This window comes from Panthera pardus, unplaced genomic scaffold (assembly GCF_024362965.1).
Source record: "Panthera pardus isolate Hobbes unplaced genomic scaffold, ASM2436296v1 HiC_scaffold_25, whole genome shotgun sequence".
NCBI classification, from domain to species: domain Eukaryota; kingdom Metazoa; phylum Chordata; class Mammalia; order Carnivora; family Felidae; genus Panthera; species Panthera pardus.
The window spans coordinates 43,822,484-44,663,128 of NW_026526821.1; the positions used below are offsets into that span (position 1 = coordinate 43,822,484).

Here is an 840,645-nt window from a genome sequence, read left to right on the forward strand (position 1 = left end):
AATGATGGAGACTAAGTGTGGCTGCAATCTCTCATTTATCCAGCATTGGGAGGTGGAGAAAGGCCACAGCATGTTGGACCACACAGATGCCCCTTTTCCAGGAGCTGAATGGTTGTCCATATATCCAACCAGTATTCTCACAGTTCTGTGAAGAAGGAACTGTATTCTGCCAAAGAGTTTCTTAGCTAATTTTACTGTTATTAGTGGCACAGCTGTACTGGTCGTTTTTAGACATTATATGATGTTAGCAGTTACATATATATTATTATATGGAATATATATTTATATGACATCTATAGTATTTTAGTGCTTATACAGAGTTATCCTCTTTTGAAATACTTCTTGCCCAACTGTAAAGGAGACATTTTTATTTGGCATTTTTGTAATGCTGAAATTCTATCTGTGACCTTTATAACTGAGCCTATCTAATCTGACCCAGTTGTCTACTTCAAAGAAAAACATAGTTAGAAAATGTGAGGAAAAGAAAGCTCAAATTACACCTCTGATATGCATTCAAGTACAAGGATATGGAATTGGAAAGGGGTTTGCCAGACTGCCTTTCTCTGAACCAATACAGGTGGTCTGGGATAATCCATGATAGCAATAAACTCTGGATTTGAAATCATTACATTCCAGATGCAAATCCCTGGTCAGGGATGGGATGCCCAGTTGGATGGGCAGTGAGGTCCAAGAAGCTCTCCTGTTTGAATTATCTACATAGGCTTTTACAGAATGAATTAAAATTCACTTTAAAGTTACTCCAAACTACAGTTTTGTAAACTTGGCTTAGGGTCATGGACTTGCTGAACACATTTGTCAGACATTTCTCTGCCACAACATTTTATCACCACCAATTAATGCTTGCTGAACAGGTGCAACCTGTCCTTGTGCTAATGGGGAATGAGGATGACATAGAATAGCTAATGTACTTGACGTCTGGACGGTGGGAAAATGATAAAGACCCTTGGAGCCCACAGTTCAGTTCCTGGATCTCATTTTAAAGGGACATAGACAAATTGGGGCATAAGCAGAGTCATGTGGGTCGTTTGCTGAAAACCATAAAGGAAGAAGGACCGAAGGGGAGAAACAAAACTCTGAATATTTGAAAGATATGAACAAGATACTTGGGTCGGGAGCAAAATAGGAGTAATAAGTATAAGTTGCATTAACATAGATGCTGGCTTGATATAAGGTAACGCTTTCCAACATGATTCAAAAGTAGATGTCGATGTCAGGACGGTTCAGCATTTGGGCAGAAGTTCTGAGCCTACTTACATGTGGCGAGAATTTTAATTAAAAAATCTTTCCTCCCTGATAGTATGTAGTGATTGTCAGAACCTGTAGGTAGCACTGGATTGGAGGAAGGTTTTCCCTCATCCTGAAGTCCACTTTAAGCTCCTAGAAACAGAAGCAGCAGCATGTACACTAAAGACTGGCTCCATAGGGTCTAACCACAGGCCAAGGTTGTGCAAAACAACAACAACAAAAACACCCGAAAGCTCAGGATGAATCCCCATGAAACCCACAGCTGCATCCAAAAAGAAGTTAATTCTGCCTTTCCCCTCCCCTTTGCTCTGTTTCTGAAGGTCATTTCTAACCCTTACTGTGGAACTCATGGCTAAAATTAGATTTGGGGTCCAGTTCCTCTTGTGGAGTATAAAACTCGGTCTTTACACCCTCCTAACATCTCCTCCTGTTTTCTGCTTATTTTTAAGCTTGCTTTTTATGGTCCATTAACACATCATTTGAATGGGGATGGGAGAGGAGAATCGTCTCTTGTATGGCTTCTCTGAGAAGGCTTGGCAGACTGCAGGCCTGTACTTTAAACAGAACACTGTCTGATAACACTGGGTAGCAGGGTCCGTTTCATCTTGCCTTTCATGGCTTACTTTATAGGAGACCAAGCTCTTGGGAGACACACAGCATAGACCAAAGAAAGGCATGTCCTGGGGCTGGACATAGCGTCCCCTCATGGTTGGTGGTCCTTAGGAAGGCATTTTCTCTACCAAGTTGCATCCTGCAGAGATGGGTGCACACTGGCAGATGGAGAAAGCGCTATTACATTGAGTTGATCATAGGGAACAAACATTCCACAAACACACTGTTTCCTCTGACATGCTGCCGTTTTAGTCACTCCCAAACCAGGGAGGTGACCTTTTCTGTCCAACTGGTTTATCAGAGTTCTTGCCCTTTTTCAGCCAGGCACTGACAGAATTCTTGATTTGCAATTCATTACTGATTTGGCTCTTTTAGGAGTAGAGTTAACCTCATTTTGGAAGTTCTGGAATAATATCAGAGGTAGAGCCTCCCATTGATCATATGCAGGAAGAAGATGGAAAATCACGATTTTGAGGCAGGTCTGCCTCTCACTGCTGCTCCTGCTAATGTCTTTGTCCTCTTCTGGGGTGCCGACACGTGCATTAAATTTGTAGAGGTCTGGAAAACAAAACCTTAAATTCCCATCACCAAAGTATCTATTAGTGATGGTATTTTAGATTTATTAAACAATTTTTGATAACATAGTTCATATATGTAGCGGCCCTTGAAATAACTTTTCTTGTTTTTGAATCTTCCCCAAGGTTTGGTGCATGAGAGGCTCTGTCATCAAGCAGGAAACGTGCTGAGGTGTCTGTTGAAAGAGATTCCGCCGTCATCCTATAGCAGGGGGTGGGCTCAGACCAGGCCTGGGTCTAAGGTGGCCATCTCCCAAAGGGAGCTGAGGTCTGGGGGATGGGGTGGAGTTGGCCAACTGAAAGGGGCACGCCATGGAGGAGGGCAAACCATCAGGTGCAGCAGAGGGGGGCTCAAGCAGGCCGGTGGCGCTGGATTCAGGGAGACAGGAGGCATGTGGAGGGACATGGACAGACACAGGTGGGGAGCAGGGACAGGACCCGCAGAGGTCTGGTAAGTTGTGATTATGTACTTAGGCTTCATCCGTCTCCCTCTTTCTCCAGGCTGACTTGTTCTAGTTCCTCTGCAGTTTCTCACGTGGCACAGCTTTGACAGTGACCTGCCTGGAGGACTGGGTGCAGCTCTGCTGGTGTGGGGTGACCAAGGCCACTGGACAGTAGTGTGGAGGTCTCAACAGGCCAAGGGGTGGCCCAGACTTGGAGTTGCATCCTGGCTGTGCAGTGGACGTGCCCCATGATCTCGGCACAGCGTACATGTTCTTTCAGCTCTCTGAACTTCATCCTCTTCCCGTGTGTCTGGGGCATGGTTAGGGTTAAATAAGATGTACACAAGGCATTGGGCATGGTGCCTTATGGCGGCACACACTTGGGATGCTGGCACACACTTGGGATGCCAGGCCACATCCCTGTGATAATGCATCTCATTGTGACTGAAGCTGCTTTCTTTCAGTGGCTTGCATCATGTCTCTGGCTCTCACCAAGCCTTCAAATAACTAAAATCTTGCTGTTGTTGTTGTTGTTGTTTTTAAATTTTTTTAAGTTTATTTATTTTGAGAGAGAGAGAGAGAGAGAGAGCACATGCAAGTGAGGGAGGGGCAGAGAGAAGGAGAGACAGAATCCCAAGCAGGCTCTGCACCATCAGCACAGAGCCCAGTGAGGGGCTTGAACTCACAAGCTGTGAGATCATGACCTAAGCCAAGATCAAGAGTTGGATGCTTAATCAACTGCACCATCCAGGTGCCCCAATCCCATTTTTTTTTTTTAATTTTTGTTTTTGCTTTTGTTTTTTTAACTAAATTCCCGTAGCCACTGTCTGGCCTGTGAGGAACCCACATGAAGAACTGAATTCTGTTCCTATTGGGCTAGGCTGTGGAAATATTTCAAATGGTATGCTGGCTATTTCTCCCAGCTTTGTGTCATCTTCAGACCTATTTTCTGTGTTTTTGTCCAAGTCTAGGCTAACCCCAATGCACGGGATAGAGTTGGCCCTTCATTAGAAACCTTCTTTCAGGTCAGTAGCTGCATTATTTATATTCAACCCCCGTTCCTCCATCCCATGTCACCCTTTTCTGCGGAAATCATGCTACACTGTTTTAACAGTATTTTGGTGGTTAACCCAGTAATCCTGTCAGAAAAAATATTAGTACCATACAGCACGTTACTTGTGAACTCGTGCTGGCTTCTAGCGTTCCCTGTGTTCTTTACCACAGGCTCACAGACCATCTGCTTCATCATTCATTCTAGAATGTTTTCAGGAATCTGCATCTCACTGGCCTGTGTGCTGTGCCTGGAATCTGTCTTTTGAAACTGGGATTTTTGACATTTTTGGTCTTCTCTCCCCTCTTTTCTTTTCAGAAGACTATTTTTCAGAGTTACAAGTAGTACGTCTGTTCCATGATCAATTCTGTAGGTAATTTCAGGACTTCTGAAACTTCAGTTCACTCAGAGACCCTAGTAAGTCTGTCTCTTCCCCCACCATGGGCTTCAAGTCCCCTTTTATGATATTTCTTTTCCTTTTTGAAGTTTGAAACATTTGCCATACAGTACTAGATAAAATCACTACCTTAACTTGAGCGTGTGTTTGAGACTGAAAGCTATTCTAAGTCCTTTATGTATATCAACACTTGAAATCTCCACAGCCCTTTTGTTGTTCCCATTTTGCAGCTGAGGCAACTGAGACTTAGAGAAGTGAGCTGTCAAGAGCTGCGAAGGGCTTGAGATCTTGCCCTGTTGACACAGTAGCCAGCTGGCCTGCCACACAAAGTCTCCTGGGTGCCGGCAGCACACAGGAGGCCCCAGTCCAAGACAGGGCTGAGCTTTGTTGCTCACAGCACTAGTGGGAGCTCGTGTCAGCATTTGTGCCAACTCCCTGCACCCCAGCTTCCATAGATGACACCGAGGAGGGCCAGGTGACGCCTCACACACAGTGGGTTATGCTACAGAAGAACCCAGAAAACCCAAATCTTTTATGATGCCTGACCTTTGCTCTGGAGAGAGATACACTCTCTCTCTTCCAAGGCTGTTTGCTACTTAAATATCCTCAGAAATATAGTCAAGCAAAGATAGTCAACACCTGTGCTCACAAGATGTATAGAGACACCAGAGACCATGAGTGTCGTCACCCCATAGGAACCTAACCCAGATCAGTCCGTGAGCAGGTAGTGGAGTCAGGGTTCAGAGCCAGGCTGGCAGACCCCAATGGACGGCCACTGCCATGACAACATGAAGGTGCCCTCCTGACACGCCGTTCTCATCACCTGACATCGTTCTCATCCCTCCTTTCCTTACCACTCATTTCATCCATGCCGCGTCACTTCGCGATGTCTGTGTCCAGAACCCCTCTCTGCTCTTCCCTGAGGCTGACCATGTGTGCTTACTTCCAGCTTCCTGTCAAGTTCGGACCAGGGGAGGCATCAGCAGATGCTCTGAGGACTGAGAGAATGAAGGCTTGGTGTGGGTTTCCTGGCTCCTTCCCACCATGAAGGCCAAGGCCGCAACCCTTCCAGGCAGCCATCTCCCACAGCTCCCCCTGCCTTCCCCATGCCACAGCCTGCTGCCGTGGCCCAGCCGCCCTGTCTCAGGGTTTCCTTCTCTGTGAAATGTGCAGCCCCCTCAACTGTGCCTGCGTGCTGAGATTGAAGCCACAGGGCTGTTGCCAGCTCAGGGTTAATTTCTTTGAAAAATTGTGGGGATTTTTCTTTCCTAGTCCTTCCTATGTCACGTACATTGTGTAATGGTTTTACCTGAGCCCCCTTTCCCCTTTTGCTTTGAAGTCCCCAGTCAAGGTCCTGCATTTCAAGTGTTCGCTGCCCTGGTGTTGCAGACCAGAGAAGGCCTGGACCTTCTTCCTCTTCTAAAACTCACCTTATTTTTATTTATTTTTTTAATGTTTATTTTTAAGAGAGAGAGAGTGTGAGTGGGTGAGGGGCAGAGAGAGAGGGAGACACAGAATCCGAAACAGGCTCCAGGCTCCAAGCTGTCAACACAGAGCTCAACATGGGGCTAAAACTCATGAACTGTGAAATCATGACCTGAGCAAAGTCAGATGCTTAACCAACTGAGCCACCCAGGTGCCCCTAAAACTCACTTAAAGGAAGAGATGGTAACACCCCATGTGTCCCTAGGTATCTTGGTTTCTACCCAAATATCAGAACTTTTAGACTTGCACTGTCCAATTTAGTAGCCCCCTAGTTACATGTCACTAAATTAATTAAAATTAAATAAATTTAGGGGTGTCTGGGTGGCTCAGTCTGAGCATCTGACTCTTGATTTCGGCTCAGTCCCACGTGGGGCTCTCTGCTGAGCGTGGAGCCTGCTTAAGATTCTGTCTCTCCCTCTGCCCCACTCATGTGCTCTCTCTCTTTCTAAAATTAAAAATATAATAAAATAAAAATGCCACATTTTATTTATCCATGTATTCATCAACAGACACGTAGCTTGTTTTCATATCTTAACTTTTGTGAATTATGCTGCAATGAATATGGGAATGTTGGTGTCTCTTTAAGATACTGATTTTGTTTCCATCGCTTATATACCCAGAAGTATGATTGATGGATCATGTGGTAGTTTTATTTTTAATGTTTTGAGGAGCCTCCATACTGTTTTCTGTATAATGGCTGCACCAATTTACATCCCCATGGACAGTGAACAAGGGTTCCCTTTTCTCCACATCCTCACCAGCACTTGCTATCTCTTGTCTTTTTGATATTAGCTACCCTCACAGTGATATCTCATTGTAGTTTTGATTTGCATTTCTCTGATGACTAGTGATGTTGAGCCTCTTTTCATGTGCCTGTTGGCCATTTGTATATTTTCTTTAGAGAAATGTCCATTCAGCTCCCCTGCCCATAAATCAGGTTGTTAGTATTGTTATCATCATCATCATTATCCTCATCATCATTTTTGCTATTTTTTTTTTGACATGTATAAAGTTCTTTATGTTTTGGATTTAACTGCTTATCACATATATAGTTTACAAACATTTTCTTCTATAAGTTTGCCGTTTCATTTTGGTAACTGTTTCTTTTGCTGTGCAGAATCTTTATAGTCACTGATTTAGTCCCACTTGTTTTTGTTTTTGTTGTTTGTGATTTTGGAGAAATCATTGCCAAGGTCAAGAAAGTTTTTTTCCTATGTTTTATGCTAGGAGTTGTTTTTCTTTTTAATTTTTTTTGATGTTTATTTATTTTTGAGAGAGAGAAAGAGAGACAGAGCATGAATGGGGGAGGGGCAGAGAGAAAGAGGGAGACACACAGTCCAAAGCAGGCTCCAGGCTCTGTGCTGACAGCTTAGAGCCCAAAGTAGGGCTCAAACTCATGAACTGTGAGATCATGACCTGAGCCAAAGTCAGATGCTCAACCGACTGATCTACCCAGGTGCCCCTTATGCTAGGAGTTGTATGACTCAGATCTTAGACTCAGATCTTCATTCCACTTTGAGTTACTTCTGCGAGTAGTGTAAGATAGGGGTTCACTTTCATTCTTTGGCTTGTGGCTGTCCAGTTTTCCTAGCACCATTTATTGAAGAGACTATCATTTTCCCTTTGTGTGTTCTTGGCACACTTGTCAAATATTAGTTGACTTATGTAGGTTTGTATCTGGGCTTTCTGTTCTTTTGATCTCCATGTCTGTTTTCATGCCAGTACCATACTGTTTTGATTACCATAGCTTTGTAATACAGTTTGAAATCAGGATGTGTGATGCTTCAGCTGTTTTCTTTCTTCAGATTAGTTTGGCTGTTTGGGGTTTTTGGTGGTTCCATATGAATTTTAGGATTGTTTTTTCTATTTCTGTGAAAAATGCCAATTAAATTTTGATAGAGATTGCATTAAATCTGTAGATCAATTTGAATAATATGGATATTTTAATAATATTAATTTCTCCAATCCATGAGCATGGAATATCTATTAATTTATTTGTGTCTTCCTCAATTTCTTTTATCAGTGTCTTATATTTTTCCATGTATAGGTTAAATTTATTCCTAAGTATTTTCTATTTTTGATGCTGTTGTAAATGGGGTTATTTTCTTAATTTCTCTTTCAAATAATTTGTTGTTAGTGTACTGAAGTACAAATGGGGGTGCCAGGGTAGCTCAGTCGGTAGAGTGTCCAACTCTTAATTTTGGCCCAGGCCATGATCCCAGGGTTGTGGGATTGAGCCCTGCATTCTACATGCTGACTGTGAAGACTGCTTAAGAGTCAGTCAATATCTCTTTCTCTCTACCCACCCCCCTTCTGCCATTTTCCCCTTCTCACACACTCTCTCAAAATAAAAAAAGAAATGCAAATTATTTTTATATACTGATTTTGCATGCTGCAACTTAACTGAATTTGTTTATTCTAACAGTTTCTTGGTAGAGTTTTCATAGAGATATATATATATATATATATATATATATATATATATATATATATATATATATGATCATGTCATCTGCAAACAGATAATTTTACCTCTTCCTTTCCAGTTTGGATATCTTTTATTTCTTTTTCTTGCCTATTTTTTTCTGGCTAGGACTTCAAGGACTGTGTTGAATAGAAATGGGAATAGTGGGCATGTTTGTCTTGTTCCTGATTGGTTTTGACCATTGGTCTAATTTTAGCTATGAGCTTGTATATTTGGGCTTTATTATGTTGAAGTACATTTCTTATTTACGTGATTTATTGAGTTTTTATCATGAAAGGATGTTAAGTTTTGTCAAATTCTTTTCTACACCTATTGAGGTGATTATATGACTTTATCCCTCATTCTGTTAATGTATCACTGATTTGCATATGTTGTAACTATCCTTGAATCCCAGGGATAAATCCAACTCGATCATGGGTATTATCCTTGTAATGTGTTGATGAATTCCATTTGCTAGTATATCGTTGAGTATTTTTGTGTCTATATTCATCAGGGATATTGGCTTATAATTTTCTTGTAGTGTCCTTGTCTGGCTCTGGTATCAGGGTAATGCTAGCCTCATAGTATGAGTTTGGAAGTGTTCCCTCCTCTTCAGTTTTTGGAAGAGTACAAGAAGGATTGTTAAATCTTCTTTAAATGTTTGGTAGAGTACAGGGGCACCTGGGTGGCTCAGTTGATTAAGCGTTTGACTTTGGCTCAGGTCATGATCTCGCGGTTAGTGAGTTCAAGCCCCACATTGGGCTCGCTAATGCTGTCAGCACAGAGCCTGCTTCAGATCCTCTGTTCCTCTCTCTCTGCTCCTCCCTACTTTCACTCTCTCAAAAATAAATAAAACATTTTAAAAATGTTTGGTAGAGTTCACCCATAAAGCCATCAGGTCCTTGGCCTTTTATTTTTGTGGAGGTTTTTAACTACTGATTCAGTCTCCTTACTAGTAATTGGTTTATTCAAATTTTATATTTCTTCATGATTCAGTCTGGGTAGAAAAAGAACAAACTAAGTTCAAAGCAGAAAAAAAAGGAAATAACAAAGATCAGAGCAGAAATAAATGAAATAGAGACTGGAAAAACAATAGAAAAGATCAATGAAACTAAAAGCTATTTTTTTGAAAAGATAAACAATATTGACAAATCATTAAACAAAACAAAAAACAAAAAAAGAGGACTCAAATAAGTAAAATCAGAAGTGAGAGACCTTGCAGTTGATACCACAGAAATACAAAGGATTGTAAGAGATAACTATGAACAATTGCATCCCAACAAACTGCATAACCAGGCCAGGTGCTGACAGCCTCCCATATGCCTTCCGAGGGCAGAGCTGAACACCAGGTTTGTGTGATATCTCCTGATCCTGCAGAGTTGGCCAACTTTCTGTGCATGATCCCTGGCTGTCTACAGAGGCTTGTACTTGTTGCTGCCCTTGGTAACTACACAGGGAGCTGTCCGTGGAGGAGGGGTTATGTGAGTGAGGTGTGCAGAACATTGGGGTGCCAGTGGGCCAGTTGGGGGGATCTACAGGTGAAGCATCTCTATTGGCCTATGGGTGAGGTAGTTAGTAGGATCCACATCTCTTTGATGCTTTTGCAGACATGACCCCTGTGCTGAACAGTTCTGTGCTAGAACCAGAGAAGAATTATCACCATTATGTAAATGAGGTCACCAAGAGGAAACTGACTTGCTTGAGAGCAAAGAAATAGTGATGCAGCCATGGCTTGAACCTAGGGATCCTGTTGGGACTCACTACTTTTTCATTTGTTCATTCACTCAGCAGTCTGTCAACTACTGTACTAGCTGCTGGGCACATGCAGACAAATGTAACTGAGCCCTGACCCCAGGATACACAATCTGCTGAGAAGACAGACAGGCAGATGGAGACCAGAGCACGGTGATGAGTGCTTCAGTACATTGAGCAACAAAGTCCTCTGAGGATGGCTGAGCAAGCATTCCAGAACATCTGGGGAAGTGACATTTGAGGGGGATTTCCAGGGAAGGTTGGTTGGTGGTCTGGGTGGTATCCTGAGGGCAGCACCAGCACTCTAAGCTCTGAACCATTTGGTGTGGTATTGAGAAGAAATGGGCTTTGGTCTCAGGGTCTTGTCTCTTCTTGGGCCAGGCACAGAGGCAGGCTTTGCCTTATTTGTGGTATAATGAATGGGTGCTCCTCACCCCCAGAGGCTCTGTATGGGATATGGGAAAAGCCCCTGGTGGCCTAGGGGGTGGCATTTGAAGCAGATTGAGCAGAAAGAACAATATGCATTGGTCAGAAGCCCCAAGTCTGGCTTCTCATCCTATGCAGTTTCTCAGCCTTTTTACCTCTGAGTCTCTTTCTTGTCTGTAAGGTGGCTGTGCCTCTTGCATGTGAGACTCAAGGCTGTTATGTCAGGGGACAGGTACAGCAAGATGGCAGCTGCTCCACTGATGGTTGGCAGCAGAAGAGAGGACAGGGTTGGGAGTAGGGGGCTTTTGCTTGCTTTCCCTGCAAACTCTGGGCCCTAGACTTGGGTTCTGAAAGTTATGGGCTGGGATCAGATCAGGGAGCAAGAGGGCATAAGAGAAGCCTGCTGGGTCTCTGCGGGCATCCTGCTGACTTCAATTTTTGGGTTACTCTTTGGCATACATCGATGCAAGTATTGCTGCTCAAAAGGAAAACAGAAATTCCACACTGATAACTGACAGCAAAGCAATGTTCTTTCCACGTCTCTCCCTACTTCCTCAAGATGGGATGTATCCAAATAAGGACAGGGAAAGAAGAGGCCCTCCCTGCCCAGGGGGTAGTCCCAGAGAGAACCAAACTAAGCTGTGCTTTGATTGAGAACAAGGCCTCAGGCATAATTGTGTTCAACCCCGGCAACCATTCACCTTTGAATAGAGTGGGGTTGGTTCCCCCCGACATACCTTATTCCAGATGCCCTTCCTTCCCAAGATGGCAGTTACGCATTTTAGTAAGATCACCTCTCTGAAAAGCAGTGTATATTAACAAAAAGTAAATACACTATATTTTGGCATTTTGGGGCCAGTGATACGGAGAGACTAAAAATATGAAGGAAAAAAAAATCCCTGGATTTCCAGGAATGTAGAATTGCAACCTATTATTTTATTATGTGGTTTAAAGGATTACTTTTTAAGCCTTTTATTTGGAAATAATTTAAACTTATGGAAAAGTTGCAAGAATAGTGCAAAGAATAGTGCAAAGAACCCATATATCCTTTATCCAAATTTGCTTACTGCTAACATTTTGCCCCATTTGCTTTATCATTTCTCCCTGCCCAAATACATAAACATACACATTACCTAAATATATACATATAGATATACACAACCTCAGTTTAATGTTCTTTAATGTACTTATTCTAATTTTGTTGAATGACCCATTAATGTCCTCTGTTGCTACATTTTACCTTTCAGTACTGGATTCAGTCTAGGATCAGGCTGCCTTTCTGTAGCTTCTTTTTCTTCCAGACTAGAAGAGCACTACCCCACTGTGGCATAGTTTCCTCATCTGTAAGATATGGGAGCCAGAGTGGCTGACATCTGAGTTCTGTGATTATCTGATGGCCTGGGGTGCCCAGCACAGTGTTCTACGTAATAAGGTGTTCTTTAGATGTTTAATGGAAGTCCGCTTTCCAGAAGGATTAGGACTAGTTTTCTATTTGAGGGAGCATTTGTGTCTCCTCCCTCTTTAAAACAGGACTGCTGGCATTGGAAACAAATCTAAAGGTTCTAGTCTGGTCTCTAAGAGATCACAAAGGTAACTGTCTAAAGTAACAATGGTAAAAATGTATTTGGTCATCACAGCATATGGATAAGTGAAAGGAACAATAGCAATGTCACCAAACATGTTGGGGGCAGGCAGGGGGGGGGAGGGGGGGGGAGAAAAATCTGTTACAGCGTACCTGAACTACAAGAGGAACAGAATAGTGTTTTTTGATGGTGAACTTAGATTGGTAAAAATGTACATTTTATTACTTGCTTTCTTACTTAACTAGATTGCTGGTTTGTTATAAAAGGATATAACTCAGAAACAACATAGGGGCAGGCATGGAGAGGTGCATAGGGCAGGCAGGCATGGAGAAAGGACACAGAGCTCTCATGTCCCCCTGGCCCCCACACTGCCACAAGTTCACCAGTCAGAAAACTCTCTGAAATGTGTATTTTAACCTATAGGGCAACTACTATATGTTTTCTATAAGAAAACTATTTTCAAAATAAAGACTGATAGGTTAGAAATAAAGGGATAGAGAGGGATGGACCATGCTAATAGTAATCAAGAGAAAGCTAGAGCAGCTATATTAATTTCAGACAGAGAACGCATCAGAACAAGGAAAATGATTAACAAGGATAAAGAGGGGTACTACATCATGATAAATGGGTCAGTTCTCCAGAAAGACGTAACAATGTATGTACCTAACAACAGATCATCAAAATATGTCAGGCAAAAATTGATAGAGCTAAAAAGAGAAATAGACAAATCCACTATTGTAGTTGGAGACTTCAATATCCCCCTGTCAGTAATTGATAGATCAAGCAGGCAGAAAATCAATAAGGATAGAGTTGACTTGAACAGCACTATCAATCAACTTGATCTAATTGACATTTATAGAACACTCCATCTACCAACAGCAGAGTACACATTTTTCTTAAGCTCACCAAGATAGACCACATTCTGGGTCATGAAACACTAACAACTTTAAAAGATTAGCAACCATACACAATCATTTGCCAGACCACAATGGCATTAGACTAGAAACCAGTAACAAAAATATTTAGGAAATCCCCAAATATTTGGATATTAAACTACATACTTCTTTAAAATTTTTTTAAATGTTTATTCAATTTTTGAGAGAGAGAGACAGAGACAGAGACAGAGCGTGAGTGGGGGAGGGGGTAGCAGAGAGAAAGAGGGAGACACAGAATCTGAAGCAGGCTCCAGGCTCTGAACCTATGCAGTGCTCTAACTCACTGACTGCGAGATTATGACCTGGGCTGAAGTCAGACACCCAGCTGACTGAGCCACCCAGGTGCCCCTAAACTACATACTTCTAAAGAATTCATTGGTCAAAGAAGAGTCTTAACAGAAGTTTAAAAATGTTTTTAATTAAATGAAAATGAACATACAGCTTCTTAAAATTTGTGGGATGAAGCAAAAGCAGTGCTTAGAGGGAAATTTATAGCATTAAAATTCATATAATAGAATAGAAGAAAGAGCTGAAATTAATGGCCTAAGCTTCCATCCTAAGAAAGTAAAGAAGGAAGAGTAATTAAAAACTAAGGCAAATGGAAGGAAAGAAATTAAATATCTATTCAGCCCCTCGCCCCCAAAGTTACTAGACTGGAGGAATAAGTGTGATAATAATAGTAACAGTGGCATCAACAGTGATGATTTACCAGCTGCTCTTCAAAGCAGTTCTCATATACTCACACATTTAATACTTACAATAACCCTAGGAGGTGGGTAAGTCCTATGAGGAATCCCCATTTCACAGATGAGACAACTGAGGCATAGGAGCCAGTTAGTAACTTGCCCAAGGACACATGGCTACTAAGAGGAAGAGAGAGGATTTGAATGAGGCAGCCTGGTTCCAGAAGAGGCAGAACCACTCAGTTCCTGTTCTGTGTCTGTCTTCTCCAGAAGAACAATGACCGGTCTTCTAGAACAATTTATGTAGGTAGACCAGGAATATGTCAAGTATATAAGAGTATATAAGGGCAGACCAAAGATGCCATCATGGGGTGTACAGATGAGTTATGACCCTAGGGAAGCTGTTATTAATGTTTGAGAACTCATGGAGGGTAGGAATGCTCCGGGAGGTTTGTGGCAGATAAATTCTCCATAAGAATTTGCTGAATGCCATAAGGCTGGGCTCCAGACAGTACACTTATCAATGTCTTGGATGAAGTCAAGCTCATCAAATGGCAGATTCCACAGAGTTGAAAGGAGAGCCTCAAGTGATGCCAACATGTAGAGCTCACTTTGAGTTAAATACAATTACATGATATTTGGGTAACAGAAAACTTGCAAAATATAGAGTAGGCAGGACCTGAGTGAAGAACAGTTTTTGTGAAAATGAATTTGGGGCTTAGCAAACCACAAGCTACCAATGGGTTGGAAGTGCGATGTAGCTGCCAAAACATCTGGTTCTGTCTCTAGCTGCACTGAAAGGGATGTGGTGTTTGTGCTGGAGGCTCTTAAGTTGGACAGCACATCAGAATCATTTAAAAATTGTGGATGCCTGGGCCCTACTTCCACAGATGCTGACTCAATAGGTCTGGACTGAGAATGTTTAAAAGCTCTCAAGGTGTTTGGAATGGCAGGTGGGATTGAGAACTACTGGTCTCATGGGTCTAATAGTTGTTTGTTGCCTAACGATGGTTCCGGAAATGGAGTCAAGGTTGTTCTGAGCATCAAAGTGGGGAAAGTCTGAGGAGCCAGGCCTTCCAGGATCAGTCTGGTTCATGGCAGAGGCCAGAGGCCACACAGGCATTAGCAGTCTGTGGCCAAAGATGCCTCTCAAAGCTGTTACTTCACTTAGTCTTGGGCCGTCAGAGCATCTTAATCTTGGTCAACTCCACAAGGTAGAGGGACCTTCCTTCTGGGTTTTTCCAGCTTTCATCAGAGATGTCAAGAGACTGCAGGCTTGGGCTTAATTGTGGTTAGAAAGTATCTCAAGGGGAGTCTGGCACACAGAAAGTCCTCCCCTCCAGAGATGTTGGAGCCCTGTCTGCCTTTCCTTTTGTTTGCTGTCCAGGTGTGAGGCATGCACTGTAGCAATGCAGCCTTTCAAGTGGTGTGGTAGTGAGCTTCAGTGATGGCCCTCCAGTTTCATCACCTCCTGGCTTCCAGGCTCTTGTGTAGTCCCCTCTTTCATTGAATCAGAATTGGCCCCTGTGAGCAGTAGAACACAGCAAAATTAACGATAGGGGCTACAGGGGTAGATCAGAAAAGACCTGGCAGCTCCAACCTTGTTTTCTTAGATTGCTTGCTTTGGAGGAATCCAGGCACCATGTTACAAGGACACTCAAGCAGCCCATGGAGATCTCCACAAGGAGAGGAATTGACTCTGACACTAACTTGCCAGTCATGTGAAGGAACCACTTTGGAAGTAGATCCTTCTACCCCCAGTTGAGCCTTCAGATGACTGCAGCATCAGCTAGCAACTTGCTGAAGTGTCACCAGAACCACACACCTCATACCTTCTTATTACATGAAACAAACAAACAAACAAACAAACAAACAAACTACTAATTTGTCTAAGCCAAGTGTTGGAAAACTACAGCCCATGGGCTGGCTGCCTGTTTTTGTAAGTAGTCTTATGGGAACACAGCCACATGCATTTTTAAAAATGTATTGTCCATGACTGCTTTTACATCGCAATGGCAGAGATGAGTACTTGTGACAGAGACTCTGTCCCATAGACTGAAAGATTTACTATTTTTCTGGCCCTTTGAGACAAAGTTTGCCAATCCTTTGAGCCGTTGCTTCTTTTTCTTTCTTCTCTCCAGCAGCTGAAGATAATACCTAAGTGATAAATTGTCCAATCTGCAGGACATTTCTTTTTAAAGAACCAGGAGGCTCAATGATATGGAAGCTCATGGAGAATCTTGTCAGAAAGACTATCTGGCTTTCTAAACTCTACATCGACCAAAGGTTTAGCATCAGTCAGGAATTAGAATCCATCTTAACTGATGTAAGAGACTTTAATGAAAGGACTTACTACAGAGGTGAGAGAGGGTCAAGAGAGAAACACAGGATATTGGGGCACCCAGAAACCTGTGACAGTGGGATTACTTCCTGCAGATCTCTAGGAGAAGACGAAGGAAGTGGTTTTACCAGATGCTATTTGGTACCCTTGTATCCTACTGATACATTAGGATCAAGCAATTATGGTTCAAACTACTCCCAAGAATTCAGACCCAATTTGAACTGGCTGGAACAGTTACCCAGAGGAGGCAGCCTCTGGGATCCCTCTTTGCTGTAAGTCTACTGGGTAATTGAGCAGAGTAGTTTGTGGCCTCATTGGTCTGTACAGTTATTGCCTCTTTACTTGATTTTTCACTGATAAACTGATTTTTCTATCTTACCACATATGCCCAAACCATGTTTTAGTTTTCTTGTTTTACCAGATTTTTTTAAGCCATGAGTATTATCTGTAATTAAAAGGGAAACCTGTGAGTTCTTGTGGCATTTTTCACCCTAAGAGAGGCTCACAATGTTCAAACTCTTTCCCAAGTACAAAGTAGTCTCTTCTGTAGAGATTTTTGAATTTTATGTTTGCTGGGTCAAACTAAAAGAGGCCTTGAAAAACAGAAGCATACAGGGTCTCCTCTCATTGCCCTCCCAAGTGGGTCAAAGCCAAACCCTCAAAGTGATCTCACCTCGTAATTTGAAAACATTGCCAAGCTGAATCTTATTTTGGGGGTATCAGTGGTCTTACCAGGGAGTGCATGCTAGAGCGAGATAGCCATCTTCCTTTTTTAGGCGCTGACACTCAAGTTCAACCCCCCACCACAGTTCAGATGTTTAGCTGAGAGGCTAGATTCCTTCCCCTAAGATGCCCCCAGAGACTCTGCCTGTATCACAAGAGGAATTTCAGAATACCACTCTGTTATATACATGCTTTTTTGTACTATAACTTGCCACACCAGTTACAATTGCTGTTTAACAAATTACCCACAAAATTAGCCGCTGAAACAACCATTTTATTATACTTAATGAATTCAGGCAGAGCCTGCCAGGGATAACTCGGCTCTGCTTCACAATGTCTAAGGTCTTACCTGGGAAGATTTCAGTGCTGGTGGTGGGGGTTGGAATCATCCAAAGGCTCCTTTGCTCTCATGTCTGGTGCCTGAGATGGAAAGACTTAAAGTTTAGGACTGGAGCATTCACCGCAGCTTCTCCATGTGGCTGGGCTTCCTCACAAAATGGTGGCTTGACATGGTTGAGCTTCTTCAGGGCAGGGCAGACTCCCAGTGCTGGTGTTCCAGTGCACAAGGCAGAAGCTGCATGGCCTTTTTTGGGATCCAGTCTTGGAAGTCACACAGCATCATTTCTGCTTTTCTTTATTGCTCCAAGCAGTCACAAGCCCATCTAGACTCAAAGGAAGGAGAAATACTCTCCTACTCTCTCTCCATGAAGGGAGAATCATAAATTTTAGAGCCATGTTTTAAAACTGCTGTGTTTGCAAATGAGGGAGCAGTTTCAGTGGAAAGAGACATAAAGTTAAATGTAGCATTTTCTCATCGGGAGATTGGAGAAACCCCATGTAGATACCTGTACAGGCCAGGTTGAGTGAATTTTTTAACTGGACTGCAGAGGCCAGAACTTTAAACTCCAAATAATGGATGTGTGGCAGTGAGGGTGGTGATGCAGTGGAGTGTTATTAAAGAACTGTGGGTTGGCCATTTCTGTGCCTTCTTTCTCTCCTAACATTTGAGATCCATTGCAACCCTGACAGGAGAAACTTAGGAAATCATATAACTGCCCTGTTGGGGTAGAGTAGAAGGATGAGCTAAGGAAGGACAAGGTTCTGAATAAGGTGTGGCCATTTTCTGGTTTCTAAAAGAGATGGGGCTGCTATCAGGCTGAGCAGACCATGGAGCCAGGAGCAGGAAAAGACAGTGGTCAAAGGAGGCTAAAGAGAACTTAGAATGGATTGGAAGAGAAATCCAGATCTATCAATAGCTAGTAAGTAGTTATAAAGGGAAACTTTGGCTTTGGGGGCAGGAAGGAAGAGGAATGAATTTAATGGAGGGCATGGCTAACAGTCATGTGAGGAAGAGATTTAGAGACCCTCAGTACAGTCTCATGAACAGTGGGGCTAAGGTGTTGCTCTTGGTTTGGAGGAAGCAAGATAGAAATTTCAAGGCTGACCATGTGACCAGCATGGACATTAGACATTTTCCAGGTACTCTAATGGTGGAAGCTCATTATAAATATATACCAATAAGGTCATGCTTTTGCCATGGAACATCCCCAGGAGAATTGGCCTCCCATACACTGGCAGAAGCCCTTATAATGGTGTGATTGGCAATTGTTTGCACATATGCTAATATTCTGAGAATATTAGGACCCAGTGGCTTCTTGATGTTGCATGATTAGCTGGCCCTTAAGTTTGTTTAGGGCTTTTGCATTCATTATCTCATCTACTCTTTAAAGTTTGTGAAGTAGGCAAGGAAGGTATTATTAGGCCCATTTGGGGGATGAAGAAACTGGAGTTGGCTTCTCCAAGCCAGGCGGCAGCAGGGCCAGGACTAAAATCCAAGTCTCATGCCTCCTGGTATTGCCAGGGCCTCTGACCTCTGCCCCATCACCTCCCATGCTGAGCCAGGAGCTCAGTTGTTTTGTCAGCTGGCCGGCCCCCTCTTCCAGGAGCACATGCGAGCAGTAAAGTCTGACTGCTTCTTATATAGTTAGAGTCCATTTCAACTTCAGTCTTCCTTCCCTACACATACATACACCCACTTTTAGCCTGGTACATGATGTTTCTGTTATAGTTACTAGAGTGTTTCAAAAGCTGCAGGGCCCTGTGCTCCTTTTCTTTCCGCATTGATCAGTTGTCTACTGCTGTGTAATAAACCACTTGAAACCCTGGTGACTTAATACCATTTATTATTTCTCACCTTTCTGTGGGTCATCAGTCTGGGCAGTTCTTCTGCTGATCTCACTTGGGCTCATGTATGTGGCAGAGATCATCTGATGACAAGGCCAGGCCTCAAGAGCCTGAGATACCCTCACTCTCTGGAGGTTAGCAGGACACTTTGGTTCTCCTCCAAGTGGCCTGTAATCCTTCAGTAGGCTGGTCTGGGCTTCCTCACAACATGGTGGTCTCAGGGTTCCAAGAAGGTGAAAGTGGAAGCTGTGAGGCCCTGTAAGGCCCAGCCTCATGAATCTACGCAACTTCACATCCACCAAGTGCTATTGATCAAAACAAGTCATAAAAACAGCCCCAATTCCAGAGGGATAGAGAAATAGACCCCAAGGATGGAGTCTTGATGGGAGGGGCAGCAGTGTCCCATTGCAAAGGGGCACAGACTCACTGGCCACCATTATCATAATGATCAACTACACTCCATGATCTGCTAAATAAGGATTAACCAAAACATGCCCATAACAGGAAAAAAGCAAGCCTCTCTCTGCTACTGCACTTGCCTATCAGCAGCTAGGGTTCTTTGGTGGCAAACAAGAGAAACAGACTCTAGTTAACTTAAGCAGAACAGTCATGTAGTAAGAAGCCATCAGGAGTCTCCCAGACTCAACTGAAGAGTTTTACAATGAGACCTCAAAAGTGAGAGGAAGAGAGCAGCTCTGAGGAGGTGGAGGGGCAGTCTCTGAAGCAGGGATTGATGGACAGCCTTTGTAGGGAACCACCACTGGAATAACTTAGTTCCAGCTGATTTTTTTTTTCTGGTCTTTGTGTCGTTTGGCTCAAGATTCAGATTCCTTGGGGAGCTGACTCGGGACATGTTCACACTGCTTGGGTGGGTAGTTGTAGCTGGGCAAGTTGATGGATTGGATCACCTGGAATGGGGGAGGTGGGTGTCCCAGCAGAACAGCCAGGAACTGTGAAAAGTGGGAGAGGGCCTAGGCAGGCAGAAGTGTCAGCTGCCTATTGATTCCTGACCAGTTCCTGTGGGTGCTTATTTGGATCTATTGGGCCTGACAGTCACTTCTCTATGAGCAATATCATTCTGTCTCAATGCCTCTTCTTCCCCCTCCCCATCCTTCCCCCAAGAATGAAAAGTTAAGCTTTTTTTCCTTCTCCATGCAAAATGTAATCTTAGATTAACTTTTGTCCCACTGGACCTAACTTCTTAAAGGCAAGTGTTCCCCAATGTTCTATCGTGCACTCTCCTTTGTTCTCAGTGTCCTTTCTGAACTGTTTTACTCCCCATCTCCCTGCAGGCGACTCCTTGATCTCCCATTAAGTCGTCGCTACTTCCCATGTTCAATTTCCTGTGGGAATCCTCCACCCAAATCCATTGGCCTCAGCCTGCTCTCCCTCCAGAATATGTTATGACAGATACCACACGGTGGCTTGCTCAGCACCCACTTCAATCCCTTTATGCATGCCTCTCTGTACTGGAGAGTCTGGAAAGATAAAAATGACGTTTCTCAAACTCCCGTGCAGCTAGGGAGCCATGTTTGATTGGCTTCCACCAACAGGCCCTTCCGCGTGAGGCATGGGAGGCATAAGTGGGTGATGTGAGTGATGGGGCTCTATGGAAGCTGAATGCATGGCCATGCGGGTGCCACATCTTGTGTCCGAGGCATTTGGTTCTTCTAGGGCAGCACCGGAGCTTCTTCTGTGGGTGGTGGTAGCATCAGGGTTTCTGCTAGGGAAGTTTGTATGCATCTCCTGGCTATATGTCACTTGGTGCTTGGCATTGGAAATGTGTGATACCTAATGGACTAAGCCTTTTCTGCTTGTTAGAGTGGATTCTGTTGTCTGCAACTAAGACCCCTGCCTGATACAAACACTCCCTGTCTCCCTCAGTGCTGTTCTATGTTAATAGACATTGAACAACAGTCTCTTTGGGGGAAAATTTGCACTTCCACCAGCAGTGTGTGAGTGTCTCAGCTGCTCTTTCTCCTTGCCAGCACCTGCTTTTGTCAGCACTTGATTGATGCTGGTAAAAGAAACTGTGTAATTTTTAAAAATGTTCCAATATCATAATATGACTTTGAATAGGAGGTAAGATCACACACACACACACACACACACACACACACACACACACCTTACATTACAGTAAAAAAAAAAAAAGCATGTCTCTTATTAACACTGACTGGGTCTTGTGAATATAACTTCTTTCTTTTAGCAGCCTATATAGTACAGATCAAGAATTTAGGCAAATCTGCAAGCTATTGTTTGACTTAAACTAGAAATACATGTCTGAATTTGTAAACATAGCTTCCCTAACTGTTCCTGTCTTCTCTCCAGGTGGGTGGATGGCCTGGGGACAGAGCTGCCTCATCATCAGTGCAGGGCACGTTTCTTCACACCCTGAATTGTCCTTTTTTTTTTTTTTAACTTTATTAATTTTGAGAGAGAGAGCACACAGGAGGGGCAGAGAGAGAGAGAGAGAGAATCCTAAGCAGGCTCTGCACTGTAAGTGCTGAGCCTGATGTGGGGCTTGAACCCACAAAGCATAAGATCATGACCTGAGCAGAGATCAAGGGTTGGATGCCCAACCGACTGAACCACCCAGGCACCCCCTGAATTTGTGCTTTGAATGGGGGAGGAAACTATGAATAAAATGGCTCACGTACAGAAGTTGAGTGTCTGGACCAGTCTGTAATTTAGCCATTATTTTCTTTTTTCTTTTTTTCAATATATGAAGTTTATTGTCAAATTGGTTTCCATACAACACCCAGTGCTCATCCCAAAAGGTGCCCTCCTCAATACCCATCACCCACCCTCCCCTCCCTCCCACCCCCCATCAACCCTCAGTTTGTTCTCAGTTTTTAAGAGTCTCTTACGCTTTTAGCCATTATTTTCATGTTGAATTGGGAGGCACATTTAAAGACAAGAGGCATATGGTTAGTGGCTAATCAATGGCCTTGATAGAATTCTTAGCATTTCAGGAGGCTGTGCTCGTTTGAAACTAATGCTGGCTTCCTCTGTTAATTCTGTTCTGTTCCCCCCACCCCTTCCCCAAGCTTCCTCCCTGATTCCTAAAGTCTGTTGCAGAGCTGGGTGAGAGGATTTCCACCTGCATGCCAACCATGACCCAAATCTTGCTGAAGTTGGAATCTGACCACAGGACCCCAACTTTAGTTTTTCGTCTGAGGGGGATTTTCTCATTTCACCTTCCAAGGCAATGTTCAAACACATGATCCTTGACATCCAGAGAAATCCTTGCCTATTAGTGTCAGGCTCTTTTTTATGGAGAGACTAGGGCACCGTGTTGTGTTGTGTTGATGGGTGTGTGTGTTGGGGGGAAGATAGAGAGCAAGGTGGGTGGGGAGGGAGGTGGCAGAGGGGTGGTGAGTTCACCCATTACAGAGAACCAAATAAATTATTTCTGCGTAGTCCATCAGTTCAAATTTTCCTGTTGCCTTTTCTTTCCTCCTTGGTGCTGATGACTGGACTCTTTGGGATCCAGTGACCGAAGAAGGACAGGCATGTGGTGAACTTGCTCACGTTGAAGCATCTCATACCCTTTGCCCCTTTGAAAGTAGATACAGGAATTGCATTCCTTATCTTGTGCTCCACTTTTGAAACTTCCAGAAATAGGAATTTTGCTGTCAGTCCTCAGTGCAGGGAATCCCTTCCCTTCACAATAAGAAAGAAACTAAAACAGCACACAGTGGGGCCTGTAAAGTGTGGTGTTCTTGTAAAATATCAGACCCAACGTTTTGTCTGGTTTTAACTAACAAGCCACACTGTAGGCATGTCTATAACTCATTCCTGAATTCCATGACTGCTGTATTATTGTCTGTTTTTTCATGTATGTAGGTGACTCTGAGGTGACAGATTTGATTTCTCTTTGATTCCCCTCCCCACCCAAGATCTGACCCAGTGTATCAGTTAGCTTTTGCTATGTAACAAGCCACCCCAAAACTTAGTGGCATCGAATAACACATATTTTAATAGACTGTATTTTTTAGAGCAGTTGTAGGTTCACAGAAAAATTACATGGAAGGCACAAAGATTTTTCATGCACTCCTACCCACCCCCTCATGCACAGCCTCCCCCAGTGTCAATATCCCCCACCAAAGTGGTACATTTGTTGCAATTGATAAACCTACACTGAGACGTCATTACCATTTAAGGGCTATAATTTACCTTAGAGTTTACTCTGGGTGTACATTCTGAGAGTTTGGAAAAATGTATATTGACCTGTGTTCACCATTATAATATCATACAGAGTAGTTTCACTGCCTTAAAATTCCACATTCCATCTATTCATCCCTCCCTTGCACCCCCTCACCCCTGTCGACTGCTGGTTTTTTCACTGTGTCCATAGTTTTACCTTTTTCAGAATGTCACATAGTTAGGATCATTCATTTCACCTTTTCAGGTTGGCTTCTTTCACTTAGTAATATGAATTTTAAATTCCCTTGATACCTTTTCATGGCTTGATAGCTCATTTCTTTTTATCCCTGAGTAGTATTTTATTGTCTAATGTACCAGTTTATTTGTCCACTCACCTACTGAAGGACATCTTGGTTGTTTCCAAGTTTTAAAATTATGAATAAAGCTGCTATAAACATCCATGTGTAGGTTTTTGTGTGGACATAATGATGAATGAATACCAGGGAGCATGACTGCTGGATCATATGGTAAGTTTTGAAAGAAACTGCCAAACTTTCATCCAAAGTAGCTATACTATTTTGCATTTCCACCATCAATGATGAGAGTTCCCGTTCCTCCACATCGTTGCCAGCATTTGGTGTTGTCAGTGTTTGGGATTTTGGTCATTTTATTAAGTGTGTAGTGGTGACACATATTTTTAATTTTTTAAAATGTTTATTTACTTTTGAGAGAGGAAGAGAGAGCGTAGTGGAGGAGGGGCAGAGAGAGAGGGAGACACAGAATCTGAGGCAGGCTCCAGGCTCTGAGCAGTCAGCACAGAGCCCGATGCGGGGCTCAAACTTACAAACAACAAGATAATGACCTGAGTCGAAGTTGGATGCTTAACCCAATGAGCCACCCAGGTGCCCCACATAGATTCTGTGGGTTGTCTAGGTGGCTTTTCTCAGATGGCAGCTCAGCTGGGACTGGATAGTCTAGGGTGTTCTCACTTTTACTTCTGGGGCCTTGGCCAGAATGGTGGGGGGACCTTGTTTCATGTGGTTTCTCATCCTCCAGCAGGCTATCCCAGGCTTCTTCACATGGCGGAAAGCATTCTAACAGCAAGAGAGGGCGTGTCCAATTGTGCAACACTTTTGAAGGCTCTACTTATGTTTGGTACATCCCATTGTCTAAAGCAGGTCACATGGCCAGGTCCAGACTGTAGAGATGGAGAAATGAACTCCACTTCTTGCTTAGAGGAGGAAACTATTGTGACCACACTTTCCCATTCACAGCAGTTGGTGAACGTGATGTCTAACTCAGGAAAGGGGTAATCTCTGACGTTCCTTTAAACCACTCTCAATCCCCACCCCAGGGGGGCACCCAGAAAAGCAGTTATGCGGGGAAATATTATAGAAAAGATATTAGGTAATCTCATTCTTCTTTTCTCATTACCCAGTTGGTATTATTCCAAAGGGGCAGTGATCTTTTCCTCAGACCCTAGCATTAAGAACTCACAGCCTCTGGTCCTAATGTCCCGTACAAGAAAAGCAACACATTTATTCTTGTCTTCATTTCTTAACTGCCGAGAAAGAGGTTGCTGAGGTTTAAGGGCTGATAATTAATTATGCCTCTTCCCCTTCCATCTTTGGAATCAGTTGAGAAATAGATGCAAGCATGGGAATTGGAGGTCAGAATGGCACCTCTTTGCTGGCAGCGCTGGACCAGAGAATGTGGTTGGGACTACGGCCAGACAGGCCTTCCTGCTTCTTCCCCTCAGGACAGAACTGGGCTGTCCATGGAGGGGAGCCTGGGTCTGCAGAGCAATCCACCAGCCTGGCCAGACAAAAGGAGAATTGTTGCCTCTCACTTTCAGGTCATGGCAGTCAAGACAGAAGGATCAGAGCAGGACTCAGGAACGGGGAGATAAAGGGCCACCCAAGCTGTGGGTGGCTATGGCTCCTCCTCCCTCCTCACCAGCAGTTGGGAGCAGACAGAAGGTTAGGTGGAAGCTTTCCCCGATACTTTCCATTTTGACTTTTTTGCAATTTTCTCAATGCATATATTTCTTAAACTTCTTTTTGAAGCATAATGTACATATAGAGAAGAGCACACATCATAAGTGTGTGGCTCAATACGTTTTCACAAATTGAAAACACTCATGTAACCAGCACCATATCAAAACTCAGAAAATTATCAGCTCCCTTCTGGCACGTGGGTGGCTCAGTCAGTTGAGTGTCTGACTCTTGATTTTGGCTCAGGTCATGATCCCAGGGTTGTGGGATCGAGCCCCATTCTGGGCTCTGTGTTGGGTATGGAGCCTGCTTAAGATTCTCTCTCTGTCTCTCTCTCTCTTCTCTCTCTCTTCTCTCTCTCTCCCTCCCTCCCCCCTGCCCTTCCCCCTCCTCATGCTCTCTCTCTCTAAAAAAAAAAAAAAAAAAAGGAAAAGAAAAAGAAAAAGAAAATTACCAGCTCCCTAGAAGCTCTATGGAGTCTTTTTTGTTCTGGCTTGTTTTGCTCACAATTATGATTGTGAGCTTCACCATGTTGTGTATAGATTTATATTGTTAATTTTCATTGCTGTGTAGTATCCTACTCTGTGAATACCGTGTAATTTACTTCCCTTCTACTGTTGATGGGCATATGTGTAGTTGCCAGCTTTGGCTTATTTGAAACGTTCTAATATATGCCTTTTGTGAAAATATGCAGTTATTTCAGGTTGATGTATCCCTAGAAATATCCCCTGGGGCCCAGTGATTCTACTTCTAGAATTACAGTCAACAAAAATGCCTAGCAGTTTTAGAAACTGAAACTGTTTTCCAAAGTGGAACTGTTTGGCACCCCCGCTGGCAACATTATGAGAGTTCTGGTTGCCCCCCTCCTTGCCTCCTTATACTGTGGAAAAGACAGAAGTTCCTGTTCTATACATGAAGGTGAAATACCAGGATAGGGAGGAAATGAGTCCACCTATAAAAGAAGAATGAAAGGTGAAGAATTTTACAAAGAATTTTAAAAATGTGTCAATCCATCTTATTTTTTGATGCATTTCAAACTAAGTTGCAGACAATTAACAGATGGGGTCTTTTTAGGTGCCAAACACCCCCCTATAAGCAAGAGAGTGATTTGTGATCTAACTTTAGACACTCAAAATGCTCTCAAAGTCTCACCCAGCTCTGTGGAGGAAGGGTTTGCAGACAAAATGTTCCCTCCACAGAAATTGTGATAAAACACCAATTAGTGACTGCAGCCACGAAGTGGGAGTGTTTAACCTTTCAGGCGTGCCAACAGTGTGCTCCTTAATTCGAAAATAGGGTACAAAGTGTTAGCAAGTGAAGAATAGTAATCATTCATCACTCAACTTGACATATCTCCTTTGCAGCAGAGGCAAAAGAAGGAATCCTCTGCGCTCCACTTATTCTGGCTTTCGTCTAACTTCTCTGAGAAAGGGCCTGATGCTCTAATGAGGGGTAGCAGACACAGAAAATATCCAGAGATCAGGAGAAAACAGGCTGACAGCTTTCCCCTCGAGAAGCCTACCTTCCTTCCAAGCTCCTCAGCGTACTTTATATGCATTACCCAGCGGCAAGTCTTATTATTCCTTTTTGCAAACGTAGAAAAGTGGTGCAGGAAGGCTAAAAAGGCTCACTGGAGGCTACAAGGGAAGCCAAATGTTCAGCTCAAAATAGAAACCGAGAGCTCTGGGAAACTCAGGCAGCCTGAGAGGGTCCTTTAATCTCTGGACCCTTCCGTGTCTTTTTAGACAATAAGCCTTTCCTTGAAAGAGCTTTTATTCCCCCAATGACAGGGCTGCCAAATCTCCCTCCAGGATGTTGTAAAAAGGTGACATTTAACAGTGGAAATTGAAACTGTAATTGACTTCTTTTAAAACAGAAAAACAAGTGCCCTGTATTCCTTCTCGTGGCCAGATGTTTGTAATTGTCCCCTTGGGATTCTACCTTGAGGGAAGCTGAAGAGGCAACATACAACAGTTCACTTGAATTAATAGAGTTACACTCTTAAGGTTTGTTTTTACTGCATGGACGGAAACCCCATCCAAGCAGATGGAGGTTTCAGGAAGAGGGTTCTAGCTCATGTTGCCTAGCCCTTGGGACCAAAGAAGCCCCAGAATCTCTTGCAGTGATAAGTAAAGAGCTGGAAGTGAACCCTTCATTTCCATATGTGGGTGTATGGGGGCCCAGGATTGTTTAGATTAATTGTGTTACTTGCTCTAACCTAGTGAAGTTTTGGCAGAGATCATGTGAGCAAAGTCTTAAAATGTACTTCTACAGGAAGTCTTGCCTTCTTGTATTTCTGTCATCATCATCATGAGAAGAACATGCCTCAGGGAGCTTGCTGGTCAAAGAGGATGAGAGACATATGGAGCCTGGAGCCTAGTCCAACTGAGCCTAGCCTAGACCAGCCAATCTCTAGCTTCTCTGCAAACATGTAAGCAAGAGACAATTGCTTATTGTTGTGAGCCCCTGAATTTTGTGGTGTTTTGTTATGTGGTGCATTATGTTATAGCTGACTGATACAGGCCCATTGAAAGGGGGATAGGGAGAGAGAGATTCTTAGTGGGCTGTAGACACAATTTGCAAAAGCGCTCAGCTTGGGGTAGTCATTACAGCAAGCACCTCATAACTGTGAGAGGAGCTGAATTCAGTGTGGTGACTGTATTTCATATATCTGAGGAAGAATGGAGTGAATCACACTGTGCTCTGAATGGCAGGCCTGCCTGTTGATATTTTCTTCTTAATTGTAACTTTTATAAATCCTTCTCTAATGGCTTCATTCCCATCTCTTCCCCAGTCAGTATGTTGACATCTCCTTATGACTCGATCTTGAGCTGAACCATGAATACCTATGTAAAAACCACTTAGATTCTACAATTGGCATTTTGCAGTATTTGCTTTGTTGCATGTCTGTCTGTCCATCCTTTGTAATGCCCCTGATTTCAAATCCGAGAGACCACCAAGGAGCTGATACTGATGCAAACACATGAGGGTTTATTTGCAAGCTCGAGCTTGGGCCCAAGTATACCCGACACAGCGGAGCAGGGACTTGGACCCGTAGGTTAAGAGGCGTAGCAGTTTTATAGGGGCCAGTGGCCAATGAGATTGTAACACACACAGAAAGTTGCATAGTCATGTCAGTCCACACGCAGGTGGCCAGTTGAATTACAATTTACCCTATAGTAACTGTTTGAACTAGCCTATCACTCTGGTCAGAATTGGCGTGCAAGTTTGGCAGGAAAAAGGTGGGGTTTAAGAATTGGCGCGCAAGTTTGGCGAGCAAAAGGCGGGGTTTACATTCTTTGGCGGTTAGGGGTTCCACATTCCTATATGAGCCGGTTTCCAGTAAGGGTGTGCTCAGCGGCTTGACTAGGGTGGGAGAGTGTCTTAAGCAATAAGTAGGTCATGTGGGGGTTATACATGAGATGGTGGGTGTAGCACAAAATGGAGTTAGTCTTGCTCTGCTTGTCCAGGGGTAGGGGATTTTTGTTAAATTCCTTGGGTCCCACACCTTCTTTCCCTCTGTCAATCCATCTTATTTTTTATGCATTTTGAAATAAGTTGCAGATATCAGTATACATCACCCTGATGGTGAATTTTGACAAAGGCATATATCCATCACCACTGAAAGACTATTCTGATTTTGACTTTTTTCTATTATAGATAAGTGTTACCTTGGTTTAGTGTATAAATGGAATTATACACTATGTAGTCTTTTGTGTCCAGCTTCTATTTGGCGTGTTGTTGTATCAGTAAGGGTCCTCATTTTAAAATGAATAATTAGGGGCACCTGGGTGGCTCAGTCGGTTAAGCGGCTGACTTCGGCTCACGTCATAATCTTTCCGTCCGTGAGTTCGAGCCCTGCGTCGGGCTCTGTGCTGACAGCTCAGAGCCTGGAGCCTGTTTTGGATTCTGTGTCTCCCTTTCTCTGACCCTCCCCTGTTCATGGTCTGTCTCTCCCTGTCTCAAAAATAAATAAAAAACATTAAAAATTTTTTTTTAAATGAATAATTAGACAAGATCTTTGAGGGTTCTCTTTACCTTAAGGTTTTGGGCTTCTGTGATGTCTGTACAATTATAGTAACCACTGTTGAGTGATACACTTGAACCAAACATCCTTCTGAAACAGACATCTCTCCTGCTTGTCTGTTCCAGATCTAGTCCTTTGGTTTCACTCTCTCTCCCCACCCACCTCTCTTTAGGGTTGATAAATCTTTCAAAACTGCTGAGGGAATTTATTGAGATTTGTCCCGCGGGCACAGTGCTTTTGATTTACTGAGTTGAGTAAAATGTAGGGGCTGACTGAGCTCTTTGGATTAATTGCATCTGACTTTTCCCTAAGGGGTCATCAGCAGTTTTTCCTTCGTAGGACTCACAACAATGTGTCCAAACTGTGGGTTAGTGGGAATGATTGAAAGCCTTGGCAAGTTGTCTTTCTTACTTTGCTCGGCTCTGGTTGGGCAACCAGAATCCATGGAAGTGAGTGGTAAAAAAATGAAAGAAAATAAGAATAAAGTGACAATCTTCTTCCACAGTAGCTAAAAGCCAGTGCCTTATCCCTCAGACTTGGCTTGAGGATTTAACTAATTTAACTACAAATTAAAGCCACACTCAGTGCGGCGGGCTCCTGGCTTTGTTCCGGGTCAATTTAGCTAAGCTGGAACTACGTTTCCCAGAATTCCATTCCCTGCAGACTTCCGGGATTAGCGCGGACCGCTTTGCGACTTCGCGAGCTTGGGAAGACGGAAGTGACGCAACGCTGGGGTCTTTAAGTCTTTGAAAGGCTGGTGCTGGTGCGGCTCGGGTGCTGTAGCAGGTCTTGGGATTGGGTTAGATCCCTGGCTCACCGGTGGGCGGGGGACAGCGGGCGGTCGCCGCGTTCCTGCAGCCCTTTCGACAGCTGAGCGGCGGTAGGCCAGCAGCAACTGCCATCAGCTTCCCTGACTTGTGGGCCAGGCTGCCTGTTGCGCGGCTGGCCGGGCGCCACCGAAGCAACAGCTGTGCCTAAGCGGTGCAGCCAGCTCCCTCCCACAAATGTACCACACGGCCCGTATTCTGTGTTACTCTTGACGCTCCTGCCTCTCTGATTGAATCCCGAGTGATTTCCCGCCACAGAGCATGTGCAGCGTTCACTGCTAGTTCTCTCTTTTCCTCCCTAACACCCAGGTTTGGTTCCAGGATTTCACACTCCTCCACGCAGCTAGGAGATTCAGGGAAAGCTGGATGAGCGCAGCTTCAGAGGTGACTTGGTGAACCTAAGCCAGTGTTGCTAAGGGTAATGGACCCAGTCCTAGCCTGCGGGATGGGGGAGAAGTCACTGAAGGACTTCTAGAGAATAAGCCATTTGGATAAAAGAGAGAAATATGGGAGGAAATGGCTTTGTGTTGTTCTACTAGATGTTGCCCCAAAGTGTTGCTTCCACAAGGCACATGCTATGGGAAGATGGAAGGAAGGACGTTGGCCCTTGAAAGCTCATTGAGCTGCTCAAGAAACCAAACCTGAAATAGCCAGCTTATCCCTAGTTGTCTAGGGCTTTCCCAGGTTCAGCGCTGGAGGTCCTGTGTCCCAAGAAGCCCTTCAGTCCTGAGTATGCGCCATGGGGATCACTCTCCCCCTGCCTCAAGACTTCAATGTGAGATAATAATTCCCTTTACTGTTTAAGCCCTGTGAGTTGTGGCTGGTTTTGGTGCGTGTAGCTGAAAGCATTCTGAACGGTTACAGGGCAGTAGAAGAATGTGCCTTTTGTTTCTGAGAGCAGTTATAAAAGAGACACTGTAAACCCTGTTTTGTGTAAAGGCAACATCATTAGAAAAGCGCCACTGATCTTAGACACTACTTGTGTGTCAGTTTCGTTTATTCAAAATCAGTGTTACTAATTTATGGGCAGGCATAACTTAATACATTTTATCTAATTAGAAAAAAATTACCATTTGGACATGCCTATGATATATTACAAGATAAATATAACTTCTATTTTAGGTATTTACATGTCTTTGGTCTTTTATGTAGCTTCCTCTTAAAATAGGAGTGCCCTTAAAGCCAATGAAGTGGTGCCTTTTGGGTAGGGAGGGAGGGGGTGATCTCTGTTCTTTATGATTAAAATTCTTAAATAAGTTATAGCAGCACTTTCAACAATAGCCAAATTATGGAAAGAGCCTAAATGTCCATCAACTGACGAATGGATAAAGAAGATGTGGTTTGTATATACAATGGAATACTACTTGGCAATGAGAAAGAATGAAATCTGGCCATTTGTAGCAACGTGGATGGAACTGGAGAGTGTTATGCTAAGTGAAATAAGTCAGTCAGAGAAAGACAGGTACCATATGTTTTCATTCATATGTGGATCCTGAGAAACTTAACAGAAGACCAGTGGGGAGGGGAAGGGGGGAATAAACGTTACAGAGAGGGAAGGAGGCAAACTATAAGAGACTCTTAAATACTGAGAACAAACTGAGGGTTGATGGGGGGTGGGGGAGAGGGGAAAGTGGGTGATGGGCATTGAGGAGGGACCTGTTGGGAGGAGCACTGGGTGTTGTATGGAAACAAATTTGACAGTAAATTACATATAAAAAAAGGGATAACAAACTTTCAGTTATAAAATAACACCTTGGGATGAAAAAGCACAGGGTACAGAACATACTCAATAATACTATAGTAACTTTGTATGGTGACAGGTGGCAATTACCCTTACCATGGTAAGCACTGCATAACATGCAGAATTGTTGAAGCACTATGTTGTATACCTGAAACTAACATGACCTTGCACATCAACTACACTTAAATAAAAGAGAATTTGAAGTCCTAATACAATGAAATAAAATAAAATAAAATAAAATAAAATAAAATAAAATAAAATTCTTAAATAAGTTACTGGGACTTTAAGAATATATTTGTAGGTGAGTTTGGTGTCGTTTAGTTGATTTTTTCCCTCCAGAAATAAAGGCTTCTAGGGCTTGACACTGTCCTCCTGTGGGTGTGGAAGATTAATTGCATCATTGATCTTTACCCTTTCCTGTGTCTACACCTGTCCTAGCATGGGCTGCTGTAACAAAAATACCATATTGGATGGCTTATACCTAACAGGAATTTATTTTTCACTGTTCTGGAGACTAGAGGTCCCAAGACCAGGATACCAGCATGGAGGGGTTCTGATAAGAGCCCTCTTCTGTGTTGCAGACTGCCAACTTCTCATTGTAGCCTCATATGGTGGAGAGCAGAGAAGGAAGCAAGCTAAGCAAGTTTCATGTGACTGTAATGATAAGGTACACTAATCCCGTTTATGAGGGCCCACCCTCATGCCTCATCTAATCCTCACTGCTTCTTAATACTAACAAATTATGGTGGTAAAATTTGATTTTATGAATTCTTGAGGTACACAAACACTGAGTCCATAATAACACCCTTTGCCATGTAGGCTGTGCCCTCCCACTGTGACTGGGTTTGCCCTGGTGTTGTTCTTTGTCCAATAGGTGCCAGCAGAGGCTGGAAAAGTACTCACATAGTTGGGATTGTTCATGCACTGCCTCCAGTATGACAATGTGCCTAGGTTAGCCTGTTAGGGAACGAGCGTCACATGGCATGACCACACCAACTGAAAGACAAACTGCCAAATGTGAGTGAGCCCAGAGGAGACAGAAGAATCACCTAGCTGAGCCCAGCCTAAATTACTGGCCCATTAACTCATGAGCGAAAGAAATGGTTATTGCTTTAAGCCAGGGAGTTTGGGGGTGTTTTATTACACAGCTTTATTGCAGTAATGGATAACTAAAGCCATCTTTTATCCATCAGGGACAGTTTGGAGGAGCTGAATGTGTTGGCTTTACAGACAGTCATACCTTGTAGAATTTAACTCAGAAGTTGCCCAGTAATTACTCACTTGGGCGTGCTTATGTTCTATTCAAAGATAAATATAACAGTACCATTAAAAAAAAAAAACAGTACCATTTTAAGTATAGATCTATATCTATATCTGGTATCTATATCTATATAGATATAGATCTATCTTTAGGTCTTTAAAGATCTATCTTGAGCTTTGTCCAAAAATGGGATGCCTTCACATGGACCAGATCCCACTAATGGGAGCTGGTCTCTGTTCCACATGTATAATAGTCTCAAGGGAGTTATTGGGGATTTTTATATGAGTCTGGTGTAATTCAGCAATTAAATTCAGGGACAGCATCCACTAATTTCCTTATGGTGGTTAAGACAGTATTGGGTTTGTTTCCTAGAGTGCTGATGCAAAATCATATTTGACTATTTAAATTTGAATTCATTGTAACTAAATAAAATTAATCTGGTTCTTCAGTAATACTGGCCATATATCAAGTGCTCAACACCCACAGATGGATAGTGGCTACCGCTTTGGAGAGCACAGATACAGAACATTTTCATTATCTCAGAAAATTTTATTGGGCAAGTGTGGTCTCAGTGCTTCTGTTCACATTTCTTATTTACAACATCTTTTCTGTCTAAGCTTCTAGTTTCTGCTGACTGCTTGATTCTGACAGCCCCTCAATCTGTACCCTTTGGGAAAAATGAATTATTGTTTTCTAGATATTTGATAAAACTGAAGCTAGCCTGTTTTGACATTTACAACGTTAAATGTTCTCTTAGTTTACAGGTTACAAAACTAACTGACAGAAGGAGTATCCATGCAGTGAGACTTGGCGGGGGTAGTGAGGGCAGCTGAGAGAATCCCTCAGTTTGAGTTGTAAAATCCCCGAAAAAACTTGAAGGGTAAAGAGAAGAAATTGAGTGTGGGGTGCCTGAGTGTTTCAGTGGGTTGAGCATCCGACTTTGGCTCAGGTCTCAAGCTCGTGGTTAGTGAGTTTGAATCCTGTGTCAGACTCCGTGCTGACAGCTTGGAGCCTGGAGCCTGCTTTGGATTCTCTGTGTGTGTGTCTTTCTCTGCCCCTCCCCTGCTTGCTCTCTCTTTCTCTCTCTCTCTCTCTCTCAAAACTAAATATTTAAAATTTTTTTTAAAAGAAGAAAATGAAGCACAAAGAGAGACTATTGGGCAAAATTGTGTTGCATTGGTCAGGTGCCCCTGAACTTGCCCTCCCCACACCCACTGCAGCTGAGCTAGCTTTGCTAGAGGACAGAGCCCACAGCTGGTCTCTACTCTCTGCTTTCCTCAAGAAGGGATTTCCTCCCAAAGCAACTTTTTTTAATGTTTATTTTTTTTTTTGAGAGAGAGAGAGAGAGAGAGAGAGACAGAGACAGAGACAGAGACAGAGAGAGAAAGTGTGTGTATGTGTGTGGGTGTGTGTGCGTGCGCTCACGTGCACATGCCCATGCAAGTGGGGGAAGGGTAGAGAGAGAAGAGAGAGAGAATCCCATGCAGGAAGGCTCCACGCTGGCAGTGGCAGAGCCTGATGCAGGGCTTGATCTCACGGTTCATGAGATCATGACCTGAGTCAGACGCTTAACCAACTGAGCCACCCAGATGCCCCCATCCCCTCCAAAGCAACTTCTCCCTGGATCACTTCTGGCCTCTCTTCACCCTTTTACTCCCTTGAATGAGAGGACTTTTTTTTTTTTACTTGGTTTTATTTTATTTTTATTTTGAAACAATCTCAATTATAGAAAATTTGCAAGTGTTCTAATTTCCTGAATTATTGTTTTAATATTTTTAATTTTAATTCCAGTATAGTTATCATATGGGGTTATATTAGTTTCAGGTGTATAATATAGTGATTCAACAGTTTTATATGTTACTCAGTGCTCATCATGGTAAGTGTACTCTTTATTCCTCATTACCTATTTCCCCCATCCCCTCACCACCTCCCCTCTGCTAACCGTCAGTTTGTTCTCTTTAGTTAAGAGTCTGTTTCTTGGTTTGTCTTTCTTTCTCTCCTTTCTCATCTGTTTTGTTTCTTAAATTGCACATATGGGTGAAATCATATGGTATTTGTCTTTCTCTGATTGACTTATTTCACTTAGCATTCTCCAATTCCAACCATGTTTTGCAAACAGCAAGATTTCATTTTTTTATGGGTGAATAATATACCTTTGTGTATATATATATATATATATATATATATATATATATATATATTCCACAACTCCTTTATCCATTCACCTATTAATGGACACTTGGGTTACTTCCATAATTTGGCTATTATAAATAATGCTGCCTTAAGCATAGGGGTGCGTATGTACCTTTGAATTAATGTTTTTATATTTTGGGGGTAAGTATCCAGTAGAATGCTTACTAGATCATAGAGTAGTTCTATTTTTAACTTTTTGAGGAAAATCCATATTGTTTTCCATAGTGGCTGTACCAGTTAGCATTCCCACCAACAATGCACGAGGATTACTTTTTCTCCACATCCTACCAATACTTGTTGTTTCTAGTGTTTTTTGTTTTTATTTTAGCCCTTCTGACAGGTGTGAGGTGGTATCTCATCATGGTTTGATTTGCATGTCCCTGACGATGAGCGATATTGAGCATCTTTTCATGTATCTGTTGGCCATCTGTATGTGTTCTTTGGAAAATGTCTGTTCATATCTTCTGCCCATTTTTAAATTGGATTATTCATTTTTTGGGTGTTGAGTTGTTTCAGTTCTTTATATATTTTAGACACTAACCCTTTATCAGATATGTCATTTGCAAATACCTTCTTGCCTTTTATAGTTGATGGTTTGTTAATAGTTTCCTTCGCTGTGGTAGAAGCTTTTAATTTTGATGAAGTCCCAATAGTTTATTTATGCTTTTATTTCCCTTGCCTCAAGAACATATCTAGGAAAGTGTTGCTACAGCCAATGTTAGAGAGATTGCTGCTCTATTTTATAGTACTTGTGGTTTCAAGTCTCACATTTAGGTCTTTAATCCATTTTGAGTTTATTTTTGCATTTGATGTAAGAAAGTGGTCCAGTTTCATTATTTTGCATGTATCTCTCCAGTTTTCCAAACACCATTTGTTGAAGAGACTATATTTTGCCATTGGATATTCTTCCTTGCTTTGTTGAAGAGTAATTGACCATATAATTGTGGGTTTGTTTCCAGGTTTTCTATTCTGTTCCATTAATTTATGAGTCTATTTTTGTGACAGTACCATACTGTTTTGATTACTACATCTTTGTAATATAACTTGAAGTCTGGAATTGTGATGCCTCCAGCTTTGCTTTTCTTTTTTAAGTTTGCTTTGGATATTCCATCTTTTGTGGATGCATACAAATTTTAGGATTGTTTGTTCCAGTTCTGTGAAAAATGCTGTTGATATTTTGGTAGTGATTGCATTAAATGTGTAGTTGCTTTAGGTAGTATAGACATTTTAAAAATATTTGTTCTTCCAATCCATGGGCATAGATTGTCTTTCTACTTCTTTTTATCATCTTGGTTTTTTTAAATCAGTGTTTTATAGTTTTCAGAGTACAGGTTTTTCATCTCTTTCATTAATTTTATTCCTAGGTATTCTGTTATTTTGGGTACCAGTGTAAATGTAAAATGTCTTAATTTCTCTTTCTGCTGCTTCAGTATTATTGTATAAAAATTCAACAGATTTCTGTATATTGATTTTGTATCCTGCAACTACCAAATTCACTGATCAGTTTTAGCCATTTTTTTGTGTGTGGAATCTTTCAGGTTTTCTATATATAGTATCATGTCATCTGTAAGTAGTGAAAGTTTTATTCCTTCCTTACCAATGTGGATACCTTTTATTTCTTTTTGTTGTCTGATTGATATGGCTAGGACTTTCAGTGCTATGTTGAATAGAAGTGGTGGTGTGGGAGTGGACATCCTTGTCTTGTTCCTGACCTTAGGGGGAAAGCTCTCAGTTTTTCCCCATTGAGTATAATGTTCACTGTAGGTTTTTCATAAAAGGCCTTTATTATGTTGAGGTATGTTCCCTGTAAAACTGCTTTGTTGAGGGTTGTTCTCATGATGTTTGGGATGATTCTTTTTGGGTGTTAAACCTGGGAAGTATAAACTAAGCTCCTCCACATCCAGAACTTTCCCTTGGTAGGCCCCTCACTATAATCCCCAGGCATTAGCCTCCCAGGAGTGGGGCTGATAGGTAGTTGGATAGCTCTTGGCTGTAGTGAAAAATGCTTCTATGAACATGGATGTACCAATATCTGTACAGGTGCCTGCCCTTACTTATTTTGGGTATGTTCCCAGAAGTATATGATATACTGGATCATATAGTAATTCTATGGTTAATTTTCTGAGGAGCCACCATGCTGTTTTCTATAGTGCTGCGCCATTCTTCATTCCAGCCAGCAGTGTACAAGGGTTCAGATTTCTCCATATCCTAACCAACATTTGTTTTCTATCTGTGTGTATTCTTAACAGTGCCTAGCCCAGTGCTTTCCATAGTAGATGCTCAACAAATATGTTGAGTGGATGGATATGATGGCAAACTTTAGGATCCTTGAATACTCACATTATCCAAATTCTTGTAGGATTTTGATGAAATTTAGTGAAGAAAAGATCTCAGGAATTCTGGGACATTTCCTCAGAACACCTGACCTTTACAAAGAGGTCATCCTGATGATAATGATGACAGTGAGTTGTGGGGAGCCCTTCCTGCCTGAAGTGAGCTGCCTCCCCTTTTTCTTTAAAATTTTTTTTAAATGTTTATTTCTGAGAGAGAGGGAGAGAGACCAAGCACAAGCGGGAGAGGGGCAGAGAGAGAGGGAGACACAGATACTAAAGCAGACTCCAGGCTCTGAGCTGTCAGCACAGAGCCCGATGCGGAGCTTGAACCCCTGAACTGCACGATCATGACCTGAACCAAAGTCGGACGCTTAACCAACTCAGCCACCCAGGCGCCCCAATGCCTCTCCTTTTTCAACGCTGACTAATTTGTTGCCAGATGAAGATGTGGATCCAAGGTTATGAATCTCTCCATGCATATGAAAAAAGTCACAAATCTGCATCTTAAAATGTGGATTCTCTCTTTTTTTATATGTCAGTAGCTGTGGCAGATTGCATTGTTGGTCCTAACTTTTCTCCTCTCCCTGCCTCTTGCCCCATCATGGTGTCTTCATGGGTAGGGTGTGGTCCCCCAACCTTAGACTTTGCTCCTGGCTCTGAGAGTTGCTTTTGCTGCTAGTCTAGGGCAGGAGTGGCATTGAGCCCGGGCCGAGCCTGGGCCTTTCTGCTTGCAGCTCTTGTATTTCTGCCATTACCACAGGAGGGACATGCCTGGCTGGCCCATTGATTGCAGAGAGGTGAGAGACACATGTGTCCTAGAAGAACAACTTCATCCTCAGCCGAGGGCAGCACACCCCAGCCACCCAAAAGACGCGTGAGAAGTAGCTGTTTAATGTTAAAAACTGAGTTTGTTTGTTTGCCACATAATATAGCAAGAGTTAATTGATATAAGACTTAATTAAAAAGTTTAAATTATGCATCGTAGTGCAATAATAGCAACTGATAGATATAGGAACTAATTAAATAAAAAAGGATCCACTGTTCCAGAGGGCTTGTGCCCTCTGCATTAGACAGAGCTCATACCAGTAGCAACATGCCTCTTTTTGTTTTTAAAGCCAGGTTTATTGAAGTATAGTTTACATATTTAAATGTATCCCTTTTAGTGTACAGTTCTGCATTTTTTTTTATTATATTTTATTTTATTTTTAAACGTTTATTTTTGAGACAGAGAGAGACAGAGCATGAACGGGGGAGGGTCAGAGAGAGGGAGACACAGAATCCGAAATAGGCTCCAGGCTCTGAGCTGTCAGCACAGAGCCTGATGCGGGGCTCGAACTCACGGACCGCGAGATCATGACCTGAGCCGAAGTCAGCCGCTTAACTGACTGAGCCACCCAGGCGCCCCTACAGTTCTGCATTTTGACAAATACATACAATTGTGTAACTACCACCACCATCAAGAAAAGTTCCATCACTGCACTCCACGCCCACCAAAAAAAAAAATTCTCTCTGGCCATTTGTAGACAAATTCACTTTTTACCCCTAACCCACCGCTCATTTTTTTGTTTGTTTGTTTTTACAGTTTTGCCATTTTTAGAGAGTCATATGAATAGAATGATATAGTATGTCATCCTTTCAATCTGTCTTCTTTCTCTCAGCATAAGGCCTCTGAGGTTCATGTGTGCTGTAGAGTGAATCAAGAGATCATTCCCTTTTGTTGCTGAATAGTATTCCATTCTATGATTATGCCAATTTTCGTATCCAAGAGGAAGGACATAAGAAAATATTTGGATTATCTCCTCTGTTTTGCTTTTATGGACAGTGCTTTTGGGAACATTTGTTATGTGTCTTTTTGTAGACACGTTTTCATTTTTACTGCATAAATACCCAAGAGGAGAACCTATGGGTTGTGTGATGAGTGTATGTTTGACTTTGACCACCCTACCAAGCAGTCTTCCACAACTGCAGCAACCTTGTGCACTCCCACCCGCCATACACAGGAGCTCCAGTTGCTCCACAGCCTTGCCAACACTTGCCATTGTCAGTCTTTCCAATATTAGCGATTTTAGTAGATGGGAAGAAATCTCTCATTATAGTTTTAATTTGCATGTCCTCGGGGACTCATGATGTTGAGCACTTTTCCATGTGTATATTGGCCATTCATACTGGAATTCCTTTTTTAAGTTTATTTATTTTTTTTATCGAGAGAGAGAGAGAGAGAGAGAGAGAGAGCGTTAGGGAGGGGCAGAGTAAGAGGGAGAGAGAATCCCATGCAGCTCCCCATGAACCATGAGATGAGCCAAAACCAAGAGTCAGACACTTAACTGACTGAGCCACCCAGGTGCCCGCATACTGAAATTTCTTTAATGGTAGAAATACTTAGTTGTAAAAGATAGGAACTCATGAAGGGGACAGATATGGGCTTGGAACTGTGTTCCCCTCTGACATGCTGAGGCAGGAGTGGACCTGTGTGAATAATTCAGAAGGAACAACCCTGTCCTGAGGAAAAGCAGTTATGGATGGGGTGGGTGGCAATGGGGCCAGTTCACTGTTGATGGCTCACAGCAATATTACTGAGGAATTGCTCACCTCTTCATTTGAAATTCTCTATGCAAATGTCCATTCCAGGTGGCTTCAAGGTGAAGTCTTGGTTTTGGAGGCCACTGGGTTTTATTTAACTGCTCCATGTTGATAATACCAGTTCATGCATCATGTACCAACGAAAATATACCAAGCCTTTTTTTTTTATTTTCTGCATTCCTCCCAGAGAGAGCAAAGCTATCAGCAACTCCATTTAATATAGTTTCACTTGCATATAAAAGCAGCATGGCTAGGAAAGGACATAGACACCCACTTGGTGGAGCTCCCAATGGCCAAACATGGGACAGTGTGAGCAAGAAAATAAATAATGATAGTAATAGATTATGACCCACAGAATAAAACAAATATTACAAGTCCATACTGAGATAAAAATATAGTTGAACAAATAAAGAAATGGGGGAGATGGGACAGCAATTCTTACAGCAGAATTTCAATTGTTAAATCCAAGGGGAGTGATGGAGATGGAAAATGGCCATTTGGCACACATCACACTGATGGACCACTGATGGATGCAAAGAGGAGACGGTTGAAGTATGATTTGAAACGGGATATTGGCAAAGTCTTAGTATCTCCTTATAAGTTACTTATTACAAGGGAGAAACAGTAACTGCAGTGGAGAAAACTTGTGGACATCACCTTGACCAAGTGATCAAGGTCAGTGTCACCAGTAATGGGACACAGCAATACCATGTAGCTCCTGATATGATGCACTGAGAAGGACACAAGATCATCTCTGTGGTACTTTGGCCCAAAATGCATAACCTCAACCTGATCATTAAAAAACATTAGACCCCAATGAGGGGCATTTTACAGAATAACTGGCCAGTATTCAAAAGTCTCAAGGTCATTATAGACAAAGACTGAAGAACTCCCAGACTGGAAGGCACTAGGAAGACATAAAAACTAAATTCAGTGCAGGACCCTGGACAAGAAGGTGGATTGTGGACCAGAAAATAGATATTAGGGGGACAATTGGCAAAATTTGAGTATGGTCTGTAGATTAGTTAATAGTATTGTATCTACATTTCTTTCCTGGTTTAGATCATAGTACTGTGCTATGTAAAATATTAACATTTGATTAATATTTGGGGAAATGGGATGCAGGTGATACAGAAAATCTGTACTGTTTTTAGAAACTTTTTCTAAGTCTGACATTATTTACAAATAAACATATACTTGGGTTGTAGAGTCATTCTACCTCTGTTTAAACCTGGCTACCCTACTAACTAGTTGTCTGACTTTGGACAAGTCATTTCATTCCTTGCCTCAGTTTCCCTATCTATAAAATGGGAATAAATATAGTACCTACCTCAGAGGGTTGTAATGAAGATTAAAAATGTTAGTACATGTGCCATGCCTACAACAGTGCCTTCACACAGTAAGGGCTGTATTATTACATGCAATTATCGTGTGAGGTCAGCAGCATCTTCTATTGATCTTAGGGATATTCCTTTCTCCCCCCTCTCTCACTGTGCCTATGAAACTTTCTGATGCAAGTCCTGGTGCTGATTCTTTCTCTGACCAGCCATTTTTCTCTAAAAGCATTTCCCCTTCCGTCAGCAGCCAGGTAATGCCAAATCCAACATCAGGATCTGTGCATTAAGGATTATCCACTTTTGAAGGAATCAAAATAACTGCTCTCTGAGTTAAGATTGCTACCAGAGATGCCTGCATTGGAAAGACAGAGCTCACATCACCGAAGAACCTTCTGGGGTCCCTTTCTCTTATTCCTAACATGGGGTCCAGAATTTTCCAGACTTGTGAGACTAACAGCCCTGATTGGTTTGAGGGAGTGGTGGTGTGGATATGCCTCACAATTACCTATCTGAGACTTCACCCCATGTCACATTTTAGTATCTGTTTGACCAATAAGACTGCAGCACACACACTGGCCTCATTCCTTGCTTGGGCCTTACCTTTGATGTCACAATCTGACTTATAGATATTAATCTGGCCACAGTTGCTCACAAACCAGATGGCAAGGTCAAGAGGAGCAGCACAGTAAGATGTGGAAGAGAATTGACCATCAACCCAAAATCAAAGCAGGGGATGGACCTCAGGCAGCCCAGCTCAAAGAACTGGGTGCAGCTCAGGAACCTGCCATGTCACACGCTCTAGAGCTGTCAGAATTCCAGAGCTTTCCTGTGTTTGAAGACATTAGCCATCACATCAAAGAAGAGGGGGCCCAACTGGTAAAGAAAGTCAATGCCATCTTTCAGCTGGACATCACCAAAGATGGGAAGACCATTCTGCAGTGGACCATCGATCTGAAGAATGGTTCTGGGGACATGTATCCAGGACCTGCCAGGCTCCCAGCAGACACTATCTTCACAATCCCAGAACCCATCTTTATGGAGTTGGTTTTGGGCAAAATGAACCCTCAGAAGGCTTTCCTTGCTGGCAAGTTCAAAGTGAGTGGCAAAGTTCTGCTTGGTCAGAAGCTGGAGAGGGTTTTCAAAGACTGGGCTAAATTTTAAGCATGTAAAATAACAAGGAAATGATCAGAACTTCTCTCCGATTATGTTGAGCAGAAATCATGCTTGAACTGAAGATTAAAGCAAAAGTATCCATTATTTTTACTCAAATGCTTCCTATTCAAGTTTGATTAATTTTCATGCTGATGTGTTCATTTTTAGTGAGGGTTCTAGAGCAGTAAAGAGTGTTGGAGTACATCACCTAAAATCTTTGTCTTTTTCTTTTTTTAGACTCATGTATGCTATAATGTGCTAGGGTGAAAGCCATACAGAAAAATGGGTGGTTTTGACAGTTGGATTTAGATGCTTTCACGATTGAGTTCCTGAGAAGTTTGTTTGTTTTTTTATGCTTTGGGGAAAGAAGTGCCAACTATCACTGTGTAGGTTTGCATGCCAGTTGGTAACTTGGTTCTTGGAGGAAATTTTAAGTTTGCAGAGCTCTGGGAGGGTGGGCTCCATAGCTGTGTGGGTGGAGCAAGGTCTAGAGGTCTTGGTGTATCATGACTTTGGATGCATTTAATTCCAAGAGAATCCAAGGGCTTGGAAGATGTCCTAGGCTGCTGGATCTTAAACTAGAGCCCATATCATACCACTTGCAAGACTGGTGACAGCCTGCTGGGGTCCACCTCAGGGTTTCAATGCCATAGGTCTGGGCTGGGGAGAATGTTCATTTCTAACAGGTTCGCAGGTGATGCTGATGGGATCACCGCTGGAGAACCTTTGCCTTAGTTCATGATGCAGCTTTCAGGACTGACCAAAACCATTCTGTTCTAGACCGTTGAGATGTTGCCATTATTTAAAGGATCTCTTAGAATCTCACCACACCCATGGGCCATTTCTGAAGTGTCAGGAGCTTGTGCACTGAGCATTTTACAAAACCAAAGGTCATCCTGGGAGATTTTCCCTCTGGGAGCCCTGTCCACACATTGGGAGGACTGGAATGAGCCAGCTGCTGCCTGATGTGACCTCTATGGGTGACATTTATTCCCATGTGGTCTGTGTATACCTTTACCATGCATACCTTTATACTGTGAAACCCACACGAAAGGGTCCTTAAAACAGTGTGCTCAAACATATGCCTACCAAATGATCCAGCTATTCTGTTCTTAGGTATTTTCCAAGGAGGAAAGAAAGCATGTGTGCAGGCACAAAAATGTGTACTTGAGTGTTCACAGCAACTGCATTTGCAATAGTCCCAGACCGTAAATAAGCCAAAAGTCCATCAATAGGTGAATGGATGAACAAATTGTGTTATGTTGTACCCTGGAATACTACTTGGATGTACAACAACATGGATGAGTGTCAGAATATGCTGAGTAGAAGAAACCAGAGAAAACCAAGTATGGGCTATGTGGTTCTATTTATGTAACATATTAGAAAATGCAAACTGTGAGGACAGAAGATCAGTGGTTGCCAAGAGACAGGGATGGGGAGCAGGGGGGTTTGGGAGGGGCGATTGTAAATGGCTATGAGGAAACATGGGGATGATGGATAGGTTCATTATCTTGATTGTGATGATGGTTTCAGAGATACATATATAGGTAAAACATCAAATTGTATACTTTGTATACACATAGGCAGTTTATTTTGTGTCAGTATAAACTCAGCAACACTGGACAACCTGCCATCCTTGTCCAAAGTGAAGGCTTTATAAAGAGTATTTAAAGCTCTGCCTTTCTCTCAGCACAAGTCCTCTGACCTCATCATGTGCCTTCCTTTCCAAGCCATTACTGATTTTGGTGGCTCTGTAGAGGCCTTCCTAAGTTCCCCTTGTCAGAAACAGGCAGAGTGAGGGCTTGTTGCTAACAAAATCTCATTCTCTCAGTGGGAAACAAAGAGGCCCTTTGTTTAGTCCGTGTTCAGCTCCGTGGTAAGGGACTGTTCAGGGTTTATGAGTGGGGATGTGGAGCACTCCCTGGTCTCTTTCCTCACCTCGTCATTAGGTAGATGATGTGTGTGGGGATCCTGCCAATGCCCCTGCCTAGGGGAGCAGTGGGCATCTCAGAGGCTTCTGACTGATTTTGAGTGCTGTTGTGACTACTCAGCTTGCCTGGTCCATGCACCTCCATTACAGCCATATTTAGGAGTTGTCAGGCATAGCCAGGCAGGTGTTTGGGATGCTGTGTTCAGATATGGCTTGCTCAAGCTCATTCCCTGAGTTGGTCCTAGCCTCTGGGGGCTGGCCTTGAGATGGGGGTTGCTCAGAGATGAGGTAGGAGGGGGAGAGGGGTGAGAGTCAGGGAAGGGTTGCAGAGGGTCATGACTAGGCTGCCATCTGACCAAAGGGAGGCCCATCACATAGACTGGACAGTGACCTACGACCCATTATGGCTTGGGTCAAAATGTGTCCCAAGCCAATTAGATCCCTTTCTCAGGGATTTGGAAGTGAGAAGCAGAAAGGCTGAGCTACAGGTGAGCAGTGGGAATGGAATCCATCTGAAAGGCTGGGATGTGGGGTATTGGGGGTAGGTGAGGAAGGCGCTGTGGGGGATGGGCAGCCACCATGGTACTAGGTGGAGTTGGAAGAGCCAAAGCCTTGAATAAGAAAAGTGATCTGGTTCACACCTGAGAGAAGAATCCATACCTTGGGAAACACAACAGCAAACCCCTTTTCAAATCGCACAGTGCTGGGATGCCATGTGGAATAGCTGGAGCAACTCAGATTTTAGAATGAGAAACGTGGTTTTGGGCTCTGGGTTACCACTTCACATCCAAGTAATAACAGGGAATTACTGAACCACCCTGTACCTCAGCTGCCTCATCTAGAAATGAGGCCACTAGGTCTTATGACATCAGGTTGTTGGGTAGCTCCTAGTAGGTCATGCTCAGTGTAGTCACTGGCCCAGGTGGGTTTTCCATGCTTATGTAAGTGAGTTCCATTATTTCTGGATGAGAGGGAAGAGGGGACTTTCCCTGGCTTCCTGCTGCCTCCCAAGAAAGTCCATATTGGGAGACTTTCTTTCTGCCTTTTCACCTACACTCAGTTGATGCCCCAGAAGGTCACATCTAGCTCAGAACACACATCTGTATGTTGCTTGGTCTGCACAAGTTTGGTTAGTACAGTGTTTTTAAAGATTGAATGAAGATATTTTATATAAAAATTAGATTTCTGGGTTCTCCTGAAAATTTGGATTATTTGGTCACACTGAGCCTGAACTCCTGCCAGACAACAGCTCAGGAAACAGAGAATGGGGTGGACTCTCCGGACAAGCCTGGGCCCCACGCTCCACACTGTCTTCTTGACTCCCAAGATGAATTTTGGTGGCCTTCTGCCCTTGAGCCTGGGCTGTTGTTTCCTCCAGCTGGGCCTGGTTTGCTGGGGCCCCTGGAGGTGTTTGCCTTCATGACTGCACCTCCCCACAATACATGGTCTTACTCTTCCCCCTAATGGAAATACCTGGCGTTAGTTTTCTATTGCTGTGTGACAGATTACCATAATTTAGCAGCTTAAAACAGTGCCCATCTGTTATCTCACAGTCTCTGTGGGCCAGAAGTGTGGGTGGACTCAGCTGGGTTCTCTGCTCTGGTGTCATCTAACAAGGGCTAAAGTCAAGATGCTGGCCAGGCTGGGCTCTCATCTGGGGTAAAGTCAAGATGCTGGCCAGGCTGGGCTCTCATCTGGGGTTTGAGGGGAGAATCTGCTCCAAGCTCATCTGGGTGTGGCCTTATTCAGTTCCTTGTGGTTGTAGGACTGAGGCCAGTGTTTCCCTGCTGATTGTGAGTCAAGGATGCTCTGTCAGCTCCTGAAGGTCCCCCACATTCCTGGTCACATGGCTCCTCCATCTGCAAAGCCAATGGTGGTGTGGGAGGTCCTTCTTAGGCTTCAGACCTCTCTGACCTCTTCTGCCTTCATCTTCTGCCTCCTTTTAAAGGACTTGAGGGATTGTGTTGGGCCTACCCAGAAATCCAGGATAATCTCCCTATTTTTGTGTCAACTGATGAGTCACCTTAATTACATCTATGGATTCCCTTTTGCCATGTAAGGTGATGCTATGCTCTTTTCTATCATGTGAGGATATAGCAAGAAGATGTCACCTACAAGCCAGGAGGAGAGAGTTCACCTGCCCCTGACCATGCTAACGCCTGATCTCAGACTTCCAGCCCCCAGGACTGGAGGAATAAGTATCTGTTATCTGTTGTTAAAAACACCCAGTCCACAGTACTTTTGTTATGGCAGCTTGAGCTGACAGGCAGTATATTCATGGGCATGACATGCCATCACATCCACAGTCCTGGGGACTAGGGCATAGAATCATCCTGGGGCCATATTCTGCTCACTTCCCCCCACCCCTCCAAATCTACCATCTAAACCCTACCCACCCTTCCTCCAGGAAGCTGCCCCAACTCCACTGTCAGCTTCCTCTCCCGCAGTGCTTCTGACCCTCTTCTTTCCAGCCCACGTACTGTGGGTGCCTGACCTGTCTGGGCCATCCAGGCACCTTGGGTTGCTCAGCACAGTTTCATTTTACATTTCTGGCTTGATGTTCGGTTTGTGGCACTGCCTCCTTCAGAAGGGTCTCAGCGTGGATGATGGGAGATGTGGCTGGCCTGCACACCTCCCTGTGCTGGTACAGTGCTGAGGGTAGGGATCACTCAGGGCCTGGTTTCACTTTGTCTCATCCTTTCAATGCCTGGTACCCACTGTACATTCCCTAAATGTTTGTAGAATGAACAAACAAACTCCTTATTTTTTTTTGAAAACTATGCACATGGAAAAAGAATTCAAATAGTGCAAAAGAATATGTGAAGAAAATTTGCTTCTTCATACTTTTCCTGACTCCTTTCTCCTAATTTTATGCCAAGAGGCACCTAGAGTTACCAGTTTCTTGTGTGCTCTCCCAGATAGGTACAAATCCCCCTAACGTACATGTGCCAATTTCCACTTTTTTGTTTTTACAGGAACAATAGCTGACCACAGAGACTGTTCTCCACCTTGCATTAAAAAAAAAAAAGTTTTATTTATTTTTGAGAGAGTGCAAGTGGAGGAGGGGCAGAGAGAGGGGGACAGAGGATCTGAAGTGGGCTCTGTGCTAACAGCCATGAGCCCTATTTTGGGGCTTGAACTCACGAACCGTGAGATCATGACTGGAGCTGAAGTCAATGCTCAACCAACTGAGCCACCCAGGTGACCCCCTCCATCCTGCATTTTAACTTATTCTAAACGGTTACACATAGATCCCTTCTTCAAAGAGTGCCCTCCTGAAGCATTAAAGGTTCCACTTGACTTACCCAACTGAAACTTGTCTCACATTTCCTTGTGTTCTTTAGGGAAAACCTGACAATAGGCAGCTTTCCTGGCGAAGGTTGCAAAGTGGACCCCTCTTCATTGGGAAACAATCCTCAGGGCAGGAATCTTGGGTTTAGAGAGGCTAAAGTATGCTGAGGTTCGGCTGGAGAAAGGAGTTAGGTCAGGGCTTGGGCTAAAAGAGCTTCCTTGGGGATCCACCTCCTTCAGCTCAGAAAAGACTTAGCCTACTCTGGGCCTGGAAGGGATGAGGCAAAAGACTCATGGCCCCCATGGCCCTCATGGAGGTTTCTCTGATTACCCATGCTGGGGTATAGTCCAGCCTGAGGTTCTGGAACCTGTGGCAACTGTTAGGGCTCCTACTGTTTTGCAGCTGATTTCCTAGCTCCACAGAGGGGAAATGGCAGTCTCAGCTCCCAAAGGTAGGTTTGTTCACATGTCTTTAGGCATGATATCCAGGAAAGCATCAGCAACAAGGGCAAGCTTTCTGTTCTGGAGAGTTTAAGTTAGGGAAGATTTTGGATTTTTAGCAGTGAGCTGCCAGATTTCATTTGTTCATAGGCTGATTAATCCAGTAATCTAATAAATATTTGCTGAGCACTTATCATTTGTTAGACACTAATGATATTATGTTGGTATTACACCAGTGATTTATGAGACCAGGATTCGTTCCCTTTGGTCAGACCCCATTATGATGGGTTTCTTCTTTACCATACTTGTTACTAAATACTCTGGAAATCACTGTTGGTTCTAGGTGCTAGGGGACAAGTGCTGAGCAAGCAGAGGTTCCTCTTCTCCTAGGCTTTCATTGTTGGACGAATTGTTGGATGGGGGCCATATGTGGGTGGTGGGGAAACAAACAGTAAACAAATAACCAAGCAAAATGATTTCAGAAGGTGAGCACAGTTGTCACAGTGGACACGGGTCCACTTACATGTAGATTTTTTTTTTTTTGATAAATGCAGTACTGTACTTTGAATATATTTTCTTTTCCTTATGATTTTCTTAATAACATTTTCTTTTCTCTATTTCATTGTAAGAATACAGGATATAATATATATAACCTACAAAATATGTGTTAATCAACTGTTTATGTTATTGGGAAGGCTTTCAGTCAGCAGTAGGCTATTAGTAGTTAAGTTTTGAGGGGGGTCAGAGATATACATAGATTTTTTTACTACATGGCAGGGGGTCAGTGCACCTAACCTTCACGTTGTTGAAGGGTTGACTGTATAACTGAAAAGGAGAAAAGTGGTAATGTAGCTATGGGGAGCTGGGTGGTCAAGGAAGGTCTCTCTGAGAAGGGGCTGCCTGAATTTGATGCCCTGGAAACAGACCACAGAGCAAAGATTTGACTGACAGCAGCTTACCTGGAAGGCAGTCCTGGGAAACACCTGTCACGGAATGGGGACTATGAGACTGGACAGGAAGGCAGGAGATTCCTGTTTGTAATTGAACCCATGGGGATGTTCAAGGAGATACACTTTAGAGAGAAACATCTCACCAAGGAAAGGCTGTGGAATTTTTAAACCAACTCCCATCAGCCTTTGGTGGATAGCTGCTCCTGGACCAGGGGCTGTTGGCTCCCAGGCAGAGTGAGCTCCAGGCACCTAAGAAAGCTCTCAAGCAGGTGGAAATCAACTGGAGTATACAGTGATAGTGAGACCCAAAAATGGACCGTAGTAGGTGCTGAGTTTGGCCACCCTAGCAGGACTCTAACTTGTTGAGGGAAAGAGCTTGGACTCTAGGATGAGACTGCATGGGGCTGGGTCTTGCCCTTGCCACTTCCTAGCTGTGGCACCTTGGGCACATTGCTTTTATTCATTTACTTTTTTAAATACACTTTTTGTAGAGAAAAGCTTGCAAATCCTAGGTGTGCAGCTGAACAGATGTTCCCAAATGGAATAAACCCCCATAACCAGCACCTGGGTTGGGAAATAAGACAGATCAGTACCCAGGAACCCCCCTCTCATGCTGCCTCCTACTTACTTCCTCCTTGAGGGTACCCACTATTTTGACTTCTAACATTGTAGATTTTAGTATTGCCTCTTTTTGTATATATATAAATGGCTTCTTCCACCCAGCATTCTGTGTCTGAGACTCATGTATACTGTCCAGTGTAGTTACGTTGTTCATTTCACAGTTGAGTGGTGTTTCATTGTATTCAGATTGTTTCCAGTTGATTCCAGGGCTATTTTGAATAGTGCTGCTGTGAGCCTTCTTGTAGGTCCGTGTAACCAGAAGTCCTTCTCTGTCACTTAGTATCTGAGTTTGCAAAGACAGCCGTGGCATAGCATCTTGCATAAGTAGGTACTTCATGAATGTTTGTGGCATGAATTGAGAGGCGGGGCAAGTCCAGAGGTAGAGAAATAGCTCATGTTGGGGTTGGGCATGGGATTTACTTGTTGTCTGACCTGCTCCATGGTCATGGACTTTGGACCCCACTTGCTGGGTTTTGAAGGGAAAGTCTTCTAGCTGGAAAGAACTCTGCCCAGTGCCTGCACTGGCCTACCTCATGGAGTACCCACAAGCTGCTGCTGCTGAAGATCCTTTTTAACTTTGCTTTGTGGAAAAAAAGTTCTTCCAGAATTGTGACTTGGCTAATCACAAGAAACATCTGTGACCTCCTAAAAATATCTGCTTTATACCATTCTGTGGAGCACAATATTTATATAGCCCAGCAGTGTACTTAAGTTCATGTTTAGCCAACTCTGAAAAACAGCTGGGGGCTCCTGAAGTCCAGGACGAGATTTGCAGGTGGCCAGTGAACCCAGATGGGAAGGAGGCCCCTGAGGATGCTCCCACAGCTTGAGGAGGGAGGAGTGTGGAGTGATCTGGAGATGGGGGTGGGGTGAGGAGTTGAGGAAAATACCATGATGGAGGGCTGCTTGGTTCACTGGGGCAGCTGGAGTAGTCACTGGAGTAGTGACTATCTCCATGGTTCTGTCTGGCAGCCTCTGGAACATTTCCAGCTGAGGAAGGCTTTCCCTTAACTGATCAGAAAGTGCCTCATCCCTAAGTACCTTTTTTCATTGTTTTGTAGCTTGAGTGTACTAAGTGGGGGACTGGTAGATTTTTTCTGGAGATGTTCGTGCTTGTTTCCGGGGAATTACATATATTAGTCAGGATTTTAACCAATAAGGGGGTGGAGCTGTGTATGCTTTCTTTCTCCTCGAGGATAAAGAAAAGAGCATGGTTGAAGACATCTTTTTTAGACAAAAGGATCCCCTAGCTTTTCAAGTTTATTTGAGTCCCTGGTGGCCTGCAAAACAGGATTGGAACCTGTTACAGGCAAGTGATCTCAAAACTTCTCTGAAGGCTTGAGGACTCCATTCAAACATGGGTGTCTTCAGGAGTGCTTCCAAAGCACAAATGTTTTGGGGGGTGGGATTCAGAAGGGCCTCTGGGGGAGTTTGATGAGAAGTTGGGAGTTAGGAAGACAGTTCAAGGCTGGCACCTCTCCCTTTGACTATCTCCTTCATTGGGAATCCTGCTCTTTGCATAAGGAAAAGGCACAAACTGTTGATGTTGCCAACCCCTAAGCATATATTCATACATTCAGTGATAATTACTGAGCACCTACTATGTAATGTGTCTGCTCGGCCTTGTACTGAGTGTAAAGAATGCAGTGGTGAGCAGTGCATGGACCCCTCCTCTCCTCAGGGAACTTCCAGTGTGATTCCTGGCTACACATTGTGGTGAGAGCTCATAAGAAAAAGCTGAGGGGGTTCTCGCAGCCTGCATGGGGGTCAGGACAGGCTTCCTGGGGAATGAGATCAGAGGAGTGAGTGGGAGGTAACTTCAGATGGGGCAGAGATGAGACCATTCCAGGCACAGGAAACAGCATGTACAAATGCCCTGTGGCTGGCAGAGAAAGATAAATTCCAGGAACAGAAGACCAGGCCTGTGGGGCTGGAGCATGGTGGTCAGTGATGGATATTGTCAGAAGGCTGGTCAGGCATGGGAGCCAGCCAGAGCATGGCCTTCTAGTCTGGTGATAGGACTTGTCCTCCTCACGGGATCTGAGTCTGAGAAATGCCTGCAAAGATGTGGACACAATGTTGGCTGGCCCTGTATAATGGAAGAGTAGGTTCAGATGGGGGATGTTACTCTCCAAATTGGGTCCAAAGACTCATAAAGCTGGGATTTCCAGAGGATACAGTTTTTGGTACCCCAGATTCCTCCAGGCTCTGTTGGTAAACCTCATGATGAAGGTGGTTCTGTGACATCACTGAAGGGACAGTGACCAAAGACCTAAATATAAGACTCTGCCCCAGGAAACTGAGGGTTTTGTATCAGTGTCTGTCCGGGCTGCAGCCTAATGGGTCAGTAAATAGGCTCGAGAGGAGAAACAGGGGCGCCTGGGTGGCTTAGTTTGTTGAGTGTCTGACTTGTGATTTCAGCTCAGGTCATGATCTCAGGGTTGTGGGATCAGGCCCTTTGTGGAGCCTGCTTGGGATTCTCTCTCTCCCTCTCTCTCTGTCCCTCTCCCACTCTCCAAAAATAAAAATAAAAAATAAGATGTTAAAAAAAGAAGAGAAACAGCCAAGGGGAGAAAGAAAGCCGCCCATTCCCAACGGCACTATCTTTTCTCCTAAGTCTAAAGGAACCTTGAAGCCATGAATTTGTGGCAAGGCCATGGTGTGCAGCAGGCAGGCTGGGGACGTGAGGCAGTGGGAAGCTGTAAGAGGGTCAGAGAATGCCATGGCATCCTGGTTCTATGGCCAACCAGACGTGCGATGCCATCCTTCCATCCCTAGTGGGCCTGTTTCTCTTCAAGCCTGTGACGGGAGACACAACCCCAGCTGATCCCCATTTGCCTTGGACATTTATAATTCTTAAAAAAAAAAGAGAGTCAGTATTTGAAAGTTACCTGGGAAAGGAGATGTCACGTCAGTGAAAAGAGTGAGGTGGCATCTTGGGCACATTTGTCTAGGTGCCAGTCACCTTAGTCCCTTGTCATCTCCACTGGGAGAGGTCCTGAAATTATTTGCATTTCTACTGGGAGGGTGAAGACCTGGCAAGGGCTAGGCCTCAAAAAGATGATGGCGCTTCCTCCCACTTAACACATGTGATTAGAAATAAAAAATGTGCTAAACTATAAATCAAGCACAAAGATAGACCAAGGTCTGGGTTTTTCTCCATGATGACTGGTTTGATGTCTTTTGAAATGTTATTACATATAATTTTAGTTATTTTTAATGTGAATTTGAGAGACGTGATTCTGAAATCATTTAATATAAAGTTATAACAAAGTCTCACTTCATGATACAAACATAGAGTATCATTACATTAAAGTTGGTTGGGAATTGCAAAATTTGAAAGCTGCAAGAAAGAATGGTTTGTAAGGTGCGTTTAAGATACTGCCCATGGCAGCAGGCTGCTTGAGCTGGTAAAGCGAAAACCCACCAACTTTTGTGAGGGTCTTGCCTTATGTGAGCTGGGATTTACACAAGGTCTTCAGGAGAGCATCTTTCCAATAAATACAACTGCCACATAGCAAATTATTTTTTGGGAAACAGAGAAACCCCGAGTGCCTTTGAATTGCATGTGGCCGTGCTAGGGACTCACTCTGCCTGCTGGGTCATCTGGGTCATCTAGGGGAAGATAAATTGAGTGACTTGGACAAGGGCACAAGATAAGGGTGGGGACAGGATTTGAAAATAGGGACGTTTGACTCTAAACACCTTATTGAGAGAGGTTTAGTGTCCTTAACCTCCTCCCATAGAATTGTTTAAAAAACAAAAATCAAAGTGCTAGATAGGACTTTGAAATTCACCTAATCCTGGGTTTACCTTTCAGAGTGGAATAAACTTAAATCCAGAGGACTGAAGAATGCAAGGCTATGGTTGTTGTAATCCCAGGGGTTTACTGGTCTTCCTGGGAATCTTCTAAAGGTGGACCTGAGCTCTATTCCAAGCAGGTTCCCAGCCTCACTTGTGTGACCACCAGGAGGAAACTTGCCCTCCATGAGCTCCAGCCTTGCCTTTCTCAGGGAATCAGATAAGTTGGATTAGGTGGACTCCCACATTCCTGCAAGCGCCAGAGTTCTCTAACTCTGATTCCAGATGCTTCTCGCTGAGCTACTTCCCCTGTCTCTTAGGAAAGACATTGTGGTGGTGGAAAGGGGCCGGTCCCATAAGGGATGGGGTTGTGTAGGTGAATCAGTAATGCATAGGTGATCATTTTTCTGAGAGAAGTTTATTTAATAAAGGTCAAATAAATTTTTCTTTCTTTTTTTCCCTTTTATTTAAAGAAATAGCCAGCGTCAGAGCTCAAGACAATGGACTAGTGACTGTGGAATTTTAATTGTTCGTCATTACAAAGAATCATCCAAAGATGCTGTCCCATTTTCATACTCTGCACACAGCACAAAATCCACTTGCACATACATGTGTATCCCATACCCTCCGGGACTCAAGCATCACGATGAGCAGGTTATCAGTGAGCTGGTTCAAGGCAGCCAGGTATGAGCAGGACTCAGGCAGTGGCTTTGATGGGACTCTCTGGACAAATCCACCCTGTAGTTTCATTCTGGAACGTCATTGACCAGCCTGGCTGACATATTAATTTGTCTCCTATTTACGATGTCTTCATCTTAGCCAGTGCTCTCACACACTATTAGTCATAAGGCTTTCTCACATTTCCTAAATATTCTTTCTGAAATGGGCCCCATGTCATTTTTGTGTGGCGGTGCACCATTTACTTAGAACCACAAAAGCCCTGTGTTACAGGCTATGTCAACATTCTGTGGCTTGACCGATGCTGAGTTATTCTCCTGGGTCTGCAGGCTGGCTGAGGGCCCTCTAATCTTGGCCAGGTGTGGCTGCGGTGACTTGGCTGTGCTGCTTCGGTCCCTACCCCTTTTCCTCCTCCTCCAACCAGCAGCCTGGCCCTACCAGGTGTGTTTCACCCATGGTGATGGCAAGCCTGCTTGCACAAACCTGTTCCAATCTCATGGGCACATCACTGCACTAACATCCCACTGGCCAGAGCAAGTCACATGGCCATACCCAAAATCAGAAGGTAGGGAAGTGCATTCTGCAATCAGAAGTGGTGGTGGTGGGGCACCTGGGTGGCTCAGTCGGTTGAGCATCCGACTTGGGCTCAGGTCATGATCTGGCGGTTTGTGGGTTCGAACCCTGCGTCAGGGTCTGTGCTGACAGCTCAGAGCTTGGAGCCTGCTTCAGATTCTGTATCTCCCTCTGTCTCTGCCTTCCCCTGCTCTCTGTCTCTCTCTCTCTCACATGAACACAAGGGAAAGGAAGCAAAAATAATATAAAAACAGGGAGGGGGACAAAACATAAGAGAATCTTAAATGTGGAGAACAAACAGAGGGTTACTGGAGGGGTTGTGGGAGGGGGGATGGGCTAAATGGGTAAGGGGCATTAAGGAATCTACTCCTGAAATCATTGTTGCACTATATGGTAACTAATTTGGATGTAAATTAAAAAAAATTAAAATAAATAAATAAATAAATGGTAATAAATAAATAAATAAATAAATAAATAAATGAAACAAAAAAGTGTGGGAGGAGAGTGAAATATTGGGGCAATAATTGTTGTCAGTATCCACAGTTATAATGTACGGGTGGTGGTGGTTTTAAAACATGCCTCAAATTCTTACACACTCCTCCCATGAAGAGGTGGAATCTCGGTCCCCTACCTGTGAACCTGGGGGGCCCTTGTGATGGCCCTGTTGGTTATAAAGTGGCAGAAGTGATGCTGCATGGCTTCCTAGGCTTCTGCCAGGGTCTCATGGACACATTCAGCCCATGTGAGAGGTCCTGCCACCCCGAGGTCACTGCATGGAGATGCCACATGGGGATACAGAGAGACCTGCCTGAGGACCCCAGACCCCCAGCAAGGGGTCCTTGGAGATGAACGCAGTCATACCACATCTCTCTGCAAACTCATCAGAGACCCTGAGTGAGGACTGCCCGGCTGAGCCAGTTAGCCCTCATACTCTGAGCAAAGCAAATTCCTGTTTTAGCTGCTGTTTTGTGGTGGCTCATTATGCAGTATTAGATAACTGGAAAATCAAGGTTATAATTTCCAACAAGGAATGGAACTCTGGGTGAATCACAGCTCCCCTTCTTGCTGTGCTTGGATAAGCCCTGTGAGCCCTCTGTGCCTCAGTTTCTCCATCTGTGAAATGGCCATGTTTCCAGCCTCGTATGATTGTTGTCAGATTATATCAAACACCTAGCACAGGACTATGCCATGGCAGGTGTTAGTCAATGTTGGCCGAATAAATAATCGCTCACTGTTAAATTTAACAGTGAGTAATTTAACATTCTTAACGAATGTTGGAGGAAGGGAAAGTAAAAACTTGCTGGAAAGAGATTGGGGGCCACCAAACAGACAAATGGAATGAATGAAACAGAGCTATGATTTAGCCTAAGTTGCAAATTATAGCTATCAGAGGTTTTGAGTGCATCATGTGTGCACGTGCGTGTGCATGCATATGCTGGAAGTCTTCCTTTAAAAAGGAAGCTGATAAAAGAGTAGATCTTAAAAGTTCTCATCACAAGAAAAAACTTTGTAACCAGGTGAGGTTCTGGGTGTCAAGTGAACTTATTGTGGTAATTGTTTTGCAATATATACATACTTCAAATTATCATGTTGTACACCTGAAACTAATACAACGTTATATGTCAATAACAGCTCAATAAAAATGGGGCCCCGGGGAAGGAAGCTGACGCCTTTCAAAGCCTTGATTGACACATGTGTGAAATGCATTTCTGAGGGCTGTCAAGGGAGTTCTTTTTTGTTTGCTGAGCCTTGTTTCATTAAGTTGTAGTGACATACAATATATAATTAGCTTGGAGTGATGCTTTAGTTTCAGGCAGGATGATGGAAGTGGAAACCAATGAGTCAGGGTTGTCTCCTTTCTCTAGATCCTATAGGCAGCCTGTTTGGGTTTCTCTCTAGTCTCAGTGACCAAAGGAATCTTCCCTTTTAAAACACTTTTTATTAAAACTAAGTTTTAAAACTTAAAAGAAACCCTTTAAGCATACATACACGAAGAAGGTCCATACATTGTAAGTGTACAGCCCAATGACTTTTCATAAAGTGAACATATGCAAGTAACCACACCCAGACTATTCCGAGCATCCTTATGCCACCTCCCAGTCCCTTCCTGGTCTCCCCACCAAGGGAAACAGCAATCACAACATAAAATAACATTGTTTAGTTTCTCCAGGTTTTGATTTTTATTTATTTAATTTTATTTTTGCTTCTTATATAAACAGAATCATGCACTCTTTATGATTTATGCTTTTGGATTCTTTGGCTCAATGTGCTATCTGTGCCGTTCATGAGTTTCTTGTACATTCTTTGACTTGCCTGTCCTGTTTGTTGCACAATATTTCCTTTTGTGAATATACTGCAATGTGTTTATCCAATCTACTGTTGGTGGGTAGTTTCCGGATTTGCTTTCTGTCTATCTCCCTGGCATGCAGATTATTTAACATTTTCCGAAACACCTACAACATTTACTTGGAACCTGAAGGTGAGAAGGCACATTCTTTTGTAAATTCAAATCCATTCCCCCCAGGTTGTCCAGGCTGTCCATGTGTCTTCATTGGCTCACTTCACCAGATTTCAAGGAGTGGTGGGTAAGAACTCATTCCTCACTCCCCCAACCTTCCTTTCTGACTGCCAGTGCCTGAATCCCATTCTTAGAGGCTCTTCCCTTTGCCACTGCTAAAATGCAAGTATGCTAGGGAACACATGTTCTCTTGAGCCTTCCATGTCCTCTGTCTCCCAGGGAGAAGAAAGGAACAAAGCTTTTTCTGAGAATTGACTCAGACAAGGGATCCAGTGGTACTTGATATCTGAGGGAAGAGGTTTTTCATTTAAGAAGGAAGGGAGAGGGAAGTGACATAAAGTGAGGGTGGGGATGTGGACTAGGAACTCAATGTGGCTCATGGTTCTGCCTGCGTCTGGCCCCCTTTTGAGCACTGTGATTGGGGTGAGAGATTAGATCTGGGATCTGGTGAAGCCCAGTATAAAATACCGTCTTTAACCCCACCTGGTCTTAAAGTGCATTTTTATTGCTGTCTCACCAATGAAGAAAAAACATTGCCATGAATACTTTGGCATCCTGCTTTCTTATCATTCAGAATTTATCTTTAACTTATTGAAAGCACTCTTTCAGACTCAATTACATGAAGATTTTATCATATATTCCTCTTTGGTGAACATAAAAAAATACAAGCAAAACAAATTGGTGAACGTACTCTAGATTTCTTAACACTTACTTAATTGTTAAGTCCGACTAATCGGACTCACTTTTGACTGGTTCCCTCTCTCTCTCCAGAAGTATTGTCCTCAGTGTCCTCAAGAGATACGTTGGTGTAGCAATTCTAGATGTAATCCATACAAGAACTAAAAGCCCTTGGCTTTGGGCTTATAAGCTGGTTTTGTCATTATGGAAAGCTAGCTTGCTTTCAATTCCTGCTCTATGGGGGGCCGCTGAGCCCATAATTCACCTTCTTCCCACCGCCACCAATCGGGTGCTCTGTTGTTGGCTGCCACCACCCTGCCAGGTTTGATACTGGTGCTCTTGACATTCAAGCACATGTAGGCCACAGTTACTAGACGACTACTTCCTAGAGGGAGTGTTTTTCAGGAACCTTTGATAATAAGATGCATCCCAGCTCAGGGTTGTTCAGATGGGGAACCAAGTCCGTCTTATTTATTTATTTATTTATTTATTTTTTTAATATATGAAATTTACTGTCAAATTGGTTTCCATACAACACCCAGTGCTCATCCCAAAAGGTGCCCTCCTCAATACCCATCACCCACCCTGCCCTCCCTCCCACCCTGCCCTCCCTCCCACCCCCCATCAACCCTCAGTTTGTTCTCAGTTTTTAACAGTCTCTAATGCTTTGGCTCTCTCCCACTCTAACCTCTTTTTTTTTTTTTTTTTTTTTTCCTTCCCCTCCCCATGGGTTTCTGTTATGTTTCTCAGGATCCACATAAGAGTGAAACCATATGGTATCTGTCTTTCTCTGTATGGCTTATTTCACTTAGCATCACACTCTCCAGTTCCATCCATGTTGCTACAAAAGGCCATATTTCATTTTTTCTCATTGCCACGTAGTATTCCATTGTGTACATAAACCACAATTTCTTTATCCATTCATCAGTTGATGGACATTTAGGCTCTTTCCATAATTTGGCTATTGTTGAGAGTGCCGCTATAAACATTGGGGTACAGGTGCCCCTATGCATCAGTACTCCTGTATCCCTTGGATAAATTCCTAGCAGTGCTATTGCTGGGTCATAGGGTAGGTCTATTTTTAATTTTCTGAGGAACCTCCACACTGCTTTCCAGAGCGGCTGCACCAATTTGCATTCCCACCAACAGTGCAAGAGGGTTCCTGTTTCTCCACATCCTCTCCAGCATCTATAGTCTCCTGATTTCTTCATTTTGGCCACTCTGACTGGCGTGAGGTGGTATCTGAGTGTGGTTTTGATTTGTATTTCCCTGATAAGGAGCGACGTTGAACATCTTTTCATGTGCCTGTTGGCCATCCGGATGTCTTCTTTAGAGAAGTGTCGATTCATGTTTTCTGCCCATTTCTTCACTGGGTTATTTGTTTTTTGGGTGTGGAGTTTGATGAGCTCTTTATAGATTTTGGATACTAGCCCTTTGTCCGATGTGTCATTTGCAAATATCTTTTCCCATTCCGTTGGTTGCCTTTTAGTTTTGTTGGTTGTTTCCTTTGCTGTGCAGAAGCTTTTTATCTTCATAATGTCCCAGTAATTCACTTTTGCTTTTAATTCCCTTGCCTTTGGGGATGTGCCGAGTAAAGAGATTGCTACGGCTGAGGTCAGAGAGGTCTTTTCCTGCTTTCTCCTCTAAGGTTTTGATGGTTTCCTGTCTCACATTCAGGTCCTTTATCCATTTTGAGTTTATTTTTGTGAATGGTGTGAGAAAGTGGTCTAGTTTCAACCTTGTGCATGTTGCTGTCCAGTTCTCCCAGCACCATTTGTTAAAGAGACTGTCTTTTTTCCATTGGATGTTCTTTCCTGCTTTGTCAAAGATGAGTTGGCCATACGTTTGTGGGTCTAGTTCTGGGGTTTCTATTCTATTCCATTGGTCTATGTGTCTGTTTTTATGCCAATACCATGCTGTCTTGATGATGACAGCTTTGTAGTAGAGGCTAAAGTCTGGGATTGTGATGCCTCCTGCTTTGGTCTTCTTCTTCAAAATTACTTTGGCTATTCGGGGCCTTTTGTGGTTCCATATGAATTTTAGGATTGCTTGTTCTAGTTTCGAGAAGAATGCTGGTGCAATTTTGATTGGGATTGCACTGAATGTGTAGATAGCTTTGGGTAGTATTGACATTTTGACAATATTTATTCTTCCAATCCATGAGCAGGGAATGTCTTTCCATTTCTTTATATCTTCTTCAATTACCTGCATAAGCTTTCTATAGTTTTCAGCATACAGATCTTTTACATCTTTGGTTAGATTTATTCCTAGGTATTTTATGCTTCTTGGTGCAATTGTGAATGGGATCAGTTTCTTTATTTGTCTTTCTGTTGCTTCATTGTTAGTGTATAAGAATGCAACTGATTTCTGTACATTGATTTTGTATCCTGCAACTTTGCTGAATTCATGTATCAGTTCTAGCAGACTTTTGGTGGAGTCTATCGGATTTTCCATGTATAATATCATGTCATCTGCAAAAAGCGAAAGCTTGACTTCATCTTTGCCAATTTTGACGCCTTTGATTTCCTTTTGTTGTCTGATTCCTGATGCTAGAACTTCCAGCACTATGTTAAACAACAGTGGTGAGAGTGGGCATCCCTGTCGTGTTCCTGATCTCAGGGAAAAAGCTCTCAGTTTTTCCCCGTTGAGGATGATGTTAGCTGTGGGCTTTTCATAAATGGCTTTTATGATCTTTAAGTATGTTCCTTCTATCCCGACTTTCTCAAGGGTTTTTATTAAGAAAGGGTGCTGGATTTTGTCAAAGGCCTTTTCTGCATCGATTGACAGGATCATATGGTTCTTCTCTTTTTTTTTGTTAATGTGATGTATCACGTTGATCGATTTGCGAATGTTGAACCAGCCCTGCATCCCAGGAATGAATCCCACTTGATCATGGTGAATAATTCTTTTTATATGCTGTTGAATTCGATTTGCTAGTATCTTATTGAGAATTTTTGCATCCATATTCATCAGGGATATTGGCCTGTAGTTCTCTTTTTTTACTCTGTCTCTGTCTGGTTTAGGAATCAAAGTAATACTGGCTTCATAGAATGAGTCTGGAAGTTTTCCTTCCCTTTCTATTTCTTGGAATAGCTTGAGAAGGATAGGTATTATCTCTGCTTTAAATGTCTGGTAGAACTCCCCTGGGAAGCCATCTGGTCCTGGACTCTTATTTGTTGGGAGATTTTTGATAACCGATTCAATTTCTTCACTGGTTATGGGTCTGTTCAAGCTTTCTATTTCCTCCTGATTGAGTTTTGGAAGAGTGTGGGTGTTTAGGAATTTGTCCATTTCTTCCAGGTTGTCCAATTTGCTGGCATATAATTTTTCATAGTATTCCCTGATAATTGTTTGTATCTCTGAGGGATTGGTTGTAGTAATTCCATTTTCATTCATGATTTTATCTATTTGGGTCATCTCCCTTTTCTTTTTGAGAAGCCTGGCTAGAGGTTTGTCAATTTTGTTTATTTTTTCAAAAAACCAACTCTTGGTTTCGTTGATCTGCTCTACAGTTTTTTTAGATTCTATATTGTTTATTTCTGCTCTGATCTTTATTATTTCTCTTCTTCTGCTGGGTTTAGGGTGCCTTTGCTGTTCTGCTTCTATTTTCTTTAGGTGTGCTGTTAGGTTTTGTATTTGGGATTTTTCTTGTTTCTTGAGATAGGCCTGGATTGCAATGTATTTTCCTCTCAGGACTGCCTTCGCTGCGTCCCAAAGCATTTGGATTGTTGTATTTTCATTTTCATTTGTTTCCGTATATTTTTTAATTTCTTCTCTAATTGCCTGGTTGACCCACTCATTTGTTAGTAGGGTGTTCTTTAACCTCCATGCTTTTGGAGGTTTTCCAGACTTTTTCCTGTGGTTGATTTCAAGCTTCATAGCATTGTGGTCTGAAAGTATGCATGGTATAATTTCAATTCTTGTAAACTTATGAAGGGCTGTTTTGTGACCCAGTATATGATCTATCTTGGAGAATGTTCCATGTGCACTCGAGAAGAAAGTATATTCTGTTGCTTTGGGATGCAGAGTTCTAAATATATCTGTCAAGTCCATCTGATCCAATGTATCATTCAGGGCCCTTGTTTCTTTATTGACTGTGTGTCTAGATGATCTATCCATTTCTGTAAGTGGGGTGTTAAATTCCCCTGCAATGACCACATTCTTATCAATAAGGTTGCTTATGTTTATGAGTAATTGTTTTATATATCTGGGGGCTCCGGTATTCGGTGCATAGACATTTATAATTGTTAGCTCTTCCTGACGGATAGACCCTGTAATTATTATATAATGCCCTTCTTCATCTCTTGTTACAGCCTTTAATTTAAAGTCTAGTTTGTCTGATATAAGTATGGCTACTCCAGCTTTCTTTTGGCTTCCAGTAGCATGATAAATAGTTCTCCATCCCCTCACTTTCAATCTAAAGGTGTCCTCAGGTCTAAAATGAGTCTCTTGTAGACAGCAAATAGATGGGTCTTGTTTTTTTATCCATTCTGATACCCTATGTCTTTTGGTTGGCGCATTTAATCCATTTACATTCAGTGTTATTATAGAAAGATACGGGTTTAGAGTCATTGTGATGTCTGTATGTTTTATGCTTGTAGTGATGTCTCTGGTACTTTGTCTCACAGGATCCCCCTTAGGATCTCTTGTAGGGCTGGTGTAGTGGTGACAAATTCCTTCAGTTTTTGTTTGTTTGGGAAGACCTTTATCTCTCCTTCTATTCTAAATGACAGACTTGCTGGATAAAGGATTCTCGGCTGCATATTTTTTCTGTTTAGCACACTGAAGATATCGTGCCAATCCTTTCTGGCCTGCCAAGTTTCAAAGGAGAGATCAGTCACGAGTCTTATAGGTCTCCCTTTATATGTGAGGGCACGTTTATCCCTTGCTGCTTTCAGAATTTTCTCTTTATCCTTGTATTTTGCCAGTTTCACTATGATATGTCGTGCAGAAGATCGATTCAAGTTACGTCTGAAGGGAGTTCTCTGTGCCTCTTGGATTTCAATGCCTTTTTCCTTCCCCAGTTCAGGGAAGTTCTCAGCTATAATTTCTTCAAGTACCCCTTCAGCACCTTTCCCTCTCTCTTCCTCCTCTGGGATACCAATTATGCGTATATTATTTCTTTTTAGTGTATCACTTAGTTCTCTAATTTTTCCCTCATACTCCTGGATTTTTTTTATCTCTCTTTCTCTCAGCTTCCTCTTTTTCCATAACTTTATCTTCTAGTTCACCTATTCTCTCCTCTGCCTCTTCAATCCGAGCTGTCGTCGTTTCCATTTTGTTTTGCGTTTCGTTTAAAGCACTTTTCAGCTCCTCGTGACTGTTCCTTAGTCCCTTGATCTCTGTGGCAAGAGATTCTCTGCTGTCCTGTATACTGTTTTCAAGCCCAGCCATTAATTTTATGACTATTATTCTAAATTCGCTTTCTGTTATATTATTTAAATCCTTTTTGATCAGTTCATTGGCTGTTGTTATTTCCTGGAGATTCTTCTGAGGGGAATTCTTCCGTTTGGTCATTTTGGATAGTCCCTGGAGTGGTGAGGACCTGCAGGGCACTTCCCCTGTGCTGTGGTGTATAACTGGAGTTAGTGGGCGGAGTCGCAGTCCGACCTGATGTCTGCCCCCAGCCCACTGCTGGGGCCACAGTCAGACTGGCGTGTGCCTTCTCTTCCCCTCTCCTAGGGGCGGGATTTACTGTGGGGTGGTGTGGCCCGTCTGGGCTACTTGCACACTGCCAGGCTTGTGGTGCTGGGGATCTGGCGTATTAGCTGGGGTGGGTAGGCAAGGTGCACGGGGGCGGGAGGGGCAGGCTTAGCTCGCTTCTCTTTAGGTGATCCACTTCAGGAGGGGCCCTGTGGCAGCTGGAGGGAGTCAGATCCGCTGCCGGAGGTTTGGCTCCGCAGAAGCACAGAGTTGGGTGTTTGCACGGAGGGAGCAAGTTCCCTGGCAGGAACTGGTTCTCTTTGGGATTTTGGCTGGGGGATGGGCGGGGGAGATGGCGCTGGCGAGCGCCTTTGTTCCCCGAGAAGCTGAGCTCTGCCCTCCGGGGCCTAGCAGCTCTCCCTCCCTTTGTCCTCCAGCCTTCCCGCTTTCTGAGCAGAGCTGTTAACTTATGACCTCCCAGACGCTAAGTCGCGCTTGCTGTCGCAACACAATTCGTCTGGCCCCTCCGCTTTTGCCAGCCAGACTCGGGAGCTCTGCTTGGCCGGGGAGCCGCCCCTCCACCCCGGCTCCCTCCCCCCAGTCCGTGGAGCGCGCACCGCCTCGCCGCCCTTCCTACCCTCTTCCGTGGGCCTCTCGTCTGGGCTTGGCTCTGGAGACTCCGTTCTGCTAATCCTCTGGCGGTTTTCTGGGTTCTTTAGGCAGGTGTAGGTGGAATCTAAGTGATCAGCAGGTCGCGCGGTGAGCCCAGCGTCCTCCTACGCCGCCATCTTCCCTCCCCACCAAGTCCGTCTTAGAATCAGTGCCTCACCGTATCCCCATGGCTGCCTGTAGACTGGCTCCCCGACTCCCAGGACCCAGACCTTCCACAAGTCTGCTGCCTTGTCAAGATCACAGCCTGTGTCTGCACACTTGACTTTTCTATGGCTCCTGAAGATATTGTCTGCAATAGATGTCGCTCCATTCCCCACACTCTTCCAAAACAAGCCTAGTAACACAGCTCAGTGATGTTTCTGGAGCAAAATGGAAAGGTAATGTCAGCCCTCAGACCCAGAGGAGCTGTGGGTGTGTTCATTATCTTTTTGTGAAACGAGTCAGCATCAGAGCAGCCCCTAGTGGGTTGGGGCGATGCTGCCTCCCACTCCCACTCCTGGCCTTCAACACACCGGCCCTCCTAGTAGGGTGAGCCACATTCTGCACTGATGAGGACGGAGGGCCAGCCAGGGAGAGGAGCTGGAGCACAGGCTTAATTTTCTGTTTGATTTTCCCAGCTTGCCTGGGGATATGCTTTAGGGCTAGCAGATGGATTTGCTCCATGAAAGAGTTGCCCCTGAGACTCCTATGAAAGAAGTTTGTATTGTTTGTTTTTTGGACAGAGGTTCATTCAGAAAGAGACTCATGCAATTCCCCAGGGGAACCTGACTCTTTATTTTGAATGGCTTGGGAGTCTGGAAATTCCATATTCGTCTCCCTGACTTGAAAGCTCACAAGTGAAAGAGTTTGGAGGGTGGACGGTGATGGCTTATTTTTCTTTGTAGAGTGACATAGTGGATGGCTCAGCAGCATCAATAGCCACAGACTGAGGGGCTCTGCCTAAGCTACATGTACATTTTAGGTAAATTTAATTTTTTAGCAAGTTTCCTGGAGATGGGTGGGAGAGATCTATTTGTACTAAGGAGATGTGCTGAGCTTGGAGAAGGAAACAATGCTTCAGGTCTGAATGAAAGGGAAACCATCTTGCAGAGATGAAGAGGAGGTTTTTTTCTGGAGCCCTGGAGGGAGGTGAAGTGAAAAGAGGAAAGTAGAGGGAGGTGGTGTGGGGCTGAGGGATGGCAGGAGACCCCACAGTGGGAGTTTGAATAGCTAATCTCAGTTCTCCCCTCCCCTCTGGTGTTATATTGCCACACCTTTGCCGTGGCCTCATGGATGGGGGGCTGAGTGTTGGCCCCACCTCTTGACTTCAGGTTTGTCTACTTAACTTGATTTGGTTGATGAGATGTTAACAGATATGACATGAATGGAAGTTTAAAATGCTCTTGGGCAGGGATTTTGCTGTGTTGCATTTCTCATTTTCACCATGGTAAAAACATGCCTTGGATATATGCAAGACCAAGGGCAATGAGGGTCATGTGGAACACACCTGTACCCAATCCACAATATGTGCCATGCCTACTTAAAGTCTACACTAAATCAGCCAAACCCCAGCCATTCCATTGATATGTGATCAGGGAATAAATTCTTATTGTATGCCACTGGGTTTTGGGAATGTTTGTTACACAACACGTTGTGGCAATAGCTGACTAATCCAAGTATCTGTTTTTTACTGTCTCAAAATTTTAGTAAAGTCAATGAACTCATGAAATGCTTGAGATAATTTTTTTTAATGGAAACCAGTGAGGGGTTGGGTTTGTGTATGAATTACAAGACAGTATTAAGAGAGAAAGAAGCATTTAGAAGAAACCTCTAGATGAAGAGAGGCCATAGGGAGAGCTTTGAAACCTCACACAGACATGGAAATTGGGGGTGAGAAAGTTTTATCAGCTTCTTGAGAGGCATAGACCACCCAGCTGACATCTAGTTTACGTCATAGAAGGAACATAAGCCAGGCACCAAAAATATGGATGTATTAGTTAGGGTTCTCCTGAGAAACAAAACCAACAAAATGTGTATGGAGACAGAGAGAGAGACAGAGAGAGAGACAGAGAGAGAGAGAGAGAGAGAGAGAGAGAGAGAGAGAGAATATTAAGGAATTGGCTCATGTGATTATGGAGCCTAGTGAGTCCAAAATCTGCAGTGGGCCAGGAGACTGGAAACTCAGAAAAGAGCTAATGTTGTAGTTCATGTCCAAAGATGACCTGCTGGCAACATCCCCACTTGCTTGCTTGGGGGATGTCAGTCTTTTGTTCTGTTCAGGCCTTCAACTTATTGGATGAGGCCCACCCACATAAAAAACCAATCTGCTTTACTCAAAGTACACCAATTTAAATGTTAATTGGATTAAATGTTAATCTTATCCAAAAACACTCTCACAGAAATGTCCAGAATAATGTTTGACCATATGTCTGGGCACTGTGGCCCAGCCAAGTTGACACATAAAATTAACTATCACTATGGACTTTAACCTTTCTCTGGCCCTGAGAAAAGGAAACCCATTGGTTCCATGCCAACAATTTGTAAGTCAGTAGTAAGAGGGCCAACATCCTACCACAGTGCTTTTATTTACCTTATGATCATATATCCCAGTGAAAGTGACTGGGGCTATTGTTGAGGAAATTTTGGATTGGACCCACTGAATTCACCAAGCTTTGTCAAGATACCATTCCTAACATTCTTAAAAAATATCTCTTACTGAATTATAGTATACATTCACAAAGTGCACAAATCAGTGCAGCTTGATGAATTTTCACAAAGTGAATCAGCCCTGGCTCAGAAAATAGAGCCCCTCTCATGTTCCTTTCTAGTCACTGCCCTCTTCCTAATGGTAATAACTATCTTTCCTTCTAAAACCATAGATTGGTTTTGCCTATTTTGTATATTATGGTAGGTATGTTTTTCAAAGATGAATGTACTAATGTAACCCATCTTACCTCTTCTGAAAATGTGATGCTGACCTTCCTCCTTTGAGGGGTGGAATCTCCATTCTCTCCCTTTGAATATGTGTGGACCTGTTAACTATGGTGGAAATCACACCACGTGGCTTCTGGGGCTAATTTATAAAAGGCAGTATGACTATTTGCTGATTCTTTTGGGATTCTTACCCTTGGAACCTGGCCACTTGCAAGACTACATGTATATGTTCCAACCACAGTCCCAGTTGAGGATCCAGCTGATAGAGGACATCAACCATCACATGTGTGAGCAAGGAGCCTTCAGATGATACAGGTTTCAGCTTCCCAGTGTCCCCTTCTGCCTCAGAGTGAAGCAGAGATGAGCTGCCCTATGGAGCCCAGCCCAAATTCAGATTCATGAGCAAACAAATGTTGTTTAAAGCTACCAACTATGGTATCATTTGTTACACAGCAGGACATAACTACAACATGATTTATGCAGATGGCATCATACAGTATGAATAATTTACTTATATTCAACATCATATCTGTGAGATTCTTCCATTTAGTCGTTATATGTAGATGTAGATTGTTCATTCTTATTGCTTTATAGTATGTGATATTATGCGAATACAAAACAGTTTATGTGTTCATTGTGCTGTTGTGAGACACAAGTTGTTTCTAGTTTGGGGGCTATTAAAAGACAGACATCTTAGTATATATATTTTGGTAAACATAGTATGTATTTCTGTTGGGTGTGTACCTAGAGTTGGAATTATTGTGTCATAGAGTATCTATGTTCTGCTTTAGTGGTTACTGCCAAAAACTCACTAATATTTTTTCTGAACAAAATATTTTTTTTTTTTTAAATTTTTTTTTAACGTTTATTTATTTTTGAGACAGAGAGACAGAGCATGAACGGGGGAGGGGCAGAGAGAGAGGGAGACACAGAATCGAAAGCAGGCTCCAGGCTCCGAGCCATCAGCCCAGAGCCCGACGCGGGGCTCGAACTCACGGACCGTGAGATCGTGACCTGAGCCGAAGTCGGACACCTAACCGACTGAGCCACCCAGGCGCCCCTCTGAACAAAATATTAAAAGCAATTTCCTGAGCTTGTTTATGGACTGAACTGAGTATAGGAAGGGAGGTCCGATTGGAGGTATCCTTGTCATCACTAGAAAAGGCTCTAGATCAAGACTGTTTGATTTATTCACTCTGAAACCCCAGACCCAGTAGGCTAGCAAGGAACATAAATTTTAACAACATTGATTTGCAGAATGGGAGCCTCCTAGTGTCGTGTGACTTTTTAGTAGCTCTGCTTGATATTCCTCCTTTCTCTTCCCTTTAACATATCTGTGAAGACACACAAAAGCAAAATTTGGCCTCATCTTTGGAAACTGTTATTGCCATGCAGTCCAAGGAAGTTACTTGTTGGTGTTCTATGATTAAGCAGATTCCATAGAGGGTCTGGGTGGCTCAGTTGGTTGAGCATCTGACTCTTTATTTTGGCTCAGGTCATGATCTCATGGTTGGTAGAATTGAGCCCTGTGTCAGGCTCTGCACTGATAACGTGGAGCCTGCTTAGGATTCTCTCTCTCTCTCTCTCTCTCTCTCTCTCTCTCTCCCCCTTCCCCTCTTGCTCTTTCTCTCTCTCTCTCTCAAAATAAATAAATAAACTTAAAAAAAGTATTTTCTTCTAGAAAATATTCTGGCTATTTTTTCCATACTACCACATATATATGAAAAATGTTCAAAATAGGCTGTCACTAGGTAAATGTGATTGAAGCAGACACATATAAACTAAATGACATATAAACTTTAGAATCCTGCATATGCCAAGGGAATTGCCGAGACTACCATTCACATGGGCAGTAGAGTCTATTGGTCAGAAGCTTATGTTCTGCTGGGGTTTGAATCCCAGCTCTGCTGCTTACCAGCTGTGACATTGGATAGGTCCCTTAACTCCCTGGAGCCTCCATTTCTTACCTGTAAAAGGGAAATAATAGTAGTGTCTATTACATAGAGTTGGTGTGAAAGCTAAATTAGTTAGGTAGTTAGGTAGGAAGAAACCTAATCACATCTTGGGCACATAGATAACACTCAATACTTACCAGCTATTATATTTGCAATGGAAGGGTAGGTCAGGGCCAGATTCATAGGGCATCCTGGTTAGGTGAGTGCTGAAAACCATTTTTTCCAGGTTAGACTAAATTAGAATTAGGCTAATTCTAAATTAGTCCTCCTTCCCCTCAAAGTCCGCCCTTGCTGCTAATGCCACGTGTCAAAATGAGACAATGAACACATGGCTCATCTTGGGGAGGTTGTAATGAGAACTGAATGCAGTTGACAGGCAGAGGAAGGCAAGTCTTCATGCCAGGATTTGGTTGACAGAAGGCAGCAGATTCCTGAATATCTACATCAGGCAAAAGATGTAGAGGCTGTGTCACTCTAGCAGAGTTGCATAATTGCTTTCATTTCCTTAGGTTTCCTATCAAGACACTATCTGTGTTTCCTTTGAAGGGCAGCTCCCTCCTGGTGTGCCTGCAGCCCCAATACCTCCAGTGCACCTGACTTTTAGGTGGTAAGGAGTTGGGAGAGAAGGACCTGGATGTCTACACATGGGCTTGACCAAGAAGCCACCATCCCAGGCTCCACTGTCCATGTGAGAGTCAAGGTTGAGGTGGGACTGGCCTACTGCACACAGCAGACATGCAGCTGCCCAAGGGACTTCTGTGGAGGTCCTTCTTCTTGGCTGTCCAGCATTAGCACCACTTCTTTGATGGGTTTACAAAATGTCCCACCTTACTTATCTTGACAGAAAACAAGACCTAACCCCCAGATAGAGTGGCTACAAAATGCTGGATGCTTAGTGTTTTTTTCACACTCCTTTGTAGCCGGGGTGCAGGTGTGTGCCTCAGATCCTGCCAGCTCAGACTTGCTGCATCCATTTTCAGACCTGGGCACAGGATCTAGTGCTGGAGAGAAGCCAGAAACAGAGTACAGTCTTCCCTGGAAGGGTGGGGCAGCAGTGATGTGAGCTACCCCATTCTCTGAGGTCACAGTGAGAATGGTTACAGCATCAGTGTCCACTGTGGTTGGTGTCACTGCCCAGTAGTAGTCAGCAGTAGTGGCACTGTGTTGCTTCCTCCCCCCACCCTCCAACCTGTTCTTCACCCTTCTTTGTCCTGATGGGTGTCCTGAGAGGCTGACCTCTGTGGGCTTTATCACTGGACTCTCTTGCCTTCAGGCTTCCAGTTCAGTTTGGTCACTGGGTGGTACCACAAGGAAAGAAGACAGAGGTTAAGGTGTCTCTTCTCTCCTTCCTACCTGCCTGGGCCAAGTTTCTTCAAATGCCCATATCTTTCCATGTCTGTAGCTCCTGTCCAATGGCTCCTCCTCCAAGGTTCTAGTGCTCACTGGACTCCAGTTAAAGCCGGGGGTGGTAATGACTTCCTCCCATGGTTAGTCTCTGCATGCGTTAATCTGCCCTATCTTTATTCCTTAAGCCTTCCCACTTTAATCAGTTTCTTAAACTACTCAGAGTTGGGTTCTGTTCCCTGTTTTTGCTGAACTCTTAGGAAATTTCTCTACCCAGACTTGGGTCTTGGAAAATTGCTACTTTGCCAGTTGATGATGTTGAGATTGAAGAGCTGTCCCATGGGAAGCATGATGAAAAAGTGCCTTGAATTTAAGACCATGTGAAGTGGACAGTCCTGAGGTGTTCTTGGACCAAAGCTGCTCTATGAAGGATATTTTAAGTCTGTTTTCATAGTTTCTGGACTCTATGATAACTGGTCAAAGGATCCTGTGGCAAGCTATGGAAAGTTGCCAAGACTAAAAAGGACCACACTTGTTCATTCTTTGCCATATCTTTCTCTCCTGCACTATGACTTTGCAGCTCCTCCTGTCCAGAGGGGAGTCTGTTTCTATACCCCTTGAATCTAGCCATTTTACTTGCTTTAGCCAATAGAATGGAGTACAGAGGGGTCTGTGCCTCATGGGGCTGTGCAAGCTTTTGCTTGCTTCCTTCAGATCCCTGACTCTACTGTGTTAGTAGGCCAGGGCTGTCGTGCTGGGGGATGAGAGGCCTACAGCACCTGGAGCCACGTTGTCCCTGTTGAGGACCATACATATGAGAGAACCCAGACAAGATCCGCAGAGCCCCTCTACAGCTGGCTGCAGGTGAATGAGGGCATCCAGCAGAGATTAGAAGAACCAACCAGCAGAACCCGGCCTAAATTTCTGACCCACAGAATTGTGAGCTAACTACGTTGTTATCATTTTAGAGAAATGTGTTGCAGAGCCATAGCTAACTGATACAGTGTCCTTTGGGTGGCCCAGCAAAATCTTCCAAGGGCTAGGTGGGTGGGTGGCCACTTTGGCCACGTTAGACTATTGACAAACCAACCCATTGCTGACCTCATTTCTTGTTACAAGGAGGTGAAGAAAATATCTTTGTTATTGAGCTTAATAAGGGAGTGTGAAGTGGCAAACCAGTTGCTTCTGCTCTCGGTGTGTATCTCTGAGAGCCAAAATTAGTAGTTTAGCTGATACCGTCCCTCTCTCAACACTGCTTCCTGTGTCCTGACTCCTCTGTTGCTTTTTCAGTGGAAGCAGCTGCTTGCCTGCTTGTGGTCTGTCTGTATCTCACAGCTAGTGCTGCACTAGTGCACAAAAGGCAGACTCCAGAAGCAAAGAACTCCCGCGTCTTCACTGTTCAGCTGGCTTCTGAGCCATCCAGGAAGTGGTGGGAACCTGCCTCTCTGTAGCTCTAAATGGGAAATTAGCAAACACAATGTGATAAAATTGGCTTAAATTGGGAGGATTAACGCAAAGGATATGAGATGGACGGGAGCAAAAACGGTAATCAGGAACTATGGCAGGCAATGAATAGAGGGAAATGAGAATGCCCCGGGTGGTGCCCAGAGCCTAGTCTTGCTGATCCTTCCCCCACAGATTCCTCTTCTCCAGGCTTCCAAGCTGGTTTTGCTTATCAGATACTTGCTGCTGGCTTCCTTGCACTAGATCCCGGCCATAGGACTGGGTAAGCTTGCAGGGGCATCGTCCCCCTGGGCTCTGGGTTGCCCTGGCCCACGATCTTCAGTGAAATGATGGTGTGAACCCAGACTGACTGCACACTGACCCCCATCTCCTCCCCCAGAGGACTTGACTGCCCTTGAAATCCACAGCCTGTGTCCACAGGTGTCCTTAGTGTGGATGTAAGGTTAGTGTGCCCGTGTTGTCTGTCAGATTGGTGAACTAGCAAACTAGCAAAGTCAGCCCCAAGGGGGAGGGACAGGGGAGTCCGATGTAGTCTGTAGCCATGGTCACCACAGAAAGAAGTGCAATTGGGGCAGGCAGTGAGGAGTTCTCTTTTCGGGAAGTTTCTGTATTTGGGGGAGTCCTGAACTTGATCACCTTGGGTCAGAAAGCTCTCCAAGAAGCCAGGTTTCACTTCAAAACAACTATCAGTTCATGGGAAATAGCCTCGTAAGGAGTCCAGTTACAGCTGAGTTGGGGACTCCTGCTTTGAGAGCCAGTCACTTCATTGTGGGCAGTTAAACACTTTTCTGATTGAATCAAGAGAAGTAGGAACAATAGTTTTTAGTCAGTTGACCAGACCGTGGAAGTAGATATAGATGTTAGCTTTGCTGCCCTATGGTACACTATTCAGGGCTTACCTGTTGCTTCAAGGGGTATAATTGGAAAGTCAGCACCATATAAAGAGGTAATGGCTCCACAAAGAACAAAGAGTCTTATTGATTTCCTGTGGCTGCTGTGACACATCATCATAACCAGAGTGGCTTAAAACAGCACAATGTGATTCTCTTATATTTCTGGAGGTCAGAAGCCTGAAATCACTCTCACTAGGCTAATGGGAAGGTGTGAGCAGCGCTGGTTCCTTCTTGAGGCTCTGAGGGGAGAATCTGTTTCCGTGACTTTTCAGCTTCTTACGTCTGCTTGTCTTCTTTGGTGTACTCCCTCTTCTTTCATCTTCAGAGCAAATCACTCCAGTCTCTGCTTTCATCATCATATCACCTTCTTGGACTCTGACCTTCTTGCCTCCCTCTTATAAGGACCATTGTGATTACACCTGCATCCATGCAGACATTCTAGGATAGTCTTCCCATTTCACACATCTGCTAAATCCCCTTTGTCATGTAAGGTAACATTCACAGGTCCCAGGGATTGGGACAGGGACATGTTAGGAAGTAATTATTCAGCCAACCACAGGGTCATTTGATCAGCCTTTTGAAAAATGAATTCTACATTCATTCAAGGCCAATGGTTCCAAATAGACCATTTCTCTCAGGACAGTGATGTTGTCTTTGAATTTGACAATACATTTCCTATTTTGTGAGGGGGATATTGGAGGCAGCAAGGCCCCCAAACAGTGCCTCTTAGCAGCTCCTAAAGAGCAGAGCATTTTAAAATCCAGTGTAGATATTGGTGGAGGTGGAGGTCATGCACGCGAGCAGATGGCACCATGGGGTGACATGTGCAGAAGAGTGTTTATGGGAAACAAATTCCCAAATGTCAGCTAAGTTACAGGTCATGGAGAGAGCAGTGGAAAACAGGGCACAGTATCATAGTAGGTAGCTGAAGGTAAACAGCCAGATGGAGGCCCTGGGAGCTACCAGCAGAGACTTGCTACTTCTCCCGGAACACAGCTGGTGGGGTTTTCCGAGGTCCTGGCTAATTGGTTTTCTCTCCCAGCTTTAGAGCACCAGCATTTTCTTCTTTCATTCCGCCACTTGCTCCACTGTCTGCAAATATGTAGGAGGTTTTGTATAAGCCATGTCAGAGGGAATTTCACAGCTGTCTTTGCTTAGTCTACAGCCAGCAGACTGGAGGGGGTTGGCACGACTGGGTCCTTCCACCCCACCAATGCTTTAATGTGTGCAGAAACAGGCTTAGTGGATGGCCAAAGAGGGACAATGCAGATCTGCTTCCTTAATGGGGAGACTCTGGAGGATCTGCTGTTGCAGAGTGGGGCAGAGAAAGCCCAGAGCCTTCCCAGATAGATTAAAAATAGAAAGTGCAACCACTATGGAAAACAGTATGGAGGTTCCTCAAAGATTAAAAATAGAGCCATCCCAGAAACAGATCCATAAATATGGAGAACAAACTAAACTGGTGGTTGCCAGAGGGAGCGGGGTGGAGAGGTGGCAAAATGGGGAAAGGGAGTGAGAGGTACAGGCATCCGGGTAAGGAATGAATAAGTCATGGGGGTGCAAGGTTCAGCATAGGGAATGTAGTCAATGGTATTGTCATAGCATTGCATGGTGACAGATGGTAGCCACACTTGGAGTGAGAATAGCATAAACATATAGACTTGTGGAATCACTATGTTGTACACCTGAAACTAATGTAACATTATGTGTCAACTACACTTCAATAAAAAAAAAATAGAACCACCATATGATGGGGCAATTCCACCCATGGATATATCTAAAGGAAATGAAATCACTATATTGAGGACATATCTGCACTCCCATGTTCATTGCAGCATCATTCACAGTAGCCAGCACATGGAAACAACCTAAGTGTCCATAGATGGAGGATGGATAGAGCAAATGTGGTATATAGATACAGTGGAGTATTACTCAGCCATCAAAAAGAAGGAAGTCCTGCTATTTGTGACAACATGGATGGAACTTGAGGGCATCATGCTAAGTGAAATAAGTCAGAGAAAGGCAAATACTGTATGATTTCACTTTTTTGTGGAATCTTAAAAAAAACCCTCATAGATATGGAGAACAGATTAGTGGTTGCCAGAGGTGGGAGGTGGAGGGTGGGCAAAATGGGTGGAGGTGATCAAAGGCACCAACTTCCATTTATAAAATAAGCAAGTCCTGGCGATGTCATGTGCAGCATGGTGACTCTAGTTAACAGTACTGTACTGTGTATTTGAAAGTTGCTAACAGAGCAGATCTTAAAAGTTCTCATTACCATGAAAAAAAAAGTGTGTGTGGTGATGGATGCTAACTAGATTTGTTGTGATCATTTTGCAGCATATACATGTATCAAATAATTACGTTGTGACTTGAAACTGATATAATGTTGAATATCCATTATATCTCAATTAAAAAGTATATACTTTGGGTGGGAAGCAAAGCTTCCAAGACTGCAATTTGGGGCATAAAGAAAATCCTGGGAGAACTGACAAAGGATGACCTAGTGGGTGTTCTCCCTCTCTCTTGTTCCGTGCCCCCACCAAAATCACACCTATGTGTGCACACACATGACCCTTTTGATCATGCAGGTAGACTCATGGCCATGATTCAACATGTAGCCTCAGGAAAATAGTACTTTCTAAGTAAGCAGTGTGAGAGAATCAAAGTCCAGGAGATACTGTTTCTGTTCTGAATCTTCCTTATTAAGACCCAAAACCTTTATGGACCATCTGTGAAGTGAAAGCTTTATCTAAATCGATGGGTTTTGATATTTTGGGTGTCAGGACCTCCTCAGGAATCCCACACTCATACTACGCTTTTTTGTGCAAAGATTATATAAAACCACGGCATCCTGCTTCTGTCCCACAAAAAGCAGACACTCCCAGACAAGGACTTGAGTGTTGGGGTTTTATTTGAGAGGTGAGTCCGAAGTCCAAATAAGGGAATGGGGAAAATGAGACTGAAAAGAGAGAGAAGCTAAAAAAGCATGTGCTAACCAGGAGGGTTACCTCTGTGGGCAATAGGGACTCCATGCCACTGGAGACCCCAGGAATAACCACTTCTCACAGTGTGATCCCTGGACCAGCAGCATGGGCATCACCTGGGAGCTTGTTAGAAATGCAGATTCCCACGTACCCACCCCACACCTACTGATCGGTCCCAGTGGTGGTCCTCAGCAATCCATGTTATTTAAGCCTTCCAGTGATCCTGATATATGCTAAAGTTTGAGAATCACTGGCACAGAATTGCCCCATGGAGAGGTTGAAGGGTGGGGAAACTGGAGTGATCATCCACCACCTGTCTTCTCTTACTGGTTGAGGTTGCTTGGTGGCCAACCTGGACCCCTTAGCACTCTGGGTTGCCCTGTGCATGGTCTGAGCAAGGACCCCTGGTGCTTTCTCTGGTTATCAGGGACAGAAGCTGCAAGATACAGGTGCCTCCTCAGGTGGATGCCACCAGTGCACACAGGAACCGTCCACCATAGCTGCAGGTGAACTCAAGAGGTTAACCGAGAGGCTCTGGGGTGGGACAGCAACAGAATCTGCCCCACATACTAAGAATTCAGTGGCATTGTACATATTTGCAAATGGAGGTGCATATAGTGTGTGTATACATATATTCATTAGATTTATGGTAAGGGCCTAGTTAGATGTGGAGAGAATACTTATGTTGCTTGCTTATTGACATCATTATAAAGTGTACACATTGATGGACTGACCAGTCACATGCTGTGTAATAACACCATTTTGCCTCATCACCCATGCTAGAATTTGTGTGGAGAGACATAAATTTTATTTTTCTGTGAAAAGTGGCTCAAGAAGAAGTCATCAGCTAATGTTGGACATGTAGGCAGTGAGAAGGTGAAAGTTCCTAGTTACACAAGAGAGCTGCTATAAAGAAATGATAGGTACTGGTGTCATCTGTGTGTTATTTGGAGAGGTGGGTGCAGAAAGGTGTTGGACTGTAGCTTTTCCAAGCATCAAAGTCCTCTGCCCAGTGTGCTTAATGGTTTTCACTGATTCTCCCTCTCTAACATAGGGAGGGAGATTGGCAAGAATTAGGCAGGGTGGTGGGTCAGAGAACTGGCATACAAGGCACAGTAATTTTGTCAAAGGAATTGAGTCACTAAAAGAGAAACTGAGGCAAAACCCAGTTGTCTGGTCTGAGCCATGTGTAAACATGAAGGTTGGTGGACATTGAGATGTGGACAGCTTCCCCAGTAGGACACATTCCAGGCTTACAGTTCCACAACAAATCGCCAACCCCTTGCTGGGTGGTGGGGCAAGAGTTTCATAGGGGCTGGATGGTAGCAGAAGTGACCTATGCAGCGTTCTTGTTGTCTCACATCACACCCCCATGCCAACCTTTGTCTTCCATTGTGGCGGCAGTTTGTCTTCTCTGGGAAGCAGATCCTGGGTCTAAGTGGGGAGTGCAGAAGGTTTACTGGGGAGTAACAGCTGAGAAAAGAAAAGAAAGGAAGAAAAGAAAAAATAGGGGAGCTGTTAGACCCTAGTGCAGACCTGGCAAAGTCTGTAGCAGCCAAGACTACCCATCAGAGGAGTCCCGTGTTGGATGGAAATGTCTAGGCCCTTTTTTGTATCACAGCCTTGCTCAGTCATTGGCTGGGCACTGCTCCAAGAAGAATGAATTTGGCTTCATAGTCAATGTGGACCCTGAGGAGTTAAAGCTGCAGGCTGTTAGCAGGACCAGGGACATATTTTGCGGCCCCTAGTACAAAATGAAAATGGAGGCCCCTGCCCAAAAACGACTAAGAATGTCAAGATGATGGAAGCATGGCAGTAAGCCAGGTGTGGGGCCTGTAGGGGCCTTCTAACTATGGCATCCTGTGTAACTACAGGGGCCACATATCCATGAAGCCCTCTCTGGCTGTATCCTACCATGCTGCTTGCACCTGCATGGCATGTCCTACCTTAATGGGGATCTGAGCGATGCACCCCCACTTTGCTGCAGATCAAGACCTTCTGTGAAGTCACTGGAAGTAATGCAGGCTGCCCCTGGCTGTCACCCACAGGCATGGGTCAGTTAACACTATGAGGGCAGCCCTCAATCCATGAAGGGACAATTCTGTGGTGTGTTCTAGGTGGTTCCTCAGAGGGATACCAACAAGATTGGGCTGTGGTTTCCCACAGCAATAATCAGCTCAATAAAATGCATTTTATGTGCTTCCCCTTCTTCCATGCCCCACTGTGTCCACTCCTTCACTTTGGTGTCCTAAGATCACGTCCCATATAAACTTGCTTGCACCCAAGTCCTTGTCTCCAGCTCAAAAACACACACCCTTGTTCAGGATTAATTTAGGAACTGGTGCTTCTGACTGAACACAGAGAAGGAAGAAGCTGATGCTATTCACAAAATAAGTGATGTTTTGTTTCAGTTTTTAATGTTTATTCATTTTTGAGAGACAGAGAGACAGAGTGCAAGTGGGGAAGGGGCAGAGAGAGAGGGAGACACAGAATCTGAAACAGGCTCTGGGCTCTGAGCTGTCAGCACAGAGCCCGACGTGGGGCTCGAATCCACGGACCGCAAGATCATGACCTGAGCTGAAGTTGGACGCTTAACAACTGAGCCACCCAGGCCCCCTAAGTGATGTTTTCTTACATCACAAAGTGATTTGAGTGGACGAAGAAACTAAGAAAAGTAACATTTTATTAGTAAACAGGCAGCACCCATTGCTGGGAGCAACGAGGCCATCATTTGCTTTGGCTGCAGTGAGGATCTCACCCACCCCTCTCACAGACCCTCATTCGCATGGCCAGTCATCCTTGAGACCATGGGACGGCCTTGGATTGAGGCCAAGTATTGGCTATCCTCTCTATGTAATGGGGGGGGCGGGGGTGGCAAATAACATTTTCTCTAGAGAATGGAAATTGAAATGAGTCCTTTCCAGTAAAGACCTTGAGTAATTTACAGAATGAAGGAGGGTATTTACAAAGTGCTGTTAAAGTTAGGGCTGCCCTGGATTAATTTTTCCCCTAATCTTATTAAAATGTAATTGACATATAACATTATATTAGTTTTAGGCATACCTCATAATGAATTGATATATGTGTATATTGCAGAAGGACACAGTATATCTAGTTAACATCTATCATCTCACATGGCTACAAATTTGTTTCTTGTGATGACAACTTTTAAGATCTACTTTTTAGCAACTTTACCATATACAATACATATTGTTACCTATAGTCACATGTTATATGTATATAGCTATATGTATATGTATATAGCTATATGTATATATGCTATATAGTATATGACATCCCCAGAATTTATTTACCTCATAACTGAAAGTTGGTACTTTTTTTTTTAAAAGTTTTATTTATTTGAGTAATCTCTCACCCAATGTGGGGCTTGAACTCATGACCCCAAGATCAAGAGTTGCATGCTCCCCTGACTGAGCCAGCCAGGTGCCCCAGAAATTGGTACCACCTGCACCTATTTTGCCCACCCCCCACCTCTAGCGATCACTAATCTGTTGTCTGTTTCTATTAATTCATTCTTTTAAAGATTCCACATAAAATGAAATCATACAGTATTTGTCTTTTTCTGTCTGATTTCAGTGTTTTTTAAAGTTTATTTATTTATTTTTGAGAGAGAGAACATGGGGGAAGGGCAGAGAGAAAGAGGGAGAGAGAGAATCCTAAGCAGGCTCCACACCTCAGCATGGAGCCTGATGCAGGACTTGAACTCATGAACTATGAGATCATGACCTGAGCCAAAATCAAGCATCAGTCAGATGCTTAACTGACTGAGCCACTCAGGTGCCCCTGGTAGTTCTATCTTTAATTTTTTGAGGGACCTACATACTGTTTTCCCTAGTGGCTGCACCAATTTACATTCCTACCAATGGTACAGGATGGTTCTCTTTTGTTTATATCCTCACTGACATTTGTTGCTTCTTGTCTTTTTGATGGCAGCCATTCCAACAAGTATGAGGTAATATCTCACTATGTTTTGTGTTTTTTGTGTGGTTTTTTTTTTGTTTTTTTGTTTTTTGTTTATTGTTTTTTTTTTTTTTTTTCATTTCCCTGGGGTGCCTGGGTGGCTTAGTTAAGCGTCTGACTTCAGCTCAGGTCATGATCTCATGGTTCATGAGTTCCAGCCCCACATCAGGCTCTGTGATGACAGCTCAGAGCCTGGAGCCTACTTAAGATTCTGTGTCTCCCTCTCTCTCTGCCCTGCCCCACTCGTGTTCTCTTTCTCTCTCAAAAATAAATAAATTTTAAAAAATAATTTAAAAATTTTTCATTTCCCTGATGATTGCCCTGTTTTTTGTTTATTTTCAATGTGTGTGTATACATTGGTCATTCATGTCAGGGTGAATACTGCTATTCATAATAGGAATATAGGCCAAGGAGCGTAGTGCTGGGTTCATGCTCAAGAAATAAGGGAATTCTGGTTATAAATGAATTTTGGAGACTGTGGTGGGTTCTATGATGGGCTGTCCACATCCTCCTTGTGAAAGCCCAATTCTCCCAGCCTCTGGCAGTACTGCTGGAAGACAGCCCTCAACTGTCAGCCCCTTTGGGGATTGGCTGGTTCAAAGTCAGTCCTCCTTCCAGGTCCAGCCTGTATCCAGTGATTGGTCGATGTGGGGTATGAAGGCCTGGCCCACTGGCCCCCGAGGAGTCTGCACTGGGACCACTTGAACACCACACTCCCCATGGATCAGCTGAGGCCTTTGTTGAGACTATATCACAGCTCAGCTCTTCCTTCTGCCCCATCCTGCTTCCATCTTTTCCTTTCTACAAACAAGAGCCCTCCTTAGAAACCCTCCTGCAAGCTGATCTTCATTCCAGAGTCTGCCTTCCAGAAAACCCAATCCTTAACAGCGGCATTGTCCATGACATCATATATTAACAGCAACTCTCAGCTAAGGAGGCATTCTGTCGCATTTTGCAAATTGGGTTTGTCCTAGGCTCAAAGTTTTCTGTTCACTGGCCTTCCTCCAGGGAAAATTCCAAGAAGGCTCTGATGTTTAGAACACTGCTCTTCTTAAATTTTCAGGGAAAGGGCTGGCGCACATTTCCCAGTGACATGTCTGCAGTTAGGGAGTTTGTTTCTTTTTAAATTGAGGTATAACTCATATACAGTAAAATGCAGATTTTAAATACAAAGTTTATTTTCTTTTATTTTTTTTTTATTCCAAAACTTGCATTGTTTTATTATTTAAGGAAAAGATGAGTTTGGGGTGTTATTTCAACACTAAAAAGGGTGTTTATTGTTTATTGTCTTAATGTTGTTAAAGTCGATTTGTAAACATCACTTATTATTCTAGAATTTTGTTATATATGAAATATATGTAAAGAAACAACTCCAATTATAACTCTTTTTTAATTTAAATTCTAGTTAATATACAGTATAGTCTTAGCTTCAGAAGTAGATGCAAAACTAAAAGGTAACTGACAGAATGGGAGAAGATATTTGCAAATGACATATCAGATAAAGGGCTACCAAAATCTATAAACACCTTATCAAACTCAACACCCAAAAAACAAATAATCCAGTGAAGAAATGGGCAAAAGACATGAATAGACACTTCTCCAAAGAAGACATCCAGATGGCCAATCGACACATGAATAAATGCTCAACATCACTCATCATCAAGGAAATACAAATCAAAACCACAATGAGATACCACCTTACACCTGTCAGAATGGCTAACATTAACAACTCAGGCAGCAACAGATGTTGCCAAGGATGCGGAGAAAGAGGATCTCTTTTGCAGTGTTGTTGGGAATGCAAGCTAGTGTAGCCACTCTGGAAAACAGTATGGAGGTTCCTCAAAAAACTAAAAATAGAACCATCCTATGACCCAGCAATTGCACTACTAGGTATTTATCCACGGGATACAGGTGTGCTGTTTCGAAGGGACACACACACCCCAATGTATAACAGCACTATCAACAATAGCCAAAGTATGGAAAGAGCCCAAATGTCCATCGATGGATGAATGGATAAAGAAAGTGTGGTATATATATACAATGGAGTATTATTCGGCAATCAAAAAGAATGAAATCTTGCCATTTGCAACTATGTGGATGGAACTGGAGGGTATTATTCTAAGTGAAATTAGTCAGAGAAACACAAAAATCATATGACTTCACTCATATGAGGACTTTAAGACACAGAACAGATGAACATAAGGGAAGGGAAACAAAAATAATATAAAAACAGGGAGGGGGACAAAACAGAAGAGACTCATAAATATGGAGAACAAACTCAGGGTTACTGGAGGGGTTGTGGGAGTGGGGAATGGGCTAAATGGGTAAGGGGCACTAAGGAATCTACTCCCGAAATCATTGTTGCACTATATGCTGACTAATTTGGATGTAAGTTTAAAAAAATAAGAAATAAAATTAAAAAAAAGAAGATGTTTATACATGTAATGGAATACTACTTGGTGATGAAAAAGAATGAAATCTTGCCATTTGAAACAAAGTGGATTGAACTAGAGGGTATTATGCTAAGCGAAATAAGTTAGCCAGAGAAAGAAAAATATATGATTTCACTCATATGTGGAATTTGAGAAACACAAAGATGAACATAGGGGAAGGAAGGCAAAATAAGATAAAAACAGATATGGAGGCAAACCATGAGAGAATAAACAGGGTTGCTGTAAGGGAGGTGAGTGAGGGGATGAGTTAGATGGGTGATAGGCATTAAGGAGGGCACTTTTTGGGATGAGCGCTGTGTGTTATAGTTAAATGCAGTTTAATGGGTTTTCACAAATGTTTATGCCGGGGTAACCAACATCCCCATCATGATACAAAACATCTCCCTTACTCAACAAAATTTTCTTGTGACCTTTCTTGTGCCTCTGGTCAATAACTTCACCACCCCTTTTCCAAAGGCCACTCACACAATTTCACATGAATGGAATCATACAGCGTGTACTCTTTTGTATCTGGTTTCTTTCACTCAAAATATGATTTTGAGATTCATCCCTTGTCTCACTCAGTTTAGGCTGCTATGCAAAAATACCATAGACAGCGTGCTTAAACAACAGAGATTTATTTTGCATGTTTCTGGAGACAGGAAGCCTGAGATCAAAGTACCAGCCTGGTGAGTTCCAGTGAGAATCATCTTCTTGGCTTGTAGCTGGCCATCTTCTTGCTGTGTCCTTCTATGGCAGAGACCGAGGAAGCAGTGCTGTCTCTCATGTCTCTTCCAGCAAGGGCACTAATCCCATTATGAGGGCTTCACTCTCAGGACCTAATTACCTCTCACATGTCCCATTTCCAAATATCATCACATTGGGCATTAGGATTTCAACATAGGATTTTTTAGGGGACACTAGCATTCAGTTCATAGCATTTGAGTTATTGCACATATTATGACTCACATATTTTTATTGCTGAGGAGTATTCCATTATTGGGATGGAATGTAGCTTGCCCATTTTCCTGCTGATGAACATTTGCGTTGTTTCTAGCCTTTGGCTATTTAAACATTCATGTATAAGTGTTTGTGTCGGCATATGTTTTCATTTCCTTTGGCTAACAAGGAGAGGAATTGGTGGGTTATGGGCAGTTAAAAGAAACTGCTGAACAGTGTTTGGTATTTGAAAGTGGTTGTGTTTATTTACCCTTCCCAGAGTGAGAGTTTGGCTATTTGATTTTCTCTTGATTCATAGGCTTATTCAACGTTGGAACAAATGGTGATCTTGTTGTTTCTTGCACTTTTCTGTCAAGCACCCTCTAACGTTAGGAGAGGAGAAAGTCATATTTGGGAATGGGAGAGTGTCCTGAAACAGCTCACCGAGCACCAGTGAGTCTTGTGGTTTATCCTAAAGATTCATGGAAACTTGAGTTCTACTTATGGTGTATCTGTATTTTTTTAAAAAAATATTTATTAACATTTTTTTAATGTTTATTCATTTTTTGAGAGAGAGAGATAGAGAGCAAGTGGGGGAGGGGCAGAGAGAGAGGGAGACAGAATCTGATGCAGGCTCCAGGTTCCAAGCTGTGAACACAGAGCCCAACACAGGGTTCAAATCTGCGAACTGCAAGATCATGACCTGAGCTGAAGTTGGACGTTCAACTGACTGAGCCACCCAGATGCCCATATATGTGTGTGTGTGTGTGTGTGTGTGTGTGTGTGTGTGTATTTGAAAGCACAAGTATTGGAGCTCGATTCCCAGGCCCCAGCCAGGTGATCTGAGGTGTACCTCTGGGGATTTAAGCGTGGTTTTGACAAGCACACATTTAGCCACCTCCTTTGTTCTACAGATTGGAACTCGCCTGCAGGGAGGTCAGGTAGCTTCTCTCAGGTCACACAGTCATCTCTTGAAACAGCCAATTACTAGAACTTGATTTTCTTAACCAGCAGCCAAGAAAAAACTTCTGCAGAGCTGGGTCACTCCTTATACCCTGGTCACTCTTCCTTACTCCTCAAGTATAGGCAGTGAGAGATTTGGCTGAAAGCTTTCTTCTTTGCCAAGGGGAGTTTTTTTTTAATGTTTTAGATCCACTTCCTCAACTGATGAAGCTATTCCTTCCAGTTCCTCTGAAGGGAGAAAAGGGCTCTAGTTTTCCAGGGGAATAAAACCCCACCTTTCCCTTTAAGCAGCTTCAGGATGCAACTATGCATGAAATTCCCATGAAATAAACTGTTAATATACCAAAGGGGATGCCAGCAAGTGGCAGTAGCGATTAGAAACACAAGCATCAAACTGCAGGAAACTTCCCAGAAATAGCAGCCTCCTCCAACCCCCCGATGGGGAGATTAGCGTGTAAGGCAGAGAGATGACAGTGATACGGGAGACATCTGGCTCTGTGTTCTATCTATTGTTGGAGCAAGTGTCTCTTCTTCCCATTGTATGCAAGAGGTTACCAGGAACTAGGCAGACGCACACCTTGGATGGATTCACATTACGGCAATTGTACCGACAGGACCCTGCTATGTAAGGGCTCTGAGCTGGCCTCTATGTGTCCACCTCAGGCACCAGCCTTCGGCAGACCCAGTGTACAGAGGGGTGAGTGCCATGTCATGATGGTTTCATCACCAAGCATCTTGTGATGGTGGAAAGAGATGATGTGGATTCTTTTCTTTTAAAAAAAATTTTTAATGTTCATTTATTTTGAGAGAGAGTGAGCAGTGGAGGTGCAGAGAGGGAGAGAGAGAGAATCCCAAGCAGGCTCTGTGCTGAGAGTGCAGAGCCTGATGTGGGGTTCCAACTCACAAGCCGCCAGATCATGACCTGACCCAAAATCAAGAGTCAGTCGCTTAACCTACTGAGACACCCAGGTGCCCCAAAAAGATGTGGATTCTGAGACACCCAGGTGCCCCAAAAAGATTCATGGATCTGCCATGAACTGTGTGACTTTGGGCAAGTCGTTCCACCTCACTGGAAGCGTTTCCTCATCCATAAAAGAAAGCATTATTTGTGTACTCATTCATTCTTCCTCTCTTGAACTCAAAAACAACTATTAAGTACATGCTGTGTACCTGGCACAATGATAAGCTCTGAGGATACAAAACGAGGAAGACAGGGCTCCTAACCACAGGCACTTGGGTAGATTGCATTAATGCCCTAATTCTTCATCCCACCCTGTATCTAATCTATCCCCTTCACATTTGATTTTTAGCCCCTCCCACTGAAGAGGTGGAGTCTATTTATTCAACCACTGACTTTGGCTAGATTATGGGACTTGCTTGGGATGATAGAATGTGGTAGAAATAACAATATGCCAATTCTAAGCATAGGCCTTAAGAGGCCTATGTTTCCTTCTTGCCTCTGCTGTTGCCATAAGTACATGCCTAGGCTAGCCCTCTGGTTTCAGGAGGAGGATAAGAGACATATAGAGTAGAGCCATGCCAGCTGAGGCCAACCTGATCAGCTGACCCTCAGTTAACTCATGGACACAAGCAAGACAAGCCAGGATCATCAAAGCCCCTTAGCCCAGATTAGCACATTCCTAGCTGACCTATTGGCTACCTATTGGTGGCCATGGTTAGCTGTACAGAGCTCTTGGGTCATCAGACATGTCCATATAGTGGATAGTTCTGATAGAGGGAAACAGAATGATGAGGAGGTGGAGGTGGGCTATATAGGTACAGAGGAGCACTTAGCCCTGAGTGGGACTCAGAGAAGGGCCAAGGAGGAGATAGAGCCTTTACTCTGTCCTGGGTAATGAGTAGAACTTAGATGAAGTGGAGGGAAGCGGCGGATTGGCTAAAGATCAAAAACTGGTTGCTTGAAGTGTGACTACAATTCAGTTATATTTTATTTGACCTGAACAGCATTTTTAATTAGTTCCCAACATTTAAACATGGGAAGATTTCTTATTAAAATTCACATTTTACCTTTTCTAGAAAAATGGAAAAATCTGGTGGCCCTGGGCCTGCCCCCTTGCTTGGCAAAAACATCTTGGAGGAACATAGTGAATGCCTCTTTAGAAAGGACGTGTCCACTCTTGCTCATTATAGTCCCTGGTCATCTCACTTCACTCATTTATGAGTCTGCGCAAGGTTATAACCAGTTGAGGTTATCCCACCGGTGTGCTTTCCCCCATGACTGTTTCTTTTTTATTTACAAGATTTCAATCAGTCTTTCTATATGCATCTTTTCTTTTTTCATATCTTTTTTAAAATTAAAATTAAAATTTTGAGGTAATTGTAGATTCACATGCCATTGTAAGAAACAATGCAGAAAAATTTTGTGTAACCCTTTATCCAGTTTTCTGCAGTGATAATGCCTTGTGAAATTATGGTACACTATTGCAATCAGGATTTTAATATCAATACAACCTACCCACTCACCCATCTTGCTTAGGTTTTTCTAGTTTTACTTGTGCTCATTTGTGTATGTGTAATTAGTTCTAAGTAATTTGATCACGGGTAGTTTTGTGTATTCACCACTACTGTTATGATACAGAGCATTTCCATCCCCACAAAGATCTCTCATGTTGCTCTTTTACAGCAATACCCATTTTCCTTCCATTCCCTGGCCCCAAACCTGTGTCCTTACTTCCTGGCAAACACTAGTCTATTCTCCATTGCCATAAAGGAATTGTACAGTATGTAACTGTTAGGTCAGACTTTTTTACTCAGTATGATTTCCTGGAGACGTATCTCCAACTTAACCAAGTTGGTGTGTGTATCAGTAGTTCATCCTTCTTTATTGTGAATACATTCCATGAACAGTTTAAGTATTCATGTCGAAGGACATCTGGGCCATTTCCAGCTCTTGGCTATTATGAATAAAGCTGCTGTGAACATTCATGTACAAATTTTTGTATGAACATACATTTTCATTTCTCTGGGATAAATGCCCAAGGGTACACTTTCTGGATTATATGGTAATTTCATATTTAGTTTTATAAGAGGCTTTCAAATTGTTTTCCAGAATGGATGTGCCATTTCACATTCTTACCAGCTATGTGATCCAGTTTCTCCACATCATTGCCAACATTTAATGTTGTCACTCTTCTTTCTTTCTTTTTTTTTTTTTTTGACATTTTGTTAGGTTTGCAGTGATATCTCATGGCAGTTTCGATTTTCATTTCTCTTATGGCTAATGGTGTTGAACATCTTTTCATCACATGCTTTTCAATATGTGCTTTCATCTATGTATGCTCTTTGGTGAACTGTCTGCTTTTAAGGAAGCAGGTGGTTTGATTCGGTTCCTGGAATCAAGGTGGATTCAAATTTTTCTACCTCCTTCAGCCCTAAAAGCCATAATCCCAGGCAGCAGTGGGCTACTTTCTTTTGGGCAGTCTCCTCAGAAGCCCCACCCCAGCTTCAAGCAGTGAACCTGGTATCTTGTATTGGAACAGCTTTGTTCCAATTACCCTAGCTGGAAAGTCCCAAACTTTGCTTGGGGAAACCCACACTGAAAACACTTCCTCTGTGTCCATCCAGGCCCCCCCCCCCCCATTTCTTTGTTCTGTAGCACCTGCATCTTTGTTTTCCAGAAGAACATGGATATCAACTCAAACTCATGCTTACGTGTGTTTTTGGGTTCTGTGCCTGATGCAAAGTCAGTGACAGGTGACAAAAGGCTGGGTGGGGGATCTTCTGCATGAAGGGCAAGAGTTAGGTTGGGTTACTCTAATGGACACTGTAGGTACCCTGTCCATATCTTCTCAGCCCACCCAGAGGTCACTTGTGGGCAGTTCTTGTACATATCATGGCTTCTTGTGTCTGCCTCAGGGCTTCTGGTTACAGGTGTGTGGTCTGTCCACAAACAGGGAAGACTGAAAGTGTTGGGAAGTCAATGCCCAGAAACAATTCTAACAAAAGAGCACATATTGGTGGGTAATACTCCTGTTTCCTTTCCTGCCAATTATACAAGTTTCACGCATGTTCACAGAGTCTCAGAGGTTCCCCAGAAGGACTGAGGATTCTGCCATATTTACTCATAAAGGCCCAATGCTCCCAAGAATAGTACAAAAAACTCCTTTTACCCCAAATGTTAACATTTGTCTCATACATTTGCTTTGTCTTTCTCTCTTTCTGACTTCCTCTCTCTCTTTCTCTCTGCCCTGTCAGTATACATTTCCTAAAAAGCAAGAAAATTCTCTTCCATAACCACGATACATTTCTCCAAATAAGGAAGTTAACATGGATACAATACTGTTGGCTAATATGCAGATCTTATTCAAATTTCTCAAATTTCAATAGTATTCTTTACATCAAAAGAAACATTTTCTGATTCAGATTCCATCCAGGATAATGTATGGTATATAACTGCCATGCATCTTTAGACTCCTTTAATCTGGAACAGTTCTTCAATCTTTCTTTGGCTTTCACAGATGACCTTGGTATTTTTTTGACCTTGACATTAAAACATTTTTTTAAACGTTTATTTATTTTTGAGAGACAGAGAGAGATAGAGCATGAGCCAGGGAGGGGCAGAGACAGAAGGAGACAGAATCTGAAGCAGGCTCCAGGCTCTGAGCTGTCAGCACAGAGCCTGATGCGAGGCTCAAACTCACAGACACGAGATCATGACCTGAGCCGAAGTTGCATGCTTAACCGACTGAGCCACCCAGATGCCCCACTGACCTTGACATTTTTAAAAGTAGAAGCCAGTTATTTTGTAGAATGTCCCTCAATTTGGGTTTGTCTGATGATTCTCATGATTAGATTTAGTTGAATGTGCTTTTGGGAGGAACACCCCAGAATTGATGTATGTCATTCTCAGTGCTCCCTATCGAGAGGGAGATGTTGTCTGTTAGTTCCACATTGGTGATGTTAGGACTGATTATTTTGTAGAGTAGGAATTTAAAAGGAAGTCATCAAGTAGGATCTCTGTGTTTTATATTGAGTGAGGATTCATGTGCCATGGCCTGGTGGAATCAGATCTCCTTTGTACATTCTCTCACATAGATTATTCATTTGTGCCTTGAGGACAGGTCTATGCACATGGAAGGTGATAGATATGCCCACATATCGAGTCTAAGTTCTGGCCTCAGGGCCTGTGTAGGATAAGAATTCTGCTCTCATCCCTAGCCTCTTAGATTCAGAGGCAGCTGGGGAATGAAGAGATGGGGTAGAGACAGTAATGTTATGTCCCTTAGGCACTTTCTGTTCCACCCAGCTCTGGTCCTGACTTGAGTTTGAACAAGTTACTTAAACCCTTAAATCTCAGTTTATTCGTTCATAAGATGATAATTCTAATACATACTTTTTAGAGTAATCAGAGGATAAGATGATATAATTGATATAAAATGTAACATGCACCTGGAACACATAAATGCCCAATAAATACTATATGTTATTGTTAATGATAATTTAAAAAGCCCACACTGGGAGTCAGGGAATCTGGGTTTGAATCCCAACTCAACCCCTTCCTGACTTTGTGACCTTGGACATCTCATAGCCTCTGAGCCTTGATTTCCTTGTCTGTAAACTAAGGATAATCATGTCTTTCCCAGCTGCCTCAATGGGCCATTGGAAGGATGGGCCTCTGTGTGTGAAAGCCATTTATCCAGTGAAGAATTCTGTTCTTCATGTGAGGATATCTTGGCATTCCCTCTTTGACATCAGCCTGGGCTATACACCCATGAAGAGGGACTGGGCTGTGTTATAGTGCTGGGGCTGTGCTATAGCGCTGGGGCTGGAAATGATGGTTGATGCTAAGGCCTATCAGGGAAACCACTGAAAATCTTACCTTGATCCTTCCCTGAGTCCTGACTCTCCCTAAGTTTGGCCCCAAAATGGCCCTCAGGATGCCTTGTGCCTCTCCAGGCTCATTCGCCATGTTGGTGTCTACTAGACCATGAGGGCACCTTTGGCCCTGCAGATCTCCACCTCTGAAACTTCCCTGACCATTCTATTGCCCCTGGCATGGAGCATACCCCTTCCTTCATTGGTGTAATTGATACTGTTAGGCTTCTTCACAATTTCTTAAAGATCACTGTATCTGTTGTTCTCAGCTTTGACTGCACAGTTGCTATCCCCTGGGAAACTAAAAAACGCTGGCTAGAACCCAGACATGAATCCTTTTAAAGCTGTCCCAGTGTTTAAAGATGGAGAACTACTGCTCTAGACTATATTTTTCTCCAAGCCGGAATTTTAAGGCTATGCGGGCTCAGAGGCAATCTGCCCCACATGGACTGGGACCCCTCTCTAGTCCAGCTACAGTTGGACTATCTGGTTAGCCAGGGGACCAGCATAGCATGGTAGAGGAGCAAGACAACTCCTTAAGGCATTGCTAAACAGTAACTAACATTTATCAGCCTTTAGCCAGTTGAACATTTTTTAAACATTTATTTATTTATTTATTTATTTATTTATTTATTTATTTGAGAGACAGAGAGAGCCAGGGAGGAGCAGAGAGAGAGGCAGACACAGAATCTGAAGCAGGCTCCAGGCTCCAAGCTGTCAGCACAGAGTCCAATGTGGGGCCTGAACCCACAAACCAGGAGATCATGACCTGAGCCATCCAGGTGCCCTAGCCTTTAGCTAGTTTTGACCCTACATCATTTTGGCCTGATGGCTTGACTTGGGAATCTTCTGTCTATGGAAGTATGACTCTGATGTACAAAGTGATTTCACAATTCATTCAATCCCTCCTGCAATCCTGTGAAGTGGGGGACTCATGTAAAACCCACTTAGCAGCTAGAAAAACAGACTTCGGTGATGGTGTATGGTTCAACAGCATTAATTGCTAAGTGGTGTCACTAATCTAGGTCCTGCTACTACAATTTGTTACTCAACTACTTGTGTCTCCAGCAGTTGTCATATTTCCCACAACTTCTAGCACAAGAATGGGTATGTGGTGGGTATTTATTAGGACTGTTAAAAAGCATTTTTATATAAAAAAGCCAACATTTGTAAAGCATATTATGGATTGCAAAGAACATTCATACCAATCCCCTTTCTATTAAAATGCTTACTGAAGAGTTATGAATAAGCGAATGGGCACGAGGTTTGAAACAGAAGTTAGATGTTTGTACTAGTATCTTTTCAAACTCCTTGAATATTCAGGAGGCAATTTCATGGTCTTTGCCCATGGATGGCTTGCATCTTTAGTGCAGTTAATATCATACTTTGGTTCTTCATTCCTTTTTTTTTTTTTTTTTTGGTCTTCTTTTTTTTTCTTCAGAAAGGGGGAGAGAGAAAGCATGAGTTGGGGGAGAGGGGGAGAGGGGGAGAGGAGAGGAGAGAGAATCCTAAGCAGGCTCCACACTGAGCATGGAGCCCGATGTGGGGCTCCCCACGACTCTGGGATCATGACCTCAGCCAAAATCAAGAGGTGGACTCTCAAATGACTGAGCCACCCAGGTGCCCCGCTGGTTCTTCATTCTTCATGCTCATCCTTCCCAGCATCTCCCCTGGCATCTCTTAGAGTGATAAACCTATATCTTAATTGGCTGCTCAGAGAACACTTAGGTTTAATCATGTCTCTGCCTCTGACTACCAGCATGAGCCTGGACAAATCATTTCTATGGATCTTCATGTGACAAAGGGGAGAACTGGACTAGATTGGTGGCAAATACATGGTAAGTGTATGCATCTCTCCTCACCCGGGCACAAGCCAGACACTGCTAATTGATTGTACAACTTCTCGCCCACTGTGTTTGGATGCAGGCTCAGAATCTTCTGAATCCAGAATGCCAGGCAGCCATTAACAAATGAACTAAGTTAGTTAGCATTGAAGATGAAACGAATTAGCCATTCTGACAGTAGATGGATTCTGAGTTCCCTTCCAGCTATCCTTTGTCCTCTGGTTTTAAAAGGTTGGGACTGTGTGGAGAGCATCCTGCAAGCTGTTATGATACTAAGGGTGGAACTGGCAGTGTAACTGGGGATGGCCAGGGCACTGATGGGGCTCAGCAGTGATTCCCTGGTTTGGCTGCACATTGGAGTCATCTTGGCAGCTTTTTAGTTTTTTAATTGAGGTAGAGGTCTATCATACATACAGTGAAGTGCATACATCTTAGGTGTGCAGCTTGATGGATTTTTCCATACATATATATCTGTGTAACCACTATCCTAGTCAACACCAGAAGAGATCTTATATCCCTTTGCATTAATATTCCAACGGTAGCCACTATTCCATTTTCTATACCACAGATTAATTTCTCCCGATCTTGTATTTTATATAAAGTATGTAGTCTTTTGCTCATCTAAATGATTTTAAGATTAATCCATGTTGCTGAGTGCATTGGTGACTAGCTTGGTTATATCGCCAATTAGTATTCTGTTGCATGATTATATCATGCATTATCCATTTTCCAGTTGATGGGTGTTTGAGTTATTTCCAGGTTTGCACTGTTGTAAGGAGGGCTGCTCTGAGCATTCTGTACTTACCTTCTGGTGGAGATACACTCTCATTTCTCCAGGAGTAGAGTGGTTTGCTGGGTCTGAGGGCAGAGGTGTAGCCAATCCTCAATATTCATAGATTCTGTATTATGAATTTGCCTATTTGCTAGAATATATTTGTAGCCCTAAAGTCAGTACCCATGCACTTTGGCAGTCATTTGTGGGTATGTGCAGAGTGGCAGAAAATTTGAGTTGCTTTTCCCAGCTGAGATCAAACAAGGAAACTCTCTGCCTTCTTGTTTCATATCTCATTCTGAAAACCACTGTCCTTTTCACTAGATATTTAGTGTCACGTTGTTTTTTGGTTGGGGTTTGTTTTTGTGGGTTTTTTTTTTTTGCATTTTTGTGCTTTTGTTGGTAATTTCAATATTTAAAATGGCCCCAAGCCAAATGCTGAAGAGCTGTCTGTGTTTCTAAGATCTAGAGGCTGTGATGTGCCTTATGAAAAAAATATGTGTTAGATAAGTTTCATTCAGGCATGAGTGATAGTGCCATTGGCCATGAGTTCAATGCTAATGAATCAACAATATATATAAGATTTCTTTAAACAGAAACACACATAAAAAAAGGTTATGTATTGGTTGACAAAAATGTTATGACCAGAGGCTCATTCCCCCAACAGTGGTTCAGTATTTACGAATTCAGCGTTCATCATGACTTTATAGAACATAACTACCCCAAACAAGAACTGACTGTATGTCAAACTTTAACATTTAAAAACATTTTTTAATGTTTATTTTTGAGAGAGAGAGAGCAAGAGAGACCATGTGTGAGGCGGGGGAGGGGCAGAGAGAGAGGGAGACAGAGGATGCGAAGCAGGCTCTGCACTGACAGCAGAGAGCCCAATGCGGGGCTTGACTCATGAACTGCAAGATCATGACCTGAAGTGAAGTTACCGCTTAACCAACTGAGCCACTCAGGTGACCCTGTTCAACTTTAATAAACACTGTTCAATAGTTTCCTAAAGTGATTATATCATCTGAGGAGCTTTTTTAAATTAACTTGTTTTATTTTTTATTTTTTAAAATTTACATCCAAATTAGTCAGCATATAGTGCAACAGTGATTTCAGGAGTAGATTCCTTAGTGCCCCTTACCCATTTAGCCCATCCCCCCTCCCACAACCCCTCCAGCAATGCTCAGTTCCCCATATTTACGAGTCTCTTCTGTTTTGTCCCCCTCCCTGTTTTTATATTCTTTTTGTTTCCCTTCTCTTATGTTCATCTGTTTTGTCTTCAAGTCCTCATATGAGTGAAGTCATATAATTTTTGTCTTTCTCTAATTTCACTTAGAATAATACCCTCCAGTTTCACTCACGTAGTTGCAAATGGCAAGATTTCATTCTTTTTAATTGCTGAGTAATACCCCATTGTATATATATACCACATTTTCTTTACCCATTCATCCATTGATGGACATTTGGGCTCTTTCCATACTTTGGCTATTGTTGATAGTGCTGCTATAAACATGGGGGTGCATGTGTCCCTTTGAAACAGCACACCTGTATCCCGTGGATAAATGCCTAGCAGTGCAATTGCTGGGTCATAGGGTGGTTCTATTTTTAGTTTTTTGAGGAACCTCCATACTGTTTTCCAGAGTGGCTGCACCAGCTTGCATTCCCACCAACACTGCAAAAGAGATCTTCTTTCTCCGTATCCTCGCCAACATCTGTTGTTGCCTGAGTTGTTAATGTTAGCCATTCTGACAGGTGTAAGGTGGTATCTCACTGTGGTTTTGATGTGTATTTCCCTGATGATGAGTGATGTTGAGCATTTATTCATGTGTCGATTGGCCATCTGGATGTCTTCTTTGGAGAAGTGTCTATTCATGTCTTTTGCCCATTTCTTCACTGGATTATTTGTTTTTTGGGTGTTGAGTTTGATAAGTTGTTTATAGATTTTGTCATTTGCAAATATCTTCTCCCATTCTGTCAGTTGCCTTTCAGTTTTGCTGATTGTTTCCTTCGCTGTGCAGAAGCTTTTTATTTTGATGAGGTCCCAGTAGTTCATTTTTGCTTTGGTTTCCCTTGCCTCCAGAGACACGTTGAGTAAGAAGTTGCTGCAGCCAAGATCAAAGAGGTTTTTGCCTGCTTTCTCCTCAAGGATTTTGATGGCTTCCTGTCTTACATTGAGGTCTTTCATCCATTTTGAGTTTATTTTTGTGTATAGTGTAAGAAAGTGGTCCAGGTTCATTCTTCTGCATGTTGCTGTCCAGTTTTCACAGCACCAATTGCTGAAAAGACTGTCTTTATTCCATTGGATATTCTTTCCTGCTTTGTCAAAGATTAGTTGGCCATATGTTTGTGGTCCATTTCTGGGTTCTCTATTCTGTTCCATTGATCTGAGTGTTCTTGTGCCAGTACCATACTGTCTTGACGATTACAGCTTTGTAGTATAGCTTGAAGTCTGGGATTGTGATGCCTCCTGCTTTGGTTTTCTTTTTCAAGATTGTTTTGGCTATTCAGGGTCTTTTCTGGTTCCATACAAATTTTAGGATTATTTGCTCTAGCTCTGTGAAGAATGCTGGTGTTACTTTGATAGGGATTGCATTGAATATGTAGATTACTTTGGGTAGTATCAACATTTTAACAATATTTGTTCTTCCAATCCATGAGCATGGAATCTTTTTCCATTATTTGTATCTTCTTCAATTTCTTTCATAAGCTTTCTATCGTTTTCAGTATATAGATTTTTCACCTCTTTGGTTAGATTTATTCCTAGGTATTTATGTTTTTTTGTGCAACTGTAAATGGGATTATTCCTTGATTTCTCTTTCTGTCACTTCATTGTTGGTGTATAGGAATGCAACTGATTTCTGTGCAATGGTTTTATATCCTGTAACTTTGCTGAATTCATGAATCAATTCTAGAAGTTTTTTGGTGGAATCTTTTGGGTTTTCCATATAGAGTATCATGTCATCTGCAAAGAGTGAAAGTTTGACCTCCTCCTGGCCAATTTGGATGCCTTTTATTTCTTTGTGTTGTCTGATTGCAGAGGCTAATACTGACAATACTATGTTGAATAACAGTGGCAAGAGTGGACACCCCTATCTTGTTCCTGACCTTAGGGGGAAAGCTCTCAGTTTTTCCCCATTGAGGATGATATTAACGTTGGGTTGTTCATATATGGCTTTTATGATTTTGAGGTATGCTCCTTCTATCCATACTTTCTTGAAGGTTTTTATCAAGAAAGGATGCTGTATTTTGTGAAATGCTTTCTCTGCATCTATTGAGAGGATCATATGGTTCTTGTCCTTTCTTTTATTGATGTGATGAATCACGATAATTGTTTTGTGGATATTGAACCAGGCCTGCATTCCAGGTATAAATCCCGCTTGATTGTGGTGAATAATTTTTTTAAATATATTGTTGGATCCGGTTGGCTAATACCTTGTTGAGGATTTTTGCATCCATGTTCATCAGGGAAATTGGTCTATAGTTCTCCTTTTTAGTGTGGTCTCTGTCTCGTTTTGGAATCAAGGTAATGCTGGCTTCATAGGAAGAAGTTTGGAAGTTTTCCTTTCCTTTCTATTTTTTGGAACAGCTTCAAGAGAATAGGTGTTAATCCTTCCTTAAATGTTTGGTAGAATTCCCCTGGAAAGCCATCTGTCCCTGGACTCTTGTTTTTTGGCAGATTTTTGATTACTAATTCGATTTCCTTACTGGTTATGGGTCTGTTTAAATTTTCTATTTCTTGCTGTTTCAGTTTTGGTAGTGTATATGTTTCTAGGAATTTGTCCATTTCTTCCAGATTGCCCATTTTATTAGCATATAATTGCTCATAATATTCTCTTATTATTGTTTTTATTTCTGTTGTGTTGGTTGTGATCTCTCTTCTTTCATTCTTGATTTTATTTATTTGGTCCTTTCCTTTTTCTTTTTGATCAAACTGGCTATTGGTTTATCAATTTTGTTAATTCTTTCAAAGAACAAGCTTCTGATTTCATTGATCTGTTCTACTGTTTTTTGGTTTCGATAGCATTAATTTCTGCTCTAATCTTTATTGTCTTCTGCTGGTTTGGGGTTTTATTTGCTGTTCTTTTTCTAGCTCCTTAAGGCATAAGGTTAGGTTGTGTATCTGAGTTCTTTCTTCCTTCTTTTAGGAAGGCCTGGATTGCTATATACTTTCCTCTTATGACCGCATTTGCTGTGTCCCAGAGGTTTTGGGTTGTGGTGTTATCATTTTCATTGACTTCCATATACTTTTAAATTTCCTCTTTAACTTCTTGGTTAGCTCATTCATTCTTTAGTAGGATGTTCTTCAGTCTCCAAGTATTTGTTACCTTTCCAAGTTTTTTCTTGTGGTTGATTTTGAGTTTCATAGTGTTGTGGTCTGAAAATATGCATGGTATGATCTCAATCTTTTTGTACTTACTTAGGGATGATTTGTGTCCAGTATGTGGTCTATTCTGGAGGATGTTCCATGTGCACTGAAGAAGAATGTACATTCTTCTGCTTTAGGACGTAATGTTCTGAATATATCTATTAAGTCCATCTGGTCCAGTGTGTCATTCAAAGCCATTGTTTCCTTGTTGATTTTTTGATTAGACGATCTGTCCATTGCTGTGAGTGAGGTGTTGAAGTCTCCTACTATTATGGTGTTACTATCGATGAGTTTCTTTATGTTTGTTATTATTTGATTTATATATTTGGGTGTTTCCACATTTGGCACATAAATGTTTACAATTGTTAGGTCTTCTTGGTGGATATACCCCTTGATTATGATATAATGTCCTTCTGCAGCTGTTGATACAGTCTTTATTTTAAAGTCTAGATTATCTGATATAAGTATGGCTACTCCAGCTTTCTTTTGTTGACCATAAGCATGATAGATGGTTCTCCATCCCCTTATTTTCAATCTGAAGGTGTCTTTAGGTCTAAAGTGGGTCTCTTGTAAACAGCATGTAGATGGATCTTGATTTCTTATCCATTCTGTTACCCTATGTCTTTTGATTGGAGCATTGAGTCCATTGACATTTAGAGTGGGTACTGAAAGATATGGATTTATTGCCATTATGATGCTTGTAGAGCTGGAGTTTCTGGTGGTGTTCTCTGGTCCTTTCTAGTCTTTGTTGCTTTTGAGATATCTATCTATCTATCTATCTATATATATATATATATTTTTTTCCTTCATCTTTTCTCCCCTCAGAGAGTCCCCCTTAAAATTTCTTGCAGGGCTGGTTTAGTGGTTACAAACTCCTTTAATTTTTGTTTGTCTGGGAAACTTTTATCTCTCCTTCTATTTTGAATGACAGCCTTGCTGGATAAAGAATTCTTGGCTACATATTTTTCTGATTCAGCACATTGAATTATCCTGCCATTCCTTTCTGGCCTGCCAAGTTTCTGTGGCTAGGTCTGCTGCAAACCTGATCTGTCTTCACTTGTAGGTTAGGGACTTTTTTTCCCTTGCTGCTTTCATGATTCTCTCCGTGCCTATTTTGTGAATTTGACTATCATATGCCTTGTTGATGGTCGGTTTTTGTTGAATCTAATGGGGGTCCTCTGTGCTTCCTGGATTTTGATGTCTGTGTCTTTCCCCAGGTTAGGAAAGTTTTCTGCTATTATTTGCTCACATAACCCTTCTACCCCTAATTCTCTCTCTTCCTCTCCTGGGACCCCTATGATTCTGATGTTGTTCCTTTTTAATGAGTCACTGATTTCTCTAATTCTTAAATCATGCTCTTTTGCCTTAATCCTCCTCTTTTTTTCTACTTCATTATTCTCTATAAGTTTGTCCTCTATATCACTGATTCTCTGTTCTGCCTCATCCATCCTTGCTGCTGCTGCATCCATCCATGATGCAGCTCAGTTATAGCATTTTTAATTTCATTCTATTTTTTACTTCTTTTATCTCTGCAGAAAGGGATTTTAACCTATTTTCAACTCCAACTAGTATTCTCATTATCGTGATTCTAAATTCTGGTTCAGACATCTTGCTTGTATCTGTGTTGGTTAAACCCCTGGCTGTCGTTTCTTCATGCTCTTTCTTTTGGGGTGAATTCCTTCACTTTGTCATTTTGAAGGGAGAAACGGAATTAATGAGGTAGAAAAATTAAAATTAAAAAAATTAAAATTAAAAAATATTAAAATTAAAAAATTAAACACACACACAAACACAAACAAAATCTAATAAATGATGCTAGATCCTAGGTGTGTTTTGGTCTGGGTATTGAAAGTGGTTTGACAGATTAGAGGGAAAAAAAGGGAGGGGGGAGGAAATTGTTTGGGAATTTGAAAAACTGAATACACTGAAGTAGACTAAAATAAAATGATGTAAGTAAAATAGAATTTGAAAGAATTTACATAAAAGCAAAAAATATAGTAAAAAAATTAAAGAAAAATATTTTAATAGAAATTGAAAGTAATAATGATGTTTTTCACTTTCTGCATTAAAGAAAAAGAAAAGAAATGAAGAATAGAAAAAAAAAGAAAAAAGAAAACAAGGAAATCGTTTGAAATTTTGAAAAGGTGAATACACCAAAGTAGACTAAAATAGAATGATGGAAGTAAGATAGAATTCGAAAAAGTTTACACAAAAGTAAAAAAAGTTAAAGAAAAATATTTTTAATAAGAATTGAAAATAAAAATGAATTTTTCTCTCTCTGTATTCAAGAAAAAGAATACTGTAAAAGAGGGAAAAAAAGGAAAAGAAAAGAAAGAAAATTGAATAGATGGACCTGCTAACAGATTGAGATAGGAGTGAAATTACTTCACTTTCCCCTAGAAGTCAGTCTATGTAGCACTTTATAGTCTATAATCTAAGCAGACGGTGAGACTTGTGTTCTTGAAGAGGGAAGTTGGCCCAGTTGGGCGGGGCTCATAACAGCTCCGTTCTCCATTAGATGGTGCTGCTAGCCTACTGGGGTGGATTGTTGCAGCACTCATAGGTGCATATGTGCATGGGTGGGAGTGGTGAAAATGGTGTCACCCAGGTACCCAGTCTCTAGTATAGGAACTCTGTTCTCTCTGATCATCAATCATGCACCCGTCCTCTGTCTTCAGCTTTCATCCACTGCCCACTTCTTCACTGTCTGTGACCAAGCCCTAGGCAGTACCTCTCTCCTGAGTTTTGTCTCAGATGAGACTGTTTTCCCCAGCCCCTTACTTCTGAAGGACTGCGGCTTTGACCCGTTCCACCGCTCTGCAGGAGGGTCTCACCAAGCAACGGCTGAATGCTGGCTGCACCCAGGAATGCCTGCTGAACCCTGCTGCTGCCGGTGCCCTGAGACTGCGGCCAGGTACCAGCCTGCCCCAGAAAAAGTTTGCGAGATAGTGTAGCAGCAGCTTTTCAGGGATTATGGAAAATCACAACACACATCTGGTACCAGGCTTCACCTTTAATGACCTTGTTCCAGTACCAGTGAATGTGGCCATTTTCTAGGGTCTGCTGGGACCAGGTAGCTTCAATAGTCTCTACCAAATGTCCTTCCAGCAGTGGAACCACTTTTCCCTCTGTGGCCTGAGAACCTCCCGGAACCCACTCTGTTCCTGGGGATTCGCCCTTCCCACCAGAGCACCACCAGGTATTGAGCTGTGGAGTTGCAGCCTTTGCTCCACTTGTTTACAGCCTTAATGGAATTTAAACCCTCCCCTTTCTCCTTTCTCCTTTCTCCCTTTTTGTTTAGTCCCTACAGCTGTTTTCAATTTTCCACTTTTTCTCCAGCTGCTTTTGGGGAGGGGTTCCTTTCCTGTATTCTCCCCTGCTCCAGTCTCTGTCCTCTTTCCACCTGCAAAGGCAGCTCTCTGCCCACCGCCGGCTTCTCTCCCCAAGTCCACCTCTCCATGCCATGTACCTGCTGAATTCTGTGGTTCAGGTTGTGCATATTGTTGTGTTAATCCTCCAATGAGTTTTCTAGGTGTGTAGGGTAGTTTAGTGTTGGTCTGGCTGTATTTCATGGACGCAAGACACACAAAAAGTTTCCATGCTGTTCTGTCATCTTGGCTCCTCCCTCATCTGAGGAGCTTTTAAAGCTCCCCTTGGTCAGGCCACATGTAGGCCAATTACATTGGCATCTCTGGCTGGATAACCCAGAGCTGGTGGTCTTAAAGCCAGTGACCATCACTGATAGAAATACAAGGAGAGAAGACAGGATTGTCACAACATGGAACACAACCTGTATATATAACTGTTACTAGATGAATACTTGTTGTTTTCACTTGAATGTATTCTTTTCGGTTCTTTCCATTAAGTGTTTCACTCTCTACATATGGTTTGTACATTTAAAAACACAATTAATGAGAAAAAACCAATCACTTGCCTGGAAGATAAATGATAAGAATTATCCCCATAGCAAGCTGCAAGTCTAACTCATGGGCTTGGACCTGATTATAAAGAGCAAACAACTGCTTGACCATCAGAAATAAAGAATTACTTACCAGGCACATGTACCTCTCTCAGCACCTGTAATCTTGAGCAAAGGGAGAACGAAGAGGCCATGTAGCAATCAGAAAGTTGCTGCAACAGGAAGCTAAGGTAAGGATTGATTTCCAAGTGCAAAGGAACAGCTCTGTGTTATTAGGAATTCAGTATTTCCTGTCAAAGCCAGCAGTGCCAATTTCCATGGCAGTCTGCACAAACTTACCTGAGAAATATCAAACTTCCACTATCTCAAGAGGATTAGCTTTGTCGTTGAAATTGTTATAACCACTCGGGTTAAATGGTTAGTAAGATCCACTTCTCATTCACCAAGACAACCAGAGCTGATGAAGGTACTTTCTTTACCTAGGCTTTTGGTACCACCTGAAGGTATCTATGTACCTCCAGAGTGGGAAGCCCTAACCATTAGTATTCAGGGTTGAATTGGAAAGTTCTGAAGGCACGTCTGAGTTGTCCAGCAGTTCTCAAAGTATGGTTCCCAGACTGCAACAACAGTATCACCTGGGAACTTGTTAGATATGCACAGGTTCAGGCCACCCCAGTACGGTTGCTAGATAACATACAGGTTGCCCAGTTAAGTGAGAACTTCAGATAAACAATGATTTGTTCAGATAAAAAGCAATGATTTTTTTTTGTATAAGCATGTTCCATGCAGTATTTAGGATTGAATATTTATAATATTTGGGACTGTTTAACTGGAATTCAAGTCTAACTGGGAGTCATATATTTTTACTAGCAAATTTAGTGGCTCTATGTCACAGACCTATGGAATCCAAAACTCTAGGGGTGGGGCCCCACAAAATGTATTTTGAAGAGTCTTTCCAGTGATTTGTATGCATGTTGAAGCTTAAGGACCATTGCTCTGGTTTCAGATTTCTATCTTACCTAGTTGACCTAAGAAAGGGTTAATTTTACCGTAGTCATATCTCAGTGGTTGGATTTTGCTAGCTAGAAATATCTGAGAGGGGTGCCTGGGTGGCTCAGTCGGTCAAGGAGCTGGCTCTTGGTTTTGGCTCAGGTCATGATCTCGTGGTTCTTGGGTTTGAGCCCTGCATCAGGCTCTGTGCCAGTGGCACAGAGCATGCTTGGGATTCTCTCTCTCTGCCCCTTCCTCGCTAATGCTCTTTCTATCTCAAAATAAATAACTAAACTAAAAAAAATATATGAGAGCTAAGCCTAATTTTTTCCCCTCAAATTGGAACTAAATAATTCATTATTTAGGTCCCTTTGTAACTCATGTTGGCTAGGGCCCCAATTTTAATCTCAAGAATTGGCCATTTCTCGGGGTGCCTGGGTGGCTCATTCAATTGAGTGTCTGATTTCAGCTCAGGTCATGATCTTGTGGTTCATGAGTTTGAGCCCTGTGTCGAGCTCTGTGCTGACAGCTCAGAGCCTGGATCCTGCTTCAGATTCTGTGTCTCCCTCTCTCTCTGCCCCTCCCCTCCTTGCTCTCTCTCTCTTAAGAATAAATAAACATTAAAAAAAGAAAGAACTGGCCATTTTTCTAGAAACAGGTGGATGCTTCAAGAACATTTCATGGGTTTTGGTGGCTGCACCCACTGCAGTTTGCTACTGCGTGGGACCTCTGACCAGTCAGGTGGCAAGATTGTCTGTGTCTGTGACCCATGGTGAGATTGATGTACAGACTTCCTTGTCTCCAATGCTGCCACACCACAGCAGCTGTTGCACTTTTTCACCTGTGGGAGCCCACCAAAAGCTTGTCTCATCTGGATAAGGTGACAGTGAATATAATGATGCCATCCCTGTTTTCCACAGCAGTAGCCACCACTTTGCTATAGGAACCCACTATTACAGACTATCTGAGCAGGGCAGAGCCTGGGTAAAATAACTAGAGTCTGAGTAATGGTGATAACTAAAAATAACCAGCATTTATTGAACACCTACTATATGCCAGGAATTGTGCTAAGTGTGTATAACATTTAACATCTCATTTAGTCTTCATAATATCCCTGTGAATTATGGCCTGTTTTCCTCATTTTAAAGTAAGGGGGTTGAGATTTAGCAAAGGTATATAACTTGTTTACATTCTCACAACTAGGAAATAAAATTTTTGAACCCCCATCTGTCCAACTTCACAGCTAGTTCTCTAAACCATAATGTCCATTGATTTCCTTTTGGAAAATGGACATTAGTTAAAAGCCTCTGTGCTAAACACCACATTCATTGACTCATATCAAGTGGCTACTCTGGCTAGACACTGTGTTAGGTGCTATGGGAATCAGAAGTACCTCAGATATAGTTTCTGTACTCTGAAAGTCATACATGGATGATGGGGTAATATGTTTGAAATAATAACCAATATCTCTCCTCCTGTGTATTTATCTTCCCTTCTGGAGCTAGCTCTATGCACTCATGCAAGAACTGGGGCAGCAAAAAATAAAAAAATTAAGAAATCTCTCTTTTTGTCTCTTGAATTTTGAAGATTTAATATTTTAGAGAATGGGAAGGACTCCCCCAATGGGTAAAATATTTGGGAGAATACTTCATGAGAGGAACAAGTTGTTCCCACTCTTAGACTAGAAAGGGATTTCCAGGATAGGAGAGGAGAGAAGGCTCACAGAGAGTGAGGATTCTTGGTCCTGTTTTCTAAGCCATGTCCTAGGAAGGCGATAGACACCCCCACCCTCTGATGGTTGCGTAGACTACATAAACAGGGTGGCCTTGGACTCTAACGCCAGAGTGGGGCTCAGAAGGATGGCAAGTCCCAGGGTAAAAATGGCAATGCTAGTGTCTGGGCAGGCAAAGCTTTAAATGCCCTTTATAGAGTTTCGTACACTTCAACATGGCACAGTTCCAGAGGATGAGTTTTTCTGTACTCCTAATGGGCACTGAAATAGCATCAAGAATTTCTAGACATGAAGGAGCCACTGGTGGGAACAAGGGATATCTCCATGGCAATGTATATGGACTGATGTCTACCTTAGGACTCTTCAGTGTGGAGGAATGACACTGAAGACCAGATGGACCTTTCCCAGTAAAGTCACCAACCTTGGTTCCCCCAGAACTTAATTGCCATCCCTGGAAAGTAACCACAAGTTGACTGAGATAAAGTTTCTGCTATCTAGGCTGACTGGGTACTTGAAATAGAAATTAAGACTAGTGATAGGAAAATAGCAACAGTTGGTCTGGCTCACTTGTGCCAGGAAAATTTGTGGAAGATTTTGGAATTGGTGAAAAAGATCATTGGATATGCTAGTGTCTAGGGCACTCTTCCAGGCTATTTTAGCCTTTCATTGCTTTCAAACTATCTTACAGCTCTATACATTATAGCAAAACTATAGTAATTCAAATTATTTTTGTCCATAGAAATATAAATAGTGTCAATTAATTTCAGTTCATGCAGCTGTCCATGCAATTAATTATTGCTCAGTGGGTATTGGCCAGTTTTGCATCTGCTTATAGATTCATTTCAGCATTTTTGATTGTTTATATATGTGGGTGTTTTTTAAATTCTCTTTTGAGTTGATTATAGCATCTCACTAGTTCCCTCATTAATTGATGAGTTAAGTAAATTTTTGATGTGTAGTCATTTTATAACTGTATAAGAGTAATAATTTTACCTTTCAAAAAAATTATCTTTCTGGTTTCTGGTTTGTACATAGGAGTTTAGAAGTCTTTACTCCATCTAAACAACCAGCAAAAATCTAAGCAAGATGAAAAATAAAAAACTCTTCTTATATTCATCAGAGAATTGAGGTCACAGGGCAAACTAGTACCCCCAAAACTGGAGAGATAGGTGGATACAGAGAATCACAACTTACTGGTATAGAAACCCCCAAGCAAAATCCTCCATGGAAACCAGTTCTCTGGTAGGAAAACCTGAACTATTATTGATGATTTTCTGGAGGCTTAACGTAGACAAGTCTGAGACATAAAACTTCAGGAAGACCTGCTCATTTGAGAGCCCCCCCAAGTTTTTGCACGTTTTACATCTAGGAGCTCTACAAGTTCTCATGGTGAAGAAGGAAAAAAATCCTCTCAAGCTTCCCACCGGAGGAGTCATTTTGAAAACCCAAGAGCATTCTGTTCTTCTCAACACCGCTTGCACTCAACAGAAGATATTTTACCAGAGCCTATTGAGGTTTTATTAGAACCTAACCAACCTGGAAAAAGGGAAATCTCCACCTTCAGGCCCTTTTAACCATCCTATACCATGTAAAGGGGTGGAGAAAAATTGAGAAGCACTTACAAAGTTCATAGACAATGATTATACAAATGAAATGAATGACAGCAATGATATGAGGGATTGGAAGAAGGAAATGAGAATGTTTTGTTATTATAAGGTACTTGCACTACCTGTGAAACAGCATACCATAGTGTCATTTGGAAGTAGACTTGGATTAGTTATACACGTATAGTGCAAACTCCAGGGCAACCAATAAAAAGAAAAAAAAATTAAAAGGGAAGTGTAATGAATATGTTATGAAAGGTGAGAAAATGGAATCATATAAAATACTCAATTAAACCCACAAAGGCAGAAAATGTGGAAGACAAAAAAAGGAACAAAGAACAAAGTCAATGAATTGAAAACAGTAACAAACATGGTTAGGTATTAATCCATATAGCAATATTTATATCAATGTCAATAATTACTTTAAATGTCAATGATCAAAATACACCTCTTTCAGTTGGTGATTGTCAGAATGGATCAAAAAACAAGACCCAAATGTATGTTGTGTATAGGAAACACACCCTATCTGGCATGACGTGTCCCACACTGCGTTGGGACCAGTCCAGTGAGGAAAGCTCCCAGTCCTTGGAAACTGGGCGGGAACAGAAAGGGGGCCACTGCCTTGCCCCTCACACAATGCAGGTTCCTGGGGAACCTGGTGGTAAACCATTCATAGATGACCTGCTTCTAGGTCCGGGTTTCATAGATAAGCAGAGTAGCTCTTTCATTGAGATCTATTGAAGGTCAGCTTGGATACAAGGTTTTTATTTTGTTTTAATTAAAAAAAAAAATAAAGCCAGAAAAAGAGAGAAAGAAACACACTTTAAATATAAACACACATAGATCAAAAGCAAAGGGATGGAGAAAGATATACCATGCTAACACTAATCAAAAGAAACTTGGAGTTGCTATATTAATTTCAGACAGAGTAAATTTCAAAGCAAGCAAATTTCAGAGACAAAGAGGTGTATTACATAGCGATAAATGAGACATGAGGATCCCTAGTGCATATATATATGCATGTAACAAAAGAATGTTAAACTACATGAGGCAAAAACTGACAATTGCAAAGAGAACTATTTGAATCCATTATTATAGTTGGGGACTTCAAACCACTCTTTGAGAAATGGACAGATCTATCAGGCAGAAAAGCAGTAAGGGTATCATTGACCTAAACAACACCATCAATTAACTAGATATAATTGACACTTATACATCATTTCATCCAACACCAGCAGAATATACATTCTTCCAAGTTCACATGGAAATTTCACCAATATATAGACCACATTCTGGGCCATAAAGCACACCTTAAGAAATTTAAAAGATTAGGGCCGCCTAGTGGCTCAGTTGGTTAAGAGTCTGACTTTGGTTCAGGTCATGATCTCACAGTTTGTGAGTTTGAGCCCCGTGTTGGGCTCTGTGCTGATAGCTCAGAGCCTGGAGTATGCTTCGTTCAGATTCTGTGTCTCCCTCTGTCTCTGACCCTCCCCTGCTCATGCTGTGTCTCTCTCTCTTCTTCAAAAATAAACATGAAAAAATTTAAAAAAGTCAACACACTTCTAAACAGCGCATGAATGAAAGAAAAAAAATCTCAAGAGAAATTAAAAAAATACTTTGAACTAAATGAAAATGAAAACACAACTTTGAAGATTTGTGGGATTCAGTGAAAGTAGTACTTAGAGGGAAATTTATAGCATTAAATGTACATATTAGGACAGAAGAAAGATCTAAAATGAGTAATCTAAGCCTCCTCCTTAGGACACTAGAAAGAGGAAAACAAGTTAAATCCAAGGTAAGCAGAAGAAAAGAAATAATAAAAATAAGAGCAAAAATTAATGAAATTGAAAACAGAAATTCAATGGAGAAAATGAAGGAAATCAAATGCTGATTCTTTGAAAAGATCAATAAAATCAATAAGCCTAACTAGGAAAAAATAAGACACAATTTACTAGTATCAGAAATAAAAGAGAGGACATCACTACAGATGGCATGGACATTAAAAGGATAATAAAAGAATATAATGAACAACTCTGCCAACAAATTCAATAGCCCAAATGAAATGGACCAGTTCCTTGAAAGACATAATCTGCCCAAACTCACACAAAAAGAAATAGACAATCTGAATAGGTCTATATCTATTGAATCAATCAATTTATCAAATTGAATCAATAATTAATAACCTTCCAAAATAGAAAGTACCAGGCTCAGATGGATTAACTGGTGGATTCTATCAAACATTTAAGAAATTATACCAGTTCTCTATAATCCCTTCCAGAAGATAGAAGCAGAGGGAATATTTCCTAACTTATTCTCTGAGGCTGGCATTATGCTATACCAAGACCAAAGACATTACAAGAAAACTACAGATCAAAATGAACATACATGCAAAAATTCTCAAAAATATTGGCAAATCAGGGGCACCTGGGTGGCTTAGTCAGTTGAGCATTCAACTTTTGATTTCAGCTTAGGTCATGATCCCAGTGTTGTGGGATTGAGCCCTGTGCTCAGCACAGAGCCTGTTTAAGATTCTCTCTCCCTCCTTTTGCCCACCCCCATCTCTCTCTCTCTCAAATTAAAAAAAAATGGCAAATCAAGTCCAACAATGTATAAAAATAATTATTCACAATGACCAAGTGGGATATATCACAAATATACAAAGTTGATTCAACATTTGAAAATCAGTTATTCTAATCCATCACATCAACAGGCTAAAAAAATCACATGATCATAGCAATAGGTGCAGAAGAAGCATTTGACAAAACCCAACACCTGTTCATGATTTAAACAATCTCAGCAAACTAAGAATAGAGGGGAGCTTCCTTAACTTGAGAAAGAACACCTACAACCCCCCTACAGCTAAGATAATATTTAATGGTCAGAAACCAGAAGCTTTCCCATTCAAATTAGGACAAGGCAGTAATGTCCCCTCTCACTACTTCTTTTCATCAGCATACCAGAGGGCCTGACTAGTACAGTAAGAGAAGAAAATGAAACAAAAAGTACACAGATTGGGAAGGAAGAAATAAAATTGTTTTTGTTCACAGATGACATAATTATCTATGCAGAAAATTCAAGACTTGACAAAAAAAAAATAACAAAAACCAAAAAATATCCTGAACAAATAAGCAGTTATATCAAGGTTTACAGGATATAAGGTTAATATATAAACTCAACTGCTTTCCTCTATACCAGCTATGAACAAGTGGAATTTGAAACTAAAAACATGTTACCATTTACATTAGCATCCCAAAGTATTAAATTTATATAAATCTAACAAAATATATACAGGATCTATATGAAGAAAACTATAAAGCCCTGATGAAAGAAATCAAAGAGGAATTAAGAAAATGGGGAAATATTACATATTCATGGATAGGAAGACTCAATATTGTCAGATGTCATTTCTTTCCAACTTGATCTTTAGATTCAAGACAATCTCAATCCTAGTTCCAGCAAGTTATTTTGTGGATATCAACAAACTGATTCTTCAGTTTATATGGAGTAATAGAAGACCCAGAATAGGCAACACAATATTAAAAGAAAAGAACAAAGTTGGAGGTCTGACACTACTGGACTTCAAGACTTACTGTAAAGCAAATTACCAAGACAGTGTGGTATTGGTGAAATAACAGATGAATAGATCAGTAGAACAGACTAGAGGGTCCAGAAATAGACCCACATAAATACAGTCGACTTATCTTTGACAAAAGAGCAGAGGCAATACAGTGGAGCAAAGGTAGTCTCTTTAACCAATGGTGCTGGAACAAACTGAACATCCACATGCAAAAAGTGTATCTAGACGCAGACTTAACATCCTTCACAAAAAATTAACTCAAATGAATCATAGCCCTAGGTATAAAATGCAAAACTGTAAAGACAACATATGAGAAAACCTATATGACCTTGGGTATAAGTGATGGCTTTTTAAATACAACAAAGACATGAAACATGAAAGGAATCATTGATAAGCAGGAATTCATTAAAACTGAAAACTTCTGCTCTGTGAAAGACACTGTCAAGAGAATGAGAAGATAGGCAAAGACCAGGAGAAAATATTTGCAAAAGACCTGTCTGATAAAAGACTATTGTCCAAAATATACAAAGAGATCTTAAAACTCAATGAGAAAATGAAAAATCCAATTAAAAAATGAGCCAAATTCCTTAGCAGACACCTCACCAAAGAAGACATACAGGTGGAAAAATAAGCATGTGGAAAGATGCATCACATCATATGTCAGCAGGGGAATGCAAATTGAAGCAAAAATGAGATATCACTATACACCTGTTAGACTAGCCAAAATCCAGAATATTGACAAGACCAAGAGCTGGTGAGGATGTGGAACAAGAGTAACTCTAATTCATTGTTGGTGAGAATGCAAAATGTACAACCACCTAGGAACATAGTTTGGTGGTTTCTTAAAAAACAATATGTACTCTTACCATAGGATCCAGCAATCACACTCCTCGGTATTTGCCTAAAGAAGTTGAAAACTTGGGTCCATACAAAAGCCTGCACACGGATTTTGTAGTAGCTTTGCTCACAATTGCCAAAACTTGGAAACAACCAAGGCATCCTTTGGTAGGTGAATGAATAAACTGTGGTATGTCCAGTCAATGGAAAATTATTCAGTAATACAAAGAATTGTGCTATCAAGCCATGAAAAGACATGGAGGAACTCTAAATGCATATTTCTAAATGAAAGATGCCAATATGAAAAGGCTGCATACTGTATGATTTCAAGTATATGACATTCTAGAAAAGGCAAAACTCTAGACACAGTAAAATGGTCAGTGGTTGTCAAGGGGGTGGGGGAAGCGAGGGACAAAGAATTAAAGCACAGAGGATTTTTTCGGGCAGTGAAACTATTCTGTGTGATACTGCAATGATGGATACATGTCACACTACACATTTGTGCAAACCCACAGAATGTACAACACCAAGAGTGAATCGTAATGTAAACTGTGGGCTTTGGGAATTGTGATGTGTCAATGTAGGTTGATCAATGGAAACAAATGTACTACTCTGGTGGGAGATGATTGTAGTAAGGGAGACTGTGGGGGATAGTGGGGAGGGAATACGTGGGGAATCTCTGTACCTTCTACTCAATTTTGCTGTGAATCTAAAACTTCTCTGGAAACAAAGCCTGTTATTTTATTTTATTTATTTATTTATTTATTTATTTTTTATTTTTTTTTTTTAACGTTTATTTATTTTTGAGACAGAGAGAGACAGAGCATGAACAGGGGAGGGTCACAGAGAGAGGGAGACACAGAATCTGAAACAGGCTCCAGGCTCTGAGCTGTCAGCACAGAGCCCCACGCGGGGCTCGAACCCACGGATCGTGAGATCATGACCTGAGCCGAAGTCGGACGCTTAACCGACCGAGCCACCCAGGCGCCCCACAAAGCCTGTTATTTTAAAAAGTCACCCCAAATGAACTCATACACTGTGTTAAAAGTGTTTTATCTCAGCCCTTGGGAATATAAAAGGCTGGTTGGAACCTTGTTGATATTTTCGAGTTTGAAACACAAAATCTAAAAGATTTTACACCCATCAACATGAGGACAGTAGCATTTACTTTCTTTTACTCTTCATTTGTTCCAAAGGAAGCTGGAATAGAAAACTGAAATGAGGAATTGCCTGGTATGGATGCTTTAGATTAAGGAAGGCATCAGAAGGAGACTTGCCAGATTGTATAGTTTATCAGTTTGTGTGGACAGAGGAGATGAGGCTGGGAAGTAACATTGCTAAGACATAGCATCTGCCTTAGTTTTGTTTTCCCTAGTGGCTGAGTCTGAAACAAGGGGTCAAGTCCAAGTCCTTTATTTGGGCAATGAAGGGAACCCCAAAAGGGGAGTCGAGAGGTAATGCAAGGAAGGGAAAGCAATCAATACACAGTGTCTCATCAACTCAGCCACCCCTGTGGGCAACTGGGGCTTGAGTCTGCTGGGAAAACTATAGGCCAGTATAGAAAAGGCTACAATGGGGGCACCTGCGGCTCATTCGGCTTAGTGTCTGACTCTTGATCTCAGCTCAGGTCATGATTTCACAGTTTGTGAGTTCAAGCCTCATGTCAGGCTTTGTGTTGACAGCAAGGAGCTGTAGTCCACACTTTACAGATGTTCAAAGTGATGTTTGGAGAAACAGGCAACTCGTCTGGCTGGTGAAATTAGCAAGTAAAACTCAAGTTTGAATTTGCTGACTCTAGATCATGCTTCTTCCTCTTCTCTTTTACCAGCTTAACTGTCAGTTTCTTTTTAAAAAAATGTTTATTTATTTGAAAGAGAGATAGAGATGAAGTGGGGGAGGGGCAGAGAGAGAGGAGAGAGAAGATCCCAAATAGGCTTCATGCTGTCAGCACAGAGCCCAATGTGGGGCTCGAACCCACAAACCATGATATCATGACCTGAGCCGAAATCAAGAGTCGTATGCTTAACCGACTGAGCCACCCAGGCGCCCGTCAGTTTCTCAAACCATGCAGCAGATGCTGCCACTACCTCAGGCCATGACCCCTCAACCCTTACACATCAGCACTCGGGGCTCTGTGTGGCTGCCAGCACCTGCTCTGCCTCCCTGTGCCCACTGGAAGTACCTCCCTGTGCCCACTGGAAGTACGCATCCCTGGGAGCCACCCTCAACTGGTCACTGACCACTTTAGTGTACAGGGGTTGCTGCAGAAATTTCTCAGTGACCCTGCCCATCAGGGGGAGAGCTCTGGGTTGTGAGTTCTGCCCTGTTTCTCAGACGTCCCCAGCAGGATGAAGCTGCAGGTGCCGGAGCAGTGACCTGCTCAGTAACTTCCTAAGTTACTCAGTAACTTCCTTCACCTCCTTGTATCACCACCCCCATTGTTTCCAGGGATCATCTCCTAAAGAAAGTACTTACACTTGAATTCGTGTCTTAGGGTCTGCATCGGGGGGATCCAAATAAATAAGACTCCTTGTGAAGTGTTATGTTCCCTTACCATTCCAGCCTTCCTCACCAACCCCCTTTCAGTGTTCCTTAAAAACACCGGGGTCCCCCCAAAAAAAAAACACAACTCCTGGAATGGGATTTAAGCAGACTATTGTGGGCCTGCTGAGGTCTCAGGAGAGCACTGGGAGGGTAACCAGGGCAGTTTATACACTTGCTAAGTTCCGTGGGGCTGATGTGAGTCTAGGTATGATTGTATAGTCAAATTGAGACACATTTGAGAACATGAGCAGCTTCCTTTGGAACAAATGAAGAGTAAAAGAAAGTAAATGCTACTGTCCTCATGTTGATGGGTGTAAAATCTTTTATATTTTGTGTTTCAAACTCGAAAATATCAACAAGGTTCCAACCAGCCTTTTATATTCCTCCCGGTGGAGGAAACTGGAGGAAACTGAGGCCCTGGGCATGCCAAAAGCCTCCCTGGAAGTCTACCATCTTTGTGGGAGAGTGGGCTCATCTTCCAGACCTCCAGACTCAGCAGGGTATGAAGTCATAGTTTTCATTGGATGCTGCTTCTCTTTATGTGTAGAAGAATGTATGGCTTTCCCTCCCTGCCCTCCATCAGATTTAGGAATTTGCTTCTGGCTCTCAGGGATGCAACGTTTTTCCTGGGGTTAATGGTATTTACACCAGTCTGCGACACCAACTGGCACTCCAGACAGTCGCTGCAATTAAGCTGTTCCATAAGCAAACAGGAGCTTATGAAGCTTTTCTGACAGGTTGAATATTTATAAACAGGTTTATCTTAATTCAGATTGCTGAGTCGTCAAGCTGGAAATGTGTTTTTTTGTTTTTTTTTTCTCTTACACAATGTCTTTGAGCTGGGACGTAACTGGAGGTCAGATTTCCGGGGCTGCAGATGGGAGGAGACTTGGTGATTGGGTGAGCTGGTTGCACAGTGTGGGAGAGGGATAGCAGTTCATTCATAGGCAACCCGAAGGACACCTCTCGAGAAATCCCTTTCCCTTAAACCAGAATGGTTCACACTCAGCCTGGGCTTGGCACTAGCCCTCCTCTTTAAAATTTTTTTTTAACGTTTATTTATTTTTGAGACAGAGAGAGACAGAGCATGAACAGGGGAGGGGCAGAGAGAGAGGGAGACACAGAATCTGAAACAGGCTCCAGGCTCTGAGCTGTCAGCACAGAACCTGACGCGGGGCTTGAACTCACGGATCGTGAGATCATGACCTGAGCTGAAGTCGGACGCTAAACCGACCAAGCCACCCAGGCATCCCTAGCCCTCCTCTTTAAAGAAGCAACTTGTGTGATAAGCAACATGCTCATTCTTGCACATGCTTTATGGGGACTTCTGTCTGGTGTAGGTAGAGATATGTCATTTCAGCAGAGACATCTTCTCTCCCTCAATCCTGTTTGCCATAGCAAATATCAAATGGGAATAATTTACAGGATGAATTGGTCAATCTACCTAAAGAATTGGAACTTTCTTGTTCTTAAACTGTAAATAAAGTCCCACATCCCAGAAAATCCCTCAGCCCTGATTGGTCACTCTCTTTAGACCAAGAGGAGGAAGACCTTCTCATTGGAATTGCATTACATCCCACAGTAGCCCATTACATCTCCAGTGGTCTCTAGTTTACAGTTCAGCTGGAGATCAATGCATTTGGCTTCTAGAGTGTGACCACCACCTGTACCTCTCCATAGCCATTTTCTTCATAGACTTGCTTGTATCCTCCTGAGAGAAACTCTTCCTCTTCCACTTCACTCCCCTCTCCCTCCCCAGATATTGGCTGGGGCTTCTCTGGGCAGACAGAATCCAAGATGGCTTCTCACATGGCTGCCAGCTGGGAACAGATCTGGGTTGTTGGTCGGGGTACCCACAGATGGCTTCTTTGGAGTGGTGGTCTCAGGGTAATTGACTCAGATGGTAGCTGTCCCCCATCCCATGAAGAGGACCTGTGGAGTTGCAGGACTTTTCCCACCCTGCCTGGAATTGACTCAGCACCTCTTCTGCATTCTGTTAACAAATGTGTCCCTGAAGTGGGCCAGGTTCAAGGACAGGAGATGCAGACCCCACCTCTGTGGGAGGAGCGCTGAACAGTTTGCGGACACGTTCTCAAACCATAGCAGAAGTGTCACATGAATTTTTCACATTTTCTGTGCCTTCATGGATATTTTGGTGGAAACTTGGGAGAAGCCAACTAGATGTTGTTTTGACCCAGTGGAGAATCCATTTTTATCATAATGTTTAGAGGAAGACTCTTCTCTCTGTTGGTTGTTGGTTGGATCCTGGTGTGTGCCCTTGATAGCAGAAGGGAATCAGGGAGCAGCCACACAAGAGGGCTTCCCAGTAACCAGTTAGACACACTCCCAGCACACAGAAGGCAGTTGGGGACATAGTCTACACAAAGACTTATTGAAGTCTGGAGTGGACCTGAGATTCTGCATTTTTTTAATTTTTAATTTTTTTTTATTAAAAATTTTTTTTAAAAATATATGAAATTTATTGTCAAATTGGTTTCCATACAATACCTAGTGCTCATCCCAAAAGATGCCTTCTTCAATACCCATCACCCACCTCCCCTCCCTCCTACCCTCCATCAGCCCTCAGTTTGTTCTCAGTTTTTAAGAGTCTCTTATGCTTTGGCTCTCTCCCACTCTAACCTCTCTCTCTCTTTTTTTTTCCTTCCCCTCTCCCATGGGTTCCTGTTAAGTTTCTCAGGATCCACATAAGAGTGAAAACATATGGTATCTGTCTTTCTCTGTATGGCTTATTTCACTTAGCGTAACACTCTCCAGTTCCATCCACGTTGCTACAAAGGGCCATATTTCATTCTTCTGCATTTTTTTAAAAGTAGACTCCACAGGGCTTGAACTCACTACCCTGAGATCAAGACAGGAACTGAGATCAAGACTTGGATGCTTAACTGACTGAGCCACCCAGGCACCTCAAGATTCTGTATTTTAACAAACTGCAAGGTGATACTGATTCTGCTTGTCAATTGACCACACTTTGAATAGGAGGGGCTAAACCAAGGGTCAGAAACCTTATGGCTTTGTGAGCCAAATCCTGCCAGCAGTATGGCCATAGGTTAAGAATGTTTTTTTATGTTTTTCAAGGGTTTTGAAAGAACAAAGAAGAACATGTGACAGAAGCATAAGTAGTCTGCAAAGCTCAAAACATTTACTCTTTGGCCCTTTGCAGAAAATGTTTGCTGACCCCTAATCTAAGCTATACAGAATTCACTGTGTGCTGGAGGTGTGGCTTTTCTGCTCTTCAATTTGTCCCAGCTCCTACGACAAGTGTGGTGCTTTAGTTTTGGATCCTTGGAACACTCTGCATTAAGCTACTAACTCAAGGATGGCTGAGAACACTCCTCCCCATTTCTCCCTTCATGATTCTTGAACTTACACCTTGTGATCCCTCTCCCTATAGTCCTTTCCCTAGTATTAGGTCAGACTTCAGTGGGAATGTCCAGCCACTAAGCTCCCTGTGTTGCTGGTAAGGCCTGGGCTGGGCTAGGCTGGGGGTGGGACCTATGAGACCCCCAGGGCAGTGGAGGCAGAAAGAAGAGGGTTTTCTGACCTTGAGGTGTATTTTCTAAATAACAAAGCCAAGCTTTCACCCTGCCAGGATTAATTTCCAACATTTGTTGGGGCGCCTGGGTGGCTCAGTCGGTTAAGCGTCCGACTTCAGCTCGGGTCACGATCTCGCGGTCCGTGAGTTCGAGCCCCGCATCGGGCTCTGGGCTGATGGCTCAGAGCCTGGAGCCTGCTTCCGATTCTGTGTCTCCCTCTCTCTCTGCCCTCCCCCATTCATGCTCTGTCTCTCTCTGTCTCAAAAAATAAATAAACGTTAAAAAAAATAATTTCCAACATTTGTATCTGCTATATGTAGTTGTGGTCATTTTCAAACAAGGTCCCCAAATTTTTGATATTCCTCACATGGAGAGATTGGTCTGTGTTCCCTTCACTTGAATATAGATTCTGTGACTGCTTGATCAGAACATGGCTGATGTGATTCTCTCACTTCAGTTTTAAAACCCAGGTAGTTTCTTCTCCCTGTCTCTTGGGATGGTCCCTGTTGGAATCCACATGCTGGAAGGAAGCCCACCTGGCCTGGGAGAGGCCACGTGGAGGGACCAAGGCTCCTGGCCACATGTGGCTGAGCTCCCAGATGACAGGCAATCCCACCTGGGAAAAAGGGGAATCATTACAGTGGACCCTCCACCCCCGACATGCAGCAAATATGAGCTGTCCCTCCACACCCTGCCCAAATTACAGATTTGTGAACAAAAAATGGACTCTGGTTGTTTAAATCACCAAGTTCTGGGATGTTTTTCTAAGCAGCAGTTCATAACTGGTAGATTTCAACTGAAAGGTAATCTTTTTCTGGGCCTGGACTCATGTGACAAGGCTCATGTAATTGTGCTTCTAAGCCTTAGGATATGTCAGGGCCCAGGAAACTTAGGGTAAGAGAGAGAAAACACAGACCTGTCCTATAACAGCTGGATGGGTAGGGATCACCTTGATTACCATACACATTTTGTAATTTCCCACTTGCTTTTGGGCTGTCTTACTCAAAGACAAGTGGAAAATGCATTTATCACAAAAACAAGGCAAAATAACCACCCTACAATGTGCAACACTACATAGAAACCGTTAAAGGAGATCCCATCTGCCAGTGTCCCCACTAGGAGCAAATAATTTAGCATAGACTGTTTTTTCTCTTATAAATGGACTTGTGTAATGGGTTTTTCCCCTCCTAGTATTCAGAGACCTGGGGCATACTTTTTCATATCCTAGTGTCCCTTGCTCAAAAACTGACCCTTGGACATCCAGATGGCCAACAGGCACATGAAAAGATGCTCAACATCACTCCTCATCAGGGAAATACAAATCAAAACCACACTCAGATATCACCTCACACCAGTCAGAATGGCTAAAATGAACAAATCAGGAGACTATAGATGCTGGAGAGGATGTGGAGAAATGGGAACCCTCTTGCACTGTTGGTGGGAATGCAAATTGGTGCAGCCGCTCTGGAAGACAGTGTGGAGGTGCCTCAAAAAATTAAAAATAGATCTACCCTATGACCCAGCAATAGCACTGCTAGGAATTTACCCAAGGGATACAGGAGTGCTGATGCATAGGGGCACTTGTACCCCTATGTTTATAGCAGCACTTTCAACAATAGCCAAATTATGGAAAGAGCCTAAATGTCCATCAACCAATGAATGGATAAAGCAATTGTGATTTATATACATGATGGAATACTACGTGGCAATGAGAAAGAATGAAATATGGCCTTTTGTAGCAACATGGATGGAACTGGAGAGTGTGATGCTAAGTGAAGTAAGTCATACAGAGAAAGACAGATACGATATGTTTTCACTCTTATGTGGATCCTGAGAAACTTAACAGAAGACTATGGGGGAGGGGAAAGAAAAAAAAAAGTTAGAGAGGGAGGGAGCCAAACCATAAGAGACTCTTAAAAACTGAGAATAAACTGAGGGTTGATGGGGGGTGGAAGGAAGGGGAAAGTGGGTGATGGGCATTGAGGAGGGCACCTGTTGGGATGAGCACTGGGTGTTGTATGGAAACCAATTTGGCAATAAATTTCATATTAAAAATAAATAAATAAATAATAAATAAATAAAACTGATCCTTGGGCATTCATTTGTAGGAGGTCTGTTGTAGATGCATTTTGGGGGTGTTTATAGTTCACAGTGAATTCTTTATGCTCCCTCACCCACAGGGGTGGACTGCATTCACCAAGTATGATCCCATCTCTCAGGGCACAGTTGATTGGATTGGGGTGGGGAGGATAGGGAGGTGTTGAGCTCAAACTGTGATTGTGTCTTTGCTGGTAGCAGGGAAGGGGGATTCAAAGAGAAAAATGTAGTCACGTGCAGAGACAAGCTGGGACTGTGGACAAAGAGAGAATCCTGCCAGCATTCTCCAGGGCTCTGTTTCAGCCCTTCCTGGCCTGACTGCCATTCTTGCTCAGGATTCCCTGGTTCCTGATGCTGAGCATCCTGTGTTACTTATATCCATTTCTGTTATTTTTCACCACATTGTTGTGTACAGAACTGCTTCCCTAGGGTCATTCTCCTTTATTTATAGATACAAAATGGGTTGTAAGACATGATCTGGGACCACACTTGCCTATATTTGCAGAGCCCTCAGCTAGGTTCAGGGGAGACAGAGATGAGCCCAGCGTCTGCTGTGTGCTCTATCTGCCCAGTCCCTGTGAGTCTGCAGAGAACTGCATTGTGGGAAGATCCTCTATCCCTCACACGACAAGGTACCATAGCAACCAAGGGTGCCTGGTCCCAAGTGTACCAAACTTTGATGTTTTTGGTTCCAAAGAAGAAAATGAAAAGGGCCCTCAAATTTGTTGTCTCCCTTCAAAGTTTATTTATTTTTCATATTGAGGGAAAAATAACACAGTCACTGAGTTCTGTTTTGTAAAGTAGATTTGGGGACATAGAGACCTTTTGAGTAGACCAAGAGGCCCAAATAAAAACACAAATATGTAACTAAAACTCTGAGACTGGTGCATGAAGCCCAAGTAACACTTTACCAGAGAGGAGGAAGGAGGGGGGAGGGGTTAAATAGATGATGGGGATTAAGGAGTACACTTGTTGTGATGAGCACAGGGTGTTGTATGGAATTGTTGAATATCTGTGCTGTACACCTAAAACTAATATAACACTGTATGTTAACCGGAATTAAAATTAAAACTTAAAAAAAAAGAAAATAATGGTACTATCAATGCTAAGGGCAAAGGTTGATTAATAAATTAATTAAGTCACCAAACAAGTGCTTACTATATCCCAACACTAGGCCAAGGGAGTCGAATTTTTTTTTAATGTTTATTTATTTTTGAGACAGAGAGAGACAGAGCATGAATGGGGGAGGGCAGAGAGAGAGGGAGACACAGAATCGGAAGCAGGCTCCAGGTTCTGAGCCATCAGCCCAGAGCCTGACACAGGGCTCGAACTCACGGACCGTGACCTGAGCTGAAGTCGGGCGCTTAACCGACAGAGCCACCCAGGCCCCCCCTTTTTTCAAAAAATTTTTTTAATGTTTATTTATTTTTGAGACAGAGAGAGACAGAACATGAACGGGGGAGGGGCAGAAAGAGAGGGAGACACAGAATCGGAAGTAGGCTCCAGGCTCTGAGCCATAGGCCAAGGGAGTCTAGGTGTGTGTAAGACACATGTCTCTGCTCTGTGCATCTGTGTGGTCTTATCTTCCATTTGCAGTGTCAACAAAAATGCATGTACCTGCCTTCCCTTTGCTAGGAGCTTGCAGAAACAGAAGGAAGTATGAGACATTGCTCATTCCTTCCAAGGCCTCATCATCCCAATGGGCATATATAAAATAATGAGATTCAGCATAAAATGGTGTGTTCAAAATCTGCATGGGTGATGTGGGTGAGACCTGTCTGTGGGACTCAAGAGGGAGGGCCCAGTGGACTGGAGTGATCTGGGAAGCCTTCACGGAGGAGGCAAGTCTTGTCTTATTCCTCAAATAAGAGATTTTTTTTTTTTTTTTTTGCTGTGCAGAGAGATGGAGGGAGGGTGTTCCAAAGGGGAGGTTGTTGGAAGTGACACAGTCTCTCCCTATCTCAGCAGATAGATTGGCTGGATGCTGCCCTGGGAAGCCAGGCTAAGTGTGGATTGTGGAGACCCTTTGTAGGGAATGGGAAACCATGACAAGTTTCAGAATAAGGAGTGTCACATACAAAGTTTGGCTCCATAGAGCTTATTCCTCTTGGAGTTAACAAATGTGCGGAGTGCTAGAAGTCAGAGCCCTGTTTGGAGGTAATAGGCATAGCTAGGGTGAGAAGTGCTAGATACTTCCAAGAGTGTTAGGACATTTAAATGGCCTAACCAAAAAATCTGTAGTTGAAAATCTGGAATCACCTTGCCTCCTGAGTCTGCAGGGTTTTCTTCTAGGGAACTGATTTTATTATTTGATATGAGGAAGTTCAGTGCATGCTACTCCAAGATATGACACCTTGGCATATTTGGAATATCTCAAGCTGAAGAGTTTGAGAAAACAATAGAAAGGTCACTGTGATCCTTGACCCTGCCCACCCCTTGTCCTTCTTCCCTGAAATAGATCATGAAACTTTCATGTGAAAGATACCCTCCCTGTATCAGGAGGAAGAAAGACGCTCTTATTACTGGAGACTGGCATTTGGGGAGCCAAGAAATTTTACAAACAAACCTTGTTAAACTTCTCCTTATCTTTCTAGTTACTTCTTCACCATTTACTCCCTAGCCCAAACTCCTTTGTCATGTCGATTCTTCATAGATTTATCATCTCTTTGTCTAGGAGGTATAAAAGCATCTTGTTCCAGGCACTTCTTGGGGTCTTCATTTTCTTATGAAGGTTCCCATGTATATTTAAAAATTCAACAAAATTTGTATGCTTTTCTCCTGTTAATCTGTCTTTGTCAATTTAAATTTTTGGACCCATTCAGGGAGCTAATAGGGTTGAGGAAAATGTTTTCCTCCCCTACAGATGCCAGTAGACATCAGTAGACATTTATAGACATCCCAGTGACTGAGGGTATGAATAAGGAGGCTGTGGAATAGTGATTGAACCTGACCTGAGCAAAGCTACAACAATGTCCAATGATGTTGAGCTGTATTCACCCAAGAGAGGAGACAAGGGTAGTTATATTGTACACAGGGCTCAGAAAACCCAACTGTCAAAGTTGGCTGATCTCACAGTATCAGTACCCCATCTGTGTCTGTGTTCACTGTTCAGTGCATACTGAGGGTTTTTTACTGCAAGTACCTCCAGCTCTCCGCCTGAGGGCATTCTCTGGTATGCTTAGCCAAAGATGGATAGGCTGAAGTTAATACCCCTGGAAATAGCCCTCAGCAAACCATGGTGGTATTTGATAGGTTCATACCCCAACTTCGACACCACTGTCCCAAGGGTGTGCCATGTTCTACAACATTTTGATTGATCCTCAGTTGACCACAGTGATGTCCTGATGTATCTCATATCCTTTGTTGGCTGGCTTCTCTTTCCTGCCTCAAGTCCCTATTCCTGTAGTGGTACTTCCTGGGACCACCTCCCAAATAAACTACTTGCTCTCAAATTCTCATTTCAAGGTCTTTTTTTAGGGATTCCAACCTAAGACAAATCAATCAAAACTAGATAATTGGTATTCTGCGTCTAGACATTCTCCTTTAGCAGAAAGGAAATTGGAATCACTGATTATAAGACCATGAGCTTTAATTCTTAGCACTTCTGGGGTAGGGGCTCTCTGGGTCACCTTCTCCAATACAGAGAAGTTACTGGTGGCTTGCTGTGGGATGTCCCCCAAGTACCATGCTTGCTCTAGGCCACACCTTCACTTTGAGTGTTGTAGTATCTTCAGATTTCTTTCAATCAAGAGGACATATAGGGACAGTCTGTGAGAATCAGCTTTACACCATTTGTTAACTCTGCAGATGGAAGAGAGTGCATGGGCTGTGTGGCATTTGGAAGGAAGACCAGATCTAGGGATGGAGGGTAGGTGGCAGCAAAGTCTTGGTCATATTCATTGGAACTTAACAACCTCTTTTCCTTGTGTTGGAGATGAATTTCAGACTCACCACTCCAGGGGGTTGACATTTTTTTCTAGTCATGACTCTGTTTTCAAACAAGCTGACATATCCATCCTTGAACTCAGCACCCTCTGTGGTCATATTGTTTCTGAAACCGTTTATGTGGTCAAGTTTGAAAATTTAAAGCCAAGAAAGACATGGTTCCAATAAAAGTGAATTAGGGAGGACCCTTAAATATCACAAATCCACCTGTCTGTGCATCTGAGGCTGATACTTTTTATTGTATGTGAATAAGAGTAATTGCTTAACTCCCACTGACTTTTCTTAGTTCCTCTTTCTGAGCCTGACTTTTCTGTGGCTCCTTAGAGAGGAAAGTCAATGGGACTGATAACTGAACTGATCTGGTGACTGATCCCCAAGTAGGCAAATTAGACCAAACCAGAGAGCCTATATAACACCAAATGTGCATTAAAAATTAGGAGAGATATAATTATTAATTTTGAAGATCAAAAAGTGATTCTAAATAACTGAGAGTATTATATTAGTAGTATTGTCCTTTAGGTAACAAAGTCCATTGCTAAAAAGCACATGAGAGCATTTTTCTTGGGCAATTTTCATTCCCAGTAATATTTTGAAATTTTTCTCTGAAGTCTCAGGTGGGTTCCAGTCTCAGCCTGTCTGAACGTCTGAAATGGGCCTTTGTGACCACAGCCATCATCATGAAATCTTACTTCTTTTTACATTCTCTCTGGACCTATGCTTATTGAGAGGGTGATTTTGAGGACAAAGTTAGCAGTGACATAAGTAACCCATCCATCCATATATAATTAGCTTTCATGATGGGTCAAGGGGGTTTGGGCAGCCTTTTTCATCCCAGAGACCCCTCTAGAGTCACATAATGTGTCCAGCACCAGAAGTTATTGATAATATGCTAAGAAGATAAAGGAGTTTCCCCTTGAAGTGGTGGGAACCTTTGCTAAAAGATTGCAATGACTTATCTGGGAGAGGAGGGCAATTGGATCAAGGCACCAGAATGAGTACAACTGAAAACCATGCCCTCTTCGGTGATAGATCTCTAGCAGTTACATAAAACGCATCCATTATGCCCCTGTAAAATGTCACATATTGCCTTTGATGGACCTGAAATTATGAGGAATGCATAAAAGCCAGTAAGGAGATGAGATCAGACTGAAAGTGAAGTTCACCAATAAAATACATGCAGGATGAGGATTCTGTAAGAGGTGAGAGCAGTCCAGGGATGTTTCATGAGGGCTCCAGAGAGCTCTGAGCTTGAGGATATTAGGCAAAGAGAGAGGAGCCCTTGGGGTCTCCTGTCCAGGTGATGAGGCATTGCTAGAGCAGCCAGATGGGTTGCCACATACCTTTGTCGAGCAGCAGCAGGCAAGTGGGAGCAGTAAGCACAGGTAATTGGGAAAGAGGACAGTGTAGTAGGTAGTTGCTGCTATCAGGAATTGACAAGCTACTGACACATAACATCTTGATATAAAGTATCTCCCAAACAACTGTAGCATATCCATCAAATTTGTGAACAAGACAAAGACAGCACAATCATCACTATTATTAAACATTATGCTAGAGGCCAATGCAATAAGGGGTAATAGTGAGATACTTGGAGATGATATAATTACTTAGAAAATCAAAGAAAATTGAATGACAGGTTATTAGAACTAGTTAGATTTCTATAAAGTGGTCTGATTTAAGATTTGCATAAAAATCAAAGATTTCTTAAACATTAGCAATAATAAATTAGAACATGTAATACAAACTAAGATTCTATAACCACAAAATTAGAAAATATCTAGTAATAAATGTAACAACAAATGTGTAAGATCTACCTGGAAAAAAATTCAAATTCTTATGAAATATCACCAGTAGGAATCTGAGTAAGTGAAGAGTCATGCCGTATTTCTACACTATTTGTCAATTCTCACTAAATTAATTCATAAAACACAAAAAGGATTTTTAAAAAACACAATATGGAGTACACTATAGATTCTTGCCTTATCCACTCTAAAAATATATCATGGTATTTATTACATATATACAATACATTAAAAGCCAAATGTACAAGTTATAACTATGAAAGCATTAAAAGAAAATACAGGAACATTTGTTAATAATCTTAGGATAGATAAATTTTCTTTAGAAAGACACAAAATGCAGGGAGCATAACTGATAGATTTTAATAGATTACATCAAAATTAAAGTTCCTATGTAACAAGTGGTAGCATAAAACTATTTAATTATAATAATATAATAACAAGAAAATATTTGTAACATATGGCAGTTAAATGATTAATATCCAGACTACATAAAGCACTCCAAAAAGCAATCAGAAAAAAGATAAAACAATGGTATATAAAAATGAGTGTGTCTGAATCACAAAATTACCATACACTTAGAAGTGCAGACAATGGGGCACCTGGATGGCACAATCAGTTAAATGTCCAACTCTTGATTTTGGCTCAGGTCATGTTCTCACTGTTCATGAGTTCCAGCCCTACATTGGGCTCTGCGGACAATACAGAGCCTGCTTGGGATTCTCTCTCTGTCACTCTCTCTGCCCAGCCTCCTCAAGAATAAATAAATAAATTAAAAAAAAGAAGTGCAGACAAAATGTATTCTACTTTATTTCTCTATGCTTGATCTTGTCTCTTCTATTAGGATACCATAATTTTGTGCACTCTAGTAAGCTTACTGTGAACTAATACATTAAGCATTTTCTTTAGGTAGATGTCAGTCTCATTTGAAATTTTTTAAATGTTTATTTATTTTTGAGAGAGGCAGAGTGCAAGCAGGGGAGGGGCAGAGGGAGAGGGAGACACAGAATCTGAAGCAGGCTCCAGGCTCTGAGCTGTCAGCACAGAGCCTGACATGGGGTTCAAACTCACAAATCATGAGGTCATGACCTGAGCTGAAGTTGGACACTTAACTGCTTAACTGACTGAGCCACCTAGGGACCCAATGTCAGTCTCATTTGGATGAGATACCTAGGTTTTCTGACTTCCAGGTTTTCTGACCTTGTGATGGTAAGATCAAGTGGAGAATTCATATGTTGACTTCTGGATCCTCCCTCATGTCACTTTGGTCCATGGATTGTGACCATCCAGGTGCCACCTGTCCTATGCCCAAGTCTTCCATTTCCATTGGAATCTGTGGCTGAAGTCTGCATCCATGTCTTGGATTCTGGCTCTCTCCCAGCTGGGTCTACACCAGTGGCCTGTTCTGGCTGACCAGTTTCCACTGCTGCCTTCACTGTGGTCTCCCTGAGGTCTACCTATGTCCCCAAGACATGCGGCCCATCCTGTAGCTCTTACCTATGAATGAACCACTTTCCTCATCCGTCCTCCTCCCACTTTGGCATGCTCTGCAGCTAGCCACCCAGCTTCCTTGGCACCCGGAGAGGCTGCAAGAAGTTCTGCATTCCATCAGTGCCACAGAGAGGATTGCCAGATAAAATATAGGCCGTCCAGTTAAATTTGAATTTCACATGAACAGTATAAGTTTAATGTTTTAGTATAAGTATGTCCCAAGTATTGCATTTCTCAAATATTATATGGTGCATAGTTACACTAAGAAATTATTCATTGTTTATCTTATATTTAAATTTGACTGGGCAGACTTTATTTTTATTTGTTAGATCTGTCAACACTAGCCATGTGGAAACCAAGGGCTGCTTGAAAAGGTTTAGCTCAAGCCCTCCCTTCTGTCTGGCACATCTTCCACCACATTGCACTTCTTCTGTCACCTTGCACACTGCATTGAGTTGCTTGTACCTATCCCTGCTGGGGCTGGGGTTGAGCGTGAAACCATCTCGTTCCACAGCTTGGAAGAGAAGGGAGGTTGAGGTTCTGTTGCTTTTGCTTTCCCCGCAATTTATACACATGTCTCCACTCCTTCACCCAGAGCAGCTGAACTAGACACAAGCCTCTCTTGGCAGGGTACTGGCCTCTCTTTTTCTCCTCTCTCCCAGGTCTGTACTCTCTTCCCTTAGGTCCTCCAAGCTCTTGATAAGTTAAAGGAGGGAGGTAAAGGAATTAAGAAAATCTCTCTCTCCCCAAAGCCTAGGTTTAGAACCCATCATCTTGCTGTGAACTCCAACCTGACGTTCAATATTGGAATCTGAATACTAAATCTTGGTATCACTGTTGTAGATAATTCTAAAATCCCTCCCTGGAGTCCCTAGCCCCAAGTGCAGCTGAATTCCTCATGCTCACTAGGGAAATTCTGTTAAGGTGCAATTTTCAAGAAGTGTGAAACAAGACCCTTATACAAATATAAAGTGAACATGTGCCAAAGGTTTTATTTAGCTCATTAATTATCAAAGGAGTCAGTCAGTTGTTAAAACAGGTTCAAATCAGAATTTGAGTTGCAGAAATTTATATCCTCTCTGGGACAAAATCCATTTACATTTTTATGGACGGGAACGATTTACATTGCTACTACTTGTCTTCAGTTTCATTGCTATCCTTACAGGCATGTAAAACAGCCTAACCAATGGAAAGTTAAGCAGAGGACCACTCCTTTATGGAATTAGATAATCCCTGGAAGGCCTCCTAACCATGCCCCAGTAGCCACTGAGATGATTCCCAGGGATCTCTTGCTCATTCCCAAATCTTGGTCAATTTTTCCTATAAAAGTATAATATTCTCAAAAAAAAATTTTAACCTGTTAAAAATACTAGAGAATAAGCTCAAAGAAGAGGAAATGCAAATGGCCAATTAGTACAAGAATTTCATATGATGTTCAAGTCACCAGCATATGCACAGGAAATCCTAAATAAATAAATAAATAAATAAGAATTTTCATCATTCAATATCCAGGATGGAGCAGCAAAAACTTCCATTTATTGATGTTGGAAGTATAAATTGATTACATTTTTTTGAGTGTAGTTTGGAAATGTCTACTGAAAATTTAAATGTGTGCATGTTTACCAGCAATTTTGTGTGTAGATATATTTCCTAGAGAAACATTCACAGTAGGACCATTCATTCACGTACCAAATGTTCATAAAGTACTTATTGTATGCCAAGCTCAGAGATGCTTGAGATAAATCAGTGAGCAAACCAAGCAAAGATCCCTGCCCTCAATGAATTTGTATCCTTATGGGGGTAGATGGACAGTAAGCAATTAATGTAAGGAATATGTAAATTCTCTAGTATTTCAGAAGATAATATAAGGGAGGAAAAGGGAGGAAAAAGTTTTCCTTGACCCTCTTAGGGTCCCGGGCTGGGTCTGAACATTAAACTGACAAAGATTAACAGGAGAAAAGCGTACACATTCACTAAAAATAAGTTTTATGTGACATGGGAAACTTCATGAGGAAATGAAAACCCAAACAAACAGACCTATGTATTTTTATGCTTGGTTTGATGAAGAGTGGATGGTCATGGAGGAATATGGGAGGTTAAAGAGTATGAGCTAAGCATAGTAAACTGGGGGAAACATTGCTAAATTCAAATGCTTCTTGCCAACCCTTTGTCTTTGGAGATAAGATTGCTCTTTGCACTGGGTGTTGTATGGAAGCCAATTTGACAATAAAGTATATTAAAAAAAAGAATGCTATTCCTCTGGGTTGTAGGGAGGGCACCTCTCAAGTGAGAGTTTATTATCGTTTCAGTGGAGAAGGGTGGGGAGAAATTCAGGGTGACCTTCCTGCTTCTATGTTTCCTTAAACTACGTTAGCTTAAAATATTCAAGATGTGAAGGTGCCATATTATGGCGTAGGGTGCCCTGAATCTCATTAGGAGAATCAGAAGTATTTACAGCAGGGGTGAAAGTGAGGAACAGGCTTCAAAATTAAATAAGGTCACTGTGGTGAGCCTCACTGAGAAGGTGAGATCTGAGAAGGCCTTGGAGGTGAGGGAAGGAGTTGCACAGGTATCTGGGGGAACAAAGGGCAAAGACCCAGAGCTAGGAGTGGGCTTGACATGTCTGAGAAATAGCAAGGAAGCCCATATACTTAGAGCAAGGTTTATGCAGGCAGGGCATTACTTGCTCTATTAAAAAAAATAGCGTTTATTTTAAGAAGCTAAAAATAATCTTTTTTAAAAAATTTAAATTCAAGTTAGTTAACATATAGTGTAGTATTGGTTTCAGGAATAGAATTTAGTGACTTATCACTTACATGTAATACCCAGTTCTCAACCCAGCAAGTGCCCTCCTTAATGCCTATCACCCATTTAGCCCCTCCCCCACCCACCTCCCCTCCAGCAACCCTCAGTTTTTTTCTCTGTATTTAAGAATCTCTTATGGTTTGCCTCCCTCTGTTTTTATCTTATTTTATTTTCCCTCCCCCCCACTCTGTTTAAGAATTTTATTTCTTAAATTCCATATATGAGTGAAATCATATGATATTTGTCTTTCTCTGACTTCTTTTGCTTAGCATAATACACTCTAGTTCCATCCACACTGTTGCAAATGGCAAGATTTCATTCTTTTGATCACCTTATAATATTCCACTCTATATAGATACCACATCTTCTTTATCCATTCATCAGTTTATGGACATGTGGGCTCTCTCCATAACTTGGCTATTGTTGATAGCACTGCTATAAACACTGGGGGTCCATGTGCCCCTTCGAATCAGCAGTTTTGTATCCTTTGAATAAATACCTAGTAGTGCAATTGCTGAATCATAGGTAGTTCTACTTTTGACTTTTTGAGGAACTTCCTTACTGTATTCAAGTGGCTGCACCAGTTTGCATTCCCACCAGCAGTGCAAAAGGCTTCCCCTTTCTCTGCATCCTCACTAATGTCTGTTGTTTCCTGAGTTGTTAATTTTAGCCATTCTGACAGGTGTAGGTGGTATCTCATTGTGGTTTTGATTTGTATTTCCCAGATGATGAACAACATAGAACATCTTTTCATTTATCTGTTAGCCATCTGGATGCATTCTTTGTAAAAGTGTCTGTTTATGTCTTATACACATTTTTTGCTGGATTATTTGATTTTATGGGTGTTGAGTTTGACAAATTCTTTAGAGCTTTTGCATACTAATCCTGTATCTGATATGTCATTTGCAAATATCTTCTCCCATTCCATTAGTTGCCTTTTAGTTTTGTTGATTGTTCCCTTCACTGTGTAGAAGTCTTTTCTCTTGATGAGGTCCCAATAGTTCATTTTTGTTTCTGTTTCCCTTGCCTCTGGAGGCATGTCTAGTAAGAAGTTGGTGTGGCCGAGATCAAAGAAGTTGTTGCCTGTTTTCTCCTCTGGGATTTGATGGTTTCCTGTCTTATGTTTAGGTCTTTCATCCATTTAAATTTATTTCTGTGTATGGTGTAAGAAAGTGGTCCAGATTCATTCTTCTGCATGTTGGCGTCCAGTTTTCCCAATACCATTTGGTAAAGAGACTGCCTTTTTTCCATTGGATATTCTTTCCTGCTTTGCCAAAGATTAGTTGCCCATACATTTGTGGGGCCATCTCTGGGTTCCCTATTCTGTTGTATTCATCTATATGTCTGTTTTTGTTCCAGTACCATACTATCTTGATTACAGCTTTATAATACAGCTTAAAGTCCATAATTGTGATGCCTCCTGCTTTCGTTTTCTTTTTCAACATTATTTTGGCTATTTGAGGTCTTTTCTGGTTCCATACACATTTTAGGATTGTTTGTTCTAGCTCTGTGAAAAATGCTGGTGGTATTTTGATAGGGAGTGCACTGAATGTGTAGAGTGCTTTGGGTAGTACAGACATTTTAACAATGTTTGTTCTTCCAATTTATGGGCATGGAGTGTTTTTCCATTTCTTTGTGTCTTCTTCAATTTCTTTCATAAACATTCTATAGTTTTCAGTGTACAGATATTTTACCTCTTTGGTTAGTTTACTCCTGAGTATCTTATTTTTTTTGGTGCAGTTGTAAATGGGATTGATTCCTTGATTTCTCTTTCTGCTGAAGCTAAATATAATCTTAAAAATATTTGACAGCTATGGCCATTGGCTTTCTCAAACTGTACATGATAATGCTCCCATCTCATTTTTTTTATTGCAAGAAACAATTTGTTGTACTCATGTACAATAAATTTTGAAGGTTCCAAAAAGCATAAAGTCAGATATCACTCAGAGATAATCATTATTCAAAATTTGTTGTATTTACTTTCAACCTCCCCCTCATGCATATGCTGTTAAAGAAAAAAGTTAGGGGTGCCTGGGTGGCTCAGTCGGTTGAGCGTCTGACTTCAGCTCAGGTTATGATCTCGTGGTCTGTGAGTTCGAACCCCATGTCGGGCTCTGTGCTGACAGCTCAGAGCCTGGAGCCTGCTTCAGATTCTGTTTCCCTCTCTCTCTGACCCTCCCCTGCTCACGCTCTGTCTCCATCTGTCTCAAAAATAAATAAAACATTAAAATAAAAAGTTATTCTGACACTTGTTTTTAAATGGTAAAGAAGACTTTACTCGGATTTTGTAGTAGGTGACAAGGCTGCTGCCAAGGAGGCAATAGTGGACAGAGATTGGACTTAACTCTGAATACAGCAAAGACAGGTGGCAGTTTATCACCAATGAGTAGAATGAGAGGGGTCAATAGGTGGAGAATTACTAAAAGGAAAAGTCAAGGGCAGGGCAATTCTCACTGAAGACAGGCCAGGGTGATCTGATATCAAGATTCTTGCTAAGACTAGGCTATGAAGGCCCAGGTAAGGACAGGGGCCAATGTTGAGACCTAATTCAGAAGAGGGCTCAGAGGAGCCTGACTGAAGTTTTGTCAAGGAGAGACTTTGTCAGTGCAGTGGGGACAAATGGAATATTTATTTAGGAGAGACCCTAGCCCCTCCTTTCATCTCTTGTCACATGAGCCCTCACCAGCAGAGTTGGAAAGCAGAGAAATGGAAGAACAAGGATAATAAAATCAGAGTAAGCCAGTGCTCTTGAGGAAGGTAAAGCAAGCTGAACAGAAGACAAACTCTGCTTGCCCTAAGGGAAGAAGGGAAGACTGTGTCAGAGAAAAAGGATGGGAACCTGGATATCATAAACAATTTTCTCATAATACCTCTTGATAGAAACTAAAGCTGTAACATTAGGTATTGGGATTAGTATTTATGATTCCCCAGGGAAGCACTGATTTTGACAGATAATAGAGTAGGGAGCTCCTAATTAGCACCTAATGAAGCTAGCTCTGACTGTTAAGACACAAGATCAACTTCGTGCTGTGAGGCAGGTGGCTCTGTGTTTAATTTGCTATTCAGATACCACTCTGTTGTGTAACCTTGAATAAGTCACTCAACGTGCCCAGGGCTTTACTTTCTTTATCAGTGGGTAAAGTGAATGAGTAGAATCGGTCCATTTGTAAGCATCTATGAATCTATGAAATTAAGGTTGTTGTGAAATGAGGTCTGTGCTTTCCCCTTGTCGTGGGCAGCCTCGCTCCATGTCACTTTGGCAAACGGACATGCCTTCCCATTCCTTCAAAATGGTGGCTGGCTCTTTGGTATCTGTTTATTCCCGTGGTCTTTCTGGAAGAGCTCTTCCTGTTGACTCATTGCACCAACTTCAGAGTGCTCAGAAAGAGCAGACTAGTGATTACCAGGATGTACTGTGGTGATTGGAATATTTAGAGTCTGGACTAAGGTGAACCTGACAGGAATGGTTTTTTAATGACTTTGTGTGGGCAGCGAGATGCTCTATGTAATGGTAGGTAGAACTTAATGGAGATGCTTCCTCCATTCTCTTCTTCCTTCTACTTTCTCCTCCAGGCCTGCTCCCCACTGGAATTATACTACTTAATTATCCTTGCTGATAAAGATGAATAGTAATCATTCAGTTTGTGAATGAGTGAAAAGAGAAATTGCATGTGAGTCACCCAGTGTCTTCTTCCAAACCTTGCTGGAAACTAAGCTGTGTTTTTAATGACTTCCATGCTTTGCAGGGACTCTAATTTCCCCCCATTGGTGACCATTACAGTGCTTTTTATAGAACAATGAAACAACATGGCACATTAATCTTTTTGAATGACACAGTCGGACAGTACCTTCATAAGCAGCAGGCTCTGTTGCAAACATGGGCAAATGAGACACTTTAGCTTACCTGCAAGACTACTACTTTGTATAGCTTTTCCCCTATGACATAGATAACATCAGCTTTGTTCTGAACTCCTAGAGGTAGGAAAGGGGGCTGTCACAAATGGCCAGTTTAGAGCAGGATGTGGGCATTTGACCTATACTCACAAACCCCTCTGCTGCCCCCTGCTCTGGGCCATCTTCTCTCCCCTGGATTATTGCAATAGCTTTGTGACTGGGCTACCTCTTTCTATGGCTGCCCCCACAGTGTATTTTCAAATCAGCAGCCAGAGGGATCCTTTCACAATGTAGGTTAGATCATGTCACTGCTCCTCAAAGCTTCCCCAGGCTCCCCATCCTAGTCTGGATAAAAGACAGTCTTTACAATTCCTCAGTTACTTCTCTGCCCCCTTTCCTGGCTCACTCTCCCTGGAAGAGGCTTTGCACTGGCTGTTCCCTCTGCTGGGAGTTCTCTTTCCTTCCTTCAGGATTTTATTTCAGTGAGGTCTTTTCTGCTCTGAAGGTTCAAATTTGTCCCCCACACCCCCCCTTCCTCTTCCCTGGCACTGATCAACATTTAACATGCTGTTTTTAAATTTAAGGCAAACAATCTACTGGTCACTTGCTTTGAAAATTATCCATTTTTCATATATATAATCACAATTTACTGTTGAACAACACAGGGGTGAACAACCTGCTATGCAGTTGAAAATCTTTGTATAACTTTAGACTCCCGAGAAACCTAAGTAATAACTTACTATTGACCCAAAGCCTTACTGGTAACATCAGTAATCAATTAACACATACTTTGTATGTTATATGTATTATATGGTATTCTTAGAATAAAGGCAGCTGGAAAAAAGAAGAAAATATTATTAAGAAAATCATAAGGACATATATAAAGTCATTATATTTTATATTTAAAACTAATACACTGTTATATGTCAATTATATTTCAAGAAGAACTGGATATCTTTAAAAAGCATAAGGAAGAGAAAATGCATTTACAATACTGTGTTGTATTTGTTGAAAAAAAAATCCACAAGTGAAATAAACTTCATGAAGTTGGGGCTTTTTGTCTGTTTTGTTCCCTGTTCTTGGGATTATATCCTTTTGAACAGTACTGCACAAACTTTCACATGCCCAGGAATCACCTAGGGATGTTTCTAAAATGTAGATTCTAATTTGGTAGCTTTGGGATAGGACCTGAGAATCTGTATCCCTAACAAGCTCAGGTGGTCCACATCTGGAATAGCCAGGCTGGCATCCCTGTGGATCTCCACCTACAAGCAGAGCCACCAATTGTATTCTTTCCAAAGCCAAGTTCAAACTCCCAGGGCTGGATTGATGATATCAGAATCATGTGGGAGATCTTTCCGCTAAATTCCTGGGTGCCTACCTCAGAGGCTGTGAGTTAGTAGGTCAGAAGTAGGGTCTTGGAATCTTGTTGTTGTTTTGTGGGTTTGTTTTTGGTTTTGTTTTTGTTTTGAGAGAGAGTGTGCACATGTGTGGGGGAGGGGCAGAGGAGAGAGAGTATCTTAAACAGCCTCCAAGCCCAGCACGAAGCCCAACAGGATGTTCAGTCTTACCACTGTGAGATCATGACCTGAGCTGAAATCAAGGGTCAGATGCTTAACCCACTGAGCCACCCAGGTGCCTCAGAATCTTGTTTTATAAAGCTCACCAGGTGACTGGAATGTGCAGCAGCCAGAATGGGTAACCACTGATGTAGAGAAATGAAGAATTCCTTGCATGTACAGATGTGATTCTGATTTTGCCAAATTGTCATCTAGTGAGTACAAAATGAAAATTGACGTCTTGATTGAATATAAAAAAATTCTCTTTTCCTCATTTGCATCATTTGGTTGGCGTCCAAAAGAATCTAATGATTTCAACAGAGAAAAAAGCAAACTGTGTATAATCAACTCCGAATATACCCATTCATCCCTTTAAAATTCTGTTTAGTATTATGAAAATAACACAAGCACATGGTAAATAATTCAAACAGTAAAAAGGTATGCAAAGAAAATCAGGCTCTTCCATCCCGGATTTCCAGTCTCATTCCTTTGAGGAAATTATTGTCAACTGTTTCTTGTGAATATTTACAGAAACTTTTTAAACACACACACACATACACACACACACACACGGAGAAATGTGCGGCACCTGGGTGGCTCTTGTTTAAGCATCTGACTCTTGATTTTGGCTCAGATCATGATCTTGTGGTTTGTGATATTAAGCCCTGAATCGCGCTCTGTGCTGACAGCACGGAGCCTGCTTGGGATTCTCTCTCTCTCTCTCTCTCTCTCTCTGCCCATCCTCAGCGTTCTCTCTCTCCGTCAAAATAAATAAACATTAAAAATGGTTGGGGGGGGTATGACCAAACACTCTGTGCCAGGCCTTTCCTTATCAGTGTGTATCTTGGTTAGCTACATAATGCCTGTTGTATTTTCTAAGATGACTGCAACCCTTAGACGCCCCTGATATACCTCCCACTGAGAGGTGGGATTTATGATATGTTACTTTGAATCTGGGTGGGTTTGTGACTATGTTGGGAGTGACACTAAGTCACAATCAAGGTTAGATCATTAAAAGTGATACAACTTCAGGGCACCTGGGTGGCTCAGTTGGTTAAGCATTCGACTCTTGATTTTGGCTCAGGTTGTGATCTCACAATTTGTGAGTTCAAGCCCTTCATCAGGATCTGTGCTGACTGTGCAGAGTCTTCTTGGGATTCTATCACTCCCTCTCTCTCTGCAACCCCCTCTCTCTTTAAAAAGAAAAAGTGATACAACTCCCATCTTGTCCTTTGGGATGCTCACTCATGGAGCAGTCACCAAGAGAGACCACATGGAGAAGCCATGTTTAGGTTTTCTGGCCTATAGGCCTAGTCTGGGCCAACATCTAGCATCAACTTCCAGACATGTGTGAGACTGAAAGAGTATTCCAGCCTCCAGCTTTAGGCCACTCCAGCACAAAGCAGAGATGAGTTGCAAAAAAATTGGAGACAAACTTTCCTGATTCTATTTAAGGGCAACACAACAGAAGTTACAGGAGAATGCTATAGCCTGAGTGTCATTTGTAGATATTCTTGAGTCAGTCATTTTGTATGAGTATGCTAGGTTAGGCAAAGCAGCAAAAGCAAACAAATTTCACATCTTACAACTTTACATCATCAGTGTTTGTTTCTCACTTGTATTACAGTTCAAGGAGGAGCTGGTGGCTTTCCTCCACATCATGATTCAGGGATCCAGTTTCCTTTCCTATGATGGCTCTTCTGCCTTCAATAGCCTTCTTGGAATCCTTTACTGTATCCTCTTCATTTAACTGGCCTATGAAGAAAGAGAGTGTAGAGGATCACAAAGGAAATTGCATAGTTTGGCCTTCAGTAAGTTCTATTACTTCTGCCCACAATCCCCTGGCCAAGACCCAAACATATGGCCCCATCCTAACTGCAAAGGAGTCTGGGAAAGATAGTCTTCTTGAGCACTCAGGGAGAGCATCTAGCTAGTTTCTGATACATAATGCCTCAATTTGCTCTCTGTGGATGAAGATAATAACAACAACCTTAGGTAGCTGTGAGGACCAAAATGTAACAAGTTATCTCTGAAGTAGTTGAGAGGGCTGTACACGTTTTAAGTATCATGATGTTTAAAGTACCTGAGATGATAGACACTTTACACCATAATTCTGGGATCCCCGTGGATAATGGACAACAATAAACCATTGCCCCTGCCCCAGGCCGTCTTATATCTAAGTACTGGCAACCATTGCCCTAATACCAACAACTGCTTCTCCCTGAACAAACAATATATTATACAAAGCAGCTCACTCACATGTTATTCAGACTCAAAGAAAGAAATATCAGGAATGTAGCTGGTTCCTCACCAGGCAACACTCAAGTGGGACATTAAGCAGATATGCACTTGTTCTTTCTGTCTTCAGTTTTGTACTATGCTCATGGCTACCCAGACTCTGTTTCCATAGCAGCATATAAACTTCATATAAACAAGAGCAAGAGAAAGGTTAAGTAAAAGGAGTTGAAAACAAATAACGTCAACTCTTTTAGCTTTGATTGTCCACAAGGCTTTCTTGTCCACTTCTTCAGTAAGGTACTTAAATTTGGGGAAGCCCAGTTTTTTCATCTGTACAATGGGGATGATAACACCTGAGCTGCCTAGCTTAAGCACTTTGGAGAGGATCGCTTAAAGAAATGCTCTGGAGAGGGCTTTATAAACTGCACAAACTGTATACTATAAAGAGATGAGCAATGATGCTTCTCCTACTATTGCCTGAGAAGCAGTGGGCAACAGCCTTACTGTGCAACTCTAAAAATTCACAACCATTTTATGGTTTATAAATTTTCTGTATAAAACTTGGAAAATACAGGAAGGTATAATTATAGCTTCTGTTATTGAGTAATTTCTGTGTCTCACTGATTCACCTCATGGGATGGGCAGTAGGATCCTGTCTTCCTGCTTGTATAACAGACAGCTGAATGAACCTATTACATTTGAGGTACTTAGGCTGCTTGCTTTAACTGTTTATTTCCAAAGCAAACAGCTCAGCAGTTTCACAACATGTGTCAGGGCCTGGAAAAAAGTCCATTTCCTTTGACCATATATGTTTCTTCCTAAGAATCTTTCCTGAAGGGATAATCCTAAGCACAGCCCGGATTTATGGCCAAAGATCCAAAAATGGCAGCTGCAGGGTTATTTACAAAAGTGAGAAGTTGAAAATGTAAACATGTGTCATTAAAGTAATGATTAAGTAGATCATGGAACATTCCTGCAGTAGAATATTATGGGATTCCTTAAGAATAATGTTTAAGTTTTACTTTTAATTATGTAGGGAATTGCTTATTACATAAATATTCCAAGATGGTGAATGCTATATAGAATTTCATCTCCACTGGGTTCAAAATGCATGAAAACATGATGGAGGAAGACATAGGTCAAAAGGAACTGTATTGATTCTGGATGGTAGAATTATGAGAAACTTCTTTTTTTGGTGCATTCTCTTCCCCCACCACACACTTTTCTGTAGTACTTTTAAAAGTTTCTACATGGAGCAAGATTAGAAAAAATAAAGTAAAACCCTGAGTTAAGTTTAAAATTCTGCAAATTCCTCTCGAATGGACGTTCCCTATTTTGAATCCATTTGTCTCATTTGTTTACAGTTTCATTTGCTTTTTCTTATAAATGCTTATATAGCCATTGGTGCCATTAGCACTAGGTGAAATTCAATGCCAAATATGTAAAAGCTGGAGCCAGCCACTCACAAAGCCTTCATCTGCTGAGCAGATCTTCAAAGGAACTGAGAAGTAAGGGGTTCTCATATTGAATTTCCACCTTCAGGCATGGGTCAGAAAGCACAATCAAATGTTTTCCATAATGGCAAGTGTATCTTTCACAAAGAAGATTAAGAGGAAAAGGAAGTATTAACGTGGATCCAATTATAGCTGTAGCCTGTTGGAGATTAACCTCCATGAAAAATCAGGTCAATTTAGAGAGGACAGGTTTGCTGAGGATGCAAACAGATTCGATTTCCTTTAAAACTTGATAATCCCTGTGAGAAAGGCTCAGGGGAGTTTCATGTGAGTGGAGACTGAATGTCCTTTTGAGGAGTTTGCATGGAGGATAGCCAATGAAACAACCTATAGGTGTGATTTCCATCATCAGAAGTAGAGTGTCCATATTCGACATTTCCAGGATCCATTTGTCTACCTCATAGACAAATGAGTTCCCCCATTTGGGGAACTCTGGGTTCCCCCAAAGGTCTCTAGAAGATTAAGTCACATGTGGAGTGACTTCTAAGCAGAGGCCAATAGAGTCTGAGGTGTAATATCAGATACAAAGGCAAGGATATTATTTATTCTGAGTGTCAGTATTTCATAAGGCCTTGCAGAGTTCTTGACACCTGGGACCCTACAGATGTTCACTCTATTTTTTTTGGTGGGAAGGTGAGTCAAATATAGATTTCTTTTATTAGAAATTGCTTCAAAACTCAAAATTTGGGTTTTGATTGGAGGGTAGACTTAGTAAATGCAATGATGTTTATTGATCCCAGGAATCTCAGAGACATCCACACTTGAATGGGATCTTGAAGTTGAACACACTTTATTGCCCTCTGATTTTTGTGACTAATGTCTGATGTTGGTTCATATATCAGGTAAGGCTTGTGTTAAGACTATCATGTGGTCTTGAACTTTTCTGGAACCAGGAGTATTTGTTAAGGATGATGTTATACATGGGATAGTCTAGTTTTGGGACTCAGCCACCCACAGTTTACTTGCACTGATAAGAGTTTCATTTCCTTGTCTCTCTCATGATGTGGTTCCTGCCTCTTTGCTTTGTCTCTCTCTTCCTTTGTCCCCATGAGGGATTCACCAACTCCTTTTACATTTCTGGGCTTGTTCTCAAATTTACCTTGTGTCTGCCCTTCTTGTTTGTAACCCAGAGCCTCTGTGCACATAAGTTCTTATGATAGGTCCTGCCATGTCTCCTGTCCTGGAGTCCTTGCATGGTGACCTAACTTGTACCCTCGCACCCTCTAAGTCCTAGAAACCAGCTCTGCTTTTACAGGATCCCTGCCAGATATTATAGCCTTCCTTTGAACCCAAGTCTAGGCCCTTCTGGTGCCAACCGCTTCTAAATCTCACCACCTCCCATCCATCCTGGTGGGGGTGCCCATGGACCGGTTGTCACCTCTGCTAGATCACTCTGGGTCCCCAGCTTTCATATACTTTTCTGATATTCAGCATACTGTACCTACCCTGAGAACAAACTGCAGGAAGATACTTCCTGCTTGAGTAGAAGCTTTTCAGGTGACTCAGTTCCACCCCTCAGATCCAAGAGATGAGAGTAACTAATTCAGGATGCTGCTACTCAGAAGCTAGATCAAGATGAAGAGTGGACTTTCTGAGGTGGGGAGGCTTTCTCAATGACATCAGCTTCTTACCCCCAGCTTTACTGAAGTATAATTGCAAAATTGTATATATTGAAAGTATATAATGTGCTGGTTTGATACATGTAAACATTGTGAAATGATTACCACAATCAAGTTAATTGACACACCCATCACTTCACATAATTATCTTTTTTTGTTGTGAGAATATTTAAAACCTACCATCTTAACCAATTTTCAGTACACAGTACATTATTATTACTGTAGTCACTCTGCTGTATGTTAGATCCCCAGAACATATGCATCTCATAATTGAAATATTATACTCTTTGGCCAACATCTCCCCATTTCCTCCACTCCCAATGTTCTGATAACCACCTTTCTACTCTCTGTTTCAATGAGTTCAACTTTTTTTTTCTTTTTATATTCCACATATAAGTGATACTGTTCAGTATTTGTCTTTTTCTAGCTTAACATTAGCTTCTTTTTACTCTGTTTGATCAAGACTGAAACCAGATCCTGAAGCAAAGGTAGATCTCCCTGCATGACAAGCAGATCATTCAGGAAGGCAAGAACAAACTACAAGGATGACCTTGCAGCTGCTGATGATTGGGTTGTACTGTCAAAATATCTTCACCAGCATCGTGGGGTTTCATAGTCAACTGTAAAACATGTGCCCGTTCCTATATAGAAAATTGAAACCCACATTATACAGGGAGAATATCCTTCATGTGTGGGGTAACTGGATCACATAGTCCAGATCTTGTCCTTTCAAATGTCACCTTCTTGAAGATTTCTTACTCATGTTCTGGCCTGAGTAGGGACACAGCTCTTCTCCTTAGTCATATAATTGAAAAAGTCTGACACTCAGCAGAACTTCCCTAAAGTTTTGTGGATTACAGAATGGAACTATACACTGAAAGGAACCACAGGTTAAATAATATGGCTATAAAGTACAGCGTTTTCTTGTTTTGTTTTGTTTGATTTTTGCAATGCAGGGGATACATTCCTCTTAGGCCCCAGCTTTCTGCTACCTCAGATCCTGAGTGGACGTTGAGAAGTCCATGGATGAATTTCAGCAAGGGCTATCAGTGCTTTGAAATTGCAATTGAATATTTGTTTGTGCGCCTAAGAATTTTTTTCTGGGAATAGAGTCCACAACTTTCATGAGATTCCCAAAGATGCCTTTGTATCCCTAAATGGTAGGTACCATCTTAGCTCCCATAACTGAGTCCCACACACCTGGATGTATCCTCAAAGCCAAGAGGTTAAAAGCAGGAGACAGTGGGTAGATCCTCTCTCTAGTTTCCTTCTTTGAGTGATTGGCCCATAAAACGATCATGTCTTTCAAGGGGGACCAAACCACACTAATAATCAGTGCAAAACACAACTCCAATAGAAATGGTACCTTAGCATTTGGGATCATGTATATTATACAGCCAGCCTCTTCCTGGCTCTCAACAAGGTCCATACAACCCAGATTTCTTGTTTTATGCTGTGAAAACAGAAAAAAAATTGTTTAAATCCCTCACATCTTTTTCTTCCTGGACTTCAATTGAATTGGTTTTTAGAATGTTTAGCAAATTTTGTTTTTATAGATGTTTTAAAACTTTAATCTGTTTTATGTTCTCTGAAGGTTAGAGCAATTAATATTGTGGACAAAATACCACATATAGTCCCGGGGATAGCTATGAATATAAAATGATACATTAGTTTAATTCCCCCAATGAATGGCTTATTGTCTCTGTCAGAAAATGTGGCTTCATGCATAATTGGCAAAATTACACAGATACTTTTCCAAAGAACCCACATTGGGCTAGTAGGAGATCAGTGGCAAAACCACTGGTTCTGAACTTGACTGATCAAATGTTGATAGTAACCAATAGGGTCCTTGCAAAGTAAAATAATAGCTTTGAGTTCCCATGGAAAGAATGCCACTCTTTGGCTGGAGAGGTCAGAGTTATGGTGCTGCACTGTGTACCAACAAGGGGTGTAAACTTAGGTGAGTTACTAAGGCTGTCTGGATGCTCACCTGGGTTCTCATCTGTAGAAATAGGCTCTCTGAAATCCAGTGCAGCTCTGACCTCCATAAGTCTATTGACTGTATAAGTCTGAGTGGTTCTGAAAAGCCTTGGAGGCAATACATGGCATTAAGTATGGGTGAAAGGAGCCAGGGACAGGGCACCAGTACTGTGGGTTTGGGTTGTGCTAAAACAAGTTTCAGACAGTGGTTGAATTGAAATATATTGGGACACTGATGATCTTATTTCACTATCTGGGATGATCAAGTGGACAGTCCAAAATTTATCTAATAATTATATAATTTCCCACCTATCTTTGGCATGAAGGCAAGCAGACTTGAGCTGATTTACAGAAATAAGAAAGAGGCTTAAGCACAGTTGTTTATTAGGGCAAGATTTTCACTTCCACCATCATCTATTTGCCCCAGTGCATTCTCTCCTTTACTCCTGACAGTGGTCAGAAATAACAAACACTGGATAACTATGAAATAAACATAGGCTTATATTTCCCAGGAGGACTCAGATTTACTCAGTGTCTGCCCTCAGAGACAAGGCAAAAGGTATGAAGCAAGGGAAATATTGTCTCTCTAATAATAGCTCTATATCAGGGCCTAAGTAATGAATGGACCAGGAGAGTGATCTTCACTTGAAGACATCAGTCAGCTTCCACACAGTCTTGCCAGTGATACACATGCTTCTCTCAGTTCTTTCTTGATAACTTCTTGTTTGCAAAACCTGTGGTGATTTGGCAAAAGCTGAGTGTCCCCCACCTGCTCAGGTTTGAGTGTCCCCACTCAAACTCAGGTTTGAGTTTCAGAAATGTTTGTTTGATAGGTGAAATTTACAGTGACCCCATTAAGACTGTGATCCAACAGAAGGCACCATTTAAGACTATTTCCCAATGGGGCCAAGGAGAGCTGAGTATAGAGCAATAAGGAGACATCCAGATGAAAGTAAAGCTCAGTCACTTTATCCCTCATGTATTGAATGTTTTGCTTAGGCCCAGCCAGTGACCTAGAAATTCATGGCCAGAAAGGTGATATTTAAAAATATTTCTGAGTAAAATAATTTGTGATACATACTATTGTCAAATACAAGTATTATGCTAAGCTTGACATAAATGCAAATCAGATACGGAAAGCCTATCCTAAATGAATTTAAAGGGAAGATGAGTTCATAAATAATCAGGATATGTAGTGATATGGGTAGGGGTATTTGAGGAGGAGGGAAGAGCAAGAGTCATGATACAGTGGTAGAAATTACCAGAATTTCCACAGGATATTGCACAGGAAACTCTAAGCTCAGCTTGGTTGGAAACCAAGTTGAAAGGGTAGATTGGACTCAGGGCCTATTCATGATGTTTTTGTCATCACAAGCTGGGACAACATGGACTTTTTAAAAGCCAACATGGTGGCCTATTGACTCATGGAGAGCTTTTGGGCTGTTGGAGACCCCAGTGGTCAGGAGGCTCCCAAAAGGCCATATCCAAGCTGGACTGTCTTTTGAAACTTTTGCATTATTTACTGATATTTATGTAAAAAAATCATTCTAAGAATCTTGAAGTGTAGAAACAATTATAAGTATCTTAAGAAAGATGTAAGGAAAAGGAAAATAAATGTTGAACAGGCATTTGATGAATGTCACTATCTGTTTCTGATAAAAGTCTTTGAACTAGGACAAGAAAGATATATCCTTAATTTAATAAAGATGATTACAGGGGACACTTATACTGTTTTGGGTCACTTCATGTCTATTTTCTAATTGACGCAAGCCAACTAGCATAACCTACCTGTCCTCTTGGCCATAGTGACTTGTTTTTATGAATTAGTAAGGGACTGTCCATTGGACTGATGTGATGTAAAGATATTTCTTCTGGCTCCTGGGAAAGTAGCTATGTGGAGGGATGTTCTCTTTCTGTTATGTGTGAACAAGAAAACATGTAGTCCTCAGAGGCCTCTGGCAGACATCTTGGGACCAAAACACGAAGCAGTCTTCCTTCACTGAGAAGAGGGACAATTGGCTAGAACAAGACTGGCCTGAACTTGCTGTGCGACTTCTCATTTATTTCATAGGCCAATTTGAATTTACTCTTCTGTTACTGAAAACAGCTGAAATTGCTAATTGATTAAACATCGATCTTAAATTAAGAAGAAACATCACATTTCATGGAGAAACTTTAGAGACAGTCTCATTAAAGTTAGAAATAAGAAAAGATTGCCACTGCCCTTTCTATAACTCAATGCTGTTTTACACTGAATTAGCCAATGAAGTACAACAGATTATGGAGAGTGAATTTTGGAAAGGGAGACTTACAGATGATATCATTATCATTTACAGATCAGACTATTTTCCATTTGAAAAACTTAAAATAAGCAACCAGAAAACGATTGTAAGAGAGTTGACAAGTATGGCTGGAAATCAAATAGAAGGGGAAAATCTGTAATTCTCCTCTATACCAGTAATCATCAGTTATAAAACATATGAAAGTGAGTTCACTCACAATGGCAGCAAATAATATGTAGAACCCATACTTAAAAATTAACAGCATCTAACAGAGGCAGACATTTCAGAAATATATTTGAACAATACATAATGTTAGTCGGAATGCAGGCCCACCAGACATTTCTATCAATTGTAACAAAAATGGTATATTCATTTTTGGAACTCAGTGAAGCAATGAATACTAAAAGCTTTAACAGCTTTAAAAAAACTCTTTGTTTCCTAGTCTTTATTTGTCCAGAACCTTATCCTAAGAAAATTATAATGATCTGTTTAAAGATTTAGTTCCAAGGAAATGTTTTATAAATACAGGAAATAATTAAAATGTAGCACAAAATGGAATAGGCAAATTAATTCTGGCATATTCATACACAATGGGGTAGTCTGCAATTATTGAAAACATGTTATAAAGTGTGTTTGTTGGTTTGGAAAGATATATATGATATAGTAATGAAAAAGCAGTTTACTGAGCAGTATGTACAGTGTAACCTTATTTTATTACTATTTTTTTTGTAGTTTCAAGTTTTTACTTAAATTCCAGTTAGTTAATATATAGTGTAAATTATTTTCAGGGATAGAATTCAGTGATTCATCACTTATATACAGCACCCTGTGCTCATCACAAATGCCCTATTAATACTCATCTACCATGTAACTCATCCCCTTTCACCCCTCCACCAACCCTTAGTTTGTTCTCTTATAGTTAAGAGTCTCTTATGGTTTGCTTCCTTCTCTTTCCCCCTCCCTATGCTCATCTGTTTCATTTTTTAAATTCCACATATGAGTGAAATCATATGGTATTTGTTTTTCTCTGACTTACTTATTTTGCTTAGTGTAATATACTCTAGCTCCACACACATCATTGTAAATGGCAAGATTTCATTCTTTTTTGTGGCTGAGTAATATTCCACTGTATGTATATACCACATATTCATTATCCATTCATCAGTTGATGGACTTTTGGGCTCTTTCCATAATTTGGCTCTTATTGATAATGCTGCTATAAAATCAGGTTGCATGTTTCCCTTCAAATTAGTATTTTTGTGTCATTTGGGTAAATATCCAATAGTAGTGCAATTGCTGGATCATAGGGTAGTTCTATTTTTAACTTTTTGAGGAACCTCCATATGTTTTCCATAATGGCTGCACCAGTTTGCATTCCCACCAACAGTGCTAAAGGGTTCCCCTTTTTCCACATCCTTGCCAACATCTGTTGGCAACATCTTGTTTCCTGTGTTGTTAATTTTAGTTATTCTGACAGGTGTGAAGTGGTATCTCATTGTGGTTTTGATTTGTATTTTCCTGATGATGCGTAATGTTGAGCATCATTTTTCATGTGTCTGTTGGCCATCTGGCTGTCTTTGGAAAAATGTCTACTCATGTCTTCTGCCTATATCTTCACTGGATTATTTGTTTTTTGGGTGTTGAGTTTGATAAGTTCTTTATAGATTTTGCAAAGTAACCCTCTATCTGTAATTTGCAAATATCTTCTCCCATTCTGTTGGTTGTCTTTTAGTTTTATTGATTGTTTCCTTACTGTGCAGAAGGCTTTTATCTTGATGAGGTCCCAATAGTTCATATTTGCTTTTGTTTCCCATGTCTCCAGAGGTATGTCTAGTAAGAAGTTGCTATGGCCGATGTGAAAGAGGTTCCTGCCTGTGTTCTCCTCTAGGATTTTGATGGTTTCCTATCTCTTTCATCCATTTTGAATTTATTTTTATGTATGGTGTAAGAAAGTGGTCCAGTTTCATTTTTCTGTATGTTGCTGTCCTGTTTCCCAACACCATTTGTTGAAGAGATGGTCCTTTTTTTCCATTGGATAGTCTTTCCTGCTTTGTTGAAGATTGGTTGACTGTATTGTTGTGGGTCCATTTCTGGATTTTCTGTTCAGTTGCATCAATCTATGTGTACTTTCTTGTGCCAGTACCATACTGTCTTGGTCACTACAGCTTTGTTGTATAACTCAAAGTCTGGAATTGTGATGCCTCCAGCTTTGCTTTTCTTTTTCCAGACTGGTTTGGCTATTCAGAGTCTTTTGTAGTTCCATACAAATTTTAGGATTATTTGTTCTAGCTCTGTGAAATATACTGGTGGTATTTTGATAGGCATTGCATTAAATATGTAGGTGGTTTTGGGTAGTAGACATTTGAATAATATATGTACTTCTATCCATGAGTGTGGAATGTTTTTCCATTTCTTTGTGTTCTCTTCAATTTCTTTCATAAGTGTTCTATAATTTTCAGAGTACAGATGTTTTACCTGTTTGGTTAGGTTTATTCCTAGGTATCTTAAGGTTTTTGGTGCAATTGTAAATGGGATAGATTCCTTGATTTCTCTTTCTGCTACTTTATTATTTGTGCATAGAACGTGAAACAGATTTCTGTACATTGATTTTATAACCTGTGACTTTACTGAATTCATGTATTGGTTCTAGCAATTTTTTGGTGGGGTCTTTTGGGTATTCTACATACAGTATCATGTCATCTGCTAAGAGTGAATATTTGACTTCTAACTTGCCAATTTGGATGCCTTTTATTTCTTTTTGTTGTCTGATTGCTGAGGCTAGGACTTTCAGTACTGCGTTAAATAATGTTAGTAAGTGGACATCCTGTCTTATTCCTGATCATAGAGGAAAACCTTTCAGTTTTTTTCCATTGAGGATGATGTTAGCTGTGGGTCTTTTGTATATGGCCTTTATGATATTGAGGTGTGTTCCATCTGTCCCTACTTTGTTGAGGGTTTTTATCAAGAATGGATGTTACACTTTGTCAAATGCTTTTTCTGCATATTTTGAGAGGATTATGTGGTTCTTATCCTTTCTTTTCCTAATGTGGTGTATCATGTTGATTAATTTGTGAATGTTGAACCACCCTTGCAACCCAGGAATTAATCCCACTTGATCGTGGTGAATAATTCTTTTTATGTACTGTTGAATTTGATTTGCTAGTATCTTGTTGAGAGTTTTTGCATCCATGTTCATCAGAGATATTGGCCTGTAATTCTCTTTTTTAGTGGGTTCTTTGGTTTTAGAATCAAGGGAATGCTGGCCTTGTAGAAGGAGTTTGAAAATTTTCCTTCCATTTCTATTTTTTGGAATAGTTTGAGAAAACTAGGTATTAATTCTTTAAATGTTTGAGAATCCCCTGAGAATCCATCTGGCCCTGGACTTTTGTTTGTTGGGAGATTTTTGGTTACTGATTCCATTTCTTTGCTTGTTATTGGCCTCTTCAAGTTTTCTATTTCTTCCTGTTTTCAGTTTTGGTAGTTTGTATGTTTCTAGAAATTTATCCATTTCTTCCAGATTGCCCAATTTGTTGGTATATAATTTTTCACAATATTCTCTTATAATTTTTGTATTTCTGTGATGTTGGTTGTGATCTCTCCTCTGTTGTTTGTGATTTTTTTTATTTGTGTCTGTTCTTTTTTCTTTTTGATAAGTCTGGCTCGGGGGTTATCAATTTTATTAATTTTTTCAAAGGACCAGCTCCTGGTTTCATTGATCTGTTCTATTCAGGTTTTTTGTTTGTTTGTTTCCATATTATTTATTTCTGCTCTAATCTTTATTTTTTCCTTCTTCTGCTGTATTTAGGCTTCATTTTTTTTTTTTAGCCCCTTTAGGTGTAAGTTTAGGTTGTTTATTTGAGAGTTTTCTTGCTTCTTGAGGTAGACCTGTATTACTGTATACTTCCCTCTTAGGATCACTTTTGCTGCATCTCAAATATTTTGGACCATTGTATTTTCTTTTTCATTTGTTTCCATGTATTTTTAACTTCCTCCTCTTTTTTCATTTTTAAATTTTAAAAAATTGTTTTAAAGTCCAGGTTAGGTAGCATATAATGTAATAATGGCTTCAGCAGTAGAATTTAGTGATTCATCACTTATGTGTAACACCCAGTGCTCATCCCAACAAGTGCCCTCCTTAATGCCCATCACTAATTTAGCCCATCCCCCCCCACCCAACACCTCTCCAGCACCCCTTTAATTTCCTGGCTAACCCATTCATTCATTAGTAGGATGTTCTTTAACCTCCATGTATTTGTGGTCTTTCCAATTTTTTTCTTGTGATTGACTTCAAGTTTTGTAACGTTGTGGTCAGAAAATATGCATGTCATGATCTTAACCTTTTATATTTGTTGAGGCCTGATTTGTGACCCAGTATGTGATCTATTCTGGAGAATGTCCATGTGCACTCAAAAAGAATGTGCATTCTGCTGCTGTAGGATGAAATGTTCTGAATATATCTGTTACATCGATTGGTCCAGTGTGTTATTCAAAGCCATTGTTTCCTTGTTGATTTCTTGCTTTGATGATCTATCCATTGCTTAAAGTGGGGTGTTAAAGTCCCCTCTTATTACTGTATTATGAATGAGTTTCTTTTTTTTTAATTTTTTAATTTTTATTTATTCTTAGAAAGAGAGAACACGAGCAGAGGAGGGGCAGAGAGAGAAGGAGACACAGAATCTGAAGCAGGATCCAGGCTCTGAGCTGTCAGCACAGAGCCCAATGTGGGGTTTGAACTCATGAACTGTGAGATTGTGACCTGAGCTGAGGTCAGACACTCAACCAACTGAGCCACCCAGGTGCCCCTGAATGAGTTTCTTTATGTTTGTTATTAACTGATTGATATATTTGGGTTATTCCAAATTGGGGACATAAATATTTATAATTATTGGATCTTCTTGTTGGATAGACCTCTTTATTATGATATAGTGCCCTTCTTCAGCTCTTGTTACAGTCTTCGGTTTAAAATCTAGTTTGTCTGATAGAGATATTGCTAGTCTGGCTTTCTTTTGATGTCCATCTGAATGATAAATTGTTCTCCATCCACTCACTTTGGTGTCTGCGGTGTCTTTAGGTCTAAAATGAGTCTCTTGTAGGCAGCATATAGATGTGTCTTGTGTTTTTTTTTTTTTATCCATTGACACCCTTCATCTTTTGATTGGAGCATTTAGTCTATTTATATTCAAAGTAATTATTGATAGACATGAATTTAGTGCCATTTTATTACTTGTTTTGTCATTATTTCTGGAGATTTTCTCTCTTCCTTTCTAGTCTTTGTCATTTTTGTTCTTTCTTTCCCACTCAAAGAGAGTCCCTTAATATTTTTTGCAGGGCTGTGTATAGTATAATCTCATTTTAAAGCAGAGGCAGCATGACAGTTGTAAGGATGGGGATAAAAAGACTGGACTAGATGTCCTAGGGGATGTCATATGGCATGGAGGCCACACATGGGTCTCTAGAAGGTAGAAATTCTGAGAGGAAGGATATGGAGAGAGAGCCAACGAAAAGAAAGCTCCTTCTATTTGTCATTCTCCTCCCTTGTGGCTCCACATATGTTCATTAAAACACATTTGGTGTTATTGGATTACCTGTGGAAGATAGGTAAGAAGAGTTTTGTGGAAGACACATGGGACCGAGTTTTGCACTATTTCCTTATTTTCCTACCAGTGCTGCGTTGGGACACTTGCCTTAATTCTGAAAAAAACAAATGTAGATTTCTATTAAAATTCAGTGTTTGTTTGGTTTGTGGCAGAGTAGGTTGTTCAAGGAAGAGTAGCAGCCTGATGCTTGGGAATCTGACAAGCGGTAGTCATTCTTTATGGAGCCTAGGTGCAGATTAACCAACAGCGGTCAACCCATAGTCCAGATGCAGAGCTGATTACCTGACTTTCATATCATCCCTCCACACTCCCCACCAAAAGCACTGAGGGGTAGAATGGAGTCCCCAAAGCTCAGTGCATGCATACACATACACACAACAGTTGCACACACACATGCTCACATGCACACATATATATACAGACAGAGAGACAGGTGGTATACGTGACAACATGCAGGTAATTTTTATTTTATTATGTAGCCCATATAAGATTTCAGACCTTTGATGGCCCAGTCTCAGTACTTTGTCACATTCACAGAAACACAGTCTAACAAACAAAAGTAATAAAAAATATATAATCCCAATCTTTGCAAGTATCTGTCAAAGAATGTTAAAGGAGATCTAATTCTTAACCTACATCACTTTTTAGAAATTCCATCCTTGTTCCTCTGTCATTGTCTCTTACCCTGTGATTATTCTCCTGGCCCCCTTTCATGCAAGCTCTCTTGTCCTTCCTTCCTCTGTTTCCTCCCCTGTCCCTCCAGTGCTGTGACTCTATGTCCTTCCTTCTTATTAAAAGAAGTGAGGGGCACCTGGGTGGCTTAGTCAGTTAAGTGCCGACTTCAGCTCAGGTCATGATCGCGTGGTTCGTGGGTTCGAGCCCTGCGTTGGGCTCTGTGCTGACAGCTCAGAGCCTGGAGCCTGCTTCAGATTCTTTGTCTCCCTCTCTGTCTGCCCCTCCCCCACTCCAGCTCTGTTTCTCTCTCTCAAAAATAAATAAACATTAAAAAATTAAAAATAAATAAAATAAGAGAAGTGAGAGGTTTGCACCTGATTGTGAACAACCAAGATACTCTCTGAAAGGGTGGCATTGGGGATGTTCCTTGAAGAATACTGTGATAGAGAAAGGGAGAGAGGGTATGAGTGAGGAGAAGAGATGGGGGAACTCTCAAGTTGCCTTAGAATCCCAGAACCATGGTCTTTGGAGCAGGGAGGACTGTCAGGAAGGTATGGGGCCACAGTGTGCTTGAATAAAGTTCACCAAGGTGCATGTCACAGGAGATGCCCTCTAACACCTCATGTGAACTAGACATTAACTGCAGCATGGCAAGGACACTCTTGAGGCATAGACAGGGTAATTTAGGAAGTATGCATGGGGTGATTTAAGAAGGCAGAAGAAGGTCTAGTGGAGGTCAAGGAGGAGGGTAACATGGAGGCAAGATGGATGTATGACATTAACTGGGGAACTGGGGGCTTTTCCAGGTAAAGGGAATGGTCTGAGTTAAAGTAGGAAGGTGGAGATGTTCAGGGGAAAGTATTATTTGAGCATAAAGTATAAACAAGGGAGTGGTGGGAGAGGCCCAGAGAACCAAGCTTACAGAGAAAGTCTTGTCAGTCTGCTAAGCAGTTCAGACTGTGGCCTGCGGGGGACTTTTGGAGGGTTTCCAAGAAATGGGCATAGCTAGACTTGCACTGTATGCACACCCATCCAGGGACATGTGGGTATGGGAGAGGGGGGAGCGGAGGAGCATAGAACATCACAAAGAGGTAATTTGGGGGACAGACTCTCAGGGCTTGGAAAGTGGGAGAGTGGGAAGTGTCAGGGTTGATTCTCAGGTTTCTAGTCGGGAGCACAGGTGGACAGTGGGATTTCCAGGGAGAGACAGGGAAAACAGAGCAAGTCCAGCTGTGCAGGGAAATGTGGGTTTGCTTTTGGCCATGTTGGCAAAGGTGAGGAAATATCAGGTACAGAGTCTAGCAGGGGACAGAGTACAAGCATAGGGAAAAAGGAGAGAGGTGGGGCACCTGGGTGGATCAGACTGTTGAGTGACTCACTCTTGATTTTGACTCACATTATGATCCCAAGGTCATGATCTCTCTCCCTCTGCCCCTACCCCCCAACTCCCACAGTCTTTCTGTCTCTCTAATATAAAAAGAAAGAAAGAAAGAAAGAAAGAAAGAAAGAAAGAAAGAAAGAAGAAAGAAAGAAAGAAAGAAAGAAAGAAAGAAAGAAAGAAAGAAAGAAAGAAAAAGAAAGAAAGAAAGAGAGGCAAACCAAGAAACAGACTCTTAACTATAGAGAACAAGCTCGTAGTTACCAGAGGGGAGGTGGGTGGGTGGATGGGTGAAATAGATGATGCGGATTAAGGAGGGTACTTGTGATGAGCACCAGGTGTCATATGTAAGTGTTGAATCACTAAATTGTGCACCTGAAACTAATATTACACTGTATGCCAACCAACTGGAATTTAAGTAAAAACTTAAAAGAAAGAAAGCCCAGCTGGGGTCAGGCTGGACACGGGACAAAGGAGCTGCTGCTGTTGCTGAGCCCGACAAGGAGTCTGGAGGAGCCATGGGGAGTGTTGGGTGCAGGAGAGGACCCTGGGGACACCAGCAGTCCAGGAATGTGTGGAAGAAGAGCCGCCCACTGCAGGGCAAGTGAGAAGGGTGGCAGCTGGGTGGGGGACAGTGAGGAGGAGTGGAGAGGGGGCACCATAATGCTGGAGGGGCTGTTGGTTCAGCATGCAGAGAAACTTCAATGCCCAGAGGAAGGACAGGGTCAGAGCCAGGACTCAGTCTGGCCATGGTAAGAGTTGTCTGGGGGGAAGATGGAGCAGGGGCGGCTTCAATGTCTGAACATGGACTAGAGAAGAGGCGCCCTAGTGGGCCAACCCCTGAGGTAGGGGTCCAGGATGCTAAAATCTCACTGAGTTCAGGTCCCAGCTCTGCCACTTGCTGGCTATGTGACTTTGAGCAAATCCTAGTTGTGCCTCAGCTTCTTCATCTGTAAAATTGCAGTAGAAGTAGGGTTGTAGTGAGGGTAAAATGTGTCAATAAGTGTATGTTATGACATAATACATAGCAAGTGCTATGTCAAAACTGCTCTTATTATATCATGCATGGGATGTATAGAGTATATATATAGTATATAGAATATAAGGTGAATATTAAGCAGTACATATAGTGTGTATACATAATATATATAAATAATAATTATACATGCAATGTATGTAACTATTTTAATAAAAACTACCATCATAAAATACATCATTTAAAATAAAATGTTATCATTATAGTATATATTGTGTATGATATATATAATAATAAATATTATACATAAAATACTATATAATTGCATATATTGCTATTAGAGACACACTGCATGTACTGTTACTATAAAAGCAATAATTATTATCATTACCATCATCGTTATTACTGGAATTTAGTCAGTGCTATAGATGCTGAAGTTAGTAGAGAAATAGAACAACAGAACTTGAGAGTCCAGAAGTTCAGTGAGTGTTTGCTGTGACTAGCAGTAGAGAATCTGATGTGTGTGTGTGCGCACACAGGTAAGCAATGAATTTGGCTTTATTATTTTTTAAGATTATTTATTTATTTTGAGAGAGAGTGCACAAGCAGGGAGAGGCACAGAGAGAATCCCAAGCAGGCTCTGCACTGTGCAGCTCGAACTCACAAACCGCCAGACGCTTCCACCTGAGTGGAAATCAAGAGTCAGACGCTTAAACAGCTGAGCCACCCAGGCACACTATGAATTTGACTTTAAACACAAAATCATGAAGAGAGTTGATACAGACACTGTAAGCCAGCAAGTTCAACTTGCTCATTTTACCAATGACAGCAGAGACTCCAGTGCTTCACTGAGCCGCTTGAGGTCTCAGAGTCATTGGTGGAGCTCTCCTGCCTCCTCTCTTCTTGCAGGCACTGAATTTGGGTAGAATTCAGCAGACATGGTAAGCTTGAAGGTGAAGGTACAGTCCTGGAGGAGGCCTTTCCTCTGGAAGCTCTGTTGTCCTTCCTTTACTTAGGGTCCAGCTCGACCTTCTCTCCTGCCCCCCTACCCCTCTCCACTTTCACCTACCATTTTGGCATTTAGAGATCCTGTCCTTTGCTGTCCAGGGATGCTAATATTTGTCTCTGGAGGGACTCCTGATGGAGGCTCAAAGAACATTTAAAAATATTAACAGATCAATGCTTCGAAAGCCCAATGTAATGCAGGAAGGAGCCAGTGCTTGTCTTGTTCCCTAGCCTGACAGTGATCACTGTGTCCTCAGGACTGGTCAATTTCCTTGGTGAAATCACCTTGCGGGCATGGGCAGATGATGAGCTTCCAAGGAGGCATCTAGGATTCAGAGCTGTTTTCCTGGCCCCAAGGAGTCCCAGAGATTATTTGGTATCTGCACCAAAGACCCTATAGAGGACCAAAATGTATTCTCTGTGAATTTCTCACATCGGCTTGGCTTGAAAGAAGAGAGTAATTTTAGGTAGTTTTTGATTCTAAAGGGGTTATGAAAGATGTTCCAAATACATTTTAGGATGCTGTCAGAATAGATCTAATCACTGCCTTTTCTTCCCTGGTTTGTTTTGAGGCAATGTGTGATGGATGCTGAGTTTGTCCTTACACCATCCCAACATTCCTCCCCATGCCTCATTCTTCTCAGGGACCAGGAGCCTTTTGGATGCTGTTCAGAGACTCCCCTGTGTACTGGCAAGCTGTCTCCTGACCTCCCTGAGCATGCTTCCACCCTCCCTGCCCCCACCCCAGCCCTCACTGGCCTCAGTCCCTCCCTGGGACAGCCTCAGTGCAACCATGTCTGTGCCAGGAGCAGAGCTGAGCAGAGGACCTGATGTGAGGATGAGGAGCCCGAAGTCTGCCAGGGTCAGGGCTGAGGATCGTTTTGACCTGGAGCCATTCCATGGGTGACAGCCCCTGGCGCGGACTTCCTTTGCAGATCCAAGTGGAAAAGTAAGATGTAGAAGACAACTGAACTGAGGGCCTCATGGGTCTGTCCCATCTGTTCTATTCTGTAGGTGCACAAACACCAGAATCTTGACTGATTACTAGTTGAGTCTACCCAGTTTGGACGCCTTTTCAAACTTAGGAATTTGTAGAGCATTGATTTAGAATGGTAGAACCCACTCCAAACTGTACAAAATGGTTAATTAAAAATATAGGTATACACAACAATGCAATATTGAGTTTCAAAAAGTCTCAGAAATTGTGTACACCACGACACGCTTTTAATCAAATTGAAAACAACTGAAATGAAACAACATACTTTTAGAAATATATATGTGTTAAAACCATAACCAAAATGAAGTAGATGTGAAATCTGTGGTTACAACGATTGTGGAGAAGTAGGGAATAAGATGGGGGAGAAGCACGTGAGTAGATGTAAATTATTGTCAATATTTTGGGTCCTGTGTTCATGGTGTATTCACACCTTTGAATTATATTCTTTTATGAAAATAATGTAAATTATAATGGTATAAATTAAAATGCACCAGACCAATTACAAAAATGTTCATTGACCTTGTTAACACTTATTCATACACTGGATATTGTCCTAAGCACTTTATAAGTAGTTGATAATACTTAACTCACTGAATTCTCAAAACAACCCTGTACAGTAGATAGTATTATTATTTCCATTTCCATGAAGAAACTGAGGTATAGAGAAGTCAAGTAACTAGCCCAACATCACAAGGCTGAGCTGGAATTCTAAGCCAGGCTATGCATCCCCAGAGTTGTGTGATTAATGTACTTGTGTGAACCCAAGGTCTGTAAAGAAAGGTGAACAAGTTAACTGAAGGAACCAGTTTCTACATGATGCCAGTGCAAATGTACAGGGAAGGAGGGATGCCTGGCTTTAGTGTGTGTACGAAGCAAATGGTTTTGTATAGTACAGTTTTTCAGTTTGTTACTATATCCACCTTTCCAGGCAATGTGTTTGCATGCTACAGGGCCTTTCTGGGTTGATTCTAATAGTCTGAATTTTGGTGACATGGCAAGCTAATGGGGCAATCTATTGATTGACTCTTGGAGCTCCCTTCATGTCCCAGTGCTGAGCTGACCAATAGCTAGATGGAGTTAGGGCTTCTCTTTGTTTTGCCTCAAGATTTATCATCTACTGAGCAAATACTGACTTCTTGAATTAACTTGTAATGTCTCTGGCAACAGAATTCCATATTTGTTTGATAACATATCTGGAAGACCCATGGTGGAAACCTCCTTTTCTTCCTTTTCTTTTCTTTTCTTTTCTTTTCTTTTCTTTTCTTTTCTTTTCTTTTCTTTTCTTTTCTCTGCTTTGCTTTGCTTTGCTTTATTAATAATACATTTTAATTCATTATATACAAAATACCATTGCAACATGAAACCAGTATAAAAATTATTGAGATATTTTATATTTTTGAACTAAATCTTTCAAATTCAATGTGTATCATATACTTTTATATCACAACGCATCACAATTTCTTTTCACTTTATTGAGGAATAATTGACAAATATAATTGTATATATTTAATGTACATAATGTGATGATTTGCTATACCACATACGTTGTGGAATGATTACTAAGATCAAGATGATTAACACACCCATCAATACACACAGTTAACTGTTTGCATGTATGTGGTCAGAATACTTAAGATCTACACTCAGCAACTTTCAAGTACCCAGCACTGTATGATTAACTATAGTCTCCATGCTGTGCATTAAGTACTCAGAATTCATTCTTGTTATAACCAAAAGTTTGTACCCTTTGACCTACATCACCCATTTCCTCCTTCACGTAGCCCCTGGCAACCACCATTCTATTTTCTGTTTCTAAGAAATCAGCTTTATTTCTCTCTCTCTCCCTGTCTCTCTCTCCTCTCAATTCTACATGTGAGATCATGTAGTATTTATCTTTCTCTGACTTATTTCACTTAGCATAATGCCTTTGAGGTTCATCCATGTTGTTCCAAATGGCAGGATTTCCTTCTTTTATATGGCTGAGTAATACTAAATCACACACACGCACTAAATACATACACACACACTTTTTAATCACATTTTTAATCCATTCATCTGTTGATAGACACTTCGGTTGTTTTCATGTCTTGGCTATTGTGAATAATGCTGCAATGAACATGGGAGTGAAGATATGTCTTTGAGATACTCCTTCAGATATATACCCAGAAGTGGAATTTCTGGATCATATGATAGTTCTATTTTTAATTTGCAGTGGGGTGGGGGTGGGGGGACATCTCCATACTGTTGTCCACAATGGCTGTACCAATTTACATTACCAACAGTGCACAAATGTTCCCTTCTCTCCACATCCTCACCAACACTTGTTATCTTTTGTCTTTTTGAAGTGAATCATTCTGAAAGGTGTGAGGTGATACCTCATTGTGGTTTTAAGCTTCCTTTTAAGTTAGAAGTTCTCTGTTCTTTGAGAGTGGTCTCTGAAACAACAGGACTAGCCTAACATTCCTGGAGAATTTTTTAGAAATGCAAATTCTTGGGCTTGTCCTTAGTCCTGCTGAATCTGGAGCCCCAGGGGTGAGGTCCAGCTGGTGGTGTGCTGGCAAATAAACAACAACTGGGTCTCTGGGGAAAAAATGCATATAGTTATGTACACAAGTTTAATATAAATTTTATTGGTATATATACTATGTAGCACAAAATTTACAAATAATAATAATAAAATATTCAATATTCCTTATTATAACTTTCATATAGGAAATTGATTTGCACAGAATACTTTCATTGGCCTTTGACAAACTTTTGTAACAGAGACAACTTATGGTTGCAATTGATGAGTGAGTGTAGCTCCAACATGAGTGTTGGCTGATAGTTTTGTTTACAATAAGGGATGTGTTCAAAGAGAAGCAAAGGAAGATGGATGTTATGTCAAAAATTTTTAACAATTTTATGTCATTTTTGGGGGCAAGGACATGAGCAACTTCCTTGCTGAATCAGGTTATAGTTTTCAAATACTGGAAAAAATATGTATATTTTGCTGTTCACAATGTAATAGCTATAGGCTGACATACATCTAAGTTTAATCTGTTTAACTCTGTATTATTAAGCTTTTCTCCATGACTTTCTGAAGTTGAGACAATCAGTGAAATAATAACCCAAGTCCAGATGCAGCATTTGCCCATTGCTGTGGTGTAAATATTTCTACCATGGCCAGTTTCAAGCCATATGACACCACTAACCAGGAGCTAGGAAGAGAGGTGCACAGCAGCACTCCATGTTCCCCATTTCCTTCCTACAGAGACAGTAGTCATAGATGTCCTCCAGGGCAGACATAATAGAAACTTGTAGTAAAATACTTAGGAAATGCTTTTCATGTAGTATTTTAATACATTTATTTTTTGAAAGAGAGAGAGAGAGAGAGAGAGAGAGAGAGAGAGAGTCCCAAGCAGGCTTTGTGCTGCCAGCACAGATCCTGACATGGGGCACAATCTCAAAAACCATGAGATCATGACCTGAGCCAAAACCAAGAGTCAGACACTCAATCAGCTGAGCCACCTATACTCCCCCTAAGACATAAATTTTAGTTATACATTTTTATGATTTATTTTTAATGACAGCTGTGTTTCATGACTGGCTTGCAATATTCTTGAAAATGTAACAATCGGCTGTCATGAGCTGTTATGAATCAATCCAGTAAACCATTGGGCCCAATTTTGTGTGTTTCAGCAAGCCCTCCAGGTAATTCTGATGATGCCAAAGTCTTTTATTTTTCTCTTTTTAAAAATTCAAGTATAGTTAACTTACAGTGTTTCAGATGTACAGTGTAGTGATTCAACAATTCTATACATTACTTAGTGTTCATCACAATAAGTATACTCTTAACTCCCTTCACCTATTTCACCTATCCATACACCCCTCCCCTCTGGCAACCACCGGTTTGTTCTCTGTAGTTAAGAGTCTGTTTTTTTTTCTTTTTTTCTCTTTGTTCATTTGTTTTGTTTCTTAAATTCCACATAATGAGTGAAATCATATGGTATTTGTCTTTCTCTGACTGATTTTTTTTTTTTTACTTAGTGATGATGCTAAATTTTGAGAACCACTGGGTAAGCAGATGCTGAGGACAAGAAATGCATTTAGCTACAATTAACCTAGTGACACCTGTTTGGGTCTGGCCAACCAAATGTTTCCCTTAAATGTTTAAACAAGTTCACATTTTGGGAGGAAGTATGTCTACAGGAGAAGAGGGGAATGAGAAAAGGCTTTGAGTTTGAATCTTTGATTTCTTTTTCCCAGATTTGGCCCAGTTTGGTAAACTATTAATAGATAGCCAAGTAAACCTTAGATCAAATTATGGCTCAGTTTATCCTCTTGAAACAAAATGGCAGCCAATGCAACTGCTCAAATGATCTGTCTTCTGGAGTCTTAAAGAAATGGTTGATTTATTCAATAAATATTTATTAAGTATCTATGATATGCCAAGCACTTTTCTGGATGTTAGTGATGCAGAGCACTAAACAAGATAGACAAGGACCCTGATATCAAGGAGTTTATATTCTAGGAGGAAGAGAGTAAACAAACAAACAAACAAACAAAACAAGTAAAAACCAGATAAGCAAGATAATTACTGGAACTATCTCATGCTACAGAGTAAACAGAAGAAGATTATGTTGTAGAGGGTGATATGTGAGAAGGTACTATTTTTTGCCTAGAGTGGTTATGGAAGGTTTCTTTGAGGAGGTGACAATTCAGTGAAGAACTGAATGATGGAAAGAATCCAACTATGGAACTAGCTGGATGAAGAACATCCAGGCAGAGGGGATGACAGTTGTAAAGGTCTTGAGGTGAGAACAGGTTTGATGTATCCAAGGCCGGCCTGGCAAGGAGGATGACTGGCTGGAACAGTGTGAATGAGTAGAGAATTGTAGGAGATGTGTCAAAAGGCAGCCAGGCAGGGTCATATCAGGTAGGGTCTTTTAGGCCACAGCAAAAGTTTTGGATTTCATTCTTTTCTTTAACGTTTATTTTTTACATTTTTAAAAACATTTATTCATTTTTGAGAGATGGAGCACAAGCAGGGAGGCACAGAAAGAGAGGCAGACACAGAATCCAAAGCAGGCTCCAGACTCTGAGCTGTCAGCACAGAGCCTGATGGAGGGCTTGAACCCATGAACCATGAGATCATGGCCTGAGCTGAAGTCATATACTTAACCAACTGGACCACCCAGGTGACCCTGGATTTCGTTCTAAGTGATGGGAAGCCCCTGCTTAAAGCAGGGGAATGATTGGCCTAATTTCTGCTTTAAAAAGAGTCCTGAATTCTGAGTGGAGAATGGGCTGTGAGAAGCAAAAGTAGAAGGAGGGAACTGCATCGGGAGACTATTGAAAGAATCTAGGGAGCAGATAACATGGCTTGGAATGGAAGTGGTCAGGTTTGGGATTACAGGGTATTACAGGGGAGCAGCAGATTGGACTGGCCAAGAGGTTGTGACAAATTCTTTATAAGAATAAAATGGACTATTAACCTTACCATGTTTAAGCAAAGTGGACTAGAATTCTTTGTGTTGATGCCTGCTAATCTCTTACCCATTTTGGTCCATCTATCAGTTTCTACCTTCTTTACAGAATCATGGCACAGTGTCTTAAGATGGTGATGGCCTCTGAACTGGGTGGGCAACTGAAGAGGCATGAATCAGAAGACACTACGTGGAGACTAAGTACAATCCTGAGTCAATTCTAATGAGCTTAGGTCTATAAGGGCCAAGCAGAAGTTAAGAATGGAGATCACCCCAACAACTCCTTGTGTCTGTGTACAGGTGGGAGCAGCTGTTAACCACTGTGCATTTGTAAAATCGCTACCCTGCTTGAATTGGGTGGGCAAAAACCCTGCATCGGTCTGGGAAACTTCACCTTCCCCATGCAACCTGGCCAGGTTCATGTGTGCATTTTGCCAGCGGTGAGCTTGGAGGCTAACTCCCCAAAGGATTCTGTCCTGCAGGTTGCTTGTCCTGTGGTTGATGGATAAATGTCCTTTGATATATACGGAACAGGAGCTGTCACTGGGAGAGTCACAGGGATTCTCAATCTAATGGTCAGGTCATTACTATGGTGCACATTCTGTAAATTTTTCAACGTATGATTTATATTCACTGATTTAAGAAAACCACAACTACCTTATTTTTTTAAGTGTTTATTATTTTTGAGAGAGAGAGAGAGAGAGAGAGAGAGAGAGAGAGAGAGCATGAGGGGAGAGGGACAGAGAAAGAGGGAGATACAAAATCTGAAACAGGCTCCAGGCTCCAGGCTGTCAGCACAGAGCCCGACATGGGGCTTGAACTCACCAACTGCAAGATCATGACCTGAGCCAAAGTCAGATGCTTAACCACATGAGCCACCCAGGTACCCCATGACTACTGTAACACTTCATTTACCTAGAATTCTCTGAGAATATGGCATTTCATGTAAATGCATTTTTCATATATATGCCTTTATATGTCAAGGCAACTTTTATGTCATGAACATTTCGAGTATTTTAAAGAGAGGGCTTGCTAAAGCAAGTGAGCCTCATAAGCAGAGTGCCTACATGATTTAACTTCCCTTGATAACTCACATTCACCCATTATGACCACCAGTCACTCCTTCATACTATACTGCAGTAACGCAGTGACTCCACACCCCATGAAGCTGACTGTTGTGTAAACTCTCTTACTCTCTGGAGAACTGGGCCCTCTGTTGAGGGCTTTATGTCGTTAACACCTACCAATGGCACCCAGAGCAAGAGTCCAAGCAAACAAGTTTGCTTGAACACCTTTCACTGTTTCTTGTTAGCAGATTGGTGTTTTTAAGAAGATAGTTTTTATTTGGGAGGTTTTATCTAAATTAGCTAGTCTGCTGTTGCTGAAAACAGAAGTTTCCAGAAGCTAAGCTTATGTTTTTCCTATTGGTGTGCACTATATGTGACCCACCCACATTTGTGTATTATTAATCCATACCAAAAAAAAAAAAACAAAAACAAACCTTTTATCATTGTTCCTGGTTCATGTAAACTGAAGAATAAAGAGGAGTCCTCAGGATGACAAAGAAAGATGCCTCCTGGGTCATTCAAGCAGAAGCCAAAGGAAAAAATTTGACTGGAGGAGACCAGGAACTCCCAGTATGTAAAATAATACCAGTGAGACCTCTGTTCTGATGCTGGGCCCATGCTCTCCTCTCCCAGCCTTGAGTTGGACAACCATGACCTGGAGTCGGGCAGTCATGAATGGTTGTTAATGGGGAGCTTTGGGTCAAACAATCACAGCTGCAATGCACACAGGTTTTTTTAGAACTGGTTTGTGCACTAAAGAGAACCTGACTCCTAGGGGAGGTTACATCATGGAATCTTCTAGAGGTCCCATTACCCTGCTATGATGTGTAAGAACTGCCTCACTCCAGAATTTCTGGCAGAAAGCATTTGATACAGTCATTTACATGGAAACATAAGTGGTGTCTTTCTTCCAGTCCCTAGACTTTGGCAAACAGAAGGCTCTTTCCAGTACACTGATGGATATCCTTAACTTCAGCAACAGTTAAGCCTCTATCAGTAAAAAACTCAGGCAGCTCAGAGAAAAATTTCTTCTGACAGACCAGATACTGGAAGTGTAGCTGGGAAGGTTCAGCGCCATTTTTTGAACCAAAATGGAAGAGAGATAAACCAGGAAATTGTCTACATTTTACCTTCTGTATTCTTCCCTTCCTTTGGGGAAATATATGATTATTTTGTAATTGTTTATACACAGATGCAGGTAATCTTTTTTTTCTCTGTTTTTAAAGAGAAAGGTCAAAGTTTGTCACAGTCTGTGTCACATCAAACTGAAATAGCTTCGTCCCCTTCCTCTGTATTTCTGTGGTAATTGGCTCCATGAACTACAAACAGAGCACACGTGGGTTGAACATGATGAGGCCATCTGGGCTTGGGCTAAGTGTGCTTTCCTGGATGGGGGAAGGAACAAGGCTGCCTGGGGCTGTTGGCTGTTACTTGAAGAGAAATCCATGGTTTAAAGACTTTCCTTTGTTCCTTGTTTCTTCACCAAGGGACAGGCACTTCACTTGTCCTGCAGGGGAGGCTGTTGACAAAGTCTTTGTGTCCTGTAAATGGGCAAATTGAGCCTTTTCTGTCATTACTGACAAGTTTGTGGAGTGCGTCTCCGGTAAGATCCAGTGCTTTGTCTGGGGTGATGATGCATAAGATCTATTGGGCTATCCCTCAAGGGGATTACAGTTTGGTTAGACAAACAGGAGGAATTAAACAAGACAAAACCAAAATAGAACAATAAAACAACCAACCAAACAAAAAACCACAAAACAGCCACCAGCCCACCAGCCCTTCTCCTCTCACCCCTACTATGTATGTACATTCATTTCATTACTGATCTCTTTTCTCTTACATGAATATTTGTTTGTTTGTTTGTTTGTTGGGGGAGGGGCTTGTGGATTTCTTGAGCTGGAGATTATTAGCACTTTTTGCCCAATGACAGATCTGTTTTCTAGGTGTAGTGAATGCTGTCCATAAATCACAACCATCCAGCAAATGCTTTACAAAGAGCTTTCGGGACACCGCATTTCATTTGTGGAGGGAAAAAAAATGTCTGCATTTAACTTCTGGCTCCTAATCTTCAGTTGACAGAAACCAGGAAACTGCTCAATTTCATGTGTTTACTTCAAAATACCCTATCTCAGCCAAGTGTCTGGCTGCTCCATTCTATAAATGCAAGGCGCCACCATCATGCCTTGTATGTCTTTCCTTTCTCTCTCCGTGTTGGCTGACACTTGTGTCCAAAAGGCAGGCTTTCAACAAATTGCATTCTGATTGACTGACCTGGATTTCTGCTGGGGAGCTGAACACTAAAGCCAAATGGATTTGACCAAAACTTGCTTTGCTGGTTTTTTTAAGTCTCTTTCAGAAACAGCCTCGGACACGTTTTATGAGAGAAATGAAGAATATTATTTAAGAACAATGGTACAAGCCAGAGTCACAGCAAGATGGTTTTCAAGGTGGGTGAAATCTCAGGTTATCTATCTGAAGCTTTTAGCTATTCAAGAAGACTCATGGTCTTCTTTTGCAGTATCTGTTGAGACCAAGTTTCTAAGTTCATAAAACAGACCTCTGAGTGATTGGAGCTTGTCTTTTGACTGCTTACCGTGATATTTGTTTTGAGCTTGAATCTCAGAGCCATTTTAATCCATCTAAGCAAGGAGCCTGGTATCCAAAGTGAAGTGCAGTCCCATGGACTTCATAATGATACTTGTTGGTGCTGGGGTAAAATTCAGGGATTCATAATCTCTTGACTGTTCTGAAGGACACCGGTCAAGGCCATCACCATTTTAGCTGACCTAGCTGACCGCAATGGCTTTCAGATGATTTCTTGGACTCTAGCCATTTTTTATTCCAATCCAACCATACTATTTCCCCAAAGATTCAGGATTATCATGGTACTTTCCCCAATCTAAATGCTTTAATGGCTCCCTTTTATGTTTCTTTTTTTTTTTTTTAATTTTTTTTTTATTTTTTAATATATGAAATTTACTGTCAAATTGGTTTCCATACAACACCCAGTGCTCATCCCAAAAGGTGCCCTCCTCAATACCCATCACCCACCCTGCCCTCCCTCCCACTCTGCCCTCCCTCCCACCCCCCATCACCCCTCAGTTTGTTCTCAGTTTTTAACAGTCTCTTATGCTTTGGCTCTCTCCCACTCTAACCTCTTTTTTTTTTTTTTTTCCTTCCCCTCCCCCATGGGTTTCTGTTATGTTTCTCAGGATCCACATAAGAGTGAAACCATATGGTATCTGTCTTTCTCTGTATGGCTTATTTCACTTAGCATCACACTCTCCAGTTCCATCCATGTTGCTACAAAAGGCCATATTTCATTTTTTCTCATTGCCACGTAGTATTCCATTGTGTATATAAACCACAATTTCTTTATCCATTCATCAGTTGATGGACATTTAGGCTCTTTCCATAATTTGGCTATTGTTGAGAGTGCCGCTATAAACATTGGGGTACAGGTGCCCCTATGCATCAGTACTCCTGTATCCCTTGGATAAATTCCTAGCAGTGCTATTGCTGGGTCATAGGGTAGGTCTATTTTTAATTTTCTGAGGAACCTCCACACTGCTTTCCAGAGCGGCTGCACCAATTTGCATTCCCACCAACAGTGCAAGAGGGTTCCTGTTTCTCCACATCCTCTCCAGCATCTATAGTCCCCTGATTTCTTCATTTTGGCCACTCTGACTGGCGTGAGGTGGTATCTGAGTGTGGTTTTGATTTGTATTTCCCTGATAAGGAGCGACGTTGAACATCTTTTCATGTGCCTGTTGGCCATCCGGATGTCTTCTTTAGAGAAGTGTCTATTCATGTTTTCTGCCCATTTCTTCACTGGGTTATTTGTTTTTCGGGTGTGGAGTTTGATGAGCTCTTTATAGATTTTGGATACTAGCCCTTTGTCCGATGTGTCATTTGCAAATATCTTTTCCCATTCCGTTGGTTGCCTTTTAGTTTTGTTGGTTGTTTCCTTTGCTGTGCAGAAGCTTTTTATCTTCATAAGGTCCCAGGAATTCACTTTTGCTTTTAATTCCCTTGCCTTTGGGGATGTGCCGAGTAAGAGATTGCTACGGCTGAGGTCAGAGAGGTCTTTTCCTGCTTTCTCCTCTAAGGTTTTGATGGTTTCCTGTCTCACATTCAGGTCCTTTATCCATTTTGAGTTTATTTTTGTGAATGGTGTGAGAAAGTGGTCTAGTTTCAACCTTCTGCATGTTGCTGTCCAGTTCTCCCAGCACCATTTGTTAAAGAGACTGTCTTTTTTCCATTGGATGTTCTTTCCTGCTTTGTCAAAGATGAGTTGGCCATACGTTTGTGGGTCTAGTTCTGGGGTTTCTATTCTATTCCATTGGTCTATGTGTCTGTTTTTATGCCAATACCATGCTGTCTTGATGATGACAGCTTTGTAGTAGAGGCTAAAGTCTGGGATTGTGATGCCTCCTGCTTTGGTCTTCTTCTTCAAAATTACTTTGGCTATTCGGGGCCTTTTGTGGTTCCATATGAATTTTAGGATTGCTTGTTCTAGTTTCGAGAAGAATGCTGGTGCAATTTTGATTGGGATTGCATTGAATGTGTAGATAGCTTTGGGTAGTATTGACATTTTGACAATATTTATTCTTCCAATCCATGAGCAGGGAATGTCTTTCCATTTCTTTATATCTTCTTCAATTACCTGCATAAGCTTTCTATAGTTTTCAGCATACAGATCTTTTACATCTTTGGTTAGATTTATTCCTAGATATTTTATGCTTCTTGGTGCAATTGTGAATGGGATCAGTTTCTTCATTTGTCTTTCTGTTGCTTCATTGTTAGTGTATAAGAATGCAACTGATTTCTGCACATTGATTTTGTATCCTGCAACTTTGCTGAATTCATGTATCAGTTCTAGCAGACTTTTGGTGGAGTCTATCGGATTTTCCATGTATAATATCATGTCATCTGCAAAAAGCGAAAGCTTGACTTCATCTTTGCCAATTTTGATGCCTTTGATTTCCTTTCCTTTTATGTTTCTAAATAAATGGTTTTAAATTTACAGGGAAATCACAACGGTACAAACTTCCCATATACTCCAAACCCTATTATTTCCTATAGTTTCCTATAATGTTAATATTTACTGGGAATGTAGTACATTTGTTACAATAATGAACCAATGTATATACATTATTTTTTAAATTTTTTAAAAGTGTTTATTTTTGAGAGGGAAAGAGTGTGAGAGAGGGAGGAGCAGAGAGAGAAGGATACACAATCTGAAGCAGACTCCAGGCTCTGAGCTGTCAGCACAGAACCTAACACGGTTCTGTGTTTCATGAGCCATGAAATCATGACCTGACCCAAAGTTGGATGCTTAACTGACTGAGCCACCCAGGAGTCCCTGTATATACATTATTTTTAACCAAAGTCCATACTTTACTCAGATTTCCTTACTTTTAACCTAGTGTCCTTTTTCTATTCTAGGATCCGATGCCATATTACATTTAGTCCTCATGTCTCCTTAGGCTTCTCTTGACTGTGGTAGCTTGTCAGATTTTCCTTGTTTTTGATATGACAGTTTTGAGAGGTGCTGATAAGGTATTTTGTAGGATGCCCCTCTATTGGGATATGTCTGATTGTTCCCCCTCAGAATTAGCCTGGGGTGATATGTCTTGGGAGGAAGACCACAGAGGTGAAGTGCCATTTTTCTCACGTCAAGGCTACATACTATCAAAATTGCCTGTCACTGTTGATTTGAACGTTGATCACCTGGCTGAGGGGGTGTTTGTCAGGTTTCTCCACTGTGAAGTTCCCCTTTCCCCATTTCCCTCTTTGGAAAGAAGTCACTGTGTGTGACCCTCACTCAAGGAGCGGGCAGTTAGGCTCCATTTCCTTGAGGGCAGACTGTCTACAAAAATTATTCAGAATTCTTCTGCACAGTGATTTGTCTATTCTCCTTTTATTTTAATTTGTGCAATCATTTATTTGTATCAGTATGGACTCATGAATATTTTATTTCATATTTTTGGTTATCCAATGCTAATTTATTTTGTTCTTCAAATTGTTTCAGTTTTGACCATTAGAAGCTCTTTCAGGGAACTCCTGTGTCCCTTTCACATACCCTTATCATTGTGGGAATTTTTTAAAGCATTTCATTACTTTTTTATGGTACAAAGATGCTCCAGGTTCTCTTGTATTTTTTTCTAACCCAGTCCTAGAATCAGCCATTTTTTTCCCAAGGACCCCGGGTTCCCTTTTTAATTCCAAATCTACTTAGATAAACACCTTTGTCCTCTACCCCCTTTAGTGAGGTTGCTTCATACATTTGTAACACAGATTGTTTTATCCCATTCTGCACTCTGTTCTGGGATGTCTTGACAGTCTAAGTAATTTTTAAAAATTTGCATACATTTAAGTTTATCTCTGTGCTGTAAAGTTTAATGGGTTTTGGCAAATACATAGTGTCACATATTCACCATGAAGGCATTGTGATCATCTGAATAAAGACCCATCAAGGATGTCCACATCCTAATGCCTGGAACCTATGAGCATACTATTTTATGTGGTAAAAGAAATTTTACATATGTGATTAAGAATCTTGAGATTGGGAGATTACTCTGGGTTATCTGGATGAGCCCAATATAGTCACAAAGGTTCTTATAAGAGAGAGGCAGAGTTGGTAGTTGGAAATATGATAGATGCAAGAAGTTAGAATGATGTGAGGAAGGAAGTCATGGTCCAAGGAATGTAGGCAGACCTAAGAAGCTGAAAAAGGCTAGGAATGGACTCTACCCTGAAGCCCCCAGAAGGAATGCAGCTATTTTGACTTGTCGATTTTAGATTTTTCACTCCCAGAACTTAGTAAGAGAGTAAATCTGTGCTTTAAGCTACTAAAATTTTAGTAATTAATTGCAGTAACAATGGGAAATTAATATTGATTTTGATATCTGGAATGGGGTGCTGCTGTAACGAATTCCTAAAAATGTGGAAGTGGCTTTGGAATTGGGTAATGGATAAAAGCTGGAAATTTTGTGAGGACCATGATAGAAGAGGTCAAGGCTGCCTTGAACAGACAAATATGGATATTAAAGACTTTGCTTGTGAAGGCTCAGAAGGAAGCAAGGAACATGATAGAGAAAGCCTGTATTGTCTTAGAGAATACCTATATTGTCATAAACAGGACATAAAAATATGAACATTAAAGGTGCTTCTGATGGGTTGCTTAGTGGGTTAAGCGTCCAGCTCTTGGTTTCAGTTCAGGTCATGATCTCCCAGTTTGTGAGTTGAAGCCCCATGCCAGGCTCCTCGCTAACAGTGCAGAGCCTGCTTGGGATTCTCTCTCCCTCTTTCTCTGGCCCTTCCTCCTCTCTAAAAATAAATAAATAAACTTACAAAAAGATATTTCTGATGAAGGATCAGAAGGAAATGAGGAACATGGTATGGGAAACTGGAGAAAAGGAGATCCTTGTTATATAGTGACAGAAAACTTAGCTAAATTTTGTTCTACAGTTGTGTGGGAAGCAGAACTTATAAATGAACTTAGTATCTAGCTAAAGAGATTTCCAAGCAAAGTATTGAAAGTGCAGCCTAATTCCTTCTTGCTGAGAAGAAGGAGATAAATTGAAGAAAGAATTTTTAAACAAAAGGGACAAAGGACTTGAAATTTGGGGAATTCTTAGCCTATCCAGATTGTAAAGACACCAAAATTAGAAGACCCACTGTTGGGAATGTATACTATGGAAAGAAGTCAAGGTGTAGCTAGAAAAACCTTAGCTAGTGTTTCAGAGGAAGAAAAGAGTACAGTATTTAGTCACATATAGGGATCTCTGAGAAGGTTAGTTTTGTGAATCATGGATCCCCTCAGTCATCTCAACAGAAGCCAAAAATAGAGATGGAATTATCCAGGGAAGATCTATAGAAGAATCTCTTGTCTAATGGAGTCAACCCTCATGGTATACGTGGGAAACCCACTGTTTTTTTTTGTTTTTTGTTTTTTTTTTTTAATGTTATTCCAGCAGAAACCCCACCCAGTGATTATGTTTGTGGTAATTTGTTTTATAACAGTAGAAAACTTATACACCTACCCAATATCCATGTTTCCTGTCTTTGTCAAAATTACCTTGTTTTTATTTTTAAAATAATCTTTTGTTTAGAGTAGTTAAATGTTCGCAGCAAAATTGAGGGGAAGATACAGAAATTTCCTATATACTCCCTGCCTCCCTGCCGTGTATGCATAGCCTCCTCCGTTATGCCCCACCAGAGTGGTACATTTGTTACAACTGGTGAACCTACACTGACATCATAATTACCCAAAGCCCATAGTTTACATCATAGTTGACTCTAATGTCATATATTCTATGGGTTTGGACAAACATATAATGACACATATCCATCATTATGGTATCATATGGAGTATTTTCACTCCCTAAAAATCCTATGTGTTCTGCCTATTCGTCCTTCTCCCCACCTTCCAACCCCTGGCGACCACTGGTTTTTTACGGTGTTCATAATTTTGCCTTTTCCATAATATCATATAGTTGAAATTATATAGTATGTAGCCTTTTCAGATGGGCTTCTTTCACTTAGTAATATGTATTTAAATTTCCTCCATGCCTTTTAATAGTTTGATAGCTCATTTCTTTTCAGTGATGAATAATATTCTATCACCTGGAAGTACCCCAGTTTATCCATTCACCTACTGTAGGGCATCTTGGTTGCTTCCAGTTTTGACAATTATGAATACATCTGCTATGAACATCCGTGTGCAGGTTTTTGTGTGGACATAACTCCTTTGGGTAAATACCAGGACGTGTGATTAATGGGTTGTATGGTAAGAATATATTTAATTTAGTAAGAAACCACTGCCAAAATGTCTTCCTAGGTGGCTGTACATTTTACATTTCCACCAGCAATGAATGAATAAGAGTTTCTGTGTCCCATATACTCATCAGAATTTAGTGTTGTCAGTGTTCTTGGTTTTGGCCATTGTAAAAGGTGTATCTTGTTGTTTTAATTTGCATTTATCTGATGACATATGATGTTGAAAGTCGTTCCATATATTTATTTTTTATCTGTATATCTTCTTTGGTGAGGTGTCTGTTCAAGTCTTTAGTTCATTTTTTAATCAGGTTTTTCTTTTTCTTATTGTTGAGTTTTAAGAATTCTTTGTATATTTTGGATAACAGTCCTTTACTAGATATGTCTTTTGCAAATATTTTTTCCCAGTCCTTGTCTTGTTTCCTCATTCTCTTGACAGTGTCTTTCACAAAGCAGAAATTTTATGTTTAATTAATTCCAGCTTATCAGTGATTTCTTTCATGGATGGTGCCTTTGGAGTTGTATCTAAAATGTCATTACCGAGGAGAGAAGATGGTGGCATAGGAGGACACTGGGCTCACCGTGTCCTGCTGACCACTTCGATTCCACCCACATCTGCCTAAATAACCCAGAAAACCGCCAGAAGCCTAACAGAATGGACTCTCCGGAGCCAAGCGTAGATGAGAGGCCCACAGAAGAGGGTAGGAAGGGCAGAGAGGCGGTGTGTGCTACATGGACTGGTGGGAGGGAGCCGGGGCAGTGGAAGGGCAGCCCATCCAGCAAGGCAGAGCCCCCGAATCTGGCTTGCAAAAGCAGAGGGGCTGGACAGAGTGTGTTCTGACAGCCAGTGGGACTTAACATCTGGAATGTTATAAGTCACCAGCTCTGCTCCGAGAGTGGGAGGGCTAGAGGACAATGGGAGAGAGAGTTGTTGAGCCCTGGAGGACAGAGCTCAGCTTGGCAGGGAACAAAGGCACTCACCAGCACCATCTCCCTCACCTATCATCCAGCCAAAATCCCAAACGGAACCAGTTTCCCTCATATAACTTGCTTGCACGCGCAAACACCCAATGCTGTGCTTTTGCGTATCCATCCCTCCAATGGGTCTGGCTCCCTCCCGGTGCCACAGGGCCCCTCCCGCAGCGGATCACTGAAGGCAAAGCGAGCTGAGTCTGCCCCTCCTGCCTCTGTGCACCTTGCAGATCCACCCCGGCAAATACATCAGATCCTATCTAAGCAGCACCACAAACCTGGCAGTGTGCAAGTAGCCCAGACAGGGGCCACACCACTCCACAGTGAGTCCTGCCCCTGGGAGAGGGGAAGATAAGGTACACACCAGTCTGACTATGGCCCCAGCGGTGGGCTGGGGGCAGACATCAGATCTGACTGCGGCCCGCCCACCAACACAAGTTACTCCAGACAACACAGAGGAAGAGCCCTGCAGTTCTGCACCACTCCAGGGACTACCCAAAATGACAAAATGGAAGAATTCTCCTCAAAAGAAACTCCAGGAAGTAGTGACAGCTAACGAACTGATCAAAATGATTTAAGCAGGTTGGCAACCAAACTCCCAGTGAGACTAACGACAAATAGGAGGAACAACACAAGCACAGAGAAGGGAGAGGAGCAGACCACACAAGGCACCCCAGACAGGGGATAAGTCCCATGATATTTGACTTTGAAAGCCATCAGGGCTTAATTCTGAGTACTTTAAAAATCAGTGGGGACCTGGGGAAGATGGCGGCATAGGAGGACGCTGGGCTCACCATGTCCTGCTGATCACTTAGATTCCACCTACACCTGCCTAAATAACCCAGAAAACCACCAGAAGACTAGCAGAACAGAGTCTCCAGAGTCAAGCGCAGACAAGAGACCCACGGAAGAGGGTAGGAAGGGCGGCGAGGTGGTGCACACTACACGGACTGGCTGGAGGGAGCCGGGGAGGAGGGGCGTCCCACCTGCAAAGCAGAGCCCCCCGAGTCTGGCTTGCAAAAGCAGAGGGGCCAGACAGAGTGTGTTCTGGCAGCAAGTGGGACTTAACATCTGGAAGGTTATAAGCTAACAGCTCTGCTTGGAGAACGGGAGGGCTGGAAGACAAGGGGAGGGAGAGTTGTTGAGCCCTGGATGACAGAGCTCAGCTTGGCGGGGAACAAAGGTGCTCGCCAGCACCATCTCCCTCGCCCATCCCCCAGCCAAAATACCAAAGGGAACCAGTTCCTGCCAAGGAACTTGCTTGCACCGCTCAAACACCCAATGCTGTGCTTCTGCAGATCCATCCCTCCAGCGGGTCTGACTCCCTCCCAGTGCTGCAGGGCCCCTCCCAAAATGGATCTCAAAGGAAAAGTGAGCTGAGCCTGCCCCTCCCGCCCCCGTGCACCTTGCCAATCCATCCCAGCTAATACACCAGAACCCCAGCACCACAAGCCTGGCAGTGTGCAAGTAGCCCAGACGGGCTACACCACCCCACAGTGAATCCCGCCCCTAGGAGAGAGAAAGAGAAGGCACACACCAGTCTGACTGTGGCCCCAGCAGTGGGCTGGGGGCAGACATCCAGTCTGACTGCTGCCCCGCCCACCAATGCAAGTTATTCAAGACAGCACAGGGGAAGTGCCCTGCAGTCCTGCACCACTCCAGGGACTATCCAAAATGACAAAACGGAAGAATTCCCTTCAAAAAAACGTCCAGGAAATAACGACAGCTAACGAACTGATCAAAAACAATTTAAACAATATAACAGAAAGTGAAATTAGAATAATAGTCATAAAATTAATCGCTGGGCTTGAAAACAGTATAAAACAGCAGAGAATCTATTGCTACAGAGATCAAGGGACTAAGGAACAGCCAGGAGGAGCTAAAAAATGCTATTAATGAGCTGCAAAATAAAATGGAGACAACCACGGCTTGGATTGAAGAGGCAGAGGAGAGAATAAGTGAACTAGAAGATAAAATTATGGAAAAAGAAGAAGCTGAGAAAAAGAGAGATAAAAAAATCCAGAAGTATGAGGGGAAAATTAGAGAACTAAGTGATGCACTAAAGAGAAATAATATACGCATAATTGGTATTCCAGAGGAGGAAGAGAGAGGGAAAGGTGCTGAAGGTGTACTTGAAGAAATCATAGCTGAGAACTTCCCTGATCTGGGGAAGGAAAAAGGCATTGAAATCCAAGAGGCACAGAGAATTCCCTTCAGATGTAACTTGAATCGATCTTCTGCACGACATATCATAGTGAAACTGGCAAAATACAAGGATAAAGAGAAAATTCTGAAAGCAGCTAGGGATAAACATGCTCTAACATATAAAGGGAGACTGATAAGACTCATGACGGATTTATCTACTGAAACTTCGCAGGCCAGAAAGGAATGGCAGGAAATCTTCAATGTGATGAAGAGAAAAAAATATGCAGCCGAGAATCCTTTATCCAGCAAGTCTGTCATTTAGAATAGGAGAGATAAAGGTCTTCCCAAGCAAACAAAAACTGAAGGAATTCGTCACCACTAAACCAGCCCTACAAGAGATCCTAAGGGGGATCCTGTGAGACAAGGTACCAGAGACATCGCTACAAGCATGAAACCTATAGACATCACAATGACTCTAAACCCATATCTTTCTATAATAACACTGAATGTAAATGGACTAAATACTCCAACCAAAAGACATAGGGTATCAGAATGGATAAAAAAACAAGACCCATCTATTTGTTGTCTACAGGAGACTCATTTTAGACCTGAGGACACCTTCAGATTGGAAGTGAGGGGATGGAGAACTATCTATCATGCTACTGGAAGTCAAAAGAAAGCTGGAGTAGCCATACTTATATCAGACAGACTAGACTTTAAATTAAAGGCTGTAACAAGAGATGAAGAAGGGCATTATATAATAATCACAGGGTCAATCCATCAGGAAGAGCTAACAATTATAAATATCCATGTGCCGAATACGGGAGCCCCCAAATATATAAAACAATTACTTACAAACATAAGCAACCTTATTGATAAGAATGTGGTAATTGCAGGGGACTTTAATACTCCACTTACAACAATGGATACATCATCTAGACACAGGACCAATAAAGAAACAAGGGCCCTGAATGATACATTGGATCAGACGGACTTGACAGATATATTTAGAACTCTGCATCCCAAAGCCGCAGAATATACTTTCTTCTCGAGTGCACATGGAACATTCTCCAAGATAGATTACATACTGGGTCACAAAACAGCCCTTCATAAGTATATAAGAATTGAGATTATACCATGCATATTTTCGGACCACAATGCTATGAAGCTTGAAATCAACCACAGGAAAAAGTCTGGAAAACCTCCAAAAGCATGGAGGTTAAAAAACACCCTACTAAAGAATAAATGGGTCAACCAGGCAAATAGAGAATAAATTAAGAAATATATGGAAACAAAGGAAAATGAAAATACAACAATCTAAATGCTTTGGGATGCAGCAAAGGCAGTCCTGACAGGAAAATACATTGCAATCCAGGCCTATCTCAAGAAATAAGAAAAATCCCAAATACAAAATCTAACAGCACACCTAAAGGAAATAGAAGCAGAACAGCAAAGACACCCCAAACCTGGCAGAAGAAGAGAAATACTAAAATCAGAGAAGAAATAAACAATATAGAATCTAAAAAACTGTAGAGCAGATCAATGAATCCAAGAGTTGGTGTTTTGAAAAAGTAAACAAAATTGATAAACCTCTAGCCAGGCTTCTCAAAAAGAAAAGGGAGATGACCACATAGATAAAATCATGAATGAAAATGGAATTATTACAACCAATCCCTCAGAAATATAAGCAATTATGAAAAATTATATAATACTATGAAAAATTATATGCCCACAAACTGGACAACCTGGAAGAAATGGACAAATTCCTACACCCACACCCTTCCAAAACTCAATCAGGAGGAAATAGAAAGGTTGAACAGACCCAAAACCAGCAAAGAAATTGAATCAGTTATCAAAAATCTCCCAACAAATAAGAGTCCAGGACCAGATGGCTTCCCAGGGGAATTCTACCAGACATTTAAAGCATAAATAATACCTATCCTTCTCAAGCTATTCTAAAATATAGAAAGGGAAGGAAAACTTCCAGACTCATTCTATGAAGCCAGCATTACTTTGATTCTTAAACCAGACAGAGACCCAGTAAAAAAAGAGAACTACAGGCCAATATCCCTGATGAATATGGATGCAAAATTCTCAATAAGATACTAGCAAATCGAATTCAACAGCATATAAAAAGAATTATTCACTATGATCAAGTGGGATTCATTCTTGGGATGCAGGGCTGGTTCAACATTTGCAAATCAATGTGATACATCACATTAATAAAAGAAAAGATAAGAACCATATGATCCTGTCAATCGATGCAGAAAAAGCATTTGACAAAATTCAGCATCCTTTCTTAATAAAAACTGTCGAGAAAGTCGGGATAGAAGGAACATACTTAAACATCATAAAAGCCATTTATGAAAAGCCCACAGCTAATATCATCCTCAATGGGGAAAAACTGAGAGCTTTTTCCCTGAGATCAGGAACACGACAGGGATGTCCACTCTCACCGCTGTTGTTTAACATAGTGTTGGAAGTTCTAGCATCAGCAATCAGACAACAAAAGGAAATCAAAGGCATCAAAATTGGCAAAGATGAAGTTAAGCTTTCACTTTTTGCAGATGACATGATACTATATATGGAAAATCTGATAGACTCCACCAAAAGTCTGCTAGAACTGATACATGAATTTAGCAAAATCGCAGGATACAAAATCAATGTACAAAACTCAGTTGCATTCTTATACACTAATAACGAAGCAACAGAAAGACAAATAAAGAAGCTGATCCCATTCACAATTGCACCAAGAAGCATAAAATACCTAGGGATAAATCTGACCAAAGACGTAAAAGATCTGTGTGCTGAAAACTATAGAAAGCTTATGAAGGAAATTGAAGAAGATATAAAGAAATGGAAAAGCATTCCATGGTCATGGATTGGAAGAATAAATATTGTCAAAATGTCAATACTACCCAAAGCTATCTACACATTCAGTGCAATCCCAATCAAAATTGCACCAGCATTCTTCTCGAAACTAGAACAAGTAATCCTAAAATTTGTATGGAACCACAAAAGGCCCCGAATAGCCAAAGTAATTTTGAAGAAGAAGACCAAAGCAGGAGGCATCACAATCCCAGACTTTAGCCTCTACTACAAAGTTATAATCATCAAGACAGCATGGTATTGGCACAAAAACAGACACATAGACCAATGGAATAGAATAGAAACTCCAGAACTAGACCCACAAAAGTATGGCCAACTAATCTTTGACAAAGAAGAAAAGAATATCCAATGGAAAAAAGACAGTCTCTTTAACACATGGTGCTGGGAGAACTGGACAGCAACATGTAGAAGGATGAAACTAGATCACTTTCTTACACCATTCACAAAAACAAACTCAAAATGGAAAAAGGGCCTGAATGTGAGACAGGAAACCATCAAAACCCTAGAGGAGAAAGCAGGAAAAAACCTCCCTGACCTCAGCCGCAGCAAGTAAGCAAACTTCTTACTTGACACATCCCCAAGGGCAAGGGAATTAAAAGCAAAAATGAACTATTGGGACCTCATGAAGATAAAAAGCTTCTTCACAGCAAAGGAAACAATCAACAAAACTAAAAGGCAACCAACGGGATGGGAAAAGATATTTGCAAGTGACATATTGGACAAAGGGCTAGTATCCAAAATCTATAAAGAGCTCACCAAACTCCACACCCGAAAAACAAATAACCCAGTGAAGAAATGGGCAGAAAACATGAATAGACACTTCTCTAAAGAAGATATCCAGATGGCCAACAGGCACATGAAAAGATGCTCAACGTCGCTCCTCACCAGGGAAATACAAATCAAAACCACACTCAGATATCACCTCATGCCAGTGAGAGTGGCTAAAATGAACAAATCAGGAGACTATAGATGCTGGAGAGGATGTGGAGAAATGGGAACCCTCTTGCACTGTTGGTGGGAATGCAAACTGGTGCAGCCGCTCTGGAAGACAGTGTGGAGGTTCCTCAAAAAATTAAAAATGGACCACCCCATGACCCAGCAATAGCACTGCTAGGAATTTACCCAAGGGATACAGGAGTGCTGATGCATAGGGGCACTTGTACCCCAATGTTTATAGCAGCATTCTCAACAATAGCCAAATTATGGAAAGAGCCTAAATGTCCATCAACTGATGAATGGATAAAGAAATTTTGGTTTATATACACAATGGAATACTATGTGGCAATGAGAAAGAATGAAATATGGCCCTTTGTAGCAATATGGATGGAACCGGAGAGTGTTATGCTAAGTTAAATAAGTCATACAGAGAAAGACAGATACCATATGGTTTCACTCTTACGTGGATCCCGAGAAACTTAACAGAAGTCTATGGGGGAAGGGAAGAAAAAAAAAAAGAGGTTAGAGAGGGAGAGAGCCAAAGCATAAGAGACTGTTAAAAACTGAGAACAAACTGAGGGTTGATGGGGGGTGGGAGGGAGGGGAGGGTGGGTGATGGGTATTGAGGAGGGCACCTTTTGGGATGAGCACTGGATGTTGTATGGAAACCAACTTGACAAATAAATTTCATGTTAAAAAAAAAAGTCATTACCATACCCTAGGTCATCTAGGTTTTCTCCGTTATCTTTAAGGAGTTTTATAGTTTTGTATTTTACCTTTAGGTCTGTGATCCATTTTGAGTCAGTTCTTGTGACAGGTACATGGTTTGTATCTAAAAGCATTTTAATTTTTTGCATGTTGATGTCCAGTTTTTCCAGCACCATTTGTTGAAGAGACTATCTTTGCTCCATTGTACTGCTTTCACAGGAGCAGTTGATTTTATTTATGTGGATCTATTTCTGGGCTTTATATTCTGTTCCATTGATCTATTTGTATATTATTTCACAAATCTCACACTGTCTTGATTACCTTTGCTTTATACTAAGTCTTAAAGTTTGGTAGTGTCAGTTTTCCAACTTTGTTCTTTTCCTTCAATGTTGTGTTGGCTGCTCTGAATTTTTTGCTTCTCCATATAAGCTTTAGAATCAGTTTCTAACTTGCAAGGATTTTTATTGGGATTGCATTGAATTTATAGCTCAAACTGGGAAGAATTGACATTTTGACAGTTTTGAGTCTTCCTATCTATGGACATGGAATATTTATCCATTGCTTTCATTCTTCTTTGATTTATTTCATCAGAGATTTGTAGTTAGTTTTTCATATAGATCTTGTACATATTTCCTTAGACTTATGCCTATTTAATTGGGGAGGGTTCTAATATAAATAGTATTGTGTTTTTAATTTCAAATTCCACTTATTCGTTGTTGAAATATAGGAAAGAAATGGACTCTTACATATTAACCTTGTATCATTGTATCCTCTGATCTTGCTATAATTGCTTATTAGTTCCAGGAGGGTTTTTGTTGTTGTTGTTGTTGTTGATTCTTTAAGATTTTTTACATAAATAATCATGTCATCTGTGAACAAAAAGAGTACCTTTTCTTCCTTCCCAATATGCATACCTGTTATTTCATTTTCTTGCCCTATTGCATTAGATAGAACTTTCAGTATGATACTGAAAAGAAGTGGTGAGAGGGGCTATCTTTGCCTTATCCCTATCTTAGTGGAAACTTTTGAGTTTCTCAACCATTAAGTATGATGTTGGCTGTGGGTGTTTTGCAGATATTCTTTATCAAGTTGAAGAACATCCCCTGTATTACTAGTTTGATGAGAAGGTTATTTTTCAGCATGAATGATTCTAAGAGCAGCAGTTGTGTCCAGCTACATTTCCCAACCTCATTCCAGCTAGGTGTGACCATATGAGTAAGTTCTGGCTGTTGAGAAAGAGGCAGAAGCTGTAAGGTAAGACTTCTAGAATTGAGGAAAGATGGCTAGTAAATGCATTTTTGGCCTTTTTCTCATTCCTTTTTCCTATGTCTGGAATATAGATAACACGGCTGGAGATTAAGCCATCATCTTGGACCATGAGGATAAGCCATGTGTGAAGATGGAAGTTATGTGATAAGGAAGGTGGAACAGAAAGAGCCAAGGAAATTTTGTCCTCAATAATTTTATACCACATCTGTTATACCCACTGTAGACTACCAATCTCTGGGATTGGGGTCTGTAATAGTTTTTCCTTGCTATATAGCATATTACCAAAAATGTAGAAGCTTAGAACAATACAAGTTTATTATATTACAGTTTCTGTGGGTCAAGAGTCCAGGTATAGTTTAGCTTTGCTTAGCATCTTGCCAGACTGAAATCAGGGTGTTGGCTGGGGCTACAGTCTCATCTAAGGCTTGGTTGGAGTCCTCTTCCAGGCTCGTTGGTTGTTGGCAGAATTAATTTCCTTATGTTGTAAGGCTGAAGTCCCTATCAGTCAAAGACCACTCTTATCAACTAGAAGCCACTTTCAACTCTTTGCCATGTAGCTGCCATAGGTAGTTTGCAATATAGATGCTTGCTTTCTTCCAGGGCAGCTGGAGCAAGTCTATGACTTCTAATCTCTCTTCAGTCTACTATTATGGAATCTTATATAATCTAACCTAATAAAGAGAGTGGTTGCCCCATCATATTCATACTGAAGGAGGGGAGATCATACAAGCTGTGTATACCATGCGTGGGAAACTTGCAGTCCATCTTAGAATTATGCCTATCACAGTTGACAACCATCAGTGTCTAAAAGAGTGCTTAATAATACTTGTTGGTCGGTTGGAAAGTAGACTTTTCCATGCCAGACCTGGCTTTCTGGACAGTTGTATTGTTCCCTTGCTGCCAAAATTATTACAGTTAAGCTCCTTAGCTATCCAGCTCAGAGAAAGGGTGCCACAGGAAGAGTAAGAGTTAGGGTCTTCTCATATTTCTGCAGAGTCTAGACATGTCAATAAACATAACAGCAGCCATTAAAATATACCAAAAACTAACGTGGTTTGCTGAATACTTTGCATGCATGAACTAATTGAATCCTCATAATAAATCTAAGCAGTAGGTACTATCACTATCCCAATTTTGCAGATGAAAAAACAGAAATGTAATAATTTTCTCAGGTTCACACAACTAGCAAGTAGCAGAGTCAGGGTTTGAACTTAGACAGACTGAAGTCAATGCCTATACTCAAATCAATGCTAATGTGCACACAAATCACCTGGGAACTAAAATGCAAATTCTAATTCAGAAGTGAGGCTTGAGATGATGCATTTCTACATAGCTCTAAACAATGCAGCTCCAGGGACCACACTTTGAGTAGCAAGGGTATAAATTATTATGCTGTGTTGTCTCACAACATTTGTTGGGCATGTCAAACCCTGACGTTGAGTGTGGAAGTAGAAGGTGTAAATGTAGAAATCAATACAGACAATTTCAAATTCTGCCGAGGGGAAAATATAGGAGTGAAGTTTGGGGGGCTAAGTATGAAAGAAGTCATGAGAGGAATTTTTAGGATCTTAGATTTTCAGGAAGTGCCAATTCTGGATTTGCCTGTCTTCCACTTTCCCTGGTGTTTCAACTTTAGTAGATACAGACTTTTTCCAGGCCTAGCCCATTCCCTTGAATATCCCCAGAAATTGGCTAGGTCCACAATATTTGCCTGTGGCCTGGATAACACATCAGAAAGGTAGAGATGTGTACCCTCAAATGGTGGGTTTGGTAGTAGTTATTATGGTCTTGCTCATAGCTTCATAAGTGGGAGATTATAAACTTCCTCAGGTGAGGTGGACTGAGTTATGGGTGGCTCTTCAGGGATCAGAGCCTAGGAAGCTGGGCTGCTCCCAACCACTAGTCAAGTGTGAGTTGTGAACTTGGCAGAAGCTCCAGGATGGATGAAGGGCTGTGACAGAGAGAAAGGAGAGAGACTTCACTCAGTGTGAATGGGATGCATCTGAAAGGGGCAGGCTTTGTAGGGAGAATCAAAGGGGAAGTGGTTCCCAAGGAGAGTGCAATCCTCAGTTGATTTCCTTTGGGTTGTTTAAGGGACAGATGGGAAGTGGATTTTAAAAAGCTGTACTTGGCCAATGCAGATAGGCACCTGCATACTTTTTTTTTAATCTAAATTTAAATTTTTAAAATTTTACACCCTAATTAGTTAGCATGTAGTGCAACAATGATTTCAAGAGTAGATTCCTTAGTGCCCTTTACCCATTTAGCCCATCCCCCCTCCCACAACCCCTCCAGTAACCCTCAGTTTGTTCTCCATATTTATGAGGCTCTTCTGTTTTGTCCCCCTGCTTGTTTTTATATTATTTTTGTTTCCCTTCCCTTATGTTCATCTGTTTTGTCTCTTAAAGTCCTCAAATGAGTGAAGTCCTATGATTTTTGTCTTTCTCTGACTCACTAATTTCACTTAGCATAATACCTTCTAGTTGCACCCACATAGTTGCAAATGGCAAGATTTCATTCTTTTTGATTGCCAAGTAATACTCCATTGTGTGTGTGTGTGTGTGTGTGTGTGTGTGTGTGTGTATCACATTTTCTTTATCCATTCATCCATTGATGGACATTTGGGCTCTTTACATAATTTGGCTATTGTTGATAGTGCTGCTATAAACATGGGGGTGCATGTGTCCCTTCGAAACAGCACACATCAAAAAACTAAAAATAGAACTGCCCTACAACCCAGAAATTGCACTACTAGGCATTTGTCCATGGGATACAGGTGTGCTGTTTCGAAGGGACACATGCATACTTTTGATTCCAAGAAGGTCTTTCCCCAGTTAACCAACAGCATTCCCCAATATGGAAAAGCAAGCAAAAAGGGCTGAGCTTCACAATGATGGTAATATGTATTGAGTATTTACCATGGACCCAGAGGTTTTTAGGTGCATCATTTCATCTATGCCCTGTACAACCCTTATTTTACACGTGGATAAATTGGGTACGGGAAACTTAAGAAAGTTGCTGAAGAACATAAAGCTAGTAAATGGTGAGATCAGGGTTTGAATATCAAACATATATCTCTGAAGTCTGTTTGCTGAACCACAATGGTGTACTTTTCCCATAGATGGGGACCAACATTCTTGATTTACCCAGGTGAGAAAACACTGGCATAGTGAATTTTGGGAATTTATCCAAGAGGCTAGGGCAGCCAGAGTTTGGACCCCAGCCAAGATCTCATAGTTTGCTAACTCTGGTAGCAATCATATTTTCTTGTTTATCTCATATTTTTACTCAAATTGTAAGCTTTCTGAGAGCAGAGTTCCTGCTTTATTTTTCTGTGTAGTAAGGGCTTCCAGTACAAACAAGGTGGTCATCTAATGTTAAGTGAATGAGAGTGCAGTGTCAGACTTAGTGTAGCTAAATGTAGTATTGGATGTGAATTTAACATGGGTTTTAATGGCTAGAATTCTATTTTTATGGTTGCTTGAAGGAGGAACCTCCTGGCAAGGGACAGTCACCTGGTTATCCAGAGTTCTGATAACCTTCTGTAGACATTCTCATTACCCAAACCGACTTGTCTTCTGACTCAGATCTTATCACTCCTCGTATAAGCCACCCAATCTCTTACTCCTCTGTGTTAAGTACTTGTGGCTTCAGTCACTATGCAGCAGTGTCCAATAGAACTTTCTCTGATGATATAAATGTTCTATATCCATGCTGTCCAGCATGACAACCAGTAGCCACATGTGGCTACTGAGACCTGGAAATGTAGTTAATGCAACTAGGGAGCTGAATTTTGAATTTTATTGAATTTTAATTAATGTAAATAGTCACATGTGGCTAGTGATTACCATATTGTAAAGGGCACATCTAGATTTAACTCCCACATTGCTGCCTCCAACCCAAGTCTCTTCCTTGAGCCTCCGGATTAATTTTCATCTGGCTACTGAACATTGCCTGACTTCAATGATCAAACAAGTTCCATCTAGAATTCCTTACTAACTCCATCCCAAGTCTGAGCTTTGCTTGGATTCTTGACCTCACCCACTAGATCACCTATTATCTGGTTGCTTAGCTGGAAGTTAACTTGGGGTTTCCGCCTACTCTTTCTTCTACATCTGGAGATTCTTCTTCCTGTTATCCTTCCTCCTGCCACTGGCTCTGTTCTGATACTAATCACCTCCTGCCTTGACCTTTGCAATATTCTTCCCATTGGGTCTCTTTTCTTGCTGCTTCTCCTGGCTTGTGATTGATTGAATCATTGGTCCCAATTCTTTACTTCTCTGTAATGGAATCATTCACCAATCCTTTTGCCATGACTCTCTACCATGGTAGGTACATGACTACTGTCTTCATGGTAGATGGCCTTTGAATTGTGGCTTGGTCATGGACTTGTTTGACCACTGGGATGTTCACAAGGGTGATGTGAGCAGAAGTTTGAAATGTGCTTGTGCATTTGGACTTGCCTTTTTGCACTTCCGCTATCACCATGAGAAGAAAATGCTCTGGGTAGCTTTTGGTCCAAGGAGGATGAGAAAGAGATACATGAAGCAGACCTGGACCCCACTCATAGTCTGGAGCTAAGCCCAGCCAGTCCCAGTTAAGGTCAGCCATACTTAGCCAAAAAACAGAAGCAAGAATGAGAAGTAAATGCGTATTAAGGTATGGCACTGTGAGTTTGGAGTGTTTATTATTTAGCAAAGGCTGTCTAATACACAGTTTTTATCTATTCTCCCTAATGCCAAGTCTCCATTGTGAAACATAGGTCTATCTTGTTATTTGTATACAGTGTCTGATTTTTTCCTACAGGATAAAATTCCAAATGTTTATTCTACCATGTAATCCCTGCATTGCCCAACCTCAGCTTCTAATTTCCATCTCACTCTACCATGACCCTGCTCATTTCCCATCCAAAAACACTTGAAGGTTTAAAGCATCCTTTTAACTTTGACTCCTTTATACCTTTGTTTTGTCTTTCCTTCTGCTTGGACTTTTATCACATACCTGATTTGTCAATTCCTACTTATTCTTCAAAGCCAGCTCAAATGCCACCACTCAGAAGTGTCCCATTTATGACTTCATGGTACTTAATAGGTATTACTATTAGAATACTCATTTCATGGCCCTATGGCAGATTGTGTCTATGACCTGACCTATGCTGATAGCTTTAGGGAAGTGACTTTATTTTATCCATACTTCTGTCCCTTATATCTATGCCTAACTCATTTTCTGCCATAAAATAGATACTTAAAAAAGGTGTAATGAGTAAATTTTAAGGGGCATCATTTGGCAGTCTGCCCTCCTAGGCAATGTGAGGAGCTGTGGAGAGCAGATTAATTCAGAGGTCTCATGCGAGCAGCATTCCTGCGGTTCCCAGAGTAACTCTGCCAGGAAAGGAGTTATGCTTGGCAGAATCTGTTAAAGATTCTGCCTGCTCTGTTTCAGAACAGATGGGGAGGCAGCATGATGCTATAGTTGGATCATGGGATAAAAGAGCCAGTTTGCAGCCCTGGCTCTGTCACCAACTTCTCCCCATTTCTCACTGAGCTTCAGGTTCTTTATACAATGAGGCTCTTGGATATGAGAGTCTCCCTAGGAACCCCTGATTCTGATATATGGTTTGGGTCCCTACAGAAGCCCCCAGGTCCCAAGGAGATATAAAAAGCCATTAAGGATGGGGCAGCCGGGTTAGGGGAACCATGCCTCATTGTGGGCAGGGAACTAGATTCTCACCAATTTTCCTTGTGTATATATTCTTGTTACCCATATTCCAGATAAAACTGACATGAAAACAGAGTAGCTTAAAGAATAATTTATTATTATTTCTCATGTTTTTGTGGGTTGGCTAGGTTTGTCTGGGAAGATTTTGCTTGAGATCCCTTCTGCAGTTGTAGTCAGATGGTGGCTGGGGCTGCAGTTATCTGGGGGTTTAACTGGGCTGGACAGCCAAGATGCCTCATCCACATGGATGAGTTGTGAGTTGGGCTGTCACTGGAGCATTGTGTACCCTGTTCATGTGTCATGGGCTTCTCACAGTATGGTGGCTGGATTCTTAGTAGGAGCATCCCAAGAGTGAAATTTCCTAGTGCCACAGGCATAAGCTACAACACTTCTTATGACTAAGACTCAGATTCTCAGAACATCATTTTTGCCACATTCTTTTGGATAAGCAAGTCACTAAGGCCAGCCTAGATTTAAGGGGCAGGGCACAGACACCTTTCTCCATGGGAGGACTGATGAAGAATGTATAGCCCTATTCAGTTCATCTCAGCATGAGAATATGATGAAGTGAAGGATCTTGGAATTGGAAAATCTTTTAAGACCTGATAATGAATATGGTGAATGTGGCTAGACATTTTGGAATGACTTCGGGGCTATCCTCAGGCTGAGAAGGGAGAGACTCTAGATTTCATCCCAACTTTTAAAAAAAATATTTTATTTTTAAATTTTTATTTATTTTTATTTTTTATTTAAATCCAAGTTAGTTAACATATAGTGTAATAATGATTTCAGGAATAGAATTTAGTGATCCATCACTTACATATAACACCCAGTGTTCATCCCAACAAGTGCCCTTCTTAATGGCTCTTGTCATTTAGCCCATCCCCTCAACCACCACCCCACCAGCAGACCCTCAGTTTTTTCTCTGTATTTAATAGTCTCTAGGGGTGCCTAGGTCGCTCAGTCTGTTAAGCATCCAACTTCAGCTCAGGTCATGATCTCACGGCTTGTGAGTTTGAGCCCCGCATTGAGCTTTGTGCTGACAGCTCGGGGCCTGGAGCCTGCTTTGGATTCTGTGTCTCCTTCTCCCTCCACCTCTCCCCACTCACACTCTGTCTCTCTCTGTCTCTCTCTCAAAAATAAATAAACATTAAAAAAATTGTTTTAAAGAGTCTCTTAATGGTTTGTCTTCCTCTCTGTTTTTATCTTATTTTTGCTTCCCTTCATCTTTGTTCATCTGTTTTGTTTCTTAAATTCCACATATGAGTGAAAATCATGTGATATTTGTCTTTATCTGATGACTTATTTTGCTTAGCATAGTACACTCTAGTTCCATCCACATTGTTGCAAATGGCAAGATTTCATTCTTTTTGATTACCAAGTAATATGCCATTGTATATAGATGCCATATCTTTTTTATCCATTCATCAGTCAATGGACGTTTGGGCTCTTTCCATACTTTGGCTATTGTCGATGGTGCTGCCGTAAACATTGGGCCACACATTGTAAACATGTGCCCCTTCGAATCAGCATTTTTTTATCTTTTGGTTAAATACCTAGTAGTGCAATTGCTGGGTCAAAGGGTAGTTATATTTTTAACTTTTTGAGGCACCCCCATACTTTTTTCCAGAGTAGCTGCCCCAGTTTGCATTCCCACCAGCAGTGCAAAAGGGTTCCCCTTTCTCCACATCCTCGCCAACATCTGTTGTTTCCTGAGTTGTTAATTTTAACCATTCTGACAGGTATGAGGTGATACCTCATTGTGATTTTGATTTGCATTTCCCTGATGAAGAGTGATGTTGAGCATCTTTTCATGTGTTTTTTAGCCATCTGGATGTATTCTTTGGAAAAGTGTCTGTTCATGTCTTCTGCCCATTTTTTCACTGGATTATTTGTTTTTTGGGTGTTGAGTTTGGTAGATTCTTTTTAGATTTTGGATACTAACCCTTTATCCAACACGTCATTTGCAAATATATTTTTCCCATCCTGTTGGTTGCCTTTTAGTTTTGCTGATTATTTCCTTCACTGTGTAGAAGCTTTTTATCTTTATGAGGTCCCAATAGTTCATTTTTGCTTTTGTTTCCCTTGCCTCTGTAAACATATCAAGTAAGAAGTCGCTGTGGTCAAGGTCAAAGAGATTTTTACCTGTTTTCTCCTCTACAATTTTGATGGTTTCATGTCTTATGTTTAGGTGTTTCATCCATTTTGAGTTTATTTTTGTGTATGGTTTAATAAAGTGGTCTAGTTTCATTCTTCTGCATGTTGCTGTCCAGTTTTTCCAGCACCATTTGCTGAAGAGACTGTCTTTTTCCGTTGGATATTCTTTCCTGCTTTGTCAAAGATTAGTTGGCCATACATTTGTGGGTCCATTTCTGGGTTCCCTATTCCATTCCATTTATCTGTGTGTCTGTTTTTGTGCCAGTACCATACTGTCTTGATGATTACAACTTTGTAATATAATATAGCTTAAAGTCCAGGATTGTGATGCCTCCAGCTTTGGTTTTCCTTTTCAACATTACTTGGGCTATTTGGGGTCTTTTCTGGTTCCATACAAATCTTAAGATTGTTTGTTTTAGCTCTGTGAAGAATTCTGGTGTTATTTTGATAGGGATTTCATTGGATGTGTAGATTGCTTTGGGTAGTGTGGCCATTTTAACAATATTTGTTCTTACAATCCATGAGAATGGAATGTTTTTCCATTTCTTTGTGTCTTCTTCAATTTCTTTCATAAGCATTCTACAGTTTTCAGTGTAAAGATATTTCACCTCTTTGGTTAGGTTTATTTCTAGGTATTTTATGGTTTTTGGTGCAATTATAAATGGGATAGATTCCTTGATTTCTCTTTCCGCTGCTTCATTATTGTATAGAAATGCAACTGATTTCTTTACATTGATTATATATTCTGTGATTTTGCTGAATTTATGTATCAGTTCTAGTAGTTTTTTGGTGGAGCCTTTGGGTTTTCCACATAGACTATCATGTTATGTGAGCAGGGTGAAAGTTTGACTTCTTCCTTGCTGATTTGGATGCCTTTTATTTGATTTCATCCCATCTTTAATCAGAAAATCTCTCTGAGGTTCAGATTCAGCTATTTGTTTGTTTGTTTGTTTGAAGAGTTCCATGGCATTTAAAAGTAATGTCATGATCATAGTTTGGTGTGGGTCCCACAGCCTTAGCAAACAAATATACATTGAATGAATTGTTCCCTGGGTGTTCACAGGCCAGTCTGGGTGTCTATAGCAGAAGACAGAGATCCAGGTTTGGCCTGACCTGATAGATGTAGGTGCTTTCTTAGATTGAGGCTACCCAGGAGCTTGGGCAGAACTTGGTGAGAGTCTTTTTCCACAGAAAAACAAACTTTGGATCTTTGTTAAACTTCTAGCTGGTCTAGATATCTCTTAATATCTTGTTAAAATTAAGTACAAAATGGAGACCAGGCTTAACAATTCCTTGAGTACACCCATAGGCAAAAACTAAATCTAGCTTATTTTATCAACTTAAGTGAAACTTAGGTTATTTTTTGTAAATGCCTCTGATAATCATAAAAGAAAGAAACTTAAGTCATCTTCCTGAAACTAGTATAATCACGTTTAACCAATCCTCCAGTATCTGGAAACACCATTATCATAACCAATTATTTTAAAGATTAACAACTTCCTCATTTTCACTTTATAAACCATCTTGTAATGTCATGCCCCTGAACGTCATATCAGTTTTAAATTTGAAAGCTCCCGGTTCATGAACTTTCTTATATGCCCTAATTAAAACTCTTACTAAATAGTATTTATTGATATGGTGGGTTTAATTTTACTGTTTCTGGACTTTTGACATTTGTTAACTCAGTTTTCCACTTGAAAACTGAATCCACAGGTACAGCCTGTAGCACTTTTCACATTCCATCGTCTGGTGTATCATGAACTTTAAAAGAAGATACTTACTAACTGACACCCTTTTTGAAAAAGCCCAAGAGCATCATCTTCTTATGCTGTTGTCATTTGCCCCATTAGACTGAAATCTCACTGAAGGTAGGAAATGAGTTTTTTTCATCTTTGTGTACCCTTGGTGCCCTATTTTCTCACAGGAGGCACTCAATGACATTTATACCTGGGTTGGATGAACTCAAAAGCTCCAAGCTGTCTTAATGACTGTTTCCTTAGGAATCCCTTCATAAGCCTCTGAATGGCCTTGAAATCAGTGCTTTGAAGAAAATGTCTTGCACTTAAAAGGAAGAGGGCTGTATTTCCTTTTTTGGTGGATTAGTGACTGGGCTAGGCTGAAGAGAGGTGACTCACCACAGGGATCAGGGTGGACAGGGAGGGGAGGAGGTCTTGGCTGGCATGCTGCTTGAGGGACCACTCCAAGCCTGGGCTTGTCATGCTTCTTTTCTGCTTTTAGTCACTGGGGTCATTAGGTTCCATTGCACATGGCCCTCTCAACTCTTAGAAGCATAGAAAGATGGGTTGAGAATAATCCAGATCCAAAACCTGCCATAAATTTGTCATGATTCGATTTCCTTTTTCAGGCACCACACTGAGTATGTATATTTGTATGTGTCTGATGGAGGCCTGGAAATTAGATAACTCAAGGACAGTTGGCTGTTTAACCACATTTCTTTGGCCCCTCTGGGTGTTAATGTTAGTGGAAAAAATGAAAAAAACAATAATTGGTCCCTGTAAGGGCATCATTCACCCTGCCATTTCCCTCTCCCTCAAATTAGTGGTTGGTTTATCTCTTAAGAATGACCAGGTTAAAGAGTTCTTCCTCGTATGTGTGGCTGTTCCCTAGTGAGGACTTGGGGCAGCAAGAGTGAATCTCTCTGAACTGATGAAGCCAGATATTACTGAGGTCCTGAGCCTTCAGTAATGGAATCTGTCTTGGTTTGAGTTTCCTGCCAAGAGTGGAGTCTGAAACGAGGGCTTGGGTGCAGGTAGTTTTCTAGGAGGTGATCTCAGGAGGCAGGAGGGAGGAAACAAGGAAGATGAGACAGGGAAAAGAAAACATCAAAATGAGTGTGTATTACTGTGAGAATCAGGGCTCTATTTTGCTGACACCTCTGAGAAGCATAGAGAATATCCCCCTGAAGGATGAGAGGCTGGGCACCTGTCCACTGGCCCCTCATTCCCCCGTTTATTATGAGTAGCCCTTGGGGTGTTGATGTCCCTGCCATTTTGGCTGCTCTTGCACTGGACCTAGAAAGATCCTGCAGTGTTTTAGAAGGCTCTTGGGAAAGAAAGTGGAAACACAGGTGGGATGTGCTTGTAAGAAGTGAGTCTGTGATCTCAAGGAAATGCCCACTAAGAAGGCTAGAATCAAAGGTGAGTTGAAGCAGACATGGTGTAGGACATTTTCTACTTTTAGTAGGGACAACCTCTGATGATGTCTTGAACCATAAGGAGTAATGGGCCTGTAGGACTTACTCATTGAGAAAGAATAGGAGAAATAGGCTAGGTGGTAGGCTTGACTAATTTTGCAATCTTTAAAATAGAATTGTTGCTAGTTAGAAGATCCACCACTATTAGGGTGCCTGGGAACCTCAGTCAGTTAAGTGTCTGACTCTTGATTTCGGCTCAGGTCATGATCTCATGGTTTGTGAGATTGAGCTTTGCATCAGGCTCTATGCTGACAGCACAGATTCTCTCTCTCACTCTATCTCTGCTTGGGATTCTCTCTCTCCCTCTATCTCTGCCCCTCCTTCATTCTCTCTCTCTCTCTCTCTCTCTCTCAAAAATAAATAAGTAAACTTAAAAAAAAAGAAGACCCACCACTATTGTCTATTCCTGGCTCTACTTTTACCAACTTGAGGTATTTTCTCATCTGAGACCAAAAATATTCTATTAGAAACATGTGCTTCATATTTACCTTCAATTTTACCATTTTCCACTTCATTCCTTTAAGCCAATCCAAATATTTGAAATATTTGAAGAGATAATGGCCAAAACTTGTCTTAAATTAATGAAAGACCATAAGCAAGAGGCTCTGTGTACCCAGATTGGGATAAGTGTAAAACATACACATGTGTGCGTGTGGGAACACATGTGCACACCATAGTCAAACTGCAGAAATCCAAAGATAAAAACTTGAAGGCAGCCAGAGAAAAAAGAAATATCATATTAAAAAGAATAAAAATAAAGGCATTTCTTCTGTTCCATTCTCTGTCTTCTTTTCTCCTCTTGGGACTTCAATTATATGTATGTTAGACTGCTTGATATTGTCCCACAGCTTTTTCTATTTTTCACTCTTTTTTCTTCTGGGGCTTGAGTATTGACCTATCTTTAAATTCATTGACTTCTTGCTCAGCTGTGTGCAGCCTGTTGATAAAGCCAGAGGAAGAATTAATCTCTGAAATTGCATTTTATATATTTCCAGCATTTCTGCTTGACTCACTGCTGAAATTCCCTATTAGTTCACATTCCTGTTAAGTTCGTCAGATTCATGTTCAATGTTTCTATTAGATTTCTTAACATAGTAATCAGTTATTTTAAAGTCTATGTCTGACAGTGCTAATATCTGAGTCATGTGAGTCTGGTTCTGTTGGTTATTTTATCTCTCTACATTTGTTTGTTCTTCCTTGCCTTTTTTTGTGTATCTCACAATTTTTTTTATTGAATGTTAGATATTGGTTGTAGAAACACAGAGACTGAACTAAATAGTATTTGTACCCAGAAAAGGATGTTTCTCTTCTTTTAGGCCATTAGTATGAGTGGTTGTGTCAGTCTACTTAGGAATTGTGCTGGGTTTTTATTTTGTTTCTGCTATCACTTTCTTCAGTACACCACAGACTTCAGATTTCTTTACTGGTGGGCTGCTGTTATCTTGTACTTAATGTGGGGATTGGAGTGCTTGGGGGCGGGGATTGTCTCAGTACTCCTCATACTCAGCTTTCAGCAGTAACTGTGTGGTCAGTTTCCCCAAGATCTTGACACTCCCAGATAATAGACTTTTTTGCTTGTTACTTGGTGCTCATGATAGAGGTTAGGGATGGGAAGTGTCTCACATTTCCTGGTTTAGCCTCAGGCTTAGGCAGGGACTATGAATCTGAATCTCAGTGAAATGTATTTATAAGCATACCTTCCACCCCCATGGAAACCAAACTCTTCAGAGTTTATCCGTATTGGATCTTGGTTAAGAGAGACTTTTCTGCCCCTTCCCAGTGGTAGCAAACCTCTATTTTGTATTGGTGAAGAATTTGGGGCTCAAAAGCATTTTTTCTCCAATACGCCCGCAGCTTAAGGCCACTGCTTCATCTGAAGGAAGGTCTGGGAAGTCTGTAAGGTGTTGTGCCTACACCACAGTGGCAGAAGATCACCACCTGCACACCTGCACGACCTTGGGGCATGCATTCCAGTATCCTCTCTTGCACCAGTCTTTCTATGTGCTCCTGGTGAAGTCCCCATCACAAAGAATCTCTGTGAGGAACTTGAAATTCTCTTTGTGGGGGCGCCTGGGTGGCTCAGTTGGTTGGGCGTCAGACTTCGGCTCAGGTCACGATCTCGCGGTCCGTGAGTTCCAGCCCCGCATTGGGCTCTGGGCTGATGGCTCAGAGCCTGGAGCCTGCTTCCGATTCTGTGTCTCCCTCTCTCTCTGCCCCTCCCCCGTTCATGCTCTGTCTCTCTCTGTCTCAAAAATAAATAAAACGTTAAAAAAAAATTAAAAAAAAAATTCTCTTTGTGTCTGGGACTTCCGGTAATTCTAAACTGATATGTTGGCCCACACTTGACTTTTCAGAATTCACTAAAATTTTAGCTGATTTCTTCTTACTTACTTTTGTGATGGCCTCCTTTGTCAGGCTGTTGTGAGCTGACAAAGGTGAAACAGTTTGTGTGATCCCTCTCTCCTCGGAGAGGCTTTTCATCCTTTGGAATTTAGTTTACTTGCTTGCCTTGTGACCTTAACTCTGATGGACTCAAAAGAGTTATGTTTTTGTAGATTTTCTAGCTTTTCCTCATTGTTAGAGTAGGAAGAAGTGTTCTCTTGTGACTTGCTATATCCTTTGTGGAAGTGGGGCAGCTATTATTTGAATGTCTATTATATGCAGGAAAATGGGCCACGCTCTGTTTGTTGACTTTGTGCCATGACTTGTCCCTTTTGACATATTCCCCTTGATGGACAACTTTTTGATATGTGGAAAAGCCACTTTCCAAGTTTCTCCCTCAGCTTTAAACATCACAGTCTTTGAGATAGCAAGGCCCCACCCCAGTTCTGTATCCAACATTCTGGGATACCACCCTGGCCCTGGCCCAGCACCACTTGCCTGGGAGGGGACAGAGGACACATCTATTTTGTTATCTAAGCATAGCGTGGCAGAGTAGAAGGAGGGAGACCAGGTATGTTGTCAGAACTTCTAACTCCATGAAAGTGTTGACCAGATGTCCCTTCACTTGGGTGCTGATTCATACTCTCCAGTTGTGTGAGTTCAAGTATATCTCCTCAAGTCCTCTTGTTTGTAACATTAGAGGTTGGACCAAATTCCCTTAGAATGGATGCTCTCCAGACCTTGGTGGACCAGTGATTCCTGGAGTTTTGGGATCTGTATGCACATATGCATTTTCCCAGTCAAGAGGTAATAAAAGGGCAACAGCTATCATGTAAGGTTATAAGAAACCCTCCGTGTTAAAAGTAGTGTTCAGATTTGGGAAGGAGGAAACCACTGCTGAGCTTCTGTGGTTTTCAAGCAGGGTTTGCACTCCTGTCCCCCACCATTTCATCCAGGTCATCTCAGACTTCATGTAGCTTATTTCTTGGGTAAGTCAGTGGTTTCTTAGGGGCCAGGGTTCAAGGGAAGGAGATAAGAACTTTTTGAGAGATGGAAATGTCCTGTGTCTCACTTGTGGTGATTGTTACCTAGGCCCGTTGTGTGTATTTAGCAAGCCTCATTTGGCTGTTTATTAAAATGGGTGAAAAATGTAGGGAGCCTGTCTGGTTCAGTCAGTAGAGCACATGACTCTTGATCTCAGGGTCGTGAGTTCAAGCCCCATGTTGGGTGTAGAGCTTACGTAATAATAATTTTAAAAACACAGTTAAAAAAAGAAAATGAGTGAAATGTGTTATATGTAAGTTGTATTTCAATACAGTTGATTTAATATTTGAAAGCTACTGCTTCAGATTAGTGATTTTCAGATTTTAAAATGTCCATACTCCTTTTGATTAGACTAAAACACTTACACTCTTCTTTAGTTACTTAGAATTTCAAAATAAGTTAATTGTAAGGGAAAAGAGCATATAAAAACAATGGTAATTTTAGAACATGCTCTGTTAATTTGGAGGTAAGACTAATAAGATAGGTAACCTGGCTTCTAACTACTCAGAATTTGTATTTGCATTTTATTCTTTTTACTTCATTTTATGTGTACAAGTGTCTGTGTGTGTACATGTGTGTATGTAAGAAATACATATTATTGATACAGCCAAGTTTCCTTGGCTATAGCCATTTCATCCCTATCTCACTTCTGACCTCTGTTCTTGTCTTTGCTCCCTTTCTTCCTGGAGACAGTAGTACAAAAGTTTGGTGGACATGCTTCCAGTCTGCTTCTTGACATTTTTTTCACATGCATATATATTCCTAATAGCCGCACATAGTATTGTTTGAGCCTTTATTTGTAAATTTATGCATTTAGTTTCAGTATGTATAGATCATTCTGCAATTTGCTTCTTTCAGTCAACATTTTAAAAAATATTTATTTTTGAGAGAGAGAGAGAGAGTGTGCATGTGTGAGTAGGGGAGGGGCAGAGAGAGAGGGAGAGAGATGATCCAAAGCAGTCTCTATGCTGTCAGCCGAGAGCCCCACTGTGGGACTCAAACCCACGATCAGTGAGATCATGACCTGAACCAAAGACAGATACTTAACCAGGTGACCCACACAGGAGGCCCAACATTATGGGTTTTTTAAATGATTGTTTGTTTGTTTGTTTTATTTAAATTCAAGTTAGTTAACATACAGTGTAGAATTGGTTTCAGGAATGGGACCCCATGATTCATCACTTACACAGAACACCCAGTGCTCCTCCCAACAAGTGCCCTTCTTAATGCCCTCCACCCATTTAGCCCACCACACCACTCACCTCCTCTGTAGCAACCCCCAGTTTGTTCTCTGTATTTAAGAGTCTCTTATGGTTATTTAAAAAAAATTATTTATGCATTTTGAGAGGGAGAGGAAGGGGCAGAGAGAGAGGGAGAGAGAGAATCCCAAGCAGTCTCTGTTCCAGCCCCAACATGGGGCTCGATCTCATGAACTGTGAGATCATGACCTGAGCTGAAATTAAGAGTCGGTGCTTGACCGACTGAGCCACGCTGGCACACCCAACATTATATTTTTCAGACCTACTCATAATGACATGTATCTAGGTCTAGGTAATTTCTCTTACAGTTGTGAAGATTTCCATTATAATAATATACCACAACTTAGGTTATAATTTTCCTTTTTTTTTGTTATTGTTAGGAACGGTGCAGCCATGGTCTTCCTTTTACATGCAGAAAGTTTCTCAAGGTTACACCTATAACTGGACTTCCTTGGTTATGGGACTAGTTGCTTTTCCAGCTACATAGTGCATCACAAATCCCACCCAAAATTCCTGATGTTCACATTTTTCCCTTCCATTACCTTGACTATTGAGAGTCACTGTTCTAGAACAGATGTTGGCAAATGTTTTGTTAAAGGGCCAGAGAGTAAATATTTCAGGAGTTGCTGGCTAGTAGGTAAAATTGAGAATATGTTGTGGGTATTTATATAACCATTTAAAATGTAGCCAATAGAAAAAAAATAAAATGTAGCCAGTAGAAAAAGTAAAAACGACTCTTAGCTCATAAACTGTGAAAAAGCAGTGACTGGTAAGAGTTGGTTCATGCACTGTAGTTTGCTGATCTCTGTAGACTCTTTCAGTTCTAGACAATTTTCTCATTCTAGTATGAATTTAATAATTAATAGATAAATTAATACACATGTTGATCACACACACACACACACACACACACACACAGTAAGAAGCTAGGTTGTTGGACACATGCACACTTTTGATTTAGGAAAGCCCTGGGGGAAATGGTATCCCATTTCCTACAAATGCCCTTGTTGCCCTTGGTTTTTAGAAGCAAAAGAGAGTGCCTCCATTTTCCACCTCCAAGGTGTCTCCTGCTTCTGTGCCCCCTCACTGGTGGTGTGCCCCTTTCTCTGGTGAGTGGACACATGGAAGTGATGCTTCTGTTTTCACGGCTGTTTGTAGTTGCAGGAACACAAGGGTATAATCTTCCACACATCCTATGACTCTCTTACAGTGAATGTGATATGTGCATTGGGCAGGGTCTCTCCAGTTATCTCAAGGACAAATTATATGAGGTGTTTAGAGGAGCAGTAGAAGGCAGAATCACAGAAATGGGCAGAAATATGGAAAAAAACAGACATTAGAGAAGATCAAAGGGTTTGACTTCATCTTCCTAAAGATGGGGTGAAAATGAGATATAGGCAAGGCTGATTTGGGGGAAATACCTACCCTGTGTTGTTCCCTGAGACAACGAAAGAATGCAGAATTAATGGAATAGGTGACAATAAAAAGAGACTCAGATTAAATCAGTTTTTCATAAAACCCAAATCCTAGATAGAATTTGGCATGGCTATTTCCTGTCCTTCCAGTAAGACTGCATTCAGATTCACTGTGACAATTGACATCCAATCTACTCTTTACCATTTTTGGGTAAGGCATCCTTACAGTCTCTTTTTCCCGTGACCCTGGAGGCACTGTCTAGGAGGTGGCTGCCTTAGGGGACTATGTAATGTTCCTTACTGGTACAAGGACAACCATTTTGTGTGTTGGATGAGGAGATAACAGGGAGGGGCAAAGAGGGAATATGTGTGTGTGTGTGTGTGTGTGTGTGTGTGTTAATAGTGGGAGGGGGCAGAGAAACTGTCCCTTTTCAAAATGCCAAGCTCACATAGAAAACACTCTCCCAGATCCCAGTGCCCTCTCAAATTCTGTCAACCCACTAAATGTGGACTGGCCCAGTGCTACAATCTTCCTCTCCCTCCATCCCCTGCTTCTTATTGTCCACCTCTCCAGACGACCCCAGCCCACCTTCCATTTCCCTCCAGGAGGCACACTCCCCACTTCTTTCTCAGCCACACTGGTCTGACAGAACCCAGGACAATAAAGAGGAAGAATTCACTGAAGTTCAAGACCCAGTTTCCCAAAGGGGTGCCCTGACTCCCCCGACCGAGTGTCTTCCAGGTTCCAGGCCTGAGTGATGGAGCTTATGTCATGGCTTGGGCAGGCAACCCCATGAAGAGATGTGTGGAATCAGTAGAGCAGGTAGATGAGGCAAGGCGCCATGCCTTCCTTTCCAGAACTTTCTACGTGTGCCTGAGGCTGGTAGCTGTCAGAGCTGGTAGTCAGTGCAGGTTTTTGCCACTGGTTTTATGATCTATTAACAGAAATGTGCAGCCTTTTATCGGAAGCAAACAGCTCAGCAGTAAAGCCCCACAACCTCCTGGAGCTCAGGTTTGCTGCAGCCCACATGGAGGGCTGTGTCAGACTGTTTGCATCTCGGGCTATCTTCTAAGTGATTCTGTGGATAAAGGTGTCCACCCCCTGCAGAGATGGAATGATGCAGAGGGAGGTTCTCAGAGGTAGGATTCTATAAGAAAACAAAGCTCACTAGTGAACCAACCACCACAAGTTGAAAATATTTAAATCCACGTTTCAGCTGAGAGGAGAATGTGCCAGGACATATTGTCAGGCTCTGGTGTTAATTCCCTACTCTATAACATGGGGTCCATAGGAGAGCCTTTTGTCCCCTCTGCTCTGTACATGTTGCTCCCTGAGCCAGATACATGCACCTCCCTCCTACCCTTCCCCTGATGAATTCTCAATTGTGGTTTGGACATCACTCTTTGTGCCTTCTCATGCTGTCACAGCACTGGACTCTCCCATCATAGAACTTGTCACATGGGTTGTAATTGCTCATGCATTCACCTGAGTCATCCACTAGATCAGAAATAACATCTTTATTACTGTCTTCACAGCCCAGCACTGTGCTTGGGATGAAGCTGAATGGAGGTGAAGTGACCTCTGGAATAGCTGAAGGCACACACACTCAAAGAGAAGAACCCCAGAGCATTGGGGTCAGAAAAACTAGAGTAATCATCAAACCAGGTGGCTCAGCATGGCATAGTCAGGAGAGGCAGGAGGTCAGGAGCTGAGGATGTGAGGACCAGCCTTGGGATGAGTTCCCAGTGGCTGGAGTTCTGGATGCTGACTGTGAACCATTGCAGGGTGTCTTCGCTCATTCCCTGCCTTCTGGCTGAGAATGAGGGAGTCAGGCAGGGGTTTTGAGGTGATGAAATGGGCCAAGGGCCAAGTACTAGGCATTTAGGACCCTAAGCTGGTTCTAGAAACTCATGTTAAGGGGTGCTGGGTCTCCAGAACAGGCTCTAACATGGAAGCTCCAAAAACTCAATCATGTGAGGAAGAGTAAGAAATGCTGGACACCAGGCATGTCCAACTCCTGGCAGGGCTTATCCAGGGCTGAGGGTGTGTGGTGCAGGAGCCAGAGCTTACAGTGGGAGAAAATATGGTTCAGTGGGCTTCAGGGTCCAGGTGGAGCTGGAGAGAAAAAATGGCAAGGCATTTATTAGGCTAGGTCCCACCAGAAGCAGACCTGGAGACAAGGATCTAGGGCAAGCGCTTTATTTGGGAAGTAGAAGCAAACAGTGATGAGAGAGTAGGGGGTGAGGCAGGGTAGGGGAATAAGTCAATCAGGTGTGTTGTGAAATGAATGGGCACCTGAAGCTCCACCTTGCTGGGCACTCTGGGAGCCAGTGTGGACCATGCCCCAGAACCATCCTGCCTCCAGAGTGTGGCATTCTTATCTCACTGGTTAATGACTGCTCTTCTAGGACTTTGATTTCTTCTCCTTCATGGGTAGGGTGAAGTGACAATAGCACCAGAGAAAGCCTCCAAAAAAAGAGGTGCAGTACTGGCAGTGAGTTTTGGGCCCGTGGGCACTGAATTGATAAGGCCTGAGCACTGGGATGCGCCATTACACCTGCTACAAGGCTTCAGTGTGAAGACTTGTCCCTTGGCCAGTTTTGAGCAGCTGTGAGTAGTGTGCCTACAAGTATACTTGAGCTGGCTGCTGACACTCCCCTGGGCCCTGTTGAATTGGGTGTGGTGGAATCTGCCGGCATTCCCACTGGACTGAATCGCTGGAGCAGAGACATTCTATCTTGATTCTTCTGCTCTCCTTTGTCTACCAGGCCTGCTGTATAGAAGACCCTGAAGAGCTTTTGGTTGAACAGAACTAAAATCCATCTTGAGAGTGTCAGAGAGGACAGAAGACTGAGTGATTGCCCAAGGATCCTGAGGGCACTATCAGTGACAGGTATTCCCAGGTGGAGGCCTACGTCACTTGAGCCCCCATAGTCAGCAGCAGCTGACATTCACAGAGGGCTTTCTATCTGCCAGGAACTGTGCTCCAGCAGTTACAAAATTTCTCTCATTTAGTCACCAGTGCCTTTGGAGGTAGGTACTAGTATCATCTGCATTGAACAGAGGAGGAAAACTTGAAAGCCTATGGATGCAGTTTGTCTCAAACCTCTCTTCTTTGACATGAGGTCTATATGGGACACTGACCTCATCTTATCTCTTCCTGTGAATTGGCAGCTTACCCAAAACTCAGGACTGGTCATGCTGGATGAGCTAATAGAAGGATCCATGTACTTTGGAGAGCAAAGTTTCCCAGACTCAAGAGCTCATGGAGCCCAGCCTTCATTTTTACAGAAAGGGGAAATACTTGCTCCAAGGTTCCCCCAGCTAAATGTAGAGTCCCCCTGCCTCTGCCCCACGATTCTAAGACCAAAGCTGATCCATTCCCCCACACTGCCTCTTCTGCTGACAGAAAGGCATTTTCTAAAACAATTTTGCTTATGTGACCCATTTTCTAGGTTGCATTTTCCCAGATGAATATTTTGTATGTGTGAGTAAGTGGATGCCTTATAGAATTGTCATGAAATGTTTATTTTAGGAGAAAAGGCTAATTTTTGGCAAGAATCCTGTGGCTGTTAGAAAGAGCTTCCTGGTTGGACCAAGGGCTGGGCCTTCGGAAAGAAGGTGGAGGGTGACTGAGGCAGCCCTGCCCTTCAGTGTCTGTAGCTATCAAACACCCTGAGGTGGGATCAGCTTGACAGTGTTCTCAGGAGGCCTGCTCTGCCTGATTCCCTGGGTTCTCAAGTCCTGTGTTTAAGGCATTGTCCAAGAAAATGTTTAAGGCATTGTCCAGGAAAATGCTTTTGACTGCTGTTGGAAAGACGTTTTTCTTCCCCAGAGTTTTGGATGCATGTCATTTTCCAATTTTAAAAAATGAGAGTGATATATTTCCCAGCTGGGTCACTGGAGGGAAGGAACAGGGTCACAGTCACTCTCTGGTTTCCTGTCCTTCCCTCTTCCACATCTCTGCTGTTGGCCTGGGAGAGCCCAGGTCCTCATTTGACTCCCAGCCCTCTCCTCCATGACCCTGGGATGTTGTATCTTGTTCTGTCAGATTCGTCCTCCCTCAGTCTCCAGTTTCCAAGAAACAGAAAACCTGAGTGTCCCATTTCTGTACCTTCTAGTTGTCCACATCTGACATGGTACTATTCTGAGGTTATTCATCCTGACTGTTCCCCAGTGTTGTCTGGCTCTGATATTAACCTGAAAAATGCCAAATATTTCTGTCATTCACTGGGCCAGATCAAGGTTTCCAGACCAGGCCTCTTTCTCTCTGGGAACTAAGAGCAAGTGGGTGTCGGTGCAGGGACCTCACTGGAGACCTCCTGCACCATGCCCAACTCCCTCACCAAGGCCACAGGGGTGCCCACAATGACATCTGCAACAAAACGCAGCAGGGGGCAGTGGTGATGAAGGTAAGTACATCATAGGTTTCCAGACCTGATCCTACCACCAGATACACCTGCAGGATTTACAAAAATACGGAATCTTGGGTCTTACATCAGTTAGCTTTTGCTATGTAAAAACTGCTTCAAAACTTAATGACTTTTTAAAGCATCAGCCACTTATTTAGTTCATGGTTCTGTGGGGTGGGGTGTTCTTCTGGTCTCTGCTTGCTCGTCTGATCTTGGTGGGATTCCCTTAGGCACCATGGTCCACTGACAGGTTGGCTGAGGCCTGGCTTATCTAGTAAGGCCTCCCTTACATCTGCTGGGTCGTCCAAGGCAGCTGGACCACAAATCTCTCAGCTTCTAGCAGTCCAGCTCAGGCTCATTCACATGAAGCCACAGAATCCAGGAGTGGCCATATGGTGAGCCTTGAAGCACAGGCTCCTTTTTTTTTTTTAACGTTTATTTATTTTTGAGAGACAGAGTACAAGTCGGGGAGGGGCAGAGAGAGAAGGAGACACAGAATCTGAAGCAGGCTCCAGGCTCTGAGCTGTCAGCACAGAGCCCGATGCAGGACTCAAACCTACAAACTATGAGACCATGACAGGAGCTAAAGTCGAACACTTAACCAACTGAGCCACCCAGGCGCCCTAGCCCAGGCTCCATTTAAGTCTCTGCTTGTGTAACATTTGCTCATGTCCTGTTGCTAAAACTAGTCACATGACAAATCCAGAGTCTTTGTGGGACGGGATGCTCCAGGGCGTGGATATGAGAGGTGTGAACAAATTGGGGGCATTACTACAAACATCTACCACAGCCTTACTGATTTTGGAGGATGGCCCCAGGAATCCCTTAGTTTTAACTGGTGCCCTGAGTAATTCTCACACAGGTCCCCCACAGAAGTCATTTGGAGGCCACTGAACACAATGATGGGTTGTTAATTCAGAAGCCTGCAGAGGCCAGGTGAGTGAAATAAATGTTTGATGTCACAGGTGTAGAGCAACAGGAGACGCTCAGTCTGGGCAAACTGGATAGTCCCCAAATGGAAGGAATTCAAATGTAGCTTTCTTAACAAAGTGACCAGGCCAAGCCACTTAGGTCAAGGTGGCATATGGCTGTTAAGCCGGTGGCCCTGTTTTATTATGATGACTTCCCAAACTGTTTAGAAAGACAGGTGGCCCCGGAAGGAGGGGTCCTGCATCACTCCACAAAGCCCACTGCTTGCATCATACCATGGGTACTGACACAGGACAGCTGGCACTCAGGAGGCCTCCCTCCCTCCCGTCCTGGACTCAAGCTCACCCTCCCAATGAAATCTTCCCTGACCGTCTTCCACTTTATTTCCCCTTCCAGCACTTCTCACCAGCTGATATGTTTCCTCTGTTTATGGGTTTCTGGCCCTCTCTCTCCCACGGGAACATAAGCTCCAGGGATTCCTGCCTGTTTTGTCCACTTCCGGACCCTCAGGGCCTGCCACTGGGCAGGCACTTAATGAATATGTCTTCAATGAATGGAACTCCTACACTGTCATTTTTATTTTATTATTATTTTTTAAACTTTTTAAAAATTCTTCATTTATTTTTGAGAGAGAGACATCGAGACAGAGTATGAGCGGGGGAGGAACAGAGAGAGAGGAAGACACAAAATCTGAAGCAGGCTCCAGGCTCTAAGCTGTCAGCACAGAGTTCAATGTGGGGCTTGAACTCACAAACCGAGAGATCATGACCTGAGCCGAAGTCAGATGCTTAACTGAGGGAGCCACCCAGGTGCCATTTTATTATTTTTGTAAATGTGTATTTATTTTTTTGAGAGACAGAGAGAGAGAGACACACACAGAGCGCAGCAGGAGAGGGGTAGAGAGAGAAGGAGACACAGAATCTGAAACAGGCTCCAGGCTCCAAGCTGTCGGCACAGAGCCTGATGTGGGGTTCGAACCCATGAACCGTGAGATCATGTCCTGAGCCGAAGTCAGACGCGTAACTGACTGAGCCACCCAGGCGCGCCCTCGCCTTCGTTTTAAATTTTGATTCTCCCTCTTTGCTGCTCCAGGTCCGTCCTCAGGGACGGTGCCAGCCTGGCCTCAAGCATCTCTCCCTGTTCTGTGTGCTTGCTCTGTGGACTGCAGCATGTTGAAGGTATAGATTCCTCCCACATATGCCCTTCTTCCCCCCCAAAGCATTAACACTGTATGAATTTTCTTTTGAGGGTTCTTGGAGATGGATGAAATCTCCTCATTCTGTTTGAGCTAGATCTCATCTGGAGGGGGAGCCAGGAGGGCAGGAGGGCCCGCAAGACCTGGCAGTGAGCAGGTGCTTGGAGGCCTTTGCTTTAGTTGCCCAGCATGTACTATTGTTGTTGTTATTATGGTGAGAATATTCAAGTTCAACTCTCAACAAATGACAACTGTAGTCACCATATTATACAGCAAAGCCCCATCTTGTAGCTGAGTTTGTACTACCCTCTTCCTACTTACCCTTTCATCTCTCTAGCAGAGGCAACCACTTTTCTACTCTCTGTTTTATGAGTTTGATTTTTTGAGTTAGGTTCCACATATAAGTAATGTCATGCAGTATTTGTGTTTTTCTGTCTGGCTGATTTAACTTAGCATAATTCCCTCAAAGTCTGTCCCTGTTGTTGCAAAGGCAGGAGTTCTTTCTTGGGTTGAATAGTATTTTCCTGTGTATATGTACCTTGTCTTTATTGATTCATCCCCCAACAGACACTTAGGTGGTTTTCATGTCTTGGCTACAGCATAATGCTGTACCACCTAGTCTTTAGAATGCAGACCATAGGACTATAAGGACGTATATATGAGAGAATTGGGGTGGGGAGGTGTGTGTGTGTGTGTGTGTGTGTGTGTGTGTGTGTGTGGCCAGCATGGGGTATGCTTCTCAGGGCATCATGGGGCCCCTTACTTACCTGGGAGGCGTTTGGATTTGCTTCTCCAGATCTTACAGATGAGGAAATAGAGCTTTAGGGGTGTTACAAATCTGCCCAGGGTCCCAGAGCTGATTTGAGACCCCACCTTCCCATTTCCCACCCCGTTGAATGCCCACCACACCACCCCACCCCCTCTTATCTTAAAGGGGTGAACAAACCAGATTTTTCCTTACCAAACCAAATTCCAGCTTGACTTCCCCTGAAGTAAACAATGTACATGGGCCCAAAAATGCTTTTAGAAAAGGAGGCAAGGATGTAAGCATTTTATAAACAGAAACTCCCAGGAGGCTGAGGTTCACATTGTTCAAGAGGGAAACAGAACCTCACCGCACCCTCCCCCCCCACCACAAATGGGCTTTTGATGAGTCTGTTTAAAATACAGAGGAGGGGCGCCTGGGTGGCTCAGTCAGTTGAGTTCGGCTCAGGTCATGATCTCATGGTTCACGGGTTCGAGCCCTGCATCCGGCTCTGTGCTCACAGCTCAGAGCCTAGAGCCTGCTTCGGATTCTGTATCTCCCTCTCTCTGCCTCTCCCCAGCTTACTCTCTTTCTCTCTTAAAAATAAATAAAAGTTAAAAAAAATAAAATAAAATACAGGAGATCAGGAGAACATGGTAAGACCCAGTCTTCTCAGAAGGGGAATGAAATGTGGTGTCAGAGCTCCTGTGGGGTGTTTGAGGTGAATCCCCTGTAGCACACATCTGGCTCTCTGTTATTGCTTACACAACTGCCTGGGTTTGCATCTCTCTGGAAGCAGGAGGGAGCAGTCCAGGCTGTTTTGGATCATGGTTTATAGGCTGGAGATACGGCACTTTCTCAGGGGCCAAATGTTCAAGGCAGATGCACCGTGTTCCCATTCGGAAATGCTGGACTTCTTGGATGAGAATATCTCACATAAAACATGAAAACCTGGCAGTTCCAAGTATCAGAGGAATTGAAGATACAGGTCCTTTTCTGATATGCCTCAAAGTGTGTCCGTATGGCCCCCTGAGAAAAGCACATTGCTTTATGATGCCAGGAGATGGGCCTGTGGGGGCCTTCCCTAGTCCACCCAGGTGTAGGGAGTGGTGTCACTAACTGGAGCTGGACCCAAATGACGCCTGTTCAGAGGAGATGCTCTGTGCTTCATCTGTGGGATAATGGGTGTCCCTTCCTGCTCCTGTCTTTTTCCTGGGGATCTGGCAGGAAGGGAGGAGGCGGGGCCATCCCTGCCAGAGCATTCCACAATGTAACCCAATCAGCCCATATTGCACAAGGAGAACGTTTGCTCAACTCACCTTCCCAAGTGTCCCTGGCTTTTAAGACCGGTGCCCGAGGCCAGCAAGATGCTGATTCTGCTAGTTGACAGGTGACAAAGTGGCCATTTATAGGTGCTTGTCAGAGGTGTCAGCCATCTGGGGGCAGCTTTTAAGAGGTGAGGCTGGGGACAAGAGACTCACAGGGGTGAGCCATGGAGAAACAGTGGTATGAGTGAAAGCTCAGCCCTATAGTCAAGAATTTGGGAACTAAGCAGCAGTTGGAAATGCTTCCCTACTAAAGGAAGTCTACTTCATTGTCCTAACAGCAAGAAAATACTACCGGGTTGCCAGTAGGATTCACTGTCAACTTCAGAAACAACTGTTTGAGCCCAGTGATGATTATCAAAGGAGGTAGAAGTACCTGCCAGCTTCATGGGGTTATTTCCCATTTTTACCCTCAAATTTGTATGTGCAGCCAGACCATGGCCCTGAATTCCAGGTATGTCTGTCCAACTGCCTGCTTGGCATCTCACATTTGACACATCCAAGACAAGTTCCTAACCCTTACCGTCCACACCGGACCCTCCCTGTCTTTCCTGTCTCAATCAGGGGTAAGGAATCTGGGTAGAACATCTTTCAGTCATTCTTGACTCTTTGTTCACAGTGTACACACAGCACATCGGCAAATGTGGTGGCTGGACCTTAAAAATATAACAGAGTCTGCCCATGTTTATGGCCCCTACCACCACCACCCTGGTCTGAGCCATTGTTGCCTCTGTCTGTAGTATTGTGGCAGTCTCCTAACTGCTCAGCCATGTATTACCACCTTTCCTCAGCAAGCAGAGTGATTATCTTAAAAACATAGGTCAGACTGGGCCATTCTGCTCTAAACCATTCATGGCTTTCCCTTTTTATTCTTCTTTCTTTTTTAAAGTTTATTTATTTATCTAGAGAGAGAGAAAGGGAGAGACAGACAAAGATTGCATTCATGAGTGAGAGAAGGACACAGAGAGAATTCTAAGCAGGCTCCATGCTGTCAGTGTGTGGGGCTGATGTGGGGCTTGATCCCATGAACCGTGAGATCATGACCTGAACCGAAACCAAGAGTCGGACACTTAACTGACTGAGCCATTCAGGTGCCTCCCATGGTTTTTCCTTCTAATCAGAGGAAAATCCAAACTCCTGACTCTGGTCCTGCATACTCTCGCCCACCACCCCCTGTCTGATCTCCTCTCCAACCTGTTTCCCAAGTCCCTGCCTCAGGACCTTTGTGCTTGCTACATACTTCCCATTGAGCCAACTGACTCAGAGCAGTTGGATGGTGGCTCCTACCAGGTCTGCTATGGTTGATGCCCTGGGGCCTTGTCCAATCTCAGTGGCTGAGGCAGACATTGTAGTTAGTGCCTGTCCATATCCCACCCCCTGTACTCACTTTCTAATGTAGGTTGATGGCTTCCTAATGGGGGTACCTCCCATTCCAGGTGCTATGCTCAAGGCTTCTGTGGGACAGGCCAGTTGGGATATGGAAAGTACTCCAGGTTCCTCATTCCTGGATGGGACAACACTGAGGCATGTTAGACATGGTCTTCCAGAGGGCCCCAGTGAGAGAGCCCTGGTTGCCCACAGTAGTATCTGACTTGATAACACAGTGTGGGGCACCTGAGAGGCTCAGTTGGTTAAGTGTCTGACTTAGGCTCAGGTCATGACCTCGCAGTTTGTGAGTTTGAGCCCCGTGTCAGGCTCTGTGCTGACAGCTCAGAGCCTGGAGCCTGCTTCAGATTCTGTATCTCCCTCTCTCTCTGCCCCCTGCACTGCTCCAACTCTCTCTCTCACCCCCCCAAAGATAAATAAACATTAGAAAAAGAAAACACAAGTGTTATTTGCTGCCTTCCCTTCCCTGCCTCACTTGCCTACTGTCCTCCATGTTTTCTGGGATAATCTTCCAAATAAATCACCGGCTTTCAAGCCCTCATATCAGGGCCAACTTCTGGGATTCCACATTAAGGAAATGACTTCAAGCCTCTGCGGGTATGAGAATCACCCAGGACGACAGTCCAGATGGAAGACCCTGTCCACACATCGTTACTCAAATCTCAGTGTGCAAGGTCCCACTTTCCAGAGACTGCTACTCATGGCTTCCACGTGGGCAAATGGCTGTGGGTCTTCAAAGTGTCAAAACAGACACTTCATGGAGCTCCTGGGTAGATCAGTCAGTTAAGTGTCTGACTTGGGCTCAGGTCATGATCTCACGGTTCGTGGGTTTGAGCCCCACATCAGGCTCTGTGCTGACAACTCAGAACCTGGAGCCTGCTTCGGATTCTGAGTCTCCTTCTCTCTCTGCTACTCCCCTGTTCGCACTTTATCTCTCTCTGTCTCTCAGAAATAAACAAACATTAAAAAAGTTTTAAGAAAAAAATCCAGACACATCATGGAGGCCAGGAAAGAAGTCCTATTGTCATGCCACGTGTGCTTTCTCTCTACTCTCCCCTCACATGCCAGTGGACCATCTTCACTGGAGTTAAGGATTTACCTTTTATCATCCAACAAGAAGAAAAAGGTAACCTTGGTTCCCAGGGTCCTTGGAATTTCAGAACCCAGGTTTTTCAGACTGTGTTATCTGTGAAACAAACCACCTTCATCCTGGTGGCTTAAAACAATGACAATATTTCTTTTGCTCCCAAATCTGCAGTTTGGGGAGGGTTTGATAGGGCCAGCACATCTCTGCTCCCATGACATTAGCCAGAGCGCTTCAAAGGCCAGGGACTGGGATCTCCAACACGTCCTGTGTTGACTGTGTTGAAGTTGACTGTGAAGAGCGTGACAAGGGGTGGGGCAGAAGAATGGGGAAATTTGTTCCTTTACATCTGTAAAACACCATTCTTGGTACATTCTTGGAATGGGAGGAGATGGGGGAGGACCTGTGTCCTGTATCACTAGGTATAGGCTTGGAACTGGGAAGAGACGGGTACTGATGTGAGTGTGCCCTCCTCGTGTTCACAGTCAGGTTGTTTGGGGAGGAGAATAGCATGGTAAAGAGGCAGTCATATCATAGCCACGCACAGTGAATTGTGGTGGCAGTCCTGTGTGTGCACGTGCAAGTGTGTGCATGTGCACATGCGCGTGCATGTGTATGCGTGCATATGTACGGCTAAAAAGTGAAAGTCAAAAATTGAGTGGGTAAGGTCAACATGTTTACTGTACTTTGGCCATTCAGCCATACGCTTTGATGCAGAAGACCTTTCTTCCATGCTACTTCCATGCTTCTTCACTAAGAAGCCTGTCATTTCTGGGACTGGTGGGCAAATCTCAGTAAAAGAAAGCAAGATGCAAATTTTTAGCTGAAAAGAGACAATAGAGCTTCAGTGTTTCACAAAGGAAGGTGTGACACTGTGGGAGACATCCTGGGGATGTAGGTCCTGGACCTACCGGGAAGGCGCTCACTATTTCAGGGCATGAAGTGTTAACAACATTCACAGGGAAATTTGTAATTTCTTCAAGGACAGTTATCAGACTTCTAAATGCTACGGTGTCCAATGTATTTTATCATTTAAGAAAAGCCTTCCCTCCCCCTTATTTGGAAAAATACATGTTTACTTTTGAAACTCTGAGGAAAATTTGTCTTAGGAATACCCTAAGGAAGTTTGTCTCAGTCCAACCAAACTGCCATCCAGGAGTCAGTAATTCCTTTCAATCTAAGACAAAATAAAATCATCCCAAATCTTAACACTCAGATATGTTCAATATTAACATAGTTTTATACTATAGTATAATAAACAATATAATAGTGTATAATAAATAATATATAATAAAAGACATTAAAATAGTAAATTACAAGTGCATTTCTCCCCTCCTTTTCTGAGAAGGGAAGCCTCGTATTATGCTGAGTAGGGAGGCTGGGGAGAAAGAAATTTGGACAAGCTTCAGCTTGTCAGAGGTCAAGCTGATCTAGATATGAAAGGGCATGGAGATACCCTAAGGGGGAAAAGATGAGAGATGCGGAGGAATTTGGAAGGAGAGACAGAGAGAAAGTGAGAGGAGAAGGAGGAGAAAGTAGTAGAGGAGGAGGAGGAGGAGGGGACAGGGGGAGAGAGAGACAGAGATGGAGAAGGGCAGGGGAGAGAAGGGGAGACGGGAGAAGGAAAAGGTTAGTGAGGAGAAGACAGAGCGGTGAATGACGAAGAAAGGCTCAGACTGGGAGTTTGGGGCTTGGGGTGCTGAATATGATCAAAAAACGAAGGAGGGATGTGCAAATAGCTGTAGTGTTGAATAAAATTTTGAGGAAAGGATGGTAAAAGTAATTTTTTAAAGACATATTTGTCACCATACACCACTGGAAAACTTTAGTAAAGAAACACACTCCCCTCCAATTTTGGCTTCATAATGAGAGTAATTTTAAGATCTGAAGTTGAGCCAGTTTTATTTGGGATATTTATATCCATCTATATAATCCCATATTATTAAAAAAAATCAAAGTAAGGTCTTATTCTACATATTATTTTATAACTTGCTCTTTTCACTTAACAGTGTGTATAGAAAACATAATCCTTAATGACCACATAATACTCCATTGTGGGAATGCACCATAATTTATTCAGCTCATTGCTCGTTGGCCATTTGGATTATTTCCAATTCTTCTTTTACTATTCTAAGCAATATAGTAATGAATAACTTTATAAGTTAATCTTCATGCACTTATATGGTGATTTACAGATATGATAATTTCTATAGGATACATTTCTTAGAGAAGCTTTGCTGAGCCAATGGGAATATAAAATATTATAGCTTTTAATACCCATTACTGGACTGTCTTATAGAAAGGTTAGCTATTCTCTTATTGGGAGGATAACTCCCGATCTACTGATCCTAAACTATCTTCCCTTTGTTCTATAACTATATCCTGAGGCTAATTCAGCTAGAATGTAAGCTCCAAGAAGGCAACAGTGCTTTGTGATTCTATGTAGTATGGATCTTAACACATAATAAGAACTCAATAAAAATGTTCAAATAAATAAATAATTGGTTGGATGGATGGATGAATTCAGACTCCTCAAGGTCAGAGTTTCTACTTGTCTAAAGTCTTCTAATGTCTGATATGCTGCCAAGCACAGGGTAGGTGCCTAGTGCTAAATACCCTAAGGAAGTTTGTCTCAGTCCAACTAAACTGCCATCCAGGAGTCAGTAATTCCTTCCAATCTAAGAAATCAGATTGTTCATTTAAATGTTCCTGGTTCCAGAAATCTATGGCCCCTAAAATAGATTGTAATCCATGGAGGGTTGGGTCCCAATCTTCATACGTAGTCCATCCTAAAGACCTCTGTTGGTAAGTTTCTCTTGGAGTAGACCCAACCTGAATAAATCCTTATCTTCTTCCAGTAACAGATCAAGCTGCCTTTTGGATATTCCTTTAAAATGCTGTGTTATGGGGGTGCCTGGGTGGCTCCATCAGTTAAGCATCTGACTTCAGCTCAGGTCATGATCTCACAGCTTGTGAGTTCGAGCCCCATGTTGGGCTCTGTGCCGACAGCTCAGAGCCCGGCAACTGCTTTGCGTTCTGTCTCTGTCTCTGTCTCTGTCTCTGTCTCTCTCTCTCCCCCTCCCCAACTTGTGCTCTCTCTTTCAAAAATAAATAAATATTTAAAAAAATCTTAAAATGTGTGTTATGAACACTGAGGGAGAAGATGGATGGGAGGCATCTGGCACAGTGCCAGACACAGAGTTGGCTCTCAAAAATGGTGGCCGTTACTATGATTAAATCACCACCATCACTCTTCAGTGTCACCCCTGGTCTCATCTACTCAAGGAAAAAAAAAGTAAATAACATTTTGTTAGTTTTTGAGTTTAATCCACTTTGTGCTGCTTTGAGTTTATGTATTTTTTCCATTCTACGGTTCCAGAAAGTGGAGTTTGGGGAGGTGAAGTGACATTCCTGCTATTTCACAGTTATTAGTGGTCCATCTGACTCTAGGAGAGAACGTGTGCCGTGTCACTTTTAGTCATTGGGCAAACTCAGCCCTTTGACCAATCAGCAGAGATAAAGTGCCAGAGCTGCCTATATCTCAGGAACTCTGTTGGTTGCCTGGGTGTTTGTAACATTCCTGAGGAAGGTGGGAGCCATTCTCATCACTACTAAGCCAGCAGAGGCTAACTATGTTTAAGAAACTCCACTGAGGTCAGCCAGACAAGTTGTGGTGGCTCAGTCCAGACACTGTGTATGAAAAGGAAGCCAATACCTAAAAATGCTCTTATCAACATTGATAGAGGTTCCTGTGAGGAAAGACAGTAGTCAAGATTTGCTGCATCAGGTTGAAAATAAAATGAACAAATGCTCGTGTTGAAAGTGAAACCAAACTGAAGAAGCTGGGGTGGTTTTGTTTTGTTTTTGTTTTTTTACATCCTTTGATTCAAGGTGTGGATCTGGTTCTTCATTTGGTCTAGATTCTTGTGCTTCTTAGTCAACCCGTGGGCTGAAGGAATGCAGGGAGCTTAGTCTGGCTGAGCACAAACATGAATTCCATCCTCCCAAACCCCACCACTTTGATCCCCTTTCCATTTTCCCCAGCGATGCCAGTGGCAATGGAAAAGGGAATTAGTTCAAGTTGATGGGTTTTTCCTTTGTTCAAGATTTTGCTCTTGGGGTCTTTGTTGTAAACCAGATCTCAAAGTCTAAATAGCAGCTGTGCCTACCCTGGTGTGAAACATAAGGCTTGGTGTTTGGGGGAAAGAGGGCTTTGGTTTTCTTCTGTTAGCACTCAGATCTTGGTTGCTGTGGGGGGGGGGGGGAGATTGCATCTGGCATCACTGACTTGCCTAGAGGGCTGTTACATGAGCAGAGCAAAGCTGGGGTGTAAGAGGGGCATGCACACACACCGTCTCCCCAGACACACCAGGGTGGTTTCTTTTAAAAAAAATCTTCAAACCTGATCTTTGTGTGTGTCTAGATACTTGAAAGATGGCATCTGTGTGCAGACACCACGTTTCCAGTCTTCCCAAGACTGCAAGTGTGACTGAGTGACTTATTTGACCACAAGGAACTTCATTTTCTTTAAGTATAAAGGAAGGACCAGTGGTATCCTAGGTAATATATGTAAAACCACCCAGCATTTAATGGGCACATGATAAATTCTCAATTCCACCTTTACTTCTTCAGTTTCCTTCCCAGTGCCCTGGACCATCTAACATGGACACCTTCCAGGTAGGTGGTTGTAAGGACAATCATTGAGATCTGTGTTGGTTTGACTTGCTGCCTTTCCTAAGGCATCCAAGGTCATCATCTTCTTAGGAAGTCTGAGAGACAGACCTCAGACTGTGTTCATTCTTTTCCAAATGGAAAATGGAAAAATGTGGTCAAGCATCCAAATGTTTGGTCTATAAAACTCTCAAAGCATTCAGATGTTTGGTGTTGGGAGGGCAGAGTGCCATCAAAGCATGTGAGTGTCATAAGTCATGACTGGTCCAGCCATTGGGATCTTTGGTTTTAATCAGGTAATCCAGGGAAAATAACCCAGGCTTTGTGGTTTAACTCATTTCTTCTCTTCCTTAGACAAATTTGTATTTTTATCCTCACTCCAGAAGGTTAAAAACAAGGTTGCTTTGAAATGCATTGATTTGCAGTGGCTGGATGGGATTCTTAGAAATTACAAATACCTGACTTTATGAGCATTCAAATTTAGATACTGGCTGCTTTTTTAGACAAAACTTGGTCCAAAGGAAATTCTGAATTTACCCTAGAGCAAAAATAAAATAAATTATTTTTTTCAAGATTATATAGATTTTTTTAAAAAAAGCTAGATTCTATTTAGCTCTTTATGTACATATTAAGTGAGAGATTTTCATTTTTCATCTTCCTTAGAATATAGTTATTTTCAGTGCTATTCACAAATGAAAATAATGATGTTCAATATTTCTCTGAAAAAAAGAAACAGGATAAAAGTCCCACCATCAATGTTGCCTTCATCCATGGACTGGAAAGGGTGCTAAGAATGAGAGATTTACCTGTGGTAGGTTGCTTGCATTGATGTTCTCAATTTTTCACTCCTGTCATTGTGGACAGGACATTTACCCCACTCCTTAACCCCTGGCTCAGCCATGTGAACTGATTTGGCCAGTGGGATGTTAGCATGTGTGATGTATGACATAGCAGAAGCTTGAAAAATGCTTATACATGGGGGCTTGCTCTCTTGCAATTAACCATGAACACACACCTGAGCTAGCTTACTGGAGTATTACACATGAAATATAGTTGCATCTTCCCTCATCCCAGCTAATGCCATCATGACACATATGGGAGCCCAGCTGAGCATAGCCAGAGCTGACCAGATGCATGAGCAGGTCAAGATTATCAGAAAGACCCAGATGACCCACAGAATCAGGAGTAAGAATCATGATATACATAAATATTAAAATAATTTTAATATTTAATATTATTTTAAGCTACTGAATTTTGGGGTGTTTTGTTACAGAGCATTATCATGGCAATTGAAAACTCATATACTGCTATACACACAGCCCTGCGCCCTGAAAACAAATGGACCTGCTTTGGACTAGCTGTGTGACAAGACACACGGTACTTCATCTCTACGAGCATTATTTTCTTCATCTGAAATATGGAGAAAATAATTCCTGTCTTGCCAGATGGTTGATCTGGTTGCTATGAACTATTACTGAACAATTAATAAATAGTCCTCTTAATAAATGGCGACTACTTTTGCTTTGCCTTTATCTTTATCAAGAGCAAAAGGAGTGAGCAAGGCAGTTAATGTCTGGTTGGGCCAGTGTTAAGTTTTTTGCAGAGACTCTTTTTAAATCCTTGGGATAAACCCACCAAGAGAGAAAGTCCTGGGAAATCCTGACTTGAAAACAAAAGGAAATTTTCAGCCAGGAAATAGCCTTTGAATCTGGAGTATCGTTTTGACTTCATTTTTAACTCTGAGAGAGGATAGGGTAAGGGCCAAAGAAACCATGAATGACCATGCAGGACCTGCTGACTATCTCTTAAGCAAGGATAATTGAGTTGCAGAGGCAACTTACATAGTTTTGGGAGATAACTTCCACCACCTCAATGGATTTGTTGAAGGGGCTACAAAGAATGGAGTATTTGGGGCTCAATTCCTGGTTGATGGAGTTGTGGAGCTTTCCTTTGGACCCATTCTAGTTTGTGTTTCTGGCTAAGAGATAAGACAGCTGACCAGTGAGAAATAAGGCCATGTTTCCCCTATGTCCTGTAATGTTTCCGTGCTGTGAGACCTCTTTTTTCCATAACTACTGTTCAAGAGAAGTCTCCACTCCTCCACTTTCTGCAGAATTCACCCAGCATTAGAGCCTGGCTGACTCTGCTTCAATTAAATGACTGTTGGATGGATAAATAATGGATCAATGAATGAATGAATTCTTCCTTGCTACAAGATGGTATACTCTTCCATAGGAATAGATGAGACCATTGATTAGCACAGTTAGAATCTTAGGATATGCACACAGGAAGGAGCTCTAGCAACGACTTTGCTCAGTTCTCTCAAGTGATGAGGACATGGTCGTGGAGAGTTGACATCACTTGCCCTGGGTAACCAGAAAGATATGTGCAGACTTTGGGATAATACCCTGGGAAGGGAGTCCAGGGCTCTTGCCTTTCTGGCCTGCTGGTCCCTCCTCCAATATTCCCTTTTTATATATCTAAGTTATAATGTGTGGCCTAGGTAAGTGTGTGGGCTGGTGATCACATTCTTAGCATTTTTTAAAGTTTATTTATTTATTGTAAGGGGGGGCAGAGAGAGAGAGATAGAGAGAGAGAGAGAACCCCAAGCAGGCTCTGTGCTGTCATCACAGAGCCCCATGAAGGGCTTGATCTCATGAACTGTGAGATCATGACCTAAGTCAAAACCAAGAGTTGGCCACTTAACTGACTGAGCTACCCAGGCACCCCTGCTAGATTTTTAAAAAAGTTTTATTTATTTATTTTGAAAGAGAGAGAATGAGTGGAGGAGGGGCAGAGAGAGAGGGGGAGAGATAATTGCAAACAGGCTCCACCCTGTTAACGCAGAGCCCAGCTTGGGGCTGGACCTCATGAACTGGTGAGATCATGACCTGAGCCAAAACCAAGAGTCGGATGCTTAACTGACAGAGCCACCCAGGCACCTCCCCCCTTGCATTTTTAACTTCAGCATGTGTGCTGTTTCCTTTGTAAAGTTCCTTAAGTTATCAGAGTTTCCCTAAAGACCTGGATTTCATAATAATATATATTTATATCTTTATAATTATTGTAATATAATATATGGATGTGTATATAATTATTATTATATAAATATTACCAAAAATATATGTACATAATATCCAACCATTGCACAAAATGACTTTCTGTGCCAGTCAAGCTACACCCCTTGCACTGGGGCCTCACCATTTCCATGGCAACTAATGCATGGCAACTAATGCAACTAAAGTGGGAACACAGAGAGGAACTTGGTGTAAAGGATTAAAAAACAACACCATATATGAACACAGATAAAATGTGCTGTTGGACAGGGAGCAGAAGAGGTCCATAATGTTTTTAATTAATGTCTTCTTAGGAAAACCCCTGTATCTGACTCACAGCTTTGCCATTCATAGCAATTAAAACCTCTGTAGCATCCAGGTCATCGAACCCTTTCTACTAATGGTGAAGGAGAACAGAGAAGCTGTTTGCTACCTGGTACTGGCAGAGGACTTGCACTGAAATGTTTGGATTTTAAACTTTCCATTTGTCTGGAAACTTCCAAGAATGCAAAGGGGTTCCAACTTCCCACCCCAAGCAGGCGCTTGCCTGCTAACTCAGCCTTGCAAATTACCACCTGCCCACGATCTTAGGCCTTGGAGAACAGGCCAGACTCAAGGAATGAGCTGGTGAACCACCACGAACTTTAAGGAGCTGACCTCCTGGCCGGACCCACCAGGACCTCTTTTCTTCCTTTTCCTTCTTTTTTTCTGTACTGTTTTGATTTTCCTCTCTGCCAGCCTGCCTTTTTCTCTTTAATTTCTACTTTCATTTGATTTTTCTTTTCTATGAATGCTTCTATAACATACCTTTCTGTGACCGCTTACTTTTGTGTGGGGTTCTTCCTAGTATTTTGCTGCCGCAAGCACTTGCCTCCCCCTCCTTGCCACACTATGGCTTCTGGAGGACAGCAGCTCTGCCTCCTCCCAGCTCCCAGCTCGGTGAGCGATGGCTGCCTCATTCTTTAGCCTGAGAGTGGTCCTCAAATTTTAGCAAGTATAAGAATCTCCTAAATTGCTGGGCTCCCGTGCCATAACTTCTGATTCAGTAAGTCCAGGGTGGGATGAGAATTTGCACTTCTAACAAGTCTCTAGGTGATGCTGCTGCTGCTGTTCCAGGGAACACATTTGGAGACCTGTTGGTCTGAGTCAAGCATAGACTCTTGATCAAATGACATCTTGTGATTCTTTTTCTCTGTCTCCTTTTTAAAGAAGAGTTGGTATAGTGCTGCACACACAGAGTTTTGTATTCTGTTGGCTTACCCTACCATTATCCTATGGTGGTGTTCCCAAACCCTTGTTCAGACCAGTTTTGAAAAGTTAAATCTCACATGAGGGCAGTGGTAGTAGGGAAAAAAGGTTTTGCTTTCTCTAAACCAATAGGAGAATTGATGGGAAGTGAGTCTGAGAGTTCCTTCTGGAAAAGCCACGCTTGCCTTAGTCTGGTTACGCTTACCTGAGCTCAGAAATCTTCAAGATGAAGCACAACATTGCTGGCTGGGAGTGCTCAAGCTGGAAATCTCACTGCCAATGAGTGGTGCTACATCCCAGAGGACAGCCAGGGCCTGTGATTCATCTTGCTGACAGCCCATCAACGGTCAGCCTCGACAGTTCAGCCCTCGATCTTGGAGCCTGGAGGAGCTGGAAGAGGGAAGTTATTGGTGCCGATGTGTGAGTCAGGGCTTAGAGAGGCTGGTGTGAGTATGGGGACTACCTTCTCTGATTTTAAAAGTGCATCCACGGGATGAGTGTTTTTGCATGAAGAAAGTGCTGGAAGAGTCACATCTCCACTTCCCACGGAGTTTTCAATAACCAAATATGTGATTTTAAGAGGGACATCTTACCTCGAAAGAGAGCCCATGGCATCCCTAAGAACATGAAGGAGTTCATAAAGGCTCATGTCTGATTTCAGCTGCTGCTGTGGAGGACAGCCCTTCCAAGCTTCAGGGGTATATGTGCATCCCAGATGCATGTGTGTGCGTATGAACATGTGTGAGTATAGTGTGCACACATTTGTGTGGGAGTAGTTAATGCCCCTAGGACAACTCTCACTCCAGAGAGTCTAAAGCAAGTGGATAACACCCAGCTGCTTTCTTTGAGGCAGATGATTCTGGGGGGCACTGTGCATGATTCCTAGTGGAATCGAACCCCCTTGCCCAGCAGCAACCTCAGTATATGCCCTCTCATTGACCTTTCATCTTCTCCTGTCTTACTCCAGCTTTACTGTCCTAAAGAAGTAATCTATACCTAAGTCCTTGTCTCAAAGATCCGTAGGGCTAGAGAATCCCAAACTTAGGGGACATGGGTTTTGTTTGTTTGTTTGTTTGTTTAATCTTTTCTGGCAAATGGCTGTGATCCTCCATTCTGGTGGAGGGTCTAAAGCCAGTGGATAATGCCCAGCTGCCTTCTTTCAGGCAGATGATTCTTGGGGGGCACTGTGCATGATTCCCAGTGGGATCAAACCCCTGATGCCCAGCAGCAACTTCAGTATATGCCCACTTATTGACCTTTCATCTTCTCCTGTCTTACTCCTAGCTTTACTGTCCTGAAGAAGTGATCTGCACCTAAGTCCTTGTCTCAAAAGTCCTTACTGCTGGGGAACCCCAAACTTAGGGGACATGGTTTGTTTGATCTCTTCTGGAAAAGGGCCATAATCCTCCATTCTGCTGCCTCCAACATATCCCCAAAACCCACAAAAGCCACTGAATGAGAGAGGAGGGCAGCAAAATTCAGGATGGTGGTTTGAATTTGGTGTCATGGAAGCCGAGAGCTCCATGCAAAGCACAGGGACTGCTGTGAGCATGGAAGGTGTAGAGGCCACAGGAAGGCCTCTGGCATCAACCAGGAAAGTTCTTCATTACCTGTTTAGGGTGTGGGATCCCAAATAAGAAACTTAAAGTCATGATTCAGTTGCTTAAAAATGCTCCAAAGCCAGTGGGTTATGGTCTAGCCCTCTTTAATGAGGGTGAAAGCTTTTCCCCAAAGCAAGCGTGAACAGCACTCTCCTCTTCATGTATCTGATCTGTATTTGTTTGCCTTCGACCATAGGAGATGGATTGCATGTCTTTGGGGGAGGAGTTGGGAAGTTGAGCCCTTAGCTTCAGGACATCATACCATTCTTTCTGAGGGAGCAGGCGAGAAGGCTCAGGTCCCGATGATGGCCGTACACCAAGCCAGTTATGCCTGTTGGGTGAAGCCGGGGGAAAAACCTCATGATGCTCTCTCCACAGCATTCTTGTTCACCTAAAACCAGGTCAGAGCAATCATCAGGGACAACAAGGAAGGGGGAGACAAGTCACAAAAATATACCACACTGCTTGAATCGGGCTTGGCGAAAAGTCCAGGTTCATAAAGCATAGAAGGAATGGTACTTTGTCATGGTAGGTTTGCTTTGCTTACTTAAAATGGGCACACTGAGCCAAAAAATATACATCTCACCTGTTATGTAGAGGCTGTGAATGGAGTTGGAAAGCATTGGCCAGAGACCTCTCTGGGAGTTAGGTATCAACACCCTGCCATTTCTAGATGCAAAATTCCTTCATGGCGGTGGTTCTCAGAGATTAGTGGGAGGGTATTGGCCTGGCTGCCTGGACTCCACTCCTGGATAGTCTAATTCAGTATGCCTGGGGTGGTTCCTGGCATCTGAATGTTTTTTACATGCTTCCTAGTTTTTTTTTGAGATGTAATCAGGTTTGGGAATTTGTGCCACATTAGGGCATGTTGGTCTCATTTGTAGGTCAGGCACATCAGGAGACACTATGGACAATTCTGGCATCTTGAAGGCTGTGGGGCAATCAGCTGGCACCTGGGAGATACAGCATCCTTCATGCTTGCAATTCAGGGAAGGGGGCAGAGTTCTCTGATGGGAGCTTCCTGCAATGGGGACAGAAGAGCTTGTTAAAGGGCTGGTTATTGGACTTAAATACCTGCAAGTGACCTTGCTTGCAGTTCTTTAATGCCATTTGAAACATCCCAAGTTCTAAAGTTTCTCAGAGGAGTAATCAAGGTAATCTGCTTTCCTTTCTTCTATAAAACTGTGTCCCTCCTCCCTGATGAGATGTTCAAGGACATGTCTGCATTTAGTCCCATTTCATCCTGGAGAAAATAGAAGTGTGGACTGAGGAAGGCTTTGCTCAAAGTGGAGGTGAGGTCCCAGGGCACGAAGAACCAGGAAGGAGGGAAGAGGAAGGACTATGATGAGAGGAAAGAGAGGTGTAGAAAGAATGAAATGGAGAGAGAGATGGAAAAAGACATGAAGGAAAGGGAGCATGAGGAATGGAAAAATGAGAGGCAAATGGCACTGGTAGCTTATTCCAGATTCCACAGGCAGTGATTAGCAGGGCAGGTGCTGTTCTTCTGCATCCAGGTAGGATATGGGTATCTGCCATTTCCTCCAACTCATGGGGTTGGCAGAGCTCCTACAGTACCACTGATTAGCTTGACCACAGTGGAAAGTACTTTGATTCTTGCCTGCTGCATACAATACCTAGATGCTGGGGCACAAAATGGAAGGAGAGATGTGGGCACTCTTCTTTTTAGGGAAAGGGCTGAAATAGAACCAGAGTATGGTCATTCAGTCATTGCTGGTGCCATTATGAACCCAGAGGAGGGCAGTTCTACATGGACTGTGGTTGGATAGCTCACCTCTGTCAGCTATTTCCTTTTGGGAATCTGCTCCTTTCTTGGCATTTGATTCATTTTAGGCTAAAAGATAGTTTACTTGTGATTAGCCTTGGTAGCCATGTTAATCTCTTTAGCAATGACTTATTCCTGACTACTGGCTCTCTACATGTTCCTCTGCTCTGAGATGGTATCCATCTGGTCTATCTGGTTCACCAAGGGCTCTGGGTTATTGCTGTTCATTCAACACATATGTTGTAAGCATCTCTGTTGGGGCAGACACTGTGGTGTTACTGACTATATAATGGTAAACACATCCTTGCTATTTTGGAACTTATGGTCTAGAACATCAGTTCTCAACCCTGTATGCACATTACAGTCACCTCAAGTTACCCCTGTGCAGGCCCTATCTCTGACTCATTGCATCAGAATCTCCAGTGGGGATCCAACTAATTCTGAGGCTCACCCAGCTTTGAGACCCCCTGGGAAACGATGCTTTCTAAATATTAATATTAATTGGGTCCTAGAATCCCACCTTGGTTCCTCAGTGGGGACACGAAAAGCATCTGATTTCCCATCTGTTCTCTGAGTAGCATTTCATACATGGCTGTTATGGTTGCTGGATGCCTCGGATGCCTCCTCCTTCCACTGACCCGGACTCAGTGCTAAGGCCAGCCATGGGTCGAACTTCTGCAGTTTCCATAACACCATTTCCTGTATTTGTCGTCCTAGCCCTGAGGGTGGAGTGGCCTCTACCTGTCATAAATCTTTATGTGGCTTCTCAGCTGTTCCATCAGCCATGTAACCAATTCCCTGTAATAAATTCCCTCTTTTTGGAGTGTCTGGGTTGGTTTCTGTTTCCTGAAGGGACCCTGACCTATACAAAGTAAAATGTAATGGCAAGCATCTATAAAGTGGCAGATTCCCTCATCCCTTGTGAGTGGTGCATATGGTGTGAAAGGAAGCAGAGACCAAGTTTGTTGAGAAAAGGATGTTCAGAGACCAACGTTGTTGAGAAGAGGAAGTTCACATACTGTATCTGAAGCATCCACAGCAGAACTTCTAACAGGTGGTCCATGGCCTACCTGCATGCAAACCCTCAAGTGCTTCCTGGCTGCCACTTCCAACTGCTGGATCAAATTATCTGGCTGGGTTCAGAATTTGTCAACTTAAGGGGGTTCCTCCAGAGGTTGAGATGTATCCTGATACATTTAGCCATGCTGCAATAGAAAGCTGCTAATGATCTGACCCTCTCAGAGAAGCATCTGTACTTCCTCAGGGTCAACTTCAGTTCCACCTCTAACTCATTTTCTCTTTGAGCAGAATGTCTTCTTACCATATGGGATAGCTCCATGAGTAACAACTGACCTGTCTTGACATAGCACCAACTCACATGCATCTCTCTCAAAAATCACACTGTTCTGGGGCCACCGGCACGGCTCAGTCAGTTGAGCGTCTGACTTTGGCTCAGGTCATGATCTCATGGTTCATGAGTTCAAGCCCCACATTGGGCTCACTGCTGTCAGCAAAGAGCATGCTTCAGATCCTCTGTCCTACTCTCTCCGCCTCTCCCCTTCTTGCACTCTCTCAAAAATAAATTAAAAAAAATTTTTTTTTAATCACAGTGTTTTCGGAACTGAAGGAGAGGTTCAGTGTATGAAAGCAGTGTGACTTTTCAGAGAGCAAAGGGCATGGAAACTTCAACTCTTTCAGATCTACACCACAATCCATGGTCAGGAATCTTGGCTGCATATTTACCCTCTAATGATCTCCAATATTTGACAGTAACCTTTCCTTGTAGGGTAACTGTGAAGAGTAAATGAAATAATAGCTGTCAAATTCCCAACACGTACTGGGCATCAACACCAATAGGTTCCTTTCCCCGCTTTTCCCTTCCTCCCCCAACTTGATGTAAAAGTCCAGCAGAAGAAACTGGGATCAAGAACTACTTGGGCTTCTATTTGGCTTACTCATTCCTACTTCTCTTTCTCATCATGGTAAACTGGGAATTCTGCTGTGTGCTATGGATGATTTTCCTTCCTGTAAATGACAATGACACATAATATTTGTAATTATTGTTTACTAGGTATTTATTGCTTTTTTTTCTAAGTTTCTTTGAGATACGAACCTCACCCCCCCATTGTTTAAAAGTATCTTGCTGGGAACATCGTATATATTTGATAAATATAGAACCCTCTCATATATATATATATGTGTATATATATATATGTGTGTGTGTGTGTGTATATATATATATGTGTATATATATATATGTATATGTATATATTTGTTGTTATCTTTGTTTTTTTAAATAAAATTTATTGTCAAATTGGTTTCCATACAACACCCAGTGCTCATCCCAACAAATGCCCTCCTCCATGCCCATCACCCACTTTCCCCTCTCCCCTAACCCCCATCAACCCTCAGTTTGTTCTCAGTATTTAAGAGTCTTTTATGGTTTGCCTCCTTCCCTCTCTGTAACTTTTTTCCCCCTTCACCTCCCCCATGGTCTGTTACATTTCTCAAGATCCACATATGAGTGAAAACATATCGTATCTGTCTTTCTCTGCCTGACTTATTTCACTTAGCATAATACCCTCCAGTTCCATCCACGTTGCTGCAAATGGCCAAATTTCATTCTTTCTCATTGCCAAATAGTATTTCATTGTATATATAAACCACATCTTCTTTATCCATTCATCAGTTGACGGACATTTAGGCTCTTTCCATAATTTGGCTATTGTTGAGAGTGCTGCTATAAACATTGGGGTACAAGTGCCCCTATGCATCAGCACTCCTGTATCCCTTGGGTAAATTCCTAGCAGTGCTATTGCTGGGTCATAGGGTAGTCCTATTTTTAATTTTTTGAGGAACCTTCACACTGTTTTCCAGAGTGGCTGCCCCAGTTTGCATTCCCACCAACAGTGCAAGAGGGTTCCCATTTCTCCATATCCTCGTCAGCATCTATAGTCTCCTGATTTGTTCATTTTAGCCACTCTGACTGGCGTGAGGTGGCATCTCAGTGTGGTTTTGATTTGTATTTCCCTGATGATGAGTGACATTGAGCATCTTTTCATGTCTGTTGGCCATCTGGATGTCTTCTTTGGAAAAGCGTCTATTTATGTCTTCTGCCCACTTCCTCACTGGATTATTTGTTTTTCAGGTGTGGAGTTTGGTGAGTTCTTTATAGATTTTTAGATACTAGCCCTTTATCCGATATGTCACTTGCAAATATCTTTCCCCATTCCATCAGTTGCCTTTTAGTTTTGTTGATTGTTTCCTTTACAGTGCAGAAGCTCTTTATCTTGATGAGGTCCCAATAGTTCATTTTTGCTTTTAATTCCCTTGCCTTTGGAGATGTGTCGAGTAAGAAATTGCTGGAGCTGAGGTCAGAGAGGTTTTTTCTGCTTTCTCCTCTGGGGTTTTGATGGTTTCCTGTCTCACATTCAGGTCCTTCATCCATTTTGAGTTTATTTTCATGTATTGTGTAGTGGTGGTCTAGTTTCATTGGTGGTGTAGAAAGCGGTCTAGTTTCATTCTTCTGCACATTGCTGTCCAGTTCTCCCAGCACCATTCGTTAAAGAGACTGTCTTTATTCCATTGGATACTCTTTCCTGCATTGTCAAAGATTAGTTGGCCATACATTTGTGGGTCCAGTTCTGGGGTCTCTATTCTATTCCATTGGTCTATGTGTCTGTTTTTGTGCTAATACTATACTATCTTGATGATTACAGCTTTGTAGAGGCTAAAGTCTGGGATTGTGGTGCCTCTGGTTTTCGTTTTGTTCTTCAAAATTACTTTGGCTATTCAGGGCCTTTTGTGGTTCCATACAAACTTTAGGATTGTTTGTTCTAGCTTTGAGAAGAATTCTGGTGCAATTTTTATTGGGATTGCATTGAATGTGTTGACTGTTTTGTGTAGTATTGGCATTTTAACAATGTTTATTCTTCCAATCCATGAGCATGGAATGTTTCTCCATTTCTTTGTGTCTTCCTCAATTTCCTTCATAAGATTTCTATAGTTTTCAGCATACAGATCTTTTACATCTTTGGTTAGGTTTACTCTTAGCTATTTTATGGTTCTTGGTGCAATTGTGAATGGGATCAGTTTCTTTATTTCTCTTTTTGTTGCTTCATTATTGGTGTATAAAAATACAACCTATTTCTGTACATTAATTTTGTACCCTGAGACTTTGATGAATTCATGTAACAGTTCTATCAGACTTTTGGTGGAGTCTGTCAGGTTTTCCATGTAGAGTAGCGTATAGGGTTTAATTTGCAAGATGTGTACTCCCACAAGTGGAATAAATTCTCTCAAGTACTATGCCTGCAATTGGAATAGCTGCCATTAGGTGGAAGTATAGTGCTGTGGGATGCCTTTGATGTTATTCAGCCTCTCAGGAGGCACTGATTATGGCTATGCACTTGATCTGGTACAGGGGGGAAAAAAAAACCTTTATCAAAACATTGTAAAACATTTAGCTAATCATCAGCTGCATATCCTGTGATTTCTGTTTACTTTTTTCCCCCTGCCTAGCACTTGGTATTTTATTATTTTATTTTATTTATTTATTTTTAAATTTTTAATGTTTTATTTATTTTTGAGAGAGAGAGACAGTGCAAGCAGGGGAAAGGCAGAGAGAGAGAGAGAGAGAGAGAGATGGAATCTGAATCAGGCTCCAGGCTCTGAGCTGTCAGCACAGAGCCTGATGCAGGGCTTGAACTCACAGACCGCCAGCCAAAGTCAGACACTTAACCAACTCAACCAACCAGGCACCTCTATTTTTATTTTTTAAATATAATTTATTGTCAAGTTAGTTAACATACAATGTATACAATGTGCTCTTAGTTTCGGGGGTAATTCCCACAATTCGTCACTTACATATAACACCCAGTAGCATTTGGTATTTTAAATTACATCTTTTCACACTTTTCTTCATTTATAGTCCATCCACACCTCTAAATAATTCTTGTCATCTTATGGTCCTTTATTTATTTATTTTTATTAGAATGCCTGAGTTTATTTACCTTTTATTTACCTTTCCTCTCTCTTTTTTTTTTAACTGCACGAATTACTTACTAAGATTCTGCTTCCTTTGGAATAAATGCTTAATCAATCCAGTAATATCCTTTCGTTTCTCTCCAAGAAAATTCCAGACTTTATATAAGTGGAAAAGCTGTAGCCATTCTGTACTGGAAAGCTATTTTCCTTCTTTAATATTTGGAACTGAGAAAAACAGAGCATACAGAGAAAGCACGGGTGGAGGGGTGGGGAAAGAGAGAAAGAGAGAGCTTTATTTTATTTATTTTTTTAAAAATTTTTTTTTTAACGTTTTTATTTTTGAGACAGAGAGAGACAGAGCATGAACGGGGGAGGGTCAGAGAGAGGGAGACACAGAATCCGAAACAGGCTCCAGGCTCTGAGCTGTCAGCACAGAGCCCGACGCGGGGCTCGAACTCACGGACTGTGAGATCATGACCTGAGCCGAAGTTGGCCGCCCAACCGACTGAGCCACCCAGGCGCCCAAAGAGAGAGCTTTAGATATGTGTAACCAAGGGTTTTTTCATAGTGGTCTCATGAGAACTTGTGTGGATTAATGAGACACACAATTGTAATGGTTTTCCTAAGCATTGTATAATAATGTTATTATTATTTTTTTTTATATTAATAGTAAGTTCTTTTTTTTTAACATTTATTTATTTATTTATTTATTTATTTATTTATTTATTTTTTAATTTTTTAATATATGAAATTTACTGTCAAATTGGTTTCCATACAACACCCAGTGCTCATCCCAAAAGGTGCCCTCCTCAATACCCATCACCCACCCTGCCCTCCCTCCCACCCCCCATCAACCCTCAGTTTGTTCTCAGCTTTTAACAGTCTCTAATGCTTTGGCTCTCTCCCACTCTAACCTCTTTTTTTTTTTTTTTTTTTTTTTTCCTTCCCCTCCCCCATGGGTTTCTGTTATGTTTCTCAGGATCCACATAAGAGTGAAACCATATGGTATCTGTCTTTCTCTGTATGGCTTATTTCACTTAGCATCACACTCTCCAGTTCCATCCATGTTGCTACAAAAGGCCATATTTCATTTTTTCATATTGCCACGTAGTATTCCATTGTGTATATAAACCACAATTTCTTTATCCATTCATCAGTTGATGGACATTTAGGCTCTTTCCATAATTTGGCTATTGTTGAGAGTGCCGCTATAAACATTGGGGTACAGGTGCCCCTATGCATCAGTACTCCTGTATCCCTTGGATAAATTCCTAGCAGTGCTATTGCTGGGTCATAGGGTAGGTCTATTTTTAATTTTCTGAGGAACCTCCACACTGCTTTCCAGAGCGGCTGCACCAATTTGCATTCCCACCAACAGTGCAAGAGGGTTCCTGTTTCTCCACATCCTCTCCAGCATCTATAGTCTCCTGATTTCTTCATTTTGGCCACTCTGACTGGCGTGAGGTGGTATCTGAGTGTGGTTTTGATTTGTATTTCCCTGATAAGGAGCGACGTTGAACATCTTTTCATGTGCCTGTTGGCCATCCGGATGTCTTCTTTAGAGAAGTGTCGATTCATGTTTTCTGCCCATTTCTTCACTGGGTTATTTGTTTTTCGGGTGTGGAGTTTGATGAGCTCTTTATAGATTTTGGATACTAGCCCTTTGTCCGATGTGTCATTTGCAAATATCTTTTCCCATTCCGTTGGTTGCCTTTTAGTTTTGTTGGTTGTTTCCTTTGCTGTGCAGAAGCTTTTTATCTTCATAAGGTCCCAGTAATTCACTTTTGCTTTTAATTCCCTTGCCTTTGGGGATGTGCCGAGTAAGAGATTGCTACGGCTGAGGTCAGAGAGGTCTTTTCCTGCTTTCTCCTCTAAGGTTTTGATGGTTTCCTGTCTCACATTCAGGTCCTTTATCCATTTTGAGTTTATTTTTGTGAATGGTGTGAGAAAGTGGTCTAGTTTCAACCTTCTGCATGTTGCTGTCCAGTTCTCCCAGCACCATTTGTTAAAGAGACTGTCTTTTTTCCATTGGATGTTCTTTCCTGCTTTGTCAAAGATGAGTTGGCCATACGTTTGTGGGTCTAGTTCTGGGGTTTCTATTCTATTCCATTGGTCTATGTGTCTGTTTTTATGCCAATACCATGCTGTCTTGATGATGACAGCTTTGTAGTAGAGGCTAAAGTCTGGGATTGTGATGCCTCCTGCTTTGGTCTTCTTCTTCAAAATTACTTTGGCTATTCGGGGCCTTTTGTGGTTCCATATGAATTTTAGGATTGCTTGTTCTAGTTTCGAGAAGAATGCTGGTGCAATTTTGATTGGGATTGCATTGAATGTGTAGATAGCTTTGGGTAGTATTGACATTTTGACAATATTTATTCTTCCAATCCATGAGCAGGGAATGTCTTTCCATTTCTTTATATCTTCTTCAATTACCTGCATAAGCTTTCTATAGTTTTCAGCATACAGATCTTTTACATCTTTGGTTAGATTTATTCCTAGGTATTTTATGCTTCTTGGTGCAATTGTGAATGGGATCAGTTTCTTCATTTGTCTTTCTGTTGCTTCATTGTTAGTGTATAAGAATGCAACTGATTTCTGCACATTGATTTTGTATCCTGCAACTTTGCTGAATTCATGTATCAGTTCTAGCAGACTTTTGGTGGAGTCTATCGGATTTTCCATGTATAATATCATGTCATCTGCAAAAAGCGAAAGCTTGACTTCATCTTTGCCAATTTTGATGCCTTTGATTTCCTTTTGTTGTCTGATTGCTGATGCTAGAACTTCCAGCACTATATTAAACAGCAGCGGTGAGAGTGGGCATCCCTGTCGTGTTCCTGATCTCAGGGAAAAAGCTCTCAGTTTTTCCCCGTTGAGGATGATGTTAGCTGTGGGCTTTTCATAAATGGCCTTTATGATCTTTAAGTATGTTCCTTCTATCCCGACTTTCTCAAGCGTTTTTATTAAGAAAGGGTGCTGGATTTTGTCAAAGGCCTTTTCTGCATCGATTGACAGGATCATATGGTTCTTCTCTTTTTTTTTGTTAATGTGATGTATCACGTTGATCGATTTGCGAATGTTGAACCAGCCCTGCATCCCAGGAATGAATCCCACTTGATCATGGTGAATAATTCTTTTTATATGCTGTTGAATTCGATTTGCTAGTATCTTATTAAGAATTTTTGCATCCATATTCATCAGGGATATTGGCCTGTAGTTCTCTTTTTTTACTGGGTCTCTGTCTGGTTTAGGAATCAAAGTAATACTGGCTTCATAGAATGAGTCTGGAAGTTTTCCTTCCCTTTCTATTTCTTGGAATAGCTTGAGAAGGATAGGTATTATCTCTGCTTTAAATGTCTGGTAGAACTCCCCTGGGAAGCCATCTGGTCCTGGACTCTTATTTGTTGGGAGATTTTTGATAACCGATTCAATTTCTTCGCTGGTTATGGGTCTGTTCAAGCTTTCTATTTCCTCCTGATTGAGTTTTGGAAGAGTGTGGGTGTTTAGAAATTTGTCCATTTCTTCCAGGTTGTCCAATTTGCTGGCATATAATTTTTCATAGTATTCCCTGATAATTGTTTGTATCTCTGAGGGATTGGTTGTAATCATTCCATTTTCATTCATGATTTTATCTATTTGGGTCATCTCCCTTTTCTTTTTGAGAAGCCTGGCTAGAGGTTTGTCAATTTTGTTTATTTTTTCAAAAAACCAACTCTTGGTTTCGTTGATCTGCTCTACAGTTTTTTTAGATTCTATATTGTTTATTTCTGCTCTGATCTTTATGATTTCTCTTCTTCTGCTGGGTTTAGGCTGCCTTTGCTGTTCTGCTTCTATTTCCTTTAGGTGTGCTGTTAGATTTTGTATTTGGGATTTTTCTTGTTTCTTGAGATAGGCCTGGATTGCAATGTATTTTCCTCTCAGGACTGCCTTCGCTGCATCCCAAAGCGTTTGGATTGTTGTATTTTCATTTTCGTTTGTTTCCATATATGTTTTAATTTCTTCTCTAATTGCCTGGTTGACCCACTCATTCGTTAGTAGGGTGTTCTTTAACCTCCATGCTTTTGGAGGTTTTCCAGACTTTTTCCTGTGGTTGATTTCAAGCTTCATAGCATTGTGGTCTGAAAGTATGCATGGTATAATTTCAATTCTTGTAAACTTATGAAGGGCTGTTTTGTGACCCAGTATATGATCTATCTTGGAGAATGTTCCATGTGCACTCGAGAAGAAAGTATATTCTGTTGCTTTGGGATGCAGAGTTCTAAATATATCTGTCAAGTCCATCTGATCCAATGTATCATTCAGGGCCCTTGTTTCTTTGTTGACTGTGTGTCTAGATGATCTATCCATTTCTGTAAGTGGGGTGTCTGATTGCTTTCCGAGCAGAGCTGTTAACTTATGACCTCCCAGATGCTAAGTCGCGCTTGCTGTGGAACACAGTCCGTCCGGCCCCTCCGCTTTTGCCAGCCAGACTCGGGGGCTCTGCTTGGCCGGCGAGCCGCCCCTCCGCCCCGGCTCCCTCCCGCCAGTCCGTGGAGCGCACACCGCCTCGCCGCCCTTCCTACCCTCTTCCGTGGGCCTCTAGTCTGCGCTTGACTCCGGAGACTCCCTTCTGCTAATCCTCTGGCGGTTTTCTGGGTTCTTTAGGCAGGTGTAGGTGGAATCTAAGTGATCGGCAGGACGCGCTGTGAGCCCCGCGTCCTCCTACGCCGCCATCTTCCGGCACTCCTCTATAATAATCTTATTACCAGGAAAACCTCCCTGCCCGTCAAAATTCAGTCTGAAAAATTTTGAGTGTGAGAAAGTGTGTATGGGAGGGGGATGAAGTTCAAGTACAGAAATTAGTGTCTGCCCATAAATGCCTTTATGCTTTATGGAGCTCCTTCCTTATCCTACCATGCTTGAGCTCTGAAGCCTGAGCCTCTAACTGCCCATTTATTCCTTGGGACATCATCTCCAAGAGGAGAAACAGAATCAGTTTCCCATGCATGAAAACACAAACATCATTTGAATGGTGCCTAACAGAAACCTCCAGCTTTGAAATAGTTCCTGTTGAAAGGAGAGAAGACTAGAGAAAAATACGAGTGGGGATACTAATATCCAATGCCCTTTTGTGGCAGCTGCCTACGGGTTTTATATGCATGAACCCCAACCCCGCTTACCATCCTGTTCTCTTGTTATGTAACAGAGCATCCCAAAACTTAGTGGCTTAAAACCACTAAAATACGTTTTACAAAGTTTAAAGGTAAGTTTTATTATATCTCATGATTTTTTGGGTCAGAAACTCAGGCCAGGCTCAGCTGACCAATTCTTCTGCACCACACCCATCAATTCGGGTCATTTGGTTGTTGTAAGGGGGTGGATGGGCTGGTCTGGGTGGTCCAGATCGTTTCATCCCTTATCTAGGGGCTTGGTGGGATGGCTGGAAAGTTGGATGGTTGGCCAGAGCATGTACACACCACCAGTGTGTAGATCAGGTCTCCCGGAGAGAATGTTCTGAAAGATCCAGAAGGAAGCTGCAATGTTTCTTCTGATCCTGCCTTTCCATGGAATCCCAGAACATCATTCTTTGCCATGTTCTCTTGATCAACAAGCCACTAAGGGAAGCTCTGATACAGGAGGTGAGAATTAGATTGCTCTTCTCACTGGGAAGACTAGCAATGGGTATATGGCCATTTTTCCTTTACCTCACCTTCTTTAGATTCTCTGCGTGTTGTTAATCTATCCACACTTGAATATGAGCTCCACGAAGACCAGGGTCTTTGTTCCCCCCAGCTCCCCACTGATGCATCCGAAGCACCTAAAATAGTGTCTGGAACATAGTAGGTGCTCAGTTAATAATTGTTGAATGCTGAATGATTTCATTTAATCTTCTTATTGCCATTTGAGACAGCTATTTTTGTTATCACTATTTTACAGATAAGAAATGGAGGCACATAGAGGTGAAGTCATTTGTTCAAAGTCACACAGCTATCGTGTGGCAAAGCCAGGGCTTGAACCTAGGTCTCTCTGATGTACTTTTGTAGATGGGGAACTAATTCAAGAAAGAAACCCAGCACACAAGAGAGCAGGCAAAGACCTGTAATTATGGACTTTCCTTACTTCTCAAGCCAAATCAGTGACTGGCTTAGAGTCGGTGGTTTTCCCTTGAAATGGTTTATCTCATTTGCTGGCTTTGCCTTCTTTTTACCAGGAAGCCCTAGGGGAAGACTGCTGTGCCAAGTTGAGTGTGGGGCGAGCTCAGTGCCTCTCTCAGCGCTGCTGGCACTGATAGTGCGGGCCTCTTGGATGTGGAAAAGTCTCTTCATTTGATTGTGAAATCAAGCTAGGCCCAACTGTGATGAGCAGCAGTTTTTTTGCATTCCTGTTGAATAATTCTGTGTAATATCCTCTTGGCTATATTTAGACGTGACACATGGTCTCTGTTTGTTAAGACGATGAGACAACCTAGGGGACAGTGTCGCCGGAGCCACCCCATGCAGGCAGAGCTTGGTGACTGCAGTCGCACCTCCTCTCCTGTCCCATCCCCCTCTCCTCCCATTGCAAATGTTAAGTTCCCCAAGGTCTCCAGGGCAAAGCCAGCCTCCCTGGACACTTTTGTTTTGTCATCTCTGGAACAGCTTCAGTGAAATGACATCATATGACCTTGTCAACCTGTGAAATCTTTTCCCATCTACTTAGAAGTATTTTGGTGCATGCGATTTCTTTTGGGGTGGAGGGCTCAGATTCTGGCAGTTGGAAAAGTTCTCTATGGCTTGTCGTATGATCCTCCTTCGTCTCAGCTCTGGCCACCCCTGCCACATACACACTGTCCTCTTTGCTAGATGCAGCCCCATGTAGGGGGCCAGCCTAAAGGGGCCTTGCTGATTGGTGATGCTGGACCCCTGGGGGCAGAGCAGAGATACTCCATACCAGGTGGAAGATGGAAAGCATGGCCCAACGGGGTTTTGCTGTAGCTGGGGTAGCAACTAGGGCCTGCCCCGGGGTGGGGCCCTCAGTCGAGGGCAGAGCCTGGAGGATGGGTCACACTTTTTTTCTGTCACTATATTCCTCTCAGCCCACTTTTTAAAAAATTGAGGTAAAATTCACATAGCATGAAATTCACAACCAGCCATCACCACTGTCTAGTTCCAGAACATTTCCCTCAGCCCATGGAGGATCCTGTACCCATTAGCGCTCACTCCCCTCCCCCAGTCCCTGTCAAACACTACTTTCTGACTCTTTTTTTCTTTTTTGTTAGTTCTGGACATTTCATGTAAGCGGGATCATACAATATGTGTCAGCCACTTTCTTGTTCCTGCTGTTGGGGTGACAGTGAGCTCATATCAAGGGTGATCTGATGGAATCTTCCCTCAGCTGCAGGAGGGTCCCCACAAGGGATGCTGGGAGCCACTCAGCTCTCCTGGTGTTGAGGAACAGGGCCTGGGGGAGGATGCTCCCCTCCTTCACGTCTCAGGTGGACAATTCAGAGGTACCTGGTTGCCCACAGCAGCGACCAGCTCAATAAGGCAATAAAGCATCGTTGGGTTGACATTCTTACCCTCAGCACTGCCAATCCTGTTCCACGAGCTAACTGCCCGGCTTCTGCAAACAACAAACAAACCGAACAACAAAAACAACTTCTTGCATGTGAGCCCTTAACTCAGGTGTTACTTTTTGAGGGTGGTGGGGAGATAGGCCCCAAAGAGGAAAACTCCCAGAAGGGGACTCTGTAGCCTTTGGACACAGCTGTGTCGGCTGATGTGGATATGGGGAGGCAGTGAATGCAGAGGCACTGGGGTCTTTCTCGCTTCCAGCCCAGCTCTGCTCCTCAAGGGGCTCCACACAGCACTTCCCATCCCTGTGCTTCAGTCTCCTCATCTAACATGTACTACATACAAGGATGCCAGGAAGTTTCAGTGCTTATCAGCACTTACCAGACCCCTTGAGCTCAGGTACTCTACTGAGAGAAACGGATCTCCAGCCTCGCTCTACTTGAGCCCTCCCTGGACCCAACTGTCCAGATCTGTACTGTCTACGCAGTAGACACCTGTGTCTTTTTAAAAAGCAGTTATTTAAAATTAAATAAAAGATTCAATTCCTCTGCAGACTAGCCTCCTTTCAAGAGCCCCACATAGCTAGGGGCTCCTACATTGCTTGGCATGGATACTGGGCATTTCTGTTCTCGAAGAATTTTAGACAGCACTGCTCCCAACACTCTGAGTTATTCATTCATTAAATGTTTACTGTCCTTTCCACCCCCATGCCTTTGATCATGGCCTTCCTCCTGCCTGGGCTGCCCCTTCATTTGTCTGCTTCCTTTCCCTGGAATGTCACCATCCCTCCGGAAGGTGAGGCTCTTCTGGGCTCTGACCAGCACCAGCCCTGTGTGTCATCAGCTGGCAGCTGGCTCTGCTCCATGTTGCCTGACCAGCTGCACCGGGCTCCTGGCTGCCAGTGCGGCTCAGGTGCTGCTCCCTCTGGCTTTGTTCTACATTCCAGGTTGGGGGACAGCAGCCATCGTTGGAGGGGTGCTGTTCTCACGGTGATCCCAGAAGTACAGGAGGCTGTGGACAGACACACTGTCACTTTGGCCCACATCCCACTGACCAAAGCAAGGCTGTGACTGAACAAATCAGAGGCAGAAAGTCCCCTCTGCCTTAGTGGGAAGCACTGCAAGTCATAAGGCCAGGGCCAGGGATACAGAGAGGAACACAGAATTGGAGGCAATTGCTTCATCCATGGCTTAGGAACCCACTCTCCCTCTTCCAACTTAGTGCCTTGGCTTTCGGGCCTCTGGCTGCCAAGACGCTCCCCTAACACTTCTCCTCAGACTCAGATGGAGACCCGCGCCCATGATGACTCTTCCTCTGTCTCCCTCCACACCATGCTCCCTGTGAACACTGCCATCCCTTTGGTTCAGGCTCTCAGCTTCCTGGAAGGCACTGCCTTAAAAATATGAATCTCTGAGAATTAGTACTTCCGTTGAGATATTTGCAGGCTGACCCGGGACTATGTTTACTCAAATCAGTGAGTGTTTAATGATGTAGGCAGTGTGAACGGTATTTGGGGGCTCTGTTTATTGTCATCTGTATGTTCATAAACAGGAGCTGGGGCCAAAGATGTTTCTCCTGCAAGGAGCCCGTTAGGGCACTGGTCTGGGAGTCAGGACACCTGGAGTGGGCTTGAGCACTGTCAGGTTGCCTTTGGAAAAGTTTCTCCCCATCTCTGGGCTGTAGTTCTTCATGGGTAGAGTAGGTAATCAAGCTAATGGTCGCTATGGCCCCCGATGGCCTGAGATGTTGTGGTCCTGAATCCTCACTGTGTCCCTGGTTGGGCAACAATTGGCCCTGCTTTCTGATTGCTGTGTCTACCCACTTTTCCGGCCTCTGACTCTTGTTCTCTGCCAAGGAGCTGACTTCCATAAAAAGAGTTTCAGGGTCTCTTTTTCCCAGAAGGTGTGGCGTGTAGAGATCTCAGAGTGGACTAAGCCATGCACGGGCACTCCCCAACCAAGAATCCCTTTGACCTTCCTCAGGGTGGGAGAAGGCCTCGCTGGGCATCAGTGCCATGTTGCAAACTCAAGTTAAACTCAGTCATATCCCGATCATGTTCCAGGGCAAGTTCAGGATTCCCCCTGAGGCGCTGGGTTTTGGCAATACCAGAGGCCAGGACCCTGGCTTTTGGGCCTTGTGGCCATCCCTGCTATACACACTCAAGTTTCACAACAGTGATGTTTAATTTTCTGCAGAAAACCCTGGGCTTTTCTTTCCCAGGAATCAAATAAACTAACATTTATCCAGAATGATTTGTTGCTCGTTTAGAAGTTCATATTTGGAGACAAGGATGTTTCTGAAAAGGGCCCAGAAATAGCTGGAGAAAATCATCTGTTGGGTTGCTCACCTTTGGACAATGATGGAAGCAGGCAGAATGATTCATGGCTCCTGGGGAAGATGGCTCCCTGCAGGGCCACACCTGGGCAGCACTTCTCCAGGAGCATTTGCCAGGGCCAGGGTATCTGTGACAGGCTGCGAACTAGATGGAAGGAGATTTAGATAGGGATGTTAGTAGAAAAGGTTTTGAGGGTACTGAAGGTTGCAGGTGCTGGTCAGACAGGTGGATGCCGGAAGTGGCATAGTGCCAGACATAGTCTGCTAGGCAGGAGGGAGGGAGGAAAGCCTGCCCTGATAGTGCATCTCCCAGAACGGGGCTCTTGCAAATGAATCAGCCTCTAGTCTGTGACTCATGTCCTCCATGGAGCACCTACCATGTGTCAAGCACTGTGTGAGACTCTAGGTGTCCTAAGTGAATATGATCCTTGAGACCACCAAGGTTACTGTAACTGTTAATTCTATTTAATACAACTGACATGATACTGATAGAGGTCGGATAATATGCTGGGTGAATGAATGATCTTCTTTTCTCACCCTTAAAGAGAGGAATCATACTGTCTACATTTATACAGAAGGAAGTTGAGTTTCTGAGAAGTTGAATAATTTGCCTTAGCTTACAACTAGTACAGAGGGGTTCTGGGAGAATTACCCATGACACTGGTGAAGGCCATTGGAATAAAGTGAACTACGTAAGCAATTTTAAGTATTCTACTAGCCACATTAAAAACAGTATAGATGGGTTGCCTGGGTGGCTCAGTCGGTTGAGCGTCTGACTTTGGCTCAGGTCATGATCTCATGGTTCGTGGGTTCAAGCCCTGCGTCGGGCTCTGTGCTGACAGCTTGCAGCCTGTAGCTGCTTCCGATTCTGTATCTCTTTCTCTCTCTTTCTTTGCCCCTCCCCCACTCATGCTCTGTCTCTCTTGCTCTCAAAAAATAATAAAACATTTTAAAAAGTAAAAAAAACAGTAGAGAGAACAGGTGAAATCAATTTCACTTTTTATTTAACCCAATATGTCAAAAATATTATCATCTCAACATGTAATCTGTAATCTATATATTTTTAATGAGCTAATTATTCTTTCTTTTTTTCCACAAAATCATTGAAATTTGGTGTGCATTTCACCCTTAACAGCGCATCCCAAGTGGGACTTGCTGCCTTGCAGATGCTCGGCAGTCACTTGTGTCCACGGCATTCATACTGAACAGTGTAGTTCTAGAGGCACCATAGGGTTTTGCGGAGGTGGGGCCGGGCACTCCTGAGAAGTTCCCTGGTCATTCGGCTTCAAGGGCAAAGTGCCTCTGGAGCTGGACTTCAAGAACACAAATGCCACACCACCAAGTTTAAACTCCAGGGTGTACCCTTTTCCACACAGTGTTCCTGGGAGTCTCAGTGACCCTGGGGGTTAGCCAGGCAGAGAAAGGGGGGGAAGGGTGTGCCTGCAGAGGGAATGATCATAGATGAGGGCACAGATCCCCCAGCGCGGCCACCTGTTGAGGGAACTGCAAGTACCTGCCATGGGGAGGAGGGGGATGGCATGGGTTAGTTTGGGGAGGAGGCAGAGAGGTTATGGCAGGTCTCACGTGCCACCCCAAGGAGGCCGAGCTTCATTGTGATTGTCCAGGACTTACTTTTCAGTGGACAACTCAGGCAGCTACAAGCAAGCTGGGTTGGAGGGGCCAAGACTGAGAGCGGGGAGGGAACTCCCTCACGAGCAGGAAAGAAATGTTGAGGGGTGAGGCTGGGGTACAGGGTGGGTGGGAGCATGGGTGTGCAGCAGTGAGACCGAAGACTGAACTCGGATGGATCGGATTGGAGTGAAGGTGAAGGAAGAATCCAGGAGGCTGTCATTTGCAAGGTTATATGACTTTTCTGCAGAAATCCCCAGTCGCCTGGGACAGAAGTAAAGGGCCAGGACTTTGGAGGACATCATGTCTACTTCACAGAAATAAAGGCGCTGATTTGACACCAAGAGGCAGCCAGAAGTACCTCGAATCTCCTTGCCACCTGTGCTATCCCCACCCCCAGCACAAATGATTCACCTTCCTCTGCCCTCTTATCTCCCTCAACTTCCAGTGAATGTGCCTGTTTCTTCCCATTTTTATTTCTCCCAATGGCCCACTGTTATATTGGGAACACATTTTTGTGGGGTCGCCTGGAGGCACCTCTTCCAGAACACCTGTGGTAAATAGAAGCACACAAGCCATGGCTCCAGCATTGCTCTTTCTGGCTGTATTTGTCACACTTAGCCACAAGTCCTGGTTCCAGTCACATCAAAGCACTACCTCTGCTGTGAGGGGCTTGAGATTCCACATTTCCAACAAACTTCCAGCAACCTTTGCTGCTGGTGCGTGAACCACACTTGAAGCACGAGGGGCCAGAGCTGGGGTCCTCATCCTTGGCCGGTCAGCACAGAAGAAGCTGGAGAGACTGAAATGCCCAGTGCCTAGGCTACACTCCACACTAATTAAAGCAGACATCTGGAAATGGAACCTAGCCTCAGTCATTTTTTAACATTTCTGCTTCTGGGGCTCCTGGGTGGCTTAGTCAGTTAAGCATCTGATTTTAGCTCAGGTCATGATCTAATGGTTTGTGTGTTTGAGTCCAGCATCAGATTCTCTGCTGTCAGCATAGAGACTGCTTTGGATCTTCTATCTCCCTCTCTCTCTGTTCCTCCTCTGCTTACATGTGCTCTCTCTCTCTCTCAAAAATAAATAAACATTTTGGGGCACCTGGGTGGCTTAGTCAGTTAAGCACCCAACTTCAGTTCAGGTCATAATCTTGTGGTTCACAAGTTCGAGCCCTCCATCAGGCTCTGTGCTGACAGCTCAGACCTGGAGCTTGCCTCAGATTCTGTGTCTCCCTTTCTCTCTGCCCCTCCCCTGCTCGTACTTTTTCTCTCTGTCTCAAAAATAAATAAAACATTTTTTTAAATTAAAAAAAAAGGTAAATAAGCATTTAAAAAGATTTCTGCTTCTGCTCACTTGGAATACAGCCACATGGGAAGAAGTCCACGCTATCTGGCTGGAGAAAAGGCCCCAGAAGGATGAGACAACAATGTCAAAAGAGAGGCCACAGGGAAGAGAACATGATCCATTCCAGCTGAGGGTTCAGACACGTGAGTGAGCCTGACCAGCCCCAGGCCAGCTGCTCCAACAACACCACACAGAGCAGGGATGAGCTGTCCCCACAGAGCCCTGCCTGATTTCCTTACCCACAACATCATGAGTTTTTGGTGGTTTTTTTTTTAAGCCAAATGGTTGCGGTTTGTAAGCCAGTAAGCTTGGAGTGATTTGTTATGCAGTTGTAGCTAACTGATACAACCCACAGGACCTAAGTGCCTTGAGAGTAGGACCTATGTTGGTTTATAACCCCTACATGCTTAGCATTTAAGTTGGGATTCAGAGAATATTGGAGAAATGCTGAATGTCAGGGAAAGGCCCAAGTGAAAAATCACAGTGTTTTCCAGGCCAATTAAAGTCAGGAAGTGGAGATTTATTGTTTGGACATATATTCAGTAAAAATCAAAGCAAAACAGACAAGGCTCCCTCCTTCCCTGGAGGAGCAGTCATTCTCCTGCTGGCCTCCGCTGACTCTGCCTTCCGTTTCTCCCTGCTCAGTGCTTTCTTCGTGGTCCCAGCCTCCAGACACAGCTTTGTCACTCTGAGCAGTGATCAGTGAGGGGTAAATGGCTTCAGGGGTCTCTCTGCAAGGTGCTCAGCTTGGCTTCCTGTGACTCTCCACAGCATCTCTGTGCTTCTTCGGGGGCCTATGGCTCACCTCTCATTTCCAACAATGCCAGGACATGAGCCTCAGAACTCCCTGAAGTGCCCCAAGGTGGCCTTGAGAAGGAACAGGTGGGAGAAGTCCAGAAGAGGAGCATTCTCAGGTCCTAGGTTGATTGGGGAGAGGGGGAGGGCAGTGCGGGCAGCAGCTCCTGGCCAGGAGGCCTGACCCTGCTCTGGGACATAGGCATAACTTGAGGATGCAGCATTAGAGATGTGGCTTTAGTTCCTCTCAGGGGTTCCTGTCTCAACCCTGGTGCCTGCTGCTGCCTCCAGAAGCATCTGTCCTCACCATGAAGAACAATGCCCCAAGGTCTGGGCTTAGGGATCTGCCCTGCCCTCCACCCCCTGCTTTTATGTGAGTGGACACGGAGGGCATCCCTGGAGAAAATGTCTCCCGGCCCCTCCCTGGTGCCCGGCTAGTGCCAGATGCCGGGCTGTATTCAGGGTGGACATGTGAAGACCTCTTGGGGACACAGAGGCTATTAGTGGGACTGCTCAAAGTGGCCCATGAGCTGGTGCCAGGCCATCAGCTCTTTGGTACCAGTGGGTGACAAGATAAGCATTTAAGAACTTTCATGGCACTTCAACACTGCTGCAGCATCCATTCCTGTGACTTTGTACTTGACAAAAGTATTAGTTCACAATGGGCTGGAAATGAAATAAAGCAAAACCATTGCAGAGAAGCAGCAGTGCGCTAGGAACTATGGGCTGTGCACGGACAGCAAGAGAGCTGCTCCTGGGAACCTCCCGGCCACCACACACCCCTGGTTTCATACTTAGGAAGCGGTGAGACATTCAGTCCCCCAGCATTCCAGCTGGTTCCCACGCCAGCCCTTCCTTCTCTGAGATCCTGTTGTCCCAAAGGCTCTCATAGTATGGCCTGCCCACCAGCGGAGTCAGCAAGACGTGGGAGCGCATTAGAAAAACACACATTCTCAGGTCCCTCCCAAGACCCACTGCATCAGGAACCCTGGGCGCAGCAGTCTGCTTCCACAAGCCCTCCAGAGCATTCTGGTGCTTTCTTTAAAATGGCCCGACAGACAATTTTTACGCTTTGCTTCCTTTGAATGGATCACTCTTCTCCACAACCATAGTCTAAGCTCCTTGAGGGCAGAAGTCCAGAATTCCCCATCTGCTGTGTCTCAGCATTGAGATAGGAGCTGAAAAAGCCAACCATCAATACGTTTTGTCTCCTCAGATTTATTGCAATTGCTGTGCCCATTATATAGCCAGGCAAACCAAGCACTAAAAGGAACATGGCAAGACTGATTTTAGGACCAGATTGTGGAAGAATTGGGATGAAAATTCTCTTCTCTTCTCCCTGGCATCACTTGCTCCAGGAGCCTAGAATTAATTCCCTTCAGAGGCCCCTCTTCACTATTTCACATTCCCCTACCCCTCCCGAAGTCTGTGCTCACCGGTTTTGGCCTTTTGTAGGGCCTGCTGGGTCTTTTAAACTTAAAAAACAAAAAGTTGAGAGACTACCAGAAAGAAGTGACCAACTCTGTGGGCAGTTTGGGCACTCAGAGAAACCTGACCTCTGTGGACCCATTGCTTGCTGTAGGCAAAACAGAGGCAACTTGGGATATTTCTCACAAACTGTCTTTTCTACAACCGCCCACCGGCCCTGAGGCCATGGTATTGTGGCACTTCTCTTCAGAGGTCTCAAGGAGTGGGACTACCCCTCATCCCGGTGGTGGCAGGGACTCTGATGGCGGGGCCGGGGGTGGGCCCCTGTGGCCTTGGTGCTCTGTGGGGCAAGATCTGGGGAAATGAGTGTACTGTCTTGCTCCAGGTCTTGGAGCTCTGGCCTGCTGATGGCCTGCTGAAAGGAGGGAGGGAGGGAAGGGTTTGGAGAGAGTATAGGTGAGCCGGCACGTTTCCCATACTTGCCAGATGACAAGCTGCAGTAACGCAAGTCAGGAGATGGGCAGGGACAGACGTATGGAAACAGCTGGCTTCTGTGCTGAGGACCCTGGCACTGCCCTGGGGTCTGACCCCACGTTCTCACTTCTTCTTTCTCTCTGGGAAGAGCAGGTCTTGGACCTTGGCTTGTCGTGGCTGCTCCCCAGACCCCTGTGGTCAGTACTGGAGAGCTGGCTGTCTCTGAGCCAGCAGAGCTTGGGAGAGGCTCCGCTCAAACCAGCCCTCCTGGCCGGACAGCGATCATATTCTATTCCCCCAGCTCCCACACCTCTGCACACCTCCCTGCTATTAAGATATGATGCTCTGTGGCTCCAAACATTTTGGAGGTAGCGCCTAAGAGCAAGTGTCCCTCAGACTCCTTTTTGTGTCCCCACTGCTCTGTTTATTGTGGGGAACAAATTCAGGACATTAAGTATTGCAGGGCACCTGGGGCTCACCAATTGCTTGACATGGCACCGTTAGAATAAAAGGCGGCTCCTACTCAGTGTCCAGCTCACCTCCCGCCCTCACCTTCCCACTAGGTCATAGCTGATGTGCCTGCTGCCATTTCTCCTCCATGCCAGGCTCCTGCCCACCTTGGGGCTCCACGGTGCTGTTACATCTGCCCGGGTCATTCTGTGCTCATCCCTCCACGCCTGGATTCTTCGTCCTATTTGGGTCTGAGCTCACACATCATCTCCGCAGAGATAATCACATCTCATGACCACATACAGGGTCACCTCCCTTCCTTCTTCTGCCCCTTGCACTGCCCTGGCCTCGGGCACCCTCTCTTCAGTCCTTTCATTTATTTCCTTCCTGGCACGTGCCACCCTCTGCCTTTACTTCCACCTTTGTGAGAATGCTTACTGCTGTCTGCCTCCCTGGGATGAGCACTCCACAGAAGGGGGACCGTGTCTGGCTATTCCCTCCTGGATCCCAGTGACTTTATCCATGCCTGGCATCCTGTGAGTGTCGGTGGAGTACATCATGAATTTGGAGACAAGAGGCTATATTAGCTTTCTGTAGCTTGTATTTTTTTCTGCTGTAACAAATTACCACAAACTAGATGGTTTTAAACAAAATAAATTTATTGTCTCACATTTTGGGGGTCCAGAAGTCTGCAGTTTCACAGGGCTAAGGTACTGGTAAGGCCACACTCTCTCTGAGGACCTCCAACATGCTCTTTGCCTCTTCCAGCTTCCGATGGCTGCTGGTGTCGGGGCCTTATCTCTACAATATCTACCCCCATCTCCACACTGCCTTTTTCTCTCTTATAAAGATACATATGATTGCATTTTAAGACCCACCAGGATAATCCAGATTAGGCAATTCCTCTCAATATCCCTAATTTAATCACACCATTGGACACATAAGGTCATAACTTCAGGTTGCAGGGATTAGGAGTTGGAAGTAAGAGCTGAGGTCACCATTCAGCTCACAACAGATGGAAATCATAATATGGCCTAGCTCATTGCACAAAATTGTTGGCAAGATCCAAGAACATTTGCAAAAGGATATGCATTGAAACTGAACAATTCCCTTCAAATCTTTGTTCTTAGTGACTTCTAGAAGAATGCAAGATGCAACATAAAAGTGAGTTCTTTCACTGACTACCAGGATGCTTTCTTCCATGCCTGTCACCACTGAAATATGGGATGGTGCAAGGGGAATTTGTTCTGACCTTGGTCTCCTGGGTGTCGCTGGCCCGGCAGCCTCTGTTGGTGTCACAGCCATGCTTTGATAGCAGCAGCTGCCTGAACTATGGGTATTTTGCTGAAAAATTAGACAAGACTGAAACAATCTGAGGGTTGTAGCCTGTTCACAATATTGCAAGCTCAGCAAAGATAACCAAATTTGCTTTGTGTGCAGAATGCCATTCCCTCTCTGGCAGGAAGCTCACAGTATCTTTCCACTAGGAGAATCCGGTGTTCAACTTAGTGGCAGAGGTGAAGGATGGACAGGCAAGGAGCTGAAGCCTGTGGGAGGGAGGTCAGGGGAGAGAAAACAGAAGATTACTGTAGGGATCTTCCTGGTTCCAACTAGAATTGCTGGGGAGTTTTAAAGCCCTGACACCTGGACCCTACCCCAGAGCTTTCTGATGTAATTGGTCTGGGTGTGTGTGCCCTGGGCAGCAAAGAGATTTTAAAGCTACCTGGATCATGTGTGGGCCATGCTCAAGATCTCTGTGCTAAACTCTGACTAGGACCAGGCTATAACTCCGCATAAGCACGGTGAAAATGATGGTCTTAGGTTTGAGGGTTCAGCCAGGTCATTGGATGGGAAGAGGGAAAGTTGGGGGTTTTCTTGGGTGATTTATGTATAAAGTACACAGCTACTGAGGCACCTGGGTGGCTCAGTGGTTACATGTCTGACTTTTGATTTTGGCTCAGGTCTAGGTCTCACAGTTTGTGAGTTCAAGCCAGACTCCGTGCAGACAGTGCAGTCTGCTTGAGATTCTCTCTCCCTCTCTCTCTGCCCCTCCCCCCTAATAAACAAATAAGCTTTAAAAACCCCACATAGCTTCCCAGTTGATTTATGTATAAAACAGGAGCACCCCAGCTTTCCAGGTCCCTCTGGTATTTGGGGAGCTGATGTTATGGTCCCTGGAAACAACCTTAGGTTTGAGCTGGTTTAGCCTCCCAGCCCCTACTGAGGTCCCAACACAGGTCAGTGGTTCTCAAACTTTAATGTGCACATGAATCACCTGGGGATGTTGTTCAAGCACAGATTTGGATTTGATAGCTCTGGGGTGGGGTCTGAGATCCTGCATTTCTCAAAACCCCCAGTGCTGCTGCTGGCCACATTTGTAAGGAGCACAAATGTGGTCTGCTTTAGCAGCCCACTGCCATCAGGCTTTGCCAAGGAACCTTCTGGAACTCAGCAGGGCTACTTCTAGTTGGGATTTCAGTGGCTTCAGGAGATGTAAGTGTGGCCAATGTGTAACAATGTTACACTGCTTGGTGCTGTGCCCTGGTTTTCTCCAAGGTGCTCTCTTGGCTCTCAGTGGGAGCAGTGGTTCTCAACTTTGGCTGCACACTAGAATCATCTTTCGAGATTTAAAAAATGTGGATGCCTGGGTCCCACCCCCATAAAATCTGGTTTGCTTCATCTAGGGTTTTGCCTGCCCACTGGGATTGTTAAATCTCCCCTGCGGGTCTGACTTGACACTGAGGCTAAGAACCACTGGCCTTGGCAGAGATTCTCCAGTGTAGAACCAGTGCAGAAGGAGTGGGGTCTCCTAGGAGCTTGGGAGAAAGGGGAATTCTCAGACCCCACCCAGACTCACTGAGTCAGGGAGTCGGGTGAAACCTGGCAATCTGTGGTCTGACTGCGATCTGTGCTACTCTGATACACCCTGACTTGCAGGATATGGAGGCAGCACAAATCTTGTTTGTAACCCAACCACTGCCCTGAGGACGTATATGGGGTAGGGGGCCCCCGCTGTGTCTTCTTGGGAAGGCTTGTGCAAAACCAGTTGTTCCTGAAGGGGGGTCCTAGGACCCTGTGATGCCGGGAGACTGTGGGGTGATTCAGCAACCTTATTAGGCCCCAACGTTTGGGGGCTGGCTGCTCTGGCTGCCTCCGCAGGCCACCTTCCAGCCCCAGATGCACCAGCTATTTAAAGTCTCAGCTGAATAATATTTTCCGTCATGTGGAGCAGACTTTACTTAGAAGTCCTTCGGGGCTCCTGGAGGTCATGTTTCTCAGCTTATCTATGACTGTCTGGACCCGAGTCCCTGGGACAGATCACTTGTTTCTGGTTTTTCCCTCCTAACTGAGGCCTAATTGAGGGGGAGGGGGAGGAGAATGACCTGGAATGTCCCCTTCCCTTGTAGGAAGCCTCCCAGAGCACATGTAACCTTCACAGCCCCTCATCCTGTGAGAAAGGGTGGCTGTGAGGGAGGGTGAACCATTGCCCAAGTTCACACCGTTCATCCGTGACAGCCCCAGGTCTCAAATATAAATCTCTGGCTGAGCGGGCTCATTGTCCCGCCCCACACTGTGTTTTAGGGGCTGTGTTCCCCCCTCACAGGCTGTGAGCCTGCCACCCTTGGGGACTGATTCCAGATTGAAGGTTGGGTGATTAACTGCTGAATGACAGGAAGTCCCTGCCTGCTATCTAAGGTATGAGTAGAGTCCCATCCCAACAGGCATGGCACCCATCAGCCATCAGCCATCTCTCCCTCCTGAGCGGGAGGGGGAGAAGCCTAGACTGCCCCTTAGGCTCCTGGCAGAGCTAGCTGATGGGTACTCTCCCCACATCCAGGACCAGTCTGTTCAGGCACCAGAGGCAGATGGCCTGCTTTCCAACACCCTCAACGAGACATCATCTGCTCGCAGGATCACTGTCTTTGGGTGACATCTGGGACTCTGGCCCTGAGCTGGAGGCGTCCTCTTAGGTACAGGCCCTGGGGGTAGTAGTGTGGGCATGGGGACAATTGGCCTTCCATGTCATCAACAAAGTCCTCAGCCAGTCCCATGGGGGCTTTGGGCCAGCCTGGATAAAAGCATGGGGGCTTTTTATATATGTGTACTCCCACCATTGCCAAATTTGGGAAGCATGTGAACCTGGGTGAGGAGAGGTGCACGGAGGGGGAGGGGATCTGCCAGCCAGCTCTCTGGAGGCTAAGTGAGCTCGTGCCCTGACCTGATGGAGGGATCCGAGTGAACACAGAGCACCCACTGCAGTCACATGCCAGTGAGCCAACCCCATGCCAGGCCAGCCTGAGGGGCTGTGTCTCATGAGGGAGCAGAGCCGGTGTGGCCATGAATGAGGCCTAAGAGTACTTGGGCTTCAATCAGTCTTACTACTCATTAGCTGTAGGGCCTGAGGAAGGCTACACAGTCTCTCTGTGACTCAGTTTTCTTGACTGTAAAATGGAGATACTATTGGCATTTATTTTCATTGTGAGGATGAACGGAACTATCATGTGGAAAGAATTTAACTCAGTGGTTGGCAAAGTGCTTAATAAACAGCATTTTGTTCCTGGAAAGGGTTTCGTGTGCTGAGGAAACTCCCTGAGCATAGAGAATGCCAAGTCTGAGGACAAGTATGACTTTGGGGTAGGAGAAGACCAAGAGGGTGTACCCCTTCCTGGCACACACATGCATGCATGTGCACACACACACACACACGCGTGCGCGCATACACACACACACACACACACACACACACACCCCAGGGAAAGGCTACCATGGCAAGAATGTGGAGAATAATAGCAGTCAATGTTCAGACTTAGAGTTTCTACATGAACTTGTAAAGCCCCACCAGGAAGTTGGGAATCCCAGGGAAGGCTACCCACAGGTAGGGTACTAGCGAGTCTCGTCGGCAGTCAGGTAGACATATGGAACGGTTCTGAGGTGTCCCTCCAAGTCTCCTGGAACTCTTCTGGGCTCCTGAGATACATACAGATTTGATGGTGTCCCCAGTGGGGAGAACAAGGAGCATTTGGACTGTCAACCCAAGCCTGCTGGGAACATGGCAATGGCTGAGAACCAGGCGGGGGGATGTGTAGCTCCAAAGACACCGGAATGGGCACATGCTGACCATAACCTCGAGGCTCCTGCTGATACCTCGGTGCCAGGAGTGCCTACCTCCTCACCTCCTCAGTCACTGGTTTTATAAGCCCCCCAGAGAAAAGGAAGGAGAGGGAAAAATTCAGCTTCAGTCTGAGATGACCAAGTCTACTGTCATAGAGATAAATTAAGTTCCTCACCCCCAGCAGGAGGAATGGGGGTAAAAAGTAGTGACTAAGTTACATGGTTGTGGAAAAAGTGTCGCACTGGTGTCTGAATTCTGGACCTGAATGTTCCCACCTCTTTAGGTCTCTTGAAACCCATCCATCACTCACTTAGCATTCCCACTTCTGACGGTTTCTACAGACTCCATCCAAGGGGTAGAGAGCAATGCGTTTCAAAGATGAGAAGGCATACACGGAAGAGTATTATATGAATGTTAACACACTGTACAAATATAAGAGATGGGGATAATGATAATATGCAGAATTCATCTAGAGAGAGAAAAGCATTAAATGCAAAAGGCACTAAGAGGGGATTATCCTGAGAGGAAGTTCCTAATGTTACTTCAAATTGTCTCAGTTACTATGCCACGTAAAGTCCTAAAAATCGCTTCCTGTCGCTGTTATATATGGCATAATGCAGGTGATTAAATAGCTCTTGAGTGAGTCATATTGGCTAATTCCTGTAATTGTAGGGCTTTTTTTTTTTAAAGCCCATAGTCACTGCCTTGGGAAGCTTCCAGCAGGTGATAGGCTCCATATCCAACATAAGCCTGTCAAAATCCTGTGTTTACAATGTTAGACTATCATTTTTCCAAATGCACCTTTCCTTTCCTTGGTTGATTGGGATTTGGGTTGTATCCAGATTTTTGCAGTTGTGAATAATGCTGCTGTGAACATTCAAGTGTTTGTGTGGCTATAATGTTTTCATTTCTCTTGGGTATATACCTAAGAGTGAGATTGTCAGATCATATGGTAATTCTGTGTTTAATCCTTTGAGGAACTGCCAGACTGGTTTTCAAAGTGGCTGCGCTATCTTATATTCCCTTCGTCAATAAATGAGAGTTCTGATTCTTCACATCCTTGTCAATACTTATTGTCTGACTTTTTTTTTTTTTTTTTTTATTATAGCCATCCTAAGCAAGTGAGTGTGAAATGGTATCTCATTGCAGTTTGGGTTTGCATTTCTTTAATGACTAATGATGTTGAGTATATTTTCACGTGCTTGATAACCATGTGCACATCCTCTTTTTTTAAAATATAATTTATTGTCAGATTGGTTTCCATACAACACCCAGTGCTCATCCCAACGGTGCCCTCCTCAATGCCCATCACCCACTTAGAGAGATGCCTGCTCAAAGTTCTTGCTTATTTTTATTTACTTTTATTTTATATTTAAGATTTTATTTTTAAGTAATCTCTACACCCAATGTGGGGCTTGAACCTACAACCCCAAGATTAAGAGTTGCAGGCCCCACTAACTGATCCAGACAGGCACCCTTTTTGCTTATTTTTAAAGTTAGGTTGTTTTCTCTTTTGGTTGTTGGGTTGTAAACATTCTTATATATTCTGGATACAAGTGCCTCATCAGATATATGATTTGGAAATATTTTCTCCCATCCTGTGAGTTATTTTTTCATTCTCTTGAAAATGACCTTTGCTGCACAAGAGTTTTTTTATTTTGATGTGGTCTGATTTATCTATTTTTCTTTGGTTGCCTGTGCTTTTGGCATCATATTTAAGAAACTACTGCCAGGTCATGCAGATTTGCCCCTATGTTTTCTACTAGACTTCTTAAATTTAGGTCTTTGATCCATTTCATATATGGTGTGAAGGATCTAACTTCATTCTTTTGCATGTGGATATCCAGTTGTCCCAGAAACATTTTGAAGACTCTGTTTTTTCCTTATTAAATGGTATTTGGCCCCCCTGTTGGAAATCAGTTGACGATAGATGTATGGGTTTATTTCTAGACTCATTTTTTTCTGTTGATCAATATGTCTCTATGCCAGTACCACACAGTGTTTTCATTACTGTTGATTTGTAGTAAGTTTTTAAATCAGAAAATGAGAGTTCTCAAAATTCTTTCTTTCCACCCAAGATCATTTTGGCTATTCTGGGTGCCTTGAAATTCCATATGAATTTTAGAATCAGATTTTCCATATCTGCAAAAACACTCCTTGGAATTTTGTTGGGGATGGCATTGAATCTGTAGATCACTTTAGGAATTATTGCCATTACATCTTCCAATCCATGAACATAGGATTTCTTTCCACTTATTTAGGCCTCCTTTAATTTGTTCAGTTATGCTATCTTTTACAATTATATACTATCCTTAACTAGTGTTTTTTGTTTGTTTGGATAAAAATTACTGTGTCTGTGGTCACTTGCATTTGGCATGAAGATCTATCATAAGTATTTTTTGTAAGGTGATCTACTAACAACAAATTTACTCAGTTTTTAACCTGACAATGCCTTCATTTTGCCTTGTTCTTCCCTTATTTTGGAAAGAAAGGTTTGCTGTCTTAGGATTCTTGGTTGACTGCTTTTAGTTTGTTTTGTTTTGTTTTGTTTTTAGCACTTTGAGTGTGTTATCTTACTGCCTTCTGACTTCCACGTTTCTAATGTGAAGTCAACTATTAATCTTATTGGTTCCCTTGTAAGTAATGAATTCTTTTTTTCTTGCTGCTTTTACAGTTTCCTCCTTGTCTTTAGCTTTCAGCATTTTTACTCTGATTTGTCTGTTTGTGGATCTCTTTATATTTATCCTACTTGGAGTTTGTGAAGATCCTTGGTGTGTAGATCAATTTTTTTTCAATAAATTTGGGATGTTTTTCAAAATTATTTCTTTGAATGTTTTTCTACCCCTTTTCCTGTCTCTTTTACTTCTGGTCCTTCCATTACATGTATGTTGGTATCCCACCTTTCTCTGAGACATTTATTTTTCTTCATTTTTCTTTTCTTGTTCTTCTTTAGATTGCACAATCTCTATCAATCTATCTTCCAGTTTGCTAATTCTTTCTTCTGCCAGTTCAAAGGTACTGTCAAGTCCCTCTGGTGAGGTTTTCATTTCAATTATTATACTCTTCAGTTATGGAATTGCCATTTGGTTTTTATTATAATTTCTATGTCTCAATTGGCATTTTTTATTGGATACAACATTGTCATCATACATTCCTTTACTTCTTTAATCATAGCCTCCTTTATTTCTTGAACATAATGGCTAATGTGAAGTCTTATTCTCTTAAATCTGACTTCTGGTTTCTCTGAGGCAGTTTCTAATGACTGTTGTTTTTTTTTTCTTTCTGGTGTGTGGGATGTATGTTCTCATTTCTTTGAATGTTTTATATTTTTTGTTGGAAAATGGACATTTTAGATAATACATTGTTGCAATTCTGGATATTGGTCTCCCTTCTCTGGGGCTTGCTATCATCATAAGCTTGCTTACCTATTTAATGACTGGCTGGATTATTTTAGTGAAGTCTATTTCCCTCTCTTTCTCTGCCACCTTGCTACAGTGTGAGACCTCAGATGGTGCTTCTTGGGAACACATCCTTGGGGAATCCCACAGTCACCCTAGAGTGACACCAGTTTTGTATGATTTCAATTCGTTCTTAACATTTGTTAGGTTTATTGAATAACTCAGCATTTGGTGGATCTTGATGAATGTTCTTTGTGCACTAGAAAAGAATGTTGTATGGGCATGTTCTATAAATATTTATTAGACCCAGTTGTTGGTTTTTTCCTTTTTTTTATGTTTATTTTTGAAAGAGAGAGACAGAGCACGAGTGGGGGAGGGGTAGACAGAGAGGGAGACACAGAATCTGATGCAGGCTCCACGCTCTGAGCTGTTAGCACAGAGCCAGATACGGGGCTTGAACCCACAAACTATGAGATCATGACCTGAACTGAAGTTGGACGCTTAACCAACTAAGCCACTCAGGTGCCCCAATGATGTTTTTCAATTCTTCTCCAACCTTGGTGATTTTTGTTCTACTAGTTTTATCAGTGACAGAGAGAAGTAGTGGGGTCTACAACTACACTTGCGTCTATTGGTCCTTTTTGTTCTGTTTTCGATGACTGGTATTTTGATGCTGTTACTTGCTGTGGAATTATTTGGAATTATTACATCTTCCTGATGAATCTACATTTGATCATTATATAATGTCCTTCTTTGTCCTTAATAAGTTCTTTTTTCTAAAGTCTACTTTGATATTAATAGCGACACTCTTTCTTTCTTTTAATGTTTACGTGAAATATCTTATTCCATCCTTTTATTTATAACCTACCTATATCATTATATTTGAAGGGAGTTTCAAGAAGATAACATATAGCTATGTACATGTTTGTTTGCTTTTCCTATCTATTCTGACAATATCTCTCACTTTTAATTGGTGTGTTTAGACCATTTACATTCTATATCATTATTGGAATGTTGGATTTAGGTCTCTCAATTTATTATTATTTTTTGCTCATTCTTTCTGTCTTATCATTCCTCTTTTACTAATCTATTACCTTCTTTTGGGTTATTTGAACAGTATTTAATACACCATTTTAATTTATCTATTTTTTGACTCACTATCTTTGCTTAGATATTCTAGAGGCTACTCTAGGATTGCAGTATACATACTTAATTCTTCACAGTTGACTTAGAATCAATATTATACCACTTCTGGTGAAATACAGAACTCCTTGCTACTATATAGATCCTCCTCTTTATGTGGTAGTTATCTTATGTATTACATCTACATACATTGAAAACGCTTGAGAAAAATGTCATAGTTAGTTCAATTCTCAAAGTCTATGATATATTTTTACAGTCAGATTCATGCATGTACAGCTTGTGGCTGAGCTCAAGAATCATAACCAAGCTATGTGGTCACTTTCCTGAGCTCTACCTTGTCTTTGACCTCCTGAATACTTTCTGTTCTCCTAGGGGCTCCCCCATTTCAGTCTTCAAGACAGAAACCTGGCACTTTATCCCACTTGACCACATCCTTCCCCCAAGTACACCCTTGTCTGGGGTCAAGTGGCAGGAGCACAGAGAGCAAAGAAAGAAATGGGGGTTCACCCCTCCTACTTGGGATCACAGTTCCTCCGATAGGTGTGAAGAAGTTCTCTCCTTCACAGTTGGGGGCCTCATTGATGTTTCTGCTGGTACCACCACTGGCACCAGATCATTTGAAGTTGGAGTGCGAGAGAATGGAAAAAAGATCAAAAAGGGAGAGTTTCCATGCTCTCTCTGACAGTTAGGATAGCCCTTTTCTACTTTATAAGTCAAAACTAGAGGCTTCTTCTAGAGCTGTTTTGTCCATACCCATACCCACATCCAGGTTTTAGGCTGTAACTTAAGTCTACGCCAGAGAGTACTGAAGGGAAATAAAATGAAACATCACTGCTAGTTCAATGACACTTGAATTCTGGTCTTCTTTCCCAATATTCTTGCTAGTGTTTATTTTTCAGGGTCCTCAAATAGCTGCTCCATGCATCTGTACAGATTATAGCTGCATTCAGTGAGAGCAACATGCTGGAATAGACTTCCCCCATCTTACACCAAACTGGAACTCCTCTGGGTCTTTTTTTTTTGGCTTTTGGGGGTCACTCCCAAACCTCCCTAATCACTGAGAAGTACTCTTGTGACCCTCTTCCTCTTTTATTGCTACTTTACTCCTAAGGCATCCTCCAACAACTGTTGGATTCCAGGACAAAAATCTGTGGGTAAGCTCAACTGAAAGTATCATCAGCAGTAGAAACTCTGCTGCTCACAATGGAACAGAAGATCCAGACCCTTCCCCTGTGATTGTTGGTTAGCCCGGTCCTAACTCAAACATTTGTGAGCAAGAATTACATCATTGGCATAATACTAAAAGTGGAGGCCTTGGGGTGCATGGCTCAGTTGGTTGAGCATCTGACTCTTGATTTCAGTTCAGGTCATGATCCTGGGGTCATGGAATCGAGCCCCCGCATAAGAGAAGTTTCTGTTTCTCTCTCCCTCTGTTCCTCTCCCCTGCTCACGCTTGCTCTCTCTAAAAAAATTGTTTTTAAATAGTAAAAAAAATAATAATAAAGGTGGAAGCCTTGTTGACCAGATTTATCATTTTTTTAAAAAAATGTTTATTTATTTTCGAGAGAGGGAGAGACAGGGCACAAGTGTGGGAGGGGCAAGGAGAGAGGGAGACACAGAATCCGAATCAGGCTCCAGGCTCTGAGCTGTCAGCACAGAGCCCGATGTGGGGCTTGAGCTCATGGATGGCAAGATCATGACTTAGGCTGAAGTCAGACGCTTAACTGACTGAGGTGCCCCTATCATTTCTTTTTTTTTTTTTTTTTTTTTCAACGTTTTTTATTTATTTTTGGGACAGAGAGAGACATAGCATGAACGGGGAAGGGGCAGAGAGAGAGGGAGACACAGAATCAGAAACAGGCTCCAGGCTCTGAGCCATCAGCCCAGAGCCTGACGCGGGGCTCGAACTCACGGACCGCGAGATCGTGACCTGGCTGAAGTCGGACGCTTAACCGACTGCGCCACCCAGGCGCCCCATCATTTCTTTATATAGATAATACGAACAAGATAAAGATTATGACAGGATAGAGTTGAAATAACCTGCATGATCAGAATGATAGAAGAGAAATACTCAACCAATACTTTTAAAATTAATAACAGTGTAATTGGTACAGCCTTCTTAAAAAGGAATTTGGAATAAAACCAAAAAATGTTAAAGCATTTATACATACTTGGGAATTTATCCCAAGGAAATAACTCTAGAAATGAAGCTATATACTAAGAAGGTACAATTAAAAATTATCTCTAATAGCCAGGCATTAGAAATAACCCCCCCCAAAAAAGAAATAACCCCAATATACCCAAACTAGGGAATATTTCATTAAATTATGGTACATAAATAGTAGGTTATGGAATGTAGTCATTTAAAATGAATATTTTGAATATTACGTAGAAGGATACAAAAATGAATCAGTTATCTATTGCTGTGTAATTTTAACACTTAACTAGACCAGATTAAGCTTTTTTTGAAAGAGACCTAAAACTATGGATGCTACCCAAATGAAAGGGATAGGAAAGGAAGTTTCAACAGAATACTGTTGAAGCCTGTAATTAAATAAAAATAATAACACTCTTCATATTTGTACTTCACCCAGCATGTTAAAAAGAAAACCAACACCTCCACCAGTAACATGTACTTTTATATTACCACTTTATTAAATCCTTATTAATTTTAGTAGAGATTTTTGGGGAGGTGGTGTTTCTAAGTATGTAAGCATACAATCGTCAAGTGAAATTAATTTTGCCCAATTAATATTAGTCCTGAGTATTTTGTCTTATAGCATTAGGAAAAAACCTCTAAAATAATGTTGAATAACAATAGTCATATAAGACAAGAATTTTCTATTCCGGAATCCTTAACATAATTTATTATATTGATAATTAAAGGAGAAAAAATATGATTATAGCAAATCACATTTAGCAAATGCTAAAAAGGTATCACATAAAATTTCACATTCAATCCTTATAAAAGCACAATTAGAATAGGAGGGTACAAAAAATTATATTTTCACCAAACTAACAAACATCCTATTGTGTACCCCACTACAAAAGTATGTTCAAAATGGTCATTTAAAATGTCTCTATACCAGGGTGTCTGGCTGGCTCGTCAGTAGAGCATGTGACTCTTGATCTCAGGGTCATAACTTCGAGCCCCATGTTAGGTGTAGAGCTTACTTGAAAAGAAGAAAAGAGAAAAGAAATGAAAAGAAAAGGAATGGATTTTCAGGGGGCCTGGCTGGCTCCGTCAGAAGAGCATGTGACTCTAGATCTTGGAGTTGTGAGACTTCATTCATATGAGGACTTTAAGAGACAAAACAGATGAACATAAAGGAAGGGAAATAAAAATAATATAAAACAGGGAGGGAGACAAAACAGAAGAGACTGATAAATATGGAGAACAAACTGAGGCTTGCTGGAGGGGTTGTGGGAGGGGAGATGGGCTAAATGGGTAAGGGGCATTAAGGAATCTACTCCTGAAATCATTGCTTCACTATAGGCTAACTAATTTGGATGTAAATTTTAAAAAATAAAAAATAAAATTAAAAAAAACAAAAACAAAAAATTAAAATGTCTCTGTACCATAACAATATTAATGTATTAAATTTAATGAATTTAGTTCAAGGATTATTATGTTAATTTGAATATCCTTGAGAGTCCTCCTTACCTCCTTCCCTCCCTCTCCCATTTTCATCTTTTGTGCCTTGTCTGTGAACTCTATGCTTAATCCCAGGTCATAAAGATTTTCTTCTATAGGTTCTTCTCAAAGTTTTATAGTTCCATATTTTACACTTAGAATTATGATCCATTTTGAGTTAATTTTTGTGTAAGGTGTGTGGCTTAGGTTGGTATTCAATTCTTTGCATGTAGATGTTGCATCGCCATTTTTTGAAGACTGTCCTTCCTCCATTGGATTGCTTTTGCAGTTCAGTTTCGCTCCTCCAGTTTCTCAAAATTCACTGGCCATTTTGGTGAGTCTCGTTTTGGACTCCCCTTTTGTTCTACTGCCTTAATTACCACAGCTTTATTAAATGTAAGTCTTAAAGTCAAGTAGTGTGATTCCTCTAACTTATTCTTTTAAAAAATAGCTTGGCCATTCTAGTTCCTTTGCCTTTCCATATATATTTTGGAATCAGCTTGTCTATATCTATCAGACATTCCATTGTGATTGTGATTTATATTGCCTAAATTCCATATAACTTCAATTTATCCACCAAAAAAAATTATTCTGGAAGCTGAATCATAATTCCTGGAATAAGTCTTCTGTTATCATGGCTTATCATCCTTTTAATCTACTGATGGATTTGGGGTACCTGGGTGGCTCTGTCAGTTAGGCATCTGACTTTGACTCAGGTCATGATCTCATAGTTTGTGAGTTCAAGCCCCATGTTAGGCTCTGTGCTGACAGCTCAGAACCTGGAGGCGGCTTCAGATTCTGTCTCCCTCTCTCTATCTGCCCCTCCACTCCTCTCTCTCTCTCAAAAATAAACATTACAAATTTTTTAATATACCGATGAATTCAATTTGTCAATATTTCATTTATAATTTTTTTGCCTTTACATTCATAAATAAAGTTGACTTAGCATAGAGTTTCTTTGTTTTGTACATCCCATATAAGGTTTTGTCAATATGGCTGAGGTAGCTTCATTGAATGGATTTGGAAATTTTTCATCTTTTTTTATAACTTGGAATAGTTTAACATAGGAATTATCTATATTTTTTAAAGACTTTCTGAGTCTCTGCATATCTACAAATATCTTCCCTTGACAGGTGATTCATTTTGTGGCTGGGTATAGGATTTTTGGAATACTGTCCTTATTTGGTCATCTTGAAACATTTTCCCACAGTCTTACCTCCAGTATTGCAGATAGGAAGCCTGAAGCCAGCTTTTCCTTTGAAAGTAATCTGTCATTTCTTTCTATAAGCATGTAATATTTTCTTTTCTATAATTGGAATTCAAGAATTTAATCAGGAAATGTCATTGGAGGTCTGGATTTCTTTTTTTTTTTTTTAAATTATAATCAATTCTACTTGGGACTCTATCACTCCTATAACCTGAGGACTCAAGCTTTTTCCTACTCAGATTTTCTTTTATGATTTCTTTATGTATTAATTCCTCATATGTTCCCTTTTTCCCTTCTAGTAAACTTTTATTATTCACATTCACATATCCTGGTCTGTCTTCCAAGTCTCTTTTCTTAATTCCTTAGAATTCCACATCATTTATAAAACACTTCTAACATTTGACTTTCCAAAATAGCACTTTGGTTCCAACAAAGAATATTCTCTTCTCCATTAGTCTATTGAATTTGATGTAAGTATTTTAGTTCTAGACAGTTTTTTTGTTCTGTGTTAAATTGAATGCTCTTGGGAGTTCTCATTTGCCTTTTGTTTAAGTTCATCTGTTTTTTCCATTAGCTCTATTTTAATAGTAGTTCTGTGTTCTCCTTGTTAAACTTAGTCTTTTCCCTCAGGTTGCTGAATTTCCTTAATTCAGTGGTTCTTGACCTTGGCCAACATGAGAATCACTCTAGGAAGGTTTTCAAAATCCCAGTGCCCAGAATGCAGAGAAACCAATTAATGAAGGATCTCTGGGAATGGGATTCAGGCATCAGTAGGTAGCTTTTTAAAGATCCTCAGGTGATTTAATGTAGCAGCCAGGAGTAAGCACTACAGTCTTAAATAATTCTCATTTTATTTACCTATTTATGAGTGGATATTCCCTTAGAATTTGTAGAGGTTATAGCATTGGTGTCTCAGTGGGCACTTTTTTCTCTTGTGAGGTAATGGTGAAGAACCTGGAAACATGTTCACTCTGCCGAAAAATGGGAGGAGAGCCTGCAGCCTGTTTCAGATTCTGTGTTTCCCTCTTTCTCAGCCCCTCCCCCACTTGCACTCTGTCTCTCTCTCTCTCAAAAATAAATAAACATTAAAAATATTAAAACAAAATAAAGGTAATTTTTGATTGCACCTTGCTAGTTGTGTCATTCTAGATGGAGAGATGGAAGGGAGGTGAATAGCCATGCAGGTAAGCAGCCATTTTGCCAAAATCCCCTCTGAGATTCTTGGTGATTAAAACTTTATCACAATTTATATTTTTAAGATCAGATGATTAGTGTAAATGTCAAATGTCCATATCATTAAATTGGGTTCATAAAAAAATCTCATGTATATATACACAACAACGTGGATGAATCTCAAATGCATTATGCTAAGTGAAAGAAGACAGACGCACAGGTATACACACTGTATAATTTCATTCCTATGATTCTGGAAAAGACAAAGGCAAACCATGAGGACAGAAAACAGATCACTGGTTGCCAGGGGCTAAGAGTCATAGGAGGTGATTGTCTACAAAGGCACTGGAGGGAAATTAGGGGTGATGGAACTCTTCTATATCTTAATTGTGGTGGCAGTTACATCATTATATGTATCTGTCAAAACTCCTAGTACTGTGCCCTAAAAATAAATATTTTATTGCATAAGCATTGTACCTCAGTAAGCCCTCTTAGAAAAAAATTTCATGTACCTCTTCCATAGTACTAGTCATTTTTCAGATCCCCAAAATGCTCAAAGCCTCTCAGCCTTTGTCCATTCTATTTGCTCTGCCAAGAAATTCCCATTTAACCTTTATGATTTGGATTAGATGCTGCATCCTCTGGGAAGTCTTTCACATCCCTGCAAGACTCCTTGTGCTTTTCTAACACGCAATGATTCCTGCTACCCCAGCCCTCCTTCTGTGCTGTTGCAGAAGCTTGCCTATGCATTTGTATTCCCTGGTAGACTGTAAGTCAACAAAAGCAAGGATTTCATCTTAGTTATCATTGTTTCCCCATCATGTGACTCAGTTCTAATTATTGAGTCACCTACAACGTGGCCAAGCAAGGTAGCTGCCAGCTAGCACATGTACCTATTCACTAGGAACTTGTGTTTTCAGGAACCTTCCAGGAAGCCCCTAAAAAAATCAGGAACTGTCCCAGAATTTACTTGAAAAATCTTTGCACTAGGGCATGTGTGTTCAGCTGTGGAGCTCACAAAGCAGATGAGCCATGCCACTGAGTTTTTGAACATGAAAAGTGGGTATCTAGAGGAAGATATTTTGAGAAGACGGAAGTGAGTTCCCTGAAAATCCATGGTCCATAACACCTCATTCATTTTTATAGCTGCAATCAACAAGAAAGCTTGTTCATTTGCCTTCCTTGCTTGACAATATAATTTCAGAGACCGATGAACAATGTTTTCAGCACTAGAATCAATACTTCTGATTACGGCTGCTTTTGTGCTGGTCTCTCCCCAATGGAAATATTGCCAGGAAAGAGGGGACGATCTATGGTTGCCCCATGATCCTGATGTTTTAGCTCTAGAAAGCTCTCTGTTCTAATAAAAAGCTGCATTCATTTTGAAAAATTTGAAGGCTCAGATAGGGGTAAGAGAAGACAATTGATAGCTTTGAGGCACTTATGATAAAGCTGTTGTACCTGAAAAAATAAGGACCCATCCACCCACCTCTGCTTCAGAATCACATTTCTTTTCCTTGATTCCAAGCCAAAGGTGTCTTGTAAAAGCTCTTCGTGTAGTTGTCCTCTCAATCTGTGCTCCCAAGGGATTCTTGTTCAAATGGTGGATGTAACACCTCCATTAGGAGGAGGGGCCTTCGCAGTCTCAAGCCACACCATCAAATGAGCAAGAAATGCAACTTTGCCTACTTGTATTTAACTGAATTAATATCTCTTTCACATTTAGCTCAGTGGTAGAACCTTTATATTGGTCATTTCAGGATTCTCCTCATTTTTACTTTAGGATTGCATCTAAGTTCTGGGAAGCTGCAGAGAGCCCGATGTCCAGATGTGAGGGGGGAAGGGAGGCTGTGATCTTGTGATTTATAATAAGGAATACACATATTGGTTTTTGCTCCTTGTTCTTGACACAGGAACCCTTGTAACTTCCTAAATGATAAGGGCACTAGAAACATCTCTTTTTCTAATATTTGGTATTTGACCTTGGTTTCTGTTCCTGATACATTTGTAATTTCCTGGGTGACAGGACTGTCTTTTGTCCTATTGAGGAGACTCTGGGTATGCTCCCAGATGGCTCCTGAATAGGGGCCAGTCACTAGAAAGACCAAGCCACAATTAGAAGCTTGGAATTTTCAGCCTCACCCGCCATTCTCTTGAGAAGGGAGAAGGGCTGGAAATGGAATTAATGATCAATCACAACTATGTGAGGAAGCTTCCCTGACATACCAATAGTATAGGTTTGGAGAGCTTCTAGGTTGGCAAACGCAGGTATGGATCTGGAGGGCGACATACCCGATTTCCAGGGGGACAGAAACTCCTACACTCAGGACCCTCCCACACCATGCCTTTTTTTTTTAATCACTTCATCTGGTTGTTTATCTGTACCCTTTATCATATCCTTTACTAAACTAGTAAATGTAAGTGTTTCTCTGACTTCTGTAAGCTACTGTAGCAAATTAACTGAACTTGAGGAACGGGTTATGGGAACCTCTGATTTGTAGCCAGATTATAAAGAAGCTGACGATAATGTGGGGATGTACTCCTTGAAATTGGCATCTGAAGTAGGGTGGGACAGCCTTTTCAGACTGAACCCTTAACCTGTGGGATATGACATTTTCTCCAGGTAGATGGTATTAGAACTGAGTTAAATTGTAGGACACCCAGCTGGTGTTGCAGAGAATTGCCTGGTGTGAGGAGAAACCACACATTTGGTGACCAGAAGTGAAGTGTTTTGTGTGACTAGTGAAAGAGAGACCCAGGAAAGAAACACCCAGTAGGGAAGAACTGGGTTTTTTGCCTGCCTTGGAGGAACGCTGAGTTTTCCCGTTTTTAGAGGCACATCTCATTCTCTTTTGTTCTCGTTTCTCTGCCATTTACTTCATCCCATCTGATCACTGATTGATGCAGGTCATTGCCTTCTCATTCCCTTTTTTCCCTCCTCCCATTCCATCTCTGCATCCTCATTCAACACAACTGCTGGATCTCTGTCTGTCTCTCTCTGTCATACAGAAACATTTAATCTTCCTATCATTGTGCAAGGGGTCTTTGAGGTTGTCTTGGCCCACCTACTTAGATACTCAAGAGCTCTGTGTCTCAAAAGCATCAATCCTGTTAGTGTCCCAATGTCATTACCTTATCTAAACCTGTTAAGCTTCCAAAGGCTCCCCTTCAAAATGCTATCACAACTGTCTCCTCTGTCTTAAGCCCTGGAAGCATGGAATAAGTCTGTGCAGTTCCTGGGTCCATTAGGAAGTGGGGCACGAGGTTCTCGGCTCCCTGGAGTTCTATTTACTACACGTAGCTCCTAATTTACCTGAGTGTAGGTGGATGATGGATGGGTTGTGGGGCCCAAGTCTCTGTCTCAGGGCAGCCATGAGGCTCTAGACCACTAGATGCCACACAAATATATATATGGTCAAACCATACATATAAAGTCAAAAGCAAGTTTAATGGTGGCAATTTCATGCAAAATTAAATTAAATTGAGTAAATACCTACCAAATCACAATCTACAACTTTCAACCTGCCCACCAGCTTTACAAAGATTTTTAAATGCAAAGATTTGTAAATGTTTCTAGCAAATTGCATTTGTCCTTGATGACCTTCAGTTGTTCTTGCAAACTAATCAGGTGTTGTGCTTGTATATTTTGAACAAATTGTTTCTAAGGTGCTGACATGCTTCATTTGGAAGACCATTTAATGGATTATAAAATGTTTCCAGGTTTTTACAGTGTGGACAGAGTAGACTTTTTATAGGTAATACACATGATTTTAAAAAGATCACATAATGTTGAGAAGGTATCCAAAAATCTTTTATGAAATGACACATTTCTTTAAAACAGCAGTTTCTTTACACTCTTTGTTTAAATATCATCTTTACCTGAATGGACAGATATGGCACTTCTTTTAAAAAGAAATACTTGTTAGATAGCAGGACAGTGACAGTCACTTGTCATCTCAGGAAAGGGCAGCAAATTTGAAACACCTGTCTTTTTGTAAAAGAAAAGTATATAACTCATTTTTAAGTCTGTCACATCTTTTAAGTACTTTGCTGTGACATAATATACAATCTGTATGTGGCACAAAAAAGTTTCAAAGTCAGTCCCTTAGTCTGCTCAGACTGCTATAACAAGATAACATGTGGACAGGGTGGCTTAAACAACAGAAATTTGTTTCTTAAAGTTATAGGAGATTGAGAAATCCAAGATCAAGATGCTGGCAGACTGAGTGTCTGGTGAGAGTCTACTTGCTGCCTGGTAGATGGCCGCCATCTTGCTGTGTACTTTCCTGGCCTTTCCTCAATGTGTGCTCATGCAGAGAGAAAGAAAGAGAGACAGAGAAAGAGAGAGAAAGAAAGAGAGAGAGACGTCTTCTGTCTCTTGCTTTCCTTACAAGGGCACTAATCCCATCATAGGGGCCCCACCCTCATGACCTCATCTAAACCTAATAATCTCCCCAAGAAGGCCATACCTCCAAACATCACACTGAAGGTTAGCACTTCAACATATGAATTTGGAGGGAGTACTTTCAGTCTTTCACAGCCCCCTTCTATTATAAAGTATTGTAAAAATTCTACTTGATATTAAAGGTCTTAATTTTATAAATTCACCAACATCCTTGATATTCTATAGTACTTGGCATACTTCTGGCTGTGGCATATTTGCTACAAGAGTTTGCTTATGAATGAGGCAATGAGTGAATGTGTCTCACATGTAGTATTATCTTGGCAGCCTTACACCACAATTCTTTTTTAATCTCATAAGCCCTTACATTTAATAAAGAATTCAATTGTTGAGATTATATCTTTCCTTGCTCATCTTTACTATAGTGACTCACCAACAGTACTTTTTGTGGATTTCATTATTGAAGCCAATCTGTCAAATCCCATAAGGCAAAACTTGTTAGAAACATCTGTACTTGATCTGTTGTCAACCTCCTGCTCTGCATGCTTGTTTAAATGCTTGTTTCTTCCATGGCATTTTCTGTGAGGATTCCAATGGTGTTTTCTGATGGAAGGATGCATTGTAGTTTGTTACCATATTGTTTTCTGTAGTCATTTTTTATTGTTGTAGGAAGACAAATGTTCTCCCAAAGCTAAGTGACTTTTTATCCATCACTAATAAATAAAAAGAGTTTTGAAATTTTGTATAGTATTGGACAGGGACTTTAAACATCAATGAAAAAATATTAATATTTGTCCTCTCAGTTTTGATGCTGTTAAAAAAGTCTTGCTAAATGTGATGGCTTCATTCAGCCATTCTCCACTTAATTAAGCCCCACAGACGATGATTTGAGTGATTTTTCTGAACTCCTCCAAGGAAGGCACAGAGCTAGTTAGTACCACTCTAGATGCATAGGGATGTGTTAGGGCTGTAAGACTTATTTCCTCGGAACTCCAACTGAGAAGTATTGCAAAAATCTCAAGACAAAATAGAATTTAGGGTTATATCCATCATCCATAATAGTAGCTATAAATGTTTATTTTAAAAAGGCTTATTTAAGCTAAATAAGAATCACTGCTAACCTTTCTGCATTATAGAATTCCCATCCTTCTTTTTGGATTCGTAGGGACATGACTGTCATATGGATCTACTGAAGACCCCATGTCATTCCATACATTGATGAGTAGAAGGCTAAGATCTTTTCTGTGTTTTTGATCAAAAAGTAAATATAGGTTTAAGTATTAAATTAGATATTTTATTCTCATACCCCCCAAAGAAGTGTTTCATTTTGGAGATAAATGGTTTAGGAACACAAATATCACTGTTTTGTTTTGTTTAATTTTTTTTGAGTCACCATGCCAGTTTTCATTGAGAATTGGAAATTGTGAAGGTGAGGGGGGTGATTATGCAGTATAATTTACATAATAGCAATAGCAAAAGCTACGTAGACACAGAATCCCAGGAATCTGTGTTCTATTTGTTGTACAGCACTAATTCAGGAGAGGATGCCCCTGTAAATTAGCTGTAGCTCCTTTATTCAGGTAACAGAATGAAAAGCACACGGGGGATCAAACTCAACCTGCCACCTGGAGCTGAGCCCTGCTGGCCTGCAGATCCACAAGTAGTATCACAGCAAAACAATGGCAAGTAAACACCTGAATGTGAGTGTGTGAGTGTGCTCAGCATTGATTTCAACCTCCAGGATTCTTGCACTCTTCTACCCTAAGTTCCAGGAAGACTTATTAACATACAACACTCAGATGCATATATACATCCTCTGAGCAATTTTCAGAATTGGCTGGTTATGACTTGAGTTCAAAATATATTTCTGGCAACCATGTCAGACTATGAGCCAGTCCCCAAAAACATCTTATCATTTCTCATTATTCATTCCTTTGGGATGAAAAATGTGTCATGGTGCATTTGGTCAGTAAACAGACTCACTGACTATGTTATAAGAAATAGGAATTGGGATCTACATGAATGTGGGAGTAGCTGAGGCAACAACAGCTGCAGGGGAAGGATGAGAGAGACAGTCACTTGTAACTCACAGCTGGAAGCACTGGAATTCTCAGAGATGTCTGAGAAGCCACCATGTCTGGCTGCAAAAGTATAGACTTGAGATGAGGAGTAGCCATGTTCAACAAAACTGAGTTTGACAACATGACTTCCTAAGAAATATTACCACTGCATTTACTTCTGCATTCTCATGCAGCTCTTCTCACTGGTAACGAGATTTTCTCATTCAAACCGGGAGCCTCTCAGGGAACAGAGTGCTAAGAAATGTGGCTGCCAATCTTAGGTGGGACTCCTGGTGGTGCCAGTTGACCACAGAGAGTTCAGCAGAAAGACTGATGTTTGTTATGTTTTCTCTATGCCAACTACCAACTCGGGGCTGTATGTACCTGAGTCTGTTTAGTTCTTGTAATAGCATGGAGGAGTGGCAGTTCTTCCAGGTACTCAGATGCTAAGACCAAGACAGGATGGAAGCTCCACAGCCCGTGGGACTTCCTCCTTGCTACATGGCATTGTCTTAGGTCATATGTGTCTCCTTTGCTGGACTCCAGGTTCATTGGAGAGGGGGATCTCTCTTATCTTTGGTTCTTCAATTAATTGGCATTTTTGTATATTTCAGTATTGCATCTTTACATATTAGGAATTCAGTAAGTATTTTTCTTTTTTTTTAAACATTTTTTTTGAATGTTTATTTATTTATTTTGAGAGAGACACACACACAGAGAGAGAGCAGGGGAGGGGCAGAGAGAGAGGAGACACAGGATCTGAAGCAGGCTCCAGGCTCTGAGCTGTCAGCACACAGCCCAACGCAGGGCTCGAACTCACGAACTGTGAGATCATGACCTGAGCCGAAGTCGGATGCTTAACCGACTGAGCCACCCAGGCACCTCCTGAATTCAGTAAGTATGTTTCAGTTAGAGTGTTTAATCTGGAAACAGAAAGCCAAATATGTGGATGAGAAGGTGGATAATCATACTCACCACTGAACACCATGCTTCCTTCCTGCCATTTAGGGTATGTGTATTTTGAAACATGAATTCTTGCCTCACTCCCCAAAGCCATTTTCTTGAGAGGCATGTATCTGGTTTGTCTCCTGGACTCTAGGCAGGGCTCCATTCCAGCTAGATGTAAGACCATCTTTCATTGAATTAATTAATTTGTTTAAAAATTCTCACTGTCTCTCCTGGATTTGCTCAGGAATACAGAGAAAGGAACCAAGATGGGACTGAACATCCTTAGTTGTGGTCCGTTCTCAAACGGCACATGTGATTTGATAGAGTATTTACATTTAAGAGAAGCATCTGTTAGCTTGGTTTCTGGAATTTGCTTTCACTCTGAACCCGTCCAGTCTGTCTCTCCCAGCTTCTAAAAATATGATCTTATTTTTACTCTCCTTTCAACTTGAAACGGACATTGAATACAGACATCTCATACCATTTACACCCAGAAGGCTGTCAGCAGAGGCGCTTGGGGAGAGAGCGTGTTTAATTCTGAGAAGGAAACAGAATGTATACACACCCAGCAAACTGAAATGTTTTACCTTGGCTCTGGCTTCCACCGCCTCCACGTATGGTAGCAGCTACCAAGGCTTAGCTATGAATCTCCATCATCATCAGAGCGCTGTTGACGGGAATAATTGCTAAGGTTTTCCTGCTTTGTAGACTCTGGGCCCAGCCAAGTTACCAAGTCATCGTTAGCCTGGGCTGCTGATTCAGTTCCATTTGCTGACTCCACTTGGGGTAACTATTTCATGACCAGTTTACAGGGGGTAGAAATCAAAAGTACAACCTTATTTTCTGTTGGTCTCTTGTCTTCTGCTGGTCCCTTCCATCTTCCTTCTTTGGTCTTTGGAGCATGCATGACACAGTCACCCCAGCTCCTATTGGTGCTTGGAGTGGCTTGGAGGTTGATCAAAGTCAACCCTTCTTAGGCTGTGAACCACACCATTGGTGCATTTGTGCTTCTGCCTAAACCATGCCTCAGGAGGAATCATTGGCATCCCTCAGGGCAGAAGTGCATGCTGCCTTGGGCTCCAGGGGCATTGTCACTTGCTGGAGTGGCATGTTCCTAGGAGAGTCAGATAATTCAATAACTATCAATATCCCCCCAATCCCAGAAGCCAGGCCCCTATAGCAAGAAACTGCATGTGCTTTTCCCTTATAGCCTTTGAGAAAGACCAAAGCACTCACATCCTCCAGTGACCTGAAGAAGGAAGAGAAGTGTTTTTACATTTTTATAGTCTCTGCTATTAGTTATTCCTCTGCCTCCTCCTCCTTCTCCTGATCCTTCTGTTCCTCTTCCTCCTCTTCCTCCCTCCCTTTTCTTCCTCCTCCCCCTCTTTTTTCTTCTTTCTCTCTTTCACCTCCTTTTCCTTTTTCAGTGACTCCTAGGTTAAAAACTAAAAAGCCCACTGGCTCTCATGCACTGCTGGTGTAGGTGCATTTTGTATGACCACTTGGGTACACTGTTTAATTACATCTAATAATGTAGCACCAGCAATGTGTGAGAGTCTATGGTCTTTTTAGTTTTTATATATAATGTGGTCCAGAAATTCTACTCCTCGGAACAAACCCAATAGGAATGCATACATTTGTGCATCATGAGACATGTACTAGAATGTTCCTAGCAGTGTTATTCATAAGAGCCCCAAACTGGAAATAACACAACTGCTCACCATCAGTAGAAATCAATGACTGGTTTGTGCGATAGGTACACAGTGTCCTACAACAGCAATGAGAATAAACAAAATACAACTATTTGCAATAATGTGAATGAATCACACCAATGTATTGTTCAGGATAAGAATCCAGACACAAAAGGGTGCGTATTTTTGTGTTGAGTCCAGTTATGTAAAATTTGGAAACAAGAAACATTAATGTATGGTGTTAGCAGGCAGGATACGGAGTGGTCTGAGTCTGGAAGGGGTGGAAGGAGGCTTGGGGGCAGAACTGGCAACGCTCTATTTCTTGATCTGGGAGCTGGTTCCATTTGTGTGTTCAGTCCATGTGGGTTCATTTAGCCACACACTGGTCATTTGTGAACTTTCCTGTGTATATATGTCTTACTTCCATGATTTTAAAAGATATGAAAAACCAAAATATAAAGTCCATGAAGATAGAGTTTATGTATGTGTTGTTTCTCCCCCCACCATGACATCTACCTCCAAATTAGCTGTCTACAGAGAGAGTAGTGGCTGGCAAGTACCTCACTTGCTCTCTGTACTCGGCAAGATCCTCTAGCCAGTGGTCCCGGCTCATTACCCAGCCCTCCACCCCAAACTCACGTTTCCTCCTTCCGTGTAATCTACATTACAGATGTCCATCAGCCTCTCCCCCAAATTTCCCTCTCTACCAGGATCCCCAAGGCTCTGGATCCATTGCCCTAACCGCTGCCCCCTGCAGTTTGGGGCCTTAACAGGGCAGGCCTGACGCAGCAGTAACTATTGGTGCATGTTGAGGGCCTGGAAGCAGAAACATAGCTCTCTCTATCTCTCCATAATCCTGTGCTATCTCAAACCCCCATGTCACTTAACTCTTTTGGATGATGGCATTGAACATTCCGATTTAAATGTGAAAACGGAAGTGGCATACCTCTACTACATGATAATGCACCCATTAATCAGACTTTCCTTAAAGTGCCCTGTGAGCTAGAGGATCTTCAGCCAACACTTCTTTGGGTGTGGTCATCAGATGTTGGACTTTAAAGTTTTGAAGAGTGGGCTGAACATTTTCTTTCCCTCTTGTGTTTAATAATCGTATTCTGTCCTTTTTTGACATAAATTGTGGGTACCAAAGATTTACCTAGATTTTCAAACTGCTTTTTTATCTGCTACAGTATTTATTCAAATGATGTCTGAAGTAGAAGCATGAACACTTAAAACAGATTAAGGTGGAGTTATTGACCCCTCTCAGGTGTTCAGGTCAGTATGGGGGCTCTGAGGAGCTCAGATTAGAACATCAGGTATCTTGTCCAATCTTTTCATTTTACAACCTCATGAGTGAAGTGGCCAAGGTCTCTCTGGCCAAAATGACTGAGCTGGGTCAAGAATCCCCCTCCCAAACCAGGACTCTGACACCTCTCTGGCATGGGAGGGGTTCTGGTTTCCTGTCTTGCCTCAACATCTGCAATTGGCATCTCCTTCTGTGTTTCAGGTTTGACTTCTTAAAGCTTGGATCCTCCTTAGATGTTTGTAACCTCTGTTTTAGGAGTATGAGTTTCCTGCTAGAGCCAGACGCTGGGAAATTAGGGCTTTCCTCAAGGAAACCTGAGCATTGGCTTCATAGTTCAGGGATTCTGGAGTAGGTTCTGCATAGATAGGGGAAAGATCAAGGAAACTTGGAATCTGGGAGAGTAATCCAGCCCTCCATCTTCTGAATTACTTGCATGGGGTGGGTGAAATTGATGTACAATGAGTTTCATCTTTGAATACACTTTTTAACCCTTTAAAGTGGGGGGGGGGCGGCCGAGTGGCTCAGTTGGTTAAGCAACTGACTTCAATCATTGACTGAGGTCATGATCTCACGGTTCATGAGTTTGAGCCCTGCATCATCTCTGTGCTGACAGCTTAGAGCCTGGAGCCTGCTTCAGATTCTGTGTCTCCCTCTGTCTCTGCCCCTCCCCTGCTTGCACTCTGTCTCTCTCTCTCTCTCAAAAATAAACATTAAAAAAAAAAGTGTGTGTGTGTGTGTGTTGTCAAAGCCCCACCAGCCAAAGACTCCAGGAACACTCCTGGAAGAACAAAGTCAGGTTCATTTAACTTTCTACATCAGGGGAAGGGGAAAGCCCACCTTGGGGGAATTGGGGGTATGGCCTTAAGAGGACATTGAGAGGGGCTGTTCATGAGACCAGGGGCTTGTTGGGTGATTCTAAAGATGGTTTACATAAGTGGAGGCTGGTTCTAAGCAGGGTGTTTTTAGGATGTAGGAACAACCGCATTGATGAGTGTCTTGGTAATTTTTATGTAGGAGGCAAAAGGATTAAAATGGGGCTGAAGTTGTCACTGGTAAAGGAACATGAGTTAATTATTAGTTATTTTTGTGGTTGCAGCATGTCCTTATCTCTAATGAGGTTTAGATAAGACTACAGAGAGGTCTTGTTTCTGTCTTGTTTCACTCAGTGTCTTTGTCTGAATATTATTTACATTCTGCAAAAGTTGTTTGCACTCACTTGGTAGCACTAGGCCCTGTTTGTTGCCTGATGTCACCTGGAATGGCTGTTCTTTAAACACACACAACATACTCACACATATAGTTATGTCCAGACCCATGTTCATATTTATATACTGTGGGCATGTCATTAAATGATGCAATATATTTCCGAGTACCTGGCATGGTGTGTATGAGGTATGCAGTCTGGAGAGACTGTCTTGCATGGAGGCTAATCACAGACAGGTTGTGATTAATTCTTAACTCAATTTCTTCACCAAAGTCTCAACTTTCTCATCCATAAAATGGGGATAATAATACCTATGGTGTAGATCTGTGAGAAGTCAACAGGCATGTGCCTGCAAAATGGTAGAAAATGCCTTGGAAATAGTAATGAACACACACATGAGCAACCCCTTTGATCCCTACAGCCATCTCTATGGTCTGGACTGGGATAAATGTGCCAGAATTTTGGCAGAGAAGCCTGACACCAGAGCCTAGATCGTGCAGTTGCATTCTGCTTCCTGGTATTTGGCAGTGAAGGCAAACCCCTGTCTGAGCTATGTGTGTATATCAATGAGGGCAAAACACTGCTCCCACCATGATAGGAAGGTCCAATGCAGTCAACTTGCCACCTGGGTAGCTGACTGTTACCATATTTAGCATTGGCTAAAGCCAAATGGACGCCAGAGAGTTAAGGAGGTCATTGATGCTGTCCACACATGCCACTTTCTAGGGAGAGCCATTTGGTGAGGTTGGAGAGTCATACATGGGTTCATGAGGCCCCCATCTAGGGCCCCTACTCTGAGACTTCCTAATTAGTCTGTGATGTTTTTACACTCCCCCACTCCTCTCCTTCTGTCACAGTGGAGTCCTCCTTATGGTCTTTCCATCTTGGTAGGAAAGCAAGGTGTCCCATGCCCTTCCCAGGAGTGTTTGCATTTTAACATTACTGTTTAAAGTGCTATTGTGTCAAGCATGGCTCATTCCTCTATGACCACAAAGTTGGACCTGTGGGAGCAGAGATCATTATTTGATTTGACTTCTTGACTCTTGGAAAGGACACCTAGGGTAGCTGGCTTGCCTCCTGGGTGGATGTGGAAACCCCACGGGGATTCACAGAGAAATTTGAGGAAAACCTGATTTGCAACAATTCTCAGAAAACTTCCATAAGGTGAGCTGAGGAAGAAGAGCATGGTGCTAAAGTCTGGAAATCCTGGATTCAAAGCCAGGCTCTACCAAGTCCTAGAAGGTATGACTTTGGGCAAGTTACAAACCCTTGGGAAGAGTCATTTCTTCCTCTGTAAATTAGGAACAATTTAGACTGACTCCCCCCAGGATTGTTAAGAAGTTAAATACAATCATGCAGGTCTATCACACTAAGTTTCCAGTGGATGTCAACGTGTTCCTTCAGTCCCACTCACTGCCCTGTGATGCAGCAGACCCCTCCAGTCACCTCTATATCATTGCTGGCCCTCGTCAAGCTGCAGAGTTGATAGTTGTATGTCTCATTAAGGGGTCTCAGAGTCTGAGCCTCCCAAGAGGAAACCAAACATAAAAAACAGAGGTGTTAGGTAAAGTTGTGGCTTTTTGCCAGTGAAGCCCACCATATCAATCTGCAAAGATGTGATTCCTTATTGTCAGGATGATACGACTAGTCTTAATGTCATGGCAGGGACTCTGAGCAATGGTTCTCTCTTTTTTTTAATGTTTATTTATTTTTGTGAAAAAGAGAGACAGAGTGTGAGCAGGGGATGGGTAGAGAGGGAGAGAGATACAGAATCTGAAGCAGGCTCCAGGCTCCAAGCTGTCAACACAGAGCCCAATGCGGGGCTCGAACTCACGGATCGCGAAATGATGACCTGAGCCGAAGTCAGATACTTAACTGACTGAGCCCCCCAGGTGCCTCTGAGCAATGAGTCAATAAAATCATTAAATTAAATTAAAATTAATCATCAAATTAAAATTATTAAATAAATTTAATAAAGCTTTCAGGGCTGAGGTCAAAACCACCCACTGCTTGGGTTTACTCATCTGCTTTCCAAGCTCAGCCATGCATATCCACTGTACTTGTGGTTCTTAATCCATCTGAAGGGGGGGATTGTTTCATGATTTGCTATCATAGGCATCCAGCTAGGACATGGGCCTGACTCCTCCAGCAAGAAAACAGGCCAAGGTGGAGCGCAAAGGCAAAAAGCTGGTGTTCTCAAGGAATATGAGCCAATGGCTTGCAATGGTTGGAATTGAACAATTTCTTTGTGCATCACCCACAGAGTTTAATAATATACCAAGAGGATTGGTTTGTGTCCTTTCTAAGGGGTTGAATAACCACAGACTTGCTCTTCTATGAACCTGTCTGTGACTAGCACAGCCTTCATGGAAAACTCTTTGCTCTAAATATTTATAATTCTCATAGTAGGTTAATAACTGCTATATGCCTAGCCAACAGCCATCTCCTGCCTTTTTTCCTTGCCAGCAGAGGCATACCATCTACTCTGAAAAAGGTCAGATACTCACTTTCCTAGACACCTTTTCACTAAGACATGGACATTGACCCAATCTTGGCCAATGGAACCGGAAGAGCAGTCAGCTAAGGGCTTGAGAGAAGTATTTTCCTCTGTATTCAAAGAGTAGCACAGAGGAGAAAACACCCCTCTGCCCACACTGGACTATATATGTGAGGATGCAAAGTCAGCTCTCTGGTATCCACGAAGGTAAAGCTGAGAGAATCAGAAAAACCACACGGGAGCCTTGATGTGAATGGACCAGCTGTGGAGCTGCCCACTCATGAATTTCCTGTTATATGAGATAATCTACATACCTCAGTTGATTGTGGCAGACACTACTATTTATGTGGAAGTATTCACCCACATTCCTTGCGAAAAGAATCACAATTTTATTTATTTGGGAGGAGATTCTCTTAGCCTCTTTGCTGGTGGGGACAGTGGGGCGGTGGTGGGAGGCATACAAATTATCCTGAACAGCAGGCTGTTAAGAAAAGTCTTCTGGAGGGCCCTGCGAAATATTCTTCTTTTCTAATAAGAGAGAAATATGTGAGTATAAAGGTCTGCCAGCCTCTTCTCTTTTGAAAAAAGCTGTATGAGGTCACATTCTCTAAGACTGTGTCCATTCTCTTAGGACCAGAAGAAGGTCAGAGACGCCATAGAGGAGGCACCAATGAGCTGTTGAGCTGACCTCCAGTCATGTGAATTCAGGGTTTTCAATAAAAACCATTTAGTACTATTTGATTTGTAGCCATGGGTTGGGCATTCCCCTGTTAAAGAGGTGTTGAAATGTTCAAGCTTAGCCCAGAGCCCTAGAAGGGCTGGCGAGGAGGGAAGGGTAGATTTTAAGAGTGATGCAGATTAGTTTTCCAGTCTAGACAAATGGGATGCAAACCATGTTCTTAGGAAGGGGGAACCGGAATGAGCCAAAATACCTGGTCAAGTAACAGACCGGTTCCCTCAGTTAGGGGCTCTGAAACAGGCTAGGGGACATACGGGATGACCACTGGAATGGCTGAGGACAGGAAGACAGGTTTCAGCACAGCCAGGGGTGGGGCTGGGCACCTAGTGGCCTGAGGGCTGCATCACAAATGATGGGAGAGTGGAGGCAGCTGTTGTCTCCAGGACGCTGGACACAGCCCTCTTGGCATAGTAGGGGGAAGTAGAAATTAGTTTCAGTGATTTGTTATGAAGGCTAAGTCAGTGACCGTTTTATCACCCAAATCCACAGCCCTGGACTGTGCTACCAGATTGCTGTGGTTTGGTGAAACGATGGATGTCCTGTGTTTATCTTCATCTCCCCAGCTAGTTTGTAAACACCTTGGAGACCCAAACTTCAGTTATCTTTCTCTGATTACCCTGTGTGTGGGTATCAAATACTTGATTTTTAAATTTGATTCAACAAATATTTATTGAGATCATACTCTGCTCCAGGCACCATGCCACACGCTGGGGATTCAGCAATGAACATTTGCTGCGAGGAGCCTTTCCATCAATGCAGTCTAACAGATAACCCTTGGGAGTATACCCAGTGGGGTTTCTGCACTAATCTGTCTCGACCACTAGAGGCCAGAAGAGGAGGTCCTTTTGCAGGACACTATGCCCTCCCTGGTGGCACTGCCAGGAATCTGAGGGGCCAGGCTCAGGACACCACCTAAGATCTAAGACGGAGGCAGAGATGGGGACAGTCTACTTTGTGATTATTTCTGAGTGGTGTGCTTGGGGTTGGGTTTTGTTTTTTCTTTCTTCCCAAGGCACTCTGTAAATTGGAAAATCACTCAGTCATGCTAATGGTGACAGCGTGAGACCTCTGTCAAATTACTGCAGTGCCTGTGCTCTGGGGAACACTGCCTTTTAAGTTGCAAAATGCCTTCTTTTACAATAATGAACATCTTTTGCTAGCATAAGAATGCACCAGAGGGTTCCCAAGAAAATTGAATAGGCTCTTTCCCACGGGTAGTTTTCTGCCTCCCTCATGCTCCTCACCCACCTTGGTCTAGAGTAATTATGAAATGATCAGATTTTCCCCAGCTGATGGCGATGGGGGAAATCTACTCAATATATGAGCCAGAGCCTCAGATTGTATCAGTTCCTCAGTCCTTCGGCAATTGTGGCTCAATAGAGGATTAAAGAGCTCTGGGTGTCAAGAAATAGCCACATTCCTTTATCTCCTTGTCAATTTTCTCAACCTTTTAGTTATTAACTTCTGAACTTGGTTGCTTTACAATGAATGGGAAAATCGTGAGTCTTTCTTTACCCTGTTTTGTTGCTTGCAGTTTTTCACACCTGTGGTGAGATGACCCCAACTTTGCCACCAGGGACTAACTGGCAGAGATGCTGGAGTATCTGCACGATGTAGGGCGCTTGTTAGCGTTTGGACCAGGAGCAAGTGGAGCTCTGAAGCTTGTGGGTATGGGCTCCAAAAGAGTCAGAGACAGAGTTAACAATCCTATAGTCTTATTTATGTGAGGCCACACAGTTGTTAAGTTTCCCATGGAGGGGCGCCTGAGTGGCTCAGTCAGTAAAGCATCCGACTTCAGCTTGGGTCATGATTTCACGGCTTGTGAGTTCAAGCCCCGCGTTGGGCTCTGTGCTGACAGCTTAGAGCCTGGAACCTGCTTCTGATTCTGTGTCCCTCTCTCACTCTGCCCCTCCCCTGCTCATGCTCTGTCTCTCTCTCTCTCTCTCTCTCTCTCAAGAATAAATAAAACATTAAATTTTTTTTTTAAGTTTATCATGGAATTGCCTGCTATGAGTGACTGGCTACATTATTTTGGATTTATACCCTAAACGTTTGAGGAAAACATCAAAATCAATACATTTAATGGAAAACCACTTATCTCCAATCATTGACATTTCAGTCAACAAGACTTTATTGAGCATCTATTAAGTGCTGGTCAATATCTGGATACTGGGAAAAGTAGAAGGCAGATTGGCTAAGATTATGGCCCATGCTAAAATCAAAAACACAGGAAACAATACATGTTGGTGAAGATGTGGAGGAAAAGGAACCCTCAGCCACTGTTGGTGGGAACGCAGACTTGTGCAGCCACTGTGGAAAACAGTGTAAAGAATCCTCAAAAAATTAAGAATAGAATTACCATGTGATCCCAGTAGTTCCACTATGGGTATTTACCCTAAGAATACAAAAACACTAACTCAAAAGATATAAGTACCCTTAGGTTTGTTTATTGCAGCATTATTTACAATAGCCAAAATATGGAAGTAGCTCAAGTGTCCATTGATAGATGAATGGATAGAGAAGATGATGTATATATATATACCTCCAATAGAGTATTTCTCACCCATAAAAAAGAATGGAATCTTGCCATTTGCAAAAACATGGATGGATCTAGAAGGTATAATGCTAAGTGAAATAAATCAGTCAGAGAAAGACAAATATCATCTGATTTCACTCATATGTGGAATTTAAGTAACAGAATAAGCAAACAAAGAAAAAGGTCCAAACCAAAAAACAGACTCTTAACCATTGAGAACAAACTGATGGTAACCAGAGGGGATGTGGGTGGGGTATGGGTGAAATAGGTGAAGGGGATTAAGAGTACACTTATCATGATGAGCACTGAATATAGAATTGCTGAATCACTATATTGTACACCTGAAACTAATATAACACTGTATGTTAACTGTACTGGAATTATCTATGCATAATATACAGATAACATATAATTGATTTTTATTTTAGTTTTTTTATGTTTCCAGAATTTGCCATTTGTTTTGTTTTTTAAAATATGAAATTTATTGTCAACACCCAGCGCTCATTCCAACAGATGCCCTCCTCAATGCCCATCACCCGCTTTCCTCTCCCTCCCACCGCCCATCAACCCTCACTTTATTCTCAGTTTTGAAGAGTCTCTTATGGTTTGCCTCCTTCCCTCTCTGTAACTTTTCCCCCCTCTTTCTGCTCCCCCATGGTCTTCTGTTAAGTTTCTCAGGATCCACATAAGAGTGAAAACATATGGTATCTCTCTTTCTCTGTATGACTTATTTCACTTAGCATAACACTCTCCAGTTCCATCCACGTTGCTACAAAAGGCCGTATTTCATTCTTTCTCATTGCCAAGTAGTATTCCATTGTGTATATAAACCACAACTTCTTTATCCATTCATCAGTTGACAGACATTTAGATATAATGTATTTTTAAAGAAAACAAAAGGAATACAGGGCCATGGAGTTAGATCACATGATTATGAATCTTCCCCACACTACTTCCAGTTTGAAGCTGACCTTGCACAATTTATTTCATCTCTGTCCCCTCTCCTTAGTGACCCTCAAGGTCACCACAGGGTGAAGGATTCTGTATCCTGAGTCACCCCATGGAGAGGAACTGCTCAAGAGAGCTGTTGACTTTTATCACACTATGGTGTGAGTGAGAAATAAAATGTTGTTATGCTAAACCATTGAGATTTTAAGCTTTGTTGTCACAGCAGAACCCTAGCTGACACTAGCTATAATGGCCATTCTTATTCTCCTGACCTCTGCCTATCTGCTGAGCACTCTTCCTTCAGGGATCCCTGTGGCCCCCATCCCTGTCCAACTACTACCCTCAGTCCACTTCCTCTGCTGCTTCTCCCTCTCTCTACACTTGCCTCCATTTCTCACTGCTATGAGCATCCTGGGTCTCTTGTCCTACCCCATCTCTGTAAGCCAGGCAGACATCTAGGTCACAGATGTGATACCCAAAGGACAGAGGTCAGAGCTGGGTAGTGTCATGGAAACACCAATGGACATACCCCACCTTATGCCTTACAGCCTCTGAATTGGAAACCAGTCTGTCCCAGAAGAGGCAGCCTTCTATACTCTATCTTACAATTCACAAAACATGGTGGCCTTGCATGGCAGAGCTAGCCCAAGGTAGAAGGGCATTCATTTTACACCAACTTGTCTCCCCAGACCTCTTGAGATCAAAAAGTGTTCCTCAAAGTGTGTTCTAATAGACCGCTAGCCCCCAAGGTGCTCTGTGAAGAATGTGGGGGAGAGTCAGCCTAGATGGTATCACACAAAACACTCCCATCTTGAAATTTCCCACACACATCAGCACATTAGGGTTTTGACAAGTCCCGTGATAAAACGACCACTTTAACGTGGTTTAACCAAACTTGTTCCACCCTAGACACATCTTCTCCTTTCTCTCACTAGCATCATTAAGAACAAATTTATAGAAATGATGATTTTGAGTATTAATACTTAGTCTCACAGCCTCTGACCTTCACAGCATCGATTGGAGCTATATTACAGGAATTTGATATTGATTGTTGGGATAGTAAAGAAAGTAGAATTCTTTAAGTTTCCTATTTTAACTTATGTGATTTTTATAGTTTTATACTATTGCCTCCCAATGATGATTAATATGAAGTCATGTAACTAAATTCAGTGATTGCTAAGATAATAAAATGGAGCTGTTTTTCCCTTTAATGTAAGAGTATCAAAGACTTTTCATTTGATGGATGGGGATGGCTTACTTTTATGTACCTAGTTGTGCCTTACTTTTCACAAAAATGAGTTCTGAGGATTCGTATAAATCAAACTTTTGAAAAGAGCATCTCACTTTCTCATTGGTTTACATTATCAGTATTTCTTTCATCTTACTTGATACCAATCCGTATGAATTCATTGTTTTCTATCTTTTGTCAGCCTAATGTTTTAATCCATTAGCTAAATAATCAGTAAACTGCTAACTACACAAAGAAACCTAGCAGGGAATCATTAAATAAATGATCATTCACTACAGATAACTTTTGTAGCTTTGGAACCTTCTGTATTACAAACACTTAATAAAGATGATCTAAACAAACAAGTAAATTTGTTCTTTAAATTTAGTGCAGAGCACACCCAAATACAGGGATATTTGAGCAAAGCCTAAATTTATGTCTGCAGTCAGAAATGTATATCCCGGTTGGGAATCATTTCATATTTTTAGAATAAGTGAGAATGTATGCAGAAAGAGTAGACATAACATTTTAATATAATCGCTAAAGAAGTTCTGGGAAGCAATTTTAAGTAGAAATGGTGTTATGTGGTCAGGTTGGGGCAAGAAAAAGGAATTATACCAAGATTCTGCAGAGAGGAGAACAGGAAAGATGGGGTGTTGTAAATGTCCTGTTTTAATCATTTTGTTCTTTGTGTTAACTCTGCGTCGCATGACGCATTCTGTTCCCTCTTGTATTTGCCCAGCTCCGAAGCATTTGGTCAGGCCTTGGTGTCTGCTGTCAGCTCTGCCGTCAGGGTTTTGCGGTGACTGACAGCCCTGGCCTGCCCCAAAATGGCCCTTCTTATCAGCTGCTGGCACATACTTCCTCTCCAGGCAATGCCCATCTTCATTCAGGCTGGGGACCAGGGGAGGTGTCATTGGCTGCTCAGCCATGACTGGCAAGGGCAGGTGTGCAGAGGCTATCTCTTGCCCTGCCCATCAAACCTGGCCACTTTCTCCATCCTCCATCACCTGAGGGAAACGGAAGGGAGGGCTGGCCCTTAGCAATGGGATTCCATCCCTGTGCAGGCACCAGCAACCTTCTGGGTGGTTGGAGAGAGGTCCATGCTGGCGGGTGCCATGTTACATGGGAGTTTGCTTATCTGGCACACAGTCTAGATAGAGGAGAGGCATTAGAAACTAGAGGCACTAAAGGCTGTTTACTTGGTTCAGGCAATTCACCCTGATGATGCCTGGAGGGATTCTTTTGTATTATTCTTTATATTTTCCATTAAGATATAACATACATGATATACCTAAAGTGCATTTAAGAGTGTATAGCCCTAGGGGTGCCTGGGGGGCTCATTCGGTTGAATATCTGACTTCTACTCATGTCATGATCTCACGGTTTGTGAGTTCAAGCCCCATTTCATGCTCTGTGCTGACAGCTCAGAGCCCAGAGTCTCCTTCGGATTCTGTGTCTCCCCCTCTCTCTCTGCCCCTCCTCCACTCATGCTCTGTCTCTCTCTCAAAAATAAATAAACATTAAAATTTTTTTTAAAAGAGTGTATAGCTCTATAAAACTTTATCTGTTGTATTCTCTATGATCACCTTGGGCTGCCATAACAGAGTACCACAGACTTGGTGGCTTAAACAGCAAGAATTTATTTTCCCATAGTTCTGAAGTCTAGAAGTCCAAAATCAAGATGCCAAGCAAGGTCAGTGTCTAGTGTGGCTCTCTCCTTGGGTTGCAGATGGCCACCTTCTCACTGTGTCCTCACATGGACACAGAGAGAGAGAGTGAGGCATTTGGCATCTCATAGGAAAGTTAATCTTATTGGATCAGTGCCCCATTCGCCTGACCCCATTTAATCCTAATTGCTTCAAAAAGGCCCTATTTCCAACACATTCACATTACGGGTAGGGCTTCAAGGTATGGATTTTGGGGGGAACTCAATTCAGTTCAAGCACATGTGTATATGCCTGTGTAACCAGAACTCAAATCAAGATTCAGAACCCTCCTAGCTACACGGAAGTTTCCCTAGTTCCCCTCCTGGTCAGTCACCCCTACTAGTAACTACTGCACCTCTGTCTCCATCAAAATGACATCACACCATATATGATTTTTTGTGCCTGGCTCCTTTCCCTCAACATTATATCTATAAGATGCATCTATGTCATTGTGTGTGTTCATAGTTGATTCATTTTTATTGCTGTGTAGTATTTTGTTATATGAACACACCCCAAAGTATCCGTTCTCCTATTGATAAAGCTGATTTGAACGCTCTTATGTATGTCTTTTGCTGGGCACAGACACACTTTCTTTTGGGGACATACTAGGAGTGGAATCGCTTGGCCATAGATTTAAGAATTGATTTTAGTTCAGTTAACTTAAGCATATGTGAGTTGGCACGAGTAACTTTTAGCTATAAATAAAACACGAGTGTCCCAGTTTCAATCAACTGCAAGTATAAATGGAAGTTCATTACCATTGAGGAAAAGTGATCACAGACTGCCTGGCCTTGAACCTTTGCTCCTCCACTTAAGCCCACTTAAGTTTACTTCAGTTCTCTGTGCCTCAGTTTCCTCATCTGTAAAAGGCTGATAATGATAATACTAGCTACTTACCAACAGCAGTGTGTCTATTTGACCCAGGGAAGATTGTTTTAACACTCCCTCCTCTAGATGACAAAATAGTTCCCAGTATCAGCCATGTTGTAATCAACAATAATCATTCATTCCTTAATTTGTTCTTCAGGTTTTAAAATTGAGTTTTAAAGTTATTGTTCAAATTTGATGAACTAATTCATGGACGAACTAACATTGTCGCTTATCAAACGGAACTAGCATGTCTGAAATGCTGCACTCAGTTTCGCTGTTGTAAGCTTTAGTCACAAATAAAAGCCCCATCTAGTCACACAGAATTGAAGTGACTCACGTTCTGTATCTTCACAGTCACTGTGCTATCCTTGTTTCACTAGAGTCTTCTGGCTACATGCAGACACTTGCAGGACCTCAGGAGTCAAAGACACAAACTGAGCCCCAAGCACCAAGAATTCCCAGTGGTTATGAATTTACTCTCAAAGCGAATGCACACGGCTGAGGCTGCACGTGTCAGAGGCCAGCTCTGACACTGGGAATTCTCCAAATTACTTCCATATAGAAAACAATGTTTATTAAAGGAGAAGTAATGAAAATATGCTAATTTGAAGCTTACATGTGTAATATTAAAACTCAGTGGCAATTATTTCAGACCTAGACCAATGGCTGGTTCATGGTAATGATTAAAAAGGAGGTGAACCTCTGGTTGGTGTTATTTCCGCTCTAACATTCTCTCCTGACGATGCAGCTTCTTAATTTTGTAAACCTGGGGCAGAGTGCTCCGCTGCCCCGTTCCTGACACTTTACTTTCTCCCTCAGCCACTGTGAGTCATTCAACAAACATTTACTGAGCACAAGGATGTATAAGGCACCACTCCTGACACTGAGGCCAGAGAAATGAACAAATAAGGGTCCCTGAGCTCAAGGAACCTATGTTCTGGGGAGTAGAGAGAAGATAGACTGTAAAAAGTAAATGAATAGTGCTATCATATATCAAGAGTGATAATGCACTAATAAAAAAGGGTTAAGGAGGACAGAGAGGGATGGGTGGTTGTCCACTTTCTGATGGATGATCAGAAAAGAGAAGGCCTGTCTGAAGAAGTGACCTGTGGGCCACACAGACATCCAGGTGGACAGAGGTCCAGGCCGAGGCTGCAGGAAGCCAAGCCCTAGAGGGAAGCATCCTGCAGATCGCAAAGAGGCCCATGTGGCTAGACCTGGGTCAGGGGAAAGAGAGGTGGGAGATACAGTTGTGCAAGCAGGGCTGGGCCAGGGGGCAGGTCCTTGCCAGCACAGGGGGGACTTTGAATCCTACTCTGAGGGAGGTGGGAACTCGTTGGGGGCTGAGATTGGAGCAGAGGAAGGACATGCTCTGAAATGTTTTAGCAGGATCACTCTGGCTGCTGTGTTGAAGACAGACACATGTCTACGTGAGGGGAGAGGTCAAGGGCAGAAACAGATGTCCCTTGCAACAGCCCAAGAGTGACCAGAGTGGTGAAGGTGGCTTAGACCAGATACTAAGGGTGGAGGTGGTAGAAACGGTAAAATTAAGGTGCATCCAGCTGGATTTGCTGCTGGAGTGTGTGTGGGGGTGGGGGGGACAGAGACAGGTGACTGGTCAAGGATGACCACCTATCAGACCTCTAGCCTTGCTTCTGGAAGGATGAAGGTGCCATTGACATATCAGGGGAATACTAGAATAATGGGGAGGAGCAGGTGTAGGAAAACAAATCACAAGGTCTGCTGAATATGCTTGGTGTGAAGTGCCTAATAGCCACCCCAGCAGGGCGAGCTCTGGAATGGAGGTAAGATCTTAGTTGGCAGTTATACGCTGTGTGTAAAGCCCTGGGACTACCATAGGTCATCTCAGAAGTGATGAGAGGGCGGGACCCCAATGTTCAGTGAGTTACAAAGGGAAGGAGGAGCCAATTAAAACAACTTAGAAAAAGCAGCCAAGAGAGGGTGCCATCCTAAAAGCTTTGTGGAGGAGAAAGGAGTGATCCTGTGTCGGGTACTGATGTGGCAGGAGGGAAGGAGGTGAGAAGTGGCCACAGGGTACCTGAGGACTGAACCAGGTGGTTCACCTGGGACAGGGCCTGGCCCATGCAAGCACTCAGTGATCATCACCATTCCCAGTATGAACTAATCATTTTATGGGTTTTAATATTTTAATAACTGTTAGTATTAAAACATTACTCTTATCATTTACAAGCCTTGGGACATCAGAGGACGCTGGATGTTAGGGGACCGATTAAAGCCTTTTCCCATTTGAACAGGAGAGAAGAATTTGGATACATTCTTCACCTTATTTCTAGTGGCTTGCCATGCACTTTCATAGGCCCACTCCTTGCAAGGACAGCAGCTGGGGTTCTGTGTTGCTGCTGGGGTGTCCAGCTCTCCTATGTCTTCTACGTAATCATGTCACATGAGCACATCTCTGTGCTGTTTAAGGTTTTGTACTGAATGTGGTGATGATGCATCTTACCTTCATAAACTGCAAAGTGCACCTGTCTTTCCTTGGCTGCCTCTTCACAGCACTGATTTTTCCCGCCAGAGGAGTATGTTTGTTTATTTGAAGACATGTATGTGGCCCTGACAAAAAAAAAAATTACCCAGGTGTCAATGACAAATATCACACAACTACTCTGGGGGAAATTTTCTTGGAGGGTCTAGGTCCTTGTTTGGGGTGGTGAAGAGTTGCTTCTGAGGCCTCACGCCTAGACCTTACATCCCACAGGTACAGAGAACAGACAGCAGGATGGTCATTTATGTCCATCAGGCAGGGGCAGCAGGTGGCATCTTGGTGTGAGGGTGTGGTCAGACTTTGGTGCTCTCCCCTCTCTTGTGAACACTACATGTGACCCTGCGTGGCTCCCAACTAGCCTTCTGGCCACTGTCATGCTTGACAGTGTCTCCACTGTGCATCTGTAGGACAAAGAAGGCAGATGAACCCATATCCACTCGGGCCCTAGGGATAACCTGGAGGAAGGAGTGATGGCCCGGACTCTTGAATACAGCCTTCAGAAATGAACTGTAGGCTTCATAGCTAATTGTAAGCTGGCTGCAGTAACACTTTGTTACTTGAGATCCAGGGACAGAAACCCTGACTAGCTGAAGCCCATGAGGTAACAGAGAGAAGCTTTAGGTTATCTGCTCACATGCACTCCTATACCTGAAATGGACCCCTGAGACCCCTGGACTGCTCGCTGAAAGTGACTCTACATCCAAATGTCTGCTTCATATCTCCACTTGAGGGCTGAATAGGCATCTCAAAGGGAACATATCCAACATCAACCTCCTGGTCTCCCCTACTCCCAAAGTTCTCCTCCTGTGGCCTTCCCTAACTCAGTAAATAGCAACCGCATTCCTCCATTGGCTCATGCCCAAACCTTGGAGTCAGTACTGAGTTCCTTGGTCACTTTTCTCATAGACAACAGAATAAATTGGGAATCCAGTCATGTCTCAAAACGTCCACTTACCAACGGGGTCTGAGCTGCCTTTCTCGCTCACCTGGAAGTTTCAGTAGCTTCATAACTAATCTCGTTGCTTCTACCCTTGCTCTTGTCCCCACCCCCTCCTCCCATCTCTGCCCAGTAGCCAGAATGATCCGCTTTAAATATGATAGATCATGCCCATTTCCTGCATAAAACCCTCTGATTGCTCTCATCTCACTCACACAACCTCCAAAATCCTTAACTATGGCCTCAAGGCCCTGCATGATCTGGCCCCATTACCCCCTGACTTCATCTTCTGGTCTCCTTTCCCTGGCCAACTCCACCCTGACCACCCTAAACTCTTTGCTGTTCCTGGAGCATGTCAGGCATGGCTGGCCTCAGGACATTTGCTCCTACTGTTCCTTGTTTCTGGAGCGTGCTTCCCCAGTATTCACATGGCTCACTCCCTCTCTTTCACTGGCACCTTCTCAGTAGGGACTTGCCTTTCATCCAATGTCCAGTTCAGCCCCTGACCCCATCCTCCTCATTACCTACACTTCTTCCCCCTTCCCTGTTTTATTTTTGTCTATGAGACATATTTATCTGACATACTGTAGCCCAGAGCAAAATGGTTAACAGCATGAACGCTGGAGACAGACCAGGGGTCCGCACAGCTTGATTTCATTATATAGTAGCTGGGTAACCTTGGGAAAATTGGTTAATCTGTGCCTGTATTTCCTCATCTGTAAAATGGAGATTCTAGTAATGTTGACCTCACAGTGGAGTTAGTATACATATAGTGATATATAAGTGTTGGCTATTGTTATTATTATAATTATCAATTATTTGTATTGTCTATCTACTCATGAGAGTGTAAAATACCACGAGGGCAGGAAGTTTTGCCTGTTTTGTTCATGGCTGTATTCTTAGTGCCCAAAATAATGCCTGGCATATAGGAGGTGCCCAATTAATATGTATGGAATAAGTGAATGAATGATAAAATATATAAAGTAGGCAGTTCATTATCTGTTACTTTGCAAATAAAAGTCTATTTTTATGATATGTTTTTCTATGATGTGTTTTTCATATTAATAAAACCTCCAAGTATAATAGAGTAGGGCATCCTAATTGAAATTCAAAACAATTCAGCAGAATAAATAATAAAAATAGTGAAGATCCTTTTCATATCATCCTCCCCCTTTCCCAGAGGTACATCCAGTTAAGTTTGCTTTGCATTATTTTTGAGATTTTAATCTAATTACACACATATATATATATATATATATATATATATATATATATATATATCAGTCATTTCCTTCATGGCATGTATCCTGTAAGGATCCCAACATTTGTCTTGTATTTTCCATCTGGTTGTGTCTTTCAGCTCACTGTTTTGGCTACAGAGAATCTGATAAAGAAAAGAAGACAGTAAATAGAAACATTTTGTAGTCTGCAACATGGCTTATCTGCTCACCTATAATATCTTCTGTGGGATGAATGTTATTCAAGAAAATGGTCCTCTGTCTATCCCAGGAAGACTTTATGTCAGCTGGACCCACCTAGCCCTTGAAACTTATGTAAAATAGCCTTGAACCCCCAATCCATGGCCTATTGCATCCCAAGACACCCACCCCCCTCAAAGTGTCTGAGTTCTAGCCTGTGCTCACACTCTGATGGCCTCCTTGGTCTGGGGTAATTGTTGTGTTGCATGAAATATTGTTCCTCCTTGTGAGTGTCCAGCCGAGAAACTCAGTCCCTGCTTCAGTTTAAAAGTTATCTTCACACGGAATTGTAAGATGTTACTAAAGAGCCAGGGGAGATGGCCTAATGGATGACACAACAAACACTGCACTCCTTCACCCCCTAATGTCTTTTCTCCAGAGCCCCTTCCAGACACTCAGCCACCTAGGGCTCCTCAGTGACCCACCTTTCCTGCAGCTTCACTGACCCCTCACCCCCTTTTCTTTCCAAATCCTCCCCAGCTATTAGGTGGGGTCACCCAGCCACCTTCAGCTCCTGCTCCTAAACAAGCATAACCAACTGCTTCCACGTCCAGGGCAGACAAAGAGCTTCCGCTAATGGGATCTCTTCTCTTTATAAGGCAGTTTGGGTTTTAAGTAACAGTATTTTCCTCTGTTTTACGTGACCAGGAGTGCTGTCTGGTGATTCTAATGGAATGATGGAATGATTTTAGCATTTCAGAGATGGAAGAGACCTCAAGATTTTCTCGCAACTGTAATGTAATTAATTACCCCTCTGAGTTCTATATTTGTTGCCTTATAACTTCCCACCAAGGACATTTTTCACCTATCAGAGAACTCCTCCATGCATAGCTGATATGCCTAGACAGTTTCACTGTGCACATTCCACTGGAAATCTGGCCTCCTATGGCTTCTAGTTTTTTCCCCAGATGAGTAAAATCAATAGTGCATGGCGATCAATCAGCGATGGAGAGTAAGACTGTGGCAAATGATGAAGAAATTCTGAGGCTCTTTAGCTGACCGGAAAGCTGGTACATCTGTTAGGAATTTGGCTATGAGTAATGGTGGATTTGAAAAGTAGAGGCATGTCTGTCTCATGTAACAGGAAGTCTAGAGGAGGGCAGCCCAGACCAGTTCAGCAAAGTGAGATATCATCATTGACCAAGGGTCCTTTATATGCTATTCCCTCTTTATTAGGTGGCAGACTAGAGTCACAATTGCAAAATGGCTGCATTGGCTCCAGCTATCACCTACTTATCTGTCATTGGCCAGAAATGTTTGCATGAGCCTCCTGGCAGTGAGAAAGCCTAGGAGATTAAGTTTTTAGCTTTAATAGGTTCCATTGTACAGGCAAGAAAAGGAGAGGAGGTTGTGAGAAGAATCTGGATGAGCTAAGCTATGGGGTCTGCCACATATTGTAATGGCTTCTAGGGACATGGGAGGAATCATGTGCTTTGGTGAGGAAGGTAGATTTGATTTGGGGCATATTGAATTTCAGCTGCTGGCAAGGTTATCCCAAAAGACTGGTGGTTGGATCTGCTCCAGCTTGACCCTTTTTACCATTACTTAATATTTAAAAAGTGGTATAGCTGGGACATCTGGGTAGCTCAGTTTATTAAGGGGAAGACTCTTGATTTTTGGCTCAGGTCATGATCTCATGGTCTGTGAGTTTGAGTCTAGCATCAGGCTAGTGCTGACAGTGTGGAGCCTGCTTGGGATTCTCTCTTTCCCTCTCTCTGCTCCTCCTCAGCTCTCTCTCTCTCTCTGTGTCTCTAAAAATAAATAAATAAACATGTATTTCTCTTTCTAAATAAACATTAAAAAAAGTGGTGTAGCTAGAAGCCCTTGATTTAGGTCTGCCTATTTGTAAATAGTACAAAGGACACAACCATGAAGTAAAGAAAGAATTTAACATACAGTTCAGGCTGACTAGCTCCTTGGTCTTCATAATTGGTCAAGGTCCCACACATGATACATGAACCGAAGTGGATCAATGAGACTTATTTCTAGGACTTTGGTGGGGACTGATAGGAAAGGAAAACTTATTTTTCAATTGGATTGCTGATTGTGGGAGCTACAGATGGCCACTTGACTAATCTATGGCAAGATGGTGCTAGGGTGGAACTGTAGAGATGGCCCTGCATCTGCCCCGTGGCTAATGGACGAAACAAGATGGTGCATGGGACAAGAAGGCTGCTTCTCCCAGGCACAAGTAGTAGCTGCGAGACTGGGGTGTGAGTTTCCATGGTCTAGAAGCTTTCTTAGAGCAGCAATGTCAAAATCACAAGAATGAATATGATATAATTAGAAACTTTATACTCTGTTACAACTGGTTGGATGTTTTTACAAAAGGCAGACTCCATGCAAGATTTGAGAAAAAGAATACACAGCAGTAGATATCACAGCATTGTTTTTAGTAGTAAAACTTTGCAAAATGTAAATATCGAGCAGCAGTAAAATGGATGGATGAATTATGGTATGTCCATGCATAAGCATGTTAGGTAGCCTTTAAAAATTATGTTTTTTTCAAACAATTTTTAGTGATAATGGAAAATGCCCATGATATAATGACACAAAATTATATAAACGATATAATTCTCATGTTTTTCTTTTCCTAAAAAGCTTTAATGTGCAGATAAAAGAGATTGGAATGAAATATATCAACATATAATAATGTTTTTCTCTGGATGATGGGACTGAATAATTTTAATTTTCTTCTTTATCCTCCCTGTACCTTCCAATAAGCTCCTACTTTCAAAGTCATTATTATTTGTTTAAAGATAGGAAAAAAGGGGGTGCCTGTGTGGCTCAGTTTGCTGAGCATCCGACTCTTTATTTCAGGTCATGATCCCAGAGTCTTGGAATCAAGCCCTGTGTTGGTCTTTGCCCTGAGCGTGGAACCTGCTTAAGATTCTCTCTCTCTCTCTCTCTCTCTCTCTCTCTCTCTTTCCCTCCCTCCCTCCCTCCCTCCTCCTCCCTCTGCCACTCTCCCCACTCAGTCTCTCTCTCTCTCTCTCTCTTAAAAAAATGATAGGGAAAATGAAGCACAGCCTCTGTTCATTATTTTGAATTTATCCTGGTAATTCAGCTGTCCTTCCCTAGTCACAGCACATGGGGCTTTCCACCTGACTCAGAGCTAAGCCTATACCCAGATTCATCTCCATTGCTGGACTGTAGACTCCTTGACAGTGGGTGCCCAGCCTTTATCCTTCCCGACCCCATGCTGGACCTGTCTGGTACACACTTGAAATCTGAGGAGTACTTGCTGAGTTGAATTGCAGTGTGCAGCCCAAGTCTGAGGTTGAGTCCGTAACAGGAAGAGAAATGAAGAGACTAAAAAGAGCTGAGAAGTCACCTCCAGGCAGGATGTGAGGGTATTTTGCCTCACTTTAATCCTCTGTGAAGTGAGATTAACAGCAGCGCCCTCTTTATGGTGTTGATGTGAAGATTTCATGGGTGAGCAGAGGTGAGGTCCTTATAAGGGCGCTGGGCACATGGGAAAGGCTGTACAAGCATCTGTTCTTCCTGTTAGATGGTCTTGCTCAAATGTGGGTTCCATTCCACAGTGGGGACTGCCTTCTCCAGGCTCTGTACCAGGAGGCTGTGTCTAAGTCCCCCTCTCCTGTGCAGCCTTCTATCAACTCACTTGCAAACTTCTTTACCCTCTGGGATCACAAACCCCCTGAAAGTGGGGATTTCTTAAACTTTATATTCCCTTCCCTCATTGCACCTGGCAGGTACTAAATAAAACATATTTAATTAACTTGAAAATAATGTGTTCCTTTCTCCTCCCAGGTGCCCCGACTAATTTTTCTTTTCAAATCAGAGCGTCCCTTAAACTCCAGTGTAAACATTCCCTTCTCTTTATAGAGTCAGTTCCCAGAGAAAGGCACACTCAGCTTCCTGACTAAGGGCAGGACTTTGGAAATTGAATGAGAGGTCATTTGTCCAAGGAACACAGCCTGGCCATGCTAAGGACACACTGGAACCCACACCCCCACCTGGGATCCTCTCACTGCTAATCTTCAATGTAGAGAGGAAGGGGTCCACTCCTGGTTTCCTATTTCCAGCCACCCAAGGGTGGATTAGCCATGTGCGCACACAGCTCCTGGCCAGTCAGCACATGTTCTCGTGAATGAATATTTATTAATCATAAAATTCATTCATGGCCCCAGGCTGCTCAGTTACCCTTGCCCCAGTTCCCTGGCTGGTTTGTAGGGAATGGAAGCCAATTTTTTAAATTATTCATAGTTTTAGGGTTCTATTTGAGGTTACTTTAGGAGTAATAGTAGGGGACACTTCCATGTTGCATTCTAGAGGCTGTACAGGAGCTCTATCTGTGCTCAACCGTACTTCATATAGATCATCATTCAGGAGGTGTTCGTGAAGCACAGCCCCCAGTTCAAATTCTATCTGTCCAAGTCAGTTGCCAGGTTATATTAGGCAACCACATTCATTTTCTCAGTCTGAATGTTGTCCTCCAGCCTAGGGAAAAGTCAGCCTGTTGTGACCCCCTTTCTCACCTCCTGGAGCCAGGTGAGAATTCACACGTAAATGATTCCTAGCATTTTTCGAGCATAAATGTGAATTGGCAATGACCATTGGCCATGTTGATTGAGGAGCCTCTGGAAAAAGCTTCCCGTTTAATCTGCAAGTAAAGGTTCCGTGTTTGTGGGGTTGCTTGTCATTTCCTAATGCCATTGGAGCATACATCTTGCTGGTGCATGATTCACAGGCTGAGTTGCCCACCGCCGGATGCCACAAATAATGCTGCTATTCAAAAAAGGAGGGATGCTATAGACAGGGTTCAGAAGTGATTTTTAAAATTAAAAACCTTATTTATGTGTCCTCCAGAATATTCCAAGCCCCTCCAGGAGGAGACACAATGCTCTTTGTGTCACTGCTGAGGCAGAGGAAACAAAAACCACATTATGTGTAATATCCCTGAAGCTAAATTACAATATTTACCTCCGCATGTTAACTTGACGTGCATAATTATCTGTGCTTGGAACAGAAAATGGAAGAAAAGGTTCAGTGAACACCCACCTGGGTGTTGGTGAATGATGTTGTTCCAACAGAAACAAAAGTTGAGGAGGAGGATTTAAGGAGGAGGCATGAAGTGTGGTACTTGAACATCTTTAGGTGAAGAATGAGTGAGACTTCAGGAGAATTGCTTGAAGCATAACGATCTCCCTTGTCCACCTCATCAGAGATGACTTATGTCATTATTTCCCCCTCCAAACTACCACTGGTGTTCTGAATACCCCTCCATCAACCATCAGGAGAAAACAGCCCTGACATAATGAGACAAACTCCGAGAGCATCTAGAGTCTTTTAGCAAAGGATTGAGGCCAATTCTGTGGAAGGCTCCACTGTGGCCTTTGTGACCACCTCAAGTTCAGTTGGGCAGGCTGGGCCCATGGGAGCATATGATGTAGTGCTGCCCTCACACCCCCTCTCATCCTGGTGCGCTTCACTCCCAGCAGCCAGTACCTGTGTCTCTTCCCTGGTAGACCCTTCTACCCCAAGTCAAGGGCAAATGGGAACTCACAAGTGCCTGGGAATTTAACTCCTGCAGTGGCTGTTCTTGACCAATGAATGAGTGTGAAGGTATAAGATTCTCTAGCGCTCTTATCTTGCTCTCCCCACACCCACAATTCCAACCACCCTGACGCATCTCCTAAGCTCCCCTGTGGGAATGAGGCAAAATCCCCCCATGGAACTTTGCTGAATGCTGCACACTGATCCCACTTTTCCATTCCTTTATTAGGTTTTCCAGGAAGTCTCCTTAGCAAATAACTTTCACATGAATCCATGGATCGTTGCCATGAGAAGCTTTCCAATGCAAGAATAAGAATATAAGACTTAACTGTTCTAGCCACATGCAGTTGGAGCAAGGATGAGAGTCTGATCCAAAGTGGCCAGTCAATAGAATGACCGAAGAGGTCTGTCTAATGGTACTGGTCCTTGATGTCAACTCATTACCCTAATCATATCCACTTTTGTTTAATTCAAATAGGAGACGCAGAGTTAGTTGGCAACCCTAGGAAAAGCAGAAGCAGCGATGGTGAGCAGTTGCCTTACCAAAATGGTGAAGCATTAGACTAGTGACTCAGGGAGTCATGGGACCAGCATTACATTGCTTGAACTTGTTTTACCCTGAATGGCCTCAATCCTGCATGTCCCACCAGTCGCTGAGGCCTGGCTATGGGGAGGCTGACACCCTTTTCTATCTTCTTTACTTGCTTGTACATCTCTTAATACCCTTTCTCCCCCACCCCACCTCCTACTGACCAACATGACCATGTTCCTGAAAAAGCTCAACAAGTACAAAGAAGGGTACGAAGGAAATCCCACAAAATTCTAAGACCCAGAAATAGTACTGTAGTCCCTATTAACATGCTTAAACTTATATAATTGTGTGTATATAGTTTACAAAGTTAAGGTTATCCATTATATCTCCAGAGAATTGTCTCATGCCCTAAAATATTCTTTAAGTACATGTCTGACATACTGCATAATATTTTGAATTAGGATAAACCATAATTTACTAAACCAACCTTCCATTGGTCACTTATGTTGCTTCTAGATATTTACTAGTATAAATATTGCTGCGATGATCATCCTTACACATAAACCTTAATGTTCATCTCTGAATGGTAGACTTACAGGCTCAGAAAGTATGAATTTCCTACAAGTCTTCTCATGGCCCAGTCCATGGTTCCTACATCAGGCTGCACACTGGGGTCCCCTGGACCCCACCCTCAGAGTTTATGATTTGAGTGGTCTGGGGGGTGGTCATTGCTAGGAATTTTAAGATTTTTGGGCATTTATTTATTTTGAGAAAGAGAGACAGAGAAAGCAAGGTAGGGGCAGGGAGAGATGGAGAGAAAGAATTCCAAGCAGCTCTGCACTGTCAACAGAGCCCAACAGAGCCCATCAGCCCAACTGTTGCTGATACTCAGTACCCCTAGCTTCCCAGAAGGTAGGGGGATGACTTATTATGGGCTGGACATCCCTCTTACACTCTCCCCAGGTCCCAGGCTTTCCCGGGGATTTAAACCTTGCAGCCAGCTCTGATGCTGACGTAATTTTGGAGGCATGCCTTAACAGCCCATGGTGAGATCTGCTTCCTCACTGTCATGCCTGGTGCTCAGGTAGATGCCTGGAGGAGCTGGTGACTGGCTGGATCTCTGTCTCTCTCCACACGGCTGGCTTGGGCTTCCTCAAGCACCGTGGTGTCAGGGTAGTCAGAATTTTACCATCTTGGCTGGCTTTCTCCACAGTGTGTGTCCTAAGAAACCCAGTTGGAAGCTGTGAGGTTCTTTGTAACTTAGTCATAGAATTTGCATAGTGTCACTTACACCACAGTCTACTAGTCAAAAAGTGAGTTATGGGGCCAACCCAGATTTAAGGGATGGGGACTGCACAAGGGTATGAATACCACGTATGGTGTTCATTGGGGAGCCATCTTTGGAGATGACTTACCACCACAACCTCACAGGACTGAGTGGGTTTGTTAGAGGTCTCAGGAGAATGCAGCACCCTAGGGGTGATATTCACATCATTCTCCTTTCCTTTTCCTGTTCACCTGGGAGACTGTCGTTTTTCCAGAAATTTCTCTTACATGCACATTTGCCAAGAGAGTGGTGGTAGGAGTGGGATTTAGGCAGAAAGCAAGAGTGATTTTGCCCAAAAGTCAAGGGAAGGACTTTTGGCCCTGAAATCCAGTGCTTCTTTTTTAGTACTGTGTCCTCCCCATTAACCCACTGGTTCCCTGATGCATTGAGTGAAGGCTGAAGTTTCTGAGACCTGAGATAATCAACAGCACAGAAATGCCAGGGTCCTTCTACCAGAATCCTCTATATGCCTACAAGCCTTTTGAAAAAACAGTATCCAAGGGAAGTTGCTGTGATGGAATCCAATGACCATTTTATTAATGGTGGGTTGACACAAAACTGATTTCTGAATTATCCCATGGGGCACATGGGAGATGTGTTCTTCAGGAGGAGCACAGCACTCTTTTTCAGGAGCACAAAAATGATTTATAGCTTAATCACCAGTCCCCACTCTCTCTATCTATTCCCAATAAGAGGCATTTAAGTCTTTTGTGTATATCCAGTATCTTCAGTGGAACCAGAGACCAGATCTGGGTATATTTCAAACTTCTCAGAGTAGGAATCCAATTGATTGTGGTGCTTCCTGTCAGAGAGGTCATTGTTGACCTTGAGTGGGCATCTAGTTGAGACCACTCCACTGGACAGTTCCAAGGGGCCATCTTGAGCCCTGAAGAGCTCAGACCTCAGGTCCCCATCTGCAAACTTGGCTCCTAGACTTGAGCCTTGGAGATTTTGCCATGCAATTCTAATTCAAATTTTAATCATGAATCCAGATTTTTAAATCACAGTGCCAAGCACATGGACTGGGTGACACACAGCGGGTACTCAAAATGGAATAGAATAGAGACCCCAGAATTGGACCCACAAATGTATGGCCAACTAATCTTTGACAAAGCAGGAAAGACTATCCAATGGAGAAAAGACAGTCTCTCTAACAAATGGTGTTGGGAGAACTGGACAGCAACATGCATAAGAATGAAATCAGACCACTTTCTTACACCATTCACAAAAATAAACTCAAAATGGATAAATGACCTGAATGTGAGATGGGAAACCATCAAAACCCTAGAGGAGAAAGCAGGAAAAAACCTCTCTGACCTCAGCTGCAGCAGTTTCTTACTCAACACATCTCCAAAGGCAAGGGAATTAAAAGCAAAAATGAACTATTGGGGCCTCATCAAGATAAAACACTTCTGCACTGCAAAGGAAACAATCAACAAAACTAAAAGGCAACTGATAGAATGGGAGAAGATATTTGCAAATAACATATTGGATGAAGGATAAGTACCTAAAATCTATAAAGAACTCACCAAACTCCACATCCAAAAAACAAATAATCCAGTGAAGAAATGGGCAGAAGACATGAATAGACACTTTTCCAAAGCAGACATCCACATGGCCAACAGACACATGAAAGATGCTCAATGTCACTCATCATCAGAGAAATACAAATCAAACCACACTGAGATACCACAGAGTGGCTAAAATGAACAAATCAGGAGACTATAGATGCTGGCGAGGATGTGGAGAAATGGGAACCCTCTTGCACTGTTGGTGGGAATGCAAACTGGTGCAGCCGCTCTGGAAGACAGTGTGGAGGTTCCTCAAAAAATTAAAAATAAAACTACCCTATGACCCAGCAATAGCACTGCTAGGAATTTACCCAAGGGATACAGGAGTGCTGATGCATGGGGGCACTTGTACCCCAATGTTTATAGCAGCACTTTCAACAACAGCCAAATTATGGAAAGAGCCTAAATTTTTATCAACTGATGAATTCATAAAGAAGCTGTCATTTATATATACAATGGAATACTATTTGGCAATGAGAAATAATGAAATCTGGCCATTTGTAGCAATGTGGATGGAACTGGAGGGTATTATGCTAAGTGAAATAAGTCAGGCAGAGAAAGACAGATACTCTATGTTTTCACTCATATGTGGATCTTGAGAAATGTAACAAAAGAGCATGGGGGAGGGGAAGGGGAAAAAAGTTAGAAAGAGGGAGGGAGGCAAACCATAAAAGACTCTTAAATACTGAGAACAACTGAGGGCTGATGGGGGGTGGGGGAGAGGGGAAAGTGGGTGGTGGTCGTGGAGGAGGGTACTTGTTGGGATGAGCACTGGGTGTTGTATGGAAACCAATTTGACAATAAATTATATTTTAAAAAAATAATTAAAAAATTAAAAAAAATAGTTGTTGAATGAATGGATGAATGAAGTCCAGAGATATAACCTGACTTGTCTAGGTTCACACAATGAAATAGCAAAGTGGTTTGCTTTTCCCTCTCTCTGTCCCTTGGAAGTATTTAATTTGAGGTTGATGTAATTCCTGTGGTGCTGATCTCTGTCTTCCTAGCCTTCTCTGTATCTGTGCTGGCTCCTTACCTTTCCTGTTAAACAGTAAGCTCCTCAGGGACAGATGTTTGCATACACTCCTCCACATCTCTTAGGGAGCCAACCTGAGTGTCTTGCACACAAGTAAGAGGTCAACAATGTGTAGGTTCTGATCCTGTTGGTTCTGGGTCTTTGAGTTGGTGTATAGAGCTTTTTGTGGCTTCCCTAATTGTGTTGCTGTAAGTTTTTTGATTACTTTTTGCTCTTGTTGGGCCTTCTAATTTGTGGTTTCCAAACTGCCATAGGCAAGAAATCAAAAACCAAATTGGGTATGCACACACACACCCACCCACAGTCACTTCTTGTTATTTGTGTTGGTGGTTATGTTCTATAAAGTCACCATGAGCACTGAAGCCAATACTAAACCACTGCTTCTGGAGGAAATACAGATTTAGGTGCTTGCCAACCTTTGGTCACAACACAGAACAATCCAGAGCCAGGGGCAGACAGTCTGAGTCTTGACAATGTGGTCCAAACCTGATCTACCCCTTGACATTTTAACTTTGCGAGCCAGAAAATAAGTCAGTATGAGTCACCTTTTTTGTCATTTCCATGTGAACAAGTCCTGACTAATTTGACCACTTAATAAAAAATGCCTCTTACTATATTCTAGAAATGAGACACAACTGATGTAGCTTTATCTTCAATGATAGAAAGCTCTCTACCCAATGAGGCATTTTACAAAGATGGCTCTTATGTAGCCAACCTCCCTAACACACAAGCATATGGAAAAGTTTATTGTTCACCAACTGTGTACCAGGCACTGGAGTATGCTTTGGAGATTACAAAATGAATATGAAAGCTTAAACCTTAAAATATTTCATGGTTTAAGCTCTTTTAAATGTCTAAAAATTTTTTTTCTTGTAATTAATGAGGGAAAGATGATTTTCTTCTTACTGCTTGTTTTGCTTAGCTATTCTTATAATAGTGCCACATAACAAAACAACAACAACCATAGAATCTTGGTGACACACAATAGCAACCTGCACGTGGGCCAGGGTGGCCCTGAGGACCCCGGTTTGGCTCACCCTTATGTCTGAGGTTGACTGGGGGCTGGCTGATCCAGACTGGGCTTCACTGGGAAGCTCTTCTTTTTGAACAATGGGAATGTCTCAGAATCAAGCTACAATGACTGGAGGTGGGGACTATTCTACACATTTCTCATGCTCCTTAAACCAATGGTCTAGTCAGACATGGTCTTCTTATGGTGATAGCTGAGGCTTTCTAAGCCATAGGCTCACTTTCACCTTGTTCTGTTGGCTAAAGCAAGTCACATGGACAAGCCTAAAGTCAAGGTGAGGGGCAGGGAAATAATGTACACTTTTAGTAGGAAAGATTGCAAAGACATATAACAAAAGACATGTATAGAGGGGTAAAGAATTGGGGCCAATAATGCAATCAACCACACTCATTCATTGGCCTTATATCTGCCTCTTAGAAATCCACTCTCACTTAACATAAGGGAGAATTGCATACTTAACGATGGCTTCTACATCTGCTTTGCAGATGCTCCTCAGATGAACTTAGAGATCTTGTAGGACTCTCTCCTTTCTGGGCCTCACTGTCATCGAATGGGGAGCATCTCTCTGTGAAAGGGCCCAGAAAGCTGTCACTGGTGCCTTCATGATGTCCTCTGATCATGAGCTCCCTGGAAGTAGAGCTCTGCATGATTCCAAGTTCCTGTAAATCGCTAAGTTCCAGAGAAGCCAATGTTAATGGCAATGTATTGGGTATGAGGTTATCTTGAATTTGTGTACTTCTTTCCAAAACCACCCTGAGAAACTGTCTGAATCAGGCTAGTTTTGCTCATTCCTTTGGTAGAACTATGATCTGGTAATGGGATTGGACAGGCTACATTATTGTCTTTAATGTCTTTCTGGAGAGAGATTGATTTTCTCAAAGTGAAGTACGAGGCATCCTTTCCATTAGACAAATTAAACTGCTTCGGTCAGAAAGGCTGTAAGAAGGAGCAGTGGTGTGCTCATAAATGCTTAACAACCAGCTCTCTGGATGAAAAAGCCCTGATTTGTAGTATTTGTCAATTTCTATGGTATAAACACTCCCATGATGGCTGATTTCAAGCTGCCCACACAGTGATGTCCCTGAACATGGCCTTGAGAAGTGATGCACCTGAGTGGGTCCACTCTGCCACCCTGCTGCCTGCACAGCTGTGCTGTTGAGATAGAAAAATGGGTTTGTTTTCTGGGTGTTCCTAGAGAGAGAGGAGGTGGCGTTTGTGTCCCAAGTTGTATTCTAAGTTTCTTAGAAGTTAACACCAGCACTGAATTGATCAGGATGAATCCAGAGTGCTGACAAAAGGGCTTTGTCTGGAATAGGGCTATAAAAAATAACAGTAACACTGGCTACTTCTTTTTCTGGTGCCTACAGGCCTGGAACTTTTCTCATTACTTGGCATGCATCAGCACTATTACTTATTGCCACAACTCTATTGGAGAATCTGAGGCACCAATTTTTTTAAATTTTTTAATGTTTATTTATTGTTGAGAGAGAGAGAGATAGAGAGAGAGAGAGAGTGAGCGTGAGTGGGGAGGGGCAGAGAGAGAAAGACACAGAATCTGAAGCAGGTTCCAGGCTCCAAGCTGTCAGCACAGAGCTCGAAGCGGGGCTCAAATCCACGGACTGTGAGATCACGACCTGAGCCTAAGTCAGAGGCTTAACCCACTGAGCAACCCAGCCTCCCCTGAGGCACCAATTGTTAAATGACATGCCCCAGGCCACACTAAGTAAGTAGAGACTGAGATTCCAACTCAGAGCCCTTGTTTGGTCCTGAAGCTCTCCTGACACCGTCTCAGAACCAAGGGAGAGCTTCAGGTTGGGACTGTTAGCTCCTGCTTGCTCCCTTCAACCAGTTGCCTTTGTCCACTTTCTCCATTTAGCAAATGAATACTTCCCTGCAAAACGCAGCAACAAGAATTATCTTCTCCGAGGATGAGTGTGCGTCTGCCTGCCTGTGCTATGACTCATATCTGAAGCCGAATCCCCAGGCTACATTCAGTGCTGGGCAAGCTGGGCTCATCCTAGCTAGCTCACAAGAGCCATTTGGTAAATCGCCAGGAATTCTGCAAGCCATTACTAAAACTCAAATTATATAAACTTATGATGAAATATACTATGTTAAAAGTAAAGGGAACAAATACTCATGACTCATCACTTCTTAATTATTTTACTATAATCTATGCTGTTGGGGCCATTTGTGTCTATTGTATCCACATAGTGGAAAAACCCATCTTGTGGTGGCTACTGAGCATCTCTTCCTGACTCCACATTCAGTGACATCACATTGGTGTCTTGAAATCATTTGTTACAGGTATTTGTATACAATGGAAATGAGAAAATGCTGGAAAACAGGGTTTGGTTTGCTGTTCTGTTGATAGGCTAGGCTTTCAAAAGTGATGAAGGGGTGCCTGGATGGCGACTCTTGATCTCAGCTCAGGTCTTGATCTCAGGGTGGTGAGTTCAAGCCCTTCATTGGGCTATGCGCTGGATATGAAGCCTGTTTTTAAAGATTTAAGGGGTGCCTGGGTGGATGAGTCAGTTAAGCCTCTGACTCTTGGTTTTGGCTCAGGTCACGATTTCACCATTTGTGGGTTTAAGCCCCATGTCCATCTCTGCGCTGACAGCCCAGAGCCTGCTGGGGATTCTCTCTCTCTCCCTCTCTCTCTGTCCCCTGTCACACTCATGCTTGCTTGCTCTTTTTCTCTGTTTCTCTCAAAATAAATAAGTAAACTTTTTAAAAAATTAAAAAAATAAAAAGTGATGGAGAAAATATTAGTAAGGCAGATTAAACTTAAAAGCATGCCACATCTATAATTGCTACATTATAAATAGCACAAAGCTTAAAAAGACATTTTTTTTCCCAATAGTTGAAACCTATTATTCATTTCAGGAAATAAGTTGCTCACATCATTGATAAACAAAGTGGCATTCCAGCATACAGCTTTGTACCACTTTTGTCTTACTCATTACTGTGAACAAAAATATCAACCGGCATTCATAATAGAACTTCACTCATTTGTCAGTTGCCACCATAGGTTGGCTACAGATACAGGAGTTAGACACAAATCAATGAGAGCAGCTTTCATGTTTAGACCAGGGGCCAGATTTATCCTCCCACCTAAAACAACAACAAAAATGGACAGAATATGTGAAAAATGGTTCATTGCATATCAGAAAGGATAGTGAGAAAGAGACAGGAAACACACGATTACCCAGCTTGCTGGGTGAAGGCAGTGAAACAGAGGAGGGGACTGGTCAGTGGGGTTGGAGAGAGACAGAACCTGATGGGCTTCATGAGTTGAAGAGATAGAGGTGAAAGTCTGGAGAGGCCAAGGTGGTGGTCAGAGAGTGTTGCCCCCATATTCAGGTGCCTGTTGATCAGCATGCTAGCTATGCAGTACTGGGTATTAACCTGACTCAGCTGTTAAAGCCTGCAGGGTTGTGCATAAATAATTTTCACATACTCTCTGTACCTTGGTATGATAGACTAAAATTTACATATGAGTAATTTGAGATTGCATGTCTCCTCGCACATTATAAAACATGGTAGATTAGGTGTGTGTTATCAGTAGATGCCCTTTAAAGTAATTCACCTGGACCACGTAAAAAGCCAGATTTATTCACAACACATCTGAGATGCAGCATCATTAAAGGGGAGGGATAGAACAACATGCAATGTCCACAGCTAATGGAAATATATATATGCAAGATGCAGGTGTCTATATACGTTCAGATGTGGAGGTCAGTCTGGGTCAGGTAGCTGGACCCAGGTTGCTATGCCTCTGGATTCAGAGTCATGGACAAGCTGGATGGAATTATTATTTCTCCATGGCACTTATTTAAAAGCATTTACTGAGACTCGTGATGATGATGTTACTGTGCTGACCATCAGGCTGGATGGCAGGATAGACATGGCCACTCAGGTTGGGAGCTCAGGGTCCCAGTACTGCAGCCTCTGAACGTGGGCGGGAGTAAGTTGGCTTTTATCATTTCCCTGGAGTGACACTCTGAGTTTCTGGCTGCCAGAAATTATGTTTATATAATGCCTCTAAATTCCAGTCATCAAATTTGTGTGTAAAGCCACAGAGTCACACCGAGACCATAAATCCTACTGCTACTAAAACTACCTTTTTTCTTCCCAGGCCGCATGTCAACTGTGCCACATGCTTTTCCATACATCATCTCAATAGGGGCAAAAAGTTACTTAAGCTGAAAATGCAGGCTCAGAGGGAAGATTCCTTCCCAAGATCTCACACAATCTCCCTGGGCTGTCTATCTTACTAAAAAGCTTGTAATTTTTTTTAAATTTTGTTTTTAATGTTTATTTATTTTTGAGAGAGGGAGAGAGACAGAGTGCGAACGGGGGAGGGGCAGAGAGAGAGGGAGACACAGAATATGAAACAGGTTCCAGGCTCTGAGCTGTCAGCACAGAGCCTGATGCGGGGCTTGAATTCATGAACCGTGCAATCATGACCTGAGCCAAAGTCGGACGGTCAACCGACTGAGCCACCCAGGCACCCCCTAAAGCTTTTATTTTTAAATTTCACGTTACATATGGTTCTTAAGGAATACTACCATACACCATTATTCATATAGTGCTTTACTGTTAATCATTTACATCACCTGATTTAATTATTTGCACACTCAAAAATAGTCTGTTGCATAGGTACCTCCAACCCCATTGTACAGGTGGGGAAACTAAGCTTTAGGCAGGTTGTATGTCTTGTCCATTTGAGGGTACATGGCATGTGGCAGAGCTGGAATCAAAACATGAGCACAAGGAGGAGACACTGTTCTTATATAAAATACTGGACCAAGTTTCATATGGTTTAGTCAGAAGAATGTTAGTATACAAAATTGTTTTCAGCAGCAGTTGGAGAAAGGGGAGAAGTTATTTCAAACTCTGCAATGTCCACAGTGCTGTTGTCACTTCAGTGAGCCTCTTGAAAAAGGCCCTTATTTTATACCATATACAAAAACCTACTCAAAATTGATGACATATTTAATTGTAAGACCTGACACTATGAAATTCCTAGAAAACATAGTGGGAAAACTTCATGATACTGGTCTTGGCAATGACTTCATGGATATGACGCCAAAGGTACAGGCAACAAGAACAGAAGTAAATATCAAATTAAAAGCTTCTGCACAGCAAAGGAAGTAACCAATGGTGGGGAAAAAACCTATGGAATGGGAGAAAATATTTGCAAACCATCTTTATGATAAAGGGTTAATATACAAAATACATAAAGAACTCATACAACTCAATAACAACAACAAAAAACCCCTAATAGCCCAATTAAAATATGAACAAAAAAGATGAATAGACATTTCTTCATAGGACCTACAAATGGCCAAGTATATGTCAGGTGAGAATTCTACCACTGAACCACCAATGCTCCAGCTGACAAGTGGCTAAGTATATGAAAAGATGCTTAGCATCACTAATCATCAGGGAAATGCAGATTAGAACCATAATGAGATATCATCTCCCACTTGTAATGATGGGTATTATCAAAACAACAAAAGACAACGAATATTGGCGAAGATGTGGAAAACTGGAACCCTTACATACCATTGGTAGAGATGCACAATGGTGCATCGGCTGTGGAAACCAGTATGGAGTCTCCTCAAGAAATTAAAAATAGTACTACCGTATGATTCAGCAATCTCACTTCTGAGTATTTATCCAGAAGAATTGAAATCAGGATCTCAAACAAAATTTCAGCCTCCCATGTTCATTGAAGCACTATTCACAGTAGCTGAGCAATGGGAACAAGGTCCATGTCCATAAACAGATACACAGATAAAGAAAGGGGGGCATAGACACACAGTGAGATACCATTCGGCCTTAAAAAAGGAAGGAAATTCTGCAGTATGTGACAACATGGATGGATCTTGAGAGCATCTTGCTAAATGAAACAAGCCGGTCACAGAAACAAAAATACTGCACGATTCCATTTATAGGAGTTATCTAAAATAGTCAAATTCATAAGGTCAAGGACTGGAATGGTGGTTACCAGGAGCTGGACGAAGAGGGAGATGGGAAGTTGTTAATCGATAGGCATAAAGTTTCAGTTACATAAGATGAGCAGACTCTAGAGATCTCCTGAACAGCATTGTAACTATAGTCAACAGTAATGTATTGCATGCTTAAAATTTAAGAGGATAGATCTCATGTTAAGTGTTCTTACCACAATATATATATTTTTTTGGTGAACAAACAAACAAAATCACTTAGAACATTGCCAGAATTGGGGGGTGGGGAGGAGGAAAGGAAAAAAGGAAACAGAAAAACTCACCTACTCAGATCTGGAATATTTTCTTTGGCCTCCTGAAGAGCTGGGCCTCCAGATTCAGCTGGTCTGGGTTACAGTTCTAGCATTGACCCTTCTGGGCCTGGTGTCTTGAAGCAATGTACTTAACCTTTCTGAGCCTCAGTTTTTCCAAATGGGAAAACCATGAGAATAACCATGCCTCACAGGGTTGTTGGAAGTTTAAATAGATGATCCATGAGATAAAGCATCTAGTGTGGTCACTGTTCTCAGGAGCATTGTTTCTGCAGCATTTTTGGGCTGATCAGTCTCTGGGGGCCAGAGAGAGCAGGGTCACCTGCTATCTCGTGCATGGTGCCCATGGGAATGGGGAGTGAAGAGGGGACGTGGGCGGGTGCTGGCAGCTGACGGTATGTTCTACGGCCTCATTTCTGTACCCCTAGCAGGTGATGGATGATGGGGGTCCATTCTCAGAGGTGTATAATCCTGGGAGAAGATGAGACATCCTGCAAAGCTGGCAAGTGTGGGTGTGGAGGCACTGTCATGTGAGATGTTAGTGCCAACGTGTCCTCACCATCCTCCTGGAAGGCTGACTCTGTGAGGCCCCGACAGCATCTCCATGACAGTGTGTTGTGCTTAGAGCTCTCCTCTCTCTCAGTGTGTAGAACTCAGAGAAGAGTCCCCACCCCATTAAACACCTAGGCTTCCATTCTACCCTCTGCTTTCTCAACACCACACATGGTCCCTCATTAATTTTAAGGAGCGAAATTGTTCAGCTGAAATTTATTTGAAGAATTTTGCCAGTTGAAGGTGTTGGAAGACATGACTAGGGAATCCCAATTATTTTAACTCAAAAGTAATAAAGCTTTAGGTATTAAAAATACTCTCCAGTTGAAACACTTCCATTTTAATTGGCTTCACGATCCTGCACAGACACATCGCAAACAGAACCTGCCAGGGAGTACTGTGGCATCATCACATAATATTCTGGGAATCTGGATACCTGAGTTCTGGTTGTGAGGATGATTCACTCCCTAGTGTCCTTGGGGGAAACACATTAGACCTCCCAACCAAGTTAAGAGGAGGGACTTGGGAGCACCTTTTGTTCAATCTGTCTAAATTTTAAAAAAGTAAATAAATGCAAAATAATTTTTGTAATAATAGGAATGACACAAGCATAAGATCTTATACTTGCTACCCAGCTTAAGAATTGAATATTTAAAAATAAGAGAATTGAGGGGCGCCTGGGTGGCTCAGTCGGTTAAGCGTCCGACTTCTGCTCAGGTCACGATCTCGCGGTCCGTGGGTTTGAGCCCCGCGTCGGGCTCTGGGCTGATGGCTCGGAGCCTGGAGCCTGCTTTGATTCTGTGTCTCCCTCTCTCTCTGCCCCTCCCCCATTCATGCTCTGTCTCTCTATGTCTCAAAAATAAATAAAGGTTAAAAAAATTTTTTTAAAAATAAGAGAATTGAAATATTAATGGGGCACCTGGTGGCTTAGTCAGTTGACTCTTGATTTTGGCTCAGGTTATGATCTCACAGTTTGTGCCTCGAGCCCCATGTTGGGCTCCATGCTGACAGTGCAGTGCCTGCTTGGGATTCTCTCTCTCTCCCTCTTTCTCTGCCCCTCCCCTGTGTGTGTGTGTGTGTGTGTGTGTTCACACATGCATGTGCACATGTACTCTCTCTTTCTCAAAAATAAAGAAATAAACTTTAAGAATTGAAATATTAACGATTTCTTTGATGTTCCTGTGGACCCTCCCTTATCCTACTTACCTCCCACCCCTACCCAGGGGTGATCACTACCTTGAATTTGGTGTTTATGGCTACTTTGTTTTTATTTATAATTTTATTACATATGTAGGTATCATGCTTGCTTACTTTACTATTTGATTTGCACTGTACATATTCTTCTGGGACTTGCTTTGCCCCTCGACATTATGTCTTTGAGATTCTTGCATTTTGTGTTGAGTTGCTGCAGACCAGTTGTTTGCATTACTTTCCACTGGATGGCTATACCATTTATCGTCTCATTTTATGGTTTTTATTTGTCCAGTTTTTCTTTTTTTCTCTATTGTTTTCTGGATTGTTTTCCTTGACCCCACTTCACCCCCTTTTTAAAACTCCTTTACTTGGTTTGGAAGTTCTTCCCTCCACATTTATGCTTTGTGACTTCCTCTTTTTCCATCAGCCAGAGAAGTCTTTCTAGTTTTGAAGGGGCCATGTGATTGGATCAGCTACCCGGATAATCTCCCCATCTTATGATCAGCTGTGCCATATAATATTACAGAGTCACGGGGGGACACCTCATCATTGTCACTGGTTCCGTGGATCAGGGCAGAACATTTTTGGGGTGTCATTTTAGAAGTTGTACCACAGCTTGTGGCAATTTGACTGATAGAGTAGGGCAGAAATGCTCTGTAAACCATCTGAGGCTAGGTCAGGAGAGATGGTCCAGGCGTCCTCCTTGTGCATTAGAATACTACTCCTTGGAGCCCTGGAGCACCATGTAAGACATCGACTACCCCCAGGCCACCATGCTGTGAGGAAACCCAGCCATATGCAGTGTCACAGGTAGGCACTCTGGTTGGCAGTCCTAAATTATGCAGCAGCCCAGGCCAGGCCCCAAACCTGTGAGGGAACTGGCCTCAGGTGACTCTAGTTCCAGCTGGTGAGTCTCTTCCAGCCTTCAAGTCTTCCTGGTGGAGGCCCCAGATATAGAAGAACAGAAGCAAGATACCACCCCTGTACTTTGTTCAAACTCCTGACTCACGAGTTGGAGAACATAATAAAAGGATGGTCTTACTCTCTATGCTGGGGGTAATCTGTTATGCAGTAATAGTAACTGGGGCAAATCTGAAGGTAGAAAAAAACATGCAGAATTTCTTGCTGACCTTTATTGAAAGGCTGGGTGGGCGTGGGGGGCACTGCTGACCAGAATCCCTTCCTCAGGAGTTCTCATATGTGGTGACAAATACAAGGAGCTAAACTCATTTTTAAAATATTTATTTTTTACAGTTACCCTCTGCTGGACACTAGGCAGGGTGCTAGACAGTGGGGGATAACATCATCCTCCCTCATGGGTCTCAGAGGTTAATGAGGAGGAACTGTAAAAATCCAGAACATATCCCATTCGAGATAATTTAATTAATTAATTAATTAATTTATTTATTTATTTATTTAATGTTTATCTTTATTTTTGAGACAGAGAGACAGAGCATGAGCAGGGGAGAAGCAAAGAGAGAGGGAGACACAGAATCTGAAGCAGGCTCCAGCCTCCATGCTTGTCAGCACAGAGTTCGACACAGGGCTCGAATCCACAGACCACAAGATCATGACCTGAGTTGAAGTCTGATGCTTAACTGACTGAGACGCCCAGGGGCCCCTCCATTCAAGATAATTTTAGATAGTGGTAACTTATACAGGACAAGTGAAACTTGTAGGTAATGATAAGTCCCACAGGGTTGGGTGAGCCCCAAGGTGGTAGAGGGGAGGCCACTTCTGACTAGGTCGTGAAAGAAGGCCTGTCTGAAGACGTAGCAACTGAGTGCTGAACGACAAGTCATTCCTGCAATCACACTTGCTTTGAAAATTTGAATTTGTCCCCAATCTGATTGCTGTAGCAGGAAAGGAATTTTGAATTCGCTGATGCACAATGTCGTCTGTAAAGATGCTAGGTGGGTACAGAAAACCGCACCCAGCTGAACTGAGTGGGGTAGGAATACACAACAGGCAACCACATGGGCCCCAAACATCCACCACCTTCCTCAGCTCAACACATGCGCTGGGAGCCATGCTGTCCACATCTAGCTGTACAACTTCTGTCTGGTTTCAGAAAACTTCCTTCATCCCATTCACAATAACCCACAAGCTGCAGGCCCTCTGCTGTCCACTTCCCTAGCAAACTTCAGGCCTTTTTCAAGGTTAAGTGACACATTTATTGTCACATTTACCTATTTCTTAACCATTTTTATTGGGTTCCAATCTCTTAAAATTTTTACTCAGTTCCAGTCCTTTTGAACGCATCACTGACATTTTTGAATGTTGTACTTAGGGGGCTCCTACCCCCACATCCACCATAAGCCTGGTGGTTCTGATGGCATGGTTTTGCACACACGGTGGTTTTAGGATCACACAGATTGTGTTGTAGCAGAGCCGACTGTACAAGAAGGACTATATGAGATCCTGTGAAGACCTTGGGGCATCAAGTGCTAGGTCCCAGAGGCAGAAAGGAGCTTCGTGCATCTAAGGAGCAGGGTGACCGCATGGACATTTATAAATAAGAGGGAGATAGCCGTGTGGGTGGGATCAGGTGGGGGCCTCATACTGCATAGGAAGCAGTTGGGATGGGACACAATGGAAGGATTACATACAGCATCAGCCGCCTGAGGGTTGAGCTGCACTGGAAAGGAGCAGTAGAGGGGAAGGAGAGATGGGCCGGCTATGTGTTCTCGCCAATGCTGCCCCCTGTGGGCGGATGAGTGCATGCCCTCTCAGGGAAGCTGCCGGATAAAAAGTAGGTTTCTTCCAACTTAAATTCCCTCCTTTTGGGATGCCCCTGGCCCTAGACCAGTGCGCAGGGCTGACTAGGCGACACGTGGCGTTAGTCCTGGTTGGCATCTTCACCATTACCTTATCCCACCCCTACTCTGAGAGGGGAATGATTGACCTATGTTCACAGTGGGGAAGCTGGGACTGGAAACCAAGTCTAACTTTTTTTCATGTTTATTTATTTTATTTTTGAGAGAGAGAGAGAGAGAGAGAGAGAGAGAGAGAGAGAGAGAGAGCACAAGCAGGGGAGGGGCAGAGAGAGAGGGAATCCCAAGCAGGGTCCTTGCCACCAGCACAGAGCTGGAGGGGGTGGGGGAGGGGCTCAATCCCCTGAACCAGGAGATCACAACCCAAGGCAAAAGCAAGAGCCAGTTGCTCAACTTATTGAGCCACCCAGGTGCCCCAAGTCTAATTTTTAGTTGATTGGCAAGTGTGAATGGAGGCACATGTTTTCAATTTCCTGGGAGGAGTAATGCCTTATGTTCCTAAATATTTAATGGTACACTGAAGGGATTTGAAGAAATCATGTTTCTTGCTACCAATATCTGTTCAGAAGCATTAGAGACTTCTTTGGCTGCATACTGGAAATTTTCCATTGCAACATTATTTCTACTCATTTATGTTTGAGTCCTTGACTTTCTAATGTTCTGGAGGACAAAGTGGTGCTTTGATCTCACTTTGATTGGCATTCCATAGCAATCCTGAGAAGTCTTTTCTTGGCACCAGGATGAAGTTTTAACTGGGTTGATATGTAATTAGTAGAGGGACTCCAATGGATGTGCAAATGGTTGAAGAGAAATAACAATAACTTTATTCTATAGGTGGGGAAACTGAGGCAATGGAGAAGGGCAAACTATTGCATAATAGAGTTCCTTGTAATGGAATGCTCAGACGTAATGCATTACCTCTTTTCCTTTTTCCCACCAATCACTTTTTTAAGCTACTCCTTACCCACATTGAGAGGGACCAGCATCCTCCAGGGATTAGCTCCCAGTCAAAGCACCCAGTCAGGTGCTGTTGAGCTCTTCCCTGGGCATTTAGTTTCTTCACATTCTATGGCTACTTCACATTCTATGGTTCACGGGTTCCATGATGAAACAGAAGTCTCTCTTGGTCTTCATCGAGGCTCTTCCTCCTCAACTGTCAATACCCCTTCTTCTTCAGAAAGGGACCCAGTGTGGGAACTCACAAGGACCTTTGCTCAGATCTGCCATGCTCTTTCCATCATTACTGCTTATCTTCCTGCTCATTCATCATCCAATATCACACATCTTTTAAGGCCCGAGTATTTCTTGCTTTCTCCATGAATATTTCCCCAACTATTCTAGCACATACTGACTCCCCCATCTATACATTTCTGTGGCCTTAGGTCCAATACTCAATAAATGAGTATTTCATTTATAAAGAACAGACTGACACTCAGATGAGTTTAGTAAAAAAATACAGGTGGTATGTGGGAAATTTACATATGAATACAGAAAAGAATTGGAATGGCTGAATAAGTAGGCTTCAGGATGGGTGTGAACTGGTCAGTTCTGAGAATGGGGCTGGCCTCTACTGCCTCTGCAACTCTTTCTCCCTCCTTCATCCCCTCCTTCTTTGCTTCTCTCTGTCATCTTTATCCAGTCCTTCCTTCCCAATATTCTTCCTCTGAGCTTTACTCTCTCATATCTTTGGTGTGCAAATGGCCCTGGATGGCTCCCCTGTCCTCAACTCTCTATGTCCATTGGCACCTACAACTGATTAGGAACTTACCTCTGAATCTCTTATTCTAATTCTTGGGACAAGAAGACTTTGGTTGATCCAGAACATCCTTTTGAACCAGGGCCCACAGACCATAAGTCTGGGTAGCCAACGGCTCACTCCTCTTGGGTCAGGTGTCCACCCTGGCTCAATCAATTGTGACACCAAAGATTAGAAGACATGGTGTGATGCCCATTGATCTAGGTGGGTGGAAGGAGGCTTCATTAAAGAAATATCTGTGGAGTGGGGGATAAATTGGCATCTTTAATACAACTTATGTTCTATTTCACAGACTGTAATACTTAATGGTCCTTGTAATGCTTCATATGTCTTAATCTTATCTCCTTTATGAGAAGGGTTCCTTTTGGCCCATCTGTCAAATAGTCCCTATTTGACCCACATTATCCACAGTACTGTTGAGAGGACCAACAGAACTGGTGTCTGCTTTAAATATAAAATGTCAGCCTGGGTGTCCAATGAAGAGCAACCAATTAAATAAACCACATCAGGACTGTACAATGGAAAGTTATTCCAACATTAAAACATAGTAGTAGCAGAATTTTTATGTGGCAAGATGTTTAAGACATTGCTAAATGGAAAAAATTAATTCCAGAAGTATACATTCATGATTTTATTTGTGAGCACGTGCACACACACACACACACACACACACACAAACACATTCATCCTCATAATTAGAAAGATACTCACCAAAATATCACCATACAACCTGGGCAGTGAGACTATTGATGATGTAAATTTTATCTTATTTGGTGAGGTATATTTCTAAATTTTCTGCAATAAGCATGTATCACTTTGGGAATAAGAGAAAGAAATAATAGTTATTTAAAAAGAAACTAAAATGTAATGTAAGGCTGCAGTTTCCTTAAGGATAAACTTGTTTTGTTTTGTTTTGTTTGTAGATCCCATCGTAATAAATAAATTTGGGTCCCTTTAAATCCTACATAAAAAGGTTGTATATAAACATGTACACATCTATGTCTGGATGCATGTGCATTAAAAGATGTGACTGCCTGTCGCATTACATTGAATGGCTTTCTTAGGCTGAGCTTCCTGGAAGGCAGTAGTTTATTTGAGAGGCATTCCCAGGAAGCACTGGTAGGAGAGGAGGAAAATAGAGAATGGAAGAAAACCAGCAGCATGTGTGTTAAGTGAGCACCGGGCGTTCCATCCCCTTGGGGACCTCTGAGAGGGACAAAGATACTTCAGAGTCACCCTTCCTGAGGAGCAAGCGAGCTCACATATTTGCCTCCCATTCCATCTGCTATTGGTTTAAGGCTTCTGCCAGAGTGTGCCCTCTGGCACTTCCAGTCTCCACATGCCCGAGCAGGGAAGCCTCCAGGACCAGGGAAGTCCTTTGGTTTGGGGGACGCACAGTGCCAGCAGCTGGAAGGCATTGGGTTGACATATACAAGAATGGTTAAGCGTGGAGGGCGTGTAGACTGGGTCCCGCTAACACCTGCTGCAAAGGCATTCAGCCTTTCTTGATGAGCACCACCCCACCAGGTCTTAGGTCTTACTTGCATTTCTGTCCTCGTAGGCCCCGGGGCTGCAGCAGGAGGCAAACACCAATGGTTGAGAGGTAGAAAGTCTGCAAGGGAAACCCCATGAATGTGCTTGCTGCCCTCCTATCACCCACTAACTGCTTCAGTGTTCATGTGGAAAGCTGACCCCCTCTGGTGATGTTGGGAATATTCAAAACGAAAGTTGTGAAGTCCGGATTTCAACATGAAGCCGCTGTGGCCAGTGAAATTGAAGAATGTACCATGAAAACATGATATCAGAACTTAGACATGTTTACTTATAAGTTTGGCAAGGGCCTTTTTATTTTTCATGATGTGTTTGAACTCTTCTGTGTATAAGGCAGATTCCATCAACCCCAATCTATAAAATCCTTCACAATTCATTTTATGATGTGTTTGGAACAGCACAGACTGAATTATTGGTTGGTGACTTGTCCTTTCTTTTTGACACCTCGGCTAGGGATTGTCCTCCTAAAAGTAGAGTTGCTAACTTCTTGGAGACCTGTGACTACTGTTTGCTAGCAACATCACTGTCCTGGGACAAATATTTATTTATTGGGGCCAAGGGAGTAGCAATAGAGTTCTGACATCAGAAGCTCTAGGAGGAACATAAACTCTTCAAGCTAGAGCCATAAACTTTTCATTTTATGGTTATGGAAACTGAGGCATAAGGGCACCCACCTAGCATGAGGTGGATCTGGACAGAAACTCCACCACCTCGTCCTGTGACGTAGCCCAGGTGCGAGGGGTGGTGGGTGGCACATATTGGCTGGCTGGTAAGTGGTACTGACCATATAATTCCGTAATTCATGTGCACCGCCCCATCAGACCCCAGTGGTGGACTTTGATGGCGTCTTCCTCTCCTTGAACACTGGGCGATTTTGGCTGTGATGTCACTCTCTGTGGCTTTCCCGGGTGTTTTTCAGGTTCTCCTCCTTGGTCTCCTTCAGGAAAAACTGACCCCCCCCCCTTTTTTCATCTTCATTTATTTTTTGAGAGACAGAGAGAGACAGAGCATGAGTGGGGGAGGGGCAGAGAGAGTGGGAGACACGGAATCCCAAGCAGGCTCCAGGCTCTGAGCTGTCAGCACAGAGCCTGACATGGGGCTCAAACTCACGAACCTCGAGATCATGACCTGAACTGAAGTCGGACGCTCAACCAACCGAGCCACCCAGGCGCCCCAAAAATGACCCATTTTTTAAGAATATTTCCAATCAGCCAGAATAAGTTGTTCTGGGGTCCTTGTGTAATATTTTGGAGTGTTGGGGACACACACACACACACACACACACACACACACACACACACACAGAGAAAGGAGAGATGGCTGAAACCCTACACACTTAACATTCAGGCCCAGGCTTCTTTCCATCTCAGTGGGGGCACTTGTGAGGATATACTGAATAATATATGTAAGGAAACCACACTGGACTCAGGTTGAATTCATCAGAGATTAAATGTTCAAAGGGAAAAAGGGGACTTGGTCTCTTTGAGGATTCAAGCATGATGTCAGAAGTCAAGGTACAATGTGTCGGGGCTCACCTGCTGGCTGGTCAACAGACAAAGAGGCCTAACACCGGATAAGGACAAGATGGGTGGACATTCTAGATTGGCCGTGCATGTGCAAACGGGGCTGAGAACTTGTAGGTTATTAATTAAGAAAATAACCTTTTTCAGCCTCTGTGCATTCATTGGCGAAATTGAAATAATTTGCCTTGCCTTTTATTTCTTGGATGGATTAATTAGGACACAATAGAAAAAGCACATACAACAGTATTAAGATTGTAGTATGTGTTCAATAGATGTTTCCTATCTATTATCTATCAATCATCTATCTACCAATCATCTATCTATCTATTGATAAACAACCTATCATCTATATCCAGCTATCATCTAACTACATAATTTGCCATCTATCTGTATAATATATCTATCATCACTTATCACTATCAACAACAATGACAAAGTCATGATCAACAGGCACAGCTTCCTATTAATTTCCTCCCTGAGGCCCTGAGTTTTCCTCTTCACATACTGCTCTGTGCTCTTGCTTCCCAGAGAATTTTGAGCCAAGTTTTAGCTCATGTCTCATGGCTGTTCCTTCATCTGCTCTGCACCCATGTAGCCATGGGGCTCAGTCCCTCAATCTGGTCACCACCATGCCACCACTCATGCAGGGTCTTTCTATGCAGACTTTACTGAGGGCTCAGGGGAGCTTAGGGGGCCCAGGCAGTGACAACCCTGTGGAAGACCTGCTTAGTTCCTAGTAGCCACTCCCTCTTTTTTTGTTAATTACAGAACCACAATTTTATTTATCGTGGTTACATGCTCAACTAAAAGTAGTCACTTCCTCAGATTCCCTTGTAGCTAGGGGTGTGACACAATTCTGTCTAGCAGGGCAAGACTTCCACCATTGCTCTTCCATAATCTTCCTCCCTAGAAGGTGAATGTAATGGCTGGAGGTACAGCAGCCACTTTGTGGCCATTAAAAAATGGAAAGCACATGCTAAGGAAGACAGAAAGATTCTTTGTTCTTGAGGACATTATAGAGCAGCCAGACTCCCCTGAATTGAATTGTCAGGTTTGTACTTACTGGAAAGAGAGAGATAGAGGGAGAGAGAGAGAGAGAGAGAGAGAGAGAGAGAAACATTTCTATCCGTTTAAGCCTGAGTCAAACACTATCCTAACATAAAGACAAATGCCCTCCTAAATGGAAGGCTAATTTTCCTCTTCTGTTACACTGGTCTCTGGCTGTTTCTCTCCATGTGGGGTCCAGTCCAGTTTCCAGATATTTACCTCATCTTCTATTCCTAGCCCCACTCTGGCTAGCAACTTCAAACTTTCTTCTTGCTTTGTTATCCAGAAAGATTCAGTGCTTTTTACACCTTATTTCACAGATTCTAGAAGACTTTTGGGGGAAAAGAGCCATACTGACATGCATTAGGGCACTTACTTTGGAAGAGAGAGTTAATTAAAGCTAGTATTATTCCATATTGTGCACATTATTATATACATTATATAGCGTAGTAAGATAATTTATTATGCTCATATTTTTAATTTTTAAGTGAAATTGCTCTCTGATTGGACAGTTAGTGTGTCTAGGGGCAAAGAGGATTCACATTCAAAGAAAAGGACTAAGGAAGGATATTAATTCTTGACTCTGATAACCCAGAAAATCAAAAAGGTGGTTTTTTTTGTTTTGTTTTTTTTGTGTTTTTTTTTGGTAAGGAAAAGCAAAGCCTCATTTCCTTATGCAAAGCCTGATAATATCTGTTTGAAAACAGAGACATATATGTAGGGATCTATATTACTTAAGACATTGTTTTACTTAGCTTTATTTTGCATGTGATTTGGAATTATAGTTATCAATATACAGGATTCCTTTAAAAAAAAGATTTACAGTTTACTAAATTCATTGTAGATTACATATCTGTTTGTCATGGTTCCGCACTTGACAAAAAAAAAAAATCATCTAATTCCTCGGCACAGGTGAGGGCATTAGATGCCTCTTCTCCCAGGACTGGAGGGAATTTGGGGGCAGAAGGGCTCAGCTGCCTCCACAGGACAGCATCAGAAGTGGGCGCTCTGTGTGACCTCCGGAGGCTCATAGCCTTGTGGCCCCTGTTTATTACTTATTGGTAATGGTACCAGTTGGCTTTTTCTGAGCACTTCCTCTGTGCCAGGCCTTTGACCTTGGTATTTCTGCCCTGTACCCCGATGCAGAGAGTGCCCGGTGCACCCAGATCCCAGAGGGGCAAGTTGACCTGTCCAGGACATTGGTAAAGGGGCTCAAACCCAGGCATGCCAGACTCCAAAACCTTTTAATCGCCATGGTGGGATGACCTGTTGTCTTTTAGTTTTATTTGTTGACAGTCTTCTTATTTTGGAATACCTTTGTGCAGAAGAGAGATCAGAGCTAAGTCCCAGCAGGCTTCTTACCACCTGTCCTCCCTCTCATTGTTAACATCTCACATCGCCATTGTTTCCTTTTTATCATTTCTTTCCTCACTTTGAATTCTATGTTTCACCTTTTGGACTATGAAAAAAATAAAGTCTCCCTTTCCTGGCTTTTTTCTTTCACTGCAGCCTGCCCGGTCTCTTCTTTGGAAGGAGAGGCAGAACTTGCAACGTGGAGAACTGAGTTCTTTCGAGAGGTGCACTGGGCCTGGCCTGGGGACAGAGAAGGATGATGAGGTGCCCAAGTCAGCCAGATGCCCGGCCTCCAATGGCCCCGCTGGCGATCTGCGCGGTGCACAGAAGTGTCTACTGTTAGGAAAACTCGTGTGGAGTTTTCCAGTGAGAACGCCAATGGGAGATGCTTTTCTGGAACAATTCTGTTTGCTTCAGACTGTTTGTACAAGCTTTTCAGCCCAAGACAAAGGCATGTTCAGGAATGCTAAAGTAACACCACTTTGTTCTTGCGTTGTTTATTTAACATGGCAAAGCTCGCTAAGGGCATGGAGACCGTGGTCTCCTGTCGATGTAAGCATGCCAGCATGCCGATGACCTTGTGCAGACTGCCCTGCCCTGTGTTTAACAAACTCTGGAAGAAGGTAGAAGACTAGACCTGCCACATTATCCTGGTTGCTGGTACAGCTCATTCAGCTGGTGGAGAGAGGCCAGCATATTGTTACATTGTCACTTTCTCCCACCCCACTCCATTCTATGTATCAGTTACCACCCCCTCAACCCCCCACTCCCCCGACCAGGACAGCTCTGCTTTTTTTTGCCAGGTTGCCATTTCACATAATCACACAAGGGATGTTGGACCACAGGGGAGGCTGTGGGCTGGTTTGGGGACAAATTAAATCCATCTTTTAGCCAGGAAAGTGATCTGTATACTCATGCCTTAGCCTGGCATTCAGGATTGTCCCATCCTATGGGTCGTGCCCCACCGCCTTGTGTGTATATACTGACTCAGGAGGAGGACTCAGTAAGGAGGAAGGGTCTACTGCCCCGAGACCAGGGCCTTGGGAGCAGGGATCCCGACAGGAGGGGTTGTAGGAAAGGCATGCAAAAATATGAGATTCTTAGGGCACCTGAGTGGCTCAGTCGGTTGAGTCCAACTATTGGTTTTGACTCAGGTCATGATCTCACAGTTTGTGAGTTCAAGCCCAACATTGGGCTCTGCACTGATAATGCAGAACCTGCTTGGCATTCTCTCTCCCTTCCCCCCTCAAAATAAATACATAAACTTAAAAATATATATGGGAGATTCTTATAAATGTGGATGTTTTGAAGCACAAAAACACCCTCAGAAAAAAGCAAACCTTAGGCTCTTTGTGAACTGTACCTTCAAAGGCCATTCACTTAAAAACAGTAAAAAGGGTGCCTGGGGTGGCTCAGTCAGTTAAGCGTCAGACTTCAGCTGAGGTCATGATCTTGTAATTCATGTGTTCGAGCCCTGCACTGGGCTCTGTGCTGATGGCTCAGAGCCTGGAGCCTGTTTCGGATTCTGTGTCACTCTTTCTCTCTGCCCCTCCCCCACTCATGCTCTTTCAAAAAGGAATGTTAAAAAATTTAAAAAAAATTTCAAATAGTAGGAAAAGTTGGGAGATTATCTAATGTACTTTCCCTTCCTGATCACATTGAAACTTTCATCTCTTCCAGAGAGAGTAAAAAGTCCTGTTTTCTTAACAGTTGTGCTAACAAGAGGACTCCACTCTCTGTCCTCATCCTACTTTGCGGTATTAATAGATCACTAACAGTTGGCCAAGCCAAGAATGGCTAAAAGCTTTCATTGGGCAAACACCAAAACTCCCTCTCTGTAGGGTGCACGGGGAAACCCTCATGATTTGAAATACAGAACAGGCTCTTTCCACTTCCTTCTGAAAATAGAGCTTGCCCACTTAAATACTAATGGTAATGTTAACCTTAAAAATAAAACTTCCAGGGGTGCCTGGGTGGCTCAGTCAGTTAAGCGTCTGACTTCAGTTCAGGTCATGATCTCATGGTTCGTGGGTTCAAGCCCTGCGTTGGGCTCTGTGCTGACAGCTCAGAGCCTGGAGCCTGTTTCAGATTCTGTGTCTTTCTCTCTCTCTGCCCCTCCCCACTTGTGCTCTGTGTCTCTCTGTCTCAAAAATAAATAAACATGAAATTGTTTTTAAAAAATAAAACTTCCAGGTATTTTACCAGCAGATGAGTTTATTCAGGAATAGCAAAGGATTGTAATCCAGGACAAGCAAGATAGAGTGAAACCACAGGAACCTCTAGCAAACAAAAAAGAGGAATATTATTTCATGGAGAAGGAGGAGGATATTGGGAGGGGTTGTTTTGAACAAAAGTCCACTGGAAAGGAGCAGGAGTTCAGGGGTGGTTGATTTTTTATAGGAGATACAATGTACATCCTTCCCTGTTTGGACCTGTAATTGATGATTCTTTCCTGTTGAGATTCTCCTTTCAGGGTTCTATAATGGGCAATTCTTCCTGTAATTGACACAGAGTAAAATGCTCCCCCTGCCAATCTCACCCTCTAGCATCTCAGGTCCACTTTAGTGAACTTTCCCCTTATTAATTTTCACAGTAATAACCCCAGAGCGTCCTGCCATCTGGATTCCCTCAGTTGGTGCATGTGCATGGATGCCCCAGCAAGGTCTAAACTGGAGCTTGCAAGAAGGTAACCAGGGGTGGCTTAGCTAGGCTGAGCTAGTTTTAAACCAGGCTTCCAGATAAGTGAAAGATTGTGTGTGTACGTGTGTATGCACATGTGCATGCGTGTGCATATGTAAGTGGCACTTGTCTCCAAATGGTGTTTGTATTTTGGTGGAAGCATGCAAAGAGGCAATGAGACTCTTGAAAGCGATCATCACTTACAGAGTACCTGCCATGTGACAGACACTTCACCAGTGGTTGGAATCCTCACACAGCCTTCAGAGTGGGCATTGGTGGCAGTGATATTTGAGGGACTGACCACGGCAGATGCTCCTGTCAGTGCTCCACCCACCACCCATAGGGTTTGTTCACCACTGTCATGCACACCCAGTGTCCATTCACCTCCTTCAGCCAGCCCCTGTGTCTCTGTTGGAGAACTTCCCACGGGCTGCTGGGATACACTCTGCCTGCACGTGGAGACTTGGAAGTTCTTGGGAAGTGTGTTTTATTGTGCGATCTAACAATAAGTGGGCACATTTGACAAGAAGCCAATGCAGTGAGATGTCAAATTCAGATCAGGTCTCTGCCACCTTCCCCTTTGCCTTTTAAGGCAATGAGGTACAATCTATATTCACCACAGCCTGCAAGTCATGGGTTTTGACAAATACAGACACCTGCAAAGCTCACACCTGTCCCCCCTACTGTCATGATAATGAACATTTTCCTCAACACAAACTTTTCTTTGCACACTTCCCACTTCTCTAAGACCACAGACAACCATTTTCTGATTCATATTAATATCATTTCATTTAGCCTGTTGTATGTTATGTTCTTTCCTGTGTCATTTTTCTTTCTTTCAACATTATGTTTGTAAGATTCATCCATCTCATCGTGTGTAGCAATAATCCTACCGTTTCCATGGCTGCATAGTATTCCATCGTTTGAACCCCCTACAGTTTGTTTATCCATTCTTCTGTTATTGGATGTTTGTGTTGTTTCCATTTTGGACCATCATGAATAAAGTTATTATGAACATTCACATACAAGTTATTCTATAGACCAGCTATTTTCTTCCAGATAGTTTTTCTTCCTTCTTCCTCTACCCTCTTTAAGCATCTACTTCAATGTGTTCTTGGGGGCACTTTTTGACAATTCTAAATGATAGAAGTTTCCTTTACGTGATTTCAAAAGGGCATGCCCTTACAAAGGAGCATCCTGAAACATTTGCAGCCTAGAGGATACTCTACCCAGACTATGGAAGACCCACTTGGGCTAGGAGTGGTGAGGAAAATGGAGGAGACAGAGATGTGCAATGGTCAGCGGACCCCAGAAGAAGCAGACAGGACTCAGTGGGGCCACACGGCCAGGAATGAGTAAAATATGAGATCAAAGGACCATGGGATTGGTCCAGAGTCTTGGTTACAAACAGAAATTGAGCTCGGTTAAATTAAGCAGCAGAAGAATTTTTTTTTATTATTATTTTTATTTATTTATTTTTTAATATATGAAATTTACCGTCAAATTGGTTTCCATACAACACCCAGTGCTCATCCCAAAAGGTGCCCTCCTCAATACCCATCACCCACCCTGCCCTCCCTCCCACCCCCCATCAACCCTCAGTTTGTTCTCAGTTTTTAACAGTCTCTTATGCTTTGGCTCTCTTCCACTCTAACCTCTATTTTTTTTTTTTTTCCTTCCCCTCCCCCATTGGTTTCTGTTACGTTTCTCAGGATCCACATAAGAGTGAAACCATATGGTATCTGTCTTTCTCTGTATGGCTTATTTCACTTAGCATCACACTCTCCAGTTCCATCCACGTTGCTACGAAAGGCCATATTTCATTTTTTCTCATTGCCATGTAGTATTCCATTGTGTATATAAACCACAATTTCTTTATCCATTCATCAGTTGATGGACATTTAGGCTCTTTCCATAATTTGGCTATTGTTGAGAGTAGCAGCAGAAGAATTTTTGAGTGCATATTGAATAGCTGATAAAATTAAGAGAAAAACAATGGAACCATCATCAGAAAATGGAAAGAAGTTAATAGAATTTAGGAGGCTAGACCCTTAGCCATGGTCATATCAAAGGAGCAGCCAGGACAGGATGAGATGTGGGTCCTGAATGCTGGAGCTGACACCACCACTTTTGCCATCTATGTGGACCCATGCAGGAGCTGATGACACTGCCATCTACCCTGGAACTAGGGATGCTGGAGCTTTCTTATCTGGACTTGCCACTGGCACTGGAATAACATGAAACACTACCCCACCCTTGCACCTGCTAGAATGGCCTCTTAAGGAATCCTTGCCTCATTGAGCCCCCATCTCTGGACCTTAGGACTGGCTTTTCTGAGGTTGGGTCCACACATCACTTACCAGAGAGAGTGAGCACCTGGTCTTCTATAATTTACCTGGTAGGAGACAAGTGCTATCATACAGTATGGATGGTTATCCAGAATGTGGGGTGCAGATGCTTGTCAGAGCAAGGCACTCTGGCACCCAGCACAGTTACCCCGCTGGGCTTCGTTCAAGCTCTCAGAGCTGTGAATATGCCACACATGCCTGACTTCACTCAACAGGCACCACCATGACCTGCATCAGGGCTTTTGTTAACTGTCCTTGGATGTCCAGTGAGGACTTTTCCTCAACCACCAGCTGGTCCCCAAGTACCTGCTAATCAGGACTGATGACTGCTTGTGTGCTAGGCTTTGGTTGGTCTCAGGCCAGCTACATGGATCCCTCTCCACCTGTAAATCCAAGATTTGGCAGTGGGGTGGTGATGGGAAGGCAAATATTTATTACCTGAACTGGGGAGATTTTCCTAAACAGACTAGCTAAATTCTTTAAACTTTTAATGCTAGGGGATATTGAACACACAAGGTCCTTTAATCTGTGCATAAGTCTGCTCCTTCTATATCCTTACCCATATACCCCAGGCATCATATCATCTTGTTTATAAATAATACAGTATATATCTGTGACATTTGAAGAGACACGCAGTATACCCAAGACCACCCTCACTTTGGATACCCATTGCACAATTAGAGAGGGTACTGGATTATTACAGGCGAAGAATTAAAATTAGCCAAAGGTAGAACTACATAGATGAGGACACAGGAAAGTTCCAAACATGGAGCTTCCAATTATCTTCCCCATAGAGTCACAGACAGCTTTATTTTCCTGGCATTGATGTGTGACAATATGCACAGAGCACTGGCATCCAGGGAAGTTCATTTGAGCCTTGGAGTCCAGAATCTTTACTGGGGTCCCTGGTCAACTGCTCATGTGGCTGAACTCAGTCTCCAGCCCCTTAGGAGATTGAGTTGATACTGCATGCCTCAAGGCCCCTTTATAATTCATGTTGTTAGCTCTGTTGGTGTGGCCAGCCCCAACCCTAAACAAAGACCCTCCTGTTAGGCAGGACATTCCCAGGGTTGAAAGATTACCTTTCAGAAGGTGAGGACAAAATCCAGATCTCTCTTAGGGCAAGGTTAAATTCCTTACTACACAATATCTCTGAACAAATACCACTTATTAACTTTTTTAAATGTTATTTATTTATTTTGAGAGAGAGTGAGAGAGTAAGGGAGGGGCAGAGAGACAGAATCCCAAGCAGGCTCTGAACTGTCAGCACAGAGCCCAACATGGGGCTTGATCTCACAAATCATGAGATCATGACCTGAGCTGAAATCAAGAGTCAGATGCTTAAACAACTGAGCCAGCCAGGTGCCCCTGAATAAATATAGCGTATTTAAAAAACATAACAACTGTACAATTATCACACCTAAAAAATGTCTAATAATTTCTTAATATCCTCAAATATGTAGTCATTGTTCAAATTTCCCTTTATTTAATGAATCATAATTTTTAACATTTTTTTTTGTTTGAATTAGGATCGAAATAAGGTCTAAATGCTTGTTGACAGGCATTTAAAGCCTCTTATTCTACAAGTTTTCCCTCCATACTTTTTCCTTGCAACTTATTTGTTGAAGAAATTAGTTGTTCACCCTGTAGAATTTGGTATAGTGTGGATTCCACTGACTGCCTCCTCCTGGTATCAGTTGACATGTTACTTTGTCTCCTGTATTCCTTGTAAATTGGCAGTTGAATCTAGAGGCTCAACTAGACTCAAGTTTGATTGTTTTTGGCAAGACTACTTCACACACGGTGATATGCTTGCTATCGGGCACCTCTGTTTTTGTGATACTGGTAGCCACCGGTGGTCACTGTTTAGAGCCATTAGTTCATTATGGGTTGAGAAATGGACCAGCCCCAGTGAACCCTGGGTTGGATCAGTGATCAAATAAATCTTGCCACTCCTTCCTACCCTCATATTTTTCTTCCTATAACTCAGGTGTGGAAGGAGCCCTGTGTTTCTGCCCACTAAGGTGCCACTTACCAATTTTTTGGAGAAAATAATGAATTCAGTTTTATCCATTCACTCCGTGGGAGACACTTTGCTAGTCCACAGGCACCTCAATTTTCCTGAGTTGGTGACTCCATCCAGTTACCCTTAAGGCAGTAGGGCAATGGCCTGCAGACCTCCATCTTTGCTGTTTCTTTCTCTGGTACTTATTCTTTTGTCTGTCTTCCTCAGAGAAATGCACCCTGGGTCAGGCTGTGTGCATGTGTGACCTTCTTATATGGGGGACTATGAAGATGCTCTAACAGGGCAGTACAGGAGACCAGAGTGGGGTCACCCTGCACAAGGGCCATACAGTCTGAGCCTTCAGAGGAGGCTCTCAGACAACTTTCCTCTTGTCCCTGCAGTCACATTGGTCAGGCCTTACAGCCCTGTGTCCCATCTCTTTCCCTTGGGAAATCCCATCTCTATGTAAGCCCTCCTATGACTTGCAAACTCAAGTTCCATCATGTACAGAAGTGGCTTCTCAGTGCCTGAGCACTGGCCACTCTATAAGGGAGAAGGTGGGCAGGGCCAGGCTGGAGGGTGGTACCTTTGTGACCAGTTTTATACTTCCAGCAGATTTCCTCACTGGTTACCTAGGAAGCAAGCTCAGTCACCAAGATGGGCACTCTTTTTCACCCAGACCCAACAAAGTCTAGTCTCTTACAAAGAAAGGAGCTCCATTCTCCCTACCAATATCCCCAGCATCACTGGGCTAAGGATCATTCGACTCTTTTCAGAGCCTGGTTTACATTGTACATGCATCCAAACAGCCACAGTGGTCCCCTCTTATCCACATGGAATCTATAGCTCCAATCTCAGTGAGCTTCTTTCCCCCTGGCAGAAAGAGTGGAAGTCTGCATAGCTCACCATACTGCTGCTGTATATAGCTGAGAAACTTTGGACAGAGAGAGGTTAAGTGACTTGCCCAAAGCAACACAGCTGGTAAATAGCGAAGCCAGAATTTAAACTCAGGTTTGTTTAGGAGCACCTGGGTGGCTCAGTCGGTTACACGTCCAACTTTGACTCAGGTCATGATCTCACAGTTGGTGAGTTCAAGCTCCACATTGGGGTCTGTACTGACAGCTCGGAGCCTAGAGCCTGCTTCAGATTCTGTGTCTCCCTCTCTCTCTGCCCTCCCCCACTCACACTCTGTTTGTCTGTCTGTCTGTCTCTCTCTCTCAAGAAATAAATAAACATTAAAAAAAATTAAACTCAGGTTTGTTTCTTCCCAAAGTCTACACTCTTTTTGCTCCAACCTTTTATGTAATGAGCCTTAGACCTATAATTAAGGAGAAGGGGATTGCAGGTCAGAATCTTTGACATAGTGGGTTTTTTTTTTATGTATAATTAAAAGGCAGGCTCAGGGCACAGGTGGCCGGTGTGAAATGAAACAGATGACTGAACCTGGCACAGCATAAGGGACGCCTCTCAAGGTGAGTGAGCCATGTGAGGAGGCACAGTGGTGCAGGGCAGAGTGACAGCCGTGAAGCTTCCGCAGGCACATGCAGCAGGTAGGACAGAGGGAGGGTGAGCATTGTACTCAGGTTGACTCTGGTGAAAGATACATTTTTTAAATGTGTAGCCAGGGAAAACTGGAAAAAACTGAAAACTGGAAATTCAGGGTTACCGAGGGGTGGCAAATCTTTTTCTGTGCCATCGAGTGACAAAATGAAAAACGGTGCAGGGGAACATCAGGCTGTTTCAGCTGTGTTGACAGCGTGCTGATCTTTCGAACCACCAGAAGCTCTGGGCTTTAGGAACACTTGGAAAATGGACTCACACATCGAAATATACTCTACTGCTATCTCTCCTGGTTACTGGTCCTCCAACATCGGGATTAGCCATCACACTGGGGATGTGACTGGCCTGACTGCCACCGGGCTTTGTGGCCATGTCCTGAGGGGAGGCAAAGCACCTGATGGTAAGCAGAGCCTCTGTCTCTGAGCAGGTGTGAGCAGGTGAAGACAGCCAGCTATTGGTAGCAGACCCCGTGAATTGTCTGCAGACTTACAGCTCTCCTGAAGCACTTTATGGTTGAGGGAGTCAGTCAGTGTGTTTGTGTTTGTTCTGAGAAACGCTATGTTTATCAAAATAAAAATATTGAGGGGAATAAATCATTCTTTCCATGGTAAAATAATCAAGGTCTTCAGTCCAAGCTTCATTGTCAACAGTACGCTTCTGGGAGAATAATGTTTTGAAAGTAAGAAACCAATCTGAGTTTCAGCTCTATCCCTGTCTTTTTTTACCCAACAGCCATTTGGCAAAAATAGTCAGGTGAAAGGGGAGGGGCAGTTGCCCCTCTGGGAGGCAGGCTTTGATGTAAGGATGTCCTAGCTGACAGGAAGTAGAAGTGGAAGCCCCCAGGGAATCATGAGAAGGAGAAGAGGTGGTGACAGGGAAGATAGTGAGACCTACACCCTGACCCTCTTCCTGCCCTAGGTCAAGTGGCTATTTAGAAGCAGAGCCACATTGGCTATGTTTGTCGTTTGGAGTGTTGGGTCCTCTGAGTAAGCAAAGGGGAAGAAAAGAATTTGAGTTTGCACTTCTAGGAATCTTTGGTTCCCCCCTGGCAGGGTAAATATCCAGGCAGACCCCTGGGCTTCCGAGTGTGGAGCATCAGAAATGAATCCTTAGGAGGCTGACAGGGGAGTTGCTGTGTTGGTGGCACCAGTGACTGGTGGACAAGACCTACTGACTGTGAGTTCCAAACAGATTTCCACACCAAAGAGGGCTGAGTTGGCCGAACAATCAATGGGAGAGGACACCAGGCTCTGATGGGGCTCAGAAGCTGGACTGTGAGTTCATGGACTACAATTCCAGCCTCCAGTACAAACAGGGGGCTTAGGAAACAGATAGAGTAGGGGCCTCTCCAAGGAAGGCAGAGGAGCCACAGCTGTGTCAGGACCAGATCCCCCACTCCTCCTTCAGCCCCCACCTCCAACCCCACGTAACACCTCGGAAGAACAGAGAATGAGAGGGCTACCCATTCATCCAAAACACACCGAGTTAACTGGAAGACTTCAGATTTGGTTCAAGCTGAGTGGATCAAGTTAGCCTAAGTTTAACGCAGCGCAGACCTGGTAGGATGGAATGGTGGGGTCATGTGGAAGCTGCCTTTCCTTTGAATGTGAACTTGTAGCCTTGCTGCTTGGGAAAGCAAGTGGTGAGAAGTGAATATTCCTGCTCTCTGGGTTGAATTCTTGGATGGGTTGAGGGCACCACTGAAAACTGAGGGTATTCGCCTTATTGCCCTTTGGAAATATGGAAGGAGGCTGCTTCCCAGGGGGCTCCTGCACCCATATAGCAAAGATCCAAAGGCATGATTAGACAGAAAGAGAGCCAGAATTCAGCTTCTAGACTCTTTGTCTTCCCGGTGGCAAGGACATTATTCACTAGCTCCACACCTGGTGGAAGGATGTGGAAAGAAGTTGCTGGCAATGAGCTTACTGTGGGGGTCACTGTGGTGACAGTAAAATGACCCAGTATCTGAATGCCAATCTCAGAAGCGGCATAGGTCATTCTGTCCACATGCCTTTGGCTAGAACTAGTCACATGGCCAGACTTGGCTGCAATGGAGTCTGGGAAATGCAGTCTTCCTGCATGCCCTGGAGGTAAGTGACATGCTCAGTGAATGCATAGCATTGCCTTGTCTGCACAGGCAAACCTCAGGGGGATGTATAGTGCCAGTGGGATCCCAGACTGGGCATGGTAAGTACAGAAACTCATCAATCCTTGACAGATTCAGAAGGGATATCCCGTGGAGGACACTGTCAACCCCAAGGCAAGGGGACTCCAAAGAGCAACACAAGGACCTCCTACTGCAGCTTTCCCCCATGACAAGATAAGGACGTCCTTGTACCTAGGTGCCATATTAGGGAAGAGAAGGAGGAGGGGCAGAATTTGAAAGACCCAAGCATTCATCTGAAAGAGGCTATTGTAAACTGAAAGAAGTCTGCTTAAGACCAAAGAGAAAATTACTGTTGATTATCCAGATTGGTTCCAGTTTACTCTGAGGGGTAGGGACAAGCATTCCCTGGGGAGATTAAATCTTGCATTGTTAATAAGGGAGCTTAGCCCTGAGTACAGAGTCTGTTAAATTATGGCCTTACATAATGTTTTATTTAGCTGAGTTCAAAACCCACACCAAGAAATGAGCCTCATGTGTCCTCTCGACTGGCCTAAGGAATGCACCCACTGAGATGCTCTTTAAAACTCTGCCTGGGTTTCTGATGTGGACTTCTGGGGACAGGATCCCTTTGCCCTGAGCTTTGCCAATGATCACAGATTAACTCTGCTTGGAGGGAGGAGAGTGGACCAGATGTCTTTGGTTCAGCGAGTCTATGGTGATCATGCATGCTGCCTTGAAAAAGAATTGACCTTCAATATTAGTTTAACTATTGCAAGCTGAAAACTGCATGCAGGTAACTGGCAAGTAGTGTACATTGGCCAGAGTGAGGCATTAGGGACTTTGGGTGACTGTGGCAAACTAAAGGCCACATGTCTTGTCCAACAATATTCAGATTTATTTCTAAAAATAAAGCAAGACATCGTGCTCACAAACAGAAGTGACTATGGCAACATTTAGGTTGCCAGTTTGCAGCCTCACTTTAACAGCCAGTGTTTTAGAATTTTTAAGGCATTAAATGTAGACAGAATTTTAAAAACTATTTGCCATTGGGGAATAACTTCCTTTCATAGTTGTCCTTTTATGAATTGTTTTGAAACTCTTAGAAGTTCTAGGGTCACAAGAGCCCCAGACTACCTTAGGAAAAAAATCAAAGACTGCCAGGGTGCTTACATGGCTCAGTCAGTTGAGCATCTGACTCTTGATTTCAACTCAGGTTATAATTCCAGGATTGTGGGATTGAGCCCCATGTCAGGCTCCAAGACAAGCGTGGAGCCTGCTTGAGATTCTCTCTCTCTCAGTCTCTCTCTGACCCTCCCCAGCTTGTGCACGTTTTCTCTTTCTCACTTCCTCTGTCTGCCTCTCTCTCTCTCTCTCAAAATGAATAAATAAACATTAAAAAAAAAAAAGACCAGTCAAAAGAGAGGTGAATTCATAGCCTTTGAAATTTCAGTCCAGCATTTTCATTCACCAGGAGACATGGGCTGGGGGTCAGTTTTATGGGTATTAAATTAGGGGGCTTCCCTGTTGATCCCTGAATGAAATAAAATGCAGAAAGACAAGTACCAAGAAAAAGTTAGAAATTATATGGAAAGGCTCTCAAGATCAGCGAGGCCACTTGGTGAATGCAGGCATTCTGTTTACCCATTCAAGCCGCTTTGAGCTCTGTGGCTGTCAAAGCCCTGGTTTCAAACTACCTAGAGATGGACCCAGTGACTTGGAGACCCTGGGTCTCCCTTATCTTAGGGAGAGAGGTGGAATAGCTGAGTTGTTCAAAGGGTAGTTTCAACTTTTTAGGTGGACACCTAGAGTGGTCTAGCTGGTGTTTGGGAAATGCACAGAGAGCTGTGTGTGGATGCTGAGTAGCCAAAGGGGTGGACTGTGCCAGCCACAGAGCTATTGTGTCCCAGGTCCCAACTCTCCCCTCTATGCTCTGCTCTGTGGGCTGGACTGAGACCCATCCCTGCTCAGTCAACTGCTAGGCTTCATCACTAGGGGCATGAGTGGAGGGAAAAGGACTTGCTCTTCTCCATGATGCTTCTTGTTCCTGTCAGCATTGTCCCACCCTGCTCCCCACAGTGCCATCAACAGTTTGTTCCTATAGCAGCCAGGTCTAGTTGGCAGTTTTACCAATGCCCACAAAACCAGCTCTCTCATGTGCCCCTCAGAGACAGGGGCACCAGCTGGTCAGTGCCCCCTCCTCAGAGGTCTTCCTTCAGCCCCACAGGGACTCTCTTCCAAGATCAGAGACATGAACACCAGCCAGCTGCTGGCCCCTCAGCAGCATGAGCTTTACCTGCATAGGATCTCTCCTGTCAGCATTTATGTTTTAGTAATCCCAGCCTCTTCCCTGTGTGCCTCCAGTGCTAGGGGTGCTTGCTGCTTCCCGTGAGTGTTCCTCCACGACACCTCCATGACCCCTTTTTGCACTTTCTGTTTTCCAATACCTGGTGAACAATTCTCTATACTAAGTTCTCCTCATGAAGTGAACCAGTTGAGTTTCTGTCTCCTGACTGGACCACAGTTGATAGGATGAGCTTTCAGAGGTAAAGGAACCACAGGGTGCCTAGGTGGCTCAGCCAGTTGAGCATCCGACTTTGGCTCAGGTCATGATCTCATGGTTTGTGAGTTCGAGCCCTGCATGGAGCTCTGTGCTGACAGCTTGGAGCCTGGAGCCTGCTTCAAATTCTGCATCTCCCTCTCTCTCTGCCCCTCTCCTGCTTGCGCTGTCTGTCTGTCTCTCAAAAATAAATAAACATTAAAAAAACAAAAACAAAGTAAGGGAGCCATGAACAATGCAGCATTGCTTATAATTACAATTCTATGAGTGTCTATGCCTAGAGACATCCCACCCCAGTGTGGGTTCACGGTTTAGGGGTGTTAAAGTGAAATACAGAATAGAGATTCGATTTTAGAATCCTTTGAGCAGACAAAGCCATCTAAGCCCCATAAGTGAAATTTAATTAACTTATTTGGCAAAACAAGCGAAACTTAACTTGGCCTTTTCTTTTTTTTTCTTTTCTTTTCTTTTTCTTTTTTTTTTTTTTGGCCTTTTCTTGTAAATGTTTGTAAAAGTAAATAAAACAAACTTTAGTCTACAGACTTGTTAAAACACTATATTGCCCCTGAAACTAATGTAACATGGTGTGTCAACTATATTTCAATTAAAAAAAATTGAGATGTGCTGTAGGCATAAAATACACACTGGATTGTAAAGATCTATTATGAAAAAAATGGAAAAATGTCATTAATAAATGTTGAAATAGTTTTGTCATATTGTTTAAATAAAATGAATTATTATTTTTATTTTTAAAAATCTGTTTATTTTTGAGAGATAGAGATAGAGATAGAGAGAGAGAGAGAGAGAGAGAGAGAGAGAGAGAGAGAGAGAAAGCACAGGGGAGGGGCAGAGAGGGAGGGAGACACAGAATCTGAAGCAGGCTTCAGGCTCTGAGCTGTCAGCACAGAACCCAATGTGGGGCTTGAACTCACAAAGCGTGAGTTCATGACCTGAGCCTAAGTCAGATGCTTAACAAACTGAGCCACCCAGGTGCCCCAAATTATTAATTTTTTTTTAAAAGAAACTTAAGTGGTGCCTGGGTGGCTCAGTCAAGCATCTGGCTCTTGATCTCAGCTCGGGTCATGATCTCAGGGTCATGGGTTCAGGCGCTGCATTGGGTTCCATACTGGGTGTGGTGACTACATAAAAAACAAACAAACAAACAAACAAAACAGAACTTAAGTCATCTTCCTAAAAATGGTATAAGATGACCACTTTTAACCAATTCCCTGCCATCTGGAAACTCCTATTATAATAACCAATCATGCAAACATTAAACAACTTCCTCATTTTCACTTAATAAGCTGTCCTATAAAATCATGCCCTGAGCTTCCTGTCAGTTTTAAATTTGAAAGCTCCTAGTTCACAAACTGTTCTTACATGCATGATTAACTCTTACTAAATACTATTTATTGATTTGGTGGTTTTAATTTTTCTGTCTCTGGAATTTTGACAAGGGGTTACCTGATGGATGTTCCCCACCTTCCTCCTCATCTGCCGCCAACCTTAAGGGGCTGGGTCACGTTTACCGAATGGGATGCCCTCTCCCCCTGCTCAGCCTGGGCACCAACAACCACATGGCCTTAGGGAAGACATTTTTATTTTCATTCCAGACCTATCTTTCCAGGTGATGTATTCCATCCAACACAGACTCCTTCCCAGTTATTTCGAGTATGAAAACTCCTCAGATAAACACTTTACTCGCTAAAGTGTGTTTGCTGCCTGCCTCTCACAAGGCAGTTGTTCTAGTACACAGTAGACCAGCATGCAGATGCACGGTGTTATCCAGGGTTTGGGAAATCAGCTTTGGGACTGAGCACAAACTAAGGGTAGAAGGGGGATGGGGGAGAGGGGAACGTGGGTGATGGGCATTGAGGAGAGCATTTGTTGGGATGAGCACTGGGTGTTGTATGGAAACAAATTTGACAATAAAATATATTTTAAAAAAAGAATAAAGATCATGTTCACGACAAAAAATAAAATAAAATCTGATTATAAAAAAAAGAAAAGAAAAGAAACTGGAAGAGGCAAGAAAGGATTCTTCACTGGATCCTGGAAGGCTCTGCTCACACCTTGATTTTAAGACTTGTAGCCTCCAGAACTGTGAGAGAATACATTTTTATTGTTTTAAGTGACCCAGTTTATGATACTTTGTTACACAGCCCTCGGAAACTAACACAGTGTATTTGATTTTTGAAGATGTCCTTTGGGAAGAGTTTCGCTAGTTTGCTTGTTTAAAGTTTAAGTGGTTTTAAAAGTTTAAAGTTTAAAAAGTAGAGCTCTGAATAGTAAGGTAGAAATTTGGAAGGTATCTTTGGCAGGTGATTCAATGGGGAATGTAGAGGAAAATGTGGAGGGACAGGTGATCACAGGAAAATACCAGGAGAAAATCTTAGGGTTCACTTTCTCCTGGAACATTCCTTGACATTAAGACACAAAACTAATGCTTTTTAGTTAGTGAGCTAAAAGAAGAAGAGGTAGATTTCTGAAAATCATGTTACTATGACCTTTTGCCAATATCAGAATCAAGAGCAGTAAACCTTGGATTGCAAGTAACTTGTTCTGCAAGTGTTCTGCAAGATAAGCAAACATTTATAATGAATTTTAACTTGATAAAACAGCAATGTCTCACAGTATGGGTGGCATGTGATGCTTAACATCACATGGTCACAACTGAGCCAATGGTTCTCTCTCTCTATCTTGCTGTGGGATTATGGGTGATCATCTCCCATGCTCGGATGTTCGGTCTCAGGCCATGATGTTTGGCAGAAATCAGTGATTTTTCAGAACGTCAGAAGGTGCCCATGACTGGCACTAGTGAATTTTTTTGTCACTTCAAAGCACCTATGGACAGTCCTTTGCTTTTCCATACAAGTGTGAGCTTAGGAATGCTTTGCTTCATTCTAGGTCAGGCTGCCTGCTGGTAGAGACCCTTTCCTCTGCTGCCTCATTGCCAGTTACATTAAATACAGTATATGACAATAAAGGGAGACCTATAAGACTCGTGACTGATCTCTCCTTTGAAACTTGGCAGGCCAGAAAGGCTTGGCACGATATCTACAGTGTGCTAAACAGAAAAAATATGCAGCCGAGAATCCTTTATCCAGCAAGTCTGTCATTTAGAATAGAAGGAGAGATAAAGGTCTTCCCAAACAAACAAAAACTGAAGGAATTTGTCACCATGAAACCAGCCCTACAAGAGATCCTAAGGGGGATCCTGTGAGACAAAGTACCAGAGACATCACTACAAGCATAAAACATACAGACATCACAATGACTCTAAACCCATATCTTTCTATAATAACACTGAATGTAAATGGATTAAATGCGCCAACTAAAAGACATAGGGTATCAGAATGGATAAAAAAACAAGACCCATCTATTTGCTGTCTACAAGAGACTCATTTTAGATCTGAGGACACCTTTAGATTGAGAGTGAGGGGATGGAGAACTATCTATCATGCTCCTGGAAGCCAAAAGAAAGCTGGAGTAGCCATACTTATATCAGACAAACTAGACTTTAAATTAAAGGCTGTAACAAGAGATGAAGAAGGGCATTATATAATAATCACAGGGTCTATCCACCAGGAAGAGCTAACTATTATAAATGTCTATGCGCCAAATACCCGAGCCCCCAGATATATAAAACAATTACTCATAAACATAAGCAACCTTATTGATAAGAATGTGGTCATTGCAGGGGACTTTAACACCCCACTTACAGAAATGGATAGATCATCTAGACACACAGTCAATAAAGAAACAAGGGCCCTGAATGATACATTGGATCAGATGGACTTGACAGATATATTTAGAACTCTGCATCCCAAAGCAACAGAATATACTTTCTTCTCGAGTGCACATGGAACATTCTCCAAGATAGATCATATACTGGGTCACAAAACAGCCCTTCATAAGTTTACAAGAATTGAAATTATACCATGCATACTTTCAGACCACAATGCTATGAAGCTTGAAATCAACCACAGGAAAAAGTCTGGAAAACCTCCAAAAGCATGGAGGTTAAAGAACACCCTACTAACGAATGAGTGGGTCAACCAGGCAATTAGAGAAGAAATTAAAATATATATGGAAACAAACGAAAATGAAAATACAACAATCCAAACGCTTTGGGATGCAGCGAAGGCAGTCCTGAGAGGAAAATACATTGCAATCCAGGCCTATCTCAAGAAACAAGAAAAATCCCAAATACAAAACCTAACAGCACACCTAAAGGAAATAGAAGCAGAACAGCAAAGGCAGCCTAAACCCAGCAGAAGAAGAGAAATAATAAAGATCAGAGCAGAAATAAACAATATAGAATCTAAAAAAACTGTAGAGCAGATCAACGAAACCAAGAGTTGGTTTTTTGAAAAAATAAACAAAATTGACAAACCTCTAGCCAGGCTTCTCAAAAAGAAAAGGGAGATGACCCAAATAGATAAAATCATGAATGAAAATGGAATGATTACAACCAATCCCTCAGAGATACAAACAATTATCAGGGAATACTATGAAAAATTATATGCCAGCAAATTGGACAACCTGGAAGGAATGGACAAATTTCTAAACACCCACACTCTTCCAAAACTCAATCAGGAGGAAATAGAAAGCTTGAACAGACCCATAACCAGCGAAGAAATTGAATCGGTTATCAAAAATCTCCCAACAAATAAGAGTCCAGGACCAGATGGCTTCCCAGGGGAGTTCTACCAGACATTTAAAGCAGAGATAATACCTATCCTTCTCAAGCTATTCCAAGAAATAGAAAGGGAAGGAAAACTTCCAGACTCATTCTATGAAGCCAGTATTACTTTGATTCCTAAACCAGACAGAGACCCAGTAAAAAAAGAGAACTACAGGCCAATATCCCTGATGAATATGGATGCAAAAATTCTTAATAAGATACTAGCAAATCGAATTCAACAGCATATAAAAAGAATTATTCACCATGATCAAGTGGGATTCATTCCTGGGATGCAGGGCTGGTTCAACATTCGCAAATCGATCAACGTGATACATCACATTAACAAAAAAAAAGAGAAGAACCATATGATCCTGTCAATCGATGCAGAAAAGGCCTTTGACAAAATCCAGCACCCTTTCTTAATAAAAACCTTGAGAAAGTCGGGATAGAAGGAACATACTTAAAGATCATAAAGGCCATTTATGAAAACCCACAGCTAACATCATCCTCAATGGGGAAAAACTGAGAGCTTTTTCCCTGAGATCAGGAACACGACAGGGATGCCCACTGTCACCGCTGTTGTTTAACATAGTGCTGGAAGTTCTAGCATCAGCAATCAGACAACAAAAGGAAATCAAAGGCATCAAAATTGGCAAAGATGAAGTCAAGCTTTCGCTTTTTGCAGATGACATGATATTATACATGGAAAATCCGATAGACTCCACCAAAAGTCTGCTAGAACTGATACATGAATTCAGCAAAGTTGCAGGATACAAAATCAATGTGCAGAAATCAGTTGCATTCTTATACACTAACAATGAAACAACAGAAAGACAAATGAAGAAACTGATCCCATTCACAATTGCACCAAGAAGCATAAAATACCTAGGAATAAATCTAACCAAAGATGTAAAAGATCTGTATGCTGAAAACTATAGAAAGCTTATGCAGGTAATTGAAGAAGATATAAAGAAATGGAAAGACATTCCCTGCTCATGGATTGGAAGAATAAATATTGTCAAAATATCAATACTACCCAAAGCTATCTACACATTCAATGCAATCCCAATCAAAATTGCACCAGCATTCTTCTCGAAACTAGAACAAGCAATCCTAAAATTCATATGACCCACAAAAGGCCCCGAATAGCCAAAGTAATTTTGAAGAAGAAGACCAAAGCAGGAGGCATCACAATCCCAGACTTTAGCCTCTACTACAAAGCTGTCATCATCAAGACAGCATGGTATTGGCATAAAAACAGACACATAGACCAATGGAATAAAATAGAAACCCCAGAACTAGACCCACAAACGTATGGCCAACTCATCTTTGACAAAGCAGGAAAGAACATCCAATGGAAAAAAAGACAGTCTCTTTAACAAATGGTGCTGGGAGAACTGGACAGCAACATGCAGAAGGTTGAAACTAGACCACTTTCTCACACCATTCACAAAAATAAACTCAAAATGGATAAAGGACCTGAATGTGAGACAGGAAACCATCAAAACCTTAGAGGAGAAAGCAGGAAAAGACCTCTCTGACCTCAGCCGTAGCAATCTCTTACTCGGCACATCCCCAAAGGCAAGGGAATTAAAAGCAAAAGTGAATTACTGGGACCTTATGAAGATAAAAAGCTTCTGCACAGCAAAGGAAACAACCAACAAAACTAAAAGGCAACCAACGGAATGGGAAAAGATATTTGCAAATGACACATCGGACAAAGGGCTAGTATCCAAAATCTATAAAGAGCTCATCAAACTCCACACCCGAAAAACAAATAACCCAGTGAAGAAATGGGCAGAAAACATGAATAGACACTTCTCTAAAGAAGACATCCGGATGGCCAACAGGCACATGAAAAGATGTTCAACGTCGCTCCTTATCAGGGAAATACAAATCAAAACCACACTCAGATACCACCTCACGCCAGTCAGAGTGGCCAAAATGAAGAAATCAGGAGACTATAGATGCTGGAGAGGATGTGGAGAAACAGGAACCCTCTTGCAGTGTTGGTGGGAATGCAAATTGGTGCAGCCGCTCTGGAAAGCAGTGTGGAGGTTCCTCAGAAAATTAAAAATAGACCTACCCTATGACCCAGCAATAGCACTGCTAGGAATTTATCCAAGGGATACAGGAGTACTGATGCATAGGGGCACCTGTACCCCAATGTTTATAGCGGCACTCTCAACAATAGCCAAATTATGGAAAGAGCCTAAATGTCCATCAACTGATGAATGGATAAAGAAATTGTGGTTTATGTACACAATGGAATACTACGTGGCAATGAGAAAAAATGAAATATGGCCTTTTGTAGCAACATGGATGGAACTGGAGAGTGTGATGCTAAGTGAAATAAGCCATACAGAGAAAGACAGATACCATATGGTTTCACTCTTATGTGGATCCTGAGAAACATAACAGAAACCCATGGGGGAGGGGAAGGAAAAAAAAAAAAAAAAAAAAAGAGGTTAGAGTGGGAGAGAGCCAAAGCATAAGAGACTGTTAAAAACTGAGAACAAACTGAGGGTTGATGGGGGGTGGGAGGGAGGGCAGGGTGGGAGGGAGGGCAGGGTGGGTGATGGGTATTGAGGAGGGCACCTTTTGGGATGAGCACTGGGTGTTGAATGGAAACCAATTTGACAGTAAATTTCATATATTAAAAAATAAAAAAAAAAACAAAAAAATACAAAAAAAAATACAGTATATGACAAGAGTTTATTAATACTGTACTGTAGCCAACATCCATGCAAGTATATACAATGTCACCCATGCAGAAAAGATTCCATTGAGCCAATGGAAGCAGTGATTCCGTTAGTGATAGGGCAAGTTGTCCTACACAATAACCCTCCTCTCTTGTCTCCCTCACACCAGCCACGAAGGTTTTCCAAGGTAAGTGCAAGTTAATTTGGTTTATTTTTCTTTATATTTTCTTTATTATTTTATATTATATTACAGCATTGTAATCATTTTTATATGAATATTTTTGGGTTGTGCAACAGACCATCTGAGTTTCCATTATTTCTTAAGGGGAAGTTTGCTTTGATATGCAAGTGCTTTGGATTACAAACATGTTTCTGGAATGAATTATGTTCACAAACCAAGGTTTTACTGTATATGCTATAGAAGAGAAGCTAGCAAACCAGAGTTGCTAACTCAAAGTGTTATGGGACCATGTACTACACAACCATGTCTAGAGGGGAAAACATCTGGCCAGACCACCTCTGTTCCCTCTCTTTGGTTGAGTATATTTGTGGTGGGAGAGAAGCTGTTACACACACAAATTGCAAATACAAGGCATGAATCTCTCTTTCTGTGCACTTCTTGGATGTTCTACCAGAATCCTTACACCAAACTGACCCTCTTGACCCTTGGGTAGAAGGAGTAATGGCCCCACAGATGTCCATGACCTAGTCCCCAGGAACTGAATATTACTTTACTTGGCCAAAGGGGCTTGGCAGATGTGATTAGGGTTGAGGATCTTGGCAAGGGGAGATTATCCTGGATTATCCAGATGGGCTCAATCAAATCATACAAACCCTTAAAAGTACAGCACCTTTTCCAGCTGTGGTTAAAGAGATGCAACATTACTGGCTTTGAAGCTGGAGGAGGAGGAGAGCCATGAGCCAAGGAATGCAAGCAGCCCTTAGAATCTGGAAAAAAGCAAAGCAAAGCAAGACAAAACAAACAAAAAAGAATTCTCCCCATATTAGTCTGCTGAGGCTGCCATAACAAAATACCATAGACCCAGTGGCTTAAACAACAGAAATCTATTTCTCACAATTCTGGAGGCTGGAATTCCAAGATCAAGGTGACTGCCAGGTAGGTTCCTATGAAGGTCCTCTTCCTGGCTTGTGGGTGGTGTCTTCTCATTGTGTCCCCACTTGGCCTTTCCTTGGTACGTGTGCATGAGGTGAGAGATCTCTCCCTTCCCCTTCTTATTAGGCCACCAATCCTATTGGATTAGGACCCCACCCTTATGATCTCATTTAGCTTTAATTACCTCCTTAAAGTCCTATCTCCAAACACAGTCACACTGGAGGTGTTAGGGCTTCAATATACGAATTTGGGGGAACACAGTTCAGTATTTATCACTCCCCCTAGGGCCTCCAGGAAGGAAGGCAGCCCTATTGACATCTTGCTTTTAGCCCAGATCCATGTCAGACCTCTGACCTACACAACTGGAGGATAATAAATTTGTGTCATTTAGCCACTACGTGGTCATTTGTTACAACACCAGTAGCAAAGTAACCCAGACTCCTATACCTCTATTTAGCATCCTTTCATCTTTCATGGACTGGGTTTGCAATGCAGACCAAACTATTATGTGCCAGCCATTGCAGTACACACAATGTTTCTTGTCCTTCATTCAGCACCTACAAGGAGGCTGTGAATTGTGTTGGTCGTGACTCCCCTGGTCTTTTTGAAGGCGGTATCCAGAAGGCTTATTCCCAGTAGCAGCTTCTTCCACGTGGCATATCACATATGCAGGTGCTATTAACGGGCAGCAGACTTCCTGATTCTAGACCTCAGAGGTATGCCTATACTAATTAGAGCTATCTCAAAATTTTACAACAGCTGGAAGTATTTTGTTCTGAAGAGTCACTCAGTCAAGGTATTTTTTGTGTGTGCTTGTTATTCAAGAGACACTGTGTAGGGGCTAGAACAAAATCCACCCATAGGTACCATGTTTGTCCTGGTGATTAAATGCATGGGCTCTGAAGTCAGGCAGATTTGGCTTTGGATTCCTGGACCACCACGCACTAGCTTTGGGGCTTTGGCAAGTTACCATCTGTCTGAACCTCGGTTCCACATCTATAATAGTTTTTACTTCCAAGGTTTGTTTGTTTTGGGTAAAGATTAAGTGAAATAAATCTGGGAGACCCAAAGAGAGATGCATAGTGGATCTAGAAGCCAGGAGACATGGATGCTGCGGCAGGGGGAATGGATGTCTGAGACCAGTGGGTTGAAATAAGCATTTGGTCTAGAGACCTCCTCCAGAATTTGATAATGTCGGATAAGTAACTTTTATTTGAAAAGTAAAAGATGGGAATGTGTTCTGGATGGTGCTGAATGCTCTGTGTGTATGGAAGACACCACTGTTTACTCATGTAGCTAGCAGTCACCCTTCCTTTCTTCTTGTTAAAAAGCATTCATTTTGTTCTGATATTGGCTGGCCAGCCAAGTGTTTTTGTGAGGTGCAGGACTCTCCCATAGACCCTGGGCGGGGGTGGGGTACATTTCTCCACACCCTTGCCAACACTTGTTATTTCCTGTCCTTTTGGCCATGGCCATTCTAACAGGTGTGTATTCAACATAAAACATAGAATAGCTACACTCAAAGGGATATTGTTGTTTTCCAAACTCAGTTTGGTATCTTAAAAGATGTTTCTGTATTTTTCTTAGCATTTTTACATATACCATACCAAGAAGATTGTCTGTCTGCATAGGAATTGGAGAGCCAGAAGAAGGCAGTGTGGGGAGAGCTTGGAGAATAGAGGAGAAAGGGAAAAAGAGAAGGATGACAAGAAGAGGAAAATGAAAAGGAGGAGGAGTAGGGGAGGACAAAGAGAAAAATGTAAAGAGAGAGAAAGTAGAGCAGAGAAGAACATAGACGAATCAGAGAACTGGGAAGTGATAATTTCTTGATTGTCCTGGAGACCCTTGTTCCTGGGACTGCAGTACTCCTGTCTGTAGGATTTGGGAGACATCCTGGGTCTGTATAAACATCCCCATATTTACTTGTTTAGGCATCTCAATGTAGTTCCTATTATTTCTAACCTAAAGGGCTTTCTGGATACTCCATCAACTCACTTCGGAGACTAAATAGGCTGGCTTTCTGTTTGGGTGAGCGGCTTTTCTACTTCACTGTTAAGACACAAGGGACTGTAGTCAACAAAAAATATAAGGGCTTGCCAAGACTTGGTCACAATGTATAATCTCAAAATCATAGTTCAGTTAAGAAAAATGATATTCAGTGAAGATGATTTAAAGGATTCTACTCTTTCAGTTGTTCTAAATACTTACTCCTAGATTAAACCATAACTAAAGAAAGTGAGGTCCCAGATGGCATCATTCTGGTACCTCCTGATAATTATTTTACTTGATTATTATTGATTTGATGCTACCACTATATATATTCACAGGAATATGAGTACCCTGATTGATAAGAACCAGTCAAAACCCACTCCCCGGAGCTGCTGGGGATTCATGTTTGTTATAAGAAATAAGATCCATGTGGTTAGTGGGTACCTTGCTTATTGTTATGGATTCAGTTGTGTTCCCCCTCAACCCATACAAACCCAAATTTATATGTTGAAGTTCTAATTCTCAGTACCTCAGAATGTGACCTAATTTGGAAATAAGGTAGTTGCAGACGTAACTAGTTAAATTAATTTGAAGTCATTTGGGTGAGCCCTAATTCAATATGCTTAGTGTCCCTATAAAAAAGTGAAATTTGGATACAGAGACACATACACAGAGCATGACATATAAAAATGGAGGCAGAAATTGGGGTTATATATCTGCAAGCCAAAGGGCACCAAAGATTTCCTGCAAAGTAGTACAAGACGCTAGGCAAGAGACAAAAGACAGATTCTTCTTCAAAGCCATAAGAAGCAACCCTGCCAATAATTTAATTTAAGACTTCTGACCTCCAGAGCTGTGACACAAGAAATTTCTGTTGTTTAAGCCACCCACTTTGTGGGTACTTTGTTACAGCAGTCCCAGCAAACTAATACTGTGAGTCCACTGACACTGGCTCTTTCCACAGGAATGACTAATGGTGGTTCCTAGTAGAGGCTACACATGCATATCACTCTGTCCAGTCACAAGTGTTCACAACGATGACTTTTCATGACCTGTTCAACTTGAGCTTAAGTACAGTCATGATTGTACTTAATATTGCATTACTGCTGCTCACTCACCAGGAAAGAAAAGCTCAGGTGTGCCAAGAAAAGCATCAATCACTCACCTACAAACTTTTGTTCTTTTAAAAATGCCAACGTGAGGCTGTCATCTAGAAAAAACTCCAGTCATGCTTGAAGTGGGGCCTGTTCAAGAAAATGGTTGAGAGGTCACCAGATTTCTCAGTAGGTTATTTGCCACTCTTTGATTTTGATCCAATAGTCAGAGTAGACTTTTCCTATCTTCTTACATAAATATATGACAAAATAATTCTTTGCACTAGAGAGGGACTTCCAGCAGCCCTCAGAAGGTAAGGAGTTTGGACTTCCTATCACAGCAGAACACAGCATGCCCCTGGTGTAGAAGAAGTGTACTGCTCTCACATCTTGTGATAAGGGCTGACCCAGCCATGTTCCTAGGTGGTATATTCTGTGGTCTGGGCATAGCTAACCACAATACTGCTCCTCCAATGTCTTCCATGCAGTGGACATTTTTGGTAACTTTTCTTAGGGTGGGCTTTAATCCAATAGGACTGGAGTCCTTATAAAAAGAGGAAATTAGGACATAGATACACAGAAGGAAGACCATGTCAAGACATAGGAAGAAGATGGCCATCTACAGGCCAAAGTAAAAAGAAAAAATAAATTTCTGTTGTTTAACTCACCTATCTGAGGTACTTTGTTATGGCAGCCCTAACAAATTAATAGGGTACAAATCAACCAGCAGCTCCAAGGATGGGTTTTAACAGGTTCTTATCAATCAAGGCATTCATATTCCTGTGAAAGCCGTGGTTGCTTTACTTGTGAGAGCAACAGTTTGAGTGTTCGACTTTAATTTCCATCTTTATTTACATGCTTATTATGACTTCATGGTGGGAAGAAAGTACTTTCCTGTCCCCTGATGTTGGCCTTCTTTTGACCAGTAGCATTGTGGGTGGAATTAACACTAGGCCAGTTTCAAGCAGAGGCCTTAAGATGCTTTCTGTTTTCACTTCCTCTCTGGAAGTCCTGTCATTTCTATAACAATAGCAGACGTAGGTAGCCTCAGATCCTAGGAAAATGAAGGACAGTGGAGTAGAACCTCCCTAACTTGAAGTAGAGCCATCCAGTCCACCCCACACTAAATCAGCACACCCCACCCAGCCTGTAAGCATGTCAGAGAGCCCAGATGACATTAAGAGATCTTCTAGACAACTGTCAGACACATGAGTAATACTTCTTGTTAAATGACACCAAGATTCTGTAGTTGTTACACTGCACTTTGTGGCAATAGGTAACTGATACAATAAACATGTGACCTGAAATGTTCAATCAAAATAGAAACCTAAGACCTTTCTCCAGTGTTGGGAAGAGTTATTTTTTCTCTCTGAGAAAGCATGTAGACTTGGAAATTTTTGGCTGATTATAGATGATACTAAGGAGATAGAACAGAGAAATGAAAGGAATCTGTGTTCTTATTGGTGTTGTTGACCCATAAGATCTAACCAAACATAAACCTTGAACTACCTCTGAAATTCCCAGTTATACAAGCGAAGAAATTCCTTCATCATTTAAGCCTATGTGGTTTAGATTTTTCCATTACTCCAAAAATATAGATACAGAACTTCTGATTTCAGCTCCAACATGGAAATGTCTTGGAAGTGGTCCTGTTCTTATAGGAAAGCCCCCTCATGGCTGTGGCAGGAGCAGAGAGAAGTTACCATTGTGAGCTATATCCAGAGAGTCCTCTGTAGCAAATGCTTACTCTCGAAATCCAGCAGGAAGAATTTTGCCAGAATTTAAGGGGAGGAAGAGAAGCTAAGAAACACTTGTGAAGGAGGGGGCCCAGGGACATAGGCCTATTAAAAGCCTGAGATTTAATCAAGCAGTTATGGCATGCTTCCTCTCCCCAACACTTTACCACCACATCAATAGGACTCCAGTATAACAACACTGGATTATAGCTGAAAAAGCTTCAAGGCACAGACTTTATTTAAGGAGCCCAAAGGCAACAAGAGAGACAAAAACAAAGACATTAGACAAATCTGAAGCCCCTGACATCTACAGTTACAACAAACATTAAACAGAACCCAACTCTTAGATTAACATTAAACCTTACACTAAAGGTCTTACTTCAATTCTTATTACTCAATACATCATGCCTCGCTTTTAATAAAATATTACAAGGCACGCTAAAAGACAAGAAAAAACACAGCCTGAAGAGGAAAAGGAAGCATTAGAACCAGACTCAGATATGACACAGATTTTAAAACGGTTAGACAGGGAATTAAAAATAACTGTGATTAATATGTTAAGGGCTGTAATGGAAAAAGTAGACAACACACAAGAACAGGTGGATAATGTAAGCAGAGAGATGGAAACTATAACAAATAATCAAAAGGAAATCCTACAAATCAAAAGCAAAGAAAGCCTTTGATGGACTCATCAGTATACTCACCACAGCCAAGGAAAGAAGCAGAGACATTAAAGATATGCCAATAGAAAGTTCCCAAATTGAAAGTTTAAAAAAAAGAAGGCAGAACAAAATATTCTAGAACTGTGGGGGAAAGTTTCAAAAGGTATGGCATCTACAAAGTTGGAATACCAAAAGAAGAAAGACAAAGAAGGGGAAATATTTGAAGTAATAATGACAGACAAAACCAGAGATGCAGGAAACTCAGAGAACAGTAAGATAAATACCAAAAAAATCTATGCTTATGTATTTCATATTAAAACTACATAAAATCAATGATAAAGTCTGGAAAATAGATGGTGGTATGAGAAGGGTCTTGTGTATAGAAAAACCAGGATAAGAATTACAGAAGACTTCTCATTAGAAGACATGTAAGCAAGCAGAGAGTCGAGTGAAATATTTAAAATGTTGAAAGAAAAAAACTATATAATTCTATATCCAGCAAAATTATCTTTCCAAAGTGAAGGGGAAATAAAGATTTCTCGGTAAAACAAAAACTGAGGGAACTCACTGCCAGCACACCTGTCCAGAAAGAAATGTTTAAAAAGTTCTTCGTGGAGAGGGGCAACTGGCTGGTTCAGTTGGTTGGTTCAACTTTGGCTCAAATCATGATCTCAGAGTTTGAGCCCCACATCAGGCTCGCTGATGTCAGCCTGTCAGCACAGAGCCCACTTAGGATCCTCTTTCTGCCCCTCCCTCACTTGCAGTCTCCCCAAAATAAGTAAATATTTTAAAAAAAATTAAAAGTTCTTCATGGAGAAAGAAAGTTATATAGGTCAGAAAGTTGGATTTTTATAAGGAAAGGAAGACCATCAGAGAAGCAATAAAAGAAGGTAATATTTTTTTTTTTTAATTTTAGGGAGAGAGAGAGAGAGAGAGAGAGAGAGAGAGAGAGCAGGGGAGAGGGAGAATCTTAAGCAGACTCCACGCTCAGTGCAGAGCCCTATGTGGAGTCCATTCCACAACCCTGAGATCATGACCTGAGCTGAAATCAAGAGGCAGACACTCAACCAACTGAGCCACTCAGGTGTCCCAAGAAGGTAAAATTAAAAAAAAAAATCATATTTCTTATTCTTTTTTCTCCATCTCCACCCTTTTCACCCACCCTTACTTCCAACCTCTGGCAACTACCAATTGGTGATCTGTGTCTATAAGTTCAATTATTTTTTATTTTTTAAAGTTTATTTATTTATTTTGAAGGAGGGGGGAAACCAGCAGGTGAGCGGCAGAGAAAGAGGGGACAGAGGATCTGAGGCGGGGTCTGTGCTGAAAGCAGAGAGCACAATGAGGGGTTCGAACTCACGAAACACAAGATCATGACCTGAGTCAAAGTCAGACACTTAACCACCTGAGCCACCCACATGCCCCAGTTCAATTATCTTTTTTAGAGTCCATATATACATGAGATCACATAGTCTTTGTCTTTTTTTGTCTGACTTATTTCAGTTAGCATACTACCCTCTAGGTCCATCCATTTTTCTCAAATGTCATTTTTCTAAAATTTCCTTCCTTTTTTATGACTGAATAATATATACTCATGGCACATCTTCTTTATTCATTCATCTATCAATGGACGGTTAGATTGTTTCCATGTCTTGACTGTTGTAAATGATGCTGCAGTGAACATGGCAGTGTGGATATCTTTTCAAAATAATTTCATTCCCTTCAGATAAATACTGGAAGTGGAATTACTGGGTCATATGGTGGTTTTATATTTAATATTTTGAGTGCCTTCCATACTTTTTCCATAGTGGTGCACCAGTTTATATTCCCACCAACAGTGCACAGGTCCTCCCTTTTCTCCATATCCTCACCAACACTTTTTATTTCTTTTCTTTTCTTTTGGGTAATAGCCATTCTAACAAGGGTGGAGTGATATCTCATTGTTGTTTTGATATGCATTTCTCTGATGACTAGTGATGTTGAGCACATTTTCATGTACCTGTTGGTCATGTGTAGGTCTTCTTTGGAAAAATGTCTATTCAAATCCTCTGCTCATTTTTTTTTTCATGTATCAGTAATCTCACATTTTATTATGGGATTATAGAATGTTAGAATAAAAGAGTGTTTAGAGGTCAGCTTGTCTAGGCCCTCTTTCTTTTTAATTAAAATTTTAGTTAACCTACAGTGCAATATTGGTTTGAGAAGTAGGGTTCAGTGATTCATCGCTTACATACAACACCCAGTGGTCATCACAAGTGTCCTACGTAGAATCTATCATCCATCTAGCCCATCTCCCATTCACCTCCCTTCATTGACCTATAGTTTGTTCTTTATCAGTAAGAGTCTCTTGTGGTTTGTTTCCCTCTCTTCTCTCCCCACCCCTTCCCATATGTTTATCTGTTTTGTTTCTTAAATTCCACATAGGGGTGAAATCATATATTGTCTTTCTCTGATTGACTTATTTTGCTTAGCATAATACACTCTAGCTCTATCTGCATTATTGCAAATGGCAAGAGTTCATTCTATCTGATAGCTGAGTAATATTCTGTTGTATATATACACCACATCTTCTTTATCCATTCATCTGTCAATGGACATTTGGGCTCTCTCCATAGTTGGGCTACTGTTGGTAGTGCTGCTATAAACACTGGGGTGAATACACCCCTTCAAATCTGTATTTTTTTATCCTTTGGGTAAATACCTAATAGTGCAATTGCTGGATTGAAAGGTATTTCTATTTTTAGTTTCTTGTGGAACCTCCATGCTATTCTCCGGAGTGGCTGTACCAGTTTGCATTCCCACCAACAGTGCAAGAGGGTTCCCCTTTCTCCACATCCTTGCCAACACCTGTTGTTTCTTGTGTTGTTAATTTTAGCCATTCTGACAGGTGTGAGGTGGTCCTCTGCCCATTTTTAATCATATTTTTTTCTGTTAAGTTATATGAGTTCTTTATTTATTGTGGGCATTTATTCCTTATCAGATATATGATTTGCAAATATTTTCTCTCATTCTTTGGGTTGCATTTTTATTTTGTTGATGTTTTCCTTTGCTGTAAGAGGCTTTTTAGTTTTATATAGTCCCTATTTTTCTTTCTTTCTTTCTTTCTTTCTTTCTTTCTTTCTTTCTTTCTTTCTTTCTTCCTTCTTTCTTTCTTCTTTCTTTCTTTCTTTCTTTCTTTCTTTCTTTCTTTCTTTCTTCCTTCCTTTTTCCCGAGAAAATGTTTTCTTATTCTTAACTGAGCTAAAAGATATCTGTTTAAAGTAATAATAATAATAGTAACAATAATAATAATGTATTGGGTGATTATAACATATGAATACATGAGAGGAATGACAGCATTCCTGTAAGGGATGAGAGGGAGGATCTGGGAATACTGTTGTTATAAGATAGCTACACTACATGTGAACTTGATACAGCATTATTTGAAGGTTAACTTAGATTAGTTGTAAACTGTAGGGCAACCACTAAAATTTTTTTTCATTTTTTTAAATGTTATTTTTGAGAAAGAGAGACAGCGTGAACGGAGGAGGGGCAGAGAGAGAGGGAGACACAGTATCTGAAGCAGGCTCCAGGCTCTGAGCTGTCAGCACAGAGCCCAACGTGGGGCTCAAACTCACAAACCATGAGATCATGACCTGAGCCTAAGTCAGACAATTAACCGACTGAGCCACCCAGGTGCCCCTAAATTTTTTTTTAACAAAGTGTAATTTGTATGCTAAGAGATAAAACAAAGTGGAATAATAAAATGTTTAATTTAAACCAGAGAAAGCAGGAAAGAGGAAGCAAGAAACAAACACCAGTTATGATGAACAGAAAACTGTTGCAAATATGGTAGATATTAATCTAACTATATTAATCATCAATCAATATGAGTGATCTAAAAACCCAAATGAAAAGGCAATGGTTGTCAGAGTGGATCAAAAAACAAAACTCAGGGTTCCTGGCTGGCTCAGTCAGTTGAGTGTCTAACTCTTGGTTTTGGCTCGGGTCATAATCTCATGGTTTTGGGGGTTTGAGCCCTACGTTGGGCTCTGCACTGACAGTGTGGAGCTTACTTGGGATTCTCTTTCTCTCCCTCTCTCTCTGCCCCTCCCTCACTTGTGCTGTCTCTGTGTCTCTCAAAATAAATAAATAAACTTAAAAAAAAAAAACTCAAATATACCCGTCTACCATAAACCCTCTTTAAGTACAGAAATCAGATTGGTTGAAAGTAAAGGGATAGAGAAAGATATACCATGTTAATGCTAATAAAAAGAAAACTGGTAACTGCATTAATTTCAAAGAAAACTGACTTCAGAGCAAAGAAAATTATCAGTGATAAAGGGGGGCATTACAAAATGATAAAGAGCTGAATTCCCCAAGAAGACGTAACAATTCTAAGTGTGTATCCACCAAAAACACAGCATCAAAATATGTGAGGCAAAAAATAATAGAGCTTCAAGGAACAACAGACACATCCACTATAATAGTTGGTGACTTCAACATCCCTTTTTCAGTAATTGATAAAGCAAGCAGAAACCAGTAAGAATGTAGTTGATCTGAATAGCGCTATCAATCAACTTGACGTTTATAGAATACTCAATCCAACAACAGCAGAATACACATTCTTCTCAAGCTCTCGTGGCTCTTTCCCTAAGACTGACTGCATTCTGTGCCATAAATCACACCTTAACAAATTTAAAGAGTAGAAATCATACAAAGTATGTTCTCAGACCACAATGGAATTAAACTAAAAATTAATAACAAAAAGACGGCTGGAAAATCCTAAAATAGTTGAAAAAATTTTAGAAAGTTCTTAATAACACATGGGTCAAAGAAGAAGTCTCAAGAGAAATTTACAAATATTTTGAACTAAATGAAAAAGAAAATACAATTTGTCAAAAATACATACTTCCCAGAGAGTTGCTTGTGCTCTTCCAGAAAGGGTACTTCTTTATCTCTCTCTCTGTCTCTGTCTCTCTCTCACCTATCTATCTATTAACTACCTGCTGTCTATCTATTAGATATCTATCTATCATCTATCATCTCTATCACCTATTTATTTTTTATTTTTATTTTTTAATATTTTTATTTATTTTTGAGACAGAGAGAGACAGAGCATGAGCAGGGGAAGGGCAGAGAGAGAGGGAGACACAGAATCTGAAGCAGGCTCCAGGTTCCGAGCTGTCAGCACAGAGCCCGATGCGGGGCTCGAACTCACAGACTGTGAGATCATGATCTGAGCCGAAGTTGGATGCTCAACCGACTGAGACACCCAAGCGCCCCTCACTTATTTATTTTTTAGTAATCTCTATGTCCAACGTGGAGCTTGAGCCCACGACAGGGAGATCAAGAGTTGCATGCTCTCCCGACTGATCCAGCCAAGGTATGTCAATGAAACTGTACCTAATCCCAATGTTAGAATCTGACTCAATCACAGATGTGATGAGCCCCCCTCTGAGGTAGCTAAGGGCATTCAGATGGCTTTGATGGGACTTAGGGACAGGCATACTGTGGCTGAAAACTTCGGAGGATAAGCTCTTGGAGAATGAAGGAATTCATCTAGACAGCTTGTTCCATACAGAACGTTCAAATGATCTCCCCCACTCACGTTATGTCTGTGTCTCTCAAAAATAAATAAATATTTAAAATATATATTTTGAAAAAGGGGGTGCCTGGATGGCTCAGTCAGTTAAAAATCTGACTTCTCTCTGGTCATAATCTCACAGTTCGTGGGTTAGAGCTCTGCATCCGGCTCTCTGCTGTCAGCTCAGAGCCCGCTTCAGATCCTCTGCCCCCCCCACACCTCCCCCACTCATGTTCTGTCTCTCAAAAATAAACATTACAAAATATATTTTCAAATGCTGTCTGTTTTTTACTATAAATACCCCAACAAAACTGTAAAACTTTTCACATCATGAATTTAAGATATTCTAAAAATGACATTGCATTCCCCCAAAGATCTGAGCCTCTGGTAGGCTAGTGCTCACTTGGGCATTTTTGTTTTTAACTGGGTTTAGCAGGAAGTGCTGGCATAAAGCATAAGGACGTATCATAGTTTAGCTTTGACCTCACTGTTGGGCTGAAATCTGCTATTTGGCTTTGCCTGATCTCAATCTTTGGAAGTCTAAATATTTCCCACTTTTTTGCAGCCTTATCTTCTGCTTGATCAATAATCATGTGATTGCATAGGGAACTCATATCTAATTGGAAATAATTCCAGTAATAGGAATGACACATGCCTTTTAGATTTATCTTTACTATTTGAATATTTATTTACAAATATAGGCAAGCATTTTAGATGTTACTTAGAGTGAAAAATCTCCAAAATTTGAAATTGTGTTAGTTAGCTAAGGTTTTAAGTGTATGTTTATTATTATAAGAGTATGGTGTTGTACTAATTAATGGTAATTGTGAGTCATTAAATTTATGTATGAAAGTAATTAGTATTTTCAGCTATTTAACAGGGAAAGAGATTGATAATTATTGTAAATTTTTGAAAGGGAGGGTACTAGCTAAATAACTTTAATATGACCAACCATCTCATCCTTTACAAGCAAACAGATGTGTATAAAAATTGGAATAATAATTGTATTAGTCTGTTTGAGATGCCATAACAAGACACTAAAGACAGGGTGGCTTAAACAACAGAAACTGGTTTATTGTCTCACAGTTCTGGAGGCTGGAAGTCCAAGATGAAAATGCTAGAATGGTCGGTTTCTCCTGAGCCCTCTCTTCTCACAGATGGACACGTGCTCACTGTGCCTCACGTGGTCTTTCCTCCGCACACATTCTCCCGGTGACTCTTGCTGTTCTTATAAGGACATCGGTGCTATTGGGTTAGGGTCTCACTCTTGACCTCATTTTAACCATAATTACCTTCTGAAAGATCCTATCTTCAAATACAGTCATCTTGGGGGGTAGAGCTTCAACATATGAATTTGGAGGAACTCAACTCAGTCCATAACAATAATATAATAATAAGGTAAAACAGTAATAATGTGTTTGGTATACTAGCATCCATAGCATTACCTAAAATTAACTTTGTGAACTATGTTAATTTTTATTTATTTCATGCCACATAAACTAAAAGAAAAAGTCTCACGTGGGACTTCTTCAGATCTTATGAGGACAAGTTAAAAGTGGAACTTCAACTTTACCACCTCAGGATTCCACAAGGAAGAAAAAATCCAAACCCTGAGATAAAACATCTTCAATCCAAATGTAATTTAAGAAGAGAGAGAGAATTAAGAAAAGGAATAATTTGAAGAGTAAATAAAAATTCAAAATAATGGAATTCCAAGTGCATTAAGAAGAAAATTTTTTATAGTTTTGAGTTAATAGGAGCTTAGTTTTATTTTTTATTTTTTTTAACGTTTATTTATTTTTGAGACAGAGAGAGACAGAGCATGAACAGGGGAGGGGCAGAGAGAGAGGGAGACACAGAATCTGAAGCAGGCTCCAGGCTCCGAGCTTTCGGCACAGAGCCCGACGTGGGGCTCGAACTCACGGACCGTGAGATCATGACCTGAGCCGAAGTCGGACGCTTAGCCGACTGAGCCACCCAGGCGCCCCAGAGCTTAGGTTTTAAACAAAAATAGTTCAAAGTAATTGTTTTAGATTGCAATCATTCTCAGTAGTAGAGAAAGCTGTGGATCCTCTGTGCAAATTTCCTTTTAAAAGTGGGTTTTAAAAATATTTTCCTGAATTACAAAACGCTGTACTCAAAAAGGGCGATACTATTACTTAATGTGCCATCTCCGTATCTTGCATCAGGCATCTGGACATGTAAGATCACAGGTCCTTCTTACATTTGATAGCAATGGTGAATGGTTTACTAAGAGGTTTTTAGCTTCTACTAGTTAACATATGAATCTGCTAAAGAACTATTTACAGAATGGAAATTTGGTAAAGGAAAGACCCGTGCAACTCGTGATGGATCATACATGGCCTAGGTCAGGAGTGGATGAAGAGCTCACAGGCATGCCAAGTTCTGTGCACATCCTCCAGCTGCATGTTCAAAAGGTAATAAAGCAGTGAGTAAAGTAAGAGAGTTACCAGTCAGAAGTAGACAGATTGTGGCCCAGGTCCACTATCTAATCACAGGCAGACTACAAGACATGCAAGAGATTACAGACCTCTTGTTGAGTTTTAAGAGTTTATGTGTAATTTGCACCACAGTCCTTTATCACGAGTCTTTTGCAAATATTTTCTCGCAGTCTGTGGTTTGTTTTCTCATTCTCTTGACTGTCTTTGGCAGAGCAGAAGTTTTTAATTTTAATGAAGTCCAGCTTATAAAGTATTTTTTTTCATAGCTAATGACTTTGGTATTGTATCTAAAAAGTCATACCCAAGCCCAAGATCACTTAGATTTTCCCTTATTTTATCTTTTAGGAATTTTACAATTTTTCCTTTTATATTTAGGTCAAGGATCAATTTTGAGCTAATTTTTGTGAAGGGTGTGAGGTTGGTGTCTAAGTTCCTTCCTTCATTTTCGTCTTCCTTCCTTCCTCTCCCCTCCTTCTTTCTTTCTTTCTTTCTTTCTTTCTTTCTTTCTTTCTTTCTTTCTTTCTTTCCTTCCCTCTCTGTTTCTCTCTCTTTCTCTCTGTTTCTCTCTTTCTCTCTCTTCTTTCTTTCTTTCTTTCTTTCTTTCTTTCTTTCTTTCTTTCTTCTCTCTTCTTTTTGCATGTGGGTATCCAGTTGTTGCCAGTGCCATTTGCTGAAAAGACTATCTTTAGTTTATTTTATTGTCTTTGCTCTTTTGTCAAAGATAAGCTGACTACTTATGTGGGTCTATTTCTGAGTTTTCTATTTTTTTCCACTGATACATTTGTCTATTCTTTTGCAAGTACTTTACTGTCTGGATTATCATAACTTTATAGTAAGTCTTGACGTCTGGTGGCTTCAGTCCTCCTGGTTTGTTCTCTTCTAAAACTGTGTTGCATATTCTGGTCTTTTACCTCTCCATGTAAACTTCAGAATTAATTTTTCAACATCCACAACATAACTTGCTAAGATTTTTTTATTGGGACTGCATTGACTCTAGAGATCAAATTGGGAGGAGCTGGTATCTTGACAATATTGAATTCCTTAATGATGAATGTGAAATATCTATTTATATAGTTCTTTGATTTCTTTCATCAGAGTTTTAAGTTTTGCTCATATAATTCTTATACCTATTCAGTTAGATTTATGCCTAAGTATATAATTGTTTTGAGTGCTATAAGTGTATCATGTTTTTAATTTCAGGCTCCACTTATTTATTCCTGCTATATAGAAAACTTTTGTGTATTAATTTTGCATTCTGCAACCTTGCTATAATTGCTTATTTGCTCCAGGAGATTTTTTTGGTCTATTCCTTCAGATTTTCTACATAGACCATTGTGTCATCTGCAAAAAAACAAAAACATAAACACAGTTTTATTTCTTCCCAATCTGTTTACTTTTTGTTTTATTTTTTCATTTTATTGCATTAACTAGGATGTCTGTGATGTTGAAAGTGGTGAGGGGTGCCCAGGTGGCTCAGTCGACTGAGCGCCTGACTCTGGTTTCAGCTCAGGTCATGACTCCAGTTTTGTGGGATAGATTCATGCTCACTGTGGGGCCTGCTTAAGATTCTCTCTCTCTCTCTCTCTCTCTCTCTCTCTCTCAAAAAAAAAAAAGGTGGTGACAATGGTGAGAGGGGACACACTTACCTTTTTTTCTGATCACTGTGGGAAAGCTTCTAGTTTCTCACCATTGAGTATAATGTTAGCTATAGGGTTTTTGCTAGATATTCTTTATCAAGTTGAGGCAGTTTCATCTATTCCTCGATGACAGAATTTTTATCAAGATCAGGTGTTGGATTTTGTCTGATGTTTTTTCTGCATCTATTGAGATGATCATGTGATACTTTTTTTTTCTTAGCTTGTTGATGTGAAGGATTACGTTAATTGATTTTTGAATGTTGAACCAGTCTGGTACACTTGAAATAAATCCCACTTGGTCACAGTGTATAATTCTTGTTCCACATTTTTGGGCTTGATTTACTAATACTTTTTGAGGATTTCTGCATCTATGTTCATGAGAGATATTAGTTTGTAGTTTTCTATTCTTGAAATATCTTTGTCTGGTTTTGTTATCATAGCAATGCTGGACTCAGAATGAGGTAGAAAGTTTTCTCTCTCTTTCTATCTTTTGGAAGAGATTTTAGAGAACTGGTATAATTTCTTCTTTAAATGTTTGGTAGAATTCACCAGTGAACCCATCTGGGTCTGGTGATTTCTGTTTTAGAAAGTTATTAATTACTGATTCAATTTATTTTATAGATAGATGTAGGCCTATTCTAGTTGTCTATTTCTTCTTGTGTGAGTTTTGGCACATTTCAAGGATTTGGTCCATTTTACCTAGGTTATTGAATGTGTGGGCAGAGAGTTGTTTATAATATTTCTTTATTCTTCTTTCAATATCAATGGGGTTAGTAGTGATGACCCCTATTTCATTTTTGATGTTTGTAATTTGTCTTCTCCTTTTTAAAAAATCAGTCTTGCTAGAGGCTTATTGATTTTACTATTTTTGAAGGATTAGTGTTTTATTTTGTTGATTTTCTCTATTGCTTTTTTTTCACTCTCATTTCATTCAAAATACTTTAAACATTTTTAAGATTTCTTCTTGACCCATATGTTGGTTGGAAGTGTGCTGTTTTATCTCCAAATATTTGGGGATTTTCTAGCTTTCTGTTATTGATTTCTAGTTTAATTCCAAAAGTATACTTTATATGATTTCTGTTCTTTTAAATTTATTATGGTGTGCATTATGGCCTAGAATGTGGTCTATCTTGGTGAATGTTCCATGCGGACTTGAGAAGAATGTGTTTCCTGCTATTGTTGGATAAAGTAATCAATGGATGTCAATTATATCCAGTTGATTGATGGTGCTGTTGAGTTCAGCTATGTCTTTACTGATTTTCTGCCTGCTGGATCTGTTCATTTCTGAGAGAAAGATGGTAAAGTCTCCAACTATAATAGTGAACTCATCTCTTTCTCCTTGCAATTCTATCAGTTTTTGCCTCATGTATCGTGACACTCTGTTATTAGGCACATACACATTAAGGCTTGTTATGTCTTCCTGGAGCATTGATCCCTTTATCATTATGTAATGTCTACCTTTATTCCTAATACCTTTCCTTGCTCTGAAGTCTGATCTATCTGAAATTAATATAGCTACTCCCATTTTCTTTTTATTAGTGTTGCCATGGTATATCTTTCTCTACCTCTTTATTTATAAACTATATGTATCTTCATATTTTAATTGTGTTTATTATAGGCAACGTATAGTTGAGTCTTGATTTCTCAAGACAATCTTTGTCTTTTAATTGGTGTATTTAGACCACTGATGTTTAAAGCGATTTCTGATACAGCATACCATATTTGTTACTGTATTTGTTATTGTTTTCTACTCATTGCCCTTGTTTTTTTTCTTATTTTTGTTCTCCACTCTGTTTCTGACATTTGTGGTTTTTATTTAGCACTTTAGATGACTCCATTTTCTTTTCTTTCTTAGCATATCACTTATACTTTTTTTCCTGGTTGCTCTAGAGTTGGAATATACATTTATAACTAATTCAAATTCATTTTCAAACAATGCTACATGGTTGGTGAAAATACCTTATAATAACAAAATAATCCTAATTCTTTTCCTCCACCCCTTGATCCCATGTATCATTGTTTATTGCTGTCATTCATTTCATATATACGTGTGTGCGTGTCATAAGTTGGATCTACGTAAAGCAATAGCATCAGAAAAGGAATAAGTTAAGGTAAAATTAAAACTTTCATCTTTCTTATTCTCAATTGATCTAACACATGACAGTGAGCAATTTCTCCTACCAGAAACTTGGAAGTCCCTGATAACTGTTTACCACTATGAGTAACGATGTGATAGCTTTTTATCTTGGAGGGAGGAGAGAACCTGGGGATTTTGTAAATGAGGAAATTAAGGCACTTGAGGGTTGTGACATTCTCCTAATCCTTCATATAAGCGGAAAGCTAGAAATAGCTCCTGGTTCCTTTGAGTCCTGGCTTTGAGCTCAATTCATTTATAGTTCTGGAACCAGAGATTGTTGCTTAGGAAGGAATAAAAGTGACTTGCTGTGTAGAAAAAGGAACCCTTGTTGTAAGTTCAGGGTCTCTGAGGGAAGAATGCATGTTTTAAGAACAAAAAAACAGAACACCTTTGAACCATGACATTTTGAAGTTGGTGGACACAAACAGCGTAATATCCAAAAGGTCTAACCAAAGACTTCTTCATGAAAGCCACTCAAAGTAATCAAAGACAAAATGGTGATTATCAAATACTTTGTTAATACTAATAAAATATTGATGACAAAATAAAAAATACAATCTACTTGATTGTAAATAAATACTCAGCTTGATTTATGTACTTTACTAACACTAGGTCTGGGATCATATAGATAGTTATTAGGTTTCTCCCTTTTTGTGTTTGTTAGTTTGTTTGTTTAAAGCTTATTTATTTTGAGAGAGAGAGAGAGTGTAGGAGAGCACAGGGGAGGGTCAGAGAGAGAAGGAGAATCCTGAGATTCAGGTTGGAACTCACCAACGAGGAGATCATGACCTGAGCCAAGATCAAGAGTTGGATGCTTAACTGACTGAGCCACCCAGGTGCCCTCCCTTCTTGTGTTTTTAAAGCACACTTATTCTTTTAAAATTAAAAAAAATGTTTATTTATTTTTGAGAGGGAGGGAGAAGCAGAGAGAGAGGGAGACACAGAATCTGAAGCAGGCTCCAGGCTCTGAGATGTCAGCACAGACCCCGAAGCAGGGCTGGAACTTGCGGACTGCACCGCAAGATCATGACCTGAGCTGAAGTTGGATGCCCAACCGACTGAGCCACTCACATGCCCCATAAAGCACACTTGTTCTTTTAAAGAACACAACTCTGTATTATAAACCTCAATTCCTTGACTGGTAGATTCATTTCTATAGATAGGTTGTGAAATCTTATATAGGAGGTCTTGAAGTTGGGTGCTGCACTACATAAGTAGCTCCCTGGGATACTGAGATAGGATGGAAACATAACCTATGGAGGGGCCCTTCTGTTCCCCTCTCTCCTCCCCTCCTTGTTTATTGTTTGAACACAGCTCACCTCCCTTCTCAAATTCCCATTTACTCTCACACACTTAAGTCTTCTCTAGTAGTTATTAAAGGCTTTGAAGAAATGGTAAGTAACTTTTAGATAAAATGGTTTAACACTATGTTAATAATTACTGTGGATACGATCCACCAGTGGATGTGAAAATTAGTAAGTGAAAATTTGAAGTGAAACAATTTGCATAGTTTCAAAGTATCTCCGCCTACCCCAGATATTAACTCCAAGTGATCAAGGTTCACATCACCAGTAACAAGACATAAACCCCTTGATAGATTGAGTATCATATCTTGCCAAAAATGTATGACCTCATGCAAATCATGAGAAAACATTAGGCAAACTTAAATTGAGGAATATTCTACAAAATAAACCATCAATACTCTTCACAAGTGTCAAAATCATGAAAGATAAGGAAACACTGACAAATTGTCATAGATAGGATGAAACTAAGAAGTAATTACCAAATATCATGTGGGATCCTGAATGGGATACTGGAACAGAAAAAGAACATTAGAAGAAAAAGTGATAAAATTTGATCAAGGTCTGTAGTTGACTTAATAACATTGTACCAGTGTTAATTTTATAGATCTGATTATCATTGTGTATTAGATATCTAAGATGATAACATTAGGAGAAGTTCATGAGGGGTCTACAGGAACTCTTTTTATGATGTTTGCAACATCCTGTAAGTTTAAAATTAGTTCGAGAGAAATGAACAAAGGGGTAAAAAAGAGAAAGAGACAAACCACAAAACAGATTTAGAGGACAAACTGATGGTTACCACAGGGGAGGTAATGGGGGATGGGTGCAATAGGTGATGGTGACTAAGAAGTGCACTTATCCTGATGAGCATCAAGTAATGTGTAGAATTGTTGAATCACTAGATTGTGTACCTGAAACTATTATAACACTGTATGTTAACCATACTGGAATTAAAATTTAAAAACTTAATTTAAAAACAAACCATAGGAAAAAAATCAGCTCAAAATAAAAAGTTAAAAAATTTGTTGCACTCACTTTTTAACACCTCAAAGGGCTATTTTTTCCCATTCCTTTAATGATCCTACTCAAAACCTTGATATTTTTGGGCATAATGTTCTAACAAGACTATGACTAATGCAAATGACGGATGGAAACGTTTTGAAAGAAAATAAAAAATATTATACCAAACCAGAGTTGTATTCTCAAATTCTCATGCTGCTTTTTGAAAGTTTAATTTATACCCTGTTTTGTGTTTCAAATGAATTCTGGTGGTGTTGTGGACTAACATAGTTTATGATAGGTGTGGGATTTAACTCAGAAATTCTTCTTTTGAATATTTTCTGAAATGGAGGGACTCACTATTCACAGCTAACTGTTTAATGATGTGGCTGAAATTCTTATTCCTTGGGGACTTCCGAATCTATTGCTTGTAGATTACTTTAAATGCTAAACATTCAGAATTTGGTTTTGTTGGTTTTCCATATTTAAGTGGTGTTAAAAAGCAAATGAGACATTGCAAGTGCAAAGAATAAAATGGTATATATAATCTCAAGTGTTATAATTTGTAGTTAGCCATAAATATGGGTAGTTACGAAGTCCGAGAGGAAGTACCAACCAAATCCATGCTATTATCTACATAGGAATCTATTGTGGATTGTGTTAAAAAGCAAATTCTGATTCAGCAGGTGTGCAGTAGGCCCTGATTTCTGCATCTCCAAGCATCTTCCAAGGATGCCATGTTGCTGGTCCACGGATGACATTTTGGGCAGTAAAGACCTAAATGCTTGGAAGGGAAATGGAACAGATGAATCCTGTCTACTTCAGGCATAACATTTCAAGGAAGGGATTTAAAATTAAACAAGTGAAATACTTAAGTACTTAAGTGCCAGAAGGCAGTGTGGCCATAATCAAAATTTGAGGAAATCTCCCCAATGACTCAAACTCTGGGGACAAAGAGAGCAACAGGTGACTCAGCAGTCACCTCAGTGTCAGATGTTGCCTGAGCAGAAAGGATAGAGACCCGATTCGGTTTGAGAATAGGCTGAACCAGTCACGGGCAGGTTGGGTAGGAAGGAGCCCCTTCTTCTAGGAGGTCCGGAATCCCCCCAGGAGGATGTCTACCACTGCCACCAGGGGGCGCGCCCCCACCGCTTTTCAAGGTTGGCAGTAAGGACTGTCACCTCCCCTTGGGGAGGCCCGTGGGCTGGGGGATGAAATGAGATAAGGAAAGGGACACAACGCGGGACCATCCCAGGGTCTTAGAGCCTGACCTCGGGTCTCTCTGTTGACAGAGACTCGGTGAAGAGTCATGTGTTTACAACTCTTAGGATGTTTACACTTGGCAGTCGAGCGAGCCAGGCTTGAAGTGGGTTTTGGTCTGCAGTTAGATTCCAGGTGTTGGAGAAGCAGGGTTTGCCTTGATTACCCTCATTAGAGATAACACGCGGTTATTAAATATGAAGAGTGACAGACTTTGGCATCTTTCTTTTGGCTGTTTTGTATTTTCAAAATGCTGCATTGCTACAAACAACCTTCCGAGGAAGGGCTGGCAGCATCTCTCTAGTAATCAGTGAGGAAACTGAGGAACAGGGAGAGAACGCCTGCACCTTCGATCTTTGGCCAAATCAGAATCAGAAGTCCAGCTTCCTGCTCTAGCCAGCCAAGGCTGAGCACCTGGGTGGGCTGCCCCCCATCCTCCGCCATCTTAGGGCTCCTGAGAAGCCTCAGGGCACAGGGCGGCTGGGAAATGTTGGGCAAAGTGGCTCCCGTAAGGAGGCGGGCCTGGGGCCCCCTGCCCTAGCCTTCTGCTCAGTCCTGCCCAAGTCAAATCATGCCAATTCCTCTCATTTAAGTCAACTGTCTTAACTACTTACACATGAACAGATTCTTTTAATTTTTTCTTTATTTTTTAAACTAAAAAAGTAGGACATGCTGATGCCAGAAAAATAATTCCAAAAATATAAAACAGTATAAAATAAAAAGTGGAAGTCCCTCTTTATTCACTAATTCCCATCCAAAATCCTGTAATTCCACCTCCAGAAGTAACTGTTGCTAGCCATATTTAAAATATATATATTTTATATTATATAAGTGATTTTTTTAATTAAGTAGGCTTCATATCCAGTGCGGAGCCCAATGTGGGGCTTGAACTCACCACCCTCAGATCAAGATCTAAGCTGAGATCAAGAGTTGGACGCTTAACCAACTGAGCTACCCAAGTGCCCCATTAGTGTAATTTTATATAATACAAGTATATCTATGTATGTTTATTATTACATATATTTATATATCTATAAATAAGTATAGAGAGATCTATAAATTTTATATCCATATGTATTTATACCTATATATATTTTGACATCTATTTGCCTGTCCAGAGACATACATGATTTTGCTTAACTTTACAAAAATGATGTTGCACAATTCTTTACACAGTTTTGCTTTTGCTACTTAAGATATATCTATCAGGATGGGGTCCCAAAATTTAAAAATAATAAGACATTTTATAGATGTATTTTCTTTTTTTTTAAGTCTATTTAGTTATTTATTTATTTTGAGAGAGACAGAGAGCGTGAGCAGGGGACAAGCAGAGAGAGAGGGAGAATCCTGAGCAGGCTCCTTGAGGTCAGCACACAGCCCAACTTGGGGCTCAAACTCATGAAATGGGAGATCATAACCCAAGCTGAAATCAAGAGCTGGACGTTTAACTGACTGAGCCACTTAGACGCCCCTTATAGATCTTTTTTTTTCTTTATTAAAACCATGGGATTACTAAGCCTAGTATTTATACCTTTACAGAAATAAGCTCCCAGGGCCCTCCCTGCCATACTCAGCATCCTGTGTTCCAAGTTTACATCCACAGAATGAAATTAGGGGCGCCTAAGTGTTTTCTTTCTGAATGATTATGATAGAATGAGTAATTTGTTCAAATTATGAATTCTCAATTTTTGTCCTCTGAGGATTCAAAATTTTGACCCCTCTATTATCTCCATGGCTCTGGATTATTTTTTATAGGAGTCTCTTTTATCTTATTTTTATAATGTTTATTTTTGAGAGAGAGAGAGACAGAGTGTGAGAAGTAGAGAGAGAGGGAGACACAGAATCCTAAGTAGGCTCCAGGCTCTGAGCTGTCAGCACAGAGCCCAATGTGGGGCTCGAACTCACAAACTGTGAGATCATGACCTGAGCCAAAGTCAGACACTTAACCTACTGAGCCACCCAGGCTCCCAGAGTCTCTTTTATTTTTAATAGCACTTGTGTGAAACAGAAGACAGATACAGCCTTAGGAATAAGGTGTGTTTGTGTGCCCTGTCTTTCTTTCTTCCAAACACTCAAAAAAAATTGCTTAAAAATATTGACAAAAAGGGGCTAGGTAATATATTTTTCATTTTTAGATTTGCCCTCCAGGATCCACCAAAAATACACACCGAACTGTATTCTCTCAAATAGCAGATCTCAAACCTTAACGCAAGAGAATCCCTGGGAGCTTGTGAAGGATGCAGATTTCCAGGCTTCCTGAATCCCATTCCCCTGGGTGGGGCTGGGGATGGACATTTCTCACAAGCTGTCTTGTACTTTTTAAGCCCACGGGCATTTGATTGAAAGGCTGCTCCATGGCTCTGCCACCGAGTGGGTGGGAATCTCTCCTGATGGTACCCATTCTACTTTCTTCTCATTTAGAAGAAAAGAAGGGTGGAAAGAATGCATAAGAAATGGTTTGTGATTTTTCCATTAAAAGCAGAGTCCAAATCTTATGCACATCTGAGGGATTCTTCTGGGTCTGTCTTTAAAAGCTTGACCCCCGAAGTTTACCGGTTGACCTGTCGTCCTGCAGTTACCCTGGGGTAGTGTAACTGGTTTGAGAAGCAGCCGGTAACTGTTTCAATTTCAGCTGAAGTTCCTTATAAAACTAGCCAGTCTGGGAGGTCATTTGTCTCTGATCCAGAGGCAGTGGTTTCGTTATTCTTGGCTTACACTGAACTTGGAAGGGAACTGAAGCATCAGGTAAAAACAATCTACACCTACGCAGCATGAAAAAAAAAATTAGAGTTCTATACACCGGTGCAGATGGATTCCACAGGAACAAGCGTCCGTTTACCTGAAGTTCAAGGACAGGCAATGATGACCTGTGAGGGATTATTTTCAGAGGGTTATTGCCTGCGGGGGAGAATTGGCACAAGGGAGCCTTGGTGGGGGAGCGTGTTCAGGAAATGTTCTAAGTCATGATCTGGAACCCATGTAGGGTATATGCTTAAGCTGTGTGCATTTTATGGTTTGTATATTATGATACCTGAATACTTTTATTTTTTTTACTTTTATTTATTTATTTAAAACAATTTTTAATGTTTATTTATTTGAGAGACAGAGATAGAGCACGAGTAGGGAAAGGGCAGAGAGAGGGAGACACAGAGTCTGAAGCAGGCTCCAGGCTCTGAGCTGTCAGCACAGAGCCCAATGCGGGGCTCGAACCCACGAACCGCAAGATCATGACCTGAGCTTAAGTTGGATGCCTAACCGACTGAGCCACCCAGGGGCCCCTATTTATTTGTTAAGTAGGCTCCATGTCCACCATGGAGACCAACGCAGGGCTTGAAGTCACGACCCTGGGATCAACACCTGAGCTGGGATCTCGAGTTCAATCAACTAAGCCACCCAGGCACCCCACTAAATATTTTTTTGAAAAATAAATAGCTGTGAATATGACAGTGTTCCACTAGGAAAACAAAATCTACAGTTATACCCATGTAGCAAGTCAAAATTACCAAATAGTTGTGCAAAAGGAAAATAAAAAATTGAAACTATAATAAAATAAGCAGTTTCTTTTAACTCTCGTTGTAAACTGAACAATTAACATAGCATAAGCCCCACCTTGCAGACAAGGTGTTCTCAAATGCCTCAGGATGTGAAGTGTGGACTCACACACACACGAGTGATTATTTTGTGTTCTTCAAAATGCTGACAGGAAGAGTCTAAAGGAGTTTTACTGGCTTTTTGAGAAAGACAGCTAATAAGAATGGGGAGGGAAACATGTGGTCAGGCTTTCCTGGATGAAGTTGGGGTTCCATCCAAATCTGGGTGCTGTGTGCGTGCAGGGTGACACGTGTACAGGTGAAGAGCAGCGGGTCAATGCTGCAGTTTACCAAGGTTAGGCAGTGACAGGAAGCCTGGGTGGTTGTCTCCAGACATATGGAGGGGGTGCTATACCTGAGGACTATTCCAGAAACATTCCATGGAAGAGTTTCCTCCTTTCATTCCCTCATCTGCCAACATTTGGCCTTATTGTGTTTAAAGGTTTTCTGTGAGGGGCATCTGCCTGGCTCATTTGGTAGAACGTATGACTCTTGATCTCAGGATCATGAGTTCAAGCCCCTCATTGGGTGTAGAGCTTACTTAAAAAAAAAAAAAAAAGACGTAAAAAGGTTTTCTGTGAACATCCAGTGGTCTTTCCTCTTTCTTGGGCCATATCTCCCTGTGTTATGGTACAATCATGGTGAGCACCTCACACAGCAAGTGGCTTTTCTGGTTTTCTCATTTCTTCCTTTCCTTTCTTCTCAACTGGTGGTTTGTCTGACACACTGGCACTGTTTCGTGTTATGGAGCTACAACCTTGTTCTGTTGTAGAAACTGCTTTATCAGGCTGGGTGCTGTGGGCGAGGGGAGGGCTGGAGAACTAGAAAGAAGGCAGAAGGGTCTAGAAGCTGCTGGCTGTCTGGGCACAGATAAGGCCCTGCTCCCTGGCTGAGTTAAGAGCTCTCCTGGGCTGAGCATCAGTGAATGTGGTCATGGGAGGCTTTTAACTCTTTGTTATAAAGGCAGAGCTGGGAGACAGATGAATCACTTCTGGGCCCCCACATCCAGCCCAAAGTCTTTGCACAGCACTGAAACTGGAATGTTGATAAGGAGGTAAAAACAGGGGCTGTGTGTGGTGATTCCCAGCACCCAGCCCTGGGTGAGGAGGTGCCTGGCTCACTCCTGGAAGAGTGAAGGCCTCAGCACATCCTTGGTCGATGCCTCTCTTTCTAAGCAAGCTAATCCTTAGACTGAATATCAGGGCCTGGAATTTTCTCTCTACGGCTCCCTGCACAAAAATGTGAGATCGAATACAAACGGATTAAGAAATAAAAGGCAAAAGCTACCTGAGGATTGATGATGATCCTGATGGTGAAAGGTAAGTAGCACATTAGCTATTTTAGTTGCTGCTCCTAACAAAATTCAGTTGGAAAGGGGGTGCCTCTGAAGACTAGGAGACAACACATAGGACAAAAATAACTGTTTTCCTTGGAAGAGGAGCCCACTGGGGTCTGTCTTCCTCCCCCAGTGCTGACACAGGACTTAGCAGTCTGCTCTCCCCCCGCAAACTCCAAAGTGTTCCTGTTGAAGAAGAGGGACTTCCTTGACCCAAGAAGGAAGCTTTCCTCTCCTTCTTGCAGAGAAGCCATCGTCTGGGGTGTGGGGGTGAGGGATCCACCAGGGCAAAGGTGCTATCAGACCGGGGAAGAGAATTCCCCATTTTTCATCATGGGTGGTGACTGGCTGCTTGGGGATCTTTGTTTTTACTTCAATACCCTCTTTACTCTGAAATCTGTCAAAATGAGTATTAACTAAAATGTCCTTTCTATGTGCCACTGGAGTGATCTGTCTCTCTCCCCTGCCCTGTTTCTTCCTCTCACTGCAGGTGTTAGGAGAATTTCTAGGGAATTGCCAGTTCCTGGTTTCTCCTCCCTGCTCCCTCCCGGATACCTCTCCCTTTACCGGATTACACAATTCCTTGTGCCTGTGGCAATCTCCCCCTGAGCTGGTGTTGTGTTCATTCCCTAGCCCAATTAGTTCTCTCTTTCACTTTTATTTTTCCTATTTACACTAGAAAAAGCTATTTGAGTATCTTCCCCAGTTAGCTGAATGAAGGCACGTACTCAGCTCCTAACCTTCCATTCCTGTGTCTCTGAATGTTTGAGGGAGGTAACACCACTGGAGAATTCCCCCCACACACTCCAGCCTGGATGAACTTACATAGTTTTAAATTCTTCTCAGTACCTGGGAACCAAAGCATAAGGACAACCACACCGGCATCATAGGGAAGGTGCTCTGTGTCTGGGAATATGTTGAGCTGAGAACACATCTGAGTAAATGACATGACCAAGAAGCAGAAAAGTCTTCCAGTCTCCTTGAGTGAAATGGTCCCTCTGTGGAAAGGAAGCCAGCCACTTTTGAAGGCTTGCTTTGTTGCTTGCTGTGACCCTGCTGTCCCCATGTGATATCTGGGTTCATCTTAGAGACTGTGGGCTAGGTGATCACCCACGGGTCTCCAAGGTTGGTGACACACTTGGACTCTGTGTGTGCTCTCAGACCGAGGAGTGGAGAAACTTCCTTCCTCCTCACCTGCCTAGATGTCTGCATCTACGTTCCTTAACATGACCAGATTCCATGGAGACAGTCACCCAGACAGACCCCTGGTGTCCAGGTGATCCTTTTTTGTTTTCAGCCCCATCGCAAAGGCTGTATCTCAGGTCTATTTATCTGCTATCCTGCCCGCAGACCTAGGGAGGCACCTGGAAACCCTCGCAGGAAGGGTGGGTGGTTCTGAGACCACTAGGTGTTCTCTCTAAATGGGCACCTTTCTGCAGGGCTGTGGGCCGGTCCAGACTCCAGGACAGATACCACCCTAAGTAGGTGAGGGTGGGAGCAGAACTGGGGGCAGGGAAATGGGGGAACTAGGGCTTCCTCCTCATGGGGGGTAGGGGCAGGCTGATGCTCCCTGCGGAAGGCCAGGGTCTTCCTCCCGAGGTTGGCTAGGGATCCTCAGGCTGCCTCACTCAGGGACAGTGCCAGCCGCCCCTCCCCCCTCCCCCCCCTCCCTTCAGCAACAGCATTGGGTTGGATCCAGCGCGATTGGGAGTGAAGTGTGAGCCAGCGCGGGGAGCCGGGACGCCCTCGCGAGCCAAGTGCCTCCAGAGAGTCCGGTTCCAGGTCCAGAGGCTGGCGCGCGGGGGATCCCCACAAGGGGGCGGAGGGAAACCCAGGAGGCCCGCGGGAGGAGGCGCGGCTAGCGGCTGGGCGCGCGCAGCTTGAGCGCACTCGCGGCGTCTCCGCTCCGGGCAGACAGTGGGGAGGGGGGCTGAAGAGACCCCCTCTGTTTCTCCGAAGTTTCGGGCGATTCCTTCTGCCCGGAGACCCGCCTCCCGGCGGCGTGCTCCCCACGAGGGGGCCTTCTGCGCCGCCCCCTCCCTCCCCCTGGCACCGCACGGCCGAAGGATCGCGCACGGGGCTCCCTCCCCAGCTCAGTCTCCTCCCCACGCGCCCCCTCTCCGCCGCGCCGGCCAGCGCGGGCTGCGTCCCCGGCACTGCCCCCCGCCCGCTTCCGAGCCTGAGCCGCCGCGCCGCCGCAGGCTGCGGGAGCTGCGCCGCCCGTGCTCCCGGCGCGCTCCGGCCCCGCTCGGCCCCGGCTCCCCGCTCCCCGCGCGCGGACCATGGAGTGAGGGAGCGGGCGGTCCCGCGACGCGCTCCCGCAGCCGGCGAGGCCGGAGCCAGCCCGGGTGGCCTCGCCAGCCCGCGGAGTTGGCCAGCGGCGGGCCCTCCTCCCGCCGGTCCTTCCCCGCTCCTCCTCCTCGGCCGCCGCCGCCCCCGCCTCCCGGCCGCCCCCGCCGCCCCCGCCGCGCCGCCGCCCGAGGCCGAGCGCGGACGCCGAGCGTGGGAGCCATGGCGCGCGAGGAAGAGAGGGACCCCGAGCGCCGGGAGGCGGCGGCGCGGGCCAGCGGCGAGGAGGAGGAGGAGGAGGGCGAGGAGGGACTGAGCGACAGCGACGACGAGGACGAAGACGACGAGCCCGGCAGCGGCAGGGAAGAGGAAGAGGAGGCGGCGGCGGCGGCCAGGCGGGAGCGCAGCGAGGACGCGCGGCTGCAGCGCGCAGGGGTGCCTCCCGCCGCCGTCCCCGCCGCGGCCGCCCGCGACAGGAGCGGCCGCCGCCAGCCGGGGCCCCCGCCGGGGCCGCTGCCTTGCCGCCCGAGGATGCCGTCGCCCGACGACGAGGACCGCGAGCGTCGCCGGAGCCGCCGGAGGGACCTTCTGCTGAGCCAGCTCTGCTTCCTGGCCTTGGTGGCGCTGCTGCTCTGGTCGCTGTCGAGCATGCAAGAGCATAATGGTGAGTGCTCGCGGCTCGCCCCGAGTGGGCGCTGCGGCTCCGGCAGCTCGGGGCTCCCGGGCCGGGCGCGGGGCGAGCAGGCTGGCCGGCAGGAAGGGGTGCCGGGCACGAGGACTCCCCCTGCCTCTCGGAGGGGCTCGGGAGGATGGGGCCCTGGAGGCCAGGATCGCGCAGTGGAGTCGCGGCCGGCACGCGGGGGCGCCTGGCTGGCCCTGGGGACCCTTGCCTGTGCCTCTTGGCTCTCTGTCCTTCTTACCCACCGGCAGGAGGGACTGGTGGCGGAGGGGGTGGGGGCTGTTCCCCTAAAGAAGTCCCCCAAGGCCAGCAATGAAGTTGTCCCGGTACGATTTGGTACCTGTGCAGGTAACCACCTGTACACCTTCGGCTTGTTGAGGGCACGAAGGGGGCTGGTTGACTGGTGAAACACATAATTTCCCAGTGTTCCCCATACGGAACAGGCGGTCTGGACCAGGCAGAAAGCTCCGTACCCGCTTTTCTAGAACAGGTGCCGGGAACTCCGGGGAGGAAAAGTGTTGGCCGCCTGGCTAGGGTTTAGGAATGGACTTGTTCTCTTTCACTGACCACTCACTGGGAAGACTGATCCCTTCTGGGCACTTGCAGCTCTGGAAGAAATGATTTAGATTGTGCTGCCCCGTCACGCTGCATTCTGCTCTCATGGTGCCCTGCAGTGGGTCTGCCCTTTCCCCACAACTTTTGTCTTATTTGTCCTTGGCCTTTCTTGAGCTGAAATAGACCTTGTGGAGAAATGTGCTCAGAACAGTTGTCCACTGAAAACAGTTTGGACCCTGGGGGGCAGCTGTCTAAATAACGGAGGGAAAGACTTGGAAGAAAAAGAATGTTGTAAAAACGGTTTTATATCCCAGCAGTTCAAGTGGCATGGTTCGTGGGAAAACAGCCGTAAAAATGGTTGTGAGAAAAAGAAAAAGCCGTTACAAGTATGTGCCTTGGTGTTAAGAAAGATGTAGCTCTAATACAAGGCGTTATGAAGTGCAGCACAAAAGCACTTTGATAGTGATGGTGAAGGGTGGCATCGGTTAAAAAGGGGATGTCCCCCAGATTGGCTGGTCTCGTGCTTCGTGGGGAAAGCAGGTGGTCCCTCTTGGTTCAAGTCTTAGCAGACCTCTTGACAGACTTCATCTTATATGGTAATATGAGCGAGTCGGTCCCGGTCTTCAGTGGAGCCGTCGGGACTCCAGAGCTCTCTCCTTTTCTCTCGAATCCCAGATTATCTGGTGAAGGGGAGTGTGCCAGGGAGGGAAGCTGGACTTCTCTTAAAGGGCAGTGTCGGACCTGCCAAAAGCAGTGACTGACTGATTCTCTCGAAGAGGGTTTTCATTAACCCCCTTTTAATCTTGCTGATTTTTTTGAGTGCAAAGCCAGTCTGTACTTGATGCCACCTTTGGTAAGGGCTCTTCTAAGTCAATTACGTGCCGGCCATGTTTCCTGCATGCTGGGGCTCTGGGAGTTCTAGAGTGCCCATCACTTCCAGGATGTAAGGGGCATTTTTCTGGATGGCCAGTGTGGCCCATATAGTTAAGTCCATCGATGGCTGGGGGCCGCCTGGGGCTCTGGGAAAGCCGGGGTGTTCAGGAGGAAGGGGGTGGAAGACACTCTGCAAACTAGAAACCTGGTGACTAGAATGTCATTTTGAAATGGTTTCCCTAGCAGTGACATTTCTTTTCAGGTGCCACCAACTCCGACTTTGTTCCATAGCACAGCCCTTTCCCTGGTCTCTTCCCTTGATCTCTGTCCTCCCATATTCTCTCTCTCTTTCTCTCTCCTTCCATAAATGCAAGCTTTCAGAAGACCCCCACCTCAGCAACTGAAGATCACCGTGAAAGTCCAGCAGTGTGAAGGGGGATGCCATCCAGCCCCCAAATGGCACGCCAGTTGTAATTCTGTCTCGAATCACCTTTTCTTCAAGTAGATACTCATGATTTCATTACGTGATACCTTGCTGATTCACAGCCAGGCCCAGGTGTTTGTGTGTGTGTGTGTGTGTGTGTGTGTGTGTGTGTGTGTGTGTTTTAGATCATATTTAAGATATTAATGTGTGTGAATCTGCAAGTGGTTATTTAGCTTGGGGGGGTTGTCCTTTGGCATACTTAAGCTTTAGAATACTGACTTTTTACCCTGGAAACTTGGGTGCTAACTCTACTTAAGTGTCTTTTCAGTATGGATAAAAAGTATGGAGTTTGGCCTTGTTTCAAAGACCCTGTGTCTGCGAGAGGCTGAGTGATTCACTTAAGGTCACACAGCAATTGAGGAGTAGAGGGAGGACCCAACCCAAGGTGGCCTGACTCTTTGATCCCACCTCTGTTTCCTGGTATTCATGCCACCATCTGGGTGCAGCTTTGTAATATTTATATAATCACATGGGGGGTACCTTCCTAATGATCCAAGGAGAATATAGTTTTTAATTTACCTCGAAAACCACACCGTGATTAAAATGTAACTTCTCAGAAGCCTGTTTTCTTAACACATATCGATTTTTCTTTTTTTATAAAAAAGACTGTTCTTTTACCAAACCAAAATAGGGATGTGTGGCAGTTGTGTTATATAGTGTTGTGTAACACTTCGATGGTGTGGAACCTGAGCTCCCTTTCCTGACATCTAACCAAACTCCAGTATTGACTCCTTTCTGCTGAGATGGGATGCAAGCATTATTAAATACGAGTCGGGGAAGGGTTACTGCTGGAATCAACAAAAATGTGAATCCTCACAATAACCAGAGCAGGAGTAACAACTGGTGGATGGGCTTGTAAGCGCCAAGCACTGAGCTCAGTACGCTTTATGTGCATTGCCTCATTCAGTAGCTGCACACCATCTTCGCAGACGCTTGAGCTTTCAGCGGTAGAGGAAGCAAGGGCTTCCTCTTCAGGAAGGGAAACAAGGGCTCTTCAGTCCTAGCTAGGGCTCTATGGTTGCTGATAAAGATCATGTTTTTTTTTTTTTTAATTAAAAAAATAATTTATTTATTTAATTTACATCCAAGTTAGCTTATAGCGCAACAATGATTTCAGGAGTAGATTCCTTAATGCCCCTTACCTATTTAGCCCATCCCCTCTCCCCCCCACCCTGCTTCCCACCACAACCCCTCTATTTGTTCTCCATATTTAAGAGTCTCTTCTGTTTTGTCTCCCTCCCTGTTTTTCTATTATTTTTGCCTCCATTCCCTTATGTTCATCTGTTTTGTATCTTAAAGATGACATTTTTGATCTGTTTTCAAAGCCAATTGAAGTAAGGTGTCAGATTGGCTAAATGAGGGTTTTCTTTTCTTTTTCTTGTTTCTGCAGTGAGAATGGATTACTTTTGCATGTTTTGAGTGGTCTGAAAATGTTTAGTTTTTCTTTGAAGTGAGGAACCTGGTCATCTTTTTCCAGAAGTGGTACGAATAAAGCCCAGAGGTTCTAGCTTAGGAGTGATGATAAACATCCCCTCTAGAAAGTTCCTAGGTAGGTGAGTAATGAATAAGAAAAAAAATATGTAATATATATAGCTCAAAGTTTACATATATATTCTGGCCCAGTTACTGTTTCTAATAATGGATCTCCTCAAAACGTAGTGGTGTAGAACTACTGTTTTATGTTTTTGCTCATGGATACTTTGGGTCAGGAGTTTGGACAGGGTGTTCTGGGATGGCTTATCTCTGCTCCACGTCTGGGGCTCAGCTGGAAAGATTGAAAGGCTGGGTGACTTGACAGCTGGGTCTGCAGTCATCTGGAGGCAACATCACTCCCGTGTCTGGGGTTGAGGCCAGCTGTTGGCTGGGCTCTCAGCTGGGCATTTACCCAGAACACCTATGTATGGCCTCTCCATATGGCTTCTCCATGTGCCTTAGTTTGAACTCCCTCAGAACACAGCAGCTGGGTTCCAAGAGGATAAAGTGGACGTACACAGCATTTATGTCTTAGCCTCAGAAGTCATGTGGTATGACTTCCACTGTTTTCTTTTGTTCAAGGCATTGGCAGTTGTCATCCTAAGTTCAAAAAGGGGGGACATAGATGTCACCACTTACTCAGTGGAGGAGTGTCAGGTTATATTGTAAGGAGAGCAGGTGGGCATGTATATTGTGGCTATCTTTGGAAAACCAGGGATCCAAGGGATAATAACTTAGAGACACAGACATTTCCCAAGGAGGTAAATGGTGAATGATAAATATACACATATTTGAAATACCTTCCAATCATGAAAACATGGCAGCCCGTCTTAAGTTAGGTGTGGGGTCCACAGGTGGTATCTGAAAAGAGGGCTGTGTGGGTACTTGAACTGCACATTTCAGTTGCCAAGCTGAGAGCCTATCTTTAGTTTTGCGACCTCCCAGTCCTCAGAGGACAATGGCCACGACCTCTCAATCTCTCGTGTGGTTTACAGGGACGCCTTGCTGGATTCTTCTGCCTGGATATCCTCCCTTCCTGCCCTCCCTTCCATGCTTCACTACACTGGTCTTTCTAATGCTCCTCAAAAGGGTGACATTTCTTCTGGCCCCAGACCTGTCACACATGCCAGTTCCACATTTATCAATCACAGCTCGTTCATCTTTCACTTCCGGGCCTAAGATCTACCCAACCAGACTAGGTCCTCCCATTTTGCTCCTTGAGCTATTTTCTCTTCATAGCATTTATCACAGTTGCCAATTATGTATTTGTTTGGTTGTGATTTGAGTAACCTGTCCTCTTCACCACATTCTAATAAGCTCCAGGAGATCAGGGGCCCTCTGACCTTTGCTCACCTTTGTCATCTGCATCAACTGCCCTTAGTAGATGCTCAAAAGACACTTGTTAAGTAAAGAAGCTGTTTTGATTTCTGAACTACAGTACCTGTAATAACTAGCGACTGCATGTCAGGAGCTCAGTTACTGGCATGCGTTTTAATCTCACGATTTAGAATTCTTCCCCCCCTCCCCCATCCATCAAAGTCAGTGTTGTTACCCATTTTTCATGGGCTAACACGGAGCCACACAAGGTGAGTGCCTTGCTTTGTGTCACTTCATTAAGTGGCAGGATTTGATCCCAAGCCCACTTGTATCCAAGCTGCATGCCCCTGCATTGCCTAGCTCCAGCTGAGGAGGACACGAATAGAAAATGGGAATCACACTGCCTTTTTCAGTCGACTGGGGAGAGTAAAGGAGTAACAGAAGGTTGCTTTCATAGAAGCAGTATTTTCGAAACACATCGCTTTTCAACCTTTTCTATTTTCTGCCTAAACATATATAGATGTGTCTCTCCTGGCTTTTCTTAGCTGCTCATCAACCCAGATTTTTCTCAAAGATTTCCTTTACTTGCAAGCCTTGAATCCTTGTGGGAAGATTTTTTTTTAATACCCTGGAGGGTTGGCAAAGCCAAAAGAATTGCAAAACCAGCCATTTGCTGAGAATTCCAGGGCTTGGTGGAAGTTGGCTGATAGGACAGGATTTTGGCAACTCTCTTTTTCCTCAAGGAGATTACTTTTCCTTGAGCTAAATATATGTTTTTGGAGGGAATAATAGTACAGTGACTCTTGTATTGGGGAGACTGAGGTACAGAAAGTTCATAAGATGTCCTTGAAGTCACATAGCAAATGAGTGGTACTTCCAGAAGGTAATTCAAGTTTTTCTGCTCTTTTCCTGCCCTCAGTTTCTGGAGGGCTTGTTTGGCAATGACTTTTGTTTGTCTTTGCAACAGTTTGAAACATGGTTTTATCCTGTAGGGTTTGAGAATTTGACGTATTAAGGGATACAGTGGAAGAAGGTTTTCTCTAGTGAAACGTGGTGCCATCCAGGCAGTTTTAATCACAGAGTTGTGAGTTTTAAGACATGGAAGATATCTTCCAGACTCTCTCCTGTGGCTGCAGGTGCACCAGTCCTGTCCTCATTCTCATCCCTGGGGGCTTCACCTCCCTTACCAGTTTTCACTCCCACCTTTGTAAGTGGTCCCTTGTGAAACAGTCTTCAGTGGCACCTCTTGAATGAGTTTCTGCCTGGACTCCACTGGTGTAAGACCCAAGGACCTCCATTCATTCATCCAGTTAATATTTGGCAGGCTTTTTACTAGTTGTTGGGGTGACAGCAGTGTCTGAGATGGATACTCAGAATATTGTCCTCATGGTGGCTTAGACTTTAGTGGGAAGAGAGGCGTCGAACAGCTAATTTTCAAGAATTATAGGCGAGGCGAATGAGAGACACAGCATGGCGTGAGGAGGTGTTGGTAGTAAGGAGAAGCTGGAACCTGGAAAATCAAAGGAATTAGGTTGGTAATGAATGGGGAACAAAAAACAAATGTATAAAAATTGGGTAAAAGATACTGACAGGCAGTTGACAAAGCAGTTGTAAATGACCAGTAGATACCAGTAAAAATCCTCAACCTCAATAATAATCAGGGAAATCTCATTTTAAAAATGATGAAATACATTTTTAAATATCAGGTTGGCAAAAATGAAAATGCAGGATAATGTCAAGTATTAACACAGGTGCAGGAGAGATAGCTTATCTCATTTACTGCAGGTGAGGGTATAAATTGGGTCCCCAAACATGGTGGGGAACTGCAAGGTGATAAGGTTTTAGGCACAGACCCCAAATGAAACCTTGGCTAATAAAAAATTTTTTTTACTGTTTGTTTATTTTTGAGAGACAGAGAGACAGAGCACAGGCGGGGGAGGAACAGAGAGAGGGAGACACAGAATCTGAAGCAGGCTCCAGGCTCTGAGCTGTCAACACAGAGCCCGACACAGGACTTGAACCCATAAACCGTGAGATCATGACCTGAGCTGAAGTCAGATGCTTAATCGACAGCACCCCTGTTTCCCCAACCTTGCCTAACTTTTAATGAGATGTATATATGGGGAATTGTGAATTTGAATGGCAGTGCATAGACATTTGACACTTGGATAGAAGCTGAGCTTTCCCAAGGGGAACTGGGTGGGCTCAGGTGGTTAAGCACCCACTTCTTGATTTAGGCTCAGGTCATGATCTCAAGGTTTGTGGGTTTGAGTCCCACGTTGGGCTCTGCACAGAGCCTGCTTGGGATTCTCTCTTCTCTCTCTTTCCCTCCCTTGCTCACATGCTCGCTCTCTCTCTCTCTCTCCAAAAATAAACATTAAAAAAAAAAAAAAACAAAAAAACTCAACTTTTCCTGGGCACATCTGTGATCGAGGAGCAGTCATGACCCTTTGAACTCTAGACTTCAAACATTGGAAGGTACGGTGAATAGGCCTTTGATATTTCTGGAGGTATTCAAACCAATACAAATTGCTTATCTAAATCATGAAATCTAGCCATTATTCCTTGTCCATCACTCTTCATTTCTAGGAGAATGAGAACAATTAAAGTCTGCTTCTCTGTTGACCTAGTTCAGAGGAATTTCACATTTGCAACTTTGTGTTTTTCTCTTCATGACTCCCTCTCTGCTTCTGCATTGTTTGACCTCAGCAAAAGTCATTTTCACTTGAGTGACAAACAGTGCGCTCTGAACCCACAGGGAACAGGAAGTAACAAGCACATTTCTTGGGTAGGGTTTTGATGTAAGAACAAAGTGGGTGATGGGAAGCATGGGTGACCAGGAGAAAGGGAGTGCTGAAGGTTAACGTTGCTGAGTCAATAGCACCATCTTTAAGAAGGAACATTCACTTTTGGACATTTTGACTTTGATTACTGGTAGGACATCTGGGTGGAATATAGCTGATTGTCAAAAGTCAAGATCATAAGCAGTTGCTACAGATAAGTACCTGGGAAATAGTATGCATGAGGGTGAAAATTGTATCTTTGCTTGGCTCCTGGGTTTCCGTCTTCTCTGCACCTTGTAATCAGGAGGGAACTTTAAACTTTACTTATGTCTGGGTCTAACCCTCCCCCCCCCCCCCCAACTCCCTGCAGAGATTCTGACATAATGTTCCTGGGTATAGCTTGGGTATTGGTATTTTTTTTTTTTTTAAGGGAAGCAGATGGCTCTAGTGTGCAGCTAAGACTAGGCACCTCTGGATAGAGCAGTGGTCAGTATTTATCACAGCCATGTCAGTGCTCTTTGTACCCGAGCTATGAAGCATGCTGGGCTTAATTTTTCTGTCCTAAATGTGAATGAATATTTGCTTAGTTTTCTAAGCCTTCACCACTAATTGAAGCCCAAACTTTCCTCCGGTTGCCCTCACCTTCTTTGCCTATGTACACTGCCGTTAGATATTCTATCCAGTTCTCTTTTTTCAGAAGTCCTTCTTAGATTGTTCCAGCTTGGTCTAGTCTGGATAGGTTGCTTGTTAAATCTGCTGCCCAGCTGTCATCTTGAGATCTGCCTATAGCTTCATACTGCCCATGACTCCCCCCCCCCCCCCAACCCCCAGCTCTCCCTGTGTTGCAAGGAACCTGTATGCATTTCCTGCCCTGCTTGGTTTATCCCTTCACCTGTGGTACACGTTTCTGGGGATCACACACTCCAGGTGCCTCCTAAGACAGAGTGTGGAAACAAGAAAACAAAGGTTTGAGACATCGTAGATTTGAAAATAGGTTTGAAAATACATTAATTCGAGTCTCACACTTTGAAGATAGTTTGGCTGGAGGGGGAATTTATGTTGGAACTCAGTTTCCCCAGTTTTGAAGGCATTGCTCTTAAGGGTTACCCCTGAGAAGGCTGATGCTGTTCTAGTTCTTTTGTATGTTACCTGTTTCCTCCTGTCTCCCCCAAAAGCATGGGTGCTCTTTGTTCCTAATGTTCAGGCATATCAGTTAAATGGCTGGGGTGGTTCTGTTTTCATGTATTGTACTGGGAACTCACCTGGTTCTTTTCATCTGGAGGCTCATGTCCTTCAGATCTGGGAACTTGTGTGCATTCCTCCAACCCAAGCTCTCTCCCCTCTCTGGATTGTCTGTTACTGGGGTGTTTGACTTCCAAGATTGATATTCTGATTTTCTGATCTCTTCTCTCCCATTTTTCCCTCATCCTCCTGCTCTAATTTCTATAGGTTGCTGAACCACATCTTCTAGTTCTACTGAGGATTTCATTTCTGCTGTTGTATTTTTAGTTCCAAGAGCTCTTTTTCTCCCTCCTCTGAGAGTTATTTTTAGTAACATCCTGTTCTGCTTCATCAATACAGCATCATTGCTTATATCCTAAAGTGTGTGAATAGTAAGTAGTCTTTGGAATTTCCTTTTCTGTATGTGGACTTGGTTTTTTCCAGGTTGCTGTTGTCTTTCCGCTTTGTTTTTCATATTATGTGCTTTCTTTAAAAGTTAAGTGATCCTTTGTGTGTACTCATATTTAAGAGAGGCTACTGAAATGATGATTGGAAACTGCAAAGAGGAGGGTCTGTTGACTGTTTCTCTGTAAGGTGATCCAACTGGGCCATGTCACCGGGCAGTGCTCCATGTCTCCAGTTCTGGATCTTTATCAGGGGGTGGTTGGGTTTCTCAGAAAGGGGTTGCCCCATGTCCTGTCTGGAGGGAGAACCAGTAGGAATCCAGTGGGAGAGGAAGTGGGGGGTAGGGGGTGTTGTTCAGCAGAAACATTCTCCTAGACTCAGTGAGTTGTCCTGAGGCAGTTATAAGTATGATGGAGCTGAACAATTTATTTTGATGCAATGCAGTTTATTTCAGGCTCCCTTCCTCCTGCCCTCCTCCCCTCCCTTCCTGCCTTCCTCCTTTATCTCTTTAGCTCTCATATACATGAAACTGGTAAGAGTTGTTGCCCCCTGATGGGGCTTATGCTCAGGGTAGGGGGAAAGAAGGCATAGTCTTCATCATCTCCTTTCCTTTAACTGAGATTTTTATTGAGATAGCTGTGGATGCAGAGAGATCCCTAGTACATTTCCCCCAGTTTCCTTCAATGGTAACATTTTGCAAAACTCTAGTATAATACCATAACCAGAGAAGTACCATTGATAACAAGCCACCAACCTTATTCAGATTCCCGAGCTTCATTTGTGCTCATGTGCGTGCATGTGTATATGTGTATCTGTTTAAGTGTATGTAGTGTTTGTGTATATGTATGTGTAGAGCATATGTGTGCAGTATGTGTGTGTGTGTGCATTCAGTATGTGTGTGTGTCGTGTGTACACGTATGTATGTGTAGTGTATGTAGTGAATTCAGCATGTGTGTGCCTGTAGTGTGTATGTGCATGCATGTGCGTGTAGTATTTGTTCATGTGTGTATAGTATTGTGTGTGTGTAGTGTGTGTTAGAGGTGTGTGTATGTTTTATACAGCTTTCTCACTTGTGTTGGTTGCTGTAACCACCACAATCAGAATATTGCACAGATCCACCATCATGAGGATAACTTGTGTTGCCCTGTCCTAACCACACACGGCCTGTGTATCTTTTTATTCAGAAACAACAGTCAAAGTAAGTAACTTCTGTCACCTACTCCAAAAATAAAGGTAAAAAAATTGTAGCTTCTAGAATTAAAGGAAATTCCACCACCAGCAGTGTTGCTCTGCACCGAAAGCTGCTTGTGAGGTGGGGGTGGGGAGAGGAGTGTGAAGTCCGTCAACATTCGCGATACTGGGGGCATGGAGACCTTTCTCAGTCGTCAGGTTCACTCCTAATCAGGGATGGCAGCCATATCTAAGTGCTGGGTGAAGGCTGCATGTGGCTGGTGACCAGTTTCTCTGGTGGATGATGTTTCCTGTCATTTGCACAGCATTGCTGGATGAATTCTCTGTGGAAAGTTTTTTCAAGTTGCTTGTTCATTCAGGCAGTTTGGCTAAGCTTTCTGCAATGAGATTTTCACCAGTATCTGTTTCTTAGGGTATTAGAGATAGAGATCTTGGGGGCTATTGTCTCTTAACATCTGAGAATTACTGCTGGGGGTGGAGCCCAGTTTTCTGACTCTTTGCTTAGTAAATACTTAAGGAAAAAGCAGAAAATTAAGGCTAGAAATGGATTTAATGTAGATGGACTCAGTGAAATTATTTCAAAATCTGAAATGTTCCTGAAGTGCTAAAATCTTGTTGGGAATTATTTGGCATTTAGCGTAGTCACTAAATGGGGAAAATTAGGGAGTGTCGGGGGAGGGGGCGGCTACTTCTTGTAGCAAATAAAATATTTTGGGGGGGATTTTTTTTTTTTTTTTGGAAATACGGGCTCTTAGGACAGTCTTAACTTGCTTCAGGAGAGAGTTAACATCGCTGGTTTACTTTCCACCTGGGGAGTCACCTCATATAACCATGGCAATGATTAGTTGTTTCAAAAATGAGTAACCATGAATTTTTTCCTGTTGGGGTTTTTGAGTTTACAAGATTTCAACTTTTTTCATACCTGGTGTTACAATTCTAGTCTGTGATCTGGACACCACTTCCAAACAAAGCAAAGTTTCCTAGGACCTTAACACCCTAGGCTTTGAAAACCCGATGATAATCACCTTCTTAGTAGGATTTCATAATGTGGTTATTTGAAATCACAAATGTTTGCTGGGTTAAGTGCAAAAAGAAAACCTATTGTACCTACTTTCGATAAATCTGGACATGAAGGCAGGTCAATTCCAGTATTTTCCAACATTGTGGTATATTTCCTCCCTCATATATTACAAAATTGATTGAATACTATATATAATATCTTGGATACCGCTTTTGAATTAAAAAATTAATATACATTCAAATCGCCATGATGCAGAACAAAAATATCAGCCCCCCAAAACTTTGTCAAACCAACCCTTTGCAGTTATACCCTTCTTCATCCCTATTGTTTGACCTCTGTTACCATTGGTTTTGTCTTTTTGAGAATGTCAAACAAATGGAATCCTACAGGATGAAATATTTTGACACTGACTTCTTTCACTCAGCAGAATGCCTCTCAGATTCATTACACTGTTGCATGTGTGGGTAGGTCCATTCCCTTTCATGGCTGAGTAGTGTTCCATTAAACCAGATGTACAACAGCTTGTTTATCCATTTACCTGTTGATATTTGGGTTGTTTTAGTTTTGTTGATTATGAATAGAGCTGCTGTAAACGTTCAGATCCCAGGGTGGGGTTTTTTTTTAAAATTTTTTATTTCTTTTTCTCACTTTATCATACTGGCTGAGACTTTCAGTACAATGTTGAGTTTGAGTGGACATCCTTGCCTTGTCCCTGATCTTAAGGGGAAAGCCTTCAGTCCTTTAAGTATGATGTTTACTGTAGGGCTTTCATGTCCTTTGTCAAGTTAAGGAAGTTCCCTTCTAGTTACAATTTGTTGAGAATTCTTATCAGAGATGGGTATTGAAGTTTATCAGGTGCTTTTCTGCATCAGGTGATATGATGCTATGTTTTTTATTCTTTAGACAGTTAATATGGTGAATTACATGGATTGATTTTTTGACTACAGATTCAAAAAATGTATATACCCTGGAGAAGCCCCACTTGATCATGGTGTGTTTTTTCTTTCATATTTCTGGATTTGAATTGGTCCTGTTTTATTGAGGACTTTCACACTTGTGATCACCCAGAGTGTTGGTCATAGGTTTATTGTACTATCTTTGTCTGGTTTTGCTGGCCCCATGAAATGAATTAGGAAACATTATTCCCCTTTCCTACATTTCCTGGAAGAGATTGTGTAGAATTGGTAGATTCTGCTCTTTAACTTATCATAAACATTTCTCTATAGCATCAAACTTAAGATATTATTTTCACTGTCTGCATAAGCATAGTATTAAACATCACAAAAATTTTCTTAGTATTATAGCAAGTGATGTTTATTGAACACTTTGCATGCTTGAGGCACTGTTTAAGTGCTTTTCCCTGTATTGAATCCTTTAATCTGCATGATATCCAATGGAGTGGGTACCATTATGATCTCCACTTTACATGCAAAGAAAAATAAGACAGTGTGTAAATAACTTGCCCAAAATTTCTATGTGGCTAAGTAGTATATGAATTCAGGCTGTCTGATTCCAGACCCCATGGCCTTAACTATTACATTTTATCCTGTGGTTATATTACAGTTTACTTTTTCATACCTCCATTTGGGATATTTAGGTATTTTCTATATCCTCACTGTGATCATTGTTCTTGTACTCAAGTCCTTGATAATTGATGGCAATTCCTTTAAGCTGGTTTCCTAGAAGTAAGTGCCATGTCAGTGTCAAAGTGCATGCCTATTGTAAAGGCTAACATCCTGCTATGTAATTTTCCAGGAATTTGAAGAAATTAAAAATTCCAACAGCAGTGTTTGAGAGTACTCAATTCAGTGTTCTCTGCCAGAATGGAATATTATGATTATTTTACATATTTTAAATTCAGTTTGCAGAGAGATGGTATCTTACTGCTTTATTTTGTGTTTTCTTCATACTGGTGAAACTGAATGTTTAAAATGTTTATTGACTTTTTATTTCTTGTGAGAAAAACTTATTCATGTCTCTTCTCCATTTTTTTCTAATGGGATAACTATTTTTCTTAATGATTTGTAAAACTCTTTATATATTCCATAAATACGTTTTTAATCCTATGTCAGTTTTGTTGTTTTTTTTTTTTTGGCATACAGAAGATTTTCATTTTTATCTAGCTAAAACTATATTTCTTTTTTTCTTGTCTTTTTTCATTGTTTTATTCTTCGATCCAGGATCTCAAGTGTGTACATAAAACCTTGGTTTGTGAGCATAATTTGTTCTGGAAACATGCTTGTAGTTCAAAGCACTTGTAAATCAAAGCAAATTTCAAGAACCATTGGCTCAGTTGTGATCATATGACATTTGTCATCACGTACTACTTGTATTGCAAGACATCGCTCCTTTAGCAAGTTAAAATTTATTAGAAATGTTGGCTCGTCTTTCAGAACACTCGCAGAACAAGTTACTCCCAATCCAAGGTTTTACTGTATTTATTCCACATAATCCTTTATGTCTTTTTCCTCATATTATGGTTTAGTTTAAAAAAAATTAACTCTATTTCATTTGGAAGGTATCAGAACTAAGATGAAGATTTCACTTAAACTGATGAACAGATTTAATAGTTAAATTGTTTATTGAATAATCTTTCCTTTACCCAGACATTTGTGGTCTGACCTTTATTCCATGCTTGTTCTCTTATGTACCAGAAGAGTTTTTGTGATGTGTATTTTGTTCTATTTACTCATTAATTACTTGTTGTAGTTCATTAGCGTATTTATTAACGATAGGGCAAGACTCCTCTCCTCTTGTTTTGGGGAAAAAAATCATTTGCTATTATCACTTGTTTATCCTTCCAGGTGAACTTTAAAATCTCTGTTGAATTTTGCTCAAATGCCTCTGGGTTTTGACAAATCTATAAATAATTTGTGGAAAAATGGCATTTTACAACATTGATTATTTTCATTCAGAATGTGCTTCATTTGATCAAGACTTTAAAACAAATCTGCCCAGATTCATAATTATTTCCCTCTTTCTTACATTTCTTTGTGAAAATTATTCTGTTATTATTTATTGTGGCTGTTTCATTCTTTATATATTCTCTTAAAATATGTACTCTTTGTAATTAATTCTGTTCTTTATTTTTCATTCTTAAGTTTTAAACTACATACGTATTAATAAACACAAATTGGTTTATTAATGACCATTGGCTTATTAATTACAATTAATAACCAAAATAATACCTTATATTTTCCAATATTTTTCTGTTAAAGGGAATTTTAATTTAATTTTGTTTTTTTATGATAAAGCCCTCAACAAAGTAGGTTTATTTATTTTTTCTTTTTTGGTTAAGTTTTTAATTCCAGTTAGTTAACATACAGCGTTATTAGTTTTAGGTGTAAAATATAGTGATTCCACACTTCCATACATCACCTGGTGCTCATCACAACAGGTGCACTTGGAAGGATTTTTTTTTTAAGTTTATTTATTTATAATCTCTATACCCATCATGGGGCTCGAACTCATGACCGTAAGATCAAGAGTTGCATGCTCTACCAACTGAGCCAGCTAGGCACCCCTAGAGGGAATTTTATGTATGTATGTATGTATGTATGTATGTATGTATTTATAAACTAGCAATTGTTTTTATGTTTACTTATTTTGAGAGCAAGTGAGCATATAAGCAGGGGAGGGGCAGAGAGAGAGAGAGGGAGAGAGAGAATCCCAAGCAGGCTCTGTGCTGTCCTGACATAGCAGGGGGGCGGTGTGGCACGGGGGCGGGAGGGGGGGGTGCTGGGTCTCTCTTGGAATGGGAATGTCATGACCGGAGCTGAAATCAAGGGTCAGATGCTTAAACGACTGAGCCACCTCGGCACCCCCTAGAGGGAATTTTTAGGTTCATGCTGTAGTTGGGTAGTTATTTACTGTTGGCTCTTGGTTATGTTAGTTGCTTTTCATTATGTTGTGGATGTTTCCTCATCTCTCTCATTTTCAAATAAGTTTCTTTTTCTTAAATCAGCCATGGATGTTGTATGTGGTTAGATGCCTTATCAACATTTGTTGAAGCGTTTAGTATAATGTGATGTAAATAAATATCCACATGAAGCTGCTCCTGAGGCAAACCCCAGATAGCCACGACAATTTTTCTTTTTTAATAAGATATTGGATCTGATTTTTCTATACTCTTTATAGAATTTTTGTTTTTGTATTCTTTTTTTTTAACATTTATTTATTTTGAGAGAGGGAAAGAGATGTGTTTGTGCATGAATGGGGAAGGGGCAGAGAGAAAGGGAGAGAGAAAATCCCAAGTAGGCTCTGCCCTGTCAGCACAGAGGCCAATGAAGGGCTCCATCTCATAACTGCAAGATCATGACCTGAGCAGAAATCAAATCAAGAGTCAGATGCTTAACTGACTGAGCCACCCCAGCGCCCCTGCTTTTGTATTCTTGACAGACATTGACCTATAACTTCTTTGCCAGGTTTTAGTGCTAGCATTACACTAACTTTACAAAACAAATTGATGATTTCCATGTTCTTCTATGTTCTAGAGAATTTTATGAAGCATGGGGATGGTCTGTTAAGTTTAAAATTTGAAAGGACATTTATATAGTACTGCCTGGCCTTTACCTGGCCTGTAGCAAATCTTAAAAGTAATTTTGGAGACACTTTTCAATTTCTGCCACCGCTACGTTCCATGTAGGTAATTTGTTTTCTTAGAATTTGTTTTCTTTTCTCTATTTCATTATTTTTAAACTGAACCAAATTCTGCATTGCATTTTAAAATTTTAACTTGTTTTGTAATTGTGATTATGTAACATTTTCTGATTACTAACGTATGTGTTTCTCTTTTCCTTGATCAAATCTGACTGTATTTGGTATATTATTTTTGGAAGATCCATATCATGTGTATCTTTATCAATTTTCCTTTCCCCCCTGTTTTCTGAATCAGTTATGGCTTTAATAGTTCCTTGACAGTCTTCTCTTAATTCCTTTGTATTCTAATATCTTGAATTAATTGCTTTATATATTTTTATTCCTTCTTGCTAATGGTGCATTTGCCTTTGAGGGCAGCTTTAGACTCGCCTTGTAAGTTCCAAAGTGTCAAGTAGTCATTATTGTTCTTTTTAAATAGTCTTGTCATTGTAGTTTTTTTTTTTCCTGCAGTTATTTAGGAGAGTGATTTTTAATTTCCAAGTTGTCAGGATGAGTTTTAGGTGTATATTTTTATTATTTTTAAATTTTTATTATTTTTAATTTTTAGTTTTGAGAGAGAGAGAGAGAGAGAGAGAGAGTGCAAGCGCAGGCACACAAGTGAAGGAGGACAGAGAGATGGAGATGGAGACACAGAATCCAAAACAGGCTCCAGGCTCTGAGCTGTCAGCCCAGCGCCCGATGCAGAGCTTAAACCCACAAGCTGTGAGATCACGACCTGAGCCAAAGTCAGATGCTTAACTGACTGAGCCACCCAGGTGCTCCTAGGTGTATATTTTTAAATACCAAATTCTAATTTTGTTTGTCTAGAGAATATGACCTTTGAGTGTGGTTTTTCATTTGTTTTGGTCATTTTTCTTAGAACATGAACTGTTCGTAATTGGATAGCCATTTGTCTGTCTTTCATGTCTGTCATCTTCTCATTTCATCATTTCCCTCTTTTGGTCATTTCCTCTTCATTCCGCAAGAGTCTTTTTTTTCATTCTGCAAGAGTCTTGAATTTTTTTTTCTTTCTCCTGAATGGTTTGATTTTTAGCACTTTGGGTCTGCTTGACTGTCTTTTATTCCACTTAGGTTTTGTTTGTTCATTTCTGACTTTTTAACCATTTCATATTTTGTGCATCTCCATATTAGCTAGCTTCTATTGTAATATTAGCTTTTTTGTTCATTTTTAATTTTCTGTCATATAGCCCATATTTCTTTACATGCCCTTGATATTAAAAAATAGATTATCTCTGAAATTTACTTCTACTTCCTTTGATAAATTATTTTTAGAATGTAGTATTCTTTTTTTTTATGTTGCAGAGAATTTTCAGGGTTTTTTTTTGTTACCCACCTTTGAAGGAGAAGATCCAGGCCCCGTGTGTGCCTTTCAGTGGACTTTCCTGTCTCTCCCAAGCATTCTCCTTGTCACATTGTGTTAGGTTACTGTTAGCATATCTTCAGCTGAAGATCTGGTTGTTGTTTGTTCATGGTCTTGGCCAGATTCTCTTTGTTTATGTTGACTTTTTAAGGGTGACTCAGCTTGCTTGAGAGGAGATCTCCTGGTAGTTTGAATATTTAGATGGAGCTTTATTTATATAATTTCACTCAATTGATAGTTCTTCCATCTAGAGACAGTGCATTAAAATCCAACACCCTCATTTGTATATGTCCATGGTTCTGTCTCTTCTCTTTTTTGTTATTTTGTAGAAGGCAGTATTCCCCCATCTACCCACTCTTTCCCTGGTTGAGTTATACTTCCAGGAACTGGGGTTTCTGTGTGGATGGATATAGAGAGACATTCATAGGGTAGGGAAACCCTTGAAAGCAGCTCCTTTCAGCAGCATGGTTCTGAGATAGGGTTTCACATCTGGGGATCAGTGTGTTCTCCAGCTACCCACCTGTCACACTCCATTATTATGTTTCAGGGGCTCATCCATACTCAGCATCTTTTTTATGTGTTTCTGTATTTCTTTCAGTGGGCATATAGGAAAGAGTAAATCACATACTATTGACTGATTACCCTAGTATCCCAGAATGCCTGTTCAGATTTCAGCTTGAAATTTTTAGTTTGTTACAAAGAAGAAGAAATTTAATTCATGGATAGAGGGATTCAAGAACAGCTACATCTGTCTAATATTAAGCAGCTTATCAGTGTGTTTTCCATGTTCATACCTCTTTCATGTATTTTATCTCAATTATCCCACAGAACGATGGATTAGATGTTATTATTCTCTTTGGGTTAAAGTGACTTGCTCAGTGCCACATAGGTAGACAGTGGTAGTTTCCACTGTGCTAAGCATCTTTGAGGAACATTTCCTGTCAGGGAGTTCAACAGAAGCTATCCCAGTGTGGTAGGCAGAATAACGTCCCCCTCCCTGTCAAAGATGCCCATCTCCTAATCCCAGGATCCTGGGAATCCGTGGTACTATATGATATGGGGGAATTAAGTTTGTTAATCAGATGACTTTGAGAGTATCCTGGATAATCCAGGTGGGCTCTTTGTAATCACAGGAGTCCTAGTAAGTGAAAGAAGGAGGCAGGAGGGACAGAGTCAGGGACAGTGGGGACAGAAGCAGAGATGGGGTTGGTACACTTACTGGCTTTGAAGATGAAAGGGGCCAATGAGCCAAGGAACATGGGCAGTTGCTAGGAGCTGGGAAAGGCCAGGAATGGGATTCTCCTGTGGAGTCTCCAGAAGGAACACAGCCCTGCTGACACTTTGAATTTAGCCCACTGACACCCCTCCCTATTGGAGTTCTCACTTCTAGAACTATAAGATTTTGGTCTGTTTTAAAGCCATTAGGATGGTGGGACTCTATTGCTGCAGCATTAGGAAACTAATACACTTCACGCATCAGACTTTGTGGTCTGACACCAAGAAGCAGAAACTGGAAGTCCTGGAGTGATCCATCACACAGATGTTTACGTGGGCAGTTACTATGTCATCGTTTGATAGACTGTACATTTATTTTCTCACTGTGCTGCCGCTACCCTCCTGAGGAGAATGTCAGCTCTCTGGAGCAGGAGCTTCGTCTGTTGTGTTCTCCACCTTATGCCCAGAGCCTAGTTTGCAGGAAAAATTCAATAAATATTTGTTAAATTATTCCTTTTTGCCCAGATGACACTGTACCAACTGAATGGAGTCTCAGATGTGTCCTTGATGGAATACTGCCAACTCTATAAGTAATAACAAAAATAAAAAGAAGAAACCGAGTTAAAATTATGCCATCCCCAAAGATCAAATATTAATTTTTCATGTTTTTTCGAGTGTTTAGTTATATGCATAATTTTTTTTAGAGTTAGCGAATACTCCTCACACACTCTCATATGATCCTCTCATAAAATAAGATAGATGGTGGTCATAAAGTAAATACAGTATTGTATATTATATTTTTGACTTATTTTTTAACGTTTTATTTATTTTGAGAGCAAGAGAGTGTGCGTGCGAGTGGGGGAGGGGCAGAAAGAGACTGAGAGAGAGAATCCCAAGCAGGCTGTGGCTGTCAGCACAGAGCACCACACGGGACTGGGACCCATGAACTGTGAGATCATGACCTAAGCTGAAATCAAGAGTCAGATGCTTAACCAACTGAGCCACCCAGGCACTCCTACATTTTTGACTTATGATGTTCCGTATTACATTTTTGTTACTTAACATATTTGAAATAATGATAACTCAGTTTTTTCAATAATTACCGTTTCACAGGCTGATTGGCATTCCACCGAGTATATAGGATATTCCATTAAATGTATAGAATATACATTTAACACATACATATGTGTATATATGTATTCTATATATTTAAATGTATAGAATATACATGTATATTTTAGAGATTGAGAGTGCAAGTGGGGGAGAGGGATTGGGGTGGGGGGGAGAGAGAGAGAGATAGAAAGGGAGAATCTTAAGCAGGCTCCATGCTTAGCATGGAGCCCAGTGTGGGGCTCGATCCCACAACCCTGAGATCATGACCTGAGCTGAAATGAAGAGTCGGATATTCAACCGCCTGAGCCACCCAAGCATACCTAATGTGTGTATGTGTATGTATATATAAATATATATGTGTATATGTATATTTGTTTATTGTTGGTTATCTAAAATATTATGGGTTATTTAAAATATTTGGTTACTACTAATTAAACACCCTAATGCGTGAGTCTGTTACTCAGTCTGTCACTGTACTCTCTAGTCATTATTGTGTTTGTAGTAATCCAGTAGGTCCGGTAGAGCTTTTGACAATGTCTGTGGAGTTATGAGGCTTCCACGTGTTTCTGTATAGAGCTCTGTCCACTAGGTTCCCTAACTTAGAGTATACTGAATAGGTTTTAAATTTTTAAAGGCATATCCTGAGGCAGTCTCTGCCTGGTATCAAGTGTCCCCACTTTATCTCATCAACCTCAGATTGCACTTCTATGTGAAATTGTTCCTCAGAAATCCCCAGAACCTCTATAACAACTGGAGGCAAACAGAGTGTTAATGGGACAGTGATGGCAAAGAAATACCAGCTTGGAAAACACATCAAGACAGTTATGAGAATCAGGCAAAGTCACTTCCTTAAAATATATCCTGTGATGACCTTCCCTTTCTTAAGTAGATATTTTTTCTTTCCTCTCTTCTTTTCTTGACAGTTGTTTTGGTTTTCCTACATGCTGCTTGTTCTTCTGGTAACAAAATAAAAAGGAAAAGAGGAAAAAAAAAGTTAACCATTGACTCAGTTTTACAATAGCAGTGGAACACCCAGGAGTGGGGGAGGGGATCTCTCCACACTCCCTTTGGTTATACAAGTCAGCAGTATTAACTGAATTACAAACAACAGCTCCGAGCCTGGGAGGATAAGGATGTCCACTCTGAGGCAGATCTGGACAGTTGTTTTGCCTAAGATGGCAAGAACATCATCTTTCAGTCTCGAGCCAAGACACCATAAATGGGCAGATCTTGTCCTGCCTGGGAAAGGATGCTCCTGGGGGTTTCCGGGTGCCATAGTATCTCTTGAAAGCCCTTTCATCCCAGTGTTTGCTTTATCAGTGTCTTCTGAGTCTGTTGGGAAGTAGGGTAGGGAGGAAAGTAGGAGGAAGGGGAGATAAGAGAAATGCTTGCTTGGGATCACTGTCTTCCGATGAACCTTCTGACTGTCTGCGCAGAATGAGGGTTTATTTTAGGAGACACCAGGAATGAAATATTTTATGTTGATATTTTGCAGGGCTGATCTGTATTGTTCTGCCATGAAGGAGAGTAAAATTTCACGATCCCATCCGGTATCTTTATAGTTTCTGCCATTAAGACATTCATGGATATGAAACTCAGCTCATCTTGTCCCTAACAGGAGTACTGGACAGTGAGTCTGGACCCCAGGGTTCTAAATCCACTTCTGTAACTAACCTGCATGTTCATGTTTGTTCTCAGTTTCCTCGTCTGTAAACTATGAGTATTTGCGCTACATTGTCTTTACATTGGAAAACACTAAAAATCTCACATTTTATCATGAATTTTAAATTGGTAGCCTGGAATATGTGAGAAATACACTTCCTTCTAAGGCTAATTTACAGCCAGAGCAATATCGTTTTGCTTCTGAGCATGCCCTGAATCATTATTCATTTTTATTTCATAGAATTACTCTTATAAATGTGATTTTCTGTTGGTTTCACAGAGCCATTGAAATTGTACCGCTCGATGGATTTCTTCTGCATGTCATAAATTTTTGCTTGTAGTAGAAGCCAGTAGTGATCAAAGCAAGATCCTTGGATTGGTTATCAGTATTGCCTGCCACCTCCTGTGAGCTTGCTAGACATGTACTGTCATGGGCCCCACCCATGCCTCCTGAATCAGAATCTTTGGGGGATGGCAGCCAGGAAACTTTGTTCTCTTATTGCATGTGAGAGAAGGTTGAGAAGCATCTATAAGCCATGGCAGGAGACAGGTGCTTTGGTTTTGCCCTGTGTGTGTGAACATACTCCAAAGTATGCTCCTTGAGTGACTGACTGTCCTTCCAACAGACCTGATGAGCTTTATTTGAAATGCCAAGATAGGGACCCTTCTGTGGGTCCCTTCTAGAAGCTGGGGTTGCTCTGTTGAGAGTCTGAGGATGTTGAGAGGGAAATGCAGAGGCTTTTGGGGTAGGAAGGAGGATGCCCTTTACTTATGGGATGGCATCCATTCCCCTTCCTACCCCAGGCTTACCTTCACATGTGAGATGCCCTAAAAAGAGCTGTGGGAGGAAGGGGACACCAGCTCTGGCTGGCAGGATTGGGATGCAGCACACACCAAACATGGCTCATGTATTCACCTTTTTATATTCATTGTTATTACCCAAGTAATCCATGGGTTACTTCCTTCTTGAGAAAAGTTAAGACATCACAGATAATGCTAATGTCCTCTTTGAGCATCCTGCCTCTATCCCCAATGTTTACAGCTCTGTCCAGGAGCCACTGGTGTGGCTTATCTTGCTTATTCTTATTCAACAATGTATATTGGAGATTGATCCACCTCATTCTTTTCAATGCCACAATGGTATTCCAGGATATCCTGTGTACCCTCAGATGCCCTTCCTTTTTTTTTTTTTCAAAAAAATTTTTTTTAGCTTTTATTTATTTTTGAGAGACAGAGAGGGAGAGCAGGGGAGGGGCAGAGAGAGAGGGAGACAGGTATCTGAAGCAGGCTCCAGGCTCTGAACTGTTAGCACAGAGCCCAACATGGGAGCTCGAACTCAAAAGCTGCGAGATCATGATCTGAGTCAAAGTCAGACGCTTAACTGACTGAGCTACCTAGGTGTCCCCCAGATGCACTTCTTACCCCTTCCCTGCCCTTCTTTTATCACAGGGAGTTACTTTCCCCAGCTTCATTGCCCTCTGACTTCCGGGCAGTTTGGCCAACAGGGAGTACAGGATGGGGAGAGAAAGAAGGCGTCTCCTTCCCCTTCTCTTTCTTCCTCTTCTCTTCCCCTCCCCCCTGCTTCAGGCAGCCTCTCTGTGGCTGCATTTATGCTGGAAGCCCCTCCTTTTCATGGCCTGGCTCCCGAGCTCTAGTAACACCCCCCTTTCCCATTGCCGTTCCCATCCTAGGGATGCTGACAACTGCCTGCCTTTGCTAATTTCTGGGTTGCCTCACCAGCCCTTTGAAGCCGCTGTGTTGTTACCTATACAGCCTGTGTTACCCTGTACTATGTCCTCTCCATTTGAAATACCCGTGTGCTTGTTTTCCTCACTGTGTCATTCGCATGGATATATCAGAGATGATTTTGCTTTTTAGCTCTTCCCACTGTGTTGGACATTTGAGTTGTTTTTATTGTTTTTCACATCACAGAGAGTGCTGGAGTTGAACATTCTTATACACAGCTCCCGTGCCTGGGATCACATCAGTTATTTACTTTTTTACATTGCAATCTGTATGGGTCCGCTCTGGATCTCAGGTGTTCTCCATGTCCCTGCAGTACAGAGTGAATTTGCTGTGCAGAGGGGAGCTTACTAACTAACTGTTGAATGAATGAATGAATGAATGAATATCCGTATGTAGATCTAGGAGAAAGCATTGCTTTCTGAAATACCCTCCAGGCATTTTGCTTCTGTTCATGGCCTGTTCACCTGCTACAGAGCACAGGTTATTTTGGGGCTGATCCAGGCTCCAGACCAGCGTGGGTGTCTAGGAGCAGTGTTGTGGCATGTGTGAAATGAGTGCTACAGAAAAAAGTCCCCAGTTTCCTTATGACAGGGCTTAGGAAACCCAGTGTCTGCTGTGACTTGGGAGAGTGTTGTGACTTTGAGGGTGGGGGTAGGTGCTGATAAGGAGTGATGTGGGTTAGGAGGACAGAATAACTCGAGGGAAGCAAGCAGCTCATGCCCACAGATGCTTGGGGTCTACATCGCTCCCTAGAGAGGCAGAAGGCGGGCCTGTGTTTCATTGTGTGCTTCTTTGCTCCACCCCTACAATGTTTGTAGATGAGAAAAAAACCCTCAAAATGAGCATCAAGGGCCATATTGGAAGGCCAGCAGATGTGACAGAAGACCCATAGACAGACAGGGATGTGTGTGTGGAAAAGGAGGGAGAGAGGGTCCCTTGGGGATGGTGGACATTTGTAGCTCACTGTCTCTGGGTTTATAAACGTTTTTTCTTTTTTAACAGTTGAGCTGGTAGAGTTTCCCCTCTTCTTCCCCAGGCTGCCGTTCCCCAGGGAACTGCCCAGACTTCAGACACTTCTAAATCCTGCAATTAACTTTAAAAAAATAAGATTAGTTCTGTTTTATAGTGCTTGGCCTATAAATGACGGTAATGAGGAGTCAGGGCCATACAATGACCATTTGATGAACTCCATCCTCATAAACACATTTGGCAGGGATCACATTGTGCTCCCCTTTCAGGAGGATCCTTTACATTGTGAGTTTAGAGACCCTCCCGGCTTCAGGAGCTGCGGCTGCTCATTTGTTTTCCTCTCTTCCCAACACAGAGTTCGTTCTGCAGTGGAAGGACACGGTGTGGTGCTGGGACCTGAAGTGCCCTCTGTCGCCAGCCTGGCATCGTGGGTTAGGGTTTGGCGGTGGACGGAGTTTCAGGATTTGGTTACCCAGCAGCACTGTCTGCCCTTCTCCTGCCTTCGCCCACTTTGCTGTCTGCGGGTCATCCTGGAAAGGAGTTTGTGAGAAACTACCTTATGGGGAGTCCTGGCATGGGGTCCCTTTAAAGTCACGGGAACCTGTGCTCTCTGGGATTCAGTATCTGCTCATGTCTGCACAAGCTTAGCTTGGCTCCAGGCTCTGCGAGGCATCTGAAAACCAGTGGGGCCAGGCTGGAATTCAGGGCGCAGATTCGGTCCTGCACACATCCTCCTTGTTTGGTACCCTGACCTCTCTGGTCCCGTGTCGTGTCAGTACACATGCATTGTAGTTTGAATGAGATGTTGACGTCCTGAGCATCCGTGTGTGGCCGGATTCAGTCAGATTGTGATTAGCCCCCGGTGAGAGGAAAATTGGTAGAGTGGAGAGATGGGAGTCACACAGCTCTCCCACGGGTCTCTGATTTTGTCCCCTACTCACTAAATACCACCCCCAACGTTCTCTCACAGCCTCACCTTGCCATCTTTTTTTCTTTTATTAAAAATTTTTTTTCATGACTTTATTTTACTTTATGTTTTTAATATAATTTATTGTCAAATTGGTTTCCTTACAACACCCAGTGCTCATCCGGACAAGTGCCCTCCTCAGCGTCTACCACCTACTTTCCCCTCTCTCCCACCCCCTAAATGTTTATTTTGAGAGAGAGAGACAGAGGGAGGGAGGGAGGATGGGAGGGAGGGAGAGCGAATCCTAAGCAGGTTCTTTGCTATCGGCATAGAGCCTGACATAAGGCTTGAACTCATGAATCGTGAGATCATGACCTGAGCTAAAATCAAGAGTGGGACACTTAACCAACTGAGCCACGCAGACAGTCCTCCCTCCCCACCCCCCCCACCCCCCGCCTTCTGAAGTAAGTGGGAGCCTGCATCTTGCTTGTATTGATTGACTTCCAGAGCCTGAGCCTCTCTGATGTTTAACTGCTGCCTTTTCTATTTTCAACCCAAATAGGAAATGACCGGGATGGTTTCAGTGCAGAGAGATAGGATTCATGTTGTTACTTCTAAAAACTCATTTGGAAGTTTAATGTATATGTGTACATACACACACACACATACAGAGAAAAGTGGATCTGTCACAAGTGTATCACATTTCATAGCTCGATGAATTTTCACAAACAAACAGCACCTGTCAGATCAAGAGCAGAGCAGGGCCTGCACCCCTGAAGCCCCTTCGTGGTCCTTTCTAGTTACCATCTCCAAGATTGACCACTATCCCAACTTCTGACAGCATGGATTAATTTTGCCTGTTGTTGTGTGTTACTTCAGTGTAACCTGTGTACATACTCTTTTGCTGAATATATGCATGTGAGATCCATCTACATAATTTAATTTTTTTTTTAAAATTTTAAATAGAGGGAGAGAATGTGAGCAGGGAAGGGGCAGAGAGAAAGAGAATCTTCAGCAGGCTTCATGCTGACTGTGGAGCCCCACGCGGGGCTTGGTCCCACGACACTGGGATCATGATCTGAACCGAAATCAAGAGTCGGATGTTCAATCCACTCAGCCACCCAGGTGCCCCACCCCCCCATCTATATCATTTTAACTAGTTGTAGATTCCTCACTATTGTTGCCATTTCATATTTATTGTGAAATTATTGGATATTTGAGTAATTCTTAGTGTTTGTCTGTTATGAATCCTGCTGTTCAGAGCATTCTCATACATGCCTTTCCATGATCATGTGTGCACATTTGGGTTAGGTCTGTACCCTAGTGTGGAGTCACTGGGTCTTGGGAATGTGCCTACGTTCGGCTCTTCCAGATCCTAATGAATAGTTTTCCACAGTGGATGTATCTATGTGAAGTATAACTTGGATTTTAAAGCAAAATAGGTAATTGAATTTGAATTTCATGGTTACATTTGGTTGGATTTAAAGGTTTCTTGGGCAAGCCATAGCCAAGAGAGTCCAAACCTTTGGGATAGAGAAGTTGTACCGTGGCAGCCTCACCCCTGCTTGGCATTGGGTCCCTGCAGCAGGCAAGAGGTGGCCAGACAGGCACATGTCTTGCCCTCTCTGAGTTGAAGCAACAGTAATTTTATTACCATTGTTGACGCCTCGCTGCATCTCCTCCTCCTTCCTGCCCCTCTTCTTTGTAGACTTTTCTTCTTCTGTCCTCTCAGAACACCTCCAAAGAGGAGTTGTAGTCTTATCACTGACCCTCCTCCCCCATATTTTCACGCACACACATCCCTTGCCTGTAGGAGGCCCAGCTCCTAAGGTAGTAATGCAGTCAGGGGAAACACAGCGTGGAGAAAAGTGTTAATTATACTGGAGAAAGTGTGATCACTGTAACTGGAGCTCTTCAGAGAAAAGCTTATTTAAGACAAAAAAATAGTAAGAGCAAGTCCTTCCACAGTTGCTGTGCCTGAGGCCAGGCCTGTATTAGACAGCCCTGCTCTTGCTCTCGTGCTTTCCTTGCGAGTTTGTGATATGCCAAGCCCATGGTGAGCAAGCCAACCAGCAGAAACAACCCAGAGACGCACACATAAAAATAACAAGGCGGTATAGTTTCTATACAGTGCATTGTCTTTCTAGCCAGTGCCTCCTGTTCTGGGGATTGTACTGCCAGCTCCTTCCCCAGCTGGGGTCTGGCCCCGGACGCCAAGGCTTGGAGTGAAGGGCCAAGGATCTGGCACCCATCTGGCTCCTGTCCCTTGCCCCCCTCAGGGTACCTGTTTGGGGAAGTAGAGTGGAGACTGTATCTTGGGTGACTGTTTTGACATGTGGGGTCCTGTGCCCACGGACCCCTGCAGAGACCCAGCTCTCGGCCAGACCTGAGACTCCTGCTGCCAGCCTGGGAACCTCCAGAACCTCTGTTGCGGTGGCTGTGCCTCCTGGGAGCTGGTGCGGTGAAGGCATGTGTGCGGAAGGTGACTGGACACAACCCAGGGGGCTTGCAGGCAGCTGTGGCACTAGTCCAGTGGCCCTAGACACAAAGGGCTGTCCTGGGGAGCGGTGCTGGCTTGGCTGGGAGCAAACACACTGAGCAAAGACAAGTGACCAAGTCGGCCTGGTAGGGTTGTATGTTGCCATCACTGGCTCCTCCCTGACCTCTGGCCAGGTGCAGCCCTCTTTCCTTGACCACTGCAAGCCCAGGGCTAGGTAGCTGTCCCTCTCCATTCTGTGGCCTGCTCTTTGGAGAGCATAGGGTACCATGGGCCCTGGTGTGGGAGAAGAATGATCTGGGGCCATCTCATCTCCATCTTCTCTCTGCCCTCTGAGGACAAATAGAGACAGTCCCTTTAGCAAGGTGTGAAAATGGTGGTGTTAGTACTTCCTGTTACTATTTTCTTCCATTCGTTCAATGTCTTAGAAGCTTAGTTGACTCATAAAGCCATATTAATAAAGCATTAATCTGTTCAATTTCCCCTGAAAATCATCGAAGAGCCATATGACTGACTACTTTTGGGGGCTTTCGGTCACCCTGCTGTAACTTGTGCTGCCACCTGAGTTTATATAATTGCAGCTAAAGCAGAGGCTGGTGGCATGTCCATTAGCCATCATAGCCTTAATTGGAGTAGATGTAAGGGTTCTGTTATTCTGAAAAAGCATGCAGATCGTCAGTACCACATCATCCTACTGAGAGACAAGGGCTGGCTCTGAGATGTGAGTTTGCATTGTGAAAGCAGCCTGTTTCCAGTGCTTTCCCCATTCTGAGTTGCTGGGAGCTCTGGGGGCAGTAACACTGTTCAGGATGGGCTGAACTATGTGCCTGCAGGTGCGCAGTCAGGCCCGGTGAGACCAGAGAAGCCAACATTGGTGCTGCCTGGCGTAACTCATCCTTGTTGGGGAAGGAATAAATGAATATGGAGTCCCAGACCTCCTTCTTCAGGGTGTCCACTGTCTCTGGTGGGCAGAGCTAGGTTCCTGGGCAAGTGAGTTACTGAGGGATGGAAGCTGTATAAAGCAGGATAGACTGGGTGTGAAGGCTAAGCTGGGATGTAGTCTCTCCTAGGGTCAGCTGATCCCACAGGGAGCCCCAGAGCACAGCTACATCCCACAGTTGATCCTGTCTGGGGCAGAGTCAGTCATTCACTGGCCACTGGCTGCCCCTGGCACAGGGTTGGAGTGGGGGTGTTGACCTGCCGGGCAAGGCAGCTACCTTGGAGAAGGGGGCAGGTGAAAGCCATTAGCAGCCAGAGCTTATAGCAGCTGGGATGATGCCTGTGAGGTACAGGGGACCTGCATGGGCACCAGCAAGTAAGTACCACACTGCCCGTGCACCTGGATGGTGATGGGCTGTTAGTGGACTCAGGTCCTTGGGCCCAGTGAGAGTAGAAATGAGGCTGGACCCTGAATGGTGATGGGCTGTTAGTGGACTCAGGTCCTTGGGCCCAGTGAGAGTAGAAATGAGGCTGGACCCTGAATGTGAAGGCACAGGCAAGGCTCTGTTTGGGCTACAGCTGCAGCTGAAGGGAGACACAGTCATGACAACAGTGTCAGACTGGCTCTCTGAACAATAGTCTGGGAGTTTCAAAGGCGCTGAAGTGGGAAAGGAGTGATGTCTAAGCATGTAGGGGCAGGGAGTCCCAGGAAGGTGGGCACGCAGGCACAGTTGACATACGTTGTACATTTCATTTGCATGTTAAACCTCCACCTCTGAGTGGTTGGGTTTTGTGTTTTTTTGTTTGTTTGTTCTTTTGGCATTAAAGTGAGGGGAAAAGTTGGTAAAGGGCCATCCTGTCTTGGATCAGTTTGAACCCGTCTAGGCTTGCTCGTTGGTCTGTGCTCTGCTTTGCAAGAAAAGTGATAACAGCAAGCAGGGAGTGCCCCGGGTGCATGGGACTTGTTCCCGAGGTCCCTGACTGTCTCAGGGCCACCACCTCTCCCAGCCCTGTCCCTGGGAACAAGTTCCCTCTACACCTGCCACTGTGGATTATGCCAGTTGGACATCTCTGTGTGGCCCTGCCCAGGACATTGTAGTAGGTTTTAGAAAAGCAAACAGCTGGATTCAAGACCACGTAAGCAGGCATAGCCAGGCTTTAGAGACGTGGCTTTGAGAATCAGAGAGGGTTTGGAGGGCTCCACATGTTTGGGGAGGTACTCCTGTTTGAGATGGGTGAAAGATGTTCTTTTTATTGGTGTTTTTGCCCAGCCATACATTCTTGCCTCATCCATGTACTCTGGGACACCAGGATCTGTGCAGATGCTAAGTGGGGCTTAGAAGCTCTTTCAGGTCTCAGCAGACCCACAGCTCTGTGCTGTGGGTCCCTCCCACCTCTGTGCTGACCCCACTTTCTCAGGATGGTCTGGCTCCTTTCTAGGCTACTCCATTTCTCCATTCTGAAGGTGGGGTTGTTGGTCAGGAAAATCTCTCTTGTTCTCACTGGGGTGGAGGCGAACATGTCAGGTCCAGATTCCAAAAAATGAAAATGTGCTTCTAGGTAGGTTTACTGAGCATACCTAGGGGGTTTCCTGGGGCCCTCATTGATGAGTGAATATTTAAAACTAGCACTTCCATTGGTCTGTGTTGGTGGCATTTGTGGAGACATGGTGGCATGTTGAGCTCTGTCTCTTCTTGGCCAAGATGCTCCTTCCAGACTTGTGGTGGCTCCAAATTCAGAGCTTTTGGCACACTTAGCTCCCATTCAGGGCAATTGTGAAGAACAACATCCCCAGACAATGGGGGTCATTTTACTGCAGAATGGCTGCCCTTTGTCCCTCTGGCAAAAGGGTGCTGAGAAAATGAATGTTCAGGGCTGTAGAAATGCTGAATAATAAGTGAACTTGATCCCATCAGGCAGCCAGGGCTGAAAGGCTCCCTCTGATTGACCCAGTTATACCTTCAGGGTCCCCAGACTGGTGCTTTGGAAAAACTGGTTGGCTTAAGCGTATCTCTCTGTGCCTCGATGTTATCAGATTCCCCAGCGTAGACTTTCATCTCAATAGTGAGTTGTAGGTTTTGAGAATAATAACCCAGAGGATTTCCTGGAAAAGGGGGAGGAGAGGAGTTGGCCGCAGGATTGTGAATGGGTGTATTGGAGACCCAGAGCCAAGACGAAGATTAATTTACACTGGGAGGGAGGAGTGATGGGCCCCTAAGGGAGTAAATAAAAGCCCCAGTTCTTGTAGGTGTTTCACCTTCATTCATTCATCCATTGATTGATAGATTCATTCGTTCCTCATCCATTGAGTCAACAGATGGGTGTGGGATGAGGTCAGTTTGGCTGGTATCATGTTTGAGATGTCCCATATAGATTGGGGTTTGGACAATAGAGGTCTGGGTTGTGGGAAGGAGCAATTCTTCATTCATTTCCCAGAACTGTAATGCAGGTGGCTGGGATCACAGCTGACATTTTCGACACATTTCCATGTTCTGAAAGGACAGGTCAGTTTTTAGTTTTCTCTCTAAATTCACAGGGCAAGTTCCGTCACTCTTTGTTAAATAATTTTCAGCAATGGTAAACCTCAGCTCCCAGACAGATATAAAATGAACATATACTAAAGGTTTTATTTAACTTATGGATGAGGAAACTGGTAAGATGTGATAAACATTTCAAAGGAGAACCAGAGCAGACACATTTATAGATCAGGAATATAGAAATGAATATGCAAATAGAGGCAACATTGGTTTCTTCCCCAGTAGGGGAGAGAAGTCAATTTGCATGTATAGACAATAGTTACTGTGTATCACTGTCAAATTACAGAATTGTAAAATAGCTCAAGGGCCATGAAAAGTAAGAGACAACCTAGAAAGGTGTGTTCTTGGTTTTCTGTTGAAGCACAGGTTTTTCCCTGTACTCTTCTTAGCACCTTTCTTTCTCCAAATTTTTAATGTATAAGTAGCAATGATAAAAGTGTCTTGTTTTTTCATTTTTGATGTGTTATGTTTGTTTTTATGGTACTAAAGCTAAGCTAAGCTCTTACTTTCTAAATAACTTCAAGAGTAATTTTGGAAGAGAATTACTGACCTTACCCTATGTAGTTTCCTCAGACTTATATTAATGAGTAGAAACTATGATTTATAGGAATTATGTATATGATTTATAGGACTTTGGGTATATGAGTAACATGGGAACAGTGAATCTGTGAACCAGAAATGAATTGGCTCAAACAACATAGAATATTCCAAAGCACAGCTGTTGCAGGGTGGGGGATAGGAGGTAGGGGAAGAGGACCCTTGGCAGAAACATCTAGATAATACTAGAACTTAGTTCCTGAAAAAATACTTGGGGATCTCTTCATCCATTAACTTTTAATCTCTGAAAACTTAAAAAAATTTTTTTTAACGTTTATACATTTTTGAGAGATAGAGAGACAGAGCATGAGCGGGGAAGGGGCAGAGAGAGAGGGAGACACAGAACCCGAAACAGCTCCAGGCTCTGAGCTGTCAGCACAGAGCCTGACACGGGGCTTGAACTCACAGACTGCAAGATCATGACCTGAGCTGAAGTCGGTCGCTCAACCGACTGAGCCACCCAGGCGCCCCAATCTCTGAAAACTTTTAATGTAATGTAATTGAATATTTTTCATATCTCTGAAGGCTCTAAAATTCTAGATGTTTCTGTCTTATTTGCCTTTCTGAAGTTTATCATGAAAAGATATGTAGATGTTATGAAAAATGGAAGGACTAGGGAATTTATGGTGGGATTTAACTTAACCTCTTCTGGTTTATTGTGAAAATATTTCTTTTAAAAAATTTTTTTTAATGTTTATTTATTTTTGAGAGAGGGAGAGAGACAGAGTGTGAACAGGGGAGGAGCAGAGAGAGAGGGAGACACAGAATCCAAAGCAGGCTCCAGGTCCTGAGCTGTCAGCACAGAGCCTGATGCGGGGCTCGAAACCGCAAACTGTGAGATCATGACCTGAGCCGAAGTCAGGTGCTTAACCGACTGAGCCTCCCAGGCGCCCCAGTGAAAATATTTCTTCATCACCCTTTGGTAGCTCTGACCCACCTGTCCTGTTGGAAACCTGTTCCTTCCTTGCTTGACCCCCTACAGTCCCTGTTTTCTATCACTGGGGTTATTCACTGTGTCTTTCCCTGGTCCCCCTTCTACCTTCTTTCCCTTTGTTCCTAGGATGCCACTCTAGGTGCTGTACTTCTCTTTTCCAGCCACTACCTCCTGCCCAGCACCCGCCGGACACTGCAGCCTCATCTGGAGAATCCGCTCTCTCCTTGGTTTAGATGGTCATGATCTTCATTCTGCTCCAGAGCACCACACCAGCATTGCCACCTATGCCTGGACATTTCCACCTGAATATTTTTACAAATAACAGTCAGTATGTTTCAAATTGCAAGTAATCAAATTCCTTCCAGTGAAATATAGCTGTTTTTTGAACTTATTCTCCTGTCCATTTACCAAATACTGTCAGTTCTTTCTTCTCCGTATCTCTCTTACTGGACATTTTCTTTCATTTCCATTGTTGCGCCATAACCCGGGCCTCATTCCTTCATCACTGAGCTGTTGCTGCAGCTTCTGTGTTAATCTTAATTCAGTCAGTGTCCCTTTGGAGCCTTGTGAGTAGATACCATGAGCTGGACCCCAGTGCAGCCATTAGGGGTCTAAGGCTTCTCAGTCTGCAGAGAAGACAGATGTCAATTAGATGCTCACACTACTAAGTGTATGATTATAAGCTGCTGGAGGAAAGTGCTGTAAGAGCCTGTAATGGGAAACCCTGAATTAGTCTTCAGGGCAAGACAAGCCTCCTTGGAGGAAGTGATCACCGAGAACCTTGAGGAATGAACAGGCACTAAATACGGGAAGGCAACGTGGAGGGTGTGAGTTTTATCAGGAGAGGAACGTAGTGTTCCCCAGGTCCTGGAGGTGGTTGGAGGCTTGGCACATTAGTGAGACTGGGAAAGACCCACATGCTGCTGTGAAGTGAGTGAGGGCAGAGAGATGTGGGATGGGCTGTGGGTGGGAGGAGGCTGGGGCAGGCTGATGCTAAGTTGCCATATGAATTCAGGTGTCTACATGGATGGACCTTGAATGCTTTATTGCTAAGGGAAATAAGAGGAAGACGAATACTGTATGATCTCACTTGTGTGTGGAATCTAAAAAAAAGCTGTAACTCCTACAAACGGAGAGTAGAATGTTGGTCAGCAGTGGCTTTGGGGGAGGAGGAAATGGAAGATACAGACTTTCAGTTACAAGTAAGCTTTGGGGATCTGATGTACAGCACAGTGACTATAGTTTACAATCCTGTATTATATACTTGGAAGTTGCTGTGAGGGTAGATCTTATATGTTCTTACCACACATGTACATAAAAAGTAATTATGTGAATTGGTGGAGGTATTAACTAATGTTATTGTGGGAAGCATTTTGCCATATATACTAGTCTTAAGTCATTACCTTTAAGCTTCTACAATGTTATAAGTCAGTTATATCTCAATAAAGCGGGGAAAAATTAGGTGTCTATCTTCAGAGCAAAGGGGAGTCTTTGAAGGGCTTTAAGCAGGAAGGGAATGACATGACCAGATAAACCTTTTCAAAAAGGTCATTATGACTGCTGTGTGATATCCAGAGATATCCAGAGACAAGATAACCTGAAAATCCTCTTGATCCAGAGCAAAAGGAAATGGCTGGATAATATCATAGTGGAGCTGCACTTACTAGAAAGTAAGAGATATCACTGGAGCTGTAAATAAACAGAAAGCTGAATACTCAAGAAGCATGCTGGCTCTGATTGCATCATCTTCTCTGGTGGCATTTGTCAGTTTCAGTAAACAAAGAATGTGTCTTCAATCACTACATAGGGCCAATAGACAAAGCAAGGGATGTAAATGGATTGGGGAAGCGATCTGAGACCCTGGCATGAAAGAGGAACCCTTTGATCAGTAAAAGGGGGACCATATAATAAGTCTGTCCCCCCACAAAAGAAAAAGCTAGGAAGTTTGTCTCTTTTGACCTGGGCTCTGGTTGGGGCTGGGACAAGTCTTCTCCAAAGATATCTTACAATGGATGGTGCCCAAGTGTGCTTGGGAGTCTTCTTTATACTATTTTCATGGTCCTGGAACCCAAGCCAAAAAATTAACATAATAATGAGTCCCGCGCTAGTAATCACCCTGGGATTCCTAGAAGAAGCATCACAGTTTCTCTGCTACTATTAAGTAGAATTAAACCCTAAAGATTTTCATGATTGTGTTCCTAAAAAAAGTATATAAATATACATATATAAAAATGTAAATATATGTGGATATGTGTACACATATATGATACACATATATGGATAATGTCTATATGGAGACATATGGGTATATACACCCATGCATATATTCAATATACATTCATATGTGTGTGTATATATATATATATATATATATATATATATATATATATATATGAAGTTTGGATATATTTTAGATTGTATAAAGCAATATTGACTGTGTAAGTATATGACCTGTTTGGGCAGGTCAGTAAAAAAATCAGTAAAGCATTTTAACTTTTTGTATTTTTGCTGAAGAGAGTGGATATATTGATTACAACTTAATTTTATGAAGTTAAATATGTACGTTAAAAGTTATAGATAACTACCAAAATACTAAATAGGATATATGATTTCCAAACCAATAGAAGAGAAAAATGGTGTATAAAACCCAGTCAGTTCGAGGGTTGATGGGGGGTGGGAGGGTGGGGAGGGTGGGTGATGGGTATTGAGGGGGCACCTTCTGGAATGAGCACTGGGTGTTGTATGGAAACCAATTTGACAATAAATTTCATATTAAAAAAAAACAGTCAGTTCAAAGAAGGGGAAAAAAGAACAATAAAAGGAGAGAAGAAGAATAAATACAAGATACAAAATTAGATGGTAGACATAAATGCAAACGTATGAATAATAATAAATGAAGATGGACCAAATTCATGACAGATTGCCAGATTGGGTTAAAAGAATTTCATCTATATGCTGTTTACAGGCAACATATCTACAACATAAAGGCACAGATGGTTGAAATCAAAAGATTGGGAAATTATGAAGGCAAATACCAGAAGATATCATTGGGTTGGATAAGATTGGTACCATTACCCAATAAAGTAGATTTAAAGGCATAGCTTATGATTTGGAATAAAGAGACAGTATTTAATGGTAAATGATACAGTTAACTGTGAAGATAGGACAATTCTAAACTTCTAAGAACTTAATAGCATAGTCTCAAAATTACATAAAGCAAAACTGATGTTTTTTCAGGAAGAAGCTGAACAAAAGGACAAAGATAATCATATTGAGAGATATGAATACAATTTTGTTAGTAACCCACATATCAGATAAAATCATTAAGGATACAGAGGATTTGAACAAAGGTTTGATCTGATGGACATGTGTAGAATATTACTGTCAACAATAAGTAATACACATTATTTTCAATATGTACAAAGTGGAACATATATAAAAATTCACCTTGTACCAGGCCATAACAGAAGTCTCAAAACAGATCACAGAATTGATATCACACAGATTAAATTCTTTGCTCACAGAGAGACATAACCTTGTTAAATATATAGTATGTTATATCATAATACATTGCAGTTTATTATATTGTGTCAGAATAAAGGAATATTAAAATTAAATGAGTGGGGTGCCTGGATGGCTCAGTCGGTTGTATCTGACTCTTGAGTTCAAGACCCATGTTGGCCTCTGCATTGGCTGTGAAGCTTACTTAAAAGAATTAAATGAGTTAACTGTTTAGTTTAAGAGGTAGGAGGAAAGAACAATAAATATACCCAAATAAGTCAGAAGGAAAGAAATAAAAAATAAGAATAATGAATGAAATGGGAAACCGAGTTATAATCAGTAGAATTACCCAAATCAGACTTTGGTTATTTATAAAGAACAATAAAATACAGACTCAATGACAGGTCTGGCCAGCATAAATGGATATTAGTAGGCGTGAAAAGGGGATAGGTACAGCTATGGCAGAAATGGAAAAGAATGATTCTCAGTGTAGTAGGAAACGCAGATGAATTTGATATTCTTCAAGAAAAATATAACGTAACAACATGACTGAAGAAATTGAAAACTTGAAGAGATTTGTAATATTAAAACAAATTTTTAATATTATTTAATCAGTATGTTTATTCATCTATTTAGATGCATTAATGTAATTTTCCTCCTGAACAGATTTAAAAAGATAAAAAGTGATCATCTCAACAGGTGGAGGAAAATATTTAAAAATCCACGCCTACTGTCTACCTCCATCTCTGTTTCTCTCTCAAATTCTTCAAACCTGAAGTAACAGGCAGGTGTAAAGAGTATCAAAACCTGAAAATAAATATATGATCATTAATTAAGAAGCACTAAAAGCCTTTTCTTTAAAGTCAGCAATAAGCAGGAGTTCGCTTTATCTTTTGTGATCAACATTTTATCAGAGTTTGTAGCTCATTGTAATAAGTCAAAAAAACAGATTGAAAGTGGTAGAGGCATTGCAGTGTAGAAAATAAATTCATTTACAAAAGATTGTGACTTTCTGATAAATAAAAGATTATTATAGGTTATTAGGATTAATGAGAAAGTTCTTTCAGATTGCTGGATATAAGATCAATACACAAAAATTAATTCCATATCTTTACATTGGTCACATATAAACAGAGTAACATATACCACTTAGAAAGCAAAACCAGGGATGACCCCACTCAGGTACCATCTCTGTCTGTGGAGCTTTCCCTGATCAGGCAATCTTATAACTCAGATACAGAAACCATTCCTTGTACATTGGCATGCCCAGCCTCCTACCCATTTTTACCAGGGTTCCTTCCTCAGTTGCTTGGCTTAATAGTCTTCTGACTAAAAAAACAAAAGCAAACAAACAAACAAAAACCCCCCAAAACTAAAAAAAAAATTAAATCTAATTATTGAAACGTCTTCATCTCTTTACAGAGATCTACAACCTTCTCAGTACATTCTTCACAGGGAAAGGTGTAATTGCCAAGGTAACGATTTTATGGATGAAAATACGAGGCCCATAGCTAGAAATTTTCATTCCTGGAGGCAGAAGGCAGTTCCTAATCCCATCCAACACTGTAGCCATGGGCCACATGCAACTAGTCAAGCCCTTGAATGTAGACTTGGAATGGACTGTAAATGTGAAGCACCCACCACATTGGGAAGACCTCATTCAGAGGAATGTGGACATCTCATTAATGATTTTATATAGATTATGTGTTGAAATGCTTTTGCTTTATTGAGTTCATTAAAATGAATTATTAAAATTCACTGTTTTTTACATTCTTCATGTGAATACTAGAAAATCTGTCACATATGTGGCTTGTGTTTGGTAGACATTTAATGTCTGCTGTTCAGCACTGTTCTAGGGTTCTAAATCCTAATTGTGTGGTTTGGGATTAGTGCTTCATTTTCTCCGAGGCTCAGTCTTCTCCTCACGTACCTTGAATAGTTGAGAACATTCAGTGGAGAAACCCATTCTCTGAAGAAGTATTTGATAAATGGCAAAGCTCTATAGCTACACTGGATGATTTTGTGTCTTGTTTGTCACTCCATCTTTGTTCCAGAGCACAGCACAGTTCCAGAAATAGAAAAACAAAAGGACTTGGAGAAAACTGACCACATTGCTGGCATCTTGCCTGTTTATTGGAGCCCCAGGGATTAGGACCAACCTCTAGGCAAAGCTTTGCTATGTGTCTTCTTTATGGGCTTCTGCTTTTAGAGAGAATTCTGTGTGCCTGACATCCTTTGAATCTGCTGTGGTTGTGCAGAATGGTAAAAATGACCATGCAAGCAGAAGCTGTGCAAAGCAATCTTAATACTCAATAAAAAAATTATGATGGTTTTGTGAACTTTGAAGTTTTGGGTATGTCATTAAAATGTGTCTTACTATCAGTTATACATGTACAGTGAAGTGAAAAATAATAGAACTAGTATTTAGTATACAATTCATTTTTAGAAATATCAATAATTAATGTGCTTTATTTTCTTGTGTAAAAAAAACCCTTACCAATTGTAGTTTAAATAGTGGTTAGGATGCATCACTGAACATCTTTTCTAGATCTTGGAAAGTTACCCTACTACTTTCTAAGTTTGGATCAGCTTCCAACATTCTATGTTTTTTTTGTTTTTGTTTTTTTTTTTTAGAGAGAGTGAGCGAGAGCAAGCACACTTGCACATGTGCATGTGCACAAGAGTCGGGGAGGGGCAGAGAGAAAGCAGAGAGAATCCCAAACAGGCTCCACACCTAGTGCAGAGCCCAATGTGGGGCTTGATCCCATGATCCCTGGTATCATGGCCTTAGCTGAAATCAAGAGTCAGATGCTTGACTGAATGAGCCACCCAGATGCCCCTCAACATTTTATCTTTTGTTTTTAAACTGAAGTACAGTTGACGCACAATGTTACGTTAGTTTCAGGAGCACAGCATAATGATCGTTGGTGCCTCACTCACTGCTCGCCATGATGAATGTCATCACCATCTGTCCCCATACAGTGTTATTACAGTATTATCGACTCTATTCCCTGTGCTGTACTTTTCATCTCCCTGACACATATTTTATAACTGGACAGTGGACGAAGGGGATTAAGACGGACAACATGGGATCTTTTGAATTTTCACCATTGCAAAGTATCTCTAAGAGCTCCTTCAACGTGAAAGTTTTTGCCAGCATACTTCTTAGAGACCTCTTCGTCTTTTGGTCACAAGCACTTTCTTCATTTGTGCTGATAAGTTTGTTTGCACCGAGTTCCTCTGGCCGCACATCTTTTTTTTTTTTTTTTTCTTCAATTTTGAAATTTATTGTCAAATTGGTTTCCATACAACACCCAGTGCTCATCCCAAAAGGTGCCCTCCTCAATACCCATCACCCACCCTCCCCTCCCTCCCACCCCCCATCAACCCTCAGTTTGTTCTCAGTTTTTAAGACTCTTATGTGGCTCTCTCCCACTCTAACCTCTTTTTTTTTTCCTTCCCCTCCCCCATGGGTTTCTGTTAAGTTTCTCAGGATCCACATATGAGTGAAAACATATGGTATCTGTCCTTCTCTGTATGGCTTATTTCACTTAGCATAACACTCTCCAGTTCCATCCACGTTGCTACAAAGGGCCATATTTCATTCTTTCTCATTGCCATGTAGTACTCCATTGTGTATATAAACCACAATTTCTTTATGCATTCATCAGTTGATGGACATTTAGGCTTTTTCCATAATTTGGCTATTGTTGAGAGTGCTGCTATAAATATTGGGGTACAAGTGTCTGGCCGCACATCTTGAGTCTCTGGGCCACACTAGTGCTGAGGATCCCTGCAGTAGGCTGTTCCTTCTAGAAGGCCATTTATGCTCTGGCCACGTTTCCCTTCCAGCGCTACCACTTCTCATTTCTATGCCTCATTTTCATTTGTTGGCTGGTTCCTTCTTTCAGTCCATCTTACAGAATGTCACACAGGTTTGTCACTGGGAGGCAAGGGGGGCAGTCACAATCACACAATTTGCTGTCTCTTGGTGGACGAATCACCGATGCAGTGCCTGGTCGTGACAGACTCTTGGAAACATTGACGTGTTGGTCAGTGATCGTGGTGTGCGTGATATTTACATAGCGGTCATGGACAGGAGAGCAAACAGGGAAGTTTGCACTTTGAACAGTTCTTCATAGTTTAGCATATCGTGGTTACAGAAGCATGAACCGTTTTGTTGGGGCACTGCTATTTTTCAACTGAGTGGTGGCACCTGAGATAAAATTCTCTTGTAACTGGGCAAAACGAGGGCTCCTGTTCTCGGCATGCTCAGAGGTTATTCCTCGGGGGAGAGCCCTGCCAATCCCTCAATCTTTGTCTTTCGTCCCTTTTCTCATCCGAAAAGCCACCTTTCCTATTCATAGTTCTCAGATGTTACTTTGAGGGCAGGCCGAGTGTGCAGGGGGAAACGTGCAGGGGTCAGCGTTCATTAAGTCATTTGACAGCTATGTGCTCTGCGTCTACCTGTGCTGGGCACCGTGCTAGGCTCTGGCATGTTTGCTGGCAACTGAAAGTGCCTTAAATTGCTCTCATTTTTGGTTTTTGGCAGCTAACTCTCCAGCATACTTTCCAAACCACCACTTATACCATTTTCACAAGGTTTTAAAGTGACTTCCTCCTTGCACAAGTTCCCGCTGTCTTGATCGCCGGGATACATATGCTGTCAGAGCATCAGGTTCCTGAGATTGGGATACGGTCTGCATCTTGGCGTGCCAGATGGGACAGTCCCTTTTCTAAAAACAATTAACTAATGGACACGGTCTAAACTTGCATAGTCACTGGTTAATTATTCAAAGCATGTTTCATCCAGGCCAGTTTCCTTTCTCAGCATCTTCTTTCTTCAGTGTTTTTAATTCACCTGGGAATTATGGCTCCATACTCCAAAGAGTGTGCTATAGTTTATTAGAATCAAATGTTTCTGCCTGGAGCGTTAAATTCCCCTGAAAAACTGCTTCAACCGGAAGAGAGGTGTGACTAGAAGGGGAGGTTCATGATCTTAGAGCGTTAAATTAAAAAAAATCCTTTTGAGATTCTTTGCCATGAAATACATTAAATAATTTTGGCAAATAATGTATTTGCGTAAGAAATCCAAAGCACTTTCTTTTATAAAACAGCTCGCTGGCTCCTAGTGGTGAAGGGAACCAAACCCTTATTGAGCTAGGAGTGTGCCAGGAGTTTTTCCATATCATCATACTTAATCCTTATAATAGCCTTATAGGATAGGAACCATTTATCTGCATTTATATAGTTGAGGAACCAGAGGTCTGAGCAGGAAAATTAAGATGCCCAAGACTTAACATCTGTTAAGTGTTAGGGTTGAATTTTGAGTTTGTCTGATTCCAGAGTCCTTATCATTTTCTGTATAGAAATGATTGTAAATGCCTGGCATACTCACCATCACTCACCTATCCTGGTCCCAGTACAGACATCACTAATTGATAACCCACTTTTTCTCCCTGCCTTATTCTGTGCTACTGCCCATAAAGATGCTAAATGATGCTCAGAATGGAAAATCTTTTTCACCCCTTAAATGAAAGGTCATGCAAGTTAGATTTTAGGGATGTCTGGAGCTTTCAGACCAGTTTGGCCACTCACTACTGAGGGCCAGAGGTGTCCCTCCAACCTTCTAGCATGCTCACTGTTTCTATATTTGGGATTCTAAGAGCTAACGTGTTCCCTGTGGAATAGTCACAGACAGGAAGAAAAATAATTATGAATTTAAATCCTGTCTTGATTTGGATTTCCCAAAAAGCAGACCCTCACACCAGGAGGTGGGCACAAAGAGGTGATCCAGAACTTCTTCCAAGAGAGGGTGTGAGGCAAGTGAGACAGAATGGGAGAAGTGCCAACACAAGAGGCCTTCTTAAGCAGAATACTGCTATGGGCAGCTGGGGTCAACCCTGGATCTCTGGGAGGCTGCGTGGGACATACCTCAGAGACAGGAAACTGGGGTGTTTATTCCCCGTATCCACTCCCTACTGGTGGAGGGCTGCTCACACACCCCCTTCCCTCCGCCAAAATTAAGTCTCCTACACCTCTCAGGAAAACCCTCAGGCGGAAGCTGACAGGTATAGTCCTTCAGTGGGGAAGTTGTGAGTGGACCCTGCACCCGGAAACTCACAGGGGGACCTTTGGGGCCTGGAGCAGGGCTTGTCCAGTGCCTGCTCTAGCTGACATCTGTTGGGTAATGTTCCCACATGCTGGGCTATAAGTGAAGTTAATCCCACTTCTGTCACTCTAGAAAATCCCCCAGATTCTTTATATTCTGTACGCCTAATGTCATGGGATGGATGGGCCCCAAGTTGCCTATCTCTGTGGCCAGGCTGCGTTCTTAGTGGTTGCAGAGCCCAGCAGTGTGGATTTGAAATTTATGGTGGTGGTTGAGTCCATCAAAGACAACACAGAGTGCTGTGTGTAGCTCCTAATAAATTCCTTGTTATCTTTTACAACCATCTCCGGCAAGCATTGTTCCTCTTGACACAGTGGGCTGTGTCAGCCAGAGCGAATGTTATCCCAGACAACCATGAATTGAAGACCACAGAGTGTTGGGGCCAAAATAGCTAGCTTTGAAATGGAGCCAAACAGTCTTTCAGCAGTGGAAGGGCAGATCCAAGGCAGGGTGTACTCAGATGACCTTTGCCCTGACAATACCCTTAGCTCTGGGTGGCCCTCGAAGTAGCAGGTAGCAAAATCTCTGCCACCAGAGCTTGGAGGAAGAAAAGAAGAAGCCGTGGTGGTGACAGGATAACGATGTATTTGCGGTAATAGGCGCTAATTAACCCAGACGGCTGATTTTAATCATTGCTGTCATCTGGTGAAATCAGCTAGCTGACAGAGTGGTTCAGTTTCATCGTTTCCAATAGGCGGATATGCAAAAACTGTTCTTTTCCCCCTTCTAGCTGTCTTATTTTAGCTTAAGAAAAACCAGCTTAAAATGAGAACAGAGTTCATTTTCAAGACCCCCACCCCCACCCCACAGTTTCCCTTGAGTCACTGTGCTACCTTCTTTTGTGTGTGGTTTTGTCTCACTGGATCATGTGTACCAGGCAGAGGACAATTTCACATTCTCTGTTGGACAGTTTTTTTTTTTTTTTTCAATGGAGCATCCATGATAAACTTCTTTGGATCCTCCAGTAGAGCCTCTAATATGGGGGAAGGGTCAGCGTATATTAAGATTATGTTGATAGCTCTGTGTTAAATTCTGAAGAGATACAATGAAGAAGTGGTAATTGATTTTGCAATCTTGTGGTAGGAGCTGTATGTGCATTTAGATTTATAGAATTATGCAATGGGTACTTTGCCTCATGGAGTGAAGCAAGGTCATGTGGAAACATCTGGAGCAATTCCTGGATGCTTGGTCTTCCCACGGGATTAGGCAATAGTGCTGGTCTTAATATGCCCCCAGGCAATGGACAGAATGGTATCATTTACAGAAGGCATCCTTGTATTTTTCTGGCGGTCTATGGACTCGTGCCTTTTCCTATAGGAATGGTGGAAGCAGGGATAGACCTGCAACTTCACATCCTCTGGATGTCCCAGGGCCCTGGTCATGTCCTAGAAATCTCAATCAGTGACCCAACATGTTGAGTGTAAATGACCTGCCACTGTTGGTGTCTAAAGCATTTTCACTACGGGAGAGGTTTGAAATAATTTCATACCTTAGGGTCTGATGACAGCGAATGTGGCACACATACTAATGAATGCTTGCCAAGCCGTCACCCTCACACAGCCTCACTGTTATCCACAGGGCCTGAGCTCTTCTGAGCAGTCAAGTTGGAATCCTCTAGACTTCCCAGACCCTTCAGCCATGGTGTCTGGCATCCACTTCCCTCATTGTTTCACGGTTGTTGATTTGGGGTCATCAGCATCTTTACTTGTAGGAGCCACGTCTATACATCCTTCATGGTCTTCTGAGTAGCTGCATGGAGTCGTGCCTCTCTGTCCTTCATCACCCCAGTGTCTCCTCCTTATGCCACATCACCCTTGTTGTCTACCTACCATGAGCTCAACACAGTTTGGCAGCAAAGAAGCCAAGAGAAAGGTATGGAATGTTCTTTTCCTCAAAAAGCTTCTGGAATGGATGGAGAAATGAGGCATTCATATGTTAGAAAAACACAAGATCTGACGTTCCAGAATTAAATGTGAGCAAGAGTAGCCTCAAAGTGGGAGAGTGAAGAAATGGGGCTTGAGGGCAGAGAGGGAAGGTATCACAGGAAAGGAGGGATGGAGGCTTGACCATAGCTCCAAGTGGGGTGTGAATGTGGATAATGGGTGAGAACATGCTGCTTGGTAAACCAGGGGCCTCACCATCTTCTGTGCATGGCCAGATCTTGTGTGCATGCTCTATGTCTATAGAAGGCCTGGTGAGAGAGTAGGGAGGGTGGGGACTGTGGTGAGGGCCAGGGAGCTTTCCTCGTCCAAAGGGGAGTAGTTGCTCTCGGGGCTATCCACATGGCAGGAACTCAGGCCTATTTTGCCAGGTCTCCCAGTTTTTCAAGAGAAGCTGGAAGTCTTTTTCTGTGACATCAGGGACCTTTTGTAACACTGTCTGAACGAAACGTTATCGGTGCTGCCCTCCAGCTAGGCTGTAACTCTGGCTGTTGCCATCACAGTGTGCTCCTTCTATAGGGTGACAGTGCCTACGAGCCTGGTATTTCCCTGTTCCCAACTGGAACCAGAGCCTGGCTGCCTTTGTGTGGCTACCCCACACCTCCAGGGGTTCCCAAGCAGGTGATAGGATCCCAACTTCATCAGTATATGGTGGGGAGAGTCCCCCAGTGGGGAAGCTGCCTTTCCCATACTCAATGGGCTGCTTGCTGGCTTGTACTGGGATTTCAGCAAGCCGGGGGTGGGGACTGGTTTTGGGGACAAAAACAGTGAATCCATGTGTTGTGGTCTGTCACTCCTTAGCAACAAACTCAGCAGCCTGCCTCCCAGTTTAATAAATCTAGACCTTGGTGGCTCATACAGCAGGCATGATGACAAGTAATAGTAGCTCATAAGAAAAAGGGGAATTTTTTTGTTGTTGTTCCTGACTCATGCGTCTATAGAGCATGGGTAATCCAAGCAAGGGTGGCCACAGATGTCCTCCGGAGCTGGAAGGTGCGAACCCAGAGATGGTGCTGCTGCACGGGCTGGGGGGTCTGAGCGGGTCCATCTAGGAGGAAAAGGCTCCATGGGGACGGTCCTGGGATCCTTGGATGTCCGAGGCCTCTCGAGAGCATGTGGTGGTCAGAGAGCCTAGATTCCAGAGGCAGACTGCCTGGGTTCAGATGCCTGCTGTTCTGGTTCCTACCTCTGTGACCTTGAGTAAGTTACTTAACCTCTGTGTGCCAACCTTTCTTCATCTTTAAATGTGAGTAATAATAGTAATAACAATGCTGCTGCTGCTACCTCCCACACACAGTTGTAAGAATTGAAGCTGCTGTATGTGAACCACTTCGAAGACTCTCTGGTGCAAGAAGCATGTGCTGTTATTGTTTTAATTCCTGCACCTGTGCTACATAGAAACATGCATCTGCCCTCGCTCATAAGTAGTAAATGCCTTCGATTTCCTGGGTGGGGATCTACAGGACAACATTATTTATAAGAGATAGAAGTTCATTGACTCTTGTTAACCCAATAGACCTGTCCTCCTCAGGTGCGTCTCCATCTCCTCTCCCGAGCACCCCATAAAGTCAAGGATGTGTGCACTATCCCTCCATCAAGGGATCTCAGGGAAGTTGAGTGTCTTACAGTGACCTGTGAGTGTAACCTTTGTTGCCTTGTACCTCTCTCATTTTTGGGAGTCAGCTCATCTGCAGGGTGGAGAGGTGCTTTCTTTAGGGAGAAGGTAGGTTCGAGCTCTAGGCATCTCAAACCCAGGTGTTCCCAGGTCCACCAGTGGCACCATGCTTCATCTTCACTGACGCTTTGGGCCCCATAGAGAGGGCAGAGATGGAGACATGGCAGGCCAGCCACTTTCCTCTCTGAACAACACTCCAGACCTGGCTGGCCATCATTCTGTTTTCAACCATGGTGTGGGCCCAGTGGGACAACGTCTGGGCACCCAGCCACAGTACCCCCCCCACCCCAAGCAAAGCAGAGTCTAGATCTGTCCTTGTAGAGGACACTGAGCACTTGAAATGTGGTTCATGTGTTAGAGACACGCCGTGTGTGTAAAATGCACAATGGCCTTTGAAGGCTTTTAGTACAAAACCTGAATGTGAAATAGTTCACTAATAACTTGTATCCACACAATGGAATATTATTCAGGAGTTAAAAGCAAGGAAGGCCTGATGCACAGTGTGCCTCGAACACATTAGGTGATGTCAAAGAAGGCAGTCACCAAAGACCCCCTACTATGTAATTTCATTTAGATGAGATGTCCCAAATAGGCAGGTCTTCAGAGGCATAAAGTATATAATGATTGTCTAGAGTTAAGCATGGGGGTGATGGAGAGTGACTGCTCACGGGTAGAGGATGTCTTTTCAGGGTGCTTAAAATATACTAAATTACATCGTGGTGATGGTCGCACAACTGGAAACTAGAAACCACTTAATTGTACACTTCGAATGGGTGGGTTTTATGGTAGGTTAAGGTATGTCTCAAAAAAGGTGGTAAAATCATTTTTATAGTTATTACATGGTAAAACTGTAATGTTTTTGATATATCAGGTTAAGTAAAATATATGAACATTAATTTCATCTGTTGCATTTTACTTTTTTAACATGTCTGGGAGAAAAGGCACAATTGCCTATGTGGCTCACGGTATATTTCTTTTGGACCGCACTGCGCTGCACATTCTCGAAGGACCTTCCTGGTTCCAAAATTATATTCTGCCATACAATGATCCCCAGGTTTGGACTTCTGATGACTCATCTGGTACCATGGCGAAAACCCAACTTGAAAGAAAGTTCATTTGGGTCTTTTTTAAAAACCATTTGCAAAAATAGGTTTTTGAAGAGAAATCCTGGAAGGAGGCACAGAGTCACATAAGGTGAGCCTGAGAGCTGAGACCGTCAATTTCTCCTGTCCCCATGAGCCACCAGAGCCAGCTCTAAGTGTGGACAGGGCTGTTATAAAAAAATTTCCAGTCTGAGCCTGAACAACGGTTTTCTCAATCAATCCTCCTCTTGAAAACTTGACTCCGGGGCTACCGCTGCCCAGAGGAACAGGCAGTAAATCCCTGGTTGGCAATAGGGCTTAATGGGAGCCAGGGCCTGGATTCCTCACCTCCTTATGGCCCAGCCAGAGACCATGGAAGTTTCTTTATTCCCCTCAAAGCTCAATGTCAGAACACAGACCTTGGCCCAGGCTCATCTACAAGGAGGGCTGAAGATGATCTCAGCAAGTATCTTTTTACTCTAATCTCTTCTGTAGTTGTTATTCACCAAAAGCTGGATGTTCAGTACCTTAACCATCCATCATTTGCTCAGTGATGAGCCTGTACCTCCCACTTTGGGCTTTCTCATTGTGCTCCATGTTTGTTGCCTCTAGAGCTGCTGGATCCTGCTCCACCCAACAGAGGCGACTTGGCTGCCTTTTACTGGGTGCTATAGGGAAATGCAGACTCCCAAGTAGTACAGCTTTGTGGAGATACCTGACTCCTGCAAGAGCAGGGAAGCATCTGAGTGCATTAAAAAAAAAAAAGCCCATGGGAGTGGCTTGTCTTTCCCCTGTGAGGTGGTCTTTCCCCTTTGCTCCTTCATCCAACCCCTGGAAGTCTGTTAGAGGCTCTGAACCCTTGTCATCTTCTGTGTTCTTCAGCACCTGCTCTTGCGAAGGTCCCTGTTTGGAATGCTATCCCTAAACTCCTTTACTTCTCTGTGGACCTGTTTTCACATAAACGGCCAATGCAAGTGTTCACAACCTTGTGGAGGCCCAGTTTCAGGAGGCTGGCACCCCTGTCCCATCTGTTCCCATCCCTGTCATCCCATGTCTCTGGATGGGTGTTGCTGCACCATTTCAGCATTTGGGCAAGGGCATGGGGAAGCAAGGGCTTTCTGTAAAAACCAGTTTTGACATTTCTCCAGGGAACAAGGCAAAAGCAAACTTCTTTCGTTCCTGGGCTTCTTTTGAAATAATTGTGGTCACAGAGAAATAGTGATAGAAACAGTAATGGCAAGGAAGATATAAGAGTGAACACTTTCCTATAGCTTTTCTACTAAGTGTGAGCTTTCCAGAAATCCCCAGAGAAGAATAAGCAGACACAGAGCTTGCCCAGGAGGATAAAGCACAAGAGACAGAAAATTCGACAAAGGCCGGTGTCCACAGAATCAGAGTGGTTTTCCAGGACACTAAAGCAAAGCATGTCAAGGCCCTATCTCTCCCTGGCAGTAATGCACCAGAGAAACGTGCCATGTCACCAGAAGATTTCCATTTTAATATTAGTGCAGGGATAGCGCATCACGATTAAATTAGAGTCAGGTGCGTTTTCTGGTAACCATGATATCCAGAGGAGGGATTGAAAATGGAGCTGCTCAAAGATAACCTGCCTCGAGCTAAGTCATTTCATGGATCTCCCAGGAGAGGACACTTTGCTGATAAGGCTTTGCTACTGAGGGAAGGCCTCTGAAGCCCTCTGATGAGAAGATAAGTCAGACTGTGGTTATAGAAGAGGAAATGAAACGAGCATGCAGCTAGCCAGGCAGTGACGTGCTGGGATGTCCTGCCTCCAATGCCCGGGTGTCTCAGGAGTGAAGGCTCTGGCGCTTAGGAGTGTTGGCTCTAGAATGGACAGCTTCCACCTGCTGGACTGCCACGACACTGTCTTCTCCATGACAGGTGTTTGCAGTGCACTTGGCCATTGTGTTGGTGCCATGCCCATCTGGTGGTGACAGTGTGGGCCCTGAAGCCTTTTGGGTATAGTGGCTATAGTTTGGGGGGCAGAGCAGTGCTGGGTGGCAGCACCCCATTGTGTTTTGGAACCAGCTAAGCTGTTGTGATCACAGTGGTGACTGCCCTGCCCGGTCTGGAGGGTTTCCTTGAACAACACACAGATCTTGGCCACATTGCTATTATCTTCCTTTTCCTCACTCCCAGATATGATAAGAGGGATGGTATTGATACTCATGTACCTCTGAGACCTTCTTCATAATTATTTCCCTTCTGACATTTTCTGTGAAAATATTCAACCACATAGTAACATGGAAAGAACACTCAGATACCCACCATCTAGACTCTGCCATTAACTTTTTGCTATATTTACAACATTTTTATTTTTGCTATGGTAAAATCTCTTCACGATTCTCCCATGATATGTTCCTTTAAAAAAAAAAAAAGGAAGCCCCAGCCGTATTCCTCCCATGTCTCAGATGGAAACATGGAGGGGAATATAATGCAGAAGAGCATCGTAGTGAAACTGAGGCAAGAATCTAGATGTCCTGAGATTAGGGTAGGTCAAGGTAAAGGAAAGATTCCTGGAGTGGGAACTTGAAGGTGAGGGATTCCAAGCCAGGCTCTGCTGCTGAAAATCCTGAATACCTAAACAGATCACCTTCATTCTACCAGGACAGTCCTAATGCTGACCTTGGACTACATGCTGCCTATAGTCTAGTCCAAGGCAGGAACTAGACACGTAGCCTGGGACCTTTGGCAGATTGTTGGCCTAGATTCTGAGCTATTGGTTTCTTGTTTTGGAAGTGGGGATAACAATACCCACTTTACAAAGCTCTTATAAGATTAAGTTGGATCTTGAGATGCTACAAAATGCCCCAGGCAATGCCAGGCTTGAGGTAGGCATGCGCAGGGTTGCACATATTATGAATACAAATGCGCGTATACCTTTGTACGGTGTCCAGCACGTAGTGGCCACAGAGGGTCCATTCTGCTGCTGAAGGGACAGTGGTATTGCATTTAGAAACGTAGCAGTAACAATAACACTAGTTATCGTAGAGTTCAGTAAACCCGAACCAAAGACAAAAAGAGCCAGAGAGAAAAAATTTCTCGGCTCACACCCGGAGCATCCTGTGCATGCATCTGTAGAAAGAGCCCTTATGTTTGCCTCTGCAGATGAGAATTTTCTGGTTTATTGCTTCTCATAAAAGATTGAAGCTGCAAGAGCGCTGTCCCCTGTGGCCCTTTGAAGGCTTAGGGGCAACATCGCTGTATAGGACATGATTATTGGAGCTCTGCCCTCCCGTGGGGTGGCCACCTCTGGCATGGATGGACACATTCCCCTTACTCAGTGACTTCCTGTTTGTCATCTGGCGGTAGCAGCAGCTCACGCCTGTCATCGGAGGGAATGGGATGAGCTCGAGTCACAGATGTGGTGTGTTCCTGATTGAGCACCAAATCAGAGTGGCCCTGCAAGCAGGCAATGGCAGGGAAAGGCTTTCTACAGCACTTCAGAAGCCCCCAACCCCTCATGAGGCTCTCATCACATGCTGCTGGCTCCTCAGAAATTAGATGACACCATTCACAGCACCTTTCATGGCTTCACTGAACTTTTCTGAGGCAAGGAATCCTTCTGGAGCAATGGGAATTTGTTCCAGGGGCTCCTCATCCTTTTATCCAGCCTCCTGTCTACTGCTGTTTCGAGCTGAGAGACCACACTGCTGGCTGTTAGATTCTCATGATGGGCGACAAGGGAATGACAGATGGTACCATTTTCTCTATGGTGGTTTCACCTGATGGATAATGGATCCCCGAGAAGGGAGGAGGGACTTTGTGATGAGCTTTCACTGCTTTTATTAGGAAGCTTTGTGTCTAGGTGGGCTAATGTATGGACATTCACTTATGTGTAGGGCCAGCGGCCAGCAAGAAGTTCATGCAGTGGTAAGGTCATGTAGGTTAGAAAGTTGCACAGCTGAGGTTTGGACCAAAGTTTGATGTTTCTCATGGCAGCACTCATTATCTTCTTAATGAAAGGATTAATCTGATACATCAGTCATGACACTTCATGCTGTCAGATACAAAAAATTCAAAACACCTAACACATTGGGCATTTTTCAGACGGTGTTTCTGTAGGTTTCTGTAGGTGGGCCTGACAGTGGACCAGTGATGTTGTAGGGACTCACTTTTTCCCCCTCTCTTTTCCTCCCTTCCTTATGTGAGCTTCATCCCAAGGCCAGCTTCTCCCATGGTGGCAAAATGGCTGCAGAGGTTCCAGGAATTCTTTACTCAGAAGGAGAGAGAAATACGACATCAGCTTCTCTCTCTGGAGAGGGAGACTCCTTCCTTCCCAGAAGCTGCTGGCAAACCTTCCCTCACATCTCACTGACCTGAATAGGGCCACTTGCTACTCCTGAACCAATCTTTTTTGGCTGTGGGCCCAGCCCTGGAGATGAGGTGGGGTCAAGCTACGCCTTCTCCAAAACTTGATGCTGCTACACAGTGGGGAAGAGTGGAGGGGTCTTGAGAAAAGAACCACAATGTCCATGACATCTACCATAAGAGACATGTACTAACTCCATCCACTGTGTCTGTGACTCTTCTCCATTTCAGTGCCCACTCATCCTTCTGCCAGGGAGTGACTCATATGTGATTCCAGGAGTGATGGGCAGGCTCATCCTGCAGTTCCCAGAGTCCCTCATTCCATCGCTGCTTCTCAGTCTGTGCGTGTATGTGTGTCCTTTTGTTGCCCTCCTGTTGCCCTCCTGCCTCTTGTTTCCTACTTCCTTCACTTTCAGAAGCAATGGAAGAGGCCCTTTCTTTTCTTGATTTCTTTCTGACGCCTTGTCAAAGGGCTTACTGACCTTGACTGCTGCTCGTAGCTGTGATGGACAGGGTCTCTTTCAGCATTTGGGATGGAAGGGCCTAATGTGGCTTTGGGAGAGAGAGCATGGGCTGGAGGGAAGGGCATAGACAGGCATGCATGGAGCAAACTGCACAGAGCACGATGAAGAGTCACATGACCGATCCTAATTACTGAATCTTGGTTGTAGTTTTCAGCGATTCTTCTCAACGGGAAGTTATTGACAGCCTGCTTTTGTCAGGACTCTAGAAAATAAACAAAGCCTCATTTAGGTAAATACCAAATTCATAGAAGTACCCTTGGCAGAGGTTTCACTGGGGCAAGGGACATGTTGCTCTCTGGCTGGAAGGTGAGAAGCAGTCCTGCCCATTGCTCATGTAGCAGGTGGTGGCCTGAAAGGTCCTATATGTGTCAACTTATCCTGGTCTGACCATTCACATACTTTCTTCCCATCTTCCCTTTCCTGGTGCTGGATCTCGGACTTGGGACTGAAACCTGAGAGGGAATGGATCCTATCTTTCTTTCCACTCAACCTTGTTTCTCTCTGATGGCTGGCTTCAGTTTCCAGCTTGGAAAGTGGCAAGTGGTGGGCCAAAGAGTAGGAAAAAGTGAGAAGAACCAAGTGGCTTTGTGCTTAAATGAAAACTGCACTGCCTGTCCTCTCTTTGGCCCTGTCCTTCTCATTGTGAAACATCAAGAGGATATTTTAGTTCTGGCGTCAGGTTCCCTGGTGAGAGAAGAGAGAAGAAAAGGAAAACTTTATCGGAAAATATACACATCTGTGGCTCTATCTTCCTACTTGCTTTAAGAGGCATTCTTTCCAAGATGAGGCCAAGGTTACCTTTGGTAGCTGACATCATTTGATGTCCCCTGAGACACCCCTCAGCTCTTCTGGGGTTCTGGCTGCAGCCGTGGTGGGCAGTTTGGTGTGAGTTCAGACTTTTAAAAGTTGCAGTGGCCCTCAAGCATAGCCCAGGGTCTTTCCCAGTAGGTAGGAGCTGGTTTGGTACACTCAAAAGTGCAGCCCAGAATTTGGGGGGTTCATGCTCCTGGGCAACCCTCAACTAGTGGGCTATAGGAACCATGGCCCTCTTCATTTAGGTAGGCATCCTGGATACATCTCTGAGCTTCCCGGGGGTTTGTGCCCTAGTTGCCAACAGAAGCAACTTCCATAGTGAGTCTTTATGTATCTCGTGTCCTTTTCCTTGTCTTGCGTTCCACTCTCCCTCACTCCTCCTACCTGGGATCACCTTCAGAGTAAACTACTTGCACCCAAGTCTTTGTCTCAGACTCAGCATTTGGAGAACCCAAACCAGGGCACCTCCCAACATGGTAGACACTGCATTACCATCTAAAGCATTGGACATTTGAAGCTTTTGTTTGTTTGATTGGGCCAACGTCTAGCCGTCATCTGGCCCAGGTTGGCAGGGTATTTGGAGGCTGGATACAGACTCTCTCTTACCACTATCAGTGGCCAGCTTTCATCCCTTGCAGCCTATACTTGAACCCTTTATGCCCCGAAGCCATCTTAATTCCCATACAATTGCCTGGTGCTCTCATAGCTTTATTAGTTTGGTTCATAGAAGCCATTGGGAGGCTCTGTGTTTGTGGCAGGATGAAAGACATTTGTGCAGAGAAAAGAAAGAGCCCTCTGTTTGGCAGTGCACCCATAAGCATGGTGAGGATAAAGGCCAGGGAAGTTTGGGGACTGTCATGTGATAAAGATGTGGAGGTTCTAGTATTTTCTTCCCACTCTTCAATAAGTCATGTGGCCCATCTTCCTGAAGTGCTTGACTTTGAAGGATGGAGATAGATGTACCATGAGACCCTGTTGACCTTCAGTCAGATGACTCTACCCTAGATTTAAAAAGATCTAAACTTAGGGTGCCTGGCTGGCTCCATACTCAGTGGAATTGTATGGCTCTTGATCTCGGGGTTGTGAGTTCAAGCCCCACATTGGGTGTAGAGATTGCTTAAAAAATAAAATCTTGAAAAAATATCCAAGCTCAAGGGACTTTAGAGGTCGGATCATTCATGCCTTTCAATTCTCAGATGCAGCAACTCAGATAAAGTGACTCAGCTTCTCCAGCAGCCCGGAGCTAGTTACAGAGCTGGAGCTAGGATCCCAAGTCACCAAATGCCCTAGATAGTGAATTCCTATGACCACAAGCCCTGGGGTCCTTGGAATAAACCCGCTTGCTTTATTTAGTAAGGCAGTGAAAGAAGATGGAGCTGTTTTGAAAAGAGAAAGCTCTGAAACCAGGCGCCCAGGGCCAGGTCTTTCAAGCCTTTCAGAAGAATCGGAAAATGGATCTGGGGAGGCAGACATGGGAGCAAGTGTCTCAGGCTGAATGGACAGCACTGTGGGGGCCAAAGCATCATCTCTGGCTGGGGCTCATGAGGTGTTCTGTGAGAGGCCTTTCTGGTCTTTGAGGATGTTGAGGGGTCCCTGCACCTCAGACTTCAGAGGTGGGAACTGTACTGTTGCACAGGCACACAACAACATTTGCGAACAAAATAGGAGGAGATGGTGCATGTGAGCCACCTGTTTATTTTATTTATTTAATTTTTAAAATGTTTATTTGAGAGAGAGAGCGAGCGGGCAAGAGAGAATGCACAAGCAGGTCGGGGGCAGAGAGAGAGGGAGATACAGAATCCGAAGCAGGCTCCAGGCTCTGAGCTGTCAGCTCAGAGCCTGACGTGGGGCTCAAACCCACAAACCATGAGATCATGACCTGAGCCGAAGTCAGATGCTTAACCGACTGAGCTACCCAGGGGCCCAAGCCACTGTATAAATGCAGCATCTCATGCATTGTGGGTCTGAGGTGGGCCCCGGATCTTGCATTTCTAGCAAGCTCCCAGGTGATGCTGATGTGGCTGGTGCCAGGACCACTTTGAGTGGCAAGGCTGTAACGCGAACAGTTTTGTCCATGAACCTGGAAAACCTGAATTCTGGTTCAGATTTGCCACTAAGATTCCCAGCCTGTCATTTAAACATGACCCCCTAGTCGAGGGGCATGACCCCTGAGGGATGATATAGAATCCCCCGGGGATCTTTCCTGGGGATTTGCTGAGTACTGTAGGCCCACCCATATGGTGGCTTGAGTGAAACACTAGGACACGGTGGCTGTCCAGCATCTTCTGAGTTCCAGGCCAGGCAGACACAGTGAAGACATACAAACAGGCTGGGTATGCCTGGAGCTTGTATACGGGTTGGGGGTGGGAAGGAGCAATAAAGACAGGTTATGATTCTGTCTTTGATACATGCTCTAAAGGAGGAGAAGCTCCTTCTCTGGGAGCTTGTGGTGGAAGAGGTCCTGGAAGATCAGGGAAGGCTGCCTGGAGGAAGGGCTTCCTTCTGGAAGCTGTGAGAGGCTCAGAGTCTCACAACCAGACTTGCCTTCTTTTGCCACGGCAGAGTCTGTATTTGGGGCTAGTTTGGATGCTTGGCTCATGCCTTTGGGTTGAGGGCCTTGGGGCAAGGGACTGCCTGCACTCTTGCAGGGGCTCAGCCAGCTTCTGTGAGCCTGGGGGGAGTGAGTGGGCTGGGGCTGCCTGTGTAGGGGTTGATGTCAGGAAGGCGAGATGCAGCAGTAGCGGAGACTTTGTAGGGGAGTAGAGAGATAGCTAGGCCCTCCTTTTTCCCTCCTGTGGGTGGGCAGTGAGACCAGTCATTCTGATGCAGGACACGATTGACCACCATGGCATGGCCTGAAGCCCCACCAAGCTGTGTGCTCCCTGCCTTCTTTTTGCCACCCAAGGTTCTTGCTTTCCTGCACGCCTCGGTCTAGCAGGGGTGGGTAGGGACCAGTTCTCTGTGCCCTGCAGCCCCCTTGTGTGTGTTGTGCTGGGAGGACTGCCTCCAGGACATGGGAGCAGTGGCTCAGGCTCCAGTGTGCCCCATGAGAGCTTCTAGCTCTCCTCGGCCTGAGATCTGTGTTTCCAGCTAGCTCCCCAGGAGGTGCCCATGCTGCAGCTAAGCAACCACTCTGTGAAGGAGGGGAGACCGTCAGGAGACTGGGCATCAGCAGAAGTGCCTGCCTCAGTGGGGCAGGTGGTTCAGGGTTACCTTTGACCTTGGAGTGGAAGGGAGGCCTTTTGGAGGGACCAAAAGCCTTCAACTTTCAACTTTCCTCTTGAAGAGGTGTCGTGCCTCAGTGCTAGAAGGTTCAAATTCAGTGTGAAAACAGTCTATGAATGCTGTACGTAGATGGAGTGCAGGAGAGGGGAGAACTTGACTCAGCCCACTGGGTTCTAAGAGTCCCCCACCCACCGGACAGCACGTGTGAGCAGCTAGAGAGACATTTAAGCAGAATGTGTGGCCTCCCCGCAGCGGCGAGGTCTCTGGATCTGCCCTTCTCTGTCTTTTCTGGAAGCTTTGAGGCAATGGAGAAGACCCAGTGTACAGCTCATTCAGCCTCTGGCTTCTTCCTCTCCTGGTGGTTTTGGAGAGCTCGCAACCTCTCCACAGTGTGTGTTCCTTTCCAAGGACCAAGAACAGTGCAGAGACACTCTCTTTCAGCTGGAAAATCCATGTGAAAATCCACGTGCAGAAAGCCAGAGCCTCCCTTGCTGCCTCTTTACTCACAGAGGGTGAGAAGCACCAGGCTCACTCTCAAGAGACTCTAGGGGTGGAGGGTGCTGCTGGGGGTGGGCAGATGCACCCCTGTTCACCAAGTCTGCAGAAGGCGGTCTGCTGGCTGCGGGCTTATGCAAACCTGACCTCCGACCCCGAGGTGAAGACCCGGGCGCAGAGAGTGGAGACAGCTGTGTAAACTTCAGGGTGGGGTATTTATAGCCTTGGTGAGGAGCGCTGAGCCAGCCTAGAGAGCCAGAGACAGTCCCTGTGGTCATCGGCTCCGTCTCTTGTTCTCTTAAGTGAGTTTCTGTATATTATTTCTTCATTGTTGCATTAGGCATTCTGAGACTCTGTTTCCCCATCTGCAAATGAGGGGCTATTGCCCTGATCCTCTGGGTGTTTCAGAGTGGTGGCTCCCTCCATCCCAGTTTCAAGAAGAAATGCAGTATTCCAGTTTTGGGGGAGGGGAGACTTAACATGGCCTCTCAAAGTGAATGTGCTGACCCCTGGAGGCCAAGTCCCCTGGGCTCCTGGAGCTCTGGGAAAGGTGGAATGCTCATACCTGGGCTTTGGAGTCAGATCTGGGCTTGATTCTGGCTTGGCCACTTAGCCCCATCAGCAACAGCAGTAAGACAGCGGAAATGCCCTGTGAGAGCATGGAGTGGCTTGGTGCATAGGCAAGGGGCATGCAGGATGGTCATGATGCTGTTGCAGCAGACATGCCCATCTGCTGCTTGTCCCTGTGTCTCAGAGAGCAGACAGCCACACCCCTCTGAGGGGCCTGGGGCCGGTATTTGGGAAGGGTGGAAACCCTGTGGGACAAGGGGACACACAAGAGAAAGTGTGTTAATCTTAGAGTGAAGGCCGGGATCTGGGGCACCCAAAGAAACCCATTCTTGGTGTCAGAAAACCTTGGGTTCTCCCAGCCCCAGTCCCAGGAGGAAGAAGGGGTGGGGGAAGACAGAGAAAGACAGAGGGGGGTTGGTGAGAGCAGGAGAGGGTGAGCACACAGCTCTGTAATGGAAACTTGGCACCCAGCCTCCACTTCTTTCCTTCCTTAGTGCATGTGGCTTGAGCCTCGGATTGAGAACTTCTTCCCCTTTCAGCAGGCACCCCACGCTATCTCCATGGCCCCCTCCTGTCCCCCCTTCTCAGAGCCTGCAGTCATACATGCTGCCTCTGCTGGTGACATATGACATGTGAGCCATCTGCCTCCCTCCTCACACGCCCCCCGCCCTCCACCCCCTGACTAATTAGGCCAACATGCAACTTCCAGGCCCTGGCAGATGAGGAGCCAAGAATGCGGTGGACAGGCGCCAAGTGTTTTTGTTGACATTGCTCAAGTGTAGCTTTGTGGAGCAGCCTCTGCCCTAGCAGCAAAGTCTAAGGAAGCCGGAGATGAGTGAAGGGAGAGCAGTGAGAAACCAACTGTGGGTGCTGCTCCCAATCCCCTGTGCCCTCCCCGTGGCCCACCCTCTGTCCCTCCTCCTAAATCCGAGAATAGAGCCCTCCATGTCATGACCGATGGGACCGGCTTAGTCTGTAAGAAAAACACACTGGGCAGAGCATCATGTGTTCACTAGGGTTTTTGGAACTATTTTCAGTTTGTGATCGTTTCATGCTGTGTGTGCCCCATTGCTGTTCCTAATTGTTTCTGAGGAAACAACCTTCCTGGAAGGCGGTTTAGTGAGACTATTTTCACCCCTAACCTCTTATAAGGTGCAGGCTGCATTGTTGATCTACCTTGCCGTAGCTGAATACCAGATGGATTTCATCCTCTCCAGGGATCTACCAAGAATGTGGCCATTGGGTCACTAGGCCTGGGTTCAGATCCCCATTCGACTCCTCCTTGCTTGTGACCCTGGGAGAGTCTTTCAACCTTTTTGTGCTTTGGCTTCCTTATTTGCAAATGAAGCTAATAGTTAAAAATAAGACTTGTTAAGTAAGATGAAACATGGATGGAATAGAAAGTTCTTCGTGCATAATAGACCCTCAATAAGTGGAAGCCATAATAACTATTAAATGGTAGTTGATGTGGCTGGCTATGGATAGGTTCTGATTTTAGGAAAATCTCTTCTACCCTGACATATTAACTCCCAAGGCAAGTCGACCCCAGCACCAACTGCCCTTTCCTACCTCACCAGGATTTCATGAGGACAAATGGAATGGTGTATAATATTGTCACACTTGGTTCTCCATGGAGAGTGAGTGAATGCAGTGCTTACTTTCGTCTCTCTGATTTTCTCAGACTCTGGTGTCTGCATTGGTCGATCAGTGGTTAGTGGTCAAATATATTTTTGTTGAGATAAAAATTTGTAGGTTTTGGAATCCAGAGGTGCTGCCTTAATAGTCTCTAATGCCTGAAGATATTGAATCATTATGTAAAAAAAAATCCTCTAATTTTCTGCTACAATAGCTGGCTTTATTTTTATATCTCTTAATTGGTATCAGCTTTTCTTTCAGAATTACAGAACCATGGAAACTTGGCCTAAGAAATAACTTTGGAAGTCATTGGAAGGGACACTTGCTTCTTTGCAAATCTTTGGAGTTTTCCTAAACATTAGGATTGTAGTACCACAAAATACTTTTCTTTGACCCAGATTATGAAACAGCAGAATGGCCAATCTGTTTGTCCCTAGCACCACTCTATCTTTGGATCTCATGCAGACTGGAAGATGCCATTGTTGCCCTGCCCATATCTCTTTGTTCTTACCTCTTCAGTGCACACTGGCACTGCTTAACTTTCAGCACCTCCCTCTCATTGTCTAAGGTCTTCTTCTGGACACTAGAGCCCACCTTGGACACCCATGTGGCAGGTTAGAAATGCCAGGGAATTCATGTCCCCTGGAAATAGCCTTCAACCAATGGCAGATCAGGAATGGGTGGATACATACCTAAACTTCCTCACCCCTTGAGTGTCTGAGATACCTGTCTGCCCTGACCCCCAGAGCTTTCCAGGGGAGCCAAGCTTTAGTTTACTCATTTTGGCAATTGGCTTGAAGCATACCCTTTGTTGGCTGGCTCCTCTTACCTGTCCCATGTCCCTGTTCCCCCCAGGTGCTTCCTGGGATCATCTCCATCCCCCAGAGAAAACACGAGCGTTCAAATCCTTGTCTTGGGCTGCTTGTGTGGAAACCCAGCCTGAGACAAATGGGATGTCTTTCTCCACACTTTTAGATCATTTGTGACAATATGGTGCTATATTCACATTTCAGGGTTGATTGTTGGATTTTCAGACCACTGACCTTGTTTCTTTATGAGTTTTTGAAAATATTTTTCTCTGCGTCTCACCATTCTTAATCCTAAGAATTAACTGTTGAGATTAACCAGAGTACACAAATGTCTTGCTTTCACCTTGAATTATCTTTGGTATTGCTCTCTCAGTTTTGACTAAACTAATATCTGTGGCCTCCATGTACGCTTTTGCATTTCAGAATCTAAACTTACTGTTTATTCTAGTTTGGCTCCACATTGTACATTTTTTATGTGAATATGCCTAGTGGCTGTTCTGACTAATATGCATAAGTCATAATGAGATATCTTGATAATTTTAAATTTGAGAGCAGATTCCATTTGAGGAAGATCTCAGTGCATGAGCTGTTGGTATTATATGTGTCCTGTGGCTTAGGTGAGATGCCTACAAGCATTGCGATTTCCAGAAACTTCCATGAGTCTTACTTTATCCATATTCAAAGTGGTAATGGTTATTTCAACACATATACCGAGCATCTCCTCAGAACCAGGAGTGATTGGGTGTTAGAGAGGCAACAATGGACAAAGTGGACAATATCCCTGTTCCCTCTTTCTTTCCTAAGTAGTGTTGTGAGGTTCAAATTCAGTAATGAAGGTGAAATCATTTGGGAAACTAAAATCACCATGGAAATAGAGGAATGGGTATGATGACCTAGCTCTTCATTGATCATTTCAGAACACCATACTGATGTGGCTGGGTGGGATGTACCCTGTGGCCTTTCATGAACACCACATGACCCATGATCCTTATCTTGTACTTAGATCCATTTTCTGACCACAGCAACTCTGGACACTTAAGAGGTGGCCATTGCCTCATGCCACATCTTTCTTTAGTGCTAAGCCACCAGAAAAACCATCTTTGCTTGATGTTTCCACCTTCCAGTGGCTCTCTGATGTCCAGCTCTGTTGTGTCTTTGCCTTTGTCTTACTTGAATTGTCCATAGTGGTCAAGGCATTGGCCACTCTTGAAATTCCCTTTCTGCTGACCTTGCTTTATACCATTCCCCTTCCTCTTTCCTTTCATGATTCATTGCTGAATTCTTTTACTTTCCTTGCACTCTGAAGCAATGTTGAGTTCTCCATAACTTCTTCTCTTCTCTTCTCTCTTCCCTTCCCTTCCCTTCCCTTCCCTTCCCTTCCCTTCCCTTCCCTTCTCTTCTCTTCCCTCCCCCTTCCAGAAGGCCCCAGACATCATGTCTCATACTCTTCCCTGTTTGCTTATGACTCTCTAGATGCTCTCTGTTGCTTAGCTCTTTCCCCTGAGGTATCCCCACCCACATGCATACAGGCAGCTTACCTCCCTTTCCATGTTCCACAGACACTTCAAGCTCAACAAGTCTTTAACAAAACGTGCTCCATTCTCCCCTCTGATGTGCCCTTCATCATCCATCCTTTCTCCTGGCACGTTGGTTCCTATAGTCATGTCGGCTGGAGGCCTCAACACTATTAGCCTGCTCATCCCATCACGCATTCAGTGGTTCACTGTTTTCACATCTGTGCTTTCATCTGTGTATTCACTGGCCTAGACCCTGGGGACATCGACATGGTGCCCTATCTTGGACAACCCTCCAGAAGCAGATCCTGGGGAAGTGTTCAGTTGCAGTAGCTTTATTTGAGAAGTGGCTCAAGGAAATACTGGTAGGGGAGTAGATGCTGGTGGGATAGAGACAGTCATGCTGACTTAAGAACTGAATTGTACCCATCTCTTTTCAAATCTGTGTTCAGTGAGGTCATGTTAGTCGTGTTGAAATTGGCCATGATGAGAATATTTACACTACGGAAATTGGCCAATGGCTATAAAACAGGACCTTTCTTTCCCTGGAGAGTTGGTTGTTAAACATTATCAGCATGTTACTGGGAGTGAGGAATTAAGGCAAGGAAGGACAGCAGTTAATAAATTGTGCTTTATCAGCAGAGTTACACTGTAGACAACTGGAGCATATTCCCAGTTGAGAAAGAATACATACCTAATAGTCATCCCATTGGAGTGGTGAGGTAGTTAGTTATACACTCCCTACTGGTTAGTGGCTGAGGGCTGCCTCTCTTGGGCCCAGCAGGATCCAGCCACTAGAGGAAGCCCACAGGCAGTTAGAGGCAGCATGGATGAAGTACAATAAGGGCCAGGGTGGGGTGTATAGGCTCATCAGTGAGCAAATGATAGCTGATCAAGACACTGGACATGCAGCATTGGTAAAGGCTAAAACCCGACTGTTAATGATGTGTGGTAACCTTTTTCTCTCCAGACCTCGACTTCATGGACCTCCTAGGGGAAGACAGACAATGGACGGTGGGGAGGAAGTTAATGCAGGTGAACGATACTCTGACTTCAGAAGATGCAGGACTCCGGAGCAGCAAGAACTGCACTGAACCAGGTAATAGTAACAGCTTTGCTGTGGGCAGTGGCTGCCATTTTTTCTGGTTGTGTCTGAGGAAGGGCTGGATGCCATGCTTTTTTCCCTTTGAGTTCGAATCCAGACGTTCTTAGGGACATTTAGAGCAGGCATCTAAGAAACTGAAAGGTGAGATCCCGGGACCATTCAGCTGTGATTCTACCTCTGTATTCTTTTTCTAGGGCATGGGCGACAAGGTAAGTCACCATCAGTGATGCTGATATCAAAGGTGGACGCTGGTGCTCTCAAGTGGGAAACTAAGTCTGGAACAGGATGAGTGAGGATGTTCTGTGGTCATCATTGCTTTGATCCCTGGAATTCTCTCTGGCTGGTTTTTAAGCAGGAGCCTTCTTTATGTCACAATAAAGACACTGAGATTGAACCAGATCCTTACCTATGTTGTTGGTCTTTTTGGAAGAAGTGAATATTCATTTATAAGCTATTATATTTGATACCTGTTGTGTTTTTCCTCAGAAAGATATGGAACATTCTATTTCCAGTGTTACTGAACGTAAAAGGAAAACAAACACAACGTGAGTGAGGGGGACTTGGAATTGTCAGAACTCAGCTCACCGAATCTCAGGAAATGGCAAGCACCCTCTAGGTGGTTGAGGTCCTTGCTAGTTCTGACCAGGGGTCAGCAAACTTGTCTGACAAATGGCCAGACAGTAAATATTTCAGTCTTTGTAGGCCATATACCGTGTCTAAAGTTTTTGCTTTTTAAAATACCCTTTTATAACCCTTTACACATTTAAAAACCATTCTTAGCTCACAGACTGTACAAAACAGGCATGGGGATGTATTAGGCCTGCAGCTCTTCTTTGCCTATCCTGACTTGGACTTCTCAACTCTCTGGGACCTCTTTTCTTTGCTTGATGGGGACATGGGCCCCATGTGTGCCCCCTCTGAGGGTTCAGGAGCTCAACCAAATGTTGATCCCACATCCAAAAACCAGTCTTATTTTTAGTGTCATGCTGGAAAGATATAAACAGTCTTCAGTGCAGCCCAAAGAACCTTAGACCTTTGAGAACAGAAGGTGTTCTGTGAAGTTGTGTGCCTGCTCTTTTTTGGGAAGGTGGGTAGGGGTGTCCTTCACCACCATACTGAGAATTTTAACAGTCACTTTCCAAGCAGAGCAGGAAGGAATTAAAAATAGATTACCAGCCACCCCCTCTCCCCCCCAAAAAAACCCACAATAGCCCTCAGCACTACATAATCTATATTCCTCAAGCTGGAAAATTCAAGGGTCACCATGGCTATTATTAAATGCTCTGAAGGAACACTCTTGAAGGTTAGTGAAGCACATAGTTGCTATGTGAGCTAGAAGTGAAAATGGATGTGACGGGTTTGAGTGCCACACACAGCAGACAGAGCCTTTGTAGAGCCGTTTGTAGAGAGATGTGCCAAGTACCCTGGTTACTGATCTGGCATTGTAACCAAGCATTTTTCAACATCTTTCTGGAGCTAAGAGGCTGATGGTGATTGGGATGTCAAGACAGGAAATACAGCATTATGGAGGCCAGTCGTCACCTTTGGTATAGGAAAGAATGGAGTCACATAATACAGTGACTGGCTCCAGGTTGGGTTCAGCCACCATGCTCTGGGCCAGTGGTGATGGAGGGCTTCTGTTCCCTGTTGAGGGATGTGTGTTGAGGGAGGTGGTTTTGTCTCTGTGAGTGGCATAGAGTATGCTCACTGTGTCAAGAAGTGTCTTTCTCAGAGTGGCATGTGTAGAAGAATAAACACATTAAAAGGCATTGCAAGAGAGGAAATGACTCAGTTCCAGGTAGAAAACATGTCCAGGTTTTTAAAAAGAGCACAAGCCCAGCACCTGCTGGTGTTGGCAAGGAGGGCATAGGGGGAGAGAGAAGGAAGGGCTTCTAGAGGGCAGCAGGAGGACTGAACAAGAGCTCATAATGCTGCTTAGAGGCAGTCCAGAAAGAATAAAGACCCAAAAGGAATATTCTCGATTTCTTCATTTGTGTGCTATGGGAACTGGGCTTGATTTTCGGAGCCCTTGACTCCGAGCCAAATTTACAGGGAAAGTGGTCATTCCTGAAACAAGGAGGGATCTTTTTAAGTCCTGATACATCAAGGGCCTGCCTGGAGCCTCCGTTCTTCACCAAGCCTGCGGTGACCATTCTGTTTGCTGAATATTTCCGCTACAAAATGTCTCTAACTGTGCTGTCCAATATGGACACTCAGTGGTGACTTAAATTCAAATTAAATACATTAAAAATTCAGATTCTCAGCTGCACTAGCTACATGTCAAAATACCCAATAGCTGAGTGTGGCTTGTGGCTACCGTATTGGAGAGCACAGATCATAACATATTTCCATCACCACAGAAAGTTCTATTGGACAGGCAGATCTAGAACTTCCATTTGTTTTTGAACATCTCCTCGTCTTCCGGGCTTAATTGGAAGCACCTCAAGGAGATAAAGTGGACATGTAGATTTGAGAGCTCAATCTCTTCCTGGGTTTTGGAGTCCTACTCAACCTGCATTTGAATCCCAGCTTAGAAGCTCTGGGCTTTGGGAGAAATAGGCTTTCTAAGCATCTGTCTGCTTCTCTGAGAAATGGAGATAATCATTCTGACCTTTCATGACTGCTGTGAGAATTGGTAATGAAGTAATAAGAACAGCTTAGTGCCCTGTGTGTGGTGGTAGTTCTGTAGTGGGAGCTCACTCGTGTATTTCTCACTCTCTGCTGGGGGCAACCATCCCTCCATTACAAGTGGGTCATGGAACTACCTTCTCCAGCCACTCCTCACAGGAATGGGCACATACGGTCCATCTGGTTCTGTCAACAGGCTGTTGCCTCAGGTGGCCCAAGTCCGAGCAGTCAGCCAGTGGGGCTGAGATGTCCTAGCACCATCTTCTAATACAGACAAGCTTGAAAGATCTTGCCATGGTAATGAGCACAGCGCCTCTGAGGAATGCTCTGTTTCTACAAGAACGTGGCCAAACCATGACCACGGACACACATGCCCCCTGGTAGCCTTGGTGCTCTTTCCAGAATGCTGTTGGAGGTCTGCTTCTCAGTCTTGATGGAACAGGTATTTCATGCAAAAATGCATGAAAATGCTTTATGAGCTAAAGCACTCATAAGATCCTGGTTTGGAAAATTTAGTAGTTTTCATCTTCTCTGTCTCTAACTCACTATGGGAGGGGAGGACTGAGCTAGAGTGAGCCAAGGCCCAGTTGCCCTGGTTTCCTTAAGAGGTCAGAGTAGCCCTGTATGCAGAGAATATTGCATGCACTGGTTGAATGCTTAGTGTCTGCTCTCAAGAGTCTTAAAAATTTTTTTTTTATGTTTATTTATTTTTTTGAGAGAGAGAACACGAGCAGGGGAGGGACAGAGAAAGAGGGAAACACAGAATCCAAAGCAGGCTCTGAGCTGTCAGCACAGAGCCCGACGTGGGGCTCGGACTCAAAAACCATGAGATCATGACCTGAGTCAAAGTCAGCCGCTTAACCTACTGAGCCACCCAGGCACCCTGCTCTCAAAAGCCTTAAATGTAGGGCTAGGAAGTGAGCCCTGTGTTTCTGGACCAGCTTTCCTTCCTCTTTGTTATGATGTCCACGGAGCGAGAATGTACTTCCAAAGATGATGCATTGGGGTTCCCTCTGTGCTCAGAGGGGCACTTATTTACTCGGGGACCTGAGTGTTTGGGGTGCCAGCATTTGCCATGGCCAAGTGAGTAATGGTGCCAGGGTCACAGGCAGGAGTTAATTTGGCTGTTGTCATAAAGTACATCTAGCAGAATTTGTGATGTCACTGGGCTTCTCAGACTGTGTTCTTGGAACCCTTAGCCTCAGGTGCCATTAGAGTAAGTAGGTTCAGAGTTTGGAGATGGAATGACCTTATAGTCTCTGTTCAGGATATGGGGCTAGTTTGCTTTCTCAGATGTCAGTTTCCTTATCTATGAAATAGATCTGCAACTAGTTTATCCTTTCTATCCCTTCCACTGTACAGATCCAATAGTTGCATGAAGTTTCAAGACGAGAGATTCATGAAAACTTCCACCCCAAGCTGCCCTGCTCCACTGCCCTGAATAACTTCTTTGCATTTGCAGAATTGCTTGTCATACCCCCTCCTTTGACCCTCATTCCCCTTTCCTCTTCTCCTCTACCCCTCTCCTGCCCCCTCTCCCTGTCCCTCTCCTTCTTCCTTCCTCTGGAAACCCTGTACCCAGAACACTGCCCAGGGAAAGACCAGGATGCAGGGTGCCTGTTACAGTGTCAGCGCTCTCTTTGGTTGGTGTGACAACACAGAGATGGCACAGTTTTCATATGACAGCTGCCACTTTAAAGATGCATTTTTTTGCAATATTTTGGAATTTATTTTTAAATGGCATTATCCCCCCCCCCCCACTACTCCAAGACATGATTTTGGTGGAAATTGGTAATTTTGTTTTTACCTTCAGAACTGCATGAAAACGACTAAGCTCTGGCTCCAATTTTTCTGCAATTATTCCAGTCCTCTGTGAATTTTTAAGGTTGTTTTCTTAAACACTGACACTGCCGATTTCATCTAGAGCCTGGAAACATATTGTTTTTTGGCAAATAACACTTGAAACTGTTTACTCAGATGACCTATTAAGTGAAATTTAACTTTGAATAAATTTTATCCATGGAAAATTAAGTTAGCTAAATGTAATATTGAGAGTGGTGGACAACTGTGGCAGAAATGAACTCTTTGTCATCTTTATTTGTGCACTTTGCAGATTTTTATTTATACACTTTGCAGTCTGTCTCCAGAAGAATCTGTCATCTTTTGGTTTTTAGGTCTTTGATGTTTTAAGGAAATAAGCTTTTCCTGAATGCCTCCTTCAAATAAACTTTGGAAGAAAGAAGCTATTTAAAATGATAGCCTTTGGCATGGGCTTCGTTCTGAGATCACCGGATGTTCTTTTGATACAGGGCTCATCTCCCTCTCTCTGCCTGGCTTAATTGGGTCTAAGGTCCCTGAAGATGGGAAAGACACCCCAGGCCTGTGTTGTAGGTACCTATGGGGCATGCCAGGAGGGTTTACTGAATCAGGGGTCTACTGAAATGGCCAGAAACTACATGATCTGAGAGCCAAATGTGAATTGTAATAGAGGAGGGAAGTCAGAGGTCCATAAAAGGGAAGCAATATGGAATAAATACAAGGGGTGAGTATGGCCCCAGATTGACAGGCAACACAGACTAGTTCAGGCTGCAGATCACAGACAAAGTTAAGTGTTGGGGTCCTACTGTTTCCTTTAAAAATTTTTTTTAATGTTTATTTTTGAGAGAGAGACAGTGTGAGCAGGGGAGGGAAACAGGCTTGAAGCTCTGAGCTGTCAGCACAGAGCCTGACATGGGGCTTGAACTCCTGAGTCGTGAGATCATGACCTGAGCCAAAGTTGAATGCTTACCCGACTGAGCCACCCAGGTGCCCCAGGGTCCTACTGTTTTTTGACTTTAAACCATAACATCAAGGCCAGTTGGTCTAAGCAGGTGGGTGGGGGGATGGGTGAAGTAGGTGATGGGGATTAAGGAGGGCACTTGTCATGATGGGCCCCAGGTGTTGTATAGAAGTGTTGAATCACTATATTGTACACCTGAAACTAGTATTACACACTATATGTTCACTAACTGGAATTTAAATAAAAACTTAAAAAAAAAAAGGCCAGTTGGTCTGAAACCACAGGACACAGGGTTGGGCATGACTAATCTACGAAGCGTCAAAAGGCCACATCTCTTATCTCTTACATGAAGAAAAAAATATCCAGAGTGGGTGAGTGGGTGAATGCACTTGTCAGAAGCAGAGGAGAGCCCCTCCCCCAACTGTCATACATAGATACTGCAAACATACTGGTGATCAGGTGGAAAGCCTGACATTTGCATGATTTAGAGTAGCACTGTCCTGTGGAATTAGAATGCAAGCTACAGATGGGGGTTTAAATTTTCTAGTGGCTACATTAAAAAGGTAAACAGAAGCAGGTGAAATTTACTTTAATAATATGTTTTATTTAACCAAATACATCCACAGTACTAAAAATGACAAACTTCAGTTGTCCCAGTGTTTTATCCCTGGGATTGAACCCAGGAAAGAGCTAAGGGTTTGTTTTTTTTTAAGTCTTAAAATCTATACTTTATTATACTCGCTTACTGAACTTTCACCAGCTTCCCTCTGCATTTGTAATTTTCATAATGATTCAAAAAATAGCTGTTGACATTCTTAAGTGCCACAAGTTAGACACTTATTGTGATCTGCTCTTTAATTTGTGTCAGATTCTTTACTGGATTAGTTAGACAGGGTAATAGTAGCTGCTGTAACAAAGAAGTCTAGCTTTGGGAGTTTAACACAAAGGCAGTTTTTTTCTTTCTTGTGGAAGGTTCTGGTCTTTGGGGGCCCTGTTTTAAGAGGTGGTCCATGGACTCTGAAGCCTTCCATTTCGAAGCTTTCTCATCCTCACACTTGGTTTCCAAGGTTTCTCTGCTTTAAGAGGCAAAAAGCATGGAGATTTGTGCATAGCTGAGTGTGAGATCCTCACTCCTGCTCACATTCCATTTGTCAAGGCTCAGTCACAGGACAACTTCTCACTTCAAGGGAGGCTGGGATTTGTATGCTAGCAGAATGCCCTTGAATAAGAGACAGCAGACCTGGTGAACAGCTAGCTAGTCTCTGCTACATTATTCCCCCCCTCCCCCCGAACTTGTTTCTTTTTATCTGTTTACAAGAGCAGTATTCTCCCTCTACATCAAAATCCTAACCCAGACTGACATCTTCTGAGGTGAACTTAGCTCTTGGTTTAACCTTCATGATTCTTACTTGCTCAAGGTGACATAATTCAACTCTCTCTTCACCTTGGGAGGGTCACAAGTCAGGTAGGAATGGTCCCAGTTGTGCCTAATTGCAAATTGCATTTCTTCTTTGTAAATACAAGAACCCTAGGAAAAATGATGAACATTTGATACATGAATCATTGGCAATAATGTAAGAGTTTAAGTTCCAGAGTAAACCCTAAATCTCAAATCCATCACTTTCAGCCTGTGAGATGCCAGGTGAGTTTCTTAAATTCTTTGAACCTCATTTCCACCATTTGCAAAATGCAAATTAAGACACCCACTTTACAGAGTTGTAGTCATGCAGTGAAGTGAGCTATGTGAACAGCTGGAACCTCAGTCTGTACATGTTCATTAAATTGTGGCCACATTGTCTTTGTTACCAGAAATACAATGGAAGGCAGAGTGATGGCAGTCATTTATAAGGATTTTGCCACTCTGAGGCCCATTAGGACATGGTGGGATCATGAAGACTGTTTTAAGGATGGATAGCTTATTGAGTATAGTTTGGCCACAGTGCAACATTCTTAGAGCTGTGCGAAGGAGACATGTCCAGAGATTAACTAGGAGACTTCTGACTAATGCCATGTTCTGGCCTCATAGGCCACTGTATAGACACATAGGATAAGATAAGGAGTATAGGATTTTCTACTTCACACTAATGAAGGGCTTAGAAGTCTCCAGCTCTGGGAGGAAAGGGCCAGATGCTATTCATTTCTTCTAGCTACATGATCCCTTTAGGACTTATGTCTTGAGACATTCTTAACAGCCTTGTTCTTTAAAAGCAGCCTGGGCAGACTAATCCAGTCAGTGGTGCCTAGAATCTTCCCAAAACACAGGTGAAGGATGATAAGCTCTGCTCTTAGATGCTTTTGTGGGCCTGCCTATTTGCGCAGGACTTTAGACCTTCAAAGCAGTTTTACATTCACTAGCTTATTGGAACATGTTTGGATCTTGGAACAAAAAATATTTGAAAGTGAGGAATGACTGTATTGTTTGCAGATAAATTAGACTGAGAGCAAGGCAAGTTGAGTTAAAGAATTGAGAATTCATAGTCATAAATGTGGAAAGAAGCTTAGGGATTCTTGATTCCAAACATTTTTCCTCAAGCCAGGGCTCAGCAAACCATGGCCCTTGGCCAAATCTGGTCTGTTGACTGTTTTTGTAAATAAAGTTTTATTAGAACACAGACATACACATCCATCTATGTGTTGTCTGTGGCTGCCTTTGCTATATGAAGGCAGAGCTGAGTGGTTGCAACACAGACCATAGGTCCTGCAAAGCCTAAAGTATTTACTCTGTGGTCCTTCATAGGAATGTTTGCTGCTACACCCTGCTCTAGGCCCTGGGACTGGCACCTGATGTGGCCTGGAGGGGAGGTTAAGACAAGAAAAAATCCCCCCTCTCCCTGACCCTTCCCCAAGATGGTGCCTGTGCCATATTAAAACTAGTGTCATGTTAAATATTTTTAATATTTAACATGTCACCCCTGGGCTGCAGGGGTCTGTGAGTTTTACTTTACTGCTTTCTCTCCCACACATAGATACACAGTCAAGAACCTTTAATGTTGTCTGTCCATATTGTAGGGATCTGTTTAAAGTAGAAGAGGTAATGTTCACTCCCATAAAAATGCTTGAAAACCACTGGTGTGGACTAATGCAATCTTCCTTACACCTGGAATTGCTTCCCTTTTGGGTCAGAGGATGAAGCATCCATGAGGGGCTGGTTGCTGGGGAGTGTGGTATCCCCAGGGCTTACCTTGCAGGTACCCCCAGAGCAGTGAGAAGTGAGCTCACCTGTGTGTAGAGGCCACGGGCATTGGAATGGGGTGGCCAGGAACACCTACCTGCCTTGGGGTCAGCTCAAGGGTTAGTCACCTCCTGGCCCTGGTGTACCCCTTGGCTGCACCTATGTGGCCTCTTGATAGTGACAGTGGCATCCACTTCTTCCTTGAGGCCAGGGAGCAAATGTGGCCCTGGCCCCATCTCCAGCTCTATGGGAGTTCATTCTTACCTGCTCCCTATTCCTTGGTGGTGCCGCAGCACACCCCAGGTGATCTGTGGACTTTTTTCTTGAATTACACATTCCAAAATGATCTTGTGCCACAGATAGCCTCATTGTACAGTTGAAGCCAGGACTGAGGTCTAGGGGCATGAAAGGGGGTACGAAGGGTGGCATGTCCAGCATCCACCTCTGGTTGGTAGTAGAGTAAGGACTAGTCCTTGCACGTCTCGACTTTTCCTGCCTCTGGCCACAGGGCTGGGCCATGTCCCCTCACCTTGTGTGTGTGTGGAGTCTGCCTGAAATCACACCTGCAAATCGAGGTCAGCAGGAGGACACTACCCTGTTCTCATACAGGTAACTTAATGGTTCTCAAAGCGAAGCAGACCGGCAGCAGCCCTGGGAGCTTGTCAGAAATGCTTGTTTCTGGGCCCTACCTGAGGTCTGCTTCGCCAGAGCCTCTGGGAAGTGGGCCCTGCCATCTGGGTCTTCACAAGTACTCCTGGGGCTTGTTAGGTGCACTTGAGTGCGAGGAGCCCTGGCTTAGTTCCCTGGAGTCCCCTGGGGAGATTTTCAATCAGGCCCCACTCCACACCAACACAACTCAAGTCTCTGGGACTGAAAACCAGGCTTCAATGGCTTGAGAGCTCCTCAGTGATGCCAGGGTGCAGTCAGGGCTGAGACCGTGGCCTGAGGCCACCTGACTCCATGCACCAGCCAGCTCTGGAAAGCTGGTTCAGAGGAAGAGAACTGGCATTCCTTGTGAGCCATACAGACTCCAACATGGGGGGACAGTCCTTGGGTTTTGTTTCTAAGACTTCTTCCCCTGAGAAACACCAGGATGAGACTTCTTCCCCTGAGAAACACCAGGATGGAGTTTCACCTAGCTGTATTTTAAAATGTGTGTCTATCAGGGTCGGGGGGGAGTGTTCCTGCCTTGCTTTTCAGGGGATTTCCTCTTGTGTTTTAGACCTTGGGTGGTTGCTGAGCACTTGTCTCTCCCATCATGATCTCAGTGGGCACTTTGATCCTGACCTCACTGGGACATGCTCAGGTCTGGGGTAGACTCTGGGAGCTTTAGGGTAGGATGAGGCCCAGTCAGGGCGTCTCTCCTCAGAGGCTCATGGCAGCTCCTCTGGGCCTCAGACTTTTAAAAACAGGCTATGTGGAGTAATCAGGCAGTGTGGCTGAGGGCTATGGGGAGGGCATATCTGAGTTAGTGCACTGAGTGTGCCTTCCACAGACTGCATACTTGGGCATCAGGCAGCCAGCCTATTGCTTCCTCCTACGTGGGGGCTCCCCATGGCCTGTGGGCTGATGGCCACCCCCAGTCTGAATTTACTGGGTTAGGCCCTATCTATGCCCATGACAAAGTTCACATTCCACCTTGGAGAGTAAGGTTAAATAAGTACATGTCTGGATTTTCATATTGGCGCTTCTGAGGTTCCTGATATAGTTTAAGCCATTAGTTTGGCTAAAATTTCTATAATAGAACAATAAAATCCCTGAATTAAAGATTAGCAGCTTTTTTTAGAAGCGGACTCAGAACAAAATAGACATGAGCCCAGCCCAGTGGCTTGTCCATCCCTGCCAAGGCCTTTCTGCACAAAGCCCAGCCTGGCTCCCTAGCCCTGAGACTGCACGGAGCCTCAGGGCTCATCCAGTGTCCATGCTGTTGGGATTAGGGGTACTTAGCCAAGAAAGGGAAGAAACAGGATGCAGAGTACTGGGGACAGGCCACTCTAGAAGGAGCATAGGACTGGGGTCTGTGTAGTCAGGCTGGACTCACTTAAGCGTCTATTACCTCAGTCACTAAATAGGCATTCAGAGTTCCCACCCTGCCTTGGACTATTGAGAGAAAAAAGAGATAAGGGGTAGCCATGTTTTATAAAGTACTTCTGGGCAGAGGTAGGGATGTGGACCAGGGTTCCACAGACCTGGAGAGGAGTCCTGTTTTGATACCTATGGGCTGTAGGATCATGGACCAGTCATTTAAACTCTCAAAGCCTTGGTTTCTTCCCCTGAGAAGTGGGATAATTCATGGTACAAATCTAAAGGGTTGCCATGAAGAATCAATGGAATAAAGATTGTAGAGCAGCACACAGCAGATGTTCAATGTGTGAATGGATGCCCATATTTTGAGCACCCACTGTGTGCTAAGGGGTTTCATAAGCAGGGCCTCAATTAGTTATGCACAAGAGATTGTGGTTATTGATTAGGGTGTTGATTAGGGTATGGAGATTTCTATAGGAGGAAAGTAAACAGATGTGACATACTAATATTACACAGGTACACCTCATTTTACTGCACTTTGGTTTATCTTACTTCACAGATACTGCATTTTCTTTTTACAAATTGGAAGTTTATGGCAATCCTAGGATGGGCAAATCTATAGGCACCATTTTCCCAATGACATTCACTCACTTAGTGTCTGTCAGTCACATTTTGGTAATTCTCACACTATTTCAAACTTTTGGAATTCTTATTATATTTATTGTGGTGACGGGTGATTACAGCTCACTGAAAGCTCAGATGATGGTTAGCATTTTAAGTATTTTTAATTAAGTTTCACACATTTTTTTTTGGCATAATGCTATTGCACACTTAATAGACTGCAACAGAGTGTAAACATAGCTTTTGTGTGCACTGGGAAACCAAAACATTCATGTGACTCACTTTACTGAGACATTTGCTTTATCCCAGTGGTCTGGAATTGAACCCACAACATCTCTGAAACATGCCTGTAATATGTAGGTGGAAAGTAAAAATATTCTTTAAAAACATTTTTTTTAACATTTATCCGTGTGTGTGTGTGTGTGTGTGTGTGAGAGAGAGAGAGAGAGAGAGAGAGAGAGAGAGAGAGAGAGAGAGAGAGAACGAACAAGTGGGGGAGGAGCAGAGAGAAATGGAGACACAGAATTCAAAGCAGGCTCCAGGCTCTGAGCTGTCAGCACAGAACTGGATTGCGGGGCTCAAACTTATGAGCTGTGAAATCATGACCTGAGCTGAAGTTGGACGTTCAACCAACTGAGCCACCCAGGTGCCCCAAAAGTAAAAATGTGCTTAATTGTCAAACCTTACATGTTGGCACATGAACAGCCTGTCAGCATCAACCTCAGCCCTCCCAGTGGGTCTTTCTTGGGAAATGGGAATTACACTTACCTGAATTCTTGTTGAAATGTCCTGGGAAAATCCATAGAAAAATCACTGGTAATGGGAATTTTGGTCTTAGTAGATGGAGTGTGCGAAGTTGGCTGTCCAGAATGGATATTGACGGATAAAAGAAGAGGCAGTGAAGGGCAGTGAGAAGGTGGGAAAGAAGCTGGGATTGTTCTGTGCTCGATTTTGCCCATGTTCACCCTGCACGTCTGCTCTTTGGACGTAACTTTGTCAGGTCATTTGAAAAGAGGTGACCTGTGTTCCATGGATAATGATCCTTCCATATTCCAGAAACAGTTCCTCCCCTGCCTGTGCCATTTTAACCACAAGTACTAGACCAATTTATTAAGTTAAATTATAGTTTAATGCTGAATTTAAAGGAAGAAAAATCAACACAGCTGTACCCATCCCTCTGTCCAGTGTTTTTATCCATTGATGCTAGTTTCATGCAGAACATTGGCCCCTTTGCAGGAATCATTTGTGTTTGTGGCTCACAAAAAGGTGTTCCCTTGCCTGGGGCCCAGGATGAATGGCGCTTGGTGGTTGCTGAGGGTACACAGACTCTCAGTAGTAAATCTACTCATTGTAAATCTAGAATTATTGTCTTTTCAATGCCACAATTTCATGTGCTGTTTATTTATGAGTTTGTATCCCCTCTCCCCCATCCAGGCTCAAGAATTCTACTTTCAGGTACTTTTGTTTTCACTCCAGCATTTTATTATAAAAATTTGCAAACATACAGAAAAATTGAAGGGATTTTACAGTGAACTTAGACTCAGGACCTAGGTTCTGTAATTCACATTTGACTCTACTGGCTTTCTCACAGATTTGTTCATCTAGCCAGCCCTGTATCCATCCATCAATCTGCCCTGTTTCAAATGTTTTTTTAATTTATTTTGAGAGAGAGGGAAACCATGTGTGGGTGCGTGCAAGTGAGGGGCAGAGAGAGAGAGAGGGGAAGATAGAATCCCAAGCAGGATCCTCACCTTCGGCACAAAGCCGACATGGGGCTTGAACCCGACAGCCATAAGATTATGACCTGAGCTGAAATTAAGAGTCAGATGCTCAGCTGACTGGGCCACCCAGGCACCCCTCTCCTGTTTAATTTAGTGGATTTCAAAACAATTTGCAGAAATAAATACATTCCCTCTCCCATAGTTTAGCATGCATATCATTAACTAGAGTTTATTGTTTGTTTATCCTTCTTTTTGGGTAATGTTTATACACAATGAAGTGCATGTGTCTTAAGTGTCCCATCAGTGAGTTCTGACATATGCATACAGTAGTGCTTCCAATCTCTATCAACATCTAGGGCATACATCATCCTAGGAAGTTCCTTCATGCCCCTTCTCTAGAAACCCCCAGCCCACCCCTCACATAACCACTCTTTTGATTTCTGTCACCATAGATTAGTTGATGCTTATTCTAGAACTTTATATCCAGGAATCATAAAATATGTACTCTTTGATGTAAGACTTCCTTGTTAAAGCACACTGTTTTTGAGATTCATTCATGTTTTTGTGTATAGATACATCCTTTACTATATGCAAGCACACACACGTTTACACATGTTGGTAAACATGTATATATGTAGATTACACATACACATGACAAACTTTCCATGTAAATCTTAATATGGTGGGTATATTTCTCTCTAGGAAATGCCTTACAGATTTTGGTCACTTCTTTTAGAAACTTATTTAGGGGCACCTGGGTGGCTCAGTCAAGTGAGCATCCTGGACGACTCTTGATTTCAGCTCTGGTCCTGATCCCAGGGTTGTGGGATCAAGCTCTGTGTCGGGCTCCATGCTGAGCATGGAGACTGCTTAAGATTCTCTCTCTCCTGCCTTCTGCCCCTCTCCACTACTCATGCACACACACTCTCTATCAGAGAAAAAATTTAAAAAATAACAATTATGAAAAAAAATAAATTGGATCCACTTTCAAAGAGACCTTTGTGATGTCTGGCAAATTGGTAAGAGCTTTGGTTGACCTGGAGTTAGTTATAGACAAGGGCCAGTCATCCCTAATGCCACCTCTCACTCCCCCCCCGGCCCCCCGCCCCAGAGCAGAACCATGGACTGGAGCCAGAAGTGCTCTGATTGTAGGAAGGGAAGGGGGAGGGGTTGGAAGGGGTGATCTCCCTCATCCTTAAGGCCTTATAAGCTCTCTGGATGCAGTACTGGAATTCAGTTATTCAGTTACAAAAAGAAGTGGGAGAAGCAGAGCTGTGAAGGTGGAGAAAACAGTCTGATTCATTGAGTAAACAGCCATGTGCATTCTGCTGTGGAAGCTGCTTCATGGAGGCCCGTGTGGCATTCTTTCCTGCTGGAGCTGGGCATGCTCCTCATCACAAACAGCATCAGAGAGAAAAGGACATTCTCTCTCCAAGCATCTCACTGGGAACTAGATGCCTAGTTGGGAAAGAGGACTAGCTTTGCATTAAAGTGGGAACTGTGTGTGTGTGTGTGTGTGTGTGTGTGTGTGCGTGTGTGTGCGCGCGCGCGTGCGCGCATGTGTGAGGGAGTCATGTCTTTGGAATGGAGGAGATCCTCATTTTCCCGAACAAGTTCTCTCCAAGCAGAACCTTTTGTTGGCACAGGTCTTCATTTGTTTGTGTTCCATGTCTGCTTGTCTGCAGTTCCTGACACACAAGTTGATTTGGAGTAGGTAGTTGAGGTACACAAACAACTTGTACAATGAAGAATACCCTTGGTGATCATTAATTTCATGTTGTAGCCATCAAGTACCTTGAGTCAGTTCTGGTTCTCTTAGAAGCACACGCTGAGACAAGGGTTTGGGTCCATGGAATTTATCTGGGAGGTAATCCCAGGAAACACCAGTAGGGAGTAAGGAAGAGAGAGAGGGAGGATGTCTGACATGTCAGCCAGTTACCATTGGGGACAACAGGGTATAGAAGATACCTTTGACCCCTCCCCCCCAAGGGTGAGGGAGCCGGGTTATGTATACACCAGTTCCCAGCAGTCATCAGTTGAGGGCCACTCCCAGGGAATGCACTAGCATTCCCAGCCTGCCCCTCATTCAGACAGAGCGGCATCCATGACTAGAGACAGTACCTGGCTGAAGGGGTGCAGGTGCCGGCAGCTGAAAGTTGGGCCTCTGTGCACCCAAGTGCTAAGAAGAGGGAAGGTGAGTGGGGCGCCGGCTATGATTGCCAAACACTGACTGCTTCTTTCCAACTAAGCGGTTTCATGTTGTAAAACAAGTTAGAAAGCTCCTCCTGAACCAGGAAGGGCGCGTGACGGCACTTTGCACTTCCTCTGCGTGCACAGGTTTGTCTTGTTAGGCACTGGCACTCAGACTCACCCCATTGGTTTTCACTGTGTCATAATGTGTTTGTACAAGTGCCGACTGCTCGCCAAGCCCTGGTGCTGCAAGCAGCAGGCTTAGGCTGGATGAACCGAGAATGCTTTCCAGGCCAGGGTCCAAGGGCAGAAGGCTCTCACGAAAACCAGGAAACATGCCTTCCCTTCCTCATTCATCTTCGATTGCCTCCGTGCACGTGTTAGACTTCCGGGGACCCCAGGGAAGCTCAGAACATGTCAAAATCGAAAAAAGAGGAACACCAAGAAAATCCTGCCTGAGCTCCTTCTGCAAGAAAACAGAGCTTTTGCCCACCAGGCAGATCTTTTTATTTTGAAGTCAATTAAAGTAAAAGAGTTATTTCTACCAGTGTTGCTAGGGCCTGGGGCCTGGAACTTCTGTAAATCCACAGAAAAGACTCAGTTTTTTTTTTCTTTCATTTTTTCATTTATTAATTTTTTAAAATTTACAAGTTAGTTAGCATATAGTGCAATGATGATTTCAGGAGTAGAATCCAGTGATTCATCTCCTATATATAACACCCAGTGCTCATCCCAACAAGTGCCCTCCTTCATGCCCCTTGCCCAGTTAGCCCATCCCCCCCCCCCTCAAATCCCTCCAGCAACCCTCAGTTTGTTCTCTATATTTAAGAGTCTTTTATGGTTTGTCCCCCTCCCTGCTTTTATATTATTTTTGGACAAGACTCAGTTGAAACCCTAAATAGAAATTGGGAAACGTGGTGTCACTACAAACATGTGGCCCATACTTTAGTCTCTAGCACGTGTATTGTTTTAGGGGAATACACTGGGTTTTCTGGCTCCAGACTCAAAAGAAAAGGTATCCATATCCTCAGGTAATTTTTTTTTAAATTTTTTTTAACGTTTATTTATTTTTGAGACAGAGAGAGACAGAGCATGAACGGGGGAGGGGCAGAGAGAGAGGGAGACACAGAATCGGAAGGAGGCTCCAGGCTCTGAGCCACCAGCCCAGAGCCCGACGCAGGGCTCGAACTCACGGACTGCAAGATCGTGACCTGAGCTGAAGTCGGACGCTTAACCGACTGCGCCACCCAGGCGCCCCCTCAGGTAATTTTTTAATCCCTCAGGGGCTCTATCTTGTGTTAAATGGAGTTTATATGTCACACCAAATCATCTTTCAAAGTGACTTGACATCTTTAAAGTAGGGAACTATGTAGCCCTGGTATTTAGGTCCTACATGCTTTCATGTTTCTAGAACCTCCCACCCCCAAATGTGGGACTTACAAAGGCTTCCAGAAAAAAACACATCCAACTGAATGATATTCTTCAGCCCAAAGCCTGGCACATTGGGAGGTAATTCCCACCTGTAATTGGACGCTTTCAGATCCCTTGAAGGCTATGGGATGTAGTTTTTAGCCCAGGAGGAAGGATTGTACCTTACAGTGTTTTAAAACATTACCACAAGTGTTTTGGTATTTCTCTGGGTAGGGGATAGGCTCTCATTCTCCTCCTCTAAGTCTGGCTGCCTTCATGACTCACTTTTAACAGATAGACTATGGCAGAAGTTGTGTGGCTTCCAGAACTGGGTCGTAAAAGGCAATACAGCTTCCACTCAGCTCTCTCCCTTGGGATAGTTGCTCTTGGAACCGGGCCACTGTGCTGAGAGGAAGCATGGGCCTCATGGAGACCCTTATAAGTGCTTCTGCTAACAGCCCCAGCCAGGGTCCTGTCTGATTGCTGATAGCCAGCATCAACACCCAGACGTGTGAGTGAAGACACCCTCTGCATGAGTCCAGTCCCGGCCACCATCAGACTGCAACCAAATGGCCTCCTGAGTGAGAACTGCCTAACTGAGCCCAGTCACTCCCAGAACCATATAGACAAAAACAATAAGTGATCGTTGCTGTTTGGGGCTGCCAGTTTGGGCTGGTTTGTTATGCAGCCATGGTGACTGGTACACTCATACACTCATGGCTGCATTGCCAAAGAGGTCCTGGGGGAGTAGAGGATCTCCAGTGTTCACTCACATCTTTCATCCAGTGTGGTGACTCACTTCTTGCTCCCCAGGAAATCGGTATCTGGGGAGAAGAGACAAGAGTGGGCATGCTTCTCGGATTCTCAGGAGTCTCCAGCTTGCTGCCAGCTTGGTGGCCTGGAGGCGGTATGAGGTTTCCAGCCGCTTCAACCTCAGCAGGTTGGGGACTGAGGGCCTGCTTTAGGTCTGGCTACAAGCAACAGGGGCAGCAGCAGTGGGAAGCTCTGGGCTTCTGTGGCTCACTCGGCACACCTTACTTGCTTCATTGTCATGACCTCTTCCTAGGGAGGTAGCAGGTCAGGGGGGTGTGTCAGTGAGCACCCAGGGTTTCCTCCAGTGTTTTGGTCTCATGAGGGCTGGTCCCTGGGTGGCCAGTCAGGGCTCTTTCCTCTCACTTTTCCTCTGCACTTCGCCTCCTTTGGCCTGGGAATGGCTCCACCATTTCTTCTTTGGAGAAATGTGAAAATGCACATGAGAGAGCTTTGAAAAATCTGCAAAGGTGTTACAAAACCAGAAGGTACTACTGCGAGATTTGCAAATGATTACTGGGTCATGCAGGAGCAGCACACCTGTGTGGCTGTCTTATCTTCTCAGAACACCATAAGTGAGAGTCCTAAGCTCTGGACACTCAGAGACTCTAAAAAACCATGTGGCCCAGCACCTGGTATAATGCCCAGGTTCTCTTTATGGCATCTCCTGAAAGTGGTCTTTTTTTGTGTCCTTGGATATCCTCAGTGGTAGGGACCTTCTCCCCCACCTCCTTATAAGAGGCCTTTTATTCCCTGGGGCAACTAGAATTATTAAAATTGTCTTCCTTGGGCTGAACCAGTGATCTTCCTTTTAGTCATTCTGACTTCTTTTATTATTTTTTAAAGAATTTTTAAATGTTTATTTATTTATTTAGAGAGAGAGAGAGAGAGAGAGAGAGCGAGCAGGAGGAAGGGGCAGAGAGAATCCCAAGCAGGCTCCACACTGCCAGTGCAGAGCCTAATGTGGGGCTTGAACTCACAGACCCTGAGATCATGACCCAAGCTGAAATTAAGAGTCAGATGCTTAACTGACTGAGCCACCCAGGCAGCCCTAGTTATTCTGACTTCTATAAAAGAAATCCAATTCCTTTTCCCCATGGCTTCCCTTTAAGGTCAAATATTAAGGTCTTCCTTGTTCAGACTTCCATATCTTCAGTTTTTTTTAGCTTCCTTCTCCCCATCCCCTCTTCATATGACATGGTTTGGAGACCGCCTCACCATCCTGGTTACCTTCTGGACCAACTCTTAAAACTGTCTTGTGTCACTGTGTTTGAACAACATGTGAAGAGTTGGACCTTTTGCCATCCATGCTCAGCTATTAGATAACAGTATAATTATTTCAGAGGCAAACTCACCTAATGCAAACCCATTTTCAGATATAAACCCATTAATTCCTCAGCTAGGATTTAAATCCATAGGTTCTTTCCAGAGACGAGGTCAAGTGTCTACTTGGAGTCAGGGCTGGGCTAAGTGCTCTGCCTGCAAGTTTTCTTAATTTGGACATGCTCGTGAGTCAGGTGTTCCTTGAGCACCCAGGGATGACTGCCGAGTTGGAGTTAAAACCCAACCACACCCAAGTGTTCCTTCCCAGCACCTCGCTCCCCTCTACATCGAATGTCAGGCATGAATGTCAAGTTGACACATGATTTCCACAAGTAATAGTCTTTGCCTGCAGGAGCTAAGCCCTGTGTGGACAGGCACTGGGGCTGTTTTGCTCACTGTTGTATCCCCAGGGTCTACATAATACCCAGAACATGGTAGTTGCATCTCAAATATTTATTGATGTTAAATCTTTGTTGAACGAATGATTGATTGATTGAATGAATGAATGAATGAATGTTTTTTTTCCCAACAATTTACTTCGAAATAACAAAAGATTAATACAGAAAACTGTAAGGGAAAATATAACAGACTTCAGTGTATTTACTGTTTGAATTAATGAGTGTTGATATTTTTATTTGCTTCTACTCTTTTCTTCTTTATCAGAATATAACATTGCAGATCAAGTCAACATTCTTTTTTATATGCTTTCTCAGGTCTTCTACCTTCAGAAGCAATCATCATCCTTATTTTGGGCATGGTTGGCCTGTGGTTAGTGTTTCCACTTCATGTATTTGTGTGTGCAAACAATAACATTGTTTTTTCTTGTGATTTCAAATTCACATGAGTGTTATTTGGCTATAATGATATTCTGCAGTGTTTTTCCCTCTCCTGTATTTTTGAGATCTGTGTGTGCATGTGCTGATCCATTCATTTTAACTACTGTCTTTTTTTCCATTGTTAAGGCTGTGTTGCCATTCCCTAGGAATACATATGTGGCTGGTTTTCAGTTCCTTGCTGTGGTTAATTAACATTCTCATCACCCTGAGTTTTCAGGCAAGGAAACTTAGAGCCAGCAGTTAAATGACCCATCCAGGCTGTCATATTTTAACAGGTAGTAGAACCAGAGAACGAGCCCATATCTTCTGACCTCGGGCAGTGGTCTTTCTCAGTGCACCCACAGCTGTCTCCCTTTGGGAAAGGAGATCATAGGTTGAAGGAAATATGGGAGGGCTCTCTCTCCTATGAGCTCCAGGAAAGGAAATGACCATTTTTAAAGACTAGCATGAGTGTTTGCAACAAAAGGAGGTTACCACCCCCCAGCCCCCGCCATGTTTCAAGGAAGAAAAAAGACCTGTGTGTGATAGGAGGGGCATCCCTGATCTTGGTTCTTGTCTCTATTATCAGTCACCTGGACAAATAGGACAGGCTGTGTGTTAAAACAACCTCAGAGCTGGCCCAAATTTCACAAATGCATCAAGCGGGCCTGGGTGGCTTTATCTCCAGGTCAGAGGGTCCTGGGGTACAGGACCACTTCTGTCCTGGGGGTTGACTTCTTTTTTTTTTTTTTTCCATTTCATGTGAATATAGTGTCACTGTAGAGCAGGTTTTAAAACCAGTTAACCTAAAAAGAGACCAATATTTCTGTCTTCATTTCTCTTTAAAAATTAGGGCTTCGAAAACATGAATCAAGTTTTACAAATTTAGCAAAAGATGGTCAAGTTTCTCAGACAATAAAGACCTTCTTTTCCCTTCTCCAGAAATGGTATAATGGCCTTTAGGCCACCTGGCTCAGTGACTGGCTGTGGAGATCCTCTGAGGCAATTTGTGTAACTTCTCAGTTTCCTCATCTTTCAAAGCAGATCATGCTGATAACTGCCTCACTGCCAGAACAGATTTCCCAGGAAGTGGGAGCCTCAGGGCTCCTCACTTGCAAGAGCCCTTCTAAGACCTTCTATCTTATTTTTATTCATAATTTGGTCTGATTTTCCATGAAGAGGTCCACCAAATTGTGTGAGCTTCAGCCCCACGTGCCCTGGATTCACCTCCTTGCTCATAAGATGGTTGTAAGGATGCCCTATCGTATAATTAGTGCATGGTAATTGTTAGCTGTTGTTAGGGTAATTATTTAATTAATAGCATGTGCCTTGACTGTAACCTCATGCCTGGAACTGAGTCAGGGCTCAATTAGTAGCAGCTTTAGTTATTCTGTTCTCAAATTCTGCAGAGTTCAGGTTTTTTAGTGTCTTCATCTTTAAGGACAGTGTGAGGAGGACTAGAGGTAGCCACTTATGCTGGCCTGTGACAAAGACAATAGACAGAAATCCCTTTAAAGCCATAAGAGCTTTCTGCCTTGTCTTCTCCATCATCTGGCTCCCCTGAATGGTCTGGTTGACCCCCATGTCCCATGGTAAGGTGGGCTGTCAGCCAGGCAGGGACATAGAGGTTGACCATCAGCTTCCACGTTTTCTCCCATATAGTTTTTCTCAAGAGACCATGAATATGAAAATCCCTTAGCTAAAAGCCAGTGGCAAATGATTTTATGGGGTGGATGGTGGAAATGCTTCTTAGAGAATGCTAATCCACCAAACAAAAGCTGAAGGAGAGGCCAGAGTGCTGAAAAGCCTAGTCTTAGGCATCCTCGAAGCCTTGGCATCTTAAACCCTCCACACCCTGAAAACTCAGACCAGGATATTTGCGCCCCATCTGAATTTCACGACCTGTTGAGTTACTTTGCTTTTTCCTTCTTGAATGCAACATGACGGTTGTGTTTCTAAATTTAACTCTTCCTGTTTTGGCTTCTTGGAATATTTGTTCACAGAAGACCTGTGTGGGATGAGAGCAGCTCTCCCTCGGGGGGTGGGGTGTGTATGTGTGGTGGTTTGAGACTGCTGTGGGCTGTCATGTTGCTGGGGAATGAAGCCTGGGAGGGATGGCCTTACCAGCCCATGGGGTTAGTGGCTCGTGGATGTCACCTTTTCCCAGCCATGATCGAAATATGGGTGTGTGTGTGTGTGTGTGTGCGCGCGCGTGTGCGCATCCCTCCCCCCCCCCCCCGCCCGCCCCAAGGTTAGTTTCCTTGGCATTCTGTTACTCAGTCTTGTCATTACACCCCTTTTTTCTTAGGAAGTTCTGAACACTGCCTTTTTCATGAGAAGATATGAAAGGTGGTTGCTTTTCCGGTATAATTCTGAAAGCCATTTATGGAGTCTTCTTCCAGTTTCTAACCTCTTTGAACTCATTTTCAGAATTCTGGGTAGCCAGAGTATCTGATGGAGGCACCTGAACCACAGGGGAGGGTAAGGGATTTGTCAAGAGTTACACAATGTGCTGAGAGTGGGTGCCAAGCCCTTACTTGGTGGCACTGCTGTTCTTGCTTGGACCTCCATCATTGGCCTTGCTTGGCTGTTTGCCCCGGCACGTCTATGTTTGACTGGTGGGGTTAAAAAGGGTCTCATGCAACACATGTAGCATTTGTGCCAGCAGAGGCATTTCTCCTTGACCATTCACTGAGCTTTTTTGGTGTGTGTGTGTGTGTGTGTGTGCGCGCGTGTGTGTGTGTGAGAGAGAGAGAGAAAGAGAGAGAGAGAGAGAGAGAGAGAGAGAGATCGATCTGGGTCTTCCAAGGACTGGAGGCCTCCTGAGCCTTCTTCAAGCTCTGGCTGTTCTCTGTCTTGGTGAGGATTTTGGTTGGGGTGGTTTGGGGAAGGCCACGGGGTTCTGGAACAAAATGTGGAGAAAGATTTACAAGATGGTTTAGTACAGCAACTGGTAACTATAAACTAGAGTTTGGTCCGTTTTTCCATTCATTATAGATGGGAACTTCAGTTCCCTTATCTCAAGATGGGGATATGAATTATATCACTGTGTTGTTACAAAGAGTAAATGAGATAATATTTGTAATTGCACCTACTCTTTGTGGTATATCACGTGGACAATAAATGCTCAGTCACTTGTCACTCTCCTTTGAGCTCCTGATTCTTTGTCTGTGAAACACACGGAGTAGACTGGAAGATCTTTAAAGTTCCTCCTACCGCTAAAATGGAATAATTTTATTGTGAGGAGACATAAAATTTGTCCTCATGTAGATGAAGAGCTTCCAGATATGAGAAAGGATAGTACCTCAGTAAAACAAAACAAAACAAAACAAAACAAAAGTCTTGTTTGTGAGGCACTTTGCACAAGAATATTCACCCAAGACACCTCCTGGGGGCAGGCCTTGATCAAGCAGCTTCTGCTCTGCCCCCTGGGCCTAGAACAGGCCTTGGCATAGTGTAGGCTCTGGTTGGATATTTGATGAATGAGTGAAGGGACAGCATGACTGTCTTTGTAGCACATGAGACCCCAGCATCACGGCGGTCCAGAGCTGGAAGGAGAAATTGCTGGCTGCAGTAGAGGGCAGGGCTGTTGATGAGGAATTGGCTTCAGTTGTCCATTCTCCTGCTCTAGGATCCATTGATCTAACTTAAAGAAAACACAAAGTTAACCCTTGCATGGCACATACTGAAATCGCGTCCCATTTCGCAATAGTCTGGCCTGTTTGGGAAACAAAACTAAGGGCATGAGCTTCCATGATCCCCTAAGTTGAGGAAACATGGCAGCATATTCTTGGAGAGACCGAATACACATTCCCATCAAAGCTTCAGAGAACTGTAGAAAAACTTGTTTGAATTTGTTTAAGCTCATGTTTCCCAAACCAACTGGGTAATGGAATCCCATTCTGGTAATTCTTGTTAACTTGCTTGGAATCTAGGATTGGGGAAAGCCCATTTGGGGAAATGCCCATGCTGGTGAATGTGAATTATGTTGCAAATCATGCTTTTTATTCAAGTTCTACAATTCCAACTATTTTCAAAATCGGGTAATGACCCTCTGAAATGTCTCACGCTGGGCAACCAGTTAAAATTTTAGAGGTGCATCTTTGTGCCCCGGAAACCTCTAAACTAGTCATACATCTGTAGTGACCAAGCAGATGCTGGCTTACTTAACACAGCACGGGAATATTTGCATTTTTCCTGTGCCTGATTCTATTGAAAAGACAAAGAAGTTTTAAAAGTGAAATATCATTAGGGTGTCTGGTGGCTCAGTTGGTTGAGTATCTGACTTCAGCTCAGGTCATGATCTCACAACTCGTGAGTTTGGGCCCCACATAGTGCTCCGACAGCTCGGAGCCTGGAGCCTGCTTCAGATTCTGTGTCTCCCTCTCTCTCTGCCCCTTCCCCACTCATGCTCTGTCTCTCTCCTTCAAAAAATAAATAAACATTAAAAAAATATTTAAAAGTGATATATCATCTCTCTTTGTTTTACTTGATCTAACAGGAGTATAACAAGGGACTTGGGAAACAGAAGGGGTGCAGGTGCATGAGCAGTCGGTCGGTCCTGTTTCCCTTCTAGCTTCGCCATCAATTACATTGAGGATGTATCCTGTTAAGCATATTTTACTCCCATGCTGTGAAATTTTCTACTGGACAAATAACGGAATGCTTTGAAAGGAGAAGGTCTCTTTCGAGGTGTGTTGGCCCAACTTGATGTTACCTAAAGCCCCTTGATATCTAGTTTCTTTGACTCCGTGGCTATTACGTTTTGCTCAGATGGCCCTTGCAAGCAAACAGCTCCTGCTTAGACTGAGAGCGGCTTCATTTTCAAATTGCCAGAGACTAAAGATGCTTTTATTTGCAGTCCCAGACTCTCGCTGGCGGGAGGTGACATCTGTGGTATATTCCAAAAGCAGATGTTGGAGACCCAAGTCACACCCAGTCCTCTGTCCATTTGCCTCATTAGCTGAGGGTTTATCAGGATAGGTTGATAAGTGATGCACTTTGTGAACTTTTATTGAGCTGTTTTTTTTAAGATTCATGTCTGAAATCAGCTGTGTTATTTGGAATGTGGGAAAGAGAGAAACTAAACTGGGTTGCAGTGGGGGCTTTGTTCCTTATTAAGGATCCCGTGTTATGATCTAAGCATCTCATTTATCTGTATCATTGAGAAATCCTTCCACCTGAACGGCTGCTGCTGATAGCACAGCCTTGCACATCTAGAAAGTCAACAAGTGTTCAGTTTGCTTGAATGAACTAAGGGAAACATCCTTTCAAATTCCAGACCATTTGAAAAGGTGGTAAGCATTTGATTGATATCTTTCTAAAGTGAACTCTGTACATTCTTGCCTCTAAGATACAATGCTCCTAGTGGGGATTGGACTTTATTGTGGTAAATTTAGGCCGTCACTTTGTTGAGGAAAGAACGTGAGTTTTGGTGTCATGCTGACCAGACTTAAAATCTGAACCCATATTCTAGCTGCAGAACTTGATGGGATTTTCTAATCTCGATGATGGTTGACTTCTTCCTGTCAGGCGGAGGGATGTGCCTGACCGGATGGCATTGTATATTAATGTAAATGAAGGGCCTAACTGGTGGCTAGCACATTCTCCTGCCTTTGGTTCTCCAAATGTGAGGGACCAGTGCAGCAGCTTCAGCACCTCCAGGGAAGTGGCTGGAAATGCAGAGCCACGTCCCACCCAGATGACTGACTTAGCAGCTACCTGCTAGCAGTCTCCCCAGGTGTTTACCAGCAAATTGAATTGAGAACCACCAGGCCAAAGCTCCCCCTTTATCTCCTATTTGGGAGAAAAAGCAGTGAGCCAGCTTTAGGTAGTCAGAGCCTTCAGCTTTCTGGAAGAGTGCCGGGCCCTGAGTGTCATGACAGTGGCCTACTGAAGGAGTGTGGAACCTTCTTTCTGATTCTTCTCCATGTAGGTGGGTTAGTGTGAGATAGCCCTTTATTGTTCATTTCTCAGCCATACACAAGTAGATGTAGAATCATCCATTGGGGGATATAAAGACAAGGGATGTCTCCTTCTCCCAGGAGAGCTGGGCTCCCACATGTGTCCCATGCACCACATGCTCCTGGGAATAATGCCAGGCCATCATACTAGGCCAGAGCATCACTGTCTCTGCTACAGCATCCAACCTACCCAAGTGCTGATCCTGCACAGTGGGGGAGTCCAGCAGGTCCTGAGCGCCTGAAGTGGAGCCAGGTTCAACGTCAGAGGCAGCCCCTGGAGATGGACCTGGCCTTGCTTCCTCCTGGGGGAGCTGGTTCTACATCCGGCTACCTTACCTGGACACCTGACATCCAATCACTGATAATGAAGTTTTTTGAATGGATGGACCCTTGCTTTCATAGTGCCCCTTCTAACATCTTTCACTGTATTCTAAACTCTTGCTAATCAGTGTGTGGTCCAAGAATGGAGAAGCATGGGCATGTCTGGGAGCTCATTGGTCACCCGGAAGCTCAGGTCCACCTAGACCTACTGAATCTAAATGTGAATTTCAAACATTCCCAGAGGATTCATGTGCATAGTAGAGTTTGACAAGTTCTAGGCCAATGTATGCTTAGTAAATATTAATTCTGTCTTCTTCTGTTAAACATTGTGTATAAAATAAAAATCAGTAAGGCTCCCCATGAGAGCTTCAGAGATGAGGAGTAAGAGGTCAGGGCAGAAATTTCATGAAAACTGGCCCTTCCCTCTCTAGTGCAAGCCAGCTCTGTGGAAGGCTGGGCTGCCCTACGACTGACCTGTGGCTACCTGAGGAGGAGCCTCACTGCTCCCGGCACTGTTCTTCCTTGTCTGGGGCCCGGCCCAGAGACAGCCATTGTCTGTGTTGCAATCCTTTGGGCGGCGAGAGTATAAACAGAGCGTGATGCTGTGTTCAGCTTTGTTACGTAACCTTGCTCGGGAGTCATACTTTCCAGATGTTGTGTATCAACATGCCCCCCGCTTCTTGCACTACCTGTTTCTTTAGCCATGTGCAGCCTTTCTGGGGAAAGGTCAAAGACAAGCTCCTAGGATAGCCCGGTGCTTTTAAATCTGGGAAAATGCTTTTTTTGAGCTCATTCTAGGTTGTGTTTATTTGCTTTCTTGGGGTGTCTCTGACACACTTTTTTTTTCTCTCTGTTACTTTCCTTCCTTCCTGAAGAAGCACAGTTTGGGACCATTTGAGACTTGCTTTCAATTGCTCCCCTGTGCATGTGGACTTGAGTCCATATAGATTTGGGGCATGAACCTAAATATTCAAGGGCCCAGGGCTGGAAGAGAACCCCAGACTTGCAGCCTTGGGACATTGGGGTCCAATGGGAGTTTGTCTCCATGTGGTGAATCACCCTGGGACTGCGCACAGGAAATCAGGATGAAGTGATAACAAGGACCCAGCCTCCCTGAACTTTCCTGCTGGTCCTGGCACTCTCTTGGTGGCAGGGAGACTTGGAGATAGAAAGGACTTGGAGATAGAAAGTGTCAGCCCTTAGGAATACCAATCTGAAGGTAGGGGGAGAGAAATCCAGCTGGAGTGATGAACACCCCACTAAAGGTGTGCACTTTGGACCTGGTTGGGGCCCAGAAGAGGGTCAGATGGACGGGAGGGTGCTGGTAAGGAAGGGCTTCCAGGAGGAGGCAGTGTTTGAGATGACAGATATCTCCAAGGGAAATGACTAGATTATGTCCACCCAGGAGGACAATGGGAATGGGGCCAATGAAACCAGGACAGCCTGTTGTACATTAGCAGTGACACACAACCCCTTCTCTCCACTGTGTTCAGCAGAGAATTCATTTTGCAGCACTTGCTTCCCATGCTCATTAGAATACATCTCTCGAAAGGATCACACAAAAGAAACACGGCTGCAGTTGCCTGATATAATCCTTGGCCCATGTGAGAACATGGCTGCCTGTGCTCTGTTTGTTACGTGGGGACTTTTCCCAGCAAATTCTCTTTATTTCATCTGTTGTGAGCGATGAGTAATTGTGCACCCATTTCCTGCTCTCATTCTAATTCATGTTCCAAATGCTAGAATCACAAATGGAAGGGAGCCTATAATATAAGAACAATAAATTTAGGGGTAGCTGGAAGGAAAATTGGATGTGAAACTGCCATGTGAACCAAAATGGTATTTGGTTAATTTATGTCAGTGATGAGTTTATTTTTAAGTGTCCATGGATGTCGCCCAGGTCAGAGTTATTGGAAGAGTTCTCTAGGAGCGTAAGACACTGTAAGGCACAGGGCTCTGTTTTCCCCATAGTGAAGGACTTCATTCTTGCTTCTAAGAAATGTATCTGTGATGCCAGCAGGCTGTCCAACGTGTGGACATAAATAGGGAAAGACATTCCCTGAATCCACCCAAAGCTCCAGTAATATGGAAGCTTAGGACAGCTTAAGTATATAGTTTTTATATTGATATTTTTGACTTTTTTAAAGTTTATTTACTTTTTCGAGCTCAGGGCGGGTAAGAGAGAGAGAGACAGAATCCCGAGCAGGCTCCATACTGTCAGCACAGAGTACAACAAGGGGCTTGAACCCAGGAACTATGAGATCATGAACCTGAATTGAAATCAAAAGTCCCGCCAGGGCACCCCCCTGATATTTTTGAGTTTTTAAAATTATAAGTCATTTAAGAACACATACTTATTAGCCTAGATAATCCAAATTGTATATGCTGAACTACATAGAGAAAAAGTCCTCCTTTTCCCACACCTGGCCTCTTCCAGTTGTGTTCCAGGAAGATAGCCATTGTGAACAGGGTGGTTGGGAGGGCAGGATTCCTCATGACTTCTGTTCATTTACTCACAGGTGCACATATATAGATTATTAAAACATAAATGGTTAATATCCAAAATATATAAAGAATCTGACACCAAAAAAGAAAACCCACAAATAATCCAATTAAAAAATGGGCAGAGGACCTCAGTAGACATTTTTCCAAAGAACGTATACAGATGGCCAACAGACACATGGAAAGATGCTCAACATCATTAAACATCAGGGAAGTGCAAATCAAAATCACAGTGAGCTATCACTTCACACCTGTCAGAAGAGCTAAAATCAAAAACAAAAGAAATAGGTTCTAGTCCAAGATGGTAATATGGGAGGACCCTGAACTTACTCTCTTTATGGAACACACCAAATTATACCTATCTGTAGAAAAATTCCTTCTGAAGAGCTGAGGGCCAAGTAAACAGAGTCTGCACAACAAATAACAGAGAACAGCAGAAGAGAAGAGCAAGAGAGACAGAGACATGGAGCCTTATTCATGGAAAGACCAAGAACCTCTAGCCCATGCCAGCCAAACACCGGCCAGCAAGCAGAAGTCACCAGGCACACACAGTGTACGTAGGGCTTGACCACACATAAGACCATTCCTTGAAGTTTAGAAGTAGCTGGTCCACCTAATCCATAGAAACAAACACAGAAAGTCAAGCAAAATGGGGAGACAGAGGAATATGCTCCGAAAGAAAGAACAAGAAAAAAACTGAGAAAGAGAACTAAATGAAATGGAGATAAACAATATGCCCAATAAAGAGTTTAATGTAATGTTCATAAAAATCCTCAGTGGGCTGGACATAAGAGTGGAAAAACACAAGAAATAACAAGTGTTGGTGAGGATGTGGGGATAAGGGAACCTCGTGCACTGTTGGTGGGAATGCAAACTGGTGCAGGCACTGTAGGGAAAGTGTGGAGGCTCCTCAAAAAATTTAAAACAGAATTACCATGTGATCCAGTAATTTTACTACTCGGTATTTACCCAAAGAAAATGAAAACACTGATTCAAAAAGATACACGTACCCTTATGTTTATTGCAACATTGTTTACACTTGCCAAAACATGGAAGCAACCCAAGTATCCCTCTAAAGATGAAGAGATGAATGAATAAAAAAGAGATGATATATGGAGGGAGGGAGAGAGGGAGAGAGGGAGAGGGAGAGAGAGAGAGAGATGTACAATGTACATATATAATGAATATAGATAGAATGGAATATTGCTCAGCCATAAAAAAGAATGAAATCTTGTGATTTGCAACAACGTGGCTGGATCTAGAGGGTGTAATGCTAAGTGAAATATGTCAGAGAAAGGCAAATACCATACAATTTCACTCATATGTAGCATTTAAGAAAACAAATGAAGAAGTAAAGAAAAAAGAACCAAACCAAGAAACAGACCATTTTTTTAATGTTTATTTTTTAGTTTTTTTTTTACTTTTACTTTTATTTTTTTTTAATTTACATCCAAATTAGTTAGCATACAGTGCAACGATTTCAGAAGTAGGTTCTTTAATGCCCCTTACCCATTTAGCCCCCCCCCCCACAACCCCTCCAGTAGCCCTCTGTTCTCCATATTTAAGAGTCTCTATGTTTATGTTTGAGAGAGAAAGAGACAGACAGAGAGAGAGAGGGAGACACAGAATCTGAAGCAGGCTCCAGGCTCTGAGTTGTGAGCACAGAGCCCGATGTGGGGCTCAAACTCATGACCTGGGAGATTGTGACCTAAGCTGAAGTCAGATGCTTAACCGATTGAGCCAACCAGGCACCCCCAAGAAAAGACTCCTAAATACAGAGAACAAACTTAGTTTGGGTGGTTGCCAGAGGGGATGTGGGTGAAATCAATAAAGGGGATCAGAAATACAGTTATCTTGATGAGCACTGAGAAATATATGGAATTGTTAAATTATTATATTGTATATCTGAAACTAATATAACATGGTGCTAATTATACTTTAGTTAAAAAAACGGGGTACATTTCATACCCTGTTTTGCTGTTTACCCCTTATTTTGCTACTTGGTAAACTGTTTCCCCCCTGATGCTTTTTATTTTGCTTTGTGCACACCTCTTTGTCTAGATATCACATTGACATGTGTGATGGGGAGGACCCTGGGGTCGTGACAGGTTTTATTTCAGCACTTGAGTGAAGTAGGGACTTGCCACATGCTCACGTGGCGGCTCAGTGTCTTGGGCTCCCGTGGCCAGTGGCATGTATACTACAGCAGGGTGGGTTTTGGTGCTCAGTGGTGACTGCCCAGCGTCCCCACGAGTTGGCACAGCCTGGCCATGCGGGTTTCCTGGCCACCTCCCTTGCACACGGTTAGTCTCCTGCTAGGTATCCCCAGTACTTTATATTTATATGACTGTGGTGTCAGGACCAACACAAGGAGATTTCACCAACTCTGGTGTCTTCACTTATTTCTCCCTTTCTCTTTGCTTCCCAATTCCTGCTCTGTGCTCTGGGAAGAGACAACATGAAACAGGGTGTTCCAGGTGCTGCTTCTCCATTCTATGGTGGAACAAAGTCAGAGCCAACCAAGGAAGAATAGGGGGTATGCCCTGGGCTCTGCACCTGTGTCATACTGCATGGGCTCAGCAACCTGAGCCAGTCTGGAATCCAGTCCTGTTCTGGGCCACATTCAACTCTGGTGCCCAAACTTGCCTCTCTGAGGCCTTTCTTTTCTTAGTTGATCTGGAAAGTCAGATTTTGAGATTTAACTAAGAATCTGAGGCGTTAAATCTATTATGGCTGCTAATTCCAGGTGGACACATAGCAGCTTCTGTTTTCAGAGTAGGTCCTGAGGATTCCTGTGACATCTTGTGCTTGAACTTTGTGCTTGAGTCTTGTGCTTGAACCTCGTATTCCACCCTTTTGAGGCTGGTAGCAGGGAACTGCCTTGATGACTAGTTTAACCCCCCTGGGGCTTGAGAATCTTGTGCAGTCTGCCCCCCACCCCTCACCAGGAGATGATACATTTTAAAAGGTGGGCAGAGGGACGGAGCCATGCTGGGCACGTGGGATGAACTGTAGAATTTCAAATATGGGGGTGCAGGAAGGAGATTCTTCTGTGAGCATTTTCTGGTACGTCTCACAGTCCAGTCAGTCTGGTCATTTATCCAGTTCACGTTTGTAGAGCGGGGCAGTGTTGATGGATGAAAAAAACATTTGACTTGAAAATTCTTTGGCCCCAAGGTTTTCTCTGCTTTGATTGCAGGGTCAAAAGGCTGCAGACAGGGTCCTTTCAGAGGCAGTATTTCCCGAGGAAGGTAGGAGTAAAGGAACAGCTGTCTCCTGGTCCTGTTCTAAACGATCTTTACTGGTGTTCTGGATTCTTGTATGTTGTCACTCAAGAGGGAGGATGTTCCTCCTCTGTAGGTTGCAGGGAGCTGCAGTGGAAGGTTCTTGGCTGTGTGGGCAGCCACGCCGGCATGCTGCCTTTCCTCACCGTCTTCCAGAACAAGAGTCAAGTAAGACTTATAGTAATACACCTTGGCATTTACCAGACCGTGGCCGGCTGGTATGTCTGGATGCAGGCAGGAGGTCTGATTTGTCAGATGTGTGATTTACATGTGGTGTGTGCAGTGCACAGAATTATAGTGTCACCCTATTGTCTAAAAACACAAATGTCATGCTTTGGTGTTTGGTTGAAGGCTGTGCATAAAATGTACTAAAGGAGAAATTTGCTATGATTTTATGGGTCATGGGGATAGTGTGCTGGCAATCAAGTTACTTGCTTCTGGGGCACCCACATTCTGTCTCAGCTCAAGGAGGTCATGTGTTTTGTTTTTGGCTTCCTGGAAAGAAAAGGTCCTCTGTGTCACACCTTCACCCTCAGACCCATATCTGTTTCTAGCACTTTCACTCATGATAGGTCAGTTTCCTGTGTGCCAGGTAGACCTGTTTTTCCCTCTTTTCTACTGGACTAGGAATGTTTTAAATGAGGAATAGAAAGGAGTCTCTGGGAAGTATCCTGGCTGTGTCCCTAGTGCAGGTTTTCCAGAGCATGACACTTTTAGGACCCATCATCAGGGCTGGGCATCAGAGATTCCCACTCAGGCATAAAACAGGAAGCGTTCATTGAGGAATTTTCCATCAGGCACCAAATAGGAATGAAATGGAATGTTCTGGAAAGAGGTGGGGTCATGGTTCCACCCTAAGTAGGTTGAATGGTGGGGGGCAGAACCTTTACCTTGCAAGGCTGAGGCCTCTCTCTCCTCCTTTCATGGCTCGTATGTAGGATGGTGTACCATGCTTGTGTTTTACCAAGAACACACACGCTGGTGATTCTGATGATATGTAGGGATCCAGTGGCTCTGCTAGTAGGAGGGTCACTACTCTGCTAGAACTCTGAGAGTTCTAATGCCGTAATCAGCATTTACAGTTCTTTGGTCACTCATGCACGTAAATACTCGGAAATGCTTGCAGAAAGGGCATTTGCAAAGATGGGGCCAGGTCCAACTTCCACAGACTTTCTGCGTAGCTGGAGAGAGAGAGAGAGAGAGAGAGAGAGAGAGAGAGAGAGAGAGAGAGAGAGAGAGAAAGAGAGGTAGGGAGAGCAAGCGGAAAAGGGATGACATGAAGCCTCGGATACAACCAGAGGAGGTAAGCAGGTCCTCCGGGTTTACAAAAACAGCCAAGGAAGGGAGTTGGCCTGCAGCCACCTTGGGGGCAGTGGGCTATAAAACATCAGTGTTTGTGCCTCACACAAGCAAATATGGTGGTCCATTTGCCAAGACAGGGTTTCCCTGTTCAATCTGAGCTATGGTTCATAAATCAGTCAAATAAAAGAAATCCAATCTTGAAAACGTCTAGTGGTTCAAAAACTCTGGGATTAAGTTATACCAGTGGGAGCCATAAATCATCCGGAAGCTAAGTCACTCTGATTCCTCTGGGCAGGAACAGAGGAGGGTCGAGGCCAGGTTGGCTTGGAGGGTGGGAGAGGGATGTGGTGGGGAGATCACCTGACCTGAGATGGGCCTTGCAGAGGAGACAGTGGGAATAACCTCAAGGTCTTTGCCGAGGAGACTTTAGGTGCTCCCACTGCTCTTAGCAGAATTTTAAAATGTGGAGTCTCCTTGATTTTCTGAGTGAGTGAGCATGGCTGCCCTCCTTCACGGGTATCAGGATCGTATTCTTTCTGTTTCTCCTCCATCACCAAGTGATGCTTTCATTTCTACTCTGCTTCCCATGCTGACTCCCCTGTGACCTGCTGTGTTTATAGGAAAGAGGCTAAAGGGAAAATAGCCCATCAGGGCAGAGCAGCCATGCAAGGCCTATGGGCTGCTGCCCCTCGCTGTTGTGACCCCCAAATGATAAAACAGATTTGCATCCCCAGCCACACCTCAGACTTGCCTTGAGCACCCACCTCTCTGTAGCAAGCAGACAAGAAAGGGCCACCACGGGGACTGCCTTTCTTTGCAGAGTTGCTGTGACAGGGACATGCTCCTTTGGGGGTTCCTTTTGTTCTCCATGAGCTCTCCCCTTCTTGTCAGGGAAATAGAATTGCTTTTCTGGGTGAATGGTCATGCCTTGTGTTATGGGACACCTCTCTTCTGTGGAGCACAAAGCCTTTTACGCGTGGGTGTCCTCAAGCACCCTAGCTGGTGCAGTGGCAGCTGGTTCTGGATCTTTCAGGAAGCATATGTTGCCTGTGCCCTGTTCCTGGCTCTTTTTCTTCCTGTCTTCTGCATTCCTTTGCCGAAAGGCTTTCCCTGGTGTCAGAGTTCATTTTGCCCTGCTGAGTGGAAGGCTGGAAGGTCAAGGAGTAGGTGACCCCTGGGAACAGCTCTCACCCAGTGACAGATGGCAGCTGGTACATCACCCCTAGCTGAGATGCCCACAGTGGGTACCTGGTTGGTGACAACAAGCTTTACTGGCTGCCTTTTTCCTGCATCTTAAGTTCACATTCATCATACTTATACCGATTACCTTTTTTTCCGAGTGCTGTTCTGTGGAATCTTAAACCAAGACATTTACTTGCATCCTTTGTGCAGGTAGGTGATGGTGGACACTGGGAAGAAGGGAGTAAATGGTGAGCACGAGAGTTTCCTGGAGCAAGGCCTGAGCAGGGGAACATACTGGTGCCTCTGCCTGGGGAGAACATGCTGTTTCCTCACCACTGGTATTGATGCTCAAGCCTTTTCCAGAAAAGCCAAGTTAGCTCCCTCGGGCCCATTTCTTGAGTGTAGCTGCTGTTAGTACCAGACGTGAAGTCAAGAGTGGGAGACACGGGGTGTGCTTTTCCAGGTGGTACAGAGTATTTTGATATTTCAGCAACTGGTACATCTGTCCATACTGGTATATGGACAGATACCAGCTGGCCTGTGCCTGATGGTGGGGCCGTGCACCACTCACAGGAGGTGGCGCACAGGGCTTGCCAAAAAAAGACAGCGGTTCCTTCCAAGCTGGGGGATGGGGTAGGGGGGATTCCCAGAGCTCCCTCCTGTAAACTCCCAGGGGGAGTCCTCCTGGGCCTGCCTTGTGCCTGGGCAGCTGGAGGCATGGACTGGAAAAGCCAGGTCCACCCAGCTCGCTCACCTATAATTACATTTGTTTAAATGTGCTGGCTTGTCAAGGCTGCACCTGGAACCAAGTGTGTGTGAATGAAAGCAGGGCCGGAGAAGCACCGATGCCTCTGTTCTCTCCTGCAGCCGTTCCCTGGCTTTGTTTTCTGTGGGGCACAGACTAGTCAGGCTTGTCGTTTGCAGAGGCAGTGCACGTGTGTGTTTTTTTGTTTCAATCAAAATGTGGTGATTTACTAACACTGTAAAGGTCGTGCTATGAAATTAACATTAGGGGATGCCCAAGTGGAACTTAAAAGATTATTTCCACCTCATTTAAGAGATTGTTGCTGAATCGCTGTTCTGGAGCTCTTGGGTTTGGACATCTGCTCATTTCTCTGGGAGGGATGTTGTCCCTTGTTTGGTTCATGCTGTGGCTATTCTGCCTCGAGTGAGCTGATCTTACTGACACTGTGCACTTATGGCTCTGTGTCAATATCCTATGGAGGGGGTATCACATTTGTGTGTTCTTTCTGTCCTTATGTGTACATACTCAGGCATGTGTGTGTTTCCTGTGTGTATTTTCCTACATCACCAACCCATTCTTTTTTTTTAAACCTTTTTTAAAAGTTTATTTATTTTGAGGGAGGAAGGGGAGAGAGAGAGGGAGAGAGGAAAAGAGAATCCTAAGCAAGCACCTCACTGTCAATGTGGAGTCTGATGAGGGGCTTGGACTCAAGAACCGTGAGATCATAACCTGAGCTGAAGTCAAGATACAGCCAGATGGAGAGGTATGTAGGGCAACATCCAGATGTGTCTTGTGTTCAGGATCTTCTGTCCCCATGGAACTGGGGTACAACACCCTCCTGGCACATTACTGCATTCACCAATCTGAGAGTTCATTGACTGTTGTTGTTTAAGACTTTTGATAGAAGGGTGCCTGGGTGGCTCAGTTGGTTAAGTGTCTGACTTTTGATTTTGGCTTAGGGAGCCAAATCAAGCAGGGGAGGGGCAGAGAGAGAGGGAGACAGAAAATCTGAAGCAGGTTCCACACTGTCAGTGCAGAGCCTGATATGGGGCTTGAACCCATGAACCATGAGATTATGACTTGAGCTGAAGTGAGAAGCTCAACCAACTGAGCCCCCCACATGTCCCCAAAAGAGGCTTCTTAAAAGTGACAAAAGGTATTCTTTTCCCTTGGGAAATTCCAAGAGTTTTAGGAGCTTTTTTCTAGGAACCAGGGACAAAGACCAAATATATTACATTGGACATACTGTTATTTATGTACACACACGTGTGTGTGTGTGTGTGTGTGTGTGTGTGTGTGTATAAAACTTATTTGTGTTTTTTGGCAAGATCACTTGAAAGTAAGTTGTAGACAGACATCACAAACCTTTGCCTCTAAATACTTGGGACTGATCTCCTAAGAATACAGGCACTATATTCCCCTCCATAAACACAATACTGCTGAAGAAATGTAACAGTCATGTTGGAAACTTTGGAAACAATATAAATGAAGTTTTGATTGAACTGAGATGTGAGTATCAGAAGAATTCAAAGTTACTTGTAATTTATTGAACATACATTTACCAAGTCACTGGTATGTACTGATCACTGGGCTTGGAACCAAAGAAGCAAAGGGCAAAGGAAAGACTGAATTGGTGAATATACTGGAAATATGTGAAGGGCAGAAAAATTTGAAGAATCTCATGCTAAAGGACTTCAGTCTTGGAAAAATAAAAGCCGCTTCTATTCCCAGGCTTTAGGATATCCAGGAATCAAGACAGATCATCGTAAGGGTTAAGACGGTCTTATTCCTTGGGTCTTTAAGACATGTGCTACATTTAAAAGTGTTTAAAATCCCTAAAGGTGTATGTCAAAGGGCAGTGGTTGCTCTATGGTTCCCTTCTAATGTTAAATAAATACAGTTCCATTTTCTGGCTCCCAAGATAATATCAACAATTGCATATATGTGTCCATATTGATATTTCTCCCAGTTGTCCCCAAAAGTGTTTTATATTTTCATTTTTTTTTTTTTAAATCTGGAATATAGATGAGGTTCACACATGGTGTTTGGTTGAATACCTTTAATCTGCCTTGTTTCAGAACATTTTCTTGTTTTTTTTGTTTTCCTTTCCTGCCGTTGACATTTTGACAAGTCCAGGCCTGTTAACTTGAGTGCCCCACGCTTCTGGTTTTGTCTCGTTGTCCCTCCCTGTGCAGATGCCAGTTGAACACTACTGGCAAGAATTGTGCATAAGGAATGTGGTGTCCTTCTCAGTATGGCATTGGGAGGCACGTGATGCCAATATGGTCCATCATTCAGTTTGACCAGTTGGTCATGGTGTATCCACCAGACTGCTGCTTTGCGTCTGTGTGACTGTTCTGCTTTTGCCCTGTGGCTTCAACCATCCATAGATCATCCTCATCTAGATCAATATGCAAAATGATGATTTTCCTATTCAATCACTTCTTTAAAAAAATTTTTTTTGAATTTATTTTTGGGAGAGGGAGAGAGACATAGTGCGAGCAGGGGAGGAGCGTAGAGAGAGGGAGACAGAGAATCTGAAGCAGGCTCCAGGCTCTGAGATGTCAGCACAGAGCCTGATGTGGGGCTCAAACCCACGAACCGCGAGATCATGACCCCAGCTGAAGTCAGACGCTTAACTGACTAAGCCACCCAGGCGGTCCTCAATCACTTCCACATTATATTAGGTGGCATTCTCTCTAAAAAAAGAGACTTTCTGCCCCATTTAGTATCACTATGGATTCTTTTTTATCCTCCCTCTTTGTTTTACAATTCATCATCATCATTTTTTTTTTTTTATGCTCAAATTGTCCTAATTTTGGCCATGAGAGCCCATTCAAGCTGACATGTTCGCTAATGACTTCCCAGACTCCCCTCGCCTTGTTCTTTCCTGCAGGGTATTTCAGACTTTCAAAGACCTGGGATTTCTTTCTAGCCTGCACTTACCTCTTCTGTGAAATCCAGTTAGACTGTCACAATTTTCTTATGATTTCGGAGCATTGGTCTTAAAAATCCAGCACTCTTTTGTGTCCGCTTGGTACACACAGGAGATGCCATCCCTCTGCCAAACCTGGGCCCAACAGCCATAAGCTGGTGGAAGTCAGCAAGCCCAAGATAAGCTCTTCTCTGAGCTTGTCTGAATTAATTCACATTATCACTTAGAGCTGATGAAATGACAGACACAAAACCTGGGGACGTGGGGACATAAAGGAAGTTATTATGGGTGAACAGCATTTTTCTTTGAGTAGAAATACAATCTTCTTTATTCTTTAAGCTTTTAAAAGTTTGAGAAGAGTATTGTAAACAGAATGACCTGGAGCAGAGTTTGACTGTCAATGGGCTAACTGATGGTTAGAGCGTAAGCAGGTCTATGACATAAGCTTTTGCGTGTCCCCACCTGAAAATGCTCTAGACTTCTGAGACCAGCAGGTGTCATCTAGAGCTGTTGTTTCTGGCAAAGTTGATCACATCTTTTACATTTAGGTCAGTACACCTCAAAAAGCAATGGGATCAGGCCCTGCGGAATCAATAGAACTAGACCTGCACATTGATGTGACCATGGGGCCAGCTGTGGCTGCAGCCTGTCCTTTGGAATGCCCTCTCTGGTCTGCTTCTTCACTGAGAATCCTCCCCATATCCAGTGGGTTCATAGGAGGTTAATATGGAAGTTGAGTCCTAAGAGGCCCTTTTGCTACCATGTACACCTTTTCTGGAACCTTCTGCCAGAGAGATGCTGGAAATCACGCTTGCCTGCATGAGAAACTAACAGTATGTGCTTCATTTGCCAAGATGGCAGAAGATTTGGCTTTAGCTGGAAGATTGCTCCTTTTCCCTGCTCAGTTTGAAGCAATTTTTTTATTGCTCTGCAGACCATTTAATTGATGTTACTGTTATTAACACCATCAATAGCATTTCAGGCAAGTCTACTGAATTCAGAATGTTTGCTTTCTAGTATGTCATAGACAAGAAGAATACCTGCCTCGCAAAGTTGGTGAGAAGTGGGTGAGATCAGGCACAGAAAGTTCCTAGTACAATGCCTGGTGCAGGGTAAGAGCTCAGAAAACATTGATTTTGATATTTGGTAGCTGTGATGATCTGGCCTTGGAACACTTCAGAATGAAAAATGCTTTTCCTCAGTCACTAAGTAATTCCACTTATTTCAGTCATTGGAAATCTCCTGGTTGTCTGCTATAATGGATAAGTTACAAATGGATGTCAGAGGGCAGACAGGACTACCCTTTCTCCTCATTAGAGGAGGGGAAATTAGTCAGAATGCCGCTTTCCTTGGTATTAAAACTGCACTCAGATCAGTTTGAAACCATTTTTAGTTTTGATGTTTTTCTTGTGTACTGATCGTAGCTGCAGCAAGATTGGGCTGGAAACATATTATCAGTTGTAAACCCATTGACATTTACTAGGTGGAGTTTTCACTACTCTCATTGATAGGAAAGTAGGAAGTTCTGCTTTTAAGAAAATGGTTCTCTCTGATTCACACCAAGAAGTGTTACAATCCCACAACCCCCCGAATTTGCCAGTCCTCGGGGTCACGAGGCTCTGTGGTGGTGGCTGCACTGCTCATCACCCTTTCCTGACTCCACACCATGATGGTTTGATGTCTTTACCCATCCATATAATCAGAGAAAATCAAATTGTTGGTTCTTAATGAGATGCCTTTAGGCTGTGTCTATAGAATGCCAATTATGCAGCTGGAAATGGGAAAAAAAGTCAATTATCTTATTTTTCCTGAAGACTTTAACACAATCTGATATTGCATTAATATTGTGACACATGCTGTCCTGGGGAATGTCTCAGACTTTTGTTCAGTGACTTAATCCTCCTGGTGTGTTCACTTTTCAATCTTCATCCAGGCAGCTGACATTCCAAGAAGTACAGCCTTTCTCTGTTGTGACAGCTCATGGAGGTGAATGGAAGGTGGGACTTGTTTTTTTTTGTTTTTTTTTTATGAGATGACATCTTCTCATTCTTACTCCTGCTCATCATTCTCTTGCATTCCTGAAATAACTTAGGTGGCCTTTAGGTCAAAGTGGCATTACCTCAGAAAGACAGAAGGAACCCAGACCTCAGGTCTGAGCACTGACTTGGGTGAACAGTCCCTGCCTGCTTGCAGAATTGGCCGCCAGTCCACAAGCCCTGCACCTTCCTTGCTGCTGCATGGGAGACAAGGCATGGATTCCAGAACTGTAGGGATGTATTTCCCTCAAAAAGTGGTCTTCCCCTTGGAACATGAATCTTCCCTTCAGCCGGGGTCTGGGAGACAGCAGCTGGTATGCTCCAAAGGGGTGATGAGAGGGTAGTTTCAAGAGGAATAGATTTTTACCAACAAGTGGGCAGGATGGGGAAACATGAAGAGATGATAAAGCTTCCAGAGAGTAGACATAATGAAGAGCTGTTAACACCTCTGTGCCTAAGAGAACATGGAGGGCACGGACACCCCAACACTGTGAGCTGTGAGCTATGGAGGGGGGACTTGATAGGCTGTGGGTCAGAAGAGGAGAAGTGGGAAATAAGTGTCCTGGTCTCTAGATCTTTAATCTCCTGCTATTGGCCAAATCTACCAAGAAGCCAAAGGCCCAGAGAGCCAGGTCTGGCCGTTTAGGGCCCAGAGCAAGAATGGGGGGCCTGTGGGTTGTGGGTCAGGAGGGACAGAGAGAGAATTTCCAGCACATTCAGTTTTCCTTTTTTTTTTTTTTTTAATACAAAACAAAGCTTGTTTCCTTTGTTTTACAGAAATGGATACTTTGGAAAGCCAGGAAAAATAAATCCTGCCAATAATTAGGTACTGTTTAGAGATTCATTACAACCAGGCTTTGCACTGGGAGAGGGATGTGGCCTGACCATTTTATGACGGTTTACTGTTCCCTTCATGTATTTTGATTAACGTTTCTCTATTTCTTTACTTTTATTTTTAAAATATCCTGTTAATATTTAACTATACCCAATATTGGAGCATTTTGTTCTGTTATGACTTACACAATGGGAAGAGACTTTCCAAAGGCCTTCCTACTTAGGACTTCTGGATACCTAAAGGCCACCTAAGTTATTAAGGTGATTAAGATTAAGGGAGATATCTTGAGTTTTTCCAGCTTTTGAGGAGGTCGTTGTTGACTCCCTGTGCCTTCCCATTTCATGGCTGGGCTGGAGAGGGATGGGCAGCAGCAGAGAGCTACAGTTGCCTTGTTGCTGAAAGCCAAGGCACACTGGCCACCAAGAGAAAGGCCTTCTTTCATATTTACCATGCAAGAGTCCTCCAGGTAGAGATGCCAGTGGATGGAACCTCTGAGATTAGAACCTCTGAGGTGACCTGGATGTGCAATCACAGGATTTGTTGCCTGCACAGACTTCTGCAGAATGAGTAAGAGAAGCATCAGTGTGTGTGCTATACCCAGATGCTGCTCAGAGTCTCCGTTTACTACTGCCTCACACACCAGTGGAGTCCTCACGCCTTGCCCCCAGGTGGAGCTTGCCTCAGGACTGCTGTTCTGCCTCGATAACTATTTATCCCACTTATATATGGTCTTTTTCATCATCATATCATTGGGATGCTACTGATGAGCATGTGTCTGCTCCCCAGGCTCAGGCTGCATTCTTGGCTCACTGTACTTTAATTGTTTAAACGTGTATTTCTTATTCTGTCCACTTTTCTACAAGATTCTGTAGGGACATGTTCATTCAGTGTGTATTTATTGGGCATCCACTATGTGTCAGCCACTATGTGTTCTGGGACATGAAGACGTGGAACAAGAAAGCCAAAATTCCCATCCTTACGGAGCTCCCATCCAGGCTGGGGGAGGGGATGGTAAAGACAAACAGCAAACAAACACAAATAAATGTCAAGTTTGGTAGAAAGTGATAGGTGGTGTGAAAGAAATGAACAAGGTAATGAGGGACCAGGAGTGGGGAGAGTGTAAGGTGGGTTGTAAATTTAAATCAAGGTAGAAATCTTTGAGAAGATGATATTTCAGTAGTCTCTGAGGAAGGTGCAGGTGGGAGCCTTGGAGCTATCTGAGGATGAGCATTGCAGAGGGACAGCAAACGCGAAGACCCTGAGGTGGAAGCAAGCTAGACGTGTGCACGGGATGATGCAGAGTCAGTGTGGCTGGAGCAGAGTGGGGGAGGAGGAGAGGAGCCGGAGGGAGGTCAGAGGGGTCGTCAGAGTCCTATCACTTAGGGCCTTGGAGGCCAGTGGAGGTCTTTGCCTTCTACTCTGGTTGGGGAGCCATTTCTTGCTCTGAGAAGTGATGGGACCAGGCTTATGTTTTTAAAGGACCAACTGGAATGTTGGGTTGGTAATACAATATAGGGGGCAAGGGTGGAAAGTGAAGCCTTAGGGGACTATTAAAATAGCTGTGGCTCAGAAGAGGGTGGGAACAAGGCGGGTGGTATGAGGTGGCATCAGGTCCTGGCTACAGTTTAAAGACAACAACAGGATTTCCTGAAGCAATAGATGTGGATGAGATGGAAATATAAGAATCCAGGATTCTTGAGCTGAGTAATGGCAAGAGTGGGTGAAGCAGGTGGTGCAGCAGTCTTTGTTGGGGAGATGATAAGGGGTTCTGTTTTGGAGATGTTGATTTGGAGGTGCATGCTAGGCATCCAAGTAGAATTAAAGTTTTTTTTTAATGTTTATTTTTGAGAGAGAGAGAAAGTAAGTAGGTTAAAGGCAGAGACAGAGGGAGACACAGAATCCAAAGCAAGCTCTAGGCTCTGAGTTGTCAGCACAGAGCCTGACACGAGGCTCAAACTCACGAACTGTGAGATCATGACCTGAGCCGAAGTCAGACACTCAACTGAATGAGCCACTCAGGCACCCCTGGCATCCAAGTAGAATTAATGAGTAGGGGTCTGAAGCGTGCACCTGAAGTTCACTTGATAGGTCAAGGCTGGAGATCTGAACTGGGGATTCAGCAGCATGTAGAAGCTTATATTTACAACCATGAGTTTCAAGAGATCCCCCACGGAGTAAGCATGGACAGAGAGGGGCCCCGCTGGGAGCCAGCAAAGGACACTGAGGGGAGCAGCCAGCCATGGGGGTTGGGGTGGGTAGAAGATGTGGTCAGTCTTAGAAGCCCAGCACCCGGAGAGAAGGGAGTGAGTAAGGGAAGTGAATGCTGCCAACACATCTGGTGACTCCAGGGTCATTGGTGACATGCACAAGAGCAGTCTCAGTGCTGGCGGGGATGATGATACTCCGATTGGAATGGGTTCAAAGAAGAAGGGAGGGCAAGAATTGGCAGCAGATCATATAGGCACCTTTTTTGAGAAGTTTTGCTACAAAAGGGTGAAGAGAAATAATACAGTATCTCATAGGAAAAGCGGGAAGGAGAATAATTTTTACTGGTTGGAAAATAAATAAGAATATATTTGTGTGGTAACGGGATGATCTTTGTTCATCTGAATGTACGGACTTCGTACAGACTTTTTTTACTTAATACATTTATGCCACTACGTCATTCCATGGGTGTGCCTTACCCTCTCATCAGTAGATTGAAACAGTCATTATTCTATATGAGACACACAATAAGACATCCTTGAACTCCAGTTTAGTTCATTCATTGGGCACATGTAAACCATATGGCAGTGCTCAACGATAAGCCTGTTATATTACTTTATTCATTACAGTATTTGATTGTTGTATTCCACTGTATAGCTATGAAGGCTGTTTTGAATGTACTGTTATTGAATTTGTTATTTAGTTTACAGAGCACTGGGAGGTGTAGAATCATTGCTTGGGGAACAAATAAGACCTCCTCTAGATTTTCCACTCCAGGAATAATTCTTCCCATTCAGGGCTAAATGGCTGAGGTCAATTAATGTGTTGTTGAAAACATGTTCATGAGCCCTGAGTTTGCTATTTGGCTCAGCCTGTCTGCTTAATACACAGTGAGTGCTGTCCTTTTACCTGTGTTGTTTCAAGGTCATGAATTTAACCTTGGCAGCATGTGTGGACTCACTATGATCTGACATATGTGGGATCTTGCTTATTCCACCTTGGAGCCCAGTCACATTACTGGACACCAGTTGAGCTGGTTGCAATCAGTGTTTTAATAATCTAGAGTCTTTACGCGTGATTTTAATTGAAAAGGACTCCTCAATACACCATAACTATCTTATACATGTTCATTATAGTGTGGTTCTTGGGATAACCAGGTCATACACTTAAATATTTAAATACACTTAGGCCTTAGTGAGGAATTGTTTTTAGCTGTTTGCAGGAACAAAGTGCCAGTATCTCTCATCCAGAGATTCCTTTGGGCAGGACTGGCTGAGGAAAGTGTATCAGGCTCTGGGTCTGAACATCCTCAGACCCTATGGATCTGGTTTCTCTGCTCTTGAGGAGGTAGGCAAGGACTTTACAAAGCTGTGGCCTGGGAAGTTATATATCCCCCAGCTGTCCAGAGCCTCCATGGGGGATGCAACAGACTGCATGTTTATGTTCCCCCAAGTTCATATGTTGAATCCCTAATTAGGTTTAGATGAAGTCATAGGGTTGAAGCCCCCATGATAGATTTAGTGCCCTTATAATGGGAGGAAGAGCTCAGAGCCCTCCCTCACAGTGAGATGGTGGCCAGGAAGAGAGCTCTCCAGACAGACACTGAATTTGATGCACTTTGACCTTTGATCTCCAGCCTCAAGAACTAAATAATATTTAGTTTCTATCAAGAAATAAATATTTGTATTTTTTAATTTTTTTTAATGTTTATTCATTTTTGAGACAGAGAGACACAGAGTGTGAGCAGGGGAGGGGCAGAGAGGGAATAGAGGGAGACACAGAATCCGAAGCAGACTCTGTCTGTGTCAGCACAGAGCCTGATGTGGGGCTTGAATCCACGAGCCGTGAGATCATGACCTGAGCTGAAGTGAGATGCTTAACCGACTGAGCCACCCAAGCACCCCTAAATATTTGTTCTTTAAGCTATCCAGTCTATGGTATTTTGTTACAGCAGCCCAAAATGGCTACAATATGGAGGAATTCTTATGTTTCCCTTAAGTCAAACTTTAGGGAAAAAAGGCACCTTTCAACCAGCCAGAGTCTAATGAATATATTTAAAAATTAGCTCCTTTAACATGGGACCCAGCTTGAAGGAGATCTGCCGGGACCAATCTGGGACAGTTTGAGTACCAAAACAAATAAGGACAGAAATGAAGTATAAAAAAATATGAATCCATGATCCTATACTTACATAGATAAACCAGTAAAGAAACAAATCCGGGAGGAGTGAAGGCATGCGAATATTGAGTACTGATTGGTAAAATTTACAGAAGTTGTTGGGTTGGGAAAATCATAATTTTGCATCATCATCTCAGTAAGGATTGAATCAGGTAAAAGTTATCAGTAGGTGCAAAATCCAGGGATAGTTTTGATGAGGAAGAGGATATTTGTCTGCTCTTAAGCTATCTCCCCATAAATTGCTTATAAGTAGCAAGAGAAACAATAATAACGACCATGGATAAATCCAACAGTGTGCTGACTGAAATCGCCTTGATCAAAGTTAACATCATCAATGAAACCAGGTGGTCATGGTGCCCTGCAGAAATGATGCCCCGGAAGGAAGGGTGACTTATGCCTCCATGGTGTTCTTTCTGGGAGCACACAACCCAAATCTAATTATGAGGAAGCCCCAGAAAACCCCAAACAAGGAACACCCCATTTAAACAAGGAATTGTTCTTCAAAAATGTTGGTGTCATGAATGACAGGAAGGCTGAGGAGCTGTCCCAGAGTAGAGGAGACTGGAAAAATGGGACAGCTAAGCACAGATCTTGACCAGCTCCTGATGGACATTACTGGGTCAACTGATGATGTTTGAATACAGACAGTAGACCAGACAAAAGAATTATATCAATGGTAAACTTACGGAAGTTCATGAGTATGCCATGATCTTGTAAAAGAATGTCCTTTTGTTGAAAAATAAGCACTGAATTGTTTCAGGGTGTAGAGGTATAAAGTTTGCAACTTACTTTGGAATAGTTCAGAAATCAGGATGCATGGATGGATGGATGGATGGATGGATGGATAGGATAGACAGAAATTAGATAAATAGAATGATAAAGCAGGTGGAACAGAGTATGTTGACAATAGGAGAAGGGTTTATGGGAGTTCAGTGTATTGGTGCAATTTTTATGTAAGTTTGAAATTGTTTCTAAAGAAAAGTTAAAGATCCTTTGTTGAAGGATCAGCTGATTCACCCATTCATGGAGGATTTATTGAACATGGGTTTCCCATGCAGTGAGTGTCCCATGGACAAACCCCTGGTTCTGAGGAAGCTTCTGCTCTAGGGGAGATGACAGGATAGAGGAATACACAGAGAGCCACGGGAAAGCGTCAGATGGTAATCAATGTTACGAAGGGAAACAGAGTCTTAAGGTGGTGAGGAAGGTCAGTGGTAGGGTTCCTATTTATATCAAGGGCTGTGGAGGGAATGGAAACCTGTTGAGGGAAGGAGTTGGTCCTGTATCCTCCCATGGGAAAAACTTTCCAGGCCAAGGGACCAGCTACTGCAGAGGCCCTTTGGCAGGACAGAGATGGCATGCTTGAGGAACAGAAAAGGACTTTGTGACTGGGCATTAGGGAACAGGGACAAGGAATTGGAACCTGGGACAGGGCAAGACCATCTGGGGTCTTGTTGGCCACAGTAAGGAGTTCAGATTTTATTCTGAATAGGAGAGGGATTCAGCGAAAGGTTGGAAGAATGGAAGTGACATTAATGAATTCATGTTTCCAAAGATCACTCTGGCTACCTAGGGGAGTATTACTTATAGGGGGATGCTGATGGGGGAGGAAGCCCCCACCAGGCACCAGGAGAGGCCACTGCTCTCTGTGGGCTCCACTGGTGTGAACGTCTGTGGGAGTCCAGGGTGGCGATATGAGCACACTGTCTCTTTTTGTCTTTTATACCAAAACATATCTTTAGTGCAGTCACTCAGCGCTTCTCAGCAACTCTAAAAATTGACCAGATTTCTTTTTCCAACATTACTTTGACACATGCCAAGAATGACAAAAATGTATCCCTCTCCATTTTTTTTTCTCTTGAGCTACTTTCAGGCCTGAGTGTTGGGGAATAATAAATAGAAACCCAGAACATGACTAAAGAGGCCCAGGTCCACAGGGAGAAAACCACCATGAGGTTCCAGAGAGGTATTTGGGGTCTCACCAGAGCACCCACAATGGGAGGAGGTATCGAGGGGGACATTATGGTGCTACATGGAATATTGTAAAAGAAACAAAGACTAGATTTTTTCTTGTTAATGGATTCCCACTGCTGCTTCTGCCATCTGCCGCCAGCCACCCTTTCTGGAATTTGGAATTCTTTAGTCTAGGGAGGACACTAAATAGCCCTTTCTCCACTTCCTGGTGTCAGGTAAAGTGAGGTTTTTCTTTGGGAGGCTGAAGGGGTCCAGTGGCAGGGTTTTTGTAACTCTTAGGTGGATGTTTTGTTGAGGCACCATCGTGCCAGAAAGCAGAAACGTGAGACTTAGAGAAAGGGCCCTTAATTGCGATGATTGATTCTTTAAAGAGTGGACAGACTCTTTCTAAGACCCTTGTAAGACCCTTTAAACTTCAGGCTGTGTGTGTGTGTGTGTGTGTGTGTGTGTGTGTGTGCACGTGTGTGTGCGGGTGTGTGTGCTTGTGTGTCTAGGGGCTGGGTGAGTGCACAGTGGGACAGTGGGTGTCCCTAGAAAGACATTTACCTGTGATGTCAAAAGTTCTAGTTGGATCTTTTGATGGTTATACAGAGTGATACCCTTATATCTTCCCTCTGGATGTGTTTACCTGCCCTAAGGCACTCTTCCCCTGTAACCAGGGGGCTAAAATTAGGGTCTGGGGAGAAGATTCTGGTGGGGGCTTAAATGGTCCCAAACAGATTCAAAGTGTCTAGGGGGAGGTGGGAGACTTGACTTACTGCAAAGAGCAGTGTGGGAAGAGGAGGGAAGTATTTCACCAAAGTGGTTTGTGGCATCAATAAGAATCAGAGAACTAGGGAGGAATGGAATTTTAAAAAAGAATACATTTTTGTGTGTGCATTTACATTTTGTTGAGCAAACAAAATGTTACTGAGTTCAGTCTTGGTAAATTTTTTTTTGCAGTGTAAATAGATAAATCAATAATTGAACATGGTAAATTTTTTTTTTTAAATGGAAAGGAAGAAAGCCACACTAGTATAACTATTGCTTATTCTTTTCTATATGCCCAGTGGTAGTAAATGATCCTTCAGTGAACATGACTTTGATTTTGGATATAGCCATTGAGTCGTCGAACAGGAATAATGTGTGTGAGATTGCTGACTGCCTGTTACCATTTAGGAGAAGGAAGAGCACAGGAGAGATAGTTGTACAACCCTTTGAAATACAAAAACATGTTGAACCACACACTTTAAATGGGTTAACTGTATGATATGTTAATTATATCTGAATAAAGCTGTTAGAAAAAATAGCCAAAGAGAAGTAGACAAGCAGACAGGTCTGACTCTGAAGAAATCAAATTTTAAAAAGTCATACTGGAAACAAAGCATACAAATGGGCACTCATCATCTCCATGGGACTTGGATGATTTATTTTAATGATTTGATATGAGCCCAAAGGTCCTTAAGCAGGACTGTGGGAAAGTTTTCAGAACCAGGGACATACTGCCTTCTCTATCCTCAATGGGGTCAAATGTCTTTGGAGGGCGGTTTGATTTTTGGAAACAGCTAAAATGACTCAAAGGTAAGTTTAGCAATTAAGCAAATGATGAAGCTGAGAAATAACATCACAGTAAAAATAAAAACAATAAAGAACGCTATACAGCTCAGAGCCTGGACTCTGCTTTGGACTCCTTTGGTCTCCCTCTCTCTCTGCCCCTCCCCCACTCATGCTCGGTCTCAAAAATAAATAAATGTTAAAAAATTATTTAAAAAATAAAGAATGATATAAAGTAAGGTGACAGACATTTTCTTTTGAGAGCTCCCATTTATTGATTCCATAAATGACCACCTTTTCACCAGTGAAATCAGCTAGTTTTTGAACATCATCCTTATAAGCCAAGGGAAATGTGACTGTCTTGTGATGTGTGAATGACTGTAGTGAATTGTCTTGGTTGCGTTCTTCTAGAAACCAACCCAGTCAAGCCAGTGAGGGGTGTGTTCACAACAGGTGATCACCGTGGACATCTGGGACTTGCTGTCGCGAGGAGAATGCCTCAGAGTTGCCCAAGCCAGGAAGCGAGGAAGGTGGGGTCTTTGTCCACCAAGTCCCAAGTGTCATTTGTTGAGCTCTGCTTCTAGGAGTGTCTGTTGGCACTGTTAGACTACCCTGCTCTTGGGCTGAGTGTGCTCTTCCAGGCAGAAACACAGCACTCAGGTAGAGTTAGAGTTTTTAGTAGAATCTGCTACTGTAGTCTAAATCGGTGCTGTTCAAAAGAATCTTCTTCAGTGACAGACATGTTCTGTAAGCTGGAGTATATAGTGAGATAGCCACTAGATACTTTGAAGATGACTCATGTGACTTGGGTTTGCTTCATTTCCTCACTTCATTTCCTAGCCTCTTTCTATTAAGGATAAAGACTGTATATTTATTGTCTTCTTTATAAAGCTAGAGAGCAGTAGCTGTACATCTTTGCGAACTTGACTTTAATAATTCATATGGATGAAAGGCACAGTGTCTGCAGTGGCCAGTATGGCCAGTGGCTACCATCCTGGGCAGTCCAAGTCTAAATAGAATATTGTAAAATAAACCTCTCTAAGTCTCATAGTCCCAAATTCTCAAGATGAGGTATCAAGAGGATGAGAATAAAATGAGTGGTATCTAAAGATGTATTTTCATGGACTGTTACTTGGTCTTTTGCACATTAGCTGAACAGATTTTCAGCTGCTCTTAGCTGACAGGTAGGACTCTGTGTGCTCGGCCAAAGATAATTGCCAGTTAATACAGTTCACATGTTTCAGTGCCTACTGTAAGTTCTGTGTCTCTGCATCCTAGCTCTGAACATAGAGAGGGGTGACTAACATGCTAGCACCTTCATTGATAGGAATCCGTGCCTGCAAGGCTGCTTGACTCTGCCCAGGTCAAGACTGCTCAGGTAAATATTATTGCAAGGGGGTTAATGGAATTATTTATTTGATTTGATGGTTATAACTGAAACAGAGTCATTTGGTTTGATACTTGTATTTGAAACAAAATGGTTAGGCAATTTTGATCAGTCTGTTTTAGCTTCATTGTATTGACCAGCTTTTTCCTTTTGGGCTGCTTTGTTTGAAGATATCAGATCATTGGGTTGTAAAGGCATTCAGAGGATTATTCACACCTGTGTCTGAAAAGCAGCCTGAATTATCAACAGTTAATTTTTATTGAAAACAATAAACAGCGTACATGACAAACGTGTGGGACACCTGACTTGATGCATTTTTCCTCCCTTCCTTTGCCCAAGGCAGACATGGCTCATCTATCACAGTGCTCTTTTTTTGTGGACCTGAAATACAGCCTCTGGGTCTTTCGTAACACAGTGCTGCTGGCATATACTGCAGGTCAACCAAGATTAGCATGTTCAATAAGAAACAATAAGTCATTTCTGGCATACCTGACATGATTCAGAGATCATTTATACGTAAGAGACTTTTAATACACTTGCTGTTATTGTTTTTTTCCTGACTCTCAGGATTGAAGGTACTAACGTTATAAGGTACTAACATTATAATCTATTTCCCCTCCCCTGGCCCTATCCCTTAGGCCATGGATCAGCAGACTACCTGTTTTTGTAAAGAAGATTTTATTGACCACCGCCACACCAACTGTTGTCTGTTGTTGCCTTTTTGGTACAGTAGTACATTTGAGACTGTATGGCTTGCAAAGCCTAAAATATGTACTATCTTTATAGAAAAAGTGACACTTTGTTTGACTCTTATTTTGACTTTTGTACAGGGAGAAAACCTCTCCTCCCTGTTGGCATGGGAACAGAGTTAGATTAGCCTGTGCTCATCCGTCCTGGACTTGGTGGTTGCTCATGAAACTTCCAATCTGTAAAATATATATGAACTTGATATGTGGCCACAGTGCAAACTTGTTAATCCCAGCACATCATAATTAATTACAGAGACAGAACTTCTTAAGTATACTCTATAAGGATGCGTACTTGGGATAAGTTGGCCTTGGGGTCACATTTTTGGATCTGCCACTTAGTGTGTGGCCTAAGTCGAGTTGGTCTGAGTATCTGTTCCCTCATCATTAATATGATACTATTAAATCACAGTCCTTGTTGTGGCTGTAGAGATAGCATTGCAGTGAGGATTAAATAAGAAAATCACTAAAACATGTTTATTCTAGTGTCTTATACATGTTAAAAGTCCAGAAATGGTAGCTCTTTGTGAAGCAGCATGTTTTAGTAAATATGGTGATGGACTAGGAGAATGGTCTTGTTCAGAACAAGCTCTTATCTGCCATATGAGATTCTTGGGAAGGAGTCTCCATTCATACTTGGAGAACCCTGTTGTATCAGTCAGCTATAGCTGTGTAACAGGCCACCCTAAAACTCAGTTGTTTAAAACAATAAGCATTTACTATGACTCATGAGTCTGTGGGCCAGCTGCATAGTTATGCTGGATCAGGCTCAAATGATCTCAGCTGAGTTGATTCATGTCTGTGATCATTGGTGGTCAGCTAGGGTGGGGTTGGGGGCTGCTGGACTATAATAGACTCATGTATCTTGACACCTATGCTGAGAAATGGCACAGCTTCTACACATTTCTACCACATTCTCTTGGCTGTCAAGTCAGAAGGACCACCCACATTTAAAGGACAGCTCCATCAAAAGGTGGAATGAGCTGAAAAATATGATTGCAAGAGGCATGGAAAGGGATGAATGAAGAACTGGGAAATCTTTTGCAATTGACCTCTCACTTTGGCTATTTCAAGATGATAAAAAATAAATCAAGAAATTGCAGACGTCGTTACTTTCATTCATACGGATTTTTAAAGTCAAGTCTTGGTATATTTTCAGCTACTACTGTTTAGCCTGATAAAGAAGACAATGAATATACAATTTTTATCTTTGATAGAAGCTAGGAAACAAAGCTTTTGATTAAGAGGTTCCAACATGGCAAACCCAAGATCTTTATTGACACATGGTCTTTGCTACAGACTTTGGCTAGTGGAGCCTTTAAAGTGACAAGATGTTAATTTGGGGCTTTCCTACCTCAGTTTTGTGTGTCATGTAATAGGACAAACCTCAGGCCCTGTTGGCTTGTCAATATCAGATTTCTTTGACATTCTTATAAGCACTGTAGCCCTTGGATTCTTTTATGAAGGAGCCATCAAACCCCCTGCTTCTCAGACTTACGGAATTCCCTGAGGCTGTGTCTGCACATTGGCACACAGGCCACTCGAGAAGTGACAATTGTGGCTGGACAGTGCACTGTCTTGGCCTCTGGGATCAGGCCAATCCTGGCTGCCTTGGCAATTTGATTTCATTGGCTATTCAATTTCTGCTTAGGGTTGGCTAACTGTTGAAAGCATGAGTCATTCAAGAGCTTGGACTTTGGAGCCGAACAGAACGTGGAAACCTGGCTCCGTCATGTACAGATGTGACCTTGGGCAAGATACTGACCTGGAGGGGTTCAGGTTACGTTAATAAGATGGAAGTGTCATGGCACTTAGGATATGGGGCTGTGAAGATGATACAAGCCAAAGCTTGCAAGGCATCTGACTTCAGTTTGTGGAATAAACACTCACTTGGCGACAGCTCTTATTATCAAAATTATTTTTAGGGGCCTGACTGCACTGTGGTGTGAGCCCCTTGGCGATTTTTGAGTCTGAGTTACATGCCCAGTTTTGCCTCGTCAAAGGGGTCTTCACTGCCTTTCTTCAGCCGGCTCTGGAAAGCCTGATTTGAGTGGAAACATCCATGAGTTGCCATGACGATGTCATTTTTGATTTGCACGGGGACTTTCCACATTTTGAAGGGGATAGCTTCTCCTCAGCATGGGGACACTTGCCAAGCTTCGAAAGAGCTATAAACTTGCTGAGTCGTGGAAAGGTATTCTTGGATACAGAGCTTCCAACAAACCAGACCCTGTTTGTAATTAATTTGAATGTTTCCAGAGCTTCATGTTATGCCCTCCCTGTTGTATTTCCATAGGGAGTTCATTGGGCCATAGCTCTGGTTTGGAAAACGGTGCTCACTCCTCACTTCTATTGCGTGGGCTATGTGTTAATGGAGAGCGGTTATTTTTTGTCTCCAGGTATGTGTTTTTGTTTATCTTTCTTTACCTGCACAGCATTAGTGTTGGTGTTTGCCCCACAGAAGGGAGCTTGTTAAATACACTTGATGAAGAGTACCATGAGAATCTTCATTCATAAACTATCTTCTGAGTCCATATAACAATTTGTAGGAGGAAACAGTGTCAGTTCACTTATTTAACTGTTCAAAAATTCTGGTATTTCCTGTTTTGTAAGGAAAAGTGATAGGAGCAGGTTAGGAAGACAACCTAAGGTATGGAAGTGTTGGAAGAAGCAGAAATTGTTAAACAAATATTAGAGTTCACATTTCACTTGGCTGCCATGTAGGGTTTCAGAGAGACCCCACCCTGACCTACCTGCTGTGTTGAACTGTGTTCTTAACTCAGGGCTGTGAAGTTTGCCAAGCACCGAGGGCTTAGGGCCAGGAGCCCAGGGAGGGGGAGAGGGCAGAGCTGAGCTGGGGATGGCCCTCGTCAGGTCCCGACCACGAGCCGGGTCGCTTGGCTTCAACTCTGAGTTAGTGACACTTTAAGTGTTTGATCAATTACCTTTAGCCACCAGTAGATTGGGTAGAGGCAGGCAGAGGAGTTTCAGGTGGAAAAAGAGTGAATTTTGTATAATCTCCACAGGACTTTCTTGTAAAGCAAGGGATTTTGATGGAGTGACATTCTAACCAGGACCTCACACTCATGCATGTGTTTTGCAGCCTATCCCTATCAGTGGGACTTGAGGTGTGTGCATGCATGACCTAGGGGGGATGGTCACAGATCTTTAGGTTTGGGAGGGTTGATTTCTAGCCTCTAGGACTGTGACACAATGAATTTTTATTGGTTAAGCCACCCAACTTATGGTATGTTGTTGAGGCAGCCCTAGCAAACAAATACAGCTAGCATGGTGATACAGGGCATGGATATTCTCACCTGTTCCCCCCACTGTCCTGCTTATACCACTCCCACAGCCTTCGCAGGGAACACGTGTGGTGGGGAAAGGGCTTGGGGGCCAGGTATTTCCAGGTCCTCTCAAATGAGGCTGGGAACCATTTGGCAACTGAGACTTGTGTATTTCTTTTTTATTTAAAAATTTTTTTTGAGTTTATTTATTTGCAAAGAAAGACAACACAAGTGGGGGAAGATAGAGAGGCAGAGAGAGGGGGAGACAGAGAATCCCAAGCAGGCTCTGCACTATCAGCTCAGAGCCTGATGTGGGGCTTGATCCCATGAACCGTGAGATCATGAGCCGAGCCGGAACCAAGAGTTGGATGTTTAACCAACTGAGCTATCCACGCTCCCCAAGACTTGTGTATTTCTAATAAGTACCCAGAAATAACATGATGAGGTCCAGATTTCTTCCTCTTGTCATCTAGATTTTATGTTTGCAATAATAATGATAATATAAAAAATGTAGTAGTACAATGTGATTCATTGAGAGAGATGTCACTGCGAGCCATAATTGGTTTTTACTTCCACTGAATGAACGTCTTATGGGCCTTTTTTTTTTTTTAGGGGAACCTGAGGCTTCAGAGGGTAAGGGGATTTTGCACAAGGTTAATGATAGGACCAGAGTTCTAGTCTAGGACCCCCAACTTACAAGGTTGAGGATCTCTCCACCGTTTTGTAGGATGAGTGCACTATTGGTCACCTGGAGAGCTCTGAAGGTACTAATGCCTGGATCTCCCCAAGGGGCCAGTGTAATTGATCTGGGTGGTTGGTTTTGGCTTGGGGATTTTTCAAATCTCCCAGCTTGAGACACACCAGGATAGCAAACCAACAAATTATTTTATGTTGAAAATTTTAAGTTAGCTTATGGAAAAGTTCTCATAGAGGTTGCTGAGAATCACTTGAGAAATTTTTCCTTGAATACAGATTCTTGAGCCCCTCCCAGGCACACTAGATTCAAATTTCTAGGAGTGGAGTCCCAGAGTCTGTATTTTATGAAAGTTCCAAAGGTCATTCAAGGATCAGACAGGTTTGGGTCCTAGAGTTTGTTCTAGAAAGAATTCTAGGCCATGAAGGGCTCTGGTGTTTTCCCAGAAAGGCTTTGCCCTAACATCTCACATAGTGACCCAGGGAGCATGGCCTTCTGTTCACTTCAAACATTCTAAAGGTAAATGTTATAGTGTCATATGAGAAAGTACCTGGGACTTCACTATGGAGTAAATACTCCTTCACTCAGTAACTGGGTATAACTCCCATTCACCCAGGAACCCTGCTTTGGAATTTTGCAGCTTTGTGGAAGTCTGATAAATGGAAGCAGTTTTCCATTCCATAAGAAAGCCATAGTATGTAGCCTTTTTTACATCATGTGGCAGATGTCTTTGTTCTACAGAGCAGGAAACTGAAGATCATAGAGGGTGTGGCTCCCATGTAATACCTGCGAAGAAAGGTGGGTATAGGATTGGAGGCTTCTAATGTGAGCTGTGACATTCTCCTCGTTGTCCCTGTGTTTCTGACCCTTTACCCATCTAGCTGCCATTCACTGGCCACATCTCCAAGAGATCCCTGTTGTGTATCAGGCCTTCCTTCAGGAGTTACAGGAAAGCTGTTTTTGGCTAGGAGCTATGCTAGAACTTGGGGGAATCTGCCCAACAAGAACACGCTTCACACCTTGTGGCTTAGGGCAGAGGGAGTCAGTGTTTCTATTCAGAATGTTCTGTAGAGTGTATGATACGATCTTCTTTGGAAGGTTGTCCATTCAACCTGATTCTGCATCCTACAGACCTGTGCATGTCATCTTACATGTATCAGGGATCATCTGTCCTGGGGTGCCTCATCGTTCCCTGTGGGAAGGTAACATGATGTGGTGGAAATGAGCACAGCGTTTGGGCTTGGGGTCCTAAGGTGTAAGTCCCAGCTCCACCCCTTCAGCTGCACTGGATAAACTCATTAGGCTCTGTGGGGTTCCATTTTCACTTCTCTAATAGTATCTTGGAGTATAGTGAGCATCAAAAGCACTTTAAAGCTTATACAATATTATTTACTATTATTACTATCATTGGAATGTTCGTCTGCATTAGGGTGATATGGAAACTCAAAGTGGGACCCATCTTTGGTTTGTACCTGCAAGAACAGTTAAGTACCAATTTCTATTTGTGGGTCTAGTTTTCTTTTGCCAAACTTCAAATGATGTAGTACTATACTATACTATACTATAGTATACTATAGTATACTATAATATAATATACAATGAGTTAAGCTGATTAGCTTTCTATCCTCCTGAAGCTTAAAATCCAAGACATAAAATATTGGCAGTGGCAAAAGTGACTGCGCCATTGGCCAAAGCAAATTCATTAATTCTTCGGTCTTTATATCTTGCCTAGGCACTGTGGGAACCTGGGACACAGCCCTGGCATCTGTACTCTGCCCTAGGTACCCATCATGATAAGTTTCTGCTGAGTTGGCCATGTTAACCTTTGGATTGATTAGATGATAAGATTTGTGATCATATCCAATTATAGAACAATATGTTAGAATATTGGGTAATCATTAAAAATCAGATGTTGAATATTGAGTGAGGTAGGGATATATTTATGGTAAATATGGTAAATATATTTATGCAAAAAGCTAATTATAATATGGAAACATATAAAACGTTAAGAATGGGTTTCTTGTGGCAGAAAAAAAGATATTTTTATTTTCATTTTTGTATCTGTTTTGGCATTTTTCAAGGAAATGCTAATTCTGTCTGATGAATGTAGTTTCACAGAAGAGGTAACACTTGATTTGGGTCTTAATGGATGTGTAGGAGTTTGAAAAGGCAGAAAGGCCATCTTAAGAAATGGGACTAGCATTTGTGGAGGTGAAGAAGGGTAAAAGCTTCTGACCTATTCTGGAAATGGTCAGCAGGTCAGGCTGGGCCATGTACAGAGGATCATCAGCCAGTTAGGGTTTGTACCATGGTCTGGCTGGAACAAACAGAAGGCTTTGAGAGCATTGGGAAGCAATGTTGGATAAGTTTACATTATGGAGGACCTTATATGCTTGGTGGTAGATTTCTCACACATAAAAGGAAAGGGGATTATGCTGTGATTTTATAGGTGTTCTGTGCTTGGTAAAAAGTGTTAGAGCATAAGGGGATTTGCCCATGCTATGTTTTACCAAAGCCATTGGTTCCTGGACCTCACCTATCACCAATACTGATGTGGAAGTGTTTTGGATTTGTGTTTTGTCACAGGCATGGAAATAAGCCTTTGTCTCTGAGCCTGGAAAGAATCATGGTGGATTTTACTTCTGAGCATTGGTTTTTGGGTTGGGGAAAGCAGCTGAATATCTGTGGACACCTACTCCTCCAGTGAATAAACAGGACAGCAGTCAAAAGAGAGAGCAGTGAACTTGTCGAGGCCATAGTAAAGTGTATTGCTACATCATTTTAAAACTTTGTTTGCCTTTTAATTTTTTTAATTTAATTTTTTACTACCTTATTATTTTTGAAGCTTAATAATATGGTTAAAAGTTATACCTGGCTAGGTTTCAGGTGGAATCACCACTCCCATATCTGACGGTGTGTACAAGCTTTCTGAATCCTAAATTCTACACCTGTAGATGGAATGAAAACAGTTATGTACATATGTACATGGTTTGGTATTGGGTTGGGTTTTCCAAAAATCAGACTCTGAGAGTAGGATTTTTAACTAGTTTATTTGGGAAATGACCCAAGGAGCACTGGTACAGAAGTGGGAAGTGAGATAGGCAAGGGATGGAAGCCAACAAATGAGGTAATAATAAGTAAGTGACTTTTTGGGGCAATAGGGGTTCCGCCTCCTGGGGACCATTGGGAGCCTGCAGAGAGTACATACAAGATTGACCTCCTCAAGCTGTGAGGACCCACCACAGAGCATTTAAATTAACTCCTATATACCATTGGTTGAAGGAATATTGGATATACCAATATATACCATTGGTTGAAGGACTCACTAGCACTCCTGGCCTTATCCAGATAATGGGCTAAACGTGCTCTGTGGCCAGATAAAGCCCTCAGACAAGGAAGGGTGAATGCCAAGAGAATATGTGTAGTGGACCCATTACTCCATGTCACATAGAAGGTTTAACAGTAAAGTGATGCTGAGAAACTAGATGCCTTTCCCCTAAGATCAGAAATAAGTCAAAGATGCCTCCTATCACCATTTCTATTCAACATCACACTGAAAGTCGTAGCCCATGCAATAAGATAAGAAAAGGAAATAAAAGGCATACATACTGAGAAGGAAGAAATAAAACTGTCTTTGTTCACTGATGTCATGATTGCCTATGTAGAAAATCCTAAATAACTGATTAAAAAAACTCATGGAACTAGTAAATGATTATAGCAGAGTTGCAGGATACAAAAATCAAGTGTTTTTCTGTATATACCAGTAATGAATAATTGGAATTTCACATTAAAAATAGCATTTACATTAACAGCAAAAATGATGAAATACTTAGCTATAAAATCTAACAAAACATGCACAAGATCTATATGAGGAAATCTGGAAAATTCTGTTGAAAGGAAACAAAGAACTAAATACATGCATGTATGTGAAGAGCTATTCCCTGTTTATGGATAGGAAGATGCAATAATGGTAAGATGTCAGTTTTTCCCACCTTGATCCTGACAAACTTCAGTGAAGAATCCCAGCAAGTTATTTTTTGGATATCAGCCAAGTGATTCTGAAATTTACATGGAGAGGCAAAAGGCCCAGGATAGCCTACTCAGCATTGAAAGAGAAGAGCAAGGTTGGAGGGCTGACAGTATGCAACTTCACCCTTATTGTAAAGCTGTAGTATTCAAGAGAGTGTGATATTCTCCAGAAAGTAGCACAATATATGTGGAAAATAAATAAATAATAAATAAGCTTGTGTTTATTGTTTTTTTTTTTAAAGTGTGATAGTGGTAAAAGAATAGGTGAATAGATCAATAGGACAAAATGGAGAATTGCCAAATTGGAGGCAACCAAGATATCTTTCAATATGTCTATGGATAAGCAAACTGTGGCACATCCATGCAATGGAGCATTATTCAGCAGTAATAAGAAATGAGTTGTCAAGCCACAAAAAGACATGGAGGAACCTGAAAGCATATTGCTAAGTGAAAGAAGCTAATTTGAAAGGGTAGCCTACTGTATGATTCCAAGTATATGACATTCTGGAAAAGGCAAACTTAGAAAGTGAAAAGATCAGTGGTTTCCTGGGGGTCCAGGGGATAGAGGCAGGGATGGATAAACAGGTGCAGCATTTAACCATGTATGTAAGATTTTTTTTTAGGGTGGTGAAACTAATTCCGTATGATATGTAATGGTGTATGTAATGGTGTATGCATGACATTATTTGTCAGAACCCACAGAACTGTACAACATGAAGGATGACCCCTTATCTAAACTATGGACTTTAGATAGTTATAATGTATCAGTACTGGTTCATCAGTTGTTACAAAGGTACCACATTAATGTAAGCTGTTAATAATAGAGGAAATTGGGGTGGGGAGGGGATGTATGGGAACTCTGAATTGTACTTTCCACTCAATTTTTTTGAAAACCTAAATTTCTCTAAAAAACAGAATCCATTAGTAAATGAAAAAAAATAAAGCAAGCCAATAAGTAGATTGGAGTTTTAAAAATATTAATATTTGTAACTAACTTATAAATTATAACAGAGTCCAGATCTCTCCCACAAAACAAAGATTCCAATGTGAATATGAAAGGGTGACACTATAGAAATCAGACACTGTGTTGGGCATGTGTACAGTTTAATAGGAGACCATGGACTCAGGAATCACTCCTGCCTGAATCCCGTGCCAGCCTGTTTCTTAGCAGCAGTGAGATGAATTGTAACTCAGCCTTGGATTCATCGTCTGCAAGGTGGGCACAGTAAGACCTACTCCGTGGTGGTGTTGTGGAGGTGAAGGGAGATAATGGCTGTAAAGTGGTTGGACAACTCAGTGCATGGAGCTCGGTTTCCTTCCAGTCTCACCCTGCCTCCAGACCTCTCTCACAGTGCTATACAGACGTTTCACTTTGATTCTATCAAGGGTTGTGCCATCTTTGGCTTATGTTCTGTGACTAGGCTGCCAATTGATGACAGACAACTACTTGGGCAGGTTGCAACAGAGTGGTAATTGACCTTGCTTCCCCACCCCCTAAGACATCTGTTCAGGCTCTGCTAGAAGCCAAGGGCTCCCTGTGTGGGGTTTCAGTTTCAAACTGCAGCACTCCAAACATTCTTTATGGGCTGGCAAAGGTGTTTCACACTTCACATGGGCCTCTTGAGGATGATTTGCTTTCTACAAGGAGAGTTGGGAATTCCCAGCTGATCGTAAGGTTCTGTTCAGTGTCATTTTGGCACCTCAGGTAGATTCTCCTATATGTGCGTATATAGCCAAATCTGGATGAGCGATCAGTAGGTAGTAGGGGGTCAGCTGTCACTGCATGAGAGAGTGCAGATAATGGATTATTTCCATCATCTCAGAGAGTTCTGTTGCATAGCACAGGTACGAAATATTCTGTCTCTCTCACTGGCTTCCCCTCATGCGGTGCATGCATCTGTACTTTGCTGTTCCAATTCTGGCCCTCAATGCCTGTGACCATGTTGACATACCAGTAGAGTTGTCCTTTAGCAAGTCTGGTGTAATGCTGTACCTCTGGCTTCTCAAACGACAGAGCAAGTCCTCTGCTGGGTCCTCAGGCTCTTACTGGGAGACCAGCTAGCCTGTGCTGCTTTAATCTCCTCCTGTTCCCCAGCCTGTGCCCAGGGTGTGCAGTGTGTATGCACCAGGCTCTTGGTGTTTTGGGAGCCTGTCCATGCCTCAGTGCTGGGTGTCATTTCACTCTTTAGTCTTGGAGTGAGCTCCTTCCTCTGCATCTGCCCTCGTCAAAGTCTTCTTTACTGTGTGGCACACTCCTCAGATATCACCGCTCAAAGAAGTCCTGCATGCCCACCTAAGCAGAGACGATTTCTTCCTCAAGGAGATGTTTGAGGTTTCCCTTCCTTGTGACACCCAGCACAGCTTGCTTCATAGGAGATCATCTGTCTGCATTGCCCATTCTCACTTCCTCCTGGAAATATACCCCTTAAAACTTTTAATGTTTATTTATTTTGATAGAGTGAGTGAGCATGAGTGGGGGAGGGGCAGAGAGAGAGGGAGACGCAGAATCTGATGCAGGTTCCAGGCTCCAAGCTGTCTGCACAGAACCCGATGTAGGGCTGGAACTCACGAACTGTGAGATCATGACCTGAGCCAAAGTCGGATGCTCAACCGACTGAGCCACGCAGGCACCCAGAAAATACACCCATTTAAGGACAAGCCGTCTACCCTCTTAATCTGTGTATGCTAGCCTGGTACTTTGCTGAGCAATACATATTTGGTGAATTATAAAACCCTCCTGTCAGGAAACATTCTCCAAAGTCACTCCTCCATGTTATTTTCTAAATTACCGCGGGAGCAAACTAGCACACTTACACTGTCTCCACGTAGAGAGATTTTGCAGAATCTCTGCTTTAGTCCCCGATCTCTCTGCCTCTGGACCAACTTTTAGACACACTGCTCATGTGCCCCCTTTTGCACGCTAAATGGATTGTGTCGTGTACCACTGTTGATGCCCAGCTTGTGTCCCTCAGGCTTTAATACTTGTGTGTACTGCCCAAGCTTCTCATGGCTTGAATCCACATCTCTTTGCCTGCGGGTTTTTGGAGGTTCCCCAAAGCCCAGGAAGACTATTCTGCTCCAGAGAGTCGGCCAGAAGTTTCCAGGGGATGAATATCCTTGGGAATGGTTCTCAGCCAAGAATTGCTGAGAGGTGGTATATAAATGCCCCAGCTACCACTCCATCAGGTGGGAAGGCTCTCAGGTACATTCTTTGGATGGTTTTCCAGAGGTTCTCTAGAGGATGGCCTTCAGTTGCCCACAGAGTCACTGGCTTGATAATTTAACCCTTTGTTCACTGCCTTCCCTTCCTGTTCCACTTTCTCACTATCTGGGTTCCCTTTACCTCCCATTAACTAGCCTTGAATCTTTGTCTCAGATCCTGCTTCTGGAGAACCCAAATTAAGATCGAATGACTGCAGTATAGGCTTGATTGCTGGCACTCTGGCTTCTTTGGTTTTGTCATTCTTCAGTTTGCTCTGGTTCGTGTTTTGTCTGTACAGTTTGTCACCCTGTCAGGCAAACACCCCTAAGATTTGAGCTGGAATGACTGCCTTACTTATGTCACAGGACTAATCCTTATAAGTAATATGTTCATCCAGGGACTCAGCAGGATGAAGAAATTGCCTTGAGAATGTGGGCACAATTGGGGGTCTCCAGGAGTTCTGGAGAAAAGGATGCGGAGATGTTCTTGGCTATAGTAGCTCTATCTGAAGCCAGAGATTACTGAGAGTTACCAACTCTGCTATTTATAAGGAATGAATTCATAGCTAGGGTGTTTACATATGAAAAATGGGAAATTCTTTTGTAAACCTAAATATAATGTTGTTTTGTAGTTGGTAAAAAGAGCATTTGGTTAGAATAAATTGGTGGAATGAGGCACCTGGGTGGCTCAGGGAGTTGAGCATGTGACTCTTGATTTCAGCTCAGGTCATGAGCCCAGGGTTGTGGGATTGAGCCCTGCATTGGGCTCTGTGCTGAACATGGAGCCTGCTTGCGATTCTCCCTCTCTCTTTCTCTTTCTCTGCCTCTCTCTGCCCCTCTCCTGCATTTGCATTCTTGTGCTGTCTCTCTTTCTCTCTCTCTCTCTCTCCCCCTCTTTCCCTCTCCCCCTCTCCCTCACTCCCTCCCCTCCTCTAAAACAAAGAATTTGGTGGAAGATAGGAAGATATCAAAGTTACTTTGGGAAGTTTCTTTTATAGGCTTATTTCGATCTGAATTTCTACTCCCCTGTCCTCTTTTTATTCTTTTCCTCCCTTTCTTCCTGCCTGTTTTTATCATTGTTATTTGTGCTATTGTATTTAGGCAATGTTAAGGTGTTTTTAAAAATTCATATGCAGATAATTTGATTTATATTTTTAGCATTTGAACTCATTATAATTTTCTAAACAAACAAAAAAAAGGACAGATTTGTGGCACGCATGGTGCATCTAGCACTGCTCTTGCCAGACATCAATAATCAATCACAGAGCCCTTCTCAATCCAGAGCTCGTGGAAGCCATTGCCAAGTGATTTGTATTAGCATAGGAAATGACATTTTATAATTTAATATGAATGATTAGATTGAGGAGACCAGTTTAGACAGATAATTGATACACCTGCTCTTTTCATTCATCCTTTGTTAGAAGTCAGAAGAAAGGACTGTTCAAGGACAGCTTCTCCTTGGGTTCTGTGGGTTGTACATCAGTCTTGGGTACAATCCTCTGCTAAGTTTTCATTAGCTTGAGGGAGCCCCAAGAAAGAGAAGTACCACAAGCTGAGTTTTCCATTCACCTCTTTTGGAACCCCAGTGGCAGTTTAATAAAGACCTTTCATGGTATGTACAAATGGGCTTCTTACCCTTTCTTTCCTCCCATTGATTTTGCACATTTCAGTGCCACTGGCATTCCCCATAAACTATCTTCTAGGTCCCTTGGTCATTGACTACACCCCTCCTTGGATGCTTTGATGTTTAGCTGGCTCTGTGATGGTCTTCAGGGACTCAGGTCCAGGGCTGGCCTCCATAGAGTCTGTGGAGGGAGGCAGAGAATTTTCCTCACATTCATGCCTCATCAGTCTTCCCCAGAAACTCAGGATTGGCGATGTGGACATCTCGAATTGCTGCTCTGCCAAGTCCACCCATAGGGGTGAGCTAACTCCTTTAGATGTGTGGGGATCACTTCTTCTCCTGGCTACATTTCTTAAGTCAAAGCCATTCTTTATTTTCCCTCTCTATCTTATCTCTGCATCATGGCCCAACCCATGGGGTTCAGCTGCTGTGTGTTCTCCGAGTCCGGATGTGTGACTAAACAGGATCTCTCTCTCTCTCTCTGTCTCTCTCTCTCTCTCTCTCTCTCTCTCTAACTCTGACTCTCTGGCTACTAGGACCCTTTCTGGCTTCTCCTGCTTACTTGTCCTCATGTCCCAGCTTGACAAACAACTTGGAGAGCTTCTCCAGGGTGTGCAGTGCAACCTCAGTAATTAAGCTTCTCATCACTCGTGTGTGTATCAGCAGGGGTAGTCCTGTTTGTCACTCACAGCCTCCCCAGAATTCCTTTCTCTGGGGTCCTTGTCAGTGTCTTTTATGCCACTGACACTCTGAGTAGAGGTTTGGCTTTGGGAAGCTCTCTTTTGCACCATCCCAAGGCTTCCGAAAGCGCTTCTTGTTCGATTGCTAGGGTGCCTGGTTGCCCCAGGTGATTGGTTTAGGACAGGCTGAATGCCATAACCTCCAGAGACTCTGTGGGTTTGAGACAGCACAGAATTCATGGAAAAATTCTTCTGTGACTGTTTATACTCCATTGACCAGGGTGTTTGGCTTCAAAACAATCTTATGCTTTGTGTCATTAATGGAAGGGAAGAAAACGGTGCCCCATGAGTCCCTCAGTGTGGTTCCTAGGAGTAGAGCCTGACATGGGGATCCATGAGCAGGTATTTTACTGAGGGAGAGCTCTCAGGAGAAATCCATGAAAGAGGGAGAGAAGCAGGACATGGCAGGGGAAGGGGCCAGAAAGGATGTCTTCTAAGGCAGGTTTAGCCTTGACCTGATCCAGTGTAGGAGAGGGTTAGTTCCGTAGCCAAAACCATACCCATAATTGGCCTTAGCTTTTATCCTTGTATCAGTCACTCATTGAACACCCCCAGGGACATTGGGGGTGCCTAGACTTCCAGGGGGCAGTGCTGTGGACAAAGTCACGCCTTTAGCCCCAGCAGTGGGAAGACACAGTACTAGCTACTGTAGAAGATCTTGGCTGGCACCAAGGGCGGCAGTTACCCTGAGTGTTACACAGGAAGAAGGAAGCTCACACTTATTGAAAGGCTCTTGTGAGCGGGTGTGTGGGGGGAGCCTTCACATCCATCTCCTCATGTATTTTTTAAAGTTTATTTATTTGTTTTGAGAGAGAGAGAGAGAGAGAGAGAGAGAGAGAGAGAGAGAGAGAGAATATGAATTAGAATGAGTAGGGGAGGGGCAAACAGTGAGAGAGAATCCCAAGCAGGCCCTGTGCTGTCAGCACAGAGCCTGACACGGGGCTTGAACTCACATGCCATGAGATCATGACCTGAGCCAAACTCAAGGGTCAGATGCTTAACTGACTGAGCTACTCAGGTGCCCCCCTCATTTAATTCCTTTTTTTAAATGTTTTTTTTTTTTAATTAATTTTGGGAGAGAGAGAGCACAAACAGGGGAGGGGCAGAGAGAGAGAGACAGAGAATCCTAAGCAGGCTCCAGACTCTGAGCTGTCAGCACAGAGCCTGACATGGGGTTGAACCCATGATGTGTGAGATCATGGCCTGTGCCCAAGTCGGACATTCAACCAGCTGAGCCACCCAGGTGCCCCTGTTTGCTCATTTTTTAACAGACCTGTATTGAGTACCTACCATGTGTGAGGTACTGTCCTAGAGATAGAAAGACTATTGATACAGGCTCTTTGTCCATATGGGGTTTGCATCATTAAAAACTTAAAACAGAAGCAAGAGACAAGAGCAAGAGCCTTCCTTGAACAGAGTCCTTTATCACCCTAACCAGAATAATAAAAATATATGACTCCATAAGCTCTTGAAAGGATGCTCAGCATCATTAGTCATCAGGGTGATGGAAAGTGTAAAACTACTATGAGATACCAGTGCATGCTCACCAGAATAGCTCAAATTTAAAAGCTGACAATGCCGAGTATTGCCAACGATATGGAGTAACTGGAACTCTAATACATGCTTAATGGAAATATAAAATGGTGCAGCCACTTTGGAAAACAGTGTGGAGTTTCATATAAGTTAAGCATACACTCTGCATATGACCCAGCTATTGCACACTTAGCTATTTACCGAAAAGAAATGAAACACCTGGTTGTAAAAAGATACACGCCTGAATGTTCATAGCGGTTTTACTCCCAATAGCCCCAAACTGGAAAAACTCAGAGAGCCATCAACTGGTAAATGGATAAACAAATAGGGATTCATGCATGTAATGGAATACTACTTAGCATTTAAAGGAATGAACCCTGAAAATACATGAATGGATCTCAAAAACATCACACAAAATGAAAGAATCCAGACGTGAAAGCATATGTACTAGATGACTCCAGTTGCATAAAATTCTAGAAAATACAAACGAATCTGTAGAGTTAGAAAGCAGATCAGTGGTTACATGGGGTCAGGTGTGGAAGAGATGCACCACAGAGGGCACAAGGAAACTTTGGGGGTGATGGAATTGTACACTTTAAGTGGCTGCAATTTATTGCAAGTAGATTACACTTCAATAAAGTTGATTTTTAAAAACATCTGACAGCATGCCTGCCACATCACAAGTGCTTGATGAATGGACTTCATGAAGAGTGTGTGTGTGTGTGTGTGTGTGTGTGTGTGTGTGTGTGTGTGTCACCAGCCTCACTTCCACCACTGGCTCCCCAGGGCCTTCCCTGGAGGGCAGAAACATTGACCCAGCCCCCTCCTCAGACAGGGCTGCTTCCTGCCAAAAGCCATTGCGTTCTCTTTTCCATCTTGGCATCTTTTGCCTCCATTCGGACTTCCCGAGGCCTGGCTACACCTCAGGCCGGGCTGAGTCAGGAAACCAGCTGGCTCCTCACGCCTCTGCTCCCCTGCCGGGCATCCTTCTGGCCCGTAGGCAGGAGGCTGCATGTGGTTCCAGTCACCGAGTACAGACTCAGCCTTGACTTGGGTTTCTGTTCTTTTGGAGGCCTCCTCTGAGCCTTTATCCAGTAGCTCAGTTCTTGTGTCACATTTTGATCTGGGTTTCAGAATGCTTCACAGGTTAGCCCCTGATGAAAATCCAGTAAAACAAGGCAGAGAAGATGGGGTAAGAAGGATGGCACGCTCGAAAATAGCTCAGCTTATCTGCTGGGCTCTGTGTTTTACATCTGCTAAGATAAACAAGTGCAACTTGCCTCTCTTCCTTAAATTGAGATCTGATTCCTCTCTCTGCCGTCTCCAGCCTGGAGCTGTGGGGACCCCCAGGGACCTTCCATAGCCACTGACCCAACTCCACAGGAACCCCTAGTCCCTCTCCTCCTCCAGGGCTGCAGAATCCCCCCAGCAGTCTGGGGAAGGATGTTGTTTTAAATACATTGGATAAAATACAAAAGGGCAACAGAAAGTATTTCAACTACACTGAAATACAGTCATCAGTATAGCGAATAAATAATCTGGCGATGGAGTAAAAATCCATGTGCTTCTTTACTCTCGCATTCAATAGCAAGATCTGGTGGTGGGTCTAATAACCACTGTCATTTTGAATTGCTGATGAGCATAAATGCTATCCTGAGGTATCTGCCACACTGTAATGGGCTGTAAAATACCTGACAGCTATGGGTGATAAAGTCAAAGAAATTGCTATAATACCATGTGGCTTGCTTTCTACCTACATTCATATTAGAAGGAAATGCTGCATTTCAGTTAGAAGTTGGTAAAAAATATATATTTCCTCATTGTGGTTTAGAGGTCCCCCCCCCCCGCCCTCCAATTCTACCCATAGATACCTTGGTTAAGAACCCTTGTGACCAAAGCCACTCTCCCTCCCGCCAGGCCCTCCTGCTGAGATGAATCATCTGTCACCATTCCTGCCTGCAGTATAGATCACCCTTTAAATTGAAAAAAAAGTGACTATTTCAGACATGAAAACATATAGAGAATAATATAATGAAGCTCCATATACCCATTACCCAACTGAGAAAGAAACTATTGTAAATACATTTTGAAATCTCCTTTGGACATCTCATTGATCACATTTGCATTGCATTTCCTTCCTCCCAGGGGCAACCTGTGTCTAGAATTGGGTGTTTGTGGTTCCCGTATATATCTTTAGGCTTCCACCACAAATGTACATATCCATAACCAACATCAAGTATCAGTGGCATGTTTTTTTTAACTCGGTGTGAATCATTTCTCACTGTGTGAGTCCTGCAATGTGCTTTTCGCCCTTGACCTTATATGGATCAGATTTACCCATGTCAATGTATGAGACTCCATTCGCTTCTTTTCAAAGCTGCATAGTATATTGCTTGACTACACCATGGTTTAGTTAGCTATACACCTGTTGATGGACATTTGGATTGTTTCCAGGGTTTCAGCATGACTGTGCCACGTTGAACACTCTTGTGGGTGTCTTCTGCTGAGATGCATTTCTCTAGTTGTGGAATGGAATGTCTGGATCTAGGATACATGCATCCTTAGTTTTTCAAAAGGGGACTCTGCCAAACTGTTCTCCAGCTTGGTCATACTGATAGATTTACACTCTCAATAGCAGGAGATGTGAGTCCCTATTGCTCTACATTGTTATAAACACTTGGTATTGTCAGACTTTTTAATAAATGCCAATCTGATGATACGTCTCAGTGTGGCTTTAATTTGCATTTCCCTGGTTTCTGATTGCAGTAAGATGAATGGTGCCTTCCAAAGATACCAGGTCCTAACCCCCTGGAAACTGTGACTATTCCTTATGCGGTAAAAGTTTTTGCAGATATGATTTAAGTTAAGGATCTTGAGATGGGGAGATTACCTTGGATTATTAGAGCGGGCCCTAAATGCCATCACAGGTATCTGTGTAAGAGAGGCGAAGGGAGGTCAGACGTACACAGAGCAGGAGGTGATGGCAAAGGTAGAGGCAGAGACTAGAGCAGTGAGGCCAGGAGTTGGAGAATGCCAGCAGGTACCAGAAGCTGAGAAAGGCAAGAAACAGATTCTCCCTGAGAGTCTCCAGAGCACTGTGGCCCTGCTCATACCTTGCTCTGGCCTTCTGGTCCCCAGAGCTGTGAAAGGCCCCCAGTGTCTGGTAATTTGTTACAGCAGCCCCAGGACACAAATGCACTGGTCAAGTTCAGCTTCCATTCACAAGTTTATTGGGCACTTGTATGGTTTCTTTTGTGAATTGCTTAGTCATAAACCTTGCCTTTTTTTTTTCCTTAGTGACTATAAGAGAGCTTTACAAGTTCTGGGTATCAATTCTTTGTTAGTGTTAGGTTTTGTTTATGGCTTGTTCTTCTGTTTGACAGTGGTTGTTCATACGCGGAAGTTTTATGCTTAAAGGTGGTCAAATGCATCATCTTTTTTTTTCTTGTTTAGAAAGTCCTTTACCACCCTGGGGCCAGAGATGTATACATATCCTGATGTTATCTTGTAAATGCCTCCTGCTATTTAGAAGCCCTCTTTCTGGTGAGAGACCCCAGCTGGGAAAGTGCACTTCACTCTTCAGACAACCAGCAAAGACTCACAGGCATTCCAGTGAGCCCACCAGGGGCTGCTGGCCTGGACACGGGTGTGGCCTGCCTTGATTTTCCAGATGGCCATGCACATTTTTTATGTTCAGCTTTCATAGCTGTACCCACTCCTGCCCTTTTTGTTTGTTCGTTTGTTTGTTTGTTTTTAAGTGGGCTCCACACCCAAGGTGGGGCTACAACTCAGGACCCTGAGATCAGGAGTCATGTGCTCTACTGACCAAGCCAACCAGGCATCCCCATTCCTGCCCTGTTTAATCATCCCTTGTCATTTGTTGCTTCTCAGTTACCAGCACTGTAGGTCTAAGCAAGGTACATTTTCCCTCCTGCTCAGCAAGGAGTTGCTCTTTCTTTTCTTCCTTGTGCTCCAACCGTATCATCATTTTGCTTATTATCTGCAGTGCCTGGAGTTCCAGTAGTAACAGTTCCATTTCATTTTTTGCTGCCAATAATCCAGACTAGGGGCCATGACCTTGAATGCCTTCAGGATGAGGCAGGTGATGTAAGAAGGAGGAGGTGGGGGTACAACCTCAAGGGGTGGTCACATGGGGGTAGATCTCACCTGAAATCTGGTGTTGGCCACATGCATCCCATTGCCCACCACACCTGGGGCACATCCCACCTATCCCCCTGTCCCCCACCACATCTGGGCACATCCCACTGCCCACCACACCTGGGCACATCCCACCTGCCTCCAACACCTGGGCACATTCCTCCCACCTGCCCCCAACACCTGGGCACATCCCCCTGTCTACCACACTTGGGCTCTGGACCACATTGATGGATTGTTAGAGACCACCACCATGTAAACTTTGTTCTGATTTTGGGAAAAAGAGAAGTAGAACCTCCATCAAATGAAACGACTCCTAATTCCCTTTGCAACCTTAACCAAGTCATCAACTACTCTGCATCTTTCTTGAGTTTTAAAATCGAATTACAGGGCAACTTATCTCTTAAGGTGCATTTGAGCTCATAAAAGTGTCTTGATAGCACTTCAGAAATCCAAAGGTGTCCATGTTCACAAACTTCTGTCTTCCTGTTTAAAAATTGTGGAAAAATACACTTAAAATTTACTATTTTAGCCTTTTTAAATTGTACAGTTTAGTGGCATTTATTTTATTTGCCATGTGGTACAACCGCCACCTCTTTCTAGTTCCAGAATATTTTCGTCACCCTAAAGGATGCCCTGTATCCATTAGCAGCCACTCCCTACTCCCCTCTGCCCCTAGCCCCTGGCAGACCCTAGTCTGTGCTCTGTATCTCTGGATCTGCCTATTCTGGATATTTCATATAAATGGAATTACATAATATGTGGTCTTTTGTGTCCAGCCTATTTCACTTAGCATAATGTTTACAAGGTGTGTATGTACATATATTTATTTCATATATGCATTAAAGAACATGGGTTTGAACTATGTAGGTCCGCTTATATGTGGATATTTTTTACAGTCTAGTACTGTAAATATGTTTTATTTTACTTATGATTTTCTTACTTCTGTGTTTTTCTCTAGATGACTTTATTGTAAGAATATGGTATATAATGCCTATAACATACAAAATGTATGTCAATCAACTGTTTATGTTATTGGTCAACAGGAGGCTATTACTCATTAAGTTTGGGGAAAGTGAAAAGTTATACAAAGGATTTCAACTGCTCAGGGTCAGTACCCCTAACCCCCGCATTGTTCAAGGGTCAACTGTACACATTATCATGTATCAATACTTCACTCCTCCCTGTGGCTGAACTGAATAATATTCCATCATGTGGATGTGTCACGTTGTGTGTATCTGTTCACCTGTTGATGGACGTGACATTTGGGTGTTTTCCCCTTATACCTGTTGTAAATAGTGCTTCTTTGAACATTAGTGTCCAGTTTTTTGTTTGAATGCCTCTATGGTCAACTTACTGAGGAACTGCCAGTTTTTCACAGTGGTTGTACCATTTGTATCTTTCATCATGCATTGTTTTTCCATGGAAAAAAATTCTTATTCTTTCATATGGCCCATGTTCTAAGATTCTTTTGTCTCCACAAGCATCCTTCGTTTATGCCTACCCAGTGATTCAAGGAGAAATTTGTGTTGAACAGCCTATACGGGGCTCCAGAACCTTCTCTACTCATTGAGGGAACCATTCTGGGAGCATTCCCCTCAAAGAGAATAGTCAACCCCTGTGCCACTGACTCACATGGGCATCTGGATTTGGAGGGAGAGGAGGGACCCTTCCAGATTGCCACGTGGTGGGAGACTATGAGGTACTTCCACAGATTTCTCTTATCTGGTGTCCTTTAGTCCTCAAGGAGCAGGTCCTGACCTCCACCTGTTTTAGCAAACTTAGTGAGTAGCCAGTAACGTGGAAACCTATGGAAGAGGATATGTCTTCTGTAGTAGGTATGAATGTACTGACCTTCTGCTTTCTGACTATTTGGAGATAGGACTGGTGCTTTGGAGATCACTTAGTTTGGGTTCCCATCAAAGTCAGGAACACAGATTTGGGTGCAAGTATATTGTTTGGGAGGTGATCTCAAGAAACACCAATAGGAGACATTACCACTAAAACAACTGGACTCAGTTGCAGTCAGGACCCTCTGGGAGATAGTATTAAGCCACTGAAAGGTGAGGAAACTGGAATATTTACCTCCTAAATCTCATCCTGTGATAGTTGAGGGTCACTTCTGGGCTGTAAACTCCCTGGCATTTCTTGTCTGCCCGTATAGAAGTCGAGCACCCCCTTGGGGCCAGAGAATGTCCTCAGGCAGAGAGACGCAGGATGCCATAGACCCATTGGATGCAAATCATCCATGGAGACCTCCAAGTGGTGCCAACACTGTTTGCTATGGGCAAAGGGATGTAGAAGAAGAGTTTATCAGATATCGCTAAGTATCCATATCTTAGGCCCAGCTAAACTCATCTTATGTTTGAAGTCAGACATATGAATGAGAAGGTAACATCTCAACCTGTAAATGTTTCAGCATCTCAACATGTGAATGTCTCTCCTTACCAGTTTGTGAGAAGCTCAGCATCTGAATCCACAAATGTTTTAATATGTCAACTTGTGAATGCCTTAATATTGGAACTTGTAAAGATTTTAACACCTCATTGCGCAGATGTCTCAACATCTCAACGTGGGAATGTCTCCGCATCTCAGTATACAAATGTCACAGCATTTGAACCTGTGAATGTTTTAATGTTTCAACATGTGAATGTCTCAGCATTTCGACATGCAAATGACACAAAACTGAACGTGTGAATGGTACCTCAACGTCTCAACATGCATATCAACATGTGATATTTTGACATATGAACTTGTGAATGTATCCACATCTTAACATATGAATATCTCAACCTGTGAATCTGATTCTCCCATCTCAACATGCAAGTGCCTTGACTTCTCAACATGTGACTGTCTGCATCAGAACATGTGAATATCTCAACATCACAACGCGTGAATATCACACCACAACTCCAAAGAGGTGAATGAGCCAGTATCCTCCTTTAAAAAAAAATTGGTGTTTTTATTTTTAATTTATTTAAAAAATTTTTATTTTAATTCTAGTTAGTTAACATACACTATTAATTTCAGGTGTATAATGTAGCAATTCAACACTTCCATACATCACCCAGTGCTCCTCATGACAGGTTCACTCCTTAATCCCCATCCCCTATTTCACCCACCACCCATCCCCCTCTTCTCTAGTAACCATCAGTTTGTTCTCTAGAGTTAAGAGTCTGTTTCTTGGTTTCTCTCTCTCTCTCTCTCTCTCTCTCTCTCTCTCTCATTTTTCTCCCTTTGCTCATTGATTTGGTTTCTTAAATTCCACATAGCAGTGAAATCATATAGTATTTATCTTTCTCTGACTTATTTCGCTTAGCATTACACTCTCTAGCTCCATCCATGTCTTTGCAGGTAGCAAGATTTCATTCCTTTTTATGGCCGAGTAGTATTCCATTGTGTATAGATATCACATCTTTAACTATTCATCAATAGATGGATACTTGGGCTGCTTCCATATCTTGCCTATTGTAAATAATGCTTCTATAAACATAGGCATGCCTGTATTTTCCTCTTAAAGTCAGTCCCTCAGAATCCTGGTGAAATACTAGCACATAGAAATTTTTACTCCTGTAGTAATTCTGTTCTTTTACAGATCAGCACTGCATCTTACAGATGGAGAGATAGCTGCTGAAGCTTTATAACAGCCCACTAACACTCTATTTATATGGAAATCAGGCTGCTGGCAATGCCAGATACTCCCAAATCCTTGCAGGGCAGGGTGAGGGGAATGCCTCTCAGCCTCAAGGAAAAGACAACCCTAAGCCCCATGCACTTTCCTGAAATGGCTTTAGAATTTCGCTCACAATCCCACCCAGGTAATTGCAGGTAAAATGAGGTCACAGATTAGAAACAGAACCTCTGACATTTGTAAAGTGACATTTGACAGCATGGGGAGGAAAAGGAAGACCTATAGAAAGTAGGCTCCCCAGAAGTACAAGTGAAATTGAGTAGGACAGGGCGCTCGAGAACTTTCTGAGGCAGTAGTCATGGTCTGCATCTTGGTAGGGTTTTGTTACACAGGTGTATTCATTTGACAAAACTCAGTGAATGTTCACTTAGGGTTTGTGCATTTCATTGTCTGTAAATGTATCTCAACCGAAAAATTACCATAAACAAATAATGATACGATACATATGCTGAAGTTATTCAGAGAGAAGTGTGCTGATATCTGCAGTGTATTTTAAATGCATTTTTGAAAGGACAGATGGATAGGTAGATAGAAGAATGGATAGATGGAAATGGGTGTGATAAAACAAGTGTTTTACAGTGTTATATTAGAATCTAGGTGGTGGGCACATTCTTTCAATATTTCTGCATATTTAAACATTTTCCTAATAAGGTATTCTGGAAGAAAGTAGGTTTGGAAAACTAACAAGTCTGGCCATTTGGGGCTGCTTTACCCACATCACAGACTCTGAGAACATTACCCAATTGTATCTCATTTTCATGCCTGATATTCATTAATGTCCTGGATTATTTTTAGAAATCTTAAAATTCTGATCCATGTGTATTTAAGACACCAAAAAAGAATGTAATTACTTTTGGAAATTTTCCATGAAAATTTTTTGCATTAAAAAAAGAGCTCAGTTCTTAATTAGGGGTAAAGTTAAGATACCTGGAAAATCCTGCCTGTGAGAGATCATACATTCCCTAACAATGCTGGTACATGAGATATCTTTTTATTTTATTTTATTTAAGTTTATTTGTTTTTTTATTTTGAGAGAAAAGGAGAGAGAGAGAGAGAGAGAGAGAGAGAGAGAGAGAGAGAGAGAGAGAATATCCCAAGCAAGCTGCATACTGTCAGCACAGACCTGATGTGGGGCTCGATCTCATGAACCTTAAGATCATGACCTGAGCTAAGATCAAGAGTCAGATGCTTAACCAACTGAGCCACCCAGGTGCCCCTGGAGATGTCATTTTAATAAGCATTTCTAGTTAGTGGATGATCACATCGTCTTACCTTTGACGTGGCTTCAGAATTTTTAGGGCATTTTTATGTGTATTATCTCAGGGTTTTAAGGAAAGGATTTGGAGACTAGAATCACTTGACTTAGGTTCTGTCTAGTACATCCATTTGTTGAGTGTGTGACCATGGAGGCATTTCTTGATCTGTCTGAGCTTGATGCTTTTTTAGAAAGTTTTTTTTTCTTTTCTTTTTTTATGTTTTATATATTTATTGAGAGAGCGTGAGCAGGGGAGGGGCAGAGGGGGGGTGGACAGAGGATTCGAAGTGGGCTATGCACTGACAGCAGATAGCCTGATGTGGGGCTTCAACTCATGAACTGTAAAATTATGATTGGAGCCAAAGTCGAACGCTTAACTGACTGAGCCACGCAGGCGCCCCTGAGCTTGATGCTTTTATGTGACAAGTGGGAACGATGATACCTAAAATAAAGGCTTCTTCTACGACATAAATAAAATATGGGTTTTGCTTCCCATCCGAAAGTAGAGCATTCCTGTGAAACCTCTTGTAAGCCAAAATGGCATAAAGTGAAGAAGCAATTACCATTTATTTGTACAGAAAAAAATATTTGAGCATTCCCAGACCCAAGAAATAACCTCTCTTCAGCTTTTCTGATACCTTAGGACACATCTTGCTAACAGATTCACAAAACAAATCGAGATAAAGCACAGATCTCACAGACACAGTTCAAAGCTATGGCGGCTTGATGCTGAGACGCTGAGTGTAGTTCCCTGGGGAGGTGCTGGGCGATGCTGTTATCACTGCTCAAGGTGCTCACTGCCCCTATACAAATGCTAAATGCTATTTTCACTTTTCACCTTTTTTCATAAAGTGAAAAATCCTCTTTGGATTTCTTTCAGTTAGTGAAAACAGCTACTAATGTTGGTCTTTTGTAAACGTGAGGTGGTTAAGGTGAACTTTCGAAAAGTGAGGGATACCTGTCATGCAGGCAAAGCACATCAAAGAGACTGACCCATAGCAGGTTCTTAATCAGGTGGAGTTCTCAGCCTCGTTCCTTTCATGGAGTCCCTGTGACTTTCTGTGCAGCAGAATGAATATTATGTGCATTCCCCAGAGAAGATGGCTGGTGTTTGTAGAAGTGCAGTGACCTATAGACCCCTAACCATATGGGTAAGCCAGAGTAAATGGAGGACTCAAACCAACATATGTGAGTCCATTGCTGTTTTTATTTCAGCCAGTGGTGGTGTGTCAGTAGGGCAGCAGTGGCCTTCCAAAGAGCCCTGGGTCCTTTGCGAACGCACTCCCCTTTGCTTTCCTTCCTTTGGCCAAAACTGTGGAGTTTCCGCACATCTCCGTCAAAGAACAATTGGGTTATTTACCGAACCATTCCCCTGAGACATTGAATCTGCCCCAGACCTGGTTGTCTTGGACAGCCTTTAACAAAGATTTGCCCATCTCTTTAGGTCTGTCATCCAGAATTGGCTACTGGCCTTAATTGCAACATAAAGGAAGACAAAAGTGCCCATTTTAAAATAACTATCAGCCTTCCAGGGCTCCGTCAGTGCTGAAAGGGAGAGCCCTAGAGCCCAGCATGTGTGTCTGGTGGGGGATGTCCACTCGGGGTGCTATATGGCATGATAGAATCCATGGAAGGAACAAAGTACAGTCAAACCAACCCCTGGGGAGCAGCCATGGCCAAAGAACACACACCCTCATGGGGCTTATTGTTTTTAGAACATGCGAGGGAATTACAACAGACTGTTTGGAGCCTTAACAATCGCTTATTTTGTATTGGATGTTTTAAAAAAGCAAAGGATTTTTTTTCTTTGTATGTTACATGGATGCCAGGAAAAATAGTTCCTGGAGAATGAAAACATCTCGAGGGGCAGTTTGCAACTTGAGAGGGGCCGTTGGGCCCAGTTGCAAAGATGCCATTTTCTCCCAAGCAAGGAGTGTCCAGGGAGGAAACAGATGTGGTCAGGCAGATGGGCTGATGTCAGAAGGTTTCCGGTCTTTAGTGAGGGCCCAGCTGGGTCTTCAGTGGGAGCTGCGGGTGCAATAATGACCTTGCCCCTGGCCATGAGGGACATGGGCTCCAGAGAAGCTGGGTCCAAAACCTAATGGGGAACAGGATGATGGGAGTTCCACACTGGCCTGGTGTCCTGTAGCCTGGCCTGGTGTCCAGCTGACTTTGAAACCACACATTGCCTCAGCACGGTCAGGGTGCCGCCCAGGTCCCAGGTTTTCTGTAGATGGTGTGGTCATCTGCAGGACTGAAGACCTGTGAGGTCTGGGGCTACAGGGGAGTAGGCACAGGGAAGAAGCAGTAGGAGAAATGAGAAAAAGGAAGTAGCAAGATAAAGTCCAGCTTGCAGACTACCCAGGGCTGTGTGGGGCAGCTCCCCTGTAGACCACAGAGAAGGCTTCTCGGGGCTGGTGTTCACTGTCTTCTGAGAAGGACGCCAACCACAGGGCTCCTCCGTGCAGCCACACGGGGTGCTGACACATTGCTCTCCTGAGCAGCCTTGCATTTGACACCAGTGATGAACAAGGAGGAGAAGGATATTCCCCTACTGACCCCTTCAGCTTGGCTCTCCTTCCAGGAATGGCAGGAATTATTTAGGAAGGGAGCATGTCTCAAAGAGCAGTTCCTGGACCACCAGCATCAGTTACCCCTGGGAGCCGGTGAGAACTATACATTCTCCCACTCCTCCTAGACTGACTGAATCAGGCACTCTGCGGGCAGGCCCGGGAATCTGGGGCTTCAGAGCCCTCCAGGTGAGCCTGATTAGCGCCCCTGGTTTAGGATCCACAGGTGTAGAGGACCCCAGCTGGGTCCTGCAGAAACTGGCTGAGGAGGGGGTTCCCCGGTAGGGTGTTTTCCCATTCTCATTTCTCTCCATGGACTCTAGTGGGGTTTCTATATGGGAGGAACTTCAGGAAGATTTGGGGGAGTGATCTACCTGGAACAGGGCACTGGGCATTATTTCTTTTGAAGTTGCCATATAGAAGAGCACAAGGTTAATCCTTCAGTGATAGAAGTCAATAAGAGCAGTAATGATTTTATAATGCTGCCTCTATTCACGCTGTAAGTAAGAAGGAGAAGACTGGTGTTAGTAATCCTTGTCTATGGGAGGTAGTGCTAGAGCCCCTCCCCCAGCTCCTCCTGGAGGCTCCGTAAAGGACACATCCAGCACCAGGGGTTGCCTGCTGTGTTGTCCAGGACACTGCCCTGTGAAAATGAAGATCGTTTTTTTTTTTTTTTTTTTTTCTTTCTTTCTTTCTTTCTTTCTTTCTTTCTTTCTTTCTTTCTTTCTTTCTTTCTTTCTTTCTTTCTTTCTTTCTTTCTTTCTTCCTTCCTTTCTTTCCTTTTCCCTGACGTGTGGGTCCAGGTATTATTTATTATATGGTGTTGCTCCCTGCCTCTGGGCAAGGACTATATTTAAGCCAAGTCAAACTTTGCGAGTCTTAAAAATAACTCTCTCTTTGCGAACCCCTTCCAGGTTTGGCAAGGCTCTCCTTCAAACAGGAAATCCATCTTTTTTTTTACCTGCCCAACCCTCGTGATGAGCTCACCCTGTGATCTGCTCTTACTTTTTCAAGCTTCAAGTTGACAGGGTGATTTTGTGTGTGTGTGCACAGGGGTGTGGGGGTCCTGTTTTCCCTTTCATTGCCAAGGGTCCTGATTTCTGTGTGGAAGGTTAACTTCTTTAAAGGCAAAACAGTCATCATGGGGCCCTCATGAATAGTCATGCCTTTAGCGAGTTCATCTCCAGCTAATTGTTCCTGAAAGTCATCCCAGGCATCTAGAAGTAAAAGTTACTGTGACTATGTTAAAGAGTGACTTTTAAATACTGCATGCTCGTGGCATACATTTAAGCTGATAATGATCTCCAAAGTGAATTACTTTCATACTGAGAGGTAAGCTCTGGAGACTTGACTTTTCTTGTAGTTCCTTCCTTTTAATGGATTTTTGACCGTGATTGTGGGTTCCAGTCTCCCTTTCCCTATAGCCTCCCCACCCACCTTGATGACCAGAGTCCTAAGACTTCTTTCTGTCCTACAGAAAACATCGTTGTACTAAACTGACTCTCCATCCCTGGAGGGGCCCCCAAACTATGTCTTCCTCTTCATGAAACCCTGAGTTATAATACTGAGTGGGAGTCTTTGGTCACAGAGAGACGTTTGGTATGGTCAAAATTAACTTTATTAAAAATCAAGGAAAAAATAGGGACTAACAGCCTCCATACTGAGGGGAATGTTTCAGCTTAAGGAGAAATGAAGAGTGGAAAGTATTTGGAAGGTAAAAGGTTAGGAGAAGAAAGAGAAAGCTCAGATGCCTCCCGTTCCCTGCCTCTCCACCCCTCAGATGTATATCCCTTGCACCTGCTCTGAGCCCAGGCTCACTCTCCTTTGAAATAGGTAGGTCCATTGGCTAGTCATGCCCTCTAATAGAACTCCCTGTGCCAGAATGTTCTGTGTACTGTTCAGTAAGGAAGTCACTTGCCACTTGTGTCTGTTGAGACCTTGACATGTGGCTAGGGCAACTAATGAACTACATTTTGAATTTTATTTAATTTCTATTTAATTTCCTTTCAAATGGCCACATGTGGCTAATGGCTGCCATGCTGGGCAGCACAGAGCTGGTGGGAAGGAAATGAAGTTGCCCGGGCAGTGCCTGCTCCAGATAATTCCACTGGACAGTGGTAACAAGGACCAGACTGGTTCCCCAAAGAGGACTTCCCAAATTATTAAATGTGGAAGCTGAGAAAGGAGAGTATCGTCATTTTACAAAGAAATTGAGATAATTGAGGCTTGAAATTTTCACTGAGGTGAAGCAGAGCCTCCCTTCATTATAAACAAGCAGGCTTGGGATAAAAGCAAAGGACTAAACAGGAAGCCCTGCATTTTTAATTTCTTTTTAAAATCCCATTTCATCAGCCAGGGATGAATTGCAGAAAACTCTGTGAGAATACAAAGTTTTGTTTTGTTTTGTTTTGTTTTATTTTGTTTTGTTTTGCCTAGGAAAAGGATGGAGTAGACAGTTGTCTAATTAGATGCCCCAGTTCTCAGAACCTGGTGGTCTGCCTGCCTTCTCTTTTACCATGTGCTGAGCCACACTTTGGGAAGGGGGAAGAAGAGAGGAAGGAGAACTAGCTGATTTGTCTTGTTGGGCAGTTTTGGGAGGGAGTCTGATGGAAGGTGCCTGAAACATCCCAATGCCTAGAAGATCTCAGGTAGTCCTGTCCCCAGTACCATTTGGCATTGGCGTGTGGGCAGTTTTTGTCTGAGAAAACTAGTTCTGTTTTGGAATGTTCCTTAGTAATGGGCAGCCAGCATCCATTGCTGGATGTGTGCTGAGTAATGGGCTCCATGTTCCATGCTATGAGCTTTGGGAGAAGCATCATTTATTACCACAACCTATAGTACCATAGAGGAGGAAAGGTAAAATATGCACCCTTGCAGTAAATGGCAGAAAAGATGGTTATGGAAGCATTAATTTTTCAGTAAAGAACAAGGGTGTGTGTGTGTGTGTGTGTGTGTGTGTGTGTCTGTGTGTGTGTGTGTCTGTGTGTGTGTGTAAAAATTTAGGTAACACATTGGTGGCAGAAAGTGGGACAAAAACTTTGTTATTAGAGGAATGTTGGGTTCCTTTCAAACCGGGAGCCACCTTGGCTGGTTTCTTTACTGAGGATAGTCAAATAAGTGGTGACAGTGAATGCTGACACTTTAACAGGCAGGGTAGAGCCCGAGAGAAAATGGGGCAGACAGAGTTAAAAGCAGAAAGGGAAGGTCCACAGACTTCTCTGGGAACCTGGCACCCGTACTTGCCTGTCCCTCCCCTTTATGTTGGCTCCGCATCATGGTCCTTCTTGGCACATGCCTTTGGCTGGTGTCTCTGCTAGCAGCACTCTCCAGTTTGGCTCTGGCTTCTGGGCTGGTTTGTGCCCTCTGTCCACGCTCTTGGCTAGCAGCCCCAGCAGTGGGCCACTGCATTCAATTGAGGTCCTGTCAGTGACCCTCCTTCCCACTCAGTGGGCACCACCACATCCCCTGTGCAGCCTCAGCCCATCTGCTTCACCTTTCTCCCTGGGGGCAAACAGCTGTGATGACCATTGGCTCCAGTGACCAACAGTGTAGCCAAATGATACTGTATTGAAAGAAAAGCATTTAACAAAAGTTAAATCTATTCTGGAACAAAAATGAGGCCCGTAGTTTCTCAGCATCCAGGAGAATTTCTCAGTCCTGACATATTGAAAGGACACAGTGGCCAGCTTGAAGGAGCTCTTACTGGCCAAATCTGGGACAATTTGAACATCAAAATAAATAATGACAGGAGCAGGTTATATATAATCTATAGACTTAAATAAGAATCTGTGAGTCCACATTTGAATGAATGAATGAATGAATGATATGGAAATAACTCTTCCCTTGAGTCAGAGAAATGATGGAACTAGAAAAATCCCCATATGACAACTGCAAATGGTGCAGCCACTCTGGAGAACAGTGTGGAGGTTCCTCAAAAAGTTAAAAATAGAACTGCCCTGGGGCGCCTGGTTGGCTCAGTTGGTTAAGCGTCCAGCTTCAGCTCAGGTCATGATCTCACGGTTTGTGAGTTCGAGCCCCACCTTGGGCTCTGTTCTGACAGCTCAGAGCCTAGAGCCTGCTTCAGATTCTGTGTCTCCCTCTCTCTCTCTCTCTCTCTCTCTCTCTCTCTCTCTCTGCCCCTACCCCTGTTCATGCTCTGTCTCTTTCTCTCTCAAAAATAAATAAATGTTAAAAAAAAATAGAACTGCCTTATGATCTAGCAATTGCACTGCTAGGTGCACTGCTGGTAATTGCACTACTGTTTACCCAAAGGAATATAAAACTACAGATTCAAAGGAGTAAATGCACCCCAGTGTTCACAGCATCACTATCAACAAAGGTCAAACTATGGAGAGAGCCCAAATGTCCATCGAATGATAAATGCACATACGTATACACACACACAATGAAATATTACTCAGCCATCACCAACTGGTTAGGGTGGGGTCAGTCAACCCACTTCCCTCCACTGTAACATTACCACTTTATTTGACATTAGTAAGTATCCTGTTGGGATATACTCCAAGATAATGTAAATACCCTTCCTACCAAGCATTTAGCCACTAGTCTGGGTACTAGTTTATGATTTTTGCTTGAGTAAATTATTATGATGGTTGCCCTATGAGGATCATTCTCTTTTTCAAAAATTTTATTTAAATTCTAATTAGTTAACATACACTGCAAAACTGGTTTCAGGCACAGAATTCAGTGATTTATCACTTACTTATAACACCCAGTGTTATAAGTGCCTTCCTTTAAGACCCATCACCAGTCTAACCCATGTCCCACCCACCGCCCTCCATCAGCCCTCAGTTTGTTTTCTATCACTAAGAGTCTCTTGTGGTTTGTTTCCCTCTCTTCTCTTGCCCCTTCCCACCCATACGTTCATCTGTTTGGTTTCTTAAATTCCACATGAGTGAAATCACATGGTGTTTGTCTTTCTCTGACTGACTTATTTAACAGAATGCACCCTAGCTCCATCATGGCATAGCAAATGGCAAAATTTCATTCTTTTTGATGGCTGAGTAATATTTCATTGTGGGAAGCAGAGTGAGGATCTCACCCTGGCTCTGGCTGCACAGAAAAAGAAACCCCAACTCTTCAGTCTGGTTAGCACATATTGTCAGGAGCCTGGAATATCACCATGGTGGTTCTGACCTTTATCACATCCTGGAGTCATCCAGACAACATTGTGACTCTTATTGCAGATGACAAAACTGAGGCTCAGAGATATCAAGTCATTAGAACCTGGAGGTTCTTCCCTCTTCTCCGAGGTCCTTTCCAGCGTAACCCACAGTCTGTCTTGGTGGGGGGTCTCCCTGGAAGCAGACCCTGAACAAAAGACTTAAATGTAGGTCATCTGTTTGGGAGGTGACTCAGGGAAGAAAAGAAGCCCTGGCGGTAATGTGCCCTTCTGGGGATTCTGGAAAGCAGTGGAGAGCCTGCTGGGAGCATTTTTGCACCCCTAGGAGGAGGGAGCAGGGGTACATATACCCTGGCTCCCATTACTTGTGGTTGAGGGATGCTGGGAAGGGGGTGTCTTTATTCCTGGCACATCACTCTGTCCATCACACATTTGGACAGAGAGATGCTGGTGCTGGTAGGTACAGGTGGAGCTGACAGGGACTGAAATGGTAGAGACTGAGGAGGTATGGGGAGGGTACCCACAGTGTCTGCAAGGCTGCCTTTCAATCACCAGACCACGTGGAATAGGCTTTGAGAGCTTTGAGGGACAAAGGGCATTATAGGCTGGACTCTGAGTCAGATCTTGGAGTAGGCTCACTCTGCCCTGGCCACCAGCAGAAGCAGGGAGGGACAGGATTCTCCAGTTAGTTCCTTAAAAGGGGCGAATGCCACTCAGTGCCTTCCATGAGGAATAATCCCAGCTGTCCCCAAAATGTGGGGTGGGAACCCTGACAACATCCCCCCACACCTCCTCACATGGGAGAGCCTTTGGGTAGCATGCTTTTTAGTGATGTAGTGATACCCTGTTCAGTGTCATGTCACAGTCTCACCCAGCCATGGCGGCCCCCTTGATGAGAGTGAGGGAGGCTCTGGGAGGCCAAAGAGCACATTGAAAACAAAGCCAAACAGCAACAAGAGCAAAGGATCCTGTGGGAAGAAAGGCCATGAACTTGGCCTCATTAGCACTGTCTGGCAGCAGACCCAATTCTCTCCCTTGTATGCTTATTATGAAAATGACAAAACAAAAAAAGAAACAGATCAACCAACGGACAGACAGCTCCACCTGGGAGGAGCTTCCTGTCCGTTCACTAGTGGTGGAGTCCTACCACGGTGAGAAAATTGGGGTCCCCTCGTCTGACCCCCAGTGGTCCCCTGTTACTAAGACCAGGAAAGAAGAGTCTCCATGGTGAAATAGGAAAACATTAGTGAATGTAAGCCTTTTTCACTTCACGTGCTCAGCACCATCGAGCAAAGGACATGGGGAACCACCAGTGAATTTCCGCTGTTCTCTGTGGTGGCCACAGATTTAATCAGGTGGCATCAGGAGGCAAATATTTGGACCTGTGTATGGAAAGTTCTTCTGCTCCCCATTTCCTGTGGTGGCCTGGGGCTGGTTGGGACCACAAGGGAAATGAATTACATAGAGAGGGAACATGCCTGACTTAGTTACCAAAAAGGAAAGAAATAAATCCTTTAGCTTTGTGATTTTTTTTTTTTTTTGTCCCTTTTCACTGAAGGGAGATCCTGGCAGTTAGCTCTGGTCAGAGGCCTATGGGTTGGCTCCCTGCCTTTGCCCCACTTTGTCTTTTCAAACGGATGCTTTTTTGGTCTGGTTTTTGTTTGCTGCTGGTGTTTAGTTCCTGAGAGAGGATCTGACTTATACAAGCTAATTTCTCCCTTAGCATACCCCAAAGGAAATCAAGTCAGAAGCAGAGATCTCTTATGGGAATCCCTGATCTGTCCTGGCTAGCATCAGCCGCATTGTTACCTCCTCTGCAAAGGCAGGGCCCTGGGATGGACAGAGCTGTTCTTGAACCTCGCTGGGAAATTGGATGGGGGACTGGTAGTCTGGGAAGAGCAGTGCGCCATATTGGTTTATGGCATCAAAAGTTCAGAACATCATAGAGGAATAGAAGTAAAAAACAACAACAACAAAAAACAACAACAACAAAAAACACATACACAAAACAAAATGAAAAAAGAAGGAGAAAAAGAAAAAGAAGACTTTTTCTCAGAGAAGAGGATAGGCCTCTGTGAGAAAAGCTCTAGTAGAGACTCATGGTCATGAACTTCATCTTCAGCTTACCACATGGCTTTGGAAAATCGCTATAAATTTCTGGACCTTGTTCCCTTATTGAAATAATAAGAGTATGGGTCCATGTGACCTCTATCCTCCAAAAGGAAAACCAGGGAGAACAGGGGCAAAAGCCAAGGGCCCAGACAGAGGCTATGGGCTAGACCTGCTGCCAGCCTTGCATGGGTCACTTAACTGCTCAGAACCCCAGTGGATCTCTCTCTTGAATCTTCCCTGAGTGCTGGAGACATCTTGGGGGACCCTTTGAAGTTCACCACTGATGCCATAAAAACTTCTCCAACCCCTTGTCTCCAAGGTTATCTGCCTATCTTTCATTGAGTATATGAAGCCAATAAACTCAGACTGACTCCTGAGGCATCAGATTTACTGCAAGTTTTGAGCAAGAAGAACCATTTCTTAGGCCAAAACAGACAATGGTATATTACTCTGTTCATGTAAAATGTGCTTGAATTTTAAAGATAGGTACTTGGATAATAAGAACTCGGAATGGATTCCATGCCTGCCTTAAACCACTTTCTACAAGAGCCCAGTCACCCACATACCTGTCCTTCGTTCCTCTGTACACGGATACCTGGTGGTACATTAGAGAAGCCACCCCGTTTATCAGTGTATTGAGATCAGAACAGTCCTTATGTACCTGAGTACTTAATAGTGTAGAGTGTGATCCAGCTCCATGGCTTTCCAGGTGTCAGTTTGTCTAGGATAGTGGTTCTTAATTCTTGAGGAACACTGCCTACTTGGAGGATCTGGTTATAGCAGCTTGAAATTCTGATTTAGATTTTCCATGGAATTTGAGGGCCATTTCAAGCCCACTCAGTAGACCACTACTGCCTGGGTCCTAGGCTAAGAAGACCTTGCCTAGAGGAATCTGGTAAAGAGGAAAACTGGGCGGAGGCAGAACTTTAGCTGCTGTTTTGTATCATTTTTCGGAAGTAGGTGGGCTTCTGGGTTTGAAGGTGTCTGCTGAGGGATGACCTGATTTGAGGCCAAAACTGTGTGAAACATTTAGAAGTGGTGGGAGGGTAGAGTGGGGAGGAGGGATGTGTGTCTATGTACATCTCCAAGCTTCCGTTTTGAGTTTTTCTCGAATGGGCTGGATACTTGGATTAGGTTGTAAGGATTTGTTTATCCATGTACTTGTCACCTAGCTACTAACATCAGCTCTCACACCGTCATTTTTTAAGGTAGTGTGAGGAGTAGTTTGATGCCACAATGTCTTTGCTTGAGAAGGGGCTTCAGGTTGGAGAAGTATGGAGTGATTATTTATTTCATGGTCAGAGGGGAAAGCAGGGAGCCCCGATCATACTTCAGAAGTCCCCTGGTTTCTTTGCTCCCCTGACCCCAGGATGTTGCACAGATGTCACCTGGGTGTGCCCCTCCCCCTGCTCAAATTGCCTTTTCTTTCTGGTCTTGCATGAGTAATCCTCACCTTGTTGAAATGAGATGTTTCCCCTGAGTTGAGAGGTTTGTGTAGCAGGTTGGATTCACACTCCTGCAAGTTTGAGGCAGAGTGCCTGCTCCCCTATGCATTTCGACAAGCAGGATCCTGACCAAGGGGTCAAGTTCCTCATAGGTGCTCCATGTAAGGCACAGAGAAACAAAGCCTGTGCTCTGCTCTTATCTCTCCTGGAGCTCTGGGCACATGGTGGGCTCCCAGCCCTCCCTGTAGGCTTGGGAGAGTTAATGATTTCATAGGGCTTTCTAAATTGCAGTTATTTACAGAATCATCTGACTTAATTCTCACCATAAGCATGGGGGTAGGTACAATGGCATCATTTTCTAGAAGAGTTGCTTAGGCGCTAGAGAAGTTAAGGGATGTATCTCAAGTGCCAGCCCTGATCAGTGACAGGACACAGGAATTCAGAGGTTGTCATGGCCCTGCCCATGTTCTTCACCCATACCCATCAGGGCACTTGGTGATGACTTTGCCTGATGGCTTTCTCTGGCCACCTTAGTGTGTTTTGCCTATCGTTGTGGTAGACCAAAAGTCAGAGGAATGCATACTTCCTGGGGCATCCCAGAGCCTATGACAGTTGGGAACTGGTATATACCCCCACATCCCTCACCCCCTTGGAGGAGGAGATAACACTGAAGTACCTGATCTATGCATTTTCTTCAGAGTTTCCCTAGTGGGATTCAAAAGCCCGCTACCACAGTGATAACTGGCTTGCCGACTGGCAACTTTCCCTTCCAAGTATCACTTCCCCACTCCCCTGCTGGCTCTTCTCCACCTCACAGATTAGTCACTGGTGCCCAAATCCTTGTCTCAGAGTCTGCTTCTAGGAGAACCTAAACTAGGACCCAGATTTTTGGACACCAAGTCCTGGCTTTTCCCATCTGGACAGCAGTGTTTCTCTCTCTTCCTTCTGGGTGGAAGGGCTCACCAGGCTCCTGAGAGAGAATCAAGCTGTGTTCTGAGGCTAAGAACAGCCTGTCATTGCTGTGGTGCATAGCTTGTAGTTGGTGGCTTTTTTCTTTCTTTTATTCTGAGGAGAAAGAAAATGGACTGGCACTCCTGGTACGTCCCCCTGCCCACCCCCAGATCAGCACTGTTTATCCACAGAGGGAAGTTGTCTGAAATGGAGATGGAGAAGGCAGGGTCCCAGGAGAAAACCCCGCTGTCTGAGCTTCTGGCCGTAGAAGACAGTGGGCCCAGCAAGGTTACAGAGTTCACCAAGTTAGTGCATTTGTTCTGCACATTGCTTACGTTATTTGATGGGAAGAAGCACCATATCAGACTCCACGGCAGATGCTGTAAATCATGGGAAGTGTGCTGCGGCCAGCTCTGTGGGGTGGCATGGAAATTAAGCCATCTGTCAGACCAGGAGGCCAGGCTGCTGGGCCCTCGCTCCCCTGGGTTTGGTCTTGGTGAAGAGAAGGGGAGCTACTGAGGCATCAGTGGGGGTGGGATTCTGCAGCAACTTTGAACACCCTTGAGAATCAGAGAAGCTGAGGAAAGCATGTCAACGTTTCCTGAGAAATTTTGTCTGCATTTGGCAAAGGTGAACTAGAATTTGCCACGTGAGTGGGGAGGGGCTTTTTAAATAAAGCAAGATCTCCAGAATTCCTTTCTAGAAGCCCTTTCTAGAAGCTTCTCTTGAATATCTTAAAAGAGATTGAAACAGAGAGATGCTGAGGACAGCCTGGCTTCCCTATTTAAAACTGATTATTAAAGTTGGCTTGTTCTAACCCAATATGAGAAGTGTGTGTACGTGTGTGTGTGCGCATGTGTGTGTAAGGGCAGGCATTTGGGAAAAAATCTATGAAGATGAGGGAAAGTGTGTAGAAGGACATGTCTTGAAATACACTGAGTACCCTGATTTGTAGTTCCTATAATATTATTTTATGTGTAATTTTATAAATATATAAAATATAGTATTTTATGTGTAATTTTACTTATTATTGATGAAACTGCCTGTGTGGGAATGTTTTAGGTGCTAGGTGCCATTTTCAGCAAGAAACCAAAAAGTGGAAGAAAGAGTGGAAGATTCTCTATCTGTGTTCAAGGTTGCTACTTGCTGGCTGTTCTGGTCAGTAACAGTATAGAATGGATAGGTGGAAGGGTAAATTGAAGCAGTCCTATGAAATGAGGCATGGGATTCATCTCTGGATTGCTTGCTCCCCATTCTGTGTGTCCTTAACATGGATAATTGTGGGCATGCTGTCATTCTAGCCTTCCTGGGAGGCTGTTCCCAATTTATTCTTTCACTCTCCGCCATGAGCCAGCCAAGGGAAAAGATTATTCCCAGAACCAGAGTGTTCCAGGTTTTCTGAAAGGTCATTGCCACTTTAAAAAAAAATTTTTTTTTTTTTTGGTAACTCCCAGCATGGCAGAAATGCTTGGATGTCAGTCCTGTGCCTTTAACCGCTGCTACAAGCTGACTCTATTTATTTGAGATAAAACTTTCCTCCTGGTCCAGTAGCATTCAAGGCTGAATTGGCCATGAGACAGAGGACCCTGTGTTCCTAATTATTTCTGGATGAAAAGTCCTGCAGGCAAGTGGAGATTCAGGGCAAGGATGGCCAGGTGGAGCAGTCACCAGTGTGCAGTGGATTGTAGAAACGGAGAGATAATTAAATTAAGAGTGCCAGGTGCAGGCATTGAAAAATAACCGTGGGTGTTAATTATGCAGTCCAGCTTTACAGTCCAGTGTTAGCAGAGGAAATGCCATGGGCCAGTCCGTCACATGGCAGCTTGAAAGGCTTGGGAGAGACACATTCATGATTTCTAGAGAATTTGCCAGGGCTGCCTACTTGGGATTCTGGTGAAGCAAGATTATTTATTAGTTGGGGTGTGTATATCTTTTCTATTTTACACTGAGCCAAGGTGGGAATTTGGTGTGTGGGGTGGTGTGGGGGGTTAAGTTTGATCCACATGGAAATTTGAGCGTGGTGAGGATCATGGTGGAGTATGGCGTTTCTGGTCTCGGCACTTCCAGAAGTTTTATTCTCTGATTCAAAAGGACTTTGGGTTTAGGGGTCTGGGGCAGTATGTCCCTGTCGTGGCATATTCTTACAGTGGTTTACAATACAGCAGTCAGGAGGGGTGGATGCTGATAGCATGGAACAGTAGTGTAGCTAGGTTTCTAGTATACTGAGTGGAGAGAAGCCATACCTCAGAGTCCTATCTGCCTGATTCCATGTTGGTGAAGCTCTAGATCAGGTTAAACTGAGCTGTGGTGATGCATAGCAGGTCTGTGGTTCAGCAAGGGAACTTTATAAGGTGATCGGGGAATTTTCTGTTTCTTTCTTGGGCCAAGGGTTAGATGATGTGAGCATTTTCCCAAATACATTGGAAGTACACTTAAAATCTGTGCGTTTCATTGCATGTAAATTGTTCCCCGTTGAAAGAAATATAAGAAGGCTTCCAGCGCTATGCCCTTCCGTGGATTTTGAGCCCTACTCGGTTTGTCCCAAATCTCATGTTCACAGTCTACCCTGACCACCCAGCCTTTCTTTGTCCATAGAGTTGTTCACAAAAGCCCCTCATTATAAGGAAGCCTAGTCTAATGCAGGGACAGTGTGCCGTGGCCCTCGGGCCAAATCCGCTCACCCGCAGTTTTGTAAATACAATCCTATTGGAACCCAGCCATGCCTGTTCATTTACGTGTCCTTTGTGGCTGCTTTCATGGCACAGTGACAGAGCTGAGTGGCTGCAGCAGAGACCACTGGTCCACAGGCCTGAAATACTTACTGTCTGTCCCTTTACAGAAAAGGTCTGTGACAACTTGGTCTAAAGGACCGTTTCTTTTGGAGCTTCTCACTACAGCTCTGTGTGGGCAGAGGTTTTGGGCCGAGAATGCTGCCCTGGGAGGGGTCAGGTATAGCTATTGAGTTGTGGTTGCTGTTGGGATAAGTCTTTTTTCATCCCTTGGACTTTGCCAGGTGTGCATGGTGCCATGGATGTACAGTGGAGTACATCTTGGCCTATATAGAGTTTTAAAAAAAGTTTTCTGGGTCGCTGCTTTTAGGGAGCGAGAAATAAGTAAGGCCTGGAAACTCTCCGTGGCCAAAGCAAAACTCCTGTTTTAAACCCCTAAGCCTGTGGCTGTAAATGATCCCTGCATGGAAAATGAAAGTCAGCTAATTGATATTGATAAAAGTAGGGAGGTGTGGTCTGGTGAGACCTAATCAGTGTGATTGGCAGCGTTGATTAAGTAAATGAAGGAACTAATTGAACATGTGAACTAATGTCAGAATTTGGGTTTGTATTTGGGGCTAAATGAGTTATTTTGTGGAAGATACACTTTATACTGTTGATTTGTTGAAGATAGTCTTTTAGACCATTGTTTAAAAAGGTTTACAGGGGCGCCTTGGGTGGCTCAGTCGGTTGGGCGGCCGACTTCGGCTTAGGTCATGATCTCGCGGTCCGTGGGTTCGAGCCCCGCGTCGGGCTCTGTGCTGACAGCTCAGAGCCTGGAGCCTGTTTCGGATTCTGTGTCTCCCTCTCTCTGACCCTCCCCTGTTCATGCTCTGTCTCTCTCTGTCTCAAAAATAAATAAATGTTAAATTTAAAAAAAATAAAAATAAAAAAAAAATAAAAAGGTTTACACCCCCTTCTCTACTTTCTCCCCAAGATTAATGCTTGTGACCAGGCAGACCGTCTCTTGAGGGTCTGGTAATGTGGCGCACGGGTTTTGAAGCTTCAGCTTTTTTCATTTTGCAATGGTTATTTCCCTCATCTGTCTGATTTTCTTACTCTGTGGTTACCAGAATTAAAGAGCTAGGTCTTGGGGATGAGGGATCGATAACTTTTTTAACGAAAAGAAGTAGATTTCTGTTCTTAAAAATGTGTGTGTGTGTGTGTGTGTGTGTGTGTGTGTGTGTGTGTATGATAATGATGCATGACACATGCATATGTGAATGATACCTGTCTGTGATGAACATGTAAATGATAAATAAAATAATGATCTGTCTGTGTAATTGGGGACTTAAAAAATCAGGGCAATTACATTAGGCTGTTCCTTCCTGGCCCCAGATTACGAGGGCTGCGCGCAGGTGGGGTGGAATTACCGGAACTGGAAAATCGCTGGCTCACTGAGAGGATTTCAGAAACAAGCAGATGAATCGTGAGTCCTGGAGATGTGTTCCACAGAACAGAGAATTCCTGACTTGATCGTGTGGCCTGTGCTGCGGGATTCGTTCTATAGTCAGCCTCATATGCTTAGGACCTCCTGAATGTCAGGCACTTTAGGGTGCTGTGTTTTATGCTGGTAGAAGTGAGGGGCCATGGGTGTGAGCTCACCTGCACACACCTACCTCAGCAGAATTAAGCTGGCCACTACTTCCGCAGCGTGGCAGTGTCAAAAATAATTAAATGTATATAAAGGCCTCCTCTCCTCCCTTCAGGCTGCTGTGCCCGCCGATGACAATAGCAGCACCAGCAAAACAACAATAACAACAACAACACACACACACACACACACACACACACACACACACACACATACACTCTGTAATCTGATGTGTTTTTTTCCTTTCAGCTTCAGATACAGATTTGGGATGGAGGCAGAATATCATATTTTATACTTTTTATAAAGTATTTACTTTGTAAGTATTCTTATAGGAGTGTTAATAATAACCCTGTGATGTAAACACTGACTGGGTAGTATGTATATACATTCATTCATTGATCCATCCATTCATTAATTCATTTTCACATATCACATTGCCTTCTGCCAGCAGCCTTGCTTAGTACCGGGGAGTAAATAGTGAGGAAAAAAAATAGCCCAGTTCTTGTCCACAGAGAACTCAGAGCTCTCTAGCTTCAGTACCAGGAGATCACACAGTAGGTCTGGGGATTAGAAGATATTTCACAGAGAAGAAAGTGGCACTGGGGCTAGAATCTACAGGAAGAATTTTGACCAGGTGAGGGTTGAGGGAAGTTGTGCAGAGGTCCTGTGGTCCAAAGGAACAGGGCACGTAAGAGGAACTCTGACAAGGCTTCAGGGTGGAAGAAACAGCATGGCTGAAGACACTGGGAATGACCTTGCAGTGCAGGTCCTTGTGTATTATATTAAGGAGGCAGACTGGAATCCAAGAACAGTGAGAAGCTGCTGTAGTACTTTAATCAAGGTGGATTTACATTTGGAAAATGTACATTTGGATTTGCATTTTGGAAAGCTCCCTCTGGCTGCAGTGCTTGTATGGACCAGAGGGGAAGACTCAGCCTGGAATGATGACTTTCTGTGGGCTTGTTTTTCTTCTTTTACTTTCCCTCTGGGATGTGGGTGCCTGGGCTGATTTAGTCTCTGACAGTCTCCGAGCAGAAGGACTGGTCATAGGGTATTTAGTAAAAGTGAGGTGGGATGGAATATTCCATAAATGTATTCCTTGGGCTGTGGAATGATTAGGAATACCATATGCCAGCAGCAGTGGGCTAAATGGGGGGATTATGGTGCTAACAGGTAAACTGATGTCTGAAATGATTCCATCCACCAAACCTTGGCCATGAAGAATAAGTTCCTGTTTTAAGCCAGTTTTTCCTTTGACATCCAGAATGAAGTGTGAGAGGTTTTCCTTGGCAGCAACTCTTAAACCATAGAGCATTGGGGAATGATTTCTGACTCTTTGAAATAATGAGCCAGGCGAAGATTAAAATAGGTAAGGTACTGGGTGACCCAGACACTAGGTTGAGGAGAGGAAAAGTGTAAAAGTGTTTAACTCAGTGTCCTACATAGATGTTAGCTATTATGATATGGCTATTATTAATATCAGTGCCACTATTACCAACAGGAATGTCCTGCATTACTGTCTCACCTTTTAATATCCATCCATCCATCCATCCATCCATCCATCCATCCATGCAGTTATCCATCCAGTTCATCCTTTTAACAAATGTCTATTGAGAACCAACTATACCAGGCATTATTATAGGTGTTGGGGACATAGCAGTGAGCAAAACTATATTCCAGTCTCCATGAAGCTTACATTCTGGTTCAGGGAGGTGAATAAATAAAAGCCAAATAAATAAATGCATTTCCTTGCTGATGAGAGTAAGAGCTGAGGAGAAAAATAAGGTAGGAAGAGAGGCTGAAGAGTGATGGCTAAGTCCAGGAAGGCCTCTCTGAGCCAAGAACAGAGTGGAGGACGTAGATTGCCAATGACTAAGGAAACTGAAGGGCAGGTGCAATAGCCCTGTGGCAGGAAGTGCTTTCGGGATTTGAGAAGGAGGGAGGAGATTAGTGCAGCTTGGGGAGTACTCTCCTCTGTGTGCTCCAAGCTTCTGTTCTTATGTAACCAGTAATGCCTAATAACAGGAGTGGGCTCCTCTTTTCGGTGGAGGAAGTAAGCAACTCTGATAAAAGGGATTGGTGCTTACTTTCAGTTTTCTTTTTTTGTCCCTTGGGGCTCTGATTCCACCCCCTTCTTGCCGTTTCTGCACAGGTTAGACTCACAGCCATTCATATACTAGGCAGAGGTTCCCAGAAGAAATGTTTTGAGAGGTCTAGCAAGTTGAAGTATTATTTCATCTCCTTTCTGACAATTTTCAAGATTGACAACAATCCCCATTTGTCTGGCGACATGGTCACTGGCGGGGCAGGTGTTCTGTTAAACGTGGAACACAGAAATAAGCAGTGAGAGTTGACATGCTGAAGTAGAAATTGAAGGAAGTACATCTTTGGATGAAATGGAGTCACTCAACTGACATTCGAAATGTCTGCCGTGAATTCAGTAGATGATGTTCTCTGCCACAGGCAGCCCTTCCAACATGTATGTAGACGTCTGCCATGTGCCTGTTCCCTGCTGGGGCTGGGAAGCGCTCTTCAGCGTGTCAGCATCTTGGTAAACATGTCAACAATCTCTGTGATTCACCACACGTGAATAAGTGCTATGGATTTGGCTGATCGATTGGTATGCGAATGTAGGAGAAAATGCCACTTCTTATCTGTGGGCGGACATGCAAAAAACAGAAGTTCTCCCCAGTATGATGATTACACAATGAACGATGTGAGTCTGTGAAAAGTTCCAGAAACTCGATTACTGCTGATGGTGATAATATGATTAATTAAAGCCACTCAGGAATTAGTCTAATTTACCGCAGTGGGAGGAAGGGGGGGATATAGGTTTAAAAGGAAAATAAAGTGAGGTTTATTTTTTTACATCTAAGAGTCAGAATGATTAAAATTAAGCAGCTTCCTCGTCCATTTTGGTGGGAACCAGGAGAGGCTTTTGTCTTTGCTGCTGGGGCCTGGCGGTGGGCTGACATGTTATGTGAATGCATGTGTCCCTCCTGGTTCAGGAGCTGTCTGAGGCATAGATGTGACCAGAGGCTCTCTACATGGCACCCCTTTCTCTAGCCTTGTCCGGTAAAATGCAAACCTCCATAGTGCACCCAGATGAAATAGCCAGACTCCCCAGATGTGAAGAGGAAGAAGAGGGTTTAATTCCAGATTCCCTCCAAGGCTTGTTCTGTCTGCTCCCATCTAGAAATTAATTTGTGAACAAACAGCATTATTGGGGCCCAAAGAGAATCAATCAGAAGGCTGTTGGCTGCAGCCAGTCTAGGTGATGGGACCGCCGTTTGTTCGAATGCTCTAATACGTTCACTCAAGTGTCTGCCCCACGTCTCTATGGCAAAGCCTGCAAAATTGCAAGCATTCAACTCTCGCAATTACCACTGACTCAGCTGCCAAAACATATTTTCCGTCCGTTTCTGACAGAGGCTTCTGTTTAAATAGGAGAAGAGAGATGATCTCTTTTCAAAGTGATTTCAGCCTGATTCTCGGAGTGCAAGTGGTAAAGTCACCAAGTCCGATTGGAATGAATTGATTTATCTTTTTTGGCAGCCCTGATCAACACCCTCCCAAGAGGCTGGACTATAAATGGGAGGTAATCATGATGATATACATATTTCTCTGGATGCTGCTTGGCTAATCCAGTCCATTTGCCATAGATATTATCACTTCAGACAGCTGCTATTCCATTGCTGGTTTTGAATTTTTTGTTTAACCCTGTACTTCAAGAAGAGAAATCTGGTGGTTTTATAACATTCAGTCAAATTGCCAGAAAAGCTAGAGGAGCAACTTATTCTCCTTTAACATTTTTCGGTAGAAGTTTTATTCTTCCACCTGGACAAAAGTTGATCTGTGAAATGACATAAGCACATGCTAAATGTGCATGTAATAATCGGTTCCCATGGATGTTGTGATGTTTTGTGTTTATACTGTAGACCTACTGAGTCTTGGGTTGTCATTTTGGCTGTTTCTCTTGATTCAATGGGTTAGGGGCTTCATTGGGGTGAAACTGGTATTTGTATGACCTCTTCATTGTCCCTGCTGACTGCCAATTAGAAGCCTTGAGAACTGTTTGCACTTTGACCTGTTTTACCTGCCACCTGCTTGCACCCCAGAGCTGAAAGCTTTCTTTAGGTTGTTTATGACCTTTGCACCTATGCTTGTGACCTGAGCCCTTTCAGTTTTTTTTTTTAATTTTTTTTAAACGTTTATTTATTTTTGAGACAGAGAGAGACAGAGCATGAACAGGGGAGGGTCAGAGAGAGGGAGACACAGAATCCGAAACAGGCTCCAGGCTCTGAGCTGTCAGCACAGAGCCCGACGTGGGGCTCGAACCCACAGACCGCGAGATCATGACCTGAGCCGAAGTCGGCCGCTCAACCGACTGAGCCACCCAGGCACCCCAGCCCTTTCAGTTTTTTAGTTCCTTGTCTTTGCTTTCCTTCTCTACGACCACATGTAAAGCCTCCACAGGGTCTGGGACAGTATCCTAATCCAACTGTGTTCTGCCCCTGCTGCCAGCAGCATGGTTGATACACAGTCATTAAATCGAATGTTTGTCCTTCCCCAGATAGCCAGTGGCTCAGTTCACCTAATCAGGGGCTTTCCTGACTACCTTATCCAAGATTGTCGTTCCCATCATTACAGGCACCTTCTAGTTCTGGTTTGTATTGCTTCATGGGATGTATCATCATCTCAAATATCAGATATTTAAATGTTAGTTTTCCCTGCCCCCTACTACAAGTTCTATGAGAAATACGAATTTGTTATGTTGCTTGCTGAATTTCCACCTTAGGACAGTGTCTGAAACATAACAGGTACCCACTACATTTTTATTCAGTGAAAAAAAAAAGAGCTTAATTAAAGGAGAAGAATATAAAAATCACCCATAGCCACAGCTAACATCATAGCTTGGAAGATTGGAAGTTCTTCCTCTAAAATGAGGAACAAGACAAGGGTGCCTTCTTTTGCCATGTGTATTCAACAGAAAACTGGAAGTCCTAGCCAGAGCAATTAGGCAAGAAAAAGAAAGAAAAGCCATCCAAGTTGGAAAGGAAGAAGTAAATTTTTCTTATCTACCGATGATATGATCTTTACGAAGATTTCACAAAATAATTATTAGAACTGATAAATGAATTGAGCAAAATTGCAGGACATAAAATCAACATACAAAGGTAAATCATGTGCTATACATTAAAAATGAACAATCCAAAAAGGAAATTAAGAAAACCATTCCATTTACAGTAGCATCAAAATAAATGAAATACTCAGGAACAGTTTTAACCAAGGAGGCAAAAGAATTGAAAACTACAAAACTCTGCTGAAAGAAATTTTAAAAGACCTGAATGAATGGAAAGACATCTCATATTTATGATTTAGAAAACTTAGCACTCTTAAGAGGTCAGTACCACCTCAAATAATTTATAGATTTAATGCAGTCTCTATCAAAATCCTGGTAAAGATTTTTTGCAGAAATAGAAAAATCCATCCTAATATTCATATGGAATCTCAAGGGACCCTGGAACTCTGATTAGCTAAATATATATATATATATATATATATATATATATATATAATATATTGCATATATGTACATAGGCATACACACACACACATATATATATGTATATATATATGTAGAAATATAAGAAGACAGTTGGAGATCTCACACTTTCTGATTTCAAAACTTATTACAAAGCTACAGTAATCAAGACAATGTAGTACTGGCACCAAGACAGACATATAGACCACTGGAATAGAAGAGAAAGCCAAGAAATCAACCCTTACATATATGGTTAAATGATTTTGACAAGGGCTCCAAGATCATACAATGGGGAATGGTCAATCTTTTCAACAAATGGTGTTGGGAATACTGGATATCCACATGCAAAAGAATGAAGTTGGACCAGTAGCTTATACCATATACAAAAAAATAACTCAAAGTGGACCAAAGAGCTAAATGTAAGACCTAAAACTATAAAAATCTTAGAAGGAAACATATGGTAAAAGCTTCACAACATTGGATTCGGCAATGATTTCTTGGATATGACACCAAAAGCCCAGGGAACAAAAGTAAAAATGGGTACATTGGTCTTTGACAAAATTGAAAACTTCTGTGCATCTAAGGACACAGTCAGTTGAATGAAAAGGCAGCCTACAGAATGGAATAAAATATTTGCAAATAATGTATCTAGTAAAGGGTTACTATTCACAATATATAAAGAACTTCTACAAGTCCAAAACAAATAAACAAACAAACAAAACCCAACTCAATTAAAAAATGAGCAAAGGACATTTTTCCAAAGAAGATAGAAATAGCCAATAAGCATAGAAAAGATGCTCAATATTACTAAGCATTAGGGAAATGCAAATCAAAACCATAATGATACTGCCATATATATATATGGCACACACACACACACACACACACGTATATATATATATATACACACACATATATATGTATATATATATAATGACTATTATTAAAAAACAGTATATTATTAAAAAACAGTGCTGAAGATGTGGAGAAATTGGTAACTCTTGTGCACTGTTGGTGGGAATGCAAACTGGTGCAGCTGCTGTGGAAAATGATACGGTAATTCTTCAGAAAAATTAAAAATAAAATTACCACATGATCCAGTAGTCCCACTGCTGGGTGTATATTCAAAAGAATTATAAGTAGGCTCTCAAAGAGAGATTTGTACACTCATATTTATAAGCAACCGAAATGCCCAACAACAAATGAATGGAAACCAAAATGTGTTATATACATACAGTGGAATATTATTCAACTTTTAAAGGGAGGGAAATTCTGATACATGCTACAAAAATGGATGAACCTTGAGGATATTATGCTAAGTGAAATAAGCCAGTTGTAAAAAGACAAATACCGTATGATTTCACTTACATGGAGTATCTAGAATAGTCAAACTCATAGAAACAGAAAATAGTATGGTGGCTGCTAGGGCCTGGGGGGAGGGGAGAAGAGTCATTGGATGGGAATAGAGTTTGCGGTTTGCAAGATGAAAAAGTTCTGGAGATTTTCTGTACAACGATGTGAATAAGCTTAGCACTATTGAACTTTACACTTAAAAATGGTTAAGATGATGGGATGCCTTGGTGGCTCAGTCAGTTGAGTGTCCAACTTTTGGTTTCAGCTCAGGTCATGGTCTTGTGTTCATGGGATCAAGCCCTACGTTGGGTTCTGTGCTGACAGCAGGGAGCCTGCTTGGGATTCTCTCTCTCTCTCTCTCTCTCTCGCTCTCTCTTTCAAAATAAATAAACATTTTAAAAAATGGTTAGGATGATACAATTTGTTATATGCATTTTACCATAATTAAAAAAAAGTCACCTATAATGTTACATGCATTTTACCACAATAAAAAAAATTCACCTATAATCCCACCACCAGAATTAACTACTCTTAACATTTTATTTATTTAATTTATTTAATAAAGTTTATTCTTTGAGAGAGAGAGCAAGTGAGTGAGGGGAAGAGAGAGAGAGAGAGAGAGAGAGAGAGAGAGAGGGAGAGAGAGAGAGAGATAATACCAAGCAGGCTCCCCACTGTCAGTTCAGAGCCCCATGCAGGGCTCAAGCCCACAGATCATGACCTGAGCTGAAATGAAGAGTTGGACACTTAACCAAATGAACCACCCAGGTGCCCATTTTAATATGTAACTATCTTAGGTTTTGTAGATTTCTTTCCTGTGCATGTATGTTTGAAAATGTGTATGTGCATATATGCACATACATACACCAACACACCATTTGTTGTGTTGGCCTGAGAGTGTGGTAGTCAGTGGAGAGGTACAAATGAAAGGAGAACAGAGAGCAATTGAATAATTACAGTGAAACCCAGTTGTGCTCTAGTAATTAAATGCGAAGAATGTTGGAGCACTATGGGAGAACAGGATAATTTTGTCAAGGAGGAGCATCTGAGTTAGTTGGATTTTAAAGTAGGAGTAGGAGTTTTACAGGCAGAGAAAGAGGATCAGGGACAGCATGTGAAAAGGCATGGGGTTGTGAAAGGCAGTGACAAGTTTAGAAATCAGTGAATAAGTTTATAGAGGTGGTGGGAGTATTGGGAGGGGGAGACCATAGTGGGGCCTGAACCCAGAGATGATTCAAGGACCCATTTGGCAGCTTTAGTCTTCTAGCTGTCGGCCAGTGGAGGAGTTACCCCTCCCTGCCCCAGAGATGTGTGCTTGTGTGTTTGGTTTTTTAATGATGAGATTGACATTTTGGCTGCAACATGACATTAAAATGATCACCACAAATCAGTTGTCACTGCAGGAGTTGCAAAATAACCCTTGAAGATGACCATTTACTGCTCGGAAAGAGGAAATTACACACATCTTGGTGCTCCCAGAGGATTAAACTTTTAATGTATGTGGGGATTGACACAAAGGGTGGTCTGCTGTTTCTGTGGCTTTTCAAATCTGTATATGTACTTAAAAATAGACCAAGCAGTGAGTCCAAGGATTTATTAATCTTTACTATATATCTAGAATGACCCTGTCTAATAAAGATACAGTGCAAAACACATATGTACTTTAAAGTTTTCTATTGGTTACGTTAGGGACAGGTGAAATTAACGTTAATAATGTATTTTATTTAACCCATTTTATTGTTGAGATATCACTTCAACATGTAATCAATATAAAATTATTAATGAAGTATTTGCATTCTCTTTTTCATCCCAGATCTTCGAAATCTGGTGTGTATTTTACACTTAGAGCACGTCTCAGTTCAGACGAGCTACATGTCATTAGTGACTACTGTGTGGGAAAGAGCAAGTCTAGAACATGCAGTGGTTTAAAAGAAATGCATAATAGCCATGTATTCTCTAAAACATGATGAGGATCAGCACCCCTTTAAAAGACTTTGCTCACAGCACAGATCAAATTACTTCTCTGGCATTTAGGAAGGTTTAAGCTGATGGAGTATAATTTTCACTGACACTCTCGTTTGCCAAGATCATATGGTGTCTAAAAAATATGCAGTCATGTCAAATCATGGCAATTAGTGCCAGAAAAAAAAAAACTTGTCAGGGGTATGCATTGCAGACTCTATCACCTCCACTTGCCAACCTTGCATACGGATGTTCTTTTGCATTCTCATTCCAGCCAACAGAACTGAATTCTGCTTCAGGACACATACACATGGCCTGTATTAGTATGGGTGGGATTGAATTTAGAAGAGAATTTGGCCTGAAGGGCAAATGCGAAAGTGATCATTAATGTTACTGAATATTTGAGGTAGCAAACACACAAGGATGTATTAGACACTGTGATGTGTGTTTGTATGTATGTGTGCATTTCAACCCAACTCGATGGAATTAATGTTTTCAGTCTCCATGTAAGCACATCCTACCCACTTTTCAAACTTTCCCTCTTTCCACATCTTACATTTTTTTAACATACAGATTTGGAACTCTAAAATCATGCATTATCTTTTTCTCATTAGCAACATTTCTTCCACAAGCCATATGTTTTTCTCCCCTCAAAATACAAATGATTTGTTTTTCATCATAACCAGTTAGATCTTGCCAAAGGTATATGCAATAATCATTTGAGATGCATATCATGAAGCTCAGTCCTCCAATCAAGATAACAAACTAGCTGGAAACCACAGCAGTTGGAAAGAAAATAAGACCTGGGCCCAGGAGTTTAGTAGTGTTTTGAAATTTTGAATGAAAACAAAATCCTAAAAACAACTTATTAGACAGGAGACATTTGTTGTCTTTAAAAGAAGAACTGGTTTTTTTCTTTATCTCTTATTTCCTTTTACCTTGAAAATACTATACCTTCTTAACATGTGGATGGTTAAAAAGGGCAAGATTGTGCTTCTAAAAATTTGGTTGTTAAACAGATAAGGGGGACAAGGTGAAGCCTCTAAAGTTGAGGCTAGAGAGAACAGTGAGGCTCTTTGCATCTGTTCTATAAGGTGGAAGTTCCCAAGAAAGAACACCATTTAGAACTATTTTTGTGATGACAAAAGGGCTCTTAATTCCTGATGCAGTCTTGTGAGAGACTGGAGGAGGAGAAGGAGGAGGAATTAAATTGCTCTCTTAGGATCTTGCAACAGGAAGTAAGATTCCAGTAGGAAGTAAGATCCTAATAGGAAGTGAGAAACCTGTTTTAATGTCAAGTTTTGATTGTTCATTCCTAGCACATAAAAATACGGTAGATTTTTGTATGCTGATTTTATATCCCGCAACATGCTAAATTCGCATTTAGTTCTAGTAGCTTTTTGCATGTTACATTAGATTTTCTACATAGAGGATGATGGTGTCTGCAAATAAATAGTTTGACTTTTTCTTTTCAATATAAGTGCCTTTTATTTCTTTTTCTTGCCTTATTTTTTAAGTTTATTTTGAGAGAGAGGGAGAGAGAGAGCGAGCATGCAAGTAGGGGGAGGGGCAGAGAAAGAGAGAGAAAGAGAATATCCCAAGCAGGCGCTGTACTGACCATTGAGCCCAATGCAAGGCTCAGACTCACAAACCATGACATGACCTGAGCCGATACCAAGAGTTGGATGTTAACTGACTGAGCCACCCAGGCATCACTTTTTCTTGCCTTATTGCACTGGCTATGAATGGAAGTGGAGAGAGTAGACATTCTTGTCTTGTTGTTTATTAGGGGGAAAGCATCCAGTCTTTTACCATTTAATATGATATAAGTTGTAGGCTTTTTCTAGTTTTCCTTTATCAAGTGAGGAAGTTCCCCATACTTCTAGTATGCTGAGAGTTTTCATCAAGAATAGATACTGGATTTTGTCAAGTGCTTTTTATGTATCTGCTGAGATGACAGTGTGGTTCTTGTTTTTGTTAATATAGTGAATTATATTAATTGATTTTTGAATGTCAAACCAATCTTGATTCCTTGGGAAATCTCACTTGGTCATGAAATATCCTTTTTACATATTTATTGGGTTTGCTAAAATTTTATTTATAATTTTGCACCCATGTTCATAAGGGATATTGGTCAATAGTTCTTTTTTTGTAATGTCGGTGTTTGGTTTTGGTAGTAACAGAATAATACTAGCCTCATAAGTTGCATGGGAGCTGGAAAAGTTTGAATAGGATTGGTATTATCTCTTTCTTAAGAATTTGATACAACTTGCCAGTGAAGCCATCTGGGCCTCAAGTTTTATGATAAGGTTTTTAACTACAAATTCAGTTTCTTTAATAGTTGGCTGTTCAAATGATCTATTTCTTCTTGAATGAGCTTTAGTGGTTTGTGTTTGTCATAGAATTTGTTCATTTCATCTAAGTTGTCAAATTTATTGGCATAAAGTTGTTCATAATATTTATATAGTATCTTTTAAATATATATATACACATATATACACACACACTATTTGTTTTATTTTAGAGAGAGACAGAGAGTGTGTGCATGTGCGGTGGAAGGGAAGAGGGAGAGAGAATCTTAAGCCCCAGTACATGGGGCTTGATCCCATAGCCTGGAATCGTGACCTGAGCCGAAATCACGGGTTGGACGCTCAACCGACTGAGCCACCCAGGTGCCCCCCCACACTCTTATTGATGTTACCTCTCTCATTCCTTATCGGTCTGAATAGAGGATTGTCAGTTTTATTTTTATTTTATTTTATTTTTTTAACGTTTATTTATTTTTGGGACAGAGAGAGACAGAGCGTGAACGGGGGAGGGGCAGAAAGAGAGGGAGACACAGAATCGGAAACAGGCTCCAGGCTCTGAACCATCAGCCCAGAGGCCGACGCGGGGCTCAAACTCACGGACCGCGAGATCGTGACCTGAGCTGAAGTCTGATGCTTAACCGACTGAGCCACCCAGGCGCCCCAAGGATTGTCAGTTTTATTAATGATCTCTACAACCAACTTTTGGTTTCATCGATTTTGTTCATTGCTTTTTTGTTTTCTATTTCATTCATTCCCACTCTGATTTCTATTATTTTCTCTATTCTACTTATTTCAAATTTAATTTCCTCTTCTCTAACCACTCTATTGAGGTATGATTTACATACAAAAAGCTGTACATATTGAATGGATACAACTTGTTAGGTTTGGAGATAAGTATACATGTACGAAACCATCACCCACAATTAATTTTTTTTGCAATATATGAAGTTTATTGTCAAATTGGTTTCCATACAATACCCAGTGCTCATCCCAAAAGGTGCCCTCCTCAATACCCATCACCCACCCTCCCCTCCCTCCCACCCCCCATCAACCCTCAGTTTGTTCTCAGTTTTTAAGAGTCTCTTATGCTTTGGCTCTCTTCCACTCTAACCTTTTTTTTTTCCTTCCCCTCCCCCATGGGTTTCTGTTAAGTTTCTCAGGATCCACATAAGAGTGAAACCATATGGTATCTGTCTTTCTCTGTGTGGCTTATTTCACTTAGCATAACACTCTCCAGTTCCATCCATGTTGCTACAAAGGGCCATACTTCATTCTTTCTCATCACCACGTAGTACTCCATTGTGTATATAAACCACAAATTTTTTTTATCCATTCATCAGTCATCACCCACAATTTATGCCGTAAACATATCTATCACCTGGAAAAGTTTCCTCCTGCTCTCTTGAATTATTTATCATTTTTATGTAATAAGAACACTTAACAGAAGACCCACTGTATTAGGAGAATTTAAAGTACACAATATAGTATTCTTTTTTTAACTTCATGTATTTTGAGAGAGAGAGAGAGAGAGAGAGAGCTTACATGAGCAGAGAAATGGTAGAGAGAGAAAGAATACCCCAAGCAGGCTCCATGCTGTCAGCGTAGAGCACATTGCAGGGCTTGACCCCACAAAACATGAGATTGTGACCTGAGCCAAGATCAAGAGTCAGACGCTTCACTGACTGAGCCACCCAGGCACCCCTACCATATAGTATTCTTAGCTTTAGACTCTATGCTGTATGATAGATCTCAAGGGCTTACTCATCCCACATAACTAAAACTTTGCTAACACGCTTTGACTAATACTTCCCTGTTTCCTCCTCCCCATAGTCCCTGGCAATCATTATTCTGCTGTCTGCTTCTGTGAAGTTGACTATTTTACATAGCTTATATGAGTTGTATCACCTAGTACTTGCACTTCTGGGCCTTGCTTATTTCACTTGGCATAGTGTTCTCTAAGTTCACTAACGTTGTCTCAAAAGGCAGGATTTCCTTCTTTGTTAAGGCTGAATAATATTCCATTGTATGTATGTGCCACATTTTCTTTATCCATTCATCTGTCAGTGGACATTTTTATTGCCTCCTTATTTTGGCTGTTGTGAATCATATTGCAATAAATATAGGGGTAGGAGTGCAGATATCTCTCTGGGATCCTTAGTCCCTTTGGACATATACCTACAGGTAGGATTGCTAGATCATATAGTAATTCTCTTTGGGAACTATAACAAAGCAAAATGCATCTGCACAGCAAAGGAAATAAGTAATGAAAGAAAAAGGCAGTGTATGATATGGCAGAAGATATTTGATAACTGTATATCTGCAGGACATTTAATGTTCAAAATATACAGGGGACTCAATAACAAACAACAAGACAAAAACAAAAACTGCATAAATAATCAAATTTAAAAATGGGCAAATGAACTGAATAGACTTTTCTCTACAGATGACATACAAATAGCCAACAGGTGCTCAATGTCACTAATTATCAGAAAATGCAAATAAAAACCATAATGACCTCACCTCACACCTGTTAGGATGACTGAATTAGAAAGCACACGCACACAGGTATTAGCGAGGATGTGGAGAAAAGGGAACCCTCGTGCACTGTTGGTGGGAATGTAAAATGGTGCAGCCACTATGGAAACCAGTATGGAGGTTCCTCTTTTCCTGTTTTTTTTTTTTTTTTAACCAAAGTCATTGGTTTGAGACTTTTCTTTTTTCTCAACATAGATATATAGTACTATGTATTTCCCCATACTTGGTAGCATTATACAAATTTCGATATGGTGTTTTTATTTTCATTCAGTTCAAAATGCTTCCTAATTTCTCTCTGCATTCTTTGACATATGGATTTTTTAGAAATTAATTATTTAGAAGTCAGTTCAGATTAGTTGAGTTTAATTCCATTGTGGAGAGTAACAAACTTTGTATGACTTACTCCTTTCAGATTACTTTTACGGCCCAGAAGATGGTTTATTTTGCTAAATTGTTCCATGTGTCCTTGCAAAGAACATGCTTTCTGCTGTTGCCGGGTGGAGTGTTCCACAAATGTCAGTTAGGTCATGTTGGTTGATAGGACTGTTTAAGTCTACTGTGTCCTGACTTACTTTCTGTCTACTTGTTACATTAATTATTGAGAGAGGGACATTAAAATATCTTTGTGTTGTTTTATTTTAGTTTCTATTACTATATCTTGAACATCTCTAATATTTTCTTTCAGATGCCCAGTATGCCATTAATCCTGTTCGGTACGTTTTCATCTCAGATGTAGTTTCCATCTAGAGATGCTCAGTTTGAATCTTGTTAATATCTCCCATGTCGCTACATAACTTTTTGAACTATGGAATGCAGTTGTAACAACTGTTTTAATGTCCTTGTCTGCCAAGTCCTACATCTGTGTCAGTTTTTCGTTGGTTTTGACTGATAGCCTTTTCTCCTCATTATGGGTCCTATTTTCCTGTTCTTCTGCATTACTGGTAATCTTTGACTGGCTATGCAGACACTGTGATTTTACCTTGTTAGGTGCTGGGTATTTTTGTATTCCTGTATATATTCTTGAGTTTTGTTCTGGGATTCGTTTAAGTTACTTGGAAACGGTTTGATCCTTTTGGATCTTGCCTTTTTTTTTTTTTTTTTTTTTGGCAAGATTGTAGCAGTCGGTGCTCAATAGGGTTAATTGTTTCCCACTGCTAAGGGGAGACCCTACTGTGTACTCCACCCACTGCCCCATGAATCTTGAGCTGCTCCAAGCTGGCTGGTGGGAACAGGCACTGTTCCCAGCCCTTTGTGAGCACCGGGCACTGTGACCTCTAATCCTTTAGAGTGGTTCCTTCTGGCTTTGGGTAGCATGTGCTGGTCAGTACTTGGCTGAATGCTTGAGGCTGGTCCTCTGCAGCCCTCCAGGGAGCTCATTCTTTGCAGCCCTCTTCTCTCTAGTACCCTGTACCCTGGCTCAGCTCTGTCTCCTGTGTTCAGGGGGTCTGTCAGTCTCCTTCTGTGTTCCCCCTCCCTGTGTTGGCAGCCTGGGAACTCTCTCAGGGCAGCAAGCTGGGGCATTCCTAGGGCTCATGCCATTGGTTTCCCATCTTTCAAGATCCCTGCCCTTCAATGCCTGATGTGCATTGTCTTGAAAACCGTTCCTTCATGCACATTTTCCTGGCTGTTTCAGGTAGGAGGATACATCCAGTCCCTGTCACTCAATCTTGACCTGAAGATTGATCTGGGACACATGCTGAGATCTCTGTGCCTGGGTTTTCTCAGCTTCCACTGGTGTTCTTTGGGGCTGTTGTGGGAGGGGATTAGTGTGAAGCACTTAGATACACCTGCCACATGATAAACACTCTTCCTGTTCTGAGAGGGGGACTGGCTGGGGTTTGAAGGGGGGTGCCCTGAGACGGCACCTACAATATAAGGAGAACCCCTGAGGTCAGAAAGTAGCTGAAGAACTAGTCCACAGAGATGGATGGGAGCTGATAGTGACGGTATGAGGTTCTGTCTTCTCCCATGAATGGTTCAAGCAGCAGCCAGCCCTCAAGTGGCTGAGGTCACTCTGAAACATTTGGAGACCAAAGGGCTTGTGGCATCTGATGTCTGTGTCAGGCTTGGGTATGACATGGGGCCTTGCCTCAGCTCAGACTGCTAGAGCAAAAAATACCATTGACCAGATGGCATAAGAGACACGGGATTTCTCACAGTTCTGGAGACTAGCAGTTCAAGGTCAACATGCAGCATGGTCGGGTTCTGGTGAGGACTTTCTTCTTGGTTTCTGGACAGCCATTGAGTTGGTGTGTCCTCACATGATAGGAAGAAAATCAAGAGAGCTCTCCGGGGTCTGTTTTATTTGGCCACAAATCTCATTCAGGAGAATTTCACCCCATGACCCCATCACCTCCCTCATACCCAGCTCCTCCCTCCCTCATATGAGGGTCTGCCTCCTCCTACCGTTACATTGTGGGGTGAGGATTTCAACATGGGGGTTTTGGTGGGGGACCCTGCAAAAACATTTGGTTTGTAACAGGCATCCACTCAGATATCTTTAAGGAAAGTGGTTCAGAGCCTGAAAGAATCTACAGAAGCTCGCAGATCCTTGGGAATCATCTACTTTGGACCCTCCCTTGGGCTGATAAAAATTTTGAGGCACAAGAAGGTGATGCGACTTGTCCCAAAGGATTTCCCAAAAGAGATGGTTAGGAGCCAGTTTGGAGGTAGCTGCTCCTGGGACTCTCCCAAAGCCACTCCCCCTCACTGCCAGCACCTGTACCTCTTTGTTAGAAGGCATTCTTTGGCTGGCGAATCATGTTTTGCTTGTCTAGTGGAAACTGAAGGAATCAATAAACAACTGTGAGAGTTGATGTGTAAATACCTCAGCTCCCTTGCCTCAGAAGCACTTGGGTTACAGCATCTCCTGGAACTCCCCAGGGAGGTCCAGCAGTCCTGTTGGCCACAGTGGTAGCTACTTTTATCACACATCTTTCATTGAATGCCATCACTTCCCTGCCTCATTCCCGCACCCCCAGCTGGTGTTTCCTGCAGGAGAACCACCTCCCCAAAGCATCACTAGCCCTTGAGTTTATGTGTCAGTGTCAGCTTCTGGAAGAACCCAAACAGAGGTTGGGGGTGGGGCTACATGAGGACAATTTACAAGCATGAGGAAGGGCAGGAGCAACTGAGGCAGAAATCCCTTTTTAATGTAATGTTATGAAAGAGGAAAGAAGGAATTAAAGCTCTAAAGCTGTAATCTAGAGATTAGACAGAAGCCTGGGAGGAAATGATCACAAGATAATCAAATCCACAATGCTCTCCGTAGGAATAAGCCAGAAAATGAAGAGACTCCATCTCAGGAAGGCAGATTTGCTTAGATTTTCACTGCAGCTGTTTTTCCCAGCCGCGATATGCAGAGACATGAATGCAGGCATTGGAGTTATTCTTCAACAGCCTGAAGGTTTCTTCAGAAACGAACGAACCAGGATCTCAGAAGCACAGAAATGTTGAGAAATCAACCAAGGACTTAGCCCAGACTCCAAAGAGTTGGGGCACATAGGGAATGAGGCCAGATCCTCAAAGAGGAGCATCCTGAGACAGCCAAGCACACAAGCACAATGTCAAGAGTGTTAGCATTGAAAGGAAGTGTTGCCAGCAAAGGGTGTGAAAATAATGAAAACAAACAGAACGTTTAAAATCTACTGGCCAGAAGGAACAGATCAGAGAAGTTAGTTTCTTTGACAGGTGAAAGCTTTTAAAATCTCACTTCTGTCCTTTCAGAAAAGAGCCGCTGTGAACATCCGGCTGTAGCTAGTCTTGGCTTATGATGTTAGGAAGGAAAGCAAAACCCAGACAGGGAACAGTGTGGTCTGAGATGACCCAGAAATGCAACATGTGTTGAGCTTAGCAGATGCTTAGGATAGTACTGTCCAAAAGAGCTTTCTGCCTGGCGGGAACAGTCTGTATCCGCACCGTCCAGGACAGTAGTCACTAGCCATGCAGGGCTGTTGAGCACTTGAAAGGTATCTAGTGCTCAACAGCTGCAGAACTGAATTTTTAATTTTATTTAATTTCAATCACTGTAAGTTTAAATAACTACATGTGACTAGTGTCTCCATATTAGCCCGGGTCTGGAGTATGCACTCCTGGGTAATTACAGCTGTTCCCATGTTGCTGCTAGCCCATCACTTGGAGATATCACTTAGGACAGAGAACGAGCCAGAGGACTGGGGAAGGGCCAGTGTTGCTTTTCTTTTTTCTTTTTTTTTAATGTTTATTTATTTTCAAAGGAGAGAGAGACCAAGAGTGAGTGGAGGAGGAGCAGAGAGAGGGAGACACAGAATCTAAAGCAGGCTCCAGGCTCTGAGCTATCAGCACAGAGCCTGATGTGGGACTTGAACTCACAAACTGTGAGATCATGACCTGAACTGAAGTCAGACGCTCAACTGACTGAGCCACCCAGGTGCCCCGCTTCTCTACCTTTCTGTGAGAAGTGTGACCCTGGACGTGCTTGTCTAACATCTTAAGGTATGTGAGATCTACCCCCATGATAATTAACTGTGATACAAAATTTTATGTAGCTCTTAGGCAGCATCTTAATGTCTGTTAAATTTATCGTTCATTCATGCATGCATTTATTTATTCCCAATGTAGTTACTGAGTAAGATGTATGAGTTCAGGTTTAAGGACAAGGTGGTGAATATAACAGACTCTGTCTTTGTCCTCATTCTCATGGAAATGATAATCTAGCAAGACGAACAGACATCAGACCAATGATCACATTGACTTATTTAATTTTAACTATGGATAGTGTTATTAGTAAATAGGACAGAGACAAGTAACGGAATTTTGATTCATCTGAGGATAGCAGGGGACAGAGGGAGTTAGTCTGGCAAAGATGTAGCCATGAGTGTCCAGAGAAAGACATTCCAGATAGCAAGAACAATGTGTGGAATTTGGGAAATTGTAGGAGCCATAAGGTGCCAGTGTAGCCAGATTCAAGGGATTATAAATATTGTCGAGTGGGAGTGCTTTTAGGAGGCAAAAGAGTCAAGTGGTTTTTACAACCTTTTATTATTATTATCAGTGGAATCCTTTAGTCAATGATGAAGGCAATGGGTCTTTTATTATTATTATCAGTGGAATCCTTTAGTCAATGATGAAGGCAAGGGTCTTGTGCCACTCAGGCACAGAAGCACCACTGCTAAGCTTTGGAGCTTGACATAACACAGTGGGAAAACATTGCTGGAGTTAAACCTTTTCTTTTCACTGATGAGGAAACCGAGGATCAAGGCAAGTGCATGACTGTATTAAAGTCCCATAGTTTGTCAAGGGCCAAGGGAAACCAGCACTGTGGTCTTCTGTCTCCACTCCTCCCCCCGTCACTTGTTCTTTCTGCTTTACTGCAAAGGAAAAATTTGAGCCTACCTCTGGGGATTCCTTGGGAGCTCTTTCAGAACTCAGTTCTATGTAGCAAATATTTTTGAGCATCCCTCGTATGTGCCAGCTACTCTTTGTAGAGCTAGGAATATAGTAGTTAACAAAACAGGCCACAGTCCTTTGTGGAACTTAATTTTTATGTGCTTGTACTCAGACAATGAAATATTGGACTGGGTAAGCTGATGGCTGTCCTTCTTGTCGAAATCCTTAGGTTCTTATGACATAGCACCGTGGGCAGATAAAAATGCCTTTATTGACTCGACATGGTGGATGTAGGTAAATGTGGAAGAGTGAATGGTCGCTGAAAGCCACTGAATACAAGGTACCTAGTACCTTCACTAGTAGGCCTTTAATAGGCATTCCCAGGAAACAGGGGCCAAAGGGGATCTCAGTTTCACCCCAGTTCTTCCTCTGTACTTTCATCGTCGCCGCCCCGCCCCCACCTCTTCATGCATTTGTTAATTTGCCTCAGGCCAAGCTGATGGTTTGCCAAGCAGATGACTTGGGCATGAGTTTTCATTCAGTTCCATGCAGACTCAGTGTGTTACAGCATGGCACTGATGGGCCCTGGGGTCAGACATGTTAGTCAGTTGCAGTCTGTTGCAGGTACGAACCAGTCGGCTTGCAGCACATACCCCCTCACAGGAACGATAGCGCAGTGGGAGAAGTGTAGGGGCTTCCCCCTCACTGGGCTGTGCTTCTTTCACCTGACTCCCAAGCCAGATGGTCCTGCACTCCTGGTTTCTTTCAAACCTATTAGGGTTGGTTTTTAATACAAAAAATTTTTTAGTGTTTATTCATTTTTGAGAGAAAGAGAGGAGACAGAACATAAGCCAGGGAAGGGCAGAGAGAGAGAGAAGGAGACACAGAATCTGAAGCAGGCTCCAGGCTCTGAACTGTCAGCACAGAGCCTGATGTGGGGCTGGAACTCACAAACCGTGAGATCATGACCTGAGCTGAAGTCAGATGCTTAATTGACCGAGCCACCCAGGAGCCCCAACACGGCTTTAATTTTTTTTATGTTTTATTTATTTTTGAGAGAGAGAGAGAGAGAGAGCAAGGGAAGGACAGAGAGAGAGGGAGACAGAATCCGAAGCAGGCTCCAGGCTCTGAGCTGTCAGTGCAGAGCCTAACATGAGCTCGAACTCACGAACCTGAGCCAAAGTCGGACGCTTTACTGACTGAGACACCCAGGTGCCCCAACATGGCTTTATTTTTAAGAGCCCACTCAGTGTCTTTCCACTGGCTCTCTCAGGGTACTAAGAACAAAAATTGCAGACAAAGTGACACACCCCAAAAGGGTCCTTCACCAGTGAGGGTCCTCTGGCCTTAGGGTGAGCTCTTACTGGCATGCTGTCTCTGAAAGTCAGGAATCCCCTTTACTCCTCCATGCCATGGCTTGTCTGGAGTCTTACTTCCAAGGTCTAGTGTATTTCTCCATAGTCCCCGATCGCTATGTCACTGAGAGGGCCCACTCCTGGCATCCCCTCCACCTGTGGGTATGACTGAAACCAGGCCTTCGGACAGCCCCCCTTCAGTGTTTCTGAACTTTCCTCCTTCCTTCAGGCTCTTCCAGAAAACCAGGACTCACCAGGACCACTGGAGCATCCATCTTGATTCCATCTTCCCATTCCTTATGTGAAGTAAAGCTTACAGCTAGGAAGATAGATTCATGTTCGAGAAGACAAAACTTGGGGGAGTCTTCTATCTTTGGCTTCCTAGCTGCCTCATTCCTTCTCATTTTGAGGCAAGGGCATAAACAAATCACTACATGCCATGGGTACCCTGGCCACATCATCGAAACACACAAGACAGAGTGGCAACTTGGGTTTGTCCACAAGGGTGGAGACATAATTTCAGCTGCATCCCCCTTCACAGTTGGTATTTTCTCTACATTTTCGTCAAAAATCATCCTGACATAAGTAGCCTAATTTCTAGCAGTACATTGACATCGGCATTGTTTCCAACTGGTTTAAAACAAAGCCCCACACTTTGAAGTATTTGAAGAATTTAAATTTTATTTCTGCTAAGGAAAATTACCAAAAGGTGCTTGGGCTGATGGGACTGTTCTGACTGGATGGTGTAAAATGAAGGTGCTTTTTTTTTTTTTCCTTTTTTATAGATGGGACTTTGGGTGAAATAATGGAATGGTTTTAACGCATGGATTTGGAAATATATTCATGTTTGTTCAGTGAATGGTTTCCCGTGCTGAAGGGTTGTATTAATAAATACTCTGTTGGCAAATGGAATTTCAAAAAGGAACCTCTCAAAATCTGATTTTGAATTGCTTCATACAATTCGCTAAAATCTTGTGCCTGTCTTTCTTCTTTATTTTATTGCTTTGGAAAAATTCTTAGAACTCAATCTGAGAAGCTTAATGGCCTTCAATGATATTTGGGTGGCCTAACCTAAAGTACTCCGGATTTTAGCAGAATGTCTAGTGTTTTTAAATATATACGATTAGTGTGTGTGTTTGGGGGTGGGGAGGATTTGAATGTTGGTGCCAAATCATACCCCATCTGGAAGATTCCATTTTCTTTGAAATTCCACATGAGTATCCTTGTAGTTACATGTGAGAACAATTGTGAAATTACAGAGGATTGGCACAGTTGATTTAGAAATGGTGGGGCTTGGAGCTCAATTTTACAGCTTTTCTACCTCTCTTTTCCTTTAATGTCCATACAGAGACTAAGAGGATTGATTTTTAGATCTTCGTCCAGAGATTCAGTCCAATTCCATTCAGAAATGTTCTCTGAGAGCCCTTTCTGTGCCAGTCCACTCTGAACAAACTGATCCCTGCCTTAACAGACTTGACAGTCCTAGTGGGGGACAAAGGCACATGTGACAGATTTATCACAATATAGACAGATCAATGCAGCAAGAAGAGGAGGGATATAAGTATAGGAATATAACAAGAAGAGGGAAAGGCAGCACAAAAGGGGAAAGGATTAACTTTGAGGGTCTGGACACAGCAGGGATCCATGGCCTTCTCCATGTCCTCAGCGGCCAGTTCAGTCCCCCAGGAGGCACTGAGGCAGTGCTGTGGCCTGGGCATCCCAAGGCATGGGTGAAGTTATTCAGTTCCTTTTTCTATTGAGAGAAACCGCCCACCCCATTTAAAGGTGTGAATGAGGTGGAAAAGATAGGGAAAATAGGGGGACGGGCCCAGTAAGAGATGGCGGTTGGCAGATGTGGTACTCCTGGGTCACCCTCACAGATAGTCACCACTAATCAATCATGGCATTCTTTTCTGTTGGTCTCTGACAAGATGGTGAACGAGGCACTTTCTACCAGTCAGTGGGGTTGACTGTTACTAGAGGGTCTGTTTCTGAAAACTGAGTAGGAAGATAGGAGCTAACCGAGTTTTGGGTTTTTTTGTTTGGTTGTTTGTTTTGTTTTGATTTTGGCCCAGGGACAGTGGAAGCTCCCAAGGACCAGAGCCCTTTCTTATCATTGCGTCCATGGACAGAGGGTGGCCACCCTGGGAGAGCATTTGGACAGTGGTGCTGAGAGTCTGCCTACGAAGGTCCGAGACAAAGAGATAGTAATAGGGTCATTTGTGGTGATCAATTGAAATGATGGTGGAGAGAGATTTGGGGACAGGTTGGACATGTTCCTCAGATGGAAGATGTTTGTCATCTTTAGTTTCTCTGTGTCCCGATGCTGTGTCCCAATTTCCGTGTTCCTCCTGGGAGTGAAGAAAGGGGCGGGCTGTGCTGTGATGGTGCGCACTCCAGCTGCTTCAGGCATCGAGGGACGCCACCTGGCAAAGTGGAGATGCCTTTCATGTCAGAAACAGAGAAGGGAAAATAACAACAAAGTTTTCCTGGCTTTAGAAGAGAACTGCAGGAAAGATGAGCAGGAAAAGATCTTCGAGGAGGATAAGTGAATTACAAAAAGGTCTATTTTAGGAGTCTGGTTACTGGTGATTAATGTCAGGCAAGGAAAGAAAAAAAAACAGGAAAAAAACTAACCTACAACAGTAATAATGCGAGTAATCCCGTGTAGATGTGTCAGTTCACCCCATGTGTTTTATGTTATCAATTTTCCCTTCCCCCACCATATTGATTGCTCAACCTTCTATACCTCAGCAAGCAAATGGTGGCAAAGTGTGTTTCTCTTGTGGTGTCTGCACCCTAGCCACCTAACCACCCGAAAATAATTTAGTAGAAGGTGTCAGTGAGATAGGAATAAGTCCTCACACTTCTTTCTGTGTTAGTGGGGGTTAGGGTAGGACAAAAGTAAGGACTGCTTCCAGTTCCAAGGGATCCTAGTGGTTTTATAGGACTACCCTTGTGAAACTGGTTCCATCTTTGAACATTCTTTCTGTGACGCTTAAAAAATATCTGCCATTTGCAAAACACCACATGTAAGAACAGGAGAGGAGGAGGAGAACTCAAAAAGAGAAGTGGGGGGATAATATTGAGTGCAAATATCTTTAAACTCAGATGTGGGGTGGGGGGATTTTTAGTTTGTTACTTTATCTGTAAAAGGAACACATCCTCATTGATGAAAATTTGTAAAACACCAAAAGGATAAAGGAAATTGTCGTCCTGATTTCATCACTCAGAGATTTAACTACTAACACTTGGTGCATTTGTTGTCATTTTCGTGTCCTTAAAAATTCAGTATAAATACGGTTTTTAACAGGTGCATCATATTTCACCATTTCCATATGAGATCCACATGTACAACGATGTCTCCTTTGTTCTTTATATTAGAGTTGCTTTCTGTTTGTTTTTTTTAATTCCAATATAATTAACATACAGTATTATGTTTCAGGTGTTTCAGGTGTACAACATAGTGATTGACTTTCAGTTTTTAATATTATGAACAGTTGTCTGATGACCATTCTTTCCCCAAATTGGCATCTCCGTTCCTTTCCATGTCATCAGGAGAGATTCCTTGAAGCAAAATATGGGCCAGACGTGTATGGATATTTTCAAGATTTAAGAAATTCTCTGGGTTATAAAATACATCCATATAATGTGGCACATATATAGAGTATTTCACCAAGGAAATGAGATTGGCCTTCATGTTTTCATTGATTCATTCATTCATCCATCAGGAAACATTTATTGAGCTCCTGCTATAGATCTTCACTGTTCTGAGCAAAGTGTCATAATAATGAACGAGAGCAACTGGGTTTAGCAGAAGGGAGAAGATAATCGAGGAACACATTAAAGAACCAGATATTTTCAGAGAGTGCTGAGTGAGAAACTCAGTGGTCTCAAGTGGTATCTTTGAGAATGACTGACGAGGAGGGGAACCTACAGCTTCTTTAGATTGTGTGGATCCAGAGAGGCCTTTGAGAAGGTGACCCGCAGGCCGGGACTGGAGTTATAAAGAGACACCTTGCAAAGATCTGAGAGTTAGCCTTCCCAGGCAGAGGAGCAGCAGGTGCAAAGGCCTGGGCCCTCTGTGTGAAGGTGAGGGGGTAGGGGTCGGAGGCAGGACTGGAGGGGCGGCTGGGGCCAGACTCAGTGGAGTCAAGGAAGCAAAAATGTGAGCACAGATGTTGACACTGAGGGATCCAGAGGCAGGCCGTACCCTATCAGGTGAAGACTGGGATGTGCAACTTTTGGCCAGGACACATGCCCTAAGAGGAAGGAGAACATTCTGTGCCTGTTCTGACCAGTAAACTGGAAAGGTTTCAGGGCACATTTGTGGGTAAGACACTGACTCAGAAGGATTGCAGCCCAATTAAATTCAAATGTTTGTTTGGAGAAGAGTTTGAGGGAAATACATGTATTTCCTTATACAATTATAGCAAAAAAGGGGAAACAACCCAAGTGTCAAGCTTGGGAAATGATGCAATAAATAATGGTAGATCCATAGTATAAAATATTATGCTACAATATAGAATCATGGCTATGAAAAATTTTAAGAGCATAGAAAAATGCTAATGATACTATGTTAAGTTAAAAAAAAAGACCTAAAACTATATATAGTAGCACGGTTATGTAAAAATATATATACATGCACAAAATGTGTATGAACAGGGTAGTCTCAGGTGTTAATAGTGGACGTCGTTGGGTAGTAGGATTAGGGTTATCTTTAATTTTTAATCCTTATAATTTTCCGCATCTTCCAAAACTTGATATAGGCATTATATCTCTGATCTGAAAACTAAGATATATAGATGCTTTTGTGAATGCCAGAATTCAGATGAAATTCACTGCATAGATATTCAGTTCTAGGAGAAGAACGGCCATAGTAAGAATAGGGGTATTAGTTAGAAAGATGTTCAAAGGAAGCACAGAACAAAGGAAGTGCCTTACAAGGAGCTGGGAGACTTTATCAAACACCTCGTTAAGGGCCTAGAAAAAAATACTTACAAAGAAGCAAAGAGATGTGATACCCAGAGGGGCCAAAAATAAACCTACCACCTTGACAAAAAGACATTAGATAATGTCTTTGAAGAAACTGACCCATGGTGTGGTTGTGCACGCCGCTCCCCCAGAATAAGAGAATGGAGGGGGAAAAAAAGGAAGTCACTGCATTGCTGTGCATCTTAGACACATTTGAAGAGAAACAGAAAATGCTGTGCTTCGTTCTGAGCTGTTAGGTGGGACTTAGGCCAATGTACCACAAGAAAGGGCAGAGGAAATGCAGGCGAGTGGGAGAAGAGGCATCTGGGGGTTTTATTTTAATATTTAGTTAGACCCTATGAGGCGCACCTGCCTTTCCAGGTACGGGAACCAAGGCGCAGAGTCGGCCACTTGCCCAGGTCTGATTTCCAAGCCCAAGAAGGTGTGGCCATACCGCTTGCTGGGTGGTTGGGGTAGTGAGGTGGAGTGCCCTCTGTGAGTCAGGAATCGGGGTTGGAGCCGTGGGAGGAGAGATGGTCACTGCAAGGCAGACATAAAAGATGAAAAACATTTGGTATGAAAGACAATAAGTATGTATCCGATCGTGCAGTGATAAAATGGTGAAACTTAAGGGAGCATGCCACTTTATCCTTGTTTCAATCAAGTCTGTGGATTCCAAGCAGGCAGAATCACATCCACTTTTGCTGTACATCACAACCAAGAACATCATAGGGCACATAGTAGGTGCCCTGTAGATACTGAAAGGGATAAAAGAATGCAGTGAACCACGAGGGGAAGGTACCTCAAGAGCTAACACTCAATCTCTCCATCACAAATGCACTCCTTCTTATTGCAAATATTTATTGAACATTTTCCTGTGCAAGGTACCATCTTCAAGATAGAAACAAGTTCATGATAAATTTGTCTGAATCAGTGTGTCCATACTAGGTTGTGAAAAGGAGCTGAGATTGATGATATTCTTGGAAACATCTCTGCCCTTCAGGGATGGAATCTAGGAAGAAGCCTCATACTCCCCTCTGTATTCCTTGGACCTCAGAATGGCCATGCATTTGTGGATCTGGTTCCTGAATCCCTTCCCTTCCAGTCCTGTTGACACCTCCCTCTCTGCTGTTTAGGGCAGTGTCTCGAGCAGAGCAAAGATGGGGAACAGTGACTCTGTATGTGGACACCACTTTATTTCTCTAGCATGAGTCTTCAGCATCCTCAGGTGTGTTGTGTTAGTTGACAGAAATAAAGTCAGTATTTTGGAAATGTCATTATATCTTTGGACTCTGCCTTGGCCATCACCGAGCGGCTTGATGGTAGGTTTGGCCAGATTCTAGGGTCTGCATATTTCAAGGGCATCCAGCAGCAAGGAGAAGGTTGGATTTTTCAAGCAGCTGAAGGCTCTGGCTGTCAGAACAGTGTTGTTTAGATGCATGAGTGAGTCCAGCAAGCTTGAGGTGGGAGGTGGCATAAGGAAAATACATAGGAGCAATGGGAGGTCCCTTGGGGAGCATCTCATTTGCTTTCCCCCCACAAAGGTTTGGCAGTCTTCCCATCGGTTTGAGTAGTTGTGGGTTACGGTTTTGAGAAGCAAAAACCCAAATGTTCCCCTTTAGCAGCCTTCGATGCCCTCAGTCACTATAGCTTTGGGTATAGGGACATGAAATTTCCCTCAACACTTTTCCAAAATAGTGGAATTTTGTTTCTTATATATTTGGCTAACTTACTCTGTGTTTATCTCGGGACCTACCTACCAGGGTATGAGAAATTCACAATGTGAACTAAAGAAGGTAGTTACCCCTGTGCCATTCCCTGTGCTTGTGTCTGATCATATTTTTAACTGTGAGTATGCACAAGGTCATAGCCTCTCCTTCTGCAAAAACTGGGGAAAACTTCTGAAGGTATTAAACTACAGTTTTATTGAGTATAGCACTAGGCAGATTTCAATCCCAGTAACTAGGAATTTGGAGCATTTGGCCTGTGATTTTGCTCACATTCATCCAATGCATCTTTGTTTCAAGCCTAATGAAATTAAGTCCTAATGAAATTATTCAGGGAGAAGGAGTGACCCAGACAAAGAAAAACACTCTGGCTTAGGCTGGTAAGACAGAGCCAGAAAGCTCATGGAGAAGACTTTCCTATAGGACAGGGATGATAAAATCATGAAGAAAATTGTGACCACTGAATTTCCCTCATGAGTGAAATGCCAAATTGGAAAAGAGAGGAGGAGGAGGAAGAGGAAGAGAAGGAGGAAAAGGAGAGGGGGCAGAAGAGAGAAGAGAAGGAGGAGAAGGGAAACCACCCAAAGGCAACAGTATGGCCAGTCTGTCCTGATGAAATGATTTCATGATCTCTCACAGCACAGTATAGGAAGCTTATTTTGGATGCCCCTTTGGCTTAGTATCTTGCAAGAAAGGAGGAAATGGGATATCTGCTCATAGCCCGAATCCCCTGTACTTCCCCATATGTGGAGTAACCGTTTGCAAATCATTACCTGATCAGCTTCTAAATGAAACTCCCAGTAACCGGCAAATTCATGTTACTTGGTAGGCTTCCTGCTTTTCAGTCTATCTCTGTTAAGCACACTGTAGTGTTTACAGGATAAAAATAAAAGGTAATCAGAATTGGAACAGTGGCTTAAATGAGGAAGAGCCTTCTCACCTGACACTTGCCTTGGGACTGTGTCATTTGGTATGAGTGATCTAATTAGGGAAATCTACCCTTGTGCTTCTGGGACACTCCCACAGTCTGTTAGCTCCTGAAGTAGTGTTCGGCTGCTTTGCCTTTGGCCACCTACTTAGTCACTGAGAAAGGTCAAACCCAGAAGTCTAAGGCTGGGGGAGTTGGCCTGGACTTGCAGGTAGCTATGTATCGATAAGTCAGACCCTTTTCTGAAAACAAAGGACGAATATGGGAAAATGAGAGCACGGGTTCATGATGCCTCATGGAGTATCTTGGGCGAAGCCAAAATGTGATGTATATTTGTTGTAGAAACAAACAAATGGTACCATTCGTTGAGCTCTCTGGTCTCAGTGACAATGGAAAAGTGCTGAAGGATTGGAGAAAATACTCGAGGGTAAGAAAAAATCTCCAAATTCTTCTTCAAGGAGAGGATCACCAAGTTCCAGGCGGGCCCTTGAGCTGTCCAGTGGTGTGGCCAATCTTTTAAGAGTTCTGTCCAAGAAGATACCTGAAGGTTCAGGTTCCAGCTACACTGATTGCTTCCTCTGGCTCCTGTTTCTGGTTTCTGTTAAGGATTCTGACACGTAATCATCAGCTTTTACTTTACCCTTAATCCACCTTTGCCACACAGATTAATGATTATGTTTTGATTTGCAACTTCCTGTTCTGAAGCAAGTGAACAGAAGGAAGAAAGTCTCTGTGACATTCTACCACAGTTCCCTCGGACAGGAAGATTTTGGTAAAGATTGCTGCTGGAATTGCAGAATGTGGATGCACTGAACGAAAGCCTAACAGAAGCAACCAGTAGGTTTGACTGCATAACACTTCAAAACTTCTCTCCGTAACGCTGTCTCATTAACAGAATTAGCTGGCGAACACCAACCTGGGAAATGTTTGAAACAAATAGGACAGAACTAAAAGATTAATATTCCTAATATATAAAGAATTCATGCAAATCAATAAGAAAAACATTAAGACCCAAAATAGATACCCAGGTAAAGGACAAACAAATCTCCAAAGAGGAAATGCAAATGGCAGATCAACATATGATAAAACGTCCAGCCTGGCTGGTTTTTAACAAAATGCAAATTGAAGTAGCAAGGGGACATCATTTCCCCTATCAAATTAGCAAAGATTCTACAACGATGGCCCAGAAAAAGATGCAGTGAGATAGAATGATATATGCTACTCAGGAAAAAAACAGACTTTCTGGAAAACAATTGGTCATAGTTCTCAGGAGGTTTAAAATATGCAGACGGCCTTTGACCCAAGAAATCAGCTTCTAGATATGTATGTCAAAGAGGTCATCAGAAATGTGGACCCTTGTTTATGTACAAAGGATTCATGACGGATATTTGGTTTATTTAAATACTTATTTAAAAGAGCGCCTGGGTGGTTCAGCTGGTTAAGCATCTGACTCTTTGTTTCGGCTCAGGTTATGATCTCTCGGTTTGTGAGTTTGAGCCCCACATTAGGTTCCACACAGATTCTCTCTCACTCTCTTCCCCTCCTCAGCTTGTGCTCTCTCTCTCAAATAAATAAGCAAACTTTTAAAAAAAGAGCCAAAGTCCACCAAGTGATGAGAATAGCTCAGTAAATAAGGCTGATCTGTTCCAAGAACTATAGAGCCAACTATAAGCCACCTTCACCTTAAATGTGAGGTGTGAGACAAGTTTTTCATGGCATGGAAAAACTCTCAAGATAGAGGACTATTAGAAAAACTAGGAAAATACCATTACATATGTTTTCATCTTTAAAATTTGTTTTTTAATATTCATTTCTTTTTTTAATTTTTTTTAGTGTTTTTATTTGTTTTTGAGACAGAGAGAGACAAAGCATGAGCAGGGGAGGGACAGAGAGAGAGGGAGACACAGAATCCGAAGCAGGCTCCAGGCTCTGAGATGACAGCACAGAGCCTGATGCGGGACTCAAACCCACAAGTGGTGAGATCATGACCTGAGCTGAAGTCGGACGCTCAACCGACTGAGCCACCCAGGCGCCCCAATATTCATTTCTTTTTGAGAGAGAGAGACAGAGCGTGGGAGGAGGAGAGGCAGAGAGAGAGGGAGACACAGATTCCGAAGCACGCTCCAGGCTTTGAGCCATCAGCACAGAGCCTGACGCGGGGCTCAAACTCAACAGACTACGAGATCATGACATGAGCCAAAGTTGGACTCTTAACTGACTGAGCCACCCAGGTCCCCCTCATCTGTATTTTTTAAATGGGAAGAGAGTGGAGGAAAGTACCAAATCCTCACCCCAGTTATCTCAGGGTGATAATATTATAGAACTATTATGTTCCTTTTAAATGTCTCCCCCAGGTTTCCCAGAAAGAGGCAAATAATAGTGATCCCTCATAAATATTGTACAGCACGTGCTCCATCTGTGGACGACTGACCTATAAAGTACAGGGTGTGTTCGATCACCTTGGCCTTTCTGCCTTGCCTGTCCTAAAGCTAAGATCAGATTAAATACCCAACCAAAATAAATAACAGTCTTGACTATACATTGCTTTTCCCCATCTCTTTTTAAATTACTTTGTATATTTTTAGTTTATTTTTATGAGAATCTTTGATTAGAAACCACTTTAAGTTATTTTAAAAATACTTAGCAATTACATTATTAATACATACCAACATGTTTATGGGGTTTTAGTTAATGAAAAGCATTGAATACCTTTGGAGTGTGTGTGTGTGTGTGTGTGTGTGTGTGTGTGTTCTGTTTAGTAGTCTAGACACATTTGGGATTTTTTTTTTTAGTATAATTGACACAAAATGTTACCTAAACTTCAGTAGACACATTTGGTTGTAATGTGTCCTCCAGCAGGAGGGACATGTGGAAAGTTGTGGAAAGATCCTAGCAGTATTGGGAGTATACACACTTGAAGGTATGCTAGAACACATATAACGTGCACACCTGTGTGAGCACACATAAACCCGCTTACATGTGCAAGCACACACACATACAATACTGCTAGATCTTCCTTGTTCAGCAAAATACCTAACCCACAGCCACATCCTTGATGTGTTCCTTCAGAACTGTGTAGATAGACTCTGCCTAATTGTGCCTTTGGTTCATGGTGCGGTCTGAGTGATGGGCCTAACAAGGCTACTGTCAGCCTTTTTTTCTTCTTGAAGGAATTCTATATTTGTTTATATAGTGCAGCAAAATTGTATTGCAGACTCCTGGCCATTCCCCACACATCTCTGCAAAAAAGTTAAGGTAGAAACAAATGCTTCAGTCATACCATTGATTTTTCCTGAAATAAACAAAAGAACCTAAAAAGTATTCAGAATTCGCCTTGGGAAAAAAGGTTAGGATTGAAACAGCCTTCCAGAACGAACTCTGGAGCCCCGTCTGGGGACTTCTTTCTCTTGGCACGAGGTGTTGTAAACCTGCAGGCGTTTCAGAGAATTTGCTCCGTCAAGTGAATTCTGTCATCATATTTCACTGCCAGGAGGGAAAAACGGAGTATATGGTTTCAGCTTCCAATTAATATATTAAATTAAAAGGAAAACCCTCCAAAGCTCTGTTGTGTTTTTGGATCTTTTGTACCTTTCCTTCTGGATGCAAAAGGTGGTCCCCCAGGATAACCAAGCACAGATTTGTGGGGTCTCAGACCGGGCTTTGTGAGTTTTTTCCAAATAGAAATTGTGTATATTTAAAGTAGAAAGCATGATGTTTTGCTATACATCTACACAGTGACATGATTACTGCAGTCAGGCTCACTAACACGTCCATCTCCTCATATTCTTACCATTGTGTTGGGGGTGACAGCACTGGACATCTACTCTCTTAGAAAGTGTCCAGCGTGCAACATGTGACGATTAACTCTAGTCACTGAGCAGTACATCAGAGCTCTAGAATTTATTCATCCCATGTAGGTGGAACTTTGTACCCTTTGAATTTCGGCTCACCAGCTTTGTGAATTTGGCAGTGACCCTTAACTCCCCTGAGCCTCGCTTTCTCCATTTGTAAACGCAAACAAAAATAACATATAATGTGCTGCGGATTTACTCTGTGTTGAGGGCTCGGCTCTCCCACTTCATGGGGTGGGCATTATGTGGACTCCGTGGCAAGGGAGGAAATCAAATCACAAGTGAGCACAATTATTTGCTGAAGCTCACGTGGCTTGTAAGTGGCAGGGCCTAGATTGCAATTAGGAAGCTGGGTCCTGGCGCCTGTGTTCTTAACTGCCCTCCTTGGCTGATCATCTCTACCTCAGAGGACTCCCCTGAGGATTAGGTGAAGTGGGGCAAGTAAAGTGATGATTGCCCTTTCACCCCCAATTCTGACAATGGCATCCGGGGGAAGTCATTATTAAGGAAGGACATGTTATAACACCTGCCCTGCAACTTGAATAATGTCCTGGTCTCCAGTCAAGTATTGCTTTAGCAAATTGGAAATTTGCATTAAGTATTTCTCTAAAGAGAGTTACAAAAACTTGATTATACCTGGGATAGGGTGTAAAAGAAAAATGCCCCTCTCCAAGATATACTGCCTAATCCTCAGCACCCATAAATATTACCTTTATATGGCAAATGAGTGAGTATTAACCTTGAATGGCCAATGAGGTAATTAAGTTAAGGGTCCTGAAAGGAAGAGATTATCCTGGCTTATCTGGGTGGGCCCCAAATGTCATCCCAAGTATCCCTATAAGAGAAGAGGGACAGGGCACCTGGACCGACACAGAGAAGGAGGTCATTTGAGGACAGGGACAGAGATTGGAAGCTGGAAAAGACAAGGAGGTATTCTCTCCTGGAGCCTCTGGAGGGAGTGTGGCCCTGGTGACATCTTGATTTTGGACTTCTGGCCTCCAGAACTGTGGGAGAATAAGTTTCTCTTGTTTTAAGCCTCCTAATTTGTGGGCTTTGTTATAGCAGCCCCAGGAAACGAATACAATTCCCCATCCCTAGTAGGCTGAGGGTATTTCCATTTGTTTCTATAGAGGCAACCACAGTCATCCTCCCAGGCTGATGCAGATGCTAAGATGCTAGGCTGTTATTAAAAAAAAATACCATCCCCAGACATGTCAGTGAAGGATATTGTAGAAATTAAAGTGTTCAAATTGTATTAAGATGGGAGCACAGAGGAAGGGCCATCAATCTTGAACCCGCAAGAGTAATCGTTGAGGGCTTCTTGGAGTAGGCAACATTGATGCTTAATTTTTTAGGGCAAGCAGGGATTAAATGAATGAGAAGAGTTGGGAAAGGCAACAAAGACTGGAGAGGAAGCACACACAAAGGCTCAAGGCAGGAGAGAATGTCAGGTGTTTAGGGAACTGCGCGTAACTTTGTGTACAGTGGACAGGAGAGATAAGTGAGAGGGGAGAAAAGAAAAAAGACCTATTGAAGGACCTTAAATACTAACAAATTGGATCTTATCCTGAAGACAGCCAAGAATGGCCAAAGGAAGTAACATGATCAGATTGCGTTTTGTAAAGAATTCCTCTGGCAGCAGTATAGCAAATAGATTGGATGTGACATTTGGCTAAATATGGCTTTAGTGTATGCATGTATCTCTGTTTCCTCACAAAACCTGTGGACATGATAATAACACAGATTAAAAAGACATTGACCCACAAGTTCAAAGAGAACAGAGGAAGGATGGTCCACAGATAAGAGAGGCCAACACAGCTCTACCAGCAGTTGAGGGGATGGACGACCAGTGCCTGACTTAGCCAGAGAGGGCTGCCCCCCCGCCCCCCGCCCTCACCCCGGAGCATGGGAATGGGAGAGAAGCCAACTGGAAGGCAGGTGATTCACTCTGAAGAACTCTCGAACAGCTCGGGCTTCAAGGTGCCAGGTACCCCTACAGGTGCAGACTTGGGGAAGGGCTAGAAACAGAAGAATCCATTGGTTCTTTATTAGAACAATTAAGTAAACTTGCACATATCCTCTTTTCCTGCACCACCCAGTCAGGGTACCAGCCCCAGCAGAGGACTGAAGGCACAGTCTCTGAGTTGACCCTGAGATATTCTGACTCTGGTGTCAACAGAGCTGAGGGTGCCAGTTGTGGCCCCATATTGCAATGAGAGGAGCAAGTGAAAATCTGCATGCTGACTGGCAAGGTGCCTGCTTGGGGCCCAGAAATGGAAGCCAGAATTATACTTTTCTTTTCTTTTTTTTCCCCAATATATGAAATTTATTGTCAAATTGGTTTCCATACAACACCCAGTGCTCATCCCAAAAGGTGCCCTCCTCAATAGCCATCACCCACCCTCCCCTCCCTCCCACCCCCCATCAACCCTCAGTTTGTTCTCAGTTTTTAAGAGTTATACTTTTCAGGCAGGAAATTGGAGGAGTGAAGGAATCTTTTTTTTGGAAACTGATGAACTAAAAAAAAAAAATGAAAAGAAAAGAAAAAGACCTATAGTATAATATTGACATTGGAAGTCCCTGGAGAAATCGTTAGATCTCTGCCTGATCACTCTGAAGCCCAGAAGGAGACCCTCTCTTCTTCCACAGAAATAGAGTTAGCACTTCAGCACCTTACTCAACAATGAGTGAATAGAGAGGCATCAGATATTTGAAGGGGGAAGTCAGACCAAAGTGAAAGAGCTGCACAAAAAGGAATTTGGAGGACACAGAAATCATGTGGCACACATATGAAACAGCCAGAAAATGATAAGCAATAGCCTTGGGTGTGAGGGATGTTATTGCACCGTGGAACAAGAACAGCATGCTATAAAAAAGGAACATTCAGAGAACACAGAAGAACTCCTGGAAATAAAACATAATAGCAAAAGCCAAAAGTTCAATTAAAGAGTGGTAACATAAAGTTGAGGAAGTCTCCCAGAAAGCAGAATAAAATGAAAATGAATGGAATGGGGGGGGGATAAGAAAATTAGAGGACTGGTCTATGAAATCTAAAATCAAGGTAAATGAGTTATAGAGACAAAACAAACAAAAATAACAACCAACCTCCACCCCTGAAAATGTGAAAGGAAAATAAATTATTGAAGAGGAACTATAAGAAAATGTCCAACTCATGAATAAGAGTTGCCCACTTTGAAAGGGCCCATTGAGTATACATTATAATAAATTTAAAAAGACCCTCATCTCTAAATACCATTACCCATTAAAAGAATCAGAGAAGTGCTTGATTCTTTTTTTAAGTTATTTATTTACTTATTTATTTATTTTGATAGAGAGAGTGAGCGGGGGAGGGGCAGAGAGAGAGAGAGAGAGAGAGAGAGAGAATTCCAAGCAGGTTCTGCATGGTCAGTGCAGAGCCTCATGTGGGGCTTGAACCCACGAACTGTGAGATCATGACTTGAGCTGAAACCAAAAGTTAGACACTCAACTGACTGAGCCACTCAGCACCCCAGAAGTGCTTGATTCTAGGTCTGGGTCAGAAAATGTACAAGAGGCATAAGATAGATGGAATGTTGTTTTACACCAGAGAGCAAAGCAGTGACTGAAGTCGGCTTGGGTCATGTCAGTAGGACTGACTCAGAAGCCAATTTGGGAGGTTCCCATTGGCCAAAAATGTGATGTTCTGAGCCTCACTTAGAATAAAGCCTGCAATCCATCGAACCACAGTCCATAATGATACTTGAAAGGAGATCTCATTGGTCACCTTGAGAAGATGCCAGGTAACCAACACACTATTTTGAAAGCTTATAAATAACAAAAAAGCAAGCATTTATTTGGTCTTTCTTGTAAAACTGTACCTCTGGTAACCAAATAGTTGATGAGACATGTTGCTTTTCTTTTAAATATTCTTTTAATGTTTATTTATTTTTGAGAGAAAGAGACAGAATGAGAGTGGGGGAGGCCAGAGAAAGAGGGAGACACAGAATCCAAAGCAGGCTCCAGCCTGTCAGCACAGAGCCCGATGCGGGGCTGGAACTCACGAATGGTGAGATCATGACCTGAGCCGAAGTTGGACGCTTAACAGACTGAGCCACCCAGGTGCCCCAAGAGACGTTTCTTTTTATGAAACTATTTCAACTAACAAACAAGGAAGGAATGAACAAAATGACAACTTCACTGTGTTGCATTCCCCAATGAAATGAAGGATCCAAGCTAAGATCCTTGGTGGTCATTGACATCCCAAGGAGAATGACATCCAGACACATTTTGCCTCCAAATGGAAGTACCTGGGAGTAGTACCTGGAAGGTGGTATGGACAGATTCCCACAAACCAGACAGTAAAAGGCCAATTTCTCGTTTTCCTGGCTATTTAAAATGGAACAGAATATTTTAGGCTGAGGCTCAGTTTATACTGAGCATAGGGACTGGGGATCTGGCATAAAGGTTTTTGTAAGTGACTTAATCATTTAATGAGCGACCCAGTGCCTCCAAGCGAAATTTCCTGAATCCCTGCCCAGAAGGAATGTTGGAGGTTTAACTCAGAGTCCATCCATCAGGTGGGCCAGTGCTGCAGGCCCTCTGGAACCCACTCGGGGAGGGACAGGGAGGAGACAGGAAAGGAGGGCTCAGCCTCGAGGCTGGGAAGTCACAACAGCTGACCTTTTCTGCCTCTCCCCACCGCAGGCAGTGAGTGAGCTGCTCATGCACAGTGCCGTCTTTTGCTTTCACAGGTTTTAGAGGCAGAGGCAAGCCAGGCCCAGAGACACTAACTCAGAGTCTCATGATGTCCCCCAACAGCCAAGCCTGAAGGAGGGATCCCAGGAGGCACGGTGAGGGAGTGAGAAAGCGAGATGGGTGCACCCTTGCAAGATGCATTGGAAGCCAGCTGCCACCATGGGCAGCTGGGACCTGGTCCCCCTGGGGACCTCCAGAAATTGTCCCATCAAGGGACGAGGAAGAGGCAGTATTCCTCCACCAGTCATTTGGAGTGAATGACCCAGTGGCTGAAGACTGCTCTAGGGGTACTCACTCCCTGACGCTTCTGGCCGGTCCTACTGAGCATGCTCTCTGGCCAGAGAACCCCCCCAAACAGAGAGACTTGGGGAGCCAACAACCTGTAGGGCAGCTTTCTGCAGGTGACCTTCGGGGTGAATGGAGTCCAGCAGAACCAGACCTCCCTGGCCCCAAGGCCGTGATGCTAACTGCTACTCTAAATAGGTACTGGGGGTCCTTACTAAGGTTCAGACCTGGAACTCGGGAAAGGAGGACAGGCTGACAATGGCTGGACTTGCCTAAGTCCAACAGGAGTCATGTGTTGGGGGAGCAGACACTTAGTACTGTGCACAGGTGATCTGACATACTGTGTCCCAGAAAGAAACGGGGACACTTTTCTGCTCAGCATGCTGACAGGGGCCTGGCTTCTGACCCAGGCAGTCCTTCCAAGATGCAGCATCTTTCGCGGCCGTCCCCTCGGGCTAATTCTGCTTCTCACCTGGCACCTTTGGGGAAATGCTTCCTGTGGATCTCAACCTTGGCTGCATATTACAGTCACCTGGGGACCTTTCAAACAGTGGATGCCTCTGTCCCATCTCCAAAGTGACAGAGGTAATTGGTCTGCGGTGAGTGCTGGCACAGGGAGCTTTAAAAACCTCTCGAGGTGTTTCTAATGAGAAGCCACAGCTTATAACAAAATTCTAAACGCTTAAGCAGGAAGTCCCTATTGCAAGCAAGTATTATTTTAGCAATCAGGAAGGAATTTCTCACTTTTTTATGAAGCTCCAACCACTGAGCTGGGTGGAGAATGAGACCCAACAGAAGGGTGTGTGAGTAAGTCCCTTTTGCCTGCAGGTCTCTGATGGATTAAGAGAGTTCCTGAGTGTCATTGATTAGTGATTGATTGCTAAGCAATTTGGAGAGGTTTGCTGTTTACATAAAAGCCTGTTTACTAGCTGTGCCTCTTCAACTCCCCAAGCCTCAGTTTCCTCATCTCTAAAATGGGGATCTGTGTGCCCAAGAAAACTCACATACACTGTGTGCCTACCATGCTCAGGTCACACACCAGCAGCCCCTGCCCCATAGCTAGCTGGACAGGCTGAGGGTGGTTCCATGTTCTGGGTCATGGCGAAGCTGCTTTAGTGGAGCAGGGGACGTTTGTTCCTCTCTGCAACACGGGGCAGCCAGATGGCATGTGAAGGAAACAGTTGGGGACCCAGACTCAGGAGGGGAGATCACACTTTCTCCAGCTTTTCCTGCTGCCCCCCTGCTCAGTCCCAACCACAAACACAGAAGGCCAATAGCAGGGCAAGTGCGACGTGATAAAAGATCTCCATGCAGTCTGAAAGAGATGGCTGTAATTAGGACAGAAAAAAATGTAGCCAGGCCATTTACAACTTTGCAGGATGCTTCCCCTCCCAAAAAACAGCTAAGCAGGAGCCCCCCAGAGGTGTTTTTAATGGGCCTAAGCAGCAGGAGGGTTTGCAGAATTGTTTTCTCTGCTCCCAGGGGTTCAATTTCTGTTTTGGTATGGGCACTGAACGGTATTGGTCTTCCAGAACTCCTTTTGTTGTTATTAATAACACCGCATCTTTCCAAGTTGGAGCAAAGACAGGCAGCCAGGGAAGCAGGAATCCTGATATTTAGAGGGCAGCCTATTCACAGACATCCCTATGCAGCTCCACAGTAGGTTAGTCCTGTAGACGTTTGAGGGTGCCAGGTCCCAATGGCTCAATCATGCTTTGAAGCCAGTTCTATCTGGGGAGCATACCATTTAGTGGAGGATGCCAGGTACATCCGCAGTTCTTTTCAATATTCCATGGTGTATGATTGGATGGAGGTAGGCACAGAGCCTGGAGGGAGAGGTGGGGAAAAGCTAGGCGTTTGCCCAGTGAGGAGCCTCGTCTGGGATGAGTTTAAAGGAAAAACAGTTATAGTATGAAAAGGAAAGAAGAAATCCTTAATGGTCAAGGAACCACATGAGCCATGGTGGAGCTGGGAGGAAAAGCATGGTGTGAAGGAGGAACGGCAGACAGAGTGGCATGGCTGGAGCAAAAGGTGCCAGGGCTGGGGGTTGGGGGTAAGGAGGGATGTAGCCGGGAGACTGAGCAGAAACCAGACAGCCCAGACTATTTGCTAGGTCAGAGACTACACTTCACTCTGTGAGTGACTGAGGAAAGTCTTTCTCTCCAACTTTTTATTTTGAAACTTCCAAACCTAGAGAAAAGTTGAAAGAATAGTACAGTAAATAACTGTACACCCTTACCTTACACATGGCTTCTCAAGTTTAACATCTGTCATGTTGACCTTCCCCTCCTCTATTAGTATTTTTTTTTTTTTGCAGAATCTTTGAAAGTAGATAATTGACATCATAGCCAAATAAGAAAGGAAGAAGGAAGAAAGGACATTCATTTTCCTATATAACCACAATGCCATTATCACACCCAAGGACTGAACATTGGCAATACATTGAATGTGTTACCTGGCATCCAGTCCATAGTTCAATTTCCTCTGTTTTCCCCGAAATAAACTTTATAGCTCTTCTAGTCTTCATCTGGAGTTTGATCAAGAACACCTTGCCTTTGGGGACACTGGCTCTTTAGTCTCTTAGAAGGTAGAATGTCCCCCACCTTTTGTTATTTTGTGTTTCTTGATATTGTCATTTGTTGAGCATACAGGCCAGTCACGTAGCAGAACGTCCCTCAAGTTGGATCTGTGTGGTGGTTCAGTCATATTAAATTAAGGTTAAACATTTTTGGCAAAAGCACTACTCCTTCCCATCGCATCATTTCCAGAAGCTCACCTGTCCTCGTGTGGCAGGGCTAAACTGTCACCACGGTCTGTCCATTGTACACCAACATCTTATTCTCTATAGCTAAGGATGATTTTGCAATTCTGTCTTTTCCTTCTCCATTTTCAGATTAGCATTACCTCAAGAAAAGCTCCCCACCACACCCCACTATTAACAAATCATCACTTTAGGCTCAGGGGATTCATTTTTTGATTCAGTGTGTTAGAAATTGCTATTATGCTCGTTCATGCTCAAATTGTCCCACATTGGGCCAGTAGGAGTCCCATCAAGCTAGCCCGTGTGTCTTTGATGGGTCGCCATTGACCCTTAAGCACTTTTGGGCTTCCTGCCTTGCTTGGTACTTTTGTGTTCCACTCTCAGAAGTGACCACTTCTCTGAGGAGCCCTGGTTTGATGAGGAGTAATCATTGGAAACCATGGCCTGGGCACCAGCTGTGCTCCACACTATAGCAGTGTCATTGTTTCTAGGCCCTTTGAGAATGGAGTGCTAGGAATGTGTATTTTTTTAATGTTTATTTAATTTTTGAGAGAGGGAGACAGAGCATGAGCGGGGGAGGGTCAGAGAGAGAGAGAGACCAGAATCAGAAGCAGGCTGCAGGCTTCAAGCTGTCAGCACAGAGCCCGATGCGGGGCTCGAACTCACGGACTGTGAGATCATGACCTGAGCTGAAGTTGGATGTTTAACCAACTGAGCCACCCAGGCACCCCGGAAATGTGTATTTTTTAAAACTCACAAGTATATGCAAATAACACCAACTCATCACAAGGTCCTTTCTTCCCCACTTGGTATCCCCATATTGGTCTCCAAATATATGAACACATGTATTTATTTGCTCTATCGTACAATTTCCACAGTCATTCTGGATTATTATACTGGTAACACCACCACTAACAGGAGACTCACTGGATAAAATGCAAGATTTCTTCACAGTTATTTTCCTCTATAGAACGTATCTTACCAAGGGTGTGTAATCAGAGTACCTGCATTTGTTACTTGTGTGTGCAGTTATATTACCAATGTATATGATTAGCTTCATTTGAATACAATTTAGTTTTTTCACCTTTCATGCATTTTTTAGAAATGTATTTTTTGGAAATTTTTATGTAACTAATCTCCTAGGGATGGGCGCTTGGTTGTTCGCAGTATTTTGCTATTACAAATAATGTCATGGCAGATGATTTTGATTTGTGGACATGTATCTTCCAGGTAAATTCCTGCCAGTGCCATTCCTGCATTAAAGGGCAAGTGCACGTGTCATTTTGTGAATTGTTGCCACATTTCTTTTGGTACAGACTGCATTTGAGCTTTCAGTAGATTCTGTTGGAAAATGGAGTGGAAAGGAAACGAGGTCAGGAATAAGAGGTCACCGTGGCCGTCCAGATGAGCGATGGCCGGTGCCTCAACCAGTAGCAGTGAGCCTGGGGAAGAAGATGGGGGCTGGCTGAGGGCTTAGCTCCTGATTGGATGTGGGGAGCAAGGGAATAAAAAGACTCCCAAGTGTTTAGACTAAGGTAAGAAGGCAGTTCAGTGTCCACACTAAGGCAGGAAACAGGAGGAGGAAGAAGATGTGTGTCTATGTGTGTATGTGCATGCACGTGCATGTATATGTGCACTTGTATGTACGAGAGTGCATGTGGGTGCATGTGAATGAGTGTGTGTGTGTGTCTTTGGGTGTGCATGCACACATGTGTGAATGCATTTGGGAAACAGACATGCAGAGGCCTGGAGCACAGAGTGGGGCAGGGCGGGCGGCAACGAGCCATTGGTATGAAGAGGGCAGTAAAAAGCATGACCATGGCGGAGATCAGGACCTACACTCCTGAGTGTCCCCAGCCTCTGGACACACAGGGAAAATGGTGCACATCGATTTTACCTTTCTCAGATGTACACGTAGACCTGCTGCCTTAGATTTAGTGGTCCTCACCTGAAAGAGCCCCTGGAGGATGAGGAAAAGTACAGTGAGCACATTACATAAAAATGTGACCACTGTTAAAAAAATGGATCTGATGTTCCCGATCTCTCAGATCCCACACACACTTTAGTAGCCCCCCTCAGGGGCAGGTGGATGCATGTTGGCCCCAGTTGGAGGCGTGATGGCTTTTGTTATGAAGCTGCTGGGACATCCTGAGCAATTCCTGCGGTGCTTCTGTCCGCTGTAGACCTGTCCTTGTCCTCATCCTCTAACAGGCCTGTCCTCGGCTGACCCCGGGCACAATAAAGATCTTGCTTGGAAAAAAGTTATTTGCCAGAGGCTCAGAGCACTAGAAGGCAGTGGGAATCAGTTCACCAACAAGCTCCTGTGGGATCCACAAAGGTTCCCTGGAAAGGGGGTCCTTATCTTCCATCAGGAAACATGCTCTTCATTTCTAGAGGACGCTTTACGTTTGGCTAAATGTATAACCTTGTGTATTCGTGTGCAACTTAAGTAGCAGTGGATAAATTGCCATTTTTATTTTTTTATTTTTTATTATTTTTAATTTTTTAAAAATGTTTATTTTTGACAGAGAGAGAGAGAGAGAGAGAGAGAGAGCATGAGCGGGGGAGAGGCAGAGAGAGAGGGGGATACAGAATCTCAAGCAGGCTCCAGGCTCTGAGCTGTCAGCACAGAGCCTGATATGGGGCCCAAACTCACGAACCGTGAGATCATGACCTGAGCCAAAGTCGGATGCTCAACCGACTGAGCCACCCAGGAGCCCCAGAATCGTCATTTTTAGAAGCTTATCAAAAACTCTGTTCTCTGCACACATGTAACAACAAACAAACATATTTGCTGTAACACGTCAGAGATCGGGCATTGCTCTGCTCCTTATGCTCGAATTACTCAAATCATTGAAAAATTCCTTCAAGCACCAGTTCTGCAACAGTAAAATACAACCCCCCTTTGTTTTTCATTTATTCCAGTGCGGTCTTTCTTATATGCTTTCCTGCCTCCCTACACTATGTCTAGGGCCCATTACTTAGTTATTTCTTAATAACTTGGTAGAATTAATATGAGTATTAGCCTGGCCTGGTTGTGATTGTTGTAGTTTCTGTTTGCTCTCTTCAAGGTTGGCTGCCAGTGGCCACTTCTGTTCCCTTCTGGTTTTCTTCTGACAGCTCTTTTCACACCAGTAGAATCCAGTCGTTCTCCTGTGTTTGCTGCCTTGAACATCCTGTGGGATTGGACACAGCTACCCGGTCTGTAATTGTGTTAAAATATTGTGTGTTAAATAGGAGTCACAGGACTCTGAGAGACTTCTGGAAAATAAATGCCTGACTAGGGTTCATGGCACCATAGCAAGGGCTGGGAGATTCCCACTGAGAGTGAGGATGAGGAGAAAGTGTGGCTTCTAGAAGTATTCCTTTTCCTCGAACTGACAAACATATGCTGCAGCTGACCTAAATAAGCTTCCGGTTTGATTGCAGGTATGAACTCTCTCCTCTGAGTAGATGGGGATGGCGTGGGCAAGCTCTAGTCTAAGTCGGGGTGGGGGGCAGAAGGGAAGATGCTGCAGATTGGGGTTCTGAGTTCTTATCCACTCCAGATGCTATCACTTCTGTACCATAGGGGTTTGGGCAGGTTAGAACGTCCTTATCCTCCTGCCTCCTCCCTCCTCCCTACAAATGGAGCTATTACCTGCTTTGCCCAGGTGGTAACAGTGGAAAGGCTTTATACAAGCAGTGTGGTCTACAAACACAAGACAGCCTTATCTCCACTTTGGAGATATGTTAAGTGTAGGATAGACGAGTTATGCCATTCTAATTGTGACTTTTCTCAGCTGCAGCAAACGTGGGACGTTTTCTTTCCATCTTTCCATCTTCTAAGTTCCCTTCTTCTCCTCTAGAGATATTTTTATACCTCTCTCTGCCCCCAAGAACTTTAAAAGAAAATATAATACTGTTTTTAAAAAATCTGAAATCATGTCCCCCCTGGTGGGCTGCGATTATCAGCAGCCAGAGTTTCATTTCTCTGAAGGTTACCCAATGTAGGAAGGGTGTGAACCAACCATGTGGGCAAAAGGAAGCAGCTCAGCTGTCCCCCACTGTCCTCACCTTTACCTCTATTATTCTCAAGAAAAGAATCCAGGCCTGATGTGCAGAGCAGACCGGTAGGAGGCTGCTGGCATTTGACCACTTTTAACATGCAGAAATGCCAGTGTCCAATGATTTAACCTAATGATTTCTGGGGAAAGGGAATGACTCGCATGGTTCAGGGTTATTCAATCAATAGTTCAGCATAATGCTGAACCTCTCATTGTTTATGGTGAAAAATCTAGGAAATAAACCCAAGGAATGCCATGTAAATAGATGCAAAGGTAATAAATACACCCAGCATTTCATTTACTCTCTTCTGGGCCCCCCACCCCCTATTCAAGAGATATGTAATTGTATCTTTCTTTCTTGAGGCCAGGATAAAGCCATATGTTTGTGTGGAAGACGATGGGAAATTGGACTTGAATTTACTGTGTCATTTTAATATACTGCCCCCTTTACTTGACAGGAGGGAGGTTCACTGAGGGCTGTCTTCGAAGCACTGCTGATCTCCTAAATAAATAATGTGCTGGGCTGGCAGAACCTCTATATACAGTGCGTCCCAGGGGCTCATAAGTACGCTGTCACAGGAGAGCGGCAGGTGGTTACTCCATGTTCATTTCTGGCTGACCCATAAAAGGCATCCTCCATGTTGCTGATTATGAGCCCGTCATCTGATTTGAAGTTATGTCACCCTAAAGTAGGGAGAATTGCCTCACAGTAAATCTCATTTTTAATCCAGAGCTTCAGCAGGGAAAGCCTCTCTGCCCAGTTTAGAGGAAAGGGGGGCCTGGGCCTGGGATTAAATAATAGGAAGGCAGTCTACAGCTCCTGTCTGCTTGAAGGCATTCCTGGGGTGCCCTTGGGGAGAGAGGCTGGGGGTGGGGAGAGGTTCTGTTTGGTCTCTTTCACCCTCCCTAAGTCCCCTGCCCTTCCTGTTCCTCCTCACTTCATTCTCTCCACTTCCCTACCCCTCTCCAGTCTCCACCCCACTTCCACCCCTCCCTTCTCTATCTCCTTCTCTAGTTCTCCAAACTTCACCCCTTCCCAGCCTCCACCCCTCTCCTCCCTAAGCTTCTCCAACTCCCTCCCCTCCTCACCTCTTCAGAGCCTCCCTCCCCTCCCACCACCCCCATTTCCTTTGAGCTAAGATTCCTTCCCAACCCCCACCCCTCTCCTCCCTAAGCTTCTCCAACTCCCTCCCCTCCTCACCTCTTCAGAGCCTCCGTCCCCTCCCACCACCCCCCTGACTGTTTCCTTTGGGCTAAGATTCCTTGTGGCTCCTGCTGGGGTAAAGCCCATCTTTGGGTTTAGGTTCTGGAGCAGTAATGGCTGCTGGCAGGGTTTTATAGAGACATGCCACAGACACCCGTGTTCTGTTTTCTGAGATCACCAAGGAGAAGAAGGAGAATTAGAGCAGAGAAGACAGGAAATCTAAAGGGGGTTCTCCTGTGGTTCTCTGTTCAGGCAGGTGCTGTCTCCAGGCAGACCAAGGGCCTGGAACTAAAGGAAAGGAAACAGAGAAGGGAGGGAAATTGGGTGAGAAGGAGGAAAGCAGGGAGAGAGGGAAGGGAAGAAGGAAGGGTGGAGGGAAGGGAAGAAGGAGGGGTGGAGGGAGGAGAGAAAGGAGGAGGAAAAGGCCATTCTCACAATTGATTTGTGTGGAAATTAAAAACAGAACCTGTACTACAGGACTTCTGTAGCCTTCAGGGATGGAGTTAATGGGGAAAATAGTGCAGAAAAACGCAGCTGATCCGTGTTAACAGCCCTGCTCCCTCGAGATGCCCCTGCTCCAGCCTGTGACCACACACGTATACCTGCACATGTGCACACATGCAGACATACACACATTCTCCCACACACACAGCCATACACATGGGTACACACGTACCTGCATTCATGTGCACTGACAGGTATACACAGGCATGCACACACACAGACCCACACTTGCACGCATGATCACACACATGCATGCATCATGCACGCATACACAGAGACACTCATGTACAGATGCATGCACATGGAGATAACATGCACACCATTACATGGACACACATGTACATTCACAGGCAAGCACAGACATGTATGCATGCGCACACACTCCTGTCCGTGCACACATGCAATCATGTGCACACACACACACACACACACACACACACACACACACACACATACAGAGGCACAATCACACCCTGCCCCATCCTTTCTGTTTTGAGTCTTGGTCTCTGTGGTTGTCTTCACCCCTGACCCAGGGGTAGGATCTCCATGGGATCATGTCCTGTTATCCTCTGCCTGCCTTCAGGACCCCGGGGCCAGTCTCTACTGCTGCTAAATACAAAGAACACCTTGGGCTTTGGAGTCAGGTAGAACAGCCTTTATACACCCGTGAAAGTTTGAACTAACCAGCCAGCCAGTGGGAAGAGAGTGTTGACATGAGTCTGGTGAGGCCATGGGTTGTACCCTTGAGTCAGCCTCCATCAGACATCCCAAGGCCATCATGGGAGCTTCCAAGAAGCAGATACCAGGATGTGATGAAACATGCAAGGACTTTCCTAGGGAAATGCCAATAAGGAAGGTGGAAAGGGGAGGGAAGGTTGTACAGAAGTGTTCTCTAGGATGGCCGTGCAGCCTCGAGAAGGTTCTGCAGGGCCATCAGGGAATCACTGAGCTATCTCTGACCTTCAAGGGAGTCTCACATCTCCTGGGGATGGGCCTGCATTGGTATCCCCACTCACGTGGCTGTGGATCCCATCATCCTGTGGTTAGTGTAGGAGTTGTTTTAGGTTTATGGCTGCAGAGCAGACAGAGAAAGAAATTGAAACTTTGCCCCAAGTCTGTTTTTAATGTTTATTTATTTTTGAGAGAGAGAGACAGAGCACAAGTTGGGGAAGAGGAAAAAGAGAATGTGAAGCAGGCCCCAGGTTCTGAGCTGTCATCACAGAGCCCAACACAGGGCTCAAACCCACGGACCGCGAGATCATGACCTGAGCCGAAGTTGGACGCTTAACTAACTGAGCCACCCAGGTGCCCTGACCCCACTCAATTTGTACTGATTTGAAACATAAAATCAACAATTCACTCAAGAAATAGGTTCACTTTTAAAATAATGATAAATTCAGTCCAATCATCATTTGCTAACAAGGTGTCTGAACTCAAGGGGTTTTCTCTCTATGTCCAACATGCAGGCACCAAGGACGTAGGCGTTAAACTGTGTAAGAGTGCTCCTGGTTTGGAAATAAGGAGGTCTTTCTGGATGTAAGGGGAGCTTTAAATATTACACGGGGTTGGGGTGTCTGGGTGGCTCAGTCGGTTACGCGTCCGACTTCGGCTTAAGTCATGATCTTGGGGTCCATGAATTTGAGCCCCGCATCAGGCTCTGTGCTGACAGCTCAGCTCCTGGAGCCTGCTTCAGATTCTGTGTCTTCCTGTCTGCGTTCTCTTCCCCTGCTTATGCTCTGTCTCTCTCAAAAATAAACATTAAAAAAATTTTTTTTTAGATATTTCACAGGGTCATAATAATCATTTCATTTTAGGGGCTTGACAGATCAGGTTTGAACCTTATTGGTTTAAGGTAGGTTGAGTGACCCTGTCTGAGAGGAGATACTTTGTCATTCTAACTTCCCCAATGACCTAAATCTTGCTATCCTCATTTTGGGGTCAGTGAAAGGCACTGGTAGGGTGACAGGCGGTAGAGGTCGTCACATGGAGGACAAGGAAATGCTGAGTATGTCCATATAAACACAGCCCTTAGCAAAAGCTAACCCCAAAGCTGATGTCCTGAGATGATTGGTAGTCACCTGACATCATTTTAATGAAACCAAACGGGTTTATATGTAATTTTAGAGATCGTCCTGATAAACAATGGAAAATTTCAGAGTTAAAAAAAAAAAGCTCAATCAGTCATAAAAGACAAGAAAAAGTGCCTGAATATTTCTTGTTTTTTTTCTGTGACCATCTTGAAGGTAACCGTAGAGCTTTCTCTCCTTGGCTGCAGTAATTCAAGTAGTGGCAAATGACCACACAGAGAATTCCAAGCTAAGGTCTGATTCTACCACTATACACATATCTCAAGCCCCAAGACATTCATAAGCTAAGGGGAGCAAAAATCAGCAACAAACATGAAAGGAAGTCTTTATCTGGGAGCTGGGGTCTCTGGTTTGCCTGGGTAGAGAGTGTGTAATGTGACGCTGCAGAGACTCTCGCAGCTGTGATGCCTCAGCTACTAAGTGGAATGATTTGCCAGCTCTTAGTAGCCAGGTGCATTATTTAAAGTGCATTCATGAAAGCATCTTAAAACATTGATTTAGTGCTGTAAATTATGAGCATTTAAATCCATGTGAATGTTCCAGGTTTTCAGTGACGAAAGGTGGTGGTTGTCATTGTCTCCATCTTCAATTGTTTTAGAAGGAATATAGTTCCATTCTTCAGGTAGTTCCAGTGGAGACACAGATATTTTATCCAGTGCGAGTAGCTGACTCTCTAGAAGGTGCTCCTGCTCAGGATTTAATGGAAGACGTGCTTTCCTTGGGGTGCTTCATGTGGATCATTTCACGTTATGTGTGGGGCGGGTTGGCCCCGTATTTGATTAGTAGACTAATGACATGTGACCAGATCCTCATACAGAAAACATTTACATTTTATTTTCAGAGTTTGGGAGTTGAAACTGGGTCAAATCCCAGTGAGCTCTTACACAAACTAATGAGGTTACAAAATCCAGATCCTCAGAAATCATGCTTGCAGTGGTTTTAATGAATGTTCCAGGGGGAAAATGCACCGAGTTTTTTTGTTTCAATCAGGCAGTGACTAAACTTAGGTCACTTTAGGTAAATTTCCTCCGATATGCAGGGTATTAAGCTTGAGTCTGCATATCTTTGATTTTTTTGATTCTTTTTTTCAGTCACAACCGTTGGGTTTTCCACTCTGAAAAGGAAGATGAGGCCACTCAAATTGTTCTAGTGTCTTGTAGGAAGAAGGCTTGGAGTTTGGTGAGAGTGACTTAATAGAGATTCCCTTCTTGGATTAAAATATAATGTGTTGGGGCACCTTGGTGGCTCAAGTCAAGCATCTGACTCTTGATTTCAGCTCAGGTCATGATCTCACCGTTTGTGAGTTTGAGCCCCACATCAGGCTCCGTGCTGATGGCATGGAATCTGCTTGGAATTCCCCCCCCCCCTCTCTCTCTCTCTCTCTCCCTCCCTCTCTCCCTCTCTCTCTGACCCTTCCCTGCTTGTGGGTGCTCTCTCTCTCTCTCTCTCTTTCTCTCAAAATAAATAAATAAACTTAGAAAATAATAAAACACAATGTGTTAATGGGTAAATAGGATAGGGCTTAGAGATCAGGAGCAGATTGCCATTGAAAACAGTTTGTTCCTCACAGTTCCTGAGAGAAGGGGGCATTCCACACCATGTGGGGCCATGTAAGAAAACCTCAGGGTCAATCAGGAGTCAGAGGGTGAGGGCACATTGGTTTCCATGGGAAGGAATGGGTGAGGCAGGGTAAACAGGCTTAGGATTTGCTAGTTTGAATAATTTCAGTAGACTCTGGGGAATAGGGGTTGTCCCTAGTTGTCTGGTGCTTGGTGGCCCCGGGTACCAGATTGGGGCAGGTGGAGAGTGTCCCTGAGTGTGACGGCAGAGTGAAGAAGGTGGGCTCTGGATTGATTGGTTTGCATTGAAAAGTGTGCTCATTATTTACTGTTCATTACTCATGTGTTTACTTTAGCAATTGGCTTCCCCTGAGAGAGGCAGTCTCTCCAGGGTCAGTGGGGGCCCCAGATGTCAAACCATTAGAATTTAGAAAATAGAAGACATGATTCATGCACATCTCCAAGCTTAAAATCCTGTGGTTTATCAAACAAGACAAGTAAAGATTTACGGCTACATCTGTTGTTCACAGAAACCCTCCTATGAGGGACATTTTCTCGGATATTAAAACCAAGAAATCACAGAGCCTTATTCTCCCACAGAAGTCCACAAACCCGGTGTTCACCAGCCTCCACTGGTCACGAAGTTTTGAGGGGCTCTGGAAGGCTCTGGACAGAGAAGCAGGCAGCTAAGCAAGCCGCAGAAGAGAAGGCAGCACAACTCTGAGTTGAAGTGCAGGATGAGAACAAATCAGATAATTTTTTTTTTCAGATGGCCTAAGCCCAGGAAAATTTATGCTGCAAGAATAACATTTCCATTGGTAGATAAGATAGAGAATACTGTAGAACCCCAGTCTGTACTGTTGGCATTGGTGATGAATGACCTCGTTTTGGAGAACTTGCCATTTGCTTAGAAAGCCGGGAAGGTGAGCTGTTGGTAATTTCTACAGTGTAGCAACGGTATCTACCATGGTCTCCCTTTTCTCTGCATGCCTTCAGCGGATTGCCCATCCACTTCTGGGTGCTTATTTGTTCTTAGCTAATTACAGAATGAAGGAATGTTACAGTCTCACAGCTAGGGACAAGAGAAACTTACCTTTTTCCTTTCTTTCCTAGGAAAAATGGAACTCATCTCCTACCTAATTAGAGAGCCATGTGTGCAGGGAAGGGCAAATGCTGACTGCACACCCGAAGGATAGGAACCCCTTCCCTTCTTGCCGACAGCATACAGGGATTCCACTTCTTAGTTTTGGAGGCTACATAACAACCTGGAGTTGTCTTGGCTGGCACCAGGAGTCCCCTGGCCTTTGTGTTGCTGCTAGCTCTGGGATACGTGCACATCTTTCAACAGGTGCTTTTTGATCAACTAATCCAGTTACTCCAACAATGGATTTTTTGCCAAAAATGATTACAAGATGCTGCCGTCTCTATTTTAGGACAGTCTATAATATAGAGATGACAGCCTTCTAAGTCAGGCAAGCCCAGGTCCAAATCCTGGCTGAGTCACTTACCAGCTAGACAAATTTGGGCCCATCAGTCAACATCCTTGAACCTGAATTTCCTCCTCTGCAAAATGAACACCACAGCACCTACCCTGTAGCTTCACCAGAAGGTCAGATGACACTGTTCGTGAAAACCTTGCCATGTTGTAGACTTATTTTTTACATTTATACCCCAAACAACGTACAAAAGTATTTTAATAAAACAAGATATTTGGGGCACCTGGGTGGCTCAGTCAGTTGAATGTCGTCCGACTCTTGATTTCGGCTCACGTCATGAGCTCATGGTTCGTGAGACTGAGCCCCGATCAGACTCTGCACTGGCAGCACAGAGCCTGCTTGGGATTTTATCTCTCCCTTTTTCTCTGTCCCTCCTCCATTCACACTCACTCTCACAAAAATAAAAAACAAAAATAAAATTTAAAGATGCTTATTTTCACCTTTCATATTTGTTACTGTAGCAGTAAGTATTATTTCAAGGTGGAATCTTTTGAGAGGAGATTCATCTGCCCACTGAAAATGTTAGGAACCCCAGATGATCTGCTTGACTAGATGTTGTGTCCTCAGATGGGTGCTGGCCATTTTGAGGGTGTTTCAGGGCAGTTAGTATGTGCTTAATGTACTCCTGGTTTACAGAGCCATTTTGCCAGGCACAGGGTAACCCAGTTGGAGCCCCCACTCCTGGCAGGCAATGTCTGAAGGTGACTGAAGCATTCTCATGCACCCCATGAGTGTCTAGGACAGCTTTCTTTATCTTCAGGGTGTCTTCCATCTGGAGCAGTCAATGGTTGTAGGAGAAACCCAGAGCAGAGAGAAGAGTTTTATTCTACCACATTGTAGTGGTCGCCCATACTGGTTCCAGGAAGAATGGTATCATTACCTAGATGTTCAGTTTGATCCTCTAAAACTCCCTGTAGCAAGTGACATACTCAGATACCAGATCTCCCTCCTACACATGCTGGCTTGTACTTATTAAGGAGAGGTGTGAGGACTTCCTCTGTTCAGATACAGAGAAAGAGGTAATAAGAACTAACGTTTCTTGAGTACTTGCGATGTGTGCCACATGTGGTTCTGAGAATGTGACACATACACATTCACTCAGCCCTCATGCTCTGTATGAAGTGAGGACCATTATTACATCATACACTGAGACAGTAGTATTTATATTTGCCCAGATGACGAGACCGAGGCCCTGAGAAGTTCAGTGTCTGCCCCCAAGTTACACGGCGGGGGAAGGGAAGCTTGTAGATGTGGATTGGTGCTGAGCTACTGACGGGTCTTCTGTTTGACCACTGATTCTTCAGAGGTTATGAGTAGTCTCCTCTGATTTCCTTTCAAAACGCTGAGCAAAAGGATCCAGGAGAATTTCATCTCGTGCTCTTATCACTGCGTAGCATGACTATCTGGTACTTGTGTCTCTGACATGTCCCACGTGAGTACGGGAAGAATCCCTGCTCTCCGTGGGAAAAAAAATCAGCGTGCTTGCATGGATCAGAGACCCTGGTAACTCACAGGGGCCTCTCCAGAGGATCTCTTCTCTTCAGGTTCTAGCTGGCTGCTGTCAGCAACCTCATGGCCAGTGGCCAGCTGCTGCAGCAAAAGGGACTAGGTGGTTGCATGGCTGCATCTCTCATTGTAATTGGTCTTGTTTTCTCCTGCAACTATCTTCAGCCTTTAAAAAGGAACCCTCTTCTCAGCTCCAGTTAGGAAAACCCCAAGGAAAGGTGCTGATTGGCTACATCAGTTGCCATGGCCAGGGCAGTGAGGGACTATTTTTGGCCCAGCCTAGGCCATATGTCCACCTTTGACCAATCACTGTAGCCAGAAGAATGGGGTCACATCAGAAGATAGCAGCCCCCTTTTTGGCTGACAGGATTAGAAGAAGGGTGGGGGATGAGATGTCTCCCTGAAAAGAAGGAGCTCAAGTTCCAAAAGACAGAACAGATAGATGGGTAGACAGAATAACAACGTGAGCAGCAAATACAGAAAAATAGTCCTCAGGAGGTGTCTCAGAATGAGACAAACTGAGAATATAACTCTCTGCCAATATGCAGCAGGAAGTTTTGGCATTGGGATGTTGGGGGGCTTCAGAAGGAAGAATAGGGGTAAAAGGTGTATGTGAGGGAAGATTGGGGAACACAGCTGAGCCTACTCACCACGGGGCCTTTGCACATGATGTCTCCTCTTTCATAATGCTTACACTTTCATACTATCTGTAGCTGCCTCTGTTTTCATCCTTCAGATCCTAGTGTAAGAAATCTCTCATCTGAGAGGCTGATCCTGAGCCCATGAGATGAGTCAGGTGCCTCTTTTTTACTTCTCTTCCATAGACCCCTCCTTGCTTCAGAGCACTTACAGTGAATTTTAGTCATTTATTGAATTGTTTATTTGTTCCTTGTCTCTGGACTGTGTGTGTTGGTTCTCCTATGTATTGCCAATGCTTGGCAATCAGAGGGCACTCAATAAATGTTGGAGGAATACTGTCCTTGTATGAATTTTGTTTGTATGACATGATCAGAAGCAAATGTGCTGGGCCAGTATGGAGAGAAGATAAAGGACAAAGGATACATAGAGGAAAGACATGAGAGCCTGAGAGTCAGAAGTCAGAAGGAAGCAATAACTGACTGGGCCCATGTAATGCCCTCAGAGATCTCTGGGTTTCTCAGACTTTTCATTTGCGGGGGGGTTTATCTAGGCAAGTTTATCTGAATGTCCACGATGGGCATCTGGATTATCACAGTATGACCCTACTCCATGGTTGGTGTGTCTGAGGGGAGATGGGTTTCCAAATAGCTGACGGACGGACACCAGCTGGGCCATGGTGCTTTGTATGGTGTGAATTCTGTTTCCTGTCTTCATTCTCCTCTGCCTTCTCCATACTGCTCTTGGGGTGCAGCTGTTGGCCATGCTTACCTCTCACATCGTGATTCCAGAAAATTCCTTGCTGCCACTTCACCACACAGCAGTGAAGTCACATTAATGAGGCCAGTGCAGGGACCTGCTGTATTTTCAGAGCAGTATTCTGGGCACGTGTCTAACTCCCAGACGACCCAGTGGAGTTTCCCCTGAAAGGCTCTGGCATTGGTGCCCCGAGCAGTCTCCTCGCTTCAAGGTTGAACCCAGTGGCCCCGTGTTTTCAAAACATGAAATGATCATTGAGGAAAAGAAGTCAGTTGAGCTTGGCAAGTCCCCAGTGTCTGGGCACCATGCACTCCACTGTGAAAGGAAAATGCTGGCCTTTGAGCACACAAAAGGCATCTGACAGAGTTGGAAGAAGTGGCTTTTTACTACTTTCAGGAGGGATAAATTGGACTTTTAAAAAGGAGGCCTTCATTTCAGGGAGGCTAGGTTTGTACAGTGGCTGTCTGAGTGATATAGAAAGCTGATCTTGGAGACCTTCAATGTTGGATTCCCCCTGACCCGTTGCCTATTTGGGGGTGATAGCTAGTCTAGACAGCAAGCCACTACTTGGCCTCTGCCCCTACATACCCCCACCACAGAGTGATTTGCTGCTGTGGCTGATCAGAGCACTTTCCTCATGCTCAGAGATGAGCACGGCCAGGGTGAAAATGCCCTTTGCTTGTAGCTTTCTGGAATTCAAAGCATCTTTCTTGAAAAATTGGGCCTTTTGCCTCCAAGTGGGGATTCCTCTCCACTCTACAGACATTCCTGTTCAGCTGCTGTTCGCATGTCCACCATGGTGTCCACTGTCGCTGGCAGGCCTGATGCCCCCTTAGCACACTGTGGCTTCCATTAGGTCTGCGACTCTGTCCTGTGTCAGGCAAGGTGTGTGATCCCACTGGGCAGCCATCCCAGGTGTGAGGGTCAAACCTCACTCATTCCAAGCAATGTTCTTTTACTCTGAAGCCCTGGAGAAGTACAGTACCAAATTTTTGTCTTTGTAGTGTTGCTTGGATTTATTTAATTTTTTTCTTCCGTATAGAAAAACCCACAAAAACCAAGATGTATATGGGGAGAAGAGCATAGTGCCCCCCCAAACAGGTAGATTTGGCTGGATTTCTCTCCTAGAGATATATTTCTGAAACACTTATGAATGACTTGTATCCCATGTAATTCTGTACAAATTTTGTTGGCATATGTTAAGTGACCCCTTAGAATCCCACAAGAGTAATTATTAGTCATAGCCAGAATTTACCAAGCAAATCAGAACTCATTTCCTTCCAAGGACTTCCAAACCTCTTACATTCTTCCTATTTGTTTGTCCGTAAATTATATCTACATAGAATCAGAATAACTGGTGGGTTTGATCTGTGTGGTGGGTAAATTCAGAGATCTCTGAATTAATCAGAGCTTATTAAACAGAATGCCTCACTGATCTGAGGGTCTGAGTTGACAAAGAACAAGACCTTTCTGTGTGGACATGGCTGACTTCCTCTGGGGAACAGAAAAGGGGGGAAAGGTTGAAGGAGCATTGGTTTTGCATTTAGCCAGCTTTGGGTGGATGTGTGTTGGAGGAGGGTGATGTTGGTGGCTGGGTTCTGATTGGTGGATACAGGGGTTTTATTTCTACTCAAGAAGAAGTATATATTCCAATGGATTTATTATATATCACCTCCTTCAAATATAGGGAAAAGAATCAGACCTAACTTTGACAATATTCTTTGCTGAAATATATGTGACTCCTTGGCCGTTGAAATCAGACATCACTCTGGAATTCATATTTTCTTCCTGTTTGGCACATTTCACTTATTTCAAAGCTCAGAAACACCAAGTGTAAATTTAAGGGACTTTACTTTCAGCTTACTAGAGCCATCTGCTCTCCTGCCCTCTTGCCACTTCTGTGGAGCACCTATTTGCCAGTTAGGTGATGAGTCTCTTGTCTATAATCTAGGAGGGAGCCGGTGGAACGGGGAGACAAGTGCATAAGGGTCTAAAGACCTAGAACGTCTCTGTTTGTGGTAATCCTCCAAAGTTATAGGCTTCAGAGCTGTGAGGAAAATAATAACCCAGCTCTGCGGGTTCCCTAGGGAAGGGCAAACTGTCTTCAGCACCACTAACTTGGCTTCTAAACCATGAGGTCAGAAAGAGAAATGGCAGCCACAATTGCCATTCCCATACTTGCTGAACAGAAGAGATTTATTTACTTGAAAGAAATCCAGAAACAGTTCCCAGAGGAGAGGCCTGGCGGAGTTACTCTTTAAAGAAGTAATGGAGTTTCAACAACCAGAGACAAGTTCAAGAATCAGTATCAGAAGAGGTAGAAGGAGACAACGGTGATGGTGCGCAGGGCTCTGCCAGTTGTCTGAAGACGGTGGATGGAAGGTGAAGTCTGAGGCCCCCAGGGGAGAGGGTGCTATTGCAGACTCAGCACTGGGGCAGTGGCAGCCTCAGGCTGCATTGGACTCAAACAGGACTTTGATCAAATGTGGCTGATGGGCGTGTTAGGTGGGTGCATTAAAAGCAAAGCTATTGGCTCTATGAGCAGGAAGCAGCCTGGAGCCCGAGACTGTGCAGTCATCGGGATGTCATGTCACACACCTGTAACACTGTTTCAGACAAGACCGTGCAGTAATGCCTGGGTCAGGCCAGTTTTGAAATCAAGATTGGAAGCCTTAGTCTTCCTGCTGCCCACTGAGCCAGGGTCAGGCTTACCTCTTTCTGGGCTGTCCCTTCCTCACACAGTAGGAGCCCTCTTCTCATCTCAGCTCAGATGCTGACAAGCTGTGATCTTGGTTTTCTCACCCTCATGGGACCCTGGCATCCCCACCCGGGAGCTGGAAGTGGTGATGGTCAGTAACTCACAGTCGAGCACAGGAACCTCATGGCCTGCTAGGGATGTACGGCTCTCATTTCCAGGTGAGGGACCCTGTGCATCCAGAACCAAAAGAGTGAACGCCGGGGTAGGGCTGACGTTGGCGTGGACCCACTCAGTTCACTCACCAACAGGCCGTACTTCTAAGAATGCCAGGAAATAGAATGCCAGGAAATAGAAATACATTTATAAATATAAAGTGTGTATGCATGTATATATGCATATAGACTTCATGTTTATTTAAGATAGTTTAAATTAATAGACTTTAAATTTAAAGCTTTAGGTTTCTAGAAAGTGGGTGAAAAACACCGTACACCTCTTGACCTCTACCTCCCAGTTTCCCTTTCTGCTAACATCTTGCATCACTGGTTCATTTGTTACAATTGATGAACAGATAATGGTACAGCACTTTTAACTAAACTGAATAGTTTATCTTAGGGTTCACTCTTGATGATGTACAGGTTCACGAGTTTTATCAAATGCATAGTGTCATGTATCCACCATTACAGTATCCTATAGAATAGTTTCCCTGCCCTAAAAATCCTCTGTGCCCTGCCCGTTCATCCCTCCCTCGCCCTAGCCTTGGGGAACCACTGATCCTTTTACTGTCTCCATAGTTCTCTCTTCCAGAATGTCATATAGTTGGAACCATACAGGAGCCTTCTTAGATCAGCCTTTTTCACTTAGCAATGTGTGTTTAAGGTTCTTCCATGTCTTGTTGCCAATAGCTCATTTCTGTCACTGGGTAATATTCCATCATCTGGATGTACCACGGTTTGTTTCTCCATTCACCGACTAAAAGACATCTTGGTTGCTTCCAAGTTTTGACAATTAAGGATAAAGCTGCTAAGAACAATTATGTGCAGGTATTTAAGTTTTCAGTTCATTCAAGGTAAATACCAAGAAGTATAGTTGCTTGATGACATGGTAAAAACATGTTTAGTTTTATTTTCTGCCAAGCTGTTTCGAAAGTAGCTGTATAGTTTCACATTCATACCAGCGGTGAATGGGTTTCTCTTGCCCCACATCCTCACCAGAATTTAGAGTTGTGAGTGTTTTGGATTTGGGCCATTCTAATAGGTATACAGGATATTGAGCATATTTTCTTATGCTTATGTGCCATTTGTATACCTTCTTTTGTGAGGTATTTACTCAGGACCCCTGTCCATCTTCTAATCGGGTTGTTCATTTTCTTATTGTTGAGTTTTAAGAGCTCTTTGTATATTTTGCAGAAGTCTTTTATCAGATAGTCTTTTGCAAATATTTTCTCCAAGTCTGTGGCTTGTCTTCTCATTCCCTTGACAGTATCTTTTGTTGAACAGAAGTTTTAATTTTAAGGAAATCCATTATATCAGTTATTTCTTTCATGGATCATACTTTTGGTATTGTATCTAAGAAGTCATCCCCCAACCCAAGGTCACCTAGATTTTCCCTTACATTGTCTTCTAAATGTTTTTTTAAATTTTTTAAAAATTTGTATTTATTTTTGAGAGACAGTGCAAGCAGGGGAGGAACAGAGGGAGTGGGAGACACAGAATCCAAAGCAGGATCCAGGCTCTGAGCTGTCAGCACAGAGCCCGATGCGAGGTTTGAACTCCATGAACTGCAAGCTCACGACCTGAGCTGATGTCGGACGCTCAACCGACTGAGCCACCCAGGTGCCCCTTCGAAACTTTTTATAGTATTGTATTTTATGTTTAGGCCCATGATCCATTTTGAGTTAATTTTTGTGAAACGTGTAATGTCAGTGTCTGTATTCTTTTTTTTTTTTTTTTTTTTTTTTTTTTTGCATTTGGATATCTAGTTTCAGCACTCTTTGGTGAAAAGGCTGGTCTTTTTCCATTCAAGTGCCTTTGTTTCCTGTATCAAAAATCAGTTGACTATATTTGCATGGGTCTATTTCTCAGTTCTCTTTTCTGCTCCATTAATGTTTTTCCACCAGTATCATACTTTCTTGATCAGTATAGCTTTATATTAAGTGATAAAGTCAGGTAGTATCCACCTTCTGTCTTTGTTCTTCTCCAGTATTATTTTGACTATTCTGTCTTTTGTCTCTCTGTATAAACTTTGGAATCAATTTATTGATATTCAGAAAATTGTTTGCTGGGATTCTGATAGGGGTTGCAGTGAGTCTGCAGACTGAGTTGGGAAGGACTGACATCTTAACACTATTGAATCTTCCTATGCATGATATGGAATATCTCTCCATTTATTTAGTTCTTGGATTTCTTTCATCAGAGTTCTCTAGTTTTCTTAATCAAGATATTGCACATATTTTATTAGATTTATACCTATTTAGTTCTCTTTTTTGGGTGCTATACTATAAATGGTGTTGTATTTTTAATTTACATTCCAATTGTGTATTGCTGGCATGAAGGAGAACAATTGAGTTTTGTATATGAACTTTGTGCCCTGCAGCTATGCTGTCATCATTTATTAGTTCCTGGAGTTGTGTTTTTGTTTTGATTCTTTGGGATTTCTTACATAGATAATCATCTAATCCATGAAAAAAGACAGTTTTATTTCTTTCTTCCCAATCTGTATGCCTTTTGTTTCCTTTTGTTTCTTTTGTTTTTAATGGCAGACTTTATTTATTTATTTATTTATTTATTTATTTATTTATTGTCAAGTTAGTTAATATACAGTGTATACAGTATAGTCTTGGCTTCACAGAGCTAGAACAGATGATCCTAAAATTTGTGTGGGATCACAAAAAAAACCCAAATAGCCAAAGTAATGTTGAAGAAGAAAACCAAAGCTGGAGGCATTACAATCTCAGACTTTAGCCTGTACTACAAAGCTGTAATCATCAAGACAGTATGGTATTGGCACAAAAACAGAGACACAGACCAATAGAATAGAATAGAGAACCGACAAATGGACCCTCAAATGTATGGCCAACTAATCTTCGACAAAGCAGGAAAGAGTATCCAATGGAAAAAGATAGTCGCTTTATTTTTCTTGTCTTACTGCATTGGCTTGGACTCTTCCGGTATGATGTTAAATAGGAATGGTGTGAGGGGACATCCTTGCCTTGTTCCTGATGTTAGGGGAAAAACATTTACTTTCTCATCATTACTTTTACTGTTAAGTCCTCCATGTGACATGGGGTTGTGGGTGCTCTGGCCATATTCCCTTGCCACCCACCCTTCCTTGTTGGAGGGCTATCTCTGGCTACAGAGCCAACTTAGTCCATATTTAGGAAAGGCCAGGAATGCTGAGAGTTAATAAAGCACCTGCTTTCTCATGTTAAGTATGATGTTAGCTATAGATGTTCTTTACCAGGTTGAGGAAGTTCTCCCCTATTCCTAATTTGCTAAGGGTTCTTTTTTTTTTTTTTTTCATCATGAATGGATGTTAGCTTTTGTCAAATGCTTTTTCTGCATTTATTAATAAGATCATATGATTTTTCTTCTTTGACCTGTTGATATTATGGATTACAGTAATTGATTTTTAAATGGTGAACCAGCCTCCATATCTAGAATAGATCCTACTTGGTCATGATGTATAATTCTTTCTATACATTTTAAGATTAGATTTGCTAATACTCTGTTGAGAATTTTTATATGTACATTCATGAGAGATATTCTATAGTTTTCCCTTCTTGTAATTTCTCTGTCTGGTTTAGTATTAGGGTAATGATGGCCTTACAGAATGAGGTAGTAAGTATTATGTGTACTTATATTTTCTGGAAGAGATTGTAGAGAATTGGTATAATTTCTTCCCAAAATATTTGATATAATTCACCAGTGAACCAAGCTGGGCCTGATGCTTTGTCTTTTAGAAGATTACTAATTACTGATTCAATTTCTTTAATAGATACAGGCCTATTCAGATAGTATCTTTCTCCTTATTGAGTTTTGGTAGACCTTTTCATTCAAGGAATTGATCCATTTTATCTCAGTTGTCAACTTCTGGCCATATGGTTATTCACGATTTCCCTTCATTATTCTCTTATGTCCATAAGATCAGTGGTGATGGCCCCTCTTTCATTTCTGATATTAGTGATTTGTGTCTTTTCTCCTATTTTTCTTATAACATAGCTACAGATTGATCAATTTTAATGATCATTTCAGAGAACCAGATTTTGGTTTTGTTGTTTTCTCTACTATTGCCCAGTTTTCTTCTTCTTCTTCTTCTTCTTCTTTTTTTTTTTTTTTTGCAATTTATTTCTGCTCTAATTTTATTATTTCTTTCCTTCTGCTTCCTTTTTTTTAAATTTTTTTTTAACGTTTATTTATTTTTGAGACAGAGAGAGACAGAGCATGAACGGGGGAGGGTCAGAGAGAAGGAGACACAGAATCTGAAACAGGCTTCAGGCTCTGAGCTGTCAGCACAGAGCCCGACGCGGGGCTTGAACTCACGGACCGCGAGATCATGACCCGAGCTGAAGTCGGCCGCTTAACCGACTGAGCCACCCAGGCGCCCCCCTTCTGCTTCCTTTTGATTTAATTTTTCTTTTTCTAGTTTTCTAAAGTGGAAGCTTGGATTATTGACTTTGAATCTTCTTTCTAATATATGTATACAGTGCTATAAAATTCCCTCTAAGCACTGCTATTGTTATATCCCACAAATCTTGATACATTTTTGATTCATTGTAATTTTACTTAAAACATATTTAGGGGCTCCTGAGTGGCTCAGTCAGTTAAGCGTCTGACTTCGGCTCAGGTCATGATCTCACAGCTTATGAGTTTGAGCTCTGTGTCAGGCTCTGTGCTGACAGCTCAGAACCTGGAGCCTGCTTTAGATTCTGTGTCTCCTTCTCTCTCTCTGCACCTCCCCGCCTCAAAAATAAATAAGCATTAAAAAAATTAAAAAAACAAACAAACATTTTCCCCCTTCCCCTCCCCCATGGTCTTCTGTTAAGTTTCTCAGGATCCACATAAGAGTGAAAACATATGGTATCTGTCTTTCTCTGTGTGACTTATTTCACTTAGCATAACACTCTCCAGTTCACTGAGGAGGGCACCTCTTGGGATGAGCACTGGGTGTTGTGTGGAAACCAATTTGACAATAAATTTCATATTTAAAAAAATAATAAAAAAAATTTTAAAAAACATTGTTAAGTACCAAGATAATTTAACACATTTCAGGGTAATCACTAACCAGAATTGACTTTGTCAATAACCTTTTAGTTTATCTCTTTTTAATAAAAGCCAGCACAACACTACATGTGATATAAGTGTCCTGTCCTTGTCACCAGTCCTAATCACTCCCCCTGCCCACCATTCCCAGAAACAACTGCTGTCATGAAGGTGGTAGGTTTCTTTCCAATCCAGTTACTTCTACTGACTCAGGGGACAACCTCAATTTGTTTTACATCAACAGTGTGGATCTCATGGTTCCGAAAAGGAGAGCAGTCGGTACAGAAGATAGCAGAAGCAGGATGCATAGTTATCTAGTCTGAAATGCACAGATGTGTATTCATGCAGGGTTCATCCGCCCTAGTTTGGGATCTTCTAGAAGCAGGTCCAGGGCCAGCGATTCAAGGAAAAGTCTTTTGTTTGACATGCAGCATGTGGAGCAGGAAAGTGAGACAAGGAAGGGGAGAACTCTGGGGAAGGCACATCTCAGGGAAGTTGTAACTGTGACGAATGGAGCCCCTGCCCTCTGGGGACATGGGAGGCAGCGCAAAGCACACATGACAGATGAGGAGGCGGGATGTTCACCACAACCTCCCTTAGCCAGTGACGGAGAGGAGCTCCTGCATCCACTGGGCCCCTAGAATTCCTGGCCATGGACAAAGTTGACTCTGGCAGCCAGAAGGAGCCCTAGGGCACAGAGGTGCAGGTGGCAGCAGGTAGAAATCAGGCATGTGTCCTCTGCATTTGTCAACTTGAGGGGATGTGAACTACCCACTGAGAGCACCAGCTAAACCTCTCATAAAATGCCTCTTTGCTAAAAGCTTAGCTTATTTAGTAATTATGTAAAAATTAAAAAAGGAAGAACCTGTGCCAGGTCCTGGGATCTCGTTCCATCCTTGTAAGAACCCTGTGAAGAAGGTGGTGTTACCTTTATCCCTGTTGTCCAGATATGGAAAATGAGGCTGGCCAGACTTCACTCAGCAGTGGCTGATGCCAGCACCAGAACTCTTGACTCACCTGTCAGGACCCCACACTGCCTGTCAGAGAGTGTGGCTCCAGTAACCCTTGAGAACATTCAGGAAGGTGTCAAAGGAAGCTTATTTCGAGCCAACTTTTAGAGGGCAGCATACAATGAGTGCTGGGAGCCTTTTAATTAAACACTGAAAAAGCACGGGAGATTGAAAGTAAGCTGCTTCAATGGGAAGGCTAATATTTACAGATTAAAAAACATGTAAAATTCTGGAAATGCAGGGCTCTTGTTAGGGCTGATATAATTACCGAGTTCTCGTTTCCTAGCAATACGGACAAAGATGTTAATTCTCAGCTCACAGTTGGCCTTTAGACAAGTCTTGGATTTGATGGCTCCCTGCAGCCTGTTGCCAGGGGACATGTCTTTGGGCGTTCTACTGGAGGCAAGTGTCCCGGCGCAGCACTCCGGGAAGGATGGAGTTACTCTTACTCTCTGCATTCAGGTGACTTGGAGGAGTCATTTGAGCAGCAAATGACTGAAGGGAGAATAGCCTTTATGTGACCTTGACTCATTCTACCAGAATGTCTGCCTACGGGGAAATCTCCTGAGCCAAAAACAAGAGGACTTCTGTCTAGCCACTAACCGGCTGTCAGACTTTGGACACGTCCACGGAACTCTGTGGACTTAGTGACTTTCAGTCCGTCCTGTTCAGTTCTAACAGGACGTGGCAAACAGGTGAATCCGTGAACGGAGCCTGCGTCAGATGCCCTGTGTGCGCTCACGGTGCTGAGAGTCTACTGCCAGTGTCTGCCACTAGCTCGTACCACCTTGCGTCCCTAAGTGGGCCTTGATGACTGATGACTTAGGCCAAGCCTGGAGGCTCACTACAGGGCTCCCTTGTCTACCATCTTCCCTGTGACTTGGATGAGGACACTGAAAGCATGCACACCCACTTGTGGACTCCATAAAGCTGGAAGGATGGGCAGAAATTACCTGGTTCAATTACTTAAGATAGATGTAGTTGCTGTGATAGGTAGGACCCCAGATTTCAGCGGCTTAATACCACGGAAGATCCTTTCTTACTCTTGCAGGGTCCTGTGCAGTATCCAGCAGGCACTCTTCCATACAGCGACTCAGGGACTTAGGGACCTCTGTCTTCAACTCACCATCTGCTGGGATCTCCAGGGACTTAGGGACCTCTGTCTTCAACTCACCATCTGCTGGGACCTCAGGTGTTCCCCTCCACCTGGCAGATGAGGAAGGAGAAAGCATGGAAGACCACAAGGGAGATTTGAAAGTGCCAGGCCTGGAAGTGGTGCCTGTCATTTCTGCCCATGTGTTCTTGGTCAGGACTCCTATATGTGGCCACACATTGCAAGTGAGGTGGATGGGCATGGGTTTTGCTGGAGTTACAGCCAACGCTGCTTCAATCATGTGAGAGCAGAAGCGGGATTCACAAAGCGGGAGCCTTTAATAAGAGGGTGTATCTTAAAAGATGAAATTTGGTGGAGATCAATTATATAAAGTCAGGTTCTTAGTTCAGTGAAAGCCTGTCTACAGAAGCATGGGATGGAGAAGATGTGGCTTAAGAGCATCACACCTGTAAGTGGCTCTAAGCTCCCTTGGGTCTGCACTGCACATACTGAATAGCTAATGTTTGCCAAGTGCTATGTCCAGTCTGTGTGACAGGCACTGTTCTGGGCATTTGCATGCATGATCTCATTTTCATGGCCTCCCTCTGCGTTTATGTTCTCATCACCCTCACTTTATAGATCAAAATCCAGAGTGGAAGGAGACCAGCTAATTTGCTCAAGGTCACACGGCTCCCTTGGGGCAAATGAGATTCAGGTCCATATCAGCCTTGTTCAGATTTCATGTCTTTCTAAAGGAATGGATTTCTGGACCAGAGTGGAGTAATCCTACTGTCCTCCACGCTAGATAGACACCCTGGGATGTTCATGGTTGTTCTTGGTGCCACACTCTGGCAGAAGGGGAAGGGTGAGCTCAGTGGTGAGGGCCAGGCATGATGTCAAAGCCCTGTCCTGCAGGTGAGACTGGATGCCTGGCGCTGTTTGGTCTGGAGAAAGAGCAGTTGGGGTGGCACTCCATCTACTTGAATGAATGAAAGTCTGTGTAGGCTATTTTTCAGAGCCCTGAGCAGTATGACCAGTTCCCTGAACAGGTGCAATTTGGGGAGGCAAAATTCTGTTCTGAATAAGAAAGAGCATTTTTTTCTTTCTTTCTTTCTTTTTTTTTTTTTTAATACAGAGACAGGAAGATGACAGGTTCACTATCACTGGAAGTATTTGGGCCAATGCTGAGCATGATTTGCTAGTGGTGTTTGAAGGAATTCAGACACCCCTTGGGGGTGATGGCCATTTCTCAGTGATACTGCTCCAGGATGCCTCAGTGGTAGATGGTCCACTTTCTCCTTTGTTCCCTCAAGCATGTCCTTGGAAGAGCCTTGTTGCACTTGGGACACCTTAGTGAACTTAATCTCTTCAGTAGATTTAATGCACCTTTACATCTCCAGTGGTTGGCACAGAGTGGGGACTTAATAAAGGCTTATCAATGAATGAATGCATGTTGGTTTGGGAGGTAGGGACACATGATTTCTTGGGTCCCTTCCAACCCCAGGATTTCATGCTTCCATGCACAGAATGAGCCCTTCTCCTCCCAGCACTAACCAGTGCATTTAGCTCCTCCTACCGTAGCTGGTTCTGAGTCCTGGGGGAGGTCCACAGCACCAGCCACCTTCTCCCAAAATGTAGGATCCAGGGGTACCACAAGTCCTGCATAGGAAAGGATGGATGGGCCTAGTCTCCAAACCCTCACCTCACTGCTAGACACAGCACCGGGCTCAGTGCTTTGAGATTATTTTAGCATTACTAATTAACATTGTCAATACTGATAGCTGCCATGTATTGGATGTTTATTATGCACAAATAACAGATGGTTACTTAGCACAACCTCTTTTAAATAGTCTTTATAATCCACATTTTCCAACATGAAAACAAAATCTTAGGTTTCAGAGAAGATATGAGGCTGATCCTGGATGCAAGCCTGGTCCTCCCTAATACCATGTTTCCCTGGCAGGATGGCACATAGCTTCTCTGAACTTCTCTGAAATCACAGTGTCAGACAGGTTATTATTTGCCCTTTTCTCCCCAGAAGCAGCCTTTAATGGTTCCCCAGGTCAAGGTTGTGTTTGTGCCCATGAGTAATTGGACGAGGCCCCTGCAGTCATGGTTAAGGGTATGAGGCTGGATTCAGACCACTTTTGGGTCCAGTGTAGGCCCCACCACTTAGCAGCATGGCATCCCGAAGTGACACCTGTGCTAATCTTGCAGGCACTTGTCAAGGATTTGGACACGTAAACCACACAAAGCAACGCAGCACAGTCCTGCCACCTCATAAATGCTCCATAAACTATTAGGACGGGAGCAAGAGTGGAAGTCCTGGAGGTCATTTCCTCACATCTAATCTTTTCTCTCTCTTTTTTTTTTCAGGTTTAAGATAAATATCTTTATCTTATTTTTTTGCTTAAAATTTTTTTTAATTCCAGTGTCGTTACATATGGTGTTATCTTAGATTTGGGTGGACGATATAGTGTTCAGCAGTTCCTTAATGGAGAGGGAAAGCCACACTTCCTGGGCAGGGAATGCACAGGGGAGTGGCGGTCCCTGGGCACCCCCTGTGGGCGGCCCTGGCTTGGTACATTCAGGAACTCTGCCCTGATTATCCAGGATCCCCTGAAAGCAGAGCCCGAGATAAGGACTCATGTGGTTCATGAGGAGAGTGATGACAGAAAATTGGAGTGAGGGGCAGGTGTACGGTCAGGAAGGAGGAGGCACCAGTCAGGGGAGCAGTACTGAGTGCAGTGCTTGGGGCTGATGCGGCTCCATGGCGCTCAGGCTGGGCAAATCACCCTGCAAAGTTGTCTGTCTGCAGGGATGGCTGCAGGGAGGCTTCTCCTCCAGCCTCCGCCCCCAGCGGCTGAGGACCACTCCCCCGCACTTCTAGGGCCCAGGAAAGCCCAGAGGCAGAAGGCCGAGAGCCGATGCTGGTGCTGGAGGTGGGACTCTGCCTGGAGATGCGGGATGTGCCCCAAAGCCACAGCTGAAATAAAGGGCCCAGGGTCCACTGGTCCCAGGCTGCAGTGGCTCATGACCTGCCTTTTCAGGAAGCTCATCTTGATGGTGCCCCAGGCTGGGGCCTTGAGTCAGGAGCTGGGCAAAAGCCTTGCCCTCGGTCAGGAAAATGGAAGGTTCTCAGGTCTTCCCAGCCATAGTACCCAGCTCAGCCAGAAGCCCGGGCCTGGAGCTCGTGCCCTGAACTCTTGCAGCCCTCCCAATACTGTTGATTCTCACCCTGTCCTCAAGCTTGCACATTCCACTGGCTCAAAAGTGCCTGGCAGACGAGATGCTTGAGAACCTCTTCCTGGCTGGTCATGTTCTCAAACCTTGGAGATTTGGGGAAAGGGGAGGAACATATTACTACTGTAGGCTCTCTTGTGAGCCCCGGCCTCCTACCACTGTTCTGTGGCTAGAGGTTCAAACCCTGGCCCTGGAAGCATCGCCAGGCAGGCGGAGCTTTCCAGATACTCTCTGTGTTGAAACTTTATTGAAAAGAAACATAAAGCAGAAAATAAGGGGAAAGGCAATACTTTCTTTTTTTATAACCTTCATATTCATTCATTCATTCATTCATTCACTCATTCAGTATTTCTTGAGCATCCCCTTTTCCCTGAGGAACAGAGAGCTCTAGCGTTCAGTCCTCAAGGCATAAACAGTCTGGGGAGAGGAGGCAAAGGTGTGTGTCACTTTGAAAAGAACCAACATGGAGCATTCATCACCTGTGCCAAATGAGAGCATTGTGGTTCAGAGGTGCTGTGTCCCCACGAGTTAGTGTGACCACAGCACATGCCTTTTCTCTGGCTCACAAGACATCAGATGAGACACTTCTGATGACATGATGAAGATCCTCCCACTAAGCGATAAACTGGACTCACTTTAACATTCAGATGATAGTCAACCAGCAACATCTAGACTCAAGGCAGCTCTCAGTGACGCTCGTTCTGTCTTCTCTGCTCTCTGCCAGTCTGCTTCCCATTCTGATGCCATCTCCCCAGCCCTGTAGTGAGCAATGAACAGTCTTTCTGTGGGGAGGAGGAGAAGGTGAAGGGGAAGTAGGAAGGAGGAGTGTGCACAGAGGAAGGAAGCCCTCCCTCTGTGCACGGTCACTTGTCACATTCTGTATCAGAAGGTTGCCATCTCTGTATGTGCCCACCCCCACCCCACCATATGGTAAGTTCTTGCAGTCAGTGACCACCTTTCTTGAGATACCACTAGCTCACAGAACACTTCTATGCAGACTGGAAAAAGGTGCCCCTTGTGCCGGTCACCGTCTGTGGTCACTGGGCCTAGTGAGCAAATGGCACCTTGGTTCATATAGGTCTTTTGGAGTGTACTTCCGGGGTTCGTGCTAGTATTCTGTTTCTTGACCCAAGTGCTGATTACCTGGGTGTGTTCAGTTTGTGAAAATTCATCAACATATGATTTATATACTTAAGTTACGTAATGCTTAATGACATTTACAAAAACATTAAAGGAATATGAACATATATATTTAAAAACACTTTTTGCTCCAACTTGGCTTGGCTTCTTCAGCTAGGGGTTTTGTGCACTGCACATCCTGTACAACTGTGCATGGCTTCCCTGACCTTCCTCAATATCTTATGTCTCAGGGAGGGCTTCCTGAAACTGTGTCTGGCCTCCGGCGGGTCATCTTGTTAATTGGTGTCTACTTGATCTATTCATCAGTGTGTTGAGCCTCTGTGGCCCTCTGAGCAGAGACAGCTCTTTGTCTCCTTCGTTGCTAGTGACAGCTCAGCTGTGTGGCACACGGAGAGGTCACTTGTGCGACCCTGAGAATTTTGTCACTGGAGCTAGTCCCTCTTTTGCAAGAGCAAATGAAAGGTTGGCCGGCAGCTCCCTGTGCATGAGAGATTTTGAATGATGGCTCCAAATGCGTGTAGGACTGGGAGATTCTCAAGGTCATTGGGGAGGTTGCATTTTCAGCTGCTGATAAATAGCTTTCAACTGGTTTCTTAGTGACTCTATCCCTTTCTGGTGCTGTTTCCCTCGTCCCTCTTCCCTGCACACCTGCCTCAAGAGTGGACTACACAGTCTTTGTCATGCAGCTGGAATCTTAGATCTCAAAAGGAAATCACACTTAGGCTCTGTTTTTTTTGTTTTTTTTTTTTGTTTTTTTTTTTTTTTTTGCTTCTTAGCAATGCTCAAATGGGTTTTCAGCCCCAGTAAAGACTTACCAAGAGCCTCCCTCCCCACCCTTTTTGCTTTTCTTGATATCCTCAGTCTGTGCACATGTCATAAGACAAGATTCTCTGTGTGGCTATTTTCAGGAGCCCAGACCACATCTTGTCATAGCACAAGAACATAATTCAAAGAAGCCCGGCTCTGCTCTGGGGAAGCATTGCGTGTGAGAGATAAGACGCTTGGGGGCTTATCCCACAAGTGCAATAGTTTATTTCAGCCACAGACCAACAGTTGAGACGCCAAGGGGAAGAGATGGTGTACTTTTTAAAGAACAGGGTTAGAATTTTCCAAGGGGGGTTACGATTTATCAGAGGTTCACATCAGAGCCCACTATCTGGCCATCAGGCTCCCAGCGGTATTTCTGTCCTAATTGTATTTACTGTTGTCAGTGGCAGAGTTAAAAAAATGAAATGGAAAGCAGGTGGCTGATGTAGGACCTGAGGGGTGTGGTGTGTGTGTGTGTGTATGTGTGTGTGTGTGTGTCTGTCTGTCTGTCTGGAGGGGGAGGTGAAGTGGTGGACAGATGAATGAAGGAAGATGTTGAGACAGGTAGGATACTCTGGATGCTTAACTGGAATAACTGAGGTACTCGGTGGGGGCTAGGAAATAAGCAGAGGACAGCAGTTGACCCTTAGTGAGAGGACCCACAAGGCACCTTAACTCTGCCCATCCACAGGGAGGGCATTGTTGAGGGCTGTGGGGAGATCCCTTGGGTCACACACCCTGCTCCAGCCCTTTGGGGGAGAGAATGCATTGATGCAGCAGAAGCATGCTGTCCACCACCAGATTTCCTTTGGGAGCCTGGTCAAGTTTTGGAGGTCCTTAGATTCTGATCTTAAATGAAAAACTAATGTCTTAGGAGACCCGAGGAGTGGTTGGGGTTGGGGGCAGTAGTTGATGGTGGAAGAGAGGAGCCTGGAGACAGGTGGCAAGCATTCAGGTTCTGATTGAAGCATATTTGCAACATTTGTTTTAGATGCTCCCAGTCTCCCTGGCTTGCCTTTGCCCTCCATGTACCCAAGCCCCCCCTTTCCTTTATGCAGGACTCCTGCATGTTCTCATTCCCATCTGAGCTCCTGCCTCTCCCCAGCTCATTTGCAGGCCCTCTTTTGTCCTTGTCCAATGGGGACATCAAAAACAGATGCCCAGGAGAGGGCTTTGAGGAGCTGAAAGTGTTCGCAGGCTGCCCTGTATGCCTTTAAAAAGACTAAAATTACACCCAGAGGCTTCACTTACTGCAAGAATTTGGAAGGATTGCCAACAGCACTGAAAGGACCATTTTCTGCTTTATAAGCCACTGTCTCCAAGTTTTAATGAATCACTCCTTCCAGAAATCTGACCACCTTGGTGACATTACGATCTCCTAGTTCAAAAGGCAAAGATACTGGAGGTTACCAAGTGTGCTAAAAGCCAGGGATTTAGAGACAGTTCTGATGTAATTGAATATTTATGGACACACAGTGTGGGGAGAGGCCGAGCAGCCACCTTGCACACTTCCCAACCATCTAGGGAGTCGACTGTCACCAGGTCAGTGGAGGGGAGACGCATCAATGTTATGTGATCCCCAACCTCTGACCCTCTGATTCATGATGGATTAAAGGCTCACTGAGGGAATCTTTTGCACTGGTCCTATATTTCCTGTTTTGTAATAGGATTTCCAGGTAATTCACAACTGTGAGGTAGATATGGGGGGGGTGTCTTGATTTCAATATGAGATTTGAAGAATCTGTTATGATTCCATTGGAGGCAAGACAGATAACTGGGCATGAGTACAGCTGGCATGTTAGTAGCTGGTGGACAGACTGCTTCAAAAATGTGATTAATGTTCTTTTTATGGGGAGGGGTCCTCTATCACGGCATGTCTGCACTTGACTCTCCAGCAAGTTCAACATTTTCACAAATAATAGCGAATTAGAAAAGTCAAGCCATAAAGAATTTCAGCGAAGACATAAAAGGCATAATTATCACATTTGCAAGAGATCCGAGGGTTGCAGTAGTGACCACAAAGTGTGACCAAGAGCCAAGATCCTGGGCTGTCTCCACAGCCTGCAGATGGAGGAGACGAAACTTAATTGGGGTAAGTGCAAAGTCCTACACGGACGTCCCAAAACCAGCTACGCAAGTACAGGATGGTGAACACTGGCTGAAGAGCACTTTCTGTAGAGTGCTTGTACCTTCTGGTTTTGTTCACGTCCCTGTGACCCGATATGGCTGAGGATGTGCATTAATAGAAAGAACCCAGATGATAGCATTGCTCTCAGACCCCCCTCTCTTCCTGCCCTTCTTGTCACTTGCTCTGTGTTTCGTTATCAACAAGGAGACTTTTAATGCCTCCTTGAAGACTTCCTCCTCACATCTCAAGCCTATTCCTGAGCCCAGTATTTGCAAGTAGAATGGAACCATTATGGGTCACACGGAATGACTGGCTATGAGAACCCATCCCCTGAGCAAAGTCGGGATCCTGGCAGAAAGGAGGGGGTAGCTGGCTGCTGGGCAAGCAGCTGAAAATGTCAGCGACTCTAAGGTTCTCTAGTTCTTTATTTTCCGGAAAGCCTGCTACAGCACTGGGTCATTGGTGGGTCAATTAATTAACTATCGGATTCTTCATCTTTTCTCCCTTGTGGTGTTCGTTGGTCATGGGTGTGTGCTCAGCCTGAACATAGAGCAAGCTGAAAATGCCTGGGAATCAGTGCCCCAGGAGCAAACTTCACCAGTGGTGTACAGGAGTTGGCAGATAAATGTCAGCTTCCCTGCCTCTTTGTGGAACAATTCAAAGTGATTCAACATCTTCTCTCAGAGCGGCCTCGGTGGGGTTGCCCAGCGAGGTTACAAGCTTGTGACTACACCCTGTATTGGCTTCCTTTCCCGCTCCATTACTGCTGCTTCCTGGGACCACTCCCCAAATCAAGTACTTATTTGAAGGTCAGTTTCTGGGGGAACCCAGATGAAGATAGAGGCTGAATTATTACAACCATATTTGGTTGGGAGATGAAAATGACAAGTGTGTCACCACATATCAGTTCTTTAAGCTACACCCAGTAGGCACCTATTGTATACAAGGAACTACACTCTATGTTGCACATTTTTACACAGATGAGTGAGTTTGTAGTGTACTGGGGAAGGTGAAGTACATACAACCCACCCTGGAAGTTCTCTGCACTGCCTGGCAGGGAGTGTCCCCCAAGACTCATGTTCTCCTCTTCTCCATCTTTATTCGTAAAACCTTTTCTTAGCCTTGAAGGAAAAGAGAGGGTAGGATGCTGCTGCGTTGGGCCCACAATTAGGAAGCCTGTTGAGGACGTCCTATGGCAAGAGAAGGTAGGTGTTCATTCCCTGGAGGAGCAGGCCTGCATTGCATTTTTCAAACCCTGCCATGCTGTTTTCTGATGGCCAGCACTTTAGTAACCACCCTCTCTCCCAAACTGCCCCTCTGGTGGCTCAGAAATCCTGTCAACCTACAAAACCCAAACGCTGGCCACAGGGCAAGGCAAGCTGGTGGGAGCAAGGACTGGCTGGGGCAGTGACTTCTGCTTGGTGGGGGTGGGGGCGGAGTGGGGGGCTCTGACCTGAGAGTCTGTGCCATGCCTGGTCACCAGCCTGAGTATGTAGCACTCCTCATACCCTGGCAGGCGTGTTGTGTTCGCGGACGCAGAAGACGACACTGAGACTTTGTGCAGAGCCTCCCCGTTAATGTCTTGGAAGCTTAAATATTAGAGGCTCAGCTTTCTCTTGGGATTAATATAAGGGGAGGCGTGTGCCAGATACAGCTCCTGCATGAGCTCTCTGGTGCTATAAAAAGAAACGCTGCAAAGGGCATCCAGAAAAATATCTCAACCCAAGAAAAAAATGAATAATGTAGCATTTACCAACATGTGGCTTGGGATGTCAAGGGAAAGCCTCATGGCACAATCCCAGATCTTCTTGGAGCCTCACATTTATGACCAGGGTCCCTGGTGGAGGCAGAGGGACTGTACACAGGAGGGCAGGGTTCTGGTGCCTCATTTGCTGTGTGACCTGGGGCAAATCAGTTTCCCTCCCTGGGCTTTAACTTTCAAATGAAGGAATGAAACTGGGTCATTTTTAATCACCCCCCCTTTTTTTTGCATGCTATAAATTCTGGCTATAATTAATATAAATTACTTATGGCCTCTATTTTTTTTACTCAAAATGAAAATGCTTTATTGAATTCTGTTTGAAAAAATGTGTATTCTAACAATTTAGATGATTTACTCCCACTGAATAGAAGAACATCCATGAAAATGTCAGTGGTGGGGCTCCTGGGTGGGTCAGTGGGTTGAGCACCTGACGTCGGCTTAGGTCATGATCTCACGGTTCATGAGTTCAAGCCCCACATCAGTCTCACTGCTGTCAGTGCTGAGCCTATTTCAGATCCACTGCCATCCGGTCTCTCTCTCTCTCTCTCTCTCTCCCCCCTTTCCCCATTCATGCTCTCTTTCTTTCAAAAATAAATAAACATTAAAAAAGTATTCAATAAAAAAAGAGAAATTTTACCCTTGGAAATATTAATATCTAGGTATATTCGAGAAGTAGTACAGTGGGGGAAGCTTCCTAGTGTTCTACCCTAAAACTGGCTCTTTGGGCTATTTATGAAGCTGGGCACATTTGTGCATCCCGACGGCTGTGGATCATTCATCATGGGACCCAAGTCCCCTTTGAGGACAAATACTCTCTGGGCGTGTGACTGGCCGGCTGTTGTCCCATCTGGAGGAGGGTGAGGGCGTCAGCTGGGAGAGCAAGTGGGGCAGTCCCCAGAGAAAGAACCCCACGGGGCTTCTCCAGGAACCTCCTCCGGCTCACGATAATTGGGAGTGGGGACTCCAGCTCTGAGGCTGGGAGGTGGCGAAGCCTCAGGACTAGGTGCCCCCGGGGGAGTCTCAGAGAATCCAGGGGACGGCGATGGACTTGTTCTCCAGATTTTTCCTCCCCCGAATCCAGACCATACACACTCTGCAGTTACATAATTACCCTTTTCTGTGTGACTTGTGCACACCTGCGCTGGTAGGGCTGGCCGGAAGCTGCAGTGCCGCCTAAGTCAGGACGTGTTCTGGACTCATTTACTCTACATCCTGTAACAAGGGTGGCTTCAGGCCTGCCTCTCACACACGTGCACGCGCACAGGCACACACCGCCATGTCCATGTGTGTCTGCCAGTGTCCTCTCCATTCTTGGTCCCACTTGAATAAAGTCAGAGGAGGCTTCCTACATAGCCTTTCAGTGTAGCTACATAAACGTTATGTCTAACCAACTCCAGCCTTATATTTGGCAGGAGTCCAGGCTGGTTTTTAAAAAAATTCCATAGACCTTTTTTTTATATATAAAATGTGCCATATTGACCCTTTTTAAAAAATAACTGCTTATTTATTTTGAGAGAGAGAGAGAGAGAGAGAGAGAGAGAGTATGTGCAAGAGGGAGAGGGGCAGAGAGAGAGAGAGAGAGAGAGAGAGAGAGAGAGAGAGAATTCTAACCAGGCTCCATGCTGGCCGTGCAAAGCCTGATGTGGGGCTCGAATTCACGAGCTGTGAGATCATGACCTGAGCTGAAGTCAAGAGTCAGACACTTAAAACCGGCTGAGCCACCCAGGCGCCCCTAACCCTTTTTTAAATGTACAGTTCACTAACACTAAGCACGTTCTTGTTGGTTGTACAACTGTCACCACTTTCCGTCTCCAGAATTGTTTTCATCATGTGAAACTGATGTTCTGTCCTGATTAAACAAATTTCTCATTCCCCTCCTCCTCCCAGCCCCTAGCAAACACCATTCTTCTTTCTGTCTTTCTAAGAATTTGATGACTCTAAGTACATTATAGAAGAGGGATCCTATGTTTTGTCTTTCTGTGACTGGTTTATTTCATTTAGCATAAAGTCCTCAAGGTTCATCCATGTCGTAGTCTGTGACAGATTTCCTTCAGTTCTGAGGCTGATTAATATTCCATTGTATGGATATACCACATTTTATCTCAGACTGTGTTTTTCACTGCTGATTGAGCGAGCAGTCTATTTCATGTTATTAATATATATCTTGTGGCCGTCCATATTGGAAATATAAGAATTATATTTAATTCTGTGGGGAGAGTGGAAAATATTGGTGAGTTTTTGCTATGTGAGCTTTATCAAGTCCCTTACCTTGATGGACTAGAAAATTGTTAGCTGTAGACACTGGGGAGCTTGGGACACACTTGCCTTCACTCATCAGAGTGGTTAAAACAATAGTGTGATAGTCAGCCTTGCTCAGAACTCACTTCTCCCCTCCGGTGTGAGCCCGGGGTCATTGGAGTATCCTTAGATTTTAGAGCACACGGGTACAGGATGCAAGCATGGTGGGTGATAGGTCAATCTTATTGGACTTGATTGAGTGATGAACATGGTTTACTGAGTTGAGTTGCTTTTAATGAAAAGTATATACATTCCAATATATTTTATTTTTTTAATGTTTTTTATTTTTGAGAGAGAGAGAGAGAGTGAGCAAGCGTGAGCGGGGGAGTGGCAGAGAGAGGGGCGCAGGGGGCTGAGGATCCGAAGCAGGCTCTGCGCTGATAGCAGGGAGCCCCTTTTCCAATATATTTTAAAGAGATACCGATCATAAACCTGAACATCGAGGCTGGTCTTGTTATAGTTACCAGTAACTTAAAGATTCCTATTTAGGGTTTCCCTAACATCGTTCCCTTTAAGGATCCATCAGGTAAGACAGCCAAGTACAAATGGATTTCTTTTAAGATTTCCTCATATTAATAACCTGCTCATTGCCATTCTTCATATCTTTCAGTTGTGGAAGGTGTGGGAACGTGGGCATGTGCCTGACATATTGTTCTTTTAAGTTCTGGATACATTTGAGACACCATGTAAATATTTATTGATTTTTATTGCATGGACTGTATTGACATAATGCAATATTAAGTAGACTCTTAGTCCTGGATGGAACTTTAGAAAGTAGTTGTTCTTCTATCCAAATATAATGTGTGAGCTTTGTTAAATATTTAATAAATGGTCAATAACTATTTCTTTTAATATAACCAATGTGATGTCTCTGTGGAAGTTGAATGTAGATTTGTGATCTTCCGGTAGTTGAGAGATGCGGGGAACCTGGGGAGTGTCTTCCTCCCACTGATAACATCCCCCTCACTGGGACCCCAGCACCACCAAGGCTGAGAGATAGCAAATGCCAGACAAGCCTGTAATTTCTGCCATTCCTCAGCCCTGCCAGCTCTCAAACGTTAATTTTGCACATAGGAATCATCAGGCATCTTGTTAATATGCAGATTATGAGTCAGAAGGGCTGGAGTGGAACTAAGGTTCTGCATTTCTAACCAGCCTAGATGAGGCTGATGTTGCTGGTCCCACCGCTCTGTATAAGGAGGGCTCCTGGGAACACAGGGATATACAGGAGTGGGGGGGCTCTGGTCAGGTGAGGGACCCCTCTGGGGCACAAAATGCAAGGGGGGCTGGCTTTCAGTGTTATGTAAGTGCACTTAGGGCTGCTCTTCTTCTCTGGGCGTGCTAGTATATGGCTGCCTCGACCCCAGGGGACTCCTTACATGCTGCACCCTAAGTTCCTCCCTCACCCCACACTAGAAAGGAAGCTTTTGGTCCAGGGAATTGGGGCCAGTGCAGTGGAAAGTTTGACCAGAGATTCCCAGTCTCTCTTGCTCCCTCAGCTGACCTTGGACAGCCACCTAGGCCCACCTAATTGACCCACTGCCTAACCGGGTCAGGGCAGGACTCCCACATAGCTCAGTCTGTCCTTTCACTGCCTGACGGGTACAACCTTTTAAAAAGAGCAAATTTTCTCCCGAATGCTCCGTGGTGTGATGTGTGCAGTGCCCCCACACCCACCCGCCCTGTGGCAACAAGCTGGGGGGATGCTGAGTGAGTCAGTGACAGGGCTGTGACTTGAACACTTGCTGTGTCTTAACTACTTGCTCAGCTGAAGCGAGACCGATGGAGCATGCTCAGTGCAAGCCATCTTACGTTGATGTTTTTCCCTCCAGGTGCTTATCATGGGTAATTAGACTCTCTCCCACATGTTAGCCATGTGAGGGATCACTGCAAAGCCTCTACATGTTCCTCTTTGCAAGTCTCTAACTCTCCAGTGAAATTCAATTATCTGAAAGGAAAAGAAAAGAAGGATGAGTGGTTAGCTGACAGCTGCATAGCATGGGCTTTCCTGGATGGTTCCAGTGGGTGGGTGGCAGGATGTACATTTCCTGGTGGGATCACATGACAGAGAAGACCAGACTTTGGTTGTTCTCAAGCTAAGAGTTCATTTCTCAGCCCACAGAGGGACTGACAAACCTCCTCTCATCCCACACCCAGACCTGCAGTTCCCTGAAAAGGATGAGGTGAGGCTAATGATGTCCACACATGGGGAATGCCCTCAGCATCCCCGGCTTTTCCAGAGGCTGCTTCTCTGCTCACACTGTGTTCATTTCCCGGGAAGATGGTTGGGATGCTTAGTCTCAGTTCGCTCCATGCTCTTTTTGGATGGTCTTGGATAAGTCCCTTGTCCCCTGCCTCAAGTGTGGCGGAAAGATTTGGGTCTTATTTCCTCCACCAGAAGAAAAACGGGAAAGGAAAAAAAAATGCATACACACATATACACATATATGGAAATATACATGCATACATACACATATTATACATAGACACACATATATACATTGTATGCATATAATATGCATGCCTTGAACATTTTTTATTTGCCAGATACTTGGCCAAGTACTTTACTGCACTATGTCTTGTATTCCTAGTGGCAGCCTTAAGAGGAAAAAACCAATGCTCTTCTCCACTTACCCCCCAAGAGGTGAAGTAAAGTATTGAAGGTTAAACAAATATTAAATGGCTGATCAAGGATTTGAATCCAGATGCTCCAATTCGAATGCCTGGAGTCTTAACCACTGTGCCAGTAGTTCTCATATGTCTGAGTTTGGGTTTCCCCAGAAGCAGAGTTTGCTCTTTCCCTGAAAATGCACGTAATTTATTTGGGAGGTAACTCTAGGAATCACTGGCAAATGAGTGGAGAAGTGAGACAGGGAAGGAAGGCAGCCAATACAGTGTGCTTTATCCAGCCAGCTATCTCTTTGGATAGCTGAAGCCCGATCCCACTGGGCGGCTCTGGGAGACAGAGCAGAACATATGCCTCAACATTATGCAACCTGAGGGTAAGGGAACAGAGGTATTTATGCACCGACTCCCATTATTCACTGAGCGAAGTTCATTCTCTGGCCATGCACACAGGCAGAGAAGGCTCTGTTGGCAGAGAAAGCAAGTTCTCATGGGCACTGGTGGCATTAGGATCATCCCCTACACCTGCACAGATGCCTGGTGGTGAAGGGCATGCCTGTCCTGCCCCATCCCCCAGAACCTGGGGGAGAGAGAGAGAGAGTGCCAACTGTCCCCTTCCTTTGTTCCCATTTCCAAGGGAAGAGAGGAGCTGCGTGTAGACACAGCTCTCAGTTGAACCTTGAAGGCCAAGAAAAGCCCAAGCCCTTGGAAGCTATCAGCTCCCTACCCCCCCAGGGCTTGTGCCCTGTCACACTCCTACTCTTTTCTCTCCATACTTTCTTGTTAGCAGTTACTGAGTGATCCCACAGAAATCCAGGTCCATATTTATCTGAATATGCCAACGGCACATTAAGAGCCCAACAAGGTCACTGATGGAAGCTAGATCAGCTAGAAAGTAGGTGGCGGGAAGCGGAGAAAAGTAGTAAAATGACTGTTTTCAACCATCAGGGATGGCCGGGGAGTCTTGGGGCCTCCAGCATAACTGAACTTCAGAGAGGAAGAGAGGAGCTCTTCCCTCCCAGACTATGGGGTGGGGGAGTTGTGCAAACAGCAGGGAGCGAGCAAGGAGCCAGCAGGTCATGGGCCCCCTACATGCCCTGCGTCCTGAGGTGAACCTGAGCCTCCATGCTGGTGGAGGGCGAGATGTTTCAGCCCCTGCCCTGACATCTGGGCCATATGCCTCACACTCCCCTGCATGTGGTCTCTCACTTTGGCCCCACTCACCAAGGGTGTACTTGACTCCAATGATCTTCCTTCTTGCAGCCGTCCCATTGCACACAACTGAGCCTGCGTCTTGGCAGATGATGGTACTCCCCTCGACACAGCCCCCTGCCTCTGCAGTAGTGTTAGTGCTGCTCCTCAAAGAGGCTCAGTCTTCTTCTCCTCCAGGCACTTGGATGACATCCCCCTGCCCTTGAAGCCAGGCACGGTCATGTGATGTGTTTCCAGCAGAAGCACTGTGTGTTGTCCCACGTGGAGTTGTAAGAGCCAGTGGTAGTTCATCACATCCTCCTTCCCTGCTTGGCTGATTGTGGGAGCAGGGGTTGAGGTGAAGCCTCCCAGAGTGATTTCCAGGAGCACAGCCTCCTGCTGAACTACATGGGTCATGTGGCATGAATGAGAAATGCTGTGTTGAACCCCGGAGATCCCGAGTTGTATATCACTGCAGTGTAACCTCATACACCCAAAGTGACACAGTCCTTAGGTTCAAGGTTACCTGCCCTCAGGTAGCCCAGTCTTCTCTCTGTCATGCAAATCCAAACTTCTTTATTGCTCCACCCAAGCTTTTGCCAGAGTAACTTGCCTCCTGACTACCCGGGGCTTCTGCTTCCTTCCTCGGGGTCTGGACTCCTAGTAGGCACTCCAGGTATTCCCCAAAACATGTTTGGAGAAGCTCTTCAGGCCAAGTCTGTTAGCAGTGCCCCACTCCCTGAAAAGGTCCCTCTTGTTAATTTTCAAGCAGGCATCTCTTCCTGTCACCTTGGAAAGAAAGCATCAGTGGACAGAGTTGGGATTCTGTTTGAAGAATTCCATTGTTAATTAGGGAGACATCACTGATGATGTTCCCAGTGGTGAGAATAATGGATCCATCCTCCCTGATGGACCACCTTCCAGGTATCTAAGGGCTGCTGTCTCCGTGTTTTTGTTCAGTTCACAATCCGTTATCAGTGCCTTTCCTTGTCCATGCAAAGAGAAGCAATCCATGGCTTTTATTAAGTGTATGGCCTTTCCCTGCATGGGAGCTCCGTGTTTGTTTGTGTAGGCTTCTCATGTGAGGCACTTGGTTCACTGCCAGTGTCTCCAGGTTGTAAGCACCACTGCCTCCCTGTCCACCCACCTTGCCTTACAACAGATTGCTAGAGTGTAGTTGCCAGGTCTGGTGATGCCAGTATTTCCCGAGTGAGGTGGTGTACATGGGTCCTTTGCCGGGACACACACATTCACCACAGTCCCTTCATTATTAACATTTCAATCCTGATGAAATAACATCGAAGGTGCGTGTTCACATATCTGTGTGGAGAAACCCCCAGGATCCCTCCACCAAAGCACTGATCCTTCATCATTGTGTTTTTGAGTAGCACATATCAAGATACAGGAGAGCTTTTTACGTCTTTTCTATGATTTGTTCTGAGACAGCTGCCGGGTGAACACAGAGCATGAATTAGACATTAGAACAGGGGAGGGATAGAGAAGAGGGGTGTGGACCATCAGACATGGTGGGCATGGGGGTGGGCTCAGCCAGGCCACAAGGGCAGGGAGTCCTTCCTGACAGCCCTGAGTGCCCTGCTGAGAAGCTAGGACACATAAACAGAACTCCTCTCCCCTACCGCACATGCAGAGTGAGAAATTCAGGAGGAAATCCATCTGGTAGGGGTGGCCTGCAGATGCAGGGAGGGCTGAGAAAAGCACAGGAAGGGATGTGAGGGGCTCATCCTGGCCGAATGGAGGTCTGGTCGGGAGGGGGCTCAGCGTGGGCTGCAGTAGCCTCATCAGGGGGCTCTCCCAAAATTGCTGAGAGGCAGCCCAGTGGGGTGGGAGGCGGTCCTGGTACTTTCTCTGACCACTCTTACTGTTCACACAGCATCCACAGGCCTGGATGCTCACTCCTGACTCGTGAAACACCAAGAAGGAAATCGCGACGCGCTGTCACCAAGGCCATCGGGAAGTTAATGGTTTTCTATTGACCTTTTTACAGGTTAATAGAAACTGTAAAAAGCTGCTGCTACAGTGAAAGGTTCTTCATCACACGGGCTGTCAGGGCCTGCCCAGCCTCCTGGCCAACTCTGGCTGCTGGAGGTGGGCTTTCCTGCCTTCTCAGAGCTGCTCTGTGACTTTGTCTACAACCTACCCACCCTCCTCAGTGATCACCCAGCTCCTGAGCCTGGAGTTCACATGCATGTGTGCATACCACACATACACCTGCACACGTATGCACTGCCAGTGGGGGTGATCACCGAGCCCCTGAGCCCGTATTCACAACAGGTGCACACCTTCACATACACCTGTGCACAGGTACACACACGCACTGTCAGTGGATGTATGAATGTGAGCCCATTCAAGCGTGTGCCCAGAAAGACAGGGGCAAAGAGAGACATGAAATCTGTTGGGAAAGGAGTGACCCTCTGACGCTCTGTCTTGTTTAGAACACCACGTGGCAAACTCGTGTGCTTGCTCATTTGTTCCTAGTAATTCTTCCTCCTGGGCCTGGTTTCTGAAGGGCTGTTTGTTAGTATATACTGTTATTAAAATTTGACAATAATAATTGCATATTCTACATACACAGTACATTTGTCTCAGGAATTTAAGCCTTTTTAGCAAGGTTTAAATATGTTGAAGTGGGAGGGGTGCAGAAAGGAGAGGGTGTGCCCATTATACAGATTAAGAAACTAAGGTCCACAAACACACCATAATTTCTCCTGTTCCTAGGAGGTCATGGATTATACTTAGACATTTGATTTTCCTTCACTTCCCTCCCTCTCTCCCAGTCAGTGTTTCTCCAGTGACTTTGACAAGGATACTGTGAGTCCAAAGCAGTTCTGTCCAGTAGAACTTTCTGCAGAGATGGAAATACTGTATGCCTATGCTTCTCACTATGGCAGCACCCAGTACTGTGGTCTGTGGCTCCTGTATTGGACCTACCTGGAGCATGTAAAGGAAAGGGCAGATTTCAAAGAGTGGATAGTAGGCTTTCCTTGGCTCCCTTTCTTCTGGGATCCCTTCATAGAGGCAAGGCAGGAGAGTGGAGAGCTGGTGCCTGGAAGTTAATGGTTGTGGAAGCATCTGCAGTGTCCAGTCCTTGAAGAGAACTTCCACTTGGAACACATTCTCCCATAAGGGACTTGAGAATATTTTTCCCCCAGGCAAATACAGAAATACAAGATTGTCACTCACATGGCTTGCTAGGATGCCTGTTTGTTTGCTGCAATCCAGCAAATGAGCAATGAAATGTGTTTAAGATACTTCCCACCAAAACTGGAGTTGAGGGGCACCAGGGTGGCTCAATCAATTAAGTGTCCAACCTCGGCTCAGGTCATGATCTCATGTTTCGTGAATTCGAGCCCTGTATTTCAGCTCAGAGCCTGCATCGGATCCTCTCTCTCCCTTTCTCTGCCCCTCCCTTGCTCATGCACATGGTTGCTCTCTCTCAAAAATAAACCTAAAAAAACAAACAAACAGAGTTGATGGTATGCCTGCTGTATCACTGATTCTGTAGAATAGAGTTCATGTGATAAATTCATGCTTGATTCCGGGATCTTCCAGGAAAACAGGGACTCCTATCTCTGAAGACCAACTTGCAGTGTCCCCTTAGCAGAAAATGAAATTGGTGTGGCACAGCATGGTTCCCTTTTGTCACGGAGGTCAGAAAACATACCCTGTGCCCACCCAGTTGTGCTCAACAGTTCATCTCTGGAATGTAATAGAATCTAATCTTACTTCCTCTGGGCCACTGCATCTACAACTAGAAGTCTGGTAGAATCACCAGAGAGCTTTAAAAATAACTGAGGCCCAGACTCCACCCCAGGCCAATTAAACTAGGCTCTCTAGTGTGCCTAAGAACTGACATTTTTGAACGCTACCTGAGAGCATGTACTGTGTCCCCAGAGTGAGCACCCCTGCTTGAGGTGGTCTTTGGATTGCCCCAGCTGCCTTGTTTTGCATTTGATTTCCTTGTAACCTGCCCAAGGTCCATTTACAAGTAGGCTGGTAAACCTTAAATAAAGTTTCTCATCCTATTCATTAGAGAAAGTATAACCTCCTATTTTCACCATGTATATAGAAGTTTGAGTTTTCTTGAATATAGGAGCCCAAACTATAAATCTGAGCCTAATTTCTGTAAAATGTCAAATGATGGCATTATTTCAGGCTGATCCCCTCTACTGCTGTTCCCTACAATAGCTCTTTTGATCAAAAGGTCTCATTGCCGCAGGAAAGACACTGCAAACCTCTCCTAAACAGGGATTAAGTAAAATGCACCACAGAAAAGAGGACAGTGAGCATCTGTGATGCCTGAGGAGACATGGGGAAGGGACTCCAGCCAGAATCACCTCTCTTTTCAGCCTATATTCAGTGGAAGTGGCTCGTGGGTGTTCTGTGTTTGCATTGGAGAGCAAAGCATAATCCCTGCTTGAGGGGGAAGCCTCTTATGCTTCTGGAATATTTCCCTGGTCGTCCTTCCCTCAAAAAGTAATAAAATATATGCGAATTCTGATTAGGAACAAGTGTCAAAGTGTCCACCATGATGGAAGTCTCCGATTTCCACGGCTCTGATATATCACGGCAGGAGCTCATGAATCTTTAATGGCTGGCCTATATTTAGGGGCTTTCAGTTTCTGAGGGCGATAAAAGGTTCTGCAGAGATGGAGTTCTCCCAGTGCCCTGTCTTTTTCCAGGGCCGGTGCCTATTTAAAGCACATCTCGTCTTTCTAATGTACAAAGATTCTGCTGACCACGAAAAACTATCCTGGACCTGAGATTAGATTATAAGACCTCTTCCCTCCAGAAATATGGCAATGATTATCCATGATTGGTCAGGCCTGTGCTGGGCAGAGTGGTGAGTAAGACAGGGCTCCTGGCCCCTGAACTTCTATTCCAGTTGGAGGAGATGGACAACAGACAAGAAAACATTGAGGTAGTCACGGACTGTGACAATTGCTATGAGAGAAATGAGCGGGGTGTCGTGACATGTTCAAAGCACAGAAGTGACACAACCTGATTTGCATTTTGAAAGATCACTCTGGCTGCTGGGTGGGAAGACGGATTGTAGGGGGACAAACATAAAAGCCAGGACACCAATCAAGAGGCTGTTTCAGTGGTCCAGGGAGGAGGTGGTGATGAAGGTGGCAAGGAAGGGCAGATTTGCAGCCTATTTGAGAGTGCAAGAGAGAGAACTTGCTGATGATTTGGACAGGATAGCAGAAAAAAAAAGCAAGACAAACTCCTAAATATGCAACTCAGCAACTTGGTGGATTGTTGTAACATTTCCCACGACAGGGAAGATCAAGATGTGAGTAGAAGGGGCAGGTTTGCGGACAAATATCAAGTGTACTGTCATCTAAATGATGTCAGTGTGGATTTCATAAGTGGAGATGTGCCTAGAGTTCTGGCAAGAGGTTAGGCCTGGAGATACCCATTTTAGAGACTTAAGCTTATAGGCCATGTTTGAAGCTATGGACTGATCTGGAAAGACAGTTCAGTTAGAGAATGAGCCCTCTGATCTGTTACCATTTGGAATCCAATAGAAGAGGTACAGGTGATGGAAACCAAGGAGTGGCCAGTGAAGAAGAAGAAGGAAAAAAGAGTATGGTGTCCTAGAAGCCAAGAGAGGGAAAGAGGGGTGGTCACTGGGGACATGAGGTGAGAGAGACGCTCAGTGAGGTGTCCTGCACCATGGAGCCTATAAGCGGCCATGACAAGAGCGGCTCTAGAAGGTGGTTGGAGGGCGTGAAATGAATTGAATGAGTCAAAGAGTGAGTCAAAGAGGAAGATTAGCAAGTCAAGTTTATACTTTCACAAGTTTTTCTTTGAAAACTGAGCTTAGAAACAGCTGGATATAGGATGCTGAACAGGAAAAGGATTTGTTTTTAAGAGGTATCTTTGGATGGAGATTCTACAGCATCTTTGTTTGTTTATGGAAATGATGGAGTAGAAAGGGAGAGCTGACATTTCAGAGCAGAGGGGAAAACTTTAGGGGTAAAAATGTCAAAAATCCAGGAGGGGGTGGTACCCAGAACACACACTCACCAATCCTTCTGAAGCAACAGGGATGCTCTGCTTTCACACCAGGTGAGGGAGAACACAGGTGTAGATACAGGGAGCCTCAGGGATCTGGTGGAGGAAGACAAGAGCCTGATTGCTTATCTTTTTTCTGAATATGAGGCAAAGTGATGAGCTTATGGAGAGGATGCTTTTGAAGAGCACCCCAAAGAGCAGGGTCAAGTTCACGTAGAAAATGTAGCCTGATTGCCTGGCTCCCTAGTCAATGCTCTGAGTTTCAATGGTCCTTGTAAGGTGAGGCCTGCCAACCCAGGTGTGTCATTTTCTCTGGCCAGGTAAGTTGTTCAGGTGTGGCCCAGAGCAAGTGGAGCATTGCATTAAACCACAGTCTGAAGTTTTGCTATCACAGTGCCACACAAGAGATGAGGGGCAAGGAGGTGAGGGTATTTGAAAAGGAGTAATGAGAAGGAGACAGTGGGACTTACTGGACAATGAGGGAAGTAAAGAAGAGAAAATGATGGATAGTGGAAAAGGGCTTGTGGCAATTGGGGTTCTAGAGTAAGTGGCCTACACAGCTTGTGGGCGTGGTCAGAAAGGATGCTTGAAACCAGGATGTCGGATGTAGAGATGTCATTTATGATAACAAGAGCCAAGGCTTAGCAGGGGCAGAGAATGAGAACCTTGGGGATAATGAGGTCAGGAAGGGGAGAGGTCAGGGCTCTAGATGGTTATCCCCATGTATGTTGATGTCACTGTGATAATGACAGGAGCAAGGATGGAGAAGCAGCGACTAACCCGGAAGTTGAAGAAGGAAGAGGAGACATGGTTTGGAAACCCCAGTTGGGGAGCTTTGATGGAAATGAAAGCTATCTGGAATGCTTAAGTTTTCTCACTGTTCAGGCTTGGAGCCAGTGTTTTACTGTGTGCTGTAGAAGCTTCTTGGAGAACAACACATCCCAGGCTTGAGGACTTCCAGCTGCTCCAGCCAACCTGCAGTGCTGGAAAGATGCCACTGTCTCACGGTGCTGAGCAGGGAGTGCACCATGTGGCCTGCATCCACTGCTGTATGGCCAAGTCCATGGTCACATAGTGCATTCACCTGGGGACATCTGGGGACCAAAAGACCTGCTCAGTTCTGCCAGTATGTCCGTGTGTGACTGTGGACAGGTGATGCCACCTCAGTTTACTCACATGTAATGTGGAAGAGTAAATGTACTCACTCCTTGACCTAGAGCCATTTTTGCTCTAGCCCTCCATGATTTTTCATCCTGCACCTGGCCTCTCTCATTAGCCTTGAGAAAACTCAGCACACTTCAAGCTGTTTACATTGATAAAGGATACCATTAGTTTGTGAATATTGACAAACCAAGCCCATCCAAGCATGTCACCTTGCCACCTTCACCTCCTCAAATCTAAAGGTATTCCTGTGCAGAAGAGGCACCTATCATACTGTTAAGGGATGTCTGTCCACACAGATGTCCTCCCCGCAACCTTGGAGGTGCTGTCAAGTCAAGCCAGGGATGCTTGCTTGAGGAGCACCAGGCAAGCTAGGTTACTCACACAGTCTAGGGTTGGATGCGTGTGTGTGGAGAGGCCCCACCATCCTATGCCTGCTTGGCTCCTTAGAGAGTCCAGCTTTACCTGTCTTGTCTCATAGTCAGGGACTCAAACTAGGGTCCTATGTCCTGTCCACAGAGGTTAACCCAAACACCATCCCTTTCCTTTCTGCTGTGGACCTGCTGATGATAGTGGATTGGCATGTGGCTCATAGGTTGCCAGTGGCCAGATTTGATTTAAGATAGGGGGTCTGGTGGGTCCCAGAGCAGGGCTCTTAGCTCAGTGACTGCAGGTGTGAGATTTTAGGGTTGGCTTTCCTTCTCTGAGAGGGGAGTGGATTGGAAGTAGGAGGCCAGGGTGCACTGCCCAGATGTGAAGAGAGGGCTCTTCTCTCTCCTGAGTAGCACTTGCTCAGACCCTAAAACATGGAGCACTCCACAGTCTTGGAGATGATGGCTCAGATACACAGTGCTAAGTGCACACTCTGACCTCTTCTCTCTTCTCTGTACACACGTACGTGTATATGTACACACATGCACACACATACGTGCAAGACCACTCTTGGCTAATGCTGACATTAACAACACAATTTCCCGGAAATTAGACACAAAGAAAGACTGACCCACTGTGTATCTCCTGTGCCTTGCACAGGACTTGAAGTAGGTAGATCATAGATGCACACGTTTGTTCATTGATTGGTTTACTCTTCATTCACATGTTAGTGATATGAAACCCACATAGCCCCAGGCATTCAGGGAGGTTCAGGCTAGTGGAGGTGAACACACACACACACACACACACACACACACACACACACACCATGATGCAAATGTAGTAAGTGACATGTGGTAACCTGTCAGCAAAACACCATGGGAGCTCAAAGCAGCATAAATTTCTCCTAGAAGGAGGGTTCTACAAAGGTTGCAGAGTTGAGGTGGTAGGATGCTGCCTATGATTACTGCAGGCAGGGTCTGGGGAAGGGGAAGGGCCCAGCAGAGTGGATGTCAGGGCCTTGAAGGGCACATCAGGGATTCTTGCCTATTGTGACGTTTCTGGTTCAAAGTATCCTTGGGGAATTGGAGGGAGAAGCAGTAAAGCAGGTGCCTCTGTGCTGATGCCACACGTGGCCATGTGGCTGGCAGTGTCTGCAATTGTGGCATCAGCATGAGGCCCTCTTGATGGGAGATCCCAGATTTGCCTGGTCTTTTACTGTTTCAGTCACTCCATGAATATGGTCTTGAAACATTCACAGAAACTATTTCAGATTTCAACCTTAAATAATATGCCATTTAGATCAACTTTGGCACCAATTTCTTCCTTAGGGTTCACTGCTAATGCATTTCCGCTTTTGTTCTGGAAGCCAGGAAGCCAGGTGCTATCTCTGTGAACACTTCTGGGTTTTGACTGCACATATATAACTAGGAAGTGAGGCATAGGTGTCCTGGTAACTTGGTTCTCTGCGATGGAACAAAGACCCAGTTTGTGATTTGTAGCCTTTGCTGATTTCTTTGGTGTAGCTACCCACACAATGGCCAATGCCACAGTAGTAAAATTTAACAAGCGCTTGGCTTGTAAAATTTCTGAATATTTACTATATGGTTCTAGGGGCTGGTCCAGGACAGCGGGGGAGGGGCAGAGAGAGAGAGAGTGGGGAGACACCTGATCCGAAGCAGGCTCTAGGCTCTGAGCTGTCAGCACAGAGCCCGATGCAGGGCTTGAACCCACGAACCTGAGGCGAAGTCGGATACTTAACTGATGGAGCCACCCAGGCACCCCCCCAGAAATTTTTTTAACTGAGCGATACAGCTGGTTTATCTACCTATACCCAACTTTCAAAGTGCTCCTTTAAAAGAGAGCAACAACTGAAAATTTAACACATGAAAATAATAGTTTGCAAATTTCTGCATGACAAAGAGATTATTGCTTTACAAAGGAAGTTGCCATGTACTTCTTTAAATACCAAGTAATCTTGGAGATTTTTAATTATTCAGTTTTGCAAATATTTAGCTTACTGTGTCTTTACGAATTCCTCTTGTATAAGGCAGTTGTTCTTAATTTTGGGTCCAGGAATGTCTGAAAGGAGCCACTGGGGTGAGCGTTTAGGGAGTTGGTGCAGCTTTCAACATATTCTAAAATATATTCAGTCCTCAGAAGGTGATGGCCTGTCGTATGCCTTGGGGCTCTCTGTCATGCACATCATAAATTCATGGGTGGTCAGCTCTGGGATACTACGAGGTGCTTCCAAGTTGAGGACACGTTTAAAGTCAGTGCATAGTCAGTCTGTGTAAATGGCCTCTTTCTCCTGCTAGAGACGCTGCACTTGCCCTGGGATGGGAGGTGAAACCTGGGCTTTGCGAGGAAGGTCTGCAACAGATTTTTAATGATGACGGTGACAATGATGACGCTTCAGCGTAACTTACATATGTGGGGAAGGAAACCAAACCAAGCCAGAAGTCAGAGCTCATTGCCCCCCTTAATGCATGAGGCCACTGTGCCTGTTTCTGCTCTTGAGTCTCTGGGTGTTATACATGCTCCTTGCACCAGGACTGTGAGGACAGTCCTCCGTGACAATAGTAATCACCATGTGGGGGGTCTCTCAAAAAGCTGATCTCCGTCTCCTTGTTAAGTGGGGGAACCAAGGCCTCTACACCTGGCCCTCCCAAGGATGAAAGGATTTTCTGCTGGAAGGAGGGAATTGTGGCTGGCCATCTCCCCATCTGTCGCCAGTCACAGGGGGGTGCACCATCCCTCCCAAGCACGCATGTTCATGCCCAAGGCCCTCACAGTGTCTCCCCATCAACTTCGCTTGCACACATGTGGAGAGGCCCCGGGTGTCAGCAGGAGTGGTAGCACTCCTCAGAACCCCAAGAAGACTGAGGAGGGTACAAGGGGCCTTTGGGCCGTTTCATGGAGCACTCCGTGGTCACTGCATTGATGGTGGGGTGAGAAGGGCTTGCCTGGCCGTGAAGGACTCCTGCATTTGACACTAGAGTTAGTACTTCCAGTCTCTCCGCACATCTCTAGCCCCCAAAAGCTGAATTTTGCCACTTTCAGAGCCAATGATGTTGCTCCTGAGACTTGGTGGGGCAGGGTTTTACTTACGCATTTGCTATAGTTACACATTCAGCAGCACGTGAAGCCTCATAGCCATGCGACTCTTCAGGATTTTATTTAATTTTTTGTATATGTCCAAGCGGTCATAATTTACAGAGAGGGATTAAATTCAGTTTGTCAGTCACCGACTGGAAGTGGAAAACTCACTAACACCAAGACACTTTGCTTTATAATAGCTGTTTGCTCCTTCCTAGGTTTGTGGGGTTCTCCTGGGTACCCCTTGCAGATGGATTAGCATAGGAGCTCCTGCCCCACAACTTGGTAAATGTCCTGTGTTGTCAGTCAACCAACCTCTGCCTGCCTTGCTCCCGGTGCATCCTTAGGCTGGTTGATAGGTGATATTTTTGCAGTTCTTTGTGCGTTAATTAATTTCCTTTTCTAGGGAAGCAACGCTTTCTTTAAAAAATCATGAATGCACACTACACCTTCATAGGGTTAGTATATAAACGAACTATGTTCTGAGGAATAGAATCATGTCATTCTCAATATAGTTGCTATTTGGGGAATATATTTTCTTCAGTGAATTGTTTCTCAGACTGATGGGATCATTTCTTTTTCTTTTCTCTCTTCATCTTCAGGACCTTAAAACACTTACTCCTTAGAACGCTGTAGAACAAGATAGACAGATATTATTTATTTGTTTTACAAAGGTGAGAAAACCGAGCTGTGGAGTTTTTGGAGTTAGCTCAGGCAAGAGCCCTAGGTTGCTAACTCACAATCTACTCCAGTCTGCCAAAGAGAAATAATAATAGTATAGTGGCAGTCATAGTCACTGACAGCTGGCCTTCCTTCTTCTTTCATCCCACAATGACCGATAACCTACATAAGGACTATTGTTATTCACCTTTACAGGCTCATGCAGCAGGGTCACTCACCCATGGCCAGGCAGCTGGGGATCTGGGAAGCCAGGATCTGAACCAGCTCTCCCTGGCCCTACTAACTGCCTTCTCGTAAGTTCCATGTAGGTCTTGGAATATCTACAAGACCACACAAGACCTTCCAGGGGAGCTGTTGGCACTTCCACAGGGGGTCTGATAGCTCCTTTGTGGATGCCTGGGGAAGTGCCCTCAAGGTGGTGCAGGAGGGACCAGGTTGGTGCAGGCCTTGGCCCCAAAAACCTCTCCCTGTCCTTTCTAATCAGATCAGTCTGTAATTTGGTGGTTGGGTCTGCAGAGATTTCTAATTAAAAGATGGATTTTTTAAATGAACTTTTATTAATTCAACAGTCTGCCTGAATGCTGAATTGTCATATTTGCTAATAGACAAAATGGTTTGGTTTATTTTCCAGAACAGTGAAAGTCACTCAACTTAATTAAACTGTCTGAGGAGATTTTCTACTTGTCTTACTCAACACAGGCCTAGGAGCTTGCTTCAGAAAGCCTGTCAGCCACAGTGGCAACTCAAGTTGAGCTTTCCTTTGAAGTTGGGGTGGATTTGGTGTCAGTTACTTCTAAATTTCCCAGTGTGGCCTCCAGTGGCACTGACCTGAAGCAAAATTCATTATTGCTACATGATTTCAGATTATTGAGAAAGCCCCCAAGTCCACAGGGGATTCTCCCACTGCCCCTAGGCAGGGTAGCCCAGGAATGGTGGAGCGTAGTGTTTATTTCCCAATGGCTTAGAATTTCATCATAGCCCAGATCTTAGACTCTAACAGAGAATACCCCGAAAAGAAAATTATTAAAAATTCAGACCTGCCAAAGAAAATACTAACTAAGGTTGGCAGTACATTAAAGAAGTATTTCTCATGAGCAGGTAGGAGTAATCTTAGTGCAAAGATTAATATTGATTAATAGTAGAATATCTACCGATGCCATATTTTGTAGAGATGTGACTCCATGGAAAAAAATCATGTGAAAAAAATTTTTGATGTTGAAGGGAAGGGCGTTCCTGATGTCAAAAAGACTCTTAGGGCACCTGGGTGGCTCAGTCAGGTGAGCATCCAACTTCAGCTCAGGTCATGATCTCGTGCTCCATGAGTTTGAACCCCACTTCGGGCTCTGTGCTGACAGCTCAGAGCCTGGAGCCTGCTTCAGATTCTGTGCCTCCCTCTCTCTCTGCCCTCCCCCCCGCCCCCCGCCGGCTCTCTCTCTCTTAAACATAAGTAAACATTTAAAAAATGTTTTAAAAAGATACACACACTCTCTCTGACACCAACAGTCCTCGGGGGTGACCATGAAACATACATGATCCATAAAAGTCACATCTGTAACCATGACCATTTTTATTTTTACATACTTGCTTTTGTTTATTTATTTATTTATTTTGAGAGAGAGAGATCATGACCTGAGCCGAAATCAACAGTCAGACGCTTAACTGACTGAGCCATCCAGGTGACCTAACACACTTGCTTTTTAGAAGCTCCTGGTGAAATAAATAAATAAATAAATAAATGGTCCTGGTGAATAGCTATTATCGGTAGAATGATGCATATGATTTTCAGATAATATAGTTGCATACCTGGAAAATCATAAGAACTTATCAATAATCTCTTAAAATTAGTAAGAAAGTTTTAAGTGGTCAGACACAGGTATATATGCAGAAATCAATAGCTTTCCCAAATATTGACAGTGACCAGTTAAAAGACACGCCGAATCTTTTATTCAGAAAATAACAATAAAAGAGTGGTAATATAATGTATTAACTGGTATTGATTTTGACGGTGCACACCTCTATATAGAAAAATTCAACATGTATCTGAATATATATTAAAATATTTTTTAAAGTAGATGTTCTTTGATAGATCATGGGAACTTATTTTTAAATCATCTTTCCTATTTAATTTAAAAATCTATAGGATCTATTTCTGGATTTACCTGAAGACCTAAAAATATTTTGAAGAGGAGCAATGAAGGAACATTTTTTCCCCTCATCTATACTGAAATGTGTTTTACATTTTGTTAGCGCTACAGCATTAAACCAGACAGACGGGTGTGACACAGTACACAGCCAGAAACTGCCATCAGGACATGAACCTAGTCTCTAACAAAGGGAACAGGCTTGACCAAGGCAGAAGGGAAGGATTTTTATCAAAGTGCGTGGGGAAATTGGTAACTTACTTGGGAAGACTCAAGTTGGAGTCCCATCTCACTGATAGATAAGACCCTCCCTGTTCTCCCACCACTTTCCGAGACCCAAGCAAACCCCTCACAGATGGGCGAGTATGAACCGTCTGCCCTTTCATGCTCTTTCTTGCTGGAATTGCAGCTGGTTACGTGAATGCCCCCAGAGCCTCATTTTGAGGAGCTATTGCTATAAATCCAAGATGCTAGCGGTTAATAATGATAAGTCTGAGCTGGCCTCGGATGCAAATCCTAGTCTTGATTAAAGACAGAAAAAGGCAGTCCTGCTGTTCTTACTACTTAGCAAATGACTTTGCTTTTCCTGCTGTGCGATATGAAACAGAAGCCTAAATGTGAAATGCAAAACTTTAACTCCTAGAAGATAAATAACATGGGAAAAAAATCTAAGTGGCTTTGGGTTTGGCGCTAACTTTTCAGATAGGACTCCAAAAGCACGATCCATGAAAAGAAGAAGATGGTAAGTTGGACTTTATTAAAATGAAAAACTTGGACTCGTTGAAAGACATCATTAAGGGAATAAAAAGACAAGCCACAGACTGGGAGAAAATCTTTGCGAAACACAGATATGATAAAGTGGTGTTATCCAAAATACATAAAATTCTGTAATACACTGTTGGAGAAGGCTTGGGAAATGCTTGTGGACCGTAGCTTCAGAAGAGAAGGGAAACACAGTAGAGAGTGTGTGGCCTTCACAGCAAGGAGAAAGGAGCAACCAGGGGTGTAATCGTCCAGTTGTGGGAATCCAGAGCACAAGGAATTCCAAAGGCAGCTCCTGGAGGAGGGATGCCAGCAGTTAATCCTCCTTTTCTCTGTTTGACTCTTCTGGGCACCTTACAGGATTTTTTAGGAACTGAGTGAGGCAGAAATGACAGTGCCAGGTGAAGGCTCATTTCCTTCCTGTGGATGAGCCCCCGGGGTGTCTGCTGGGGCATGGACTGGGACACGCAGCCATGGAGTATATAGAACACTGTGGTAAGCACTGTGGCCCCCACTCGGTTGGCAGTTGAGCTGAGACAGGGTTCTTCTCTGGGTGGAAGTGAGCAGGGAAGATTGAAAAAGGAAGGTTTCTGGCTGGAGAAACATTACATGTGTGTGTAATGGCACAACCAGGTGGGCCTCCCAAGGATCCGCCCCCTGTGGTGCTGGGGTAAAGGAGACCCGATGGAAAGAAGAAATTTGGCAGGAAATGGGCCTCTTGATTTGGAAGCTGGCTGGATATGGGTTGGGGCAAGCATGAGGAGGCCAAATGATTCTAGACCTTCTGTCCTGAACCTGTGTGGGTGTCTCTGCCTTTGGCAGGAATGACAAATGCAGGAGAAAGACTCAGGTGTTTGCAACTGGAAGGACCTTGGATTGCCAGTTCAGTTGAAGGCAAGCGAAATCCACAGAAAGGAATTTTAATAGCAGGTAAATTAATTACCTGGAAGTATTTTTGAATTACAAAGTTTCTCTTCTACAGAATATGCCTGTGCTAGAAGGACTCTGCAGGGAAAAAGCAGTGCTTAACCCAGAGTTAAGAATTATACAGGTGCCATAGTTGTTGTATCAGAGAATGTTTTCAGCCAACAGGTTAGCTTCCCCTTGACCAAGGTGGCTTTGCCTGTCAGGAGAGTACCACATGCCACATGCCTAAAAATCAAGTGTTCGTAACATCACGGTTAAGGCACATGGCTTGATTATGTTCTTGCTTCTCCCACAGTTTCTCCCATTTGCCAGCCTAATACACAAAGATAGTATAAACTCTGCATACACTCTGTATTGTATGCATATTATATATAATCTGTGTAATATAAAGCCATTTAGACTTGATGCCAAAAGAAATTAAACTACTAATATTGCACTTTGAGAGTTTTGGAAGTAAATGAAAGAATGTGATTGTATTTTCACAAGAGAGCCTTTAGCGGGGATTAAAAAAAAACAAAAACCCTACAGAGAAACAGAATGCCCAGGTCTCTGGGTATTAATTCCCTCCCTTGGAAGGCCTTCAGGAATCCCATCCACGGGGCCAGCAAGAAGTCTTCAGTCATTCTCGCTTATTGCCATCTGTCATCTTGATTATTTGTAGAGGTTTCATTTAGTGATCTGAATCCAGAGATTGTCCGTCAGAATCGGGAGCCAGGGGATGACCTTGTATGGCTGCCTCTGGTCCTGTCCCAGCCTTCCTGCATTTGATAAATGACACACCCCTCCTCCCACTCCTGGGAGAAATGAAGTACAGGCTCAGGGCCTTATCGATTTTCCGTAACAACAGATGCATCTTTAGGACTCTATTTTTTATTTCAGAAGTGGCCTTCTGACCCGATTCAGGTCTGTAAATCAGCTGACAAAATGTATTGCTGCCTCTCTTCCTGGCACAATCCTTTATGCCATGATTTTTTCTTATATCTGATGTGGAGAATATCCTTGGGGTTCAGGTACACCCCCTTCTTCCTTGGAAAGCATTTCTGAACCTTAATTTCAAAGATGTTTTAGGAGGGAAGTGAAGGGACCACAGCCCTTGATCCACTGTGTTTTTTTGAGAAGTCAGGCTCAGAAAGCTACAGTGTACCCCAAATGTGACTGCACTCAGCGTGACCAGCCGTGTTTCTTAGCCCAGCTGGGGTAAGGGTGAACATTTCCTTACCAGCTGGGGTAAGGGCAGTGAGTTACTCCAGAGCTTTGATGCTCTGTAAGAGCTGTCCATGGATCAGTTCAGGCTCACCTGGTCATTCCCATTGTGTGACAAGGAACTATAAACCATGAGTATCTTGAATATGAGAACTAAATCCAGTTCATCTGTGTCCCCAAACATAGCCCTGTGCCTGGCACAATCAACTCCTGTTGGCTGATTGCGGGAACAGGTGGCCTCGGTTGCCAGCACCAAGTGTCCTTAGGGAGCAAAGCACTGTGGATGCCCTGGCTGTAGAACCTTCTGTTTCCTCCTTCAGAAGAGGACTCTGCTGTCTTGGAGCCTGTTGCAGGTTTCTGAGGATGGTGTGGCATTCTCCCATGCTTCTCACAGGCCCAGGCTGGGTTCATTGACTGGCTACCCTTGCGTGGAGAGATCAGAGCCCAGAGAGGGTCATAGCTTGGGTTGCCTCATTCCACAGCTAACGTACTGCACACACGGCTTCCTTTCCTGCCAACATCTGATGGGTTTCAGCACCTTCTTCAGGAATGACTGGCTGCAGGCAGGTCCTCAGATTAACTGCTCATTGCCAGAGTCTTTCACTCTTGTCCATTTTGCACACAGCTGTTCTTGGCTTGGTAATTATTCCACATCTATGTTTGTGGACCACCCCTCCTGACTGGCTTTCCTGACATCTCTTTTATGTGTTTCAGATGCCTTCTGTGTTCTCTGTTCTCACAGATATGGAGAGAGACTGTTCCTATTTCTATTCAAGTCTTAGCCTGGGTTCCCCAAGGAGCAGACCCTGGGCTAAGATGCAAGTGCAGGAGGTTAACCTGGTAGGTGACCCCAGGAAACCTGGTGGGCAGTAGGGAAGTGAGATGGGAAGGGAAGGAAATCAGAAAGAAGGGAAGGGAAGGGAAGGGAAGGGAAGGGAAGGGAAGGGAAGGGAAGGGAAGGGAAGGTGTGTCAACAACCAGGTGGGGTTCAGTCCCACTGGGGAGCTCTGGGAGGTGGTTTTTAACCTGCAGCTCCCACCTGTCATTGGCTGGGGCTGTCCCTGAGGCATTAACTCCTAGCTTTCTAGTCTGTTCCACTGTCCCAACTGCATGATGGGAGACAGCCTTGGAGTGGAAATTCTCAGGCTCTTACATGAGGACTGTAAGGGCTCAGGGTGCACAGTTGGGATATTAATGAGTACTAGTTACACTCAGGTTTTGAGGATCTTCAAAGAAAATTCTAAGGGGCTTTGGCTTCTGTACCTGCTTGCTTGGGTGGACAGCCCAAACTCTGTTGGATTCAATTCCTGCCTCAGAAAAACAAGAACAGTTGTGGTACACACTCATATGGTGGTTACCAAAACTAGGAAGTGCATAAAAAGAGCTTTCTCTGGCTAAGGAAGTTCAAGAACATTTTAGCCATTAATGGTGCCATTACCGTACTGGTCTTCTGTTGATTGTTTCAGACTTAAATTTGCTCAGTGCACTGTGATAAGGTGTCTGCACAAACATGCCTCAAGAAGTTGCAGTTACTAGGAGATGGGGAGCATGAGTGTCTGGCCTTAAGATTAGTGAGCTAAGGAAAGTCATTTCCCCTCTTTTCTCATTCAGGCCCATTTTCTCATTCAGAAATTTTGGACTAGAGGAGGGTTCTAATCACTGATGAGTCTATGGAATAGTTACTCATGGAAGGCTTCGCTTTACTCCCCACTGGTCTTTCTGCCTCCCAAACCCATTTTCACACACCTTAGCAAGTTTGCCTTGGGAACTATATTTACATCATTGGACGCACAGCTGCCTGAATTCTTCTTTTTTCAAAAAGAAAAAAAAATATGGTACCCAGTTTGAAATGCACTATTGTACTACCTCATTAGGGACTGCCTGGTAGGTTGCCTAGCTGATAGGTAGTAGAGTCCTTAGCTCTAGATTTGGTTCTCTGCCTTTGTCGGAAAGCTAGTCCACTTAGCTCCTGAGCCCCTGCTCACAGAGGAGTTCAGAGCATTCTGTAGACCTCACAATTGTGTGTGGGTGTTGGAGAAGGAAAAGTTCCCAAGAGGAAATGTCAACTTACCTGAACTCCCTGGGTCAGTGGACTCAATCTGAGAGTTGCATTTATTGTCTAGGAACATTTGTGTCGTGGAAGACCTATCTTTCCTGGCACTGGGGCTCTGGTGTTCTTCTGGAAGGCTTTGAAACAGCACAGCTGAGTTAAGTAATATAAGAAGAATCCAGTAGAATTCAACAAATGTGTATTGACTACCCTGTTTAATAAAAAGCCTCTGAAAATACTTTGGGTTCTTGACAGGAACGTTTGAAATGCTTGCCTTTCCCACTACTTACTGTATGCCCAGACTTGTAAAATCTCTTGTTGCTGTATATTCACTGACAGAGCAGTCATTTACAGAGCAGGTTCAGGCTTTGTAAGGGGAGCTTAGGAGTCAAATATGAATGAGAAATAGCTCCTGCCTGTGAGGAGTGGCCAATCCAGAGGAAGAAACAGATAGTGGAGGCGGCACTCTGAAGAGAAGGTACCACATAGCCACGTCTTGTCTGTCAATGTGCACAAAGTATGTGGAAAAGAGATATTAAAATGATAGCTAGGGTTTATTGAGCAGTTACTATGTGCTGGACACTAGTTTTAGCACTTTATATATGTTAGTGTTTAGCTTCACACAACTGTATAAAGTATAGGAGGTAATAGTCACAATTTTAAATGAGGAAATTGAGGCCCAACATTGCCCAGCTGGTAAGAGGTGGAGTTAGAATGAGAATCCAGGAGACCTGGCTTCAGACCTTACTGAAAATCCATCCTTGTAGGATGAGAAGAATTTGAGAAGAACCTGGTAGGGATGGAGAGGAGGGGCTGAGAAAGCTGGGTCTGGGGTGACGGCATCAAGGGTCAGGAAAATTTGAGCCAACTCTGATTTTTCAGTTGGGTGCCTGGGGATTTGGTAGCCCGGCCAGTTCATCCTGGATATAGGATGAGAGCCTACTGGGTAGCTCTGAGATGGGAGAGAACAGAGCAGGTCTGAGTCAGGATAAGTGGGGTTGGTGGGATAGTGGGTGAATGTCCAAGGGGGCTCACTGGAGAAGTCTGGAAAGTCAAGGCAGCGTTTCGGTCCATCCAGAGATGGCCAGTGTGCATTCACTAGGTGACCTTCCCACATGACCTTCTTCTCTGGAGGGGGCACTAGGGCCTGTTGTATTTGCCCCTGCCCTCACAGCTCTCCTCTGAGTTCTACACCTGGCTAGCACCCCTTCCTGGGAAGGGAGTGTGCTACACTCCACACGTCCAAACTGACCCCTTGACTGTTCCCTGACCGGGTCCTCCTCCCGGACCAGGCCGCAGGTGCACTCTCTCTCTGTGCACCCACCCATTGCTGAAGACAGAAACTTGGATGTCTCCTAAAGCCTCTGTGCCTCACACCCCGTGTCATCCACTAGCAGTCGCTGGGGCTGTATCTCCTCATGAGCTCTCGAATCTGGCCACACGTCCTCCACAGGACTGCCAAGCACTTCTTTCTCTCTCCTGGACTGTGCTGTAGGCCTCATGGCTTCTGTCCCCTCCAGTTCTCTCCACACGATGGCCAGAGTGATCCTTCTACACGTTGAAAGTCATCATGCCTCCCTTTTGAAAAATGCATAAATAACTTCCCATTGCTCCCAAGGATAAAGGGCAACACTTCTTTTTTTTTAATGCTTATTTATTTATTTTGAGAAAGAAAGAGCATGAGTGGTGGAGGGGTAGCAAGAGAGGGAGAGAGAGAATCCCAAGCAGGCTCCACGTAAAGCACAAAGCCCGACATGGGGCTCCAACTCACCAACCGTGAGATCATGACCTGAGCCGAAACCAAGAGTTGGATGCATAACCGACTGAGCCACCCAGGTGCCCCAGGGCAGCACTTCTAACCTGGCCCACCTGGTATGTGTGGTCTGGCACTTCCCTCTCCACCTCACCTCTCTCAGCACACTCCTACTTTTGTCCCCTCCAGCCTCACTATCCTTCTTGAATTGCACCAACACATGTTGGCCCCTCACTCCCGCCCTAGCTTTTCTGGGCTTTCTGTCTTACCAGTTTTTCCTGTACTCATTTCCTGTTTCCCTCCTACTTCTTCCATCCCTTCACAGGTACTTCGAGTCCCAGGGAGCATCTTCCTGTGCTCATCACAGTTGGAACTTTGTATTCCTTGGTGAAATTAAATTGTCAGTTACTAATCTCCCTGTGCCTCAGTGCCTGGAAGATGGCAGGCACATAACAGGTGTTTGACAGATGTTACTTGAATGAATGAATGAATGAATGAAGCAAGCCTGGGGCAGTCTTTCTTCCCTTCCATTTAGAGGTTGTTCTTAACCTTCCATGAGGACAGACCCATACCTTGCTGAAATGTTCTGGACAATAAGAACTCTTCTGCTGAAGTATTTCCTCTGGCCCCTGACCTTGGAGATCAGGAAGGACCCTTGGGCAGAGTTTGAGGACATGGCTCAGCCAGTGCAAGGCTCTGAAATTCTGTGCACCAAATGGAAACACAGAGTTTATGATTCAGTGTGAAAACCAGCTTAGCAGATGGGAAGTGTGCTGGGTTACAGCAATGCACTGTGGTATTGCTGGGGTCGTCCCCTCTCTGAAGCATGGCAGAGCCAGCCCGGCCTTCTGGTTGAACCCACGTGTCAGCACACCATCTTGTCTCCACTGCAAGGATCGAGGCTCTGCAGCAAGAAGTTACCTACTAATGATTTGCTTGTTTGCTTGTAATTAATGACTACTGAGTGCAGGCAAATCAGGGCCAGTGATCAGTCCTGATTCATTGATCAAACTGTCCCACTGACTAGGGACTCCAGGAAGCACCTGCACGCAGTCACCAATAATTCTCCTCCTACCCACGCAGCAGGAGTTGACATTTAACAAGCAAAAGCTCCCTGGCAGACTTTTGACCGAGCCTGGCTTTCCAAAGCAGTGGGAAAGGGGACTGAAAAGGGAAAAGAGTTATTTGCAGTTGAAACAAAAGGAAAAGAAATTCTAGAGGCAGCCAGCCTAGGATGCTGGACACAGAATTCTGCTATCACATTTCGGTGGCTTGTGGGATTTTGTGTGTATGGTTTAACCAAACCTAAATGTAGGGTTTGGAGTATTTTTGGCAAGATCTTAAGGGTAGGTAGCGTTTTTACTAGCTGTACCAGCCAGCTGTTTGTCTTGCCTCTGAGGTTAAATGACGTTCCAAATGCCCTAAGGAGCCGCCTCCTTTGTGCGCACAGTCGCAGCAGCCGTGAGCAGGAGAGAAGTCTGTGGGTCAGCATGGTCAGGGGGCCTCGCCAAGTGCCCTGGGGCCTGAGCACACACAGCTGCTGCGTCAGGAGCTCTGGGAGGAGTTTTCTCTGCTCAGAGCCCAGCCTCTTAAAACTACCAGGCCAGGTTGGGTCCACACTGTTAGGGCTGGTTCTGGCTTTATTCTGAGGTCACCTTGGAAGGCAAAAGCCCAAGAGTATAGTAGGGAGCTTGGGACAGATTCAGTGATGGACTTAAAGACTGAAGAGAGAGGCTTCCTGGAGACTGAGGCCCCGAGAGGTGCTTAAGGGTTGGCTGGAGAAGGTGTGTTCCCTCTAGGTGAGGGAGAGAGACAGAGAGTGTCATCCAGGTGGCTAGAATAAGCACCATTTGTCTCATTCTGTTTTCCCCAAACTGGGCTGCCTTCCACATTTGGGGTTAGCTCCTGTGGGTGAACCATCAAGGGCTTTGGATAATGGGCTCTGTTGCCTGCAAGGAGTCCAGTGTAGACAGGTGCAGGGACTGGGGCAATGGTGCAGAGGAGTTTGAAGGGGGCGGTGACTAGGTGTGTTACAGAGTTGGTGCTCAGAGGCAACCATGGTCAAGGTTTGTCTTTGCCATGGACACTGCCTCTTTGGATGGTGGCTAAAAGTATAGACACTGGGATCAGTCAAACCTGGGATTGAGTTCTGGCTCCAGATCCTTGAATACAGTTATTTAAGTGTCTAAACCTCAGTCTTATTCATCTATGAAGTGAGGAAAATAGTAAGGATACGTTCTTCATAGAAGAGTTCGGAAGATCCATTAGGTAAATGTGGAGAATTAACTATTTTCTTACAACCTTCCTTTGGCATCTCCCATAGAACCAAGTGCTCGGAACACAGGAGATACCAGAAATATTCCTCTTAGATTGAATTAAATGCTTGGGAATGTGATAAGTGGTCTCCGAGCCTGGAGGTCACTGCCACTGGGAATCCTCCTAGTGTCCACCCAGAGGCACAAGGGGGGTTCTGTCCACTCTGCCTTCATTCTGTCTTTTCCTTTATTAGTTCATTATTTTCATTTTCAACATTCCTTTGTTCCTCACTGCCCTTTGACTAAACCTGATTGGTTTTCCTTGCACCAGAATCAGTACTTCTGAGTAATAATAGCGAGGCCAACAGTAGCACTTTACAGTTTCCAAATCAGAAAATGTCTTTTGCCTGATTTGGTAGATGAGGAAACTGAGGCTCAGAGGAAACCCATGACTCACCATGGTGAACCCATAGCTTTCTGGAGAACTGAATCTAGCTGGTGGCACAATTGAGCATCAGTACTAGAAGACATCAAGCAATTCCATCTTTGGGCGCCTGGGTGGCTCAGTCAGTTAAGTGTCCGACTCTTGATTTTGGCTCAGGTCATGATCTCATGGTTCATGAGATAGAGCCCTGCATGTGCTCTGTGCTGACAGAGTAGAGCCTGCTTGAGATTCTCCCTCTTTTCCTGTCCCGCCCCCACTCACACTCTCTCTTTCTCTCCCAAAATAAGTAAATAAACTTTAAGAGAAAAAAAAAGTTCCATCTTGAGTCAGTCACAGCCACTAAACCTAGTCAGTCACTGAGTGGAAAAGAGGAAGGAGGAAGATCTGTACACCACACCAACTTCCCAGTGAATTTATAGGATGAGATAAGCTACTGAATTCTGGAAATACTTGCTGATCCCCAAGGTGCTGATACCACCCTGAGGTCACAAAGCTCTGTTCCAAGCCTCTCAGAATGATTTTTCTCTGTGGTTAGCTGCTGCTTCAATTTTTTTTTTTTGTCAAATTCCCTACAGAGTTTTATTTTGTTTGTGTTTTACTGATGAGGCTAGATACGTGGGTTATTTCCTTCTTCAAATTTAGGCTTAATTGGGGGATGTATCCATAACCCTCTCTGCATGTTTATTGTCATCATAGCCCAAAACAGACCCTTATATCCTTATACCCCCTTCTCCAGAGACTGACGGGGATGGGAAGGCATCACCAAGGAAGACTTTCGTATACTAAGCAAGAGAAATTAGCATGCTCTGAGTAATGTGACTGTTCCTATTTACTCTGGCATCTGTCCCACAGATACAGCTGCAATCACGGGGCCTCAGGCAGTGCTTAGTTCCCTCCTCTGGGCCAAACAGGTCAGAGGGCAAGTGCTTTGGAGCATTGAGCTGGACCCCTAACCTCAGCTCTGTTCCCTGCTCACCTCTGAGGATTGATTGGACCTCCTCCTTCCTGCCTTGAGCACTCCCAGGACTAGTCGGAGAAGTTATGCAGAGGTCTTAACATAGGAGGATAAAACCAGGACAGTATTTTGTTAGAGAATTTCATGGATTGGGTTCTATTCTGCATCATCCTGTGATGCAGTGAAGAATTATTAGACTCACAGTCCCATTCACAGGGACTAATAAGTAAAGACACAAGTCCCTTTCTCTACAGGATTGACTCATTGACTCTGTGAGCTTTTTTATTTTCTCAATGTATGTACTCACATAAACATGAATGTTTCAGAATCCTTAGTTAAGATTATAGGTTTTGGGCACCTGTGTGGCATAGTCAGTTAAGTGTCCAACTCAGGCTCAGGTCGTGATTTCATAGTTCGTGAATTTGAACTCCGCATTGGGCTCTCTGCTGTCAATGCGGAGCCCACTTCAGATCCTCTGTCCCCCTCTCCCCCAGCCCACCCCCCTGTGCACACTCTTTCAAAACTAAAAATAAACATTAAATAGGTTTTAATAGCAAGTATTGCATTTTATTTTATATTGTTTTAATTATGATTGCAGAGAAATCATGACTACATGATTACATAGTACATGACTCAAGAAAATTAAGTAAACCCCATAGTAATATATTCTACACAGGCTCGATTCCTCTGTTTTCAGTTAGTAATTTACATTTAGTAAACACCTGAATTTTGGTAGTTATATTCTAAACATTTACAGATTTTGCTCCTTTGTGAATTTTTCCCCAACTAATTTTTTCAAAGGAGGTCAAGGGTCTTTGGAAGCAAAGTAGAAGTGGGGTGTTGTTCCAGGATTCTATCAGCCAGAAATCACTATTCAAAAGCACCAAGGTGCTTGTCAGTAAAGTTTTAACTTGTTGAGTTTAATACTGGCCCTGAGGATCTGTGGGTCCTAAACTGTCTTTTGAGCATGGAATAAAAATCAAATTATGTCCAGAAAATTGTTAGTGCTTTATAACATGTGGTCTTTTTATTTGATGGCCTATATGTTAACACGTGGCAGGTAGCTGTCTCTCTGGAATGTGCCATTCCCTTTCCCATACTGAGTAACAGAGTTTAATGTTGCCCCATTTTCTTTCTGAATCCAACAGTAGCTCTTGGAACCTATGGGTAGAAGCTGGTAGGAAGTGTCTTTGGGAATAAAGTTTCTGTCATTTGTGTGTGTGCATGTGATTCTGAATTTCTATATTTTTTCTAACTTTATAAACTTCCAAGGACTGCCAGGGATCATAGAAACCACATTACCTGATCATCAGTGGCCCCAGACTGGCCACATGAACAGTTGCCAGTTCACTCAGACTGTCCTCTTGATCTCAAAGGCCACCTATCCTCCCATCTGTCCCTATGGATGGTAGTGAGATGGAACTCAATCTTGAGCCCAGAGTAGCACCTCCCCCATGCACAGTTCATGGCCATTTGGGAATTGAGAATGTGGATTCTGGTCTACTTCCCCAGGGCAGAAACTCTTCTCAGACTCTTGAGAAAGCTGGCAGTTTAAAAATGTCTCCTGACACTCACTCCATCCACAGAGCCTAAGAGAGAGGCGAATCAGCCTGAGGGTCCTTGACTTTGTTACTGAACTACCGGTTTTCTCGGGAAAGAGATATCTAGGTACTATCATTTGCATAATTAACTACTTTTTTAAAAAAGGTTCAAGAAAATCATACTTACTTAATTTTTAAAAATGTTTATTTTGAGAGAGGGAGAGAGGCAGAGAGAGAGGGAGACAGAGAATCCCAAGCAGGCTCCATGCTGCCAGCTCAGAGCCCAAAGTGGGGCTCGAACTGATGAACCATGAGATCATGACCTGAGCCAAAACCAAGAGTTGGATGCTTAACGAACTGAGCCACCCAGGTGCCCCAAGAACACCGTATTTAAACCACTGAGAAAGCCTGGAAGTCTGCTAAAAGACAATGTTTCAGTGATTAACACGGTCAGAGCTGTAAGATCTGGAGGGTAGGGTGAAGATTTTACAGAAGACACTGGTGTTGAAAACGAGCATTGTTTCTCTATTTGGTTTTTCCACACCCCACTTTCCATGTCCCCTTTCCTGAAGGAAACAAGATTGCACGGGCTCTTTGCACAAAACAATATGGGATCTGCTGCAGGGGGATTTGGGGACTTAATCTCCTCCCCTTTGCTCATTGCCTTCCCTCAGAGGTGTTAGAAATGTGCATCTACGGATGTTACATAGGGAAATGACTGGCTCTGGGACAAAAGATTCTCTCTTTCCTCCGCTCTCTAGTGGCAGTCATGCCACTTCCAGTTTTAAAATTTGGATTGTCTTTGTTTATCTTTTCAATGAGAAGAAAGCGTGTTTTTCCTATTTTAAAATGTGGAATTTCAATAAAATTCAGTTTTACCTTTTCCCCACTTCCCATGCATTAATAACTCCATTATGTCAATCCTCCTTCAAAGCACATGTACTTGGCCCTGCTGTTCCTTAGGGAGGATGGGTCCTCACTGCCAGCCTGGTACTTGGATGCCAGGCATACCACCACCAACTGCCTCCCCCCCATGCCCCCCACGCCTCTTCAGTGTTCCCTTCCCTAGCAGCACCTGCCTCATGTGCCACGTTCCCAAATTGGCTAAGCCAACTGTCTTCCATGCCCACAGTAGTAACCTCAGTCACTGTGGACCTCTGACCCTTATATTCTGAGGCCAAGGTAGCCACTTGCATCCCATGTTGGCCATGGACAATTATTTTCTTTATACTTTTCTCTTTTTTTAATGTTTATTTTATTTTTGAGACAGAGAGAGACAGAGCATGAGTAGGGGAGGGGCAGAGACAGAGAGACACAGAATCTGAAGCAAGCTGTAGACTCTGAGCTGTCAGCACAGAGCCCGACGCAGGGCTCGAACTCGTCAACTGCGAGATCATGGCCTGAGCTGAAGTTGGATGCTCAACCGACTGAGCCACCTAAGCACCCCTTTATACACTTTTCTTAAATTTTTCAACTTTTAAAACTTTGAACTTTTTAAACTTTCAAAATGATTTTTTTTTACTCCCGACAAGAATTTTGTTTTTATTTTACTAAATCACAATGACAATTTTCTCAGCTTTGTAGAGAACAAGATTCCCCAAGTATATAGAGTTAGAAGTTTATTTGTGTGCTAAAATTCCCTGTAAGATAGTTAATTGTCCCTTTCTGTGGATATATCCAGTTACAGTCACTTGCTCCTGAATCATTCCAGTGCACAAACAAGAAAATTCATTTGTGGTGAGAAGATGAAAAGCAGTCATGGACAAGCACCTGTACATACATTTACAGTAATCGTGTATGTGCACTGCTCTTTGTAATCCATTCCTAAATTGTAGCAGCAGAACAAGATTGCACAATAAACACTATTGCCTAAACATATACACCCAGACACCTGGGAATACTCTGACAGTACAGTTTTGGGTAAATTTCAGTGCTCATAAGAGACAAAAAAAGGTTTTGACACACTATCAATGCAGAATTAAAGAATTTATTTTTAAAGGTGCTCTTATATATCTCTCATAAACGAACACAGATATTTTTATCATAACATTAAAATAAGCGTTATATAACTATTGACATAATTTGTTCTTGGATGGCCCGATATCATCTCATGTCTCCCCAAAAAACACCAGGCACTCCTGCTGCATGCGCTTCGTTCATAGGATGCTGTCCAGCCACAGCGATGGACCTCAACAGCCCCATAGCCTGCAGAGCAGTTATGAGTACGTTATTCCTAATCTTTCTGATAACGTGTGATGCTTTTGATTGCCAGTGTCTGACCCCAGGCAGAGAATTATTCTGGACCCTGAGGTTGTTGGTTGGGCTGGCGGGTAGCTTTCAGAATTAAATGGTTGGTTCTGGCCTCATCATCATGGTGACAGGAATCAGTACCAGTTGACCAGATGACCAGCTGTTTGGGGACGCTTTACAGGGGGAGTTATTTCTTTGTCATCGTCTCAGTCTCTTTCCAGTCCCCTGAGTGGGTCACACCAAGTCACCACCTCAGATCCCATCTCTGACATCTCAGTTGGGAGGACCTGAAAACCATGGAACATAGCAGCACATGATACACTGATATATTACAAAAACAACAACAAGAGGGGGGCTCTTGGTGGCTCAGTGGGTTCAACATCTGACTCTTGGTTTTGGCTCAGGTCATGATCTCATGATTTCGTGAGTTTGAGCCCCACATCAGGCTCTATGCTGACCAATGCACAGCCTGCTTGGGATTCTCTGTCTCCGTCTCTCTGCCCCTCTGCCACTCGTGCGTGCACGCACGTGCACTCTCTCTCTCTCTCTCTGAAAATAAATAAACTTACTTTTTTTAAAATTTAATAAAAAATAAAATTAAATTTAAAAAATTTTAAAAAGAAAGATGAGCAAACAGGGAAAGCATTGCCTGTTTACTTAGTGAACACAGTGCCTGGAGCAAAGTAGCAATTCCAAAATTTTTGTTGAATGAATAAACCAAGTACTAAAACCATTCTTTGTAATAGTCAGGCGTCCACTCCTTCACCAACATTTGCTCTTTTCTGCGCTCTTCCAGACCAGGTTGAGGATAAAAGAGTAAAATAATCTGGAAATGGGAAGCGCTGTTGGAGTGTAAGGGTGGGGAGCGTAGGGGAAGGGAAGAGGGAGAGGTTTGGAAAGTTTCTTGGGGCAGGGGAACCAGTAAGAAAATGGGAACACCGGGAGGGGTCAGGAGTCAGTGTTGGGAGCACACTGGCCATGCCAACCACCTGCTCACCCACCACTCCAGCCCTCCCATTCCCAAAACACTGAAATGTGGCTGATTAGGGACGAGCTACAGGCGGTCCACTGTGCTGCTGGCCTCTTTGGGTCCTCACAAGAGACACGGTTTGTGGGGAAAATGCTTGCCGTATACTGTATCTCTTGGCTGTGGCTCCTTTGCCCTGGCTTGCTGCATTCCAAGTTAAAATAGCTCACGCTCCTTCCGGGTGGGAACTAGCAGCCTCCCCAGGGCCTGGGGCATAGATTTGCATGGAGGGAGAGAAAACTCTAGGCTGCTGATCTTCCTTTTGATGGGCGTCTGTCTGTGCCCGTGACCTCTCCCACCAGGCCTTCACCTGACAGCAGAGATGCGGCCTGTGTTATCCGAATATCTAGACCTCGGTGTTGCCCAAGCGCTGTCCCTCCCATTCAATCAACTGTGCTTGTGGAAAACATTTTAAGCATTTTTCATCCTTCAAGGAGAGCAGTACCCTCCTCCAGGTGGGAGTCCTGCAGTCGAGAAGCCCTCCTGTGGTGATAGGGCTCTGTCTTCAAGAGCTACAAACTTAGCCGAGGAAAGCTTTGTAAGCGTGAATCTTTGGGGCATCTCGACAAGGATTCCTGGTTTCATCCAAACTCATTACCTTCCAAGTGACAGAATCTTCTGGGAAATAAATTTCTTATTAAAATATAAAACCTTCCCAGAATCCATCTGCAAACTTCAAAGGGAGATTTGGGGGAAGGAAATCCTACCCAATTTTAACTGTTCCACGGATGTTTGCGGGGGGGGGTGGAGGGAAGGAAAATAATTTTTGTGGTGCCAAATCTGAATCTGGTTCCATGCTGTGGGTCAGTTTCCAGGGCATACCACCTGGGCAGCAACTTTTCTCAGGCCCGGGGCCTTAACTTGGAACAGAAGGAGCTAGAACCCCTGGCCCAGTTATGGGCTGCAATGATTTGGAGAGATTAAAAGAGGCAGAGTTTGCTCAGGGCATCCTGAGTGCGCAGGGACTCCCCTCTCCTGCTGGTGTACCTCTTCCATTTCAGTGAGATGCCCCATTCCCTTGGAGTCTTACCGGCAAAAGCCAGCCCAAGGGTTTATCTTAGATGGGAGTCCCCAAGACAGAGATCCTTGTGCAGGGGACTTATTGCTCGAGATTTCTCAGGGGGGGGGGGGGGGGCAAGAGAAGCAGGATTAGGCAGGAAGATAAGTCAACAAAGCTGTGTTCTCAGCCGCAGACTGGCCTCAGCCTGATCCCACAGGACCATGGCACATGAATAGCAGCACGGAGCTGTCCCAACTTGAGTCGGGACACTGACCACACCTCACTCTTGGCGTGAGGACTTAGTCTTCCAGGCACTTCAGGTGAGGTAGCAGGCATTCACCCGGAGCGATTCTCTGGAGAAGGCACACAGAGCCATTAGCCGACGGCATTCTCAGCACTGGGTGCTGGGTGCACCGGCCCGGGTGAAGGAAATCCTGAGCGGACGTCAAATTGTCCACTTTGGTGGTACACAGTCACCCTGTTATCCTGCTTGACTTCATACAGACTGGGTGTGATCAAACCACAAGCTTTTTGTTACCTTCACAAGACAGCACCATTCATCAGTCTGCGAGATTCACTTCCCTTTCCAAGACATTATACCTTAGCAGGTTTTAGACATGTTTTATAGAGGGATGGGGAGGAGAGTAGATGCCTAAGTTAGTGCATAGCTGGTCAGACATTATTGCCTTCCCCAGCATACAGCACCACCAGTCATGGACGTAGCCACTCAGCTATTCAGCCAGGCTTGTTAAAAATGAGGGCATAAAAAGAGCTGATTTCATACATTTTATGGCAGTCTAGTTCCCCCAAGGAAAGGCAAGGTTGGCCAACATGTGTGTGGTCCATACCTTTTGTGTGGAAGATGTTTTCAAGACTTTCCTCCCTTGACTGTGCCTAGACTTGCCCCTGACCATTACTTATGCTTCTCGCTTTTTCTCAAGCTTGTACCTTACTGCTATTTGGAAATGGTCACAAAAAAATTCCAGCCTTTTCCACTCTCCAACCCAAGCTGCCACTTTCTTTCGTACCATGAGGTTCTAATGCCCAGCTCCTCCACAGCACCTCAGATTTGGGGCTGGGTCTTCTCTTGTCACCTGAGTCTGTGTCCACTTCCAGTGGACCAAGATAAAACCACAGATTCTATTCTTTTGACTATTTGGATCTGAGCTTTCTGGTAAAAACAATTTTTAAAAAATGATGTGACAGGAGAACACAGAAACATCTGGAATGTGTTCAAGACCAGTGAAAACCCTGTAAGAAGACAGTCTTGCTGCCGCCTCTTGGTTCAGACAAGTCAGACGTACCCCTGGGACCCCCCTGGCTCCCAACACCTGGCACTGGGAATGGAAACTTTGGCCGTGGGTAGTTGTTTCTGCGGCTCTCCATTCCCTGCCTCACGCCTGGCCTGCTCCCCTTCTCGCCAGTGATTTCCCAGAGCAAGTCCCATCTAGTATCATTTTGTCCTAAACGCCAGCCAGCTCATCTACATGCAGCAAGGACCTGTAGGCATGCTGGAATCTCAGTAGAAAAAAACCGCTGGTCTGCTGAGCTCAAATAGACTCCCTAGGAACTGACAGGCTGATGAGTGATGTGTGTGGCTTGTTTGGGGCCCTGTCATTTGAAGGGAGAGTGTGCAATGCTGTACCCATAGCCAGGGGTGTGGGGAACAAGTTGCTGCCCACCGCCCCCCATCCAACCTCCACTCATGTGGTCTGGATCCCAATCTCTGTGGTGATTTAGTGCAGGATTCCTTTGGGATGATCAAGGGAATGTTTGTGGAAGAAGCAGCATTTGTGTGGTTCCTGGGCTAGCCTAGGTTCCCAGAAGCTGAGCCTGGCATGAGCGTTCATGCGAAAGTGATTTTGAAAGTGCTCCCTGGAAAAACTGGTAGAAAGTGAGCGGTGGGACCAAGGAAGGAGGAGACAGGGGAAGGACTCAGTGTCAAGCAGAGACTTACAACAGCCACTTTAGCTCCAGGGAGCCTTAGGTGCTGGCTTGTCGGATGTGAAAGCATTCAGGGAGGGACAGAAGGAAAACAGCAAAGGGATCTGCAGCCAGGGGCTTAAAGCACGAACACTGCTTCACTTTCCTTCTAGCAACTTCTAGAGGAGTTTATAGGAGGAAGAACCCTCAGTTCTCCCACAGTGTAAACCTCACTCTGTTGTAAGTTGGGATCTCTCGGGAACCCTGATAGCAACTCTTTTCTGCCTTTACCCCTGTGGGTCCCAGCACACCAAACAGATACTGGGGTACTAGCATCACATGGCCTTAAAATGTGCAAATGATAAAGTGGGGCTCTAGGGCACAGGTAGAGTTGCTGCAAAAGTTGCCAACATGCTTTCCATCAGGATGTATCTTAGCAGAAAAATGTGAGTTTACTCCTAGTTCATTTTCGGCCTATAACACATGAACTGAGAATAAACTGAGGGTTGATAGGGGGTGAGAGGGCGGGGAGGGTGGGTGATGGGCATTGAGGAGGGCACCTGTTGGGATGAGCACTGGGTGTTGTATGGAAACCAATTTGACAATAAATTTCATGTATAAAAAAAGATGCAAGTAGACATTTCCAGAATTTAAATAAGGCAGAACTCTGAACCAGTCCCTTTTTGGTGGAAGGGGTAGGAATCCGTTTTGTCTGAATAGGAAGCCCTAGATGGAGAAAGCTATCCACCACAAGGCCCGCAGGGGGGCAGAATCCCAACACGTGCCAGAGTTATGTTCTCTAGCCCTAGGCTTAGTAAAAGGCTAATCAGAAAAACTGGCCAATTTTAGTCTTGGGTCCCATTCTGGGTTCTAATGCACCATGAAATTCAATGCAATCCCATGTGCTTTCTTAGATTTTGGGTGAAGCCTTTTCCTTTGGGAAAAACAAAACAAAACAAAAAGCTAGACTTTGCTTATGCACGTGCTTGATTTCTCTGAGCCTGGGGGAAAACATGGCTACCGGGGTGTAGAAGAAAGGGCACTTGACTTAGATCTGGCCCCAGGATCGTTCTTGCTTTGTGAGCTAGACCTCAATTTCCCCCTCTGCAAAGCAGAGCTCTGGGGATAGCCATGAGGATTAGGAAAGATCATGTAAGGGAAATGGTGATACGTTAACACATTAGTACCTCTTTCCCCTGGAGAACTTGGCTGTTCATTCAAGGAGAAACATGTTGAACAGTACCCACCCCATTAGAACAGGAAATGGCTCTGCTCCTTCCCACCTCCGTACCTTTGTCTCTGCTTCCTGTACACTTGGAATGCCTCCTCTGTAGACATGTAAGCCCTTCCTTCTGTAAGTCTCCACACATCTGACTCACCCATGCAGCCTTCACTGCCCTGGCTCATGCTGGTGCTTTTCTTCCTGTCCCCAAGTACCATTCAATGTCTGATTCATATTAATATAGATAAATATTTGTTGTAAATATGGCCATATACATAGTTCTCATTTTCAGATAGAGGTAAGTAGTGGCAGATTGCATCTTCCAAAATGGTCACAGTGATAAACTCCAGGACGTGTGCTCTTCCAGAATCTTGTTCCTCTCCTCTTGAAGCTTGCCATACCTTTTAACTACCCTCTGTGTGACTTCCCAGGCTAGATTGTAAAAGACCATACAACTTCCTCCTCTGGTTTTCTGTCTTGAAACTTGTGCCTTGTAGCTCTGAGCCACCATGTGAGAAGTACTCATGCCAGAGAGACCTTGAGGAAAGACCATGTGGAGAAACCACACTGAAACAGAAAGAGAGGACAAAGAGCCCAAGCAGTTCCAGCCCCCCAGGTGTTTGACACTCCCCAGCACAGGTGCCAGAAAGGCAGTGAGTAGGAATCACGTTTCCAGTTCCAAGCTCTAAGTCATTACAGTTTCATGAGTAGCCAAGTAAGGGCCATTTACCCCCAGAAATGTGAGACATAGTAAAAAAAGTTTTGTTGCCTTAAGCCACTACTTTTTAGAATAGTCATTAGGTGGCAATAAGTATGTATATGATACCTATGTGTGTAACTGTATATACACATACAGATAGATGTGTGTGCACATACATATGTATGTGTTGGGGGGGGGGTATAGCCTGCCTTTTACTATCTTCCAATTTGTGTTTTTGTGCACCTAGATCTGGCTTCTTCAACGGGTCTATAAACTCCACGAGGGCAAGGCTATGTTGTATACTTCTTGGTTATCCTCTGCCAGAGTTAGAGCAGCTTGGCAAATGTAACCACTGCACTGTGCATCCTTGAATGAAATTGACAAGGGAACATCTGTGTGTACATCTGTGTCCCTGAAAAGCATGCTATCCTTTACAGGACACAACTGTGATCATAAAGAAATCAGAGTCCCTTTGGTACTTGAATCTTTCTCAAAGGAACCCTGTATCTTTGGAAACAACCATTTGCTGGAAATCTCTGAGAGTAAGCCAGCCAATTTTCTTCTGTGTCATAGACTCAGGGAAAGAGAACACTGCTGTTGCCAGCCCTTGTACCTATGGGCACTTGACAGCCAACCTCTTGGAGGCAAGTAGGCAGGATCTTGTTTCCTCAGTCCAGGACCCTTGTGGAATTTGCAGCTTCCATCTTCAGACTGAAAAACAGCCCCTTTGCCTGTTTCCCCATCTTACTGTTACCTAGGAGACTGGAGATTTTTTTTATGCAGATAACCATGACAGTCTGGTCCTGCTTATTTGAGCTATGACAAGAAAACTTAAACATTGGAGTCTCTCCTAGAATAATAAAGTTATTCATATACCTCCCTGAAAACAACAACAAAACCATGTTTCTCAAACATCAAAAGGGTCATTTTTAAGAGAATTATTTTCATAGCTTTTGTCCTTAGATCTATATGAAATGCCCTGAAATTCAAGGCTTACATGAGAAGAGATGGAAGGAAGTAATGATGTGAACTCTTCTGGCCTTTGGAAATCCATTAAGTTCTTTTACTCACCCATTGCACGAACTTACTGTCCAAGCAGATCAGGTGAGGTGCACACCAGCATCTTTGAGTACATGTGAAACCAGTCTTTGGATGGTAGAGTGGCAAGGGGGTCTTCATTTTCTCTGGCCTTTTCTCAAACGAGCTTAAGATTTGTCCTGGTTTATGCAGTAAATATGTACATTTGCATCTGGCTTCTGTGATATGATGACTAAGGTTAACGCATCATAAGATTTATGTTGCCTCTGCATTATTTTTATTCTGAAAATAATTATGCTGGTTTCTCTAAGGATTTCTTTCAATGTGTTTTCAGGTCCAACAATCCTACAATGACATGCAAGCACCTAGAAAGACATAAGCTAGCCATCAATGACACAAAATCCTAAATTCTGACAGGGGACTGAAAGGTCATTGGCTTGTAACAGGGAATATGATGGGGTTCAGGGGCAAGAACAAAGAGGAACCTCTCCCTCCTCCGTGTATACCTTTCCACTTTCCTTTGAACAGAAATTGTAGTACTTACTATTTTGTTCATGACAAATTAAGGAATTTAGCAGGATTTTCCTTTTCTCCCTTTTAAGAAAGTTAAACACTAATATGTTTATGTGCTTGATGTAATGGCCAGATTTAGTCAGAAGTTTTATTTGCTACCTACCTTTCTTTCCTATTTCTGAAGCTTCACAAATTTGTCTGGACTTGAAAGGCACTTATTAAACACCTACCTTCTGTTGCTGTGAATTTCAATTTGCCAACCTCATGTAGAATGTCAAAATTTGACACTTACGGGAAACATGTAAGAGAACCTCCAGACTCTGAAAGAAGTAGAACATGATTTCATTCCCTTGGCGGTAACTGGTTTCCAATATCATTTGTCCCCTTACACACATTCTTGCCTCTGAGCCTTCGGGTATCACCTGTCAGAGACATCAGAACTGCCACAGATGTTTTTTTAGGTTGCCTTGACCTTGAAATATTTGTAGTTGAGGGCTGTGGAATGCTGCAGTATCTCTTCCTAAGCTCCTTTATTGAGGACCCTCTTTGTCCAATCCTTGGTTTATAGATAGAAGTTAGTGTGCAGTTAGATTACCTCCTAGCCCTTTATCAAGTCTTGCCAGTCTACACCACTGACCTTCACTTTCCCCGGGTCCTTATTTACCACTGGGCCGCATGGTTACTTCAGGCTACATTAGTTCCATGGGGAACTTAATGTGGCTAATAGCAAGTTTTTTGAACCTTTAATGTAAATTGAGTTTACTGTAAATTTTCTGCCCGAGGTATGGAAGGAGTATGAAATTTGAAAGAAGGAAACCACATCTGTCAGCTTTCCCCCTGTGAAACTCCGTAGTGTGTGCATGGAGGATAGAGCTGGAACGGAAAGCAGTGATGTTATTGGGCTGAGGCATCTGAGATTAGAACCTGGAGGAGCTAGAAATTGGGGGGCATTCCAGAAAGGGAGGATTCATGGAGAGGGAGCCCTAAAACATACATAGAAATTCCCTTGACATTCCTGACTTACCCCTGAACTATCTATGCTTGGGGGCACACCGAGCAGCAGGGGGGCCCACAACAGCTAAAAGTGTGGAATTTCTGAGTAGAGATTTCAGAGCCACCCAGCTCTGGAGAGACAGACTCTGGAGTTGAAGTCCCTAGTGCTTTAAGGGGCTTGGTAAATGGCTCAGACTTTCCATTCAGATCCTATGGGTACCACATCCCAGGATTGAGAGCATAATCAGAACAGACTTTTGTTAGAGAAAAGCCTAAAACCAGCAGTAGAGATTACCTTCCAGTAATCTTCTGTCCTACTAGAACAAATTCAGCTCTTCCAGGGAAGACAACAGAATCCAGAGTCTCCTCAGTGCATCATCTGTGAAGTCAAATATATCATCAAAAATGACTAGACACGCATCAAGTAGATTCTAAATTCTTTTGCTTTAATCTTGCCTGTTCTAAACTGTAACCAGTCTTGCTCTGCTAACTGCAAGACAGCACAGTGGCCTTGTTAAGATATCTTCCCTGTTCCTACTCTTGATCTATACCCTTAAAAGCCTAGTTTGGAGAACAGAGCACATTGTGAAGACAGAAGGAATTTAGTCTGTTTCATTCGGAACTATAATGTGCCATCAGCACAGCCCAATGATGGGCCAAAAGAAATGAAGGAAAAATTGATACGAGAAAACTACTTTTAGTCTTGGACTAATTACATTCTTCTCTTATATTTCATTCAGATGGAGACATCATATTTGGAATCTAGACTTTGGATATACAAACTTAGTGATCGAACAAGGGTAGTGATCCCTACCCTTAAAAGAGTTTCAGATGTACTTAGAAGATTCTTGAGTGTTTTGAACCAAAACCATAGGTATCTAATATTTAATATATGGTAACATAAAAGGGAGAATGATTTCTTCCAGGTAACAATTATTCTTCCAAGGAGAGGTAGAAGTTGCCAAGTACTAAATGAGGAGTAAATACAGCTTGTATTTTACCAGCTGAATTAGCCAGTAGTTTTTCTATTTATTTACATCTCTTCCTGCAATTAACTGTGAGGGTTTTTTTGACAATTATTTCATTATTATAGACAAGATTTTAAGCTATTATATTAAAAGTGTGTAACAACCTAATACATCTGCTTGAATATATTTAATATTTTTGGGAGAGTGTATTGAGAAGTCTAGGGGTGCCTGGGTGTCTCAGTCAATTGAGTATCTGACTCTTGATTTTGGCTCAGGTTATGATATCACTGTTTGTAGGTTGAGCCCCATGTCAGCTCCATGCTGATGGTGTGGAGCCTGCTTGAGATTGATTCTCTCCTTCTCTCTCTGCCCACCTCCCACTTGCACGTTCTCTCTCTCTCTCTCTCTCTCTCTCTCTCTCTCTGTCTCTCTCTCTCTCTCTTTCTCTCTCTGTCTTTCAAGATAAATAAAACAAACTTTAAAAAAAGAGATATTTCTAATTTCCCCAACATAATTTAAATGGGTGATACTCAAAAAGAGGTGCAGAACAAAGGAAATTATGGCAGTAATCATTTTTACCAGGAGCAAGGAGTGCTAGTTATTCTTTCATTTTAGGACTCTGTCAGCAAAGTTTCAGTGAAGGGAAATAAGAAGCATACATGCCCCTACTCCCGTTCCCATAACCATGACATTGTAAATGGATCAAGATCCTCTGCCACACTGAACCCCATCTAAGACTCAGCCTAATAGTCAGCCATTACTAGTCAACTGATGAACACGTGAGAGGAGATCTATTTTCTGTCCCTGAAATTGATGATCATGGAGTATCATCTTGGTGAAGTGAAAAAAATAGCTATTTAAAGGGAAAACAGAAGGAAAACTTTAACTGTGCTTCTCACCAAATCCTTCTGTTATTACCTTTCCATCTGTAGACCAATAGAACACTAAAGGTTACTTCTAACTCTGCAATTTGATGGGGTAACATTTTTTTTTCAAAAACATCACTGATTTTGGAGTCTCCAGTCTCTTCTGTAAAATAAATGCATGAAGTCTGAAATTTCTAATGTAGGTTCCTATGGGAAGTTATTATATCCAAAAAGAACTGTTTTAATTGCACTTTTCCTAGTAAAATTTTTTCATCCACCCTCATCCCCTCCAAAGGTGCTGAGGAGGAATGGGCATTTCTTTTAACAATGTGCATCTTCTTAAGGAGCTATTTAGTGGGTTTCTGTGCACATCAGCTTGTTGGTCTGAATTTCTCTGGATCAGTAAAGAGACATGAGAGCATGAGACATTCAATGCCTGTGTCAGACCCCATTTCATCCATCCACCCATTCTCTGACATTGGCACCAAGGGCCATTTCGAAGAACAGAGCAGTCCGTGAAATGCATGAACACCACAGGGCTATTTACCATAAATTTCCCATATCTTTTAATGAGGATTCATTACCGACACAACCATGGTAATCCCACATGAGCAACAAATACAGGTTGTAGGCTCTTGTCCCTACAGATAGGCCTCCTCCTATGTGTTGCCATGTTTGTGGCCTGAGAACACTACATTAGTCACGGGATCACTGTATTTTCCACAGTAGCTACTGGCTGGGAGACATGAATGACACTGATGCCATGGCTTTTTATTATTGATAAAGAAATATGTTTCCAGTTCGTCAAATTACATTTCAGTGCCTTGCCAGGCCAAAAGTCTATGGTAACTAATGATTGGGGTTCTTTAGCTGCAAAGAATGTCTCTTCCCTTCCAGGAGAAAAGCTTGTGGGATGATTTTTTTTAAATCTTCTGCCAATATGGATATGAGAAAAAGACCTCTGAAGTGGAAATCAAGGAGCTTCTCATGGGTGTGTTGGACCAACTTCAGCACCATCAAAAAGGGGCAGACAGTCTTCCAACCTGCATTTGGGGGCTGGGTGTTTCTGCACTGCTGTCAACAAAGCAGGATGCATCGTTTCCATGTAAATGAATAGAAATAAGGCCATTGATAACTGTTGCCATTATTGGGGGTGGGGGGTGGGAATTCACTTGAATATGGATGAGCCCTCTGCTGGAAAAACTAACCCTTGTTGAAATGGAGAGGTGAAAAAGTGCAAAATTCTTAGCTTCCCTTGTCTAAATATGGGTTCATCAGTAGTAGGTCCTTAGGCAGATTCGAGTACAAGTTTATTTGGGAAATGATCCAGGGAGGAGAGTCAAGAAGTGAGACGGGAAGGGAAGGCAGCCAATCAAAAGAGAGTTATAAAGCCAGTTTTCACGGTGAGCAACTGGAGTTTAATCCTGCTGTGAATGCTAACAAATGGTGCAGGACACACATGAGAGTTCTCCTACCCAGATGGTGAGGGAGTTGGGGTGTTTATACACCTATCTGTCATCAGACTTTGGTGAGGGCTTTGCCTGGGGGAAAGAGCAGTATTAATCCTTTAGCATGTAGTGTCTGGGCAGAGAACCCTATCTCAGCTTTGGAAAAAGTCCTCAGGCCAAGAAATGCAAGTGTTAGTAGCTGCTTTGCATAAAAGTGGTAGGACCCCTGGAGTGTAGGCAAGGCATTGATGTCTTGGGAAAAACCCCTTCCATATTTCTCCCTCTCTGCTATTTAATAAGGTAAATGCAGCTATCATTTGTGATAATTACTTGCCTGATTCTAGGCACTACATGTTTTGTAAATAGCATCACAATTAATCCTCATAATAATTACATAAACTGGTATTGTTTTCATCCTGCCATTTTGCACATTAAGAAATTAAGATTGAAAAAGCCAAGAAACTTCCCCCAAGGCCACAGGATTCATAAGTGGTGAAGGAGGGCTTCAGGTCTAGGTCTTCAGGCTCTTACAAAACCCTGTCTGCCTGTAGTAAACAAATATCACCACATAGGCCTTGGCTGAAACGATCTTTCTCAGCAAATTTGCTTGGTAGTATCTTTTTGATTGACAATTTGATGGTCCCACATGGAGGCTCTTGGTTACTATGACCTGTTCACAGTCTTCTTTCCATGCATGCATCAATCCTTTAAATCCACACTTTGTTTCTGGCTTTCAAAGGGAAGAAGTTGTGCCCTTGAAAGTCAAGGAAAAAAAGATCAATTTGCCCTTGCTAACACAGAAAAATCAACATGCTAGAAAGTCAGACCCCAATCATGATCTCAATTCCTCTAGTACTGTCTGTGTGAACTTGAGCTGATTACTTGCCTTCTTTTGGTCTTGGTTTACTTATCTGTAAATCGAGGATAAAGATTCCAGTCGTATAAACTATGCAAAATGATAAATATGTATTTACAGTATTCAATAAAGATTAGTTCCATCCTTAAATATTGGGATGATTGCAGAGAGAGCTGAGTGTTTCCTGGCCCCCAACCTACACTTTGGTCCACTCAACTTGGGACTCCTCAGTGCTTTTGTATAACTAGGGTTGAGTATGGTACCTGGCCCAGAGGATGCTAAGGGCTAAATAAGTGTGTGTTTATTTGCACATGATTGATTTGTTAATACATTTTCCAGTGTTGTTGAGACACAGATTCCGAAGATGACCTCAAAGCAGCTTGCAGTTCTCTGGGACACTCTGCACCCTCCCATTGCTATATACATCCCACCCCCTCTGTACTTTTGTGGCTCGTTGAACCTCACTGAGTGCAAGAGGAAGGCACCAAAATGTCTCTGAAACTTTTCCAGAGACTAAATATTTAGAAAGTTAAGTTGAGAATATATCCATTTTCACACACATTCTTTTGTGGATAATTTTGTCCCAGGGCCTTCAGTTATGACATGTGTGTTCATTTAATCAACAAACACTCTTAATTAAATGAGTGATCTGTGCCAGGCACCTAGCTAGGCACTGGGGTTACAGAGAAGAGAAGAATGAATTTCCCCCAACCTTAATTGCCTACCCCCAGTCTAGTGGAGAAGACCAAAGAAACCAAAAATTGCTGAGGCGAGGCCTCACGTAGAGAATGCAGTGGGGATGCAGAGCACCATATTAGCTATTGTATTACTCAGAGCAGGCTTGGCTATGCTGGGTGACAAATAGCCCCACATCTCAGTGGCTAAGAGAATAAACGTGTTATTTTTTTACTCACACTACATGTATACATGTGAGTAGCAGTAAGGTGGGATTCTGATATCAGTCGCTCAGGGACACAAACTGATAGAAGATGCATCCTGACTTATGTGCAAGAAAATGCAAAGTGGTGAATCAGATACTGGCTGTTAAAGCCTGCCTGGAAGTGTGACAGTGGCCATTTGCTCCCATTTCATTGACCAAAGAAAGCTGCATGGCCCCACCTACCTTAAAGGGAACCTAGAAGTATGTTCCTTCCAGGTCTCCCCAACAAGGAGAGACAGGGCATTTGTGAACAGCCTGAGTGGCCACTCCCAGTTGCTGGGAGTTTTACTGAACAGTTTCTCCCAATGTCATTTCTTAGTAATTCTGTCTTGTGTTTATACTAAACCCATCCCCCCGGGAGAAATGTCCCTTTAATTTTATTTACACTTGTCTTCACTTGGTATTTATTTTTCTCTTTTGTGGACCCTGGCCCAGTGGATGCTGGTCCCAGAGAGAGAAAAATGTAGGGTTCCTGTCCACAGGGAGCTCACAGTGTAGGAATCAAAGGTCCACTCAGGCAGCAAGTGACTGCAGTTTGGCTGGAAAACCACTTGTTGGGTACTTGCACAGGATAAGGGGTCCACAAAACGAGTCTGGAAGGCTCCATGGGAAGCCAGTTATTACTACAGCTGTCTGACAGTGTTCTCCCAATGTTCCAGGGGAAGAGGGAGCAGAATAGGCTTTATGGGACGGAGCACCCGGAGAGATGTCAGGACCCTAAATTCTTGAGGCATCCCTTGAGAGGCCAATCAAGATAGGTAGTTTGTCATGAAAAAGCCCTGGGATGAGAGACCAGTGTTCTGATGGTTGCAGCGGCCCAGATTCCTTTCATTCGATGTGTTAAGGTAGCTGTGGTTTTGGATCTTCTTCTTTGGTGGCTCCATTTGATCCACATAATATCAGTATGTCTCCAGATGCCATGAATGTTTCTGCTGCATCTTTTCCCCCAAACGAAACAGAGAATACTCCCCATCCTTTGCAAACCTCCATTTGGACTCATCAAATTCGGGCCTCAGGAACGCAGCCAGGAGAAGCAGGTCGGCTGACTGCTGTTGCCTTGGTAAGGGGAATCTACTCCGGTCAGGGCTCTGTGGTTTCTATGGGAACAGCACTGCTTATCTTTGCTGGCTCCCCCAGGCTGGCAAGATGTACTGAAAGGAAAACTGGAGGAGAGAAAGAGAGGAACAGAAAGAGACTTTGAGGATTTTGAAGGTATTCGAAGGAACCCTCCACTGGATGCGTAGCTATTCCCAGCACACCACGTGGGCCACTTGGCTCCAGCAGAGCCTCAACACGGAAGCATGTACCTAGAGGCACATGCATTCATGAAGCTCCCTTGGACTGTACACTGTCCTGGAGAAACAGATGCCAGCACAAAGCAGGCAGGAATTGGCAGTAGATGGTTTTTGCTACTAAGACCAGGGAAAAATGTGTCCTTGGCCCAAGGCCAGACCAACATCCCATCATTGCTACAATTGCGAAGAACAGTGATAGGTGGCCCAGGAAGATGGTGAGAGGTATGTCATATATGTTGCCTGCACTGTTTTCCAGCCACCCTGCAGGACTGGCATTTATATACCCATTTTACAGATGAAGGAAATGGGACTCTGAGAGAGGAAAGGATGACCCGTGAGTGATGTAGGTGGGATCTGAACCCAGACCCAGATCTGATTCTCTACCCTGGGCCCTTATGCAAAATCTAACCAACAGCCCAAGGAAAATGTTAGAGTCCCAAAGATGGCCAACCCTCCAGTTCCCACCTTGACTAAGACATGCCCTTGGTTCTTTGGATTTGGGTGGGAGGAAATACACCCAAATGGAAGGCAGATGGGATGACATCAGCACTGCCATTAGCTCTGCAGGAGGCACTAGCAGCCACACCTTGCTTTATAGATGAGGAAACTGAGGCCAAGAAGTACTGGGCAGAGCCTTCTAGTCCACTGTGCCACCCTGTCTCTGTATACTCTTGTCTTGGACAGCTTCAGCTGTTCTGAAAATACCATTTCTCAGGTGTGTTTGGGGCCTCAGAGTCTGTGCCGGCCAGGTGGGGAGTTTGCTCGGCCTCACGGAAGCCAGCTCAGCTGCTGCTGGCTGCTCTTTTCTTAACCCATTGGGCCAGCTGGACAAGGCTGATGTGCTCCATCCCAGTCAGTGCCTAGGGTCTGCTTTCTTTGGCATTCTTCATCCTGCTAACACTTATTAAGACACCCGCTATGTGCACTAACCATACTCTGAGCTTAATATGGAGGGAGCAGTGAAGAGGAATTGCAGGCCGTTGTTCAGATGGCCAATAGGGAAATCGAGGCCCAGAACGACTAAAACACACACCGCCAAAAGCCACACTGTGAAGAGTGCTAGGACTGAGCCATTTATTTCCAAATGCCCAACTGAGGATCCTTTCCTTGTCCCCAGGCTGACCCTTTCCTTATTAACATTAAAATAGTCATACCAAACTGCTTTGAACCACAGCAAGCAACACTTGGTGAAATAACAGTGTGTCTATAGTGCATAAGTAGAGGCTGATGAGATTGTTAGTAAACATTAAGAGCTTCCCTCAAACAAAGCTGCTGCCTTAGTGGGTCTGGTGACAGGGCTGTCCCTGAGTCATGTTCTCTACAGCCAAGGTCATCTGGTAATGTCCTTTGCCAATGAAACAAAGAAGCCTCTAACATGGTGGAATCAATGCTTAATACAAGAACATGTTACAATGCAGGTAACTATAGTTGAAATCTTAACGTTTGGGCCTTACCATGCTGGATTCAGAATGCAAGTCCCAGAATAGTCTATCTGGGCCTTTATGCCTATGCACAGAGCCTCTCTTCTGCTACCTCCACCCGACACCCCACTGCTGTGTGCTGATGCCAGTGATGCACGAGCAAGTCATGGTCTCTCATTCCTACTCTTGCAGACTCCCTCTTCTTTTCTAGTTTCTACACAAGAGATGCTTGGAGGATCATAGGGATGGGATGTTCAGGCTGGAGCAGACACTGGGCATCACCACACCACACATGCAGATGGTTTCTTGATGCACATGGGACTCTGTCTAGGGCCTTCTCTGGTACCATGAACACACTGACTTGGCCAGTGTAGAGCTGAGAAGAGTTAAAGTTCAGCCCTAAAGTGTTTAGGACAGCCTTCAACAGTGATGGATGACCATCCATGGACAATGCTGAGGCATATTCTACACTATCTCTCAGAGGGGCCCCAGCAAGTCTGAGGCTACTTTATCAGCCCCTTCTCTGACTTATCTCCCTCCTGTCCCATCATGGGATCACCTCCCAAATAAACTGCTGGCATTCAGATCTTTGTCTCAGGGTTGGCTCCTGAGACAGCCTCAGATATAGGCATATGTGACTATGAAGGAAGGCTCATTGCATGGAGGTAAAGAGGAGATCCTGGGCTTCCAGCTCAGATTTTCAAAGAAATCTTTTCTTGTGTCTTTTGTCAAAAGACAATGCAGCTATAAGCGTAAAATAAAATCTATGTATTCTTTGCAAATTGTGCACGAGCTTGGGGTGCCTAGGTGGCTCAGTCAGTTAAGCATCTGACTCTTGATCTCAGCTCAGGCCTTGATCTCACAGTTTTGAGTTCAAGCCCTATGTTGGGCTGTGTTGGGTGTGTGTTAGCTCTTTGAAATCACTGCTACTTAAAAAAAAATGTGTGCTAGCTCTTTGAAATCACTATTATATCTCATCACCAGCCCAGTACATGTTTTCATGGATGCACAATAGTGAATAAATAGCCAGAGAGGGATCCATGTCAGGAGAAGCTTCCTGGGAGAATACTTACCCTGGTTATTTTTTCCACATTGCTGTGAACCACCAATTAAGAATTTTGTTGTTGTTTGTTGTTTGTTGTTTGAATTGACTCTTTTCTGCCTTTCCCACTGCCTCTCATCACACCCATCCTTGTTTCTGCCGCTGACCAGCCAGCCACATCCAGATTCATGAGGAAGTGTGACAGTGGCCTGCTTGGCCAGGACTTCGGACAGCGCCTCAGCCCTTCCTGAACCAGCACTGGGCTCTGTGGGTCACCTTATCCAAGGACACAGCGTCCAGTGCGGTCTTCTCCAAGAGCTCTAGCCAGGTCCCAGGGTTGACTGGGCGTCTAGACTTCTGCCAAGACCCTTCCCCAACCAAAACATGAATCCTAGTGGGTCCATTCATTCATGGTCATTACACATCCACTTGCTGTTTGTTGAGTGCCAAGGAAAATGCCTGGATTCAAAACACAGTCTATCACTTACTGACGTGGTACCCTTGATCGAGTCATACCGTGGGCCCTGGGTTAGCTCATGGATAAAGCAGCAGAGAAGCAGGGAGGCCAGAGCCGGCACAAGTGTGGACACCTTGTAGATGCAGACTGGTGGGTAACTCTCCAGTACCTTCACTCCCTCACATGCTGCTCTTAGCCCCATTTTTGCTCAAAACCACATTACTCCTCATATAGGAAGCCTGAAGGGCAGGAAGTAAAGAAGTAGCTGGCTTCAACATGTCAGTGATGGAACATCCCTCAGTCCCACTTCTGTACCCACCTCTACTCCTCATTGATGATAAGTGGTCCCTATGCATGATTGCTTTACAAGGCACCCATCACAGGTGGCTAAAGTTTCTCGAGGGTAATGGCTGTTGTGATCCATACAGTAACTTAGCATACTAGTCCTGTCTCTCGTCCTCTGGGGACAGAAGGGCAATAGGATGGCACATTTAAACCCTGAACTGGCCAGTGTGGAAAAGCCCCATTGCAACTACACAGAGAAATGTAAAGGAAAAAAAGCAGCCTAGCTTTTCCCTCTGGTGTGTGGTGGCAGAATATGGATCTGGTCAGACCCCCTACTTGGAGGAAGTCCCATGAAGGAAGAGGCCACCTAGCAGAGTGAGATTGCAAATAGATGCCAGTAGCTGGATAACAGCAGAGAGGGGTGTTACCAGGCCTGCATTTGTTGTGTGGGTGGCCCTGCTCTGCAGCTTTCCAGCTGTGGGTCTTTGAGTTGGAATCTAATCCTCTGTCCCTTGGGTTCCTTGTCTATAAAATGGCAATAATAGCTTTCTGGGAGGACAAAAATGGATAGTGGGTGTAAAGTACAAGGCATAGTTCTTGCCAGGAGCAAGTGCTCAGTGAATGTGTCATTCTGCCCAGGTTTGTTATGGCCACTCTGCCCACCAGAGCCTTCGTCAGCCCATCTCAGTCCGTCACCAGCCAGCCCATCCCAAGCCCCACCTCCCAAGGGCACTTAAATGTCTGTACAAAACAAAGGAACATCAGATGCGAAGGTAGTTGTTGTTTCTTCAGAACCAGAGATTGGGACACAATGTCTGGGCAAGTCCAGGTAAACATGGGGATCAGTCAGTGCTGGAAAGTCTCTGGCCCTGGGTGCTGAGAGGGGTCTGGGAGAGGCCTGCCCTGCAGGGCATTTCTTCTCCTTAACTTTGTGCCCCTACCCACCAGTGGTGGCCTGTGGAAGTTGTCAATTTCCTAGGTTTGGGAGGTGGACAGAAAAGGTCATTTCTCATGATTTCCAATCCACACTGAACAACATGGGGAGGGGACGGAAATGTGAAAGCCTTGGGATGGTTATCTGGACTATAATTTATTCACTTGCATTGAAAGTTCGGTTCAAAAGAGAAAAGCATTAGAAAGCATCTCTTAAGAGTGTAAGACATCCTATGTGCACAGGGAGAGCCAGAGGGTGGGGAAGGAAGGACAGACAAGAAATGACTGGGGGCTGGGATGCCTGGACAACTCTGTTGGTTAAGTGTCCGGCTCTTGATTTCAACTCAGGTCATGGTCTCGGGGTTCATAATATCAAACCCCACGTGGGCTCCACACTGACCATGCAGAGCCTGCTTTGAATTCTCTTTCCCTCTCTCTCTGCCCCTTCCTCTCCATCTCTCTCTCTCTCTCTCTCTCTCTCTCTCTCTCTCTCTCTCTCCTCTCTCTCTCAAAATAAATAAACAAAAATTAAAAAAACTTGGGGCTGCAAAAGCCAGGTCTCTCCAGGTCCAGCCTGTGTGGGCACTGTTGCCAGCAGAGAGGTTTCAGGAAGTAGAGGCATTTCTCATCAGGCTGGAGGACTTCCTTCAGCTCTGCTCACTGGACAAGAGCATGCTAGCCAGGGGCATTAAGCCTGTAGAGGGAAGATGCTAGAACAGAGGCCTCTCAGTAGAGTGGCTAGAGGCTTTGCAATGCCCAGGGCCAGATGGATGAACTTCAGGCTTAATCTGTGAACCCTTGTTCCCTCATGGTAATTTCCAGATTGTAGTGTCATTTGGTCTTCAAGGTGAAATCCTCCAGGCTTGCTCTCATTTTCCCATTCATTGATCAGGAGGACTCAGTGCAGCCTGTTTGGAACAGCTTTAGTTTAGAAAATCACTTAGGGGGATCATGACATCCCTGTCTTTCCTTGCCTCCCCCATTTCATCACATGAAGGATTGGACAACTGGCCAAGAGTTGCACGATGTGCTTATCCAGTGCTACCCTAGAAGCAGAGAGAACTTTTTCAAGGGATAGTTAAAGGCTTGTGTCTTGGGCAAAACCCCTGGCCAACAAGCCACAGTCTCAACAAGCCAGGTCTACAGCAGGACTGGGTCCCAGGTGTCCTGAGCAGTCACCACTTGCTTATTAATGTCACCATCTTAGGCTCCCCTCCTTCCCTGGTCTCATCACCTTCCTCATTCACAGCGTGTACAGGAGTCACCTCCAAACAAACTATGCACCCCAAAACCCTTGACTGAGAGTCTACTTTTTGGGAAACCCAGAATAAGACCAGCAGCAAGCAGGTGTCACGTTGTACATCTTTCCCATCGATTGGTGATGATTTCTCTACCTGTGAGCTAGAGAAGGACTGAGAGGTTGTGGAGCTCTGAGAGAAAGGTCACTTGCATCAGCCAGCCGCATTTGCTGAAGATGATGCCGAGGGCGGTGTGGTGTGCACAGTTTCCCACGGAGCCTGATCTGATAACATCCTCCAGAGAGGAGAGGCTTATGAAGGCCCTGGCCATGATGCTGATTGGATTTTATGAGAGGAGGGAGAGAGGGTGAGCAGTTGGGGTGGGGATAGCCCGGGTTAATGGTATCATCTGTGCAGATAAAGGTAGAAAAAGAAAGCAAACGCAAGGTGTGCTCAAGGAACAGCAGCCTATCCTGTCTGGTGGGAGTATGAGAGCCCATGTGACAAAGCTGGCTGTCGAATTGTTGTGCACAGCCTGGCATGCAGTACCTGCACAGTTATTGTTTGAGTGAATGAGTACATTCACTCAAAAGGTAAGAAGGCGGGAAAAGAGAAGAAAGCTCACATGGGAAGCAGCCAAGACCAGCTTGGAACTGCCAGTGTACAGACTGGGGCTTTTATCTCCTAGCAGGGAAGTTTTGGAAGCAGGTAGAGGGGCATGAGCCGCTCTGTGCTTGATGGTTCAGTTCAGCAGTGGCAAATGTGGGTCAAGTTTGAAAAGGGAATGAGAAAGCAGGGAGAGTGTTGTAACCGGTCCAAGGCCCTGGCAAGCCAAGGCAGTCATGGCGGGGAATGAGGACCAATTTAGAGCAGGGGCTGTAATGCTCTATGTGTCATGGACCCCCTTGGTGATGCAGTGACACCTACAGACCTCTGCTCAGGAAAACATTTTTCAATGCATGAGATAAAATATATATGCTTAAAGAAGGAAACTGATCATACTGAAATGAAATTGTTGGAGTATTAGGAAATAAAACTTGCATGAAGGTAGCTGCTGTATTTCCTCATTAACCCTCTAAATCACAAGGGGCCATCTACAAACTACCCAGATGTTGAAGTGATGAGTGAGAGCTCCTTTGACTATAATAGTATAATGTATCATGAAAATATCTGTTGGGGGCAGAGTCCCCGGTGCTTCTCACATTCCTGTGGTTTGCTGCCTACCTTCTTATCTGAAGGAAACACTCAATTCCAGATAAGAGATGTGTGAACATAAAGATGTAATTTTTTTTTTCATCCAAGTTCATGGATTCCACATGAAAACGAGGGCTGGTGATGCCATCCCAGAACTCCAGCACTGAAAACATTGTCATCTGTTCTGAGCTGGTTTTCTCTCTCCATTCTTTAGCCCTGCACGAATTCCCCAATGACATCTTCACCAACGAGGATCGAAGACAGGGGGCGGTGGTTCTCCATGTGCTCTGCGTAAGTACCCCTCTTGGGGCTCTGCCTGGAGGTCCAGAGGGGAGGCCTGGCTGGTGGTGGGTGGACAGTAAGTTGCATACATGGTGCACGTCCCCTGAGGCCTGTGGAGGACTGGCTCTAAATGTGCCCTCTATAGGAGGCCACAGATTCGGAAGCTGGAAGACACTGTATGTATTCTTTCCTTGATATCAGAGCCCAAACCATGGGCTCTGAGGGCAACCAGACTTGCTCTCTGCAATTTAACCTTGCTTCTCTCTCTGCTCATATGTCACCCTCTTGGGAACCCTTTCCTATCCAGCCTCTCTAAAAGGCCATTGTCTTTCCTCTTACCAGGCTTTCTTTTTCCTCCATACCACTGATCACTATCAGACATAATATGTTTTTATTGTTTGTTTATTGCCCATCAACCTCACTCACACGTAAGCTCCAGGAGAACTGCAACTTTGTTTTATACGCGGCTTCATTCTCAGATCTGTTTCTGGCACCTGGTAGGGACAAAGTAGTTGTTAAACTAATGGTAATGGATTAAATATAATGGCACTGGCGTAGCATCTGGCGTATAGTAGGCGATCTATAAAAGTGTGTTCTGGTTCTTAATGGACCACCGCCCTAATTCTTCCTCAGTAGACCCAGTGGATTGAAGGCCTTCGGTTTTCCTTGTCCCCACTGGAGAGTTTGGGGAGGCTGTGTGTGTGAAAATCTAAGAGTGGCCCCAGAATCAGAAAGATACAGGCCAAATTCTGGACTAGGTATGTCACCGTGCTTTCCTGTCCCTATGCATTCTCCCCCTGAATGCTCTTGATTCCATTTTGCTTATTTACTGCTGTGAAACAAATTCTCCAAATTTAGTGACATACTCAATAACCGTTCTGGTTGCTCATGCGTTCTGTGAGTCAGTAGTTCAGAAAGGGCATGGAGGGAATGTCGTACCACAGGATCTGGGCCTGAGATGGAGTAATTCAGATGGCTGGCAGCCAGGCTTCTGGCTGGGGCTAGAGCCCCTGGTGCTGGAGGACCCTTCCCAAGAGGGTTTCTCCATTCTCATGTCTGGTGTCCAGGCTGGGGTGGCCAAAGGACTGGCTCAGCTGGGGTGTTGACCACAGCACCTCTTTGTGGCCTCCCCAGCATGGCTCTGTGTGGCCCAGGGCTTGGAGAAGGAGGAAACCCCATGGCCTTTAATACCCTAGCCTTGGAAGTCACACACACCATTTCCACCAGACTGTCTTGCAAGTTACAAACCCACCATGACTCAAGGGGAGGGAACAAAGACCTTACTTTTCAGTCCACACCTGGAGAAGGCTAGTGGGCACCCCCTGGACTCTGGAGTCAGACTGGAGCCCAGATCTGCTGTCCTTGCTTTGTGTGTGACTTCTGACAAGATATTTAGCCTCTCTGGACCCAGAAGCTGTCCTAAGCCTGACTCCCTTTATGGTGAAAGCAATCAACTCTTCAGGTCTTTCCCCACTTGCCCCCCCTCCACCCAGAACCCTTTTCTTGAAGAAAAGTCATGAGAAGTCTTTTTTTAGCAAAGACATTCTCTAAAAATACCAGAGAAAGTAGACTCTTTGCAATCCTCCCTACCTTTCAGAAGAGTCAAATGCACAGAGCAATTAAAATGGATGCCAGGTGCCTCCTTAGGCACCGAGGAGGCTCCCCTGTCTCAAGGCTGAGGATCCCCAGTCACTGAGTTCGATGCAGAATTCCCCTGTAGCCATTAACACCCAGATGCCTCGATGTCTGAGGCATGAGATTTCCACTCTTGGCACAAAACAGTGCGAGTGTCCATCCTCCCAGGGCAGTGTCGTCACCTGCAGCTGGCAGAGTCCTTCTCCCCATCTCCCCTCGCAGGTCCTCTGAATCCAACTAAAGGCAGAGCAGAGTGCATTTACATTGTTCTTCCTGAGCCAGGGGTTACCCATAAGGCCTCTGTCTCCATGATCATACAATTCCCAGGGAGGGCATGAAGACAAAACGGGACAAAAACAGATAAATCCCCCTTACACACTCCCTTGCAAGAGTGGACACAGGCCTGCAGGTTAGCGCTTTGTCACCCTTGGTATCTAATACTACAGTTAGCTCCTGCCCTGGGCCCTGCATTGTAGAAATCACGGCGGCAAGGAGTCCAGGGGCCAAGGTCCGCATCCACCCCTTCATGACCCTGCTCTAGGCACATGGATGTTCAGAATTCTCTGCTCAAATGGCCTGTGCCTGCTGCTGAAGCCTGTGTGGGCCTCCTCCTCAGATCTGCCGCTTGGAGGGAAGAGACCCAGGTAGAGAAGCTTGAACTTGCTGCCGGGGGTGTCCACACACACATGCATGTCATGCGGGGTGGAGCCAGGCTTGGATGAGGAAGACCTCTTCTATGCATCAGAGGCACATGATACAGCGGGCCTGCTGGTGCCCTCCCTGAGGTCAAGGGCCAAATTTTATGTTTTCCTACCCACAAGAATATAAGGACGTAAACCTTATGAAGAAGCCTTTTGTACAGTGTCTGGTGCATTGAACAACAAAATTGCACAGTTCAGCACAGGAATGCAAGATTCTTTTTATCCCCTTCACGTACCATGGTACCTGGTACACTTAAAATGCTCAGGAATTGTTAGATGAATATCACTGGATATGAAGAGAAGCACCACCAGGGCCGACCTGTGGTATTTTGGTGGCCAGATGATTACATGTGTCAAAGCCGCAGGGAGCTGAGTGTAGATTTCCTGCTCTCAGCCATCTGGAAAGCATTTCTGAGCCCCTGTATGCAGTAGCGCTGGGCTGGACCCCTCCAGAACCCCAAGATACAGCTTCACCCTGAACAGAGCCATTGTCTTGTGGGGGGACCCCATTATGGACAACCCCTGCCATGCTAAGTGCTGCCCATGCTCTGTGCCACGTGCTTTAGGAGCACAGACAAGTCCACGTCCAGTGTCGGGAGGCGCAGTTGAGTTGGAGTAGGTTGGCATTTTCTGACGAAGGGAGAAAAGGGACTCTAGGCAGGAAAGGGAAATCCGTGATCAAAGCTGTAGAGACTCAAGAGTACAGGGGGTCTGGAGTGAACAGAAATGAAGGACAGGGAAGGTTGTGGGGGGAGCAGCACCTGGAGGCGCCACGAGGTGACTCCGCTGCAGAGTTGGAAGTGGGGGGAAGCAGATTGCTGATCTCGTCATCCCTCCTTGCCTAGAGAGTAGGGTTAGGCACGGCCAGAGAAGACCCTGTGTGGTCTGCACTCTAGTCAGGTGACAAAGACCCCGGCAGGCCAGAGAGAAAGGCTCAGGGCCATTTGGACAGGGGTCCCAGAGTCCCAGGTATCCTGAGAATACTGAAGGCCTGGGGAGGAAGGTCGAGAAGGGGTGTAGGGGACTGAACATCACTCAGATGCCTGTAAGCACCCGAAGAGCAATGTCTGCCCATCCAGTGAGGTGAGGGTCCCAGAGGTGTGCCCTGTCACTTCAGCCTACCTCAGGTTGAGGGCCATGGGCCTGTCCTTTCATTGGGATTCACTGACTGTCATTTTGGGTTTAGACCAGGGAACCCAGTCCTTTCAGATCTTAATCTGAAACCTGACTGAACTTTGCATTTGTGCTCAAACTCAAACTTCCCCATTCCACTTGGGCCCCATGGGTTTGCTTTACGTGTGGGGCCCCATAAAGCCCATAGCCTTCAGCCACAGTTGGTTCCTGGTCTGTGGAAATGGATGGTTCTGAGGACACCCCAAAACAATCTTTTGAATCTTAGCTATCACAACGTGCTTCTCTTTTTCTTTTCTTTCACGCAGATAATTTCCTCTTTTGTGTGAGCTTCATGGAAATCAAACAGCCGTTTTCCTTTTTTTTTTTTTTTTGAGAGAGAGACAGAAGGGAGCAGAGGGGTAGAGGGAGAGAGAGAATCTTAAGCAGGCTCCATAGCCAGTTCAGAGCCCGATGCGGGGCTTCATCTCACAACTGTGAGGCCATGACCTGAGCCAAAATCAAGAGTTGGACGCTCAACCAATTAAGCCACCCAGGTGCCCCCAGATAGCCATTTCTGCTTAAATTTTCCAAATGCTTTAGCTTCAATTTTTCCTTGGATCTTTCTGGTTTTGTGGATTTCAAAAACGCTAAATCCTGGGATTGCCCTACAAGAAATATTTCTATTCCTTCTGACTGTTCTTCATGTATGGGTTCCTTCCAGTGTGGAAATTCATTATTGGTGTAATAACTTTGTCAACAGTGAATATCCCCAAGAAAATACACTTGTCTTAGGACCTGCTTTTGTAGCCAATCTGTTCTAGTATTGAGACACTAAAAGCAAGATTCTCTGTCAGTGAGGAAAGTTGCACCCTATAAACTCATGGAGCCTGCCCTAAATAGAGAAACTAGTGAATAATTTTCTAGGATCATGGGATCCTAGGGATCACAAACAAATTGTGATTTATAAATATCTTGTAAAATTTGCTAATTCTCCTGTTGGTAGGTAGTTGAATCTTGGAGATTGTAAGCCAAGGTATACATTTTCTCGTCTAGTAAAAGAAGCTTTAAATAATCAATATTTGAAATTCTTTCTCGAAACAAATCTGTCCTTAGTAAGTTAACTTCCATTGCAGAAATAAATACCCTCCGTGTAACTTGTCAGCTTTCAAAAGTAGTCTTCCTAAGTTCAAGCCTTCTTTTCACATTTTTAATGTAATTTCTCTCTTCTGGCAGACAGGTATTTCTATATGCGTGTGTGTGAGGTAGTATCAAGTATAGCACTCCTGGAAATGAAGGAATAGCCCTTATGAAGGCAAATTCCTGCTAAGTGAGTCCGGCAGGCAGTTGGGCTCTTTAACTGGTCCAGCAACTCAGACCCATTCATGGACCACCCCAGGAAAGAAAGAGCAGTGAGAATGTTTCTGATGTCCATCTTCATATGCTAAAACATGGATATGCTTGGAGAAGCCCCACAGGAAACTTGGGCGTCAACTCTGTGCACGCAGAAGGGACTTCATTCTCTGTGGAATGTTCGGGCAACCACCATCTGGGCTACAGGAAGCTTTCCAAGGCAGCAAACCCAATGCATTGGTCACTGGGAGGTCCCCTGGCCATTTGCCTGATGCCCACTTTGTCCAGTGGTGGGGACTCCCTCATCTACATCTCCATCTTTACTGCTCCCCAATATCCAGTGCCTATTTTAGGGGCTCATGTGTATTCCGAAGAGGTGGGCTGTACACAGGATGCGATATTTCAAAAGTACAGGCAGTATTTTTGTGCTCGGTCATCAAGCCGGGGCTTCCACAATGTGGAGGTTCTCCAGGACTGGCAGTGAGGACCATTAATGTCAATCCCTGTGGCATCCTTGTATGATGGTGTCTGGGGCTGGATCCTGAATGTGGGGGTCTTCCAAGCCCCCAGCTCCTGATTATATTTCTTTCCTCCTCATGTAGCCCAGAGACTTTTAAATCTGGTCTGGGAATTTAGGGGAACCTGCTCTGTGAGCCTGCCTCCAAATTCTTATTCCCAGATCAATCTGCTTTTTAAACTCAAGAGTTTGCTCATTTTTGTCTCATGGTTCTATTAAGACATCATTGCTCTCCACAAAGTGGCAGAGGAAACCAGTTGGCATTGGTCAAGGCCCTGGGGATAGAGGTGTTGAAAAGTGATGGGATGTGAGGAAGGGGGGACTATTCAAATACCAGCCTCCCTCTGGAATTGTGGTTTTTCTAGGTCTGTTCCATATTGCCTTGATGTTGCTGTATTCCCAGTGCTCCCAGCCAACTTGAGTGTCAGGATGACTAGATAATCTCCATCCCACCCTCCCTTGCCACACCATCTCTGTTCCCATACTGGCCTCTTTGTCCCTCATTTTTTTCCTGCCTGACCATGGGTTACCAGCAGGCTTATGGGTTGACCTCTCCTGGGTCAGGTCCTAACCAGTCAGCATGATTAAAACACCAGGCTTCTGGAGGTACAGAGGGTGGGGCAGCTCCCAAAGGAGGAGTCTGGGCTCTCCGACCCTAACCCCCAACAAACCCCCTCCACCCAGAGTGTAAGCAAAGGCTAATTGGGATATGTTCTTGGAAAGGCTCGGTGGGGGTCCTTTCTGGGGAGAGCCCACATCCCGGGTGGGAAGGGCTCCCTTACTCCTCTCAGCCTTTGGGTCCCCTGTCAGTCTTGGAGGAGGAAGCCATCTGGAAGGAGCCTTTCCAAAGGATGTCATTTCCTTGTGGCTTGAGCTTCTAGTTCTCTCTGCCATTTAATTTTAATATCTGGAGTAGTTTCTCTGATGTGCTCCTCTCCCCGGGGCCCAGACTTCTTTCGTTAAGAGCCAGAGAATAAATCATTTGATGCAATGGCCAGTTATTTGGGGGAAGAAGGACCAGGGTACCAGCGGGAGGTGGAGAAGGCCCTTTCCACTACCCACACATCACGCCAGCCCCTGAAGAGGCGGCTTTGTGTGTCAAAGCTCACGGTCTACCTCCACCCCGGGGGTGACTTTTGTCTCTCCAAGTCTGTCTCCTTGCTTTTATGGCTCTGAAATTCAAGTCAGCTTTTACAGACCCGCCCTATCTAATAGAACTTTCCATGCTGGTGGAAATGTTCTCTGTCTATGCGGTCCAGTAGGGGCAGCTGCTGGCCCATGTGTGGTTGTTGAGCACTCGAAGTGTGGTTAGCATGACTGAGGGACTTATTCTTTGTTTTATTTCATGTTAATGAACATATATTTAAATAGCCACTTGTGGCAAGGGACTGCCCTAGAAGGCCTTCAGATGGGTTCTGATTCAGCACCTTTTCTTCCTTTTTTTTTTTTTTCCATGTTGTCAGCTTGAAGTCAAGAAGCAGAGATGGTCAGGAAAAAAGGTCACCTGCAAAGGGGTGATGTTCCCTTACTCTGTCCTCTTCAGGGCTAGCCTGGATTTAGCAGTTCAAACAGGATGCAGGGAAGACATTGCCAGGGGAGAACGGGATGTTTGCTGAGGAGGAAGGACACCGAGATTAGGAGTGAGAACACTGGTATGTCACCCACAGGCTTTGCTTTGGACCAAGTCACAGAACGTCTGGCCTCACTTTCCATATCTGTCCAGTGGAAGTGCACAGTAGGTGCTCAGTAAATGGTAGGGTTTTAATCTTCACCTTCTCCCCATCCTACAGCCCTCCAAGGGCAGCTCACCTGTGATTAACCTGTTACAAACACCTGTCATGGGACCAGAGCCAGATCCATTCAGAGACAGCGCCGTCCCTGTGAGCAGCCAGACGGGACATAAGGGAGGCCTCTGTGTAGCTGGCATTTGGCCAGGCCCAGGGCGCTGGGAGACAGGCTACTGTGAGGGAGGGGGGTTGAAATTTAAAGGAACCTGCATGATCTGATCAGCAAGGTCCCAGCAGCGGTTCATTCGCTGGGCAGACGTGTTTAGTTAAGGGATTTCACCCTGCAAGAGGAGAATGATTAGAAGAGCTTGTGGAATTTGCTGTTTACTCTTGGAAAAGTGCTGAGCATGTCCTTAATTTGTCAGTGTCAACACAGAGCTAAAACTGGCGTCCAGAGAGGATTAGCACAAAGAGAGTAAATTATTATGTTTCAATAGATCTTAAGTTATTCCCTCTCCTCCTTGCTCCTGGGACTCCCTTCAGAAGGCCCAGGTTTAACCATTAGGTCCTTGCTGGGAGATTGATTCCCCAGGACCCCTGAGCTGGATACATAGCATGAACATGGGTTAGAGCACGCTCTGGGAATGAAATCCAAATGAGTTCCTGTCCTGGCTCTTGTACTGATTAGCTGCATAGCCACAGGCAAGTTGCTTTGCCTTGCCTTGCCTCAGTTTCCTCCTCTGTCCCTGGAGATAGATTCAGCACCTGCCTGCCTCATCAGCTTGCTCTGAGGAATACATGAAGGCAGGCGTGCCAAGCTCTTGGCAGAGTGTCTGGCACTGCATAGATGATACCCTACCTCTACCCCCTTACACTTGCAACTTGTGTGCCTGCCCACCTCCCAACTCCCAGTCCCCGCAACTCTGAGCCCATTCTACCAGAATGCAGGACAGCCCAGAAGTAGCCCTCAGATGGAGTGGGGTTGATTGGTAAATAGCTCCGCTCCCTCACGCCCCAGTCGGGCTATGTGAAGCACAGGTTCCACCCTCTCCCAAGACTTGGCCGGAGCAGGAATAAGCTCTAGGTGCCTATCCAGGACCCTGCTTGATGACACCTTGATCAGCTTCCCCTCTTCCCCAGCTCATTTTTCTGCTTGTCTGTTGGTGCTTTTTGGGACCTGTCCCCCTCCTCTTCCAGCTGAAGGGCTTACACTGGAATCCTGGTATCCAGTTCTGCTTCTGAGGCACAGATTGAATAGATATAACCTACCATTATTATGATGCAAGTTAGGTCCCTTTCTAAAATTCAAGATGTAGAATTCAGAGACTCCAGTCCCTCATAGACATCCACAGAGCAAGAGGTGACATGCATTGATCTCCCGTCTCTGTGGCTCATATCCTGAACCCAGTGCAATACGGAAGGAGCTTGGGGAATGAACTTTGGAGCAAACAGTAGGAAATTTGGCCTTATGAAGAGCCCCAAACAGTGATGGCAGAGAGCATGCACGTGACTTACATTCCTAACATTAACCCATGGAGGCCAGACACCTGTAGCCTGCTGTATGCTCCTCTTTGTCTTACTTATCTATTACTTGGTTCACTCCATCCACTGTCTATGTTTTTTAACTTATTTTGTTAGATGGAAAATAAATTTTACTTATGTGTTCCTCTGAGATGATTTTTCCAGTGGTCACAATTTTTATGCAGTACTTATGTGTTCACTATTTGAAATTTTGTAGTAGTTTTTTTTTTTTTTCTGTGAAAAGTAGAAGTTCAAAAACGTAGTAAGCCATGAGGTACTGCTATTTGGATTTATCACATGCCCTAGCTTAAAGAACTAGTCTTTACCACGTATTCAATGAATCAATCCGGATAAAACAGTCAATTAAGTACTCTAATTTATCACAAAATACCCCATGTATTTTAAGTGTTGATGCCCAGTGGTTTGGATCTTTGTCAGTAGTTTCCTGGAAATTCTGTTCCCTGGAGAACCTCCATATAAGACCTGCTGTTTATCATGCCTCAAGACATCAGAATAAGTGCTCTCCAGAGGGAAGTTTTTTATATTCCCTCTATCTATCATTCCCCCCACCCCTAACCCTGCCTCTGGTGTAATACAGAGACTCCAGATAGGAGTTTCAAGTTTAACAAAAAACCTGACCTTAAAGCCCAGAAGCTTCTGCATCCAGGGGCCCAGATCTGCAGCCTGTTCCACAGTTTGAGGAGCCAGTTTCCTTCTTGGATCTGTACCAGAGGAGCTCCTGTGGCCAAGATGCGTGTCTCAGACAGGGCTCCCCCAGAAGGTGACCCTGAGACAAGGAGTTCAGGGCCGATGCTCCCTTTGGGGGATGATGCCGGGAAGCACCCTGAAGAGGGAGGCAGAGGAGGGAGTCAGACAATAAGGGCTGTGTGGTGAGGCCAGTTACCCACTGTGGGCAGGGTGGCTGGAGCTTCACTAAACAAGGAACAGCAGACAGTGGAGTACACGCCCCCCTGATTACCCTAACTGAGGTGCGAGGGAACCACAGCCTCCTCTCAGTCACTGGCTGAGGGCTGCACTACCATGGGAGCTGAGCCACTCCGAAGCCCTGGTCAATAGATGAAAGTTGTGCCAGGAACGAGTGCCAAGGATGAGGATGGGCATTGACGGTGTCTGCCATGAGATGGACCCGCCAAGCCGCCCCATATAGGAACAGACTTGCACCTGTGCCCATCCCTTGAGCTCGCCCTGAAGATGCTAGCCAGTGACTTTTCTCTGCCTCTTCTCCCAGCTTCACCCTCAGAGTCCAAATCCAGCAAGTGTCCTCTGTGTGAGTTTACCCGGCTGGGGACTCCTGAGGCTGGTTGTTTGGCAGACTGTCCTGTAGCTTTCCACAGTCTGTCGGAACCTGCTTGGGTTGGGGGCGGCGGAAAAAGCTGTTAACCCTTTCACTGAGGGAACTGTGTGAGGTGCACAGCTACCCAGTTCTGATACCTCCACAAAGAAGACCTATCACTGCTCCCTCAGGGGTGTGCAGTGTCTTCCCTCCTTCCCCACAAGGATCTTTTCTTGGCCCCGAGCATTTCTTCCCTTCCCAGTCTTCCCTCCAGCACTGCCTCCAACTTTGAACTTGACAAGTTCTGTTAGTTCTACTGTTTCTCAGCATTCATGTGAAGGTAAAGAGTGTAAGCCCTGACTCTGCCACAGACTGCCCCCATGACCTTTACTACTCAGGACCTCAGTTTCCTCATCTGTATATGAGAATGAGGCTAGCATCTGCTTCATAGGAGTTTTGTTGCCAGGTAAGAGAAAGTGCTTGGTAATGTGCCTCAGACATCACAGGAACAAGAAAAGGTTAGCTATTATATTACTTTCATTGTTCTACCCTGGATCAGTCTCTGGTCGCCTCTTGTCTGGATGATGGCCATCAAACTTGTCTTCCTAGCTTCAGTCTGTTCTCTTTCAATCAAAATTCAGCACCACTCATACCAGATCAACCATATCATACCAGTCTTGAGGCACATGTCCTGGTCATGCTTCGCTCAGAACTCTCCCCTGCTCATGTCCCTTACTAGCAGGGCTGACATGGCTTGGAAGTGAGTGGGGGGGGGGGCAGTGGATGTCAGAATCAGACCACGTGGGTTCAAATGCCAGCCTCACTGCTCTTTAGGTACATTAATAGCATTGGGCAAGTTAACTTAATTCTCTGTGCCTTAGTTTTCCTGTAGCTTGAGAATATTGGTAGTATCTGCTTTGGAGATGCTGTCTTATTGCTTAGAGCACAGCCTGGCACTTTGGAAGGGCTCGTAATTGTTAGTCATTGTCCTTATTGTTATTTCAGAGTGTCCCCACCATCCATATGTCAACCAGTTTTCCAGTCTTTCTTCTTTTCTTCTATATACTTGTATATCATAGTCTAGCAAAAATGGATTCTTCACCACTTGCCAAGAAATCCCAGGTGCCTTCCTGCTTCTGCTTCCTGACCAGCTTCCCATTATTTTTAGTCTCCTTGCAATTCTCCTGCAAGCTTCAGCTGGATGGTATATCCTCCTTGAAGCTTTCTCTTACTCCCCATAAGGAGAAGTGGGACTTTACATTGGCTCAAATCTGTCTCATATTCTAAATTACCACTTTGATCATCTTCCAAGGAACTCCATGCAAGCTGCCCTGTGTTATAACCTGTGTCTTACCTCTCCCCCTCTTCCCGAGTTGGGACCATGCTTTAGTCATCTTCATGTTCCCATAACACCCAGCATGGCAGCTTGCCAGCAGGAATTGCTTGCTAAAGGTGTAGTATGTAAGTAAATGAATGAATGAAATGAGCTTAGTATCTTGGCTGTTGAGTATAGGGTCTGTTCACTAAAAATAATATGATCTTTTCATAAGGTTCTGGGGGTTCGTCAATCCTGAGTATAATGAGATGGTCTTTTGGAGATAGACCTTCACTGAGAGAAGTGTACTGAGTTAAATGCTCAGGATATCCCAGCATCTGAGGCAGGAATGAGTGAGTTAAGGCAAAAACCCAGAGGCCTCCTACTTCAGTGACCTGCCTTTCTCTCCATGATGTCAGTGCTGCCCAGGTAGCATGCACATTACAAAGATCCAGTGGCAGGGGAGACCATCCCTTGCAGAGATGTGTGTGTTGCACAATTTCACAGTTACTCAAAATCCTTTCTGAATATTTGTACAAAGACATAGCAGCTAAACAAACAACATCATTAATGATAATCACAATGTTCTCTAACTCCATTAAGCTAAATTCTTTCCCTGGAAGGTTGGCCTCGACCTACTAAGGTATTTTTTCCACAACCAAAAGTAGTGCCCACATGTGAAAGGCACTCAAATGTGTTCAGTTAAGGATGAGCAAAAGTGGGGCTTTGGGAACACAGCTTCAGTTTCCTAAACCCCATTCGGCCTGGGGGACCCAGTGGTAAATACCTATTTGTCCCAGATACCAGGGTTCTCCTGGGATCCTCCCTTTCCCTAAGATCCTGGGGAATTTCTTGCTCTCTTCAAAGGCCCCTGAAGATTTTCCAGAACTGTTGTTCTCTTGTTCTTATACTTTTAGGAACCTCAAGGATCCCCAAAGATAACTTGCCCTTTCAGTGTTTACCAGCTGTTTCGTTGGGGAATTTGGAGCCAGTTCCCAAGGAGCTGATTCAGAGGACATTTGGAATAAACTGTCAACCATCAACTCTCCCCTCTGGGCCCAAGATGGCATACACGTATTCAACTCTTTAGCCATGAAAAGATGTGTGTCTTTGACAACCTATGGCACTCTCTTCAAGAGTTTTATTTCCTGAGGTTCTCTTCACCTTTCTCCCATCAATTCTAAAGCTGTTTGCAAATACATTCCTGGTGACATGCTTTTTCCTCTATAAATCTCAAAGCAAGTATGCAAATATGGCCCTCATTCTTGATCCTTTGGTTGGGATGCTTTTCATTGATTCTCCTGACGTATCCTCAGCTCCTTGCCCGTGAGTAGATTCCAAAGGTGATCATGGAATCTGTCTTGTAGGCTACTTCATTGGCACTCTGACTGTTCTCATCTTATGTGCAGAGGGAGAGGCCTGAGGATCTATTTTTTCCCTTCCTGAACTTGTGAGAACTGTCTTTTCCTTTGTGCTGTGTACTACAGGGATTAAGGCAGACATGTATTTTTGGCAGTTAGCGTAATGCTTTTCAGCATCTGGAGCTGTGACGGGACCAGCAGTTTTGGCATTTGCTGGGCCCTCTCATCCTCTCCTGGACACAGGCCCAAGTTCATTTGACTGTATCACTATTTCTGGTTTTACAGAGTTGCTTGAGGCAAGACCCATTACTCTCCTCTGAAAAGGGCAGGGCCTGGAGGGTAATTTTATCCCCAGGCTCCTATGCACATAACACATCAGAATAGACACATTCCACATACATCTGTGTACATCTATGGATACAATTACCCATTTTAGAAAGACAATGGGAAATAATTTTTAACATATTAGACACAGCTACTTAAAGTGGGATTCTTGAGAAATAAAGGTGTGTGTGTGTGTGTGTGTGTGTGTGTGTGTTTGTAATGTTTGCCTTGGCAATTCAGCATGGGTTGACACGGAGTCAGAATATAGTTTGAAACAGAGCTATGAGTTTTTAAAAGACAGCGACCTTTATTCTCCTTTATAACTTATTTATCCCTTAGTTTGGCCACCTCAGCAGTTGTCACCACCATCCATTGAGTTGCTGAGGCTGGGCACTGGAATCAGCATTGACTCCTCCCCTTGCACCCCACTCATCAGCAAGTCCTGACCATTCCACTTATGTCTCCATCCCATCCCATCTCCACCTCTGCTGGCATGGTTATCATCTAGGCTACCATCATCCCTTATCTGGACCAGGATCTCCCCTTCAGGTGCACATTCCATATAGTGGTCCAGGTGTCCTTTAAAACATATGTGAGGATAAGGAGTGTGCATTCTAGCCCTTCTGACCTCTCCAAACTCACCTCACCTGCCGTGCATGCCACACTTCAACCCCACAGACCTGCACCCCATTCTTCAAATGTTTCAAGCTCATCCCCCCTTAGGTAACTGGGTATATCCCCTTCCTCTGATTGCGCTCAGACCCTCTGTACTGCTGTCTCGTGCAGGTTTTCACCCACATCTCAATCCTTGCTCGCCTGTGAATACTCACTAACAACCTGCTGTCTAAAACTTCTGCTCCAATTTTTGCTCTGCTGGCAAAGGAACCCGATTTTCTATACCAAAAATGGCAAAAAGCAGATCATCTTGTCTCCCTTCTTATAGTAAATAGACAAGTCAGCTCAGAGAGGAATCTGTTCAAACTAGAAAGAGCTCAGCATGACCGAAGAGATAATTTACCTTGTCATCCCTTATCAAATTAGCTGGCCCTCATTAAAATTAAAAAAAAAAACTGTTGGAAAGGAAGGGTAAAGCTCTTCTGTGAGTGTATTAACATAACTTGATTTAGTGATGGTGTTGGCATGGAGTTGGGGCATGAAGAGGGAAGGGAAGTGGGTATACTGCACTGTAGGATATAGAAGGACTTTGGTTGTGATATTTCTAATAACAAAATGCAAAGAAATCATACTCACTGGGCATCAACAGGATAGCCATGCTACGGTGAGTGTCTTTAAATCAATTGAGTGCTGAGGGGCTCTCTCTGTTTATTTTTTGAGTAATTGGGTGATGACACTAGACCTGTTCACCAAAGGAGAGATGGTGTGGCCAGGTGAGGATGTCAATATCTTAAGCTTGTCGATTTCCATGATGGCTCAAGGGTGGGGAGGGCTTCTGTCCAGAGCCACCAATAACCAGCTCTGGGACCTTGAGTAAGTCACTTGCCGTTTGGGATCTTGGCTTCTTCAACTTTAAATGAGAAAAACGTTCTCAAGGTCCAAGATCCACCCTTTACCCCCAAAAGACTCTGAGATCTGTAAAGCTCCCGAGTGACTTCCCCCAAGATATAGCCCCCTTCTGAGAAGGCTGGAGTTTCTGGAAACGTACAGGAATCTTGATATTGCCCAGCTAACAGTCGCCAGGTAGTCATTGGGAGTTTCAGCACTGGGGTATAACTACACACTCTCAGAGGCTCTATGCCTTCTTGTCATGAGTGAACAGGTGCATCTTCATGGCTCTGGGGTTAGATCATCAAGCCACGTGACCAGCATGAGCAGAACAGAGGCCCACCGCTGCTCTATATAAGGAATAGAACCCCTGTAGAGAAACATAGCCACTGTCCCCCAAATAATATTAATGACAAAAGGCAAGATGCCAGATGATGCCAGATGATGCCAGACTTGGTTTGCCAGTGGCCCGGCTCCTCCCTGCACTGCACGCACATCACTTCTGTGCCAGGCTGCAGGCACCAGGATGAGACCTGAGTGGAAAGGTCACTGATGTTTTTTGCTCCTCTGCTGTGTGCTGGCCACCAGGTTTACGGGCCATTGGTGCCCCCATTTCATTTTTCAGCTGCATTGTCCTAGGCCCAGCATTGTCCTGGTGTACCAGTTTCCCCAAAGTTAAAAAAAAAATCAACCAAGTCATTTGGAATTTCTTATCTCCTACTAAGATGCCCCCAAGGGAAAGTGGGAGAAAGAGAAATGTAACGTGTGAATACATAATATACACCTATAGCCATCCAGTCATTTTGCTCCCAAGCCAAGAAGAGAAAGAGGAGGGGCACAGCACTGGCTGGGGTCTACTGCGTGGGGAGAGGTGTGCTGGGGTCTTCTCACACCCTCTCCTCTGATCTCTCTAGGTGTCCGTCACCTCTCCATTTTATAACCGAGGAAAGCAAGGCCTGGAGAAGTTACTAGTCCAGGGGAACAAATTGCTTATGTCATGTTTAGACCAATGCATGCATAGATAACTCGGGCTCAATCAAATGAAGAAATATTTACTGAGAGCTCTGTAAATGAGCAGTGCAGAACAGAGACAGGGAGGGATAGGTAAGCACAGTCCTCACCTCCTAAGAGTCTGACATCTTGTAAGACATGAACTGGGAAGCAGTACACAGCAATGAATGGTGCAAGCGGCATGTACATTGGTTTGTCTTATCACCTGGCTGTTCTTCCCATCTTGCTGATGGAAGGTTAAGGCTCTGAGAGGTCAGATGACTTTCTCCCTATGATGTAGATACGACTTCTTCCATTTCACAGGTGAGGAAACTAAGGCACAAAGAAATTAAGCAACTTGCCCAGGGCACATAGCTCAGGAGTAGGAGAGCTGGAGTCTGATCCCAGGCCATAAGGCTCCAGAGCGGGGGCTCCTGTGTAGAGGGAGCCCTCTTCCCATGACAGTGACTTGAATGATGAGTTTGGAAGGGACCCCAGGCTTGATTAGTGGACACATTGTCTGATCAGGGTTTTCAGTCTGTATTCTAGATGTGGCCTCAGAAACAACCTCCTGATTCCTATAAGCTGCCAGAGAAGCCAGGGTTCCTGGAGAGTGGACGTAGGGCCTGTGGCCACACTCTCAGGGTAATGTAGCCAGCCTCAAGACCAGCACCAAGTGGGCTAGGATCCTTGGACAGGCCTCACACCCCTCCATGTCCAGACCCCTGGTAACTAGGGTCTGTCTTCACTACTCCCTCATCCACACCCCAAGGAGAGGGGCCACTGGGTGAGATTCTGGTCACAGCTCAGGCCTGAGCCCTGTCCTGTCCCTTTGCTCTCATCTGAGCAGCTAGGCTCTGTGAGAGAGTGGGAGCTCAGGGCTGATGGTGTTTGCTGGGCTCAGCCGGCTCTATCTTTTACCCTCATTTGTCTGAGATTCCGGAAGCCTTTGAATAGCACGCATGATAATTACAGAATTCCCACATATATTGATGAGAAACAGCTACATAAATAGCACAGCTTGGTATTTACGAAGTGCCAGTTTTCTGTAAATATAGAATTTTGGCAATTACTGCCAAGCAGCTCGTCCACCTTCTGGAGCCAGCACATGTCTTGTTTCAGCTCTTTCCAGGGGACACTTCACGTCATCTCTGTGGCTAGTCTCGTGGCGTCAACAGGCACAAGCCCATGAAGCAACCAGGCGGTCTGAAACCAGTGATCCCCAATCTATTTTGGAGTATGGAGACTCCTTTTTGACAGCCAGCAAGTGCATTGGAGCATTCCTCAAACCTTCCATGCCCGGACGCCCGCCCACCCTTCCAATAAGTCAGGCATCTCAGGGGGCCTGTGGTCTACAGACTGGAAACCAAGGCTCATTTACTGATCTAGAGCAGTGTCTCCCACACGGTTTTCTTAGGACACTACTGAAGGGAAGGTCATCATAGGTATTATGTGGAAAATAAGGATTCTTTAATTGAGTGTTTAAGAAATGCTAAGTTATTGTCTGTTTAATTTCTAAAGACAGGGTTTCTCACAAGCTCTAGGTATGCCAATTTGGGTCACGACTCTCCATATGGGAAGTATAGTAGCAGGGATTTCAAAATGGACCAAAGAACTCTCCTTTTCACAAAGTATTTTATAGGAGTTTGCAGAGCATCCTACTTTGACTAACTGCTCTCAGGGCTCATTAATTGATCTCAGCTCAGCTTTCAAAGGAATGGAGTTGTATCAGCTTTTACTGTATAACAAATGACTCCACATTTTAGTAGCTTAAACCAACAGCTGTTTATTCAGCTCATGGTTCTGTTAGTCAGAAATTTCGGCTGAGCTCAGCTGGGTGGTTCTTTTGAGCTTGACAGGCCTTCCTCGTGTGTGTTGGGGGTGGGGTGGGTGTATGCACATGCACATGCGTGTGTGTGTAATCAGCTCTCAGCAGCCAGAGAGCTTGGCCTTGGGCAATTGACGGGCTGTCAGCTGGCACTGTGAAAGCAATTGGGCCACATGGCATTTCAACCTCTATCAGGCTACCCTGGGTTTATTTACATGGCAGCTGGACAGGGTTCCAAGAGAGCCATCATAAGCTGCACTAGGCTCACCACTGGCACAGCGTCACCTCAGCCACATTCTGTTGTTCAAAGCTATTCACAAGGTCAGCTCCCATGAATCTTAAGCCAAGGAGAAATGAGCATGAGAAATGAAGGTTTCCAAATGTCTGGGGTCTTTGGAGAGGCAATTTTCTTGGGAGAACAGGGCTGGGTTGTTGTTGAAGCTGTGATCACATAACAAAGAAAGAGTTTCAGACCTGGATCACATGTATATGTGGGGTGCTCGTGGGCGAAGGGCTGCTGATGAAGATTACACGGGATTAAAACCACCCTCCAGTCCACTCCTCCATGTGCCCACTGGCGGTGAATCTAAACTTCTCTCTCCCAGTACAATAGGATTCTCAAGCATCAAAGCCCACCAATCAGAAATGACCAGGAATATCCCTGTAGTCACTGGAGTACAAAGCTAGATTCTTTGGCATGCTGCAGCAAGGGAGAGCATGCCCAGAGGAGCTCTGGGAACATCTCTTGAACGAGGAAGTTAGCCGTGGGCCACGTGACTCTGAAGGATGGAGGAAGATGAGGTGGAGGGATCCCAGTAGGTGGGATGGTGGTTTTTGGGGTTTGGGGTTCAGTTTTGTCCATGTGCTGTCAGACACATTGCTTGGAATCTGCTAGTCTGTGTGGAAATGTCAGAACTTTCTGTTGGGATCATTGTGATTTGGTTGCTGGTGGCAGGGTTTTTTAAAAATTTTTAAAATGTTTATTTAGTTTTGAGAGAGAGAGAGAGAGAGAGAGAGACTGTGAGAGTTGGGGAGGGGCATAGAGAGAGGGAGAGAGAGAATCCCAAGCAAGCTCTGCACTGACGCAGGGCTCGAACTCATTTACTGAGAGATCATGACCTAAGCCAAAGTCGGATGCTTAACCAACTGAGCCAGCCAGGCACCTCTGGATTTTTATTTTATCACAGTCCATGATGGAAGTTGGTCAGTAAGAGACTTTACCAGGCACTAGCCTCAGCACTGCATGGCCCTGGGCTTCTTCATCATGTTGGAGGCATGGAGTCCTCCAGAGTGAACTCCCAAATTGAGTTGGCTGGTTGTAACCTTGGCCCTCCCCTGGTACTTCCTGTTGACTAAGGGAAACACTACACACGTAGCCACTGCTCAGAGGAGCCCTTGCTTTGTTAGCCTCAAAAGCAGCATGGATCGGAAGAGTGACTCTTGGAATATCCTTGGAGAAGCCATTTGAGTGCCAGTGGTAAAACCAGTAGGTGGCTGCCTGCCCTTACCAAGCTCATAGACTTTCAGAGAAGTTTGTAGAAAATCATGTGGGGAGCGCTTTGAGAGCACATTAGCACATATGGTACCTTTGGATGAATGACAAAAAGCCAGTGATAAAATGGCACCCCTTCTTTAGTGAAGGGGCATGGTTAACCACAGAGTGGAGGCTGGGAGCTCTCACCCCTCAGCTGAAAGGCTTGTACAGTGCACAGAGAGCAAAGCTGTTCTCAGAAGTCTTCATTCTTTGGAAGAAAGTTTTATATTCATCATCTGTAGCAGTCTGAAGAGTGTGGCCATGACTCTGATTAGTTCAGTACTTTACACGAGGTCATTGCTTGTTCTAGCTCATAGCACTTAATAAAGATTTTTTTTTTAATTTAAATTCAAGTTAGTTAACATACGGTTAGTCTTGGCTTCAGGAGTATAACCCAGTGACTCATGTCTTACTTATGACACCCAGTGCCCATCCTGAAAAGTGCCTTCCTTAATGCCCATCACCCATTTAACCCATCCTCCTCCCACCACCCCTCCAGCAACCCTGAATTTGTTCTCTGTATTTAAGAGTCTCTTGGTTTGCCTCCCTCTCTGTTGTTATCTTATTTTTCCTTCCCTTCCCCTATGTTCATCTGTTGAGTTTCTCAAGTTCCACATATGAGTGAAAAAGAATGAACTCTTGCCATTTGCAACAGTGTGGATGCAACTAGAGTTTATTATGCCAAGTGAAATAAGTCAGAGAAAGACAGATATCATATGATTTCACTCATATGTGGAATAAAGAAGATACTTTAGCCTACATCCATCAGTCAACAAATATATGGTTGATTCCCATGATTCACAGATTCTGTATTTGCATACTCATATTCACCTACCTGCTAAATTTTGTTTGTAACCCCCAAATCAATATTCACACTCACAGACATATGAAGAGTGGTGACTTCACATGCACGTTCTCAGCTGAGGTCAAACAAGGCAACGCTCTGCCTTCTTGTCTCAGCCGACACTATCAACAAGCATCCCCTTCACAGTGTGCTTAGTGCCAGGCTTTTTGCATTTTTGTGCTTTTTGTTGCCGGTTTTGCTGTTTAAAACTGCCTCCGAGCACAATGCTGAAGTGCTATCTAGTGTTCCTAAGCACATATGAAGGCTATGATGTGCCTTACGGAGAAAACACGCATGTTAGATAAGCTTCATTCAGGCATGAGTTACAGTGCTGTTGTCTGTGAGTCCAATGTTAATGACTTGACAGCAGGTATTAAATGAGGTGATTTTAAACAGAAACATATGTAAAACAAGGTTATGTGTTAATCATTTGATGAAAATGGTGTGACGTGGGGGTCACAGGAACCTAACCCTGTATTTTATCTATGAGGATTCGTTCAGTATTCATGAATTTAGCATTCACAGTGATGTTCAAGAACATAACTACTATGAATAAGGACCACCAGGAATGTGGCCGCTGCCTCTTGCATTTGCAGCCAGAGGCCAGTGTGGACCATGCATTTTACTGCAAGGGGGTCCATCATTTCAGGCCACACCTTGGTGTCAGTTGGAGGGATAGGACTGCACAGCATCAGGAGTATGGGCTCCGACATCAAAGAGGCCTGTGTTGGAACTCCCCCCCACACACCCCCACAGGCCAGCGGTGCAACTGTGCATCTGTTATGTGGCCTCCCTAAGCTGAGTTTTCTGTCCTCTAAGATAAGAAGAGTAATACCTATGTCATGAGGTCACAATGGGGAGATGTCTATGAAACACTGCATGGTGCTGGAATTCACTAAGTCCTCAGTGGCTGCTAATAGAGATGACCCTGGCCTTCCTCAGCAAGAAACAGAGAACAGGAGCAAGGAGCAAAATCAGAAGTGTATCAGGTGAAATCATCATTTTACTTGAAGCATTTGGACACCTGAGTTCATGTGCTAATACCAAAACACATTCAAGAGCCAAATATGAGAGCATTCGGGATTGTCTGTGTTAATGTTTGTCTCCATTAATGCAAAATTAGAAGTTAACAGTATTTTCATTTGCATTGTAAATTTTGAAACTGGGTCTCTGTCTTTAGTTAGTGCACTCCAAATTCTTCATCCCCATAATGATGAGGTAGACTCGTACAAATTGGACCTTTTGTACAAGGAGGCCATTTCTCCTTCTTTGTTCCTTGCCCTAAATCATATTTTCAGAGCATTCTTATAGACAGTCCCTGAGAGACAGGGCTACTCAGGAAATGTGACATATGCTCTGTACAACTGTTTACTATTTTCTGGCTAGACTGGGGACACCTGTATTTTACAGATAATACCAGATTTTCTAGGTTTCTAATTTCTCATCTGACTCTGCAGCTCTTCACTTTTCTAATTCCTTTTATGTCCTTTCCTTCTTGCCTGGCATTTTCAAGATTTCTTTTTCTTGTTACGTGTCTACTTTAGGAGCAAGAATTTCATTAACCATGGACAAAAAAAAAAAAAATACCAAATTCCCCAACTGTGTCTGTTGAAGAGACTTCTTAAACTATCACTGCTCTTACTCCTCAACATGTTCATGGCCTCCTCCAGGCTCAGGAGTTCAATTCACAGTAGGGGATCCAGTTCCAACCTCATTTCCCATCCGTCTTCCCTATTAATGTCCCTTCCCAGGCTTGTCTCTTATTTCCCTTTTATACCTCTTTACCCAGTGGCACATTCCCAAGCCTACAGGTATTTTCAAATCACAACAATTTTTATATCTGTATCTATATCTATATCTCTCCATCTGTCAATGGATACAAACCCAAAAAAAAGTATCTGTTGTTTATCAATAAGAAAAAGATAGGAACCCCACAGAAGGAAAGGCACGAAAGTCTTGAACAAGCACTTTCATAGAAGAGTTCTATGAAATAGAAGAAATTCACATGGCCAGTAGAAATATGAAAAGTGGCTCATTCCATCATTCATCAAGGAAAGGCAAATTAAAACCATTATACAGTGCCCTCCACATCGACTGGCAAGGTGGAAACAAAAGACTGACAATCCCAAGTGTCAACAAGGTTGTGGAGCCACTGGAACTCTCATATTCCACTGATGGGAATGTAAACTGATGCAGTCACTTTGTGAAACTATTTGGCAGTGTTAATGAAGCTGAACGGAAACATGGGGTTGCTCTGTGACTCAGCTATCCCACTCCTGTGTTGTCAACAGAAATGTACAGTGTGTGTGTGCCACACATACTTAGAATGTCCATGGATACACTATTTGTAATAGGCAAACACTGCAAGCTACCCAAATGCCTGTCAGTAATGGAAGAGATCAATAAACTCTGCTATGTTCACATAACAGAACACTTCAACGCAGTGGTAATGATCCATGCTGATCTATAACTGCTCACAATAATGCGGCTGAATCTCACAAATTCAGTATTGAGCCAGATGCAAGAGTGTGGACTATATGATTCCACTTAAAGAACAGAAACAGAAGTCAAGATAATGGTTGGCCTTAGGGGTTAGTGACTGCAAGGGGGCTTTTGGGGTGCTAGTTGTGGTCTGTTGTTTCTTGATCGGATTGCTGACTCCATAAGTGTATTCACTGTATAAAAATCTATTGAGCTATTCAATTATATATTTCCATTTCAGTAAGAAAGGAAACATAAAATCAGAACCCCAGAGTCGCTGGTAAAATGAGAGATGTAGCCACGCCAGAGCTCAGAGACGCTCTCTGCTTGGCCCAGCTCTGGGTAGCCGCCTGGAGTGTGGTGTTCACCGTATACCATATAGTCTGTCTCATTGGTACAGATGAAGAACCAAGTCTCCAAGAGGGCAGATGGCCTGTCCAGCATCATTCAGGTAATACATTCAGTGCAGAGCTAGAACTGGAACCAGGGTCCCCCAGACTCTAGAACTTGCCTTCTAACGGAAGAACCCTTCTGCCCTGAAGAGGACAGCAGGGGACTCTGTCCGTGCTCCTAGCAAGAGTCCTGCTCTGGCACAACCGGAACAACCCAAAAGCAGCCTGAAGCCTTCCACACAGTTGTCTCTGCTCGAGTGCCCATTTTCAATGCAAACGAATTCTGTAATCTGCCTTGAAGACACAAAAGCTGTTACTTTACACAAATATGAAACCAGAAGGTTCTCAGAGGCCGGTAACACCAACTCCTCCACATCATACATTCCAAACAGTATGGGAGGGACGAAGCCAGCGCCAAAGTGAGGAGTAAACATCACATGTGTTACGAGTGGGTGGTTAATGTTGCATGAAGACTGGCGAAGCGGATTTCCTGACATTCTGCTTCTACATCAGTGCTGCGGGAATGGCCTTATTTCCAAAATTATTTTCACAAATGGAAAAGGAAGCCGAGGGGGAAAGAAACATCTTCCATCTCCCTTCCTTTTACAGCATGGTCCTAGCTCATTTGTTACAATCACCAGAGATTAATGACAAGCGTTCACAAAAGGAAAATCTATCTGAATAACACTGCCACTGCAAATGTATTTGAAATGTATAAACGTTGAAGTAATTTTAAAATTCCAGATGATTTAGTACTGGTATCCTCCCTGTGCCCAGCCCCTGCTTCTTATGGGAAAATCCCACAAAACCATCCTTGGTGAGAACCTGAGACACTGAAGGCCTGAACTCCAGCTGCTTGAAGAAACGCCCACACCTACAGCTCACATTCTGCTTTTACGGCAGCTTTTTACTCTATTCTTTTTTTATAGTGAACATAACATATTCTGCTTAAACCTTTCAACACAATGCACCTTTTTGGCTAAATCTATGATGGAAATCTTTTGGACGGAAAAGAAAGGCTTGTGTGCAAGATAATCATAGTAATAATGGCGATGATGGCAGTGCACCAGGGACACGTCTCCAGAAGACGTTGGTGCTGCCCTAATCCTCCTCCACCCCCATACACATTTTGTTCTCTGGGAAATGGGAGTCCTGTTGCACCCAGCTCTCTCCTTCCTTTATCTTTCTCACTTCCTTCCCGCAGTCAAGACAAAACTTTCATGCACAAGCACCATGAAGTGCTTATCCCTAGGTTAGGACACGCCCTGCAGGAAAAGGATTCAAAGATATGATCCAGAGTTGTGGGACCTCCCCCATTCCCCCAGATGGAATCAAAGGCTCAGGATTAGTTTTAGGATGCATGGCCTCATTTCTTAGCTTTTCTAGGGAGGCTTGCGGGACAGGAGCTGTGTGCAGTCAGTCCTACATGGGTTCCCATTGCATGACTGCAATGAAATAGTCAACGTGCATCGTGATGCTCCTAGTACGGACAGGCTACCAGGCCTGCATGAAGGCAGGGGGTTTGGTGGGTGGGGAGCAGAGACAGAAGGAGGGAAAAGCTTCTGGTCCTGCCCACCAAGAGTTTACAGTCTGGCAGGGATCCCAGCCAGTGGAAATTCCAAATAAGAATCCAAGGGATCATATACACAAAGCATCAACCCTACTGTGCGGACCTGCAGCCAGGCTGGAAGGTGGCATCAGCAGGGAAGGTGAAGGCAGGGTTCCGAGGCAGTGCCCCAGGAGACCACTGGAGCTGGGTGCTGAATGTTGAGGTCCACGTGAGAACTGCACTCCAGTCTGTGCTGAAATCCTAGAGTTTGTGAAGTTGGGGTATTGTGCACGTATGTATTTATTAGGTACTGCAAATATGTGAATGAGTCATCACTGTGTTTGGGATCAGGATGAGCTGCTGGGCATCTTTTTTCAAACCATGCCTCCTGCTTTTTCAGGCTTCCTCTTACCAAGAATGTAAATGTCGGTAGGATTCCGGCATCAGGAATGGTAAACTTGTTGGAACCCAGGACCGGTACTTCCAGGTGAAAACACCCCTGTTTTCTTTTCGAAGCTGCAAACATTTGACTTTTTCTGTTTTTGATGTTCCTTGTGACTGCAAGGTGAATGTTAGAGATTGGGTTAAATCTGAGTTTGGAGCTACATTAGGTTCCTAGACTCAATTCCAACAAGTGGGGAGAAGCCAGGGGATGGGGGCTCCCACACACCATCCAGAAATTCTCAGACACCAGCAGGGTATCCATGAATTCAACTCAATTTGACTCAATTCTGACACTGTCTACCCAGAGACAGCATCCGAATCCACAGATTAAGAGCTCAGTCCTGCAAGACTGCCCCTCCCCCACTGCAGACACCATGTGCAAGCCCAGGGTGTCTTCTATGCTTCCGATTAACCAGTTACACATTGGAGGTTCCAAAGATGCCCCTCCTTGTGCTGAATTAATGTGCTACAGCAACTCACAGAACTCAGAGAAACATCTTACTTACTAGATCACTGGTCTATTCTAAAAGGGTAGAGCTTAGGAACAGATAGAAGAGGTGCATGAGGCAAGGTATGGGGAAAAGGAGCAGAGCTTCTGTGGCCTCTCCAAGGACCCTATTTACTCTCTCCAAATCTCCATGTGTTCACCAAGCCAGTGGCTGGTGCTGGGGATGCAAAGGTGAATACAAGGGAGGTTGTGCGATCAGCCTCCCTGCAGGAGTACTGGGGAAAGAGTCCAACCTCCCTGTCCCCCCTCACAGTGGGAAGTCCTCACAGACCATGAGACTATGCATTTTGTGTTCTAGGAAGAACCAGTCACCATGCTTGGTGGGTATCTGGCAACTGGTAAATGTTGGTTGAATTGATAAATAAACTAGGTTTCTAGTAGCAGTCTATTGTGCTGTTCTTTGCAAGAAGAATCTTGAGCATCAGAATCCAGTACTGTCTCAGACACAATTGATGGCTGTGAGTAAGGAGGCTTATCTTCACATACATTCCAGAATGTTCTCATTGACGTGAATTGTACCCTCTTCAGAATGGTAACCTGAGAGGCCACACATTTATTCTGCTGACATTGTTCTTGTCCTGAGTATTTTTGGAACTCTTTTTTGTTGGGTGAAGAGTTTGGGAGTTTATGAGTCCCCATAGAAAGTCAAAGTCCAGACGTTACATTCATACTTCATTTGAACCACAAGTGTGATTACCTGGTCATCCACTTATCACGTATTTTACCTCCAGAGGGTTTCTGGCCAAAATTAAACCACTCTCTAAGGACCTCTTTTGCCGCATTGAAGTCGTCAGAAAGGACAAGCTGCAGGCTCTGAAAGCAGTTCCAAAGGACAGTAGTGACATCACAGAACCACTTCCTCAAGGGTCCCTGAGAGGTGCTCAGTTCACACTTGCCCTTATAGAAACCCAGCCAGGGAACATGATGCTGTTACTTCCTGTGGAGACATAAGGATAGAACAGCATGGAAGATGGACATTTTCCCATTCTCTGTCTTCGTTCTGAGATTCCAGCCATCCAGGCTTGACAGTAGCATCAAGAGGGGGCTTGAAAGAAAAAAAAAACAAAACAGTATAAGCCTTAAAAGGGACACCTGAAATTCTAGTGCTTGTAAGAGTGCATATGAGTTAGTGAGCAGTTCAGACAGCAAGGGTGGACCAGGTCTGGAAGAATAGAATTCCCAGTTTCCCTGTGGATGACAGGCATGTGTGAATTCTCAGCTCCTGCTGTCAGAGACGGTCCCCCTGGAGTCAGCTGGCTTCACTTCCATGCTTGTACAGAGCTGTCCCCTCTATGCAGATTGTGTTTAATTAAGGCCAGATAAAAGGGCTTCTCTTTTCTGACTCTTGCTCCCATGTGGAGTCAAAAGGAATCAAACATCTAGGTCAGCCACACTTCCTGGCCCTGGGAAGGTGGTGATGTTATTAGCGGGTCCCCTGAGACAAGGTTGGAGATGCTTTGTCACCTCCACATCCCTCCGTGTATTCACGAGGCCACCTGCTCCCCACTGGAGGATGTCTGGAGTATTTCTGCAGTGCTGGAGCAAAATGCAATACCTGTTTGGAGCCATCACCTTTTTGGGTTCCTGGAGGAGACAAAGGACTGGTTAAGTACTATCAGTACTAACTTCTCTTTTACTGACATAAATTGATTGATGAGTAGGATGCTTTCATTTCCTCATAAGTAAACACCATTCTTTAAAACCCATAAAATAGGTAGCTGGCTTTCTTATCCTCTCTCTTCCCCAAGATGTGGCTGGGAGGAGCATTTTGTGGCTGGTGAGGAACCCTTAACCACACCCTCCCTATACCCCTGATCTTGTGCGGGAACCTGGAACCAAGACTATCAGAGCTGAGAAAAGAGTTTTCTGTGGTTGATCCAGGCCACATTCTCTTGATACCACATGATACCAAACCCTTTCCCTGCTGCTCCCATCTTATTTTATTTTATTTTATTTTATTTTATTTTATTTTATTTTTATTTTTATTTTTATTTTATTTTAACAATAGGTTATAAACCAAACTCATCACTGTGTAAAATAGAATTGCATCACAGAATTTGGCTGGAAGGACCAAAGCCCTGCTCCCCACATCCTATCACTCCTTGCCCCCCACCCCACTCCCACTCCTACCCCCCACAAGGCAGCTTCATGGAGACTGAGACCCAGAGAGCATAGTTTGCCTTCATTTTCCCGGATGGCAGACTAGTGATTTTTATGGTCTTTTCCAATTTGGAAATCCTGATTCTCCACATAGTCACACAGTTCATCAAGCCATCTGTCCATGGGAGTAAATCCCAGCCTTGCCTCCCAAACTGGCCCCTTTGCAGCCTCTCTGTTCTCTGATAAGTGGAGCTGCCCCTTCTACTGTGCCAAGCCTGGAAAGCTGGTACCGTCTCCTTTGATGAAATCACCACCTGGCCTACGTCATGGCTCTTTGCTCAAAGCTTCCTCTGTGGACCACCAGTATGGGTATTACCTGGGCACTGGACAGAATTCAGAATCTCTGGCCATGTCCCACATCTACTGAATCAGAATCTGCGTTCAGCATTAGTGTGAGAAGCAGTGGCACTTAGCTCTGTCTGTGTGCATCTCTTCTGCCCGTTAACCCATAGGCTCTTGCCTAGACCTCTGCAGTCACCTTGCCACCAGGATGGACAGCTCTCTAGTGCCATTCATACCATAGAAGAGTCCTCCATGGGATCTGGCTGAGGCCAGCATCCCCCCAGGTCCTTCCCTAACCAGCCACCCACTGCACCCCATGGTGTGGTCCCAGCAACCCTGACCTTCTTCCATTTCTTCAGACGTCTGTTCTCTCTCAGAAGGTTAACCACCATGCCTTCCTAAGATCTCAGTGGAGTGGTTACCTCGTCTCTGTAGGTAGCCTCTTCTGACCTGGATCAGATGACCTCCCCTGTTGGCGTGAACTAGTAGCACTCTGTACCTTTCCTGTGACAGCTGTTATCATGATGTGCAATTATACATTTATTTGCAGGATTGTTCAGTTAACATTTCTCTCCCTGCTAGTCTCTGGTCTCCACATGGCAGGGACCATGTCAGTTTCACCCCTCATGCCATCCCCAGGATGTGTCATGGATGTCCCACAGGCATTGAGCTGGTACAAAGGGTTAGATGCTGTATGATTCCAGTTGTGGGAAGCTTCTAAAAAAGGGAAACTAGGGAGGTAGAAGGAAGATCACTGGTTACCTGCAGATGGGTGTGGAAGTGAGGAATGGCTGCAGATGGACATGGGGGGACTTCTCTGGGAGGGGTGGAAGTGTCCTAAAACTGGACAGTGGTGATGGTTGCATGGTTGCATAAATATGTAAAAATCATCAAACTGTACAGTTACAATGGCTGAATTTTATGGTATGTAAATTATAACGCAGCAAGGCTGTTCCAAAAAAAATGAATGAAATGAGATGAACGGGGATCTCACGGGTGACTGCATGGACATGGCTGCCGCCATATCCCCCCTCTCTCCTTTTTCCACTCGAGATGTGCATGCTCAGCTCAGCCAGCAGCTGGGTGAGCGACCAGGCCAAAAACAACTCCCTCCCTCACCCTCCCCTTGCCCTGAGCTGAGCTCACATACAGATGCTGAAATTGCAGTTCCTTTGATGGTGTCCCAGAGCCAGGGCAAGAGAAGATTCATGACTTCTAATAACCGTCAGCCCTGGTTGTAGCTCTGTCCTCTCCCTAATTAGACAAGTCTCCTCTGGACACAGCCCAGAAAGCAGAACATCTTTGTAGTTAGCACTGCAAAGTTTAGCAAGATAACCAAGTATTGGGAGCTGTGGTGCAGTCAAGGATTTTTGCCCCCAGATTATCAAAAATGCCCAGCCAATTTTAGTCATGGTAAAATTCTTCTTCTGACCCCATTCTTTTCTCCTCTGAATTGACATGTTTTTTTCAGTTACCACGCAGGTGAATTCAGGCCCTGTGCATGAAAGAATGTGATCCTGGCCTACAAGTCAGGCTGACATTCAGCCCTTCTCAGCTCTGACTGGGACACCAACTATTCTGATTTGTTTGCACTCATCCTTACCCGGTGTCGCATATCTAGAATGTTCCCTGTGCTTACAAGGAGTACGTTTGTCACAAATTAGAAAACTTGGCCTCCAATGTAAGTTCTTTATTTTCACATACCTTAACACTATAAATAATGACCTTGGAAAATTTGGGTCATTCATTAGAAATTTATCACTAGTGTCAGGCCTTCTTATCAGGGAAGGTGTGTCTGAGAGAAATATGAATAAAAGCTTTGAGTTGCCAGGACAGCATTTACTATATTTAGCCTTGACAAATTTCTGAAAGTTACTTTTGTCATGCTATTCTAAATTTTTTTTTAAGTTTATTTTTGAGACAGAGAGAGACAGAGCATGAACGGGGGAGGGGCAGAGAGAGAGGGAGACACAGAATCGGAAGCAGGCTCCAGGCTCTGAGCCATCAGCCCAGAGCCCGACGCGGGGCTTGAACTCACAGACCGCGAGATCGTGACCTGAGTTGAAGTCGGACGCTTAACCGACTGAGCCACCCAGGCGCCCCTGTCATGCTATTCTAGATGGAACTTAAGAATTATAGCAATTTCCTTTTATTCCTCACTTTTAACTTGTCTACTTCATGTGTGTGTGTGTGTGTGTGTGTGTGTGTGTGTGTATCCTTTTGGCTCTTTAAAAAGAAACAGAATAAAAAAATTAGATGAGAAAACCTTTGTTCTACTAATGTGCCACTTGAGAATCCTCCCCAAACACATATAGCATCACTGAACTAAGTTCTGTTGTGTCTTATAAGACTTGACATTTCTTGTAAAAAGAAGGGGAAAAGAAAGATCTGGTAAGAGGGACTCACTAGCATCAGTTTCCAAAGACTTTCTTAAGTTCATGCAGTGAAACAAATGAACAACTGGCAACTGAAAGGAATTCTACCCTCTTGTGTAGCAATACAATCACTACTAGAGAAAAATGGGATTTGGGGTGTGTGTGTGTGTGTGTGTGTGTGTGTAATACATAAGGAAAATGGAAAATGCATTTCTACCTTTTATTTTGAACTTAAGTCAAAGACTAGCAGCATGATGTCGGAATAAAATTAGGTTCTTGGCTAATATTATTTTCCTTTTGTCTTTACACAAAGAGATTTAGTCCTTGGCCTTCTATTGTACCTGCATAGAGAGGTGATTGCTAAGTGTGGTTGAGAGAGGAAGTGCCTTCAAAGTTGTGACCAATTTAGGAACTGTATTGAACAAGTTAAGAAGAGGCAGTAATTAAGAGCAAATTAGAATAAAGATAGGAATGGTAAGTAAATTCGACCCAAGTTGGCAATGAGGTAGGTCTGAGAGCAAATGAGAAGGGTGGGGAGGGGCAAGGATTACATAAGGCAAAGACCAAATGGGCTCTGCATCATTCGTTGTGTTCAGCTGCAGGGAATAGAAAACCCAACTAAGAGTGTCTTAGACTCACAGGTGCCTATTTTTCTCAAGGGAAAAAAGTTTAGAAGAGTCATTTCAAGGGCTTGTGCAGTGTCTTGGCAGTGTCATTAATGTGCCAAGACCCTTCCATCTTTCTGCTTGGCATAGCTTCTTCTTGGTTGCTATGGTTTCAAGATGGAGACTGTACTTGGAAGAAAAGAATTGATGGATGTGGGATGTCAGACGGAATACACTGGAAAGGCAGGAGGCAGTGATCAGAGTGGAAGGCATGAATTTGATATTGAGGCAGGGACTGTGGGTATTAATAATGACAGGATCTACTGTGGTATGATTATTAGAGGTGAGTGTCTGAGGTGGGATGGAAAACAAGACCTTTGGATAAGAAGATTTCAAGAAACCTAGAGGGTGTTGAAACGATTGTCTGTGTGTATAATGAAATCTCCAAAAATTAAAACAGAAGTGGCATTATTCTGCTTCCCCACCCCACATCTATATGACCCTCCATTGCCTTTATGATGGGCATAGAACAATAAATTCCTTGGTGGAGTTGCTATGACATGCCATGAGTCTTGTTTATTCCTCATGTGCTGTGTCCTCCCAGCCCCCTTGAAAGACCACATACTGTCCTGTATTGGAGGAACAGGTGATGGTTAGCCAGGGAATGCCCTGCTCCTTTGACTCCTGGGGACCAAAGCACTCCAGTGCAAGGCTGTTCTGCTCATCATCCACCCTGTGGGACACACTCTCTGCTTACCTCCTAATGAGCCCTAGAATCGATTCCTAGAGATGGCTTCATTTCCTTCTTTCCTCCTTCCCTTCACTCCCTAGAGGACCAGACAACCTGACCTCAGCTGCTTGATCCATTCTCGGGGGCTCAGGTTATATCAAAATCTCCCAAAGCCAAAATATAAAATTGAAATGAAATGAAATGAAATGAAATGAAAACAAAAACCCCAAAGGTTGATTCTGCTGACTGTGCAAGAAGTTGCTCACTTCTTTGCTTGCTTATACTCGTTTATTGTATTTGCCTGGAAGTGATTTTCAATTTAGTTCCCTCTCACCTAATGTCTGTTTCCTTCAAGATCTACCTTAATGGAAACTTTTTTTTTTCTTTCGTCAAATGTCTCATTGTTACTGCATTCTGGGACTGTTCCTCTCTCCATGAAAAAACCAGTTGGGCAGTGTGTTCTCAGGCTTCAGCCAGGAATAGAAGGGTAATCTGGTGCTTCTAAACCTCTCCCTTCAGTAGAGGAGAAGACAGACATGAACAGCTTTTCTTCCACATCCCCAAATATCCACAGACCAGCTCCTCTTCATGCCTGGAAAGTAAAACTCATCCCTGTTGTGTTGCCATCTACACACCTGCCTCCCAGTCGGGGGAGAGACCAACAGTGGCATTCCACTGACTTGGACTTTACTCCAACACCAAATCATCCAGGTCTTTGGAGAATAGCTACTCCTCACCGTGGCGGTCTCCTTAGTAGTTTAGGAAAATCAAGGCTGTGTTTCTACTTCCCTCCAGTGATGACATTTCCTTCCTTGACAGGAACCATTCCTTCACTGCTTCCCAGCTGGATCTGTGGGCTACAGCGAGGGGTGAATATAATTTTATTATGAAACATCTGATTTCAGCTGATGCCATTTACTTTTTACTTTGAGGTTAAACACATCAAAATATCAGGTTTTCTTCTTTCTGCCCCCTCTTGAAACTCCCAGTTTTGATTTTCTCAGCTGCCTTCACTTTCCCTGGCCTATAGTTCTCACCAATGTGGAGACCCTCTCCCCAGCTCCCCTGTGTCAGCTTCTGCAAGCAAGAATAGACAGAATTAGGGCACCTGGATGGCTCAGTTGGTTGAGTGTCCAACTCTTGATTTCAGCACAGGTCATTGTCTAGAGTTGTGAGATAGAGCTCCGTGTTGGTCTCTGTGCTGAGTATGGGGTCTGCTTGATTTTCTCTCTGTCCCCCTTCCCTGCTTGCACTCTCTCTCTCTAAAAATAAAAAAAAAGAATGGACAGGATTAGATGACAGCCTACACCTGTGTCATCTTGTCATCTTGCTTCCTGCCAAGGTTCATAGATCCCAGTAAGCAGGAATTTGTCATGTGAGGTACGGTAGGCAAATGCCAAGGGGTACAATATCAAAGCTTGCAAAGGTCCCATACTAGCTTGCCTTACCTACCTACCTAACCTTCTTCCTTTTTCCTTCCCTTCCCTCCCTTCTCCCTTCCTTCCTTCTAATATCTATAGAGTTATTCTGCCAAATCACAATTTAAAGCAAACAGGCAGCCTGTATACCTGATTGTGCACCTGTGTGCACATGCATGCACCTGTGTGTGTGCTGGGTGGTACAGAAAGAGCACCTTAAAAGCTATGGGAAGATGGTACATAAATTACAGTTCCTGTAAGGTAACTCGTGGCATCACAAGAAAGTTAGGTGACTTTCATGGTGACAGGGAGACATTCAGCTCAGAAAATGTGAAATCTTGCGCATCAAAGGGTAGAACAGCCACTCTATAACACAGCTGTGTAAACTTCAAGAGGCTGGAGTCCAGATGGGAATAATCCTTACTTCTCTCTCAGCCCCTCAGAATGTGTCTTTGACATTGTGGGTACTAAGTAAATATTTAATAACAGAATGACTGATAGGGTGTGTGAAACTAACGCTGATAAAGCTGTTTATGAGCAGTGATGCTGACTGTGAAATGGCAGCTTTAGGTCCTGTAAATGATGCTGTGAAGCCTCTAAGACTGAGGCATGAGTGGATGCATGGAATGGACAGGTCTTCCTTAGAAGGCTTCTAGCGATGCACACCTTGGAAATATAATAAAATACTCGGGTACAAAGAAGAGGGAGCACTCAGGGAGCCACACAAGCCTGTGCATGTTTGGGTGACTTTGTAGAAGACTGTGCAGGTGGGTGGACAACATGAGAATAGCAGAAGGCAACCAGTAGCCAGTAGGCAGAGCGCAGGAAAGGAAGGAAGTGATTCAGAAAACACAGAGTGAATTGAATCTGAGATGTCAAGTGCAAAGTAAGAGGAATGGGGCCAACAGTAGTGTAATTTAAGAAGAAATAAGCCAGAGATGGGAAATAGGGCATTCTCTGTGCACCGTCCAGCATGGCAGTCACCAGCCATATGGGTCTAGATCTAGAGCACATGGAGTGAGAGTCCAAACTGAGATGTGCTGTTAAGTATAGAACACACATCAGCTCGCAGGCACTTGGGATAAAAAAGAAGAATGTAACATATCACATTAGTATTTTTATGTTGATATTCAAATTACATATGTTCAGTATTCAAATGACATACTGAAATTGTATGAGGGTAAATTCAGTTAAATACAACATACTAACATTCTTTTCACCTGTTTCTTCTTACTTTTTTTGAACTGAACATTTTACTTCAAAAGCAGAAAATTTTAGATTGCAAGGATAATCTCAAAAAACCTGGAAGAAATGGGGGCACCTGGATGGCTCACTCGGTTAAGCATCTGACTCTTGATTTGGCTCAGGTCATGATCTCATGGTTTGGGAGTTCAAGCCCCACATCCGGCTCTGTGCTGGCAGCATGGAGCCTAATTGGGATTCTCTCTCCCTTTCTCTGCCCCTCTCTGCTCACACTCTCTGTCTCTCAAAATGTTTGTTTATAGACATTAGAAAATCCTGGGAAAAATACAAGTAAATAAACTGTTTATGTAGCTCACATTATATGTCTCTTGGACAACTCTACTCTAGATACGCTTCAAGCAAAATTTAGGGAGGAGAGGAAGGGTGGAGGAGAGAAAATGTCGTGAGAGCAGAAATCACTTAGAAGTCACGTCCTGGCTGTAGGTCATTGGGCAAGGAACATAATCTCATTGAGCCTCAGTTTCCTTATCTGTAAAATGGTGCTTGCCAATAATGTCTGTTTGAGGGAGTGATCTTTAAACCTAAACAGGAAACCATGCAGAGTCTCTAATGGGATACCTTACATGAAGCAGGAGGGCCTCAGATAGTAGTTGCATTCTGCCCTTTCCTTCAGCCAGAGTAACACACGAAGAGCTCCAGAGGCAGCAAGGTGGAACTCAAATAGACATTAACAAATTCTGAATGTGTATCTCGACTTTCTGAATGCCCTCATTTGCAGTGGACTGGGCAAATGAAAAAGGAGTAAAAACGCCAGTGGAGAAACCAAAAGGAGGTAAGAATGGCCTGCACACAGATGATGATGACAAAGCCATCCTCCCGATTTGGAAGGAGGCTGGGATAGCAACAGAGGGTTCTGAGGGTTAGCAGGGAGGATGTAGAGGTGCACTGTCCAGTTTTGCTGAAAGCTGCTCTCAGATATGCCTGGATTAAGCAGATACCTTTGTTCCTCTTCAATAAAGAAGTGTGATTTTCTAATTCTTTGCAGTTTGGGGTAGCCATCCTGGAGTTGGCCACAGCCTCAGCCACCAACAACATCAGTAACATCCCCCAAATAGAATTTAGATCCCTGAAAAAGACTGTAAAACCTATGCTTATTGTTCTGTTCCCAAGGAGAAGAACTCATGTACCTGTTGCTTATAAATAAGCCACCTATCTGGGGCGCCTGGGTGGCGCAGTCGGTTGAGCGTCCGACTTCAGCCAGGTCACGATCTCGCGGTCCGTGAGTTCGAGCCCCGCGTCAGGCTCTGGGCTGGTGGCTCGGAGCCTGGAGCCTGTTTCCGATTCTGTGTCTCCCTCTCTCTCTGCCCCTCCCCCGTTCATGCTCTGTCTCTCTCTGTCCCAAAAATAAATAAAAAACGTTGAAAAAAAATTAAAAAAAAAAATAAATAAGCCACCTATCAAAGGGACATCAACTAACAGTGAATGTCGCACGATTCCTGTGAAGCTTGGTGGGAGCAAAAGGGAATTACTTCAGAGACCCCTGATGATGATTTGACACTTCCTAAATGAAGGAAACTGAGACCAACGATCCTTCATAGATGAAAAATTCTGTCATCCAGTTCCAATCTATTGGGTTCATGGTTCAAGAGTGGCCATGGTTCTTCTTCTGTTTGTTCCAATAATGGGAAAGATCAATAGACACATGGATAACCTAGGATAGTAGATACTTGCCAGGTTGCTCCACAAAGTATTCTAAAAGCCAGTGTCTGGAAAGATTTCAGGAGACCCACTTCTCCTGCAGTGGCACCGGAAATTTGCTCCACCCCCCTGGGAACATCCTGTCTGTCTTCAGTAGGCCTCAGTTTTTCATTTATAAAATGAAGATTACTAGTACATGAAAGGATATCATCAAGCCAGTTCCTTTATTCTGTCATGGGGAATAGAAGGCCCCCAAAGTTGCCCTGTCAATGACTGGTGGGATTGTAAACTGCTCTGCATTGTAAAGGACCCCTCTCATCTATATGGCATATACCCCATAAGAATTTCAGCAACCAAGCTGAGTAAATGCTGACAGTCCCAGAGACACACAACAAGATACACTGTGGGCATCAAAAGTTACCTGTTACTCATACCCTTACAGTGTGCCTTAGGCATCAAGAAAATCCACAATAAAACTTCTTTACTGGCAAAGCATTCTAGTGGGAAAATTGGTCATGGTGTTAATAATGGGTTTGTCTTATTAAATTGTCCTCTCCCCCGCCTCTGTCACCCAAATTGGTATAGAATTCAGAGTCAGCCGAATAATTTCACCATTGAGTTAAGCCACTTAATAAGTGTGGGTTTTCTTCCGGCAAACTCTAAATAATTATGTCACATTGTGAAGGAGGCATTGTTTTAGCCAGAGTATAAAAATGTTGCTGTAGTAGCCAGTGTGTTTAAAGAAAAGAAAAGAAAAAGAACAGAAAAGAAAAGAAAAGAAAAGACAAGACAAATTCAGTTTGGCAGCTCAAGAAAGCATATGTAACCGCCTTCTACAACAGGTGTTTGTGACACCAAGTTGGGACACCTTTCCCCAAGACTCCCAAGTGACTAGATTCATGTAATTCTTCCTCTGTGTAGCATCTTCTTTTTTACTGCAAGGACGGGGCTGTGCTACATCCTTACCTCAAAACCCAAAGTTATAAAGAAAGAAGTCAAAAATTAGAAAACACAAGACAGTCATTAGATCTACAGATGGCTTATGGGAGTTGAATATTCCCTACGCTTCTTAAAATCCATTAAAAAAATCCTTCCTTCATTCCTGGTGACCCAAGGAGTAAGGCTGTCTCCATGGTCTGGCTACCCCTTGGGCGTCTGCCACATGCTGCCAGTGAAATGACCAGCATGTGCAAGCAGCACTCTTCTCTGGCACATTATTCTTCCATGTGGGGCTCAGGTTCCTGGGTTACCTGGAAGTCTGGAGCTCACACGATCTGAGGGCAAACTGTGGCTCTTCTCTTCCCAGTCTCCTTTGCTCTTCTGTGATGGTGACATCTTAATTCATCTATGGATTTTATCAGACAGGCAAAGAGGCCTCTTCCATCTCCGAATGCTTGTGAGATCCTCTGTCCCATTTATCAATATAATGGGTCCTTCCCTCTTCCGCAGCCATATCCAGGAGTGCATGGAGACAGCTTGCCCTAGCTCATGAGAGCCAAGATCTCTTCCAGGCTTCTCTGAGTAGCCTAAGATTGGCCATGGTGGTAATAGTTACCCCATGGAAATTGACAAGTGCTACCTGTTATGGCCTTTTCCCCAGAATGTCAGATAGTAAACATTTACTAGCTCACCACTGGGTCCATTACCACCTCAAACTCAACATCTCTAAAACCACCTTCCCACTTCTATTTTCCTTAAATATGGGTTTCTTCTAAAAAAAAAAAGACACACCTATATTGAATGTTTGAAAATATAATCCAGGGCACCTGGGTGGCTCAGTCAATTAAACATCTGACTCTTGATTTCAGCTCAGATCTAATATCCCCCTTTTTGAATAAAGGTCATAAGCAGAATAAATATGTGTGTATGTATGTTTGTATGTGTATGTATATATGTATGTGTATGTAACAGAAAAAAAATGGAGTTGTCTGAGTTGAAGCATGACCTAAGGTAGGGGATGGGGAAGAGAAATGGGGATGGAGCTCCCCATGCTAACCACTTCCCTATCTCAGGCCCCTCAAAGAAATATCAGACTGTCTAGGCCACAGTTTGAGAAATTTGGACCTGCTTATTTTTAAATCACCTTTATTGAGGTATAACTTGCATGCAAAGAAATCACCGTGTCAGAAATCTTTTTATTTTGAAATAATTTTAGGCCCATAGGAAAAAAACTGCAAAAAGAGTTCAGAGATTTCCCATGTGCCCTTCAACTAGTTTCCCCTAATGTTAACATCTTACATGACCATAGTGAGATCAAAACCAAGAAATTAACTTTGGCACAGTACTATTTTGTTAAGTTTATTTATTTATTTATTTTTAGAGAGAGAGTGTGAGCAGGGGATGGGCAGAGAGAAAGGGCGAGAGGGAGAATTCTAAGAAGGCTCCGCGTTGTCAGTGCAGAGCCTGATGTGGGGCTCAAACTCATGAACCATGAGATCATGACCTGAGCTGAAACCAAGAGTTAGACACTTAACCAACTGAGCCACCCAGACACCCCTGGCACAGTGCTATTAACTAATCTGTCCCATCAGTTTTCCCACTGATCTGTTTTTCCATTCTAACCTAGGATCCCACATGGTATAAAGATGTTATTAGTGTATTAGCTAGCTAGATGTTATTAGTTGTATTTAGTAGCTCTAATCCATGACAGATCCTTGATCTTTATTTCCCATGACCTTCACAGTTTCGAAGAGTCCAGGCCAATTTAGGGTTGTGTTCTGTTTTCTCATGATTTGACTGAGGTATATATATTCAGCAGAAGACCACACTGATGTTGTATTCTCTTTATAATGTCATACCAAGGGACACCTGGGTGGCTCAGTCAGTTAAGTGTCTGACTTCCGCTCAGGTCATGATCTCACTACTCATGAGCTTCAGCCCCACATCAGGCTCTGTGCCAGCTTGGAGACTGGAGCCTGCTTCAGATTCTGTGTCTCTTTCTCTCTCTGCCCCTTCCCCGCTCACACTCTGTCTCTGTCTCTCAAAAATAAGTAAATGTGAAAAAAAATTTTATAATGTCATACAAGGAGGATATGATGTTGATACGTCTTATTACGGATGTTATTAACCATCATCACTTAACATAATGCATTTGAGATCCATATGTGTAGTTGTGTGTATCTTTTACGTGTATGAGGAGTTTATTCTTTTTTTATTGCCTAGTAGATCTCCATTGTACAGGTGTACCATTTGCCTGTCCATTTACCAGTTGGTAGACGTCTGGGCTGTTTCTGGTTTGGGGTATTATGAATAAAGCTACTATGAGTATTTATATGAAAGTGTTAGTGTCTAAAGATGTTTTCATTTCTTTGGGGTAAATGTGTGGGAATTTATGTAAGTACTTGTTGGATTTTATAAGATGATGGTCCCTGGTTTGTTGCCAAACTTTCTTCCAACGTAGCTATACCTTTTTACATTCCTGCCAGCAAAGTATGGGAGCTCCAGTTGCTCCATATTTTCACTAACACCGGATGTTGTCAGTCTTTTTTGCTTCAACCATTCTAGTAATTGTGCAGAAGTATCTCAGTGTGGTTTTTATTTCCATCTCCTGAATGACTAATAATCTTGTCAGGAATGTCTTCCCCCTTTATTTATCTTCTTTGATGAAATGTCTGCTCAAATATTTTGCCCATTTTAATTGTTTATTTCTTGTTTTAGAGTTGTGAGTGTTCTTTATGTATGTGGAATACAAGCATTTTATCAGATGTATATTTTGCAATTATTTCTCCCTGTTTGTGGCCTGCCTTGTCATCTTAAGTGCCTTTTGACGAGCAGAGTTTTGTTTTTTATGCACTCCATTTTATGAATATATTTTATGTCTTGTTTTTCTTTTTATATTTTACTTGATAAACCTTTGTGTAACCAACCTCACAAAGATTTTCTCCTGTATTTTCTCATGGAATGAGTTTCAAGCAACAATAGCTCCTAACATTTTTTTCATTCGTTTTTTGTACTACTCTCTTAACTGTAAATTTAGAATTAAATTCTTTTCCACTCATTTAGTGCACTAAGAATCATAAATCCTTTGGATAGTGAAGGAATGCTTGTAATCCTGATGGCAAATTTGATTCTTTTGCTACCATGCTCATGTGTTGGCTTCATTGAGGCACCTTCTACTCACACTCTTAGTCTGGGTGCTCCCCAGAATAAACCCTGAGACAAATCTAGGGTGGAGACAGTGGGGTGCTGCTCCATATTTAACAAGTGGCTCCTTTAGGGTGTGGGGGAATGCCCTGAGTTATAACATTTGCCAATATCCATCGTGTAAATACCTATGCCATGACCAATTTTAAGTTACCAGTACATTGGCAGCCTTCAGATTTCCTGAAAATTTAATTATTGGCCCTGTGAGCTGATACAACCCTGCTCCAGCATACCACCAGGTACAGGCAGTTTATTTGAGGTGCTGCTTAGGATACAGAAGTGAGGTACTGGAGGAAGCAAGACAGGGAGAGGAGGGGAACCAACAAAAGGGCATTCAAGAGCTAGTTACCACTATGAACAGCCGGGGTTCAATCCCAGTGAGGGCTCTCAGAGGATGGTACAGACCCCGACTCAGAATTGTCCCAGTCAGGGGTGAGCAGGCTGGTTGCTGATTCTCAGACTCCTTCTGTTTCTCTTTTGATGATGGTCCCTGGGTTGTTAAAGCCTGGGCACTTTTCAGGCTGATGTGCTCACAGGCTGAGGAAAGTTCTCCAGCACTGGTGACTTTGCAGGGAGCCACAAGTGAGGTGGGGAGCTGCTCTGGGTAGGAAGCTGCCAATGTGCCTGAAGTTGCTCATTGTCAAAAGTGAGACGGGGAATCCATAGCATCTGCTCGATGTACCACATGCTTTTCCTAAACACTGAATTAACACTACTCAACAGCACCTGCCATTAGGTCTGCAGTCAAGGGCACAATCTCCTGTCCAGTGTGAACTTAGGTAATGCTTTCTTTACTGGCTTGTATCAGTACATTTAAAGTCAACACCAGAATGGTGACATTGACATTGACATTCCTTGTGGCAGCCACAAGTTCAGTCCTTCTGTTCAATGGATATAGTCTGTTTAGAAAGGGAGAGAGGAGGGGTGCCAGGGTGGCTGGTTAAGCATCTGACTCTCTATTTTGACTCAGGTCATGATCTCGCGATTTGTCAGTTTGAGCCCCACATGGGGGCTCTGTGCTGGTGGTTCAGAGCCTGCTTGGGATTCTCTCTCTCTTCCTCTCTCTCTGCCCCTCCTCTACTCTCTCTTTCTCTCTCTCTCTCTCTCTCTCTCTCACAAAATAAATAAATTTTTAAAAAAAAAATAGAAAGGGAGAGGGAAAATCACTTCTTTGTCAGTTCTTAAAAACATGGGTAATGTAAGTATGAGTAATAGAATCCAATCAAATAATTTCCTCATCCAAGCCACTTAATAACTGGAATTCTGGATGTGACAGGAAGCCTTGTCTTATAAACCCCTGGACAAGCCATATTCAAGTATTTTCTCCAGACTGTCTCACTTTTGGTGGCATCTTGAGTTTGAGTAGTTGTCTACGGTCCTGAGGTCGTCCCACTGACCTTCACTTGTTGGATGTCTGACCTAACATTTCTGTGGCTACATAGATCAGAGAAAATCTTATCACGGCAAATAATAAGATGTTTTCTTAAATGCAAAAGTCCAGTCTTTCTTGGGGCAAAAAGAAGTTGGCTATGGCTCTGTCTTCTCCGCCAGGGAAACTTCCCACAGACGGGGAACAGATGGGCCTAGATTGAGGCACCATCTGCTTTTCAGTTGTAATTAACATCGGATCCAGGGGTGGGTTGGATTTTACCATGGTGTTGGCCGTCCCCCTTGACCGCCAGGGAATCCTAAATCATGTGTTTGTTGGAATGTGAAGCTTGGGTTAGGTTTCTTCCGATGGGTAACAGCTCTTATGAGACAGGAGAAGAAAAGGAAACCAGGCTTTGCAGCAAACCACTTCTGTGTGCCTGTTTCCGTAGAAGTGGCCACCACAGACGTAGTTGAAGAGAGGAAGAAGCATGCTAATCTTTTCTGGTGTTTCCTTGATTCCACTTTGGTTCAGTTGGGCCCACTTTTCTAACAAGTTGATTGAAATAATAATGACCTCTGGCAACAATAACATTATTCAGCATTTACTGAATGCTTGTAACATTCCAGCCATGATGCTAAAAATTTCGTGTGAATTATCTACTTTCAAAACAACCATATGGGATAGGTACCATTATTTTTCCCATTTTGCAAATGGGGAAATGAGGAAAACAAGGTTGAAATACTCACTTCAGGTCACACAACTCGGATATGGACCCAGGCTATCCAATTCTGCTTTTTAACCATGGTTCATCACAGCATCCACCAATTTACTTACGTTAGAGGAGAGTAGAAGTTAGTGGCTGCCAAATTTCTCCCATTCCTGTTTTGTAAGTTGCGGAAGAGCCTACAGAAACTCAGATACCAGTGTTCTTCAGTCTCTTTATAACCTCCAGGGAATGCATCTCTCTTGTGATTCAGTGTGCTCTATCCACATGCCTTTAGATGATCTCCTGGATTCTTAGTTGTAACTCTGCCTCTTGCTTTTTCTGAGCCTTGGGGGAGGTTAAGTGAAAACATGATTAAATTTTAGCTCTCTGCCTAGAAGCCACAGCTCATAAAGTTTGTGTCAGCATCTACAAACTGCAGCAAGAGTCAGACCTTCTCATTATCAGTGACATTGGTCCTCCAACAACACAGAGGATTTTTAGTAGAATGGTCTGAGAGCATCTTTGTCCTGAGCCCTGATTGCTTTATAAGGGCACACCAAGTGGAGAGAATACAAGAAGGACATCCCAAGAATAGCAGTCATTTGTAATGTTGTCCAGGTACACAGGATTCCCTGGAATCCCCATCCCCCCAAACATCTAGGCAGCCTATGTCAGCTGTGGGGGAGGAGTGCATGTGCCCAGCTAAGCTAATTGTCTGGCAAGAGAGATTTTGAACCTCCTAATTAAAAGTCCATTGTAATCATCTGGTAATTTTAATGGATTGTCATTGAAGTGTGAAGCTGGAAATACTGTAATATGAAGCTTTGGTCTGGCTTCGTTAACTATACTAGATCTTAAGCAATAAAATGAAGGTCAGAGTTTAAGCCTCACACAAGCCTGTTGGCTTTATTCATTTATACAGACAGTTCCAGACTGGCCCCCTACCCACAGACATCCAACCATTAGCTCTCTATACCAGTCATGAGCAGGCTAAGGCTGTGGATGCTGGATGACCCCATGTAGCCCTTCACCACTCATGGGAAATTGCCTTCCACCCTGGAAGCACATCCTGTGATACTGGGGCAGTTCTGGTAATAGGACACAGTAAAGACATACAGTTAAGGAAGTGGTCCCCATCTGGGAATATTGCCATGGCTTTCAACTGGGTGCCCAGGCGGCCGGCCATCTAAGTACCTTCTCTGGAGTGCCGATCTACCAAGACCACTAGAACATCACTATAATAAGTGGGAAAGATGGCGCCACTTAACTTGGGCTTCCACATAACACAACTAAAGGCAATTGAATCGAACCCCTCCACCTGTAGCAAACAGCCACCTAAAGTGGAAATAAAAAGGATCTTCCTGCTTTTTGCCACTGCTGTTCTCTTTCTGTTACATGTACTTTGTAAGTGCTCATACCGTCCCACCAGCTGAAATTTTAAAATTGGACAGTTCATAGTATTTACCAACATTGAATAAAATGTGTTTCATTATCTAAATATTAAATATTAAACTTTGATTCACCATCAAGAAGTTGTCTACTTCAGAGTAGTTCTTTTTACAAAAGAAACTCAAAAAAGGATAACGATTATGGAAGAATGGGGGAATATTTTTCAGAACATTGGCTATGCTTGCACCAGTGGAAATGGATTAGTAAGGGGCTTAATTTCTATATATATGTATGTACATATATATATATGTATATGTATATATATATACATATACATATATATATTAATAGAAGATTAGTTTTCTTCTCCCTCCTCCACTAAATAAATGTTGAATAAATATTTAAAGAACATGGGTTTGAAGAGGTGCCAGATTATGAGCCTGCTTGGATGGCCTGTGTCTCAGGATGATCCTGTGTTTGGAAGTGCTGGTTGTTCGCCCATGATTGGCTTGGTATTCCACTGTTTGATGTTATCTGGCAGTTGTGGTGCCCAACAGCTCCCAAGACTGGGGAGAGAATAACAAAAAAATGACAGAAAGGCAAGAATGCAAATATCTTGATAACTTTAACTAGCCTGGTGTCTTGCAATAAAGTGTTGTGCAAAAAAACAGCTCTAACTCTGGCATGAAAATCCCTACCCTATTGTGGTTTCCTCAGAAAGGCTTGGCTCTGGTTACAAAAACTTTGAGGCAAGGAGCAGGTTTATCACCAACCTTGAAGTGAAGATTTCCACCATCTTGCAGAGAGTTGGGAAATTTTTTGAAATTTCAAAGTCCTCCAGAAAAGTTGAATTCTCTAATATTTACAGTACATCTCTAGGGGAGAAGTCATTGTCCTCATCTTCTCAAACAAGCCTGAAGAGAAAGAGGCCACGATCGGCAGACACGCCTGGTGTCAACCAGCGTCTGCATGAGATTGGAGAACTCCCACAGAGTGTACCACTAGTGTTTAGTAGGGAGGGGTGGGGTGGGGGTGTCACTGAGAAATGGGAAAGGAAGAAAGGGAGGAAATAAGGAAGAAAGAAAGATCTTGAGAAATCTTCAAGCCAGTGGGCATTCTGAGCCTTCAGACCACTCCTCCTGCTGCTGAAAGCAATTGGAGTTACAGCCATGAATTCCAGCTAGGATTGGACTCCTACAAATAAATGCAGCTGAAGTCCATTTTCAGTCATGGACTGGCTTTGTGATCTTGGGCTTATATTCTCTCTGTCTCAGTTTTCTTGTCTGAAAAGTGGGGGTGACAATAGTTTCCATTTCATGGTGTAGCTTAGAGATTAAGCTTTAAAGCAGTTCTAGGCCCATGGTCAATTTTCAATAAATGTGAGCAGTGATAATTATCACCATTGTCTGTCTCTTCATTACCGTCATCATCACCATTGTCTCTGTCATCATCATATCACAGTCACTATCATCACCACAACTGTCATCATCATCACCACATGGTCAAATCATTATCACCACCATGATGATCACCATCACGATCATTCATCACCGCCACCATCATTGTCTTTATTATCATCATTACCATCACCACCACCATCACCATCATTATCACCATCACCATCATTCATCACCACCACCATCATTGTCTTTATTATCATCATTACCATCACCACCACCATCACCATCATTATCACCATCACCATCATTCATCACCACCACCATCACCATCATTATCACCATCACCATCATTCATCACCGCCACCATCATTGTCTTTATTATCATCATTACCATCACCACCACCATCACCATCATTATCACCATCACCATCATTCATCACCGCCACCATCATTGTCTTTATTATCATCATTACCATCACCACCACCATCACCATCATTATCACCATCATCATCATTCATCACCACCACCATCACTGACATCATCATCACCGTCTTCATCATCATTACCATCACCACCACCACCATCAGCAGCAGCTGCATCACCGTCATCAACATTACCACCACCACCATCACCACTGTCACCATCATCGTCCTTACCATCACCATCAGTATCACAGTCACTATCCGTACCACCACTGTCATCATCATCACATTATCAGATCACTACCTCTCCAAGACACCATCACCATATCGTCATCACCATCACCACCACCATCACCACCACTCTGACCATCAATATTATCATCACAGTCACTATTATCACCATAATTATTATTGTCCCTGCCATGATCACATCATAATCACTGTTATTACTATCATCGCCATCATCAAAGCCACTTTAATCATTATAGTGTTCAGCTAATGGAGTCAACAGTGATTCCTGTTTAAGGCAGACAGTCTGCATTTATGCATGCAAATATCAGCCCAGAGTACCAGAACCTCCCCAAACTGCCCTTTGCCCATTTCTACAGCCTCTTCATCTGCTTTCTCACCCACAATCTACACTCCAGCAATAGTGAATAATTTGTCGTTTTTAAAGCAAACTGTGTTTATTTGTGACACCATGCTTTTATTCATGCTGTTCCCTTGTCTAGCCACTTCTTTCCTGACTTCTTTGCTTGGCTTTTCGGACATGATGTAATCGTCAACTCCAGAGAGTCTTCCCATAACCTTCTCCTCACTGTCTAAAATGTAGGTTAGGTGTCCTTGCTCTAAGCTCTGATACAATCTAGTGAATAGCTCTGTGTTTAGCTCTAATACCAAATACTTTGCTCACACATTTAGCAGACGTGGTGGTACTCCCATCAGATCAACCTTAGTCCTCTTTATAAGTTTGTGGCCTTTGGGTCTCATGGATCACACATGAGCTTCTCATGGTTCACCCCTGTGATTTTTTAAGATCTTGGGCTGCTAGGCCTACTTCACCAGGGTGCGCTGAGTAGCAAGTGCCTGATAAGTTGCATTCTCTGGGGTGGCAAATAGCCACAATGACTGGTTGGTACAGTAGTATGGATGCCCAGATCCTTTGTTTTAAGGCAAGACCAAGTCTGTGGGGCAGCCTCTATTCCAGAGTTCTGTGCAGGGTGAGGCTGAGAGTAGGTGTCATCTGGCATCACACCTTCCCTTGGTTTCTTCTCCTTCCTTGTCCATGGATCCTCTACTACCTTATCAGTCTCCCATTGTATATGAATTCTCCCCTGAGGGTCTTCTTTTGGTGAACACAGCCAATATCCAGGAACCCTTTCCTTTGGACTGGTTGATACTACCTGGGGGAAGATTGCTCTTTAATACTAAGTTTCATGTTTAAATGGATAGAATGGCTACCAGGCAGGTGGGGAATTTTCCATCCTTACTTCCTGGAGTCCACTGGGAGTGGAGGCCATGTGATGAAGATTAGGAGCTCTGATGTCACACAGCAATAGATTTGAGTGATTACTGTCTCTGCTAATAAGATGTGTTTCTTATTCCCTCCAGACCCCAGTTTCCTCTTCTATAAAACAGAAATACTATAGGGCCAACTTCTGTATGTGGGTTATTGGGAGGGTGAAATGAGCTAATGCATTTTACACACTGAGCCTAGGGTCGGCCCATAGAAAGAGCTCATTCTTTCATTGATGCATTCCTCCAAGAAATATCTCAGAAAGAGTGTCAGGCACTGATGTAAGAGAGGGGCTACAAAAGTGAACAAAACTGTCCCAAACCTCTGCCCTGATGTGCCATCTGGATGTTGTTGGTATTGTCATCAGCACAGACTCTCGGCTGGAGGTATGGGGGGGGCACCTTGGTGTGGGGCTCTTAAAGTTCACATATGGGTTCATTCAGCCACCAGGTAGTTAGTTTCTGTCTACTGGAAGAAACTGGAAAGAAGGTGGAAAGATGGTGCCTATTATCTTAGATTTCCACATGAGGAAAGACCTAAGGGACAAGAGTCATACATCCTCATCTGAGCCCTGATGGGAACCTTGAGTTTGAGCATGATGCTGTGGGAAGAACCCTGGACCACTGGGCCAGTGCCAGGAGTTTCAGAACAAGCCAGACCATCATGGTGGGGCAACTGCAGAAAAGTTATTTAACTGCCCAGGGCATTATTTTCCTGATCAAAGAAATGGACAGTTGGACCTGACCTGAGATCACCATTCTCACTATTGACAGTTGAATTTGGTCAGCTCAGTGCTTTACAATTGTTGAATTCAATCATTCATTCATTCAGTACCTAATTGAGCATGTACTATGTGCCAGCCCTATTCTAGGCACTTAGAATACATCAGAGGATGAGACAGGCAGAGACCCCTATCTTCATGGAGCCTATATTCTAAGGAAGGAGGCAGGCAGTAAAATAAACATAATAAGTAAATTGTTTGGCATGCTAGAAGATAATCCATACAATGGAAAAAGAAATAGTGGAACAGAGTTTGGAGGGTGAAGATGGGAGGTGCTGGAGAGGCATGTTGTAGGGTTAAGGTGGGTTCCAAGAGGGTGATATCTGAGCAAAGAATGAAGGAAGTGAGGGAAGGAGTCACATGAATGTCTGAGGAGAGAATGGCCAGCCAATGCAAGGGCCTTGACTCAGAGCCACCTAGGTTTATGCAAGAGCTAGGAGGCCAGTATGCCTGGAGCAGAATCAGCAAGGGAGAGAGTAGGCAGTGAGGCCAGAGTGACTACATTAGTTTCCATTACTCAAAACCAGGAGATTTTTACCTAAAGTCCAGATTCATAGTTTCACTCTTAGAAAATCGAAATCTCTGGCCACACTGAGCACATATCCTCAAGGAGCATTAGCCAAGGCAGAGCACAGGCTGTCCACCTGAGATAGAACTCCACTGTCCAGCAAGCCACAGACCCTACCTCATCTACTTATTCCTACATCTTGTGGACCCCTGTGGGCAGTTGAGGCCATGGTGCCAGGCAGCAGCCTCTGACAACACCAAGATGCTCAAACTCATCATCACTCACTGCATCTTCCCCTTCCTTCACTGCCATTTCCCTCAGCCCTGACTTCATGCCTGTTCTTGTCTAAGCTAAACAAAGACTTCTGGGTAAGACTTTGAAAAGGAAGTATTTGGAAAGGAAGTCCATATAGACGTAGGGAAATTATCCTTCATGATTGTGCAAATGAGGCTCTTTCTTTGGAAAGAACTAATGGGCTTTATGGAGTTTGTGTGTGTGCTGGGGGAAAGGGTTGCAAGGGAATAAGGAAACACTTGCCTCCTGTCCTGACTGCAGGGCTCCAGGGAGATTTTATTTACTTTTTCGCCAGAAATGAACATACGAACAAAACCCAAAACTGTGTCTTGTGCATACCACCTCACACACATTCAGATGGCTGCTGTCAAAAAACAAAATAGAACAAACAAAAAATACCCCAGAAAATAACAAGTGCTGGTGAGGATATAAAGAAATGGGATCCCTTGTGCAGTGTTGGTGGGAATGTAAAATGGTGTAGCTGCTGTGGAAAACAATATGGAGGTTCCTCAAAAAGTTAAACAGAGAATTACCATATGATCCAGCAGTTGCGTTACTGGGTATTTACCCAAAAAACCTGAAAGCTGTGGCTTGAATAGACAATTATACACCTGTGTTCGTAGCAGCATCACTCACAATAGCCAAAAGGTAGAAGTAACGTAAATGTCCACTGATGGATAAACAAAATATGATAGATATACATACATACATACATATGTACACAATGGAATATTCTTCAGCTTTTAAGGAAAGAAATTCTTTTTTTAATATTTATTTATTTTAGAGAGAGAGAGAGGGAGCACACAAGCAGGGGAGGGGCAGAGAGAGAGGAGACACAGAATCTGAAGCAGGCTTCAGGCTCTGAGCTGTCAGTGCAGAGCCCAACGCGGGTCTCCAACTCATAAGCCATGAGATCATGATCTGAGCCAAAGTTGGACACTCAACCAACTGAGCCACCCAGGCACCCCTTAAGGAAAGAAATTCTGACACCTGCTACAACATGGATGAACCTTGAGTACATTATGCTGAATGAAATAGGCCAGTCACAAAAGGACAAATACTTAGTCCACTTAGATGAGGTACCTACGGTAGTCAAATTGATAGAGACAGAAAATAGAATGGTGGTTTCCAGGACCTGGGGGTGGGGGTGGGGGGTGGGGGTGGGGGTGGGGGTGGGAAATGAAGAGTTACTGTTTAACGGGTAGAGTTCAGTTTGGGAAGACAAAAAGGTTCTTGAATGGATGGTGGTAATGGTTGTACAACAATCTGAATTTGAATGTGAATATTCTTTTTTTAAGTTTATTTATCGAGAGAGAGAGAGAGAGAGAGAGAGAGAGAATACAGTTAGGCTCTACACTGTCAGCACAGAGCCTGACATGGGGCTCGAACCCACAAACCATGAGATCATGACCCGAGCCAACCGACTAAGCCACCCAGGCACCCCATGAGTGTATGTATTCTTAATGGCTTTAAACTATACACTTTGAAAATGGTTAAAATGGTAAACATTGTGTTGTGTATATTTTACCACAATAAAAAAGTTAAAATTAAATTTTTAAATATCAAATATACGTAATATGTATTATACATCTATAGAGATAGAGAAGGAGAAAGAATGATCCATCCCCTTTCAGAGAACTTGGCCCTTCTGCTCCCCCAATCAGGTTTGCTCTCTTCTGTCTTAGTTAAGAAAAAAAAGGCTTACTTAGAGATGGGAGTGGTCCCCAAGCCCGAGGGAACAGTTCAGCCTATGACCCCAGAAAAGGGTGTGTCAGGGAGCCCCCATGGGGGTTCAGACCTAGCCAGCTAGAATGTGCCTGACCTCCAGTCCTCCTACAATTCTGGGTGTCTCTGGGGGGTACAAAGTTCATGGCACTGTATATGTGTTCTCTTTCTTCCTGATCATGACTTCCTACTTGCATTTTTATTTGTCTTGTGTCCTGATGCCTTTTACTTATTTGTGTGTACCATTATTTTATTGTATATGTTTTTATTGTGAGCCTTCCTAAATCCCCAGCAGGGGAAGGGATTAACAAAGGGCTGATGTCTTCATGGATGAAGTGCAGTTGGCTTTAAGAGAACCTGTTTTTGTCCCCTTTTCACTTCCTTCTTCTCCTCTGGCTGCCCTCTCCCTTTGTTGCTCCCCTTTCTCCTTTCCATCCCTCCCCATTTTTCCTGGGTGATCACTCTCTGTCTGCACCCCCATTTTCTTTGTGTACTTCTCTCTACCCCACTCTGAACTCCAGAAGACCAGCCTCTAAGGACCTTATCTCCCAGATTCCATGCCTTTGGGGAGGGACAGGAGAGAGGTCTGGGCATTTCCTCCCTGCTCCCTCCTGGCTTTCCAGGCTCTGGCTAGTGCTGCTTTCCTCCACCCTGTGAGGAGCCTCATCCCCACTCATGAGGCTGCAGCAACTCAGTCCCCTCCTCTTGTACCTTCAGGCCACCACGAGGGAACAGCTTCTCGAGTTGCTAGGCTCTGGGTGCATTACGTTCTCTGTTGGTTCCCTTGCCCTGCCTGTACTACTACAGGGAAGCCCTTCATCAGACTCTCTGCAGTTAAAAAAAGAGTTCTCTCTGGTTAAACCCTTTTGAGTGGCCTTCTGTTTGCTGCTCAAACCCTGACAGAGGCACCAAGCCTCCTCACTATTCTAGACTATTCTGGACACTATTCTGGACTCACTCTCAAGGCGTCCAACTAGGGGCCCATAGAAACAGACCAGGGGACACCTGGACCACCTGTTTCAGGTGCTGATTAGAAATGCAGGTCCTTGAGCCCCAACCCAGGGGTCTGCTAAGAGGATCTTCTGGATGTGGGACTGGGGGAACCTCATTTTGTATGCATTTCCCAGATGATACTGGTACACTTTAAAGGACACAGCAATTTAGAAACCTGAGTGATTCTTTGTTAATATATTAAATACAGGATCTAGCATCAGGTCTGATAACTATTTTGAAGCAGTCACAAACGTGTATGTGGTTTCTGCAATGCGGGTGATGTGATATGAAAAGTCTGTGATTTCCACCAGGGCCATATTCCCAGGTCTTGCCAGTGCTGCTGTGGCTTATTGCCTGTATTCTTAGTGGAAGGAAATGCTGAATTTCATTCAGAGACTAGTGAAAACAAAGATGCGATTTGTTCTCATCCAGATGAACAAATTGCTGAGTTGTTCTGAGTACTATCTGGGGGCGGGGGGGTGAGAGGTTCAGACACCGCAGTTTAAGAACCCCTGTTTTACAGGAGGTCTCCATAGAAGGGGATTTGAGACCTGGCACAGGTTAGAGGAGTAAATGTTCCTTATATAAAGGGCAGGAAGTTCCTTACATGAAGAGACCTCTCTTCCTGAGATGCCACGTGACGTGGTAGTTAGGAGCGTGGACTCAGGAGGCAGGTCCCTGGGTTTAAATTCTGCCTCCGGCACCTACTAACTGTGTAATCTGACCCAAGTTACTGAACTTGGTTCCCACCAGTGATGCTGGATTAAACCCAGTGTCCCATCTTGTACCATTGTGAGGTCATTGAAGAATGTGTGTCTGGTACCCAGTGAGATTCCTCTAAGGCCCACGTGTGCATATGCCCCCACCGGGGCATACACCTGCCCCCAGAACTTTCCCTTAACAAATATTGAGGGGAAATGGCAGTTATTACCCCCACTTTTTTGAGAAACTGACAACCAAAAGAAATAAGTGACTTCCTTAGGGACCTAGGAACCAGTCTCTCAGAGTGGATACCATGGGAGAGGCTTCTGGGGTAACAGGGATGGGGAGAGAGAGAGAGAGAAAAGAACACACAGGGAAACAATGGTTCTTTTCCCACTGAAATCTTTCTCCTGAGATGGCAAATGTCTCATTCCCAAAGCTCCAAAGTAGTCACCCCAGTGCGATGACCTCCAAGAACACTGATCAGCTATTTGGCCATCATGAAATTCAAGTAACATAATTATAGGATGTATGCTAATAGAGCAGGTACATTAACATTCGCATTTCCTTTAGCATTTGAGTTCCTGCAAGAGAAACCTTTTCAGTTGGCAGTGGTTTCAAAGACCTTCACCCTTTTCAGTTGACAGTGGTTTCAAAGACCTTCACGGTGCCAACTGACAAAATGACCCTGGGGGTGGGACTCAGATAGAGTCCCTGTTTTGTGTTGATCTCAACCTACAGACAGTGATTCTGTCCTCTAGGAGTGCCTGGGGCAGCACCTGGTCCCCAGATACCTGTGGGAAGCCCTCACAGACACTTCCCCAGCGGGAGCCAGTGTTGTGACCGAACTGGCCCTTGTGGGGCTTTTTTCTTCTTAATTTTTATTTAATTTATTTATTTTTTTAATTTACATCCTAGTTAGTTAGCATTTAGTGCAACAATGATTTCAGGAGTAAATTCCTTAATGCCCCTTACCCATTTAGCCCATCCCCCCTCCCACAACCCCTCCAGTAATCCTCTGTTTGTTCTCCATATTTAAGAGTCTCTTATGACCCTTGTGGGTCTTATTATGAATGTAAAACATCCCTCAGGGATGGCAACAACCATCAGGGAACTTTGGAAAACTAAGATTTTATCACTTAGAGGTTCTGGAGGGTCCATGGTATACCAGAGCCACACAGTGAGGGGCATGGTGAGGGAGCACACACCTGGGGCCCTGTCTTCGTTGGTGTTGAGGATGGGATGCCTAGAGTTTCACAGGCCTACTCTCTATTGGTGAATTCAAAGCATAAGAGCGGGAATTAGGATGTGGGAAGAGAGAAGCAGAGTCCCTCATGCAGTAAGTCAAGTCATGTAGGTCATCCAGAGCTTTCTAAAGTCGGAACTTCATGGGGGTGGGGGGCAGCCTGGCCCCTTATCTAGTTGTGTAGCTGGCAATGTGTTTATTTGAGATGGATGTCTTTGAATTGCATGCCTTTACACTAGTCCCTCTGGATTTTTAGAAAACAGTTGTTTCTATGAGTGGCCCGTCTTGACTGCAAACTGCATTTCATTCTTTTCATGATCTTCCTTAACCCCCTTCATTCTTGGTTTAATTCAGGCTCTGCCAGAAGCAGACTCTGAGACCAGGGTTGGAATGCAAGTTGTTATCCAGGGGCAAAGAGAAACATCAGTAGTGCAGTAGGAAGTGGGGCGGAGAAGGGAGGATCACTAATAAAAGATGGGTCATCAAGCTTGCAACAGGGTGGGCACCTGAAGCTTTGTCACCTGGGGAGCCCAGGGAGACAGAATGGTTTCTCCACTCCAGGGGCAGGGGAGTTGGGGTACAGATACACCAGCTCCCATCAGCCATTGCGAGAGGGCGCCCAGGGCGTGATATTGCCCTAGCACTTCTTGACCACTTTGTGTAAGGGTAAATCAATGCTCTTCAAACAAATCGAGGCAGATTCTGATGTTCAAGACACTATGGGGTGTTCTAAATTAATAAGGCCTAAAGAATATAAGACCAGGGGCACATAGTCACCTGCTTCATTCCTCTTCCATGATGCCCTCCTCCCCAAATCCTCTTATGCAGAACCCTAGTCTGGCTGGAAGCTCAGAGTCTCCCTCTCTAGTCACTAGGGAGAGTGAGTATTTCCAGGAGAATTACAACTGTGGTGGTGACAGAACCCAGAAGTGACCATGTACGTCAGTCCCACCAAGACATCATGGGGCCATTACATTCAAGCTGTGATGGGGGGGCGGATTTTTAAAAGAAATACAATTGTTGTTGTTGTATTTTCCAAGTTTACTTGAAGAAACTATCACTTGAAACTATGAAAAATACAGAGAAGGGAAAAGAAAATCTTTTTTTGGTTAATATTCAAACCATATTCCCGGGAGGTTTAGAACAATTTCCACCAAGGCCAGAGTTCTATAGATCTTCCTTAGGAATTGATTGTCCAGCACCACCTTCATTGAAATTAAAGACAGCGACGTGAGAGCAGATGATGTAGTAAAAGGAAATTGTCTGTGAAAACCGCTGACTGTAGATGCCACATAAAGCAGCAGGGTTAATGTCGCACTGTTCAGAGACATTTGCCCTCACAATTCAGAAGCCCTTATGTATATTGACATTTCAGCTAGAGCCTGTTCACCTCCATTAAGCCACAGGCCACGGTGATTTCCTGTTACCTTAGGTGTTTCACAGTTTACTATGGCCAGCGTTTCTCTGGTTTTATTAGTCCCAGTCAGCCTTTGAAACCACCTGATGAGATGGTATTTATCTTCCAGAATCCCAGTTTAGTGGCCACTTCCTCTGTGAAGACTTCTCTGGCCCCCTTCGCTAGCCTCGCCTGGCAGAATGAATATCTCCTCCCATAATCAGATAGGGAGGCTTGTGGCCACCAGTGGGGGAAACCTGACTAATGGCCATAGAGGCAAATGGGGGTTCATTTTTCATTTTCTCACCCAAGAAGCGGCACAGAGAAAGATGATTCCTGACATAGGATCAGCCCGCGAATGGCATCCTCAGAGCTCTGCCATCCCGTGTGTGCTGCTGTGTATCTTCTTGCTTGTTGTCTCATGGTCATATGATGGCTGCTGCTGCCCCAGACACTACATCCAAGTTGAGAGCTAGAAAAAAAAAGGGTCACTTTGTTGCATCCGTGCCTTCTTCTCATTGGTCCGAGCTGTGTCATAGGATCATGGCTAGTTCCAAGGAGACTAGAAAAGCTGCGCATATTGTCACTCAGAACTTGGAAGTTACTTCTCATTATTGTTGTTTTCACCATGGCTGTTTGTATCATCTTGGCTGTATCTGTTGCCTGTTGCCCTAATGATGCTGTATAACAAATGGCCCGAAAACCTCAGCAACAGGGGCCCCTGGCTGGCTCAGTTGGTAGAGCATGCGATTTTTGATCTCAGGGTCATGAGTTCAAGCCCCACATTGGGTGTGGAGCCTACTTAAAAAACAACAATTAAAACCTCGGTGACATACAACAGTACACATTTCTTTACCTTCTGGGTCTTTTGGGTTCAGCTGAACACTGGGGATCAGTTGACCCATGTCTGGGGTTAGCTGCTTGTCAACTGATATCTGGCAGCCTCTTCTAGGACGAGGGTGACTTGGCTCTGCTCCACATGCCCCTTGTCCTCCTGACCCTGCTCTGCATGTCTCTTGTCCTCCAGCAGGCCTGCTGGGGCACAATCTCACAGCATTATTGTTGTCACATGAGGTGCTTGGTCACGCCCAAGCCCCTTTGCTCCTCTGTGTCCGTGTACCCCCCACAGTACTCCCTCTCATAAGTTAACTCAAGCGGATGGTGTGATTGGTCTCATGTTGAAGGCTATGTGAGGTAAGGAGAGTCACTCAAGGTCACCACAGCTTGGAAGTGTCAAGTGTGGGATTTGACGCGAGGTCCTTTACTCCATCCTGGGCTTCCTCCAAGGCTCCAGGCTACCTCTCTTTCTAAAGGGGACACCAGCTACTCTCTGGGTACCTCCTGCTTGGACTCATTCGTTTCATATAAACCAGTTCCCTCATTCTGTGCAAGCCCGCCCTGAGACTGGGTGGATATGAATGTGGGAAGAGCATAGTTGCTGCCCTGAAAAAGAAGAGCAGCCAGGTACATGGACTTAAAACGTGGCTCACGGTCCAGGCAGCACATAATCAGTGCCAACGTACAGATTCCCACAGGGAGGGCCCTGATAAGTTCCAAGGGAAGTGAAGGCCCCGTGGTTGTGAGCTTGGAGTTGAAACTGAAACAGACCCCTCCTCTCCTCTCCTCTGCAGACACCCCTCACTCATCATTTCCGGAAAGCATCCCACATTTGCTTGTTCTGATTGTTGTAGCCAGGCCGGAGGCTCAGATTCCTGGGTGTGCCGCAACACATCCACCATTCCAGGGATCACCTTGAATATTTTTGAGGGGTTAAGTCTGTCTTGTATTTTTTAGTGCACCTTGTAAAAATAATACTGAAAAAGAACGTCACCCAACAATTCCACATCTGGAAGTCTGTCCTAGAAATGCAAAGGGATATATGAGTAAAGATGTTCACTGTAGCAGTGTTGATGGTCCATTTATTTATAGAGGAAAATGGGAAGCCACTAAAAATAAAGAGGTAACTAGGGTTACTCCTGTTCATGCTGATCACATTGATACATTTATGTAAATGGTATATTTATATAATCAGAATTGAACTTCTAAAATAAAAATAAATAACAAAGAACATCAGTGGCTCTGACTGGCAACTCCCAGAGGTGGCTGGCTGGGATTCTGAAACTGTCCCTCTCTCTCGTGTGGTTGGAGAAGTGAACTTATTAGTAGGCCAAGTGAACATAGAAGGTGTCGATTGGACAGCAGTTCAGGAACGCCCTCTGTGTGGAGAGAAACTGGCCTTGGCAGGAAGGCTCAGAGAGTCCTGGGGTCACATCCAAGGCCTGCCATTTGTTAGCCATGTGTCCTTGGATTCGCTACTGTACTCTCAGAGGTATCTGGGACCTGGGGCCAGTAACACCCTGCCTCCCACAGGAGTTAGAGAAATTATGTGAGACAATCCCTGTAAAGTATCTGGAGTGAGCGTGCCTGGAGTTCCTGGCCCAACATATAGTGGCAAAAATTAATAATATTATTATTAGTCAGTATCCCCAATTATAGTATTATATCCTTTGGAAATATAGGAATGGCCAAATTAATACAAAAATGCCTCACTCTAAAACATTCAGGCCAGTTGTACTGATAGTACCATCAATATCAGTAGGCTTCCTGCATCTAAAAGTTGACTTCATACATTTGTTTTGTTCCTTTGTTCTGTTTAGTTTTTGAAACTTAGTAGTAGTAGTAATAGAAGACCCATTGTTAGAGCATTTTTAGGTTCACAGCAAAAATGAGCAGAAGGTACTGATTTCCTTATCCTTCCTACTCTGCTACATGCACAGAACCTTCCCCCACCAATACCTTGCTCTATTTTGTTTGCTTTTCCAGGGGGAAACTGATTTCCAGTGGGTAACATGGCAGGAATTAGAGCAGAATTTCTTGTAAGCAAAATGGCAGGCCAGGAGGTGCTCTGTGGCTGGAAAGGAGCCCCATCGCCTGGCAGACCCCTCCAGATGTCCAGAGGTGCCTTGCCACACAGGGTGCCTGATTGAGGCAGGGGCCTCACACTGCCTTGTGCATGAGAACTAATGTGGCTTTCAGTAGCCATCACCCTTGAAATCACAGAGAGCCTGGAAGATCTATTCATTTCCCAACCCATTCCAAGTGTTGATTTGCAATATGTTAGATGAAGTTTCTAGCCTCACGACAGGATCGATACGTAATATTGGAACATAGTCTTAGAAAGATGGTTTATGGACTTGGCTATTTCAGTGAGTTGAGTATGGCAGCTATAGACAGTTTATTTAGATCTTGGTTAATTCACAAATGTACAATTCTGTATTCCAATTACTACATTTGGCTGTCCTTTCAAAGATAATGATAAAGCCTGCGCATCATTGGATCAGCCAAGCCATACAGCAAAAGAGGGTTTGAGTCCACTGAAATTTGGGAGTGTATATCCTGACTCATCCACAAGCTGTAAATAAAGCATTAATTTTGTAAAAATTGACATTTTCTTCCCCCCAAATCCACAGACAAATCATTTTGTACAGATTATGAATAGACCAATCAATGAAAGTTATTTTTAAGGTGTCTCTGCATGCCAGACATCCCAGGCTCCTTGGAGATTAGAAAACTATAAGACAGAGTCCTTGCTCTAAAATCTCCACCACCTGCAAAATTCACACAAGAAATACAAATTCAAGGTGGGCATATCAGAAAATATAGATAGGAATTATAAAAACAGAGTCATACCAACAGAGGGAAAAACTACTTTAATGTGTGGTGTTACAAACTCTTATATGCAAATATACTTGCACAAGTGTGTGCATGTGTGTGTGTGTATGCCTTAACGCATAGATAATAACAGAAAAGATTGTACACATTATTTTATAATATTTCTCATTTAGCAGTGTATAGTAGATGCCTTTTCTTGTCATTAACTGTGGGCTTAAATCATCTCTTTTAACAGGATTTCATCGATTGATGAACCATGGTTTATATAACCCATCTCCTGTGGTATATTGTGTTGGGTTTTGATAATTTATTATAGGCAGCACTTTGGAATGAATGTTTTCATTCACTCGTCTGATAATTCCACAGAATCAAGTGTTAAGATGTTTTTTAGAATCTTACAGTCTGGTTGGAGAGCCCAAACACCTATGTGTGAAAAGGAAAAATGAGTTCATAAAGAGGGGGAGGGATGGCTAAATTGGTGCCACAGCCAAGAGTCAGAGGCCAGAGAGATCATTTCATGCTTGGACTGCTACAAAAAGCTTCATGAAGGACAGCTGTAAGTGACAGAAATCCCGTTCAAGTCATCATAAGTGTAAAAGGCATGTTATTAGTTCATGAAATTGGAAAGTCCACTTCGATTTCAGGGGTGAGCTGGGTCCAGAGTTCATGGGGTGTCATTGAACACCATTTTGTGCGTGTGTCTGTGTGTGTGTGTCAGTCTGTCTGTCCCATCTCTTGGTTGGGCTTCTTACTGTATGAACTACATTCTCCGGCAAGCTCCCTCTGTATGGCAGCTGCCTCCGGACTCGGGCAGTGTTTGTATCTCATAAGCAGAGAGCCCTCCTCTTCCAGCTTCTCTGTCAGTCCCTCATTGGCCCCCTTGCAGACCTTTTGCTCACCCACTACTGCATGACAGAGAATGGGGTGTCCTGGTGGCTAGCCTGGCTCATGTGCCTGTGCCCTGTGCTGACGGGTATGGGGAATGTGCGACTGAAGGTCTGTGCAGTGGAGCAATTCTCAAAAGGAAAAGATGTTGAGAGATCAAAACATGAAAGCATGTCACGCTGAGGATGCTGGAACTTGAAAGATGAGCAGCTATACCCATTTGATGCTTTGGGCTGCAAGTAACAGGAAGACTCCCAAATCAAACTGGCTGAAATGCTCTATTACAAAATCTGGAGGCAGGTATGCTTTAGTACCACATGCTCAACAACTTGTTAATTCCATGAAGTTGACTCAGGGTCAACTTCCTTTCAAGTCCCATTTCCCTCAATATGGCTGCCAGTGGGCAACCAGGACCCCCAGCCCATAACCAGCACCAGAGGGTGAAAAATGGATGCCACTGGCAAGGGCTATAAAACCGTTCCTACAATTTCATTGGATCAGCCCAGGTCACATGTCCGCTCCTGAACCAGTAGCCATCAGTGGGAAATACTGCACACTGATTGGCCAGTCATTTCTACTCCTAGAGGAAAGGGTGGGGTCACCTTCCCATGGGTTATGGTGGATATTGGGATGAAATTGGGGGTCCCATTAGAAAGGAGTGGAGGATGGATGCTAGGTGGTCAACCAATGATGGAATCCAAATAAAATTTCATCAATTAGAGAGGAAACTTGGGGTTAGATGGGTGATTTATGCCCAGGAGGTTAGAATTCCAGGGTGTTCCCTGGTTTTTGCTGACAGGAAGCAAGATTGTGGAGCCTGTCCTGTAGGAAACAGCAGAGTGAATGACCTCAGTTAGAAGTATTCATGTGTTTATTCCTTCATTGCACATATATTTTTTGAGCACCTGCTATGTGCCAGGCCCTGTGCCCTGTATTGGGGACAAATAAGACAGATAAAGTTCATATCCTTGTGGACTTCTAGTGAGGGAGACAGACAATAAACAAATTAATTTAACATACAATATATCATGAAAAATCAGGATAAGGTTAATAGAGAGAAATGGGAGGGAAGGGAGTCCAAGGCCTCTTGCTTAGGTTGACATTGAACCAGGGACTTGAAGGACATGATGGAATGAGCCAAGGTCATCTGAGGGAAGTATGTTTGGGGCAGAGGGAACAGCAGGTGCAAAGGCCCTGAGGCAGTCATCCATAGTACATTTGGTGGACAAGGAAGAGAGTGGTAGATGATGAGGTCAGAGAGGAGCAGTGATATCATGGAGGGCCTCCCAAGCACTACAGTTTTTGTACTTTGAGTAAGATGTTGAGTCCATGATGTCAGAGAGTGTTATTGATGTAGAGGGTGTCCAGACCCTCACCCCGTGGCTCTGCTTTGACTCTGACTTTAACCCCTTTTTTCCTCTCTTCCAGGCCATGTACATGTTTTACGCACTGGCCATTGTGTGTGATGACTTCTTTGTCCCCTCCTTGGAAAAGATCTGTGAGGTACGTGCCCTGTATTCTGAGCATGTCTGAGTGGGTCATCTAACAGTGTTGCTCCAGCCTCCTTCAACAAGGTCCTGGGAAGCCCTCCTGGCACCCCCGCCCCTGGAGGGGGGAACACCAGGCATCAGCATGCTTCTGAGCAATGAACAGTATTAGCCCAAAAGCTCCAACAGCCTGCTTAAAATGTCAGGGTACCGACCCGTAGTTGGCCTTTAACCCAAATGACCAGCACTCCCTGCTCCTTTTAGAGGCAACTCATGGTGCTATTTGGGTTCGACTTTGCCTGTTTTCTTTTCCACTTTTTTAAAGCATATTTATTTATTTTGAGAGAGAGAGAGAGAGTGCAAGCATGGGAGGGGCAGGGAGAGAGAGAGAGCAGAGCCTGATACAGGGCTTGAACTCCCAAACCGTGAGATTACGACCTGAGCTGAAATCAAGAGTCAGACGCTTAACCAGCTGAGCCACCCCGGTGCCCCTTCTTTTCCTCTTTTAAATCCTGCTCTTCCTTTCTCTGTGCCCCTCATCTTCCTCTCCTCAGTTTCCTTCTGCTCCCATGACTCTCTCTTGTGGGGTCCTCATAGTGTGCTAAATCTTCATCTACACCCCTCCATGACCCTTCCTCTCTGCACATGTACAGAAATGCTCCAAGCAAAGACCCAAAAAGCGAGAAGATGAAAGAACTGTCCACAGAGAAAAGGAAAGGGACTCTGTTCGAAATCAGCCCAGTGAACACCAGGTTGAAGACCAAGTTAAATCCCGTTCATCAGAAGATATTCAGCGTATTTAGAACACTTTCATTCTCTCTCCTCTTTCATTTCCTTGTCTGTTCTGAAATGTAGTTTCCTTTATCTGGAAGCTTTCCACTTTATTTTATTTTTAATTCAGAATCCTGTTTTCAGAAAGGATCTCTCCCAGACACACCTCCCATCTGGGACTCGTTTCTTCATGTCGTTCTCAGACTTTGTCATCCTTCCCCTTCCCTCCCCGCCCATGTGTCTGATTCATTAGTTCTTGGAGGGCGGGGGGTGGGGAGGGGGGCAGCAGAGGACACAAGTTGCATTTCTGTTAAGTTCCCAGGTGGATGCTGAGGCTGTTGGTCCAGAAACCACACTTCGAGACCAATAACTTAAGTAGCTTCTACTACATCCTGAAAGTCTCTTTGGTTTTTGTACTGAATAAATAAATAAATAAACAAACAAACAAACAAACAAACAAACAAATAAACAAATAAATAAAAGAGAATCTTTCCACAGGAACCCTGGAGGGGCCCTGGGAGTGGTTCCTTTATTCGGTAGAAGTAGAAGGAAATGATAAGGTTGCATCTTAGATGGACAGAGGGCACGTGTGGAAGTCCTTTGTCCAAAGTGATGTAACCGGAATACAGGTCACCTTATGTAGCAGGAGAGGAAGCGCACCTGTAACTGGGGTCATTTGTGATCTCTGAAATACCACCACTTGGTGCTCTATTCATTATGCACAGAAGAGTAGTCTCTTTCCCACATGACTTTTTTTTTACAGCAGATTTAAGAGCCTGTTCTAGAAATGTACATATTCTTGTCAGAATGTTTTCTACTCAGGAGAGATGAAATCCATAGCACTGGCAAGCATACCCCCTGGGGAAGGAAATGAGATGAAATACAGCATGGTCCTTGCCATCCACGGGCTGTGGGGCGCAGAGCAGCTCCAGGGTGATACAAACCGGGAGTGCTGGAGGAAGTGCTGGGAAGTTGGAAAGTACAGAGAGATGAAAGGGGAGGGGGAGCTTGATTGGGCCACGGGGATCAGGAAAGGGCTTGTGCAGGGAGCAGTACTGGAGCAGCCCTTGGAGGGATTTTTCACATTTGGAGGCAACACCTTTCAAGGAAGGATTTGTGCAAAGAAGAGTCTGAGCCCCAGGACCAAGAGAGGAGAACCCAGGGCTGGAATCGGCACATGGAGAATCCTGAGGAATGTGAGGCTGGGGCATCAATAGTTACCAGGGCTCAGGAGGGAGCTGGGAAGGCTTTTGATGGATAGAGGCATCCAGAGGTAGAAGATCTCGCACCCCTAGCTGATGATTCTAAGCATCCAGAGAGATGTTGCCAGGGCCCAGGTGAATTAGGGATAAAAGAGGGGGAGATGGAAGGAGACCTGGAGGAAGACGCAAACTCAGTGGATGAGAGAGACAGGAACCGGAGGTGAGCTCAAGGTGTGGACTCCACAGTTAATGCCCCAGCAGGGGCTCTGAGCTGTAATGGACACAGCAGTACCAGGCTCAGGCTCATGGCAAGTCTTGGCAGACCACCACGTGGCGTGAGCTCTGTGTTAAGTTACCTTCCGGAACTCCCTGCCTTGGGGACTCACCTGCACCCCTCACAGTACCTCCATCTTATACTCTTCTCAGAACCCCATGTGCGGCGGAGCTGTTCAGTCCTGAGCGAGGGATCCCCAGGATTCCAGATCACAGTGCTCCATTAGGGCCCCTACTGCAGCCTGTTGCTGGCCAGTGGAGCCAGTGGCCTAGGCCGAGCCCATGCTGCCCCTCCATGGCTGAGCAGGGAAGTGCACCTGTCCGTGCCGGTGCGAAGAGGGACTGACTAGCATCTCCTAGATGGGACCCAAGAGAGAACTGGCTATTTACTGACAGCCAGCCGCTAACATTCTGGGTCATGATGGAATGCAGAAAGGCTAAACCAGCCTCTAATATATATTTTTCTTGTCTTCTTGCAAATCACTTTTTGGATTAACAGACAGTGATTGTATAGGACATCTTGGCAGGTTATCATTCTTCCCACCCAGCCTCAACGCCACCCCGCATTGTCCCTACCTCAGGGCTTCAAGACTGCATTAATGATGAAGGATGGGTTTCAGGAGGGTGACCCCTCCACCCCCAAAGCTGCTGTATCCTTCTAGAATCAAGACTTGCAAGCTGATTGCCATGAGCCTCATTTTAGCCCGAGAGAGGCATGGTATTGAAACAAATCAATTTTTTTGCATAAAAATGTGGATTTGGCCATCTCTTAAGCAATAAGGATACTTGGCAACATGGTGGGAGGTGGGTGGCATACCCTTTAGAAAGGAGGCAGATGCCCACCATACCTCACATCAGCCCACCCTATACCCCCTGTTACTTGCACAGAACTGGGGGCTTCTAGGTTAGAAATTCTTAGATCTTGTCAAGAGCCTTTAACTCACAGAAACATGCAGCCCCCTCCCTCATCCTGTCCCCTTGAGGAGGACAGCCAGAGGAGGTGTGGCCCAGCAGGGGATGTGCAGGAAAAACCAAGCTCAGGATGGATGGGAGGACCTGAGCTTGAAACCTTGGGAGTCATTGGTGGCCTCTGTTCCCAGGGGAATCCCGACTCATCTATGCTTTGTCCTTGCTCCTCTGTAGCGCCTGCACCTCAGTGAAGATGTAGCTGGAGCCACGTTCATGGCAGCAGGGAGTTCAGCCCCAGAGCTGTTCACATCCGTCATAGGTAGGTGATGACCCAGGGACATCTCAGCCCTGCCTTCTCTTAAGGACAAGGGCTGTGGGGACAGACAGCCTTCCAGTGGGTTGGCTAATAAGAGATAAGAATCTCAAGACCCCAAGGAGCAGAACACCCCCTTCCCACCCACTGTGTTTGCTGTTATTTTTTTGAAGTGATGCTTTCACTTTGCATGAAGGTGTCCCAGATCCTGTGGCCATGGGCCTGTGGAAGAGTCCCTAATGCAGATTTTAAAACTCTCTCCCCCGCTTGGCTATTTTCTATGGACCCTGAGAACAGTCTAGCACTTCTGAAAACTCCCCCACACCCACATCAGAATTGAACCAGCCACAACAGCCAGGCTGACATCAGGTCTCTTTCAGGGGTCTTCATCACCAAGGGTGACGTGGGAGTTGGGACCATCGTGGGCTCTGCAGTGTTCAATATCCTGTGCATCATTGGTGTCTGCGGGCTCTTTGCTGGGCAGGTAAGACTGACAGCAGAAGGTGGCATGGGGTTGGAGGGGACAGCACGGAGGCGAGGCACGGGCCTGTCTTGCTGGAGCACCACCAACACAGGGGCCAGTGGTCTCGGGCAGCAGTAACGTTGGGTCTCATGCCAGGAGGCTGGCCCAACTTGAACTGGAAAGTGTCAGGCACCATTATTTGGTCTCCATGTTGATGGAGTAGAGAGCACCCAGATCCACATAAGTAATTAACCAGCCTGAAGGTGCAGGCTATAAATCTGAATGTGTCAAACTCATTTTGAATGTCACGATCTGAACTGGAATGACCTAAAACAATTTAAGGTATGGCTTTGACTCCATGGCAATAGAGTAAATAAAAGTTGGGGAAGGGAGAGAGAGAGACAGAGACGGGAAATGATAGTTTTTTTTTCTGCTAAAACCATTTGCTGTCATCACAGCATAGGACAGTTTTGCTATAGCCATCAAGCAATTTATTTACATGTTGACTTAGCTTGCTTTTGGCGTCACAAGGGGCTTTGCATGCCTGCATTTTATCTTTGGAGACTGTTCCACTCCAGGGAGTGTCATGGGGTCTGGTATCTGTTTTGGAAAGCCTTGGGAAGACACCCAAGAAGTCAGCCAAGTGCGAGGCTCTCTGGCAGTTGGGACAGTGCCACAGCTCCCAAGGGTCTGCCAGCTTCGCTGTCCTAGTTCCCTCCTAGGAATTTTGTTCAGGAACAGCAAGATCCTGAGCTCTGCCCAAACACACTTTAAACATCTTCTAGGAAAAGCACCTTCAAGAAGCCCATTGACGGCACTCTGCTTGCAATATTGAGGAGCTTGGTGATGCTAACCAGCTGCCTCACTGTGGGGGCCACAGGCTCTACTGGAGGTGGTGGGCTGGTTTGAAGGGCTAAGGAACAATCCTTTGAACCTTCTTTCACACCCTTTCTGAGGCCCCTCTGTTGTCTAGTCAGACGGCCAGGGGCTCCCACCCTGCCCATCTCTCTAATGCAGACTGGAGAGCCTCTGCAGGAGGCCCATGGCACAGCATTGCTGTTCTCCACTGCCTGTTTCTAACTGCCGTCATTTCATGCCAATGATTTGTCCAGGTTGCCTAGTGGGCTTGCTGCTTGTGGGTGACAGGCAGAGGGACACGTCAATCTCATCAGGAATTAGCTCCAGAGCCCCCAAGTGAAGGGTACTTCTGGAGCTCCTGGACAGCTGTGTCCACACGTGGTGATTGAACTCTCCCCAACTTGATAGACTGACATGTTCTTTTTTCTCATCCTTTTGATCCATCATGTCTGACCTTAGATTCTGTGGACCCACAATATGATGCTTTTTAGACCTCTTATAAATATAGTTAGTGCAAAAAAAAAAAATCACCCAAAAAAAAAAAAAAAACAAAAAAACAACGAGTCTCCATCCACGCCTTCAGTGCTGTTTGCACTTCCCTGGATCTCGTCTGTGTCCACCGTCTTCTTGTTGCCCTCCGGAGATGAATAGTCACATCCTGCAGAAGAAGCTGTTGCCATTCACACTCTCTTAATTAGCATTGTCACCATTAGCAGTATGATCATTAGGCTGGCCGTTATTCGTGTTGTCATTAGTTCATTAGTCATTTGTACCTGCCGCCTGATGGAAAGGCAAGCCCAAAGGGGGAGAAGCAACGTAAAGAAATGAAACAAGTGACTGGGAAGTATCTAGTAAATGCCATGCAACTAATTACATATGAAGTGGCTTGGATTCACTTGTATTCATAATTTATTAGCAATGCAGTTAATCACTGGCTTGGTTAGGATGCCTGCTTAGAAGGCAGATTGCTTCCTGAACTTTAGCATGTGCTGGTATCAGTCACTTTACTCCCTCTGGAAGGTCTTTGCCAAGCTCGTCTCACAACCCTGCACCATCATGGAGAGAAGAACCTACCACAACCTTGTAGCCCACATGATGATTCTGGGTGCTGGCACCTCCTTCTGCTTTTTCTTGTCTCCTCCCCACTTGGAGGTTGCTGAGACAATCCACCTCTCTTCCTTAGGAGTTTGTGGAGTCCCTGAAGTCTTCGCAGAGGGAGAAGAATTCTGTTTTAGAAAGAACGTGGGCCCAGGAACAGGACTGACCAGGGTTTGAATCCTGACGCTGCCATTTGCTGGCTGTGAAATCTTGGAGAAGTGACTTTATCGCTCCTCTGAGCGTGTTTTCAAATCTATGGAGCGGGTGGGTGTAAGCCCACCTACCACCTAGCATCACCATAAGGATGAAACGTTCACATGTTCATCATTAAGCAGGAGTCGGCCCACATGGTAAATGCTCAATAAAAGACACCATTATTAGCTCTCAGAAGAGCCATGGGGTCCTCACCTCCAAATCCCACCTTGTGTCACTATGATAATTTGGCTGAGAAGTTGATGGGATCAACTAGCTAGTGGAACAGCCATGGGATACCAGGTAGGGAAGGAAGGGAAGGTCAAGGAGAAGGTCTTCTACACGAAAACCAAAATGAAGAGATGTTGATCAAAGAACGATCTCAGAGGACTGGTCCTCGTCCCTGTGCTGTCTGATCAGCGGGAGGGAAAGAAAAACTGTGAGAAATGAACATTCCCTTACATATTGAGAAACAAACATTCCCAGGTGATGCAGCCAGTGCAGCGGAACATTACAGCAAGGGCTGGATATTGGGGATTGAACTGATTAATAAATCCAGTCATGGGTCTCACTTAGCATGGTTATTTATGTGGCTCCACACTTTCATTTGGCTGGGAGAACTCCCCGCCAGTGCCCGTGGGCCTCTTTCTAATGTATTCCGGCCTGAAGGGCTGCTCATGTCCAAGTCTGTTACTCCTCTGAAATCCAAGTAATTAAGCAGTAAGGTTTGAGTTCCTGTCTCAATTAGGGTTCTGATGAATTCGATGTAATTAAATGTCTGTCGTATTTGCAGTTTGCAAACATACCCAGTGCTTTGGTGTTCGCCTAAGGTGCTTTTGGGAGTTTTGTGGGACAAGAGGAAAATTGCTTCTGCGAGAGTGGTTTATAGAGCGGTTGTTGGCATCCCCACAAGACATTTACAGGGCTGTGGTCCTACAAGTTTTCTTTATTTAAAAACAAAACATAATAAGAGCGAGAACACTAAGCTCTGGATGCAACATACTAATGCATTTTGCATATTGTGTTGCAAGAACTTCATGCCAGTTTTGTGAAACAATGTACTTATGAATTTAAATCCACCATCCGGAGCATGTTAGGCTTTAAAGACAAAACCACAGAGAGTAAACAGTTTAAGTGCATCCCAAATTAGGACGCTCATATTCCGGTTATTCCAGGCTGGCACATGGCTCCGGTTTATAATAAAGAATTCCAGCATCAGCCCTCCTTGTATTCTCGAAATGTGCCTGCTGTTCTCCTGCGAGGTCCATCTAACCTTCGCTGATTTCACCTTTCTCTGTTAACGCCCTGTCCATGCTGGCCCCCATGCGCAAACCCGAGCAGCACCCAGAGGTTGCATATTTGACTTGACACCTGCCTTCAGTTGGGTTTCTGCAGGAGAATCTGAGCAATGATTCAAAGGCAGGTAGTTTATCTGAAAGGGGATCCCAGGACATGCCAGACAGAAGGAAGTGAGACTAAGAGGACAAAGTAGCCAAGGAAAGTGTGTTACCAAGTAAGATACCACTGTAAGCAGCTGGGATTTACTTCTGAGGGAATGGACGACTGTATGGAACACAGGTCCCTGAGGTATCCAACCCAAGGGGGAGGGAGCTGGGGCATTTATCCACCAACCTCCGCCAATCGTTGGTAAAGACTGCTTCTGCTGGACATGGGCAGGATGGACTTTGGAGCCCAGGGAAAACCCCCAAGCTAAGAGGCCTAGAGGCTGGGCCCTAGAAGGACCCAAAATGGTAAAAGTAGGGAGACAGGAGTGAACTCATAAAGCATTTGCTACAATCTTGACTAAGCCTTTAAAAATAAACCACCTGCAGGGTCTCATTCTCAGCTCCCCTGGATGAAACACAAGCTTTAACATTAGGCTGACTATTAAGAGTTCAAGGCCAGGACATCCTGCATTTAGGGAATTTCCTCTAGTGTTAAAAATAACAACTACCATTCTAGGTACTTGCTGCTTCCAGTTAGGACGCAGAAGGCCTTAGCTCCCATGGGAACACCAAAAAGCAGTCTGGATAATACAAAAATCATACTTGTATATAGGATATCAGAGAGTAATGGAGGCAGGAGAGACTTGATGAACTGTTTTCCAGAGAGAGGAGCCCTTTGTAAGAGAGCTGAGTCCTGGCAGGTCTGGATGCAGGGAGGACAGACGGCTGTGAAGATCCAGAACTTTGCCGGGTGGAGATAAGCCAACTGAGCTACTGGCAGTGCCGGAGACAGCTGGGATGTCCTGGAGTTTGTCACATACGAAGACTGTCACAAACAATAATAATTTGCTCGACAGAGGACACTGATCCTCTCCACCCCACCCCAAATTTTCTGGGAAAACAGAAGTGAAGGCAGGACTGAGAAGCAGAAAGAAACCATCCTATCTTCACCGTCTCTCACATTCTCCCAATACCCGAAATCGAGGAATCCGAAATCCAACCCTGAGAACTAGGAGACTAGCCCTTCCTTCAGAAGCTGGGGGTGGGAGGTAGGGCAGACCACAGGTGGCCCACCACTCAGTCCCCATCAAATGAGATCTGAATAATCACCTCCTTGCTTTAGCTTACCAGTGAGAGCAGACATGAAATTTCTGGGAGGGGAAACATCAGTAGTATTCTTCAGTTCTCACCCTTCTTCTGTATATAATTTCCAGGATGCAATAATAAAATCCAAAGCCTGTGAGGAGGCAGGAATAGGGCTCATAACCACGGAAAGCAGCAGCAGAAACAAGCCGCAGATGATATAGATACAAGAATTAGAAAAGAATTTAAAACATCTATCTTAAATGGGGACAGATGGGAAAAATAAATGAATGGATGGGTAATTTCAGCAGAGAAATGGAAAAAAAAAATTAAAAACCCAGATCAAAACTGTTTATCAAAAAGAAACCAATCCCAGCCATCATTTTTTAAGCATGCAGGCACTACAATGTGCCTTATAAATATTCGTAGAAATACACCTGTGACATTTTAAGACTGTATCGTCCTCATTTACAGCAAGGAAGCAGGTACCCAGGTACAGGAGAGGCTACCTTGAGGTGGTGAAGTGTGGTTGGAGCCCAGATCTGCTGCCTGTAAAATCCATTCTCTTTCTTCATGGGGAGCCTAGGACTTAAAACTCCCAGATGTTGTTATTGCATTATTATGATGATTTCTAGCATTTATGTGTTCTTTAGAAGTGTGGAGTGTAGGAGCTGGGGGCAATGCAAAGAATGGACCCGTCAGCACAATGGTGATGGTCCGGGATGGGTGAGCCCAACCAGTACTCAGCTAGAAGCTTCTCTTATAATCAGATGGCATCATCTACCGCCTGACTTTCACTTTCACAAAACAGAGGATTCTAGCTAATAAACACAGTGAGAAGCCCACAGACCACCCTGGTTTACCCTGGACACCTTAGTTTTTAGCTTATTGTTCTCTAGACAAAACCCGACACATCTTATCATGTTCCAGTTCTGATTCCCCAAGAGGCTGGGGGACTGAGAACAGGGACTCGGGGCTGGGGGACTGAGGCTATAACCCCCCTACACACACACACACACACACACACACACACACACACACACACATTCCTGAAAACAGGGGCTGGAGGTCTGTCATTTACCCCAGAAAGGGAGATGAAAGTGCACGAGGGAGAATGAGTAGTCCATGGAGTACTGGAGGGTGCTGGTGAAGGCCTCACCTGAAGGCAGGATGCTTTAATATTTGATTCAGTGAGTAGGAGAGGAAAATTTGTGGGCCGGGAGTCACCACAGGTAGGGTCAGGTCTGTCTGGAGCAGTCACTGGATCTATCACATTCCAGTAAAATATGAGTTTCTTCCAGTGACACCTGATGGCCACCTGCCCCAGGAAGAGCTTGCTAGAAGACATCCTCAGCCCTAGTTGAGACCAACTGAAATCAGAAGAGCAGATGTGCCTGCTTGCGCCCCACCTGCAGGCTCAGCTCAACTCACATCTCAGACCGAGGTTGGCCTTGGGCAAGAGGCAGTCTTCACTGGGCAGTTGGCCCAGGCGGCATGAACTGTCCCCCCCCTTGATGCCCCAGTCCTGTAACTGGCTGCCCTCACTGTCTCTTGGCCATTTGTTTTCCCTGGCCATTCCCCACTTTCCCTTCAAGGCCGGGTAATAATCTTCCCTTGACACACACTTGTTCCTGGCCTAGAGTTCCATTAATATTACCCACCCAGCTCTGCACTGCTCCATCTGGATGGCCTCTGCATCCTCAACCCAGATCTCTTTGTTAGCTTTGACTTGGGCTTACAACACCTGTCTCTGGCTTGTTCTGCTTCCTTGCAATGTCCTCCTGAAGTCAGATCTATTCTTGGACCCACATTTAGCTGAGTTAAGAGGCTTTCAGTTTCAGGTAACAACAACCACAACAACAAAGCACCTCTAACTGCTCTATTAAATGAAGGGAATTTATTGGTGTCTCTAAAAAATACAGAGGAAAATGGACATCAGGCATCGTAGTCTCAGGGCTCCAGCCCATTTTCTGTGATTCTTTTATCACTAACCTTCTCTGACTCCTTCATCAGACTATCCTTCATGGCAGAGGACTATAGCAGTTTCACGACTCACATACACACACCACATTGACAGGGAGAGAAAGAGAACGTCTCCCCCGCCACCCTACCTCTCATCCTCCACCTGGCATGATCAAGCAAAAATCTGATTGGGCCACCTTGGGTCACCTGACCATCCCTGAACCAGCCACTGTGGCAAAGGAACTAGAGTAACCAATTGGCTTAGGTTAATCAAGAACCACACACCCATTTTCTTCTTCTGCCCAGAGCTAAGAATGTGATGAGTTCCACCCCAAATACATAGCTTTTGGACCCTGATTATCATACAAAGCAGATAAATGTCTCCTGCACAAAGCCTGTGTCAATGGTTGCTTTCCCTTGGCTGGTGTAGCACAAATGATAAAATGCCCAGGCCCATCACAGGTCTTTGTGTGTGAACACAGGTCTCTGTGTTGTGAACAGAGACCATCACGGGTCTTTGTGTGAACACATTCCTTTCGGGCAGATCACTTAGTTGTGGGATTGCTGGGTTGTGTGGTATGTTTGCAAGAAAGTGCCAGCAGTTTTTCAGAGTGACTGCACCATTTTGTATTCCCCGCAGTATGTGAGACTCCAAATGCTCCTTATCATCACCAGCACTTGGTGTTGCTGGTTTTGCTTTATTTCGGTTTTAGCCATTCTAGTGAGTGTGGTTGGCTTTAGTTTGCATCTTCCTGATGAGTCATGGTGTTGGGCATCTTTTCACATGCTTGCTTTCCATCCAGTATCTTCTTTGATGGGGACTTTGTTCAAATCTTTGCCCAATTTTTTGATTGGAGTTTTTGTCCTCTTCTGTCACTGTCACTTCTGTCACTGGACCCTCTAACCATCTCATTTGACTTCCCCTCTGAGTCGTTCTGTCCAATTCATTTCCATTTCCAAATCAACAGAGAGTAAGGCCATTAGACATGATTTAAAGTGATCATGGCAATATTTTATTTTGTTGCTCTCATGTGGGTTTACAAGAGATGTACTCAGAAACAGTACTCCTTGGGTGTGTGGCAAAAAATGCTAAGGTCACCTCCCTTCATCCAGCCTGACTGTGCATAGCAGTCACTGAGATCTGAGACACATCATTCCAGAAATGTGAGGAGGAAAATGGGAGTCTCTGGTAGCCGGGGCTGAACATTCCTCTCATGTAATTAAGTCTCACGTAGCTCCTTGAAAGTGAGCAAAGGGGATGGGGTTTCAGGTTGCTGGTTACCTCCTTGGGAGGACTGTTCTCAGTGTTGGCAAAGACTTTCAACTTACAAGGAGACCAGAACCTTACAGCCATCACAGCTGGGCACCACCCCATGAACAGAGTCCATCTTTTAGGCACAAATAACATTTCTTTTCATGCTCATGCCCAAGTGGATACGACGTCCCCCACACTGCTTCCTGGGGTGGACATGTGGGGCTCTTAGCAGGAATCTACCCTGTGGGCTGGTGCCACATTGAACCAGAGCAGGCTACCCCTTAGTGACATCACAGAAAGAGATATAAACTGTGAGCAGACAGTTTATAGGTCCTTTTTCCCAACCAGCAGCTGAACCTGGGGTTGACTGAGGATGAATGCAGGGAAGACAAAAGTCTGTCTGACAGGCAGATGCTTGTTTTAGGTAGTATTTCTCTTTAGTCCTTACTCTGTGCCAGGCACTGTTCTCACCACTTTGCCTATAGTAACGCCCTTCATCCTCACAACAGCCCTGTCCCGAGGACACTGTTTTTAGAAAAGAGGAAACTGAGACTCTGAGAGGCTAGGCAATGTCCGTCACAGAACCAGTAATTTGAGAGGCTTTTAGGGCTGCAGGGGTCCAGGCAGCAGCACCGAAGTGACTAGTTGTCTCTCTGGCCCAGCTCAGAGAGCAGATTTAGCCTGAGCCTCACCCTCCCTCCATATTACAGCCATCCACACTAGCCCTCAAGGGACCCTCACATGCTCCCTCACCCCCACATGTAATGTGTATGTGGTGTCTGCTGAGCTTATATTCTTCTGGCAGACTCCAGCATCTTGGGTCTGGGCACCCACACTTGGGCTCCATGAAAGCTCCAGGGGGGCCCAGGCACCCCGGCACTTGGCACAGAGACCCCCTTAAAGACACTTGCCCTTTATTCACAGCCAGAGCCTGCAGACAGCCCTAGGGGAGGTGAGGAATTCTAATCATGGCCTTCTAATTCCACCCCAGGCAGAAAGTTGCTGGAAAGCTTCCCGTGATAAAAGAAAACACAATGTTACCAAGTCATGAAAGCATATCTGCAGCAGGGCAAAGAAGGCCTTCTGCCAGGTGGCCATCAGAGTCCACCCTGGTCTTAGCTCTTGTCACCTCCTCTCCCTGCTCCCCCCCCCCCCCCCCCGCACACACATATACAGAGGGCATTGCATGAGCTATGACAGAACAGAACAGATTTTATGCTTTGGTTCCAGGGAGCTGTGGGCCGTGTGTCCATGGCATGAGCCATTGCCAGTCCCAGATGCCAAGAATACCCAGTACTTAAAATCCCAAGCTTGTCTGCACAACGATGTTAATTAAAGGTGTTTTGTCTCTTTGTATTATCATCTGTGAATTTGAAGTCAGGGTAGTAATCCATCGATTGTGTTCTGGGAGGAAATGTTTATTATATTCTTTCTTTGGGCAGTAATTTCATTCATTGATGCAACAAATGTTTACTGAGTACCTAGTATGTACCAGGCACTGGTCTGGGCACAGAAGAGATGCTAGTGAAAAAATTACATTCTAGTAGTGGGATGTGGGATGTTAAATACCCAACAAAGATAATAGGTTGATAGATGAGATAGAGGACAGATAGAGTGATAGAGTTTGAGGTACCTAGGTGGTGTGGTAGTGAAATGAGGAGATGACATATGATGCCAGGTGGTGGTCAATGCTAGGAAGAAAAATAAAGCAAATTCAGGGTCACAGAGAGTAGGTGGGAGAAGAGAAGGATTTAGAAAGGGGTTTCTAGGGAAAGCACCTTTGTAAGTGTTGATAATTTTATGGAGTGAGAAAATACTACTCTGTTCCACTCCATGAAGAAAATGGCATCATCTGAAATGAAGATTCTGGTTCTGTGCACTGTTTTGAACATTTGAGTCTCTCAGAGCAGAAGGAACATGCCATTCAAGCAGATAGACAGCTCTTGCCCTGGGACAGTGTAAAAGGCTGGCCTGCTAACCTCACAAGGTAGAATAAGAAAACACCAATGCCAAGGGCAACAGGAAAGGTGTATGCAGTGACCACCACCATCCCCAGCAACCATGAGATGCATGAAGAGGCTGCAGAACCGTAGGGAAGCACTTTTCTGCCAGTGGGGAATCATGGTGTGTGGTGTGAGCTCCCTGAGGGTCCAGCCTGGATACACCTATTTCCAACTATATTTGAGGTACTGAGGGTGCCCCCTGCATATGGTAAGCACTCAGTCGATCTGTGGTAAGTGACTGACTGATAACACCACCCTGGACATGGGGCAGGGGGAGGATGGATATATGGATCAGATGTATGGATATATGTGTCACATAAGTTGGCACAAACACGCTCAGGAACTCTGTGACAGGTGTTTGGGGGATAGACGGATGAAGGGATGAATGTCACAACTTGCCACCAAGTACCTCAAAGACAAAGTGGATTGGAACAGCAGAAACTCTCTGGGAAGGGTTTGAGACAAAGTCGTGAGATCTAATTAGTGATTTTATGCGGACTTCCATTCTTGGCTCCATTCACTGCCTATTATGTACAGGCATAGGGCATACAGAGGTAGACAAGATTGGACAGGTTCCTGCCTTTCTAGATCTCGTAGGCCAGTAGGGAAACACAGGCAAAGAGAATGTAAAGCAATAAATGATCAAGTAATAGCACAAAACAGGAAGTTCTTAAAGGAAGTACATTGGAATAGGAGATGACGGGTGGTCAGGAAAAGCGTGTCAAAGCACCCCAAATCATGAAGGCAAACTCCATGGAAATCTGGGGAAGAGGAGTGGGTGTTCAGACAGCAAAAAGCATGACATGTTCATGGGTCAGAGAAAGGGCCCATTTGGAGCCTAGTGAAGGTGGAGTGTGGCTGAGTGAGAGTTCTGGTGGAAGCAGATTGTGGTGGGAAGCCATTGGAGTTTGTAAGCTATAGAGTAACATGACCTATTTTGTAATTTGGGAGATTTAGTCCAACTACCCTGAGTAAAAAGGCACCCTGTGGAGACAAGATGGTGGCAGGGAATCTAGTTAGGCAGCCTGTGGTGAGGCGTGAGTTGAATTGGGGGCAGTAATGATGATCAGAAGAGGTTGTTTGATTTAGAATATTTTTGGAGACAGCACCAAGAGGATTTACTGACAAATTGGAAATGGAGATGACAGAATGAGCTAAATCATGGAAGACTCGGGACTTTTGCCGTGACCCATGTAAATGGGTCCTGGTGATACAAATGGGTCCAAATCAATCATGAGAAATGAGGAGGGTTTGTTTTCAGAGAAGAGCCAGCCTATCCTCTAGCATATTCTAAATTCTATCCTGGTGTGTCAGGTCCAGAAACCTGGTAAGGGGGCCAAAATGCATTGTTAGATTTTATTTTATTTTTTTTTTTAATTTGAAGTCTGATCAGCCATCTGTTATTCACCAGCCACTTTGCTGGGCAGCTTTCACCACTAACAGTCGTTCTCAACCAGCCTGAGCAGCCCAGCCCAGCTGTCTTACAGAGACACCATTCCTCTTGGGGTCATTTGAGGTGAAAGCCCTGATTAGCTCCTTCTAGGACCTCAGATGCGGTGACACCTGAGTCCTGAATGGCATTGCCCATCTCATATCAACCTCAGTCTTTGTGCATTTACAGCTGACACCTGGGAGCTCCATAGACTGCTGGTAGTCATGCTCTTGCATGTGGTGAAGCCAGATAAGACCTTTGAAATCCCTACCATATTCTCTATCATTTCCTTTCCCCTACCTTCCCTGGGTCCAGAGAGAGCTGGGATATTTTATCAGATCATACTAGGCTGCGGTACCATGGGGGCATCTTTATCCCGACAAGCCCTGTCATTACTTGCGAAGTCACTAGGACTCAGTTTGCAACTCGAAAATGGGGAAGCAACCAAGGAAAATTCTGTAGATTTTGTTTTGCTTTTTTTTTTAATATAGCAAAACACTTTTATAGTCCAACCTTTTCTATTCCAGACCACTCTCCTTTTATTTATGTGAAGTAAGACATTTATGCCCTCCTGATCCATCTGCTCTTTCCTGCAAGGGAAATATCACTCTGCATTTAAATGGAAACCTTAAGACTGGACCTGAGCCTGAATCTTCAAGTGAGAAATAAAAAAAATATCATTAACCTTTCCAGATAGCATGCAGACCATTTGGGGCAACGGGAGAGCTCATGTACCAAATGTCTGGCTTTTACAGGCAAAGTAAGATGGAGTAGAGGTTGGCCTGGGGCTTCCCTCCCCCTGACTCAACCAAGGGGCAGCTTCTGTTTACACAGCAGGGAGGGGAACTCTCTTTCCTGATAGTGGATATACATGAGCGGCCACTCTCCAGGAAATTGGGGAAGAAAATGGCTTGGGTGTGCTTTATTTGTTTGTGAATTTTTTTCCCCAAGGTCAAACTGTGGCTGCAGTTGGGGCATGGAAAATTAGATTTAGGATCCTGGATGCAGTCGTCCCCAGTGGGGGGACTCAGGTCTAGATCAGTTATTAGATAGCATGAGACCACTGGCCTTCATCATGTCAAGATCTTGGTCATCATACAGTAAATCTTCTTTTTCCCACTCCCTTGCTCTGTCTCTGATCACTGTGACACATAGCTGCTAAAAATATGGGTTCTAGGCTCCCCATAGTGTCTTTGCCTCGTTTCCTTTTTTGCTTTTTAACAATATATACCATTCTTCTGCTTCCAGTTACATTCTATTTTTATTTCCAGTTAAAGACAGTTTTAGTATGAACAACTCATGTTTACTGGGACTTCATATGAATTAATACAAAATTATGTCTATATTAACTCAGGTAATCCTTCCATCAACCCCGTGGCATAGCTATTATTTTTCTCATTTTACAGATGAGAAAATTGAGCCCAGAGAGGAAAGTGGGGAAATTTGCCCCAGAACACACATCCAGGAATAGCAGAGTTGGGATTCAGAACTAGGCAGTCTTGTTGTAGAATTTGTATCCTTAATCACAGTAGAGCAAAAACCAGCAGAGCAAAACAACGCAGGGAGGTCTCTCATGGTAGAAGCTCGTAGAAAAACACGTCTCACGATTGAAGAGAGAGGTCCTCCCAGAATGTCAGATAGCTCTTCTCTCTGGTCTAGAAGTGTCTACATGAATGGGGTTTCCTTGAAGTCTTTCTGTTTTAGAACTTCTTATAGAAAGTGCTGAGATGGACAACCTCGGAGGACTGTGAGTGAAAACCAAGATGATGTCTTGCTTCAGAAACAGACTCTTCTGAGCTACATTTGTACATGCTCTGACTATGGCAGGTATTGAAACGTGGCATAGCATGGAATGGATGTCAGAGCCCTTTCTATTGCCATGGCTACAGTGCCGTGACCTTCCACAGCACAGAACAGCAGAAGGCTTGCCCTTCCAATGTCCCACATTGATGAGAGTTGCCCCTGACTGGTTGGCCCAGCCCTTTGTGCCCTTGGCCTATGGTCTTTCTTTTAGGGGAGTCCACTGCATTTCGGAAAAAGGAGGAAAGGTGGAGAGGGTCCACCAGGTGGGTTCTTACTGGACTCAGGGAGGCAAAGCTCAGGGATAGGGATGTTCCTGGTGAAGATGCTGGTTTCCTTTTTGGAAACACAGGTGTTTTGGAGCCGTTGGATGGCTTGGATTTGCCTATAACACCTGTGAAGGCCCAGGGCCCAGGTTGAAGGCCCACGGGAGTCTTCCTGAGAGAAGCCTCAGTGTTCTCTGCACAAAGTTGTGAACCAAATTGAGGCAGAAAACCTCTGACTTTTACCCAGGTGATAGGTTCATCTTCTGGCCGTCTTGGCTTCCCCTTGCCTCTAGCCACAACTGCCAAACCCTGCCATCTCCCCCTGGGAACCCCAAGAGAGATTTAGAAGCAAAAGGATCCTTACAAATAATCAAGTCTCTGGCTCTGATTTTGCCAGAATTGGGGCTGATTTCACTAGTCCTACTGAATCCTGGCCCTACATTCTATGGGGTTTTGGTCTGAGCCCTCCTGGCCAAGCTATAGCATCTGCCCACTGAAGGTCCCCAGCTGTTGAGCCAGGTCACTCAGTGGGGGGTGGTGATGCATACTGGCTTTTTATGTTTCCAACTTTGGTACCGTAATTTCTCTCCTTTTACAAAGAAAAGAGCAGTGTGAAAGGGGGTGGTCCATAGTGGGTATTTCTGAGGTTGTTTGTGGGCTTTTAATGCTCGTGTCAAGCAAGCTCCACCAGAGATGGAAATTAATGGACTCCACAGATAGTCTTGAATTGACTTTGTATATGGGGTTTGTTTGTTTGTTTTTTAGTTTTTTTTTTCTTTTTAGAGAAAGATAGTGTGTGTGAATAGGGGTGAGGCAGAGAGAGAGGGAGAGAGAGAATCCCAAGCAGGCTCTGTGCTCTCAATGTAGAACCGATGTGGGGTTCAAACTCACGAACCAGGAGATAATGGCCTGAGTCAAAAATCAAGAGTCAGATGGACACTTAACCAACCACACCACTCAGGTGCCCCTTGACTTTGTCTTTGTGACCAGATCCTTTGGGGGTCTGAATACCCATTTGACTGGTGGTGCTGACTGGTGTCAAACCACTTAGCCACTGTTAGAAAGGAAAGTCCTCTCCCCATCAGAAGAAAGAAGGGTCCCGGAGCTTTCAGAGTTTCCAGACACATTTTGCCTTCAGTTCTTTGGTTGTCGTTCATGAAATTGTTTGCTCATCCTGACATTAGGTGTGTTGTCACCAGCCTTGGAGCCACATATGTGCATAACCCAAGAAAATGCTGTGAATTCCTGGGGTACCAACTGCAGCTGTCCTTGGTGCCCTGTTCCCACTGAGCCTGGTGCACATGAGAGCAGCTGAGCCTCCTTCTCTGTCATTTCTGGGTCTGCGTGATGCCCATCATTCCAGATCTGTGCCAGGATTTCCAAGGAAGGCCTGAGACTCCAGTTGCATTATCCCTCAAAGGGTAGCCCTGGACAGCACCAGTGCAGTGCAGTCCAGTCACTTACTCCATCAGTGATCATTCACTGGGCAATAGTTCTAGTGCTTAGGGAAGTGACTGCAAGGCAGGACAGGCCCCTGTGCCCTTGTGCTGCTTATATTCCAGTCAAGGGGAGACTGATGGTAAACAAGCACACGATAAACCACCAAGGTAGTTTGAGATAGGAGTGCTCCAAGGATAATAAAATAGGTCACCTTGGTGACTAGCAGGGAGTGAGGGGTGGGATGGGACCATCACATAGGCTGCAGGAAACAAAGGACTCTTTGGGGCTGTGGCAAGATTGGTACAAAGGAGGAGCCATGTAAACACCTAGAACATTCCAGGCAGAGAACTTCCATGCAAGGATCATGAGATGGGAGCAAAGGGGAAAGTTGGGGAGGAGAAAGGAAGCCAGTGCTTCTGGAGATCAGGGAGCTGTGGGGGAGAGTCTGGAGTGAGGTAGGGCCAGCTCCTAAAGGCCCTGGTGAGGGGTTTGTTGCAGTCAGGACAGTGTTGTAGAGAATTCCTTGGGGGCATTTTCCCTGGTGAGAGGTCAGAGAAGGTGGAAAGGATCAGAAATCTTCATGTTAATCTTGGTCTGTCAGGGTGTTAGATGGTTCTAAAACCAGCTTAATACCACATGGGCAGCATGTCTAAAGCCACCCAAGTATGAGTCCCCATGACATCTGCCTTTGGATGCTGGCTCAAAACCCCCAATCACTGACTCTGAGGAATTTCCCCAGTGACCCTCCTACTCTCCCTCAGCTCTCACCAGCTTTTGTTCTGTTCCTGTAAGAGTGTGCAACCCATTAGCCTTAGCCACCTTCTCCTCTTTGTCATATTCCCAATCCTTTTATCCTTCAAATTCGCGTGAACCATTTTGATTAGCTAGTCCCAAGCCTTGATGTTTGCCTCCCCCACTCAGGGGCCCATTTCCCCTCCCTCCCAAGCCCATATTGGGACACTTGGTTTATGCCACTTCCAGGTGCAAGAGTTAAATCGGAAAGTTATCCGGGTGCTGAAGTATTGGCATTCGCTTAGGCAGTCTGGTGGTTTATTATGAACAATGGATCGAAATATTTGAAATTGGGACTGTCTTCAGAGAGGCTCTTTTGTTCACGGCCCCTCACAGTTTAAGACGAGCCAACTCTCAAGTATTACTTTTGGGTTGTAATTAGTCAGATTTCTACTCAGGCCCAGTTTCCCCTACTTCCTAGACTCTGCCTGTGGTGCCTAAACTGAGTGTACCCCATAGTATTATTCTCTCCCAGACTATCGTCGGCCTAAATCCTAGTGAAAGGGGACAGGCTTCACTAAGAGCCAGACACTACATATGCATTTTCTTGTTTATTCCTCATAATAACATTACGGTGTCATTACCCTAACTTGAAAAATGAAGATACTTGACAAATGCAGTAGCAAGCCTCCAAGATGGCATCTCATTTCCTGGTATTCAGGCCTCTTGGCTCCCCTCCCATAGTGAACAAGGATCACCCACGTAGCCAATAGTATACTGTGGAAAAGGCAATGTGTGTGGCTTCTGAAGCTGGCCAGAAAAGGCACCATAGCTTCTGCCTCACTTTCTCTCTTGGATCACTTGCTCTGTGGAAAGAGGCAGCCATGTTGTGAGGACACTCAAGCAGCCCTGTCGAGAGAGAGAAACTGAGGCTTCCTGCCAACAGCACCAACCTACTCGCTCCATGACTGAGCTACTTTAGAAGCAGCTCCTTCCACTCCTGTAAGTCATCAGATGACACTGGCCCCAACTAACATCTCTCCTGCAACCTAGTGAGACCTTGAGCCAGAATGACCCAGCTGAGCCATTTCCAAATTCCAAACCCTCAAAAACTCTGTGAGGTAATAACTGTTTATTGTGTTTAGTTGCTTCGTTTGGGGCAAGTTTGTTACATAGCAGTAGGTAAGTAATATGGTAAAAGTTGTCCCCATTTGACCCATGACAAAGGCTCAGAGATATCAGGGACTTGCTAGGAGGTGGCAGAACAGGCACTCAGGCCCACACCTGTTCTATGGAATAGTCTATGCTCCTACCTCCCTGCACGGCTGCCTGTGGCATCTGACTTTTGACCGACAAGTAATACCAGGTAGAAGCAACAGACTGCACTGACTTCATCTCAGTCCTGCAGTGGTCCTAGATTTGGGGAGACCCAAAGCAGTGTGGAATGGTCAAAGACCAAGCAAAGAGGTAATTTCACAATCTGTATGAAGCACTTCACTGATCAGATTTAATTAAACCTCCATACTCACCCTGTTCAACCACATCTGTCTGATGTTTAGACTTTCACACTGTGTTGATTTCTATTTTTTCCTCTATAATTTTTTAAATCACTTAAATTCACTGCCTAAATAGTCTGCTTCCAATTAGAACTTTTACTAAGCTTTCCCCACCAAAAAGATCTTTTCTTTTTTTCATTTCTTTACTTCTTCCTTCCTCCCTCACTTCCTTCCCTTCCTCCCTTTCCCCTTTCCTTCCTTTTTTCCTTCCTTCCTTCCTTCCTTCCTTCCTTCCTTCCTTCCTTCCCTTTTCCTTCTTTCCTTTCCTTTCCTTTCCTTTCTTCTTTTGTTTTCTTTGCTTTTCTTCATCTTTCTTTCTTTCTTTCTTTCTTTCTTTCTTTCTTTCTTTCTTCCTGTAAAATATAGCTTTGGTGCTACAATGTAATAAATAGTAACATGTGAGTTTCTGAAAATGATGTCAACTGATTCTTAGGATTTTTTAGAAATTTATGTTGACTGCCATTAAGAGATGCAGGTCCAATTCCACAGACTAGTGTTCGAATTATCACCAGATTTGCTCATCCAGAACCATAACACGTGCTGTCTTCATTTTGAAAAGATATTCTTTACAGCACAAGCTTTCTCACATCCACCTGTGGAGACTCTGTTTAGGGACCTGATTTTTTCATCATTTTCTCCAGCAACTCACAACCACTAAATTGTCAGAGCTGCAGTTTTCCCATGAATCAGTCTACTGAACTTGGCCACACCAAAATAAAACTGGTACAACCTAATAGCTATGGAAAGAAAAAGGAAGTTGTACCTATGAGGCTGCTTTTCTTCCGAGCTCTTCCATTGAATGGTGGCTGGAAGCAGCAGTAAGAGTGGGATGTGAAAGGAAGAGGCTGTCCCTCACCTGTTCTTGCTCTGAACAGCTATGACCACTATCTGAAGCCATTCTGACACCCAGCTTGAATTCCTAGCCTGGCAGTAGTTGTCCCTGAAGCCTGAAATCATCCTTAGTTTGGGCCTCCTGATGCCCCCAACTGGGCCTGCTCTTTGGCCATGGTGAATGGCCCAGCAAAGGAGAGCTGGCCTAACTAGCCAGCCACCCCCCCCCCCCACTTTCTTTCTGTCCCTGAGATAAAGTGGGCCCTTGACGTCATGCCCAGGGCTCAATGCTCAACAGACTCCTCCCCTTGAGAGTTATTCTGTGGTGCAGATGAGGGTGTGCTGCCTGCTTAGGTTCCACGTGAACATGCTGCTCACTGATGTGTGTGGACTTGTCTTGTTCTAATTACTACCTGCTGAGTGCTTAGGGCTTCCAGCATGGGGGAGGGGGACTTCTGTCACTTAACAGAGCTTCTTACAGCAGAGATGATTCTGGTTGGGAATGGTTCAGGCAGTGCCCGTGGAATTAATGGCAGTTGGTATTGATTTTATTTTTTATTCTGTAGCTCAGAGTGTTTAAAAATTGGTTGGTACTGAAATGCAGAAACACATTTCTTATAATGGATTTCAAGCTCCAATGAAGCTTTAAAACCTCTCTGTAAATATGACTCTGAACTATTAGTTTGCAAATGCTATTCATCTGACTTTGAGCAGTGAAGTTTTAAAGCCCAAGGAAGTATGCTAACTAACCTCTTCTCTGTCCATAAATATAAATAGAGAGCATCTGTGTGTCCCTCATGTGTAAGAGGGAGATTGGAGGGACATAGGGAATGCAGGACTGGGGATGTAGAGAGAAGAACGCCAGGGAAGGTCACGAACCACAGGACAATGATCAGGGCAGATGGGTGGGCTGATATTCAGAAGGAGGTGTGGCTTGTCCACACACACAGTTAGTAACTGTCAGACTGTGAACTGAACCCTATTGTGGTGCATTGAGTCCAGCCTCTTTTGGCCATTCCAGTGTGTATGTGCGTGGAGTGTGACCAAACTGTGCTTTGTACCTGGTTCACCTGTCAGTCCTGCCCCACTGCAGCCCCTCAGGCCCTTTCATGAATTAATGATTGGACATGTGGGCATGAAGGAGAGATGGACAAGTTGAGTGGGTCCAGACAGTTATAGGGAGCCAGCAGAAAGATGAATCAACTCAAAGGTACTCTTTGAGAACCTATAAGAAACAACTCACCTCCTTATCCCACCCCCACTTCCCAATGTACACACACACACACACACACACACAGTCACATGCCTATAAAGTGACTTACTATAAGGAATAGATTCATATGATTATGGAGGCTGAGAAGCCCCAAGATCTGCAGGGTGGGAAAGCAAGCTGGAGCCCTGAGTCCAAAGGCCTAAGAACCATGAAAGTCATTGGTGTAAGTTCCAGTCCAAGTAGAAAGGCAGCAGACAAGTGTCCTGGCCCAAAGACAGGCAGAGAGAAAGAATCATTTCTTTATTCTCTTCAGGCCTTCAATAGATTGTATGAGGCCCACCTACATTGGGGAGGGCAGTCTCATCCAGAAACACCCTGGCAGACATGCCTGGAAGTAATGTGTAACCAAATGTCTGGGTACCCCCATGGTCCAGTCAAGTTGATACAGAAAATTCACCATCCCACCATCTCATCTGAGTTCTTCAAGTTCATTGAGTACACACCCTTTCTGTTCTGTCTCACACTTTAAGCCTCAGATGGCAGACGCTCCACATCCAGCCTGTTGTCAAACCTGATTGATTCCTCCATCACAGCATTTCTTGTATCTGTCCCTTCCTTTCAAGTCACTTGACACGATCCAGTGCAGACCTTCACTCTTGGTCATCTGTACTTCCAGAGTTCGCTTATCCCTGTCCTTCTGCCCTTCAGCCTCTCTTCAAGTCCATTTTCACATCGGCTAAACTTTCTGAATCTCCATCATCTTTTGCCTGTTAGGCCTGTCTTGTGTGGTCACATCCTGGTGGCAGTTTCCCATTTCTGACTGTCTATCCACATTTGTAGCTCGTTGTGTCTTTCCCTCATTCTCTTACCTCTAGGAAAGTGTGCACATATGTGTTGTTCCTTCTGGCTGAACTTCCTTTCTTCTCTCTGTTCACTCCACACCATCTCCCAATTCTGAAAGTGCAAGTCATTTTTGTTCTTCAAGGCTGCCACTCTTACAAGAAGCCTTCCCTGGTTTTCATCAGGGGGACATATCTTCTCTTCTTTGAACTGTAGCCCTCTTTCAGTTTTGTTATCAAAGTGTGCAGATGATAAGCCCAAGTAGACTCCTATACCTTCCTGTCCAAATGGATTTTTCTGGTTTTTGCTTTCTTTGAAGATGGTATTATGGTGGTGAGGGTGTAGGGAGGATACATAAACTCGTGTCTATTAATTAGCAGTGTGAGGTTTAAATACACCATTAAGGCACCATGATTAGCTGCCAGATGAACTGTACTGTTTTCAAGATCCCAATACATTATTCTACAACCCAAGTTAAAGCTGGTCCTTTGATATCTGTGTGCTGTTTGTTGGTGTCTCATGTCCACACACATGCTTCCATGAAGAACCATAACTAAGTAACTTTTCTTTGCAGATTAGCAACATTTGCTCTATTTTTCAGGAATGCTTTTATAGTCTCTATAAAATCACAATGTAACAATAAGGCTTTTAAAAAGAAAAAGAATGATATTCTTGAAGTGGACAAAGAAACTATAATGTATAATGGAACCAGGGATCCTCACTGATCTATGCACAGTATTCATTATCTGAGCCCCTGCTGTTAAGCAGTTTGCATAGGGAAGCAGAGCTGTCAAAACACACAATCGAGCACTTGAAAAAAACGAGCCTCCCTCATGAACCCTTCCCTGCTCAACAGTAGCCTTTTTTTCCACTTGTTATATTGGTCTTTTTGTCCAGTTTATGGCTATTTGTTAGACAGTGTATAGTCACACAAAAATGCAAATCTCATGAAGTTGATGTGCTGGAGAATTGCTTATACCCCACACACAAAAGCATTAGTAAATGAAGATCTCACAACTAGGAAGAACATAAGACAAGGATGGAGACACAAGTGCTATATCCTTCCAAAGACGATGACTCCAATAGTCAAGGAGTAGCATTAGAGACTTGGAAAACCGGACGAAAGCCTTGACTATTTCCCCCATGCTCTCTCTGTGATTATGGGGAAATAAACATGGAAGAGCATTGTTATCTCATGGTCTTCCACTGTGTTATGGGGATATTACACCAAGGAATAATCAACACTCAATTCCTCCCTCGTTCATTATAGCAAGCAGGGCATGGTTGCTCTTGGAATGTAAATCTTGAGGGAAACATCAGGTTTCTGCATTTTATTTTTGCAAGGTAAAATCTCAGCGCAGTCTTTTTACTTTGCAACTTTCATTTCAAGTAGTCTACACAAAGTCATCCTTTTCCTCTTCTGGCTTCCCCATGTTTATTATGTTTAAGTAATGGGAGAAGTTTCTATCTCTGGAAAAGGACTTGGAGATCAGAAAACATTTGGTTTTGGGGTTTCTGTATTGTGGTGAGTTGGTGGGAGAGATAACAGTAACTGAACTTTGTGGTGTTTGCCATTAAACTGAGCAAGCTCTTGTTCATCTTGGTTTGAACTGTGAATCCATCTGAGTCAATACGCCTGTGTTGGATTGCATACCAGAGAACTCAGGTGAAAAACTGTTCGTTTTCTTTACGAACTGTCTGGAGTCCGTTGCTTTTCCTGGAAGTTGGTACTTTTTTCTTATTCTTTCTTTCTTTTTTCTTCTCTCCTTCCTCTTCTTCCTCCTCCTCCTCTCCATTGTCCTCCTCTTTCCCCCTTTCTTTTTTTTTTTCTTTTTGTTTTTTGTTCTATTTTTTTAACCGGATATTATTTCACTTATGCAGACATACATTGGGATCTTCCAGTTGCTCTCTCTCTTCTTCAAGATGTGGAGCGTGAATACTGAAAATGACCTTAGAGATGCGCTAGCCTACCCTGCTCATTTTAAAGATGAGATGACTCTGGCTAGAGACAGAATGGCACAGCTGGATTGGGCACCTTTACCATTCTTTCATGGCTCTAACCCACATCCCCTAAGCCACGCCTTGCCGCCTGGATGAGGGCAAATGACACTGAATCTGGGGACACCAGATCTTGGAACCTTTTCCCCATATCCAGTTTTGTATTCCCTAGAAATAGATGTTCAGACAAAGATTCAAGAGCAAGTAACGTATTTGGGACTGGACCCCAGGAAACCCTACTGGTAGAGTGGGAGAGTGGGAGACAGACAAAGGAGACAAGGAAGCACCCTCTGGTGTGCTGCCAAGCAGGTTACTGCCCTAGACATCTGGCACTCAATCCCATGGGGAAACTGGGTGATGGTGGGGAACACACAAGTCAGGGCATCAGGGTTCTTCCCCAACAATGAGAGGGTGGGGGTATGTACACACCAACTCCCACTAGTCACTGGTGGAGGGCTGTTCCTTGCGGGTGTGACTCCCCAGCACTTGCAGCCTGGCCCATGTGAAGGCAGAGCAAAGAATATTCTGGCAGAGTCATGGATGCTGGAAGTTGGGAATCCAGCCTGTGTGCATGGAAATGGTTGATGTAGATGGGAAACGGTCAGGAAATTACCTGTGTCTTCCACACATCGTATCACAGAAACACAACATAGAGAGGATTGGGTCCTCTCTCCTGATCTCGGGGAGGAAGAAATTAGTTACAGATACTAAATTCCTTTTTCATGACGGATAGGAGGAAGGGGGAACTAGAACATATGACAGCTCTAAATTTAAGTGGCTCCCTTTCAGAAGGAATCCTTTGGGGCCAGTCTCGTCAATACACAGAAACCCTACAAATTCAATAGGTGTGTGGACAAGTTTAGGATAAAAGACCAGTCTTAGCCAGCCTGTCTTCACTGCAAGATTCTATACTGCTGTATTTCCCCATCTTTTTTTTTTCTTTAAATTTATTTATTTTTGAGAGCGAGCATGCGCACAGGCAGGGGAGGGACAGAGAGAGAGGAGGACAGAGGATCTGAAGCGGGCTCTGTGCTGACAGAGTGGGGGCTTGAACTCACGAACTGTGAGATCATGACCTGAGCCGAAGTCAGACACTTAATTGACTGAGCCACCCAGGTGCCCCTGCCTGTTCTTCCATCTTTAAGGTATAGTTAAATCCATCACTGACCTGGTTCTTAGAACAGAGAGGAAAGGAAGTGGTTGAAGTCTGTTCAGAGATTCTTTGAAAACAGTGATCAGTCTGATGCCTCACCTAGGACTCCTGATATCTCCATCAGGACCCCCCAGGGCAGAATGGCCAATACACAAATGATTGTTGCCATAGAGCCACTTGAGGAACAGAGTGACATGGAAATTTACCTGACTGCTGCTGCGTCTTTGGTCAACGCCATACCTTCTACAAAAGCTTTTTTGACCTTTGGGAATTCGGGCAGTTCACTCCTCTTCAGCCGCCCTCCACAAACCAAAACTTCATCCAAAATGAAAATGACAAGAATTTAGAATCCAAGGGTTCAAAGGGGACATTTCTCCGTCCAGATTTTCTCCCCATATAGTATCCCTTGAATAGATTCTTGATTCCACCTCAGTCTGGCATGTGCCCCTTCGCATCCCTGTAACTGCTCTCATCAAAGTCACAGTGACCTACAAGTAGCTAAATCTAAAGCTGATTCACAACCTTCTTACTTGCTGTAATAGCAGCAAACTGTTCACTCCTGGAGAGACTTTCTCTCCTCAGTGTCTGGACTCCACACAGCCCTGGCTCACCTCCCCACTGATCCTCCTCTGTCTCCGTGGTTGATTTGCTGTCCTCTTCCCACTGGACAAAAACCTGGAGCACTCCATTGCCTGACTAGTTCTCTTTTCTCTCCACCCTCACTTCCAGGCTTGCAGCTTTAAATACCATCCACATGCTGATGATCCTAGACCCCCACCCCCAGTCACCTGTGGGACAGCTCAAATTTGGACTCCTGATTTCTCGCAAATCTGCTCTTCCCACAGTCTTATAAATTAATGGTGTTTCCATCTTAGCAGAGGCTGAAAGAAACCTAGGAGTCATCCTTGGTTGACTCCAGACCCCATAACCCATGTCCAGACTATAGGAAGTCCTCTTGGATGTTCCTGCAGAATGCATCCAGAATCTGACTACCTCTTACCACCACCACCCCAGCTGCCATCCTGGGTGAGCCACCATTGTCCCTCCTCAGAATTGCTGGGTAGGCCCTTGGGTGGCCTCCTTGTTTTTTTCTCATTCCCTCCAGCTCTGTGCCCCACAGAGCAGCCAGAATGACATTTGAAGGTCTAAGGAGGAGCATATCACCATTCAGCATAAGCCCTCCATTAGGGTCTTGTCACATGGGATGAAAGCCAAACAGTAGCCTCCAGGGCCCTCTGACCTCATCTCCTAGAACTTGCCCCTCACTCTGTTCTCTCTGGCCTTCCCGCTGTTTCACAAACACACCCCACACCCCTGCCCTTGCACCTGACCTTCCTCTCTTCAGGAACACCCCTGCCCCAGACATCCACGCACTCACTCTCCCACATCCCTCATGTATTATTCAAATGTCACCTCTCATTAGATCTCACTTGGTCATCGTGCTGAAAAGTTCACACATGCCCCCACCCAGAACTCTCAATCCCCTTTCTCTGCCTTATTTTTCTCCATAATTCATATCATCATTAACATGCTATATTATTACTGTATATTTACTTATTATACACCTTCCTTGCGTGGGATGCAAGTGTCGCAGGGGCAGGCAGGTTCATCAGTGTTGCTTCCTGCTATATCCACAGTGCCTAAACAGTGCTTGGTATCTGTTTGGCAGTGGACAGAAGAACAGACATCACGATCAAGAGTCCATACATACTCAATGACTTGTCATTCAGTGATACAGCGTTTACCATTTTGCAAAGTGCTCCTTATATGAATTTTTGGAAGATAGCTTCCTTATGGTATTAAGCTCAAATGTCCCTCCCTGCAACGTGCAATTTCTGCCTCATCTGCCGAAACAAAATAGATCTCTTTCCTGCTTAGTCGGTAATGAAAGCCAGATCTCAGATGGACCCTCAGGCTTCCATTCAGAATGGGAATTTCTCCCTGTATTTCTCAGTTCTCCCAGCTGCTCTTCTGGAACTTGGCCTCAAGATACCTGCCCCTCCTCGGGATGTTCACCCATGGTCAACATCTCCACCCCAGAGTGGATCCAGACCTGCGGGATGCTGTTCACTAAGTGTGTAATAAGTAATAACCAGTGCTGAGCACAGGAAGAGATCACTTCCTGCTCATGTAAAACGCCCCTTCAGGTAGCTGGAGACCATGTTGCTCTGTATGGCAGTTGGCTGTCTTTCTTGGCTCATGAGAACTTTTGAGCTCTAGGTATTTTTCCCATGCACCACCCTGTCCTATATTTAGGTATGAGAGTCCTTACATCCATTCCTCCCACACCACCCTTGTTTATCTTGGCATGGGCTACTGACATCTTTTTAAATTGTGATTCTCTCTCGCAGTGCTTTCCCTGTCTCCCAGGTGTGTGTGTCCACAGATCTGATAAGCAATTTCAATAGTGTGATGCGGGTGGAGGCAATTCACTTCTGGTAAGTTTCCAGGGAAGATTGGTCTTCCTCCAACTCATAGATATGAACGCTGATGAGAACAGTGCTGGAGCAGGTGGCCCAACGCCGCCCACCATGAGTGTTGATCATCTTTGGGCTGGTGACAGCCTTGAGAATGTGCCTCTCAGGTTCCCAACTGCAGGAAAGTAATTGATTGACTGCCCTGGCTGCTGTGTTCTGAAATCCATCACTGCATTTAGGCAAGGGCAATGCTTCCCACAGGCTTCTCCCCCGGATACTAAGTAATTCTGGTAGACCTGGGACTCCTCCTGCTCGTGACTTTGACTTGAGGTCTCTCTAACAGCCAAACTCTCTTATGATTTAGACTTAAATCCAGAATGTAGACTGCTCTCTAAGACACTCCTACAACCCATACTGTCTGCATCCTTGAGTCCAGTAACCCCCACTGGCATCTGCAGTCAAGCAAAATGGGCTTTTGTATTCTTTGCCATTTCTGTAGAACTGTAAGGGTGGGCATCTTGAAAAGATTGAGAGTATGATTAAAGGCTTGGAATTTGGAATCACACTGTGGGGACTGAATCCATTTCTACCACCTGCTCCCTGACATTGAGCAAATTTTATGTGCCTCAGTTTCCTTGTCTGTAAGGTGGATTAGTAATAATAGCTTTTACCTTGTGGGGTTGTTGTAATAGTTGCATGAACTAATACATGTAAAGTATCTAGAATGACACCAGGTATATAGTAAATATGCAGTAAAAATGACCTACCAGTATGCTTGTGCCCATGAAGTATCTTTCTCCTAGAAGGCCCTTCCTGCAGGGCTTGGCCCAAGCCCTTCTTCTCCTGGGCAGCTTTCTCTCAGCACTAAAGGCCTGTCAATGCTGCTTCATGCACACATTGGTATTTACCACGAAGCCTTGCTCTTGATCCCATTCTGCTTATCTTACCCACTTTGCATATGGTATTCTGGGTCACCAGGCTGGCCGTGGGCACTGGGAGAGCCAGCATTATCACTTATACTTCCAGGCCCCATACAGTACATAGTACACAGCAGGCTCTTATTAACCAAAGACCCAGTGCAAACTGTAGAATCAGAGAAGTGCAGTCACGCTCTGAGGACCCTCTGGATAACATGTGGATTCGGATTAAATGCCACCAACTCTGTGGCTGCCTGTGACCTTGCTTCTGTTGACCCATATAGATCCCTGACTTGGATAACTTTGCTGAGAACATAAAGATTGATCATGAGTAGTGGGGCTGAGTCAGCAGGAGTGTTCAGGAAAGATCAGATGAGCCACTGGGTTAGCATCTAACAACCCAAATTGAAACTTGCTGGTGGTGGTGGTGGTGGTGGTGTGTGTGTGTGTGTGTGTACACGTGTGTGTTTTGATTAGTAAATCTTCCATGTTTGCTCATCATCCAAGCTATGATCCCCTTTTTAAAGCTGTAATCTTTTAAGCTTTAATTTCACTGACTATGAAGTCTTTAGCTTCATCCCACACAGACCTTTATGGGATAGAAGATCATTCCCACCAAATGGTTTAATTCCCTTTCCAGTCGGTTTTCTTGTTGTTCGTTCAGTTTGGCTTCTGTTTCATTGTTGTCCTATTTTAAAACCAGGGCCAATTCAATCAGAGCCTAGACATTTTGAATGAATTAATTACGTGCTGCCACCGATTGGGTTTTTTTGCAAGCAGACACTGAAGCAGAGTTTCGTGTGCAAGATGTTTTTAGGGATTAACACCTGTGAAGGGAAGAGGGAGGAAGTTGACATCAGGCTGTGACACAGGCTCCCCAAGATCTCGGCAAGAGTTCTGACACAAATAGAGCCCACACTGGGCCAAAACTTGCTAGCCTATGTGCCACTGCCTCTCTCGGTCAGTGGATGAGTGCCACCCAGAAGGCATGTGCCTTCAAGCTGCAGAGCCAGCCCGGGTTGCTGACAGCTGGAGGCCACCCTATGTCCACTTCCCTGCGGCTGGGCAGCAAGTCCCTCCCTGACGGGGGCTTGAGTGTCACCTCTCCATGCCTACCACCTGTGTTCCAGCAGAACTGTCCAGGACCTCTGAGCATTCACATGCACCCGGTCAGGGACAGTGTGTTGCAAAAGTAGGGTAAGTTCTTGGTCACATTTTAGCAAGTGCTCCAACCTCCCAGTTCCCAGGCCTTCTGTCCATCCTGAGACAGCTGGCCTAGACCTGCCCACCAATGCCAAGGCCACCTAAACAGTAGACATCTGAGCTATTGAAAGGAAACTTCTGTGTTCGAATCACCCCCAAGGAAGTGGGTCCCAGAGAGTGTCTGATTATCCAGAGGGCACTGGAAGGCCTAGGAGTCACTTAAGAATTGTGATCAATTGATGTTGAGCCATATCTGTAAGGACATCCACTCCTTGCCGGCATCACACTCCTCTTGATGTCCTCTTTAGCCAAGAGCCCAAGCCGGGCTCAGTCCAAGGTGCTGCTCATACAGCTGAGAACTCCCCCCAGAGCCTCTTCGAGGAGGGGGAAGAGGGAAAGAAGCAAACCACCTCTGCAGATGCCCTGAGTTTTCCCCCCTTGGACAAGAGATCTGTGGGCCTGTCACTCACTCTTTCTTTCAGTATTGATTGGGTGCCTACTTATCACGAATAAGGTCAGTGAAGCCTGTGTCCTCATGGGCTTACATTTGAGTGGAACGTATGGCCTGCCAGACACCATGCTGAACATTGCATGCCAGGTCAGATGGACATGGCCCCAGCCTTCGGAGCTTATAGTCCAAAGCTCCAAATGAAACTGACTTCATCAGGCTCATCTGGAGCCGACACAATCCTTCATCTGGACTCCAGACTCTGATGAGGTGTGAGAATCTAGACTGGGTCATGGAGAGTGCCTGGTGGGTTCTGTGCCAAGGCATTTATGCCCCCCACCCCCAGTAGTTAAGAAGAAAATACACCCCCGAGCACTTGAAAGTGTTACCCAGAGATGTTGGACAACAAGCCCCCAGGACTGTGGCAGCCATGGACATATATCCAGGCCCTTCTTCCCACCGTCCTCTGTCATTGGCCAGTGAAGAACAGAAGCAGCCTCCCAGGCTTGAAGCAGCAGGGCTTTGAGATGTCCAATGAAGCTGACCTTGGCATTGGGGGCCTTTTCTTCTCACACAGAAGACTCACATGGGACATCAACCACAAAATTTGTTTCAGGGCATGTCTGGGAGGATGAACAGTGGTGAAACCAAGACTTGAGTGTAGGAGGGCAGTTCTGAGGTCCCTCCACATACTCTCAGCATCCACTACCAGCCCCAGATACTTCTTGTCTGTCACAGCAGCAACTGTAAAAAGAGAGCCTTAAAAAAAGAGCAGGGGTGTCCCAGCAGGAATTTCTGGTGCCTGGTTCAGCCAAGGCTGCATGTTATATAACCGCAGGGTAATGAAGTCAGGGACGCTCTGAGGGGCTCTTTTTGATCTCCAACTTCCAAGCCACATCCCAGTGAGCTTTAAAACTCCCCTCATCCTATTTTAAATAATCTCATTTCAAGTGGGTTTTTTTTCCCCTCGCTTTGAATTGCCCTTCTACCATTTCCACAGAGCAGGAGAGGATGCCAGCCTGTCTTAAGCCACATTGATTACTAGTGATGGGGGAAATTGGGGAAGAGGATCACTGATGGAGACCCCCACTTTCCAAACCCAGGAGTAGAATAGGAGGGAACGTAGACCAGAGTCAGGATACGTAGGTTCAGATTCCTGTGTCACCATGTATTGGTTTGCCAGGACTGCCTAACAAAGTACCACACACTAAGGGGCTTAACCGACAGAACTCGATTTGCCCACATTCGTGGAGGCCGGAAGTCTGAGGTCAAGGTGCCGGCAGGGTTGATTTCTTCTGAGGTTGGCTTGTAGATCACCATTTATCTTCTTGCTGTGTCTTCATGCAGTCTTCCCTGGATGCATGTCTGTGTCCTAATCTCTTCTTATAGGGACACTAATCATATTGGATTAGGGCCCACCCGTATGACCTCTTTTTCTCTAATCATCTCTTTAAAGGCCCTATCTCCACATTCACTCACATTCAGAGATACTGGGGGTTAGAACTAAAACACGCAAATTTGGCGACACAATTCAGCCCATAACAACCATGTACCACCTAGGTGATCTTAAGTAAGAATTTTTTTATGCCTCATGCGCCTCTGTTACTTCATCTGAAAAATGGGCACCGTGATCATGGCTACCTCACGGAACTGTTGTGAGGATTAACTGGGTAGATACTTTATGGATTAAGTAGGAGTTAGAACAGTGTCAGGAATTGTTATTTCAGAGGGAAGCCAAGCAGATTCTCAAGACACCGCCTTTTCATTCTAGTGATCTGTCAGGACAAAGCATGCCCCGCTCTGTCCTCAGAATCAGAAAGGGTCCATGGTCATCTATTTTTACTCTTTGGGAGTGCTGAGTGGTTCAGATTCCCACAAACCAAAATGTAAAACCATGGCAGGGTGGACCATGAGGGCAGACCAGAGCTCCCAGCCACCTCCCCAGCACTGCTTCGTGGCACCCGAATATCTCCCCCACAGTCCTGCCCAACTGTGGTGGCTTAAAACATGGCAGCAAATTCCTTTATATTTTCTCTCATCGAAAAGTAACAGTCTTGTTACCTTCTCTTTCACTGTGGGACAGCTAGTGCTTCATTCCAGAAAATAGAACAAAGTGACATTGCATGGATTTCCAGACTGGGTCATAAAAGGCAACAGGGCTTCAGTTTCTCAGGGTATGGACTTTTGGAGCCCTGAGACTCCATGAAAGAAGCCCAGCGATCCTGAGCTGTCATGCTAGAGGACCATACAAGGATAGAAAGAGAAGCCCAAAGAGCCCCAGCTTTCCTACTCCAACTATTTGAATGCATCCAGCCCAGAAGCCAAACATGAGAATAAGCAGTCTTCATATGATTCCAGTCCCCATTCCTCAAGCCACCCCAAACAATGCCAGCTAGAGCAGATGAGCTGTCTCCCTGGATCTGTGAGCATGGGAATAGTTGATTTATGCCACCACATTTTGGGGTAACTTGTTAGGCAACTGACGTATCTGGAGCAGCAGTTTAGCTAACAGGCAACCACTTTGGGCAGCCTTTGTGTGGGGTACTTCTCTGGGCTATGGCCCCTCCCTTTGGTGCATTAGATCACAGATCTATGATAAGGATATCTATGCCCTGTTTGGGTTTGGGTTTAGGTTATTGGAAATTGCCAGAAGGAACTTCTGTTTATTGCCAATGACAGTTGAGAATCTTAAAAGAAGAGCAGTTCTGGTTTGTGGTAAATTTTGCAAGTGATAAATTATGGGTGCAAATTAAATTATGGCAAAGTAAAATCTTAACTGAGAGGAAGGTTGATCAAGAAGGAAGAGCTGGAAGGTGGGGGGATAACTATGTTTTAGGGCACTTTGTTCTGCAGGAAAATAAAAACACCCACCAAAAAGACCCCTCTGCTACCCACACCCCCACACACACACATACTCTGCAAAGGTTCTCCTTTGCATTTTCAGAGGAATTGACCAGTTTTTTCCATTGGTTGACTCACTCCATAATCCCCAAAGTTAATTCAGCAACTGGGAATCCCATCAAAATCTTCCTAGCCTGAGGATCTCTGGATGCATCCAAGCTATAATCCTGCAAAGCCTCCCCACGTCACCTTGACTAGTTAAGCAGATCTTTTTATCATCAGGACAGCTTCCAGCATGTTAGAAATAAGATTAAATGGTGATTCTTTTCCCTTTAGGATAAAAGAAATGACGAATTGGGAAGTCTTAAGAGTCTGTGTGCTGTCAGTCTTCTTTGGGGGAGGCTTGAAGAGGTAATGATTGCACTTGAATGTCTCAAGTTCAAAGCTCTTCAAAATCAGTACATTCTGCAGTGCTCTGTCATGGGAAACCATATAGGTGGTGAGAGATCAGGCATCCTTGAGAGAAAGACAGGAAGAATAAGAACTTGATATCACCAGAACCTTGACATTGAGGCTTTGACAGCAAGGCAGAGGTTCATCTGGGGGGCAGGCAGCTGCAGAGTCCATACCAGCTGTCATCTGATGTCACTGGGACACCCAGCACAGCAGTGAAGGAAATCAGTTGGGGCCCCATCTGTTGGGACATCGCTGGGTCTACCGTCTTGTGTGTACAGAGCAACTGAATGGGTAAATCACTCATTCCTTACCTGAAAAGTGAGATGTGAGCTTCTGTCCTAGCGTGAGAGATCTAAAGGGAGAACGCTTGTTGAGCTGGAAGAAGCCGCAGCTTATTCTGAGTCTGCGTTACATAGAGAAAGAATGTTGAGCTTCCCGGCTCTCCTAACGCCTGCCAGAGTAAATGTTGGTAAAGCCCAGAGTCATTTTCAAAGGATCTACCCTAGTGTCCTGCAGAATGACAGTTTCATTGGCTCTGAAAAGGTTTCTTAAGTGAAAAGTACAACTTTAAGAGCTGCTGGTCTTTTTCTGGTATGGGTTTGATTTGAAAGGTGCCTCTAGGATTTTCTGTTCTCTTTCTTTAGCGGCCAATTGAAAGTTCATTTTCCAGACTCTTCACTCTCACCATCTGGAGATAATAAAAGGAGACAAAGAACATAATTTCTAAGTATCCCCCCACCCACGAAAATCCAAGCTTCCTATTTTTTAAATTATTTTTTAATGTTTATTTTTGAGGGAGAGACAGAGACAGAGCATGAGCGGGGTAGGGGCAGAGAGAGAAGGAGACACAGAATCTGAAGCAGACTCCAGGCTCTGAGCTGTCAGCACGGAGCCCGATGCGGGGCTCAAATTCACTAGCTGTGAGATCATGACCTGAGCTGAAGTCAGATGCTTAACCGACTGAGCCACCCAGGCACCCCTACCAAGCTTCTAGTTTTTAAGGATCATCTCTTGGTTGGCATCTGCCCAGTTGTACCTTCCTCCGTTCTGGTAGCAGGCCTTCAGGGACTCTTGAGTGGATTTGCAGAGATTAACATTACCTAACCAATAGGGTCAAAATAGGCTCATTTTCCCCTAGATCCCTTAGCTCCTTGAATGGTTATCCCTACCTGCGCCCTCAGGAGTGCCCTCTAGCACTCAGACCTAACTTCCTTAACCATATATATAAGTAAAGGGTTTTATCTTTTTTTTTTTTTTAAACTCAGGATACTTAGTATTGTTCACCCACATAAAGAACTGGATTTTGGCACTCTTTCTCAGAGTGTGTTGGTTCTGGTCCCTTCAGGAATAATATGTAGTTCTCAAACATGCAGGGAAGTGAAGTATTCCTTTTTACTAGGACTCACATCTCTTAGTCATGTCCTTAGGTATGTCTGTTTGCTTCTAGACCAGCATTTCTCAAATTTTAATGCGCATATGGATCACTGGGAATCTAGTTAAAATGCAGATTCTGATTCAGAAGGTCTGAGGCAGAATCTGAGACACAGCATTTCTTCCCCTCCCCCCAAAGTTTATTTATTTTGAGAGACACAGAGACAGCATGAGTGGGGGAGAGGCAGACAGAGAAGGAGAGCGAGAATCCCAAGCAGGCTCTCCACACTATCAGCACAGAGCCTGATGCGCAGCTGGAATTCACAAACTGTGAGATTATGACCTGAGCTGAAACTGGGAGTCAGATGTTTGACTGAGCCACCCAGGCACCCTGAGACTCGGCATTTCTAACAGCTCCTAAGTGACGCTGCTGCTCCTCTACCCCAAACCACAATAAAGAACAAGGCTGTAGGGCGTATCCAGTCTTCTGCTCTTACCACCCTGCCCAGAACCACCTGTTCCACCCCCTTTCCTTCATCCTCTCCGCCGGTCTGCTCGTGGCAGATCATTACCCCATGAAGCATGGAAGCCTGGAAATGCCAGATCCCTAGTTGCAAATGCCCTTCCACCCAACGTCAGGCATCCATTGAGCTCCTTCTTGTGCTGACATCAAGCAAGATGCAGGGAGGTGATGGGTTTCCAGGAGCTCTCTGAGGCAGCCCCCGCAAAATTCCTGCTGTGCATTCACAAAGTCAAGGACACAGAAGGAGAACCAGATGAGAAAATAAGATGAATACTGAAGTGGGGATTGCACTGTTGCCACAACCTTCAGGAAATTGGGAAGAGCCTTTGGAGCTCGATGCGGGATGGGGAGTGGGAGCTGGATGCTGAGATGTGCCAAGATGGTGACCAGAGCAAGCGCTCACTCATTGGAGGGATGGGTTGGGACCATTAAGAGCCTCACTTGTTGGTAGCTGAAAGTCAATACAGGTTTAAAGGAATACAAATGAGGGAAACTGAGGCAAAATGCCTGGGTAATGTCTAGAGAGTCTCTGAGTGATCTGGTACCAGTGCTTAAAGGTAGTTCTTACCTTGTCCTCAAACCAGCAGCCACAATTTATAGCCATTGAGGAAGAGTTTCTTATCAGAAAGAGCATAAAAATGAAAAATCTGTTTCAGGGAGCATGGTCCAGAACATTTTCTCTCCCGTCCTTGAAGTCTGCGTAGACTGTTGAGAAGGCCTTTCACAACGTACCACACTTTTACCTAAACTGGAGAGAGCATATCTGAAAGCAAACTTCACATTCCAACCATGCAGGATTCTTTTCCAACCCTGGAGCATAAAGAGGAGTTCAGATGAGTTCAGTTAGATTTTTTTTTCTTTTCGTTCTGGTTTGGTTTGGGTTTTTAAACAACAGGAGCTACCAAATGTCGTGACTTGAGTTCTGAATCTCTAATCAAGCAAGAGAAGGGGGTTCCCGTCAGTGGCTGCTGCATGCTCCAGAACTCTCCCAGGAGGCTTGAAAAACCCACAGGCCCATTTTGGGAGGGTCCATTTTATTTTGATGATGGTAACTCTTTTGCCATAAAACCATCCTCAGAATGAGTGGTTCTTGGCCCTGAAAAGTTAACCTCTGTCACTTTATGTGCTGACTGCAAGCACCTCAGTTCTGAAGTTTGCTCAGTTCTGAAGCTGGAGCTACAGGAGGGACAGTAAGCCTGTGGTCCTTGTTGCAGAGACTTAGCCTTTCAATAGGCTTTGCTTTTTAATGAGCAATATTTATTAAAGCTTCATAATGTAGTGGGGTCAGCCAGCACACTGCCCTCTAGAGTTGCGCTGCCCAGTTGAGCAGCTGCTAGCTGCATTTAAAATTGAATTAAGTTAAATTGTAAGTGTAATTTTAATTAATTAAAATTGAATATAAGTTTGAAATTCAGTTTCTCCATCACACCAGTTTCAAGTGCTCGGTAACCACAGGTTGATAATAGTTACCATATTGGATGGTGCAGACTGTAGACCATTTCCATCATCACAGAAAGTTCTATTGGACAGCTGTTTTGGAAACTAAGCATACACATTGTCTTGATACCCAGTGGTGGATGGGAAATGGGCCTGCCAGAGTACGAGCAGAATATCCAGAGAAGAGCAAATGTGTGTCTCTAAGAAGAGAGATCACACCTGTTATCACCCCGGGGGGGTGGGGGCTGAGCTAACTACCAACAGGTAAACAGGTGCAAACACCTGGTGGCCAGCTGCATCCCTATGGCTCAGGAAGAAAAGGAGTTGAAGAGCATACTTTATTCTCCACAAAAGCCCCCCTTTTTTGAACTGACTTAACAGCTCTTTCTCTTGTCAGGAGTTGGGACATAGACCTCCCTCAGAAAAGCCAAGGCCTTCATGAAATCTCTTCAGGTCTCACCTCCTATTACTTTTCTTCAAGAACTTACTTGCTTTTCCTCCAGCTCTTATTTTGAGGCCTCTTTACCTGGCATCTGCCTTGATTCCCAGTCCCTTCTTTCTGATGCTTGGATAGGACTCTCTTCTTGGTTTGATCTTGATGTAACCTCTGAAGATCATTCTTGCAAAGTTTCTCAGTGACTGTTCTGCAGGCAGTTAGCCCAGAATCCTGGAGCCTAGGCCTAGATTAGTGCCTGAGACACTCGCTTACCTGGGAACAGGGTTCAGACATGTTCTCTGTGTCAAAATTAAGCTGTATGTTTGAGTCAGCTATTGCTGTGTAACAAGCATCCCCTAAATCTCAGTTATACCAAACAATAAGCATTTATTTCTCATATATGTATTTATTCTGGGACCCAGATTGAGACAGGAGCAGCTACTCAAGGGAAGGTATTCTCAGGGGGATGACAGAAATATAATAGAGTGAGTAAAATATGCCAGAACTCTTCATTCTAGGCTTAGAACTGATGGACCATCACTTCTGCTCTCATTCCAGCATCCAAAGAAAGTACATTCTACCTTTTATAAGAAGAAGTTCACAGTTATGTGGAATAGAGTGTGGATCCAGAATGAAGAATCAGGGCCAATAATTCAGTCTGAGACATTGCTAGAACCTTTGTCCAGCTCTTGAGAAGAGAAAATGAGCTGGTTAATCAGTCATGCAGCTCATACTCATTGAGTTCTAACTCAGTGGATGATTTCTGGATAGTATCAGTTCTCTATTGCTGTGTATGAAACTATGGAAAAACGTAGTGGCTTAAAACAACAACCATTTTATATAGTTGATTATTCTGTAGGTCAGCAATTAGAACTCGGTTCAGTGAGATGATCCTTCTGGTCTGGGATGCTCCTGGCTGGGTTTGTTCAATGTCACCAGCTGGGAAGGCTGCACCTTATATTCTCCAGCAGGCTAGCCCAGGCTTGCTCACATGATGGTGGAAGAGTTCCCACTGAGAGTTAAGCCCAAGGCCTCTAGAGACTGAGGCCTGGAGCTGGTACCACCACCACTTCTGCTGCACCTTACGGCTCAAAGAAAGAAGCCCAGGTTCAAAGAAGGAACAAGGAATAGTTTCTGCCTCTTGATGGGAGGAGCTTCAAATAATTTGGGGTTGTTTTTTCAGTCCATTAGACATATCTGGCATATATATTCCATGATTGGAAATAAAAATATGAGGCTTACTCCACATCCAAAATTTACTATGTAGAGGCATCTTGAGGAGGGCAAAGTATAGGGACAGGTAGAATTCAGAGAAGGCTGTGTCCGTTTCCTCCACATCTCCCTTTGCAGTGGGGCGTCATTGCGTGTCTTGTCTTACTTGATACCACGTTAAAAGAATGTTGACATTATAAGATATATTATGATAGCAGCCAGTTATTAATCCAACATGACAACGACAGTTCCCTGTGTCTGAATTTACCAAGACAATCCCCGTGGATGTCCATCCTCAGCCAGTACCACCTGTCAGGCTTTTTTCTAAGAGATGGAATTGCAGCTGTCAACAACAGCTGTAACAATAACACTAAACCCCAAGTCTCTGTAACTTCATTCTTTCTGGGAGCCAAAGTGACTACAAGCGTATGTTGTGTCATTTATCCCTACAACAGTATATTTATTCAGGAACAGTTGTCCACAAGCAAATGCAAGTAGTAAATCCTTAAAATATGTCACTTTTCCATGAAGTACTAGTTTTCCCTTTCAGCCCACCAAGAGTTTTAATGCAACACTTTCCTATTTCAGACATTTTTTAATCTATTCATCTGGTTGAAATTTCTTTTGGACTGCCCTTTCTCCATTTTTGCTGAGTTCTATCTTTCTTCCCATTTATCTGTGAGAATAGTTCATATTCCATCATTTTATTTCACCCACCCATAGCTTTTTAAGGTGTTAGTGAATTTGTTTTAGTAAATAGTTATTATTTTTTAATATTACTTAGATTTGGAAAATATTTCAACTTAGTCGCTTAGTCCAGTAAAAATCAGAATGAAAGGGAAATTGACATATATTGAGCACCAACTACATCCACGCTCCACAGTAAGACTTGCCATTATCCTGCTCATCCTCCCATGTTCATCCTCTAACTCGAATGTAAGGGCTAGATTATTATTTTCACATTTCAGCTGAGAAAGTTGAGGCTCAGAACAGTGAAGCACTTGGCTTAAGTCCTAGGATGAAAGTCAAGAAAAGCAAGAATATGATTCATGTTGCTTTTCCTGATGACAAAGCTGTGACAGAAGTTATACATAGAATAAGTCAGAAATTCCAATGTTTTTCCCCAAAACATCTATTTTTGTACTTGTCCATAGTAGGTGACAAAAAAAAAAAAATGATGTCTAATTGAACAGAATCAAATCCATCTTTAGAGTAACGATGCAACTTATTTCAAGAGTAAGTGATTATTCCTTTGTTCTATCCTCCTAGGTTCGGAGAGGTCTTCCCAGGGAAACATAAGAGACATTAAACCTAAGTAATTAGTGCTTCATTGTAAATGGTTATTCCTTAACTCCAGCACTCTGTATACACTACAACCTAAAAACTTTACATAAAATTACTCTGGGAATTTTACTCCACCCTACGAGTATTCTAACCATCAAGCATTAGGAATAATGATAAACAATGTTGATGTAGAGGTAAAATATTTATTTTCATGGACTAAGTCCCCCAATTCTGAGATGGCTTTGAGTATTTCAGTTACTATCAATATGCCTATTGATCGTCTCCCCCAACCTTTTCAATATTAATATGGACTGTTATGGAGAGCTAGTTGATTCCTGGGAATTGAAGACTCTTCTTACAAGGTTATACAACCAGAAAATGCCTGGCTTACTGGAGATCTACAGTTTGACCAGGAGTGAAGCCCATTGGAGCCCTTCAGACTCCCTTGTTCATTGCAAGGCAAGGTGAACCAGTTCAGTGTCAGAGTCAGTGTGTGAGTACAAAAGGCATTTAAGAAAGGTCTGTGAAAATGAAGGCACTCATTTGGTGATCCATTCTATTGGAGGATATGCCTACTACCAAGATGCAGTTACCTGTGTTCTTTCTGAAAAGTTGCACACAATCCATTCTTTCCAGTCACTATCTCCCTATTTTTACAGGTAAAAATATTGTTATTGCTATTCCATTATGTCTGGATTTTCTACTTTCTTGTCTATCTCTCCCATTGCTACCATGGTATCTCTACCATGAAAGATTTCGGCTTTCTGAAGAAGAGAGAAATCCTTTACTTAGTTTTAGTACTCATAAGTCTAACGTGATGCTTGAGCATTCTGTTTTTACAAACCTCTAAACCACTTACACCTTCTATGGACATAAAAGAGTCCTGACTCTTGTGTTTTACTTGGCATATTGGTTGAAGATGAATTAAAAGGTACAGAATGAAAACTATTAAATGTTCTTGGGGAGAGGGGATTATGATAAAATAGATAAGGGAACAACAAGTTGTAAATTCAAGAAAGGAAAGAATAAATCATGCCTGACCAACATCACCTTAATTGTTCCACTATATTAATTAGTAGAGAAAGGAACACCATGTTACCTTCCCTTAAGAAGAATGTTCCATTGAGTGGCTTGTGAAATATTTACTGTCCCCTTTTTTTGAAAAAGTATAAACACTGAGCAATGATAAGTGGCAAGGATTTCATAAGACCTGTAGTAGCACAGGTAGAAGCACATTGAAGTAACTTTAAGGAAAAATTTTAATCAGCTGCCAAGATAAACAGATATCTTAATGAAAAACCTGCAGAAATACAAGTGTTCATATCACTGATGAATACAGAGAGCATGAGAGTGACATCAGCAAGATGGTGGAATAGGAAGCCCTAGACACTCCCTCCCCACGGATATGGACCAGATATATGAACCGTATAATTGCCTTTGTGAGAACACCAAAAGCCAGTTGAGAGGTTACAGCAACCTGAAATGAGTGCAAGGCCAAAATGAGCTGCATTTGAGTAGGTAGAAAGGTCCATTGCACTTACCCACCAAGTTCCATCTCATTATCAGGATATGCAGCATGATTGGGAGAAAACTCCCATCTCACTCCCTGTCCCTCATGAGGGAGAAGAAAGATGGAACACATGTCAAGTGTTGTGGCTTTTCAGGGTGCTTCCAAAGAATGGTTTCTGTCTTGCCTGACTCAGAGCACTGACAGGAAAGGCAGTAGCATACTTTGGTTGCCTGGGGGACACTGAGAACAAAGATGAGCCTCTTGACTTGCTACAGCAATCAGAGAGATTGCAGTGCCACAGAAAGACACCAAAGGAAGTCGGTGGGTAGAAACAGGCACCTTTCTTCAGCTGGGAAATTACATGCACAAACCTAGGAAGACTCAACTCAGAAAAGGTTTGAGAGACCTATTGAATCTCTAGCTGAGCTGATTGGTCAAGATTTCTCCTACATGAAGATAATCCATAAGACTGGAAGAAGTGGCTCTTCTTTCAGATAACCAAATCTCAACAAAAGATGCATACAATGCATACAAAGAAACAGGAAAGCATGGCCAAATTAAGGGGCCAAAATATATCTCTGGAAACAAACCCTAAAGAAATAGAGATCTAGGAGTTATCTAGAGAATTCAAAATAACCATCAAAAATATGCTCAATGAGCTAAAAGAGAACACAACAGACAACTACATGAAATCAAGTAAATGCCGTATGAGCAAAATGAGAATATCAACAAAGAGAAACTAAAAAAGAACCATACAAATTCTGCTGAAGAGTACAGTAACTGAATTGGAAAATTCACTAGAGGAGCTCAACAGCAGACTGACTATCAAGAAGAAGAAACAGAAAACTTGAAGGCAAGTCATTTGAAATGATCCAGTCATAGAAGGAAAGAGGAGAAGAGGAAAAACAAGAACAAAAACGAGAAGAAAGAAAATGAAGAGAGTCAAGGGGCTTATGGGAAACCATTACTTGGACATATAAGCATTCTGGGAGTCTCAGAGATTGCAGAGGGGCAGTGGGTGGTGTTGGAGTGGGCAGAAAGCCTATTTGAATAAATAATGGCTGAAAACTTCCCAAATTCAAGGAGGGAAATAGACATACAAATTCAAGAAGCTTAAAGAATTCCAACTAGGATTCACCTAGAGAGACATACACTAATACACATTATAATCAAACTACTGAAAGGCAAAGACACAGAGAAAGTCTTAAAATCCACAAGAGAAAATGAACTCATTATGTACAATGGAGCTCTCATAAAATTATCCACAGAAACTTTGCAGGCCAGAAGGGAATGGAATAATATATTCAAAGTTCTGAAACAAAAGTAAATAAAATGGCCAACTAAGAATACTATCAAAACTATTTTTCAAAAATGAAAGAGAAGAGTGCCTGTGTGTCTCAGTCAGTTAAGTGGCTGACTCTTGATTTCGGCCCAGGTCATGATCTCACAGTTCATGGACTCGAGCCCCACATCGAGCTATGTGCTGATGGTGCAGAGCTTGTTTGGGATTCTCTCTCTCCTCTATTTCTGCCCCTTCCCCCACCCTTCTCAAACTAAATAAACTTAAAGAAAAATCAAAGAGAAAGCAAGACTCTCAAATAAACAAAAGCTGAGGGTTCATCATCAGTAGGCCTGCCCTATAAGAAATGGTAAAAGGAGTCCTTCAAGTTGAAATGAAAGGGTGCTTAATAGCAATATGAAAGCAAATGAAAATATATAGCAGTTTGGTAAAGATAAATCCATAGACGAATATGGAATCTTGTAGTGTTTTAAAGTTGGTGCATAATCACTTTTAATTTCTCGTATAGAATTTAAAGAACAAAAGCATTAAAATGACTATAAATGATAGATGAGTAGAGAGAAATAATCAGAAGCTCCATGTACATGAGATTCTGTGGAAGACCTCTTTGCTTTATACTCAGAAAAGTTTCTATTTTGAGTAAAGTTTTCCAGCTGGAGATGAGGGAAACGGTCAGAAGTAAAAGCATTAGGTAAAGTCAAATAATAAAAGATAGCGTGTGATTTTGAAGGTATATTTGTTCAGTAATAATATTAATAGCAGTAGGTTTTGTGACAAGAAGAAGCTACCAGAATACTCATGAGGACCCCATATTTGACTTGAATGATCTGGGTTGACTGGTAATATATGACGTGAGTTTGCTCAATTTCCAGAATCCTCAGGTCCTTTGCTTTTTATGCCAACTAGGTAACTCTGGCTCTGTTTTGAAAGAGACTCTGATGATGAAAATAAATAACAGGTTAGGATCAAAGAGACCATTTGAGAAAGAAAATGACCCCAATTCTGGTTCTGAAACAGAATCCCAGAAGAATAACAAAATATAACTGTCCTGAAATGTTCTCTGGCTAAAAGGTTTTCTTTTTTTTTTTTTTTTTTTTTTTAACAAGAGGATGCAGTTTTCCTTTTTCTTTCAGCTCAGCGATATTTAACCTCATTTTCTTATTTAATCGCATTTTCACATCTATGACATAAGCCAAACTCCATTAAACAGAAAACATTTTTATAGTATCTAATCACGCAGTGTAAAAAGACTTACCAGCCCGGGGGTATACCCCAGGGTGAAAACGTGTTGCAGAACCAGAAAAGCAAGGAGGGATGGGTCTTCGTGGATGACGCTCTGAAAATGGCCTCATGGGACTTTGGATGCTGGCCCTCCAAGAGTTCATTAACTGTATGGATGGAATGTGTTTGCTGCTTAGAAGTAAAGACTAATTGCATTAACAGTTATGTCAAACATAGTCACCATGACCATGTCAGCATGTGTGTGGAATATGTATTTTAAGTATTTTGTATAAAAAAATACTGTGAGTGATGAACCAAATACTGTGTTGGTTTGCAAAATAACGTAAACACGTGTATCCATCCATCCTGGAATGATTAACATAAAGTCAAAACATACCAACTCTTCCTTTTTTTATTATTATTTTTAAGTCTATAGAGTACTAATGCCTCTTGCTTCTCCCTCTGTCATGTTTTGGACCTAAGGAAATGAATGTGGTGGGGACATCATTCTGTGTGGCATCTGTGTTTGTATAGAAGGAGCATAGGTGGAAATTATGAGTTTGAAGGATTTTGTAGTTCTCTTTCATCCTCTTGTAATTAGTAAGCCTCTCTGAGGGCAGTGCAGGGACTGTTTGACCACAATATTAGGCACAGAATGTAGTCCTACAGTATAATCAAGAATGAGTCCTAAATTCTTCTGTAAATTTGAACTGTGGGTGCCTCCACCCTGAGCCATGCCAAAGCTTCCCTATAGGTAGCTTGAAATGATGAAGGAAATGATGCAAAGGTTAGAAGTGTGGATGTCAGGGGTGCCTGGGTGGCTCAGTTGGTTGAGAGTCCAACTTTGGCTCAGGTCATGATTTCATGGTCTGTGGGTTCGAGCCCCTCATCAGGCTCTGTGCTGACAGCTCAGAGCCTGGAGCCTGCTTTGGGTTCTGTGTCTCCCTCTCTCTCTTTGCCCCTTCCCCACTCTCACTCTCTTTCTCTCTCAAAAAATAAACATTAAAAAAATTTTTTTAAGTGTGGACTTCAAACATGGCTGAACCTTGCCATTATGCTGACTGAAATAGGCCAGACACAAGTAGAATGGCGGTTGTCAGGGGCTATGGGGGAGAAATGGGGGATGATGGGTACAGAGCAGAGTTTCAGTTTGGAAAGACAATGTTCTGACCATGGGTGGTGGTGATGGTTGCACAACAGTGTGAATGTCCTTCGTGCCACTGAAGTGTACATTTAAAAATGGATAAGATGACAACTCTTACGTTGTATGTATTTTACTAGAACTTTTTTAAAAGTTGAAAAAAAAAATATGTGGGCTTCAGGCTCTGGCCAATGGGGATCTGGACCTGACCCTGTCACTCTCAGCTGTGGCAAGTCTCTCCATTGTTCTAAGCTTCCATTTGTCTCTCTGCAAAATGGGACCAAATGGGCCTGCACAGGATTATTGGAAGAGTTGGAAGCTGTGGCAGATTCATTAAAGACCCTCCACTCCCCATGTAAAGCCTCATGCAGGGCTTTGGGGCCTCCGTTGGCCTAAGGAAAGCCAGATATTTTTTATGTCAGGAAAACAGTTTGAACCATACTCTGATTCGAACACTTGCCGGTATGGGATTGGTAGAGGTCAGCAGAACCTGGCATGTGGACACAGGTATATCCATTTCCTACTGCCACTCTCACAAACTTAGTGGCTTAAAACAACACAAATGGATTTTCTTTCAGTTCTGTGGGTCAGAAGTTAGAGTGCCCATAGGGCTGTGTTGCTTCTGGAAGCTTCTGGAAGCTTCAAGGGAAATTCTGATTCCTTGCCTTTCAGCTAGAAAAGGAATAATAAGGATTCCTTATTCCTACCTCTTATTCCCGTCATCAGATTTACTACTCTCTCTCTGACCCTCATTCCTCCCTTGTGGGTCCCTATAAAGACCCTTGTGATTACATTGGGCTCACCCAGGAATCCAGGATAACCTCCCCATCTCAAGATCCATAGCTCATTCATATCTGCAAAGTCCCTCTTCTCATGTAAGCTAAGGTATCCCTAGGGTCCAGAGATCAGGATGTAGACATCTCTGTGGGGCCATTACTCAGCTAGCCACACCAGGCAATCTGGTTTGTTTGTCTGTTCTCTTCAGGAAACTATCAAACTGCCCCTTTATGTCACCCCTGAGGTCACCTCAAGGGGTAAAGAGCAGTTGTGCTGTGGGTTAGATCAGATCTGGGCATGCACTCCTAGACTAGTCTTTTCAAAAATGCTTAGCCTGATCCTGCAACTCCTTGGGTCATTAAGATTTGACAGCTGGGCCTTGTGGCCTGCCTCCCGTTGCAGAAGTTTGCCATCACAATGAGTTGTAAGTTCCTACAAGATAGGGACCTGCCTTCCATTTTATTTTTATTCTGGAGAAAAAAATTGCTTCTTTACTTACATTACTTTTCTTTAATACTTACAAGCATGGGCTTTTGAGTTAGTCAGCTGGCTCCATTACTGGGCATACAAAGCTTGTTAGCACGTTAGGAAGTTATGATGATCCTTGGCTTTCCATGTCTGTAAAATGGAAACATTATGCAGCCCCGCATCAGTCAGCTGGGGCTACCCTAACAAAACACCACAGCCTGGGGGCCTTAAAAAGCAGAAATGTATTTTCTTGCACTTATGGAGGCAGGAAGTCCAAAATCGAGGCATTGGCAGAGCGGGTTACTTCTGAGGCTCTCTCTTTGGCTGGTAGATGGCCATCCCCTCACTGTGTCTTCACATGTCTTCCCTCTGTTTGTGTCCAGATTTTCTCTTCCATACAGACTCCAGTCATAGTGTATTGGAGCCCACTCTGATGACCTCATTTTTTAACATAATTACCACTTTCATGACCCCTCTCTCTAAATACAGTTGCATTTTGAGATTCTGGGAGTTAAGTCTGTAACATATAGATTTGGTTGGGGTGGGGGGGCGGGGGGGACACAAATCAGCCTATAACGAACATCCATCGCAATGAGGCACATGATGAATTAAAGCATGTAGAGAAAAGCCATTAGGATGGTGCCTGGCACTCATAACGGTTCCACAAAATGCTACTGTTGCTGCCGCTGCTATTGTTTTTAAAGGAAGTTGGCCAACACTCCCTCCCACCCCTTTCTATAACTGTTATAAAATAGTTCACATGTTTATAAATTGTTTTAAAAGCTTCCTGTGCCTTCCATTTCCTTTTGGGTTCCTACTTATTTTTATATGCATGGCCATTCCTAAATACTAAGACAGTATTGCCACTGAAAAGAGATGCATTTTCAGGCTTTTGCTCCATGGCGGTGGTATTTATATGCTATTTAAAGGAGGCTGCTTATCTTTGAAATGCTTATTACCAAGACATACCTGAGCCACCTTTCTCAGCGCAGCAATGCTGGCTTTGATTTTCACTGACCACTTTTGATTTGATTCACTCATTCCATTCCCTGTAACTCCTCATTCCCTGTAAATCCAAAGTTTTATCATTCATAGAAAAACTGAGAAAATGAGTTGTTCATTTATGGACCCCAGTCACCCAGCTGGCACCAGGCATGCTGCCAGGGAAATTTTACTCCAAGGAAGAAATGAAGGACCTCACAATATGTGGGTCTAGAACATTCATCCAGTGTCCATCAAGAGACTTGCGCCAACATGGTGAGAGCAGCTTTAATCACAGTACCTCAGAACCAATGACATCCCAAATATTCATCAACAGGTCAATGGGTCACAAAAGGAACACTGCTCAACAATAGAAAGGAGCAAATTATTGACACACAACAATGTAGATGAGCTCCAGAAGCAGCAGATGCAGAGGTAAACCTACTGTGTGATTCCATTTCTGTGAAGCTTCTAGAACAATGAAAACTAATCTGTGGTGATAGAAATCAGATGAGTGGTTGACCAGGTGGGAATAGATGGCGTGATTGATGGGAAAGAAGTGAGGACACTTTTATGGATGATGGAATGTTCTATATCTTCACGGGGGACACGGACACACAGATTTGTTCATAACTCACTGAGCTCTACATTTAAAATGTATGCATTTAGTTGCCTATAAATTAAGCTTTCAAATTTTATTTAAAAACCAATCAGTAAAAAAAAAAAAAAAAAAAAAAAAAAAAAAAAACCATCCTGCTCCAGGCCGTCTTCTCCAAATTCAAATTTGAGGTTATATTGACAGAGCCCTGAGGCCAGCCGACCTTTTTTGCTCTCATATTCCTGTGCACTTTACCCACAAAGGGCCAGATTGGAGATGAGAAAGTGAGGCTGGGAGCTCTTGAACAGAGCTCCATGGAACATTACATATCGGAATAATGCACAAGCAACCAGGATGCCTGGAACAAATAACTTTCTGCTGATCCACTGTGAAAATTCAGCAAACTCAAAAGCCCTCTAAATTCCTCATTTCATTCCTGGAGCCTAAAATAGGTTTTCGTATTTATTTGCTGACTAACATTCTGTCCAGAGTCTTTTAAGAAAGAATTCTTATAAATTATCAGCAAATGTTCTGCCTGAGTTTTGGTACTTTAGAAAGTGAGCATTACAATTTGCTGGGAGACACTGTGCAACAGAGAATATTAACTTCTGCTGTTCCCTGTTCAACATCCAGAAGAAACTGGTCACTGTGTAATACAAGATCTGCTATGTATTTACCAAGGGCCCTTAAATGATATGACTAGCAAATGGATCTAAATTCCTCATCTGTATATGGGAGATATTACCTTCTTATGCCTGTCTCATGGAGTTTTGGTGAAGAAATAAGAAGTTGGAATAACTAGAAAAGATGGGAATCATAATAGTATTATGGCACATTTCTTTCATGTAGGTCCATAAATGTCTACCTGAACATCAACAAAATTCCTGATTTATCTCTTCTCTATTTGTTACTACTTACTCTTACAGCAAGCCATTTTGGAGGAACCCTCTTTCTCTCTCCCACTAATAGAAATTCTCTGAATTCCCACCCCATTCTTGCTTTCACCCCAAAGGAATTGTTTTTATCTCTTCATCTGCATGGAAGACTTTGTTCAGTAACAAAGTAGGAAAAGAGGAGTTCCATTGGAAGAAAGACCTAGATACCTGCCACACACCTTGAGTTGGTTTTGGTTCTCAATGGAGAGAGGGAATTGAGAGGCAGAATCTAATGGGAGTGATCCTTAAAAGTATGGAAACTCTGGGCATGTGCAGAGCTGACTGTCCCAGGAGATAAAGAATGTCACAGGATCAAGAAGACCCTTTTCCCTACCTCTAAATGCTGACATTCAGCACTTTTATTAAATCTAAAGACAGAAACGATGCCATGCACAGTGACCTTTAAATTTTTTTTTTTTAATTTACATCCAAATGAGTTAGCGTATAGTGCAACAATGATTTCAGGAGTAGATTCCTTAGTGCCCCTTATCCATCTAGTCCATCCCCGCTCATTGAAAGAGCCCAAATGTCCATCGATGGATGAATGGTTAAAGAAAATGTGGCACAGTGACTTTTTTAAGGCAGTAAACTTCTTTCTCTAAAAGGATTTGCAAAGAGCAGATGTAGGAACTAGAAAAAGACAGGAAAAACAAGGTGCAAGTTGCATGGCAGTTCTAGGTAAACAAGTGGGCCAGTACCACACCTGAAACATCTTTGGGGTACTCTGAGTTTTTAGGAGTGCTTGGGAGAAGGGGATGAGAGCCAGCTCTTCCATGAGTCTATGCAATCAGGACACATTTGACTATCCCTTTGACAGCCCTATCCCTCCCCTTCTCTCTTTCCTTCTCCCCTTCTCTCCCTCTTTGTTGTTCTCTTTTTCATAGTTCATTATGGTTAGTTATATTTTCTGAGCTATTTCCAGATTCATGTAACATTCCAGTTTCTCTTCTGGAACTGAGGCTGTATCATGGAAACAGGCTGTATCATGTAGAAGAGTCCTTCCACTATCACCAAACTGTGATTTTTCTGAATAGAATGGCAGAGAACATGGTTTGTGGAAGTGTAGTACATAATTGTCCAAGGTTGGGCTTATATACCCTGCGTCTACTTGCCAGGGAGAATCTTTAAACCTGGTGGGGGAGGAGTAAAATGTGAAAACTGAAATCTTACATTTCCTTCCCTGTATAAAACCATAAGTTGGGTTCCAGTGCATATTTCTTCCAACTTTCATTCTGACAGGAAGTAATATAAAGGAGTGATTAAGGGCATGGACCCCCAAGCAAGTTTTGTTTGAAATCCAGTCCTCCCAGTTACTAGTTTTGTGGCCTTGCAATTAATTTTGTTATGTTCTAACTCTCCTCAGCTATAAAATGGGTGTGGTTACAATATGACTTAAGTCAGAAATTTGTAGCAAGGAGTGAAAGAATTTCCATAATGTTTGAAAGAGAGTCTGGTACATAATTTATATAATATACAATTTATTTATACAGTATAAATAAATGCAATATAATGTGATTTATACAATATAAAATTTGTACAACTTAAAGAACTACAAATTAGAGCATGTATTGTATTGAAATCATTGTCTGATTATATTTCTAGTTTTCCCTATTGAGTCTATGCATCCCATGAAGACTGGACCAAATAGCACATGATAATAAATATTTGATTCATATTGGACAAATTTTAAAAATCCAACCAAGATAGGGGTGCCTGGGTGGCTCAGTCGGTTAAGCATCCAACTCTTGGTTTCAGCTCAGGTCATAGTCTCAGTTTCGTGAGTTTGAGCCCCACACTGGGCTCTGCACTAACAGCACAGAGCCTGCTTGGGACTCTCTCTCCCTCTCTCTCTGCCCTTCCCTCGCTCACACTTTCTCTGTCCCTCCCAAAATTAATTAATTAATTTTAAAAATTTTAAAAAATCCACCTAAGATAAAAGAAAATGTTGTCAATTTCAAAACCTGTGCTATTAGAAAGAAGACATCTGACTACATTTTTAATATTTGTGCCTTTGTTCTCTCATAGACACAGCCTGTTTCTAATTCATTACTGGCTATGAAATGTGCCCATGTTTGAATGGAGCATCTGTCTCTTCATCTGAACCACGTCATGGTTGGTTCTCAGGAGGGACATTTATTGCCCCACCCCCATCTACAAGTTTATTGAAATAACAGTTGTGACACACAGAGGGAATGAATCCATTATTATTTCCCAGAGACCAGGAAGGCATGTCAAGAGTGGTCTAGACACTCTCATGAATTTCTAGAGGATGGAAATTAGATGTGATTGTACTGATCCAAAGCAGAGAAAGTCTCAATCCGGACCACGTGTAAAAAAGAGTTAAAGTAGAACTGGGTCCACTTGAGCTCCCAGAGCTTCGAGTACAGAATCAGGAGGTGTGGTGTGTGCAGAGGTTGGTCAAGAAAGAAAAATTAGGGTAATTAATTAAATGACTATCCTTGCGCTTCAGGCATCTATTGCTGTCTAAGTAGTCACCCCAAACTTAGTCGTGTAAAACAACAACCTTTTAAATCTGTGCTCCAGGAATTTGGACAGAGCACAGCAGGGATGATTTGTCTCTGCTCCACAGTGTCTAAGAATATACTGGAAATATTAGGAAATGTTAAGAAAATACAGTGTCATTGGAAATTCTGGACTGGCTAGAGGTGACTTGACTGGCTGAGGCTGGGATCATCTGGAGGATTCTTCACTCACATTTAACCCTGGATTGGGGCAACTTGAGGCTGGGCTCAGCTGGGACTATTATCTGGAGCACCTACACGTGGCCTCTCCATGTGCCTTTGGCCTCCTCAATATGGCAGCCTTAGGGTATCAGATGACTTTCATGGTAGCTCCAGGATCTCAGGGTTAGTGTTCCAGAAAATAAGGTAGACATTGTATGGTCTCTTATGACCTATCCTCCAAAGTCATATAATACCACTTCTGTCTTACTGTATCGTCAAGCCCACCTGGATTCAAGAAGAGGGGATATAGGTCTCCAATTTTTGATGACAGGAAGAATTTGTGACCATGTTGGAAAACCACTCTACTTTAGAACAAGTGAATCAGCTGGTTCTTTCTCATCTCTATCAGTTGACCAGTGTCTTTCCCAAGGAAGAACCAGAAAAATGGTTTTTAAAGCAAGTGAGTATCTGTCTAGGCAGGTTTGTAACCTCTGCTATAGGAGTTTATGGCTAAGAAATAAAAGTCCGAACTATCTCTGGATCCTTACAATGTCTAATATTGTAGAGGGACTCAACAGGAAAGTTGGCGAGTAAATCACACTCAAGTATTATATCTCCTCTTTATTTTACCATTTGGGGGCCCTACAACACTGACCACATACCCTGAACTGCAGCTTGCCTGTCTACACACCCTATGTGCCTTCAAAGAGTCAGCAATCGGCTCTCTCATTTAGAGGACTTCAGGGACGCAGGCCTATACACCTGCAAAGAAAACTGATGCTGGTTGCCATATTACTCACCCACTAGTTCCTATATATGAGTGTGCTTCCAAAGACTGTCAGGCATTTGAGAAAACTTCCCAAAGGAAGGATCAAAATAGATAAACAGAAGAGCTATCCACCAAGCAACCAAAGATAATTGAGGTGATAGAAATAAACTTGAAATTTTTAATTCATATTCTCAAGATTTTTTACATGGATATTAAAGCCATAAAAACCAGAACAGGCTGCTAAAAGGGGAGGGGGGCAGGAGGTGAAGAGGAAATGATCAGTAAAAAAAGAAATTGTTTTTAAAAATTTGTAATGTGACTTCCAAACCACCTGGGTGGTTCAGTTGGTTATGCATGGGCTCAGGTCATGATCTCACTGCCCGTGAGTTCAAGCCGCATATCAGGCTCTCTCTGCTGTCAGCACAGAGCCCCACTTCAGATCCTCTGCCCCTCTCTCTCTCTCTGCCCCTCCTCTGCTCATGCTTTCTCCCTCTTTCAAAAGTAAATAAACATTTTTAAAAAGAAGAAGAAGAAATCCCAAAAAGCAAGCTAAGCAAGCAGGTCTAAAAAGAAAATGGTTCGGATTTTCAAAGAAAGAAAGTTCTAAGATGTCTGAGAAGAAGAACAGAAATAATTTCAAGTCATGTTTTAAAAAATGTGTCTTCACATGTTGATAATACAGGGAAGAAGCCCCATGTCGAGTCTCCCAACAAGGAAAAAAATGTCATTTCCAACCCCAAGACAAAACTCTATGCAAGAAAAGTATTGTGAATATACAATGCAAACTAAAATATGGAATCTTTTTGTTTAAGGATGATGTTTAACATTATGTTTAAGATTAACTATATTGTCTTGACATAAGAACATTATCTTTTGAATAGCAAGTGGGTGGTGACATCAAACCTGTAAGAAGAGATTACATTTTTAGCATGCTATTTGGCTCTACAGTGAGGAATATTCATTTACCAGTTGTTCTAATATAACTATTTATTGTTTTTCTACATTTACACTCAATCCTTAAATAAAACATGAACAACCAGGGTGCCTAGCTGGCTTAGTTGGTAGAGGATCCAATTCTTGATCTTGGGGTCGTGAGTTTGAGCCCCACATTGGATGTAGAGACCACTTACGTAAATAAAACTTTTAAAAGTATACAATAAAAAATAATTAAAAAATAAAATGTTGGCAGCTGAAAGATGGTGATAGATTAGAATGTAAATGATTTCATGTTGACGATGTAAAAATCAAGTTATACTTAAGTAGAGGGTGGAATAAGAAGGTGGCTCCAGGCAGGAAGGTGAGCACTCTTGTCCTACCTAATATGGAATCAAGAAGTACTTCCAAAGCTAATGGAATATGAAATAGAGGAGGAAACCTTCAAAGATTTATTATCCCTAATAATAATAATAATAATAAAACTTTCAGACATTAGGATTGTATAAGATGTAGGGAGTAATATAAATGAGTTAAATCTTCATTTTTCAATAAATGATGTCTAAGTGAATAAATCTAGTAAGAATTATTATGATCCCTTTATTTGGCATTACAGAAATAAGAACTGGAAGAACCAAAAAGGAAAATGATATTAATAAGTGTATACTGCTGGGAGGTGGGAGGGTTGAGGCAGAGGACAGCTGTTTTTCATTAATAGACCCTGTAAGTACTACTTAGTTTTTTTAAATATGTGCTATTTAATTTTCTTAATATGGGTATAAAGTCACTAAAGTAATGCCCAGAAGAACTAACTCAAGTATCAGGGGAGAGGGAGGGGAAGGTAGAAGAGAAACAACAGTAGCTATCTCTTATCATATAGACTTTAATATTGTGCCATGCAGAGTCCTAAACCTGTTACATGTATCAGTGCATTTAATCCTGGTAATAACCCTTGACGGGGGTGCTATTATTATCTCCATTTTGAAGATGAGGAAACTGAAGCAGAGACTTGAAATAATAGCTTGCCCAAGGCCATACACCCCGTGACTGTTGCAGCTGGATTCGAACTCCGTAATTCTGGCCCTGGGTCCTTGTTCTTCACCTTTCTGCTGTATACCCTGTGGTGCCTGTGGGAATGTTGTTTCCTCACCTTTCCTAATAAGAGGTCAAGAGAGACCAAGATCTAGAGGAAGAAGCAAACTGTTTCATGGTAGCTTTGTGACAACTAAAATAACCAAAGGAAGAAATGTTAAGAAGGGTTACCTCTGGTGAGTGACAGGAGTATGGGGTAAGTGGAAGGCACAGGGAGACCAAAGATTTTTACTTCCCTTCATACCCTATTTATGGCTTGATATTTTTTTCTTTTGCAAGTTTTTATTTAAATTCCAGTTAACATACAGTGCAGTATTAGTTTCAGGTGTAGAATATAGTAATTCATCACTTACCCACAACACCCAGGGCTCATCACAAGTGCGGCCTCCTTAATACCCATCACCCAGCGTGATTTTTTTTTTTTACCATAATCATCAATTCTATGTTTTAAAGTTTATTTACACAGGGCACCTGGGCGGCTCAGTCGGTTGAGCGTCCGACTTCAGCTCAGGCCATGATCTTGCGGTTTGTGGGTTCGGGCCCCACGTTGGGCTCTGTGCTGTCAGTTCGGAGCCTGAAGCTTGCTTTGGATTCTGTGTCTCCCTCTCTCTTTGTCCCTCCCCCACTCACACTCTGTCTCTGTCTCTCAAAAAATGAATAAATGTTAAAAAAATTAAAGTTTATTTACACAAAACTTACAAATTTCAGAGGACTTTTCCTTTAAAATCAGATGGAAGTAGGAAGACATTTCTGAAAACTCAGTTTATGTTTCTTCTGTCTCCCAGGATCAGAGATCATTTGTATAAATGTGTGTGATTTATGCAACCAAATGCACCCTTTGGAAATTTGATTTAAACATTTTATTACTTTAAGTGTTTGTTTCATTGGAAGGGAAATATATTAAAATTGTCCTGCCAGTACTTCTATCCAATTTAAAAGCTCCAGATAATGATTAGACTTTATCAGTCTTGTGACAGTAAAATGAAGCTATATGATCCCTGAGGCCAGGTCCTAAAACACTATACAGCTTTTGCTTATTCTCTTGGGATGCTTGCGTTCAGAGCCCTGAGCCCCCACTTAAGTGTCTAAACGCCCTGAGGCTGCCCTACTGCGAGGAAGCTCCTGCCACGTGGAGAGGCCATGTGTGAGTTTGGTCAGTGGCCCCAGCTGAGATCTCAGTCTGTGGCCCACATGAGCCACCAGTCCTGCAAGTGTGCAAGCCGTCCGATGACTTCAGCCCCTAGCCTTCGCATCTTTTCAGCTATGAAGTTAAATCCAACAATTCTACACTTCTTGTTTTACACTGACATGACTCTCAAACTGAATTTTTATTATAAATCCAGAAGAGATTTTAAAACAGATTTACTTTATAAGCAGAGTGATGAATGGCAACACTCCTAGTGTGTAGACTCTGAAATATTCATAAGGAAGATATAAAATTCATTGCCATCTCTCAAAACCTCATATACAGAGAATGGGGTTTTCTTCCATGCTGTGTGCGACTGGGGAGCACAGGGTAGTTTCTCATTTCTTATTATCTGGACATCTGTGACCCTAACAGGTCATAGCAGGAAGGGGCAGTGGTGTCAACCCCTGCTGGAAGTTAGAATCACCTGCGAATGAAAAATTCCAGCGGCCAAACCACAGCCCAGCTCAGCTAACTCACCATTTCTGAAGGGGGGACTCAAGCATGAGTGTTTCATAAAACTTCCAGATGATTCCAAAGGGCAGCCAAGGCTGAGAACCAGGCCTTCCTGAGAGAGTCTGATTCAGAAGGTCTGGATTGAGCTAAGGAATCTGTATTTGTCAAACACACCCAGGTCATTCTTATGAGCAGATAATTCTTGCCAGTCACCTGCAAGGAGCTGACCATGGGGGCTCTGTGGGTGTTCACCCCTGTTTCAAGATGTGATTCAATCACTTTCAAACTGTGAACTGTAGGTAATTGTGTAACCTCACTAAGCCTTAGTTGACTCATCTGTAAAACGGAAGTATTGAAAGATTGGAAGGAAAAAGGCATATAAGGTGCTTAGTATAATATTTGACACAGAAGAACTAATTTTAAGGCGTTGACTGTTATAGGAAGGGACTTCACTGCGTACCAGGGCCTCTTTGGAAACAGCCCTACTACTGGTCCCAGAAGGTTCCAAATTGCTCACAGAAGCCTTTTCCTACCTAGAAATGAGATAGGGTGCTCCAGATAAGGCCACAACTTGCCAAGTGCTCTTTGTTTCAAATGCACACATGCCCAAGATCCCTTTCACTTCCAAATTATAGGATTTTCTCAGACATTGTTGAATAAATCCTTGCACGTTGCTGAGAGTCTAGTGTGGGTAAATATTATCATTCCAGGTAGAGGACTGAGAAAAGGAAGAGCATAGGCCATGATCCTGATCACACAGCACATTAATGGTTAATCTGGGGAGAAACTGAAAAGTGCGGAGAATGAATGCCGAGGAGGGAAGTGCGGACAGAGGGACAGGGATCTCCATTCCTGGGAGTCACCTGGAACCCACTCCTTGTCTTGGCTTCCTCCGCACAGTGTAAACACATATCCCTACTATTGTACTTTCCATACTGCATTTTGATTACATTTCTTATTCCATCAACAGCTAAGGTGCTAACTACCTTTCACCTAACACAGTCATCTGCAAAGTGAAAAATTAACCTAACTTCTTAGATAACCTCTTGCCATGTTTTTGGCTGAGAACTGTTCAGCTCCTGGGGAAGGAGGTTTTGGTTGGCTGGCTGGTGTTACTGGCTGCCCTGATCACTCCGTTCCCTCAGCTCTCTGTTTTATTGCCTAACACAGATAAAGCCAGGATGTGTTATTGGTGTCACCATGTTTTAATTCTTGATTTCCTTAATGTGGGGGGGGGGGGAATATCTTCCAAGCACTCATTAAAGAAATGTTCTTGGTTCAATTTGCCCTGGCTGCAGAATCAATTCATGAACGTCACCTGCTGTCCCTGCCCTGAGTCACAGAAATTGCTTAAAATAGATTGCCTGACAGATCAACTGCAGCCGGATGAGCCACACAGACGTAGCAACCAGTACTTTTTTAGTATGAAAATATCACTGCCCTGCATCCACTCACGAGTAGGGGACAGGTGCTTCCTTCCCAACCTAGAGCCCCCACAGGTGGTGGCCTCCCACGTTTCCTTTGAACACATAGTCTGTTATAAGTCAGACTAACTCCTGATATTGCAAAAGTCCTATTCTTTGTCAAACAGTGGGTAGACATCTTAATTTTTAAAGTATATAATCCATGTTGCCTCTCCTCTATAACTTGATGAAGCCAGAGAAACATGGATCCTTCCAGGGATGAAAGGAACACTTCTAAATCCATACCTAAGTCTGTGAGCTGGGGTGGGGGTGGGGGGAGCTGGCTCTACTGTTTTTCTGTCCTTTTTGTCTTGAATATTTTAATGTTTAGAGGGAAGTGGTGTGTCCTGTCCCTCATGATTCCACTACCAGGTTTCCGACAGCAAGGACATCAGCTTCTGCATGTAGCACTATTATGGACATCAAACACTATTGTAATTGTGTAATTTAAGCCAGGGTCTTACTTCCATAAGCCTAACTCAAATACATGGTCTTCACTATCTCATGTCGGAACTCAAATGATATGTGTTAACTTCCTTTTTCATCAGTGCTCCAAATGAAGAGAAGCCCCACAGCATTTGGGGACCCTACTACCTATGATGATGCATCACAGATTGGGACACTGACATGATCCTTTAGCTTGAGACTGTCCTTCTAGGTTTCATAACCAATGAAATGAGGAGATGCCTGCTTCCTACGTATATCTGGCTGCTACCTCAAATAGTATAAATTTAAAAATAAATTCAGGGTGCCTGGGCTCAGTCAGTTGAGCGTCTGACTTTGGCTCAGGTCATGATCTCACTGTTCATGGGTTTGAGCCCCATGTAGGCTCTGTGCTGACAGCTCAGAGCCTGGAGCCTGCTTCAGATTCTGTGTCTCCCTCTCTCTCTGCCCCTCCCCTGCTCATGTTCTCTCTCTCTTGTCTCTCTCTCTCAAAAGTGAGTAAACATTAAAAATAATTTTAATAAAATAAAAATAAATTCAGCACCAGTCTTCTTTGGATTCTTTATCCCATCTATTCAGCAGATAGAATAAGAGAGCGCACAAGGGAGCTGGAATTCTCTAGCATGGTTCTACAAAGGGACAGTACAAAGGGGTGATCTCCCAGCATCTTCAGCAGAGTTGATGTTAGAAACTGATGAAGTAGGAAATTCCATATATAGAAGCATTAGGGTGCTTCTAATTTGCAGCTACAGCTCAGACATATACAGTTGCTCTTTGGCGTGAAGATCCTAAGTAACTACTCATGCCCACAGCATTGAGTCCAGCCCCACTGCCCAGTGTGAAGGCCAAGGGCCACCCTACCAGCCTCCTGCTCTTTACATTTCAGTTCCACAGGTGTGATCCAGACCCAAAAAATTCTCTGTCCTCTGGTCCAGCACTTCTCCCACTGTAATGTGAATGTGGGTCATCTGGGGGTCTTGTTAAGATGCAGATTCTGATTCAGCAGGTCTAGCTCAGGGCCTGAGAGCTGCAGTTCAAACCAGCTGTTCTGGACCACACTTGGGGTAAATAGGAGGCATGCACCAAGCTGTGGGGAGAGCATCTCTTCACCCAGAGGACTGACACCCATTCTGCACTTACTAGGATGAGGTGGAAGAATGAATATTTGTGAGCCACTTCAATTCTTCTTGGAAAATGATATAAATATAGCCAAGTTTCTCTCCACAATAATGGCTGAAACAGAAACACACATAACTGAAATCACCAGATCACCCCAAATAGTGTTTTTTTTTTCAATATATGAAATTTATTGTCAAATTGGTTTCCATACAACACCCAGTGCTCATCCCAAAAGGTGCCTTCCTCAATACCCATCACCCTCCCTCCCACCCCCCATCAACCCTCAGTTTGTTCTCAGTTTATAAGAGTCTCTTATGCTTTGGCTCTCTCCCACTCTAACCTCTTTTTTTTTTTCCCCTTCCCCTCCCCCATGGGTTTCTGTTAAGTTTCTCAGGATCCACATAAGAGTGAAAACATATGGTATCTTTCTCTGTATGGCTTATTTCACTTAGCATCACACTCTCCAGTTCCATCCACGTTGCTACAGAGGGCCATATTTCATTCTTTCTCATTGCCACGTAGTACTCCATTGTGTATATAAACCACAATTTCTTTATCCATTCATCAGTTGATGGACATTTCGGCTCTTTCCATAATTTGGCTATTGTTGAGAGTGCTGCTATAAACATTGGGGTACAAGTGCCCCTATGCATCAGTATTCCTGTATCCCTTGGGTAAATTCCTAGCAGTGCTATTGCTGGGTCATAGGGTAGATCTATTTTTAATTTTTTGAGGAACCTCCACACTGTTTTCCAGAGTGGCTGCACCAATTTGCATTCCCACCAACAGTGCAAGAGGGTTCCCGTTTTCTCCACATCCTCTCCAGCATCTATAGTCTCCTGATTTGTTCATTTTGGCCACTCTGACTGGTGTGAGGTGATATCTGAGTGTGGTTTTGAGCAAATAGTGTTTCTGCCATTAGCATCAAACCCCTCCATCTGAGTTCTCATCTGCATACCCAGAAGGGACTGAGAGCCCCCTCACCTCCCACCCCCTTTATGGCAGAAGGGACAACTGAGGAAATAATGAAAAGCCAGGAGCCAAGAAGGAGTAGAACCTCAGGACTTCTGTTTCAAAAACTAGATTAGAGGAGTCTGTGAACTTGAGTGAGAAAAAAATTACATCCTTACTTATTTTTACTGACCACATATGTTTAACATTTTACTTCATTATTCATGAGGCACCAAGCCATAGTAGTAGTCACAGTACCTGATTTCATCTCCAGCAGAAATACAAGATACCTTCATGCTACATTACAGAGATTGCAGATTATCTTGGGTCGCTCTCCTTTCTCATCACTACATTGAAATGGCTAACTCTTCTTATAATAAGGAAGCTTACTGGCTCTTGTTAATAAAGAAACACATATATCACTAATATCTCAATGTTTTGATAACCAGATTTCAAGAAATCTGCTTCTTTGTAATTCTTTGTTATTTATTTTATATCTTTCAATACACACTTCTGAAAAGGGGTCCATAAGGTATGAAGGCATGCATCACACAAAATGTTGAAGACCTCCAACACAATGTTGTACTGTGAAGAAATGGCAGCTGGTGCCTTTAGTATTGTCAACACTAATTAAAATAATTCTTTTAGGTCAGGAATCACAAATGTATATTCCTGCAGAGCCCAGGAATATAATACATGAGTGAAGTGGTCAGTCTAAGAACAAGAGCAGAAAGAAAGTAATATATGGCAGCTGACTCTTGACTTTGGAGTTGGGGCAGTAGAATCAAGGGGACAGTGTTAAGCTGATGAATGTATGTCCTATCTAAAGAAGGCATGCCTGATGGCTCCACAGTGACATGAGAATGCCCCAGGTTGCCAGGTCTTCAGATATTTCCGAGAGAAGCCAAAAGTCTTGGTGTTGTAGAAATCCCCCCTACAACCACAAAATACTATAATGTACATCTTGGCATTGGCAATTACTGCAGTTAACAAGAAACAAAGGGAAGAAGATACTCTGAGCAGGCCAAACAACCAGAATAAAACAGCAATCAATATCCAGCAGAAGATAGACAACATAGAAAAAATTCAGCTTTCCCTTTGCCTTAAGAATATTCATTCCAAACTCACTAAACCTCCAATTTTGTACTTATTTAAAGGAAAGGCAAAGTAGTTATCTTAACCAATGCCTGAAATGTCATAAGGAGGATTACCAGATATAGCAAGTAAAAATAGAAGTCACCCAATTAAACTGCAATTTCAGATAAGCAACAAATATATTTTTAATATATTTCCCAGGTGATATTTGAAATTATACTTCTATTTTTTTAATTACTTGTTGTTACCTGAAATTCATATTTAACTGTATCCTGTGTCCTGTATCTTACCTGGAAACTTCACTAATAAGCCAACTCCAAGTGTGATGGAGTAGTTACTATTAAAGTTAATATGTGTCATTAATATTAATAACTAGCACTGTAATTGCATTTTTGTTTTGTGTGGGTAGCGTTTTTATTGGAGTACCACAAACATTCAGGAAAGTGCACATATCATCAGTACATCTCAATGACTTTTCCCAACCAAGCACACCCAGTAACCAGCACCCTGATCAAGAAGGAGAATGCCCTTTCAGACTCTATCCCTGGCCCAAGGGGAACACCATTCCAGACTTAAACAGCATAATTTTGGGGGCACCTGGCTGACACAGTCAGTAAAGCATGCGACTCTTGATCTCACGGTCGCTAGTTAGAGTCCCACATTGGAGGTAGAGGTTACTTAAAAATAAATAAATAAACTTAAAAAAAAAAACAGCATAAGTTAGTATGTTGTGCTTTCAAACCTTATGTAAATGGGATTGGGTTGTATTTTTAAGTTTACAGAACTGCGTGTGTGTGTGTGTGTGTGTGTGTGTGTGTGTGTGTGAGAGGGAGTTGGGGGGAGAGAGATGGAGAGAATGCTTACCCCGATTATTGCCTCATTGTGTAAATCCGTGTTTTGGATACGGCAGACACTGCTGGTGCCCCACCCGTGATCCCTCATCCTCTCCCTTTCAGTTCCCACCAGCCTGACTGCATTTCTCTTTCTGAAGGCTCTCCTTGGTCACTGCCCCTGGACAGGGAGTACCAGGTATTAACAGTCCTGGGTGCAGCCCTCAACCATGACCAATGGGAGTGGGTGGATAAATACTCCAGCTCCCTCTGCCCTGGGGCAAGACAAGGGAAGAAGCGTGTTCTCCAGGGCCTCCCAGAACTCCCCACCAGGAATCAGGATTGCACCCCAGTTGCCCCCTACTATAATTTGCCCCTTGTCTTCTTTCTGTCATCTACCTCACTTTCCCCAGACCCTAGCAATGTTTCCTACCACCACCTCCCAAATAACCTTGGTGAACTCAAATCCTTGCCTCGGGCTCTATTTCTGGGTGGAATCACATCCCCATTAGGTGAAATTACCCTCATACCCTACATTTACTTGTACCTGGTGCCGGCACCTGGCACAGCAATGCCTGATGGTGAATGTATGCTCTACACCCTGTCCTAGAGTGGACAAAGGGCTCCAGGAGCACAGCCAGCAAGTCTGGGATTTTCTTCCTTAAGGCAAAGCTGACTCCTTGTGAAGTTTGATGTGTATGAGAACAGTCTAAGCTACCACATTTTGAACACCTACCAGGCAACAGCTTACATTTGACATGAAAACTCCTGCACTAATGTTTTGGATGATTGAGAAGGCACTTCTGAGTCCTGGGCACTCTGGGTCATGATGAGCGTCCGTGGTTATTGTTCAGTACAATCAATGAAGACTGTTCAAGACATTACTGTGTGTCTGCCCTGTCCTGGTGTGGCCTCATGTTTATTTAACTATATCTCCAGTGGCAGCTTGTTTACTTCTCATTTGTTCTCCTCACCTAAAAGTATAACTCAAGATGAGATTTCCTAGAAAAAAATTTTTTAAATATAAATTCATTTTGTGAATTTTAATTTGTGAAGATTAATAAGCCAAAGTTCACTGTATTCTGCAAAAGCATAGTATTGTCTTTTAACATGACCTGATTATTACCGTCCATTTCTGACTATAAACCAGAAAGCAGGAGTCATTTATATATCAGGGGTTTTTCCCAGGATCAAAATATTTAAAAAGTGTAGTTGAGGGGCGCCAGGGTGGCTCAGTCGGTTAAGCGTCCAACCTCAGCTCAGGTCATGATCTCACGTCTCGTGGGTTCGAGCACCATGTCAGGGTGTGTGCCGACAGCTCAGAGCCTGGAACCTACTTCGGATTCTGTGTCTCCCTCTCTGTCTGCCCCTCCCCCTACTCATGCTCTGTCTCTCTCTCTCTCTCTCTTTCAAAAATAAACATTAAAAAAAATTTTTTTAAGGGTGCCTTGGTGGCTCAGTTGGTTGAGTATCTGACTTCTGCTCAGGTCATGATCTCATGGTTCGTGGGTTCGAGCCCCATGTTGGGCTCTATGCTGACAGCTCAGAGCCTGGAGCCTGCTTCAAATTCTGTGTCTCCCTCTCTGCCCTCCCCTCCTCTGCCAACAGAGACGCTCTCTCTCTCTCTCTCTCAAAAATAAACATAAAAAAAAGTGTAGTTAAATAATGAACAGACAGCAGTGCCAAGACTTCCCCATGGGAAGAAAACCCGGGTCAGGCCCTCACCTGTTCTGAACACCGCTTGTGAATTTTATGTGCTCCCAGAGTGTTTGGGGAACACCCCGGAGGCCCATCCTTGCCCCACGTCGTATGGCTGTCTTTCCTGAGATAAGAATTGGCTGTAGAAATTGTGTCAGCTCAAAAGCTTGGAACAAAACTCATGTTATGATTTTTCTAATCCTTTTTCCGTGAAATCTGTGTGAAATAACAAACATTTCTCTGAGAGGATCGTTGTATGTTTTGTGTCGTGTAACTATTATGCTGTTCCGACTGCTTCAATCGTTTTTCAAAAAGGCAAAGCACTTACAAGCCCGGGGTGTTTGTGCCTTTTAAAATGGGTCTACAATGTCAAATTCCACTGTTCATCGAGAAAACTCGTCATGGGGTGCCTGGGTGGCTCAGTCAGTTGAGCATCCAACTAGCGCAGGTCATGATCTCACAGTTCGTGGGTTTGAGCCCCAAATCAGGCTCTGTGCTGACAGCTCAGAGCCTGGAGCCTGCTTCAGATTCTGTGCCTCCCTCTCTATCTGCCCCTCCCCCACTCGTGCTTGCGCTCTCTCTCTCTCTCTCTCTCTCTGTCTCTCTCAAAAATAAACATTAAAAAAATCATCATATATATTACATTGCATTATATACATTTATACCATATATCTCCATATATTTTATGTGTGTATATTATCCTATATATAAACAGCTGCATATAGATTTGCAGTAATCATCTACAAAAAATATATCATTTTATTGTGAACAGTTAGTTAACTTTTAACCTCCTCGAAGGAGCCAGAATTCAAGAAGATTATCACTCAACATTTGAATAAAGGAGAATGTGTTTTTTCCTCTGTTTTGGAAGTGTGATGTTTTGGGTTTTTTTTCTTTTGGCATTATGCCACTGTGAAACTAAATGAAATTATAAAAAGGAAACTAAAGCTGCATATTCAATAGAAAAAGTGTGAAATGCACTCCAGAAATAGAAAAGATGATCAAGAAATACCAAGATGAAATTTCAATTGTGAAGGATTCCTGGAGCTAGGGGAAATAGAGCCTCTGCCTTTAATTTATGGAGGAGTGTGCCAGCGATGGCCTTCTGTAATCTGCACCATCTGTATCATTGATTAACGAGGTCAAGGGCAGGATTACTCACTGTTGGTTTTCTCCCAGGAGCCCTGTTCTAGTCTCTTCGCCAGAGTGACTTCTCAGTCTTCCTTGCAGCCATTTTGCAGAGTGCTAAGGAAGCATTGTCTTCTCATCGGTGCCTCCCCTGCTCTGAGTTGGGAGACACCTGCCAACAGATGACAGAGAGGCTCCCAGTTTGATGCAGAAGTGCTAACATGTCCCTCTCTATCAATAAATATGTTCAGGATCTGAGTCCGATGGTTGCTGACCCCCATGTAAAGAAAAAAGACCCTTCACTGAGAAGCAAAGGGAATGCCTTAGACCCCACGTCCCCCAGTCTGTGGAAAAGTGAAACATTCAGACACAGAACAATGAGCTGTGTTGGTGTTTGTTTGTTTTAACAAACCAAACTAGCTAAACAGAGGAGTTTCCAGTTTGTTTAACGGACTCTCTTGCTCCTGGAATATGTCTATACTGTGTCCATGTCTACAGTCTTTATGGCAACTCCTTTCTGCTTTGATTACTTGCCCTGAATCTTTTTAAAGCAGAATGTTTTTTTAAAATTTTTTTAACATTTATTTATTTTCAAGAGACAAAGACAGAGTGCGAGTGGGGGAGGGGCAGAGAGAGAGAAAGATACAGAACCGGAAGCAGGCTCCAGGCTCTGAGCTGTCAGCACAGAGTCCGACGTGGGGCTCGAACCCACCAACAGTGAGATCATGACCTGAGCTGAAGTCTGACACAACCGACCGAGCCACCCAGGCGCCCCTAAAGCAGAATGGTTTTTTTAATTGAGCTGTGGTCACTGCTTTTTTGTCTCCCACCTTCAGCTCTTCCCTCCTTTGGCTACCATCTCCAAAACACCTACCTAATGACTTAAAGTCATGGAGAAAAGATCTCTGTGGGAGGCAGTAATGAATCAGTGTGTGCTTTCATTGCTGCCTGCAGGGAGGCCTTGTGCCGGAGTGTGCAGGGACAGAGGCTTGAGACCCAGGCTTCCTGGGTTCAGATCGCAGCTCTTCCCCACTGCTACTTGCACCATCTTGCCCAGATTGCTGGCCATCAAGGGTGACAGTGACCCTTCTTATCAGTCACTATAGGATTGGATGACATAACCATTCCCAATGCCTGTATTTGCAGGAAGTGTCAGGTAAATATCTGCCATGGTAATGAATGGTGATCACAGGAAGGTAAGGTAGAGGTAGACAGGAGGTCATGGTCACAGCTCTCAATACAGACATCACGGACTCATCAACGATGCTCTATTAATTCCCTCCAGGGTACGGAAAGAAATTCTTCTCTGGTTTGACTACTTACTTGTCTTTTGGTCATCCTTTCTATAGAAAAAAAAATTGGTTTTGCTCAGGTGTGGGCTCTGAATCTGAAGCTAAATTTGATGGTGGTCTAGTGATTGAAAGCTGTTCTGGAGGATAAATGAACCACTTTTCATCTAGAGTTGGCATTTAGGCCTGATGCAAGATGTATTTCTTGCAGCACATCTAAATGGGTAATTTGTATCGTACTTTCTTAGGTTTTAATTTTTATTGAAGTCATATATGCAAAGAGCTGAAAGAGGCAACCAATTCTAGAAAGCTTATTATGAAAGATAGCTCTCGTCCAATCCCACCAGCACCAATTTCCCACCTTTTTGAGTCAACTGTGTTTTGCTTTGGGTTTTTTTTTTAAGTTTATTAATTTATTTTTAGGGAGAGAGAGGGGGAGACAGAGAATCCCAAGCAGGCTCTGCGCCATCAGCACAGAGCCAGGCGTGGGGCTTGAACAAATAAACCATAGGATCATGACCTTAGCCAAAGTCAAGAGGTGGACACTGAACCAACTGAGCCACCCAGGTGCCCCAAGTCAACTGTGCGTTTTAAATGATGTACATTAGATGTGCAGCATAGTGATTGGTGGGGCATATCCTCCAGCAGCCTTTGAGAAAGGGTACACAGGAAGTAAATTTTCTGAGACAATTTAGCTTTTTATTTTTATGCTTCTCTCGCTTTTAATGAATAGTTTGGTCGGGCATAGAATTTCAGGCTAAAATCATTTTCCTCTCTAATTTTAAAAGTCGTCACTCATTGTCTTTTAGTTTTCAGTGCTTTTGTTGAGAAATAAAATGTCATTCTGGTTTTGATCCTTTGTATGTAATCCCATTACTCTCTTTCTAGTGGTTTCTAGGACCTTTCCTCTGTGCCAGCACTCTGAAAACTCATAATGATATGCCTCAGCGTACATCGTTTTTCTTTCTCTTTCTTTCTTTCTTTCTTTTTTTTTTTTTTTTTTTTTTTTGGTCCATTGTGATGAACACTCAGGAAGCCGTTTTACTCAGAAAATGCCCATCTATAACTTCTGGGAATTTTTCTTTAATTACTTAATTTGATCATTTTCTCTCTCCTCTATTTTCTGGAACTTATGTTCTTCATGCCAGGTTTCCTGTTTCCATTAAGGTGAAGGAGGTACCTCACCTCACTACTGGTCTGCTTGAAGTGAGTGAGGAAGTTTATGGATTAAATGATTAAATAGCTTTTCAGTGTCCCTGTTTTCAGACCCTCCTTTCTTCCCACTTTTAGAGCTCTGCACATGGCCTAGCTGCGTGGCCCACTGTTCTGCTTTCCAGCATCCAAAATTTTGTTGCTCTGATCAGCTCTTATATACTCTTTCCCTTGGGGGTCTATCTTGTAAAAAAGAAAAAAAAAAAGCCCTTTACTATTACCTTGTCCTGTTATAACAAGAAAGAGCAAAGGTCATGGTATGTGTCCACAATCTGTGAGCTATAACTAAAAGCCCAAGTGATTTTTTTAAAGAAATTCAGAATTGATATTTGCCACATGTTTTAAGTTCATTTTCCTAATCATCATACATTGAGTCAATATTCACAACATTTTATGACCTGCTGGAAAATGGACAGTCCAGTCCCCTGTACGGCATTCCATAGATGAGCATAGATGCTAATGGGTACACTGTACAAGGGGAGAGGATGATAAAAGGGTAAATAAGGGGTGCCTGGGTGGCTCAGTCGGTTAAGTATTTGACTTCAGCCTAGGTCGTGATCTTGAGATTCATGGGTTTGAGCCCCACGTCAGGCTCTGTGCTGACAGCTCAAAGCCTGCAGCCTCCTTCAGATTCTGTGTCTCCCTCTCTCTCTGCCCCTCCCTTGCTCGTGCTCTGTCTCTCTCTCTCAAGAATAAATAAACATTAAAAAAACTTTTTAAAGGGGTAAAGAATACTTTACATTTGTTCTGAAGTGATTTCTGTGGCATGAGTCCTTTTCTTGACAACCCCATCATCTGGAACTTAGATCTGCAAATACAAAGCCTAATAAGGCAAAATCAGCACTAGAAAATACCTAAGTGTCCCTATAACAAGTGAAAGAATGTGTTCATGGAAAGAGACTGGCCTCATTACTCATTTATGGTTCTATTTAAGTCATTCTTTCATGTTATTTGAATCCTTTTCTGGTTTGACTTTGCCTGATCTTTTCTTTATAGACTGACACAGTAGTCAGGGAGAGAGGAGGCTCCAAATGTGGCCCTGTCCCTGAATCCCTTTTTCTATTGTCTTTGGTGCAGCGTGTGCCTGTCACTGGCCCGGCTGACAGCTGACGTTTGCTGTGTCCTTATTCACGTACGAGGCCAAGGGCAAAGGCAGCTAGACATGTCCTGTGGCCATGGGGTGGCTGACACTTGTCTAGGGAGGCGGGAGGGAGCTATGAATGACAGCCCAGGAAGCACGTCTGACGCATCTCTCCAGACTGTCCCAGGTTCTTTGTGAGAGTCAAAATGGACTTGCTCCACAAAGCAAAGAGAAAATAGCATGCATCCCTTAAAAAGAGACTTGGAAGGGCTTACCAAGGAGAAATGACTTTTCCTCCGGGACAGAGATCCTGACCTAGCGTCTGCAGCTCCCCCCCTTGCCCGCAGCTGCTCCTCCCCATGGCCCAGCTGCGGCTCCATTGCCCTCCTTTGTCTCACCCAGGGGCTTTCTTCTCCTGCAGGAAGTCTGGGAGCAGCAGGTCAGGGCTGCCGTAGCCCCCAGCAGTATGTCTCCTGGCCTCATCCCACAGCAGAGCCATTGTATCCTTAGAGGGACATTGCCCAACTGCCAAGAATAATGTTTTCTCTAGATAAATATGCAAATCGATGTTTTAAAAATTCTGATGAAACCAGGAGTCAGGTGCCGACAAGGACAGGCATGTAATAGAGGTGAGAGAAGAGGGTAGCAGACTGGGCTTTTCCAGGCCCCTTCTGAAGGGCACCCGCTGCCCAGGCCTGGGGCTCATTGTATACAGGAGCATGGGCTGCAGCAGACACTAGAGCATTGACAAGGACACAGAGTAGGTTGCTCTAACGTCCCCTTGGCATAAGGGATGCTAAGGCTGGTGGGTTCCTGGGAGACATGGGTCTTTGAGTCAGCTTTGCCGAGCCTTCCCCACACTGCCCAGCAGCCTGGAACACGTCCCCCCGACCTTCCCTCTCTCCTTCACAGGGGTCACTCCTACCTTCGCCCTGACTCCCTCCCCGTTTTCTCACATGAGTGTCTCCCCCTCACAGAATTGTTGCAGGTTTAATCCTACCTTGGAATCTGCCTTTCAGAAGATCCAGACTAATATGCCCAAAGGCCTTCAGTAAATTCATATCACCGGACAGATTGACTGGGACCAGCACAGGAGACAGAAATACTTGGGTGTATTTCCAGCTTATCACTGGCCAGAGCCACCAGGAGCCAGGCTTTCTCCTTTGTGCTGTGGAATAGCCTGTTTCTTACTGTCTTTTCCCCCTTTCCTTCAGGTTGTGGCTCTTTCCTCGTGGTGTCTGCTGAGGGATTCGATTTACTACACGCTGTCTGTGGTCGCGCTCATCGTGGTAAGTGTGGGATGCACACCTCACCTGAGTCCCTTGCTGTTTCTCTTCCTCGTCCTTCTCACCACTCGGGGTTATACGCAGCTCCTCCGCATGGAGTAAGTTCAAGGTCTCTGGTGATGAATGAGCGAATGGATGTCTATGCCTGGAGGTGGCTTTTCTTTTTTCCAGCTACTTTGATCACCCAGAACCCCAGCATGATAGTTTGGTGCTCACAACAAGAGATTTGACTGACTCTGGTTATCTGGTTCCATGAGAGTCCTCTGCTGTTTCCCTGTGATCCCCTGACCACTGCCTCTCACTTTCTCATGGTCTCCTCTGTAACTCTCTTCAGCGTCGGTGTCCCTGGGTTTGGACCTTACTTCTGCCTCTCTGTATGCTCTCCCAGGACAGTGCCCACGGTCATTACCACCTTTGTGCAGACACCTTCACACTATTTTCTTGGCAATGGCATCTCTCAAAGGTCCAGTCACGGATAAGCCACTCTGTACTGGATATCTTCTGTCCCAAACCCAACATGTCTCTAAACTTAGGATGACTTCCCCAAGACAGGACCCCCTTTCTAGTATTTCAGCCCCTATTTCTCTCTTAGCCACCCAACCTGAGAATGACTTTAAGTTGACCTTTCTCCCAATTCCACCATATACCCATTTGGCTTAATTGTAGATTTTCATCTTGTAAAAATGTCCTCAGTATGTCCCTTCATAGCCCATTTTACTTGAGGCTCTTTATGTCTTTGGCCTGAACTGACACAGCCCATTGCAGGTCAGTCTTAAAACTAGTAACATCGCTGCCAGCCCCCCTCCTTCACCCCCAGGCAGTCCTCAGAGCTGCCTGTACATGCCAGTCCCTTGTGACTCCATGTCACCTGTGGGGACAAATCCAGACCCCTTAGCTTGAGTCATCCGGAAGAAAGGGGGCAAATCAGAAAGACCTGAAATGGAAGCTAGGACATCTGACTTCTAATTGTGGTCCTCTCCCTTCTTGCTAGCTCTAATGACCTTGGAGAAATCAAAGTCTCTTCAAGTCTCAGTTTTCTTACCTACAGAACAGGAATAGATCCACTGAAGGGTTTACTCACCTGTCTACAAAGCACTTCCCTGTAGGTTATTTAATTGTAAATATCTCTACAATTAAGCTAAAAGTGATGTTTAATACAAGGCTTTCTACAAGGAACAAGTAGATATTTCAGCCAACAGCAGTTCCTGACAGTGAAGATCTTGGGTTTACAACCTCTTTCCAAGGGCCGTTAACCATCGGGAGGGTAAAGATCTGACCAAGAGTAGAGAGTTCATTTACACCGCATTGGAATTAAAGACATGCCTCTTCTGTTGAACTTTCAGTTGGTAGACTTAAAGACATGTGTGGATTCTGTGTTCTCATTCTCAGTTATTACCTGTGAGGAAGGTATGATCACCCCAAATCTAGAAGATTCTGCTGTTCACACAGTCCAGACTTCTCAAACACTCGTTTCAGTGAGCTTTGAGCTTTGTCCTGCAACGTAGGAACCCACATTGATCATGTGTGCCATTTGCTCAACCTGCCTGTAGGGTAATTTAGGACGGGTTTTGAAAGTTACTGTTTTCAAGAGACATGGCTTGGAGATAGCGCAAATGAATGCAACTCTGTATTTTGCTGCATTTCAGAAAGAGAAGACCATTCCCAGAAAGGCGAGGTGATGAGGCAGAAAGTACAGGCTGAGATTTCCCCAGGGCACAGACTTGGCATGTGCACTCCTGACAGTGAATTGCCCACACTGGCTTCTTTCTCTGTTCTCAGTACAGACACCTCCTGGACTCGATGGGAAGTAACTTGTCTTCAGTCAGATTTATCGGGACATGCCCATGATTTTTTTTTTTTAATATAATTGTTGCTAATGATGTGTAAAGATGTAAAGCGGTTTTGCTTCTTTGGGCTGCGGGTGATGCCCACCCGAGTAGGGTCTTTGGGCCAACCAGTCATCTGCCTCATGCGTGGCTGTGAATCACAGAGCTGAACCAGCTGAAATACCCAGGCTGCCGCAGCTCTGTATTTTCCTCAGATGGCTGGCCGCAAGGTGTAAAAGCCAGTGATTCTCTGCTATTCCCTGAAGGTCTATACTGTGTGTTTACAGACCAGATGTCAAGGCTGGAGTTTTCCAATTTGAGAAAAATTACATTTCTCCACTGTTAGAAAGTAATGGCAGAGATAAAGCTTGAGTCCTCAGCATTTAGTCTTGGCTCTTCTGACTTTTACTGGTGTCCTGCCAACTTCAGTGCACCCTGGAAACACCCAACATTCTTATCTAAAAGGTGTAACTCTGAGATTTCAATCCAGTAGGTTCTGGAGGAGAGCCCAGGAAGTTGTATGTTGGCCACAATCTTCTCTGCCCCTCAGGTGATTCTGATGCATGCTCACCTCAGAAACTCAACTTCAGATGCGGTTGGACACCATTTCCTTGAGATAAGTCCTCTGCTGCCTGGCAGTGATCGCTTCCAGAGGAGATGTTGAGATTCTCAAACACAAGACATCGTGGCAGCCCACTTGTCTAGATTTCTGACTGCTGTTCATTTTTGGGGTCATTTTCACATAAGTCTTAAAACTGGTGTAAGGAGTAGAACAGTCATACATAGAAGCATGGCATTTAGCAGAAAGGGTTTCTCAGTGTCCCCAAATCTATTCCATGGCCCAGCCCCAGGCTACTGCTCACACCCGCTGTTTTTATCAGGGTTTCCTGTTCTCCTTTTTCTATGTTTCCCCCAGTGTCATGGTAACAAAATCACTTTCCTTCTGGCCTTCCTTATATAATATGGGGTTCCCTATGGGACCCTGCAGTGGACACTTAAAATTCCTGTATTTAAAAGCCTTCCTCCTATCCACAAATAATTGCCAACCATCCGAACAATTTATTTTAACTATTAGGGTTTTTTTTTTAACCTTCTACCCACTCTTTATGGTTCTGAAATGTTCAGAAGACAGAACTCCTGGTCCCCTGGGGGGATGCAATAAAGAGCTCGTTCACCCAGAGGGCAAGTCTGGACTAAGTGGGACCAGATGGCTATTTCTATGTACATCCCAGTGAGAGGCCTTACAGACCCCCATTCAGAGGAGCCCCAAGGACAAACTGTGGGGCCCTGGATCCAGACAACAGGAGAGACAGCTTCCACAGGGACGTTTGTGCCGCTGGACCAGGAGAGTGCAGACAGTCATGATTACCTGGGTCTGAAGCAGCTGAAATGGAAGCTGGCTTGAGAGATGGATAAGACCAACAAGCAAACACATAGGAACAAGACAAGCATGTACACACTGAAATCAACAGGGCTTAAGACAGTTAACTAAGAGGGATGTCTGGGTGGCTCAGTCGGTTGAGCGTCTGACTTCGGCTCAGGTCATAATATCGCGGTGAGTGAGTTTGAATCCCGCATTGGGCTCTGTGCGGACAGCTCAGAGGATGGAGCCTGCTTCAGATTCTGTGTCTCCCCCTCTCTCTGCCCCTTCCCCACTTGCTCTCCTTTTCTCTCAAAAATAAATAAACATTAAAAAAAAAAAAGACAGTTAACTTAGAGACCAGGGACTCGGTTCACTTGGATATTTGGGTTCCATCTACCTTGGCTCTGTGCTATTTTCTGCTTGGCTTGTTGTTGTCTTGAAGGGAGAAAGCAGAAGAAATTAAGAATGTGTTACTGTCAATGGCAGTTATAGTATCAGAAACATTCAGTGTGTGTCTGTCTGCCTTTCCCGCCCCATCAGGCGACTCTCTCTAGCCCTGGTGACATTCCACATAGAGAAGCCTCAGGCCCTGGGGAAGCCGCACAAGACCCAGAGGCTCACCCCATGATTTGAGTCTGTCTCTGCAAGAGAAGTGTCCCCTCTTAGGTTCTGAAAGCATTCTGGGTTCTTGGAGCATGTCCTTATTTGCATCTGCAAACTCTTACAGACGTCTTGCTGCATCTGTCCCACGCCGGTGACCCACCCCCAACTGACGTCCATCAGCAGCGCAGCTCTGCCTGGCCCTACTTTCTCCCACTTCCAGTGGGCCCCACCCATCCCTTTTATTGAAATGTTACTGTAATTTACATAATCGTGTAATTTACATAAATGCAAATGATTCATTACATCCTCCCTCTAACAGCTGCCCTAAAAAGGAATACTTTATTTTTACCCTTCGTCTCTGCTTTGAGATTGCAGATTGTGGGCATTAAGAGAAGGGAAACCTCTTGGGAGAGCGGATAGGCCTCAGAGACAGGTTCTAGATCACTTCATTGGCTCACAAATCCAGACTCAGGAGGCCACCTACCTGGAGAAGGGCCCGGTAAGAACTTGGCAGCAGCTGGGGGGGCCCTTGGGGCAACTGAGCATGGGCATGTGGGGTGAGGCCCATCCGAGGTAACGCTTCCCTCTCTTCTGACTGCAATCCCCCTCCCAAGGGGATTTTGTGGGGACACAGAGAGACCACTTAGCTGACCCAGCCGCCAGAGATGGCCTGGGAAGCACTGTCCAGGAGTGTAGCCACGGGCCACAGGTGGTTTTTGAGCTCTTGGAATGCAATTAAGGAGACCAAGGAACTGAATTTTAACTTCAATCAATTTAAATGTATGTAGCCACATGAGGCTAGTGCTTATCATACCAGGTAGCACAGTTGTAGAGAGCAAATCCATCCATAGAAAATATATGCACATTCTCACAGGCATTCCTAAGTTTTTTCTTTTTAAATCTAAGTTTATTCATTATTTTGAGAGAGACAGAGCGAGTGGGGCAGGGTCAGAGAGCAAGGGAGAGAGCGATTCCCAACCAGGCTCCTCAGTATCAACACAGAGCCCAATGCAGGGCTCGAACCCATGAACCATAAAATCAAGACCTGAGCCAAAACCAAGAGTCAGACGCTTGACCAACTGAGCCACCCAGGCTCCCCCTTCCCTAAGTTTTAACAAGCATAGACTCAATACTGCAAGACCGAGTGCTGGGTCTGTCAATGAAGGATTTCTAGTTCAGTACTCACGACTATGCAGGCCAGCGAATTACATGAGTCCCATTTTACATATGGCAAAACTGAGGCTCCAGAAATTCAGGGACTTGCCCAGGGTCAGGGAGCAGCAATAGCTCAGGTTTGCCAGAGGAAGTGTCTAAGATGGTACATCTGTGCCTCCCTAGAAAAGAATTTGGATTTCCCCTCCAATCAAATCTGCCTTTTCATCTTGAAATCATCCTGTTTTCCCTCACCCACCATGCAGTCCACCATTAGAGAGTAAGTATGTGCTGGCTGTGCTTTCTTCCTATTTTTAGACTGAAGGGAATAGCTTGTGCCTTCCTTCTCCTGGAATTCCTTCCTTAAGACAGCTGACTGTAATTGATCCAGAATCTTCTTATGTTGCCCTATCTGTGAGAGAAAAGACATGTCAGAGTCATGTTGATGACTGTCCTTTCCCCCTACCCCTCCACTGGCTTCCAGGGCCCTGCCCCTCTGGCTCACGGCCTCTCCTTCCTGGCCCCCTTCTTGCAAGGAACTCCTGCTTCTTCTCTCTCCAGTTCAGCAACACTGAAGCTCTTATGCTCATGGTACCCCTGTTACGTCTCAGCTCCCCTTCTAGCAAAGTGAGAAATAACCATGGTAGCTGGAAGATTCTCCCAGGGAATGAATGTGAGAAATTTTAAGTTCTTTAAACAAATCAACAATGATCATACAAAGTGTGGCCTGTGTCATTATCCCCGCCCCTGAGAGGAGGAGGGGCCTGCTCTAAATGATGTCGTGGTACACCAGGAAGCCGCGTCTTCCTTGGGTCTGCTCCAGGAGCAGGGAAGTGGGTCAGCCAGACTGTGGGATGCACAGAGGACCCCCTTCTCTTTCATAAGGAAGACAACTTGGAAGTTGTAGTTAACGTGTCTCTGGTTTCGCACTGCCCAGCAAACCAACCTTTTTGATTTAGCAAACTATCCTCCCCATATCCTAAATCTGTCCCTGTATCCATTTTCCTTTCCCTGGTATCCTGCCTCTGCATACTTCAAGCCCTGCTCATAGTGCAAGTCCTGCTCAAGCCCTGCCTTTAGATAGTCTTTATTTCCTACCCTCCTTCAGCTCCCACCACTGTCGTCCACCTGCTAGAGATCCTGACATCGAAACTCCTGTTTAACCTTCAAGTGTAAACCATATCAGTGCATAACAGCAGCTTTCCAGTGCATTCCATCAGATTCCTTCCCTCAGAAGGCCTTCCCTCAGATGGCCTCGCCTAAGCCATCTGCACCCTAAGTTCCCAGAGCTGAGGAAGTCAAAACTCCATTTGGGCACATCTCCCAAGGGCGTCTCCATTCTGTTGAGTGACAAGTCGGGGCGGCAGGGGCAGCTTCCGTTTCCATCTAGGGGGGAAAGATTTTTCAAGGTTTTAGTCTCTTGAAAGACAACAGTGGTGTTGATTTTCTCCTATTACGTGTGCTGCTGAACATCCTAATGGTGCCAGTGATTGTAACGCAAGCTACGGAAATCTCAGGCTCTTCAGTGCGGCTGCTTCTGCTCCATGGCTACAGCTTGTAGTAAGCCAATCCATGGACTGACATGCAGTGTGGGGACAGCCACCTGCCTCTCTGCTCAGAAGCCAGCCAGGCTGTCTGCTGTCCACACACCTGGGCGATTCCTGGCCCGTGTTTTCCCTGCTTGAGGGTGCCACATCCTTAGCAATTCCCTGGGATGTTCTGTCATCCAGGGATTCACCTGCCTGCTGTAAGCCTATCTCTCTTAGAAGAACTCTAGAGCAGATACCAGGACTGAAAGCTGGTTTCCATGGTACCCAACTGTTTCTCTGAGGCCTGAAGGAAAAGAGAGGTTTTTTTTTTCTTCAAAATCACTCTTGCGTGTGTGTGTTCACATTTAGCTCGTCTGTGGAACACGTGGAAAGCTTAAGGGTGAAGCCAAAGGTAGCTTTGGATGAATCACATTGGAGTCAGAGAGCAGGTCTGCTGACCAGCCGTGTGCAGCAAACCTGGGGCTCAGGTGCCACTTAGCACCACCCATGTGTGGTCACTGGGGGTGGCCGCAGTGTCTGGCACAAACACAACCAGAAAAGCACAAAGATCTGCTTCCCAAGCAAGGCTCATTTTCAGAAACCTGACCAGGATAAAGGTCAGGTTCCAAAGGCCACACAGCAGGACTCTCGACTGCAACACGGGATTTGAGTGGTGGCATGAGCTTGAGGGACCTGCCTGTCCCCACCTCAGAATGTGTCCTGCCTCCCCAACGTTGGCTGAAGATTCCTTTAGGAAGCTGTCTGTTTTGAGGTGCTTACCCTCCTACCAGGAAGTTTCATGGAGCCTTGAAATGGACTTGATCTGACTTCCTTCCAACCCCACTCACTGCCTTGGCAGAATGGACAGGCAGAGGGTAGGACGTGAGCACCACCTAGTGGTGAATGGGTGGGAGTGGGGGTGTGATTTCCTGCTTCAGACAGGTACCTATATAAACGATCTCGGGGGTTTTTTTCTACCCTAGTAATGCCGCTGTAAGGGGCCAAGGCAGTGGTTTCGTCTTCTTTTAGCCATGGAAAGAGTGTGGAAATACAGAGGGATATTCAACATTTGCCTTAAGAAAAATAGAATAGACTAAAATAAAATAAAATAAAATAAAATAAAACTGTTAGGAGTAACAAATCCATTCCCTGGAACCATCAGCAATGTCGAGTGGAAGAGTTGACTGTCCTTGTCATTTTAAGTTTCCAGACAGAGCGATTCCAGCGCTGCGTCAGGGTGGTCCAGTGCCATACTGTCCCACAGGAACATTCTGTGAACAGTGCCAGTTTCCTCGTTTTCAGCCCTCTCAGTGTGTGATGATCAGTGGCTCAACCTCATCCAGAGGCCACCAACAAGGCTCAGAGACATAACTCGCCGTCCGCCTCCTTTCCTGTTTCCTCGTAGGTTTTCTTAAAGGCCTGACCTTTATTTCCTTTTATCTATTTTGCTATTTTTTTTTTTTAGTCCTCTCATTTTCCCACCCAATCTTCTTAAAGAAGTTGATTAAAACCCAGACTGTGTTTGCTCATTAGCCACAGGGTAGCTAAGGGCTCCTGGCTGTCAGTGGTCAGTGATGGGATATCCCTCACCAGTTACTTGGAGTCTTCCAGGTCACCACCATTTGTCAGAATTTGTAGGGAGGCCATGGACATTTCGCTTTCCTGGCCTGCCTCCCTCAAGCACATTCCCACCCCCAACTTCCCTGGCCACAGCCACTGCCTTAACGTTGGATTCATGATGCTCCTTAATTGTGTATCTAGTTCAGAACCCACTCTTCCCTGATTCATTGTGTCCTGTGTAAATTCCATTCTCATTTTGTACAATTCAGCCTATTCTGATTTTTCCCCATTGTTATGATCACTGAGATAATCAATCACTAGAGGCATACTGATCTATGCCCCCACCTGTCTGTCACATGGCATAGAATAAGGGCTTCTTTTATATTATAGCTGCTTTTATATTATACAGTATCGCCTGCCTTCCCTGATACGCGAAAATTAAATTGGCACTTTAATAAACTCTTTACCAGTGTCTCGTGCTCTCTTAAGTGACGATGAATTGATTGCTCCAGCGTGCTACTCGAGACTGATACTGAATTAACTTCAATTAATAGAAACGTTTTCCATCTTCAATCATTTGTTCTGTTCCATGATTTCTCAACAATAATTTTTTTTTTAAGCTGGTGATTATACAAAAGGGTCTGGGAGCCTTCCAAGGGATGGATTGCATACCATCCAGCCTAGATCACGGGATGGTTTCCTTTATTTCTTTAATTCTCTTCCCATTCTGGTTTGACATTTCCATGCAAATGTCAACCTGTTGAATCCCATAACAAGAGTCACAAAGCTGCTGAAGACAACATCTTTGTCAATGTCTTGTCAGGAAGTGTGAGTACAAATAAGTGAGGACCCTTTCTTTTCCTCTTGTCTTTACGCCTTTGGGGTAATTGGAGAGAGGCCTTTTCATGTGCCTTCTGAGCCATACCTGCTCGTCTGTGTCCCTCCCCTGCTCGTCTCTGCCTCTCTCTCGCAACATATGGTTATTCTGATCTCTGGGGACCGAAGCGATGCCTGTGTCATTTGTTGACTTTACCAAATCTGTGCAGTACTGACACTTTGAACCCAGATGTTTCTTCTGCCTTAGAGTCTCCAGAGGGCCACCTGCTCAGAGATGATCATACCCAGAGCAATCGTATCTGGTAAAGGTGGAAAGTGCAAGCTATGAAGCAACGCTCAGCTTCCTGCTTGACTAAAATATAGGCGTTCCCACTCGTTTTCAACAGTGCACCGTTTGGGCACATAAATGTGTCATGGAAAGAAGATTTAAGAGCCAGGCCCGAGTTCTAGAACAAACTCTGTGAACCCTCAAGAAAATTCCTTGTGTTCTCTGTGGCTCCGTTTCCCCATATAGAATCAAAGGGCCAAAATTATACCACTTCTTCCCCTAAAGCGAGAAGTGATTTGGAATGATATATGAGCTAGGGCTTAAATGAATTCAATTTTTGTTGTGTATTCCTTTTGGATACTATCTGATCGGGGCGAAATCTCCATTTGGTTCTTGTATGTCTTCCAGCTGCCTCTGACTCCTGCTTATCTCCTTTAGCAAAAGGGCAGGCCCATGGCCCAGGGCACGGGCAGCCCACAGTGCCCTGCTGAGACTTTCAATCACTGTTGTCAGCACATTTATTTTTCACCCTCTGCACACTGGTGGCAAGTGAAGCTGGTTCTCTACTTCTGGTTGTGATGCAGAGGTTCCTTTGAAAGTAAATTCTTTTAGGGAAACAAACAAAACAAACAAAATAGGTCCACTTAAAAAATATTGAGTACATAGAAGTCTGCATGCTTGCCTAAAAGCTTAAAGGTACTACAGAGTGCACAGGCACATGCAGACGTCTTACAGGTGGCCCACAAGTGGCTAATGCTTGCAAGCACCTGCCAGGCTTCCCCCATCCCCTTCTGGATCTAAAATTCTACAGTGCGGCTTGCTCTGCACAGCAGGGGGTCATGCGTTCCTCTCACTGCACTGTTGGACAGAAATTGCCAGGAGGGACAGGATGGTCTGCTGCTTCTCTCCTCCTCAACGTGCCACCCCCATCCTCCAACACCACCTCCTGCCACTAACATTAGCCACACATGAAACCAGCACAGAGGGAAACTTATCTGCAGATTCGTCGTGTTCCAGGACAGCCCCAGCCTGATTCCCACCAAACCAGCTACATGGGTTGGAAGACGTGCAGTCATAAAGCATGCGTATGCGTGCAGACATTACATATGTGTGTATGTCTAATTGTCCTTTTTTCTTTTTCTTTCTTTTTTTTTTTTACAGTTCATTTATGACGAACAAGTTTCCTGGTAAGTACCTCTTTTTCCCCTCCAATTTCTCCTTGCTGTGTTACAGAGCCAAATATATTGAAGACCAGAGTCAGGGTTTAGGAAAGAAAGGGGGATGTCATGGCAGCTTAGAACAACTAGCATTTCTTGGGACCCATTTGACCGCAACAAAGAAACTAAATTAGCTCTCACAGAGCAGAGACCGTTTCCCTTGGGCTAGGATGGTGGCCTTCCATTGGGGATGCTAATACTTCAGTCTTTATCGGCCAGGTTAGATGGCACGACTTAGCTGTGCCTTTCTGCAGTTAGCCATTTGCTAGGTCGTGGTTAAGATTTGACTAATCTTTTCAAATTGCGTCCAAACCACGTTGGCATATTAAAATACCATGTAAATCTTAGGAAATGGAGATGGAGTCACTTCCATTATCCTTAACCCACTAAAGTTCTGCCTGACATTCAAGATGATCTTAGACCGATGAAAAATCAGTGATTTTTTTTTTGATGGATACAAAACTTAAACCAAATTAAATATATGGGAACATGTGCATTTAGGCCAACTATCCAAATCCCCACTTTTCAGGTGGGTTCTAAACAAGTCAAATATGTTTGGAATAGAAATAGAAATTGGATATGTTGTGCATTCCTGTTATGTTTTTCAAACATTTGATCTGTAGATATAGAGGAATGTGAAATAGCATTTTAGGGATAGATAAGTGTGGCACTGTAGGAAGGTAGGTAAACAATTTCCATGATACTATTTTTTTAAGTTTATTAGTATTTGAGACAGAGAGAGAGAGAGAATCCAAAGCAGGCTCCAGGCTCTGAGCTGTCAGCACAGAGCCCGATGCGGGGCTCAAACTCATGAATCACGAGATCATGACCTGAGCCAAAGTCAGATGCTTAACTGACTGAGCCACCCAGGCACCCCTCATGATATTATTTAAAGCTAATAATGAGCCTTCGGCAAAATGAGCCTTCAACTGGCCCTTTGTCCGAGTGACATTTCTTTGTCTTAGGCTATCTCTGATATTCAGAATTTGGGCGTTGCAGAGGAACTTGTCTCATTGATGGTAAATGTTATTCATCAGGCCAGGGTCTTAAGTATACTTTTGCCAACTCTCCCTCTCATCTGTTCAGGAGGGGCGAGGAAAAGACAGCTAGGGAAACTTGTTTTAAGACACGTAATCTTTATATCAACCCATAAAAAATAAGGAGGTCTTCTTTGGGAAACTGTGATGAGCAGGCTAACTGGGATTAAGATGTCTCAGGTCAGAGGTCAGAAGCCAGGGAGAACCGCCTCATGGGATCCACCTGGATGTAGTGGCCAAGTAGAGTGGTGACCTCTTCCCCCCATGTCCTTAAGTGCAGAACAAGAAAACTTGCAAAAATATTCTCAAACTGATGGCACATTTAGCATGACCACCACTTTGCCTTAGCAAACAGTAGGTGCTTAAGAGTTGCTCAATGTTGCTGCTCTTAGCTAACAATGCTTCTATACAGACAAGTTACGATCACAGTTGATCTCAGCAATTTTCCTGCTGTTTTGTGTGTGTGTGTGTGTGTGTGTGTGTGTGTGTGTTCTGTCTGTGCAGAAACCTTAAGAAAGGATATCCATGGGTGGTTTACTGTTGGTTTTTCTTAAGTAGAGCTCTCTTTCTACACCTGCCTGGTTTTGCTGGCAAAGGCAGGCTTTGTGACCAGCCAGTTTCGGTCCTTACCCTCAGAATGTCTTTTAGGATACAGTACCTGGGTGGCTCAGTCAGTTAAGCATTCAACTCTTGATTTCCATTTAGGTCATGATCTCGTGATTTGTGAGTTCAAGCCCCGTGTTGGGCTCTGCACGGACAGCACGAAGCCTGCTTGGGATTCTCTATCTCTCCCTCTCTCTCTGCCCCTCCCCTCAAAAATAAATAAGCACTTTTTTAAAGTGTCTTTTAGGATATTTCAGGTGGTATGGAGCAAGAAAGGGAGAGACCATTTCCTCTGCATTCAAAGGTCAAATCTCCTACAGATGTTAGGAGGTTAGAACCCTGGGCCTGCTCCAAAGAGCCAGATTCTGAGGTCCTCAGATCCCCAGCTTCAGCACCAATGCTCCCACGTGAGTAAAGAGATAGGAAGGCCATGGATGAATGAGGTGCAAATTTCCCAGCATGCTTTGTTCCAGCTGGAGCTGGGTTAGAATCACAACTCGTGCACAGGAGTAGTTGCAGGGAAGAACAAGGAAGCTCATGGCATCAGAGCATCGTTCCCAGACTGCCACCTGTTACATAATGACTGCTATTATGTGGATGGGCTGACAGAGGACATTTTTCATACGAGTGAGGCTGAGAAATTGAAGTCTACACCACGGACCCGTAACTGCTTCTAGACTTCCAGGGATCTCAGCTCCTGGTTTAAATATAAAGTATATTGAACTTTAAGGTGTTTTTCACCGCCCACCAGAAATACTGGGTATTTTTCATACCCAGCCAAATACAAGCATTGGTTTTGCTGAAAGGGTGTGTCTAGGAGCTGATTTCTGATTTCTCAGTTAACACCGGCTGCTTCAACCTGTACAAATTAGACCACAATAATATTTCAGCATTACTAAATGATAAATTCCATTCCTTGTTGTAGAACATTCCATCATGTCCTAGTGATTTCAGGGGAGGTAACCAATTCATCCCAAATCCTCAAAAGGAAACTCATTTCAGTTGTGTTTATTTTGAAACAAGAGTACCCTTTTTTTTTTAATTTTTCTTAATGTTTATTCATTTTTGAGAGATGAGAGAGACAGAGCATGAGCAGGGGAGGGGCAGAGAGAGAGGGAGACATAAAATCCAAAGCAGGCTCCAGGCTCTGAGCTATCAGCACAGAGCCTGACGCGGGGGTCAGAGCCATGAACCATGAGATCATGACCTGAGCTGAAGTCGGACGCTTAACCGACTGAGCCACCCAGGCTCCCTGAAACAAGAGTACTCTTTATGAGCCTTGTCAAATACAAATACACAAAGGCAAGGCTTCCCTGTTGTACACGGCTTTCCCGCTCCTGGATCAGTGTCTGCAGCAGGTCACAATCAGACAAGAAGTAGCAAGCAGAAGGTTTTTAGTAGCAGAAAGCCAGCTAAAGCGTGTTGAAGAAATAGTGATTTATTTTTCTTGCATAACAAGCGCCCCAGATGGTGGTGGTACGAGATGGCTCCGCATTTCTCTCAGCCTTTCCTAATGGTCAAGAAGGCTATTGCAGTTCCAGGCATCAGGTCGGACTGACAGCAAGAAGGAGGAAGAAGGAAGACTCTTTTCCACCTTACATCTCTTCGGTCCCAACTGGGTCTACCTTGACCAACAAGTGGCCAGGCAGGATAGAATTACAACTCTAGACTAATCATTATTACTTCTTAAAATATTTTATTTATTTATTTTTGAGAGAGAGAGAGACGCATGCACATGCCTGCGGGAGAGACTCCAAGCTGTCAGCACAGAGCCCAACGCGGGGCTCAATCTCACAAGAACCAAACCATGAGATCATGACCTGAACCAAACTCAAGAGTCAGACGCTTAATCAACTGAGCCACCCAGGCTCCCCTAGACCAATCATTATTTATCCTGGAGGTAGGACCACCCTCCTTCAGATCCAGTAGTCCCCACTTGCTGTCTCAATTCGTAGGGTTCTATAGTTCTATTAGCAAGCCAGAGGCAGGGTGCTCTTCATATGTTTGGTGCTTCTCAGTTAGAGAACTACCCCTAAAGATTACAGTTAAAATAGAAAGTATCAGAGATCCACCGGTTAAGATGCATTGTATCAACCTGAATCCATAATGACAGCTCAGTGACGCCCACAATATTGCCAGAAGGAATTTGGAATATGTCTTCAGTGAGTCTGAAGTCCTGATAAGAAAACAAAAGGATTCAGGTTGATATTCTTGTTTCTTCTTTGAGCCTCAAGCTGTAACTTTGGGAGAGAAAGGAGAGCCAGGGGACGTGACTTGGAGAATATCTACATGTGGAGCATTTGGGACCAGCATTCACTGTTCTGGACCATAGGAAAGCAGGGCCTCACCCTCTGGGTGAGAACAGGGAGTAACAGGGAATAACCCTCCCAATACAGGAAAGAATGATCTTTGGCAGGAGAACCAGGGGCCAGTTGAAGGCGGTTCAAATTGGAAGTTTGTGGGAAAGGAAGAAACAAACCAAGATCCTGCCACAAGACCAGGTCCTCAGAGGACAGTGGATAAGCTGCAGTCAGGAGAGGCAGATGGAGAAGTGTCCCCAGGGGGAAGCCAGGGGACAAGAGCCTTGTGACCTTAGAGGTCTGCATGTGGACTCTGTCCAATTCCACAACTGTTTCCTAAACGCCTCCTGAATGCCAGGTTCTGTTCCAGAACCAGACATTGAACACAAAACCAAACTCAGCCCTGACCTGGAGGCTCTCTTGGGCTAGACAGAACTTGGGCTAGATAGAACTTGGGCTAGACAGAACTTGGGCTAAAGAGAAGGGAGACAGTTGACATGTCATCACAGGGTCATTGGAGATAGGGGGCAAGGGCAGGAGGTGGGGAGCCTTGGGACTCTGAAAAGCATTAAACTAGAATGCATTAAACTAGAATGAACTCTTCATCAGGCCCCAAAGCAGAGAGGACAGCAGATGGATGGCATAGAGGCCTTAGAGAGCCTGGTGTATTGCACATGGAAGAGGCATTGGGTGAGCCCTGAGTCTGGACACTGACCAACCCAAGCTGAAATGTCAGCAGGAGCAGAGAACCCCCATCTCACAAGCATCCCTGATACATAACAGAAGAGAACTTGACTTGAACACTGCAATGGAAAGGCTTGTTTTGAGTAGGAAAAAAAAAAGGTCTAAAGGAATTAGAGTATAAATATACCTGTTTACAAAGCATTGGACTTCATTCAGCCTAGCTGAAATATTTTGTTGACATGGGTCCGTTTTCTGGTGACCTTCACCGAGTCTATTAAAATGCATCCAAGCTGTTATACGGCATCCCTTCTGATCTCAGGTATCTCCTCCTTCAAAATGAAGGCTGTGAATAAAATCTTATTCTTCCCAATTAACTTTATGCCACATAATACACTGGTTTTAATGAGGTAAGAACCATGTTCAGGAGGTGTTTTACAACTGAAAGTGGGTTTTAAAGGAAGTCTCACCCTGCACAGATGAGCTGAGGACTGCTGTGTGCTGAAAAGAGAATAGTGAGCAGCCGGGGAGGGAAGGGGTATGTGCTTGGGGGAGTCAGCTGTCAGGGGGTGGGCTCTAAGTCTCTGGAAGATGAAAAACCAGATAACTGAGGTGGGGTCAGATGTGAGGAGTGGTATGAAGTGACTGCCAGAAACAGGCATTACATATAAATAGGTAATGAATAAATAAATCAACATGGAAATCACAGACTTGTCACCTGTTTAGCAAACATCCACAAGGTCATGTGATAGAAAACAAAGGAGGGATAGACAGGAAGACTTGTTGGAGGAGGTGGCATTTCAGCTGGCATTTGCAGGATCAAAGGGGCCAGCCAAGGAATAAAGGGAAAAGTATTCCTGGCATAAGGAACAGTAAATGCAAAGGCTCTGGAGAGAAGGAAAGAACTTGGCGTGTGCAAATGAAGGGAGACCAGTGTGATGGAACACAGACACAGTGTGATGGGGCACAAACAATTTAAAAAACAAAAGAACCGGTTTTGTGGGGCGGAAATGGGGAGGCAGCTTTTGTTTTTTTCTTAACTATGTTGGGAAGAAGTTGAAGAGCTTTAAACAGAAGAATGACATGACCCAGGAGCCTCACAGAAACCAGTTCAGAGGCTGAAGTTAAGGTGGACTAGCAAGTAGCAGCAGGGTGGATGGAATCCAACAATTCAGGAAATATTTGGGAGGTAGGGTTGTGATGGATGTGAGGCAAAGGTAATGGAGGGCTCCAGACTGATTTCCAGACTTGGAGCTTGACTGGGCAGGGAGAGGTACAGTTGGCTGAGATGGCAAAGCCTGGGGAAGCACAAAGCCAGGAAGCAGGAATTAAGAATTCTGTTCCGACGTGCATTGAGACACCACATGGGACATACATCGACAGTGATATATGAGCACAGCCCCAGGAAGAGGAGTGGAGTGGGTGTGTGGGCTGGTGTTTACGTCAGGAGAACCAGGTGACATCACCTAGGGAGATCATGTAGGTAAAAAGAGAAGAGGGCCCCCTATTTAGAGGTTCAGCTGGGGAAGTGGAGGAGGCAGAGGGAAGGAGAAGTTCAGGGGACAGGAGGAAAAACAGGAGCGTGGCCTCTCGGAAGTCAGAAGAGAGTGCTGTATGCAGGAGGGCAAGTGCCCAGCCTTCAGATGCTGCAGGGAAATTGAACAGGATGACAGAGAACCATCCCTGGAGTCATGCACATGGAGGTCGCTGGTGCTGTGGACAAGTGTTTCAACAGATGGATGAATGTGGACATTAGAGGGATTTGCCAAGGGAAAGTGCAGTGCTGCAGTGAAGTGTATGCATTCTTTGAGATGGTTTACTAAGAGTGAAGCCCAGAAATGTGGCAGAAGGTGGAGAGGTGTAGACCCCTTGATTTCTTCTCTTACTAGCATCAAAAGCAGTTTCTATACCACATACACACACGTTTGCATTATCATTCTGAACCAAAGCATGGGAGCCCACCCTGTGGATGTACCGTGTCCTAACATGTGTACCCAGACTCCCATCTTGTAACTGTCTTGCTTCTTACCTGCATTGCGTGTTTATAAACACCACGGCAACAAAAACCCTTGTGTGTGCATCCTTTTTACACTTGACCACATATTTCCTGAGGGTCAATTTTTTTTTGTTTTTGTTTATTTATTATAAGAGAGACAGCACGAGTGGGGGAGGGGCAGAGAGAGAGAAAGAGAGAGAATCCCAAGCAGACTCCATGTTGCCAGCACAGAGCCCAGTGCAGGGCTCAATCTCATGGAACTGTGAGATCATGACCTGAGCTGAAACCAAGAGTTGTATGCTTAACCTCCTATGCCAGCAAGGCACCCCTGAGGGTCAATTTTTAGACATGGAGCTTGAAAAGAAAAACTGGAAAGAAAGGCATGACCTAGAATTTCTTCATAGACCATTCTCCAGTAACCTCTTCTTGAAACCAGAATTCCTCCCTCAATTCTACAGCTAAAGGGGAACCTAGAAATCAAATTCCCTAGTTTTTTAATGGAAAGTTACTAAAATGAAGAAAATAGGAGTATTCAAATTATCAGACGCTCAAGGTACATTCCAGTAGGTTTCATTATTTTTTTCTTTCTTTCTCTTGACCATTTTCCACTTGTCCATTCTTATCCTTCCTGCTGACATCTTCCCTGCCTAGGTTTTTTCTCTTTCCCTTTTCCTGCCCCCATCCCTCCTTCTCCCTCTCTTCCCCCTCCCCCTCCCTCTATCTTTTCCCTCTCTCTCTCTCCCCCCTTCTCTCTCTCTCCCTCCCCCTGTCTCTTCCATCTCCCACTATATCTCCCCCAGTCTCCCTCTCTCTCTCTCCCCTCCCTCTCCCCCATCCCATCTCTCTCTCTCTATCTCTGTTTGCCTTACTCCTCTGTATCCAGCAATCCCTCTGTCACCCCCTATCAATTCCTTTAGTTTGCCCTTTGTAAATATGTCTGAATAGTTTTAGTGAATGATTAAGCTGTGCACAGATTTATAAATACAGGCCTATATTCAGCAATATTATGGTAAACTTGCTGCTCTCACAGAACTCTTCTGGGTGAGTGAATGACAAGGGAAGGAACATTTTCCTTTTAGGTAGAGAAGGAAAAGAAAGTGCATTGAAAGCTGTATGCAATGGAGAAATGTCTACAGACCAGGAAATATTTGTAGCCAGTCCACACATTCACTTCATCCTTGCCCTGCTCACCTGGTTTAACTGCCATTGGCATCACATAGATTTTCAGAGACAGGCTGGTGTGTTGCCTGCCTGCCTGTGGTGACTTCCTTTAACAAGCCATTCTTGGTTTTACACAGGTGGGAGTCTTTAGTCCTTGTGCTGATGTATCTTGTCTACATTGTCATCATGAAGTAAGTAAAATGTCTTCTTGGTTTTCTTTTCCAAAACTGTTTTCTACATTTAGCATTATGGGATAGTGTGGAAAGGGAAACGGAGGGGAAGGCAGTTAGCTGGCCAGCTTTCAATGCAGTCTGTCACAAACTCATTTGTCCCCTCAGCAACCTGCTGTGAATCACTGCAGTTTTGATTAGTAACAATAGCAAAGATTCTTCCAACCCACATGTGATGACGGAATCAAAGCTTTTAGTGTTTAACTTGAGAGATCTGACAAACCCTTGCACCCTCTTTAAGACCTGGCAACCTAGCTTTTGGCTCTTTGGGATGCTTTAAACTCTCATACAAGAAAGGAGGTAAAACTCACTATGTTATGCTTCTATATAAGGTGATGAAGATGGGACCAGAGCTAATTAAGAGATGAGTAAAACCACGGATCAAAAATCTACAGACTTCCATTATTCATATTGCATTAGTCATCTATTGCTGGGTAATAAATGACCCCAAAATGTAGTGGCTTAAAACTAGAAGGATGTGTTATCTCATTACAACTTCTGAGTTAGGTGTCCAGGAGCACTTAACTTGGGAGTTCTAGATCAGGGTTTTCCTTGAGATTGCAGTTAAGAGGTTGGCTGGGGTGGCCATCACCTACTTAACTGGGAATGCAAAATGGCGCACTTGCAGTGTTGGCGAGCTGATACTGGCTGGAGTCCTCAGTTTCTCAACACATAGGCCTCTCCTTGGGGTTGGTTGAGTGTCTCCACAACAAGGGAACAGGTGAGTCAAGAGAGAGAGCTAGAAGGGCCCCAGTGCCTTTTATAATCTGGTCTCACTAGTCATATACTGTCACTTCTGCCATATTCTATTTATTAGAAGTAAGTCTAGCCCACACTCAAGGGATCTGCTTCACCTTTTAAAAGGAGGAGCGTCAAAGAATTTGCAGATGTATTTTAAAACCACCACTTCATATGTTCTTTTTCCCCTGGAGTTTGGGTGGCTTACTCTTTGTATCAAGAATTAAATTGCTGGTGTTTCCCTTACTCTAAGGTAAAGCTGTGAACCTGCTGGTTCATCTTTTTGCCAAGTACCATTGAGATGAGGAGCTTATAAATAATGCAGAGACACTTCATGCTGCAGCTGCTGGACCCCCTGGGAACGGTTTCTTTCATTCTAAATTAACCCATACTTCCCCCAGCGTATGTGGCTACTTCTCAGGGGGCATGAAAGTAGAACACGTTCAGAAATTTCCAGTTTGGACACATCAGGTAGCCGTCTAGAATTTGACATGTCAAGTTGTCTTTGCTGTTGAGGTCTGACAAAAATTAATTCTGGCCACTAGTGTCTGAGAGATGTGTTTGGAGAAATCAGTCTGGCCATTGGCAAACGTCACATTAAGAGTAAAGGTAGGAACAGGCTTAGCTGATGTTCAGTGTGAGCTGTAAGCGATCTGCCGTCAGTCCACTCAATATGGCGTCCAGCCTTCACCTCCGGAGCTGTCCTGATACCCGGGTCTTATTACTAGAAGAGCATATTTCTAGTGTATCCTGGTATGGAGTTACCATGGGGTAACTGACAAAGAATCAGGTGCTTTTACGACTCATCACCTTCCATTTAAAAATACCGATTAAATGGGCTCCCCCCAAAACCAGAGTTGGCCCACAGGCCTTCCAGAGTTTCTAGACCCCAGAAGAAAAGTCTTTGAAAGCATCTTGCTCCTCTTTCTCTTAAATAGCAAAACCATTAGGGAATCAGGGCCACTATGAGGAGGCCTCAATAATGCACACATCTTCTTTCAGTGTTTTTTAAATTGATTATTTCACTCCCTTTTTTTTTTTTAACTTTTTGAGGCTCTAAGTTCGAGTTCCCAAAGAGTCAAGCGTCCTTTTCTTCCCCTTTGAAAAGGTGAATCAGTCAGTTATTCCAGAAGAATTGACTGAGTTACTACTCTGTGCCCAACATTGATCTTGGGTTTTGAATCTGAATTTAGATGACAGTTTGTCCCATTGTGCATTCACTAGGGGCTTCACAGAATAAGGAAGGCTCACAGCAGAGCAGGTCTAAAGGGAAGGAAGGTTGAGGAATTTTGCTAGCATGCATAGTGTGACCACTGCACCCCTCTACTGAACCATCGTAAAGCCCGTGAGTTGCTGGCAGGGCTTGTGTACATTAAGATAACACTGTGAACAATTTCTCTCCTCGCCCCCAAACTATGCCCAGTGTGAAAGCTAATGAGGTGTGTTTCTGCTGATGCCTCAACTTTACCAACCTTCCAGCTGCTCAAACCAGCAGGATGCAAATAAAATGGGGAATGGCAGCTACTGTGCTCACAGAATTTTCTGCATAAATTCTGGTCCCAAGTTCTAAATTGAAATCTCTGCTTTTTAGCCATCCCCATCCGCAATCAGAGGCTTTAATCATTGGGTTTTATAAAATCTGATTTATAAAATTGCACGCTCCACAATAAAATAGCTTCAGGGTGCAGGCACAAAATTTAAAACATTCAATTAAAAATATAAAACTGAGTAGCATCAGTTAAAAACAGCATATATTAGAGTTGTCAGCTGCCTCCTGGGTGGATGACTTTAAACATTCTGTGTGAAGGTCAAAAAGCAATTTTAGTTTGGCCAAGTAGACAAAGATCTTAAGGGAGCATGAGACATACTTGGCCTTAGTGAGGACTGATTTCTGTATATCTGGGTTCCTTCTTGGGATTTGGCCCCCAGGTGAGGCAGTGTAGTTTGGTGGTTGAGAACAAGGGTGTCACGTTCAGCTCTGTCTGGTCACAGCAGTAAGACCTCGGCCAAGTCATTCAGCCATCTTGAATCTGTTTCTTCTCTTCCAAAACAGGATTCATAATGCCTCCTACCACAAAGGTTGTTTGTAAGGATGAAATGTGACAGCATAGTTAAGTTATTAACCAATATCTGGTTTCAAGAAAGCTCTCATAACAATACTACATGTAGTGTTATTACCTTGTTATCCAAATCCAAATAAATGTGTAACATACAGTTGCACTGCAAGTTGGTATATCTATGGATTCTGAGTCAAGATGACAGAAATACTGCCTCTCCCCCATAGCTCTATCAGTAGGACAAGATATTCTTTTTGAGTTTAGAAAGTGGGAAGACCTTTTCATTAAGAAGAATTTGAATATTTACAAAAGCCAACAGAATAGTATAACAAACTCCCCATGCTCATCACCAGCCCTGATGGCCAGCAGCCCACACCCCTATCCATTTCCTTCCCTCTATATGATTTGAAGCCCCAGACAGCATACCAGTTCATCTATAAAAATTTCAGTACACATCTCTAAAAGGACTCACTTTTCATACAACCACCGCGTCATTATCAGACCCGAAAGTGTGTGCTACTTCTTTAGTGTATTTAATACCAAATCTGTGTTCAAACTTTTAATGATCTCATGAATGTTATTTCTTACAATTTTCTTTTAATCTCATAAATCTTTTTAAAATCAGAATCCAAATAAATGTCACTTGTTATAATTGGTTGTTTCAACTTAAAAAAATTTTCTTTGATGTTTATTTTTTTTTTGAGAGAGAGAAAGAGAAAGAGAGAGAGAAATAGAGTATGCACAGGGGAGGGGCGGAGAGAGAGGGAGACACAGAATCTGAAGCAGGCTCCAGGCTCCGAGCTGTCAGCACAGAGCCAGACACAAGGCTCGAATTCACAGATCGTGAGATCATGACCTGAGGTGAAGTCGGCTGCCCAATCAACTGAGCCACCCACGTGCCCCTTTTTTTCTTTTTAATTTTTTTTAATGTTCATTTATTAGAGACAGACAGAGACAGAGCATAAGCATGGGAGAGGCAGAGAAAGGGGGAGACACAGAATCTGAAGCAGGCTCCAGGCTCTGAGCTGTCAGCACAGAGCCTGATGCAGGGTTCAAACTCAAAAACCACAAGATCATGACCTGAGCCCAAATCAAGTGCTTAACCAACTGAGCCACCCAGGTGCCCCGAGTTGCTCCAACTTTTAATCTACAAATCCCCCATCTGTTTTTTTTTTCCTTGCAATTTATTCTTCGACAAAGTTAGATTATTAGCTACACAGGCTCCCACAGTTTGGAAGTTGTTGGTTACATCCGGGGCTATGGTGCATCCTGTTCTTCTGACCTCTGTGTTTCCTATATGCCAGCCATCAATCCAGTTCAAGGTAGACTGTGTCCCAAGTGGTGGTGAATTCTGCCATCAACAGGCACATTGATGTCTCCTGTCTGTGGTTTTGGCAGCCACTGATGCTCAGGATCTAGCTCCATCATTTCTTTAGGTTTGCAAAATAGTGATGTTCTGGTTCTGTTCTCCACCTCTTATAAAGAGTGCTCTAGGATTGGCCTGCCCGGTTCCCTTTTCACAGAAACCACCATTACCTTTGACTAGTTTTATGTTCTCTCCCTCACATAATGGAGGGTGAACCGCAACTCCCAGGGAGTACAGGAAGGGGCTGTCCAGCCACAGAGGGTCCCTCCATCTATTCCACGATAGCTGTCATATCCCAGTGGGCCCAGCCACCCAGTGCTGCTCTGACTGAAGTATAGGTTCAGTGAAGAGTTCTCCACAGAGCCTCCTGTCTGCAGCAGCAAAAAGGGTGTGGAAGAGAAGCTTGTGTGAGGAAATACAGCTTGAGTGGCCTGCCAGCTGGCAATTTAGAGTTGCCATGCCTGGCTGCAGTTCCTCTGGGAGGCCAGAGATCAAGCTGGAGAGACACCTCAGTGGGTTGTCCCATGGCCAATAAGCCACCAAGGCCTTTAGGTCTTCGAGCGGTGCAAAAAGCAGCAGTGGCCTACAACACCCTGGGAACAATGCCCCCTCCCTTTCCCCAAGAGTTTTCTAGGATTCCTCTTTGGTAAGGGGGGTGAGGTCTTTTAATACTAAAGATAAAGGGACCAGAACATTTACCTGCCAAAAACGTGCTAGGAATTTGAATAAGCTTCTTCCTTTTTTAACACACATGTAAGATGAACTGCACAATGTTTTCACTCAGTCATTCTAAGGATCATAGCCCAGAATTTTTTCTATGAAGCCAGCAGCCCATCAGACCTGGAATTATAGCACAGCATTAAAGTTTTTTTATGTTTATTTATTTTTGAGAGAGGGGGACAGAGAGTGAGTGGGGGAGGGGAAGTGAGAGAGGGAGACACAGAATCCAAAGCGGGCTCCAGGCTCTGAGCTGTCAGCACAGAGCCTAAAACGGGGCTCGAACTCACAAACCATGAGATTATGACCTGAGCCAAAATCGGATGCTTAACCGACTGAGCCACCCAGGCGCCCTAATACAGCATTAACAAGAGATTCACAGGATCCCAACCTGTGATTTTAGAAAACCAAACACAGACAGAGACCTAGAGTGCCAGCCAGACTGTGACACACTGGGTAGCAGCGTGGATGTGACACCTGCTCCTTCCTCCTTCCCCCCACTGAGCAGGTCCCTGAGAGCAGTGGGTCCTGGAGACATGGCCAAAAGAAGGTAGACCTTGCCCATCCCACTGAGCCTCATGGCGACCCTTCCACACACAGACTGCAAGCAGGGGACCTCAATCCTGGGGTGCCTCCATTGACCTTGAAGAGGCTGCAAAGAAAGCAGTGGGTCTCTATTTATTATGTAATGTTGGTTTTATTTTCATTTACCATAGATCCTTAAATTGGAAAATAGGACAGTGTGCATTTTCTGCAGGGAAAATGGGAGGACAAAATAATAACAATGATAATAACACACCAGGACTGGGAGCTATGCACAACACTGGATGGGGGATGGGAAATGGGGCAGCAGCAAAAGCTGACAGACTCCTTCTGCTCATTACTTTGTTCAGATATAACGCTTGCATCCATCAGTGCTTCGAAAGGAGAACGAAAGGTACTGGAAACATGGTCAACGGCTTAGCCAACAATGCAGAAATCGATGACAGCAGCAATTGTGACGCAACTGTGGTGCTACTCAAGAAAGGTAACCGCGTGGAGCCTGGGTCCAAGGAAGGAGCACTGGGAGGCTGCCTGGGGCGCCATGGCTGGGTTGGCCGGATGCTGCCTGTCCCAGAGCAGACCAAAGGAGAGAAGGGTCTGGTCCCCCCTGCCTCCCTTTGGCTACATCCTGGGGCAGTCATACCTGGTGATGAGCTGCCTGGGAAAGTTTCCCGAAGTTTTTGAGCAAAACATTTGCTGGGAGTGACAAGGGGGAGGGAGAATTAGGACAGGACCATATAGGAGAGAAGACTGGGGAGAGAGGGTGGTTTGAGGTATTGACTGTCACAATTTGGCTGTATAACCATGAAGCAAGTGGGCCTCAATTTTCTCTTCTCCCAAATGGGGATAACCTTTTAACGAGTAGAGGAGATAAAATATATAAAATATTCCATTTGCGATAATTGTTGTTAGTGTATTACTATATCCAAATTCACTTTCAGTCCACATTACCTCAGTTTCCAAGCTGAAAAATGACATGGTAAATTACTCCCTCCCCTTTTTTTTACAAAGTAATTCTTGTAGTCAATAGATTCTCATTCCATTAAGCAGTTGATATACTAAAAGAACTAAGATAGTGCTCCCTAATAATATTCTTTCTTAGAGGAACATAGAAAATTGTAATTTACATTTGCCTTAGAATGTGTTTTGTTTTTCACTTAATTTCTTTTAACTTCCTCCAAAAATGTGTGGGTTTATTTCTGCTTGGTCCCATATGGTTGCTTTGTAGGAAAAACAAAAAAGAAATTAGAAAATCTATGTTATTTTCAAATATATGTCTGAGTTTGAAATCTGTGGGTAATTATTTGAATTTGAAAATTGATTATGTGACACACTTCTCTACTTATGTTTAACCAAAGACTTTAGAGTATTCAGTGCCATCCCACATCAGAATTTAATCTCTTCCGGAGAGGTTTTAACCATAAAAGGAATACTCTTAGGGAACCAAAAAGAGCTACCTCCTATTAGTCAGTGTTTCCAGAGATCATTTGATGGTTTAGTGGCTTGGAAAACAGGAGTGAGGACCAGGAGAGTGTACGTCCAGGTACCTGTGAGCTGTGTGCTTGAATTGCACATTCATGGAGAGGGAACTTGGGCCTTGGTGAAACTTTTTTTATCAGGCCTGTCAGCAAATCTTGTGTACCAATTTTGGTCCCACTGGACCTTGGGCCTCTGTAATGTGGCCAGCTCAGCCACCTACACCTGTTTGTCAGCCCTGCTCGTAGACTGGGCTACAGCAGTGTTCGTGTTTCTCCACTAAGCCCTCCACTGGACATTAAAGTCAGTTCTGCAGCTTTTAACAGCTCAGAACATTGAACATTGTTGACATTTGAAAGGCAGAAAGGGTTACTAAATATTATTGGGATCTTTCCTGTGCCCAGGGAAAAAAATCCTTTGAAGACACAGAAGAATTCTCTTAGGTTATCACTCATTCTTACTGTGCCAGTGAATGATGCTTAAATTGTTTCAAGACATTTCAAATAAGCTATATCAATGACCCTTATGGAAAGAAGAGTTTGACTCTTCTCCAAATTTTGCCCACTACAGCCTTCCTTGGATAGATGGCCAGGTGGTTGGATGGTTGGATGGATGCAAGTAAGGAAAAAAAGAAGGAAGGAAGGGAGGGAGGGAGGGAGGGAGGGAGGGAGGGAGGAAAGGTAGATGGGAGGATGGGCAGGTGGGTAGATGGATGGATGGATAAATGGACGATTGGGTAGATGAAGGAAGGATAGAGGGGTGGATGAGAGGATGGATGGATGGATGGATGGATAAATGAGTAGATAGGAGGGAGGGAGGAGGAGGGGAGGAAAGGGGAGAAAAGGAAGGGAAAAAAGTCTAAATTAATATCTCCTTCCTGCTCCTAGCCTCAATGTTTTCTTTACTTTGTGTTTTTAATTTCCCTAGCCAATTTCCACCGCAAAGCGTCAGTGATCATGGTAGATGAGCTGCTGTCAGCCTACCCTCACCAGCTTTCTTTCTCTGAGGCTGGACTTCGAATCATGATCACCAGCCACTTCCCCCCCAAGACCCGACTCTCCATGGCCAGTCGCATGTTGATCAATGAGGTATCTGGGAAACACTGCGTTAGCCTCTGAGCAGGGTGGGAGACTTTGGGAAGGGGAGGACATTCGTTGGTCTGAAAACAGAAATACCAAACTCAACATTGAACACAATAATATTCCTCAGATATTTCCCAACATCTTTGCTGATGGAGCCAGCTGTACATCCTATTTCTTGCTCTTCTCTCCACGTGTCCACGTGTTGAAAGATATGATCAGGCTCCCAGTCATATAGAAAAACTTTCTTATCCCCTCTACCTACCTTTTTCTTTTCATCTTTCATATGGGTAGAACCCTTTGATGTGAACTTGCACAGAAGCAGTTGCTAAATCAAGGTTGCCTTACTTTAAAGTAATGTAGTCTCTGACCTGAATTCTCCTGTGTAACCCTTTCTCTGGAGTGGCAGCCATATCGATACACACATTTTTGTGGCTTTCTCATATATGGACCAAGTGATTCCTACAGTCCAAAGAAGAAAGATAATAGTGCAGTGCCCAGGGAATTGAGAACGCTGACAGAAATGAAGGGCACATTGGAGAAATAGGATATTTTCTCTAAAGGGATTTGCAAACTCCTGTGGGTCATAACATATGAATCCTTCCTCCCAGAAGGAGGTTGTCTGAGTTGCTTATTACTTTGAAGAATCCCTGAAGACTTCACTGAAGAGTCTTCTGGAAGCATCTCCCTGTCACAGCCTGAAAAAGGTCCTAATAGCTGGTGTCCTAGTTGTAAGGATCTACAGTCCCTATGACTGTGGTAAGAATGTGACTTTCTCTTTCCAGAGGCAAAGACTCATAAACAGTAGGGCCTACGCCAATGGAGAATCTGAGGTGGCCATCAAAATCCCAATTAAGCACACCGTGGAGAATGGGACAGGGCCCAGCAGTGGCCCAGACAGAGGTGTGAATGGGACTCGGAGGGATGATGTTGTTGCTGAGGCTGGTAACGAGACAGAGAATGAGAATGAGGACAATGACAACAACGAGAATGATGAAGAGGAAGAGGAGGATGAAGATGATGATGAAGGACCATACACACCATTCGACCTCCCCTGTAAGAGGACCTATGTGTGGGCTGGGATCGGGGGCTATTTTGGGGCACTGAGTACATGTCCTTGACTTTGATGATCTTTTTGCCATCCAATTCAAAGAACTATCTCTATACATGAATATAGAAATATTTATATTAAATTCTACCATGGGCAAGACTCTGTTTTAGAGGGTTCAGAGATGAACAAGATGGTGACACATGATCATTAGCTGAAATGTGGGTTCTTTGACAAAATGTAAAATTTGTCGACACTTCATGGAGAAAGATCTTCTCTTAGCTGCTCTGTGGGACCTTTTGGTGCTAAGGAGGAAATTCTCACAATGTTGGGGAGACAGCTTGGTGCTCAAGGGAAGAAGCACGCCACCCACCTTCACCCATCCCGTTACATTTGGCTGGGGGAGCTGTTCTGCCAAGGCCAGTCTAGGGGAGCATGTGCAGCCTTCCCAGTTGGCTTTTGTTCTTCTGCTCACTTCCTACCCCTCACCCACCCCCCTACAGGTTTCTCCTTTCCCATGACCTAAAATACCACCAAGATACAGACCTAGCAAAAGCATCCCATCCCCAGCTGAATCTCATACAGTCACACTGGTAGCGGGAATCTCCCTGGTACCTTGAAGGGGACGAGCAAGGCATGTATAGTTTTCAGGACCCCAGCCACCAAGGCAGTTGTCCTCTCCTGACTGCTACCCAACAATGACTTGGCTATTCCAGAGACCTTGTCCTCCTACCCCACCCATTATTGGAATGAGTGGACCAAGCCCAAAGAATTCTACCTATTTGCCAGACCTTCCAGAAACTTCTGGCTGCTTTAGGAAAGAGTGCCCTGGTCAAATCTGTGAGGCTTAATTAATGTGTGCAACTTCTCCAGGATGTTTGAATTTCCAGGAGGACTGAATTCTGGAAGGATTGCTTGACCCACTTGAAAGGCCATTTAATGGTAGCATGTGGGTGTGGAGTCTCAGAGTTCTGTGCTATTTTCAGATGTGAGGGGACATCAAGTTGAACTTGGACCAGAGCTGCCCTCCTGTGCCCCCTCAGGGCTCCTCAGATCTCAGCCTCATCAAATGTTTACCAAAATTAACTAGACACTGTTCACTCAGATCCTATATCCCAAAGTCCCCAACTGCCCAGCCAGAGTTAAATCATTACTTGTTAGAAGGTTATCTTGACTGAAAAAAAGTATACTGGCTCATTACCCATTTTTCCACCTTTGGCTATATTTCTTGGCAACCTTCTTCCCTATCAGCCAGGACAAAAGCATTTTAAGGATGAAGTGACCAGTCCCCTCTAATTCTCCCTTATGAACTTTTATGTCCATTTTCTATTGCTGCATAACAAATCACCACAAATTTAGTGGCTTAAAACAGTGTGGCTGGGTTTCAGAGGCTCCGAAGGCCATATTAGAGGTGCAGACGGGACTTAGTCCTTACCAGAAGCCCTGGGGACAATCGTTCTCAGACACATGCAGACTGTTGGCAAAATCTGGTTCCTTGTGGTTGTAAGGCTGTCCTCTTTCCTTGCTGGCTGTCAGCTGGGGGTTGCCCACTGCCCTTGAAGGCCTGTGTTCTTCAAATTAGCAATGGTGCTTTGGGTGCTTCTCACGCTTCTAATATCTTGGCCCTCCCCTTCAGATTTTGAGGGGCCTAGATCAGGCCCAACTGTATAACCTCCCCATCAGGAGGTCAGCTCTGCTACATAGCATAGCATAGTCATGGAACTGGTAGCTCAGCCCCCCTTCACAGGTTCTGAGAGTCAGGGCATAGACTCTTGGGGGCCTACATCTCAAATTCTGTCTAGCCTGGCCTTTGCTTTCAGAGTTCACCACTGGCAGCCCACAACCAAGCTCTAAAAATAACTGTTTTGCTAAAGTCTTTCACTGATTAATTCTCTGTAAGGGGCCATGTCGGCCTCCCAGAAGCCCCAAGTACACCCCTCTACCTCACATTAAAGATACGTGTGTGACACCAGACGTCTGGCTTCCACAACTGAGCCTCGTTACTTAGTAGGACAAAGGGGCCCCCTTCGGATCACTTGTTTGTGTTTCTAACCTGAATGGGATAAATGCCAGGCCAACCATTGAGGTTTCAAGGTACGTTGTAACTGTTGCTCACCTTCCCTTCTCGTCTCAGGTTAGTTGCAGATGAGGAGGCCTGGGGCTTCCGGCTACATCATCCATCTTGTCTCCTCGTACATTAAGAGATGTGGCTGTAGATAAGGGCTCGGGAAGCCCACTTCGGGGCCTCCACATCCTTTGGAAGCACAGGCATGAGAGGAGAAAGGATGCTCTGCATGGTCCTGCCACTCCTCAGGATCTCTGCTTCATTCCTGGGCCTTCCTACCCACCGCCCCCCCACCGGCCCCACCCCTCCCCCCGCCCGAGCTACCAAGACATGAAATGGAATCCAAGGTCTTCACCTTGGGCATCCTTGATAAAATGGCTCTGATTCCGAAGGTCTGGTAGGAGGCCCAAGATTCTGCATTTATAACAAGCCCCCAGGTGACACTGGTGCCGCTTGTCTGTGGGCCACACCTGAGCCAGTGAGGGAGTAGCACCCTCACATGGCTGATCTTTACAGCTCCCCTGAGCCTTAGGGGAGCCTCATTCAGAGCCAGGTTCTCCCTTTGAAACAGAGAGTGGATTCGTCCAATTATGATCCTCTGTCCTCTTCCACCAACTGAGGCCAAACCCCATTCCCGGACTCACGAACTTTGATCTGAGTGTCCAGCAGACCCTTCCTTGGGCAGGGAGACCCCTTCAAGCAGTGGCCAACAGAGGCCACTCGAGGAGCTGGGAGGACTCAGTCTAGGAACATCCAGTTCCTCTGCACTAAGTTCCTTTGGCCTGAAAAAGGTCTGGCCACACAATGAGGACATTTCTCCTTTTCACGGTAATCTTGCAGGGGCGTGGGCTGTCTTTGTTCCTGTCACAGCTGTAGGGCTTTCTTCTCTCCAGAATTTGATTATAATGAGCATAATTAGTATTTAAGAAATTATGTAGAGGGACACCTGGGTGGCTCAGTTGGTTAGACAACCGACTTCGGCTCAGGTCATGATCTCACAGTTTGTGGGTTCGAGCCCCGTGTCGGGCTCTGTGCTGACAGCTCAGAGCCTGGAGCTTGCTTTAGGTTCTGTGTCTTCCCCTCTCTCTGCTCCTCCCCTGCTCACATTTTGTGTCTCTCTGTCTCTCAATAATAAGTAAACATTTAAAAAAAATAATAAGAAATTATGTAGAAGTATGTAAATACAGGCATATCTATGATGTATGTACATGTGCACACATACCTTGTGTATGCATATATGTGCACATACATGGGCATGCATGAATATAAGCATGTGCATATATGTGCAGTGTGCACATGTTGATATAATGTATATGTCTAACATGTTTATTCATATACTATATAAATTTCTATACTGTTTTATGCTTACATGATATATGCACAGATATTAACATACCTGTTTTTATATGTGCGTATAATATGTGTATAGGCTAAGCTCATATCGTATGTATGTTTTTATATACACCTATGCACAGTATATATGTATGTGCATATATATACATGTAAATTGCACATATATTCATATCTGTTGCATGAAGAAATTCTTACTATTGACTGTCAGAAATAGAAATGTTTACATAGGCAAACATACTTCCACAGAAAAAGACTCAATAGAAGTATGCCAAAATATGAGTATGTTTATCCTAGGTGGAATTATTGTTTAAATTTTTCTAGATTTTCCATTCTAAACTATTTTTATTGCCTGTATAGTTAGAACAAATTGATATATTTAATCTAGGCCTATGATAATGAGCAATGACTTTTTCTTCTCAATAGAATTAAGCTTCTTTAAAAACCCAGTAAGGAGTATAACTTAAGAACAGGTCCTTTGCTTTTTAGAGGCAAGTCACACTCAAAGGGATACTGTAATGCTCAGAGTCCCCGCTTCACGTCCCCTGGCTTCATCTCTCAGTTGCTGGCTGACTTCCGAGAAATCACATGATCACTGGTACATTGGGTTCATGCACAGAGAGTTTTGTTTTCTTCATTCATGGCTGTATCCTTAAAACCTTAAGCGGCACCTGGTGCACACTGGCAGAGGAGCATTCAATGAATATTCGTTAAATGAAGGAATAAACCTGTCCCCAGGGCACTCTCTTTGGATCACATAGCAATGGAAGAAACGATGGGGAAATATCCAGAAATACTGTTGACTCAGAGAGGAAAGGAAACCATTTTTACCTCTTTATTTAGAAATGGAAATTTAAGCTAGCTAAAATATGCACATGCATCACTGTGTTTATATGTGCATATAATATACATAGAGGTTAAATTCATATGGCATATATGTAAATCATATACACCTATGCAGAGTATAAGTTGAACATATATTCTTATCCTTGCATGAAGAAAGCCTTACCATTGACTAACAGAAATAGAAATGTTTACATGTGAATGTAGGTAAACACACTTCCACAGGAAAAAGAACACACCAAAATATAGGAATGTTCCTTATTTGCTGCTGCAGTTCCTCAAAATCACTTAAAAAGCACATTTCTGTATCACTGGGTTTGCTGAAGGAGCTGTATTTGTTACATTACATTCCAGATTATACTGATTGAATTTTTAAAGATTTTTTTAATGTTTATTCATTTTTGAGAGACAGAGAACGTGGGCGGTGGATGGGGCAGAGAGAGAGGGAGAAACAGAATCCGAAGCAGGCTCCAGGCTCTGAGCTGTCAGCACAGAGCCCGACGCAGGGCTCGAACTCACAAACCACAAGATCATGACCTGAGCAGAAGTCGGATGCTTAACCGACTGAGCCACCCAGGTTCCCCATACTGATTGAATTTCTGCTGTATGTTTGTTTTGCAGTGGAGCCATAACTCGCAGAAAGCATCTATATCATGAAACAGAAGACTCTTTTCTAGATATAAGGCCCTAACCAGAGTCAAGTCAGAACTTTCTAAAGCAGCTGAGAGAAGAAAACTCAAAATTCATTGGTGCTAACATGTACTGCTTCCAGCTTTACTTAATATCATTTTCTAAGCTCCTGCAGTCATAAGTTCCGATTTCTTTTTTTGTTTGTTTAATTTTCTGAAGAATTTCTGAAGGATGACAAAGAGCCAGATGGCAGTCATTCCCCTTCCCATTGGTGTATTTCTTTATAACTTTGATGGGGTGTGTGTATTTAAATTGGACCAAGTCTGTCTGTGCAGGGGCCTCAGGAAGACTGGAAGGCCAGTGAGGGAGTCCCCAGAGCCCAAGATGCGTAACTGACATCCCTACATCACAGGATTTAGCAGCACGCAGGACTCCAGGATACCTTTGGGATCCAAGGGTCTGACTATGTTCTGGATTCTACAGCATTTGTAAAAATGCTCACAAAAGTCCCCCGACAGCTTTCTTGCTTTGAAATCCAGCCAAACAGTCCCTGGTGTCTGTGGCATTTGTTCCCATCTCGTAGCAGCGAACTGGGAAAGTGCTGGATACCGCTATAAAATTACGAAATAAATTTCATTTAGCAGTTTATTAATCACTGTTCAAAGTGTCATTTTTAAAAATACCTCCTTAACTCTGGTGGGAGTATAAAATGGGACGATCATTTTTGGAAGACTTCTCAACAGTTTCTTAACAAAGTTAGAAAAAACACCCACCCTGTGACTCAGCAGTTCTACTCCTGGGTCTTCAACCAAAGAGAGGTAAAAACATGCCCACCAAAAAAAGTATACAGGAATGCTCATGGCCACGTTAGTTGTAATACTTCAAAACTGGCAACAACCCCAAAGTCCCATCCACAGGAGGATGGATAATAAGTTGTGTATAATAAGACTATACAGCGATCTAAGCGGAATGAATTCCTGACACACTAATGAATCTCAAAAAACATGTTGACTAAAATCATGCACCATGTGATTTTCTTTATTTGAAGGTGGACAACAGGAAAAACTAATCTATGGTGGCAGAGGGTGGAGGATTGACTGGAAAGAGACTCAGGGAACTTTCTGGAAGGTGGAAATGTTCTTTTATCTCCATTGGAGCAGGGAGTATATGCATTTCTTACCAGAGGTATTAGCCCTTAAGCAGGATTGTAATAAAGGCCAAATGAGACCTGAAATGGTTGTCAAATCTGAGACGACAAGGAACTTATGGAAATAGAGTCATCAAAATAAGCATTTATGGGTATGCCTGAAACACAGAGCTCAGACAACACAGAGATGATAGGATCAGGTCATCACTGGCCAATCCATCACCTCATCCCTGAAAGCAGGTATTTAGAGAGCCAGAAATCAATGACTAATTTGCAAATTCGTATCAGCTTGAGATACCCCCAAGCAGTATTTTGACAACTTTGAGAGCTTTCAAACCATCTTTCAAGATTTCAGTGAGTTGACAGACAATATTGAGCAATTCCACTAGATGGCGCTGTGACCACTGACACTTTATAATCTTGTAAGGTTGTGTTATCTAATCATGGGGAGAAGAGACCCCAGGCAGACTGGTGGTCTGCCTAGCTCCCCTCCCCCACCTTCACCCCCACCCCCACACACTCCTCTCCCTTTGTGTCTGAGAATCATCCTCATCCTTTCCCACCTGGCCCCATTTGCCAAACCATCCTCCCAGCCCTGTGTGCTCAGAAGTGACATATCTGTCATTTGGGTGCCTAACTAGCAGGTGAGCAGTGGATACCTTTTTTTTTCCTACTGGGTTTTGAACGCCAGGTTTCATGGCTGGTGGAAAGCCATTTGTGTCTTTTATGTAAAGAACAATGTGATAAGGCTTATTTCCCAGGCCATCAATTAGGCTGTAAATGTCAGGGGCAAGCAGCATGGAGGGCTGGTAAAACAGAGAGAGGAAGCTAACTAATGTGCTTTCTGCCTTTTTAATTTTCCCAGCTGGAAAACTGGAAACAGTGAAGTGGGCATTCACCTGGCCACTGAGTTTTGTCTTATACTTCACGGTACCCAACTGCAACAAGCCACGCTGGGAAAAGTGGTTCATGGTGACATTTGCTTCCTCCACGTTATGGATTGCAGCCTTCTCCTACATGATGGTGTGGATGGTGAGTAGACTCAGGACCCCACAGCATTGCTAGATCTCTTTAGAGGGAAAAATGTGCTCCAATCAGAGGGGAATAGGGAGTGGGGTTTCAGCCCAGTAACTGTATCAGTCAGCCATTACCTCAGGAAACTGCCTAACAAACCATCCCTAAACTCAGTGGTTTAGAATCACAAGAATTTATCCTCCTGCTCACATATCTACAGGTTGACTGTGGTTTGAGTCATCTTAGCAGGCACTGACCGACGGAGCAGTTCTCCTTCCAGCTACAGCATGATTATGTTTGGTTCAGGCTGTGGGTGGGTTTCATGTCTACTCCATAGGTTTGCTCATTTTCCTTGGACCCTGTGGCTACCCGGGGAATGTTCTTCTCATGATGGATCATTGAAATGCTAGAGGACTGGTGGAAACATGAGTTGCCTCCTAGGGCCTTGGCTGGTGACTTGTGCCCAACATCAATGGGAGTAGGGAAAATATACTCTGCCTACTCTAGCCGGAAGAACAGCAGAGCCACAAGGCAAAGGGTGTGAAGGAAAGGCATGAAGAATCAGAGAGTAATAATTCCCTCTGTCACAGTCACTTCCCCTAACTGAGTCTCAGTTTACTGTCAACCAGTAAATAAGGTCATTAGACCCGGAGACCACTCAAGGGTCCTTTCTGAAGCTAAAATAATGATTCAAGGACTGGCATTGGTTGTGGGGCTATGGCTCAAAAGAGCCTCTGCCCCAAAGCCATTTTAAGGCAACACAACCATCCAGAGTGCATTGCCCATTTACAACTCTGCTTTTTAACTGGGGAGCAAACCTAGTCCAGTCAGAGTTAGGCAGAGATGAAAAGCTGTGACAAAACTGCTCAAATCTAAATTAATCTGGTTCAAACATTGAACAGAACTGTAATATAAATTCTGGAGAATTAAACCCAAGATCTAGGGGCGCCTAGGTGTCTCAGCTGGTTGGGCATCAACTTCAGCTTGGGTCATGATCTCACATTTCGTGGGTCTGAGCCCCACGTCGGGCTCTGGGCTGACATCTCGGAGCCTGGAGCTGCTTTGGATTCTGTGTCTCCCTCTCTCTCCGCCCGTCCCCTGCTTACTCTGTCTCTGTCTCTCTCTCAAAACTAAATAAACATTAAATCCAAGGGCTAAAAAAAAAAAAAAAAAGGTTCTGAAGAGATTATTTTGGAAATCATGGCAAATTTGTAAACCTGACAGTTAACTCACAAATTATCCCTTGCCTTCAACATCAACAGATAATTTTTTTTGTTTATTTACTTTTGAGAGAGGGAGACAAAGACAGAGTGTGAGCAGGCAAGAGGGAGGGGCAGAAAGAGGGAGACACAGAACCTGAAATAGGCTTCAGGCTCTGAGCTATCAGCACAGAGCCCAAGGCGGGTCTCAAACTCACAAACCGCTAGATCGTGACCTGAGCTGAAGTCAGATGCTTGACTGACTGAGCCACCCAGGCGCCCCTGCAGATAATTTTTTTCTAACCCAAATCTTGTAGGGTTTCTCCCCCATGCAGGATTCATTGATGTTTTTATTTGATATATTCTTTGGGTGCCGTCTCTGTTCGAGTTTGGGGAATAGTTTTGGTGTTCCTAACCTCCAGGTGCTAGCTGGTTTTCCCAGGTCTACCAACCTGCAAGCCTACCAAGTGACCTGGAGTTGCCCCTCCTGTTTTCTTCCTTCCACCCTGGTGGAGGTTCTAAGAAGTTCTGAGAAATGGCCAAGAGTAAGGGAGAACACAAGGAGAAATACAAGACTTGGTCCCAGCTCCCTGGAGAATCGGTTCCCCAAACTCCAGACAAAACCGCAAACCTGGTAATAATGACACTAGCAAGAGCAGGAACCCCAGCTCTGTTCCAGACCAAATGCCACTGAGCCAAACCGGTCCCTGCAGGGACCTAGCTGAGGGTTAAGAAGGGAGAAACACAGCTTGGCCAGCTCCATTTCACAAAAGGTCCCTGGGAACAAGTGCATCTCACTTTCCTCCCTGGAGAGTGGGAGACAGAGAGCCCCAAGGCCGTCCCCAAATCAGTCCTGCACTGAATGGACATCAAGGGCATTTTCTGGTTTGAGAGGAAGAAGCCAGGTATCCCAGCGGTTTACCATCCCCCAAACCTTTGGATGGGGAAGGAGCAACTGTGACCTTTGGAGCCAAGTCAGGGATAGGTGTCTCTTACAGTGGGGCTGAGAGGCCAGGTAGAGCTGAAAAGAGAGTGTGCTACTTACAACACATGGTTTGCATTTCTCTTAATTTTCTGGAAAGTGAAGGCGCTCAGGTGGCATCGTGAAATGACCTAATCATCTCCGCTCCTGTGGATGGACCTCTCCTTAGGTCAACATACGGGAATTGCTTTCTTTTACCAGTTGCCTCCATTTTACCACTGGCCCTCAACAGCTAGCCTCTCCAACTCCCTGCCTATTTCCCCTCCCCCCTCTGGAAATCAGGGGCCAAGAATGGGCACATTTGCGTAATGCAGGCACTGCCTGGGTAGCACCTGTTTCCGCCTTCTGGCTTAACCCCTTCTATGCAAATGGTGGTGCTGCCTGTGGAGAGGAGCCTGGCTGTCCCCAGCCTTCCTTGAGCATTGCCTCTGCTTCCCATCTGAAGAGTGGAGGTAATCTAGCACCTACCTTGTAGGTTTGTTGTGAAACTTTAACAAGTTAAAACCATGAACATCACTTAGCACGGTGTCTGAGTATTAAATCAATCAACATAAGCGAGTATAGTGTGGCCGTTGTTCCCACGCTTAAGGTTCTTGTGAATTCCAGTTGTGCAGCTTGGAACTCAGATACCTAAATTCCCGGCACAGGATGGCAGTCATCCATTCTGGGTTTCTTTCCCAGGACCAGTCTGAGTTTAAATATTCTGTCCCAATATCACCTTTTCCCAGAAACTGTTTCTCCTGTCTCGAGATGGCTGCCTCGCCTGAAAGGAACATGTATAAAACACCAGTCTTTGGTTGGAAAACTTGGGCTTCATCACCGCACCCCGGTCCCCTGACCTGCAGTCCTAGTCTGCTCCATGAAATGTTCTTGGCCCTCTGCATTGATACAGAGAGCGGGCATTGCTCCCTGGGCAGACTAGCCAGACTGCAACCTTTTCTGTTTGTCAGGCAGAAGATCCACAAGTGGGTGGGGCTGGCACCGGCTCCCTGCTCACCACCTCTTCCTGCCTCATCCAGGTCACAATCATTGGATACACGCTGGGGATTCCTGATGTCATCATGGGGATCACCTTCCTGGCAGCTGGAACCAGTGTGCCTGACTGCATGGCCAGCCTCATCGTGGCCAGACAAGGTGAGGCCTCCAGTTAGATGGGGGCAGGGATAGGGGAGGAAGGAAGGCCTCCCTATGGGCAGGAAGAGCTTTGGGGGATCCACATGGTAGTTACCAGGGTGATGGGTGACTTCAGTGCTGTGTTGGTCAAAAAGCTAACTGGCATCAAAAGAACAGGGAAATAAGCCAGAAGATCTACCCTTAAGAAAGGCAGAGATGTTTTCTAGGTAGCACCCAGAACCTCTTCTGAAGGTTGTATTACCATTCTTCTATTATTAAAAATAGTAATAAATGTAATATAGCTAACCTTTGCTGAGTGCCACACACTGAGCAAAGCAGTTTAGGTATTGTTATCTTATTTAATTTAAACAACTCCATGGGGTAGGGAAAATCATATGCCCATTTTATGAATTAGGGAAACTGAGGCTTAGAGAAGACAGACTCCATGACCTAAGGTCTGCCCAGCTGCAGTACCCTCGACAGTGATGGTTGCCACAGGTCAGTCATCAGTGTATGGCCCACCCTCCGCTCCTTCAAAACCAAGCTCACAGGTGGACGCCCCTTCCAGATGGCCATGCCCTTCCCTAGTACCACTCTAATTTATATGCCTGATTTGTGCTAGACGGCATTTGTTTTCAACAAACACAATGTGCAGCCGTAACACTTAGCATAGTATCCTCTAGATGTACTCACTAAATTTTGCTGATTTCATTTATTCATTCATTCATTTATTCATTCATTTAGAGAGAGACAGAGACAGAGAGAACATGAGTGAGGGAGGGGCAGAGAGAGAGAAAGACAGAGAATCCCAAGCAGGCTCCACATGGTCAGCAGGCAGAGTCCAACGTGGGGCTGGAACTCATGAAACCATGAGATCATGACCTGAGCAGAAATCAGGAGTTAGATGCTTAACCCACTGAGCCACCTCGGCACTCCACATTATTTTTTCTTAATAGTACTCAATTATTTAGAAGAATTGAGAACAGTGCAGAGCAGTTGGGAGATGGTACTAAAATATATGGATTGGTGAGCTCATGAGAGGTTTAACAGAACTATCAAGTTTATTCCTTTCTAGAAGGGTGTTTCAGAATCTTTGGAACTCTATTTGGTGTTTGGAATCATTCCCATTTAGCCAGTGGTCATGTTTGAAGTAAAGGTCAACAGCTCACTAGAATGTGCATCTCATTCTATTCTGTTCTTGTCATATTCCATTCCATTGTATGCAAAAATGCATATGCTGTTGAAAATACAGGTGATGGCCTGGGAAGGGAATCACCTAGCAAATGAGCTAGTAGACCTACCAGCTAAGTCTCTGGCTATCAGACGAAAGGGTTGGGAGAGTCCCTCTGGGGTGCCCTGTCCTACCCTGAGATCTCCTTTCTAACTCAAGTGACCTCTCATCCTCGCAGGCATGGGAGACATGGCTGTGTCCAACTCCATTGGGAGCAACGTGTTTGATATCCTCATTGGTCTTGGTCTCCCATGGGCCCTGCAGACCCTGGCTGTGGATTATGGATCCTATGTAAGTGGGTTTTCTCCGTGATTTCTCTTTAAATCTAGGGCTACACGGACACTGTTTTCAGGGCAAAGGAGATGCGGTATTACTAATATCGAGGGGTAAACGAACTCTTTCTTATCCAAGTCCTTCCAAAGTCAGGCTTGTGGGCACGTTCAGGACTCAAGAACAGAACTGGCAAAACTTTTCTGTAAAGGGCCAGATTGTGATACATCAGGCTTTGAGGGCCAAACAGTCTCTATCACAACCATCCACCCCTACTGCTGTGTAGCCTGAAAGCAGCCAGAGACAACGTGTAAATTAATGAGCATGGCTGTGCAAATAAAACTTTATGTATAGAAACAGAAATTTCAATTCCATATAATTTTTATATGTCATGATACATGATCTATGATTCTTTCCATTTTTTTCAACTAGTGAAAAGCATAAAAATCATTCTTGACTCATGGGTTATGCAAAAACAGGAGGTGGGCCAGATTTGGCCCATGGGCCATCATCTGCCAACCCCTGTCTAGTGTATTTGTTTTACAGGCAAAATAATTTTATTTGTGAAGGAAGGGACACAAAATATAATAGACCCTCTCTGTCAGGGATCTGGTGACAGACTGTGAGGCGATGGCCTCCGTGCTCTTTCTCAAGCCTGAGCTAATTGTGACCTCAGGTAGATTTGCAGGTGAGCGACCCGGAGGGTCTGGCACTCTTTCCCATTCTTTGAAAATGTTCCCCCTCTGCTGATGGCACCACTGTCCTCGACACTGTCTGAGGACTGAGGGAGAAACTACAATTCAAGATTTTTGCCTGGACACAGGAAGAAAAGGGTAGCATGCCTCCAAAGTGTTTACACCCAACCCAGTGCTGAGTGCCTCTCTCAGTGTGTTACTGAGCATTACCTTAGTTTAGCTGCAAAATTTGTTCAGTAATTGTATATCCTGCAGAAAATCCTGCGGCTCAGACGAGGGTTGTCATCAAAGTTGTTTGACAAATGGCCGTTTCAACTAGGGAAGGTGTGTCCAGCCAGTTACAATGAAATCAAAATTCATACAGAAAGTCTACGTGTTTTTGGTTCATGTGAAATTACCTGTTGACTGAGAGATTTCATCAGAGAATAAAGATAAGCATAAGGGGATGGAAAGAAGCAGAATATGTTCTAAGGAGTGGAGATCTCTTCTATTTTGTCAGTGAAATTGGGTAATGATGTGGTGAGAGAGGCCACATTACCTTGGGGGGAAGCTGGTTTTTGGAGATGAAATCTAAATAACTAGAGAGAACCAGCCATGGGGAAATGGGCAGGGCAGGGCATTCCAGGCAAAAGGAACAGTCAGTGCAAAGGCCCTGAGGCAGAGACGCACTTGGCATGTTGGAGAATGTCATGCTTATTCAAAATCATTCCTGGCCTTGAGCCCAGGAATAAGGACCACCAAGCCTTGACTGATTGTAATGTTAACAGATACATACCCACCAGAAAGGCCAATTCTTCAGTAGCCCCCAAACAGTGTACCCTGAACATCATACTTCCCAAGCTACCTGCCACCTCTGACATTGTTTAGAGCCAAGCTAGCGCCCCTCAGAATCACTGTCCCTGAAGATGCCCTATATTTCCCCTCCTGCAGACTACTCTGCCTCAGATGCGCATACCTTATCACTCGTCCCATTTGAAATGATGTCCCTTCTTCCAGGGGTCTCTTTTGCCCTTTCATTCAGGATTCCTTTCTGGACCCCACCACTAAATGGGATCCCTGCACACCCTTTGTTTTTATCTCACTCATGGCCCTTGAACTTGGCTTCATCTTATTACATGTTAAGTGATGAATGTAGAAGAGACACTGAAGAAGTGTCCTCCAGGTTGGCCCCTGAAAGGACATCATAAATTGGATAGTCACAGGATTCCAGACAATATTTCTAAGATTTTTATGAGTGACACTCTTGTCAGTTAGGCACTTATGAAGAGACTCACATCAACCAGATTCACAAGAGTTTGATGTATGTGCTAGAATGTCAACAGATGGTAGTAAGATATGTAAGTGCAAGATAGAAAGCATACTTATTCTGGACAATTTGTGTTCTGTTTTCCTAGGTGAAGACCTTATGTAGGAGGTAGTTTGGTTTTTGGTTTTGGTTTTTGGTTTTTTTGTGTGTGTGTTTCTTTTTTTCCTTAGACTTCTTTATCTATTTTGAGAGAGAGAGAGAGAGAGAGAGAGAGAGTATGCCCGTGTGCATGCATGTGAAGGTGAGGGGCAGAGAGAGAGGGGGAGAGAGAATGTTAAGCAGGCTCCATGCTGTCAGCACAGAGCCCAGCACAGGGCTTGATCCCCTGAACTGTGAGATCATGACCTGAACCCAAATCAAGTCAGATGCTTAACTGGACTGGGTCACCCAGGCCCCTGTGTTTACAGTTTCTTTTTAATTTTTTTTTAATGTTTATTTAGTTTTCAAAGAGAGAGAGAGGGCAAGCAGGGGAGGAGAAGAGAGAGAGGGAGACACAGAAACTGAAGCAGGCTCCAGGCTCTGAGCTGCCAGCACAGAGCCCAATGCAGGGCTCAAATCCATGAACTGTGCAATCATGACCTGAGCCGAAGTCCAGTGTTTAACCAACTGAACCACCCAGGTGCCCCTGTTTCTTTCTTTTTTTTTTTTAAGTATAGTTGACACACAATGTTACATTAGTTTCAGATGTACAAAGTAGTGATTTGACAAATCTATACATCATGCTATGCTCACCACAAGTGTAATGACCATACAATACTATGACAATACCATTGACTATATTCTCTTATGCAGTACTTTTCATCCCCATGACTTCTTCATTCCATAACTAGAGCCTGTACCTCCCATGGGTGGGAGGTATTTAGGGAGCCCCATGACTACCCACAAGTTCAGTGACTCACCAGGAGTATTCACAGGACTTAGTAGCAGATTTTAGTCGTGGCCAAGGTTTATTATTATAGCAAAGGATATGGAGTAAAAGCAGCAGAAAAGCGAAATGCATCAGGAAAAATCCAGAGAGGTCAGATGCACGCACCAATTCCTGCCCCACCAGGTCACATAAGACATGCTTTCTCTCTAGCAGCAACCTGTACGGACATGTGTGAGATATCTCTATCCAGGGCAGTCCACTGGAATTTGAGACTTTTATGGAGTGCTGGTCAGGTAGACACATTCCTGCTCAGTATACAGCCATGATAGCAAAATTCAGAATTCCAGCATAGACCCCAGATATACATCATAAAGCTCGCTAAACAATCCTGACAAGCTGGTACAGCATGCCCCATTGCTTTGGGAGCACAAAACAACATCATTCATCAGTAACACAAAGAACATTCCAAGGACCGCATTCTTGGGGATTGGCTGAGGATCTGTCATCATTCTAGGCTCCCCTAGAGGCATGCAAGGATTAAGTAACCAGACCTGCTGCCTTAACACGTTCTGCATAGAAGATCAAATGAGAATTTATGTGTTAGAGTAAGTATCACTACTACTATATGTATCATAAACAACCCCAACACTTCACTGGGGCAGCCCAAGAAACATTTATTTCTTCCTCCAAATCCCCTGCAGATATTTCCATCCTGGCAGCTCCCATGGCTCTTCAGACAGAGACTCAGAGTGGGGCTTGTTTCATCCTGTGGTTCTACCATCCCGGAGTCCTTCTCCAATAGACACACAGGAAGCAGAGAAAGCAAGGGCATGGGATATTATGCAGATGGTTTTGTGATGAGGACTGAAGGTCGTATATGTCCTCTCTGCTCCCACCCATTGTGTAGATAAGTCAAACATTCCCACCTAGATGCAAGAAGGATCCAGGACACTTGTTTAGCTGTGCATCCAGGAAGGAGAGGCAATGAGGATGTCAGTGGACACTAGCAGTCTCTAAAGTCTGGAGTGTCTGGTTGTGAGTGGGGGCCAAACAAGAAAGAGGATTTAATGGACAACCTTTTACAGGAGCCGTTGAGTTGCTGTTGTCTGAGGCATCAGCTCGTATCATAGGGCTCTTCTCCCTGTCATGACAGCCATCCTGGGGCACACTGACCAATCCTGCCTCTTTGAGCTCCTTTTTCTGAGTCATATGTGGACCCTCCCCCTCCCAGTTAATACATCTTTCCTGTGACCACGTTGAGAACATATTGATTATATCAAATCTCTCTCATTAAAGTAGCTGCTTCCTTAAATCACAAATCACCTTGCTTCTCTTTCGCCATTCCTCAGACAATCTCCTGGGTTTTTCTACAGTCGAGTCACCTTAACTTGACTTTGTTTTTCCTTTTTTCTGATTATCAAAATAGCACATGGTCTTCATCAAAAATCAGAGAAACCAATGCCAGAAAACTCTGGAGCAGTTTCTGCCCAGTAGAACTTTCTGTAATGATGGAGCTGTTGTATGTTGTACTGTCAAATATAGTAACCACTAGCTCCATGAGACTTTTAAGAACTTGAAATGTGGCTCGTTCAAGGGAAGACTTGGAGTTTTTTCTTTTCATTTTATTTTAATTAATTTCAATTTACACAGCCACATGTGGCTTGTGGCTGCCCATGAGACTGCAGGTTCAGAGGATGAGATAAAAATCATGCATAATATGATCTGTAAGTATCAGTTCTCAATATTTCTGCATGTTTTCCTTTCCATATTGGTTTATATAGCTGACACTCCACTCTACAGTTATGTGCATTGCTTTTTATACTCCTCATTATATCAAACATCATATCAAGATTTCCTTAAAAGCTCACTAGAAACATCATCTTTAAAGGCAACTTCATATTCTTTACTTATACCAAAATTTCCTTAACCATGCTGCTGTTAGACACATCTTGCCTCAAGATTTTCACTGTTATAAATAATGATGCAACACACATCTCTGTAAATCATTCTTATAGATTCTAGACATCTAAAAAAAAAAAACTCTACATAAAACTGTATTTACATTTGAGGCTATTTTCCCAAAGCTGGAATTGTTATAAAGAATATGAACACCTTGAAGTTCTTTATTTGTGCCTAATTGTTTCTTGCAAATGGCAATATTCCTTACATTTTCATTTGTCCTTGTTTCATTCCTGAGATTTGGAGGACAGCTTCATGGCACCCTCACATTCTTTTTTTTTAAAAAAAAAAACAAACAGGCGTTACCCTGACATTCTGACCAGAGGAAGCCGTATGAGGGCGAGCTTCCTTGCGGCACATAGTATGGGCATGTACATACTTGAGCCATGAAAAGAGTGTTGAATATAACGTGAATAGCACAACATAACTTCTTCTGAAGTGCTACTAGGGACCCTCTATCGTTACTCAGTCACACTCAGCCTTGGGTGTCTCCCTCCCTCCAGAGATTCTCGCTTTGCTAAATGCAATGCTCTGTCTCTCATTTCCCGGTCCGTCTTTAGATCCTATCTTCATCAGCACCCCATCTCTGCCTGGTTTCTGTGCACCTTAACCCAGCTCAGAGCACTGGATGTGGATCTGTTGAGTTCACCAACAGATCCATCTGGTGTGTTCCCCTGTTGCATTTCCCCACTTGTCAGAGTTATAAAGAAGTAAAATTCAGACCTGTGTGAATTTCAACTGCTTTTTGTTTCCTCTGGTGAAGACCAGAGAATAGTGGCTAAAGAGCGGGCAGCAGGGGGCACCAGGGTGGCTTAGGCAGTTGAGCAACTGACTGGCTCAGGTCATGATTTCATGGTTCATGAGTTCAAGCCCCACATCAGGCTCACTGCTGTCAGCATGGAGCCTGCTTTGGATCCCCTGTTCCCTTCTCTCTCTGCCCCTCCCCCCCCCCCGCATTGGCATTCTCTCTTAAAAATAAATAAATAAATAAAATAGTTTTGAAAAAAAAGCAGGCAGCAAAAAGATGAAAAGAAATGGTGTTCTAAATAACCTGGAAAACTGATCCATATATAATAGACTTTTACCATATGGACTCTCTCCAGGGAGGGATTGACAGACAGGAGCAGGAGACGCAAATCCTTCCAGTGTACCAAAGATCCATTGTGGTTATTTTTTTCTTTACTGTGGTTAGAGGGTGCAATCATATAATGTGAAAGCAAAGCCTTTCAACCAACAACAACAATAACAACTCAGAATTCGTCCTGTAAATGAACCAGTTCCTCCCCATCAGCTTTGAAATCTCCCTGACTGAACGTGGATATCAGGCCTGAAATCCCAACTTAGCAAGGCACATTGTCTGCCATAAATGAGCCCTGATATCTGCCCGCCTTTCCTGTCCTTCTGAAATTCTCCCAACACTCTTCAAAGAACAGAAAATTAAACATAATTCTCACTCAGTAACACCCACAGTCATGAAAACATATGCTTTTCAGGTTCCTGACTTTAGTGACAGGGTGACATCATGAAGACAGAAATTCAGGCCCTATTAGATTTTTAGTCCAAATTCATGTTTTCCATCTGTACATGACATAATTGGGTCACTTTGGTCATTCTGCTGGGATTGTGCACATCGAATCCTGTGGTTGAAGATCACCCTTAACTGAAGTAAAGGGGAAAAGACAGGAGAAGAAACAGGCCACTTCTGTGATCAACAGGCATGGCACACGAGAGAGTGCTCCTGGGGGAAATGTTTGCTCAGAAAACTGGAGAAAGATGTGTCATGTTGCATTTTCTTCCAAATGCTTCTATTTCTGTACTCCATCCCAGAGAGATCTTCATTTTATTTCCAGGATACAGACATCCAATGTAGTGCTCTCTTTTGAAAGCACAAAATCAGTAATATAATTTATAAACAGTTTATGAATCGCAGGGAAATCAAAATTTTTGTATATGGTGTGAGGTAGGGGTGCAGCTTCATTCTTTAGAATGTGGACATATGGTTGTTTCAGCACCATATGTTGAAAAGATTTCATTTTGAACTTTTAAAATTCAAAGGAAAATACTTGTTAACTTATTTTTTATTTTTTTAATTAAAATTTTTTTAAAATTTACTTATTAGAGAGAGGAAGAGAGAGAGGGAGAGAGAGAGAATCCCAAGCAGGTTCTGCACTGCTAGTGCAGAGCCCCATGTGGGCTCAAATTCATGAACAGTGATATCATGACCCGAGCTATATCCAAGAGTTGGATGCTTAACCAACTGAGCCACCCAGGAATCCCTCTTGTATTTATTTATTTTTTTATTTGAGTATAGTTGACATACAACATTACTTTAGTTTCAGGCATACAACTTAATGGTTTGACAAGTTTATACATAATGCCTTGTTCACCACAAATGTAGCCACCATCTGTCCCATTACATTGCTATTACAATATCATTGACTGTATTCCTTATGCTCTGCCTTTTATTCCTGTGGCTTACTCAGTCCATGTATATATATACACATATACACACTACATCTTCCTTATTGATTCATCTATTGATGGACACTTAGGTTACTTCCATGTCTTGGCTATTGTAAATAATACTACATTAAACATGGGGGTGCATATATCTTTTTAAGTTAGTGTGCTTGTTTTCTCTGTATAAATATCCAATATTGGAATTGCTGGATAATGTGGTATTTGGATTTTTTATTTTTTTTTTGAAGAACTTCAATACTGTTTTCCACAGTGGCTGCACCAACCATGCACAAGGATACCGTTTTCTCCACCTCCTTGCTAATACTTGTCATTTCTTGTCTTGTTGATTTTAGCCATTCCGACAGATGTGAGGTGATACCTCATTACTGTTTTGATTTGCACTTCCCTAATAATGGGTGATGTTGAACATCTTTTCATGTGTCTATCGGCCATCTACATGTCTTTGGAAAGATGTCTACTTATTTTTCAGTAATATTCACAACTTAGGGGCTATTAGGAAGCCAATGGTTATATATGATTAAGACTGTGTAGTCTAGAATCTTGTATTTTATAAGTAGTAAAATCTTATCAGGAAAATTTTTGAGCCTAACTATGTCAGAAACTAAAAGGTAAATGGTCAAGAAGCAGGGAAGGACAGCCAGGTGAGCTGAATTAAGGAGGGACAGAGTAACAAAACCATCCTCAGAGCCTAGTGGCTTTCTTTAAAATGCTGTGGGTTTTTTTGTATTTTACTCAGATAGTTTGATCTCTTTGATTGAGAGGGCATCCAACAAGGAGGAAATCCTGTAAGCAAAAGAATACTCTGAGTCCCTACGACATACCTAGGTCTCTAGCCCTTCCATTTGCTGCCCAGATACAGCCTCATGCTGCAGATTGTGTAATAATCTCTTCTCCATGTCCCTGTTGATCCATTCTGTTTCCTACCTTGTCTGATGGTTAGGTACCCACATCATCTGTCTTCTACTAGAGTCTGAGTGTAGGACCATGTCCACTTTGTGTTTGCCATTCACACTGCACCCTTTACCATCATGCACATAGTGGGACATTTTACTTGTTTAAATAGAGAATAAATTTTATTTTCTCAATGGTAGGGGCAAGAAACTCCATATACATCAATAGCTCCTGAGAGCTTTGCCATATTTCACCTCAGGTAAAAAATTTATATTCATGGTGGTGATTCTGAGTCATCAAGAAAAAGTGATGAAATATTTTCATCAAAAACAGTTGCTGGCCTATGGAGAGGTGGACTTCAATTTTCTGGGAGACTTCACTTGTACAGAATACATCTTTGCCTAGTCATGGTAGACCAAAATAGTGGCCCAGGATTTTGCCCAACCGACCTGTGTCTTTTTGTTTTCCTAGAATCTAGGAGTCCCAGAACATAGCCATCTAGAACCAGAGCACCTCTCAGAAGGGGTAAAAGGGCCATTACAAGAGGCTTCTCTGGTCTTTCTCCAGTTCATCTTTCAGGTGTTGGCTTAGATGTTTACTGTAATCTCCCAAGCTTGGGTCAGGTGTCATTCCTGTATTTTTGAGCAGTTCTCATCATAGCTTACTTTTTTCCCTTTGTCTGAGTCTCCCCCAGACACATGTTCTCCCTTAGGGCAAGGATTGTACCCGTCTTGTGCATTTGTTGTTTCCTCCATGCCTGGTGGTGGTGCCTGGTACTTAGAATTTGCTCAACAAGTGTTTGTTGGATGAATGGCTGCATGGCTGCATGGCTGCATGGCTGCATGGATGGATGGATAGATGATCCTAAACTTTACCACCTGGGGTGATGAAAGACATGTGAGCAGAACAGAATGAAGGAAAAGCCTGACCTGAGAAGAGAGCAGGGATGGGGGGTGGGGGTGGGAAGAAAACAGCAATAAGAATAGCTTAACATTCATTGACCTACTATGTGCCAGGCACTCTAGGGACACCGTGCCCACATGGCCTCATCTAATCCTGACTATAGCTAAATGAGGCAAGGATTATTTCTTCAGCCAGCACTTATTGTGCAGCTGCTATGTGTGAAGAACTTGGCAAAGTGCTGGAAACACAGAACGAACTGGGTAGAATAGACCCTCCCCGTTAGAACATGCACCAGGGTTGGGGGAGACAGACAGTCCATTAGTGAGCGCGCTAACTTGGGAGAGCAAAAGCCTTATGAAGACAATGATATCATAGAATGGGCAGCACGTGTCACTTTGGATTTGTTGGACAGGAGGTGGGTTCCATGCCGAGGAGGGAATAATAAAAAAAGAGCTGGGTATCTGAAGGGCAGGGGGAGCATTTTAGAAAGAGGGGACTGCAAATGCCAAGGCATTGAAGCATGCTGTATCTGATAATAGAAGGGAAGCCAGGCAATAGAAATGTAGGGGTGAGGTTTACAGGGGTAATGGGTTTCATTCTAAGTGCACTGCTGTCCCAAGTCCTCTTCTGGAGATCAAACTACCAAGGTTCAGAGAGATTGTCACAGCCAGTAATAGGCAGAGAGAAGACAGTGAGACTTTTTTCTCTCTGCAAAACACCAGAGACCAAAGCAGCAGGGAGGAGAATATCGCCCAGAGCAAATGGTGCCACAGTGCTGCCATGTACAGCTGAGGGCACAGAGGTATGAGGGACATTGCTGGGGTAGGATTTTAGACCAGATCCATCCCTGAGTTTGAATCTTTGCTAGAAGGGAGAATAGGGTCTGCCTATAAGGCTAAAGTGAGCTCTGCAAGCTTCACGTAAAGAAAGAAGGACCTGGGGGGTGCCTGGGTGGTTCAGTCAGTTCAGCTTCCAGCTCTTGATTTAGGGTCAGGTCATGATCTCGTGGTTTCATGGGTTTGAGACCCATGTCGGGTTCTGTGCACTGACCTCTCAGAGCCTGCTTGGGACCCTCTCTCCCTCTCTTTCTGTTCCTTCCCTGCTTGCACTTTCTCTGTCTCAAAAAAAAAAAAAAAAAAGAAGAAAAGAAAAAAGAAAAGAAAAGGAAGGAAGGAAGGAGGAAGAAAGAAAGAAAGGGAAGAAAGAGAATGAAGGAAGAGTAGGAAGGAAGAAGGAAGGAAGGACCTGGAGGAAAAAGACCACTCCTCACCCCAAGATTCCTATTCTATACGTTCCAGAGTGATTGTGGCAGCTAAAATCCTTGCTTCCCTAGGCTATGGTTCATTATATGTCTACAGTGGTTTCCCAACTAAAGGTTGGAGGAAACATTCTGGATCCTTCCATGAGGATTACCCCCATTTATTCAGTCCCTGGGTCCCCACCTGGCTTTCATCAGACCCCTCTATGCAGTCCCCAATGCCCAGCCACATTTGGGGGCTTTGTATAACCTCACGCCACAATACAGAACTCTCTTGGAAAAATAGTTCCAGGCTCATGAAAAAAGCGCAAACTTAAGGGTTTATTTGCCATGAGCATTTTGTCTTCCCTCTTCTCCACTTCCAGTTTTTCCTGAGAGAGAGGCTTCATTTCTGGAAGGACACTCAGGGGCCTCCTTTCATTTAGCATAGTGGTAACCCCATGATATCTCTCTGCATCTCTCATATCAGAACCAAGAAGCCTGTGTGGGTTTTAATGGCCTCTCCCGCCCTCACAATGGACCTGCTGACAATTCTGAAGCAATGTTTCCATCTCAAGTTGCTGGGGTTTCCAAGTCATAATTATTGGATAATTACCATCAAGACAGCTGTTTTGTGCATAGTTTCAGGCATTTGATAGTGTGGAATAAAAGCAATTTTACAAATTTTGACATTTCTTAGCACTTGTGGTTTGCTTGGAAGCCAGCTAGCTACCTAAGTGCCTGAAATAAATATTTCTAAAAGTCAAAGTTTGGAAAATGAGCACCTCTTGTCCCATTTTGGCAATGAATGTCTGTTCCACATGCTCTAGCAGAATTAAGAAAGTCACCAGGCAGGCTCCAGGAAACCAGGACAAAACTCAGATCTCCGAGTTAGGGCTTAAAAATGCAAAGTGAATCCACAAAGCAATAGGAGGAGAGTCTGTTTTATTTTCCAAGCAGGAGTCCACCTAACTCCAGAAACTTTAGAGGGAAAAAGAAGAGGTGATCGGAAACTTTCCTTTTCTTAATACGTTTTTTAAGGTTTATTTCTTTTAAGAGAGAGAGACAGAGAGAGAGCATGGAGCCCAGTGCAGGGCTCAATCCCACAACTGTAAGGTCATGACCTGAGCTGAAACCAAGAGTCAGATGTTCAACCAACTGAGCCATCCAGTTGCCCTGGTGATCAGAAACATTCTTATCCTACACTTTCTGCCCACTCATTCTTTTTCTGATCAAACATTAACTGAACACTTAGTGTGTGCTAAGCTGGTAACCACCATTGGGGAATGCTTTGGTGAGCAAGCCAGACACTGTCCTGTGCCCCTGGAGCTGCAGCCTCTGGAAGGAGACAGTTATACAAGTAATTCCAAAAGAAAGTGTGATGTGTGCCCAAAGTGTGATGTTTTTTAAGGTATGTGGCAGGGATTAAGGACCTCCAATGCTTGTAAGGAAGTGATGCTTATTCTGAAAATCTGAGATTATCTGGAGCCAAGCAGGTAAAGAATGTGAGATGATTATCCAGTAAGAGGAATAGCTTGTAGAAGACCAAGCTCCAAGAAAGGTTCACACACCGAAGGACCTGAGGGTAGCGCCTAGGCTGGGGGTAGAGGGTGGGGACAGGAAGTGGAAAAGTGGAGGGATGAATGGCTGGGATGAAACCGGATACAGGAGTCACATACTAAAGGACACAATGAGCTAGAGCCATGGCAGTCAGAAAATGAAGTGTATGAGGGAGGGAGTGGTGTGATTGCATGTGCATTTTAGAAAGAAGATTCTGACTACCATATAGAGAAAGCAGTGGAGCCAGATAAGACCAGTTATGATACATTTGCAGGGGAAAGAAAATACAGTGACCTGGATTAGGATAGTTTGTATCAGTTAGCTATTGCTACTGTAACGCTGTGTAACAAACCATCCCCAAACTCAGCAGCAAACATACATTATCATACATTTCCCATTCATGCATCTGTGAGGTGCCTGGTGTTTGGCTGATCTAGGTTTGGCTCCAAGCTTCAGACAGGGTTATTCCCTGTGTCTGTCATCCTCTTTGGACCACTGACTTCCTGAGGCACATTCTTTGCAGGATGAAGAGCACAAAAGGTCATCTCAATAATGGAAGTACACTTCAAACCTGTGTTTGTGTTAAATCCACTAATATCCCATTGGCTAAAGCATATCACATGGCCAACCCCAAATCTAAGAAGCAGAAAAATGCCTCTGCCCACCATGAGGCTGTGGAAAGGGGGTGGACACAGAATACAAGGGAAGGGAACTGAGACCAGTGATCCACTCTGCCTCAGTTGTAGCAGTGAAGTGAGAGAATAATGGAAGGTGCCAGAAGAAACTGCAGAATAAGAATCAGCAGGACCTGGTGGTTGATTTCTCATCAGCTTCTAAACATCTGTTAATGGGGAGGTGAGTTGGGAGAAGACAGGGGCCTGGTCATCTGAAGATTTTATTGGCTGTTGTGGAAAGTTTGAATTGTTTTCAACTGCCACTGAGGATTCAAGAAGAGTAAAGGCATCGTTCACTTTATGCTTTAAGATCATATTTGATACTGTTTGGAAATGTATGACAAGAAGGCAAAGAAGAGGAAAACTAGTCCAGGAGCTGGTGACAAGATGCTAGTGATGGGGCTAAGGTGGTGTGAGTATAGAAAGGGAGAAAAAGTTTTCAGAAGAATTAATAAGGTTTTCTCATGGATGCGTGGAGGGGCTGAGGAAGAGAAAAAGTGAAGGTAACTTCTGGTGCCATTCATGGAGATGTGTAAGACCGCCAGAGGGGTAGGGAACATATTTAGGAGGAAATATCAAGGGGCAGGGGGGCTTCATGTTCATGTGCCTGCCCCAAGAGTCATTGATGCAGGGCAGCTTGGCATTTCCACGGTTTGGGGGGAAAGCCCTCAGGCACAGACACTGGTACTGGTCATGGGGAGGCAGCTGGTCCCACCAAAATGGTGAGAAGGGGCACTGGGATGGAGTCCCATTAGCATCTGCCACACTGGTATTTGTGGTTCTTATGGTTCATTCTAGGTAGTTTCAGAAATGGTAGGCAAGAAAGGCCAAGGTGCCACTTTTGAGAGTTCTCTGGTGTGCTCAGAGACAGCTCTGTCCCTTTCCCCAGACCTTGCCCTGTTCATCTTCTCCAACTGGCTTCTCCTGAGTTCTACCCTTTTAGGACACACTGGTTACATAGTCAATAAAATGTGTTCCTGAGCTCTGTGAGCCACTCCAACAAACTAATCAAATGCAAGCAGTGCGTCCTTTGAATCTCCAATCTATAGCCAGTCACTCGGAAGCACAGGTGACACCTGGACTTGTGACTGGTGTCTGGGGTGGGGGAAGGAGAGTCTTGTAGGACTGAGCCCTTCACCTGGGCCGTCTGATGGGGTCACTGGGTGAATAGTGTCAGAACTGAGTTAAATTGTAGGATACCCATGGGGGTCACAGAAATGCTTGGATGCATGGGGAAAACCCACACCACACACACACTGGAGTTGGTGAGCAGAATCTTACCTTGGCCACGTGCTGAAATTCCCAGAGTGCCAGCTGCCTCGTCTTTACACAGGGAGAACAAAACCCACCCTACTTGCTCCGGAGAGCAACTGTGCAACTGTGTTCATGACAGCACTCTGGGAAGGACAGGACTCAGCCATCGAAGTGCCTTTTTTCTCAAGGCTTATTCATTGTTTTACCTCATTTAATTGTGTCAGGGAAAGAGATTCCCACCCAGTGATAGCTTACAACATCAAGCCACGGCTAGACACTCCATTTGGAGCCTACACCCGCACAAATGTTCAAATTACCCAAATCTGAAAATGCGAAGTGACATGTAACATGTGTTCCAGGTTATAATAAATTAGCAAGAATCCAGGGGCTTCTTATTTTTCCTCAAAGAATTTGTCGGTTGTGTGGAGCTGACCTCAAACCATAGAGAGATTTTAAACTATAATATGGGGAAGTTATAATCTTTGAGGCCAGGGATGTTGGCTGTCCAAACTGTGTAGGATTTAGGGAACTGTTTTCTGAACCGCGTGCATGCTTAAAACTAGGTCTGACTGGGTCTCTGTGTGTGCATCCGTATGAAAACAAATGCACATTTTGAGGGCCCACATTTGTGGGCCAAATTCCTGTTTTCTTTGGAACCAACTAGCCTGCTGTTTCCTCTGCAACAATTATTTACCACGAGGGAATTAGAGAATGAATTTGTGTATTTTGAAGGCAAGAAATAAAAACAGTGTTAAATGTCGGGCAGTTGTGACTAGGATGCTCTCTGGTGGGCATTGCCATGGAGATTTTCTGCATTTGCTCTTAATGGGCCCTGCACCTGTGACTCAGGGAGCACGAAACCATCATTCAGAGCAACACTGCACAGCTGCAGCCCAGAGGCTTATACAAAGGTGGTCCAGAGATGAGGAGGGCCCGTGCTATTGTCCAGCTTAGCACACCCCAAGAAACTACTTTTAAGGGGGTTAAGTTAAACTTGCTGCCCTCAAGGAAACTTACTGGGGTGATGGAAATGTTTTGTATCTTGTTGAGATGTCACACACATGGGTACATGCATTTGTCAAAACTTATCCAATAGTACACTTGAGATCTGTGCCTTTACTGTATGCAAATTATGCCCCAATTAAAAAAAAAAAAAAACATTTTGGTGCCCCGTCACTTTGTTACTTAAAAAGATCAGCTTAAAACCACCCCCACGTCAGTCTCCTCATCCAGCTCTATATGCACTCTTGCCCCTAGCCACCCCACCTCACTGCCTCCAATGCACACATGCACCCCACGCATGTGCACACACGTGCACATACACATGTACACAAGGATACACACGTGCTCAGCATCACCAGCAGATGCTTATTTAAATGTTCAGTGTGGGGGTGACTGGGTAGCTCAGTCGGTTAAGCGTCCCACTTCGGCTCAGCCCTACATCGGTACGGAGCCTGCTGGGGATTCTCTCTCTCTCTCCCTTTCACTCTCTGCTCCTCCCCCACTTGTTCTCGTTCTCTCTCAAAATACATAAAGAAATAAACTTTAAAATTAAAAAACATACAGTGTGTGTAAAGAGGCAGAGATCTAGGTGCTATGTGGAAGGAGGAAAAACTGAAGACACAGGCATCTACCCTCAGAGCATCAGGACTAGTTGGGGAGGTAAGAAGGAGACCAGACAAGGTCAGGATATGATCTGCATCACAAGGGAGGATAAGACCAGCAAGGGCTCAGTGAACTTGGAAAAGACGAAAGGACTTCGGGAGCAATGGGCAGAATAGAAGTGAGGTGGGAAGGATGTGAGCACCCCATCTGACCCGACTGAAGTCCGGAAAGGGAGACAGCAGTGTGCCAAGGTGGGGAAGGTGAATCTCCCCCATTTGGAGAGGCTCCCAGTGCCCAACTACAGAGAGAGGATGCTGGTGGTGTGTGTGTGTGTGTGTGTGTGTGTGTGTGTGTGTGTTTGGGGTCCCAGCAGAGCCCCTGGAGGTCTTCATGATCTTCATTCCTTCTTCTCCTCTGGGTGGGAGGGACCACTGTAGATCTCTTTTCAGGTTGTTTGTGACCTACGAAAACAATGCACCCTAATAGCCCCAAACTGGAAGCAACCCAGATACCTATAAGCAGGAGAATAATTAGATAAACTGTGTTATATTTATGCTGTTATAAAGAGAAGTGAGCTAGTAATGCAATGAAAAATACCAAGGAATCTTAAAAAAATTATGCTGAGTAAAAGAATCCTGGTGTAAAAGAATGCACATTATCGGGTTCCATTTATATGAAATTTCTCAGACAGGCCAAGCTTAGACACAGTGATTGATCTAAGTGAGACTGATGAGGGAACAAGAGAACTTTCTGGGAAGGATGGAAGTGCTCTATATCATGACTACAGTTTAGGTTACGCGGTTTGTAGGTGTTTCTCAAAACACACTGAGCAGTGCAATTAGGATTTGTAAATTTCACCATACAGAAATTGCCTCCAGAAACAAAACAGCTGTGAACTATTATCAAACACTATGAAAATGGTATAACTCTTGAAATTTTTCTGACTGCTTGAAAACTTTCATAATAAAATGTTAGGTAGACAAAATAAGCTATATACATTCATAAAAAATGAAGTGGAGAAGGGGGACAGGGAATGTTGGGCAGGATGCATTGCTTCTGGAATCCCATCTGGAAGTGGCATCCAGGGTCTCTCTGCTCTCAGCCTCTCTCTGACCAGTCTACTCTGCTCCATTTCACTTTTGCAATGAAATGGATTCATTGTCCATCCATTGGTTACATATTGAAGCATGTGGTCTGTGCTTAGCCCTGTGCCAGGCAGAGGAAAAGGTCAGACACGGTTCCTGCCCTCATGGTGTTTGACGTCTACTGAAGCTTTGATCAGGGGGCTGCTGGGTGGTGAGCTTATAAAAGCAGCAGCCAGGGATGCCAGGGAAGGGATTAGGCAGCTCATGAGTGAGTGGAGGATAATGGCCCAGATGCACTGAGAACCCATTATACACTGGGTCCTGTTCAAGCTTTAACATAGATTAATTCCATTAATTCTCACAACCACCTCATTAGGTGGGAATTGTATTATCCCCATTTTACTTCTCAGGAAACTGAGGCTTGGGGAGGTTAAGTCACTTTTCCATGATTATATATCAAGAGGGTAACCAAGTAGGGATTCAGAAGAGGTTTGGTGAACTGGGTCTGGAGCCCATGCCCTAAACCAAGGGTTAGCAAACTTTCCGGAAAGGGCCAGTAGAGAAATATTTTAAGCCTTGTGGGCCATATGATCTCTATCAAACTTATCAGCTCTTCCACTTCTACATGAAGGCAGACACACAGACGGTATGCTAAGGAACGAGCTGGGCTCCAGTAACACTTCATCTACAAAATCAGGCGATGGGCCAGATTCGGCCCATGGCCCGTAGTTGGCTAACTCCTGCCCCAAACCATCCATAGTCTCCAGTAATTGGGAAGTGTTCAAGTTGGACCCAGAGGCAACTGAAGGAACCCTAATCCCTGACAGTCATGTCCATGTGGAAGTGGGGGTTCAGATAGCAAGGAATCAATACAGTCTTTGAGAGCACAGGTCTCTAACTAGTGAAATAGCAAAAATAACCCCTGTGGGTGCATGTGGCAGAGAAAAAGGTGAAAATGTGAAAGAAACTACTCAGAAACCCCACCAAAGTTGGTTGTCTTTAGTCTTTGGAGCCAGATTTAGAATTTTAGAAGCACCACTCCTTGAGACTTTATGTCAATGAGGAAGAGTGAAGTTCCAATGCTCTAGTTGAATATTATTCGTTTGGAAAAGGCAAAAGCCTTGGCCAAAGAGAATTTTCCTGCTTGGAGCTTGGCTTTCACTGGCTCTTGGTTTCCTATGGGCAGGAAATCACTTTACTCAACTCTTGCTGCTGACTTTATTCAACTCTTGCTGAATTCAACCCTGGAACTCAAAGGGTGAGCTGGGCTTAAAATGCATTGACCACATTCTTAGAAGAATCCATGTAATGTTGAAAATTAAGAGCTCAAAAGGTTTTCTGAGTGTTCACAGTTTCAGGGTCAGCCCAAGGACTGTGATGAGTACAGCCCCAGCAGGCTCTTACTCACTCTGAACAGGGGCTGCCATCTTGCTCTGAGGAACCCTGCCTTTCCCCTTAAACTCTGGCCAGGGTACATGTGGCATTATCATAGGTTCAGTATGGACAGAATACTTTGGGGCAGAGAATCTTTTTCAGTACGAGGCATTTGTAATGTACTCCTGGACATTGGCCTCGTTACACCTACACAGCTGATCAAAGGAGGAAGATCGATCTATAGCCAGGTGGAGGGTCTGCAGGAAGGTGAACTACCAGCTGGACTGGGATGGATCCAATCCCTCATTATTTTTTTTTACACTGATTTAACCAGGTCAACCCACTGCTTTAGTGTCACAGAGATATGCTTTGAGTCCTTTACTCTTAGGAAGGCATTTGTTGGCTGGGAATAATTTCCAGCTGGGGTTTGGCAGATGGTTGGCTCACATGGATTGTGCAGGCAGGGGAGAAAGTCCAGCGCATTCCCTCTGGGACAGAACCTTGCATAAGGAGATGTGTTATGTTCCTGGGTCCCCACACAAAGGGTCTGTTTGGGGCAAGCAGTTTCCTGTCACCAAAAGGTAAACCAAACACATCCTCCTACAGAGATACCCATGTGTTTCCATACCTACACTGCAGGGATAAACTGGTAAAGGGGCACCAAGAGATGCCTTGAACCTTGTCAGAAGGTCCCCTGACCACTTCTACTGACAATAATCACTCTCTGTTCTCTAATGAACTGATCAGCCTGCCTTGCTTTTCCTTTCTGTAAACACAGGTGAGCCTTTGACTCCCGGCAAGACAGTGTACATTGGTGGGGCTCTATGGTCCCCAAGCCTCCATGCAGATAAGACTTTATAAGAGAACTTGTGTAAAAGGGATGTCAAAGTCAAAGCCCCAGAACCCGTGGAGATCAGAAGTGGGTTTAACCTCTGTACTTGCTCTAAGTCAGTGGTTCTTAAACTTTCTCATGCATCAGAACCACCTGGAGGTTTATTAAAATACAGCTCGATGGGCCCATCCCCAAAGTTTCTGATTCAGGAGGACTGGGTGAGGCCTGAGATCCTGCATTTCTAATAAGCTCCCACGTGATGCTGCTCGAGCCTATCCAGGGACAATGCTTTGAGTACAGCTGCTCTAAGGCATACCTCCTATCTCAGGGTAGCCAACCTCGTGACCCTTTGACCGAGGTCAGGGCAGAAGGGACATCTTCTGTGCACTATGGAAAAAATTCTATGATCCTTGTTGGCTGGGTCGGCCTCTAAATATTCCCTACCTGCTCTGCCCACTACTACAGCCACTGATCATATATGGCTCTTTGAATGTAAATGTGAATTGGTTGAAGATGAAGGTTAAAGTTTTTGTTCAGTTGGATGAGCCACCTTTCAAGGGCTCAATAGCCCACATGTTCCTAATGGCTGCCATATGGGACAGCACAGATACAGGACATTTTCATCATTGCAGAAAGTTCTACTGGACAGAGATATTTTATAAGAATTCCAAAAATTGTTTCTCTCTTTTCAGTGTTTGGCTGCTAACCCCACTGTCTTACTCTGAAAAACAAACAAAACAAAAATCCTTTTATGAATATCACAAATGGAATGTTAACTCTTTCTTCTTTGCTTGCTCACAGTAACAACCCTTATCCACTTCTTCCTGTCAAGTTTGGGAAGAGGTCACAAACTAATGCAAAAGAGAGAAAAAAGTTTTTATGGGGTGCCTGGTGGCTCAGTTGGTTGAGCATCCAACTCTTGATTTTGGCTCAGGTCATGATCTCAGGCTCTTGGGATTGAGCCCCGTGTGGGGTTCTGAACTGAGCATGGAGCCTGCTTAAGATTCTCCCACTCTCTCTCTCTCTCCCAGTCCCTTTTGCCCTGCTCTCTCTCCCCTCTCTCTCTCTCTCTCAAGAGAGAGAGAGAGAGAGAGGGGAGAGAGAGAGAGAGAGAAAATTTCAGTAATATTTTTCAAAATTTTGCTTCCATCACCCATGTTAGGAAATTTACTCAAAAGGTAAACCTAAAAGCTATATGCCAGGAAAACAAATGCTCCCTGGAGGTCAGGTCCACAGGGAAGTATTGTGAGCAATAAGAATCAGGCCACACGTCAGAGAATTGGAGTGCCATGCTGCAGCCCAGTAGGCACTGCCCCTGGAGGGAAGGACGGGGTTGGACTAAAAGTGGACTACACAAGGGCACCCCCTAGCTGTCCTAGGGAAGTAGATATTCCCACTACCAATCACAGTGCAAGGCTGTCCAAACTGCCCTTTGCCATCCTAGAGGAGAGATTTGCACTGACTGCTACTCAGAATTGCTTGAGCTCCTGCACAGAGCAGATGCCTTTTTGGAAGCCTAACTGCACATCCTTTCTTACAGATTCGGCTAAACAGCAGAGGACTGATCTACTCCGTGGGCTTACTCCTGGCCTCCGTCTTTGTTACGGTAGGGCTTCAGCTTATTCCCCTCTCGAGTTCCTGTGTTCTCCCCACCCCCACCCTTGGGTTCTTTGGCCACAGAGTTTGTTTGGACACCAGATGGGCTTGGCCTTCTGGTGGATGGGGACAGTCAGCCTCCAGATGTCCCATCTCCTTCGTGGCTGTCTCTTCTATAAGTGGATCCTAGCAACTCACTAGAAAACATTCCCTCTTTCTGAACGGAGCCAGCCCACCTCTGAGAAGCAAGGCCCTGCCTTATGTCAAGCACAAGCCACGTTATCAAAAGCAAAGGGGAGATCCACTTTTTCTGCAGGATTAGTGAAGAAAAGAGTATATTCCAATCAATTGTCTGTTCCAAATTAATAAGCACCTTTATAAATCCATGGATTTGACCAATTCTCAGAGACTAAGAATACATTATTTCATTGACAGTATACTTTCATGCCATTCCACTGTCTTGGCTATCATATCTATTTGTATAGTACGATATTCCAACTCAGCTGCCATGTTTGGTAGAAACAGATTCATACCAACACATGAAGTATCCATTCATATACAAGTATGTGGTTAAATTTTCACATTAGTGAACATTGAGGGGCACCTGGGTGGCTCAGTCAGTTGAGCATCTGACTTCAGCTCAGGTCATGATCTCATGGTTCATGAGTCCAAGCCCTGCATCAGGCTCTGTGCTGACAGCTCAGAGCCTGGAGCCTGCTTCAGACTCTGTCTCTCTCTCTCTCTCTCTCTCTCTCTCTCTGCCCTTCTCCCAGTTGCTCTTTCTCTCTCACAAATATAAATATTTTTTTTAAATATAAAAAAACATTGAGATGCAATGTGGTTTTTCCTGAAATCTTCAAGGAAATCATCATTGAATTATACTGGCATGTGAATGTCCATATAGGTGATAATGGGAATTTAGAAGAGCAGGCAGGAAGCTGGCGAGGTTATTTATGGGATCAGACTGTGAGTCAAATTTCAAAGATTTACTAAAGCAAACACTGTCTTACGCAAAAGTGGAAATCTATGCAATTTTTCTTCCATAGCGTAGGAGTTTCTTTGAGTCTGGTATGACTTAGGGTTATGAGACCTGTCATAGCCACACATTGTGTTCAGTGCTTTGCATACATTTTCCCCTTTAGAGCTCATCACACCCCCTTCACGTAGCCACTATATTAGCCCCATTATACAGATGAACATCTGAGACCTCTAGGGTAATTGACACTAAATGAATGAAGGGGCAAGCCATCTGACACCAGAGCGCATGCTTACAGCTACATGGGTACACCTGGAGGAGATGGGGCTGGCCACCACCTGGGATGTTGAAATGGGGCTGCTGGAATGCTGGAGAGAAGTAGGTTTGTGGGGGGGCAGGGGAAGAGTAGTTTCAAACCTCTTGAGCTATCTTGCCTATTTGACACCCAAGGGGAAAGGTCAAGAAAGCCATTGGAAAGATGAGTCTGAGTTCAGGAGAAGCGTCCAAGCTGAAGGCACAATGATATTTAAAGCCCTGCAGTTGGATCAGTCAGCAAGAGGGTGAGTGAGGACAGAAAAGAGGCCCAGCATCTGAGTCTTGGTGCCCTCTGGTAGTTCAAGGTCAGGATGATGACAATAAACCACCAAAGGGAACAGAGAATGAGCAATCAGAGAGGTGGGAGGCAAAGCAGGAGAGTATGGCATCTGGAAGCTAAGGGGAGAAGGTGTTTCGGGGTGGAGGGAGTGATTGGCTCTATTATGGGAAAGGAGTCCTGAGTGTTGGCCATTTGGTTTAGAAATATAAAGTTATCAGGGGACGCCTGGGTGGCTCAGTCGGTTAAGCGTCCGACTTCGGCTCAGATCATGATCTCACAGTTCGTGGGTTCAAGCCCCGCGTCGGGCTCTGTGCTGACAGCTCGGAGCCTGGAGCCTGCTTCGGATTCTGTGTCTCCCTCTCTCTCTGTTCCTCCCCTGCTCTCACTCTGTCTCTCTCTCACTCTCACAAAAATAAATAAAGATTTTTTAAAAATTAAAAGAAAAAAGAAATACAAAGTTATCAGTCCGCTTGATGAGGGTGGCTGCATGGGGCAATAAGGCCGAAGGTTGAGTAGAACAAGGTAACAGGAAGGAAGTAGAGAAATTGGATGCAATGATGTTTACAACTCTTTGAAGTCATCTTGCTGTGAATAAAGGAGAGAAATGGGAATCCAGAAAAACTGTAGTTGTTTTTTAATATGAGGGAGCTAGCAGCATTCTTTTACTCCAGTTGGAGTAACCCGGGGAGTGATGGGGAGATGGAAATAAAAGAGGGGCAGTTTCTGGGACCATGTTCTTGAGCAGTAAGGGGAGGTGGGATGGTGTGCACATGTGGGGGAGTGGGCCATGGACAGGGTCGTGGGTGACAGGTCCTCACTGGCAGGAGAGAAGGTGAGCAAATGGATCTGGTGGTGGGAGTTCTGTGGACGGGAACATCATCATACACTGAGAGTGAGGGTGGAAAAGGAAGGTATTGGGGGTCTCAGAAGAGGGGAGAGGTCAGAAACAGCCATCCAGGAAAGGGAGAGACAGTGCACTTAGGGAAATGTGGAATGATTGCCATAAATGGCTCACTCAAGGTTTGTGGGCTTGAATTAAAAGTCAGAACCTTCAGGGGGGCACCTGCGTGGCTCAGTTAATTAAGCGTCGACTTCTGCTCAGGTCATTATCTCATGGCTTGTGCATTGAAACTCCACATCAGGATCTCTGCTGTCAGCGCAGAGCCTGCTTCGGTTCCTGTCTCCCTCTCTCTGTGTCCCTCCCCAGCCCGTGCTTTCTCTCTGTCTCAAAAATAAATAAAAACATCAAAAAAATTAAAAACAAACAAAAGTGAGAAACCTCGGGTGTACCTGAATGGCTCAGTCCCTTGAGCATCCGGCTCTTGGTTTCTGCTCAGGTCATGATCTCACAGATTGTGAGTTCCAGCCCTGCATTAGGCTCTTGTGGTGACAGCATGGAGCCTGCTTGGGATTCTCTCTCTCCCTTCTCTCCCTGCCCCTCCCTCCCTCTCTCTGAAAATAAATTTAAAAAGCAAAACAACAGCAACAACAAAAAAAACGTAAAAAGTGAGACCCTTCGGCATGGCCAGGCGTTTTCCTCCAGCCTGGGTCAGCTGCGTGGAAGCAATATGGAATAGCTGGAAGCAGGGTTTGAGCCAAAAGGCTGTGGTTTTAGCCATACAAGGACAAAAGTGCTAGAGAGATACAAGTAAACAGTGAGGAGTGCTCAGGGGTGGTTCTAACAATTGTTGGTGGAATTTAAGCAGGGTAAGGTGGGAGAGGGGTGATGGGCAGTGAAATGGTGGGGGTGGCAATGAATTCTGGGTCCTGGGAGTCTGCAGAGTTGTAGGAGTACAGGGACCAGATGGAGTAAGCAGGAACGAGGAAGTGGCTGTCAGAGAGTGACGTGTTTGGCACGGAGTCCTTTCTGTCCTTGCTAATCACCAGGTCTCAGCTGCAGAGCTGTCCAGCAGAACTTGTCCGCTGGCCTGTACCTGCACTGGACAGCAGCCACTGGCCACGTGTGGATGTCAAGCACATGAAATGTGGCTAGTACAACTGAGGAACTGAGTTTTTAAGTCTATTTATTTTGAGAGAAGGCGGGAGAGAGCGCATGAACTGGAGAGGGGCAGAGGGAGAGGGAGAACCCCATGCAGCCTTCACGTGGGCTCAGCACCAAGCCCAGCCCTGGGCTCTACCCCACAACGGTGAGATCATGACCTGAGCTGAAATCAAGAGTCGGATGCTCAACCAACTGACCCACTAAGGCGCTCCAGGAATGGAGTTTTTAATGTTATTTGATATACATTTAAATTTGGGGGGCCACCTGCGGCTAGTGGGTGCAGTGCAGGTGCGGGGCATGGCTGCAGGAGACTGGGTGGAGGATGGGTGTTGGGAAGATCCTCTCGGTTGATGGTGAAATTGCTGGGCAGGACGACAAGGTGCTATAGACATGAGTGGCAGTGGGTAGGACTCCGGGCTCTGGGGAAGGACGAAAGAGACTGGTTTTGCAGTGTTGACTGCAAGTGAGTGGGATGGAGTATGACTGCTGGAAGACTTTAGATTCCAAGCTTAGGTTTTTTGAGAGGAGAAAAAAATAAAGAGTGCAGAAGGAGCAGCGAAGAGCAAGGGGTACAGCCTCCTTGCCTCTAGGTGCAGGAATGGAAGAGGTGTGGCCTCCACTGCCAGGGCTGTGTCTGCAGGGGCTAGGGGCTGCCTGGGGCAAGAGGGTGAAGAGGCAGAACAGGTGGCACCAGCACAGAATAGTGCGGAGGAGTGACGGCCGCCATGCCCGTGTTGATTGGTCCCATCATTATGACTTTGTAAAGTTATCTCCAAGTTCTGACTTCCCACATGAACGATGGGTTTGGGGGTGCTCAGAGACCATCCGTGCTCCATGAGATCAGCCGTTGGCAGCCCGACCCCCGGCTATGGCCACCCCAAGGCCCAAGGCTACCTCTTCCCGCACCCTCTGACCCTGCTGTGTGTGTTGCAGGTGTTTGGCGTTCACCTGAACAAGTGGCAGCTGGACAAGAAGCTCGGGTGCGGGTGCCTTTTCCTGTACGGTGTGTTCCTGTGCTTCTCCATCATGACAGAGTTCAACGTGTTCACCTTTGTGAACTTGCCCATGTGCGGGGACCACTGAGCCGCCTGGCCACCCACCGAGCCTCAGTCCTTCTTTACTGTGCAATACAAGACCCGGCCGCACCCCGAGTCACGCGGGCCCCCAGAGCCGGCGCATCTGGCTCTCCCGTGCTGTTCACAGGCCTCTGCTCCTGCCTTGGTGGCCCAGGCTGTTCCCACCCCTCCCTGCTCCCCCTCCTCCATGGGTTTCTCTCACCCACCCCTTCCTGCCTCCTCCGTGTGAAGACTCTGACATCCGCGTGAATTTTCAAGCTCCATTTTTGAACAGTGACTGAGATTCTAGAAAAACTGGCTGCTAACTGGCCCAAGCCAGGCAAAACTTACTACAATCCCTCCTCCTTTTTTAAGTTATTGGATGGAAGACAAACCTAATTTATGACCTGAGACTGTCGAAGGAATAGAGAGGAGAGGGTGTATTGATGCTAGGGAGTGTTTGGGATTTTGTTATGTTTTGAGATGATACCTAGGTTACTACTGGGTTTGGGTGGGGTTGTTTCACTTTGGGGGGCTCCCCTTTTTATTCCTTTTCTTCCAGAGATGGAGAACTTCTCTCGCATCTTTCACCGGGCTCTGGATTAGAGGATGATCCACAGGTTGTCCCCGCCATGTCTTCTGGGATCAAGTCCCAGGCATGGTGGAACATGCATGAATTTAGTGCTTAGTAGAGGAACATCTGGGCAAGGCCACGGGGAACAGATGCATGACGTTTCATACGCAAGGATGCCTCCCTGAAGTCCTGTAGGCGTCATCTAGGGGGCACAAGGCTTTTGAGGAAGAAGACAGCTTCCCACATATCCATTAGGACAATCATTTTGTCACTAGGTTCCTTCTAGTCTTTCAAGCAATAGTTCTAGCCTGCCTGAGGCCTTTGATGAGGGGCCCCGGTTACACCACCCGTCCTGGAGGTGCCGGGAAGTCAGCGCCAGAAGTTTCCCAGCCCAAGAGTCCCTGAGATGCGCTCTCATCACTTGGTATTCGGGGTGACAGGGAGAGACCCAGAGGCCACCACTGCTTTTTGTGCAGGAGCTACAGACACTGGTTTCTTGGAAAACGGAGAGAAGCGCACTTTGCACAGACGTCGTCAATAAAGTCCCAATTTGCCACTCGGTATTGAGTACACTGGACCCTGACAGCTGGCTTTTGGGCCAGCGTCCTTCCTCGTGGGACGCCTCCACCAAGCTGCCCCAGCTCCACCCCTCCCATCCTGGAGGGATGGCGAGGGAAGGAGGAAACAGAGAACTGACACCTTGGGAACCACAGAATGTGTTCAATGCAGACTCGCTCAAGGGCATAAGTTATTGTGAACGTTGCTGCCAATCACTGCTCAACAGCCCTGCTAGATTTTGTATGATGCTGAATTATTCAGACTAATTCCACCGAGTTGAGACCCACCCATGCTTGTTACACTTGTATTTATTGAAACTGTGGATTCTTGCCCGTGCCGCCCCCTGTATTTACTTTAAGCACTGATCACTTATCATTCATTCAGTATGGTTTTCCCCCCCGCCCCCCGTCCCTTGTACACATTCTGGTATGAATTGTAAAAATAACCTGCTACAAATTGGTTGAATGTTTCTGTCAATGGTGCAAACCAAGGCCAGCGTTAGCCAGCCGACGAGGCACCTGCCCGAAGAAGGAACGGGAGAGGAAATCACCAATTTGGGCTCTCAGAGCTAAGACACACATATTGATTCTGTTGCACATTTTGCACTGGTTTATGGAGATTGTTTTCTTGGACGGATAGTGTAAAATAAACTTCTCTGTTCTATATCCTTCCTTGAGTGGCACGCACGTTACTTCCTCCCCTGGAGTGTTGTCTGTTTTAACTATGCTGACCAGTATGCCTGGAAGGAAGCCGCCAGGTATTGGTGCTTCTGCTCTTTCTGGGTGGACTCAACCTGGAAAGCTGGCAAAATGGCGGGTTTCTGGTATGAAGTGGCAAATCATGGGTCTTCTCTAAATCTTGAAGGGGCTTAGGATCTGTCATCCTATAGCATACGTGCAGCGCTCTGTTAGGAATTCTTTCTTGCAGCTAAAGTGGGAGGAACAGATTCCAGCATGGCCGACAGTTGTTCAGCAGTTCAAGTTCTCCATCCTGTCTGATTGTAC

At 43.6% G+C, this 840,645-nt stretch overlaps 2 protein-coding genes across 2 annotated transcripts; both read left to right on the top strand.

Moving 5' to 3' along the window:
* Positions 1-42,000: 42,000 nt before the first annotated feature.
* On the top strand, positions 42,001-42,721 carry SCP2D1 (SCP2 sterol binding domain containing 1). The gene has a single exon (XM_019462755.2). The coding sequence runs from the start codon at positions 42,053-42,055 to the stop codon at positions 42,521-42,523; it is 471 nt and encodes a 156-aa protein (XP_019318300.1). The 5' UTR covers positions 42,001-42,052; the 3' UTR covers positions 42,524-42,721.
* A 317,958-nt stretch (positions 42,722-360,679) lies between these two features.
* Positions 360,680-840,309, top strand: SLC24A3 (solute carrier family 24 member 3). The gene is made up of 17 exons (XM_019462411.2): positions 360,680-361,723; positions 423,451-423,579; positions 642,943-643,019; positions 702,992-703,066; positions 706,440-706,524; positions 706,899-707,002; positions 774,259-774,333; positions 784,630-784,655; positions 792,601-792,654; positions 798,465-798,598; positions 800,518-800,678; positions 801,455-801,725; positions 808,618-808,784; positions 811,967-812,081; positions 813,470-813,582; positions 833,826-833,891; positions 838,388-840,309. Exons 1-17 carry the CDS (start codon positions 361,282-361,284, stop codon positions 838,535-838,537), a joined length of 2,244 nt encoding a protein of 747 aa, XP_019317956.1. The 5' UTR covers positions 360,680-361,281; the 3' UTR covers positions 838,538-840,309.
* Positions 840,310-840,645: the final 336 nt, after the last annotated feature.

Bases quoted from the DNA above. Each gene is read 5' to 3' on its own strand.
- SLC24A3 (XM_019462411.2), top strand. From the start codon at position 361,282: ATGGCGCGCGAGGAAGAGAGGGACCCCGAGCGCCGGGAGGCGGCGGCG. The intron at 774,334-784,629 runs GTAAGTGTGGGA...TTTTTTTTACAG, and splicing joins CTGTGGTCGCGCTCATCGTG to TTCATTTATGACGAACAAGT. The intron at 833,892-838,387 runs GTAGGGCTTCAG...TGTGTGTTGCAG, and splicing joins TGGCCTCCGTCTTTGTTACG to GTGTTTGGCGTTCACCTGAA.
- SCP2D1 (XM_019462755.2), top strand. From the start codon at position 42,053: ATGTGGAAGAGAATTGACCATCAACCCAAAATCAAAGCAGGGGATGGA.